Genomic DNA, 1,153,433 nt, shown 5'->3' with positions numbered 1-1,153,433 from the left:
AATCCCCAAAATTATGGAAGTAAACGTGAAAAAAAGAAAATATCTATTTTAATTAGCCCTTTTTAAAACTAAGATTGGTAAAGTACAATATTTGAACATTATTATTTTCCAGAGTCCACATAACTCCTGCAAGAACACACAGATGAGTAAAAGAGCCATGAGGAGGAGCTGAGAGGTCTCTCAAAGGTCTTCAGTTTTATTTCTGAACTGCATTGCTTTGCATAGTTTCCTAGTACTGCCCAGTAAGATTCCAGTATCTCCCAACACCACTATTTCTGAAGAAAATAGCAGGGAACGATAATTGAAATGTCTAACCCAGTTGTGTGAGTATCACAAGAATCATGCCTAGGTTTCTTGAGCATACTTGTGCACATTCCTCCACCCTCAAAAAAATAAGGTATGTGTGAGTAACTTTAATTTTTCTTAAGCTAAACATAAAACTTTAGATATTTCCTCTGTCTTCAGAATCTCTCCTGAGGAGGCCAAGGAAGATCCAGTAAGGACTGTCTACTAGAGACACCCCAGCCAGCGGTATGCTCCTTTGTCTGTGAAGGCAAGAGCTATCTGGCCCCTGCTGTGAGCGTCACAACTTGGAGAGAGACTGAGAGGATGGTCACCTTTGCCTGTTTGCCTGTTTCTTTCTTCCTCTGTTTCCTGAAACTCCCCTGAGGAGGCTAAGAGAGACACAGCAAAAACTGTCTCCTACAGGCTTTGGAAGAGCTCTGTCATTCCACTTAGCTTCATGGCCACACACTCTCTCTAAGTAATGAACCTCACCATAACACACAGAAAAAATCACACTACAAGTGTGACAATGGGGAAACCTCATAAGGAAACATCTTGCACAGAGAATAAAGATGATAACTCTAGTGACCCAAAAATACCAACTATCTGATTAATCTCTCAGATAAGAAGTTTAGAATAGAAATATGGAGAATCCTCATAAAAATCAAAGAAAACATAGCTCAAACTGAACAGAACACAAAGATAGAAATCAAAAAACTCCAAAATGAAATAACTGATCTGAAAAACATGGTAACTGAACTGAAAACCTCAATGGAAAGTCTCTCCAACAGGGTAACAGCAGCCGAGGACAAAATCAATGAATTGGAAGATGAAATGCAGAACAGCTCCATTCAGCAGAAGAGATTGAAAAAGAACCTTAAGGCAAATGACCAAAAAATGGAAAATGTACCCAAGGAAAGTGAACAGATAAAAATATAAGTCTTTGATAAATTCAACAGAAACAAAATAAGAATCATAAGAGTCCCAGAGACCCAGGGAGGAGATTCCCAAAAAGAATCAATAGTAAAAGTCATCATCACAGAGAAACTTCCAGAGCTAAATACTACATGCAATCAAATCCTGCATGCCCAAAGAGTACCATCTAAAAGAGAACCTATAAAAGCACCCCAAAATACATTCTATTTACAATGACAAATCCTACAGTAGAGATAGAATACTGAAAACAGCAAGACCCAAAAGGGAAATTACATTCAAAGAAGCAACCATAAAATTTATAGCAGATATGTCACAAGAAACTCTCAAGGCCAGAAGACAGTGACGGGATATTCTGACAAGACTGAACAAATAAATGCTTCACCTAGAATACTGCACCCAGCCTGACTCACATTCAGGTTTGAAGGTAGGATACATAGATTCACAGATAAGCAACAACTCAGAAACTTTACAGATGCAAAACCAGTCTTAAAAGAAAGGTTGAAAGGTCCACTTTAAGAGAAGACAGAGCAACAGACACACCAAACTAATACACAAAGATGACATTAAATCCCATGGTAATCATCTCCCTCAATGTCAATAAACTAAATGCACCAGTTAAGAGACACAGAGTGCAAAATGGATCAAAAAGATGAATCCAACCTTCTGCTGTATACAAGAAACACACCTGAATAGTCAGAATAAACATAGACTCAAAATCAAAGGCTGGAGGAAAACCATCCAAGCAAACAACACCCTTAAAAAAGCTGGCGTGAGGGGCCGGGTAGGTGGCGCTGGAGGTAAGGTGTCTGCCTTGCAAGCGCTAGCCAAGGAAGGACCGCGGTTCGATCCCCCGGCATCCCATATGGTCCCCCCAAGCCAGGGGCGATTTCTGAGCACATAGCCAGGAGTAACCCCTGAGCGTCAAACGGGTGTGGCCCAAAAACCAAAAAAATAAAAAAAAATAAAAAATAAAAAATAAAAAAAAAAAGCTGGCGTGGCCATTTCATATCAGATGACATGAGCTTTAGATTCAGAAAAGTTGTAAGGGACAGAGATGGACACTTTGTACTAATCAAGGGAAATGTGCAACAGGAAGAAATCACACTACTAAACATAGACACCCAATGAGAAACCAGTAAAATATCTAATACAATTATTGACAAATATGAAAGAGAATATCAATAATAACATAAGAAAAATATGAAAGAGAATATTAATAATAACACAAAAATTGTGGGAGACCTCAACAAGGCCCTGTCAACACTTGATAGGTCAACCAGACTGAAACCCAACAAGAATATACTCGCCCTGAAAATTTAAATAGAAGAAAGAGGTCTAGTAGATATATACAGGATACTCCATCCCCAGAAACCTGGATACACATTCTTCTCTAATACATGGGTCATTCTCCAGAATAGACCACATGCTGGCACATAAAACATACCTCTATAAAAATCAAGAGGATAAAAAATTTGCAGGCTACCTTTGCTGATCATAAGGCTCTGAAATTAGATGTGAACTCCAAAGGAAAACAAAAAAAAACTTTAACAGCTGAAAATTAAACAGCCTACTACTGAACAACCAGTGGATCCAAGATGAAATCAAAGAAGAAATCAAAGTTTTCCTAGAAACAAATGATAATAAAGACAAAAATTATCAGAATTTATGCGACATAGCAAAAGCGGTACCGAGAGGAAAATTTATAGCTTTACAAGCACACATCAGAAAGGAAGAAGGGGCATGCCTGAATAGCTTAAAGGTGCAGTTTATAAAATTTTAAAATGATCAACAAAGGAACCAAAAATAGGTAGAAAGAAGGAAATAACAAAGCTTAGAGCAAAAATCAATGAAGTGAAAACCCAAAACATAATCTGAAAGATCATAAAATGCACAAGTTTGTTCTTTGAAAAAATAAACAAGATTGATAGACCACTGGCAAAATTCACAAAGGAAGAGAGAAACTTGATAAACCATATTAGAAACGAAAAGGGGGAGATCACTACAGATATTGCAGTGATTCAAAGGATAATCAGAGACTACTTTGAGAAATTCTTTGTCACTAAACATGAGAAGCTAGAAGAAATAGATAAATTCTTGGAATCTTATAACCTCTATAGTTGAAAAGGGAAGTTGTAGCATATTTAAACGCCTCCATTACTAGTGAGGAAATTAAAATGGTAATCAAATGTCTGCCCAAATATAAAAGCCAAGCTCAGATAGATTCACTAATAAATTCTTTCATCCTCTCAAGAGGAACTACTTCCAATCCTAGGTGGCTCTTTCATGAAATAGAAAAACTGGAATACTTCCAAATAGTTTTCATGAAGCAACATCACCTTGATACCAATACCAGACAGATATGCTCCCCAAAGAAATTACAGACCAATATACCTGATGACACAGATGCAAAGATCCTCAAAAAAATCCTGGCAAATAGGATCCAATACCTCATAAAGAAGATCATTCACAAAGATCAAGTAGGTTTCATCCCAGGAATTCAAGGATGGTTTAACATCTGTAAATCTATCAACAAAATACACAACGTCAGCAAGAAGAAAAATAAAACCACATGATCATATTAATAGACACAGAAAAAAAACATTTAATAAATTCCAAAACTCATTCTTGACTAAAAAAAAACTCTCAGCAAGATGGGAATTGAAGGAACTTTTCTCAATAGTTAAGGCCATCTACCACAAGCCAATGGCAAATATTATTCTCAATAGAGAAAAACTTAAAGCCTTCCCTCTAAATTCTGGTACAAGAAAAGAATGTCCTCTCTCACCACTCCTAATTGCTTGGAAAAACTTAGCAATTAGGCAAGAAAAAGATATCAAGGTCATCCAGATAGGAAAAGAAGAAGTCAACTCTCACTGTTTGCAGATGACATGATACTATATGAGGATTAAAGGTCATTATTGAACAAAAATATTTCCCACAAGATAGTATTTTAATAATTTACAATAAAGCAATACTTTTACATGGCAAAAAAAGAAAAAGAAAAGACATATTTTATAATAATTCTCAGACACAAGTCTTGACACTGACTTGCTCTAGGGTGGGTTCATATTAATACCTAACGACTTGGAAACAGCAACAACTTGCTTTTAGTGTGGATCTCACTGCATTGGTACCTAACAGTGAGATGAAATCAGAAGACACTCTGTAACACCTTGACTTTGACAAAAATCTGTGCAAAAACAAGATCTCTAATTACTGAAACTGACTATAATAATTGTGATTAAGGATAACTTTTCCTGCTACCATGAAGAAAGAATTTACAGTTAGACAATATAGTATGCCTGGAGTTATCTTTATGTTAGATATTTCATGGATAGAGACACCCTATTTATAGGCCAAAGATTTTTTTCTTTTTATTTTCACCAAATTTTGCTGTACCTATGCAAAAACTACCACCCTTTCTAACATCTTCTATATTGAGGCTATCATCTTTTTCCTAGAACCTTGGCACATAAGTTACTTTGTTTTACTTCATAATTTGGCATTTATTTTATAAAATTAAGAAGGAGGGAAAAAATGAAGGTTGGGGCCATGGGTCAAGTTGTCTCAGATGCACTGGTAAAAATAAAAAAAAAGGACAGAACTAAATATCCAAGATAAAATCAACAACAGATTAGGAGACCCAAACTCTAATAATCTGAACTTAAAATGAGCCTGTTAACTGGGAGGCCAGAGAAAAAAGGTGGGAATATTGGTGTAGGGAGTTCAACACTGATAGTGGGATTGGCCCTGATTATGTATGTCTGAAATCCAACTATGATGGACTTTGTAAATCACAATGGTTACAAAAGAATAAAATTTTTAGAAAATGGTTGAATTTACAATGAACTAAGAATCATTTTATATAATTTTCTATTAATTATCTCTATTATAATAAAATGCAACAGCTTGAATCTTCAGATAGTTCATTTTTAGTGTAAGGAATGTTCATATCAGAGAGCAATCAAGGTGATGGTACATCTTGTATCAACTACTTTACAGTGTTTTGAAACTGAGGAATCTAATATGCGTTAATTTCTGTGCAGACTCATATTAAGAACAGATATTTGAAAGCATTAGTTTCTCACTAAGTCGATGGTCAAAGAAATCTTGCATTCTTGTTAGAAATTACTATAAAACAGAGATGAATTATTTCTTTTTCATCTCATGAATATATCATGGAAGTAGTAAAATTATTAAGTGACATATAAAACTATTTTTGTATTCTTAAATATATTTTGTGTTCTTAGACACCAACAATAATTGACTCCTTATATGTCAAGCACCAATGATGAACAAAGAATTTCCACTTACAAGAAATTCTGGGGCCAAAATTATTGTGATTTCACAGTGGTTAATGCATTTGCCTTGCATGCAGCCAACTTGGGTTTGATTCCTGACACCTCATGGCTTCCCCAGCCTACTATAAGTGATTTCTGAGTGCAGAACTCCTGAGCACATCTGGGTATGGTCTAAAAATATTGAAAGAGAAAGATAAATACATATCCAAATATATGTCAATGTGGTGAATGCTAGCATAGAAATGTGAACAGAATAGCTGATGGTTAAAAACAAGTTTACAAAATGGGAAAAACTGAGTTTTTCAGAATAGTAAACCAAGATTTTCCATCTTTGTTGAGTCTAGCAAATTTAGAATTTTATTTTCATTATTTTTAAAATTTGACATATAACTCTTTCATAATACTTTGATATTTTAGGTTGATAATCCTGTTTCTAAAATCAAAGTCATCTTCTGAGAAAAGCTGACAGATTATATACTAATATAAAAAATTCCTGAAAAGACTGGACATCTCTGCAAGTTTGGAAGAAAGGATTGGTTGTAATTAGCCAGAAATAAGGAAGAAAAAAACAGTAAAAAATATAAAAGGAGCTATGCTTGGATATAAAAAAGAATGTCAGAGATCTGGCATAGGAGAACTAGCATGGAGCAGCACAACAGGAAATGCTCTCACTAGACTAGAACAGATGGTAGAAAGAACAACACACTCTCACTCACACACACAGACACACACACACACACACATACACACACACATTTAATAACTGTAGAGAACAGCCAGCAAAGATTGGGTGGGCTGACAATTACCATACCATATTATCTATTATTTTTAGTTTGCAGATTCCTATTTATTTCACTCAGGGAGTGCTCCTAAGTGTACCACATATTTTGAAATGAAGGATTTAGAGAAGAGTGGGTGAGTTTAGGAGAGATCAGAGTGACTCAGTGGAAAATGAGCACAGATGCTATGGCAGACTGCCATCCCGTCTTCCTGGGAGTGCACATAGAATGTCTAATGAAATTTTATTGGTGCCCTACAGTTACTTCAAAGCTCACCCCCAAGGAGTCCACGATAAGGTAAATCAGCTGCTTCACAGTCTTCTCTCTGTGCACAAGATAGAGGAACACTCATTGCTGGATTTGTGACATTGGTGACTTAGACTGAATGATCTGAGCTTTAGCAAGAAAAAAATTATTTCATAACTCTTTCTTTAAAAATAAAAAGAAGCCATTGCTTAAAAATGTTTACTTCTGCAGCAGGTAATATTTGCTCCCATGTGGGGAATAATTATTTTAAAATCGTAAGTTTAATATATCTTGGCAGTCTGATATCTTATATAGTGTAATGTATTGAACTGTATGGGAATAGACGAAACTAAACATTCATTGCTAAAACACATAATTTACTCATAACAAGCAGATAATGTAGATTAGTTAAATAAATTTATCTATTACCTATTGGGAGTGTATCTTTAAATGTTAATCTTATTCCTATTCAAGCCCTTGTTCATTCATTGAACTAACCACACTTCCTCTATCAAATATTGAAATTCGTTTTTCTAAAAACAAACGGTTTCAAACATGACTATGGGACATAGTTCACATGGCAGAGTGCATTATATATGCAAAATACAATATTTGGTGCATGTTTCTGCTTGATACCTCTACAGTGACCAATAAGAACTACAGGTCTCAGCACACTGCATCACTAAAAGAGTCCTAAGGGTAGTTTGGATCACATCATCAGCCCAAGCCTCACAAAAAGAATTCAGCCATTCTGGGTTCACTCATCTGTCCTCTACTAAGAAAAAATCTTATGTAGGCAATAAGTCCTGGAAACAGTTTTCAAATATATAAAAAGTCTAAAGATATTATCACCAATCACCAAGATATAGCCAACTTCATTTAAAACAACAGGCTGGAAAAAAGGGGGGTGTTCTTTACGTGACTGAAACCCAACCATAATCATGTTTGTAATCAATGTGTTTAAGTAAAGATATTTATAAAAAGAACAGTAATTGGAATAAATTTTTAAAATGAAGCTGAAAAGGTCACTCTTCAGGGCTTAGTGTAATGTAAAAACTTACAATCAGTGATTGAAATACATCATTGGAAGATGTATTTTATCTTTTACAATATAACCAATTTAATATTTTACCTAGTTTCTACCTTTTTTATCCCTCTATTCTAAGTGAGAATTTTAACTAAATTACTGTGAAATACAGTTACAAAGTTGTTCATGATTGAGTTTTGGTCATACTATATACAACACCAATCCTTTATCAGTGCACATTTTCTGCCACCATTAACCTCAGTTTCCCTCCTGCCACCCACAATGTCCTCCCCCCACCCACAGCCTGCCTCTATGGCAGACATTAAAAAACAATTTTATAAGGATTCTAAAAGTAAAATTTGGTTTTACATAAAGAATGAGAAATTGGTCAGTAGAGGACATTATCATAGAAAAACAGTATTTCAATGAGATAAAATGGAAGAACTATGTAGGGCACTCAGGAAGATCAGAGATATCCTGCAGAGAGAAATACTCAAATGGAAAAGGAGGGAAGAGATGGGGGAATAGGGAGGAGCAGCAGTAAAGGTGGAGGGATAAAAGAGGAGAGGATAAGGGGAAAATGAGCAAGGAAAAGCAGAAGGAACAGGGTGGGCTAACAGTAAGGAGGAAGAGAAGCAGCAGGAAGGGTAGAACAAAGAAAACCTGATACAAGATGAAGAACTGTGACAGTTTTCTTGGTCATCCTTCCTGAGAACTTTTTTCCTAACCAATTCCTGTTAAATTATATTCATAAATTAATATGAAGAACAATGAAATATCTACAGTGGTGATTTTAAAGCTTTATTAAACTGATAAAACTATTGTGCAAATTGACAGCTCAAATTGACACTGTTCTACAACATTGTTTAAACAATATGTAATTATACCATAGTACTTGATTTAAAATTCAAATCTAGCAGTTGGCATATATTACAATAATTTTTTTTTTGTTTTTGGGCCACACCCGGCATTGCTCAGGGGTAACTCCTGGATATCTGCTCAGAAATAGTTCTTTTTTTTTTTTTTTTTTTTTTTTGGTTTTTGGGCCACACCCGTTTAACGCTCAGGGGTTACTCCTGGCTATGTGCTCAGAAATCGCCCCTGGCTTGGGGGGACCATATGGGACGCCGGGGGATCGAACCGCGGTCCTTCCTTGGCTAGCGCTTGCAAGGCAGACACCTTACCTCCAGCGCCACCTACCCAGCCCCCAGAAATAGTTCTTTATAGGCACAGGGGACCATATGGGACACCAGGATTCGAACCAACCACCTTTGGTCCTGGATCGGCTGCTTGCAAGGCAAACACCGCTGTGCTATCTCTCCGGGCCCACAATAATATTTTAAGGTAAAAATTATACTTAATATAAATTTACTGGTTTAACAAAAACGTTGCATGTTTTCCTATATAAGTATGCTAACATATGCTAACAAAAGTATATTGAAGATTATTTCCTAAAAAATAAATAGTAATCAAAAGGACACATTTTACTTAATGTCTAAGTAAAAAATTAATTTTGAGTAAAGAAAATAAGAATAATATTTCTTAGATAGTCAGACATATTTTAGTTTTCATCCTAGATTTTTCAATAGGAGGTTTCAATAAGAATTCAAGAACCTACATTAGGTATAGTTCTTGGCATTAAACGTGTTCAAACTAGAGTTGAAATGATCTTTGAAGTCAGATCCAGGATTAAGCTCTTAGCATCAACATATGTGGCCCTAAAACAAAACAAAATGAAAAGAAAAAAAAGGCATTGAAAGAAAGAAAGAAAGAAAGAAAGAAAGAAAGAAAGAAAGAAAGAAAGAAAGAAAGAAAGAAAGAAAGAAAGAAAGAAAGAAAGAAAGAAAAAGAAAGAAAGAAAGAAAGAAAGAAAGAAAGAAGAAGAAAGAAAGAAAGAGAGAAAGAGAGAAAGAGAGAGAGAAAGAAGAGAGAGAGAAAGAAAGAAAGAAAGAAAGAAAGAAAGAAAGAAAAGAAAGAAAGAAAGAAAGAGAGAGAGAAAGAGAGAGAAAGAGAGAGAGAAAGAGAAGAGAGAGAAAGAAAGAAGAAAGAAGAAGAAAGAAAGAAAGAAAGAAAAAGAAAGAAAGAAAAGAAAGAAAAGAAAGAAGAAAAGAAAGAAAGAAAGAAAGAAAGAAAGAAAGAAAGAGAGAGAGAAAGAGAGAGAGAAAGAAAGAGAGAGAAAGAAAGAAAGAAAGAGAAAGAAAAAAGAAAGAAAGAAGGAAAGAAAAAAGAACGAAAAAGAAAGAAAGAAAGAAAGAAAGAAAGAAAGAAAGCAGAAAGAAAAAGAAAGAAGAAAAAGAAAAAGAAAGAAAGAGAAAGAAAGAAAGAAAGAAAGAAAGAAAGAAAGAAAGAGAAAGAAAGAAGAAAGAAGCACACCAGCCCTCCTCCCCCCCCTTTTTTTTTGTTCTTGTAGTTATTTCTTAGTTGTTTTGTTGTTGCTGTTGCTGTTGTGCTCTTTTTGTAGTTTATGGTTTTGTTTGATTTTTGTTTGATTTTTGTATTCTGGTATTGTTTTTTGTTTGAATTAGTTTTGTTTTGTTTGGTTTAGTATGCTTTTCTTCTTCTTTTTCTTTCTTTCTTAGAATTGATATTTATAACCTCTAAATGGACTCCTCCCATTTCTTTTGTTTTCTTATTTTCTTTTTCAAACAGAAAAACATATAACTTGAATCATCTTGTCTTGCCTCACAAATTGAGAGAAAAAAGGGATGATACCAGGACCAAACAGTCATATGAACATTGAGTAGAAATAAAAAAATGATTCGACTTAAATGCCAAACTCAAAGTCAACGACAGCAGAATTGATACCCAGGACATCAAGCTATACACAGAGGGGACCAGATACACTAGCAGTTTGTAGGGCAAAGAAATGAGATATGGGATGTATAGAATTGATACCCAGGACATCAAGCTATACACAGAGGGGACCAGATACACTAGCAGTTTGTAGGGCAAAGAAATGAGATATGGGATGTATGCTGACAACAGGGGTAGAGGATGGACAACACTGGTGGTGGGAATGCCTCTGATTGATTGTCACTATGTACCTCAACTATTACTGTGTAAGATACATATTCCACGTGTTCACAATAAAAATTTAAGAAAAAGAAAAAAAGCATTCAGCACAACTGTAAATTTATTCACTGAACTGAATTAATACCCTAAGATTAAAATCACCATGCCATGTTGCCTTTGATGAGATCTACTGATTATTTCATAAGTAGAAGAATTTTATTTTATATTTTATTCATCTCTATTATCTCATAAGCAAAAAAATGTACCAACTTTCAACTCTCAAAAATCTACTTGCCTCGAACACCCTTGGCTCCAGGTATAGTGAGGAGAAGAAAAGAAACTGAGTGGAGGAGGAGAAACACAAATATGAAAGAATGGAAACCAGGGGTAAAGCAGTCTCAGGTTCCTTGGTGGAGAAAATAAAAAAGGACTGAACAAAACATCCCAGACAAGTCAACAACAATGGAATTTAGAAACCCAAACTTTAACAATCTAAACTTTATTTATTTATTTGGTTTTGAGGCCACACCCAGTGATGCTCAGGAATTACTCTTGGCTCTGCACTCAGAAGTTGCTCCTGGCTTGGGGAACCATATGAGATGTCAGGGATAGAACTGTGGTCTGTCCTAGGTCAGCCATGTGCAAGGTGAATGCCCTACTGCTGTGCCACCACTCTAGCCACATAATGTAAACTTTAAATGGACTTGTTATACTGGCAATCTGGTGGGCAAAATGTACTATTTGGGATACACTTTGGAAACATGGTGGAAGGAAATTAACATTGATGGAGGCATTGACCCTGATTTATTATATGTCTAAAACTCAACTATGCTGAACTTTGTAAATCATAATGGCTTCAATGAAGTAAAATAATTTAAAAAAATAGAAAGAGGGAAGATGTGGGAAATTGCCCCAGTAACAAAAACTCCAAGATGGTGTAGTTCCCTTGACTAAACAGTTTAGGTCTTTTACCATATCATCTAGCAAGCAAAATGTGTCTAGGAAAGAAAAGAACAAAATAGGTTAGGGTCTTTATAATGTAGAAGAAATAGACAAAAATAAAATAGAAATCATCACAACTTTACTCTACTGATTGGCTGTCAAATCACCTGAGACTCTACCTTTTAGGTAGCTGTCTAAATCTGTTGTGCTGAGTAACTGCCTTAGTGTGTCTGTCAAATTCAACAATGGTTCAAGTGTTTGGGAGTGTGACATTGTGCTAAATAAATGAGCAGTTTGAGAGTTCACTTGGGATTGTCCAGGTGACCCTGCAGCAATAAATAAATAAATAAATAAATAAATAAATAGATAAATAAATAAATAAATAAAATAACCCTAAAAGAAATGTTACTAGAGATTCATAAACAACTATATTTCAAAATGTTTTTAATCATCTTAAATTTTTAACCTGCCTAAATATTCATAGATTCTAAAATCATGTTAGAACACCAGATAATTTTATTTACTTAGTATAGCCTTTATTTTAACTTGTGCTAATATATTGTTTACTATCCTACTATAACAGTTGTCTTAAGTATAAATCATTCTACCTATATATCTCATATTTATAAATTCAGAAATTATTTTATGTCTTTCTCAAGAAGATATCTGAGAATCTATTATCAAACTTATTAGCCAAAATTTTTTTTAATTTATATATATATATATATATATATATATATATATATATATATTCTTCAACATTTATTTTACATAATTCCTCATTAAAATGGAAACTAAGCATTGACCTTAAAATAGCACAAATCAGTCACTATGTCTGTACCTGATGACCTCCATAGACTCATTCTGTTCTCGCAAAACATATTAACCAAGCTGTGAAAAAAATCTTTGGTAAAATTGCCACATAGCTGAAAGCAGAAAATCTCTCAAGGAAAGGAAAGGCCCTAGCTCCTGCCCTGCTTAAGCCTCACTTGCTGCATCCATCACCCATAACAACAGCTTTGCATGTAGACCTCCTTCAGCACTCCTCTACTATTTTTTGCAGAGACACCAATCTCATCAAAACTGCAGTAATGCTAGTAGTTGGCCTGATATCTCCTGAATGTTTTTGAAGTGAGTTTGGGAACTATACCCCTACACCGTTCCTTCTCATACTTCCAGGAGATCTGACAGTTGAAAACATTCCCCACAAAAGCCACAATATCAGTAATAGTGGTTTGAAAACCTAAACTGCACAGCTGCATTTGTGGTCCCTCAACAATGCATTTTTGTTTAATGCTGTCATCCCAATAGGAAAGCACCAATTTAGATGACAATGTGTAGCTGAAGTCACTTAATATTAATAACAGATAACATAATAGAATTTTCAGCTAGCTCTCAGAGCTCAGTAAACCTCCTGCCAGTGACTTAATGAACTAATTGAAGAAACAATAATTTTCATAAGTTTGATTGTTGGTCTTCTTTTATTCCTTTTATTTAACTTTTATTTCTTTCTACGCTTTTAAAAATAAGTTTGCTTTTAATTGTCTGGAACCAAATGTATTATGACCAGCTATGCAAACTATATCATACATCTTCGTTAAATAAAATAAAGTAAAAAAAATTCTAGAAATCAATTTCCCATATGACCTAGATATTCTATTCTTGCTATTTATTCCAAGAATAAAAATCTATTAAAAAGACATTATAAGAAAATAGAAATTAAAAGAATATAGTTGTGAAAATTTTTTCTTTGAAATAACATTTTACAAAGAAAGAAGATAATATTAGAAACTTTTATTTTCTTATTAATTTTCAAATACTGGCTAACATGTTAGAATCTATAAAATGTTATTTGTGAATTTAAATTTTATTTAAATATTTGTACACAGAAAGAATTCAAGTTTAACATAGCTTCTTTCTATAATTAATAGCAGTTTTATGCTGAAATTTCAAAGAGGTTATTTTAAGGATAAATTAAAAAGACGTTCAAATACTAATTACTTAAAACAATTTATATGTAATAACTTTAGATAGTTAAAAATTATTTACTGTTGAGTTTCATAAAGTATTTAAACACATCCCTATAAAAGTATTTCTTTCCCACCACCAGTGTCCCCAATTTTCCTACCACCTCCCCTCAAGCTATGTCTATGGCATATACCCCTTTTTTCATTTTAGCCACTGTGGTAAACACTTGTTCAATTAATACATTTTTGCAGTGTCATATTCTTTATTTAAAGTAGATATGCCTAAGATGCCCAGCATAAGCATAGTAGTTGTTCTTCAGAATTATTATTAGTTGTTTTAAACATTTTATATTTCTGTCTCTGTGAGTAACCCAAAAACAAGCCCACCTATAATATAGATTTAGATACTGTTTTCTAAATGTCATTAGCTTAAACTTAGTGTGGTTTCTTATGGAAATGATTTTGTCATAAAAGAAGGAAATTACATGTTCAACCTACGAGTACATCTTATACCAAAAAGTCGAGAAATGAGAAAAATTATCATGATATGCAGACATCAGCTTCAAGAAACTTCTTTTAATGAATTCTAACATGTTCATTAGAGTCCACTGAATGAGACAGTAATTTATAAATCTGTGCTTATCTAACTAAATGAATAAAATATATTAATGGTGCTCTTTTGTTTCTTATAATAAAATTATATTGATACATTTTTAACAATGCAGTTAGGAAATCAAGATTTGATCCAAATTCTAATATTATTTGATAATAAATCAAATTTCTGCACCTTCTAAAATATTCATCCATAATATTAGTTCCAGAGAGAATGATTATAAACTTAAAGAGAAGAAATTATGACACATCTTAATTAACTTAGTGATTAAAGTTAATGTCATTGGTAATGGGAAAAGTCATCCATGCGTGATTCTAATATGATGCACTAAGAAGAATAAAATATTTTATGCTATAAGTGTGAGTCAAAACTATAAAACATCAATAAAACCATATAAAAACGAGATGAACTAATATGAAAAATAATTTAAATAACTGACCAATAGTCTTCAAAAATGTCAGGGTCATGTAACATAAGTGTGATGAATACAATAATAAGCTAACATAATACAACATCAGAAATAAGATTTTTTTTAATTTAAAGGAAATTTTAAGTACAATTGTAAAATAAATGCCCAAGTTTCTGAAATCAGTCTTTAAACTGTATTTTCATCCCCAGGTAGTTGGGTCTGAATAACCAGGGTAGTGGCTGTCAAGTATAAATTTAATAAGCAGAATTTACAAAACAATTGCATAAAGAAAGAATTATTAAATTACCATAAAATATTTCTGATTCTTGAGAAAAATTATGGTTATAACAAGTTTAACTAAGATTCACAAGTTTTATGAAACAGTAAAGTTTTAACAGATACCTAATATAGAGAAAGTAACAGAGAAGAGGTAAACCTTTATTTATTTAATTTTGTATTGTTTGGGGACCACACCTCACAACTTCAGCTCTGACTCAGGAATTATTTCTGGTGATGCTCTGAGACCATATGGAATGGCAGGGATCAAGCACTGGGTAGGCTGCATAATAGTATGATAATTAGTATATTTTATCTTATTTGGCATTGATTTAAATATATTGCTATTTTCATATCAACTGTATAATCAATATATTTATTCTTTTTTTGTTTTGTTTTGTTTTTGCTTTTATTTCCACACTCAGGGGTTATTTCTAGCTATGTGCTCAGAAATCACTCCTGGCTTGAGTGACCATCCATCTGGACTGCCTGGGATCGAACCCAGGTCTGTCCTGAATCAGCCATGTGCAAGGCAAATGCCGTATCGCTGTACTATTGCTCCAGCCCTAACATATTTATTCTTTTTAGATGCAGAAGGTTTTCTTTTCTTGTACTTCTTAGGACTCTTGGAACATTTTCATCTATAAATATCCAATTTGTGACTGACATGATCTTGATAAAATTTAGTAGTCTAATGACTACTTAATTTTTATCTAACTTTAAGTGAAAAATTTCTAGTTAATTAAGTATGAATACATAATTTTCTAATAAAGCACTTTATTCATTTTTTTCTTATTTATCCTGGCATATAAAATATTATACAGGACTTAAGAAGAATGAAAATAAAAATTCAATATGGGAATCATAGAGATAGTAATAGCAGATGTGACTCAATCTGATTCAATCACCAGCATTGAATATAGGTTCTGAGAATTATCAGGAGTGATCCCTGCACAGAATATCATGTGGCACAAAAACCAAAAATAAAAAAAAGTAATATTAACATTACCATGAACATATAATACTGCCCTATGTATTTTGATCAATATAGATATAATAATACTATCAAAACTTATCTAAAACAGATTTTTTCATTATAATAATATATAAACAAACTACTGATGACATCATATCACAAAAGATAAAATGCTAAATTGTTAGTAGATATAAAGGGATGGTCTACCCACATGACATTTTATTTCAAGTAAAGTCTAACTCCCCAGTACTTATTACCTGAAAATTCAGTGAACTATACTGAAATATAAGCGGTTTTCTTTCAACTGTAATATGCTAAAGTATGTTAAGTTGGTATAAATTATTTAGTCTTTCTCAATACTTATTTATATTCTATTAATAAAATGATGGAAAGGAAGATTAGGTCAGGAATAGAACAATAGTTAGCACACATGACTAGCAAGTACCTGACCCAGTTTGATTCTCTGCATAGCATTGGCACCATCAGAGTGCAATCTAGGAGGTCCTGAGTACTGCTGGCATGACACTGGAAGTCCTCAACACCACTTATAGTTTCCCTCCAAAATCAAATCCTGAAACACAATCCATCTAGTGGAGAACAATAGTTAGAATTACTCTGTGCTTAATAAATTTAATCTAATACATTAAAATTATATTAAAGAGCCATTGAGATAGCACAGGAGTTAAGAGCCTCATACATAGCCAGCTGACTCAACTCCCAGCATTACATATGGTCTCCTGAGTACCACCATTAGTGATTCCTAAGCACAGGACTATCATAAGTCCGAAACACTGCAAGGTGTATCCCCAAATAAAAATGCATAAATTTTATTAAATTTATTTTGCAAAATTTATTTATTTTCTACCACCATTAAACATATTGCTTGTGCCATTAACATGAAAAAAATCTAAATTAATATTATTTGTAATATAATTTCATGTAGTAACATCATGAGTTATACATATTATTTTAAAATGTATAACTGAACAATCAATGTTAGTACATCATTGTAATCAAAGCTACAATTTTTAGAACACGCCTGAAAATATAACACATGACATTTCTTCTAAATCACAGATTGATTAATTGATCCTAAAGCATGAATGACCACTTCATAAAAATTAAAATCATTAAAAAGAGTCTATTTATAAAGCCCTCTCTAAATCAACTCAAAGGCACTTGAATGACAATTTTAGGCCCTCAGAAAAATGAATCTTATTTGGAGCTAAACCTCTATTCTACAAACATCTGGGTCTTCTCTTTGAGGGGAAACATTAAGCCTATTTATTATTTATATGAATAATCTATTCCCAGAAGTAGTAAAATGAGCTTTTTCAAAGTTGAAATTAAGTTTTTGAGTTTTAACAACTGAAAGACAAATATGAGTGATTAATAAGTAAAAGAAAATACCATTTTTATACCTTTCTTCCACCGCAAGAAACAGTTAACTAAAAGAATGCTACATGCAACATAAATTTTAGATCAAGAATGAAATTTAGTTCTACATATGACTCCATGCCCATTTACTTAAAGCAATGAAAACTACAGTGTTGAGTATAGAGATAGATTATTAGCTAAATAGAACAAACTGAATTTCAGGAGATGAATAGCTCTTAATAATATATTCTGTTTGTACTAGTAGCTACTCTATATACAATGTGTACAATATTTGTTCTAATAGTGAATACTGAAAAATATGTGTTTAAAGTTTACCGAACACAGGAATTCTGCAAACTACTGAAAATAAAACATCAATATAGTAAGAAAAAAATATGGTCTATTCCAGAACAATAAAGTTGTAAACTGCAAGAAATCACTTAGTTGAATAATTTTTCTTGAAGACTTATTTTATATTTACTAATTCAATTGAATCAAGATGCCAGTTAGTTCAATGAATGAATATGTAAATGTTAATAAGGTGGAAGTGGAAATAAATTATGTGGACTTTTTTATATATTTTATTTAAACACCCTTGATTACATTCATGATTGTGTTTGGGTTTCAGTCATGTAAAGAACACCACCATCACCAGTGGAACATTCCCATCACCAATGTCCCAAATATCCTTCCTTTTCACCCAACACCCACCTGTACTCTAGACAGGCTTTCTATTTCCCTCATACATTCTCATTATTAGGATAGTTCAAAATGTAGTTATTTCTCTAACTAAACTCATCCCTGTTTGTGGTGAGTTTCATGAGGTGAGCTGTAACTTCCAGCCCTTTTATCTTTTTTGTCTGAAAATTATTATTGCAAGAATGTCTTTCATTTTTCTCAAAACCCATAGATGAGTGAGACCATTCTGCATTTTTCTCTCTCTGATTTATTTCACTCAGCATAATAGATTCCATGTACATCCATGTATAGGTAAATTTCATGACTTCATCTCTCCTGACAGCTGCATAATATTCCATTTTGTATATGTACCATAGTTTCTTTGGCCATTCATCTGTATCTTGGTTGTTTCCAGAGTCTTGCTATGGTAAATAGTGCTGCAATGAATATAGGTGTAAGGAAGAAATTTTTGTATTGTATTTTTGTGTTCCTAGGGTATATTCCTAGGAGTGGTATAGCTGGATGGTATGGGAGCTCGATTTCCAGTTTTTGAAGGAATCTCTATATCGCTTTCCATAGAGGTTGGACTAGACGGCATTCCCACCAGCAGTGGATAAGAGTTCCTTTCTCTCCACATCCCCACCTACACTGCTTGTTCTCATTCTTTTTGATTTGTGCCAATCTCTGTGGTGCGAGGTGGTACCTCATAGTTGTTTTGATGTGCATCTCCCTGATGATTAGTGATGTGGAGCATTTTTTCATGTGTTTTTTGACATTTGTATTTTTCTTTGTCAAAGTGTCTGTTCATTTCTTCTCCCCATTTTTTGATGGGATTATGTGGGGAGCCGAACTGATGGAACCTAGAATGAAGGTGCCTCAGAAATCCCTGACCTTGTTACCCACGTGACCAGAGGCACCCATGCCCTGAGGACAAAGGAAATAGACAAACACTAAAGTAAATTCAAAGCAGCCCAATACACCCAGCCAGAGAGAAAATATAAAGCAACTTGCCTTTGTGTTAGCAAAAGATTAATATGTTTACAGCTGATGTTTTATTTATGCTTGCTGAGTAAAATTTATAAGACCCTGTTTGGATCTTGTACTTTCAGTGTAAACTTACCTGCCCCCAGCTTATGCTAATGAGTGCTTGCAATTGTAATTGGTGGAAATTTGTATGACGTATTTTGCCTTTAAAAGCTGATCTCCCCAGGCAATAAACCCCTTTTGAACAGCGTGAGTTGCCTTAAGGGTTTTCTTTACTAACTTCTTAAGTTTTCTTCACAGATCGGACCTGCTCAAGTAAACCCACAAATTACTAGCAACCCTCATTCCCACAACCCCGTGGGTTGGGGGTCCCTCACCGAGGGTTGCAGGTGGCACCTCACGTGGGAGCTCGAGTTACAGACCACCAATCGGACGGCAGAGCAACAAGTCTGGAACTAATCTGTAAGACATCAGGTAAACCAAATCAGAGCGACGCAAAATTAGTCAGTCTAATACCTAGGTGAAAACCGCCGTCCCACTATAGTCCCAGAGTAAAAATGGGGACCAGCCCGAGTAGAGGGACGAAAATTATTATAAACTTAGAAGTAGAAAGATTAAAAGTTAAAGTGACTTGTTGAAATTTTTGGATCTGCTCAAAAGCATTATTATTAAGTCAAATCTTGACCCTGAGAGCTTGCAGATTGTGAAAAATGCACAGGAGCACTTAAAAATTGCCTCCCGTGCTGGCTCCAAAGGCAGTTCTTTTGTTGATCTTTTCAAAGGAAACTCAGAGACTTCTCCCGCCCACCCCTCCTTTCTTACTAGAGTTGGTAATATTATGGCAGGTGTAGCATAAGGTTCACCTAGCTTTGTTTTCTGGTGTTGAGAGAGAAAGAAAAAAAGGCATGTCATAGCAAATAAAGCAAAACCATATTTCATAATCAACATAAACATAGTTTCCAAATCAATAGATCATTCTAAGAGAAAATTATGTAAGAGACTTCCATAAAAAATTTCCAAAAATGGTCTACAAACTAATTTTATAATATGCAACACATATTACCCTCTATATGTATGTGTATATAAATGTAATATGATCAAACTTATGAAGCAAAATAAATTAACAATATACCACTTAGACAAAGAAGAATGGATAAATATAAAATATTTGTAAGACTTTAGTACAATAGAAACTCTTATCGTTCTAAATTTTAAAATATTTAGAACATTGAAAAATAGTTTAAATAATTTCTTAAATTTTAACATATATTGTGACAAGGAATAAACACTGATACTTTATCAAAATTAATAGAAAATTAACTCATAGAAAAATGTAAGAGCCATATATTAAGAAATGTTCAAAACTTTCAAAATCTAGTTAGATAATTTTATGTTGTGAGAACTACTTACATATGCAATTTCATAGATGAATTGTGCAAATATAATTTAAATTCAAATAGCCATGAATAAAACAAATGATATTACTGCGACCTTCAAAATAAGCACAGCTAAACTATTACATGTAAAAAAAGGCAAGTAAATGTAATAAAAATAAATTACTGTTGAGACAGACATGGTGTTTGCTATCCTCTGTAAAGCATTTGATGCTCTTTGTGGTGGTAGTAACACAAATGTTTCTTTTTTGATATTTTTTGAATAGTAAATTTTTTTATCTAGATGCACTTAATGTTTAGACCCTTTTATCCACATCATTGAATGATTTCAGCAACCAGAAAGATAAGTTTTATATAGTTCCTTGAATTTCTGTGACAGTGAAAATGAGGTTAGTCTAAAATATGGAAAACTGACCTAGTTTTAGAGTTTATAAAATATTGTGTCCTATGTAATAATAAGCAATTTCTCATTCTGATGAAAAGTAGAATGAGAGAACAAGGGAGTAATATTGGAAAGATACAAGGAAGCACAGAAAATATAATACCTAAAGTCACATGGATATGACATAATAAAACAGGTTTTTTAAATCAAAATTTGGAAATAATAGCAGTAATATATCACAAATAATTATATCATAAGTGATTGCAAATTATACTAAAATTATTAATAAGTTGATTTCTTAATGTGGAAATTTATCAATGTTTTTAAATGAGAATACAAGACTAGATTTGAATATTTAAAAGTTACTTGGCTATGGAAGTATTGTGGGTCTATTGAAGTAAAGCAAGAGTGCAGGCAGGAAAACCTATTAATGGTTTTCTTTATTTAATTTTCTTAATTTAATTATTTAATGATGATTATTTCTTATAGTGCTGCACCTATTAACTTGGAACATTTTATTTTAAATAGATGTGAATCTTAAAATTTAGTAAGTTGCATCATATGGTACATACCAGTTACTTTTCATTTCAGTTCTCAAAGGTATCTATAATTATGTTTCTCTCAAATGATGACATTTTAGATTCACTGAAGCTGTATTAGAATGTTGTTTGCCAGAATTTCATATTGAATTCGCTTTGAATCGTTATGATGAATCAAAGTTGACATAAGTTAGCAGTGGAATTGCATTAGACATGGAAAAACTAAGAGAAGAATAGATTAAAAGTTAATTAGTGGGTCACAAATCATCATTGATCACGTTACTTTTAGATGCCAGTGCTTTTCAAGAAAATCATTTGAGACGATATATTGGATCTCAATAAAACAAAACCTCTGGGTAAAATAGAAATTCTAGTAAATCATTTGACACTTTTCTGAGAAAATTCTATCACTATTAATAAGAGCAAACAATGTAAAGAAATCATTATATTAGTCTATACCTTAATATAGTAATCATGATATAGCCAAGTCACATGATTTGTAAATTTTATCTTTACATTTAATGATTTTATTCACATGTTTGGTACTTGTCATAAATAGAATTTTTAATTTTAAATAGTATACATCTAAATCACTTAAATTATAAACATTCTTGTGTCCAACTCTTTCATTTCTAAGTAAAAATTTTAAATTGCAAGTATGCTACAGAGTATTATTAAACATTGTCATTACCAGTGCATCACAATTACTAATAATATATATCAGTTGATGATATATCTGCTATTCACTCTAAGCTCATGCTCTTAAAACCACAATTCTACTTTCAAATGATTTGTCAAATAAGTAGCAGTCCTTGATTACTTGATTATTTTATATCATCTTTATAATTTATTTTATATTGTGTTCATCTTTACTCAGCATAATTTAAATGTTACTAACATTGAGTTTATTTTTATTTTGTATTTAAATTTTACTTTATAAAAATGTATATATATATAAATGTGTATATATATATATTTGTGTGTGTGTGTGTGTGTGTGTGTGTGTGTGACCTTCCCTAATAGTGCTAGGGAGTTTTTCCTGACTCTTCACAGGAATCACTCCTGAGAGTCTGTAGGGAGACCATACGTGATACTGAACATTGAATCCAAGTCAACGACATGCAAAGCAAGCAAGCGCCGTATCCTTTGTATTGTTATTACATCCCCTAATGTGTATATTTTATAATAGTGACTAACAAATTACTAACACTCTGTAATAAAATTTTAAAATTTTATTCAATGAATTAAAAAGCGTCTGTTATTTTCTATAGTGATAATTTATAAAACTTGTTTCTTTGTCTAAAATTATTGTAAACATGTGTGAATGACTTGGATTTTTGAAACCTTTTTAGATATGATTCCAAAGAAATTTTTTAATGAAGGGGTGGGGTAGCAGGATAGCAGGTAGGATATCTATAGTTTTGCACACAACTGAACAGTTGCTATCCCCCATCACCACATATTGTCACTTGAACCCTCTCAGGAGTGATTGCTGAACACAGAGCCAGGGTTAGCCCTTTTCACCATTAGGTGTGCCTCCCCCAAGACAAATAAAACTTTCCCCTACAAATTGAGCCATATTTTGAGATTTGCTATTACTTCTTGAATATGTTTTAATGCAATGTCATTTTCAACAACAGAACAAATGAGCCCCTTTAATCTCCAGATATTCTAAAGGTGCCACAATTGAAAATTACATAAATGAGGAAACAAGGCAGGGAGCCAACTATCAGCAAACCAAATAAGAAACAAGTTCAGAAAGGAGTCATAGTCAGTAAAATAATAATAATAAATATTATTAGACCAGTGTGTTCATAGGACTTGTGAAGCAGTACAGCAATAGGATGTAAGCTTGGCATAAAGCTAACCCTACACCCTATGTGGTACCATGAGTCCTATAATAGGTGACCATGCAAGGAGTGATCCCTGATTTCAGGGCCAGCAATAAACTCCAAACACTGCCAGATGTAGCTAAAAAATGAATATAGATAAATAAATAAACTACTTATGCTATAAGTAACGAGTTAAATGTATAATAATAACCTGGAAAACTAATAAAAGATGGATTTGTTAGAAGGTTTTAACTTTTAAGCCACAAATTGATACCAAAAGAAACCTACACATCCAGTAACCTATCAATTTAGTACTTACTATTCTGAAATGTAATCTAATATCCAGTTTAAATCATAATCCATTTCCATTAATTGCATTACAAATGCTATAGAATGGTTTTTAGACTGGGTTTGATGCAGTTAAGTCTTTATGAACTGCCCTAGGTTATTTTTATTTCTCCATCATTGTTGTCATAAGTTTCCTATGAGTATGCATATCCATTTAAATGTCATTTATCTTTTTTATTTATTTTATTTTGATTATGTAGAAAAGTTTTATATGATTAAAGTTTCTTTTAGAAAAATTTTAAAGTAAATACAAGTCTCTCCTTTTCTTTCCCATAGGTAACCTATAGGCAACCACTATGCTGAAATATGAAATAGTTTCAAATGTGGGGAAAAGTTGTTTGTATATTTTAAATAAAGCTTTACAAATATTAATTTAAAAATGTAACTGAAAAAGTAAGATAATATTAAAATTTGTCATAACAAACATCCAGGAAACTATATAGAAAAAAGTATGATTTGGTAAATGATTGCTATTTGTTTCAGTGCCCACTGAAGCATTTATTTTTACTCTAACTAGCTTTTTCCCTACAATTTCTATATTACAAACAGTCTGATTCAATTATAATTTTCCATAATTAGGAATATTAGATGTTTACTACTTATAAGTTTATTTACAGACATAATTATATACTAATGACTGCAAAAATTAGGAAGATCTGGGACTGAAGAGATAGTACAGCAGACAGGGCACATGTCTTGTTTCCTTAGCACTTGGCAGGCACAGGTTTGATCCTCAACATCCTGTATTGTTTATCCTTCAATACCTGCAAAGGATTACCCCTGAGCACAAGACAGAAGTAAGCCCTAAGCACAGTATAGTGTCACACACACACACACACACACACACACACACACACACACACCAAAACAATTAAAAATTAGGAAGATCAGGCTTTTCTCTTATTATGCATGTTTTGGTCAAAAAGAATCCAAGCATCCAACTTATATAAAGAAAAACACTATAAATTGTAGGTAATAAAGTTTAACAATCATATATTCTATAAATAAGTTCTTCATTTTCCACAGTGATTCAGATTCTAGTTTTGCTCTAAGAGTCAACCTCAGAGACCAGAGTGATATAGAACTGAGGAAAAGATTCTTGTCTTGCATGCAGTATATCAGGTTCAAGCCCAGCACCCCAAACTGTGGGAGGAATTTTCTTTGAGCACACTGAAACCAGGGTGGAGGGAAACAGACATCTGGTGGGCATGTATTGTTGGAAAATTGTATGGAGAAAACCCTATCATAGACACTGTTATAAGTCAAGGTGGCTAGCAGAAAGTTTTTTTTATTTTTTAAGACATAACCAAAGAAGAGATTATAGAGCAGCAAAATTCTTTCACTCACTCTAATATAGGTCTTTATTAAAATGTTGTTTTCATGGAAGGTACCCTGTAAGTAAAAAATATCTTTGTAAGAATATTTTGCCTCCAGGTCAGTATCTATGCCTCCCTTCCCTCTCACTCTGATGACCCTATTCAGCAGGAGTGTCTAAATCTGCTTCAGTAACCTCCTATCTTTTGACAATGGTGACTGACAGAGCGAGCAAGAAAAATATAGAAAAAAAAAAAAGAGAGAAAAGCTTTCTTTGATGTTAGAATCATCACCAAATGGAATAAAGGCTTACTTTATCAGTTAGAAACCACTTTTGCTCTAGGCCCCCATTTTCATAGAAATGCCAGAAAGAACTGGCAGTGAATATTGAAAACAGCCAAAAATTAATATTAGACAAGGCTACTGTCCTTACCCCAAAGTCTAAAGATAAGGGTAGTTTGTCCTCAGTTTACCTTTCCCTCAAAACCCTAGCTGTTACTTTATCTAGGTTTACAAACAAGACAGTGTCATTCAAAGGACCAAACTATTTTGAGGAGTTTATCATCATTCTAGTGCCCATGGATTGTAGTTATCTGTCTTGTCCCTATAAAAAAAAATAACCCTCCCTGTTACTGCATAAACAACATGGTTATTTTAAGAATGTGAGTCCACCATCTAAGCCTGTTCGCATATTGTCAATAAAGTTATTTCTTGACGCATTAGAAAAGTTCCTAAATATAATACAAACATACCTACATATAGGCATAAACACACTATAAGTAAATTATAATATAAAACACATATGTAATTATATGTATGTGTGTACATATATTTTTGAATTTGTAGTTATTACTCGACAGTAAGTGAAAATATTATCTAGTCCAACAATTGTATTTTTTTCATCAGAAGTCTGAAAATTTTTTATTTGGAACTTACATTTAACTAAAACCATGCTTCTATATTTTGAATCTATATTTCGAGAAGGAAATTATACATTGTTTTGGTAACAGTAATTTTTTTTTTAGAATTACCTTTACTCAGATTTTTCTAAAACAATTGCTATGCCTCCTTCAAACAATGGTATTAAGTTAGAAAAAAATCAATACCGATTCACTTAAGTCAAGATAATTATCTTAGTTACTGGTCTATTATAATGGTTTATATATTGACATACAGTCATACATATTTGTATTAGAATAAAACATTTTATTTATTTATTTTGTTTTTTGGGGCCACACCTGATGATGTTCACGGGTTACTCCTGGATATGCGCTCAGAAATCTCTCCTGGCTTGGGGGATCATATGGGATGCCGGGGGATGGAACCACAGTCCATCCTAGGTTAGCACCAGCAAGGAAGACGCCTTACCACTCCTTGCCACGACTCCGCCCCAGAATAAAACATTTTAAAGACATTTCAGAAAACAAAATTCACTGTGTATCTCAAGTAATTTTTATATAACTTTCTCTAAATAATAGAATATAACTTCATCTTAAAAATAGTACTCTTGGATCAGAAAGAGTACAGTGTGTAGGACATCTGCCTTGCATACAGTAGACACTATTTGAATGCTGGCATCCCATAAAGTTCCCTGAAAGTCACCCGGAGTTATACCTGAGTGTATCTCCAGGAATAAGTCCTGTGCACTGTCATTTGTGACATTAAAACAAAAGTACTTCTGAGGGGCCAGTGAGGTGGTGCTAGAGGTAAGGTGTCTGCCTTGCAAGTGCTAGCCAAGAAAGGACCACGGTTAGATCCCCTGGCGTCTCATATAGTCCCCCCAAGCCAGGGGAGATTTCTGAGCGCTTAGCCAGGAGTAACCCCTGAGCGTCAAATGGGTGTGGCCCCAAAAAAAAACAAAAAAATAAAATAAAAAAAAGTACTTCTGAGAAATTTTAATGTTCATGTAGTGGATGGATGTGTTGGACCCATTTCAAGGTTTCTGGCATTTTGACATATAGTCATTTTTAGTGATCTTGGCTCTGTTGGTTTGCTTACTGTGTCAGCAGACACTTGAGAATAAAAGAGCCACAAAGTTCTGCACTTAGGTCAGAAATTCAGGTCAAAGGTCTGCACTAAGGTACGAAATTTAATTTTAACTGTGGAATATATTTATGTTTTTGTTTGAGTTAACTTTTATGGGACCATTTGACAGGAGTTTAGCAAAATAGCAACTCATATTTAAGTTTGAAAACTCAAAATGTTTCATTCTGACAATGAAAATTTTTCCCTTTCAAGGCTTATATTTTCAAATGAAATATTCTAAATGACACAGAGTGAAAAGTTATTAAAAATAGATCGATGGAAGTTCAAAATCTAACAGCATAGTCATTCCATTTTCTACTTTTTGCTTGGTCAAGATGTCAAGACACTTGTTTCAGTCAAAGCTTGGGACTGATGAAGCCAAAAGTCAAGCTTTATTATAGACAGTTATTGTTCTACTTCACAATAGTTCAGGTTTCTTTGCCTACATAGAAAATAGAATATCTAGTCATACAGGGCAGATATTGGTTAATCTGCTCAAACACATTTAATTTCCCACTATAAGAATATAATTTTGGGTGGCCAGAGAAACAGCATAAAGGTAGGGTGTTTGTCTTGCATGCAGAAGGATGGTGGTTTGAATCCTGGCATCCCATATGGTCCCCTAAGCCTGTCGGGAGCGATTTCTGAGCATAGAGCCAAGAGTAACCCCTGAGCACTGCAGGGTGTGACCCAAAAACAAACAAACAAAAAAAGAACATAATTTTTTAAATTAAAAGCTAAGAGGTGTATTCAAAGACATCATACTATAAGGGCAGGATCATTATTTCAATATAAATATATTTTCTGGAATAATAATCATATTCTAAAATAACATGATAATGATAAATATAATTTAAACCTGTCTTAATAATCTAAAATTATTATATTTGTAAAAGTTCTCCAAAAATATAGGGTCAGTGAGTGGAATCTACTTTAGTTATGCTTAGTTTCTCTATCTCTTGCTGTGTTTCACACATTTTAACTCAAATTTAATATATTCATGTTATTCTAATCAACATAATATACATAATATTTATTTTATTTATTTATTATTTATTTTAATATTTATAATATTCACTATAATATAAATGCAATAGATTTTCTATAGATCTAGGGATTTTTATTAGGAATTTACATATAATTTTGGAAGCTAAAATTTTCCCATTCTTCACCTGCATGGAACACCAGTACTCTAATTCTTGTCCATATTCCAAGGTCTGGGGCAAAAGTCATAGCACAGCGATAGGGCATTTGCCTTGCATGTGGCTGACCCTGGATGGACCTGGGTTCATTCCCCCAAAATCCCATATGGTCCCCGAATCTGCCAGGAAAATTTCTGAGTGTAGAGCCAGGAGTAACCCCTGCATACCACTGGGTTTGGCCAAAACACCAAAATCAAAACAAAACAAAATAAACAACAAAAAATGAATTCTAAGGTCTGATGTCAAAGGCAATTTTATTGTAAGTAGACATTTGAAAACCAGCATTCTATACTGAATATTCAAATATAATCAGAAACTTTTCACTTCTGTTTATTTAATCTCTCTTTTTTTCTTAACTCCTTCAAACTGATTAAATCACTGCTAAGCATATTGGTGAGGGATAAGCTGGATCATTTATTTCACAAATTCAAATGCTAATCTCCAGAAACATACAGACACACTCAGAACGAATAATGAAATAAAAAACATATATGTAGTCACCATATACAGAAATCAATCCTTAAAATAACTAATATAAGGGTATAAAAATTACAATTACTTTTATGAGATTAAATCAAATGAGATAAAATGTGTTCACTGATAACCCTTATAAAAAGATATTTTTATTAATCAAAAGTATTTAGTATTTAACAAAATTGTTTCTTCATAACAAATCCTTTCTAGAAAATCTGTTAATATAACCACCTAGAAATGTGAGAATCTCTGCCATTCTGGTAAAATGTTCTAAGTAAATGAATGAATTATGCTAGATATAATTATTGTGTCTCATTATTTTCTGTAAGCTAAATTTATCTTAAGTTTAAACGACATTTTGATTGATATGTGGGAGAAAATGGTGATATGTTTAAAAAGCTTTGGTTCACTTATATATCTATATTTAATTGGGTATTGTATTAGCAACACACATTATAATGAAGGATTCACATTTTACTATTCCTTTATATTTGTGTCTCTCAGTGGGTGATTAAACAACCCAGAGATGGGGCTCTGGAATGACTCAAATATGGGTGTCAATGATCTTAGAAGCAGTTCAGGGGTGCTTTCTATTTAAAAAAATCATGACAGATTTCCAGGGGACAATGTTGGTAATAGTGGCCTTGGCGGCTTGCTGCTCTACCTAAGGTGCTCTAGGTCAGAGAAAACCTTCAGGACAAAGTTGCCTCTGTACCAAACAAAGTTTCTGTACAAATCAATTCATTTCTCAAAGACTTGTTTTACCCGAATCTTATTTCCAGGATCCCTATACTTAATGTCCTCGACTCCTAAATGTTTAAAATGTTTAAGGCCAAAAATGTAAATGTGTATATCAAGTGATAAAAGCCTAATATTTTAAACAAAGCCTTACAGGACCTGTGGGGTGATAATTTTGAGTTATTCTGACCATGTATAGTTGGAATACTCAGACTAACAGCCAGTAAGCAGTTTTTGTAGCTATATAACATTTCCTGACAATGGACAAGGATATTGTCAGGTAGGATAATATTTAAAATTCATATCTGAGAATGCCCAATCCTTAATTCAGGGCTTGGTATGAAGGTCAGTGGTAAAAGTTTTGCTGTAACTGTGTGAGAGCTGCTTTCAATCTAGGCACTGTAACTGCAACAATAACAACATAAATGACAGTAATTTTAGTGTGTTTGATTTGATTTTGGGCCTCACCCAGTGGGATTCAGGGATTACTCCTGGCTCTATGCTTATAAATCACTTCTGGCAGACTCAGGGGACCATATGGGATGCTGGGAATCAAACCTGGGTTGGCTGGGTGCAAGGCAAATGCCCTACCTGATATGCTATTGCTCCAGCTTATTTTAATTATAAAATACACTTCCTGATTATATTTGGTGAATTAGCAAAGTAACTCTATCCTGTGCAGCCTTCCATGTGCTCAGAAAACAGTTTTACGAACCTTTCTAATGTCCCCACAATTCTAATCCCTTTTACTCAAAAATGTTGAGGGGGAAGTTCTGCAGTCTTATAAATTTCTATTTTCAAAAGTCAAAGAATATGCCTTGTATTTCAATCCTTAAGTGAGACAGAGTGGGAAATTTTTCCTAATAATAATGCTAATAATAATATTTAGGCAAAAACTTTCAACAGTGAAAAATAGGGAGCTTTCTCAGAAAGATATGCATACTGAAAAATAGGGTCAATAAAGGAAAATTTTAAGATAATTTCCATTCAACTTTAAATCTAATTTTGGTGGGCTTTAAAAAGTATAGCTGGCAGACAAGAAAGATGTATAGTGAGTAGAAAACATCACTACTCATAAGAGAGGTGCAAATCAAAACAATGACGATAAATCATCTCACACCACAGAGATTATCATACATCATAAAGCACAAGCACAAACAGTGCTGGTACGGATGAGGAGAGAAAGGGAATCTCATTCACTGCTGCTGGGAATATATACTAGCCTTTTTGAAAAATAATATAGATATTCCTCAAATAAGTAGAAATTGAGCATCCATCTGATCCAATAGTTCCACCCCTCAGGTATAACCTAAGTTCCCAAAATGCTATGCAGAAAAACCCCTATGTACTCTTAAGTTTATTGAAGCACTTTTAACAATAGCCAGAATATTGAAACAATTTATGTGCTCAAGAATGGATGAGTGGCTAAAGAATCTGTGGTACATCTACACAATGGAATATTGTGCAGCTGTTAGGAAAAATAGTCATAAATTTTGCTTATACATGGAAGGATATATTATGCTGAGTGTAATGAGTGAGAGGAAGAGGGATAGACATAGATTAATGTTCCTTATTTGTAGGATACAAGAAAAATAAAAAATATGGAATTAGATTCAGAGAAATAGAGATGAGGGCCTGGAGGACCAGCCCATGGTAGGAAGCTTGCTACATATTATAGAGCAGCGCAATCAGGGTAGAAAAGAGACCTTGATGACAATAAAATAACAAAAAACATTTTTCACTCTCCACTTGTATTTTGGAAGTTAAGAGGCAGAAATTATGAATGAAGGTCAAATATGTAGTAGAAATATTTTGTCCATTTTAATTAGGACCAAGAAAATATATATTTCTCATAAATTATAGAATTATACTTAATTTTATGAGACTAGTATAACATAATAATAATGTTCTGTCTAAGATAAGTTTTTCTCCCGAAGTTACTGGCCTCACTGTTCCCTTTGGCTTGTCACAACGCAACACTTAGCATTTTAAATTGACCTTAGTAAAGGCAGGCTGCATCCTTGTTCAGGCCTCTTGAGAGACTGCTAGAGACTGTTAGGCCTCAGGCATCTGCTAGAGACTTACTAGGCTTCAGTTCCCCTCAATATGTGAGTTTCCTAACTGGTACATATATATATATATATATATATATATATATATATATATATATATATACATACATACATATATATATGTAAGTTATACATTCTTATACTTAATAATAACTAATACCAAGATATAATTAACCAAGTTAGGTTGATTATTTTCTTAGGAATTGTTGTTTTTTTTTTTAAGATTTGACTTGCTTAGTGAACTTATTTTGAAAAGAATTATACCTGTATAATTCCTGATGTCCTCACCAAACTCCAAAAATTTCAGAATTTCTTCTGACAAACTCAAAACAAATGTCAGTGACTTGATGATATCAAGGGCTATTATACAAGAAAATGGCTATCAAACATTGATTTGAACCCTGGACAAAGATAGCATGGTGAGATTTTTGTTCTTATGTTTAATTTTGGATCTATTCGGCTGGACTGAGTTCAAAATATTGGGCCACATGGTGTTTGATTCAAAAATGGCCGAGACCCCTTCTGGGGTCAGAAGGGCCAGTGAAACAGGGGAGGTGAAAGCTTGGATCACTCCCATCCGAGGCCCAAGACTGAGACTTTGCTGCAAAATGTCCTTTTCTCAAAAAACTTAGCTGACTCAGAGACTGATGGAGAGCCTTGATTGGAAAAGGACGAGAAAAAAGACCTTATAGAGGGTGGACTGATTTCTGAATTATGACCTTCAGTCTGGACATGGACTGGCAGGGCAGACAAGCGGCTTAGCGCCCTAACAGAGTAGATCTGAACCAGGTAAGAAGCTCAAGAGCAGGCCAGAGACTGCAGGCGCTGGCTCACAACTGGGACCACCCATCTGCGTTGCTCCAGCCTAGGATTCTCCAGGGCCTGGGACTCCATGAAAGTGAAGCCATGTGGTGAGTGGCCTGGGAGAACCCACAGACTTTACACAGCTGGATAAATGTCCACAGTGTATTCACATTTGGACAATTTGGTGGTGTTATAAAAATTTAAAAAGGGAGATAACAGTGAAGCCCAGCTGAAAAATCTGATTTAAAACCACCTGCATCTAATTATATATATATATATATATATATATATATATATATATATATATATATATATAATTTAAACACCTTGATTATATACATGGTTGTGTTTGGGTTTCAGTCATGTAAAGAACACCACCAACCATCACCAGTGCAACAATCCCATCACCAATGTCCCAAATCTCCCTCCTCCACAACCAACCCCACCTGTACTCTAGACAGGCTTTCTATTTTCCTCATACATTCTTATTATTAGGATAGTTCAAAATGTAGTTATTTCTCTAACTAAACTCATCCCTGTTTGTGGTGAGCTTCATGAGGTGAACTGTAACTCCCAACCCTTTTCTCTTTTGTGTCTGAAAATTATTATTGCAAGAATGTCTTTCATTTTTCTTAAAACCCACAGATGAGTGAGACCATTCTGTGTTTCTCTCTCTCTCTCTGACTTATTTCACTTAGCATAATAGATTCCATGTATATCCATGTATAGGAAAATTTCATGACTTCATCTCTCCTGACAGCTGCATAATATTCCATTGTGTATATGTACCACAGTTTCTTTAGCCATTCGTCTGTTGAAGAGCATCATGGTTGTTTCCAGAGTCTTGCTATGGTAAATAGTGCTATAATGAATATAGGTGTAAGGAAGGGATTTTTGTATTGTATTGTTGTGTTCCTAGGAGTGATATAGCTGGATCGTATGGGAGCTCGATTTCCAGTTTTTGGAGGAGTCTCCATATCACTTTCCATAAAGGTTGAACTAAACGGCATTCCCACCAGCAGTGGATAAGAGTCCCTTTCTCTCCACATCCTGCCTACACTGCTTGTTCTCATTCTTTGTGATGTGTGCCAATCTCTGTGGTGTGAGGTGGTGCCTCATAATTGTTTTGATTTGCATCTCCCTGATGATTAGTGATGTGGAGCATTTTTTCATGTGTCTTTTGGCCATTTGTATTTTTCTTTGTCAAAGTGTCTGTCCATTTCTTCTCCCCAGTTTTTGATGAGATTAGATGATTTTTTCTTGTAAAGTTCTGTCAGTGCCTTGTATATTTTGGAGATTAGCCACTTATCTGATGGGTATTGGGTGAATAGTTTTTCCCACTCAGTGAGTGGCTCTTGTATCCTGGGTGCTATTTCCTTTGAGGTGCACAAGCTTCTCAGTTTAATAAATTCCCATCAGTTAATCTCTGCTTTCACTTGCTTGGAGAGTGCAGTTTCCTTTTTGAAGATGTCTGTAGTCTCAATGTCCTGGAGTGTTTTGCCTATGTGTTGTTCTATATATTTTATGGTTTTGTGTCTGATATAGAGGTTTAATCCATTTGGATTTTACCTTCGTACATGATGTTGGACTCTTATAACCTTCCACAGTTGAATGAAGAGAATGTAGCATATCTAAACACACCCATCACTATTGAGAAAATTAAGACAGTAATCAGATGTCTGCCCAAAAACAAAAGCCCAGGCCCAAATGGATTCACTAATGAATTCTTTCAAACCTTTCAAGAGGAACTACTACCAATCCTGGCAAGACTCTTTAATAAAATCAAAAAAAAACAGGAACACTTCCAAATAGCTTTTATGAAGCCAACATCACCTTGATAGCTAAACTGGACAGAGATGCTATGAAAAATGAAAATTACAGACCAATATTGCTGATGAACACAGATACAAAGATTCTCAACAAAATCCTGGCAAATAGGATTCAATGCCTCATTAAGAAGATCATCCACTAGGATCAAGTAGGTTTTATCCCAGGAATGCATCTAACTTTGATCTAAGTCATTTTCTGGCTGATTTAAATGTCCTTTACAGTTTTCCATAATTAAGGTTCCCAATTGCATAATGTTTTACTGTGTATTTTAATGAGGTAAACTGTTTTCAAAATGTATATTCTGTATAAATGTTCTTGTGTGGTTAGCCTTAGGGAAAGGTTTGTAGGAACAAAGTTCCAGGAAAAATTCTTGGTTAAATAGCATTAAAAGAATAGGAAGAAGGAAATTCCAGGATAGTGCTTGGTAAATAAGCATTAAGAAAATATTAAGTTATAGGTGTATTTTGCAGAAAAGTTATAATTATGGAAAAAAGCTATGTTAATTTTCACTTTAAACTTTGTTGTTATGGGAATATAAAGGTTCCTGCTTTGGGCTATAGGCGAAAGCCAGGGAAAACAAAGAATAACCTATGCTCTTTTGTTTTTATTTGTTTTAAGAAAGGGGAAGATGTTACCCCATCACCCATTCTTCCTTTGTAACCTTACCTGAGAGTAAGACCAGCCCATTTCTGGGAAGGGTGTTTGGTAGGTAACAAAAAGATTTGCCTCAGGGGCAGGAGGGAGATTTGGAAGGAGAGATTGGGAGCAATTCAGCAAGGGAGAAGGAGTAGGAGAGGAGATGGCAGAGAGAAGTTAAGATGCAGGGCAAGCTGAGAGAATGCTTAAATCTGGTAGAAAATACACCTGTTGGCTAGGGCCTTGAATAAATTGATGTCTCCTGAAACCTGACTGATGTGAGTCTTCCTGGCTGCCACCATGAACCCTCAGACTCGCCGGCTGGATGGTTGATCTAAGCTGGAGGAGAAAGGCCTCGCCCTCCATTCATCACCATCCAGCCCCATCCAGGGCTGTTATTCAACTTTTATTATAGATGGGCACTATTTATTGATGTTACTAATTTCCACTTTAAAAGATTACAAACTCAAGAACCAGAAAGGTAGTTTAGAGTCAGGGATTTGAACTCTGGCCATATATAAATCCCTCAGTTTTCTACACTGCCAGATGTAAGCAATGTATCATCCTGTTCTAATAGGCCAGTATCTAGAAGTGATTCCAGGGATCCCTAGAACATCCCCAACCCTTGCAAATAACAATAAAAATTATGCAATTTAAAGCTAGATATATTTTCCAGATAAAATTTATTTGAGATGATTTATTGTCTCTATCACTAAGTGTCCCTAACTCTAAGACAGAAGTTCAAACTGGTGAGAATTTCTGTTGCACTTTCTATCATCCATTTATTGGATATAAAAATATTCTTAGAATTTGACTCACCATGAATTCAGTAGTCTAGATTTTATTTTATTACAAAGCAAAGAGGGATTTGTAGATGTAACAGTTTATAGAGCTAAATTTTTTTCTAGGGATTGGGGCAATTATTCAAAGGTTTTGAATGTATTCTTTATGTTGAGAAGCTCCAGGTTTAGCCTTTAAAACCCTCGGGTGTTTATCCCCAGGCACTCTATGATGAGGATTCCTTATGCCACTTAATATTAATAACCATTAATATTAAACCATTTAACAATCATTTAATAAAACCAATTAATAAGCATTTAATAATCTCATATCCCTAAACAGGAGATTTTTCTGCAATGTCCAAGTGAATTATATCTAAACCTATGATATTTTAAGAACAGAAAAAAATTTCTATTGTGGTAAGAGAGAAGTGACAGATCAGAGCATCTCAAAGTGTGAAAGAAACTTGACCAACCATTCAGAGTATATAGGGATGATGAGAAGGAATAAATGTTATCTTTCAGTCCCTGGATAACATTCAGAAAGTAATAGAGTTTTACGTGTTCCAGAAAATAAAATCGGACCAACAATCATGATGATACAATTAAATTCTTCTGTAAAGTCTCTGCTAAATTAAAATAGCATTACAGTATTTATGCCTCCAGAGAATCTAGTAGAAGACACAATTCAGCCCAACTAGACTCTTGCCTTAATGAAACTGTGAGATGGTAAATATATGTTATTGTAATCTGCTAATTGTGTCATAATTTTTATAGCAGTAATGCAAGCTACCAATGGAAGATCCACCCTACTAGCATTTTTACAGTATTTGTTTTAAACTTATTTGCTTCTTCCTGTCTTGTTTTATTTTTATTGCAATATCCAATATAGTGATCTACAACTTACATCTTGCTAAAACATTACATTTTAAATGAGGTCCATTCGAATTCATTAATTGTGTTTAGGTTTCAAGAATGTGTTTTTATTTCAGTCTCCATTTCACACATATAACATAATTTGTCTTTCATCAAAATATCAAGTCTACTTAAACTAATATTTACTTAGGGAATTGTGCTACAAGTTATGAATTTAGTAATTGTTCTTTCCTCTTAGATAAAAAAAATGTGCAAATAATCACTGGGTTAAAAATTATATGGTTTAAGGAGCATTTATTAAGAAATAGCCACTATTTAACTAATAACTCCTTAAGACTGTGAATTTTATATATATTTAATTTTTTATTATTATCTTATAAACAGTATAAATTAATCTCAGGTACACAACCAGAAAAGTAATATTAACTTAAAAATCTCCCTATTAGGAAATAGTTATACATTAATGAAAAAGAATTATGAATAATTTTCTATGTATACAACATTATGCTAGGTATAGATAAATATATTATAAGAATGTAATTTAAAGAAGAAAATTACCATTATGAAAATAGAGTTTGAACAATTTGTGCTGTGAATATTAAAAATACTATAAGTTTTGTTGAATACTTATTGTATGCTAATAATTGCAAGCTTACTCTTCACCTGAACTCTACTGTTTGACAAACCAATCCAAGTTGTGAGACACAAACTAGAAAAAAGACTGAATGAAAGAAAACAATGAATTGATAGACATATATTCAATACTACAGGAGAAGCAGTATATCCATCTATCTGAGGTTCAGTTTAAGGAAATAGGAATCCCGTTGAACTTCTTATAGGAGATAGATTTGAAAAGAGCTCTGAAAGATGAACAGAATTATTCTCCTTCAGGGACTTGTACATTCAAACCAAAGAGTCATACATATGATATATGATAAGAGGAGCAGAAGCAAACGAGAAAATAAACTATTTATGGTCCTTTGAAATGTTTTAGTGAGGAAAAAGAAAATAATTCATTGACAAAGAAGTGAACAAAAGACTTACCCTGTTGAACACTGTGATATTCTAAGCAGTTCACACTTTATCAGAGAGATGAAAAGAAAAAGCAATTGAAGAGGTTGCAACGGAGTCAAATTTACATTTTAGAAAGTACCCTCAAAAAAAAAAGATTTTTTGGAGGAGTGACAAGGTTTTTCATAATTGAGATGCATAGGAATCAACAGAAGTCAGAGTTCTATTATTAGAAAATGTAAGAGCATTATACCTGGTCCTAATAAAAGCTCTAACAGAAAAATAAATTGTTCTCTGATATTTAAATTAAGAAAGTTTTATATGAGAGAAGAATTTTGGTCAGTTTCAAACCCATCAGCCTAACTAATAATGAGTTTGATAGAATTTTCTACCTTGAGTCAGCTGATAAGATAATGACCAAGAGCTGGACTTTATGAGCATGTTATGAAGATATATGAATTGTTATTAATAACTATCATTTATTACAGTATTAACATTATTAATATTAATAATTAATGTGTTAATGACCTTTGCAGGAAAAATCAATTTAAGAAGAGAAGTTAGCATTCCTGAAATATAAGGAAGTAATTTTTCATTGTGTTTGTATTAATAACTCATGCTGTATTTAGCCATTTCCTGTCTGTCTAAGCCTGCTCACAGTCAACATTAAACAAAGAGTGCTACTGGACCAAAATGAAAAACTAGAGCCTTCAATATAGTAAAAAAATTGATATAAATTAAGCAGACATTTTTTCTCATGCAATTTTATTTTGTTTCTTTACTCAATGAATAGATTAAAGAAATGTTGAGAAATATTAATCAATATGACTTTATATTAAATGGGGTTAAATGTTTGGATTAAAGGTACAAGAATAAAAATGAAAATATTTTCATGTTTTCAAGTATTCTAGATTAGACTACTGGCAGATAATATTGTTATTAAGATGAAACATGATTATGGAAAGTTGCTGATTAGAGATCTAATATATATATATATATATTTATAGATGTTGGTTATTAGCTCTTTACCTCATGTATTGTAAGAAAATAATTTAGCTCATTCAAATTGTGTATTTTTATCTTGCTTGAGTTTTTTGTTTGTTTGTGCCATGCAGATGCATTTTAATTTGATGTAATTCCACTTGCTTATTTTTTTTATTTTATTTGGCTTTGTTTGTCTTTGCTGCTGTGATTATTTCATTGTAGGGGGTCAGAGAGATAGCATGGAGGTAGGGTGTTTGCCTTGCATGCAGAAGGATGGTGGTTTGAATCCCAGCATCCCATATGGTCCCCTGAGCCTGCCAGGAGCAATTTCTGAGCATAAAGCCAGGAGAAACCCCTGAGCGCTGCCGGGAGTGACCCAAAATCCCAAAACCAACCAAACAAACAAAAACAAATAAAAAAAATAAAACACCTATGTAGTTTATTTTCTGGTAATTCCTGACTGGTTCTTCTTTAATATCTTTTATGAATTCTTTTTTTCAATTTTTATTTTGTAAATATGTGAGAGTTCTAATTCTTTTATTTTTAAATTCATGACTTCATATTTCCCAACACTTTTTATTCAAGAGACATTATTTGCTTTACTTAATTACTTGGCAACTTTGTCATAAACTAACTTAATAAATCTAAGAGATTAACACATGATTCTAAATTCTGATTCATTGGTCTACAGGTCTATCTTTATTCTACTACTATGCAATTTTGATTGTTATAGTTTTGTAGTAAAGTCAATTGGAAACAAACTCCTCTTTTTTCCCCCTAGAATTGCTTTGGCTTTTCAATTTTATGGTTTCATACAACTTTTAATACAATTTGTTTTGTGTCCCTGTTGAATATTATTGGAATTTTAATTTTAATTTTGAAATGAACCTGTGTTCATTTAAAATGAAAACAACTTTTTTTATTGAAGCAAACTATCCATAACATCCTGTGTTCAGGTAGAAGATCATTTTGACAATGTTTATTCTCTCCATCTTACAAACAGGGAATTCTTTTTTTCTTTCAACTTTTTAAACATTTAAACATTTTAAAGTTTGTCATACTTTCTAATTCCTTTAAAAATTTCTGCTGATTACTACATATCTAAAGTATTTTCTCATTGTCAAAATACATATTTGAAAGAAATAATTGAGTCTAAATATTTTCTAAAAATTCAACATAGTTGGTTCAATAACCAAATGCATTAAAATAATATGTGTTAAGTCAATTTGGAAAGGGATATGGTATTTATAAATCTTTTAATTTTGAAAATTTTTTTTCAGGCACTCTTATACACTAAACAAACTCAATGGTTCACTGGCTTGATTTTCATTCTGGTAAATTGTGTTCTAAAATAAATCATACGCAAGTGTTCTAATCAGGAAGTGATTATTTTAAACATAATTTATGTGTAGCATGTTATATAGGTGTTAATTATTTTAACTGATTTATTTCTGAATAAAATGCATAAAGCTATTATTTACTATTCAAATGAATAAAACTGTATATATACTTTTACTCAGATTATTTGTTTTGGTCATATAAAAATTGAACTAGAGCATTATATTTATATTATATTGAATATTTTCTTCTGCTGAACTGCATTACCTAGCCTTGTTTCTAGATCTTGAAGGTGAGCTTAGATTTGGCAAAAAAATATATTATCCTATCTGTGGTTCTATACCTATATTTAAAATTGTATTTTATAGTTATGGTGAGGTTACAAAGTACCTTTATTCATATGACAACAGCAAGTACAATACTGACAAAATGAAAACAATCTTTTTATTGAAGCAAACTATCCATAACGTCCTTAATGAAATGTTTCTAGAAAGAATACTTGAAAAATAAGCAACAAGTTGAGGCAACAATACTTGGCAACATAAAATGAGATGAAGACAAGTCATGCTGAAAACAAAGGAGAGACAAACAGAGCTACTCAGAATCAGAGGGACAGGAAGAAATAGAGTCAGAAATACAAACAAATGCAATAATGTTTGGATAAGATTTCCATATTCTCCCATTCTTCTGCCCCTGAGTTTTGCTGAGAATGGAAAGTAAAAATTTAAGATTAAAATGCACAATAAATTTATCATTTTCTTCACATTGAAGCCCAGGTCTCAATAAACAAAAGTACTTGATAAACACTATATAGCATATCACCTAAATTTACATCCAAAAAGAATAAAAAATTATATTCTTTCAAGAAATAAGAGCAAACTGTAACCTATTTAAATCTCTACTATTTTTCTGTATCAAAATACTGCAGGGGCCAAAGTGATAACACAATGGGATAGGTGTTTGCCTTGCACATGGTCTCCTGGGGTTTGATTCCTGCTTCCCATATGGTACCCTCAGCATTTCCAGGAGTGATTTCTGAGCACAGAGCCATGAGTAACCCCTGAGTACAGGCAGGTGTAGTCCAAAAATTAAAAATAATACTGCATAAAAATGATGAAATGTGCAAGATTATAAACATAATGAGAAATGAAAAGTGCAAACACAAATCACAAAAACAATTATAAAGGGCAAAGATACATAAAAATACCTCTCACCAAAATCTGTATACTATGACCTTGACAACATTCTAGACCAGACGTAGAATCTGTTCTTCTTCTTCTTCTTCTTCTTCTTCTTCTTCTTCTTCTTCTTCTTCTTCTTCTTCTCTTCTTCTTTCTTTCTTCTTTCTTCTTCTTCTTCTTCTTCTTCTTCTTCTTCTTCTTCTTCTTCTTCTTCTTCTTCTTCTTTTCTCCTCCTCCTCCTCCTTCTTTTTTCTCCTCCTCCTCCTCCTCCTTCTTCTTTTCTTCTCCTTTCTTCTTTCTTCTTCTTCTTCCTTCTTTCTTTCTTCTTTCTTCTTCTTTCTTCTTTTCTTTTCTTTTTTCTTTTCTTCTTTTCTTTTCTTCTTCTTCATCTTCATCTTCTTCTTCTTCTTCTTCTTCTTCTTCTTCTTCTTCTTCTTCTTCTTCTTCTTCTTCTTCTTCTTCTTCTTCTTCTCTTCTCCTCATTCTCCTCCTCTTCCCCTCTCTTTTTTAAAGATAAGAGTTAAATATGTAAAGTAAGAACAGTGTTAGAGTGGTAATTGTTGTTTGTATAGGCCCAGCAAAAATATGGGGGATATGGAAAGGAAAAGCCTTGGCCTAAATACAAGGAGATCTTACCCCTGAAGTTTTCTGGCATAATACTAACTCTAGGCTCCAGGCATACTAGGTTGTCCACCCAAGTCATTGTGTGTAGTGCCAATACACTTTTTTTCCCCACACAGCCGCTGCTATTGGTGTCAGTTTTCTGTAGTTAAAGATCCTGGAATCTGTGCATATGCTACATCAAAGTCAGGATGATGGGCAGCTTCCTCTAATTTCACCTAACAATTAGAGGGCAATGCAGAGAGCCCTGTCCTGAAAGCAGGTCATTGTTGTTGTTAAGTCTTCTGGGTGCTAAGGAAAGTCTCTTTTGAGTAGGCTGATGCCAGAGCTGTGGTAGAGTCTTCCCTGGTAGAGGATTGCTTCCAGGTGATGTTATAGAGAACGGTGGTTGTTTCATAGATGGCATCCCTGGTTCAGGGGTGTGTGGATAATGCCCGTTCTTCTGAGGCCTGAACCAGGTTATTATGACAATGTTCAGGGTGTAAGGTCCCACTGCATTACAAGATTAAACATTACAACATTAAAATGGGAAAATACTATATATACAAACAAGTTCTTATTTGTATGTATAGTATTTTCCCATTTTTATGTGCTTATGCAAAAGTGGAACAATGCCACATGGTGTTATTGGTGTATATGGACAATCTTTAAGACAATCTTTGAATCTCTATGGATCAGAGTGTAGTGTCAATGGAGCTAGCATGACATCATATTTCATATCTACTAAGATAGAGGGGGAGAAGTATAAATAGTTTATACATACAGTTATGCATACATTAATTTTGGAGCCACATCCAACTGTGCTTAGATTTTAATATTGGTTCTATGCTCATAGATCACTTCTAGCAACCTTATGCAGTGTCATTGATCAAGCCTGGCTTTCATAAAAATCATTACCTTAGCTATATCTTTGGTCCCTGATTTGATATTTTCAAATAGTTACAATTGTAGTATCCATAATTATAGTAAATTTACTTCTATAAGCTATTTATTTGGACAATTTGTTGTACAACAATAACAGTGGAAAACTTCTTTACTCTTCTGGGACACATATTTTATAGGTTGAATCATGCAAAATTCTCTTAGAATTGAAAAGTAATAATAATCAAATAGCAAAACAGTTTTTTCCTATACATCACTTATACTACTTGGTTTTTACACACACACACACACACACACACAACATGATTAAAAAAGATAAAATGTGTTCACTGTCATAAATAAAAAAAATTGCATCAGCATCCAGAGAGATAGCTCTGCGTGGAGATCATGTCTTTAATTCTGATTCTACTAATACAATTTCCTACTGAATGAGCTCCACCACCTCATGCTGAATCCAGCATAGAACTATCACATTTGCAACTCCAAAATTGTTGCAGAAGCTCTTCCCCACCACCATTCTCAGACCATTGCTTGGGAGTCTCTTTCAGATGTAGACATTTACACAGCTATAAGAATAGATTTCAGATTCAGATGGTGGCTATAGGTGTCAAAAAACTCAATACAGCTATTATGATCTATGTTTAATTGATATTAAATAGTGTGAAAATTTAAACATTTTAAATTTAATAAGTCAAAAAATTGGAAAATGATTTCTAAAGTGAGAAATATTCTCAATAAATTTTAAAGTATCTGTAGAAATTATTTAATGCAGCCAGAGAAATAATCCCATTTCATTAAACTGAAAGAACAAAAAAAGAAAAAAGAAAAGAAAATAACAAAGTTCTCTGAAATTATATAAGGTAAATATAGCTCCTATAAATTAAATGTCACAGTATCAAATGTTATTTTCAGATAATTAGTAGAAGCGTCTTCAGAAATAGACCTATAAATTTATTTGCCAATAAATCTACTCATGTTTTACCAACACATGTCTATCAAAAGATTTGCAAAGGCTTTACAACAATATTTTGAAAAAGAAAATAACTGAGTGGGCTAAAGATAGTACAGGAGTTTAAGCACTTGTCCTGCATACCACTGACTCAGAAATAAATATATCTACCAAATACTGCTAAGAGTTATCCTTAAGTCTATTCATGTGTGGTACAAAAAGAAATAAAATACTGAGAAAATGTTCCATTCATGTAATTATTAAACTTCTGTGTATATATATATATATATATACATATATATAAGTGAACAGGTGCTTAAATATAAAATAATTAATTAAAAATACAGAAAAATCATAGCTCAATATCAAAATTAAATATAAAATGATTATAAATGGTGTAATTTATGAAGGTCTAGGAGCAAATAAATCATCGTGGATAGTAATTATGAGTTTTTGTTCATCTTCAAGGTGAAAAAGATTATCAGGTACCTAGTTTCCTAACCTTAGGTTGTAACCCGTTAATAAATACATAACTGGGGCCGGAGAGATAGCATGGAGGTAAGGAATTTGCCTTTCATGCAGAAGGACGGTGATTTGAATTCCGGCATCCCATATGGTCCCCCGAGCCTGCCAGGAGAGATTTCTGAGTGTAGAGCCAGGAGTATCTCCTGAGCACTGTCGGGTGTGACCCAAAAACCAAAATAATAATAATAATAATAATAATAATAATAATAATAATAATAATAATAAACTAAATACATAACTAAATGTGGGTTTGAGTAAACTTAGCATAGTAAAAGGCTTCTGAAAGTGCAATGATCAATAATTTATTTAAAATAAACTATATGCTGAATTTGAGGTATTTCTGGTAACTCTTACCATGTTGTACTTTTGGGGTAAAAAAAAAATGGGTCTCAAGTAGAAGTTTAAGCAGCTTTAGTTTAGAACAATGCACAATATATCTCTGCTGAAATACCAATATTCTGTATCTAGATTTGAAGTGCAATACTCAGGAATAATTGTTTAATTCATCAAATTGTACACACATAGTTTGATCTCCATGCTTAATTACTTATAATTATACATCTTAAATTTAAAATAAATGAAGTGTATATGTTTATTTTGTTTTTATTTTTTGCTGTGTGAGGCCACTCCTGAATGCTTGACTCAGAGATCCTTAGATCTGTTACTCAGGTCTTCAGGGCAACACCAAGAGATGATTCAGAGGCTAGATGGTGCCATATCAAGTCTACTCTGTGTCACATGCAACTTTACCTGGCTTCATCTTTTTGGCATTCTTTTTTAGGAAAATAAAAGTCAATGAGTTCTGTGCATTGGTCCTGTTAAAGGCCACCAGGGCTATATCAGTGGTGTTCTGAAGGTGCCACAAGGTACATTGGATAAATTTAAGGATTCATTACATGCCTGGCAACTTCTACTTCTACAATTTATTTCTTCAGCTTCCCTATCTCACTTTTTAAGGTCCATTATACATATATAAAATGTACATATTAACTTTTATATAATGCTATTTTAATGTTGATCCTTACAAAAATGCATACAATATATGCTATTGAATATAAGGAGAATTAGCGTTAATTTTAAAAGTATAAAATAAATTTGTATTTTAAATAAGAATCTTTTCTATATATAAAATATCAATTTTCCAAAATGTTTAATATATCCTGAGTTGAAAATTAAATAGTTTTTAAAAATAAAGTAAACCTAAAATTTTATCTAGATACCCCTATGTAAATATAACTGCTGAAGAGATTTGAGTACTAGTTAAGATTTGCTGTGATTTTTATTTGAAAAATTAATAGGTCTTTAATTCTTTTTGAACAGAGTTGGATTTAAAACTGGTACAGTCCATAGATAGAAAAGCACAATACATTTTCATTTTATAGCTCTCTTTGTATTTCATTGTTTCAGAGAATGATAACAAAAAAGAATAAACTGTTTCTTAAATTAGTAGAAATCTATAAACAATTTAATAATATTTAAATCATAAAATGTAGTATTATTTTAAAATGCATGTATTAATCTAAAAATTATATTTACTTGACTCCTAAATTTAAGAAAACAATCTACTGGGATTAGACACATAGTATGGGTGTTAAGGTTACATGCAGTCAACTCCAGTTCTATCCCAAACAACATTCTGTATCTAGATTTGAAGTGTTCCACTCAAGAATAATTGTATTCTTCAAATTTGTACTTCAAATTCTTCAATTGTACTCATCAAATTGTATACACATGGCTTGATTTCCATGTTTTATTGCTTATAATTCAACATTGGAACTTTAAAGATAAAAGGATATGTGTTTATTTTGTTTTACTCTGAGAAACTACTCCTGACATATTTGGTTCAGAGATGTTTAGATATGTTACTCAGGTCATGTGAGCCCCAAGAGTGAACACTGAATACAAATGGATATGGATCCAAATACAAAAACAACATAAATACAAAATTCCCTCTTTTACTAATTATATAAATAATTGTTAAGCATTCAGCATTTTGTAAACTTTGGATAGACAATACTGCCCTGATTCTTATTCCATTACATTTTTTCCTTTCACAGACCACCACAAAACAGTTTTGCAAATGTTCCAATCAAAATGATGTAGCGTATTGTACTGTTGAAATTTTGAACTAACTCAAGCCAGTGCTTCATACAATATTCACCATGGTTCATGATCACTATAAAGGGCCAAATAGATAACACAGTTAGTAAGTGCTAATTTCTAATGCAGCTGACCTCCCTGGTAGATCCCCTGGACCACATCTGGCCTCCTGAAGCACAATCAGGTATACTCCCAGAGCACTAAGAGGCATACACTTTCCAAAATGGAACAACATAAATTAAACTAACAACTGAGAATATTTGTCATTTTAAAATATTTAAATTACTTTGTAAACTCGCCATGATATTCTAGTACTTTGCCAACAGTTTGTGGAATGACTATATCAATATAAAAGAAAATAATATAAAATTTTTATTATAAAGAATGAATAAAGTTTCCTTGATTAATATGAGAAAATCTGTAAACTATAAAAAAATTATAGGGCCAGAGAAATAATAAAGAGGCAAGGTACTTCCCTTGTATGCGATTGACCCTAGTTTGATCTCAGTAGCATGCATGGTCTCCTAAACACCATCAGAAATTATTCCCTGATGAAAAACCCAGGAGAAATCCTGGAGTATAGTTGAGTGTAGCTCCAAATCCTCAAAAAGTAAATAAATGACCCTATTTTTTTCTATTTTTTATTTTTTTATCTTTTTTGGGTATGTAACCTGTTTCTGTTTTCCCCTTTGACCACCCCCAAATGCACCGACAATATAATGTAGCACCATTTGCCCCTGCAAAGGCACACTAAAAAAGGGGAAATCTTACATATAAAAAAGAGCTCTTATCTACTAGAGATAGGAACTTAGAGTTGTTTACAATACAGGGATATCTCCTACCTTGAAAATATGTCATGTGGAATCAACTTAGATTCTCAGGTGATTAGATACCATCCGTCCAGCCTTGAACCCTGGATCCCAGACATAGAAACGGCATAGTTCTTCACAATTGCTACAGGAAACAAATCCCATCCGGGACAGCCTTAATACTGCAAGTCAAGTGCCAGCTCTAATATGACATCCTGACAACGAGGAAAATGGGAACAACTTGACCTAAGTGCAGGTTATCCTACCTTACCAGCTAACGACAAGACAAAATCAGACTTGTCACCCTTTGGTAGGTCCAAAAGCCAAGATTGCGAGTTACAGATGACTGGCTGCTAGAACCATGACCAGACTGTATACAGCCTGGGACCAATAAAAAAGCCCTAGCCTAGGATTTGAACTATGACCTGCACAATAAACATGATCCCCAGTTCCAAAGGTCTGGCAGAGACCATTGTAACGGAATGGGGCTTCTGGAAGCACAAAGAAAGACACTATCCTAGATGCCATCCTAGGTACAGTGCAAAAACCAAGATCACCAACCACAGAAGATGGATTAAAATGACACTGAGGGAACAGAACTTCTAGAACCACAAAGACTGACTTCATCATAAGTCCCACCCCTGGATCTGTGCAGATACTGAGATCCCTAGACACAGAGGCCTGATTGTATCACCCAGGACAGAGCAGAAGTCTTCCAAACACCACAAAAGCACCACTGGGAGAGTAAATGATCCTGAACAGAGTCTATAGTTGATTCCATGACAATACACTCCAAGGGCGGAGAAACCCCATATCTCTTAAGCCAAGTGAATTCCTTTTCAAATGACCCCAATATTTACTGTGCCAGGGCAGGAGGGAAAAAACAAAAAGCACAAAACATTGTTTTATTTTTTATATATTATTTTATTTTCATTTATTATTATTATTTTTATTTACCTACCTATTTTTGGTCAATTTCTCTGTTTGGGTGTGATTATTGAAGTTGTTGTCCCCAGTTATACTTATTCTTTCTCTTCCTTTCTGTTCTTTCTTTATATGCTATGCCATGTTTCTTATATCAAGACCATGGCGTTTTTTGTTTTGTTTTGTGTTTTTTTTGTTTGTTTGTTTGTTTTTGGTGCTTATCATTATTGTTGGAGTCCTCACTGGATATTTGACACTTCTTTATGTACTGGTGGAGTGTTTCACCTTTTTTCTCTCCTTCGTCTCTCAAACCGATGATGAGAGCCTCTAGAAGAATTCCGCTTATTTTCGGCATATTAGACTTTTACCCCAGTTTATTACTTTTCTCTCCTTCAAACAAAACCACGTAACTTGAACTAGCTAGTCCTGCCCCCCAGTTAGAGGGGGAAATAAGGGAGGCACCAGGACCAAACAGGTGCAAGACTACTAAGTAGTAGGCTAGATACAGAGGGGACCACATATTCTAGCAACCCTGAGGGTGAGGGAAGAGGATATGGGAGGTAGGACAAAAACGGAGGTGTAGGGAGGACAATTTGGTGATGGGAATCCCCCCTGATTTTATGTAAATATGTACCTAAAATATTATTGTCAACAATATGTAAGCCACTATGATCAAAATAAAAATTATATTTTAAAAAAATAAAAAACAATAAAAAAGATCTGTGAGCAGAAAAAAAAAGTAAATAAATGAGTATTTTTAACGAGTATTTGGAAACAAAGAGAAGATGGTATAACTTGAATTAAGAATATCTTTAAGTTGAAACTTAATAAAAAAAAGAATTTAGTGGTTTGCTTTGTTTGTTTTATGAGTTTGAGTACTTAGAATAAAGGCAAGTCAGAATTCAAGATGCCACACTAAACAAATAATTTTAGAAAGAAAGGACACTACTTAATAGTAAAAGGCCTTGATAAGCAATAATCCTTGAAACTCCTTGAGACAATTACTCGATATAACTGTTGATTTTCTTGAACTTTGGTGTGTGAAGAACAAGCTCTTTAGAGGCAACAGTTGAATTTATTAATTCCCCACTTTTCCCAAACACCTAGTGAGTTTAAAAATGAAGTGTATACATAACAGAAAAAGTGGACAATTGGGAGTGGGGTGTTCCCAGTAGAGATGTGTTTTCTTTTATTTCTTTCTGTAATGAAAAGAAAGAAAATGCCGGAGATATAGCATGGAGGTAAGACATTTGCCTTTCATGCAGAAGGTTCGTATCCTGGCATCCCATATGGTCCCCTGAGCCTGCCAGAGCACTGCCGGGTGTGACCCAAAAACAAAAAACAAAAAAAACAAAAAAAAAAAGGAAGAAAACATATCAAGGTGCAGGGTTTTATTTTTCTTTTTAAGTCTCAAGTTTGCTTGGAATTGGAATAATCTCTGCCTGAAGTTAGAGCTCCAGGTCTTCTCAAATCTTTTAAGGAACACTGAGAATTCTTTCATGGTGGTTTCTAGGCAGGTCTAGAAGAGTCTCTATTCCTAAGATAATGGGATTTGGGGAAATTAGCTCTATTGCGGGTAACAAATTGTACTATAAATTCAATGTTTGTATAAAACATGGTAAAGGTTGAATTTTCAGTTTAGTTGTAAATTTTGAGAGCTGACAATTCTCGCTATAAATCAGGGGTCTCAAACTCGTGGCCCACGGGCCGTTTGCGGCCCTCCGTACATTTTGTGGCCCGTGGCTAGCCTTCAAATATAGCAGTATTCGCGATTATTCGCTTATCAAATAATCGCAATAAAAATCGCATTAGTCAGAAAAAATCGCATTAAACATTCGCATACCCCGAGCAGTTCCGTTTGGGGTATGCTAATGTTTAATGCGATTTTTTTTTTACGATTTTTTCCTTACTAATGCGATTTTTTATTGTGAATATTCGGTAAGCGAAATCCCTTATGTGGCCCTGCCTCACCCCGACTTTGCCTCCTGCGGCTCCCAGGTAAATTGAATTTGAGACTCCTGCTGTAAATAGATGAGACTATATTCACTTACTTATAAGCCTCTTTTTAGAAGTTCACATCTATTGGAATTGAAGAAGTTGGAGTCTGTGTGTGCTCAAATGTATGTTGTGTCAGATACAAAAAAGAGTTTCCATACCAAGCTAGAAGTAATTTTCTGTCCCCAGCATGTTCAGTTAAGAAATAGTTTCAAGACATCCATGTACAAAAATATATAGGACTATAAAATAAAATTGGGAGATCATCATTTTTATAAACATTTTCAGTGAAAAATATATAGCCAAAAGAAATTTTCTTAATGTGAAAATAATATTACAGAACTTACTGTTTCAGTAAAATATAAATCACACACCTAAGAATGTTGTAGCCTAAGTAAAAGACCAAATGAAGATTACAGAAGTCTAGAAAAGATTTGGGGTAAATCATAGACATTTGGTGCTAAAATACATTTTGACAGGAAAACAATTCAGTCAAGGACTTCAAGACCATTTTTTCTTCAGACCTAAAACAATTAGAATTTTTATATATTAATAATGGATTAGAAGGCAATGAAAAATACTTATCTCTAACAAAAAGAGCCCTCTAATTGTCTACTTTATTGTCAGGAGACAATTTTTTCCAAATCAAAGTTCAAGAAGGGGGTTAATTAAATTCTTTGTCCTTTGGAGGAAACAAATATGGGTAGATTTGGTAGTAATTGCTCTTTCCTCCATCAGAGGGATGCATAAAGCTAATGACAAAAATTTTAGGCTTTTCTGCACTCTAACACAATTAGAACTTCTCATCAGATAGACTCTGTGCCTGGTGAGACTTTGGAGTCTGGGAAGGCTTTGGGTAAAACAAAATAGAGGTACCTCAGGTACTAATATGCATTGTATGCTCTGTTCTTCTAATAATTGGGTGTTCTTTAACACTGTAAGTTCCTGCGATGTGATATGGCTAAAATTAGAGGCCAGCAGTTGTGAAGGAGTGTTACTACCCTGTGCATGATCTCGGAGTGTCTGGAATGGGCAAGAAACCTTCAGCCCTGGAGTGGGAGAGCAGAGGAAACTGCCAGTAGAAACTACTAATAAATGTGGGCTCTACTTAGCACTAGCTAAAAATGTTAACTAAGACTAGCCCATGAGACTGACCAGAATGCCCAGAGACTCTTATTTTTTTCTAATTGCAAACTAGAGAAATTTTATTTTTCACTTCTTTTTTTGTCTTTAATTACTTTATTTAAACTCTGTGCTTATAAGTTTGGTCGTAATAGAGCTGGTTGTTCTTTTTTTATTCCCACAGTTACAAAGTTGTTTGGAATTGCATTTAACTCAGACAATGTACAGCACTCTTCACTGTGCACATTTCCTGACAGCAGTGTCTCAATTTTCCTTCCTGTCCTCCTTCCTAGCTGCCTCTGAGAGACATTCTCTCTCTCTCTCTCTCTCTCTCTCTCTCTCTCTCTCTCTCTCTCTCTTCTCTCTTCTCTCTGTCTCTCTCTCTTTCTGTGTGTGTGTGTGTGTGTGTGTTTGTGTGTGTCTCTGTGTCTCTGTCTCCCTTCCCACTCATGCCAGAAACTATTAAGAGCCCTAGCAGGGGGCAAAAGTTGCTATTGTCCCCTACTCCTATAAGACAAGAGAGAGTCTTTAGAGAGCAGTTGAAATAGCACTAGACAGCTTGGCTAATGCAGAGAGCAAGGGAATCCCTGAGACTATTTGCGATAAAAAAAACATAGCCATATGAATTTGTTCTCATCTTTTCTGTGTATTCCAGTGGAATCACTAAAAGATAAACATGCAAGAAGATGGAAACATTATATCTGAGTGTCACACTTTTATTCATACGTGAATTTTTAACAAACTATTCAATAGTTCAGGACAAATGTTTTCAGTGGTATAAAATGGTGTTTTACAATGCAAGGTAAATAAAATTAGGGTTCTGTATTTTCCTTTGGTCAGTGATGTGTCTATGTATGTCTTTATGTCTCTGCATTTTTTGTTTCTGTCATTCTTAGTCTCTCTGGCAGTTGGCCTACCTGTCACTCTTTCCCCTATATTCATACCTCCTTTTCACTCCTTTCTTTTTATTTATCTAATTTTAATCATTTAATTCTAGTTAGTCTAGAGAAATATAACTATTTCTGTTTTCAGTCCAGAATACAGTTTATATATCATCTTTTAGGTAGAAATAAAATCCAAAGACAGAAATCACAGTTTCTCTTTTCAGCACTCTTTTCATAATTGGGTAGGTAATATTTTAAGACACCATGACAATTTGAAATCAATCTTTATGAATTTACTTACAAAGACAATGAAAGAAACTCACTGTCATCCATCTAAATCTTTTTAATTATTCACTCTATTTTAAGAATTGCATAACTGTGATTATGTATGCCTGTCAGTTTTTCTCATATGTCTATAATAGTCAATTCAGTATCAAAAAGGTCAACTCTTTTAGGAGTTCTTTATCAACTGGTTAGTGTATGCTGATTAGTTTCTGACACTGAATAACAAAGTAATTTTACTAGTGAGGAGATCATGAATTTGAGATTCCAAAATATGTTTCCGGAGAGTTGAAGAATGAAATGGCAAATAAAAAACAGGTGCTTCATTTTCATAGAATTTACAGAATATTGCGCAGCAAATGACAAGTAAAAGGGCTTGGAGATAGCATATTTGTTAGGGTGTATGCAGATTTGAGTTTATTCAGCACCTACATGATATCTTTGAGAATCACTTGATGAATTCCTGGAGGATCCTAAAACTCCTGTCATACTGGGTTATCCCCATATACTGCAGGGTGCAGGCCATATAACATCATTGGGTCCTTGCACTAATCAATGGCCTATTGACCAAGAATTACCAGTATATCCTCCCATTCCAACTTCCTGAGAACTATTTAGAGCATAAATCATAATAAAACTTAAAAATAAATATCAAAAAGCTGGAAACTACAAGTTCTGACATTGATGTAGGAAAAACACAACACTTACTGCTGGTGGGAATGTTATGTGTTCCAGTCTCTATAGAAGAAATATGGAGGGTCCTAAAAGTAGACTGTTCAGGGCACTTACCTTGAATTCAACCAATATAAGTTTTATTCATAGAATCTCATATGGTTCCCTGAGCATGCCAGGAAGGATTCTGGAGTAGGGAGCCAGAAAAAAGCTCTGAACACTGAAGAAGAAAGAGAGAAATAAAAGAAAGAAAAAAATAAGAAAAAGAAAAAAAGAGAAAGAAAAAAAGAGAAAAAGAAAGAAAAAAGAAGAAAGAAAAGAGAAAGAAAAAGAAGAAAGAAAGAAAGAAAGAAAGAAAGAAAGAAAGAAAGAAAGAAAGAAAGAAAGAAAGAAAGAAAAAAAAAAAAAAAAGAAAAAAAAAAAAAAAAAAAGAAAAAAAAAAAAGAAAAAAAAAAAAGAAAGAAAGAAAGAAGAAAGAAAGAAAAAGAAGAAAAAGGAGAAAGAAAAAGAAAGAAAGAAAGAAAGAAAAAGAAGAAAGAAAGAAGAAAGAGAAAGAGAAGGAAGGAAGGAAGAAAGAGAAGAAAGAAAGAAAGTTAAAGAAAGAAAGAAAACTGAGGGAGGGAGGAAGGAGGAAGAATGAGGAAGGAAGGAAGGAAGGAAGGAAGGAAGGAAGGAAGGAAGGAAGGAAGGAAGGAAGGAAGGAAGGAAGGAAGGAAGGAAGGAAGGAAGGAAAGAAGGAAAGAAGGAAGGAAGGAAGGAAGGAAGGAAGGAAGGAAGGAAGGAAGGAAGGAAGGAAGGAAGGAAGGAAGGAAGGAAGGAGGAAGGAAGGAAGAATGGAGCTATCATGACTTAGCTAGCTATCATACATCTAGTATCTACTCAGAAACACAAAAACTATTAATTCAAAGAGATATATGCACTTCTATGTTAACTTCTCTTAGTACAGGAGCCAAAATATAGAAGCAACCCAAATGTCCAGTAACATATTAATAACAGATTAATAAGTGACCCAAATGTCCAGTAACAGATTAATAAAACACTACAGTCACACACATACACATACACACAAAGGCACGAAGTTCAAGGTAACTTGAACCAAATTGTATAGTGTCATGATGATAAAAATGAAACAGAAGCAGAAGATCAAATACAGGTTGATTTAACTCATTAGTTATGGTATACAGAGAAACAAACCAAGGATATAAAAATATTAATTAATATTTAACTTTGGATATTCAGATACAAGACTGAGAGTATCAGAACTGAACGGAAGGAAAGAAAGATGGAAATGACTAGATTGACTTTTTCAAATGTACACCCATAATTATCAATCAACAATGTGCAGAGGAATGTGGAGTAGGGGAGAAGTGATGAACTGGAGTAACAGAGATGGGGGACTTCCAGGGACATTTCAGTGACAATGGTGTGCAATAAATTTGGACATCAATACCATAAACTTGAATACCATTGTAATTCTATTACCTAAAGTATGATTTTTAATTTCTAAGAAAATACATTTAAATGGAAAAAGAATAAAACAAAATAATTGCAAAAAGTAGTACATAAAAGCAAGGCATGTAATTAAAGCATATAAGACAAGATAAAGGTGCTGAAAAGATAGTAAAGAGAATAGGGGCTGTGCCTTATGCAAGATTGAGTAGAGTTCAGTCTTGGGCATCCCATGTAGTTTCTTAAATCAAACTAGATGTAATCTCTGAGCATAAAGCCAGGTATAATTCCTGAGCACCAGCAAGTGTGTCTCAATTCCATTACTACCACTACCACCACAGAACAAAGGAGTATTGTGAGTCAAAGAAGTTTCTTTAGGTTGGAAACTAAGTTGAATACAGAAAGATGAGAATGAACTAAAATAAAAATTAAGAGGGGTTTTGCCAGAGTGATAGTTCAGTAGGTGGGGTATTTGTCTTGCATGCAGCCAACTGGGTTAGTTCCTGGTGTCACAGATGGTCCCCAGAATACACCAGGAGTGGTCCCTGATTAAAGAGTCAGTAGTAATACCTGAGAACCTCAAGGTATGGCCTAAAGCCACTTCCCAAAAATTAGGAGAGAAGATGCAAATTAATAGAATCTTATGACTAAATTAAATAGTAAGTATATTTTAATATAATAAAATATTCTAAAGTGTATTAACATATTAAAATTGAGTTGGAATATTATTCTTGGCTATTCCCTAATTATTTTATAAGAACACGTAAGTTGAATTGTAGTTGTAAAAGTAATGAAAGATATCAAAATTTAATAACCATATAGATGTGTAGGCAGTAGCAAGAGATTCATGAAAAAATTGCTAGAAATAAAAAGTATAAAAATGTTCTTTCTTGTGTTGTCAATTTATATTGGTAACATTGAAAGGAAGCTATCTTATAATTTTTAATGTTATATAGTAAAATTAATTCAATTATACTTTATTTATATAAAACAGTTTTTAATGAAGAAAACAAAGACAATAAGAGTATATAGAGTATAAAAGTAATATTTGTACAAAACAAATGATTAAAGTGTATTTGAGATTATTCAATATAATTGTGATAGCACGAAGCATTAATTTAAATTTTTAAGTAAACATTAAAATTGTTCAACATAATAATAATTAAATAAAATCATATTTTAAGCTATCAATAAGTACCAGTTATGTTGAATGTACATAACATAACATTTATGTGTACTCATATAGTCATTACATAATGTTAATTTTATATATCCATATGCATATATTCATTATATATTAAATACGAACTGATTTTTGTTTATTTTTGGTTTTTGGGCAACACCCAGAGGTGCTCTGGGTTACTCCTGGGTCTGCGCTCAGAAATCGCTCCTTAGGCTCTGAGGAACCATATGGGATGCCAGGAATCAAACACAGGTTGGCTTCATGCAAAACAAATGCCCCACCGCTGTGCTATCACTCCGGCCCCTGATTTATTTTTTGTATACAAATTGTAAAACTTAATTATATCTTCCATTAAAAAGCCTGAATCAAAAGTGAATTTTATTAAATGCTTCCTGGACATAGCGTTTTCTATAGGGAAAAATATATAACTAGCAAATGCCTCTTTTATTGATATGTAAAACAAAACTACTAGTAGTTCAAGTCTTACTTTAACACAAATTATAATAATAGGTAAATTAAAATGACACATTGGCCCCTAAAATCTTTCAGCAAGAATAGCTGATGAGAAAAAAGAGACGACATGCCCCACGAATTGTCTAATTCTTATGCAAATAAACCAGTATTCATACTAAGATAAAAAATGGAAATTTCCTTAATTACAAACACATCTTAAGAGTACTTCTAGAATATATCCCATGGTTCAGAAACCACTCATATAAAATTATCACAGTAGAAAAGTTTTTTCTATACTTACCTGGCAGGGGTGATTCCATGATCAAGAAGGTGGTTTCTCCAGGGTGAGGCTCGCCCATTGCACTCCGGGCGTGCTGACCCCTGCGATTTCCCCAAATGTGGAAAACTGGACTGCTTAATTTATGGTAGTGAGGGGCTGCGTGCACGGTCTCCCCTGCAAAAAGAAAAAAAAAAGAAAAGTTTTTTCTGGGAATAAAGAATATAGGAGCCCACCTGAATTACTTATCCACAACTTTGAATGCTCTCACATAAAGAGAAACAAGAGCTATTCATAACATAATTTATCTTTTAAAATGGAATACTATAAGCCCTACTTAATGCCAGATACACATAAAAGTTTAATGGAGCTAGCACATGTGCCAAGAAGAAAACTACAATCATTAAGTAATAAAATTTTACTGGACTAAAAAAATATTATTTAAAAAATCTGTAGCACAAATCTTTCTGTCAGCAAATAAAGATCCTATGAGGAATTGCAATACCTATAAATTTATGAATATGTTAATATAATGTCGCATAATAATTTTTGAATATTTGAAAGCATTATTTAATCTTGGGCCTAAAAAGTATTCAGTCATATAAAGGAAAGCATAAATCATTCATGAGTAATTAAATGAATATAGTTTAATTCTTGAGTCCAGAAAATATTCTGTATTATAAAAATTTACAATGGCCAAGTTGATAGAAAATATTCATCAATTTACATATAATAGACCTTTCAAATTTATTTAGTCACTGTTTTACAATTTTATAATACTGTTAATTGTAAAGATTCAGGTATATAACATTATAACACTTACAATATTCTAACACACTCCACAAGAGTGTCTTCTTTCCTTCCACATTAGCCCGAAGTTGGCTCTTTCCTCATGCCCATATTTTACTACCTTATTAAATTTCATATTTATCTGTATACCGTTTCTTATATTATGTTGTTTTGCCACTTGTTTCTCCATTAAAATAGTTCTTTATATCACACATATAAGAAATATTTTTTTAGCTGGTCTTCCTTTCTGATTGGCTTCATTCAGCATGATACCAACTGGTTCCATTTACATAACAGCAAACTGCATAATTTCATTTTTATATATCCAAGTAATATGCTATTGTATATAAATATAGATAGAATTATGTAGATACATATACTACAAATATAGACTTATACAAAATATATATATATAATATATGAGTTTCTTTCTGAGTTGTACTTGAAACACTAGCTTATCTTCAACTGGTTATATAAATAGTATTACAATAAACATAGAAGCTCAAAGGTATTTTCTAAATAAAATTTTGGCTCTTGAGGTAGATATCCAAAGTGGCATTGCTGGTCAAATGGAAGTTCAATTCCATTCAATTATATTTTCCAAAAAAATATACGACTTTATTAGTATTCCCACCAACAGAGAATTAGGGTTCCTTCCATCCATGCTAACAATACCTGTTTCTGTTTCTTTATTTCTTTATATGTGTCAATCACACTGGTGTAATTTTATATATCATTTTCATTTTGTTTTGATTCTCTTGATTATCTGTAATGCAATACATTTTTTATTTCCTTATTGTTCATTTTTTTTCTTTTTTTGGCTTTTTGGGCCACACCCATTTGATGCTCAGGGGTTACTCCTGGCTAAGCGCTCAGAAATTGCCCCTGGCTTGGGGGGACCATATGGGACGGCGAGGATCGAACTGCGGGAATCGAACCTCGGTCGCCATCTTTCCTTGGCTAGCACTTGCAAGGCAGACACCTTACCTCTAGCGCCACCTCGCTGGCCCCTCCTTATTGTTCATTTTAGGTATTCTTTGAGGAAGTTTATGTTTATCTCTTCTTCCCATTTTTTTGGGGGGGCCACACCCGTTTGACGCTCAGGGGTTACTCCTGGCTATGTGCTCAGAAATCGCCCCTGGCTTGGGGGGACCATATGGGACGCCGGGGGATCGAACCGCGGTACGTTCCTTGGCTAGCGCTTGCAAGGCAGACACCTTACCTCCAGCGCCACCTACCCGGCCCTTCTTCCCATTTTTTGATGCTGTTGTTTATTGTCCCGAGTAGAGCCAGAGGATAATCAGTGGAAAAGCCACTTACATCACCTTAGCCAACCCAGGTTTAATCTTGTTGGCTTCCAACAAAGCCCCCCTAGTCAATAGTTGTCATCACTGAATTTAGAGCCAGAAGTAAGTCTTGAGAGGCTCTAGGTGTATCCCCAATATCAAAACAATAAATAAATAACCAAAAAATGGGTAAAAGTTTTAATACCAATGTGCAGGAATACTGTCTAACCTCTTGAATGTTTTGGGTTTCTCCTGACGCTGAGCTCAGATATCACTCTTTTTTTTTTTTTTTTTTGGACCACACCCAGTGATGCTCAGGGGTTACTCCTGGCTGTATGCTCAGAAATAGCTCCTGACCATATGGGACACCGGGATTCAAACCAACCACCTTTGGTCCTGAATAGGCTGCTTGCAAGACAAACGCCACTGTGCTATCTCTCTGGGCCCACAGAAGTCACTCTTGACAGGCTCAGTGACCATCTGGATGCAGAACATAGAACTAGAGTCAGCAGCATGCCAATGCTATTGCTCTGGCCCCATAAACTCCTTGAATGTTTTAAACCCCATGTCCAATCTGAAACCTTGAATTTAAATCTTTAAGTTTTCATGTTCAGTCTCTGAATCTTAAACTCGAGTGAGTTTATGCCAAAGAATTTTAAATAATTATTTTATAGTGCTCACTGCTGCCATTGACATAATGGAATACTTTGGTCAATAGGCTGAATTTTTTTAACATTTCTTTGATTATGTATATATATATGTGTGTGTATATATATATGTATATATATAATACTGTTTATATAACCACTCCTTTGAAGGGGCTTTTATTCCTAATATAGCTTTTCTATCAACTTTTTATTTTATTATGTTAAAATGAAAAATTGTATATTAAGGTCTGAGCATCCTAAATAAGGATAAAAGAAGAAAGAAGTGTGTATCTTTCAGTGGAATTCACCTGAGTATAATAAGAGTCATTCTTTGAAATGAAGGGACCTTGCCTAAGGTTATAGAGATGTACAATAGGCTAATAGATATGAGAAATAAATAAAATATTTTGTTATAAAGACAATATGTCAATTTTAGGGTATTCTAAACTAATTTTTAATGCTGCACTGGAAGAAAAACTGGTGTGTTGCTAAGTTCAACTTGTGCTATGATAAACTCCATATATGAGTGCAGTTAGAGAAATAACTACACTGAGAACTATCATAACAATGTCATTGAGTGAGGGATGTAGAGGGTGTAGGGGGAGTGAGGAGAAGGGGGCATTGGTGGTAGAAATGTTGCACTGGTGAAAGGGGGTGTTTTTTATGACGGAACCCCGACTACAATTATGTTTGTGATCACAGTGTTTAAATAAATATATTTAAAAAATAAAAAAGTCCTTGACATTTATTTTATTATCTGAAACAATAAATCAAAACATTTCCTATTTAGTGATAAAAAATAAACTACATAATTGCCAGCAAATTAGTAACTTCCTTTGCCCACTTTTGAGAATTTTCATAATATGAACTCTATAAAAAGAAAAATATATTTTAAAGTATCTTTAGATACAGAAAAAAGTTTTTCCTCTCAGAAAAATCTCTTCTTAGGAAGAGAAAGAAAAAAAATACTGCATCAGAACCTGAATTAGTTTTTATAAGCATTCGACCCAATGATTCTTCTAACAAACCTTGGTAAATATAACCTTTCCACTTCAAATATTAGAAAATAAGTATCATTTCTTCAGTCTTATAATGAGAATTTAGCTAAAACGTCCTGTACATAGGACCTTGCAGTGAACAACATGAATACAGTTACCTAGTCTGGTTGGATTTCAATCTACCATGAAAAAGGAGTTTAAAATTGTTGTTATAAATGTGTTTTTGTTTTTGTTTTTATTATTTTGTTAATATGTTAGTAATTGATACTATAGAGGCAAACAGACAACTTTAACTTTTCCTGGGTTATGGAAAATTCTCTCTAAGGAAATAGTATTTTGGCAGGGATTCCTTCAAAGCAGTGCTCAAAAAACCTAGGAGCCCTTCCAGAAATTATTAGCAAATCATACATATATTTAAATGTAAGAGTCTGAAAATGACATGCTGCTTGAAGTCTGTGTCATATTCTATGCTCTGAAAATGCTGCAGAGCCTCCAGTTATACACAAGTGATTCAAAGTTCATATGCAGTGCTAGGTATTAAACCAGGGTAGGCTACATACCTGCACACAAAGCATGAGCTTTAATAAGTGTGTTATAACTCTGTCCCCAGAGTTAATGATTTTAAGATATTAAATGAAAAACTTTTCCTAACTCAAATTGGAGGATGCGGAAGAAATACTGTTTAATTAGCATAGCTCCATCCTGTCAAGAAACTTTCTATTATAATTTTTCTACTGTGACACTTAATATTCAATGACTAACATAGCTAGTTACTTAACTATTCCAAAAATATTGCAGTCTTTTGCGACAGGAGTATTTGTAGAAAATCCATATTCAGAGGTAAATCTTAAATACCTGAATAGCAAATGAAATAACCCTAGAATCTTGCCCCATCCACCCACTAAAGGAAAAAGAATATAGCTAACTGGGCATGCTACCAAGATCCTAGGATATCACTCACTTTTATTTTTTTATTAGATGTATGTAATGATGTTGGACAATATTAAGTTATATTTTTCAAATACACCAATTTAGTGATTCCAAATCTATATATTTCTCTTCTAGAAACAAGTAATACTTTAGTTTATTTCTCATAGCAAACCTCATCAACATACCTCATTTTCCATATTAAATCAATATCATAAATTTTAGGTGTGCCTGTGCCACTGAAACTATGGCTTTATTTATAAAAATCTGGCATTTACCTATAGCCTGCTTCCTTAGGCAACTGTGGCTTTCTAACATTTCTTATAAAAGCTGATATTTGATTGATCCAACATTAATGATGCAAATGGTGGCCCATATATCATATTCATGATATACATGTGTATGATATAAATCAAAACAACCATCTTCAACTTTTGGTACCTTCACTCCTTTGCTTCATAGAAATAATACTGTTTTGTCTCAAAATAGATAGACTTGAAATTTGTTTAATGTACTACAAAATTAACATTCAATGAAAGTAGTATCTTCTCAACTTTTGATACAATTATTTAACTAGTGAATAAATTTAACCTTGTCACAAACACATTAATCAATTTTTACATAATTACAGATATGTAATCTCAGTGACTATAATGAATATTTGAACATGCTATGTACTGTTTTTCAAATAAAATCTTTTTCTCTCTTGTTTCATCCTGAATTAATTCTCCCTACAATAAGAGTAAGTTTAAATTTTACTCATTACCAGGATATTGCCACTGGCCTATGAGAAAAGATAAAAAAAAGGTAAGAGGAGAATACCTCAAAGAGAAATACTTTTAGTTAGTGTATCTATTGGCTTAATTTAAAATAACATAATCACAAAGAAATAAGCTGAAAAAGTTAACATTGAAGTGTTAGGGAAGAGCTCAAAGTACAGAAATTGAATGTTTAAATTTCTTAATTTTGGAGGCAAGAACACACTCATTGGTGCTCAGGGGTTTCTCCTGACTTAGCGCAGAAATCATTCCTGGCAGGCTCAGGGACCATATAGGATGCCAGGGTATGAACCAGGGTTGACTGCATGCAAGGCAAACACTATACCCACTATACTATTGCTCCAATCCTATGATCCCATAAAGTCTTTTAAGGCCCCAGTTTAATTGAAACCTTGAATGTTTAAGACCACATGTTCAATCTCTGTCAATATAGTCTCCCACCCCTTTGCACCAGGTATAGTCCCACTGGCCACTAGTACCAATGGAACTGAGAATTGCTTGAATTATGCCTTCTGGAAAAAGGGAAAATTGGAGTCAAAGAGATAGTACAGGGACTAAGGCATTTGATTTCTATGTGACTGACCCTGGTTTGATGGCAGGCACCATGAATGGTCCCCTGAACATAGTAAGAATAATTAATAAATTCTGAGCGCAGAGTTAGGAGTAAGTCCTGATTGTTTGGGTGGGCCCCCAAACAAACAAACAAACAAAAGTTAACTTTGAATAACAATGAAGGCAGAATATGATAAATCTACAAACAAAAATAATGCTAATATTTCCTAACAAAGGAGCCAATACTGAAATACTTACCAGATTTGGAAGGGCTCAAAACAGCATGTTACATACCAAAATAAGGATCCCTTCTGCCTGTCTGTCAAAATAAAAAGCATAATCAGCATAATATAGAAAATCCCTGCCCAGGTCAGATTCGTTATAGGAAATTTTATGCTAATTATCAGTATATTTAATGTAATTTGATTTTCTATACACTTTTTATAAAGTCACATAATATAAAGGGAGGATATTGGTATCATCCTCAGCACCAGAGTAGCAGGGAGAAGAAAAGCTAGGGTGGCCCAAGGAAGAGAAACGATTAGAAGCAAAGGAGCAAAGGACAAAGGGATTCAGGTATATCAGTGATGTTAAGGAAATGAATAAAATTAAATATCCAAACCACAGAGTCAATAACAGTGAAATCATGGGAATCAAATTACCAGTTAAACTTTAAATGGTACCTGTTGAAATGGCAGGCTGTGGGCATGGGGGAAGAATGTAGGAGAGGGAATGAAAAAAAAAGTTGACCCTGGGATTGGAGCTGAAACATTGTATATCTAAAACCCAACTATGAATAACTTTGTAATTCATTGTGCTTTAAAAATATGAAATACCCCTTAATATAAAATAAATTTTAACATGATAAAATAAAACCACATTTAGCCATACAGCATACTTTATGCTTTTATTATAATAATAACATCCATCGGCATAGGTATTTTCTTATATTCATCATTATTTTTCATAAATTGAGTTGGGAAATCTGAAATGAGATTAGCTCAGATAACTATTTCAACTAAATATTTTTACATGTGGATTAAATGATCTAAATTGAAAGAGCCAGACTGCAACCATGAAATGCTTTTGGGGTTGACAGTAGGCCCCTTCCAATAAAAGACAAAGCCAATTTCAGGAAACATGCCAAATACCACAAGACTATAAGGAGGCTTAAACCCACCTGGGAGTTGAACTTCATTGCCTCATCAGAGTACTTCCCTGAACAATATCCTGATGATAATCACTGTACATTCCTTATTTAGTTATAACTTGCTTTAGCCAATGACCTTTTAAGCCTAGTAAACAATTTTTTTCTTGCTATCAAATCCCTGAATAGGTTATCCACTCAGTAATGGGAAAGGTATGGAAATCCCCTAAACTCACTATATAAAGAACAAGAGAATTTGGGGTGGGGTTGCCACCTCTTTGCAAGTGGTTGATCCCAGAGTGCTGAAATCTGCTTCAATAAATGCTCCTGTCTTTTGCATCCTGTGTGTCTCTGATCAATTAGTCTTGCTTAGGAACCTAACAAATAAAAAACTAAAACCATTAAAACTATTGTATAATTTTACCTAAACTGTGATAAAATAATTTAAATATATTTAAAAAATTCAAAAAGAAAAAACTATTCTCTGCTAGTTAAATATGAAACAATAGGCACTATTGCTAGGGAATACCTCTCAAATAAAAGTCATGTGCTGTTCCCCTATCTTAATTTTAGTTTTAAAGACATGGGCAACCTGTAAAATTCATAAAATTATATGATTTTAATAGTCATTTTTATAATAATTTTTTCTATTAAAAACAATTCAAGAAAAGTAATAAGTAAATGATATTAAAATCATGACATCAAAACTCTGCATTGTGAATGGTTGGATCTATGACAAAAGAAAGGAATTTGCAAGTTGCCAAGATGTTGTTAATGGTGTATGAAAGCAATTTTTCAAATACCACTCTAATTCTAATAGAGATTTTTCAAATAGTTGAATAACAATATTTATTTTGTTTGCATTTTTATTAGTTGGCTCTGAAAGCAAAAAGTAATCTGGACCTTGCCACAGAATAAATATTTATAAAGTCCACATTTAGTGTCAGCTCACCATTAGTGTGATATAATACAGGAAATACTTTTCTCAATAGCCTTTTAATTATCTATACCTATCTTCTTTCCTGCATTCCCTTTAATTAATTACCATATTTTTAAAAATTGAGTTTTCTTTCTTAAAGAAGATGGAAACCTTGAAGAAAACATGAAATCAAGTGCCTTCAGTAATTCAAAAAGGAACAAAGCATTCAATAAAGCAATTTTAAAAAGAAATCTTCCCTTAGATTGTCATTTCCTCATAAGAATGAACTAAAATATAATATTCATCGAAAAGCTTATCCCAGAATATGCAAAAACAAGAACAGGAAAATAGCACCAGTACATAAATCAAAGACAAAGCCTTTTATATTTTCTCAAAGATTATTTCTGTGAAAATATTATGGCAAATTTTTGGCACAAAAGAAAGTCACACAAACTTGTACTGTCTGCTTTAAACAGAAGACATTTGACAAGTAGTAAACAATAGGCAATTCATAGTAAAAATAAAACAAAATTTCATTACTGTTAGAGTAAAATTCTTTCTCCCAAAGAGAATATACCCAAAGAATATGCATTTGCTTTGCATTTGGGCCAACCTATGTCTATCACAGCTTAGTAAATAATTCTCTGAGCTTGCCAGAAGTGAGCCAGATATAAGCCCGCAACACCACAGGTGTGACCCAAAAGCAAAAAGAAAAGACATTTAAAAAAGTAAAATAACTTCCACTATTCATATTAGTGATGCTATAAAAATGGATATTTACTAAGAAAAAAATACCTTGATATCTGTTATCTACATCTGTAGTGTTAAATAATTAACGATGGTGCTGGATGGTGAAGGATGGAAGTGGATGGATGGAGGGATTTTTCTTTCCCATCCCAGGTCACGTGGCTCCGCAACCCCCATTCAGCTGGCGGGTCCCAGGTTTAGGTGAACTGCGGAATCACTCATCCAGAGACAGGCATCAGGAAGCATCAACTTTATTCATACCCTATCCACCACAGTGTGGCCTCTAGCATAACCTTTTAAGCACAGCCATTCTTAGCTAACCCTGCATCTTAACTCCTTTCAGCCATCTTCCATTTCACCTCCATGCTGGTCAAAGACCAAAAGGCAGAGAGCTGACCCCTAATTCCCTGGGTCAAGGGCTTTACCTACCTTTTCCAAGACCCCTCCCAGGAGTGGGTGGGGTCTTGCAGGTAAGGTCAAGTTACCTAGGAAGAAAGGAGGGATGAGGCTTCATACATCTAGATGTTTCCTATTTTATTTGTAGTCACTATATCTATTAAGTCACATAAATATTTGTGAGAAAGTACTACATTGAATGCATTCCAAATTCATATTTCTAGACTAATGCAAACATAATTAAATTATTCCTTACATATGCATATCTGACTATTATTCAATATGTTGAAGCCTCTTTAAAAATTAGAAATCTTTAGTATAAAATTTTTATACATATCAGAAAGAAATTCATAATCAAATGTTTTCAACAATCAGAAAATTAGCATTTTAATATTTGAAGATTGGGTTCTAATTCTGCTGAACATTAGTCATAGCAAAATTAAGGAATTTTATTTTATTTAAATTTTAATTTCTTTAAACACATTACTCTGGCTTCTTTAAATAATAATAATTATACACCCAGGGAAAAACAACAGATTAATTTCAATCTGATTTTAGATTGAAATTTCAAGGATCATAGAAGAATTTTTAAAGTGTCGCTACTGTTTTTCTCATCTCAGTGATAGAATTTCAAGAACTTAAAAGTCAAATTGAGGCTGAGTAGACTCAGTTCAGCCACATCAAATTAAGTAGATCAGGAAATGGATTGCCATCAGAGTGAAGTCAATTACTTTGGACCCCTTTTTTGTATGAAAAAATAATTTCTCAGTGTCCACATTTTCTACCAAAAAAATAACAAACGAAAATTCTACATTCTTTTTTTTTTTTTTTTTTTTCGTTTTTTTGGGCCACACCCGGCGGTGCTCAGGGGTTACTCCTGGCTGTCTGCTCAGAAATAGTTCCTGGCAGGTACGGGGGACCATATGGGACACCGGGATTCGAACCAACAACCTTTGGTCCTGGATCGGCTGCTTGCAAGGCAAACGCTGCTGTGCTATCTCTCCGGGCTCGAAAATTCTACATTCTTTAAATGAATAAATAGAAAGTGCCATCTTAATTACAATAAACTATCCCCTGGTTTATTTCATTGCCTACTTTGGGAAAGCAAATATCTGAATTAAAAACTTTATTTTCTAGTATCATGTGACTGACCTGGGTTCAATCCCAGCACTCCATATGATCCCCCCCCCCCCACCCAAGCCCTGCAGGCAGTGATTCCTGAGCACAGAGCCAGGAATCTCTCCAAGATTAAGCCAGGAAAAACAAAACAAAACAAAACAAACAAAAAAAAAAAAACCTAAACACTGTTGGGTGTGCTCATTCGCCATAAAGTTGTCTATGGAATACAAACTGGTTAAAATGTTTTCTTTTAGATCTTTTGGCAGTGAGATTTTCCGTACAGAAGCTCTTTGTTTCTTTTCTTCAAACTGAGATCCAATAACATTTGATATCAGGACTAAAGGTGATGATGAAGTTGCTTAAACATACTTCCCACTAATCAAAGTTGCACACGGTAACTGACAATAACGTTACAGCACAAATGGCTAAAGAGGAAAGACAAGATATTAGCTTCTAGATTCTTGGGGATAACAATCACTTCCTGTTTTCAGTGCTTTTTTAGGATAGGAGCCATAGCAGCTCTATTTCAATAGTAAGTTCCTCACATAGCTTCTGTAGATCTCCCAGGACCACAGTTATCTTCACTTCAAGACTTGTGCTTAAATATTTTACATATCCTTGCCTCCTGCTTGCTAATTGTTTATGCACAATCTTAACAAAGGTGTGAAAACCTATTCATCTGATTTGTTACGCAAAACAATCATATTACCAATAAAGACCAGTCAGAGTGCTTCTTACAAGTACTGTCCACATGCTAGATTTTATGTACTTGCTTCTTCTGCTATAATATAAAAGTAAAATTGTTGGATTCTCTCCACATGAGATATATAGGAACACAGTATGTGTTTTTCAATCCTGTTTTTTTTTTCTTCTTACTTCTCCAAACATCCAATACACTCATTTATTCTCTTAAACTTGGAAACTACCTTTCTGTTGAGGATGATTTTTCACATAATTCCACAACAGAAATAGCACTTAATATGTTCCCTAAGCAGTTTCATGTTATAGACATTATTATAATTGTATATTTAGCATGCTCAAGATTTTCAAAATCTTTCTCACTATAGAAAACAGGCAAGTTATTTAGTCAGGCATTCAAAGCTATCCATAAATTTGATCCTCTGGCAATTAGTCTCAATATCCTTCTCTGAGTTCCTCCCTTCAACCAAGCACAAAAAAATTTAAATTACTTTGCAAGCATATCACAAACAGCCTTAAAACTATTGCTTTCTTTTAGAAATTCTTATATCAGCCTTTCTCAAAAATTTAACTATAAATTTCCCATCTCTTAAAATACTTTCATACCACTCTCATTTAATAATTCTTAATTTCTACTATGCCTCTATTATGTATCTCATATTATTTTACAGTCTATCTTGAATAAGTTCTGTTCATTTCTTTATTCTTAAACTCCTGAATATTATTCCACTGTGGTTTTTCAGAACCATAGATTAGGCCTTCCTAAAAACTGCACACACTGCAGTTAAATCAAAAAGTATATGTTATATTAATTGAGAAATGAATAAATAATAAATATCATACCTAGAAAACATGATATGCTTTTCTCTTTGTAGACATTTGATAGCATTCCTTTTCCTAAATTGATGTTTCTCATACAGAAAGCATACATTTGGAGATTTTAAAAATAAGGTCATAAAAATGCTACTTAAGTTTTAAAAAAATCAAGAATTTCAGAAGAATATAGACAATGAACTTAACTATTCCCTTTCTTGTATATACGATTCTCAGAAACTGAAGAATTCATGGGAATACTTTATATTTTCCAATGCAAGACCCACATTCCTATCCTAAATCTGCCAAGAGGCCATTATAACTTTCATTAATCTTCCCATTTTAAAACTATATGCATGTACCTATAAATAAAGCCTCTACAATGCCTAACTAGTGTGTTCTCATTTCTACTATAATTTGCAACTAGAAGGGACATCCCAACCAGCAAATGTTCTGAAAATGTAGGTGCAAAACTATAAACTCCATTATGCAATAGAAAAACTGAAAGAAGAAAGATTTTTAAATATTCAAGGACTAATTGAGCACACAAATACCTGGAGGTAACCACGAGTCAGGAGTACTTTATGGCTGTGGAATCAGAAACAAACATATATGGTTGAATTAAAAAATCACATTTTGACTTCATAATGCATATACCTGAATAGAACTATAAAGCCTTTAAGCTAAATGAGTCAAACTAGTGTAGAAGTTTGTTTGTTTTTTTTTAGCTAATTTTGAGAGTGAATTATATGCTCAGAAAGCAGAAAATTGTGTATTTCTTTAAATGTTACTGGAAATGTTTGTGGCACAAGTTTAAAAAAAGAGAAAAGTGTTTAATAAAAGAAAAAAGCTTTAAAATGCCATATTTTTATATAAAGGACAACTTATATTTTTATTTTAGCAAGGATCTCAGTATTTTCAGAAAGAAAAATTCACAAATGAGTAGTGAAACATCTTAAATATATATAGAGAAATAAAGAATCCTGACATGAACTTCACAAAAAACCTCCAACCACTCATAAAATGTTAGAATTAAATCAATATTTTCCTTAGTTTTTCTATCAAATAACCACATTAGGATTATTTTGTATAAAAAACGAAAATTTTACATTAGATTTTACTTAGTTTCAAAGCACTGTATATGTACAGTGTGTCAGATAAGCACACTAACTCCAGATATCTTCAGTATTACAACATTTTTTTGTTGTTAGGATTGATGGGGGACAAGAGATTTAGGGATTAGCTATACCTAACAATACTAAGGGTTTATTTCTGTCTCTGTGTTCAGGATCATTCTTGGCAGTATTCTAGAGACCAATGTGGCATGGGACCCAACAAGTCATCACATGCTGGGGAAGCAGCTTATCTCCAGTGCTATTTCTATCACCCCTAATGTTACAACTCTTTTATTCACTATTTTCTCCACATCTCATAGAGATATATTTCTGCAGGCTACAGGAGCTGCATTCAGAAACTTCCATAGTTAAGATAAGAATCCCAGCGATGCATCCTCTCTCACACCATCTTAACGATCTATCCACGTATACATCATCTATATAGTCTATGCCTGTCTGCTATTTACCTGTGTCATCTGTATGCTTTTGTATTTAATGACCTGTGTCATATACATAGTATGTCTACCCCACCACACTTAACTATTTTTATATGTGAAGGTTAGAACCTTTGTACAAGAAGTTTTGCAAAATGAACCATTTGAATTCTATATGCCTTTTGCAAATGTGACTTTATTAAACAATCTAACAGATTATGTATTCTCTATGCAACTGAAGTTTTATAACAGACCTGTAGGAGGTCTTGGTTGACTGCTCTTCTCATTTTCTCTATAACACAACATTCTGAACACAAAAAATTCTGTGATTTTTAAAAATTCACTTTATTAGCCACATTTTTATATCTCTGTTCTTAAATATTTGCCTATGAGAATTGTTCAGGACAAATAAAACCTATATCGTAAGACTAATGAATAAAGCATGAGTAATATTTGAAGTCACCATTATCAACATATATAATTAAAAATTAATAATTTTAAACTTTTGTCGAATAAATAGAATAGACACAACAGGGCCAATGAGAGAAAGTTGAGAATAGATACGTTATCTATGAGTGTAAACTAAGTTATACATATAAGTAGATTTTGGCCATATTATTTGACACTGTATGGTACTTGACAATATGTATAATCTCTCTGTTCCTCCAGTTGTTCTTTCATTTTAAATATATATAATTAGTGTGGGAACAATATTCAGGCATCTTCATAAGTAACCTTAAACCATTGATATCTCTTTTTATCACTCTGTTTCAACATTAACTATAATCTGTATTAGAAATATTCATCAGATACTAAGATAACTGAGAATTGTTAAATGGAAGACCAATGAAATACATTACTCCAAATGAACATGAAATGGTGACATTATAGAAATATGAAGTTCTCTTTTTGTTAAGAAATATTAGCTAAAAACTCTCTGGAAATCAAAAAGTGTTCATATTTTGAGTTATGCTCAGGAATAAAGATTTTGTTATGGATTTCATACCATTTACTTCAGTTCCACCTTTTGTTAAATTTATTCTTGCATGTGGGAAAAATAACTCACCTTTACTACTAATCAAGGAAATAAATACACATGTAATAGGTCATTTTTCATATACGAATGAGGACAAATAGCTTAAAGGGATTAATTCTCAAAAATATAGGGAGCAATATCTTACTCTTTCTTAGAGATGTAAAGTAAAGTAGACATATGGGAAAGAAAGAAAATTGGCTATATACATCAAAGACAGGGAGGGTTTTTCTCTTAAATTTGTAGTGTAAATGAAGTTTAAGAAATAATCAAACAATTAAAATTGTCTAACCTGATAGTCTTTTCTGTACCATTCTATGACACATACATCCTAACTAATATGAATAAAGAGAGTGTATTAACTGTTAAATAAGTGAAATTACGATTATACTACGAGGGCATTAAGTGAAGATTTGGAGAATTGTGAATAGTATTGGAACCCTGTCAAATTAATTGAAAGAAAACAAAAAATGGCATACATGATACAGAATATTAACAGTGCTGTTAACAGTGCTGCAAAATTTCTACTTATTATAAGCTTTGTTTTCCAAATAGTAAGTATATCCTGAGCTAAAGGATATAATAGAATGTCAGCCAAGAAACAATCAAGCTGTGATATAATCAGAAAAGGCATTTAATCTAGACTAGGAATGAAGATTTGTGTGTATAATAAAAGGCAATCTCAATGTTTACACCAATTTTAGTACATAGGGGAGATTTGGTATAGGAAGGGGGATGTTATCAAGAAAAGATTATTTGTGGTGACACTTTTAAGTTATTTCTGAAGTTCATTCTTCTGTCACTGGTTAGTGGTCAACAGTTTACAGACATAAATCTTCAGTGTGTGTGTTGAACAGTAGTGGGGAGATGGTGAAGAAAGCTGTCACAAAAACCAGCAAAGGATATGGAAGAGTCACTTTATTTAATTTTCACTAAGAAATCTTAATATCATAGATAGCTTAGAGAGAAAATGGAATCAGCTGGACTGAAAGCATGCACTGCAACCAAAAGTTGAATGATTTTTATATTCAGTGATATATAGGGAATAAAATTAACATGCAGTGCTTTCTCAGACATAACAATTTGTATAATAAAATTTAATTTGACTACATATGTCCTTGAAAGTCAAAATGTAGAACATTGCAATTATTCTTTATGTGACCTTAACTAGCAATATAATGCCACTTCCTATACATTTGATGACCTGTTATTTTACAATAGAGTTGATATTTCACCTCACAATCTACTTCAAAATTGATAGCTCAGGGGCCAGAGCGATAGAGCAGTGGTAGGGCATTTGCCTTTCACGCAGCTGATCCAGGATGAACTTGGTTTTTGATCCCCAGCGTCCCATATGTTTAATCCCCAAGCTAGGAACAATTTCTGAGTGCATAGACAGAAGTAATCCCTGAACATCATCGGGTGTGGCCCAACCCCCCAAAAAAGTCAATAGCTCAATAGTTGAATAAGTGTGAAGTGTTTATTCATGATAAAGCCAGTACTTGTTAAACTGGTAAAATTACATTATAATGTACTGATTGCTATTAAAAGGGGAAAAGTTGTATTCAGTTGAATTCATCTTTAACTTGTACAAAGTTGATTGCACACTTAAAGGAAAGATAAGTATTGAGGTACGTATATGAGGACTCAAATGTAGGAGATTTTTTAAAATTTATGGGCCCGGAGAGATAGCACAGCGGCGTTTGCTTTGCAAGCAGCCGATCCGGGACCAAAGGTGGTTGGTTCGAATCCCAGTGTCCCATATGGTCCCCCGTGCCTGCCAGGAGCTATTTCTGAGCAGACAGCCAGGAGTAACCCCTGAGCACCGCCGGGTGTGACCCAAAAACTAAAAAAAAAAAAATTTACAAACCACTGACCAGTATAAATTCAACTACATCATAAGTGCCTCTTAGCTGGCAATGATCAAAGTTGAGATTCCATCTGCTGCAAGTAATTTATGTGAATTGGTAAGAGGTAGCAGCTTTAAAAAAAGAAATCTATTTTTTTTTTTGTCATTTTAACCGACATTGTTTACTGGGAACTATCTGGCACACTTTGTACTTCACTGATAGTCTGCTCTAAGCACCTAAAGAGCACAGACCTTGAATCTCACCAGAACTACACCACAATTGTCAAATTGTGCCTGCATCCCATTCTGTATATGTAGCACAGGAATTAATCCTCACCATATCTAGAGGATGTCTTGAGGTGATATATGCTGAGGCTGAAAAATTATTCCTCAAAAATAATGGAACATTACTCCTAATATCTGTCTAGCTTCCTTTTGTCTCTGTTCCCCATTTACACTTGCAGAAAAAAAAATTTCAGGAAGGATGGGAACAAAAATTTAGTACAGAGGTCAAGTGCTTTTCTTATGCAGTTAAAACTGTTTCCATCCCTCGCATTGCATAAAATCACACCAAATATTAATATACATAATCTAGAAATACTAAGACATGAATAAGCTCTGAAAATAGTTGGGTATAACCTCACAATTCCCCTCAAAATATTTTTCAATAAGATATTTAATTTTTGTCCTGCTATGCCAGGACTTAATTCTGACTCTGCATTTAGTGGGGCTCTGGGGATCATATTGTGGTACAGAATATCAAACCTTGGTAGGATGCTTACATGGCAAGGGCCAAGCAAAGTTGCAGACAAATCCCCAAGATGGGAAATGAACACCATAATTTAAAAGAAAGTTAACATTTTAGGCAAAGATGGGGTGAACTCAGGTTGGGGAAATGCCTACATCTGTCTCTGTAAAGTTACTTTCTATACAGTTTTCCCAACCTCCCAGTCCTCCAATGCCCAAGCAGCAAGAAAGTGTGTGCTAGAATGGGAAGTTAAAACAATTGATCATTTTCTTGCCTAAAAAAATGCCTGGCTAGAATTTGGGCAACATTCCAACATAAGAAAAACCCAACAATCTCAAGGACAAGTACAACCACACAAGGAAAAAGAACTTACAATTTAGAAAATTCACATACATATGCACAAAAATTATTGCATTCAAAACTTATTAGAACTTGAAAATGCACTTTATTAGTATGTATTATTGAAGGTTTTAAATCCTTGTAGAAGTTTTTCTAGGAAAATCAGGTTGATTAAATATGTCCTACTTGTCACTACATAGTTGATTACTTTTTTTAGAACTTGGGTGTGATACATTTAAATAATTCTGGTTTTACTAACATGTCCTAAAGGAAGGACTTATGGAAATCAAATAATACATATTGAGTATTCACAATTGATTAACATATTAATTGAGTGATCTCAATTAACAAGGTCTACAGTACTTCTATGTCAAAAGCAATTTTAAAAAAATGTCAAAACTTATAACTCACATTCCCATGCATAATTAGTCTATTATATTTAAGTTGGTAATAATTTGAGTCTTCTTAAAACAGTTTATGCATTTCATAACTTATCTACTACACTCGATATGCTCTCTTCTGTGATTGATGCTATTTATTGAAAATGCATATTTCAGAATAATTTCTTTATTAAACCTATAGAAATAACAACAATGGAGCAAAAGACATTCTGTTGCTTTGTAAGTTTTGGTTTCTTTCATACTGTGCTTTGATGCCATACTAGTATTTTTGAAAATAAATTAGAAGATAACCAGACTATTATAATGGCATGCAAGTAAAAAATTCTCTAAAAGATATGGAAGAACATTTATTAGGTGATAACATCTAATTATATTTTATTAATTTAACTTTTGGTTAATATTTAACTATATACTAAAGTTTTTGTATTTGCTGGTATTCTCCTATTAACTATAAAATAATGATACTATAGTAAATATGGGTTCAAAATTCTGCATTAGTTTTATACATCCTTCAGGGATAGAGTACTATTATAGTAGTAAGGTGCTTGCCTTGCATGCATTCAATACTGTATTGATCCGTGGCACCTAATGGTCCCCAAGACATCAACCTATGTGATCTCTGAACACAGAGGCAGGAATAAGTCACAGCATAGTTGGGTGTGACCCAAAATTTAAAAAATTGTATCTTTATATTCCTGCAACTACATTTATTGAAAATTTGCTGCCAACCTGAAGACTTAATGAAATATAGGATAATGCTACAATTTGAAGCCAGATGTGTCACTTCTGCTGACATATTACAGCTGAGGTGAGATAGATAAGAAAATACAGAGTTAAGAGTAGGCAAATACACTTTTCCTCTTAGTGAAGGGAATACACAGCATGATAGAAGAATGTATATAGAGGCATTAGTATCCTTGCACTTTACTTGTCTACTTGTACTAAAACTTCTGAGTTCAACCTTTGAACATTGTTTCCAATTCTTCCCTTTACTGTTTTTCTTCATAGCTTCCCTCAGAAATGTGCTAGCAAGCTGTCATATAGCCATTTAGTCTCAATTTTATCTTTCAGAATTGTTCATATTGCCTATAACTGACAAGTCATAAAATTCTGTCATTCTTTTTACATTTTTTATATCTAAAATTTTACTTAAAATATATAATTTTATATAATCATTTAACAAACTTTTTTGGGGGGTTTTGGTTTTGGGGCCACACCCAGTGAAGCTCAGGGGTTACTCCTAGCTCTGTGCTCAGAAATCATCCTGGCTTGAGAGACAATATGGGAAGTTCGTCCTAGGTCAACCACAGGAAAGGCAAATGCTCTACTGCTGCGCCACCACTCTAGCCTCTCATTCAACAAACTTTTATATAAATTTAAACCAACGTTTTCCTGAGTATAGTCCAGATTCTGAAGATCACTTCAGAAATTAATTCAATTAATTTATTCATTTAATGTGTATTCTTTCTAATAATTTTTATTACAATGACTCTTTAGAATATTAGTTATGTCATGTACATTTTTCTAATAATTATACTTTATAATTATCATATAATGTGAATATTTATTTATTTTTGTTTTTTGGGGGCCACACTTTGTGACTTCCTGGCTATGAGCTCAGAAATCGCTCCTGGCTTTGGGGACCCTATGAGAAGCCTGGGATCGAACCCAGCTCCGTCCTAGGCTAGTGTGGGCCAGGCAGATGCCTTACCCCTTGCGCCACTGCTCCGGCCCCCATGAATATTAATAAATATGTAGAAATACAACTTTGTTTTGTGAAAACCTATTTTTGCACATATGTTTTATAGAGATGATCTAGAAATTGCCTAGGTCTTGTTCAAGTGAAGAACTCTGTAATTATATGTCATAATAACTGGTGGCAAATCTGCCTGTCTACATTTTCAGAAACTTACGATATTTTTTATTTGCTTTGTTCTTTGGGACACACCCTGCTCAAGATTTAACCATGACTCTTCTTCAAGACTTTCCAAGAAGTCTCAGATATATGTGATTGTGGACATCAAAGCCAGATTAGTTGTGTGTTAGACAAACACCTTACTCACCTCACAACTTACATTTCCCTATATAAAATATTCAGTAGCTATGCTTTTATTGCCAAAATATTTTATTTTAAAATTATTTTAAATATTGCATTTATTTTATGCTAAGTAATAATTTTCTATTCCTCATCAGAATGTTTGAACTAGTCTCTGTATTAACAGAAATGTATTTCTCTAGAATTCACTGCAAGAATATTAGTTATTGTATTAGAAAGTTATAAATATTGTAAACTTGAACATATATTAGAAAATTATCCTGAAAAAGTCTATTGTAAATTATAGATTAATGATAACTGAGAATATTAATAATTTTGTCTATTTTAATTATTTTATTTATTGCATAGAAGTTTGAGTTCTATATTGGTGAATTTAAATGAAATGTGCTTCTCTTTTGCAAATGAAACTTTTAAAAGATAAAGTGGTAAGAAAATAAAATATATATCATCTAAGAAATTTAGAAAGAAATACCAATTTTAGTAATCCCTGCTTTGCTATTCTGAACATAAATGGAAACAAATGGAACACATCATACATTAAGTATGCTGTTATCGCCTGTTAAATTGATAGTAGTTTGTCCAAGGTATCTTAGTTTACTTGTCCCAGTATGCTGCCTAATTTTAAAATGTTTTATTTCTCATTATAAATTTTAATTTTTAGTAATACTTATTAATAGTGGCAATAAAAAGTCAAGGACAAATTTATACTTCCATCTCATCTTATGCATCTTCTACTGGTATGAGAGACATTATCAGGAACAGAAATTTCATGCTGTAACACATGGTGAAATCTGAAAAATATAACTAGTGACAAACTAACTATTTTTTAACTTCAGGTGCAGTATATTTCAGGTCTCACTTTCAATAATAGCATAAAATTCATTTGCTGATAAAAATCCTCAGACAGCTAACACCTTCTGGTATAATGTAATTAGGATATTATTCAATACCAGGGCTCTTGTCATCTACTTGGCTAGCTGCCAATGTTCCTAAAACCAGCACTGCAGTACAAAAGATGAAAAAAATTCTAGGCCATCAACTGATAGGTTCAGTAGAATATTATAATTAAATTGCATAAGAAAGATGTGTGAGATAGAGATCTTGCCATCTTTTCCTAGAATTTCTAAATAATAATTTGAATACTCTTGCTACAATATTTTTAGTATTTGTCATACACAATATAAAACTATAGCTTTATTTTTTTCTATAGATTGATAATATTCTTTTTATCTTAAAACCAACTTTCATAAAAAATGTTGTTCAAAGTAAAAAATCAGATATCAATTACAAGTACATGTAAAGTTATAAAATTTAGTTAAAATACTAAAGTAAATGTTTCACAAAACATGAATACTTATGATTTCCATATGCATTAATTTTTTGTAAAAATAAATCATAGAATTTTCCTTTTGCAATGAATTTAGGGATTCAGCTTATTTAGAAATTAATTTGACCATGTAAAATTAATTTAAATTTAAGTGTATTCAATTTAAATGTTTTTAGTTTATTACAAAGTATAAACTCCTTAATAATAACATTGAAAGTGAAATTACTTGCTTTAGGATGAATTGCTTCATCATAATATAATGTATAAACACAACAACAACAAACAGGAGCATGAATGAACTTGGTTTTATGGTGCTAATAAACATAAAAACACACCAAAGTAGTTGTAATATCCTAAACACTAAATGAAAATTATTATACAATCTATGCACAGGTTATTGTTGGTTTTATTTTCATTTTGTTTTGTGTGTGTTTGTGTTTCTTTTGTTTTGTTTTTGTGTGGGTTCTTTTAAAGGCAGAGGACCACACCCAGTAGTTCTCAGGGCTTACTCCTGGCTTTCACTCAGAAATTACTTCTGGCAGGTTCAGGGGACATTATAGGATGCAGCAGATTGAACCCAGTTCATTCATATACAAGGCAAAAAACCTAACCATTAGGCTGTCACTCTAGCCCATATACAGAGTTTTTATGAAAAATCTGGTATTGAGAAAGAATCCTTCAGCTTACCATACTAATAAAATACATTAGATTTTCTAAATTATCTAATACTTTCAGAAACATTTTGTAAATGACAAAGTATTCTACATTCCAATAAAATTATTTAGTAAATGAGTTCTCTAAGTTAGCCATTATATTTTAAACCACTTAGATTTCAAAACAATAGACTCATATAGAAAGGTGGCAGACTACAAAATTAACACACAAAAATGAATGGACTTTCTATGCACCAATAATAATAGGGAAGAACTGGACATTAAGAAAACAACCCCATTCACATTAGAGCCACACAAACTCAAATATCTTGGAGTAAACTTGACTTAAGATGTAAAGGACCTATACAAAGAAAACTATAAAACTCTGCTCCAAGAAATTAGAGAGGACACAGGGAAATGGAAAAGCATACACTGCTCATGAATTGGCAGGATTAAGATCATTAAAATGGCAAAATCCCAAAGCATTGTACAGATTTAATGTGATCCCTCTAAAGATACCCATGACATTCTTCAAAGAAGTGGATCAAACACTTCTGAAATTCATTTGGAACAATAAACACCCTTGAATAGCTAAAGCAATCATTGGGAAAAAGAATATAGGAGAAATTACTTTCCCTAACTTTAAACTGTATTACAAAGCAATAGTTATCAAAACAGCATGGTATTGGAATAAAGACAGACACTCAGATCAGTGAAATAGGCTTGAACACTCAGAGAATGTTCCCCAGACATACAATCACCTAGTCTTTGATAAAGAAGCAAGAAATCCTAAATAGAACAAAGAAAGCCTCTTCAACAAGTGCTGTTGGAACAACTGGATAGCCACTTGCAAAAAATTGAACTTAGACCCCCAGCTAACATCATATATGAAGGTAAAATCCAAATGGATTAAAGACCTCGATATCAGACCCGATACCATAAGATATAAAGAACAACACATAAGTAAAACACTCCATGATTATGAGACTAAAGGCATCTTCAAGGGGGAAACTGCGCTCTCCAAATAAATGAAAGCAGAGATTAACAGATAAGAATGAATTAAGCTGAGAAACTTCTACAACTCAAAGGAAATAGTGCTCAGGTTACAAGAGCCACCCACTGAGTGGGAGAAACTATTCACCCAAAACCCATCAGATAAGGGGCTAATCTCCAAAATATATAGGGCACTGACAGAATTTTACAAGAAAAAAACATCTAATCCCATTAAAAAATGGGGAGAAGAAATGAACAGACACTTTGATAAAGAATAAATACAAATGGCCAAAAGGCACATGAAGAAATGCTCCACATCACTAATCATCAGAGAGATGCAAATCAAAACAACTGTGAGGTACCACCTCACACCACAGAGATTGGCACACATCACAAAGAATGAGAACAATCAGTGTTGGCGGGGATGTGGAGAGAAAGGAACTCTTATCCACTGCTCGTGGGAATGCCGTCTAGTTCAACCTTTCTGGAAAGCATTATGGAGATTCCCCAAAAAACTTGAAATTGAGCCCCCATATGATCCAGCTATTCCACTCCTAGGAATATACCCAAGGAACAAAAAATACAATGCAAAACTCCCTTCCTTACACTGATATTCAATGCAGCAGTATTTATAATAGCCAGATTTTGGAAACAACCAAGATGCCCTTCAACAGATGAATGGCTAAAGAAACTGTGGTACAGATACACAATGGAGTATTATACAACCATCAGGAGAGATGAAGTCATGTAATTTTCCTATACATGGATGTACATCGAATTTATTATTCTGAGTGAAATAAGTCAAAGAGAGAGAGAGAAAGATGCAGAATGGTATCACTCATCTATGGGTTTTAAGAAAAATGGAAGACATTCTTGCAATAATTTTCAGAGACAAAAAAAGGAGGGCTGGAAATTACAGCCCACTTCAGGACCCTCACCACAAAGAGTGATGAGTTTAATTAGAGAATTAACTACATTGCAAACTATTCTAACAATGAGAATATATGAGGGAAATAGAAAGCCTGTCTAGAGGACAGGCGGAGGCGGGGTGGGAAAGAGGGATATTTGGGACACGGTGGTGGGAATGTTGCACTGGTGATGGGGGTTTCCTCTTTTATGACTGAAACCCAACTACAATCATGTTTGTAACCAAGGTGTTTAAATAAAATATTATTAAAAGAAAAATAAACACAGATTTCAAAATATTTCTAATTCTTTTACTGAATTACTGAAGACAAGGTACACACAACAAATTACTGCAAGAGAGAATATTCTTATAATTATTGAGAAGAGTGAAAACTCAGATTTAATAATTAACAAAATGACCTGTAAAGTATTAAATTTAATGGCGATATCTCCAAATATTTATGTTATATATAAGTATATCTAACATTTAAGTGACTGAATAATTCATTGATAATTATAACCTAAATATATCAATAAAGGCAAACTGAAAATTACATAATGTTTGACTTAGAATATCTTTAACTTTTAAAAGAATCACTAGGTCTAAAGTAACTTATATGGTAATACTGCCTAGAGCCAGGTGATAAGATTCTTGTTACTTAACAGAAAAATTTTTGCTAGGAACACTGAGATAAGATGAAAAATATTCATATTTATATGTAAAAAAGGTTAATACTAGAAATGATTCTTTTCCCAGACCAAAAAAAAGATTTTAAATTATAGTTTTATGGTAAAGTCTTTACAAAATGATAACATGAAACAATGGCACAAATATATCTCAGACAAATATTAATTTTACCAAAATCATGGGAAGTATATAAGGGAATCAAAGTTTAAAAAGTCTAAATAATCATTATTAAATTATTCTATAATTTAGTAAGTTCATTATAAAATGTTAATAGAATTAAATATTTTAAATTAAAAAGAAAAAAATTGACAAATTTATAAATAAAGATGCAATATTTCTACAGTTTAGAAATATTAATCTAATCCCTATCAAGATAAAAAGTACTTATTTAAATTAGATAAAATTTCTTCTGTGACAATAAATTAAGCCTGCATTTAATTTTTATTTGTTTATCTATATTGATAAATGTTTATTCAAATTGATATATAATATAAATCTGAAATTATTATAGATTTTTAATATCTTTAAACAATATTTACAAATACTTTCACCAGTGCAATATTCCCATCTCCTTCCCCACCCCCCCACCTGTATTCGAGACAGGCTTTCTACTTCCCTCAAATGTTGACATTGTTATGATAAGTCCTCAGTGCAGTTATTTCTCTAAATGCATTCACCACTCTTTGTGGTAAGCATCATATGGTGAGCTGGACCTTCTGACCCTCATCTCTAGGAAGTATTTCAATAATGTTTTTTATTTTTCTTAAAATCAATAGATCAGTGAGACTATTCTGTCTCTCTCTCCTTCTGACTTATTTCACTCAGCGTAAAAGATTCCATGTACATCCATGTATAGAAAAATTTCATCTCACCTAAAAACTACATAATATTTCATTGTGTATATGTACCACATTTTCTTTTTTTAATATAATTTTTATTTTGATCATAGTGGCTTACATATTGTTGACAGTAATATTTTAGGTACATATTAACATAATATCAGGGGATTTCCATCATTGAATTATCCTCCCTACACCTCCGTTCCCATCCTACCTCCCATATCCTCCTCCCTCACCCCAGGGGCTGCTAGAATACGTGGTCTGAGCCTAGCTTATTCCTTAGTGGTCCTACACCTGTTTTGGTCTTTAGCCATTTATCTGTGGAAGGGCATCTGGGTTGTTTCCAGAGTCTGGCTACTGTAAATAGTGCTGCAATGAATATAGGTGTGAGGAAGGAATTTTTGTATTGTGTTTTTGGGTTCCTAGGGTATATTCCTAGGAGTGTTAGGTATAGCTGGATTATAAGGGAGATCAATTTCCAGTATTGTGAGGAATCTCCATATTGTTTTCCATAAGGGCTTAATTAGATGGCATTTTTGTTCATTTTATCTATATTGCTAAATTTTCATTCAAGTTGATACATCAGAAAAATCTGAAATTATTTTAGCTTTTCTTTGGTTTTTCACCCAGTGGTGCTCAGAGGTTACTCCTGGCTCTGTGCTCAGAAATCTTTGCTCTTGGCTTGGGGACCATTCAGGATGCTGGGATTCGAACAGTTGCCCAACCTGGGTTGGCAGCGTGCAAGGTAAATGCCCTATGGCTGTGCTATCTCTCTGGCCCCTATTTTAAAACATCTTTTATAATTTAATAGAACAATTAATAATCTTTAAATATACAGATATTAAATTATACCCAGGTAATATTATTGTATCTAGATTACTTTCCTGACCTGATTTGTGTATATATGTGTATATATGTTTGTATGTTTTGAAAGTGCTTGTATTCAAGCATACCTAAGCATATATATATATATGTGATCATGGTTATATTTTCATAAAGGTATATATGTATATATATTGTTTAGGATAAAGTAGAAATATATTTTGTATGGAAAAATGTGATCATTTACAGAAAGATTAAGATGAGATGAAAATTTGAAAATGAAAAACCCAGAAAAAAGTAACATGAAGTAAATAAATTAACTGTAACAAACATATTGTTTTCACCAAGATAAAAAATTGAAAACACATACTTAATTATTAGGCATTCCTAGCTTTTTGTTTTCTCAGTATGTGGTTCAGCAAACATAATGCCTTTGTGAAATCAAAGTCTTTATTTATGAGGAAAAAAGAACTTTACTTGTTATTCTCAAATTACTCTCATTTCATGATTCTTTTTACGAGCTCTTTATATTATTTCAAAACAAACAAACAAACCAAAAAACACCTGCTGTATTGCAGACATTTTAAATCAGTTCATCAGTAGATTTCACATAAAATAAATCAAGTTAGTTATTAATCTATTGGGAATTGAAGTAAGACAGTTTTAAAGTATTCTTTTTTCATTTCAAAGAAAAATGATTTAGTCTTCTTTTGTGATTATGAATACAAGTGGAGATTTTTTGTTGTTTAGCATTTATGCTTATATTATTATATCTAATAATGTTCAATGAAAATTAGGTTTCTGAATATTAGGAACAGAACTATACAAAGCTACTTGCATACATAAACATCATTAAATACATAATAATAGGTAAATACTTTTCCTAAAGATATTCAAAATTTCCTATAAATATTTTATTCTCTTAAATCCTGAATTCAATCCTGTAGTGATTTCGGCTTATGATTAGACATTTTGTTTCTCAGTTTTACAAAATTTGCCTAAATTAAATAATTGGCGCTACATGATACATAGTATAATGTTTAGGTTCTAAAATTTACAGATATGATTTTGAATAGTAAACCTAATTATAATTAGCTATGGAAATATTGGGGAGCTTTATTAATAAATACAATTTTATTTCCTCATTAAAATGTTTTAAGAACCTGAGGGAAAACATTAGTAATGTATCCTATCAAAATTGAGAAGAGATGATAAACACATCCTTGAAAAAGACATATATATACATATATGCCTTATATATAATTGATATTATATCATATGGTATTATATCACATTTTTAAGATATGGAAGCCAATTGTCTTTGTTAGTGAGAGTGGAGCAATTACTTTGTATATCTTAAACCAGAGATCCCCAAACTATGACCAGTGGGTCACATAAGGCCTGTCTAGGATAATTATCTGGCTTATTGGGGGGTGTTTTTGCCACTACTGCCTGTTTTGTTTAGCAGCCAACCATCCTGGGTCACAGTATGCATGTATGGTATGTCTGCTGCACTTTCTGAACCCCCTCCTTTTCTCTGTCTCTAGACTCCTCTCATTCTCAGGCAGTGTCCTCAAATTACAGCTTGCCAAAAGCAGGCCCATAGTTCCCACTGAAGTTCTGGTAAGCTTGATGATTACTTGTTACTTGTTCTCCTTTTTAAGTATTTTATTTCTCACTACCCTTTTCTTTTTTACTACAAAACAAGATATCTGCAGTGTACATAGAAATTTGTTCATAGATTTTCTTTTGTGAATTATATTTCAGCCCTCCAATGGTCTCTCTGAGACAGTGATCTGTCCTTCTGTTTAAAAAAGTTTGATGACCTCTGTCTTAAACCATAGATTTTTTTTTTGAGTTTTAAGATTATTTTATTTAGTCTTCTATCTATAGTTGCTGGTAATTAATATAGAAAAAAAATTCCTCCAGCTCCATAGGGATCTAAAGCATATGCTGATTGTATTCAAAATTTAGAATATCTTTTTTTTTTAAAACACCATGATTACAAACATGATGGTAGTTGGGTTTTAGTCACAAAAAGAACACCCCCCTTCACGAGTGCAACATTCCCACCACCAATTCACCCCATATTCCACCACCCACACCCCCTGCCTGTATTCAACGCAGACATTATCTTCTCTCACTCATTAACATTGTCTTGGTAGTTGTTAGTGTTCTAACTGCACTCCTTGAGGTGAGCTTCATATAGTGAGCCAGTCCTTCTGGCCCTCAACTCTGGAAAATATTACAATAATGTCTTTTTTTTTTCTTAAAACCCATAGATAAGTGAGACTATATTGTGTATATCTCTCTCCTTCTGACTTATTTCACTCAGCATAATAACTTTTGTAACTCATGGAGCAAAAGAAAGAGAGAAAGGAAAAAATCATAGGAATAGTTTGGGGATCTCTGGTTTTCACTGCTGGTGGGAATGCCGTCTAGTACAACCTTTATGGAAAGTGATATGGAGATTCCTTCACAAACTGGAAATTGAGCTTCCATACGATCCAGCTATACCACTCCTAGGAATATACCCAAGAAACACAAAAATACAATACAAAAATCCCTTCCTTACTCCTATATTCATTGCAGCACTATTTACAATAGCCAGACTCTGGAAACAACCAAGATGCCCTTCAACAGATGAGTGGCTGAAGAAACTGTGGTACATATACACAATGGAATACTATGCAGCCATCAGGAGAGATGAAGTCATGAAATTTTCCAATACATGGATGTACATGGAATCTATTATGCTGAGTAAAGTAAGTCAGAGGGAGAGAGAAAGATGCAGAATGGTTTCACTCATCTATGGGCTTTAAGAAAAATGAAGGACATTTTTAACAGTATCTCAGAGACAAGAGAGATGAGGGCTGGTGGGTGCAGCTCAGGACATGCAGCTCATCACATAGAGTGATGAGTGCAGTTGCAGAGATGACTACACTGAAAACTATCATAAAATGTGAATGAATGAGGGAAGTAGAAAGCCTGTCTCGAGTACAGGTGTAGGGGGGTGGGTAGGAGGGAGATCTGGGAAATTGGTGGTGGGAATGTTGCACCGGTGAAGGGGGGTGCTCTTTACATGACTGTAATCATACAACTATAATCATGTTTGTAATCACGGTGTTTAAATAAAGATAAAAAAAAAGATATACAAAGTAATTGCTCCACTCTCAACAACAAAGACAATTGGCTTCCATACCTTAAAAATATTTTAAAGAAATAATAAATTTTTCTTAGATTAGTACATATTATAGGAAAAATACTAGAAACCTACAACACATTTTCAATGGTTTATTTTTTATAAATTACTAATATAAAACTTTTTTGAATGAATACAAAAATTTTGCTCTTTTAATATAAACTCTATAAATGTAAGCTTTTTAAATTCCAAATCAAGATAATTTAAAATTAAGCATTATTTAACATTATTTTGTTATAATTAAGCAGGATAAATTAGCACTTCACTGTGCATATGTTTTTCTGATATTAAGAATCATTTAATTGGGGCCAGGAAGGTGGCGCTAGAGGTAAGGTGTCTGCCTTGCAAGCGCTAGCGTAGGACGGACCAGACCGCGGTTCGATCCCCCGGCGTCCCATATGGTCCCCCCAAGCCAGGGGTGATTTCTGAGCGCATAGCTCAGGAGTAACCCCTGAGCGTCAAACGGGTGTGGCCCAAAAACAAAAAAAAAATCATTTAATTATGTTCCAACTGTGCTATTAGAATTATTTTTCTCCATCCTCTATATATTCATTTTAAACAAAATTCCAGTTGATAATTTCATTCCCTGTGGTGTTACAAGCTTAAGTGTCAGCAGTCAAATTTCCTTAGGTTCTTGGAAATGTCTAACTATCTCTAGCAATTTTAGAGATTCCTTTGCCTACCATGTTTATTTACATTTTTAAGAAACTTGGAGTGAAAATTATAGCCACTAATTTATTACAGTATAAGCTAACAGATTCTGAAAGTACATCATTTATATGAAGAAGAGAATATGTTTCATTTCATATATCCTAGTTGATGTTAGGTTTTCTAACAATTAAATAGTAAAAAAAAATTATTATTATCCTCATATATTGTGTATAATAAAAATTAGTAGCTTTTATTTATCTTTTACTTTTGTGTCTTCTTAAATGGCAAATGTATCCTGGTAATAAAATATATATGGAATATCATTGACAAGAGAAGAGTCCAAGGAAAAGCTTTCACAGTTTAGTCTCCTTTAAAGAAGAGTTTAGCAAGGTAAGAATATAAAAATCTATCAATAAAAGCTATTATATAACTTTTTATTTTACCAAAATAATTCACACATTATAATTTTCTTGATTTAAGGCAGGGGTGGCAAACAATTTTGACACAAAGAGCCAAAATTTTAAACTGTGAGAGTCAGAGAGCCACACCACACAGTGACCTGCCAAAACAGACAAACACTCACACAAAAGCATATAATTTTAACAATAATATATTAAACACATATTGAATTTTGACATTTTGAGTGAGGGTAAAACTCCTGTTTGCCACCCCTGATAGGGCATCTTCTCAGTAAAGGCACATAGGGGCTAGAAAGATAGTTCAACAAACTGGAGCTAGGTTTGATACCTGAAAACTATCTAGTAAGTAGGATACAGGAGTAGTTACTGAGTACTTCTGGGTAAAACCTAGAAACAAACCAAAATAATAATAAAACACTGCCAGTAATGCATCATAGTCATATTCTTCAAATTAATTTATCATGTTTATAAACCCATAATTTTTTTGAAAGTCTTTCACAGTAGTAATTCAGGTATATAGTGACAGTGAATTAGGGCCATTCCGTCACCATTGTTGACTTTTCCACCATAGTTCCCAGCATGCATCCTATACCTCCACACTTAGCCCCCTGGACTTTTAGTGTAACAGGTTCATTTTGTGCTTAGCTTGTTATAGTTTGGGTTTCTTGATTATATTTTATTTTATTGTCATTAACTTTGGCTTCAGGATTTAGATCTGACATATTTTTCTCCACTCAATGCTCTTGAGACAGCTTGGCTCCTGAGTCCTATAAAATTTTTTTCTTATCATAATTTGTTGGAAGATATAATAATATGAGGAAAACAAAATGATTAATGTTCTAAGGTTCTATAAAATGCAAGAGTTCCTATCTAGAAGATTGAATAAAATTAAAAGAAGGAAGTAAAAAGGAAAAATGGGGACAGATTTGGTAAATTTTTTTGCATAGTTGCAGTAACCTTGGGGAAATTAGAAAGAAAATTCCCTTGACCTAAGATATATAGGGTGTCTCTACTCATGAAACATACTGTCATAAAACTGACTACGGGCTCTGAGCATGTTAGTTGTCAAACTCCAAGGTCTTTCTTTATAATTCCAGGAAAGGTTCTGCTCAGTTGCAGTTGTCATAGTTAGTCTTCTGTAATTAGAGATCCTGTTTTTTTTTTTTTTTTTTGCACAAATACTAAGATGAAGCCTAGGATAGAGTCTTTCTTTATGGTCCCAAGAAAAGTTCTGCTCAGTCATGGTTCTTGAAGTCAGTCGTACATAATTAGAGATCTAGGCTTTTACACAGATTCTAGGATGGAGCATCTTCTGATTTCATCTCACAATTAGGTGGTGAGGTAGGGAAACCTGCCCTTGGATCTTGTTGTTGTTTCCTTGTCATTATGGTGTCATATGAACCTACCGTATACAAGATAGTGCCAGAGCATAATTAAGGTTTCCCTCTGGGAGTTTGATTCCTGGTGCTGGTGAAAGCTGTTAGTTCTAAGACTGGGATCCAGGGTTCAGGGTTAGACTGTTGTCTGATAAATTGAAACCTAAGTCAAGTTCCCATGACAAATTAAACCCCTAAATTTTAATTATAAAACCACTAAAATTAAATGAATAGAATTATATACTTCCTGTTGTAATTAGTAAAAATAGGTCAAAAATTGTGTGCAAAATGACAGGATAAAACTGAGACTCGCATATGAATGTGCATGAAACATTTGTCTGGACAAAAGGTAATATTTGTCTAAATCTCCAGTATCTCTTAAAATTTTATGTACTTGACCCCTAAGAAAGCTATATCATGACCAAAGAAGTAGCACATATTTTTTTCTTCTATAACTATTATATTACTAGCCAATTTTAGAGAGGACTATTTAAAAAGGACTACATAGTAGTAGTAACTAAGTTATTTTATTGTTATTGTTTTAAATAAATTCTCTGTATCTTTTACTTAAAGCAATTGGTGAATCAAAGGCTGGCCTTGATTCATGTCCTTGAAATGATCCCTGATGTTAAAATAAGGTGTTTAGTACTATTCATACTTCTGTACTATTCATCTGTACGATTTCACATTAAATCGTATCAAGACACTCTGAACACTGAACTATTGATTAGAATATAATTACACAACTGACTGTATTATATCACTTTGTGTGCTCTTTATGCACATTAACAAATGTGAAAGCTGAACTGCATAATGCATAATTGAATTTTCTCTTGTAAGTACGGGTGTCTTTCACAGTCAATACACTCAAACTAAACATAATAAACAAAGGATAAACTATACTTACTCAATTATGTGTGCAGAATCTAAAAGTAAAATGCACATTTCAAAATAGACTTCATTGTATATTTATTATATGGCCGAAGAAGTGCACTCTATGTGGTATAATAATGACAGAGACACCAAGGTAGTGTGTATCTTTAAACAATGATACTTTTGTCATTTTTAATCAAAAGGTGGGAACATATGGGTAGGTATATTTTGTGAGAATGAAGACCAAATGCAAGAAAAATAATAAGACAGATGTTTAGCATAAAATATAAAAAGCAGATATAAAATTTGATTTGTTAACGTTTTTTCTACTGTGTATATATTTTTAATTTGAGATTGTGGATTTAAGAATTGAATAGCATATGAAATATCTAATAAATTCAGGTGGGTATTAAAATGATACTATCAAAATTGATGATGTGTATAAGTATAAATAGGAACATAGACAGTAGTTCAGCATAAAGATTAACTTATATGTGACAGGAGTTACATATTGTATTATTCAGATTATACTAAGCAGGTTTATCTATGAACATATTGTCAGTTTGGGTAATTACACTTTTCATAACAAGCCAATGAAGTAAGTTAGTAATTTTTGTTGTCTTCTATAGTTTGTAAAAGTTTAAGAGATTGTAAAAATTTTGGACCAACAGAAACAGAATAAACTATATGGAGACAGATTACCTTAAATATTTGAAAGCTATCTGATATTACATATTTATACTTTCATGTGCAATATAAATATATTGTAGTATCATATATACCATATAAATAATGTACATATATTGATACTATATAATCAAATAAAGCTAGAAAAATATCCTTTCAGTTATAAATATCCATTTAATCAAACTAAATATTTCAATTAGCATCTAACTAAATGTCTGAGTTAAAAATGTTTTGTTTGTGTTGACTTAAATTTTTGAGTGGGCTACACAAATCCAATTTTTTCTTAATAATATCATTAAGAGAAATATTTCAGGTTAAAGTAAAACTGCAATAACAAAGAAATTAAATGTTACATCTGTTACTGTTCCAAGTCAAATCTTTGTTATTTTATTGTTTTTGTTTTGTTTTTTTCTTTTTCTTTTTCTTTTTGGGCCACATCCATTGACACTCAGGGGTTCCTCCTGGCTATGCGCTCAGAAAACGCTCCTGGCTTGGAGGGACCATATAGGATGCCAGTACTTGCAAGGCAGAAGCCTTACCTCTAGTGCCAAAACTCTGGCCCAAATCTTTGTTATTTTAGAAATTTCTTCTCAATAGTTCTGGCTTCAGTTCGGACATATAAAAGCTCAAAAGGCATAAGTCTCCTCTTTAAAACAAGAAAGCAGCAGAGAAAATTGAAAACCAGTGATTTATTTTTCTATACCCATAAGAGAATTGAGGATACATACTAAATAAACCAGATAAAATTCTGGAGAGGCAAATGAAAACAAACTATAATTTAGGCCAGATCAGTTTATCTGGAGAAGAAAATAATAAAAGACATACACCAGTGTGGTCATTTAAATGGCAGTTTGTAATCATTTCTAGAGGTTAAATGTTGGCTACCTTGCAAGTTAAAAAATCCAGAAGATTATTTAATCTTTAGAGAAACAGCAAAAATTAAAAATTCTTGCAATAATTTTCAGAGACAAAAGATATGATGGCTGAAAGTTCCAGCTCACTACATGAAGCTCACCACAAAGAGTAATGAGTGCAATTAGAGAAATAACTACATAATAACAATGTGAATGAATGAGGGAAGTAGAAATCCTGTCTAGAGTACAAGCGAGGGTGGAGTGGGAGGAGGGAGATTTGGGACATTGGTGATGGGAATGTTGCACTGGAGAAGGGGGCTGTTCTTTACATGACTGAAACTCAACCACAATCATGTTTGTAATCAAGGTGTTTAAATAAAGATATTAATTAAAAAGTACACATTTAAAAGTATATTGGAAAAATGAACTAACTCAGAAAACTATTATAGACACTGCATGTGGGAGGCTATGTTTTAATTACCAACCTGGTCCCCTGAGCACCGCAGGACTGACCTCCTATAACCAAAATAAAATAATAATTATAATACATTTAATTAAAATATATGCAGAACTTTTAATTATAAAGCTATTTATATAAATTTAAATTAAAAGAATAAATAATACTAACAGATTCTAAGTTAACATAAAGTACACTCGAAGGCCCCTATGAACCTCCTATGTGACCAATGGAAGATAATAAAGCTAAGATATAGTTGTGAAGGGCATATTCAGACACTCAAGTCTAGCAAAAGAATTATATTTGATGAAAGTTTACAGAATATTTCCCTTCTACTTTCTATCTACACATCAAAGTGTTTCACATTAATATCAGTATATCTATCTGAAAGAGTTGCAAGGCACAGAATCTAATACTTTCTAAGTCAAATACACTACAAATCTTAGATATAACTGGAATTTTAACACTCGGGTTTGTAATTATAGCATATATTAACACAACTCAATTACTTATTGAAATCTTCTATTGAAAGTATATAATATTTTATAGATATTAGATAAAACTTCTTATTGAATGTATATTTACTTCATTTTTGTTCTTCAATATATCATGTCCAATGTCTAACTTTGAATAAAATTGCAAAACATAATAAAATGACAAAAAGGACACTCTTTAGAAACCCTATCAAGAATCAATAAGAATATTAGTAATTCAAAATAAAATTATTACTTAAATAAAAATTCTAATAAAATGTATACATTAGATAACATGTAGGTAATATGAAAGAGAAATAAAATTGAGAAATAAAATCTGAGAAATAATAAAAATAAAATATTAAGCATAAAAATTGACAGGAAGGTGATTGCAAACTGTAAGTATAAAATGTATTATTTTAAATTTTAATGTTAAAGAACACAATGTTCTAAATTTCTCATTATCAAGTCATGGGGCTTTTAATTGAATTTAACTTAAATAATGTATTTTAAGATTATCTTAAATTTTTTAAATGTTAAAGAACACGATTACTGCACTGAAATTTATTATCATCAAGTCATGGGTTTTTTAATTGACCTTAACTTAAATAATGTATTTTAAGATTAATGGGTCTTAGTCATTTAAAATCTAAATTTAATCAGTCCTATAATTGAATAATTTTAGCAGGAATTTGCTCTTATGGCAAGAGAAAAAAAAGATATTGAAATAAAAGCAATACTTTTGGGGTTTTGGATGAAACCTAAAACATTCGTTGGGTTGGAAAATGCAGAGCATTTGAATATCTAGGTAATTTGGAAATTTATTCAAGTGTATGACAACTCAGGATTCCATACCAAAATACCACAGATCGAATGATTTACACAACAAAATGCCAGGACTGGAGAGACACTAAAGTTAAGGTGTTTGTCTTGCCTTCTTGGGCACTGCATGGTCCCAGTGAATACAGAACCACGGGCAAATCTCAACAACTTTTAAACCCCACCCACACCCTCACATACCACCTGCTCCAAGAAAAGTCTGTTTATTTTCCCTTTGTAAAACTTGCAGAATCTGGAAATTAAAGTTCAACAAATCAACCAAATCTCTTCCAGCTTCTTTCTAAGAAAGCAAATTCTGATTTCTTTATCTTCTTTAAAATATTAATGCCATCTTGCAACACTTTCATAATGTCACTTAAACAAAGGAACCTTTATTTTTATGAACATGTACTATTGAACTTCAACAGCCAATTGATGAGTATTTTTATGAACATGTACTATAGAACTTCAACAGCTAGCTAACTCAATGAGTAGAGGTGGAGGGGAGAGAAACCAATTCCTAACAATATGTGAAAAATTTGATCTACAGCCAGAGGGATAGTACAACGAACAGTAAGGAAGGCACTTGTTTTGCACCAGCCAACCAAGGTGTGATGGATATGACTGAAAAAAAAAAACAACAAAAAACAAAAAAAAAAAAACAAAAAAAAAAAAAACAGGAGGATAAAGGACTTTATCATCATTGCTTTATTTATAATTTCCCTCCATTTAAAATTAATTCAATGTATAAATGGCAAATACAATTTTGCAGTAAACTTCAACACTATTATCAATTGTATAAGTGTAATAACTTAGCCAGCAATTATATTAATTAATATAATTAATTATAAACATAGTCGTGTTTCCTGCATATAGGTTAAGAAAGACATTTTTATTGAGGCTGTCATATACCTTTAAGTATGTTCCTTCAGAAGCTTGTTAAAAAAGAGTCAACAAACTAAACATGGCCAGGTGTTGAAAGTTTCTATTAAATATTAACTAGTTAGGTTAAATTATTACGATCCATGCCTTATACATAAAAAGCTTTCTGAGATTATTACTGTAATACTTAACTATAGTGCTAATAATGGATAAGAGCTAAGCAGCTAATAAACTTACCACTTGAGCTACTTCAAAGTTAAGTTTATGTAGTTGAAAGGAGAGAGAAAATAACCATAGTAATAAACATAAATGATATAAATGAACCATTAAAGCAAAATAAACAAACGCACGAGGTAGCATTGAATTAAAAGGACACATAAAAATCATCAGTATTATTTAGTATTTGTAATCCTTTCGATATAATGATTATCTGGCCTCATTCTATGAAAGTATCTCATAAATTCTTTGTATGAAATTAAGTTTCTTTTGCTCTGTGGAAGTTAACAGAATGTACCAAAAATAGAAAAACTCAAATATATTTTAGAATTTACAATAATAAGGGCGTCAAGGCCGAAGGAATAGTACAGCGATAGAGCGTTTGCCTTGCACACAGCTGATCCAGGACGGACTTCAGTTCTATGTCTTATATGGTCCCCCAATCCAGGGGCGATTTCTGAGCGCATAGCCAGAAGTAACTACTGAGCGTCACTAGATGTGGCCCAAAAATCAAAAAACCAAACTGAACAAAAAAGGAGTTTCAGTACCATGTAACCTTGTTAGAGACTAAAGGAAAGTAGAGGGGTAGCAACAGCTTATAGTGAAAAATAAGGTTTCAGGTTTTCCCTACTTGAAATTTCTTGTCCTGTGGATGCTGGAGGCAGACTAAAAGTGGGGCATTTTATGTGATTCGATGGGGGAGACTTAATAACTTTCTTTGATTGGTTATAAGCTACAGGAGAGCAACAAATTTTGAGGAGATAGCTCAGGGTGCTTGAATGTTGGAGGCCCCAGCTTTTTCCAAGCCTGATTCTCTCTCTGATCACTGGGAGTGAGCATAGGATACTATTTGGTGTGGCACAGAAGGGAAGCAAAATTAAGGAAGATTAGTCGAGAGGTACGTGATTTGGTTTTAATAACTGATGGCTGAAGAATATATCAGAGTTTTGTGTTTGGATATTGTCAACTTTTGTTTATTTGTATATTGAGTCTCATCCTATTAATCTACAATTTTAGAATGATTTGAGGAATTTATAGTAGAAGTAAACAAGTACCAGCACTAGGAATATGTAATAAGTTTAATCATCTTATTATAAATATGTTTAAAATATTTTCTATCTTTTTTATTTTTGCAATATCCTATATACTAAATAATTTAAGCATATATTTATAAGCCTATTAATATATAGTTAAATAATCTTATATCTTAAATCTTTAATTTGTGAAAAAGTTTCAGAATAGTTATCATGTAATTTTCTTTATCACAGGTGATCCTGAGTGTTAAAATATGTGACAGCTGTTGACATATAGGTGAATTATAAGTTTACTTGAATGGGACTCTCAGTACATTAAGTACTGAGAACAACACAAATAATTATACTGTTACCATGGTTATAAGATAGGCATTAGCTTTGGAGTACAAATTATTATTAGCCATTACAATCTGTGAAGATTTTTATGCAAATTCACATTTAAGTTTGTTTAATTTTTGTACTTTAAAACAAAAAGCTAAATTATGTTGACAAATATATTAATTAAGAGATATTTATTCATGGCTGAAAAGACAGTACAAACAGAGTATAGGGCATTTGCCTTGCAGTTAACAATTGGGTTTTGATTCCAGACACCCAATTCTTCTTTCTTATGCCGAAGAACACTCAGTAATAATCCCTGAGTGTAAACCCTGACCATCACCAGGTATGACCCATGAGCAAAACAAAAACATAGATACCAACAACAACAAATATAAACATTTATTGAGATTAAGGACAAAGAAGAGAAAAGTGGAAATGCCTGGAGTCAAATAAAAATCTATATTCCTTGTTGTATGTGTATTCTTATTCAAGTAAGTATATTTCTTCTAAGTTGACACATAATAATGGAAATAAATCATTTAAATTATAGGTTCTAACCTATGGGCAAGACATTTCCTGGATAAGTTTCATACCATTGAAATGTAGTATTACAAAAAAAAAAAAAAGAATCCAAGGAACAAAAATTTTTATTTGATTGATCAAATTTTTCTAATATTATGCTGCTTGAGGATGTCAAGTAGATATTCCTTATGAAAATGCTGTGAATTAAGATATCTATACAGGGCCCAGACGGTGGCGCTGGAGGTAAGGGGCCTGCCTTGCCTGCGCTAGCCTAGGACGGACCGCGGTTCGATCCCCCGGCGTCCCATATGGTCCCCCAAGAAGCCAGGAGCAACTTCTGAGCACATAGCCAGGAGTAACCCCTGAGCGTCACAGGGTGTGGCCCAAAAACCAAAAAAAAAAAAAAAAAAAGATATCTATACTGAGAATTAAGTAGTAAAAACATACATATTTAGCTGAAATTTTATGTATCAATTTGACTATGCCATGGCTGTCCAGATATTTGATAAAATTCTATTACAAATGTTTCTGGACTCGTCACTTTTATCAATGCAGTAAAAAAAAAGTATATTTTCCTCCATGATATGGATGAACAACTATTTTAAAAGAGGGAACCTGAATTTTCCCTTGCTAGCTGTTGTAAGCAGTCCCATTTTGAGAGTTCCCATACGTTTTTAATATTCCATGAAATATCTGGCTCCTTCTAATAAATGGGGTTAACAATTCACCAAAATCATAAATTCTGCCCAGACATTAGGCTTACGGGAGTTTAAAAGATAATGAGTGACACTTAAGTAAATTGCCAAATAGTGCAATAATTTTCAGAAACAAAAGAAAGGAGGGCTAGAAGTTCCAACCCACTACATGAAGCTCACCACAAAGAGTGGTGAGTGTAGTTAGAGAAATAACTACATTGAGAACTATCATAGCAATGTGAATGAATGAGAGAAGTAGAAAGCCTGTCTAGAGTACAGGCAGGGGTGGGATGGGATGGAGGGAGATTTGGGACATTGGGGATGGGTATGTTACACTGGTGAAGGAGGGAGTTCTTTACATGACTGAAATCCAACCACAATCATGCTTGTAATCAAAGTGTTTAAGTAAAGATATTTAAAAAAACACAAAGGCCCTTGCCCAAATTGATAGCCTTAAAGGTCCTAAACAAGCCAAGATTACTCATATCCCCTGAAACATTCTTGTAACTTGATTAGTAAAACAAAGACCTAGTTTTCCTATTAAGTGCTCTTTTCCCTTCAAAGGTGTCATACATAGGCCTATACTAAGTTGTTTCTGAGATGTAAAGTTTCTTTTCCTTTTCTTTCTTTCCAGTCAACCTTTATGTTTCTAACATTTAGTCTGAATATCTTTATTTTTCATTATTTTCATTCTTGGAAATTTTAAAGATCCTGGGAACCATGTATAACAGAAAGACTTGCATTAGTTTTCTCTACCTAGATGAAGATCTGAAGAAAACAAACAACAAAACAATAAATTAATTAAAAAGGAACTAAGGGGCCGGTGAGGTGACGCTAGAGGTAAGGTTTCTGCCTTGCAAGTGCTAACCAAGGAAGGACCTCGGTTCGATCCCACGGCATCCCATATGGTCCCCCCAAACCAGGGGCAATTTCTGAGTGCTTAGACAAGAGTAACCCCTGAGCATCAAACGGGTGTGGCCCAAAAAACCAAAAAAAAAAAAAAGGAACTAAGAAAAATTATTTTTCTTTAGTTTTTAGACTTGGGTTAAATTATAACCCATTAAGATCCAGTATCAGGTGTGATTCAAAATGTAGCATTATCATAGCATTAAAACTTCATATTTTAGCCCCCAAGCCAAAAAAAATTTCCAAAACCAAAAAAAAATTTAAAAAATACTTTATATTTTCAGGTCTTTTGGATCATGACCTTCCCAATCCAGGCTTGCAAACTCCTTGTAATCTCTGATCTCTGTCTCTATTTGTTCTTTTTTTTTTAATTTTACTATCTTTATTTAAACACCGTGTTTACAAACATGATTGTAGTTGGGTTTCAGTATAAAAAGAACACATCCTCCTTCACCAGCTCAACCACCCTCTTTATTCCACTCTTTGCATCTTGGATTCTAATGTGGAAAAAAAATTAGACACAAAAAGTACCTTGTATGTAGTATGTTATATTACATTCAAATATTATATAAATTAAAATAATCTCTATATTGTTTTTAACTAGTTTACAAGTGATACAATTATCTAATCACATGTGCATTAAGTAATTGCTAACTTGATCTGGCTCCTCTATTAATAAAAGGCAGTAAATAGTACAGGAAGAACAGTTTTCATTCAGTTGTATTTATATGGTACTTTAAATATCAAAAAATGATCACTGTTATTTTTAAGAGAAGGTACATATATTTATTATGGCATTTTATATATTTGAAATACGTCTCTGCATCCTGAGATATTTTAAAGTGGATAGGGCACTAGCCTTGCATGAAGCAACCTACGTGTTTCTGGGTTTAGTCTACAACGGAGCATATGATTCACTGAGTATCATGGAGAGTGATCACTGAGCACAGTTTGAAAGCCTTGAGGAGAGCTGAATGTCACCCAAAAACCAAAATAAAAATGTTTTGGTTGAGTGAAAAAAATGTAATTAAAATATGAGAAAGCCTTATAGAAATAAGGGGAAAATTCATAAAATAAACTCCTGCACATTCTATGAAACTTCAGGTCCTTTATATATACTATTAATATAGCAATATAGAGACACAAAGGAAATTGCTAGGCTTAGGTTAGAAAGAGAATGACCATAGAGAAAAGCCTGAGAACAAGGCCTGTGATATGCAGAAGATAATCACCTGAAACATCCTGCTCTACCAATCCACTTTATCTTACCACCATGAATATTTTAAACTTAATGCAGAGAGTTAAGAGAATATAGAAAAAGAAAGTTTTCCACCATTTCCATAAACCCTGCTTCCCTGCCTGTCACTTCTTTTTCTCAAATAGTTTCTCCTGAATTTGGCCCTCTCATCTCTGTTCCTCTGCTTTCTATCTTGATTGCCTGAAGATAAGAATCTGAGCTCACAATGACATTAATTAGTTGAATGTATTATGAATTAAAAGATCTATTACAATAAAAATAACCAGGGAATAAAATTTTCCTAAAATATTATAGTTTAATATAAAATATGGCAGAATTGTTATGCTAAAATCTTTTATACACACACACCAGCAGTAAATTACACAGAACCAACAAAGAAAAACTGAAGCTTAGGAACAGATTAGGAGAAACTCTATAGAAGGCAATTTGGTTTCATGCATTGGTGCTTTAGTGCAGTGCAGAGGCCCACATACATGTCACTTGTATCTCCCCTCCTGACATATACTTTCCTTCTTTCAAGTTGGGCTGTGTATAGGCTCTCTTCACCTTTGGAGAATCCCACATTCAATCTTTTTTGTTTGTTTGTTTGTTTTGTTTTGGGGCCACACCCGGCTGTGCTCAGGGGCTACTCCTGGCTATCTGCTCAGAAATAGCTTCTGGGAGGCACGGGAGTGGGAGGGGGGGTATATGGGATGCCGGGATTCGAACCAACCACCTTAGGTCCTGGATTGGCTGCTTGCAAGGCAAACACCAGCTGTTATATCTCTCCAGCCCCACATTCACTCTTTAGTACCTTTCTCTCTCCCTTTCTTATCTAGTCTCTTCCCTTCCTCAATACTTTCAAATAAAGACTGGTTTTACTTCACTGCTAAAATAAAGCCTGTTTTTACTTCACTGCTCATCTATGTTTGAAAGATTTTTCTTTGAGGGAAGGTGATAGACCTAAAAGCCTGGGTAAGATCTAGGACTAATTCTCCAAAGAGCAATATTTTACATGAGCATGAGTCCATGGCTCCCCTAGAAATCAGGTGACAGGGATACATTCTGACACCAAGTAGACCACGTTGTCAGGTACAGTTTACTGTCCTGTGGAAATGTCATGATTTGAAGTTCAAGTCTTGCAGGGGCTTATCATAGACTTTATTGGTCCTACATCTCCCAGCCATTTCTGGGTGACAGAGATTAAGAGAAAGAAAGCAGCAGTTTCTCTCCTCCCCACTTCATTCATGCCACTTGGAAACCTCCACTGGCATCACTATCAATAGTAATAGTATTTTGGTTACGGTACATGTGTTGAGATTTCTTCCTGCAGGAGTCCACTGCCATCAGGATAAACAGAAAAACAAATTCAGAATCAATGAGGACTCACATTAGAGAAGGAAGTTCTCTTTCCCTGTAGTATAAGGAGATTACATATTTTTTGATTTTTAGAACTTATTTTTTTTGTTTTAAATATGTCATTTTTACAATGGTGACTTGAATTATACATAAAATCCTAGAAATATCTTGTGACTCAATGACATAGGTTATATCATGAAATGACAAAAATATTGAAGATGCTTGTTTCAGTAGTTAGTTCAGAGTGTAGTTTCATATTATTTTGAGGCATATAGCCAAAACTTATGGGATAGCATGGTAATCATATAACATACCTATCAAATATTAGTTTATTGATAAGTTATTATATACACATAAATATTTAGCATTTTGTACTACTTCTGTAGAATATGTTCCAATGAGAGTTGGTAAAAGTCACAAGAAATAGATTCATTATTTAAGAATTACCCAGGGTCATTTTGAAGGACACCTGATTTCTGTCCAATTAGTTTCAGGAGGTAGCAGGATTTAACCAACTCACATGAGGGGAGAAAGCATTGTAGTTGGAAGAAGAAAAAAAGTTAAAAGAAATGTGTTGTGAAAGAAGGTGAAAGTGGGATTAAAAGCTGAGCCACTGTCAAACCCTCTAAAAATGAGGAATCCCATTGAACATGAGGTTCATGATGTGTTAAGTTTAGGTGTGGTGGGTCTCTAGTTTGCACAAAATGAAAAAGAGAATAATTGTCCTGTGGCTGTAATGGGAGAAGCAAAGATATCTGATGTTTTAAAGAACAGAAAGATTGAAGTATATGATATGTAAGTCACTGGCAGATTAAGAAAATGATCATAGAGAATTGCCCTTGAAATTAAGAAATGTATGCAAATACTGTTAATTATATGGGTAAACTGGATTCTGTTTCTATTCTTCCCAAAACACTTAGAATGTATACAACATCAATGGGCATTGTTGTCTAGTAACCTAAGAATCACAGGTATTTTCTTTTATTATTATTATGGCCACATACCAGGGAAGATCATTTCAAAGTGGTCAGTACTGGATATATGTGTACATAAGACTTAAACTAGGAATAGACATAGAGAATAAATATCACAGCATATCACAAGATTTAATTATTAGAGTAGGGGAAACATAACTGAGGGCCTGTAATAGTCATAGAATTTACACGTAATTTACTCTCATATAGTCCCATAAAACTGACACTAGTATTATCCTGAGCCCACCCATAAACTGGGAAACAGCAAAATTAATTAACAAAAACCCGCAGTAGGTAAGAAGTAGAATCAGGTTTCAAATCCAAGTGTACATGGAAATCTTGCTTCCAGAACCCAGGTAGGTTTCCTTGGTGGCTCAGGAAATCTGATGCCAGTTACCCTACTGCTGGCTTTTCTGTCAATTAATTTGTGGTGACTTGGGTAAACTAGAGTGTGAGCAAGATAGAATTGAGAAAATAAAGCATTTACTTCTCTGTTTAAAACCACTTTGACCACCCAGGGAAATTCTTGGTATAGGTTAGGTTTATGACATGTAAGTACTTAGATGGCATGGATACTGGAATCCGACCAGTCCCATGAAGCAGCTGTCTGTTCAGATGGAACTGGTCTTATGACCTAAGCTCTTGGAAAACTCAAGTTGGGGTCCTCTAAACTGTTATTGCAAAAAGGAAAGTTAGTCTAAATCTTCCATAACTTTTTGTGCCTGTAGCCTTTCAGAATATTAGTGAAGCAAATCAAGTTTATTTGGGAAATATAAGGAAAAAAGAAGAAATGTGGATAAAGATACATGCTCAAGAGAGAAAAGTAGCTTCAACAGAATGGAAAATGCAAAATTCATATTCCAAGAATGGTTAATGTAGGTGGAGAAATGAGAAATGAGCTAATAAAACTATGCAATAATTTAAAGAATAAATTTACATATAAGTAAAAAATATAAAGTAAAAACATCCCATATCTTCTCAAGACATATTATGTAGGCATAAAAATTCTAAACTATGAAAGTCACATATCAATAATGAAGATGTATGTGGAATATACATACATTTAATTCTGCCATGTTAATGTATTTAGTTTTAGTATTTAGTATTTAGTTTTAATGTATCAATAATGAAGATGTATGTGGAATATACATACCTTTAACTCTGCCATGTTAATGTATTTAGTTCTAGTATTTAGTATTTAGTTTTAATGTATTTAGTATTCTCAATGGAATCTATCTCATATCTCATACACACACAAACACACACACACACACACACACACACACACACAAAACAATCCACTGCTAGCATAGTTGCAAAGGAGGAAAGCTTAGAGCAGATAATGGTCTTCATTTGAATTCTTCACAATGCTTTTGTTGAAGTGTTTGAGTCCCTCCTCCACAAAGAGTCCAGAGACCTCTTCTCTCAGGGCATTTGGGCTGAAATTATGCATCATAATGGTTCAGGGTCTACAAAATGGACTTTTGTGTTAACATCCTCCAAGTTTTTAGGCTGGTTTAGGTTTCAGGCACTTGCATCCACCAAATATATCTTCTCAGGATCCTCCCCTATGTTCCTGACTGTAAAAAGAATTTAAATACAGAGTTAGGGCCTGAGAAATAATATAGATAACTTATGTACTTGCCTTGCACACAGTTGACCTCACTTCAAAGTTGGCAACCCGTACCGTCTTATCCCAGGAAAAAATACCTAAACACAGAGCCAGGAGTAAACTCTGAAGCTCCAAATTCAAACAACAACAAAAAAGAGTTAAACAAATAAATTAGATGTTCCCAGTAAAAATTGCGGGTCCACAGTTTATTTAGCTTAGACTCATATTAGTATAGCATTAAATACTTATTCTCAAAAGCTTTTCTAGTCATTATTAGGAGGACCAAGTTGAGTATTCTGCATCTATTTTAAAAGAATGACATTTTAGGTCATATATTTTATTTTAGTAAAATTATGCTTAGGACTAGTATAATTTAGAGGTTGCTAATTAGTAACCCCAATTTTAGTTATCATATTAAAGAGTATTTTTCAGAAGCTTATAATCTAAAAAAGCTATTGTAAGTATTAACATTCTTTATTTTAAATCATAAGATATATTAATTACCATACTGGATCTTGAAATTTTAATTGATATGTCTACTCAGTAGAGATTTATAAAAAGTTCACTCTTTTAAGAATCTACTGAGCACAGTGCTCTTACACACTATTGAGTGGAGCCTTGGCATATCCACTACTATTGATTTATATTCCTTGTTTCCCTTTAGATGGTAAATTGAGCTCTTCTGTTACTTAAATGCAATCATATCTGACTTGATTGAAAGTTCTGTAATGTGCAAGGATAGAAGGTAAAAATTAAGTTTTTGGAAGTAATTATAGGGAGGATGCGTAAGGAGAGATTAGGAATATGGTTTGAAGGAAAGGATTTCGGGAGTGTAATGTCTGATAACCTGAAAAACCTAGATGACTAAATGACCTATATGATCAGACACCAGAAGATAATCATCTTGACATCCTAACCCTTATTTCTCTAGCCCTCCTGCCTTAAACTCTATGAAAAATGCATTCATAACTTTCCTTTAGTTAAAAACATAGAAAGGAAAAAATGTTTCTGCCTTTCTCCAGTATTCTGCATAAGGAGAGCACTTCCATAATCTGGGTGCTTCTCTTCTTTATTTCTATTCCATTAAATAAAATTATTTCTTAACTTGACACTGAAAACTTGATCTCAGGTCGTTGCTTTCAATTTTGACTGCTTGAAAATAAGAATCTGAGAACTTGCACTCACTATAGCATTTTGCTAAGCTCCTATAACAATATACATTTTATTTTATTTTACTTTTTGTTTTATGTGTACTCAGTAAACAACTCCAAGTACTCAGTTAACAGCTCCTTATTGGCAAGAATTGGAAGCATATATAGCTCAGTTAGCTCTAAATTTGAAAGTATGCCTGTATTCACCAAAAATAACCAAAAATTCAGAATGTTAGCCAGATTAATCTGCAAGATAGCTATAATTTGGTCATACACTTAGTCTCTTCTGCTTACAAAATATTTAACAGAAATGGTGAAAAATATCATTTCATTTTATTGTCAGTGATTTTTTTTTGTTTTGGGGCCACATCCGGTGACACTCAGGGGTTATTTCTGCCTATGTTTTCAGAAATTGCTCCTGACTTGGGGGCCCTATGGGATGTTAGGGAATTGAAATGTGGTCATCCTAGCTTAGCACTTGCAAGGCAGATACCTTACCGCTAGTACCAACTCTCTGGCCCCTGTCACTAATTTTTTTTCTAGTGTTTGCTTTATAGTACTGAATACTTTGCACTAAGAGAATGAATTTACATATTGTTGGTTATATTCCAACTGATTGTAGAAGTTTAACACAAATTATTAGGCTTCCCTTTAATCCTACCAACTTTGAAGGTTTATAATAATTTTATTCATTCATATTTGATCTCTTAAAATAATATAAACAATGACATTGCTTTAAACCAAATTGCAATTAGGTTTTGCACAATCCCTAAAGCACCTATATATAACAACAATTTGAAAATACTAATGTAGGTGAAGGACTACTTAAGGACTTTAAGGCAATAATGCTATCAAATTTACACTTGGAAAATATGTGGAAAGAAACTTAGCAGAAATAAAAAACATTCTGAAAACTAAGAGATCCATTAGAAAAGAAAGGAATTAGCTGTAGAGTAAGATTGGAAGCTTATTTAGAAAGTAAAGCTATAAAGATTTAAGTCCTACTTTTTGGTCTCATTTTCTAAATGCCATTAAATCAGTCAATGGTTCCACTGAAACATCAACACAATTATGGCACATAGACTATTTATTCCCAGATCTGGAATTTATCAACTCCAGAAAGCTGAGAAATTTATTTAACTTCTTGGACTCTATTTCCTTATCTGTAAAATGGGAATAATAATTTCTACCTTATAGATTTAATAGAAGAGAAAAGAGCGAAGGGGTAAAAAAAATAAAAGCACTAGAATAATACCTATCTAGGACAACAGCACATGATTGTGGTTTATGCTAGGAGATGAGAAGTTTATTTTTATTTATTTATTTATTTTGTTTTAGGGGACAAACCTAACAGCACTCAAGGCTTACTCCTGACTCTGTGCTCACTCCTATAGGACTAGGGTAAGGAAGATGATGGCCAAACCGGGATTGGCTCTCTGTCATTAGTCAAGGTATTTGAACATACAAGATAAAGATGAATGGTTTAAGCATGTCTTTTTCACTTGAAAATTATGCTATTTTTAGGAGTGGGGGAGTTGTTTAGTTTTGGTGCCAAGCTTGGGATGCAAAAGGATTACAACTGCAGGCTTTAAACTCAGAAATAACTTCTGGTGGTGCTCTAGAATATGGACGTTTAAAACTGTGGAAAGGACTCTGAAATTATTGTATTTTACTGTCTGACCATCCATTGTATTTGATTGTCTATCTGTGTATCATTTCAGTTATCAGACACAGACTTGACTAACCTTGTGACATTTTATACTCATGATTTCTTTTCTGTAGAGCTATAGTCCTAATTTTGCTATGCCTGTTTCCCTTTTGTCTCTATACATAGCCTCAAATACCAGCAAAAATGGTCCTTGAGCATAATCCAAGAGTAAGCTTATAGCCAGGAGAATGGATCCATGGTAGAATGATTTTCACAAAAATACTGGAGGTGGGGAGAGAAATTTAGTTAGGACAGAGAAGGGATCACTGTACAATGACAGTTGAAAATGATTACTCTGGACAAGACCTGGGTGCTAAAAGGATGTAAACCAATAGCTATAAAACCCTTCCAGTAACAATATTGCAAACCATAGTTCAGAAAAAGAAAATGGTGTACAGAAGAAAGAGAGAAAGTGAGAGTGAGAGAGAGATAGAGAAAGAAAGAGAAAGCTCTATCTAGGAAGAATTTTACAGCTAGGGGAAATGCTACTGGAAAAAAATTGGGAGCATTGGTGCCATAAATTGAACACTAAAAAACGGGTGGGTGTTGGGACATTGTATGAAACTCAACCATCAACAACTTTCTATTTCTGTATTTCATGATGATTCAATTTTTAAAAATAGTAACAAGATTAAACCATCAGCACATAGGGGTGTCACCTAACCTTCCCCTCCCCAAATTCTTTAAAGAATACTTTTATCACAGTTGCCATACTGGACCAAATATATTTTTTACCCTACAAAAACTAATACTTTTGTGCATATTCACAAATTTCAGGATTAATTTAGTTTAACTGAGAAAGCTACACGTTTCTGACAAGTCTTTTTTTTTTATTTTTTTTTTTTTTTTGGTTTTTGGGCCACGTGCTCAGAAGTTGCTCCTGGCTTGGGGGACCATATGGGACACCGGGCGATCGAACCGCGGTCCGTTCAAGGCCAGCGCAGGCAAGGCAGGCACCTTACCTTTAGCGCCACTGCCCGGCCCCACTGACAAGGCATTTTGTTTGCTAAAATACAAAGGAGTCTACTCATTGATGGTCAATTTTTTTTATTAAATATATTTTTATTTAAGTAACATGATCATATTTGGGTTACAGTCATAACCAGAACACCCCCCTTCACCAGTGCAACATTACCCCCTACCCCCTCCCCATCCCCTGCCTGTTTTCGAGACAGGCATTCTACTACAGTAATTTGTTTTTAAGTTCAGTAAGTTGTATTATTTTCCGTAGAGTAAAAAAATATAGTAAAGGTGTGATAGTGTCAATCGCCAATGTTTGCATAGGTCCAGAAAAATGGAGAAAATGGGGGGAAAAAATCCTTGACCTTATTACAAAAAGGCCTCACCCCAGAAGTTTATTGGCATAAGACAGACTCTGGATTCTAGGCATACCAGTCTATCCAACTCCAGTCATTCTCAAGGTCCCGGTGAAACTTTTTCACACTTTAGCTATAGTTGGTATCACACTTTTATATTTAAAGACTCTGGATTCTGTCCATTTCTTTCGCTGATGTCAGGCTGATGTGGAGCATCCTCTAGTTTCAGCATATCATTAAATGCAGAGCCATATGCTCTGCATGCAGACTGTTGCTGAGTCACCTGGGTGTTGGGAGTACTCTTTGGAGTCAGTCAATGCCAAAGCAGTGGTAGGTCTTCTCTGGTAGAGGCTTGGATCCTGGGAATGTTAAAGACAATTGTGTTTGTTTCCATAGTTCAGGTGTGTGTGGGCGATGCCCATTCTTCTGAGGCCTGAGCCAAATCATTATGCCAATGTTCAGGATAAAAGGCCTAATTACATTACCAAATTTGTGTTCCCATCTCTATTAGATAAGAACTTGTTTGTATACATAATATTTTCCCATTTTAATGTGCCTATGCAAAGGAGAAGCAATGCCACGAGATATTGTTAGTGCATCTGGGGGCCAACGAATAAATTCCAACATTTCCCGTAACTTGGTATAATTATTCAACCCTCCTTATCCTCAGTTCCTAATTTGGTAGACAACAAGACTGACCTTCTGCCCAACACCACCATCCAGCTCATCATTGAATGACACCCTCTCGGCCCCCAACTCATGACTACACAAACAACTATGACCAACACGCCTGTTGACCCATGCTTGGTGGCCCCTTATGTCCCCATCAAACTATGGATTGTTGCATGATACCAGAATCAGCTTCAGCATAAGTTCAAGGACAATATAGGGTTCTGTAATGCCGCAAAACACGTCGCAAACTCAACTATCACCTGTTGTCTTCAAATACCCTTGTTTTCTTTTTTTTCTTTTTATAACATAAAAGGGTCACATGTATCTCTTTTGTATATCTCAGATGTATTCCCTTAACATCTATAACTCTTTTCAAATATCCTCATATGTGACACTTTTGCCCACTAGATTAGTTATTTGATTGCTTGATTTTCCCCCTATGAGATCTGTTTTATAAGCAATACTGGTAGAAGAGTAACTCTGTGTAGATTTCACGTTTATACCAAGTTACAGGAAATGTTGGAATTTATTCGTTGGCCCCCAGATGGTCAATTTTCTATTAAGGTTAAAACAAATAACCTAGAAGGTGAATGACTTTATTAAATGTAATTCTAATTTTATTTATTGTACATTTGAAAGACAGTATTACTTTAATTAAAAATATGGCTTACAAAGTTGTTCATAATAGAGTTGTTTCTGTTATTCAATATCCCAGCACCAATATATATATATATATATATATATATATATATATATATATATATATATATATATATATATCCCAGCACCATCTCACCACAAGTGCTTTCACCATCTTTCCAGTTTCTCACCTAGCCCCTAGTTTGAACACTTGGTAGGGGAAAAAAAAAATATATATATATATATATATATATATATATATATATATTTTGGGGGGGGTTGGGCCACACCCGGCGGTGCTCAGGGGTTACTCCTGGCTGTCTGCTCAGAAATAGCTCCTGGCAGGCACAGGGAACCATATGGGACACCGGGATTCGAACCAATCACCTTAGGTCCTGGATCGGCTGCTTTCAAGGCAAACACCTCTCTGCTATCTCTCCGGGCCCAGGAAAAATATTTTATATTACTTATTACAATTAAATGGCTAATGAAATTATTGAAAAATACTTTAATAGGCCATCTTCCTGGCAGAAATAATGGCCTTGCTTCTCCACTATGCTACAAAAGAAAATAATCATTGCTTATACTTCCCAAGTAGTCAAGTTCTGGCTTCTAGCTATGTGGCAATCTCAAAAAGTGTTGAGAGGCCAATTCTCCTTTCTGCATGAAGTACAGCAGAACAACATCAAAGCCTACACCCTCTGACAGAATTGACTCAGCTCTGTGATTTATCAAACTTCTAAGCCTCCAAAATTATTTTATATCTATAAATCTAGGACACCTCAATATTTTATAGTAGAGTCACCTCTATGGTTTTACAGGAGGTCTGATGGGAAAAATTACACAGAAGTATGCAAACCTTGATGGACCTGAAGAGTAACTCAGAAGGCTCAGCTAGCACCAACTATTGTCCAGAAAATACTTAAACACTAATTTTAGTAGCATTTGACTTTTTGTTGTAAAAGCAATAAGGAATAAGTTTGTGTGTGCCTACCTGGAGGCAGGTGGAGTTTGGAGACACAGGTAGAGGGAATATTATACTGGTGATGGGATTGGTATTTGAACATTTAATATCTGATATAATAAGCAACTCGGTAACTTTTATAAATAAATAATAACTAAAGTTAAACAATCAGAATGGAGTCACTAAGTCACAAAACCTGAGGGTTTACTAAGATGGTGTATTATATTGTTTAACTTGCTTGTGTAAAACCAATCTTGCATCTCTGGAATGAATACTACTTAGTCACAGTATTAACATTGATTAATTGTTTTTTCTATTTGCTATTATTTTTTTGAAGATATAAGCATATGTGTTAGTCAGAATATTAGCCTGTAGTTCTCATTTTTTTTAGGTCTCTGTCTAATTTTTGTATCATAGTGATATTAGCTTCATAGAAACTCTTTGAGGTGTTTCTGTTTTCTGTTTTTGTTTCAGTTTTCTGGAAAAGTCTGAAAAACTTGGCAGTAAGTCCTCTTTGAAGGTTTGGAAGAATTCACAGTGAATCTATCTGTTCCTGGGCTTTTGGTTTGGGAAACCTTTGGATTACAATTGATTTTTTTTCTATCATAATAGGTTTGTTCCATTATTCTAGATAATCTTGATACAGTGTTGAAACATTATAGAAGTCCAAAAAATGTCCATTTCTTCCAAGTTAACATGTTTTGTAGGATACATATTCTCAAAGTAATCAATGCTTGTATTTTGTATTTCTTTAGTAACTGTAGTAATGTTCCCCTTTTTATTTGCTTATTCACTTATGTTTTTCTCTCTCCCTTTCTCATTAGTCTTGCTAATGGTTAGTTTTTCAATGAACCAACTCTGTTTTCATTTATCATTTGGATTGGTTTCTTGGTGTCTATTCCAAATTTTATTATTTTCTTCTTCTTTCCATCTGTTGGCTCTCTTTGCTGATAATTTTCCAATTTCTTAAGCTATATCATCAAGTTATTTATGTAGGCCATTTATTCCTTCCTGATGAAAGCTTTCAAAACTACAAATTTTGCCTCTTATTACAACTTTGGCTGTGTACCACAAATTCTTATATTCTGTTTCTTAATTCTCATTTGTTTCCAGGAATCGTTTGATTTCCTTCTTGATTTTGTCTTTGACTCACTGGTTTTTCATTAGTAATTTGATTACTTAAAGGTGTTAAAATTAGTTCTCTATTTCAGTTTGCAATTCACTTCTATTTTCAGTGCATCATGTTCAAAGAAGATAGTTGACAAAATTTCTATCATCCTTATTTAATAGAGTTATGTTTTCTGGTTCAATGTGATGCATTCTTTCTTCAAATGTAAATGCAAATCAGATTGGGTAAAGTATTTGTGGCGAGATATTCATTTTATTGAGCTTTCTCACTATATTACATCACTTCATTCAGGCCTGGAGGATAGCTTTTGATAAATCTGCTGTAATCTTAAAGATACTTCTTTGTATGAAATTTCCCTTTTTTATCTTGTTGCTTTCAGAATTCTATCTCCATCTGTGGTTTCATTATTGTTCTGAGTATGTGCTTTGAGATGCTTTTATTTGAATCCCTTTTAGTTGTACTTTTTAGGCATTTAGGATATTTGTGCACACTTCAGGTCTGAGAACTTCACAGCAATGAAGTCATTGGCTGTTGCTTCTTCATAGGGCTTTTCTTCCTGCCTCTTTGGGACCCCATGAATTGTTGTTATTCCTGTTGAATTTAACCTCCAAATTTTTTGTCTGTTCACTTATTTTAAGGATTATTACCAACTTTTGCTTGTTTATTTCAAGTCTTTTTTCCAAATGCTTCTGTTTTATAGAGGTGTTATGAAATTTATCTTCCAACTCACCAATTTTGTCCTTAGTAGCTGCTATGCTATAGGTGAGAACTTCCAGTGTGTTTCTTATTTTGCCTACTAAGTTTTTCAAACTATTATTTCTATTTAAATTTTACTCATTTTTACTCTCATAAATATTTGAGTCTTATAGGCTGCTTGTTCTGCTTCTTCCATGGTTCTTTGAACTATTTGAACATTCTCCCAATATCATCTCTAAAATCCTATTCATGTATAAGGACTATATATATATATATATATATAGTTCTATATGTATATATACTATATATGTATATATAGCTATATAGATGCTATATAGATGCTATATAGGTGGTTGAGTCCTCAATTGAGTCTTCACAACTACCATCTTCATTCACTAAATCTGATGGAGTTCTGCTTTGTCTTCCCATTATGACCTTTGTAGCGTGGTGATAATTTCTTTTTCTTTGATTTTTTTGGACACACCTGGTGACACTCAGGGGTTACTCTTAGCTATGCACTCAGAAATCGCTCCTGACTTGGGGGACCATACAGGATGCCAAGGGATCAAATCGCTGTCCATCCTGGGTTAGTACATGCAAGGCAAATGCCCTTTCGCTTGCACCATCACTCCAGTCCAATGTTTATGCATTGTGGTGGAGATACTTTTTTAGAAGAAATGTGTCACTATGAAACTAATATGATTAAAACTCCATTTAATCTAATTAAAAATCTCAAAAAAGTACTTACATTGAGAGAGGAAAATGGACTTATTTTATGAAGTTTGCAACTATTTTATGGGGAGAGAACATTAAATGTCACATTAAGGTCTTAAAGACAACCAGCTAGTGTGTAACTAATCAAAATTTAAAAAAATATCAAAGATTTTTTTTGTTTTCATTTTTGGGCCATATCAGAAGTTTCTCAGAGGTTATTCCTGGTTCTACATTTAGAAATTTTTTCTGGTAGTACTTTGGGGACTATATTGATTCTGGCAGTCTATTTGCATGTCAAACCATACCTATTGTACTATAGCTCCAGTCCAATATCCAAAATTCTTATTAATCCCTCAATATTTTCATACAGTTTTTGAATAAGATATTCAGAATCCATCAACTTTATGTAAAGTATGGAATTCACCCGAAGTTAGTTTCTTAAACTTGAAGAAACCACCTATAATTTAAGAGTTAATGTACATCATCAGAAAACTATTTTTTAAAGCAGCTGACACTTGTCACAAGGAAACCTTCATAGTATGTCTGGATTAAAGAATCATTCAGGAGTATGGAATTAGTGAACTGATCTCTTGTTTAATTGTCCCCTTATAGGATGGAAATTTGATGTAATAATGCAACACAGCAAATAATAATGCCACCCTCACCAAGGTAAGAGAGCAGATTATAATGAATAAAACAACTTTTAAAAAAATTGTAAAATGCTGGGGCCGGGCGGTGGCGCTGGAGGTAAGGTGCCTGCCTTGCCTGCGCTAGCCTAGGACGGACCGCGGTTCGATCCCCCGGCGTCCCATATGGTCCCCCAAGAAGCCAGGAGCAACTTCTGAGCGCATAGCCAGGAGTAACCCTGAGCGTCACAGGGTGTGGCCCAAAAACAAAACAAAAAAAAAATTGTAAAATGCAACCAGCTTATCTCCTTGACACCTAGGGAGTGTAATTCCAAACCATTGCAGTATCAGTGAAAATCCTATTCTTCTATTGTCCTTGCCTTAAGAATTACATTAGGTATGGTGTGGTTCAAGAAGAAGAAATATAGAACTAAATTATATAGCCAGAGCTATATAATTTGAGAATTAATCCCTCATCCCTTCTCTGGTTTCTAAGATATGTCTATATATGTGAATATATATGCACAGATATATGATATACAGAAAATAGTCTAAATGTTAAAGAAAAGAAGAAGGTATCTAAACTATTTTTATTTTATTTTATTGAAATCATTGTGATCTACAAACATACAGTGAATTAAGGTCATCCCCAACACCAGTGTCAACTTCCCTCCACCACTGTTCCCAAAGTTCATCCTATACCACCACACTTTGACTTAAGAAGTGCATCCAAGATTATATTATCAGAAATCATTTCTTGTTGCTGAAGTGATGGCACAGCGATAGGGTGTTTGTCTTGCATGTGGCTGATCTATTAAGGACCTTGGTTTGATCCCCAGCATCCCATATGGTCCCGGAACCAAGAGCAATTTCTGAGCATATAGCCAGGAGTAACCCCTTAGCATCACTGGGTGTGGCCCAAAAAAGTAAAAAAAAAATCATTTCTTAAGGGTTTTTTTGTTTGTTTGGTTTTTGGTTTTTGGGTCACACTTGGTGGCTCTCAGGGGTTACTCATGGCTCTGTGACCAGGAATCGTCCCTGGCAGGTTTGAGGGACCATATGGGATGCCGGGTATCAAACTGGGGTTCATCCAGTGTTGGCTGATTGCAAGGCAAACACCCTACAGCTGTGCTATCGCTCCAACCCCATTTCTTAAGTTTGAAAGAAGATAATGTTCCTTAATATAAGCCTGACGATATCTACGAGAGTGTAGTATGCATTTCCTAAACAATAGAAAAATAAATGAAATTAGATACATATTTAATTATTTATGGATTTCAGGATTCAAACCAGGGACTCTGAAGCATAAGTTCAATCACTGATTTATATACCTTAATCTTATACACTATTTTTTATTATAATAGTTTCCTTAGGCTTATATGACTGCCAAATAACAAATGTTAAAAATATCTGAGAATAAATAATTTCTAACTGTATAAATTATCTTCAAAAATTTTAAACAGATTTTTATTTCTTAAATCAATGTTCAAGGAATTTTTAAGTCATTCTCTAAATTCAATTTATAGTTTTCAACCCTGGATATGAAGACCATATGTTACTGAGAACTTAGAAAATATTGTATAATGCAAACAATGACACTGTTGAATATGTGTGATTTTAAGCAGCTCTCAATATTAACATAAATCTGTATCTAATGGTTAAATCTCTAAACTTTATATGATTACATTATGCACACTAGTCATGTTATTCTAAGCTGTTTAGTTTCTATTTTCCATGAAAGTTTAAGTCAAATGAGGACACTTTGATTTTGCTGCTAGCTGATGAAACTGCAGAATGCTACATAATTAGATAGAAAGCAAGTATCTATTTAAGATGGAAAATAAACATACAGGAAGTTATTCTATAAGGGTGGGAAAGCAATGTGAAAATTCTTAGCCATTACTAGACTTTACCAAGATTCACATTTCGGAAAATATGAATCACACATTAAGATTCACATTTCTGAAAGTCTTCATTTAAATAACTGACATTTATGAAATATTTTATATATACTCTTCACTTCAGTGCTCTTAAATAACTATGAGGCAGATTTAAATGATAGGACACTTGGTTTCCCTAAAGTTAATTCAATTACACAAAAGTCTATAAAGAATTTGACACAATTGGTTGTTAAAACTCACAATTTCTGCTGTTTTTGACAACTGTATTTTGACTTTCACTTGGGAATTTTCAACACTGAGTGTAAGAAGGGGAGATACATAATAAGATTTATTTTGTGAATGAGGGACTCTATTTCTTCCTTAAAAAAGTTTTCCCATCTTACTCACACAAATATAGTGAGCACCTCTGCGAAAGACTTCAAAATTCCTAATTTTAGAATGTTTTAGTTTTGTTAAAATATAACTCAAAATAGAGAAAACCATTACAAAAAGAGATATAACCTGAAACAGTGCATAGAGTAGGTAAAATAATTTAATACATTATAACAAAGTTATCACAGATCAGTAAAAACAGTAATATTATGTATAAAAGACTGGGAATTTGAATTATACAAGTAAAATAAAATTATAATCATTTTTGTAAAATAAAGTTCAAATTCACCAAATTACAAATATAAATCCATCATCTTAATAAGTATCAGGAAAATACAATACTATTTTACAGTTTAGGGAAAGATATAACATTTTCATAAAAGAATTTCAGATGTAAGTTTCACGATGCTCTAGGTTTATTATATAGATTCTTTTTGGCCTTCTTCAAGTCTTTTCTTGTGATTTTGTTTATGCTTCATGCTATACTTTTTTCTTCCTTTCTTGGAGAATTTTTTGTTTTTTAAAAGTCTCAGATTTTCCAATTATGTTTTTACAGTTTATGTTTTATTTATATATATATTATATTCTATCACATTGTCTTTTCACTGAAAATATGTTTTGAAGTTTTTTCATGTTTTCATAAGAACAAATGTAACAATTGCTTTAACAATAACTATGGTATTATGGATTGTTAATGTTTTTAATTGATTTTTGATGACAGATGATTTCACAAATGCTATTCAGAGTGACAAAGTTTGTTGTTTTAATATTATGATATGATTTTTTGATATTCATTATAGATTTCCATTTAATAAGAATCTTATATTTTTTGATAAATTAAGAAGAAAAACATGTATATTTTTGGTTTTTGTCTTGTGTCTGTTTTCTTCTTTCTCCACCCCCAAATCCACCAGCAATATAATGTAACACCACTTCTTCCTGCAAAGGCATATTAAAAAAAGGGGAAATTTTACATGCAAAAACAAGCTCTTATCTGCTAGAGATAAGAAGGCATACTTTATTACAACACAGGGGCATCTCCCACCTTGAACGTATGTCATGTGGAACCAACTTAGACCCAGGGAATTAGGCACCGACTGTCCAGCCTTGACTCCTGGATTCCAGACATAGAAAAGACAGAGTTCTCCACTCTGCCCACTTCCGGAGAATTTGATCCTTTTTTTTTCTTTTCTCCAGGTTATTACTTTTCTCTTCTTCAAACAAAACCACATAATTTGAACTATCTAGTCACGCCTCTGAATTAGGTGGGGGAATAAGGAAGGTACCAAGACCAAACAGGTGTAAGACCACTAAGTAGTAAGCCAGGCACAGAGGGGACCACTTACTCTAGCAGCCCCAGAGGTGAGGGAAGAGGTATAAGAAGTAGGACGGGAACGTAGGTGGAGGGAGGACAATTTGGTGATGGGAACTCCCCTGATTTTATGTTAATATGTACCTAAAATATTATTGTCAATGATATGTAAGCCACTATGATTAAAATATAAATTATATTAAAAAAGATACTAACAAAAATATTTTGAGAGCCACATTTTTTTTTTGGTTTTTGGTCACACCTGGTAATGCTCAGGAGTTATTCCTGGCTCTATGCTCAGAAATAGCCCCTGGCAGGCTCTGGGGACCATATGGGATGCCGGGATTCGAACAAGCGATCTTCCTTTCGCATGCAAGGCAAATGCCTTACCATTGTGCTATCTCTCTGGTCCCCCTTTTTTTTTGGTTTTTGGGTCACACCTGGCAGTGCTCAGGGGTTACTCCTGGCTCTATGCTCAGAAATCCCTCCTGACAGGCACAGGGGACCATATGAGATGCCGGGAATCGAACCATCGACCTCCTGCATGAGAAGCAAATGCCTTATCAGCTATCCCTCTGGCCCTGAGAGCCATATTTTTAAAACTGAAAATACATAAAATGGTACACTGATTTTAGTTTCAATAAGTTTTTATTGAGAATATTCTGCATGCAAGTATCTACATAGGTCAGGAGGATACAAATAACACAACTAATAAAACAAAAACTTTAGAATGATATTATTTATCAATAATGTTAAATTCCATAAAATTTGCCTTACAATGTAGAAAAAATTACATCCTGACAAGGACCGACAAAGTCACAAACACTAATGTGAACATTGGCCTTGCATTTCTTTGGATGGTTTGAGTAAGTCAGGTTTGTATTTTGTTTTTAATTTTAGGCACGATTCCAGGTTCTCATCGATGAGACGATTTCTCAATTTACTCTTGATAAGATTCATGCTTGAAAATGATTGTTCACATAAATATGTCGACCCGAACAAGGAAAAAACAGCAAACGCTAGCTTTTTTAGTTGATTATATGAGTCAGGAATACTATTCCAGGTGTTAAAAATCAACATATCTTCCTTCTCCAGGTCTTTCAAAGCAGAACACTTGTGCTGTGAACTAAGTTTACATTTGCGTTTCTCCAATCTTTCTAAATTAGCACAAAGACGTTCAAATTTCGAGCTCCACAGTTCTTTGTTTTTTAAATCCAGCAATTGCATTTCAAAGTTGCCAATGTCAATATTAAAGGGAGAAAAATTTAATTCCGTTACAGTGGCATCCAGAGGTTTTTTTTTTTAAACAAAGTCCAGAGTCACTTTGCTGTTTCTGAAATCCTGAAACCTCTTGAAAAAAGCTTCCCTCATATTTAAAAGTGGTGTTTTAAAATAGGTAATGTCAATATCAGAATTATTTTCTTGGCAATGTTTCAACAGGCTTGAAAAGTGAATCAAAGTTTCCCTGTCAAAATCTTGAGCAAAAGCAGATAATTTTTTTCAAACGAAATAACTTTTTCTAACATCGAAAAAACTGTGTTTCCTTTCCCCTGTAGTTTATTTATTATTAAGCTGATTTAGATGTGAAGTAACATCCACCATAAAATACAGTTTTGAATCCACTGATAGTTTGTTAATTCTGGATAGCGAACACCCTTCTCGAGGAAAAATGCTTTGATTTCTGATAATAAGGAAGCAAAACTGAGGATGACACACTGTTATGGGGGGATCTGTGGATGACGCATATATGGCATCTTATGTGTGTGTAAATAGTATTATAAAATTAGTGGGGCTCATCATGGATATTTTAAGCAGGGTTCACTCAATTAGTCCTCACTGGTACTGTTATATATTGACCTCTGAACCTGGCCACTAACTTATTTTGCTGGATCTTAGATTTAAAAAAAAAATGCTTGAAGCTCTGGCTCACAGGGCCCCAATACAAAAATTGTCCCATAGGAGAGGGGATGGGGCGGGGTCCAGGCTGGACAGTGACTCACCAGGCACCACTATGCAGACACTAACCTGAACACGGCTCTCTCCTGTTGCTCCTCAGTCTGTAGTATAGAGAGGATGCTGCCTCAATGCTCTGGTGCCAGACAGAAAGTCAAGCCCCACCCCCCATACCACATGACCTGACTGGACCTGTGTGGCACCACAGGTGTGACACGCTGCCCCATACCACATGACTGGGCTGGAGCTGTGTGGAGCTGGCCGCGGGGACTGCACACAAGCACGCACTGACAGAGGCTAGGAGCAGAGTCCTCACTCCTAGAGCAGCCACCAAGCACACAGAAGAGTCATATTAAAAGCAGGTTAAAAGCTGCAGGTTGCCAACCACTGTCCTATATGCTTCTCTGAGCCTGCTAAGTATACTTTCTGAGCACAGAGCCAGGATAACCCCTGAGCAATAAAATGTGTAACCAAAAAATCAATAAACACACATTCACACACACAGATATTTTGAAAGCCATAAGTAACTCTAGTAAAGCTAGTATTTTATAAGAAACCAAAAATATTGTACATTCTTGATAAATATTTCCTTTAAATTATCAATGGTGATACATATTCTCTCACAAAATACTTACACCACTTTTATTAAGTATCTTAATATTTGCATAATTATGATTTAGTATGTATATTTCTGAAAAAAAGAAAAACTCAGATGACATCCAAAGAAGAATGGCTTCTATACATAACTTTCAGTCTTAGCTCCAATAAAGTAGGCCAGTACCCTGGGGCCAGCACACTTCTTGTAGGATCATCTCCCAAAGAAAAATTTGAATTCTCAATATTCCTACATCTGTTTCTGAGGTCCCACAATACTCTTCAGTGTTCATCTCATACATTTGTCTCAACAAGATCCTAGAGTTGAAAGCTTGAGTCCCTTTGACAGATAACAAACTGAGTCTTAAAGATATTTAGTGATTTGTCTAAAGGTTTATCATTATAAAGCTGAATTTTTAATTCAGCAACTATTCACCCCTCACTTTTAAGACCTCAGCTAAAGTCAGTCAATCTTGGAACTCAAGGTAATTGTGGTCTTACTGTCATGTCTGAATTCATAATTTCACTGTTATTATCAACAAGATTTCATGAAGTGTGAAGCAGACAAACTGGCATGGAAGCTCCTTCAGTCTACCCTGTTCAACAGGATGGTGATCAATGCACACTCCTGTGTCCCCAATGTCCCTGTGCCCTAACTTGCCATTTTCTTTTCTAACTTTCTTTCATACTACCATGTAATGACACTAATAATACATTCTGCTTATATTATATCTAACCCAGATAATACATTCTGCTTTTCTGATCTGCTTTTCTCTTTGAAGTTTTAGATTGCATCTCATCAGTTCACTTTTCGGTCACTAACACTACCTGTAATCTGGACATATGTTGAACTCGGGATTATACCTGGCCCCAAATTAATGACTATAAATGGTGTCACTAAAAATGGTCCCTTATTATATGGAAGAACCATATGGTATTTTTCATTCTTGGGTAAATGGATATTTACTAATTGGTAATCTTTTGATATTCATGAGTAGATGTTCTCAGAACATTAGTTTCTGAGTGTTTGTTTGGCATATATTTTAATACAAAATATTATTATATTATTCTTTGAACATATGTCTGGGAGTACAATTCTAATTTTTACTGAAAAAGAATTTAGGATGAGAAAGTGCTAAATTGATACTGCAATGGATTAATTGTTAATTATTAATAGCACTGTCTGAGAACTCAGTTTAATCCTTCCACTCAAAAAATTTTCATCTATATTTTGGTTTCTGCCCATCCTCCTAAATAGAAAGCAATATCTGAGTTTGATGCTATTCCTTATAATTCATAACATGGATAACTTTTCTCTAATACTTTATTTTGATAAAAATTTGAATAAGAGTGAAGAGAGTCATGTTTTAGAACAGCTCTGATATTTTTTCAATAATACTTGTTCAAAGAAAAATTATTTTCCCACATATTTTTTCTAAACATATTTTTAAACATTTTTTCTAAATATATTGAACAATTGAGGTCATATAAAATGTCTTATAAAGAGGATGCTTGTGGACTTCTAGGCTCTGTAGATATTGAGTTCAATGTGTTTAAGTGACAACAGCATATGCGATTGAGGGAAGTGTTTAATAAGAAGACTTCTGAAAATGGAACAAAACAGAGTTGAATTTAGTACCCAAGCTTGTGAAGCTTCATAGCATATTTTTGTGTTTTTGTTTGTTTGGTTTGGTTTGTTGGTTTTTTTGTGTGTGTGTGCCACACCCAATGACATTCAGGGCTTACTCTTGGCTATGTGCTCAGAAATCACTCTTGGCTCAGGGACCATATGGGACTCCTAGGATCAAACTCAGGTCTATCCTGAGTTAGCCACGTGTAAGGCAAATGCTCTACTGCTGTGCTATTGCTCCATCCCCTTCATAGCTTTATTTTTTTAATAAATAACATTGTATATATTTGTGAAACTGTTGTAAAGGGCATGAAGTTGCTGTCCTAAAGACAGAAGGTAAGATGTTCTGTAGATTTTAATGTCATCAAGGTAGTAGCCACTTGGTAATACCTGTCACAATATCACAGAAAGAGTTAGGGAAGAGCTACAGGAAAGAAGGATGCTCCAGTTTGGGTTTTAGCATTGATTTGAATAAGCTGATAGGAAGTGTATGAGCCTTGGAGACTAGAGTATTGGTCTTTGTCAATACAGATATTGTAGAAGCTTCTTTTTGACGAGATTGGAAGGACACTAATTTCTAAAGCAAGAATGGAATAAAAGGGTGAGAAGGTAATTTGTGATAATTTCATTTAATATTTAATTGACTTATGATCAGCCCCTTGTAGGATAGAATTCTGAACAGAGCAGAGAGATGAGATTCTGAGCACTAGGAAGCAGACTGTATGGCCTATTTGGAAGTAGAGTTTTTGTTTGTTTGTTATATTGGCTGATTGATGGTTGGCTATATTGCCTATATAGAAAAACAATGAAGAGGAGAGCTTGCCAGATAAATATGGAGTGAGATTTCAATCCTGGAACTAAAAATTATTGAGACACTTGTAACTGAGTTTTTTAGTACATAAAATATTCTACTTTGAAATGCAGATGTCACCATGATTTTCCAGAGGGTTGAAAAAAATTACAGAATGAATGTGGGGCTAGGAATCTGCATGATGGGCCTCTACAGAAACTTTAGTCTTCTCTGACTCCTGGTCATAATTCTGGTCAAGAGATATTGTAGTAAACTTCTGAGTTGGCTTTGCATTCTTGCTCTCAGGTGAAATTTGGGGACAGGTTACAGAGAGTAATTAAGGGGTCTGGTTTTCTATCTCTCAGGCAGTGTTATAATTAAATAAATCATAACCAAACATAAAGTTTATAACTATACATGACTAAATTAATTCTCATTAGAGACAGAGAGTGGGGTCATAGTACAATGTATATGTGGCAGCCCTTTGAATCACTGGCTGTTTTGTCTATGAACAGCCATTCAGAAAGAATTTCTAGCAAAACGTGTTGTCACCTGGAGAAATATCTCCTCTTTGTTGATTTCTTGGATGATACCTTTTCCTGAAGATCTTAGAAATGAGATATTTGCATGAGTGGGTTGCCCACATATATTCCTGAACTTCTATACACATTTACATGAGTGGGTTCCCCACATATATCTCTGAACTTCTATAATCTGCTATGACTGACTTCTGGGAAAAATGTCCCGACTCCTGCAATGACATTTGTATCATGGTAGGTATATGTCTATGCAATGAGTGGAGTCTTTTTGTATTGTCATCAGTTTGACTAGTGAGAGGATCCTAATATATTCTATAAAGAAAGCTGTATCTGGTCACATTCTTGCAGAACTATGCACACAAACCAGCAGCAGAAGGATATTTTGGGGGACATCTGATCAGCACGTAGGGGCTGTGCCTGTAAGCACCTTTGAGGGGAATGCATAATGATTCAAGAGGAAAAATACATACACTTTGATGTCCTGAACAAATTTCTTCCCAAAAGACTATCCTACCTATTCTCATTTTTTACTCTCCCAGGAGGCTTTACTTCCCTCCTCTCAGGTTTTGGAACCCCTGGGGTGTGGGGGCTATCCATTCAGTGATCATCTAACACTTCTGTTCAGTATCCCATAACCAAAGATAGAGATAGTCCTAGAATGGGCATCCCTTCTGAGAGGGTCTTTCCAGTGGGGACTCAGAATATCCTCCCCCATGTGTAAGTATCTGTGCTTCCCTCCCCACCCAGATATTCACAAAATTCCTCATGTCCACCTCTGCTCCCCAAATTCTCGTTGATCAGGACATAACATCTTCTCGGGGCAAATAGCCATTGATAATCTTTCTGCAAGGGGGTGGTTGCTGCTCTACAGTTTCTGAAGGCTGGGATCACCCCAACCTTCCTCTGGAGGAGAGGACACACTGTTTCTGCTCTCCAAAAAGCTTCAGGAGTCAGTGGGGCTCTATAAGCTGTGTCATCCCCCCATCATCCCTGTTTCCAAATAACAGATTCAGAACAACCAATAAGTTCAAAATGAAGAGATTTTATTCATTTCCTGTCCTTATACAGAAGCAACAACAAAGAATTCTAACGGCCTTGATAAATGCATTTTTCTGAGACCTTCCTGGGGAGGAAAAATTATGGGAAGCTCCCTGGTTCTGTCCCCTCCTGGAGCCTCTCAGAAAATGAAAACTCCAGGTCCTTCTATGACGTGACTCTCCCTGGACATCCACTAGCCCTGAGCCTGCTGGGTGATTTGATCTAGGCTCAGAATCTAAGGACCTAGCATTCCTGTTCCCATTGCTCCACAAAGCTAGTTGAGAAGAGATGCTCTTCCTCCTGAAGATCGCGGCTCCTGACACACTGCTTATTAATAGGGACAGTGGGCTGGACAGAAGTTTGCCATAGGATTGATATCAAACTCTCAGAAGTGATGGTTTCTGAGTATTGGAACCAGGATGGTCCTGCCCATGTGGGTGATAAAAATGGGAAAAGATTGGTCAGTGTTTGGGAAGGAAGCCCTCCCTCCTGAAGGTCCCAGCCCCTGGCACACTGGATCTTTTTAGGGCCAATGGGCTGGACAGAATTTTGCCATAGTATAGATAGCAAGGTCTCAGTACAGATGGTTTCTGAATATTGGGACCAGCATTGTCCTACCCATGTGGGTGAAAAAAATGGGAAAAGACTGGACAGTGTGTGGCAAGGAAGCACTTTCTCCTGAAGGTCCAGGCTCCTGGTCCACTGGATCTTAGAAATTTGCCATAGGATTGATAGCAAGTTCTCAGAAGACACAGTTTTTGAGTATCGGGACCAGCATAGTCCTGCCCATGTGGGTGATAACAATTGGGAAAAACTCGACAATGTGTTGAAAGGAAGTACATCCTCCTGAAGGTCCTGGCTCGTGGCACACTGGATCTTAATAGGACCAATTGGCTGGAAAAAGTTTGCCATAGCATTGATAGCATGGTATCAGAAGAGAGGGTTTCTGAGTATTGGGACCAGCATGATCCTACCCATGTGGGTGATAACAATGGGAAAAGACTGGTCAGTGTGTGGAAAGGAAGACCTTCCTCCTTTCCCAGGTCCCAGCTCCTGGCACACTGGAACTTAATAGGGCCAATGGACTGAACAGAAGTTTGCCATAGGATTGATAGCAAGGTTTCAGAAGTGACGGTTTCTGAGTATCGGAACCAGCATGGTCCTACCCCTGTTGGTGATAACAATGGGAAAAGACTGTTCAGTTTGTGGGAAGGAAGCCCTTCCTCCTGAAGGTCTTGGCTCCTGGCACACTGGATCTTGATAGGGCCAATGGGTTGGACAGAAGTTTGCCATAGTATTGATAGCAAGGTCTCGGAAGAGATGGTTTTTGAGTATTGGGACCAGCATGGTACTACCTGTGTGGGTGATAACAATGGGGAAAAACTGGACAACTTGTTGATAGGAAGCAAATCCTCCTCAAGGTCCCGCTTCCTAACACACTGGAACTTAATAGGGACAATGGGCTGGACATTTGTTTGCCATAGGATAGATATCAAGGTCTCATCAGCAAAGGTTTCTGAGTATTGGGACCAGCATGGTCCTACCCGTGTATGTAATAACAATGGAAAAAGACTGGTCTGTGTGGGAAGGAAGTCCTTCCTCCTGATGGTCCTGACTCATGACACACTGGATCTTATTAAGGCCAATGGACTGGACAGAAGTTTGCCATAGGATTGATATCAAAGTCTCAGAAGCGATGGTTTATGAGTGTGGGGACCAGCATAGTCCTACCTGTCTAGTTGATAACAATGGGAAAAGACTGGCCAGTGTGTGGGGAAGGAAGTCCTTCCTCCTGAAGGTCTCGGCTCCTGACACACTGAATCTTAATAGGGACAATGGACTGGACAGAATTTTGCCATACCATTGATAGCAAGGTCTTAGAATAGACAGTTTCTGAGTATTGGAACCAGCATGGCCCTACCCGTGTAGGTGATAACAATGGGAAAAAAACTGATCAGTGTTTGGGAAGGAAGCCCTTCATCTTGATGGTCTTGGCTCCTGGCACATTGGAACTTAATAGGGCCAATGGGCTGGACAGATGTTTGCCATAGGATTGATATCAACGTCTCAGAAGCGACAGTTTCTGAGTGTGGGGACCAGCATGATCCTACGCACGATGGGAAAAGACTGGTCAGTGTGTGGGATGGAAGTCCTTCCTCCTGAAGGTCCCGGATCCTGGCACACTGGATCTTAATAGTGCCAGTGGTCTGAACAGAATTTGCCATAGCAATGATAGTAAGGTCTCATATAAGACGGTTTGTGAGTAACGGGACCAACATGTTCCTACCAGTGTAGATGTTAAGCTGGATGTTAATTGCAGAAGGGGTGGTGGGTACATGAAGGGGTACCAGCGCAGAGCTAGCAGCGAGGCATTTTATGGGCGTTCTAACCCTGGGAGTAGAACCAGGAAGGTGGATGCCATGGTCCTGCAGATGGTGGTGTCCCACAATGCCCGAGAGACCAGGATAACAGAGCACCTGCGGTGACGCTGCAGGTGGTGGTCAGCTGTTTGTCTCCAGGACCAGGTGTTCAACTAGCCCAAAGATGGGGGTCGGCAATGGCATGTGGGGTCCCGGCACCAGGTCAGGTGTCTGCAGAGAAACACAGAACAAGAATATATCAGGGGAAGGAGGAACAAAACCACCAGTTCTGTCTGGAGGAGCGGCCCCCATGAATCCCTCTTCTCACTTTCCAGCTCTGCCCATGACGTCACCACACCCCAAACTGCCCATGGCCGCCTACACCCATTGTCATGGCCTCCCCGGCCTTGTCCAGGTCTGCAGCACCCAGACCCAGGGCTGAAGTGGAAAAGGAGGAAAACAATCACTTTAGGTAGAGAATCTGCGCCTTAATCTCCTCTCCTTAGTGCAGACTCTGAAGTCTCCTGTGACAGGGAAGGGGGTGCTCTTCAAGGCGGCACCAGAGTTTCTGGTCGGGTCTGCTGGGATGCCGGATAGGTCAATCTCTGTACCCCCAGGATCTTCCCCAGCAACCGAATAGCCCAAGACTCACAGAGGTGCCTGCTTTGGGCCACGGCCTGCCAGACCATCTCAGGAACTCCCACAACTGCCCTGGAACCCCAAGAACAGTTTCCTTAGAGGGGACGCATCCTCCACATCCTCGGGCAATGTGACCAAACCGGAGGCACAATTCCAGGGGCTTGTCCTCACCCATTTTCTCCTGAAGTGCAGCAGGCACTATCCAGTTCTCCCCTTCATGCCCAGCTATAGGTCGTGGGACACCTATATCACTCAGGATCTGTCTGTCCTCTCACCAGCCTTCCCTCCTTCCCTCAGGGTACCTGAGTTCTCAGAGGGACGGTGTCTAAATTGACATCCTCAATGTTCAAGATCTGGGACTTACTGGATGGCAGGGAGAGGAGACACCCCATTGCAGAGTTCCGAACAGGCTTCTTCTTCCCCCTCATTGCCGGCTGCTTAGTCCTGGTGGCTGCTCTCAAGCGCTGAAAGAAAAGGTAGAGTGAGGACTCAGAGAAACTCAGAGAAGCCTCATCTGAACAGCTCAGAATGATTCAGTGAACACGGAATCAAGTCTATTCATTGAGGATTTACAGAGAAAGTATACATAAAGATGCTAATAATAGTTTTAGTCTCAGTCTGGCCCACACTAGATGGTGTCTGCTGAGCTCTGACAAGGAGACTCATAGAACAAAGCCCATAAGCCGTGGGCTGCCTCAGAGTCCCGTGGCTCCTTCTGCTCAGGGACTCTCAGAAGCTCACCACCCTGGTTCTGATCAACCTACATGGATCCCCCATTTGAGAGGTCACATGTAGTCTGTGCCTACAACTAAAATGTAAGGCCTGTCATCTCCTGCATAGCTGAGAGCCTAAAGAAAGAGTTCTCTAGCAGCACTGTATGATAGGTTTTACTTTAGGCTCAGCCTCAACATCAAAATATATCTAAACGAGATACAATTAGTTCCTCCTCCACCCAAAACCCTACTCCATGGTTCTTTGGGATCTATGAGATGATGTTCTATCCTGGTTTCAGACGCCCCAAACTCCATCTTCCCCTGAACAATCTCATTCTGAGACACTGCCACATAATCCCTCAAGCATTTGCTGTTTCCTTACCTCATAAATCGCATAGATGTTCCTTGCACTATAGTTGATGCCTGGTAGCCAAAGTAACAAAAATATGATGCAAAAGAGGTGGCCCATAAGGTCAGGATGGCCATACCAGCCGGCAGGGCAAGGATATGGAATTTTGGGAAAAGTCAGAGAAAAAGGGCTTCCCGATTCAATAACTATAGGAAACATGGGAAACTAGTATGTTTGCCTAGGCAACTGAGCACAGAACACTCAGGCCCTCTATATATAGACTCAGTGACATCATCAACTGCCACTGACCTCACAAAAGTTCAACCAATGGGGGATGGGACGTCATGGTCATGGCACCCACATTCCAAGCCCCCACACAGGGGCCTAGGTTTGTTCTCAGCCCTAAAGATACCCCTGAGGCCCCCATTCTATTGGAATAACTACATTAAAGTATGCTAATATATAAATAATTAATCTAGAAAATGAAATGTTCTTTCTGTAATATAAAATACATATGAAAATTATGTTTAGAATAAAAAATAAATATAATCAACTGCGATTTACCTATTTAGCACTATAGATATTTTAAAGAAAAATAAAATAAAACCAAAATAGCTATTTTAATTGATGGAAGGCTATAAATCATCACTCATGCGTATGGAATATAAAAATGATAAGTTACTCTCATAAAAATAAAAAGACTGATTTCAAAATGTGCATGCTATCACAATATCACACAAAGAATGCAGACAAATTATGAAACCTGAAAGTATGTTTAAAGATTGTTACTTATGACTTAAGAAATAGGTTTAAAAGGTACTACTCTAGTAAAATAATATAATTAAGTAAATCAATGGAACATAAGTTTTGGAAATAAACTGTCCTGCATACTAGAAACATTTTTGACACATAAGTATCAGTTAAGTGAGAAAAATGTATTTTAACAAGTCTTGTCAGAATGATTGGGAATATTAAATATCTGGTCAAGTAAAAATGTATTGACATGTTTCTGTTGAGAAACAGTTCAAACCAAAAAAAAAAAACCACTAAAACTTTCATTGATAATAGAAATGGTTTTCAAAATTGTTTTTTAGATTTATAAAGCATATCTTAAGATGTTGATAAGAATATCTCTCCCAAATTTACCTAACTGTTGTATATCAACAACTTTCTCCTAAGGAAAATTTTTTCCTAAGGAAAATATGCCTTTATGGTATTTTAGCATTAAAAATATATCTCAATGTCATTATAGTTATTGAATTATTTTTATATGTAAGGGGGAAAGGTGCAAGAAATAAAAGGTTCTATTTTTATTTCAATATGCATCTGAAATTGTAATTTTAATGATAATATGTGCTTTATTTCACTTAGTATAAGTTCTCTTTGGTCAAGGACCAAGTTGCAACTTTACACCTATTGAGCCTAATCAGCTACTCTCTGTTTGAAACCTGCTTTCTTACATACACAAATTATTAGAGAAGATTGAGAACTTGATTTTAGCTATTTAAAATATATGAATGTTCCTTCAATATAGCATGGAGGTAGGGCATTTGCCTTGCACACAGAAGGATGATAATTCTCATCCCGTCATCCAATATGCACCCCCCCTTACCCTGAGGCTGTCAGGAGCGATTTCTGAGCTTAGAGCCAGGAGTAACCCCTGAGTGCTGCAGGGTGTAACCCAAAAAACAAATTAATTAATTAATTAAAAAGTTTCCATTGGGGGGGGGGCGGAGGAGCATTGGCACAAGTGGTAGGGTGTTTGCCTTGCACTCACTAACCTATGACGGACTGCAGTTTGATCCCCAGACATCCCATATGGTCCCCCAAGCCAAGAGAGATTTCTGAGCACAGGAGTCTGAGCATCAGCAGGTATAAACCAAAAACCCCAAAATAAATATCCATTTTAATGTTCATCATAGATAAATATAATTATATAGTTCTAAACATTGTTCCTATACTTTTGAAATTGCTTCATTAAAAATGTCTTTAGTTATAACAAAGTCATATTTATTGTGTGAATAAGTATTTTGAAATGTATTGAGATGTATTCAATAAAACTTTGTACCAGAAACCAATAATCAAAGGATTATATGCTGAAGTGAAGAATTATCTGGTCCTTTTCTATATTGGGAGTTGTTGCATCTAGATCTGGGATACAAAATTTATTCCTTTTATTTGATAACACATTCTATTTAGGAAACTTGAGCACAGCTCAAGATTAGGTATGTTCTCCTGACTCATTTCATTCTACCTCTAGATTTCCCTCGTTAGTCTTCATCTCTCTCATTTTCTTCCCTCATATTTATCTAAAGAAAATTAGTTTGATTTACAAATAAAACTTAAATAATTATTAAGTACTATCTAGCCTTTATTAAAATTAGTGTATATGCCCTAAATGCTGAACATATCAAAGTTCATTAATAGAATCAGAAACAACATTCTTACTGACTAGTGTATAACATTGACATTTAGCATATTTGGATAGCGATAGCAGGATGAAAGTTTATTAGGAGAATTGGAGTAAAAAGAAAGATGAAATTGGGCTCCATAGCTCAGGGAATGGAAAACACAGACTCCATAGCTGATGGATCTCCAGCCCCTGGGTTACACATCCCAGTGAGTAGCAGCTTCTAGATCCAGAGCCCAGGTAGCTGACGCTGAATCTGCAGCCCAGAGACCCTCTGTATGTCTTGCAAGGGCTGCTGGGGAATGAGGACCTTGGCTAAAAGCTCGATGCCTGACAGACACATGACACCACAAAGGACATCTGACTCCTGGTTGGTTCATAGATGGTCTCTCCACAGCCCATGGAGAGAGAGGATTCTGGTTGGCATGCTGGGAAATGGGACTTCAGGAAAGGTAGGACAAGTACTTTCCAAATCCACTAGTGAATTTGAGACAATGATATACTTACCTAAGACAATTGATCCCAGAATGCATAGGTCCTCTAGATAGAGACTTGGTGATATCATCACTGGTCACTGAAATCACAAAGGATCATAAGGTGTTGCCATGCTTATGACACACACAAGTCCTGATCCCATCCAGGGACTAGATGGTCTCTTGGCTCTACAGGCCTCCCAAGTTAACTTCAGTTTTCAAATGCCACTGAGGGAAAGTAGAGGTAACTGTTTTACATCATAAACATTTGCATAAGTAGAGAAGGAATTAGAAAGTTTATGTAGCATAATTGATTTGATAAAATTTTATAAGAGATATACAAGAGATATAGCAGATATGGAATTTGGGTTCAGTCAAGGCACCACATGTGGTCCCCTGAGCCAGAATAGTCCCTGAATGGAAAGTCAGGAGAAAACCCTGAGCACAACGAAGTGGTGACCCAAAACAAAACAAATAATCTCCTAGTCTCTAAAAAATAGTAATTTCTTTCTTTGGAAAAATGCTATTTCTTTTATTTCTGAAGTAACTACTTAAACTAACAGTTAATAAATTGTTTTAATTGATCAGATTAAAGATAAAGACAATATTTAGATTCTTATAAGTATAAATACGATTTTTATATAGCATTTGTTTTATTTATTTTTAACAGTTTTAGTTTTATTAATATTGATAAAATGTACCTATTTTACCTAATATACACAAACAAAGAGCATTTACCAAAGTTTTTTGGAAATCCCTATTTAACTATTTGGTTGACTATTTTAAATTTGTACATCTGCATTTATAGTTGACTACACAAATAATTATTTTATAAATAAGAACACGTGAATCATACATTCCACTTTTGTATTATAATAAGTACTCTCAATTATGAAATGCATGTCCAGGATTTCTTATAAAATGAAAAAAAATCTTATACACTGTTCTATTCTATTATAGCTTTTCTCATGAATTCTATAATCATAAACAATATATGAAAAATGACATCTTTCTTCAATGATTGCAAGTAGTCAATTTTCAATTAATTTAAACAGGTAAAGCAATGAGCTCTTATTACCATAGTGCTGCAATATTACAAGTCATATTAAATCTCACTTGCCTAAGTCACAAATATTTTGTTGTGATATGTGTGTATTCATGGGTTTTTGTGGGGCTTCCTTATAAATTGGGTTAGGTTTTAAACTTTGATTTACCTACTGATCTTTTACATATTTTTGTTTTATTCCCTCAGAGTCATAGCTGATATAACTTTCATTGGATTACAAAGGCCAATAATATAAATTAAATACCAGTGAGAACATTGAGGTTTTTGCTTAAAATAAACAGAGCTCCATTTTCCCATATGCCCATGTCAAGAAAATGCCATGATCAAGATCAGATGATGGAATGGCTTTCTCAGAAAGTTGAAAAAAGTTAAAGATTAAGTGCAACAATCCAATTTTCCATAGAAGATATTTAAACCAGTTAATGATGACTTGAAACTTCTTCATCTACATAAAGAAGTGTTAAGAAGTCATTCTTGGGGACCAGTCATTCTTGAGACTCAGGGGACAAGTATGGATGCCTGAATTGTTTGCATGAAAGGCAAGCTCCCTGTCTACTCTACTATTACTCTAGCCTTAAAACTCCTTGGTATGTGAGGGACATTTTTGAAAGACACAAATAATATATATCTGATCCTTATTATAAAACTGAGTCACAAAAAGAAGTGATTATAAATGTAATTAAATAAAAAGATACAATACAAAAAGGCTTTCCCATGGTTGACAATTTTAGTTCTTAGAAAGAAAAACAAATGGATTAATAGCATTGCATTTTTCATTGAAGTGGACATGTGATTATCAATTTTCTCAATTAAAAAATTTACAGGGTAGAGACATGGGAAAAGTTCTCAGAAGTAAACAACCTTTATTTCAAATTATCTTCCTTCAAGCATAAATACTTAAGGGACTTAAGCATTGCACATTTCTTTCTCAGATAGCACTGAGAAGGCTGAATTCCCTGACTTCCTAAAGTGCAATTTTGATAGTTTGAGCTGCACTATGCAAATTCTAGCTTTTCCTCTCTACAATGAATCATATTCCTATTAATTGAATTATTGCGAATATAATATAAAATTGTTGAAATGAATAAAGATTGCTTAATTAAATGGAAAGAAATAACACATCCATATTGTCCTTCATTTCAAATACAGCCATAGTTTAGAACATTTCTAATTGAATCAAAAATTAAATGATATTAGCTTTTTAATAGTAGGAGCATGTACAAGAATCATTCATTTTTAACATCAGATCCCTTCATTTATATCTCTATAAATGAGAGTATTTTATATTACTCTTTTCACCATTCATGTCTATTCACATTTGCTATACGTGCACAGAGATCTGCTCTTACTGTAAGCACATTTAATTAACTATTTCGCTGTTCATAATTCATTGAATCATGAGATACCAATGCTAACTCCAAATTTTATTAGTCATTAAAAGTACTTTAAATTTAAGGCCATGCTTTGGACCAGGGATGTTGTTTTAAATAGATTTTAATATTACTTCCTTAAACACATTCTAAAAAAATAATTTTGGTAAGTTTTATTTAATCCATACATGCAAGAGCAGTATTGTAGAGTTATTCAAGCATAGTTGAGAAGAAAAATATATTATTGTGATTTAGCCAAATGTTCTGCCACTACTTTGGTATTCCAACTGGAAGTATCAAACACTTAAAAACTATTCTTATCTTTAAATCTTAATGAAAACACACTCCGAATGTTTGAACTCAGGTATCAATCACATCATTATTGGCTATAAGATTTTTTTTTTTTTTTTTGGTTTTTGGGCCACACCTGGCGATGCTCAGGGGTTACTCCTGGCTGTCTGCTCAGAATAGCTCCTGGCAGGCACGGGGGACCATATGGGACACCGGGATTCAAACCAACCACCTTTGGTCCTGGATCGGCTGCTTGCAAGGCAAACGCCGCTGTGCTATCTCTCAGGGCCCGGCTATAAGAATTTAATTATATTCTTGATTTCAACAAATTGCTCGTAGTTTGTAGAACACAACCCAGCCTAGTTTACATACTCAAGCAACCAAAACCAAGTTAGCTTGTATTTCTCTGAGAAAAAAATATATTCCAGACTCTGATGATTCCATGTAAAAACTTAGGAAAGGCTGAATTCAGCTTCCCTTACTTATGTGTACATCGTTACTTATCAGAAACAATAATATATGCTCATTGTATTATACCAAAGGTAATTGATGTTCTTAGAGTCACCTCTATGCCCAGTTTTATACTAGTTTATACTAATGTTCAATGCTTTGAACATTAACAATTATGGCAATTATTCATTTTGTTTTCCTTCCAAATGGCATAGTCATACAAGCGTATAGACAGAGTTTGATCGTAAATTTCTGATGCTCATAAATATATCCAGGGTGAGCAGCAAAAGTTATATTTTTCATATTCCTAATGGAGATACAATTAATTAATTCCCTTTGAAATTTATAGAATCAAACAACTACTTATCAAAGGTGGTGGTCAAAATAATTGTTGTCATTTTTTTATATTTTTATTTCACTGGTGAATGTTTATATATATAACATGTAAACAATAAAAAAGAAAAAAATGTTATTAATGGGTTTTTTTCACTTTCTTAGTTTCACTTTCTTGGTACTTCTTCCACTTACTTGGGATTATATTAAATATTTGATCATCTAATATATTTTCCCCTTAAGCTCTGTTTTTGGATGAACCTAAATAAGAAATCTATCTAAGTATTGTATTGATATGTCTATCACCCATCTTTCTTAAATATATTACATTTTTGGCCAAAATTGATAGACCGAGAAAAGTTATAAAACAATAGATAACTAGAATATTAGAATATAAATTATTGTACGCACCTGTGCTTCAGATACACCATCTCAGAATTTTTGTTTAAATATATAAATGTTTATGCATTTTCTTTTATAAAACAAATCTCATTATATTTTCAATTAACAATAGACTAACTTATTTTAATAACTTTTAATATACTTTAGGTTCTCATTGCTGCAATGCTGACATATAATACTTGGATAATTGTGCTCATATTTTTCATTAGCATTTTAATTAGAGTAATTTATAGCAATTTTATAATTAATAAATATACTTATACTTAATAAAAACTTAATAAAATATATTAATTTATTTCATTTATTATCAAACATATTTTATATCAGAAGATTCATTTACATGCATCATTTTTTGTCCAATTAAACAATATATATTGTTGATATGTTTTTAAGGTATACAATATTAGGACTGGAGAGATAGTAAAGATAAATAGATGATAGAGCACTTGGCTTACACACTGCCAACCCACATTTGATCCAAGGTGATCACCCCCCTCCCAAGGAGTTAGAGCTGAGGGCCAGTCCAGGAATGAGATTTGAGCATTGCCAGGTATGTCCTCAAAATTAAAAATAAGCATATAATTTTATAGAAAATATCTACCAGTTAAAATTTTCACCACAATCCTTTATGCTATAAGATACATATTTCACCTCTCATATAACTGTAATGTTACTGATTTTATCTAGTCTAGCATATACTATAAACAATTATAAAAATATTCACATGTAAATTTATCATTTAATTTCTATTTGTCATTGAATAATTCAAATTTTAATCTGGCAATTATCTATATACTTTAAAAAATTCCTGCCCTTCATTTACTAGCTTATAATGAGCATCTTTTTTCTGTAAATTTTTTTATTTAATGTTTGGAGGTGCCCAGGGTAATCATGGTATGTATATATTCTATCACTGAGCCACGTTCCTAATCCCTTGATATGTTTAAATGTAATGTACTTCAATGGCAACTAATGTTTGAAGACCTGCTTTTGCTAAACAATATGTCAGTAACTGTTGAGATAACAAAACATGGCAAATTGTATTTGGAGATTCCAATCTAGCAAAGATCACCACGAGATGATCATTTGGTTTAAAAAGTGAGATAGGTAAAAAAAAATGTCAAACCACCAATGCATCAAGAAAAACACCCAATGAAATATTCTTAAATAAAGGTTGAATATTAGATGAAACAGTCAAATGAATTACAGAATATTTTTATGAGACAAAAGGACATAAATAGGAGCGAATTTTTAAAAATAGATTAGCTTTTGGTATGTATGTTAGTAGAATATGAAATACATAAATATATAAAATATATGTGTTGATACAGATGACAAATGAATACTAAATATTTGTAAATATTTAAAAATAAACATTTATGAAATATTTATCAAATAAATACTAAATACAACATTATTATTCTATTTTTGGTTATAGCTGTGTTATTAAATGAAAGTCTATGTTATTATTAAGAATGTGCAAAGATTTTCCTTGTTATATTAGTTTTATTGACATATTTACATAATCCATTATCAATAGGTTTATAAAATTCACAAGTTTATATTATCTTTACTATTTCTACAATTACTTTAGATGTTTTACTTTTCTCTCAAAGTGCTAAAACTTTTATAGTTAATGTGGCTTTCTGTGATCTATATATTTAGATAATTTCCAAGCATTTTTTCTTTACAAGCTTACATTATCCAGTATAATTTATGATCTACTTAACGTACCTTCACAGTAGCATATCATAACTTTCTTAACAAATAAGAAAAACTTTCTTAACAAAACTTTTTTAACTCCCTGCAAAGCTATCTGACATAAACCAATCAAATACACCTGAAACTTTACCATAGCTCTGAATTTCTAGCACAATACATTGCTCCTCCTTTAGTATCTTCTCTGTCTCTCCTCCATACTGTACTCTTCATCTTTCTATTAAATAATAAGTAAATTTCACAAAAAATGCCCAATTAAATCAAGTTGGCATTCATTTTTGTTTATTTGTTATGTTTTTAGTTGCTCTTTGTTAGTCATTCAAAACGGTGACAAATCAGTGGACAAATTATAACATCTATAAGAAAAAAATTTTACCTTCTTTTGAAATGTCCAATTTAATAAAGGTATTCAGTATTTTTAATTTCTTAACTAAGAGCAAAAGAACTCACTCTAAAAGTAATTGGTACTTAGACTATGCTAAATTGGCACAATGAAATAAACAAATAGGTTTAGAAAGTTTACTTCACCAAAATTAGAGCATTTGTATAGCCAAATTCTCTCAAGGATTATTAGACTGTCCCTGAAGCAAAGATACTTACCAAGATGATCTTGAGAAAAACAAAATACCTCTGCTTGTAACAGCATGAAATCTGGCAGACATTCACAAAATCTTAATAAAAGTATAAAATAAACATTGTCAAATATATCGCATGTTTTAAAGTTTTATTTTAACTATATCAGTTTATAATAATCTATATAAAGGTATTAAAATAAATAAAACTATTACTTTTGATTACTTTTAGTACATTTTATATAGACTTTAAAATGATAAGATTTTGTATGTTTTTAAAATGTTAAAAGTATAATGCCCCTGATTCAATGTCACTATGTACCAAAAATATTATTGTGAATGATTTGTAATCCACTTTGGTCAAAATAAAAATTATTAAAATCAGAAAGTATAATACATCTTTTTTTGAACAATCATATTCTATGATATTTTATTACATGAAGATGATCTAGTATAAGACATTAACTTATGACTTTTTATACTGTGTATTAATCAGTTGAATTTAATCCTAATTAATATTTTGATATTGATGGGATAACATAAATATTGAAGGCTAAATGTTAATAAAGGAATTAATGTTTAACTTGTCACACTGATTTTAGGCTCTATAACTCACACTGTCCAGGTAAGCCTCACTATTTGGCTATAAGTTATGAGAAGCTATATAAATATTAGTCTAGATCTGAGTCTATGACAGGATCTAAGAAAGCATAGGCAGTGAAGATTAAGAAGGTTAATAAGTGCCATCTTAAAGATCAGTTGAAGAGAAGAAAAACAATTTGGTCAATGTAAGGAATTAATCTACCCCTTTAGTAATAAATATATTCACATTTTTTCCTGTTCTGAGGAATACATTTCTCTTTAGCCTTTATGATTCTCCCTCTCTTTTTTGACTGTTTTAAGAAAAGTTTATAATATTTCTTTTTTTATAATAATTTTTATTTTGATCAAAGTGGGTTACAAATCATTCACAGTAGTATTTTAGGTATATAGTGACATTGAATCACCATCAATGTTGTCCTCCCTCCACCCCTGTTCCCAGCATGCATCCCATATCGCCCTCCTTTTGCCCCCCCTTCCCCGGGCTACTACTATAAGTGGTCCCTTCTGTGTCTAGCTTGTAGTTTGGGCATCGATTCTGTTATAGTTGGCTTTGGATTTGGTGCTTAAGTCTGATCATTTTTATTTCGACTCAATGTTCATATGACTGTTTGGTCTTGGTGCCCTCCATTACTTCCCCTTCAATTTGTGCGGCAGAACAAGATGGTTCAAGTTATGTGGTTCTCTTTGAAGAAAAGAAAAAATGGCGGGGGGTGGAATTCTAACAAGCAAAAAACTGGAGGAGTCTTCTGGAGACTATAAGAAAAGAAAAGGGAAAGGAAGGAAGACATAAAAATAAGACAAAAAAAATAAAAACCCCAAAAAACCCACAAAAACTAAAACTCTCTTTTTGAGAAAATTTTGGAGGTAAAGGGCTTGATATCTTGAAGGGGAGGATTCCAGGATACAGACAGAAATGCGTTCTGAAATAGTAGAGAATATTATCTCTTTCTTTCAATGTTATGTTATGGAAACGTTCTGTAAAATGTAAATATAATTTTCAGTCAAGAGATATGATTTTAAGTACTGTAAATATATACTATGAAGTCAATTGAGCATTTTCCTATTGTAGATATGCATCTAATCTAATATGGTACCTTGTCTAAGTTTTTATTGTGTATGCTAGCAATTTATGTTAATACTTGAATGAGAAAAATGTGAGTATAAAGTCTAAAGGAATGAATAATAGAGTATCATGTGGCATTGTTGATATGTATTGTACATAGATATGAGTATTCCATTGTATATCATGATAGAGCCCAAATTGTTGGTGAAAGTATGGGAAATAAAGAACTTACATTGGATGCAGTAGTTCATAATATGATCCCCAGTACCAAAATGTTATATTAGAGCATCACTAGAAATAATATTTGAGCACAGAATCAGGAGTAATCACTAAATACAGGATATGGCCCAAACCATCAATTCCCCTCCCCCAGAAAAATAAAATACACAAACGTATGAATTTTTCTTTGTACTCTAATTATGTGCTTTGAATTTGTAGTCCTGAATGTCTGTCTATGCTATTGTAAGACAGTTCACTTTTATTTTCATATCTGCTGCTCATTGCATGTAGCAAACTCAGTTCCTGATGTTAATCTGTTCATAAAAGTAAGGCACTTTATATAATGCAAATTCTGATATAAGAGATGCACTGCAAAATACTCTAAAGAACACTTAGTAATAGTTCTCTCGACACACACAATGGAATTAGTAGTTTAATGCTTTGGACCATAAGAAAATTACCAGGGGCACTGCAAGTATTTAGATTCATCTCTTAAATGAGAAAAAAAAATAGCAGTGTTTGGTTGCATCTAGAGGATACTATATTTGAAAAATGAAGCTCTATATGTGATTCAGACTCATGAAAGGTGCTTCTTGTAAGTAGCAGCAGAAACATTTCTGGTGAACAGCAATAATTAGTCACCATTTTAAAGAGAAAGCACAAGAAGAAGGGTGGTTCTCAACAATACAAGTCTTAAAAATCATGGAAGTGGTAGTTATGGGTTTTTTCCTAGTGATTAAGAAATGTCAAGATAACTTCATAATCCAAATTATTAACTTTTCTTTTTTTGTTGTTGTTTTGTTTTGTTTTGTTTTGGGGTCATACCCAAAAAGAGCTCAGGGATCACTCCTGGTTCTGCACTCAGAAATCACTTCTAGCAAGCACGAGGGATATATGGGATGCCAGGATTGGAACCACCATCCTTTCTGGGTCAGCTGCATGCAAGGAAAACGATCTACCACTGTGCTAACTCTCCGGCCTCTAAAATCATTAACTTTTCAAGAAAATATTTTGAGTCATGGCATCAATGATTTAGTAGTGGCATCATTGATGTTACTAATAAATTTGAAATAAAGGTTACTTATAATGAACACAATTAACAAAGGGAAAGTCAAACCCCAAATCTGCTCATTTTCTGTGTAATATTGTTGGGCAACTGGATAGATGGAATTAGTGTTTTTCAACTAAGGCCAAATCAAAGCCAACTCTGCCTCTTAGACCTAATCAAGGGTTGGCATGGATGCAACTGGGGACTTGCACTAACAAATATTTCATGATTTCTGTCCAAAACCTAGATTCACTGTAGCAGAAGCCCAGTTAACTATAAAATGTATTATCTTGAATCTTGATAAATAGATTTTAAGGGAGCATATGGATATTCTTTTATTGATGTTTTCTGATAATAGAAGGCCCTCTTTAAAAAACATGGACTCCTTTCATACTACCTATTCATCATCTTTGGCTTCAGTTCTTGAGGTGGTCAAAGTAGAATTTCTCCTTTAGTTCTTTTCTGACTTAAATCTCTGATTGCAGATTCAAAAAAAATCATACATATTTTAATGTAAAAAATAGATAGAGGCTAGAAACAAAATTGGCCTAATTTTTCTTCCTATGTACCACCACCTAATCCCTATCTAAGCTTACAAGAATAAACTTTAAACATCTACTCTAAAAGTTCCAAAGGCTCAAAAACTTCTCTCAGGCTTGGGAACATTAGGAGATGCTGGAAATTTAACCTGATCAGCCGCTTGTAAGATAAATGCCTTATGCACTGTTGTATCACTCCAGCTTCAACCATTTGCTCTTTAATCGATACTTAGTTGAGTTGGTTAGTAAGGACACTGAATGCTTATTTATTTCTTTAGCTTATAATAAATGAAAAGGAAATAAGAAACAGAAAACTGGATAATGACTAGTTGATACCAAAGTAAAAGGAGTTCAATAGTCGCCAGATCACAAAAACGGGAAAACGTAACATTGAAATACATATACAGTATATAAATATATCCCCAGAGATTAAAAATTATATTATCATTATTCTATACAATATTATGTTAGAAAAAATAGTCTTCACTGTAAAATAAAAGGCCAAGCTATTTAAAACAGAGGTTTTTGTATATTTCAACACAAATTGAGATAAGGTAGGAAAAATAACTAACAGGGCATAAGTAAAAGGATTAGGACCAGAATTTTAAATAGGTTTTATTTCATTTACCAGATCAGTTTCATTCATAAAGTTTCATGAAATATTCCATGTTGTTGAGTGTGAGTTAAGCATCTACACTGATGCAAAAGAGCCAAATCTGTTGTATTTCAGGCAACAAAAACAACCTACAGGAAAACTTAGAGATGACTCACAACAAACATTGACTTTTACTGCTAGTAGTCCTACCTACTTCTTTTTTTATATTGAAATACACATATACTTAGGATTTTAGTTGAATTAATAAAAGTATGACAGCATTATATAAAAGAATCATGATTTGAAAGGTTTACTTGGAGTATTTTATAATAGAATATACATTTACAGTATGTATATTTTTAAACAAGAACATCTTCTCATATGCATTTTACTTCTGATGCCAACATGACTTTTTATTTTCTGATAGAGCTTGGAATTTAGAGAAATAATTGATAGTTTGAAAGAGTCCTGGGGATATCTATATTGGACCATAAATTACCCTTTTGACCCAACACAAATCACATCTCCATACTTCAATGTCTTCAGGTATAAAATTAGTGGTAAGTAAACAATAAATTCTAAACTATATAAACATTATGCATCCAGGAAAATTTTTAATCTATAACATATGCAATATACTAGCAAACATAAAATCATCAATATATCTGTGAGTTTTTATAACCCTTTAATTTATTAGATATATATCCTTACATTTCTTGCCAGTAAAATCTGTAGGCTATTAGCATGTAAAAAGTTTATGAATTTTATGGTCAACAAAAATTAAAAATCAACATTTTATAGCCATTTATTTTGAATAGCATACCTCTCAAGACTAAAATTAACATTTATAATCAGCTATATTTGAAATAAATCAAACTTTACACCAAAACCTATCATTCTGGAGTCATGTTAGTGTCAAATGCCTGCCTTATATCACATGTAGTCAGAACCTTCATTCATGACAAATCCCTTTGTGATCAGATGCTCGCAGCTCATATTTTAATCATGTTTTTCTAAAACATAAATAAAAGGATCATAATGAAAAAAGGGTGGGTTGGATTATAGCAGAGTGGATATGGCATTTGCCTTGCATATGGCTGACCCAGGTTTGATCCCTAGGTCATCCCATATGATTTCATATGATTTCCTGAGAATGCCAGGACCAATTTTTTAGCGAAGAGCCAGGAGTAACCCTTGAGCACTGCTAGATGTGACCCCCAAATCAAAATAAATAAATACATAAATAAATGCACATATAAATAAAAGATATAATCAAGTAAATATTTTTGCATCACATAATAGTTTTTATAAATTAGTAGAGGGGAATAAAGCAGGTTTGCTTACTTTGGGCACAGAACTCAGAAAACCTGGTTATTTATTAGATTAACTATTTTTACAAATAATTATGAGTAATGTTGTTGGGTGGCTAACCAAAAGAAATTCTGTACCTGTGTACCTTGAGGTGTAGTAAGATTGCACTCCTTAGAACTTTGGTTACTCAATCTAGACTCTCTATATAGAGATGCTCCATATCATTAATCATTAAGGAGTTGCAAATCAAAACAACAAGATATCAACTCATATCACAGAGAATGGCAGGCATCACAAAAAGCAAGAACAACCATGGCTAGCACAGATGCCAACACAGCTAGTGGAAATGCCGATTTGTCAAGAATATTAAACACACACACACACACACACACACACACACACACACACACACACACCTGGAAATTGAGCTTCCATATGATCCAGCAATACCACTCCTAAAGTATTATAGTCTAGAAACACAGAAACGCAAGGGAAAAAAATGCTCTCTGCACTTCTATGTTCATCACAGCACATTTAAAATAGTGAGAATCTGGAAACAAGCCAGATGCCCGAGAACAGATGAGTGGCTAAAAAAAGTGAAATCCTAAAGAAACAATGGAATACTATGCAGCTGTTAGGGGGAAAATAAAGTCACGAAATTTGCTTATATATGGATATATATATGGAGACTATTATACTGAATGAAATGAAACAGAGGGAGAAGGAGGTGTATAGAAACATCTCATTCTGCTTATTTTGGGGTAAAAATACTATATAATGAATATTAACAAATTAAAAAGAAAACTATGCATTTAAACATATAAGTAGATTTGTTGATACCATTACTAATACTCTAAATTCTAAATATATGTTCCATGCATTCTCAAAATTACATATTCAATTTATTAGGCATTCACATAAAATAACAAAATTTTACATTTGATTTGATCTACTATAAAAATGTTTTTATCTCAACTTCCAAGAATTAAAATTTAGTAGGTTCATGAATATGAGTTGGTTATTTTTACTAACATGCAATCAAATATATCATTACTTTCACTGTGAATCACCAAACAACCCACAGTAAAAATAACAGTAGAAATAGATTTATCTCTAATACCAGCGCAAAAATTTCATGTTTATTATTACTACTAGTGATATACTTAATTAGAATATATGCTTCTTCCCTTTGAATTTAGATTTAATTGATTTATAACTAGTTCTTTGATGTACAAGATAGTTTTATTAATGAATCATTGAACAAATGACTATACTTTATATTTTTACTTTTATTTATAAATATGCTTATGTGTGAATTCAGAGATGAACATAATTTTATGTTTATATGAATCTATATAATATACTTTCCCTTATATCCTATATATTTTTATTTTATATACTCTAAAAATTATCAATATAAAGCATATATTGTTCCAACAGAGTTTTATTTATATTAAAGGTTAGAACACTTGTATTTTCTCAAAGTATGACCTCAATTATACAGATGGTCTCAGAATATTTTTAGAAATTTACAAATATGTCCAGGAGAAAACCCGAACTTTTGTCTAACTTCAAAGTCTTTCTCAAGATGGTGCTAATCTATTTTTTCTTTTTCCTCTAAATTGATATTCTGCTCTCAGTTTAGTATAAAAAAACCTATCTAGCTTTCCTAGCTAACGTTTTTTTCTGATCAATTTTTTATGTTAATCCTAATCCATAAACCAATATTCTATTCATCTTTCTTTATTCTATAATATAATCTTTTTCTGAAAGGTCCAACATAGTCAATCATTAAATCTATAAAATAATTATATTTTGAAAGTTGAAAAAGTAGTTTATAACTGAATTAGCTGACCTTTTGAATTCTTTTTTAAAAGATGCTCTAAGTGTATAGAATAATATCTATACTCTTTATCCGTCTTCCCAGAAAATTTAGTTATGTTGTAGTTTCGGTCTGGATATAGTATGAGATAGCCCTTGCTTCTGAGATTATGAGAAACAGTTATATTTGATTTCCTTATAGTTTAGAGAGTTGGCAGGTTTATCTAACTATATCCCAGGGTAACAGATAATATTCACTTTAATTCCCAAAACATCCTGTCTAGACTATGGTAAACAGTGGTGTAGCTAGAGTAAAAAGGCTTTCCACTGTGACTCATTAGACAAATCAACACACTTCACAAATTTTACCCTCTGTTCTTAGAATTTATTTTATAGACACTATAATCTTGCAATATTTCACCCACTTTCTATAACAAACCTAGTATAATATGTTTCTCCCATTTAAACAACTCAAAGGAGATTGTAACACAAAAGTCTTCTATGATCACATTTTTTTATTTTATTAAAATTTCATCTTTGATTTACAATAACATCAATGATAGAGGTTCATGCATGCTATCATTGAACACCACAGCCTCCACAGGTATATATAATGATCTATGCTGTCTTCAAGAAAATCCACCATCTTCAGAATTAGTGTTGAATCTTGTACTTATTACCCTTCTTATGAAAAACATTTTTTATTCTTCTTATCAACATAATGGTTCTGCCATATTGGTGTGATTTAGACCGTTGACCAGCTACTGAATGAGACATTCATTTAGTTCAACTTCTTACTTAGAAACATGAAAACTATAATAGAGTCTTTAAACTGTTAGTCTCCCTTAATACCTGCACTAGTATTAAAAAATAAAGAAGAAATATGAATTTTCTTGTGGCAATAACTTGCTACCATTTATAAAGAACAAAAGAATACACTGTGATTTTTACATTTTAAGGTACTATTTTCTAGTAAACATTTAACACAGTTTAGATTTGTTACTGCTGTAATAAGAATGATTTATTTTCAATGCATTTTTCATGGAAGCAAAATTGTATTATAACAAATTGCCTTTGCAGATAACAAACTCTGCATGCATTATAGCAAAATATATTAAATACAAACCTTGAATATGAGAAATATAAAAAAATTATCACCATTAAAAATAACATGATTATATAATAAAGTAAAAGACATGATTGTGTACTATAATCCAAAAGGAATGACCGAAAATTTTACAAATAATTATGAAAGTATTTGATGAGTATAACTGAATATATGATGAGAATTAATGATGTACTAATTTATTATCCATAGCTAATTAGAAAACAACAAAAGCAAAGATTAATTTGTTTAGTTGAAAGTACAGGGTTGAAAATCTAAATGCATGAAATATATAAGTAACTCAAGAAAATAAATGTTTTAATATAGTTTAAAAATAATTTTTCAAAATATCTACCTAATATGATATGCATTAAATTGGTATGAATTCTGGAAAATAAATAATTTTTTCTGGAACATTTAAAAAGCAAAAAAAAGATAAAATTTTTCTGAAGGAATTTAAAACAGTATAATATACATCTGCTCAAAAATATTTTTCTATGACTTGAGCAATAGAACAACAGATAATAAAAAGAACAGCAGATAAAGTCTTGCATGTGGATTAATCAAGTTGAATCTCCAACTTCCCATAGGTCCTCAAGTCTGCTAAGAGTGATTTCTTAGTGCAGAGCCAGAAGTATACCCTGAGCATTGCCAAGTGTGGGTTCCCCCACAAAAACAAATATTTAAGTTTATTTCCCTGCATAGTCTAACTTACTTCATAAATTTAATTATGTATAGTCCTGTAACATATACATAAGATGTATAAATTGGTAAGAGATGAAATTTTGTAATTTTCTGCCACTGGGATGTGAATGCAAGTTGTCATGCTAAGTGAAAAATGAATCAGAAGGTATAAGATAAATAATATATTATCTCATTCATATATACAATATAAAGAAACACAGTAAAGAAAGACTTCATCCTAAGCTCCATTCCTTGACCTGTACAGACACCAAGATCTCTAGATACATAGGTCCAATTTTATCATCGATGACTAAGCAGAAGTCTTCTATACATCAAAAAAAAGCACTGAAGGAAGAGTAAATGATCATGCAAGGAGTCTATAGTTAATCCCATGGCAGTATACTTCAGGGGTGGAGAAACTCTGTATCTCCTAGGTCAAGGGAATTCCCTCTATAATATCCCCAGTAGTTACTATGCCTATGCAGGGAGAAAAAGAAAAAAAAACACACAAAATAATCATTTTTCCACATATAAATTTATTGATTGATCGATTTTTATTGACATCTTTATTTTGGTGTAGATATTGAAGTTGATGTTTCCAATTTTATTTTATTTTATTTTATTTTATTTTATTTTATTTTATCATTCTCTCTCTTTTTGTACTCTGGCATCATTTGATTTCAAAACCGAGACTATTGAGTAGTGCTTGTCTTTATTGCTGTAGTGCTCACTGGATATTTAATTTGATATTTCTTTCTGTATTGATGTGGTGTTTCAATTACCTTTTTCATGTCCTCACTCAAACTGAGGTTGAAAGCCTTTAGAAGGACTCTGCCATGTTCAGCTTAATTGATTTATGTTATTATTTTTTATTTTTTATTATTTTTTACTCCATTCTATTGCCTTTCTTTCCTTCAAACAAAACCACATAACTCGAATTATCAAGCTCCACCTCTCAAATAGAGGGGGAAACAAGGAAGGGTACCAGGACCAAACAGATATATGATCACTAATAGTAAGCTAGACAAAGAGGGGACCACCTACTCTAGCAGCCCGGAGGGTGAAGGGGGATATGGTTGCAGGAAGGAACAGGGATGGGGGAGGACAAATTTGGTGATGGGTATTCCCCTGAATCAATGTTAATATGTACCTAAAATACTACTGTGAAAGATATGTAAGCCAATATGATCAAAATAAAAATTTAAAAATTTAAAAAAAGAAACAAAGTAAGGAATTATAAGGTTGTCCTTAATGAGAAAAGAACTCTGAGATATGATGAATAGAATTGACTAACAGTGCTGTGATAAACTTAGCTGTGTATCTATCTTAAATCTATCTCAAATCAATCACCTTAAAGCCCATTTTATAACTTTGTGTGACTTTAACAACTCAAGTTTAATTTAGAAAGAAGATGAGATAAGGATATAAAGATAAGGATATAAAAAGTTCATCTAAAGTTTTTTGATTTAGTATTAATTTCTCAGAAATTTGAAGCAGGAACTATCATTTGGGATAGAGTTCAGATGTGTCTGACAAATTAAGTATAGAAACTAACACATTTAAAAATTAATTTCACCTCTTTGTATCTCCTTACATTGGTGATAAATAGTAATATATACAAATGTGTATATATACATATATATTTGGTCACATTCATCAGTAACCAGGTCTTATTCCTCATTCTGTACTCAGTGATCACTCCTGGAATGACTCAGGAATATGAGATGTCAGATAATTTATTATTTAATTTGGGTACGCAACAGCAAAGGAAGAGTTTTACCTTCTGTACTATTGTTTGGGTTGTAATATTAAAATTGCTTAATATTTCTGTGTGAATTGAGATAGTATACAATAAAAAGCATTTGAAATACAATGTTACAAGCTGTGAAATATTATTTAATAAATAAAATTTCAGATCTGTAAAGGTATTAAAATTATGTTTCCAAATATTTACAAAATAGTGTATATCTTAAATTTAGAATAACCATCAATAGTAAATAATATAATTATTAAAATAAAATAATAAAATATCATTATTTATGAAGTTTGTTTAAAATTATGTTTTATTCAGAATCATTACAAAATAAAATTTGTTAAGTTATAACGCAATACTCTACAATTTTAGTGCCACAATTCAACAAACACTTATGATTTACAACTACATTAAATAGTGTTCAATTGCTAGGTAAATGCATTGATTTAGTTACTGTTCTCAATTTATTTGTAAAACTATTGTACAGTAGAAGCATTTAATTTTACCTGAATCTCACTTTTACAATTAGGGCAAAGCAAATGTGAAGCTGAGGCAATTGATTTAATGCCAAATCATACTAGTCTTAATGAGACAACAAATGGATGAAGGCTTAATTTAACTTCATATATTAAATATTTCTTTCTTGTCAATCTTCTATTTCCTAGGAAATCAAACAAAAAAAAAGTATGACTCCTGCGTAGTAAATGTGTAAATAAAGTGTAAATAATAAAACTAACTGGGGAAGATTAAATAATTTAGGTATTTTCTAGAATAATTAGTAGAATACAGAGTGGAATAACAATATGTTTAGACTGCTAGAGTTGGAGTGAATAGAATCCTGGAAGCTATGCACATTTACTATAAACCAAGTTTTTTTTCAATATTTTACTGAAGAATGCTGACATTTCAAAATTTTAGCAGTGAATTTTATTCAATAATATAATGAATCTTATGTATTATGTTTAGCTTCAATACTCATTCAAATTCAATGGAGATCAATTAAAATTCCTCTGAACCAAATGGGAAATATATACTTTAATTTTAATAACTAGATCTTTTGAAAGTATTATGCATAAAATGAATATAATGGCCTTGAACAATGAACAAGGTTTCTTGGTGTATGCCCAGCCATACTTCCTTGTCCATGAGAAAGTGATTGTGTGCCGCTTTTCACCCAGATGTCAGAAGCCAGCATCATGGTTCCAAAGTAACGTCTTCTAATTCAGCCAAAAAATATCTTCTGGGGCAGGAGATATAGCATGGAGTTAATCATTTGCCTTGAATAGATAGATAGATAGATAGATAGATAGATAGATAGATAGATAGATAGATAGATAGATAGATAGATAGATAGATAGATAGATAGATAGATAGATAGATAGATAGATAGATAGACAGGCAGGCAGGCAGGCAGGCAGGCAGGCAGACAGACAGACAGACAGACAGACAGACAGACAGACAGACAGACAGACAGACAGACAGACAGAAAGACATCTTCCACTATCAGTAGAGCTTCTTTAGAGATATCTCTGTAGAGAGGAGGTCACCAAGAAAAAATTGGAAAAGATACATCCTCAGACTATAAAAGAAACCATGGAAAAGAAGCACAGATCTGTTACAATACAAATAGTGGTAAAGATTGTACTCCTGAGGAATCAATCAATAAATCAACTATATAATCTATCTAAAAGAACTTCAGAACAAACGTGACTAGAATTTTTAATGAGCTGATATAAAACATGGAACAGAAGGCTAATAAAGTACAAGAGGATCTAAGAACAAAAATGAGAAAGCTACAAACAAAAAGTGCTAGGACGGAAAAACTTGGGGGATAAATGCAAAATTCCCTGGAAGGCCTCATCAGCATAGTAATAGCTAAAAATGACCAAATAAGTGCGTTTGAAAGTGATGATCAGAAAAAAAATGTCTAGGCAACAGCAGAAGATTGAGCAAAGTTTCAAAATAATGAAGGATGACCAACAGAATTTTGGGATGACAAGACTCCTCCCTAATGCCTCATGTAATTTAAATCTTTAAAGGTCAGATCTTCAAATAGAGTCACTTCAGCATGGATGCTTTTAACATAAGCATATTAAAATATTTAAAACTTCATTACATATTGCTGGCTCATTCATTGCTCTGTTTTTCTGTCAACAGATTCTTCTTGTACTGTCATATGGGCATGTGGTTAGGACTGTGAGAAAGACAAAATACCCTCCAAATTTCTAACAGCAAAGATACTAGATATTCTAGTTTCTTCTAACTCTATAGATTATAAGGTAATTTGTAACCTGTTTATACAATGAAATATAGAAAACACAGATTAAGACTAATTATTAGAAAGAAATTTTTACTTAACATAATTTGCTTAGAAATAAAAAATAATATATCCATAATAAATTAATAAATTAGTGCTCTGGAGAGATAGAACACAGATTGTGTTGTTTTATATGTGGCAAACAAGTTTAATCCTCAGTACCAAAGTGGTTTCCCCAAAAATCTACCAGGAGTGATCATTAAGCCCAGAACCAGGAAAAAGCCCTGTGCAGTGACATGAGTGGTCCTAAAAAAAATAATAAATTACAAAATTATATTAGTAATTTTATTTTTCTCAGAATAAAGAGTTCATAGTCATTAGTCTTTACTAATAATATTCCATAACCACTAAAATTGGAAAAATATTTATATTTTCAGGAAAAGAAGCAGATTAATATTTTCTAATTCATTCAAAGTGGCTGTCAAAAAAAGAACAAAGATAATGCAAGGAAGCTATAGTTGTATGTTCCACTTTACTTTTTTTAATTTTTATTGAGACCAATGTGAATTAAAAGTCTTTCACAGTTATATTTAAGGTACATAGTGACAGTGAATTAGGGCAATTCCCACCACCAGTGTTGACCTCTCTGTGCCCCTTTTCCAGCATGCTTCCCTGTAGGAAGCCAGATTCTCCCTCACAGTCTTAGTATAAGTGCAGCCATCTTGTAGCAAACTGCCATTTTCTAACAGGCCTTCCTTTAGTTGAATTGCGTACTTGCCAACTGGCCATGAGTTGATGCATATCAAAAGAACCATAAGGTCACACTCTTCTGGCTCAGGAAACTCAGACCTATAGATAGAGCATTTGGTGTGATAATAGGATGTTCCTCAGGAAACTTGTATTAAATTAACAGACACAAGCCAAACCTTTTAAACTGCATGATGACAAATGCTTGCTTGACAAATGTTTGCATTGTCCCCTCCTCCCTTTGTGTAAAAACTATGTAAGTCATGGCATTTCAAAAATAAATTGATGCCATAATCAGAATCCTTAGTGGTCCCCTTTTTCCCACCCATTTCCTTTTCAGATGCAGACCCTTTCCATGACCACGAATAAACTGAAGCTGCTGGCCAGCACACTTCCCCTCTCTCCAGCCTTAGTCCCCTGTTACATCCCACTCAGGAAGGTCACACACATCAGAAGTGTTGCACTCCTGAAAAAGAATTATTTGCCACAAAGGCCCGCTTAGAGCAGTCAAATCAGTTGACCCTTTGCATGGATTGTTTGGCCATAATTCTAAACGTGGCTGTAACTATCTCTCTCTTTATTTTTGACCATTATTAGAAATCAGGCCTCTATATTTCTCTCTAACAAAGAAGCACAGTACAAATCTCGCCAAAAGTCTCCCACTGACCAGCTCTCTGTGATCTCTGCTACCTTGGCGCCAAGATCATGTTTTTCCCAAAACTTAGCTCATGAGTAAAGCAATTTTCAGTTTTCTCCAAAACTCTAAAACATTTCTCTCTCTTCCCACTTCCTTGAAAATTACCTGGCTTCTCCTGCTTACCCAAAACAAAGCAAACCCACATCAAAACTTCTTTTCACCTTCAGTATCGGTTCTTTAATATGCAGATTTTAGCCATGGCCTTTCATTCTGTTTCCCTGACCATCTCCCACTTTCTTTGATCTCCAAAATTACACCCCACATTCCAGAGCTCAACCCTTAAAAGTTACCCAGCTCAAAAAATAAATTTGTCTTCGTCTTTCTAGATGCAAGTCCCCATGCATTCTGTGTGGTCTCATTTATTTCATATTTCATATTCGCCTCTTCGTGCTTCCACTTGACTCTCAGTGGGAAAATGAACTCACTAAGGTTATGCTTAGGAACTTTTTATCTCATTAGGATAAAGGGTCCACAGCAGTCCCCTGGATTGCTAGTGTAACAGGTCCCTTTTGTGTATAGATTATTGTTACTTAGGTCTATTGTCATTCACTTTGGGTTGGGTATTTAGGTCTGATCATTTTTTATTTCCATTCACTGCTCATGAGACTGCTTTACCACTGGTTCCATTCACTTTGTTTTTTTTCTCAATTTGTGGGAAAACACAGAAATATGAAGCAGAACAAGATGATTCATGTTCTCCAGTTCTAATTTTATATATATATAAAGTAAAGCAGTAGGAGCCCCTGCCTAGAAGCTATAAATATGAGTTAAAAAAAAAAGAGAAAAAAAGAGGGGTCTGTTATGGAGAAGTTTTTTCTTTGTTTCTGCATAGGCACATCAAGTATTGGCAAATTAGAAAGGCAATTTCCTTGGCCTAAGTCACAGTGATCGGCACCTATGGCTCGTGAGCCACATGTGGCTCTTCACACTTTTAATTTGGCTTTTCTGTGTGGCGGGCGTCTGCTCCAGGAGTCAGGATTCTGCTCCTAGCATCTGTCATTGCGCTCCCTGTGTGGCTCTCAAAATAAATTTCAGTCGTGGTTTTGGCGAGATTTGGCTCAGTTGAAAAGAAAAGGTTGGCGACCACTGGCCTAAGAGCTACAGGTTGTCTCCATCATTGAAGCAAACTGTCATGAGGCCAACTACAGGCTTCAGACCTGTTTATTGTTGAACCCCAAAGTCTTTCTTTAAGGTGCCAGAAGATGTTCTGCTCAATTGTGACTGTCAAAGTCAGTCCTCTGTAATTAAAGAGCTTGGTTTTTGCACAGATCCTAGAATGAAATCTAGGATAGAGTCTTTCTTTCTGGTTCCAGTTATTCTGCTCAGTCACTATTGTTGTAATCAGTTTTCTGTATTTAGTGATTTTGATTTTGAAACAATCAAAGGACGGTATCTTCTGATTTCATCTCACTGTTAGATTATGAGGTAGGGAAACATGCCCTTAGATCAAGTTCTTGCTGTTCCTTCGTCAACAGGATGCTATATGAACCTACCGTAGGCAAGTTGGTGCCAGAGTGGTATGCGGGACTCCTGGGGTGGGGGGGACTTTCATATCTGGAGCTGCTGGAGGAAACTGTGCCAGTTCTAAGGTTCAGATTACATGAAGTTTAAGTCAAGACCCCATGAAATATGTTCAGAGTGGAAGGTACCCCTGAATTTTAAAAGTTATGGGTTCTTATACCTAGTATACCTAGAACTTGTTTCTATACATAAGATTTCCCCCATTTAAGTGAGCGTATGCAAAAAGGAATGATGCCATATTATATTGTTGGTGCACTTGGGGGAGAAATTGACAAGCTATACAATTTCTCTGCCCTGGTTTTGACCTGAGCTTCTTTTCAAAGCAAGCCTAATCTATTAGAATTTTGTACTAAGCAGAACCAAAACAAGTACAAATTAAAAAAAAAAAAGGAGTGGAGGAGAATATCTTTACATTTGGAATAAGAGGTATACTATTAAGAATTTAGAGGCTGGAGTGGTGGTGCAAGTGGTATGGCATTTGCCTTGCACGTGCTGACCTAGGACAGATGGCAGTTCGATCCCCCTATATCCCATATGGTCTCCCAAGCCAGGAGCGATTTCTAAGAGGATAGCTAGGAGTAATCCCTGAGTGTTACCAGATGTGGCACAAAAATCAAAAAAAAATTTAAACATACAAGGAAAATATAGATATTCTCTTTAAGTCTTTTGAGATAGTCTTAGAGGAGGGGGAGTGAATCCAGAGCACGTTTTGTCATCCACAGTTGTCTTATTAAATCTGAAAGATGGTTTGTAGTCATAAGGGATCAGGTAGTGTCTTCGAGATGAGTCTGGTAGCAAGCAATAGTCCACATTGATGGAGGGTGAGAGAAAGAGGGCCACATGAAATGCGTCAGTAGGAGTGGTGGTTGTAGCCTCTTGTCAGAGCGAGAGAAGAGTACTGAGAGTGTGTCCTTTTGCTTTGGGAGCCGGGTGACAGCTTACTGGGGCAGGTGGATAGTGTCAGTTCCTAAGGAGTTAAGAACTGAGAGTGAAGAGGGTTAAATAGGGAGAGATAAAAGATCAGGACTGAGGGGTGAGAGGATAGGAGTTCTGAATGGGGGAGTGGAGAAGGAATATTATATGTCTATCAATAAGTGGGCATGAATTTATCTAGGCAGTGATCTCCTCTATGTTTTCCTAATGTATATTGTAAACAATCCATGCCTATATTGTATATAGCCTCTGTTACATGTTCTACATTATTATAAATATAAAAAATTATTTGACAAAATAGTCAAGTAAATCTATCAACATATAAAACATATAAAAGTGTATATAACATGGTTAAATAAGAATTATACTAATGATATAAATTTGTTTTTAACATCTGAAAATCATTTGTATAATTTATATATTAATAGAAGAATATAAAATATAATATTACAATTTCTTACGAAAGATTATTTAATCAATCATGCCTATATATGAGTAGGTAATCAAAATAAAGTAAAGCTTACCTACTTGATAAATAGCATTTATTCTAAACCTAAAGTTAACAAAATTTTTAATAATTAAGGATAAATTTATATTAATATAAATATTTTATATGTATTATTTATAATAATAATTTATAATAATTAAGGCTATATCTACTTTCTAATATCAGTAAAGTATATCTTCTTGCACCACTTCTAGTGAAACTGTAATGAAAGTGCTAAACAATATAATGAAGCATGCCCTCCTAACAATCAAAACGAAATTTCTCCAAACATAAAAAATTACATGTCTGTATTAATATACAGAAAATAAGGCTGTTTATGTAGAGAATACTTTAGAAACTACAAAATAATTATTAGAAATTGTTCAGCATTACTCAGGTTATTATGTTGTGATGTGAATTATGTTTCTATAAATTAAACTCATAAAATGAGAAAATGAACTTATAAAGTAATAGCATAATATGATCAAAATAATATATTTTAGGCTATATCTACAAAAATACATACATAGAAAACTATTTTTGAATAAATAAATAATACTTAAAAATGAAGAAAAATATCCTACCCATAGATTTTGGAAAGATAATAGTTTTAAAATCCTATGTCTATAATAATCACAATAATGTGTTATGAAAACATACATGACCAAAATAAATCTCAGAGCAGTAATAATCACAATGAAAGTGAGGGTTTTATTATTTTAAGTTTAATATATTACTGAAACACCGTGATACACAAACTCATCATTGAGTTTTAGGCATGCAGTGTTCTAATACCAATCCCATCACCAATGTCAACTTTCCTCCACCAGTGTCCCTAGATTTCTTCCCACCAGTCTGCCTTCTTAACAAGTATTTCTTGGGGCTGGAGAGATAGCACAGTGGTAAGGTGTTTGCCTTGCATGCGGAAGGTTGATGGTTCGAATCCCAGCATCCCATATGGTCCCCCCAGCCTGCTGGGGGCAATTTTTGAGCATAGAGCCAGCAATAACCCCAGCATTGCCAGGTGTGACCCAAAAACAAAACAAAACAGACCCCCCAAAAAACTAAGTACTTGTTTATATGTTTCCTTTTAATTTTTTACAATGTTGTTCACTGTCATGAACCGATTGGTCCTGACACTGTGGAATCTTTGGAGTTCTCTTGAAGGTGGGTTTGGGGATGGGAAACAGAGACTAAAGAGTCAAGTTGGATTCAAGCTCTGGTTCATTTATTCAAAGCAAAAGGTGGAATATTTATACTCAAATCTTGACAAGTCATAATTTTCTTTTTTTTTTTTGTTTTTTGTTTTTTGGGCCACACCCGTTTGATGCTCAGGGGTTACTCCTGGCTATGCGCTCAGAAATCGCCCCTGGCTTGGGGGGACCATATGGGACGCTGGGGGATCGAACCGCTGTCCGTCCTATGCTAGTGCTTGCAAGGCAGACACCTTACCTCTAGCGCCACCTTCCCGGCCCCAACAAGTCATAATTTTCAAACGAAGATAATTTATCAAAAAAAGTCACAGGAAAATTTTTCAAGACATATTTCTGACTCAGGAAGTTTCACTTTTGAAACTGCTTTCTTTTTTCTTTTTCTTTTTCCTTTTTTTTTTTTTTTTTTTTTTTTTTTTTGCTATCAGGAGTTTCTTAGTAGCCCAGGAGGCCATTGGCCAGCTGTCTGCCCAGATTCCCAGCCATACCCATAGGAGAGGAGCAGGAATCCTGGCATGTGGGATCTTCTGGGTCCAGCTGACTAATGTGATTTTTTACTGCGAATATTCGGTAAGCAAATAATCATGAATACATAGAGCCTAGTGCAGTAAAAAAAAGGGGGGGGGACCATACACACAGAAAAAAGATCTTATCTTTGAGGGATAAGAACTCATTTTTAATAGCAGAAGGGTGCCTCCCATCCTGAACATGTGTCATGTGGATACAACACAGTCCCCAGGAGATTGGACAGTGTTAGTCCAATCCCAAACCCCAGATCCCCAACGTAGAAATGATACAGCTCCGGGCAACACCACCAGGAACTAAGCTCCATTCGGAGATTTATAACACTGCTCTGGCACCAACTTGTGCCAGTTTTGATATGACAACGAGGAAAGAAAAACTTGGCCTAAGACCAGGCTGTCCTATCACATCATCTAACACTAAATGGAAATCAGAAGAGATATTGTCCTTCAAACTGTGAAAAATAAGAGCACCAACAATAGAAAACTGACTTTGAGAACCGTGACTGAACAGAACCTTCCTTGGTACTAATAAGGAAAACCCTACCCTAGGCTGTAGCCCAGGACACATAAAAAAACAACAGCAACAACAAGATGTCTTATTGCAGAGGTCCAACTTGGACAACAGAGACTGAGCAGAACCTTTGGATCCATAATATCCTAAGCTTCGGCTTAGGGACTGAACTAAAACAGGGAGCAAGTATTACAGAAGACTGAACACAACAACAACTATGGATAGGAACCTCTAGATTGAAACCTAGAGATTCTACCCTAGACCCTTACCTATAATCTGCGCAAATACCAAGATCGCTAGCTACAGTGGTTTGATTTTTATCACACACAACGGAGAGGAAACTTTCCTGGCATCACAAAAAGCCTTTGGGATGGGGTAATGAGTATATATGGAGCCAGGGGTTGATCCCATGATGGTATGCATCAAGGATGGAGAAACCCTGAGTCTTTTAGGTCATGGGAATTCCCTTTCTTCCCCAATGCTTACTGTGCCTATGCAAAAAAAAAAAAAAAAAAGTGGGGGGGGGGGGGAAGGCCAAACCCTGCCACTCCAGCACCAATACTTTTCTTGTTTTGTTTTGATTTGTTTGTTTTTGACTTGTTTCCTTCTCTTTTTTCTTCCACTTTTCTCTTTCTTTTTTCACTCTTGTGGTTATTATTTAGAAATTTATTTTTATTTTTATTTTTACTTGCCAGGTCCATTTTTTCTTTTTTCTTCCATTTTTCTTTCTTTTTTTCCCCTATATATATTTTTTTTTGGTAGTTGTTACCAAATTTTTGTCTCCATTTTTTCTTATCCTTTTTATCTCCAATGACGGTGGAATGGATGCTCAATCTACAACAAGATGTAAAGTGGAGACCAGTTGCACTAGTATTCTGCGGGGGGGGGGGGGGGGTAAAGGAGGAAGATATGGGATGTATACTGGGGACAGGGGTGGAGGGAGGACAGCACTGGTAGTGGAAATGCCCCTCATTCATTGTCACTATGTACCATAAATCATGCAGTGAAAGATTTTTAATGCACTTTGGTCACAATAAAAATTAAAAGAAAATCGCATTAGTAAGGGAAAAATCGCAAAAAAATTGCATTAAACATTTGCATACCCCGAATGAAACTGCTCGGGGTATGCGAATGTTTAAGGCGATTTTTTCTTACTAATGCGATTTTTATTGCGATTATTTGGTAAGCGAATAATCACAAACACTGCGATATTTAAAGGCTGGCCGCGGGTCACAAAATGTTGTACCGAGGGCTGCGAACGGCCTGCGGTTCGTGAGTTTGCAGTCTCCATATAAGTTATATGGAAATTCAAAGGATCTAGAAAATCAAAACAGGATAAGAATTACTGTTATGTTATAATTAGAAAGAAAATGTAGTATTTAACTTGAGCTACAGGTAGATCACAGTGTATTAGAAAAGTATAAATATATATGGCATTAAAAATTTTAAATACAACTTAATTGGGGATAGTCTTAAATAAAGGTGTTTGAATAATACTTATCATTCTTTAAAACATCATTTAACTCATGTTCATACTATATCTGTATATGAACTGTATTAAAGACTCAAATGTAAAAATAACATTCTTTACTTTCTAAAAACAAATAGCCAGAAAATTCTTATAAACTTAAAGTTGAAAAAAACCAACACTGAAAACCCAATGAATAAGAGGAAAGTACGGTAGAAATGAACTATTCTAAATTCAAAAGATAATTTCCTTCACATAATCAGGAAAAAAACAAGCCAGAGATGAAGAATGAATACTCTCACATTAACTATCTAACAAAGAACTTAGGATATTATATAGAAAATTTCACAAGGTTTAATAATAAGTTCACCAAAGGTGGATGTCTAATGGGCCAAAAATAACATTGCACTGTAGTAGAAAGACATTAGAAGTTGGATATAGAATGTAGCATAAAACCATGGCATCTCTTAAATTATAAATACTTGGGGTGAGAAACATAAATATCTACATTCTTGAAGGTCAATAAAATTCAGTATTAACATGAGAAAATGAAGATAAGTCATTATAACACATCAAAATATTATTAAAAGAGTAAGATACACTATTTAAATTTAAAAATTAGACCCTGGGGCCAGAGCTATGACACAGCACATTGTTGACCCAGGAAGGACCCTAGTTCGATCCCCCAGAGTCCCATATAGTCTCCCAAGCCAGGAGTGATTTCTGAGCACATAGCCAGAAGTAACCCCTGAGCATCACTGGTTGTGGCCCTAAATAAAAAAAATAAATTGAAAATAAAGATTATACCATAGTAATGTTATCAACCACTTTTAGCAATTAAAATCTTCATGTATTGTTAATGAGAATGAAAAAAGGAAGGTACAACAATTTGGTAAATCTCTTGGGCAATTTCAAAAAGCATGAAATTTAGCTCTGCTAGATAGAGGAAGCAATTATTCCAGTAATTATGCAAAAGAAATTAAGTCATATATCTATACAAAAAGTTGCACACAGAGATTCATTGTAGTTATTTTTTCTAGTAGTGAAAATCAATAATTATTGCAACTGTTTTTGAATAGAAGACTAAACATATTTGGCATGTCCATGCAATTAAATATAATTCATCAATAAAATAATAATCTGAGTCTCAAAACAATTATATGAAATGGAGATAGCTACATAGAAAAAATGCATGCTATACTCTTTTAGTTATGTAAAATTATACAAAGCAGAAATTAATTTAGATAACAAGAGCTTATCAACAGTTACCTCTGAAGAGAACAGAAGTGGAAGGAAAAACAAGGACCGGTATTTGTGTTAATTATAGCTCATTAAAAAATTGAAATAAATTTTATTTCCTTCACCACCATAAAAGTTAACTATGTAGAACTGTGCATATAAAATAGTTAAATTTTAAAAATAACAACTTTTATGGTTGGACATTTTCTTTTCCTTTTCTTTTATCTTAAACCTGACTCTGCAATCAGGGATCATTCTTGGAAATGCCAGGGAGATCACATTGATTTTCAGGAGTGGAACCCGGGTAAACCATAAGTAAGATAAACACCCTAACTGCTACATCATTGCTTCAGCCTTGATGACTTTGAATTTAGAACTATGAAGAAAAAATATTTCACATCAATCTAATAACCCAATAAAAATTTAATAAATCAAAGTAATCTAGAGAAGAATAGAAACTACAGGGGTAAAAACTTTTAGCAATTAGCTCTGGCTTCATAGTTTAAGTATGATTGCTTTCACAAAAATATGCAAAGGTTATTTAATCTTTCTAGTCTCATATATGAAGTTCCTTGTTACAAGTTACTGCTAAAGTATCTGCCAAAGAAGGAAACAAGAAGAAATTAAATATTCTCTTATATTTACTTAACAACCCACTAAAAATGTCTCATAAAAAGGCAAGAGAGACAATAGAGGAGTTTAGACATTTTCACTATATGCACTCCTCCCAATTTATTCCATGTATAGATACCTGAACTCCATTAGAAACAGAATGATCCATGAGAACAGAGCAAGGAGTAAGCCTTGTCCAAGTCAATCATTTCAGGATGTGGCACAAATTTTGCACTGCAAACATTTTTTTTCATAAAGGATCATAGGTTATTACATAAAAGTAGCAACAATCAAAATTTTAGAAGTAAATAAAAAGGGAAAAGTCCCTTTCAACCATTCTAAAGATTGAAATAATATCAGTCTTCTATAAGCTGCCTTCCAAAATTAATATCATTGCTAGGAATAAGACCAAAGAAGTATGGATATGATCAATCAAAATAACCTTCAATTGCCATATATAAAAAAATAGAACATTTGTTTTAACCAATTTCAAGGAAGAATATCATGAAAAATAACCTTTATTATTTGTTCAAAATTTAAAAATTATATGTTTTTCAGCTCTCTAAGACTGTTTTCATCTTGCATCCTTATACCAAGTTTAAAAATTAATCACATTCGGTTTCCAAGTTAAGCTGGGATGTTACTTAAGGAGAAGAGCATTATTTTGAAGTCAGGCTAACCTGAGCAAATATCAGCTTTGCCATTTATTAGCTGTGTCACCTGAAGCAAACATTCCATACATTTGTTGCAAGAAAAAAAGAGACGATGTTAAAGATGGATATACCAAATCAGATATTTGTAAACACCAAACCAGATAGCTATGACAAGTGTTTCACACTATCGTATTTTTCGGTGTATAAGACGACTCCCTATTTTTAAAGTGAAAACATAGATTTAGGCCTATATTCGCTATATAAGACAGAATATTCCTGTGCTTCAACTGTATGTACCACAGTGAGCCAATCACAACAAGCAAAGGGCAAAGGTTCAAAGGTTATATTGTCATGGACTTTCTCTCTGACTCTGGCCAATCTGAGCAGGTTTTTGACAGTGTAGATTCGGGTACAGACATTGTATAATTTGCATGCAGAAAAAGCCTGCTTGGATTGGCTGAGTTAGAGAGGCAGTCCGAGCAGCCTTGCAGTGATTGGTGCAGGATCGAGGTGGAAAATTCGTTTCGTGGCAATATCCAGGCGATTTTCGTTTAGCGGCATATTGAAACGTTTTTCGTGATATACTCAGTGTATAAGGCAACCCTGATTTTCGGTTGACTTTTTTCATTTCAAAAGTAGTCTTTTACGCCGAAAAATACGGTAGTCATTTTATTTATATATTTTTAATTTTTTGGTTTGGGAACCACAACTGCCAGTGCACAGAATGACTCCTGCTTCTCACTCAGGGATCAGTCCTAACTCTGCACTTAGAAATTACTCCTGATGGAGCACAAGGGACCATTGGAATGCTGGGGATCAAACTATAGCCAGCACTGTACCACCCTATACCACTCATTGTATTATCACTATAGACTTACAAAGATAATTTTAAATATAAGTCTCCTGGGGCTGGAGAGATAGCATGGAGGTAAGGCATTTGCCTTTCATGCAGAAAATCGGTGGTTTGAATCCCAGCATCCCATATGGTCCCCAGAGCCTGCCAGGAGTGATTTCTGAGCATAGAGCCAGGAGTAACCCCTGAGCACTGCAGGGTGTGACCCAAAAACAAAACAAAACAACAAAAAAAAAAGATTAAAGAAATAAAATAAATATGTCTCCTTTCTCTATCGAATATAAAAATTCACCTGTTTGGGTTTTTTTTTTAATCTTATTTAAGTACTGTTAATGATTGGTTATCATTGAGTTTCAGTCTGAGAATGTACACCAACATTCACTAGTTCGCGTTTCCCAGCAGTATATTCTCTATATATATATTTCTCTCTCTCTCTCTCTTCTCTCTCTCTCTCTCTCTCTCTCTCTTTCTCTCTCTCTCTCTCTCTCTTCTCTCTCTCTCTCTTCTCTCTCTCTCATTCTTGGCCTCTTTCTCTCCTCTCTTCACTTGTTTTCTCACTTTTCTGTAATTTGCACTATTATTATTTTGTTTGTTTTTGGGACACACCCAGTGATGCTCAGGAGTTTCTCCTGGCTATGCACTCAGAAATCAATCCTGGCTTGGGGGACCATAAGGGATGCCAGGGGATCGAACCATGGTCTGTCCTAGGCCAGCCACATGCAAGGCAAATGCCCTACCACTGCACCACTGCTCCAGCCCCCAGTTTGCACTATTAATAATAAAGGTGTTTCACGCATATCATTTTATACCATTTCGAGCACCCAGTTTTTGTCCAGAGTGATCAGTTCCATCATTCATTGTCATAACTCAACCCTAACTGCATTCACTGCTCTTGTGGCAAGCTTCCTAACATGGACTGGTTTCCCTGGCCCTCATCTGTATTGTCTCTGAATATTATTACTGTACTATCTTTCATTTTATTATATCCCACAAATGAGTGAGATTATTCCATGTCTAGCCCTCTTCCTTTGATTCATATCACTCAGCATATTGCTTTCCATAACCATCCATATACAAATAAATTCTATGATTTTATTTTTTCTAATAAATGCAAAGAATTCCATTGTGTAGTTGTACCAAAGTTCATCTTTGATTTGTGTCCTTTATCAATCTAGCTTCTCCTCAAACATTCCTGGGTCATTTAAGGTGAAAATCTCTTGAATTATAAGCATTGTTACAGATAATGTTAGCATTTTTGTCCCCTATAACCAGTCCTTAAAATTTTTGCTAGTGGGTCAGGGATGGTTATTATACAGAATTCATAACACCAGGAGAGGAAAATTAACCCATTTGTCTTTCTTTTTGCTAAAAAAATACAACCATTTAAATAAAAACAATTGAAATTTTTAGTGTCTATAAAATTCCTTGTTACAAATTTCTTCCAGATTAAATGATTTGTCAAGGAGATATAAGAATTTAACAAATGTGAGATTGGAGCAATAGCACAGCGGTAGGGCGTTTGCATTGCACATGGCAGATCTAGAATGGACCTTGGTTTGATCCCCCAGTGTCCCATATGGTTCCCTGAGCCTGGAGTGATTTCTGAGTGCATAGCCAGGAGTAACCCCTGAGTCATAGGCTGTGGTCGAAGAAAGAAGAAAGAAAAAAAGGGAGGGAGGGATGAATGAGGAAGGAAGAAAGAGAAAAGAAAAAGAAGACAGAAAAAGAATTTAGCAAATGTGTTTCCTTTTTAATTTTCTTTTCTTTTTTTTCAGATTTTTCCCTTTGAGGTTGATAATTGGGCTTGGAAAATAAGGATGCCATTTCTGGCAGTATGTGGACTCTCTAGAATCATTACTGTTTCTAGGAAGCACCCAAGCATTGCCAGGTCACCTTGGTGGTCACCTTGGTGGTCCCAACACTGCAGGGCTGTGTATGCTGTGTACTAACTGAGTACTACTTGGGACCCCACCCAAGTACACACACACTAAAAACACTGCAAATTATGGTAATTGCAATCAGACATACTTAACATAAAAAGGAGAAAATCAAAGTGTTCAAAATATCCACAATAGGAAATGAAATTGTCATAAATAAGTAGAACCTGTTTTTAAGGTACAGTGTAAGAACTATGGTATGGCATCTTTAGCTAAAGTACCATCACCACTTGAATCTCCATCAGCAGAAACAAGGTTGTCAAAAATCCTTTCAGTGATAACGAATGTTTAATAAAATTTTTCCATTACCTAATATTAGTAGCATTATCCTTGCCCAAGGTACATAAATGAAAGTAGAAATTTAAGGAAAAAATATGAAGCATTTTTATGCTAACAAAAAGAAATGCTTGAATAATCTTATAACTAAGTGGCCAATGTTTTCATGTCTCTTGGAAATAATAAATTATCAAGCATAGTATATAAAATTACTTTTTAAATTAAAAATTATTTTTCTCATCATTAGCTTTCTGAGAAAAGAAATTCAACTTAATAGTTACCTTCCAACTGGAACAAAATAATCATAAGTTTGATAATGCAAAAGTTTCAAATGTCATTAATCATGTTTATGATATACTAGGACAAACTTCAAATATGAGTATTCCTAACCTTTAAAAATATACTCAGGATAAGAGCAATAGTACAACAGGCATAGCAGCAAGTAGGGCACTTATCTTGCATGCAGCCCACCTAGTTCCTGCTATCCCATTTGGTCTTGTGCACCATGAAGAGTAATTACTGAGTAGAAGTCAGGATGATCTCCTCAGCACTTTTGAGATTGCTCAAAGGTAGATAAATAAATAAATAAAATAAAACATACTGTGGTTATTTGTTACATTACTATTAAGTCTCCATAACTAATTATAGCTATATATACTATCTATAGTTATAATTTAATACTTAATAGGTAACAGCATGCTAAATTATTTATATGTATCAATTTTTTAAATTCTCACAATAACTTTAATATCAAGATGGTTTCTAAATTAAGTATATTGACACCGTAATCTCATAACATTGCTTCATAATATGTTGCCCTTAACTTTCTTAGCTGTAACTTGTTAAATTCTTCATAATCTTTCTTAAATAATGTTTCTTGAAAATGATAAATAATGCTAAAGTATATCTCTGAAAGCCACAACAATATCAGATTTTTTTCTACTATTTCACTTTTTTAAGTCTTATATATCATTAGGGAATATATGTGGAGATTTTATGTGTATTTCTACATATATGCAATATATATTAATGTTAGGATCAAACTCAGATCTTTTACATTCAAGCATGAAACTTGCCACTTAATTACTTCTGTGGCCCTTATAAAATTTTTCAAATGTTTTATTTACTTTTCAAATAACATCATGACTCATATAAAACTGAAATGTATTTATATCAAATACCAACATGTTACTATGAGAACCTGTAAGACATTAAAAATAGAATTTTATATCTAGTTAAAGGGGACTCAAAGGAGATACAAAATGAACAGAGACATATTTAGGAAGTCAGAAATACTTACAAATTTCCCTCATTGATACAAAACTGGCCAACATTCCTCCATCTGCAAGGAAATTTGCATTTTAGTGGTCAGGATTCATTTGTATTATTATCAGTTTTTGACAATTTGCAGAAGTGTTCCAAGATAATGAAAGACCTGGGATTCTTTTTTTTTTTTTTTTTACAACTTTAACGTTTTATTTTGTGTAAAAAAAGGGCAAATTTAGTGAATTATTTTCATCTTGTACACAAAGTTATAATTTTAATGCTTTTCACATCCATGCTGAAAACTGCAATTTGGTAAAAATGAAAGGAACATAAATTTCTCTGAATGAAATTTTCACGTCGTTATATACACTTCATGAGAAAGTTTCAGACTTTCTCAATGATCACAAGTTACCCAGAAAATAAAAGATTAAGTTTGTACAGATATTGATCTATATATCAAATACATATATATATATATATATATATATACATATATATATATAGACCTGGGATTCTACAAAAATCACAAACTCAAAAAATGCACCTTGTTTTCTTTTGAAACACCCTGTAATCTCTGCTCATTTTACAAATTGTTCACAAGTTTCTTAAAAGCTCTAATTTCACCTACATTAGAACACCATATATGAAAAAGGAGGAAGTCAGATTGGCTTTTTATAATCACACAGCTAGCACTTTTAAATATAGGGAAATTTCTCTTCTCTGAAATATTGAATTACCTTACAGAAGCAAAGTGACATTAACCCTCAAAAATAAAGAAATATGTAAGGACTGAGAAGTTGTGCCACTCATACAAGATATATGTAGACATACAGAGCTCATAGGAGCTCTAGTTACTAGTTAATTTTTGGAATAATTTAAGGAGAAAGGAACTGAATTCAGTAATCTCAAGAGCATTTGATGAATGTGATTTGGCATAAAGATGAACATTGGAGATTTAAAGAAAAATACTCAAGAAAAGGTGAGAGGTTTCTTCTCCCTTCTCTTGAAGGTAGACTTTAAAACCTGAGATTTGATTTTTTCTCTAGAAAAAGGAAAAGTGCCCAAAGAAATGACTATTATGTAGATATGTGACAGATCCAAACGCAGAAAAAATAGATGGAAGATATGATAATTTGAGAAAATGTCTATTTTCACAAATTGCAGTGTCAACCTCATCTTTGAAAAAAAGTAGATTTGTTCAAGGTAATTTTTTTAGCAACTGAGCTCTCTTTGGAAGCTCTGATCTTTGATAGCTAGGGGTTTTAAGTAATCAGCTATCTTCAACTCAAGATGATTTTTTTTATGCTACAGTGACAGAATCATAATATTTTGCATACCTACCCCGAGAATAATTAAAATCAGGTACTACTTAAAGTAACAACAGCAACTACAACAAAAACCTACAAAGTATGATTTGCAATGAATACAAATAACTACTGTGGAGAAATAAAAACTAAATCTTCTTGGTGGTCACAGGACCATTTAACACCTCAATAATTTAATGTATAAGATTCAAGGTGATATAAATCATTAAGTTGCCTGACAAGAGGAAAAAGAGAGTTCAATTCAATGTATAGGTATATGTTTTGGAGAGGGCTATGTATCTTTTCCTTCAGACTGATATAAAAGAAGATTAAATAGACTAAGGAAGAAAAATTTTTAAATAAATTTCAAGAAATAAGGGAATGAGACACATTAAGAAACAACCATGATTTTGAATCTTATATTAGTATGTTTTCATAGTTCTGACCCTGGAATTTCAGATAACTATATTAGTGATTATTTTATGATTCACTAGAAGTAACAAAACAGAAATATGAGATACTTAAAATGAAAAAATACCTAAGCATCATTTAATCCAAATGCTTTATTACAAAATTGCAAACCAAATCCCCTGTGGTTAGAAAGTCTTGTGAGATTTTAAAATTTGCTCTAATTCTTTTAATAGTTAACATACAATTAAGTCACCTATCTTTGTATAGATCTTAGTATTTAGGTAGAAAATATAAACATAAATAATAAGTGCAGATTTCTAATCTCAGATAATTACTATAATATACTTCCATGTACCTTCTGAGTAAAGGTAAATTAATTAAAACATTTCAATCCAAAATAAACCAAATTTGGGTAGCTGGAGTGGTTACACAATGACTAGGGTTTTTGCCTTGTATGGAGTCAATCAGCACATCATATAGTGCCCCCAAGTTCACCAGGTGTGATCAATCAGTGAAGAGCCAAGAGAAAGCATTGTGTACTAATGTGAACCATAGTATAGCCTAGTAGGCCATACAACAACAATAAATAAATAAATAAATAAATAAACAAACAAACTAAGTAATCACGAGTTTGAAAGAAAACCAAAAGATGAAAGTATCAAAATATTTATATTTTTTCTCACTAGGCACACTATCTTACATAATTGGTTTTGTTTTCCTCTATATTCCCAACTTTTTTGTTTAAAATTGTTTTGTTTTGTTTTGTTGTCCTAGGGCTGGAGAGTATGATGGGTAGGGCAATTATATTGCATTTGGCTAACCAGGGTTGGATCTCTTGAACCCCATATAGTCACTCAAGACCTTCTAGGAGTGATGCATGAGCACAGAAAGAGGAGTAGGTCCTGAACTCTACCAGGTGTGACCAGACAAAGCAAATACAAAAATAAATTTGTAAACACCATATAAAGGATTTTCTTTATATATATCAGCACAATGGGTTAATTTATTCATACAGAAATTTCTTTTTAAAGTTAGCACTAATTTTTTAATTTATTAATACTGGTTCTGTGCTTAAGGATCACTCTTGGCAATGCTTCGGAACCATACATGATGTCAGGGATTTGAACTGAGGTCAGTTTCCTATAATGTCAGTGCTTTAACACCTAAACTATCTGATATGATATATTATGTATTATAATTTGTGTATATATGTGAAATCATTTTATTATCACTAAATTTGGGATGGAAGCATAATGATTAATAATTTAGACAAAAATAAAACGAGGGCCCGGAGAGATAGCACAGCGGCGTTTGCCTTGCAAGCAGCCGATCCAGGACCAAAGGTGATTGGTTAGAATCCCAGTTTCCCACATGGTCCCCCGTTCCTGCCAGGAGCTATTTCTGAGCAGACAGCCAGGAGTAACCCCTGAGCACCGCCGGGGTGTGACCCAAAAACCAAAAAAAAAAAAAAAAAAAAAACCCAAAACAAAACAAAACAAAAAAACGAAAAGAAAAACACTGATTTGATTTTAACTGCTTACTGCTGACAGTTAAATTCCCATGATGTTATATCATGCTTATTATTAAAAAATTAATACTTTTAGACATATGTCACATTTTATTCATTCAACTAATAAATTCAGTAACAAGAGGAAAATGTCATTCTATATACTATTTCTATTTAGCTTTCTGCATTCGAAATTTATCTGCATTATTCCAAGTACATAATTATGCTATTTTTTACTGATAAAATCTTAATATATATGCTCCAACTTTAAATATTGGTATGTATTATATTCTTTTTTGTTTTTTTATTTTGTTTTGTTTTGTTTTTGTTTTATTTTGTTTTTGGGTCTCACCCGGCAGCGCTCAAGGGTTACTCCTGGCTCCATGCTCAGAAATCGCTCCTGGCAGGCTCGGGGGACCAGATGGAATGCCGGGATTTGAACCAATAACCTTCTGCATGAAAGGCAAACGCCTTACCTCCATGCTATCCGTCCAGCTCCAATATTCTTTATAAATATATTACATTTTATTATAATGTAGATTTACAACTTGGATGTTTCTAAATAAATGCCCAATCTCTTCATTTATATACTTCTCTCTGCCCCTTTTTCTCCTGAATATTACTGCTAACTATTCTCTATTATCTTATTCATTTTCTTATCAACCTCTTCTTATCAATATTTGAATGTTCTGTAATTCTTAGAGAAATGCTTTAGCGTTTTCTCAGGCAAGTATGTTATGGTCAAATACCAAAGACCAAGTTGTTTCATGCTTAATAATCTCTTTCCCATATATGTGAGAAGAATCTGAATATATGATTTAGGAAATCACTTCCTTCCTATGCGACTCTGTATGGAAGAAACAATTTCCAGATACACTTAAATAATCTAATTAAGCTGATATTAAAGAGAGAGGTCATCCAAGGTGACCTGGCTTAATTATGTCAGATCTTTAGATCTGGATTTTCAAGCCAGAAGAGAAAGTTAGAAAACCAAATCATGACAAAAATCAAATATTGTTGGCTCCAAATTCTAGTGCAACTATAGAGTATGTACGTACATGAATTTTATAAACTGAGAATGGCTTTTAGCTTATTGACATCCAAAAATATAAAATAATGATCATATAGCAACAGTAAACTTAAATCTGCCAAAATATTCTTGAAAAAATTATACTGTTGATGCCTAATTATATTGATCTATCATACATTTTAATAAATAATCATGTGAATCTATATTTCTTTTTTTTAATTTTTTATTTTTAATTATGAGAACAAAGATGCAAAGAAAAAGGACAAGGTAAAGTTACAGTGGAAGGACAATCACCCATAACATAATTCTCAGAAGAAGTCCCCTTGCTGATATTTTAACTTTGAACTTTCAGCCAAAGAACATTAAGATAAATAAAACAGAATCCATGTACAATTACTTTGTCCCTCAATTCCCCAGATTTGGACTGAGATCCCCCCACACCAGGCGGGTCTTCAGGGTCACGCCTGGTTAATCGGGCCCTGGGGTGTGGGGAGGGAGAGAAATTCCTCTGTATGCATCCACAAACTACAGAACCTCAGGGGTAGCGGCCGCGAGCACTGCGTGTTATTGAGTATTCCTTATCCTTATGTTATGTTTTGCGTATCCAGAATTCCATTTTGTATTCTTCCCTTTCCCACACCTCTACAAAGCTTATTTTTACTCCTTAACTCTCTCACCCCCCCAAAAAAAAAAACATCACTAACCCACATTACTCTTTTTAACCAGTACTGCACAATCTTAATCACAGATCAAAGCCGTGTATTGTGTGTAACAACCCCAAACTGTTTCAAGGGACATAAAATGGACACATATTTCTTTCGAATATTTTGTGTTTTTTCTCTGACAGCTATAAGTCTTACTAAATATTCTCTTATACAGAGTTCTTGTATTGGGACTACTTTTGGAACTAAGTCCGGTTTCAAGTAACAGTCCACATTAGGTAGGGAGGGCCCCGCATGATGGGTCCATCGGGGAGTTAGCTGCCTTTTCTTGCAGGAGACGAAGTGTGGGCTTGAATGGGTGTCTCTTCGTTTGGGTACTAGGTACTGGTTCATTGGGGTAGGAGGTCAATCTTGATGCCTAATAGATTAAGGACTGAGGGTGAAGAGTTTTAATACAGTGGGAAGTCTGGATGGGGATGAGGGGTGAGGGGGTAGTTGGATTTCCAGAGGGGGGAGGTATATGGAAGGGGTAGGAAGGGAGAAAAGAGAAAATACATTAGAAAGAAAGGGAAAAGAGAAAAGAAAAAAAGTAGAGAGAAGAGTAGAAAAGAAATGATAAAAAAGAAAATAGTGAGAAGAGAGGAGAGAATAGTAAGGGAATGTTAGTTTTCTTGAATGTGTTCGATGAGTAGAGTCAGTAATTTAGGTCTGTATGTCACGGTTACTGCTTCAGTGATCTGACTGGCCACGTGCTTCGATTCCTAAAAGAAGGTATAACCTTGAAATAAAGAGTATGTTAAAGAGTTTTCTGGGGACCATCTAGGATGGAACAGAAGTCTTCCAAACAACACAAAAACACCACCGGGAGAGTAAAAGATCCTGAACAGAGGCTATAGTTGATCCCGTGACAATATACTCCAAGGGCGGAGAAACCCCATATCTCTTAGGCCAAGTGAATTCCTTTTGGAATGACCCCAATACTTACTGTGCCAAGGCAGGAGGGAAAGAAACAAAACACAAAATATTATTTATCTCTTGATATATATTATTTTTATCTTCATTTATTATCATTATTATTATATTTACCTACCTATTTTTGGTTGACTTCTTTCCTCCGGTGTGGTTATTGAAACTGTTGCCCCCATTTACACTTTTTTCTTTTTTTCTTTTCTTTTCTTTTCTTTTCTTTTCTTCTTTTCTTTTCTTTTCTTTCATTATATGCTCTGCCATGTTTCTTATCTCAAGACCGTGGCGGGTTTTTTTTTTTTTTTTTTTTTTTTTTTTTTTTTGGTGCTTAGCGTTATTGTTGGAGTCCTCACTGGATATTTGACACTTCTTTTTGTACTGGTGGATTGTTTCACCTTTTTCTCCTTCGTCTCTCTGAGGAGGAGACCCTCTAGAAGAATTCCGCTTATTTTCTGCATATTAGACCTTTACCCCAGTTTCCTACTATTCCCTTCTTCAAACAAAACCACGTAAATTGAACTAGCTTACTCCTGCCCCCCAGTTAGAGGGGGAAATAAGGGAGGCACCAGGACCAAACAGGTGCAAGACTACTAAGTGTTAGGCTAGATACAGAGGGAACAACATATTCTGGCAGCCCTAAGGATGAGGGAAGAGCATATGGGAGACAGGACAAAAACGGAGGTGTAGGGAGGACAAATTGGTGGTGGAAATCCCCCCTGATTTTATGTAAATATGTACCTAAAATATTATTGTCAACAATATGTAAACCTCTATGATCAAAATAAAAAAAATTATCTTATACAGTTACGATTCTAACAACTTTTTATCTTCTCTTTATGAGCTATTCAACAAGGAATTTTGGTGAAAGAGTCCCCCAGTTTAATGCTTATGATTGAACCAGGTCATGGGGATTGATGGACTTGTTCTTATGGCCCCCATATGTGCCAATAACACCACGTGGCATTGCTTCTTTTATGCATAGGCAAATTAACATGGAAAAATACTATACATACAAATGATTCCATATTTCATTAGAAGTGTAAGTTAATAAATTTGGATATTTTTGAAGCATACCTAAGTTAATAAATTTATTTCAAAAATAGTACAGAACTATTGTATTTCAAAAAATTAATGCAACTTTATATCTTATTAGTTGTATTTCTTTTGTTATTGAAATTGCATCATATTTAAAAATATTTATTTTATGAAGGTTCTTTATTTGAATTTAAAAATGCATTGACTTTTATATAATATCTTGTATCTAATGGTTTTGTTGCAATCACTTATATCATCTAAAATTGATTTCATATTATATCTATTGTTTATATTTTAATTTTTTACATAATCATTTCATTTGTGAATAAAATGTTTACTTATAACAAATTGGTATGATTTTCTGTATCAATTATTTGAACTTGAAATAAAGCACTGGCCATAAATGATTAGGTAAATTTATTACTCATTGTGTAAGGAAAATTTCCATATTTCAATATAATTAGAGGTTCATTCTAATCCTTTCTATTAAAGGCATTCTATATAGACTTTGATAAGATCTTATTTCTAATTATGAATGAATGTTAAAACTTTTAGACCCTTTTAGTGCATCCATATAATGACATACTTTATTTGTACATTACCTTAAATCTTAAAGGGTATCTTTTTTGAGAATAAAAATCCAACTATATTTTGGTGTTATGTTAAAAAATTCATAAAAAGTCTCCTGGGTTTGAGTATTATACTGAGTATAATACTCAATCATCCTCATGTCTGTGATTTACTACAGATAAAGATACAAAAAAACAACCAAAATATATAATAAATGATGCAAATTCTAGTTGAAATCAATCACTGATTTCTAAAAATTCTCTCCCAGTGGAGTCACAGAGACATATTTTTCTTATATAAATGTGTAGTGACAACCCTTGTGAAACATAATCCACAGGGTAAGTTTATTAGATATTAAGTACAGAGAAATTAGGGCCAGAGAGATAGCATGGAGGTAAGGTGTTTGCCTTTCATGCAGAAGGGCAGTGGTTCGAATTCCGGCATCCCATCTGGTCCCCCGTGCCTGCCAGGAGCAATTTCTAAGAGTGGAGCCAGGAGTGTCCTGAGTGCTGTTGGGTGTGGTCCCCCAAAACATAAGTACACAGAAATTTTATTTGGGATTAATTATGTAGTCATCCTGCCTACCTACACTTTAAGAAATTGTTCATCATTATTTCTTCTAACACTATTCTACATTGTCTGTCTTTTCTTTCTAGTATTGAAATTGTACATGTTAAACTTTTAAACATTCTCTCCATATCTGTTATTATTATCACTATATTTTATTCCTACCCCACCATTTTAATTTTCACTTGATCAATATTTTCTTTTTCTTTTTTTTGGTTTTTGGGCCACACCCGGCGGTGCTCAGGGATTACTCCTGGCTGTCTGCTCAGAAATAACTGCTGGCAGGCACGGGGGACCATATGGGACACCACTTAGGTCCTGGATCGGCGGCTGCTTGCAAGGCAAACGCCGCTGTGCTATCTCTCCGGGCCCTGATCAATATTTTCTAGTAACATATTTAATTCATTAATCATAATTAATTATTTGCATTTTATAACTAACTAGTTATTAAAGTAATACTGTGGCAATTATTAAATCATCACAAATCTTATTTCAAAAATATTTCTTTATTTTCATATAATATTCTCAGGGCTGATATTCATTATTACTACAAGATATTATTTTAAATATTTTTGCTTATACAACAAAATATATGCCTGAATCTTTAGTTCTTAATTTTGAGTATTAGGGTTCAGTGTCTTCATATGAGTTCTAATTTGTAATTAAAGATTCAACATTCTGGCAAGGAATTATGGTAATGACTTAAAATAATCTGAGTTGAGAGCTACTTTCTACTTATATTTCAGATAAAACCTTTAGATAGGCTGATTCTTAAAATCATTGTTGATTATCAAAAATGTAATTTTTTCTCTAATTGCAAAAGACTATACAATCTATTTAATTTCTTATTAAATAAGAGATTATTATTTCCATAATTTTAGTTTTCAGGTTTCATTTAGAAAATATTGCTGGATATCAAGAGTCTGTGTTTCCTTCTCTCTTGGCTCTTAGAATTTTAATCTGCCAAAACTTTTTTAGATTTCTGATAACTTCAGTCAGTCTTCTTATTTTATCTAGTTTTATAATTATTATGTTTTATAGTTGTTTATCTAGTTGTTAAGCTAGTTTAAAGTTCAATAGCTTACCTAGCCATAAAAATGATTTTCAAATGTTTTCTTCAGATGGCAAGTCAATTTTCCCCCCAAAAAATTTTCTATAATTTTTCTCTGAAGCTTCTCAGACCAATCAAAGTGGTTTTCATGAAAAATTTTCTATTTCAGATAAATTTTACATATTTTAAATCTTATAACTTTGTCCCTTAAAATTATTCCATTCAAATGATCTATTTTTATGATTTTACTTATGATTTTAACTAAAACTTAAAATCTATCTTGATAGATATAAGCTCTCACAACTGGTTGTATATCAATCATAACAATACTATATATCTATTACTCCATTTAAATTTCACTAATTTGCATCCTTCTCATATCAAAATTTATTCATTGGTTTATAAATTGCATGGTAATATCATTTTAGTCAGGAATATGCAACAAAACATGTGGGACAACTTTAAATATTATTTTTTATTTTATTGATTTTCTATTATTTACAATACAATTTCTGTTGATTTCCCATGCACAATTCCAACACGACACCAATCACCAGTGTGCCCATCTCCCTCCCACAAGACCAATGCTTCTTTCTTTCATTTAACCTCCATAAAACTCAATTATGTGGAGAAGATCTTATACTTTGCTGATTCTTCATATTATTTATTGATTCTTTGTTGTAACTTCCTTATTTCTGTAGGTTCCACATATGAATGAAATAAATATATATGCATATATTATATTTTCCTTTCTTACTGGATTAATTCACTTACCATAATATCTTCTTGTTTTATCCATATTTCTGCAACATGAATGATTTTGTTCTATCATGACCTGAATTATATCACATTGAGTATATATACCACTTCTTGATTCATTCATCTATAGTTGGGTCTTGGTTCTTTCTATATCTTGACAATCTTTTTAAATGTGTTGATGAAGATACATATGTATATATCCTTTTGAGTTAATGCTTTTGTGTTTGAGGGAGTTTTTATAAAAATATCAGTGTCAGATATCTCAGACAAACAAATCATATTAGAATCTTTTGTATGTGCTGAATTGCACAAAATGTATTAAGAAAGCACTTGGCTTATACGTACACGATACATCCTGTATTTTGCAGCCAAAGTAATATTTTAAAGTTCAAATGGATCATTTTATTGACCTCCTGAATTCCAGCACTACTTCTTGCTCATGTAAAAGGATTAGATACTTTTGCACATTAACTAGAGTCTTCTTAATCTGCTTTAATGGAGTTTTTGTTTTCTATAATAAAATCAGTTTATCATTCTAAAAAGTACTATAATCATCCTTTTACTTGCTCTTCGCACCATCCAATCTCTAGTCTCTGACTATAATCATTCATCATATTTATTTGTAAGACAATTAACTAACATTTTTTTTGAAAGTTAGTAAATCTCTAATTTTTTTTACAACCTGCTTTGATCAGGGGTATTTCTCTGGTATCCATCTGTGGATATAAACCAACTGTAATATCCTTAACAATTGCAATATCCTTTGGGCCTTGGTATACATCTTTTCTTTCAAAATATGACTAAAATTAAATTTGTATGCAATGACCCTCTGATAGCATAAATTATACATAATCTAGTCATGCATCATTTAGAATCAATTAATTTTATGCTATGGGCCTGAAAGGTAGTATAATGTATATGGTACTTAGACAAACCAGCTTCAATCCCCAGAAACATGTGTTGCCTAAAATCATATATTAACTACCAAAGAGTTCACCAGGAGTGAACACTGAATACAGAACCAGGAATAAACACTTAACACCTCCAGGATCTGACATTTCCCAACCCACACCACCACAAAGGCAAGGTATGATAGTAGGTATGATTGCAATTATAATAGTAGATATGATAGGAGACACGAGTTGTTCATTTTCTCTGGCAGCCACCCATACAAAAATGTGAAAAATTATTTTTATATTTGTAATTTATTTTTATTATGTTGTAAATCTGTGGTCATGTATACTTGAGGGAAATTAAAAATTCATTCAATTGTTATTTATGTATATATAAAAGAATATATATAATTAAAGAAAGAAAAAGGGCAAAAGATTATACATTAGAAAGTTGTTTAGAAAAAGGAACAAAAGTCAGTAACTGGGAAGGAATAAAAGAATGAAGAAGTGAGGATATGTAGGAGGGAAAGCAAAAAATACAACTTAAAATTCCATCAGTTACAAAAGCCACCCACATAATGGGAGAAACTATTCACCCAATACTCACCAGATAAGGGGCTAATATTGAAGATATACAAGGTACTGACAGAACTTAAGAAAAAAAAACACCTAACACCATCAAAAACTGGGGAGAAGAAATGATCAGACACTTCCTCAAAGAATAAATACAAATAGACAAAAGGCACGTAAAAATGCTTCACATCAATAATTATCAGGGAGATGCAAATCAAAACAACGAGAAGGTACCATTTCCTACCACAGAGACTGGCAGACAGAACAATCAGTGCTGGAGGAGATATGGGGAGAAAGGAACTCTTGTCTACCGCTAGTTGGAATGCCATCTAGTCCAGCCTTTATGGGAAAAAATATGGATTCCTCAAAAAACTGGATATCAAACTCCTATATGATCCAGCTATTCCACTCCTAGACATATACTCTTGGAGCAAAAAAATACAATTCAAACCTCCCTTCCTCACACATATTCATTGCAATGCTATTTACAAAAGCCAGTCTCTGGAAAGAACCAACAGATGAATGGCTAAAGAAACTGTAGTACATATACACAATGGAACATCATGCAGCCATCAGAATATATGAAGTCAAGAAATTTTCCTATACATGGATTACATGAAATCTATTATGCTGAGTTAAATAAGTCAGAGCGAGAGATATACAGAATAGCCTCACTCATTAATGGGTTTTAAGAAAAATAAGACATTCTTTTAATAAAGCCCAGAGACAATAGAGATGAAGGCCTGAACGACAGGCTCACCACAATTTTATATTTAGCTTATTTATTTTTATTAAATAATATTTGTTCAATATTATATAAATATAATATTTATATTTTGCTCACCATAAAGAATAGTGAGTGCAGTTAGAAGAACAACTACACTGACAGCTATGGTAACAACGTCAATGAGTGAGAGAAGTAGAATGCCTGTTTTGAATACAGGCTGGGTGAAGGGAGGGAGATTGGGGACATTGGTGATGGGAATGTTGCACAGTGAAGAGGGGTGTTCTTTTTTTTTTATTTAAACACCTTGATTACATACATGATTGTGTTTGGGTTTCAGTCATGTAAAGAACACCCCCCATCACCAGTGCAACATTCCCATCACCAATGTCCCAAGTTTCCCTCCTCCCCACCCGACCCCCGCCTGTACTCTAAACAGGCTCTCCATTTCCCTCATACATTCTTATTATTAGGACAGTTCAAAATGTAGTTATTTCTCTAACTAAACTCATCACTATTTGTGGTGAGCTTCCTGAGGTGAGCTGGAACTTCCAGCTCTTTTCTCTTTTGTGTCTGAAAATTATTATTGCAAGAATGTCTTTTATTTTTCTTAAAACCCATAGATGAGTGAGAAACCCAACTAAAATCATGTTTGAAATCAAAGTGCTTAAATAAAGATGATATTAAAAAATAAAATTCCTTCAGTGTGGGATTTGAGCAATTAAAATGCATTTTTAATGTAACATTAATTACTATAAATAAACAATAAATAAATAAACAAACTACAATATATATTTCCTTACTTTTTTTGTTTGTTTTCTGGCACATTTTTCAGGGCTTACACCTGGCTCTTCACTCAAGGATCACTCCTGGCAGTGCTCAAGGGACAAAACAAAGTTAACAGGGATTATATATGGGTAGGGTGCATACAAAACAAGCAATTATTGGTGCTATCACTCTGGACATTTTTTTTTACATATTTTTCTTGTTTGTTTTTTGGTGAAGCTCAAGGGTTACTCCTATCTCTACCACACAGAAATCGCTCCTGACAGGCTCAGGGGACCATATGGGATACAAGGAATTGAATCTTGGGTCATCCCAGGTTGGCTGCATGCAAGGCAAATGCACTACCACTTTGTTATTGCTTCAACCCTATTTTTATATAAATTTTAAATCAGGAAACGTCTATGGATTCATGGATCCAAGGATATGTAATATAGGTATGAAAACACAAATGGAATGAATGCATAAGCAACTTATATTTATTGATTATTTTATCTAAAATTAATAAAGTGATTGAAATGGGTAAAAGACTTCAATATCATCTATAATGTAATGAGATTTTTAAAAATAATAATTATAGAAAGAATTTAGGCTTAAGGTGCTTACCTAGCATATGAGAGGTGACCCAGATTTTATCCCCAGCAGTATCCACACGTTCTTTGAGCACTGCTAGTTGTGATCCCTGAACACAGCCAGAAACACGATGAAATCAAAGTAATTAATCTTAAGAAACAATAGGTAAAAATTTGCTAATTTAATAAGTATATGAATGTATATTTAATTTTGCTGAGCTTTTTTTTAATATTACTTTTAAAAAGTCCAAGGGCCTGAGTGATAGCGTAGTGTGTAGGGTATTTCCTTGAACATGGCACACCCAGTTTCAATTCCTGGCATCTCATATGGTCTTCAAAGCCTGCCAGGAATGATTTCCAAGCTCAAAGCCATCAGTAGCCCCTGAGAATAGCTGAGTGGGGCCCAACCTTCTCCCAAGTCCATTATAGTTTAACTATTGATGGGTCACAGTTTTTAACATAGTTTTCTTTTTAAAACATTTTATGTTGGGTCTAAATCCAATCAATGTTGGACTGCAGAGGCAGTCCATGGACTGAGTAGCCATTTTGAGAGTCAGAATTTGTCAGCTCTATAAGCTCCTCAAGGTCAGTAATGACCAAGTATAATGACTTGCAGTTAATACCTACACAGTGTATTTAATATTATGAATAAGATTATGAAAAATAAATTTAAGTAAACCTACTTGAAAGCAAGTAGACGTTAACAAGACATATAGAGATGGATAAATGATTGGTCCTATCTCAGTACAGGTCAAACTTATTAAAAAGTGATTTCACAAGATTTCTTTGATTTTGTGTACTTCCAATATATGCCAGGCAAGGGATTATAGGGAATTAAAATTCGACTATATTTGAACAATATTTCTTAAACTACTAAATTGGATAAATGCATAAAAATATACAAAATTTTTATTACCTATTTGTTTTCTTGCTTATTACTGAATGTATTTAATAGTTTACTATTGACTGGCTTGAACACAGCTTTCAGATTGGGCAAATGCTTGAAAGATTTTCTTTGTTCTGACCTCTTGTCAGGTCCTATTGATTAACTTTCCAGGCCATTAATGACTTATGCAAAGGCTCTATAAAGAGGATCTGGTTACAGCGATGTAGTATATATAGGCTTCAAATTAATAAGCTTTATGCCTAAAATACTATTACATCTATTCCACATTTTAATTCATCTACATAATCCACTTTACTATTCATGCCTAACTAGCACAACCTTCTTGAATTCCCTTATATATCATATTGTTTCTTGACTGTACTACTGAAAAGGTTGTTTCCTGTGTCCAAATGCCATTCTCTGTTTTGTCTATTTGACAAGCAGCTAGGTCTACCTGACAAAGCCCTACTAATGACAATCAACTCTCAGATATTCATCATCTTCCAGTAAATTTGATCAGTCAAATTCCTAATATTGAGACCATTATTAAATCAATGTATTTTTATTAAAATTAAAATTAATATCTTTATTTAAAAACCTTGATTACAAATATGATTGTTGTTGGGTTTTAGTCATGTAAAAAAAATTTCCCCCTCACCAATGCAACATTCCCATCACCAATGTCCCAAAATTATTTTTTGGTGAGGGTTGGCATTTAGTGGTGTTCAAGGTTTAACTTCAGCTCTTGCTTCAGGTATTATTCCTAGCAGTGAACAGGTGACCCTGTAAAGTCATGGTGATCAGACACAGGGATCAACCACACGCAAGACAAGCAACCTACCCACTGTACTATCATTATGACCCCATTTTATTAATTGCTCCTCATTTTAAAAATAAGATTCTACCATATACACATATTTAAAAATAAACTGACCTCACAATGAGTCAATAGAACAGTCACCCACTTTCTCCCTCTTTGAATTCAATGTAAAAAAAAACAAACACATCCATCTTCTGTCAATATACGACTTCAGAAAGTATATTAAATTCTTCACATTGCCTTTGTGTTTAAGGCTATAATGCATTATCTACACCGGATCCTATTTCATCCATCATTCATCTTTTTCTATAATTTAAAAAAGACACTCCTGTTTGTATTTCTCTTATTGAAAGCTCTCTCAAGTGGTGCTCAAGAGACCCAGGGACCTCTGGTTCAATGGTGTGGCTAAAACAGGTGCTATTATTTATACTACTCGGTGGCAAATGATAATTACTCAGACCACTCTGGTGGTGCTTATCACACTCTAGTAACAAACCCAGTGGTTTATGGGGGCTTCCAGGGCTACACCTGGTGATTTGGTTTTAGGACAGAACCAGGTTCAATTGCATGCAAGGCATGAACTTTAAGTCTGTACTATTTCTCTTGTCCACTCCTGTTGTCGTTGTTGTTGCTGCTGCTGTTGCTGCTGCTATTGTTGAGAGCCATGTACTGAGCACAAGACATCACATATCAATGGAAATCATATTCTACCTCTGAGTTTTATTTATTCTCATCCCTTATGCGCTTGCTATTTTAAATTACAGTACTTTCGTGTTCTTCAGAGAACTTACAAATTTGTAATGTTGAACATGTGTTTGTTATGCTTCCAGTATTCTGTTTCTGACCTGAGAATTTTTGTTTTTACAAAACTTTTCTTAATGTTATTGAGAAAATTATTTGTGTTATTCAGTTTTAAAAATTAATTATACTACAGATAGTTATAGATTTAATTTGATTTATAGGCTCTATCATATTTAATTTGATGTCACACTAGTTATGAGGAGCTCATCTTTGTATTACTCAAATGCACACTTTATTAGTAGTTAAGTGTGGGAGTAAATATTCATTAAAAACTTTTTTTACTGTTGTTAAATTAATATGTTAATTTTTCTGGGATTTAGAATCCTTTTTAATTTACAACCTAATAGAAACCCAAAGAGTTTGAAAGCTAACTACTCATATTTCAAAACAAATAAATAAGTAGGAGAGAAAAATGTTTGTAAAATCAGTCCTTCTTTGAACTAAATGTGAACCCTCACAATTTATTATTTTGGAAACCTAATCCTGATTGTTTAATATTGGTATATGTGTCCTTTGAAAGATAATCATGTATAGTTAAGGTCATTATGGATACGCTTCCTTATAATAAAAGCTTGGAGTTTCTATTGTCTTCCACAGTCCTTTAGCTTTTCTAAAAAGGAAAATAAAATAATAAATAAAAATAAATCTGGGGCCGAATGGTAGCACAATGGTAGGGCATTTGCCTTGCAAGAGGCTGACCTAAGACAGACCACAGTTCGATTCCCCCGCATCCCATATGGTCTCCCAAGCCAGGAGCGATTTCTGAGAACATAGCCAGAGTAACTGAGTGTAGCCCCCCCAAAAAAAGAAAGAAAGGAAGGAAGGAAGAAATAAAAGATGAAATCTGAGCAGAAAACTGTATGGTGTGAAAGAATGAATCACACAAACTTGCTCAAGGAAAGCAAGAAACTAGTGAACAATATGAACAACAAGAAGACAGCTGACAAGACACATACTTCGAAATTTTGAAAGGCTTGATCTCTAGTACAGCAAGTGGAACTCTTGTCTTACATGTGGCCAATCAGGTTGATCCCTGATATCCCAGATGGCCTCCTAGCTTTATCGAGTGTGATCCCTGAACACAGCAGGTGTTACTCAACAACAACAACAACAACAACAACAACAAAATAGCAAGAAGAAATTTAGGTGTCAAAGATTTCATTTGTAAAATATTTTTTTTTAAGCATGGAGTAAAGTTTTGTTGATGAGGTTTTGTTTGTTTGGGAGTCAACCAGACAGTGCTCACAATTTACTTCTAACTCTGTGTTTAGGTATCACTTCAGGAAGTTCTTCATGAAGTATAGATGGTATTAGTATCCAAGCCATATCAGCTCTATTCAAGGCAAGCATCTCCTTGCTATATTATCTCTCATGTCTTTTGTTATAGGATCTGAATGTAGTGAGAGAAAAATAAAGCATCACTTCTGTAATATAGGAAGACTTATACCTGAGTAGTAAGAAATAAAATTACCTTTTGGATTTAAATTTGAAATTGAGTGTTCTCTTCGGCAGTACATATACTAAAATTGGAACGATACAGAGAAAATTAGCATGGCTCCTTCACAAGGATGATGCACAAATTTGTGAAGCATTTCATATGTTAAAATATATAAATAAATAAATACATTTGAAATTGATACTAACTGCGAAGTTTGACTATGCAATTGAATAAATATGAATGAGTTCAGAGCAAGGAACTTGAGATAAAATTTAGAAGTTCCATGTTAATCACATTATAAATTAATTAATAATACTCTGAATATAACTGGTGAGAATTTACAGAGTCATCCTTATCTGAGAAAATGAACTTCGTGAGATCTTATATTAATACAAATGTTATAATCTTACAATGTATATTCTCACTCAAATCATTACGACCCTCCAAAGTAATAGTATTAGATCAGATCTTTTTGAAACAAATAGAAAAGGCTTATAAAAATTACCCATTTTTTTCTTTTTCCCCTCTACTGTGATGTTGGGTTACTGACCCTACCCTAATCTATGATTGTATTGTACCTTAGGGTGTGATCTGGTGATAGTATTTTGGATAATCCTTTAATTGGTATTCTTCTCCCACCTTAGGGTGGGACCTGATTCTTGTCAACAAAAGCAGGGGTCTGAGGAAGGTAGAGGCTCATTCTTCGGTCTTCCACTGAGCTGAGCTCCATTCTAAGAGCAGAAAGCTTTGAAATCCTTGCTTCAGTGCTGAATTTCCTGAACCCATTCTTGTACTTCTTACTGTGTGAATTATTTCCTGCAGATCGCTACAACTGGAAATGTTGTAGATAGGGGAATGGAATTGCCTTTCCTGTCTGGGAGCTCGGTTGAAATCAAACCTCAACCAATTTCTTAGAGAATGTGATTATTCACTCTGACATATATTAATACATAAGTAATATGTAAAATAATAACATCTATTTTAGTACTAGTAATAGCTAATAATTAAGAAATCATTAGGGGCGTGAGGTGGCGCTACAGGTAAGGTGTCTGCCTTGCAAGCACTAGCCAAGAAAGGACCAAGGTTCGATCCCCTGGCATCCCATATGGTCCCCCCAAGCCAGGGTCAATTTCTGAGCACTTAGCCAGGAGTAACCCCTGAGCATCAAACCGGTGTGGCCCTAAAAACCAAAAAAAAAAAATCATTAGAGGCATTATTGTGATCATCACACTGAATTTTCAGTCTCCAGAGATATGAACACTTTTATTTTATAAGCCATGTTATATATATATATATATATATATATATATATATCTTTTATTTTAAACTCTTCACTAAAATGCAAACAAAAGAAATTTTTTGTAAAAGTTGCAGTATTTATATCACCCATATCATCTGATCTTGCCTGACAAGTATATTGAGGACTACAAGGTGATTTCATTCTGTCATTTTGTTTTTGTTGTGGTTTTGTTTTGCTTTCAGAAAAAGCAAGTAGTGTTTGATAAGAACTGCAAGGTGATTTCATTCAAATAGTTCAACACAGTATTTCATTTCTATTTAATATTGTTAGGACTTTATTTTATTAATAGCAAATTAGCGATATTCTATCTCAATATTAAATAATCTTAATGTTTTTATACACCAAATATCTCCCACAATTCAGACCTAAAATCATCCTTAGATTTGCATATAAAGATAAAGGAAGGGTGAATAATCTTTTAGTGGTCATTTCTTTATCATTTATGGAAAATCGTTGCTTTGCCTTTCCTATTAGCTGAAGTTAGAAAAAAAAGAGAGCCAAAAGATTGAATTTAATCAATGTCATCTCAAAGCTGGCTAAGGAAGCATCTTTCCATGGCAGTGCTGCAAAATGACACTGGAAAGCTGCTCAGTCTCATTAACTTTACAAAGTCAATCTGCTACGAGCATCTGGTTGTAAATTTGCCAATAATGAAAAAGGCTGGGATACACCTCGGGTAATCATAGCTTTACACAGATTTGGTAGTCAGTATGAAGCTTCCTGCATTTCTAATCATTTGCCTGCATTCTGTCATTTTGTTTTTGTTGTGGTTTTGTTTTGTTTTCAGGAAAAGCAAGTAGTGTTTGATGGTAAAATGACAGCACACAGAAACCAGTCCTTTTAAGACTTCATGTTAGAAAAGTCCTATCTATTCCCTTACTTATAACAAGAGGTGCCATTACCAACAAATCTACTAAAACACATTTTGTTCTGTCTTAAATGGAAACATGCTTTAGAACATATTAAATCAGGCTTTCTTATCATATTCTTTCTTTCTGAGATGACAGTTTTATGTCTAGATCTTAAAATACTTTAAGTATTCTGTAAGTTGAAGATAGTAATAGTGTTTGCTACTGACTTAACATCCTTGAAATATAAACTCTGATATATTTAATATTTGACCGGTTTTTATTTTATTTTGGTCATATACAGCTACAGTCAAGGGCTACCCCTAGTTTGGTGCTCATTTTTCAACTCCACAGTGTGTGATTTCAAACCTGTGTCCTGCACACTTTGAAATAACTCCCTGGCCCAAATTCTGAGCTGTTTTACTTATTGTGGATGTATGAATGTTTTAATGTTTGTCAAGATAGTTTGCATTATTCCATTACAGACACAAGTAATAATAAAAGTTAATGGGGAAGGGGAACTACTATTGGTAAAATTTTCTGTCATTTAAGAGAAATAATATTACAAAACAACTTTAATCAATAGTAAGAAAAAATTCTAATAAGCCTTCTTAATCTACCCATCTAAAATAAAATCTTTGAGACTTTAAAATAACAGTTTGACAATTTTATTATTTAGTTCCCATTTCTTTGAAATCCTGAATCTATGGAACAAAAAAATAATATGCAGTGCCAGCTTTTCAAAATCTCAAACTTATTCATTTACCTTTAATAGAAACAGGCTTTCTATTAAAATATTAAAAATACATAAATTATTAAAATATTAAAGATCACAATTTTGTCATATCATTTTGTTGTTTCATTATTAATCATATAAAATAAGAAGAGAGCATATTATTAGTATTTTATCCCATAGTAATCAAATGAAAAACTGTTTCTAGATAAATTTTTTAATGTTTTTGTTATGCTCTTGTATTTACCAGGTATAATAAATAAGGATAATCACCGAATTAAGTATAAAGCACACTAATGGTAGTGATATATGTATGTCTTTAAATACTAATTATAACTCTGATTATCATAGGCTAACATAAAATACATAAAAATAATAAAAATTTTCATAGTTGGAAAAATGAGGACATAAACATAATTTTTAACATATATAATAAATGTAATTGAAAATAATTTGATATAAGCTTTTAAAAATAAAATAAATTATCAGTTTATAAATTATTAAAAAGTTAATAGAAAACCTTGGAATTTTGCATTCATTCTCCATTTTCTCCCTTTTATAGCTCTCTCAGTTAACTCAGTACTTGAAATATAATGTTTAAAAATTGTTATTTTAGGCCAAAAATGCATAGGGAACTTACTTTTTCTATGTAAGATCCTATATTTGGTTTCCAACACTTAGGGGAAAAAAACACAGCTAAATTTTTCTGAGTTTTGGATTGAGATATGTGGATTATATCTATTGTCACAAATAAACTTCTAAACTTTAGTTTAAAGTATTGAAAGGAGCGTTATAGCCCAAACAAATAAACACTTTGTCACCTGCATAAAATTCTCCCAAGATGGTTGAAATACCCATATGTTTTGTGATAAACAGGCTGCAAATATTGCTATGTGCTTTATCATAACAGGCTGTTCTGCTATAGAGACTTATGAATACTGGCTCATGTCCAGTTTGTATAACAGATTAACTTTATCAAACTCTCTAAAGATAAAGACTCAGGCCATTCATGTGACCATGTACACAATAGAATGGACTATATAAAAGAGCTTGCAAAGGAACAAAGACTGGCCTCATTCATGATGAAAGACATAAGTGTATAACTCCTGCAAGCTTCAGAATGCAGAAAAAAATTGGCAGAATAACTGAATATGGTCACTAAATCTAATTCCATATTTCATGGAACTGGTACTGTGAACAGTGATTAGATAAGAAAAGAAATGCTGCCAGGATTTAGAGAAAAACATGTTCCATCAAGTGATGATAGAAGGTTACTAAAGCATCCAATATTATTTTTTCTAAGCATGTGACTTTCAGTGAATCAATGCTTGATTTGTTTTGTAGGCCTTTTCCTTGGAGGTTTTCCTGGGGTTGTAGTTTAGATATGGGCTATCAAGGTTATGGAACATATAATGGAGCCATATTTGGCAGATGGTTTGGCAATGAGACTCATTTTAAACTCATTGGTGAAAGGTAGTCTGGTACAATTTCTTCCTTAAAATAAATCTTTTTAACTAATCGTGGAGGAGGGGTGATAAAAAGAATGGAAAATCTATGTCTTACAAAGAAAGTCAGGAAATAATCTTTGTTATTATTCTGTTTTTTTGATAGCTATTTAAGCTTTTCTCACTTTAACATTTTCTAATAAATTATTAATAAATTTAATTATCAAAACTTTAAATCATATTTTTATAAAAAAAAAAAGGCTGGGTTAACAAAACTATTTAAATGTTTATATACTAAATTTCAAAAAACAAAAAATTTTCCATAAAATACTCCATATCAATACTTTAAAATTACATCAGTTTACTATGATGCATTTTGGGGAATTTATTATAATATTGCAATATTTCTCTATCTCTCTCTGTCTCTCTCTCTCCCCCTTCCTTTTTTATCCCCTTTAGACATGGTAATGTACACTATTATTAAGTAAAGGATATCATAAAGATTCCTTTATCTCCATCCAGCATCCAGCTCTTGTCCAAACTAATATGTTCCAGCTATCATTGTCATAGTGGTCCCTTCTCTTACTTGCATTGCTACACTATTTGTGGCAAGATTGGTCTTCCTGGCTCATCTCTATTGTCTCTGCATATTATTATCATACTATATGTTTCATGTCTCACAAATAAATGAGATTATTCTAACAAACAATTTTTTTTTATTTCTTTATTCTGTTGCTATTTTTTGGGCCACACCTGATTAAACCCAGGTCAACTGCATTCAACGCAAATACCCTACCCTTTGAACTATTGCTCTGGCCCCCAATTTTTCTACTTGTACTTGATCATGCTTGATCTTAATAATAATCCATTTTATTTTATTTTATTTTATTTTATTTTATTTTATTTTATTTTATTTTTGGTCGCCTCAAAACTCAAGTTTAGATTGTCTAGCTCTTCTCATACAACAGTGGAGCTTCCCTTCTATTTAAGTCTACCTTCTATATGTAGATAAATCATTTTTGTGTAGTTTATGTCTAAACAGGATTCAAAAATTTCTTGGAAAAATGGTTTTAAATGATCCAGGTTATTCAATTGGTTTTCAGGTAAATCCCTACTAAAAGTATTTTAAAATATTCAATATATTTTAGAGATAATATAAATAGAAAATGACAAATATCAATAGGAAGCATAGAAGTAAAATACTAACATATTTAATTTCTGTTATCAGAAAATATCATGGTGCATTTCTGGCAATTGAAGTTTATACCACTATTTTTGCCAGGTTTCTGAGTAATCCAGTCATGTTAAGTGTGTTTTATTAACTTTCTACATGATCAGCAGATGTTCATTTACATTGAATTAACAACAGATTCATTCATGTCAAGGTTTATTTGCATAACCATCTTGTCTGACCATATGCATAACCACTTGACCAGTGAGAATTATTAGTTCAATTACATTATACTCAGAATGGTAGAAGCTAAGAGAATGATGAGTTGCTATGAAAGAACTCCAGATGTTCAAAACCAAAAGTTTAGAACTTGAAATTCAAATAACATTAGTAGTGTTAGTTCTATTAAGATATTTCTTCAGGGTATTAACATACTTGCTTTTTTAAATTTATGTCTCCTCATTACATGTTTTTTTTTTCCTAAAAGGAAATATTTTAATAAAAATAATATGAACTGAGTAAGGAACACAAAGGTAGGGTATTTGCCTTACATGTGGCAAACCCAGGACATTCCCTGGAATCCCATATGGTCCCCCGAGCATGTCAGGCCAGGAGTAACCCATGAGCACCACCGGGTGTAACCCCAAAAAATAAAGTTAAAATAAAATAAAATAAGTGTTCTTGGGGCCAGAGCAATAGAACAGTGGGAGGACATTTGTCTTGCATGCAGTCTATCCAGAATGGAAGGTGGTTCCAATCCCGTCATCCTATATGGTGTCAAAGCCAAGAGCAATTTCTAAGGGCATAGACAGGAATAACCCCTAAACATCACTGGATGTGGGCCAAAACCCAAACATAAATAAATAAATTAAATTAAATTAAGTAAAATAAGTGTTCTTATACCTTTGTAATACTCTATTAAATACTGAGAAACAGTTACAGGAAGCAACCTTTTTTTAAAGTTTGCTTATTAAAACAACATGGCTGTACCATATTATAAGTAGAATCAGAGACTCATTTACATAATAAAACTAAATTGTCATAATTAAAATTGCCTAAGGCTGGAGTGATAGCACAGTAGTAATAGGGCATTTGCCCTGCACATGGCTGACACAGGGTGGAAGAGGTTTGATCTCCAGCATCCCAAGCAAGGAGCAATTACTCAGTGCAGAGCTGCAGAACAAGAAGTAACTCCTGAACAACACTGGGTGTGACCAAAATAACCCCAATAAATAAATAAATAAATAAATAAATAAATAAATAAATAAACAAACAAATAAATAAAATTACCTAGACATAACCGGACATATCATGGCCTATTATTTAAGGGAAGGACCTACCTTGTATATTTAGAATAAAATTGAAAGAACAAAAAACAGTTAAATAATTTGCTAACTTTCTTCATTGATTAAAATTCCCTATAGAAGAGAAAAACAATCAAATATCACACAATGGGGCCAGAGAGATAGCACAGTGGTAGGGCGTTTACCTTACACGTGGCCAACGCAGGACGGATGGTGGTTGGATTACTGGAATTCCATATGATCACCCCAAGCCAGCCAGGAGTGATTTCAAAGCGCAGAGACAGGAGTAACCCCTGAGCATTGCCAGGTATGACCCAAAAAACAAGCAAAACAATCACACAAATTTAACAGTTAATTAGTCAATACAGACCTAAATTCAATCCTTACATCACATTCCCACTAAACACCAAAGTTCCCACTGAGGTGTAGCCTTAATAGTGACTAACCTCCACTAGCCCAAAAATACTGTAGGGCCAAGCCAGAGCACTGTTTGTTCATCACACGTCTCCACATTCAAAATTGTGACCAGATCTTCATGCTCTGAACACTGCTCAGTTTGGTTCTAATTTAGTAGAGAAAACAAAATTGGAGCAAGCTATATGAAAGAATAAATATGTCAAAGCTTTCACTGACAGACTAACATGCATAATATGTGATCATTTGGTAATTGCTAAATACTTACTTCCAGATATTGTTCATTCTATTCATGGATACTAGCTATCTTCTCCTAACTGGTGCTTGGGGCCACCACTTATATGTTACTTTTAATCTGAAGGAAGTTTACAAAAATTAGTAGCTCTCAAGAAGCTACCTCAAAAGTCTGTAGCAATTTGCCTTGTTTGACTTTCTTAAAATCTAATGGATGATTTCAACTAATAACAAACAGTTTTATAAAAAATATTTCTTTAATTATTCAAACAATCTGAATTGAAAATAAAATGCTTGGGGCTGGAGCAATAGTACAGTGGGTAGAGTGTTTTGCTTTACACCCAGTTGACCAGGGTTTGATCCTCTGAGCCTGTCAGGAATCATTTTTGAGAGCAGAGCCAGAAGTAATCCCTGAGTACTTTCTGGTGTGGTCCGGATTAAAAAACATAAAATAAAATGCTTAAAATGCATATGATCATGTGGGATCATAAAGACAAACTTCCAATTCGGGGTAATTGTGTGAGCTACCTTTGTTTGCTGTGTACAACCACTTATTTAGGATACAATAAGCCATATCCAAGTTTTCAATGAGTAAGAGTATTGGTAATTCAGTCAAATTTAGAGACAGATATGTTGTTTTGGAGAGTTTGATTCCAACTATTTTTCATCTGTATGTGACATTGATTTAGATGATAGTTGATAGTTTCAAAATCAGTGATTTCGATTGCACACAAATTAGCAGCAGATGGCCTTACTGGTGGGATTTATTTTCTACAGAGAGCACTAAGAACAGGGTCTCACATTTTCTAACAAATGAAAAAAAGAATTTTGTTGGAGATAAAAAAATTTGGGGTAGCATATGTTTTTAAGAGCACTTATGTAAATAATTGGATATTGTTCTTTACAACTTCAAATGTGGGAATATGAACTTTTATACCTAGAATGTGAGTTAGTTTGGCAATAAGGTTTTTACAGAAGTCATTATGTTAAATTTAAATCTTTACAGTGGGTTCAATCCACTCTTCCATTCATCTAAAGAAAGAAAATTCTGATATAGAAATTGGACAGAATGAAGTTTATAAAGGAAGATTTCTCCTCACAAAAAGAAATTCTGGAAGAAAGAAATCCTGCCAATATTTGGCATCCAGTTCTTTTAACCTCCAGAACTGTTGGGAAAATTAACGTCATTATTTAATTCACTCAGTTTGTATACTTTGCTGGCACAGAACTTACCACAAATGCCCTCTGTTCAAATGATGCATAAAAAGCCTTCCTACATCAAGTATTCACTTGTTTGAATCCCACAATGTTTGAATCATCATTCTATAAAAGCCAAGAAGTAAGGAGCTTGGCCTTTTGTGCTATAAAATCTGATTTTGAGTCCGATATTGATTTCGGGAATCTAAGATTACAGCTGGATCTTTAGGCAGATGGTATCTGGATTGAGCTCTGAGTGATTATGGTCTCATCCTACTTACTAGGCTTATTATCTTTGCCTCATGGCTGATGAGAGGAAAACAAAAAAAGTACTACAAATTGGTGAGGATATTTAAGAATCTGATACAACTGATCTCCCATAATGGCATAATTTGGAATAACTTCTTTACTTGGGGGTCACTTATGGCAGGGCTCATGTAAATAAAATGGAGTGTTGAGAATCAAACCGAAATTGGCATTGTACAAGGGGAATTCTACTTGCTATATATATCTATTGTTCTTTAAATTTTCTTCTAATCAGCTGGTACCACAAGCATCCAGGTTTCTTTGTTTGTTTAATAATAAATGAAACTTTAATAGCATATAAAGCAAACAGAGAAATACGAGATGATGTCAGAGAGTTGAGTTCAGCAATGTATGCTAATAGCAGTAGAGTTAGTCAAATCAGATTAGATAACTGCAAAATGGATGCAATTATGCAGTCCAAAATTTATGGTTGGTAATAGGACTCTACATTCAAAAGAATAGTTGACAGTTTTGTAGCATATACAGTTTCTTAAAAGTTTGGGAACAAAGGGGCCAGACGGTGGCGCTGGAGGTAAGGTGCCTGCCTTATCTGCGCTAGCCTAGGACGGACCGTGGTTCGATCCCCCGGCATCCCATATGGTCCCCCAAGCCAGGAGCGACTCCTGAGCGCATAGCCAGGAGTAACCCCTGAGCGTCACCGGGTGTGGCCCAAAAACCAAAAAAAAAAAAAAAAAAAAGTTTGGGAACAAAGGACATAAGTTTATATGTTTTTGTTTTTTTTTTTTCTGTAACTAATTGGTTACTGCTTACTTGGGTTAGTTAAAATTACAGAGCTTTCCTTCAAACAAAACCACATAACTCAAACCATCTACCTCTGCCTCTCAAATAGAGGGGGAAACAAGGGATGGTACCAGGGCCAAACAGATATATGATCACTAGTAGTAACCTAGACACAGAGGGGACCACTTATTCTAGCAGCCCGGGGGTGAGGGTGAGAGATATGGGTTGCAGGAAGGGAACAGGAGTGGAGGGAGGACAAATTTAGTGATGGTGACTCCCCTGATTCAATAATAACATGTACCTAAAATACTACTATGAAAGATATGTAAGTCAATATGGTCAAAATAAAAATAAAAAAAAGCAATTACATTCCCTTTAAAAGCAATTATAAGTGATTTTGATGAAGAGGGTTCTTTGGTATGAATTCTGATACTTTCAGATAAATTAATAAAAATAATAAAAAAAAAAGTACAGAGCTTTCCCATAAAAGCAAATTAAAAATTGCCCATTCAGCATCAATATGCTACTAGAATATGTCTTAGATAGATGCTTCTTTGTGAAAAGTCTGAGAATGACAAAAGAACAGTAATAAAGCCCCTCCCTGTTATATTCAGTACAGTATAAAATAATCTAAGTCTTCTAAATATTTCAAAGGCCACAGAATGTATAATGTATCTGGGCCAGAGAAATATTAGAGCTGGTAAGGTTCTTGCCTTGCTTGCAGCGGACCCTGGTTCAATCCCAACTACTCGATATGGTCCTCTAAGTTCCCCAGGAGTGATCCCTGAGCACAATCAGCAATAAGCCCTAAATACCATCAGGTTTAGCTCAATAACAACAATAATAAAAATCAAGTAATCATGTTTTTATTTCCTTTCATGGTATGGTGATCATTAATCTTCAATAGATTAACATATAAAAATGTACTTTTTAAAAAATAATAATATAAAGCTTACCATTGCTTATTTTAGTCCAACAGAACTAGCCCTTGGTTACAGAAAACATCTCCATATTTTTTGTTGGTTTTTTTTAACTCAAAAAATTGAGGGGAAGTTATGGGCAACATTCAGTGTTGCCCAGGAATCATGCCTTGTAGTATTCATGAACCATATGTGGCAACAAGCATGGAACCTGAATTGGCCATGTGGAAGACAATTTCAATATTAAAACCAAACACCAATATCTTAACTATTATTTATTTACACATTACACACACATTGTGGGGGAATTTGAGATTCTTAGCTATGGAGAGATGTATTTACTTCAAATTTATAGGCATCATAGTACATGCTAAATCACTCCTGATGTGAAAATAATTTTCTACAACACTCAATCAAGAAGGGAAATTATGTAGATTAGAAGGAGTTACTTACTTAAACTATTTCCTCTCATGATCCCTTTCCACCAAAGAAATACAAAATGGTGAGCACAAACAGAAATGCCTCAGATATATTACTTATTCGATTTCTTTTAACTTTTTTTTTGAAGGGGGGCACACCCTAAAGTGCTCAGGGGTTACTTCTGGCTCCGCATTCAGAAATCACTTCTTGAGGCTCAAGGGACATTATGGGATGCCCCGGATTGAACCTGTGCCCATCCCAGGTCAGCCACATGCAAGGCAAATGCCCTACCTCTGTGCTCTTACTCCAACACCTTACTCAGTTGATTTTTTAATTACTATTTGGTTGTTACATATCAGAAAGATTTTCTGTTGCTAATTTTTTGTTACACTGTGAAATCTCTTACAAAATCCCTTGTGAATCATGACCCACAGTTTATAAACTAGGGATTAAATATATTTAATAGCAAAAGCAGACTGAATTACATACAAATATAAATATAAATACTATGGTGTAAAGTCACAGCAAATGACAATAATGGGACTTTTCAACTGGTGTAGGCCTTCATGGGTTAGGCAATAAATTATTATCTGACTGTTTCTCATTTATATATAATCAAACATTAATAAAAGGATATCATCAGTAGTGAGGGTAAAGCCAAGATCTTCCAAATTTTAAATGTAAAAAAAGTAAAAGTTAACATTTCACAATGCTAAAATCACAGTGAATCAGTCAGTATTTTTTCAAATAAACTTAATAGAACTCAATAAACAAAGTGTATGGCATTTTACTTTTCCTCATTGCATCTCCTACTCTATTATTCAGCGGCAGCCTGAAAAATAATGATCTGCAATCCTGATGCAGATGGATGCAACTGGAATGGAAATACCAGGACTGGATCAATTTCACAGCTTTGTTCTCAAGCAATTGTCATTATTTGATTTGCCAGTAATTACCTGGAATACATCCACTTATAAGTGGTCTTTGTTTGACCTACTCTCTATAGTTTACTTCAGCAAAATGTTTTTCCTCTCAGGCATTTGTCAAAAACAATTAGAAGCAAATGTTTACATCATACTGGTTAGTATAGAGGAGAATAGAGAAAATAAGAATCAATCAACAAGATTTGAAGTAGAAATCTGAGAAATAACATTTTATTAGATTTTTCTTTTCATTTTTAAAGTGATCATATATTCTAGGAATCTAGAAGTCAAGACACATATTCACTTTAGAGAAAATAAAGAAGAAAATTCTGCATTCTTATCTCTTGCTGACTTTGAAGCTCTATATAAGCATGAAGTGAGGTTGAAAGTAAAATTGTTAACTGCCTTTGGCTACTGAAAATATGCCAGAGAAGAAACTCAGTTTTTCAATGGCTGAGAGATTTATTGTATTTTCACATTTAAAATTTTTTCTTAACATTAGTTATTCTAAACTAAGATATAGAGTAAATCAAGAAAGCATATTTACTTTATAGAAATACTACTCATAAGTCAATAAAATATATTTTAAATATCAAACTAAAAGAATAAAACATGGAAATGCATAGAAACTGATTTTTAGAGAAGTTATATGATATTATTTAAGATTTTCAGTTATCAGAGCAAAGGAAATATTTCAAATCTTAGAGCACATATCTTTCAAGAATGAGGTCATAGGCTCAATCGCTGATACTACATATTCCTTGTGCACCTCTAGAAGTCTTAGAACATAAGCAAAAAAATATGTCATTCAAGGAGATGATACAGTATGACCAATACAGAGGAGTGATAATAAAAATATAGAAACTTTTTCTATTTTTAATAAATTTATTTAAAGAAAACATATCATAGTTGACATAACTGATCATAATACACTTTTTTCAGAATGCCAGAAAGCGAAGTTATCAAAAAATATAAATAAAATAGAAAATCTAAAAAAGGAGAAAAAATAAAATAAAATAAAGAGAATTGGAAAAAGAAAAGGAGAGTTCATTAACAGTTATAGTTGTGAAAATTATTGTATCACCAATAAAGTCGTTGATACAATAGCAGAAGCTTTAATACACTTTTTTTTTTAAAGATAGTAGATGCACTAAAAAAATGAAAGATGTGTGTGTCTGCGTCTCTGTGTGTGTCGCAGTTGTTGTTGGCATAGGCACAGCAAAATGTGGTAGAAATAGGAAGGAAAAATCTTTGGCCTAAAAACAGGGAGACCTCACCTCTGATGTATTTTGACATAAGACCTATTCCAGGCTCTAGTCCTACTAGGTTGTCCAATCCCTTAGACATACTCTGTGATCCCAGTTACAGTTCTTCAAGATCACAGTTGTTGTAGGGTTTCTGTAGGTATAGATCCTGATTTCTGTACAGATCCTATGTCGAACCGGGTGGAGTATAGCCTCTTCTGGTTTCATTTCACCATTAGGTGGCAGAGAATTAGAATGCAGATTAGATTAGAATTAGAGAGAATCTAGCCCAAAAGCAGACTATTGCTGTTCCTAGGTTGTCAGGGTATCATAAGTACCATCCTTGGAGTAAGACAGTGCATAGCAGTAGTGGAGACTTCCTTGTTAGAATTATTATTCCTGGTGATGGGGTAGCAAACCATGTTTGTTTCCTCAGATGGTGTCCACGGTTCACCGGTGAATGATCAATGTCCAATCAACTGAAGTCTAAGCCAAGTCACTATGCCAGGTGTGCAGGGTGTAAGGTCCCACTGCAGTATAAAATGTTGTGTTCCGTTGTCTATTAGATAAAAACTTATTTGCATACGTAATCTTTTCCTGTTTTAATATGTCTATGCAAAAAGGAACAATGCCACAAGGTATTACTGGTGCATGTGGTGGTTCAGGTATCAAGACCAACAATTGTCAACCTTTTTCTTACATGGCTTCTAAACAAAGACTTGCCTACTAGAATTCCATTCTAAATGGATCCCGAGGATGGAGGAAATTGCCACTACATGAGAAGATATTCTATCACGCATATGCCTATTAAAGGAATGTAAAGCGATATTCAAAAGAAATCTATATGACCATTTTAAGTCTTTTGAAATAGGCGGGGAAGGGGTAAGATTCAGAACACAGCTTTGACCAGAGAGTTGGTTTTGTGAAGTCTAGGGAAGATGACTCCCAGCAGTCACATATCAGGGAGTATCCTCAAGCAGGGTGATTTCTCAGCCACCGAATCTGGTAGTAAGCAAAAGTCTACGGAAGAGGGAGGAGAAGGAAGAGGGCCCCCCCGAGAGCAAATCAATAGCTGCTGAGTGTCGGTTTCTTCTCATGCTGAGAATTTATCTTTTCACTTTGGGGGCTTGTTGGCATCTGGCTGGGGTGGGGAGAATGTTTTGCTTTGTGAGAATTTAGTTAAGTACATGAAGTATTATTCAGCGGTTCTTGGGCATTCTGTTTCCTTTCCTAGAAGCAATCTAAAATTATGAGCATTGTGGTATCATAGTAGCGCCCATGCATTTTGGGGAAAAATAACTGATAAGGAAGGACCCCAGATGCAAGAAGGTTCGGTGATGTCCCTGGTCTCTGGGAGTCTGCGGGAAAGGTTGCCTGCACAGCCCGGTTTATGCCCGGTGGAAGGAATTAGATGGTCCCTTCCCTACACATCCAGCTGCCTGGCGATTCTGTGAAGGCCTGGCATGACTGTTTCATTTCCCTCCTCTCACCTTCCCCGCCAGCTCCGCAATCTCATCCCACTTACCAGTTGAAAAAAGGATCAGTAGTGGCCCTGGTTTCTCAGAGTCTGCCTAGATACTGTTTCTAAAGATGCCTAGTGTTATACAAAGTCTTAAATAATTAAGAGTTAAAGAAATCTAAAGGTAAATATAAGAATACAGAATAGCATTAAATATTTAAATTGTATAGGCAAATAATATACACATCTCTAAGAGTTTAGTAGATTAGACATAACAAAAGAAAGAGCAAAAATAAATTTTGAATGTAACCCAATTGAAATAATTCAGTGTCAGTAACAAAAAAGAAAATAGAGAATTGATCTCCCTTAAGGAAGAACCACTCAGCAGCCCTGAAGAAATTGGGTGCAGCACTAAAAGCAATGGCAGTGCCAAGAAAAAGAAAAAGTCGCAAAAACAATCTGAGGAACACTAAAAGGACATTTGGGTGACACCCTGTACCCCCAATAAAGACAAATTCAAATTCCAAAAAAAAAAAAAAACAAAAAACAAAACAAAACAGAGAATTGAACAATTTAACACCAAATTACATGCACATATATGTTCATAATATAATCCATGCTATTATATAATTCATTTTATATAGTATCATATAAAATATATCCTAAAATAAAGTATATATTATAAGAGAAACAATAACCACAGTGAGTGTATATATGTTCTAGAAGAAACAATATAGTCTAAAAGAAAATATATTCTTTTGGGGGGCGTGGCCCACATCCGGCAGCGCTCAGGGGTTACTACTGGCTCTCTGCTCAGAAGTTGCCCCTGGCAGGCACGGGGACCATAAGGGATGCCGGGTTTTGAACCATCATTGGTCCTAGGTTGGCCTCTTGCAATGCAAATGCCCTACTGCTGTGTTATCTCTCTGGCCCCAAAGAATACATATTCTAAGAGAAGGAATAAACATAGCGAGAGTTCTGAAAGTGGAAGAAAGAAAAAGAACTGATTTATTCTAAAGAGTATAATGCCTCCATAATTTAAGAAGATAAAACAACACGAAGTATACATTTTTTTCAGACTTATGAAATTAATTTAGAAATCAGGTAACAGAACATATAATATATATTATAATACATAATATAATACTAGCTTGCTTTGTCTCTATTTTTCTTTTTAGGAGAATTAGAGTTTGGGGTCACACCAGGAAGCAGTCAGGGTTTACTCCTGGCTCTGAGCTCAGAAATTACTCAAGACAGGCTTGGGGACCAGATGGAATAATGGGGATAAAACCTAGCTTCTTAGGAAACAATGCCCTACTTGCTGTGTTTCATTCAGCCTGATCTCTTTGTTTCTTTGCTTATTTTTACTCAGGAGAAGCCTGTGTTCTCTCTTATGTATGACTCTTCTCTTTCTCTATTCTCACATCTTTCAAGCAATTTTTGCTCAATAAAATCTACCTTGCTTCACTTGTTTGTTTCCCTTCCCTCCCTTCTCCTTCCTCTCCTCTTTGTTTGTTTTAGGGCCACACCTGGTGATGCTCAGGGGTTATTCCTATCTATATGCCAGAAATTGATCCTGGCTTGGGAGACCATATGGGATGCTGGGGAATCAAACCGCTGTCCCTCCTAGGTCAGTGCATGCAAGGCAAATGCCCTACTGCTTATACCACTGCTCCGCCCCTTGTTTCACTTCTTATAAAAATGGTATGAAAATGCACTATTAAGAGATTGAAATGAGGGGCTGGAGAGATAGCATGGAGGTAAGGCATTTGCCTTTCATGCAGGAGGTCATCGGTTCAAATCCCAGCGTCCCATATGGTCCCCCGTGCCTGCCAGGAGCAATTTCTGAGCATGGAGCCAGGAGTAACCCCTGAGCACTGCCGGGTATGACCCAAAAACTAAAAAAAAAAAAAAAAAAAAAAGAGATTGAAATGATATACACAGAAGAAAAATAATTTCAGATTCATATAACTGCCTAATAGAAACACAAATTAAACCTTTCTACTCAATAATAAAAAGCCATTCAATGACAAAGGGACATAATATTTATTCAGTGTTTTAAAATATGGTCTATACAAATGGACAAGAAAAGAAGTTAAGCATTAAGCATTATTAGTTACTGGTTAAATTAGAATATTCAATCTTTAAAATATCATTCATATATACAATTATGTCTATATTAAAACTTGTAAAACTAGCCAATGTGAATATAGAAATTGTGTCATTGAAGCATTGGTGGTAAGAATTTAAAATAGTAAAATAGTTTTGCAATTACTTAAAAGTTCAAAATAAAGCCATTGTGAAATATAGCAAGTCCTCTGTTCAATACCTTTCCAGGAAAAATACATATTCGCAAAAACTTATTTTAAAGTATTCAAAGAAGATTGTTTACAATAGTCAAAATGTGGAAACAACCCAAAAGTCTGTCAACAGATAAATAAAATAAAGGTTGCATCTATCTAATGGGATTTTATTCAATCATATGAAGAATGAATTAGATACTTCAATAAGGATAAGCCTTGAAAACATATGGTAAACAATAGAAAGTAGGCATGAAATTATATTAAAAGTTAGAACACAAAATTCCACAGAAAGAGAAAATAAATGACTGTTCATAGGTACCTGAGGAGCAATGAAATGGAGAATGACTGGGCCAGAGAGATAGCATAGCGGTAGCCTGTTTGCCTTGCAAACAGCTAACTCAGGACCGTCACTGGTTCGAATCCCGGCATCCCATATGGTCCCCCATGCCTGCCAGAAGGGATTTCTGAGCACAGAGCCAGGAATAACCCCTGAGCTATGCTGGGTGTGACCCCCCCAAAAAAACCCAAACAAACAAAAAAAGAAATAGAGAATGACTGTTGAAACATTTAATATTACTTTTGGAGGTAGTAAAAATGTTCTGGAATTAGTAATGAGGATTACACAATTTAAATGTACTACTATCAACTAAATAGCACACTTTTAAAAGTAAAATTTTAGAATATGATCATTACTTTTTCATTCAAAAAATCTGCAGATCAAAACAAAAACTGCAAAAAGTTTTTAGTTAAACTCGTATGTATTTTTCTACACTTGACTAGAATTCCAAAATTCAATTAAAGTAAATTATAGCCTGTTGACTGAGTTATAGATATTATCTTTATGAAGCAACTTTTAAACGTATAATCACACAAATATAAAGAGGAAAAAATAAATATCCCTGGAAAAGGTTTGTCAACACATTTTTGGAGGGTTAGTTTTTGGCAAATGCTGGCAATCAAATTAACCAAAAAAATTTTAATGCTGTAATCTGAGAGCTTACTTAATGAGAAGTAAATAAATTCATGTCACATAATCAAGGAAGTGATAAAATACAGGAACATCCTATTACCCCAGACGGCATAGAGATGAACTCTAGTAATTAAAATAAGATAATTCACTCAATGTCTGTACAAAGTTAGAATTTCATATCATAGCAGAGATGTATTGTCTGCAAAAGCTGACTGAGTGGCTCTGGATATAAGTTTCCACAGAGAGCACTAGAGATGCTGTTCAGAAACAGGAAAATAAAGAAACATTCTAGAGCGTTCTTATGACAACCCCTTCTTCAGCCCTCATTCCTTGATTAGTACTGTGATTGCTAAGAAGTTTGGCAATTATCTTTAGGCAAATGATTACATGATTTTCTTGTATAAACTTACAGAATAATAAAAAAAATGTATCAAGGAGATAACTTAAAGTCATGAAACAACACACCTGGCATAAAACCCCAAGTTCAGTAACTGGCTCGTTATGGATCTCAGAGCATCATCAGGTATAGCCATGGTGGTGTTCAAGTACCTTAAGGCTGCTCTGGAAGAATTACAATTCAGTATCCCATCATACTGGTTAATTGTAATGTGTCAACTTAGATGAGACATGACATGTAACTTTTTTATATTTTGGTCACACTTATTTTAGGTATTTTTGTGACAGCATTTTGAATAAAATGAATATTGTTTGGAAAACTTTCAAGTAGTGACAAGGGACTCAGGCAACTCCTGGTGATATGTGTCCAACTATACTGGAATTCAATGCTAAGGTTTAGGATGTAGTGTTGTTAGAGCCCTGTGATGGCAGTGAATATCAGGATTGATCTCACAGTGCTCAGTGGCCCCACATGTAGCGCCATGTTTCCTAACCCTTGTATTATTTCACCACCCTGATGCAAATATTTTAAACTGGCTAATTCTCAGTAAAGCAGATATTTGTCCATTAATATGATGGGCTTAAATAATTCCACTGAATGTTTTGATAGATAAAATATCTCATAGATAAGAGAAAATTATGTCAATAGGAATCACTTAAACTTACTTGGACCACAACATTGTCTCTTTCCTGGCTCTCCATTCAATTAACACCCGCCTGCAAATTTGAATATGTTAGCCTCCAGAATCTCAGGACCCAAATCTTTCAATAATCTCTCTCCAAATATAAAACATATATATGTTATATTTAATTTCTGTCTCTCTAGAGCATCCTGAATTATGTGCTCACAAAAAAAAATTCCACAGAATCCCATATCATTGTCCCTTTAAAGTAGTCTTCAACCACCTCAGTGGACCTGTACCAAACTACATATGTAGAATTCTTGAAAACCAAGAAGTCTGCAAGTGTGATTATAAATGTGTCTCTGAGAGCAAGAGTAATAATACAGCTGTCCGGTGCTTGCCTTAAGTGCAATAAGCTGGTTTGATCCCTAGCACCCAATATAGTCCCCTGAGCCATACAAGGAATGATTCCTGAGTACAGAGCCAGGAGTAAGCCCTAAACACTACTGCTACTGGGTGTGACCCTAACACAAACAAATAAGCAAAAAAAGATGAAGGATTTTTATTCACATGTGTAAAAGATTGAAAAATGTTGCATTATATCATTGTTCTTGAGCAGAAAAACCCAGAAATAAAACAAAAGATGCAAGATTCACCCTGTTTCAAGCTTATAAAATAAACATTTGAGGTAAATCTATAATATAAAATCAAAATGAATCAAAGAGCATTTCAGAAGAGAAAATGGCAATGAAAGTTGAGGAAAAATTTAAAAGTTAAAATTAATATTCTTATAGCAATAAGCTATCATAAATTTTTCATTACAAAAGAACAAAAAAAATTAAAAAGAATATATAATAAGAATAATTTCTTAAGTTAAAAATATTATGCTTAGAATTTTTAACTGTAATGAGTTATTTGAAGCTCATTTCAGACAATCTCCCAGAAGTACATCAAAAGACAAAATAGAACTAGAGGATCAAATGAGATGGCAGAAAAAATGAAAAATTTTTTCAGATGTGATAGTTATTAAAAAGTTAACCTGAGGGTCATCATATTCATTTGTGACAGAAACAAAAACTAAACTCTATTAAATTTGTAGTTAAAAGATTAGATGCATACCAGTAGGAGCAAGTTAATATTTTTAAAGTAAATAATAAATATTTTATCAGCAACATATTAAAATTCCATAGAAATATTATGAGAAACTTTTGATAGTGCTAAAGAAAATGTGTAAATTAAATAGTGAGAATAGTAAATAAATAAGGATGTATGCTAAATAAAATATTCATAATACAATTGAAAATAATAAAATTTAACTCCATAAATAATAAGTATAGAGATTATTCCAAAATAATAAGTACTAAATAGCTAATGTACATTGCATACCTCAACATTAATTTAAATACTCTAGAAAATTTAAATATAAGCACAGTAACTAAATACCTAAACATGAAAACAATACTTACTTTTCTTTTTAATACAAAGGCTTCATACCTTTATATTAGCTTAGTACCAGAAAGCCACTCAGTGATATATATGTAGTCCTGACACTTTAGGCCTGAAGGTATTTAAAGGTTAACAGGAATACTTTTATATTCATGATATGGACAAATGTGATACATATTTAGGGGAGTGGAACAATAACTCAGCAGGTAGAGCATTTGCCTTTCATATAGCCTATAGCATTTGATTCCCAGCATCCCATAGGGTCTATTGAGTCTGTCTGGAATATTTTCTGCTCTCAGAGACAGAAGTAACCACTCCTGAGCACCACCAAGTGTGGCTCAACTCCTTTACCCCCACCAAAAATGACATATATTCTAGCATGCCATGTATTACAAAGAATTTTACTAGTGGGAATAGACTACTATTGTTTGATTACAAAAGTTGTACCTCTATCACTTTAGAAAGTAGCTAGGCAATGCCTAGCAAATTTGAAGATTTTTAGTCTTTAGTTGAGAATTTAAAACTAAATAAATTACACATTCGGACATCTACATATATTAAGAAAATCATTTTCTATAGGAATATTTTTTTAATTTATCACAAAATATGTGATGCATATTTATGTATATTCAAAATAAACAAAAAATATCTTGCATGAAAAATATTAACTTCAGAATTAAGGTGGCTAAAGAAGAAAAAGAAAAGAATAAATTTGTTATAAGAAAGTAGTATGTCAATTGAATTTATGAAACAATGCTAGTAATATAGTAAGCTTTGTTTTTAACTGGCTACATGTCTTTTTAAATATTATGCTCTATAGTTTAGGTGTACTAGAGTATTTCTTAATTTTAAAAAGTTGGCAAGTGGATGATGAAAAATTAGTACTCATACAAATCTGTAAAATGTACACCAAAAGCATAAATAAACTATTGTAACAATGTTAAAGAAACTGAAAAATATTTTTTTTGTTGTTTTTTTTGGACCACATCTGGTGACGCTCAGGGGTTACACTTAGCTATGTGCACAGAAATTGCTCCTGGTTTTGGGGACCATATGAAATGCCAGGGGATCGAAATGGGGTCAGTCCTAGGCTAGCACGGGCAAGGCAGGCACCGCTCCGGCCCCTGAAATATAATTCTTAATCTCTACATTTTCAAGCACTTTTTAGGGTTTTTTATACTTATAAAGCAAACATATTTTCCTATATTTGGTTAATTTTTAATTCCTGTATGAATCAATTTTATTTATAAATAAGAGAAAATTCCCATGGGTGTGTAGAACATAAATGTATAAAATGAAGTCAAATGTTACTAATAATCAAAACTAATTAATTTGCATGCTCTTGTTATATGCTTTATTTTAGTTACATTTATTACCAGGTGTTTTCCATTTCTAAGTCAAGATAAAATTTAGTAAAAGTATATAGATTATTTTAATGAAAAAATGATTTAAACCCCAAGTAACTTCTAAATCAGCAAAAGTAATATCAAAATACTGAAAAGACTCAATACCATGCTAATCACCTTATCAGGGTCACATGATAGAGAATCATTACATATGAAGTTTCTATCAGACAACAATTGTTTTAATAATCATTTTAAGATAAATATTTACCATATCAACTACATAATTCCAATAGTGTTCTTTTAATGTAATACATGATACAGATTTGACAGTTAACTACTAATATACAAATATATAAAATTTCCCTTAACACATCACCAATGGTAAATAGTGTGGTATTGTATTTAGAGCAGGGGTCTCAAACTCAATTTACCTGGGGGCCGCAGGAGGCAGTCGGGGTGAGGCACAGCCGCATAAGGGATTTCACAAAAAAAGTCTTCAAACATCATTATTAACATTTTTAATTATTACTACTGAATATGAATAGAACATTGAATGAAGATCATGAACAGTTCTTTTGAACATGGCATCTTTTGCCTATTCCTTGCTGCCAGAGACTTGACAGTGCTTCTTCTCACAAATCTGAACCACATTTGGCTTTAGAGAGGAAGCAGTTGAGACCCTAGTATGGCTTGAAGATAATCATCATTAAGTCTAGACCTGTACTTTGACTTATTGAAGTTCAATGTGGAGAATAATTTTTCACACAAATATGTGCTCCCAAAAAGACACATGGTGCACTAGAACATTCTGGAAAGCTCAAGGAAGCTGGTGGGGGGGGCAATTCTCTCAAAAATTGCCCATGCATGTTTGCTTTTCCACTAATCTCCCTGAACTTGGCTTTGAGATCAGAGTTGCATTGCAGGTCAATGAGCTCCATTTGAAGCACAGGAGGGGCATCTTGCACATCAAAGGAAAAGGGGTCCACAAAAATTTGGAAAGTGGCTCTGTGCTTTTTGAAGTCTGCAAATCTATGATCAAATTCCTTCACTAGCTTAAAAATAGCATCAACATATTTCTCACCACTGAATGGTTTGCCTGCATCCACAAGTTCCTTTCATGCTGGGAAATGGCAAAGGTTTGTCTGAGAGAGCTGGAATTTCCATAACACAAGTTTTGTGAAGAATGCTCTCACGTTGTCATAGGCAGCACTGATAAGTTGCCCCAGGCCTTGTAACATCTTGTTTAGAACATTCAGCTTATGTGTGATGTCAACAAGGAAAGCTAAGTCCATGAGCCATTTGTGATCACTTAACTCAGAAACAGCATTCCCATCCTTCTCCATGAAGGCTTTCACTTCTCTCAACTCAGAAAATCTTTTCAGGACATTTCTCCTGCTGAGCCAATGTACCTCGGTAAAATAGAGCACATCTCCATATTCTGACTCCATTTTCTCTAAAAAAGCACGGAACCTCCTGTGTTTTAAGCCCCTGGATCTGATTTGGCTGATGCATTTCACAACAACAGACATCACATTGTCTCATGGCAGGCATTTACTGCAAAGGGCCTGCTGATGGATAATGCAGTGAAGAGCAATGACCTTCTCTACACCATCCTCTTCAAGTTTTTTGAACAAGTGTCACCAGTCTATTTTTTCTCCCTGTCATAGATGGCGCTCCATCGGTTATTATTCCAACAAACCTCTTCCATGGCAAACCTGCATTCTCAATGGCATCACACAGATGCCGAAATATCTCATTAGTGGTAGTCTGGCCATGCATTAGAATTATTGTGAGCAGCTCCTCTGTCAATTCAAAATTGCAATCAACACCACGGACATAAATTGTGAGCTGCGCAGTGTCTGTTTTATCTGTGCCCTCACCAAGAGCAACTGAGTATGCATCAAAATTTTTGGCTTTCTCACACAATTGATTGTAAATGTCACTTGACACATCAGAAATGCACTCTGCCACATTGTTGGCAGAAAGGCTGATTTTGCTAAACTGACCTTTCTTTTCAGGACAGATAATACTTGCAGCCTGTAACATGCATTTTTTAACAAACTCTCCTTCTGTGAATCATGTCTCTGCCTTAGCAATCATCTCACTAACCATGTCACTAGCTTCGACTGATGCAACATTCACTTTGGTTGCTTTCTTGAAGAAATCTTGTTGCCTCTTTAGACATGTTTTAAGACTGGCAACCTGCTTGGCTCTCTCATTTCCTTGATATTTTGCACATTCCTCAGCATGTTTAGTTGAATAATGGTGTTTCAAGTTGTATTCCTTGTGCACTGTAACTTTCTCTGAACAAATAAGAGATGTGGGGATGCCCCTATGCTCAACAAAGAAATACTGCATCTCCCACTTTTTCTGAAATTGTCTGTGCTCATCATCAATATTTCTCTTCACTGCAGGCTTTGATGAAGTCATGATAAAGGTATGACAAAATCTATTTCTGTAATAAACTTCTCTCCCTTCTCTCCCTTCTCTCCTTAGGCCTTCGATAATGCAAGGGACAGTGGCAGGAGCAGTGGAAATGACTTCTGCGCTAGGCGCAAAGTATTCACAATTATTCGCTTACCGAATATTCGCAATAAAAAATAGCATTAATAAGAAAAAATCGCAAAAAATCGCATTAAACGTTTTCATACCCCTAACAAAACTGCTCGGGGTATGCGAATGTTTAATGCGACTTTTTTCTTATTAATGCGATTTTTATTGCGATTATTCTGTAAGCAAATAATCGCGAATACTGCGATATTTGAAGGCCGGCCATGGGCCACAAAATGTTGTACAAGGGGCTGTAAACGGCCCGTAAGCCATGAGTTTGAGACCCCTGATTTAGAGCCGTGAGTGACCATTAAATAACAAGTTAATTGATTTTAATTCAAAAAATAATATAATTTGAAAAATAAAGTAAAATTAAACTTTTCTTAGTATTTAGTTTTATCATTTGTTATCTTCAATAGCATAGTTTGGAGATCAGGAAGAAAAAAACAAGTAAAATTTTTAGTAAATGTGAACTTTTAGATCTTTTAGAACTTTTAAAAAAATCAACATTTTTTCTTGAGATATAAAAAGAAGTTGAAGAGAGGCTAATCTCAGTCAAATAAAAATAGGAAAAACTAAAAAATATATCACAAGTATATTATTTTTTATTCCTTTGCCCTCGTAATAGTGAACAAACTTGGAGTTTACACATAATTGCAATCTTTCAAATTGCAATCACTTCCATTTTTTTTCAATCTCTTTAAACATTTTTCCTTTAGCAAAATTAATCCCTACAGCATAAAAACTGAATCATTAGGTAAATGGAAGAGAAAGGAGAAAATATCCAAGTAATTTAGATGCAAAGTGAGTAAAGCAGTGAATTGCCAAGTGAAGGGAAACAAAAATAACTTGTACCACTAACTCTTGGATCTTCATGGATACTACTAGTCCTCTTATAACTCAACAGAACACAGAGTCAGTTTAGTAAGAAAGTCACACAGAAGCTCAAGGTATGCCCACAGTTAATAGCCACTTGGTGGTCTAACATCAGCCCTGGATCTCCTCTAATTAATCCTTTAGATGAAACAAAAGGCCACGATTGTGAGAAAGAATTTCATTTGTTAACAGAAAGGAACCTATAGTTGCAGAAGATGTTGAAAGAATTTTTAGAAGATCAACCAAGTTGATTGTTTTTCCAATCAGTAACCACTAGCACCAGGTAAATTTTACTATTTTTAAATAAATAAAATAAATGACCCTGCTCCTCAATAGCATTTGCAGTATTTCAGTACCTCAGACACATTAAGCAACACACTGGATTGTGCAGCTACAGAAATTACTTTTTTTTTTTACAGTAGATGTTTTCATTGTATTTTTATAATTTATTTGAACACTGTGATAACAAACATAATTGTATTTGGGTTTTAGTCATAACAAGAACACCTCCCTTCACCCTGCAATCTTCCCATCACCAATGCCCCCATCTCCTCCCTCCCACCCCCTGCCTGTTTTTGAGACAGGCTTTCTACATCCCTCACTCCCTGCTTTGTTATGATAGTTCTCAACACAGTTATTTCTCTAACAGCACTCATGAGTCTTTGTGGAGAGCTATATCTTGAGCCAGTTCTTTCAGCCCTCATCTCTGGGAATAATTTCAATATCTTTACTTATTCTTAAAACCCATAGATGAGTGAGACTATTCTGTGTGTGTATCCCTCTGACTAATATTACTTAGCATAATTCATGTACAAGAATTTCTTACATCTGTGTAATGCTAAACTCTAGACTGTGTTGATACTACCTGGACATTTTTTGTTTTTGTTTTCTGTTGTTTTGGTTTGGTTTGCTTGTGTGGGAAAACACACACAAACATGCTCAGGAGTTACTCCTGGGTTTGCACTAAGAAATCACTTCTGATGGCCTCAGAGGACCATATATGATGCTGTGAATAGAATCCAGATCAACTATGTGCAAGGAAAGTGCCCTACCTGCTAGGCTAATAATATTTACCCCAACCTGGAATGTTTGGGCAGTGCTTAACAATGTGAGTTTTTTTAATTTTATTAGTTTTTATTTTTAATTATAAGAACGAAGATGCAAAGAAAGAGGACAAGGTAAAGTTACAGTGGAAGGACAATCACTCATAAACAGAATTTTCAGTAGTCCCATTGCTAATATCTTAACTTTGAACTTTCAGCCAAAGAACATTAGAAAAAATAAAGCAGAACCCATATACAATTACTTTGTCCCTCAAGTGCCCAGATTGTAGTACATAATATTTCTTAGCAGCACACAAAACAATCTAAAGACATAAAACTTATGTAACTCCTTAAACATTGAAGGCAAAGTACTTTATTACATTTCCATGCACATGCCTATTAGTTTAAGTTAACCTCAAACATTTAAGTGGGTTGTTTTTCTAAAGGATTAGAGTCATAGGAGTACAGTAAAAATGGTGTTAGAGTGGCAATTATTGTTTGCATAGGCCCACCAAAATATGAGGGACATGGAAAGAAAAAGCCTTGGCCTAAATACAAGGAGACCCTACCCCTGAAGTTTCCTGGCATAAGATCAACTCTAGGCTCCAGGCAAACTAGTTTGTCCAATCCAGGTCATTGTCTGTAGTGCCAATACACTTTTATTTTTCACAGTCTCTGTTGTTGGTATCATGGTTCTGTATTAAAGATCCTGGAATTTGCATATCCTATATTGCATTCAGGATGGGGCAGAGTGTCCTCTCATTTCACCTCACACTTACAGGGCAATGCAGAGAACCCTGTCCTGTAAAGCGGGTCGTTGTTGTTGTCAAGTCTTCTTAATGCTAAGTGAAGTCTCTTTTGAGCAGGCAGATGTCAGAGCATGGTAGGGTCTTCCCTGGTAGAGGATTGCTTCCAGGTGTTGTTATAAAAAACCTTGGATGTTTCGTAGATAGCTTCCCTGGTTCAGGGGTTGAATGGAGGATGCTCATTCTTCTGAGGCCTGTGCCAGGTCATTATATCAATGTTCAGGGTGTAAGGTCCCATTGCACTACGAGATTTGTGTGTTCCAACCCCTATTAGATAAGAACTTATTTGTATGTATAGTATTTTTCCCATTTTAATGTGCCTATGCAAACAAGGAACAATGCCACGTGGCATTATCGGTGCATATGGGGGCCATAAGAACAAGACCAACCATCCCCATGGCATGGTTCAATCATAAGCATTAAACTGAGGTACTCTTCCACCAAGATTTCTTATTGAACAGCTCACAAAGAAAAGACAAGATAAAAAGTGGGTAGAATCATGATGGTAAAAGAATATTTAGAAAGAGTTATAGCTGTTAAATAAAATACACATAACATATTCAAAAGACATATGTGTCCATTGTATGTCTTTTGAAATAGCTGGGGGTTGTTAAATCCAATGCAAGACTTTGGTCTGTGATTAGAACTGTATAGTACTGAAGTTAAAAATGTGGAGTACTGATGGTTGGGGGTGAGAGAGTTAAGGAGTAATAATGAGCTTTGTAGGGGTGTGAAAAGGGCAGATTCTGTTGGGGTAGGAGGTCAGTCTTGGTGCCTAACAAATTAAACAACTGAGGGTGAAGAGGGTTAATTAAGGGGAAGATAATGAATCCCGATTGGGAGATGAGGGAGTAAAAGGGGCTCTGTGTGGAGGAGGGGAAATATATCAGAGGGGTTAAATACATTTTATAAATCAATTGTTTATGGATTAGGCTTGGCTGTCAGAGAGGACCACTGTATAGGAAGTCACATCTACATATACACTGATTTTAGAGACCTGTTTGAATATTATCCTCCAAACCTAGGGAATTCCATTTTTTTTTTACCTAGAAACAGTTGAGAATTAAGAATATTTTTGGGTGTTGCTAAAAAGTATATGTCTGCTGAAAATGAATACTAGTAAGAAAAGAACTCCTGAAGGGGTTTCAGTATGCATAGGGGAGGAATTTAATTTCCCCACCCTCCCCCCAGGGCCTGATTAACCAGGCGTGGCCCTGAAGACCCACCTGGCATGGGGGGATCTCAGTCCCCTGGACTAAGTGGTCAGCCCAGGGGGCCTATGGCTAGCTGTCCTGCCTAGAGCCCCCAACATACCAGCTGAAGAGACACAGAAGAACTGGTATATGGAGTCTTTTGGGTACAGCCAGCCCCTGCCTCTGTAGTTGTGGATGCATGGGGGAGAAATTTCTCTGCCCCACCCTCTCCCCAGGGCCTGGTTAACCAGACGTGGCCCTGACGACCCACCTGGCGTGAGGGCATCTCAGTCCCCTGGACGAAGTGGTCAGCCCAGGGAACCTTTGACTAGCTGTCCTGCCCAGAGCCCCCAACATACCAGCTGAAGGAAACAATGTGAGTTTTAACAATGTGAATACCATTGCATCTTTGTGCATCTTATGTGCATACTGAAGTATAAGGAGTTCTCCAGTCACTGAAAGAAAGTAAATGGAACACAAGCTGGAAATCTGAGTAGAATAACAGCAGATTATCCAAGATTTATTTATATGACTAATTTGTGTTCATTCTGTGTTCATCTCAATAATCTTGGGTGATTGATTTAAATTGTACAACTATTTCCAAACTCTAATTGTGGAGCTTATATTCTCTCTATTTTGATAATTTCTGGTTAGGCAAGAAATGTTTGAAGTAGGAACGAGAGCAATGGTGCAACAGTAGGGCATTTGCCTTTCCACCAGCTGACCCAGGGCAGACCATGGTTCGATCCCCCAGTGTCCCATATGGTCCCCCAAGCCAGAAACTATTTCTGAGCGTATAGCCAGGAGTAACCCCTGAATGTCACAGGGTGTGGACCAAAATATAAATAAATAAATAAATAAAATATATGTTTGAAGTAAACACGTACAATATAGCGTAGATGGGTACTATAAACATTTTTATTAATGATATAATGAATCATAAATAAGTGTAAAATTTATGGTCCAGAGCAATAATATGGGGGCATTCATTGCACGTAGCCAGCACAGGTTTTGATCCCCAGCCCCACATATGGTCCCAGGAGCAAACCCTGAGTGCAAAGCCATGAGTAAACCCTGAAAACCACCGTCTGTGGCCCAAACACACACACACACACACACACACACACACACACAAACACACACACACAAACACAACTCAATTAGGTTTAAATCTTATACCCAAGACAGCAACCTAATAAATGAATAAGTCAAATTTGAAGATTGTTTTTTCTTTAGCCCTATTCTACTCTGTAATACAAGCTGGTAAGCTCATATCTATGGTTTCTTCTGGGATTCAAAGTGAAGATCATGCAGCTTTGATATTTAAGTGGTAAGACTTGCCCTAAGGCATCCCTGTCTGCCCATGTGACCAATGAGGATCTAAAAATGAGGCACTACCCACCACTCCCATCTGCATACAGAAGTCTAGCTACCAGGCATGCCCAGCCAATAGCCAAAAGGCCCATTGACAGCTGGATCAGAAGATTTATTGTTCTAAATTAATTTTAATAAAGTTTCATTGAAGGATGAAATGTATAAGTTTTCTTTATTTTGGTGAAGCTAAGTACTCTTTATTGACACTTAGAAAGATGTGAGTAGAATAAAGCAAAATATGTGTTTAAAAGAGAACACAGGCTTCTTCAGAAAGGAAATAGGCAAGTAAAGAAAAAAAGCGAGATACATGTTCATGAGAGAAAGTGAACTTAGAAAGTGCAAGACTAATATATATATATATATATATATATATAATATATATATAATATATATAAAATCAACAGAAAATTAAAAGACATGTACTTTTTGTGGCAAGGTATAGCACTTCTAATTATAACTACTTTTGTAGCAAAAACTAAATAAAGTTTATCTAAGTTTCATGTAAATATATGAATCAGAAAGATTTGGTACTCGGATTTTGTAGTGGAGAAAAGATATATTGATAATTTCCTTAAAAGCTTTTTATTTTCAAGAGATTCTAAATTGCATTAGCAGAGTTTCAGTCCTGACATGACATTAAATTTTATCCTCTGTGCATTTAGAAATATGAAATTTAGTTTTCTCAGCCCCACTTCATGGGGCCCAGTGTTTTGACAAATATTATTACCTTTAATTCATAGTATTTCCTCAGAACCAAACATCACTATAAGCTCTTATTAGCTATAAGAACAAGCTGCAACATTCTTAGTAATGCAGGAGAATTTGCATGATTTACTTAAGAAGGGTGGAACTTGGTTGTGCTTTCAAATGATAACATATTAATGCAATGAAGATTATATAATTTGACAGTTTTTCACTGATCACCACACGTACCTGCTTGTTCACCTCATATTCCTAAAACTTTGCTTGCACTAGCTTAAGGATATGAATTTCTTAAGTCACAGTCAGTAAAATCTTCAAAAATAACTAGTCTTTTGAAAATAAAGTTTTTATTTATTTTTGGTTTGGGGCCACAACTGGCAGTGCTCAGGAGTTACTCCTGGCTTTGTGCTCAAGACTTACTTCTGGTAGTGCTTTGGGGACTATATGGGATGCCTGGAATTGGTCTACAAACTGCTGAATGCAAGGAAAACATCCTACCCTGCTGTGCTATCCTCCAACCACAAGTGAATATTTTAAACAAGCAAGTAATGCTGCAACTATTCTCTTAGTAAACTTGAATAAAATAGTAACATATGCCATAAAAGAAATTTGATGATCATTATCCACAAAATAATGAAATACAGAATATTCATTTTATAAATTTTGGCCCTCAAATATTTATCAATTTTATATATCTTACATTTTTTGAAAACATGACCTATAATTAACTTGGAATATATTTATAATATGTAGCATACTTCAATATAAGTGTATGATTTTTAACAACAAAATCATCTATTAAGAGATGGTGTTTCAAGGTCAGAGATCCTGTAGATGTTGAAATACTTGTCCTAAACATGGCTGACACCAGTTCAATTTCTGGCAGTGTTTATGAGTGGCCCAATTCCACTGGCAGAGATTCTTGAGCACAGAGCCAGTAGTAAGACCTGAGTACCAGCTGGTCTGGCCCAAACAAAAGAAAAAAATTTCAAAAGGGATAGAAGATAGATTACAATATTTCACACTGTGTAATGGAAACTTTATTTCAAAAATGATAATTTATCCATATAAGACTATCCTGTTTGTTGATGAGAGAAAGAACATTAGCTTAACAATGAGTTTAAAATAATTCATCAACTTTCATATGGATAATTCTTTGTTGCAGGTCTTGGATTTATGAATGATCAATCAATGCAGAAGACTGATAATAAAATAATAATTTTAGCAATATGAAATAATTATTCTCAATTACAATAAACTAAAAACTAGAAAATAAGATGTTGATTGTAGGTCACCTACTAACCTCTTGGGGGAGCTCATTTCATTCTGTCCTCAAGGAGAAATGTTTTAAGTTGATCCAGGGAAAATTGAAATTCTGATAGCCATGAAATCATTATGCCAATAGGTAAGATTTTAAAGAAGATATCAAAGAAAGTCTGAGCGTATTTCCTTGATGGAGATTTGTTAACTTCCTTGCTTGATGAAAATAGCTTAGAGATACCTTTTGATATGATCCAATGAGCATAATACATAACATACATAAATGTTTTAGAGAAATTGATTTAGGCAAACTTTACACCCTGCCAGATTAGAAAAATTTGGCCCTTGTGGTTTTCAAGGGTCTCTGCATGCAGTCACTTATATTATTTAAATTTTAATTAACATGATAGAAAAGAATAGCTAGCTAACCACAGCTTTTTAATAGATTTTGGCATAGTTTTCTAAGACTGTAAAGTAGTTGGAAGTCTGAAATTGGAGCATTAAGTATTAATGAGTATGTACATTTGCTGAATGTTCACTTATTATTTACTATTTTTAAGGTGGGACATAATAGTGGAATTGCTGGGAACACTAACCAGGCATATTGCACAACCTGTTGCAATTTTTTCTTTAATTATTACAAGTCATAATTGGTCTTTATTTCCCTACAAAATGGTATATTATTTACCAAATATTATAACGAATAAAAGAGATTTATGCTCTTATGAAACAATTTAAAAATTTTAGGATTTAAGATATTGGATATCACACGAGGGTTCTGTAATTCTTCTATTAAATATTAATTAATAAGGCATATTAAAAACTTACTGAGGTGTAAAAAAACATCCACTAGCATATATAAAAATTAGAGATAATTCTGAAACTTGTTTCCATCTGGGAATTGTTTCTGATAGGGCACTCAGTGTAGAAAGCTTCTTAATACTTAGGCTATCATGTCATCTTTGTGGAAGGTTATGTGAGTCCTAATTTAAAAGATCATCTCACAGAGGGATAGTACAGTAGGTAATGCTTTTGTTTTGCAATCACCTACCTTGGTTCTAACCATCACATGATATGCTATTGCTGCCACTTCTACCACCCCAAAATAAAATGGTTTCATTTTATTGAGCAGAACATAGATATAAGAATCAAGAATGCGGGCCCGGAGAGATAGCACAGCGGTGTTTGCTTGCAAGCAGCCGATCCAGGACCAAAGGTGGTTGGTTCGAATCCCGGTGTCCCATATGGTCCCCCGTGCCTGCCAGGAGCTATTTCTGAACAGACAGCCAGGAGTAACCCCTGAGCACCGCCAGGTGTGGCACAAAAAAAAAAATCAAGAATGCAAGAGTATTTAGAAATGCAAAAAGAGCCACTCTAAATAAGCCTTAAGAATATATAAATTAACATAAAACAGTTTAGCACAGGCAAGTAAAATGTACACATATTGTTTAGCAAACATTAAAACATATATAAACATATATATTTAATCTAAATAGAGAATGTATCTCACAGTGTAAACAAAATTCACTCAGTAAAGTTACTTACCCCCAAATTTGTCTTTGACTTTCTGTGTAGATGTATAGAACAGGTTATCTAAAGTCATAGAATCTGCATATGAACAGCCATGTAGGTAATAAACCAAAATATTTGTATAATATTTTAATTTTCCCTATCTAACAATCACAGAATCAAATATTTTTGATGTGAGGGACTGGCTATCTCCCCCAAAAAACAATACTTTGAGAGTATTAAAACCATGTTTTCATAAGGAGTCAAAATTATGATTTTGTAGTATTCACCTACAAATTTTAGACTAACTCCAGCATTTATTGTCTTCTAAAAGTGTGTAAAATAAGATTTGGAAGGTATTTTGAGATGCATGCACCAATGCTTACATTAAAAAAATGAAATACATTTCTCTTCAATCACACATGAAATTACAATGAATATTTTAAATATGTCAAAACTAAATTTTAATCTTACTTCAGGAAAATATTTAGTAATTCAAAGAGTTGTAAGTGTTACTCCCCTTTTAATTGGTCCACATATTTATAACAGTTCCAATTAGAAAGTCAGATAGTTTTCCATTTACAAATGATATTTACATTTCAATGCATTTGTCTTAGCAAAAAGTCGAAATTTAAATTCATTTCTTGCTAAAATAGCTGGCTGAAATTACTAACTGTGGATTTAATTCTCTGAAGCATTCATTATTCATTTATTAAATCATCATGTAGTTCATTAACAAGAGTTTGGACAGAGTATGAAGTAAAGATAAAAGCAGTTTGTAAAAAATTGTTTTAAGCATTACAAACATTTTCTTAGTTGCCTTTCATCATTATGTCTGTCCAATCAACTTAGAAAGAATTGAGTTGCTTATACTTTGATATGCAAACAAGTTCCTTTTTCACTAGCAGACCACCCACTAGAATTCATCTAAATTCTCATTAGTTGATTTGAAAATGAGAAATAAGGCAGTGGAATGACAGGTGTAAAATTTGTTTTTAAATTTATAATAAAGAGAACAAAATATTATACTTAACAAGAGATAACTAAGTATACACCAGGTATGTACAATATACATGTATCTTGCATCTTTAGGGATGTTTAGATTTTTGGGCCACACCGAGTAGTGCTTGAGGGCTATTCTTAACTTTGTGATCAAAATCATTTTATGCAAAGAAAACAAGTTAAATACTGTGATAGTTTATCATTGAATTCTTCTTACACCTAAAGGATCTCTAATATTATTACCATTTTCAGATGCACTAAATATTATTCTGAATATATAATGATAGTGAACTAAGATTCTTTCTGTTCATACCCTCAAAAGAAGCATACTATGATCCTCATATAATGTGTTTTTACTATCAATTACTATACACTTTCAATGTGGGAAAATAAATGAAGAAAAGTATATGTAAACATAATCTTAATTCTGAATAAAATATTATAAACTATTAAGATTTTATTAAAATATTTTGTGTTTTTGATGTTTGGATGTCTACTCCAATTAAGATGTAGGAATACATGAAACAAACTTATTGCCTTGTAGCAATAAGGCAGATATAGATATGCTGAATAGGGTAATTTTATAAGAACATTAAAAAACAATGGAAATATGGATATTTAATAAACAAAGTTCTATATACAGAGGAATCCCTTATGAATATCATAGTCCCATTTCCACACCTAAGCTCAGGGGAGTTATTGTGAAAATAAATAAACAAAACAGGTGGCCTAACTTAATTGATCGACAGTCAATTAAGATTATTTTTTAAAAATAAGTATTAAATATTCATTGTGTATATGTACCACAGTTTCTTTAGCCATTCATCTGTTGAAGGGCATCTTGGTTGTTTCCAGAGTCTGGCTATTGTAAATAGAGCTGCAATGAATATTGGTGTGAGGAAAGGGTTTTTGTATTGTATTTTTGTGTTCCTAGGGTACATCCCTAGGAGTTGTGCAGCCGTCAGGAGAGATGAAGTCATGAAATTTTTCTATACATGGATGTACCTGGAATCTCTTATGCTGAGTGAAATAAGTCAGAGGGAGAGAGACGCAGAATAGTCTCACTCATCTATGGATTTTAAGAAAAATAAAAGACATTCTTGCAATAATTTTCAGAGGCAAAAGAGAAGAGGGCTGCAAGTTTCAGCTCACTATATGAAGCTCACCACAAAAAGTGATGAGTGCAGATAGAGAAATAACAATGTGAATGAATGAGGGAAGTGGAAAGATGTCTAGATTACAGGTGAGGGAAGGGAGGGGAGAAGGAAGATTTGGGACATTGGTGTTGGGAATGTCACACTGGTAAAGGGAGTGCTCTTTACATGACTGAAACCTAACTACAATCATGTTTGTAATCAAGGTATTTAAATAAAGATATTAATAAAAAAACTAAGTATTAAAAAGCCAGGTATCTTGACATGACAATCCCCTCATCCTAAAGATTTGCTGTGTAAAAGGCACTAGAGATGGGATTAAAAAAGTTGAAAGTCTTCATGCATATTCTTGCTATTATAATCTTTGCAAAGATTATAAATTTTTATAAATAACTATAATAAATATTATGAATCAATTATAATATTTATCATATATTTTAAAATGATATATTGATGAATAATATATAACATATAAATATGTTATTGATGTCTATTTTTAATATACTTAATTAATTATATTATAAATATTAATTATACAATAATTTGAATAAAATATATCTGGATTATTTTTATATTATATCATATTAATTTATATATTTATTTATAATAGATTTATTAAATATTTGTTATAATATTTATTTTATATATTGATTTTTTTATTTTGGGGCCACACCCATGACACTCAGGGGTTACTCCAGGCTCTGTGCTCAGAAATTACTCCTGGCTTGTGGGACCAGATGGGACACCAGGGATCGAACCAGGTCCATCCTAGGTCAGTTGCGTGTAAGGTAAACACCATAGTCCTGACCTATCATTCTGGACCCTGTATTTATTATAATATGTGATATGTAATATAATATTTATTCATAATATAATATATAATGATCAGATTATTATCATATATAAAGTATAATAACTATATATTGTATAGTATATACATGTATATTATAAAATATATAATAATATATCATTATATTATTTATATCATATATGTTATATAATTAATATAAAATTATATATTGTATTATATAATTCATTATATATATGATTATATATTAATTATATTGTTTATATATATAATTATATAAATGAATTATAAATAATCATATATATTTTTGTGTTGTATTCTATTTTATATTATATGACATTATATAGTTACTATATATTAATAATATATAAATATAATATATTTATTATGTTTATCTATGATATAAATAAATTATAATTATAATATGAATATAATACATTTTTACTATTTTAAATATATAATTATACAGATTATAATCTTTGCTATTATGCATAATTAACATTCCAGGTATAGGAAGATTAGAACCCAAAAATAGAGTGCTAATTACAAATTAATTATATGAATCACTTCTAGATCCAAAAAGACCTGAAATTATATGAATACAAAATGACAGTCATATTCCAGTTTGATACCACATGTAAATGCATGAAGTTTTGGCGACAGCGTATCTTGAGTTCACACAAACTCAATTAACTTTCAAACTGGTGAATTATCTTTTTTTTTACTACTCATAAAGAGTGGACCATTTCAGCTAGACTCCAACCAGCCACACAGTTCCAAGAAACTAAGGCAGATAGAGTAGCAGTAGGGTACTCTTTATGATGCAGAAGCACCATTTTCACAAATAGATCAGCACTCCTAGAGGAGCATTGTTGGTCTGCTTCACTCTATAGCCACTCATTTCTTCCAGTCACTCCATTATGCCACAACACACAGTCATAATTGGAAAGCAACACAGAATGACACCATGGTTAGTGAGCTAATATGATAGATCTAAAGACCCAATCATTAACAGCCATATGTAATATCTATAATAAGGACCATCGAGACAAAATATTGAAGATGTTCAAGTAACTCAAAGAAACCATGGAGTGGACTGTCAAAAAGACTTTATAGAACTTGAGAGCAGAAATGAGAAAACTTCAAACAGAAATGACAGAACTGTAAAGCTTGATAGGCAAAATAAAAATCTCACTGGAATGCTTCACTAGCAAACTAACAGCAGCCAAGGACAGAATCAGCGAGAACAAAAATGAGCTCCACAAAACTAACATACAACAGCAGAAAATAAAAAAGAGACTTAAAATAAATGAATATCTGACCAGAGAACTTCAGGGTGAACTAAGAGTAACAACATAAGAATCCATAAAGAATCTAAAAAATGAAAAAAAGAAAAAGAACTGAAGTGGGTACATTAAAACAAGACAAGTCTACAAACATTCAAACTTCTATAAGAAGATGACACAAAATTCCAGAAAAATAATTTTTATCAATTAAATAATTAAATAATAAATTTTTATTAATTAAATGGACTAATTATATCAATTAACAAAAACATTGACAAAACAGATTAAAAAGTTGAAATCAACATCCTTCTGCATGCAAGAAATATACTTGAATTGTCAGAGCAAACACACTCAAAGTCAAAAGTTGGAAGGTTATACTTTGAGAAAACAATTTCCTAAAAGAGGCTGGGGTATCCATACTAATTTTTAGACATCATATACTTCAGGCTCAAAAAGGTTGGTTATAAGACACAGAGAGAATAATTTATTAATAACCAAGGGATAAGTACATCAGAAAGATGTACATATGAAATAAAAAAATAACCCTAGAAGAAATGGATAAATTCTTGGACTCCTATAACCCCACAAGACTGAACCAAGATGATTTGGAATCCTGAACAGACCTATAAATAAAAATAAAGTTAAAATTAAAATTAAAAATTTTCCCAAAAAGAAACAAAAACCCAGGCCCAGATATATTTACTACTAAATATTTTTAAAACCTTTCAAGAAGACCTACTGTTAATACTTCTCAGATTTTTCTGAAAATTGAAGAAACATAAACACTCCTATACAATTTCTATGAAGCTAACATCACTCTGATGACAAAAACATACAAAGACAGCATAGAGAATTACATATTGATCTTCTTGATTAACACAAATGCAGAGATCAAAAACAATATACTAGCAAATAGAATTCAACAATTCTTCACAAAGATCATAAACTATGACCAAGTAGGACTCACCCTGAGCATGGAAGAATAATTTAATGCAGCAAATAGACCAACCTAAGTCTTCTTATCTATAAAATGTAAAAATCATGTGTTCATATCAATAAATGCAGAGAAAACATTTGGCAAGAATCAGCACCCATTCATGGTATTTCTCAGCAAGATTGCGAATTGAAGGAATTTTCCTCAAAATTCAAAGTAATCTACCACAAGCCAGAGTAGACATTATGCTGAAACATTGACACAAGACTAGGTTGCCAACTTGGGCCACTTCCAAGTCATTACAGTATTGAAAGTACTTGTCACAGCAATTAAGCAAGAAAAAAGATATCAAGTGCTTTACTGTAAAGGAAGATAGTAAAGAAAGTAAAGAAATATAGTAAAGGAAGACACCTCAAGTTTTTGTTATTTGTATGATATAAAGCCATCTTTAGAGAATTCTAAATAATTTATAAAATACTATAAAAACAACAGATTTTTATAGTTAGGTAATAGGCTACAAGATTAATATGCAAAAATTCATGTTTTTCTACATACAAATAATGAGAATAAGAAAGAGGTATTTTTAAAATCCCATTCACAATAGTGTCTCAGAAAAATAAGTTGCTTGGAGTCAACTTAACTAAACAGATGAAATACCTATACAATGAAAACTATAAAACATTGCTTCAAGAAATAAAAAGTACACATTAAAATGGAAATACATACCCTGCTAATTAGGAGTTTTTACATCATGAAAATGGCAAGACATACTCAAAGAATAATCCTTAGAAGAATAACTGAGAAATAGCTCAAACAATTAGATCAAATACTTATTAAATCTTTGAGAATAATAAGCCCTATAAGTAGCTAAAACAAACCTTGGAAAAAAATAAGGGAGACATCATTTCCCCAAATTCAAACTGTACTACAAAGTGGTAGTAATTAAAACAGTATTGTATTCTTATAAAAATAGACCCTCAAATTAATATAATAAACTTTAATATCTTGAGACAGATATTCAGCTGTATTATCAGTTACTTTAGATAAAGGAACACAAAATATAAAATGGAGCAAAGAAAGCCTCTTCAACAAATGCTGTTGAGAAAACTGATCAGCAACTCAGCAAAAAGAAAATAACTCAGACCTCTTTTCAATGCCATATACAAAAGTTTAAAAAGATGGTTTAAAAACCTTTATATCAGACTTGAAACCATAAGGCATATAGAGAAAAATGTAGAGAGAATTCTCCATGATATGGATACTAAAAGTATTTACACGGTAACAACACCACTGCCAAATAATTACAAGCAAATATAAACAAATGGAGCTACATTAAATTAAGGAGCTTATGTAGCAAGTAAATTGAGGCCTTTTGAAATAATCCCCATTTGTTAAATTTGCTAAAGGATTGGAAGAAATTATTCATCCAGTACACATCTGATAAGGGGTTAAAATTTTTTAAAATATAATTTTTATTTTGAACATAGTGGCTTACATATTGTTGACAATAATATTTAGGTACATATTTACATAAAATCAGGGGGATTCCCATCACTGATTTGTCCTCCCTACACCTCCGTTTTCGTCCTACCTCCCAAATCCTCCTCCCTCACCTCTGGGGCTGCTAGAAAATGCGGTCCCCTTTGTACCTAGTTTACTACTTAGTAGTCTTGCACCTGTTTGGTCTTGGTGCCTCTCTTATTTCCCCCTCTAAGTAGGAGGCAGGACTAGATAGTTCAAGTTATGTGGTTTTGTTTGAAGAAGAGAAAAGTAATAAACTTGGGTAAAAGTCTAATACTTTTACCAAAATGGGCGAAATGGGTGAAAAGCCAAAAAAAGGCGGGATCCTTATAGAGGCTCTCATCATCGGTTTGAGAGACGAAGGAGAAAAATAAGGTGAAACACCCCAACAGTACCAAAAGAAGTGTCAATATCCAGTGAGCACTCCAACAATAACAACGATAAGCACCACAAAAATAGCCATGGTCTTGAGATAAAAACATGGCAGGGAATATAAAGAAAGAAAAGAAAAGAAGGAAAAAACATAAATGTAAATGGGGACAACAACTTCAATAACCACACCAAAACAAGGAAATGGACAAGAAGTAGATAGGTAAATAAAAATAAAAAATAATTAAAAAATGAGTTTTTTAAAAAATAATATATATAAAAATGTTTTGTGCTTTTTGCCTTTTTTTCCCTCCTGCAATTGCACAGTAAATATTGGTGTCATTCAAAAAGGAAATCACTTGGCCTAAGAGATATGGGGTTTCTCCACCCTTGGAGTATATTGTCATGGGAATAACTATAGACTTTGTTCAGGTTCATTTACTCTCCCCTTGATGCTTTCGTGGTGTTTGGAAGGCTTTTGCTCCTTCCTGGGTGATAAAAAAGAAGTTCTGTTCCCTCAGTGTCATTTTAATCCATCTTCTGTGGTTGGTGGTCTTAGTCTTTGCACTGATCCTAGGATGGAACATAGGATAGCTTCTTTCATTGTGTTTCTAGAAGCCCCATTTCACTGCAATTGTCTCAGCCAGACCTTTGGAACTGGGGATCATGGTTGTTGTGCATGTCGTAATTCAAACCCTAGACTGGGGCTTTTTTATTGGTCCCAAGATATATACAGTCCAGCCATGGTTCTAGTAGCCAGTCATCTGTAAATCACGATCTTGGCTTTTGGACTGACCAAAGGATGACAAGTCTTCTGATTTTGTCTTATCATTAGCTGGTGAGGTAGGATAACCTGCTCTTAGGTCAAGTTGTTCCCATTTTCCTTGTTGTCAGGATATCATATTAGAGCTGGCACTTGTTGGTGGCCCAGCAGTATTAAGGATGTCCCGGTTGGGATTTGTTTCCCATAGCTGTTGTGAGGAACTTTGTCATTTCTATGTCTGGGATCCAGGGCTCAAGGCTGGACAGATGGTGTCTAATCACCTGGGGTCTAAGTTCGGTCCGCATGATATATTTTCAAGGTGGAAAATATCCATATATTGTAAGCAAGTATGAGTTCTTATCCATAGTAGATAAGAACTCATTTTTATATGTAGTATTTCCCCTTTTATTAGTGTGCCTTTGCAGGGAGGAATGGTGCTACATTATAATGTCGGTGCATTTGGGGGTGGACAGAGAAGAAAACAGAAACAAAAAATAGGAATAAAAATATATGTGCTCACCTATGTATATGTAGAACAAACATTTTTAAAAAATGAATTAACAAAGTAATTAAAGGAACAAAGTGATGCAAGAGACTATTTTACTTTTGGGGATAAGCAGGTAAGGAGGTGGTGTAATACAGGTCTTATACTTATGTTGAAAGTTTAGGTTTCCCCATTGTCTTTCGGAATTTTTTGTGGTGTGTGGGTTCCCAGGCACCTTTCCATCACAGCCCCTGACCTTCTTGAGATTGGTAAAGATTTGCGGCAGGGAGGTCTTGGAAGAGCTCCTGCATTGGGGATACTTTTAGAGCTAAGTCCGGTTTCAAGTAACAGTCCACGTTAGGGGGAGTTGGTAGGGAGGGCCACGCAGCCTGAGTCCACAGGGGAGTTGGTTGCCTTTTCTTGCAGGGGACAAGGTGTGGGTTTGATTGGGTGTCCCTTCACTTGGGTGCTGGGTACTGATTTGTTGGGGTAGGAGGTCAGTCTTAATGCCTAATGGATTAAGAACTAAGGTTGAAGAGTTTTAATACGGTGGGAGTTCTGGATGGGATTGAAGGGTGAAGGGATAGTTGGATTTCCAAAGGGGGGAAAGGGGAAAGTATATGGATGGGGTAGGAAGGAGGAAAAGAGAAAATACATAGGAAAGAAAAAAGGAAAAAAGAATTGAAGTAATTAAAAGACAAAGTAACAAGCCTTACGAGAAGAAACACAGAGTTGGGGAAGCACATTGAAGAACTCGAAGGAAAACTGCAAACAAAAAATGACCAAGAAAACAACAAAGAAATAAAAGGCAAAGCACTGAAAGGAAAAGTCCAGTATCTAATGAACAAGGACAAAAGAAACAATCTAAGAATTGTGGGTATACCAAAAGGGGAGGAAATAGGGAAAGGGGAAGAACAAGTAGTCAGAGATATAATAGCAGAAAACTTTCCCACCCTCTGGAAAGAAACTTCAGTGCAAATCCAGGAAGTGAAGAGAGTCCCTAGTAAAATAGACGCTAATAAACCAACACCAAGACATATAGTAATACAAATGGCAAAAAAAAAAAAAAAAAAAAAAAAAAAGAGAATATGAACTCCTTAAAGCAATAAGGAAAAAAAAAACTCAAGTACAAAGGAAGGGACATAAGAATCAAACCAGATCTCCATTTGAAATAATTCAAGCAAGAAGACAGTGGAATGACATATTTAAACGACTGAATGAAAGAAATTTCCAACCTAGGGTCCAATACCCAGCAAAACTATCATTCATATGGGAGGACAGACTAAAAACATTCTCAGACAAGAACGAACTTGAACTATTTGTGCAAACAAAGCCTAAGTGACCTACTCAGAGAGAATTACACAATCCACTGTATGGAATCTCTCGTGTTCTTTAACATTTCTTCTTTAATTTGGCTGAGTTGTTCATCCATAGATTTCTTATACTCAGTAGCTAGTGTTTCTTTCATTTCTTTTATTATTTCTTGCATTTCCTTCTTCAAGGCTGCGTTTAGGTCTCCTTCCCATGGATCTGTGCATTTTGGTGAACTTGGAAACTTGCTAAGGTTTATCTCTATCTCCAGATATCAGTGTTCTCCTTGATTTACCCATATTTCTTTGCATTTATTGGTGTGGTTTGGAGTGCTGTGCCTTCTAAATTCAGCCTGCTTTGGTCCCCTGTGACGTGGGGATGGGTCCTCTCCCTGAGCGTGGTTCTAGAGGGGTTTGTTGGGTGGGCTTGCTGAGGTTTGGCTCCTCCTGTGCTCTTTATGTGGCCTCATTCGTTGCTCTTCCCTTTTGTTGTCAGCTAGTGCAGGTCCTCTCCTGGGCATGATGGTGGAGGGCACAGTTGAGCCTAGCTCCTTCGCCCCCCCCCCCCAAATCTGGAAGTCAGCCCTCTTTCAGTGGGTCTGGTCAATTTTCTTCTTCTTATTCCTGCCAGCCGGTGCAGTTCTGCTCCTGGCCACAATGCTTGAGAGCACTATTGAGCCTAGCTTTCTATTCTCCCTCCATCTCTGGAAGTCAATGGAGCTCCGCCTTCTCCGAGCCTCAGCAGAAGAAATTCCCATAGTCAAACCCATCCAGTAACTGCCCTCAGCCCTTGGGGAGTCTCAGGTCCACTCCGGGGCTCAGGGTTTTAGGCTGCTCTAGGTTAGCCAATGGTCCAGGTGGCAGGCCCAAACTCACCCAGTTTATTGGTCCTAGCCCGTCACAGCAGCCCAGAGTTGGTCAGGTACAGGGTTCTCCTCACCCGGTCTGCACTCAGCTCAGGCTCAGGGGCGCGGGGTGCTGCAGCGTGAAGCCAGTCTCAGGCTCCCACGTGGAGAGTGTGGAGGTGCTGGGGAAAGCATTCACCTCTGTGCTCTCCGCTCAAGATTGGGGTCCCTAGGAGGGGCACGGGGTGTGGCAGCGAGAAGCCTGTCTCAGGATCCCACGTGGAGAGTGTGGAGGTGCCGGGGAAAGCACTCACCTGTGTAAGGGGTTAAATTTTATATATAAGACACTGACAGAGCTTAAGAAGAAAATAGCATCTCACTTTATCATTAAAAAGGTGAAGATGGCCAGAAACTTCCACAAAGAAGAAACACAGATGAACAAAAGGCAAATGAAAAAATATTTCCAGATCACCAATCATCAGGCAGGTACAAATCAAAACAACAATAAGATATCATCTAATACAAAGAGACTGGCACACATTAAAAAGAACAAGAACAACCAGTACTGGCATGGTTCACTCCTAGTTGGAATGCAGACTGGTCCAGTCGTTTTGGAAAACATTATAGACATTACTGAAAAACTATAAATTGAACTCCCATATGATCCAGTAATATTGCTCCTGAGAATAAACCTTAGAGTCCCCAAAATAATGCAGAAAATGCACCTGCACTCTATGTTCATTGCAGCACTATTCACAATAGCCAGAATCTGGAAACAACCAGATGAGAACAAATGAGTGGAAAAACAGAACAATGGTATTTCACGATGAAATACTACACAGCATTTAGAAAGAAATGAAGTCATAAAATTTTCTTATCCATTTATGGATATGAAAAGCATTATGCTGAATGAAAACAGACAGAATAGCAGGGACAAAAAAATCATATATTTTGTGAGATAATAAAGAAGGGGACAGTATTTAAATACCCAAAGATAACTTATTATGTTGCTGAGCATTTGTATGAAGACAGAAATCAAATGGTTTTACAATTTATACGATTATATTTGTTTATAATTTACTTTGAGTGACCTTTTGTGTGATGTACGATACACATTTTGTTCTGATTTTTCACGGATATCCAATTTTCTATCATTATTTGTCTGAGAGACATTCTTTTATCCATTGATTATACTTGAGTTGTTATATAATATTAACTGTATGAGGATATATATTTATATGTTTTAAGTTCTATTAATTTCTGTGCACATTTTACCACTCATTTTTTAAAATTTTTATTGTGGTAAAAGTAAATTAAAAATCTTTCACAGTAATATTTAAGGCACATAGTGACAATGAATAAGGGGCATTCCCACCACCAGTGTTGTCCTCCCTCCATTCCTGTTCCCAGCATGCACCCCACATCTTCCTCCTTTACCCCCAGTAATAATAGTGCAATTGTTCCCCCCTTGTACAGCTTGTTGTAGATTGGATATCGTTTCTGTTGTCGTTGACTTTGGAATTGGTATTCATTTTTTATTTCCACCAAATGAACAAACGACTGTCTGGTCTTGGTAACATCCATTTTCCCCCCTCTAATTATGAGGCTGATCAAGGTGATTCCAGTAATGTGGCTCTATTGGAGATATAAGAGAAGATATAGGAGAATTACCACTCATTTTCAAATTAAATTAATTTTAGACACTGGCTTTTAAAGACTATATTAAAAAATTTGTAATATCAGCATATCTGGCAAAGGGTCTTATTTTATTGTCTCAAGGTCTATTAAGATGTATAATTCTATTGAACATTCTGTTATTGATTATGTCTGTTAAGGTTATATGACTTCTATGATAATTTCATATCATTTTAGTGTATTCCTATGAAAATTCTATATCAATACTATGCGGATATCCACAAATTTGAGGATATATGAATGTGAGCTCTTCAACTCATATGGTGACAGCATGGTTTGTAGGGCTCTCTCTAGAAAGCCTCCAGTGTGATCAGCTAAGAAGCTATCATGTGTATAAGTTTTTTCCTGTTCATTGGGGTTTTTTTTTCGAGTTTTATGAATCTATAGCATTGACTACTTGCAAGGACATCATAAAAAAAAGCACTGGGTTATGAATCTGGCTGCCAAGGACTTCTGAAAGTATAGAGGTATGGACAAGATGGCCTGGTCTGGCTGCAGGGGTCACAGGAGATGTCAGTCACAAAACCAGTATACCTGGAATATTTGGTAGCTGGGATTTTCTGAAGAGATGAGTAGAGAAGTAGTAAAATTGGGCCACTAGTGTGGTGGCAAAGGTAGGGCAGATCAGTGTGTGCAAGCACCAGGACTTGACCAGGGCAGGGGACATTCCCCTGGCCCCTTCAAAGGGCCCCACTGTAACCATCTATAAGGCTGATATGTCTATGATTTTTCCTTGATTGTTGAGCCTATTTTATATTTTCATGTCAGTGTTACACACTGATAATTACTCACTTAAAATATAGTTTAAAATCATAAAGAATGATGTATTCACTTTGTTTTTCTATCTCAAAATTGCTTTGCTTGCATTAGGTTCTTGTGACTGCATATACATTTTAGAATTTTTTAATCTTGATTTAAACACTGTGATTACAAATATTATTGTAGTTGTATGATTTCAGTCATGTAAAGAACACCCTCTTCGCCAGTGCAACTTTCCCATCACCAATGTCCCAACTCTACCTCGTCCCAACCCCATCCCCACCTGTACTCGAGACAGGCTTTCTACTTCCCTCATTTTTATTTCTATAAAAATTATATTGAAGGAGCTAGAGTGATATTATAGTGGGTAGGGCATTTACTTTGTATGCAACCAACCCACATTGATCCTTGGCATTCCTTGATTTCAACTTATAGTCAGTCATGTGAGGGCTAAAACCCCCAAAATAATTACATTGAAATATTAAGATGGTTTTAATTGGGTTTATGCATAATATGTCATATATTCCTAAATATTAATTATTTCAGTTAATAAACATAGAATACCATTCTTTTTCTTTAAGAAATGTACCTCAAACATAATCAGTAATTTGAATGTGTGTATGTATATATGTGTATATATATACATATATACATTTGCATCTTCATGAAATTGCAGCGCTAGGTATTATAGCCAGGATATGAAAACAATCTATATCTAGACAAGTTATTGGGCAAAGAAGTTGTATATATATATATATATATATATATATATATATAATGAAATTCTGTCTTATTATAAGAAAAAATAATGCAGTTTCTGCAAGTAGTATAAAACTAATGATCTCACTCATTTATAAAATATAGAAACACATAACAAGAAACTAGTGTCAAAAATAAAATCTTAGCCTTGAATAATAAATTTAGCTACCAATCAGAATGTGAGAGATAGCATTAAGGTGATTACCAAGATAAAGGTGAACATATGAGCAGTGATGGAGGGTCTTGGGCACTTTAGTGGTTGAGGTATACAGCAACTACATCAATATGAAATATTCTAATACTATTGTAATAATTTTACCTAAATTACAATGTTTCTAAAATGCTGTCACATTGAGTCAGAAGCTTTCATAAGTCTTCTGAGAGGATATGATGAAACATCCTTGCATTACATGGTAAATCCCATTTAATGACCATATATTGAATAGTATTTTTAATGTGCTACTGAATTTAGTTTGCTAATAATTTGCTGATATTATTTGTATCTATCCACTTTGGGTAGTGTGACTTGTATTTTATTATCCTTTGAGATCATTTTTCTGTCTTTATTATGAAAGTGCTGAAGTACTAAAATTAGTTAAGGAGAGTTTCTTTCTCTACCTTTCGTTTAAGAAATTGAGAATTATTGGCATTAATTTTTCTTTAAATGTAAAGTATACTGACAAGGGAATTGGGTCCTATATAATTTCTTCTATTGGAAGAGATTTTTATCATTGAATAAGACCACTTACTATAAATTTTTTTGCTTAGATTTTCTTTTTTTAAATATATATTTTTATTTAAGTAACATAATTATAGTTGGGTTACAGTCACAAACAGAACACCCTCCTTCACCAGTATAACATTACCCCCTCCCAATACCCCCCTCTCCCTTTCCCAACCCCTGCCTGTATTCGAGACAGGCATTCTACTACAGTTATTTGTTTTTAAGTTCAGTAAATTGTTTTTTCTTTTCCTAAAGGATAAGGGTTAAAAAAATAATAGTAAAGGTTTGACAGTGGCAATCACCATTGTTTGCATAGACCCAGAAAAATATGGGGAAAATGGAAAAAAATCCTTGGCCTGATTACAAGAAGGCCTCACCCCAGAAGTTTATTGGCATAAGACCGACTCTGGGCTCCAGGCATACCAGTCTGTCCAACCCAAGTCATTCTCTGTGGTCCCGGTGAAACTTTTTCACACTTTAGCTGTTGTTGGTAGCAGGTTTCTAAATTTAAGGATTCTGGATTCTATGCATTTCTTTCATCGCAGTCAGGCTGATATGGAGCATCCTCTAGTTTCAGCACACCATTAGATGTGGAGCGATCTGCCCTGCAAGCAGACTGTTGCTGAGTCGTCTGGGTGTTGAGAGCACTCTAGAGTAAGTCAATGCCAGAGCAGTGGTAGGTCTTCCCTGGTAGAGGTTTGGATCCTGGTAATGCAATAGACAATTGTGGTTGTTTCCATAGATGGTATCCATTGTTCAGGGGTGTATGGGTAATGCCCATTCTTCTGAGACCTAGGCTAAATCATTATGCCAACGTTCAGGGTATAAGGCCTGACTGCATTACCAAATTTGTGTTCCCATCTCTATTATATAAGAACTTGTTTGCATATGTATTATTTTCCCATTTTAATGTGCCTATTCAAAAGAGAAACAATGCCACAAGATATTGTTGGTGCATCTGAGATGGATGAATAAAGTCCAACATTCCCCGTAAATTGTTTCAAATATGAATTCTATACAGATACTATTTTACCAGTATTGCTTATAAAACAGATCTCAAAGGAGGCAAAGCAAAAAATCAAATAAAAAACCACTGGGCAAAATTGTCACTATATCAGAGGATATTCAAAAAGAGTTATAGATGTTAAGGGGATACATATAAGATATACAAAGGAGATACGCGTGTCCCTTTTATGTTTTAGAAATAGTCAAGAGAAGAGAGAGGATGTTGTTTCCGAGAAACCACTTTGGTTTGTGATCCAGCCAAGCAAAGAGCACATGGAGCCATGTCCTCCCCTTGCCTGCCGAAGCTTCCAACTTCCTGAGAGGCATTTGCTTACTAATTGCTGGAAACCAAAAGTTCATCAGTCCCCTCCCCACCCCCTGTAGGAACAGGGAAGCTTGGGGTCTCCTTTAAACTGCTCCTCGTCAAAACCCACTTGCTGGGACCCTGAGCGGGTGGCCAAGGGTAACCCTAGGGATCTGGAGGAAGGAGAAAGAAGGCTGTGGGAGGGGCAGCCACCCCCGTAGCTTGGCCAAAAAGCCTACCGCATGGAGCCATATCATTGCTGTGTTGCCTGCTGAAGCTTCCAACTCTCCGAGAGGCATTTGCTTCCTACTTGCTGGAAGCTGGAAGTTCACCAGTCCCCTCCCCATCCCCTGCAGAAACGGGGAAGCCTGGGGTCTCCTTTAAACTGCTCCTCACAGGAACTCACTTGCTGGGACCCTGAACAGGCAGCTAGTGTAACCCTGGGGACCGGGAGAAAGGAGAGAGAAGGTTGTGGGAGGGCAGCCAAGGCTACATCTTCCACTAAGCTTGGCTAAAAAGCCTACTGCGTGGAACCATGTCATCCTCGTGTTGCCTGCTGAAGCATCAGACTCCCCCTAAAACATTACTGTGAAAGATATGCAATCCACCTTGGCCAAAACAAAAATCATTAGTACAAAAAAAAGGTTAAATGTGGAGTAAAATAGTAAGCTAGACAGAGGGAGTGAGGGAGTAAAGAAATAAAATTAACTGCTGAGTGGCATTCTGAATATAACAAACAGATCAAACACAATGATATCCAAATATTTGTTTATATGTTCCCCCACCTGGTTTCACTATGGACAGGGTTAGTAAGAAAAATTGCCTGGGACTTCCTGAAGCCAGAACCTCTTGTTTTGCCATTCTTCTTGCTGGCAGAAACTCCCGGCTCCCAGGAAGGAATGAGATCTTTCAAGAGCTGGAAGCCTGGAAGTTCAAACCCCCACCCAGACCCCTCAGAAGCCAGGTGGGAAATGGGGGAAAGCCTAGGGTAACCTCTAAGCTCCTCATCGGGATCCACCTCACTGGCTTGCCCAGGCATGTGGCCCAGAGGTAGCCCTGGAGTCCCGGAGGATGGAGGTAGAAGGGTGCTGGGGTGACCCAAGTCCCACACCCCTCCTAAGCCTGGTTAAAGATGCCTTTGGCATGGCGGAGGCCCGCCAAAGCCCATGCCGGACCTGCTTAGATTTTCTATTTTTACTAATGTAGTCTTGGCTAGTTTTACATTTTTATTAAATTTCCACTTTTCAGTTGTACATTTGTATATAGTTTTAATATTGTCAATTCTTATGAATTTTTTGTATTTCTGTTCTATCATTAGTAATGTCTTTTCTTACATTTATTATAAGCTTTATGATCTGGATCATCTATTTTTCTTGGTTACCCTGGGAAAAATTTTGTTTATGTTTTCCAAGTTACGTACACAACCCAGAGGTGGACAGGGTTTCCTATGGTACAAAAGATTGAACTTAATCCTTGCACAATTCGAGCTCTAGAATTTAAGACAGCCCCAACATCTCATTTTTTGCTAAGTAATCTATATATTTTTTTAATGTCTAATAATTTTTTTTTTTTGGTTTTTGGGTCACTCTCAGCAGTGCTCATGAGTTACTCCTGGCTCTATGCTCAGAAATCACTCCAGGCAGGCTTTGGGGACCATATGGGATGCTAGGATTTGAACCACTGTACTTCTACATGCAAGGAAAATGCCTTACATCCATGCTATACCTCCGGCCCTAATGTCTAATAATTTTAACTATTTTAGTGAATTTTATTTATTTTAATGTTAGTTCACAATGCTATCTGTTGTAGTAAATAGCTTCAGACCTTTGTAGATATGCTACCAAATCACACCAGACTCCAATATTCTCTACCACAGTTCTTTCAAGTTCCTCTCTGCTTCACTATAAAATGTTCAATTTTGCAGTCAGAATCCAAAGGTTTCTTTCTGTTTTGACCAGTCATTTTTAAAAAGCATGTTTTTTTAGTGAACATGAGAGTTGCAGTGTTTGCTGGGGTTAAGTATGTTTTTACTCTAGTGCTATCAGAAGACTCTGATAGCCACAGGCTCTTAAGTGTCAAAGTACATGCAGAATCAAAAGAGCATAGTGAATTCTTAGTAAATCTGCTAGACATTCATTGCTTTCTCCTACCCCATCTAGTCAACTCATTTCTTTCCTATTCATTCTGAGTTAGGCAGCAAATTAGTTTTCCATTTCCCTTCGATTGTCTCACCTTGTCAATGCTTACAAATTATTCATGACCTGACATGCTTCTTGCTGAAAATTACCAGGAAAACGAAAGAAAATTGTTTACAATGATTAATGTCATCAAATTTTAATAGTAGTTAGGTATTAAGTCCTGCTAATCACAGGCAGTATGACAGTTTGCAGTATAGAATGAATGTCAGAGAAAGCACAAGTCTAAAGAGAAAAAATAGGTGTAAAAACAGCAGAGAAAACAGTAGTTGAAGTATATAGACTACCTAGATGCCTATTAAATTAATCTTCGGATTCATGAGCCTTCCAAAAGTTAGCATAAATTTTTTAATTATTCAAAAGCAATTTATTTGGTATCTAATAAGTAATTTGAGCATGGACAATTTTGTCCATTCTATTCTGAAAGCATGGGGTTAATTTCCTTTTTTTAATTGTTGAATATGTGAATACTATATTCACTTATATTCTAAATATTTTTTAAATTTTATTTTTTAAATATATTTTTTACTTAAGCAACATGATCATAGTTGGGTTACAGTCATAAACAAAACACCCCCCTTCACCAGTGTAACATTCCCCCTTCCCCCTTCCCATCCCCTGCCTGTATTCAAGACAGTCATTCTACTACAGTTATTTGTTTTTAAGTTCAGTAAATTGTATTTTTTTCCTTAAAGGATAAGAGTAAAAAAATATAGTAAAGGTGTGATAGTGCCGTTGTTTGCATAGGTCCAGAAAAATGGGGAAAATGGAAAAAAAAATCCTTGACCTGATTACAAAAAGGCCTCACCCCAGAAGTTTATTGGCATAAGACCAACTCTAAGTTCCAGGCATACCAGTCTGTCCAACCCGAGTCATTCTCCGTGGTTCCGGTGAAACTTTTTCACACTTTAGCTGTTGTTGGTATCAGGTTCTTAGATTTAAAGATTCTGGATTCTGTGCATTACTTTCATCGATGTCAGGCTGATGTGGAGCATCCTCTAGTTTCAGCATACCATTAAATGCAGAGCAATCTGCCCTGCAAGCAGACTGTTGTTGAGTCGTCTGGGTTTTGGGAGCACTCTTTGGAGTAAGTCAATGCCAAAGCAGTGGTAGGTCTGCCCTCGTAGAGGCTTGGATCCTGGTAGTGTTATAGACAATTGTGGTTGTTTCCATAGCTGGTATCCATTGTTCAGGTTTGTGTGGGCGATGCCCATTCTTCTGAGGCCTAAGCCAAATCATTATGCCAATGTTCAGGGTAAAAGGCCTAATTACATTACCAAATTTTTGTTCCCATCTCTATTAGTTAAGAACTTGTTTGCATACGTATTATTTCCCCATTTTAATGTGCCTATTCCAAAGAAAAGCAATGCCACAAGATATTGTTGGTGCATCTGGAGGCTGACGAATAAAGTCCAACATTCCCTGTAACTTGGTTCAAACATGAAATCTATACAGAGATACTCTTCTACCAGTATTGCTTATAAAACAGATCTCAAAGGGGGGGGGATCAAACAATCAAATAACAAAGCTAGTGGGCAAAATTGTCACTATATGAGGATGTTCGAAAAGAGTTATAGATGTTAAGGGAATACATCTGAGATATACAAAGGAGATACACGTGTCCCTTATATGTTTTAGAAATAGTCAAGAGGGAGGGTATTGTTTCTGAGACATCACTTTGGTCTGTGATTAGGACAAGCGAAGAGCACATGGAGCCATGTCCTCCCCTTGTTGCCTGCTGAAGCTTCCGACTCCCCGAGAGGCGTTTGCTTTCTAATTGCTGCAAGTTGGAAGTTCACCAGTTCCCTCCCAGGCCCTTGCAGGAACAAGAAAGCCTGGGGTCTCTTTTAAATTGCACCTTGCCAGAACCCACTTGCTGGGACCCTGAGCAGGTGTCCAGGAATAACCCTGGGGACCAGGAGGAAGGAGAGAGAAGGCTGTGGGGGGCATCCGAGGCTGCATCTTCCCCTTATCTTGGCCAAAACGCCTACAGCGTGGAACCTTGCCATGACATGTTGCCTGCTGAAGTTTCAGACTCCACCCAAAAAATTACTGTGAAACATATGTAATCCACCTTGGCCAATCAAAAATCATTAGTACAGAGAAATGGTTAAATGTGGGGTAACAGGAGATGGGAGTGAGGGAGTAAAGGAATAAAATGAGCTCCTGGATGACTTTCAGATTATGACAAACAGATGAAACACAATGATATCCAAATATTTGTCAATATGTTTCACAATGGACAGGTTTAGTAAGGAAACTTCCCTGGTAAGTCCTAAAGCCAGAACCTATTGTGCTGCTATTCCCACCTCGCTGGCTTGCCCAGCCATGTGGCCAGGAGAAGCCCTGGAGTTCCAGAGGAAGGAGGAAGAGGGGTGCTTCCTAGGCCTGGTTAAAGAGGCCTTTGGCATGGCGGAGGGTTGCCAAACAGCATAGGGTTAATTTCTCTCCAACTTTTTGAAGTACAAAACACGAGTATTTTCCTGGTGAGTTTTTTCAATGATAAAATATCTCATCATTGTCAGGGATAATTTTATTTCCACTATGATCGAGATCCTGAGTTATTTTTCTTTACTATTTGGAAATTATTTTTCTTGAGAACTTCTGACTTGTATTGTGCTATAAATTATAATTGCAATCTTGTCATAGGAGTTCTATAGAAAATCTAGTGACCTTCCTCCTGTTCTCTGCTTTATGCTGTTTTTCAAAACTCCACAGATGGAACTATATCTCTATATTCACAAATATTTTATCTAAAGAATTTAATCAATTGTTTAAATTATAGTGTGTTGGTGTTGAAGAAGAGAGTAAAAATGGTATAATACTTGCCTTGCAAGTAGCTGATGCAGGTTTATTCTTTACTAACTCATATGTTCAGGCCCCCAACCCCTCCAGGACTGATTCCTGACTGTAGTGCAGAGACAGATGGAAGCCCTGTGCTTAGCCAAATATGCCCACCCCCCAAATTTTTAAAACCAGTTTATTATCCATATTCTAGGGTGCTTCTTCTCAATTACTTTAAACATTATAATATGAGAGCTCTCATTCTTTTTATTCTATGTTCTATTCCATAGCTTTATTCATTCTTTTTACTTAACTAAATATAATTCGCTATCTATCCTAAGCTAAACATTAATATGCTTCTCTCTTTATTCATGGTTTTAAGTTACCTAATACATTCCTTAACATTTTTACTTCTGTAGCTATAATTGTTTTTCTAGTTTCTTACCTTGGAATTTTCACTCCTTTCATGTCTTTAGTAGTAAAAACCAATTATTTTTTAGTTTTGTCAGTTATCTGTGTCTATGCATGTGTGTATATTTGTGTTTCATTATGTTGAATTTCTTTGGATAGAACTTAAAGGTTGGGTTCAGTTATTCATATTACCTGTGAGTTTTTTATGCTCTTAATTTTATTAAGACTTTACCTACAATAAGATTTGTTTTCAATAATAATATTCTAAGAACTGTTTTTGCAGTATACTGCAGACGGTTTTGTGATGACTCATACCAGGAGCACCAAAGCTCCCACCGATTCACAATTTTACATATATAACAAGTAGTCTAAATTTCTTCTGAATCTATATAACTGTATTATACTACTGTTGATGTGTATGGATTTTTTTTATTCTCAAATCCAAGCAGCTTGTAAATTCCCTATACTTACCAATAAATCTATTCTATAGCAGATGCAATATCCCCAAATGCTTTAGATTAAAATAGGAATAGAGCACAATTTCTTTTTTTTTCTTCTTTCTTTTTTCTTTCTTTTTTTCTTTCTTTCTCTTCTTTTCTTTCTGTTTCTTTCCTTTTTTTGCAGGGGGAGGTGCATACCTGGCAGTGTTCAGAAATGACTCCTGCATCTGTGATCAGGAATCACCCCTGGTGGGCTGAGAGACCACATGGGATGCCTGGAATTGATCTCAAGTCGGCCTCATGCAGTGCAGACTTAAAACTCTATGTGTTATGTGGCCCCATAAGTACATCACAATTTCTAAGAACAGAATCTTTCCTCCTTTCATGGATAGAGGTCAGAGGCTCCTCCCTTCTTCTTAGGCCTATGATAGTTTTATTTTCTCTTTATTTCTGTCACCTGGCAATTATTCATCCTTCTTCTATATAATTTAACCAATGCTTCTAAGATATTTTCAATGAGAGTTTTGCTTGGCTCACTAATTTTTACCCATTATACATTTCATCAACCTAATCATAATCATTTTATGGTAATTGTTACAGTAGTGTGCAGAAAGAAGTAAACAGAGTAAAATTATTGAGATATATATTCCCCCATATTAATGTTTGTATAGTTTCACAGTTACATATTTTCATGCAATTTACAGAAAATGCAATAGCTTATTATTTTACAAGTTTTCTGGCACTTAATATAAAATACAATTAAGGTACCTGTCCCCAGATTTAGCCAAATTTCATAATATCCAATTTAATTTTAATTACCTGTCATTTTATTTCCTGGATTTGTAATAATACACTGTTCCATTGGCAAAATGACAGATGATAAGATTGGCTTGAGCAGAGCATCCATTATTAATTTAACTCCCTACAGTAATTAACTTTTGAGCCACACCCAGTGATGCTCAGGGGTTACTCCTGTCTGTGTGCTCAAAAATTGCTCATGGCTTGGGGGACCATATGGGATGCTGGAGGATCGAACTGAGGTTCGTCCTAAGCTAGCACGGGCAAGGCAGGTGCCTTACAGCTTGCGCCACTGCTCCGGCCCTAGTAATTAACTTCTTACCATATTTGAAAGAAGAAAAATATAATGTTGGTGTCTATTCACCTTTTAAATTCTTCCTATTAATAAATTAAAAATTAATAAATTGCTATTCCCAATAGCAATTTAATAGGATTCTTCTTTCTTTTTTCTTTCTTTCTTTCTTCTTTCTTTCTTTCTTTTTTCTTTCTTTCTTTCTCCTTTCTTTCTTTCTTTTTTCTTTCTTTCTTTCTTTCTTTCTTTCTTTCTTTTTTTTTTTTTTTGGTTTTTGGGTCACAACCGGCGGTGCTCAGGGGTTACTCCTGGCTGTCTGCTCAGAAATAGCTCCTGGCAGGCACGGGGGATCATATGGGACACCGGGATTTGAACCAACCACCTTTGGTCCTGGATCGGCTGCTTGCAAGGCAAAGGCCGCTGTGTTATCTCTCTGGGCCCTTAATAGGATTCTTAAAAAGAGTGGTGTCTTTGCATCTCGGAACTACTGGTAGTCATCACCCATATTTTTGAAAGCATTTTAATCTTCCTTCTCTGCCTATTTCAAATAATTAGATGGTTCATTTTTTCTGTATCTTCACGATTTTTTACTGTCAGGGAAAATTCTTAGCACATAATATGAGCTACACTTCCATGTGAAGGAATAACAGAAAGGATGTTTTTCTCTAGGTTGCATGGAAAGGAATGAGTAAAATTGGGTGAATTCAATGATACACAGGTGGAAATGTTTTTATGTATTTTTCAGAGCATAACTTATAAATAATAGTAAGAAGTTGCAGGAAGGTCTTATGAGTATTTAACTGTCATAGTCTCAGGTAAAAATAAACATTCATAAAGGAGTTAAATATAACTATAATTATTTTTTGTTTGCTTGCCACACTCAGTAGTACTCAGGCTTACTTCTGGCATGGCATTCAGGGATCACTCCTGATAGACTTGGAGAGCCATGTGGAGTGCTGGGTGGGGTCAGTTAGGTGCAAAGAAAATATCCTATCTGCTGTACTATCACTCCAGCCCAACTGTTACAATTTTTGACATAGCAGCAATTATTCACCAGTCCTGGTGAGTACAGTTTATATTTTAAAATAACCATGTGTAACAAAAAAGATTAATAATAGAGGCCGGGTAGTGGCGCTAGAGGTAAGGTGCCTGCCTTGCCTGCGCTAGCTTTGGATGGACTGCAGTTCGATCCCCCGACGCCCCATATGGTCCCCCAAGCCAGGAGCGACTACTGAGTGCATATCCAGGAGTAACCCCTGAGCATCACCGGGTGTGGCCCAAAAAAAAAAAAAAACATAACAAAACAAAATAAAAAGATTATAATAGTCTGCTTCCAACTGATAAAAAAAAAACACTCATCAGGTGAATCTGAAATTGACTCAGTAATGAAGGTCATGGGATTATGTTTAAATTCCTTTTGTTTCATTTTTAAATTCCTTTTGTTTCATTTAAAAACATTTTATTACACTCTTAATTACTTAAAACTATAATCACAATATTCTTAGCTAGTTGTAGATTTAACAATAATAAAACGCATTAAGATACTGTACATATAGATAAAATACTGCCTCAAAATATATATCATATGATACTATTTATGAACAAAGTAAATAAAAGTTCCTTAATTCTTGGTTCAGTACTGCTACCATGAGTTGTTTTCACTGCTAGTCCTACCATAAGTCAATTGATTTATGTGATCCACTATGAATAGTGGATATGAATAGTATATGAAGTCATATGATCCACTATTTATATGCTAAGTCTTAATTCCCACTATGATTATACTTGAAAGTGGAATATATGAGAGGAGACGTGATTTTATCACATGAATATGAAACCCTATTATTGGGTTTCCTGTCTGTATAAAAGAGACCCTAGTGAGAGAGCTTTCTACCGCATATTCTTTCAAGAGGATACATGAAGTAACTTAAGATACTAGAGTGAAATAAGTTAAATAAGTAAAACATCCTGGGACTCAGTAAAGATGTTATTGAAAAAAATTGTGTGCTTCATAAGTAATAAATTTCAATAAAGGATAGGTTGGGAACAAATTAAACCTTTTCTGATTTTATCTCATTGTATTGAAGTACATCAAAATTGATTAAAAGTTAAAAGTTATTCCCATGGTTCAAATAAATTGACAGAGGATTTAGAAGTCTTATAGATTAATGTGTGATCAAAAGGAAATAAAGATTTCTTATTACATAAGAAACATAAAGATGTTTTAGTTTTATTTGTCGTTACTAAGAAAACAGGGAGCTTGATTTCACTTTATTTCTCTAACTGGGTATCACTGCAAGAAAATAAGCTTCAGTCGGCTGAAAATGTGTAATTTAATTTATCATACTCTCCTTCATCAACCAAAGATCTTTCTTGATCTTTTCTCCATTTTCTTTCCAAAATACTTGATATGACTATAATACAAACGGATAATAAAGCCCCATATGATATACAAAATGAATTTCATTATTTTCAGTCTCTTTTTAAAACTGGATATAAGTAATTATTTCAATGGCTCTTTTTCTTATGAATCAGAAGAAGAACTCAGCTGGAAGTCATTTAGATTTTATTATTAAAAATATAAAAGCTTGTTATAAAGACAGTTGGTTCCTTGTTTACTTACGAAATAAACACTTATTCATAAGCTTCTACGTATTGTTCTAGATTCTGTGTAAAATCCATAAAAATATTGTATAGCAAGTTAAAATATTTTTCATGGATCATAAGAATAGTTAAGAGCTAGGCAATACCTACACTAAGGATCTTACTAGGCTTAAATCAAGGTGGTCTGCAGAACTGGCCTTATCAGAGTGGAAGACACTAGATAGGAGATAGCTTAAAGGTAGTAACACTGGCAGAGTATGTAATTTTGGAATATTTCATGCATAAAATACTACATTGCAGTACTTTAAGTCATGGTGGCTGTTTTTTTTTTAACATTGTGTATACTAAGAACCAAGTAAATACTCAATGAGATCAAGTAATTCATCTTTGTCACTCTTAATTCTAGAAATGAAGAAATTTAATTAACATGAGTCTTTAGTCACTCATATAATTATTTCAATCAGGAAGAAAAACAGCTCCCACATCCAGTCAGTTATCTTTGTACTGTACATCTTTCTCAAAATTTGGTGGCCTTGTGATAGTGTCCAAGAGAGGAATAAGACATGTTAAAAATAGAAAAGAAAGAAACCAATTTTCATGGTTTCTAAAGCAGTTAATAATATCATCTGAAAACACCTATTAAGACATTATTTAAAACAACTTTGAATGCTGTTACACTCAAAAATATGTCATTAAGAGGTAGGAGTGATAGCACAGTAGGTAGGGATTTGCCTTATATGTGGCAAACTCAGGTTCAATCCCTGCATCCCATATAGTTTCTCAAGTCTACCATCAATAATTTCTGAGTCAGAGCTAGGAGTAATCTCTGAACAGTCCCAGGTGTGGTCCATAAACCAATAACGACAAAAATCTTATATTAAATCTTTTATGTATTTAAAGATATACAAAAACAAGGCTAAAGAGAAAAAAAAGGATACCAACATTTAGAGTCTGTCCTTAGTTTAGCCTTAATTTTTCTTCCTTAATGAGTCAGAGACCAATGGCAATTTATTTTCTATTGTTCTATTTTGAAAAACTATAAAACCACATTTTCATAAATGTTATCATGAATATAATATATAAATATAAAAGAAGGAGCACCTTTGCATACACCAGTGATATTCCCAAAGATAATCTTTGTACACAGTTATTCCAATTTTCTAGATTTTAATAAATCTTAATATATTATAAGGATTGTTTCACAACTTCATTATCTTCATAATAAAAAAGCTTCAATATCTGAATAATACAACATACTTCATTCCATATCATAACACATAGCTCTCTTATTTTCCACTATTTGCATTGGAAAGGTCTTATTATATAGATGTGACAATACATTTTAAATTTTTGTCCTATAGCAATATATTCAGGTTTGTTTTGTGTGTTTGTTTTTCTGCTATTACAAAATTTCACTAGTCAGTGAGGATCTCTTTAGATTTTTTAATGTTTTATATTTCTATATCTGTAAGTATTTTAAGTAGTATATCTCAAAATTAAAATACATATTCACTTAAAATGCACCTCATAAATACATTTCTAGTTAAGAATAAGTGTATTTTCTTTTATATTTACCAGAGGCCTATCCATAGTCTCAGTATTATGATCATTCTAATAGAGAAGACAAGTAATCTCTTAACTTAACACATGACATCATAGTAGTAGATACTATATGGTGTTTATGATTGTAAATTTTAATAAATGCTTACAAAGAAGAGTTTATTTCTTGCAAAAATCCTCATTTGCATATGAGGAAATCAAGATACAGAAAGATTAGATAACTAATCTAACATACCTGCTATTTTCTAGAATTGAGAAAGGTAGTTGAATGATTGTCTGGCTCCAGAGTCCTTGTTTTTATGAAGTGAACTATAATTCAGTTTTTGTAAACCTTTGGGTGATACTTTTACTTTTATAAGTACTATAAAGTTGAAATTATAATTTATTCATCACAAAATTTTCTAGGTCTAGACCACCTCCCTTATTTTGTTTGTTTGTTTTTTGACTGTATTTTGTTTTGTTTTTTTTTGGGGGGGGTTGCAGATGTATTAGCTTTTATTATAAAAAAAAGAGCCCAGTTTAAAGATAAATAAACTCAAAGTTTGACTTGGTCAGGTCTTCTGGTTGGGAAATGGGCTGAAAGACACAGGAACCCTTTTAGACAAACTAACAACAGTTCCTCCACTGCTCTGGACTGGAACCCCAACAGATGCTCACTGAGCCTCATTGAAGCAGGTCACCATTGTCTTGTGCAGTGTCTCCTTGTAGGATTCTGTTGAGGTGACACCATAGGAGCTGCCTCGGGAGCCCAAGTCTGATCCCTCACCCAGCCTCAATGGGTGTCATCATGCCCTGCTTCTTGTAGTCCAGGCCACTGCTCTCATTTCAGCCCAGGTCCTGGAATATGCAACTGCCAATGTTGTCACTGCCCAGCCCAGCCCATATAGAATGTTCAAAGTCCACAGAAGTTGCAGACATGTTCCCATATTTCCTCTGCTTGGGTTCTGGTGGCTCTGGGATTCCATACTCTCTCCGTGCTCAGCAGCTTGATCACGGTACTACATTTGCTCCATGTCATTCTTCTCAAGTGCTTCCAGGTCATTTTCTGACAGGTGGGCTCTCTTGTGAATCTCCAGGTTTTGCTTGTGGAGACTAGAGAGCTACTGGTGTCGGATGAGTGGCCTTTTTGCTAGGTAACTGGCACCAGCAGAACAGACAGCCAACTTCTGCCAGTCAGTGAACTTCTTTTCGAGCTCGGGGCCCCTGCTCCTCCTCACTGTCACTCTCCCCACTGTAGACTTCCACCAGTCCCTGTGGAGGGCTTGGTAAGTCATCACTGGCCATTTTGGGAAGGTCCATACTGGTGTGTTGTCTCTCAGCAAGTACTCCCTTCAGCTCAAGGATGGCGTAACCAGTGATTGCACCTTTCATCACTTTTCATCATCTCGCAGGGAGCTGATGGGCTGGAAGCTGTTTTTAACATTTTCTTTTTGTTTATTCAGGCTTCTGGCCCAACGCTCCATGCCCTTGGCAATCTGCTGAGCCATCTTGGTCGAGTGCTTTTCCTTCTTCTCTTTGCCCTCCTTTGAGGGAGCACCTGTCTCCTTATGACTGTCAGCTTTTCTCCATCCCAATATAGGTACTGCCTGCTTTAAGAATGTAGCAATACTGGGAATTAAGGTCATAGTAGAAGTCAGCTTGGGGATCATAGCAGTAGCCTGATGTTTCATCATACTGGTAGGTAAAGACATCAAGAACAGGGTACGGGGTGTAGGACTCCTGTGCGTTGGGACTGCTGGTTGGTGGCAATGTTGACCTGGAATGGGCCGGGTTCTGGATTTCAGATTTAAACGCAGCATGTGACATGATGTTGGTAGATGCCAGGGGAACCACTAGGCTGGCAAGGGAGAAAGCTTGCATTGATACAACATAGCTCCCAATTCAAGTGACTGAACCTGTTCCTGCTGTGTCCCCTTTGGTTCCAAACATGTCAGGGTCCTTGCTGCCCTTGAGTAAGCCATGGGAATAGAGGGATGACTCTGTCTTGGTTACCTACCACCTAGCTCTATTCCTGCTGGTAGTAGTTGTAGTCGACTGAAGGTTGCTTGGAAGTGGCCTAGGCGCCCTCCCCACCCTAGGAAGCCTGCAAGATGGCCCACTGGGCTGCAGCAATTGCAATACTGGATACAGAGGCAGTATTGATGTCACTGACTTCATTGGAGGCCATGTCTTTTTCAAAGCGCTTGGCAAACTAAGCGTTGATAGTCTTGTCAATGGTGAGAGGAGGATGCAGGACTTACAGAATCTGTAGCAGTTGGACTGCCTCCATGATGGTGGAGAGCTGGATAAAGGCAAAGCCACGATTCAGCTGTGTCTATTTGTCTTTAATAACCAGATCATTGGAGGAAGACAGCATTGAGTAGGGTGCCAGAGCCCCCAGGATGGAGTTTATGATGCTGTTTGGTTTCAGCACCTTGCTTGTTTTTAACCAGAGCTGTTGACAAATATAATTATAACATTGTTATCAAAGTATTATTTCTCTTTTCAACTTGTTTAAGTAAAAATTTGATAATTTGTGTAACATTTAATAGCTCATTATGCTTGTATTAATCAGTCTTTTATAACATCTGTGTATTTTATGATATAAACATATTTAAATATTCTGCCATTTCTCTATAGTAATTCTAATTTTATTAAAGCAGATCATAAATTGGTGATTTTTTTTTTTTTGGGTTTTTTGGGCCACACCCAGAGGTGCTCAGGGGTTACTCCTGGCTGTCTGCTCAGAAATAGCTCCTGGCAGGCACGGGGGACCATATGGGACACCGGGATTCGAACCAACCACCTTAGGTCCTGGATCGGCTGCTTGCAAAGCAAACGCCGCTGTGCTATCTCTCCGGGCCCGTAAATTGGTGTTTTAATTTCCATTACAGTAACTAAATTCAATCATTTTAAATAGATCATAAAAATGTTATGGTAAATGATGTTTCTATGACAAAAACAAAAATAAATTGACAGTGTGAAAGTAATATTCTAAAATTAAATTCAGTATAAATTTGGCCTAGTGTTGAGTTGAGAGAGAGCCACATCTGGCTGTGTTGAGGAGTTACTCCTGGCCCCAGATGTTGTGGGACCACATATGTGCTAGGATAGAATCCTGGTCAAGTGCATGCAAAGTAAACATCTTACTTTTTGTATTTTCTTCAATCCAAGATACAATCTTAGTTAGAGGTATGGTGCTGAAAATAAAAAAAGATTAAAAGAAAACATACAGGAGCCGGAAAGATAGTACAAAGGTAAAGAATTTGCCTTGCATGCAATCAACACAGGAAGGATGGTGATTCGAATGCCAGCATCCCATATTGGTCCCCTGAGCCTGCCAAGAGAGACTTCTTTTTCTGTTTCTTCCATTTTCCCTTTAATTAAACACCGTGACTACAAACATGACTATAGTTGGGTTTTAGTTACAAAAAGAACACCCCCCTTTCACCAGTACAACATTCCCACCATCAATTCACCCCATATCATTCCACTCACACCAGTGCCTGTATTCGACACAGGCATTCTACTTCTCTCACTCATTAACATCGTCATGGTAGTTACTAGTATTCTAACTGAGCTTTGTATCATGGCTGGTCCTTCTGATCCTCACCTCTGGGCATTATTACAATAATATATTTTATTTTTCTTAAAACCCATAGATAAATGAGACTCTTCTGTGCACCTGTCTCTTTCCCTGACTTATTTCACTCAGCATAATTGTTTCCATGTCCATCCATATATAGGAAAATTTCATGAACTTCATCTCCAGGAGAGACTTCTGAACACAGAGACAGAAGTAGCCCCTGAGAGCTGCTGGGTGTGACCCAAAAACAAACAAACAAACAAAAACAAAAAACAAATACAGAAAAATCATACAAACATCTTTATAGCTTCTTAAAATGGTAGAATTATGGACTAGTTCACTTTTGTTTGTTTGTTTTGTTTGGGTGCCATACCTGGCAGTACTCAGGGGTTACTCCTGGCTCTGCACTGCTAAGTCACTCCTGGCAGGCTCAGGGTATCACATGGAATGTCAAGATCCAACCTGGGTTTGCATCATACAAGGCAAATGCCCTAACCACGATGCTATAGCTCCAGCTCAAACACTTTCTTTACATGCAAATTAAAATTCTTCTCACTCATTAATGAATTTTGCATAGTAACATAGTTTAGAGAAGTTAAAGATGACATTATTTTGCTTTTAATAAATGTCTTATAAATATGTATTTTATTCTCTAACACATAGATTTAAATGCAACTTTCATTTCTAAAAATGTGAAGAATCGTACTGTATTATTTTCCTGTTACTTTTCAGTGTTTTCTGAAATAAAATGTCTGAACAAATGTAATAAAAACTGAATGTTAGTTCCAGAGAAAGAAGATATAATTATTTGTGCATATATGTATATATATAAATATAGTGTGTGTTATATCTTTAGGTAATGTAAAGTTTTCAGAACAAATTGAGAAATGTAGAACATTTAGTTCTAAGAAAAGTATTAAGCAGAGTCTTTTTCCTCAGCCCTTCTTACTTTAAAACTACATATTTTAATGTTCAAGTGATTTTTTTATACCATTACAAAATGGAATGGTGGTGGTGGTGGGTTCTATGAGTGGTGTGTGTGTGTGTCTATGTGAGTGTGTGTGGTGAACATTTGGACATCTTTTTTCTTAGCTGGCTTTCATTTTATCCATTGTATCCCATACTAAGTCATTAGTTTTTAAGATTAACTTTTGGTATGTATGCTACAGTTGAATAAAAACTAGACAATATAGAGAAATAAAATGAATCAAAATTTATGATTATTTTATTTTTCATCCAGTTTTTCCCATAAGATCAGATAGAATAAAGTGTTTTACAGTCAATATCAATATTCTTTAAATTGTAAGGAACAATAAGCAATTAGAACTTCCTGTTTATAAGAAAATAATTGAAATATTGACATCAAATTTTATGCAATTAAAATAATAACATGTCATGGTGAAAATATATGTTCTAGGAAATAAAATAACAACAACTTGTTTAACCAAAACAGTATAAAGCAGTCTTCCTTTTTACCTATTCTGTCTCATAATGGTATTCTGTCTCATAATGGCATCAATGGCAGCACTCAGCAAAGCTTGTCAGGAATTGATTAGCTATGTGGCAATTGCAAAAGTGAAGCAGTTGTTTCCATCCTTTAAAATGTGGAGTACGTAATTCTTCAGCAGATAAAGAAAAAGTACAATGAGACAATCGTGAGAAATATAGTTACAGTCACGAGGTTATTGTAGCTTTGATGATCAGAGAAGCCCTATCTTTGTTGTTGACTGATGAGTTTACTTTGAGGTTACCTCCCCAGGAAATGCCCATTGCTGGTTATAAAGGCAGAACACCTGCAAAGATTATCTATAGAGCTTCTTACAAGATTCAAGGAAACAGTGGTCTTAAGCAAAACATCAACAGATGGTTTTCAATAAATGGCTGTTTTCAGAATGTCTCCATTTCTTTTTTTTTTGGGGGGGGGGGCACACCCATTTGATGCTCAGGGTTAATCCTGGTTAAGCACTCAGAAATTGCCACTGACTTGGGGGGACCATGTGGGATGCCGGGGGATCGAGCCACGGTCCTTCCTTGGCTAGTGCTTGCAAGGCAGACAACTTACCTCTAGCGCCACCTCGCTGGCCCCATGTCTCCATTTCTGTACTTTACTAATAAAGGAAAGTTCTGTAACTTCAGAAAGTGACACCTATCTTTGGGCCAGAATACTTAAGGGAGTCTCTACAATAAAAGAAGCAGTTATGGCAGAAGCTAAATCCAGTTAGAAGACAAGCAAACAAGCGATAGCAATAACCAATATCTTAGATTAGTCATTTTAATTCAAGATAAAATGAGGATGAGAGTGGGCTTTTGTAAAAAGAAACCCTGCCCAAACCTTATAACTATGGCTCATCAAATAAGGTTCATTTTTCTGGGCTAAAATGTCACACTTGGTATTAGAAGTTCTCAATGTACTATTTGTGGAGCCATTTAATACAATTGACATGCTCAGAATTAGTAACATTATGTTAATAAGATCTATTCTTGAGAAAGCAAGCAGTTCTCTTAGAGATACTAGTTTCTTCAATTGCTCACAGAAAGGTGCAAGCCTACACTTATACACAATAGCAGTTTTCCCATGAATAAATAATTTGAGTCATACCCAATAAAAATATGAGGATGTACTCTCACTCAATGCAGAAGAGCCCCAAAGTCTCAATCAGCTATTCTTGGCTAAACAACTAGACATAATTCAATACAACAACTGATTTAATACTGCCCGGTTCCTACAGTGTTGGATAGTATGGGAACTACCCTGAAGATGTTTGGGGTGTCTCCAGGATAGTACCTAGTAAAACACATGTGTAAAAAAACATGTGGTTTCAAGGACTGAAATTGGGTTAGCTAGTACCACCTATACTATCTTTCTGATTATTTAAGAACAACATACTTTACATTTTTTCCTACAAAGTAACTGAAAATTTAATTTAAAAAAATCATAGTTTTTATTTTCAATATTGCATTGATTCATTTACTTGAAGATTTTGCTTTATACAATTCTAATAATTTTTATGAAGTCTGAAGTGTAATTTGAATTAAAGTAAAATATTTAAGATTAAACATACATTTTAAAAAAAGAAATGAGTTAGAATGTAGCACTTTAAGTTACTTCCATGTAAGGTTTCTTCTATTTTTTAAGAATTTGAGTTCTTTTAAGTTGCAAGCATTATTTATTCTTATAATTACTTTAATATAATAATCATTGTTTATAATAATTTATTGGTACATATGTATTATGATTAATTATTAATGATATTAAAATTATTGACAATGAATCTTTATTTATAATAATTATATGGTGATAATATAATTAGTATTATTTATTATACCTTATTATAATTATGTAAGCACCATTGTTATAAAATTGTTCATGATCAAGTGTCAGTAATAGAATGTACACCACTCTTCACCAGTTCACCTTTCCCTCCACCTATGTCCCCAGTTTCCTTCCCCTCTTCATCAACTTTGGGGCAGACATTTTAACTCTCTCTCTCATTCTGCATCTCTCTATTTCTTTCTGTTTCCAGATCTTTCGCTGTCTCTCTGTTTTTGTCTCTGTGTTTCTCTCTCTCTCTCTCTCTCTCTCTCTCTCTATATATATATATATATATATATATATATATATATATATATATATAGAGATATATATCTATATATATATATAGATAGATATATAGATATATATATATATATAGATAGAGATATATATATCATCTATCTATCAAACCATTTATATTATCCTCTTTCAGCACCCATTTCTTTATAATGATCCATTTTAATTTCTCTACCCTAACTGCACTCACTGCTTTATGTGGCAAACTTTCTACATGGACTGGTCCTACTGGTCCTCATCTCTCTATTTTCTCTGAATATTATCACCATACTATCTTTTATTTTCTTATATCCCACAAATAAGTGAAATTATTCAGGATGAGTTCATTCTGGTCATGGTTGTCAAAGTCAGTCTTCTATAGTTAGCACTCTTGGTTTTTGCACAGATCAAAGGTCGACATGTTTTCTGATTTTATCTGATGAGATAGGACAACCTGCTCTTAGATCAAATCCTTGCCACAGCAGCACTCCTTCCTCTGTTTCCTTTTGTTTTTCTTTTTATTTATTTATTTATTTTTCTTCTTTCTTTTTTTATTTCTTTTCTCTTTTTCACTCTTGTGGTTATTATTTAGTGATTTTTTTTGTTGCTGGGTGTTTTTTTTCTTATTTTGGTAGTTACTGCTGTTGTTTTTATTATTGTTTGTTGTGGTTTTTTGTTATGTTCTTTTGTTTGTATTTGTTTTTGTTTTGTTTTGTTTTTGTCTTATTCCAGAAGAACCACACAACTTAAATCATCTTTTTCTGCCTCATGAATTGAGGGGGAAAATAAAAATGAATGATACCAGGACCAGTCCTATAAACATTGAGTGGAAATAAAAAAAAATGTTCAGACTTAAACACAAAACCCAAACAACAGAATCAATACTTCATCTACAACAAACTATAAAAAGAGGGGAACAGTTACACTAGCACTTCTGGATGCAAAGGAGGGAAACTTGCTGGGCAAAGGAGTGGAGGGAGGACAACCCTGGTGGTGGGAATGGCCCTGATTCATTGTCACTATGTACCATAAATTTTACTGTATAAAATTTTTTATTCACTCTTGGTCACAATAAAAATTATTAAAAAAAAAAAAGAAATGTTGATGATATTCTCCTCACTTTTCTTTTCTTTTTTTTTTTTTTTTTTTTTTTGGTTTTTGGTTTTTGGGTCACACCCGGCATTGCTCAGGGGTTACTCCTGGCTGTCTGCTCAGAAATAGCTCCTGGCAGGCACGGGGGACCATATGGGACACCGGGATTCAAACCAACCACCTTTGGTCCTGGATCGGCCGTTTGCAAGGCAAACGCCGCTGTGCTATCTCTCCGGGCCCTCCTCACTTTTCTTAATATAGATCAGATTTTTCTCTAGAGTTCTTAAAACTCAAAGGTAAAAGCAGACTGCATAGTAACTTCTCTTTGCCCTAAAACCTTTCTTTTTAGTATAGAAACCAAACAAGAACTGTTTATGTAGTACTTAGATGTGCAAATTTCCATGGAAACATGAGAAAATAATATATAAGGACAGCAGCTAAGGATTGTAGATCCATTTCTGCATCATATCCTTTAACAAGACTATAAATGTCACTGAAAATTGTAAATCTAAATAAATGATTTTAGTAATAACATCATCATTCTTAGCTAACCCAAAATTAGAATGATACAAAGAATGATAAATTTGGGGGAAAAGTAAAGAATCCTTTGGAATCTTTTGCTCTCTGTTATAAAACACTAGAACAGAAATTTAATTAAATGCTCCCTGTTGCTATTTAATAAAGTAATGCTGTTATTAGGGAATAGTCAACCTATCTCTTGATTTCTCCATTCCACCCCTGCCACCCTGGATGACTGGGGAAATATAGGGCTGTGAGACTTTCATTTTTCAGGAAATCAAAAACAGTCTTGGACCTTTTGAGTTCATCACCTTTTTCTCAGAAAAGAACTTCAGGAGGAGTAAGGAATGAAGTTAAAACAAGTGTTATTTGGAAATTCTGAAAAGGGCTTGCAAAGTAAGAGAGTTGCTTAAGAGAATTTAGCCTTCTTCAAAGACAAAAAGCACCCTAATACACTAACCAAAATTAAAATATGAAAGTACACATATCAAGAGAGAGGCACATATTAGTGCAGGCACCATGTGCATGGACCAGTAGCATACATATATATATATATATATATATATATATATATATATATATATATATATATATATATATATATATGAGTGACACTAACTCATGTGCCAGAGATCATGTGCACATCTCCTTTGTTACACATTGACTTATATGCAATTTCTGGTTTCTCCCTACCTTCTCAGTTGGGGTTTTTTATTTAGGTGAGAGTCCACTGCTAGGGTAGTTGCCAGATGGAAGGTTTGGGAGTAGTTGGTCTTTAACCTTCTTTCCTGGCCTTTATTCCCAGGATGGCAAAGGTGGATAGGGAGAAAGCAGGAGATTCCCTTGTTGGAGTTGCTGCCTTGCTCCTACCCACTTCACATAAGTCACCAAGAGAATTCCATAGCATCATAAATAGGGAGCCACAAAAGGATATTGCAGTGAAAAACCTCAAGAGGAAGAAGGTAATTCATAAAAATGTGCTGAAGACATATGCTCCTTTTGAAATTTCTAGGAGAAATGGGAGGATTGCTCTATGAATTCAGTTACTTCCTTAATGAGGAGCATCCCTCTTAAATCTAAAAGTCTAAAGTCTAAAACCATGGTAGAGGGATATAAGGAAAACCCACTATAATAATATGCTGTTTACTAGGTATGTCTACTATGACATAAAAACTATTTTCTGGCAAATACCCTTTCTTTTCATCTCAGTTCTGTACGTAAGTGAGTTGACTAAAGGTACGTGAAATGTTGATGAGCTCAACATAGCTAAGATAGGCAGAAAGATTTGCAGAAAGAACTAGATTATTTTTTTAAAAAAAAGCAACTTTTCTATCCATATCCAGAAGTACAGTAATATGTTCAAAGTATTTGTTGTACTTGCAAAAGACAGCAAGCAAGTTAAGCTCTGCACACAGCTGTCAGAGGCTGTATATGCTTGGTGTACAACACTTCACAGGCGTTATTGGTGGATATGTCCAATCCAGTGCCTTGTTGAGAATTTTGGGTCTTCCTGTCAGGGCATGAGATGGCTTCCTTTCATTCAACTTTTAGGTTTACATTCTGCAACTGTGTTAAATGGCAATATTTTGTTTAAGGAATAGCAGGAAATTTCTGTGGGCACCACTCCACAAGCTTCACATTTAAAAAAAAATAATCTATACCACAAAGAAACCAGCAACAGCAGAAACAGCAGCATTGAGAGAACAGGTATGTAAACAGCCTTCTAATACAAAGGCCCATAATAATCCCTTAGGGATCTTATACAGGATCACAAGTAAAGAATACCACGGGAAATCACTGACTCCAATGAAAACATCTCATAACACTATGTTTTAATGTCTTAATCTTACTATATTTAAAATAACCTCTCAGCTTTTCTATCCACAGGTGTTCTTGGATACAAAGGGTGGACAAACTAAGATGGCATCTTGGGGTCAGTCACACGAGATACCATACCCAGTTTGCACTACAAGAATGTCCCGAGAAAACTCTTTAACATACACTTTATCTCTAGGTTATACCATCTTTTAGGATATGAAGCACGTGACCAGTCAGACCACCAAAGCAGCAACTGTGACATACAGACTTATACTACAGGCCCTATTCATCAAACACATTCAAGCAAACTAGCATTCCCTTGCTATTTTTCCTCTCTTCTCACTACTTTCTTTTTTATTTTTTCTTTTCTTTTCTTCTCTTTTCCTTTTTTCTTTCCTCTTCTCCCTTTCTTTCTAATGTATTTTCTCTTTTCTTCCTTCCTACCCTTCCATATACTTTCCCCTTTACCCCCTTTGGAAATCCAACTATCCTTCACCCCTCAATCCCATCCAGACCTCCCACCGTATTAAAACTCTTCACCCTCAGTTCTTAATCCATTAAGCATCTAGACTGACCTCCTACCCCCAATGAACCAGTACATAGCACCCAAGCGAAGGAATACCCGGTCAAACCCACACCTTGTTCCTTGCAAGAAAAGGCAACCAACTCCCCTGAGGACTCATGCTGCGCAGCCCTCCCTACCAACTCCCCCTATTACTTGAACTATTACTTGAAACCAGACTTAGCTCTAAAAGTATCCCCAATGCAAGAGCTCTTCCAAGACCTCCCTGCTGCAAATTTTTTACCAATCTCAAGAAGGTCAGGGGCTGTGATGGAAAGGTGCCTGGGAACCCACACACCACAAGTAAATCCCAAAAGACAATGGGGAAACCTAAACTTCCAACATAAGTATAAGACCTGTATTATACCACCTCCTTACCTGCTTTTCCCCAAAAGTAAAGTAGTCTCTTGCATCACTTTGTTTCTTTAAAAAAATATTCTAAACTAAATTAGACATACCCACTAAAATATTACCCAAAGACAGAGATCATAAACTGATGAGGTTGTAGAAAAAAAGAGACCAGGTATACTATGAGAAAGTAGCATGGTGTAGCTCCTAGAGAAAAGAGTGCTGTATCTCCTTTAAAAATGAATAGGTAGAAATGATACAATCATGGATTTTGCAGCATTATGGATGGATCTACAAAATATTATGTTAAATGAAGTAAGCCAGAAGATAAAGGATAATCACAGAATGGTAGCACTTTTCTGAGGTACTAAGAATATACACCATATATACATATAATACTCCAAGGTTATTTTGCTCAGAATTCCAGGATTCATTCTGTACCCCAAGTTTTTTTCAACATTACATGGCATTAGGTAATTCAAAATAATTTAGTTTATTTTAAACTACATTTTGGTGGATCTAATGACTGGATAAATAACCAAAATGTTCAATCCAAAGTACTGTACTATGCCATAAAAATTCTTGGATATTACCCTGATAGCCTCTACACCTAAGTGTACCTAAGTGATGCACCTAAAGTCAATCTTATACTGCTGGGCTGAATAAAAAGAAGATCCCAGGTAGCTTATTATTATGGAGAGATTAAGAAAAAACAACTTTATTTTTTAATAATGTTTATTGTGATCAAAGTGAATTACAAGTCATTCACAGTAATATTTAAAGTACATAGTAACATTAAATCAGGGGTATTCCTATCACCAATGTTGTCCTCCCTCTAACCCTGTTCCCAGCATCCCATCCCTTTGCCCCCAAGGCTGCTAGTACAACTGTCCCCTCTGTGTATCGCTTGTTGAAGATTGGGTATTGATTCTGTTGTCATTGACTTTGGGTTTGGTTTTAATTATGATCATTTTTTATTTTAACTCAATTTTCATACGACTGTTTGATTCTGGTACCATCCATTTTTTCTCCTCAATTTATGAGGTAGAACAAGATGATTCAATGTATGTGGTTCTGTTTGAAAAAAATGAAAAGAGAAAAATTAAAAAACAAAAAAACAAAACTAACAAACAAAAGTCGAGAGGAGTCTGTCTAGAGGTTATAAATATCAATTTGAAAAGAAGAAAATCATTGCAGAACAAAGAAAAAAAAACAACCCCCAAACAACAACAACAACCAAATAGACAAAACAAAAAAGAAACAAAAATAAAACGAAAGACCAAAACCAGCATCTACAAAATAGCACAACAGCAATATATATAATAACGAAACAATAACAAGACCAAAAGCAAAAAAAGAAGAAAGGAAGGAAGAAGAAAGAAAGAAAGAAAGAAAGAAAGGAAGGAAGGAAGGAAGGAAGGAAGGAAGGGAGGGAGGGAGGGAGGGAGGGAGGGAGGGGAGGGAGGGAGGGAGGGAGGGAGGGAGGGAGGGAGGGAGGAAGGAAAGAAAGAAAGAAAGAAAGAAAGAAAGAAAGAAAGAAAGAAAGAAAGAAAGAAAGAAAGAAAGAAAGAAAGAAAGAAAGAAAGAAAGAAAGAAAGAAAGAAAGAAAGAAAGAAAGAAAGAAAGAAAGAAAGAAAGAAAGAAAGAAAGAAAGAAAGAAGAAAGAAAGAAAGAAAGAAAGAAAGAAAGAAAGAAAGAAAGAAAGAAAGAAAGAAAGAAAGAAAGAAAGAAAGAAAGAAAGAAAGAAAGAAAGAAAGAAAGAAAGAAAGAAGAAAGAAAGAAAGAAAGAAAGAAAGAAAGAAAGAAAGAAAGAAAGAAAGAAAGAAAGAAAGAAAGAAAGAGAAAGAAAGAGAAGAAAGAAAGAAAGAAAGAAAGAAAGAAAGAAAGAAAGAAAGAAAGAAAGAAAGAAAGAAAGAAAGAAAGAAAGAAAGAAAGAAAGAAAGAAAGAAAGAAAGAAAGAAAGAAAGAAAGAAAGAAAGAAAGAAAGAAGAAAGAAAGAAAGAAAGGGAAGGAAGAAGAAAGGAAAGGAAGGAAGGGAAGGAAGGAAGGAAGGAAGGAAGGAAGGAAGGAAGGAAGGAAGGAAGGAAGGAAGGAAGGAAGGAAGGAAGGAAGGAAGGAAGGAAGGAAGGAAGGAAGGAAGGAAGGAAGGAAGGAAGGAAGGAAGGAAGGAAGGAAGGAAGGAAGGAAGGAAGGCTGGTGTGGCAAGGTTTTTTTTACTTTTTTGGTGTGTGTGTGTGTGTGTGTGTGTGTGTGTGTGTGTGTGTGTGTGTGTGTTTTGCATAGGCACAGTAAATATCGGGGAAATTTAAAAGAGAAATCCCTTGGCCTAAACGATATAGGATTTCTCTGCCCTTGAAGCATACTGTCAGGGGAATAACTACAGGCTCCGTACATGCTCCTTTTCACAGCCCAAGGAATTCTTTTTGTACCAGAAAACTGCTCAATTGTGGCTGATAGAATCAGGCCTCTAACTAGAGTTCTTGGTAATTGCACAAGTCATAGGATGAAGTTGAGGTTTTTATCTGTCTTTATGGTTTTAGCAGTTCTGTTTCATCATTATTGTAATCAGTCTTCTGTAACTGCTGGTCTTGTTTTTTGCACAGATCCTAGGATGAGAGTAGTATAGAGTCCTTTATTGTGTTTCCAGAAGGTCTGTTTTGTCGCAGTTATCAAAGTCAGACCTCTGGAATTAGAGATCTTGGTTACTGTACAAATCCTAGGCCGAAGCGTAGGCTAGGGTCTTTCTTATTGGTCCCAGGATAAGTTCTGCCTCGTAATGGTTGTCAGGTCAGTCTTCTGTAGTTAGCAATCTTGGTTTTTGCACAGATCAAAGGATGACCTGTCTTCTGATTTCATCTTACTGTTAGTTGATTAGATAGGACAACCTGCTCTTAGATCAAATTGTTGCCTTTTCTTCGTTGTCAGGATGTCATATCAAAGCTGGCACAAGTTGTTGCTAGTATTAGTAATTTCCCAGGGGAAGTTTGGTTCCTGGTGTTGTTACAGGGAACTGTGTCTGTTCTGTGTCTGGGCTCTAGGGCTCAGGATTGGATAGTCGCTGTCTGATCACATGGAGTCTAAATTGGATCCATATGACACATGTTCTGGGTGGGAAGCACCCTGTATTATAAAATGTATGATTCTTAACCCATAGTAGATCAGAGCCTGTTTCTATACATAAGATTTCCCCCCTTTTTAGTATGCCTTTGCATAAGGGAATGGTGCCTTGTTAATTGCTAGTGTATTTAGAGATAAGAACGCCAGACTACACAATAGCTGTGCCCAGGTTTTGACCTGAGCTTTTATCTCAGGCATAAATTTTTCTTGTAGGTTTTCATACTAAGCAGAACCAAAACAGTTGAAGTTAAAGAAAAAAAAAGAAAAAAAGAAAAAATATAATATATATTATATATATATAAAATAGAAAAAATAAAAATAAATTTAAAAAATAATTGGAGAAAAATACAGTGATGTAAGAGGCTACCTTACATTTGAGAATAAGCAGACTCAGAGGTATTATTATATATTATAGAGGTATTAGTATTATTATATATAGACTCAGAAGTATTAACCATATAAAGGAAATATAGGCTTCCCCGTTTTCTTTTGAGATATTCTTGTGGAGGGTGAAATCCAGGGCACATTTTCATCACACACCCTTGTCCTGTTGAAGTTGATAAATGATTTGCAGCAAAAAGAAATCAGGTAGAGTCCTTGCAGTGGGGGTCCTTCTGGAGCTGAATCCAGTATCATGCAACAGTCCATATTGGGGGGGGGGGGAAGGGCCATACAGCATGACTCAGCAGGAATGTTGGTTGTAGTTTATTGTGGGGCATGAGATGTGGGGCTGAAAAGGTGTCCTTTCGCTTTGGGGGCTGGGTGATGGCTTATTAAGGCAGGAAGGTGGTCTCGGTATCGAAGGAGTTAAGAACTGAGGGTGAAGAGAGATAAATAAGGAGGGATATCGGATCATGATCGGGAGGGGGTGGTGAAAGGATAGAAGGATTTCTGAAAGGGGATGGGAGGAATACACTTTAGGCATGGATTGTTTACAATTTAGGTGTGGCACTCAGAGGGAAGTCCACTGTCTATAAACTCATGCCCACATAAATACAGACATTAGTGATCTATTTTTAAGTTGTTGTTAGAGGCCTAACCCTTATAGGATGGGCCTGAGATCTTAAGAAATAATTGAATTAAAGTAAAGATAAATTTACTTTATATATAAATTAGGAGAGAAAGAGAGAACAAAAATAAGAGAGAAAAGAAAAGAAAAATGAGTAGATACAGTAGAAATAAGTTAAAATAAAAAATGTGGCTATTATGTCAGAGTTGGAAGGTTTTCCATTTTTTAGGTACTTTATCTCTGACAAGGGTGGGCCTTGCTAAATGAAGCTTTCAGGGTTAGACAGTGGCCGGAGCATAGTTTTCACATCTAGGGTACTAGGCAGCATGCTAGTGTGGACTATAAGATGTGGCTACTCTATGTAGTATTGTCCATTTCATCTTAGGTATCATGGTTCCTTTCTTAAAGAGAAACTGACAGTGTGGGTTTTATTTAACCTAGATTAAATTAATGCAAAATAAGAAGAAGAATAGGGAGAAGGAAAGAAGTAGAGGAGAGAGAGAGTGAGAGAGAAAGGAAATGGTGATTTGCAAAGACTTATTCAATGAATAGGGCCTGTAACATAAGTCCATGGTGCACCATTGGCTGATTCAGTGGTCTGAATGACCATATTATTTAGATCCTACTAGAAGACATAAACAAAAAAATGGGTAAATTATTTTATTGAGACATTATCATAATGAACACTTTATATGGTGTCTATTATGACTGAGCACCGCAGTGTAAAATTAGGGTGTCCACCCTTTGTTTCCAAGAACCACTGTGGACTTTATACTTGGTAAAATTAGGGCACTAAAACATATTGTTAGTAATCACTGCAGCTAGAGACTCTGGCTTTTTATCCTATTCTTCACCTGGTGCTGTGGATAAATACCTTAAGACAATATTATAGACCTTTGTAGTTAGAGGATATTTACATACCTGTTCACTCTAAACCACTGTTTCCATTGTTGCTGGTTTCTTTATAGTATAATGGATAGTTGAGGCTTTATCTTGCCCCTCTTCCACTTGATTTGAACACTTCTCCTCTCTAAATGCTGGCAACTATGGTGCTTGGAAAAGCAACTTTATTTTTAAAGAAATTTTGAGACCAGGAACTAACAAGTAGGCCAGAAACTCCAAGTTCAATCTTACTATATCTCCGGACCCTAGCATTCTATATTGTAGCCATGAAGGTTTACAAGAACTGCTAAAGTGACCATAGTATCTTCTAGCACTGTTGGATCTAATCACTTGGTCATTCAAATACTGAAATATGTGTTCTGTTTGGCCAAATATGACCAACGATGGATCCTGAGCCTCCTGAGCATCTCTTGTTTGGATGCTTCCCATAGTGAGAAAAGACAGGCAAGTTTTGCACTAGAATTTTCCTTCACATATATCTTCTGCCTTTTCTTTTTTACTTAACTTTGGTATATCTAGTGTGTCTAAATATATTTATTGGGCTGAGCTGTACTTATTTAATTCTGACTCTTCTGCCCTCATCCCTGGGTGTCATTTGCATCCCCTTAGATCCTCTTCACAGTATATGAAGCACCTTTGTTTTCTCAAGGCTTTTATCTCTTCATGAACCTTAAAAACTCAGCTCTTTCTAGTGAAAAGTTAGTCTGCTGACTGCCAGGAGACAACCCCACTGTGCCTCTCTCTACTTTTGGTACTCAAACATTCAATTATTCTCTTTGCTACAGAAGCAAATGTCTTTGCCCTAATATTCAGCATTCTGAAACTAAATGTATTGAATGACTTTCTGAATATATGCAGGCTGTTGTTCAGTCCTTTCTTTAAAAGTCCTTTGATCTTTATCTGCACTTCCTCACTCTTATGTGGCTCAAATTTTGAAATTTCTAAGTGTTGAAATAGAGAAACATGTCTTTTATGATGATAAGGTGACTTTCAGGGAAGCATGCAAGGAAAGAGACTGGTTGCCAGTGACACTATCTATGAGTTTGGAAATTGAAACTTCTGGTCCCAGTTCTAGACTACTGGACTTGATGACAACATATGGAGGTTTGAAACTTTCCTAGTAAGAGGGGCTGGAGTGGTACCACAGGTGGTACGGCATTTGCCTTACATGCACTAACCTAGGACCGACCGCAATTCGATCTCCTGGCATTCCATATGGTCCTCCAAGCCGGGGTGTTTTCTGAGTGCATAGCCAGGAGTAACCCCTGAGCATCACTGGGTGTGCCCCCCCACCAAAAAAAAAAGAAGAAGAAAAGAAAATTTCCTAGTGAGAGTTTGGATAACTAGTACCTTACCTTCAAGAAGCTTTTCCACTACATGGTCACCAGAAAATTGTCCATTGAAGACCTAAAGAGGCCTGAGTATCTCTAATGTGGTCCAGGTATTACTTGCCGTGGCAGGACCTCCACAACACTGCATTTCTGGTCTTTGCATTGTAACATTGGCCTATGAATTTCCAGAAGACCCTAGTCCTCCGCATTACCCCTTGGAAGCCAAAAAATAATAATAAAAAAACATAAACTCCAATGACTTATAATTTTACAATCTTAGCTTAAGAAAGAAAATATTCACAAATGTTAAAAAGAAAGTGCTTCATTGGACTTCTTGGTAAAAATGTGAATACAGAGGGAGAAAAGTTATACTTCTAATCTTTCTTATCTTCCCTCATACTTTTTTTCTCCAACTAAATGTGCTTATTAAGCAATGTTTCTTAAACGAATAAATTTCCAGTGGATAGAAATATTTTCTGAGTAGTAGCAGGTATCAAGAACATGAGAAAAGAGTCACGAAGCCTCTGACTTGCAACCATTTAATGAGAAGTACAGGCAACAACCTAGCCTGTGATTTGTATCTGAAGTAAAGTGTACTTTAAGGAGATTAAAATCTTACCATTGAAATCCAATGCTATCTCCAGGTGGATATTAGTATTATGAAAATCAAGCAGCATTTGGTTGAATATTTAAACAAAATCCAAATCTAATAACCCCAATTTTCACAACTAAACCTTTTTCCTTGCCCAATTGGATAGTGTCTGAGCATTGAAAATAAACAGAATTTCCAATTTTGTTGCCTTAGACAAATTATGTAACCCTAAAAAAATTTAAATATTATCCAATGACATTTCTCTTAAGGAGTAAAGTTATGACAATGAACATAAAATCCCTAGTATCTGGTGTTTTGTTTTTGTTTTGTTTTTAATAAATGGTAGTACTACTATTATTAACTTTTCACCCAGAAAGGACTCAAGGAAATTTCAACAACTCACTAATTTATTCTCTGTGATTCAGAGCCCAGTGCTTCAGGTAGCAGAAAAGCCTCCATTCTATTCAAACTCAGATATTCAAACTATATTTTGTTCAAACACAGTTCCTGCCTATGAGAGGTATTGCCTTTAATATCATGGCATCTTTGTTCCTTTCTAAATCTTCAAGTCTTTTGACTTTTAAAGGAATATTAAGAAGAAAATCACTGTAGTTTTTTTCATGAGTTTCATACAGTTTGAACTTTTTATCATAAGAATTTATGTATGTATACAGAGAATTCTGGGTCCTGTGATGACTCCTCACCATGACACAAACACTATAGGAAAACTAATTATATTTGCCATAAATCTAATAACTCATTACTGTAGTCTTTAAAATGAATGATATAATGTTCAATATTGAAAATTTGAATTTTATAAGATGGTGTCTATATTAATTCAAGACAGTAATTTTTATCCACCAAAGCATCCTTTCATAATTGACTTACACCAACATAGATGATTCCAAGAATTATGGAAATCAAGCAGTATTTGGTTGAATATTTAAACAAAATCCACATTTAATAACCCAAATAATATCCCCTGTCCTCCACCACAACCCCCTGAAATTATGCCACTTTTCCCTTTCTGCCCTACACTGGGAAGGTCTGGCATAGCTGCCATACTCCCCAAACCGTACAGAAGCTATTATGTCAGATGAACAAATTCACCCATTTTATCTGACTATCTCCAATGTTTCTGGTTTCAATATCTCTCGAAAATTGCCCTATAGGTAAATAGGGTCCCAAATAATTCGACATTATTAGATTAGCAGTTTATAAGAGTAATATTGTGTGGAAATACAAAGAAAAAGTTTAGATCTCAGACAATTGGGAACCTGAATCTCAAATCACAGAACCCAAAATCTTTATAAACAATGAAATAAGAAAGAATTTCACATGTTTTGGTAGATAGGGTCGCCATTCCTGTCAAATCATTGATTTCAAATAAAACCACAACTCTAATCAATGAGGTTCTTTAAGCAAATCTCCACCCAATAATTGTTGTGTCAAAAGGCAATCATTGGAAGAGCAATTGAATTAATTAAAAAAAGGAACTGATCCAATATGTCAAATATTCCATACAAACGAAATTGAAAGAGTTTTAAAAAAAGACAATGTCTAGACATAACAATAGTTTCAACATGCTAAATACTCTATCATAACATTGAAGCAAAATACTGGCATTCGCCAGAAATAAAATAAAAGAGAGAAATAAAAAGAAAATAGAAATAAAATAAATAAAAAAGGAAATAAAAATAAAAGAGAGAAATAAAAGTGAGAGAGATACAGAAATGGAAGATCATGCAAGATTTGTGATATATAATGGCAAGAGAAATAATCTTAGAATCATAGAAATATCAGCAGAGGAAGAGGGAAAGGGGAAGAACGTCTGACCAAAGACATTAATCACTAAGACTTTTCTGATCTCTGGAGAGAGGTTCATGCATAATTTAAGAGACCCAAAAAGTACCCAACAAAATAAACTCTATGTATTTCCCTATGTATACAAATATTTTCTTTGTCTATAAAATACATTGCTGTTTATGCAAATATTTAAACTGCTATAGCTTAAGACATCTGTCTTCACATAGAAGCTACTTTATTTTTAAGTTTTGTCTTTTTAATATTTTCACTGATTTGAAAGATACATCTAGCTCAGTTTCATCTGATATTTATAATCCAACGAAGAGCAGTACACAAATAAAAAAAGGGATCCAAATAGCATAATTCCGGAGATGGAGGTCAAATGAGGTGAAAATTTAAAACAGCAATATCCAAATCTGGGAAATTACAACAAATAATATGTCAACGCCACTTGGAGAAACAGAAAACCAATAAGCAAAAGACTGAACTTTATGCAGTTAACAGAGACACTTACCCTTTTAAAATTTCTTCCGCAGTATTGAATAGTGACAGACTCTTGGCTTTATATTATAAAACAGATGATCAAGCAAAGGGAACAGTATGTGAGGGAGAATGAAAAGAACTAAAATCATATAAGGACAGTAGTAGAGGACTTTGGGTAATTTAGTGGTGATGGGATACAATAAATGTATCTCAAAAGTATAAATGAAAACAATATTGTAATAATGTTCCCTAAGATGTAAGTACGATTAAATTAATTTAAAAAAATTTCCTTCCATGATCTTAAAGATTGAAAAAAATTGTAGCTTGAAAAAGGAATGATTTAAGAAGGTGCCATATCTATTCCAAACATTTCTACCTAGTCTTTTGTGTGTGTGTGCTTCATCTAGAATGTTTCTTTGCGTGTGTGTATATATATATAAATTATTAATTATTAATTTTATATATATATATACAATTAATAATTTTTATTTTGACCAAAGTGGATTACAAATCATTCACAGTAGTATTTTAGGTAGATAGTGGCATTGAATCAGGGCCATTCCCATCACCAATATTGTCCTCCCTCCACCCCTGTTCCCAGCACGAATTCCATATCGCCTCTCCTTTTCTACCTGGGCTACTAGTATAAGTAGTCCCTTCTGTGTTTAGCTTGTTGTAGATTGGGTATTGATTCTGTTGTAGTTGGCTTTGGATTTGGTGTTTAAGTCTGATCATTTTTTATTTCTACTCAATGTTCATATGACTGTTTGGTCTTGGTGCTCTTCATTATTTCCCCCTCAATTTGTGAGGCAGAACAAGATGGTTCAAGTTATGTGGTTCTGTTTGAAGGTAAGAAAAAAAAAAAGAAACGAAAAAGGAAAGGGGGGGGCAAAAATTTAAACAAGCAAAAAATGGGAGGAGTCCTTCTAGAAACCTAGTCTTTTTCCAAGGAAGAAAAACACATTGAATTTAAAATTCTGAAGTGGTATTAATAATTAAGAAAGTGAAAAACATTACTAAATCACTTCTAGAGGTCAATAAGGGATTTTCTAGTACATCCAAGAAGTTAAGTAAATTTATTACAATGAAAAAGAGTGATTGAAACAAAAGATATTCTATGTTACTATGTTACACAAATAAAATAATTGATTGTGTAACATTACTATTATTATATTCCTAAGATGGTTAATGTACTCAGGCACAATCCAAAACTGCTCAGAAAATAGTTTTATTTTTATAAAATAATAAATTTAATTTTAAAATGTTAAATAGAATTAGTAATAATTAATTAAACGTTACATTTGGTTGATAGAATTTGTGTTTCACTTTATCCATAAATCACAGAGATTTCATTGATCACATTCATTTACAAATTAGAATGGAATTGTAAACGTATTTTAATTTAAATTATTTAGTCCTGTCTATTTTTTAATTTTTACCTAAGCAAAAACATGTTATCTTCACATGCACACCCAAATTTCTTACCCTTAATCTCTCTACTTTTCTATTTTTTTTAATATAAATTTTTATTTTGATCACAGTGGCTTACATATTGTTGACAATAATATTTTAGGTACATATTTACATAAAATCAGGGGGGATTCCCATCGCCAAATTGTCATCCCTACGCCTCCGTTTCTATCCTACCTCCCTTTTCCTTTTCCCTCACCCCAGGGCGGCTAGAATATGTGGTCCCCTCTGTATCTAACCCACTACTTAGTAGTCTTGCACCTGTTTGGTCTTGATGCCTCCCTTATTTCCCCCTCTAACTGGAGTCAGGACTAGCTAGTTCAAGTTGCGTGGTTTTGTTTGAAGGAGAAAAAAGTAATAAACTGGGGTAAGAGTCTAATACCCCGAAAATGGGCGGAGTCCTTCTAAAGGCTCTCATCATCAATCTGGGAGATGGAGAAAAAGTAGGTGAAACACTCCACTAGTACCAAAAGAAGTGTCAAATATCCAGTGAGGGCTCCAGCTATATCGATAAGCACCACACAGAGCAGACAAAACAAACAAACAAACAAGTAGAAAAAAAACAAAACAAAAACAGACAAACAAAAATCACGCCATGGTCTTGAATTAAGAAACATGTCATAGCACATAACGAAAGAGAAGAAAGGAAGAGAAAAAAAAATAAGTATAATTGGGGACTACACTTTCAATAATCACACCCAAACAGAGAAATCGACCAAAATAGATTGGTAAATCAAAAATAAAAATAACAATAATAAATAAAGGTAATATTTCTATTTTTTATCTTCCATTCAGACTTTAGTCAAGGCTTAATATTGAAAACTAAAGATTCTATTCTTTCTAAGGCAAAATATTTACACAGCTCAAATTCAGTTTTTCGCAGACATATGACTAATAATTTACATGCACAAAATGTTTACATTTGTATTCCTTTTTATTTCCTAGTAGCTTCTGCTTTTGGAGTGAGGTCCTTCTTCTTCTTCTTTTTTTTAATGCCCTTAATATTTGGGGGCACCGTTCCTGGAGGCACTGCAATACCAGGTCAATGCACAGAGCAGATGGAGCAAGGTCCTATTCCAACTCCCTGCCCCCCAAATCCATTTAATATTAGAGAACATCTGCTCTCTTTCCGCCATCTTGGACTCCCATGGAGGCCCAGAATAATTAAAAGACAAAAATGGCTGGAAGGCTGTGGTCTAAAGCCATTTTTGCTGGCTATTAATGGCGTCTCTGAAACCAGAGGGACCACACAGCTCTTCTTAAAATTTAAGGTGTTTATGCTCAAGATGAAACTGAATTATATCTGGGCAAGAGATGTGCTTATGTGGACAAAGCAAAGAACTCTGTGACTTCTGGTGGCAAACCTAACAAAACCAGAGTGATCTGGGGAAAGGTAATCCGTGCCCATGAAGCAATGGTATGGTTCGAGCCAAATTCCGAAGCAACCTTCCTGCTAAGGCAATCGATCATAGAATCCGTTTGATGCTGTACCCCTCAAGGATTTAAGCTTACTGAAAAGTAAATAAAATGTAGATACTTAAAAAATATTAGAGAACATTTCAGATATTAAACTGATAAGGACAGATACTACATTTAATATTAGCCAAAAGGCCGAGAAGCGATTGGAGTGATGTCCTTCTTATTTGAGAACTCTCATTTCATTTGTTTTTCATTTTCATTCTTCAATTTGTCATGTACCATTTTAGAGTTATCTCATTCTTTTTTTTTTTTTTTTTTTTTTTTGGTTTTTGGTTTTTGGGCCACACCCGGCGATGCTCAGGGGTTACTCCTGGCTGTCTGCTCAGAAATAGCTCCTGGCAGGCACGGGGGACCATATGGGACAACGGGATTCGAACCAACCACCTTTGGTCCTGGACCTGCTGCTTGCAAGGCAAATGCCGCTGTGCTATCTCTCCGGACCCTCATTCTTCTTTTTTAAATGTCACACTCAAATAATACTGCTGGAGCCTGATGATAGTAAGTTGAATACTAATAGCAGAGTGCCTTTTTATCATTCCCAAGCTTTTAAAATAATTCTCTACTGTTCTAGTATCTCTTTTCATCCAATAAGATGTATACATTCTTCTTGAAAACCGAATTAATCTGGAAGTATGTGTTCTTCCTTTATCTGCATACATTTCCATTCAAATTATTATAACACTATATTTTTTCTTATGTGTTCATTGAACCATGATCAGTTTAGAGAAAAATGTTAGACTTATATTTTATAGTGTGTATAGTATTTAGAATAGAACCTGAAACCTATCTAGAACATATTTAGGTATGTTTTTTGGTTTTAAAAACAAAAATATTAAGTCAATAATTATTACGTATATGTTTATTAAAACAATTGTAAATATTTTAACTATACTGTACATATACATAGAATGAACTCATAAATTTATATGATTTGTTTGTTTTGGAGACAGTGCATAGGAGTTATTTCTGGATTTGTTCTCAAGAGTGCCCTATGGAAATGTTTGGGAAATAATCCTAGTGCTTGGATTTGAATCCCGTCTGTTGCATACAAAGTAAGTGCTTACCCTTTGTACTATCTCTCTGGTCACATATTTTAATAAAAATATAATAATTTGCTTAGATGTTTTGTTAATTCAAGGGAAAACAAATAAAATAAAACCCATGTCATAATGTTCCATTCTATAAACTTTATTGAGAAAGAAAACGATGTGTGTTCACTTTATGTAGCCTCAGTGAAACCCTTTTGCAAGTAATTTATTTAGTTATACATTATTTGTCAACATTAATTGAAACAAGACAACAAAAAACTAATTAGTTCTATCATCCTCCCTCAACCCTTGAGATTATCCATTTCTGGCATGGTTAGTTCTATTTTTACTTTTTTCCCCCAGTTTTTGCTATTTATAGTAAACCTTTATTTTTAATGAACTTTCGCATCACTTGTAAATCTGAAAGTTAATAATCTGTTGTTTATATCTTTAGTACTTCTTTTTTCTTCTCTCATTACCAAAATATATTTTAGTAAGTGATAAAATGTAAGAATCTATAAATTCTTCCCTAATCATCATGGCCAGATCTTATTGTTTATCAGTCTTAGGTCAGTCCTAGGTCAAATGTATGCAAGGCAAACACTCTACCACTGTACTATTGCTCTGGCCCCTTGATTGCTCATTTAACTTATAGGTAATGGCTTCTGGGATGTTTCCTTATTTCTCATTTACAACCCATCAAGAAAGTGCTCTTTCTGAGGTAAAATTGCTCATTTTCAAAATAAAACATTTCATGGCAGTTAGGATATCCCAACATACATACACATACATACATACATACATCACACTTTATGCAGTTCTAATTCTGGCTTCCAGCTGCGAAATGTCTTTGTTCAAGGTTCAACTCAGATATGAGGGAACTTTCAATTTTTGCAGGTTTCAAAGAATGTACAACACCCTTAACCAGTGCACTTTCCCACCACCAATGTCCCCAATTTGCACCGATTCTCTATTTTTTCTCTGTATCTCTCTTTCTGTCTTTGTATATTTCTATATCCTTTTTGAAACTGTAGTTTACACTATTAAAAATGAAGGGGTAATGTACACTTCACTTTATCCCCTTTCAGCACCCAGTTCTTGGCTAGAGTGTATAGTTCGAACTGTCATTGTCACAGTGGGCAGTTCACTACAATAACTGCATTCACCACTCTTGTGGCAAGGTTTCTACTGTGGGCTAGTCCTCCTGGCCCTTATCTCTATTGTCTTTGGATATAATTATTATACTTTTATTTTTCTTATACCACACAAGTAAGGAAGATTATTCTATTTATCCCTATCCTTTCAGTCAGCATAATAATCTCTATATTCACCCATGTATAAGAAAATTTCATGAATTCATTTCTCCTAATGGCTGCATTACTGTTTCACTGTGTAGACTTACACAGTTTCTTTAGCCACTCATCTGTTCTCAGGCACTTGGGTTGTTTCCAGGCTCAAGCTATTGTAAATAGTTCTGTGAAATCAAACCTCTCTTTAACACCAGGGGCAAAGACCTGAAATCATAAAGTACATAGAGGAAAAATAGGCAAAATATTCTATGACATTTAGGAAAAAAAAAAAACTTCTTCAAAGAGAAAACACCACTGCCTATCAAGTGGAAGCAAATGGGACTACATTAAACTAATAAGCTTTTATACTTCAAAGAAAACAGTGACTAGGATACAAAGGCTACCCATGGAAAGGGAGAAATTATTCACCCAATATCCATCAGATATGGGTTTAATATCTAAGATTTACAACATACTGATAGAATTTAGTAATCAAAAGAATCTAACCCCATCAAAAAATGGGGATAAGAAATGAAAAGACATTTTCCAAGAAGAAACACAGATGACCAAAAGGCACATGAAAAATGCTTCATATCACTAATAATCAGTTCAATACAAATCAAAATAACAATGAGGTGTCATCTCACACCAAAAAGACTGACACACATTACAAAGAACATTAACCAGTGCTGGAATAGATACAGGGAGAAAGAGACTTTCATTTCCTGCTGGTGGAATGTTGACGAGTCCAGCACTCTTAGAAAACTATATGGAACAAAAAAAAAATAATAATAACAGTACAATTGTTGAATTTTGTTATGTGACAACTATAAAGACACGAGATTTACTGATAGGGAGAAATAGGCATGTGAAGAAATAGGTAACATCATAGTATATGTTCATCCAAATAATATAGCCTTAGGAAAGGGGAATCATTTGGGGCACAGTTGAGTAGGTTATATTGGAAAGAAGCCACAAAAGAAACATTAAAACAAAGGTAACCTGAAGGCTAGTTCAAAGCTAGCCTATACAGAATCTCTGAAGAATCATGTGAAAAAGTCCTTAGAATTTTAGAATAAATTAGGTTGTACTCACTAAATTAGACTGTACTCTATTAACATCTTTACATTTATTTGTTTAGGTAAGTATTTTCTCTTACTTTTAGTTAATCTTATCTTAGGATGAGTAGTGACTTCCTGCAAATAAGTGCATAGGGAACGTATTCTCATTACTAAAAGTAGAAAATGTAGGTATCTTTCCTTTCTTAAAAGTTTATGTTATGCTATTTCATTTTCACATTAGTCATGGTACTTAGTAGTCACACATACATTAGTATTAGGATACTTCCCTTTGTATTAGTCATTCCTTTGGCTGAAAACATAAAATCAGAGTTTTTTTAATTTATTTTTTTTAATGGCAATAAAAGTAGAATTTAGTTTTCTTTTGTAGCAGCCATAACAGAAGAAATACAAATGCCAATCAGAGAAACCTCACAAAATTCATCTCCAGAATTATTTTTAACTGGTATACACGTGTTTATATATATATATATTTATCATAATATTCTTATTGTACTGTAAGTTTAGTGCCCTTTCAGGACTGTGTGTATGTGGTGTTTTGGATGACTTGTAGATTATATTTTTATTATATATTTTATTGTAGGTTATATTTTTGTCATTTGTAAAATATGTCCATAAGTCTAGGGAAAACAGAGATAAGAAAAATGTTTGCATTGAGACAGCAGTGGGAAAAAAGCACTGAGGAAGGGATGTGTATTGCAATATTGTATGATCAAATTTCAACTAAATTAACAACTTGGGGGGTTGGGCCACATCCAGTGACCTTCGAAGATTACTCCTGGCTATGCCCTCAGAAATCACTCCTGGCTTGGGGGGCCATATGGGAAGCAGGGGATTGAATCAAGGACTATTCCGGGTCAGCCGCATGTAAGGCAAAGGCCCTACCACTGTGCTATCGCTCCGGCACCTATTAACAACTTTTTAACTCTGTATCTCACAGCTATATAATTTCAAAATATTTTATGTAAATTAATACTCATAAAAGTGTTTATAGAAATGCTCTACTTTTTTCTCCATTGAGGATAATATTTGCCATTGGCTTGTGGTAGTGGTCTTGACTAGAATAATTCTCAGAGACAAAAGAGATGAGGGCTGGAAGGTCCAGCTCATGACATGAAGCCCACCACAAAGAGTGATGAGTGCAGTTAGAAAAATAACTATAATGAGAACTATCATAACAATCTGAATGAATGAGGGAAGTAGATAGCTTCTAGAGTACAGGCAGGTGTGGGGTGGGGAGGAGGGAGACTGGGACATTGGTGATGGGAATATTGTACTGGAGAAGGGGGGTGTCCTTTACATGACTGAAACCCAACTACAATTATATTTGTAATCAAGGTGTTTAAATAAAGATATCAAAAAAAAGAGAAATGCTCTACTTTCAGATAGAGGAAAAGTACACAATGCAGCTAAAGCATGGTTCTTCAAATTACAATAATACAGGGATGACTCCATTAAGCAAAGAGTTAAAAGGTATCTAAAGGAGGTGACATGATTCCCAAAATATCTCAGAATAGCAGAATCTCGACTTTCTGGGGAAAGAAATAAAAAAACTAGATCATAAATGCCCTCTAGGTGAGAGAAGAAATAGCAAAAGCATTGTAGCTGGAATGATCATTGAGTTGCACAAAATACTGGTTTCATCGTCAATGAATTACTATACTATAGAATAGAATGCTTTTGCAAAGGCAATGAATGTAGTAGAAAAAATTGTTCTATTACCCTTCTAAGGCATCTTACTTACAGGAATAATTTCTTCCTGGCTCTGCTTAATGAAGTTTATGACCCTGGGCAAGCGAATAACTTGGCTGAACTCCAAATTCTTCATTTGTAAAATGAAATGATCACTGAATTGCATTCCAGCTCAAACATTATGATTCTATGACTCTATAGCAGCATAGTACACTAGAACCTAAAATTCTACGATGAGTCCTGAAGCATGTACACTATATTAATTTAATTATTTTACTGCTAAATTATCTGCTAGAATTTTCCTGTACTAGGAGTTTTATATGCTGATTGAAATAATATGTGAATTCTTAAAAATTTATATTTATAGGAATAATAAATAAAAATAGTTGAGACTGTATAAAAATCTTAGTATATATAATTTGTGAAATGGCATACTAAAAATGCATACGAAAAAGAAAATTTCTAGAATTTTTCAGTGAAATGAAATTACAAACAAACCCTTAATTCCTTCTTATCTAATCTAATGCATAGTCTGACAGACCTGCTGGCTGCTTCCTAATCTCCTTCCATTTCTCACCCCCTTTCCAAATTCTGGCATTACTGACATGCTTTCTGCTAATCATTCATCATTGCTTTGTTATTTTTATTTTCAGAATTACCGTATGTTATTTATAGAATATTTATGGAGTCAGCAAATATTTATTATTTATAAACTTTATTATTGAATCACTAATTCATAGGAGAATATCTTTAAAATAATAAATTCAGGATATATATTTATTTATTTTTGGGGGGTCACACACCACAGCACTCAGGGGTTACTCCTGACTCTATGCTCAGAAATAGCTCCTGGCAGGCTCAGGGGACCATATGGGATGCTGGGATTCGAACCATCATCCTTCTGCATGCAAGGCAAACTCACTACCTTCATGCTATCTCTCTGGCCCCTAGAATAAATATTTATTGACCAAAAATTATAGGTGGTTAGCATATGGTCAACATTCAAGCAAAAGATAATACTGAACTTAAAATAGTAGTTTTCATTAATTTCTCTTATAATATAAGATTATATAATATATAATGTATAATATAATAATGCATACTATATTATAATTATGATATAATATGTAAAATATATACATAGACTAGCTCCCACATCACTGTAAGAATCATCTAGAAAAATATCCTTTCATGTTTTATGTTTATAGTTTGAAAATAAGCTTCATAAATTATTGGTTGTGGTAATGAGCTTTATTTAAATCTTCTATTTCTGTTTTTTAAGCTATAAAACAAAAATAACAATAAAATTTTCATAAGATACCTTTTCCAAACTATTTAGGAAGTTCCTAAAACATTATAGTAGGAATTACTATTTGGTGAAGGGGAGCACACTGAGAGATTCTCAGGACTTATTACTAGATCTGGTTTCAGAGATCATTTCTGATGGGTTACAAGGAGTGCTGAATATCAAAGCTAAGTCTGCCAATTTGTTGGAGAGGAAACCTGGGGTGCTAGAGATAAAATCTAGATCTAACCCTGACCTCAGTACTATTGTTCCAGCCCAGAGTTACTATTTTTCTCGTTTGTGTAGCAGCTTCTTACTCTGTCAATACCTCTTATTAGTCTTAACTACTGTCAAAAACAGCAATTATCAAATTGCCAAGTGACTTTTTTCCTAGTCACAATTCACATGGCATTTATAATTTGTTATATTCTACTCACTCAGCCAACTCTGTAGTGTTTTGTCATTCATTTGTTTTTAACACATTCTAAAATTTATAAATTTTAAAATACCTTTAGGGTCACTGTATATATAAATCATTTGTATCCAATTATATATAATTATTAATCACTGTCTCAACTTACTAAAATATACACCTAAGATGTTTGATAAAGACAGTCCTTTTTGTTTTGTTCATTGGTCTTTGTGAATAGAGAGTTAAATATCATGTCTCTTTCTCTTTCAAAACACTTTAGAAAAGATTTATTTCTATTGTAATATAATTTATTATAAACAATTATAAACATTTAAGATGAAAATTTACTATATTTGATTATATTTGACATAATATGGTTATTATTATATATATGCACGTTTAATATGTAGATAAATATTACCACTTCACTGCCTCTCCAGTAGCCAGTAACTGTTCTATTCCAGATCTCATTTCTAATTCACTTCTTCTTTCCAGCTCCTCTTGTCTTGTAACCTCAATTCTATATTCAAAAACCTTAGGGTTCTTGTAATTAGAAAGCACCATTTCCTTCTGTGTTCTGTTATATACCACATATGAGTAAGACCATGGTTTTTATTATTTTCCCTTTCAAAGTCACTGAATTTAATAAAGAAGATTTGTATAGCAAACTTCAAATAGATATGTATTCTTACAACAAGCCTGAGCCTAGTTGTTGAGGACCTAAAATCAACCATTAATGCTTTAGCAGTAAAACTCAAGGAGGCATGAGCCAGAGATATTAAGTAATCAATAGATAATCAATTCAAAAAAACTAAAATAACTCAGAAGAGAGAGAGTCCATACAAATGGAATTGAAGAAACTAAAGAACATTTTAGCAAGTCATAGTATAAGAATCACACAGGGAGAGAACTGCAGGGATGAACTTGAAGACAAATCATAAGACAACATTGATAAATAAGTCAAAATAAAAAAGAAAGACAAAAATGGAAGAAAATGTAAGTTACTTAATGAATAAAGATAAAAGAATTCCTCTTTGAGTTATAGGAGTACCAAAAGGAGAATAAATTAAGATAGGAGAAGAACAATCTGTTGGACAGATAAAGTAGAAATTCCCCACTCTCTCTCTTAAGAATAAATTAAGATAGGAGAAGAACAATCTGTTGGACAGATAAAGTAGAAATTCCCCACTCTCTCTCTTAAAAAGAGCAACTGTACAAATGCAGAGGGAAGCTAGCTGAAAAAAATCCAAGAAGCTAAAAGAGTACTAAACAAAATAAACTCAAACAGAACAACACAAATACATATTGTAATCAAAATAAAAAGAGAGAGAGGTAAATTTTTGAATGCGGTAAGGAAAAAGAAATATTCAAGTAAAAAGGAAAGGACATATGAAACACACCAGATCTTCATACAAAGTGGTCCAAGCAAGAAAAGAGTGGAATGACATATTGAAATTATTAAGTAAAATAAAGTTTACATGGAGACAACTACTAAGCAAACAACTCATTTATATGGGAAAAAGGAAAAATATATTCTTCAGACAAAAACAAACTTGAAACATTCATGATAACCAAACCAACTTTAACTACTGAAGAGTCATTCATTCAGGGGTCCTCAAACTTTTTAAACAGGGGGCCAGTTCACTGTCCCTCAGACCATTGAGGGTCTGACTATAGTAAAAACAAAACTTATGAACGGATTCTTATGCACACTGCATATATCTTATTTTGCAATGAAGAAACAAAACAGATACAAATACAATATGTGGCCCACGGGCCATAGTTTGAGGACCACTGACAAATAACCAATTGTTGCAGCAAAAATCAGACACAATATAATGGCACAACAGTTCTTTCTATCAATAGTTTTCTTGAATGTCAATAAACTAAATTCTCTCATTAAAAGGCAGAGTAGAGCATTGGGTCAGGAAACAAAACCCATCCATTTGCTGCTTATAGGAAACATATCTAAAATTTCAGGATATACATAGACTCAGAGTAGAAGGATAAAAAACAATCATACAAGGTGCTGAGGAAAAAATAAGGCTGGGGCAAAAATAATTATATCAAACCAAATTTCATTCAACCTTAAGAAATTGATTAGAGACAAGGATGGACACTACTTAATGATCAGGGGGAAAATAGACTATGAAGTATTAACTCAAGTCAACATTACACTTCTAATGTTGGGTCATAAAAGTATGTAAGACCTTTGCTTATAAATCTCGAAAATGTGAGACTAGTGAGAGATTTTAACTTGACATTGGATAGATCCATTAAGCAGAACATCAGGAAGAACATAAGAACCCTAAATAAGAAATTAGAGAGTTGGGATTATTAGGTTTATACAGTGTATTCCAAGTTCCAATAATTGAATAAGCATTCATCCTTAGTATACATGGAGCATTTTCTAGGGAAGATCACATTTTAGGGCATAATTCTTACTTTGCACATCTATGGATTCTATTCTCATCATATGTCATCACTACTGTGATCTATGAATTGTTCTCATAAAAATCACATATCAGTCTTATAAAAATCACAATCTCATATCAATTGTTCTTAGTACCTAAATGAGTTCCCTTTATTATTAGAGCAAATTTTAGTCCTAACTTAACTGGAAAGTGCCTTCAGGGTACATTTCAAATGTCTTTGGCCCCATAGCATGTTTAGGATACTAAGCAGCAAACATAAAGGAAGTAATATTTTCAATATATCTTACTAATTTTGCTTATAGTTAATAGCAAAAACTCAATATCAATATCCAGGAGAAATCATCTGATTAGTAACCAAATATTACTAGATATGTTTTATTAGTATGTATTACATATGTATATATAATATAAATGCGACATGTGTGTAATACATGTATGTAATATATGTGTAAAACCATATTACTAGATATGGTTTATTAGAATGTCTAAAGAAGAAAAATACTAGTTAAGAATGACTAATACAACTTTATAAATTAATAGAAAACAGATCATTTGCTAAATCATTATAAATAATACTATCTAATATTTATCAGGTATTATATTCTGGGAGTTGTAATTGCATTAATTCATTTAATAAAGAAATGTAGGGCGTTGATAAGTTTAAATTATCTTCATTATAAAAATAGATAAATTGAAATTTAAAGAGCTTAATATCCTTGCCAAATTCTCAGGATAGTACTTGGAAAGCCAGAATTTGATCTCAACTGGTTCAAATTCAGAGATCTCTCTTGTTCTCAGTACCCTGACATTGTCTAATACCAGTGATCGGCAACCTGCAGCTCGCAAGTCACACTTTACACTTTTAATCTGGCTCTTCTGTGTGCCGGGCGGCGGCTCCAGGAGTCAGGAGTCTGCTTCTAGCCTTTGTCAGTGCGCACCCTGTGTGACTCTCAAAATAAATTTCAATTGTGGTTTTGGCGAGATTTGGCTTAGTTGAAAAAAAAGGTTGCTGACCACTGGTTTATACAATGATACAATAAATATATGCTTTGATTTTATTGTATGTCTAAATCCACTTCACTCAGTAATTGGGGACACATATAGCCAGATGTAGTTTAGTAAAAAGTGTTTTGTTCTTTTTGAAAATTTTACTAATCTCCCATTTATCATCTACATTATTGCTGACCTTTTATCTTCTACCTTGTGGTAAGTAATGATATTAAATTTTATGATATTTTATATCTTCTTGGGTTTGGGCTTTAGGAGTCACCTTGAGTTCATGGCTTCTGCCCTTTATTTACTGCTGGTGAGCAACTGTTTCTGGATTCTCTGAGTCCTAGAATGAAATCAAGCAAAGAAGACTAGCCATGGCAGAGATATCTAATATATGCTATTAGATATGTGCAAAATTCTCTAACTCTCACATGCTTTATTTCATAATTCTTTGAATAACAGGCCTCTCTTTGGAAAGTGTAGCCTTGGAAGCTTGCTGCTTTATCTCTTAAATGCAGTTATGCTCTTCTGCTTGCAGGATTTGGTGACAATCTTTGACTTTCAGCCTTCTTCTCCCCACACATACACACATCTCATTGTTCTCTCTGAGGGGTGAGGGTGCAATAGCAATATCCTTGACCACCACCACCCCAAACTCGTTGGGTTTCTCTCTAGTTCAGGCAGCTAATAGTAATGGCAGCACCCTTTTGCATCATCCTGAACCCTATTCTCTCAAAATTCAGAGCTGTCAAACACACCTTCCCAGAATTTGGGGAAACTTTCTTATTGGGAAACAGAACAAAACAAGCCTAGGCGAAAACGTAGGCACGTATACAAGCGTGCAAGGTCTCACTGATTTCTTTAGGTCTCATCCCTGAGATCCCAGTCGTTTGCATAATAAACCTAGGACTCATTCCTGTTTTCAAAATATACTTGAGAGCCTAACTGTTCTTAGTGTTGCGAGAAACCTGATACTTCTCTCTAAAGTCTCACACTCAAAGTTCAGATCCTATATTTGGCAATAATTGCATTGATTCCTCTATCTTGGTCCTTGTTAAGACTGAAATTGGCCTATATAAGATCCTTTTCCTGAACACATTAGCACTATGGTAACATTTTAATATATATATTAAATATATATATACACACTACTATTTCCCAATTATCAGTTGATTAAGTTTGTCTCTGTCTACCTACACTGCAGTCAATAGCATCCAAAAGAGTAATTTATTAATTAGGGTAAGAGAAAGTAAAAGTCTTTTCTAATTATAACAGAGAAGGAATAACTTCCAGATTGTCTTTAATTTAGAGTAAGATAATGAATTGAAAATATTTATTCTTGGTCACTTATTGCATAATATTTTCAAATATTTGCCTTAGCTCTTAGCTGTTTTTCATAACACTTGAAGTGTTATATCACATTTTGCCCACTCTTTTACATCTCTCTCAGTCAAAAGTGCCACCCACTTCATTTATCTGTGGTACATTAGTGGAGTAATAAAGGATTGCATTTTTGTGTCTTCCATATTATAGTGAATAGTCATCTATTATCCCCCTTGTATGATATAGCCAGTGGTAACTTCCAATATTCCCGAACGTTTTTATTTTTATTTTGGGGTCACACTGACTTGCTCGGAGTATAGTCTTAACTTTGCATTAAAGGAACAATCCTGGCAAAATTTGGAAAACCATTTGTGATGTTGGAATTGAATCTGGATGGTCACATACTAGGTAAGCACCCTACCTGCTGTACTTTCTCTGACCCAAAGTCTTACACCTTCAAGCAGGTTTTTGTAATTCATTTTCCTTCCTTGAAACTAGTCCTTTGTTTGACTGTCAGCTTACCATGCTTCCCTACATTTTATGCTAGCCTAGACCAGGACTACTTTCTTTCTAGCCAATGTGAATGGTTTTTGAACTAGTTATATATGTTGGTGTTGCTGGATCTGGCATACCCTCACCAGGGCCCATTACTTAAGCATTAATATTTGATGTGAATTGAATTCTTGTTACTGTCTTTTCAGTTCTGGAACTTTATTTATTTTTGGTGGAGCAACGTAATTTTTATTGAAGTCATTGGAAAGATGCAAAGGGATAGAACAAGAAAAATAAGTGTTGAAGAGGGTACACACCTTCATCAGAGTGGAAATAGGCAATTAAAGAAAAAGAAAAACAGGAAAGATGCATGTTCCAAGGAGAACACAGCTTGAAGAAAAAGCCCCAGTTTTGTGGTTTCAAAGAGTATATGAATGCTGACAAATTTCGTGTTCACATTTCTACTTGCAAATCTACTCTTTACCCTAGTTCATCTGGGTTTAAAATGACCCCTGAGTCTTGCCTGCACCTAATCCATTTCACGTATTTACACAATTTACTAAGGGCAACTTTACTTCACTAGTTGTTCAGATTAAACCTCCTGGCATGACATATGACTCCACTCATAACACAGATTTTCACATTTTCATTAAGTTCAATTTTATTTTATCTGTTATTCTAGTTAAACCTACTAGAGTGATTTCTAAATTTGTTTACTTGTGTTCTATCCTATACTCAATTCACTCTCAAATCCTTATATTCAGGGTATGGACTTTACCCACTGCCATTAACTTACCCTCCTAACTGCTTCTAAAACTTATAATCTAATTAATACCATTATGTTCTTCAAGATTTTTTTTTAATTTTTATTGTGGTAAAAGTGAATTTAAAATCTTTCACAGTAATATGTAAGGCACATAGTGACAATGAATGAGGGTCATTCCCACCACCAGTGTTATCCTCCTTCCACCACTGTTACCAGCATGCATCCCACATCTCCCTTCTTTACCCCCTGTAACACTAGTGGAACTGTTCTGTACTTGTACAGCTTGTTGTAGATTGGGTATCAATTCTGTTGTCATTGACTTTGGATTTGGTAATCAAGTCTTATCATGTTTTATTTCCACCAAATGTACATATGACTGTCTGGTCTTGATACCATTGGGTGGGGGAGGCAAACAAAAAAGAGAAAACTAGGATAAGTCAGTCTAGGTATAATCAATATTTATACAGGCACCAAAAAGCCCTCCATACAACATTTTGTGGCCCTGCCCTAGAGGAATCTTTTTTTGTTTTGTTTTGTTTTAGTTGTTTGGGTCACACCCCCAATGTTCAAGGCTTACTACTGATTTTGCACTCAAGGATCACCCCAACTTTGCCTTCTGAGGCCCCCAGGTAAATTGAGTTTGAGATCCCCGAATGGAAAAAAAGGAAAAAAAATTAACAAAACAAAACTAAACAAAAAATAATAATAAGAGAGTAATAAAAAATTAAAAAAGAATAAAAAGTAAGAATAAACCAAAAACCAAAACCCTCAGCTATGGGAAAGAAAAAAGAAAGACCAGCAACTTCTTTTTTTTTTTTTTTTTTTTTACTTTTAACTCATGGTTGTTTTGATTTGTATCTCCTTGATTATTAGTAATATGGGGCATTTTTTCATGTGCCTTTTGGCCATTTGTATTTCTTCTTTATCAAAGTGTCTGTTCATTTCTTCTCCCCATTTTTTGATGGGATTAGATGTTTTTTTTCTTGTAAAGTTCTGTCAGTACCTTGTATATTTTGGATATTAGTCCCTTATCTGATGTATTGAGTGAATAGTTTCTCCCACTCAGTGGGTGGGTCTTATATCCTGGGCACTATTTCCTTTGAGGTGCAGAACTTCTCAGCTTAATATATTCCCATCTGTTTATCTCTGCTTTCACTTGTTTGGAGAGTGCTATTTCCTCCTTAAAGATGCCTTTAGTCTCAAAGTCATGGAGTGTTTTTACCTATATGTTGTTCTATATACCTTATGGTTTCAGATCTGATATCAATATCTTTATTCCATTTGGATTTTACCTTTGTACATGGTGTTAGCTGGGGGTCTTTTTTGCAAGTGCCAACACCACTGTTGAAGAGGCTTTCCTTGCTCCAGTTAGGATTTCTTGCTCCTTTGTCAAAAATTAGGTGATAGACTGTATGGGAAAATTCACTGAGTATTCAAGCCTATTATTCTACTGATCTGAGGGTCTCTCTTTATTCCAATACCATGCTGTTTTGATGACTATTGCTTTGTAATAAAGTTTAAAGTTGGGGAAAGTAATGCCTCCCATATATCTTTGCCCAAGAATTGCTTTAGCTATTCTAGGATGTTTATTGTTCCAAATAAATTTCAGAAGTGTTTGATGCACTTCTTTGAAACATGCCATAGCTATCTTTAGAAGGATTGCATTAAATCTGTATAATGCTTTTGGTAGTATTGCCATTTTAATGATATTATTCCTGCCAATCAATGAGCAGGATATGTGTTTTCATTTCCTAGTGTCCTCTCTTATTTCTTGGAGCACGGTTTTATAGTTTCCTTTGTATAAGTCCTTCACGTCTTCAGTCAAGTTGATTCCAAGATATTTGAGTTTGTGTGACACTAATGTGAATGGGGTTATTTTCTTAATGTCTATTTCTTCCCTATTATTATTGGTGTACAAAAAGGCCATTAATTTCTGTGTGTTGATTTTGTAGCATGTCACATTGATATATGAATCTATTGTGTCTATTAGCTATTTGGTAGAGTCTTTAGAGTTTTCTAAGTAAAGTATCATGTCATCTGCAAACAGTGAGAGCTAGATTTCTTCCTTTTTTATCTGTATTCCCTTGATATCTTTTTCTTGCCTAATTGCTATAGCAAGTACTTCCAGTACTTTGTTGAATAGGAGTGGTGAGAGAGGACAACCTTGTATTGTACCAGAATTTGAGGAGAAGGCTTTTAGTTTTTCTCCAATGAGGATATTTGTCATTGGCTTGTGGTAGATGGCCTTAACTATACTGAGAAAGGTCTTTAATTCCCAACTTGTTGAGAGTTTTATCAAAAATGGCTGTTGGACCTTATCAAATGCTTTCTCTGCGTCTATTGATATGATCAGGTGCATTTTTTATTTTTCTTGTAGTTGATTTTATGTATTATGTTGATAGATTTATGGATGTTAAACCATCCTTGCATTCCTGGGATGAAACGTACTTGATTATAGTGAATGATCTTTTTGATGAGGAATTGGGTCCTATCTGCCAGGATTTTGTTGAGGATCTTTGCATCTGTGTGTTTTTGGGGGATATTGATCTTGATTTTCTTTTTTGGCAGCATCTCTGTCTGGTTTTGGTATCAAGGTGATACTTCATAAAAGCTGTTTGGAAGTGTTCTTTTTTTTTTTTTTTTTTCAATTTCATGAAAAAGTCTGGCCAAGATTGGTAGTAGTTCCTCTTGAAATGTTTGAAAAAATTCATTAGTGAATCTATCTGGGCCTAACTTTCGTTTTTGAGCAGACATTTGATTACTGTTTTAATTTCCTCAGTAGTGATGGAGGTGTTTAGATATGCTACATCCTCCTTATTCAACCATGGAAGGTTATAAGATTCCAAGAATTTATCCATTTCTTCCAGGTTCTCATGTTTGGTGGCATAGAGTTTCTCAAAGTAGTCTCTGATTACCATTTGAATCTCTGCAATATCTGTAGTGTTCTCCCCCTTTTCATTTTTAATATGTGTTATCAAGTTTCTATCTCTTTTTCTTTGTGAGTTTTGCCAATGGTATATCAATCTTGTTTATTATTTTCAAAGAACCAACTTCTGATTTTGTTGACCTTTTGAATTGTTTTTTGGATTTCCAATTCATCAGTTTCTTCACTAAGCTTTGTTATTTTCTACTGTCTCCCTATTTTTGGTACCTTTTGTTGATCATGTTCTAATTTTATAAGCTGTATTGTTAAGCTATTCAAGTATGCCCTTTCTTTTTCCTGATGTGTGCTTGCAAAGCTATAAATTTTCCTCTCAATACTTTTTATTTGTTCCATAGTTTCTGGTAGTTTGTGTCTTCATTGTCATTGTTTCCAGGAAAGTTTTGATTTCCTCTTTGATTTCAACTCGAACCCACTTTTTGTTCAATAGTAGGCTGTTTAATTTCCACTTGTTAAAGATTTTCTTCTGTGTCCCTTTGTAGTTCACATCTAATTTCAGAGACTTATGGTTAGTGAAGGTATCCTGCAAAATTTCTATCCTCTTGATTTTATGGAGGTATGTTTTATGTGCCAACATGGGACAAGAAACTTCATAAATAAGGTTGTGTTTCTTCTTCTTCTTCTTCTTCTTCTTCTTCTTCTTCTTCTTCTTCTTCTTCTTCTTCTTCTTCTTCTTCTTCTTCTCTTTTTCTTCTTTTGCATAGGCACGGTAAATATTGGAGAAATTAGAACAGAAATTTTCTTGGCCTAAGGGATACAATGTTTCTCCGCCCTTGCAGCATACTGCCATGGGAACAACTACAGGCTCCATACTCACTCATTTACACACCACAAGGCCTTTTTATAATGCCTGGAAACCTTCCACTCAGATGTGGGTGATGACATCTTACTCTTCAACTTATACTCAATATGATAGTTAAATGAAATCTTATACTCAAAATTATAGCAGCTATATAACTCATTCAGAGTAAAGTGCAAGTTATCACAATGCTAATATGTTCAGGACAAGGATTTTACAATGTCTTTTGGGACTTTAAGCTGTCTTCATCCTAAAATGTTTGCTACTCTCTTAACTATGTTCAATAATCATTATGACTTTTCTCCAATATTCTAGGCAAAGTCTTTACACTTTCTCCTTTTCTTGAATATTTTTCTACCAATTGCATTTGTTCAATTCTCCCACATCTCAATACTTCCTAGAGAAAACTTTCTTGATCTTATCAAAGAAAGTGAACATTCTCTTATCACCTCTTTCTTTAAATTTTTAAATAAAATTTAAAATCATGCTATTTATTTAAATTATATATTAATATATTATTTCTGCTCAAGAGAAAGCCAAATCTCAGAGAATAGGAATTGTGTGCTTTGCTCATTTTTCCCAAGATCTAAAATGATGCATGATACATAGAAGATACTCATCAAAAATATTTGTTAAAGTATGAAACAAGTGGGTGAATTAAATTTCACATAGCCCAACCTCATTTATACAATAGAAAACCCACAAGGTAAATCTTCATTTATATAAAAAGGAAAGTTCAGACAAATAAGCAAAGTTAATTTTTTATATAAAATAAGGACAGTGAAGATAAATGGAGAAGGACAAAATAATATACAATGTTATTCTCTTTTCTGGTCTATGCATCTGATTTAGGAAAAGGAAAATTGCTTTGGACAGTTTATGCTGTTCTTTTTTCTTTAAGCACAAGCATTGAATTTTCCCTTTCATTTTTCAAGTTCCCTCCACCTACTCTGTTTGTAAATAACAATGATCCACCTCCACAAGTGACTTGTCATTTATATTGACTTTTGTTTCAATCTTATTTGCTGTTTGACCTAAGCTACCATGCTGAGAAGACATTTAAATATAAATCACAGCTAAGTAAGTCAAAAGGATTATGTCTATTCTTTTCAGCAAGAGATGGCATTTTGGTTCTCAGGAAAAATGTGAAAAAAAGTTTAGAGGTTAGCATAGACATAATTGCTATGCATGTGCATACATTTTCTTTTTACTCATATATAATCCTTCTATGACCAAGTTGTGTTAAGAACATTTTTGCTCTTTTTTCCACATCACATGTCAATAGAATAAAAGTTAAAATGAATTTCTCTGTGCCTATTCATGCTTTATACAGATTCAAAGTATTAGTATGCAAACTTGTATGCAAAAATATTTCTTGTTTCAACAACTTGACAGACATTAAAATTTCTATTATTAGCTGTTCCCCACTTGGTCATAGTTTGAAGACACTAAGTACTGGCAAAATTATCTAGTTAATCAGAAGAAATTGTGTCTTCATGGAAGTGATGGCCTTGCAGAAATAACCTATATACAGATGAAGCTAAACAATTCAGAATCATAAATTGTTGATTTTTTAATAACAAAAGGGTTATGATGCATGCTTTTGCCTTGTTCTATTCCTCCCTCCATGTCATAGTATATTGACATAGAGGCTTTAAAGCATTGTCAGGCATGACCATGGTGGTTTCTAGCACTGTAAGTTTTGGGTTGAGCATCATTCTCAAGCCCCCAAATAGAATCATCAGACTAATTGGCCAGGTATCATTGAGACCAGCCATAAGTTTTCCTGAACAATGCTTAAGAGAAAGTCTTCCCAACAGTAAGTCAATTTATTTTTAAGGAAAGGATAACTACTGACATGCACAGACATGTGAATATGGAATAGTAATTGCCTTTATCCCACCATTTTGACAAAGTTTAGGTTCTTTCTGTCCAAAGTCTAGAGACAAAAAGCAATCAAATCAGCAAATGATTATAGATCAGACAATTTATCAAGTATGTGTTCTGCTAACACAGGATTATACAACAATTTTGCTCATTGAAAATCAGGCAGAAATGTCTAAGTCACTTCTTACTCTCATGTATGCACAAAAATATTCCTGAGAATAGTTGAATATATTCATTTCAAGCTAGGTTTAGTAATGTTACATAATGCCTTAAGGAGGAAGAGTTTAAGTTCTCATGAACAAGATGGTCTAATGGCAAAGAGAATTCATAATGATTGAGGAAGAATTTTCACTTGGAGCTTCCATCTCAGGAAATCTGCCTCTGAAAAAGAGAAATTCTTAATTATCTAATCTTTGACTTAGAAGACTGAAGAGTTAAATTATTTTATAAAAAATTATAATAACAACAATATTTTCTATATTTTAGTTATCACTCCATTTTCTCTTAATGAACTTAAGAGAAACTGGGTGATGTAACTGTCGTGGATTAGATATAATTAACCAGCACTGGGACCCAAGTTGATTCTCTAAAGAGCAGACTGTGTCCATTTTCTCTCCAATCACTAATCTGTTTCGTTCTCTTTGATCTTCGTCTGAGGAAACTATCTTCTACAGTTCTTTTTCCTTTGGTACTTGAGAACTTTGAGTTCAGGAGAAGTAGGAAAAGAATGCAGAAATCCACTTCTGTTGTATCACTTCTTCTCAGCTTCTTTCTTAGTAGGTCTTCCATGGATTCTCCTTGGGACCTCTAGCTCCACCAGATACGAGCCTTTTTCTATCACAACTCCTTGCATGGAACCAGGTTCATCTCTGATTTTGCCTATGTTCCCTCGTTTCAGAGCTCTGTAAACTCTTGGTTTTTTTTTTCTCACTCTTAGGGTGACAGTTGTAATCGGCTCAAGATTAGTTTGGTGCCTCTTCTCACACCTCCTTTAACTATGTGACCAATTTCTTGTATTAATGTATTTGTAAAAAAAAACTAATAAAATTTCTGTTTTGCTATTAGATACAGGTCTATAGGATATAAATATGATTGACTACCAATTTAAATATCTTCTCAACTAGTGTTGCTATACTTTAGAAGAGGACACTATTACATAAACCGATTATTTTCTCAGTTCAACAAATTATAGTCTATGTAACTGCATTGATTAAACATGTTTGTTGTTTTCTATTTTCTTAATGCTTTGACATCTGGAGCCTCCCTGACTGGTAAAAGATTTCTTCCAGGAAAATCCAGTTATTTGAGAACTTTTCCAGAAGCCTGACTTTAATACAGAAGCTTACCAATTCAAAATCCTCATAGCCCAAACTCATCCTTTATGAAACTCTCATAATTGTATCTAAACACCCTATACATAGATAATAGTCAGGGCAGGTCCTATACTTCAAAGACCAAGACAAAAATATATGACTAGTCAGTCTTCTTTTTTGTTTGTATTTTTTGGGGGGTCATACCTGGTGACACTCAGGGGTTACTCCTGGCTATGCACTCAGAAATTTCTCCTGGCTTGGGGGACCATATGAAACGCGGTGGGGGGGATCAAACAGTGGTCTGCCCTAGGTCAACCTGTGCAAGGAAAATACCCTACGTCTGTGCCACTGCTCTGGCCCCATGACTTGTCATTATTAAACTTGCTTACCTGTCTTACTTATTCTTTCCGCACAAGTTAAAATAATTTTTCCTTTATTTTTCTCTTACCCACCTTGCTTCTTGTCTGATCCTTGTCTTTGTCTTATACTATAGAAATAGAAAGTTTCAGGACAGTTATCCATAAACAGAATTCCCAGGAAAAAAAGAAGAAAAAAAAGAAATAGAAAGTTTCTATAGACCTATAAATATATGACTACTTTCTCCAAAGCAGTTATTTTTTTGTCTGTGTACCTTACGATATCTCATTAAGACAGGGACCAGTAGATAGTATATAGAAGTTAGGGTGCATATTAGTCATATAACTGATCCATCATTAGTATCTAGCACCACAAATTCCCTAAGCATCACTGGGCATAAGAATGGAGACTCCTATGCACCATTGGGTGTGGTCTTAAAGAACCCTAGTACTGCCAGTATGTCCCAGTTAGCCCCAACTATATAAGACCAGGGTATCATCAAAGCCGTGGTTTCTTGCATTGAATGACTAGAATGAAAAATCAATAATGAATTCCCCAGAGTTTCCTGGCATCACATCTAAATTGAAAAATAAAATAAAACAAAGCCTGATTAATTTTGCCAAGAAATAATAATCCTTCTTCTTTGTTTCTCCTCCTAGCTTTTCCTCTGTAACATCTTAGGTATTTTTCTAAGAGTGAGTTAAGAAAGAAGTTAAAGGGAAAATGTTAGCTAGAAGTTATTTTAGCTAAATTTTCAAATGCTTATGGACACCCTAATCCTATTTTCCTTTAGTGATCATTCTTTTTTTGTGCAGAAAGGGCCTCCACAGCAGTGACTGGGACCCTTGGGACGAAGCAGAATGATATTCAGGCTAACCTAGCAGAATTTATGGATGGATCGCTGCCAAATCTTGGCAATACAATGCTAGATTGCCTGGCCCAGCATTGCTGGGACCGGCACAACTACCTTGTTAGTATTCAGGGATCATATGATACCAGATGTGACTTAGGTCTGCATGCCAGGTATATAGATCTCTTTGAGCTTTCTTCCACATTCATATCGGTTCTTTTCTTCAGCCTTAATAGGTGTTCTGCCTAAAAGGACTAAATTTCTAGTTAGCACAATATTTTTATTCACCTGTTTCACACAAACCTAGAATCTGTCACAGGTGAGTAATCTCTTCAATTTCCTATTCCTCCTCCACCCCACCACACACACGCGCACATTATTTCTGTTTCCATAGTTCCAGAGAATTTGCCATCTCTTCTTATGCTGCTAATTCCCTTTCCTGAGCTCAGGGATCCTATCTCCTTCTGACTATTGATTCTCAATTTAGCTCTCCTAGGATATTTCCTTTGTTTTTTAATGATTTCTCCCCCAATCCCCATTAAGAAAATTCAAATAAGACTTTAAACAAAATGATTGTTTTCTTTGTTAAACCCTCTCCCTCTTTCTTCCCTGGAATGCCATACTTTATGCAAGCATATAGCAATTGACACTTCATCTCAGCTAACTCCATTGTCTTCCCCCTCTTTTCATCGAATTTCTTTCTCTGATCTCTAGTCAGGTACTAATTCAGAGGATTGTATATTCATCGCTTAAAATTGCTCTTTTTAGATCTTATTATGGGCTATGACCTTTTAATTTTAAGATCATCTTTATCTCTTCCTTTTCTTGTCTTCCCTTCTTCTCTATTTGCCATCAGAATATAGGGGACCAAAAAAGCCTAGGGTCTGGGGAGGCCCAACATTCTTAACAGCACTGGGGCCCAAGGGAGAAGTCCAAGGTTCGAAAAAAAACTCAATAAAGACCACGAAATATACCTCAGAGAATGTGAAAGCAACGCGGGTTTATTCCAAAGCTCTGGGGCTCAGAGGGATAGCCATGTGGACTGAAACCGGAAGCCCAAGGTAATCTAGGGAGGTGTCTTTTATAGGTTCAAGGAACTTTAGGCCTATTCCTATTCCAGGTTTAAACACAATGTCCAATAAGATGGCAAGCTTGTCCTTTTTTCAAAAGAAAAGGTGAGAACCTTGGGAGTAGCAAGCAGAAGCCTATTCCTTTGCTCCAATATGCCCAGTTCCTCTTAGGAGGGGCGTTCGCTGATGGCAGAAGGCCGTTGAAGCCTCAAGATGAAATACCAGATCAAAGGGATCAAGAAGGTGGGGAAGAGAAAGGGTTAACAGGTATCTATCACATATATGAGTTATTATAATATCTATTTTATAAATATTCCCCTAACAAGAGGACCTTGTTTCTTCCTTTCTCTTTAACAACGATTCATTCGTCTCTTTTTCTATCACAAATATGGCCTTCAAACTGCCTTTTTAGAGCTACCCCTTAGGTTAAACCAGCATTTGTCTGCTGAGTATTATCGAATTATACAAATATCTACATCTATAGAAATACTATAAAAGAGTATTTTCTTAGATAGCTTAGATAAAATAAACTAGAGAAATTAAAGAGAGCATATCCATAATGTACAATTTCTAAACTATTTATTTGCATTTTTATAAAGACAGAAATTCATATTGTTTGCCAATATTGTGAAGCCAATTAATAAAATATCATATGCTAACTTTGGCTCAGAGGACCCTGCAAAAACTGTCACTGTTATGCATTTGTTTATTGGCATTTTCTAATAAACTGTCTACCATGGTCAGAAATAACAGTACGAGATGTCCATTTGAGATACAAGTTAATTAAATCTTGACAGAATTTGATTTCGGTCAAACAGAATTTTGTCAAGCAACCCAAGACAAGTTGATAACCACAACAACACAAAGATTCTCAGAAACTTCAAAATTCCATAAGCCTGGAATGAGATGATCAATATTGTAAAAAAAAAAAAAAAAAAAAAAAAAGGAAGAGGATAGATAACTACTGTTCTAGGCAGTGATCGAAGAAAGAAAATTTGAAATAAACATTTTTAAACAAGTTGTATTAAGTGCAGCTACATAGCTCAGGTGGTAAAGATATGGCCATGCATTAGCTGCATATTGGCTTCTATTTCTGGCAATAGGAGGCCTTTCCAACATTATTAGTTTCATGATGTGACCCCGATACAATACAATAGTCAAAATAAATAAGGCCATGGAGATAGTTTAGTGGCCAGGAGTGTGTGTCTTACATATGTTAGGTTCTGAGTTCAAATTTTGGTGCTTCATGGCCCTTCAAAACAACACAGTGAGTGGGTAGCCGATTGACCCCCAGCACTGCAGATCTAATCACTGAATGATCACTGGCAAAGCTCTGGGATTTCTGAGCACTACTTCAGGGAATCCCCAAAATAAGCACAAATGAATCATTGTATTTGTGTAGGTTAATGAAATTAATTAATCAAAATATGTGTAATTTTATCCCAACAATTTTATCACAATATAAGAAAACTAAGGAAAAACTCTTGAAAATTTAAACAAGGGGCCAGAGCAGTGGCCAGAGCCATAGGCATCTATCTGCCTTGTGCGTGCTAGCCTAGGACAGAATGCCATTAGATCCCCGGTGACCCATATGGTACCCTAAGCTACGAGTGATTTTTGAGCACATAGCCAGGAATAACTCCTGAGCGTCATGGGTGTGGCTGAAAAACAAACCAACAAAAAATTTAAACAAAAATTAATCTCTTTTTATTGTCCATTTTTTCTTTATCAACTGAAAAGGTAATAACTGATCCAATTTACAAAGGGAACCTTGTTTCAAAGAAATTAAATGTGTTATTTTAATCACAGAATTAGTTGTTGTTATTTTTGTAGATATTAGGAAAAATAGAAAAACTTGATAACAATTGAATTTTAGAAGAAAGAAATTATAAGTTAAGTTTAGTTATGAGTATTTTGTATATTGTCTCATTTCTAGCTGCAGTTTGAATACATTTTAAATACTTGGAAATTATTTTAGACATACCCCAATGAAAAGGCAGGAAAGTTGACAGATTTAAAAATTTAGAGAGCTTAGTATTTTTTATTTTTGCTTTTTTGTTTGTTTGGGGGCCACACCCATCTGTTCTCTGGGATCTCTCTTCACACGGTTCTGGAAACCATATGGGGTTTTAGAAATTGAACTTAGGTCAGCTCCATGCAAAGCATGAACTTGATACTCTGTACTATCTATCCAGCTCAATGCAGTTTAAGTGTTGAATGTACCTGTTCAAAGCTGAAATACTCATCAAACTTTTAATACATTCTATTTAAATTGACACATTTCCTTTAAAAAGGGATACAGTTTAAGATAATCTATAAGTAGGAAATTATTTGTATTAGATTCTTAATAAATATTTTTATTAAATTAGAATATTATTTTATCAAACTTTTTGGGGGGCACACCTGGGAACTCTCAGGGGTTACTCCTGGCTATGTGTTCAGAAATTGCTCCTGCCTTGGGGTACCATATGGGATGCTGGGCATGGGCAAGGCAGATGCCTTACCCCTTGCGCCACCGTTTCAGCCCCCTAATTTATTTTTTATACAATCACAATACAGATAGGTAGGTCACAACTACATTGCGTGAAATTTGTCTTGTTAGGGTCCAGAGTCAAAGGATGAGACCACACAATTGAACTTAAGCAAAAAAAGACTTTATTCCATTAGCCACGAGACCCAAACTGGCTAGCCAGAGCCACCTCCTGGAGGTGGCAACTCTAGCCAAGGTCACAAGCCAGTATATATATAGAGAAGATGAGGAAGATCTAGCTTCTGATGATCTTTATAACAATTGTCAACGGTACCTTCCTATTGCTCTCGTGTCCCTTCTAGATAGGCTACATGGGGTCTCGGGACAAAATTAACAGAAACTTAGGCTTGAGAAAGGGAAGCCTAAGAGGATTACAACATGTAATTTCTTTACATGTTGTTTACAAATGTTCTTTACAAAAAGGCATCTCTCCTTGTTCAGATCCTAGGACCCCACAGTCCTATGGCTTTCACACATATTTTTCAGTATTTATGAGGTTCAAAATTACACTAAAGGAGTTGGAGCAAATTACAGCAAGTAGGGCATTTGCTTGCATGCCACCAACCCTATTTTTGGTTCTACCATTTAATATGGTTCCCCCAAAACTGCCAGAAGTGATCGTTGAGTACATAGCCATGAGTAAGTTCTGAACATTGCTAGATAGTAGATTAAATAAATAAAATATTTTAAAACTAAACATTATATATATATGAAAAATTTAAAAATATAGTAAGAGTTAACAAATGTTCAGTTATTCCAAGTAACAAGATTCTATAAAAATTTTGAGTCATTTGTATGTGTATTTATGTATGTATGTATGTATGTAACCCTTCAATGAGACATGTGCTTTATCACTGAATCACATATCTGACTCTTTTTGTTGTTGGTGGTGATGGTGGTGTTGTTGTTTGGTTTACATTCAGCCATGCTCAGGGGTTACAATTGGCTCTTTGCTAAGAAATTAATCCATGCTGGTTTGGAGGACCATATTAGATTCTAGGGATCAAACCTGGGGTGGCACCATGCAAGACAAACAACTTAGCCACTATGCTAATGCTCTGGCCCCCATATACCTGACTTACCTTAATTATTTTTATATAAAATATTTTTTATAATCTCAAAATTGACAATCCTTTCATGATGCATTATAAAGTACTGCCTATAGGTCTCACAGGCAATAACTGATTAACTAGCATCTGTCCTGTTCCCAGAACGCTTCTATTCTCAGTATCAGTGCTTATTAGAGAACAGCATTCTGTTACTTAACAAACTACTTTTGCTTGTAAGTACAGAACCTTGGGATTGTTGAGGATTCTTTCCAAACTTGAGAAGAATATCTGTGTGGATGTAGCTCCATCCCTTAATCCCTTACTCATTTTTCAACTTCAACATACACGTCAGCCAAGAGGAATAAATTGAGACCCATAAGTTTGTTCATAAATCCTTCTGATGCTAGTAGTGTATGAGGCCTAGTGGATTTGAGAGACAGTGACATCAACCGCTGCAGCAATTGTTTTTCATTTTGTCTGACAAAAAGAAAGAAAGAAGACCTGTTTGTTTAGCATTACAATATGATCAGATTTAAAAATTTACAAATTACAAATCACTTCACATTTTGAGATAACTGATCCATGATTAATGATAAGGACAAAAGAATACCGAGTTAGGCTTCTGGAAAATTTCTTACAAGAAATAGATGATTCAGACGTCATATGCCTCTTTACCTTATTTCTTCTTCCTGTCTTAACCTTAGAGAAACACTAGAAACAAATCAGTAGTCCTATTCGCTCATCATGAATGAAAAGTTCAACTCAGGAAGAAAGAATGTTGGTGTCACCAGAATAATCTTGAGAACATTTTATATAAACTGCTTATCTGTATTAATACAACAAACATGTAAAGCCTCTTATTATTCAAATGAATTTTATTTTTCTTGATTATTGTAGCATGAGAAAATGTTATATTTATTTAAAATCATTTATTTGTAAACATATGCAACATAATCATTTGAACTATACTCATGAAAAGTAAAAAAAGTAAATGCATATTTTGAAATTATTTTGAAAATAAGACTTTTAATTAATTTTAATTATTTAAAAAATAACTCTACAAGTTAATAAATATTAAATTTGAAGTATTAAAACTAAGCACAATATAAGTAAAGGAAAGTTATTATTTTGAAATAAAATAATGTTATATTTAAAAGATTTGAAAGCCATAATTGAATAGATGCCAATTGAATGTGAAATTTAAAAAGAAAGTGAACAAAAAAATGTTTTTGAGACTTAATATGGTTTTGTCAAGTAAGTCTGTGTAGAATACAAAAATTCAAATTTTTCTTTTTATTCATAAGATATGTGAAAATATAGGTGAGGGAGTTGTAGAGGGAGAAGGAGGAGAGGGAAATAGCAATCATTTTGGTGCAAATTTATCATTCTGGCACAATCATTCTGGTACAAACCTTTAAGCAATCTTCATGACCATTCCCAGAAAATCATCTCCACCATATTTTTTTCTATCATGTGAATTGTTATTCATTTACTGTATGATAGAACGTAAGAACATACCTTGGGGGTTAGAGTGATAGCATAGCAGTAGGGCATTTGCCTTGCATGTGGCCAAGCAGGGTTCAATCCCCAGCATCCCATATGGTCCCCTGATCCTGATAGATGTCATTACTAAGAGCAGAACTAGGAGTAAACTGTGAGTGCCACTGGGTGTGATCAAAAAATTTCAGGGCCAACCCACTATTTAAAAAAAAAACAACAATAACTCTACATTTTTCTTTCCCCCTTTTCCTCTGGTTACTGTTATAGGTTCACCCAATATAGGAATTAGTGCTGTTGGACTGCAAATTATTTGTTTTTTGTATTAATACTTCCCATAAAAATCTGGTAGTCCAAGCTTTTACGTTTTTACTTCCTTTACTTAGCTTATATACCTCATTTTCTATTCATTTTGTAGCAAGTACCACCAATGGTAAGAAAACACGTAATCACTTTGCTAACAATAAAATCTCATCATATTTTTGTATAAATGGCTTTGTTTTTAGAATGTAAAATATAAAAAACCTTTGTTATATATGTTTGTTATAAATATATTTTTTCAAGTTGAATAGATTATATTTTTATTACCTGTACAGTAATAATAACAAGGTTCAAAACAATCTCATCACTATATTACTATAAATTTTCTTTTAGAGAGGTATATTTATACTACTTCCTTTGAAGGGCATAAATATCACTCTGGCATGCCTTGTTTAGAAAAAAGTTATTTTAGAAAAGTTATTTGAAAAGGCACCACTAAGTGATAACATATAAGTATACTCTTATACAAGTCCAAGTAGACTCTACTTATGTACCAGTCAGCAGTTCAAGATAAATCAATAGCAACAAATGCCTTTAATGTGCTCTGAGTCCTGCAGTCCTTAGTTAAACAGATGAACAATTAGTGTATTTACTGAAAAGAACAAAGAGCGAATGTGAGTAGAAGCCAGCTGAGTTGAATTAGCACATGTAGCTATTAACAAATGATTATTCCAGATAAGACTACCCCATTAAGAGTATGTTCCCTTATTTGCATTTTATTTTTTAAGGTTTTTAAAATATTTAAATCTTTAGTTTCATGCTTGGTGAGATTATATTTTACCTGAGGATGAAACATTTGTTTTCTGGGAGCATATTTTGTTTGATGTTTAAATAAATCTTTGAAATGATTAACTAAAGGTTATATGGCTTTTATATTTTTACTTGAAGTCTTTTTTGTTTGTTTGTTTTGTGGGGGCCATCTCTGGCAGTGCTCAGGGATTACTTCTGGCACTCAGAAATCACTCCTGGCAGGTTCAGGGGGATCATATGGGATGTCGGGAATCGAACCCAGGTCTGTCCTGAATCATCTGAGTGCAAAGCAAATACCCTACTGCTGTACTATCTCTCCAGCCCCTTTACTTGACATCTCGATTTGCTGAACAGTCCTCTCTCGGTATAGTGACAGATATCTCTAGCTAATAACTTAGAATTTAGTTTCTTCACAAAAATTGAAGAATATTTACTGTACACTCTCAAAGTTTTGTCTTTACTCTTTTAGATTTTGGAGAAGGATTCATTGAAAGGGCAGGATTTGCCACAGTCCTAGTTTTTCCACAATGATAATTGTGCACTTAAAGTTTTAAATCTTAAGACTTTCACGTCACTAGAGAACCATTGCAGAAATAATTGTCTTTAAAATGGATACTTATTGAATGTTTCTGTTGGAACTGTCAATTGATTTATAGACTCACATCTCACAAATATTTTCTGAATTTCAAAGTTCCATGACCTTTAGAGTCTACATCTTCATTAGTCTGATAGAGCATTTACCTCTGCTGATCCTTTCCTTGACATGTCTTCAGTTACTCTGTTCCACAGCTTTTATGTCTTATCAATCATTTCTATTCATTCTCACTTTCTTCCACCTGCAATTCTGCAATGTCCTCTTAATTATTTTTCTTACCCATTATCTTCCTAAATTCAAGCTCTCTATAACCATACCCATCTATCATCTCTAGGCTGACTTCAGGACTTGTATGATCGGCCTAGTAATTCCCTTTCTCTTGGAATTCATACTCTCAACTGCCTGCAATTATGTCTCCCAAAATGTTTTCATTAGTGGTTTGAATTATTTGCTTTATAACAGATGCAAAGGCCTTGCAATATCTTATTCTCCTCTTAGTCATTGTTTCACACAAAACTAATTTTTAGCTATTTCATAAAAACTGGTTCCTGTCATTTGATTTTTTAATAAATATTATCCTACCCAAATCATAAGTAATACCGATACTTATATTCAGTATTGTGTAATTTCTAGCTTTACTTCCAACACTGTTCAATTTTCAGCATCCTTTGTTTTCATTATGGATATAGTTTTCAGGATTTATTTTCAAAGCAATACTGTAGGTTTTTTATGTTTGCTGTCAGGAAAGGCTATTATTCACCATATTTATGTAAGGTGCTAAATAATTGGTTATTTAAAGCCTCTATAATCCCCCATCAACACACGACAGAAAATTCATTGGCCTTGAAGCTAAAGGTTGCTGTTCTTGATTTGTAAAACTGACCTCTACAAAAACTGTTTGAAAGGGAGGGTGCAAATGACACCTGTGTAAAAGAAATTTTCAAAAAAAACAAAAATAAAACAAATAAAACAAAACCTTTATGGTATGGACCAGAGAGATTCTAAATTGATCTGACACTTTTTATTACATGTGAAATTTCTGATTGGATCCCCAACAAATACCAGAATTCATTGCTGAGCATAGATTCAGAAATATGCCCTAGGCAATGCCAGGTTGAAGCAAAGTCTTCCCAAAATGTTATGATGAATTCCTCAGGACAGATATATTCATTGAGATAAATTATATTACATTAATCAAAAGCTATGTTACTTTCTATTTAAAATGAGTTAATTATTCTGAAATGCATAATTTCTACACAAATGGCTTTGAAAAAGAAAAAAAATAATTCATTTAAAAACATGATTTTGGGAGGGGGGACGAGGTGATAGCACAGCATAGTTCGATGTTTGCCTTGCACAAGGCTGATCCAGGACGGACCCGGGTTCAATCCCCAGCATGCCATTTGGTCCCCTGAGCCTGCCAGAAGTGATTTCTGAGTACAGAGCCAGGAGTATCCCCTAAGTGTCACCGGGTGTGGCCAAAAGAAAGTATGTTTTGAGAGCCTGAGGAATAATGACTATAGGGATTAAGGCATTTGCCTCATAAGTGCCAAACCCAGATCAATTCCCAATATTTCATATAGTCCCCCTACCATTTCCAGGAATGATTCCTGAGAGCATCAGGAGTAAATTGTGAACATCCCTGGATGTGGTACTAAAAAAAAAAAAAAAACCAAAACAACGCAAAAAAACTTTTCTTACTATTTGTTTTCAAGTGGTGTAACTTTGCTTACAACGTAATATATCATTCACCAAAACGTTTTAGGCAATATAATGCAATTGTTCAAAATTCTTGAGAAATAGGTTTAAATTTTTACAATGTAGATATATATTGAGCTTTAGGCTGGGCTTTAATTCCCTATAAATTTAAATATGCATCTAAAGAATATTTCTCAAATTACTATTCTATTCTATAATATTCATATTCTACAGAAATATATATATTTTTTTATTTTTGGGGGTGGTGGGTCACACCTGGTGGCACTCAGGGGTTACTCCTGGCTCTGCACTCAAAAATTGCTCCTGGAAGGCTCGAGGGACCATTCGAGATGCTGGGATTCGAACCACATCCATCTTGGGTTGACTGCTTGCAACGCAAATGCCCTTCCTCTGTACTATCTCTCTGGCTCCAGAAATATATATATATATATATATATATATATAACATGTAAAGATCAAATACAACTTCAGCATCTCAATTAATTGCTTTTCATATCAAGGAACATTTTTTATCAAACATATTTTGGTCTGAAAAATTAAAATACTCAGTAGATTTTTATGAAAAAGAACCAGATGATCATATTTATTCCCATCAATGTTTTTTCATTGAATGTACTCAGTCATTTGCCAGGTTCCAATATTACATATGCCCTGATAATTAGAGTTCTGGTTGGTGAATCACAGCTTTATTTTGTTATTTCAGGTGCCTTCTTTTTTTCTATGAATTAATATTTTCCAAAAAGTCTCTATGATTTATTTCACTTTGTTTTATTTTTCTCATGAAAAGCAGTGGACTCATAGTCTCTACAGGAGAAGAATTGAGGAGAAATTGTAGGTTTCTTCTCTGTACTATCTTACAACTTTTAGCAAAAACCAAACATTCATCTTGAAAAAAAATATAAAGAACAGAGTATTTATGTCCACAATAACCCAGGAATTAAAGTTCTTCAATTAATTTTCCTTCCTGGCCTTGGCAAGAAACATCTCTTGTTAGGGATAAAAGATAAGCCTAGAAAGTTACCAGGATTCTCCTCTTTCTTCACATCATCACCTTTCGGAGCAGTGCACTGCTATGCTTCAACTACTACCAAAAACTTCAGTAGTGTTGGGAAACATAATTTAGGGCTGGACTGAGGTAAGATGAAATGTAGAAGCAATTACTCCCTGTTGGAATCCCAATAAATGTTTGTTAATTGACTATATACAAAGGAATTATCCTAGCCATCTTCTTGTATTTGAATCTGATAAAACTACAAGCTGACAGGTGGTTCCCTGAGAAACAAACTATGTCACAAGACACTTCAGGGACTGATGTTTTTCCTATGTACAATAAAGATTATGGGTTCAAATATCCATTTTGAAGTCTTAATTTCAATTGCATTAGCCTTCTTTTTTGTTTTGTTTTGTTTTGTTTTGTTTTGTTTTTTTCTGAGTTTTTCCAGCATGATTGGTATTATTCTTAAATTTGAGTGTTATTTCTATTTATTGATGAAATACACATAGTTTAGGTTCTAGCATACGAACTGAAGTCCTGATTTTCTTGAAATCAATTACAGAACTTTCTTTGTGCATTCAGTGGGAGCCACCTTGAGTTGAGTGAGACCAAAATGCCTTCTAAACTGGAACGATATTCTTTACTTTGAAACAAAGTTGATGGGAAGAATAATTACCAATTAATGCTTAGCAGAGAAAATACCAATTGATCTCCTTTATGCCTATGGTTGATGACCTAAAAAATAAGAAATTCAAGATCACTAAATTAGAAATGCCAGTTTATATATTGATATATTAATGGCCTTCCTTAGTGTGTTATTTCTTTAGCTTCCAAAGTAAAAGTTTTTAACCTCCAAAGATTGTTTAATAAAAAATACTTGTTTGAAAAAAAAATTCTATAGGGGCTGGAGCAGTGGCACAAGTAGTAGGCATTTGCCTTGCACACACTAACCTAGGCCAGACCACGGTTCAATTCCCCCAACATCCCATATGTTCCCTCAAGCCAGGAGCAATTTCTGAGCATGTAGCCAGGAGTAACTCTGAGCATCACAGGGTGTGGCCCCAAATCAAAACAAAAGAAAGAAAGAAAATTATATACAGAAAAATATATTCTTGTAACATAATTAATCCACAAGTAGAAAATCAATCTCCCTTTAAGCAATGAAAAAATTAAAGAAAGCATGTTTTTCTTTTTCATGTACTCTGATAAAAATACACCATTCAAGAATATATTTGAATAAATTAAATATATTATGATATAAAACAATGGTTGGTGATATTTTCTTGCAAACAAAATGTACTTACCGTCATTCCATGTTTCTCCTTTTTCCCATACTAAATTAATCATAAGTGCTGAACTTGCTTTGATATTTGTTCTAATGTAAAATGAGTAAAACTAGCAAAGCTGATCTCAAATTTTAACACCGCATGTTTGCTTATTGACCATCATATTTGGTATCATAATGCACTAACACATATTCAACCCTGTTTTCTAAGGCTACTATTGTTATCTTCACATGAAAAATTATATTCTATTGACACACACTTATGTATTTGACTTTCTCCCATAAATGATTGTTTAATACCAGAATAAAGGGAATCAGGAACAGTTTCACTTCAAATAACTTACCTGAAAAACTTGGTTGCTGAAAGCCATAAGTCTGGGTTATTAACAATTAACTAGGTAAAGCTGCAATTGTGACATGTGATAAGAATGACCTTGTTTAATAATACAATTCACAGGTAAGCGGTGAAGTTTAAGTAGTTGTAGACTTAAAGTAAGTTCTAAATAAACCCTGTAAATATTTGCACACAAAAAATTATAGTGTTCACCAGCCTTGTTCTAATATTTACAAGAAATGTTATTATATTCTGTTGGGATCAGTTATAAGGAAGCTTATACTTCATGATTGGATATCATAAAATAATATACAACTGACTTCCTTATATGACATAAAATAAGTTTGTGAAATGATTTCAGGAACATTATTTTTATCATATTTTAAATATTTGGTCTTCAAAAGATTTCATTATTTGATAATCAATTGCTTTTAGCATCCCACAATATAAGTACTCATTAAGTTAGTCATTTCAAACCATCCTACCATTGAAACAAAATAGAAAACTAATAAATACTGTGGCATTTATTCAATGAAAAAAGAAAACAAATACCTAACTTTGCATTTTCTATTTTTTTTCTATTGAACTCATTTAAGTAGTACAATAAGTCAGTTCAGTTGGAGGTTATTCCTAGCTTTGTGTTCAGTCATCACTCATGAGGAAGCACATAAGGTCCAGGGATCCAACTGGGATTGAGTTGATGATGGACACATGGAAGATGAATGCCTTAATATCTATATCTTTCTGGCACTCAAATAAGATAATTTTTATTTTGTTTTTCTGAGGTTCACACCCAGGAGCCTGGCAGTGCTCAGTAATTTTGGCTCTGAGGTCAATGATCACTCTTGGTGGTTTATGGGGAACCATATGCATTGCCAAAAATCAATCTGAGTTCAGATGTTTGGAAAACTAGTACCTTGTTCTCTGAATTATCTCTCTGGCCCACAAGTAAATAGCTTAATGTCTTTAGTTTGAGAAATAGAAGTGACTTAAAATCACTTACCTTAGCAAACAAGAGAATTGATAATCCCTGATTACTTACCCACATATTAGGTGTTCTCCAGCCAAACTTACTGGTAATTTTCAAGATTCTGGAGTTGACAGATAAGCAAAGACCTTTACTAGTAATTTAAACAAATCTTAAAACATTGATTTAAGAAGTTGTTTGTGTTAGATGATTTTTCAAAATACTTAATATGCTCTAGGCTCTTTGTCTATCTCCAAGCAAAGGACTGAGTAAGAAAAACCCTAAAAATTAAGTGCAAAGAAATTGTATTTCAGTTGAATTCCTATTAATTCAACCAAATAAATAACGACAGTTATCTTGAGAAAAACTAGCACTCACAAACCAGTTTGATGAATGAAGCGCTAGAGGTTGATAATTTGAGGCAATTTATATTCATGTGGTAGCTATAAGGTTATTCATGGATAAAAAAAAAAAAACAGAAAACAAGGAAGCTTTGCAAAAGAGTATAAGTTCCCAGTAGACGAGTATTATACTGAGTTTATTTGACATATATAAGATTCAGGATTTTTACAGCAAAAAAAAAGATCTCATATAACTCAAACATCCTCACTACATAGCTAGGGAAATTAGTACTATGAAGTAATGAAGTTATGTATAGTCACACACAACTTGTTTCTTGGTTGTACATCAAAATCAGGAGATAAAAACTTTAAGCAAAAAAGAAAAAATACATACTCTGAGCAAAAGCAGCAACTTACAATCAAAAGAAAGAAAAATAGGTTCAAATTGTTTAAAAGACAAGATGACAAAGTCTATGCTGCTCCTTTTCTTCCTGTAATTTTTTATAATTAGGAAGGAATGTTTTGAGTTGATACTGTAGCCAAATCTCATGCTGGAAGCAAGACAAAATGATAGTATTTGTGACCATTATGAAAAGAGATAGGCAAATAGTAAATCATTGTGGTGATATCTGTTTGCAATTTTCTGTTGTTCCATTTGGGAATATTGAATATAGAAGAAAATGGAGTAATTTTACATTTTATTCCTTAATAATATTAGCCATTTAATATAGGTAGAATTTTTTTTTGCTGCTTTAGAGCATCTGTATGTTGATGTAAAATAATTTAAAGGTAAGATTTAGCATTTAGCAGCACTTCACACTTTTTACTTCAAACAATATTATACTCTGATTTCTCTTTAGATTGTATAAAACTTTCGACTTCAAAAACAACAGCAATCAAAGGTGACTGGGAACTCCTTTAAAATAGTTTCTAAAAGGCTACAATATTGAAGATGTTTTAAACTTCTATAGTTAATATTGTTTGCTTACATAAAACAGGCCCCACTGTAACTCTAGTTGCTTCACAACTGTACCTTTGGTCTGTTGTCATTTTCTATCTAATTAAATGTAAATATTATTTTAAATTATAAGTCAAAGGAATGAGGTGCCACTTTCTCACCATCTCTATATCCTCTTTATTTCCTGCTATGGGTGCCTTAATGGGTAGTCAATAAAATGCTTGAAAATATTAATAACAATGGTATCTTTCTCAGTCTTACTGAGAACATCAGAGAACATATGTAATCATCTTCTGGAAAGAGAAAAACACTATTGGTTACTTTCATTACACCTGTTTCCATTAATATTGACAAGACATTGGAAATATGCAATGACTGGATGAAAAATATATGAAAAAGGGTTTAAGATATAGTACATGATCACAATTTTTAGTACCCAATAATTTTTAGGAAATATTTGTTGAACCAAATGGAACATAGTGGAATGTTGATTCAGAATAAATAGTTGGTTAGGATCTTAATAAATTTGTGTGAAATAAGAATATTAAGAAAAGATTTCTTTCTTAGGAAATGGGCTACATCTGGAAATGGTTGGGCTTATACTTGGCTTTATATGTAGTAGTCCTTCCAAATAGTGCTCATTTAATTATATGTGGTGTCAGAAATTGAAGTGGGAGTTAGCCTTATGCAAGGTATGTAAAGGCAAAATGTTTACTTTCTGTATTATATGCCTCTCTCTTTGGCACTAAGAAAGTTTTTATTTTGTTTTGGTTTTATTTGAGACTCTCAATTGGCAATACTAAGAATTTACTCCTAGCTGTAAACTCTACTTCTAGTTCTGCACTAAGGGAGCATACCTGGCAGGACTTAGGGAACCATATGGGATGCTAAGTTTGAATTTATGTTGCCTGTATGCATGTCAAGAAACCTACTTGCTATATTATCTCTCCAGTCAGAAGGTAAATATGTAAGTGAGAAATGGGTACATAATATGTTGGAGAAAGTAGAGAAAATAAAAAAATGGCTGAAATAATTCTGATCAGGACTTATAAGATGTAAAAGGAATTAAGCAACAATTAAAATGTCATAACTAGGGTGATTATTTACCTTTTTAAATTTTATTTTATTAAAACCATTGTGATTTACAAAGTCCTTCAGAGATGGGTTTCTGACAGTGTCCAAGTCCTACACCAATGTTTCCCAAGTGTATCCCATAACACCTCACTTGCCTCCCAGCCTGCCAGTATAACAGGTCATTTTAACTTTAGATTGTTAAAATGTGGGCCTCTTGATTCCAGTGTTATTGCTTTTGGCTTGGATATTTAGTTCTGTCATTTTAACAATACTAATGCACCTAAGATCACTTGGCCCCTGGGCCTCATCTTTTCATATTTGTGTTTTGCCTCTTCCATTCAGTATTTTTCTTTCTCCTTGCTATACTCTGGAGACAAGGGTGTTCTAGACAATTTCCACTTAAATCATTGCGTTTCTTCATTGGAAATATTCAATATAAACGATATTGTTTAGTATTAATCCTTTTTGACTATATTTCAGTTCCAGCCATATTGTTTCAAATTGCATATTTGCATCATAGCTTAAGCTATGCAGTATTCCATTTTATAAATATACCAAGTATTCATAATCACTCATCTGTTATTGGACATCTAGATTGATTCCAAGTCTTGGCTATTGTACTGATTGCTGAAATAAATGGCAGTATGCATGCATTCTTTTGGATGAATGTTTTTATGTACTGGGGATAGATACCCAAAAGAGTAATTGCTGGGTCATATGGCAGCTTAATTTTGAGTTTACTGAAAACCATCCATACTGTTTTCCATGGGAGTTGGACCAGGCAGCATTCCCACCAGCAGCAGATGAGAGTTTCTTTCTCACCATATCCTCACAAACAGAGATTGTTCTCAATATTTTTTGATATGTGCCTACCTCACTGGTGTAAGATGATATCTCATTTATGTCTTGATTTGTATTTCCTTAATGATAAGAAATGATGAATATTTTTTCATGTATCTGTTAACCATCTGTTGTTCTTCCTCAGAAAAGTGTCTGTTCATGTTCTCTCCTCATTTTTTATTTTTTTTTAGGTTTTGTGCAGATAGCCTTTGTGAATACTTTGCATATCCTAGATAGTAAATCTTTATCTGATGTGTTGAGTGAAAAACTTTTCTCCCATTCTGTTAGCTGTCTTCTAATTTTAGCCCATATTTCTTTTGCCATATAAAAACTTTTTAGTTTGATAAAGTACCATTAATTCAGATTTGATGATTATAATCATTGTCATTGGCATCCTATTATTGAAGACTTCTTTTAGGTCTAAATCTTGGAGTGTTCTGCCTATGTTTTCTTCATTGAATTTTATGGATTGTGGTCTAATCTCAAGGTCTTTAAGAGTTCACTTTGAGACACTTTTATGTAAGGTATGATATATAGATCAATATTTTGTTTCTTATACATGGTTATCCAGTTGTCCCAAAACCATTTGTTGAAGAAGTTGTCTTTATTTCATTTCAAGTTGTTGGATCTTTTGTCAAAGATTAGTTGCTGATATACTTAGGGGTTTGTCACAGATGTTCTATTCTGACCCATTGATCAGAAAGTTTTTCTTTGTTCCAATACTATGCTATTTTGATAACTATGGCTTTGTAGCAGAGCTTCAAATGAAATGCCTCCCAATTTCTTGTTTTTCAATATAAATTTGTCTATTTTCAGTCTTTTGTGGTTTCATACAAGCTTTATCATTGATTATTCTAAATTCTTGAAGAATGTTGTCCAAATTTGCATAGAGGTTTCATTGGTTCTCTATAATAATTTAAGTCAGGTGGCCATTCTGATTATATTGATTCTTCTATTCCATGAGCATGGAATGTTCTTTTATTTTCTTATGTATTCTTCAATTTTGTTCTGAACCGTTTTGAAGTTTTCGTGGTATAGGTCTACTACTCCCATTAGGTTAATTTTTGGTACTTGATAGTTTTGGACAGTATTTTAAATAATATAGGCAATTTGATCTCTTTCTTCTCTGAATTGGTATTTGTATAAAAAATGCAACTATTGTTTGTTTGTATTGTAGCTGGCCAGATGCCGTATTATTTTATTGTTTCAAGGCGCATTTTTGTGGACTTTTTAGGGTCTTAGATGTGTATCATCATTTCATCTCCAAATAGAGATAGTTTGATTTTCTCTTTTTCAATTTGAATTTTGTTTTTGTTTTGTTTTTGTTTTTGAGTCACACCAGCAGCGCCTAGGGATTACTCCTTTAGTCCTGGCTCTATGCTCAGAAATCGCTCCTGGCAAGCTCGGGTGATCATATTGAATGCCGGGATTTGAACCACCATCCTTCTGCATGCAAAACAAACACCTTACCTTCATGCTATCTCTCCGGCCCCATTGAATTCTATTGATTTCTTTCTCTTGTCTGATCGTTACTGCTAGGATTTCTAATACTATGTTGAATAAAAGTGGAGATAGTGAACAACCTTGCTTAGTAACCTGACTTAATGAACATGCTTTCAGATTTTGCCATTAAGAATAATGTTGGGGGGCCGGAGACATAGCACAGCCGTGTTTGCCTTGCAAGCAGCCGATCCAGGACCTAAGATGGTTGGTCCAATCCTGGTGTCCCATATAGTCCCCCATGCCTGCCAGGAGCTATTTCTGAGCAGACAGCCAGGAGTAACTCCTAAGCAAAGCCGGGTATGGCCCAAAAACAAAACAACAACAACAAAAAAGAATAATGTTGGCTGTTGGTTTTTCATAGATAGATGTTACAATCTAAAGGAAGGTTCCTTTCATACCTATTTTGCTGAGGATTTTAGTCATGAATGGATGTTGGATTTTGTCAAATGAATTAATTATCTGCATTTATTGAAATGATCATGTGGTTTTTATGCTTTCTCTTTCTAATGTGATTGTTGATGTTGATTAATATCCTTATATAGAAACATACTGCATTCCTTGGATTAAATCCACTTTGTCATGATGTATAATCTTTTTTGATGTATTGTTGAATTTGGTTTGATAAGACTTTATTTAGAATTTTTAAATCAATGTTCATCAGTGAGCTTGGTCGGCATAGTTGTTTTTCTTGGTAGTATCTCTGTCAGCTTTGGAATGAGCATGATATTAGCTTTATAAAAAGTATCTGGGAGTATTCCTTTCTCTTCGATATTTTGGAAGAATCTAAAGATCAATGATAGTAATTTTTCTCTGAATGTCTGCTAAAACTCACCTGTAAACCCATTTGGTCCTGGACTTTTATTCTGGAGGAGGTTCTTAATTACCGTTTCAATTTCTTTACTTGTGATTGGCCTGTTTAGGCTTTCTACTTCCTCATCCTTCAGTGTTGGGAGATTATATTTTTCCAGATATCTGTCCATTTCTTCTACATTCTCTACTTAACTGAGTAGAGTATTAATAATAAGCTCTCATGTTGTCTTGGGTTTCTGTTGTAATCTTTCCCCTTTCTTTTATTTTTTTTGTTTTGTTTTGTTTTGTTTTGTTTTTGGGCCACACCCATTGATGCTCAGGGTTACCCCTGGCTATGCACTCAGAAGTCGTTCCTGGCTTGGGGGACCATATGGGATGCCGGGGGATCGAATCGCGGTCCGTCCTAGGCTAGCGCTGGCAAGGCAATTTTAATTTTGCCTATCTAATTTTTTAGTTCTTTCAGTTCTGTTTGAAGTTTTCTCATATCTACTCACAGATTGTCTTATTTGCTTCCATTCCATGGTTTCTTTGAGTTCTTTGAATAGCCTCAACAGTTTCTCTTTAATGTCATTATCAAAGAGTCTATATTCATGGCTTTTAATAGTGTCTTTATAACTATTATCTTTGTCACTAAGTGTTGTGAGGTTCTGTGTTGCTTTAACATTCTGACCTTTGTAGCTGATGGTCATTTTTATCTGGTAGGTTGGGTTTTACTAATTGTAAAAAATGAAGTTTCTTCTCAGGGCACATTGACTGGGGTGAAAATGCCTCTTTTAAGTCAGAGGAGCCCACTACCAATTTCTTTGTCTGCTTCAGTTTCTGATGTAGCTGGAAATATTCCAGCTGGGGTGGCTTGAAGACCCATACTCTTGTCTTGGTGTTTCTCTTTTAAGAGTGTGAATTTACGTTTTGTGATGATACAGTTGGATGTCTTTATGCAAACATTAAGAGCGATAGCACAGTAGATGGGCATTTGCCTTGCACAAGGTTGGACCTTGTTTTGATCCCTGGCATCCCATATGGTCCTCTGAGCCAGGAGCTATTTCTGAGTGCATAGCCAGGAGTAACCCCTGAGCGTCACCAGGGTGTGGTCCAAAAAGCAAAAAAAAAGGGGGGGGGATAAGCTGTCCTATAAATTTTGAATAGATCAAATGAGGCAATTTCACTATCATTTTACAGATTTTTCATCTCTTATGGAGTAAAAATGCATCTTTAAATTATAGAATTAAATATTGGATTATTTAGCACCCCTACTTGTATGAATGAATTCTTGCTTCCCTGCACTCAAATCCTTCACTTGCCAAATTATCCTCACCTAAAGAAATGACTCCAAGTTTCACTCATTCATTTAGACTCCAACTCTGACTTTCAAATCCAAAACAAAGCCTTTTTCTCATCAAAATGAATGATGAATGCAACTTTTTTCATAGTTTCTTTACAATAGTTCTTGCCTAACACACCAATTAAAAGTATCATAAAATTTCTCCATACTTTTCTTCATACACTTTATTATCAATAATTCAAGCAGCTTTGCAAGGTATTATTTTAAAGTGTAAAAATACAACCCTATTATCCATGACAGTGTGGTTCAAGAGTGGAGAAACCCTATATGTTTAGGCCAACAAAATTCCCTTTCTAATTTTCGCAATACTTACTGTGCCTATGCAACACAAAACAAACAAACAAACAAAAATATAAACTTGCCACACCAGCACTCCTTCCTTTTTCTTCTCTATTTCTTGTTGTTGTATAGTTATTGTTTATTACATGTTTAGATTTTTTCTTTTCCCTTTTTTCTCTTAAATTGATATTGATAGCTCCTAGAGTAGGACCTAGACAGACTACTCCCAGCTTTCCTTTTTTTTCTATTTTTTTCCAACAGAGCCACAGAACTTGAATCATCTTGTTCTACCTCATAAATTGAAGGGGGTGAGGAATAGTGGATGTTACCAGGAACAAACCGTCACATGAACATTTCCTGGAAATAAACAATCAGACCTAATCAAATCCAAACTCAACAAGAGCAGAATCAAGATACCCAACTTACAACAAGTTATATACAAAGGGACCCATTGCACTAGCAATCCAGGGGGCAAAAGGGGAGGTATGGAAGGCATGCTGGGAACAGGGGTGGAGGGAAGACAACACTGGTGATGGAAATGGTCCTAATACACTCTCACTAAGTACCTTAAATATAACTGTAAAATACTTGTAAAAAAGTAATTAAAATAATATATATTACACTATTTTATGCCTCTATGTTCTGCAATAACACTTAGAATTAGTCTAAGTTTCATCCCACAATCTAAAGAATGACATGACTCTTTTCATCTCTCACTTCCCTTTTAACTATTCAGCCATAGCTTCCTGCTTTCAGCACTACAATTTATACTTAAGGAGGATATCTAGCAAAACATCCCAGCTCAGTCCTTTACACTTGTCTTTCCTTCTTTTGGGTACATTTGTTACCGGACAGTCATGCTTCCTTCTGTCTCTATTTAAATGTCATTCCTTAAAAAAAAAGCATCTAATCGATTATCTTTAATCACTTATTCTATTCTATCTTTTCTTTGCTGCAATTACTACAACTTTCATAATTTGTATATTTGCCAATAGATGTCCCCTCACAACAAACTAAATACTATGGGGATTGTAATCTTTCTAATACTGTGTCCTAAACACTAGTATGTAGACTATACTGAACTTTCTATACATGTTTGTATATTATATTTATCCCCAGAGACCTACTTATTATGAAAGAACATATTTGATAATTGTGATTGTATGTATTATAATAATTTTAAGCAAAAACATGAACTGAATTTTGTATCTTTTTAGGAATATCTTTACAATATACATGTAACTGTTTAGTAGAGCTATCATAGATGATTCAATGACAATCACCACCCCATACACTTATAAAATAATCCACATTATATACCACTGCAGATTAGTATTGGTGGTTTACTTTACATCAGTTTAATGTCCTTTCCTAACTTACTGGCTTAACTATGATCAGTAGATTCATGGTCAACTCATGTATATTACATGGCTGTAAAAATGGGTATGAATCAGAGATATGCTTAAGGGGTTATGGTGCTTGCCTTAAACATAGCTGGGCCCATTTTGAACCCAAAACCAATATGGTCCCCTGAGCACCATTGTTGGTATAGTCGCCAAGTTAAATAAATATGTCTAAATAATTATATTAATGTCTTAAGAGTTGAGAACTAGGAAACAAATAAGTTGAAATAATTAACTGAATTTAGTTATCTTAAGTGATTGGCAACAGGTACAGATGTAACTAAGTCATTTACAAGGCAAAGAACAGGATAATAAACAAATGTGCATAGGAGGAGACTCTTGGATAGGATCACCTTTGAAATTCAGTTCTAACATGTGTATATTTTTGAAATACAATTTACTTTAAACTTTTGCATGAACCACATACCTTTAAACTTGAGAGGTCCAGGGCATGGAATCCCTGTATTAATAATGGAATATAGAAATGGAAATATCATCCATAAGTTCTGCTATAAACCAAGGACAAGTATAAATTAAGTTGCAAAGATTTGATGATGTCATAGGTTTTATCATATTCACACAAAGCACTATGCTTACTTGCTCCTTGTAAATATTGCAGTTGGAAGTTGTATTTTCCTTATAAAATATAATTAAATCAGCTTCAAATAAAAATTTCAGCAATAAAAGTTTGAATTGAATTCTCTTTGGTTATTTGATGCCTAAAATTTTTGTTTTACGAGGTGAGCTTTCAATTAGCAAAGAACAATATAGATTCTTTTAGAAATTATAGATAATACAATTAAACAGATAATCCAATAAAACAAATAGTTTTATAAAAGATTTGACTTGAAGCGCAGCAGTAGGGAATTTGTTTGCACATGGCTGATCCAGGACTGATGTGGGTTCATTCCCCAATGTCCCATATGGTCTCTAAGCCAGGAGAGATTTCTGAGCACATAGCCACACTCTGAGCATCACAGGGTGTGGCTCAAAACAATATATATACACATATATATAAAGTGTATTTTTTTGTCTGATATAGATCAGGGGTGGAGAACAAGTTCGACACAAAGAGCCAAAATTTTAAACTGTGAGAGTCAGAGAGCCACATCATCCAGTGACCTGCCCAAACAGACAAGCACTCACACGAAAGCATATCATTTTAACAATAATATATTAAACTCATATTGCATTTTGCCATTTTGAGTGAGAGTAAAAATCCTGTTCGCCAACCCTGAAATAGAAGAAAGTTAATTTCTTCTGACATCCCTGTGAGCCAATTGTCTAAGCAATGGAGATAAAAGTTTGATAGTACCTTAAAATATCCAGATACTTTCATGCTTGTTCTACTACATCATGTTTCATAAACCTATAAAATACAAAGAACTTCACTTGAGAAATTGCATGCATTTATAATTAAGAACAAATCTCTCAATAAAAGGTGAAACAAGTATAAGAAATTAAGAAACTTTCTTAGGAAATACTACTGTGGAGAATGTGGAACATGACCTGCTGAAAGATGTTCCTGAACAACATATGTTGTTCTGCAATGTAATTGGAGGAGAGGGTGCTATGGAATGGAAAATAAAGTATTATCATTATATATATCCATATATATGTCATAAATAAGATATACTTGAGGAATAAAATTGTCCTTTCAAGCCTTAAAGAAAGTCACTATACTATATATCAATATATTTCATAATTGGGTAAACAGTGGAATATAAATTTTTAGAAATTTTAAGCCCAAGATAAAATTGTTTTGTTGATTTATACATAAAATAATTGAAGGTTAGCCAATAAACTAAAAACACAAATAAATGTTTCCCTCTTGTATTTTATTTTTGCAGAGAAAATTTCTTTAAAGTGTTATTTCTTTAATTAACCTACCCTGAAGCTAGCTACAGGGCATAAAGCAGGATGACTTTAAATATAAAAGATCTTGTTGCAATCAGTCGACAACAAATTCATTTTCAGAAATAAGGGCATTAATAAAATACTGACTTTATTTCTGTATTCTACTAAATCAAACTGCCAGTAAATAACTTTTGCTGAAAGACTCTCCAATGAGACTACCTGAGATTTTTCTAATTTGTCTTAATAACCAAATTAGTTAAGATTGATTGATTTATCGGGGCCGGAGAGATAGCATGGAGGTAAGGCATTTACCTTTCATGCAGAAGGTCATCGGTTCGAATCCCTACGTCCCATATGGTCCCCTGTGCATGCCAGGAGCAATTTCTGAGCAAGGAGCCAGGAAAAACCCCTGAGCACTGCCGGATGTGACCCAAAAACCACAAAAAAAAAAAAAAAAGATTGATTTATCATATTACATATCTACAGAGTGAGAAGTGTACTTCCACATATTTAATTTTATGCATTTATTTTTACTGTAGAGTGTGTTATATATTATAGTTCTCTATAGACTATTTTTTTCATGTCTTAAAGCAGCAACTTTTTCATTTAAAAAAATAATAGATTTTAGTCCAGAGCAATAGTGCAGCTGTAGTGCGTTTTCCTTGCACTCAGTTGACTCAGGATGAACCTGGACTTGATCCCCAGCATCCCATATGGTCCCCCAAGAGAGAAGCGATCTCTAAGCACAGAGCTAGGAGTAACCCCTGAGCATCACCGGGTGTGACCCCAAAACCAAAACAAACAAATAAGAGTTTGGGTTCAGAGCAGTAGTATAGTGGGTAGGACATTTGTCTTGCATGTATCTGTCTTGGGTTTTGTCTATCACCCCATATAGTCTCCCAAGATCACCAGGATGATCCCTAAGCACAAATTCAGGAGTAAGACATGAGCCCTTCCAGGTGTAGCCCAAAATCCAAAAGAAATAAATAATTTAAAAATATGACAAAACAGAACAATGATATCAAAATAACTAGTATTAAAATATTAGACTCAATTATTTTTCTATATCATCAGATTATTTATATTACAATAGGTTACATACTATTTAAATTTATTAATATAGCTCCATCGTTACTAAATTGCAATACTTATGCTATCAATTATTTATATTTTTTATAATTTTATAAATATTTTTATATTTTTTTCTATTTTATAAGGTGAATGACTCTTGCTGACCACATTAGCAACAAATCTGTGTTTGTGAAAGAAAATGTGGCAAGAGGGCATCTCACCACATGAAAGAGTACTTCCGTTCATGAATGAAGGTGATAAAAGATAGTAGTCTGGAAATACTTGAGCTTTTGTTTTAATTAATGAGAATGATTTATATGAGTTTCTATAGCTCTTATACATTATGGCGACCTGGAAACATGCCAAACCACGTATGAGTCCAGATAACATAGATTAGCTTTTTGCCTTGTAAAATCATTGGTCTAAGTTGCCAATGTACCTGAACGTTCAATTAAGAAATATATATATAAATATATATATACATATACATATATAGTAATATTTAGAAGATCGATTTTTATAATTTACTGTTTCCAGTTAAATACAACTTAGGCCAGATATTGATAGCATATGAGGAAATCACCCAAGGTCATGCAAGCTGTTTTTAGGACAGGCTGTTAGACCTTATCAAGGTAAATCACCAAGGCATGGCACAGCTTTGGGTTTACGTAAGAATGGTACAAATAACTAATATATCAAATCAGGCAAGGGTTCAGCCTAGAAACCACACAGCTCTGTATGTTTGTTCAGATGTTCCTCTTGATTTTATTCCTTTTTTCCTCAAGGAATATCATACCTTCAGGCTGATCGATCTGATGAAAAGTCAAATGAGCAGAAAGAACTACTTTGTGGCTCAGTTACCAATATCAAAAGGGCAAATGCATTCAATTATATGCCACTTTACTAGCAGTTTTTATTGACTCTCTTAGCTTCTGTATGGATGAGAGCATGGGCAATCTCTGAGATTTCTTCTTTCCTTCTCACTTTTTTTTTTCCTTTTGGCTTTTTGGGTCACACTCAGTGGCACTCAGGGATTACTCCTGGTAAACTCATGGGATCAAATGGGATGCCAGGGATTGAACTTTGGTCAGCCTCATGCAGGGTAAATGCTGTACTGGCCTGCCGTGCTAGCCCCTCAATCTTACTTTTTATACTGTTACAAATTGCAGTTAGTACAGATATTGATCCTGACTTTATGCTACAGTAAAACAAACAGCAACACTTTTTTCAATAAAAGTTTATTTTAAAGTTTTTAGAAAGAAATTCCAGGATCCAGAGATGAAGTACAGTGTAGTTATGACACTGATCTTCTAACTTGCCAACCTTAGTCCAAATGCCCATTACCACTTTTGTCCACCTAGAACATCATGACCCTGAGCACTGCTATATGTAGCTCCCAATTTTTTAAAGACTTAAATTTTTTAATTTTTTATTTTCACTTGGATCAATTTACTTCAATTCAAGTTTCTTTTTAGGTTTAAGAAAAACTGTCATGCATGTTAGACGAAAACCTTTATGATATTTTGTTTATGTTAAATTGTCCTTAATTTGGAGTCACACTTGGCAATGTTAATGGTTTTCCTTGGGCTCTGCACTCAGGGATAACTCCTGATGAAGCTCAGGATATCATATGGGATTCTGGAAATCTAACCCAAGTAAGCCACATGCAAGACAAGTAACTGACCTGTCATACTATCTCTCCAGCCCTAGTACTGTTTTCTATAAACAAAAACATGTTCATATATTTACTTGAATAGCCTTTTTAAAAAATCATACAATTAAAACAGGAAATAAATATGCTATTCACATGTATTAATTGTTGATGTGTTTTAAAGAATTAATCAGTTAATTAATCAATATACTTTTAATTAATCAATTCAATCAATCAATGTATCTTTAAGAGGTGATGATGTCCCACAATGATATTTGGACTGAGTCACACAGCCCTGCAACTGACAACTACCCCAAGCATAAAAAGGAGAGCCCGGCAGTTATTGGGGAATCACAGCTAAAGTCTGGAACAGAGCCTGTCATCCCAGTGAACCTGAAATAAAGCATCAGCTAGCTGCTTTCTCTGTCTCTTTGTCTCTCTGTTTCTCTGTCTCTGTCTCTCTTTCTCTTTTTCTCTCTCTTAATCGCTAGGGTGGTAGTGTCCCTTGGTGAGCACCAGTATTAATCATAGAATTAGTCACTGAGACTTCTTCTAGAATAGAAAATTCTCCTCTAAAATAGAACATTCTATTTTCTAATAAAGTAGAAAATTTCCTAATAGTAATCCTATTTTTATACTATAAGATATCCAATTACTGCATATTACCATGTCAAAATGATTCTTGCTGACCAAGGTTGGATCTCCGCATATGATCCTCTGAGAACTGCCAAGATAGATTCCTGAGCATAGAACCAGGAATTAACAAGGAACAAGACTGAGCACCACTGAGTGTGCACCCCAAAAAATGATTTTCCACAATACAGTGATAACTTAACAATTTTTTGCAATTATTTTGTAAACTGTTGATCCCTTCTGAAAGAAAATTGAAAACATTTAGGTTTCAAATGTGAACAAATATAAATTCTAGTAGGTCTTGATTATGGTTCTAAAAAATTCACTTTTAGAAATAATAAAGAAAACTTAAGGGATTCAAGTTTTGTTTTTAGTTTAAAACACAAATCTTTTTAAATTTTGAACAGTACATTTGATGGTGAAAACAGGATAAATCAAAATGTAAAATAATGATGTGTATCTCATAGAGTGATGAGTGCAGTTGGAGAAATAACTACACTGAGAACTAGCATAATAATGTGAATAAATGATGGAAGTAGAAAGCCTGTCTTGAGTGCAGGTGTAGGTGGGGTGGGGAGGAGGGAGATCTAGGAGATTGGTGGTGGGAATCTTGCACTGGTGAAGTGGGGGGTGTTCTTTACATGACTGTAATCATACAACTGCAATCATGTTTGTAATCACGGTGTTTAAATAAAGAAAATTTAACAATAAAAAATAATGATATGCATAATTTTTATTATTGCTATAATTATAGAAAAATATGGCAAAACAGCCTCAAATTTCTAGCATAAAGGTCTAGATAAGATGTATTAAATTAAAAATTAAAGTAAAAGGATAGCGGCATAAATACATTAATTTTAAAATAGTAAATAGTTTATGTTTGGTGATCTTTAGAGAGAAAGCTCAACTCAAAGTAACAGAGCAAATACATCAGATCATATCATTAAAAATTTAGAAACTCAGTATTATAAGGCCTGATTTCCCAATATGTTGGTATCATTCTTATATATATCATGATTTTTTCTCAAGTGAAACCATGATTTAAAAATAATTGATACTAATTCCAGGTCAGCATCTTCCCATGACCAAAGAAAGTGGAAGGAAAATTTCTCTTTTTTTTTTTTACTAATAATTGCTGAAATATCAAATTATAATTCATGCTGGCTAGACTTGGGCATGGATATATCTTAGAAACATCAATTAAAGATGATTTACCAGAACTGAGCCTCTGACTAACACCACAAATCTGGGAAGATTAAATCCCCTAGGATACCCCTCTTTTTTGTTTTGGTTTTGCGGTCATACTCAGTAGTTTTTCGGGGGTTACTTCTGGCTATGTGCTCAGATATTGCTCCTGGTAGGCCTAGAGGACTTTATGGGATTCTTGAGATTGACCCAGATCAGTCTCATACAAGGCAAATACCCTATTCGCTGTGCTACTGCTCTGGCCACACTACCAGGGCTATTTAAAAAAAAGTTAATAGATACAAAATTAATAAAATGTATGATTGGGTATGCCATCAATACACACATATACACATAGCAGAGGACATTGGACTTTGGTAAAGTTATGTTCTATTCTAAGTGTAATAGGAAAATAAGGATTAGAATCTTGAATTTTTATAATTTTGTGTTTCCAAATAATTGTGGTTTTCTGAATTGAAAAGAGGAAGAAATGGAAACATAGCTACTTGTTTATTACAAAGAAAAATATGTGGTACCAAGTAGAAGGAAAGGTGAGACTGACTATTCTGAAAAAAGATCACCAAGTTTCAAAAATATTTCCTAAATTTCCAGGAAAAGTCATAAAATCTTAGGGCCAGAGCAGTGGTGCAAGCTGTAAGGAGTCTGCTTTGCATGCAATAGCCTAGGAAAGACTGCGGTTCGATTCCCTGGCATCTCATATGATCACCCAAGCTAGGAGTGATTTCTGAGCACATAGCCAGGAGTAACCCCTGAGTGTCACCGGGTGTGGCCAAACATACAAACAAACAAACACAATCATAAAATCTTTATTATCAACCCTGCTCAAATTGCTGAAAAACTCCTTGGGGAAAACAGAGAATGAGAAGCATCACTTTCTCCAACTTAAAACTCTACTACAAAGCAGTAATTTTTAAAATAGCATGGTATTTTAATAAAAACACACCCTCAGATCAATGGAATAGAGTTAAATATCCTGAAACAGAATTTCAGGTATGTGACCAACTAAACTTTGATAAAAGAGCAAGAAATACAACATGGAGCAAGAAAAGGCCCTTCAACAGGTGGTGTTGGGGATATTAATCAGCATAGTGTTATAATCTTTTTCACAGTTAATTGAAACTAGGTAACTTGCACCACTTAAAATTAAGTCGACTTGGGAGACTTGGAGAGCTAACACAGTGGTAGGTCACTAACTTTCATACAGCCAACATCTGTTCAATCTCTCTCACTCTTTATAGTTTATATAGTTTTTCAAACCTCGTAAGGAATGATTCTTGAGTGTATAGTCAGCAATAAGACCTGGTCAAAGGAAGGATAAATGAAGATTTTATGATAATACAAAAAAAAACCCAACCCTCAATAATGAGAGTTATGTCAACTAACCTAAGCCCAAAGCTCTCTATTTCTTAGGAAATATTCAAGTCCAAGAACAAAGGTAGCTCACACCAATATAACATTAACTAAACTAGTCTTAAGACTAACTGTGAAAAGGATTAAATAAGGTATATTATTCATGCAGAATCATCTTTATCTTTAGTAGAAAGGTATATTGGCTATTTAATTCATCCTAATACCCCCCAATATCTCATTTTAAAAGTGTTCAACCATGTTTTAGTCACTAATTAATTCATTAATCCTGTAAGTAGTTAATGAGTTTCTATTATATGCTTGACAGTAGTTGATGCACTGGAGCCTGGATAGTCGATAAATAATGTAAACTTTCAACAATACTAGATATTTTATATTTAGAAAGAGTTGATAGGCATTAAGCAAAAAATATGAACCATATAATATATAATGCTATGAAGAAAATAAGAAAAATGAAGAAGATAAGAAGTATGGATTGTGATGTAAGGTCAGAGTAAAATTAGGGAAGAAACTGCATTTTTAGTACAGAAGTATTAGAAGAAAATGTAAGTTTTGAATTAAGTGCTGTTGTTTTACTTTTGTATCCATGCTTTGCTTTAGACATAAGGACTGCCATGACAGGCCTCTGATATGTGGCAGAAGGGACTAGGCCAGAACAGCCAGTTCCAGGAACTTTGAGGGCACATATAAGGAGAATTAAATAAACTAGCAACACCTGTGGGTAAAAAAATCTTATGTAACTAACTGCACACCAAGGTTGTGACACCTAAAGGGCACTAAGCTCCTCCTCTAGTAATTCAGCCAACCACTTTAAACCTAGCTGACTCAATATGTGTACTAATAACATAGTTTTGCCCCTAGAATGAAACCCTAGCAGTCCTATAAAAGGGCTTACCAGGCCCATCTAAATCATTGCCACCTGGGAGAATCTGATCCAGCATGCTGGTAATAAACTTATCTGTTTTTGCATTACTGACTCATCTTCTAGCAATCTTAGTGTGTTAGATATTGAATCCAGAGCTAACAGATGTGCAAAAGAAGAGATTGCTTAAGAATGACTTGAAGTAGGAAATACAACCTATGTTCTACACTATAAGCAATACATTATTTTTGGTTTTGTTTTGTTTTTGGAATACACCTAGTGACATTCAAGGCTTACTCCTGGCTATTTGCTCAGAAATCGCTCCTGGCTTGGAGGACTATATGGGAAACCTGGGGATCAAACCAAGATCTGTCCTAGGAGGTCAGCCACATGCAAGGTAAATGCCCTATCACTGAGCCACCATTCCTACCCCTAGAAGCAATACAATTTAGTGAAAATTTTATTTTGTAGTAATCTTTAATTCAAATCTATTAGGGCTAAATTTTTTTTTCCATAGCATATTCAAGGTATCTAGATTTATCCTACTGTTCTAGGAAGAATTAAATAAGACCTCCTTGAGTGAATATAAAAGAATTATGGCCATTTCAGTAAATCAATGCAGAAAATATCTGAAATAAAAGTTCTCTAATGTGAAGGATGGACAGTAACACAGTTAGTAAGTCAATTGTCTTGCATGCAGATTACTTGGGTTTGATTCCTGACATCCATATGATCTCCAGAGCCTGCCAGGAACAATTTCTGAGTACAAAGCCAGGAGTAAACCCTGAGTGCCTCTGGTTGAAGCCCAAAAACTAAAAAAAAAAGTTTTTTTTCTATAATGTGTGTATGTGTGTGGCAGGAGTGGAGAGGGAAGCTCCAGAGTCTGTTCATGAGCAACTGCAAACTTTTGAATAGAAATTCCTTTGGATTTGTGAAACAGAACGAAAAGAACAAGAAGTAACCCAAACAAAGCTCTGTCTGACAGTACCAAATAGTTCCATTTCTCTGAATATTGTTTTTCTTTTCAGAAATGAGTCCCTTGTGCTGAAATGAAAATGTGTCCATTATCCTTAACCATTTCTGAGTGCACAAAGATATTAACCAATATAAACTGATTTATTAGAATCTCTCTCCAGAGTTATTGATTCAGGACATTTCCACATGTGTTTAAAAGTTAGAATCTGCAGATTCTGTAGCTGAGGGACATCCGTGTGAATTTTAGATGCAGACATATACCAAAAAATACAAAATATAACATTTTAGTTAGAAAATAAAATTATATAATGATATAATGACCTCCAAAAAAAAATAACCTGAGAAAGTCACAACTCCTCATGACCTTTAAATTTTAATCCTGAAGCACTACAGCAGAATCTACTCTTCATAGATACGTATTTTTATTTAATAATTCGACAAACCAGGTCATATTTTATAGCCCTCTTATGTTTTTCTTTTTTTTTGGGGGGGGGGGGCGCCACACCCGGCGGTGCTCAGGGGTTACTCCTGGCTGTCTGCTCAGAAAAAGCTCCTGACAGGCACGGGGGACCATATGGGACACTGGGATTTGAACCAACCACCTTTGGTCCTGAATCGGCTGCTTGCAAGGCAAACGCCGCTGTGCTATCTCTCCGGGCCCATGTTTTTCTTTTTTTCTTGTAATACTTGTAGCTCCGTTTTAACTTTCAAGTTACAAAATGTTTATAACCCAGAAATGAAATTGGTTACATGTCAACCACATACTTATTCTGAATACATTGCTGTGATACCTAGTAACAGTGAATGAAGACAACATAGTATTCAGTACATAGTATAAAGTACTCAGTACATAGTACTCATTGCTATATATGCCCTGACTCAATAGTTTAATTCCAGGCACAGCCCAGTCTTCCAAACACTACTAGTAGCAACTCTTTAGCGCCAAGTTAGGCGCTAGTTAGTATTACAGGTATGGTTATAGGCATGGTTAGTATTACAGGTATGGTCTAAAATCCAAAAAGAAAAAGAAAATAAAGGAGTGAAGCTAAAGAGGGAAGAAAGCTAACAGCAATCAACAGTCAAAACAATTGCCTCAATATTAGAGAAAAAGCATTTGTATATTTTACCTTACAGTGATTTTTCTCCGTAGAGATCACAGTTGTCAAGCTATAAGATTATAGGATGTAACAACTACAGTGAAATAAATACATTGAAACAGAATTTTAAAAAATATGCCATGCCTTTGAGGTAAACACACATACACATATTTATGGAGGGCCTTGAGTGGCGGATCTCGGGGTCTACTCATAGCTCTGTGCTCAGGGTTTATTCCTGGCAGTGTTCAGGGCACTGTACTGGATGCCCCATGAAGTCTGCCTAGAGCAAGTCAAAGGCCTTATCCACCCTAACAACAATAGATAGCTGTGCTATCTATTCTGCCCCTGAAGAAAAACATTTCTAAATGCTTTCTAATTACAAAGAGTTTAAGAACAGAACTTGATACTTTTTCTTTCCTATTCAAGACTAAACCCTAAGGCCATTTCAAGATGATGAATTAGCCAGAGTCATTGTGATCACAGGATGTTCTCAGATTTCAACAAGCAAACTTCAAATAATTTGGGTAACAATAGTTGAGGTGTAATGTTGCTATTTCACTCCCATCCATTTTGATCCAGTACATTAGATGAGCAGGCAAGAATCTACATTTTTAAACAATTATTTCAGCTGATTCAAATGCAGAGTCTCAGAAAAAAAAGTTTGGAAAATTATTGATGTGCAGCTTCTATCCCTATTCAGGGCAGCAGAGTAATCATGGCCCTACATAACAGAAGTCACAGCTGTTCTTAGGTTGTTTATTGATATTAAGAAATATGAGATTATTCCAAACATTATCCCACACACATGAGTGAAATAGTAGAATTTCTCTTACTCCCTTTGACTCATTTCATTTAGTATAATACCCCCTGGGACAATCCATTTTGCTGCAAATGACAACATTTCAAAAGTAACAGGCAAAGCAAAAAAAATTACAAACAAAAATCCCTAATAAACATTAGATTACAAACATAGTGATTACCCGAGGAGAAGGGAAAAGACTGAATTTAAGTGCATCAGGTAAAATGGGTCAAGTGTGAGAGCTAGACTCTTGGTGTATAAGTAAACAGATGCCGATTTGTAATGTTACATCCTAATACCTATATCATATTGTCAAGGTAAAATAACAACAAATACATATTCACTATATTCCTTATGACAGTTATTTTAAAGATAAGTTAAACAACTATGATTTCAGGTTAAAATAATCAAAAGAGAAAAGAAGAGATTACAGGGGTTAAGGCATTTCATTTACAGGCAGCTGACCCTGGTTCAATGCCAGTCATTGAATTCTCCCTGGAGTCCCAACAGTAATGAGGCCTGCCAACAGTGCCAGGAGTGAATCTCAGCACTGTTAGGTATGGTTCCCAAACAAATAAGATAAATAAACTTTAGCAATAATATTTTTGATCACTTGTCCTGATAACAAATCACAAGAAAGCATGCTGATTCCACAGGAAATCGCTCGGAATATCAAAACTTGCTGCATTTTTAACAAATAAGAATTAGACAGTCAAACAAAATATTTGAAGGAGCGAGGGGAACTTCTCATTGTTTTGATAGTAATTATATTTCCTTTCTGAGCCCCCCCTTATTTTTCAATGACAAGGGTTAACAACATTTTCACATTTCCAGGAATTCTTTTCACTTTTAATTTAAAACTTCACTTCCTCTGAGTAAATATTCAGACAAATTCAAGTATATTATTTCTATCACTATCCATGGTGCCTTATTTCCTTTATTTTAAGGTCTTCACTCACATCTTCCAGACTTCTTATGTATGGAGAACTCCCTGCCATAAGGAAGAGTAGGATAGTGGACTTAAAATGGTCATATCAATTTTCCCCAAATAAAGACACTACATACATATCTGGTGTGTGTCCTCCCATTGACTTCTGCACTTAGTCAATTGGGCTTGGTGGCAAACAGTGCCCAGTATGTTTTCTCAATATGGAAAGTCCAGCTAGTACTCTCAGCAACAATATAAAAAATTAGTTCCCCTTTTATGGAAACCCAGTATCATAAGCATGAGTACCCCATTCAAAACTCACACCAGTGTTCTCTGCCAGGTCTACCTAGTGATAGGTCAGACTCATTTCAATGAAGAATCCTATAGTGAAGCCAAAGAAAATGACTCAACCTTGCAGTCCTTCCACATTCTCCATGAAGTCTGCTGGAAATCTTGAGCAGGTACAACTCAATTCTAAAGAAATTATACTATGACCTGTTTCTTTCTCGCCCTTTTCTTCCCTCAATGCTATGCTATGACAACTCTAAAATTGATGTAGTTATCTCTAGGCAGATTTTTCTGTCATAAAATTTTAGACCCCTAGAATTAGAAAACCACTTTATTATCCTTAAATGAATTTAGTGACCTCCTGTTTTTTATTTTAATTTTATATTTTTGGAACACACCCAATTATGCTGGTTGGGGAAGGGGATCTACTCCTGTCTTTGTGCTCAGAGGTTGCTGATAGTGATGCTCAGGATGTTTCAGGTGCCAGGATCAAACCCAGACAGGCTTCCAGCTTATAAAATATGCAGTGAGTCTATTGAGCTATCTATATGAAAAACTATCTGGGGTATCCTCCATAAAAACAGAGGCCACTGGATTCACATTTCCTTGTGACTAGACAAAGGAAAGTCCATTCTTGAATGATTTTTTCCTCTGTTGCTTCTCTCAGTCTCTACCTATTTTCTTCACAATCACTTGATGTAAAAACAAAAAGAAAAACAATGAATTGTACCTTGTTCACATTTGACTTGAATCATAGGGTTCTGAGAGTAGCTTGTTACTCCATTTAACTCTGGTTTTTGGGTCACACCTGGCAGTGCTCAGGAATTACTCCTGGTTTAATGTTTTGGAAGCATTATTGGTGGGCTTGGAGACCCTAGGTGCTGCTGCAGAATAAAGTAAAGCCATCTGTGTGCAAGGTAAATCACCCAACCTACTATCTCTCCAATCCACTCAATTGAGCTCTTTGGAATTCAGTTTTTATTCTTCGGGGGTGGGGGGGGGGTTCTATCTCTCAGTAACCAGTCGTTTTCAGTGGGTCACCAGATGGAATAGTGAAAATGATTATCTCTTAAAAGATATCAAAAGATCCAGTTGTAAAAATGTTTATACATTTAAGGCATTTCAATTAAGAGTTTTGGGCAGTTAACACTAATGCAATATGATGATAATATTAGCAGTTTTAACAGGCTTATCCTAGCCTATATGTCTACTTATAGGGCATCAGACTGATGACTCTGGAAATACTTCTTGAAAGAGTTCTCTGAAGTACAAGATAATAAAAGTTAGGAGTGTGAGTTGAGAAAGGTGAGTAGAATAATCAGTATGTGTGATACCAAATAAAGAAACCAAGAAGATGCAAAATATTATGAGTTTGTGGAGTGTTTAAAAGTTATTGGAGCACATGAAATTACAAGTAGCAGATTTTATAGACAATAATGAACAGCTGATAGTCTCCTTGGCTTTCTCTGGCCAAACCCCAATTTTTACTCCTTAATATTGTACATTGGATTCTACAAGACATCTTTCCAGGTATTATTTGATAAACATTCTCTTTAAACACTTAGGATTACCCTGTTCATATTCATCAGTTAGTATAAGGCCTTGTGTTCATATTCTGTTGCAGTTTATTACATCCAATTCATTAAATGAAAATTCCTTAAAATGAAAGGAGTTCTTGTGGTTTGTCTTTTAATATCATTTTATATCAACAATATCTTGTACACTGACTAAAGCTTGGTAGAGACAGTTGTTTTGATAATTAATGTTTCTAATATCTTAATTACTACACTACTATAGACTAGAAATCCCATTTTAAAAGATTTTTTTTGAAAACATTTTTAAATATTTAAATTTAAAAGTCAGTAACAAGAGCCATAAAGATAATATAGGAGTCAAGTTAAAGACAACCATACTCTGACAACTCAGGAGCCAATATATGGGCCCCCAAGCACTGTCAGAAGTGGTTCCTGAGAATAGTAGCAAGAGATAAATCCTTGGGGCTGGAGCAGTGGTGCCTGCTTTGTCCTCGCTATCCTAGGATCAAGGTTCTATTCCCCCCCCCACCATGTCCCATATGGTCCCCAAGCCTGGAGAGATTTATGAGCAAAATCATAGTTTTGGGTGTGGCCCCAAAACAAAACAACAAAAAAAGAGTTAAATCCTGAACACCACAAGGTATGGCCTTCAAACAAAAGAAAACAAAAATAAACAACTAGATGCCAAGAACCAGAAATAGCTTCTAGACTAGATCTTAGGGATATAAAGATGATCAGAACTGGGGTGTGCTCAGTAAGTAGCTTTTCTGCTTAGAGTCAAAACAAAAATTAATTGTAACCAGTCTGATAAGGCTTTTATGGGAGATTTAAAATGCTATGGGGAAAAAAACTTCCTTAGAAAAGACAAAAAAGAATTCACAGAAAAAGTGAAGTTTAGGGGCCAGAGTGATAACGCAATGGGTAGGGCATTGTATGCAGCCTACCGAGGTTTTATCCCCAGCATCCCACATGTCCCCTGAGCCTGCCAGGAGTGATTTCTAAGCACAGAGATAGGAGTAACTCATGAGTAACACCAGGTGTGACCCAAAAACAAACAAAAAAAAATAAAAACAGGAAATGCATTTTAAAATAAATAAAAGCTCCAATGTAATTGGGAGTTTCAGCAGGATTGAGGCAGGAGATGATTGATTGAAAACTTAACCTGCTGGAGGATCACTCTAGGGTTTGATATAACTGGAGTATATTTTGAGCCATTTTGTACTTCATGGTCTTTATCAATGGATTTCACATAACACTGAAAACAAACAGTCAAAATATTGATAGCTTTATAATTATTGTGAGCAGATAAACAACATGTAGAGTATTTAGATCTTCAGAAATTAAATATTATTCTATGTAAGTTCTTTTTGAGTTTTTAATCTATTGTTGTCCACTGTCCTTAAAAACTATGAGTAATTTTGGTTGCACTGATTAATGATTAAATGTTAATTTTTATTACAGTTTTAATAATTAGAAATGGACTCTTTCAACATCATACACTTGTAATTACTGAAATCTGAAGTCAAGGAAGACAATTTGGTGTCAAGAAATTACGAGGCTATCCTTTAAGTTTATTTAAATGTACTTACTAATAATATTAAGTCTCAGCTTCAGTGGAGATCTGAAGTTAATTTTGCTACCCCAAACTTGTTATAAGTCCAGGGGCACCTAAATGTTTTCTCAATTAAACACTTTATAAAATAATTGTCAGTGCCTAGGCTTCATATGGTACTTCAAATTCGCCATCTGCCTCACAATCCCATCGGAACTAATGCTATGAAAAGATACTTTGCTATTTCCTGGTGGAGAGCTATCTGTCACACTTGATAATGCATTGAAACTAAATATATAAAGTCCATGAATAGCATTGTTTCATTAAAATATTGATGAAGGGGAAAAGATATACAAGGAGATGCTTCCATTTCCCATGTCTAAAAGAGTTTTCACCAGGAAATCTTATTTACTTCCACACTGGAAAAGAATTCACATTGGTTTAATTGGTGTGTCTAATTGTTCCACTCTCAGTGAATGGATGCGCATGTGTCTGATGATTCAAGGACATTCTAACCAACTGGGGTCTTGGATTATGCCTTAAAGATACCAAAATAGATACTACTACAATTCTGAAATAAAATCTACAGGCTAGGAATACACTAAAGTGTGAAAGAAAATTATTCTTTAATAATGTGTTTGACATCTTCTTTAGAAGTGGGCTGATGTCTTTGTTGTTTGAAATGAGCCATAGAAATTTAATTTAAATTATACTTTATTTAAGAGTTTTCTGATGTCCTGGTAACTAAAAATGTGCCATAGAAACTTAATTTGTATTATACCTTATTTAGGGGTGTGCTGATGTCTTTGTAACTAGAAATATGCATGGAAACTTAATAAACACTGGCTTATTACAAAAAGAATATCACTCATTAATATCACTTTCAACTAATGTGTAAAGAATCTGTTAAAGGACATAGCTCGGAAGTTGGGAGCACATTCATTGAGTAAGGTCCTTACTTTTATCTCTAGTCTCACATAAATACTAAACACTGACCTTATGTTTAGCCCTGTGGGCCTCTGAATATTACTGCTCAAACATGGAATCATTTATTCAGCTATTCCCTGGATATTTCTACAAACCCTGCAATGTACCTCCCCTAAAATATTCTATTATGGACATCTAAATGAAAAATTCAACTGATACTTTCTCCTTAGTAATTCACTTAATTAATTGACTTATGTTAATTCACTTATATTAATTCACTTATATTAATTCACTTATATTAATTAACCTGAAGCCCAAGCTATGTTTTTAAAATTCTTGAAAAAATTTTAGGACTATTGCAAATCTCTTTAGCACTTCTAAATATGTGTGTGTGTATTTATATATACATCACAGGGCCAATGATATTATACAGTAGATAAGATGCTTGCCTTCTATGTGATGACCAGATTCAATCTCCAGGACAAAAAATGGTCCCCCAAAGCTCTACCAGCTGTGATCCTCAGTACCAACTGGGTATAGCCCCAAACTAATAGATATAGAACACATGAATACTTAAAATACTTATATAAAACATAATGAAAATATGTTTATTTAATATAAATATATATGCTATATTTAATAGAATAATGTTTTCCCCCAAACTATCCACATTGCAATTCCTAGAAACTGTGAAAAAGCTGCTATCAATTAAAAAATCGACAATCAGTATTTCACTCATTTCATTCAACATAAAATAAACTATCCTTTATATTTTAGGGTGCTCAAGGAGGGGAAAACACTACTGGGATTAAATTACAGGATCCTTGAATAAGGTGCTGCTCCAGCCAGATGGAGAACAGATTACCTTTATCACACTGACAGGTTCTAGAGGGTTTCCAGGACATATGCTGGGAATCAAATCAGGCCCTACAGGAGGAGCAGTATGTTTGCATTTTAAGCTCTTTGCACAGGTTTTCTTTTAGCAAATATGCTCTTTCATTTACATAGATGCAATTAAATCCAAATGATTTGCATTTGGCCATTTGATAGTAGAGGGGATTTAGTAAATCCTACAGTTTGAAAAAATATAACTAAATATTTGGGAAACCATAGAGATAGCTCAGTGGTCAAAGTCAGATACCTTTGCACAGGAACCTGAGTTTGAAAACTGATACTACGTCTCCCACCCCCAGGCCCAAGTATTAGATTGGCCCAGCAGATTGATCCTTTAAGGCCTAAATCATTCCACATAACTGGACCAAATATTAATGAGCCCCTTGAGAGCCACCTATTTACAAAAAGTTGACCTCTTATTAATAACTTTATTTTTTTATTTTATATGGCAGAATATTTAGCATGATGATGAATTCACACATCAAGTATTATTATAATATGTTTCAACATGTCAATAGATTTTTGTAAGTAAAATCCATGTAGTATCACAGTCCTAATCACAGACCAAAGTTTTGCATTGGATTTAACAACCCCCAACTATTTCAAAAGGCAGAAGATGGACACATATGTCTTTTGACTATTTTATGTGTATTTTCTTTAACAACTATAACTCTTTCTAAATATTCTTTTTCCGTGACGATTCTACCCACTTTTTATCTTGTCTTTTCTTTGTGAGCTGTTCAATAAGGAATTTTGGTGGAAGAGTCCCTCAGTTTAATGTTTATGATTGAACCATGTCATGGGGATGGTTGGTCTTGGTCTTATGGCCCCCGTATGCACTGATAATGCCATGTGGCATTGTTCCTTGTTTGCATAGGCACATTAAAATGGAAAAATACTATACATACAAATAAGTTCTTATCTAATAGAGATTGGAACACACAAATCTTGTAGTGCAATGGGACATTACACCCTGAACATTGATATAATGACCTGGCACATGCCTCAGAAGAATGAGCATCCTCCATTCACCCCTGAACCAGGGAAGCTATCTACGAAACATCCAAGGTTTTTTATAACAACACCTGGAAGCAATCCTCTACCAGGGAAGACCCTACCACTGCTTTGACATCAACCTGCTCAAAAGAGACTTCCCTTAACACTAAGAAGACTTGACAACAACAACGACCTACTTACAGGACAGGGTTCTCTGCATTGCCCTTTGATTGTGAGGTGAAACAAGAGGACTTCAATGTAGGATATGAAGATTCCAGGATCTTTAATACAGAAACATGATAGCAACAACAGAGACTGTGTGAAAAATAAAAGTGTATTGGCACTACAGATAATGACCTGGATTGGACAAACCAGTTTGCCTGGAGCCTACAGTTGGTCTTATGCCAGGAAACTTCAGGGGTAGGGTCTCCTTTTATTCAGGCCAAGGCTTTTCCTTTCCATGTCCCTCATATTTTGGTGGGCCTATGCAAACAATAATTGCCACTCTAACAGCGTTTTTACTGTGCTCCTGTGACTCTAATCCTTAAGAAAAACAACCCACTTAAACTTTTGAGGTTAACTTAAACTAATATGCATGTGCATGGAAATGTAAAAAAGTACTTTGTCTTCAATGTTTAAGGAGTTACATAAGTTTTATGGCTTTAGATTGCTTTGTGTTCTGCTAAGAAATATTTTGTACTACAATCTGGAGGCTTGAGGAACAAGTAATTGTACATGGGTTCTGTTTTATTTTTCTTTTTTTTGTTTTTGTTTTTATATTTTTGGCCCACACCCATTTGATGCTCAGGGGTTACTCCTGGCTAAGTGCTCAGAAATTGCCCCTGGCTTGGGGGGACCATATGGGATGCCGGGGGATTGAACTGCGGTCGCAATCTTTCCTTGGCTAGCGCTTGCAAGGCAGACACCTTACCTCTAGCGCCACCTCGCCGGCCCCCTGTTTTATTCTTCTTAATGTTTTTTGGCTGAAAGTTCAAAGTTAAGATATCAGCAATGGGACTACTGAGCATTCTGTTTATGAGTGATTGTCCTTCCACTTTAACTTTACCTTGTCCTCTTTCTTTGCATCTTTGTTCTCATAATTAAAAATAAAAAATTAATAAAAACATCCATGTAGTATCATGGTAACTGTAATCATCATGTATAATTTGAGACACTTTAGAAAGGGAATATGATAAAAACTGTTATTTTCTCCTGTTCAAGGTGTAGAAGAAAATGAGATTTGGGTCAATAAAATCAATGTGTTACCAATAAAAGCCAGAAAAATACATTTGTTTGGTCGCCTCACTGCCTCTTTTATTTTTTCTCTATGAATATAAGCAATTGAACCACAAGAAAGTCAAGAGCAGTAGAAGCTGATCAAGTATTTTTATTTGTAAATTGCTTAACTCACAATTCTATATTTCATGAAATAAGAGATACTTAGCTTTTTAAACCCACTATTAGCTATTTTGTTTTCATCTCAGTACATTTATAATTAAATCAATATATTTATTAATATCCTTATTTCTAGTTCTCATATAACTGTCTCAGAAGAATCATACACTTTCTGAAGTAACAATCTACTATTCCTAGTGCCTTATTCTGCATATGAGTTTTGGCTTTTCTTATATCCCAAGCAAGTACACAAAACAATAAATTATTCTGTTCATTTTGATCCATATCACAAGTTTAACCAACTGAAATTTTGTAAATGTACAATCATGTTTAATCCTCCTTTCATTTTAGAGTAAATTATATTTTGATAGAAATGATGTTTGACAAAGATCTGAAGCAAAAAAAGATCCTTAAAAAAATTCACAATTCATAAGATGATTTCTCAATTGCTCTGGATCACAATGGCAATGGTAGACCTCTTAAGTAACTTCTAAAACCATTTGACACAAAACCTGCACTACTGACACTTCTTACTTGTCGATTTTACCTGACTTTCCACCACTGTTTCAAATCAATATGACTAAAATAAAATATTTCTACTTCCATTCCTTAGCTTTATTTCTCTCAATTCAGCTCTATAATCACTTATTGAACTCCTGGATTTCCTCTCTGCTGCTACTTTTATTTCTGCCCTTCTAAAGCCAATTCCTTAAATGCTTAGATGAAAATCTCATGGGGGGCCTTTGTTGGTAACTTTCCTTATGTAGTTCACTAAATTTTTTTCAGTTTCCTCCAGATATATATAATAAATACCTGTTTTAAATTTGCTGTCCATGAAATCTTCTCAAACTGATCATTTCCTTCAAGCATTTCACCCATTTTCTGAATTTTCTTCAATAAATGGCCAGAAGACTACAGATAATAATTGTAAATATTTTAGAGTTCAGTGAATTTCAGAATACCATACACAATGGTGAATAGCTTAGAATTTATATTTTAAAGTTCATTGTTTTTGGTGCTGATTGTTTCACAAGAATATGGACTGTCTCCAACTTCCTATATATGTACAGGGCAAAATTTCACACCTTTCTTTACAGTAGTTTGTTATCTGTTCAGAACATCACAAATGTTAGCTATATCCTTCTCCCAAATTAGGTAAACAGTTATTACGAATTTATGAACGAAGACATAGGATCTGAGAGATTCAACCTTTAATATAAATTTGTGATATAAAAGTGAAAACCAAATAATCCTTACTGTTAAGGATATATCTTACTGTTAAGCATAGTAAAAAGACACAAAAAAATAATAAGACTCACTTATTAGTGATTGTCACTGGACCTGTCATTCTCTGGATAAAAGGGAAATTTAAGATATAATTTAAATGTTTCAAATTATTTTTTTAGAGAACAGGTTTACATAGATTTGCAATATGATTATAAGAAGGGAGTACTCCAGTATTATAGAATGAATCAACATTTTTAATATTTCACAAATAAAGTTTGTGTCAACATATAAAATATTGAACAATAATTTAATACTGTAGTCATCATACACATATTAGATACATTTATCCAATTAGTCATGATTATTTGTTCTACACTTGGAGTAAATGAGTTGAAAAATAAAAGCAGACATAGAAATTTTTTATTTCATAAATGTAATAGATAGTAACTTGGGGAAAATCTCACCCGATAAGACGCAAGTTAAATCCATTTGAAATTAATGGCTACATAATTAAAATGTGCATAATTAAATACATATAAATAAATAATGGTAGTTTTTGTTTTTGATACTATTTTTTTATCTTCTCTCTATATCCCTTCTTTAATTCATCCCAAACTATCACAGATATACATCTTATATTGGGATCCATTAAACTACATTTCAGACATATCTTCTGTAGGTATATTTGTTTGTGAAAAGGAAAATTAAGTTTTATAATTAAAATAGATATTTATTTTTAGGTAGTAGATTATATTTTTATAATTTAAATATTTATTTACTATTAGAATGATGTAAATGTAAAAAAAAAAAAACAAAGAGAAACCAAAGGAACACAGCAAAACATCCAACTTGTGAGAGACAAGTTTGTCCATTCTTTTTCATGAAACTATTATCTCATTATTTTATTGTTGTTGTTTTTCTTGGGACCTCTGAAGTAGTTCTTGATGTTAGATTCAGATCTATAATATGGGACTTATAGTTTGGTACTCAGCTAATAATTCAAGCTGCTTGACCAAGAAGTGCTGAGGCTACTACTAGGGCAATTCCAGTAGTATTCACATCTTATTTTTAATTACTATTTGCTTTCTTTGCATGTGCATTGTTGCAAATTAAACCAGAGTTTCACACATAAAACACAAGTGCTTCACCATGATCTACACTTATGACCACATCATAAAGGATTGTGATTTAGGTAACTAATGTGACTCTACTAGAGACAGAGAAATTAAACAATTTAAATCAAGAACCTTAGATATCTAGTTTTCTTGAGAATGCTCTAAGAGTCTATTTGCCTTTCTGTTTCTTGTCTGCTTGTGCTATGCTCCTGGATCAGGAATCCTTCCAAGTATGCTCTGGGGACCATGTACAGTGCCAGAGGTCAGTCCAGGGTTGACATACATGCAAGGCAAAGCACTTTAACTTCTGTATTATATCTATACCCCAAGTCTATTTGTTTATTTATTATTTGTTTTTGGGTTTTGGGTCTCACCCAGTGCTGCAACTGGCTCTGTGCTCAGAAATCAATCGTGGCTCAGGGGACGTTATGGGGGCACTGGGGATCAAACCCAGATCCATTCTGGATCAGCTGCATGCAAGGCAAATGCCCTACCACAGTGCTGCAGCTCTGGTCCCTCAAGTCTATTTATTTAAAGAAACATTTGTTCCATGAATATTATGAATTCCTTGCTCTATTATGTGATGTTGATGGGAAAAATTAGCAAGACTTATCCTGTCCATAAGTATTATATAGTTAAGATAAGAATAGATCATAACTGAAATATGCTACGAAGAATAGGAGAATGAAGGAAGTTGCAAAAGGAAGTTAGAAAAATGAAAATTAGACTTGCTCAAGATACACCAAGGAAATGAGTTGAACGCAATGCTATAAGTACTGAATCTAGGGATATCTTTCAAATTTCTAGTTAAATTTATATTTAAGAATACTGGATATATTGGGACCAGAGAGATAGAATGGAGGTGAGGCATTTGCCTTGCATGCAGAATGTTGGTGGTTCGAATCCGGGCATTCTATATGTTCCCCTGAGCCTGCCCGAAGTGATTTCTGAGAGTGGAGTCAGGAGTAACCCCTGAGCGCTGCTGTGTGTAAGAGTGGGTAGAGTTATTTCTATTCCTATAAATGAGTAATAAAGACATTTTAATGATATTATTTTTCTCCTTTGGAGACACAGGTGGACAGATATTTTAATCTGGACTTGCATGGCACATATAGTACAATATAAGAAAGAAAGCACATTTGGTTTTAACATATTTGCAGAATTTCTAGTAGTTTCCAATCCATTTAACATGTTTTGCAAAAATATAGTATGTGACATGGGATTAAGCAGTACTATAGTGGGTAGGATACTTTCCTTATATACAGTCAATCTGAGTATGACACCCCAAATAATTCTCTTTAACTGTAAGCATGTAAAAATAAAAATTATGTAAATATCTTTTCTAAATAAATATAATTGTATCAGATTGGCAAGTAAATTTTTTGTTTCAAAACAATTTCTGTTAAAGGAATATAAAATGCAAAAATTTAAATCAAACTGCTGAATTTAGAAATTTAATATTTTATTTCAATCATAAATATTGATTGAAGTTCTTCTATATTCAACTTCAAATAGTGAAAATATAAAAACATATGACTCAATATAAGCATGTATACTGTAGGCTTGAACCTAAGCATTACCAAAACAAGGAAAATTAGCAAATCATACCATATTAATTCTTTAAAAAATAATTTTGGTACAGGATTTAAAATGCTCTTAATGATAGTTTCATGAATAATATATTCCAGGACCACACCCTCCACCAAAGTGTCTACTTTCCTCCATCTTGACCAATGTCTCTCCTTTCCCATGACTCTCCTTCCCCTCTCATTGGTAAGCTTCCAACTGACAAGCAGTTCTCAGTTTCTGTTGCCTTTAGGCACTTTTTTATATCCCTACTTTATGTCTCACAAATGAGAAAGACAATTTTATGTCTGTCCCTCTACTTCTGACTAACTTTATTCTGCATGATACTCTTCATATCCACCTACAGAGCAGCAAATTGCATGATTTTATTTTTTCTTATAGCCATTTAATATTCCAGTCCTCTCCTTTGACAGTTGGATATTTTCCAGCTTTGGATTATTGTGAATAATGCTTACCATAAATATAAGAGTGCAAAAAGTCTTTTCTGAATTAGATGTTCAAAATTTTTGGAGATTTTGCAAGTTGCCAAGAACTGTATTAATTCTTGGGGGGGGGGGTGGAGTGTACTCCTGGCTCTACACTCAGAAATAACTCCTGGCAGATTCAGGGACTATAAGAGCTGCTAGGGATTAAACTTGGGTCAACTGCATGATAGATAAGCACACACACTACCCACTATGCTATCACTTATGCCCCTGTATTAATTCTTTTTTTCTTTTTCTTTCTTTTTTTTTTTTTTTTGGTTTTTTGGGCCACATCTATTTGATGCTCAGGGGTTACTCCTGGCTAAGCGCTCAGAAATTGCCCCTGGCTTGGGGGGACCATATGGGACTCCGGGGGGATCGAACCGCAGTCCTTCTTTGGCTAGCGCTTGCAAGGCAGACACCTTACCTCTAGCGCCACCTCGCCAGCCCCCTTGTATTAATTCTTAAATGTTTTTAATTAAAAACAAAAAAATTCAAACCTTATGAAATTTAAATTATAAAGTTTATTTTTTATATTATAATGTTCAGGGAATATATAAATATATATATGAAAATATAACTAATGATAAGATATAATGTATTTACAATGACAGTTTAAAGTTCCAATGTGCCTATGTTTTGCTAACTAGTACTAGATGTTGGTAAAACTTATATTGTTCATCTTTCTATCTTTATAGTCAAATAATCCTAATGAAGAACCAATTTCAAAGAGGTTTTGCATTTTTCCTTTGATCATATCATTGTAGATGACAGAGTCAACATTTGAAGTCAGGAATGTTCTGTTTATCTCACTACTGCTTATTAGTGTGTTTCATACACTACCCCCTGCCATGAGTTTACTAAATTGTCTTCAGGGCTCCTCAGGATTGAACATTTGAATTGATAAAAAAAAAAAACATCAATTAAAAAGCCCCTGTGGTGAGCATTGAAATACAAGATTTAAGTTTTGGGCTCATGTATATGATTGCTGTGATAAATTAATAATGAGAGAAAGGGTACGGTGAATCAAGGAGATCATTACGGCTGAAATGCTTTGGGGCCAGAGTACTATCTATGTATTAAGCTGACCTTGGTTACATCCCTGCCACAACCAAATGTAGCCACAAAAAAAAAATAAAGAAAGAAAATAAACAATAAGTAGAATACTTTATATATGTTAAAGCTATCAAATGTATTAGAATGCATTTAATTCCTCATGTTTTGATTTATTTCTGCTTTTATTGCTCTACTTTTGTTTGTGTGGCTCTGAAAAAGTCATTTCACTCATTAGATAATCATTAGATTATCCATCTAAACAGTGGAAAATTTTGACTGAAGAGTCTCTAATGACCCAATGATTAAACTATATATTCATTTCAATAAAATTTTGCTTATAAGGTAAGTAGTAAACAGCTTTTGTTTGTTTGGTTGTTTTGGTTTGGTTTTGGGCCACATTTGGTGATGCTCAGGGATTACTCCTGGCTATGTGCTCAGAAGTTGCTTCTGGCTAGGGGAACCATATGGGACACCTGGCATCAATCCAGGTCCGTCCTGTGTCAGCCATGTGCAAGGCAAATGCTCTGCTGCTGTGCTATCGCTCTGGTCCCAATATGTAGCTTTTGAGTCATGTCTCCCCTATTTACTACATCAGAAATTCTTAATGACTAACAAACCTAGAATACCAAAACAAGTATAGGGAAGCTTCAATTAAGTAGTGTTTTTGAGCAATGAATGGTATATTCTAGGATATATATTAAAGTTCACCGTTGACTAGAGCAAATTAACAACAAAAGTTGCAGCTGTTCAGAAAAAAATTAATATTTATAGGCAACAGTTTTTCTGAGAAAATGTGTTCCTATCAATAGTGAATATTATTCCAATGGAATGGGAAAAAGGAATGACAAATTACAGTTAGCAATATAGGTGAAAAAAATTGATGACCTATTCATTAAAGCACTGAAGTTCAGGCTATAGTAAAATAATTTACAAATAAAGAAACTGTAAAAGTCAAAGAATTTTCCCCAAAGTATAAATTAATCTCTGTACCTAATTAAAACTCAGACAAAAGCTGAAATAAAATTTAAATAATCATAACAGTTCAATTGCCTTTGCCCTCTGAGAACAATGCTGACATAGAGGAATCATTTTTTCTTAAGCTATTGCTGTAGATGTTTCTAAAAATTACCTTATTAAGAGATATGAGTGAATGTTTAGAATATTTTTAAGAGCTATTTAAAGAAAAAATTACCAGAATAAAACTCAATGAAAAGAAATAAAAGAATGTTGGTTGCATCATAGTCTTGGAAAAAATTTAGTTATCAAAGATAGCATATGAACGTAAAGAACAAAATAATTGAGGACATCAGTATTAACTGATAAAGTTTAATATGATTGGATATTACTCAAGTATTTACTAAATGTCAACAGAGCTATATGATGCAACTATAATTTCTGGTAATAACTTGAATAACTCTAGTATATCTGTCAGAGTCTAAGAAGATATTGACAACAGAATATATTTGTGCAGACTCCCAATTCAATTTATATTGCTAAAATATCAACCAAAAACATGTTTTATTATTGTGATTCTGGATATCGTCAAATATGAAGGTTAGTGGTTTCTTTTTATTATAACTGATGACAATAATCTAGTTTTAGAAAGCTAACTATGCTTTTAATACTCACTTTGTACTTGGTCAAATATATATTATCTACACATACATACAGATATACATGTATCATTAATGAAATCTTAACAATAATATAAATGATAATATATTTACAAAACTTAATTTAAATAATATGATTTAAAATGAGAACACTGACTTGTATTTTTAATTTTATAAACGTTTATATTTCTTTTTTATATAAGAAAACAAATTAAGTCTCTTATTAACATAGCCTATTATTTTATTGTTTTAACTACAAGTAGCTAGTCAGTCTTTGTTAGAGACTACACTACATAATATATAATTGAAATCACATCTATTTCCATCTAAAATAGTTACCTTGTCCACTCATTCCATTCCCATATGTACTTAATTTTTTAATTTAAAATTTAGTAATTAAAATTTTAATAGTTTAAATGATAGTTTTTTTTAATTTGGGGAACACTCAGAAATGTGAAGAAGACTCTCCTGAATAGTGTTCAGGAGTCCATATGGGATGCAGAGAATTAAGCCCAGGTTGGCTTTATGGAAGGTAAGCAGCCTACCTACCTGCTGTACTAGCTCTCCAACCCCAATGATAGGATTCTTTTGAATAAAATTCCATCACCCAGCAAAAATCATTTCTAGTTAGTAGAGGTGGGGATCACACTTAGAGCAAAGTACATAAAGGCATGAGCTCTATACCCTTGAGCTATTCCTAGTTCTCCAAATTTCACAATTGATTTTAATAATGCTATAACTCTAGTTAAGACTTTGTGTAGAAGGATATCTAAGGTAAAAATCAATAGTTCCATAGTTTCTTTCCTTCCTCCTCATCAGAAACAAAAATTACTAACTGAAAATTGCTGATTAGCTTTTATTTTATGATGTTTCTTTTTAAAAGTTAATATTACATCATTAGATAAAATTTGAATAATAGCTTAGAGAAATATAGTCACAGCCACTGATATTTACACAGTAGTTTCAATAATATTAATAATATTAATAGTCATAACTTACTTAATAGTAAAAATTTTGAGAAGGTAAGATGCTTGCTAAATGTTATTCAAATGTATGGTAAAATTATTATGTCAAACCAGGTAATCAGGCTCAATTTTTTAAAAAGTGCTATTTAAGCTCTTCACTTAATGACCATTAATGAAAATTACTTTCACCACAGGACAAAGATATCACTAAAGCTGAAAAAAAAATAAAGTTAAAAATTATGTAAGTGGGGCTGAAGCTATAGTACAATAGGTAGGGCCTTTGCCTTGCATTCAGCCAACCTATATTTCATACCATATGGTCCTGGAGCCCACCAAGACTGATTCCTGAGTAGCTTTTGAGCATTGCTACATGTGGCCCAAACGAATAAATAAAGTAAGCCTCTTAAGATTTAATATATTAACTTTTACTTTGCAGTTTAAAGACAAAGAATTAAAAAAAAAAACTTCTGAAGTTGAGGAGATAGTACAACAACTAGGGAACTTACTTGGCATACAACTGACATATTTTAAATCTCTGACACTTCATGTGCTTCTGTGAGTACTGCCAAGACTAATTTTGAACTTCAAAGTCAGGAGTACCTCTTAACATTGTTGGGTGTGTCCCTCCACAAACTTTTTAGATACCCTTAAGTATTATATTTTTATATTTTATATTTTTATATCTTTCTAAATATTCTCATAACCAACAAATTACTTTAATAATAATTCAAGAGCATGTAGTTGCAAAAACCTACATTTGGACAATACGTAATTATTTGGATTTTATATCTATAAACTTTCTCTTACAATTAATAGAATAGTGGCATTATAAAGAAAAAATGCAATACAAAAATTTTATTTTGGTAGAATATTAAATTTTACCCCTCAGTTGGGAGGCAGGGAAGGGAAGAGATGGGGGCATTGGTGATGAGAGAGTTGCACTAGTATAAGGGGGTGTTCTTTTTATGACTGAAACCCAACTACAATCATGTTTGTAATCACAGTGTTTAAATAAAGATATTATTAAAATAAAACAAATTTAATAGTCTTACAGGTCATAGTTAATACAGGGAATTCTAAAGATAAAATAACATATTTTTAGTTCACCCTTAGAGAAAAACTTTTTCTTTCTTGAACATGCATTTCTCTCTTTCCCTCTGGAACTGCTGATGCTCTCTCTTGACCATGTAACTGACCTTCTCTTTTCTCTTTTTCCCTTTTTATTTCTCTATTTTTATTTCAATCAAAAATGTTTTGATGGGGCCAGAGCGGTGGTGCAAGCGACAGGACATCTTTCTGTCTTGCACTCACTAACCTAGGATGGACTGCAGTTCGATCTCAGGCCTCCTATATGGTCCCTCAAGCCAGGAGCAATTTCTGAGCTCATAGACAGGAGTAACCCCTCAGCGTCACTCGATGTGGCCCAAAAACAAAAACAAAAACAAAAAAAGGTTTTGACTCACAAAGAAAAGTTACATTTTATATACTTTTCCTCTGTATATATTTGGGGGCATATATGAACACCTCACAGTGCTTAGATGTTACTTCCTGCTCAGTACTTCAGGTTATTCCTTGTGGTATTTGGGGAACCCGAGATACTGCTGAACTATCTGAGGCCTCCAGTATACAAAATATGGGAGATAATCAGATAAGCTATCTCTTAACCTTTATTTGCATTCTTGGTTTAAATTATTTTAAACAAAGAAGAGAGTTTTAAAGGTTTTAAAAATTATTTTAAAACTTAAGTGGTCAATGTAAACTTTATAGTTTTACTTCATTTCTATTGAAACTAAAAATATACAAAAAATATTCTAGACCAATGGTCCTCAAACTATGGCCCGAGGGCCACATATTGTATTTATTCCCATTTTGTTTCTTCACTTCTAAATAAGATATATGCAGTGTGCATAGAAATTTGTTCATAATTTTTGTTTTTACTATAATCTGGCCCTCCAACAGTCTGAAGGACAGTGAACTGGCCCCCTGTTTAAAAAGTTTGAGGACCCCTGCCAAGACCAATAAAATCAGTTAGTCAGGTCTACAAAATGAAAAAGAAAGACCTAACAAGTAAGATATTTAATAACATGTGAAGCATATATTCAAAAATAGCCATGTCTTACAGATGAAGACCTTCATGTATATTAGTGAAAGTCTTAGGTTGGTACTGCTTATATTTTTTGTATTTGATTTTGTTGGAGGAAGTAAAACAACCAATCAAATTCAAATGTCTAATATCAAAAACCTCAAACACATTTTCAACCATTCAATTTTTATCCAGTAAAGTAAAACATATATTATGTGAAAAAAATTTGCATTATTTGGGGGGGAGGGCACACCAGATGGCCCTCATGGGTAACTCCCGGCTATGTGCTAAGAAATCAGTCCTGGCCTGGGGGAACCATCTGGCATACTGAGGGGTCCAATAAACCACGTCTGTCCTGGGTCAGGCGCTTGCAAGGCAAACAACTTGCCACTGCGCCATTGCTCCTTATATATCATATGAAAAAACATTTGCATTATTTTTGGCTCATAGTAAACATCACAGACACATACTGTGTGAGTAAACTTCACATAAAGGTCATTAGAATTTCAACTAAACTTTCCTTAAATGTCATTTTCCAATATGTCACCACTCAAAATAATTTTAATAAACTTCAGTCAACAACATTAAAAATGTTCTTGATTTACTGTTTTTTATAAAATATCAACTAAAACAGGATTTGTTATTCTGAAAACAAAAATGCAGTAAATTGGTAATAATTTATTTATTGTAACCATGTTTTCATTCTATGATTTTATAAATATATTTTGTCTTCATAAAGCACAGACAGTACTACTTTTAATAAATATAAATCAAAAGATTTGTTAGGATTACATAAATTAAGATGCTAAATATACATTTAAGTATTTTATAGTGATTGAAAAATATTACTATTATGTCAGCCAAACTGTAGTATTTTAATTCTTAAATACAGAATGGGTTAATGACAAAAAGAAATACTAACTAGAATAACTGAAAGGAGGGAGTTAATGCTGTTATAAAGAAATAAACTTTAGTTATTATCATCTAAAATATACATATATATCATCTTTATGACATAATATTTACTTATAGGACTAGTTTCAATGATATTAGATTATTATTTCATTTTGTACTTGATTTTACAAAATCAGAGTGTGGCAGCATTCTGAGTGGAATGGAACCTTTAAGAATATGCCCACACTAAACCATTATTTAACATACAAATCTTAGGCACATAAACAGTCATACAGAAGATTGCATAAGTAATTAAAAGTGTTATGTAGTGACTCACTGGCTATATAAATAACTTTGATTATGCAGAGGGTAAATGTGCTGTTGCCACTTTAGTGATATAAAATAGAGATAGAAAATAAAAATCCAAGTGATTCTGTTTTATATAGTATATACTACATAATATATATGTAATTATGTTATATGCAATATGTCTGAATAATTCACACAGAATATATGAAAATATTTTCTATCTTTCTTGGAACATGAAGAAATTGTAGTGTTTATAAAAAATTAATAATAACAGTTAATGCTAGTAACACTTATTACAAACAGTGAGCATGAAGACTAGCTTTCTTATGAATCCAGTTATCTTATGTCTTACTATATTCTGGAAACAGAAATAACATAACTTAAAGCATAAAATAGAGAGCCAGGAGCACAAAACCATGTAAATTTAAGCTAAGAGAGTTATATTTAAGGAGGAATGATGTCATTTAGTTGTGGAAACAAATTACTCCCAAATATAAAAATCTAACATGATGATCACTTATTTGTTCATAATTTTGTGGGTTAGCCCTAGGGTCTGGGTTCAGTTGAGAAGGACTGCCACAAGCAGGACTGCAAAGGTGACTGGGTTCTTCCATGTGCTCTCTGTATCCCAGAAGGCTAATCACAGCTGTTTCATTTGTTTCTTTAACATGTAAAGAGCAGCAAACCAGAGCAATCTTCTTTCAGCTACTTAATATCAGATATACTGTGGAATTTAAGAAAGTATTTCCCAAGTGGAGGTAACCAGGAGGAGTCCTTAGCTACCATTTTCTTTTTTTTTAATATCTTTATTTATACAATTTGATTACAAACATGATTGTAGTTGAGTTTCAGTCATATAAAGAACACTCTCCTTCACCAGTGCAACATTCTCATCACCAATGCCCCAAATATCCCACCTCCTTCCCCCTCTCCCTGCCTGTATTTGAGACAGGCTTTCTACTTCCCTCATTTATTCATATTGTTATATTAGTTGTCAGTGTAGTTATTTCTCTAACTACACTCACCACTCTTCGTGGTGTACTACCATTTTTCTAACCATACCCTGTGTAGCATGATCATCCTGTTGTCACGAGGTGGGGAGGTGGGGGTGAGGGGAAGACTACTTAAAAAGGCAAAAGTGAAGCATATGTGTTTTCTGAGTACATGGTGCCTGGCCCATGTCACTGTATCTTTCTTCTTGAAATTGGACTTGCACACTTTTCTACGTTAACACAAGGATATGTACTGGGGCTCTGGCCACCTTTGGAGAAATCTGTGCTCTCTCTTGAGTGTTTTACTCTCTGTCTCTGTCTCCTTGTCTCCCTAACTCCCTATCTGTCTCTGTCTCTCTGTCTCTGTCTCTCTGCCTCTGTCTCTTTTTGTCTCTGTCTCCTTGAGTGTCTCTCACTCTCCCTTCTCCCCTGCCTCAGAATCTCCAAATAAAACCTTTTTTCTTTTAAAAAAGAAAAATGACTAAGTTTGAGAAAGGGATCTTTGATTTTGCAGTTAGAGACAAAGTTTTAGGAGTGAATTGGTCAATTCTATAGTGAAAATAACTTGAAAAGAAGAGGAACACGTGGGTGCCTTATAATGGTTTACTGGAAACAAAAAGGAAGAAATAACAATTCCCAAAGAGACTGAAACATGACAGATGATCTTTCAATTTTCTACATTTCTTAAATATTTTATTTTAGGCATAAATGATTGCAGAAGTTTTGTTGTCTAAAATGCTTAGTGAGACACATGAAAAAGTTTTTGAGAGACAAATATCACTGCTGTTTTGTAAGCAAAATTGGTAGATAGAAGAAGGTGAAACCGATTTCATTTCTTTGAGCCCTGAACTGAATGAGGTGTGAGGAACTGAGAAGTTATACCTACATGTTAATGATTAAACGTGGTAATAATGTGGAAGGTGTTTATTTGCACAGTGATATGACTGGAACTCAAATAAACTTCCTTGGAAATGTCCCTTGCCTTAAATCTCTTTGTAGCTGGGGAGCTCTCAGAAAGTCTGGGAAGGTTGCCTGATTTGCCACCTGCCATAATTGAATTATCATGAGCAATGACGCTATAGGGCCCTTGGTTCTGAGAACCAGTTCCCTAACTGATTTTTGATTTACTGTTTTTCTGATTAAGAGAACAATTTCATAACACCAGAATTTAGTGTTGAGAACTTAAAGGTTTCAGTGTCTTTATTTCGGCATGTTAAGCATGTAGGATGCATTTAGAGAATTTATTTTGAACAACTAAGAAAAAAGTCAATTATAAGGCAACGAAGTTATGTGCTGATCTTGCAAAGGCTGCACTGAGAGCTGATTATATGGTCATCAGAATACCTTCAGAGTGATCCCTGAGCATAGACCAGAAATCAGCTCTTAGCACTGCTAAGCAGAGGCCCAAAATTTAAAAAAAAAAGAAAAGAAAAAAGAAAACGTAAGAAAGTATTGTGCTGGATTGGAAAGATAGTTCAATGTGCTGAGTACATACTTTGTATGGAGAAGGGTCAAGTTAATACCCTATTAACACAGAGAAAACCCTGACCCTTCCCCTGTACTCCCCACAAAGCACACTGGGAGTGACCCCTAGCTCAGATCAGAGAGTAGTGCCTAAACACAGATAGGCAAGCTCTGAAGTAAAAATATATATATTTAAAGGAAAATGTTTAAAAATTAGCACCACAATATAAAGTTTGGATATGTCAGTGTCAATTTCATCGATCTCATCAAACATTATTGACATTATTGCTTAAATTTCATGACATTCACTGTTTAGTGTATAGTGTAAATTATGCAAAGAGAAACTGGTTAGTTTCTTCAGATGACTTTGAAGAGTTTTCAAAAGTGGGAGCTGCAACTCCGGGTGAATAAGGAAAAAATGGGAATGGGGGTAATTTCTGTAACTGGGATTGATAGCTGAGTAATTTCTTTTTGTTTTCTGAAAAGAAGGCCGCAGACCAACTTTGACAAGAATATTGGGTATTTAATCTCAACACAATATTTACTTAGACTGTTTCCCACATTTCCCCTGAAGCTGATGAAATAAATAGCTTGTAGGGGAGAGGGGATCATCTAACTCCTGTTCCAGGAATATTTTTTAAGCCTCTACAATAAAATAATAAGTCATTTTGTTTTGAAATGTGGATAAGAATAAAGAAACTAAAGTCACCTTGTTTACTATGACATCAGTAAATCTCTTCATCTCTTCTTTGTTTACAAAATGAGACAGCAAAATGAAAGTCCCAGTATGCTGCTGCATGAATAGAAAATTTGTTAAAAACTTTAAGTTGGGGAAACTATTATTTTTTAATTCAAGCAAGAAAAAACAAACCCCACCTGAAAGATTTTTTTCCTAAATAGTCAAGACTGTCTGAGAACTCTATGTATTGAAAAAAAATCAAATAGGACATTAAACATCAATTCTTCTCAGAAATGTGTAGTCACAAGATTTATATTATGTTCTTCAAAAGAGATAATCTCTGATTATTTTACTACACCTTTTTAAATGTTACATTTCTGTAACCTGGATAACAGTTCCAGAACTATGAGAAAATCTTTTTTTTTCTATTACTTTAAAAATTTGGAAGGAATTCCAATTGCTGGCTGGATAAGAAAATAATTATTCAAGAATATGGAAGCAACTAAATAATAGGAGGGATTCAATCATGTATATAGTTATGTAGAACTTGGTTAAAGTGCTCTCAACTTACTCTACTGCCTTGAGGAACAACTTAAATAATTTAAGCAGGGAGGATATGTTATATGATTTGCCATTAGTTTTCTATGTAAATTGGATGATTGATACAGAGAGATAGGAGTAGGAAAACAGAATGTCACAGATATACATTGTCAGTAGAGATGTATACAGATGTCAAGTTTAAGGAATGTCTAGAAGATTGATCCACATAAGATTCTTGCAATAATAATTTTCAGACACAAAAGAGAAAAGAGCTGGAAGTTCCAGCTCACCTCAGGAAGCTCACCACAAAGAGTTATGAGTTCAGTTAGAGAAATAACTACATTTTGAACTGTCCTAATATTGAGAATGTATGAGGGAAATGGAGAGCCTGTTTAGAGTACAGGCGGGGGCCGGGTGGGGAGGAGGGAGATTTGGGACATTGGTGATGGGAATGTTGCACTGGTGATGGGTGGTGTTCTTTACATTACTGAAACCCAAACACAATCATGTATGTAATCAAGGTGTTCAAATAAAAAAAAGATATTGGTATATGATTCATATTTAGATATACAGGTTTTGGGTTTAATATAAATATGTTTAGTGACTTAAAATTAGGCAAATGAGAACTCATTAGGCAAGTCTCAAAATAATCAATATGTGCACAAAAAACACCTACTTACTAGTACCAAAATGTGATATTTGAAACAAAAATAAAAGTGAATATCAGAACACTGGCCTATGTTGATAAGAATGATCTATGTTGATATGTTGGCAAAGATATAGGGAGATATATATATATAATTGCACATTTTGGGGATAAATTGCCTCAATCATTCTGAATAATTTGACAGCAATGATTTGATTCAGAATAGGATTTTTTGTTTTGTATTGGTTTTTGTTTTTACTCTGATATTTTTTATCTATTAAATTAACAGTGGTTTCTAAGGATGTGGATATTTATGTTCTAGGGATACACTACTACTACTACTACTACTACTACTACTACTACTACTATTACTACTACTACTACTACTTCATACCTATTACCCAAATTTTAGTGACTCCACCACTATACCTGGTATCCTACCTTATAGACCAGTACCAACCTCTGGCTTGGCAACTTCTATTCTGATATTAAAGTCTTATATTGTTTTCATTGAATGTTTTCTAAAGCCTTTGTTTCTTTATTTACCACATATTGCTGAATTCAGTATTTGTCATTCTCCTTCTGTTCTATGTCCTTAACATGACATCTAGTTGCATCTAAATTGTAGCAAAACTTAAGATATGATCTTTTTTTCCATAGAACATATATGTCCATTTGATTCCCCATTATTCTCTTGTTGGGAGCAGGTAGTTTCTAGATGGTGAAAATGTTAAATAGAGTTGCAAAATAACGTTTACAATTCATCCAAAGACATTAAATTATTAGTTCATAAATCTTTGTTTATACACATGAGTAAATTGTATTTCTTACTTTGCTATACATGAAAAGAAAAAGGTAAAAATTCTGAATGTAAACCAAATAGGAATGCTGAAAAAAATTTATATTTGTAAAACAATTAAGTTATGTTTTATAGTAATTAAAATGGCTCAGAAATTGTCATTTCCTCTGTGCAAATTTGGTAAGCACCTGATTTCTCATTTTATTGAAGGTTGGCTTGGTTATGTGTCTAGGCTTAGTGGATGATTAAAAAACAGCTATATAAAACTAAAGCCTATAAAAAATTTTACTATAGTGTAAATAAAATTTATGTCAATAAACAAAATGTAATAACTAGATCAAAGACAGGTAATATATACACATAGATATGTATATGTAATATTTTCCTATAGATTATAATTTTATTTGGCTAGAAAACAAAAGTGTGACAGCCATCCTTCTTGAGCATTGCTTGAGGAAAGCCTCCAAAAAGAAAAAAAGAAGTTATTACAACTATATTTACTTACAAATTACTCTTTTATTATTGCTGATGAGAGTAATGGAAATTGCTCAATGGGCTGAAAAACATTCTTTGCCTAAAGGAGGCTCTGGTTCAAGATAAGTATCACATGGCAGTAAACACTAGCCCAAAACTAGTAGTATCCCCAGGATCTGTTGGTCTTGAACCGCATAAAAAAATCTAAGCAATCAAACAAATAAATTATTGATGAATGATACATTATATATAGATTGAGATGTCTAATAAAATACAAACATTCCTTTAAACCAAACACATATCCCAAGTATGTATGTATACTATGTATATTAGTAAATATAACAAAATTTACATTTTGTTTCTTAGAATGGATATTTGTTTGGAATAACATGAGAAAATAAACACAAAAAATGAAACATGTGTATATATTTTTTTAAAAAATCACATAAATAACCTAAAAAACAGGATTTGACCTAGTAGAGAAATTGAACAGGAATTAAGGTATAAGCTTTGCACGTAGTAAACTCCAATTCAATTTGTGGAATTGTGTATTCTTCTAACTCCCTTTAGGTGTGAACTTGGAAATATCCAAACACTGCCCATACATAGCACAGGGCTTAAACAGTAAGGCATCCTGAGGCCCTTGTAATAAGGCATCAGTAGACTTAGCCAAGAATGTCAGGGACTAGTTAAAAAGAAAGATATTCCATACCATTGAGTGTGGTATCATTGGATACCATTGAGTAAATGACACAAGTTCAGGAATATACATCAAACTTTTTAAATTCTGAGCTAGTAAATTAATAGCTAATAAAATAAATGTATGGAATAAGTACATGAGAGATTATTTCCACCAATTATATGATTACAAATTAATGTAAAATTAATATTTTATTGTCAGAGCATTGAGAACTTTAATAGTAGAAAGTATTATTCATAACAATTAATGGTATTAAATTGTAGTAGAATCACTTAGACTGTCCAAAAAATACTTAAAGCACAGTGTTTAATCAAGCACTGATTGTGAAAGCAGTTAGGAGAGACATACCTTATAAGTGCAGGCAATTAATTACATAAATGCTACTTTAAACAATGAATTATTTTGGAGGCATTTAGAGTGAAGACAGAAAATTTCTGTTTCTGTATTCTTTTTTTTTTGTTTTTTGTTTTGGGCCACACCCGGAGGTGCTCAGGGGTTACTCCTGGCTGTCTGCTCAGAAATAGCTCCTGGCAGGCCCGGGGGACCATATGGGACACCGGGATTCAAACCAACCACCTTTGGTCCTGGATCGACTGCTTGCAAGGCAAATGCTGCTGTGCTATCTCTCCGAACCCACTGTCTCTGTATTCTTAAGTCTCTATAAAAATATATCATTTACTATAAAGCATGAGCAAATAATAAAATATGAGAATAAATATAAAAGTAAGTTTTAAAAATTAAATTTTAACAGAAAGTTTAACTGTTTATATTTTGCCCTATGAAAAAATTAAATTTTGTGTCTATGTATTTTGTTTTTTTAACAGAAAACTAAACTGAACTTTATGTAGTTATAACTTCATACACTCCTTTTCCACAAACTAGAAATATTTGTTTTATAAAAACCTCACATACACATTTATATTATAGCTAATTGATTCAAACCTAGATTTTTTGTCCAATTAGAGAGCTTTTAAATAAAATATGTACAAAGCTAGGTGTGAAAAATATCAAATGGACCATTATATTAAAAGTTTTTTACCTCATTAAGATGCTTTAGTAACACATTTTGATAAAAAGTAAAATGAAATCATTGCAAAAACAATATATTTTATATGATTTGTTGGTCTGTAAGTAAATAATAAAAAGGTCAGCAATCTTTTAACTTTGTGAGCTATTTTTTTGGTAGCAGTTTAGGTTAATAGCAAAATGGAAGAAAAGGAACAAATATTTCCCATAGAACGACCTGTCCTCAACCTCCTCAATTAAATGCATTCATTGTGAGTTCATTGTTTTCACTGATGAAGCTCTATTGATATATCATAATAAAAAAATCCTTAAGTTTATGACAAGTATAAATTATTATAGTATCATATACTCATAAATCTCAGCAGTCACTGAGTTTTTACTGTCTCCACACAGCTTTTGCAGAATGTCATAATGTTGTAATTATATTTTAGAGACCCCTTCAAGATTTATTTTTTCCCTTAATATCTTAAATACCTTTCACTTAAGATTTCACTTTCAAGTACTTTATTGTCTATCTCTATCGAGTCTTCTACAAAATTTTTAATAGTGTCTCTTTCCTTTTTTATCATTGGTTATTTCCATTCACTTAACTAAAGGACATCTTAGTTGATTCCACATTTTATAGTTCTGAGTAAAGCTAATAAAAATCCTTGTGTACATTTCTGGACAAATGTAAGATTTTACATCATTGGTTAAGTATTCAATAGTACAATTACTCTCCTCAACAAAAATATTGTTTTAAATCTAGATATCAGAAGTTTTGTGGATCAATTTGTGGACCACTTTCATACCTTTTCTTCCCTCAAATAAGCTTTATACTGAGATGAGTGACTAAAGATTATGTTGCTCGCCTTTAGATGATTTACTCATTTGTCTTTGCCAATGTAGTACTCAATTCCAAGAATAATTTGCCCTTCAGATCTCTGGGCACACAACAGTGTATTTTCTCCTATGTAATTTGCTTTTGCTAATTTGACAAGACATTTGCACTATTTCCATTGACACTCATTCAAAAAGTGCATTTTGCAGTGTTACCTTAATAATCTGCACCTTTTTTAAAATTTTTTTCCAACAGAACCACAGAATTTGAACCATTTTGTCCTGCCTCATAAATTAAGGGGGAATAAAAGAGAAAGTAGATGGTACCAGGAGCAAACAGTCACATGAATATTGAGTGGAAATAATGATCAAGCCTAAATACCAAACCCAAATTAAACAACAGAATCAAGATCTACAACAAGTTATATACAAAGGTGACTGGTTACACTAATAGTCTAGAGGGTAAAGGGGAGAAGTATGGGATGCATGCTGGGAACATGGGCAAAGTCAACACTGGTGACTGCATTAATTCACTGTCACTATGTACCTTAAATATAACTGTGAAAGATTTGTAGTTCACATGGGTCTCAATAAAAATAAAAAAAAATGAAAACAGAAAAACAGGTAATTAATATAACAGTGCAAAATACAAGGCCCGAATTTATACTGGAACAGTGATATTAATGATGACTATTAGAAGCTGTTATCTTGCCAGGACTTTTTTTATTCTACCACTATGGGGGAGTGGGTAGGAAAAAATACACTCTTTATTTATGGTCTGAAGACAGTTTAAGGTTTAGCCGAGGATGTGGTCAGGCAATGGTAATCTGCAACCCACACAAAACACATAGCACTAAAATCTTTATAATTAACTGCATATGATTTAACAGGGTCATTAAGAGAGATGATTCATCAGCAGTAGGTGTAAACTGGTTCACTAAACCTAAAGCTTAAAGGGAAAGAAAAAAATTTGAATTTTTGGGTTCACTTTCGGCGAATAGCCAGGTGATTCAGATCTTTAAAAGTTCTGATTCAGGTTTCATTTCCTGTCACCGACAGAACGCTGTAATTTCTTGCCAAACAATATTTCTCTTCTTACCACAGAAATGTAAATTTCCCAAAAAATCCCCAATAGCAGTCTATGCTACTTGTAGGTGATTATGCTAGTTGTATGTTTCAGAGGATTGATGATTTTCATTGGGTTATTTTTGTAAGCTTAGTATAATTTATATTCCAATCTCTATTTTATTTCATCTTCGAAAATATGGAGGACATGGTTCTTTATTAGTACCTTTCCATCATCTTGCAGATTCAGACTATCTATGGCTATTCTCTATCAGTTCTTAGAGCCCTGACACCTAAGAAAATTCTATTACAACAGAATCAATCTCTAAGTAGCTCTGGACTCCAACAAAATCTTTACTCTTTTACTTTTAAACTCTGCTTTTAACAAGTTGTCAATGAGAAAAGATGCAACATTTTTATCTTCTAAATCGTGACTATTACTTCTATGACTCCGTTTAGGAGAATTTACACCAGAAGATGGGATAGGTCCTTGATTTTAGTCAGTATTCCATAATTATAGTCAGTAGATTTTCCTTGGACTATTTTTTTTTTTAAGAATTTCAGGTTCCCAAGGTGACAATGTATCTTTACATTGAAAGTTATAGTGTAACAACATCATGGTCAGTTATAAAGTTAAGTTTAGAGGGTGACATGTTTTGAAAACTTTTTAAAATGTTTTGAGATTAATGGGGCCAGAGCGGTGGCTGAATGGTAGGATGTTTGCCCTACACGCAGCTAGGACACCTAGGACAGACCGCAGTTTGATCCCCCAGAGTTCCAGATGGTCCCCCAAGCCAGGAGCCATTTCTGAGCATAACAGGATTGACCCCTGAGTGTCACCAGGTGTGGCCCAAAAACCAAAAATCAAATCAAAAAACAACAACAACAAACCACTGTCAATGATGGTTTCTTATCTACATAATCCCATCACCAGTATACCTACCCATCCTCCTCTCTCAAAGACCCCCAAAAGCATCTCCCTTAAAGGTGCCTTTTCCCAGAACTGTTTTCTTTTTCTTTTCTTTCTTCTTCCTTCCTTCCTTCCCTCCCTCCTTCCTTCCTTCCTTCCTTCCTTCCTTCCTTCCTTCCTTCCTTCCTTCCTTCCTTCCTTCCTTCCTTCCTTCCTTTCTTCTTCTTTTCTTTCTTCTTTCTTTCTTTCTTTTTTTTTTTCTTTCTTTTTTTTCTTTCTTTCTTCTTTCTTTCTTCTTTCTTTCTTTCTTTCTTTTTTCTCTTTCTTTCTCTTCTTTCTTTCTTTCTTTTTTTTCTTTTTCTTTCTTTCTTTCCTTCCTTCTTTCTTTTTCTTTCTCTTTCTACTTTCTTTCTTTTTTTTCTTTTTCTTTCTTTCTTTCTTTCTTTCTTCTTTCTCTCCTTTCTTTATCTCTCTCTCTTTCTTTCTTTCTTTTTCTTCTTTCTTCTTTCTTTCTTCTTTCTTTCTTTCTTTCCTTTCTTTTTTCTTTCTTTTTATTTCTTTCTCTTTCTTTCTTTCTTTCTTCTTTCTTTCTTTCTTTCTTCTTTCTTTCTTTCTTTCTTTCTTTCCTTTCTTTTTTCTTTCTTTTTATTTCTTTCTCTTTCTTTCTTTCTTTCTTTCTTTCTTTCTTTCTTCTTTCTTTCTTTATTTATTCTTTCTTTCTTCTTTCTTTCTTTCTTTCTTTCTTCTTTCTTTCTTCATTCTTTCATTCTTTCTTTCTTTCTTCCTTCCTTCCTTCCTTCCTTCCTTCCTTCCTTTCTTTCTTTCTTTCTTTCTTCCTCCTTCCTTCCTCCTTCCATCCTTCCTTCTTCCTTCCTTCCTTCCTTTTTCTTTCTTCTTTCTTCTTTCTTTCTTCTTTCTTTCTTTCTTTCCTTTCTTTTTTCTTTCTTTTTATTTCTTTCTCTTTCTTTCTTCTTTCTTTCTTTCTTCTTTCTTTCTTCTTTCTTTCTTTCTTTCTTTCTTCTTTCTTTCTTCTTTCTTTCTTTCTTTCTTTCTTTCTTCCTTCCTTCCTTCCTTCCTTTCTTTCTTTCTTTCTTTCTTTCTTTCTTTCTTTCTTTCTCTTTTCTTTCTTCTTTCTTTCTTTCTTCTTTCTTTCTTTCTTTCTTTCTTTCTTTCTTTCTTTTTATTTCTTTCTCTTTCTTTCTTTCTTTCTTTCTTTCTTCCTTCCTTCCTCCTTCCTTCCTCCTTCCATCCTTCCTTCCTTCTTCCTTCCTTCCTTCCTTCCTTCCTTCCTTCCTTCCTTCCTTCCTTCCTTCCTTCTTTCTTTCTTTCTTTTTTTCCTTTTTGATTTATGGGCCATAACACAAATCTTTTTTGGCTCTCTATACTCAGGATGATTCTTGGCTGCACTTAGAGAACTGTGTTGCCAGGAATTGGCCATGCGCAAGGAAAGTTTTTCTCCAATCCCCTCAAATATTTTCTATAGAAATCGTACTAAATTGTTTTATATAAGTATTTATAATATGATGTCATATTTGACCTTATACCAATTTCAGAAAAACAATCAAATAATGAAAATTAGTCATTACATCTCAGAAAATTCTACTCTTTTTCAGTACATGATAGTATTAGAACATTCTTTAAGTAAACACTACAAAGAAGTTCAAATCTTTTATTTAAAAGATTTCACCAGGATTCATCATAAAAGTGAAATATTTTTTAATACTTGTGATTGTACAAATAACCCAGCATCCTATGTTTACATAGCATCTTTGTTAGCTGATTAGAATGACTTGCATGGCTACTTACAATATTATTAAACATTGCTATTATAAAATTATTACACACTACTACAATCCTAAAAAATGCAATGTAGTAAACTAGTAGTAAATACATTTATTTTTATAGAATAATTAGGGTTATAATAATTGACTCATAACTCATTTGTTTTTGCATTTATCCAATTCTGTAAATATTTTAGGTACTTTTCTAAGGTATATAGATACATTTGTGAACAAGTAATATAGAGTTCTTATAGTCAAGCAGATAATGAAGCAAATAAATTCTATTAAAGAGATAGAAATTGATTATAGGGTCTGAGAGAAAAAATGCTATTTCAGATTGAATGATAAGCCAGTAGCATCAGTATAGACAACAAGGATCTCATCTTGAAACACTCTGGGAAATCAAAATCCAGGCAGAAGGTGTGTCAATTCAAAATATCTGTGGTAGAATAACTTGGTCTTTTTAAGAAATCATGGGAAATTTGAGTGGAGTATTGCCGAAGATTTGAACACTGATAACAGTTTTTTTAAGAAGTAATCAGAGCTATGAAAGGGAGGTCCTTACTGTTTAATATAGAGGTCACTAGTTACTGAAAATAAAACCTATCTTAATAATTTGATATTAATGATAAATATAAACTTTCAAAAAACTAGTTGGTATAGGTTGTTTATATTTAAAAGAAGATAGTTCAGTAACACAAAAGGAAGAATAACTTAAACACAGAAAATCTATAGTGTAATCTCAGATTATTTTTATTAACAGTAAGACTACATGAACGTAGTCTATTTTCGGATTTATTGAAATAATGAAGTTGATTCATTCCTTATTCCAAGGCAATGATTTTATGATTTGATGAAATTATAAAAGCAGATTTGCATTAGACAAAGCTGTCAATAGCACATTTTGCCAGGTGTTTAATTGGATGTGGTTTGCAGCCCCACCTGCACCTGGTCTGTCATCCCCATACCTAGAGAATGTGTTCAGCTGCATTTATTCCAAATCTGTACTTTGTCTGGAAAGTTCCCAGTGCTTCAGTATTCCATGGCTTTAATTATATATTGACATGTAAATGGAAGCACCCATCTGCTTCTAGAGAATCTAACAAAGTAATCTTTATTAGTAATAAATTCACTAAGGAGGATAAACTCATCAATCAGACACCAATCCCCAGTTCCTCTCTTTTTCTTTTTAAACCTGTTAGTTAACACACATGATGTAAGTGGCTTTCGCTATAGTAGTCACCGCACTGTATTGCAACTCCATATATGAAATGTCTAGCCAAAAGAGAAGAAACAAGACCCAGTAGAGGGGTGAAGCTTAGTCACAGAAGACTTTTCTGCACTTTGCAAATTATACAAGGTAATTGACTTGGCAAATGGTTGCCAATTCAACTACTCTGAGACTGACTCAAACAGAAAGCATTAAAAGCTGAAAGTAAAAGAGTGCCTTTGTCTGAAGCTGGAAATGCTAAAAGGAAATTCCTGTTCACAGTAGGTGATTAAACAAGCTTTATTAGAAATCATTATATGGAGTCATTAATACTTTTGTTGCAATAAAATCGTTCATTTTGCTTCTTTTTCTCTTTAACTTTTAAATAGTATTAAATTTATTAACAATTTGATAACTTGAAACTGCCAAAGTCAAAAAAAAATAACATTTCTCTTAAAGTTGTAACACCCACATTTATCTATTGAAATTCCCTTGAAGACACTGGACTTGTGTATGGGGGAAGAAAATGTCATTGAGCTGAAATATTTACAGAATTGTAACTTGTAGAATTCTGAGTTGAACTACAATATCGACCCCTACACTAATAACAAAGAAAACTTGAATAAAGATCCAAATTACTCCAGAATGGTAGGTGGGAGGTTTAATAAACAAGGAATTTTTGTCTTAAACTTGTTGAAAGGGGATTGTGAAACATGAAGTTTTGCCTAATAGAATGATAGGAGTTAATTTAGAAGTCTTAATGAGTCCAGTAACAAAGGCAATTTGGTTGGTTCCAGTAACATATTACTTCTCCTGGCTGCATCTCTGAAGCATCTTCCTGTATAGGAAGTATAAGCATAATGGACCTTTGGTCTTTGACCTCAGTTCCTAACAAACAGCTCCTGAAAGCTTTATGTTTCCCTAGGTTATAAGGATAGTTTTGCTTCTAAGGAGTTAATCTGATTGGGTTCCCAAATATAGATCAACTGAACGATTGAGACAAAGTTAAAAGTGCGACACCTTCAATACCTACCTTTGCCAATTCTAATACCTTTCCCTGCCACTTTCCCAGAAATATGGAGATTGGAACTAAAGTTTAAAACTGAGCGTTTTGGATCATAGCAGGTAAGACACTTATACTGAATTAATATGATGCAGTTTGATCCTTCACAACCTAGATGGCCTCTAAAACTCAGCCAGAAGAAATGTTTGAGTATAAGAAAAGGAGCAATATCTGAGCACTACTAAATATAGCCCCCAAACTAAAATGTTATAAAATAAAATTGATTGTGCATCTTAAAATGTCAGAGTTCCCAAATTGCTTGATCCAATAACCAAAAGCATAAAATGTCTTCAGTCTCTCCTTTAGTTTATAAACCAGATGAAGGAGTTGGAGAGATAGTACAGCAAGTAGAGTACTTCCTCACACATATAACCCAGGTTCTATCCCAGCACTCATATGGTCCCCAAGCCCTAATTAGTTTGAACATTCAAATGTCAAGGAAAAATAATGCAACTTAAGGTTCATGTTTTATTTGTATGTTTTCCATATCTTTTCAAGGGTAAACAAACATGTTTCAATGCGTGTCCTATCCCTATTACCATATCTTTAATTATTGCATTTGTGGTTAAAAAAGAAAAAGAAAAAAAAATATTTGTCTTTCCTTTCATTAGCATCTCTAAATTAGTCAACATGAGATTTTACCTCCTTTAACTATGAAGTGTATTTTTTGAGTATCTGATACCATGTCTCAATATATAATCCAAATGACAATTCAATTATTCTTTCAGGATAAAATAAGGGTCAAATGGTCAAGTAAAATAGAGAGAAAAAATTAATGACTATTTTATCTTCAGACTACATTAGTCATATGTTAACATTCTATCTTTTTTAAACTGAGGAACTCCAAGAATTATTTTTTTTCTACTGGCATCTGACATATCACAGAGTCTCTAGGGCAGGATCAAAGATAATACTCAGGGAGAAACAGAAATAAACATGGCTCTTTCCATATTATTCAACTTCTTTTTACCTCACAAACTCCATCCACTTCCCTTTCCTTCTTTATAGATTATAAACCCATCATTGTACACTTCAGATATAGCTTGTAAAGTTGCTTCTACCTCACTTTTATTCTGCATGGCAGATATCACTAGAAAAATAGAGATTTTGACTCGTTTGAATTTTATATTATAGATATTACATTCCCTTGCCAATTTTTATGCTGTAAAAATTCAGAAATTTTGATGACAAAATTCTTCCAAGTGCTTTGGATATCACAGAATGGAAGCTTCTATATAAATGTCTCATATTATTACAGAGATTTTAGGGTATGTTTTATTAGTCCATAAATAAAGGAGTAAAATGGTAAAGATAACTGGCTAGAAGCCCTATCTCTTGCAAGCATGAAAGATGTAGGTTAATGGAGCAATTAAACATGCTTCCATATCCCAATCCTACTGAGAGAAGATATGTGAACTATAAAAACGGGAAGATGATTGTAAATACAGAGAAAGAGCTATAAATTTACTATCTACAAATGAGATTAAGAGGGGCTGAGCAGTAGATCAGTGGTAGGGTGTTTACCTTGCATGCTGTTGACCTAGAACTGACCGTGGTTTGATGCCCAGCTGTCCCATGGACTCCCAAGCCAGGAGCGATTTCTGAGTGCAGAGCCAGAGTAACCCCTGAGCGTTACTGGTTATGGTCCAAAAATAAAAAATAAATAAATAAATAAAAGATAAAGAGCACTAGGATAAAATTTTCAAACAATTAGTAACCACATATTTTCTTATCAAAAGAGCATTATGCTTTGTTGAGCTTAGAAAAACATGAAGTGATGAAATAGTCCTGCAAATGAAGCATACAGTAAATAGAGTTGTATTAGGTTGTAAGAAGAAAAAAACTGAAAATGCATTTTAAAGAATATTGACAGCTAATTTATTAGCTGATACTGGATATATTCATTCTCTAAAGATAGGAGCACATGAGAGTTCCAATGTTAACTGTGATAAGGGAGAGTGCCAATATTAATGGAAACACCAGTAAAGGCCAAGGATTGATCTTTTGGGGGTGTTGGTATAGTATATATTTGTGGACATGTGGTGTTTTTTCAATTACTGATAGTATGCTAATAGTTGGTATAAAAATAAATGGTAATTAATAATGATAATAAACAGATTGGGTAACTTGTAGATAAAGCTTGATTAAATGATGATTAGTGAAAGATAATCTACCCTGATATCAATGGAAAATTGCATGTACTCCTAAATGGTTAATTTCTGTTACTATTTTCCTTTTCCTACCTAGAATTTTTATTTTTTATAAAGTTTATTATAACCCCACGATTTGCAAAGTTGTTCACAAGCAGTAGTTTCAGTAATTGAATGTACAAACACCAATCCATCACCAACACGACCTACCTTTACTAGTGCTCCCTATCTCTCACCCACTCACATAGCCTGCCTCTATATATACACAAACAAATTTTCTTCATATTACTTTGTTTTTTGTATTTTTCTTTATTTAAACATATTGATTACAAATATGATTGTGATTAGGTTTCAGTCATGTAAAGAACACCCCCCTTCACCAGTGCAACATTCCCACCACCAATGTCCCAAATCTCCCTCCATTCCACCCCACCACCACCTGTATGCTAGACAGGCTTTCCAGGTCCCTCATTCACTCACATGATTATCGTAGTTCTCAGTGTAGTTATTTCTATAACTGCACTCACCACTCTTTGTGGTGATCTTCATGAAGTGAGCTGGAAGCTCCAGCCCTCCTCTCATTGTCTCTAAGAATTGTTGCAAAAATGACTTTTATTTTTCTTAAAAACCATAGATGAGTGAGACTATTCTGCGTCTCTCTCTCTCCCTCTGACTTATTTCACTCAGCATGATAGATTCCATGTACATGCGTGTATAGAAAAATTTCATGACTTCATCTCTCCTGCATAATATTCCATTGTGTATATGTACCACTGTTTCTTTAGCCATTCGTCTGTTGTTTCCAGAGCCTGGCTATTGTGAATATTGCTGCAATAAATATAGGTGTGAGGAAGGGGTTTTTGTATTGTATTATTGTGTTCCTAGGGTAAATCCCTAGGAGTGGAATAGCTGGGTTGAATGGCAGCTCAATTTCCAGATTTTGGAAGAATCTCCATATCGCTTTCCATAGATGTTGGACTAGACGACATTCCCACCAGTAGTGGATAAAAGTTCCTTTCTCACCACATCCTTGCCAGCACTGATTGTTCTCATTCTTTGTGATGTGTGCCAATTTCTGTGGTGTGAGATGGTATCTCATAGTTGTTTTGATTTGCATCTCTCTGATGATCAGTGATGACAAGCATTTTTTCATGTGCCTTTTGGCCATTTGTATTTCCTTTTTATCAAAGTGTCTGTTCATTTCTTCTCCCCATTTTTGATGGGATTAGATGTTTATTTTTCTTGTAAAGTTCTGTCAGTGCCCTATATATTTTGGATATCAGCCCCTTATCAGATGGGTATTGGGTGAATAGTTTCTCCCAATCAGTGGGTGGCTCTTGTATCCTAGGCACTATTTCTTTTGAGGTGCAGAAGCTTCTCAGCTTAATGTATTCCCATCTGTTTATTTCTGTTTCTACTTGTTTGGAAAGTGCAGTTTCCTCCTTAAAGATGCCTTTAGTCTCAATGCCATGGAGTGTTTTACCTACGTGTTGTTCTATATACCTTATAGTATCAGGTCTGATATCAAGGTCTTTAATCCATTTGGATTTTACCTTTGTACATTATGTTAACTGGGGGTCTATGTTAAGTTTTTTGTAAGTGGCTAACCAGTTCTGCCAGCACCACTTGTTGAAGAGGTTTTCCCTTCTCTATTTAGGATTTCTTGCTTCTTTGTTAAATATAAGGTGATTGTATGTCTGGGGAACATTGTCTGAGAACTCAAGCCTATTCTACTGATCTGAGGTTCTGTCTTTATTCCAATACTATGCTGTTTTGATAACTATTGCTTTGTAGTACAGTTTAAAGTTGGGGAAAGTAATGCCTCCCATTTTACTTTTTCCTAGGAGTACTTTAGCTATTCGAGGGTGTTTATTGTTCCAGATGAACTTCATAAGTGTTTGATCCACTTCTTTGAAGATTGTCATGGGTATCTTTAGAGGGATCGCATTAAATCTGTACAATGCTTTGGGGAGTATTGCCATTTTAATGATGTTAATCCTGCCAATCCATGAGCAGGGTGTTTCCATTTCTGAGTGTCATCGCTTATTTCTTGGAGTAAGACTTTATAGTTTTCTTTGTATAGGTCCTTCAGGTCTTTGGTCAAGTTGACTCCAAGATATTTGAGTTTGTGTGGCACTAATGTGAATGGGATTGCCTTCTTGATGTCCACCTCTTCCCTATTATTATTGCTGTATAAAAAGGCCATTGATTTCTGTGTGTTAATTTTGTAGTCTGTCACCTTGGTATATAAGTCTATTGTTTCTAGGAGCTTTTTGGTAGAGTCTTTAGGGTTTTCTAAGTAGAGTATCATGTTATCTGCAAACAGTGAGAGCTTGACTTTGTCTTTCCTATCTGGATTCCCTTGATATCTTTTTCTTGCCTGATCACTACAGCAAGCACTTCCAGTACTATGTTGAAGAGGACTGCTGAAAGCGGAAAGCCTTGTCTTGTACCAGAATTTAGAGGAAAGGCTTTTAGTTTTTCTCCACTGAGGATGATATTTGCCATTGTCTTGTGGTAGATGGCTTTAACTAGATTGATAAAGGTTCCTTCCATTCCCATCTTGCTGAGAGTTTTGATCAAGAATGGGTGTTGGACCTTATCAAATGCTTTCTCTGTGTCTATTGATATGTTCATGTGATTTTTATTATTCTTGTTGTTGATGTTGTGTATGATGTTGAAAGATTTACAGATGTTAAACCATCCTTGCATTCCTGGGAGGAAACCTATATGGTCGTAGTGTATGATCTTCGTGATGATGCATTGGATCCTATTTGCCAGGATTTTGTTGAAGAACTTTGCATCTGCATTCATCAGGGATATTGGCCTGTAATTTTCTTTTTTTGGCAGCATCTCTGTCTGCTTTTGGTGTCAAGGCGATGTTGACTTCATAAAAGCTGTTTGGGAGTGTTTCCGTTTTTTTCAATTTCATGGAAGATCCTGGTTAGGATTGGTAGTAGCTCCTCTTGAAAGGTTTGAAAGAATTCATTAGTAAATTCATTTGGGCCTGGGCTTTTTTTTTTTGGGGCAGATGTTTGATTACATTTTCAATTTCCTCAATAGTGATGGGGGTGGTTAGATATGCTACATCCTTACCTAACTGTGGAAGGTTATAAGTGTCCAAGAATTTTTCCATTTCTTCTATGTTCTCATGTTTAGTAGCATAAAGTTTCACAAAGTAGTCTCTGATTACCTTTAAATCTCTGCAGTATCTGTTGTAAACTCCCCCTTTTCATTTCTAATATGTGTTATCAGATTTCTCTCTCTCTCTCTTTGTGAGTTTTGCCAATGGTCTGTCAATCTTGTTTATTTTTTCAAAGAACCAACTTATGCTTTCATCGATCTTTCGGATTGTTTTTTGGTTTTCCACTTCATTGAGTTCTGCTTTCACTTTGTTATTTCCTTCTGTCTCCCTATTTTTGGTTCCTTTTGTTGGTCATTTTCTAATTTTATGTGCTGCGACATTAAGTTACTCAGGTATGCCCCTTCTTCCTTCCTGATGTGTGCTTGCAAAGCTATAAATTTTCCTATCAGCACCGCTTCTGCTGTGTCCCATAGATTCTGACAGTTTGTGTCTTCATTATCATTTGTTTCCAGGAAAGTTTTGATTTCTTCTTTGATTTCATCTCAGACCCACTGGTTGTTCAGTAGTAGGCTGTTTAATTTCCAATTGTTAAAGTTTTTCTTCTGTGTGCCTTTGTAGTTCACATATAATTTCAGAGCCTTGTGATCAGCAAAGGTAGCCTGCAAGATTTCTGTCCTTTGATTTTATGAAGGTATGTTTTATGTATCAGCAAGTGGTCTATCCTAGAGAATGATGCATGTACATTGTAGAAGAATGTGTATCCAGGTTTTTTGGGGTGGAGTGTCCTATATATATCTACTAAGGGCTAGTATGTTTTTGTTGGGTTTCAGTCTGGTTGACCTATCAAGTGTTGACAGGGCCGCGTTGAGTTTTCCCACAATTATTGTGTTATTATTGATGTCTTCTTCCAGATTTGTCAGTAATTGTATTAGATAATTTGCTGGTCTCTCATTGGGTGCATATATGTTTTATAGTCTGATTTCTTCCTGTTGCATGTATCCCTTTATTAATACATAGTGTCCATCTTTGTCCCTTACAAGTTTTCTGAGTATAAAGTTGGTGTCATCAGATATTAATATGGCTACCCCAGCTTTATTAAGGGTGTTGTTTGATTGGATGATTTTCCTCTAGCCTTTGATTTTGAGTCTATGTTTGTTCTGACTATTCAGGTGTATTGCTTGTAGGCAACAGAAGGTTGTATTCATCTTTTTGACCCATTTTGCCACTCTGTATCTTTTAATTGGTGAATTTAGTTCATTGACATTGAGGGAGATGATTGTCATAGAATTTAATGTCATCTTTGTAGATAAGTTTGCTGTGTTTGTTGGTCTCTCTTGTCTTTTAGTAGACCTTTCAGTTTTTCCTTTAAGGCTGATTTTTCATCTGTGAAGTTTCTGAGCTGTTGTTTATCCATGAAGCTATGTATCCTTCATTCAAACTTGAACGTGAGTTAGGCTGGGTGCAGTATTCTTGGTAAGGCATTCATTTCATTCAGTCTTGTCATAACATCCCACCACTGTCTTCTGGCCTGGTAGTAAATCTTAGGGATGTTCCTTTGAATGAAATTACCCTTTTTGATATTGCTGCTTTCAGTATTCTATCTCTATCTGTGGGATTTTTCATTGTAACGAGGATGTGTCTTGGGGTATTTATCTTTGAGTTTCTTGTAGCTGGTATTCCTCGGGCATACAGGATTTGATTGCATGTAGTCTTTAACTCTGGGAGTATCTCTTTGATGATATCATTGACAGTTGATTCTTCCTGGAGATCTCCTACCTGGGCCTCTGGGACTCCAATGATTCTTATGTTGTTTCTGTTGAGTTTATCAAAGACTTCTATTTTCATCTGTTCACATTCCTTGAGTACTTTTTCCATTCCCTGATTGTTTGTCTTAAGGTTCTTTTCCAATTTCTTCTGCTGTGTTGAGTTTTTTGCATCTCATCTTCCAGCACGCCGATTCTGTCCTAAGCTGCTGTTACCCTGCTGACGAGGCCAGCCACTGAGGTTTTCAGTTGAGCTACTGTGTTTTTCAGATCTGTTATTTTAGTTTGAAGTTTTCTGATATCTGTCTTTGTGTTCTGTTCAGATCAATCTATGCTTTCTTTGAGTTCTACAAACATCTTCTATATTTCTATTCTAAACTCCTTATCCAGAGGTTAATCAGATGGTTGGAATTTTTTAGGCCATCTGCACTATTGTCTTTATTATCTGTCCATGGTGTTTGCCTGCGAGGTTTCCCCATTGTCACACTTAAAGTGTGAATTTTTTCTGCGTGTTGTGGTGGAGTTCATTGGTTAGAAAGAGTGCGTAGCCGCGAAGTGAAGTAGAGCAGCCGTGCTCTCTGGAGCCTATGGGAGAGCTATTTTTCTGGGCCCTTTTCAGCACACTCCCAAGAGGTTCAGGAGACAGTACAGTGGAAAAACACACACAGGTAATACTCACAGTTTCTCACAGTAGGGAACCACTGGGCAGGCATAGATATTCCCAGCCTGATGTCACAAACAGGGGACTTGCCTTTCTGCAGAATATAGTGAATAGCCAGTTTTCATGGTTGAACACAGTTCCTTGGAGTTCCAGCCCTTGGATGAGCCTCTGAGAGAGCTATTTTTCTGGGCCCTTTCGGAACACTCACAAAAGGTTCAGGAGATAGGACAGTGGAAAAACACGCACAGGCAACACTCACAGTTTCTCACAGTCAGGAACTACTGGGTGGGCTTAGATATTCCCAGCCTGACATCACAAACAGTGGACTTGCCTTTCTGCAGAATACTGTGGATAGCAGTTTTCATGGTCGGACAAAGTTCCTTTGCATTCTGGCCCTTGAATTAGCCTCTGGGAGAGCTATTTTTCTGGACCCTTTTCAGCCCACTCCCAAGAGGTTCAGGAGAAAGGACAGTGCAAAAACATGCACAGGCAACACTCACAGTTTCTCACAGTCGGGAACCACTGAGCTGGCGTAGATATTCCCAGCCTGATGTCACAAAAAAAACCCATATTACTTTGTTACAACACAAAGACAAATGGAATTATCAAAACTCAGATTAACAAGGGTCAATTTGAAATGATTGTTATATCTCTCCATGGTGTCAATGTCTAAGAGTTTACTGGGCTGTTGTTGGTATGAACTTTCTACTTCTTTTTAGGTTAAGTTTAGTAAATTACCAAATGGCATTTCCATCATATTTCCAGTGACATTCCTGGGCTGACACTATTATAATATATTGGGGTGTTGCCTGGTCACATGCAGCTGTAACATCCAAGATATATAGGTATTAAATAAAAATTTGTCTTGGAAATTTGATAAGATTATGTTGAAGAGCTGGACAGCATCTGACAGTGTGTGTAGGATATGGCATTGGGATATTGTAGTTCATGCTGAAAGGGGAATCTACCCCACCTTTCTGAATATGACATCAAAATATCAATCTGAACCTCACTACCTAGGAAGTATCTTGGTAAAGGAAGCTGACAGTTTTTTGCTGGAAAGATGGTGGTGGTGGACAGGAGCTAGGTTTTATGGTGGCATAGTGATGGTGGGTTATGGTGGTGGTAGTGGTGTTGGTTGTAGTGGTGATGGTGACCTGGTGGTGGTGGTGGGGATGGCCCAAAGCATTTCCAAAATGAAAGAACTAGAATGTATAGTACTGTAGTTCAATAATTTTGAGTGTATATATGTGCTCATAATGATTTTTATCACAGAGTAAGGCCTTTTCTGTGGAGGGTAGAGGGTATAGTGCAGTAGTTCTTGCAGAAGGGGGAATCTGAACCTCTTCTTTCCAGGCTACCTGGAAAGTATCAGCTGTCATTATTTTCTTTTGGCACTTCATACTATTCTGGTTTACATACCTAGTTTCCCCTTGCATCAGCCATCCTGATTTCATTGCTCTCTTATTCTACCATACCTTCAAGGTAGTCATTGTCATCATATAGAATTTTAGTTCCTACAAATGAAGTGCTGTTCTAAAGATAGCCAACCATAAAATCTTTCCATCATTGAAAGTCTATAATGTTCCTTGTTTCTACAAGAAACTAAATTTAGTTTTCATGATTTGTAAGCATATAACACTCCCACTTTCTTATTTTTCTCTTGTTTCTTCTCTAGTCTCACGATATGACCAAGTTCACAATATTTTGACACCATCTATATGAATTTTCCATAATTTTTAGATATTAGAGCACCATCTATATGAATTTTCCATAATTTTTAGATATTAGAGCACTTCAGCTAGGTGTCCAACATTTCAAAACAGTTCCGGCACTAACCAGAAGTTCTCATTTCATCCCACAACATAAGAGAATAGATCCACAGTACTGCCCACCCCTCCCAGGTTCAATACCTGACATCCCATATGTTCTCTTTAATCCTCCCAGGACACAATGATAGTAAGGCCAGAAATAATCCCTGAGCACAGCTAGGTTGACCCAAAATTAAATCTCTCTCTATATTTATATGCACATATAATTTATGTGAATAGAATAGATACTTTTTATCTTGGTGTGCATAGTTAGCATATCATAACACCAGCAAAGGGCCAATGACACACTCATATCCCTAAATCACTTTCCATCCATGGATTTCCCCCTAATCTGGTGCTCATGGTTCAATTTGTTATCAAATATATTGTCATCATCTTATCTTGTTTTCCTAAACATAAGATGAATGAGTGCATGCACTGTTGTCCTTCTCCCTCTGGCTTATTTCATCAGCATCTTTCCCCAAGTTCTACACAAATTGCAACAAATTGCACCATTTCATCTTTTCTTGTGACAACTGCATTGGATTTCATTGTGTTGATGTGTCACAACTCCTTTATCATTTTGCCTGTCATCAAGCATTTGGATCATCAAGTGCTGCAATGAAAAGAGGTGCCTTTCTCTCTGGTTGTTGTTACGATTTGCTATTCCCTAATAAATGATGAGAAACACTTTTCATATGCTTATTGGTTATTGATATGTCCTCTGTTCTCTTCCTGTAATATTTGTTTTCATTTCTCAGAGAAATGTGAACACTGAAAATCAAACACTAAAATGATCTTCATCTTTTAACAAGGCTATTTTCCAGAATTAATAGCTTGGGTCTTGTATATCCTCCTCTTCCTGTCAACCAGGAATCACCCTTGAGTTATTTTGAGTCACTTCCTCATCTTTTCTTGCTTATGTTATCTGAAAGAGCATCTAAATAGTCCCTTTTGCTGTCAGGAATTCCTTATCAATTCCATGCTTTACATAATGGCTGCCATTTTACTCTGGCTAAAACCATTTCTGTGCTGCTCTATTAACCACAATATATAAATGCAAACAACTTTACTAAGCAATCAAAACAAAATATTCAAAAACTGGTCTTATCTATCTTGTGGGTAAGCACCTATATTACCTTCTGTCATAAATTCTGCTTTAGTAAAATAACAACGTTTGTAGCTTTTAAAAGAAACCATGCTACATATCATTATCTTCATTATCTTTTAGCTTGAAATGCTCTTTATTGGGGCCGGAGAGATAGCATGGAGGTAAGGCGTTTGCCTTTCATGCAGGAGGTCATCGGTTCGAATCCCGGCGCCCCATATGGTCCCCTGTGCCTGCCAGGAGCAATTTCTGAGCCTGGAGCCAGGAATAACCCCTGAGCACTGCCAGGTGTGACCCAAAAACCAAAAAAAAAAAAAAAAAAAAGAAATGCTCTTTATTACTCTGGTATTTTTCTCAGAGACTTATGCTTCCCAGTTGAGATTTAGAAGATTTCTCTAGAAATACTTACTAATTACTATTATTTTCAATCTTGTTGTGTCCAGAAAACATTCAGTGATCCTAATTATTATAGTTTCTCCTGTCACTTTAATAGTAATTTATATAACTTTAACCAAATTTCAGTGGAATTTAATTCTTTTTATTCCTAATTTTTTTCCAGAGGTATTAGAAATCTGTAAATATTCTTTTAAACATGTTTTGAAATCTACTACCCTTACTTTGAGGAGTATACATTACAAAATATAGACTTAAGGATATTAATGTGGTAAAATTAAAAATAATAATTTAAACAGTTAACTCTGGCCTATTTTGGTCATATGCAATAAGTTATAGAGTCACCAGTCATTGAAGTTTTTCAACTTTGCTGTTGAAATTGTGTAAGTGACAACTTACAAATATAGAAAAACAGAATTTTTATCCCATATACAAAAGACAGAGATTGTGACTTCTGATCGTTATACCACTTACTATTTGAGTTCCAAAAAATAAATACCAGAGCTTGCAAACAGAAATATAAAACATCCAGTTAAATTTGAATATCTGGGCCTGAGAAAAAATACAGCCTTGCATATAGCTGATCTCCAGGACCTGAAAGGATTCCCAGAGACTATCAGGAGTGATCCCTGAGTGCAGAGTTAGAGTAATCCCCTGAGCAATACCAGTTATAACACACACACACACACACACACACACACACACACACACAACATGAATAAACCTGAATATCTGATAAGTGATACTTTAAAATGCAAAAATTTCAATATTAAATAAATAATTAAATAAACTATATGAAATTCTACATGAATTTATTATCCTATATCTTTTTCTGGAAGACCTAGAACTAGTCTTTGGAGAAAAATAGATCTTGATCTCAGGCAAACTGGAGTTAAAATACAAATATTTCTCTCTCAAATAAAAATTCTAATCTCAAAAATATCTGAATGTTTTCTTTTTTAATATAATTTTATTTTAATCATAGAGGCTTACATATCCTTCACAGTAATATTCCAGGTACATATTTACATTGAATCAGGGGAATTTCCACCACCGAATTGTCCTCCTCCCACATCTGCTCCCATCCTGCCTCACATATCCTCCACTCTCCCCCCCCCCCACACACTCAGGGGCTGCTAGAATGCGTGGTCCCCTCTGTGTCTAGTTATTACTTAGTGGTCTTGTAACTGTTTGGTCTTGGTACCTCCATTACTGCCCCCTCTAATTGGGAGGCGGGACTAGATAATTCAAGTTATGTGGTTTTGTTTGAGGAAGAGAAAAGTAATAAAATGGGGTAAAAATCAACTATGCCACTATGAGCAGAATCATTCTAGAGGCTCTCCTCCTTAGTTTGAGATATGAAAGGGAAAAAAAGAAGGTGAAACACCACAACAGTTCAAAAAGAGGTTTCAAATAAGATATCCAGTGAGCACTGCAGCTATAAAGATATGCACCACACAATTGCCATGGTCATGAGATAGAAAACATGACAAATCGTAAAAAGGAAGAAGAGAAGAAAGAAAAAGTAAATATATAAATAAAAAAATGAACCACTACTACAATATCCACCCCAAAACAAAGAAATCGACTAAAACTAGATAGAAGAAAACAAGATTATTTTGTGCTTTTTGTCTCCCCCCTTCCCCCTCCTGCATAGGCACAGAAAATACTGTGGGCTGTGCAAAAGCCAAGAACGTGATCAACAGATGACTGGCTGATAGAACCATGACCGGGCAGTATGTATTCTGAGACCAAAAAGAAAGCCCTAGTCTAGGGTTTGTTCTACGACCTGCACAACAACCATGGCCGCTAATTCCAGAGACCTGACTGAGGCAATTGCAACTGAATGGGTCTTCTGGAAACATAAAGAAAGACGATATCCCAGGCTCCATCCGAATTTCAGCGCAAGGGCCAAGACTACCAACCACAGAAGACAAATTAAAATGACTCTGAGGAAGCAGAACTTCTAAAATCACAAAGAAAGACTTCATCAAAGTTCCACTCCTTGACCTGTGCACAGACTGAGACCTCTAGATATAGAGATCTATTTTTATCATCCAGATCGGAGCTGAAGTCTTCCATACACCACAAAAGCACCAATGGAAGAGTAAATAAACTTGAAAGGAGTCTATAGATAATCCCATGACAATATATTCCAAGGGTGGAGAAACCCTGTATCTCTTAGGCCAAGGGGATTCCCGTATCAAATGAATGTTTTCTTTTTAATGGACCATATAAAATTGAGGAATTAGATCCTGTCAATTGCTATGATGTTTTTAATAAAGAAGAGAAACTTATTTCCACATTTTCCAAGATCTTCTAAAAAGGAATTTTCTACTGCCATGTCAAGGATAAGACTAAATTTAATTTATTAAATAAATTATTAAATTTAATTCAGAGTAAAATGTTACAAAGGAAAAATTTCTTGTGTCTTTGAGTGTTTAAATAAAGATCTGTCTTTTTAAAAAACATTATCTACAGGTAGCTAATTTGTAAAATTATCATAATTCTACTGTTATCATTATGTTCTGTTTCATCAAAACAGGCATTGTTTAATATATTACTTAAAATTATATTGTGAAATTTATGTCACATTTAAGTATTTTCTGGGTGCAAATAATTTGGAGATGGAGAGATAACACATTAGGGAGGGCACGTGACTTGCAATTGACTAACCCAGAAACCCATATGTCCCCTTAGCCCACCAGGAATGATTCCTGATTGTAGAGCCAGGAATTACCCTGATCACGTTGTGAGTGGCCCCCCCAAAATAGATATATGTGTCTATAACGGATATTTTAAATTAAAAAGTTGAAAATACATAGGCATAAAATGAGTATAAAATTTAAGGTTTATAGAAGACTTCCATCAATCTTTAAAGAAAAAAGTTTGTACTAAAAATCAATCAAATAATATAGCTTAGCCTGATATATTTTGAAAGAGATATGACTGACCTTACTTATGTATTACAGTGCCTAAACCATTTGGATTGAAATTAGTGTGTCTCACATACTCAGAACTGACTTTTGGCTCAATATTAAGAAATCATACCAGATGTGCTGGGGATCAAAACAGGTTCAGCTGTATGCAAGACATTTGACTTTCCATACTATTTCTTTGGCACTTGGAGTTTAAACTCTAAATGGCTAACATAGTCGGTCTTTTATCTTCCTTTCTCTATGTCCTCTCTTTCTTCTCCTCTTCACCATCACTCACTGTACCAGCATTCTCCTAGGAATAGAGCCTATTTCAATTTATACTCAAAAGACATTTTTCTAGTGAGTAAATAAATTCTTACATCTATTTCAATTTCTTTCCACTACATCATTTACGGGTCACTAAAGTAAAATTGGGAAAAAAGCATACTTTAAATAAAAAAATCTTTTGATAATTTGCCTGCTCCCATTTAGAAAGAGTTTCATAACAAGAAATCAATGAACTTCTAAATTTTGTCTTCAATGAGTCAATTAATTATTTATACTTAAAGGTAATAAGAGTTTGGATATGTAAGATTCTCAAAACATATGCCAAATAATACATCCTGGAAAAAAGTTGATAAAATAGTGAGTATGTGATATTACATGAAAATACAGAATAGTTTTAGAATTTTGTGATAGTTATAGAAAAGTCAAAGACAGAAATTTAAAAACTCATTGAAGCACCGGTAAAGAATTAATACCTACATTTAGAAACAACTTAAATCAATTTTAAGCAACTAGACTTAAAGGATGTTAAAGAAAAAGTGAGTCAATATAAAGGAATGATCTGGTGAACTCTAATGCCAATAGTGCTTGTGAATCCTGAAGGAGCATGTCGGGACTGAATATAGAATGCATAAGGTAAGAAATTGATATGATAGGGGCCGGCAAGGTGGCACTAGAGGTAAGGTGTCTGCCATGTAAGCGCTAGCCAAGGAAAGGACCACGGTTCGATCCCCTGGCGTCCCATATGGTCCCCCCAAGCCAGGGGCAATTTCTGAGCTCATAGCCAGGAATAACCCCTGAACATCAAACGAGCTATACAGGTTTACTAAAAAAAAAAAAAAAACAAAAAATAACAACACTGTTTAAAAAGCCTATCTGGTACTTACATGTTTTGCATTGTCTAAGTCACAAATATGGAGCTAAAAGCTAGTTTAAAAGTTAATAAGTAAAAAAATAAATAAATAAAGTGGAAAGCCTGTCTAGAGTACAGGTGGGGGTGAGATGGGGAGGAGGGAGATTTGGGACATTGGTGATGAGTATGTTGCACTGGTGAAGGGGGGGTGTTCTTTACGTGACTGAAACCCAACCGCAATCATGTTTGTAATCAAGGTGTTTAAATAAAGATATTAATTTAAAAAAAACCATAAATATTTATATTTTATTTATATAAATTCCAGTAATAAAATAAAAAAGGTGAAAGTAAAAAAAATTAAAAAAATAAAAATGTTAATAAGTTTAACCGGCCAGAGAGATAGCATAGAGGTAGGGCGTTTGCCTTGCATGCAAAAGGACAGTGGTACAAATACCGGCATCCCATATGGTTCCCTGAACTTGCCAGGAGCGATTTCTGAGCATAGAGCCAAGCGTAAACTCTGAGCGCTGCCAGTTGTGACCCAAAAACCAAAAAAAAAAAAAAAAAGGTTAATAAGGTTGTAAAAATCAAACTGCAACATCAGTGAGAATTCCACTACTTTCTACCCTAAATAACTTTTCCCTTTCTCCAATTATTTTCATTCTCATTCATTATTATTATTTGAGGGGTGGGCCATACCCAGTGACACTCAGGGGTTACTCCTGGCTATGCACTCATAAATCGCTCCTGGCGAGGGGTACCACATGGGACGCAGGGATCAAACCTAGATCCATCCTGGGTCAGCCGAGAATGCAAGGCAAATGCCCTACCGCTGTGCTATCACTCCCATTCTCATTCATTTTTGACTAATGTTATTGTTTTTTTATTTCATTGTTTTATATTATCATTGCAAAAATTTTTTTTAGGATTTTTGTTTTTGATTTTGTTTTTCGGCCACACTGATGACGCTCAGGGGTTACTCCTGGCTATGTGCTCAGAAATCACTCCTGACGTGGGGGACCATATAAGAAGCCCGGGGATCGAACCACGGTGGGTTCTGGGTCAGCTGCATGCAAGGCAAATGCCCTACCACTTGTGTCACCTCTCCGGCCCCATCATCGCAAATTTTAAACTAAGTTGTGGGAATGATAGATAAACAAAACATATTCTATGCCTACAGTAGAGAAGAAAAAGAAAAGTACACTTTATTCCAATGTAATCTTCAGCTCAATTTATTTTATTTTGATTATATTGGGTCACATATGCCTATGCTCTTTGCTTATGAGTACTAGGGTAATTCTGGGGGTCCTATAAATTAAATCTGGTCAAGGAAGGTAGAATAAATCCTAGTCTCTCTGCTAATTATTCAGATGTACTTAAATTAATCTTAGATTAGTTTATCTTGGATTCATGATTATGTATAGATAGGATATAGCTATATAATCTATATTATAAATAGATTTATATGCACTCTGATACAGATAGTAATAAAATACAAAATAGTGTGCAAAATCCTGTGTCAAGACTATTATATAACTAGAAAATGGTACTTCAGTATGTTTTTTTTAATATTAATCTTAAGGTAAAAATATAACAGATAGTTATCCTTTTTATAGAATATCTATTCAATTTTTTTCTGATTTATAAAATTCTAATATTTTCTAAAAAGACAATATTTCATAACTTATTTGTGAGCTGAGTTGTTGGTGGGTCAATAGATGAGTTTATTTTACCTTAAACTGGATGCCCCACACTATAGATTTTTCTTTTTCAATTTTCTCCTTATCATGTACTCCTATTTTTTTCAAGAACAAATGTTATAGGAATTCCAACAGAAGCCTTTGTGGAAACTCAAGGAAGTCCAGGCTATAAAGAGATATGATTTCAAGATATAATAAGAGGAATTCTAAGAAAATTATTACTTAGAAAACTGATGAAAATAGTGCTTCCATACATTTGATAATCTTAGTAGGTGGTATCAAATTTAATTCTGAAATACCTTTACATGAATAGAATAGCAAGTACAGGCAAGCATCAAGAAATTGAACTAACCAGAGCAAAAAGTTGAAAAATCTATTATTAACAAGTATTAACACAACAATGTTTTCAGCACTCCTATATATAAATATATATAAATCTAATATATATATATAAGTATATATAAATACATATAAATATATACAAATCATTCAAATTGACTTAGAACTTAATAAATAAATCAAGTAAAATAACTATGTACATGAGTCAATCAAACTTTTACTAAAAGAAAAAATATATATAAATTGAATATACAAATAGTACAAGACCTTAAACTTTCGTCAATCCAAATTGAACTTGACAAGTTATTTGATTATAATTAACACATTTGATTGAACCTGATATGATTTTATGTCATTTTCCTTAGAGACATTTGTCTCATTTGTCAAGTGGCTGATATTTAAACAAAAAGTATGAACTAAGAGGAAAAATTGCAGAGCAGATTTTCAGCACTCTCTGTTTGACGGGAAAATTAAAGTTGAGGGTCAGGTCTGGCTTTTTGATAAAAAAAGAGATCCCAAGTAACTAATCAGGCATTCATCTGGAATTCCCCATGTAGAATTAATCTCATCTCTAATGATAAAATACAACTTTTGAAACTCTCCAAGAATAAAACTGCTTTGAATAAGCCCAAGTTGGACTCACTTAAGTTTACCTAAGTCTTAACTAACTGTTGCCACCTTGAGGAATAAAAGTCTTTTTAAATTAATTATGGAATATACTATATTTAGGACTGCTAGACTTGATATTATAAAGGTGTCATTTGTTAAAATAACCTATATGTAGAGCAAATGCATATAGTGACTATTGATCATACTGATTTGATGAAATGTAAAGGATTAAATTTGAGATCCCAGCATCTGTAAGGTTCACAATCCAATGAAAAAAAAATTGGATGGGGCCGGAGAGATAGCACAGCGGCGTTTGCCTTGCAAGCAGCCGACCCAGGACCTAAGGTGATTGGTTCGAATCCCGGAGTCCCATATGGTCCCCCGTGCCTGCCAGGAGCTATTTCTGAGCAGATAGCCAGGAGTAACTCTTGAGTACTGCCGGGTGTGGCCCAAAAACCAAAAAAAAAAAAAAAAAAGAAAAAAAAATTGGAGATTGAACATAAATTCTCTTCAAAGGAAAATATTTTTATGTGTGAAAATGTGTAAAAAGAAAAAATGTGTATGTGAAAGTCATCTTATGCTAGAAACCTCCCCAAGACAATGACCTTTAAATAGAGAATTTAAGGACAGATAGAATTGCCTAAAGGAGTAGAAGAGACAGAACATTCTAGGAAACAAAAGTTTTGGTGTACATTTCCTGAGAACAGAGAAGTTTACAAAATCAGAGGGAGGATGATAAAGTATGTGTTTTAAGTAAACAAAGATAGAATATAGTAAGTAAATAAGAGCTCAATGGAGCAAAGCTCAGGATATACATTCATGAATTTATACTTCTATTTAAGGTCAGTATTTTGAAAATTGCTATCCAAGTGAATAAAAAAAAATAAGGTTTGAATTTTTAAGTGACTTCAAAATATTATTCCATCTGCAGTGGTGAGGATCCAATCATTAGGTGGGAGAGTAATTAGGAAGGTATTTCCACAAAAGATCAGCAGAAAGTGCAGTTGTTTAAGGTAACAGGTAGAGAAGAGTACAAGTGATTAAGAGAATATCATACAGTTATTTTTCAGGAGGTGCTCAATGAGACTAACAAAAATGCTTGGTCCACACTTCAGTGTTATAGGCTTAAATGTGTGTGTACCCTCCAATTTCTATTTTGGAACTCTATCCCCTCAATGTTAAAGTACTAAGAGATATCGCCTTTAGGAAGTCATTAAAATTGTATGAAGTCCCCTGGATAGAATTTTTCAGAGAGCCATGAAAGGGATTTTTGTTCTCCACTCACTACCTTTGAGAATAAGGAAAGAAGTCAGAAGTCTGCAGTGAGAAAGAGGGTTTTCATCAAAATTCAATTATTTTGGCCCCTTGATCTTAGACTTGTAACCTTATAATTATAAGAAAAACATCTCTGGTGTTTATATGCCACCCCTATGATAGTATCTGCAATGACAGACCAAAACAAATAAAGCACATATCTGTAACATATTCGAAAGATAGCAATGTAAATGTATAGATTCTGAAATGCTAGAGAGGAATAAAGAAAATAAGCAAATTAGGAAATAATGGAAATAATGGTGAGAAGCAGAAAAGGAAAGTGAGAGAACAAATGAAAAGGAGTAATTGTACTTCAGAACTTCATAATGTATTTGAAGTATGCCAACAAATGGAAAGAAGGGAAGATAAGGAGAGTAAGGAGAGGGTGGAAAGAAAAAATCAAAATAAAATGAAGGGTATATAAATATAAGAAACTGAATAAGTAAAAAAAATAATTTGCTACGAGTACAACTAGTTTCAAACTGTTTTAGAAAGGCAGAATATTTTTTAGTATAATCACATAGTTAAGCACTCTGGAAACATCAACCAACATTTAATGATATAATTAAACCTTAATTATATACATTAATAATTAAACACATAATCTAGAATAATATATAGATGCTTTTAAATGGTTATAAAATTTTACAGTTTTCTAAATCATGCATGATTTACTTTGGAAATAATTGTAATTATTGTAATTGAATATGATATCTAGAGTACACAAACCTTCTAAGGTGGCAGGAGAGAAATTCATGGATTAAAATTACATCACAGATAATCCAAAGTAAATGAGAAACAAATGTAAAAGTTAGATATCACTGACAAATATATTATAGGAGTCATTTAATGTATATTATAACTCTAAATATTTATTTCATTTGTTTTACTTTATAATAATAGTGTCCATGGAGCTGGAGTGATTGTACAGCAGGTAGGGTGCTTGCCTTGTCTATAGCTGACCTGGGTTAGATCCCAATTGGTCCCTTGGGCTTACTAGGAGTTATCCCTGAGGACAGAGCTAGAAGTATATTCTGAACCAAGCCAGGTGTGACAAATAAAAACCACAACTATATTCATAGCCAGAATAATTCTGTATTCAGAAATTACCACTATGTGATTTTGAGTTATAGGAAAACTGAATATGAATTCAACGTCTGCCAACTAATCACTTTTTCTAATTTAACAATGCATTTATACCTATTTGAACGTATTTTTATTTATTTTATTTCATTTTTTCTTTGTTTAGGGTGTTTGTATTATTCAAGAAAATACATACAAGAGAAATAATATTTCTATTTTTTTAAATTTTATTAAACACCGTGATTACTAACAGGACTATTAGTTGGACTTCAGTCACCAAAAGAACACTAGCCCCCCTTCACCAGTGCAACATTCTCACCACCAGTGACCTCATCTCCCTCTTCCCACACCCCCTGCCTATATTTGAAAAGGCATTCTATGTCTCTAATTCATTAACATTGTCATGGTAGTTGTTAGTATATTATTTCTCCAACTCAATCACCCCTCTTTGAGGTGAGTTTCATATTCCTTCCGGCCCACATCTCTGGGCATTATCAGAATAATGTCTTTAGATTTTCTTAAAAAAAAAATGGGGCCAGAGAGATAGCATGGAAGTAAGGTGGCATCCCATATGGTTTCCCAAGTCTGCCAGCAGCAATTTATGAGCGTAGAACCAGAAGTAGCCCCTGAGCACTGCTGGGGTGACCCAAAAACCAAAACAAAAAAAAAACCAAAAAAAACCAAAAAACTAAAAACAAAAACAAAAAAAAACCAAAAAACCATAGATAAGCGAGAGAGTATTCTATATACCTCTCCCTCTGACTTTTTTTCACTCAGCATAATAGTTTCCATGTCTATCTATGTATAGGACAATTTAATGGCTTCATCTATCTTGACTGCTGCATAATATTTCATTGTGTATATGTACCACTGTTTCTTTAGCCATTCATCTGTTGAAAGGCATCTTGGTTGTTTCCAGAGTCTGGCTATGGTAGATAGTGCTGAGATGAATGTAGGTGTGAGGAAGGAATTTTTGTATTGTATTTTTGTGTTCCTAGGGTATAGGAGTGGTATAGCTGGATCACATGGGAGTTCAATTTCCAGTTTTTTGGGAATCTTCATATTGTTTTCTATAAGAGCTGGACTAGACAGAATTCCCACCAGCAGTGAATGAGAGTTCCTTTCTCCCTACATCCCATCAGCACTTATTGTTCTTGTTCTCTGTGATGTGTGGAAGTCTTTGTGACATGAGATGATACTTCATTGTTATTTTGATTTGCATCTCCCTGATAATTAATGATGTGGAACGTTTTTTTCATGTGGCTTTTGGCCATTTGTATTTCTTTTTTGAGAAATTGTCTTGAACCTATTTTTACCTTAAAAATTTAAGCTCCATCACGAGAGCAAAATAAAAGAACTAAAAGCAATTAATGATGCAATATTACATGTAAATGCTATTCTGAAGTTTTACTTTCTTATTTAGGCACTAAGATTTCAATATTATTGATATTACTGTTTCAGGAACACAATCTTATTATACTGCAGAATCAGTGTCCCTTCACTACTGTTTCTAGGTTCCCTCTCACATCTATAAATCCCACACTAACCATAATTCTAAACCTAAACCTAGCCCCTGACTCTAACTCTTTCTATTAGTATATTTACTTATATTCCACTAATGATGGAGATCTTTAGGTATGTATTACTCTCCCTTTGACTTACTTCATTCTGTATGATATTGTCTAACCCCATCCACATAATACCAAGCAACATATTTTTTTCTTTTTTATAGTTGAGTAGTATTCATTGTGGTTATGTATCATAGCGTCTTCAGCCACTTATCTTGGGTTGCTTCCAGATTTTGGCTATAGTGAGTATATAAAGCTCCAATGAACATAGAAGAGCACTAGAGACTAGAACTGAGGTCTTTAGTTATTCTGAACTAACTTTTGTCTATGGGAGATAGAAATACAACTTCACTGTTTTGGGATGTGACTAGCTTGTTTCTCTTTTATATTTTATTTTTTAGCAGCAACTAAATACCCATTGTTGCTGTTTTCCTTGCTACAATTAATTCTCCTAGAGATAAGTTGTCTCCTAGAGATGACAACTCTACCTTATTAGTCTGAGAGCCTGCCTTAATGTCAATACCAAACAGTCCTGAATATTACGGTTTTGTGGTATAAATTTAATCATAGACTTTCTTTCTTGATTCCTTTGACTATTTGGGGAGTTTTATTACTCAATATAAATTGAATCAGGAGTCATTTATATCCTAAAAGTAATCCATGCAAAATATTTTGGGTACTATATTGAATCTGTATCATACTTTAGATATCATAGTCAATTTAGCGATGTTAACACTCTCAATTCGTGAATGAGAAATGTGATTCCATTTACTTCTGATACCTCTTTTAAAAGTAGTTAATTTTTGTATTCTTTGATCAATCTTTCACTTTCTTTAATTTATTTCCTAGGACCTGATTTTGAGAGCTATAATTGTGAATAGGATTTTTCTTCTGCTCTTCTCATTGTCATAGAAATACAGTGAAATTTTGTGTTGATTTTGTAGCCTGTATCACTATTATATCTACTAATCATGGATTTAAGGGTATTCTAATCACCATTTATTATCATATATAAATAGTGATACCTTAATTTATTTTACTTCAATAAAAATTCACCTTTATCTCTTTTGTGCTTACTTTCTATGGCAAAATTCCAGTACAATTTTGAGTAAAAGAACTAGAACAGACCGCTTAGTCTTGTGCCAGATCTTTGAGGAAAGACTTTCTGTTGCTTTTCTGTTTCTTTTCTGTTTTGTTGTGTTTTAGCTCAGCAGTGATGGTTAGAAACACACTTCATAATGCTCAGAGCTTATTACATCTCTGTATTACATCTCATGAGATGTATTACATCTCATGATATCCAAGAAGTGCTTAGGGGACCACAATCATTCAGTGCTGCAGATTAAACAAGAGTTGTTCACATGCAAAGTAAAGTGACTTAAAAATTCTCCTTAAGTTTTCTATTTTTTTGATGTTGAGTAAGATGTTAGCTGAGAATTTTGATTTGGACTTAGTATAGTAAAATGTTTCCCTTCAATACCCTTTTTGTTGAAAGTTTTTATTCATAAATCAGTTTTTTATGTGTATTGGTTGGTATAATTTTTATCTTTCCAAGTATTGATATAAAATATCACATTAATCAATGTATATATTGAACTGTCCTTTTGTTCCTAGGAGAAATCCTACTTGATCATGGTTTGTGATCCTTTCAATGTATTAAGTTTACTTCACTAATGTTTTGTTAGGGTTTTTATCTTTATTTTTCAGAGTAATTGGTCTTTTCTTTTCAAATGATGTTTCTGTCTGGCTTTGTTATCAGGGTAATAATTTCTCATAAAACTTTTCAGAAGAATTTATATTTATCTGAATTTCTGGAAGAGCTGTAGAGAGAAGATTCCTTTTAAAAATTTGGAAGAATATACTTGCAAATCTATCTGGATTCAGAATTTTGCTCTTGAAGGACTTTTGCTTACTCTTTAAATCTCCAAGTGAGTAGTTGGATTTTTCCTGATTCAATCTTGAGAATTGTGAAATGTATTCTCCAATTTCATGACATAAAGTTTCATAGTATATTTTTGTGATTTATTTAATGCTTATGGTATTTGTTATTATTTCACCCCTTTCATTTCTGTATCAATTTATTAGCACTTTTGTCTTATTTTTTTTTTTGCCTAATTAAGAATTTGTCATTCTCTCTTTTATTAAATCAGCTCTGGTTTTATTGATCTTTGTATTGTATTTCTTATTTCTATTTTATTAATTTCTTCTCTTAATTTTATTTTCACTCTTTTTACCATCTGAATTTTCTCCCCCCCCCCCCTGAATTTTAACATGTAGATATAGCTTATATTGGTGACTTTTCTTTTTTACTGATAAATGTAAATTGAAATGAACTAGTCTATGCTGTGCTCAATATAACACATTTATTGTGTCAGGTAAGTCATGTACTCATTTTGATTTCTTACCAGAATTTTTAATATTTTTTCAATTTCCTCTTTGACTCAATATTGGTTCAGTAGTTAAATGTTTAGTGTAGTTTCAGTTTAAGTTTTTCTCAGCAATCTTTCTCTTTGTGATTAATTTCTACTTTTAAAGGAAAATGCTCTGAGAAAATAGTTTATATGATTTATATTTTTTTGTTTTTTTATGGAGACAAGTTTTATATCTTAAGATATGGTGATGTTGGAAAATGTCCCATCTAGACTGGAGAAGAATGTATACTCAATTTCTGGAGATTCAATAGCTTGATACATATCTATTAGACATAATGTTCTATTTCCTCCTTTAATGATAGTGATTCATTATTATGTAGCATAGTTGATCTACCTAGTGGTAAAAGAGTGATGTTAAAAACTTCCTCTAATGTGTTCTGTTATTTTTTATATATTCCTTAGATTTATTACTAATTGTTTTATAAATTTTGCTTGTTCTTCATTTAATGTTTATAGGTTAGAATGAAATTTTTTTATAAACATTCCATCTCTGACATTTACAACATTTTTTAGTTTGAGATTGTGTTGATGCTATAAGTATGGCAATACCAGCCATTTTTAAGCAACTACTTTCCTGTAAGATTATTTTCTACCTATTTTATTATGTTTGTTCAGGTGTGTTTCTTGTAAGCTGCAGAAATTTCAATTTTCTGATCTCCCAAGTGACTGTACTTTTTGACTAGTGAATTCAGGTAACTAATGTTAAGTAAAATTATTGAGATAAAAGAACCTATTGTCATCACTTTTTGAATATTGTATTTGTGAAGTTTTTTAATCTTTTAAAAGGGACCAATTTGTGCTCTTCTTCATTATTTTTAAAAAAAATGATTTCTCTGTTTAAGCACTATGGTTACAAACGTTCACAATTGGGTTTCAGCCATAAAACATAATGCTTTTATTCAAATCTTGTTAAGTGTTATGAACTTCTTCAATTCCCATGAATCTTTGTGACACTCCTTAGAGGTTGAATTATCACCTTGTTGGCTAGAGTATTCTTGTTTAACTATTTTGCTATGTTCAACCATTTGCTTTTGGATTGTAGAATTTCATTTGATTTACCTACATGCCTTCTTATGACGGTTATTCCTTACTTTATACACAAGTTTCTTTCATGATCTTGAAACTTTCAGATTCCTATCTCTATCTAAGGATGCCATTTTAATTATAGTATTTCTTCAAATTCTTCTAACTGAATTTATTTTGTTTGGAACACTATGAGTTTCTTGTACCTGGGTATATGACTCAAAAAATCAGGTTAGAAATGTTCTCAGCTTTAATTTTTGAAGAAAGAAATACTTTTTATTTAATCTTTCTTCTCTCATATACTCCTATAATGTGACTGTTATTTTTCTTGGATCTACATGCATCTTTTCATTCTTCTTTATAATTTCTTTATTTTTGGCTTCCATTTTCTTATGCTATAGTAAGTTGATTTGCCCTTCAATTTCTGTAATTTTTCTGCTGAAGCCTTCAAATGAGTTTTATATTTCACATACTATATTCTTATTTTTTTATACTACTCATTTTAACTTTCTTACACCCTCATGCATACTTTTTTTGGAGGTATGTTAAATAAAAACTCTGAGGAAATTAATATGATCACTTTGAAGTTATGATGAGAGATTGTAGTTGATAATCGTGTGGGAATCTGACCAGACTTTTATCCTCAGCTGTTAATTTTGGTGGGATACTTCACTTTTTCATTATTTCTATTATGCAAGAAGTTCTGTGTATAAAACTCTGTTGTTGTGTGGGTTTCAATGAAAGTTTTCACTCACCAACTGCACCCAGAGCTCATGCCTCTGCATTTATGTTGCATCAAGCCTCTGTGGATATTTGTGGTATAATTTAACACTGCTGCTCTGCTTTAATGGTTTCTGATGTTTCTCCCTGGCTTTATTGCCTCTGTCAAGTTTAGGCAGCTGGTACTTCAGACAAGTACCATCCTTATTTCTCAGAAAAAAATTCCTTCTAAGAGTAGGTGAATACTGTCACTCATACACACATTGAAGAAATGTCTGATTTTTTGTTTCTATTATTAACACTGGTAGTTTTCTACTCACCATCTGCATCTGGCAAAGAGTTGTTCATCTCCTTGACTGAAGTCATAGCTATACCCTGCTACAATTGGCATTCTGTCAGGCTTCAGATCATCTTAGCACCCAGGCCTTCTCAAAGTAGAGATTCACAAAGTACTGAGTGAATTTATAGCTCACCATTTAAATACCCTGAACATGGCCCACTCAACTATTTTTCCCTTCATCCAACTCCGGGATCAAGTTGCTTAAGGTTCTCACTGTTTGGAATATATTCATGTGAAAAACATTCAGAACTATTTGCTGATTATTGTCAAGACTTTCTTCATGAGTCACTTGTGAAATTCTTTAACAACTTCTGTAATTCTTCTTTTTATGATTTGGGAACTGATTTATGATTTTATGATTTGGGAACTGGTACAATTTACCCTTCTTCACCATTTTGGCCCTGTCCACCCTACTTTGTAAAATAGCTCCTAGACATACCATTGTTCAAGTTGTAGGTCATTTTTCATTTGTTCTATTTCTTTCTTGACCTTGACATTTTCCATTAGTTTTTTTAATTATTACTGACAGTAAATTTATGAGTGAGATAGTTTACAGTGAAATTATGGTAATTGATGATCTATTTAATTCATAAAGTGATATCTATTTAAGACATAGATGAAATATTTGAGACTATAGTAAGTGGTCGGGAGAGATTTGGAATTGACTGGAGATATTTGTAATCAAGTGGTAGAAAGCTTGAGATAGGTAAAGAACTTGATGGACAAGTGAAAACCTGAACATTACTAGGATTCTTGGGTTTTAATGGCATTGCTAAAGTATAGAAATCAGAACATCAGAATATAGTGAAAGAAAAATGAACCAGAAATTTATCCACATTCTAACCAACGCTATTTCAAATGTTATGAAGGACAGAGGTAAAATCAAGAGAAAAGAAGAGAGAACATAGATGACTACCAACATATTTCTCATCAGTAGATGATGGACACTATTTTGTTCTACTTTTATTTTTTAGATCAGTGCGCAGCTCTGAGGAAAAAAACTCCCTAGAACAGGGGTGGCGAACACGCGGCTCTCGAGCAGCATGCGGCTCCAGCCAAATTAAATGCGGCTCTTTGCCTCTTATCATGATTTTGTATACTGTGACTCTTTGCCACGTTTGGATTTTGTTCTGCTGCGTCTGAGGAGGGACCTATCAGGAGAGATCTCTGAGCGCGTAGTCCCTTCTCTGATCCCTCGAAACAACTGCACGGGCCAGGGAGCCCGGGGACCCATGTGTCATATGTTGGGTCCCATCTTGCCGTTAGTTCTTAGTGTGGAGGATGCAGCACACCTCACCATCACTGCAGGATTTTTACCCTCACTCAAAATGGCAAAATGCAATATGTGTTTAATATATTATTGTTAAAATTAGATGCTTTTGTGAGTGTTTGTCTGTTTTGGCAGGTCACTGCATGGTGTGGCTCTCTGTCTCTCACAGTTTAAAATTTTGGCTCTTTGTGTTGAATTTGTTCGCCACCTCTGCCCTAGAAGGTCTTCGTGAGTCCTAGAACAAAGAGCTAGCTATCCTCTTTCCAAAGGCTCTTGGAGAAACCTGATGCTAGTATTTTCCTACCAAAGGCATTTGTGGCAAAATCATTGAAAGTGGTAGCAGTTGTATAATTTCAAACTTCAGGCTTTGAATGACCTTCTGTGACCTTGTATAAATTTTAGTATTCATAAACATCCATAATTTCCACCTGAAAGAACTCAGCAAACAATAACATAATAGATATCATATAAACAAGGTCCACCAATGTATACAGGATAAATTCACTTCTTTGAACTGGAACGTAAAGAGATGTTAGGTGTCCTACAGTGTTGCAGAAAATTACCTACCATGTTTGGATATTTTTTTGTCACTTGTTCTTCATCTCTAAAAGGCCTCGTATAATATTCATTTCCTAATTATTTGTTGTTAAAATAGAAATTGCTTAGTACCTACACAGCTCAAAGGTGTGGTTCAAAAGTGAGTGATATTACTATTGTTCTATATTAGAATGTTTCCAGAGATTGACATCTCATCAATACTTTAGGCTAGAATCAGTGGTTTTCAAATAGTGGGGCGCGCCCCCCAGGGGGGTGTGAGAGGCTCTGTAAAGGGGGGCGTGTTTGACCTCGGCAAACACTGTCATAACAAGCTAAGCCCCGTGTTTATGTCTCTGTATGTCTCTGGAGCTGAGAGTTGCTATATCCTGCTTCAAACCCAGCTTCGAAACCGTGCTCATTGTACCTATTAATCCAGACATCATCTCTGATTAAAAACAATCAGCTCAAATTATTTTATATATTTATGTTTTGCAGGTTAAATTTTTTTAAATAAAGATACTATTTACAGTCGCGCGGGGGGGGGCACAAAAATGTTTTCTTCTTCCTCCGGGGGCATGATAGAAAATAATTGAGAAGCACTGGGCTAGATGGACATTTTATAAAGGTTAAGATAGGTCTTCCTTAGCATAAACTGGAGTCTATAGCCCAATAACTTTCTCTAAAACAACATAATTTGTTTACTCTGTCTTCAAATGTTTGAAAGAACAATTCATGTCTGTTAAGTCTTTAAAAAGATATAGCCTTTAACTATTAATTGACATTTCAAGGAGCCACTAGAGCAGTTTAGTACATAGAATTTAGAAAAGCTCAGGAAGTGCTTAAAGCAAATGATTTAGTGAGGGTGTGCTTGGAAAAATAAAATGAATCTCAATTATCCTATTCTGAATTCTTCTTAAATAATGTCTAAAGGAGTAGTAAGAAACTATTGTCCCATATAATATGTTCCACTTTTATTTCTTCCTTTTTAAGTGTATTGTTTGATGGATTTTTGCATAAGCACTTTCTTTTTATAAACCTTTTACATCAAGAGAGAACATTATAAATACAACAATAAATATTTGTTCCTTTCTTTCAAGGAATCCTCTCATGAAGTAGCTATCTACAACTATAAATTAGCTTCCTATTATTTATTCCACATATTTTGTTATTTAAATTAAATGTTTGAATATTTCTGGATTTACTATTAATTTTATTATACTTTTTGATTTTAAGATTTTATTATTTTATTTTGTTTGTTTTTGGGGCCACACCAGTTTGACACTCAGGGGTTACTCCTAGCTATAGCTCAGAAATTGCCCCTGGCTTGGGGGGACCATATGGGACCCTGAGGGACCGAATCGCGGTCTGTCCTAGGCTAACGCTTGCAAGGCAGACACCTTACCTCTAGCACAACTGCTCCGGCCCCAATATTTGATTATTTTAAAATTTCACATTACTCACTGTGCAATTGATATCCAGAGACTTTTGAGATGAAAATTAAGAGGCCCATGTCACAAATGAAGTGCAGTTAGAATAGAGAAAGTATAATATGGAAAGGACATTCATCAGCAGTGTTTCAAATCACAATGTCACAAAAGAAAAATGAGAGGAGGAAGAGAAAAAGAGCGAGAATGAGAAAGAAGTAAATGGAGAAGGTGGGTGGGAGGGAAGAGTGCAAGAGGGAGGGTGAGAGAGAAAACTGTTGACATTGGTGGCTAGAAATGTGCACTGGTGAAGTTTGGTATACATTGTTTGACTGTAACTCAATCATGAACAACTTTATCTGTAGAAAAAAACTATTAAAAACAACCTTGTAACCATGGTGTTTAAAAAATACTTTGTGATACTTCAAAAAAAGTTTGAATAAAATATATAAATAGGAAAAAAAATTCACATTACTTATTTTACCCACTATTTAAAAATAGTGCTTTCCTATGATACCATATTTTAAAACTTGAAATAATAGCACAGATTAAAAATAAATTGTCATTAATTAAGATGAGACATATTTTAGTATTCACAAGTCATCGTACATAATAAGTCAGATCACCTTAGAAAAACACACATAGAAATAGCTCAAATTAAATGATACATAAAAGCACTTTATGGGAAAAGAGCTCAAGGGGGGTCAAGAATACTGTTTTTTTTTGGGGGGGGGGCAGCCCACCCATTGAAGTTCAAAGAATGCTGCTGGCTCTGCACTCAGGAATCACTGATGATGGTACTTGGGAGGACCACATGTGATGCTGGCCATTTAAGCCCCAGTTGATCTCCTTCAAGGCAACTTCTCACCACAATACTTTCACTCCAGCCCATTTGACTTGCTGCAGACTAAATGCAATTTTCCACTTTTATCTTTTGTTTTAAAACTGAAAATTCATTTTGAGTTTCTTTAATTATCAAAAACAGGTACTAATAATGGTCTTTTACAGAAACAATGTACTCTAATTCAAACTTTTAAGTTACTTATAAACCGTCTTTGTTTACAAATGCACTACCTCCTCTCTTATCATCTCATTAAAATAGTAAAAAAATGTTTTAAATGTATTTATTACCTGACATTGACAAATCGATTATTTACAAGGTGAATTAGCTTTCGTTCTTGTGCTTCAATGAGGCATTCACTCTAGTTATGGGAATTCCTGTTCATATTTTTGTCATCATCTTGTGTTGTCAATATTTCATATTTTAGATATTCTAGTAAGTGAATATCTTTTACTACTATGCATCTATCTGAGGGAATAGAATATAAAAAGGTCTTTTTAATGTGATATTCTGAGTGATGTATCTGCTAAGGTCTTTTGTCTATTTTTCTGTCCCTTTATTATTTTTAAGATTTTTTTTTTATTTATGGGGCCAGAGAAATAGCATAGAGGGTAGGGAGTTTGCCTTGCATGAAGCTGACCTGGGATTGATCCCCGGCATCCCAAAAGGCCCACTGAGCCTGCCAGGAATAATTTCTGAGTGTAACTTGGATTAATCTCAGAAAGCCACCAGGTATGACCCCAAAACAAACAAACAAAAAAAAAATAGAAAATTTTTTGAAATTTTTAAGTATTATATATTGAAAATATTTCATCCCAGTAGTGATTATCTTCTCAGTTTTCTGATGTTAAGCAGTGTATTTTAATTTTAATGAAGTTTAGTTTATAAATTTTCTCTTTTATGGATTGTGTCTTAAATATTTGATCTAAAAAAATGAATGTAGTGCTCTAGGTATCATTTTTGTTTTTTGTTTTTAGATCTGTGACTCATTTTGAGTTAATATTTGTAAAGTATATGTGTAAGGTCTGTGTGTGCATTGACACTTTGTCTAATATTAATTATGTTTTATTATATTTATGTGTTTATTTCTGGACTTTCTAATCAGTTCCATTGGTTGGTTCATTCTTGGGCTTATAACATTGTTTTGATTATTATGTCTTTATAGTAATAAAACTTACAGTAATTCTCCAAAACTTGTATTTGGAAAATATCAGTCTTCCAGTTTACTTTCTTTCAGTAGTTTGGTGGTTAATTCTGCATAATTCGCCAATCATGTACAAATGGAAATTGATATTTACATTGGCTTGTTTTCCTTTCCTCTCTCAATAATTCAGTGTCTGGTTATTTTCATTTTACTGTAAGTCTGGTAGTAAGTTTAAATGACTAACTTTGCTATTGTTCAGTTTTCAGCTATCCTAGCAAAACAAGTTTTACTATTAGCTTGTAAATTTACACATACACATTCTATTATGGTGAGATACTTGGAGAATATGTTTATTGTTTGAATGGCTTGCTTCCCTATCTTGTAATTCTCAATGTTTCTACTGTTCTTGTTTAAATAATGTTTCTTATAATTAAGAAATAATTAGGTGTTTCCTGATGAGGGTTTTCATTTGTTATCTTATCATTTAAGGACAGGAGGACATTGTGAATATTCTCAAAGTTTTCAACCATGTCTGTCAACACCATTTTTCTGATATTGAATTTAGTTCTTAATTATTTGGGTTAGTTTCAGTTAGTGATTATGAGCATTTTTCTGTTTGTTGTAGATAAATTGTTCAGACCTTTTTGTCTTCAATTGTATCCTATTGATCTGAGAGCCTGTCTATATTCCAGTATTATGCACATTTTGAATATTATAAACTTGTGGTATAGTTAAAGTTAGAATATGCAATGTTTGAGCCCGGAGAGATAGCACAGCGGTGTTTGCCTTGCAAGCAGCCGATCCAGAACCAAAGGTGGTTGGTTCAAATCCCGGTGTCCCATATGGTCCTCCGTGCCTGCCAGGAGCTATTTCTGAGCAGACAGCCAGGAGTAACCCCTGAGCACTGCTGCGTGTGGCCCAAAAACCAAAAAAAAAAAAAAAAAGGAAAATGCAATGTTTCACATATTTTTTCCCTTGGAATTACTTTGGTGATTCTGGGAGATTTATGGTCCATACAATTTTTAAATCCTATGTGTCTAGAGAATAACATGGGAGTTTTGATGGGGACTGAGTTTATTTTATAAAGTGCTTTGAGTATGGCAATCATTTCAAGAATATTGGCCCTTCCAACCCACAAACAATGTGCTTCCATTTCTTGTGTCTTCTTTTATTTCTTTTAGTAGTGACTTAAGTCTCACTATAATTCTCATAAGAAAAACTGGCTTTTCCTTCCTTTGTTGATTCCTAGATTTTTTTCCTTTGATGAGATTGTAAATGGGATTATTTTTTTGGAAAAAAAAAAGGTTCTTTATCTTCTACTTTATTATTTACATACAAGGGCCAACAAATTTTGGGGTGAGGGCACTAGTACAGGGGGTAGGGCATTTGCCTTGCACATGGATGACCTGGGTTCAATCCTAGGCATCCCATATGATCCCCTGAGCCTGTCAGGAATGATTCCTGAATGTAGATCCAGGTGTTATCATTGAGCACTGCCAGCTCTGGCCCCACAGCCAAACAAAACATAAAAAACACAACACATTTTTATGTTTTTAATGCATTGATTTGTAATCTTCTACTTTATTTTAGAAATGTACCATTTATCGAAATTGTTTAGTGGAGTGTTTTAGGATTTCTTTGTCATCTGCAAATATTGGTAGATTTTCTTCTTCACCAGTTTAACTACTATTAATTTCTCTCTACTCTCTTATTTCTGTAACTATGACTTTGAATACTATGTTGAAGTATTAAGTGTTTTGTGTGAATATCCATGCCTTACTCCTGACATTAGTTTTTCCCATGAAGTATAATATGGGATAATTTGTTGCATACAGATTTTACTACATTGAGGTATGTTTCTTCAGTTCCCATTTTGTTGAGAAATTTTCATATCAAAAATGGGTTTGAATCTTGTGTAAATGTCTTCTCTATATCCATTAAATAATCATATCGTTTTATTTGTTATTCTTGCTAATTTATTATTTTCTGCCTTATTAAAAGAGTTATAGTTCCTGCATTCAAGTAAATTATATGATTTAATTTTATCTTTTCTATTATCTTATTTGTTATACCTATTATTATAACATTTGTTGTTTTGCATTTGCTATGCTAAAATAAATAAAAATTCTTAATACTCTTTAGTTTAATTCACTTACAAATATTATAATCATGTTACTTTTACTATAAGTTTTCTTTAATATTGTTCAAAATTGCACAAGTTATTATTATCATATATACATTAGTAGTAGACTGATTTAATACACTTATATTGTTCATTTTCAACAATTTTGTGATTGAATCAGTATTATTTTTCTTCATCTTGTGAAATATTCTTCAACAGAGTATATCTTTTATTCCTTTTAATTTCAAATTATTACAGGGGAATTGGAGAGATTTAAGAGAAGTTTAGATAAGTTTAGCAGTGAAAAATTGTTTAATTTGTATTAATAGAATTCATAATCTGTCAAAATACTAATTTTATTTTACAGATTTCTAGTGTAATTTACTTAATTTAAGACTTGTTGATATTTTAAAGCCAGGATTTCCTAATTCAAAAACAAAGTTGATTTCTCCATCTCTGTATATTATATAAACTGTCTTTTTAAAATTTTACTAGTTTGGTTTGTCTTAATTCTTGTGTGATACAACTACTCAAAACTCTGATGGCTGTGTTTCTAAAAATTATTTGTTCTAGTCAGAAATGTATATTTGTTTTGATGAAGTGCTTTGTTTCATATAAATGAAGATACTGTGATTTACAAAATTATCCATAGTTGAGTTTTAGGCATAATGTGACCAAGACCAGTCATACAGTCAGTGTCAATTTGTTCCACTAGTGTCCTCAGGTTCCCTCCCACACACCCCACACTCCTATCTTCCTCTTTAACAGACACAATTTTTAAAAACAATTTTCATTGTGACCAAAGTGAATTACGAATTTTTCACAGTTATATTTAAAGTACATAGTGACAAATAATCAGGACCATTACCACCACCAGTGTTGTCCTTCCTCCACCCCTGTTCCCAGCATCCATCCCATATCTCCCTCATTTGTTCCCCAAACTACTAGTGTAACTGCTCCCCTCTGTGTATAGATTGTTGTCGATTGGATATCGATTCTGTTGTCATTGACTTTGGTTTTGGTGTTTGAGTTTGATTATGTTTTATATTTTCACTCAATGTTCATACGACTGTTTGGTCCTAACAGAATCATTTTTTTTTTTTGTGGTTTTTGGGTCACACCCAGCAGTGCTCAGGGATTATTCCTGGCTCCAGGCTCAGAAATTGTTCCTGGCAGGCACGGGGGACCATATGGGACGCCGGGATTCGAACCGATGACCTCCTGCATGAAAGGCAAACGCCTTACCTCCATGCTATCTCTCCGACCCCATAACAGAATCATTTTTTAAGTTTGTTTTCTGTGTTGTAGATCTCCTGCTTTTATTGTTATTAAACTTGGTGATTTGGATATATAGTGTTATATATATGGATATATAGTTTCTTCTATATGTAATATATATAGAATATATATATTCTTCTGATGTACCTCAGGTTCTTGACTCCTGTTCCACATTACTTGCTGTCTACCTCTTCTTTTCCCTCTTAATTTTTTTCCCTTTTGTTTTCTTCTCCTTCTATATACTGAAGTCAAGGATGATATAGGCATCTCTCCTTTAAAATATTGAATTCTATATCTAGTTATTTTATATACTGCAGGTGAGAGCATCTTGTATTTGTCCTGCTTACTTCTTTTAACATATCTTTCAGTTCCATCCAATTTTTAGCAACTTGTTTGATTTAATCTTCTTTGCTTATAGCTGCTTGTAGTTGGTTATATGACTGGTGCTGGGACACATTCATGCCTAAAACTCAACTATGGATAAAAATTGGCAAATCACAGTGCCTTTATTTAAATTAAATAAAACACTCCATCAAAATAAATACACATTTCTGGCATAGAACAAATATTTTTAGAAACACAGTCATAAGATTTTTGAGTAATTGTATCATGCAACAATTAAAACAAACCAGACTAATAAAGATTTTAAAAAGACTGTTCATTGTGTACATTTACGATGCCTTCATAATCCACTCATCTGTTGTTGGTCACCTAGGTCTCATTTATTGATGGAGAGAATGTTTTCTGTTCATCTCTTGTATAAAACAGTATAAAGATTATTCAGTAAACTAAGACTTGAACTGTCATAGAACCCAGAAGTTTCATTTTTGGGTTTCTTTTTTTTTTTTTTTTTAATTTTTTTTTTATTTAAACACCTTGATTACATACATGATTGTGTTTGGGTTTCAGTCATAAAAGGAACACCACCCATCACCAGTGCAACATTCCCATCACCCAAGTCCCAAATCACCCTCCTCCCCACCCAACCCCCGCCTGTACCCTAAACAGGCTCTACATTTTCCTCATACATTCTCAATATTAGGACAGTTCAAAATGTAGTTATTTCTCTAACTAAACTCATCACTCTTTGTGGTGAGCTTCCTGAGGTGAGCTGGAACTTCCAGCTCTTTTCTCTTTTGTGTCTGAAAATTATTATTACAAGGGTGTCTTTCATTTTTCTTAAAACCCATAGATGAGTGAGACCATTCTGCGTTTTTCTCTCTCTCTCTGACTTATTTCACTCAGCATAATAGATTCCATGTACATCCATGTATAGGAAAATTTCATGACTTCATCTCTCCTGACAGCTGCATAATATTCCATTGTGTATATGTACCACAGTTTCTTTAGCCATTCATCTGTTGAAGGGCATCTTGGTTGTTTCCAGAGTCTTGCTATGGTAAATAGAGCTGCAATGAATATAGGTGTAAGGAAGGGGTTTTTGTATTGTATTTTTGTGTTCCTAGGGTATATTCCTAGGAGTGGTATAGCTGGATCGTATGGGAGCTCGATTTCCAGTTTTTGGAGGAATCTCCATATCGCTTTCCATAAAGGTTGAACTAGACAGCATTCCCACCAGCAGTGGATAAGAGTTCCTTTCTCTCCACATCCCCGCCAACACTGTTTATTCTCATTCTTTGTGATGTGTGCCATTCTCTGGGGTGTGAGGTGGTATCTCATCGTTGTTTTGATTTGCATCTCCCTGATGATTAGTGATGTGGAACATTTTTTCATGTGTCTTTTGGCCATGCGTATTTCTTCTTTGTCAAAGTGTCTGTTCATTTCTTCTCCCCATTTTTTGATGGGGTTAGATGTTTTTTTCTTGTAAAGTTCTGTCAGTGCCTTGCATATTTTGGAGATTAGCCCCTTATCTGATGGGTATTGGGTGAATAGTTTCTCCCACTCAGTGGGTGGCTCTTGTATCCTGGGCACTATTTCCTTTGAGGTGCAGAAGCTTCTCAGCTTAATATATTCCCATCTGTTAATCTCTGCTTTCACTTGCTTGGAGAGTGCAGTTTCCTCCTTGAAGATGCCTGTAATGTCCTGTAGTGTTTTGCCTATGTGCTGTTCTATATATCTTATGGTTTTGGGGCTGATATCGAGGTCTTTAATCCATTTGGATTTTACCTTTGTACATGATGTTAGCTGGGGGTCTAAGTTTAATTTTTTGCAAGTGGCTATCCAATTGTGCCAACACCACTTGTTGAAGAGGCTTTCCCTGCTCCATTTAGGAATTCCTGCTCCTTTATCAAAAATTAGATGGTTGTATCTCTGGGGAACATTTTCTGAGTATTCAAGCCTATTCCACTGATCTGAGGACCTATCCTTATTCCAATACCATGCTGTTTTGATAACTGTTGCTTTGTAGTACAGTTTAAAGTTGGGAAAAGTAATTCCTCCCATATTCTTTTTCCCAATGATTGCTTTAGCTATTCGAGGGTGTTTATTGTTCCAAATGAATTTCAAAAGTGTCTGATCCACTTCTTTGAAGAATGTCATGGGTATCTTTAGAGGGATGGCATTAAATCTGTATAATGCCTTGGGGAGTATTGACATTTTGATGATGTTAATCCTGCCAATCCATGAGCAGGGTATGTGTTTCCATTTCCGTGTGTCCTCTCTTATTTCTTGGAGCAGAGTTTTATAGTTTTCTTTGTATAGGTCCTTCACATATTTAGTCAAGTTGATTCCAAGATATTTGAGTTTGTGTGGTACTATTGTGAATGGGGTTGTTTTCTTAATGTCCATTTCTTCTTTATTACTGTTGGTGTATAGAAAGGCCATTGATTTTTGTGTGTTAATTTTGTAGCCTGCCACCTTGCTATATGAGTCTATTGTTTCTAGAAGCTTTTTGATAGAGTCTTTAGGGTTTTCTAAGTAGAGTATCATGTCATCTGCAAACAGTGAGAGCTTGACTTCTTCCTTTCCTATCTGGATTCCCTTGATATCCTTTTCTTGCCTAATCGCTATAGCAAGTACTTCCAGTGCTATGTTGAATAGGAGTGGTGAGAGAGGACAGCCTTGTCTTGTGCCAGAATTTAGAGGGAAGGCTTTCAGTTTTTCTCCATTGAGGATAATATTTGCCACTGGCTTGTGGTAGATGGCCTTCACTATATTGAGAAAGGTTCCCTCCATTCCCATCTTGCTGAGAGTTTTGATCAAGAATGGGTGTTGGACCTTATCAAATGCTTTCTCTGCATCTATTGATATGATCATGTGGTTTTTATTTTTCTTGTTATTGATGTTGTGTATTATGTTGATAGATTTACGGATGTTAAACCAGCCTTGCATTCCTGGGATGAAACCTACTTGATCGTAGTGGATGATCTTCTTAATGAGGCATTGAATCCTATTTGCCAGGATTTTGTTGAGGATCTTTGCATCTGCATTCATCAGTGATATTGGTCTGTAATTTTCTTTTTTGGTAGCGTCTCTGTCTGGTTTAGGTATCAAGGTGATGTTGGCTTCATAAAAGCTATTTGGAAGTGTTTCTGTTTGTTCAATTTCATGAAAGAGTCTTGCCAAGATTGGCAGTAGTTCCTCTTGGAAAGTTTGATAGAATTCATTAGTGAATCCATCTGGACCTGGGCTTTTGTTTTTCGGCAGACATTTGATTACTGTTTTAATTTCATCAATGGTGATGGGGGTGTTTAGATATGCTACATCCTCTTCCTTCAACCGTGGAAGATTATAAGAGTCCAAGAATTTATCCATTTCTTCCAGGTTCTCATTTTTAGTGGCGTAGAGTTTTTCAAAGTAGTTTCTGATTACCCTTTGAATCTCTGTCATATCAGTAGTGATCTCTCCTTTTTCATTCCTGATATGAGTTATCAAGTTTCTCTCTCTCTCTTTCTTTGTTAGGTTTGCCAGTGGTCTATCAATCTTGTTTATTTTTTCAAAGAACCAACTTCTGCTTTCGTTGATCTTTCGGATTGTTTTTTGAGTTTCCACTTCGTTGATTTCTGCTCTCAGCTTTGTTATTTCCTTCTGTCTTCCTGTTCTTGGGTCCTTTTGTTGAGCATTTTCTAGTTCTATTAGCTGTGTCATTAAGCTACTCAGGTAAGCTCCTTCTTCCTTCCTGATGTGTGCTTGCAAAGCTATAAATTTTCCTCTCAGTACTGCTTTTGCTGTGTCCCATAAGTTCTGAGAGTTTGTGTCTTTATTGTCATTTGTTTCCAGGAACCTTTTTATTTCCTCCTTGATTTCATCTCGGACCCACTGGTTATTGAGCATGAGGCTGTTTAACTTCCAGGTGTTAAAGTGTTTCTTCTGAGTCCCTTTGGAGTTCACAAATAATTTCAGAGCCTTGTGGTCAGCGAAGGTAATCTGCAAAATTTCTATCCTCTTGATCTTATGGAGGTATGTTTTATGTGCCAGCATGTAGTCTATCCTGGAGAATGTCCCATGTACATTGGAGAAGAATGTGTATCCAGGTTTCTGGGGATGGAGTGTCCTATATATATCCACTAGGCCTCTTTCTTCCATTTCTCTCCTCAGGTCTAGTATATTCTTGTTGGGTTTCAGTTTGGTTGACCTGTCCAGTGTTGACAAAGCCGTGTTTAGGTCCCCCACAATTATTGTGTTGTTGTTGATATTATTTTTCAGATTTGTCAGCAGTTGTATTAAATATTTTGCTGGCCCCTCATTCGGTGCATATATGTTTAGGAGAGTGAATTCTTCCTGCTCTACGTACCCCTTGATTAATATAAAATGTCCGTCTTTGTCCCTTACAACCTTCCTGAGTATAAAGTTTGCATTATCTGATATTAGTATGGCCACTCCAGCTTTTTTATGGGTGTTGTTTGCTTGGATAACTTTTCTCCAGCCTTTTATTTTGAGTCTATGTTTGTTCTGACTATTCAGGTGCGTTTCTTGTAGGCAGCAGAAGGTTGGATTGAGTTTTTTGATCCATTTAGCCACTCTGTGTCTCTTAACTGGTGCATTTAGTCCATTGACGTTGAGAGAAAGAATTGTCCTGGGATTTAACGCCATCTTTATTTCAAAATTTGGTGTGTCTTTTGGGTAGTCTTGTCTTAGATTAGGTCTTTCAGTTTTTCTCTTAAGACTGGTTTTGTGTCTGTGAAGTTTCTGAGCTGTTTTTTGTCTGTGAAACCATGTATTCTTCCATCAAACCGGAAAGTGAGTTTTGCTGGGTATAGTATTCTGGGTGAAGCATTCATTTCATTCAGTCTTGTCACAATATCCCACCACTGCTTTCTGGCATTGAGCGTTTCTGGTGACAGGTCTGCTGTAAATCTCAGGGAAGCTTGCTTGAACATGATTTCCCCTTTTGATCTTGCTGTTTTCAGAATTCTGTCTCTATCTGTGGGATTTGTCATTGTGACTAGGATGTGTCTTGGGGTGGTTTTTCTGGGGTCTCTTTTGGTTGGTACTCTTCGGGCATGCAGGATTTGATCACATATATTCTTTAGCTCTGGAAGTTTCTCTTTAATGATGTTCTTGACCATTGATTCTTCCTGGAAATTTTCTTCCTGGGTCTCTGGGACTCCAATGAATAAGTTGTTTCTGTTGATCTTATCATAGACTTCTATTTTCGTCTGTTCCCATTCTTTGACTAATTTTTCCATTGTCTGCTCATTTGCTTTAAGTTTTTTGTCCAATCTCTCCTGCTGTATGGAATTGTTATGTATCTCATCTTCCACAGCACCAAGTCTATTCTCAGCTTCTGATACCCTGTCCCAGAGCTTATCCATTTTGTCATTCACTTCGTTTACTGAGTTTTTCAGTCCTGTTAGTTGACATGTTATTTCAGTTTGGAGTTTTGTCATTTCTGCCTTCATATTTTCTTGGTTCTTATTAGTGTTCTGTTCAACTCGATCCATGGTTTCTTGGAGTCTGTTGAGCACCTTCCATATTGCTAGTCTAAAGTCCTTATCTGAGAGGTTGATTAGTTGTTCAGTCATTATCTGGTCCTCAGAATTGTCATCTTCATTCTCTATGTCTGATGCTGGCCTGCGCTGTTTCCCCATTGTCACATTTGTATTGTGGGTTTTTCTACGTGTTGTAGTGGTATTCATTGTCTATATGATGTAGGCAGCACACTCCTCTGGCTCCTCCCTTTCTGGATGGGCTGACTTGCCTCTAAGGGAGGGGAGTCCTCCGTGGATGAAGCCTCACACTGGGTCAAATCTTAGGCCCGAGCATGTAACAGAGAAGACAGTCCAGAGAGAAATGTTTGCTTCTGTGATATAGCGCCGTTCTTAGTGTGATTTTTCCTTCTTGTTGCAATGGAGTTCTTTCCTTAGAAAGAGTGCACGGCCGCGTAGCGAAGCGGAGCGGCCGTGCTCCTCTGAGCCTCTTTTTGCCCCACTCGCAAGAGTTTCACGCAAGAGGACAGTAGACAGACATAGACAGGTCACACTCACAGTCTTTCACAGCTGAGCCCCACTGGGCCGGTGTACTTTCGCGGATTTTCCCCGCCTGGTGTCACACACAGGGAGCCAGCTTTTGCAAAGGATAGCCGGTTTTTATGCTCTGAAGTCCCTCCCTGAAAATGGCGTCTGGGCGAGCGAGGTTTCTGGAGGCTCTTTTTGCCCCACTCGCAAGAGTTTCACGCAAGAGGACAGTAGACAGACATAGACAGGTCACACTCACAGTCTTTCACAGCTGAGCCCCACTGGGCCGGTGTACTTTCGCGGATTTTCCCCGCCTGGTGTCACACACAGGGAGCCAGCTTTTGCAAAGGATAGCCGGTTTTTATGCTCTGAAGTCCCTCCCTGAAAATGGCGTCTGGGCGAGCGAGGTTTCTGGAGGCTCTTTTTGCCCCACTCGCAAGAGTTTCACGCAAGAGGACAGTAGACAGACATAGACAGGTCACACTCACAGTCTTTCACAGCTGAGCCCCACTGGGCCGGTGTACTTTCGCGGATTTTCCCCGCCTGGTGTCACACACAGGGAGCCAGCTTTTGCAAAGGATAGCCGGTTTTTATGCTCTGAAGTCCCTCCCTCCATTTTTGGGTTTCTATCCCAGGAGATAAAAATATTCATTCAAGGAGACAAATGCACAACATTATGCATTGCAACACTTAGTACAATAGCTAAGATATAGAATCAGGTGAGCTGAACTGTCTATTTTCATTTTTGTCATCAGTCATTTTTCTTTTTCTTCTTTGAACATCTCGTAAGTTTTGTTACATTGTTTTGTATAAATTCTAGCATATGTTCCTCCTGTACTAAATAATTAAATTTGATTGTATGAATAATTATATCACCAGCTAATCAAGTTAATGCTGAAAAGTATTTTTTTCTGATCTTATATTTTGATTATACTATTTATCTTAGGGCATAAAAGAATCAATCCTTCAAGAAGCTTCAGCAAATGTCCCAGGTTTTCAAAAACCCAAATGTCTCATTTTGGCCAGAGCCAAACTTCACTATATTCCCAGAATTGTGCCTTTTCCAGGGTTTCTATCCAAATATGTGCTTTTCATATGCTACATCTATCACAGTTACAAGTTCTGGCTCCTGGGCAACTATAAACTACAAACTCAACCAAGGAAGTCATGGAATTTCCACACAGACTATTGAATTTCTTCATTGTGCCCTCCTTACTGCCACCATTCGTCCAACTTGAGTTACATTTGCAGGTCTAAACTATTTAGTAAGACATCTTTTGACTAGTGAGACTAACACCCTACATGCTATCACCTGTCATCTGTCCCTGAAAAGAAAAAAAGAACTCTATTAGTCCCCCCACACAATCTGACAAATGAACTCCTCACATAAAACAACCAAAGTGTTGACCACATTTGTATTTATTTGGGGGAGTGGAGCACACCTGTTGATAAATAGGGTTTTATTCTTTTTTTTTAATTAATATTTTGGGGCTGTAGAGGTAGTGCAGAGGTAAAGTGTCTGCCCAGGATGAACCTTGATTTGATCCCTGGCATCCCATATGGTCCTCCAAGCCAGGAGTGATTTCTGGGCACACGGCCAGGAGTAACCCCTAAGTGTCACCAGGTGTGGTCCAACCCTCCCATTAATTAAAAAAATTAATATCTTTAAGCACCATTATTACAAACATGTTTGTCGTTGGGTTTCAGTTATATACAAGGACATCACCCCCCCCACCTTGACTCTGTGCTCAGGGATAATTCTCGGCAAAAGGGTGCACGGAATCAAAATGGTACCAGCTGCATATAGCCGTAATATCTGTACTTTCTCTCTAGGCCCCAGATTTGTAGTTATATTATTGTAGAAGAATACTTGCATCTTGTCCATAATCAAAAACTCCTTGATAATTGAATAGCTTGCTAATTCTGTAGGTTTCATTAAACAAATCTACAATGCAGGATTCTAAATGTTTATTTCCTTTACTTTAGATAAACAACTAAATTAAAGTAAGTTCAACTTTTGCCATTTTATAAATTAACAATGATCCTAATCAGTGCATTCTCCAATACAATAAGCTCTTTTATACAGTCCTTTAAATATGATTTGATAAACTCTTTAAATTATAAGACAGGGGTCTTCAAACTATGACCCATGGGCCACATATTGTATTTATTCCCATTTTGTTTCTTCACTTCTAAATAAGATATATGCAGTGTGCATAAAAATTTGTTCATAATTTTTGTTTTTACTATAATCTGGCCCTCCAACAGTCTGAAGGACAGTAAACTGGCTCCCTGTTTAAAAAGTTTGAGGACCTCTGTTAATATAAGACATCAAATTAAAAATAAAATACCTTACTGTGATAAATATAAATACACTTCTAAGAGAATTGTGACACTTCTAAACAAACTATTTATTCAGTTATTTTTACTATTAATAAACAATTGAAAATTATCTTATCCATAAAATGAAAAGCTAACTGGAATCAGGAAATACCAGATTATTTGAATTTAATGACTTAATTTAAGTACCAAATGAAGATAGACAGGAAAGAGATCTTAACTAAATTGTAGTTATTTTTTTCTTTTGTTACTATTTGATATGATTGATCTTTGATCTTCTTCTCTAGAATATATATATACAGATCAACCTAACTGATTAATCAGAATGCACCCTTAAAATGCTAGAACATATATATAATATATAAAATATATATAATATATAAAATGCTAGTGTACAGAATAATAGAGAATAAATATCCATATATGTTTTATATATAACCCTTATATAATATATAGAATATACATCGCCTTATATATAGAATATATATTCTATTTCCATCATCTGCGTTATATATGTGTTAACCAAATATTAATGGTACTCTTATTTTACAAGAAAATAGTAATTTTATGTTATGGGAAAGATATATTAAATATAAATTAATGATTCTCTCAATTCTATATAATTTTCCGTTTAACATTTTAGATTTTTATTTATCATTTAAATCAGTGGTCCTCAAACTATGGCCTGCGGGCCACATATTGTATTTGTATCTGTTTTGTTTCTTCATTGCAAAATAAGATATATGCAGTGTGCATAAGAATTCATTCATAAGTTTTGTTTTTACTATAATCAGACCCTCCAATGGTCTGAGGGACAGTGAACTGGCCCCCTGTTTAAAAAGTTTGAGGACCCGTGAAAATAGAAAGAAAATAAAATGTCTGACAGTTACTATTATATTCCTAAGAAGTAAGTGAGCATAATGCCTACTATACTAAAATTATTTTGATCATTCTAGACTCAATATATAATTTACAGTGCTGGGATAATTGAATTAAAGCTACTTGGTTTACCGCTATTTTCTTTTCCTTCTATTTCTATCTAGATAATATAAAAAAAAGATTGTTTTACAGACAAAATAGCAATTTAGAAAGGAAAGAAAGAAATGTGTTTAACTGTATTTCTTCTCATCTCTGTTTTTATTGAGGTAAAGGGCTAGACAATACTGTTAATTATACTTTGCATAATAATTAATTTACGCAAACTATTTCTCTCTTTTCTTAACCTTACTCGTTTTCTCTAAGAAGTTGTATCTTTTCTTCTATACTTCCCTACTATAAATTGAATCACCACACTCATTTTTCCTCTCTTAATATCATTAAAAGTTTATTTCATGGTGTATATAAAATTTCTTATTCTTCCCCTCCCCCTTATCCATCTCTACTCATTTATTTTCTTTCTTTCTTTCTTTAAAGGCTCTTGAAAAGACTAGATTGCTATGAGGATACTTTTTACTAATATTTCCAAGTTTGTAGTCTTTCCACTTTTTTTTTTTTTTTTTTTTTTTGGTTTTTGGGTCACACCTGGCAGTGCTCAGGGGTTATTCCTGGCTCCAGGCTCAGAAATTGCTCCTGGCAGGCACAGGGGACCATATGGGGCGCCGGGATTCGAACCGATGACCTCCTGCATGAAAGGCAAACGCCTTACCTCCATGCTATCTCTCCACTTTTAATTTAGTAAGCCGAAAGTATAATAACATGACACGTACTCGTTCACCCCACTCCATTAACTTTCTTTTAATTTTTCCTTTAGCTTTTTCTTGCTTTCGACTCATGCAACAAAATTTAAAAATCAGCTTAACAAGCCATATGTTTCATTAAAAAATGCTTCCTTCCTTTATGACTTTATTCTTTTTTTTCTTTCTATCTTCCTGCTTGCCTCGTTTAATGCTCAACTAGCAACTTCTAAGGAGTTCCCAAACCCATCAGGGAAATATTTTCCAGAGTCCTAGATTGCAACTGAGCTGCGAATCTTCAGAATAGATTTCTTTGACATCCTAGCAGGGCAAGGAAAACGATTTATTTGAGAACAAAACTAAGAGACCAAATGGGAAAAATAAAAAAAAGAAAGAAAAAAGAAAAAAGAAAAATCCCTCCTGACAGCACTGCTGAGCCAATCTGGATTGCAACCTGCGTGGATGCGTGGAAGGAGGGTCGGAGGGGTCCCAGGGGGGGTTCCAGGAATACGCATCCTTAGCGGGCACCGAAAACCACCCAGCAGTGCCCCGCACGCGGGACTCGGGCTATGCCTTAGCGGGACAACTGGGCATGCTCAAAAGCGGGCGAGCGAGCTCCGCACCGGTGGCTGTTGCATGTATGACAGCGGCGCTCGCAGCCCTGCGCGCAGGAGGAGGAGCCGCCGGGGGAAGGGCCAGCGGGAGCCGCGACCGCCGCCAGCCGGCAGTGGAGAGTTGGTGGGGAAGGAGCGACCCACCTCCTCCCCGTTTGGGAGCGCCTGGTTTGGGAAGGGAAAAAAAAAGAGAGAGAAAGAAAGAGTGAAAGAAAGCTAGAGACCGTGGAAAATCAGAGCAGGGCAAGGAAAGAAAGCAAAAAAAGAAAAGAGAAAGAAAGTGACAGTGGGGAAGAGGAGAAAAAAAAAGGACGCGAGCCCAAAGGGCGGCGCGGGGAAAGCGGTGGAGCCGGGTGCGCTCGCTGGGGCAGGTGCCCGGAGGCGGCATGTGACGCGCCCTTGCAGCTGCCCGCGGGCGGAGCGCTCTCGAACCCGGGGAGCGCACACACCGGGGCGAGGGGGAGCCCGCTCGCTCCGGATCGAAGCTGCCCTCCTAGGGTTCGCGCCTAGGAAAGGCGAGGACTGGAGCCCGGTGGCTCCCGGGCTTGGGCGCGTGGTGCCCGGACTCTAACTCCCCGAGCGCCAACTAGGAGGCGAGGAAGGAGTGAGTGCAACGGGCGGGCGAGCGAGCGGCGTGGGACGGCCACCTGGAGCGCAGCTGCCAGGTAAGGAAGGGAGCTGGGCGCTGGGCAGAGGCCCGGGTGGTAGCGGTCGATCTTGGTGTCATTGCATTTTGGCTCCCGGAGACGAAGGAGCGAGGAAAAAAAACTAAGTTTGCAACTGGTAGGGAAGGTCCTTCTTTGCTTTTGGGGGTGGCGAGGGGGAGTTGTAAAGAAGGTTGTTGGGAGGAAGAGAAATAGCTTGAGGGGTTCCAAGGTGGTGGAGTCGGAGCTGAAGCTGGGAGACCCAAGTGTGGAATATTGGGATGGCATCGGGTGCCAGGGGATCCAGGGAGTGGGGATCCAAAATTAGGATTGGGACACCCCACTTCTCTCTCTCTTTCTCTTCTTCTTTTGGGTTCCCTTTTCCCCAATGCTCAGAGCTGGATCTGAGGCATACAAGGAGACCTGGGGGAGCCAGTGGGCTCAGGATGCGTGTGTGTCTGTGTGTGTATGTGTGTGTGTGTGTGTGTGTGTGTCTTGTGTGTGTCTTGTGTGTGCACGCGTGTGTGTGTGCGCGCGCGCGCGCGTCTCATTGGTATGTGCGGGATCCATCGATCACCCTTTGATTTTTTTTTTCTAATGGTTTAAGAAGGTTTCAATCTGTAGTTGCTCAAACCTTCAGATGGGGGTCTCTTGTTCGAATTGCGTTTTTTAGAGGCGAAGAGAGCCTTAATGGCACTTAAGTAGTAATACTCAGGTAAAGGTAGTGCTGACCAAGAAACACCGTGCACTCTTCGAATGCCACCTCTGAACTGGCCCAGTTTCCTCTCCGGAAACCTTCACTAGCACCGACTTCTTACAGCTGTGCGTTTCTGCGTGGTTTGCAATGCTGTAGGCAGTGGGGAGAGTTGACTTCGAACAGCAGAATTCGCTCCTCTACTTGGCACAGTGCGTGTTGGAATTGGGATCCTGTGGTGCATGCGTTTTCGTGTGTGTATGTGACACTCTCCAGCACGCAGGTTGGAGAAAGCCAGGTCTGGGAACTGATTCCATATGGACAGATTTCAAGAACGCAAACATTCATTTGTCTGCGAGTGTTATTTGAACCTGTCCAATAGATAGCTGTAAGGATCTATTTTCCTTCCGCTGTCCGTGTTTGCAGAGTGAATGGATGGCTCTCCTTAGGAGGTAAATGTATTTATTGAAGCGTTTCTGTTAAGGACACTGGTGTTTTCACTGCATGCTTTACTCAGACCTTGCGTTTCTGTTTTCTCTGTTGGCTCCGAGTTCCAACAGGACAAGTCAGCCTAATACCTATTTTGGATTGGGGGTGGGAGGGATGCTATCTGAAAAGCAAACTGGTTTTGAAAGTGTATTTGTTGATTATGTACGTCCAGATAATTTTCTATTGTGAGATCATGATATTGCATGTACCATTCATCAGTATTTCCTGTGTTAGAAACAATGTGTTTCTGTGTTTACTTAAAAGAGGAGACCCTGCCTAAGACTTAAGAAAGGCGAAAACTGAATCTAGGATTAAAAAAAAAAACAATAAAATAGATGGACCGGATTGTGATGATAGAATATAAAAAACTAAACAGACAAACAGAAAAATCCTGAGGTCTTTCTCTTTCAAATGTGTGGAATGGATATGGCGTTGGGTGCTCCCTCTTGTTATAAGAACTGGTATTGCGAAGTATACATGAACATGCCTTCTTCCCCAGCGTGCCTTCAACGTGCCATCAAAGTGTGGTTTAGATCATATACTCCTACTGCTGAATAATCTATCTTTAGATTGTGATTGCATGGTTTGTCTCAATTAGCTTAATAAGTAATTAGCCATTGTTAAGCTAGAAAGCACGTCATTTTTTGAAATGGGTTTCCATATGGAAATATAAGTCTAGTTTAAATTACTAATTTCAGATTAAATTACATGGCAGATCTGATTTATCCTATTTTCTGTTAGCTGAGGAGGAGATTGCTTTAGAGAGTGAAATTAAATATGAAAACCGTGCTAAAATACTGCTTTTGAAATATGTATTACTTATTAATGAACTAATGTTAGAAAAGGAAATGAAATTCAAATGTAGATTTTGAACAAAATCTTAAAATTACATATCTTTTGCATGAAAAAATGATCTAAAGAGAACGGTGTGGTTTGGGAAAATAAAAGATTGCTTGTGGAATTCTTCAGGATTTATACAAAGAGTGTTAAAAATAAGATTAGATCTGCATTAAATCTACATTTAAAATTATTTAGGAAATAAAGAAATGTAGGAATGAGCATTACCTTAGTTATTGGGGGGGGGGAATAAAAAGTAAAGTGTCACTTCAGAAGTCTTGTTTATTTCTGAAATGATTTAGGTAGACGTAAAAGTTTTTAGAGTGCATGCATTCTTCTTTTATTTTTCTTATAAAGACAAATGATTTCTTATCTTGCCAAATAAAATTCGTAATTTTAAGCAAGACTATAATGAATAAAATAGGAACATTTAGTAACATTTTAATTTTTAATCATGGTCAACCTGTTGAAACTGAGACTGGGGGGGGGGGGAAACGTGAAATTTGCAGAGCTGGAATTTCTTAGATTCACATTGCAAATTGAATTGACAGAAAATATGACATTGTAATTAAAATCAAAGTTATCTTGTATAGTTGAAGATCTTAAAGGGTTTTGTTTTTCGTATTTTAACCAGAAATATCCTAAACTTTCCAGAGACAACATATTGTCCTTGCCTAATAACATTGTTCACATTGGAAGAATTAGTTGCTTACTCTTCAATGGCCTGGACGTTGTCGGTGCAACTATTAAGAAACTGGGTCTTGTTTGCAATGCAGGGAAGTTTATACTGAGAACAGCTGTGGTGGAGTGGCACTTCAGATAGCAAATGAATGAACTGTGAAATATATGAAGATGGAATCTCTGACGGGATGTAGAGTGATGCATCCACCCTTCTTTTATGGAACCCAATTTTGTTTTAGAATTTATTTGATTAATAACATTATCCACACACTATAGATTTGAAGTACCGGTGACTAACTGGAAATACCTTTCTTTAAAGTTTTGTGATTTTCAAATATATGTTATCTCCCAAATAAATCAACCCATTACAGGTGTCTTGTAAGGTGTCTTGCCTTAATTTTAAGCTGTAAACAGGTTTTTCCAAAGTAGTAGCAGTTAAACAGAGTTTTTACCTGTCAATTTTATTGAGTCCTGTGGAATATCTATTGTGATTATTAGTTTTAAAAGGACCTGAGATTAGAATTTTAGTGGCACTAAATCTTAAAATAATATTTGATTTTAGGTGTCAAATGTGAAAAGATCGTCTCTTGAATTTCTCAGAAGTAAAACCAGTAAAATTTGAAGTTGCTTTTTCATGCTTTCTCATCTCTGTCTTCTTCACTAAGCACTGAGGAAGTGGGCCTTGTTCAAATCGAATTTAGAATTCTAGATCTGTGGTCTACACAAATTTTAACACCAGTAATTCCATAGAAAAACAGTGCAGGTACCAGGTCCTTTCATTTGTCAACTGCATTTGGAGGGCTCTGCCAGATTTCTTCCTAAAATCATCACATTCAGGGCAGAATGGATTAGTGTTTGACTTTAAAGAAATAGTGAGTTTTAAGAATTTAATTTAAAATTGAATTGCCAATTGAAAATTATTACAGTGCATCAGGTCTTGCATGAAATTTGTGATACCTTTTGGAAATTTCTTCTTCAATGTATAAATGAGATAATGACAATGGCTCTGTACACACGGCCTTATGGTTTTGAGGGTCAGAAACACGTTGGACACTTGAAAAAGACATATTTGCATACTCTCTAAAGCAGAGTAAAATGCTGTGCACACTGACCTGCACTCACATCAACTTTCCTTGATGGGAGAATAGTGAACATTTTGGAGGTGTTCCTCTGGCTTGACAGTTCCTGGGTAGGTGTTTGTATCTGCCCCCATGTTTTAGCTACTCATAGATTTCCCAGTCTCTAGATGACTGTCTTTTTGGACATATTCTTCTTCCACCTGTTGAAACTTTCTGCTCACACACATCTCGGGGCCAAGTATTCCAGCTGGCAAATACCCTTTTAGACTTCCGTTGATGAAGCTGCAATTGCCTTTGCACAGTGGCATAAACTCAAGATCCACTGCTATGACAGAACGTCAACAGAAGGTATATTTAAGCCACCCTCTCACCATTTGTGCCAGCTGACCTCAAAAGCCAGCAAGAGTGAACACTTGTAGAAAAAAACAAGAGTAGATAAAAGAAACTGAATATTATTTGACATAGTAGCTGACAGATGATGCATTATGGTTTGAGCTCTTGTCTTCCCCAGAGTTGGTCTTCTCAAGTTGATCTTGTACAGATCAACAAAACCAATCAGAGTTGATCTTGCACAGGAAGTGGACTGAAATTCCTCAATCTTTGATCCTTGAAGACCAGAGCAGGTACCCTAGAATCAGTTACCCTTTTCTAACAAGTAAACTATAGTTTATAATTCCCATGGCCAGTTAACCACAATTTTTCTAACTCCCTATCTTTATTTCAAAAGACTAGGTTCTAACATTTTCAATAACCTTTTCATTATTATACTTATGTCATGCCTGGAAAGACTTTTTACCCATGACCTTGATGGCTAGACATGCTTTTGCTGAGAATTTCTCTTGGACGCAGTCTTGGATGCAACCTTGAAGCAAACAATTCCCTGAACGTAAGGTACTGTCACCTTCCTGATGATGTATCATCCTCGCCTTTAGTTTTGTCTTGCTGAGTTCCACTTGACAAAATCTCCTTGTCTGTAATTATTTGCAGATCAAATCTCAGTTCTTCACACTCCTCCTGGCCATTGTAATTTGAGTTGCTGCCTATCCACTACAGAATAAAACCTTTATTATGTCATTTGTTCTAGCCTAGCCGTAGCCTATTTCCTGTCCCCAGTGTTCCCTTGAAATCTGGTATACCAGCTGAGCCATAGTTTATTCTACCTTCAGTCACCTCTGCTGCAGGAAGTGCTGCTGGTAAAGACATCCTGGGTCAAGCAGGATATCCTCCAACTGTTCAAAAAAAAATTTCAGGTGAGTCAAAGCCAAAAGAAAGTATTTCTAGCCTGAGTTAGCCTAGAGGATGAGGACAAACAGGTATCTGTTATAAGGAATGTAAGGAAACAAATACTTGTGTTGGTGAAGATTTTGATATTCTACTGAAAGCTAATTTAGCACAAGTAGCTGTGGTCATGGAATTAGATTCATTCAAAAATACTTCATCAAGATGCTGTATGTAATATGTGTGTAATATTATTGTCTTTATTTTTAATGCATCATTTTGGAGTTGACACCTTTCTCTGTAGTACTACCCATGAGAGAGATACCACTTTCTGTCTACTGGCAGTATTGAAATTTGGATGAAACTTGAAGTTTCATCAAGCCAGCCTTCACTTCATTAAATTCCAGCCTAGTTGTATTTTGCAGATGTTTTGCAGAGGATTCGTAGAAATGTCAAATACTATATGGTTCTATTTCAGTAGAAAGATCAATCTATTTTCATTTATAAGTGTAGAATTTTTCAAATTTTCTTAGTTTGAAATAGTCTAAGAGCACAGCTTCTGTCTTGCAGAGTCCTTAAAACATTTGCATCAAAAAGAAATAAAATAAAATAAAAAGAAATAAAATGAAAGTTGAGAATGTCTTCTTGTAATTACCTTGGATTTCTTACATGCCTGGTAAAACAGGCCACATGTATTATTTTATGAGAAGGGGATACACAGGAGAATTTTAGTTCCATAATATTTCTTTCATTGGGTCCTTAAGTTTGTTCATCATTACACTAAATCCTTGGCATCACTCAAGAGACAGTCAGCCTTTTCCAGCTTTTAGAGGGCCACTATCAATATCCTTCATCCAGTACTACAAACATTTTAATCTCCTGTGTTTAAGTATACGAAATAGAAAATGCATACTATTAAGCAATAATCTCTGAATTCTGAAGTTAATAATACCTGAATTCTGACCCTAGCCACCACTATAATTAGCATGACATTTTATAGTTAACAGTAACCCAAGACAGGTTCATTATATTCTCTCAGTGAAGAGGAACTTCATGAAGTTTGTAAACAGAGCACTTTATTAGACACTCACATGTATAGAATGAATCCTTTGCCAGCACTTCTGTCTTTGTCTGTGTTATTTGATATGCCAGACACTTAGGACATTCTTTTTGAACTCACAATTTGTGAGCCCAGATCTCTATCTTTCAGCACCATATAATCAACATGAACCATGATCAATTCAAGAAGTATCACGGGGTAAAGTGCTGTTAGATGATAACTCATTTCTTAAAGCTTTCAACCTTAGAAACATATTGTCTCAAATTCTAGAGACCATAAAAGTACAATTTAAGTGTCAGAAATCCCACCGCATATTTTCCAAAATCTAAGAGCCTGAAACCTTACTTTCCTCCTGCTGCTTCTGATACCTGTCCACATTCCTTGACTTTTAACTATCTTTAAGCTCTGCCACTGTAGTACATGACCTCCTTTTCTTTCTGTGTCTCTTTGTGTGTGTGTGTCTGTCTGTGTCTGTGTGTGTGTGTGTTCGTGTGCTGTTTTAGTGGTTCTAAAGCCACTCACAGCAATATGAATCTGAAAATTTGGTGCTTGGGTTCAACAACATAGTGATAGCTGCTCACAGCAATGCTAAGGATACCACAAGACTACTTACCTTATAATGTTTGCAGAGACATTTTTGTACATGAAACAATTCTTAGAACTTACACATGCTAGATATGTGTTCTACCATTAGAGCTCTCTCTTCAGTCTCCAAAAACCTTTTATATAAAAAATGAACATAGTTATATTAGGGTCCATCCAGAAAAGCCAAGATAAGTCTTTCTTTGCAGAAACCTTAATTTTTATCTCATCTTTTGCCATGTAAGATAATAATCACAGGGCTGGAGTGAGTATAACTTTCATACTTACTTTAGAAGCCACCCTGCCAAAGTACCCTTTTATAAACTCTTAGCATAACACAGGTGAGTCTTTGTCAGGTGTTCCTTTAATCTTATAGCAACAATTTGAACCTCCTTTAATTATAAAAGCACCATGCTTGCCCAGCTTCCTCACTTCTGATTTACCATCCTCCAGCTTTCCTCCTCCATCTACTGAACTGTATGAGACTAAGAATTTTTCTTGTGTGTGTATATACTTTGATGGGGGTTGTTGCAACACACCCAATGGGCTATGGGTATACTCTTGATCATGCCTGACAATGCTCAGGGGATTCATATAGGATATAATACTGACCAGCTGAATGCAAGGCAAGTTCTTTACCCGCTGTATTATGTCTCTTCCACTATCTAAGAATTTCTTTCCCCTTAGTTGATTCCCTGACCTTTTAAACCATCTTCTCCTTTTTTTGTAACTTCATATATTTTTTATTACTTCATGTACCCCTTGCTGTGGCCCACACCCAGTTCATCTCCAAGCACAGCTTGACTTCTGGAAGCAGCATTTTTTTTTATAAACTTGCTGGCCAACATAGCCTTCATCTGCTTTCTCTTCATCCTCTTCTTCTAGAGTTTCCTATTTATATAAGTATAATCTACAACCCACTATTTCTTATTAAACTTGATTCATTCTCTTCCATTTCTTCCATTGTTGTTCCAAACTTAAATACTTTAATAATTCAACACTCTTGGCTTCTTTTCTTTCCCACCACCTGCACATACAGCCATTGTTTATTCAACTTTAATGTGCATGCTGTTCACCTAGGGATCTTGAAAAGGCAGAGTTGGATTGAGGAGGTCTGGTGTAGGGTTTGGGATTTCAAGTCAAGAGCATGCAGATTTGAAAATAAGTCTTTCTTTGACAGCTTCTTCTTAAAGTCATAAGGTTCTTAGATCTTTCTAATCTTTTAATCCAGTTTATTTTGATTCCTTTCTCGAACACTAAATCTGATTCCTTCCTCCTATCATCAAAAAAATAAAAAAAACACATAAACGTCCCAATCTATTATTGATTACAGAGCAACTGAACATTTACATTAACATTCAACTAACATTGCATAAGTCCATGGTTTTGATTTACATTTTTAATTCTGTCTCAAGGTCATCTTTCACTTTATCTTTTGTATTTGCTGTTCTGTATTTCTCTTTCATTTTTATTATATTCCTATGCCTCACACTGAGAATGTCCTTCCTTTCAAATTACACGGGGACCAAAATTTTGAGGTTGTCACATAATTATTGAAATGACACATCTCAAGATGACTTGATCTTTTGATACCCTGTGTGATACTCACACAATCTGATTACCAATTCTTTTTTTTTTTTACTTGCAAAGATTATTTCAAATAACTGGGTGAAATAGTTGGATGTATGATGCCACGTTTCACATCTTTCCCTAAGAGTGCTATAGAATTTTCTCAACATACATGCTGGCATACATATATGTAATTGCATTTTTGCTTACTTTCTTATAATCAAAATTAAGTAAATTATATAAAATACAGGTGCTAGAGAAAAATATTAGATAAAAAATAAAATTCCATGATTGCTCAGATAATGATGGTTAAGATTTGTTGCATAATCTCTGATATTTGTATATACATCCTACCATTTTATTTATACAAAATCAGAAATGATAATAGGTGTTTATAACCTGCCTTTAAATATAATTTTATTTTTGAATCTGCAGTGTGCTCCAAAAGATTGACAGATTCACTGCATAAAAATCAATTCATTTAAAATTGTCTAGCAGTATAGAATTATGTTTGCTTTGAATTTATGATCTGTTATTTATGCCTTTATTCAGCACTTTTTCTGCCCCAAAGATTAGACTGTGCATTTTAGGTTTATAAGAGTTAAACACAAATGCTGCTTCAGAGGACATATTTTTGCTTATTCTCCTACCTTCACGGTTGATGATGAAGGATGCAGGACTGATAAAGAATTAGTGGTCATTTATTTTGGGTGTCATATTGTAATGAAAATTTTGGACAATATATACCTTCAAATAGTTGAGTTTTATGTTGAGATTTAAGCATTTATTTAATTTTGGGGGAGTGGGACTAAAATAGTTTAATTTACATATATATACATACACACACACACACACACACACACACACATATATATATATATATATATATATATATATATATATATATATATATATATATATATATATATATATGGAAAGAGAGAATGAAAGAGTCCAATAAAGGTAAAGAAATTGTGCCCCCCTGAGTTTGGATGTAGACAACTGCACACAGGAGTGTGAAAAATTCTGCATTTTTTTCTTACTCTTACCATTGCTTTGAAGCCAATCTACAGTCATGCTGGAAATTCCAGCAGTACCAGGGTAGGGAGCCTTGGCCTCCCACATGCAAGGTGTGGTTTCCTTAGTTACATCTTTGGTTCTTCTTTTATTTGCTCTGTATCTATAAATAAAAGATGATGGCTTTTGAATTCTGAACATAGAGTTACTTAACACATTTGTTAGCTTTCTTTCACAAGTTACTTTGAATAAAGAATTTAATAAAGATTTATCAATACCATTTTCTGTGTTAACAAAAATATACTCAGACTCCTCTGTGTGAAATAAAGTTAGATGAGATATATTTTAGAATATCAATTTGTAAATGCATATATACTATATTTGTTGAAAAAATTCTTATAAAAGTCTAAATCTTATAAATGTCTTATAAATTCTTATGAAAGTCTAAATTTTGTTAAGAATTTGGTAGAGAAATCTTGTAATGGCAGAAGATTATCATTGCTACTGTATTTATCATTTAAAAAAATGAAGTTTTGGTGAAAATTTTGGAAGATCATCTCTCTTGAGAGGAAAGAGGAAAAGATTGTGTTTGGGGAACACAGGGCTGGCACAGAATCTGCTTATATCTCATGAAGAAAACATTTAAAATTAGAATGCCTGACAATTCGGCAATGCAGCTTTGAAGCTGCATGAAATTTCTGCTCTCTGAGCTAATGTAATTATTTTTTAAAATATTTGTACAACTTGTAGCTCAGAAAAATGAGGTCCCGTGTTTAATAAATCACTCAAGGCCACAAAATTAACAAACATGCATCTGTTGACTCCATGCCTAGGATGCTTTATTTTTATGTGCCACATTTCCTTCCAGGAATCAATATAATTTTTCTCCCCGAGCATATTCTCTGCCATTTAGGCTGCACTTAGGATTTCAAGTGCCAATAGACAGAGTTCTCTAGTCTAACACTTTTTCCTACAAGTGCTAGATAATCCATCTCTGACGCCTCATTAGACACTTCCACAAAGAATATCGACAATGCACCTTCATTTGGACATGAAACACAGCACCTTTCCCCTAATTCACCATTCTTCCTAATTTCCTTCTGTCACTTGCCTGCTGCATTCTAAGAGCCTACTTGAGCTAGTTGATATTCCTATTTCTTTTATCTGCTCACATTTCATATGCCATCTCAAGGCTCTGGTGGATTTTCCTGAACTATGTAATCATTTCCTTTACCTGCAATTCTACTGCCACTTCCTTGAGACAGACGATTCCCACTCTCACTTTACTAAATTCTACTAGTTGTTTTGTTTTTGGGGGGCCACAGTGCTCAGGGGTTACTCCTGGTTCTGCACTTAGAAATTATTCCTGGAATTCTTGGTGGACCATATGGGGTGCTAGAGATTAGAACCTGGTTGGCCCTATGCAAGGCAAATGCTCAACCTCCTGTGTTATTGCTCTGATCCCCTGAATTCTAACTCTTAACTGGTCTCTCTGCTCTATTTTGTCATGTTTTTAATGAGGCTAATAGTACCATTGACACTTTCCCAGGATAAAACTTCTTGCCACTATCTCCTGCAGCACAGCTGCTATCTCAGTCTGCTTGGGATCTTGAGTGAGTCTCCTTCTGCCTCCAAGTTTCTTGCTAGACCTCTACACTGCCTGAAATGTTCTAGTTTAGCTTTGTTTGTAGCATCTTTCTAAATATTAGGAGACCTGCCTTCTCTAGGAAAACACATCTTTTCAATTCCTGGGTTCCTTTGGTAAGTTACTTTCATGTTTCTTACATTTTTTTTGCACTTATTTACCCTAGAATGACAAACTTTTCCTTTACATTCTGTTCTTTCTTTTATGTGGGAAAGGGGAGAACACCTTGCTATGCTTAGGGCTTATTCCTGGCTCTATGCCCAGAGATTATTTCTGGTGTTGCTTCAGGGGACCATATAGGGTATCAGGGATTGAGCCCAGGTTGGAAACATGCAAGGCAAGCACTTGGCCCACAGTATTAACTCTCTGATCTTTATTCTGTATTTATTTTTAAATCAGGAACCTATTCATTCTTTATTTCTCTATGCCCAGGAATTTATATTTTATAAAATGTGAACAAACAACTCAGTGAAAGGAATGGTGCCCCTTCAGCCAGAGCCTTTTATGTTATGTTTTATTCACTGACATATCCTAAGGGGCTAAAACAGTGTCTGGTGCAAAGTAGACTATAATTAAATATTTATTGTTGAGTGAGTTTCCTCTTACTATTTTTTGGGGGGGAATCTAAGGCCTAGCAGTTTTCAGTATAACTTGATAATGCATAGTTTCTGATTAAGCAAACAGTAAGTGGATCTTGATTAGTATTATGTAGAACATAATAGTCATTCCCAAACCAAACTCAAAAGATTTCCTTGTCTGGAAGCTTGCTGTATACACTTGTCTTTTTGACCATTTGAATAGTAAAGTTATTCAGTAACATGGTATAAATTGTGGCTTCTGTCACCAACTAGTTTGAATGACCAGTACATTTTGGTTCTTTATTGTAGTGCCATATCTAGCAGTGCTCAAGCTTACTCATGGGTTTTTACTCAGAGACCTTGCCTTGTACTGCTCAGGGAATCATATGCTGTGCTGGGGTTTTAACCCAGTTAGCCTGCTCTTGGTCCCAAATTACCAATACTGTTAACATAGTCATCACTTTTTTCTACTTATTATTGTCCTAAGTGGTGAGTCCTCCTGTGAGCTTTTTGTAACCCATTGTAAAGGTTTCCACCACAGGGGTTTGGAATGATATTTTAAAAACCATGCCACAGGATATAACACACCAGAATCATTTGAAATGTTTTAAAATGTAATCTTGGAGATGAAGGAAGAGTTGCTGCAGAATCAGAATGGTTGCAGGGTCTGTCTGTCTTTATTTTAAATAAATATCGGAATGATAACTTCTGCTTGCTGTATTTTAAGACCTGTTATTGAAGATTGATACACAGAAACAATTTTCTATTTTTTCTGAATAGTTTAATAGCTGGATTGGCAAGGGGTACATTATCTTAGGCTGTTCTCTCTTACAAAATGAGTCATATTTCATATTCAATTTCTCAGGCTTTGAGGAAGGGTGGAGTATGCTCTTTTCCACTGGAATTTCAGCACAATCAAGCAATGACTGAGATCTCAGGTGTAGATTTAACATGAAACTGTTTCCATGAGTTTTGTTTCACCCTATGTAAATGTATAGTTGGTTTTATTTTTAAAAGTATGCACAAGATGTTATGCATTGAAATTATTGCTTCAGCTAGAGGCAGCCTGAAGGTGAAGGTGATGTGACTGTGACTTCTATTGATCGCTAAGGTTGATTCAGCTGATCTGACCGGTAAGGCCGAAGTCCCCTTACTCCCCCACTACTCCATACACAGCCCAGAAAGCTGGGTGCTCTCTCTTCCCAAATAGCAACAGCCTGTTCTTTTGTTGAAGGTATATGAATAGCTGCACTCCCCTGCTAGAACCTCCAAACAAACTCTTAAATATAGACAACCTTCCACATTTTGTTGTTTCTTGAGTTATATCATTGACTTATCATAAGCAGACCATATTTTGCAAGTGCTTAATGCTATATTTAAGGTTACCTTTCTGAGCAAGTACATCACATATATTATTGATAGGAAAAACAAGATGTCAAGAAAGCAAAGACAACATAGTCCAGAACTGCTATGTGTGTGCATAGAAGTTATTATAAATGTTCTTAAAAATGGAAATAGATTAGTTATGCTCTATGAGTAAAAGACATTATGTATATGAATTCCACAAAGAAATAATATTTTAAAAATAAATACAATACAATGAGTCATTTTTTACAAGCTGAACACAGAGGAGCACATTAATTTTAAAGATAATTAAGTAGAATTATCACTCATTTCATTAGAATTGTAGAAGTGATCCTAGAATCTGTGTCATTTGTCATATTCATTATTTTTATTAAGTTTCTAATGTTTTGCAAATACTATTCTAGATGCTAGGAATAAATGAGTGAATAAGTAGGGCGAGATGATGCTTTCTTTTATGGAATTTACATCTGTATGAAAATTTATAAGAGCTAAATATTATTTTCAAGGGGTTCTAAACATACCTGTGTTTACTTATAAGTCTTGGATGAGATTGTGTGGCCAAAGGTATGTATCATTTCCCTTAGACTATAATTTTCAAACATCACCCTTTCCACCTAAATTGAGTCAAATTAAAATTAGAATGTCAATACCTATTTTTGCCACTAGATGGCAGGCACCTGCATTTTTGTGTCCAATGAGTGAGTCAAATTCTAAAAAAATTAAAGTTGAGTCACTTGACATGAAAAAATAAAGTGTTAGTTGCATCTGAGGGAGATAAAAATTTTTTTATGTTTATGTATATTCATCTCTTTAAACCTCACTTTTCTTTACCCCTGGAATTTAGGTGAAATTTTTCTTTCTTTTCAGATACAACTTCACTTTTGAAACCCTTTTTGAAATCCACCTATGTTGCTGAAGTAGAACATATCAAAAAGTCTCAAAAGTAGTTCTACCAATCTTTTTTTTAACTAAATTGTAAAATAGACTTTGCTTATGAGATGTCATTATTACAGATGAAATGACTCCGTAATGTGGAGCTCACCAATACTTTCATTTCAGCAGAGAAGTAAATAAGTACCCAACCGTGAAACTCACATATCTTTTAAAAGATTGAGGCCAACATATTTTGTTTTCCAACTTCAAACTAAAGTCAATAAATAAAGAGGTAGTGTCCATTGGCTTAAAATTTCTAAAAAAAAAAAAAAAAAAAAAAAGAACTCCAGATGATGTCATTTATTTCCTAACCTAACTTTTCTTTTTTATTTCTATCATCTAATTCAGTAAGCACTTAGATTGCAGTAATTACTTTTTTTTTTTTTTTTTTTTTTTTGCTTTTACTTTTGGGCCATACCTGGTGGCACTCTGACATTACTCCTGGCTCTAAGCTGAGAAATTACTTGTGGCGAACTCAATGGACCAGATGGGATACCAGGGACCTAATCTGGGTTGGCTGCAATGCAATGCAAGTGCCCTACCAGCTGTGCTATCATTCTGGCCCCGCAGTAATTACTCTTAAGTAAAATATACAGTGTTGATAACGGAAAGCTATGTACATGGCAAAGTGCTGAGTTAAATTCAATCATTAGGGCTCAGGAAAATGGAAAATCAGATAGATCATTGAAATTAACAGTCACTTGCATACATCACCCATCCTTGTACCACACCTAATATGGGGCTCCTGGGACAAGATAGTTTTAGGCTGCTTGGGTGTAGAAGAGGTTTTAAAAAGAATGGCATTATCTTGAATCTATGTTTTTATTTATAATTGATACAAATATATTAGGTTGTTTGAGCCAAATTGTTTGAGCCAAATTGTTCTTGGAACCGAAGTATGGAGAAGCCAAATATTTTTTTGCAAGATACCAGGAACTCTTTAAAGTAATTACCTTCAGTGAGCTTTAAAAGACCAGTAAATTTTCAGTTGGTGTGGGGAGTACCATAAGTAAACTCTTGAGATAAATTTTTAACTTACGCAGGAAAATGCTTTACTAGGTAAAATTAAAAAAAGAAAAGAAAACTAATCTTTGCTAGTTGCTTTGTCTGTATTATGAACACTCCTTTGAAATTATTATTAACACTATTTATGAGCACTCTTTGAAATTATTATTTCTTCATCTAAAAGTCGATACAACTAGGTTTTTCACTTACCTGAGGTCTTTTTTCAATTGTCACCTGATTGGACCAGCAGTTTGAAAACACTTTAGTTAACACAGTATGTATCCCCTTCCATCAGTCACTCTCTCTTAATATGCCACTTTATTTTTCCTTTCACCGTCTGACAAAATGTATATATATGTAATGTAGAATTTTTTTTACCATCTGACAAAATGTATATTTTTTCTGTTACTGTTTGTTAATATCTGCAACAATACAAGTTCTTTGAGACCAAGAACCTAACACCACCTTCATACATACAAACACTTGTTAATAAATTGCTAAGATCTCAGGTTTCAAACTCTAGCTCAGAGTAAACCCTCAAGAAAATCTAACAACAAATGGCTCTGAAAGCAAAATTGACATACTTATTTCATATTGTCCTTTCATATAAACATACACATCAAAATCATCACTAATAGCACATTTACAGTCACTCAGGTCATAGACTTGAAGAACACTAAAATAAACTAGCTAGAACATTTAATCACATATAAAAACCCTTTGTTTTCAACACTACTATTTTACATTATTTAAAAATTTAGCAGCAGTGTTGGAGAACCAACTTGCTACCTTCTAATTATAAAATGTTTGGGGGCCATAGTAATAGCATAGAGGTTAAAATATTTGCCTGTATGTGGCTGACCTGGATTCAATCCCCAGCATCCCATTTGGTCCCCTGAGCCTGCCAGGAATGATTCCTGAGCACAGAGCCAGGAGTTACTCCAAGTGCCGCTGGGCATGGCCCAAAAACCAAAACAAAAAAAAAAGTTCATATTTGTAAATAATCATTTACTTAATTATGTGTTGAAATGAAGAAAATGAAGTCTAAAGATGAAGAAAATAAGTCTGAACAATAGATAGCAAAGTGGGTAGGGTATTTTCCTTGCATGTAGCTGACCTGTGTTATATTCCCAGCATACATCCCCAGCATCACATATGGTCCCCCTCATTGGCCAGAAGTGACTTCTGAGCTCAGAGCCAGGAGTAACCTTTGAGCACCACTGGATTTGGCCCAAAAACCTAAAACCATACAAATGAATAAATAATGACATAAAATCTTCAGATAATAAAATGGAAGAGGAAATTAAAGTAGGACTTCTCTGACTTGATAGTTCCATAGTGTGCATTATCAAATCTACAGATAAGAACCTACTATGTGCTCTCTCTTTGCAACAAGAGATTACCAAGGATGTGTTGCCTCAGGTAGCACTTCATGTGCCATGAGATATTTAATTTTCTATATTGCTCTGCTAGTATGATTTAAGATGGTTCAATTATTCCGGAGACCTATAAAATAACAAAACACTATACCATATTAAAGTTTTCACAATAAAATCTAGCTCTTCAAGTACTGCTAACAGTATTAAAAATAATGGATTCTGTTATTTAATTCATCAAATATTTATTGAGCAGCAGCTGTTTTATGCTGGAGAGTGAAGAATGAAGGAAGTGAAGGAGAGAGACCAGGTCTTGCTCTCTCAGTGTTTAAGGCCTAAGTAGATCAAGTAGTCTTGTTTTTTTCTGTTGTTAAAAAGTAACTTTAAAAGTTAGTGCAGCGGTAGGGTGTCTGCCTTGCACGCAGCTGACTCAGGATGGACCTGGGTTCAACCCCCTCCCCCCAAGTCCCATATGGTCCCCCAAAGCAAGGAGCAATTTCTGTGTGCATAGGCAAGAGTAAAGAAAACCCCTCTCTAAACTCTGAAGAAATACTTTGGAGACTCTCTCTCTCTCTCTCTCTCTCTCTCTCTCTCTCTCTCTCTCTCTCTCTCTCTCTCTCTCTCTCCCTCTCTCTCCCTCTCTCTCTCCCTCTCTCTCTTTTCCTCTCTCTCTCTCTTCCTCTCTCTCTTCCTTCCTCTCTCTCTCTCTCTCTCTCTCTCTCTCTCTCTCTCACACACAAACACAGACATCAGCCTGTTTTTAGGGGGTTTTTTGGTCTTTTTTTTCAATTCAGATCTTAAAACCTTTTGTGTATGTGAAAACCTTTGACTTTCGGGGCTCTCAATCAAAACAAATGAAAATGTGTACAGGCGTGACTTCAAAGCAGGTATTCAGAAAGTTCACTAGATAATTTAGTGGGATCATTTGGAAATTAGTGGTCAAAAGAATTGGCCAGTCTTGTGCTCTATCTGCTAATTTCTAAAAGATAATGAGATACAAGGGGTTGTTATGGAATTTTACTAAGTAATCTCTTTTGTTAAAACATTTTAGAACATTTTAGATCCCCATTGCACTTTTTAGACATTTTGGTTTTAGATGTTTGATACTAAAAAGTGGTTTTCAGTTATAAAGTGTCATCATGCTGCCAGAATGCTAAGATCCTGCTCTGTTTTTACCAGTTTACATTCCAGAGTTCTTCCACCATTATCTCTCTTATATCTTTCTTTCATCTGGTGGTGTTTCACCACAGTCTTCATGTTGTTCTTCTAAAGAAACTGTCAGGCTTTTAAAATTTCCTGCTCCCTTTGTGCCTCATGATATTTTAACATTATCAGCATGCATTTATTTATTAAGAATATTTCTACAATATGTATCTTTTAGCGAATCAGAAACTATGATAATGTCTATATTTTTATCATTATTTAACAATCCATTTTCACTTTTTGAGGAATGATAGCACCTCATGAAAGCATGGAATGCCATCATTTATTAGAGCATGATCAAAGTAGAGGGGCTTCGGTGGCTCCTCCTGCCTCACAGTGTCTTTGTCCTTCCTTTTCCAACAAGTCTGTACACTGATTTCATTTCCTCTTTCATCTCTTTCTAGTGTCCTTTCCTCACCCCTTTCCCTCTGTTTCCTTCTCTTCATTGGAATCCTCTATTTCTGCAGGGAAGATTTCTGAGCCAACTTATTTGCTATCCCTAAAGGAGGATTTTCATTACAGGCTTTCCACAGTTATCTCTCAGTACTAGGAGCAATCCAAAGAATCCATACATTTCTTCAGAGGCAAAGGAAGGAATTCCAAGCAGTGTTATTTATCTTGCAGCACTTCACTGCTTTTCTCAGTTCTTCTGCTGTGGGCGTCCATCAAGTTGCTTCATACTTGACAGATGAATCTGCCTATTTTCACTGCCAATGTACTGTTCAGAATAGGACTGCTTAGTCTGTGGATCTATTTTTTGTTTTTAAATATGACTTACACAGTAGAGGTAGCATCATTCCTCTTTCACTTAAGAGTCTGGAGCCGCTAGTATTACCTCAGTCTTTTAGAAAGTTATGCAGTTCCCATGGGTATGATAAAATAAATCTAACCCTGGGGGCCGCCTTCCAGCTCAGAGGTGGTGCATTTTTTTAAGTCTAGCTGTTTTCCTTCTCTTCCCCCACTTATTTTATTTGCTTTTATGATTTCTAAAAATTGTGCTTAAACTGCCTTGTCTGTCTTTTTGAATTTTAGAATTTCCTTCTTCATGAAGTTTGAGAACAGTTATATTTTTCCTTCTATTTTCAAGATAAACATATTAACATGTTAAGGTTGTATCAATCTTCAATATACATGTTTAGGACGATATAAATTTTATTTACTATAAGTCCATGTAGTAAACTAGATTTCTTCTTTTGTACCTACTTGTTTTCTTAACTAATAACTACTCACATTTTCCCTCCATATATATTTCTCTTTTAAAAATGATTCTTAATTAAAAGACCATAGTTTACAAACATGTCCATAAGTTGTTTCAGACAATGTTCCAATACCAGTCCCAACACCAGGACAACCATTTGCCAGTATCCATTTTCCCTCCCACACCCCTGCACATAACAAATTTAATTCACATGGCTTGCCTCCAGCAAAATATAAGGGAATGGGAAATGGAATTATCAAAAAATAAATTAATTTATGGTAACTGATTGCTACATGAACTTAATCCATGTAAATAAAGAGGTTAGAATAATTTAATGCAATATAATACAATGCTTATTATTATTTACATGAATTATTTTTCCTCTAGAGCATTACAAAATATATTGTATTCCATTTTATTTTGTTCTTGGGCCTCATTATGCTAATCATAATGTATTCTCTATCATTAATGAACCTTAAATAAAAATAGTTTGCTAATATATTTTGGAGTTCACATTGACTAAGTAAAGCCTACAAAGGAACAATTTAGCAAAAGTAAAATAAATTATGAAAATTTAAAGAGGAAAATCTGAGTAAGCCTCTGTAAGCTACAGTGTTTTAGCCTAAAATCCTCCCCGTGCCTTCTGCCCATCATCTCCTCAGGAGTCTTCCATCCTGCTCCAATGAGGATTAGCTGCTCTCTAGGGCTGCAAACAGCTGCTTTAGCATGTTCCTTTATTTTTCTCCTCAGGAGGAGTCCACTTTCTTCATTGGTTCTTTTTTGCAGAGATGCCATTTTTATTAGTGCAGTGAGATGGATGACTACTGAATTTGTCTGATTATTGGAAAAATTAAATGAATATGTCTTAAGTCTGTGGTAAAACCAGTACAAGACAGGTACCCCTCAAATAATATGTACTGTTTGCTATTGCATATAATATCCTTAATTTTTATTATTTTATTATTATCTTTTATTATCCTTGTCATTACCTGCCTCACAGGAAACTTTCTGATGGAATATATATAGGATAAGAGATTACTTTGGGGAAAATATCTCACAATGCTCAGGGCTTCTTCCTGACTGTGTTGTGATCAAGGATCATGCCTAGTTCTTAAAGTACCTTATGGAATGCTGGAGATCGAACTATATAAGCTGTGTATAAAGCAAGCTTTTTACCTATTGTACTGCCACTCCAGCACAGTAAATGAGACTACCTTAGATTAATTTAAGAGACTTGCTTGGAGATGAACATTTGCCTTGCATGCAGAAGGACGGTGGTTGGAATCCCGGCATCCCATATGGTCCCCCGGAGCCTGCCAGGAGCAATTTCTGAGCATAGAGCCAGGAGTAACCCCTGAGTGCTGCCAGGTGTGACACAAAAACCAAAAACCAAAAAAAAAAAAAAAAGAAACTTGCTTAAAACATATGTAATAATTATTAGAATTGTTATTAATAGTCTTCCATACTGCAGACTTATTTCAAGTATAATCAGAGTCAGTATAACTTGAAGAAATAAAGAATGGTTATTTAAACTTTATCTGAGTTTGTGGTTCATACCCTTTGACACTCTGGCTCTGACAAGAATTCCTCTTTTGTCTTGTTTTTTCACTTGTTTATGTTTTTGGCCACACTGGTGATGTTCAGGGATTACTCCTGGCTATGAGCTCAGAAATTGCTCCTGGCTTGGGGGACCATATGGAACGCTGGATGATTGAACCAAGGTCTGTTTTGGGTCAGCCACGTGCAAGGCAAACACCCGACTGCTGTTCTATCGCTCTGCCCCAAGAATTCCTCTCTAATATAAAGATTGGAACTGAACTGTAATCTGAATTGAAATCATGTGTTATCGCTTGTATAAACTCCTGAAACTAGTTCATTGTCATTTTGAACAATATTATTTTGACGTCAAAACCTACTTGCTTATAAAGAAATTGAGAACATGCTTGTCTGGGTTAGTTCGTTAAATAGAAAGGCTTATGGATGGGTTTAAATGGATTTAAGTGTTAATTTGCATGTAGTATGATTTGGAAATGTAGACGATACAACCACATATAGATGTATGTTGTAAATAAAGAAAAATGTTAGTTTGTTTTTTATTATTATTTCTATTCCAAATGTTTGCTTTGGGTGACTTTGTATTATAATGATGATATCAGAATAATGTCAACCCATGAAGGAGGCATTTGTTGAAGCAAAAACTTATAGGCTTCTTACTAAAATATTTTGAATTTTGCACTTTCTTTTTGGTCCTGGCCATTAGTGGAGTTTCTAGAGTCATCAGAGACACAATCCCCATGTTACCTTTAGGAGCAGGTGTGTCTCTACAACTAAAACTCCAAATGTGCTTGTGTCTGAATGTTGGGTCACTAACATGCCTAATCACAGCTGTGCTCTTCCTTTCATCTACTTGGCTTTCATTCTATTCACTATAAATTTTGTATTGAACACACATCCTTTGATGCCAGTTAAGTACTTGTCTTTGACTCAGTGAAAAGAAAATTTCTACATTGAATCACATGAGTGGCTTATCTTTGAAAAAGCTGTTGATTCCTTCTTACTTTGATTTCAATAAACCTAAGTAATTTTGAATATTTATATAAGTTGCATCTACCCAAGACAAGTGTTTACAACAGTTTGATGCTATTTGGAATAAACCATCTTCCATCCTCAAAAATTTGCTTGTGCTACTCTGATGTTAAACAAACATCAACCTTCTGAACCTTCCGTTTGTTCCAAAACAGGTAGTAAAAGATATGGAACAGAACAAATATTTTATAAAACTCAATATGCATTTTGATAAAAATGTCCTAATAAAATGATGTAATTTAATATATTTTCTTAAATTTAATACATTCATTATTAATGTATATTAATTAATTGAGATTGAATGTTGATATGTAGCATAGAAATTAAATATGTATTTTATGCAAAGACCAGTTTCTTGGGAGCTCCTGCCCTTATAAAATATGAATAGTAATATAAATACAACTACATCACAAAAAACTACAACTCAATAGATCATTTTATGCAGAATGGTTTAGTGGCAATAGAATATTAATGCTTATAAAACCAACATTTATTCAGTTTTTTAATAGCTCTCAAAAATTTAATAATTATTTTAATTCTTACAACTATTTGCCTAAACTGAATTGCAAGCAAATATTACAGATTCTGATTAAGGTGCTTACACTCACTAGAGTAAGCAAATTTCATTGAAACATCTATAATCTCTTGATTTCTATAATAATAATAAATTTTTTCTTATAGAAGATAGAAATTTTCTATTCCTTTGTATGTAGACAGTGACAGCTCTTTAAGAAATATCAGGCCAAAGGTCAAAAAAGATATTACAGAAGGCAGGGCACTTACCTTACACAAGATCAACCTGGTTTTCATCCTCTGTACCCCAAATTGCCTGTTGAGCTCTAACAGGGGTAATTTCTGAGCCCTGAGCCAGGAGTAAGTCCTGAGTACTTCTGGGGGTAGCCCCAAAATAACAATAAAAATGAAGTCAGAATAGAAATATGAAAAATAGGGCCAGCGAGGTGGTGCTAGAGGTAAGGTGTTTATTTTGCAAGCGCTAGCTAAGGATCAGGACCGTGGTTCGATCCCCCGGTGTCCCATATGGTCCCCCAAGCCAGGGGTGATTTCTGAGCACTTAACCAGGAGTAACCCCTGAGAATCGAATGGGTGTGGCCCGAAAACCCCCCAAAAAAAAGAAATATGAAAAATAGGGAAAGTAAAGTAATTTAAGTAGCAAAACTAAATACAAATAAAAGACCCAAATTTAGATAAACATTTAATAAATCATAAAGTGTAATTCTTTAACTGTATTTCTATAGAACTTCCAAAAACAATATTTTTTTCATTATAAATCAAGACTAGTAACATCTTATGCTGCATCCAGAAGGGAGAAGGAAAATACTTAAATTCCACTTCTACTCTGGGTCCAATAATCACTCCTTTTATTTGTCTAAATAGGATTCTATAATGCAGCTTTACAATTGTTCAGTTGTCTTATCTAAATATGACAATATTGGAATAGAACAGAATTTCCCAAAGTGTACAAACTATCTTATGATCAACGCCACTGAAGCCCAACCTGGTGACATTCCAAACCAGTAAATCCTTTTCTTAGGGCAATTCCTAACCTAATTTCACCTACTCCTCTTTTGTTGCTACTAGTCAGTCTCTTTATAGATGAGGATGGAGAGTCAGGGAAAAGGAGACAGATGATGCTGAAAAGAATCCAAAAAGAAAGTGTTTGGCCAAGTATGTTTGGGAATTTGTGGTATAGGACAGCGATGGCTAAGCTATGGCATGAGTGCCAGCTGTGGCACATGAAGGCCTTGCAGCTGGCACACGGGAAGGACCGCAAATAAGATATGAGGTACGTCGGGAGGCGAATGTGCCAGTGTCTGTTTTGCAGCTCACCTGGCACCAAAGCCGAACTGGCCATTGGGAGGACGTGCTGGCACTTTGAGGAAATTCTTTAGTTTTGTGTGGCAGTTTGGGCACTCGGGCTCAAAAATGTTAGCCATTACTAATATAGAAGATGAGTAAGGAAGTGTATTGTAGATTTTTCAACTAGATTAAATAGAGAAGAGCATAAGTATATAAGCATGTGCTAATGGGACACTGTCATTGTGCCTAATTTCTTTAATCATCAGCCATTTAGGTAAATAAAAGAGAGGTTCCCCATGAGCAGCACTAAGACTTGAGGGGAATTGCCAACCTATCCCTGAGTAGTAGAGCACTGTCCTTGCATTTGTGAAGCCCTTGGTTTGATATGTAACATCTCTCTCTTCTCTCTCTCTCTCTCTCTCTCTCTCTCTCTCTCTCTCTCTCTCTCTCTCTCTCTCTCTCTCTCTCTCTCTCTCTCTCTCTCACACACACACACACACACACACACACACACAAAACCCCCCACCCACACACACTTCCCAAACCTATGATTGCTTGAAACCTGAAGACTGAGAAGTCTGGCTTGTATATTTTATTTAGTTCTGTAGAATACATTTAGTAAATTAAATCAAAAATAGTTTTTGCACAATTATCAGTGTGTGTTCTAGTAGTTTAGATGAACAACTTTTCATTCGTTTCATCAATTAATTTTTGAATTTCAAATTCAAACAAATTACATGGAATTATTAATACAGGATCTAATCATTTACATACATATTAAAGTAGAGAGAATTTCTCTGTGAAAGAGGAATGATTTTCTTTAAATCAAAGACTATTGTTTTCTCAGGTAGAGTAGAATTCTAAAAGGCATTTTATTTACCTTTTCTATTATGTTACTCTTGTGAATGATTCAGCAATATGCTCTAGAATAAAATTTGTATTCTTTTCCATGAAGAATGTACTAATCTATATTAGTGACTATTAAATATTCAATAGTATGGTAAAGTATGTTGTTTGTTTTGTTTTTTTCTTTTTGCTGAGATTGATATTTTGCCAAACCTTGTGAAGCTCAGTGGTTACCCCTGGCTCTGCACTGAGAAATCACTCCTGGGGAATTTGAGAAACCATCTGGGCCAGAAAGGATAGAACCCAGGTCAGCAAAATAAAAGATAAGCTCCCTATTGTATAATCTCTTCAGCTCAAATATTTTTCCTCATTTTAGAAACTAATGTCATCTATATTCAATTTGTAAGTCATGAAAAGAGGAAACTCTTTAAAATTAAATAAGTTTAAAGTTTAATGAGGAATATGCTTTCAAATATTATGCAGTCCAGGTTGATAAGAATGTTTTTGGAAAGAGACTTCAAAAATGTTTGTAAACTTCCTCATCTACAGTAGATGTAGGTTGACAGCCAAGTTGACTACTAGTAAATTACTTAGTAAGCAACTTTATATTGCTTTAGCAGTCTTGGATATTCAGTTTCTTTCTTTCTTTCTTTCTTTTTTTTTTTTTTTTTTTTGTTTTTTTTTTTTTGGTTTTTGGGCCACACCCGGTGACGCTCAGGGGTTACTCCTAGCTATGCGCTCAGAAGTCGCTCCTGGCTTGGGGGACCATATGGGACGCCGGGGGATCGAAGCGCTGTCCATCCTAGACACCTTACCTCTAGCCCCGGATATTCAGTTTTTTGTCCTCAAACAATCAAAGTTAAAAGCAAGAGAATGGAGATTAGTGAAATTAAGATTTTATTTCAAAGAAGGAAAATGAAAAGAGTATGGAAGAAGTCTTATTAAGTAAAATTTCAGAGAATGGAAAAAACACCCCCTCTTTTTTATTTTAATATTCAGTGATTACTCCTGGCTGAGTTCAGAGATCATTTCTGGCAGTGCTCAAGGGACAATATAGGTTTTCTGGGCAACGAACATGGATGGACTGTGTACAAGGAAAGTGCCCTATACTGGACTATTGCTCCATCTACATTTTCCCTTTTATTCCTTTTAAATAAAATGGGAGAGTGTGAGCCTTTATGTATTGAGTTTAAAGTAGGTGGGACAGTAAAACAGGAGTTAGAAATTTGAGATGTTTATCTTATGTGTCTGGTCATCTAGTTTATTGTTCAGAGCCTTGGATATCTAAGTCATTAACACTACTGAAGCACAACCTTGTGACATTTGACACCAATGAATCCTTTTCTTAGGGCTAATTCCTAACCTTATTTCACCTACTCTTTTGTCGCTACCAGTCTGTCCATAGATGAGGATGGAGAGTCAGGGGAAAGGAGAAAGGAGATACCAGTCTTGCTGAGAATGCAGGTAGAAGAATCAAAGGATAGGAAAGTCATTGCCAAAATTGTTAGCCATAACATTTACCAATTTATGGAGCAAAAGCATAAATGTTAAGATGTTTTAAGTTTAGGCCTTAGTTTGTAAGATTACATATAAAGCCTGAAAAGTTCAGAATCCCTTGGTATCAGAGGGTATCTAATAATAGACTGGGTGATTTTGCAGGCATCCTCTCCATCTGCTTCTTAGGTTAAAAGATGTTTATGAACTTCTTGTCATTTTTCTAAGATGTGAAGAAAACAACTCCAACATTTAATATACATTGCTCGCACATGCCATCAAAAGATTAGAAAGTGAAATGGACAAATCTTTTATAAAATGCATATATAAACTCCATGACAGAATAAGTAATGAACTGTTGAAAGAGGTTTTCAACCTTTATGCAACTGCAAATTGGCCTTGACCCATAGATCAGCAGTCAAAAACTTAGAATCTAGAATACTTTAGAATCAGTAGCTTGTGTATCTAAATAAACTTTGAATGGCTTCTGTTGGGATCTTTAAAGAAAAGAAAGCTATTCCTGTATATTTTGAATATCTACATTTTACAGGTAAGTAGCAGATTTTTGTTTCAAAAGATTGAATAAGAACTGACAAAAGATTAACTTAATAATGAACAATACATGACAAGTATTCATTGTTATCTTAATTTTCCAAGACTCATCATAAGTTATATGTGTTAAACAGTACATGAATGTAAATTCATGTCTTCTTTTTGTTCCATATTTTTATGAATACATACGTGCATCACTTAAGGATGTGATTGGATGTCAGGAATTCTTTTTGCTTAAAAATTTTATCAAATATTCCAAATTTTAAAATTTAGACATCAACAAGAATTTATTTTATTTTATTAATTTTATTGTCATATGTTTTCTCTTACTAAATATAACTTGAAATACAGTATAAAACCTGCATATATGCATTTTACAAAATGCATATATAAACTCCATGACAAAATAAGTAATGAACTGTTGAAAGAGGTTTTTAACCTTTATGCAACTGCAAATTGGCCTTGATCGAATTGAAAAATTAGCCATAGACAAAATTAATGTAATAATGACAATAATACCACAGTATCTCATAAATTTTGGTAAATATACCTGTTAACATATAAATAAGTACTATTTCTTTTAATTTCCAAAAATATTTTACTTATTTTCACTAAATATTTGTACTAAATTTTATATGAGAATGCTATTTTATTTATTTCTTTTTTGGGGGGTCTACACTCAGCTGGGCTATGGGCTTACTCCTCCTTCTGTGCTCAATGATCACTCCTGGTAGTTTTGGGGACCCTTTTGGAATAGCAAAGAACAAATCTGGAATCCAGTGTACAGGATGCTTATTCTTTGAACTATCTCTCTGGCCCATTTTTTTTTATTAATACTTTATTTTGACCAAAGTGGATTATAAATCATTCACAGTAGTATTTTAGGTACATAGTGACATTGAATCAGGGGCATTCCCACCACCAAAATTTCTTTCCTTTCCTTTTGTTGTTGTTGATCTTGTTGACTTACTGGGTGTTGAATAACTTCTTGATATTGGTACTTGAACAGATGTAGGGTAGTCCTATTTCAGGGTCCACATCAGGTTGTATATCTGTCAGCGTGACTTTAGTGCTAATGAAGGTGGACACTCCTTTAAATGTGATGCATCCACACATGCTCATTCAGAACAAACACTGAGTTGTATCATACAAGTTACAGTAATGATTGTACATGTGGTTTGCTGAGATTCTCAATCAGTCACTTTCTGGCCATAATGCTTACCAATTTTAGTTTCAGTGTTCATCTTTCAGTGCAGCATCACAGATAGTAGTGCTGCCCAGCTCAAGCTGAAGAACTGGTAGGATTGTACTCAAGTGTATATATAATGATAAGGACTTGAACCTATGACCCATTCCTTACATGACAGTGAGTCCATGTGCTATTTTTCTGAACTAAATGTATCAATGTCTTGATAAGAAATAAAACAGTTTAACCATGGGATTTTATATATGATAATCCATTTTCTATGACTAATTCTTTCATAGATGTTTGCTAAATATATAAATTCAGGTGTAGAAACAGAAATGGTTTTCTTAGATTTTTGAGGTAGAGATGCTGGGCCAGGTGTCTTGACCTGCTCTAGAGGGTGAGACTCACTACCTAATAATAGCATGTACCCTTCTAATAATTATTTGCTGCCACTCTGAGTCTATCTTCATAGTCTTTTCTGTCTCCAGATCTTCTATGTCTGTGTTTAAGTGATATGTAAAATAGAAATTAAGATTTAGCAAGATGTTTCTATGTTTATTTGGTGCATTTAGTATGTTTGTGTATATATATATTCATATATTATAAAATACAAAGTATTTCTAAGTTTTCAGAGGCCAGGCATTTAGCAATATATGTGCATAAAGTGTTTTATTAGTTGAACCATACCTGTCTTAGAAACTTTCGTTATTTTGAGAACACTGATTTTTGATGTTAGCAGAAGTCTATGAGTTAAGAAAGAAGTTATCTTTTTAGTTATTTTTAAAACCTTGAAAGACTTTTAGTTATTCAAAATATAGTTCTTTGTTCTCAGTAGTTTTCTATTGGCTTATCTCAGAGATGTTGATATTGGTATTGTACTGGAACAAAGTGTGACTCTTGAGAAATAATGCACTGCTCTTGATTATCAGTTATTTGGAGGGTTGATTTCCTCATTGCTGTTTCATGGGCCATGGCTGACTTTGTTCTTTGAGATGATACAAGCTCATGCAGGAAAGGAGATAATCCAATGTGTGCTAAACATGACCATGTTTTTGAAATAAATCTCAAGCGTCCGTGTGCTTTCAAAATCAGAAATGATGTTTAAAAGGAGACATGTTGAATATGGTTTTAAACACCTGTAGTGGTGAAAGGTGTATGCATAACTGTATTTTCCTGCAACTTAGAATAAAAGTAAAAGGTCAGGCAGTTAAAGACTAATAGTCATATCCTAGTCTATAGGTCTTTCTTTTGCTTATTTTGATAATGTTTTGTACTTCTCTGGCTTGATTTTGAAGGCTGAGATGACTATTTCTTCTCTTGCTAATCCATAATATTGACCTAATAAATTTTTTAATTTGGCTTGATTCAGCTTTCAAGTGTCCTTGGAAAGAAAGTCAAACAAATTTTAGTTCCATAAATTCGCATCAAATTTGTTCTATGGATTAACATTTTTGAAAGAATTTGAAAGTATTACAAGTTTCTTGTATTTTTAATGATATAATTTGTCACAGTGTTTGGATTTTTCTTTCAGGTTATTATAAATAAAATTATATTTAATATTTGATGCAAAAATACTCTAAATATGATACATTAGGTTATTTCATTTATCTTTTTGATTTTGTTTGTTATTTTGCTGTCAGGGTTTCAACCCAGAACCTCACACATGCAAGGCGATTGCTCTATGGTTAAGCTAAATCCAAAGCCCCTATCTATTATTTTGAAGACTCATCATTAAAATAAAGAATATGTAGTGTTTGATCAGACTTGACATACATATTATTTATATTTTCAATATAATTATATAGATTGTCTGCCTATAGCCTTCAGGATGTAAGAAGGAAATAATCATATACAAATACATTAAAACTATATATGTTTTCTAGTATACAGATATGTGTATTTACCTTTTTACTCATATTTTACTATTCTGCAGTCTTATTTTATATAATTTCACCTAGGAACAATTATCTTAAACAAGCACAACAAGCTTACGATGCCAGTGTAAAGTGATTTTATTTGTACTTTTCTCCCATTATCCCTTAACATCATGTCTGTAAAATAAAAATATCCATAAAGTGATTTTATTTGTACTTTTCTCCCATTATCCCTTAACATCATGTCTGTAAAATAAAAATATCCATGAGTGGTAAGAATGTCCCAGACACCATGCTTCTAACCCTTTTAGGCAGAAGGGTCTGATGAAGCAGGATAGCAGCAGAGAAATAATATTAACCAGTCAGGAAAGAGATTCATCGAAGTCAGTCTACTTTTCACTTTATGGCCTTTCTGCCATGTGCTCACTTTGCCACTGCCAAAAGCCAGAATTTCTCTCTCTTTATTATCTAGAACCAAATCCACTAGGTTGGGAAAAGGCCCTATAATCCAGGTGGGCTTTTACATACTAAAAAAAAAAAGAGGTTACCAGGAAAAGAAAGTTGGGGGAACACTTTGTCTAGGGTTTTTAGTTAGTCTCACCTTACACATAAAGGTCAGGGGGATAATTTTTCTAGACAGTGTATGATGTGTAAAGTCAAAGTTCTTTCTTGAATTACAGAAAGATCTTCCTTTGATAAACGCAGACTCTTTTTGAAAAGTTGAAGGTAGGATGGGAAGCTGATTTCTCTTTGGGGTAATATTTGTGTTCTTTCACATACTAACATTTGTTTTAGGGAACCTTATTATCCACAGTACTCTATTGGTTTATCTCTAATACTAATTAGAACTTATATGTGTCAACTATTTCCCTTTCTTGAAAATAGTACTTAGAATATCCCTGTTCTCCCAAAACCATATATAGTGGGAAACTAGGAAGCACCAGAGAATGTGAAGTCACATAAGATACATGAATAGACTTACAGAACCTCTCAAACTTCTTACAAACTTCTAAGAAATTTAAATGCTTATATTCAATATGTGATAAGTGATTCACTAGTTTTTTAAAGTCCTGCTTATTTATAGAAGACACATGTTGAAAGAATAACTGAATATTTTAAGCCATAACTCAATTATGTTTTCAACCTTTATTAGGTAAGATTTATAATCTTAATCTAAAAGAGTTTTTAGTAAGGAATACTATGAAGTTTTCTCATTTTTAATATATTCTGAGTAGATCACAAATATGCCATTATCTTTGGTAAGCACACTTGACAGTGCTCAGGGGTTACTAACTTTTGGTTCTGCACTCAGAAATCACTCCTAGAGAACTTAGGGAACCATTTGGGATGTGAGGGTCCGAGTTTACTGTTGTGCAAGGCAAACACGCTGTCTGCTGTACTCTTGTTTCAGTCCTGTATCTTTTAAGGCATTAGTTTCAATATAAATTTCCTAGGAAAGTTAGATTTTCTCATTAATTTGTTTCAATGCATTTTATACTAAGATTCAAACTTTAAATATGCCCTCTCTATATCTTTTTTCTTTAGGAAATAAGATAAATTTTCTGTAAATGTAATATGATATCAAAACATTGAAACACCAGACTACCATGATCAGTTATATTCTAGATACATATTTGATATGTATTTCTACTAGCCATTGACTCACTTTAATATTTTACAAGTTATTCAAATTTTGTTTTCAGAATTTATTTTTAATGGGGAAAATGTAAAATGATTTTCTGAATGCATAAAAAACTCTAAAATCAATGATATGCTCAATAAAAGTGGGTGGATTTAAGGGTTTTTTTTTGTTTGTTTGTTTTTTTGAACAGTGAGATGCAGAATTCTTGATCATGAGTATTAGTCGTACAATGTTCCTATACCTATCCCTTTGCCACTGTTTTATGTCCAAGACCAATTTCTCCAGTTTTCCTCCCTTCCTCCATTCCTTCCTCACCCCCATTATGCCTTTATGGCTGACACTTTCTTTGATCTGCATCTGTGTCTTTCTGTTTTTGTGTCTATACCTGTCTATTTGTCATTATGTGTCTAGCTATGTCTTCCCCTGTTTCCCTCTTCTCTCATTTTAGTCACTGTGGTTTTCAATATTGTTACTAGGTAATGCTAATCTTTTTTTTTCTTTTTTTATTTTCCTTTTTTTAATTTTTATTGTGATCAAGTGCATTACAAATCTTTCACTGCATCATTTATGGTACATAGTGACAATGAATGAGGGGCATTTCCACCACCAGTGCTGTCCTCCCTCTGCATCCCATATCTCCATCCTCTACCCACCCAGTATGCTAGTACAACTGGTCTCCACTTTACAGCTTGTTGTAGATTGAGCATCCATTCCACCATCATTGGCGATAAAAAGGATAAGAAAAAGGGGAGAAAAAAATTTGGTGACAACTACCAAAAGAAGAAAGGAGAAAAGAAAAAGAAAGAAAAATGGAAGAAAAAAGAAAAAAAATGGACCCGGCAAATAAAAACATATAAATCTCTAAATAATTACCACAAGTGTGAAAAAGAGAAAAGTGGAAGAGAAAGAGAAAGAACATAAAGTCAAAAACTAACAAATCAAAACAAAACAAGAAAAAGTATGGGTGCTGGAGTGGTAGGATTTGGCGTTCCCCCCACTTTTTTTTTTTTTTTTTTGTATAGGCACAGTAAGCACTGGGGAAGAAAGGGAATTCCTGTGCCCTAAGAGATTCAGGGTTTCTCCATCCTTGAAGCATACCATCATGGGATCAACACCTGGCTCCATATATACTCATTACCCCATCCCAAAGGCTTTTTTGTGATGCCAGGAAAGTTTCCTCTGAGTTGTGTGAGAAAATTAAGCCACTGTAGCTAGCGATCTTGGTATTTGCGCAGGTTATAGGTCAGTCAGAGTCTAGGATAGAGTCTCTAGGTTCTAGAGGTTCCTATCCATCGTTGTTGTGGTGTTCAGTCTTCTGTAACACTTGCTCCCTGTTTTCGTTCAGTCCCTAAGCCGAAGCCTAGGATATTATGAATCCAAAGGTTCTGCTGAGTCTCTGTTGTCCAAGTTGGACCTCTGCAATAAGACATCTTGTTGTTGTTGTTGTTTTATGTGTCCTGGACTACAGCCTAGGGTAGGGTTTACCTTATTAGTCCCAAGGTAGGCTCTGTTCAGTCACAGTTGTCAAAGTCAGTTTTCTGTTGTTGGTGCTCTTATTTTTCACAGTTAAAAGGACGATAGCTCTTCTGATTTCCATTTAGTGTTAGGTGATGTGATAGGACAGCCTGGTCTTAGGTCAAGTTTTCCTTTCCTCTTTGTCAGAGCAAAACTGGCACAAGTTGGTGCCAGAGTAGTGTTATAAATCTCCCAAGGGAACTTAGTTCCTGGTGGTGTTGCCCAGAGCTGTATCATTTCTATGTCGGGGATCTGGGGTTTTGGATTGGACTAACACTGTCCAATCTCCTGGGGACTGGTTGTATCCACATGACACATGTTCAGGATGGGAGGCACCCTTCTGCTATAAAAAGTGAGTTCTTATCCCTAGAAGATAAGATCTTGTTTCTGTGTCTATGGTTTCCCCTTTTTTTTACTGTGCCCATACCAAAACGTATGGTGTCATACTGTGTTGCTGGTGCTATTCTGGGTAAGGATGACAGGCTGCACACACAGTCTCTGTTCTCTGGTTTTGTTCTGAGCTTTTATCCCAGTCAAGGCTTTTTGTACCAAGCAGCACCAAAAATGGTAAGGATAGAGAAAAAAATGTATATATTAAAATAGAACAAATAAATAAAACTGAGTTCAAAAGAAAAGGTATTCGAATAAAACAAGTGGTGGAGGAGGCTACTTGTATATTTAGGAATACACATCTTAAGATGTATTGTTATACAGGTTAAGTATATATAACATGTATAACAATCCTGGGCTGACCACCTAGTCCAGGAGACCGAATTCCCCCCCATGCCAAACTGGTTTTCAGGGCCAGGTTTGGCAACTGGGCTCTGGGGGGAGAGGGGAGGACAGAAACTCCAATCCCATGCTTTTCAAACTGGAGAGGAAGGCTGCAGCTGGACTGAGAAAATCCCACGTGCTAATCTTTTTTTATGGTTTTTATTTTTTTGTTAGTTTTTTTTTTGGTCACACCCATTAGATGCTCAGGGGTTACTCCTGGCATAGCGCTCAGAAATTGCCCCTGGCTTTGGGGGCCATATAGGATGCTGATGGATCAAACCATGGTCCTTCCTTTGCTAGCACTCGCAAGGCAGACACCTTACCTCTAGCCCCACCTCGCCAGCCCCATGGTAATGCTAATCTTAAAACACACTAGTAATTTACTTTGATTTTTAAAGCAACCCTTCTTTAATATTTCAACAATTTTTATTGTTTATCTTCGATGCATAGTGTAAAGTTGGTTACTATAAATGGCAAGATGTTCACAATCTTGTTAAAAAACTATTTTCTATTTAAGTACTTTTTAATTTTCAGGCTTACTAAGCAGTTATCTTGAAAGCATGGTGTGATTTGTAGAAGCCTTATATGTCTATTGCATTTTATGACTCATTTGTTATGAAATGCTAGAATGTTTCAAGTTCTCAATAGGAATATTGAGATTTTCATTAGTAAAACAAGGTTTCAGAATAAAATGTTTTCCAATATAAACTTTCTCTCAGTTCTATAGGTTTAAATATTTACTGATATATATTTAATATTTACATTGATTATTAAATTTTTTTTAAATAATTTGTAAAGTCATATCAGTTTTTAAGATTGCACTTATGTATTGCTTATACAGGTTTTATATATATGACTTACTATTTATAAAACATGTTCCTTGGTCCTCCGCTCCCGGAACCGCGTACCGCGGCCACCAGTGTTGGTGCCTCTGGATATTGGCAGTCAAAAATGTCAACAAAGTTCGTCTCTCCAGCCCTCAGCCAGAAGTAGGCCTCACACCCTGCCTATACACGGTATTGGCAACATTACCACCAGGCCATGGCCTGGATGCACGGCCACCAGCTGGCCTACTGGAAGGCTGTAGAGGCTTGCCAGGGTACTGTGTGTCATGTGCCTCCCAAAGACACATCCCAGACACCAGGCACTGAGGATGGGGACCTGTCTCTGCACAAGGAGCCCTATGACCCTCAGCATGGTTATTCCCCATGCCCCTGGGGAGAGCTGCCCCCGCTCCATTATCAGGCCCTGTTGGAGCATCTGTTGCCATCATCATCATCATCATTGGGGTCATCGTCATCATCTTTGTCATCATCATGGTTGTCATAATCTGACTCAGAAGAGCTGGAATGTGATATCAGCAAAATGGAAATCACTCAGGAGCTCCGGGACTACTTTGCACAGACTGAGAAGCACCAAGAGGAACGAAGGCTGCAGCAACAGATGGAGGAAAGCCGCCTGGAAGACTACGTCGAGGCCGACCATGACCTATACTACAATCTACATCGGTGCTCAGTGGAGACCCCCAGCCACAGGGTCTGGGAGCAACGCCTGGTGGAGATGAAAAGACTGTATGGGGACAGTGCCAGCAAGATACAGGCCTTCGAGGCAACCCTGAAGCTGAGCTTCGACACATACTGTGACCAGAAGCAGCCCAAGTACTGGCCTGTCATTCCATTCACGTTCTGAGTGCAGCCCCTGGAAGTCCCACTGAGACCCCTGCCTCCCTAGGGCTCCAATGTGTGGGGGAGCTGTTTCGGCCACTTGGAAGTGAGCAGGAGGGAAATTTTCCTGCTGCTGACAATGGTCATTTCCTCTCTCTGCCCTTATGGTTTTAGTTGTTAGTGTCGTATCTAGTTCATTAAATGTTTCTGACAAAAAAAAAAAGTTCCTTATCTCCAAAGATCCTTACTAATAGGTTTCAACTTTCAAGATCTCTTTTAAGGAACACTATATGCATAAGTACTTACCTATTTTAAACATTTTACTGAAAAATTTCAAGCATCAGTATTAAATTTACAACATGGAATACTCTAACTCCAATATATTCTTTTTATTTCTATTTCACTTTATTAGGCTAGCTTTACAGCCTCTATTTTATTGCCAAACCACACCATACTGATGCCAGGTTTTTTTTCACTAGGCAAGTGAATATGTTTGACTTTTTTTTTTAACTTGTGAAGATTTATATTATACAGAAGAGTCAGCAAAATATAACTATTTCAGGGATCTAATTTTTTAATCATATTCTGGGAATGTTATGTCATCAGTGTTAAGTTAAAACTCAGACAATATTACAGGAAAAGAGAGGCCAAGTGACATTATAGACTAGAGATAGCAAATGAAATAAAAATCAGGAGCATGAAACAATTTACCTATTATGTCCAAAAATAGAGTGGTTTATATTTTTATATTATTCAAAATGTTTATGTTTAGTATAGAAATTAGACAGAATCTTGCCAACATACCCCAAGGAAGCTTTAAGAGTACAGTTTTTGGATATATGATTATAATACCCAAAGACAATAGAGACGAGGGCCTAGAAGACTAGTCCATTATAGGAAGCTTGCCATAAAGAGCAGGGAAGTATAGTTATGGCAGAGAATGAACCATTATGACAATAATACTTGGAAATTATCACTCTGGATAAGAACTGAGGGAATGAGATAAAGTGATATGCATAATACCCCTTCAGTAACAACTTTTCATACAGCAATGCCTAGAAGTAAATAGGAAAAGAAAGGCAGAGAAACAAGATAAAGAGGAATAAACCGACAGAAAAAAAAAAGAGGGAAATATATATGCCATAGAAGTAGGTGAGGTGGTGAAGTAAGGAAGGAACTTGGGGAAGGTAGTGGTGAGAAATGTACATTAACTAAAGGGATGGATGGTGAAAATAACTTGTTTCCTAAACTATGAAAATATTGAAAAAAAGAGTTATGCAGTGTGAGTACTTCATAGTTCCTGGGAAAATAGTAACCGTGTGCTTATCATTGTTTATTTACTATTTTAGAACAAATATTAGGAAATATGGATTTCAGTTTTACTGAGTTTAGCTTAACATTTTGAAAATTGATTAACTTTTATTTTTTGAGATGGACTAGAAAACTAGAAATCAAAGATGGAGCTACTCTATGCAATATTTAATCCTTTAAACCATTTCCAAGTCCTCATATTTTTATTTTTAAAAGAGAATGCAGTGCAATTAAATAGGAAACTTTTCTTTTCAGAGAAATTGTGACTTGTTTCTGAAACACTGACAAGAATCAAACCCTTTTACTGAGTAGTAGGTATAATAGAAGTGTCTACTCTAAATTATAGAGCAAGTTTTTGCAGCTAGTTTTGATGTGAAGAAATATAAGTGCTAGAAATGTCGGTCTTGGGGCTGGAGCGATGGCGCAGATATAGGGAATTTGCCTTGCATGCAGCTGACCCAGGATGGACTAGGGTTTGATCCCCTGGCATCCCATATGGTTCCTCAAGCCAGGAGCAATTTCTGAGCATATAGCCAGGAGTAACTAACTCCAGAGCCTCACCATATGTGGCCCAACAATCCAAAAAAAAAAATTAGAAATGTAGGTTTTTAAAATTAGAAGTGTTAGAAGCCAGATCTGTTTGATTCTGAACAAGTTCCATAGCTTGTGAATGATCTTTGGTTCTCTTATCTGCAAAATATGTATGCCAGTGTCAGGATCAAGAGACTGTAGCTAGGATAGAATCCAGTAAATATAATTTACTCAATGTCTTTATCCAGAAAGTTCTTGAGATAGTGATGAGTATTTCCAAGAAAATCTTTCTTCTTCATGTTTTTATGGTCTTTTTAAGATGCATTAAAAATATACAGCAGGTGTGCAATGTTATTCCTCACATTCTTTGAATTTAAAAGAAAATCATATGTAATTAAGAAGTTAAAATTCTCATGATTATGGTAACTTGTTTATGGAACAACTTTGACTAGAATTTAAACTCTCATATGATCAATGACCACCTGGATTTCATTTATCCAAAGGTATCCATTAACCACTTAGCCTGTTTCTAGCATAACAACTGTGCAGGAACATAGACAGTGTAGAGCCAGAAAAAAAAAAAAGCTACCAAAATAGCACAGGTTTTAAGCAGTAGTTTAGAAGACCAAGACATCATGTTAAACAATTTATTTTATTTTATTTATTTATTTTGTGTTTGGGGGGTCACACCCAGTGCTGCTCAGGAGTTACTCCTGGTTTTGCACCCAGAAGTCTCTCCTGGCAGGCTCGGAGACCATATGAAATGACTGGATTCAAATCGGGGTCAATACTGTGTTGGCTGCGTACACGGCAAAAGCCTTACTGCTGTGCTATTGCTCCAGCCCACATGTTAAACAATTTAAATGACAATAATGCACCACACACTTGATGTATTTTATAATATGTCATTCGAATTTAAAGTTAGAAAATAAAATAAGATTAGATTAACTTTATAAAAAGCTGTAAGAATAACACAATAGAAACTCAGTGTAGTAGATACACTTAAATAATATTTAACTCCTAAGAACTTTTTATATATCTAAAGCAAGTCTTTGAAACTACCTAATAGGGGCCAGAGCAGTGGCACAAGCAGTAAGGCATCTACCTTGCCCGCACTAGCCTAGGATAAACCAGGGTTCTATGCCCCAACATCCCATGTGGTTCCCAAGCCAGGAGCGATTTCTGAGTGCATAGTCAGGAGTAGCCCCTGAACATCACTGGGTGTTGCCCAAAAACCAAAACCAAAAATCCTACCAAATAAATTCCTCTTTTTTTTTTTTTGATGCTGTATTAGTTACCCACAGTTCTACAATACACTTCTGCCTTGCCTCTATGAGTGTTTCTACTATATAATGTAACAATTAGTAATGTATTCTTCTAGATCAGGCTTACCTCAGATGAACCAGTAAGACTTTTGTTCCTAAATCAGAACTTGGAAAATATTATTTACGAATGAATTTTTGTTGTATTAAATAATGGGTTTCGAGCTGGGCATGGAAAAAAATCTTTGATTTGCATTATGGAAGGATGAGGTGGTAGAAATGAAGTCACTTCAGTAACGAAAATAATTTTTAAAGTTGTGAAGATTAAAATGAATGTGGCATTTTGTTCATTCATTCAACAAACACCTATTAAGGAGTTATTTTGTGCCAACACTTGAGAAAAAACAGATAGAACTTACCAACTAGTAAGAGAGATTAGCATTTGTCAAGCAGTCATAAAACTTAGTATACATTTATAACTGTGATAAATTCCGTGAAGAAAGGGTACATTGGATTGTGAGGCAGTACTGATCATAGTAGAGAGGACAGCCTGTGTGAGAAATTAGGCGGCAGAGAGATGAGCATTCCAACCAGTACAAGCTATGTAACAGACACACCACTTGGTTGCTTACAAGGAGTCTAGAGGCAGGCACAAGGGTAACCCTAAATACTAAATGAGTAATGAAGCAAATAAAAGAAATAATCAAATTTTCATTTTGGTATTTTGAAAATGTAGTTGCAGCTAATGTGATTTATTGAAGCCGGAATGAATATAGTGGGAACCTCTTGGAGATTTTGGTGGCTTAGCCACTGGCCTTTGATGAATACAGAATAGATTCATCCTGAGAGGTGAGGGTGGGAATCAATAATTTCACAATAAGTGATTTAGGAGTCTAATAACAGTTAAATACTATTGGACAGATGTGAGGAGAATGAAACTTTCATTCCCTTCTTGTTAGGATGTCAACTGGACCAGCTTTTTTGGATAACAAGATGGATATTTATCAAAAAATTAGAAAGTGAGCTTTTATCAGACCAGATTACATACCACTAACAGAAATATACCCTAGAGGCCCAGAAACACAATGCAGAAAAGCCCTCTGCATACCTATCTTCATTGCAGCACTATTTACAATGGTGAGACAATAAAAACAGCCCAAGTTTCTGAGAACAGATGAGTGGATAAGAAAACTTGCACATCTACACAGTGGAATACAATGAAACTGTTAGAAAAAATGAAGTCATGAAATTTGCTTATACATGGATATATATGGAGACCAGTAAGATAAGCAAAATGTGTCAGAGGAAGCGGGGCAGACATAGAATGATCTAAGGCAATATTACTCAAAGATAATCAAGATGAGAGCCAGGAAGATGAGTCCATGATAGGAAGTTTGCCACAAATAGTGGGGGAGTATAGTTATAGCAGTGAATGAACCACCATGACAATGATATTGGAAATGATCATTCAGGACAAGAACTGAGTGCTGAAAGGACATAAAATGCTATGCATGATACACCTTCAGTAACAATATTTCAAATAATGGTGTCTAAAAGAAAAAAAGAAGAGAAATAGAGAAGGAAGAAAAATGTCTGCCACAGTTGTAGGCTGGGTAGAGGGCTAGAGGGAAACTGTCCCGTTGGTGGCAGGAAGTGTGCACTTGAGAAGAGTGTTGTATATTGTATGACTGAAAGCCAATCATGAATATCTGTAACTTTGTATCTCACCGATTTTCATTAAAGAATTTATTTATGGTGTGCTGGAGAGATAGCACAGCAGTAGGGCGTTTGCCTTGCACATGGCCTAGACAGGACAGGACCATAGTTTGGTTCCTGGCATACCATATGGTCCCCTGATCCTGATAGGAGCGATTTCTGAGTCAGGAGTAGCTCCTGAGAGCCACCAGGTGTGACCCCCCCCAAAACAAAACAAAACAAAAATAAAAGCCAAAAAATAAAAGAATTTATTTATACAGGAAAAAAGCAAATAATATAAAAAAAAACAGCTATTGGGATTAGGTGTTAGAATGTGGAGCCTCAACTCCCAATCAGATCCTAACATAAATGAGAGACAGTGTGTGTGTGTGTGTGTGTGTGTGTGTGTGTGTGTGTGTGTGTGTGTGTGAGAGAGAGAGAGAGAGAGAGAGAGAGAGAGAGAGAGAGAGAGAGAGAGAGAATGAGAGATCATTGACCAGAGAGCCAGGAGGAGCAGGCCTATATCTCTGTGACAAACTGCTATATTTTATTCAGAGGGAAAGAGAGAGAGAAGCCAAAGCAAGGTGCATCTGGCTGATGCTGCTTATGCAGTGTATTAGGCAAGGCCTGGCCTGGGTACTTGGCCCTGGCCTGCAGCTTCCCCTGCCCCCAAACACACCTAGCATTTTCCTGGACCTCCTACTAACTGCCAAGCTTCTCCTTTTATACCTGGTCAATTGACTGCTATGGGGGCATGTCCCAGTCCTTTGGTCATTACAGGGGAGGTTGTTTCCCCATAAAGATGCATTGCCATTAAACCCCTTAAATGCATTAACACTAATCCAAGCTTTATTTTGTGTTATTATACTTTTAGGGAATGGTTGTTGGTCTATACTCACAGTGATAAGTGTTAACTTTTTACTCTGTTCAAAGATCATTCTTACTGGAGCTCAGAGGGCCATATGTACTAAAGTGGGTTCAGGCAGGGGTTGATAATTTATGATAATTTATAAGGCATGTACTTTCCCTGTATTATCTTACCAGACTCCTAAAATAATTGGAGCCTCACCTGGCTGTGCTCAGGAATTACTCCTGGTGGTGTTCAGAGTATGTGGGGTAGAGGATTGAATCTGGGCGTGCCACATGCAAGCAAGCACCTTACACTCTGCACTCTCTCTCCATCCCTGTCAAATATTATTTTAAGCATCTTCCTGTTTCCATATTTTTTCTTTACTTAATTCACATAATCAGCTATTCATTGAGTCATTTTCTTAATTATTCATAAATAGTGTTTTTCTTAGAAAGTATTGTTGAGTGTCTAAGATGTGGGTAAAGCACAAACCAAGTACTCATCTTAATCCGTCTACTCTGTCTCTCACTTTTCTATCACTTTTCTTACAAAAGTATAGCCAAAGGCTCTTCTTCCAAGTGTGTCCTAGAGTGTTCCTAATTTAAAAAAATATTCTCTGCTTATTTGCCCCCTTATCAGTCAGATCAGCTTAACTGTCCAGAATTAATTTATTCCATTTTATTAATAGTCACTGGAAGAAGAGCTTTCCCTTTTCCCATTTTATTCCTCCAACTGGCACTGTGATTTATAAAATATAAGATTTATCAGTTGAGTTAAAATAATAATAAAGATTGAATAATGATAACTTAATTCAATTTAACTCAAGTCACTGGAGATAAAATTATGATAATAAAAGTTGTAATGATGTTACATTTAAATTAATATTTTGTGTATTACTTTATAAATGACTGTCAGCTAAGTTTTCATGTAAAATTTTAACACCTTATTTCCTGTAAATATATTGTTTCATGCATATGAATGATAATTTAGGATTTTGATTATCTAACTGTCCCTGGGACAAGTGAATCTTTTAATATTATGTTATAATCAGCCTTTTCCATCTCAAGAGATTCATGTGTACCTGCATATTCTAACCCCTTATCCAGTCCTGATACTTTGGTAGACTAAAATGGCACAGATGGCCAGTAGTTTCACCAGGAAAATTAGCAGTTGCTATAAATAATAGATTTGACTATTTTTTATCTTCAGAGAGGCATCATCAATTATTTTCTATTATAATATCACTTTGAATTAATTTAAAATTTAATATTAGGATCTATAGAAAGAAGATGAGACATGTGCCTTGAATATGCAGTAACTGTGTTCCACCATATGGTCCATGTTTCTCCACCAGGAATGACCCCTGAGCATTGAAACAGGAATAATACCTGAGCACAGCCAGGTGTTGCTCAAAACAGAAGAGAGAAAAATAAGATTATTGAATTTAATTAATTTTAATATGTGTACACCTACATTAGACATGTATTTGCATACTGAAGTGAGAATGTGTTTAAGATCTGTAGAACAAAGGGAAATTCTGTTGTTTTCATCTTCATTTTGTGTTTTGCTCAATCAGTTGTTTAACCAACAAACTTAGCTGGTGAGGCAACGAGAATTCTTAAAGTACAGGCCATGCAGATAGGAAGGATGAAGTGAAATTAAGAACTAGATAGGAGACAAAACCAAGATCCCAAGGTTGCAGACAAGAGAGAGTGGGGCTGGAGAATAATTGCTAATTTTCTAGATTGTGCATGTGGGTGGATGATTGTCTATCTCTAAAATGAGAATCCAGTCAAATAAATGGGTTGAAGGGTGGTACGGCAGGCAGAGGTGGGTGGAGGAAACGAGTTTAATTTAGGGCATGTTAATTTTAAGTTATTTTAGACTATTTAGAAGGTGTTTTGAAATATATATTTAGAATTTTGAAAGGGATTGGGTGATAGTGATTTAAACTCATTACCATGTGATGGTAATTAAAGCAGAGTGCGAATAAGACGGCGTATTAGTCAGGATTCCAGCAGGAAACAGATGTCATCCTCAAATGGGGTAATTAAGGAGAATCTGATGACAGGACTTTTCATTAAGGTTATGGCGAGGATTAAGGAAACAGACTGAGTTCATGAGATACACTGGGACAAGCAACAGCTGAGAATGAACCACTACTACTTTTAGGTGTGGACATTGAAATGGATGTGAAAAGCAGAAAAATGAATCTATAATTGTGGCTGAGGGAGAGAGTGTCCAGTGGAACCTATAGTGATTAGAAGAACTTGATCTTTGTTATCTCATTATTCAGCAGTAGAAAATCATTGTTTAATCTCATCCTATGACTTTTGGCCTCCTACTGGCCAAATCCATCACAAAGTTCCAGAGAGATTATCTTCCTTGGGTATGAAGCAGGACAGAAAAAAAAAAAAAAAAAACAGAAGACTTAAAATTGAAAAAGGAGCATAATAAATGAAATGAGTTGAGGAAGCTCAAATAGAACAGAAACCTTAAGAAAAATCAATACTACAGACACAGGGAGGGGAAGGAACCTGGGGATGACATTTAGAAACATTAGATGGAAAAGAGGAATGACACTTTCTGAAAGAAAGGAGAATTTTCTAAAGAACAGGGAAAAACTTTTTCATGTTGAACAGAAAATTATATATATATTTGGTTTTTGGGTCACACCTGGCAGCACTCAGAGGCTCCTCCTGGCTCTACGCTCAGAAATTGCTCCTTGCAGGCTCCAGGGACCATATGGGATGCCAGGATTTGAACCACTGTCCTTCCACATGCAAGGCAAACTCCTTACCTCCATGCTATCGCTCCAGTCCCAAATTCTAATAAATCTTTGAGTACCCAATAAGTTGGCCAGGTAGGGTCCTTCATGACTACTTTCAATCACATTATGAGTTACACAAATTTTATACTTGTAAAAGCACCCTTATTTTTGCAGATAGACATGAAGAGTGGAATAAAAAGTTGGTCCCATAAATAATAGTAAGTTACTAAGTACCTACTCCATCTCTTGTTCCATCTCTACAAGACACACCTAAAGATTTCATCTTTAAGACCTATGCAAATGCCTATGCAAGAAAGTTCCTTGAGGGCAGAGGAATAATCTTCAACTGTAAACCATTACAAGTTCAAAAAATGAAGACAGCGGCAACTGTCAGGAACAATAAAGCAGTAAACTCTCCCTATTGAATCTCTCTGGTGTCTGGCAGTAGCAAATAAAAGAGAAGGAGTTCAATATTTTTATTCCAAAATGGTGGTGGATAATTTTACAAAAGTAGTTGGCACTACCATTCTGATCAGTTTGAGCAGTTATAGCGTATTTTAGAGTGCAGAGTTTTGTCTGGAGTTAGTACATGGATACTTCAAAGGAAAAGATGAAGTCTGTATTTGGTAGGCAATTCCAACACTTTGAAGTGTTGCTGAAATGCCTATAGGGAAGGAGTTCTTCATAGAAAACATTTTATAAATGTTTATTAACTAAAGTAAAACTTGGAAAGATGCATTAAAATTGATAAATTTAGTTAAATGTCACTGGAGGAAATATTTTCATATTACACTGTTTGACATCTTGCCAAAAGATTAGCAAAAGTTACATTTTCTCTACTTGTTTCTAGCTGAGATATTTTACAGTACAAAATATAGCTTCTTTAAAAAGATGTTAACACCAATATAGCTATATTTATTGTTAAAAGAAATTTTATTTTAAGACTAGTAATATCTGTGTGTTCTTAAAATAAATATAAAATAATGCACAGTTTTGCTTGTTAGATTAAGGTAACAGGTATTCTCTACCCAGCTTGTGGAAAATACTATTATTTGCATCCTCTATACCAGTATCAATAAATGAATCTCAAGTTAACCTGTAGTCTTCATTTTCAATGAGTGAATAACGATATAACAAAAATGCAGAATGGTCTTAGGTGTTGCTCTGTTACTGTGTATTTATGTTTTATCACTTATATAAAGAAGTATACATATGGTGATACCTAAACTTTTCTCACTGAGTTGTAATTGGTTGTCTTGGAAATTCTTTGGGATTTACTGAAATCAAATAACTAGATACTAATATAAAAACATTGTTAAGTATCTTTATTTAATTTAAGGTGTATTGATTTTGCATTCTGTGTGTGTGTGTGTGTGTGTGTGTGTGTGTGTGTGTGTGTCTGTGTGTTTTTTATTTTGGACTTAGCCCTATCTTATGTAGCAGCTTCTAAAGCATGACTGGTGGCAGACTTGAGGAACCATATGGGTTGCTGGGTATCAAATGTATGCAAGGAAATGACATTACCTACTGTACTGTTTCTCTGATCCCTAATTTTCATATTCCTTAAGTTTGTCTTTGAATGAAAATAAAGATTAATATCTTCAGCATTTTATTTAACAGCACCTTCGTGCAAATAAACCTGTTGGATTTCATTTTTAAAACCTATTGGTGAGAATACTAAGTAGGAGGGAAATTAATAGTGATTTGACACACTCCTTCTGAGTCCCTTAGAATAGTCTATGCAATAATTCCAAAGAAAATTCTGATTACAAAATTTAAAGTGACGACTACTTACACTGAGTTGATTCTGACTAAAGTTCTTATGTATGTCACATAAGTACCATAGTCTGTTATTTATTTTTATTAAAATATAATTTGCTATAGTACTTCAAACTATATCAAAAGTTCAAATTTTAGTAGTCATACCAATGTAATATATGTGCTAAATCAAGGATGTAATTGATGTTAACTTAATGTGTTTAACTCTTGCCCCAAAATTTTACACTACAGAACACAAGTGTGTGGCACATAATTTCTGTACTTTGCTCTTTTACACTGCTGACAATGTGTTATTTTTAATATCTGGTGTTTTTATTCAGTTAGTATGCTTGCATTTTCTGCTCTTTGAATTTAATTATTTCCCCCTTTCTGTCACTCTTTTCTACCCAACTTCATTATTATGAGATTTTTCTCTTCTAATAGCTCAATGATGATTCTTTTCTCAAATAACCTACATATATGTTCTGCTATATTTATATATGTTTATATACATAATATGTAACATATACATTAGCATTTGATTACAACAAAGTAAATACAAGCTTAAACATTATAACATCATTTGATTTATCAAATATCAGGTAGGTTAATAATATTTTTGTTCTCTGAACAAAAATAAGTGATCCTAGAGAGTTAGGCCAAAAAGTAAACCCCAAACAATGCTGGACATGGCCCCCTAACTAAAAAATTGAATAAATAATAATCAAAACAAAATAAATATATTTTTGTATTGCATAAAAATAGCTAAAATCTGGTACTTGACATATTTGTGCAGTTTTCACATTCATTTTAGATTAAGCAAATATATCCTTAAAATGTAAATAGTTGCATCTTTAGCAAACTGACACTTTCCATCATCCTAGAATAGGGTCATTATATACAAGTTAATTTGTATGGTTTTCATGTGGCAACCATATAGATTTTATTGATTTATCAAGGTAATTAGGAAAAGTATTTAGTTGAACTGAAGGAGGATTTTGAGATAGATAATCATCTAAGGATCAAAGTTGAGTAAACTAAAATTTTGAAATCAAGATTTTTTTTTAATGAAAAAAGCAAGCTTTTTAAAACAGAACTTGCTTAGACAGATGTGAGAGGAAAGGGGAAATATGTGTTCAAGAAAGAATACAGGCTTCTCCAGAGTAGAAATAAACAATGAGTCAAGGAAGCAAGATTAAAGGGAGAGAGCACACAGGGTTGAAAAACCAAGAAATTACTTTTTCATGTTAACAACAAAATTGAGGGGAATCTATGGAGACTTCTCATAGGTTCCTCTGCTTTTAAATATATACAGTCTTTCAAATGATCAGCATTCCTTCCCAGATTGGTACATTATTTTTATTAGTTGTGAACCTACACTGACATATTTTAATCACCAAAATTCATAGTTTACAGTTCACTTTTGGTAATATATACATTTTGTGGATCTGGATGAATGTATAATGACTGTATTGCTTGTTATAACAATTTTATAGGAAATGTGTTCACTGCTGTAAACATTATCTGTACATTGCATATTCATTCTTCCAAACACTTACAATTTGTGATAATCACTGATATTTTATTTTTTATAGTACTCATACTTTTGTATTTTCTAGAATGCTATATCCTGTAATATGGTGGAATTACATAGTAGGGATGCTTTCCCCATATAAATTTTTCTCTGTATGTTTTCACAGTTAGATATAGTTCATTGGATTTTAGTACTGAACAAATATCCCATTGTCTGGTTGTGTACCAGCTTATGAACCCAGCATAATTGCTGAAACACAATGAGTGAATGAGTTTTATGTTGCTTTACACCTTCCTCAGCCTTTGTGGTATGTTATTACTGGAATTTGGATTTTTTATGAGTATTGGGTAGTGTCTTATTGTTGATTTAATTTGCACTTCTCTGATGTATGCTATCATTAATAAAATTTCCATAACTCTAAATCATGAGATTTTTTTGCTTACAATTCACATTTTATTGAACTATATATTGCTATGTCTGTATTATAAATCATCAATAGACTGATAGGCATTTATGCTTTTTGCTTTCCTTAATTAATTTTTGCCTGGTTCATTGTTTTTTTAACAATCATAGGTGAATTTATGGTAAGATGTAAGTTTTCAGAGCATGAGAGAATAAATGTTAATATATATTAGTTAAAATTAATGATAGTGAACAATATAAAGCACTTCAAAAGAAAATTACATCAACTAATTTAAAAACTAATCTTTAAAATCATATAACATTTCAGTACTTAACAAAACTCATTTTTATGAGAAAAAAAACAGAATATGACCTTCATAATGCTAGCATATATAAAAATAGTAAAGTTAAATAACATATTTACTTGTTTATGAAATATGCATAGATATCTATAATGTGTATGAAGTGCTCTGGGATACAAAAGGAGCAAATTTACTTTACATATTAAAGATATGCAACAGTTACTTTTCTCCTAAATAAATTTATAAAGTTCATAAGGATCAAAATAGTCTTTTGTTCTCTCATTTCCAGATTATGAAATCTGCTTCATTGATTCTCATTCTTAGGGGAAGAATTATTAAAGGCAATACAATAATAATTCAAATTCCTAAGGGTATGATGAGACATGCCAAATAATGAAATTATCAAGGTTCAATGAATGTACATGATACAATAGCCTCTTTTCTAACAAGGAAATAAATGTCCCTGAAATGTCATATGTGTGGATTTAGGTTGGAGCAAAAATAAGCCCAGAGTTCAAGGTCAAGCATAATTTTCTGGAGAGAAAGTATTTACTTTCTGTTAGTGAAAATTCACCTAACCTTTTCTACCTATTTCTTGCTAGTTGGTAATTTTTAACCTGGAATAGTATCAGTTAGTGTTTGAGAATACAGTGTTTCATGTTTATTCTTTTATTTATTTAGTTCTATGAGACATAGAAAAAGCTTCTTATGTTCCCAGTAGAGAAAACTCAGAAACATCTAAATCCACTTGCAGTTGTTCTCACTCCTGCCTACTAATAAACCAGCCAATCATGCCTATTTCCTATATATTGCTTTAACTCAGTCTTTTTCTTTAAATGTTTTCCTATGGCACTTCTCAGGTTTTGCCTAAACAAATGCAATTAATCCTTAATTAGGTTTTTTTTTTTTTATTATTTTGTTCCCTCTCCTCTTTACCTGATTGTCTTTTGAAGACCACAAGTGTATCAAATTACTTGTATAAAATTTCATGTGTCCCCATCCCTTATGCTTGATCTCTAGTGCCTGATAATGTTTGTACTGTACATAAGCCTCAACTGTAAACAAGACCCCTGTAGTTCTGCAGCATGTGCCTTGTGCTTTTATATTTTGTGTCTTTATATATTCTAATTCTACCTGAAGACCCTTTACTGTTTAATTCATTTATGTCCTGTATTAATGGAAACATTTCTCTTTGCACATTTCCTGATGTTTTGTTGTAGAGTTCTGTATTTCATGAACACTTTCTGCATCATATTTATAATTTTCTGCATAACTCATGGGTTTTACATGATAATTTTGTGCGTTTACTACCTGGAAAGCAATACCTGAATCTTGTTTACCACCCTTTTCCTAGCAATGAGCATATTTTTTTTCAAGTCAGCAAGTACTTATTGAGCAATTGCTTTGTGCTAGCCATTAAATGCTTATAATAAATCAACAACAAAACAGATGATATTTTATTGACACATTATATGCTGAGCATATAAATGCTTGGTTACATGGTATGAAGAAAGAAAATGGTAAGGGGACCTATTGAGATTAAATTATATAATTACAGTTGCTTTAAAAGAGAAAAATGAATGTTTTTCTTGTCAATAGGATATTTTCAAATATCAGATTATAGAAAGGGAAGTAGACCATTTCTGATTTATTATTATTATTTCCAAAAATTTTCTTTTTCTTTCTTTGTTTTTTTTTTTTTAGGCGGGGGGTTTCTGGGCCACACCTGGTAGTGCTCTAGGGTAACTCCTGGTTCTGTGCTCAGAAATTAGGCTTGGGAGCGATATGGGATGCCGCAGATAGAACCTAAGTTAGCTCCATGCAAGACAAACACCCTACCCACCGTACTATTGCTCTGGGGCTAGATTTTCTTAATATTAATTGCTTTATGACCTTATAGGGCCCCATTGCCTATGGGTTGCAGTAATGCTTCCATTTCTTCACAATGGATAAGTGTTCCATAATTTGTGAAACATTATATGAGTATATGCCTAATTAATTTTAGGGATAAAAATAAGTTAAGCCACTACTTTTTTTTTTCTTTCCTGTTTTTTTGGGCCACACCTGGTGACACTCAGGGATTACTCCTGGCTATGCACTCAGAAATCTCTCCTGGCTTGGGAGACCATAAGGGACACCGGGGATCAAACTGCAGTCCATTCTAGGCTAGCTCTTGCAAGGCAAGTGCTTAGCCACCACTAGAGCCCCTATACCACTTTTTTTTTTTTTAGTATTTCCATGACTTGGTGGATTGTTTTTGTGAGAACATCTATAAAGTAATTAGTAGGAATTTTCCTATTTTTTTCTATTATTAACACTTACAGTTTGATGGACACAATATTCTGGTCCCTCTACTAGGCATTGTTTAAGACCTTGCTTTTTATAATTAAAGGTAAAAAAAAGTTGTCAGTTTCTGATACTGTCTCTTCTCTGATATTGTTTTTCTCTATGGCAAAGTTGAAAGAAATCATTGTTTATTTGTCCTCTTCTGATATTTATTTTGCTTAACATGGTACCAGATCATTTATTTTTCTTTCAAGGACAAAAGATGAGATTTAGATGTCTTTGAATGTATGATAAAGATACTACAAGGTAATTTTCAAAAGTAAATTTGATTGTGTGTGAATATGTATGCAGGCAGACACATGTTCATTTGCATACTTATTAATAAAAGGATAGAAATATCTTGTCAGGTTAGTTAGTACTTCTAAAAGATCTATAATATTGGTTTTGGAGGGTTCTTTTGTAGTATTCCAATCCATTGACACACATTAATTTTTATTTTTTAATTTCTAATTCTTGTTGAAACTATTGTGATTTATATGTCCTTCATAGTTGTATTTCAGGCATATAATGACAGTGAATTAGGGCCAGTCCCACCACCAATGTTGACTTCCCTCCACCATAGTTCCCAGTTTGCATCCCATCCCTCCACCCTTAGCCCCTTGGACTGTTAGTGTAACAGGTCCATTTTGTGTTTAGTTTGTTTAGTTTTGGTCTCTTGATTCTATTGCTTTTGCCTTTGGCTTGGTATTTTGTTTTGACCTTTTTTTCCCCACCCAATGCACCTGACATCACTTGGCTCCTGGTTCCCATCCATTTTTTTTCTTCTCTCAATTTGTAGAAAAACATAGAAATATGAAGTAAAATAAAGTGATTCATGTTTCAAGGGTCTATCAAAAATAGATGGAGTCCCTATCAGAAGATTTTAATAAAATTGAAAAAAAGGGGGGAGGGGAAGGTGTGGCAGGTTTGTTATTTTTCATAGGCAAAGTAAACCTTGGGGAAATTAGAAAGGAAATACTCTGGCCTAAAAAAAACGGTGTCTTTATCCATGAAGCATACTGTCATAAGACTGACTACAGGCTCTGCCCATACAAATTATCGAGTCCCAAGTTCTTTCTTTATGGTCCCAGGAAAAGTTCTACTCAGTTGCGTTTGTTCAGTCTTCTGTAATTAGAGATTATGGTTTTTGCAGAGATCCTAAGTTGAGGCCAGGGGAGATACATTTATTTAAAAGGAATTCTGAGCTGATCAGACAATGGGATACAAGCAAACTGGAATTTGGAAATCTGGATGTATGGTTGGTCATTTCAGAGGAAAAGGGTTGCAGGATGTGCCTCTACTTTTCTCATGCAAACAGAGGTGTATGCCAGTGTTGCTCTCACTAAACCATTATGAAATAAGTGGGCAGGTTGCCTCTGCCCCTTAGCATTGTACTGTGGATAGCCTAGTGTTGTGTGCAACATGAAGATAACAGAGATTTATTTGTTCCTTTGTATCTCCTGCTGTACTTTTAAATCTGTCTCTGTTTCACCAACCTGTCAAAACTAGCCAGTGGATAGTCATTTGCTCTTATTTTGATCAAAAGTAGGAAAGTGTTATGAATGTCTCCCACATGCATGAATTGTGCTCAGATACCTTTTCTGTGTGGTAATCTTTTTGTAATCTTTTTCCTTCAATGTTTTATATTGAAAAAAGTCAAAGTAACAGTAATTTTTTCTAGGGCAAGCCTGTTAATTTTAGCAACAATGTGGGGGTATATCTTTATTCCTAGTTCTTTTCCCCAACCTCTTTCCTAGATAAAACTTTGAACTAAGTGCTGCTATTATTTTATTTTACTGGGATTTAGATTTCATCTATCAATTTTTCTCCTTTTGCCCCTGACACACTGAATGTCCCCAGTGCAGTGACCTCTCATGGGATTTCCAGTTACAGACCAAACACATGAATTATTCACATAGCACAACCTATATTTTAATATTTTAATGAGAGAAGGAGTGAAAGGGTTAAGACTTTTTGTTTGTTTCTTTGTTTGTTTGTTTTGGGCCATACCCAGTGATACTCAGGGGTTACTCCTGGCTATGTGCTCAGAAATCGCTCCTGGCTTGGGGGATCATATGGGACGCCAGGGGATCCAAATGTGGTCTGTTCTAGGCTAGTGTGGGCACTCTGTGCCACCACTCTGACCCCAGGGTTAAGACTTTTGCCTTGTGTATAAATGACCCTAGTTCAGTCCTCAGGACTGCATATAGTCTCCTGAGTACTGCCAGAATATTCCCTGAGCACAGATCTAGGAGTAAACCCTGAGCAGCTTCAGGTATGGCCCTTAAAGCAGAACAAGAATACTAATAAATGGCATCACCTAACTTACAAGTAAGTTGTGAGATACATTAATTAATTTCTGTTTTAGTTAAATAGTTTGATAACTATTCAAGTCATGCTTCATTGAGGACTTTGAAATACCACCACAGTCTCTGCCCCAGGATGCTATCTACTCCCCCTCGTAGTTTTGACAATCTGATCATTGAGTTGACATGTTGAACTTTGGAATTGGACTTGTTTAAAAAATATCAGGGAATCTAAAACTGAAATTGGAGAAATGTTAATAGGATTTATTAGTTGGTGCTAAAGAATAAAGCATTTTATTTAAGAAAAAAATTGGAAGTGCATCAGGGAGGATGGGGAAAATTTGAAGCACTTTCAAATTATAATTGCATATTACAAATATAATTTCAATCCATACATTTTGAGTTGAAATGTAATTGTATGTGTTAAATTATGTGCTGGAGAGATAGTACAGGAGCTTGCCTTAGAGGGGACAGACCTAAGTTTTGTTCTAGCACTCCATCTGTCTCCTAAACCCTTCCAGGTGTGATCCCTGTTGATCCCTAATCACAGCCAGATGTGGCCCTTACAAAAAATAAAAATTATATAAATGAAAATATTCAAGTTAATAAAACACCTTTAAATATTGACCTAATCAGTTCATTATGATCTTTAACAGTCATTCAATATCATTTATACCAAAGACTTGAATGGTATAAACCGTCATTATCTGTGATACGGAATATCAGTTTGCAAAGATTGTATAGGAAGCTCAAGGCATTTATCATGCTATTTGTTAGATTATAATATCAGCCTACTATATCTTAGGAAATGCTGTACAAGAAGTTCATATAAGGAAGTTTTAAAAGGCCGGCTATGTGGCCAGGAATCTGGTAGGTTGGGAGAGGAATAAAAGTGTTGAAGGTAGTTCTTAAAGTGAGTCACAAAGGAAATAGAAAAGAGGACAGGAAATCAAAAATTCCAAATTTAACACTGAACATCTGGCATTGGACCACATGCATGTCTTGTTTAGAAAAATTATGAGCATTTAGGTCAGTGTTCTCTCTATGCAGGTGTTAAGCAGTGCCAACTAGATTAGAGGAATAGGCGGCAAGTTCGATATTTGATGTTAATAGCTATTTGATTTTAGTTTTTGATGATTGAGGGATATTATATTCCATCTTTCTTAATAATATTATCTCAGTTAATATCAATATTGTTGAAATTATTGCTCTTTTTATATGAGAATAGGTCAGTGTTCTATTCTTCAGTTAACAAATGCAAGCTTTATAATAATGCCAAAATGGCATAACCTGGGGCCGGGCGGTGGCGCTAGAGGTAAGGTGCCTGCCTTGCCTGCGCTAGCCTTGGATGGACCACGGTTCGATCCCCCGGTGTCCCATATGGTCCCTCAAGCCAGGAGCGACTTCTGAGTGCAATAGCCAGGAGTAACCCCTGAGCGTCACCGGGTGTGACCCAAAAACAAAAACAAAAAAAAAAAAAGAAATTAAAAAAAAAATGGCATAACCTTAAAATGTACTGAATGAGATCATTTCTTTTTGGTTTATATTTGGATCACACTCAACAATATTCAGGGTTTATTCCTGGCTTTGTACTCAGGAATCACTCCTGGCCATGCTCAGAAGGAACTATATGAAATACAGGGAATCGACTCCAGGTTCACTGTGTGCAAGGCAAACTCCCTACCATTGGCCTATTGCTCCAGCACCAAGAATTAGATAATATCTTAATTATTGTCTGGGTTCCAATTATTTTAGATTTGATATCTTTATGGTTAAATACCACATATAGCTCAGTCTCCTATACATGATAAAATTTGCATTTATTCTTTATAAAGCCAACATTATTCTGGATGTTATTTCTCTTTTGTGCTTCCTACTCTTTTTCTATTATACGGGTTTGGACCTGATTTGGTACTTAGTCTTACTCCTGGCTCTGTGCTTAGGAGTTACTTTTGGCTGTGCTTGAGGAATCATATGCAGTGCTGGGCATGAGACCCAGGTCTGCTGCTTGCAAGGCAAGTACCTTAATCATTATACCTTTCCTCTTTGTTTTGATGACTAAATTTCTATATTATTTTAAGAATTTAAAGTTTCTCTATTATTTTATTTATTTTTACATTATTTTACAAACTTAAGCTTTCCCAACTTTTGGTTAATAAAAATAGACTACCTAGAATGACATACTTTGCATATTTCCTTGGATATACATTTCAATTTCACATATAGAGTTTTACAGTGGTATCCCTTGGTTGAATTAGACAACAGTTGTCTAATTGTTAGCCTTTATTATAAAAAAAATGTTGCAATATTTTATTATAGTTAAGAGTAACATGGTTACAATAATATTAGTACTTTTGGTATTGCAAAAAGTCACTCCATCGGGGCTGGAGAGATAACATGGAGGCAGGGTGTTTGCCTTGCATGCAGAAGGATGGTGGTTCAAATTCCAGCATCCCATATGGTACCCGAACCTGCCAGGAGTGATTCTGAGCCTAGAGCCAGGAGTAACCCACTGAGCACTGCTGGGTGTGACCCCCCCAAAAAAAAGGTCACTCTACCCTCTAACTCTAGTGTTCAAGACTCTTCAACACTGTCCTTATATCTCCTTATATTCTCTTCAAATCTTTCTCCCTCAATACCCTTCTATCTGAAGATTTAAATCGGGTATTCAATGCTAAAAGTTTGCTATTATTTGATGCCATTAATGACCTTTTTCTTTCTGTAATTACCAGCATATATAGATGAATTAGGCCATTCAGTATTTCTCTATCTTCCTCAGATTTCTTTTTCTTTTTTTTTCTCTCTTTTTTACGAGAGCAGATGTAGATATGTTCTTATGACCTTGTAAGCAGTGATGCTGGTTCAATCCCCAGCCCCACATATAGTTCCCCAAGAATTTCCTAGAGTGATATCTGAAGAGAGTCAGACATAAGTTTGAACATAGCCAGGTGTAAGAGAGGGAGGGAGGAAGGGGGAGAGGGGGGAGAGGAGGAGGAGGAAAGAGAGAGAGAGAGAGAGAGGGGAGAAAGAAGGGGAGAGAGAGGGGGGAGAGAGGGGGGGAGAGGAGAGAGAGAGAGGGATATTTATTTTTCTTAACATGATACTTTTTGGTTCCACCCAAGTTGTATGAGTCAATATTTCCTTATATCTGTATAATATTCTAATATGTACATACTTCTACATATGTATGCAATGTGTGTAAATCACATATTTAGCCAATCTTCTGTTGTTGAACATTTGGGCTGTTTCTGTTTCCTTAATATTGTAAAAGTGCTGCAAAAATAATTTAGAGGTAATTTTTTTTTGCGGGGGGATCAATGCTTTTGTATTTTGAGTTTAGATACCAAGAAATAGAATCACTGGGTCACTTGAAATTCAAGCTTTTGAAGCAAACTAGTTTTATTCAAATAAATTTACCTAAAAAATGTTAAAGAAGAGAAAAAGAAATACATGTTCAAGAGAGAACATAGGCTTTTCTAGAAGAGGGAAATCTGCTCCATTCACTTATTTTAAAGAAGTTGTCACAGTATTTTCTATAAAGGCTGAGGCACAGAACATTCTACCGAAAACTAAACGAGTTTTCCTTTTTTACCACATCCCATCTACACTGGTTGATTTCCAGTCTGTGTGTGTGTGTATGTTTGGGTGTGTGGCTAGATTTATAAACTAGCAAAGGAGAATGGAAATGGAAAAATAATAAAAAAGATAGTATCTTATTAGCAATTATGAACTAGTGTTTAAAAGTTTCCCAATTTTATTATTACTATTTTTGGAAGATTTCATAGTTTGCTGGTGAGTTGGTCTTAAATGCAAAAAATAATAAATGAAAATTTTCATATTAGAAAATCTTTAGAGCTCTTGCTTCTCAGCCAAAGTAAGCAAAGTAAGAAAGAGGAAAAATATTAAACACCACCAATAGTTATCTCCTAAATCACAGCTATTTATAATGCCTCTATGTACCATTGTCATAAGGTCTTTCTAAACATGTGCAGCCAAAAGTTAGCAAATGGATTGGAGTACATGCTTTGTTTGCATCCAGCTGTGGTTTGATCTCAGTCATAATGTCATCTTTCCTATCCCTAGAACTGTCAGATGAGGTTCCGGAGTTCTCTGAATATCTCCAGGGTGACCCTGATTACTTTATTTTAGGCCCTAGTATTCACCATCCGACAACCTTTGTTGATCAAGAATATCTGAGAATGACTTCTAGAATGCCCTTTGAAAGGCACCCCCTAAAAAATTGTTAGAGGGTTGAATTGGTATTTTGTCTTGCTTTATTTTTTCATCCTTACTTTTCAGTATCATTTTCAAACAATACCTACAAGTAGATATCATAAGAATTAGTAGATTCACAACTGAATATGTTTAATTGAAAACTCATAGACTGGCTTTGTTTCAAAGTATGGCATCAGGGTATGTGCTAATTTGACCATAAAATCAATTGCTAGCATAGTTTTCAAAGATGCATAGACAATGTTTTATCTGAACTTGATTAAATAAAGCAACAAAGATCCTTTCAAATAAATCCTCGAGAGAAATAAGGAAAGGCTTCCCCAGGTTGTTAAAGCTTTAGCATAACTATAACTTAGTTTATTTTTCTTTAGTTGGTTTTCCTAATTATAATAATTTACAATAAGACAATTATTTAAACCATGACATGATCAAGTTATTTACAAAGAAGTTGTGTGAGTAAGTTTCACATTCTTTTCTGTATTATTCCCTCATGTTACCATCCATGGTTAAGTATCTCAAAAACATTGATGACAAGTAAACATTTAAAACATTTAGTTAATAGCATTCTGGGGGGCAATATGGAATGCATGCTTTGAACAGGGGTGGAGAGAAGACAACACTGGTGGTGGGATTGCCCTTGATTCCATGTCACTTTGTACCATAAATATTAGTGTGCAAGATTTGTAATTCACTTTGGTCACAATAAAAATTACTTTAAAAAAAGAAAGTTAAGACTCAAATATCACTTACAATTTTATTATCCAGTGAAATTTGAATTTCATTGTATACATAGAAAAGAAATAGGGCCCGGAGAGATAGCACAGCGGTGTTTGCCTTGCAAGCAGCTGATCCAGGACCAAAGGTGGTTGGTTCGAATCCCGGTGTCCCATATGGTTCCCCGTGCCTGCCAGGAGCTATTTCTGAGCAGACAGCCAGGAGTAACCCCTGAGCACTGCTGGTGTGGCCCAAAAACCAAAAAAAAAAAAAAAAAAAGAAGAAGAAGAAGAAAAGAAATAGCCATTGACTAATTTAGAAGTGTATTTAATTGTCTTCTTAAGTTTTTTTTTTTTTACAGGTATCCTTTGAATTTTGAGTTGTTTTAAGTTTGTCTTTTTAGCATTAGAGACAAAACAAATACATTAGATCCTGAGACATAGAGAAGAAGCTTGCTTTTCTTTTCTTTCTTTCTTTCTTTTTTTTTTTTTTTGTTAGTGAGGTTAAAAAATCACCCAGGTGAGGTGCATAGACTGTCTCTGAAAGTAGCATGTTTTGGACAAAACTTTTATGCATTTCATACCTCTCCTGATGGTAATTTGAACGTAAATAGATAAGTGGATTACACCAGTGAAGTGACTGTAGGAGAATGCTGTCATTGTTTCATGTTGTTATGCTTAGAGAAGAATAGAAATATAAGCAGAGAACTTAGATAAAGTTGATTGGACTTATGATATGAGTTTTTGTTTCTGAGTTCCCAAAAGCAACTGAGACCTAAATGTTATCATATGATAACATGGGGAGAAAAAAACAAAATAGGCATTCCCTGTTTACAACCTAGATGGTGTCTGTACGGGTGAATTCCCTTTCCCTGTGTGGTTTGTGTTCTCTCTGGTAGTGGAGAGATTAATGTAAATATTGTGCAAGTACATGTGGGGGCCTTTCAATCAAATCCGGGGTTTAAAAGTGTATTTACAACTAAGGGAAAAATACCAATTTTAATATGTGTTGAGCTGTGTTTAACATTTTTATTTCTCATTGTGAAAGTATTACAACTTGATGGTTTTATGTGATTAATTTATTGCAAGATAACAAAATTTATGTTGTTTAATTTAGCAGTGAGTTACAAAAGTCTGAGGTAATTGATTTCACTTAGAAAACTGTTAGAAATGAATATATGGCATATTTTTCTGCCTCTAGGTGATGGGCAGTTTTGGAGTTTATAGCCAGTGAAACTCATTTATGGAATATTTAATGTATTTAAAGAATAATTTCTATTGTTCAATTTTTCAAAAGCCATATAGTCTCCTAATATGTCATTAAAGTGAATATTTCTTATTAAAGTCTTATGTAGTGTGCTATTGAAAGCTTCTTTTTATAGTATTATGCAAATAAAATAGACATTATTTAATAAATAATTAAGAGAATATCAAATATAAAAAATTTCCAATAAATTGCACTTATATAAAGCACAAATGAAGATGAAATGGTGGCAAAGATGACAACAAGGTGTCTATGAAGAAATAATTCTTCTAGGATAAGATATATCTGGCTATTTAAGGTAACTACAAATGCTTAAAACTGTATATAATAAATCCAGATTATTTTGTCAGAAAGTACTCACTTTAATGAAGAATCTGAAGAAACAATTAGGAAATAAAAATCATAATTTTTCCATTTTATCTTCATTCAACGTATTTAACTCATCAAAGAAGAGATATCCAAAATGGGTGAATGAAATCTCAGTTATAAATATAATTAGAGAATACAAAAGATGATTCAATTAAACAAGTATGTGTTCACATTTTCCTGTTCTCTTGTTTATATTCTAGGGATCTTCTGTATAAAATATATTTCATATTCATAGTTTTAAAATTCCTTTGACATTTATTTGTTATATAATGCTTATTCCAAATTAGCTTACCCAAAATTTGCTTTTACTCATTGCAATCATGATATCAGATACTAAAAGTTAAGCACCATCCTGGGCATGTCTTGTGCCTTAAGTTCCATGGAAAACCCTCAGGTTTGTTTTTAGAATTCTTGCTTAACTTATTAGTGAAGTGCCAGATTGATTGGAGGTTTTCAACCTTCAGGAGCAACACACTTCATATATATAAAAGTAAATGTAAAGCATACTAGCTTTTTTCCTTGACCTGACCTCTCTCTATATATGAAATGCCTTTTTTATTTAAGAAAAGAAAATAGTTTAAAAGATATAAATAACACACACATTATTTATGTTACAAAAAAGACATATTCATGTTCCACAAAGACAACATGATATAAATGTAAAATCAGACATTCTTGTAACACATTGATTGTAAAAAGTATTAAGGGCAAATAAAAGAAGAAATAATTAATTTGTGCTGGAGCGTTTTAGGAAAGCCTTCTTTCAAAGACCTGAAAAGCCTTCTTTCAAAGACCTGGATGACAGATAAAGTGAGTAGGACATTTTTAGGGGAAAAAAAAGTAAATAAAACATAGGACTCAAGAAACTGAAGCTAGGAAAAGAAGGTTGGACAGATTAAGGGAGGCCTGAAATGTCCCGCTGAAAAGTATATAGTCTTTTCAGTTATTTTCATAGAATTTTCATGAGACTGTCAACTGTATGCTTAATAATTACTTTCTTGTAGGGACAGAAAGTAAATGAAAACAAGACTATTGTGAGGTCTCTGGCATTAATTAAAGGAAGAATATGCTTCCAAGGTTTAGGGTAATAGGTGATAATGTGTTATATATAGTAGATTAGGAAATTTAGCAATTATTAATGATTGGAATAGTAACTTAATTAACCTGACAGTAATTTTGAAGAAAATTTATAGCATGCAAATGGAATATTTTTCAGAAAATTATATAGCATGCTAGAGGATTAATAGATGGAATGGAAAAGTTTAATAATACTTATAATGATGATAGCATTAATCTTGTTATTGAGTTGTTAGAATGTGTCAGGCATTGTTTAAATTGGTGCCTCTTCTGTTCTCATAATTTCTTTTATAAAAATAAACGCCACTATTGTTTTCTTTCAATTAATGGAGATAAACGTACACTGGGATCTTGAGGAAAATGACCAACCAGACAACAAATGAGTTTCTAGCATATTTTAGCAATGAGTATGAGCTTAGGGAGTGGGAAAATTGATTCAGAACTGGAGCTCCAAAGCACTAAGAGGTAAGGTGTCTGCCTTGCCAGCGATAGCCAAGGAAGGACCGCGATTCGATCCCCGGTGTCCCATATGGTCCCCCCACGCCAGGGGCAATTTCTGGCTTAGCCAGGAGTAACCCCTGAGAATCAAACGGGTGTGGCCCAAAAACAACAACAACAACAACAACAACAAAGGTAGACTTCAGGGATTGGTCAGTTTTTTCTTTTTATGAAAGGCATATTTTAATGCACAGGATGAAAATATAAATGTGGATAAGCATAGAAAATTAAATGCATTAATAGTTGATATTTACTGAAGTGATTAGCAAAGAGCTAAGAAGTTAAAGAACGGGCCCCGAGAGATAGCACAACGGTGTTTGCCTTGCAAGCAGCCAATCCAGGACCGAAGGTGGTTGGTTCGAATCCCGTTGTTCCATATGGTCCCCGTGCCTACCAGGAGCTATTTCTGAGCAGACAGCCTGGAGTAACCCCTGAGCACCGCCAGGTGTGGCCCAAAAACCAAAAACCAAAAAAAAAAAAAAAAAAGTTAAAGAACGTAAAAGAACATAGCCATTATTATTAGTGTTATCATTATCCAGCTTTTCATCTATTTATAGAGCCAGTAATACAGAATGCTAAATTGCATTCCCCCTCCTCTGTACTCTTAATGCAAACTTTGCCTTTCATTTATACATTCCCCAGGCCTAGACCAGAAAAGAGGACAAAAGCAAAGCAACTAACTATCAAGTGTTGATCTACTAACATATCGATTGAATGAGTTAGTTACCAAGCATCTTAAATGGTGTGCATTTTCTTGTATTGGAAGATCAAAATAACAAAAGAAAAAACATGTAATATTTTGGTGTTTTTAACTTTTATTTAATGCCACAGTCATATTAAAAGCCAACTAAACTATAGATATAATTAGTATAAAATAATGGTAGACTGTCTTTAGCATATAATGTTTTCAACTAAACTCTGTTTTGTTTTGTTTTGGGGCCACACCTGGAGACACTCAGAGGTTACTCCTGGCTATGCACTCAGAAATTGCTCCTGGCTTGTTGGGATTATATGTGACTCCGGGCATTGAACCAAGGTTCATCCTGGGTCAGCTGCTTGCAAGGCAAATGCCCTACCACTGTGCTATCTCTTGGCCCCTCAATTAAAATCTTAAGAATTTAGTCTATACCTCATAGATTAGTGATCTGTGTGACAGTCCACTTACTAAGAAGAAATGAAATAACCTAAATAAGAACCTAAATAAGGAAAATTAAAATGCTATCAGAGAAATTTGTTAAAAGCATTCAGTGCCAACTTTTTTTTTTGTAAATTAGAAATAAGAGGTTTTCAGTGATTTTCAAAATGCACTAATGGGAGATAATACATGCAAGCCCATAAGAGTATAACTGATATAAAATCATTGAAAAATAAAGCCTATCTAGAGCACAGGTGGGGTTGGGGTGGGGAGGAGGGATATTTGGGACATTGGTGATAAGAATGTTGCACTGGTGAAGGGGGGGGTGTTCCTTATATGACTGAAACCCAACCACAATCATATTTGTAATCAAGGCATTTAAATAAAGATATTAAAAATTATCTTGGGGCTTTAGTATTGAAGGTAGGGTGGTTGCCTGCAGATAACTTGTTTGGGTTTTTCTCCAGCACCCTTTAAAGTTCCCCTAAATGTTGAGCCAAGATTAAGCCCTGAGGGCCCGGAGAGATAGCACAGCTATCCAGGACCAAAGGTGGTTGGTTTGAATCCCGGTGTCCCATATGGTCCCCTGTGCCTGCCAGGAGCTATTTCTGAGCAGACAGCCAGGAGTAACCCCTGAGCATCGCCAGGTGTGACCCAAAAACCAAAAAAAAAAAAAAAAAAAAAAAGATTAAGCCCTGAAAACTGTCTGGTATGACTCCACTCTACCCCGCATAAAGTATTATACAATATTATTTATACAGTATATATAATATAGTTATATATTTTTCTGTATAAAGTAATACAGAATATAAGTAATACAGTTATTCATATAGGCATAAGTAATGATGAGGTGAGCAGTTGTCATAAGACTTAATTTCAAAGGATAATTTAAAGCATTGAAATCGCTATGCAATAATATTAAAATTAAGTCACCTGCAAAGGATCACAAATGTACAAATATAGACATTTTAAAATACCATTTGTCTTCAGATGGCAGGTCTTAGTGATCGTTTTATGCTTTCTATACTTGCAATTTTTCACTTTATATATCTCTATAAAAGATAAAGAGAAACATTCACTGTCCAACACTGGATATATTTTTAGGAAAAATTTATATAACAATCTTTATATAAATATGCAAAAGCAAACATATAGATAAAAGTAGCTATTCTAAGTTTCTGTCTTTAATTTTCTTGGAGTATTCAGGAATTTCAGGAGAGATAGGGAAGGGGGAAAAGGAAATATTCTGATGAAAAAATTGTATATGTTGTTACTGTTTGTTTGTTTTTTGGGCCACACCCAGTGACGCTCGGGGGATACTCCTGGCTATGCGCTCAGAAATTGCTTTTGGCTTGGGGGACCATATGGGACACCGGGTATCGAACCAAGGTTCGTCCTGGTTCAGTTTCGTGCAAGGCAAACGTCCTACTGCTGTGCTATTTGTCTGGCCCCATGTATATATTGTTTCTATAAAAGAACTAAGTTGCAGGAAAATAGCAAAAGTATATATTTAGTACTGTAGCAGAGCCAAAAGGTTCACATTCTATTTATTCAATTTATTGAAGTTGACATTATGAATGTGTGGGGGTTTTTTTGCATTTAAATTTCTTTTAATTTCTTGTGTGTGTGTGTGTGTGTGTATGTGTGCATGTGGTGGGCTATTGGGTTTGATGTATCTTGTTCAATATCAGATCTATCACAGCCACATTACTGGGATTGGGTGTAAATTCAACCCAGTAGTTGTTCCTGAGAAAACACACTCCAGATCAGATAAACCTCAGTTAAACCTCACATAATCCTCATTTCCACCAAAAGACTTTACATGGACTTGGACAAATTATTCAAACCCTGTAAGACTCAATGTCATGGTTAGTAAACTGAAAACTGCTCCTTGTAAAGTGACCTGAGGGTTTAAATAAAATATCATAGGAAATAAATTATCAAGGCATTGGAAACATAATGATGCTCTAACAGTATGCTTTTCTTAAATCAACCAGCAATATGCATTATTCTTAAAAGCAGATGAAATATTCCTTTTTTTTTTTTTTTTTGGTTTTTGGGTCAAATCCAGCAGCACTCGGGGGTCACTCCTGGCTCTACACTCAGAAATCGCTCCTGACAGGCTCAGGAGACAATATGGGATGCCGTGATTTGAACCACCGTCCTTTTGCATGCAAGGCAAACACACTACCTTTATGCTATCTCTCTGGCCCCAGATAAAATATTCTTATTTAATTCACTTTATAAATCAGACTTTGATACAAGTTATCATTATTTAAAATATTATATGTATAATTAATGCACTTAGTAAATTGTTAATATAGTAGATGGTTGTCTGACATGCATATCATTAAAATGTGGTCAGTTATTTTGCCAACTTTTTTTTGTTTGTTTGTTTGGGGGCCACACCTGGTGGTGCTCAGGGGTTACTCCTGCATATCTGCTCAGAAATAGCTCCTGGCAGGCATGGGGGACCATATGGGACTCCAGGATTTGAACCAACCACCTTAGGTCCTGGATCGGCTGCTTGCAAGGCAAACACTGCTGTGCTATCTCTCTGGCTCTTTGTCAACTTCTTAAGAATTGACAAGTAAGATTTGGGTAAATTGACATGTGAGATTTGGGTAAAAATAAGTGATTTAAAAAAATAGAAATAGGGGGCCAGGCGGTGGCGCTAAAGGTAAGGTGCCTGCCTTGCCTGCGCTAGCCTTGGATGGACCGTGGTTCGATTCCCCCGGTGTCCCATATGGTCCCCCTCGCCAGGAGCGACTTCTGAGCGCATAGCCAGGAGTAACCCCTGAGCGTCACCGGGTGTGGCCCAAAAACCAAAAAAAAAAAAAAAATAGAAATAGTATCAAGTCTGTAACAGATATTGAGTTCAATTTGCCTCATATTGAGATTCAATGTTACCTCAGAAGTCTAAAAATTATAAATGGATATTCTTTCCTAAAACAATGTATTAACAAATTTATTTATCATTTATTTTGTAAGAAATTATTGTAAAATAAGACAATGGAATTAATGATTACTCTTCCTTCAAAATAGAACAATTGTTTTACTCCAGGATAAGATACTATAATTTTTATTATTTTAAAATCATCTGTAAACTATGAAAAATACATAAAAAAATAGATTAGAAAATAAAATTATAGAAAAGTATTCTCCTAGATTAGTGTTAGGAATCAAGACCCAGTCTAATTTTGAAATACTGGTGTCCTAAAAAAAAAAGTCATTTTAAGGGCCCAGAGAGATAGCACAGTGGTGTTTGCCTTACAAGCAGCCAATCCAGGACCTATGGAGGTTGGTTCGAATCCTGGTGTCCCATATGGTCCCCCGTGCCTGCCAGAAGCTATTTCTGAGCAGACAGCCAGGAGTAACCCTTGAGCACTGCCAGGTGTGGCCCAAAAACCAAAAAAAAAAAAAAATACTGGGGTCCTAAAACTTTTTAATATCCCAAAGAATAAAATTGAGAAATGTCAGATTCTTTACAACTAGAGGATGAACACAGATCCCTTCTAGTTGATTTTTTAACATAACAGCTCTGTTATTATAACAGTTTGTTACCATAAAAATATAAACTGAAAGGTAGCAATGATGGGTGAGTGTAATATATTACATTAAATAAACTTGTCCTGTGCTCAGTACATGGAAAGCTCTGTTTACATTACAGTAAGCTGTTTTCTGCTGCATTTACAGTTCTGCTGAACAAATAAATTAAGAGTGCTTCTGACAGCTCAATTTCTTTTGTTGGCTCAAACCCCCAAAACATTATTTTGGTATAGTTAACTCTATCTAGATACTTAGTAAAGTGAAAGTAATACAGACCATTAAAGGAAAGGATATGGTAGCTGGTTATTTTGAATAAAGAACAAAAAACTTCAGGGAAAACCTGGAACAGTCTAGCATACACCAAACTCATAAAAAAGGTGGCTGTAAAAGTGATTTAATTATATTGATAGAGATTTTAAAAATGAAAGCATAATTTATTTATTAATTTTTTTCACATTCTTTCTCACAAGTTGATCTAAGTTCCAGTTTTTTCATGGAATCAAGTTAAAAGTGGGAGGAGTAGGAAATGGGGACTGAATTTTGCTGATGACTCCAAATGTTATTTTGTGCTAACCATGAAGAAGAGAAAATTAATTACATCACATATTAACCAGCTATCTTTTTCTTAATTTTATATTCTCATGGTGTCTGTCTCTGTCTCTCTGTCTCTATTTCTCTCTCAATCTCTCTCTCATCTTTTTGTACTACAAAAAAAGGCACCAAAATAGAGTGGAAAGTGTTGTGGAATTTAAAGACACACATTCAAATTCTTGTTTAGCTATATGTTAGATAGGTTAACTTTTAAGAAGTTATTAAAATTGGTATATTATTGGAGGTTTAGTTTGGCTTTCAAATTCTGTTCACTCAAAGCAGTATTTAGGAGACCATGCAAGTGCAAAGGTCTGTATGCATCCTCATTTCATTAGCACTCCAGCCTCAGTTTCCTATACTATTGTATAGCAAACCTGGTTCCTTTTTATCAATACACTATCCTAATATCTTCTTAAAAATTCACCCCACAGTAGAGTACAACAAACTTCATAAATGCTCATCAGCCATGAAGACTATTTAGAATATTTGATTTTATAAGTTTTTATGTATGTACACCAGACTCATTTTTATAAAGGAAAAATTCCTGGAAAAAGGTTGCCTGGTTGTATATTTAATGTTTTTAAAATATACTGCAAGTGGGCCCTTAGAGGTTACATCATTTACACTTCTGCCAGAACTGTGAATTTGAACCTAATCTAACTGCTTCCCTGTAAGAGGCAGCATCCATTGCACTGAACTTTTTAATTTAAACAGTTTATTTTCTTGACTATTTTGCTTATTAGACTACAAATTTCTAGGATGTCTGAACTTATTCTATTCATTTTGAATCTTGGATTATTACATAGAGTAAGAAATCTGAGTTAAATTTTGAATAATGAATGATAATTTTTACTTCTTACTTCTGATTAGTCTTAGATTTACACAACTTGATTCTTATTTGTCAAATACTTTTTAAAAGTAGAAAATCCTATTATTTCTGCCACTTTACTGAACAATTTTGTGATAATTGGCCCTCATGTAGCCAAAGTCACTGGGTATTTCTTGAAACTAATTGCTAAATTGCCCCTTTAAAAATTTTATACTGTTTACTGTTAAACAACTAATGGTTTTCATTACTCAACCATGTAGATGGTGATAAGTGACTAAAGACATTTTTATGAAGTTACAGACAACAAGAAAATTATCACCAGGAAGTCTAGAAATCAATTGCTTCATTAAACCCAGATTTTAAGGGTAGTTTCCTATTTTTAAAATCTTTGCTTGAAGAACCACTAAATTACTAAATATGTCCCAATATTTTTAGTACCAATTTTTAATATAACCAGGATACTTTACCAAGATGTAAATTCATCATAATGATGTGGGAACAATTAGAATCTATTGCCTGATGTCAAAAAAAATTAATTCATGTGTCAGATTCATTACCCAAAGGGAATATAAATTGCAGCAAATCTCTAGATTAATATTTGACAGTTATATTTAAAAAGAATGTTATTCCAGTTTTAGAATGTAGCGAATTTTAGAATGATGAAACAGATTCTATTTAGGCTTCTTCCAATTAAGGGGTAGGGGAGACCAGGACAGCAGGGCTCAGAAGATCTGAAAAATTTTACATTCATGGCACACTAAAGATAATTTAACTTCTTTGTTTCATTTCAGTGCTTACTAGATTTTCCCCCTTCCCCCTATCTCACAATGTTTATCAAAGGGGAATTATAGGTAGTTCATATGAATACCTTGAAATAGAATGCTCTCTGCTGATTAGCAAAAGCTCAGCTAAAATGCTAAGCTAAAATACTTTTAGAAGCAGATTAACATTTTGTAGGCTCTTCTAAATATCACTCATGTCTGTAACAACATCCTTATTTTCAGTGTAAGTGACAAAACTTCATCTTTGTACAGTTTGCCACAAAATTATTATGTAAACGAATTTCATGTCATGTTATAAGCAAGTTGTTGTCTATAATGTTCCCAGAAAATAACTATGAATACATTTAAAAATAAATATGTTTAGCTATTAAAACTGAATGCACATAAATATACACTGTCTCTTATAACAGACAAGTTATCAAGTAAGCAATCTCTTAACCACTCACAGACAGAGCTAGGATTTTGATATGGTTAAGAGTGTTATTCTAAGGGAAAAATATGGCCATGCACTTTGAAAACAGGCACTAAAATAGATTTAGGTGTACAAGAATTCTATTGGGAATGTCTGAAAGATGAAAGGGTGTGCAACAAGGCACAAAAGGCTCAAGCAACTGCAGATTTGGAGCCTCTGAAGCTAGAGAAAAAAATTATTAAGATGAGAAAACATCAGACTGCAGCTCAATTTGGAGAATATCTAGGCCAGGGTCATGAGAAGTCTCTGATCCAAAGTTTTGTGGGGGAGATGACTGATTCCAAGACTGTCAGGATTTAAATACTAGCCAGAGTATGACAGTAATGCACAGATTTCTGGTGGTTAGTGAATGCGGTCTAACATAAATACCATCAGGATTTTTTGGTTTGTTTGTTTTGTTGGGGGAGGCTATTTGGGTCACATCTGGCTGTGTTTAGGGGATATTCCTGGCTTTATGCTCAGGGATCACTTCTGGCAGTGGTGGAGTTCAACTGGGGTGCTAAGGATAAAACTCAGGTCTGCTATGTGCAAGGCAAATGTCTTACCCACTTACTATCTCTCTGGCTCCTGTATAAACTGTTATGAATCCAAAAAATAAAAACCCGTTTTTCAAAGCAATTTTTATTGAACATTGCTTTGCCCAATGTGCACTGTGGCCTTCTTACTGAAGTAAGTGAAAATAATAGGTCCTCAATTACAGATGAGTAGTACTTCTGACATACCTCTTGAGAGATCAAGGCCTTGTTTGGTGGTTTGATGTCTGATTGTCATCCCTCCCATTTTAGAATTTGTAATAGATCCCTTGATTCACTGTGGCTATATTTTAGAAATCCTCAGCTTTTTTTTTTTTTCACCTTCTATTATTTCCAGTTGGAGCAAGTAGTAGTCATTGGGATCATCTCAAAACTTGGATTTCTTTGTATCATCATAGTCATTTTACTGCACTGTTTTAAGTCTCAGTGTTTCTGAATTGTAAGCTTTGAAGAATGCAAAGGATTATAAGTAGAATTTTTATCTATTTACTTGGACTATATCTGGAGGTGCTTGAGATTTCTGGCTTTGTACGCAAAATCACTCCTGGTGAAACTCAGAGGATAATACAGGATGCCAGGGGATTGAACCAGAATTGGCCTTCTGCAGAGCAAGGGTCCTGTCTACCTACCTCCCATAAGTGAGAATTTAATGAGAAACACATATAAATGCCTCAATAGATGCTTGGCAGATGTCTTGTATTGTAACAGCTTTGCTAAATTTTATTGAGACTATAGTTTGTGGTATTCTTTCTTCATCCGTACATTTTCCACTTTTATTCCGAGATATAAGGGTTAATGTATATATCACTTTTCAGAAAGAGGCCAAGATATTTGAATTTTTTCCCAATGAAATAATGCTAGTAATCTGTGACTTTTGTTGCCTTGAGAAAAATGTTCACTATAAAAATGATTAACTGGTTGAGAATGCTTTTGATGGATATAAGAGAAGTAGTTTGAAATATATTACAAACTAAAGTGAAAGTGAATAGAACTTATTGTAGGTACTAAACAACTGATCTATGAAACCATTATTCACTTGCTCCTTTGTGTGTAGGAATTGTTCATCTAGTGAGAGTATGAATTTATAGATGCTAATCACATTTCAGCTTGCCCTTCAGTTTTTGTCATGTATAGTTCATGCTAATGAAAGTTTTATTAAAGGGAAGGATTTGACACTTATGTATCACTTGGGAATATGATTTTGGAGGCCTTAGGGACAATAAAGCAATTAGGGTGAAAGCCTGGAAAGCACCTGACATAAATTCAGTTCTTGACATTACCACATAATTTTCTGAACATTTATGGCACAATGGCCAAGAATTCCTGCTTGGAAGGTTCCCCAACCCAAATAATGTGATTTGTTATAAGTAAAATTGAAAGTTGATTTCAACTCAAAGTCTCATCTCATTGTTATTTTTCTTATTATTTTCGGTAATTTTTCTGTCTTTATACATCGCTAATCATAATGATTAAAGAATTTAACCTTCCTTAACCAAATAAATTTTTATATTAATCCTTCAATCGCACTCCCTATTTATCCCAAGGGAAAAATATGGAAAATAATGTGTTTGATAAGTCAACTCAAAGAGAAAAGTATTAGGTAGAATGCAGTGTTCTTGTAGCTGAAAAGATTGATGAAACTAGTAATAAAACTAACACAGTTCTTCATAGAAAGACCAAGAACTGAGTATCATCTGTGACTGAGAGTAAATATAGAATTGGTATTCACTGGGCTGAGAATAATGATGAAAAATGGTTCTCCTAAGGGACAATGTGATGTGGGCCATATGTGCAGCAAGGTACTACTGTGTCATGATTCAAGAATAAATTCTAATGTAATTAGATAAATATTAAGTTTATAATCTGACATATTCTGATAATATGTGCTGTAACAGTAAAGAAGAAAACATTTATGAGCTAAAATTTTCTCTTAAATTTATATTTAAAATTAAGAGATTATTTTCCTCTATAGTATAATGAAATCATTGTAACTGTTTCTTATTTCTCAAGTATAAATGAATTCATGATGCATGAACTAAAGCCATCACAGAAAAAAAATGTAAAGATGGAAGAATTTTTAACAGGTATTTTGAATAAATAATTGTTTTAACTTATACTTTAATTTACATTGTGTGGATATTGATTTCCTTTATACCATCCTGATTCTTCTACCCCCATTTTTCCTTTTTACATTTTGTGATTTTTATGCATATTTTGCACATAGAAATTTTATTTTTGTGTCTCCATATATACACAAAATATTTTTTAACAGGTTAGTTCCACATTATATCTTTGATTGTTGAAGTGTGACTTTAACCAACATATGCATTTTGCCCAGGGTGGTGTTTACTTTTCGCCTCCTTTTCCCCCAATTTTCATTTACTGTCAAAGATGTCATACTGTCCCATCTCTTCCTGTCTATACTGGACACATCTTCATGGTTACACCTTGACTTCATCTAGAATGTGTTCTCAGGGATTGTTAATGGTAGTACTCAGGGGCTTTTTGCCATCCCAGACTTTAAATTTGGATCAGCTGCACGCAAGGCATGCATTAACTCTCTTAACTATTGTATCTATTTCTGTAGCACCTGACTTTGTTTTTATTTACAACTGGTGGTGGTCCTAGTTATGCATTTAAAAATTGTTCCTGGTGGTGCTTAGAGGACCATATGGGATGCTGGAGATTGAACCCAGGTTAAGGAAAGTGCCCTACCTGCTGTACTATCTCTCAGGCCCATGACCTTATTTTCACTGCTTTGACTCCTATCATGTCTTGCCATCATATTCTGAATAATTGCCCCATTTTAAAAATGACTATAAAGTTACAGAAAACACAATGTTGATCCCGTTCTTTGTCCCCTTCAGTATTAGATATACTCCTGACTTTTCACAAGTGAGTAAAATGATAGTTTTTAAAATTGCTTAAACATGCTTTTAGGTGCGTGTTGAATTTTGGTTGACTATATACAGTTAACTGGTAGATAATTATCATATGCTTTTCCTTTTCTCTGAAACACTAAATTTGATTGAATTGGAAAACTTGGGGATTGAACTGTGTTTGAGAACTGAGAATGTATCACATTATTAAAAATATACAGTTTTATCTGAGAAGTGCTTAGTAATTTTTAACGAAGTATATAAGAAACTGAGTTATATTTGAGCTAATCTTTTTTCAAAAGATACAGATTTTGAAACAAAGTATTGGTTGATTTCAAATGTTGTGATTCTGAAAGTCCAAAGATATTAGAAGAGAAAAAAACCTTTCTTATATTTTTATTCTGGTGCTGAATCATACTTCTATTTTTTGGTGATAAAGTGTATCTCAGGGATATAAAAAGTCAACATTTTATTTTGTATATTCACACTTTTACAGCTGCTTTCAGGGTATTTATAAAAATAACTTGAATACAAATTAATTTTTCTGACAGATTTAGCTGACGAAATAGATCAATATTAAACTGCTCAGAAGTACTTTTTTTTTTTTTTTGGTTTTTGGGTCACACCCGTTTGACGCTCAAGGGTTACTCCTGGCTATGCGCTCAGAAATCGCCCCTGGCTTGGGGGGACCATATGGGACGCCGGGGGATCGAACCGCGGTACGTCCTTGGCTAGCGCTTGCAAGGTAGACACCTTACCTCTAGCGCCACCTTCCCGGCCCCGCTCAGAAGTACTTTAATAGAGGTAACTATAAGATATAGAAAATAAATGCTCAAATTACCTTATATATAGTGTGAAGATAAAAATAATAATGTGAGATTTTGAATTATATCTCAACATTAGTTGATAACTATTTCTGTAGCCATTTTCTTGATACTTATAGCTCATTAGCAAGCACTTTTAAAATTTCATGTTTCTTGTGCAGACACATTCTGGAATCAGTTTTAGATTGGGCTATATTTCTCCTATTTAATTTAACAAAACCAATTTTCTGACCACTTGTCAAAGAACATATAATGAAAGGAATAGAGAGAATATGAGTCATGAGTCCTAGAAAAATTTTTCTAACAGTAAAAGTAAATGAAATACACGTTAGTATTATTCTAGACTAGGTATATTTGATCCATTACTCAAAAAAGCATAGATTATAAAGTTTCTTGTCACCGGTGAGGTGGCGCGAGAGGTAAGGTGTCTTCCTTGCAAGCGCTAGCCAAGGAAGGACCGTGGTTCGATCCCCCAGCATCCCATACGGTTCCCCCAAGCCAGGGACAATTTCTGAGCGCTTAGCCAGGAGTAACTTTTGAGAATCAAATGGGTGTGGCCCAAAAATCAAACAAAAAAATAAATAAAATTTCTTGTCTAGGAATTAAACTAGAATGTGATGAGATGAAATATAACTAAGCAAAGGAACAATCTTCATATAGTCTCGTAACTAATAAGTAAATAGATGAATAAATAAGTATTATAGTTGTAAAAAGGATTTTCAATTTAAGACAGAATTTTTCACATGTAGTCTAAGTTGTGTAAATTATTTTAATGAGATATGATCTGGAAGTGTGTGGCATGCAAGTCTTTCTCTGGCAGCATTCCTTCCTGTACCCTATAGTTTTCCTTACCCATTCATTTGTTTTTATTCTAAAAGGACTACTTTGGGGCCCGAGTGGTGACACAAGTGGTAAGGCATTTGCCTTGCCTGTGCTAGCCTAGGATGGATCGCAGTTTGATCCCTTGGCATCCCATATGGTCCCCACGCCAGGAGTGATTTCTGAGTGCATAGCCAAAAGTAACCCCTGAGCGTCACCTGGTGTGGCCCAAAAATCAAACACCAAAAACAAACAAAAAAATAAAATAAAAGGACTTCTTTTCTGTTGTTCTTTTGTAGTTATTTTTGTCTTCCCTCTCTTCTGGATTACTCAGTTATTATGCTTGGAAGTTCCTTATAAAAGGTCTGAATACCCCGAGATGGTTCTTATATGCTTTTATTTAAAAAACATTAAAATGAATTATTGACCTTAAACATCGTAGTGAAAACTTTCCCCAGAGTAGTGGTCAGTTAAAATAAATCAACTTGGGTGTAGAAGTGAATAATTTGTGTTTCTATGCACTTTTATTGAATATTAAAAACTTTCCACTTGGAGCATCATTTATACCAGGGGTCTCAAACTTGCGGCCCGTGGGCCATTTCTGGCCCTTCGTACAACATTTTGTGGCCCTGCCCTAGAGGAATCTTTTGTTTTGTTTTGTTTTGTTTTGTTTTGTTTTGTTTTGTTTTAGATGTTTGGGTCACACCCCCAATGTTCAAGGCTTACTATTGACTTTGCACTCAAGGATCACCCCGACTTTGCCTACTGCGGCCCCCAGGTAAATTCAGTTTGAGACCCCTGATTTATGCTTTAGTACTATACAGTATATGTTTGACTAAAAGCCCGAGTATAAGTCTATTACCCTAATATTACCCTTAAAAGTGGAAAAACATAGTGGCTCGGGTATATGCCGAATTGGAAAATGCAGCAGCCACTGTTAAATTTCAAAATTAAAAATATATACCCCCCAAATTTACAATAATTGAGAAATCAGTAAATAAATTAAAATAACTAAACATATGATTGCATTTACAATACATGATTGTTTGATATACTATATACCATTAACTTACCACATTAACCCATAGTATTCAATGGCAACTTTAATAAAGTGTATAAGCCATTTAAGACAGTAAAGCATTGTAAATAAAAGGTTTAAAATCCTGAATCCTGGGGCTGGAGCTGTAGCACAAGCAGTAGGGTGTTTGCCTTGCAAGCACTAACCTAGGACAGACCGTAATTTGATTCCCTGGCGTCCCATATGGTCCCCCAAGACAGGAGAGTTTTCTGAGAGCAAAGCCAGGAGTAACCCCTGAGCATCACTCAAAAAGAAAAACAAAAATGACAACAACAAAAAAAATCTTGAATCCTTATACTCCAAAATCCCTGATTATAAAGATTTATAAACATTTATTTACACGACTCAACTACCTTAAATGGGTTTTTCACTTAATTAAATGTGACATTGAATATTGTGGGTTGAATAGTTCAGTGGAATAAAGTTCAATTCAGTTCAGTCACCTACTTCTTCAGCTCAGCAGCGACTTGTGGACTGAGCTGAAGCATTGTCCCCTCCAGCAGACTACAAAAGACGACTGAAGACTACGTACATTTGATTCGGTACATTTGCTCAAGCACCGAATCAAATAACCTGTATGACTGCGTATAAACCGAGTGTGGGTTTTTCCGCACAAAGTGTGTCCGAAAAACTCAGCTTATATTCGAGTCTATAAGGTATTTTGTTTGTATACATTTATTTAGGCAGACGTAACTATTTGAATACTTAAGTAAAAGTATTTGCATTGTTAAATTAAGTATATGTTCATTTATCTGTACAAATATTTCTGTATGTAAGTCTACATGGTATGACATTTTCTAAAATAAGATTACTAATTCTCTTTTGATGCATTTCAGTACCTGCAATTAAAAAATACATAAAAGAAAGAGAAGTAAGCCAAAACTTCCTTTTGCAAAATTCCATATTTGTGCATATGGTTTTATATTTTTCCACCAAGTACTCTTTCTGTGGAATTTCAAGTCTGTACCTGTCATTTAATTTATTTCCCCAAAATTGAATTCAGTTTTCTTAGATGTATACGATTTTTTCTCTATAAATATGTCACAATAATATCAAAATGTAAAGTGGGGGTTTCACATTATCTGTTTCAGTAAATACAGAGCAGTACTTATTAAGTAATTAATTCAATATAAATTAAATATAAATTAAATAAATAAAAATTACTTATTCAGTAAATTAAGAACCAGTATTTATTATCAGGCTTAGGGAAATATTGAAGGTGCATTTCTGTGCCTCAATCAATAGCTTAGTGCCCTTGTATCTTTGGAAGTAAATTAAGTCACACATAGAAAATTCCAGCTTTGTGAAATACCTATGTAAGGTAAAAGAGTATCTGAAATTACCTAAGTTACTTTACTCCAAATCTGGCTACCAAATAAATTGTGTATAAAGAAAAGATCAAGCTAAAATCAGAAGGTGGGCTGGGAGAGACAGTCTTTTTTTTTTTTTTTTTTTTTTTTTGGTGGGGGTCACAACCTGCAACAATCAGGGATTACTTCTCACCACCTTCCCTAAGGAAAGCACTACTGGCCATGCTTGGGGAACTATACGGAGTTCCAGGGATTGAACACAGGCTGACCACATGCAAAAGAAGAATACTCAGCCCCTGGGAAAGAGTCTTCAATGATAAAGTGATAAGGTGAAATATCTCTCCACAGGAAAAATAAAATTCTACCAACACTACCAGTCTGGTGTTTGAGTAAGTAGGAAGCTGATATGGTATTGACATATTTTCTTTGTGATGTTATCATGCCTTTGCTTGATGACATTGGGCATATCTTCTTTTCCAAAAACTATGAGTTCCACCAACTAGGAATGATACTTTTATACTTCTATTTTTTACATAGTTACATTGATACACTCATCAAGTTTCTTTGGGACCTTAGTGATGAGGGTGGGCATTCTTACTGTACATCAATATCAGAAACGAGCACAATTATAATGCTATAACTTAAACTATAATAAAACTATATTAACAAAAAGTAAAGCTAGACTACAAATCTTACACATTAGTCATACTTTTTCCCTTTTCATTTATAAATTATTAGTGATGACCATTTTCCATTGAAGAGTGAATGTGAAACATTAAATTTGATTTTCCCATTTTCAGTAAATGTGCATAGACATTGAGAAAAAATGTTTAGAAGAGATTATTGATATGACATTGTATTCTATAAATTCTACTATTGGCATTATTTTGAAACATGTAGCCATAGTGCTAATTTTTAAAACACACAAAACTTTTGGGGGTGATTGGGTTTATGGGGTTTTGTTTCACACCTGTAAGTGCTCAGGGCCTATTCTTGATTCTATGTTTAGGGTACACTCTTGGTAGTCTTTATTGGGCCATATGTTGTGTTCTGTGAATCAATCATGGTTGGTCTCATCTAAGGAACATGCCTTAGCAAGTTATTATTTCTAAGACACCTACATGTAACAATTTTCCTGAGATTTGAATCTTGAGTTAAATTGACTTAACGACGAGCTCTTTTCTTCCTATTTGATTTTAATCACTTTATTTTCTGTATTTCCGTATAGTCATCCTTAAAATAGAACTCATCATTTCTTCCACCAATTTTTCTACCCTTACCAAGAAAAAATGATGACAGAATGTGATCATTTGACTCTTTAAAGTCTGAGGGTGTAAGAGTTCTGAGTGAGAAAACAAATGGAATTATGCTAAAAGCACATGGCCTCATATTTTTTCCCTTAAAATGCTCCAATCTTTGGTTTAGTAATCGAATAGGTTTCTCAGAAAGGCTTTTGCCTTGTTCTGACTCACGGCTGTTCAAGAACCAGAATGTCCAATTGGATCAGTAATTGAGAAATATTGATTTAATATATTTTAATGACCTTTCCTGAAATAAGTGGTCATGATCTAATTTTTCTGATAAGGATAATAAAGTATATGTAATGATAACCTAACAAAGTTTCTGATTATGGAAACTAGAAGTCTTTATTATAGAAGAAAGGAAGTAAATTTCTGCCACTATATACCTGGTAAATATATTTTTCTACAAATAATGACTATTAACTTTACAGTATAATTTTTTATTTCTAAAAATTTAATTTGTATAATTTAATTTCTGTTTTTCTTGTTTTAGAAAAATGAGTGATTGTTGTCACTTATAAATTAAAATTTTGGGGGGCATTTAGTAGTTGTTAGAAATACCAATAGGGTCACTATTTTTTACTTTTATATAGAATTTATAATAATGTCATTAAACTGTTTTGTGTTTAAAATAATAAATTTTGAAGAATTCTATGACTGTATTTTATGTTACATGTCATATTGTTTAATTTTTAGCATGTATAGATGGTTACATGATTCTGTAATTTTGGAAATTATTCCTGAAGTCTTTAGTAATGAATGAGAAAAATATTTTCTCATTTATGTTTTGAATACAGAGGTAGAGGAAAACGGGTATGGGGGGCATTGTCTGTGGGAATGTTGCACTGGTGAAGGAAGGTGTTCTTTTTCTATAACTAAAACCAAACAACAAATATGTTTGTAATAATAGTGTTTAAATAAAAATACTATTATGAAAACAAAACAACAAAAATACTTTGAGTACAAAACATATGATTCAAAGGGTGGACGACATGTCTAACATGAATGATTCCCAAAATTTTATTCAGATTTATGACCTAATAAGTATTGTATAGTATAGCTTTGGTGTTTCAAGCATCACAGAGTGACCTTGGTGTTCTCCCAGCCCACAATCACACCATCTCTGAGAACCATAATCTGGGTCTGAGCACTGAACTCTCAGTCCCTGAACTGAAACACAGGACGAAGCTCTGCTGGATGTGCCTGTATGTATAAAAACAATAATGTTCTTTACTGGTGTGAAATGATTTGGTTTTAGTTTGCAACATTAAAGCTCAACTTCTGTGTGCAATGCATTATATATTTAAAAATATCTATGGGGAGGAGATATAGCACAGGGCAAGGCATTTCATTTGCACACAACCAACTCCGTTTGCTTCTTAGCACTTCATATATGTACCTGAGTAATGCAAGGAGTGATCCCTGAACACAGATGTAGGAGCAAGCCCTGGAACACATCTAGGATGTACAAGTTACCCTTTGTGCTATTCTTCTGGTCCAAGAACCCCACTCTATTTGTGAGTAGGAGGGACACCACAATAAAGAGAAAGTAACCAAATATTTTAAACAATTTTGGAATCAAAGGGAGTTTTACTTGAATTTCTGCAACTTTATTAAAGACTGAAATGGCATACCTAATATTTGATCGTTTTATTACACAAAGATATTTTAATGTTATGTTCTTGTTACTCTATGTAAAATTATTTTATATACAAGAAAGTTATAAAAATAAAACTATTTGGGGCTGGAGCAATAGCACAGAGGTAGGGTGTTTGCCTTTCACGTGGCTGATCCAGGACTGACCTCGGTTCAATCCCTGAGTTTCCAAATAGACATCCAAGCCAGAAGTTATTTCTGAGTGCATAGCTAGGAGTAACCCCTGCGCATCAATGGGTGTGGCCCAAAGATCAAGAAAGTAAATAAATAAAATTATTTATAAAATAGAATTTTAGGGGAGCATAGATTTTTAAAAATGCAAAAAATTAAAAACTATGGGCAGAGAATCATATTTTCATAAACTTCATTATGAATATAAATTAATAAAGATAATATAATGTGTTCATTTTTGTCTCATATCCTTATTTTTTCATATCTTTTATTTAAGTTTTACTATACTGCCATAATTCCTTTATAAAGACATAGTGTCTTGTGACTATACATAGTCACTATAAAAAGTGAAAATATATCTATAATATGTATACCTAAACACATGCATTTATTTTTATAATAATTTTTATTTTGACCAAAGTGGATTCCAAATCATTCACAGTAAAATTTTAGGTATATAGTGACATTGAATCAGGGGCATTCCCACCACCAATATTGTCCACCCTCCACCTATTCCCAGCATGCATCCCATTCCTATTCCTTTGCTCCCTGGGCTGCTAGTGTAAGTGGTCCTCTCTGTATCTAGCTTGTTGTAGATTGGTATCAAGCCTGTTGTCCTTGGCTTTGGATTTGGTAACTAAGTCTGATCTTTTTTTATTTCTACTCGATGTTCATGCAACTAAACACATGATTTATATAGAAAAAGTAGAGCAGAAAAATTAATTTTGAAAAATATAGTTTTCAGATTTTTTCAGAAGTTGATTTACTAAGTATTGTGAGCCTAATTATTACAGATAAAAAAAACCTATACTTTCAAAAATGATCTAAAATTATTAGGGATATTTTAGACAGGCAGTAGGTATTAACTTTTGAAGATTTTCTTTCTTTCTTTCTTTCTTTCTTTCTTTCTTTCTTTCTTTCTTTCTTTCTTTCTTTTCTTTCTTTCTTTCTTTCTTTCTTTCTTTCTTTCTTTCTTTCTTTCTTTCTTTCTTTCTTTCTTCCTTTCTTCCTTCCTTCCTTCCTTCCTTTCTTCCTTCCTTCCTTTCTTCCTTCCTTCCTTTCTCTTTCTTCCTTCCTTCCTTCCTTCCTTCCTTCCTTCCTTCCTTCCTTCCTTCCTTCCTTCCTTCCTTCCTTCCTTCCTTCCTTCCTTCCTTCCTTCCTTCCTTCCTTCCTTCCTTCCTTCCTTCCTTCCTTCCTTCCTTCTTTCTTTCTTTCTTTCTTTCTTTCTTTCTTTCTTTCTTTCTTTCTTTCTTTCTTTCTTTCGTTTTGGGGTCACACCTAGCAATGCTCAGAGGTTACTCCTGGCTCTACACTCAGAAATCACTTCTAGCAGTCTCGGGAACCATATGGGATGCCGGGATTTGAACCACAGTCCTTCTGCATGCAAGGCAAACACCCTTCCTCTTTGCTATTTCTCCGGCCCATATCTTTTGAAGATTTTAAATCCATTTTCCTAACATTACTTGTGAAACAACAGTTTTTTAACAATTATGATTTCACAACATTACATATTCACATAAAATAAATTAGTTTAATCAGTTTACATAAATAAAACAACTTAGACAAAGCTTGGTGATACACTATGCTATTTTGGGCCACAGGAAGTCAGTCATATTGTGTACTCTTAAGATAAATGATATTTTTACTTTTATATTTGTTTATGAACACCAAAGAACCAGACAAATGTGTACAATTAAAATAAAGTTATATGAAGAACAACAAAACAATTAGGAAAATCGGATGATTCAATTGCTAAGTTAAACTCAATTAAAATTAAATAGACAAGTGTAGAGTCTGGTTCTAAGTAATTAAATTAGAACTAGAAATTCATATTTTGTTTGTGAATGCTATATATTAAGAGTGACATAAAGTAAACAGGAAAATTAAAATAAAAATTTTGAACATTAATAGTTACACTAATATAAACAATAATGAACCATTGTGGATTACCACAGTAAAGCAAATTCACTGATTTAGCCCATATAGCTATTCCATATTATTCCATATTCCCTTCCCTTTCCTTCTGAAAGAAGGCAGGAAGGTAGGAAAGGACCCCTTTCATTGGACTTCTTGGGACTTTTTGGGACTTAATAAAATATCTTGGGTTGTAATAAAATCAAGATATGGCATTTGGAGGAGTTTACCCTGTTACTAGCCTTTAGCTACTAACAGTACTAATGCCAGCACCCAGCTAAGACCTTATAAGGCCTTGTGCCTCTGCAGCTCTGAAGGCTGGACCCCTCCAAAGGGCAGATCCAGCAAAAACAAAGGCCAGAAAGGAATGTTAAAGAAGAACATCATCTTCCCCTAGCAGGTTAGGAGAAACTCTACAAAAGTCAAATTGGAACAAAGGAGTCATGCACTGCACTGCCAGCCTATGCATATGGTGTCCACATGAATGTCACTCCCATGTTCTGTCTTGAGATGTGTATTTTTTATGCTTTCATTTTTGAACTCTTGAATATGTACTAGAATTCTCTCTACCTATGGAGAAACCCATACTCTCCCTCTTGAGTGTGTTTCTCTCCTGTTTTCTTTTCCTCTTCCTCAGACTTCCTAAATAAAATCTAGTTTTACTTCACTGCTCATCTCTGAAATGTTTCCCCGAGAGAAAGGTGATGAACCAGAAAGGCCTGGGAAATATTTAGGACTGACTTTCTTTTCTTGCAAAGATCAAAGCTCACAGTCCTAGACCTCCACACCTAGCCACTCTCAGGGTAGAGAAAGAAAGAATAGATTTCCCTTTAGAGACTGCTGGGGCCTTTTTTAGTCCACTTCAAGAAATTTCCTTATTCCTTCTTCATTTCTTTTCTACTGTTCTCCCTATCTTTTGTGTTAAGAGCACTTAACTGTTAACCTTAGTAAATGCCAAGTTTATATGAAATCATAACTAGTTAAATTCATGGAAATAGAGAAGAGACCAATGGGAGGGAAAAGGAATACAGGGCAAAAGATACAGTTCTAGTTCCACAGGATGTTCCATTATTTAGAAGTGTGTCCATTAATTTTCAAATTATATGTTTAGTTTTTTCTTTTGTTTTTGGATATCTTTATTTTTAAGTGAAAACAGGTTTTACTTCGAAATTCTGAAGTAGGGGAGAAAGAGAAAAAGAGAGTAATATGTTCAAGAGAGGCTGGGGATGGGGAAGAGGAAAATGGGGGACAATGGTGGCGGGAAAGTTGCACTGTTGAATGGGGTGTTCATTTTATGCCTGAAACCCAATTATAAACATGTTCATAACTATGGTGCTTAAATAAAGAAATTAAAAATAAAAATAAACTGACAAGATGGGAGGATAGAGTATGTTATGCAGAGAGCGAGAGAGTAAGTGAGAGAACCTCCAGAAACTTTTTTAAAAATGGAGTAGACATACTACAAAATTTAGGACAGTAGGTTCACAAATTAGACAAACAGAATAAAGGAACTACTGAGCAATAAATAGCCTAGAAACACTAGGCAAAAGAAAGATAAATGTCAAGGTAAGTGACAATATTAAAGACTTCTCCAAGAAGAGAATAGTGATTTAATATTAAAAGCTGCATAAGTGTCAGTTTTGTGAAAAATCCAGGGGAAGATAATTTGGGCTTCGAAAACAGTGTGTGCCTAGGCACTTCTAAAGCTTCTGTAAACCTACCTAATTTTGTAAGACTTAGGCTGTAGTTAAAAAAAAAAAAGAAAATAACACATTAGTGAATTTTCGGTTAAAATCCCAACTCATCTATGTACTACTTCTCCAATCTGAATAAGTTATTTAATCTCACAATGATGCATTTCCAACTCTAAAATTAAAATGAGGATATTAAAATCATGATTATCAGAATGTTCAGTACAAGCCTAGGGAATTGCTCTGTATCATTAAGATTTAGGAAATTGAAAGGGTTTGTTGTTAACACTTTAGCTGTGAAAACAATCTAAATATGCTACAAAAAAATTTAGTTTCCTAAATCCTCCAAAAGCCATAGAATCAGAGAAACTTAAATATACATATAATCCAGAGTAAAGAAAACAGACTCCCTGAGTATCTGTCATTCTCAACTAAAGAAAGGATTCTGTCAGTGAGGGTTTGGGAAAAAAACCAGCTAAATTTTAATGCACTTTAAGCATTTGCTAAAAAATTTATTTGGTGGTTTAGAATCTTGCGGAAAGTTAGCTATCTAATGAGTCAGTATTCACCCATCTTCTGTTTCCTAAGGGCCTTCAATAATTATTTATTATTTTTACAGGAACAAAGCTGAGGGCATGCTAGAAACCTTACTGAAATGTGTGAAGGCTGAAAAAATGTCAGATTTTAGGCCTTCTTTGAGTTCAAAGATGGAAGAACCAGATAATTAAGAGCAACCTTTTAGAAGCCCTCTAAGGTTTTACCAAGCACAAGTTGTAACTGATTGCTTATAGCTTTTAAGGGAGCAGGAATGTTGAGAAGCATTCCATTGAAGCTATGCAGGCCTTTATTGTATGCACTTGCAAATGATGTGTGATGCTAGGGTGAATGAAAAGCAAGCTCCAAATTGTAGTAAACCTGGAAAGGAAGGAAAGAGGGTTCTGTAGTAAAACAAAGAGCTAGCAATAGGTTAATAAGTCATTGAATTATCTTCACAAGATGGAACCAGTACTGTCTAAAACAACATTAAATATCAGGCACATTGCTGTCTTAAATTCACAAAACCTTTAGAAAGAGAAGTCTTGATAGTTCCCTCAATGGTTAACTAAACCTGGAAGTTCAAATTTCAATTGTTTCAACTGCTAAAGGCTGTTGATTAGAATACCCACATAAGAAGCCTTACAGAGAAGGATTATGTTCATTTTTTTTATTAAATATGTTGTTTCCTTGAGGCTAGAAAGTGAGGACAGTGGGTATGACACTTGCCTTCCATGAAACAGAACTGGGTTTTATTTCTGGCACTCCATAAGGTTTTAATCTTCTTGTCTTTCTTACTCTGCTTGCCACACCACTCTGTATTCTTTCTCTGTTTTCTTTCCCTCTCCTCTTATATTTTTTTTTTCTCTTAACACTTTCTCTCCAGTCCTAGCCTGCCAATAACAGTCCAGTGATATCCTCAGGCTTTTCTGAGCTTCTTTGCTTACTCATAAGTAGTCTCACAGTACTGTTGAATGTATCATTTCTCTCTCCCTCTCTCTTTTTTTTGGCGTGTCTTTTTTAAAAGAAAACTTCTGTTTACATGGGAAAACAGCTGTGATGGAAAACACTGTGACTCCTTCAGGGAGAAAACCAAGTACAGGAATCAAAGCTCAAAAAGAGTTTTCTTTTTTATGACACAGAGAATCAGATCTGCTTCAAAGTGAACAACTTAAACTAAAGTTTAATTTATTTTAGTTTTTTTTTGTTTGCAAAACATAATTGCCTTCCCCATTCCCCAAATCTTTCCATCCCACTTTTCCCTTTATCCTCCATTAATCTGGCTAACACCTTCTCATACATTATAATTAATAGGTGCTACTTTTTCTAGGAATCCCTCTCTGACAACCCACACTGATGCTCTAACATATCCCTGAAGATATAAATTCTCTTATCATGCTGATGGGTAATTGCCTATTTGTATATTCTGCTCATCTAAAATTATTTTCGGATCCTATCTGTGTGGTCCTCGTTAATAGTTACACTAGGATTCATAACTGGAATTGAGTGTACTATCAGTAAATAATTATCATATGAGTGAATGAATAACATGATGCATAAAATTGTATAAAGAATATTTAGGAATCCAGGTACTATTTCCAGTAATAGTTGGCCATTTGGGCCAGATGGTTTGATGCTAGGAGCTGGCATTGTGATGCTGGTTGGCCCAACAATGCTATGAAGCTGAATATGCCACATTCAGCAGTGATGGGTAACCACGCATTACTAGGTATCAGCCAGGGCCTTGAACATGCAAGAAACAAGTTCCAGAATCCTTTAATTTCTTAATTAAAAGTAGAAGTTTTTTTTAATGCTGTTAGTATTTTTATATTCATTTGATTCTTAAAGCATTGCAAACCGCATTCCCAAAGGACATTAATTATATCTGTGCTTTTTATACAGTTTAAATTAAACATATCTGTAGAGTTGTTCTTTTGTACTGTTTTCATTACTTTATTTTTAGTTTTTGTTTTTGGGCAGTATTCTCTGCATGCTTCTGACTCTCTGCTCAGAGATTACTTACTCATGGCAGGATTCAGGGACCAGATGAGGTGCTAGTGTCAAACCTAGCAGTGTCATTATATTATCTCTCCTGCCTCTTGGATTTAAGAATGAATTTTTTTTTTTTTTTTTGGTTTTTGGGCCACACCCTGTGACGCTCAGGGGTTACTCCTGGCTATGTGCTCAGAAGTTGCTCCTGGCTTCTTGGGGGACCATATGGGACGCCGGGGGATCGAACCGCGGTCCGTCCTAGGCTAGTGCAGGCAAGGCAGGCACCTTACCTCCAGCACCACCGCCCGGCCCCTAAGAATGAATTTTTAATGGAGTTAAATTTGAAGATCTAGAGGTAATGCAGCATGCTTGAAAGACTTATTAAAGTATGAAAAGGTATATTAATTTTGTATTCACAATAAGTTTGTATCACATGTCTTGCAACTGTAACATGTATGTTCTATGTTCTAATTGTTCTAGCCTTTCTTGTACAGAAAGATATTCAAGATTTACAAAGATGAGGCAAGATGATTGCCCCATAGGAAAAACACAAAAGCTCTTCAGAAGCTGTTAAGTTCTCACTGTCATAAGCTCCCATTGTAATTCTAAAAGACTCTTCTACAACTTCTTTAAAATGAACTAGTTAGACTTTTGCATGGGTTCCAGTTTTGTCTCTCCATTTTCTGTGCACTAGGAAAGGAGCTCTTCAGAGATGGACTTCTATGTCAGAGCAGCCTAAATAATCTAAGATGGTTACCCTCAAAACAATAGATAGAGGGAGCACAAATTTGGCTTTCAGGAGCAAATGGGAATTGTTTGCCCTTTTTTTGCAAAGCTTCTTCAACTGTGAAATCATTTTTGACAAGATGCTTTGTCACATGCTTGACATCTTTTTTCTTTTTTTAATGAGGGAGTGACTGCAAGATAATTTAATCTGAAATACTGCCACCCACTTAGCTAGAGATTAATTGGATAGTGTCTGAAAAATTACTTGAGCACCTCAGAAATGGATTCTACATAAACAGAAGATGGTTTGAATAAAGTAGAGGGGCCTCACAACCCCTTCCTGTCCTGGCTATGTATCAAAGTGTTGGGGAATCCATTGTCCCTATTCTTTGTCTGCCCATAAATAAGCTAAAAAATCATTTGATATCATAGAGAATGTGGATTTTCCACAAGCAGGATATTACCTTGTTCTAACAGTGTTATTTATTTATCCCTTTCTTGGTTGCTCTAAAATTTTTATGTAGGTATTGTAATGTACAACATTGCTTAGTGTTTCAAGCACATCCCACTAATTTCTGACCTTCATATATCTACCAGTTACTCCAGCTGTCTTCTCAACCTCACCCCAACTCTTTCACAGATGGTTTTTTACAAGATAAATACTTTTAAAAATATATTTAAGCACCATGATTACAAACATGTTTGTAGTTGGGGTTCAGTCTTAAAAAGTATACCCCTTTTTATATGGATAGATTTTTAATCTTAATTATTGTACTTGGAGTCCCATGTTATCAGTAATATTGGGTGTATTGGTTTAACTAGAAGCCTCTTCTACACGACAGAGGCACCAAAGGCCCCTGGCCTTTGCCCCTATGTTATTTCCAAACATCCTACAATTGTTATCCCCTCATGTATTTTTGTTTTAGTCTAGTGTCAATGTTATGCCTGCATTAATACTCACCAGTTCCTAAAGAGACCAATAAATCACAGATTAGTGAGAACATCTGATATTTGTCCTTATCCTTATAATTTACTTCACTTAACACGAGATTCCCAAGTTCCATCCGACTTGTAGCAAGTTGCATGATTTTATTATTTTATGTGGCTGTATAATAGTCCAGTGTGTATATATACCACTCTTCATTATCCACTTTTTAGTCATTGGAAGCCTAGATTTTTTATTACTAATTTTTATAGGAAGGGAACTCAGTAATTTAACTATAGTGGACTTTGCTAAACAGTATGTTGTCACTTAGAAAATAAATGATAGTTTTCAGTTTGGAATCTTCAAAATCTATAAAATGCCTTTTTAAAAAAATATTTCCAGGATATAAATACAACATATAAAACATGATATTTATAATATAATGTAATCAGATATGAGATTAGGGCAGGGTTATTGTGTTGAAATTAGGTTTCTTGCATTGTCTAACACAAGGCATAGGGAAATCATAGTTTCCATGGGTTTCTATATTCTGATAATCAAAGATAGAACCTAAAGTGAAACTTATGGCAGAACATTATATGAAATAAAATATTCTTATAAAAAGATAACACTATAAATGAACTTTAAGTCACATATTTTAATAAATTGATAACTTCTCTCTCTTCGGGTTTGCTGGACAGAGAAGGTAGTACATATCTCTGTTATTGTAACCTTGAAATAAAATTGAGTTTTATTGTTCATTTTGACCTACAGCTTTATCAGATGACTGGTAATATTTTCTAAATATCTGGAAATTATATGCTATTGTTGTTTACTGAATTTATATATTTTTTAAGCAATAAAAATGTTATATGTTAGTTTAGTTATGTTAGAATGCCTGAGCTCTCAACCTCAACCATTTATAAATATCACATGGGGACCAGGAATTTGCTATTAAATTGGTAAAACTGGTCTGTCTAATCTCAGACAATATGTTGACATCCATTTCTTTTTTTGAAACTTGTAGTAATCTTGTTCTCTTTCTTCTCACATATGATAAAAGATGTGGGAATGGAAAATTTTATCCATTAAGAAAAATATAAAATATAACTTGATAAATTGCAAATGACATTGACCTCAGTCAGGAAACAAGGAAGAGCTGTGGCCTACTGGGGACTCAAGACTATTCCAAGGCATAGTCCATACAATCTCAGTGTCACTGTCATGCACACACAGGACATGCTATTATTTCTAGACAAGAGCAGAGCAAATCAGAGATCAAATTCTCATTTAAAATCTTTTGATTTTAACATTTCTTTTGCTTCTGTAATAAAGATAGAAGACTTTAAAATTGTAGTCCAGACTTTGTACTGTGTCCATTTCCTTAGGTCAGTTATATCCGCATCTAACCCTCTCTTGGTTTCTTTGCTGGTCTGAATCCATCCAGCTACCACTGCCTACCATATATTGATAGTTCACAAGAAGAGCTCCAAGGTTATTAGCACCTCAGCCCTAGGCATTAAGATGGACAGTGGAGTGGTGATTGCAGTAAAACAAGCTGGACTCCGATGACTTCCTGGTTTCTGCAGCTCTTCTTACTTTATTAGAGTCAATGATGTCACTATGCTGGGTGAATTTGGAGACTACACTGATTTCAAGTATTTGAAGCAAGTTCTTAGCCAGTTAGTAAAATGTTGCTATAATTATGGTCAGAGTTATTCACTCATGGCTGACCAGAACCTTTTACAACATTCACTCCAAGATGCCACCCTACACATTTCATGTAGTACACCATGGTTATTGGATGCTTTTCTAATGGAGGGAGCATTGTGAGTTCTGTAGATATTTTTGGCCACTGGTTACAGTGAATCCTTGGTTTAGCTACTACCAAGGGAAATTTGGAGAAGCAACCAATGTTGAGTTGTTCTGAGATCTGAGAGCTAGTGGACCACAGTAGGTGGATGTTGTGATTTCTAAATGTAAGCCATGTATACAACTAGTTTTAGATAATAATTTCTACTGGAAAAGGTCTTAAAATAAAAGGATCACTATTTAACAAAATAAGTGGAATATTGATACATGATCAGTGACTTTGAATAGAGTTTAGATGGATTATTCAAAAATTAAGTTATATGGTCTTTTCCTAACTTTGAATTTGACTTATTCTGAGGAATAATTATGTTATTTATATATAAAATATTTGAACATAAAATAATACAACTATGTTTCCTGAGTTTGGATCAGTGTGTTGTTTTGTACTTCTTCCATTCTCCCATTCTCAAAGTCTTGCATGGTGCCTATGAGGTTTTCCTGCTTGAAATCTTGGCCTTGGTGCTCGCCAATATAGAATTATCAGGTGGGTTGACATTGTCACTGACCACCAGAACTTAATTTCAATAATTATAAACTCAAATTGATTTTATATATAGTATTTCAGTTAATGTACACCTAATATTATTTTCAAGTGCCTCAGTATTATTAAGCAAGTCTTTTTAAAATTTCATTTTAATCCTCTCACAATCATCATTACCATTTTTGTCTCCAACATACTTTGATGCCTAGGTAAAAGAACCAAATGCCATTTTTCCTTTGTATTAGTAAATAAAGCATAGGAAAAATGAAACTGGGATCAAAAACTCGCTGTGTATGATAGAGGTCTCAGATTTTGTCCATGTTAACACAATAACTATCCAGAGTGACTCCCAGAAAGTATTCTACAGAACGTCAAAGTGTAGCCCCAAAACAGAAAAGTAAAAGGAAAGGAAACACAAAAAACAATTTATTCATATTTGTGCCAGTCCTTCTAACCTTCATCTCTTTCCTCTGGGTATTATTAACATACTGTATTTTATTTTTCTTAAAACCCATAGAAGACTGAGACTATTCTGTGTCTGTCTCTCTCCCTCTGACTAATAGTTTCCATGTCTACCCATGTATAGAAAATTTTCCTGACTTCATTTTTTCTGACTGTTACATAGTATTTCATTTTGTATATGTACCACAGTTTCTTAAGTATTCATCTGTTGTCAGGCATCTGGGTTGCCACAAAGAGTGGCAAGTGCTGTTAGAGAAATAACTATACTAACAACTATCATGATAATGGTAGTGAATAAGAGAAATAGAATGCCTATTTTGAATACAGGCATGGATGGGGGAGATGGTGAGGGGGGCATTGGTGGTGAAAAGGTTGCACTAGTGAAGGGTGGTATTCTTTTTTATGACTGAAAACCAACTATAAACATGATTGTAATCATGGTGCTTAAATAAAGATATTATTAAAAAAAAGAAAAACAATGTATTCTATGTCACTGAGATTTTGATTTTGATAGGAATTACAATTTCCAATTCTAGATAATTTTTTTTAGGAAAGTAACAACAAAATGCAGGAAAGAACAAGTTTTTGTTATTTTAAAAGAACAATTTTGGGGGGCAAAGAGATAGCATGGAGGTAAGGGGTTGCCTTTCATGCAGAAGATCATTGGTTCGAATCCCGGCATTCCATATGGTCCCCTGAGCCTGCCAGGACTGATTTCTGAGCATAGAGCCAGGAGTAACCCCTGAGTGCTGCCGGTGTAACCCAAAAACCAAAAAAAAGAAAAAAAAAAAGAAAAAAAAAAAAGAAAAAGACAATTTTGGCTGTTTCCTCTTTTCAAATAGAAAACTCAATAATTAAACTTCACCAAGGCATTTACTCATAAATACTCATAAACTCAACTAGTTGTATTAAAAGATAATATGATAAAATTATTTTTTATGTTTATGCATGATGAACATTAAAAATAGCATTCAAAACCATGTTTCTCTTTCACATCAACAATATTTTAAAATTATGATTACTCATGGTAAAATTGAAGATACTAGTAAAGCAATATGTATAATTTAATAAATAATCTAGTAAACATATTGTACAGTTTATTATAGTTTTTATGTAAATAAAAAATAGATTTTAAAGAAACATGCATATGTACAATATGAACAAAAATGATAACAGATTAAACTCTGAGAAATATTTGGTATAAAAATAAAACATCAAATTTTCACTATTAGCATAAAACAATGACTGAATACATTGAAATGGTGTTTTAGATAAACATATTTGATATTATTCAAATGTCAAATCTCCACAGATTCATTTCAAGTCAAGGTAATAAAAAGCTCATTAAGATACTATAACATACTAAAGATAAGAGGAGTCAAGGAGATAGCTCACTGAGCAATCTACAGGATCCACCTGGAAGATCACCACTAAAAATCTGGAGAACCGTCTTTTTTTTAAATTAAATACAATAAGTTAGGTTTTCCTTGACACATTGTCACCTATAGTCACAAACTATCAAATGAGTTTTTAAAAAACTCCTATTCATCTTGCCCTAAAAATATCTCTTCTAAATTAATCTCTATGGGAAGTTGCTCTTATCTCTTATTTATAAGACGGAAGTTTATTTATAGGTAAAGTTCTGTTTAAAACAACACTGTAACAGACTCTCCAACACACAGTAGGGATTTCAAAAGCAGTAAAGTTAATAAAAGTAAGAAAGTCCTATTTAATTAATAGGTTCTTGCTGAGTAGAGAACTAAATTCCCTGGCTTAAAAAATGATTTAAAAATATATAAAAATAAAGAGAGGTTCAACCATGGGCATTAATTAAGTTTAAGTGAAAATGGATAATCTGGGGGCCGGGAAGGTGGCCCTAGAGGTAAGGTGTCTGCCTTACAAGTGCTAGCCATGGAACGGACCACGGTTCGATCCCCCGGCGTCCCATATGGTCCCCCCAAGCCAGGGGCGATTTCTGAGCACATAGCCAGGAGTAACCCCTGAGCATCAAACGGGTGTGGCCCAAAAACCAAAAAAAAAAAAAAAAAGAAAAAGAAAATGAATAATCTAAGTACCGCTACTTAATGGGGTTTTATAATATTGTTGTATGAAGTTGTATATTAATGATAAGAAATAGTTTGGCTGAGAGTACACTGTGTTTACTTCAATATAAATTAATCTATATGTATCAATACACATAAATATTTTAATTTTATGTATATTTATATACTACACCTAAACAAGTTACCAGAGATTATTTGTATATTCATTTTATTCTTAAAGTAATCTTTTCTTCAAAATAAACAAAATACTATTTTAGTCCACATTTTCCCAGAGTTCTTATTTACTCAATCATTTGTGTTAAATGATCTTTGCATGAATGTTTTTGGTCTTGGACTGATTTCATTGTTCCAATGTCCATGTTCTTATCTATGACAACCCCTTATTTATATTGCACTTTAATGTCTCTGTTGTAGGTTTTTTTTTTTAGATTCATATGCTAAGGCCAGAACTCTTCAAGTATTAATATTGCTGCATGCATTTCTGTTGAGTTTACCTATGAACTATTGTATTCATATGAAGAATGATATCCAATATCTTCAGAATGAAATTTACTTTAATACATGTCAATATTTGGATTATTTTTTCGCAATAAGCTGTTTGACAAAAGTCAAGACCAAGAGAGCATCCGAGGAAATGGGAGCACAGATGGACTTCTTGCTTACCTTTCTTTTTCCCTAAATCCTTCCCTACCTCTCCCTCTAATGGATAGAATGTTATTTCCTGTATGCCTTTATCTTTGTTTAGCCTCTAAAAGACTTTTATTGTTTTAAGTTCTCTGTGGTCCCAGTAGGATGGAGAATAGGAATAGTAGATATAGATAGTAAATAGTAGATAGATCACACCTGTTAGCTTTCTTTAGTTCTACTACCAATCATGAATCCTCAGACTGATTACATACTGTTTAAGTTTACTCTTAAATCTTATAATATGATGGTCATAATAATAACGGTTATAAAATAATGTTGGAGAAAAAAATTTCCAGTACAATTTAGCCATATTAATATTCAGATAATATTAACTATGGTTATTAATAATTGCTGCTACTTGGTAATTATAAATCATTCTTGCATACCTTTTATAAGATTTAATTTCTTTACTCAGACAGATATGTTTTTGTTCTAAAAGTTACTTTTTATTAATGTATTTCAACTTTTTTCAAGTGATATATTAGAACTTAGAGGGCAAAAGGATATGTAGATATGTTAATACTGGGAAACACTAGAACCAATGATACATAGAAACATTTCTCATTACTAATAACTAATGTCTAAGTTTGTTCTATGGTAGAGACATTTATTTCTATAAGAATATATCAGTTTTAATGAATTCTCAAAAATCATGCACCTATCTCATTATTCTCTGACATTTCTCTGTCTCTCAATTTCCCTTGGTCTATTGATACAGAACTCATAGAAGGTACAACTCAAATAAAAATACACTATGGTGAAAGTTGGTGTTCCCTAAAATTTATTTTCCATAGCACATATATTATTACTCTGGTTTTAATTATTGGGATTCTAAGACAGAAACCAAACCAATTATTTACATTCAAACTACAAAAACTACATTCTAGTTTTATGAGTTGATTTCAGTTTTCAAAGACATAAATTTATTTGTGTAATTAATTTCTAAACATTTTGCTTCATATCTGACAGATTATCTTAGACATTAAAGATTTCTAGATGCTGAGTTTTTACATATATACACACATATACATGCATATAGAAATACATATACATATATACAAAAAACATATACATAATGGGATCACTATTGTGTGAGTTAGTAAATAATAAGTGTATTAGGAAGCATAATGCTTGATGATCTGTGTGTCTAATGTGTGGATTTTGAAAAATTTCATGCAGATGCATAAAGGAAATTTTCTGTTATTTTATTGCAATTCCACCAGATTATGTTACAAATTAATTTTAAACAGGGTTTTGTATTGGTATTTATAATTCTCAGATAATTACATTAAAAATTATTGGTTTGGAGGCCACACATGACTGTGCTCAGGCTTATTTCTGACTCTTTCTGACTCTACAGTCACAAATCATTCCTAATGGTGGTCATAGAACCTACCTGAATGTCAGGGATTGAAACGTAGCTTAACCATACCAAGGCAAACACCCTGCTTGCTGTACTATCTCTCCTGTCCCCATATGACCTGTTTTGAATATGACATTAAACACCTTTACAGGTGTAGAATAATTTTATAGTTTGAAGTTTTTCTTAAAATTTTTCTTTTAAAAGTAACTGCATTAGGGTCCATTTTTCAGGTATCACTAATAGTGTCTGCTGAAGAACAGCTGCTATTAAATCCAATCTCTGCCTCAGCATTGCTTTATAAAAATTCAACTTTTACAGCACTTTCCTTATCACTTATATAAAAGAGAAAAATATATGTTTTATGCATTTTAGTGAGTATTTTGGATTGGGTTCATACTTAAATACAAGGACAGACCCAAAATTACTGTTGCATTGAAGCCCTTAACAGTAAGCATGAACTGTATCTTTAAAGATACAATATTTAAAGTGTAATTTTATGTATTTATATTTGGTCTGTGGCCACAACCTGCATGCTCCATGTTTACTCCTGGATCTGTCCTCGAAATCACTCCTGGGAGTACTTTGGGAACTGAACCTGGGTCAGCCACTTGCAATCAAATGCTCTACCTTCTCTACTATTGTTCAAGCCTCTAAAGAATTATTTTTTTCTTATTAAAACACAATGTTTTTTTTATCATAATGACTTATATATCTTTCACAGTAGTATTTTAGGTACATATTAACATTGAATCAGGGCAATACCCATCACCAAATACGTCCTCCCCCCATCCCAGTTCCCTTAAAAAGAAATGTGAAACAGTGATAAATTTTTCATTTTGGAGTATTTTTGCTGAAAATTATGAGAATTAACACCTTCATTTTCCCCATATTGGAACTCAGTATTCCAATTTTGCAATTAATTTTTAAAATTTTTTTGATGTTCTTCGAAGCAATTGTAAAAAGAGGTTTTGATTAATACACATTTATGCTTAACTATTTTTCAGAAAAAACTAACTGGCAAATATATTGATAAGCAATTCACCTTAAAAAGTGTTAATGCTCTGGAAATCAACATCAGAATATCAATGATTATTTTGTGAACACACTGAGGGATTGTGGGAATGTCTATTTGTACTTCTTTAACTGTCTTCTTTCTATATTTAAGAAATATTTCACCAGGGGCCAAAGAGATAGCCTAGAGTTAGGGCATTTGCCTTGCATGCAGAAGGATGGTGGTTTGAATCCTGGAATCCCATATGGTCCCCCAAGCCTGCCAGGAGTGATTTCTGAGCATAGAGCCAGGAGTAACCCCTGAGCACCGCCAGGTGTGGCCCAAAATCCAAAGAAAAAAAGAAATATTTCACCAATATTTTATTTGAATAAAATAGAAATTCATTTCATTCTACAGTCCTTTTTTACTGGAAATTACCATAACAGAATGTAAAGAATATTAATAAAGATCTATAAAGCTTTATTTTCTTCTGTATTTTCCTTCTCCCTAAGATGATAGAAAAGAGGAAATAGTGGAAATAATAGTTCTGGAGAAAATGATTGTCTTGAGCCTAACAAAGAGTGACTCTATTGTCAGTGCTTACAGTGATCAGAAAGAAAAACTAAGTATGGATGATTTATAAATTATTCAGCTGTAATATAGTAGGTGCTAAAAACATTCAGAATTGAGGAGACTATGGTTTTTGAGCTGGAGGCTACACTTGAAACTCATTCATTTTCCAGGAGAGAAGCTCCAGTGTGTTTTAAACATGAAGTCAGGCTTGTTTGGGCAGTAAGAAACAACTAGGATGCTTAACGCAGCTGGTGGGGTGGTCAGAGTCCTAGCACAGCGGAAGGGGCTTGTCTTGCACATGGCTGACACAGGACAGGCGCAGGTTCGATCCCTGTCATCCCATATGGTCCCCTGAGCCAGGAGCAATTTCTGAGCACAGAGCCAAGAGTAACCCCTAAGTGCCACGAGGTGTGGCCCAACACACACACACACACACACACACACACACAAAGCAGTGGATGTTTACTAATTACTTTACTAACTATAATGAATAACCACTGTATGGTTTTAAATAAAGCAAGATTGAGATTTTATGTGACAGAACCTGCTAGTCAAATATTGAGCATTATTAAACTGGATGGGAATTATGTATTTGCCTTAAAGATATTTGCTAGATAAAATAAAAATAAAAATTAAAAATCTTATGTCATTTATAGTATAAAACAAATCAGTAACTGTGTCATGATTTTATTTTTTATAAAAAAATTAATTATAATTACTTGCCAACCACATACATTCAGTTTTGTGGCTGCTGTGTTTATTTGTAGAAACAGATTATAGTAAAAAGTTTATTCCTTGAAAAGTTGACCTCAGTAATCTTGGATTTCTGCATACTTAGTGTTACATCTCTTTGTGTGTATTCTGATTTTTACAGTACTGTAGAATCCACATAAGCAAGGCTTTTGCTTTATTAATAGACAAAACAGTAGTAACTTAGAGTATCCACTTTCTAAGAGTCTATTGGAAAACTATCTGACTAAACGATTAATAATTAATCAGTGTGGTTATGAATGATTACTACCATGATATCATGAGTTATATATAGATATTGTACAGGGATTAATATGCTTGTCTTGCATTTAGTCAACCCATACTTTATTCCAGTGCCAGGAGAGATCCCTGAGCGCAAAGAAAGATAGATGTAAGCTTTGATCACCTGTAAGTATGGGCCCAACTAAAGAAAAAATAGTATATGGAAAACCTTCTTATATTTTTATATGTAAACTATTATTTTCAAAGTTTGTTTCTTGCACTGCTGTTAAGATGTTGGGGGCTGGGGCAGTGGTGCAAAGGGATAAGGGGTCAGCCTTGCTTGCGCTAGCCTAGAATGGACCGCAGTTTGATCTCCTAGAGTCCCATAAGGTCCCCCAAGCCAGGAGCAATTTCTGAGCACACAGCCAAGAGTAACCTCTGAGCGTCACAGGTGTAGTCAAAAAACCAAACCAAAAAAAAAAGATATTCAATGAAATATAATAGATTCATTCTAGTTTGTATAAGCTACTATGCAACTATACATTTAACATACTTTGATATATTTATAGTATGCTGGACTTAACTTATTTAACTATCCTCTTATATGAAGTTTGTTCTTCTGTATAACCTATTTCCATTCAGAAACCTTAATTTATATAACTTCTTAGGAGCTTAAAAATATGGAAGATTTTTATGAAGCATAACTGAATTTCTTTCATGGCTCTGATATTTTTTAGAAAGTCCGAAAGTTATTTGGTCTACTTACTTTTCAGTGCCACCATGGAAATCTGTTTTATTCACACAAAGTAAAAGCAATTCCAGTTGCATGTACCTAAGTCTACCACCACTACCACCATCACCACCACCACCACCACCACCACCACCACCACCACCACCACCACCCGGATTATTCAAACATACCACTGTAGGTGGTATGGCTACTTGGAGAAACACTGGTCTAAGGGGATCATTGGAAGGTGAATTGACTTTAGGAAGTATTTCTCAAGAGAGAAGACCACATTGGGAAATATTAGAAATAAAGTAAAACTGTTACATCATATGTCATTTCTGTTTTCTGGGAGAAAGTAAAAGTAGAGCAAGTAAATCACTTTCCTTGCAAATAGAAAACCTGGATTTCATCCCCAGTACCACATATTGTCCCCCGAATCCTGCCAGCAGTAATCCATGAACACTGTAAAGTGTCGTTCAAAAAAATAATAAAAGTTATTCTATGTTCTCATGATTCAGAAATATTCGGTTTCTGGATTAAGGGAGCATATTCGGTATCTCATTTTTTTAAGTAGGTACCAGATCAGAAAAGAGAGAAGAGAGAAAACTTGAATTCCTAGCCAGAAGGTTAAGAATATTCAAAACCTGATTGAAAAAGTAGATATTTCAGGCTGAGGAAAAATTACTTGAGAATTCTGTTTACTATGCATTTAGTAAACAGAAATAGGAAGCTTGCATTTTCAGACAGCAAAGCAATAGTGAGATATGCAGTGGTATTCTCAATACAAATAGCTTCAATAATGAGGAGTTTAGTATTAAATTTTGAAATGTTTTACAGGGACTTCAATATTGAGGTCTATTTGAAAGATTGAAGGCTGTTTGAAAGATAATTTTCATTTCAAATAATGGTTATAGTGTTTCCTATTCCAAATATTCTGCTTGAATTTTGCCATCCTGCTCCTTACCGGGAGTTTTTACTCTTTTTCTTTGAACCTTGGTAGATCTCTGCCACTGCTTTGACCAGTTGATAAAAAAAGGAGTAATTTCCTAAAGAAAATAATGTATATGGGTATGCACTGTGTTTTTATTTTCTTGAAATAACAGAAATCTAGCCACTACTAGCAGTGGTTCCTAACCACAAATAACCAGTCCCCCAACCACCACCAATAAAGCATCCAAATAAGCCTATGGAAGATATCAAGATCTTTTGCCCTCAGCAAATGATAATTAGAATCCTTGTTACTGAAATTCTGTCTGTGAACTTCTTAATTTCATAGATCACATTTTTCTTCCTTTAAATCATTACATTTATAAATACATTACAATCCCTATAACTTTATTACAAACTAATCCTCTATAGACTTAAAATGAGTATTTCATTTCTCTTAAATTAACAGCAACTCCTTAAACATGTACACAAAGATTTGTTGCTTTCATACTCAGCCCTATAACTTATTTGATTATTTAAACCATGAATCAAGTATCAAATAAATTTGTGACTGATGTTATAGGCAACCAGGTATTCAATGTTTATGTTTTGATAGATTAAAAATAGCCCAAATGGTAAGTTTAAGTTTACAGCTTAAAGACATGATTTTACGTTTTGAGTTTAAGAATAGCCCCTTCTGGGCCTCAGAGATAGCACAGAAATAGGGCATTTGCCTTGCATGTGGCCAACCTGGGACAGAACTGGGTTCGATTCCTGGCATCTCGTATGGTCCCCTGAGCCTATCAGGAGCGATTTCTGAGTGCAGAGCTAGGAGTAACTCCTGAGCACTGCTAGGTGTGACCAAAAAAAAAAAAAAAACAAAAATAAAATAAGATAGCTTTTTCTATTCAATATTGTAAGATGATAACTTGAAAACTCTAACTGAATGGTGAATTTTATTTGAAAATAAGCAATAAAGAAGTCTAGAAGAAGAAATATCAAAATAAACATATGTCATAAGAAACTGTTCAAAATAAATACACTACATAGTTCAAGACTGAATAAACAGTAAAATATCTCCAGCTCCAAAAGCACTTATTACTCTATGAACCAGGTATTATAATGGTAAGGAACAAATTTTTTAGAATCTTGATACTATCATCTTGATTTTATTAATCTGCCTAGTGCAATACTTTTTATACATTCATCTTAGATAATTACAGCAAGTTTTCTAAACTTAAATAATTATACATTGTATTATAGTACTTGAATTTTAAAATATTTTCCATGTTATGTAAAACCATTTTATACACATTTTCCTTTAGCAAGAGAACAGTATTCTAGAAATTATACTTATAACATTTGTGAATTTGACTGTTATGATTTACATAAATTATATATAATATAAATTAATTTATATAAATTGATTTTCATGTGTTCTCTGCTGTGTGGAATTAAAATGCTTCTGAAATTATGTGCAATTGTTCCTTTTAACACAGCCATGTTCAGGGATATAAGAATGTAGGGTTCAGTAAGAATGATAGGCTTTTCTTAGCTTTATTCATGGCGTAGTAACATCCATGAAAGCATTAAGTGGGACTAGACATAAAGTACAACACGTAGGGTATTTATCTTGCATGTAGCCAACTCAGGTTCAATCCCAGCACCCTGTATAGTCCCCTGAATACCACCAGTAAAGATTTCTGTATGAAGGGGCAGGAGAATGGCTGGGTGGGGGTTGTCCCCAAAATAAATAGCATTAAGCCATCAATTGAAGAGTTGTTTAGCTAGTGTAAGATTTTCAGAGTTTTGAGATAATGTGGAAAAAAATACAATTTTTATTAGGTTTATCTTACTTCATATTTGCTAAATGCTTTTATAAAGTGTTTTGATAAATATTAACATAATCAATATTTTTAAAATTCTCTCAACTTCTAGATTAAAACCAAACAGGTAACTTTATTTTTCCTGCCAAATATTTGTTTGGAGAAGAGTGTGCAGTTAAGAACTATAGAACATAAGAAGATTCAGCCGAACAAAGTAGTCTTATTAGTAAAAAGAAATAGTTTCCGCATATTCTCCTGCATAGAGGCATGCAGTTCTACAGGCACATTGTGATCATAACTGAGAAATGACACATATTAAAGGTGATGAGACCTGCATCTTGTATGGCATCATTAGAGTGGAATGTGTTTTAAAGCCATGATAATCCTCAAGGTCTGTAATCTGAGATGTTTCAGATTTTCTGGGTCTATTTTTTTTTTATTTTATGCAGTTAAAAATTCCTGACAGATAGAGAATGGAGAGTAAAATCTTACTAGTGCAACAAAATAATCCAGAAGAACAAGATGAAATTGTAATAACAAAGACAGACTATTAAATAAAAAGAATACATATGTGTGAAATAAAGCTCAAATATCCAGTGGGTAATCAAAGAAATTACCAGAAGCACAACATTAAACATGGTTCATATTGAGAATTTATTACATGGAATGTGGTCCATATACATTCCGGTACAAGAATTTATATGCAGTTTTATTTTATTAACAATTATGAAGATGGCTAGAAAAATTTGCTCTATATTCTAGTGCTATCACAATATAAAAATTACATAAAAAATAAAACCTATTGTATGATTATTGGCTGCTATTCTTGTCAGTATTTTTCATAGTTATTTTCTGTAGATATATTTAATAACAATGCACTGAAAAGTACAGTTTATAATTTACTGCAATAATTTTGTTACTCTGAAAAATGAAAGTCATATTTTTTCCTCCTAAAATATCAGATATCGTAAATTTTTTAAAAATAAAAATATTAATTCTGATTTCAATGGCTATTTTTCTGCTTAGTTTTTGGAGGAGATTTGATATGCTTATTTGAATTTTTGTATTTACTTTAAATTATTTCACTATGGGAAATTTAAAAGTAATTGATTCTTGATTATCTTGGGAGTTGGAGTAAACTAAGAGAAGAGTTTGAAGAATTTTACCTGGTATGTTTCAATTTAAATCTTCATTTTAATTAAATTTAATTCTATGAACTACAAACTGATACGTTCAATTTTAGTTCTTGATTTGAATGAACATGTTTAATGGGAAATTAAGTGGAATAAAACAAAAGTTAAAAACCTACTTTTGCTATTCTATAGCCCACATAAGCAACATAAGATTTTTGTAAAGTAATTTAGATTATGATAAATGAACATGTTGAGTATATGTTTTAAAATAAATTATTTAAAGAGTGGAATACCATTGAGATATTATTTATGCTACATGTTAGGTTGTATGCTTAAAACGGATCAAAGAAATATGGGGTAAATATTTGTTAATTCTAGATGTTTTATAAGTGTGTTAAGATGTTTTAAAAGTTTACAACTGCATGTAAAGAGAAAGATTGAGAGCTGAGGACAGAATTTTTGCATGTTTGTTGGAGGAGTAGTTAAAAGAGAAAGAGGAATCCAGAGAAGTGTTAGTCTGTGTGGGAATGGGGGATTAAATGGTTTTGGTAGAAAACAGAATTCAATTCTTAGTCATCTGTTTAACAATGTGATTGTTGTACACTTGAAACTCAGCTATAAATAGGTATGTAAATCATGGTGCCTTAATATTAAAAATTTAAATATCAACATTTTTAGCTTCAAAGAATAAATATACATTTGAAAGAATAAAATGAATGGGATGATTCAATCCAGCTATATAAACTTTGGGTAGAATTTGTGCCTCTATAAAAATTGAGAACTCAAATACGTAACAGAATGGTGTTAGGAGTTCTCATTCTAGACTGAATAAAATAGAAGCACAGGAAGCAATGAAAGTCAGCCTCTGGAGTTTTCCTCTGATTGTCATTTTCCTTTCAGTCTTCCCCCATTCTGTTTCCTTCTCTTTCTTTTGCATCTTTTGCCTCCCCTCATAAACCTCTGTTTACTTCCCTTTCTTTTTCCATATCTCCTTATAAAAGAGGTATCTTTATTGGAATCCTGCTTTTTTGAAAGTATAATCAACTCTCTAACTGAACCTTGCTTTCTATGGAAATTTTAGTACCATTATTTGTGTGGGGTCCACAGCTTACACTCTTACCTTGATAAGTTATTGGAATCAAAACCCAGAAAGGCAGAGAGTCCAGTTGTCTATGGAATCTATGCTAGTCTAAGAAACCTGTTCTCAACATCTCCTTTACTCTGCTTGGTTTTGTGATTTCTCTTACATTGTTTAATTGTAAGCCATACATATTCTCATACAGCTCCAGCACTAATAGGTCTTTTATAGTAGCAATAATTTTAATTTTTAAGTCATTTTTAATGTCATGAGTCTAGATTTTGGAAGCTTGCCTAATAGCAGCTGATATTCCAGTGACATATTTTAAATATTGTTAATAGATGTGTTAAAGATGGAAGATAACAAAAAGCCATACTGTTGGTCTTATTTTTACTTATATTTGGTTGTTCTCCTGAGAGTGTTCAGGTATAACCATCAGTGTGATATTTGGGAGCTGTGCCCACCACAATTCTAAAGAATCATGCAGGGATCAAATTTGGGCTTCCAAAGTACAAAACTCCAGACATTTAACCCTCACCCAATTACCATCATTTTTTTCTATTTTCAAAGAATAAAGTTGGAAGATCTAGTATTTATATTTCTAGTTTACATGTAAAATATATGTGTGTATATATGAAAGCTGATTGACTTATAATAAATGTATTGTAGGTATAATTCCTTATAATTTATGTACAAATAAATAAAAATAAAGTTCCCATTTAAATGCATAATAAACAATTATTTTTCAATATTTTTTACTTGGATTTCCTCCTACCTCCTCTTTTTGCTTGTGTATTGAGTTTTTATTGAGCTATACTCAGTGGTCATAATGGTTTTCTTCTGGCTTTGAACTCTGAATGATTGGGAACCCATATATGGTGCTAAGAATTGGAACCAGGCTGGCTACATGTACAAGTACTTACGCTGTACTACCACACCATTCCCTTTTATTCATCTCTGCCAATTTAGTTGAGTGCCTTCTATTTAGACCAAAATGCTGATTTTTTTTTAACCAGGCAACTATAGCATTGTATAGTTTCAATCTCAAGAAGAGCACACTATTTATCTTTTTTTCATCTTAACTTAATTCCATTTTTGACACTGATTACTATTTTAATTTTGTCTTTAGTTTTTAAAATTATTTTTAACTTTTTATATATTCTGCCATTGGAATTTTTCAGTTTTCTAAATTTTGCTCATTTCCCAGTTTCTTTATAAACTTTTAACAGAGATTTAAAAATTCTATAAATAAGATGTACATTTTTTAAATCACCAGCATGTGTTTGTTTAAGAATCATACGTAGAATGTTCAAGGGCTACTCAAAGATATACTTATTTAGGACTCATTCCTGGCAGTTTTATAAGAACATTGTGATTCTGGAATTGAACAAAAGTCTTCTGTCTATGAAGATGTCATTCAACATACTGAGCTACTCTCCAATTATATTCTCAATGCTGTTAACTTATTAGTTTTATAATCCAGTCAGACAGATAATTATTTAACTAATATCTATGGCACTGAACAGACCCTTTTTAGGTATTAGAGATTTTGTTTATAAAATTGATTTTGGTGACAATAGACATCCTTGATTTGTACTTGTCTCAGGGAATGCTGTCGAATCACTATCTTCAACTTTATTCAATATAATATTATTAGCTCTAGCTGCATCAATCAGATAATAAAGAAATGGTATTGGAGCACTTAACCTTTTGGAACCAAACATAGTATGTATGTGTTTCAAAGATAATTTATTTCGGGCTTGAAAATTAATGATAGAATTAGAAAGCATGCTTAAACTAAAGCTTGTTTGTGAGGTACACGTTTTTTTGTTTGTTTGTTTTGTTTTGTTTTTTAGTAAACTTTGGTATTTAGAAAAGTTTTATGTTCACAGCAAAGCAGAAGAGAAATTAGAGTCCCCACATGCTCCAACTCGTCTACATAACTATAAACAGCCTTCACAAGACTGATTAATTTGGGGCCGGGTAGGTGGCGCTGGAGGTAAGGTGTCTGCCTTGCAAGCGCTAGCCAAGGAAGGACCGCGGTTCGATCCCCCGGCGTCCCATATGGTCCCCCCAAGCCAGGGGGGCCCAAAAACCAAAAAAAAAAAAAAAGACTGATTAATTTATTAAAAACCCTGAACCCAAATGAGCAGGCCAGCATAATCCTAAATACATCATTTACACAAAAGATTTATTTTTTGTATCAATAATCCAGTTATGTATTTTTGACAAGTGTATAATTCATGCATCCTGGTACCTCAGAGCATGGTCCCACTATCATAAGATTCCTTTGTACTCTATTCATCCTTCCCTTTTCCCTCACACCTGGCAAATGGTGATTTTTTTTCAATTTTTCTTTTGTATTTCAAGAAGTTTATATAATTGAAATCGTGTAGACATAGTCTAATTTTCAAATTAGCTTTCTTTCCTTTATAAAATGTATTGTAGATTTGCCTTTGTCATCTCACAACGTGCTTTTAATGCTGAATAAAATTCAGTTGTCTGTACATACCATCTTTTTTGTCCCATTCACTTAATAGTACATTTTACTTGCTTTTAAGATTTGATACTTTTGAATAGAGCAATTATAAACATCTATGGGCCGATTTTTGTGTGAATTTAGTTTTAAACTACTATGAAAAACTTTCAAAGGTTTTTAGTTGGGTCCTCTCCTAAGAGTAGGCTAGTCTGGTAAACATTGCTCTCCTCTAAAGTGATGATGCTTTCATGACAATGTTAATGAGTAAGAGAAGTAGAATGTCTTAAATACAGGTAGGGGGTAGGAAAGGTGGGAAATAGGGGGCATTGGTGGTGGGAAGGTTGCTCTGGTGAAGGGAGTGTTCTTTTTATGATTGAAACCCAACTACAATCATGTATGTAATCATGGTGCTTAAGTAAAAAAAATTAAAAATAAATAAATAAATGAAGTGACAGTGCTATGTTGAATTCCCACCAGCAATTAATACCTACTGCGCTCTTCATCTGCTTGTGGTATTATCAGTGTTTTGGATTTGGGCGACATTAATACTTAAATTTATAATTCCTTATTTGCATAGCTAATGTGTTATCTTTTCATCTGTTGTGTTGCCCTTCATACTTTGAAATTTCCTAAATCGATGGTCGCATCACAAAACTTTATTTCCTCACAATCTAGATATCATTTTAGTTTCTTTTATGATTATTATTTTCATACTGTTCCTTTTATTTACTGTTTCATTAGTTAAGAGGCCCAGTGAAATGTTGGAAAAGAGTGGTGAGTGGTGATCTTAGAGGGAAAACTTAGAGGGAAACTTCTCATGAGATAACTCTTTTAAGCATTTGAACTTTTGAGCATTTTCTGTGTATGGGACTGAAATACTTTATAGACATCATTTATTTCAGTCCTCCTACACTAACATCTAATTGCTGAACTTAATCAAAAAAAATTTTAGTGAAAATATCCCATTGGTGTTGAATCATGGCACTAATGAAATTTTGAAAGTTACAGAATTCAATCATGAAATTTTCCAAGTATAACTTGCTAAGGAAACCCACTGAGAGGTATATTTTTTTTACACTTTTTCCTTTTTTTTTTCCACAAAGGAAATGAATTATCATTTATTTAAAGGATAGCTTATGTGCTTGGAACCAAAACACTTCACTAAATAATATCATATGTAGAGAAATAAAAGGAACAAAGGATGTTTTAGTAACTGGGATTTGATGTATTACATAAATGCAGCATAAAGTTTACCTGTTGCTGTGAGTGTAATGATGTAATACAATCTCAGAAAACTCATACATTTCTTTTTTTTTTTTTTTTTTTTTTTTTGGTTTTTGGGCCACACCCGGTGACGCTCAGGGGTTACTCCTGGCTATGCGCTCAGAAGTCGCTCCTGGCTTGGGGGACCATATGGGACGCCGGGGGATCGAACCGCGGTCCGTCTCCTAGGCTAGCGCAGGTAAGGCAGGCACCTTACCTCGAGCGCCACCGCCCGGCCCCATATTTCTAAGATGATGTCAGAGTATATGCATTCCTAAGCCCTAAGGTTAACAATACATTTATATAAAATGCACATGCTGATTATTAAAAATATTGCCACAGCTAAAATAAATTAAAAACCATTACATAAAGTATATTAATCAAACTCAGTTAGCTTAAAGTGACTTGTTTAAGATCCAATAAATGTTCATTGAACACTCTTAACTCAAGCTATAATCTACATGCTTAAATATTTTTATCTTTTTTTAAACATCTTGATTACAAATATCATTGTGATTAGGTTTAAGTCATGTAACCCCTCCCCTTCAGCAGTACAACATTCCCACCACCAATGTCCCAAATCTTCCTCCACCCCACCCCACCCCCACATGTACTCTAGACAGGCTTTCCAGTTCCCTAATTCATTCACATGGTTATGGTAGTTCTCAGTGTAATAACTGCACTCACCACTTTTTGTGGTGAGCTTCATGCAGTGAGCTGGAAGTTCCAGCCCTCCTCTCATTGTCTCTGAGGATTGTTGCAAAAATGATTTATATTTTTCTCAAAACCCATAAATGAGTGAGACTATTCTGCAACTCTCTCTCCCTCTGACTTATTTCATTCAGCATGATAGATTCCATGTACATCCATGTATAGGAAAATTTCATGACTTCATCTTTCCTGACGGCTGCATAATATTCCATTGTGTATATGTACCACTGTTTCTTTAGCCATTCATCTGTTGAAGGGTATCTTGGTTGTTTCCAGAGCCTGGCTATTGTGAATAGTGCTGCAATACATATAGGTGTGAGGAAGGGATTTTTGTATTGTATTCTTGTATTCCTAGGGTATATCCCTAGGAGTGGAATAGCTGGGTCGAATGGGAGCTCAATTTACAGATTTTGGAGGAATCTCCATATCACTTTCCAGAGGTTGGACTAGACAGCATTCCCACCAGCAGTGGATAAGAGTTCCTTTCTCTGCACATCCCCACCAGCATTGATTGTTCTCAATCTTTGTGATGTGTGCCAATCTCTGTGATGTGAGATGGTATCTCATCATTGCTTTGATTTGCATCTCCCTGACGATTAGTGATGAGGAGCATTTTTTCATGTGCCTTTTGGCCATCTGTATTTCTTTTTTTTTAAGTGTCTGTTCATTTTTTCTCCCCATTTTTTGATGGGATTAGATTTTTTTCTTGTAAAGTTCTGTCAGTGCCCTGTATATTGTGGATATTAGCCCTTTATCTGATGGGTATTGGGTGAACAGTTTCTGCTACATGGTGGATGGCTCTTGTGTCCTGGGCACTATTTCTTTTGAGGTGCAGACGCTTCTCAGCTTAGTGTATTCCCATCTGTTGATCTCTGCTTCCACTTGTTTGGAAAGTGCAGTGTCCTACTTGAAGATGCCTTTAGTCTCAATGTCATGGAGTGTTTTAACGACGTGTTGTTTTATATACCTTATGGTATCAGGTCTGATATCAAAGTCTTTAATCCATTTGGATTTTACCTTTATACATGATGTTAACTGGGGATCTATGTTTGCTTTTTTGCAAGTGGCTAACTAATTGTGCCAGCACCACTTGTTGAAGAGATTTTCCCTGCTCCACTTAGGATTTCTTGCACCTTTCTCAAAAATTAGGTAATTGTATGTCTGGGAACATTGTATGAAAACTCAAGCCTATTCCACTGATCTGAGGGTCTGTCTTTATTCCAATTCCATGCTGTTTTGATAACTATTGCTTTGTAGTACAGTTTAAAGTTGGGGAAAGTAACGCCTCCATTTTCCTTTTCCCTAGGAGTGCTTTAGCTATTCAAGGGTGTTTATTGTTCCAGATGAACTTCATAAGTGTTTGATCCACTTCTTTGAAGAATGTCATGGATATTATAAGGGGATAGCATTAAATCTGTATAATGCTTTGGGGAGTATTGACATTTTAATGATGTTAATCCTGCCATTCCATGAGCAGGGTATGTGTTTCCATTTCCGTGTATAATTGCTTATTTCTTTGAGCAGGGCTTTCTAGTTTTCTTTATATAGGTCCTTCACGTCTTTGGTCAAGTTGACTCCAAGATATTTGAGTTTCTGTGGCACTAATTTGAATGGAATAGCCTTCTTGACTTTCTTCTCTTCCCTTTCATTATTGGTGTATAAAAATGCCATTGATTTCTGTGTGTTAATTTTGTAGCCTGCCACCTTGCTATATGAGTCTATTGTTTCTAGAAGCTTATTAGTAGAGTCTTTCGGGTTTTCTAAGTAGAGTATCATGTCATCTGCAAACAGTGATAGCTTTACTTCTTCCTTTCCTATCTAGATTCCCTTGAAATCTTTTTCTTGCCTGATCACTATAGCAATTACTTCTAGTACTATGTTGAAGAGGAGTGGTGAGAGCAGACAGCCTTGTCTTATACCAGAATTTAGAGGAAAGGATTTTATTATTTCTCAATTGAGGATGATATTTGCCATTGACTTGTGGTAGATGGCTTTAACTACATTGTGAAAGGTTCCTTTCATTCCCAACTTGCTGAGAGTTTTTTTTATCAAGAATGGTTGTTGGACCTTATCAAATCCTTTCTCTACGTCTATTTATATAATCATGTGACTTTTATTTTTCTTCTTGTTGGTGTTGTATATGATATTGATAGATTTACGATGTTAAACCATCCTTGCATTCCTGGGATGAAACCTACTTAGTCGTAGTGTATGATCTTCTTTATGATGCATTGGATCCTATTTGCCAGGATTTTGTTGAAGATCTTTGCATCTGCATTTATCAGGGATATTGGTGTGTAATTTTCTTTTTTGACAGCATCTCGTCTGGTTTTGGTATCAAGGTGATGTTGGCTTCATGAAAGATGTTTGCAAGTGTTCCCATTTTTTAAATGTCATGGAAGAGCCTGGCTAGAATGGGTAGTAGCTCCTCTTGAAACTTTTGAAAGAATTCATTAGTAAATCCATCTGGGCCTGCTTTTTCTTTTTAGGCAAATGTTTTATTACAGTTTCAATTTCCTCAATAGTGATATGGGTGTTTTGATATGCTACATCATCCTTACTTAACTATGGAAGGTTATAAGTGTCCAAGAATTTTTCCATTTCTTCTAGGTTCTCATGTTTAGTAGCATAAAGTTCCTCAAAGTAGTCTCTGATTACCCTTTGGATCTCTGCAGTATCTGTCGTGATCTCCCCCTTTTCATTTCTAATACAGGTTATCAGATTTCTCTCTCTCTTTGTGAGTTTTCCCAATGGCCTATTAATCTTGTTTATTGTTTCAAAGAACCAACTTCTACTTCATTGATCTATCGGATTGTTTTTTGGTTTTGCCACTTCATTTATTTCTGCTTTCACTTTGTTATTTCCTTCTGTCTCCCTATTTTTGGTTTCTTTTGTTGGTCATTTTCTAATTTTATGTGTTGTGACATTAAGTTATTTAGGTATGCCCCTTCTTACTTCCTGATGTGTGCTTGCAACGCTATAAATTTTCCTATCAGCACCACTTCTGCTGTGTCCCATAGATTCTGGAAGTTTGTGTCTTCATTATCATTTGTTTCCAGGAAAGTTTTGATTTTTCTTTGATTTCATCTCAGACCCACTGGTTGTTCAGTAGCAGGCTGTTTAATTTCCAATTGTTAAAGTTTTTCTTCTGTGTGGCTTTGTAGTTCACATCTAATTTCAGAGCCTTGTGATCAGCAAAGTTAGCCTGCAAGATTTCTATCCTCTTGATTTGATGAAGGTATGTTTTATGTGTCAGCATGTAGTCTATCCTGGAGAATGACCCATGTACATTGGAGAAGAATGTGTATCCAGGTTTTTTGGGGTAGAGTGTCCTATATATATCTACTAGTCCTCTTTCTTCCATTACTCTTTTCAGGGCTAGTATGTTTTTGTTGGACTTCAGTCTGGTTGACCTATCAAGTGTTTATAGGGCCTTCTTGAGGTCTCCCACAATTATTGTGTTTTATTTATGTCTTCTTTCAGATTTGTCAATAATTGTATTAGATAATTTGCTGGTCTCTCATTGGGTGCATATATGTTTAATAGTCTGATTTCTTCCTGATGCACATATCCCTTGATTAGTACATAGTGTCCATCTTTGTCCCTTAAAACTTTTCTGAATATAAAGTTTGTGTCATCAGGTATTAATATAGCCACCCCAGCTTTTTTAAGGGTGTTGTTTGATTGGATGATTTTCCTCCAGCCTTTGATTTTGAGTCTGTTTGTTCTGACTATTTAGGTGTGTTTCTTGTAGGCAGAAGAAGGTTGGATTCATCTTTTTGACTCATTTTGCCACTCTGTGTCTTTTAATTGGTGAATTTAGTTTATTGACACTGAGGGAGATGATTGTCATAGGATTTAATGTCATCTTTGTGGATAACTTTCCTGTGTTTGTTGGTCTCTCTTGTCTTAAAGTAGTCCTTTCAGTTTTTCCTTTAAGGCTGGCTTTACATTTGTGAAGTGACTGAGCTGTTGTTTATCCATGAAGCTATGTATCCTTCCTTCAAACCTGAATGTGAGTTGGCCTGGTTGCAGTATTCTCAGTGAGGCATCCATTTCACTCAGTTTCACAATATCCCACCACAGTCTTTTGGCCTTGAGAGTTTCTTGTGACATGCCTGCTGTAAGTCTTAGGGATGCTCCTTTGAATGTAATTTCCCTTTTTTATCTTGCTGCTTTCAGTATTCTATCTCCATCTGTGGGATTTTTCATTGTAACGAGGATGTGTCTTGGGGTGTTTTTCTTTGGGTCTCTTTTAGCTGCTACTCTTCAAGCATGCAGGATTTGATTGCATGTAGTCTTTATCTCTGGGAGTATCTCTTTTATGATGTCTTTGACAGTTGATTCTTCCTCGAGATCTCCTACCTGGGCTCTGGGACTCCAATCATTCTTATATTGTTTCTTTTGAGTTTATCAAAGACTTTTATTTTCATCTGTTCACATTCCTTGAGTACTTTTTCCATTGCCTGATCGTTTGTCTTAAGGGTCTTTTACAATTTCTTCTGCTGTGTTGAGTTTTTGTGAATGTCATCTTCCAGCATGCCGATTCTGTCCTTAGCTGCTGTTACCCTGCTGGAGAGGCCATCCACTCAGTTTTTCAGTTGAGCTACCATGTTTTTCAGATCTGTTATTTCAGTTTGGAGTTTTCTGATTTCTGTCTTTGTGTTTTGTTCAAATCGATCTATGCTTTCTTTGAGGTCTACAAACATCTTCCATATTGCTATTCTAAATTCCTTATCCGAGAGGTTAATCAGATGGTTGGAATTTTTTAGGTCATCTGAGTTATCGTCTTCATTTTCTGTGCGTGGTGTTTGCCTGTGAGGTTTCCTCATTTTCACGCTTGTAGTGTCATTTTTTCCTGTGTGTTTTGGTGGGGTTCATTGGTTAGAAAGAGTGCTTGGCCGGTTCTTCTGCGGCCTCTAGTTGACAGTTTTTTGGGGGTGCGCTCCCTGGGCTTCTGAGGAGAGCTTCAAGTATTCAGGAAAGACACAGGCACAGCAAAGATTTTCCTTGAAGTCCTCAGAGTCATCAAAAATTACAGCAGGGCAGAGCCTCCGCAGGCACCCTTCTAAATGAAATACCAGCAATAGAATGAAGAGTGATTTGTTCCATTGAATATTTATAAATATTCTTTTCAACATCTCTGAAGAGATAATAGAAATAAATATAATGCTAACTGTACACGGAATAGTTTATGAATTTCTTCTCTCACTATGTGTTGACTGACCATCTTTCAAATGCTTAAAATGTAGCCCATATTTATTTACATTTTATGGTTTAGTTTTTGTATTTGAGTGTGTGTTATGCTCTGTAAACTGTAAATTGGCCTCACCAAAGTATGTTTTTCTCAGGTTTATTTCATTGGACACCCAGAAAATTAGGTTGAGACTTCACTTTATACAATACATTTGGCATGTGCAAAGGAAAAATGGCAAGGGTTTCTCTTCTTTAGGGGGTTAGTGTAAGTCCTAATCTTTAATTTTACCAATAAAGAAGGCAGAGTTTAAATGTGCATAACAACTTCACTTTCGTTTCCTTTGTGTCTTCATTTGCTTCTTAAATATTTCTTTAAGTGGTTTATTCATACCGTGATTTATTAAATTTTACTAGATCTCTAATGAATGCCAACCTAGAATAATTCAGAGAGCTGTAGAAATTTTGCCCTGTTCCCTAATATAATTTAAATATACCAATTACAGTTATAAATAATTCATAAAATGATCAATTCTTATCTAAAAATACCTGGAAGATTCTATGTGGCTCTTATTTGGTGTGGAATAGAGGATAGAACCATAACTAGTAGTGCTCAGAGACTATTCTTAACTCTCTGCTCCTACCACTCCTTCTAATACTCAGAGAACTGTATTATAATTCCCCAAATCTAACTAGAGCTAACTGCATGCAAGGCTCATGCCTTACAGCCTCTGGCTCCTATGTGGCTTTTAAATCTTATGGCTTTTGAAATAAACATTAGGTAAATTTAAAAAATTGCATGATTCAATAGTAGAAAAAATTATGTTATTGGAAATTTTAATGGAACATTTAGAATAATGTTCATTTTAAAATGTAGGGGTAAGGATAAGGTAGGATGAAATATTTTGCCCTAGCACAAGGAATTTCACAATATTTATACTTTAGTAAGAATAATGTCTGTTGCAAAACCATTTTTCTGCCATAAACAAAAGGAGAATTATTTCTCTGGGTCTCAACTTTTTTTTTTCTAAAAGCTTGCTGCATGGTTTCTAAAGTGCTGCAGACAAACAATTATTGTGAAAAATGAGAAGTGACAATGCATTTTACTCCTTAGATCATATTTTTAAAGAGGTAGACATCCACATCTTGAATAGTTAACATGTGATGGAATATGCTGCTCTCTCTCATCATTTTGCACAATAATATAAAATGATTGTGAGCCTTTCACTTCAAATAAATATAAAATGCTCCCAACAAGTACTTAATTATGTAAACTGTGTTATATTCTATATTCATTACTTTTAGGGGGGATTTTTGGGTCACACCCAGCAGAGCTCAGTGGTTACTCCTGGATCTACAGTCAGAAATCACTGCTGGCTGGCTCAGGGGACCATCTGGGAGGCTGGGATTTGAACAACCGACTTTCTGCATGCAAGATAAATGCTCTACCTCCATGCTATCTCTCAGGCCCTATATTTATTACTTTTAGTGTGTGTTTTGGGAAATAGGTCTTCAGAGCAATGCTTGGAGACACCAGGGATTCTTCAGGAGTGTCCTAAAGGCCATGTGGTGGCCAGATAAAACCCAGAGCCCTGTGTGTGCAAGGCACGTGCTTCAGCATTTGAACCAACTTTCCTACTCCTTTTTGTCTATTATTGTTTTAGGAATATGATTTATGAAATTAAGACTATTGCTCTTTTACCTGATTATTATTAATTTGAACTGACTATATCATAGGATATCTTACCTACTCATTTTCCTTTTAATAGTTACCAAGGGCTAGATAATTACTCATTCCCATCCTTTCTGTTCTAGATTGTCAGAAAACTAACAGTTAAATTTTTGCTTATTTGTAACAACTTTTTTGCAGGCTAGTCATTTTAATTTAATATTTTTTTCTTTGTTTGCTAAGATGTGAGGAATTGACTTTAAAAAAAGTTTCTTTAGGGGCTGGTGCAGTGGCACAAGGGGTAGGCCATCTGCCTCGCCCACACTAGCCTAGGAAGGACCTTGGTTTGATTCCCGGCACCCCATATGGGTCCCCCAAGGCAGGAGATATTTCTGAGCACATAGCCAGGAGTAACCCCTGAGTGTCACAGGGTGTAGCCCAATAACCAAAAACCAAAGAAAACAAAACAAATTTCTTTACAGCAAGAAGAATATTGTACCTACTTATGCAAACATTAAGAGAAGTAGATAAAGAATTAAAGATATCTGCAAGTACTAGTCTGCCAACTTGAAAATATCACTTAAAGACTCTAAGAAGTGCTTGAGTTGATTTGACCTACTGGGTTCAATCCCTGAAAACAAATCCTGAGATCCTCTGGACACTGCCAGGAGTGATCCCTGATCACGGAGTCAGGAATAAACCTTGAACACCTCAGGATGTAACCTAATAACATAAACCAAAAAAATCACATAAATATCCGACTTTCAATTTCCTTAATTTTAAATTGGCATGATTTAACAAGGTCATAATTTGTCATAATTATATATAACTATTATAAATAACCACTTTTTAACATATCTTGCACTTAACATATTTTTTTATCAATTTTATCTACTTTTGATATCTTTTAGCCTATTAAATATTCTGACAGCCTAATTTTGAAAGCTATGATTAAAATCAGGTTTTTTTCTACTACTAGTGTTTGAAAGGAGTTTTAGAAAATCGTGAAACAAGATGTCCTATTGCAGAGGTCCAACTTGGACAACAGAGACTGAGCAGAACCTTTGGATCCATAATATCCTAGGCTTCAGCTTAGGGACTGAACGAAAACAGGGAGCAAGTGTTCCAGAAGACTGAACACCACAACAACAAAGGATAGGAACTTCTAGAACATAGAGACTCTCTCCGAGATCCTGACTTATAACCTGCGCAAATACCAAGATCGCTAGCTACAGTAGCTTGATTTTCTCACACACAACTGAGAGGAAACTTTCCTGGCATCACAAAAAAGCCTTTGGGATGGATAATGAGTATATATGGTGCCAGGGGTTGATCCCATGATGGTATGCTTCAAGGATGGAGAAACCCTGAATCTCTTAGGTCACGGGAATTTCCTTTCTTCCCCAATGCTTACTGTGCCTGTGCAAAAAAAAAAAAAAAAAAAAAGTGGGGGGAACACCAAACCCTACCACTCCAGCACCCATACTTTTTCTTGTTTTGTTTTGATTTGTTAGTTTTTGACAGTATTTTCCCTCTTTTTTTTTTCCACTTTTCTCTTTCTTTTTCACTCTTGTGGTTATGATTTATAGATTTATTTTTATTTGCCGGGTCCATTTTTTTCTCTTTTTTTCCATTTTTTTCTTTTTTTTTTTCTCTCTCTTCTTTCTTTTTTTTTGGTAGTTGTCACCAAATTCTTTTCTCCCTTTTTTCTTATCCTTTTTATCTCCAATGATGGTGGAATAGAAGCTCAATCTACAACTAACTGTAAAGTGGAGACCAGTTGCACTAACATTCTGGGGGGTAAAGTAGGGAGATATGGGATGCATACTGGGAACAGGGGCAGAGGGAGGACAGCACTGGTGGTGGGAATGCCCCTCATTCATTGTCACTATGTACCAAAAATGATGCAGTGAAAGATTTGTAATGCACTTTGGTCACAATATAAATTTAAAAAGAAAAAAGAAAATCGTGAAACATCTCTTATCAAGTGGAAAAAAACCAGTACATCAACCTTCTAAGGTTTCTAAAGGAATTAATGGAGGAACTATGCAAATCTTAGTACAGAGTAAGTGCATGAAAATCTATCTATTATTCTTGACTATAGTATTTCAAATCTACTTTGATGCTTAGATTAGTATTGAGGATTTCTCTCAAACAGTATATTTGAGAACCAATAAGGAAGGCTAAGAAATACGTATGTCAAAATTTACTTAGCCAATAAATGACCAAGCGAAAGTTTCTTTTTTCTTTCAAAATCTTCCCTTTCCTAATTATTTTACAAAGGTTGATATTGCTGCCTTTTCAGTTAATTCAGAAACAAATTAACTTCACAATTTTATCATGAACATACTATACCTGATAAAGTTTCTCCAGAGTTTAGTGGTGTAATACATGAGCTGTTCAATTAACATATAATTTTGATGAAAACTAGGCATCAAATGACTTTCAAACCTTCCAGGGGAGTTATGGAATTTAGAAAATTTTACCATCTGAATGGCTTTTGTTTCTTCTTCTGAGACTACTTTTATCTTTCAGTCTGAGCATTTCCAAAGAACTATTTTTTTTTTAAGAAACACTTTTGATTGACTTTCTTTTGTACATTCTACTTAAGGATGGCAAACTGGGGATAAATAATCAGTGTATCTGATGAGATAAAGACCATCTACTCACATTTGAATTTAATTGCTTTTTAAAGATCAAGAAGGGAGCCTAAATAGTCAAATAAATTTTGTAGGCTATATGAAATAAGCAGAATGAATCTGTCTGTGAAATATATGAAAGGGAATAGTAAATATAAATGAAGCCTTAACCATTTATTAAAAAGTAATTTTTGAATGTGAGTTTGAGACTCTTAATTGTTCTGTCATCTCTTCATACTCTGACCCTCTCTGTCACCCTAAATCATGTCAACTTTGTACAACTGAACATGAAGGATAATATGAGTAGAGAGTAGCTGATTGATTTTAATAAATATAGGCTGTATGATCTCCATCACTTAATCCCCCAAAGATGAATTATGCAGTGCTCTTAGATGAAAACCAAGAATAAAATTTGGCTAAATAAAGACACGAACTTTTCTGATTTGAGGTCTTTTTTATTGTGAATTAAAAAAAATTTTTCCTAGGAATTTGAAAAGAGAAAAGAGCAGAAGTGATTGCTAAGTTTACTTAAAAAAATAAAAAAATTTAAAAGCCAATAAATTTAATCAAAATAGCATAATATAGGGTTATCTTATAAAATGATCTATACTCTTGTGTTTAAGAGTGGAGAAGTTTCTGATGAAAATTGTTTCAGATAAATTGTCTAGTGTACAGAATAGGTGATTAATTGTTGGGCTGTAAAGGCATTTTATCTTTCACAGTTGAATGAAGTACCTTATCCCAGTGTTTCTCCTTTTAAATTTAGGGATGGACAGTTGTGATACTGTAATAAATAAAGCCTTTGCCTTGCCTGTGGCCAACCAGAATTCAGTCCCTGGAATCTTCTGGTTTCTTAGCCTTTCAAGAGTGATCTCTGAGTATAGAGCCAAGAGTCTGAGAACCACTGGGTATGGCACAAAATAGATAGATAAGTAGGTAGGTAGATAGGTATGTAGATAAATAATGTGACACAAAATAGATAGGCAGGTACGTAGATAAATGGATAGATAGACAGGCAGGCATGCAGACAGACAGACTGACAAATTTGGCCCAATTCATATTTGGTACAAAGGCTCCTAGTACTATAGAGTGGGTCAATAAAGGTATTTCCATTCTAATAATTTCATTTAAAGAGCCAACAACATATTTTAATGAGTGGATATGTGTATCAATGTGTATATATATACACGTATATCTGCAAATGATCTGTTGAAATTAATAAGGAAAAGGTATTTCATTTCAACTCCTCAAACACCTGTTACAATGTTTACAATGTTTTTTTTTTACTTATTTTCAGCACTTAGTTTTTTTATTATGATTAGCTAATAATTAGTAGAAAGAATGGTGTATTAGTCTTCATTTGTACTCAGGATTAATTATAAAAAATCTGTTTACCTAAATTATGTAAGAATATAATTTAGAAAAAAGTTGAAATAAATTTTTAAATGCAAAAAGTAGAAAATTAGATTGTGGTTCATAATTATGTAGAAATAAAAATGTAAATGGTTTTCCTGTGTAGCAATTTAAACACAAGAAATAAGGTTCAAATTTTACTTTTACTAAAAGATTTCTATGATGCAATTTTAACAAGTTCTTCATGTTTTAGTACATATGTTTATGTTTATGTTTTAGAATATATGATGTTCTTTGTGTTTTAGTATATACCAAATCTTATTATTTCTTTTATTATTATTTAAGTCTGAGTTTTCTGTGTTTAATGCTTCAAGCATCAGTTATTTATCATTTAATAGTTTATTCATCGGTATAATATGGGCACGGATTTTGTATTTGTTTGTGACAAACCACATGGTTTTCAAGATTTATTCCTGACTGTGCTCAAGGATCACTCCTGGCAGGTGCTGAGTGACCCAGTTCCTAGGGTCATACCCAAATGTATCTTATGTAAGGTAAGCACCCTACATGCTATACTTTTTCCTGACTCTAGTTTTTATTATCACAAGAGTTTTGAAAATTCATTTTATTGACTTGCTGTTGGTTTAACATACTAAATACTGCAAGTTTAGGAGTACCTTGAATTTTCACATCATAAGATGTATATAAACTTCATTGCAACTCTTATCAAAGATTTTGGTAGTATCTTCAAACTACCAAATTAGTATTTCTTCCCTTTTATCCCAGCTCTGTTCCCTATCAGTTCTCTGATAGCTACTATAGTTTCTGCAAAGTCCAAGAGTGATTTTTGTTGTGTACAGTTTTTTGTTGTTGTTTATTTCTTTCTGAGACACTCCCAATGGTGCTCAGAGGTTACTCCTACTCTATACTCAAGATTTATTTCCTCATAAACTCTGGGGATCTAACCTGGGCTTGCTTACAAGGCAATCTCTCTACCTATCAGACTATTTCCCTATCCCCTATTGTCTGTATTATTTTAAACGACAATAATTTTGTTTTTTATACACTTTATATAAGACAAACCACCTGTTAATTTTGTTTTAGACATATTTTTCTTAACACAGTAACCTCAAGTCATATTTATGTTGCTGAAAAATGAAAAAAAATCAATAGTGTACTATCGTATCATTGGGTATACAGATTACATCTTTTTCTCCAGTCATCTGTCCATCTGGAGATGAAGTTGATGCCAGATTTTGGCTATTGTGAATAATGCTGAGGTAAACATAGAGATTAATTCATTTTTATAAATAATGTTTCAGAATCTTCAGATAACTTTTTATAACTGTTATTGATAGATCATATTTTTAATTTTTTTTTACGAGTGAACAATTTTTATTGAAACCCTCAAAGATTAAAGAGGACCAAGTGGTGAGTTTAACAAAAAATCTCACCTAACTGTACCATCATTCACAGGAATGAACAAACCCAAACATGACAAAATTCAAACTCTCATGTAATTGCTACAAGTGAATGTAAATGAACTAAGTATTTTTATCATAACCTTCCTTTAATCATATGAAAAGGGGATTTTACATGGCATAACAAAAGATATGCAAAACTTAATAAAAACACAATTCTCTTAAATTTCTTAAAACTTATTTTATAGGATGCAAAATGCACTTGAAATGATTAAATGATTCAAGCTGAATTTTTTAATTGCAAATCGTTAGATAGATCTATTATATTTCCTTTTATATTTTTTTTGGTTTGTTTGTTTTTTTTTGTTTGTTTGTTTGTTTTTTTTGGTTTTTGGGTCACACCCAGCGGTGCTCAGGGGTTACTCCTGGCTGTCCATATGGGACACAGGGATTCGAAACAACCACCTTTGGTCCTGGATCGGCTGCTTGCTAGGCAAACGCCGCTGTGCTATCTCTCCGGGCCCTTTTATGTTGTTCTTTTTTTGTTTTTTTTTTTTTGTTTTGTTTTGTTTTTTTGTTTTTTTAAACACATTTTTTTATTTAAACACCTTGATTACATACATGATTGTGTTTGGGTTTCAGTCATGTAAAGAACGCCACCCATCACCAGTGCAACATTCCCATCACCAATGTCCCAAGTCTCCCTCCTCCCCACCTGACCCCTGCCTGTACTCTAAACAGGCTCTCCATTTCCCTCATACATTCTCATTATTAGGAAAGTTAAAAATGTAGTTATTTCTCTAATTAAACTCATCATTCTTTGTGGTGAGCTTCCTGTGGTGAGCTGGAACTTCCAGCTCTTTTCTCTTTTGTGTCTAAAAATTATTATTGCAAGAATGTCTTTCATTTTTTCTTAAAACCCATAGATGAGTGAGACCATTCTGCATTTTTCTCTCTCTCTCTGGCTTATTTCACTCAGCATAATAGATTCCGTGTACATCCATGTATAGGAAAATTTCATGACTTCATCTCTCCTGACAGCTGCATAATATTCCATTGTGTATATGTACCACAGTTTCTTTAGCCATTCATCTGTTGAAGGGCATCTTGGTTGTTTCCAGAGTCTTGCTATGGTAAATAGTGCTGCAATGAATATAGGTGTAAGGAAGGGGTTTTTGTACTGCATTTTTGTGTTATTAGGGTATATTCCTAGGAGTGGTATAGCTGGATTGTATGGGAGCTCTATTTCCAGTTTTTGGAGGAATCTCCATATCGCTTTCCATAAAGGTTGAACTAGACGGCATTCCCACCAGCAGTGGATAAGAGTTCCTTTCTCTCCACATCCCCGCCAACACTGTTTATTCTCATTCTTTGTGATGTGTGCCATTCTCTGTAGTGTGAGGTGGTATCTCATCGTTGTTTTGATTTGCATCTCCCTGATGATTAGTGATGTGGAGCACTTTTTCATGTGTCTTTTGGCCATTTGTATTTCTTCTTTGTCAAAGTGTCTGTTCATTTCTTCTCCCCATTTTTTGATGGAATTAGATGTTTTTTTCTTGTAAAGTTCTGTCAGTGCCTTGTATATTTTGGAGATTAGCCCCTTATCTGATGGGTATTGGGTGAATAGTTTCTCCCACTCAGTGGGTGGCTCTTGTATCCTGGGCACTATTTCCTTTGAGGTGCAGAAGCTTCTCAGCTTAATATATTCCCATCTGTTAATCTCTGCTTTCACTTGCTTGGAGAGTGCAGTTTCCTTCTTGAAGATGCCTGTAATGTCCTGGAGTGTCTTGCCTATGTGCTGTTCTATATATCTTATGGTTTTGGGGCTGATATCGAGGTCTTTAATCCATTTGGATTTTACCTTCGTACATGATGATAGCTGGGGGTCTAAGTTCAATTTTTTGCAAGCAGCTATCCAATTGTGCCAACACCACAAGGCATTATACAGATTTAATGCTATCCCTCTAAAGATACCCATGACATTCTTCAAAGAAGTGGATCAGGCACTTTTGAAATTCATTTGGAACAATAAACACCCTCGAATAGCTAAAGCAATCATTGGGAAAAAGAATATGGGAGGAATTACTTTCCCCAACTTTAAACTGTACTACAAAGCAATAGTTATCAAAACAGCATGGTATTGGAATAAGGACAGGCCCTCAGATCAGTAGAATAGGCTTGAATACTCAGAAAATTTTCCCCAGACATACAATCAACTAATTTTTGATAAAGGAGCAGGAAACCCTAAATGGAGTAGGGAAAGCCTCTTTTATATTGTTTTTTAAAGATTTCCTTTTTAACATTTTTTCATAAATCCTGTGATAATCTATATTCCCAAAAACAATGTAAGGGTAACTTTTCTTAGCATTCTAACCAACACTTGTTTCTAATCTTTTTGCTATAGTCAAATCGCCTCACACTTGTGTGGTCATATTTTATGGATATTCATTTCAATTTAAAAGAAACCAGCATTTTTATGTCTTTAATTGAAAAATCAGCGCTTCTTTCCTTTTAATTTTTTGTTCAATTGTGTGATTGTATGTTTTATATGCTAACCTATCATCATATATATAGTATGCAAAGTTATTTTCTTAGTCAGTAGGTTTCCTCACTATTTTAGGGTAGTTTACTATACTGAACCAAAGGCTTTTAGTTTGATGAAGTCCAATTGCTTTATCCTATATTTTTATTTCCTTGACATTATATTCAAGTCCCCAAAACTATCTCTAAGAAAAACAAGAATTATTTTAAAAATAATTCTGATTCATTATCAGTAGAGAGATTTTTCACAGTTAGAATATTCAATTTTCAGGAGCTGGAGTGAGAGTATAGCTGATAATGTGCTTGCATTAGATGCAGTCAACCAGGATTCAATCCCAGCACCTATATGGTCCCTAAAGCCCTGAGTACAAAGAACATGATATTTTAACTCACTTTGTTGTTTTTACATTCAAAGCTAGCTCCTCCATTAAATTTTTATATTATCTTTCAAAGTTTAATATATATTAGTTGCATGTCAAATCAACATATTTAACTCGAATCAAATGTGCTTATTGTTGAGAAAAACCATTTTTGTTTCATTTCTATATGTATCAATATTCTTGAATCCAAAAGGTACATGTAAGAAATTTTATTCAAATAAGAAAGACAAGAAATTGGAATTATTTTTAATGATCGTATATTCTATTGCTTAACAGTAAGGTATATGTATCATGATTTAGCTAAAATCAATAATAAAAAAAAAACCCAACCTGGTTCATTTAAGTCAGGCAGATGAACTAATCTAACCTCCTTTTAGATCAAATATTGACTCCGTTTTATTAAGTTTTGGCTATGTTTTGATGAATTTCCTGAGGAACTTGACTTCCAAATGGTAACTTTAGTCTAAAGTATTTTATGCTGTGTGACCTCCTTTTGATACAATTTTATGAAAGGGTTTAAATGTGTCCTATAAAAATCTTTAAGCTTCATAACTATTATGAGTAAAAACAGATTAAACTTGACACAATAAGAACTCAACAAATCAGAGTTGAAAGAGTAAAAACAGAGATATATACAGGGTAGTTTGGGATGTTTATTACTTCTAGTGACAGAGACAATGAATACTTCATCTATTAGCCTAATGGTCTACAGATTCTTTTTTTAATATAGGGTGTGCAGCTACACCTGATGATGCTCAGGACTTTACTCCTGGTTCGTCAAGCAGATATCATGCCTGAAGTGTGGGTTGGGGGAGTATAAATATTATGTAGTATGATCAAGCCAGCCAAATTATGTATTATTAAAAGACACCTACGGAGGAATGGATGACATTCCAGAATATATGTCCTGAAAAGTTTACAATTTTCCAATTTAATACAATTCCAAAATATGTCTTAGTTTTTAGAGTAGGTTATATATCTCCTATTATCCCATTGTTAAGCATGTCAATATAAGTTTTTATTAATAATGCCATTGTTAAAGATAGCTAATGTTTTTATTCATCACACTTTATTTCATTGAGTTTATTGTTTTACATTATATACTCAAAGCTTGCTTATTTGAGGAAAATAGGATAGCTATCAATATATGTTCACTTATAATCAATAAATTATTTGACTGAAGCTAATTCTGTTGTAAATTCAAATAGTATTATTTTTTATTTATTTATTATTTATTATTTATTTTGGGGGTTTTTGGGTCACACCCGGCAGCGCTCAGGGGTTCCTCCTGGCTCTATGCTCAGAAGTCACCCCTGGCAGGCACGGGGGACCATATGGGATGCCGGGATTTGAACCACAGACCTTCTGCATAAAAGGCAAACGCCTTACCGTCCATGCTATCTCTCCAGACCCTCAAATAGTATTATTTTAAAAATTATAATGAAACAGTGGTAATATATAGAGAGAGTACAGTTCAAACACTGTCCAACTTTGCTACTATGGTCATCCATTCATTCTTTGCTAGAAGAAATTAAATGTTTTTGAATGCAAATGTCATGATATTTTCATTTGAAAATTATCTTTGCTTGCTTCCAGCAGTTTTAGCATTGCTTGAATGTATTTATTATTTTCCTTTTACAGAGGTGTTTGAAGGTAATCTTTAGAAAAAATTAGGTGTATGCCTTATGCGTTTCCTAACATTTAAATAGCCTACAAAGACAATAAAACTGAATGCCCCTCCCCCTTTTTTGGTTTGTTTGGACCTCACCTGGTGACACTCAGGGGTTGCGCCTGGCTATATATCAGAAATCGCTCCTGATTTGGGGAAACCACATGGGACACTGGAGATCAAACCCAGTTCTGTCCTGGGCAGCCACATGCAGGGCAAATGCCCTACCACTGTGCTATTGCTTAGGCCCTTGAATGCCCCTTTTTGTAATCTTAAAAGCTTAATAAAATCTCCAAGGTTAGCTGAACTTCTTTTTTTAATTAAATATTAGTTTATTTTATACATTGTGATTTACAAGTTATTTATAATTAAACATACAATTTGTAGTTAAATATACACAATATAGTTTGACATAATATGTTTTGGCATCAATCCCACCGCCAGTGTCAAATATTCTAAGAGTCCATCTGTTGGATATTTAGTTCTGTCCTTTCTTAACACCACAGATACAATTCTCTTTCCCCCTTTTCCCCTTATTTCACGTCTGTCTTTCTCCTCCCCCACTCACTTTCTCTCCTACGCACTATACTCTGTGGCCAAGTTCTAGACAACCCACATTTAAAACATTATATTCCTCCATACAGTTATTTTAAACAACACATATAAGTTATATAATCCTGTATTTATTTTTCTTCTGGCTCACTTCATTTAACCTATTTTCCAATTCTAACCATAGTCCAGTGAATTGTATAATTTATTAGAACTATGTAGTATTCCATTGTATATATGTACCACATCTTCATAATATACTCATCTGTTGTTGGATATCTAGGTTGATTCCAACTCTTAACTTTTGTACTGAGTGCTGTGCTGAATAGTGACATGCATTTTTCCTTTTGAATGAATATTTTTTCTATCCTGGGGATTATATATCCAAAAGTGAATTGCAACATCATATGGCTCTCAATTCGAAGTTTTCTGAGAACCTGCGTAATGTTTTCCATAGGGGTTGTACCAAACAACATTCCCACCAGCAGTGGCTAAGAGTTCCTTTTTCATCACATTCATATAACAAGTATTTTTGATATGTACCATCATTATTGGTATAAGATGATATCTTTTGGTCATCTTAATTTGGATTTCCCTAATGAAATGAGATGATGAGCATTTTTTATGTGCCTGTCTGAAATAGCCCCAAGTGCTAAAAGTGGATCTGGAAGCAATGGTCTCTGCAGGATTTAATCCAAAGAAAGATGATAATGAAATATGCATGGCCAAGTAGCAATCTCTCTTGTCAAGCCAGGAGAGAGAGCTGCCTGCCAGATCTGAAATATTTACTGAATATAGAGACCACTCTTGGGCAGGAGAATAAGGAAGAAGGCCTATTCTGAGCCAGTTTCACCCAGGTTTGCTTGAGACTTGTAAAATATGATAAGTAGGAAAATCTCTGTTTTGAGTAAAACCAAGTTGTAAACAAACAGATGCAAAGAAACCAAGGATGATCTTTGTTTTGGGAGGAACCAAATTGGAAGTTGTAAACCAACATTTGTTGGATCTTTTGGTCTTCCTACTAGAGGAATTTTTTTCCCATTTTAATTTTTAGATTTTTAGAAGTTAAATCTTTGTGAGTACTTTGCATCTCCTAAATATTAACCACTATATGCTTTCGTGTTGTTCTATTTGAATCTATTTTGTTTGATATTCTTTTAGGCTCTTGAATTTGTGGAGCTGCCTGCACAATAGTGGAAGTTCTCTGCTATTATCTCTCCCAGGACTTGTTATTCTCCGTTCTCTTTTCCCTCACATTTTGGTACTTCTATAACTCAGGTTATTTCTCTTGACATTATTCAATGTAAGTATCCTATATTTCTTCCATCCTTTTGTCTCTCTTTTTTTATTTCGACCTCTTTATCAGTATTGGCTAGTAATTTGTCTTCAAATTTGTCTATGTGGTTCTTTTCCCATGCCATTCTGATACTGTGTTTACTAGCATGTGCTGAAGTCCCCCAATTCCATTTGTATGGATTCTCACATCTTATAAAAGAGTTCTTTGAGTTGGTTGAATTTCTCATCTATTGATTTCTTGATTTCACTAGCTTCTTTGATTTGTTGCCAGTGTACTGTTGATTTTAGATCTTCATCAACCAGGTTCAAGCACTTTGATGGAATTACAATTTTGCCTAGGTTTCTTGCCCTGTTGGCAACTGCAGTTAAGCTCTTCAGTTTCTCCACCGTTCTTTGTATTTTGTGGGTTTTAATGGTGAAGTTTCAGGTTCCTTGTTACTTTAGATGTAATCTGTTGAATTGTTTCTACAAAATGGTGACTAATACTGAATCTACATTTCAGGTTATTTTCCTAACCATGCAGGATTATTTGAGTTTGAGTATGAAAATTGTTGACTAGTTATTATGTTTTATTGACTTTTGAAACTGTATACTGTCTAAAAATAAAAGTGCTGCAGTCCACCTGCCTGTATACAGTAGATGCATAATGGAGTTTATTGGTATTAGGGATCAGAGGGCAGACAAATATCAGAACTGATGACTTTCTGGCACCGGGGTTTAGGGGACAAGGTGGTAACTCAGATAAAGGAGCTTCGGTCCCTTGTTGGTAGACTGGAGCTTGAAGTTTAAGCTCTGAACTTTTTACTGATTCATGTTGAAGTATCTTGCTGTCAACAGCATTCAGTATATTAAAAATTGAAAAGCTATTTCCTACTAAGAAATTAAATGTAGTTCTTTGAGCAAGAAATTTGTTTTCTTTGCCTACATTGTTGAACCCATCAGTCTGAGTTTTTATGAGATGTGGCAATTAAATACCTAAAGGGACAAATATGGCCCATAGAGACTGAACTCACAGAGGTCTGTATATTTGCTGAAGTGCTTGTTTCCAGATAAGTGTTATCCTCTGGCTCTGCATATAACTAGATCACTGTCATCCTCCAGAACTTGCCCAGCTATCACTCCTCCAGAGAGACCTTTCCTAACTAACCTCCTGAAATCATCCATCTCCCATTGCTTTATCCTCCTGTTTGTTTTCTTCTTAGCAGTTGTCACAGTTTAATTGCCTGTTGAAGAATTTGTTTACTTGAATATTGTCTTCTTTCCATAGCAGCCTGTCAGTGCCCTAGTAATAGGATCATGTATATTAAATTCATAGACATAACTCTAGTTCTTAGTTGAAGTCTTGGCATAGAGTAGGTGTTCAATTAATATCAGATAAATTGAATGATTACATGATATTTGTTTGAGTTTCTTTCATCTTGTGCTAGAATCAAGAGGACTTTTAGTGTATATTAATTGGTTTCTTTTCTCTAAGGAAGTTCTATCACAGTGAGAAACCTTTCATTTTAAAGTCCTGAATGTAATAACTTAAAGGGCACATTATAATTTCGTTAGTTTTGCTCTGTCATTTAATAGTTAAGGTTCAATACCTCCAAGGTAAGGATAACAGAGTTCTAGTAACATATGCTCACACAAGAATTTTTGTCTCATAGGCCACTGCTGCAGATGCCTTTGCTGCAATTAGAAATTAATTTTCCAGTAGTGATGTTTTGCAAATGAAAATAGCACTTAAAGTTTCAGATAAGCTGATGAATGCAGATAATCAGAGTGACAGATGTGGTTCAAGATAAAAATAAAATCTGAATCTATTGTCTCCCATATGTCTCCCTGTTACTATTTATTATATTGAAATTCTGAAATTCTAAGTGCAATTTATTTTCTTGATTAAAACAAGAGACAATAATGTAGAAGGTACCCAACAGGCATTTTGTAAATAAAACAAGAAATTAATATGTATTGAGTTGATCAGAGTTTTCAGAAAGCTATAGATTGAAATATAGCTGTAGTGATAGAAGGTAAGAGAAAACAGTATGATGGCCTCGATTCAACATTTTTGTCTTTATTTTTGTAGTTAACACAGGAATTTCAATAAGAATAGAAATAATTTTATAAAATTTATAAAGTAATAAAATAGATATGTAAATCATGATTGTAAATTTTACAGTTGTGTAATCAGATTGTGTAGTAATGATAAACATCATTAAAATTTCTGTTGGAAATTTAAAATTTAAACACATTTCTCAGTGTTAAAAAATACCAAAATCATTAAACCTGAATGCCTCTAGTTTAACAGTTTGAAAACTTAATAGCCCTATAACACCACTTAGTCTAATTGAGATTCCTACTGCTAGATAATGCATATACATTCATACTTATATAAATGTATATGTTTATGTAGTAACATACATTTTTCACTACTAACAGGTAAAAATATATAGCCTTTTATTTATGTGAAACAAACATAGATATTGGTCTTTTTCCATTCACATAGCAGTCTGTTTTTTAAAATAAGTACTGATTTTACTGACAGGAGATATTTTTAAATATAATTTTTATTTTGATCATAGTGGTTTACATATTGTTGACAATAATATTACAGGTTCATATTTACATAAAATCAAGGGGGTTCCCATCACCAATTTGTCCTCCCTACACCTCCGTGTTCATCTAACCTCCCATATCCTCCTCCCTCACCCCTGGGGCTTCGAGAAATTGTGGTCCCCTCTGTACCTAGCTTACTACTTAGTAGTCTTGGTCTTGGTGCCTCCCTTATTTCCCCTCTAACTGGGAGGAAGGACTACATAGTTCAAGTTATGTGGTTTTATTTGAGGAAGAGAAAAGTAATAAACTGGGGTAAAAGTCTAATATGCCGAAAATGGAGGGAATCCTTCTAGAGGCTCTCATAATCGGTTTGAGAGATAAAGGAGAAAAAGAAGGTGAAACACCGCAACAGTACAAAAAGAAGAGTCAAATATCCAGTAAGCACTCCAGTGATAATGATAGGCACCACAAAAAAAAAAAGCCATGGTCTTGAGTTAAAAAACATGGCAGAGCACCTAAAGAAAGAAAAGAAAAGAAGGAAAAAAAAACAATATAAATATAAATGGGGACAACAACTTCAATAACCACACCAAAACAAAGAAATCGACAAAAAGTAGATAGGTAAATAATAATAATAATAATAATAATAATAATAATAAATGAAGAAAAATAATATATAAAAGAAAAATGTTTTGTGCTATTTGCCTTTTTTTCCCTCCTGCACTGGCACAGTAAATATTGGGGTCATTCATAAAGGAATTCACTTGGCCTTAGCACTATGTGGTTTCTCCACCCTTGGGGTATATTGTCACGGGATTAACTATAGACTCTGTTTAGGATCATTTACTCTACCGGTGGTGCTTTCGTGGTGTTTGGAAAACTTCTGCTGACAGGAGATATTTTTATCTCCTCATAAAGACAGTTTCTTGTCATTGTCCTTTCCAGAAATCTGGTATTTGACTTAAGTAACTGATTCTTCACTTCGTGATATTTGACTTATCATCCCAGCAAAATTGTTTCATATCCTGTACAGTAGCATTTTAAGACATAGATACAGCATTAATTTTTCTGGTGCTAACTCCTTTCTTGGGGCTACTGACCCAGATGAGTTTTGATAGATGGGACTGAAAAATAATCCAGAAGGTCAGTGAATTCTTAACATTGAATTTATAATCTTAATATGAAAATCAAAGTTCATCTCAATTGTTAAATGCTAATTAAGATAACTATACTATAACAAAATAAAGGTTTTAGACAAAGAAGATGAAGTCATAATCAATTTATTTTTTGTTTCAGTTACCACTGATCAATATCATACATAATTAAGATGTTTTGACAGAGACCAGATTCACATGCATTTCCTTACATCATATAGCTGGTTATTCATTTTAGTATTGATTATTTTAATATCTAACTGTGCCTAATTTATATACATACATAGATACTATATATGCATATATACATACATACATACTATACATAGCTAGACATATTTAGTGAACTAGTATATGAGTCTCAGAATATATGGTAGCAATACTGGGGACACTGTACCTTAACTTTTGAAGATAAGGTAGACTATATACCTTAATTTTTTTTTCAGAAGTTGGTGGGATCCTATATACCTTCATTTAATGATCAGTTATAGCATTGTTAGACTTCTTGATTTACTGTCCAAATTTTTATATAAGATATGAACATTTATGTAGAGATTATATTAAATTTTCTTTTAAATTTAGCTTAAATTAAAAAATCAAACTTTTAAAATTTCAAGATTGTTCTTAAATAAGTGACATGTGAGTCTGGGTCTCTATTACTGTATCTGACTATGTGATAATGGATGGTATATCTCCTCATCTTTTCTGAACCTATTGTCTCATAAAAAATTGAGTTTTATATTTTAATACCTGAATTTAGATTAAATTGTGACTGTTTCATCACTCTCAGGGTGTTGTATTCTCCACAGCACAGCATACTATTTTATTATTATTTGTAACAATGACATATTGGAGGATTTGAAATTTATATCATTTTTTAATTAATTTATATCAGTTCTAGCACTTACCCTAGTGGCCATCCACCTTGACTGCTTATAACTAACTATGGGAAAATTTAAAAATCCTCAGACTGAGAACACTACAATTGTAGTTCAATTAAAAGTCTTGAAAGTAGAAACAGTCATCAGTATTTTTGTTTTTGTTTTTTATAGTGTAAGCCAGATAGATTGATTTTAGACCCGGCTGATACTGCACTGCTGAGGATTCAAAATAAACTTGATGATAGGTTAGAAGGAAAGAAATGCATTAAGTTCTTGATTATTTTGTTTAGTGCATTATTGTAACATTGATGAACATTAAAAGCAGGTTTTTTTTTACCTTCGCTAATAAGTTTTTTGGTGTTTACATGTTTCCCATATCTATGTAGGTTTTCTCTGGAAACTTCAATTTCCTCTCACATTAAAAAACACGTGCTTATGTACCCTTTTATATCCCATTCTGAATGTGTGTGATGCTTTTGTGTGTGATATGTGTAATGTGTGTTATTTGTGTGTGCAAGTGGTTACTTGGTGTGTGGGAATGTGTGGTTTTTGGGGTTATAGAGTGCCAGGTGATGAATTTGTTCAGATTCATCCCACTTTATGTCCCAAGCTACTCATGACTCTGAACTTGAAAAAAAAGTTGAAAATGAATAAATGTAAATTACTCTGTTAGCATTTGTGTATTCTAATCTATATAATATTGAAGGTAATTGGGTCTTTAGGCTTTGTGATATTTTGGTGAATACAAACTGAATTCTTAATTATAACAATTATCTCATGATGAATTTGTTGTTATTATATGTCCATATGCTTTTTGTGCCATGACACTTAGACTCTTCTATTGCCTATCTCCTTCTTTGTATAGATTGTTCATATTTGTATTGCCATGAGATAGGTCTCTCAATCCTATAGTACTTCTAATTAGTCTCATTAGTTTTCTACTTTGTATTCTTCTTGCTGCTTTTTTCTGATTATTTTCCCCACAAACTAAATCTTATTCCTGAACCTCTGATACATGACTAAGTTCCACTTAATGGATAATAAATGGATATTCATCAATAAATCATTAATATTTTTTTTAATTTTTAGAGGTCACAACTCCAGGTATACTCTCTTTTAATTAGAAAACACCTGACCTCTTTATTTGAGTTCTGGGATAAATATAAAAGTAGACTTGAGGAGTAGTTCTTTCTATAGGCTCTTGATGGCTCTAGATTCTCATATAGACTTAGTAAGTTGTATATATAAAAATCCTCCTTTACTGATTCTTTTATTACAAGGAATCTTAATGAAATGTACTAAATGTTGTGTTTTGTAAAATAAACAACTAAATCTTTAGAGCAAGTGAAAGGTTCATGTACTCTTCCTAGACTTTTATTTTTTTTTAATTCCACAAAATGAGTCTGTATTATTCAAAAGTCTACTCCATGTCAATATAGTAATTTGATAGTGACAGTATAAGTCATGTTGAGACTAACCAACTTGCTTTTAATTATTTTATTCTATACATCATGCCATCTACAAATGCCATATCCTACTTGCTTCTACGATAACCTATAATATCTGTAATAGGTACCCACTTATTTCCAAATGAAAAAACAATGGGTTAAAGTTCCTTTGACAAAATAACATATTTTAAAAATAACTATGTGCATATACACAATGGAATATCATGCAGCCGTCAGGAGAGATGAAGTCATGAAATTTTCCTATACATGGATGTACATGGAATCTATTATGCTGAGTGAAATAAGTCAGAGGGAGAGAGATAGATGCAGAGTAGTCTCGTTTATCTATGAGTTTTAAGACACATAGAAGACATTTTTGCAATAATTCACAGCGACAAAAAGAGGAGAGCTGAAGGTCCAGCTCACAACATGAAGCTCACCACAAAGAATGATGAGTGCAGTTAGAGAAATAACTACATTGAGAAACTATCCTAACAAAGTAAATGAAAGAGGGAAGTAGAAAGCCAGTCTAGAGTATAGGCAGGAGTGGTGTGGGGAGGAGGGAGATTTGGGACATTGGTGATGGGAATGTTGCACTGGTGAAGGGCGGGTGATTTTACATGACTGAAACCCAATTACAATTATGTTTATAATCAAGGTGTTTAAATATAGATATTAATTTAAAAATGACTCTAAATTCCTACCTATAATTGCTAAATATTGAGTCTGAAATATTAAGTACTGTGTTGTGAAAACTACATTTAAAAATTTGCAATGACCTCAAATAACAATAGTCAAATATTTATTTATATTTTTTTTTTTTTTTTTTTTGTGGTTTTTGGGTCACACCTGGCAGTGCTCAGGGGTTACTCCTGGCTCCATGCTCAGAAATTGCTCCTGGCAGGCACAGGGGACCATATGGGACGCTGGGATTCGAACCGATGACCTCTTGCATGAAAGGCAAACGCTTTACCTCCATGCTATCTCTCCAGCCCCATTTATTTATATTTTTATGTCTTCACAAGTCATATTATTTTATCCTTTAATCAAGCATCATCAATCTAATGGTTATTCTGTGAAGTCCGACACTTTCTCTTTCTATGTACTGTTTAATTTTTCTAGATCTTACTGTAAATATTCTTTTTTTACCTATTATTTAAATACCAAGATTACAAATATGACTATCAAGACTTTATTATAATAATACTTCATACTTGTTAGATTTCTTTCTCACCTCCCTTTTACTTCTTGATCACAAAATGTATAGCTTTAATGTGTTTTGGCAACAGTTGGTTGTCTTTCAGATCAGAAAATTGCATTTTAAAATAAATACTGAATAAATACTTTATTTTCATAATTTTCCTTATTGTCGTAAGTGATACATCATAGAACATAACATATCTTAAGTTAAATAAGGTATAGTTGTTGAAATGTTGGTAGTGAAAAGTTGAATATTTGAAGTTATAATTTAAACGTATTTTATTTTGGAACTTAGCTGATATGAGTTATCTTATCACATGTTGTTTAGTAGGTTAATTATATCTTTCCAAATTCACCATTAATTACCATGTCACCCTAACAGTCATCTATCTTCAACTTATCCAGTGAATGTTTAGTGCTTTTTTTCAACTTATTTCTTCCATGGCCACATTTTTAATTGAAGAGAAATTATTCCTTTCATTCTGCTCTACAAACTTCTTAATTTCATGTGTCCTTGATTATTTTTATAACAAATTTATCCAGGAGTACACTAAATTCATTGCAGTATTTCTAATTTCTTTATATTCTTAAACTCAACTTTCTTTTTCAAAAGAAGAATGAGAAAGCTCCCAAATTTTGAGTTTCCTTTCTACTGATTCTTAGCTGGTGCTTAAATGAAAGGTACTTTTCATTTAAGGTACTTGTCTGTTACTTAGAGGAAAGGACACTAGGATGTGGTACATATTGGGTCAGGCAGCCAGAGATAAAATGAACGAATGAGCAAATTGGTGACTATATGAAGGATAGATGATGGGGCCTTTGATTATGAAGAGAAAACATTAGAGAATATTAGCACAGAGTGAGAAATTATATATATGAACTAAATGAGAGTTTAAAATGTGGATTTAAAAGCAGGTATGAAATGACAAATAAAGAATTGGTGATCTTAATCAAAAGAAAAAATACACAAAATCCAGAATAAATGTAGAACAATGAACAGAACGTCAGAGTCTGTGGCAGTTTTTGCAAGTCTTTGTAAGAATTCCAACACAGAGGAGTTCTATTATTGTTGGAGTCCTCACTGGATATTTGACACTTCTTTTTGTACTGGTGGAGTGTTTCACCTTCTTTTTCTCCTTTGTCTCTCAAACCAATGATGAGAACCTCTAGAAGTATTCCGCCCATTTTCGGCGTATTAGACTTTTACCCCAGTTTATTACTTTTCTCTTCTTCAAACAAAACCATGTAACTTGAACTAGCTAGTCCTGCCTCCCAGTTAGAGGGGGAAATAAGGGAGGCACCAACACCAAACAGGTGCAAGACTATTAAGTAGTAGGCTAGGTATAGAGGGGACCACATATTCTAGCAGCCCCGGGGGTGAGGGAGAGGATATGAGAGGTAGGACGAAAACAGAGATGTAGGGAGGACAAATTGGTGATGGGAATTCCCCCTGATTTTATGTAAATATGTACCTAAAATATTATTGTCAACAATATGTAAGCCACTATGATCAAAATAAAAATTATATTAAAGAAATAAAAAAAGAAATTAACTTTGGAAAAAAAAAATATATAGGGAGGGCCCAGAGCAGTGGCACACGGATAGGGTGTTTGCCTTGTACTTGGCTGACCTGGGATGGATCACGGTTTGATTCCCAGAGTCACACATAATCCCCCAAATCAGAAACGACTTCTAAGCATGTAGCCAGGAGTAACCCCCGAGCATCACCGGATGTGCCCCACCTCCCAAAAAAGAAAGAAAAAGTATAGGGAAGGCAATACAACCTTATAGAAATCATGGCCACATTTTTCAAGTTTATGACTATCAATTTCTTTATAGTAGTAACCCAATGATTCCATGTCATATAAACATTTTGTATATATACCAATCTTTTATCACCATGAAATGAACATGAAATATATTCAATATTACTGCTCTACTCAACATTTTAAAGGAAGCTTTGGGCACAGAATAAAATCTTTTTGTTGGTATAAAAGAAAAAAAGACATGCTAAGAAGAAATGAACTGTCTTTATTCGTAATTAATAAGATCCTATATTTAGAACACACTAAGAAACATACAAAAATTATACAACTAATTCAAGTGCTATGTAAAATTTAAAAATATTAGATTAAAATGTGGTCTACTTACCTATATTAAGTCATTTGACTTCCTAAAGGTGAAAGTAAGATCATTTAGCTACAAAGAAATAAAAAATTTAAAATCTACAATGTTAGATCCCAGAACTAGAAAACTAAGAGAGAACAGAGTTATATGAGAGAAAGGCAATTGTAAACTGAGAGAAATTAATGAAGATTTAATGAATGATAAGTTAGTCATGATCTTGGATTGACAGTCACAAAATTGTTAAGATGACAGTTTTTTTTTCAGAATTACCAATATAAATGAAACCCTAACTAACTATAATGCTTTAGGATTTTTGCATAGATTAATAATTAATAAAAATGATGTGGGGATTACAGGACACAAATAAATCTAAGTAAAATAACTTTATTTAAAAATTAAGTAACTTCAGGGGTCAGTGCTGTGGTGCAAGCGATAGGGCATTTGCCTTGCACATGCTAATCTAGGACTGACCATGGTTCAATCCCCTGGCGTCCCATATGATCCCCCAAGCCAGGAGCGATTTCTGAGTGAATAGCCTGAGGAGCAGCATCACCTATTTTGTCTAATTTACACAACCTTTTGGCCTTGGAGATAAATAGTGAAGTTGCCAGCTAGAACTTTCTTTTGTCCATCAGGAATTCACACATTTTCTGACTTACTGGTTCATCTTAATGGTTTCCTTCACCATATGAATACACTACCAGTACATTCCTGGTTGAATCCTGCACTTTATAGGTTTCCACATCATAGTTCAACTTTAAACACATATTTTCATATAGACAATGCAAACTAATGGCACTGATAACTACAATGTAGTTAATAAATGCACTTAATCATTCTCTTGTTATTTTCTTAATCATGTTTCCTTTTGCCTCTTCTATTAATACAACATAAAGTCATATGAAATTCAAAATGTGTTGATTATTTATGAACATGCCCTATAATTAGTCAAGTGTTGGGAAGTCAGAAATCAGAGTGGATTCATTCGTGGTGAGTTGTTACTCTGAACTTTTCAATAGTCACCTGAACATATTTGGTAGCAGAGAGCCTTCTCAAAGCTTATGTCCCATACCTCGGGCTCTTTATTTCATTTAAGTCCTTGTTTGACATCAGTTTGTGTTTAAGTTAGTAACCTCCTTTCCCTAACATGTAAGGGAATAAAATCCTTTATCTACATTTGGAATGCTTAGATGTATAGGTCAGAAAGAGATTTATGCCAGAACACAGCTGCATGAATTGATGGTCCAAAATTCTAAACACATATTTTTTCCCTTAGAAAAATTTGCTGCAATTTAGGTTTAGAATATTCTCTTTCTATCCAGAAATCACAGTCTCCTTGTGTTTGCAAGTTTTCCCGATTTAGTCAAGAGTATGAAATATTGGCAAAAGGAGTGCATAATGCATTTGTCTTTTAACTCTGCCTCTTAGTTCCAAATATTAAAGAGTATGTTCACACTTCCAAAGACTAAGGAGCATTTGTTAAATTTGTAAACATTCAAATTCCAAACTATACCTGAGATATGCCTAAATCTAAGAAAGCAGTAAACTATCATCCTTTCAAAACTGTAATATCTATTTGAAGTAACTATATGATTTCTGAGTCATAAGTCTCTATTTTCCAAATCAAAACCAGGAAGGTTTCCAAAGACAGTCATGAAGCTGTCGAAATATCTAGCCAAATATTCAGGCAGAAGATGTGAAAGCAAAAACATCAGCCTTAATATTTCTTGTGGATTTTGGCTGCTTTGCTTCTTGGACTTCCAAGAAAACCAAGGATTTTTCAGGTCTCAGAGTCAGTGGCCTTTTAAATATTGAAAGTCATTAACATTTTAGCAGGTTGCTTAGAAGTTGTAAGGGAGTTATTTTCACTTTATTCTAACTGTATATTTTGTTTCTATTGATATATTCTGCTACAGCATTTCAGTAGTTTATTTTTGGATTGTACTATTTTTTTTTTTTTTTTTTTTTTGCACCTGGTGGTGCCCCTGGGTTACTCCTGGTTCTATGCTCAAAAATTACTCCCAGCGGGCTCAGGGGGATCATCCCTGCTGTACTATTGCTCAATCCCACAAAATGTACTATCTGTTCTTAACATGATAATTTATGCCTTACCCCTTTCTCCTCTTGCTTCCACCTCTCCTCTCCTTTCTCCTCTCTCTACCCCTCCCTACCCCCACTACACTTTCTTTACCTTCTACCTTTACATTTGAGTTTTTTACTTTCCATGGGCATTTAGATTATCTCAACATATTCTAAATGACTTAAATATCATATATTGCTAAGTTTCCTCTACTTGGGTATGAAATAATTTTTTGTCTAGTGGCATTTTTTTCCTTTATGTTTAATATATTAGTTGGTACTTTGACACTAAAGCTGTCCTTAAACATTAACAAATAATTTGAGGGGTCTGAGTGTTAGATAGCACAGCAAGTAAGGCATTTATTTGCCTTGCACTGTCAACCAGGGTTCTATTCCCAGCATCTCATAGGTTCCCCCTGAGCCTGCCAAGAGTATTTCCGAATCTAGAGTCTGAGTATATCTCTGAAACAAACAAAATTTCCCTAATCTAGAGTCTGAGTATATCTCTGAAACAAACAAAACAACAATGACAACAAAAACAAATAATTGGGCTTCTAAATATGTCTCTATTATGTTATTTAACAATGTCATTGAATAATACATTGATATGGGATAGTGATTGAAAGGGTAAATTTCTTTTCCCTGTTTCTAACATCTCAAACTAGCATACTAAGTCTGTAGAGGCTTGAGCTCTGTGATGTTTTGTCAAATTTAATTTTCAGGAATATTTTTTTAACAAATAAAGGAACAAGATTTCTATTGAAGTCCAGTTTCTACCTTTAACTACATTCTACCTAGAAAATCAGTCTGTGAGAATCATTACTGGGTCAGTGTGATAGTTCTGTGCTTCCTTGCATGTATCCCCTGTATTTCAATTTCAATCCCCTGTATCACATATGGTCCCCTGTACCATGCTAGGAGTAATTCCTGACCTCTGAGCCAGAGTAAACACTGAACACTGTCAGGTGTTTTCCCAAAACCAACCAAACAACAACAATGACAACAGCATCAAGAGAACCAGAATTTCTTCAAATATAGACAATACTAACAGTTTTTGGAAGATTGAAAAATATGAACAACGCTCATCCAAGTGCTTAAAACAGAAATAATGTGTATTATGGTATCACTGTTGCTGGGAGAGTTGAGGACAAAAAAATAGGAATGGGGGGGCTGATGTAGCAAAGAGGAAAAAAAGAGAAGAGTAAGAATGTATAGTTGCTAAACATAGCTAACATAATGAGATTGTGCCATAGTCTTTTGGGGGGAGAGGTCACTGGGTATTTGGTCACATTTGGAAAGGTACAGGGCTTACTCCTGCCTCTGTGCTCAGAGATTAGTCATAATGGGGCACAGGGCACCATAAGAGATACTGGGGATCAAACCCCAGACTACCATTTGCAAGGCAAAGCCAGCACTCTTCCCACTGTACTATTGCTCAGGTCTCAGTGCCATGACATTTTAGGAAGGATTTTCAAGTATCTTTTCCATTAATTTTCATCATTTTCAATGTCAATGTAATGTTAGAAGAGTTTCTGAAAGAATTTTCTTTTCTTTTTCTCAGGAAGATGTTATTAGAAACCCTTTCTTACTTTCTCTGTGTTCAGCCTTTGTCCTAATCTTTAGCCTCCTTTGTGCAATAGCTAACCTCCTTCACAGCTTTCCATCAAGGAACTTGACTGCTGTGCATCATAAAGACAGCTCTGATTCACAGTAGAGCTCTTTATTCACAGACTGTTCAATGGAATTGCAACCCAATTAAATATTGTTGTGTTAAATTTTAAGTAGAGGTCGAAATTGCACTGTTTGGTAAATTACATGAGAAACATATTTACTGACTATCATCTAGTTAATTTAGTTGTCCTTTCTTAAAATTAATAGAAAAGAGTAATTGAAATATCGGGAAAGCAAATATAGAGTAAACAAAGTGAATTTTCAGTATAACTAGCTTTTAAAGTTTTAATAGCCAATAAATATAAACATGGAATGGCAGTTGCCTCATTGCAAATGTAAATGCAAATATAAATATACCCATTAGCATTTTAAAACATACTGAGAAATATGCTTCTTACTAGCTTTGTTTATGCCTAAGCCTCTTTCATCAAGGTTATTTTTTTCTTTTTGATGTAATATTGCCCTGTCCATTGTGATGATCTAAGTGACTAAAAGAGATCATTCTGATTTGAAAACAATTTTTTACTCTTAACACAGAAAGGAAAATTCTTTTCAGGTTAACCTTTAAATTACTGAGACTCTAGCTAAACTATGTATTTTAATTTGGACTACATGCCTATAGATTTAGAATTTAAATTAGTGTTCTCTAATCATATACATACTGGGTATGAAACTATTCAAAATCACTGGAGAGAAGAAAAGTCACCTATTCACTCAGCAGGTACCTATTCCCTGATGGTTAGGTTCTTCAACTATACAATTCTCTGTATTATGACTTGATATGCTTTTGATTAAACAATTCTTTCACTTTCTCTTTTTGTTACTTTTTATGTTTATTTAATCATCATGTTTACAAAAGTTTTTATACTCGAGTTTGCCATCAAATGTACACCACCTTTCACCAGTGTGGTCTTCTCACCAACAATGTCTCTCCATTTCAATTCTCTCTTCCATCCCAACCCCTTGCCTGTTTCTTAGACAGTTATTCTGAAGCTTGCCACAAACAGAGGTGAATGCAGTTAGAGCACTAAGCACAATGATAACCATGATGAGGAAATGAGGAAGAGATTTCTTTCAATGTCTAGTATATATGTTCTCCTCTAATGCCTAGAGTAAAAGGGAATTTCAGTTGACTCATGAGTGAGTAACTGGTTAGAAATACTTTCAGGTAAAACTCTGCATTAAGTTAAGATCAACCTAGGTAACTAACCACTGTCAAGGTTAGTTTTTAGGGAGCTAGCTGAGAAATATCAACACAAATTATCAACTACTGCTCTTTTTAAACACTCTTATTCATTTTGGAGCTATAACTTTAATTACTAAATTTTAAAACTTTAATTTTAAAATTATTTAAAGCTCTGTTGATGTAGGTCTGAAAACAAAGCCACTGCAAGAAATAATCTACAGCCAAGTAGATGAAATAGGTCCAGGAATCTTTTCACCATAAGCAGCAGAAATCTGCCTAAGTAGAGCCAGAGAGATAGCATGAAGGTAGGGCTTTTGCCTGGCATGCAGAAGGATGGTGGTTCGAATCCTGGCATCCCATATGGTCCCCCGAGTATAGAGCCAGGAGTAACCTCAGCGCTGTCAGGTGTGACCCCAACCCCACCCAAAAAGAAATCTGCCTAAGCACTATTTACAGTAGACAGAATCTGGAAAAAACCAAGATGCCCTTCAACAGATGAATGGCTTAAGAAATTGTGGTACTTATACATAATGAAATATTATGCAGCCGTCAGCATAGATGAAGTCATGGAATTTTCCTATACATGGATGGGCATGGAAACTATTATGCTGAGTTAAATAAGTCAGAGGGAGAGAGATATACACAGAATAGTGTCAGTTATTTATGGGTCATAAAAAAAATAACTGACATTATTATTATAATGCCCAGAGACAATAGAGTTGAGTACTAGAAGGACCGGCTCAGAATATGAAGCTCATCACAAAGAGTGGTGAGTGCAATTAGAGAAATAACTGCACTAACAACTACCATGACAATGTTAATGAGTGAGAGATTTAGGATGCCATTCTTGAATACAGGCAGGGGTGGGGGAGGAGAGAGATGGAGGGCATTGGGAATGTTGCAATGTTGCACTCGTTGAGGAGGATGTACTTTTCATGAATGAAACCCAACTACAAACATGTTTGTAATCATGGTGCTCAAATAAAAGTGTTAAAACATTTTTATTAAAAGCATAGTGATTTACAAGGTAAAACAAAACAAAACAAAAAAAATACACAAAATATCTCCCTAAGCTTCAGTCTTTATTGGGAAGAATAGGACCACCTTGATAGGTGGAGAGCATGTTAGGGTAGAGTGCTTATCCAGAGTCTCTTCTCACCCAGGTGGGACAAACACATATAAAGAAGAAGACATACATGACTAGGATAAAACCGGTTAATCCAGAATTTTGTGTTTTAGAAGGTTTTTCATGATTGAGTTATGAACATATGTTTCAGCACCAATCCGACCACTAGTGTAAACCAGACCTCCAAACCCAGTCTGCCATCATAACAGGCACCTTTGTAAATTTGATTGTTAAATCTTTGATCTTGATTCAATGGTGTTGACTCTGTGGTTTGGATAGGTACATTGGCATTAAAGTAGTTAAGATTTGGGACCAGAGAGATAGCATGGAGGTAGGGCATTTGCCTTCATGCAGAAAGACCATAGTTCGAATCCTGGCATCCCATATGGTCCCCTGAACCTGCCAGGAGCAATTTCTGATTTCATAGATCCAGGAATAACCCCTGAGGGCTTCTGGGTGAGACCCCCCCAAAAAATGTAGTTACCATTCTGTACATTCTGTTAATATAGTGTTCTTATATATCAGTTGAAAATGCGTGCACACACATGCACTTAACTATTGGAAACAGGAATTAGCACCAAAATGGGTTATTTTTTTATGCAGTTGACAAGCACCAAAGTAATTATCTTTTTAAGTAAATAGTTTAAATGATTTTATTTTAAAGAAATAGATGCTCTAATAATGCTTGATTTGTAAGTCTTAATATTTCCATTTCTAAAGAATAATAGCAAACTATCAACTTTGTAAATTCAACAATTATGTACTATCTTGCAGAGAAAAATAAAAATGCAAATATTGAGAAGTTCTGTGATTTGTTATTTGTTTTGGTGCCATACCCAGCTGTGCTCAAGACTTTCTCATGGCTCTGTGCTTAGAAGTCAATCCTGGAGAAGACTGGAGGACCATATGTGGTACCAGAAATCAAAGTCACATAATCTGACTGGCACCACATATGGCCCCCCAAGTCCTGCTTTGAGAGTGATTCCTGATTACAGTGTAAGGTATAAACACTGACAAGTGCCAGAAACCAAAAGCCAAACCAAACAAAAAATGGTAGTTTATCCAGAAATAGTAGAAGTGTGTTCATATAAGATATTAAGGGGCCTGAATGATAGCACAGTGGTAGGGCATTTGTCTTGTACTCGGTCAACCCTGGACTAACACCAGCTCAATTCACGGCATCCTATATGGTCCCCAGAGTCAGCCAAGAGTGATTTCTGAGTGCAGAGTCAAGAATAACCTCTGAGCGCCTCTGGGTATGGACCCAAACCAAAAATAAATAAATAAATAAAGATACTAAGTCAAATAAGACATCACAGTTGTATAAGACATGTGCTTACAAGTGTATATACTTAGGATTACACAGCTGACAACCATATTCCTATAACTTAAATATTTTCAATATGAAACTTAATATTAGAAGATAGGTCAAACCTGAAAGAAAAATATATATTGATAAATATTCTGTGCCTCTCATGGCATAGATGGATATTTTATCTGAAACTCTGATAATAACCCCATTTTAGAAGAGCTGTAAAAGAAAGCTTCAAATAAAAGTGAATTGTGTGAGGTCTTACAGCAGAAAAATGGTGGAATTGATATTCAGAACCTAGTCTTCCAGATCCAAACTCTGCTATTTCACAGGGGTAATTTATAGTTAAATAGGAAGCCACAAAAGCATCTTCTCATTTATTTGGATATGATTAACTTCTCTGAAGATTAATCTTTGCAGTTGTGTTGTCTCATATTTTATTGAAAGTACAAAGCAGGCATTATATAAAAAAAACTTTCTTCAACACACTTCAAATGCAAATGCTTCTCCCTTTATAAAGACAGCTATGGAATTGATTATTTTATATACTTTGGTTTTATTTTTCTTTATTACCCATTTCCCTATCTTTAGATAGGTCCCACTATCTGCCCATAAATGGATGGGAGGAATATCTTTTAATCTACTTAGAGTCCTTCTGTTGGCTTTTATAATCATTTTTCTTAGATATTTTGCAAGAGCTGATTAAATCATAGCTCATTTTGAAGACTGGCATATACAAGGAAGAGTGGATCAGAGCACACAGATTTACTTCATGAAAGCATCATCCTTCATGACACTTCATGACACTTCTTTTAGTGGACAGCTGCTGTGTTCAGTATTGCTATTACATATCCTTGGGCTTTCAATCCTCTGTAGGGAGATTAATTTTCATCCCCTGCCCCTAACCTGCCCTACAGCACCCACATTTATTCAAATAATCTCCAAATTCAGAACTAATATTTCTTTAGACAGGAAATCAACCAGTTTCTATAAAGGGTCAGATAGCATATATTTTAGACTTTGTGAATCATACTATTTCTGTCACAACCTCTTAACTCTGCCATTGTAGCATGAAAGTAGAGACAATACAAAAATGAGCAGCGTGGCTGTATTCCAATAAAACTATATTTATAGGCTCAGAAATTTGAATTTCAAGTAATTGACACTATTCTTTTTATTTCCATAAAGGACTTAAAATGTAAAATCCATTTTTGGCTCATGGTACACAAAAACTAGCAGTAGGCTGTAGTTTGCTAATCCCAACTTTAACAGTACCTGTGATACTGCTTCTATTTTTAATATTTTGGAGGCCACACTAAGGAAGTTTTCATGTCTTTGAACTCAGGAATCACTCCTGGTAGTTCTCAGGATCATTGAGGATGCTGTGGATCAAACCCAATTTGGCCATGTGCAAGACAAAGATCCTGCCCACTTTGCTGCTTCTCTAGTCCCTACTTCTAAAGTTTGAACTAATATATTACATCCAAATTTTCTATTTGGTTGTCTCTCTGTCTCCAATCGTAGGAATGCTTTTCTAATTCTGGACAGACATACATTTTTGACCTATTGGTGTTAGTTCCCAGTTTTCTCCATTCTTTGTGCAATTCTTCCCACCTGAGATCTGAACACAATAAATCTGGTTGAGTTTTAGTAAGCAAACTGTTACATCTGACCTAGAAGGAAAGGTAGACTTTATTTTTCTCTCTCTAGAAAATTTTTCTGTTAAGTGTTTCCTGTTCAGAAACCTCTGCAATGAAATCAAATGAATAATTTATACATCATTGTAGGAATGTATTTAAAATTTTACATGACTTTTCAGAATATTCTTTCTACATATCTCTCTTGAGATAGGATTGCAAACAGAGAAAGGACTTTGCCAAGTAAAAGAAAGAACTATGAAACAATACTATGAATTGAGACAGAAGTATATACAAATTCATTTTATCACTGTTGTTTATTTACTAATTTACATAGAAAATATTTTTGTGCCACTTATCCCACAATATGATCTCACATTATATCTTTATCTACAGAGATGGGGAGAATTCTGTACTTACCTTACATAAAACTTCAGGAAAGACATAGGCTAAATGGGATATAACATCATATAATGTTTGATAATTGTTACCCATATTGTAGGTATTAGTGTTCAAGCAGCTTAGGAGGAAGCCTGTATTTTGTATAATCCATATTATATGGTGAAAAATCTTGGATTGCAGTGTTCAGAGAGCTGGCCCAATTGTTTTACAATTCTGAGTTAACAGAGTTCTGACACTGCAGTTTTCCTGGTGAAAATTAAATAAAATTTCTTATACAGGCATGATATAATAGGGTTTTAAATATATATTAATATATATTATTTATATATAATATAGCATGATATAATAGGGTTTTAAATATATATTAATATATAATATATAATAGGGTTTTAAATGTTAAGATTATAGGATGTTGAGTTTGCTTTTATTTATTTATTTCTATTTAATTTATATATTTATTTTAGTCATATCTTTGTTTAAACACCTTGATTACAAATATGATTGTAGTTGGGATTCAGTCATGTAAAGAGCACCCCGTACACTAGTGCAATATTTCCATTGTCACTGTCCCAAATCTCCCTCCTCCCCTGAAAATAAACAGATTTTCAACTTCCATCATTCAGTCAAATTGTTATGATAGTTTTCAGTGTAGTTATTTCTCTAACTGCACTCATCACTCTTTCTGGTGAGCTTCATGTCGTGAGCTGGATCTTCAAGCTCTCCTCTCTTTTGTCTCTGAGAATTATTGCAAAAATTTCTTTTTTTTCTTAAAAACCTATAGATGAGTGAGACTACTCTGCATCTATCTCTCTCCCTCTGACTTATTTCACTCAGCATAATAGATTCCAAGTACATCCATGTATAAGAAAATTTCATGACATCATCTCTCCTGACAGCAGCATTATATTCAATTGTGTTATGTTCCACAGTTTCTTTAGCCATTCATCTGTTGAAGGGCATTTTGGTTGTTTCCAGAATCTGGCTATTGTAAATAGTGCTATAATGAATATAGATGTGAGGAAGGGATTTTTTTTATTGGATTTTGTGTTCCTAGGGTATATCTCTAGGTTGGTATAGATGGATCAAATGGGAGCTCATTTTCCAGATTTGGGAGGAATGTTCATATCGCTTTCCATAAAGGTTGGACTAGATGGCATTCCCACCAGTAGTGAATAAAAGTTCCTTTATCTCTATATTCATACTAACACTGCTTGTTCTCATACTTTGTGATGTGCCTCATAGTTGTTTTGACTTGCGTCTCCTTGATGTTTAGTGATGTGGAGCATTTTTTTCATGTGCCTTTTGGCCATTTGTATTTCTTCTTTGACAAAGTGTCTGTACATTTCTTCTCCCCATTTTTTGATGGTATTAGATGTTTTTTTCTTGTAAAGTTCTGTCAGTGCCTTGTATATTTTGGATAATAGCCCCTTATCTGATGAGTATTGGATGAATACTTTCTCCCACTCAGTGGGTGGCTCTTGTATCCTGGGCATTATGTCCTTTGAGGTGCAGAAGTTTCTCAGTTTAATATATTCCCATTTGTTTATCTCTGCTTCCACTTGATTGCAGAGTGTTGTTTCCTCCTTAAAGATGCCTTTAGGCTCAATGTCATGGAGTGTTTTTACCTAAGTGTTGTTCTATATACCTTATGGTTTAAGGTCTGATATCAAGGTCTTTAATTCATTTGGATTTAATCTTCATACAAGTTGTTATCTGGAGGTTTGCGTTTGCTTTATTGCAAGTGGTTAACCAGTTGTGCCAATACCACTTGTTGAAGAGCTTTCCTTGCTCCATTTAGGATTTCTTGCCACTTTATCAAAAATTAGGTGACTATATGTCTGGGGAACATTCTTTGAGTACTCAAGCCTATTATTCCACTGATCTACGGGTCTGTCTTTATTCCAATACCATGCTTTTTTGATAACTATTGCTTTGTAATACAGTTTAAAGTTTGGGAAATAAGTACCTCCCATATTCCTTTTCCCAATGATTACTTAAGCTATTCAAGGGTGTTTATTTTTCCAAATGAATTTCAGAAGTGTTTTATCCACTTCTTTGAAGAATGTCATGAGTATCTTTAGAGGAATTGCATTCAATTTGTATAATACTTTGGGGAGTATTGCCATTTTAATGATGTTAAACCTGCCAATCCATGAGCAGGATATATATTTCCATTCCTGCATGTCCTTTCTTATTTCTTGGAGCAGGGTTTTATAGTTTCTTTGTATAGGTTCTTCACATCTTTGGTCAAGTTGACATCAAGATATTTGAGTTTGTGTGACACTAATGTAAATTGGGTTGTTTTCTCAATGTCCATATCTTACCTATCATTATTGGTGCATAAAAGGGCCATTGATTTTTGTGTGTTAATTTTGTAGCCTTCCACATTGCTATATGACTCTATTGTTTCTAGTAGCTTTTGGGTTGAGTGTTTAGGAATTTCTAAGTATAGTATAATGTCATCTGCGAACAGTGAGAACTTGACTTCTTCCTTTCCTATCTGGATTCCCTTGTTATCTTTTTCTTGCCTATTTGCTATAGCAAGTCTTCTCAGTGCTGTATTGAATAGGAGTTATGAGAGAGGACAGTCTTGTATCAGAATTTAGAGCAAAGGCTTTCAGTTATTTTCAATTGAGGCTAATATTTGCCATTGGTTTGTGGTAGACGGCTTTAACTATATTAAGAAAAGTTTCTTTCATTCTCATCTTGCTGAGAGTTTTTATCAGCAATGGGTGTTGGACCTTATCGAATGCTAACTTTGTGTCTATTGATATGGTCATGTGATTTTTATTTTTCTTGTAGTTGATGTTGTGTACTATGTTGATAGATTTACAGATGTTAAACCATCCTTGCATTCCTGAGATAAAACCTACTTGATTATAGTGAATGATCTTCTTAATGAAGCACTAGATCCTAGATTCCAGAATTTCTTTGAGGATCTTTGCATCTGTGTTTATCAGGGACATTGGTCTATAATTTTTATTTTTGGCAGTATCTCTTCTGGTTTTGATATCAATGTGATATTAGCTTCATAAAAGCTATTTGGAAGTATTCCTGTTTTTTTCAATTTCATGAAAGAGCCTGGCCAGGATTGGTAGTAGTTCCCCTTGAAAGGTTTGACATAATTCATTAGTGAATCCATCTGGGCCTGGGCTTTTGTTTTTGGGCAGACATTTGATTACGGTTTTAATTTCCTGAATACTGATGGGGCTGTTTAGATACACTACATCCTCCTTATTCAACCGTGGACTATTATCAGTCCAAGAATTTATCCATTTCTTCCAGGTTCTCATGTTGCGTGGTATAAAGTTTCTCGAAGTAATCTCTGATTACCCTTTGAATCTCTGCAATATTTGTAGTGATCTCCCCCTTTTCATTTCTAATACAGGTTAACAAGTTTCTCTCTCTTTGTGAGTTTTTCCAGATCTACCAATCTTGTTTATTTTTTCAAAGAACCAACTTCTGCTTTTGTTGATTTTTCAGATTGTTTTTTTTGGTTTCATCAATTTCCTCTCTCAGCTTTGTTATTTCCTTCTGTCTCCCTATTTTTGGTTCTTTTGTTGATAATTTTATAAGCTGCATCATTAGGCTATTCAGGTATACCCATTCTCCCTTCCTTATGTGTGCTTGTAAAGCTATATATTTTCCTCTCAGTACAGCTTTTGCTATGTCCCATAGATTCTGATAGTTTATGTCTTAATTGATATTGTTTCCAGGAAAGTTTTGTTTCCTCTTTGATTTCATTTCAGACCCACTGGTTATTCAGTAGTAGGCTTTTAAAGTTTTTTTCTGTGTTCCTTTGTAGTTCACATCTTATTTCAGAGCCTTGTGGTCAGTAAAGGTAACTTGCAAAATTTCTATACTCTTGATTTTATGGAAGTATGTTTTATGTGCCAGCATGTGGTCTATCCTGGAGAATGATCCATATACATTGGAGAAGTATGTATATCCAGGTGTCTGTGGATGGAGTCATATATATATATATATATATATATATATATATATATATATATATATATATATTAAGCCTTTTCTTCCATTTCTCTTTTCAGGTCTAGTACATTTTTGTTACGTTTTAGTCTAGTTGACCTATCAAGTGTTGACAGGGCCATGTTGAAGTCTCCAACAATTATGTGTTATTCTTGATATCCTCTTTAAAATTTGTCAATCATTTTATTAGATAATTTTCTGGTCTCTCATTGGGTGCATATATGTTTAGTAGTCTGATTTCTTCCTGTTGCACATATCCCTTGATTAGTACGAAGTGTCCATCTTTGCCCCTTAAAACTTTTCTGAATCTAAAGTTTGTGTTATTTGATATTAATATGGCCACCCAGCTTTTTTAAGGGTGTTGTTTGCTTGGATGATTTTCCTTCAGCCTTTGATTTTGAGCCTATGTTTGTTCTGACTATTCAGATGTATTTCTTAAAGGCAGCAGAAGTTTGGGTTCATTTTTTTGATCCATTTCACTACTCTGTGTCTCTTTTTTTTTTTTTTTTTTTTTGGTTTTTGGGTCACACCCGGCATTGCTCAGGGGTTACTCCTGGCTGTCTGCTCAGAAATAGCTCCTGGCAGGCACAGGGGACCATATGGGACACCGGGATTCGAACCAACCACCTTTGGTCCTGGATCGGCTGTTTGCAAGGCAAATGCCACCCTGCTATCTCTCCGGGCCCTACTCTGTGTCTCTTAATTGGTGCATTTAGTCCATTGTCATTGAGGGAGATGATTGTCATAGGATTTAATGTCATCTTTGTGTATAAATTTGGTGTGTCTGTTGGCCTTTATTGTCTTAAAGTAGACCTTTCAGTTTTTCCTTTAAGGCTGGTTTTGCAACTGTATAGTTTCTTAGCTTTTGCTTATCTGTGTAGCTATGTATCCTTCCTTTATACCTTAACATGAGTCTGGCTGGGTGCAGTATTCTTGGTGAGGCATCCACTTCATTCAGTCTTGTCACAGTATTCCACCACTGTCTTCTGGCCTTGATAGTTTGTTGTGACATTTCTGCTGTAAATCTTAAGGATGCTCCTTTGAATGTAATTTCTCTTTTTGATATTGCTGCTTTCAGTATTCTTACTCTATTTGTGGGATTCGTCATTGTAACTCAGATTGTCTTGGGGTGTTTTTCTTCATATCTCTTTTGGCTGGTACTCTTCTGGTATGCAGGATTTGATTGCATGCATTCTTTAGCTCTGGGAGCTTCTCTGTGATGATGTCTTTGACTGTTAATTCTTGCTGGGGATCTCCTTCCTGGGCCAGTGGGACTCCAATGATTCTTATATTGTTTCTGTTAAGTTTTTCAAAGACATTTATTTTTATCTGTTCACATTCCTTGAGTACTTTTTCCATTTTCTGATCATTTGCCTTAAGGTTCTTTTCCAGTCTCTTCTGCTGTATGGAGTTGCTCTGCATTTCATCTTCCAGTTCACTGATTCTGTCCTTGGCTGCTGTTACCTTATTGGAGAGGCTTTCCATTGAGATTTTTAGTTCAGCTACCGTGTTTTCCAGATCTGTTATTTCAGATTGGAGTTTTCTGATTTCTATTTTGTGTTCTTTTCAGCTAGAGCTATGTTTTCTTTGATTTCAATGAGGATCCTTTATATTTCAATTTTAAACTCCTTAGCCGAGAGATTAATCAGATGGTTAGTATTTTTTGGGTCATCAGAGCTATCATCTTCATTCTCTGTTCATGGTGTTTGCTTATGAGGTTTCCCCATTGTCATGCATGTAATTTGATTTTTTTCTACATGTTATGGTGGGGTTCATTAGTTAGAGAGGGCCTGCAGTAGAAAAGTTAAACAGAAGAGTTGCACACTTCTGGCCTCAACGTGGTTGGGTGGGTCCAAGAAACCTCAATCTCTAGTATTTCCATGGGAGGGGCACTCTCCAGGCAGGTGTGCCTAGGTACCCCTCTATGGAGACCACAGTGAAGGCCTGCACTCACCCTAGTCGGGCAGGTCCTAGACCCCCTCAGTCTCTGAGCTTCTCTCAGAGGGCACTTTCCAGGTGGGCACACCTAGGTACTCCTCAAAGGTGACAGCCATTTGCTTTTATTTATGCTTTATTATAAATACATTTAACTTCTTAGTAATGATATAACAATTTCTTATTTAATGTTTTTCTAACATTTATTGACTAGAGAGTCTATCCCCACTGATGTGTACTACATATTATACAGAAAATAGAGAGTGTAACTTAAAACCTGCCATTAGATAATTGCCACTTATATATATAATATATAATATATATTTGATATATATATCATATATATATATTTGAAACCCATTTCTTCAGGTTCAAAATATGCTTTATTGACTAACTTTATCTTTATGTATTTCCTTAGATCTGAACAATGATGGCACATACTGAGCTGAAGGATTGTTCAGTGGACTGTGGATTGGTCAAACTTTATCCCTTCCCATCATGATATATCCCATCAAAGCTCTTCACTAGTAAGTAATTTCTCATATACATGGCTTTATTGAAATTTGCAACAGTTTATATTTATATAAAAATGAGCAAAACCTATTTGATTTCTGGCTCTCATGACATGGTAGAATTAGTTCAGTTTTCATACTAATCATTTGGACAATACAATAAAAATGAGTTTCATCTATTGTGTATATATGTGCTTGCTAATATGGTAACATATAGAATAAACATAATTTGAAAGTGTAGAATGTTTCTTCTCTTAAAATTTAAAAACTTGAAAATTTCAATAGTTTTTGGTTATTTACTATCATCATAATCCTAAGCATGGAAATTCCAAATTTTATTAGTTTACTATTTTGACAGTTTTTTAACTGTAGCTTTGTTCAATATGGTATTTGATACATTTACATAAATATAATGAGTATATATCATATAAATTTGTGCTTAGATAATTATATGATGATTTACCTATGATGCTTATGGTTTTAAGAAAAATAGAATGATATTCAGTATGAGAAGACCTTTCAGTTCCAACATAAGACTAATATATAAATCTCTAGGCCTCAATTTTCATGTGAAAATCAAAGGAAAAATTTTCCTTTACCCAATTGATGAGAACACTTAAAATTAAAATAAATAATAAATGTGAAATTTGTTTTGAAATTTATTTATGAAATTTGATATTACACATGGATGAAATAGATGAAATGTCTGTGTCATATTTTTATAAAAATTGGTCAGAATCATTATCTTTTTTCCTGTGATATTAATCATATATTTTTTAATTCTATGTAATTTAATTTATTTTTTTCTTTATGTTTTGGGGTCACACTCAGTGGTACTCAGGGATTATTTCTGGCTCTGCACCAAGGAATCATTTCTGGCAGGCTCTGGTGTCATATAGGATTGACCCAGGTTGGCCTTGAGCAGGGCAAATAACCTATCCTCTGTACTATCTCTCTGTCCCCATAATTCTATAATTATGCCTGATAAAATATATAATTAAAGAATTTATGCCTGATAAGTTATAATTAAAGAATAAAAATTAATTTTTGTTACACACTTGCTAACACCAATCACCACCAACCATAATAATTATATTGTTGCTGCTGACTCACAATATTTACTCGTTATTTAGATTTTGGGCATTTACATCTATAAGGGAAAAGATTATTCGATATGCTTAGTTTACAGTTTAATTTCAGAAAACTAAAAAATATATAAAAATATAAAATATAAAAAATATAAACATTTATCATTTTAATATATTTCTTTGTTTACTTAAATCCCAATTACTTTATGTAACCATTTTCTTTAGCTAACAAAATGATAATGAAAATCTTAACAATTATACTTAGTAACTTTATTCCTTTTAATCAGAACCATATGAATTATATTCCTGGGCCAGTATGATTAAACTGGGAAGTATATTATTTTCTGAAATAGGTATAAGTGAAATAGGAATAAGAAATTAGATATAAGTGTCATTGAAGGGCAATAATTTATTATAGAAGATGCTAATATAGAAATAAACAAAAAAAGGGGCTGGAGCAATAGCATAGTGGTAGGGCATTTGCCTTGCACATGCATCTGACAGGAATGGTATCTTTCACCTTCAATAGAAGTTATGAAATTATAATCAAAAATTCTAAATATAGCTTTAAAGTGAAATAAACCAAAACTTCTTTATATGATATATTTGGGAAAATTACAGAAATGTGCCTGATTATTTGTTTTTATTGGAACTGCAATTAAGAAAATGATAAAAAAATGTAGGTTTAAAATTAAAACAAATATTATATTGTTATTTAAATAATAAAAACAAAAATACATCAATATTTGTAGGTCTTTTGCAGCATATTATCAGTTTGAATTACCATTGTTTGGTTTATACATTTATATAGTTTTTTAATTTAGAAATTATGGTTATAGTTGTGTTGCTTTTATACTTGTTATTATTTTTTTGGAAAGAAATACTAAAGAAAGGACAGACAAATGTAGAATGTGTGTCACAGTAATTGAGAGAAAAATACTTATGTTTTCACTTTCACAATTATGTGTCTGAGAGAAAAATATTTATACTTTCACTTTTATAATCATGTGTCTGAAATTAGATTGTATACATATTTGCATTTTAATAAACCTTATAAGATATTTCTTTTTAATTTCTATTGGACAAAATTTTGTGGTTGTAATGGGTGACATTATTCAAATTAGTCACAATTTGTTTCCAGAGGGGGAACTACTACTAATAATAATAATTTGGAAAATAATCTGAATTAAGTTACTTGGCTGTTGGCTGAACACTTCTGAATAAAAAGCCTGTTTATTTTCTTTGTGTATTAATTAAAAGTCATCTAAAGTGATGGTACTGTTCGTTCAGTCCATCCCTATATCCCTTACTAAGTATTAACATTTACACTTAATATACCTGTTTTTCAGTTCATATTACCAAATACTGCTTTGTATACTTCCTTTTATTTTATCTTTCTTGTTTGGCACTGATTTTCTATTGGTAAAGGACAATGACAATAATGGTATGGAGAAAGCGTTAGAGTGTAAAACCTTTAGGAGTGCACTCTCAAGTTAAGATACTACATGTGTTTTGTCATGGGTGTTTCTCTAACTGCCACTTGACCTATGTTTGGGGGCCAGGGTAAAAAATGGCTTTGATGCTTGTTCAGATCCTCTTGTATTATTCTATACTTTTAGTCATTCAGTATGGTCAGCATTCATATTTTTAATTCTCATATTAGAGTTTGAGATATAATGAAAAAGAAAAAGCTGAGTCATGGTGAGGAAATACCAGCAAACATCTGGGCAACTTATTTTTCTGACCAAAACATATTTCTGACCATAAAAATTATTAGTGGTTCTTGAGTCAAAGAGATAGTGCAGGTGGTAACGCTGTACCCCAGTTCAACCCACAACCCTAACATGGTCTCCTCAGTATCACCAGGAGTAACTCTGAGCACACCCCAAAACTACACCCCCAACTATTAATGGTTCTAAAAGTTTCCTTCTACAAGGAAACCAATCTAATGCTTTATAAAACAAAACCTCTAAAAAAAAAAACTTTCGTTTAGTAACAAAGTTCAGAATTTGGAGGAGACATGGGATGTTCTTAGGGGAAGTCTTCTGTAGTTTGGAAACAGAAGATGAAAGAAATCTTAATTAACAGAACGTTAGGAAGAAGTAAGTTTTAGAAGACAGGTCCTTGAGACTTGGACAAGCCCCACTTACAAGCTCATCATAGTGATCCCAAGAAGTTGTGAATAAATGGGATTAATGAACGGACTAGCAGAAAATGAGTTTATAATAAGCGAGTATCCACTGAAGAGTGACTCAAAGTGAACTAAGGAAAGCTGCAATTGGTCCAGATTTATGTGATCATTTTAAAAAAATCTTTGCTGTGGCTCTCCCAAGCCTAGAATTGTCAGAAGCCTACCATGACATCTTGGGGTTTTTTGTTTTTTGTTTGTTTGATTTTTGGGGCCACACTCAGTGGCGTTCAGGGTTACCCCTAGCTCTAAGCTCAGAAGTCGCTCCTGGCAGGCTTTTGGGACCATATGGAAAGCAAGGTATCAAACCCAGGTTGGTCTCGAGTCCGCAGCATACAAGGCCCTACCGCTATGCTATCACTCCAGCCCCACTAGCATAACATCTTAAGCCTCTTTGTATTGTCCATAAACTCCCATTCTTTCTTAAAACTTATTTTACTTCCTTAACCCTTCTCTTCATATCAACTGTTCTCTCCTTTTCTATTTCTTCTGTATTCTGTAATATGGCCTCTTGCATAGAACACATTCACTTCTTGTGTAGTAATTGGTTTATATTTCTGTCATAGTTCAGCCAGGCTGCTAAAACAAAAAACACCACTGGCCAAGTAGCTTATAAGCAACTGAAATTTATTCTTCATAGTTCTGGAGACTGCAAAATACAGGCACTGACGCATTTGGTGTATGGTAAAGTACTGCTTTTTGCTAAGCTCTCTTTTCATTTCTTTTAAATTGTGGAGAGGAAAAAGGATTTTCTCAGGTTTCTTTTATAAAGACCCTAAATCTGATAAATGTAGACTGTATTCTATGAACTAATCTCCTATAGACACTGCCTCCAATTAGTATCAAACCAGGTTTTGGGATTTAACACACCTTTTGAGGAATGCACTGGTACTCGGTCTGTAGCAGTAACCATTGCCCTGTTACAATCCTGGCTTCTTGAGAGTAATCCTTGCTTTATTGACATTTGTATTTCCAGTGTCTTATTATAAACAAAGTAGTTGTTTTTTTTTTATTGGAACATGGTTGATGATTGAAATAGCATCCTCTTTCTTAGATTAAAATGAACATAATTACATTTGTCAGATTAAGATTTCTTTTTTATTCTGACATTCTCTTTGTTGTTCTTGTCATTGTTAAACAGTCAGTGATCATATACACTCCTGTGCTGCTCAGAGATTGTATATTTGTGGTACCAGATTACACTAGCTATTGGGGTTGGGGTATGCAAATATTCAGTTCTCAGTGTTTTGAATGGCAGGTGCTCCACAATTTAGACATATAAATCCCTGATAAAGTCTTCATATGAATATCACAGTAAGTTGTTGTTTATATAAATATATAAAATTATAATTGAAATAGATGGGAAAAGGCAGCAGTAAGTACAACTGTCCAGAAACAACAAACAAAAAAGCAAAAAAAAAAGAAAGAAAGAAACTTTTATTGAGGGTACATTGTTTTACAAAATGGTGTGTGTTTGGGGACACTTTTAAGATAGCATGGTTTAATATAAAATTTTATTATTTTAGTTAGGATAACATACTTACAATAGGTTAAAGCAATGCTTGTGTTTTTATGTACATAATAACTACCAAAATGCCAAATATTCCCATCAATAATCTTAATTTATTTGTAGTCATCTACTTTATTTCCTATGCTTGGTAATTTTAATTTTGTAATCCAGACCAATGGTGCATCTTTATATGTTACTTGTCAGTCTCTTGTTTTATCTCTGTACATCACAGATAAATGTAATCAACTGTATTTTCCTCTCTTGTCTGATTTACTCATGTATCAAAATACCTTCAATTCCATCCAAGTTCTCAGCTAATTGCTTGATTTTATCTTTATAAAAGTACATAGTGTTCCATTGTGTGTATGTATATTATTCCATAGCTTCTTTATCCACTCATCTGTCATTGAAAAGTGTGTTATTTCCTTATCCAAGGTACTGTATTAAGTGATGCAATGAACTTATGTGTATATCTTTTTGAATTAATGTTTCATTGAGGCCAGAGTTATACTACAGTGGAAGAGGTGCTTGACTTGCATGAAGCCAACTGGTTTAGCTACTTGGCACTCTGCATGGTTCCCTGAACATTTCCAGGAGCTATCCTTGAGCACAGAACTAGAAATAAGTCCTGAGTATCATAAGGTATAGCCTAAAAACAGGACAAAAAAGAATTAATGTTTTTCAGTTCTTTGGATAGATGCCAGGAAGTGGAATAGTTGGGTCTTATGGAATCTCTAGTCAGACCATTTCTGAGGAATCTTGATAATATTTTGAAGCAGGCTAAATCAGTGCCCTTCAACAAATGAGGATTCACTAGGTCCCTTACACTTTCTGTTCTCAGTTTGTTTGATAAATGCTTTTGTCACTAGAGTTAGGTAATATTACATTGTCATTTTGATATGCTTTCCTTAAAAATACATAACAATGAATGTCTCTTCAGATGCCTCTATCCTATCCAAATGTTCTTTTCATGGAACTGTATTTATCTCCTCTACCCAATTTGGGGGTGTGTATTTTGAAGGCCATGTCTGGCAGCACTCAGGTTAGTCCTGGCTCTGTGTGCAAAAATAACTGTTGGCAGAATCGAAGGACCAAATGAGCTGCCAAGCATAGAACCCAAGTTATCTTCTTGCAAAGCAAATGTCCTCCATGTTGTATATTTGCTCCAACTCCTCCTCTACCCAGTTTTTAATAAGGCTATTTGTTTTTCTGCCACTGTGCTTTGTGTGTTCTTTGATAATTTCCCATTGCTTGATATATACTCCCCACTTTCAATAGGGTGTCATTTTATTTCAGTCTAACTTTCTTTTACCATGTAAAACTTTTTAATTTGATATAGGTCCATTTGATTATTTTTGTGTTTGTTTTTGTTATCTTGCCAATGGAATCAAGTCACTGAAGACATCTCTATATATCTTTTTAAAGCATAAGATAATAATTTTATTTTCTTTGATGAAAAATTCTTCTCTGACAAAAATAAAATGCAATTTTTTTGCAAGACAAGATGAACCTATCCAACCTACTACAATCAATAATCTTGACAATGGAATGAAAAAAATAAATAATTAGTAATAAATAATTAGTAATTATAGTCTTGCAGAGTCTTTCAGAATACCTGAATAATATGAATAATAGCCAAGCCTGGTTGTTTTTATTATTATTATTAGGACCTTCTACAACCATGTCTATCCTGTTTTCTTTTTTGCTCTCATGTTCTTACAAGACATCTGCTCTTTTTTTTTTTTTTTTTTTTGTCCTGAAAATGCCATCTCTCTCAACAACTGACTTTCTGCCTATTGAGTATAAAAGGAATTTCCAGTCACTCTCAAGCAAATGCCATATTTTGCTTTTGGTGTATAATTTCTTAACTGCTGTGTATTTGTTTTTTTACAAATGACTTCATTGGAACTTAAGTTCCAGTGGAACAGAAAGACTTGGCCTTTTTCACTCACTGTTCTATTACTCAAACCAAAAATAATGCATACTGTCTGGAGGGTACTAAATGAGTATTTTTTGCCTCTTAATATATTGAGCCTATAGCTCCAAAATACCAATTTCCTGTTCCACTAGCCATTATATAACAAGAGTATGTCATTGTAGCTCTTTATACACAATATAGCCAATCAGTGTACAATATTTAAACAATTGTTTTGAAATTTATATTAGTGTGTACTAATAATTTTTAAGTTCTTTTCAAAATTTTCAATAAATTTTATTGTGACCAAAGTGAATTGCAGATCTTTCACAGTAATATTTGAGGTACATTGTGACATTGATTCAGGGGAATTCCCACCACCAGTGCTGTCCTCCCTCTACCCCTGTTCCCAGCATGCATCCCATCTCCCCCTCCTTCCCCCCACCCAGGCTGCTAATATAAGTGGTCCCCTCTGTGTCTAGCTTGTTGTAGATTAGATATCAATGCTGTTGTCATTGGCTTTAGATTTGGGATTTAAGTCTGATCTTTTTTTATTTTTTTAATGAAAATTTAAGATCTTTTGACTTCTGCTTTGTGTAGTTTACATATATGCAAGGATTTCTAGACATAAAAAAGGGAATAGGCACATATTGTAATTCTGTTAGAACCATATTGATTATTTATCTTTAAGTTTTAACATTTAGATAATTCGATCCGCTTAACAATTTTACAAAAATAAAATATTCATTTTTTGATAGACAGATTCTTAGAAAATATGGTTCATTAAGCTAATTTATTATAAAACTAAAATCTCTACTCTGGCTAGTAAAATCCCCAACTGTTAATACAGACTCATAAAAATAAAAGGTTATGTCTGTCATCTAAGTTTTCTGAGACCTGACAATTAAGGTTTAGTGTAAGTTCTGCATAGTATTGCTCTATTATGAGCATTTTAGAAAGAAAAAATCATTCCATTCAAAGACCCCCTCATATTTAAGTATTTGTTTTATAGTGTACAAGAAAAATACACATGTATGGCAGTTGCAGAGACAGGAACTCATCATTTCTGTAGGAAAGAAGCAATACATTTTTGTTGGAATTTTCAACAAACTCTCATTTGTGCTTTAATAAAATCACATCATTATAATTTGAACAAATGGAATTAATATTATGTTCTAGAAATTACTACAATCTCAGAGACTTACCTAAATTTTCAAGAAATATAATGTTTTTTTATTTAATGGAGTGATACTTCTAGGTGTAATCGCTTTCTCAGGTCATATAATCAAAATTATGAATATTAATTCCAGGAGGCTTACCCTGGTCCAGTCTCTGATCCCTGGCATCTCAAACAGTCTCCAGAGCACTGTCAAGAGTAATTCTTAAGTGCAGAGCCAGGAATAACCCCTGAGCATTGTCAGCTGTGGCCTCAAAACATTCCCTCTTCCCCAAAGAGTGAGAGATTAACTATAATGAATTGGCAGTCTATTTATGGTAACTGTTCAAATAACTAAGTACACATTTGACAAGAGGCTATTTGTAAGGAAGCTAATTTAGAGTGGAAACAAATAGTTGTGAAAAATGAGGAAATCCTGCTTGGAAAATAAAGTGTGGCAGGATCACATCAAATAGTAGTGTTGGAGTAATTTGCTATTCTAGGAAATCCAGCAGCTGGTTTATCTAAAGCTTTCCTCTTTTTCATGAGCACTGGAACAAGGACAGGAAACAGTTGGAAAAGCACACTGATTTTCCTGTAACAGACATTTTTTTTGCAAAAATTTAATAGCCAACAAAAAATTTAGAAGCTCAGTTTTTAAGCATTTCTGGGACACTTTAATAAGCCAGTTAGAAATCATTTTAGAAGGAGCTTTCAAGTAGAATGTAGATAAGAAGCAAGTTTCAGCTTATGTTATTCACAAAAAGTATTGCATTGAAGGCATCACTTGAATTAATTTTTCAGAATAATACTTTAGCTGATCATAAAAAATATAAATAACCTAATGTAAATGATATCTATAACATTTTGTAAACTATGTTTAAATGTCTTAAGTAGGATATAGAAATACTAGGACAAATATAACATGTGTACATAGATATAAGTAGTAATATTTATATATGAAATAGTTGTAGTTGAAATTCCAAGAAGTTAAAAAATAAAAGAAAGGAAATGTATATAGTGGGGCCAGCGAGGTAGCACTAGAGGTAAGGTGTCTGCCTTGCAAGCGCTAGCCAAGGAAAGGACCACGTTTCGACCCCCGGTGTCCCATATGGTCCCCCAAAGCCAGGGGCAATTTCTAAGCGCGTAGCCAGGAGTAACCTCTGAGCATCAAACGGGTGTGGTCCGAAAAACTAAAAATAAGTAAATAAATGTATATAGTATATATTTCACAATAGAAAAATGTATTGGAGGTGATAGAGAGATAACAGAGTCTGTGGGATATCTACCTTTAGCATCCCATCTGCCCTTTTGCCATGCATGGCCAGGAATAACCCTTGAGTGCTGAGCCAGGAGTAAACCTTGAGTACCACCAGTGTGGCCCAAAAACCAATAAACAAACAAAATAAATATGTATTGACGTAAACCTCAAAATATTTCAATATAGCTAATTAAGTAAAATTAACTTTTAGAACATTATTTTATGGGCTGGAGAGATAATATGGTAGAAAGGGAACTTGACTTGCACAATACCAACCCTGAAATCCTATATGGTCCCCTGACCATCACAAATAGTGATCCTTGAGCACAGAGCCAGAACAACTGAGTATGCCCTAAAACAAATTAAAAGTAATTTTAAATGATATAAAATGTAATTAATTATAAAGTTCCATAAACAAAATAGAAAATAGAAGCTAAAGAAAATAGGAAGCTGTTGATCCCAGGGTATAAATGTTCAATTATATGATGAATTCATTCTAGACATAGAATGAATACAACATGATGACTATGATATGCTAGAAAATTGCTAGGAAGGCATATTTTAAATGTTCTTCCCTGTCATAGAAGAAAATAATTTAAGAATAAAGTATTTTCATTTCTATTAGTATTATGGGGAAGTTCTTTATTTTTTATCAAATTGTACCTGTACCAAGGTGCATATTTCATTAATACGGTACCTTCATTGCATGTGTGAAACTTTGCGTTTGGTTCTCAACACTGCAAAACAAAAACAATATGTGACTTGTAATAATTACAGTTGTTTTCTCTTTTGACTTACACTTCAGTTGAATTATATAAGCTTTATTTAAGTAGAAAACCACTGTAATTATATTTTTAAGCAACAAAGTCCATTTTTTATTGAAGCTTTTGCCTTTGCTTTCTTCCAGTATCGTTAAAGAGACACATCCAGGCAAAAAAAATATGTGAAGGGTTCTGTTCCTATGAAATTTTCCTTAACTCTAAATTTTAGTTGGTCTGGGGGTGGGAGGAAGCAAAAATCATTTTTTACACTTGTTTTTGTTGATACTATATTGGTATGGTTTTGTTTGTTTGCTTTTGGAACCTCAACCAGTAGTTCTGAGGGTATACTTCTGGCTCTGTCCTAAAAGATATCTCCTGGAAGGACTTAGGAGACCCTATGGGATGCCAGGATAAATCTAGGTTAGCTGCATGGAGGGCAAGTGCTCTACCCACTGTACCATCCCTCTAGTTTCATTGTTACTGTGAAAAATTGCTAACATTAGTGACTTTAGCAACCAAAACTTAATTCTTCAGCAGTTCTAGAAGACAGATATCCAAGATCAAGATGATAAAAGGCCACAGTCTCCCAGGCCTCCAGTGAAGAATTTATTTCTTGACACTTTCCAAATCTGGGTACAATATCTTTTTCCTTTGACTTGTAGATTTACCACTTTTTTCTTAGCTATATATTTTTTCCTAAACACAAAAACATAAAGCAATGGATGGATTTCTTCTATAGCTTTATTTATATATACCAGGCATTGGTCTCATTTATTTCAAAAAAGGCTGAAGTATTTTTGGGCAACCATATAATTCTTATGAAAATGCTGTTGAAAAGGGGTGTCTTAGAGCTACGTCTTTTTGGGTCAGTGAATATTCCTATCTTCCCCTCTTTATATGATGAAAATGAAGAACATGAAGTGTTCTGTTATTGTGGGTGCTAAGTTTTAACAAAACAGCTAAAGAAATGTGGTTCTCTATCTTTCAAATAAGAGTAATGGCAATGGATATCTATAAATTTGAGGGTCACCTCTTTTATCAGTCAGCTGCTAAGATCAGTATTTTTATATAGCAATACACTACAAACAAAACCTGTTGCCTTTCCCATCCTCCTAACCTCTTGTAATCACAATATTAAGTTTTCACAAATTAGTATTTTCTAAAGGGTCACATAATTAAAGTAACTTTGCTTAAAACTACTAAGGGATTTGTGAAAATTCAGTTCTATGTGTATAGTTATACATATAGGCAAACACATGTAGTTATGGTTGGCATTTGTATCTCTGATATAGGATTAAAAAATTAATAAACTTTCAAAGTTTGTGACTTGAAAATAATCTGGAGGAAAGCAGTGCTTTTGAGAGGGGTATTTATTTTTTTAGTTAAATATATTTATTTAAACACCATGATTACAAACATGTTTGTAGCTGTCTTTCCATTATAAAAAAGAACACCCCCCCCACCAGTGCAATATTCCCTCAGTTTTGATCTTTGTGAACTCACCAAGTTCTTGTTCTATTGCCACATGAAAAACAAGTCAATCCAGATTTATTATAGCACGTACCAAAAAAACCATTATTACATATTAAGTTGGTACTTCATAAAACGTGGACTCAGGGGCATGAAAATGACTTTCTGTGTATGTTCACAAGAAGTGGACTTTATAGGAACAAAAACAAAGAATAAATCTAAATAAAGGATTCTGGTTTTTGGCTTGTCCTTATTTTAGACTTTTGGTGAAGAAATAGGTCAGGTTAAATTTTCAGTATTTTCCATCCTCATTGGCAGAATGCTTCCTAGTTTTTTGTTTGTTTGTTTGTTTGTTTGTTTGGTTGGTTGGTTTTTGGGCCACACCCAGTGATGCTCAGGGGTTACTCCTAGCTGTGTGCTCAGAAATTGCTCCTGGCTTGGGTACCATATGGGACACCGGGGAATCGAACTGCAGTTCATCCTAAGCTAGCACCTGCAAGGCAGTCACTTCACCCCTCAGCACCACCATTTGGCCCCTGCTCCCTGGTTTGTAATTTGGTGATGGTGGAGGATAGAGGGCTTGTGTGGTTCACACCAAAATTTCCTCAATATGGATCAATCTCAATATGGATCAATCTCTCTTTGTCTCATCCTTATATTTATATAACACTTGGAGTCTATCTAGAAAATTCAGGGTAAACTTTCCATATCAGAATCTTAACTGAATTATATCTACACTGACCAAATGAAATAAGTTTATATACATATGGTGTTATTATTAGATGGTTAGCATTATATTCATTCTGTTACTGCATCTTACACATGCTGTGATATAAAATATCCACTTTTTGAGTAAATATAAATCTAATTAAATTGATTTAATATGTAAAAATATAATTACATCCCAGAGTTTTTAGTTAAATATAGCTTATCAAAACTACCAGGGTTGTACCAATGCAGTATAGATTCATACAAGTGTTAAAAATTACATTTTATCTCAAACACTCCATCTATTTTCAATTACTGTAGTCATATTATTAATCTCTTATTTTCTAATTATATGCTATCAATTAAAGTTTTAAAGCTATAAGTTAAAATTATTAATTTATTAAAAGCTTTCTATAGGAGATTTCTTGGTATTTTATTAATAAACAGTTCTTATAATGCAGATTGAAAAACACTGGATAAATGTTTTCAGTGATCCTTAAAGATATCCACACTTACATAAATGACTTTTCATTTGTTTTCTTACGATAATTTTCTTTACTTTCAAATTGATTGCTAACATGGGAAATAAATTAAGAAGATAAATTAATAGGCATCATCTGGTCTAAAAGTGGATGTGACTGATAAAAAATGGATGGTATATGTTAAAACACTACTAAGAAAAACATTGTTTTTATTCTTAGTGTTTTAAACTTTGATCCAACATCATGTCTGCAACAATAGACCAAGCTATAGATATTAATGAATATCCGGAGATTATGTCATTGTATCTGTTATTATGTTAATAACTCTAAGTGAATTAACAATGCCCAACAAAACATTACTCACTTTGAAATGCATTCCACTGGCAATTTATCATCATAATAAGAAGTAGAAAAGACCTTAAGTGGCAGCAATTATGTCTGCTAATGGAAAGTGAAACTATAGTTATTAAATGCATCATGCATTTTTTATACTAGAATTGTTCCTTACTTAAATGACTTATTTCACTTCCCATGGATTCTTCTTTCTGTGTATGTTTATTCCCTTTGAAGAAATATTTAGAACGAGGTGAATTATTTACTTATTCTAACTGCTGTCAAATAAGATGGAGAACTTATTCCCTGTGGCACTTGAAGGTTTCTCTAGGGATATAAATTTGAAGTGATCTTCAATGTTTTCTTGTTCTTTTCCTTGACACATCTTTCATAGAAAAATGTTTCCAATTTAATTACAATTCAGAGAAGTCTCCCATAATTTATATAATCATAGGTCCAAGAGATCCCAGATTAATAGTTCACGAAGTTCAGCTTTATTCTAGTATGTAATATCTATATTCTTTTCTCTAATAAGAAATGCATATAATGAAACTGAAGGAATTATATTTTTAACAATTGATTACAATATTCCAGCAGAGGGGCCTAAAACATGGTACAGATCCCTCGATGCTATTTGCCTTATTAAATGCCAAATTCAGGTTTGATCAGTGATTCCTCAATGCCTCCAGAGCACCATCGGTATGTCCCAAAATTCCAGCTCCAAAAATATTTTCCAACAGAAATATGTTACTTGTATAGACTCAAATATTAGCTAGATCTTTTGTCAGGGTGAATAGAGGAACTCAATTTAAGTAAACACCATTGCATTAGATGATTGAATGAAAAAAACAAATATTTCAAAATATTTCAGGAACTTAACAAAAAATTCTTCGTTATAATTCTATGAGGTCTCTTTTCAACAATAATTAATGTTGTAAGTATCCTAATAAAGAAATACTTCATATTTCCTACTCAGGGCTAAACATCTATGTCTTAGTCAGTTAAAACTGATAAATTTTCGTTAAGTGCTTGTTCTCTGCGAAGAGAACTTTATAAAATCCTTCTGTGATATATACTTTAGTACAACATAAGTATACAGAGGAAATAGTTTTTTAATTTTAATTCTAACTTAATAGTTCAAAACACCATCAAGATTTATTTCTACTATTTTAATAGTGATTTAGGTAGTATTCATTTTTGAGGTTAAAGAATTCCCTTGAGTCACTCATCACCTGGATAATTGGTAACATAGAAGCTGTTCAATTTGGACAGCAAAACTCTGATAGCTCTATCTAACTAATTCTCTCTATAGCAAAATAGCACCTGCTGGTAGATTCTGTCTTGAGTCTTACGGAGTTTTTATTTTGTTTGACTTCTACAAGACTGACATTTTGCAGCTCCTTCCATCTGCAATTAAGACATATTCTGGCTCTTTGTCATCAATAGGCGTTTCATTGCCTACTTCTGAGCTGTTGTCACCTCACGGGAACTGAGGGAAGTCAAGTGAAGGAAATTGCACAGGGTCCCCTGAACAATGATATTGGATAATTGAGATCTCTTTCATGTGGCTGTACCTCAGTCTGGTCTGGGAAAGTCTCTTTCTAGAACCTACAGATAGAAAATGAGAATTTTTATTTGCTTTAGCTTGTTTTTCTCTTCTTCAGCTTCCCTACTCTCCCATGGAAAGACAAAGAAAACTACATAGATCAAAACCACATTCAGAATCCTATTTTGTCTAATCTTTTTGGCTTTGTTTCTTTTTCAGTTATTCACTAGTCACCCTCTGACATCAATCCATCCTAGATCATGTGTTTCTTCAAAATATCAGCCTAAAATTTCAAAGGAAAATAGGCATGGTGTTCACTCATTTGGACATCAGGGATTTAGCTCCTCCTTTAGCTCCTGTTATAGTACTCAAGAGGAAATAGTATTTGATATGTTTTTTTTAATTTTGAATTATGAGAACAAAAGATGCAAAGAAAGAGGACAAGGTAAAGTTACAGTGGAAGGACAATCACCCATAACATAATTCTCAGAAGAAGTCCCCTTGCTGATATCTTAACTTTGAACTTTCAGCCAAAAAAAAAAATAAAATAAAACAGAATCCATGTGCAATTATTTTGTCCCTCGAGTCCCCAGATTGTAGCACATTATAATATTTCTTAACAGCACACAAGGCAATCTAAAGCCATCAAACTTACGTAACTCCTTTAACATTAGAGGCATAGTATCTTTTACATTTCCATGTACATGAATATTAGCTTAAGTTAACCTCAAATTTTAAGTGGGTGCGTTTTAAGGATTAGAGTCAAAGGAGCACAGTAAAAACGTTGTTGGAGTGGCAGTTGTTGTTTGCATAGGCCCACCAAAATATGAGAGGCATGGAAAGGAATAACCTTGGCCTAAATACAAAGAGATCCTACCCATGAAGTTTCCTGGCATAAGACCAGCTCTAGGCTTCAGGCAAGTTATCGTCCGATCCAAGACATTGTCCGTAGTGCCAACACACTTTTCACACAGTCTCTGTTGTTGGTATCATGTTTCTGTATTAAAGATTCTGGAATCTGCATGTCCTACATTGAAGTCATGATGTGGAGTGTCTTCTCGTTTCACCTCACCATGAAAGGGCAATGCAGGAAGCCCTTTCCTGTAAGCAGGTTGTTGTCGTTAAGTCTTATCAGTGTTAAGGGAAGTCTCTTTTGAGCAGGACGATGTCTGAGCAGTGGTAGGGTCTTCCGTGGTAGAGGACTGCTTCCAGGTGATGTTATAGACAAACCTCACAATTAAGGGGCAATACAGCAAGCCCTGTCCAGTAAGCAGGTCATTGTTCTTGTTGTCTTCTCAGTGTTAAGGAGTGTTTCTTTTGAGTAGATAGATGTCAGAGCAGCTGTAGGGTCTTCCCTGGTACAGGAATGCCACCAGGTGATGTTATATACAACCTTGGATGTTTTGAAAATGTCTTCTGTAGATCAAGGGGTGAATGGAGAATGCCCATTCTTCTGAGGCCTGTGCCTGGTCTTTATGTCAATGTTCAGGGTGTAAGGTCTCATTGCACTACAAGATGTATGTGTTCCCGTCTCTACTAGATAAGAACCTATTGGTATGTATAGTATTTTTCCATTTTAGTGTGCCTAAGCAAACAAGAAATAAAGCCACGTGGTGCTATCAGATATATGGGGGCGTAAGAATATTTCCAACAAGACCCATGACTTGGTTCAAACATAAGTATTAAACTGGGGGATTCTTTCACACCAAATTCCATATTGAGCAGTTCACAAAGAGAAGATAAAAAAACATGGGGGTGGGTCGTCACTCTATAAGAAAATATTTAGCAAAAGTTTATAGACGTCAAAGAAAACACCCATAAAATGATGAAAACATATAAGTGTCTTTTTTATGCCTTTTAAAGTAGTTGGGTGGGTGTTAACTCCAGGGCACCACTTTGGTCTGTAACTTAGGACTCTATAGTACTTAAGTTAGAAAGTGTAAATGAGGAGTAATGATGATAGGAATTAAAGAAGTTAAAGAGAAATATGAACTTATGAAGGGGTATGCAAAAGGGCAGAGTACAAAATGGACATTCTGCATACATAAAAACATAATTCAGTGATAGTGAGTACTATTAATGTTTCTTGTGTGAGTACTATTAATGTTTCTATATTCTGAAAATATAGACTGGACAGAGATTATCAGTGACTTCAAGAAGCTGGGAGGCCAGAAGTTCAGAGCCCCACCCAGACCCTCCCTAAGGAGCTGAATGGATAATGGGGGAAGGCCTAGGGTACCTTCAAGCTCCACCAAGGGACCCAACTCACCGGCTTTCCCAGGCATGTGGCCCGGGAAAGCCCTGGAGATCTGGAGCAAGGCGGTAGAGGGGTGCTGGGGTTACCCAAGTCCCGCACCCCCACTAGGCCTGGTCAAGCAGGCCTCCGGCATGGCAGGGTCTGCCAGACCTCCTCCTGCTAGACTCCCGGCTCCCCTTGATATGTTTTTTATCCTCAGACTATTCCTGCATTCAGTTCTAAATATTTTTTATTTCTGTCTTATGCTTTTAACAGAAAAACTGTATTGGAAATTAGTTAAAGGAGAAAAAGTAGAATGCTTTAGTTTAATATTTTCAATATCTTAGATGTTGAAATGTGTATTGTAGATATACATTAGGTTATGCACATACATGCACATGTTTCATATACATATAAACATAATTTTATATTATATATAGCTCTGTTACAATAAAAATATTTTTCACTCTTAAACTTATTTCAGTTTTCTCAAAATGTAAATATAAATAAATGTTCTTCATTTATTTTTTAATGATAAGCTAACTGGGTTTATTCAGTAGATTTTTAAGATACAAATATCCTAAAATATATATTCAGACCCATTTTACAAATAAACTAATCATCATCTCGAGATAACTCAGTTGAATATTGAAGCAAATTATCAAATGAATATAGTTATTTCAAACTAAGGAACATTTCATCACTGCTAAGCAATTTATTACCAAAAACATTTATGCATTGGCAGTAGCTGACTTGTTCTAATCAATTTGTCAGATTTGATTTGGGGGGCTCCAGAATTATATTTTGTTTCCTATATGAGTCTCAATCTAATAAATAAAAATAATATTTGAGAGATACAGATAAAAAAAAAACATCACCAAGTCAAAGCATCAAAATGTTGACTTATCTTGGCGCTGAAGTGAATTTCTAAAAATGAAATCAGAAGTGAAGGCCAATTTTTGTTGAGTTAGGTATTGCCTATGGGGTAGAGATTCTACAAACAAACATGTAGAATTAGAGCGATATATATCTGAAATGCATTGAATAGCAGTTCTTCTTCTCACTTTAGACCTGAGAGATTTGCAATTTGAAGTTTTGTTTTTGTTTTGAAGTCTCTCAAAGAAGTACTCGGGGCTTACTCCTGACTGTGCTCAGGGATTGCTCCCAGTGGTACTGGGGAGACAGATGCTGTGCTAGGAATCAAATCTGAGTCTTTCAAATATCTTACCCATTCTATTTTCTCTTTAGCCCTGCATTTTGAGATTTGTAGATTTCTGATTTCCTCACTGTGTGTTAATTTTACTAGTTAGCTGAATTAGAAAGATTCTTTTAAAGTTAATTGTCTTTTCTCTTATTCGTAAATAAAAATAAGTATGTATATTCTTCTTTAAGAAGCAAGTACAGGGACGGGAGCGATGGCACAGCGGTAAGATGTTTGCTGCATGTGGCTGACCCCGAGGGACTGTGGTTTGATTCTCCGGCATACCATATGGTCCTCCAAGCCAGGAGTGAGTTCTGAGCGCATGGCCAGGAGTAACTTCTGAGAATCACCAGGTGTGGACCAAAAACCAAGAAAGAAAAAAGGAAGGAAGGAAGGAAGGAAGGAAGGAAGGAAGGAAGGAAGGAAGGAAGGAAGGAAGGAAGGAAGGAAGGAAGGAAGGAAGGAAGGAAGGAAGGAAGGAAGGAAGGAAGGAAGGAAGGAAGGAAGGAAGGAAGGAAGGAAGGAAGGAAGGAAGGAAGGAGAGAGAGAGAAAGAGAGAGAGAGAGAGAGAAAGAAAGAAAGAAAGAAAGAAAGAAAGAAAGAAAGAAAGAAAGAAAGAAAGAAGGAAGGAAGGAAGGAAGGAAGGAAGGAAGGAAGGAAGGAAGGAAGGAAGGAAGGAAGGAAGGAAGGAAGGAAGGAAGGAAGGAAGGAAGGAAGGAAGAAGGAAGGAAGGAAGGAAGGAAGGAAGGAAGAAAGAAAGAAAGAAAGAAAGAAAGAAAGAAAGAAAGAAAGAAAGAAAGAAAGAAAGAAAGAAAGAAAGAAAGAAAGAAAGAAAGAAAGAAAGAAAGAAAGAAAGAAAGAAAGAGAAACAAGAATGATTACACAGTGGTTAGGGCACTGACCTTGCACATGTATGACCTGGGTTCAATCCCCAGCATCCTATATAATCCCCTGAGCCCACCAGGAGTAATTCCGGAGTGCAGAACCAGAAGCAATCCCTGAGCACTGCCAGGTGTGGCCCAAAAACCAAGAAAAGGAAGAAAAAAAAAAAAGAGAGAAACAAGGACAAATGCCATGGTGTGCTTGTCAATGAATAGGTCAAATCAGAGACTTCTGCTCTTCTTGGGAGTTGGGAGGATAAGACTTTTTTACTTTTAGACAACAGACATTCTTTATTTTCTTTATACCTGTTACTCATATCAAATGCATAGAGATTTGTGGTTGACTAGTTTATGTGCTCAAATCTATATTAATGTTTGTGTATAAATTTATGTTTTCTTTGTTGTGTTTTAGGCATGGTGGTTTACAGTACTGTTATGATGGTGTTTCATGAATATAATGTTCCATGATATTGGCACCAGTATTTACCATTTGACTTACCCTTCCTCATTAGTTTGTTTTTCCTAAAGTTGAACATTGTTAAGTTCCTTTAAATATTAAGTTTCTTGTTTCAATTGCTAAAGAGCTTTCCACATGAAAGCAATATATGTTATTCCCTCAGTTTATATATATATTTCTTGAAAATTTGTGACAATTTAATGTGAAATACACTTAGTGACATAGTTAAAAGGGAACACTGGGACCTGAAATATAACACATGTGACCCTTTGGTCATAATCCTAAAGTCTACTGGTTTCATTAGAGGCACCAGGAGTGATACCTGAGCTCCACTGTACTACCCCTGCCCATCAATAGTCACATTATATGCATGGGACACATTTATTTAGGTTATTATTCAAACCACTAGTTTTACACAAAATAAAAAATGTATCCCCTGACTGCTCATCTTAACACTCACTTGTAAAAACAGCAATAATAACAATAACAAAATAAAAACCACTGCAATGCCATCATCAGTGATTCTAGGAGCTGCCAATAATGCTAGTTCTGGGAAAGGAGTAGGTGCTATGTTAAAGTGAGGGCTACGTGAAAGACTGCAGAGTGAGTCTTGAGCCCCTAATTACAAACCTCCGTCTCTGTCCAGTACCAGTTAACATCAGATGGTCGAATGGTAATTTTTTCGTATTCCAACAGAAATATTCTCTGATTTCTCTATAACTAAGAAGTATATCAAACACTGAACTTGTCAAAACTCTGAATAATTCCTGAATTTAAAAGCTTTACTCTATTATGCCAAAGCAATTGCATGCCATTGGTGAAATTTTTTTGTTTTGGGGCCACACCCAGTGACGCTCAGGGGTTACTCCTGACTATAAACTCAGAAATCGTTCCTGACTTGGGGAATCATAGGGATCCTGGGGGATCGAACCGTGGTCTGTCCTAGGCTAGCGGGGGGCTTTATCCTTTGTGCTACCTCAGTGGCCCCATTGGTGAAATTTTAATATGTCCAACTCTGAATGGGAATATTCAAAGCTTCAGAGTTGTACCTATTAAAGTTATCATTATATTAGTTTGTTAAGGCAAAATGATATTTGCATATTGGGTATTTCCATCTTTCTTTCCAGTTAAATATCTCCATGTGGGTCAACATATTGAGTGACCTGACTTCTATTATTGTTTTTCATTAGTATTGGCCTAGCCAGTATCATTGTCAGCTACCATTTAATTATAAAATTGACCTGTGTTGGATACAATAATACATATTATGTATAGCTTACCTTTGTAAGCATTCTATGAGAAGCCTTCAGTGTTCCCCATCTTAACTTAGATTTTACTAAAGTTGTATCTTTACTTATCTTGACATCAAAAACCCCTTTGAATATAGGATGTATATGGAAATATATAAACTATATGAGATGTATAGAATACAAATGCAGTTGCCAGAGGGAAATAATCTTTTACCTTGGATGATTTTGAGTAAGTGGGAATTTCTTTTTTTGTTATATTTTGTTTGGTTTTGGGGTCACACCAGCAGCGCTCAGGGGTTACTCCTGGCTTTACACTCAGAAATTGCTCCTGGCAGGCTCAGGGGACCATATGGGATGCCGGGATTTGAACCACAGTCCTTCTGCATGCAAAGCAAATGCCCTACCTACATGATATTTCTTTGGCCCCAATGGGGATTTCTAAAGAGATTCTGAAGAATTGCAATATCACTTTAATAAAATGGAAACGAGATTCCAGTGTTTACATTTTTCACCAGTTAAATCTCATTTTTATGGCATTTGAGTGGATAACATATACTGCTCATTTTCTCCCTGAAACAGAGAACATAAGTAATCAGTTCTAGACAGTATGTCAGTAAATTAATTAGAGATGTGACATTGATGAAAATCACATTGAATGAGATGTCCTAATTCAATATAAACTTGCTTCAGGATAATGGTGTTTCTTTTTTCAGCAAGTATCAATCATGATTAATAGTCAACAATGAGTAAATTCATAGATTTCTATTTGTCTCCACTGTTACTTCAAATGATTTCTATCATTGCCACATTGATAAACATTAAATCTTCATTTTCAAGGGTTCCTGGCATTTTATTCATCATTTTAACATAATAATGTTCCCTGGATCAAATAGTTAAGTAAATAGTGAGAAGAAACATCAACTTTTAATGAATCTGATCTGAGACTTGTAATACACAGCCATTCCTTCAAATATAAAGAAATTAATTATTTTATTTCAAAGAATGAATAAAATAATATTATTGAATTGTTGATTCACAAAACATTTCATAATTACAAAATTGGGATCAGAGTGATAGTACAGCAGCTGGGGTTTTACCTTACAGACCCAGGTTTGCTCCCAAGCACCACATATGGTTCTTGCTTTTGTGACTCAACCCAGGACCACCAGGAGTAATACCTGTACACAGAGCCAAAAGCCCTGAGCACTGCCACTTATGGCCCAAGCTCAAAATAAACAAATAAATAACAAAATGAATTATATAATTCTAAGTGATTTAATTGTAAATTTCTTTTGAATTTAACTTTCACAACTCATTGTTTTTTAAAGGTTTTTTATTCTTTGAGTACCATGTTTTCTTAATCTTCAGTACTACAGTTTTATCTCTCAAATATTCTTATCATCTGCTTTGTTGGTTGGTTTGTCTTGTTTTTGGGCCACACCCAGTGACGCTTAGGGGTTACTCCTGACTATGTCTCAGAAATCAGATGGACCTGAATTCCATCCCTGGCTTCTCATATGGTCTCCCCAAGCCAGGAGTGATTTCTGAGCACAGAGCCAGGAGTAACCACAGAGCGTCACCAGGTGTGGCCCAAAAACCAAAAACCAAAAATAAAATAAAATAAAATAAAATAAAAAACCTCGTTTTTGTCTTGGGGGACCATATGGAACACCAGGATCAAACCGAGGTCTGTCCTGAGTCAGCCGAGTGCAAGACAAAATCTCTACCACTGTGCTATCACTATGGCCCCTTATCATCTGCTTTTATATTCTTTTCCCCCACAATTTTCAAAATTTCCTTGACATTGAATTATCTGATCTGACCCTAATTTTCCTATCAGTATACACAGCATAAGTATTTCTCTCTTTCCTTATCTCTGTACTCTTTTCTATTATAAGGTCAGTCTTTTTACCTGGCATCATCACTTCTAAAGCCATTTGGCTACCCTCTCCACTGATTTTGACCCTTACCATCTTTTTTTACATTTAATTAATGCTTCTATCTTCCAATATAAGTTAACCCAGCAAATTTATTTCGAATGCCTTTTTGTGATGTGAGGCAAAGAAATAAGGATGCTGACTAGTATTATATTTAAATAAAGTCAAATAAAATAATATCTAGAAAATCACTTTGGTTAATTTAACCTACATGTCCTAGGAATATCTCTTCCTTAAGTTCCCAAAATGATTGCTAAAGAGATTTTCATATAGAGAGAAGAGTTACTGGGATGAAAAAAAAATACATTAAGTTCACATAGTATATGTAAAAATAAAATGATACAAAATGTTCTGGAACAGTACAGTATCCATACACACAATCTTGTGCTTTTTAAAATCCCTTTGGATTTTCCTGCTGGTGGCAATTCTGCTAAAACTTTAGTTGAACCTCAAGTCCCTGGTCAAATCTCTTTGTAATTGTTTTGCACTTTTCTAAATAGTTTTTCTAAGTTTTACTCAGAGAATTTCTTTGAGATGAAATCCCATTATTATAGACATAATAATCTGATCTTTTAAAAAACTTTCTCATTTTAGAATCAATTTCATGTAACCCTTTTCCCACAACTTTTATCATTCTTGAAATTGATTTCCATGCTACATTTTCTTTATAACTGAGAAAGGATCCTTTCAGTTATTCAGTTAGTGATGGAGATCGAATGTATTCCTATCTCCTTATCTATTGCTTTTTATCTGTGTACATAAACAATCCTGAAATCAGAGCATAACATTTGGCCTGATAATCTATCTCTTAAGAGATAACAACAGGGGCCCGGAGAGATAGCAGCACAGTGGTGTTTGCCTTGCAAGCAGCAGATCCAGGACCAAAGGTGGTTGGTTCGAATCCTGGTGTTCCATATGGTCTCCCTTGCCTGCCAGGAGCTATTTCTGAGCAGATAGCCAGGAGTAACCCCTGAGCAACCCCTGAGTGGCCCAAAAACCAAAAACCAAAAACCAAAAACCAAAAAAAAAAAAAGATAACAACAGATTTTTTTGCTCTTTGTGCTAGCTATTAGCTAAGTAATTTTGCCAATTATTATCGAATAGTGTATATGTAGTAGACTTATTTCTTGCTTCATTTAATTTTATTATACAAGGATGATAGTCTAAGTGATCCCTGCAAAACATAAACCAAATATTTATTTTTGCCTTTGTCCTTGATAGGACTCTATTTCATTCTGGGTCAAAGCCAGTCTCTTTACAGCATCTTAATAGTCAAATTTGTTTTGACTGTCCCTTTCCCAGGGACCCCTTTTCCTAACATTTGCCTTTCGTTCATCACTAACTCATTGAATGAAATGTCTGGTCCTCAGTTATGTCACACATGCTTCTGCCTGGGTCTTCACCTATAGCTTTTATCGTGAATTATTCTTTTCTCTGGTTTGTTTGTGCATGACTTTTCTGCTTTATTCAATCCTTGGTCTCACACATCTTTTATGAAGTCTACTTAGTCAAAGTTGCCAATATTAAATGACCTATCACCCCCCACTTTTGTTTTTTGGTTTGTTTTGGGGGGGCATACCTGGTGATGCTCAGGGGTTACTCCTGCTATGCACTCAGAAATCACGCCTGGCTTGGGGGATCATATGGGATGCCAGGAGATTGAACGCGATCTGTCCTAGGTTAGCACATGCAAGGCAGATGCCCTACCACTTGCGCCACCATTCCGGCACCTACCACTCCCTTTTTAGGAAAGAATTAATTTAAGTGTTGCCCTAGAAACCCCATTGCACATATAGTTACTATCCCACACATTCCCAATGAATGCTTGTACCACTATACCAAGGGGCAGTATCACAAATTTTAGGAAACATTAACTTAGTTTAGTTTATTTAATAGAAAATTTTGTCCCTCTCAGTTCCACCCACACATTAAGCACTTCTGATTATTCTAAATTTACTCTATTTTCTTGATGTGTTCTCACCACTTTTGAGGTTTTTATATAACTTATTTTCTTATTGGGTTTATTTATTGTCTTATCTCCACTACTATAATTTATGTTTAGTAAGGGCACTGACTTCCATTTGTTAGTTTTGCTATAATGTTAATTATTATTACCGGGAACAAAACATGTTAGTAGGGGCCGGAGAGATAGCTATGGAGGTAAGGTGTTTGCCTTTCATGCAGAAGGACGGTGGTTCAAATCCCTGTATCTCATATGGTCCCCTGTGCCTGCCAGGGGCGATTTCTGAGCATAGAGCCAGGAGTAACTCCTGAGCGCTGCGAGGTGGGACCCAAAACAAACAAACAAACAAACAAACAAAAACATGTTAGTATATATTAGGTATTCAAAACTATATGTTGGTGGAAATGTCAATTGATCATTTGTCTCGAATATCATTCTAAGAATGCAAAATATCATTTAAAAAAATTTTTTTGGCTTTTTGGGCCACACCTGGTGATGCTCATGGGTTACTCTTGGCTATGCACTCAGAAATTGCTCCTGGCTTGGGGGAGTAGATAGGATGCCAGGGGATTGACCATGGTCCTTCCTAGGTTAGCACATGCAAGGCAAACACCCTACTGCTTATGCTGCCATTCTGGCCCCTTTTTCAGGATTTTCTAAAACTGAACATTAGTGGTTGAAAGAATGTCTTTATTCTAGTGGAAAATAATTTCAATGTAGTGAAACTCTTAAATATTTTCAGAAAGAAACTACATATCTCACAGTGATTCAATCAAATAACTTATTTAAAAAAGAGAATCATGAATTTAACTAAAGAGAGAAAGGGTTTTGTGTTTGTATTTTTGTTTTTTCCAAGTGGGATGTTATTTTGTGGGTAACCTTCTTTCATGTAAATAGACTTGAAGATTTCCCACACTATTCTTAGCCCTAACCACTTTGAAAAGGTGGAAATGCTAATTAGAATTGAATTGAAACTGAGAAAGTTTATTCTCTCTATTCAATAGTCTAAATGCTGTTTACACAAGTTGTCCATCTATTGTGATTGAAGAGAGAACACTCCTGACAGAGCCCAGGGTCAAAAAAAAGTTCATTTAATGTTATTCTTATATTTCAAAGGAGACTCCAGAATATTTCCTGACTTACTGTGCTTCTGAATTTATTGTATCACAGCACCTCTCTCTTTCTAGAGAAAGTAGAGCACCTTTTAAAATAATGAGCAGCTTTAGACCATGCCCAGTTAATTTTGACTCCTGATTTTGGTCACCTTCACCTGGATTAGATGTGAGTTGAAAGTCTTGATATTTTATGATATTATAAAGGAGCCATTTGGATACATTCTACAACAAATGTTTCCCAAAGATTGAAAAAAAATTAAATAATTAAATATAAAAGCTAAAGATGACCTTGAAAAAGTTGTCAAATTCAACATACACATTGATCATTTAACAGTCACAGACTACTGTGCGCAGGGTGTGAGCGCAACCATGTGCTTATTTATACCTGGAGTGGGAACACCATATATACGTTCTCATAGGCTGTGTACCTTCTTTAAATTCTTTAATATTTGGGATCAGAGCAATAGCATAGTGGGCAGGTGATTGCCTTGCACAAAACTGACCTGGATTCGATCCTCAGCATCCCATGTGGTCCTTTGAACACAGTCAGTAGTGATTCCTGAGTACAGAGCCAGGAAATAAGTATTGACAGATGTGCCCCAAAAACAAAAGCAAAAAAATAAAATTTTTTAATAGTGAATGCACTAAAAATTCATTATTGACAACAATTAATTAATTAAAGTGATAACTTTAACCATTTCTAGTGTAGGTTTCAGACAGCTTTATGATACAATAAATTCAGAAGCACAGTGAGTCAGGAAAATTCATATAAGTATGTTCACATAAAATTTTACATATTATAAAAATAAATTTTATGTACTCATTACACACTTCTAAGAACTTCTCTTCTTTCAGTCTTTGCAAACAACCTTTCTACTTTTCTGAAATAAGTCAGAGGGAAAGAGATAGACATAGAATAGAATCACTTATCTGTGGGATTTAAGAAAAATAAAGATACCTAGAGATAATAAAGATGAGGTTTGAAAGGACCACCAGCCCATGATATGAAGCTTACCACAAAGATTGGTGAGTGCAGTTTGAGGAATTACTACACCAACAACTATTATGATAATGGTAGTGAGTGGGAGAAATAGAATGCCTCTCTTAAGACATGTCGGCAGTGGGGGAGGAGAGAGATGGGAGCATTGGTAGTGGGAAGGTTGCACTGGTGAAGGAAGGTGTACTTTTTTTTATAACTAAAACCCAACTACAAACATGTTTGTAAATCATGATACTTAAATGAATATTTTAATTAAAAAACAAAAAATTAAAAAAATAATTTTACTTTTTCTAGGTACTTTAAATCAGAAGATTTATAGTGTTTATCATTTTGGTGACTTTCCGTCTCTCTCCCTCTTTTTGCCCTTTTATTTCATGAGCATTTAGGGTTTTTATTCATTTTTTAAAATAATTTTGGAGGGCAGAAGGGTCACAGAAGTTACTCCACAGTACCCAAGGATCCTGGGGGACTTGGAAGACTATATGGGATCCAACCTGGGTTTGCTGCTTGCAAAGCAAGTGGCTTACCCATTATATTATTTCTTGGCTTCTTTTCATGTTCATTCGTTGATAAGATTATGATATGACATATCCTTCTTAATTTATTTGGAGTATATTAAGCAGTAACATATATTAATTAATTAATTTTAATTCTATTAACATATTATGATTTACAAAGTTACTCATAATGAATTTCAAGCATACAATGATTCAAGAAAAATTCTCACCACCAGTGTCCCTCTCACCACTAGTTCACTTCCTTAACAAGCACGTTTATAAGTTTTGTTATGTAGTTTGAGTCTCCTGATTGCAGTGTTAACGGCTATGTGGTTTAGATATACACATATACTATACCTCTACACCATTGATGTGCCCAAGGTACCTGCCCCTATTAACTTTCTTTCATCCTTTCACATTGAACTTCCTCCCTCGATTTCTTTTTTTCCTTGTCCACAATTCCATATTCTAGTTGTTGTACTAGGTTCTGAAATAAATTATGGTGTGTCTTTTTAATTATGTGTGTCCTTTCAATGAGTGATTTTATGTCTTGGGCTCATGTAGATACCAACAGGTGGAATTGCTTGACATATGACAGCTTTATTACTTTTCTGAGAAATCTCCACACTGGTTTACATAGAGGTTTAACTACACAACATTCCCACTGGCTAAGAAAAAAAAGCTCATATTTTACCACATCCCTGCAAATGCAAATTGTTTCAGGTTTTTAATGTAATATTCTCACAAGTGTGAGGTGATATATTATTGTCAACTTACTTGGATTTACAATATCATAAGCTGTGGTTAAGACATTTTCATGTGCCTATTGACCCTCTGTCTTTTTCAGAGTATTTATTATTGTCTCTCCCCATTTTGGATAAGGGTTTAGGTTTTGTTGCTGTTAATTTATGTGAAATATATATATATGTATATATATATATCTTAGATATTAAATGTTCTTTTTGACATATTCAGTATAGTTTATTTGATTCAATTGATTATCTTTTAGTTTTCGTTATGTTTCTTTCTCCATGATTTAGAAATGATTCAAGTTTATTAGGTTCCATTTGTTTCTTTTGGTTAAGATGGAATAATTTTGTTTTCATGTAGAAAATTTTTGAAAATAACTTTGATGTCAAAATCTTGGAATCCCTATATTTTTTCAATGTATTTTATGAATTCTAGTCTCATCTCTAGGTCTTAGCTCTTCTTTGATTGATTTTTTGTGTAAGATATGATATATGGATCCAGCATCTTTTACTTTTTGAATTAATTTATTTATTATATAAAGAAAACACATTTATGTACAGAAAAACAGTGTTAACGTACTTGACATAGTTAATCATATATATTTGTTTCCAAGTAAGTGAAAACAAAATTAATAAAAAAAATATAAAGAAAAATCAACATGAAATGAAAGAGGAGAGAACTGGAAAGAAAAAAATAAGAAAAAGTACAGTAGAAGGCATATTTGTAAAATGTATTATTTCCAATAAAGTCATTAATACGGCAAAATGTTTAGTAAGCTGATGTTGTTAGCTTCCCACTCTGTTAAATTGGGATGTTTCTTTAGGGATGACAGCATTAAACAAAGTGTCCAGAAATTCAAAACAATATTACTGATGCTATATGACATTTAGGGGCTTATTCTGAGTTGCCAGGCCTCCTGGAAGAAGGAAGATATAAGGTGAGGGTGTCTGTACAGCTCCAAAATGCCCTAGTGATAACAGCCCCCAAAACTGATATTATAGTCAGATCTGTGTCTCTGAAGGGAATATAAAGGGTTACAAATAAAGCAGGGCCATTGGGTAGATGGTGATTCTGAGTGATGGAGGCAGCAAGCATGGCTGAAACAGGGTGGGTTTGAGTCCACCCTGTCCTTCCAAGATGACCAGCTTTCTACTGTGTGGGCCAGTCTAGCCATAATTTTTCACAATTTGGTTTACATCTCTTTCAAAAGCACACAAAAAGAAATCATCAGTCCCATTTGCCCTTTAAAATTCTGTATAAAATTAATTTTATTTTTTGTTTATTTGGGTTTTTTTTGTTTTTTTGTTTTTTGTTTTTTGTTTTTTGAGTTTTAGGTCATACCTGGCAGCACTCAGGGGTTACTCCTGGCTCTATGCTCAGAAATCTCCCCTGGAAGGCACAGGGGACCATATGGGATGCCGGGATTTGAACCACCGTCCTTCTGCATGAAAGGCAAAACGCCTTACCTCCATGCTATCTCTCTGGCCCCTAAAATTAATTTTATTTTAATGCAACATTCTAAAATATTTTCTATAGATCTTGCTTTCTGATGCATATATGTATCGGTTGTCTTTTCAAATGTCTTTACACTATGTGTCATCATAATAGAGGCATACTCCCTTTCCCTACTATTAGCATCCTCATAATGTACCCACAAAAGACATTCTAATATCCCGCGAGCCTATGGCCACACCAACTTATATGTGCCTGGTCGCCTCTAATCTCCCATGAGAATCATTACACTTCTGCAAGATCCTGTTCATGAAGGAAATTACAGACTTATAATGGGAAGACATTAATATCTGAGAGGGCTGCTTATGTCATTCTCCCCAAGACATTATCAATAGTTAATATTTTAAGTCAGAGAATTAGAACACTAGTGGTTAGTGTTTAAGTGTCAATGAGGAATTGATGCTTATTTTGTTTGCTTTTAACATAAACAAATATTTTAGGCACTATGATTCATTGTATTGTTAATAGTAGTTTTTCATACATAACAGACCTCAGCATACATTCTCTATCAGTGCCCATAAAAGCTCCTGACTGTCCCTGAATTTAACTCTATTGGTGATTATTTCTATGGAAGACCAGTATATTTTTGGTATGCTTCAGCAGTTTTAACATAATAATCATTTGTGGTTATTATGATAGTAAATACATCAATCAATCTGTGTCTTGTGATATTTTTGGTCTCTTATAGAGTTCCTTTACATTATATTATATATTTTTATGCTTACAAGAGAGATTTACTTTTTTTTTTTTTTTTTGGTTTTTTGGGCCACACCCGTTTGATGCTCAGGGGTTATTCCTGGCTATGCACTCAGAAATTGCCCCTGGCTTGGGGGGACCATATGGGACGCCGGGGATCGAACCATGGTCCTTTCCTTGGCTAGCGCTTGCAAGGCAGACACCTTGCCTCTAGTGCCACCTCGCTGGCCCCAGAGATTTACTTATTTTTCCAAGAATGTGTTACCTATATATTTTATTTATATCACTGTTATGTAAATTATTAGCAACCTCATTACATATATCAGTGGTGCTCTATATCTAAAAACTGAATTTTTCTCAAAAATAAAATGCCCCAATGAATTAAAATTTACTTCTATAATAAATATTCAAAGGACTACAAAATGAAAACTATGCCATAGGTAGCACACTTAATATAGGAGTATTTTTATCAAATGGTTTTAATTATTTAAATTAATTTAAATAATAATTATTTAATTATTTGTGGTTTTAATCAAATGGTTTTAATTAAGTGGTATTGCACTTTTCATTAATACATTACCACTTAGATGAGTATTTTATAGATGACCAAACTTTACAGAAAGTATAGATTAGAATGGGTTGAAATTTATATTATCTCTGGTTAAGCTTCTTTAATTACTGATTTTAAAGGAATTCTAATCTCTAATGAACAACAAACCATCAAAGAACATCTTAAACTAAGATCTCAGGATTCCGTGTAGTTTCCAAGCCAGAAACCCAGGTTTGATTTGTGTGTGTTTGTCAGGTGTATGTATTGAAGATAAATATATACACTTATATATTTATATTTTTCACTTATATTAACATTTCCCCAGGTAATTCTTTTGCATCCAAATTAATATTACAGTATTATAGGCCAATTCATTGATTATTTCTGAGCATATTTGTCCCTTTCAGAAAATTTGGAGCAATACCAGGCAGGAGTTTTCTTCCCCTTTAATTAAGCAACTATCCTCTATTTTTACATTTTAAATATCTCACTAATCCATTCCTACAATATTTAGCATGAAGGTTTCAAAAATTCTTTCAAATGAAGGGATTATATGCTGACATGAATGAATAATGAAGTTTTATTTTATTTTTTGAAATATTTTACATTTTAAATATCTCATTATTCCATGGCTACATTATTTAGCATAAAAGCTTCAAATTTTCTTTCAAATGAAGGGATTATAAGCTGACATGAATGAATAATGAAATGAATGAATGAAATTTTGTGACAGAATTTGTTAATTACCTCTATGGAAATTTTCCTCCCTCATTTCCACATTATACTAACCAAACAACCCTCTAAACCATGCTGATTGTTAGGGATTCCTACCCACTTTTAATAATGAACACTGCTTACTAATCTGTTACAAAGTTAGCCCTACATTCAAAAAGATAAGTCTCAATATTAGTAATTACTTGCATTGAGAAACTGAAACAGTGTGACTTTATATAGAATATCAGAAACTCCGATCCTGTATGATCCCTAATCTTAGATACATATTCTTAACTTGTAAATTCTTTTCTACCTTTTTATTTTACTAAATATTTTTGAACAAGACATTACTCTACAGAAATACATTTAGAACATAAGTTTTAAAAAGTGGCTAAATGTATTCAACTATTTTATCAGTTTTCATATTTTTGACTCTTAATCAAAAGGTCGATATGGTATTATCCAATGAGTTTGGAGACCAAATTTCCCATGCTGTTCATGGTTCTAAACAGCTTATCAGAATTACTTAAATCTTTAATATGATGTTGCCCTGCAAAGGATATTTGCAGAAGTACTGCTTCCAATTGGTATTTCTGATGACAATGTCTCCATATTGTGAGCTTTGTTAGATGTACAGTTGTTCTCTCTATTGTTAGCTCTAGGCCTTTTGACCACACAAATAGTTTGGGGCATGCCCAAAGTTCTTAGCAATATCTTAGAGACAGGACTCTCTAATTCCAACATCAGAATATATCAAAGTTACTTTTTCACTTTGTTTTTATTTTTTCAGCTACGTAAAGACTCTCCATGATGTATATTGTAAATTTGGGTTTATTAGTAGGAAATTAATATGTAAGCTGTTTTCTTGTATTTGCAATTTTATTTCTCAAACGAGAATATTAGTAATATGAAGAAGTTGAGACTATGTTGAAGACTTAAAATAAAAAACTTTCAAACACATTTAGGAAATACATATTGTCATATATATATATGACACATATATATATATATATATATATATTAGAAAATATATATTGTGAAAATAAAGATCTTTTGGTGAAAAACAAAATCACACAGCTAGGGGCCAGAGCAATAGCGCAGTGATGTTTGTCTTCACACCCGCTGACCTGGGTTCAACCCCCAGTATCCAATGTGGTCTCAAGAACCTGTCAGGAGATATTTCTGAACACAGAGCCAAGAGTAACCCCAAAGCAATACTAGAAGTGCCCCCAAAATAAAAAATCAGACATCTCTTTTTTTTTTTTTTTTTTTTGCGGGGGTGGGGTCACACCAGGCAGTGCTCAGGGGTTACTCCTGGCTCTACGCTTAGAAATTGCTCCTGGCAGGCTCGGGGAACCATATGGGATGCTGGGATTTGAACCACCTACCTTCTGCATACAAGGCAAACGCCCTTACATCCATGTTATCTCTCCGGCCCCTGAAACAGCTCTTTTTTCATGGACAATGGGAAGGTCTTCCAAGAAGGCCTGAAAATTCAACACCATGCTCATCCCTGGCATGCAAATTCCAGGCCACACACGTAGTACTTAGAGACCTCCAGAGACATTATCAAGCATTGTATCAGGCTATGTTTGAGATCATGTTCTGCAGAGGATCAAAGAAGGGTCAGCTACTCAATGCACCTTTTCTAATCCTCTACTATCTCTTCTGCTCTAACTGCTTTTAATGGTAATGTTAGTAATCATATCCACCACTGTCTAGTCATATGTCCCTGCTGAGATCAGTTGTTCCCAGGAATGTGAATGCATATGTATGTATTATATGTGTGTGAAATATTTACAAGGCTTCATCTGAAAAAACATTTACTGAGCACCTGAAAGGGTGAGAACTTCTTTAGTCACTTTTTAAAATATTTAAATTGGTAAAACCTAGTCTTAGGTCTTAATGGAGTCAGTGTGATAGTACAGCTAGTAGAGTGCTTGTGTTTACATGGCTGATGGTTAAATCCCTGGCTCCCCGTGAAGTCTCCAAGGCTGCCAGGACTGACACCTGAGCACAGAGCCAAAAGTAAACCTTGAGCATCATGGGTTGAGGACAAAAATTAAGTTTCTTTAAAAGAAAAAAGAATGCCAGTTAGCAGACTATGTGATGAGTGATTTGCAAATGATTTCAAGCACTATACTGTGTCTTACTTACTGATATAATATATATACTGATATAATATAAAAATTCTAGATAATTTTGATTTTGTAGATAGAAAATGTCATTTTAGAAAATTAAAATGATATTTAGCAAGTAAATGGAGAAAACATAGTTTGAGCCTACATTGTTGCATGACTCTAGCTCTTGTGTGTTTAATCACAATCATTCTGAAAGATTGTAGGAGAAAAACTTGTACATTCCAGCTGTCTACAGAGCTGAGGAAAATATATTTCACACATGATGTGTGATATCTTTTTAAAATCTGTTTTATCTCTTCCATTTTTTACAAAATTATTTCCTACAAAATTATTTTAAGTATAAATATACACCATTTGTAAGATTTTTTAACCAAGTCACTTTGCAAAAAGTTACTGAAAGAATAAAACTTTGATTGTGCCTTTGTTCACTCTGAGGACTTCAAGGGAAATTTCTGTGCCTGTCTGCCTGTGTTTCTGAATACCTGAAGGTCTCCTCAGAGGCCTAAGGGAGCGCACCTCCAAAAAACTGTCAACTAGAGGCAGCAGAAGAGCGCGCCTGTGCACTCTTTTTAAGCAATGAACCCCAACACAACAAGCAGGTAAAACCACACTACAAGCATGACAATGGGGAAACCTCGCAAGCAAACACCATGCACAGAGAATGAAGACGAAAGCTTGGATGACCTAATAAATTCCAACCATCTGATTAACCTCTCGGATTAGGAACTTAAAAATAGCAATATGAAAGATGTTTGAAGAACTCAAAGAAAGCACAGATCAATCTGAACAGAACACAAAGACAGATATCAGAAAACTCCAAACTGAAATAACAGATCTAAAAAACATGGTAGCTCAACTGAAAACCTCAATGGATGGCCTCATCAGCAGGGTAATAGCAGCTAAGGAGAGAATCGAAGTACTGGAAGATGTGATGCAGAAAAACTCAATACAGCAGAAGAAATTGGAAAATAAACTTAAGACAAAAGAACAGGCAATGGATAAAGTACTCAAGGAATGTGAACAGATGAAAATAGAAGACTTTGATAAACTCAACAGAAACAACATAAGAATCATTGGAGTCCCAGAGACCCAGGTAGAAGATCTCCAGGAAGAATCAACTTTCAAAGACATCATCAAAGAAATACTCCCAGAGATAAAGACTACATGCAATCAAATTCTGCATGCCCGAAGAGTACCAGCTAAAAGAGACCCAAAGAAAAACACCCTAAGACACATCCTCATTACAATGACAAATCCCATAGATAGAGATAGAATACTGAAAGCAGCAAGATCAAAAAGGGAAACTACATTCAAAGGAGCATCCCTAAGACTTATAGCAGACATATCACAAGAAACTCTCAAGGCCAGAAGACAGTGGTGGGATACTGTGACAAGACTGAATGAAATGAATGCCTCACCAAGAATACTGCAGCCAACCTGACTCATGTTCAAGTTTGATGGAAGAATACATAGCTTCTTGGATAAACAGCAGTTTAGAAACTTCACAGATGAAAAACCAGCCTTAAAGAAAAAACTGATAGGTCTACTCTAAGACAAGAGAGACAAACAAATACAGCAAACTTATCCACAAAGATGACATTAAATCCTATGACAATCATCTCCCTCAATGTCAATGGACTAAATTCACCAAATAAAAGACACAGAGTGGCAAAATGGGTCAAAAAGATGAATCCAACCTTCTGCTGTACATGGGTCATTCTCCAAGATAGACTACATGCTGACACATAAAACATACCTCCATAAAATCAAGAGGATAGAAATTTTGCAGGCTACCTTTGCTGACAACAAGGCTCTGAAATTAGATGTGGACTACAAAGCCACACAGAAGAAAAACTTTAACAATTGGAAATTAAACACCCTGCCACTCAACAACCAGTGGGTCCGAGATGAAATCAAAAAGGTAATCAAAGCTTTCCTGTAAACAAATGATAATTAACACAAACTGCCAGAATCTATGGGACACAACAAAAGCGGTCCTGAGAGGAAAATTTATAGCTCTACAAGTACACATCAGGAAGGAAGAAGGGGCATACCTGAATAACTTAATGACGCAGCTCAAAAAATTAGAAAATGACCAACAAAAGGAACCAAAAAAAGGGAGACAGAAGGAAATAACAAAGCAGAAAGGAGAACTCAATGAAGTGTAAAACCAAAAAACAATCCAAAAGCTCAACAAAAGCAGAAGTTGGTTCTTTGAAAAAATAAACAAGATTTATAGACCATTGGCAAAACTCACAAAGAAAGAGAGAGAGAAACCTGATAACCCATATTGAAAATGAAAAAGGGGAGATCACGACAGATATTGCAGAAACCCAAAGGATAATCAGAGACTACTTCAGAAAACTTCATGCTACTAAACATGAGAACCTAGAAGAAATGGAAAATTTCTTGGATACTTATAACCTTCCACATTTAAGTAAGGAGAATGTAACATATCTAAACACCCCCCATCACTACTGAGGAAATTGAAACTGTAATCAAACATCTGCCCAAAAAGAAAAGCCCAGGACCAGGTGGCTTTCCTAATAAATTTTTTCAAATCTTTCAAGAGGAGCTACTACCAATTCTAGCCAGGCTCTTTCAGGAAATTGAAAAAAACGGGAACACGCCCAAACAGCTTTTATGAAGCCAATATCACCTTGATACCAAAACCAGACAGAGATGTTGCCAAAAATAAAATTACAACCAATATCCCTGATGAATGCTGATGCAATATCTTCAACAAAATCCTGGCAAATAGGATCCAATGCATGATCAAGATCATACACTACGACCAAGTAGGTTTCATCCCAGGAATGCAAGGATGGTTTAACATCCATAAATCTATCAACATCATACACAACATCAACAATAAGAAAAATAAAAAATCACATGATCATATCAATAGACATAGAGAAAGCATTTGATAAGGTCCAACACCCATTCTTGATCAAAACTCTCAGCAAAATGGGAATAAAAGGAACCTTTCTCAATCTAGTTGAAGCCATCTACCACAAGACAATGGCAAATATTATCCTCAATCGAGAAAAACTAAAAGCCTTTCCTCTAAATTCTGGTACAAGACAAGGCTGTCTGCTCTCACCACTCCTCTTCAACATAGTACTTGCTATAGTGATTAGGCAAGAAAAAGATATCAAGGGAATCCAGATAGGAAAGGAAGAAGTCAAGCTATCACCGTTTGCAGATGACATGATACTCTAATTAGAAAACCCTAAAGACTCTACTAAGAAGCTTCTAGAAACATATAGCAAGGTGGCAGGCTACAAAATTAACACACAGAAATCAATGGCCTTTTTATACACCAATAGGGAAGAGAAGGAAGTCAAGAAGGCAATCCCATTCATATTAGTGCCACACAAACTCAAATATCTTGGAGTCAACTTGACCAAAGACGTGAAGGACCTATACAAAGAAAACTATAAAGCCCTGCTCCAAGAAATAAGAGAGGACACATGGAAATGGAAACACATACCCTGCTCATGGATTGGCAGGATTAACATCATTAAAATGGCAATACTCCCCAAAGCATTGTACATATTTAATGTGATCCCCTTAAAAATACCTATGACATTCTTCAAAGAAGTGGATCAAATACTTATGAAGTTCATCTGGAACAATAAACACCCTTGAATAGCTAAAACACTCCTAGGGAAAAGGAAAATGGGAGGCATTACTTTCCTCAACTTTAAACTGTACTACAAAGCAAAACTTATCAAAACAGCATGGAATTGGAATAATGACAGACCCTCAGATCAGTGGCATAGGCTTGAGTTTTCAGGCAATGTCCACCAGACATACAATTACCTAATTTTTGACAAAGGAGCAAGAAATCCTAAGTGGAGCAGGGAAAACCTCTTCAACAAGTGGTGCTGGCAGAACTGGTTAGCCACTTGCAAAAAAGCGAACATAGACCCCCAATTAACATCATGTACAAAGGTAAAATCCAAATGGATTAAAGACCTTGATATCAGACCTGATACCATAAGGTATGTAGAACAACACGTAGGTAAAACACTCCATGATATTGAGACTAAAGGCATCTTCAAGGAAGTAACTGCACTTTCCAAACAAGTGGAAGCAGAGATCAACAGATGGGAATACATTAAACTGAGAAGCTTCTGCACCTCAAAAGAAATAGTGCCCAGGATACAAGAATCACCCACCAAGTGGGAGAAACTATTCACACAACACCCATCAGATAAGAGGCTAATATCCAAAATATACAGGGCACTGACAGAACTTTAGAAGGAAAAAAAACCTAATCCCATCAAAAAATGGGGAGAAGAATTGAACAGATGCTTTGATAAAAAAAGAAATACAAATGGCCAAAAGGCACATGAAAAAATGATCCTTGTCACTAATCATCAGGGAGATGCAAATCAAAACAACGATGAGATACCACCTCACACCACAGAGATTGGCGCACATCACAAAGAATGAGAACAATCGGTGCTGGCAGTGATGTGGAGAGAAAGGAACTCTTATCCACTGCTGGTGGGAATACCATCTAGTCCAACTGCTATGGAAAGCGATATGGAGATTCTTCCAAAATCTGGAAATGTAGCTCTCATTCGACCCAGCTATTCCACTCCTAGGGATATACCCTAAGAATACAAGAATACAATACAAAAACCCCTTCCTCACACCTATATTTATTGCAGCACTATTCACAATAGCCAGGCTTTGGAAACAACCAAAATGCCCTTCAGCAGATGAATGGCTAAAGAAACTGTGGTACATATACACAATGGAATATTATGCAGTCATCAGGAGAGATGAAGTCATGAAATTTTCCTATCATGGGTGTACATGGAATCTATCATGCTGAGTGAAATAAGTCAGAAGGAGAGAGAGAGAGATGCAGAATAGTCTCAGTCATCTATAGGTTTTAAGAAAAATAAAAGTCATTTTTGCAACAATCCTAAGAGACAATGAGAGGAGGGTTGGAACTTCCAGCTCACTTCAAGAAGCTCACCACAAAGAGTGGTGAGCACAGTTATATAAATAACTACACAGAGAACTACCACAATCATGTGAATAAATGTGGGATCTGAAAAGCCCGTCTAGAGTACAGATGGGGGTGGGGTGGGATGGAGGGAGATTTGGGACATTGGTGGTGGGAATGTTGCACTGGTGAAGGGGGTGTTTTTTACATGACTGAAACCTAATCACAATCATATATGTAATCAAGATGTTTAAATAAAGGGAAAAAAAGAATAAAACTTTGAATTTTGCAATACATTACAAATAGTATTACAATAGTATGCTATCTACTCCATAGATGGTATTCGGTGAAGTGATGATACTAGTGGGAAATGAAAATTATGCTAAGTTGTTAACCTTTCTGAGTTTTCTCATGCGCTGTCACTTATCTGAGACTATTGAACTGAAGAGGACTTAGATTGCTCTGTATTGTTAATTATAAGATGTTCCTTGGGTTGCTAAAAATATTATTTTTTAAAAGTGACTCATTTGAGAAAACAAAACCAATTTAGAATAAAATAAGTTTGCTTATGATATTTTAGCTTTTCAGTGTTATTTAATCTGATCGCTGTGCGTTTTCTAACACTAGAAAAATAGTTCATTTAGGGAACAGGTTATTCCTGAGATTATATCCACAGCATGGTTTCAGTTACTGACTTGCAAGTACACAATTCCCCTAGTCTGCAACAATCTCTACATTCAAAAAAATGCATCCTATACGATATTTACCTATGACTCTTTTATGTTAGACATCTCAACAAAACATCTCTCCCACTGGCACTGGTACTGGTATTTCTTTTCTTATTCTCTCAATTGCATCTCTCCAATCTATTCCTTCCTTTTTTGTTTTGTTTTGTTTTGTTTTGATTTTGGGCCACACCTAGTGACACTCAGGGGTTATTCCTGGCTATGTGTTCAGAAAAATGCTCCTGATTTGGAGGGTCATAAGGGATGCCGGGGGATTGAACCACAGTCCATCCTAAAACAGGCACGTGCAAGGCAAACACCCTACTGCTTAATCTATCTCCTCCTAATCCAAGGTACTGTTTGTGCACATGTGTACTAAACAGCATGCTAGCCTATTCCTAAATAAGTCATTCCACTCTAGAGTGTTTCCTTTACGCAATAGCTAATAGGGACTTTCCAAAGTTCTATCAGGTCTTTCTGATAGGATGAAGTAGGGAAATTCATTCTGAGCTGCTAAGTGCAGTCTACTGGGATCAAATCTAATGGCTTTAATTTGACTTTTGAGACATTTTGTAATATATTCATTGATGAGCTCCCTAGTGTCATAATAAATCTTTCTTGTCTGCTGCTCCAGCATATCTGCTTGTTTCTTCAGTATTTCTGATGTGAAATATCAGTGTTTTTTTAGATTTGCTTTTATTTATTATTTAATTTATTTATTTAAATACAGTGAATACAATTTATGATTGAGTTTGAGTCATACAATGTACACCACCACTCACCAGTGCACATTTACCAATACTAATATCCCCAGTTTTCCTTCTGCCCTCCCCCCTGCATGCCTGTAGAGGGGACATTTTTCTCATCTTTTTCTTTCTCACTCTTTCTCGCTATTGCTCTCTAAATCCCTCTTTATCTATATCTGCCTCTATCTCTTGATATCAGATATGAAATCATAAGATACATCAAGGAAAATGTAAGCAAAATATTCCATCTAAATGCTAAAGGATGCTAAAGATATCATCAAGAATGAAACAACACTGACCAAAATAAGTGGAAGCAAAGAAACAAATGGGAATACACTAAACTGACAAGCTCTGAACCTCAAAGGGAACAAACATTTCAAAGGAAATGACTAGGGATCAAATATTTTCCACATAATGGAAGAAACTATTCAACAAATAGCCATCAGATAAGGGACTAATATCTAAGATATACAAGACACTCGTGGAACTTAGAAAGAATAAAACATCTAAACCCATACTAAAATGAGGAGGAGAAATGAACAAAAAATTTCCTCAAAGAAGAAATACAGATAGCCAAAAGGCATATGATCAAAGAACTCCACAACACTAATCATCAGGGAGATGCAATATAAAAAATAACATTGAAATATAATCTCACACTACAGAGATTGGCACATATCACAAAATAACCCAAGACAATCAGTATTGGTTCAGATGCAGCAAGAAAGCTTTTATTCACTTCTAGTGGGAATATAGACTGGTCGACTGGTCCAGACCTTTTGAAAAACAATATGGATATTTTTCAAAAAAAATTAGATATTGAGCTTCCATATGATCCAGTATACAACTTGTAGGTATATACCCTCGGAACATAAAAATACCATACAGAAAATACCTTTGCATTCCTATGTTCTGTAGCACTATTTACAATAGCCAGCATCTGGAAACAATCCAAGTGCTAGAGAACAGATGAATGACTAAAGAAATAGTGGTATTCCATCTACACAATGTTCAACTGTGCAGTGTCAGAAAAAATAAAGTCATAAAAATTTGCTATGGATGGATATAGAGAATAATTTGCTGAGTGAAATGAGTCATAGGAAGAGGGATAGACATAACATAAAATCACTAATTTGGTGATATAAGAAAAATCAAAGATAGTAATGGTAATAATATCCAGATAGTAGAGATGAGGGCAAGAGGACATAGTCCATAAGAAGAAGCTTGCCACACGAATGGTGAATGTCATTATTAAAGTGAACTGTCCACTGTGACAATGATAGTTGAATGAGTGCTGAAAGAGGATAAAATGATATGCATGACACATTATTAATAATAGTGCATAACAGTGTCTAAAACAAAAAAAAGTAAGAGAGAGACAGTAAAGAGTGATATATCACTTCTACCCAGGCCTTTACAGATGCTGACTGACAGCTCTAGGTAATATCTTTGCTGTCATCCACTCAGTGTGGTCTGTTCATCACTTACTGTGTAAATTTTGTGTTCCAGTACTCATCATACCTACTGATGAAAACAGATGAGTATCTGCTTTTCTTGGGAAAAAATAACTTTTGAGAGGGCAAGTTGTATGTGTAAATAAACTATATGGGAAGATGGTGTATTGATAGTTTCTGTGTCCTTTATATTAAATATGCATTTGCGGTTTAATTATCAATGAGTCAAAGTTTGTAAGACATGGAATTAATAATATATGTCAGCCTCAAAATACTTATTTTATTTAGTAAATAAACATTAGAAACATGAGAAAATGAATTTGTTCAATAAATATTTGGTAAATGTCTCTGTTTGCTATGACAGATACTATGCTAAGTATGAGATACAAAGCACAGTCTTTGTTTGAATATTGAACTAATCAATAGGGAAACAGGATGCAGACATAGAGAATTAAATTAAAATATGTCAACTTACTGTACAAGTATAGTGTCTAAGTCTCTATCCTAATTGATTAGTTACTTAGCTAAAAATTGGTTTAAAATAATTTTGTCTTGATTTATTCTTTTTTCCCCCCTCTCTACCAACTTGCCTGAACAGAACTGGAAGACTTATTTAATTTCTTTCATTTGGCATCCTGACAGAGAGAAGTCATCAGTGCAAACACCATAAGAGGACTTTGTTTTATTTTTTATCACTCAACACATTTTATTGTCAGAATGGTTACTAATAACTCTTTTTTATTTACTTTAGCATGGAAAGTTTTGCAAAAATTTTGTGACTATTTAGCAAAAAAGCTTTAAATTATGGAATCCATCTTAACTTGTTCACCAGAGAGCATAGCATACACTCAAATCTCATGAATCCATTAAATTAAATTTTGTGTCAAAGATAAAATTTGATTCTCCTCTTACCAACTAGAGTCTTCTGACTCCAGAAACTCTTAGCTCCAAGAATAGGCACAATACTAGATTATTACAACATTTCTATTTTTTTTTAAGTTTGAGCAGAATACTCTACCCAAGAAATCAATGCTACAGGTCATTAAGATAATTTGTATCTAGGTATAGCACTTGAGTATTTTATTTTATACTTTTATACATTATATTAATAATTATTTTATAGTGTTATATTGAGTTTCTTACTTTTATAGTTTTGCTAAACTGAGTTCGGAAAATTTTTTTGTTTTTGTTTTTTATTTGGGGGCTACACCTGGCAATGCTCTGGGGTTACATCTGGTCTGTGCTCAGAAATCACTCCTAGTAGGTTCGAAAGACCATATGGGATGCTGAGGATCAAACTTATATTGGTGGCCTACAAGGCAAATGCCTTTCCCACAGTGCTATTGCTCCGATCCCAGAGTTCAAGCATTTTTGTAACCTTTAAAGCACATTTGGAAAAGGAAGAGAGGTTAAAAAATAGGGAGGGATAAATATTAAGTCAACAAAATATATCTTTGGCATAAATAATATTTTGGTGCTGGTAAGAGTTACTAAAATCCTGGGTTGAGGGATAGGCAGGGATAAATGGTATTAGAATAAGTGCCATTAGTGTCCAAATGTAACCATACATAAAGCTCCTGTTATAGCAATGTCTCCTCAGGTTAGTACTGGCTCTTCATAATATACTTTAAAATGCAGAAGTGACTCACTCTATTTCAGAATCGCCTATATCCCTTCTTGGGATGTGTAATATGAGAATTTCACTTTCTCTGTTCTTGCATATTCTGTAAATAAATCTATTTTACCTTACAAACAAAAAATTATGAAATGCCAGCTTGAAGTATGTGTAATTTGGTGAATGGGGTGAATGGTGTATATTGACCAGAATTATGTTAATTTTGGTGACAAGTATATGTGAAAATCATGAATACCAAATTCTTATTTATGAGTAGTTAAAATCTTCTAATTCTATATTAACTTCTCATACAATTTAAAGAACCTATAAGAAGAGAATAAATTCAAATAAACTTCATCTTTCAAGACTATCAGAAGAAATTGAAAATCTAAACAGACTCACTACTAAAGGTTAGTAGTGAATAATAATAAAAATTGCTTGGCAATAAAGAAATTCTCCTAATAAAGAAAAATTCAGGACTAGACAGCTTTAGTGGTAAATTTTTAACAAGAAATGAATGAAAAATTCATATAAGTTCTCAAAGCTTCCGTAAAATCAGACACAATAATTACCATAATGATAGTCAAGAACACATATAATAACAAGAAAATTATGTGTGAAGAAATTTCAATGCAATATTCCTGATAAAATTATTTGTAAAAATATTGGGACTAATGTGATAGCACAGCAGTAAGGCTTTTGCTTTTTACGTGACTGATCCAGGAAGGACCTTGGTTCAATATCTGGGGTCCCATAGCCAGGAGCGATTTCTGAGCTCATAGCCAGGAGTAACCCCTGAGCATCACTGGGTGTGGCCCCCAAACCAAAAACCAAAAACCAAACAAAAAACAAAATCCTCTTAGATAATAGGAAAAAAATGGAAGCATCTCTTAGAAGAAACATTTTAATACCATGATCAAATGGAATTAGAATGAAAGATTGACAGAAATTTGCAAATCAATGTGTATACTTTGTGAATAAAATTAAATATAAATATATAATAATCTCAGTGGATGCAGAAAAGCTTTTGACAAAAATTTGGTTTTCCTTTAAAATAAAAACTATCAGCAATACTACTGGGGAGATAAAGTCACTACTTAATAACAGCAATATAGGCAAGCTTACAGATAAAAATTTAACATGGCAGAGTGAGAAGATAATCTTCTTAAATCAGGAATGTACAAAGCATCCACTATGACCCACTTATTTTCAACATATGATATAACATAAAACATCTAGATGGAGCATTTTGTTCAGAAAAATAAACATTATCTAAATTGAAAATGAAGATATTAAACTATCATTATTTGTATATTATAGTAAATAAACATTTTAAATGCAAAGGTTCACACTATAGTAACTATTGTTAGTACTAATGAAGAAATCCATGAAGTCACAGAATGCCCAAATAAGTATTTATAAAATTGCTGCATCTGTGTATACCATGAAAAAACTAACAAAATATTTTAAAAAATAATCTCATTTATTATATCATTAAGAATAAAATAGTTAAGAAAATTGTATCACAAAGAATATATAAAGGAATAAATGTAAATAACTGTGAAACAATGCAAAAAGTCAGTTTACTTTAAACAATAAGCTCGTGATAAATGAAACCGAAGTACATCAAATAAATGGAAAGACATTTTGGTGCTCACAGATTAAAAGAACTAATGTAAAATAAATATCCCAAAGCAATGCATAGATATATTGCATTACCTATCAAGATTACAATGGCATTTTCTGTAGAATCAGAATTATCAATATTAAACTTTATAAGAAACTAAAAAAAAATAACCCATAGTAACTGAAGGAATAAATTAAGAATGGATCAAAATATGAAACCAAGAAATAAATCTACACATCAATTTATTTACAATATAAAGCCAATAATAGACAGTGGAGAAGGGCAGTCACTTTAGTAAATGGTTTTGAGAAAACCTCAAAACCATATGTACAAAAGTAAAATTGATGATTAATTTATACCTTATATTAAAAAAGTTAGCATGAACCAAATATATTAACATAAGATCTGAAATTATATCTTAGAGGAAATGCAGGCAATATACTTAACATCTCTCTTGTTACTAAGTTTCTGCTTCTCATAGGAGAATAAAGGTTACAAAATATATTTTGAATATATCAAATAAAATTTTCAATTAAATAAAAATGTCAACTTACTGGTAAATAGAATGAAGTTATATATATGATAAGAAATTTTATCTAAAATAGAGAAAAAGCTTAAATAACCCAGTAGCAATAAAAAAATCAATATTATTATATGTAGACAGGAAGCATAAATTGATATTTTTCTGAAGAAGATAGAATTGTCACAGTTATACAAAAATTGGTAATCAGAGCCAGAGTGATAGCACAGCAGTAGGACATTTGCCTTGCACACTGCCAATCCAGGACAGATACAGGTTTGATCCCTGGCATCCCATATGGATCTCCAAGCTTGCCAAGAGTAATCCCTGAGCACTGCTGGGTGTGATCCAAATCCCCCCCAAAATTGGTAACCATAAATATATTGAGAGAAAAAAGTAAAATTTATAATGATTGTTTGCCTAACAAGGTATTAGATTGTTCTTATTAAAATAATTATAAGTATTAATAAATAAGTATTAACAAGTGTTGACAAAGATGTGGAAAGAAGAAAAATCTTATATGTAATTGGTGTGAATGTAAATTGATGTGTTTATTGTGAAAGAATGCAAATTTCTAAAGAAGGAAAATAGAGTTACCATGTAATCGAGCAAGTTTATTTCTGATTATTTATAGAAAATCTAAAACACAATCCCCCAAAGATAGCTGCACACCACACTTATTAAAGTCTTATTTGCAGCAGCAAAAATGGAAGCTACCTTAATGCCCATCAATAGATAAATGGATTAAAAACTATATTTTCCCATGGAGATATACCAAGGGGATCTAAGGGAATATGGCCTGATTGTTTTATCTATTCTTCAGTTGTTGCTTTTCTTCCCTATCCCTGATTCATTGGAATAACAACATTGTTCCCCAAGAAATACTCTATGAGTAATCTATTAAAGAATTTGAAGTAAGCTTACTAACAGATGATATAACAATATGCATATAAAGGACATAAACCTTTCGTAATATATTTTAAGTTAGAGATTTGTGTAAGAGATATATATCACCTGTTTTTATGTAAAAAGTGTCTGCCAGTTATTTCAGAGAAATGCAAATCAAAACAACTGAGATAGCATCTTACATCAGAGAAAAGAGCACATATCACAAGAGATAGGATGTAATCATTACCAGCATGGATGTAGTAAGGAAAATACCTTCATTCACTGTTGGTAGCAATGCCTTTTAGTTTAGCCTCTATGAAAAATATTATGGAGATTTCACAATAATGTAAAACTGTAGGCTACACATGACACAATGATTCTACTTCTTGGTATCTTCTCCCAAAACATATAATCATTTAATTTGACAAGTTAATATCCCCACCTTCATTGCAGCACTGAATTCCATAGTGAGATTATGGAAGCAACTCATATCTCCAATAACAAATTAGTGAACAAAGACTCTATGCAATATATGTATCAAATACTATGCAACTGTAAAAAAAAGACAGAAGAGCCAGTTAGAGATTTCTTTGTTCCTTCTCTACTCCCACTGCGTCACTTGACTAGCCTTAAAAAAAAGAAAGAAAGAAAAGAAAAGAATGAAACTGGTTGCTATTTAAATGAGATGGGAGGGTACCATGCTAAGCAAAATAATTAAGAAGATAAAATACCAAATACATTATCACCAAATATAATATTACTCATTTGAAATATACATAGAGAGAAAAAACAGATAAGTAGACATTAACGAATGTGACAGAATTTTGACCTTGGATTACAAAATTTAGATTATCAAGAAAAGGTAGGTGGTGAAGTGAAGAAATGGACTCAGTAATATAAGGACACTGGTGAAGAGTATTGGTTAATCTGTGGGGTAATTAAATACTCCATTTAAGATCCTAAACATGTTCCATTAACTATAATAATAAAAATATGTACATATAGACTTTTACTTCAAGAGTAGTCTTTGAAAGTAAACACAAAACTGAATGTACCCTGTAGATTCAAATGATCGCAGCTTACTGTAGTCATAAATGGTGTCATAAAGCCTTGCTTGACAAATATATCACCTCTGTCCTTCTCAACCTAAATATTGTGAAAGTCAGTGGATAGTTGTTTTTACAGGAGAAATAAGATATGAATTCTAAATGTCATGAGGCTTTACTTAGTTTTAGACTATGATCTTTATCTCATTTAAAAAATGCTTAGTATCACACCTTTACTATATTTTTTACTCTCATCCTTTAAGGAAAAATAATACAACTTACTGAACTTAAAAACAAATTACTGTAGTAGAATGCCTGTCTCGAATACAGGCAGGGGATGGGAAGGGGGGAGGGGGTAAGTTGCACTGGTGAAGGGGGGTGTTCTGGTTATGACTGTAACCCAAATATGATCATGTTACTTAAATAAAAATATATTTAATAAAAAATGCCTAGCATATGCAAGGGAATTCCCTCTATAATATCCCCAATACTTAATGTGCCTATGCAGGGGGAAAATGAAAAAAAAAACATTTATTGATTGATTGATTGATTGATTACTTTTTTGACATCTTTATTTTGGTGTAGATATTGAAGTTGATAGCTCCAATTTTATTTTATTTCATTTTATTTTATTTTATCTTATCTTTCTCTTTCTTTTTTGCACTTCGGCATGATTTGATTTCAGAACTGAGACTATTGTGTGGTGCTTGTCTTTATTGCTGTAGTGCTCACTGAATATTTAATTTGATATTTCTTTCTGTATTGTTGTGGTGTTTCAATTACCTTTTTCATGTCCCTCTCAAACTGAGGCTAAAAGCCTCTAGAAGGTCTCCACCCATTTACAAAGTATTTGACTTCTTTTTTATTATTTTTTATTTGTTCTTATTTTGTAACCCATTCTATTGCTTTTCTTTCCTTCAAACAAAACCGCATAACTCGATTTATCTAGCTCTGCCTCTTAAATAGAGGGGGAAACAAGGGAGGGTACCAGAACCAAACAGATATATGACCACTAATAGTAAGCTAGACAAAGAGGGGTCCACTTACTCTAGCAGCCTGAGGGGTGATGTTGGGGTATATGGGTTACAGAAAGGGAACTGGGATGGGGGAGGACAAATTTGGTGATGGGTATTCACTTGATTCAATGTTAATATGTACCTAAAATACTACTGTGAAAGATATGTCAGCCATTATGATTATGATCACAATAAAAATTTAAAAAACAATGCCTAGGATATGAAGTAAAAAATAACTAAGTGGTTCAGTGTATTTTTGTTTCCTTTGTCTTAAAAATTTTCCTCTGAAGTAGGAATAAGACAACTTTATTTCTGGCATGGGCCACTTGTAAATTTATTGACCATATTTACAGACCAAACAGACATAAAGAATAGGCAGATAGCCTACATGCAGCCAAGAAGAAACATGCATATCTTGCCTAAGCTGTACCAGAGCCATTTTGATAGATTATATATCCTATGGTTGGACATTAACTTTTGTTCAAAATATTTAATTATCAGTTCGTTTTTATTTATGTAATCTTGCTAGGGGAATTTGACTGATCAATCAGGATGCAAAGCCTAGTCTAAATTGTAGGCTATGTGTCCACTTTACTTCAATGCTGTATTTTCTTTCTGAAAGTGTCTCTTCTTTAAAAAAATTATAGGGGGCAACTTGCAGTGATTGGAGGAAAGTGTAAAGATAATCTAGTCCAGAGATACCATATGAAAAGCATGAAAGCATAGACTCCTGTTTTTAATGCCCCACTCTTAAAGGAGTCAGTTCTGTCTATGCTATGCTGGCTCCAGAAATCAACAGACCAAAGAAACTCTGATGTCTTTGAATTATCATGCTAAAAAGTATGAATTTTTCATAGGCAGGACACTCTAAGACCTAGACTTAAAAGGAATCTTCAACAATCTCATGCTAATGGTAAAGCTCCAGTATCAAATCTGAACAAATGGGACTACATAAAACTAAAAAATATCTGTATGACAAAAGAAACATGGGCTAATACAAAAAATTTGGGAGATGATATTAGCACATAAGATAAAAGACTGATATCTCGGATATGTGAAGTACTTACAAAGATTAAACCCCCAAATCTAAAAACCCCATCAAAAAATGAGGAGAGGAAATGAATAGACCACTCTGAGGAAGACTGGCAGGCACATGAGAGACCAACTTGGCTAATGGGCACATGAAAAAAATTCTCATCATCTCTTATTATTAGAGAAATCTAAATCAAGACAACAATGTAGTAACTTGATATCAGTGATGATAGCATATATAAAATATACTGGGAACAATCTCTATTGGTGGAGAATTGGTGTTAAAAGGAACTCTCACACACTGCTGATGGGAATTCTGTCTGCTTCAACCCTTATGGAAAATAGGATGGAGGGTTCTCAGTAAACTTAGAATAGAGCTATTGTATGAGCCAGTAATTCCACTTAGGTGTATGTATCTCCAGGAAAACAAACAAAAAATAGTTCTAAAGGATGTCTGCACACAACTATTCATTGTAGCACTCAGTACAATGTCTAAAAGTTAAAATTCACCTAGCTGTGCAACAACAAATGAATGGATCATGAAGATGTGGTGCATATATACAATGGAATACTACAAAGTTTTAAGGAATGATGCAAACATGCAAAGACAGATGAGAACTAATGGGGGAGAGGACCAAAGGAATTCAGATGCATTGGTAGTGTTAAGAAAGGACTGAACTGGGTCTGGCGTGGTGGCACTAAAGGTAAGGTATCTGCCTTGGTTCAATCCCCCTGTGTCCCATATGATCCCCCAAGCCAGGAGCGACTTCTGAGCTCATAGCCAGGAGTAACCCCTGAGCATTACCGGGTGTGGCCCCAAAACCAAAAAAGAAAGAAAGGACTGAACTAATTCCAAGCCACAGAGTGAACCATAATTAAATCATGAGACCCAGACTTTCAAAGTTGCCTGAGGGGGTCTTGTGGTATGGGATGCTCTCTGGAAACATTGGAGGAAGGAGGTTGACACTGGTGGTGAGATTGGTGTTAAAACATTGTAGGTCTAAAACTTGGCTATCAATAAGTTTGTAAATCAAAATGCTTTAAATTTTAAAACATTGTTAAAATTATTTAGATTTTAAAAAAGAAAGCAGTCCTTAAGGCCTAGGCAAATCTGAACTGAGAGAAAGTTATATAAATGTTGTTTTGTTGTTGTTGTATCTGTATTTCAGTGAATTTTAGCTGGAATTACACTAAAGCCTATTAATATGTAACTGATCCTTGTAGCCCTAAAGGTATTTATGTGAAGACTGCAGAGGTGAACTTGGACTGAAGCCTATTTCCTTGCAGCATGAGAGTTTATTAAAGCAAATGTCGGGACTTTGGATACTCATGAATCAAAACAAACAGAAATAACATCTTAGCTATATCTTCAAATCCAAACTAAAGTCCGGATAATAATCCCTTCTCATTCTTCAGTATCACAAAGAAATTGTCCTTAAATCCACCATTAATTTATTTCTAACATACCCAAATACCTTTGAGAAATATACTTTTTAGTTACATATTTTGGAAAGCTCTACAGTAGATATGTTAGTTGTTTCGGTCTTCTTTCTGTGTGAAAATGGTAACTCGGACACTTAGGAAAAGATGTGCTTTTCAAAGTTAAGATAAAACTGCTGCAGGCATCTTGCGTCTCAGCATCTCTAGTGGGAAAAAAATCTTCATGAGAGGAAAACAGGTAATATGAATGGCCGAATATGAAATATAAAATAATGAAACCACACACAAGTATGTGGGACCAATACATCTTTTGGCAGGAGTGTGACAAGTTTAATTTTTTTGTTTGTTTGTTTTGTTTTTGGGTCACACCCGGAGGTACTCAGGGGTTACTCCTGGCTGTCTGCTCAGAAATAGCTCCTGGCAGACATGGGGGACCATATGGGACACTGGGATTCGAACCAACCACCTTTGGTCCTGGATTGGCTGCTTGCAAGGCAAAAGCCGCTGTGCTATCTCTCTGGCCCCCTGACAAGTTTAATTTCTAAGCAGGGATGTTTATAAGGGGTAAAACCAGTCCTAGGTATAAAGAAGAATGTTTACAATCACAAAGCAAAGTTTAACAGTAAACAATACTTAAGCTATGGGTGTGAGCCATAAGAATTCTGAGTTACAAAGGAAGTCACAGTTCAAGGCAGCTCTTTGCAAGCTAACTTCAAGTGCAAAATAAGAGATTATTAGGAAGTAGAAAAAAATCCAGGAACATGATCTTTGCTGAGATGGCTCTATGGTTTTAGAGGTAAAAGAGAGGATAGAGCTATATCCACCAAGGTGAACTTCCCATTTTCTGGGAAGCATCAATAGCCCAAGATATGCATTCTGGCTACACCCTTGATTACCAGTGACTGAGGCTACAAGGACATATTTAAAAAAGAGAAAAAATATTATCTCTTTGATTTTGGTGCTAAATATTATCCAGAAAAGGATTTCTCTAGTAAACTTTGGTGCAGAAATTTCTGAGCCAAATTATTTGATTGAGGCCATAATTTGGCCTGAGATGTTACAAAGGAGAGATAGCCAAATAATGACAGAAAATGTAATGCCAAGCATGGATTTTTCTCTTCTGGAATTCCTCAACTATCCACTCAGGAGAAGAAGCGTCCACAGAGGGCTCTTTGAAAAACCCTGTTTCACCTCTCTACACCAGTGGGCTGAGCTCCCCTAAAAGTTTATGCATGGTGTGGAATTACACCCCCCCCCTTTTTTTTTAATGAGTTACACCGGGAGGTGCTCAGGGATTACTCCTGGCTCTGTGCTCAGAAGTCACTCCAGGCAGGCTCAGGGGACCATATAGGATACTGGATTTGAACCAGGGTCTGTTCTGTATTGGTCAAATGCAAGACCAAAGCCTTACCGCTGTGCTGTCTCTCAGGCTTCTCTTATTGTTTTTATTAAATAATTTTCTTGCTGTCTAAATAGAAGGTGGAGCAATAACAGCACCAAAACATTAAAAATTAGCAATCTGATCCTAGCAATGTGGGATACAGAAGCTGTAATTTATATAAAACTTATGTCAAATAAAATAGTATGAAGACTAGGATATCAGTTATTATCTATCTTATGAGGACCTAAATATAGGCTGGTTACTTTAATAAAATAAAGACTGAGAATCTCTCCTGACACTGAGGAGTTAGAACAAATAAGTAAAGCACTTTAAGCAAGAAAACTATAAGGAGCAGAAAAAAATTTGGAGTAATAGTAATATCTTCATCCCTGCCATAAGCATGGACAATTTAAAGTTTAGACTAGAAGAATTAAGCAATAGAAGCCAATAGAATATATAAACAAATTTTGATAGGAAATATCAGAAGGGTGACAGCTGGTCTGCTGAATCTCCCCCTTATATTTTTGAACAATAATTATAGATAGGACATTGAAACTATATAGTAGCTGCTTGTTAAACAAAATATGCTTAATAAGAAACAAATATATATAAGAGCAAGAAGCAACATTTTTAGTATTGAAAGTCAATAAGATGCAGTCACGAAGCATTTGGTCTTTCAGCTGCAGGCCTTGATGTCACCTGTTTCCAGGCAGTTTTCAGAAGTTAGCTGTCAAGAGAAGTTTCCAGGAAGTATGCATTCTGGTCTCTGTAGTTGTCACAGAATGGGGGTGGGGGGTTGAGTCGCTGAATCTGCAGGGTGATCCTTTCTGTCCAGGGGGGAACTCTGTCCAGGCGACTAGGTGGTTTCTGCATTTCTTTCTGCAAAACTGGAAACTTAAGCTAGGTGTTATTGCATATGATATTGTTGCTTACTCTTAACTCGGTTGCAGAGAAAATTTCTCTAAACCTATATTAAATTCTAATAGTTTAATTATTATCAGGGGAAGCTATAGCGTTCCCTTCAGATTTATATTCTAGAAGTTCTATCTTCTAAGAAATATCATAAAGGGAGTGTGGGCAGAAAAATACATCCTCTGTCTTTAGGGTGGCAAAGGGCTGTAGTTTCAAACTATAAGAAAAGATAAAATTTTTATGCTACCTTGACTCCAAGTGATGCAATTGAATGATTTGAGTCTGCAGTTTTAATTTCTGAAAAAGATCAGATTAATTAGATAGTGGAATTTTACTTGAGCAGATCAGGCCCTGGAGCTGCAAGTGGTCCACTCTTTTTGGGAAGACAGAATTTTCTCTGAAATGATAACACAAAAATTAAGTCAAAGCATCATAGCATTATTTATTTCAAACTTATTATGAAGCAAGATAAATTTCTTATAATCAAAATATTTAAATGTATTTTATATACAAGTAATTAATAAAGTAGTGCTAGATATAGCTATTTTTGAAGCTAGAAATATAAGGAAAATAAAAGAAGCAATAAGTTTGCCATAATTGCAAGTAAAATATTATTCTATATTTAAAAAGAATTTTAACTTAGATAAAATAGAGTTAAGTAGCAAGTAATATTTGTGAAAAGTATTAATGTAGGAGATTATACTTGTTAACTAGCATTTGTGTGAAGACACAATGCCAATCTTAGAAAAGTTCTTTAATGCTATACAGGTGTTGCTATGCAGAGAAAAAACACAGCTAAGTTAACTTTACTGTTATTTTCTCACTTAAATTTCAGGATAAGATTTCCCTAGTAAGGTTCAAGTCAGAGTAGTGATTGTATTTGAACTATCAGTTACTCATGACTAGTCTGTTATAACCAGTAAGTTACTTCCACATAACCAAGAGAATTGGGATTTATAGTAAGTCCTCTAAAAATGCACATAATTCAGTAAGATACAGAAAGTTAGTTGCTCTTCACATCTTAACTCTAAAATTTAAGTATCATGATAACTAAAAAACCTACTGGAGATGTTAAAAAATAAGGCAAAATCTTGTCACATTTACTGAACACACAGAGCAACCATTAAATTTTAAATTGCAATTTGATAACTTAGGTAATATAATTTATATAGATCCAATTTTATGAGCACTGTAACATGAGTTTAAGAGCATTTAAGTCCTTAATTTCTAGATTTTTTATATAAAACATTAGATTTTTTTAATTAAAAATAATTCAGTTTGATCATGCAATATCATAAATCCACTATTTTTTAAAAAAAGTTACAAGGTCACTATATATGATAACAATTTATCTTTAGTAAAGAATGTAAATTCACTTCGCTGACTTTACGTGCCTAATGTGGCCTGTGGCAGTGGTAGGTTTTAAATTAAATAGTAGTCATGGCTGAAAATAATTTTGCACTAATTGATTGATAATCAACAGCCTGATTAATTAGCTTAATGCCATTAGCTACAAGAATGAAAGTCTGTAAAGTCTGAGGACAGGTTCCCTTTTACCAAATAAAGTACTCAAATCTTAGAAGGCTTCCTTTGAAGGTGAATTACACCCCAGTTTTTTGTTGTAGTCACTGACAAATTTGAGTCAGCATTACTTGCAGCTAGATTAAGACCAGTGCTGATGCATGGGGCATGCCAGCTTATTAAATTAGTATTTAAAACTTACATAAAGGGGCCCGGAGAGATAGCACAGCGGCGTTTGCCTTGCAAGCAGCCGATCCAGAACCAAAGGTGGTTGGTTCGAATCCCGGTGTCCCATATGGTCCCCGTGCCTGCCAGGAGCTATTTCTGAGCAGACAGCCAGGAGTAACCCCTGAGCACCGCCGGGTGTGGCCCAAAAACAAAAACAAAAACAAAAACAAAAAAAACAACTTACATAAAGGTTCAAAGGTGAAAATTATGAAAAGCATGCTTTTTTAAAATTAAAATTAATATAGATAATTAAATGCTAGTTGTTTATTAAAGACACTTAAAATTAGTAACCTAGACCTCCCATTTTTAGGTTGACAATAAAGTACAATTATAATCACATAGCATTTCTACTATTATTCTGACCCATTGATAATATCATGCCTTAATAAAGTTATCATATGAAGTTAAGTTCTTCACAAGATTATGCCCTCACAAAATTAGTAATATTATCTAAAACAGGTTAACCATAATTAATTGCAACATTATTCAAACAATTCTTATTTCATAAAACCTTCTTTTAAAGTTAGAGAAATTTGGAAACCTTAATAAACCCAGACCTGTTCTTTCCCTAACTAGTTGTTGCATACAAACAATAGGCATCCTGGGGAGATGTTCTTTGCCTCAGGAGGATATAGAAGGTCTGAAACTTAGAAAAGCATCTTGAATTCTAAAAGGCAAATATCACTTTTTTTAACCTTTCTCTGAGGCAAGTTTTGACCTAGGAAAAGTGGCTGGTTAAAGTTTTACACATCACTTAGTCATAAAAAGGGCACTTACTGTTTCAACACACGATTCCAACATATAATCTCAATGCACCACTCAAACAAACTTACAGATCCACATAGCACATAAATCTAAATAATATAAACAATATATAGATGAGTAACAGATAAAAGATGAGAGTTGAGAAACATATGTGGGAAATTTTTGGATATCTCCAAAATTCCTGCCAGATCTTTGCTAGTTATATATCAGAAAAAAAAATTCTTTGGTAAAGAAGGCCTTTGTCGAAGAATAAGAGCCAGTTCTAGTTAAATAGTAGTTTAGAAAAAGAAGAGGAATAAAAAAAATTATTAAGTGCATTTATTTCTTTCTTTAAATTCTTAGTTGGTAAATTCCTATTCTTGTTGCATCAGATATTACATGTAATTTTCTACAGATACAAATTATGTTTATTATTTTTGCATAAAATGGAGCAGAGATTTCTAGTAAAACTTTACTTATTTTTAGATGTTAGTTACCATGATGTTTAGACACATTTTTTTCAGTACATCTCTTCCCCACATGACATATCATAAGTGAGGTAGAATATAGGGCTGGAAAGTTCCTTGCTCATACCATCATCCCAAATTAAAATAATTGCACTTTAGCCACATTATTTGATAATCCTCCAAGAGATCCAATATTTTCTTTCCCTAAATTTTTATAGATATTAAAGGCCTTTTACTTTCTAGTTCTTGATTTTAATAAGGCAAAGGTTGCCCTAAGCCTTAGGGCCTAAGGTGTCCTCGTATTCCTCAAACATTACAGGAAAATAAAATTCTGCAGCACCAGAAGCTGCAGTATTAGGGCTAGTTAGTTTGACAAAATTTCTAATTCTTTGCATAGGAGGGGCAGAAGCCAAAGCCAACAGACGTCTATTTTTAAGGACTTTTATCTCCAGTTCTGAGTCTACCTCATAATTCAACCAATTTTTACATCCATTTACAGAATTTATAATCTCAGAAAGCTTATGATTTTCTAATTTAGCCTTTTGAGCCATATGTTCTAATTCAGGTCTATCATCTGTAAGATTACTAATTTTTGTCCATAGAGAAGAGGACATTGCCAGATGGGAGTTTTTTGAGTCTTTTTTTGTTCATGAGACTCCAGAATGTCCTGGTCCATCCCATTCCTTAAAGAATCAGGGACTAACTTTACATGCACACAACCTGGACAAATTACTATAATTGTTATTTAGACAATACCTTCTTGTTTTAAACCTGTTGCTGTTCAGGATATTCTAGCACTCTGGTGAGATTCCTGATTCATGCACCTAAAAATAAAAATTAAGCAAAAAAAAAAAAGAGAGAGAGAGAAAAGAGAGAAATAGCTTGCTTTCCTCAATGACCCCCAAATGATGAGCGCCAACTTTCTTGCACTATATGTGACATTCCCTGAGCTATAGCCAGCCCTTCCTTGGGTATACTAGAAGTCTGGGGTGCCAGCTTATTGCCTTTTTTTTTTCTCAATTTTATCTGGTGAAATAAAAAGAGGAAGGTTGAAGCCTTAGCTTTATTTGGCATGTGTATTGGCATTTCTCAATACATGGGTACATATCTTGGTAGAGATAATTTGTAAACAAGGTTGACAGAGAAATCTCCTACTAACTTAGCTGGACTTATAGAGAAAGCAAGGCACAGATCTCTCTATCTGAGCTGAGAAGGGTTGACTTTTGCTGTTATATGGACAAGACAGAACAAAGTCAGTAGCATTGTCAGCATCACCCACACGTGGTAAACAAATATTCAAAATTATTATCTCCTGACAATCCCTCATCTCCCCATAGAAAATCATGCTGCCAGTTCTCACTAGAACTGAGCACAGTTCAATAACTGTGCCCTGTAGGTCTCTTGTCTCTCACCATCCAGCTTACTAAAGCTTTATCTTTGTTGAATGAAACATATGGTAGAATAAAGGATGCTGGTTGAGGAAAGAGCTCCAACTGCAGACAGATACAAACCATAACGGACTTGTCTTCTCATCAAGAATTTTCTTTCTACAAGCTGAGTAGGGATCTGCAGAGGCAGATGTTGTCAGTGAAGTTCTTCAGCGAATTTTAAGTCACTTATGCAGTGAAGACTATTGAGTTGGCAAAAAAAAAAAAAAAAAGACAATTTAAATTACCTACAGAAGTTTATTGTCTGTATTTTGTTTTTCTTTGAACTGCTATTCTGTCTTGTGCTTTTTTCATTTATCTAACCCATAACACAACAGCAGTCCAGTCATTTCCAGGACAAATTCAGGAATTATAGTCATAGTTATATGAGCATGATCTGGCAAAGAGGAACATATTCTCAGATATATACAAAATATATTTTTCATCTTCTGAGCAAAAAGAAAAAAAGCTTCAGATTTTCTTTATTTTGTGATCTGATTTAACCCATGTAGTTTTCTCACACATGCTAATTATATTTTTATAACGAAGTTAACAAGAGCATGTGTTCTAAACCTTCCTTTTTAAGTACAGAAGTTTCTGTAATTTGGTTTTTGAACATCCTATTAGGCCCCATAGAATGAGCCATACATCTTTTGCTCCCTTAATTTAAATCATGTAGCTTATTTTTAATCCTATGTGAATGCTGCATAAAAACTTTTGAATATATTATGGCATTTTCTAATTTTAAACAAACTTGATTTAAGCATGCATGCAGATTGGTTCATTTGCTTGTTAGAATACCATCCCCACAGCTCCCAGGGAATAGATAAGCCTGAGGACAATATTTATGTAACTAGAGTTAAAATATTTCATCAGTCATAGCACTGGCCAGTTGACACTGATCTGTTGAAGAGGAAGTCATGAATCTAGAAATACCAGTTTAGCGTATGAAGGCATTTTATTACTATTAACAAATTATCTGTGACTGGTTCTTATGTACTCAGTACACAGAACTGTGCTTGGAATGTGGAAGAATTTTTAAATATTGACAAATAAATATTGACAAATAAATGACAGCCATCTTAACACCTGTAAAGAAGAATTATTATAAAAATCAAAAAGTAAAGTAGAAATTAAAACATTGAGACACTTTGAACTGTATAACTACATAACCAAAACAATAACACCACATGCCTCACTACCTATGTATTTATTTACCTTCCTACCTACATATGTGTGTGTAATTTTAAGTGCACAAGCTAAGTGAAATATTTCTTTTTATGTTTTACATAAAATATACATAAGAAATAGGCAATAGAGCAGTAGAATTAAAGCGTGATCAGGATCTGATATTTCGCAATTATGCAGATAGCTTTACAAAGTATGTCTTAGACCTGAAGGTATTATAAGAAGCAAATATATAGAGTCAGCTTAGTGAGTTATTGAAGCGTTGTTTCATGTTAGAAATAAAAAATCTATTAACTTATGAATAGTCCATGTACTGCCTATAAAAATCAATCATAATTAATCTATTAAATCAATACACTCTGAAAATAACCTCCTACAAGTATAGATATCTCTCTGCCACCTGGAAGCCACTGCTATGAAAAAAAATCATGAATATATGATTGACTGTGACATTGTGTTTTATATTTTTTATCTGAAATAATATCAAACTTAATTTATGAATAAGGTCATTTACAATATTCATAAGTATTCATGTGATAAACTATATTTTACTTTTATATTTTAAACACATATTAATGTCACAAATTAAAAATTAATATAATTAGATTTGTCTGTGAGACATTTATATTTGTAAACAGTCTTATACCTAAAAAACTAAAAGACATGATTAAACCACAGATTCAAAGTCACCTTCACAGATAATATGGTCGGTGCAATTTTCTTTATTTTGTGTTATCTAGGCAGTCAGCACAGTGGTACTGTCTTCATGGGTCTCTAACTCTACCTGGAAAATGATAAATGATGAATGTTGCTGAAGTAATTGGATCCTTCTTCCTTATAATTTACCTTAAATTTATTGGATGATATCTAGTCAGAATGAGTAAAAATGTGTTACCTGCTGGTTTTGCATCTATTATCTAAAGACAAAATAATATGATTCCTATCTCAGTAATTTAAGTCTAGCAAAGAAGGAAAATAAGAAAGGACAGTGCATCATATTAGTATTGTGATCTTGTAGAAAATGGGATGCATTTCATACAAAAATTATGCTCATTTCTTCAGATTTGAATAAAACTTTTACCCAAAGACCGTTTTAAATAATTTAGTAATATTTATATTTAATAATATTTTATCATTGTTTTGAATTTAATAATTAAAATAAAACATTGGAGACCATAATTTTCTTTATCTCTCTTCTAACTTCTCTGATCCCTTTAAGAAGTGCTTTTATCTTATCCAAATTCTTCGTGATAAATTTTTAACTTTAAGTTTCTTGGTTTCTCCAGGAAAGATAAAAAACAACTGATTGGCATCCTTTATTTAGCAGTCTAAATTTTTGGCAGGCTAAAAAGCTGGATAAAAACCAAAAAAAATTAACTATAACTGGAATAAACATAAAATACAATCTGTAAAAAATGTTATACAGATAAAAGACAAGAGAAACAGTGACTTACATAAAAAGCTTAAGTTTGAGGATTTTAATTGGCTATGAAATCAAATATAAACCCACCACATACTGTATAGCTGCTAAGAAAATTAGTGAATATTTTTGTTGTTGTTTTGGGGCCATACCCGGCTTCATTCAGGGCTTACTTCTAACTCTGCGCTCAGAAATCACTACTGGCAGGCTTGGGGGACCATGTGGGTTCATGGGGATGCTGGGAATCAAACCCGGCTCTGTCAGGGGAGTTGTGTGCAAGGTAGATGCCTTACCGCTGTGCTATCACTTTCACTCCTATCTTTTGTTCATCATTGGAATTAGTTGGCATTGATGGGAAAAGTCTTCATATTGCAACGAGACTGATAATCATTAATCTGAGCATTTCTCAGACCCAACTCACCTGAAAATAATTAGTTTATTTCTGAACATGTCCTTTGAAATTATTAATTTTTTATCTTGTATTAAGTATAAATATATATGTTCTACTATTATATATGTACACACTATACATAGACTTCCCTACATTGACCTGTCTCTCAGTCATCATTTTCAATCAATTTCTGAGCACCATTTTCATTCTGGTTTGTAATAGTTTGCATTGTTCAATTCAAATTCTCCTCAATTAATTTTCTCGAAGAAATTTATTTTCCTTTGTATAATAAGTTTCTTTCCCTGTCACCACATTTCCATCTCTACCACCACAGTTTTAACAGACACCCAGATAAAAAGTGGGTTGTTTTGTTATTGTTGTCATTGTTCAACATCTTCTTTGCCTTTTCTTTTTTATTATCCCTCTATAGTAGAGGCAGGCTAGTATACATGGTTTCTCTTCTCATAATATTAATCATCGTGAGATTTTGACTCTTCAGCTAATTTTTTTGTGTTTATTTTTCTTTCCTTTTCACTTTTTTTTTAATTTTCCAATGGTGTTCAGGAGGCTCAGTAGTTCTTCTGAGATACTAGGTCAAATGGAAGAAAATTGTTTTAGGGTCCAAGGATATGCAGGATATGTCCTGCAGGGCTTGGTCATCCAGAAATGCTTGGGACCCCTAAATTGCACATGGCCATACTGGGTCGGAGTGGAGAGATGTGCTGAGGATAAACCAAGGTCTGCTTGTAAGAAATATGCTTTATTCTCTGTGTGCGATCTCTATTCATAAACAATACTACTGCTGCTGCTGCTGCTGCTGCTGCTACAACTACTGCAACAACTACTATTACTACTACTACTACTACTACTACTACTACTACTACTACTACTAATTTTGACACTGTACCCAGGATGCACAGGGCTTGCTCTGTGTTCAGAGACCACACCTGGTTCTGCTTGGGGGACCTTCTGCAATGCCAGGTATCAAACAAGAGTTGGCTGCTTGCCTTATCCCCTATATTATCTCTCCAGCCCAGTGTACTAATATTCTTAACTAGTGTTCTCATAATTACTTATGCCAAAAGTTCAGAATCCTTCAGCCTCTAAAAAGAATGTTTTTAAACCTGTGTCTAAGAATGGAGTAAAGTAAATGTTTGAAAGTTTATTTAGACTTGATATAAATTTTGTCCTGAAAAAATGAAACTGTTTTTTTTTATTTTTATAAAAATAAATTATTCCATTTCTATTATCCACAAGGGAAAATACAGTAAATTATTTAAGAAATGGCTACCTTGGATTTAGGCCTCAGAAGTCAAAGTTTAAGGATGTTGGACCCCTGTAGCCCCGGATGTCTGCTTCAGAGCTCTGTGTTGGCAGAACAAATGGTTTCCTGCTTTGCAGAGTTTTAATTTTCTTTAATTTTCTATCTTGAAATGTAGCTTACTTCTCTAAGTGAAGTTTATTCATTTGAATCAGGCTTTCTCACCATGTCTTCATTAAATATAAATGGAGTCCCTGATACATTCCACGCATTAATACATTTCTTAGTGTTCCAGACTTTATAGTAGCATTTGCCAAATTATAAAGTAAATTTTACTCTCGAAAGCTTCATTGCAATAAAAAGGTTTTGACTTTAAAAAAAAAAACAGCAGAGCTAGTTCAGAAACATGTCCTTGTAATCATTTGAGCATAAAAAGAGCTATCATGATTAACCTTTAAACTAAAGTTTTGTTCTTTATTAAAGAGTCTTTCCATTATTTTCTTTTTATCAGAAATTATAGATTTTTAACAAATACTGTATTCATTCTTATGGTAGAGGTTCTTGTTTTTCTTTAGTTTCAAGATCTTTTTTGGTATTACTAGACCAAAGTAGGAATAATTAGACCAAAGTAACAATTAGATTCACTTGATTCATTTCTTAATTTTTATCTTCCCTTTAAAATAATTATTTTATCATATTAAACATATCAATTTTGTTATATTTGTTAGAATTCAATAATGAGTTCATCTCATCTAGGAAAACAATACTATGTTTAAAAATAAGCTATTGCTATGTTCATTTCAAACCACAATATGAAAAATTTCCTCTCCTACCAAAACAAATGCCCACATTTTCAGTTTCAAGTTCTCTAACTTTTCACTGATTTCTTTAAAAGTAGAAAATAGTACTTAAAATCTTATGCATTCATGGTGTCAGAGAGATAGTCCAGCAGGCAGGTTGTTTGCATTGCACATGACCAACCCAAATTCAATATCTGCCTCCATAAGATCCAATGAGCCCTGCCAGGAGGTCATCTCTAAGTAAAGGACCTGGAGTAATCTCTGAACACTTCTAAGTGTGTCATTAAAACAAAACGAACCAAAGTAAGTTTGTTTTGGTCTTATAACTTCATCCTATATAGTATAGGTACAGTTTTAAAATGTCATCAGAAAAAAACTCTCGCATGCCCCATTCCCCTTTTTTATTTTCTTCTTTTAATATTACTTCTATTCTAGATAAAGACTCCTGCTTTTCCATAGAACCATAGAACTTGAATCACTTTATTCTGTCTCATATTTTTATCTTCCTACAAATTAAGAAAAAAAAATGTGGATGGGCCCAGGGGCCAAGTGGTCTCAGGAACATTGAGTGGGAAAAAAAGAGAGGTCAGATTTAAATACCCAAGCCAAAGTCAATGACAACAGAATCAAGAGACTCAAACTATAACACGTTAAACACAAAATGGACCTGTTACACTAGTAGTCCAGGGGGCTAAGTGGGGGGTTGGGATATATGCAGGAAGCTATAGTGGAGAGAGGTCAACACTGGTGGTGGGAATGACCCTAATTGACTGTCACTAAACACCTGAAATACAAGTGTGAAAGACTTGTAATTCATAATGGCCTCAATAAAAAAATAAAATAAAATAAATGTTATTAAATATGAGTGTCCACTATGGAAGCAATTAACAATGACATTGTCATACTATTAGTGAACTACAAATTAAGCAAAAATATCCACTGATTGAGTCCTTCATTGAGATTAAACAGAGAAGTTATTAATATAGCTGGCATATTACACAGTTGATTATAAGCTTGTTCAAGGGCAATTCTTCATTCCTAAACCATTCTTTAAAAGTAATTTCCATTATGCTGAAAAAATATTTCATAATTATAATTAAAACTGATAATAAAATCCAGATATAATAGATATGGAAATGTATAACTTATTGCTCTTTATAACCATTTGTGATTTCAAGTATTTTACATACTGTTAACAACTTTATTTCCCTTTTTAGCTGAATTAAATATTATCAATAGGCATGCTATTTATAGAAAGTTTTGTGGAAATTGGAAACAGGTATCCTTTCTCCACTGATGTCTAAATTATATTCCTAGCCATAAAGTATTGCTATATGATGTGTTTTGACACATTTAAATGCTAATCATTTGAACATTTTAAGATCAGAAGTGTTGGACTTTTCAAAAGACTCTGGTATATAAGCAATGAAATGAAATTATTTCTAAAGCCAGACAGATTTGATAAATATAATTGTACTTGAGAGTTTGTTGATTTCTGTTTTTAGAAGCTAAAAGCAGTAGCAATAAATATTTTCTCCAAATGGTTTGGTTTTCTAAATGTGGTATATATTGTGAGAGATGCATTGGCACAGAGCACATTTTGCAAGATGTTTGTATTTATAAGAAGCAGGCACTGTTTGTATATGTACAAGAATATTTTATTGTGAAAATAGAAGTGATACTATAGTACCTGTGTATAAAATAATATAAAATCTGTGAATTTATTGCTGTGGAATAAATTTTATTGGTATAAAAGGCTCACTTCACTTCAGCATCTTTAGAATGCTCTTAGCATTCCATATTTTTAAGACATTTAAGAAGGTACAATTTCAGCTGTACTTCTATTTCTCAGTTTTAGCAGAGAGTTTCTAATTTATTTTTATTGCATTTCATAATCTCCATAACATTGTATTAAAATATAGAATTAAAATGAAATTTAAAACAGTATTTAAGGAAATATTTTTAAGAATTAGTATTATTTTTGATAACTGAAAGATCAGTATGTTTTTCTAAGTATTTCTTTAAACCTAAATATGTGGACCTGATCACTACTATTTTAATATATAGATATATATTTATGTATCAGCAATATATCTATATTTCTATAAATCACACAATAATGGGCTTATTTACTATTTGTAAACCACCTATTTTCAAGATTATTTCTAAATTATAGAATCTTCTGGATTCTTTATTCAAGTAATTTTTGAAAATATTTCATGTAAGAGATAAGATTTTTTTTGGAAAAGGAACCAAAGCCTACTTTAATTATTTCACTATAAAATGATAAATTCACTCCAATGTTCTTCAGAATGGAATTATATGCCAGAAAAAATATGCCTTGATATTATACATATAAAATTTCATTTTTATTTTTATTTTTATGCTTTACTTTTTTGTTTGTTTTTGGGCCACACTGGGTGATTCACAGGGATTACTCCTAGCTATGTGCTCAGAAATCGCCCCTTGCGGGCCCGGAGAGATAGCACAGCGGCGTTTGCCTTGCAAGCAGCCGATCCAGGACCAAAGGTGGTTGGTTCGAATCCCGGTGTCCCATATGGTCCCCCGTGCCTGCCAGGAGCTATTTCTGAGCAGACAGCCAGGAGTAACCCCTGAGCACCGCTGGGTGTGGCCCAAAAACAAAAACAAAAGAAAAAAAAAAAAGAAAGAAATCGCCCCTTGCTTGGGAGACCATATGAGACATGGGGGATCAAATCACAGTCCCTCCTAGGTTAGCACGTGCAAGGCAGTTGCACTACCACTTGTGCCACCATGGCCCCTTTACTTTCTTTTTTAATTAATAAATTTTTGTTGAATAACCATGAGATACAATGTCGCAAAGTTGTTCATGATTGATTTATAACCATCTATTTCCCAGTGTACATATTCTACCACCAATGTCCTCAGTTTCTGTCTCCTGTATCCACCTGCCTCTGGAATTTTTCTCTTTCTTTCTCTTTTTCAATCTTTCTCCCTCTCTTTTTTTTGTTTGCTTGCTTTTTGGCCACAGCTGGTGATGCTCAGGGGTACTCCAGGCTATATGCTCAGAAATCGCTCCTGGCTTGGGGGTCATATGAGATGCCAGGGATCATAGGTCAGTCACGTGCAAGGCAAACGCCCTACTGCCTTGCAACCACTCCAGCCCACCTCTCTTCTCTTTTATCCTTTTAGGCACTGTAATTTTCTATACTGTTACTGAATGTATATCATGCATATCACTTTATCTCCTTTCAGTACTTAATTCTTATCCAGAGTGATCATCTCCAATAATAATCGTCACAAGGTCCCTTTTCTGCTCTAACTGCCATCCTCACCCCTCTTTGTAGCCAGCTTCCTAACATGGCCTTGTCTTCCTATCTCTCCTCTATATTATACTTTACTTTCTTAAATGTAGAGTTATTTTTGAGATTATGGAAAGTTTTATAGATAGTATCATAATTTTGCTTTAAGTTACCAAAACTTTAACATTGCTTTTAAATTTTATATAACTTTTCATATTTATTATTTGTTTAACATAATTAATATATGGATAAAGAGAAAGTACTGTAGATATGGCATTTGCCTTGCATAATGCCTGTCCTGGGTTCTATCCTGGCCCCCATATGTCTTAGAGCAGTGCTAGGAATATTCCCTGTATGTAAAGCCAAGAGTAAACATGAGTGTCACAGAGTGTAGCCCAGAAGGAAACAAAAGCTAAATAATATGCATAAAACACTGTGTCTTTGTGGAGAATTAGTGCTAGTTAATATCTCTTAGTTATAATTGATCCTAATAAAAATATATTTGACTGAGATGCATTTGTAAAACTCAAAGCTAATAAATTTGATAATAAATGTGTCTTCCATCGATTTAAACATTTGAAGTCTCATATTGGTTCATTAATGTTGAAATAACTCATCTAAGACTCTTCTTTTTCATTTTTTCAATCTAGTAATTTTCCAACCTGACTTTTTACATACAAACATTTGCAACTCCTGGGACATTTCAGCTGTTGACACTTTAGGAACCTCCAACTCTTGTGTAGGTGTTTTGAAGTAAATTTGAAACATGGAGGTGGAAGAAAAGCCATATGTCCCTGAAAGTTTCATTTTATTTTTTTAAGTAAAAGGATCACTGCAAATACAAAAGAAAGAGTAAATAGCTCATCCATAAAAAAAGCTGCTGACATCAGCAAAAAGGAGAACTTGTCTTGTTTAGAGTAAAGAGCAAAGGTAGCAAATCACTACTTTGATTACTGGAAAAATCTGATAGCTGGGGGAAAGTAGCTTTATAATCATGCAGTTTCCTTGTGATGGCTGCAAACCCATTATCAAGTGTATTAACAAATAAACCCCCATTTTAACTAACAAGTTAATTCTAAATTAGAGATTGAGTTCTAACTTTATTCATCTCACTTTTGAAGTTTTTACTCAAAGAAAAGTATAATGAATTGTTTCCTAATAGAAAATTTGTTCTAAAATATAATTAAACTCTGTTGACTTTGACACAGGTTACTCTTTAATAGATAACACAGGGAAGTGTTTCCTCCTCCTCTTTGGACATCTGAAGGTAACTAAAACTACATCCTGTAATGTTGAGTTTTATAAGTGATACAATATTTAATATAAATGAAATTAAGATTTGGACTATAGAAAGCAAAATAAACTTCACTTTTCTATGTGCTTATAAAAAAGGGGAGGACCTAAGTATAAGAAGAGATCATTTTCAATAAAATAAAAACAAAAAACTTTTAATTTTTTCAAACAGCTCATAGTTTAAACAAAATAAAATAAATAAAATACAAATAAATACAAAATAAAATATAAATAAATACAAAATAAAATACATATAAATACGAAATAAAATATAAGTACCAAAAAAAAGACAAAAGAATAGGAAAACAAGAAGAGAAAAATAAAATGTAATATAAGCTCAATACTTGTAGGTAAATTAAATTAAACCAAAAGATTATAAACAAAAATTCAATAATTACATATTTCAACTTAATTGCTTCTTTTATCTAAATATCTGATAATGGTAATCAAAATACAATTTGAACATGTATAAGATGCCGGAGATACTAAACTCATAAAAACTATGGGTTTTATTTTCTATCTTTTAGTACTTTCCAATCAGTTTTAATTTACTATGTAATAGAAAAGTAGCTGTACTTTTATTTCACTGGCTTTATTGAGCTAAATTGATTTAGGAAAACTAAGTTATATATTGTAGAACAGTTAGCAGAAGTTAATCTCTAGTAGATGCTGAGAAATCCTATCCAAAATAAAAAAAGTGAAACCCACTGGTTTCTGCGTTTTCCAATTGTTTGCATTTATGTTCTGTTTAATAAAAAAAAGATGGCAATATTTACATGTACTTATTCTCCCAGATATTTTTTGACTCAACTTCAATAATGCAGCCATGTTGAAGGACTTTCTTAGTTTAAGATTTTTATTTTTCTTTGAATCAGTGTATTCTCCATTTAAACATTGCTGACGGAACTTTTTTCCTACAATGGCTGAGTCAGATTAAAGATTTTTCAAAAGCCTTATCCCGCCCAGAAACTTGCAACAGTTGATGTCGCTGAGAAGGAGTTCCTTATGTACTTCAGGGGAAATACATGGAGTCTTATCGAGACTGGAATAGAAGTTTAGCAAAAGAATATCCCACTCTTATTGTAGTTAACTCATGTGTTTTTGTGGCCAGACTGATAATAGCAAGGTAGCTATTTGGTTTGCATGCACTTGGCCCAGGTTCAATCCTGTTTACCCCTATTTCATTCCAATATCTCAACTAGAAGTGATCCCTTAGCTAACTGTGGCTCTGCGAGGGGTTCTGAGCACTGCTGGGTGTGGCCCTTACAAAACAAAAATTCCTTTGCCTTAACATAGCATAAAACCAGAGACTCAGGTAGACAATTTCCATTATAGATTGCTGAAGACTTCTAGCTGTGAAGGTGAATTTAAGACTACCTCAGGCTTTCACACCAGGTGAGATTCCAGTACATTATTATCAAAACTATGATTGCTGTGTCATTGCTATTGCTTAGATTTCCCTGACAACCCAGCAGAATTAAGCCTTAGGTTGTATCTATGTTGATTCAGGGAAAATAGGCAGTGTTTTCTTGGCTCCCATCTTGGCAATCTCACAGGTACCCTGAGATACTTCCATGCCCCCTTTTTTTCTTATGTTATTTTGAAATTGATGCCATGAAATTCGGTGGATGAGGCTCAGTTGCAACCATCAGGTCCATGGGACAGTTCTCTCAAGTTCTTTTTCAGTTGTTTTTCTGTAGAATTCTGTTAAACTCTTCACAGTCTGCTACTTCAAACCAATTTGCACTTTTTTTTTTGCATGCCCTTCTTTTCTTGTATCCTTAAACACTAATAATGTTCCAAAGTATGACTCTCTTTCTTTTTTTTTTGTTTGTTTGTTTTTTCGGCCACACCCATTTCATGTTCAGGGGTTACTCTGGCTAAGCGCTTAGAAATTGCCTCCTCCGGCTTGGGGGGACCATACGGGACGCCAGGGGATCGACCCATGGTCCTTCCTTGGCTAGCTCTTGCAAGGCAGACACCTTACCTCTAGCGCTATTTCACCGGCCCCAGTATGACTTTCTTACCTTCTTCTTTTATTTTATGATACCATGTTTAAGGACTTTGTACCTGGCTTTAATTTCCCCTCTTTGACTATGCCAAATCAGAAATTATATCCAGCCCTTACCCTTCAACTGAAGTAGCTGTGCAGGAATTAATAGGATATATCCACTTGGCTGATGCTCATGTATTCTATGTACACACAAAAAAGTTGATGTTTCCCTAAGCCAATATTTTAATGCATATGACTTTTTTCTGATTAGCAGCTGACTTACTACAGTAAGTAGCTCAGAGCTCGCTCTTCCTTCCACCCTTCTCGTTTAATTCAAATTTAAGATGTGCTTTGTTTAGCTCTAATCCCCTTGCTCGGTATCTTTCTTTCTACTTTTTACTCAGTTCTGCCTTTTTGGAGGCTTAAAAGATAGTTCAGCAGGTTGGGTACTTGCCTTGCACATTACTAACCTGCATGTGATCCCTGACACCCTTTACCTTACTAGATATGATTCCAGTACAAAGCCAGAAGTAAGCCCTGAAGAAACATGGTTGTGTTTCAAAACAAAACAAAATTATTATCAGTTCTGCCTCATTAATAACCATTTTGATCATTCATTTTGGGTACCTCCATTCCAATACCTTCTCTGCTCTTGAACAGGGAGACTGATAACCATATGTACTCTTCTGCTAGAGATAGATTCTGGGATGCAGTGGAAAAGGATGGACAGCATTGGATTGGTGTACGGCATGAAGCTTGATCCCATGGTTAGGGCTTTGCTTGCCTTTCTCCAGGAGACCTTTCTCAATCCATACTTCTCTCCAGGCTCCTGTAACAATGTTTCTCACTCTTTCTATATAGGGTTTTTCATTGTTGCTGTCCAGGGGTATCTCCTCTTCACATGTGGTTCCCTCCATTTGAGCATATCTCTGCAAACAGTTGAATTTTTCAGGTGTTTACCATTAAGTCCTTTGAATAGTCAGAGTGTTTCCTGCCACAACTCAGACTACTACATAAATATTAGCACTGCAAGCTCTCTTTTGCTCTGATATATCAACCCAACTTTTCAATTCACCGACCTACTTAAAAACTTCACAATCACTATCTTTACTCAAAGAATCAGAATGACTATGTTGGTGGCAAGAGGTCTCCTCTTTAATCTGCTGCTTCTCCAGCCTTCAGTGGATGGAACTTCTAAAGTATATGATTTTATAACCAGAATCTGCATTTAACTCTGGAGAGATTAAACCTCCAGCCACAGTCTGTTGAACTTTCTGCTTTGCTTTTCCCAAGACTTTTATCAAATGAATTGATATTTTTTTCCATATGTACCATTTAGGTTAAAATTTAAAAAGGAATGAAAGAGAAAAAGTACTTTTTGACCAAAAAAAAGTGGCTTTTCTGTGCAGAAGATAAAAATTAGAAATAGAACATTTTATTTTTCATAAAAACAACATTAATGGTAGATTATTCATAGAATTTAAAGGAGTTTTTTTACATACTCAAAAATCTCTGGATATATCATAGAAACATTTTTTCCATTCCTTCTTCCCACTCCCCAACTATGTTCCCTCTTTCCTTAATTTCTTTCTTCTTCCCTTTCCTTTTTGTTTCTTCCTTTTTGTTTGTTTGTTTGTTTGGGCCACACCCAGAAGCACTCAGGGGTTACTCCTGGCTCTGGCCTTAGAAATCACTCCTGGCAGGCTTGGAGGAGTATATGGGATGCCGGGATTCGAACAGGGGTTGGTCCCAGGTTGGCAGCATTTAAGACAAATGTGCTATTGCTGTTTTATCACTCCAGCCTCTGTTTCTTACTTTACCAAAATAGCTTTTCTTTTTTTTTTCTGACTTTTTGTTCCTCTTCTTTCTTTTAGCATCAATCTATAAAAGATTGCTAATGCTTTCCCACATTATCTATATATATTTGAGATTTGTACACCCACTGACTTAAGGTATGTGGAATTATGTAAGAGTAGGAGAGTAAATTGAAACCCAGTGATTGGGAGGCTGGAATCACCTTTCCGATTGAAGTATTTACCTCTGAGAGAGGACTATGTGATTTCCTTAAGTGTAATATCACAATTCAGGAAGGATAATAATTATTCAAAGGGAGTGAATCAAGTTCTGGTATAAATCTTTCAGACTCTACACATCATTTGCTCTTTTCAAATATTGTATTTCCCCTAAGTGAATGTGCTGAGGTCAGGATCCTTTAGTAATTAATAGATTTTTAGAAATTCGTAAAATTGGGGCCGGGTAGGTGGCGCTGGAGGTAAGGTGTCTGCCTTGCAAGCGCTAGCCAAGGAAGGACCGCGGTTCAATCCCCTGGCGTCCCATATGGTCCCCCCATGCCAGGGGTGATTTCTGAGCACATAGCCAGGAGTAACCCCTGAGCGTCAAACGGGTGTGGCCCAAAAACCAAAAAAAAAAAAAAAAAAAGAAATTCGTAAAATTAGTGAGGAAATCAGAAGTAATGTCCTGTTGGGTTGTTTCCTGATTCTTAAAACAATCAAATAAGTTGTGTGACCTGATTTATCTGCTATCATGGAAATGGTTTTGTACTGTATTTTTAAAAAATCATATCTATATACATAAAAATCTAGCAGATCTTCTGGAATATTGAAGTAAAAAATAACAGGAAATAAAAGATAGTGTCAGATAAGTAGTTTGTACTTCAAAGAAATGTCTGGATTTGACACTGTTTTATAGTTACAACTTATTAGGGGAAATGTAGACTTGTAAATAATAAGTGTGTGATAATGAACAAATTTTCTGAACCTCATCCTATTTTAACCTGAGAGGAAATAGCCTCTCATACAACATAGTATACAACATGTACTAAAGATAATTAAATATAAAAATATCAATATAATAAGAATAAATCAATATAATACAAATAAATTAAAATATAAAGAAAATTATGAATGCCCTATAAATGCATAAATGATGAACTCTGTTTTAATCCTATACCTAAAAGTCATTATTTGGGGCTAGAGCAATAGCACAGCAGTAGGACATTTGCCTTGCACATGACCAACCCTGGACAGACCTGGGTTTGATTCCCAGCATCCCACATGGTTCTCGGAGCCTGCCAAGAATGATTTCTGAGCACAGAGCCCAAAATAACCCCTAAGCGCCACAGGGCATAGCCAAAAAAAACTAACTAAATAAATAAATGTTTTTTTTAAATAAGAAAAGTTGTTACTGGATTTTTGTGCATTTAAATATTTCCCGTTTCTCTGTTGGTATTAATGAATATAGGCAAATCTGCTTGTTTCTAGTCATGCGATAAAAATTTGCTATCATGTTTCTCCTTAGATTAAAACTTCACAATGGCCTCCACCTTTTTTTATAATTTTTAATATATAAACATCCATAATGCCAGTAACTATGTGTCACTTTTCAAAGTGATGTTTATAGCAAGAGCCATTACAATGTGCTTTAAGATTATTATTTACAATTTAAAATTTATGCTAGTGAAATTTAAGGTATTAAAAGGTATTTAAGGTATTATATAATTTGAAGTGTTCATTTATAGACAAGTATTTTTACATGAAAACAAGTAAATAACAGCCTGGGAATATGAAATGCTGAACAACTAACAATTTTCAATAACAATGTCATTATATAGGAGGAAAAAATGAAACCTACCTTGAATTTTAAAATAATAGAGTGTTCCTTTTTTAATCTCTCTGTATAAAGTAATATTTTACACAACAGAAAATATTTTAGAAAGAACTTTTCTCAATATAGTCAAAGCTATTTACCACAAGCCCATGGCAATATTATACCCAATGAAGAAACACTAAAAGCCTTTCCTCTAAAATCTGGCACAAGACAAAGCTGCCCCCCTCTTGCCAATCCTATTTAACTTAGTACTAGAAGTATTTTACATAGCAATTAGGCAAGAAAAAGAAATCAAGGGCATCCAAATAGAAAAGGAAGAAGTCTAGTCCTCACTGTTTGCAGAAGATATGTTTCTATATTCATAAAATCCTAAAAGCTCTATCAAAGAGCTTCTAGAAACTATAGATCCATATAGAAAAGTGGCGGTCTACAATATTAACACACAAAAATCAATGGCCTTCATATAAACAAATAATGATAGAGAAGAAATGGACATTTAAAAATAAAATCCTGGGGCCAGAGCAGTGGTGCAAGTTGTAAGGCATTTGCCTTACAGGCAGCTAACCTAGGACCAAGGTTTGATCCCCCGGTGTCCTATATGATTCCCCAAGCCAGGAGCAATTTCTGAGCACATAGCCAGGAGTAGCTTCCTGAGCATCACCCATTTACAATAGCACCATAGAAATACAAATACCTTGGAGTCAATTAACTAAAGAGGTGAAGGACATATCATATAAATTTATAAAAGTACTGCTTCGAGAAATAAAAGAGGACAAAAGGAAGTGGAGATATATGTTCTATTTATGAATTAGAAGGATTGACATAATTAAAATGACAATATGCCCAAAGTATTATACAGATTTAATGCAATCTTTCTAAGGATACCCATGACATTTTTCAAATAATGGATCAAACACTCCTGAAATTCATTTGGACCAATAAATACCCCAAAATAGCTAAAACAATCCATAGGAAAAGAAGATTGTAGATTTCACTTTTCTCCACTTTAAATTGTACTACAAAAGAATAATTATGGTATCGGATAACATGGTATTGGAATAAAATTTGAAAACAGCATAGTATTGGAACAAAGACAAACTCACAGATAAATGGAATAGACTGAGTATTCACAGAATGACCCCCAGCATACCATCAATTAATATTTGATAAGGGGGAAAGAGATGCAAAATGAATTTTAAAAATAATCCTCTTCAACAGGTGGTTTGGGAAATCTAGAGAAATGAGTCAGTCACATGCAAAAAAATTACCCCGACCTCCATCAAACACCATTCACAAAAGTCAAATCAAAATGGGTTAAAGACCTTGATATGAGACCTGGAACCATAAAGCTATATAGAAGAAAATATAGGCAAAACACTAATGACATTCAAATGAAAAGTATCTTCAAGAGGAAACGTCATTGTCCAAACAAGTGGAAGTAGAGATAAACAAGTGGGACTACATTAAAATGAAAAGCTTCTGCACTTCAAAGGAAATGACTAGACTATGAAGTTTAACCATGGAATGGGAGAAACTATTCACCCAATATCCATCAGATAAGGGAATAATAGTTATGATATACAAGGTACTGACAGAACTTAACGAGAAAAATTTCTAATCCTATCAAAAATAGGAAGAAGAAATGAACAGATTTTCCTCAAAGAAAAAATACAGATGTCTACAAAACACATGAAAAAAATCCTCCACATCACTAATAATAAGGAAAATGAAAATCAAAACAACAATATAATTGTCATCTCATGCCACAGAGACTGGCACACATCACAAAGAATAAGAACAATCAATGCTGGTGGGGATATGAGGAGAAAGGAACTCTCATTCACTGCTGGTGACAATGTCATATAGTGCAGCCTTTCTGGAAAACAATATGGAGATTCTTCATAAAACTACAAATTGAGCTCCCATATGATCCAGCAGTATTGTTTTTAGAGGTATACCCTAGGAACACAAAAACACTGTACAAAACATTCTTTATTCTTATATTCATTACAGTGCTATTTACAGCAGCCTGAATCTGGAAACAGTACATGTTCCTGCCAACAGAGGAGTGGCTAAAAAAACACAATGGCTATACAGCTGTTAGAAAAAAATCAAGTCATAAAAAGTTTCCTGTACATGGATGGACATGGAGACTATCATGCTAAGTGAAATGAGTTGGAGAGAAAAATAAAAGACATTTTAATAAGAAAAACAAATGACTATATATCCAGAGTAAATAGAGAGTTGTGCCTAAAGTACTAGCCCATGACATGAAGCTTACCACAAAGAGAGAAGAGCACAGTTAGAGAAATTACTGCACTAACAACTACCATGAGAGTGATAGTGAGAGAGAGACAGAGAAGTAGAATGTTCCAAAGCCAGGCAGTCTATAGAGAAATAGAGAAATGGGGAACATTGGTGGTGGGGAAAAGTGGCACTTGTGAAGCTTGCTATACATTTGATGACTGAAACCAAACTAAAAACATGTTGGTAATCATGGTGCTCAAATAAAGAAATTATTATTAAAAATATTTTATAGTTGAAAGTGTCTCTTTCCTTCCAAGGAGCCGGGATGTTCTGCCGGCATGGGGTTTGCCTGGCGGCCGCCATGCCAAAGGCGACTTTAACCAGGCCTAGGAGGGGTGCTGGACTTGGAACACACCAGCACCCTTCTACCTCCATCCTCCGGAACTCCAGGGCTTCCCCTAGGCCACATGCCTGGGCAAGCCAGCGAGATGGGTCCCTTGGAGGAGTTTAAAGTTTTCCCTAGGCCTTCCCCATTTCCCACCCGGCTCAAGAGGAGGGGTTTGGGTGGGGACTTTGAACCTCTGGCCTTCCAGTTCTTTTTTTTATATATTTTTTTATTTAAACAAATTTATTACATACATGATTGTGTTTGGGTTTCAGTCATGTAAAGAACACCACCCATCACCAGTGCAAGATTCCCATTACCAATGTCCCAAGTCTCCCTCCTCCCTACCCGACCCCCGCCTATACTCTAGACAGGCTTTCTATTTCCCTCGTACATTCTCATTATTAGGATAGTTCGAAACTTAGGGTCTCTTTTCTTCCTGGGAGCCGGGAGATTCTTTAGGAAGTCCCAGGCAATTTTCCTTACTAAACCTCTCCATTCTGAAACCGCCTGGGGGGGGGGGGGCACTAACCCCTGCGCTGAACTTATAGACAAATATTTGAATACCATTGTGTTTAATCTTTTTGTCATATTTAGAATACCGTCCAGAAGCTCTTTTTATTCCTTTATTCCCTCACTCCCACCTACTATTACCCCACATTTAACCATTTTTTAGTACTAATGACTTTTCTTTTGACCAAGGTGGATTACATATATCTCACAGTAATGTTTGGTAGGGAGTTTGAATCTTCAGCAGTTAACATGGGAATGATATGGCTCCACACAGTAGGCATTTTGCCAAGCTTAGGGGAAGATGCAGCCCTGGCTGCCCCGCACCCCCCCCCCCACAGCCTTCTCTCCACTTCCTCCTGGTCCCCAAGGTTACCCCTGGCTGCCTGCTCAGGGTCCCTGCAAGTGGGTTCTGGGGATGAACAGTTTAAAGGAGACCCCTGGCTTCCCTGTTCCGACAGGGGGCCGGGATGGGACTGGTGAACTTCTGGCTTCCAGCAATTAGGAAGCAAACACCTCTGGGGAAGTCAGAAGCTTCAGCAGGCAATACAGGGATGATATGGCTCCATGCGTTCTTCGCTTGACAAAATCACAGACCAAAGTGGTGTCTCAGAAACAACACCCTCCCTCTTGACTATTTCTAAAATATAAAAAGGACACATGTATCTCCATTGTATATCTCAAATGTATTCCTTTAACATCTATAATTCTTTTTTAATATCCTCATACAGTGACAATTTTGTCTACTGGTTTTGTTATTTGATTGTTTGCTTTTCCCCCTATGAGATCTGTTTTATAAGCAATACTAGTAGAAGAGTATCTCTGTATAGAATGCATGTTTGAACCAAGTTACAGGGAATGTTGGACTTCATTCGTTGGTCCCCAGATGCACCAACAATATCTTGTGACATTGCTTCTATTTTGATAAGCACATTAAAATGGGAAAATAATACATAAGCAAACAAGTTTTTATCTAATAGATATGAAACACAAATTTGGTAATGCAGTTAGGCCTTATACCCCTAATTGGCATAATGATTTGGCTTAGGCCTCAGAAGAATCGGCATAGCCCATATACCTGAAAAATGGATACCACCTATGGAAACAACCACAATTGTCTACCACATTACCAGGATCCAAATCTCTACCAGGGAAGACTACTCTGGCATTGACTTACTCCAAAGATTGCTCTCAACACCTAGATGACTCAGCAACAGCCTCCTGGCAGGGTAGATCACTCCACATCTAATGGTGTGCTGAAACCAGAGGATGTTCCACATCAGCTGACTTCGATGAAAGAAATGCATAGAATCCAGAATCTTTAAATATAGGAACCTGATACCAACAACAGCTAAAGTGTGAAAAAGTTTCACCTGGACCACAGAGAATGACTCGGATTTGGACAGACTGGTTTGCCTGGAGCCCAGAGTCGGTCTTATGCCAATAAACCTTGGGGGTGAAGTCTTTTTGCAATCAGGCCAAAGATATTTCTTTCTGTTTTCCCCATATGTTTCTGGGCCTGTGCTAACAACAGCGATTGCCACTGTCACACTTTTACTATTTTTTTCTTTAAGCATTATCCTTTAAGAAAAAAAAAAACAGTTTACTGAACTTAAAAACAAATAACTGTAGTAGAAAGCCTGTATTGAATACAGGCAGGGATTGGGAGGAGGGAATGTTAACACTGGTGAAGGGGGTGTTTGTGACTGTAACCCAACTATAATCATGTTACTTAAATAAAATATTAATTAAAAAAGATTTGCTGAGTAATATCTTCATTATGACAAGGGTGTATTAGACAATGAGCCCACTACCAGTGCTTTGCAAGCTGTTCCTTTATTGAGAATTCTGTGTTTTCCAACCTAAAAGAGTTCCTTGAAATGTAGCTTTATTTAATTCTTTAAAGTGTCAAAATTATAACAATGTTCTTTCTTTTGCATTTGTAGTAGAACTTGTAGAGCTAATATGCTGTGTTTCAGGACTGAAATAATTTTCTAACTTAAATTTTAAGCCCATTGGATATTAACTGTACACATTGCATACTTTACCATGTGTATCTGTGCTTTGGGAGTTTTAATAAAATACTGACAGAAAAAAATTGTTATACTTAATATACATTTTCTGAATCAATGTTAAGTTTACAAAATTTATTTCTATAAAAAACAGGACACAGTTTATAAGTTTCTCAAGAAAAGTTCATTTCTAGGGCAATTTTCAATAACTATAGAAAGAACTTCATTATTTTTAAGTGTACATTTTAGCTAGGTTAAAAACTTTGAACAGTGGGGCCAAATAAATACCACAGATGTAGGGCATTTTGCCTTGAACACAGCCTACCCAGTTTGATTCCTGGCACCCCGCATAGTCTTCTGAGCCTGCCAAGAGTGATACCTAAGGACAGAGCCAGGAGTAATCTCTGAGTGCCCTTGATGTGGCCAAAAATAAAAACCAAAACAAAAAAACTTTGAATAGTGGTAATAATTGTCAGAAATGATTGTATGTGATAAAGTCAGAAATGATTGTATATTACAAAACTGATACACTATATGTGTTAAAAACTTGTATACTCCAATTTCCTTCAGCTATTAATATCCCCACTTACATAAAAATATATACCTAGTGCAACATTCCCACCACCAATGCCCCCCATTCTCTCCTCCCCAACCCTCTGCCTGTATTCAAGACAGGCATTCTACTTATCTCACTCATTAAAATTGTCATGGCAGTAATTAGTATAGTTATTTCTCTAACTGCACTAACCACTCTTTGTGGTGAGAACTACAATCATGTTTGTAATCATGGTGCTTAAATAAAAATATTATTTAAAATTAAAAAATAAAAGAAAAATGAGCAAAAATGTATATATTTCTAAAGCAAATATATCCTAGCTTTGACATTTTTATTTATGAGTATTTTATTTTGTTTTATATTTGTATTAGTCTTTTTAAACCTTGATGTAGAAATTGGTCTTCTACCAGAGAAAATATGCTAATGTTCAATAAAACATAGCCACATATGATTCATGCATGAGAAGCTCAGAAGGAACTTCAGAGATATTGTACTCTAACTAGTATATATATTATATACTAGTTATAGATGCATGGGTGGTTTTATTTAGAGTCTATATGTGTCAATATGTGTGTGAATATGCCCATGTATATACACACACAAACATATTATACATTGCTTAGCAGGGATGGCTAACCTTTTTGAGCCCAAATGCCAAAACTGCCGCACAAAACCAAAGAATTTCCTCAAAGTGCCAGTATATCAATTAAACCTTAATAACAAGATTTTAGTATCTGAAAACTCTTTATAAATTTTATAAATTTACTAATGGCGGACCTTCCCGCGTGCCAGCTGTAAAGCCTTTGCTTGCCACCGCTGACACACGTGCCTACATTTGCCATCGCTGGCTTATAGGTATGATCATATTTATTTTAAAACAGCACTATATATTAAGTTCTATATAACTAAATTTTCTATAGCTTAACAATTTGTCCGTTGGAGATAGTAAATTATGATTCAAATTCTATTCACTTTGAGATAGTTTTGTGAATTTTCAGTCATGAAGAGAAAACGAACTTTGGTAAGAACTACAAGATGTTTTGTTATGTCCTAGTAAAAGGAAGGCTTCATAAAATATAAATTAAAACTTGAGGTACATAAAATTTCTGTACATATAAATCCTCTTTCTTTAAATTAAATGTTATTTGGTGGTTGTTTGAGATTTAGATAATGGATTTAATGTTACCTAACTGTGTTATAAGAGTATGAGTGAAATATGATAAATATGTACATTCAAGAAGCAGCATTAACTAAACTGGGAATAATAGCAATACATTGTTTTGAATCAGTTAAAAATATTAGCTTATTTTGGAAAACTAAGATTCTTTCCAATTGACAACAGTCTTACTTAAAAAAACACCTTTCGTATATTGTCATGATTTCACTCATTTCATAATTGATTTCACTCATTTCATTTGTTTCACTTTTATACTTCCTAGCTAGTGAAGTTTCACTCATCTTAAGATAGAAGTGAAATTTTTAAGAAATTGACAGATTCCCTACAGACCCTGCCAATGTGCCTAGAAATAAAATTCTCTGGGATTTAAGTACAATTCCAAGAGAAGATTGTCTGACTCTCCTTAGCACTAGAAGTGTCAGGTGGTAAAAGCCCTCTAATGAAGTGACAGGTGATGGATCTCTAGGGATTGGGATCATTTTCTGTGGCTTACACATAAATCCGAGAGAAATAGGTCCCAACAATAATGTCATCTGAAACATTACCACCTGAAAATTCTTAGATACTTCCATTGTTTCCTTAAGCTAGGGATTTACAGTTGTTTTTCCTCTGAAGTGATGCAGTGGGGTAATGGAATGTCAACTGAGATTTTAAAATTTCAGTACATCTAAAAGCTTGCTATAGTATATTTATTGGCTGTTGAATTAAAAAATATGTTTCTTCCACTTTATTTTCTTGATCTGTGATTACATGATTTAATTTTATTAGCTCTAAATTTTCTGTAAAATGCACTATATTATAATAATTTTACTAAATTTTCATTCAATGGAATTATATTTTCATTTCATTCATTTATAAAATCAAGTTGAATTATATAATCTCATGAATTTATGTATAGTTATACAATTTTTATACTAGAAAGAGACACATGATCTATCCGAAGTTTAAACTTTAAATATCTGTAGGGGGAATCCATATCTATAGTACAATGGATAGATCACTTGCCTTGCATGAGGCTGTGTAGGTTTTGATCTCCACCACCTCAAAAGGTTCCCCAACCCACCAGGAATAACTCTTGAGCATTGCCAGGTGTGGCCCAAACCATCCCCCCAAAATATCTGCATGCTTTCATGGTGAAGGTCATAATGATAAATAAATAAATATTTATGTGGAAATCAAAGCTCCTTAGACAAAAAGGAACTTACATATCTTAAAGTTCAGGAATATCCAAAATTAGCTTAATCTATATAATTCTCTTCAGATGGCACATCGTATGGGGTTCATTTATATATGACCATGTGTAGTTTAGTTCTACTCAATAGGTCACCTAAACAAATCCTGGCCAAATGAGCATATCAACAGAAATCCCAACTAGAATGGAACAAAAATTAGCTTCTCTGAAAATCAGAATCTTTCAATTTAAGAGGTGGACATTAAATATATGTTTAAAATAATCAGGACCATAATGGTTTTGGTTTGGCTAGGCACCACACTCAGTAGTGCTCAGGACTTGTTCCTAACTCTGCACTCTTTGTTCACACCTAAATATGTGCAGGGGACCACATAGGGTGCTAGAGATTGAACCGAGGTTGGCATATGCAAGGTATATACTTAACCTGCTGCTCTGGCTCAATAATTATTTTTAAGGAGAAACTGGAGAATTTGGTAACTTGAGGACATGTTATTTTTAAGATTGTCCTAGCCTTTTGTAACATGGAATTTTCACTTCAACTCGAAATTTTGCATATAAATATCACTGTTTTAAATTAGAATATGTAAACTATGTAAAAGTCCCTAGCATTTATAATTTACTAGGTATACAGTAATTACTTATGTGCTTAAAAGGGACAACCATTTATTACACATTAAAAAAAATACTAAACATATTGATTGACAAGTTTCAGTGGAGGTCACCCTGGGATAAGTCTCCAAAGTGTGCCACTGGATCAGATCCTTCAAAAAGTTTCAGGGTATGGGAGAAGGAAGGAGAACAGTAGAAATCAATGAGGAAAAAAAGATGATAAAGGAAAGTAATACAACATAAATCAGGGTCCTTGGGTATACAGGTGATATGGGAGAATAATATAAGTATAAACTCAACAAAATTCGAAACGTAAAAGCTAACTATAACGTAACCACCAAACTTTAAAATGTGCCTGTCATGGTGAAGGCCTGGAGTGGGGGAGCTTGGGAACTCTGGAGGAGAGAAGTTGACACTGTTGGTGGGATTGGTGTCAAAATATTGCACACCTAAAACTCAACTATCAATAACTTTGTAAATCACCATTATTTAATTAAATACATTTTAATTTTAAAATAATAAATAAGGTAAAAATGTTTTCTGTGTTCAAATTGTATTTATATTACTGCCAAGAGACAATTAGAAAATAGTAGGTTCCAGCTGTTTTCTGTTAAGCCAGGTATTATAGAAATTTTCAAAAATATGTCACTTAATATCAGGATTTTCATAAGATCAAACTCAAAGTAACAGTAGAAAAGTAACTATCGTGGGACTTATTAACTGGAAAAACTGCAGTGCTTGCTTTGTTTACTTCTATTAACTTGACAATAAATAAAAAGAACACTTCTTATTATATGCTGTGTTCCCTGCTAAGATTGTAACATAAGCTGGGACTGACTTTTTTTTTTGCATTAGAATTAGGAAAAAAATATTGTTAAGGAACATTACACTGCCTGCTGGGAAGTCATTTATATCAAAAGGGAAGTATCTTTTCACTGGAAGAAATTATCAAGTATTTTATAAACAAAACATTTTACACCCATTCCAAAGTACAAAATAAAGTAGAAAATAAAGTACATTTCATATAGCCACACCTTGCATTACAATAAATACAAGATATTGCATAAATATCCTTGTTTAAAAAGTTTTGTTTCAGCAAAACTTAAAATTTATATATAACTTACATTTAAAATAATTTGACTATAAATAAACCATTTGTTATTTATAGCAATCTGTCTATCTCCTTAGGTGCCAAGTCACATATGCTCCCTTGGTCAAGGATCGATTTTGAAATGTTTTCCTATGCTTATTATTTAAATGAACTTTGTGCATTTTAATAAATTATAGATTCAGAGGGTTTCCAGGACAATAATAGTGTGGAAAGGATATTTTCTTCCATCATGTTTCCATCTGTTTTAATTGTTCTTTGTACCCTAAAATAAGAAACACGGATGCTTCTACTTGTAAGGAAGTTAGTTCTCTTGCCAAACACATAATAATGAGCACTGATGATTCTTTGGTTTAGAATATGAACAAATTGAGCAGATGCTTTGGAATATCACCTTACCAAGTGCAGACTGATGGTGGCACCAACTAAACCAACATTATATATATAGTGCATCATATATACATATATAGAAGACATTGATGAAAATCAACATTTTTGCATTCAATTACTTAATTCTGGGCGAGTTTTGCTAGTTTTCAACAGAACAGATTTTAAAAATAAAGCTCACATAATTTGTAAGATTCTAAAAATACTGTAAATTGCAAATGAAGTTAACGTGTCAATTTTTATGCTTTATTCCAGTGTTTTTGCCATCTATAAATGTTCATATACATATAAAATACACATTGAATGTTTTGACACATATATACATATGTGAAACCATTAGCAAAAGCAAGATGGGTACAATTATAATTTGATGTTCTGTTGTAAAATTCTCATATTTTGTTGTAATTCTTTCATTCCACCTCCCAAGTTTATTTTCCTATCTTCAGGCCATTTCTAATGTGCTTTCTTTCAGCACAGATTGCTTTTGTGATAGAACTAGATAGACCAATGCTCTATAATACATATATTTTGTTCTAGTTTCTTCTACTCAGCATAATTATTTTGCATTTATTATTTTTATTTTATTTTTTGCATTGTAATGCATTTTATGTCTTATCAATTAATTATTCACTTGAAGTTTTGTTTTTTATATTTTTGTTTTGAGGCCATGTCTAGCAGAGCTCAGGAGTTACTGCTGGCTTTTTGCTCAGAAATCACTCCTGCCAGGCTCTGGGTGTCAGATAGGATGCTGGGAATCAAACCTAGGTTGGCTGTATGCAAGGCAAATAACCTACCTACTGTGCAAAATTGCTCCAGCCCCAAATCACTTGATTTTTTTATTGATATTTTATTATGTTGATGTTTTACTATTTAAAAAAAAATTCATTCACCATTTAAACATTTGTCGATCAAACTAAATCTGCTCTTAATATTTGTAATATTTGTGGAGATGACTTTTATACAAAAAAGCTTTTATTTCTCTTACAAAATTCCAAAAAGAATAAACTATCTAGGATATAGTAAGTGGATGTCTGACATTTAGGACACCACTAAACTGTTACTCAAAGTGGTGGTAGATTTTTATATTCCGATAAATAGATGAGCTTGCTCTCTCTATTCCTGCTAAAATTTATTTACTTTTTTAAGCATTTTTAATTTTAGTTATTCTGACATATATGTAGTACTGCTTGTTCTTATTTGCATTTTCCTGTTGGTAATGAGTCTTTTTGTGCTGCTCCTTTATTATCAACCTATTTTCAGTCATTTTATCATTGATTGAGATTTTTATGACCTACAGAAATGATGGAAGCTCAAGAACATGATCCCATCAGCACAACTATCACTATGTTTATATTCTGGAATAAGTACCTGTGAAATGTTTGTTCATGTTTTCTATTGGATTGTTTTTTCTATTATTATGTGTAGCCATTTATTGCATGTTATATATATATATAGTTTTTCAACTTTTTTGACTAATTTGATGCTTCTTAATCAATTCTTAATTCTCAGCTGAATTTCCATAACCTTTAAAAATTATCTTAAAATAATGTTCCAACTGTGAATCATTTCTAGTATCACTAATCATATTTGAGAATTAACTTATGCCTCTTTTGTTTAAATAAATGACATATATATATCAGAATATAATTTATTCTTTGTCATGTTCTAATTCTCATATAACAGTTACTAAATTATTCCCAATATTGCTTTTTATTTATGAAATAATTAAAAGGTAGTCATAGTTTAGGAGGGGAGGGTGCCAAGAACCAAATCCAGGATCTCATGTGTAAGACACTTGCACTCTCTCTACCAAGAAGCCACATTCCTTAGAGCCCAAAGATTGTAGATAAAATGACAGCCAAAAATGACTAATGTTACCTGACAACCGCTGTTCTAAGAAATCTATTCTAAGCCCTTTAGATACAGTAAACAAATTGATCCTCACAATAGCTTGTGATCTCACTTAGAAATAGAAGATTGAGAAAATCATTCACAAAAAAAGTGAAGATAGTTTATTCAAAAATCAGGACAGGGAGTTATAGAAAGAAAAGACAATTTCCCCAGTTCAGGAATATGTAATAAGAACTAGGACTCATGTCAAAGTTATGTGATTCCATGCATATTTTGCAACTAAGTTAAAGGTTTAACGTTTTTATCTTTAAAAATGTTCTGTACTATTATTAAAAAATTGTACGTTGTGCCTTAGCCCTGCCTAGAGTTAATGTATGTAAAATAAAATAAAAATGTTTGAGATCTGGGGCTGGAATGGTGTCGCAGGCAGTAGGACATTTGCCTTGCATGCGCTAACCTAGGACGAACCGTGGTTGGATCTTCCGGTATCCCATATGGTTCCCCAAGCCAGGGGTATTTTCTGAGCACACAGATGGAGTAACACCTGAGCATCACCGGCTGTGGCCCAAAAACCAAAACAAAAATGTGAGATCTAACTTTATTTTACACACAAAGCAGTGAAATCGCCTAACATATATATATATATATATATATATATATATATATATATATATAAAATAGATGGGTGAAAATTTACTGGGATAATCTGTAAAATACCAATTGAATTATTAACTATGCTAATTGACTATTCTGTACAATAATTTTATTTTTAAATACATGATTTCCTATGGTGTAATAATTCACCTATTGTTAAGTAAGCAGCTAAATCCAAAATTATTGGTCACAATTTTTTGCATCTAAAAGAAAACTTAAGATATAGTTTTTAGAATTTTTTTTTTGCTATACAATTCTATCGTATCATAAATTCAAATAGTCCTAAAACATATCATTTGTGGGCTATTCTTAAGAAACTTGTTACATTTATATACATAGAGATTAATAATTCTTAGTAAAATTTATAAAATTTTAATTTAAATAAATGAATATATACATATAAATATAGAAACACACACATATAAAGGCTAGTTGACAAAATGTCTTAGCCACTGGCTCATAAAGCTAGTATTGCTCCTGTGGATTTCTAATTGACTCTCTGACTTTTATCATCTCCTCATGGGCCTGGCAATAAATTTCTCTCCCTAGGAGTTATGGAAACATACGTCTTTTGGTTATTTTAAATTTCAGTACTTTTATCAGAGCAAAAGGATAATAAAATTTCTGCTACTCCAACCTTCTTAGAGGAGAGATACATGAAAGTAATGTCATATTTAAATTTACTATTTTAGTTTGTCACAAGACTTAACACCCCTTATAGTGTAGAAGCTTTCACTTAACTCTAATACATATTTTTGTCAATTGTATATAGCTACACAAGTGGTTTCTTTTTGTTTATTGATGATCAATACCTCCTGAGTTTGGCAAATTTTTATAATTAAAACTTTTCCTTAAATCAAAAAATATCTTTTTTTTATTCTTTAAATCGCATGTCCTCTTCTTCAGAGAGATAAGAAAAAGCAAGCAAGGGGCCAGAGAGATAGCACAGCAGTAGGACATTTGCCTTGCATGAAGACAGACGGAGGTTCCAATCCCAGCATCCACATGGACCCCCGAGCCTGAGAGAGAGAGAGAGAGAGAGAGAGAGAGAGAGAGAGAAGGAAGGAAGGAAGGAAGGAAGGAAGGAAGGAAGGAAGGAAGGAAGGAAGGAAGGAAGGAAGGAAGGAAGGGAGGGAGGGAGGGAGGGAGGGAGGGAGGGAGGGAGGGAGGGAGGGAGGGAGGGAGGGAGGGAGGGAGGGAAGAAAAGAGAAAGAAAAAGAAAAGAGAAGAAAAGAATAGAAAAGAAGGAAAAGCAATCAAATCCCCAGATAAACTAGAAACAGGTCCTTTTCTCACTGTCCACCAGCCTCACTTCATTACACACTAAAAACAGTTTGAACACAGCAATGTTCAACACTCCAGAAGCAGTTTCACTTTTGGTTTAGTTTGGTTTTGTTTCTTCACCTTTATTGTTTTCCAGTTCCTATATGAAGCATGTAAAAGTCTATTTTCATTGTGAAAGGAAACAAATGACATAGAATTGGTTTACCAAGCAGCAGTGTGAGATGGCAAGGTGTTAAAGAGCTCTGGTTGGGAAGCCAGATGATTCAGGTCCAAACTTGGCATTTCCATTCTGTCCCCATGTTTTCTTCAGGAAGCTACTTAACCCCACCTACAAAGATGATGATAATAGTACTCTTGTAGAGTTAGCCTAAGAATTATCTCCAGTGATTCATAGATTTCATCTGGGAAGTGTTAATTGCTATTCATTTGTGCTCATTTTAAAACCTTAAAATGTGTATGTATATAAGTGTATGATACTGTATATTCATGTGGATTTTAATTCGTGAAGTAACATCAGTTTGTAAACATTTTAATGCTTATGTTTTAGAAGTACACCACCAATATGCCAATATCCCTCTACAATGTACATAGGTTGTATTCTTCCTATAAATTCTTCCAGCTATCATCAGTTAATCTCAGCCCAGTCACCAGAATCAAATGGTTTGTTTTCCCTAGACATCATTGGTTCGCTTGCTTTGTTGCTTTGTTTCTTCATGTACTATATATCGTCAGTATTTGTAGCTTTTTGAAATATTTCTTGGCATGGCATCCTCTAGTTCCATATAAGCAAAAGGAAATGAATACCAACTTAATCGCTCTAATCAAATAGGCAAGTAGTGTTATGGGAACTGGGTCCACTGCCTCTGATATTCAGTCCAGCAGTGCCCTAGATATGAAAATGTTATGATTGAGCCCAGAAGTGCCTGGTGCTACTAGGAGCTATATCAGGTAGTGCTATACTGAGGGTACTGTGAAGGACTTGTGTGCTGAGTATCTACCCAAGGATTTCTTGCATGCATGGTTTTTACTACAAACATTTTGAACTAGATTTATGTTCCCAACAAGTAAAGTTTTACCAATTTATTTTCTTCTTTCCAGGTGTTACAATTTTTTGAGTTGTTTTCATTAAAAAAAAAGAAAGAAAAAATTTTAAAATGCAGTTACTAGAATGAAACCATCTCTATAAAATCCAGATGGTTTGTTTTATGGGAAGATAGGGCTACTTATATACCCTAAGTAATTTGTTTAAGAAAATGTTCTTCCCATATATTTCACCCAGGCTTCCCTCTAAGAACCACTTTTAAGAAAACAGGATTGGTTAAAAGACTTAAGTGCATGCTTTGCCTGAGGATGCACTGTTTGAATTTTTTGGTTTTGCTTTGCATTCATTTTGATTTACCTTTGATTAAAATATCCTAGTTCAGAATATCATTAAAATAATTGTTTTATATTTACTCTTGCTACACCAAGAGTAGGGACCATGCCATTTGCAATTTGTACAAAGCCTGTGAAATCATATGATCTGGTACATAATAGGACAAACGCATAAATTCTCCCAGGCTATGCATAGCATATATGCCTGTATTCTATGGCTCACAGATGATGTTATTAATATCCAAATGACCTTTAGAAGAATAGAAATAAATCCCCTCCACTGAAGTGACAAGGTCACTCCTCCATGTCCCTATGGTTCGTCCCTGCCTTTTGTTCTTTCAGACTCCAGTTCTCTTAAACAGAACACAGGATTTGCTTCCTTTGAAGATTATCTAATCCCTTTTCTTTACTCTCACATATGAACAAGAGCATGTACATTTGTCTTTAACTTTGTGTCACATGATCTGGAATAATATCTTCTACTTTCCTTTCAAACAGAAAATTGCAAAAAAAAAAAGTCCTTTTTCTCGTAGCCTTCTGATATTTCATTGTATGTATGCCACTTTTCCTTAGCCATTCACTGTTATCGAATACTCAAAGGGAACCCTGGGTTTGATCCTTCGCACTGCATGGTCCAAAAGCACTGCCATGTGTACTACTCCCTCCCCAAGGACTCCTTTTATTTATTTATAATTTTTATTGAAATCAATGTGAATTGTAAGTCTATCACAGTTTTATTTCAGGTACATCATGACAGTGAGTTAGGGTCATTCCCATCACCAGTGTTGATCTCCCTCCACCTTAGTTCCCAGCATGCATTCATACCTCTACCTTTAGCCCCTTGCACTGCTGGATTAACAGGTCCATTTTGTGCATAGCTTGTTAATTATCTTGGCCTAAGAAATAAATGGCCAAAAAGCACAAGATAAAATGCTCCACATCACTAATCATCAGGGAGATGCAAATTAAAACAACAATGAGTTACCATCTCATGTCACAGAGACTGGCACACATCACACAGAACAAGAATAATCAGTGTTGGTGGGGATGTGGAGAAAAAGGAACTCTCAATCACTGCTGGTGACAATGTCATCTAGTCCAGCCTTTATGGAAAACAATATGAAGATTCCTCAAGAAACTGGCAATTGAGCTCCCATATGATCCAGCTATACCACACCTAGGGATATTCCCTAGGAACACAAAAATGTAATACAAAAGTGCCTTCCTCACACCTATACTCATTGCAGTGCTATTTACAATAGCCAGACTTTGGAAACAACCAAGATGCCCTTCAACAGATGAATGGCTAAAGAAACTGTGGTGCATATACACAATGGAATATTATGCAGCTGTCAGGAGAGATGAAGTATGAAATTTTCCTATACCTGGATGTACATGGAGTCTATTATGCTAAGTAAAATAAATCAGAGGGAGAGAGATAGACACAAAATAGTCTCACTCATCTATGGGTTTTAAGAAAAATAAAAGACACCATTGTAATAATGCCCAGAGACAATAGAGATGAGGGCCAGCTCATGATATGAAGCTTCCCACAGAGTGGTGAGTGCAGTTCAAGAAATAATTACACTAACAAATACCACAACAATGTTAATGAGTGAGAGAAGTTGAATGCCAATCTTGAATAGAGGCAGGGGATGGGGAAGGAGGAAAATGAGGGTATTGGTGGTGGGAATATTGCCCTGGTGAAGGGGAGCTGTGCTCTTTTTATGACTGAAACCCAACTACAATCATATTTTTAACCATGGTGCTTAAGTAAATATATTATTAAAAAAATTAGTGAAAGCCAAAAAAAGCATACTTGTCATAGATCAACTACAGATCATGGGCATGTTAGTTGTCAAATCCCAAGGTCTTTCTTTATGGTCCCAGTAAAAGTTCTTCTTGGTCGCAGTTGTCAAAGTCAGTCTTCTGTAATTACAGAACTTGGTTTTTGCACAGATCCTAGGACAAGGCATCTTCTGATTCCATCTTACCACTAGTTGGTGAGGTTATGCAACCTGTCCTAGATCAAGTTGTTGCTGTTTTCTCATTGTGAGGATGTCATATGAATGAACCTACCCTGGAGCAATTTGGTGCCAGAGTGGTATTAGGGCCTCCCCCAGGGAGAGCTTGATTCCTGGTGCTGGTGCAGGGAAGAGTGCCAATTCTAAGGTTGGGAACCATAGAAGAACTCCTTTTATTTAAGAACTAACTTTAAGAGTGTAGCATCCTTGACACATCTTCGACTTAGTAAGACAATGTAGTTTCAGTATTAGAATTGTTCCGCATTTAAATAGGAAAGAAGAATAATTTAAGTAATCACAAACTGAAGAATAAAGTAACTTAGAAGGAAAAAAAGGTGTAAATGATAAACTATTTCCTGTATTATATAGTGTCTAGGCTTTAGTACACCTCATATTATTTTGTTCACAGATTGAGAGCTCAAACCTTTTATTTAATCACTTGATTCCTAAACTTTGATAAGCCAGAATACTTTCTGATATTTCAGTTTATGTTGAGATTTTGGCTCCGCATATAATTCATGAAAATAATACATTATATCTCAGGCTCTTTTTCCTTCCTTCCTTCCTTCCTTCCTTCCTTCCTTCCTTCCTTCCTTCCTTCCTTCCTTCCTTCCTTCCTTCCTTCCTTCCTTCCTACCTTCCTCTATAGTGCTTATTCCTAATTTTGTGCTTAAGGATAACTACTGGTAGTTTTCAGATGACCATATTTTAGAAGACCATATGGTGCCTCTAATTTGAACCCAGGTTGGCTGCTTGTGAGGTTAAATACCTTAATCCCATACTATCCCTATGACCCCAGATTCTCCCTTTTGTTGCTTTATCTAATCCTCTACTCCCCCAATACATAATATATGTTTATATAAAAAGCATATATAAAAATATATGTTTTTGTCTATGTGTATTAGTTTTAAATTTGAGATGTTTTTATCTTGTGTCTGTGTGTTACTTTGTATTTTATTTGTTTCTATTTTGTCTTTTTTTATTTTTATCCTTTTTCATATATAATTTTCCAAAGTATTATGTAATTTCAGGAGTTTAGTTTCCTATCTCTATTATGTGAAAAGTTGTCACCACTCCTACTACCTAATGCCCATGTCATCCCATCATCAAAATGATCCCTCTTTACTCCTCCTAACAAATTCCCCGTTATGTTATGGCAACCTTCATCATTTTCACTGGGTCTTGGAATTACTTTTGTTGTTTTCTGAAAATTTCTTTGCTTTAGCAACTCATTAATTCATGAGAACCATACTTTTTTTCTCTGTAAGATGCACCTGACCATAAGATGCACATAATCTTTAGACAAGGAAAACAAGAGATGTCAGGAGACAGCAGCTGGGAACAATCAGCCTGTGAGGCCAAAGTATATTTATGATATGTTAAACACATTTTTCTAACTTTTTTTTACAATAGATAACAAAATTCATTTTTAAAATAATTTTTTGTTGATATTTAAAAAAAAAGTCCCTTGCACTCAGGCTTCAGCTCCAGGCAGACATTTCCCCCCATTTTTTGGGTGGGGTGCATCTTATGGTATAAAAATATGGTGATTTATGTTCAAAATTTGTGTGGTGTTTTAAATTTTAAAAATATGAAGCTTAAAAGGTCAGTGGTAAAAAAAAAAAACCTCTATCAACTCCCAAAGCTATAACCACTAATAACATTTTGATCACAAGTTAAGTCAGATGAAATTGCTTATTTTCTCACAATAAATTCATGTTCTCAAAACAAGATTTTCTCAGTCCTTTTAAAGCTATTTTTCCTGTATATATTTGTCTTTATCATATAGAAGTATTTGCTCAACTTTTTAGGTATTTTTCCCACACACACACTTAATATAGCAGAGAGGAGATTTTCCTATGGTAGTCTTTTGAAAATGCCATATATTTATTTGAACTTCAGAAACTTTTTTTTTAATTTTTATTCTGGACAAAGTGAATTAAAAATCATTCACTGTAATATTTAAGGCACATAGTGACAATGAATGAAGGGCATTCCCACCACCAGTGTTCTCCCTCCAGCCCTGTTCCCAGCATGCATCTCACATCTCCCCTAATTTTCCTAATTTTTCTCTCCGAATGTTAGTGCAACTGTTCCTCATTTGTAGAGCTTGTAGATTTGGTATCTATTCTGTTGTCGTTGACTTTGGATTTGGTATTCAAGTCTGATCATTTTTTATTTCCACCAAATGAACATACAACTGTCTGGTCTTGGTACTATCAATTTTCCTCCTCAAATGAAGAGGCTGATCAAGGTGATTCCAGTAAGGTAGTTCTATTGGAAATATAAGAAAAGATATGGGAGAAGAAAGAAAGAAAAAAAAGTTCAAACAAAAAAGAGAAAAACTAGGAGGAGTCCGTCTAGGTGTTATAAATATTCATTTAAATTTAGAAGAAGAAAGGAAAAAAAAGAAAAAGAAATCAAAACAAAACAAAAACAATAAGGGAATAACAACAAAAGTACAAAAGGAATAAAAAAAGAATAAACCAAAACCCAAAACCATCAGCTACAAAAAAAAAAAAAAAAAAAAAAGAATAAAAGACCAACAACTTCTTAAAAACAGGTTGTTTCTTCTTTCTTCTTCCCCCTCCCCCTCCTCCTCCTTACCTTCCCCCTCTTCTTCCCTCCCCTCCCCCTCCTCTTCCTTCTCCCACCCCTCCTCCCATTCCTCCTTGCCCCTCCCCCTTCCTCCTCTTCTCTTCCTTCTACTCCCCCTCCTCCTCCTTCTCCTCCTCCTCCTCTCCCCTCTCCCTCTCCCTTCCCCCTCCTCCTCCTTTAATTCCCCCTCCTCTTCCTCCTTCTTCTTCATTTGCATAGGCATGCTAAATATTGGGGAAATTAGAACTGGAATTCCCTTGGCCTTAGAGATAAAGGATTTCTCTGCCCTTGAAGAATACTGCCATGGGAACAACTACAAGCTCCATACTCGCTCATTTACACACCCCAAAATCTTTTTATGGTGCCAGGAAACTTTCCACTCAGTTGTGGGTGATGGCATACTGCCTCTATAGCTGGAGATCTTATTATTTGCTTAGATAATAATGTGAAGTCTAGGAGAGAGTTTTTCTTTATGGTTCTAGGAATTCTGTTCCATCACTGTTGTTGTAATCAGTCTTTTGTAATTTTTTTAATAAATATAATTTTTATTTTAATCATAGTGGCTTACATATCATTGTCAATAATATTTTAGGTGCATATTAACATAAAATCAGGGTAATTCTCATCACGAATTGCCCTCCCTCCACCTCTGTTCCTGTCCTACCTCCCATATCCTCCTCCCTCACCCCTGGGGCTGCCAGAATAAGTGGTCCCTTCTGTGCCTAGCTTACTACTTAGTGGTCCTACCCCTGTTTGGTTTCGGTACCTGCCTTATTTCCCACTCTAATTGGGAGGCAGGACTAGATAGTTCAAGTTATGTGGTTTTGTTTGAAGAAGAGAAAAGTAATAAGCTGGGGGAAAAAATCAAATACGCCAAACATGGGCAGAGTCCTGGAGGCTCTCATCCTAGGTTGGAGAGATGAAGGGGATAAAGAAGGTGAAACACCACAACAGTACAAAAAGAGGTGTCAAATAAAATATCCAGTGAGCACTCCAACAATAAAGATAAGCACCACATAAAAGCCATGGTCTTGAGGTAAAAAAAAAAAAAAAAAAAAAAAAAAAAAAAACATAGCAGAGCACATAAAGGAAGAAAAGAAAAGAAGAAAAAAAATATAAATAGAGACAACAACTTCAATATCCACACCAAAACAAAGATATCCACAAAGACTAGATAAATAAGAAAATTGTTTTGTGCTTTTTGCCTTTTTTTTTCCTTTTTTATTTCCCTCCTGCACAGACACAATAAATATTGGGGTCATTCGAAAAGGAATTCCCTTTGCCTAAGAGAAACAGGGTTTCTCCACCCTTGAAGTGTATTGTCATGTGATTACCATAACAATAGACTTCTTTCAGGTTCATTTACTCTCCTCTTGGTGCTTTTGTGGTGTATGGAAGATTTCTGCTCTGTCCTGGGTGATAAAATTAGACCTCTGTATCTAGAGATCTGGGTATCTGCACAGGTCAGGGAGTGGAACTTATGATGAAGTCTTTCTTTGTGGTTCTAGCAGTTCTGTTCCTTCAATGTAATTTTAATCCATCTTCTGTGGTTGGTGGTCTTGGTCTTTACACTGATCCTAGAATGGGGCCTGGGATAGCGTCTTTCATTATGTTTCCAGAAGACCCATTCCATCGCAATTGTCTCAGACAGACCTCTGGAACTAGAGATTATGGTTGTTGTGCAAGTCATAGCTCAAACCCTAGACTAGGGCTTTCTTCTGTAATTAGTTGTCTTGGTTTTTGTTCAGATCCTAGGACAGAACCTAGGGTATAGTCTTTCAGCATGGTTCCAGAAGTTCTGCTCAGTTACAGTTGTCAAAGTCAGACCTCTGGAATTAGAGATCTTGGTTTTTGTATGAATCCTAGAACGAGGCCTAGGCTAGGAACTTCCTCATTGGTCCCTCGATAGGTTCTGTCTAGACCATGTTTGTCAAAGTCAGTCTTCTGTGAAAATGCCATTTTGAAAGTTCTTTTCGAGAACACCACACCTGTCATATGGGGGATTACTCTTCACACAATATTTGGGGATCAGTCCCAGAGGTGCTTAGGAGATCATATAGTGTTAGAGATTGAACCCAAATCTCCTGTGTGCAAAGCATGTGCACCAACTCTTTGTTCTCTCCCCATGTCCTCCACTCCCTCCAGGCAGCTTTCTGAAGGTTTCCTATAAGGTGTTTCTCTAAACATTTGTTATATCTTTCAGGAACCCTGGGCTGAAGTTATTTAGTAGCATCTGCTAATCATAAAACCATTTGCCAATCAAATGTATTGTTTATGCCTGCAAGAAAAATCTATCTTTACTTAGGACATTTTATAAAGGATATTTAACAAGAAAAAATCCAGGGAAGCCAATTATATATGTTATTTATACCACCAACAATACTATATTTTCTGAGAACAGTTATACAGTGGGAATTGCCAAAGTTATAATTCATCATATCAAAATTGACCTTTCCAAATATTTAAGCGGTCGGATTTTGTTAAATACAGTTTCAGGGGCTCATTAGCTTTTTAAGAGCGTATTTTAGAATGTCATGGTTGCATTTCAAAATGTGGTATTTGGAAAAATGTGTGTCTTAATATTGTAACTGAGTTTTCCCTATCCCAAACTGATTAGTTTTTATTGTACAATAGCATTCACTATTCTTTCTTCATAAAGACAAATTTATTTTTCATGATAGATAGAGTCTGCAAACTTGAGGGAATTACTACTTATCCAGATTCAAGAACAAATTTACTCCCAGCTGAGGCTAGTCACTGAAGAATTAATCTTTCTTCCTGCACTGAAGTACAAAAGAACCCTAAGCTGTTTGAGTAATGCAACATTTTCCCTAATTTTTCTCAGAGAACTTCACTTTGAAAAAAAAGATTGGTAAAGGCAAGAAGACATTCATATTGCTCGCCTCAGTTTTAGATTTGTGAATAATCCCAGTATGAAGACAATAACAACATAATTATCTAACCTAGTATACCCAAATTTATTTTAACATTCAAATATTTTCTTGTATCATTGAACTCTTGGGAAATGGGTACTGTCTAGAAAATACTATAAGCATTTTCTGATAGTATATTATACTATCAAACTTTCCTCAGTACTTCCAGAAAGCTTTACATTTTTACAAAAATGAGAAAGAGTTGTGCATCAAAATTTGTCAATTTATAATGCAGCATTAAATTACATTTTGAATGTAAATGTAAATCATTGTTAATGACATAGATTTCTATTCTTAATATCCATTGTGCTCCTATCGCATACATAAGAAAGTGATGAAGAGTACAGAGATAAAACAGAGGGCAATTGCTTTGCATGTGTCTAACCCATATTCAACCCGCAGCATCCCATATGATCCCTGAACTCTTCAAGGAATGATCCTTGAGTGTAGTCAGTAGTAAGACTGAGCACTGCTAGATGTGACCAAAAAAAGGGATGGAAGAAGGTAGGATAAAAGGAACAAATGAATGCATGAATGAAGGGAGGGAGTTATGCAGACAGGCTGACTTGAATTCTTGAGGCCCCCTTAAAGCATTATTATATCTTTGGTTTTTTGTTTGGCAATCACACTCAACTGTCACTGCGATTTTTCTCTAGTTATGTACTCAGGGATTATTCCTGGCAGGGTTCAGGGTACCATATGTGGTCCCCAAAATAAAACTTGGGTCTGTCACTTAAAAGAAAAGTAGTCTACCTGACATACTTTCTGATGACCCTAAAATTATTTGACAGACTTATAACATTGGCCCAACCTAAAGTAAGAAATTTCCTTTTTTGGCTTTCATATATTAATTTTATTTGTTAATATGAGTATAGAGGGTGAGAGGGAATAAAACAGAGAGAGGCCAAAGTAGATAAAGAGAGAATAGGGGAAAGAAAAGGAGGCAAAGGAAATATACAGACAAATTTAAGGAATATAATTAGGAGCCCCTGGAAATGGGACAGCTGAAAGATTACCCAAAAAAAGGTGGGTGGAGCAATAGCATAACAGGAAGGGCATTTGTCTTGCACATGGTCGACCTGAGTTTGATCTCAGGCATCCCATAATGTTCCCCTAGCCTGATAAAAGTGATTTCTGAACTTAAGAGCCAGGAACAACCCCTGAGCACCACTGGGTGTGGCCCAATCCCCCCACAAAAAAAAGTGATTTGTAAAAAACCATTTGGTGTAGTAAATGTTTTTAAAGTTACAGTTTTATAGAGAAAATGATATCAATGATTTTAAATCAGAATGTGATTTTCTGCATAGAGCACATTAATAAATGGACCATTAAACTTAGTACAAGTGTTTATAAATTCTTTTTCTGAATAGAAGTTATTGTCATTTTTTTCCTAAGTGCATTTTTTGAAATGTAATCTCTTCAGTGACAACATCAGAATATTAACCACGTGTTATTTCCCTCTCTTCTCAGTATAGGACTGTCTGGGATCCATCAAATGATAAGAAATACCATTGAGAATTCCTTTTACTATCAATAATGAGTTAGATTATCAGACAATCACAAGATAGACAGATAATATCCAGTTATGACAAATAAAGTGGGAAACACATAATGCTATGTTTTGTATAAATGGTTGGCTAATATACTAAAATATAAAATATGGAAACAAAAGTGGTTATACCTGGATATAGTGCTTGCCTTACATCCAACCAGCCGTGGTTCAATACCTTGTTTGCATTGTGTATGGCTCCTAGAGCCTCCACAGGAGAGATCCTTGAGCACAGTCAGTTGTGGCCAAAACTAAGTACACATCTCAAAATATAAAACATGGAGCTGAAATGTAGCTCAGCAGCTCAGAGCCTTGCTTGAGAGAAACCCTGTGTTTCATTCCCCAGCACTCCCACACCCACAGAGGAAATATAAATGCATATACATATGTATATATGAAGAACTGTAAATGTAAATATGAAGAATTGTGGCCCATAAAATAAATTTTAGCATCATAAAAACATACATATAATTAACAAATTTTTGTTTGTTTTAAAATATCTTTTTTAATAATAAATTTTATTGTGACCAAAGAGTGAATAACAAATCTTTCACAGTAGTATTTATTGTACATAGTGACAATGAATCAGGGTCATTCCCACCACCAAGGTTGTCCTCCCTCCACCCCTTTCCCCAGCATGTGTCCCATATTTCCCCTTTGTTCCCTGGAGTGCTAGTTAACAAATTTATTCTTAATTTATCACCAACAAAAGGAACAATTAGAACTCCACAAGTTTACTTGTTTCCTTTATTTGCTTTATTGTTTGGATTTTTTTTTTAGTTTTTGGTTTTTAGGTCACATCTGGCAGCACTCAGGGGTTACCCCTGGCTCTATGCTCAGGCAGGCTCAGGGGACTATATGGGATGCCGGGATTTGAACCACCATCCTTCTGCATGCAAGGCAAACGCACTATCTCCATGCTATCTCTTTGACCACTCCAATTGATTTCCTTTTTTAAAAAATAATATCTTTATTTAAACATACTGATTACAAACATTTCAGTCATAAAAAGAACACCCCCTTCACCAATGTAACATTCTCACCACCAATTCCCCCTATCTCCCTCCACTAAGAGAACAGATTTAGTCATAAATCATCTAAATTGTGGTGGCTATACCAGACCTTTCAGAGTATAGGTTACTATCTTCTGGATTAAATCAAGGATCTATTCTATGTTAAATACTGAGATGAGCACATGAATAGTTTACTAATTGAAAGGAAATACATATTTCAATAAAAGGTGAAATCCATCAAGAAATGATAAACACCAAATATAGCATTCAAAGCAACTGAAATTTGGAGGAGGGAAGTCAATTCATTACTCCTTTTGTTGACCATTACATTACTAAGTGTTCAGATATCACATGAACTGCATTACATTGAAACTTAAGAAAAGAGGTATGGAAGACAAAAGTCAGAATGTAGATGTGATGTTCATTTATGCCCACAAAGATATATTTGAGCCTAAGGAGCACAGCATTGCATTACTAAACATGGACACTGGACCATTAGTTTTATCTATGTGGACATGGTATCACTGGTAATGACTCTGGGATCCCTGGTTTCCCCTTTGGGATTATATATGCTCCCACAAAAGAAAAAATAATTTTACTATATTTTATTCAATAAAATTGATTACAAATTCTATTTTTAATTGTAGATAGCATGAGATTTCAGCTGTGAGATAGTAAGACCCAACAAAAAAATTAATGGCAAGAAAATGAATCAGCTTCCTGGGAGCCGGGAGTCTAGCAGGAGGAGGTTTGGCAGGCCCCCGCCATGCCGGAGGCCTGCTTGGCCAGGCCTAGGGGGGGTGCGGGACTTGGGTAACCCCAGCACCCCTCTGCCGCCTTGCTCCAGATCTCCAGGGCTTCCCCGGGCCACACGCCTGGGCAAGCCGGTGAGTTGGGTCCCTTGGTGGAGCTTGAAGGTACCCTAGGCCTTCCCTCACTATCCATGCGGCTCCTTAGGGAGGGTCTGGGTGGGGCTCTGAGCTTCTGGTCTCCCAGCTTCTTGAAGGATCTCTCCTTCCTGGGAGCCGGGAGTCTAGCAGGAGGAGGTTTGGCAGGCCCCCGCCATGCCGGAGGCCTGCTTGGCCAGGCCTAGGGGGGGTGCGGGACTTGGGTAACCCCAGCACCCCTCTGTCGCCTTGCTCCAGATCTCCAGGGCTTCCCCGGGCCACACGCCTGGGCAAGCCGGTGAGTTGGGTCCCTTGGTGGAGCTTGAAGGTACCCTAGGCCTTCCCCCACTATCCATGCGGCTCCTTAGGGAGGGTCTGGGTGGGGCTCTGAGCTTCTGGTCTCCCAGCTTCTTGAAGGATCTCTCCTTCCTGGGAGCCGGGAGTCTAGCAGGAAGAGGTTTGGCTGGCACTGGTAAGCTCTGCCCAGTCTACATTTTCAAAATCGCGCGGGGGCTATTGCCCCCGCGCGCACAAGAAACATTAATAGTACTCTCACAAGAAACATTAATAGTACTCTCACAAGAAACATTAATAGTACTCTCACAAGAAACATTAATAGTACTCTCACAAGAAACATTAATAGTACTCTCACAAGAAACATTAATAGTACTCTCACAAGAAACATTAATAGTACTCTCACAAGAAACATTAATAGTACTCTCACAAGAAACATTAATAGTACTCTCACAAGAAACTAATAGTACTCTCACAAGAAACTTTAATAGTACTCTCACAAGAAACTTTAATAGTACTCACTATCATTGAATTATGTTTTTATGTATGCAAAATGTCCATTTTGTACTCTGCCCTTTTGCATACCCCTTCATAAGTTCATATTTCTCTTTAACTTCTTTAACTCCTATCATCATTACTCCTTTTATACCCTTTCTAACTTAAGTACTGTTAAGTCCTAAGTCACAGACCAAAGTGGTGCCCTAGAGTTAACACCCACCCAACTATTTTAAAAGGCATAAAAAGGACACATATCTTTTCAACATTTTATGGGTGTTTTCTTTGACGGCTATAACTTTTGCTAAATACTTTCTTATACAGTGATGATTCCCCCCCCCCCCATGTTTTTTATCTTCTCTTTGTGAACTGCTCAATATGGAATTTGGTCTGAAAGAATCCCTCAGTTTAATACTTATGTTTGAACCAAGTCATGGGTCTTGTTGGAAATGTTCTTATGCCCCCATATATCTGATAGCACCACGTGGCTTTATATCTTGTTTGCGTAGGCACACTAACATGGAAAAATACTATACATACCAATAAGTTCTTATCTAATAAAAATGGGAACACACAAATCTTGTAGTGCAATGAGACCTTACACCCTGAACATTGACATAAAGACCTGGCACAGGCCTCAGAAGAATGAGCATTCTCCATTCACCCCTTGATCTACAGAAGACATTTACAAAACATCCAAGGTTGTATATAACATCACCTGGTGGCATTCCTGTACCAGGAAAGACCCTACAGCTGCTCTGACATCTACTCAAAAGAAACACCCCTTAACACTGAGAAGACAACAAGAACAATGACCTGCTTACTGGACAGGGCTTGCTGTATTGCCCCTTAATTGTGAGGTTTGTCTATAACATCACCTGGAAGCAATCCTCTACCACGGAAGACCCTACCACTGCTCAGACATCGTCCTACTCAAAAGAGACTTCCCTTAACACTGAGAAGACTTAACAACAACAACCTGCTTACAGGAAAAGGCTTCCTGCATTGCCCTTTCATGGTGAGGTGAAACGAGAAGGCACTCCACATCATGACTTCAATGTAGGACATGCAGATTCCAGAATCTTTAATACAGAAACATGAGACCAACAACAGAGACTGTGTGAAAAATGTGTTGGCACTACAGACAATGTCTTGGATCGAACGATAACTTTCCTGAGGCCTAGAGCTGGTCTTATGCGAGGAAACTTCAGGGGTAGGATCTCTTTGTATTTAGGCCAAGGTTATTCCTTTCCATGCCTCTCATATTTTGGTGGGCCTATGCAAACAACAATTGCCACTCTAACACCATTTTTACTGTGCTCCTTTGACTCTAATCCTTAAAACGCACCCACTTAAAATTTGAGGTTAACTTAAGCTAATATGCATGTACATGGAAATGTAAAAAATACTATGCCTCTAATGTTTAAGGAGTTACGTAAGTTTGATGGCTTTAGATTGCCTTGTGTGCTGTTAAGAAATATTATAATGTGTTACAATCTGGGGACTTGAGGGACAAAGTAATTGCACATGGATTCTGTTTTATTTATCTTAACTTTCTTTGGTGAAAGTTCAAAGTTAAGATATCAGCAAGGGGACTTCTTCTGATAATTATGTTATGGGTGATTGTCCTTCCACTGTAACTTTACCTTATCCTCTTTCTTTGCATCTTTTGTTCTCATAATTCAAAATAAAAAAATTATTAAAAAAAAAGAAAATGAATCAAATCAAAAAAGCTGGAAACAGGTAGTTCTGGTGATGTAGGTAAAATAAAACCCTCTTTATTGTGGTTAGACTATATACAGCATTATATTCAACAGAAAAACTATAGAAAATTCTCAAAAATATATAGATGATCATATTATATGAGCCAACAATTCTATTTGTTGATAGCTATCTGAAGAGCACCAAAACCAGGGACAAAGGATCCAAGCAATAGGATAGTAGGCATATATGCTTGCCTTGGTTTGCTCAAGGCTGACCTGATTAGAATCCTGGTTCCACAAGCTTCACCAAGCTTCACCAAGCTCCCCAAAATTCACTAGGAATAATCTCTAACACTTCTGGAAATTAAAATAAAATAGTAGAGGAGTGAAGGTGCTTGCTTTGTATGCAGCCAACTATGTTCAACCCCAGCACCATCTATGGTATCCTGAGCATTGTCAGGAGTAATCCCTTAGCATAGACCTAAGAGTAAGTCCTGAGTACAGCTGAGTATGTCTCAAAAAAACAACAAACAAAACAAGCTAATTTTAATATATACAAAACAAGCTAATTTTAACATATACAAAGACCATAATTGGAAAATAATTTCAAGCACTCTTTTTAATAGCCATTATCTGGAACCAATTTCAATGCCCAACAATTTTTAGGTAAAAGATATTGATATACAATTACACAATGGAATACTGAAATATTCTTTTAATTTTTAATTTTTTAATATTTTCATCTTATGATACATGGACAGAACTAGAGAATGTTATATTAAGTGAAATAAAAGGAGAAATACAATACTCATATATGTATTCGAAGCAAAGAAATGGTCAATATCCAATAATCTCACAATATAAGTGAGATTATCAAAAATGTATGGAAAGAGCAGTCAATTGGCAAGGATGGATTTGAAAGAAAAGATGCCAGAGAGAGTGGCAAAGGGCTATTTACACTTTGGTCGTGTGCATGGTGTGATGAGAACATAAATATCAATACTGCAGTAAACCATATTACCTAAAAAAATGATATTTTAAGTTATTTGTAGAATCAGTGTGAACATGAATAAAGCAGCTCTCGGTCATACTAAATACCTTTCCTCAGTTTCCTTAGAGTTTTAAGTAAACTGGTAGCCCAGCTTACCCAGAAATTTAGGTATTAATTCATAAATAGCTCCATCTCCACTGAATATATAAAGGTAGAAAATATATAAAGGTAAAAAATATATAAAGGTAGAAAATTAGTGTATAAAAGAAAGAAATGAAATTGTGCCTCTCTTCATTTCCAGTCATTTCTTCCAGTAATATGAGCTACTTTTTTTTTAGCAACTCTTGTTTCTCACCAGTGCTGCTAATACCATAAAACTTATGCAATAAATAATCCTCTAACTCAAAATAAAATATGAGCTTCATATAATACACATCACTATATATTGCTTTAAAATTAACTATGTTATAGAAAGACATATGATCTCAGTAGATGGACAATTTTGCCATTAAATTTTATATAAAGTTGCATTCCCTTTTGTTGGTGGTGTTGGTTTGTTTTTTATTTTATGTTCTGAGTAACTTATGGAAGTGCTCAAGGTCTAGTACTTCTGGTATAAAATTTCAGGATAAATCAGCAATTTAATCAAAGGACCATTACACAAACATTTGTAGTTAGGCAGTGGGTATATAAGTGTACATGTAAAGAAGTTTAAACATTTCCTCTAAAAACAAACAGTATTATAACCAAGTTTGCTCAATTTGCTTTATTTCAATAATGGAAGAAATTTAGGTAAGTGCTTCTTTACTTCTTCTAATGTCTATATTCCATGAGTTTATGATTTCAAAAGAGAAAAAGAAACAAAACATGGACCAAAGAGATAGTACGGTGGGTAGGCTCTTGACTTAGAATGGTCAACCCAAATTCAATCCCCAGGATCCAATATGGTCCCCTGAGCAGCACCAGATCTGATTTCCCTGAGCATTGCTGGTGTAGCTCAAAAACTGAAAAAGAAGAAATAAAAGTAAAACTATAGTTAATCTCTAGTAGGTTTTGCTAATTTTACAACTAAATAATAACTTGAAGATATTACAGGATATTTTCTATTATATTATAAATTGAAGTATTAAATTCAGGGCTGGAGAGATAACATAAAGATGGGGTGTTTGCCTGGCATGCAGAAGGATGGTGGTTTGAATCCTGGCATCCCATATGGTCTCCTGAACCTGCCAAGAGAGGTTTCTGAGCGTAGAGCCAGGAGTACTGAGTGCTGCCAGATGTGACCCCCCCAAAACAAAAAGAAGTATTAAACTCAAGCTATATAAAAATACCTGTGTTGCTTGAGGGGCCTAGGCATGTCATGTATGTACTTCAGCCCTTTTATCTTCCTATTGGGATACCAGTCAAATAGAACCAGAGCACTACGCTTTATATTTAACTTTAGTTTCCTTCCTAAATGTCTCATAGCCAAGATCAGAGAGGTAGTACATGATTAAGGCACTTGCCTTACATCTAATCCCAGTTCTATCCCTCATACTACATACATTTCATTCTCTGAGTACCAGCAGGAAATATGCCTGAGCATAAAATCAGACATAAACCCTGAACACTATTTGTGTGGTCTAACTCCTATCCCCTTAAAAATGCCATCTCCCAACCACATAATTTTTGTAGGTTAGGACTTCTACTTCAAATTTAACGATGGGTGGAAATTTAGTACTGGGATTAAGGCTCTTACCTTGTATGCAGCTGACTCTAATTTGATCTCTGCAACTGCATATTGTTCCTGAGCACCACCAGGATTGATTCCTGCACACAGAGCCAGAAATAAACATTGATCACTGATGGATGTTGCCACAATGCAAAAATATAAATCATAATATTTGATAGCAAAATAGTTTAGTTCTTAGCAAGGAGAACAATAAGCATACAGGATACTACAATGTATAAATTTATACAACTAGTTTGTTTATACAACTGTTTTTGTGAAGTTGTATTATTTGCATTCTATGTGACTACCCCAGTTTGATCCCTGGCATCACATATATTTCACTAAATTATGTATATTTTAATGTATGCTAGGTCTCTTTTTTCTTTTTTTTCTTTTTTGTTTTTGTTTTTGGGCCACACCCGGCGGTGCTCAGGGGTTACTCCTCGCTGTCTGCTCAGAAATAGCCCCTGGCAGGCACGGGGGACCATATGAGACACCGGGATTCGAACCAACCACCTTTGGTCCTGGATCGGCTGCTTGCAAGGCAAATGCCGCTGTGCTATCTCTCCTGGCCCTAGATCTCTCTTTTCTGAGTTTGCACTGCATCTTTTAATAAAAGCAGTAAATTGAACTGCCATTTAATTGCTTTGTGCAGGCAACAAGCATAATCTATAGAGTCTGATTTTATAAGGTCGCGTACTAGTTTACTGAATTGTTTAATGTCTTATATTTAACATTATTGAAATATATACATAAATCTTTTCAAAAGTGATATGTTAAGTTTTATCTTTTGCTTTTGAATTATCTTCATGGTTAAAAAAGCCCATAATGATATGAATAATCAATTAGTTTCATTATTGACTCTAAAGCATTATGACTAGCTGTTGCATTACTTTGTTTTAAAAATAATAAATAAAATTTTAAATTACACATAGAACATAAAATATTTTAAATAAAACAAAAATACATAAAATGAAAAATACATAAAATAAAATTATATTTTTATTTATTAAAAATCAATAAGCAAGCACTAATAGCAGTAAAATTCTTTTTATATATATGCTTTATATATGCTTATATATGCATTTTTTATATATGCATCCATAAATAGAAAAAGTGTTAAGCTTTAAAGATTAGAAAACACTGTTCACTATTTAGCATACATAGCTGAGTACTGGCTTCAACTTTTATCTCAGCAGTATAAGATTAGATCTTCTGAAATTGGACTGACAAACAATCTTATTTCATGGACAGAAGCAGTTGTATTCTTCCATTACTACTTTCAAGATTGAAATGAAAAGCGCCTCATCTTCAAATTGGAAGTAATGATCAGCTTGGAACACAAGAGAAAACACTTATTCTGACAACATCTTTCATTTGCTGTGATTTTTTTCTCTTAAATTACAAAATATTGAATATATTTATTCATAAGAACCTTTTCTTTGAGTCCTGTCTCTTCCTATCTAGATTGAATAACTACAAATTAGAAATTGAGTTTCGAAGGGAATAAATCAAATTATGACACAACATGTGAAGGAACACAGTTAGTTAATGAATGCTATTATGAAAAAAATTAATACAAGACAGTATAATGTATGCACTTTCTGAACATTCTTGATCCTACTCCCCTAACACATATGCCATTATCCACTTTTTAAAACACTTTTTATTTGGTCTTCAAATAAAGCAGTTTAAAAACGAAAAATGTATTGGAAATTTGAAAAGGGTCATATTCCACATCTTACCTAATTTCAACTGTGTATAACATTAAATTAGTTGATTCTGGATTATATACATGTATAACTGTCCAATCAAATGACTATGAATTTATTTAGACTGCAAAAATATCCACTTTAGTACTTTGCAACCTCCTCATAACAACAGAATATGTCTGCTCAAAATAACTATAAATTAGGCTAATGTTATTTGCTAAAAAATTATTTTAAAAAATTGAATAATTGAGAGTATTAGACTTAAAATCTCATGTATCTCAGTGTTCTGTAAAAAGCAAATGATCTGACAGATATAAAGGATTACTTAAAATAGGCTGAGAGATAACCTGGCTCTCACTCTTTACCTCCTGAATTAAAAGTGGTTTTGTTTATTTACTGAAAGAAGCCTCTCACCTTCCTTTTGTAATTACTTTGCTGTTTCTGGTTTTGTTTGCTCTTTATTTGGTGAACCACGTAATCACAACAACCATTCCTGGAGTCGCCAATCATATTTTTGCACCTTTGAACTGTGTTTACTGGGAACCGGAGAACCTTGCCATCTAGACTCAATGATTTGGAGCTCACCCTGAAATAAATGTCATGTGCAATTACTTTCTAATATAATGTATTTGAAGCTAGAATGGAAGCTAACCCCTTTGTTGATTTTCAAAATGAATGCATTTCTGGGCCTAGTATTAAAGAAAGTTAGATAATCTTTTCTATGTTCAACTTTATTGTTTATCAATTCACTGAGTGAAGATGAGTTTTATTATTAGGTACTCTAATGTCTGAACTACACTTGCTTCCATTTTACTGTTAATATCATAACTTCATTTTAAATTACTTTATTGAAAGTACTTAGTCCTGTGTGTGTATGTTGGAACTTGTTAGTACAAATTATGTTTGTAGATAGTAATGAGGGCATATATGACTACATCCTCCCACTGATAATAATTAAAGATTTGCATCTATCATTTTCTCTACTAGGGGGGTTAAGTTGATATAGTTGAGGTTTTCTCTTAAGATCCAATTTTTATGGACATTATTTCATTAGTAGCTTTTGGTATACTTAAAAAAGCAAGACAGATAGCCTGCATTCAAGTGACTGTACTAATGGAGACCCACATCATTAACCCCTCTCCCTTTAGCCATAATTTCATAAAATTGTCTTTTCCAGCTTGAATCTTCTTTAAAATCCACCTGGAAGATCTCTTGGTATGGAATTAGTTGAGACTCCTTGCCTATCCCATGTGACTTCCATTGGTGAAAGTGGGACAGGATCTCTTTATTGTTAAACCACCATACCTAATCTTTTATCTCTCTCTGTCTCTCTCTTACCTGCTCTTTGTTATTTTATACACTTTGATTTGAAATACAGTGTACATTTCCTGCCACCAATGTCCCAAGTTACCAAAAAACTCACCCTACCCCACCTGCTTTTTTAACTTCACTCTCTCTTACTTGCTTTCTCTTTTCTTTTTTGATGCTGTGGTTTGTGCTATTGCTAATTAAGGGGTACCATGTATATCACTTTATCCCCTTTCAGCACCCAGCTCTTACCAGAGTGATCAGTTCCAAAAATCTGTCACTGTGGGCCGGCCACTCACTAATTGTATTCACCTAATTGTATTCACCACTCTGCACTAATTTCTGGATTTTGTTGTGTTTTGTTTTGGTTTGGTTTTTGGCTTGGAAGCCACACCCGGCAGCTGCCAGGGGTTACTCCTGGCTCTGTGCTCAGAAATTGCTTTATCAGGCACAGGGGACCATATGGAATGCCGAATTCGAACCACTTTTGGTCCTGGGTCCACTTCTTGCAAGGCAAATGCCCTACCGCTCTGACCCTGTATTCATCAGTCTGTGTAACAAGCTTCCTACCATGGACTGGCCCTTCTGATCCTCATCTCTATTGTCTCTGGGTACTATTACCATACTATTTATTATTTTTCTTATACTCCACAATGTGTGAGATTATTCTAAGTCTATTTCACCATCAAATTGCTCTCCATGTCCATCTATGGATAAGCAAATTTCATGATTTCATTTTCCAGCAGCTGCATAGTAATCCATTGTATAGATACCACGATTTCTTTAGCCATTTATCTGCTCTCAGGCACTTTGGTTGTTTCCAGATTCTCACTATTGTAAATAGTGCTGCAATGAACAAAGAATGCAGAGGACTTTTCTGCATAGTGTTTTGGATTCATAAAGTATATCCCTAGGAGTAGTATTGCTGGATCATATGTAAAATCAATTTCTAAATTTTTGAAGAATAGCCATATAGTTTAAAAAAAAAAAGGCTGGTCTAGTTTGCATTCCACCAGCAGGGAATGAGAGTCCCTTTCTCCCCTTATCCACAGCATTGGTTATTCTTGTTTTTTATGATGTGTGCCTGTCTCTGTCCTTTGAGTTGATATCTCGTTGTTTTAATTTGCGTCCCGCTGATGCTTAGTTATGTGGTGCATTTTTATGTGCCTTTTGACATCTGTATTTCTTTTTGAGGAAATGTCTGTATATTTCTTCTCCCCATTTTTCTAAGGGGTTAGATTTTTTTTCTTCTTGGTACTTTCTATCAGTAGTACTTTGTATATCTTAGAAATTATCTGATTATATCCTTACCTGACAGGTAATTGGTGAATAGTTTCTCCCATTCTAGGGGCAGTCTTTGGAACCTAGTCAGTGTCCTTTGAAGTGAAGAAGCTTCTCAGTTTAATGTAGTCCTATTTGTTAATGTTTGCTTTTGCTTGCTTGAACAATGCTGTTCAATCTTTGAAGATGCCTTTAGCCCCAATGCCACTGAGTGTTCTGCCTACACTTTTCTCTATGAACTTTATAATTTCAGGTCTGATATCAGGGTTTTAATCCATTTTGATTTGACCTTTGTGCATATGCTAAAGAGAGGTCTGAGATCATTTTTTGCATTTAGTTGACCAATTTTCCCAACCCCACTTGTTGAAAAGGCTTTTCTTGCTGCACTTTTTATTCCTTTCCCTTTTATCAAATATTAACTGATCATATATCTGTGTCTCGGACTCAAAATATTCAACTTTATTCCACTAATCTGAGGACCCGTCTTATTCGAATACTATACTGTTTTAATAATTGCTGCTTAATAGTATAATTTAAGGTTGAAGAAAGTGATGCCTTGCATCTTCTTTTACCTAAAGATGGTTTTAGCATTTCTTGAATGTTTATTGTTCAAAACAAATTTAAAGGCTATTTGATCCATTTCTTTGAAAAATATCTTGGGTATACTTAAAGGAATTTCTTTAAATCTGTACAATGCTTTGGGAAGTACTGCAATTTTAATCATGTTAATTCCCCAAATTCCTGAGCAGAAGATGTCTCCATTTCATTGTGTCCTCTTTTATTTCTTGAAGAAGTGATTTGCAGTTTTTTCTCTATAGGTCTTTCATCTCCTGTATTAAGTTGATTCTGAGGTACTTGTATTTCTGAGACAGAATTGTGAATGAGATTGTTTTTTAATGTCTCTTTCTTCCCTTTCCTTACTGTCTATAGAAAAGCCATAGGTTTTTGAGTATTATTTTTCTAGCCTTCCCATTTTACTATAGAAATATATTGCTTCTAGAATCTTTTTGGTAGAATCTTTAGGATTTTCTAAGTATAATGTATCATCTGCCAAGAGTGAGGTCTTGTCTTCTTTTCCTATTTAGATGCCCTTGATATAATTTTCTTTCTTGATTGGTAACTCAAGTACCCCCAGTACTATAATGAATAGAAGTGGTAAGAGGGGTCAAAAGCTTTAAGTGTTTCCTCATTGAGTATAATATTTGCCATGGGTTTGTGGTAAATGGCCTTGACTATATTGAGAAAAGTTCCTTTAATTCTCATCTTTTTGAGAGTTTTTATCACTAATGGATGTTGGATCTTGTCTAATAAATTCTTTGCATATATTGCTTTGATCATAATGGTTTTTATTTTTCCTTTGAGTTTTATGGTATTTTACATAGTTTGACTTGCATATTTTAAACCATCCTCGCATCTCTGGAATAAATTCTACTTGGTCATGGTATATAACGTTTTTGATGAGTTGTTGATTTCTGTTTGCTAGTATTTCATTGAGGATCTTTGCATATGTGTTCAACTGGGCTATCAACTTATTATTCTCTTTTTGTTGTTGTTATTGTTGTATCTGCTTGCATTTGGTCTAAGAGTGATGTTAGCTTCATAGAAACTATTTGGGAGTTTTTCTGTTTGTTCAATTTTCTGGAAGACCCTCCCTGAAAAGGATATGGTGGTAGGTTCTCTTTAAAGATTTGAAAATAATTCACAAATAAATCCATCAGGGCCAGATTTTTTGTTTTTTTGGGGAAGCCTTTTGATTACTACTCAAATTCCCCAATAGTTAGAGATTGATTCAGATAATGCAGATCATCTTAGTTTAACCCTGGAGGGAATATGGTAAATTTAAGAATTTATCTATTACTTCCAGGATCTCTTGTTTCATGGCATAAAGAGTCTCAAAGTAATACCTGATTACCCTCTGAATCTCTGCAGTATCTGTAGTAATCTCCCTCTTTTCATTTCTGATTTAGTTTACTAAATTACAGTTTTCAGTTCTGCTTGTAAAGTTGGTTTTGAGTCTGTAAACTTCCTGAGTTGTTGTTGATCCATGAAGCAGTGTATCCTTGTTTCCTCCTTTTTTCTCCATTTCTTTGTAACTTTGCAGATTGAAGTTTATGTGTATACATGTGTGCAAGCACATGAACATATGAGCACATATATAATGCCAGTAAACTAGAATATCTTTTAATAAAAAACCGATCATTTTCTCCATCTCTGTACTTGTCACTGACCATACAATTAGAAGATACAATTAGCTCCTCTCATTGTTGCTGAGGAAATCTCATCACATGAGTCCCTAGAATCCCTTGACTTCTCACTTTACAGCCCTTCTTGTCCTTTTGTTACCAGACATCACCTTCACATTCTGTAGAAACATCAAGGTGCTTCTTTTAAATATCCAGTGATATCTTATACACTCTCATCCTCAAGTTCTCCAGTAACACCTCCTCTTTCTTCCTGCCATATCTTGTCAAGGACATTTTTCATAGCAATTCATTTCTCCTGTTCTCTATGAACCACAATGGATTTTTTCTTCTAGGTTTATTTTGTATAGGAAAGGCAATTTTGCAGGTTCTAATCTAAACACAGGAGTCTATAATCTTTGTCTCATTTTATTTTTAACTTTTTTAAATTAAATGACATAAATGTATTCTACCTTAGTCTCAAATCCTAAAGTATAAAACCAAGTAGGCTATGTATTCTTTAAAGGTTTATGTCCAAGTGAGGTAAGGATAGTCAAATTTATATTTGATTTATATTTGATTTGATTATATTTTTATATTTGATTCTGCATGTAATAGTTGTATGTATGCATGCTTTAATATTTTCTGAGAGAAGTTAGTAGTGTAGAACTTCAGTTACATCATACCCATGATTTCTCTTTGAAAGTAGACAGAACTAACCCATTTACTAAAATAGGAGTATACAGTTTCTAACTTGTAAATTGAGGGATTATTTATTTATTTAACTCTTTTTTCCTGTGCTTTTTCACTTCATTGCTACTTGAGTATTGACAAGCATAAGGAGTATAAAAAGAGAATATTCTTTTTTACAAAATGTTTCTTTGCATTGTCAGTACCTCTCCTTTTTGATCATCTTTGTCATCACAGGAGACAGGCACTGTGACCTGTGAGATTACTTTCTGTAGAAAACTACACGGTATTCTTACATTTTATAAAATCATGTTATGTAACCTATTGACTTTTTCTTTCCTAAAGTCCTGGCTATATGTTAATTTCATTTTATTATTTTCTTTTCCCTAGACCCTGTTTTTCTAACTAGAGGTCAAATAAATGACATTGAGAATTTCTGCTAATGTAATTTAAGGTAAGATATTTATTTTCATTGTTTGCTTTTTTTTAAAAAAAAAAAAGGTGAAGACTGGAGAGATAGTATAATGAGTAAGACATTTGCCTTGCATGTGGTTGACCTGGGTTCAATACATGGCACCCCATATGGTGGTGCCATATATGATTTATTTATATATCCCTGAGTGCAGAGCAAATAAGCCTGTGTACAACTGGTGTGGCCCAAAATCAAAATTAATAAACAGAATTAAAAGGTTTACGACAAGAGAAGATAAATGATGAACAAGAATTCTAAATTGGGGTACAAGTGGTAAGGCATTTACCTTGCATGTGCTAACCTAGGATGGACCGCTGACATTCCATATGGTCCCCCAATCCAGGAGCTATTTCTGAGCACATAGCCAGAGTAACCCCTGAGTTATGGGTATGGCCCAAAAACAAAATAAAAAACAAAACAAGAAACAAAAATAACTAAATTGATGTCTTTCAATGCAGTTTATAATTGTTGTTGTGTCAGCTTAATATAAACAATTTTGTTTGCTTCTTAAATATAACTGTTCATTTGCATACCAGATTCAATATCATAATGAAGGTATATTTATAAAATATTAAGTAACTTTATTTAATTTAAATATTCTTGTTTCTTAATTGTAAAACTTTTTGTTTTCGTTTGGGGGCCAAACCTGCTAGTGCTCAGAAGTTACTCCTGGATCTATACTTAGGAATCACTTCTGGTGGGCTCAGCAGATCATATGGAATGCCAGGGAATTGAACCTCAGTCAGTTGCATGAAAGCAAATTTAGTGTCTTACCTCCTATACACTTTTATATCCCTAGTCATGAAAAGATTTTTTTAATTTTACATATATTTTATTTTGGCACTATAATTTTCAACTTTTAATAATAGAGATTCAAGCATAGAATATTCCTCTAACTCAGTGCTACTAAAATAGTGGGTCGCGAGGCTCCATAAAAGGGGGCATGTTTGACCTTGGCAATAAAAATTAAAAAAAAAAAGAAAATACAATGAAAAAAAAAACAGTGATCTAATTATAACCACAAAATTTTGCTTTTAACATAATATTAATGTAATATTGAATACATTTCTTCTAAAGTCATCATTACCTTACTTACTTTCTTAGGCTTGGGATAAAAATGAGTAAAAGATAAAGTATATCATTAAATTCCTTTTCAAAGAAAATCATGCAATATATTTAAAAGGTAATGATACATAGCAGAAAAATTCTGCATAAGCATAAAATAATAAGCAGAATAATAATAAGAAAAATGGGCAGAAAAATAATAGGCAGAAAATGTAAGTGTCATAAGTTCTATTGATTCTTTGATTCCTTAAAAGTATATTTCATCTCTTTGAATATTTTTATATGTAAATTGTGGATGTTAAGATAGTACAACATTTTTGTTATTAAAAAATACGATCATACATTGTATGGTCTTTGCTAATAGATGGAAATGAGTTATTCAATACAGCCAATGTTTTCTTTCATTTTGGTCAGTAAACATTAAAGTTATTAGTAATTTTCTCTTTCCTTTCTTTTTCTTCAAATACAGTTTGAAAATATTATTTTGTTCTTCTCTCTTCATCCTATGTTATCTGAACATTAAATAAGTTTTTGGTTCTGTTCTTGCCCACTAAAATCCATTCTGAGCATGACAAACAGTGTCTGGGAAATCTAGATGAGATCTGTTTCAATTTGACCTACTAAAATCTGTCAACACTTTTCTCTCAATTAAGAGTAAAACCCAAATGGTCTACAATGGTTCAGATATCCAATATGATCCATTTTCTCCTTACATTTCTTCTTTATTTTATCATATTCATGGTCCATTTTCTTTGTAAATGGAAGTTTTTTGTCTTTTTCAAAACAAAGCTTGCATAAGGTACTCTATTTTGACCTTTTTCACATCTCAGCCATCAAGGCCGTCACAAACTACTCTCTCAAAATGAGTATTGTCCCAATCATCCAAATTAAATTTATTAAAAACTATGTTTTACTTCCATTATTTGAAGGTGGGGCGCATTCATTAATATTCATGTCCTACTTCTTACTTTATCCTCAGGGATAATTCCTGGAAGTAATATGCAATACCTGGTTGACCATATGCAAGACAATTGTCTTATCTACTACATTATTTCTCCAGACCAAAGATTTAGTTTTTAATCTATATCAAAATTTTCCCCATACAGAGAGGCCAGAGCAATAGTACAGTGGGTAGGGTGTTCGCCTTGCACATCAGCATCTCATATAGTAACACCATGTTAAAACTCTTATTGAATATTCTCTTATATAGTGACAATTTCGCCCATTATTTTTGAGGGTTTTTGTTTGTTTGTTTGTTTGTTTGTTTTGTGACCTGTTCAATACAGAATTCTATCAGGAAAGTCTCTCTGTTAAGAGTTCATATTAGAGCCAAGTTACTGGGATTGTTGGACTTGTTCCCTAGGTCCCCATATGCACCAATAAAACCTTGTGGCATTGTCCCCCTTTTTGTGTAGGCACATTAAAATGGGAAGAGATTACATATGCAAGCAATTTCTTATCTAATAGAGATAGGAACACAGATTTTGTAATGCAGTGGGGCCTGACACCATGAACATGGTCATCATGACTTGGCTCAGGCCCATTGCCCATACACCCCTGAACCATGGATACCATCTACAGAAACAACCACAATTGTCTATAACATCACCAGGAAGCAAACTTCTACCAGAGAAGACCCTACCAGTGCCCTGACATCAACTTACTCCAAAGACGGTTCTCTTAACAACCAGACGACTTAACAACAGCAACAACCTCCTTGCAGGGCAGGGTTCTCCTCCTTGCCTGGTAATGGTGAGGTGAAACTAGAGGATGCTCAACATCATCCTTACTTCGATGAAGAAGGTGCACAGAAACCAGAATCTTAAATTACAGAAACCTGACACCAACAACAGTGAATCTGTGAAATTTTTTTACCAGTATCACAGAGAATTATTCAGGGCTTGGACAACCTAGTATGTCTGGAGCCCAGAGTCGGTCTTATGCCAGAAAATTTCAGGGGTAAGATATCCTTGTATTTAGGGCAAGGTTTTTTCTTTCAATTTCCTCCATATTTTGCTGGGCCTATGCAAACAGCAACAATTGCCACCCACACCAATTTAACTGTATTTTTTTTAATTCTCATCCTTTTAAAAAAGTGCTTACTAAGCTTTCTGCTAGTGCTTTAATGAGTTCATTGGTGATTCAATAATTTTAAAAATTCAATAATTTTCACTGAACATTTTCTTTCCCTTCTCTCCCATCTCTTTAGTTTTTCTTTCAATTTCCTATTTTTTTAATCATGTTGCTTTTGCTCTTCCTGAAACAATTGTATCAGTGATGTCAACTATGTGATGCATTTTCTTCAATAAATAAAAATATTAAAAAAATAAAAAAAATATGAACATGTGGGGCCAGAGTGGTTGTGCAGCTATAGGGCATTTGTCTTGCATGTGGCTGACCTAGGACAGACTATGATTTTATCCCCTGGCATCCAATATGGTCCTCCAAGCCAGGAGTGATTTCTAAGAGCAGAGCCAGGAGTAACCCTTGAGTATCACTGGATATGGCCCCCAAAAAAACAAAAAAATAAATGAATGTATTAATTTAATTAAAAATATGAACACAACTTAAAGGACATAGGCAGAATATAAAGATTATATCCACATTAGTTTATAGTTTCCTGATTATCTCTTGCTTTGATAGAATTAAAGCACAGTGAGGGCAGGACTTTGTTTTCTTCACTGCAAAAGCAACAGTAGATATGTATATGCATGTCTGTTCTCTGTAAAAAAAATATTTAGTAAATATTTATCTTGTGAAATGCCATAGATAAAATATTCTACAAAAATTAAGCAGTTATTTAGGAGCCCCTTCATAAAACATGCCTGCTATTGGACAGGAAAAATGAGGAAAGTATAGAAAATATATGGCAATAAAACTTTGAGAGGAGAAAAATAGTGGTGGCCCCAGAAAATAACAAATTAGAAGGAACTACTTCTAATATGTTTACTAGCATTTCTGACTTAAGATGATGAGAGAGAACCTAGTTTTATTTGAATCTCAGATAGTTTCATCAATTAATTCTGGCATACAAATTATGAGAAATGTTTGTTTAATGATGTTCAAGTCCCATAAAACTGAAAATATTAAATGATTTAATTTTCAGAATAAAAATTTGCTTTTTAAAATGAGGATAATATTTCCTGGGAGCCAGTAGCAAAACCATGTTAATAAAAAGAGATGAGAAATGCTCCATGAATTAGAATTAAATTTCTGTGATAGACATCGCAGAGTTTATTTCATCTTCAAGTAAATTGTCACCGTGACTATCCAGAATGGCACACCGCAATCATATATTAAAATGCTGATGGGAAAATAAAAACTAGAAAAAAACTTATCTGCCAATTAAATGATGTAGCCTCATGCTTAGATTATAGCAATTCGGGGACTTTTTGTTTTCTGCCAATTGAGATTTGACAGCTGTTTATAAAATATTTACATTCTGATTTCAGTCACATTGACAGCACTTTTGGGTCTTTGGAAGATGGTAATTATATGTTAGGAAAATGTTTTTAAAGATTGGAACATGATCTGTGTAGGGGGAAATCTGTTTTTTAAAATGTGGAAGGAGAGAAAATTTACTTGATTAAAAGATATTAAAATTTACTTGACTAAAAATATCAGATAAGCTAGATGCTGTGACTCAAAGACAAACTGCATGTATTGAGAAGGAATATCTTTCTCTTTCCTGTTCTGCTTTTGTTAATCAGGGTTGCCTAGCTGGATACTTGCTTCTGACCTGATTTTATTTTACTTTGCACACCAATTATTTGTCTGGTGTATTGGAAGTTAGAAATTACATCTACATGGAATTTGGTTGTATTTTTGTTTTTTTTTTTTTGTTTTTTTTTTTTTTTTTTTTTTTTTTTTGGTCACACGCGGCAGCACTCAGGGATTACTCCTGGCTCTAAGCTCAGAAATCGCCCCTGGCAGGCCGGGGGGACTATTTGGGATGCCGGGATTCGAACCACCATCCTTCTGCATGAAAGGCAAACGCCTTACTTCCATGCTATCTGTCTGGCCCCCCTTTCTATTTTACATGGAATTTGTAATGAAATTAATTTTATTATTAGTGTAAATAAAGATACAATAAAAATTTAGAGAAATACTAAAATTTTATATAGATGATATAAATTCTAGATTTATAGAGAGATTATACAACTTAGACATAGGTCTGTAAAGTGGAAAAATCACATTGCTTTCCAAGAAAAATGAGAGTTCAGAGGTCTACAGTATAAAATACTGTAGAAATTTAAGTGAAAAGAGAAAGATAAAAATTCTACTTCAGCAAATAGCAGCTTGCATGCAATTACAGGATGAAATTATAGCACATATAAGAATGCCTTAGGGGAAATCAACTCATAAAGTGTTAACTGGCAAAGCTGTCGAAGTATTCTATTTACAATTCAATAACTCATGTGGAGAGAAAGGAAGACATTCAATTTACACAATTTCTAATTTTGAGACTACAAACTCTATACATAATTTTCTTGTCATCAAAATTGTTATTTAATTCCTGTTGTATATTCTTGAGACATGACTTGTAGGTGATTGATGCTGATGTTTTAATATACAACTTCTATCCTGGAAAAACTTTAAATCCAGTTTTGATAGCAAAGTACAAACATTTTTAAATTGTTACATGTTAAATAGAAGAAGGGACTAACACAGAGTTAGCTAGCCAAAAAAGAATACATGCTGAGCTAGTGATAAATTTTACTGATATGAAATATTGTGGAAGAACACTAAAAAAAGAAAATCTTTTCCAAAAAGAAAAGCATGAATAAAGAATACAGTTAACACATACTATATACCTTCATGATACAGAAATTAAGATAAATATAGCACACTGTGAGTAAAGCTACATAATGTTTGTTATAGACATATAGTTGTTAAGAAAGAAATGAGTCTTGGGGCTGGAGTGATAGCACAGCTGGGAGAACATTTGCTTTGCATACGACCAACCCAGGTTCAATCCCTGGCATTTCATATGGCTCTCTGAGGATGTAATGTCTGAGTACAGCATCAGGATTAACCTGACCACTACCAAGAATGTCCCCAAAACAAAACAACAACAACAACACAAGAAAGTTTTATAAGAAGTTGATATAAAGCCATTACCAGAGGTGAGAAAGTGGAAGTAGGTGGTTTAGATAGCATTGGGGGCAAACTTGATCTTCAAAGAGACCAGAAACATTGTGTGGTAGAGTGAATAGAAGAGGCAAAACCTAGGGATTAAGTGAAGACTTCCTTAACCTAGGAGTTATAGAAAGAAAAAAGGAAGAGGAATAAACTGCTTATGAGAGAGGAGCACCTCACAAGTAAAGTTTTATAGGTGAGAAGTAATAAATAAAAGATGTTTAAGTCTTTTAAACAGTTTTAAGAAGTTTAAAACAAAAGGCAGAGTTCCTGGGCTCAGATACTGTGATAGATTATGATGGTCATAAAGGGAAACAGCTTCTCAAATTATATGACTTTTCTTCTGTTTCCTCCAACATGCCAGGAGATCCGGCAGCAGAGTGCTGTGCTCCCTTATGTTCAAATAAGTTGAAGATTTTAACTTCTCCTTTGGGTTTAGAATGATAGCTCTCTAGAGTACAAGCTGTATGCACAATGACTGATGTTTGATTTTGGGCTGACTCTTGTGCCTTGGCTTAGTCACCTTTTTGTCACCTTCCTCATCAGTTTGGCTGGTGAAATACCAATTCTGGTCTAAGATCTTATCTATGTAAGCATCCTAGATACATTACTGACTGTGTCTAGGATTACTGACTGAGCATTTTCTCCCATGAAATTAAAGATAACAGTACTCATAAGTGGGGTAAGCACCACATAACAAACACATAATGCTTGTTGAGAATACATTTACTTGGTATCAAGTCCGTTTAAAAGGCATTTTTCCAGGTCTCTGAACTTTCTTTTTATCTGAAAAATAAGTCTGATAACATTCTTGTCAGACATGATAATAATGAGAATGAGAAAGAAAATGTATGGAAAGACTCAAGCTAGACAAAAGAGTAAAAGGCTAATAGAAATATGAGGAAATAGAAATGACACATTTCTTCACAACAGCCACAGGAGACAAATCCCAACCGGGACATACTTAATATTGCTCGAACACCAACAAGTGCCAGCCCTAATATGATACCCTGACAATGAGGAAAATGGGAACAAATTGACCTAAGAGCAAGTTATCCTACCTCACCAGCTAACGATAAGACAAAATCAGACTTGTCACCCTTTGGTCTATCCAAATGCCAAGATCGCGATTTACAGATGACTAGCTGACAGAAACATGGCCAGACTGTATGTATCCTGGGACCAATAAAAAAGCCCGAGTCTAGGGAGTGAGCTACAACCTGCATAACAACTATGATCCCTAGTTCCAGAGGTCTGTCTGAGACTATTGCAACGGAAGGGGACTTCTGGAAACATAACGAAAGACGCTATCCCAGGCCCCTTCCTAGGATCAGCGCAAAGACCAGGACCACCAACCACAGAAGAAGGATTAAAACGACACCAAGGGAACAGAACTTCTAGAACCACAAAGAAAGACATAATCATAAGTTCAACTCCTTGACTCGTGCAGATACCGAGACTTCTAGATATCACCCAGGACGGAGCAGAAGTCTTCCATACACCACAAAAACACCAAGTGGAGAGTAAATGAACCTAAAAGGAGTCTATAGTTAATCCCCATGACAATATACTTCAAGGGTAGAGAAACCCTGTATCTCTTAGGCAAAGGAAATTCCTTTTCGAATGACCCCAATATTTACTGTGCATCTGCAGGAGGGAAAAAAAAAAAGCACAAAACAGTTTTTTTTTATTATTATTTACTTATCTATTTTTTTTTTGTTGATTTCATTGTTGTGGTTTGGCTATTGAAGTGGATGTTTTCATTTATATTTATTTATTTATTTTCTTTTTTTCTTTTCTTATGTGCTCTGCCACATTTTTTTTATCTCAATACCATGGCCTTTATATGGTGCATACACCCCTTTTTTTGGAATGCTCACTGGATATTTTATTTGACAGTTCTTTATGTACTATTCTGGTGTTTCACCTTCTTTTTCCCCTTCCTCTCTCAAACCAAATATGAAAGCCTCTAGAAGGACTCTGCCCATTTTCATCCTTTTCTTCTTTTTTTTTTTCCTCCAGGTTATTACTTTTCTCTTCTTCAAACAAAACCACATAACTTGAACTATCTAGTCCCACCTCCCAATTGGGGGGGGAGGATAGGAGAGGTACCAAAACCAAACAGATGTAAGACCACTAAGTAGTAAGCTAGGCGCAGAGGGGACCACTTACTCTAGCAGCCCCGGGGGTGAAGGAAGAAGGATATGGGAAGTAGGACGGGAATGGAGGTGGAGGGAGGACAATTTGGTGATAGGAATTCCTCTGATTTTATGTTAATATGTATCTAAAATATTATTGTCAACGATATGTAAGCCATTATGATTAAAATAAAAATTATATTAAAAAAGAAATATGAGGGAATGTCGTTGATGTCTTGACTTGATAAGCAGGAATTGGTAATTTTCTGAATAAAATTGGGAGAAAGCCATTTGTGAACTCTAGCAAAGTTTTAAAAGCTAAATTTACAGCAAAAATAAATTCTGATAATGTAGCTCTATCTTGCTTTTCCTTTGAAGATGATTAATTTTATAAATGGATTTTTACTTCACTAAAGGTGAGAGATTTTGTTTTTGAGGGTTTGTTTTAGAACAAATACCACAGATGTTAATGTAATGATATTCTATATTTGAAAGTGACATTAATTACCACTTTATATCTGAACAACTGAAAAAAAATCCACAAAAGAACTGTGCCCAAGTAAGCTATTTTAATTAATGTATTTTTAATATTGTGCATATAATCTAAAGCTATGTACTAAATACAATTATTTTGTGATATTTTGTATTTCTATACTAAACAAGTGGATCATAAGGGCAAACTTAATTTAGTGTCTTCCTGGTACATTATGGATAGATAATATGGATGAACTCAGCAATATAAGCATTACCTAGGAACTTGTTATTGATATGGTATTTAAGACTTCCATAAATAACCCTTCTTAATCAGAATTTTCAGTTAAGTTTTTTATGTGGTTAATATTGTTACCAATTAAAATTCGAACAGAAAAAGTCACCATAAGAGTACAGCAGGTACTTTGCCTTGTACTCATTAATCAGAGTTTGAATCCTGTACCATATGTGGTCTCACAAAACCTGCCAGAAGTGATTGAATGGGACCCCCAAGAAACTTTTGAACACTCTTAGAATGATGAAGAAAAATTTGAACTTAATCACCAACTGATCCAAGTTTAAGTTCTTGCTGTATTTTGACACCAGCTTTCATATCCTTGCTTTCACTGTCCTATATTTAGCATGAATTTGCAATATATATATATATATATATGATGAATATTCCATTTTCTTTTACCACTAAAGTTTTTCAAGTATCAAAATTATCAAGTTATTTAACTTCTTTGAACATTTTTCTTCAATAGTATGAGAGGATTATGTCGGCCTATCTTAGAATCATGGAAATTAGACAGATTTTTATTCTTACAAAAGATTATTTTGTACAAGTTAGCATAATAAATATCAGTTAATCATCTCAAGATAAGAGTCAAAAATATATAATACTAAATTATATAATTTATGATACTGTATGAAAATTGATATGGCCATTCCCCACACAAAAGATAAACTTTATTAAGTTTTAATTACTGTCTTTAAATCTCACGGTTACAAGGTTATTCATTATACATTTGGTTTCTGTTTCACAATTACAAAGTTGTTCATGATTGAGTTTCAGTCATACAAATTACAATACCCTTCACAAGTGTGCATCTCTGCCACCAGTCTCCCCAGTCCCTCCTGCCCTTCGCTTTACCCCTCTCCTATTACTGCCTCTATGGCAGTCATTTTCTTTTCTCTCTATTCTTTTATCCTCTTAGATATTGTGGTTTTAAATAGTTACTGAAAAGGTATCATACATATTATTATCTTCTTTAATACCCAGTTCTTTTTCAGAGTTATCATTTCCAACTATCATTGTCATTGTAATTTCGTCTCTGCCCCTAACTGTACTCCCTCCCCTACTGTTTGTGGGAAGAAGATGAACTTTTAAAGATGTAGATCATAATGGGAAAGTTGTTTCTTTAGGAGAAAAATACATCTGCATATAAAATACAGAAAGTTTTCTATAGAAAGGTGATGTTTCGGAGCCAGAGTGGTGGCACAAGTGATAGGGCATCCCCAAGCTAGGAGCGATTTCTGAACGCATAGCCAGGAGTAACCCCTGACCGTCACCGGGTGTGGCCCAAAAATCAAAACGAAAAGAAAAAGAAAGGTAATATTTCTAGATTTTTAGGTGATACCTAGGCATTCACCATATTAGTATCAAAGAAAATAAGACACATAATTGCAGAGAAAGCAAAATTGCAGAAGTATAAATGAATTGAAACTTAAAGAAGTATAAATATCAAAAAAGTTAAATAAAACTGAAGAAGTATAAATAAATCCTAAGAAAGATAAGAGAAAGATTGATTGTTTCTATGTGGGTGTCAATAGGATTTCCAAGAGATATTTTAATGGGTTCCTTTCAGAAATTTTAAGATGGAGATGTTATCTTGAAGAAAATAACAGAGAACTATACAGCCAGAAAAGCTTGAAGTACATACAGGAAATATAAAGAATGTGGTTTGGAACATCCAGACTCTATCACATTGGAGAGAAAGAATGAGTTACAAAGTTAGCAGGAGAAATTGGAGCACAATTTTGAAGGTCCTTAATAGTCCTTAAAGCTATTAATTCTCTAATTTCTCTTTGATATGTTTTTTTTTTATAATTTTTTTCTTTTTTTTGGTTTTTGGGCCACACCCGGCCATGCTCAGGTGTTACTCCTGGCTGTCTGCTCAGAAATAGCTCCTGGCAGGCATGGGGGACCATATGGGACACCGGGATTCGAACCAACCACCTTTGGTCCTGGATCAGCTGCTTGCAAGGCAAACGCCACTGTGCTATCTCTCTGGGCCCAGATATGTTTTTGACTGAATTAATATGCTGTGTTTAAATGAACAGATTTAACCAAAACTGTTTCAAAACATTAACTGGCATCTATGTATGAGTTGGTCTACATCCAAAATAAAGAAGGTGACTGAATCAAAGGGAACATTTAATGTCCATGAAAAGTTGAAAGACCTTGAACTGGATACATAACACTGAGAATGGAAAGGAAAGGACAACTGGGAACAAATGGCACTGTAACAGGATCCGATTGACTCTTGTATATCAGCATGATTCCTTCATATTTGAAACTGGTCATACAACTATTACTGAGCAGTGATTGTGCTGACTTTCATCTTTCAATACATTTTTTTAAGTTAATGTGAGTAGAAGTACAAACATACTAGCTATTTGTTCTATTTTTATGTCCCAGGGCAGGGAAAAAAGAAAAAGGAAGAATTCTATTCATGTGTCATACTCAGAGACTTATGGTAGTTTGCTAATTATAAGTTCTATTGTCTTGGTCTCAAAAGGCATTCAAGAACTGAACCAAGTATAGTAAGATCTTCCAGACCCCAGTGATTACACAGCTGCAAAATTTATAATCGAAATGTCATCCTGCCCTAGTATTTTTGCAGGCCACAAGGCCAAGCAAAGTGAAATCATACCATTTCTTACAAAATTTTTAGAAAATCTAACTATAGATCCTAGAACTGCATCAGTTCTCTTAGCCTCTTCTGAGACCTTTTGAACAATTGACTGAAATGGTCTTTTGTCTTTCATTTATTGAATGAGATAATCATAGTTTCAGCTAGATATGCCTTTTTGGCAAGTAATTTTTGAAATTCTTCGTTTTAAGATATTTCCATCGCATACAAAATTAAACATACTCCGATGTCCTCAAACATATGTCACTAAGTTATCTTCCTCCTTGGGTATAACTCTTGAAATTGCAACTTAAGTATATTCACACTTTCAGTTTTTTGTACTTACCCAACTTCTTATTTTCTAAAGTGAGTTAATTAAAATGAGACATGAGGCATGATAAGAGGATCAGCATGAAATGTCTCTGCAGTGAGGTCTAAGGCTTCCCAAGAAAGAGAAGATGAAACAATTCACTTCAGGTTATGCCCCTTAATAGCTTTTTTTTTTTTGGGGGGGGGGGGAACGGGGATGTCAGGATTGCACATCATCACTTTAAAAATTTTTAATGAAAAATTAAAAAATACATACACATAAAATATTGCTATTGGTATTATACATGATTCTAAGTGTCTATATGTTTTCTTCTTTTATAAGTTCCATAGATTTAGGACTGAAGATATCATACAGCAGTAAAGTACCTTGTACACAGCTAATATGGGTTCAATCCCTGGTATCCTCCATGGTCCCCAGAGCTCATCAGAAGTGATTTCTGAGAACAGAGTCAAGAGTAAGCCCTAAGTACAACTGTACATAACCCAAAATCATAAATTAGAAAGAAATTTTATAGATAATAAATGTCATTTCATGAGTTTAAGTAGCTATTACTACCTAAATCATCATATAAATATGAAATTATTTTTAAAAATTTATTCATATTATTCATAAATCATTTATAGCTTCTAAAAGATGCATCTGTTAAAGTGTATGATCATTAATATAAAATATATCCTGTTGAAATAGTTATAAAATTTAAGAATAAAAAAATAGATTAAGCTGACAGAGAATTGTAACTTTTTATTTGAAAAAAATGACGGAATTTTATAAAGTAGCAATTCTTTCCTATAAGCATTTTAAATGAATTGTTTAAGCACCATATTTGCAAATTTTTTCATACTTAAGTTTCAAAAATCCTAGAATGTACACCTTCACCAGTGCACTTTCCCCACCAATAATGTCTTCAGTATTCCTTCCCTCTGCCACCACCACCACCACCTGTCTCTGGGGTAGGCATCTATGCATCTCTCTCTCTCTTTTACCTTGGTGCAAATGCTGTGGTTTGCACAATTGTTAATTAAATGATATCTTATATATACCTTTGTCCCCTTTCAGCATCCAGTTCTTGTCTGGATTTGGAATTTTAAATGCCAACTATCATTATTATAGTGAACTTTTCACTATTCTAACTGGACTCACCACTCTGTGGGAAGCTTCCTACCATAGTCTGGTCATCCTGACCCTTATTTTTATTGTCTCTGGATATCATTACCATCTTGCTTTTTATTGTTCTGATATCCTACAAATAAGTGAGATTATTTTATGTCTATTCCTCTCCATCTGACTCTTTTCACTCAGCATAATAAGCTCCATGTTCATCCATGTATAAACAAACTTAATGACTTCATTTTTCCTTATTGTTGTATAGTATGCCATTCTGTAAATGTACCACAGTTTCTTTAGTCACTCATTTGTTGCTGGGCACATGGGTTGTTTCCAGATTCTGACTATTGTAAACAGAGCTGCAGTGAACATAGGAGTGCAGAGGAACTTTCGTAATGTGTTTTGTGTACCTGGGATATATCCTAGGGTAGTTAGGGTGCACAGGGTATATACTAGGGCATATCCTAGGAGTGATATTGCTGGATAATATGGAAGCTCAAATTCCAGTTTTGTGAGGAATATATATTGACTTTCAGAAAGGCTGTACTAGATAGCATTCCCACTATTAGTGAATGGGAGTCCTTTTTTTCTGGAATTCACAACAGCACTGTTTGTTCTTATTATTTGTGAAGTATATCAGTCTCAGTCTATGGTGTGAGGAGGTATCTCATTTTTATTTGCATCTCCTTGATTAATTGTAATATGGAGAACTTTTTATGTGCCTTTTTGGTCATCTGTATTTCTTCTTTGGTTTTTTGTTTTGTTTTGTTTTTTTGTTTTGGGGGTTGTTTGTTTCTTTTTTTTTTCTTCTTTGAGGAAATGTCTGTTCATTTCTTCTTCCCATTTTAGGATTGGGTTAGATTTTTTTTTGCTAAGTTCTATTAGTACCTTGTATATATTAAATATCAATTCCTTATTAAATCTGTTTGGGGAATAGTTTCTCCCATTCATGGCTAGCCTTTGTATCTTAGTCACTGTTTGAGTAGAGAAGCTTCTCAGTTTAATGTAGTTCCATTTGTTTAGTTTTGCTTCACTTGCTTAGACAGTGGTGTTTCATCTTTGAAGACGCCTTTTGTTTCAGTGAATTTTAGTGTTTTTTACTATGTTTTTCTCTAGGTTTCAGGTCAAATGTCAAGGTCTTTAATCCATTTTGGTTTTATCTTTGTTCCTAGTGTTAAAGTGAGTTCTGAGGTTTTGTTTCCATTTTGTTTGTTTGTTTGTTTGTTTGATGTAATTTACTGGTTATCCCAACACCACTTGTTGAAGATGCTTTCCTCGCTCCACTTAGTTTTTCTTCAGAAAGATAGCATGGAGATAAGGCGTTTGCCTTGCATGCAGAAGGATGGTGGTTCGAATCCCGGCATCCCATATGATCCCCGAAGCAATTTCTGAGCGTAGAGCCAGGAGTAACCCTTGACATTGCCAGGTGTGACCCAAAAACAAACAAAAAAAATCTCACTTAATTTTTTTGCCTCCTTATCAAATATTAATTGATTGTATACCTAGGGTCAGTCTTGGAATATTCAAGCCTATTCCATTGATCTAAGGTTTTTTCTTTATTCCAGTATCATACTATTTAATGAATACTGTTTTATAGTATAGTTGGGGAAAGTGATGTCTCCCATCTTCCTTAACCCAAGGATTGCTTTAGGTATTCATAGATGCTTATTTTTCCAAATGAATTTCAAGAATATTTGACCCATATCTGAAAAAATGTTATGGGTATCCATATATTATACAGCATTAAATCTGTACAATGCTTTAGGTACTGCCATTTTAATGATATTAATCCTCCCAAGCAGGATAAATGTCTTCATTTCCTGTTTCCTCTTTTATTCCTTAAAGAAGTGTTTTCTTTGAATAGATTTTTACCTCTTTTTAAGTTACTCCAAGGTATATGATTTTCTGAAGCACAATTCTAAATGGGAATTGTTTTCATAAAGTCTCTTTCCTCTCTTTTATTATTTGTATATTAAAAAGCCATGTGAATTGTTATTATAAAGTCTCCTTATTCTCTTTCATTATTTCTATATCAAAAAAGCCATGGATATTTGTGTATTTATTTTGTATTCTGCCATCTTACTATACAAATTTATTGTTTCTAAAAGTTTATTTGTAGTCTTTATGATTTTCTAAATATAGTATCATGTCATCAGCAAACAATGAGAGCTTGATTTCTTCCTTTCCTATCTGGATATTGAAATTTTTTTTCTTTCCCTAATTGGTATGGCAAGTATTCCAGTATTCTACTGAGTAGAAGTGTTAAGAGGGGTCAGCCTTGTCTTATGCCAGATCTAAGAGGAAAGTTTTTCCTCATTGAGTTTAATATTTGCCATGGGCTTGTGGTAAATGGCATTAACTTATTGAGAAAAGTTCCTTCAATAGATCCTGAGGGCACTGGTAGTCATTTTCTCTTTGCTTAGCCAACTCAATTCTTTTCTTCTTTTTGAAAAAAAAGTTGAGTTATACATTATTTGTAAAGTTCATCACTATCTCTAAAAGATAGTCCACTATATGCTTCTCCTTTCTGTTTCCTTACATATTAAACAAATTTACCATTATCCTCCTAATACTGTTTTTACTTTTCTGTTTTCCTTCACAGTATTATGCTATAAGTATTTTGTTATACTTCCTCTCTATATTTATAAAACTATGTGCTTTCTTCAAACTCATTCCTTTTTTAATAAGTTTCACAGTCAAAATATACCTGTGTTGATTTGAATCAATCATTTAAATATTATTGTAATATTATATTTCTTGCAGGATTGGTATGCAGAGGTTATTAATATGATATAAAATAATGATGGTGATAATATAAATATTTATTGGTCTTATTATATATTAACTCTTTTCTCTCTATGTGTATTTTATTTTCACTTATTAATGGGATAAATGTTAGTATTAAGTTTTATTTTTTAAAAAGTAGACATAAATAAAAGATGTCTGTGTGTCATGATCAGTAGTGACATAAAAGTAACTCCTACAGAGTTTATATCATAGATCTTATCAGGGTTTTACTTTCCTCAGCAGCACTATGGGATTCTCTGTTATATTTTTTTCATTTCTGTATTGTTTGTTTAAACCATTGCTTTATTATTAACTATTTGTTACTTAACTCATATATGTAGACATTCCATCTCAACAAGAGATCTTTTCTTTTGTGCACAAAAAATCACCAAACATATATAGGCAATAATTTAGCACTGCAACTAAGACCCATTGATAAGTCTGAAATTGCTTCATCTTTTTCCTAATTCACAACTGTTACTTTATCTCTTGGGAGGCACTTCTAGAGGTGGTCTGGGGTTAATCCTGGCTCTGTATTCAGGAATTATTCTTGACAGAATCAAGATGTTGATTTGGGATGCTGAGGATAGAACCCAGGTTAACTGTATATAAAGCAAACACCCTTCTCACTATGCTATCTCTATGGCCCCACAACTTAGTAATTTTCATGACAATGCATTAGCATCAAACTGTGAGATAACTATTTGATAAACTATTATTAAGCTCTCAAAGACATGGAGGAGCCTTAATACATTCTATGTAAAAAAAAAAAAAAAAGCAAGTCTGGGTGCCAGAATGATAGCATAGTGGTAGGGCATTTGCCTTGCACCTGACTGATCCAGGACAGACCAAGGTTTGATGCCCGGAGCGATTTCTGAGCAAATAACCAGGAATAACCACCGAACATTACTGAGTGTGGCCCAAAAAACAAACAAACAAACAAAAGCAACACTGATAATTATGCATACTATATAGGGTTTCAACTATATGACATTAAGAAAATATAAAATTACAGGATGGTGAACAAATATAGGTTTTCAGGGGCCTCAGTGTCCAGGAAGAATGAGTGCTGAATAGGAAAAATATGAAGGAATTTGTAAGCAAACTCCTCTTTATGCTAATATTGAAATTCATACAAAGTCATGGGCCAGAGGGATAGTACAAGTAGATTTTTTTTTTTTTTTTGGTTTTTGGGTCACACCCGGCGGTGCTCAGGATTTACTCCTGGCTTTGCACTCAGAAGTCACTCCTGGCATGCTCAGGGGATCATATGGGATGCTGGAATTCAAACCATTGTCTGTTTGAATCAGCTGCATGCAAGGCAAACACCTTACAAGTAGATCATTTTCTTTGCACTCTGCTGATCTGGGTTTGATCCCTAATGTCTGCACCTATATGATCCCCTGAGACATCATGAATTATCAGTGAGCACAAAGCCAGGAGTAAGCCCTGAGAACTACTATTTTTTGTCCAGAAAAATATTGATATAAAGTACAACACAGATTGAACCTTAATGTGTAGAATATTAATATTTATCATATGTATCAATATTTTCTCATTATTTATAACAAATATGCAACACTGGTGCAAATGATAATAATTAGAGAAATGGGGCCCGGAGAGATAGCACAGCGGTGTTTGCCTTGCAAGCAGCTGATCCAGGACCAAAGGTGGTTGGTTCGAATCCCGGTGTCCCATATGGTCCCCTGTGTCTGCCAGAAGCTATTTCTGAGCAGACAGCCAGGAGTAACCCCTGAGCATGTCCGGGTGTGGCCCAAAAACCAAAATAATAATGATAATAATAATTAGAGAAATGAAGTAAACAAATAGAACAAAACATCACACACAGACACACTAACACACCTATGAGGTTCCACCTTTTATAAGTGCAGCCTATGCATGTGAGAGGTCTGAATTCTATCTCTAGCATCACATCGTTCTCTGAGAGGAACCCCCAAGCAAGATGAGGTGTGGCCCCCAAGAAATATCAAAAAGGTAAAAAATTATTCACCTTTCTAAGAAACTTCCTTACCTATGAGTATTTATATACTTTTTCTACCACATATAACCCTTAGTCACCTAGTCAGATGAGATCTCTCAGCTCATGAGCACTGAGAAGGAATGTAGCTTTTATTCCATGTTTAATTTATCATTGATTAAATGCTATCAAAGTCATTTTTAAACCCTTCCTTGTGTGAGGTCCTTGTTCTGTCCTCCAGAATAAAAGTCATGTTGTTCTGATTTCTTCAAAACTATGTCCAAAGGATTTCAGATTTTTATTCTGTGACATGAAGTCCACAATTAACCTTGTCCCTTTGGTAGAGGAACTGTTGTTGCCAAAATAATTTGATTCTCATATAAGGATAATTTGATGTCCTTCTCCTTGATGTAGGCAAAGCAGGGTCAGTAGCCTAGATCACCCAGGAACTTAAAAGGGGAACATCCCTGGTAGTAGCTATCTGGTTTCTTATCTTCCTGCTAATGAGTATTTCTGTCAGACAGCAGCAATATATTTGAGGTGGATGTCTTTCAAATGGATGCCTCAGCAATGAAAGGTTTGATATCAAGCACAAACCATGCACTCAATTGGTTTAAGGTCAGGCATTAGCACTATAGAATTCTAGTTAAACCTTTTTTCCAAATGTTCTTTCACACCTCTCCCTCCTTTTCCTCTGTACGATAATGATGTATTGAGTGCTAGGTATCCAACCTCTTAAAGCCTTCTTTTAAATCTCACCAAAGTCTTGTCTCCTCTCATGAACCTACTACCATACCTCTGCCCTTGATCACTTTATTATTACTGATTGATTGTCAATCATCATTCAACTTTTGAACAAGTGTTCAGTGTGAATTTAAACTATAAAAATTTAGAGAATTTCCATGTAGAAACTGAAACCTGAAAGTAGAATAATTTTCTCAAAGAAACGCCCTTCTATTTTCTCCCTTTGAACTTCCTGTCAGTATATATGCACTAGTCAAAAAATAGGACATATTCTCTGCTACAAACCTCCAGATATTTTATTTCAATTTTTGCTTCTGAGTCTTCTTGTCTCCTGTGTCTACCTGCCAAAATCATACCTCACTTTACAAGATCCAATGCAAATCAACTTCCTCTGTGTCATCTTTCAGTGCCTTCTCTTGCCTGATAAGACTAAACTCCTCCTCCTCTGTGTACTTGTAGCTTCATGATTGTAATAAAGGCTGTTTCTTTTTCAAGACATCAAGAGTCAGATGAACCTCGTGTCTCTCTCTATTAGAAGAAATGTTTTCTCCATTAAGAAAAATGTTAGTTTTTCATCATTTAATGGTCGATATACTTTTAAATTCTGGTTTGACCTCTGCTTCTCCACTATATTGCCCTTTATATCTAGTCTACTTTTTTCTGTGTATATTTTATTATAAGCATATCAATCCCCTGTTCAGAACATTTCAGTTTCTCTACATTGCTCCAGATAAAGTTCTTAAAGAACATCATTCAAACCTTTCCCTATCCTGACTCTACTCTAATTTCCTATAACTCAGCTCAGTGTTAGTCTCCCCTAATTCCAGAATATATTATCTTAATCCTTGATTCCTAGCCTATTTTTATTACCCTCCTCCCCAACAATCTGCTGTAGGATTGTATCCATTGTAATATCTAGCATGTTTCCCACAAAAAATTTTCTTCTTTCTCAATTTACCATTAATATCAACAATATTGTTCTCACTATCAATAACAAGCACAGCATCAAATGGAATATTACATATATTTCACTTATACATGTTCACATATTATATAGGCCACTTTACTGATACTCTGGATATCATTTTGCTCAAAAGATAATAGGAGCTTCTCAAAGGTGATGTTGTTGACTTATAAAGGCTATAATTCTTCATAGTCTTTGCCTGAATTCCTTTCTAATGATTACAGAAAATTTGAGGGGAAGGACACGAGTAATAAATTTCTTATCTAAGAATTTTTATGATCCTTGTTAAATTACTCAAACTATTAAGTTTTTATTTCCAAAGTTAAATGTTTCACAAGCCATATGCTTACTCACATCTGAAGGCAAATTAGAGTTCTTTAGTCATGTGATCATGTGCAGCGTCTGTACATCATGCATCCTTGAATGTCCCCATGCTTTATTGTTCTGCTTCAACAATAAGAACAATTACCAGTTCATCCATAATGTGTTGACTTCTGGAGAGCAGAATTCTAATTTGTCACATCCCAGTACGATTTTAGAAGCTTGTGTTCTGGGTTGGTAATTAGTACATGGTTTAAGGTTTTTTTTCCCTTTGGGGTCCACTCTTACTTATTAGAAAATCAGTTTGGGGTCTTATTCAAAGAAATAATGGGTAATTCTAGAGATAATAGGATTTGGGGAAAATGCCATACTCCATTTAATACAACACTAAGAAACTGAAAAGGACATTAATTTCTCTAAAGGGCATCCCTGCCTACATAGTTCAACACTACCTTCTACATCGTTAATCAATTTCTATTCAGGCTGGGCTGACTTCATCCTGAGCTTCAATCTCACTGGCAATCTTAGCAAGTACTGTCAGCATGGAGCCTGTTCAGAACCACGTCCAGCCCTCCCAGACCCAAATCCCACTCTTTTGACTGTGAGCATAAAGTTAATGTCCCCAAAGTTAGCAAGTACTTACATGCCCTTTAAAAGAGAAGGGTAGGATGACATTAATTAAATCATTCTTCCTTTTTTCTTTTTCTTTAAAATATTTACTCTTTCTCTTCATGTTCATCGTGTTGAATTGTTTTTTGTTTCAATCAATTTGTAAGTAAAGTGTTATTCAACTTCACTTAAACATGGTTCCTTTACACTCTGTTCTTTTATTTGTTCTTTAGAAAAAGCCTCTCTTCTATAAAAAAAAAAAGCCCCCCTCCCCACAAAAAATTTATTCATCATTGTTTAAAAAAGAAAAAAGAAAAAACAGATCCAGTTATTTATTTAACCTCACTCAGGTTACTCAAGACTAGATTTATATATATCATAAAAGTTTTTAATGAAAACTTCTGTTGACTAAGAAATAGAGGGTAATTAAGAATGAATGGCATGACATTGATAAACTAAGAAAACTACAAAAATGACTTTACACACTATAGGGATATGAATGTGCACAAACATCTGTTGCCAACTATTCTACCTATTATAAAATTTTATTGAAATAAATTCAATTCACTCTTTTTAAAACATTAAAAATAAAAAGATTGTTAAGATATTAAAGAAACACATAATAGGATACTCAACCTCCTAAGTTTAACTCAGGCCTTCAATAATTAGTCATGATGATTCTCTGTAGAGTCCATACCCACAAACACAGCACTATGTTAAAATTAAAACATGTGAGAGACAAATATTTTCTGGTATACCTATATTGACATTTTAATATAAAATAATTTTAAGAAACTCTTTTATTTAAAGTAATCAATTCTGTTTTAAGAAAAAAGGAACCAGAGGGACTCTTTTACTCAACTCTATTGAAGAACATGTATGCATATATACATATGTGTGCAACCACAAAATCTATGTAAAGTTTGTGTTTGAGTCAAAAATATCTTAGCTTTACATCCTTCCTAGTCAGAAGCCATATATACTATTGTTATCTGAAGCCCATATCATTATTTTGCTTCTTTTGGTGATTTTGGGCCACATCCCATGTGCTTGAGTCTTATATATGGTTCTGGACTCAGGGTTCACTCCTAGTGGACTTGAGGAACCATATGAGGATCAAACTTAGGTCATCCTCCTGCAAGGAAGCTACCCTATATGCTGTATTATCAGACACCACCATTTTGCCTTCTGATTCATAGAGGTTTTTTCTAGAGTTTTATAATGAAGGAATCATAGAGTATGTACTTTGGGATCTGGTTTTTTTTTTTTGTTTAACATAATATATTTTGAGATTTATACAGTCTTTTGTGGGTACTCATTCATTTGTTTCATTTTTATTACATTTGTACAACAGTTTAAAGATTTACTTCTTCATTCTATTTGATGAACTTCTTGGGAAAGTTTGGGGCAATTATGAATTAAGTTACTATGAATATTTATGTATGAACTTACATATAGATGTATATTTTATCTGTATTGGGTAAATGACTACAGTATAATTGCTCGGCTATATATATTAAGCATATGTTTAACTACATAATTAACTGCAAAACTGTCTTCCCATGTGAATATACCACTTTGCATTTCCACCAGCAGGATATAAGTCATAGTTGGTTTCCATCTTTGCCCACATTCATATAATTAGTTTTACTATTAACCATTTCTATGCATATGTGATGGGCTCTAGAGGTTTTGATGTGCATCTTTATAATAAATAATATTTTTGAGCATCTGTTTCATAAGATCACTAAAATCTGATTGTCACCTTTTCGACTGAGAAAAAACTTTGCTGTGCTTGCTCTTCCCTTCCTCTGCCCATTTTCCCAAATTTAGGAATAAATCTCATTACTTTTTCAATAGAGGTTGAAATATTCTTTATTCTCACTAAGAGTGTATTATAGTTACTTTTTCTTCCATGTTTCTGCCAACATTATTTGATTTGGTTTTCTTTTACATGAGACATTAGTGATGTTGTGGGGTGATGGTTCACAGGTTTTTTGAGTTGTATTTCCCTGATAATCAGCATTGATGCATACATTTTCACACATTTGTCGTCCATTTGTATATCTTCTTTATTTTGTTTGTTTTTTTTGGGGGGGGCATACCCAGATGCTCTCAGGAGTCGTATATATTCTTTGTAAGTTATCAGTTCAGTTTCTGCTCCCATCTCACCTCCATCCTCCTTTTCAAATGTAGTTATTGAACTTTTTATGGTTAAGTTTCTTATGTCTAGGGTTTTGTTTGTTTGTGTTAGGTTTGTTTTTGTTTGGAACACATCCAGTTATGCTCAGGGCTTATGCTCTGGGATCACTCTTAATTGTGTTATGAAAACCCATATTTGGTGCCAGATATTAAACTGGGATTCTCTACATGCAAGGCAAATACTTCAACCGCTATATATCTCTGAAACACATTATGTGAGTTTTTATAATGCAAGAACATTAGCCCTAATACTATCTCTCAGACTTCATATATTTTTGAACATGCTTATAATTAAAATATAATTTTATTTATACTTGTAATCTTAACATCACATTTTAATATTTAAAATGTTTAATTGCTATTGTTAAAGGTTAAAGGTAACATGTTTATAACAGTGTTGTTATAAAAATGCCAACACTATGGCCTTGATATATAGTTACTGCATATTTAATTACTCATTATTGTATTTAATGGATTCTGTGAATTATTTTTATTTGAATTTCATCAGTTGGCATTGAGATATATTTAATTTGCATATTGCCTCAAACAATTTTGAGAATTGGCATGACTTAATTAGGGAAATCAATTAAGTGTTAGACAAGTAAAGGTTCAAATCTCAACTTAGGTCATTTCTTGCTAAGTGAATTAATCTCTAAAAACCATAATATCTTCATTTATTTACTAATTATAAATATATCTACTTCACAAGAAAGTTGAAATAATGAAAAGAGTTACTCAATGTAAAGTGTGTTAGCAATACACAGGATGTTATTACTTTGTCCTTCTGTCTCTACTTTCACTTCATCTACCACCCATTAACCTATTTTAGCAGATTATCCTTTCTGGTTGTTTTTGTATAGTATCATAGAAAATGAAACAATAGCACAATGGGTAGTGTTCTTGCCTTTCATGCAGCCAACCTGGGTTCGATCCCTGGCATCCAATATGGTCCCCTGAGCCTGCCAGGAGAGATTTCTGAGAAATGAGCCACCAGGAGTAACCCCTGTGTGTCACTGGGCCGGAGAGAAAGCATGGAGGTAGTGCATTTGCCTTGCATACAGAAGGATAGTGGTTCGAATCTTGTCATCCCATATGGTCCTGCAGCCTGTCAGAAGCGATTTCTGAGCGTAGATCCAGGAGTGACCCCTGAGCACTGCCGGGTTTGACACCCCTCCAAAAATAAAGATTTTTCTTAAACTGCATCAGGAATCTTACTGAGTAAAACATATCCTATTCAATTTCCCACCTAAGCTTAAGAGAGCATAGAAGAGGAGGAGGAAGAAGGGGGTAGGACTGGGGTGATTAGGATGGGAGGGAACACTGAGACAACTGTGGAGGAAGGTAGGCACTATGAGGTAGAATGTATTGATTGTGTTATACATAAAACGCTGTTAGTAATACTGTTACACCATGATGTCTGAATTTAAAAAAAATTAAAAAAAAAAACTAAAAAAGAAAAAAAAGAAAATGTTTTCTCATTTTAGAGGTTTGAATCCATAGATGCCAATTACCAGTTTTTCCAAAGAATTGATCTTTATCTTACTGGCAAGCACTAAATTATATCCTTAATAATTGATGTCAAATCCACTGGATTCCATGAGTTAGCTAACTGCTTAGATAAACAATTGGAAAATATACTTGAAATAGTTTTCCATTAATCACTCATTTTAATATTTTATGCACTGTGCAATTTTTCTTTAAAATGTCTTATACATCTTTTCTTCCATTAGGTTTCTTGTAAATAACTTGAACATATTTCATAGAGAGATTTATTTGCCTTTTATTTATTTGTTTGCTTTCACAAAATGCTTTAACTTAAGTTGTCTTTAACTTCTAACGAAGAAGAGTTACTTTCGCGACAAGTGTAGTCAAGCCATTGTAAGGAAGATAGTTGCTGTAAGTTACATATATAGATGATACTTTCATTTAAATTTACAGCGTATCATATTCAGTGTATCACAGTGTTTTCTAAGCATTATTGTTCATCTGTTGACTGTAATTGGTTTCTATCTTGAATTTTTATGCAGAAACTGTCTTTCTAAAGCAGTCCCTCTTTAAAGTGAAAAAGTAATACTTTGATATTTTAAGGTACCTGAAAGTCTCAAAGAAGCCTGCATATTCATAATTGGAAAAGCATTGAAAATATCTGTATCCCCTTTTTATGTTTGTGAACAAGGTATTTGAAGTTACCAAAAGATTTTTCTTGGGCCGGAGAGAAAGCATGGAGGTAGTGCATTTGCCTTGCATACAGAAGGATAGTGGTTCGAATCTTGTCATCCCATATGGTCCCCGGAGCCTGTCAGAAGCGATTTCTGAGCATAGATCCAGGAGTGACCTCTGAGCGCTGCCGGGTTTGACACCCCTCCAAAAATAAAGATTTTTCTTAAACTGCATCAGAAATCTTACTGAGTAAAACATATCCTATTCAATTTCCCACCTAAGCTTAAGAGAGCATAGAAGAGGAGGAAGAAGGGGGTAGAACTGGAGTGATTAGGATGGGAGGGAACTCTGGGACAATTGTGGAGGAAGGTAGGCACTATGAGGTAGAATGTATTGATTGTGTTATACATAAAACGTTGTTAGTAATACTATTACACCATGATGTCTGAAATTAAAAAAAATTAATTAAATCCCTTACAATTCTTTCAACCTCAGCAACTATATTTCTCATTATCTAGCACCCACAAGCTTCAGAGATTTTGTTTCATACATAAGCTTTCTTTCTTGTGTTGCTGACAAATGTTTTTCATCTGCTTTTCCAAATCTCCATTTCCACACACCCAGTTAACATGCTAAATAAATCCTAGCCTCCTTTTCTTTTTGAACCAGTGCAGAAATTCTAGATTTTAAATTCTAAATGTAGTTAAATTCTTAACTTCATCAAAGACCTTTATCTGCTCATTCTACCAACAAAGTTATTAAAGTTCATAACAATTTTTGAGCTGAACATCACCAGATTTAGAAGAAACTCACATACAGTAATTAACTACAGAATGAATTGAAGGACGACTGCAGAGTTTTAAACAGAATGCCCAGTGTTTTCATTGCTGCAGGATAGTACCCAGTAGACATTCCTGTTACTGCAGAGAAATCTATATTGAAAATAGTGAAGCTTGTGCGAGAGCAATAGCACCATAGGTAAGGTGCTTGCTTCGCACATGACCCACCTGCATCCTTTATAGTCTTCTGAGCACCACCATGAGTAATTTCTTAGTGCAGAGTCAGGAGTGACCCCTGAGCATCACTGGGTGCCCTCCCCCTCAAAATAAAAAAAAAAGAATGTTCACAAAAAATAAGTAAATAAGTAATGTACAGCCAATGTGTTCCTGAGATAAGAGAAATGGGATGATAGTGGAAGTTTGGAGGTGCCTGATCCTTTTCTTCTAGCTCCCGCAAAAGGATCTTGATCTGAAATAGGATAACACCTGTGGTAGCCATACCACTTTCATCATTGTTTCTCTCATTCGCTGCACAAATACTGATGTCATATTTCTCCCAACCTCCACCAATCATTTTACATCCCTAGGGAAACTTCCTCAAACTCAGTTTCCCCAGATCAAAGTTAACAGAAATGAAACTATACTGTCCTAACTTAGGGAGAGATTGTGAAGTCAGAATGAAAATATGTTAAGTACAAGATTTGGGGAAAGGATTCAATTTCTATACTATGATTGGGGTAGGTGCTTTAATTTGTGCTGCTATGAGACTGGTTTATAACTATTGAAGACTCTAAAAAGATAATGTTTTGCCATTTCAAAATGCTATTTCATTTGCCGTTTCATTGTGTATGTTCTACTTCTTTGGGTTTCAGAACATTTCATTGTTCTTCACTGCTTCCTTCATTTGAGTTGGCTTGCCTGTACATCCTCTTCCCCTAAACAGACATTCCCCTTTAACTGATAGGTTGCTCTTGAACATTCAAGACATAGTCTAAACTCCCTATTCTTGGTGTCAGCAAACTTAAATCCTCACCGTACTATGCACATCAATTACTTAGTTCTCAGTACCTCATTTTAAGATGCTCTGTATCCAACAAGGCCTTTCCCTCATGACTGAGTTAGAAATTCTTTTTTTTAAAGACAAAGGAGAAATGAGTTTATTGACAATATTTAGGGATGGCATTTCTCAAAATGTCTGCTTTACTATCAACTCCTATCAGAATAATTATGTAAACAATTCTCTCTTTTTTTTTTGAGTTGGATTTTTTGAGAACAGGTTCAAGTCTATTCATTTACTGAGTCAAATATTTGGATTGTTATTTATTCAATTACTAATTAGCAAAAATGGTAAGAGAACACAAAATAGTTATTAAATAACAAGTGCATGTGTAAGGAATAAAGTGAGCTTTTTGCTTATTATGTGGTTTAAACTCAAGTGTGTTAATACTTAGTAAGATGAGCTTGCAACATAACTCAAATTTGTATGATTTTTAAACTGATAACAGATGACAGACGCAGTACTTATGGCCTAATAGAATTAATCTCCAATTATCAAATGTATTATTTGATGAAAATGGAAGCTCATGGGACCAGAGAGATAGCACAGTGGTAGGGCTTTTGCCTTGCACCCTGCGGCCCAGGATGGACCTGAGTACAATTTGTGGCATTCCATATGTTCTCCAGAAGCTGCCAGAAGCAATTTCGGAGTGCAGAGCTAGGATTAACCTCTGAGTGCCACTGGGTGTGGCCAAAAAACAAACAAACAAATAAAATGGCAGCTCATGATTTAGACATTCAAGTATCATTCTTATTCTTTTACCTTATTTTGATGTACTTACCACTGATTTATTCGATTTTCAGCTTTTGTGGTGACATGACATCTAGTTTCTTTCTACAAGAAAAGCTCAGTACACAGCATAGTACTTGATACTTTGAATTGATTTGATGATTCTGCCTGGAATAGGTATGTAAAATTAATATATACTACCCAACTTTTATAGTTATGGGTATGTATTTATTACTGTTGTTCTTGATGTTTATGGAAATTTGTTTAAAAAGTAAAATTCATGTTAAAGGTGAACTTTGCCTTTTCTTAGTTTATGTTTAAACTATCACATCTAAATCTACTAAAAACCCATGAACTTTTTTGTATTATAACAAATACAATTAAGAATAAATTAATTCCGGGATAAAAGAAATTCTGTACCCATATAGAAAATAAAAGGTTTATATTTAACTATTAAAATAAAATATGTGAAAGATGACAAATATGTTTGTACATGTTCAAAATTCCAATAGAACATTTAACTCACCCCCCCCAAAAATAGTTCAAGTTTAGAAACACTGATAAAATATTATGAACAGACTATACATTTAAATTTATTACTAATTTTTTCCTTTTTTTGATAATATAATTTGTATTTTAATCATAGTGGCTTACATCTAGCTCACAGTAATATTTTAGGTACATATTAACTTTGAATCAGGGGAATTCCCATCACCAAATTGTCCTTCCCCACCTCCATTCCGGTTCTGCCTCCCATATCCTCCTCCCTTACCCCTGGGGCTGCTAGAATGAGTGGTCCCCTCTGTGCCTAGCTTACTACTTAGTTATCTTACAACTGTTTGGTCTTAGTACCTCCATTGGGAGGCGGATAAACTAATTACTAATTCTTTCATTATTTGGCTGTTATAATAGTTTCTTGGTGTATCATGACATAACATGGCCAAAATAGAATACTTGAATGTATTTTAAGAATAAAGAAATCTATTAAAATTTACCACGTTTTTAAAATGTCTTATGTATGTAAATTATGTTTTCAAAACAAAATTTCTCTAACCACTTCCTGCCTTATCCCTACCCATTTCCAACTGATGTTCAGAACAATTTGAAGAAGACCTAGCATTTAAGATTTAATCAAATATCAAATATATCTTTACTACTTAATCCAAATCTTGAGATAATTAATTATGCTTCATCAAACCAATATTACACAAAATTCTGAGTGAAGTAAAGCAGAGAAAAATAAAGGAGAGAAAAAGAGGAAAGAAGAGAAAAACTTAATTCTAGCTGTAGTGTATAATATACAACAAATAACCTTTTTTCTTAGTAAACTATCAAATAGTTAATGAATATATTTTTAAGCATCTCTAGAAATTTCACTACAGTATTACATCCTCTGGTAATCTGATAATCTGAAGATTTAAGATAGAAATTACAAAAATTAAAAGTTCTACCTTTGTTTATTATTTTGTGTGCTTTTACGCCCCAACTTTTTTAGCCTATGTTACAAACAGTCAAAATTTTATTAAAGAAGAAAGAATTAAAGTAAATATCTTTATTCTTGGTCCAGAGAAATAGCTCAAATAACTTAAACATATACTTTGTATGCAGTAATCTCAGGCATTTTATGCGGTCCCTTGAGCCCCCACCAGGAGTAATTCTGAGTGCAAAGCTAAGGAGTGATGAATCCCTGAGTACTGCCAGGTGTGACACAAAAACAAACCAAGAAAACAAACTTACTGCTAAAGTTATGCTAGTTCAATAAAGTACGTTCATTCTTGATATGGGTGTCCTGTTTGATCTTGATAACTGCTGACTCATCAGAACTCTGACTAAGTTGACTGAAGAGGTGGTTGGTGCCATTTCTTAAAATATACAGCAGTGAAGTTTACTGCATGAACAGGCTCTTTCTTTCACAAAAGATGAATTTCTAGTATGCAATGAATTGGAAAGAATTTACTTACAGTAGATGCTAATTAAAATGAAGCTGAGGAAAGTTTTATCAACTGAATATAATCGAAAGTTCTTGTCACTATGCTTATGTAATACTATAAGTCGATTGTTGTCATTTCAACAATGTTCACAAAATCGTCACCATCAATAGATTTTACCACAAAAAAAATAATTGCCTCCTTTGCTCATTCATGAGAAACAATTCTTCTTGTGATTCAGTTTAAGTTTTATTATGGGGGTGCAGAAATTCAGTTACAGATTTAGGATCAACATATAAGTATTTTCTCTTGCTATTTTCACCAAGTCTATAGTTATTTTCTTCACTGAAATCTTAACCTTCTCAAAATCAATCAGCTTCTTTCTAACATCTATTGGTATCAATATGTTCACCTCCCATGAACCACAAATGTTTTTTATGGCATATGGAATGACAAATCCTCTCCAGAGAAAATCCAATTCATTTCCCCTTGATACGTCAAAGTAATCTCTATCTGTAAAAACTTTATAAAGTGTCATACATAAATTAAGACTCAAAATTTCTAATTATTATTTGATAAACTAATGGATTGCAGAATAAATGCTGTATGGCAGAATTGAAAATAACTTTAATTATCTTGTACTTCTCATCAAAAATCTTGAGTGTGAGGTACATTGCATTGAGCAGCAGAATTGTGAAATGAATTTTATTTTGGCTTTTCATGTATATATAAATGTTCCCCAAACCATATTATAAATAAGTGTTCTATATTCCAGGTTTTATTGTTTCATTTGTAGAGCACCAGTACTGTAGATTTAGCATAATTGTAAAGGACTTTAATATTTTTAGAATAAAAAAAATGAGCATTGATATTAACTTGAATTCACAGGCTGCATGTATCTGACATGAGAGTGTCAGCTTATCTTTTCAAAATTTGAAGCCTTGAAAAAAAGGAAAAGAAGTCTTAACAGTGAAAGTCTCAAGTGAGATTTTTCAATGGAAAATTGTTTCATCTACATCAAAAGTCTGTTGAATAGTGTAACCAACTTCATCAATCGTCTTAACTAAGTCATTTGATAACTTGCTACCACTTCTACATACACTTTCACCTAATGGCAATGACTTCTTTCCTTTAGCCTCATGAACCAACCTTTTTTAAGCTTTCCTTCTGCAGATTCCTCACCTCTCTCATTCCTCAACAAATTGAAGATATTAGGGACCTTTCTGTAAATTAGGTTTTGATTTAAGGGAATGCTGTTGTGACTGAGTCAAATGTATATCCAAATAATTTGAACTTTACCCTTATTAATGATAAGAATATCTTAACATTTGTATCATTTGTGTGTTCACTACATGCCAGGTGACATCCTGTAGAAATTTTTTCTTTGTTGGCGGAGGAGTGGAGGAGTGATAGCACATCGGTTAGGCTAAATAGCTTTGTACATGGCCAACACAGGTTTGATTCCTGGCATCTCATATGGTTCCCTGAGCATGATTCTTGAGCTCAGAGAAGGAGTAACCCCTAAGGGCCACCACTGAGCATGACCCATAAAGCAAACAAACAAAAACAAATAAATAAAAACTTCATTTACAACTTGCTGCGCTTTTTTCATGCAAATGTCTTAGATTTTGGTCTATCTGACTTTGGTGAGCATTTTTCACTAATTTTTACCACTGTTCACTTTTGATTAAATTGAGAGACATGTGACTTTTTGTAGAGTTATTAATTGGCCGAGCTTCAATAGTCTGCAAAGGAATGAAAGTGGAAAGATTCAATGACATATAACTTATACTTATTAAATTGGCCAGCTTATATGGACAGGATTTATGGCATCTCAAAAAATTGTAACACTTATATCAAAAAATAACTGATTGCACACAACCATAACAGACATAGTAATCGTGAAAAAGTATTCTGAGAATCTCATAATGTGACATGAAATGAGCATTGAATTTGCTTTTGATCTTTTTGTTTGCTTATTTCTTTGAGGGTGATTGTTTGGTTGGTTTTGGGGTCAATCCCAGCAGTGTTCAGGACTTACTTCTGGCTCTATATTCAGGGACCCATTTAGCAGTACTGGAGATGATACACTTTGCTTTGATTGAACCAGCATCATTCCAGTGAAAAGTAAACATTTACCCTCTGTATTATCTTTCCGATGACAGGAATTACTTTCTTTGAAAATATTGCCACAAACCATTCACTAAAGGCACAATGGCCACAGCCATTGCATTTGTTAAAAATTAAACAAGTATGGCCGAAGAGATAGTACTGTGGAGAAGGCAAGCAGCCAACTTGTGTTTGGTCCCCTATATCTGATATGGTCTCCATAGCACCACCGGAGCACTACGGAGCATATCTTGTTGAGCAAGGAGTAACCACTGAGCTTATCTGGTTGTTTTTCCTTACTCCTCTAAACAAACAAACAAAGAAAAATATCTGTACTTGTAGGAAGCAGTTAGGCAAAGAGCACTAGAATGAAGCAAGGATATACCGACAAATGTGCAGTTGTCACATAAGAGTTTTCTAGATAGTTTGTTATTCTTAAATTCTCCATTCCTAACCTATCAAGTCCTCCAAAGCCTAGATTTGAGCCAGGGTTTCTCAATATCTTTCTCTGTGAAAAAGTAGTGGTGCTCAAGCCACACCCAAATTAAATCAATACCTATGATGGAGAACAAGGGGATATGAAAATTTTTAAATATTATATAAGATGCAATAGGATTTTGGATCTCTGCTTTGACAATTGCATTAATTTCTATGTCGTGCCAGAGCCTAAATCAAAAACATTTCATTATTATATTTTTTACTAATTTTCTATAATAATAAATGAATCATCTAATTTCTACTTCCACCTATTAGATAACTGTTTATCAATAAAAAAAATACTGGTTGGGGATAGGAGTGATAGTACAGAGGGTTTGGGGGGCTGCTTTTGGCAAGCTCTGGAGACCACATGGTATGCTGGAAATTGAACCCAGTCATCTCATACAACACAAGCACTTTACCTTCTGAACTAGTTCTCTGTCCTTGTAAAGTTTTAGACAGAATAATGGATATAAATATTTGGTCCTGAGTTGGAGTTGTTCCTGTTGCTTAGACATAAGCACTTTTTTTTTATCCCAGTGAATAAATATAGTTATTTGAACTGCACCGGAGCCTTTCTTTCCATGGTTAATTAAGGCACTGAAATCTTTCCTTTAGACTTCAACTACTCCATAATTTTTTATGTTGTACTTTCCAATGTTGGGGAAGAAAATGAGGTTATCAGAAAGTTTTGGTCAAAAAGGATACCTTTTGAGATATAAAGATACTATATTCATGAGAGCTTTAAAAATATCAGTAAGTGTTCATTGCATCAAAGCTGAAAGCAGGGGAAGACTAAGCAATATTACAGTGGGTAGGATGATTGCCTTGGCTAGCATAACTGATATGGGATTGCTCCCTGGCACCATATATGGTCCCCTGAGTTTTCCAAGAGTAATCCCTGAGTGAAGAGTCAATAGTAAGTCCTCAGAATTTTTGGGTGTGGGCATAAAAAATGAAACAAACAAAAAATTGCTGAATGGGAAGTTAGGTCCATATCCACAGCCCAAATGCATAGATTAGCAATCATTGTTACCAGTATAAAATCATTAGTGCTTCACCATTTGTATTATATAAAGTAAACAGAGGAATGTATAAAACATTCATGTGATGGAAACCAAAATAATAAATGGTTATAAGCTCCGTTATCTAGGTACTGAATTAATACCTGAAATGTGCTTTCTTATTTGGCATAAAGAGTTTTCAATGAAATAAAAGTGTATTTGCAGACCTCTTATCTCTTAATATATATCCATGCAAGGCTATATCCTACATTTAAGAAAATTTTTATTTTAACTTTCTTCCTAAAAAAAAAAACTCTTGGAGAAAATAGATAACAAAATGCATCAAAAGAGATGCAAGAACATACAAATTGAACATCCTGAGAAAAATAATGAAAGTATATTAATGAGAAGCCTTTATTTTCCTTTAGGGTTTAGGGTAGAATGGCATTTGTGTACAAATGTTCTTTGGAGAAATAGAGTTTAATAAAGCCAGTGAGTCATAGATTTTTTTAATACAGTTTTAAGAATTCTTATGAAATAAAAAGAATTCCTATGGAAATATTCAGAAACAAACTTTCAAGAAACTAAGGCAGATAGACCAACAGCAGGGTCTTTTTGTGACTTAGAAGAGCCATTTTTACCCCAGTTCAGAATACTCTTTGGGAAAGTGAAGCACTAGGAAAAAGAAGAGTGTCTTTCATCCAACCCAGGTGGGCTCAACTTAGCTACCTAATCTCAAGAAACTGAGACTGATGGAAAGACTGGCAGCAGTGTCTTCTTTATAACTTGGAAGAGCCATTTTCTTATCAGCTCAGTGCACTAAAAAAGAGCATAGCAGCTTCACATTATTTAACTACCACACATTTTTGTCCAGTCAGTGAGTCACACCAAAACACATAAAAACACCAACACAATGCAATAGTCACAAAGGGAAAGCAACACACAACTCCACCATTCTTAGAGAATGAAGATGATAGTTCTGAAAACCAGCTACTATCAGCCACCTATGTAGTTTCTGTGATAAGGACTTTAGAGGAAATTTTGAAGGTATTCAAGTGACTCAAATAAATTATGGAATGGACAGCCAATAAGAATCAAGAGGATATGAGAGGATAAGTGAAAAAACTTCAAATAGAAATAACAAAAATGAAAAACTTGGTAGGCTAAAGGAAACACTCACTGGAAGGCCTCACCAACAGTGTAAACCAGCTACTCAGAATAGAATCAGTAAATTCAAAGATGAGCTGCATTAAAACCTCCAGAAAACAAAGAATATAGAAAAGAGTCTTAAAATAAATGACCAGAAGATGGGGGAAATCTTCAAAATAAACTAACAATAGCGCTTTGAAATACATTCAAGAGAAATAACATAAGAATTATTAGGGTCCCAAAGAGTCAGGGAAAAAAAAAACCTATGAAAAAGGAACATTCATTGACATTTCTGAGAAGTTTCCAGAGCTGAAGAGCACATGTACCTACATCCTGGTGACCTACATAGCTTTGTGGTTAATTACTGTCTCAGAGAAGAAACTTCATCTGACAGCTAAAGCAATCTTTGGGAAAAAAGAAATGGGAGCCATCATTTTCCCAACTTCAACCTGTTTTACAAGCAGTAGTGATTAATGCAACATAATATTATAAGTAAAGATAGAACCTCAAATATATGAGCAATTAACTTTGAGAAAGGAGCAGGAAATACAAAAAGATCAAGGAAAGCCTCTTCGATGAGTGGTGTTGGAAAAACTGGTAAGCTACTTATAATAAAGTGAACTCAGATCATTGTTTAAAACTCAATTATGAACAATTTTATAACAGTGTCTCAGTTATTCAGTTAAAGAAATGATTTTCAAAAATTATTTTAATAATTATATGTAAGTACTCAGACTGTGAGGCCAATTGGTTTTAGTTCTAGTGCAAAAAAAGTTTTTCAAATAATAAAAGGCCATTTTTCTAAATTCCTTGTGTCCCTGAATTTATAATCTGCACAAGGATTAAAATCTATACATAGATCTATAATCTTTAAAATCTCTCTCTATATAAATATATTTTCTATATATAATCCATATATTTTATAGCCATACAATTATATATAATATATCATAATTATATATATAATTTTATAGGTTTATAATCTATAAAATCTACATGTATATCATCTATAAAATTCATATCTAGATCTATAATCTACCACATTGCCCCTACATGAAATTGTTATTGAGACAAAACTTTATATAACCTCTTACGAACTTTGAGTTAAGTGAACTTCACTTTTCATTATTATGAGTTTTATTTCTTAATTTTTCAGTGAATACCTTAAAGTTACATAAAGTGAGTTGAGTCAAGTACAAATATATATATTTAAATTATTTTTACTACTTTCTTCACTTGCTGTTAACACCTTATAATTTAAGATTTCCTCAAAAATTGCATACTATTGGTTTGGAATCAATTCAAAATATTAAACTATATATTGTATTTATTATAGGGCACATACATTATGAACACGAATGTTACTGAGTTGATTGTGGTGGTCTGTGGCATTTGATATTAACAAATGAAATGGCTTTTAAAATAAACATGTTCTTTTTTATAGATATTTATCATTGTTTCACTTCTTTTTTTGTTCCTGTCAACTTTCTGGAACCTTGTATTGACTTTTGAGATTGAATTTTTTGATAAAAATTTTTGATTGAATTTAATTTTTTAATGTTTTAGACTCTAGTAAATATTTTTAAAATGAGTGAATTAGTAATTCAAATGCATTTTAATTTAGTCATACACTGGTAAAATTATATAAACACTAGGAACTCTCTTAGCCAAACAATGAGAAATGTAAGACAATGTTTAATTAAAACGATCCTCCATCATGTCAGAGACAATATCTGATTATCTGGTAAGCATGGCTAATAGAGTACTGAACATTGTTTTTTAAGGTATTTGACCATAGGCAATGGGCCAGCATTTGGCTAGCTGCTTATCATGATTTTACTGGTAAGCCCTCCATCATTTTTACACCATAAACTTCATCTTTAAAATATATTTCTTTTTTTCTAGCACTTTAGGAAATTTTCATAGACTTCTGTTTGAGGTATTTTATACTTAAAAATTTGCTAGTATATTATGGACAAACACTAATAGCTAAAATGCTAGAGCGATACTTTTTTATCTCAGTCTGGAATAAAAACAGCTGCAGTTGTAAATAACTGAATAGCTTATGATGTCCTATACCTAATATGTTATCAAAGTGAACTCTCTAGAAAGCACTGGACTCATACATGCCTTGCTCAGTCTATTAACCTACTAAATCTGACTTGTTTTTGTCAAAGCTCAAAAACCAATTAAAAATGATCAATTTTACATAGCTTCACTTTTGCATTTGGGGGGAAGTAGTGGATAGTCTAGATAAATATGATGTATAAGCAATAATATAAACCCTTCATGCAAAAAATTATTTTTCTTAACAGTTGAAAAATTTTACATTGAATTTAAATTGCTTTATTAGTTTAAAAGCTACTATGCTCATGCAATTTTCATGTGTTTAGAATTCCTAAACCATAGCCCCATGTAAAAAGGATTTGACAAACCTTTTATTTTTTTGTCAGATGTTAAAATATTATCAGCAATCACTTTGATTATAATTATTTCAAAATCAAGAACTTTCATATATTTTACTTACTTGCAATAATTTTCTCTTTGTTACTTATTTCTTGTGAACATTTCCATTCTCTATTAATTTTCTTATTTTTAATGAAAAGCATTTTAGGTGTATGATAATAATAAAATGTAATAATAATAATAATAAACAAAAATAAAAGTCAAGGCATACTAAATATAAATAAAAGTAAAGAATCAAGAATTATTTTCTTGAGGATTGGAAATTTTATCATTTGCATTATATATTCCCAGTGCCAGTACAATATGGTCACTGAACAAATGCTTTAAGGTGCTGCGGTAATGAGTTTGCCTTGTACACATCTGACCTAGGATTAGATCCCCCAGTGTCCCATACGGTCCCTGAAGCCAGAAGAGATTTCTGAGCGCATAGCCAGGAATAACCCCTGAGCTTTTGGGTATGGCCCAAAATAAAAAAAATAAAACACTAGTATCTTTCATAAGATATGTTGTCATTTGATTTTTATTATTAACAGGGGTGCTTAAGAAGATAACAATAATCTCTCAAAGTAAAAGTTGCTCAACATTATATTTCATTCATTCATTAAACAAATGTGTATTATTAAATTTGCCAATGTCTGGAACATTATGATGTTACTAATACTGTTTTAATAGAAATAATTATTATTTTTCTAAAGGTAATGAATTGGGAGGTGTACCCTGTAATCCCCCTAAATAATTAACTGACTCAGTCTTGAAAATAAAATTGTTTCATGTTGGACCTAGAGATAGTACAGTTAGTGTTAAGTTACTCACCTTTGTGTATATCCAATCTAAGTTTGATTCCTGACATGTAAAGGACCCCCTGATTACTGTCAAGAGTCATCCCTGAGCACAAATCAGGGATATATGCTGAGTACTGTGAAGTTTGACCCAGAAAATAATAATTATTATTGTAACAACAGTAACAACAATAAATGCCTAGTGCTTTTATGTTTGTCCTGACTTAAATGTATTTATTAATAAGTTCCTTTTAGTATAATTCTGGTTCTGAGTTCAAAGATGATGTGATTATTCATGAGTCTATTTCAGAAAAATAACATGAAGTAATCCTGTTATCCTATTGTCTCTCTAAGAGAATTAGATCATATTCATATTTAATTATAGTGTAGATATGGAATTAATTGTTTTCAGGTTTCAAACTCAAGTTTAAATGAATAACAGATGCACAGTCTAAAAAAAAATCTCATATACCCTGTTCTAATATATCTAGAAAAGTGGGGGGGGGTTTGTTGTTTTTTTATAACTTTTTTTGTTTTTTTTTGTTTTTGTTTTTGTTTTTGTTTTGTAACACCTGGCAGTGCTCAAAGTTTACTCCTATGTTCAGAAATTGCTCCTGGCAGGCTCAGGGGACCATATAGAATGCCAGGATTCAAACCATCGACCTTCTGCATGCAAGGCAAACACCTTACCTCCATGCTATGTATCAGGCCCCAGAAAAGTGTGGTTTTAAGTTAGATACATATCCTTACTGATTTGCAATTATGTTTTACATCATCAAATACTATCATTTTTTTGTTTGTTTTTTTCGGGCCACACCCGTTTGATGCTCAGGGGTTACTCCTGATTAAGTGCTCAGAAATCGCCCCTGGCTTGGGGGGACCATATGGGACGCCGGGGGATCGAATCACAGTCTCAATCTTTCCTTGGCTAGTGCTTGCAAGGCAGATACCTTACCTCTAGCGCTACCTCGCTGGCCCCAAATACTATCATTATTAATGTATTACTATTATATTAGTAGTTGCCAATCTAAAAAGTAATAGGGATTTTATATTCTTCTTTTACTTTTTCTGGTATTATAATTAAATGCCTTTTGTTAAATTTTTTTAGAAAGCTCTAGCAAATGTATAGCAGCTTATATGTAATAGTACATGTAGTGATTATACGAACAATGTTTGTCATACATATATTTATATAATTCCCATTAGATAGAAGCATTTTTATAATTTTTGTTTTCTCCCAAAATATTTTGCCATAGTAATTTCAGTTTTAAGTTTAAACTTCATTCAAATTGCATTATTAATGTAGTATTCAATGTATACCCATGCTGTATGTTTTAAATACTAAGACTATCTTAAGTTCTGTAAGCATATTTATATGTTTATTTGTATATAGACTTTCATTTTTAAAAGAATAACATTATTGTTTGTTGATATATTTACACCTAATAGAAGAACTTTAAGAATATAAGTTTTGCACATAGCAGTTCTTGATTTAGTTCCTGGATTTTTAAATATCCTCAGTCTTTTCTTTCCAATTTTACAAATAAAGAAAAAAGACCCATATTATGGATGGACTATTGGAAAATTTCATTGAGACAAGCTGTATAAAGATTTTCTCTTTACCTGATGATGATAGGAGTTCAAAGAAGGTGGATTGTAATGCAGAACTCATAGAGCCCCTCAAAAGTTTGATTTTCCACAAAAGAAAAAAGCAGAAAAGGAGAAGGACAGTTAGGGAAGGTGATGACCACGGAGATTGTAAAGATCTAAATCAGACTTTTTTGTTGTGCACAAGTGAGTATTTCTCTTTCTCAGACCAACACTGCCTCAAATCCCCCTCAGTCCCTGGTGGCTGAATTGTTCTTTTTATCCTCTAAATTCTGAAATGTAACAGTAACTCCAGAAATGCTGTAAAATAATTTGTTTACGAATATAGAACTTAAACCTGGAAAGATAGTGCAGTGGATAAAGCACTTGTCTAGCATATGGCTCACCTGGTTTTGATCCTCAGTTTTCCAAATGGTGCCCCAAGCCCTGCCAGGTATGATCCTGAATGCACTGCCAGAATAAGCCCTGAGAATTTTATTCTGTCCCCCAAAACAACAAAAATAAGGTAGATCTTGAGGGTAAAGAAATAGTAATGTAGGTAGGGCTAGATATGGCCTTGTGTGTGGCCACTTGGGTTCTTCCTCTGGCATTAACTACATATAGTCTCCCGAGCATGGCTGGGAATGACACATACATGAGCAATAGAGTAGGGAGAAAGTTCTCTAAGTAAATGTCTAAGTCAGCATTGGAAGAGAAATAGTAATTAGTTCAGGAAGGAAAACCAGTATCAACAAAGGCCTTGAGGTAGGAACATTCTGGGGTGTTGGAGAAGAAAGAGGCAAAGAGGATCCCATAATCTGGGAATAGAAAGCCAGGAATGGTGAGGAACTATAATGATTTGGATCAGGAGAATCAGACGAGTCAAGGAAAAATAGACAAAAAATTCTATATTGGATAACCTAAAAATCCACTGGGACACTTTTGCCAAAGAATGACCTTATCTGAAGATGTTTTTTGAAGAGTCATTCTGAAATTTTTGTGGAGAGATGATAGAAAAAGCTGCCATAGCAATCACATATGGGAATGTGAGCAGTAAAAATGAGCATTTCTCTTTCTTGCAAACCTACAGCTAGATGCTTGTAAGCTTGGTGTATGACCAGTTCAGTATTTGAGGAACTTTTTGTTCAAATAGAATGGATAGATGCGACTAATAACAATTATGTTATCAAGGGCAAGTGAGTCAAATTTTGGAGCAAGAGATGTACAATTTAAACATAAGAATATGAATAAAGTGAAAGAAAGCGGTGATGGCTGTGAAGGGCCTTAAGTTTATGACTGGAAAATAGTTGAAGGTTATTTCACATTACTATAGGTTATTCAAAGTCTAAAAATGACAATGTGTAAATTTATAATAAACAAGAACTCTAGGGACTGCTGATATTTTAATGCTTATATGGTTCAAGAACTTATTTGAGACATCTACTAACACTTTGAATAAAAAAAGTTCTTATTTTCTTCAAAGTAAGGTTTTTGTTTTTCAAAAAATACCACTTCTGTAAAAACTCATAAAAACTGATTTTGCATGCTTTAAAAAAACTATCTTTTAAAATGATTATTTATAGCTGTTTGATTAGTGTTGCTAAAAACTCAAAATTTATTTATGATATAGCTACTTAAAACTGTTTAAATATATACTTATATCTAATTCATCTACTCTTAACAATTTAACTACACATATAGTTAGTAATATAGGGACTTAAGAGAAAAGAATATAGAAAGCTGAAGAAATAACTGCACTGCTTTGAACTAGAAGGAATCACCATGTTTGAATCCCAGTTAAGAACAACAAAACTGTTTCTGTTTGGTTCATAATTTAAGGAGCTACAGAATTAGCATCACTCAGGAATATATACCACAATCTATTGGAAGTGTAAAGTGCTGAGCTTTTTAGTCTCAGCTAAAGCAGAATAGTCTAGTTGGAGAGGCAGATCCTGTTGAGATAAGGCCTTCTCTAAAGTTGAAGAGTGGGAACTAGGCATTTTGGCTGGACAGGCTGTTCCATGTCTTTGGAAGCACTTGGATTTCATTTTAAACTTCTGAAGCCCATCAGACTTGGAAAGAGGCACTTTTAAGTGTAATTAGCACAGTTTCCATGAATTTATGTATACTTCCTTCAAACCTGAAAGTGAGTCTGTCTGGGTGCAGTAGTGGTACTTATATACAATGGAATACTACACATCTGTCAGGAAAAATGAAGTTATGAGATTTTCCTATACATAGATGGTCATGGAAATTATTATGCTGAGTGAAGTAAGTCAAAGGGTGAGAAATAGACACAGAATAATCTCACCCATGTATGGGTTTTAAGAAAAATAAAGTACATTATTATAATAATGCCCAGAGACAATAGAGATGAGGGCTGGAAGGACTGGACCATGGTATGAAGCATGCCACAAAGAGTGGTGAGTTCAGTTAGAGAAATAAGTACACTGACAACTATCATGAAAATGGTAGTAAGTGAGAGAAATAGAATGTCTGCCTCGAATACAGGCTGGGGGTAGGAGAGGAGGGGCATTGGTGGTGGGAATATTGCACTGGTAAAGGGGGTGTTCTTTTTTTTTAATAACTGAAACCCATCTACAAACATGTTTGTAATCATGGTGCTTAAATAAAAATATTAAAACAAACTAAAATAGCCCACCCCAAAAATAAGTATAATTAGCAATGTTCAAAGTTTGCCTCTGAAAGTAAATTTGAAAATTGTTATGGATATGCCTAGTTTGCTCATAAAATTTTGCCTTATTCTACATATTAGAAAATTTCCTGATTTTACCCAAAATGAAAGAAAACATTTAAAGGTCAGAGGCTACAACTTTTTCACCATTTTAGCATGAGTCCTAGATAATAGTCCACTCATTTGCTCTGATTTAAATAAAATATCAGCTTGAGGGAATAACTACTAAACAATTAACTGAAGATAAATTAGATTGACATTCAAATTGTGTCTCTGGTGTCTACCTGGTGAGCTCATCATATAATAAATCATCCATTTTAAGTTTTAAGTATTTTTCCTAGGGGAGAATATAGTCAATCACAATTTTAAATGAACTCTGGCTGTTTTACATCGTGTTAATCTTTTCTATTCAGTCATGTATGTGTTTCCTAATTTAGATGTGTTTTATAAAGTTAGTAGTTGAGAAGACCCCCTTCATATGTTGCAGTGAAATGGAATGCACTTCAGATGCAGGAATTACAACTCCCTATGGCACAACACTATCTGAGGATTTCCCTGCAAGATCAACTATATAGAAAGCTCCGTTGTGAAGTAATAAAATAAAATAAAATAAACTACTTATTTGGATGTTTTGACAAGAATCCTGAGGCAAGAGAATCCCTAAAGGATACTAGGACCTCAAAATGAATTAGCAGTTTTAAATGTCACCAGTATTTTATGTCAGTTCCCTTTGGGCTGCTTTCTTTTGGCTTTGTTTCAAGATTTGCTTCCAGTCTGAAAGGTGATTATTTCTTGTTCAGGCATCTTGAACAGAACAAAAATATTTTTTAGGAAAATATATACAAAAGTCAGTATGGTATGGACAAAAATTGGTGCATCTTCCTTTTGAGGAAATCAGCTCAGCTGATGATAATGCAATTAATTTTTCAGAGAACCAATGAGGGGTGTGTATGTGTGTGAGTGTGTGTGTGCGTGTGTGTGTGCGTGTGTGTGTGTGCATGCTCGCGTGTGTGTGTATGTGTGTTAGATGAGATGGGGAGCAAAGTGTCAAAAGAGTTTTAAGAGCTTTTAGGTTTAAGAATCAGAACTCCAAGATTTACAGATCAAAAAGAGTTGAAGACTGACTTGCAGTTAATTGAAATTTTGAAGGATAGTCTCTCTCCTGAAATCAGTTGAGATAAAGAAATAAGAGATTGATACAGTCCTGTTTTGAGTTTTTAAAGCTGTTTTCAAAGATAGCAGTAAAATCTTGTTTTATACTCAAAACTGATGAGACCCTCATGGGTGCATTGGTTTTCTATTCAAAAGGCATGTAGATAATTTGAAAACTGTATTTTTTGGTAGATATGAGAAGTTAGTAGGGAGGAGCATGTTATGAAGGAAGTACTGGGGATCGAACTTGGGTCAGCCACACAGAGACAAGTGCTTTACTTGATATACTGTCTTGCCAGTCCAATTGAAGAGGGTATAAAGGATTGTCACACTATTGAGTAATTGAACAAAAGGCAGGAAAATTTAGGAAAAGAGATGTGTTTTTGCAAGAAGAGGATGCTAAAAAAAAAAAAAAAAGAAAAGGAAAGAAAGATAGGATGCTTTTCTATCTTGTTTCTGCAGCACAAAGCAGGACTCTACCCAAGGCAAAAAAAAAAAAAGCCTTACCTCTAGGAAATGAAGTTAAAAATAGCAAGAAAACGTAGAATATACAATGTAATTATTCAAAGGATGATGGTGAAAAAGATATATCTTCCATTGATTTTGGCTTCATATCTTTGGTCAGAGAAAACACTGATCTTGGGATGATTCGTTTGTCTATTTCAACAATTTCTATAAATGTATTCATATACTCCAGTGAAGTACACTGGTTGAAAGAAATCAGACCTTTGGCACTACTAGTTAGTCTTAATCCTGTTCTTATTTTGTACACATTTCTGCTTTCTCCATATTTAACTCAGACAGGATTTTTCTTTTCCAGGTATTTATTTACATGAATTTTTATCCATAACTGAGTAATATTATCATGACTATTACAAGCAGTTTTGAGGTTGCTTGGTTTTACTATCTAAACATTTTAGATCACATTTTAGTGGTCTAAATTTTAGTTCCTGGTAATCTTTATCACTGCTGGTTTACAATGGTTCTTTGTCTTTTGATATTTCAAATTATATGTCCCCAACTTCATATCTTGATACACAGTGTGATATGGAGATACCACATTTAGAAATATGTGGATGGGGCCGGAGATGTGGCACTAGAGGTAAAGTGTCTGCCTTGCAAGCCCTAGTGTAGGAGGGACTGCAGTTCAATCCCCCGGCGTCCCATATGGTTCCCCCCCCTCCCGAGCCAGGAGCGATTTCTGAGTGCATAGCCAGGAGTAACCCCTGAGCGTCAAACGGGTGTGCCCCCCCCAAAAAAAGAAAGAAATATGTGGGTGGAGGGAGATGGGGTACATTGGTGGTAGGAATATTGCACTAGTGAAGAGGTGTGTTCTTTTTATGACTGAAACCCAACTGCAGTCATGTTTGTAATCACGGTGTTTAAATAAAGATATTTAAAAAAATAATAGACTATTAATATAATCAACCAAAGACAGTAATTGTAAAACTACATCCGCAAGTAAATAAACTTCTTCCCTAGCAAACAGAAGCCTTTGTTTTAGGAATTGAATATTATTCTATATTTACATATTCAATAAAGAAATGTTTATGAAGTAGCTACTGAGTGTTAGGTAAAAATAACAAAAACTACAAACTATGTTGGGATCTCAACCTCAAAAAATAGAAATTAATTGAGGGTAAATGAAATTATAAGGTTTAAGTCTTCATTTTTTTGTATTGGTGGCCCTACCAAAAAAGTGGCTCCCATTTCCATCTGCATCACAATCCCTACACAAAAACCACATCTGATAGAAACTTAGTTTTGGGCATCCCATTCTCAGTGATGAATAGATGTATGTTTGAGCTAGCAAAATGGAGCATTTACCTAAGCCAACTGATACACAGGGAGACGATTACTCCCTTGTTACCGAGTATGCTTGGAGTTAGATGTAATTTGATGAAACCTACAAGCTAGAGAAATCTTGTTTGCATAAGTATGTCCTTTCAGGTGAGATAGTGCAAGAGTGGGCAGATGAGACAAATAAGAAATACTTATAGAGAATTTCTCTTAGACTGGTTTTCATTAGAGCAATATCGGAAACTTGTGTTATGGCTTTCTTGAGTAGTATCAAGATATCCCTAAAATGGATCCTTCAATTTTTTGCTGATACTCTATTAGAGCATTTCCCTTGAGTTTTTTATTATCAAATGTTATCTATTTTTACAAATGGGAATAAAAGATAGTTTAACGGATAGTCAAAAATTAATGCCAGAAGACCGTATCTCAGAAAATTATTTTCATATAGAATAATTGATATATTTAAACCTATTGGCATATATTGGCTTACTGCTATTCATGTTGAATGTGCAGGTTTCAGACCCTGATATATATCTGATGGTTAAAAGAAATCAGAACCAGGCCAGGCCGTAGCAATACCAGAGTGGGTAGGGCATTTGCCTCACACAGGCCAATCCAGATTTGATCCCTGGCATCCCACATGGTCCTAAGCTTGCCAGGAATAATTTCTGAGCATAGAGCCAGGAGTATTCCCTGAATGAGACCAAGTGTGGCCCCAAAACAAAAAAAATTAAATCAGATCCAAAATATTAGTACTCAGGATATTAAAATAACAAAACAATTTACTTAACTAAAACAATTGAGGACTTGTGGTTGGAAATAGAAAACTAAGTAGACTTTTTTTTATTCTAGAACAATATGAATTCACCTAATAGAGCTTTTTGGAAGATTGCTTTGAAATTTGAAAGTTAAATTTTGCCATGTTTTCTCTTAGGTTATTACTATGTAAAGTGCTTTGTTCTTATGGGTGTTTTATATACATCAGTGCTTCCCAGAATGGGTAATTCACTCTCTAGCAGCAGACACTGGAAAGAACCAGGGTGGGGGCTAGGTAGTTGCCTCATGTACAATTGTGATAATGTTTTTGTTGTTGTTGTTTGGTCAATTTGGTAACCTTGTTTTCTTAAAAGGGACCAAATAAATATGGGAACCTTTGATAGATGATATTAACTAAATATATATATATATATATATATTGCTTAAAGAATAAATGTTTAGAATAAAAGTCTGAAATAAGTATTGAATATCAATGAAATTTTCACTCAGACCAGTGATTTGTATGCTACAGAGATTATATCTGAATGTTGAAAACTAGAAATGACACTTATTAGAAACATTATCCTCTAGCAAATGGAGAGTTTGACTTAGACTTTATTAAGGCATAAGATTTTTAAGGGTTTTGCAGTTACTAAGTTTTATTCTTCATAGCACTATGCAATAGTATTATGATTATCATTTTCATTTTTCAAGTAAAGAGATTAAGATCAAGAAATAATGATGTTTTCTTCCAAGTCTTGGGGATAGATCTTGAAATAAAACCATCTCCGCTCACACTCTTTTCATATATGCTGTCACCTCCATCTTGCAGGGTTCTATGGCAGAGAACAAGACAGTTAAACATACAAAGAGACAAACACACAAGGACTGCCCAATCTTTAAGGTTTCCTGAGCAGCAGCTATCTGTGATGTCACCAGCCACTTATTCACACAATCTTATTACCCCAACTTCATTTTCCCACATGCAAATTATTGTTTAAATTGACAAAGACATTAATGATAGATAATAAGAAATCCTATATCAATTAATAGCAAGTACTGGGATATTTCACATAGCCAAATAGCAGTCACTCATAAAGTAGAAAGTCATGACAATATCCTATTCTCTTCTTACCTTTGTTGCTCTTTACATTTAAAAGACCTTAAACTGTTTTATAAGATCTTTACTTAGACTCATTTTACTTGCCCTGTTATATATTCTGTACTTTACTAGGCAAATTTTTTTTTGCTTGCCCATATATTCTAAAAAACAAACAAAAAATTTTGACCCAGATCCAACCTTAAGGTTTTGGTTAGGGGGTTAATTTCACAAAAAATTACAATGAAGGTAACTTTATCCTTAGAAAAATCACATACTAAATGCAAGATCTTCTGCTACATTTTCTACTAGGTTTATGCAGTTCCCTGAGTCAGAGACAACAGGCAAATATTAAATGTCACAGGTTTATCTGATACTCAGCTAAATCAGCATGTAATTATTACTCACTTTTAACACAGTGGCATGTGAGTTTCAAGATCTGAATATTTAAAATAAGTTTAGGTGTGCTCAGAAAGAAGTAAAGGTCTTTGACAATATTGGTGAAGTGCTTATGAACTTTAAATTTGCTCTTGCATGATAACATAAGTTAAATATTTGTTTTTCTTGTTGGCATTAGAGCAATAGAGATTTTCTTCCCTTTATTATTGAAAAAAAAGGTTTATTTCATTTTTACCTTGAGATTTGGGCAAGCAATTTAAAATAATTAAAATAATATCTATTATCATACATTATGAGTTTACAAAATTGTAATTGTAAAAAAATTGAGTCACAAATATATACTATCTTAAATTATCATATTAATCTGGAACTTCATCTGCAATATAGAAAAACCCAGTTGTAGCTTTAATTTTTAAGACTAGATTCAGCTAATTTTAATAAAAGTTTTGCTTTTATATTTTAGTTTTTGGAACAGCATATTTTTCATTGACATCTATGCTGCAGACCAGAAAAGAATCCAAAGTTCCCTGAATAAAGTATCTAAATTATGACATTATTAATAATGAATATTTTTATATTTTTCTATGTTTCTGATTATTTTAGAAAAATATTCATAGATCTAACAACATGATACTGTGATTTTTCTAAGTATTGTGATTTACAAAGTCATTTATTAATGAGTTTTTGTTATAGAATATTTCAGCACCAGTCCCACCACTTGTGTCAACCTCTCTCCAGCAATTTTCCCAGAATCCATCCCATAACCCCCCTATATCCTAATCTCCCATCATAATAGGTCCATTTTTTTAATTAGTAAGTTTTATTTTTATCAAAGTGGGTTACAAATCATTCACAGTAGTATTTCAGGTACGTAGTGACATTGGATCAGGGACATTCCCACCACCAATGTTGTCCTCCCTCCACCTCTGTCCCCAGCATGCTTCCCTTATCACCCCTCCTTTGACACCCAGGCTGCTAGTATAAATGGTCCCTTCTGTGTCTAGCCTGTTGTAGATTGAGTATTGTTTCTGTTGTGGTTGGCTTTGGAACTGGTGTTCAAGTCTGGTCGGTTTGTTTTTATATTTTCTACTCAATGTTTATACAACTGTTTGCTCTTGGTGTCCTCCATTATTTCCCCCTCAGGTCCATTTTTAAGTTTGGCTGTTAGTTTGACTCTTAGGATTTCATTTTTGGGAGCTGGAGAGATAGCATGGAGGTAAAGCGTTTGCCTTGCATGCAGAAGGTCAGTGGTTCAAATCCTGGCATCCCATATGGTCCCCCGAGCCTGCCAGGGGCGATTTCTGAGCATAGGGCCAAAAAGTAACACCTGAGCGCTGCCGGGTGTGACCCAAAAACTAAGGGAAAAAAAAGATTTCATTTTTGTTAATTCTGTGGCTTGAATATTTAGTTCTGTCCTTTTTTAATTCCAACAATGCACCTGAGTCCCCTTGGCCCCTGTCCCTGTTATCTCATATTTGCCTTTCTCTTCAACTCAATTTTTTCCTTCTCCTCTCTATATTCTGGGACCAAAATGTTCTTAGCTCCAAAGTATAATGAGTTCAACTCACATTACATTTAAACTATTGCATTCCTTCTTGCAGTTATTCTAAATGCTACATATAAGTGACATCATCCTGTATTTACCTTTCTTCTGGCTTACTTTATTTAACATACCTTACAGTTTCATCAAGAAGTATGATTTTTAATTATTTTTGTTAGTGAAAAAATAAATAATAACTAGAAAGTAATTAGAAAAATTTAGTTCATAGTTTTGGCATGAAAAAAAGATCTTACTTTTACTCCTATTTTCATAAGAAATATAGATCTTAATGAATCACTTCTGAAAATCATCACTGATCCCCTGTCATAGTTGATGATGCCAGTGGAGATCCCTGGATGACTTATGTGAAGTAGGAAGGAGAAAGGCTTCAGTTCCAAGAAAGAAATCTGCAGCTTCCTCTCTACCGACCTCTACCACCCACGGAAATGTCTGGGGAGATCTAGGACTGAAGGTCTTGCTCTGGCAAGGAAAGCAAAGTCACCTTCCCTCACAGCACAGAATATAAGGAGGGGTAGTGAAGTAAAAACAGATTTCATTTGCAGGTATTGAGGAAGGGAAGGAAGAGGATAAGCGAGAGAATAATGTACTAAAGAGAAGCAAGGGCTTGTCCAAAGACAGAGCAAGCCCTGGTACACAGCCCAGCATGAAAATGGGAAAGTAGGCATTCCAGGAGGAAATATGTGAGCAAAATGTGCTGGGGCACCAAGTACCTAGGCAACACATGCTCCAACCATGCCTTTGTTCCAAGTTGATTGTTTTAGAGTTTCTTCTAAGGTGGTCCACATGGGGCTTTCTACCCAGTTAAGAGTCCAGTTGTTAGAGTGGTTGCTAGGGAGAAAGTTTGTGGGTAGTTGATGGTTTTCTTTGATATTCCTTTCATGCCATTGTCCCTGTTAGAACTTCTCTCTGGAGAAAGTAGGAGGTCCAGTCTTCTAGAGATCTGCAGTTGCACCAGATAAAACTTTTACCAAAACTCCTCCAAGCCTTGGCTCTTGGTTTTACTGCATCTCAATAATTCTTTGCCTTGAGAGGGTCCTTCCCAACCTGCCTGTCTGCCTGCCTGTTTCACTATGATCTTTAAGGACTAGAATATAACTTATGTTATAGATTATAGTAAGAATGCCAAACTATGCTATAGGAAATTTTTAAATTTATTAGTTATAGAACTATTTTCTTCACAATAATCATATCTGAGAAAAAAAAAAGAAAGACCACTCATTTACACAGTTTTCAATATCAGAAAAATTTGGATTACCTTTTAAGTATTTGAGATTCACTATTTTATAATTGAATTTTAAACTAGACTTACAAAGTTAACCTTTCCATGTATACACTAACATAGTCTTTCTATTAAGTGCAATGCAAAAGGTCAAAACTGTTACTATCACATAAAATAATAGGAAAACCTATGTTTGAGTTTGAAGTTAAAAGATAGAAATTCTAGGAGTAACCCCTGAGCACCACCAGGTCAGGCCCCACCCACCCCCCAAAAAAAGATAGAAATTCTGATCTTAACTTTGTTGTTTGCTAAAAGTCTGCTTTTGGGTAAGAAACTTATGCTCCCTAAACTCCAAGTTTCACACCATTACAATAGAGATAATGGTAATTGCCTTGAAGCTTGTATGACTCTTGTAACAAAAGTTTAAGGACTGTCTTTACTAAATGCTAATACACGATATAAATGTTCTCTTTCAGGTTTTCATATCTTATACGTAGAAGTTAAATATTGTTCAAAATGGACCCGAGAAATAGTACAGCACATAGAACTCTTGCCTTGCACTTGGCCAATCTTGGTTCAATCCCTGGTTCCTCAACTAATGCCCCTGACCGTACAAGGAATGATTCCTGGGTACAGAGGCAGGAGTAACCTCTGAACATCAATTGTGTGGCCCCAAAGCAAAGAAAAATGTTGTTCAGAAAATATATTGTAGGACCAGAGTGGTAACACAGTGGTTGGGCTTTTGCCTTGCACATGGCTGACCCAGACGGACAGGAGTTGTATCCCCAGCATCCCATATGTCCCCTGAGCCTGCCAGGAGCGATTTCTGAGCACAGAGTCAGGAATAACCCCTGAGGGCTGCCAGGTGTGCCCCCAAAACATACAAAATATATATTTGAAATGTTATCATTACAAAGCATAGGTGATTATGCATAAAGTACTAATTATAATATAATTATCATTTCAGAATATATTCCTCTATCAGATTACCATAATGAACACCTAAACCATGAATGTGCTGTATCTTAAATTTTTTTATTTTAGTGGATGTTAAGGGGTCTTCCTGGTAATTCAGGCTATCTATAAGCCTAATAGTTTAGTATTAGGGTCTAAAGATGTAATGCTTCACAGGCTTAATGCCACCTGAAGCCACCAGGGTCATACACTCAGGTATTTGGGCATCTATGCAGTGCTGAGGATCAACCTCACAGCTTTATGCATGCCAAGTATACATTCCAGTCCTCTGAGCTATCTCCTTAGCCCCTTGGTGGTTTTAAATTAAAAAAAAGATGAATGCCAAAATTTGCATTGCAAAAATACATAAAATTATAAATCAAAAATGATAAATAGATGCAAATACCATATTGAAGAAGGTGACCACATATAACTCTTCTGTATTTGAAGTGCACTGTATATATAAAATTGACACCATAAAGATAATACTGCAGAAAATGTATAACTTCTCATTAGTGTTTGTTCCATTGTATTTAGTTTTTTTTTTTTTTTTTTTTTTGGAATGACACTTATCTGTGCTCAAGCTTACTCCTGGCTCTGTGCTCAAGAATAAATACTGGTGGTGCTCCAGAAACTGTATGTTGTGACTGGGATCAAGTATGGTTCCAAGCTACATATAAACAAGCAATTCTCCTATTATACTCTCTACAATGTTTTTATTTAATTGCATGGTGTTATTATAGTATTTTGTATACATAGTTCAATAGGATGCATTATTTTGTAAATGTTGGTTTTTACTAGTCAGGAGTATAGGTGTCTTGGTTGAAGATAAGCACTAGTCTTTCCATATTTCATCATTGACCTCTTATTTTTATACCAGCTGTGTGGCTTAGCATCAGATACTTATTTGTTATAAAGGCTCAGCACAAACCAAAAAAGCAGCAAGAAATAAAGAATCAACAGCAATTCAACTTTAATAATAAAATTCTGTTTAGCTATGTCTCAGAAGGAAAAGTGCTTGGACAAAAATGATTTCAGGAAAGAGTTCAATGGACAAGAACAAGATTTAAATTTGAATTGGATTTGGATTGCAGAAAATCCATCCCTGAAAATGGAAACCAATGAAGTGGGACAAATTCAGAAATTGTAAGAGAGTAAAAAAGTAACAGTCTTAAAAGAAAAGTAGTTTAGCAGGGACTGAGAATTACCCCAGTATCTGCAAAGTTTAACATGCTTGTTTTCAATAACTGAAATATATACTCTTGCTTTGGATAAAGCCACCATTGCTTGCATAGCATTTCATAGCCTGACAGAGATCTCCATATAAAGTCAAAGTTTACTTTTTTGAGTGGGAGGCACACTTAGCTGTACCCAAAGCTTTCTCCTGAATTTGTGCTCAGAAATCACTCCTGGCAGGTTTCAGAGGTCCCTATGAGTAACAGGGGATTGAACCCATGTCCACTGCATAGAAGGCAAGATCCTTATCTGCTTTATTGTTCCTCCAGCCTATATGTATATTTTACCTAAACAGTAGAAAGGAGAAGGGTAAAGAGGTACAAACATATGATTCTATGGTCATTTTCATCATGTATGTGACATTTGAAACAACCATTTTAGTAGAGTGTGAGGGAATATTGGAGCACAGAAAATACAGAAGAGAAGTTACTGAATTTGTCTTCCCTGGCTTTACACAGATACTGGGGAATTATTCATACACAGGAGCAATTAAAGACACTAAGAACTAAATGACAAACCAAGTTTGTCAAATTCATTTTCTAAAAACAGGCATTAAGGGGTAATTATTGTTTTGTAAAACTGTGCACCATGACAGGTATTATGAATGCTACAAAATCTGTACTTGACATTACTACATAATTAAGAATAGATTATTTCAAATCATGAAAAACCACTCTCCTGTTTCCTCCTCAAAGGTCATTTATTCCTAAGTCATTAATCTAAAATAAAATAGTACAATACTTTAACAGCATATATGAACATACTCTAAAACCAAATTTGTTCTTTACATGCTGCAGTGATTTAATTTACAATTAAGGAATTCTTAAAAGGCAGAATCCTGTCTTCATGATGTGCCTGACATTCTGTAATTCTATTAAATATTTCATTGTCTCAAAGTACAGTAAATCAAGCGCATCAGCCTCCTTCCCACCCCTTCCCTTCTTCCTATGGTATTTTTTTCTTTTTGAAAAGTAAATATATTTTATCACTGTTAAATTATTTCTCAGTATTTAGGATTAAGACAGTAGACATGACATACTTACAGTCATGTGTACACACATTTGGCAATTTAATTCTTTCAAATAGAAAAGACTAGCTAGGAAATATCATCTTGCTTAGGATGAAGCCGCACTGATTTCTCCATTGCCTTTCGAGTGCTCAATATCAATTCAATAAACAATTACGGAGGATCGATCAGCCTTGTGTCTTGTGGTCTCTAGTGTGTGGGCCCTCCCAACCAGATGATTAGGCTCCTAGCTATCTTATTGCTCTTCAGGCAATTTGCATAAAAATGGTTTTCAATCAATCCCTGAAGACTTTGACTAGCAGGCATATTCCTACAAGTTCATTTATTTTAGTACAAGGTTATAGTTTCATATGCTTATTAAAATTTGGAACATGGGAAAGGTTTTTAAAAGAGAGTGATAGATTATAGGGCTCAATGATAGGGCTCATGGGAAAATATATATGCTAACATTTATGAAGCCCTGAAATCCAGTCTGGGCACTGAACAACTCTTACATCACCTGTATGTTCTTTTTCAAGCACCAAACTATTAGGTTCATGCCACCTACCTAAGCAAACTTGGAAATGCCTGCACCAGCACTACTGGATATGCTTCCCATTTTAAAAAAAAAATTAGAGAAATGGTTTTAGGAGATGCCTCTTGCCTTGCATGCATGTATTATGGTTTCCTAAGTATTGTCAACAGTCTCTCCTGAACACAGAACCAGAAATAGTGCCCACATCTGATGTAGGTGGTCCAATAACTAAAGAACAGCAAAGAAAAAGAACAAAGTAAGAAAGAAAATTGCAAAATTTTACAGAGTCCCATCTCTAACATAATCATGGTTACTGTTTTCCTTTGAAGCCTTATTTTCTCATTCTCAATCTTTTTGCCATATCTAAACAGCTCATGTCTAACTTTTTAATAGACCAAAAATGCTTTATAAAAACTCATTAAGAGCTGTTACAGACTTAATATTTATGCACACACCCCCATCTTCAGATCCATAGGTTGAAAGCAAAACCCCGAAATAATTATTTTTGGACATAGGATCTTCAGGGTGTCAACCAAAAAAATCACTTAAAAGTAAATTCAAATTTTCAATAACAAAGAAAAAGCATGAGGTGACCACCTGTCAGGGATCCACTTGATTTTTTTTTAGCACTTATATAGAGCCGAACAGAGCTCTGAGACCCAGAGAAAAAGTTCAGTTTCTGTGTATGACTCACCTTCCCTCAGAGGTTCGGTTTGTTCATCTAGACAAGTTATGTAACATAGAAAGATGACATAATTAATTCTGTATTAAAAGCAAGATGTCTGGTTTATTTCTTACACTTTTAGTTAACTTGAGTGATTTTTTAGCATTCCCGGTTACAAATAAGAGAGAAGCACTGTGAGTAACTTTAAAATGAGTTTCTAATCTTCTGAAGTCAGATGTGCAGGGAAGATGTAAAGTCCAAAGGTTATTTGACAATCTTACTCCAGAGAACACCCCTATAGATGTTTGGGTCAAGCTGTGCAGTCAGACCATTATCTCTTGCTCTTTCCCCCAGCACCTTGCAAACAAGACAAGGTTTGAACTCGGCTTGTGGATTTTTCCAGGTCATTTCTTACTTCTTATCATAGGATTTCTTCACAGAAAATAGAAACTTGTTTTGATCACTCCAGCCCTGAAAAGGCTCTGCAGTATTATCAGTGCAAAGGAAGATATCTCTGACACCAGAATTCTTCTTAATCCTCAAGGAGTGTCAGGATAGATGAGGTCATAAGAGTGGGATTGTGGTTTGATGAGATTAGTGCATTTATAACAGAGATACCGGAGAACTCATTCTCTTTCCATTAAAGCACCAAAAAGGTACAGTGAGAAAGTCGCCACCCCCAAGCCAAGAGAACATCTTCATCACTAGACTAATCTGACTGGCATCTTGACACTCAACTCTCAGTTAAGAACCATAAAATTACATTTTATTGTTTAGGCCATTCAGTTTGAAGTGTTTTGTGATAGTAGTCTACATAGATTAAAACAAATAACCTATATTGTAACCTATATTGTTTTTTTTTTCAAATTATTCATAGCAATCAATATCATTGGAAGGTATGTCTTTTGCACACAAAATATTACTCTATATCTTACGTTATTTCTTTTGTGCAAATTAACAAAAGTGAAATGATTTGCTCAAAGATAAGAAAACCTGTTAAGATGTATATACTGGTTGTCTGCATTTTGTAGCTAGTGAAATGAAGTATGCAAAAATTAGTCTAAGTTTTGTACAATGAACAGCAGTATATGACCAAAAGGCTTTAATAATAGGTTATTAGAATAATTTTCAGAATCAACTGTATGAAAATCAGAAAGCAGTTTAGCTTTATTTTCAGTCTTTTCCATTTTCCTAGATTTTTTTTTATTTTTCTCCACGCTGGAATGAACAAATTTGGATCATACTTCATCTTTAAATCCACTTTTTTTATATTAAATCATTGATACTTGATGAGCAGGTCCTCATCAAGGAAAAGCTAGATAAGAATAATGGGGTTGGGCCGGAGATATAGCATGGAGGCAAGGTGTTTGCCTCTCATGCAGAAGGTCAGTGGTCCCCTGAGCCTGCCAGGAGCAATTTCTGAGCGTAGAGCCAGGAGTAACCCCTGAGCACTGCCGGGTGTGACCCAAAAACAAATCAAAAAACAAAAAACAAAAACAAAAAAAAGAATAATGGGGTTAAGGACTGAAGCAATAATACAATGGTTAAGGCATTTGTCTTTCACAGGGTTGACTGGCCCAGGTTTGACCTCTAGCACCCATATGGTTCCTTGAACCCAGCAAAGTAAGCCCTGAACACCACCAGGTTTGCCCTCTCCCCCAAAAAATAAATAATGACGCAGCCCCACATCTCTTGCCCTGGCAAGAATCTATAACCAACACTCCTACTGACTCATGCTTTGTGGCCCTTCTTCTCACCACCCCCCAAATGTGGATTGTTGCATGCTACCAAATTCAGCTCCAGAAGAACCCCCAGCTCAAGGGCACTACCTGATCCCTTACTGCTGCAAATCATTTTTCAAGCTTAATAAGGTTAAGGCATTTGCTTTTCACATGGCTGACCCAGGTTTGATCTCTAGCATCCCATATGATTATTTGAATCCACCAAAGTAAGCCCTTAGTACCATCAGGTTTTTCCTCCCCCCCCAAAAATAATAATAACTAATCTCTTTTTTAGTCAGTTTATGTACCTTAATATCCAAGGTAGCAGTGTTTTTTCACATGTTTTATTACTAAAGTATTATATAATGATATATTTGCATATTTGCAAAGGAAGTTAAAAGCTATCAACTTAATATTTTATCTAAAATGACAAAGAACAACCAGTGTTGAATCACCTATTTCCATCATTTGCATTATCCCAGGTTGTTCACTGTTCTTTCAAAGAAGTTTGAATTAATATATATGTTTACTGTCATCCATGATAATATTGTCATTGTTAGAGATTTCAGTAATTAAATGGAAAGCAGAAGCCTAATTTTTTTTATCAAAACTATGTTCCTTGGAACCATAATTTTGATGATTTTGTACTCTTTTACACGGAGTGCCTTAAGCCGAGTGCAGGTTAGGGAATCCTTTCTAGTGACAGAAAAGTACTTCTTTCCTCAACTCTGTGATATGACCTGTGACAAATCTGTACTATACACTATGTAAATAGCCAACAAGTCTTTTGCAAACCAATATTGAATGTACAAATCTTAGTGGTGGTGCTGAAATCTCTTCAGAATAATCATCATGATTTCAAAGCTTGTTTTGAAATTGCAAGCATCAAGTGTCAATCAAAACTGAATAAGAAACACTAATGAATGTTGAGTTCTCATGCTTTAGGTGTACTTCCTTTTTAGATTTTTTTTTTCAGTTCTCTATTTTTGCCACACTGTTCATTAAAATTTCTCACACGCTAACTTAGTTTGTGTGATTGAAAATAAAATTGAGGTATATAAAAATATATATAAAATTTCTAGTATTTTCATCAAGTTTTCATTAAATCTTAGGATAACAACTTCAGTAATAGAAAAATCACTATTTCATAAGTCAGACTAATTTATTGATAATCATCTCCTACTGTTAAAAATTGCTAAATAGAACTTCACCCCAAACCCTGAAGCTTGTACCCTATTAATACTGGTACTACCCTCTGGAGAGATCACAAAGAACAAATCTTACTGCACTTTGACTTGAAAACCTTCAGAAATTTGAAGTGAGCTAGTAAATAAGCCTTATCCTGGATAAATCTTATTTATTCTTTCTGTCTTGCATGACAGGGCCTTGAATCTCATTAGCACCTTGTTGCCCTCTAGATGTTCTTCTTTGAGGATACTTCTCTCAAAGCAGATGTCCTAAACCTATAACCTGCAGCTTCCTTGTTAATTCTGGAATACATGGAAAGAACCGGGGCAGAAGGCACTTTTATTTCTTTAGTTTTTCATATATTCCTTATCTTCAAAGTTCTCCTAGACTTTGAAAATTGTTACTAATCTGGTACTGGACCTTAGGAAGCATCTCTATTTGTGATGTCAAATCCCTTTCAGTCGTCCTCAAACTATGGCCCACTGGCCACATATTGTATTTGTATCTGTTTTGTTTCTTCATTGCAAAATAAGATATGTGCAGTGTGCATAAGAATTCGTTCATAAGTTTTGTTTTTACTATACTCAGACCCTCCAATGATCTGAGGGACAGTGAACTGGCCCCCTGTTTAAAAAGTTTGAGGACCCCTGCTAGCTGAACAGAGTATTATAGCTATGATCAGACATACATGGATAAAAGGCACATGTTATTTTCCTTATTTTAATTGTATTTCATTAACAGGTTAAAATCAACTAGAATCCTTCAAGCACTTCTACACTTTGCATTTGCTTACTTGGGATTTTATTTCTTAATAGGAACTACAGTTAGTATTATTTATTAAATTGGGTGTTGACATCCTTGTAACTACTTTTATTGCTATCTTTTACATTGAAGATAATGTTGAAATCTAAGTATAGGACTTTGTATTTATCACTATTGTGGGTATCTCTTCTGTTTTCTTCTACCTTAGCAAAAGTCCTGAGAACTTCACAGGACTCTGCTACTTAAGGAGAACTGCCTGTCCCTTTCATGCACTAGTAAGCAAGATCAGACTGACAAGACACCCAGAAAAAATACACCTTTAAATGTTTGTTTGTTTAATCAATTCCTTAATCAAATTATTTCACCTGGAATACTGCTTATTTTCCACTTTGACTATCCTCTAATAGCCAAATGTATCCCCCTTTTTCTTTATGTAATCTCATTGCTCTTGCCCATACTAATCTCTTAGCCTCTCCTAATAATTAATGATGATTTGATAACAAGCTCCCAAATATTTATAGCCATATTAGGATCATCCTCTGGGCCATGTCAATTCTTTCATCTAAACTACTTTACCTGAAATAGTGTAAAATCAGATGCTTGATACTTAATAAATATTACTGCTGGACTGATATATTTACTTTCTAAAGGAATGCTGTACTTTGATACTTTTATGTTGTGTTTTTCATAACCATTGTGTGATTTGAGGATGAGGATGACATATGGGATCAATTAATTTATATCCTGCCCTTCTCACAATATATTTGAGGAACTTTCAGCTTATCTCATAAACATAACTATCATTTTAAATTATTGCATTCCTATAAAAGAGAACACTGTAGGTAGTTCCTATTTTAAAAAATTAATCACACAGTATTTTATTTTCTTTAAAAGGGCCCTACTTTGACCTAGCTTTTAGGTATTTACTTATAGCATATTATATATGTCTTACTTTAAATCTATAAAGGTAAATATTGTGATTTTCTCTTTCAGTTCTTGTGTTATATTCACTAAAGTAAGAATTTCATGAAAGGTTCCAATAAAATGTTTTAAAGAATTTGTAAATTTTCTACCTTATACATGATTCCAATATTGAACATACAAAATAATAAAAATAATAAAAATCTCCATTGCATGCTACATAATAATGAAATCTACTCAATCATACATAGCTTTTTGGATATAGCTGCTCCTATTCAAAGAAAGGGTTATGCAACAAGTAACTTTCTATGGTAGTCCTAATCTATAGCTTTCTTATTTCACCAACACCTCTAACCTTTAAAATATATCATTTGTGGACTGATAGTATTTTAATTACATCAAAAAATTCACAGACTGAATACTATCCCATACTACTATATCACCTTTTGTAAAAATTAATTCAAAGTTCTTTCATAATCTTAGAAATATTTTAGGCCCATAAATATGTATGACTGAATTCAATGTTACACAGAGAGTGTATAGATAAGCTATCTCTTTACTCCCCTGGGAAAATCATTTTTGCTCAGTTCTCTTGCAAGTTTACTTCAGTTTCCTGTTCCTAGAGAAACAGAGGAAGCTGCTAAAGTGTCTGAAGATTGCATATCCACATAGACTGATACTCTCAGCTGGATGATTTAATTTTCACTCCTGCTGTGTCTATGGACAGAAAATAAAATGTGAGTCAATCCAAAGAATCAGTAATATTCTGGAAGTGTCATGTGAAGGAAAATGAATTTATTTGTTTTGCTTGTGACAGAAGCGTGAGAAATACCAACATGCAATCAATATATACATAAAAATGACTGCATTTGGTGATAATCTTCTCTTATTTTTACACCTGAATATATTTCCCCTTTATTTAAGTTACAGCAGATGAAGATTCTTACTAGCTTTTGTGAAGTAATGTAATGTTAAATTCAAACTCTCTAGTTTGGATACATCTGCCTTCAAAGTTTAATTTTTAGATATTCTGATTAACGTATCTCATAAATTAGCGAATATATAGCCTCACTAAATAAAATATAATATATTTTATTAAATTGTTAACCCATTTGAAATTTGGTTCACTTCTGTTTATAAGCTGATTATTAATTAATGTAAGAACAACTTGGGTTTGGAGGCTTTTTTGACCTCAAAGTTGATATTTCAACTAGAAAGAGGTGGGATAAGCTTGGGGAATTACTTCTTTAGGATGATGATAAGCATTTATCCATTAGACTTTTTATAAAGGTCACAGAGGTTCTATCCAGTTTTATTTTAAAGAAGAAACATCGTTGGAAAATGTTTTAAATATGCCCTTGAAGTTTTATTTAAAATTTTTATAGATGTGTTTTCTGCACAAATAACTTTAAAGATAAGTCACACAAAAAAAGCACAGATATATCTGATTCAAATGTATTCACAAAAAAATAAATAAAAATAATAAGAAATAATATATATTCACAATGTTAAAATAGTTCTGTCTATATTATGGGCCAGTTAAGAGGTATGAGATGAAACAAAGACTAAACTCTGTAAAATTTAAAGGAATGAAAATTATAGAAGGGGAAAATGCATAAATGAGACTCAGAAAATAAACGTAATAGTATTGAAAAGAGAACAAACAAGCAGAGTTTCTCTTTAGATTCTTATTGGAGAAGCTGGAACCCAAGCTGAGTTGGTTGGAAAGCAACAATTCTTACACAAGAAGAGGGATCTCTTCTGCAGGTCAAGTAACACAAATAAGCATGAAATACCTTCCCTATGCAGAGTCCTCTGATCACCGCTGTGAGCAGTACCAGAATGAAAAAAAGGTAATCCTTGCCCCCAAATAACTTGGTTTATTTATTAGAGGAAAATATGTAATCAAGTAACCACAATGCAAGGGATAATTTTTTAATATTTATAATAAAGTTACAAATAAAGGGCTTACAAGGAGCTTAGAGAAAATAAATTTATTTCAGCTAAGGAATTTGCACGAAAATTACCTGGGTGCTAATTTTAAGTGACAGTGAGAAACTCTGAGGCATATGTGAAAAGAAAAGCCACTCCTGATGAATCTGGGAAGGGAGGGAAAGGTCTGGAATGTGCCCAAAGGAAAGCAAATTGTCTTTTTCAATGACCCGCCAGCATATATGTGTTAGTTTGTGAAGATTGCTGCAAGGACATACCTCAATTGTTAAGTGAGTTTAAAAAATAGAAATTTATGGTATTAGAATTCTGGAGGCTGGAAGTTTGAAATTTCTTCTTGGCAGGCTTAGCTCCTTCAGAGGGCTGCAAGAAAGAACCTGTTATATGTCTTCTCGCTCTGGGCAACAATCTTTGGTGTTCATTGTGTATCACTACAGTCTCTGACTTTATTATTCTATTTTGTTTTTCCAAGTTCCACTCACTAGAAGTCATGATAGACTAGAACACACCATAATTAATTGGATTTTGACTCAATTATCTCCTTTTAGATCCTATGCCTAAATAAGTTCACAGTCAGTGGACCAAAGATTTTGGACTTCAGTTGATCTTTTATTCATTTTGGTTTTTGTTTGTTTCTTTGGGGACCACACTTGGCAGTACTCCGGGGACTATTAAGTCCAGGGTAGTGCTCAGGTGCCAAGGATTAAATATGGCTTAGCCTCATGCAAAACAAGTGCCTCAACCCCTGTGCTATTTCTGACACCCAAGGATTTCAACATACCTTGTGAAAAAAATCAAATCAAGCAATTATATATATAAAGGGGAGAAAATAATAATTAGACTGGAATAAACATTGATTCTATAGATCATGTTTCCTTGAATTCAAAATAAGAAATATAGATTAAAAATAAAATATGGGAATATCCTAAGCTGTGAAATCCTATGGTCAATATGCACAAGATGATTAATTACCTCAAGATAATCAATATACTTTATACACAATTAAAATGCAAAGCTCTGAAAATAATAGTGGCATTTGATATTGAAAGAGTTAGAATTATAACTTTAAATCTATAATGGAAACTTGCATGTCAGAGAGAATTTCTTAAAATATGGGAGAAAACTACTGACAATACATTCATTCAACATCTAAGAAATGATAGATGCTGAACCTAGCAGGTACACATGAGCCAGTATGCAGACTATTTTGCCCCTACTCCTGTCGTGTGCAAGTTTCAGAAACTGTTATTAAGCACTATTTCCTGGAATAGGCTTGCTTACTTTTTTTGTGTGTAAAAGTGTTAAAATTTGCTAGTCATGAAATGAAATTTGAATGATTAATACTCACTTCTTAAAACTGAAACCCAACTACAGTCATGTTTGTAATCAGTCTTTAAATAAAAATATTTTTAAAAAGTTATAAATAACTAAAAAATAAAATTAAGGGAGACAAAAAAAATGAGTATCTATAGAAGTATTACTCTTTCCTCCCATTTCCCAGCACATATTCCCATGAATACACACATGTATACATACAAAATCATGCATACATATATATATATGTGTGTGTGTGTGTGTGTGTGTGTGTGTGTGAGATGGTGATGTAGAGATATGCTTAAGGGACACAAAAAAGCTAAATCTATCTTTATTAGCATCTTCTAGAAAATGTGAAAAATAGAGTGATATTTTAAAATTCTTTTAGAGAAGTAGAGGCCATATATGGTACTGGAAAGAGCAAAACTTTGAAGTCCGGTTGGCAGCCTTGTGCAAAGCTCCAAAAATTTTCTTGGGTGACTGTGGACAGATGAACTAAACTGACAAACTTGGGCTAATGTTTTATGGAAGATGAGGATAATACTTATTTGGAGGAGTCAACGAAATTAATTATATGAATTATACATTTAGTGTAACATAGATCTCTCATTATTATGAATTGAAATTTTCATAAATTAAAGAAATTGAAATTTTCTCTTGTTGGATTTGAAAAGGGGCTTTTTGCACAGACTGACATTTTCTTATTAATGTGCTAAAATAAATTAGCTTGATAACAAAAAAATATCTCTAAATCTTTTAATGGGAAAACCTATCACGTGTGGGTTTGTGATTTTTCTAAGCAAAAATCAACTATTTATGTAAAATTTCCTTCTGTTTCTTTAGTTTTGCCAACCTAGAGGCTAATAATAATAAATACTGGTTTTCAAAGTAAATTGAATCTACATTTTCAAATGAATATGTCAGAATTGAAAAGAATACAAACAATTCTAAACTTATTTTGTGCAGATATGAACTGAGCTTGCAAAAAAAGTATAAAATTTTTGGTTTTGAAATAAACATCTACAAAATATTTTTTTCATTGCTCTATTCAAAATTCTAATAGATATTTTCCAGACAACAAGTTTACTAGGTTTTATTTTTTTGAGAAAGTAGAAAACTATAATTAAATGCCTTCACTTATCCTACTTTATCCCTGACTCTCTAGTAAATTTAAGCATAAAATAAATATGTCTTATAGTAATTTAATATATATCTGTGCTTTGTAATTTGGGACATTAAAACAAGTTTATATGGTTTCAAACATGAAATACTTTTACATATATTATCTATTTTTAAAAGCTATATATACCTTAGTAAATAAATAACTTGGAATATAGCTTTAGTAAAGTGAATTGTGGAAGTATTTATTGTAATTCTGAAATATGGACCAGGATGTGGCCTGTCATATACTTTTTGTCCATGTAATGGCATCTTGTTTCATAACCAGAGAGCAAGACAACCAAAATCAATGCTAACAGTTTAACTCTTCATAATGTTTTAGAAATAAAATTCCACTCCTCTCTTTTAAAATTTTTATATTTCTCCTTCTATTCCCAAAATAATCATAAGATTATAATAGATAATATTCTCAAGCCTTAATTAAATTTTCTGTCATGATATAGTTATTTATTTTGATTGACTTGATTCATAATTATCATTTTAGTGGATATTTGGGTTTGGGGAAAGGTACTCTAATCTAATTTAACATATTTGTTAGAAATTTATAGTTATCTCACTGTTTGGGTATTTTCAAAATGACAAATAACACACAAAAAGTTCCTGCTTAGATATAAGAAGTCACATTGTATGTATTATCTTGGGATACTATTTCTGAAGTTGGGTTAGCTGATGTTGCACTTCCCAGATGAGGAAAATGTATTTCATATTATTACATAAACATCCTAGCAAAGTTATTATGAATGCATCTTCATTTTTGAAAAAAAAACCTACAATATAAGCATTAAGCATGTCATAAACAAATAGCAGAGTTGATTTCCTGAGAAAGACATCCAAATAGAAATTATTTTGTGTGACCATGAATAAATTAGGCAAGCTTTTCCTTTCCTTCCTGGAAATGGTTATATATGAGAGAGCAAGATATATATTTGAATTCCTTTCATGAAATATTCAAGGTAACTTAAGTAGACAGTTATTCCTCAGAGGCAGAAAGGCTAGAATGGTTAATTAATGAAGCCATTTTCAGGCTCTAAGTTTCTCTCTATTTTGGGTCTCAAGGAGTTTTCTGAGCTGGATGAATAAAGATAGACTTAAGGTATTTATTTTTATCTTTTATTGGGTTATTAAATTGTTTAATACATAAAAGTTTTTCTATGATAAATTTAATAACTTTCAACCTTCACAGCTCATATTGGCAATATATTATTATTATTATTATTATTATTATAAAACAAAGAACGTGTGGCCTGAATAATAGTAAAGCATATAGTGGTTCTGCCTTGTACACAGCTGACCTAGCCTCAGTCCTAGGCATCTTATATGGTCCCTAAGCTTAAAATGAATCATCCCTGAGTTCTAAATGGTGTTGCCTCCCAAAAAAGGAGGTTACCCAGATATTCTCTTTTCTATTTTTACAAATAAAATGTTTCCTCTTTCTTCCTGTCTTTCTGTAACAAATTTAGTATTTAGCAAACCTGCAACAATCACACTGACCCTGTAGCTTCTTGAAGGGCAGACTCTCCTCCTACTGTTGAGATGCTTTTTCACAGATTGCACCCTGATGAGAAAGTATTTCACATACATATCAGAAAACTTCTCAGAAGACAGTTTTCCTAGAGCACCATATCTAATATAGTCATACTTCAGACAATTGTTTTTCACTTCGATTTACCTTTCTTTTTCTCCCTTTCCCACCAGGAGTTTTTAGGGTCATGAATGACTTGAGTTTACAATGCTGAGAATTAATTTAGGACTTTCTGATTTGCTGCAGACGTGTTACGTCCCTAAGCAAAACCTTAGTGGGTCAGATAATCCTCACTGGGAACAAGCAGGTACACAAGGCGGACGAATATGAAATATGAGAATGAAATAAATGAGACCACACAAAATGAATTGTATGGGGACCCATGTCCAAGGGACGAGAGACAAATTTATTTTTCACCTAATGACATTTTTAAGCAGGAGCTCTGGTATACAGGGTGTCCTCAGGGAGAACAAAGAGTAGGAGAGCAGTACAATGGGGAAACAGGCCTAGAATCTACATATCAAATGACTATCCTATAGGTGAGAAAGACCCCTGTTGGAGGTTGGTGATGAAATGTTTTGGGGCAAACAGAAAAAACAGGTTTAACAAGGAAACAGAAGGAGAGAGATAGAAATATTTATGATGTTTATTTAGTTGCCGGAAAATAGATTTTGGGGGGGACAGAAATAATTGTTTACCATCATGGAGCTAGACTCAGAAAAACAAGCTGCTGGCATCAGGTTATACTAGAAATACGAGTCACAAATAAACTAGCCAGCAGGGAACTTTTGGCGGGCTTTGGTACTGACATTTCTTTGTAGGAAAGCTGAGGCCAGATTTCTATAGTGACCAAATGAAGAGAAAATGTATTGTCACAGCCATGTTGGAATTACAGCCAATAATCTACATAAAGGGTCAAATGATTGACTTCTCTGAATGGGCCTTTTGGCAAATAATTCTTTGGGAGGAAGGCACTGCACCAGGAAAGCAAAAAGCCACATCTGGTGCGTGCTTTCTTTAAGTGGGAGGGTAACACTGATTCTCTGAGATTTGTCAATTTTTTCTCATTCATGTCTGAATTTAAAGTTCAGAGTCCTCCCTACAATTTTTGGAAACTTCACAAGTGTATTTCTACTTAGTCCTTAGTATCTCTATTCTCATATTTCATAGTGCCGGTTTAGAGTTCAGACTCTGTGCACGAAGTTTCTTTACAGTTTTTTTTTTTAATTAAAACTACTACTTTTCACTGGAACTAGAGGAACACAGTAAACTATTTACCCCCAATGTTGAGGGGTTTTGAGAGAGGTTCACTAGACACAATTCTTTCTTTCAAATCTTCAATTTACCCTATTCCATTTTGTCTACATTTCCTTGTCTCCCATTAAAACTACAGTCAAATTTCTTCCCAGAATCTGCTAAGGACATCTTCTCCTGGGCCTGGCTTCACATGAGACTAACTTTTCTTCCTAATAAAATGGTTAGGAAATGTTGCCAACAAAGTAAACTCTCTCCTTAAAAGAACTTCCCAAACAACACAGGAAGAAACTAATTTCCTTTTACTCTATTACACATTTTGTTCATCTTTGTCATGAGCATAGGATCAACTTTTGTGGGAATTTTTAAAAGCACTTATTTATGGTTATTCTATTAATTAACTTAGTTTCTGTTCAATTTAAGGTAACTCATTTCAGAAGTCTTCCTTTTAGTTACATTTGGTTGTGAATTGAATTGACTTGTGATTTGAATTGACTTGGTTGATTTCTGAGGTATTTCAATTTTCTTTTTTATATATAGAATTCTCTAATCAAAAGAGCAATGTGAAAACAAGAGTATATGAAAATGCTCTCTCATTTAGAAAATATTTCTCTAAAAAATAAGGAAAACACTAAAACTAAGATCACTAAATTATTTTTGAAATTAATAGGATCATATACTAATATAAATCTATAGATAGAATGAAAACCCAAAAGTTTTTGAAACTGGGAAGTAACTTTGCTACTGAAAATAATCTACACTTTAGTAAGATCCTCTTATCAGCATTGAAGAAACTATAAACATGATAGGTTTTGTCTAATACCCTAATTTAAATCACAAAACCATATCCCTTGGGTCAGAAAGCATCTGGGGTGCTTTTATTGTACCTGGCCAACCCAGTTTTCATTCTGGCAACCCATGTGGTTCCCAAGTCATTCAGAAGAGATTTTTGAGTGCAGAGCCAGGAGTAAGTCCTGAGCACCACCAGATGTGGACCAAATACAAAAATGACACACAACAAAACATTTTTCTTAAGAAAATGTCTCCCTTGAAGACAGTTCAAGATATTTTTATGCATATTGTAAAAGAGCCCAAACACTACTAAATTGGAATTACTCTTTTAGAGATGAGTTAAAATATTTCATGCACATATATCCACATTTTGTGTGGTGAAATGGTCTGTTACTCTTAAGCCTAGAATTACCATCTCTGGACTATTTCATTATTCCCATGAAGTGGAACTTAACTATAAAGTAAAAGCATATATTTTTGGCCTTTAATTTACCTAGGGTTTAAACACAAGAATGATACAGTGATGAGCCACTCAGAGATGTGTTTGGCTTTCTAAAGCCCCTTTAAGTCCTTGTCACAGGGCCAATTCCCAGCTCCTAAAAAGGAAGTCCAGACAGGCTTCCCGCAGCTCCTGGACACATTTGCTTTTGCAGAAATGGTGTAAACATTTTTCATAAGCATTTCTACCAGTCAGTAGGCAAGAACATGAAGTGCATTTAAGTGTGTAATCTCCATTTTTGGAGGAAAAGTGGACTAAGTTGGAGATATGAATTACAATTCCAGATTTACAATTTATTTTCAGCTTTGCAATTTGTTTTTCTCTACATATTCCTTAACAAATAGTTCTTGAGTTCTGGATGCCACTTTTTACATTAAAGGTAAAATATAAGTGGACAATACAGATTTCCTTAGCCTGGGGATATAAGACAGAAATTAATACACTTGCTTTGTATGAAGCCAACCTGGGTTTAATCCCCAGCACCTTATGTTGTTTCCCAGAAGTGATCCCTGAACACAGAGCCAAAAGTAAATTCTGAACACCAATGAAAGTGGCCCAAAAACAAATGATGATGATTCAACTTGACTATAATTAAATGATAATTCTATATAGATAGTTACTAACTTGTTCTTACTTCATATCACACATTATAGCACCAGAGAATACAGAAAAGTACTTGCCTTGCACATGCAATTATGCCTGGTCTAGACAAATGATACTAGAAATAATTTTTAGAAATCTTGTTGAATATATTGTTGGGATTAGATAAGATCGCAAATTTAACAAGCTTCAGATAAAATTGATGATCCATTATTGAACGTATGAAATATTCTACATTTTGCACTGTTTTACAGAAAGAAGCCTACTTTATATGATAGATTTTTCTCATCTTGTGTCTCAGATAAAAGTTTTTCTTGGCAAAACAAATATTTTAATTCAATAAAACGTAGGGAGAATATTTGCCCCAGTTTTAGGGGGTTTTCTAAATTACAACTGTGTATTCTTGCATAGTCACTAATGCAATCCCCTTCTACTAACAAACATGCCCAAGTTTGGATGATAAATTGTATGGTTACCCTATTTAACTATAAATAATGATGATATGTTACTTTATATGTAGAGGACAGGCATAAAACTGGAGAAATGTACAACACGTTGTAATTTATAAACCTTGATCTTTACACTAGACAAAACGGCTAAGATAACATATTTGCCTTATGTCATTTGAATAACTCATCTGCCTGTGCTTCACCAACCATGCTTATACTAAATCAGTTTATGACTTCTCGCAAGAGCTTAATTTCCTGGCTTAGAACTTTTATTTTCTTTGCTTTGCTTTTCTCTTTGTTTCTGGCTTTACACCTGACTTAACTGGGAGCTTTTTCCTGGCTCTTTACTCAGAGATAAATCTTAGTAGCCTCAGGGGACCATTTAGGGTACCAGGGACTGAATCTCATTCAGCCACATGGCAAAGCAAGAACCTTACCCCCACTGTACTATCTCTCCAGCCGGAACTTCTTTCTCATTGTCATCAGATACCTAGAAATATTTTCTTCACTACTTTCTCCACCTAAAGAACTTCTGGATATTCCCAGGATTTGCATTCATTCATATGACTATTCCAGCTAGCATGACACACACTTCTAAATATGTAGTTGTGAGCAAGAATTGATAGACTGACAGCCTTAGTCTTATAGAAGTCACTAAGTAGTTAAACATACGTTACAAATCACACAAGCATAAAGTACTGCTTGGTGTGATATTTACAAATTGTGAGGAGGTAGAGGAAGCCCTGAAAGGCATTAACAGAGAAATTTAGACTTGTCAAAAAAAAGCTCTTGTTGAAATTAAAAAGATAATTGAAAATTGCATACATGAGGAAGAAGAGCAAATTAACTATAGATAATGCCCTTTTGTGGGTAAATACATTATTGGAAGCCCAAGAAGGTATGAAAAAGCCAAAACTCACATAAACATTGAAAAGAAAGCAAGGAAAGCCTTTGGAAAATAGAATGGAAGAAACCGAAGTGTTTTAAGCCAGAAGTGAGAGAGAAAATTCTGAGCAAAAACCCTTAAACAACACAAGTATCCAAGAATAATGTCTGGATATAGAAATGATGGTAAAATGTATACAATGGAATAGTACACAGCTGTAAGAAAAGATGAAATCATGCAAGGTGTATGTGAATAGATATGGTGAGTATCATGCTAAGTTAAGCTAGTCAGAGGAGAGGAGCAGACACAGAATGATTTCTTCCATATGTGGAATATAAAGAAAATTGGAGGCTATAACAAATGTCCAAAGACAGCAGATTTGAGAACGAGTTTTAGTAGGAATCATACAACAGTTTAGGAATGAGGGGGAGTTAATGGGGTAAGCAGTGAAATAGTGGCTGAGGGAAACTGGTGGAGAGTAATATGCCAGAATGCTTTCTGCATGAAACCCCACTGTTAACAGTATTATAAATTATGGCGCTTAAATATTTTAAGTGTTTAGATCGATGTATCATTAGCTAGATTGTGATAAATTCACCAAAAGGCCTGGTCACCAGACTAGACAAAGATACAAGAGGAGTTTATGATAGTCCTGACTGAGGATGAGGAATAAATTGCTAATGGAGAGAATTCTCTTACTTTGATATTTTGTTTGCAGGACCAAGGTATAGATAGTTTCTAACTTTATGCTCTTTTATAGTTTACATGAGAGAATACTGGCATTTTTTTCTCTTACACCTTGAATTTACTGCTGATATCAGCCTTGTGTTCAGTTTATTGCAAGTCATGGAATACAATCCTCAAGAAGGAACAATAATCCTACTTTATGTCACTGAGAGAATCACTACAACTATTTTTGGGTTTTTTGTGTGTTTTAGTTTGGTTTAGGTCCACACCCTAAGTATTCAGGTATTGCTCATGGCTCTGCACTCATGAATTACTCTTGGTTGTGCTCAGGGTATCCTGTGGGATTCCAAGTATTAAACCCAGGCTGACTGTATGCAAAGCATGTGTCCTACTTGCTATATTATTTTTCTGGCCCTACAATTAGTTTTCTCTTTAGAAATATATACTGAATACCTGGGGAAAGTAATTAAAGCATAAAAAGTAACTTGAAGAATTGAATTTTGAGCTCACAAATCCATAACCATTTTTCTAGAGTCTAGATTATCTATAGGTCTTCTTTCTTGATGCCAATTATTGACAAAGGTGAATTTATTTTTGACTATTGTTATCAAAACCAGTCAGTTAGATGCTTTTGATTTTAATGCCTCTCAACCATGATTCTAGGGGGGCGGGAAAAGTTCCCCCCAATATATAATCCTCAGTCTTCACTTCCTTTCATAACATTCTTTTATTTGTATAATTGATTATGTAGATGACCCTTCTATCACACAGGCAAACTCAACAGGAGCAATAGGGATGTCATGTCTTCTGATCACCATAGTCAATTTTGGACACTAACAAGTTAACAACTAAAGTTGGTATATTATACAATGATAACTATCATACTGTTGTAAAGCCGTAATAAAATAATATTATAGAGGACTTTTTCAAGTATCTATTATTGAGCATTGGTGGGAATGACATTTAAGGTCCCTGGTATCTTGAATAATATACATAGACTATTGTGCTGGTAAGTACAACACTAAAACAAGCACACAATGAGCGATGTAGATTTGTCAAATGCTAGAGCCATTGCTGAGTAAAATGCAATTGTGTAAAATATTGGCTAAAAGAGATATGGGTGGAAAGTAGTTTGAGGAAAGAACATTGGAGACATTTTTAAAAGTGATCAAACTAATATTCTCATGGAATGACCCAGATAAATAAAAATAAGTGGCCAAAAAGGTAAGGGGAACTTCAGAAAATGATTATATATAGAAGTCAAGATATAAGGAAGTAATGTAATAGTATCACACAGCACAGATTGATTCATGGAAAAATATTCATAGACTTATCTAGAAGGCAACTGATTACTTTAGAAACATCTGTTTTAGTGAAGAACTGACAGGAATTAAAGGAATATTTATATATTAAGTATATAGTAGAAGATAAATCCCCAAATGAGTACAACAAATAGAATGTGTATACTTCAACTTAAGAGTTGTTGTGTAATGCTGATTATTATAACAAAAAATGAGCACATCCTTCATTCATCACAATGACAATTGTCAACACCAATAAGGACCATAAGGAGGAAACCCTGGAGAGAACTAAGAAAAATAATAAGGGTGGAAATACACAAGTAGATAATTTTCTTCTAATGAGTTGGGAGGTAAACAGTTAAGTAGTAATAAATGCACAGAGAGAAGAGATATTTATTAAGTCTTCATTTGATGGATTATTTGGTCTATAAATTAGTAAAGCAGGGCCTTGCTTAGAACGAGGAAGTAGAGTTTAGTTTATGATGTTAGATTGGAATGAATACTCAAAGTCTAAAGGAAAAGTATTTAAGAAAGGATAGTCAGGTAGTAATAAATTGCTCTGCCACTTATTTATTCTGTGATATTATATTGTGATATAAAGAGTTTCAATTTTGTGCTCCATGTCTTTGTTAGGTGTAGAGGAAGCTAAGACTCACTGGGTATTTTCAGGGAGAATGGGCTGTAATGGAAAAGAAATAGTCTCAAAATTAGAGCATTACAAAAAAGTAGCAAAATAATTATTTTTAGACAGCTTGAAGCAAAATAGTCAAGTGGGTCCTGAGGTAGTGGGGATTATTTTTTTAATGAAGAGCCTGCACTGAGTAGAAAACATTAGTAGATGCAGAGAAGATACCAATTGTAGGTCAGATGGAAAATAATAAAAATAGTTCTCTCGGAAGAAAAGAATACTCAAGAGTTTTGTGCGTATTGGTTTGCTAGTTTAATGTTAACTATCTTTACAAAAACATTTTCATAATGTCTGTTAAGAAAAAGATCTTTTTTACCAGGATAAAAATACTAATGAGTTTTATTAATCATTTATATATATATATATATATATATATTTTTTTTAATTTTTGGGTTACTCCCGGCAGTGCTCAGAAATAGCTCCTGGCAGGCATGGGGGACCATATGTGACACCGGGATTCGAACCAACCACCTTTGGTCCTGGATCGGCTGCTTGCAAGGCAAATGCCACTGTGCTATCTCTCCGGGCCCTTAATCATTTATATTTTGCATAAAAAATGTTGCCATAAATAGATTTTCCCAAAAGAAAAAAAAGTTCAAGTATAAGATCTAAGATAAATTGTGAGTTATTCTAAATGTTATTTTGGTTTCATTTCCAAATTTGAAATTTAAGCGAGGATTCTGAATAAACCTTACATATATACTGGACTTGTTTGCTTCTTGATTAAAAAGGAACAAATTACATTTACTTTGTTAAGCTGGTTCCAGGAAATCATAGATTTTGTGGATTAATTAGTCTGTGGGACATTTCGGTGAACTAGAGGGAAGTTGGGACCATTTATTTTCATAGAAATTGAAAGATTTTTTTCAAATGATTGTTCTGTCACTATTAAAATTTTCTTTTTTGTTTGTTTGATTTTGGTTTTGGTTTTGGGTCACACCTGTTGACATTTCGGGGTTACTCCTGGCTATGCGCTCAGAAATCGCTCCAGACTTGGGGGACCATATGTGGTGCTGGGGGATCAAACTATGGTCCGTCCTAGGCTAACACGGACAAGGCAGATGCCTTACCACTTGTGCCACCGCTCCGGCCCCACTATTGAAATTTTCTAATTCAGGACTTGAGAAGGGAGATGCGTGCATATTTATCTTTTTACGTTAGAAAAATGTGACTAAATGTGAATGTCGATAATTATTAATTGGTAAAAGATTAGAATTGCAGTTCTTAAGATATGAGCAGTGATCTTTGTGGTGAGATCCTGTGTAACAAGAATCTGAGGCTGAAGGTGATTGCATCATTCGCTTTTTCAAGTTTACTCCTTTTATGCTCCCTGTCTTTTCTGACTTAGTCATTTATTGTCCAGGAAATTCAGCTACACTGAACAAAGAACTAACTACCACCCCTGAATTTACTCCTCTCTCTAAAATGGATATTTCTTGAGGCCATGCCCTGAAATGACTTGTTTTTCTCCAGCTAAATGGTAGTAAAATGTGTTTAACTCAGGCAGTTTATCAAACAGTCTTGTTTCAAGCTAAGCCAGTGTAGTGAGATACTACAGGACAGGGAAGTTGATTTTTCTACACTTATTCTACTTTACTGGAAACATGATTTTGTTTACTTTTAAGTAAATGGCATAGCTTGGGGAAAAAGAGTACCAACTATCATACAAGTATACAGAATTCTTATGTTACAGATTCAAAAATGCCAAGAAATATGGGTGTGCATAACAGTGTTCCTTTCAAAAAAGATTAAGTTTTAATCAGCTGAGAGACAGATCCACTCAGGATTGAAATGCAATTGCAAGGGTGAAACATGACAAGTGGTTCATTGAACACTGCACAGAAGGTAAGTGAAGTGTATATTTTCCAATCACAATTGGAATTTTAAGTGAGTGGAATGGAATAAACTCAGTTAGGAATTTGAAATAAATTTAACTTGGAATGTGTCTCAGAGACCAAAGTTTATACAAGAGCTATACAAACCTCTCAGCATGAAACATGACACAAGGTGAAATTTTCCTGGCATATTAAAGCCAGATATGGATTTCTGAAGGACCAGGGCACAGACATTTGGTTAAACTCTTTATTTCTACTTAAGGGAAAGAAACATAAATGTTTCATTAATACCCTGGTGGGAGAATAATAGTGTACCTGGTCGAGTTGTAGACAATTTCTCAGACTTTCCTATTTTTAGTTCCATATTATCAGTAATTTTTTTCTTCCAGTTTCCTATCTTCTCTTGATTCCACCTTAATATTACAAAATTGCTTCATAGATCACACAGAGGGAAATGATTAATAAAAAGAAGAAGTGGTGTAGAAGATTATAAAAGTCAACTTCCTCCACTCTTCTGAAGTCACTTCTAGTAGCAGTATAACCTACGATGTTGCCAGAGTTGTTTTGTCATATTATAAATACTCCTAGAGCAAGTACTTTTGCAAGGTCACAAGGGAGAACAGACTTTGTATACAAAGCTGAAGAGACAATTGCTGATAATGCAACTTTTTCTGAGGTAAATTGAAGTCACACAAAAAAATTGCAGGGTTGAAAAACCTGAATTTTTTATTTTCACAGGATGAGAGATGCTGGATTTGGTTAGAGATGCAAGGCTGTGCAAAGTACTTGCCTTCCAAAAATTAGACTATCAATAGATTAACACAATGGAAAAGAAGGATGATTCAAAGAACAGAGAATGGAAAAATGGTTCTGTGTGGAAGATTAGGTGTTTTTTAATTATAGCTGGAGAAATTTTGAATGTGAAATGATAAAGTGGGGGTCTCTAGCAAGGCAGGGTGTGTTGAATTTTATAATAGTGGATCGCTTGTTCTGTATTTATATTTGTTTGGAGAAATGGGATTAGTCCCATTTAACACTTTCTCACTTTAAATGGTAACTTGTGGTTGTTTGAATTCAGGTAAAACCAAGATAATACCCTATAGTTTGGCAAATATTTGTTTTCTTGGCAGTGACGGACCTACCAGTATTATAGTTTTAGGAGCAGTTCTACAATATTTACAGTTTCTACTGCTTGGAGCTTTGTGTATATTTATCCCTGGATTAAACTCAAAGTAAGCTGATTTTATCAAGCCACTGGGTAATTCTGACCAATTCATCTGGAGCTTTTAGGACTATATTGTTGCAGCTGACCTGTATGCCTAGGATTTACTGGGTCATCAGCTTATGGAAATGTCTTCTGAATTTGAACATATTTTCAGCATGTGCCCATTGAGGATCAGGAGGGACAATGTTTCCCAGGAACTATTTTAATCCTAAATTTTAATTCAATGAAAGTGGACTTTCATGCACAGCCCACTTGTATCATCTTAAATTGAAGCAGCAGTGCATATATTCAGTGTAGAAATAAGAGGTCTTTGAAGAACAACTGAACTTTCAGATAAAGCAACCTTGTCCTTCAAACCACATCCTTCCTGAAGTCTGTGGGAAAACAGTAGTATTTGTGTTCCACACTGAACACAGGTAGAATAGGTCTATGTGTATTTCCACAAAGAAAAGAACAGTGTGTGTGTTTGGCATGTGTGATGGTTGATTGCGATGGAAGCACTTGATTGCTTCCAATTCCAGGATCAGAAGGATTTTTAAACACTGAACTCAGAACAGAGTCAAATATCTATAATAGCCTTGTATTGAAGAGCAGGAAACTTGAAAACTGTGTTATACCTGTGTCATTGCTCTTATATGAAGAAGGAAGGATTTGACATATCATACATCCAGCTTGCAGACTAATGAGCCATGCTGTAGTAAAATTTGTACTTACTGCTTGTTTTTGAAAGAAGATACTCCAAAAACATTTAGAACATGAGTGTATGTTTTTCTAAAATTGAAAACTCTGCCTTTTTCCTTGATTATATCATTGATTCCTTAGTCATAAATCCACTGACAATTTTTTTAAACATTTTTCCAAGTACAATGTACCAGCCCTAGGCAGGGATTGGGGGTGGGAGGAAAATGGGAGATATTGGTGGCAGAAAAGTTACACTGGTATATGACGATGTATATTCTTTTATTTTCTTTTGATTTTTGGATCACACCCAATGATGCTCAGGGGTTATTCCAGGCTAGGCACTCAGAAAACACCCCTGACTTGGGGGAACATATGGGACACTGGGGATCGAACCACAGTCTGTTCTATGTAAGCCATGTGCTACGCCACCACTCTGGCTTGAGGACGATGTGTATTCTATGCCTGAAATCCAAATATGAACATTTCTATAACCATGGTGCTTATAAAGAAATTATTATTTAAAAAATAAAGTTAAAATGGGGCCCGAGAGATAGCACAGAAGTAGGGCATTTGCCTTGCATGTGGCTGAGCCAGGAGGGACCCAGCATCCCATATGGTCCCCAGCCTGCCAGGGGAGATTTCTAAATTCAGAAAACAGGATTGATCCCTGAGTTCCATTGGGTGTGGCCCAAAATCTAACCAACCAACCAACCAATAAATAAAGTTTAAAAAATAAAGTTAAAACAGTATTAAAAATTTAATATGGATTATTCCAATGAAATAGTGATGTTTTCATGCAGTTTAGTTATAGCTTCAGAAGGTACAAACCAGAACCTTTATATTTTATAGTTAAGAGATAAATGAAGAAATAATCACATCCATATATTAAATAGTCCTGATATATATTCCAATCCTTATCCCAAACCCAAAAGAATATTGTTTGTAAAAATAGAGAAATTTTAAAGGTATTTATCCTACTATATATTTTTCTATGTGATTATCTAAATAATTGATTTTAAATTGCATGCACAGAAATGATTAAAACACTAAACAATACCTAATGTCACCGATGTTGTAATCCTTAAGTCTTGGTCATGTGGCATCAAAGTGGTCAATTCTTGAATATAATTAAAGTAAACTGACAGTCTCTTAGGTTTATTTGAATGCATTCACCTCACCACCAAGGAAACAAAATTTTATTCTTTAAGTATCTATGTTAGAGAATAATGTTAAGAGATAAAATGCAATAAAATATATATTTGTGTTTTATTTATAACTGACTAAAATATATTTTAAATTAATATTGCTGAAGCTCTCCACGAATTATAATGTGATGTATGTATTGTGAAATTTTAAATAATTATGGTTTTACTCCAGTGAAGCAATTAAAGGAGTATCGAATCAGAATCATTCTTTATAGATGAATTTGCCTTATCTTTAGTTCAGGCAGCTCTTAGAATAAGATGCCAGATATTTAATAAAAAAATCAAATCATAGGAGTAGAATTAAACCATAAGGATAGCAATTTTGTTTTCAGGATTCCAAAATCCTGGTAAATAATGCATAACCATGAGTTTTAAGAGATATTTTAGGGGGCTGGTGAGGTGGCGCTAGAGGTAAGGTGTCTGCCTTGCAAGCGCAGGCCAAGGAAGGACTGTGGTTCAATCCTCCGGTGTCCCATATGGTCCCTCCAAGCCAGGGGCAATTTCTGAGAGCTTAGCCAGGAGTAACCCCTGAGCATCAAACAGGTGTGGCCTAAAAACAAAGCAAAAAAAAAAAAAAAAAAGAAAGAAAGAAAGAAAGAAAGAAAGAAAGAAAGAAAGAAAGAAAGAAAGAAAGAAAGAAAGAAAGAAAGAAAGAAAGAAAGAAAGAAAGAAAGAAAGAAAGAAAGAAAGAAAGAAAGAAAGAGAGAGAGAGAGAGAGAGAGAGAGAGAGAGAGAGAGAGAGAGAGAGAGAGAGAGGGGGGGGGGGATTTGCCTTGTACAAGGCCAAACTCATTTGGTTCCTTGAACACCACCAGGAACCAAGAATTCACTCTGAACATAAACAGTACAAAGTTTTAAGTAGGAAAATACCTCAAACTAGGGTATAACTTTTTAATGAAGTCCATAGAAACTAACCTAATAAATTGAAATGGAGGAACAACTATTTTTCAAATTAAGATCATATACAAATATTTTATCTAAATTTTTAACTGAAAAGTAAATATGAGATATAATAGTTTTATCTTTAATGGTGTGGAAAATATAAAAATGTATCAAGTACATATATGTCTTGGGCTTTTATACATTTATTATTGTTATACTGTAATACTGAAACGACTGAAGAATCAAACAAAACATAGAAGTGCAATATGAATAAAAAAATGATTGTTACAGAAAGTGAGAGAGGGAGATAAAGTTGATGTGGAAGGTCTTCAGGACAATTAGTTATTTTGTAGATGGACCTTGACAGCTTATATAGTGTGTTACCCCTCAAAAACAAAGCTAGCAAAAAGCATTCCAGACCATAAAATTCACGAAGAAAATGAAAAATTATTTTCCAATTCACAGTCAGCTTTTGGTTCAAGAGACAAACATTTAGACTGTGCAGCTTACTTGATCTTCTCCTGCATAAATCATTCAATTTCTTTAATGTTCCAGCCAAAGCCTGTGAAGCAGTGTAACGACTTGATTTTGCCAGAAGATTTATAAAAATGTAGTCACCTGGAAAATGCTAAAAGGATTGACTAAAACCAGTTTTCTTTACCCTTGTGAAATGCGCCTTTCAGTCAGGTTCACTTGATAGCAAAACAGAAAGAGAACGATGAGCATACCTCTTAGATCACCAGGCAGTGGCCATATGCATTTAACCACTCACATAAGTCAACTTGCTTGCACAGTGGTAGGCCGTTGCCTTGTTCGAGGCTGCCCAGGAAGAACCTGGGTTCAATCCCCAGGGTCCCTTATGGTCCCCCGAGCCAGGAGCAATTTCTGAGTGCATAGCCAGGAGTAACCTCTGACCGTCACCAGGTGTGGCCCAAAAACCCATATATATCATTGCCATCTTCACAAAATAGGTACAATTGTTTGCAACAACAAATATTTTCCTTGGAGTCTAAGTCAAAAAATATGACACATATAGCAAAATCTAAAGATTTAGATTTTACTCTTAATGTCATGCATGTTTGATTTGTTGCTTTGGTCAAGAATCAAGTTATACATATTTATGGTTTAGTTTTTCTTTATATAGCTATTATGTATTAAGTATCCTGAGAAATGCAATGTATTTTATTTAATGAAAATACAATGAAGGTAAAACTTTTCATTATATAAAAGCTTAAATGTAGCTACGAATGATACCTTTTATTTGCACAATACAAGAATAAAATTTATGATGGTAATACAGATAAATTATTTCTAGCCTGAGACAACTGTGCATTCAACCTTAATAAAATTAAATTAAAAATCAATAGTATAAAATACTACATTTAAAATTTTTATTTAAATCATTGTGATTTACAAAATTATTCATAATTAAATTTAAGACACACAATGTTACAGCACCAATCCTACCACCAGTGTCAATCTCCCTCCATCAATGTTCCCAGAGCCCAACCCGTTCCTCTTCCTGCACCCCCAGCCAGAGCATGCCATCATAACTGGCACCATTTTAAGTTTGGTTGTTAATGTTTGGTCTCATGGTTTTGTTGTGTTGACGCTATCATTTGTATATATAGATCTGTCCTTTCTTGCTCCACCAATGCACCTGAATCCCCTTGGATCCTTACACACACACACACACACACACACACACACACACACACACACAATTATTTCACATCTGTTTTTTTCCTCCTCCATTCAATTTATTTCCTCTCATCACTAGATGTTGAGGCAAAAAGTGTTTTCAGCAACCCCTTTTTCAGCTATTGAATTCTTTCATGTAGTTATTCCAAATGCCACATATAAGTCAGATCCTATATTTATCCTTCTTCATCTGATTTATTTCATTTAACAATATATCTTCCAGTTCCATCTTTGTTGCATGAAATTGTGTGATTTCTTACAGCTATGTAGTATTTTATTGTATATATGCACCCCATATTCACAATCCACTCATCTATTAATCTAGGTTGATTCCAACTCTTAGCTGTTGTGATGAATAGTGCCATGCACATGTCCTTTTGAATGAATGTATTTTTTAATCCTGGGTATAGAAACCCCAAAATGGAAATTCTGGGTCACATGGCAGCTCAATTATGCGTTTACTGGGAATCCTCCATACTGTTTTTCATAGGGTTTAACCAGGTAACATTCCCACCAGCAGTGGATGAGTTCCTTTTTCACATCCCAACCAACACAGTTGTTCTCAATAATTTTTTGAATTTTACTTACTTTACTTAAAGAGTATATATCACATGGTTGATTGTAATGCATTTGTCTGGGTAAGTGGGAGATAAGTTATTTTAAAAAGCTAAGGAAAATATAGCAAGAAGGGAGGAAATTAATATAATGATAAAAACATTTTGAAAATTATTTAAAATGGGGTCATTAAGTCATTGTTAGAGGGTTTAGTAAGCTTTTGTTTCTAGTTGGCCATTCTGTTACTGCATTGGTTTCTGAACATCAGGTATCTTCAATTGTAGCACAATTGGTGTGTTCCTATTAGGATGACAGTAAAACAATATGTAAAAATAATAACTTGTTGTCCATGCACTATTGATGATACTGTGGCTTTTGTGGCATGTTCTTTTCTGCCAGGTCTTCCATAAGTATGAAAAGACAGGAGAGGGTTCCCACACTCATACCAAAAGAAAAAGGCCTGGTGATATCAGGCATATACTGGCATATCTGGAGTTTTGGTCAGATTGATATAACTTCAGATGTCGGAGAGGAATGGTGAAGCAGGGTATTTGGAAAACCAGCGATTCTGGGTGATGGGTGCAGCAGGCATGGCTTCAGCAGAGTTGGACTTGACTGGTCCTCTTTTGAAATTACCAGCTTTCAGTTGTATGGCCAGTGTACCCATAATTTTTCACGACTTGGTTTATATCTCTTTTGAGAACAGAATGAGACTATGGAGTTGTCCAGCTGATTTAGATTTCCCTAATGATAAGTTACTATGAGCAATTTTATGTGCTTGTTTGCTATCAGTTAATCTTCCTCAAAGAGGTGTCTGTTCATTTTCTCTCCCCAATTTTTATTTTAGGGGGTTGTGAGTACTTTGTGTACCCTAGATGTCAACCCTTTATCTGATGTGTTTAGTGCAAATATTTTCTCCCACACAGTTAACTGCCTTTAAGTTTTAGTTTGTGTTTTTTTCTGCCATACAGAAACTGTTTAGTTCGATGTTCAGATATAATTCCATTGCCATAACCATTGGTATCATTTTGTAGAAGACTCATTTGAGGACTAATTCTCATGTTCTGCCTATGATTTCCTCCTGTACTTTTTTATTCCAGTCTGATATTAAGGTTTGATCCTATTTGAGCTGACTTTATTTTGTAAGGTGTGAGATATGGATCCAGCTTTAATTTATTACACTCGGTTATACAATTTACAACATTTGTTGAAGAGGCTGCCTTTATTCTATTTCATGTTTTCAGTTCTTTTGTCCAAAATCATTTGACCTTAGACCTGGGGAGTTGTTATTGAATATTCTGTTCTGACCTGTTGGTTAAAAGTCTGTCTTTGTTCTAATACCATGCTGTTTTGATCACTTGCACTTTGTAGTACAACTTCAAGTTAGATAATGAGATGCCACCCAGATTCTTACTTTTTATTATGATTTTGTCACCCCAGGGTTTTTTATTATTCCACAACACCTTATGATTGACTAATTTATAATTGTTCTAAGTCCTTGATGAGTGTTGTCTCAATATTTGGATAGATATTGCAATGAATCTATATAGTAGTTTAGATAAATTATTATTTTGATAATAATGATTCCTCTGATCCATGGACATGAATGTTTTTATAATTCCTTAGGTCTTCAATTTCTTTCTGAAGTATTTTGAAATTTTCATGGGATAGCTCTCTCACCTCTTTTGTTAAGTAGATTCCTAGGGGCTTGATGGTTTCTGACCCTGATTTAAATTAGATTATGATCTCTTTCTCTTCTGACTCATCATTTATATGAAAGAATACAACAATTTTTGTGTATTAACTTTGTAACCAGCCTATCTGCTCTATTGGTGCACTATTTCTAGGAGCTTTCCTTGTGACATTAGAGGTCTTCAATTTATATCATTATGTTATCTGCAAATAGGGTAGCTTTACTTCCTCTTTTCCAATTTGTTTCCCTTTAATTTCCTTCTTTTGCCTTATTGTTGTTGCTAGAACTTCTAATACTATGTTGAATAAGAACGGAGACAATGGACATACTTACCTTGTGCCTGACCTCATGGGAATGCTTTCCGTTTTTCAGCATTAAAAATAATATTGGCAGAGCCAGAGCGATAGCACAGTGGGTAGAGCGTTTGCTTTGCACACAGCTGATTCAGATTTCATTCCGAGTATGGTCTCCTGAGTCTGCCAGGAGTAATTTTTCTTTTTTTTCTTTTAATAATATCTTTATTTAAGCACCATGATTACAAACATGTTTGTAGTTGGATTTCAGTCATAAAAAGTACATCCCCTTCACCAGTGCAACCTTCCCACCACCATGCTCCCTCAATCAGGAGTAATTTCTGAATGTAGAGCCAGGAGTAACACTGAGCACCACCGAGTGTGGCCTCAAAACATAAAATAAACAAAAATAATATGGGTATGGGTTTTTTTAATATAGATAGCTGTTTCTATCATGAGGAAGGTTTCTTCCATCTCTATATGATGAGAGTTTTAATCATGAATGGATGTGCTATCTTTTATGCTTTCTCTGCATTAGTTGATATGATTATAAGGTTTTTGTATTTCCTTTGACTAATGTAGTGTATGATGTTAATTAATTTGTGTATATTGAAACATTTTTTGATGTGCTGTTGGATTATATTTGCTAAGATTTTACTGAGGATTTCTGCATCAGTGTTCATTAGGGAGATTGGTCTGTGGTTTTCTCTCAGTAATATCTCTGTCAACTTTGGGAATAAGCATAATTTTAACCTCGTAGATGGTGTTAGGGAGGGTTCCTGTCTCCAATATTTTGAAAGAGTTTAATGATCAACTGCACTCATTCTTCTTTAAATGTTTGATGATATTCATGCATAACCCTACTAGACCTGGATTTTTATTCTTAGAGTCTTAAATTGATTTTGAGATTAATTTTAACAGTAATCTTAAGATTACTGTTTAAATTCCTTTGTGTTTTTCATGATTATGCTATCTACTTCCTCCTCACTCAATTTTGGTTGATGATGTTTCCAGAAATCTGACAATTTTTCTAGGTTGTCTAACCTAATAGAAAAGTTATTCATGGTAAGCTCTTTGATGTCTTGGATTTCTGGGGGTTTCATTGTAATTTGTCCTCTTTCATTTCTGATCCATTTTATATGAGCACTTTCATTTTTTTTTCCTTATGAGTCTTGTCAATGATTTGTCTATCTTATTTATTCTTTAGAAAAATCAGCTCCTAATTTCAGAGATTCTTTGTATTGTTTTCTTGTTTTTTCTATCTTTGATTTTTGTTCTGAAATATCACATTTTTAAATAGTAATTAAACATTACACTTCTATTACATGGATAGAGAGAAAAAATTCTAAAGATAAATTTAAAGATATTTTAAACAAACTTCTTAGAGAGAAATTTATATTAGTAAATGCTTATATACTTTTCTAAATTTTAATATTTTTAATATAAACTAAATATCTACCTCAAGATTCTAGAAAAGGAAGAGTTCAATAAGCCCAATTTATGAAGAAAATGCAGGAGAAATTTTAAGAAAAGAATGCAACAAGGATTTCTGTTTTTTGAAAAATGGGAAAAATATTTTTAAATATTTAAACTATTTGGGCTGGGGCTTTGGTATGGGTAGGAATATAACTCAGTAGGAGAGCCATAATTTCTTTGAAAATTGCAGTAAAAGGATAGGAAAAATGTGCTCAAGAAATATCTCTCTGGAGAGAAAGAGAAATCCCTTTATCAGTGTCCCACACCTCACTCCATTTAAAAAAACCTTTTTGTTTTTGTTTAATCATTGTGGTTTTGGTCATATATTTTGTATAATAGCAATGACACTTGTAGTTTTGATGTAAACAGCTACATCATCTCTATACCATTTATGTGTTCAAGACAATACCCTCATTTAACTTCCAACTTGCCTCATCACTTCCCGCCCCCAATCATTACCCCTTATTTGGCATTCTCATATATGCAATCCAGGATTAAGTGTTTGAAATAATCTAATAACTTCATTTTCTTGTTTTGTTAATCTATTTATGCAGGGATAAGTGAGAATATCTGGTACCTGTCCTCTACCTTTGACTTACTTACTGACTTACTAAGTGTGGGGTCTTCCATTTCTAAGTTGCAGGATTCCATCCTCTCTTGTATCTGCAAAGTTTTGTTATGCATATATGTCACAATTTATATACTCATCTTAGATATTTGTGTTTTTTCCATATTTTGGCTATTTGTTCTGAGCATTAAAGTGAACATAGGTATGTACATATGGTTTGTAAAAAAAATTCTTATACCTTGCCAAATCTGAGTTATCAAATAGCTAGGTAGAGTATTCTTATTTAGAACTCTTTTCCCTGTAGCACTTTGTATATAACAACAGGTCATTTATTTCTGATTTTTGTTTCTGTGGGAAAAAATATACTGATAATGTTATGGAGGTTCCCTTATACTTTCACCTGCTGCTTTTAGTTTTTTTTTTATTTTTAGCAATAAAGGTTATCATTGAGTGTCTATTTGATATTATTTTGTTTGAAACTCTTTAAGTTTCTATGACCTGGGTGTCTAACTACTTTCCATCTTGGGAAAGGTCTGAGTTACCATTTCCTGAAATAAGAATTCTGCCCCCTTTCTCTTTTTCTTCTGGAACTTTAAGTAGTTAATGTCATTTTTCATACATTATTACATAGAGTTACTGTATTATCTTCATTATGTTTTAACTCTTTTTAGGAAGGGACCTCTGGCAACACTCAGGTCTGGCAGTACTCAAGGGACAATTGGGTTGGTAGTGGGGGTCGTGAGAATTTGTATTCCATAGCTTGAGCCACATCTCAGATTCAATTCTTTCTTTTGCTGATCATTTTTGTTCACTTGTTTATGTGTTCATTTTTCATTTTTAACTTGGGGAGGGATGTGTTGCACATTCTGCAATGCTCAGGAGTTCATCCTGGCTCTATAGTCAGGAATTTAACCTGACAGTGTTCAGGGGAGCATATTGAATGCTGGGAAATTAATGAGGTCAGATATGTGCAAGGCAGTCAGCTAACCCTCTGTAAAATTTCCTCAACCCCTTGCTGGTCTTTTTTTTTTTTTTTTGATGATGACTTATGTTAAAGATTTCCTGATGTGATTTTCAATCTCCCTTTTAATGCTGACTCCTTTATTTTTACTATTTTTAGTTAAGCTCCCACATTCTTGAACTTAATTATTTTTCTTACATTTTCTTGTCTTTGTTGAAGTTCTTTTCAGTTGATCTCATTTATGTGCACATCATTAGCACCACAGCTTTGAAGCTTTATGGTACCTTGCATAGTTCTGTTGTATTAGGCACTTTTCCCAGCAAGTTTTCTTGATCTATTAATGTGACTGATTTCCTGTGTCTCCCCATTATTCATGTATTTTATGTGGGTTGGGTGGACACTGAGGGCTTCTATTTAATCAAACCTAAATGGCTATTAGGAAATTCTCCGTGACATTTGTCTGGCTTTAATTGTGACTCCAAGTGTGAGCAGGCCTGGGTGGTCACTCGATCTAGTTTGTAAGAGTGCTTGCTATCAGTTCTAACACTAAGGTCTGGAATGCCTGTATCAACCATAGGATTCATCTTTGTAATTCGTTGGCCCAGATGTCACTTTGAGTTAGAACTTGCCTAAGCAGAGATGGAAGTTAACAGAAGGAGTACCTGGGAATACCTATGAGTCAAGTTTGAGCAAATCTTGACAATGACCTGAGATCACCTTTGCCAATCAGCCACTAGACTGCCTCTTTAACTACATTTGTGGGGTGGTGTATTTAAAAGGATATTGGGGTCTCAGTCTCAGTTTGTTACAGACCAGACTGCCAAGAAACAGATTATTTAATGGTGTCTCTGTGTCCCGCTAAAACTGTTTACCAGAACTTGTGGAGGCTGAAGCTCTCTTCAGAAATGTGCCCTCACGCCCTATTGCTAAAGACTGAGAGTCAAACTGGTATCTACCAGAGCTGCTATTAGCAAGGTTGAAAGAAGTTGTCAAGATGGTACCTACTTGTGATTTTGACTCCTATTTGTACTGTTTAAATTTTTAATTTTTATTCTGCTGTTATAGGATGAGTTAGAGGCTGTTTATTACCTCCTCTAGGACAAAGTTCTTCATTCTAGAACAATTTTCCCTATTGAAATATTTTCTATGATGGTATTTCCTTGTTGATGAGGAAATCTCACTATCTCTAAATACTCTTGAATACTTACTCTCTGCCCTGGTGGCAAAGGCTCTGTTGATTGTGATGTCAGGTCATCATCTGTACAAAACAGTCCATTTTGGTTTGATTATGCATTTGGTTTGACTGTGGTTATAGAAAAAGGGCATATAGAAATTCTTATGTTCTGTGCTTTTTTGAATTTCATGTTTTTTATAGTTTTTTTTATGTATAAGTAAATTCCAAAGTAAATATAGAACAGATATCATTTAAAGGGCAGTAGGGAGGCAGAAAGATAGTACAGCATGTAGGATACTTGCCTTGCACACGCCAACCCAATTTTGATCCATTGTATCTCGTATGGTCCAAGTCCGTCCAGTGCAGAGCCAGGAATAAGTACCTCTGGATATGACCTCCCCCAATAAAAGACAAACTTGATTTAGTTTATTGTGCTATTACTATGTTACTTGACAGCTCCTTATTAAATATATTAAAGTATCTAGATAAGCAATTAAAGTCAATAGAATCTTATCATTTATTCAATACTACCTAGGGCTATTGAGATAGCACAGCAGGACATTGCCTTGCACAAAGCTGACCCAGATTCGATAACCAGCATCTCATATGGTCCTCAAGCCTGCCAAGTGTGAGTTCTGAATGCAGAACAATGAGTAACACCTGAGGGTCACTGGGTGTGGCCCTCCCCCCCAAAAAAAAACAAAAAATAAATAATTTATTTAATACTATCTGTTTTATATCTGTGAATTTTTCTGTGTAATATGAGAGTTACAAGAGATATGAAACTCAATAGAGTTTCAATATCAGTAATTAAATTCTTTCACAAAGGTCATTACTTCAATTTATTTAACCACATACAATATATTATATTGTATAATACAAGATATTATCATTCAGTTGTTTGCCAAAAATGCTACGTGCATGAACCTCTTCTCTTAAGAAAGCTGCATGAAATCAGGCCTAAGTAATTTCTGTTGAGTTTTCTAAAGGATATGCTAAATTATGGTATTTATTTTTAAAAATTATAATATTAATATTTTCTTGGAAAAGTCAGAATTTTAAATTACATTTAATAAATATGACATGAAAGGGATTAAAATTATCTTACAAATTTGGTTTTGATATTTTTAACTTTTTCTTTAAATATCAAAATAGGTCCATAAGAACTAGAAAACTAAGAAGTTTATTGAACGTTTATTAAATTTTATAAAATGTTTATTCAATTTCTTTTACTATTACAAAACGTGACTACATAAACAAAATAACTATCATATGTAAAATTATTTTTGCATGCCAGTGTAGTATGTTGCATTTCATGTTTTATTTTTTCATGCCCCTGATGCATGGGATATAAAGATGATTAAATCTATTGCTACACTTTAGAGCAAATTGTATGAAATATTATAAGAACTAAGTCTTAGAACTTGGTAAATGTTACTATGGCCAATATGATTGCTTCAGGACTACCTAAACCCTTATGTTCCTTCTTTCTTCTCAACTCTTAGCATCTAGTGAATCTAGATCATAAATAAGAAGCGACAGACTCTAGATAAGCAGAATTTTGCATTCTTGTCCTACCAATTTAAATGTATGTCAGTTAAAGGAGCTTCCCAAAATATGCAGAGGCATTCATAATTTTAGGCAATAAACTCTATTCTATAAATGGTGATATTTTGTTTCTGATTTTATATTCACTGAAATCCCACTGTACAGTCTATATTACTTTCTCATCTGGTTGGAATCATACTATCCTCTCCTTTGTTTTTTTTCCAAAATTATATTGGCTAAAGGTAAAAAGTCTTTTGTTGTTCATGTCATAGCAGTTGGCCCACTAAGTAGGAAAAGAGTTTAACAGATAAGGATATGAGTCATGCCAGTCCTTATAAACTTTCCCAATTTATAGAAGTATATCTTAATTAGCTAAGAATTGCATGTCACCAAATAATATTACACTGTTTTTAAGTAATAGTGGTACATTTAAAAAAAAGGCTTTGCACATGATAACACTCTATTAGTTTGAGTTTAGATAAAACTCTATTAGTTTTATAAGACTTAACATTTTCACATTTTATCAGTGAAATACATTATTTTACATTATTCTTATGATAGTGTTATTTCATTATTACAAAATATGGTAAAGGCCAAGGTAATAACACAGAGAGTAGGACATTTGACTTGTATGTGGCTTACCTGGGTTGAGCTCCAGCATCCCATAAATCCCTTAAGCCTGTCAGGAGTAACTTCTGAGCACAGAGTCAGGAGTAACCCCTGAGCACCTAAGGGTATTATTCTAATTAGCTCATTAGACCATTAGTTAATTTAATCATTGTTGATTAATACTGGGTAGATTAAAATTCAGATTTTATTTACTTAATTTAATGCTTAAAATTTATTGAAAGTCACTATACTTTAGTTTATTTACTTATAAAGTGTGTGTACCATTAGGACTATTTTGAAGATATATTGAGATTATACATACAAACTTATCACAGTTTAAAACAGATAGAAAGAGAAATATCAATGTTAGAATAGTTTTTAATAATACTCCAAACATAACTCAGAGCTAATAAATTTCCATTTCCCTGATTAATATCTGTATATTTTCTTTTCCCTTAGTCATTTTAGCTAGGAATCCTAATTGCTTAATATTCTTTATTTCACACATTAATCCATTACTAAGACTTAATGATTTTACCATATAAATAACCCTAACTTTATTCTCTCCTTCACACACACACACACACACACACACGCACAAATACACACATACCCTTCTCCCCTGAGCTTTCCTATTCTAGTCATACTTATGACATTGCCTCATATATACCTTTACCATCCTTTGGCCTGATTACTATAAAGCAGAAAGCTACTGTTCTCACATATAATCTTGCCAAGCATTCTCATTATATTTTCAACTATACACAAGCAATAATATCCACAGCATCCTCTATCTAGCACCTGTAAGTATAGGTCTATGTAATTTAGGATGGCATCTTCTTCGCTCTAACTGCAGCTTCCTTTCTAATGTGACTTACTCATACCACAAAATTTTCACATAGGAAGGTACTAAGAAAATTATGTCTTTAAAATTTAATTTTGCTGTTAGATTAAATGCCTAGTTGTATCATAGTCTAGGGAATAATGGTAGTTTATTTTCTTTGATGTTATGGTATAGTATTATGTGTATGCAAACTGATTATGCTATTTATTTACTATTATAAGTGCAAAATCAAAGCTTCGAATTGAATCCTGTTACTTAAAATCAATAAATTGTTGATTGTTTTCAAAATGCTGCAATTTAAGTTAGTAGATAAGCATATATACATGAAAATTAAAGGGTTATTTTGAATGCAGGTTATTATTGCAATATACAAATTTTATATTCATATTTATGTATATTTATAATTATATGTACTTATATATGCATATATAACATAGAAATTACTGGGGTAATTAATAATAATTCCTAAACAGCTGGAGGTTATTTTGCTTTAGTTTTTTTTGTTTCTTGCTACCAGACTTGGTAACAAACCAGATTTGTTTTCATGAATATTTGTGATATTATGCTAGTGCCTAAGTTCATAAATATATAACATAGCTAGTTGATTTATCTATTAAATGTTATTCTTTTAAAAATATATTAAAATTTCTTTAAGTATGAATTCTCACTTGATAGAGAAAGGGAAGAAAATTTGTAACTCATATACAAGTGTTTAAGATGGGCTGACTCTTGATAAAGTTATAATTGTGAATTATTTAAGAATCAATAAATAATGAAAACTTTTCTGCCTGGCTAAATTTTTTATTCTTAAAACTTTATTTAAAGAAAATTCATCACATAGTTGACCATAATCATTTGTTTCCAGATAAGTGAAAGCAGTTATTTTAAAAGAATAGAAAGAAAAATGAAAAAAGAGAAGGAAAAGAATTAAAATAAAGAAAAATAAAGAAGTACAGTGGCAACCAAATTTGTGAAAATTATTGCATCTCCAATGAAGTCATTAAGACAATGGCAGGAGGTTTAGTAAGCTCTAGTAAACCATATATTCTCTTATTTCATTTGTTTCCAAAGATTTTGTTACACCAGATATATATATATATACATATATGTATGTATGTATGTATATATATATATTGCCATCTAAATTGATGCATTCCATCAAACAAATGAAGGTATCCAGGAATTCAAAGCACTATTACTGAATTTGTGGCTTTTATGAGGCATGTTTTCAGCTGCCTGACCTCTCAGGAGGAGGATGTGGCAGGGGATAGCATGTAGGGGAGGATTCCTACACTTGCCCCAATAAAGCCCTGGTGATATCAGCCCAAATATAGGCATACCTGAAGTTTAGACAGATTTGTGTCTCCAAAGAGAATCATAGAGGAGTGGTGAGGCAAAAACGTAGGCAAAACAGTGATTATGGATGATGGATGAAGCAAGTATGGCTTTGGCAGGGTTGGGGCTTGGCCAAACTTCTCCTCCCACAATTGCCAGATTTTGGCTGTGTAGCCAATGTACCCATGATTTTTCATGGCTTGATTTACATCTATTTTGAAAAGAGTGAGTCTCTGGAACTAGCCCAGTGCAAAAATGGTGACTGTGTTTGTAGCTGCCAGACATCCTAGAAGAATGAAGAAGTGGGGGAGGATGCCTACACTCACGCTAATAAGGCCCTGGTAATGTAAGCCCAAATATTGGTGTTCCTGAAGTTTGTTTAAATTAGTGTCTCCAAAGAGAATCATAGAGAATTGGTGAGACAGGACCATGGGCAAAGTGGTGATTCTGGATGATGGATGCAACAGGTGTGGCTTCGACAGGGCAAGGGCTTGGCCTGCCCTTTTCTCTGAAGGCTTTTGACTGCATGACCTGTGTATCATGATTTTTCAAGACTTAGTTTACATCTCTTTCATGAAGAGTAAGTCTCTGGAACTGAACCAGTGCAAACATGGTAACTACATTTGTTGTTACAGCTGCCAGACATCCTAGAAAAAGGAGAAAAAGAGTGAGCCTATGGAGTTGGCTAGGGAGAACATAGCCATTGCTGGCTAAATACTTTAGAAAGATTTCTTGCCCTCAGATTTGCAGTTTCAAGGGGCTAAAGATGGATTGGGCAAAGCATGACTGCAGATTTGAATTCAAATGAGCAAATATGTTAGTTGTGTGTTGAAATGTATAGATTTTCCATTTAAAAGTATACTAAATAGGTTCTGAAATATTACAAACATCGCTTGTATTTTTATCTTTATCTTTTCAGTATCTTTAAAATTCTTTCATGTTCTAGCACAAAGTCAACAAAGCATCGCTCTTAAACAAATCTGGTCCATTGCCTATTTTTGTAAATAAAAGTTAATGTAATACAATTATGGTAATTTATTTGAATCTTGCTCATGACTAATGTACAAAGACTTAAATAAGCTCTGAAATCTAGAGAGGTCTGTCAAGTGATGATATCAGGTTTTAGAGAGATAGAACTCACCTTATGGCTTCAACTCTCCTTTGCTTAGTTTTCCTTCAATGAATATAGGCATCACAGTAAATTGCAAAACTAACTTCAAAAAGTGATTTTGTTTAACAAAGTTTATGAAAAGGAATTTGGATGTTATAGACTTGTATTACAGTGCTTGGGGGTAAGAATGTTTAAGAATTTTCTAATTAAGTGTATCTGCAGAAAGGTTCTAATGTTTATTTCAGAGAAGTCTATGAAAAAAAGTGTTGTGAGATGTGTAATACAATGATATGAAAAAAAGCTGTTTTGAGAATGATGTATACAGTTTAAATTTTGATACTATTACATCCAACTTTTACTGTGCCTATGCAAAATAACCACTTTTGTAAATTCTGATCTGGGGTTCCTGCCTCTAGCAGAGAACAATAGAACATGGCTTATGTATCCCACAATGTTTTGAACAAAAAGGGGCATTTGTTGGGTTACACCATTTTTTTTATCCAGAAACAAAAATTAAAAAAAAAAGTGATCTGGAGAGGAAACTGGAAAGAAATAAGAACATTTTATGATATTCTTATACGGCCGTGATCTATAAGGCCATATTCTTGAATTTCCTAGCAGGTAACAGTGCCTGTTATGAATATGTTGTCTAATTTAACAATAATCTAATAGAGAGTTGTAGATTTTCTTGAAAGATATTATGGTGATGAGTGTTTTGTGAGCAAGCCACCTAGCCAATTTGAATTGGGTTTGGATCCAATCTCTGCCAGTCATTTCCTGAATCACTTTATACAAATTACTAAATTTACAAATTTTCTCATTAGTATGAGAAATAATAATATTTCATAGAGATATTGTGAGGAGCAAATGTTTTAATGAAAATAAAATGAACAATATACTGGCCCTAGACATTTTATGTAAGCTATTAATAGTAATTAATATTAATATGTATTAAGATGAATATTACTTCAAGAGATATAGCCTACTTTAAATATAATTATTCTTGGAAGAAATATTTGTATATAATTGTTTTCTAAGTAGCCTCCTGTGACCCTGAAAGAATGAAAATTAAAATGTTATCTCATTTCAAAATGTCAGTTTCATAACTTCTTTGCCAATTGAACCCTGGACAGCAAGGCACTCTCTCTGACCTTTTTTGGTGCCATCAATTGTTTAAAAGTCACTGTTTCATTTTAAAAAGCTTTTGTGCTTCTTTTCCTTAATACTTATTATAGGTTGGAATCAAGTGCTATAAAAAGTATTTGGCTGTATGTGGTTTTATAATGAAAGTAATTTAATTGGGCACTCTGCCTCCACAGATCAGCAAGGGTCAAAATGACTTTCCATGGGGACATGAGAGAAGTATAGAAGGGAGAAAGGGGAAAAAATGAAAACAACTTCACCTTTTTTTATAAACCACTAAATTATTCATGCTTCATTATGGACAATGATAAGTCTCTTGTGTTGTGTATTTACAAACTTACTTCACTGTTAGAAAGATTCTCCATGTCCATTCTCCCAAAGTGGATGGATGGATAATCACCCCTAATCTGATTAATATGTACCTGCATTTTGACAATACTGATACATTGGAATCTTAAATATACTCTACCAAATGTATTATTTTCTCAGGAATTCTCAATGTCCTTGAAGTTTCCTTGTTTAACTTCTTTAAGCTTATATTTTTTCACTTGTGAGAAAAGGAGAAAAAAATACCTTTTTATAGCAGAAATTATCAGCCAAGTTCATTTATATAACCTACTTCCTTTTCACACCATGTCACAAAACTATAGTCACCTACCTCTCTCCCTGTTGTTCAGTAAGGGTTTCCAGTAAGAGAAGCAAGCAAGCACCACGCTTCTCTCTGAACACAGATACATGTCTTGTCATCCTCACTAGCAAGCTAAATGTAACATTTGTTCTCATGGTTATAGGCTACTTGAATGGGATTAAGATATAATGGAATGAGACTTTAAAAGTTCTGAAAACAAATGAGTTCTGTTAATTATTATTAAATAAAAGATTATGTTAAATATTAAGATATTAGCATTTTTGTAGCCAACTCACTGGAAAAAATTAGTAAAGTGAATTAAGTCTTAGAAATGGAAAGAAAGAGTTCTCCAGAAAGAAATCATGCCCCTCCATCTTTTACATCTATCCATCAAATCTTTGAATCTGTCTTTCTTTATAAGTTCACAGTAGCAGTTCAAGTCAACTTCATTGAGAAGATAATTTGTTACTCAAAAAATTTATATGGGTATGGAAATTAGCAGTAAAATATATGCTAGGATCTAAGTTTGAACCCTGGCACCACATGTATCCCCCATTTCAATCCCATTCCCAACCAACAAGTGAGACCTTGGGGTCTGAGAAACTCAAGTTATCATCCCAGCCCTGTTTCCTAAATATTACCATAAGTGGCTCCTGAGTCTTCATGCACTGCTTGAATTAATTAAATTAATTGAATTAATCTAATTAAAACAACAAAATTTAAAGAGTATAGAAAGTAAAGTAAGAAATGTTTAATTGATTTTTGCTGCAATTGGTAATTAAATGGAATACCTTATTCTTTTCCCTATGTCCAAATTTGAATGATTGTATTCAGTATAAAAGTCTTTTCACTTTAGCTCAAAATCTATTAAACATTTTTAATCAAGTAGACATGTTCTACACTCTCTATTGTCTCTCTCAACATATACATATATTTATATATATTCTATTAACCATTGAAAGAAACATTATTGTCGTTAAATATAAAAACAATGTGATTGATTTATTCCATTCTTCATCCAAAATGTTTTGAGCGAGGATGTGTGAGGTAAATGGTTTATGACACTAGGATGATGTCCACTGTTTTAACATTTGCACCAAGAGTGTAATGTCATGAAAGCATAAAAATACCATGAAAGTAATAATATAAAAAATTGCTAGTTCTTTAGCATGATTAAATTTTGCCAGAAACTCAAACCTGTTACTCATTTATATTCACTATACCTTGCACGTACATATTTCACTTTGTGTGTGATTTAATATTTTTTGAAAAAACATTTCACTTCATGAAATCTTATTCTTTGCATAGATATCCTTTAATACCATGTACAATATTAAGTATGCATGAATTCTGTTTAATATTAAAACATAATATTTATCTTGGGGAAAAATGCATGTCCTTGTTTTAGATGCAAAATGAACTGTTAGATGTTTCTGTTTGTATGTTCACATATCATAGAAAATCATTTGTACCCCAAAAATGACAGAACAGATAACCCATGTATTCAGACTTGGAATTTTTGCACATATTTTCTCAAAAATGAATGAAGTAAGCTATCACTTCTAGAAAAATGGTTGGCAATATTTGTTATATTTGGCAAAACTTGACTTTAATATTCAATAAAAATTAAAATTTTGGAAAATTTTGGAAAATCTACCACTACAAGTTTGACAGATCATAAAGAGCTATATTAATGTCACTTTTACATTTAAAAATGAAACCTGTTGTGGAGCCAGAATGGTGGCACAGTGGTAGGGAGTTTGCCTTGTATGCGACTGACCTAGGACAGTTCAGTCCACTGGCATATGGTCCATATTGTACCATATGGTCCCCCAAGACAGGAGTGATTTCTGAGCACATAGCCAGGAGTAACCCCTGAGCATCATCGGGTGTGGCCCCACCCAAAAAAAAACCTGTTAAAATATATAAGTTTTGCATAACAATACTTATTAAAAATGCAAGACCTGGAATGTCAAATATAGGTAAAAAATACATGCAAAATACAAGATTGTAATATTGAAGAAAACTAACATGATTCCCCAAAAATATGACATCCTCTGAAAATAAGACCTACTTACAGGTTTCCCAAAAAAATAATGCACCTCTAGTCTCTGTCTCATAATGAAAATTAATTTACCATAAACTGGTTGCTAGTGCCACCCCATTTGATTCAGTTTGCCTGGTGTGTGTTGATAACTACCATACTATCATACTGTATACAGGTAATAAATGTCCTTTATTTTTATTTAACAATAAATGTGTACTGTATTCTTCTTCATGGAAAAATGAGACATCCCCTGAAAATAAAACCTACCACATCTTTGGGAGCAAAAATTAATACGACACTGTCTTATTTTGAGAGAAACAGGGTATGTAGATAAAATTTTATCTTCCACATCACACCTCATATTTAAAAACTTTCACTATTGAGGTATATGTTCAGAGTGAAATATGCACAAATCTCTGAAAGATATTAAAATACTCAAATACCAACAGAAAGGAAATATTCATCATCTATATGAGGAACAGAAAAGCAGAACATATAAGACAGAACAATGAATTCAGAAGCAAAAAAAATTGTCTGTTTTATTAAGACAGATAATATAATTTATAGAAATGTAAAATATTTAAATACAATTTTTTCTGTTTCTCAATAAAATTCAATGCTAACTTGATATTGCATTAACATTTTATTGTCTTGTTAATTAATTTTAATAAAAAATTTTAATTCTGTTATTTATCTAGGTGACCAGACAAATAACTCTTTATTGCACTTCATAATATAATAGACAGAACATGAGACCAAAAATTCTGAATATTATAGAAATGTAATGTTCTATATTCAAGAAATAGTGAGTAAAGAATTAAAATAGTTTGATAGGAAAGGTAGACTAAGCAATTATATGTTATATTTTATGTAACACTCAACTACTTATCTATAAAGAAACCAATAGAGAGAGCAGGAGTGATAGTATGATGTGTAACGTATTTGCCTTGATTGCAACCGAGCACCACATAAGGTGCTCCTATGTTAGTAATACTTGAGCACGGAGCCAGAAGTAGGCCCTAAGCAACATCAGTTGTGATGCCAAAACAAAAGAAGAAAAAGAAACAGGTTTGGTAAGAGAGGGACATGAATTGTAACTCACAAACAAGAAAAATAGAAACTTCTTAAAGGAAATATCATGATATCTGTGTTGCAAGGCATATTTGAAATCTTAGTGTTTATCTGAATTTTGACTCAAAAGAAGAGTAGGCATTCTTTTAGAGAAAATAATCAGTTCAGAGAGAAAACTGTTGAAGTGAACATGTCATGCTCTAAAAACTGCACATTGAGTTTGTGTTACAAAAGCAATGAAAGCCGAAACTAGAGTATTAACACGCATATTTTTCTGACTGTGAATAGTGCAGTTGAAAGATTCTTATCTTGTAAGATGATGCTAACTCATGCTAGCCCAATGACTCATATAGGCATTGGGAAAGACTGAAAAGAAGTAATTTAGCACTCCATTGCAGTGGTCTGTGAGAGGATTACTGAACATTTATACTGAAAATAGTAGCATGGTTTACAAGGAGAAATAAGAGAATGGATCTGAATTATGTTAAGAAGGTCCTAATCTGATAGTCTAAATGATAGAGTAAAATATGGTTTTAACTTTTTGATTTAGGAGAATGTATAACTGTGGTGTCTTTATATATACATATATAAAAAGCTATAGATTATTAATTGAAGATAATCAATGTACAGATGATATGTATATTTGTTTAGAGCAGAGCTTTGGAGATATGTGCCTGACTGTCACCATTTAGTGAATAAAAGATAAGCTGAGTATAGTAGCAGCACAATGATAACAGAGCAAAGGAATTATACTGTAAGTTATATAGGCTCTTGTTGAACATGTAGTCTTAAACAAAGCTGAATATAGACAACCTAACTAGTTAGTGAAATTTATTTAATTGAAAAATGTGACTATTTGCTCTCATTCCAGTTATTTTGGAGGGAGTGGCACACACTCATATATATTTAGGGACTTCTCCCATAATGATGTTCAGAAGTTTCCAATAATAATGAAGAACTATACATTGACAGAGTTTAAAACTGGGGTTCCAGAAAGTATAGCATGTCATCCAGCCTTTTCACATATCTTCCTGTCCATCAGAGGTTTGTGTATGGTTTTAGGTATATTGATATCTCTATGTATTTTTCCTATGGACACAGAGGGAGGGGAGAGGAAATAATGAGAAGTAGACAGAAGAAAGAAAAATTAAAGTGAATATTTTTGTGTGAAAACTACGACTATTTTCAAATGCAAATCTTTCCTTCAAAAATATCTGGCATCATTTTGATAATTTCAAGAAATTTAATTTTGTTTTAAGTTCATATGCATGTTCTGCCAGCTATTTAAGGTCTACAATTAGCCATTCATACTGTTCCCTCAAAAATAAACCACTTGAAATATTTACTGTGGCGCTCACACTTGGCAATAAAGATGATACAGTACTTGGTTTTGAGTTTGAGGCCATATTCATAGTTGCTCAGGACTTAGCCCTGGCTCTGTGCCTAAGGATCATTCATAGGAGGTCTTAGCACAACCATATACAGTGATAAAACCCAGATCAACCATGTGCAAGACAGGCAACATATTGAACTCTTCTTCTGGCCCAAAGATGGACCAGTTCTTAAAAAGTATCCAATAATCATTCATAGATGCTTTTAAAAAATAGTATATTCAAATTTTGTGAGGATTGTGATTTTTTTATTTTATTAAAAACATTGTGATTTATAGAGTTCGTCATAGTTTGGTTTCTGACATACAATGAATCAAGCCAATCCTACTACCAATATTGACCTCCTTCCACCATATTTCCTTAGTGTATCTCAATCATGACCCTTTGGCCCCTAACCTGCCAGTATAGCAGGCCCATTCAAAATTTAGATTAGTTAGAGTTTGAGTATTTTGATTCAATTGTTGTTGACTTTGGCTTGAATATTTAGTTGTGTCCTTTTTTCCCTCCACCAATGCACATGAGACCACATGGCCCCATTTTTTTTATATATTTATATTTCCCCACCTCCACACAGTTTCTTTCCTTCCATTTCAAGTTCTTGGCTCCTTTGTCAAAGATTTATTGACCATATACTTGTGTGTCTGTCACTGGATATTCTGAGAATTATGATTTTTGGAGTAAATGCATTAAGTGTATATGTAAAGAAAGAGTAACTACATTAGATTCAATGATTTAACTACCTTTAAAATCTAGTTCTATCCTAACAGAATGTGGAATCTACAGAATCTTGTGACATAGTCTTTTTAAGCTTACTAGAGCATAATATTTTCTTTGATTGTTTTGTTCTTGGTTACCCCCCTTCCCATATAGATGAAATTCAGTGATTCACATGACTTATTTAAAATATATCACAGTTATATAATCATTTATATTTTATTTTGTTTAATTTGGATAATTTCCCCAAAAGTATATATGATATTTTTAAGTAAATTTTTTACAAGGGACCAAAGCAGTGGCAAAAGGTGTAAGGAGTCTGCCTTGAGTGTGCCAACCTAGGACAGACCCCGGTATCCCATATGGTCCCCCAAGCCAGGAGCGATTTCTGAGCTCAGGAGTAACTCCTGAGCATCACTGGGTATGGCCCAAAAACAAACAAATTTTTTTTTTTTACAAAACTCTATTTTATAGTTCCTTATTGCCTCCATCCATCACTTTACTTCCTCTTAAAATTTTATCTTCAAAACTTTATCTCCAAAACTCCCCCATAAGCAAATTCTTCTTAATAATATTGTCATGTTTGTCAACCTATGTCATCCTTTTTTTGGGCTGTGTTGATCTACAGGGAAGTAAATGCATTTAATATTGTTTGCATTCTTCAAATGATATTTTCTGCCAAATATGCCTGTTTTTTAAATTCCATTTTAGTAACAAAAAAAATCTATGGAACTTTTTCCTTTTATCTTGTTTTCTTTTAGCCAAGTTGACTAATGTTTTCTGATTCTCAAGCTTTCCAGGTTTTTTGTTTTTTTTTTTTAGGGGGGGGGTTTGATTCTCTATGGTCTCAAGCCTTAAACAACTTCATCAATAATCTCCGTAAATCTTCAACCAAAGACAATGTGTTTACTTCCAGCATCTGGACAGCTCCCTTGAGTATGCATAATAGGGGAAAGTTTAAAGGGGAAAGATACTAAAGAACACCAAAATTACTCTCAGATTCTGCAGATAAACAAAAGGAGAGTTAGAAAAAGGCAAAATGTGATTCTATTATCAGCAAGGGGTAATTATTAATTACCAAATACATAGCAAACATAAAATACTTTATTATTATTTAATCATTTTCAGGAGTATTTTAAGTTTCAGATTAGTCATAATAATTTTTTGCCACTATTCTCAAGATGTGTTTAAAGTATTGCAATCTTATCAGATATCACATTTAGTTTTGCTTTATGAAAAATATTTCAATAAAACTCATGGGTGAGAATTAAATAGAAAATTTGGTCAAGTCAAGGACTAAAGTTTAAATATGGTTTCACTATATGCTACTTTCATTTGAAAAAGTGTGGGGAGGTAAATCTGATTATGTATGATTTGTCAGACACTGCTAGGTTATTAGTAAACTGTATATCATTTAATTTCATACAAAGCAGTCCTCTCCATGTTTGTGTTTGTTATTAAAAAGCACTAAACTTGATTTCAGATGTTATGAATCTGACTTTTTCTTTTAAATTTAAGCAGTTTTTCAAATGACATAAAATATAATAATGGGTATCCCAAACATTCTGAAATTGAGTCTCTAAAAATCATTTGGAGTTTAAAGAAAATATCTCCTCTTGGAGAAATGACTGGCTGCAAATCTGAAACAGAGAGTGTTCACAATAAATGGTTTCAGGATCTTGTTGCATGGATAGTAAGAAAACCGACTTCTGAAGTTGTAGCTAACTTAAGTGAACATACATTAGTTAAGAGATAAGATCATGTGAAAATTAAAGTAAAATATTGATTATGTCAATTGATAACAAACGCTTGGTACTTTGGAACACACAACTATATATAGCGACACCATTGTAAATATATTATCTTTTTTTTTGTAAATATATTATCTTAAAAATAAAATAAACAAACACAATACAAAACAAAATTGATTTGTTAATGTTTTAGTTTGCTCAGGCAAGTACTGAGCAATTCTCAAAGTAGCATATAATGACTTAGAAGATAAATGGTTTCATCTTTTGTAAGGAAATATTACCATGGATTATTTTTCTTCTAATTTATTCCACTACAATTGTAATTAAATTATAAAAGCAAATACTGAATCTATAGAGGTAGGAATGACATATTCATTTGAATTATTTTCCTAGATTATGATGCAAAAATATATTATCTATATCATGTTTTAAAATAAAACTTTCTACAAAGAAAATATAAACTCACAAATAATTGAAATATATTAAATAATACAATTATATAGATCTACAATAATATAAGAAAATTGGTAACTTTTGGTGAGTGCTAAAAAACATGAGTAGTTTGGAATAATTTCAGTTAATAACTAATAAGGAAACTAAACATGTAGAATGTCACTACTTCTTTATATATATATATTATTATTATATTTATATATATATATATATAATATAATATATATATATATATATAAATGCAATGAGGCAATGATCATCAGTCTCTGGCAAGATAAACTTATACATGATAAATTAGGACTTCCAATAAAGAAAGGTAAAGGGGCATCCCATAGATAAAAAGAGAATTAAGGTCAAACAAATGCAGTGTGCTTTTGATTGTATTTAAACATACCTATTATAAAATAACTTTATGATAGAATTAGATTTTTAAGTAAAAAATACAGAATCTGTTAATTTGCCTTGAGAATAGACCTCCCCTGTGATGTTCATGCTTCTTCTGGCAATTCTTGGCCAAACTGACCAGCACTGGCAACTGGGGCCAGAGTGATGGCTCAAGCGGTAGGACATTTGGTTTCTATGCACTAACCTAGGACTGGCCGTGGTTCCATCCCCGGCATCCCATATGGTCCCCCAAGCCAGGAGCGATTTCTGAGCAGATAGTCAGGAGTAATCCCTGAGCATCACCGGATGTGGCCCCAAAACAAAACAAATAAACAAAAAGAATACAAGGCAACTGTGCTGTGAGGACCAATAATGTCAAAGATAATCAGAGCCACCCTAAAGTGCTTGGGGGCCTCCAGAGCCACACTTGGTAGCACTTGAAATCTCTCAGTACTGTACTGGAAATGTTCAGTGGACCATGTACGAGGTGTTAACCCTGAAATACCTCCTAGTACATTTTTTAATTTAAAGTATTATATAAGTATAATTACACACTTAGATATCAAGTTATATATCTTCAAAACAATTCAGAATGGAGAAATATAGGTAGGAATCATAAATAAGATTGCTTGATGTTAACAATTGTTTAAGCTGTGTAATGGAATATGATACCATCTCTATATTTGTGTGTTTTGAATTTTTTTACTTAAAGTGAAAATAAATATTTATTGCATAGGCCACACTCATTTAAAATATTAAATCTTTGTTTTCGTTCTAAAAGTTGATAATACGGCCAGCGGTAGGGCATTTGTCTTGCACACTACTGACCCAAGATGGGCCTGGGTTTGATCCCTGTCGTCCTATATGGTCCCCCTGAGCCAGAAGTGATTTCTGAGCTCATAGCCAAGAGTAACCGCTTAGTGTCACCGGGTGTGGCCTTAAAACCAAATAAATAAAATAAAAATAAAAGGTGATCATGTTAAGCCAGCAACAGAAAATGGTTCTCTATTATTACTTTACACTTCATAATTTTGTCTGTGTACAATTGAAACCAGGACCTCACATATGTGAGACCTAGGATCTACCATTGAGACATATTTCAGAAACCAACTATCTTATTTCTTTTCTGGAAACCATACCCATAGGTACTTAGGGCTTATTTTTGACTTTGTGCTCAGGGATCACCACTAGCATTCCTCAGGGGATCATATGGGAGTCACAGCAATCGAACTCAGATAAGTCACATATGCCTCGAAAGCACCAGACCTCCTTACTACATCTCCAACCCCTCTATTTTTTTTAAATAGCATTTTTATTATTAGGGGGAATTAAATATATATGTTCAAACATAGAAATAAACACGTACTGTAAAATACATAATATCGTAAAATGACATGAGTTTATCATTTCTAATTTCACCCTGGTTGAAATTAACTGTGATTTAATTTAAAATCCTGTGGTTCTTCAAGGATCTGCTTTTAAAGTAAATGTCAGATAATTTATATCACCAAAATTTAAGTGATGTTGACTTACTTAATGTGTAAATGGGATATTCAGAGCACATTGCCAGTGTCTTTTTCTCCTATAATATCTATTGCAATGATGTAACAGTTCATGTAGCAACTATGTCAGCTTATATAACTGACAAGTTTTAAATAAAAGCAGTTTTTTATTTTATTATGCCTTAGAAAATCATGAGCCAATTTAAAATTTTTGAGCAGTTTTGAATGTTTTTGTCAAAACAAGAAGCTGTCAGATTCTTTCCCAGATGTAAATCATTGTTTTAAGTAAAAATATGGTTAGTAAAAATAACTAATAAGTGTAGTAGTATTTTTTTCCTAGGGTTCTTTTGCTGGTCACATTGTCGGGTACGTTATTTGTTTGTTAAATCTTCAATCTGAAAATAATTCTAAGAGCTTCTTGTTTTATCCTTGTGAACACGCCACCCTGAGAAAACTACATCTGCCAATATAAATGCAATAAATTAACTTTATTCTAAAATTTACACTAACAATACATCCAAATAAAAAAGTAATTTCATGGAAATAATCAGCCACTGAGACCACACAGGATGATTTCTTTGATGGCAGATGGATGTGCCAAAATGCTTGCTGGTCACATTTTTTTTTTTTAGCAATAACAAGTACTGTTAGAAATTGGACAAATAAATTCATGACAGTTTTACCCCATCTTTGTCTTTTCTACTGTATCTATACACCTGGAAGGCAAGTAAAACTAAATCAACAATAATCATTTTTAATATTATCAACTACATGATAGCAACTAATAAACAATGCACTGCTAGTGATCTTATGTTTTCATATTTTGTTTTTTGATTGGGGGCTCATCCAGCTGTTCTCAGGACTAACTTCCAGCTCAGCATTCAGGGATCACTCCTGAAAGTGCTCAGGGTCCATAGGGTTGCCAGGAATCTAACCCAGGTCTGCTACATGCAAAGCCAGCACACTACCTACTGTACTTGGTGTCCAGCCCCTGTTTCAACACTTTTAATCTTCACAGAAATCCATATGTCCCAGAAGAGACATATGTAATTAAGAACTACTGGAGGTATAGGAAATCAAAATTTTAACAGTAACTTAAAACTTGTTTATATATTATTTTATTTCATATTAATGCAGTTCATGATGAAATGATCCAGTTTAATTTTAAATAAATGCATATATGTACATATCTATATACATTTACTAATATGCCCCACAATAAGTGTCCAAATGAAAAGTTATATTTGTAAGACTGAATGTAGCTCAAGTGCTCTAGTATATGCCTGGCATGTTCAAGGTCCAAGTTTAATCTCTGTACTTCATGGGCCCCCAAACATGGTCACGTATGGACCCCACTTACTCTATTATCAAATATTACCTAATTATTTTCCAATTACTACAGAATGCTGAAGTTGGCTTTGTATTGTATATTTGAAACTTCATCTCAGTTTTTTCCTTTTCAAAACGTTTCTAAGATTTCTTGCTGATCTTGTTGATAGTTCCATAATAGTTGATGCCAACAAAATTCTCATTTTCAGTATTGAATTGGCAGCATTTAGTTGTTAATGTTTAGTTTTCTTAAACATAATAAAGTGAAGTAAAGTAAATTGTAAAGAAATTGCCTATAAAATGGCTGCAGCTTGGGATCTATTTAAAATATTCCATTGGGTAATCACAGAAATCAATTCTCTGCTTTTAATTTAGTTTTGCTTGGAAAGTCAATCTTGCTGAAAATGTGTGAATACACTTATATAACACATTTATATTTGTATAGGACTATTGCTATTGCATAAGTATATTTAAGTAGTATGTTGTTTGGTTTTCCTTTCAGGAATTTCCCACCCCACACAAACAAAGATTTCTGAGTAGGTCAGAGAGATAACTCAAAGGGCAAAGGGCAATCACTGATGACAACTATTCCCTAAACAGCATGACCCCAAAGCAAAACAAAAGCAAACCAAAATACTACTGAGAAATTAAGTACATTTAACATAACTACATTCTCTCTCTCTCTTTCTCTCTCTCTCTCTCTCTCTCTCTCTCTTTTACACACACACACACACACACACACACACACAAAACTTCTCAATATAACACTTTAAACTATTCATACTGGAGAATAGTATATTTGTAGTAAGTCATTCAGAGAATATTTACATTACTTAATTTCCCATAACTTATGCTCATTTTAATAAAATAACGAAAGTATTTTTAATTCAGTATCCTTTATTAGGCTATCTGTATTAATTTTTTGCTGCTTACGCCTGGCACTGTGAACTGACCCAGGGCAGAGCTGTGCTTTCCAAAGTCAAAATGGTTTTGTTCACAATGAGATACTTTACTCTGTTATTTGAATTTAAGTAATGAATTACTATAAAACTTTTCCTAAAATACTCTAACTAGCAGAGAATCAATATAGATTGCTAAAATGCCTATTAACTTATCTCTGAGACCAAAATAAAGTAAGCCAATCTTTCTAAACACAAGTAAAATTTCTATATAGCTTTCATGATCCATTAAAATAAAGAACTATTACTGGTTGTATCTTCTTTTGTTTGTCTTCTAACTTTCATTGCCATCAAGAATTAAAGGAACCAATTATAAGTAAGAAAGGTTGAGGTTCAGTAATCTTGTTCCAATAAGAGTCTTCCAGTGAGAAATTTTTGTTAAACTTAAACTCTAAACTTACATGTGAAAACCAACACTCAGACCTTTTCTCAGCCACCATCCTTAGGTTCTTCATTTCTCACTCTGATTCCTTCCATAGCTGGAGGATCTACCTCTTTAAAAAGAGTTAAAGAAAAGCAGAATTCTCAAGATCATTTATAGTCTACACTGAACATAACAATAGGGCCAGAAGGGGACTACCATCCCAGGCTCAGGTCTGAAAGGTTTGAGGAACCAAGAATTGCATGTAAATAAGCTATCATGGATACACAAATGCAAAAAATATATATATAAAAATAAAAATGTTTTTCACTTAAAAAAGTATGACTTTAGATAGCCTGTCTAGAGTACAGGAGAGGGTGGGGTGGGGAGGAGGGAGATTTGGGACATTGGTGATGGGAATATTGCACTGGTGAAGGGGGATGTTCTTTACAAGACTGAAACCCAACTACAAATCATATTTGTAATCAAGGTGTTTGATATTAATAAAAAAAAAGAAAAAGTATGACTTTGATCTTGGGTGGATGAATGTGATTAGTTTGCCATTAGAAAATGTATAATCTAGATGTTTTGACATAAGGAGAGGGATAAGAGATTGAGAGAGAGAGAGACAGAAAGACAGACACACAGAGAGAGAAAGAGAGAGAGAAGAAGAAGAAGAAGAAGAAGAGAAGAGAGAAGAAGAGAAGAAGAGAAGAAGAAGAAGAAGAAGAAGAAAAGAAGAAAAAAGAAGAAAAGAAAAAAAAGAAAAAAAGAAAAGAAGAAGAAAAGAAGAAGAAAAGAAAGAAAAGAAGAAGAGAAGAGAAGAAAAGAAGAAGAAAAGAAGAAAAGAAGGAGAAGAAAAGAAGAAAAGAAGAGAAGAGAAGAAGAAAAGAAGAAGAAGAAAGAAGAAGAAGAAGAAGAAGAAGAAGAAGAAGAAAGAAAGAAGAAGAAGAGAAGAAAAAGAAGAAGAAGAAGAAGAAAGAAGAAAAAGAAGAAGAAGAAGAAGAAGAAGAAGAAAAGAAGAAAAAAAGAAGAAGAAAAGAAGAAGAGAAGAAGAGAAGAAGAAGAAGAAGAAGAAGAGAAGAAGAAGAAGAAGAAGAAGAAGAGAAGAAGAAGAAGAAGAAGAAGAAAGAAGAAGAAGAAGAAGAAGAAGAAGAAGAAGAAGAAGAAGAAGAAGAAGAAGAAGAAGAAGAAGAAGAAGAAGAAGAAGAAGAAGAAGAAGAAGAAGAAGAAGAAGAAGAAGAAGAAGAAGAAGAAGAAGAAGAAGAAGAAGAAGAAGAAGAAGAAGAAGAAGAAGAAGAAGAAGAAGAAGAAAAGAAGGAGGAGGAGGTCACTCAAGGCCCATCCATTGCTTTCTCCCTTTTCCTGGTCCTGTGTGCACTGGAATAGAACCTGAAACATTAGCCTCATAGTTCTCTCAGAGCTCTTAAGCAACTTTTAGAGAGTATAACATATGCTTGGAAAAGCACTTTATAAACTATATATATTATTCAGGCAGTTGGGTATCAATTATAGAAAAATGATTGAAGATTGGAAAGAATAAGTTTCGTTTAATTTTTTGTTTCAGTAAAAGTCTTGGTCTCTGTAAGTCATGACATTTCCAATGCCTCTTCTTTTAGGTTATTCCTGGAAATTTTTTGCACTCCATCCTCCAGTTCCTACCTGTTTCCATTGATTTCAATCATTCTGTTACTGTTCACTACAGGATGCACCTAAGAATAGACTTTCTTCTCTGGGCTGATTCTATCTTGGGATATGATGGGTGGAGAACAGCCAAGAACATTGTAGCAAGTAGGTGTCCAGTTGGGCTTTTCAATATTATGTATTTGGCAGGACATAGCAGCACCAGGATGCATAGGCATTGGAAAAATGCATTACCCAGTTGTGTTTGAAAGCTCCCTGTCATTTCAGAGGCACTTGAAAACGGGTGTGTACTGGGCTCTGCTGCTGTGCTTGCAAGGACTATTAATAGGAATTCAAGGCTTATACAAGGCCTTTTTAATCTGAGGGGAAAAAAATTCAAAAACTTTCCTAAAACATTACCAATCAGGACAACATGCTTGTTAAAACTTTAGACAAGTTAAATCACAATCACTTTTAGACAATTTACTTCTCTTTGTGCCTAAGATATTATGGAATCTGTACTGAAAGATGATCAGTTTTCAGTTTCTCTGCCCCAGTTGGTGAAACAACCAGCTATACCAGTGCACTGAATTATCCTTCCTCAAGAACTCAGCTTCACATTATATTATCCAGGTAGCTTCAAACACATGCTGGGGGGATGGGTGGATATATAGTATTTAAGATAAATAATTTGAAATCAGCTTCACATTATATATCCAGGTAGCTTCAAACACATGCTGGGGGATGGGTGGGTATATAGTATTTAAATAAATAATTTAAGTTAGAAGTACAAAAGTAATAAAACACAGTCTTTTAAAGCAGTACTAGAAAATGGGGCATGTCCCAATCAGAAAAATATCTAGTGAAAATGTTCTCAAAATCTTATTGTCTGTTATCCTTAACAATCTACCTTTTAGGAGTAGAAAGGAGGGAAATGGAGATGTGAGCATATCCTAAATAGTACTCAAAGATTAAGTCTGACTCTGTATTTAAGGGACCTATGTAGTGCCAAGGATCTATCTACTGGGGTCATCTGAGTGCAAGACAGGCATTGTTAGCCCTGTACAATCACCCATCCCCTCTTGTATTTCCCCTCTTGTATTTTAAAACATATTACCGTAATTTCTCTTATATTTAGCTAGCTGATGGGGCATCTGAAAACCAGGTTATTTTGCTCTTTGTCCTGTTACTTAATAAAGAATGTGAGCTGCCCTACTTTGGGTGGACGCGTCCAGGGAGACGTGTGTTTGCTTGGAGCCTCGCTGCTCTCTGGGCATTGATAGAGTATGTGTGCTAGCATGCAAATCTGAAGAGGCCAAGGGAAAGGAACATTCCCAAAGGGGTGGAGTCTGATGAGACAGTTTTAGTGAGAAGTGTCAGCCTGCTATGGGGCCTATGAGGGGTGAGGCGAGGGGTCTCCTGCAAGGTCACTTTCTGTCATACAATCATCTTCCTGTCAGGGAAAAGGATGTTCTGTAGTCCAAGAATTTTGGAGGTGACAACTGAAGTTAAGAAAAGTATTGTCTTTTAGCACAGCAACGGGAAACCTCTTCAAAATACTACTGTTAAGTATCTTTGCTTAGGATTTCAGGGAAGTCATTTCCTTTTGTCTTACTTTTGTTTACCAGTTTTTAAAACTGGAACTTTGGGATTTAGACAAAATGTTCTAGTCTCTGTGTTGCTTAAGCAGGAAACATGAAGGCTGCACCTCTGAGGAACTACCACCTACTAAGGAAGTTGATGTTAAGGTTGTTTTTACAAGTATGCTGATGAGGTGAGAGTGAAGGTTATGTTTAGCTACATAAATGTTGTTTTAAAATTGATTTTTACCATTGTGGTTACATTCAAATTTCATGGTTTTTTTCTAAGATTTCATTTATTTTTTTATTAATTTTCTATACTAAGTAAAACATATTATATTCTCTAACATGTACGATGCCTGACTTTAAACAAATTAAATTTCAAAAGCATTCCGTCACTAACACCAGTTGAATATTGATTAAATAAGTCAAAGCTCTTTCATGTTTTTGCAGTCAACACACCCAACTCTGCTCACATATCTTAATATTCACACCTAGATACAGACAAGCATACACACATGCTGCTTTTTATTCTTTAATTACTTTATTTAAATCTTGTGTTTAAAGGTTGTTCATAGTACATTGATTTTTTTTCTTCAATTTCAAAGTCATTCATGATTGAGTTTCAGTCATACAATGTATGAGTGAGCATGTCCCAAAACTAATGTTTCCAGTTTCCCACCCACCTTCCCCTGACTGTCTCTGGGGCAAACATTTTTCTTTCTTTATTCTTTTACTATTTTTTCTTTTCATATCTTTATTTTTCTTTTTCTTTTCTTTTTTTTTTTTTTTTTTTTTTAGTTTTTGGGTCACTCCCGGCCGTGCTCAGGGGTTACTCCTGGCTCTATGCTCAGAAGTCGCTCCTGGCAGGCTCAGGGGACCATATGGGATGCTGGGATTTGAACCACCGACCTTGTGCATGCAAGGCAAACGCTTTACCTCCATGCTATCTCTCTGGCCCCTTCTATTATTTTTTTTAATTTTTGTATTTTGGCCCATACTGGCAGTACACAAAGGTTACTCCTGGCTCTGTGCTTAGACATAACTCCTGGCAGGCTCAGAGACTATATGGAATGTCAGGGTTTAAACCTGAGTCAACTGCAAGAAAGACAAATGCCCTTCCTGCTGTACTATCGCTCCACTCCTTGGGGTATTTTTATTCTCTCTCTCCTTTTCTCTTTCCCTTTCTCTCCTTCTCTATCTCCTCTCTTTCTCTCTTCTCTCTGTCCCTTTTATTTTCCTTTAGACAATGCAGTTTGCAATACTTTTACAGAGGAGCATAAAAATATACTTTATTTTCTTTCAGCATACAGTAATTGTCCTGTGAACTTTTCTAATTATTATTGTCATATTTTTCTGCTATTTGTATCAAGCTTTGTGTCTCACTATTGTGTGAAGCTTGTGCTTCGCTATTTGTTTCAAGCTTCCAACCATGAAGGTCTTCCTAGTCCTCTCTCTATTGTCTATCTACTATATTTTTTATATGCCACAAATGAATGTGATCATTCTAGGTTTATCCCTCTCCCTCTAACTCATTTCACACTGCATAATACTCTTCCTATCTACCGATGTATAAACAAATTTCATTATTTCATTTCCCTAACGGCTGCTTAGCATTTTATTGTGTAGATGTACCACAGTTTCTTTAGTCAAGCATATTTTGTCAGGCACCTGGGTTGTTTCCAGATGCTGGCTATTATAAATAGTGCTATGATGAACATAGGGATGTAGAGGGCTTTTCTGCATTGTGTTCTGAGGCTCCTAGTGTCTATTCCTAGGAGTGGTATTACTGAATCCTATGAAAGCACAATTTCTTAATTTTTGAGGAATAACCATATTGTTTTCCAAAAAGGGTGGACCACTAATTTCCACCAGCAGTGAATATGAGTTCCTTTCCCTGAATCTACACCAGCCCTTGTTGTTCTTGCTCTTTGTGATGTGTTCCAGTCTTTGTGATATGAGATGATACCTCATTGTTATTTTAACTTGCATCTTTCTAACGATTTTTGATGTGGAGCATTTTTTCATCTACCATTTGGACATTTGTAGCAATGTCTATTTCTTCTTCCCTTTTTTATGGGGTTAGATGTTTTCTCTTTCTAAGTTCTATCAGTACCTTTGCATCTTAGATATTAACCCTTATCAGATGAATATTGGGTGAATAGTTATCTTTTCTTCCAGTTGCTTGATATTTCTTATTTTAATGTGTAAACAGTAAAAAGCTACATTTAGCTTCAAAGTAAAGTAGAATAATAGAATAAAACATCTTCTTAAAAAGTTAATTAAATCTCAGTGTGATCTTTAACTTCATTCCTGCTTATTCATCCCACAACCTCTACATGGGACAGTCCCAGACATCATAGACTGACAAAGTGAGTCCCAGAGATCATTTGATTTGTTTTCTACACACTTCTTATTCTTCTCACCCAAACACTGTCTGTATCCAAAGTGTTTAAATATGTTTTGGTTGATGTGGGGCACATCCAGTTGAGATCATGGCTTACTGCTGATTCTTCTCTCAGGAATCACTCTTGATAGGGCTCAGAATATTACTTGTGGTGCCAGGAATGAACTTGGGACAGCTATGTACAAGGAAAGCACCTTATTTACTGAACAATATTTTGGTACTTTTCAAAGCATTTTTTATACTGCACTAAGCCCTAGTCCTCTCATTCTTCTGAAAGAATTTTCATTTTAATGTATAAGACCCTATAAGCAAAGCCCCAAGCTCCAAAATGAGGATCTGGTGAGACACAGGTCTGGAAGCAAACATTGAAGAAGGAAGTAATCTACACAGTGAAAACGTACAAGAATGAGTTCAGGAAATGCAGCACTCAAGCAAGGAATCCACCACAAAAGCCTGTTCCTAAGAAGGAAAGCAGCTTAGAAGAGGAAACCAAAAAAATGAGTGCCTGCCTTCCTCAGACCCCTGCTTTTATTGACAAGAACCAGGCCTAGGGTGAGAGAGAAATACCAAGTAGAGAATAATCCAATAATGCCATCACTAGATCACACCCTAGGGTGGAGTATGAATATTTATTAGGATGGGACAAGTAATCCAATATCTCCCCCTAATTGACTTTATAGAAAAACAAAATAATTCACATCCCATGGTTCTAAGATTAAGGCAGATGCCTCTAAAGATAAAGGTTGGCAATATTTTGCATAGGTACAGCAAGTTATAAAAATATAAAAAAATCTTTTGGACTAAAAGCAGGGCATACCTATCCATGAAGCATCATGCCTTGAGATCATCTACAGATTCCAGACACACTAATTTGCTAACCCCATAGTATTTTTTCAAGGTCCCAGGAAAGATTCTCCACAACAGTTTTCACTGTTAAGTTAGCATGTTAGTCCATCTTGGCAAGTAAGTGCCAAGACAGTTCTATTCATTCCTAGCCAAGCTCCAATTTTTCTAGACCAACCTACCTTTATGGTTTCCCTATAATGTGAGGGTTACTTAGAGTTGGCCAATGTAAAGATGCGAAGGTCAAATCAAAATGATTAGCCAGAATTTGGCCTTGGGCCTCTCATCCTCTATCGGAGTGTCCTTTTAGAAGGGGGTCCTGTTAAAAGTGCACTAAAGTATGCTCCAATACTAAGCCAAAGTATTTAAATGGAGGCAAAGACTGGATTTTTTTCCTGAGGCTGTTGTTAAACCAGCACCCTGCAAGCTGCTAACCTGCAAGCTGCCTGAGCAGACAGTAAAATGTCATCAATGTAATGCACCAAATATGCATGAGTAGGGCCAAAAAAAAGTTATATTTGGGGAACAATGAAAGAAAATAAAATCTCATGAAGTAAAGAAGATTGCTACAGCCACAAGAAAGGTGTGAGCAGATCCAGAATAAAGCCTATGGAATGTCCTTAGAAAAATGATGACTTAGATATATTTCTCATGCTGCCCTGACCTGATATTCTCTGTACACAAAAGAATCATGGCTATATCTTTTTTTCCTTTCTATGACCTCTTTTTTTATTTTATAGAATATATTTTAAGTAAAAGAACTTGGAATTTAGCAATTTCTTCATTTAAAATCTTATCAGGGTCTTTGTTACTACTTGAGAGATTTCACAAGAAAAGTTTGTAACTTCACATTTTACCTAGAGCCTTAGGTACTAAGCTGAGGTAGGATAACTCCCACATATGTATTAGCTTTATCTGAATTCTGGAAATTTATTTCTGAAGGGGCCTCTTACTTGACCACCTGCTTTAAATTCAATCCAGAGTACTTGTGACTGATTTCTGTTTTCATTTAATTATGAAAAAAAAGAAACATGACAATTCAGAAATGCTCTAGTGACTTAATATCTCAAACATATTTATTGTGTAAGACTTGTAAAATTGCAATATTCTGTTTTGGAAAAATATGAAGCAATTTGCCTAAATATAAGCTATAGGAGTCAGGTAAACAAGTATATTACTGAAAGAAAGCTACCCTTAATGAAATAGAAGCTCATACTTTTTCTTGTTTGTCTGTTTTGTTTGTTTGTTTGTTTGTTTGGGGGACACAGTGGTGATTAGAAGTTGCTTCTGCCTCTGAGCTCAGAAATTACTCCTGACAGGCTCAGGGGACCAACTGAGATGACAGGGATCAAACCCAGTTAGGCTGTGTAAAAGGCCAATGCCTTCCCCACTGTGCTATCACTCCTTACCCGCTTACCCAGAAGCTCATTTTTAATATTGATAGGTGCAAACTACATTAGTAGACACAAACCACATTACTCACTTTATGTCTATTATGCCAGGCACCTTGATTTAATTTCCACTTAATTTTTAAAACGTTGTTTTGGGAGCTGGAGTGATAGCACAGCAGGTAGGGCATTTGTCTTGCTCACAGCCAACTTGGGTTAGATCCCTGACATCCCATATGGTCCCCCCAGCACCACCAGGAATGTCTCTTGAGTGGAGAGTCAAGAGTAACCCCTGAGCATATCCAGGTATAGCTGGAAAAAATTAAAAAAATAATAATAACATTGTGGTTTTAGTGTAATTTTACAAGCATTAAAGTAGAGGCTCATATTTAAATAACTAGTCTAAGGTCAATTGCTTCTTATCAAAAATGACATAGAATTGAGAATGGCTTTCAGTGATTCAAGGCTATTTATTAGCCAAACAAAGAGAAGCAAAAATAAACAAGTTGGACTGTTTCAAATGAAAATCTTCAGCTCCATAACAGAAACAATAGCCAGGGCCAGAGAGATGGGTCAGTGGATAGGACACTTGTCCTGAGTATGGCCAACTCAGGTTTGATCCCTGGAACCACATATGGTCTCTTGAGCCCCTGGAGGAATCTCTAAGCACCAGGTATATACTCTCACCATGAAAAAGGAAATGACCAGAATAAAAAGATACCTCAGTCAATGAGAAAATATTTTCCAACACTCTTATGACAAAGGATTAATATCTAATATATTGAAAACACATAAAATTTAACAAGAAGAAAACAAACCTGTTCATTAACCATGTCATTCCTTACCATTATTATAAGTTATATTATAAAAATAATATATAAATATTAATATGTTATAACGTAATTATAATATAAATATATACATTATTATAAAGTGAAATTTTTTTAAAAAACAAAATGATTTTTGCTTCTAATTTATGTCCACGTGTGAGAAAACAAACCTGATGTGTAAAGGAAAATATAGATAAAAGAATATTGTTTCTGTGAAGAATTTAACTACTGTAACTAAGGTGAATCTTACTAATAAGTATCAATTATATTTCAAGGGTTTTTAATCTGGCTTTAGTCCTGACTATATAAAGAATAATTAATAGCAATCCTAGCCTTTTTGAGAAGATACTCACTTTAAATGTGTAATTTATTTAACCAAAGTTGCACATCATAATTACCAATAGAACAGCTTGACCTTGCAGAAAACTCCTCTTCAGAATTCTGGAATATTTTTGTATTTGAAAAGTTTCACGGAGGATTCTGTTTAGGGAAGTTAGAAAAAAATTATTTTCTGTAATAAAGTGTTCAGTTTTATGCTATTGTTCCATTAAAACCATTTTTGTTTCTTTTTGTCAAATTCACTTTTTGAACAAGCATATGAAGCAATGTGATAAATCATAAAGCACAAAAATCTTGCTTTGATTTTGAGCACTTTACATTTAGATAAATCTTTAAGTAACCACTTGTTTTTAGTTTTTAGAAATATATAGTAAAGAATACTATCAAAATAGAAATAAGGAGATGGCCTTATTTTAATTTGAATCAACATTCACAGAATTCACTCTTGTGAAATTGTTCTGTTCCATAGTTGGATCTTTTTTTTTTTTTTTTTTTGATCATAGTGGCTTACATATCTTTCACATTAGTATTTTAGGTACATATTAACACTGAATCAGGGGAATACCCACCACCAGATTTGTCCTCCTCCCTTCCCCGTTCCCTTTCAACAACCCATATCCCCCACCATCACCCCCCAGGCTGTAGGTGAGTAGGTGGTCCCCTCTTTGTCTAGCTTACTATCAGTGATCATACATCTGTTTGGTCCTGGTGCCCTCCCTTGTTTCTCCCTCTATTTGAGAGGCTAACCTAGATAAATCGAGTTATGTGGTTTTGTTTGAGGGAAAGAAAGCCAATAGAATGGGGTAAAGATTAAGCAAAAAAAATATTTTTAATTAATTAATTAATTTAAAAAATGCTGAAAATGGGCAGAGTCTTTCTAGTGGCTATCAGCCTCAGTTTGAGAAAGGACATTGAAACACCATAATAATACAAAAATAAATGTCAAATTAAATATTCAGTGAGCCCAACAGCAATAAAGAGAAGCACCACACAATAGACTCGGTTCTGAATTCAAATCATGCCAGAGTGCAAAAAGAAAGAGAAAGATAAGATAAAATAATATAAAATAAAAAGGAGACATCAACTTCAATATCTATACAAGAATAAAGACGTCAAAAAACAGTCAATCAATAAATATATATGTGGAAAAATTATTATTTTGTGCTTTTTTTTCCTTTCTTTTTTTCTTTTTCCCCCTGCATAGGCACAGTAATTATTGGGGATATTATAGAGGGAATGTTGGATCTTATAAACTAGCAGAGAGACGGTTTATACATACTTTTATCTTCACTAAGGAACAATATGTTGGATATTAACTACCTTTTATCATTAATTCTCATTTTAAATTCACTCTTGGTCTTATTTGTGTTTATCAAACATCAATTGGCATGAAACGTGGATTGGGTTTTACTGGAATTTTTATATTACTCTTAGTTTAATTATTCTCCAAATATTGGTTTTGCTCAGCCATTATATTTTAGTAAAGAATAAATCAAAATACATCTCTGTCTTGACTCATTTTTAGTTCCATAGAATTGTTAAGTATAGAGTGTTTACACTTAATGAGACTTCAGGCTAGCTGAGTAATAAATTATGTACAGAAGTCGATTTCTAGGTCAGAACATTTTAAACTCTGAAATTGCTAACTGGAATCAATTTGCATATATCTCTCTTATAACCTCGATGTTAGTAAGGAAAGAACTAGCCAGGGAGTACATGCTAAGTCAAAAATGGATGAATTTAATTCATTTTATAAATATAATTAGCCTTTAAACACCAACTTCATTCAACAAAGAACAAGTGGTAGAATACAAAAGAGATTTATGCAAATTTGGGGTGCCATCTATTATATAAATCAGACCTTCTCTATGCAGGTCAAAAGGGTCTTTGACCTTCATATTGTGTGGGTAGTCTTAGTGAGGGAAAATTATGTCTATGGAGTACCAAGGCTCAGCGAAAACTGTTTTATTCTGACACAAGGTGCTGAAATGAACATTAATGTTGAAATGTGCAGTTAAAATGGCTTCTCATTAAAGGGAAAACCTGGACAGAAGCAGTAGCTGCCAAGAGCACAAGTCACATCTCTCACATTTTTAGAATTTTTTTTTTTAGTGGGTGTTGTTTTTTTTTTTAGTGTTTGTTTTCTCTTTCAGTAAGATTTGAATTTAGTCCAATTTTGTAAAATAAATTTAAAAAATAACATTTGTAGTGATGCTACTTTACCTTTTGGCACTTGATAACTTTGCAGTGTGTACTTAAAAGGATTTTTGTTTGCCCCTACGGGAGACTGGGTTTGATCAAGCCACTGTTTGGGGCTGTTGTAGTCCAGGTAAAACCCTGATGTTATTAACAAAAAAGTGGATGTGTTCTCTTTATCATTCTAAATCCTGAAGCCCTTGGCAAAAAGTTTATAAGTGAGGGAGCTTTGCATAAATTATGGGTTTCTAAGCTTTAAGCTTCCAATTTAACAAGGGCAGTTTAATCGCTAACCATATAATTGTATTTGATTAAATAACTGTTTCATATTTCGGTAGAAAATCCTTACCTCAGAGTATATAATAGCATTTTAAGGAAGAACTTACTTGCCTAGATGGTGAGAAGATACTTAGTTATAAGGAGCTCTGTGCATGGTAAAACAACATATACTATGGCATTGAGGCTTGCTCAAGGTTAAAAAAAATTTATGTGTGTTGTTTTAAAAATACTTATCCATAATTTGAATTTTTGTTAGTGTAGAGTAATTCTTATACTGTTGAATCAAGTGCTCTCTTCTATTTTTATGTAAAATAAAATTAGCTTTATTTTTATAAATATGATCAATATTTATAGTAATATTCATGATATAAATATTATTTATAATAATGTTAATGATAGTTTCATGTTTATGTTATTCCAACATCACACCTAGCACCAGAGTACCTGTTTCTCTCTAATAAACCTCCCTTTATCTTAAAAAAAAATCACCCTTTCCCTGAAGACCTCTTTATTCTTTCCTAAGCATTCTATAATCAACCATATTGTACTGTACTAATGTCCATCTTTGGCAACTATAACTACATTAAAATTTTAATCTATATAATAAAATGTCAGAGGATTTAATAAATGTACATAAGAAATGTACATTTATAAATAAAAGGTTATAATGGCATGTGTCATACAAATTGTATGCAGAACATATGAAAAAAAAACAGAAAGTCTAAGTGATGTGAATGTATTGTATTTTGTAATTTTCTATTTCAATTTTTCTTTGATAGTTTGTACTACTACCTGCATTCAAATAACTCATCAGATGAAATTTCCATTTGAATATTTCCTATTTAAGGAATTTATGACCAGGGTCCGAAAGATAGTACAGTGGGTATTGTATTTGCCTTGCATGCAACCAACCCCTTGCACTGCATATGGCTCCCCAAACCCATTCAAGAGTGATTCCGAAGCACAAAACTATTCATCTAAAAATTGTAACAATAATAGAATCTACCTGGAAAAGTTTGTGTTGAATTAAAAGCAAAACTATAATAAAGTATTAATTAATATACTAATAAACATAGTCCCTCAAACTCACTGAAGCACAAAACTCCTGAGCACAAAACCCAGGAGTCCATCGGCTAAGTGTGGCCCCAAGGGGAGGAACAAAAACAGAAATTTATGGGTAACTAAAACAGTTTCGCCTGATGGATTCTTTCATCTTATCCTTAACAAAGAGTGAAGGGACAAATATATACTTTAAGATAGGATCTCTGTTAATATTAATACAAGTATCCTTTAATGGTATGTGAGAAGACACAGAAAAGAATTATTTTTCTGAAGTTCATTAGATCTGTGTTTTAGAACCTTGTTTTATAAACCATGGGTTTCATAGGCCCCCACAAATGTGAAGGTTGCAAAAAAAAACCTGTTTAAAATAGGTTTATATCATGTTTTAATTGTATACTTAAGATATACCTGGGGTTGTGTAAAAATTTCTGAGTGGAAAGGTGTCACGAGTGGAAAAAGTTTAAGAAGTTCATGCTTAGAGAAAGTTACTCGCTGCTCTAAATAAAGATCCAATTTAGTTCAATGACTTAAGGATTGTGACATGTGTCATTAAAATCCGTAGCAGCTGTTCCTCTTTGGTCAGTTTAGGAGTTCCTTGTTTAACAGCATTTCCACACATAAAAAAGGCAGAATAACAGAGAAGAGGAAATAGAGGTGGGAATTGGGGGTTAAGCATGAAGGTGTATTACTTTTCAAGAGCCCTCCAATTTGCAGGAGAGGAAAAATAGTAACCACAGTATTCATATCTGAAAGGCAGTGGGAAGAAGGCTATAGCTGCCCAATTCTGCTCTATGAAGGAAGAGAATGAAGTTTTCTCAAGCTAATTTATCTTCTAAAGGATCTTGATAATGTACAAATAGGTATTAAGGAAATTGCCTACCTTTAAGTGTTGAGTCAAGCCCACTTAGAGTTTATAGCCTTGTGGTGTTCCTTTTATTAAGTGAAGAAGTAAACATATGTGAGACTTAAACATATATAAAGTAAGGTAGCAACAAAGGTCCAAAGCAACATAATGGTAGCACTGATTCACACAATGTAATTCTGCTTTAAATATGAGCACCAAATAAAGTTACAAGAAACTGCCAAACTCAAAGCAGTATTTTAATTATGTGAGCTTTCCTGAACAGCTTTCCTGAATAGCTCTCCTATTTTATTGGAAATCTCAGAAATTCTTATAATTCTTTATTATATGTCATAATTCTACTTTTTAATTTTTATTAGGATTCAGTTCTTGTGGAATTAACATGACAAATTGTGAAAAAAGTCAGTTTTTAAGTCTTTTTATATCATTTTTATTCATGCTTACTAGAGATAAGCACCTTTTTATTAATTTTCTCTTTGGAGGTATAATAGTGTTTATTTGGAAGAACTACTTTGATTAAGTGGATGACATGATTGCAAAGACGTAAAATGCTATGTATTAGATTAAATTTCTATTGTTTCTGCAATTTTCTGGAATAAGCATAAGATTTCTCCCAAAGCGATCAGCACTGAGAAAAACTTTATGTAAAAAAAAAAAGACATTTATTTACTATTTCTAAAGGCAAGATTTATATTTGTCTTGTTTACCAGGGAATTAAGCCACATATTCTCATGGAATAGCTAATAGGCAAGAGAGTCAGAGATAGATGGAGGTTATAGAAAGTTCGTCTTCAAATTTTGCTTAGGTGACTGAATGGTTGTCAAGGTCTAAACTTAAGGAAGAGCCATAAGCATCCAACAAATTGAAAAGATGTCATTTAACAAATAACCATAGTTGCTACAAGACAACAGTGAATATTTCTCAAGAGTTTTTGGGTTTTGTGGGTTTCTTGCTTGTTTGGGGGGTGGGGCACTCAGGGGTTACTCCTGTCTCTGTGCCCAGAAATCAATCCTGGCAGACTCTGGGGACCTTAAGAGATGCTGGAGATTGAACCTTGGTCGGTCCCAGATTGGCAGAGTGCAAGGCAAACGCCTTACTGCTCTGTTATTGCTTCTGCCCCAAGAGAGATTTTTAAAATACAATTTTGACAGCACAACAAAAGTAACTCAATGGACATAAACAGTTTCCTCTTTTGACCTTCTGAACACCACAAATCAAGTGAGACCAAGCTATTTCTGTCTTATTGTTAAGTGTCTTGAGTGGCTGAGATAGTGTTGTGCTTTTTACTAATACATATGTGTATTTACTAATACATATGTTTCTACTTAATGCTTTTTATTAAATATTTCACTGTGATAACAAACAAGAAGAACAAACCTTCTGGCATTAACAAGACAATAAATTGGAAGCATATGCAACCAAGTTATTAGGCCCTTTGTATATGCAAGAGGGGTTGCAAATAATGATTGGTATAGAGAAAAGGTATCTGATAAATATAATTAAAAATAATAAAATAGTTATTATATATGATTAAGATATGTTCCACATAAAAACTAAATGTAGAACTGAAATGTCATCTTAACACTACCTATGCCAGAACAATTTGAACCTGCATGTTTTTTGTTTTTTTTTTTTTTGGTTTTGGTTTTTGGGTCACACCCGATGGCACTCAGGGCTTACTCCTGGCTCTAGGCTCAGAAATCGCTCCTGGACATCTCGGGGTACCATATGGATGCCGGGATTTGAACCACCGTCCTTCTGCATGAAAGGCAAATGCACTACTTGCATGTTTTTGTTGAGGTCATGGTAATGATGGTGGTGGTATTAGTTTGTATAGCTATTTTAACAGAGTGTCTTTAGTTATTTTCAATTAAATTCAGTGTCCTCCATCCTGAAGGTATCTGTAATAAATTGGGCATTTTCAGTTCTCACAATGACCTACAGAGCAGCGGTTAGATTCCTAGATTAGCAACATTTATAATTAACGTGTAATTGATATGTCAGATTCCTAGTTGCTAGTAAAACATAGGACAGTGACATCAATCAACAATAGTCTCTGTTTCTTTCCTATGCCCTTCATCATCTTCAAATTGATCTCTCAGTCTTATGACATGACATTTTATTTACACTATTTCACCTGTGGGTCCCTTGATGGCTACGTGTTCCCCCAGTTCAGAAACAGTCACTGACTCCCCTTTGAGAAGCACTAAGAGAAATGATCAAGTGTCTAAGGGTTCTGAGTATTTAATTTATTTTTTATTTATTTTATTTTTCACTTTGGGAGCAACACCTGAAAGTCCTCAGGGCTTACTCCTTGGTGATGTTTGGATGCAGTGCTATGCAGTGCTATAGTTTATCTGGTTAGCTGTGTGCAAGGAAGACACCTTATCAGATATTTTATCTCTCCATTCCCTAAATATTTTATTTTTCATTGTGATAACATAGGTTTGTAAAAGTATACATTTTATATGCTTTAGAGGTACAATGTTCCCACACCAACTACCACTGAAATACCAACATCCATCCAACATATCCTTTGGACCATCGAAGCCCATTTCCTATTCTCATCCTCATCTATTCTATGTCCAGATTTCAGAGATCAATTTTTTGTCCCTTCTATGTATTTGGAGGATTTTGCTTTAGAATCTGTCCTGAACTAAGAATACAAAAAAAGATCATTCATTCACACACTGGAGAACAGGACAAAAGAGCTGAACCAGAAACTGTGATAATTAATGCTATGTTCATAAGAGGAGCTGTGATCCTGGGATTAATATAACCAAAGGATAGTGAGGAAGAAAAACTTCAAATCCATGAGTTAGGGGCTAGCCCTCCAGAGACTAAAAGAGGCAGAATGAGGAAGAAAGAATTTCTTTTGTAATTTGTCTGACTGTAGAAAAAAATGCCCAGTCTAATTCTCAGGTTAACATCATTAATGAATTTAGAGCGTGTAGACCCAGACCTGTCCTACCCTGTCTTAAAAAGATTATGGATAGGATTAAGGGACTTTTCTGTTCTATCAAGCTTAAAAGAACTTTCTTACTTTATTGAGGTAGAATTCTCTTTAATTTTAATGAGATTTATCTTTCCTTTGTTCTCTTACAACTGAATCTAAAACATGTCCTTATCAATACTTCCCTTCTATGCATTAACTATTTTAGAAAACTGTATTCTCCTATTTCATTTCTTAAAAATCTTCTCAAAACCACATAGGATATTGTGACCCACATTCAGATAGATTTTATTTACATTCCTAGGTTGAATGTTGTAAACCATTGTGTTTTATTTTCAGCAATACAATAAAACCTCACGTTACCAGGAGCTGTCTTATCTGTGAACTTCATATATTAAGGACATATTAAACCCATGCAACGAAGTTCCTGATTTCCGTGTCAAAAAAAACAGAAAACTTTGAGTCTTGCCTACAAGTCTGTTTATTCTCAATTTACATGCAATTCTAAGGTGCTTGGTTTTTGGGTGTTTCAATTTACAATAGATTGGAAAATGAATAGCCAGAGACTTATTTAGATCAGACTGAAGATCAGAAAGAGACAACCCTATTATCTAGCAAATAAAGGCACAAAATATTTATTTGAAAACAGTAAGAGCCTCCAAATGTATAAGAATTTGGGACTTAGCTTTAGTTTCTGATTTCCTGCCAGTTCCTGTCATTAATAATCATATTAATTATTTTTAAAAAGTGAGAGAAGTTTGTAACACATTTTTAAAAGTTTGACCCAAATTAATAATAGTTTAAGTTGTATTCGTTATAAAACTAAAATTTTAATGACAGGAAAAAACACTCATATATTTGGGCTGTAGCATGTCTTGATAAAACTATCAATCAAAAAGGCAATAGTGTACAATGAAACACAGTTCACTTTTAAAAGCTAAAATAGCAAATTCTGTATTTGTCATTTATCCTCAGTCTAAGGGATCTTTCTAGACAACAGAATTCTTGGTACTGTCTATAGCCATTGGTACAATCTCATGCTGATATGCATGCTCGAGCTCATTTATATTTGAGGCCTTAATGTCCAAATACTCATCAAAGTGGAGGCAGAGAGAGTATTTTATTCAGTTGGCACTAGAATAGCTACATAGAACTGTAATTAGACTGAAATCAAATGCACTCCAAAAAATCTACTATATAATAAAGCCTACATGTTACTTTCATATCTATAATTACATTTAAATGAATATATTTGCATCTTTATGGAGTAGATTTCTGACTATCAAATTACTCTACAGTATGTTGTATAGTATACAATGTCAAAAAAAATACTAGTCTTAAATCTCAAATAAGTCCAATGTCTATTATTGAAGCAAAATGCAATAGTTTGAAATTCTGATAAATAATTGGGGTGCCTTACGGGAATGAGCTAGGTGCTATAAATGCAAAGTAGAATGAGGAGGAAAGGTTAAGTGTTTTCCGAGCAAAGTTTTGAGTTATAAACATCTAGATGCAATTAAATTTTATATCCACAGTGACACTCACAGAGAATTGTTGTCATCCCCAATGGACTTAATGCTGCTGCTTGCAGATCTTTCTTCTCTGAGGTTTTTGGTTTTGGTGTTTCATAATTTTGTCCTCTTAGCACTTGGGTATATTTTTATTTTTTAAGCTTATCTATGCAAAAATTCTGAGATGTATGTTATATGTCTTTTTAAACTTTAGACAAGTGTGTTCTTTTTATTGTGGTAAAGGTGAATTACAATTCTTTCACAGTAACATTTGAGGCACCTAATGACAATGAATGAGGGGCAGGCCCACCATCAGTGTTGTCCTCCCTCCACCCCTGTTTCCATCATGCATCCCACATCTCTCTCCTTTACCCCCATAATGCTAGTGCAACTGTTCCCCCTTGTACAGCTTGTTGTAAATTGGGTGTCGATTCTGTTGTCGTTGACTTTGGAGTTTGTATTTATGTCTGATAATTCGAGAAGGATCCTTGTCCCAAAGAGTTAGTTCAGGGGAAGGGTATTGTCTTACAGTTCTCCTACCCAGATTTGATCCTCCTGAGCTTTGCCAAAAGAAAACCCTGACCACAAGAGCCAGGAAAATGCTCTGAGCACAGCTGGGTTTGTCCTTCCCCCCCAAAAAAAAATTTTTGTAACTATGTATAGTTTTATTTGCTTAATATAAAATGGGTTGCTTTAGCTCCCTTACTTATATGAGAATAAAAGACCATTTTTTCTTTCACATGCTATTACAAATTTTATCTGTAAAGGACTTTAAAATTTTCAAGACATAGGTGTGAAAGATTTTCTGGATGCTATGATTTTTAATTTGACTGGCTCATCAAAATCATACTTTTGTAAACATCATCTACTTGTGAATTCATGGACTGAGAAATTGAAAATTAACTGTTCACATTTCTTATCTTTTCTAATTATTGAATTCATAATATATTTCTATTCAACATATGCAAACTAATCTAAAATAGCTATAGGGAAGACCTCCTTATTAAGAAAACCTCAATTGTAGATAATTTTTATGTACTTGCTAGTGGCTACATAAAGTTAGATATTCAGTACAAGCAATGCATTTTTATTCCTTGCTTTCTTAGTTTAAAGTTCAGTGAACATTTGTTAAATGAATGATGAATGCTAATGCATTCTGTTTGCCCCTCTCATAAAACAGACCAAAAGACATATGTACCTTAGTTAAGACAGGAACTTAAGCACTTAATGCTGGTGATATGAAGATGCTTAAATGCAGTTCACCCCTCTAAGTGACTCCAGATTAGAAGCGGTTAATCAATAGCAAAAATCTTAAGCCTGGTTAAGAAATACAAGTTAATTTGTGGATTTAAATAATTGGCAGCACTACCCAAATAATGAATGGGGCTTTTTGTATTCTAAAGAGCTACTTGTTCTACTGTTATAAAACATAATATCTTGCACAATCCTCTTGCTTAAAATGGATGCCTGGTACTGACAGTACTCATTGGCCATTAGTCAAGAATAATCTGTTTCAGAGGGATATTTTCTCTTGTTTCTAATTAGTTTTACTATAAGGTCTGACCATATCACAAGAGTATCGAAATATAAATGTAAAAAAATTAGCATTTTTAAGTAAAATATTCAGGTAAATTAAGAGCTCAAATAAAGGGGAGGGAATGGAGAAAGACATGTCTCCTTTTTTGCTTTTTATATAGGTTTTTATATTTTGGGTCACACCTACGAATGCACAGGGGCTATATTTTGCTCTGTCAGGAATTACTTTGGGGGTACACATTAGGCTATATGTGATGTCAGGGTTCAAATCCAGATCAGGAACATGGAAGGCAATCACTTTACCTGCTATACTCGCTCTTCAGCTCCAAAAAGGCATGTTTTGACCTAAAAAAATAATGCCCAAGGATTACAGTTCTTGAGATTTAAATATGTATCCCAAAATAATAACTAATAGTATTTATTTTTTTCTTTTATTTAAGGAAATGTTAATTTTGTTAATTAATGTTTTAATATACTATAAATTGTATAAATATACTTTTTTCTTTATTTCATTTTACTTATTGATTACAAAGTTATTCATGATTAGGTTTAACTCTTACAATGTACACCACCTGTTACCCATGAACATTTCCCACCACCAGTGTCCTCAGTTTTCCTCCCACATTCCCTCCCTGCCTGTCTCTGAAACAGGTATTTAGATCTCTCTCTCTTTCTCTCTCTCTTTCTCTCTCTCTTCCCTCTCTCTCTCTCTCTCTCTCTCTCTCTCTCTCTCTCACACACACACACACACACACACATACTCACACATACACCTCTTACCCTTTTCCCCTTTAGACACTGTGGATTGCACTATTGCTAATGAAGGGGTACCATGCACATCACTTTATCTCCATTCAGTACCCAGTTATTTTCCAGAGTGATCAGTTCCAACTAGCATTGTCATAGTGCTCTCCTCTACCCTAACTGCACTGTTCCACTATTTGTGGCAAGCTTCCTACCATGAATGGTCCTCTTGGCCCTCATCTCTATTGTCTCTGGATAGTATTACCATAGTATCTTTTATTTTTTACATCCCATGAATGATTGAGATTACTCTAGTAACTAATAGTCTTTTAAGTCCAGTACATTAATAGTAATTGTGCCCTAAATTGGTAGGAGGTATATTTTGTTTCTCTTTGTATTTACTTGTAGCACGTAGCTGTGTGCCAGCAGAAAGTAGGTCTTCATATCAGCAAATGGTTCCTTATAATGTGTCTCCACTTTTCTTTTAATAAATTAAGTAGTGAATGATTATTGCAGTTGTAATGTTGTAGCAGTTTATTGACATAAAAATAGCTAAAAATTTTATGTTGGAATATGGATATGTAAGTAACCTACCTGTAAATGATTCCATATTTAGCCAACATTTTAGCAATTGTCTTTGTGATTCATAATTGTTAAGGTGACTGAAATTGTAAAATGCCTTATTTTTAATTGACTTATTATTTAATGCAGTTATAATTAAAACTGGTCAACAGAATGTTATTTTAAAAATAGTTCTATGAGGTGTTTTCCTAATGAATATTTTTCTTGTAGCATTTGTTTTGAGGTTTTTTAAGAGAAATTATTGTAAATATTGATGAATTTTGGAAATACACATTTTGTTTTTAAAAATATCTACATGAAGTTTTTACAGTAAATTCAATTTCTAATTTTTATGCATCTGGTTATTTTAAGTTTTCTGTGCTGTAACTTGAAGCCTCAGACATATTTTCTAAGCAGTTAGGTAATTCTTAATAAAGATTTTTTTCCTAGTCAGGTACTTAACCCTTAAAATTTTGGGGGTTTATCTACGTTTTGTTTATCATACTTACACAAGTACTATCAGAGCTTGGATAACTCTGGATAAGAGAGCAGAGGGAGAAATGATTCTTCTGAGAGTACAGATTTTGTCTACATTTACATTCAGATTTAAAAACAAAACTGTCAATTCTTTATGTTGTTTTCCTTGGTTCTATATTGTGGATTACTTCTCTGGTTTTTATTATTTCTTTTCTTCTCTTTGTGTTTGGGTTCCTTTGTTGTTGATTTTCCAGATATTTAAGGTGTGTCTTTAGGTTGTTGATTTTATCCTATTCTTCTTTCCGTATGTAGGCCTATAAGTACTGAGTTTCCTCCTAATTACTGCTTTTACTGTGGTCATAGATTTTGGTACTTTGTTCCTTTATTAGCATTAGTCTCAAGAAATCTCTATATTTCTTTCTTGATTTTCTTTTTGATCCAGCTGTTGTTGAGCAACATACATTTAGTCTCCAAGTATTAGATATTCTCAACATATTATTTTCACAATAAATCTTGATCTCTATGTCATTGAGATTTGATAAAAAAAAATTGGCGGGTTTTCCATATTGTTTGCAATTGATACTTATTAAAGTGCTCAAATCATAAAAACAAGGGGTGAAGACCAATCAGAACCTAGATGTTTTTTTCCTGAATATGTCTTTAAATTGAAAAGACCTATCAGAATGTCTGTGAACTTTAATGGAGAGGAAATGCAGATTTTAAAAGTATGTGCATAATGCCATTGGCCGAATTTGAACTCAGTGAAAAATGTTTTAGTGGTGGAAATGTTGCAGGGGGTAGTGGGGGGGAGGTTCTTTTTATGAATGAAACCCAGCTATAAACATGTCTATAATCATGGTGCTTATATAAAGATTTTTTGGCCACAATCACTGATGCTCAGGGATTACTCCTGGCTATGCACTCAGAAATTTCTCCTGGCTCAGGGGAGCATATGGGACACTAGGGATCGAACCCAGGTTTGTCCTGGGCAGCCATGTGCCAGGCAAACAGCCTACCATTGTGCTATCACTCTGGCCTCATTAAATAAAGTTATTATATTTTTTAAAATAGAAAGAAACTAATTCTTTAATATATTATTGTTACTCTTACCATGATAGCATTTTATTATGATAGATACATCAAAGAATGAGTGCAGGTCAATGTAATAAAGCATTCATACTTTTTAAAAAGAGAGCTGAAATTAAACAAAATAACAGGTTTTTGTTATGGCAACTAAATATTAGCTGTGTGCCCCCAAAACAAAAGACAAAAAAATAAAACTGGAGTTTTGTGTAGTTTTATCATCCAGAATAAAATGACACTACTACTCATGCCTTTTTAGGTATGCTATGCAAAAGTTTTTCTTGCAGAAATGAATTTCAGGAAAAGACAAACAGTGAAACAAAGAAATATTATTTAGGAAATAATAAAAGAGAGGGAAGGAGGCCATAGAAAGAAGGAGGAAAAACGAAACAAAATAAATACCTCAAATCAACATGCAAATGACTCCCAGGAATGAATGGAAGCCCATAAAGTTAGAGGGGGAAAAAGTTTTCATACCAGATTAGTCAGGTAGGGAAACTCTCATACAAGGTGAAAAATGCACACCTCACGTTTCTTAAGGTTGCTCTTACAGGGAGTTTTTTTTTTTTTTTTTTTTTTTTTACCAAGCTGCCTCCTTAGGATCCATTGCTAGGGAATGATAAAGGAGGGACTGTTGAATCCCTACTTAATGAGTCATTGATGGGTCCTCAATGGGCTCAAGCTGGTTCTTCCTTTACAACATTTTCTTAAAATTTATAGTCATATTTCCATCAACTTCAAAAAATACATATTCTTCCTGGATGTATGTCCTGGAGCCTGCACTAGTAATGCCTTTTCTGGGACCCTTTTCTCCTTAGTAGTAGTTTTCCACACAGCACACACAGAGTCATAACTGATAGGTTCTCTCATTTTTTTTTTATTTGCAACCCTCTCCTGATGGGACTGTTTGCTCTGTCCACTTTATTCTTCAGTAATTCTCAACTCAACTACTTCAATTTAGAAAGAACCCTGAGTTCTCTTTAAATGACCTTCCCTGCAATCTTCAGGTAGTAAACAGAAACAGAAATAAGAATCCTTCTGTGTCTCCTCTTCGAAAAGGAATGATGAATACAGTATAGCCTATTTCCACTGTCACCAATATTTCATATATTTTCTCAATTATATGAATGAGGCAGAAGAGTACATTCAATACCTGTTATTTCTGTCTGACAAGAAACAAATCTAGCATACCATTTTCATCTCCTGAAGTCCTATAACATCCTATGAATGTTGGTGTATCGCTTTCTGCCTGAGAGAACTGATAGTGGCTTTATTTAGTTTTTCAGTTTCATTCTTCCTTCCAGCTGTATAATACATATCTGTCATATTTTGCATTATTTTTTCAAGATTTACATGTTACCTCTCAGTAAACTACACCTTTCAATAAACTATACACTTCATGAAAGTGAATATATGGCATATCATTTTTTGTTGTTTTTGTTTTTTTGTTTTGGAGCCACACCCGGTGACGCTCAGGGTTTATTCCTGGCTATGCGCTCAGAAATCACTCCTGGCTGGGGGATCGAAACATAGTCTGTCCAAGGTCAGTGCATGCAAGGCAAATGCCCTACCACTTGCGCCACCACTCTGGCCCCCTTTGGCATATGTTTTTTTTTTTTTTTTTTTGGTTTTTGGGCCACACCCGGCAGTGCTCAGGGGTTACTCCTGGCTGTCTGCTCAGAAATAGCTCCTGGCAGGCACGGGGGACCCTATGGGACACCGGGATTCGAACCAACCACCTTTGGTCCTGGATCGGCTGCTTGCAAGGCAAACACCACTGTGCTATCTCTCCGGGCCCTGGCATATGTTTTATTTTAATATTTTGTTTGTTTTTGAGCCACACCAGGTGATCCTCAGGCTCACACCTAACTCTGCACTCAGGAACCTTTCTTTATGGTCTATAGAATCATATTAGACTTTCAGAATCAAACATGGGTCTGAAATATGCAAGGCAAATGCCCTACCTGCTGTACTATTGCTCTAATCCTACATATCATAACAATTTGAAGCTCCCTACTGCGCATACCAAAATATGTGGCACAGAGACAGCACTTAGTAAAGGTCAATGAATGAGTTTGTGCCTTCAAACCATTTATAATATGATTAGATTAATTTTAAGCATCTGAGCCTGAATTTATCATTGCAGATAAATAAAATGATTTGCCTATATATGCATTTGCTCTTTTTAGCTCCTGTAGTTCTTTCTACACAATTTTACTAGTAACAGGAATGAGAGCATAATAAGCACGCTCGTTAAATTTGCAGATGATCTAAAAATCCAAAAAGAATCATAATCTTAAAGCATAAGATTAGAATTAATTATATTTTTGGTAAGTAAGATGAATGATCTTAAGTAAAAAAAATTAACTGAAACCTCTAAGTATTCAATTTTAGGGGAAAAAATACTTAAGCCATGTGTCAAAATAGAAATGGTTAGAACCAAGTAAGATTGTAAAAGCCATAGTGAATTACAAGTTGAAATGTATCAAGAAATGAAAATTTTATTTGTATAAAATACTATGAAAGAATGGTAAACATAACTATCCTTTTATAGTCATAATTATAGAACCTTTTAAAATTATGTGGCCAAAAATTTTAGGTCTATTTTTATTTTAAGAACAGTAACAAAAAAAGGGATTTTAAGGAAAAGAGCTATTAAAATGTTTCTAATAGAGACTAAGAATATTTTTATTTTTATTCATGTATAAACAAGTTTCATATACAGATATATAGCTGGTTGTAACAAGAAAATATGCCAAAAGAAAAAGACCACTTCCTTTCATTGAAACAAAAGCAATTGCCTTAGTATTGGAAATCAGTAAATGAAACTAATAACAAATTTATTAACATTTATTAAATATTTTATGTGGTCTGAGGCCATATACACCAATGCTTAAGGTCTACTCCTAGCTTTGTTATTTTGGGGGGTCTTTTTATGGGGGTCACACCTGGCAGAACTCAGGGGTTACTCCTGGCTCTGAGCTCAGAAGTCGCTCCCGGCAGGCTTGGGGGGCCATATGGGATATCGACATTAGAACAGGAGTCCTTCCTGTGTTGGCTGCGTGCAAGGCAAATGCCTTATCGCTATGCTTTCGCCTCGGCCCTACTTCTAGCTTTGAATTCAGATATTATTTCTGGTATTGTGACGTAATGGACCATTTGGGATGCCAAAAATAAAACCTAGGTCAGCCTCGTGCAAGAAAATACAAGCACTTGACCCGTTGTACAATCTCTTCTATCCCAACAATTTACTACATATTCTGAAACAACTTTACTGTCTGCTTTTGAAACATAAAAGGATTGCCTAGCATTCAGAAGGCTCTTTTGAGTTTTCAGTGTCTCGTGAATGTGTAATATAGTTTAAACCTCATATTTTGGAAATATTGTTTCTATTTTTCAGCTGATAAAATTTAGAGTTTCCTAAGAACTGAACCCCATTTCAAGTCAGACAGCTACGGTATATCAAAGATTAGCCTCTTTAAATCTTGAAGTCTCAATCTATATGAATAATAGTCCCAAAGCATGAATATATATAGAAATATTTCTGGAAGCACCAAATGATATAGGGTGGATAGCAATTAAATTTTCTAATTTTCTGGACTTCTGGGTGAGGTCCAGAAGAAATAGTACAGTGGGTAAAATATTATAACCAAGGTTTGATCCCCGGTAGCCCATATGGTCCCCAAATTCTGCCCAAAGTGATCACTGAGCATAGAGCCAGGAGTAAGCCTAAGCATCATGGGTTGTGGATCCAAAAACAAACAAAAAGAATTGTCTGTGGTTAAATTTGAGCCCTCCTTGGGGAAAATAAAAGCTAATTTCCATTAATTCCTCTCAACTTTCATAAAATACTACTAATTAATTTCCACTTCTGCATTGAGTATAAAAAAGAGACAACCTTTTATTTATCAGTATTATATCATTTACTCCATAGGAGATATGATGGCCATTTATATTATCAGCTGATAACACTGCTAACTCGTTCCTCATTTTCAAAAGTCTGTAACTTATATTATCAGGCAAATTCCATTCATCTATTTTTTTCTGTTGTTTTGTATGCCTGGCTCAAAAAAAGTTAATAATAGGGCTTCTTGAAATAAATGTTGAAAATTTGTACAATAAAGGGTAAAATTGGTGCTGAGTTGAAAGAATTATTCATTGCATGTAGAAGATTCTCTTCTAGTAGAACAAAAGGCAAAGAGGAATGAATGAGTACAGAGAGGGGGTTTCCCAGTGATCTGTTTTCTCTGTGAATTTCCTGTCAGCTGCTCCATACTGGTTTTGAGCATAAGATTTGAGAATGTAAAGTTGATGAAGTAACTAAGACTTTGAATTCAAAGAATTTTAAAATAGCTCTCGCAGAAAACTTCCCACTTATTAAATTCTTTTACATGCATTTAGTGTGTACATATAGTTTTTCACAACAGAAAACACTATTGGTAGCCTCTGAGTGTATAATGGTTGATCAATTTGCTACATTAATTCAATCTAATTAATTTTAGCAAAAAGAGACTATTTTCTTATCAAAATTTATTTACTAGCTCATCAAAATGTAGCTCTTGACAGAACTGAACAGGTATAGATATATTCCGTATAGTACAGTATAAGAAAGCATTTTCAGACTGAAATTTGCCATTTAATGACCCTGACTGGCCATCACCATGGTAAAATTATATAGAGATTAGAATGTATTATAAGCAGTTTTTCATGTTCTTCTGTTTTGGTTTGGTTTGGTTTTTGGGTCACACACGGCAGAACTCAGGATTACTCCTGATTCTGCGCTCAGAAATCACTCCTGGCAGGCATGGGGACCATTTGGGATGCCGGGATTCGAACCACAGTCCATCCCGGTTCAGCTGCATGCAAGGCAAATGCCCTACCACTGTGCTATATCTCCGGCTGCAGTTTTTTTATATTCTATAACACAAAATGCTGCAGGAATAAACGTAAGCTCTTCTAATGTCATTCAATTTGAAATTAATAGGGAGCTAAGTATCTTTTATTTTTTTGTTTAGAGATGAGCAGATTTTTATCAGTCATGGGGTACCTTAAGTTATAACAATGGAGGGGATTGAGAGATAGCACAGTGGTAGGACATTTGCCTTGCATGTGGCCAACCCAGGATAGACTGTGATTCGATTCCCCGCATCCCATATAGTCCCCCGAGCTTGTCAGGAGCAATTTCTGAGTGCAGATACAGGAGTAACCCTGAGTTCTGATGGGTATGACAAATATATATATATATATATATATAATATAGCATAGTATATTATATATTATATATTTATATAATATAATATATAATTAATATAATATATATCAGTGGTGTTTCAGTTATACTGCCCAGGTGTCTTCAGGTAAAGGATCAACATTCATTGTGGAAACCATCAAAACATTTTACAGTGATCTTTCTATTCACAGAACTTGAAATCTATCTTTGTTCTTTACCCTGTTACTCTTCCTTACCTAGTAGGAAAAAGGGAGTCCCTTTGCCTTTCATTAGCTCCTGGTCTAGCTGGCTGTTTAAATCTGTATCACTATGGCAATAAACCCTGTTCAGGGTCAGGTTCGGTTAATGGTTTATTATTTTCTAGTTATGACATTTGTACTGGTAATTGTTTATAGTAACAGAAAATAGGGACTTATGCAGACTTTATTTTGACAGCCTGTGATATTTGACAGAATAAACTGGAAAATACAGTTTTAGGACAAAAGACCAGTAGGTTAATATCTCGATATTACTAGTATCAGATTAGTCATAAAAATTGGAGCTTTATTCTTCCCTTGCACAGAAAGTGGTTTTTGAAGGGCAAGAGTGCAACTTCTGATTCTCATCTACTTTGTCACCAGAATGTAGAAAGCATGTTAAAAGGGCCTTCTGGAGGTCAATATCTTCAACATGCATTTATTATAGTCGGTCTGTGAATCAAAGCCAAACTAGAATGAAAGAAACTCAATAAAATAAATGAGAATTTTCTTTAAAATAATGCTTAAAATGGGACCAGAGAGATATTACAGTGGGTAATGCTGTAAGGTATGCAGTTATGTACCTACCTTGCCTCCTGCCAACCTGGGTTCAATTTCTGGCATCCCATAGGGTCCACCAAGCTTACCAAGAGATTCCTGTTTGCAGAGTCAGGAGTACTACTCATGAGCACTGAGAACTGAGCACTGCTGGTGTGGCCCAAAATAAAAAAAGTAATAAAATAGGGGCTGGTTGGGCCCGGAGAGATAGCACAGCGGCGTTTGCCTTGCAAGCAGCCGATCCAGGACCAAAGGTGGTTGGTTCGAATCCCGGTGTCCCATATGGTCCCCCGTGCCTGCCAGGAGCTATTTCTGAGCAGACAGCCAGGAGTAACCCCTGAGCACCGCCGGATGTGGCCCAAAAACCAAAAAAAAAAAAATTGGGGCAGGTGAGGTGGCACTAGAGGTAAGGTGTCTGCCTTGCAAGCACTAGCCAAGGAAGGACCACAGTTCAATCCCCTGGCATCCCATATGGTCCCCCCAAGCCAGGGGCAATTTCTGAGCACTTAGCCAGGAGTAACCCCTGAGTATCAAACAGCTGTGGCCCCCAAAAACAAAAATAAATAAAATAAAATAATGCTAAAATAAATAAATAAAATAAAATAATGCTAAAATTACAGAAATAAGAAATAGTAAAAATAACAAATACTGTAACCGTTATCAAATATACAATTCCTGTAAATGATGATAGTGGCATGTAAGGAAAATAAAATTATGGAAAACAAGATAAAAGAAAAATTATATGTCATATTGTTTTATCACATCAAGGTTTGTTGAAATGCAAGATGAGTAACATATCTTTGTCATATAAGAGATAAATATAAGCATTTGCTATAAATAAACACGTTTAAAATACTGGCTTCTTTAAATTTAGGATGAAGAAGTTCGTAGAGGCTCATTTTGTTCACAGTTGACATTTGTTAAGCATACATGTGGAGCTGTCATATATTTATAAACTGCCCAATTATTATCCTCATAGTGCTTTTTCTCTCAGGATATAGAGATTTCAAATAGAAGAAAATTCATGTATCTATAGTAGCATCAATAGTACTAAACCTGGGCCCGGAGTGTAGCTCAGCAGTAGGGCATTTGCCTTGCATGTGGCAAGGGTTCAGTTGACCTGGGTTCAATCTCTGACATCCCATATGGTCCCCCAAAGCCAGGAGCGATTTCTGAGCACATAGCCAGGAGTAACTCCTGAGCATCACTGGGTGTGGCTCAAAAACCATATATATAAACCCTTTTGTCAAATGTTAGTCAAAATGTTTTCTACATAAACAAAGAGGGCAAGTTTCTAATATCACTATACTTTTAGAAAGGTCAAATTCCATTGGGGCTGGAATAATAACCAGGGAGATAGTAAAACAGGTAAGGCACCTGACTTGCAAATGGCCAACCCAGGTTTCATCCCAAATATCCAACATGGTTCCATAAATACTGCCAAGAGTGATCTCTAAATGTTATTCCAGGCGTAAAACCTATGAACCACCAGGTGTGCTCCACCCCACAACAAAGAAGAAAAAAAAAATGTACTCTCCCATTTCAGAACCAAAGTGTCAGAATACTTAAATATAGGTAGTGAAAATTTAAACACATACTTTCTAAGATTTTAAAATTCTAAAGTGTGTGTGAATATACAATCCAATTGTACTTTACAGATATATATTAAATATTGTAGTCAAAGCAAATAATGTAGATAGCAAGAATTTCTGCTTGTTCAGTATATTTTTTAATTTAGTGTCCCCTCTTATCCAAATAGTTTTTATATATTTTCTCTCTAATTATAGTACAGTAAATGTTATCTGCAATCTGAAAATCAGACTGGTGAACTTTAAGAAAATAAATAAATAAATATAGTTTATACATATCTAGGCTAAATTTAAATTAAACTGTTAATTAAATATTAGGGTATTTATTTAGTAGAATAAAGCATGTGGACCTGAGAAATCAAGCTTTTAGTCATGAGACTTAACTTACAATGTCATGTTTTCTATTTCTCCTTTGGTTATAAAAAGCAGGAGTCCAGAGCAATAGCCCTGCAGGTAGTGCATTTTCCTAGGAGACAGCCAACCTGGTTCTATTGCCAGCAACCTATTTATCTCTGAGCCTGACAGGAGTGATTTCTGAGTAAAGTTTTAGAGGTTACCCCTAAGGGTCACTGGTATGGCCAAAAAAGTTTTTTTTAAGTCAGAATAAAGTAAAACAGCACTAAATTCCTCTAGAAATATTGTTTCCTATATTAAAAATAATGTATTTGAAGAAGAATAAGAGATATTTAGCATTGTGATACTCTTCCTTTCATTGCAGAATTATCTTCACAAAGATAATTGCATATTATATACAAATTGTCACATAAATACAAAATTATGGTAATTGATACTATGATTACTATTTAGCTATACATATACTTTACTAATTTTTACTTATATATTACATATATTTGAAATTATTTCAATGACCATCCAAACTGATTTCTTAATGGTATTTAATGTAATTAAAGATTTCTGCAATAGAAGTACAATTTCTTTGGGGTCACAGGGGAGAAAGGTTTGGGGCTACACCTAGTACTGCTCAGGGCTTAACTTTGTTTCTGTGCTCTAGTAACTCTCCTGATTAAACTCTGATGACCATATGTGGTGCCAGTGTTTTGAACATGAGTTGACTCTGGGAAAGTTGACTATGGGTTTACTCTACTGACGTTGATTATAATCAACCCTAATGTTAAGTGCTCCTTACTCTCTCCAGTCAACAATGAAAGAATCCCTTTAATAACCCTGAATATCTTTTTTACTAATGTGCTTCTTACGTCCCGAAGAAAAATTGAGTAAACCCATTTTATAAATATATTTAGCAGAAAGTAGAATGTTTTTTTATAAAATGTATTTCCTATGAAGCTTTATATCTTATAAAGCTTAGTATTTCTTTGGAAGCATTATACTTTCTGAAGATGATTTATTATTTTATGATAATATTTATTTTGCATTAATATTTTATTTAAGCACCTTGATTACAAACATGGTCGGGCAGGTACAGACCCCTCAGTCTCTGAACTTCTCATGGAAGGCACTCTCCAGGTGGGCACACCTAGGTACACCTCCATGATGAAGGCGGTGGGGGCATGCACTCACCCTGTTCAGGCAGATCCAAGACCTCTCAGTCTCTGAGCTTCTTAAGGAAGACCTCTCCAGGAGGGCACTATTTTATTTTAATAAAACATAAAAATAGGGACCGGAGCAGTTGCGCAAGCGGTAAGGCATCTGCCTTGCCCGTACTAGCCTAAGATGAACCGCAGTTCATCCCCCAAGCCAGGAGCGATTTCTGAGTGCATAGCCAGGAGTGACCCCTGAGCGTCCCCAGGTGTGGCCCCCAAACAAACAAAAACATTAAAATAAAGATGTGACCATAGTAAATATAAGTATATAGCCATATTTGTGCTTAGCTTATGCCAGTTTTACTGGAATTATAAAGGGAATAGAATGAAGGGGGTTACAAAAATTAATAAATTGAAACTTTTAACTCAAGGAGAGCTCAATTTGTTAAAGATAAATGTGTAAAAAGTTAACCATGTATAGTATTAAATTATTTCCAAATGCAGGTAAAAAATTATTCTATTAAAAATTATTAATGTAAAATATTTTTTAGGGGTTAGAGAGATAGCATGGAAGTAGGGCATTTGCCTTTCATGCAGAAGGATAATGGATTGAATCTTGGCATCCCATAAGGTCCCCTGAGCCTGCCAGGAGCGATTTCTGAGCAAGAGCCAGGAGGAACCCCTGAGCACTGCTGGGTGTGACCCCCCAAAAAACATGCTTTTTAGGTTTTAGAGGAAAAATATATATGTGGAATACAAAAAAAAAAAAACTAATCCACAGATACAGAATGATATCAGAAGTTGCTGATAATAAAATAAATAAAAAGTTGCTGATTAGTAAATCGAGTAAAGGGAATAAAAGCTATGGGTTTACAATTATAAAATAAATCAGTAACTATAGTGTACAGAATGGTGACTACCAATAGTTTTATATATTATAAAGTTGCTAAGAAAAAAATCTTAAAACCATTCATCCTAAGGGAAAAGTAGTAGCTAAATGTGCTGATGTATATTAACTAGTTTTATTATACTGGTCATTTTATGATATATATAAATAGTAAATGACACTCTTGGCAATTGATAATATAATGTTATACACAAATTATATCTCATTTAAAAATTTATGTCACCATCAATGGCCCCATCTGCCTGGTGGTGGGAAGGTTGCACTAGTGATGGGGAATGTTCTTTGTAGTCATTGTGCTTAAAGAAAGATATTATTTAAAAAATAAAAATAAAAAAATGTGTCTAATATTTCTCTAATTTTCCATATCACATGTAATTAAGATATTGGAATGTTGAATGCTTTACAGATTATATTTTCACAGAAAATTGCAATGAAGTTTAGAGAAGAATTAAACAGTTGTTAATCCTAAATTTTTATTACTAGTTTGGAATTATTATTTTTTCTTCATCTAATAATTTCTTTATTGAAATCCTTAGATCCTGTGTGGCTTGCTGAAGAAGTATGGAAGTTTGAGAACACTTTTCAGATTTAATCTTTTCAAGAACTGTAAGTTTTTTCTTTGTTTTACTTTTCTTTTTTTAATATAATTTTTATTTTAATCATAGTGGCCTACATATCACTGACAATAATATTTTAAGTACATATTAATATAAAATCAGGGGAATTCCCATCACCAAATTGTCCTCCCTCCACCTCCATCCCCGTCCTACCTCCTATATCCTCCTCCCTCACCCCCAGGGCTGCCAGAATAAGTGGTCCCCTCTGTGCCTAGCTAACTACTTAGTGGTCCTACACCTGTTTGGTCTTGGTACCTCCCTTATTTCCCGCTCTAGTTGGGAGGCGGGACTAGATAGTTCAAGTTATGTGGTTTTGTTTGAAGAAGAGAAAAGTAATAAGCTGGGGGAAAAAATCAAATACGCCGAAAATGGGCAGAGTCCTTTTGGAAGCTCTCACCCTATTTTTGAGAGACGAAGGGGATAAAGGAGGTTTACTTTTCTATGGGGAATTGGGAAGGGAAGCTTAAAAAAAGAATGAAAGAAAAGAAAGAAGGAAGCTTTATTTTTTCAGAAAGTATTCTGCGTGGTTTTGCAAAATTGTGTTTTGAATTTCTTCTTCAATTCTGTTGCTATATGGAGAAGTATTAAGGGATGTCATTCCTTTGTTTCTCCTTCCCAGCATAAGGAGATCTAGACAATAAGTAATAAAGGACAGGTGTGTGACACCCTAAGTCTGCCCTTCTGGACTTTGAAAGTGCATTTCCTAAGTGATTTCAAAGATCTCGGGTAAAATCATCCATATTGTACTTGTCACTCAGAACTAAATCTTCTACTGTCAGTTACTGGATCTCATTCGTGGAGCAAACCCCAAGGTCTCTTTGCTTAAAATGTCATCATAATAAGATTACCAACCTTGGGGGGCCGGAGCAGTGGCACAAACAGTAGGGTATTTGCCTTACACATGCTTACCTAGGATGGACCTGGGTTTGATCCCCGGCATCGAATATGGTTCCCCAAGTCAGGAGCGATTTGTGAGTGCATAGCCAGGAGTAACCCCTGATCGTCACGTGGTGTGGTCCAAAAAGAAAAAAAAATGACCAGCCTATTCAAAACCTCCAAGGTTATATAGACACCATGCCATATTCTAAATTGAGTCATCACATTTTCTCTCCGCATCATTGCTGTAGCTCTTTCTCTTTCTAAGTACTTAGTAATTCCATAACTTTTTCATCAAGATTTAGAATCATTCCAGTGGACTGGGAGGTTGGAGGGAAGATCAGGACCCATGTGCACAGCAGTGTCTTTGAGACATCTCTCTGGCCCAACACTTTGCTTTCTTTTTGGTTGGGTTCTTTATTAAGGGGGCTCCTTTCCTCGTACAAATTGCAAAAGAAGGGGTCAGAGTAGTGGTGCACTCTCTAACCTAGGATGGACCGCAGTTCATTGCCCCCAGTGTCCCATATGGTCCCCCAAGTAAACCCTGATATCACCGGGTATGGCCCAAAAACAAACAAACAAGAACAAATTGCAAAACAAATAAACACAAGTACAATAATATTCCCTCTGTTAAAATGATGTTTTAGTTTTAGAGGACTGACTAATACAACAGTTCTGTAGTCAAACATCCTATACATTTTACGTTAGGAAAACCTTAAAGAACTTGGAGATTACTGCTGACAATTATATATTCAGATTCAAATTGGGTTTTATTTAAATCATGTGCTATTGCTCTCAAATTCAGTAAGAAGCCTTTATCTCAGTGGGCTTTAAGATCAGTGAGTCAGTTAAGTGACCATATTTTTATATTCTTAAGTCATAATACTTAGTTTATTCTTTGTTTAAATCAGTAATTCCTGTGACCTGAAAACCTGTATTTTCTTCATTAAAAATAGACTTGGAATAAAAGGTAATTTGAATGAAGTAAAAAAAAAATACTTTTTGCTGTTGGTGTGAGTATATACACGGGAAATATGTGACTTCCTATGAAAATGTGATTCAGAAGAAAATGAAGTGCCTGTATAAACATTTTAGTGATTATGATTTTTAAGGATGTTTGCTTTAGAAATGTTATCTGCTAATATGGAGCAGGAGGGAAAGGATTGAAATGAAGAGGCTACTGCGGTGACCAAAGAAAGACTCAGATGGACAGGAAAGTGGAATGATAGCAGGGCAATGAACATTTAACAGGAAAATATAAAATACCTAATGTTGGTGATATAATGAATCACAGACCTTTGTTCAAAATAACACATCACAAAGTACTTGCGAGTTTTACAACAATTTTCCATAAAAGTGATATTTGGGTCAAATATATTTCCTTAAATTCACATTTCCAGTTGTGTTTATCTTTTCTTTCCTTTCAATAGATCTTTTCTTTTAAAAAAGATTTTAACTTCTGGGATATTTTAAACTCCTCCCTTCAACTTGCATTCCACACTGCGATTTTATCTAAAGTGGCCTTCTCAATATTTCTCCTAAACAATGCTATAAATCTAATCCCTCTTCCCATTTTAAAATGGGAATATTCATCTGCCTTAAATTTCTTTTTCCAGACCTTCTGGAACAGTGTCACCAGGATGCTCTTCAAAAATGAAAAACTTCTAAGAATCTCTTCTTTTTATATTTACTTTATTTAGGCACCACAATTACGTAATTGTTCATGATTGAGTTTTAGTCATAAAATGTACAACACCCTTCACCAGTGCATATTTCCTACCACCAGTGTTCCCAGTTACCCTTGCTCCCTCTCCCACCTTCCATTCTGCCTTCCTCTTGGCAGACACTACTCCTTTCTCTGTCTCTGTCTTTCTCTCTTTCTTCCCTTTTTCCTTTTGACACTGTGATTTATACTATTGCTAATGCAGGAATATGCAAAAAATGAAGAATATCTATCATGCATATCACTTTATCCCCTTTTAGCACCCTGTTATTGTTCAGAATGATCAGTTCCAGCTCTCTTTGTCATAGTGGTCCCTTCTCTACACTAATTGCACTGCTCCACTATTTGTGGCAAGCTTACTACCATGGACCCCATACAAAAACAAGAAAAAAGTCTTAGTATGTATCAAAATGTTTTACAGTCTTTTTTGTGATTAAACTATCTGGTGACCATGTATAGACATAAATATAAAATATATTGGCAATTTTCTTTTTGGGGGGGCCCACACCCATTTGATGCTCAGGGGTTACTCCTGGCTAAGTGCTCAGAAATCGCCCCTGGCTCTGTGGACCATATGGGACGCCAGGGGATCCAACCGCGGTCCTTCCTTGGCTAGCGCTTGCAAGGCAGACACCTTACCTCTAGCGCCACCTCACTGGCCCCGGCAATTTTCTCTTTTTAATGATCCAGTTGATATGACTTATAGACTTTGTAAACCAGATGGTTTCTATAATATTCAAGCCATTCTTCTTTTTTATCATAGACAATACCACAGATAATTCATAAATAAGTGAGCCTGGTTTTGTTAAAATAAATCTCTTTATTTTTCCACAAAATTGAGATTTCTGTCCTGTAGGTGATCATGCTGGCCCCATCCTGTCCTTCTTTTGTTTCAAATGGCAATGAGAGACACAGAGAAATAAGTGGACAAAATACATGAAACTATGTACGTAAAAAAAGAAAAGTCCAGAGGATTGCACACCAGTTGCTATTTGGAACTTCTCTGAGAGTATTTTGTGTAAATAAATTTTCTTTTTTATATTCTTTATAAGCATATATAAACTCTTTACTGTTTAAATTTAAATATTTGCATATTATATATTTTTTATTTAAACACCTTGATTACATACATGATTGTGTTTGGGTTTCAGTCATGTAAAGAACACCACCCATCACCAGTGCAACATTCCCATCACCAATGTTGCATATTATATTTATATTAGAGAAAAAGAAGTAACCTATAATCTTCTTTAATATGATTATTTCTCTCCTATTTTTTCCATTATGAAACATATAAGCTGAAACAGTTTATCAGAGCACTAAGGCAGTTCTAGGTGCCCAAATTTTGCTCTGAACTCAACTCTCATTATTCTCTTTCCTCTGCAAATTCTTCCCACTCCTCTGCTCTACTGCATAATGAACTTGGGTTTCTTTAGCCTCTTCTAAATATACAATAACAACGACGATGATCATTTTCCCTTGTAAATCAAAGAGTAAGTTCTATTTTAAGATATTGCCTCCATAACTGTAATGCATAGTGAATGTATTCAAATGCATGTATTAGAGTACCTATTAATGTCAGTGGTCCTCAAACTATGACCCCTGGGCCATATATTGTATTTGTTCCCGTTTTGTTTCTTCACTTCAAAATAAGATGTATGCAGTGTGCACAAGAATTTGTTCATAGTTTTTGTTTTTACTATAGTCCAGCCCTCCAATCGTCTAAGGGACAGTGAACTGACTCCCTGTTTAAAAAGTTTGAGGGCTACTGATACTTGTCTCAGATATGAAGATCTAAATGAAGATATGAAAAATCTGAAGGAAGGCAGGTGTGGATCTTGAATTGATGGTCTGTGATGGCATCTTTCTATATACTTTTGATTCCTTAACACAATGCTGATTCTGTGCTTAGTGATCACTCCTAGCAAAGCTTGGGGTACCAGGGATGAAACCCAGGTCAGTTACATGCAAGCAAGCACCCAACCCTCTGTACTATTTCTTTGGTCCCCTACTCTTACACTCTTACCTTTATTTAATTCACCCCTTACAGCTAGTAATTTATAAAGAAAATAGAAGCAAGAAAACAAACTTGAATGAATTGTGATTCAACCTTTATATAAGGGAGAATAAGCTTAATCTCCCTTAATTAAAGGAATCTCTATTACCTTATACATGAATATTTTTGTTAGACTGGTAGAAGGAAATTAAGTTTTCACCGAATTATGAATGCACCAATATTGCTTCACTATTATAGTGATAGGTGAGGTTTCTGTGGGTGTTCTATCTTGTCTTTAAAAAATGGAAAAATAGAAAATACCTCTTGATAATATTGTAAAAACTGAGTTCAGATGGTAACTTTCAAAGCCTGACACTACTCACCTCATAGACAGCATGCCAACAGTACTAAGACGCTTCTTTCTTGACCTAAATAGGAGAAACTGAACTTGATAGATTCTCCTGCATCTCTGAATTTCAGTTTCTGCTGAGTCTACTGGTGTAATTATTCTTTATAGAGTGTTGGCTTGGTCAGGTTAGATATTAGTTAATTGGTATTTTTGATTATCTGAATTGGATTGGGTTTTGAGCCATGCCTGTCTGTACTTAAGCTCTCTTCCAGCTCTTGACAGTATTCTAGGAATCTGTCTGTGCCACAGGGGATCAAACTGGGCTCAGTTGCATGCAAAACAAGCACCTTAGCCGCTGTACTATCTCTCTGGCACTAAATTGGGTGTTTTTAATGCATTAAATGTGCATTAAGAAGACAAAATATGAATACCTTAAAACGTATCTATTTAAAGAAACAGAGAAGATGCTCACAACACAGCACTTTCTGTGTTGTTTAATTATGAAAGTCAAATACTGTGTCATTGTGCAATCAGGATGTAGAGAAAGAAATTTAATTTAGGAACCAATGCAAAATGAGATTTCTTTGTGAGTCTGATGGATGACATAGCTTTGATAAAACAAAATGTTTTGTTCATCAACAATGACAGACATTCCATTAAATAAAATAATGAATCTGAAGGATTGCATTATGTTCTAAAGGGATGTAGAACGTTCTGGACTCCTCACTTATCTTATTCTTTAGCCAGCTTTGTTCAAATCATAAAAGGATGTAGGTGATATCCCCAAATTTAGAAATAAGGCATATCTGATCTCTTCTTGTTTTCATACATTCTTACTAACAAAAAGGATCAAGAAGGTTTTGTCTTCTTGGGGTTGGGCGGGAGACACATTAATCCCTTTGGAATTTCCTAAACCTTACTCTAAAAGGCAAAGTAAAAAGACCTTGGAAAAGGATACATTTCCTTAAACTTCACTATGTAGTAATACTAGCACCCTTTTCAAAGAAATTCATCAAGCAATAAGGAGAAACAAATTCTTTTTTTAAGATAATGAAATTTATTTTTAATAATATTTTTATTTAAGCACAATGGTTACAAACATGTCCATAATTGAGTTTCAATTATAAAAGGTACACCCCCTTAACCAGTGCAACCTTCCCACCAACAATGGCCCTATGTCCCTCCTTCCTCATCCCCTGCCTGTCTTTGAGGCAAGAATTCTATTTCTCTCACTCACTATCATTCTCATGATAGTTGTTTATGTAGTTACTTCTTTAACTGTGCTCACCACTCTTTGTGGTAAGCTTCATATTATGGGCTAGTCCTTTTGGTCTTCATCTCTATTGTTCTGGGCATTATTACAATACTGTCTTTTATTTTTTCTTAAATCCCACAGATGAATGAGACTATTCTGTGACTTTTTATCCCTTTGACTCATTTCACTCAGCATAATGGTTTACATGTCCATCCATATATAGGAAAAATTCATGACTTTATTTTTCCTAAGAGCTACATAATATTCCATTGTGTAAATGTTCCATAGTTTCTTTAGCCATTCATCTGTTGTTGGGCATATGGGTAGTTTACAGATTTTGGCTATTGTAAATAGAGCTGCAATGAACATAGATGTGCAGAGGGCATTTTTGTATTGAATTTTTGTGTTCCTAGGGTACATCCCTAAGAGTAGTATAGCTGGATCATACGGGAGCTCAATTTCCAGTTTTTTGAAAAATATCCATATTGTTTTCCAGAAAGGCTGGACTAGACAGCATTCCCACCTGCGGTGAATAAGAGTTCATTCCTTTCTCCCCTCATCCCCATCAGCACTGGTTGTTTTAGTTCTTTATTCTGTTTGCCAGTCTTGGTGGTATGAGATGATATCTCATTGTTATTTTGATTTGCATCTCCCTGATGATTAGTGATGTGGAGCATTTTTTCATGTGCCTTTTGGCCATCTGTATTTCTTCTTTGAGGAAATGTTTGTCCATTTCTTCTCTTTTGGATGGGTTATATTTTTTGTTAAGTTCTGACAGTACCTTATATATCTTAGATATTAACATCTTATCTGATGGGTATTGAGTGAATAATTTCAAGGAGAAACAAATTCTTAAAGACCCTCCAAAAATTGAAAATATTCTATTTGAATTATCTATTGAGTTATTTTACCAAATTAACTTGAGGTGAATGCAATTTTTTATCTCTTCGTAATCTGACAGCCTCTCTTTTCTGATATAACTTTTAAGAGGTTAATTTAGTTTATATTAAGTAAAGTTTTTTGAAAACTAACTTAATTTTGAGAATTACTAAAACATCAAGCAGCAACTTAATCTTTGACATTAATATTAATAATAAAGTAATACTACATATTAATTTATTGTTTTTTATACTTTGTCAAAAATTCTGTCAACCAAGTAGTGTACAAGCTTACTTTTGGATGTATTTAAGGATCAATCCTTGCTAGGCTGAAGGGGCCATTTTTGGTGTTGTGTCAAATCTGTCAAACACATGCAAGGCAAGATTCTATACGATAAATCCAACCCATTCTTCAAGAATATTTTAACTGCATCTTTGTATAATTAAATATTACTTTATTACTTTCCAAATTGAGAAACTCTAAGCACTACTTTTTTATTTAATAAAATGTAGTTTTTAAGAAGTATAAAACTTTATAAAAAAGATTTCGGGGCCGGAGAGATAGCATGGAGGTAAAGCGTTTGCCTTTCATGCAGGAGGTCATCGGTTCGAATCCCAGCGTCCCATATGGTCCCCCGTGCCTGCCAGGAGCAATTTCTGAGCCTGGAGCCAGGAATAACCCCTGAGCATTGCCGGGTGTGACCCAAAAACCAAAAAAAAAAAAAAAAACAAAAACAAAAAAGATTTGACCTAGAAAGGTGGAATTTTATCATTCTAATATTCAAATATGTACCAAAAGAACTTTGCTCTGAAAGGTTTGTCATTTTACAGCATGATTAGAAAATGACCTTAAGTTCCTCAACTATGAAAGTCAAATCCACTTCGACTTGAACTTTTAGAACTTCCAACATCTCAATATAAGGTAGCAGTCGCTGTTTTTCTTCAGAAATGTATATGACAAATCTTGTAGTATTTAATTGAAGATCCCATTTATGCTGTCTGATGAAAGAAAGTTAAAGCTTTTAGGAAAAGTTAAATGTAGAAGTGCGTCTTCTGTGAAACATGCATGTGGAAAAATACACTAGTTCTAATATAATCAGTGGAAAGAAAAGATATCTTAAAGGCAGAATTTAAGGGAACATAGTCTGAGATTTAGGGCTCAAGTGAGAAAGGAAGTCAGGAAAGATCAAGATTTCAATGTAGTACAGTTTAGTTTATGAAGAGAAAGGTTTCTACAAGATATTGATTTGATTGTAAATGCTTCACAGCATCTCAGCCAAGAGTCTGCAGACACTTGTCGACCTAAAGTTTCATACATATTCTGAAAGTTAATAGTCTTTAGTTCTGTACATATTCTAATATGATAAATTTGGTGCATTTTGTGCATCTGTGCTTTCTGAAAAACTAATCAAAAATTTATGATTAGAGGGAAGAAAGTTTAAAAAAATGAAGACTATTCCTCTGATAAAAGATTGGCTAAATTATTACTATACCAGGCTTTAATTGTAGAGTGAAATATAATATAGTAAAACCTTGCTCTGGAAGCTAGAATAATATATTCCTCAAAGTTTTTTGTCTGTATAATACACGGTATTATTGTAGTCTAGAAAAACTTTAATAACAAAAGATTATGAACAGTGAATAAGAATAAGAAAATACACTATAGATATTCAAACTTTACCAAAGAAAGTGTCAATCCAGCAATCAATCAATATAAAATATTTGATAGAAGAGATTACTAAAAAAGGTGTGCTTCTTGATTTCAACACTATAGTTGTCAAGGTATCTCAAAGTACCAGGTCAAAAAGAGCATTAAAGGCAGGAGAGATTGATAGTTCATGATTGGGATAATTGCCTCCCACATAGCTGACCAAGTTTGATCCATAGTATCACAGATACTAAGCTAGCATCATCAGGAGTAACCACTGAACATAGAGCCAGGAGTAAACCCTGAGCACCACCTCCACCAAAAAAGAAAAAGGAAGGAAGGAAGGAAGGAAGGAAGGAAGGAAGGAAGGAAGGAAGGAAGGAAGGAAGGAATGAAGGAAGGAAGGAAGGAAGGAAGGAAGGAAGGAAGGAAGGAAGGAAGGAAGGAAGGAAGGAAGGAAGGAAGGAAGGAAGGAAGGAAGAGAGAGAGAGAGAGAGAGAAAGAAAGAAAGAAAGTAAGAAAGAAAGAAAGAAAGAAAGAAAGAAAGAAAGAAAGAAAGAAAGAAAGAAAGAAAGAAAGAAAGAAAGAAAAAAGAAAAAAGAAAGAAAGAAAGAAAGAAAAAAGAAAGAAGAAAAGAAAGAAGAAAGAAAGAAAGGAAGAAAGAAAGGAAGGAAGAAAGGAAAAGAAAGAAAGAAAGAAGAAAGAAAGAAAGAAACAATGAAAGAAAAAGAAGGAAAGACAGAAGAAAGAAAGAAAAAAGAAAGAACGAATGAAAGAAAGAGAAAAAGAAAGAAACAAAGAAAAAAGAAAGAAAGAAAGAAAGAAAGAAAGAAAGAAAGAAGAAAGAAAGAAAGAAAGAAAGAAAGCAGAAAGAAGAAAGCATGTAACTAAGAAGGACGTTCATTAGATGCTAATTCTTTTTTTTTTTTTTTTTAAGAAAAGTAACTTTATTCCCTAAAACATTGCTTTGGAAACCATGCTTATTTGAAAAGAATAGTTAGGACCAAATGAATTTTAAAGAAAAGGTTACAGGTAAGTAAATATTAAATAAATCAAAGTCAGAAAAGACATTAACTATATCACATTTAAGTAATTATATGTTATGTCCCAAATTTGGAAAGGGCAGAAAGGTTTTTGTTTAAGGAAATGAGTAGGATGAATGATTCTCAGAGATAAAACAATAACAAAAAATAAAAACTATCTTTTCTTTGAAAATATAACTTGTACAGCTCAAATGACCAATGCTTCCCCCCACCCTACAAAAACAAAAAGTAAAAACAGTTATTTCTTTGAAAGATAACTTGTACAGCCCAACTGACCAATGCCTTTTTTCCCCTCTTGGGAAATTTATATACAGAAAAAGACATAGAAAGAGTTGAATGAATTCTAGAGAAAAATTTGAAGAGCAGAGTGTTTTTTCCTTAATTATAGTTAGTGGGTTTTGTTGTTCCTGTTATTTGTTTTGTTTTGTGATACCTGGGATGGAACTCAGAATCTGATGCACACAGATATATATTTAAACACTCAGCTACATATCAGCTACATATACTTAGATTATAGTATTAAAACTAATCTGAATCATTCCAAGAGCTGATGGGTTTTAGGTCTAGACACCTATTTAGGACAAAATTGGTACAACTACTTTTCCTAGGGAACTATAAGAAATATGATTCTGTGGATGATCTTTGACTATTTACCCCCATTATTCTGCTTAAGAGCAGTGAATAAACAAGACTGTATTTTCAAACTTAAAAAATTAAGTAGAAGACAGTAACTAAAAAGAAAATGAGAGAGGGGCAAGGAGGGAGAAAGAGAGAGATGAAAAGTGTTTGCCATAGAGGCAGGGTATGGTAGTGGATGGAAAGGAAACTGGAAAAATTGGTGGTTGGAAATGAACAGTGGTGAAGGGATGGGTGTTGGAACATTGTATGATTGAAACTCAACTATCAACATTTTTTACTCTGTATTTCATAGCAATTTAATTAAAAAATACAAGTAGATGGTATATTCTAGCTTTACAAAAATAGAATCATAAAATATAAAATGAAAATTTCTATAATTAATGTTATGGAAATCATCATTTGAAACACAATATATTTCCAACATTTACCCGTTCTTGAATAAATGAGTTACCAAAGTTTATTATATACTGATTAGCTGTTAGTTTTATTTATCCTAAGTTAACTTCTGAAATCTCTGAGGCATCCCCTTCACTACTATCTCCCCAGCTATTGGTTTTAATAGCATCTGGCTAAATGTTCTGTGTTTACCTTCCTTATGTTCTTTTGATTTTATAGACTTTCATCAGGTCCCTCTTCCAAATTTATTTTGATAGACAAAAACTTAGACAAATGTCACATCTCTCCTCCTGATCTTGATCATTTCCAATGACTCCCCGGACTTCCTCAAGCAACATTATAGGATTCTCAGAGGACAGCAACAAGACCTGCACACCCAGTGAGGTTGACAATTGTGTGCTTTTTGGTTTACATACACCTTTTTCCTGATAGCAGCAAGGCAATTTGGATTAGATTCAGAAATGACTTGGACATTACTCACACACAATCTTTTAATTCCTCTCCTTAAAGCCTCAATGACAAGGAATGCCAGGTCCTATTCATTTTAGCCTTTTTGGTCCAACTTTTTATTCTCTGATTATAAACACTTGCAATGACCATATAACGTATTATCCTTAAAGAAACCTAACTTAAATTTTCAGATAGGTACTTTGCCCAATTATGGTTTCATTTTCACATTTTTCCTTCCAAAAGAATAGCTTAACACTATTTTGTCTTGTTGAAAAAAATTAGTGAACAGCGTTTCCTTGTTTTATATTTTCCTTGTTTCATATTAGATCACTGAACTAATTAGTCTTCATTTGTGAGTTGGTTAGGGTGGTTGGGTTTTTTATTTATTTATTTATTTATTTGTATGTGTTTATATGGAGAGCTACCAAATTAACCTCTTAGCAACAGATTATTACACAAGCCATTTAAGTCTAAATCATTTCCTCCCTTGATAAAAACCTGGGTATTTATTTTAGGGACTGAGTTCTTTAATGTCTTTTCTTGTTCTAGTTGTTAGTGATTTTTCAGTTTTGTCTTTTTCCCTCTTTTAGGGCTTGCTAGCTTTGCATAGCAAATTGTTAATTAAAACCAAACAGCATTGTATCCTACAGTTGTCTAGCATATCTATTGTCTCCTCAGTTCCCTTTCTCGCTTTCCAATTTGCCATCTGTCAGTTTGCTGAATTGGCAATATATCCACTCCCCCTGTGCCAGCCTTGCAACCTCTCAGCAAGACTTGCAGCTCCTTCCACATGATTTGAGGGTCGTGGTATAAATAGAACCAAGGCATTCGAGGGATGTCTTCCAACCTTTGCCGTATGATTGCTCCTCAACAAAGATATGAAGTTCAAAGTCATCATCCTTTTAGTGTATGATTATATACGAACCCCTTGTGATTTCATTTAAAAATATTTTATTTACATATGAGGTGATATTAATGAGGGAAACATAAAATCTATTTATGTGACTTCCTAAATTTTGAGTTATGAAGGCTGCATTGTTTTAACTGTATTTGGAATTTGGTTGAGAAGAGTGTTGAAAATTTAGAAATAGAAAACTAAACCATTAAAAACCCTGATTTAGTATTCCCTGCCTGAGGCCACATAGCTTGATTGTTTTTGGGTTTTTTTGTTGTTGTTTTTTGTTACTGATTTCTTGTCCTTTATATACCTGTCCTCCTTAATTTCTTCTTCATGTTTGCTGTCTGATGTTTCTTCTTTTGCCATGAAGCTTTTTCCTTTTTGCTTTTTGTTAATTCTTACTTTAATGTCTAATTTCTTAATGCTTGGTGGATTTCTCTACTCTTTTTGACCATGCACACTTTTCTCCTGATCCCATAATTATTATCTGGGTTTGACAAAGTTTAGTTATTTCTTTAGAGATAAAGTTGGGGAGAAGGAGACTAAACTGATTGTGAAAAGAGCTGTCACTAACAGGCTATGGTTTTACAAATTTATTTTAATCTTCCTGGAAAGGTTTAGTGTGTAGTTCTTTCCTGTTTTTGCAAGGAGACATCTTTCTATCTGAGGCAAGGAAATATTTTCTTTAGGTGAAATAATGTTTTAAAATGTCCTGTGTCTATGTATGTGTGTACATGTGGATATCAATTATCCTAGAAAATAGGCCCAAATGCTTTCATGATACCAAATAATGAAATATTTTAGACATGATATCTCAGGTTATTTTAGTTTACTGAACACTGTAAAACTCATCAACATCACCTTTAATCCATCTTCTCTTCTCTTTACAATACAGCACCAGTCTACACTTCTGTCCATTTCATTTCACAAAGATGGAAGATAGTTTTACTCAAGATATAGTCTGCTTTTATCTAATTTTGTTTATTTTCATTTTGATGTTTTACCTGGCAGTGCTCAGGGTTTGCTACTTACATTATGCTTGGGAATAACTTCTGGCAGGATTCAGGTAACCACATGGGGTTCCAGGAAGCAAACTTAGGTCAGTTGCATGCAAGGCAAGCTTCCTTCCCATTATCCTCACTCTGGACCCTCCAACTGATTTTTAAATCACACCTAAGAGAAATTTTCCCCGCAGTTGTGTAGTAGGATACTGTTCTTTGTGTCCACAGTGCTAGGCTATGGTGAGACAAATTTAAATCATAAATGTTATTAAGCTCTATAAATGACTGTGTGCCAAGTACCAGACTCAGCATTTTATACGTATCATCTCATTTCTTCATTGCACATTCCTCTGAAAAATGGCTGTTACTTAGCAAAGAAACTATACTGCAACATTGAGCTGCTTTAAGGAATCTTTTTTAATCTAATAGGAAGCAGGAAAAAGTATGAGAGAACAGCAGCAGATGAGTTGGAGAACAATATGTCAGGCTGTGGAAAATCTTGCAGCTGAAACATGAACTTTGAATTTATTAGGGTGCTAATAACAGACATTATGCAAGCAAATTCAATGATAAGATTGATTCCTCAGAATGCTCATTCTGACTTGAATGTAGAGATGGTTGGCAGAGAAGTCAGACAGAAGCCAAGGAGACTAATTAATGGCCTATTGTAATAAACCAGAGAGAATGTGAGAAGATATAAGTCTGGGGTATTGGCTTTTGCAAATAAGAGTTTAATGAGACCAATTCAGAATGAGATTCAGGGAGATCTGGATAGGCAAGTAACGATGATGCATTCAATTTTGTAACTCAAGGGTCTAAAGTACCAGAATTATCAAATCTTAATGCCTGCCAGGCAGCTGAATAGCCTTATCTGGAACTCTGAAAACATTCTATTTGACAATAAGAGTCCTGCCTTTATGTGGCTTGTAGAATCCACCTCCATATAAAGTGAGAAAGGACAAATGACATAACAACATCTATGAAGAAGCTTGAAAGAAACCATGATGAGGAATAAAACCTGGGAGAAAACCAAGTATTATAAACAAAGTAATTTTCTAGTGGCAGAAATAACCAATAACCTGAATTTCTGAGAGAACCAAAAGAAGAATTTAAACAATGGTATTTAGGCTTCACAATTCAAATATCTTTGTAACCTTAGGATAGATGAATGAAAAACACAGACCCAAATCATAAAGCATTTCTGCAGGGCCTAAGTGATAATGTGGAAACAGCTCTTTCAACAACCCTTTTAGCGAGAATGAACATGAGAATCAGTGCAACTGATTCCACATTACAGTTCTGACAATTAGAAGTAGTCTGATGTTAGGTAATAGACACCATACTTTATCCACAGTGTTTCAACATATAAAATTAAAGGTTTAAATTTCATATATTTTGAGAAACAAACATGAAAATGTATATAAAAACAATTTACATATATATTGTTGCCTAGGACCTACAAACATTTAAAAAGAAATACATTTATACAATGATGTCATATACAATATATTTAAGTATGTATTGTGTTTTGTACATTATGTAAATGTACGTATGTAATATAGTTTCTGCATTAAAGATAGACCATCTAAATGTGCATATTCAATGAACGCATACTTTATACTTGAAGTACATTGCTCGTGTAAATAGTTGCTACTTTGGAAACAGGAATATCACCGGAAGTGCTTAGAGGGCCAAGACAACTCCTAGCGATTTGAAAACCAACATAGGCTTGAGGACTTATTCTTCTCCCCAGACATTCAGTGCTTCTCAGAACATTAGCAGTGCCAAGGATATAACTCAGCTTCACATGCACAATGCATGCACTCTACTCCTTTGACCTTCCTCTGTTAGTTTTTATTTTTACTACAATTCTTAGATTGAATAGTTACGGTAAGTATTTTTTTTTTTTACAGAATTTCTAGTAGAGCAGTTATTTTGTTACTGGGAAATCAGACAGTCACTAGGAGCCAACTATTAGTCTCCTCTATAATTTATTTTGATGACCCCAAATTAAAGCCATGTTAAATCATCAAGGATGACAAATTTCATGTGATTGTAAAGTGTACAGTTTACTGTTTTGATTCTTTGATGAATATATCTTATATGTATTAATTATAGCAAATCTAGTTGATACGATTTATAAACTTTTTAAAAAGTGGGTTAAAATATTACTAGCTTATGTTTATTTAAATGAGAGCTTATTTTGAGTTTTCCTGGGCAGGCATCTTTCCTCTGAGCAGCTGGTTAGTGACTCATTCCATCCTCTGACTTTACTGTGTTTATCCCTGGTTTCCACAATCACGTTAAGACTGCCTCCATTATACCCATTGGGAAGGGGTCATAGAGGAAAGTTAGTGTGGGCCAGACTTAGTTTTTACTGTAAACTTGACTTGACTGATGTTCTTCACTTCTGTCCATAACCAACTGGACCTCTCAATCCTTCCTAATTTAAAAAAAAAAAGAAAAAGCTGGAAAATATTGTTTGGCTGTAAACTCAGGGGGAATAAAAAAATTAATTTGGTGGATATTAACCAGTTTCTACAGATAATAAATGATAATAACTTTTAATAACCAGATACTATCTTCTCAGCTGCATTTAATAAAGAAACAGTTTTTTTTGAGCATTACTCAAGACAATTCTTTAGTTTTTTGAGTATTGCTTAAGCTAAACATCCTTTCTGTAGCCTGGTAATTGTGAAAAACCTAAACAGAGACAAACATAAAATCGGATTCAGAGTGGAAGATAAGTTCTCTGATCTCTTGCACAAAGTACATTTCTAAGTCACATTAATCAACTTGAGCACAAATACAATAGAGCCAAGATGAGGCTTGTACTCAAAATATAGTTTTAATGGCCTCAGCGCCATTTGGAAGGTAAAGCCTCATTTAGTTTGTATATAGTTGTATCAGAGGTACAGCTTTGTGAAAAGAACTGTTAAAATGAAAATGTACAATGAAATTGTTCGCAAATAATTTGTTTTATTTTGTATCTTTTTAACTGGAGAAATTCCACCCAAAAGGAAACATCTGTAGGAATCTTTTCTAAAGAAAAAAAAATCACATCTTTTTAAAATCTAGTTCCTTTAAAAAAAAAATTAAAAAACTGCAAATGTCCAGAGGTAATAAAACTTGAGATCTGGTTTACAGAATTGGGAGAAAGGCTTGAACTTGGTGGGTGAATGGGGAGGGGGGGTGGGGGGGAGTGGGCACCCTGGTAAGGGATATTCTACCCATAAAAACCCACCAGTAATACTACTGTAGCCATAGTGCTTAGTATACAAAAAAATTAAATAAAAATAAAAATTGGAGGCCATGGGCCGGAATGATAGCACAGCGGGTAGGGAATTTTCTTTTCATGCAGTTGACTTGAATTTTATCCCCAGCATTCCATCTGGTCCTCCGAGCCTGACAGGAGTAATTTCTGAGCACAAAACCAGAAGTAACCCCTGATTACAGCAGGTGTGCTCCTACAAAATTGAGGTCATTGAGAAGTTTCAGTAAATACAGAAGGATCTGCAGAGCAAGAATTTAGAGAAATTTGCACATCTGGTGTCTCTGCTCCATTAACAGCCATCAAGATGATAGTCTTGAGGTTTTAGGGGTTTTGCTCAGTTTTTTGTATTTTTTGTTTTGAGTAATTAATATTTTCCCAATCTTACTAATATTTGCTTTCTTTTGGAAAAATAATCATAAAACATCCAAAGGCCCAATATAATTTGTGCAGGTTCTGAAAGTTTGAGAGAGAAAAGTATTTCCTTAGGCAACAAAATGGTATAGAAAGAAGGAAGCAAGTCTTCCTGGAGTTATAGAATTAAAAGTCTGTGGACTCAATGTGGAAAGAAAAACATCGTGAGGGCTTGGGACTAACCAAAGGTAACTGGAAAGGTGAGCAGGTACAGAAAGCTTCCAGTAATGAGTGTTCTTATAAGTTCTTGGTAGTTAGTCTTAAATAATGAATTTTAAATCCATAAATGCTACTTTCAAAACTAGTTTAAGAGGACTTGAAAAAAATAGTACAATGGGTAAGAACCTTGTAGATAGCTGATAGTTTGATCCCAGTCATTCTTCATGGTGGTCCCAATATGTATGCCCACCAAGAATAATTTCTGAGTGCAAAGCCTAGAGTAACCCTTAACACTGACAGTACTGTAGTCCACTGTGTTACTACTTCAAACCCTCAAAAAAGAGCAGGAGTCCAGGGAGAAGAATATGCATTGAACTGGTCAGAATATACAAAGATGCTTTTGCTTCCTCTGCATTGTTTCACTGTTGCTATTTTACAAGCCTCATTACTCAAACTTTTATTTTCTACCCTCTGTCTCTCCCCTTCACCGCCTTGGTCTCTATATTATTAAGGCTAATATTATTCTTTTTTTTAAAAAAGATTCTGCTTTCTCCTGTGCTTTATCTTTTTTTATCCCTGATCTTGGGGTTCAAAACTAGCTGTGATACTTATTGTTTATATAGTATTGAAAATATGTTATGCACCCAACCTTCTACCAGCCACCGGAAAATAGTGGTGTAGAGGATAGAAAGTAGTCAGTACCCACAAAGATGCTTCAGTCTGTTAATCAAAACTTTCTGAAATTAATAAATGTCCAAAATTACCTTTAAAAAAAACTATTGACTAGACTGAATCAGTCCCCTTAGGTGTTATATAAATTCTTTTTTGTTTTGTTTTGTTTTTTGTTGTTGTTGTTGTTGTTGTTTAGGGTCACACCCGGCAGCGCTCAGGGGTTACTCCTGACTCTACACTCAGAAATCGCTCCTGGTAGGCTCGGGGGATCATATGGGATGCCAGGATTCGAACCACCGTCCTTCTGCATGCAAGGAAAACGCCTTACATCCATGCTATCTCTCTGGCTCCTACATAAATTCTAAACAAAAACAAACCAAAAACTTAGGAAGTTTCCAGTGTTTGTATGCTTTAATGTTCCTTGATGGATGAGATTATTTTGTTAAAATTTTTCCACATTCAACAAAGTATAAATAATATGCCTTCCTAATTCATTACTTTCTCATTTATAGAAGTTTGTTGAAACCAAACTATTCTTTTTTTTGTTTGTTTGTTTTTTTGTTTTTTTGTTTGTTTTTGGGCCACACCCGGCATTGCTCAGGGGTTACTACTGGCTGTCTGCTCAGAAATAGCTCCTGGCAGGCACGGGGGACCATATGGGACACCGGGATTCGAACCAACCACCTTTGGTCCTGGATCGGCTGCTTGCAAGGCAAACACCGCTGTGCTATCTCTCCGGGCCCAGAAACCAAACTATTCTTGCATAAAGATTTTTGAATGTTAGGATTAGACTGGATTTTAAAGATGATAAAATTTATGAATAAAAAATAGAATTTTCTTTCCAAGACTTTGAACTAGAGTAATATAATTTAAGGTTTTAAACCTGACTTTGATTCCTAGCCTGACATTTGTTCATCACTGAGGGTGTTGCTAACACCAGTAATCATAACGTAACTGAATGACACAGCCAAGGCATTTATTTTCCAGTAAAAATTTGTGTTTATGTGTAGCCTAGTTACAGATTCCATTAAATAGAAACTGTTGTTTTTAATCAAAATTGATATTTACTTTTTCATCAACTATCAATAGGAAACAATTTGCTGATGGCTTTTCCTGGCTAGAGAGGATTTGACTTGCCTCAGTAATCTTTCAAGAAATAGTATACGAATGTTTAGTCATTTCCTATTATCTCACTTTGGGATATTTTTCTCAAATAATAAAATAGGTGTTATTGAGTCAGCCAGTGCTATCTTTTGGCCCAGTCTTTTAAAATGAGTAGCCATTTTATTTAAAAAAAAAAAAAGTGACATAGGAGAGTAATTGACGGCCTTTTATACTTGATGGTAATGCCGATGCAGTAACTTTGTACATCAAAAGCATTAACATTAGCATTATTGCAAACCACTATATTTTTTACCCTTATAACAGAAATGTTTAAATTAAGAAAAACTTACTGATTGAGGTTCTATGATTTACAATACTGTTAATAATGTTTCTCTTGCTCATAGTTCCAATCCCAACCTCTCTCTCTCAAAAAGATCCCAGTGTCCCTAAAATAAGAAATGATTGTAAAAAATATTTTAATACCAGTTTCTGAATTCCATGAAGATTACATATATATATAACAGTTTCTGAATTCCATGAAGATTACATATATATATAAATAACCTATATACATGTTGGTTGGAGGCCTCATCAGGCAGTAATCAGAACTTATTCCTGGCTCTGTCTTCAGGAATCACTTCTGGTGGGTCTCAAGAGACCCACAATACTGGGGAGTCAAACTAGAGTCAGATCCAAGTGCTTTATTCTCTATATTATCTCTCTATTTGTTTCAATACATTTTCTTTTATTTATAGGACCTCACCTATCTAAGGTAATTTTTCTACTTTTGTCTTTCTCTAGAAAATTGAGAAATAAACAGCAACTTCATTTGTCACTAGCATGAGTTTGTCATCCCAGGGTACCAGCAGAACTGCTGATCCCTTCTTGATGAGTGTCACACTTGGATGGATCTCACCTGTTTGATTATTCATTAAGTTACTCATCCAGGAATTATGTGCATGAGAAACTATTATTAGTAATATTGTAAACCATAAAATCTCAATTAAAAATATTTTAAAGTAACTCGTCTAGCAAAGAGTGAGGGAGTGGGTTGGAGAGATAGCATAAAGTAAGGCGTTTGCCTTGCATGCAGAAGGATGGTGGTTCGAATCCCGGCATCCCATATGGTCCCCTGAGCCTGCTGCCAGGAGCGATTTCTGAGCATACAACCAGGAGTAACCCCTGAGCGCTGCCAGGTGTGACCCAAAAACCAAAAAAAAAAAAAAAAAAGGAAAGAAAAAGAGTGAAGGAGCAGCCTACCCATATTAGGGACTTTTGAAAACTGAGGATATGCTATAAAACCATAATTTGAGGGGCCGGAGGAATAGCACAGCATGTGCCTTGAACGTGGCTGACCCAGGATGAACCTCAATTAGAAACCCGGGCATCCCATAGGGTCCCCAGAGCCAGGAGCGATATCTGAGCACATAGCCAGGAGTAACCACTGAGCATCACCTGGTGTGGCCCAAAAACAAAAACAAAACAAAAAATACATAAATTTGAAATAAAATTATTTCTAGATGCATCTAAAATCATACCAAAATGCTCAAGTCAAATTAAATTTAACACAGACATTCGATCGTGCAATTGGGTTTTAGCTTTAGAAGGTTTTGGAGTAAGAAAAATACCCTGAATCAACTAATCTTTTTTGTGGAGTGTAGGGAGTTCTCCCTTTATCAAAACTGCATTTGAAGTGAGCAAGGGTATTACTTGCAGGAAACGAACTTCTCAGATTACCTTTGGGGTCAGAAGAGTTTTAATCTCTTTATAGCAAATATCTCTGCTTGAAAAAAGTAGATGATCTCTGCTTGAAAAAAGTAGATGATCATAGACTCTAGGAAACAGTAAGAGAAAAACCAGTAAAATAAGAAAGTGGTTATACAGATTTGGAAATTCATTTGACTCTAATTCTGTGCTTTTAATTAGAACAAGGAATAACATTTCTGTGTATTGATTTACACATTTTATAAAATATAAAATAATGTCTAATATTAAGCACAATTTTATATTGCTTGGTAAATTAATAAATTCCAGCCATTTTACAAGTTATTCTGTATTTTCAATATGATCTCTGAAATTTTGTACTCATCAAAATAGCTATTTTGTTTACCAGAGAGCAATATTTAAGATATTACATACCTGTAAAGATCTGACTTTTCATACTCTAAAACATTGATTATATTATGATTCCTTATATAACTTGACGTAATTAACCCATCAATTTTACCTTATAATGCAAACTAAAGGTCAATGATAAAATTCTTTATAATATTTTAATGATTCTTCTTAATAGCATAGAACTTTTTTAATTGAATATTTTTATTTAAAGCATTGTGAGTTACAAAGTTCTTCATAGTTAAGTTTTAGACATAGAGTTTCAGCACTAATTCCAATACCAGTATCAACCTCCCTTGACAAATGTTTCAGAAGTTCATCCCAAACCTCCTTCCGCCTCCCCACCCCCAACTGCCACCCCAGCCTGCCATCATAACAGGCACCTTTTTAAGTTTGGTTGTTAAAGTTTTCTTATAATTTTATTACTGTTGACTTCGTGGTTTGTATATTTAGTTCTGTCATTTCTTTTGTTGTTGTTGTTAAATGCACTTTAATTTTCAAGAAGAGATAAATATTTCATAGGGCAATAAATGGCTTTATTCATTATAACAACTATTGAAGACATTTCCACATTAATGCGTATATAAGTTCGTCTCTGTTTAGGGACTGTATGATTTCATGATTTAAGTCAGGGTTTCTTAAGCTTTTTCTACTGTGACCCCTTTTGCTTGAAAAAAATTTATGTGGCCATAGATACACAGTTTTACAAATCAAACATTTACTGATAACAATTTTTTTTAATTTTTTTCATGTTGATTTTATTTTTTTAATAATATTTTTTTAATTTTTTTGTTTTTGTTTTTATTTTTGTTTTGTTTGTGTTTTTTTTGGTATTTTCAGGCCACACCCATTTGATGCTCAGGGGTTACTCCTGGCTAAGTGCTCAGAAATTGCCCCTGGCTTGGGGGGACCATATGGGATGCCAGGGGATCGAACCGCGGTCCTTCCTTAGCTAGCGCTTGCAAGGCAGGCACCTTACCTCTAGCGCCACCTCGCAGGGCCCCCCCTTTTTTTTTTACTTTTTTTTCTTTATTTAAACATCTTAATTACAAATATGATTGTGATTAGGTTTCAGTCATGTAAAGAACACCCCCCTTCACCAGTGCAACATTCTCACCACCAATGTCCCAAATCTCCCTCCATCCCACCCCACCCCCACCTGTACTCTAGACAGGCTTTCCAGTTCTGTCATTTCTTAACACCACTTATGTGCCTGAGACCCATGACCCCCTATTGCCTATAAATTCACATCTGCCTTTCTCCTACTCAATTTCTTTTTTCTCTTTGTTATACTGAGGTCAAAAGTTAAACTTCCATTTAAACCACTGCATTCCTTGAAGCCCAGAATTGTTTATTTCTCATTATTATTTTGCCTTTTTGTCTAAAAAAATTGTTATTTGCAGCACATTCTTAAAGTAAAATATTAAAATAACATAACTACTCTCGCATTACACCACTGACTACAGTACTTCGATTTGTTGAGTAGAACTTTTTGCTTATTTGTGGGACACACCCAGCTGTGCTCAGGAATTACTCCTGACTCTGTCTTTGGGAATATCCAGTACGAGTGGTTGAATTAGGGACAACCACATGCAAAGCAAGCTTCTTGATTCCTATACTATCTTTCTGCCTCTTCCCCCACATAGTGGAAAACACTTTAGATTTGACCAATGCATCTTAGTTTAAGCTGAGTATAAAGAATTTAGGGTCATCACCTGTGAAATAATAAAGAGTAATGCACATAGCCAGTAGTAACCCCTCAGTATCACTGGGTATGGCCCAAAAATAAAAAAATAAAATAAAATAAAATAAAATAAAGGGAGTTTATGCTGATAATTTCCTACCAACATTACATTCTTTCATGGAGAATGTCAAAGATCTATTTTGTGGAGTCTTCTTGATAAGTATAAAATGTCATAATGAGAAATTTTAGTAGTACAAGTCCACTTGTAGAGATGAGGCAAAGCAGTTAGATTGGAACTTCCACGGACATTTTGCTTTTTTCTGCCTTGACAGTCTTCATAACAGCACAGATCTTGTTGTCTTCTGACAAAAATGTCACTCTGCATAATATCAGACTTTTAACTGCTTGACACAGCCCTGTCTTTGGGAGAAAAATTAAATTGCTGTAAAATACAGAAAGCCTCCACCCCCTTACAACTTTCAGTGAACCCCTGAGTTATTAGCAGCTGAGTTAAATGAGGGCATGACAAAGCTCAGGCTATAAACAGGTGTTTGCAGAGGAGGGGGAAATCATTAATACCTGAACAGATGCTCAAAGTAAACTACTTATTGTCGACCTTATTAAATTGAATTTTTATTTCTTCACAACAGGTAGTTGGTTGTTGATTGTTTGTTTATGCTACTAATGTTATACATTAGGATGTAGAAAAGTATATTGGAACACTGAAGAATTTATTATGTGGAAATGGAAACAGAGATAAATAAGGGAAGGTAATTATGTGTCATTATTCTAAGATTTCCAGGTAAACAACACCAGATTCCTCATTTTTACTTCTATTTCCAAATGAGCAATAATCTCTAAATAGTAGTTCAGTAAATATATGATAAAATAAAGGGCTAAAAAATGCTTTTAAATACCTATGAGGCAGCATTGTTACTCCTGGGTTGAAAACTGTAAAACTCTCAAGAGAAGGGAATATATCAATAGTGGCTCTGAATTCTCACTAAATCCTTCACATTAATTAGTTCAAGGCAAAGCAACATTAGACATTGGCTACTCAATAAATGCTGACTTTTTCATCTTAATAATAATAGTGGTTATTTATAGTAGCTCCTAGGAGATCTAGTTCAATGATATCAAATTTAGGATGTATATTTGTCACCTAGGCCTTTATTTAGCAAAATACTTTCCTTTCTTCCAATTATCCACCAAACTCCTGCCAGGAAAAAATGGTTCTATTTGAACTAGTAGCCATTTGCTTACAAGTCAGCCACACTAACTGCAATATTTGTTCAGAGACCCTGGCATCTAGGGATCTTAATAAGATGCAATTCTGATCCTATGGGTCTGTAGTAAGAACCTAAGTCTGAATTTTTCAGACATGCTGGTCTGCAGAAGACACTTGAACATGGAAAATACTCCCTACGAGAGATACTCTCCATGGCAGACAGGCTGAAAACATTCAGAACCATAAGATGATTAATATTAATTTGTGCATATATGATTAAAAAGCATTTAAACTGATTTTGGGACCATACCAGTGGTGCTCAAGGGTTACCCCGGCTCTGCATTCACGTTTCTATCACCCCTACTTAGTATCATGGACATATGGAATGTCCGGCATCTAATCTGAGTCCAAGCGCCTAACCTACTAGAACTAGATTATTGCCCTGACCCAAACTCTGATATTTTAATTGATTAAGTAAATACTTATATTATGAAGTAAAATATGATTGAAATAATAAGGGTGTAATTATGAACTCTAAACAGGCAAGAAAATTGTAACTATATTTTTGCAAATAAGGTGCCCCTTTTCAGAATACCTTCCTAACTGATCTTTCAGAGCTATATTGAAGTGATGCGTATTTTTTAAGAGAAGCAATTCTTAGTCCTAAGATGAAATAGGATGTCTTTCATTTTTCTTAAAACCCATAGATGAGTGAGACCATTCTGCGTTTTTCTCTGGAAGTTCCAGCTCACCTCAGGAAGCTCACCACAAAGAGTGATGAGTTTAGTTAGAGAAATAACTACAGTTTGAACTGTCCTAATAATGAGAATGTATGAGGGAAATGGAGAGCCTGTTTAGAGTACAGGCGGGGGTCGGGTGGGGAGGAGGGAGATTTGGGACATTGGTGACGGGAATGTTGCACTGGTGATGGGTGGTGTTCTTTACATGACTGAAACCCAAACACAAATATGTATGTAATCAAGGTGTTTAAATAAAAAAAAAATACAACTCTAAGATGAAATAGGGACCTAAGGAGTCCAAAGGGCTAATTTGCTGAATGATTATGAACATAACAAGAATGAAGATAACAGTTATTATATTCTTGCTCTATACAAACCAGACATCATACACAGTACACATATTATTGTACTTAGGCTACCCATAATAGTTTGCTTGAGTCTTGTTTTTGTTTCTGCTTGAATCTTAGATCACTGAAACCTAGTGACACTTGATAGCTTACTCCCAAAACACTTTATCTTACATCAAAGTTTGCTGTTAACTACAGCATTTCAAGACCTCCTAAAGTGGATGCAACCCAACCAGCACTAGAAACCAAACTATTTTTTTCTGTAAGAGAAGTTGAAAGAAAGAAGTCCAGTTGATGAATTTGGCATCACTTAGTATTTCCAAAGTATGTCTCTGAAAATTATAAAACTGTGCCTAAGTGCATCTATATATTTCATTTTCCTTTATTTCTTTCATAACAATAAGCAGATTAAGTAGGTTTTCTGTTCAATAACTGGACCATAGTCCTAGGATCATAGGAAATCAATACTTTGTCACTAAGTCATACTTTTCCTACCAGGCAGCAGACAAAGTTAAAGGAAAAAGAAGTCTGTAATGTGCTTTTATAAATTGCATTTCTTGGTGCTGGTTAATGGTTTCATTCCTTACATGGGCGATATTTAAGAGGGTAGCACCTTAAGTGTTATAAAGAATGAATTTTCTATTATGTATTTCAACTCAAAATTCTAAAAGCTACCCAGACAAATCTTTTGTAGCACGTTTTAATATTTGCAATACCACTACTTCCATGTTTGAGATACTAAATATGACCTGAGCTCATCCAGAGACAAGAATAGACAAACCTGCTGTGCACAGATCTTTCTAGTAGCCAAAGTCATTTGCAGCAGTAGTTTAAGCTCTAGGACAGGCCAAGTTTGCTTATTCTAATGCTGTGTGTTGTATAAAAATAGACTTTGTTTTCTTCACTTTCCCTCTAATGAATCTCTGACATTTACAGTAATCAGAAACTCCCTTTCAATTGTGTGACTTTGTAGAGGTTTCTGGTTTTTATAAAGCCAAGCAACTTTGAAAATAATACCATGAAATATTGATACCACCTTCAACTCCCAAAGTAAGTAGAAATTGAAGTTTTCTATTACACTTCTTAAGCAAATAATCATCCAGCATATACTGAAAAAAATATTTTGAACTGCATAACAACATCGTGTCACTGCTTTTTTACATATAGGACTGAGCTGTTGTAAAAAAAAAAAAAGTTTAACTCAATTCATTAGTCAACAAATGAAATAGGAGCTGACAAGGCAACACATGGTAAAGTAGTTCAAAGCACTTCAACCCTTATCATGCCATCTTCAGCCTAGCAATGCCCTCTGTTGTCTTACAGAAGCAGTAAAGCTCAGGTGAGGAAAAGAAGTGGAAAGACCCCGAATTATTTTCTATGTAGAGGCAGATAGAGTCATCTCTCAATCTGAATGAACCATTTAATTTGGAGTTGAGGGAAGCTGCCCCACAGAAAAAAATAACTCCTCTAGAGAAGACTAAAAGTCATCACACGCAGTTCACAATTTGTGTTCATCTTGGTCCATGTTTTTAAAATGCAGGTTTCCTGCTACTGTCATGATGTGAAGACAATTTTGGACATTTTTTCAGAGAGTAAAAGGAAAGGAAACTGTTCTTTCCTAATTAGCAAGGTAGAGTGGGAGGAAATGGACTGAAACACATCTTGTTTCAGTCATTTGGATTGTCTCTTTTTACAACAACCACTACCAAAATGTGTCAACAAATAGAGAAAAAAAAAACTCCCTCAAAACACAGCCTTGCACAAAAATTGAGGTATATGTTTGTGTTTTACTCAATCCCTTGGCTGTGGTGGTTGGACAATAGACAGAATAAGAACAAAGCAAGCATCTATATTACTACTCATCCTTCAAAGCAATAAATTGGTTAACCAAATTTTTCTCAAGTAGACATAACCCAGAAAGCGACCACTATCATCCTGAGAAAATTCCTGGAACATTATTTTTATTAGCTGGAGAATGATACAAAAACTTTGAATCTCCAGAGACGATTGCTCTCACTACACATTCTCACTGATCTTCAAAGTGTAATGATTTCAGTGTCACATTTAATCAGAGTGGAAATTCTTAGAGAAATATGTTTTCCCCTCAGTATCAATCTCATCATCTTATCCACTAAAATCAAATCTGAGAGGCATCAAGTAGTTTGTGATTAACAAGACTAGTGAGGTAGACATGTATTTATGAGTAAGGACCACATTGCCAAATACAATGGATCATTTGTCAATTAAAAACAAGACTCCAACCCTCCATTTTTTGAATAACTTCTGAGGATCTCAGTAACTGCCTTAAGTTACATTTGCATTTGTCTGAACTGAACTCTGCAGAGGTAGCAGTGGATATAACAGCAAACAAACTGAGATATTGCCCTTCTAAGATCTTGCCAGACCTGCCAACCAAACCAATTTACCTTTTAAACTATGACGATCAAAGGATTTATGGCTCTTGGGGCAGCAGGCATCATAGTAATGTGAGAGAGGCAGTGTTCCCTCTTGGGGAACATTTATCTCTTCTACCTGATGACAGCTTTATGATTTTACTGAGAAAATTCATGGGAGGTGCTTTTACAAAATTGTCAATCTTTTGAGGTATTTTCCAAAGGTGATAGCACAGGAAAGAGGAACCATATTATGAGGTAGAAGCCAAATAAAATGCAGAAGTGAAAAATGAGAAGTGAAAAAATGTCACTACCATGAGGAAAATTGACATTTCTTCCCCATTCATCCCCCATATCCTCACTTGTTATCTACTGTATTTTGTTATTCATGCAGATGACACTGTGGAAATTACACTTTCAGTGACAAAGACATGAGCGCACACGTGCTGTTTGACATTTTTCCTGGGATATTTTCACTAGGACCATTGGCCTGCACTGTCCCCTCTTTCCATGGTTAGAGAGCCCAATTACCACTTTTTGCTGTTGCAAATTTGGATTAGAACTGCTCTTTTATTTTTAATGGCTTTTGTTTCTGTCCTATTTTTATGGGAAACAAAACTTGTATTGATTCCTTTCTCTCTCTTTGTTGCTTTGCATTATTTTCCCTTGAGTTTCCCTCTAGTGTGACTTATACATGTTAATTTCTTCTCTAAAATATTATTTGTCAAGGCCAAATGGATGGCACAATGGTTACAGCAGTTGCTTTGTATAGGCACCATTTGATTTCTGGCACTGCATATGGTCCCCTGAGCACTGCTAGGAGTGATCTCTGAACACTGAGCCAGGAATAAGCCCCAATCACTGCTGGCAGTGCCATTTATAACATCCTTATATTAATAGTTTTGCTCTTTCATCTCTTGTTCTTCCCAAATATCAATTACTTCTTTCTACCTCTAAATCCTTCACTATTCTGAAACTGTTTTGCTTATTTCCATCAGTCTTATATTATTTTGTTCGTAAGCCTAAAATTGGTCATAAGGATAAGAGTAATAAGTAGTTTATGTTGAAGCTGCTGTTTCAGGAGACATTGGACTACACAATTTCACATTGAACAGCTCATTTAATCCCTAGAGAGGAGTGGATATTATCATGCCTTTTTAATTGATGAAATCCAATAAGGATCATACAGTGATTATCTGGAAAAACTGATGATGCAGCACACTTTATCTGACTCTTGGTGTGCAGAAATGGCATAGCTTGCTTAATTATGAACTATAATTCATAAGCATTAGATTAAGCTAGACATACAGTCACGCTTCCACTCAGGGCCATTCATTGATCCATATCAATTGATGCAGCTAAAATTTTTTCTATATTCTATCAATGATTATATGTTGAATTTATATATTAAGAAGCTCATAAAGTTATATATTATTGGTAAATCATAGTAGAAACAAGTAAGGATGGACTATGGATACAGCTGAATGAAAGTGAAAAAAATAAGAACTTGTATCTCTATGCTTTTAAAGCCAAGATTCCATCTGATTGCCCCTGTAATCTAGGGTCTGAATAAGAAGTGAGATGAGTATTCAGAACTTGATAGTGATTGGACAAAGATAAATCCTGATTCTCCCCTTTCCTATGAAAAGGATATTTCTTCCTTCTTTGAAGAAAACTAAGCACAGGTTTTTACTGATAAATTTTTTTTTTGTGGTTTTTGGGTCACACCCGGCAGTGCTCAGGGGTTACTCCTGGCTCCATGCTCAGAAATTGCTCCTGGCAGGCACAGGGGACCATATGGGACGCTGGGATTCGAACCGATGACCTCTTGCATGAAAGGCAAACGCTTTACCTCCGTGCTATCTCTCCAGCCCCCTTTACTGATAAATTGATTTAACTAAGTATAAACATTTGCAAAGTTAATTTCAAACCAAATGAACAGTGTTTATATGAACCAAATGAACAGTGTTCAAAATTGTTTTTCACCAACACAGCTTATATACAGTGTACATCTTCCTGTCATTCTGCTGTTTCAACCAGAAAAACCACCAAGAAATTATCATGAAGCAAGTAAATTAAAAATGGAAAACATTATCTTAGAAACAGTAACACATTTTCAAAAACAGAGGGGAAAGGGTTAAAAACCATTAAAATTAATGGAAAATACAACTGTATAGACAGTTTTATAATTTCTATGACTTTATACAAATAGTTAACTATCAATTACATTTTAATTATGTTATTACTTGTACCATATATCCAATTATATTATTAAAATCATTAAATGAACTAGGTCTTAAAATCACTAAATGAACTAGGGTATTTAAAATGCTTCATGAAGTATAAAACATCATCTAAGATGATTATAATTAGCAGCAGCATCTTTTATTAACTATATTAAATATTAATGTATTAACTATATTAACTTATTTTATTATTAACTGTACAAGGCACTTGCTTTCCCATATTGATTAATTCCGAGGAGATCTGCTTCTACTTGGTTTCTTCCCAGCATCTTATTTTAGTATATTTTTTGTTGTTGTTGGGCCACACCCAGCACCCTCAGGGATTACTCTTGACTCTGCACTCAAAAATCATTCCTGGCAAATTTTAGGGAATTATATGGGAATGCCAGGGATCTAACCTGGGTCTGCTGCATACAAGCTAACCTCCCTACTTGTTATGCTATCGCTCAGGCTTCTAGTGTCATATTTAATACATTCACAACTGAACTTGCTCCCGTTTCTTGAGTATTTAGTTTCCCAGGCAGTTGGGAATCCATTTCCATTATACCTAGATACCAGTGGCACAGCTCACAGCTTGTCCTTACCCTACTACTGTCTTCAAATTCTACACTGTAATGAGCTGCCAGCTTCCAACACAGTGTCAGTCTGCCCATTTCTGATAAAACATCAAATGATCAAGAAAGGCAAAATTTAGTATTTCCAGTCTTCCAGAGGCCAGACTACAGCTTGTTTAAAAATGGTTTTAGCCTCTTTCACTTAAAAAACTGCTGTGTACATGTGTTAAAGAGGGCTCTGTGGTATGGAATTGCTACATACAATACCTGTAGATTACCAGAGATTATAATTGCTGGGCCCATCAGGAGTGGATGGCCATGCTTAGCAAGAGAATAGGATTGACTGAAGGAGTTAAACTGAAAGCAGTAAGCGAATAACTAGGCCAGAAGCATTAAGTTTATGGAGTAATGCTGAAACACCACAGATCACATGACCTCAATTGTGGGGGCAAGTCATTCAGGCTTCCCTTAGGAAAACTGACTGTTACAGGTTTCATTTTAGAAAAGCATATGTTAAAGAAAACTAAGACATATTAACATGGTATTTTACTTTCTAATTAAACTTATCAGAATATATTTTTGGCTTGTATTTTTCTTTTGTCATTCAAGATAGGTAGATTTAGCAAGTAGAGAAAAATGTTAAGAACGAGAATTGCAAGTCATCTGATTCTTTAGATTACCTTGTAATCTTTCAAGATACAAAGAAAATAGTTTATAGACAAAAACAACAGCAATAAAGCATGCATTGTTTTTAAGAGTAATGCCTGTCATCATTCCTAGTTTACTTCTCCCAAGTCAGAGATAGTCCAGATGCTATGACTCCGTATGAAAAAACCCCACTAGTATACAGTTTATTTATCTGATATTAGTGCTAAATGATAGAGCCTTACAAGTGATGAGGATTGGAAAACACATTCTTCTATAGTTTTTAATGTTAGAACAAAGAAAATGTAAGAAAAGTAATTTGCAGATCAGAGATCATGTGACTTCTTTATCTTTAAAAATCTCATCCCTTTTAACTCCTTTAGAGAAAGAAATTCCTTAATATAGCACTGTAAATAATTATTCTTCTTGCCTTTTTATTAGTGGGTTTTTGTTTATAGTTATATGGCAAGAATAATGTTTATAGGTTAGACACAACCTAAAAAAAAATCACTTTGTTTAAAATTGACCTACCATTCACATATCATCATTTTGGCAAAGAATAACCTCTCAACTTATCCTTCTCATTGTGGGCATTAAGCCCATAAATAGGAATGTTAGAGGGGGTAGGAAGGCAGGAATTACTTACAGGAAAAGAGAAACCTTGGAGAAGTGAATGGAAAATGTTGTAGCCTCTGTTTAACATGAATGAGCCTGGGATTTAAATAATGTTCTTTGGGCCAGATAAATAGTTTTTCTTTGGCTTAGTAATTATGTGTTGCATTCCAATATTTAATATAAAATGTTTTTCTGGCTTTCTTCACCTCATCTTTGATCTTCATGTGCTTCGGGGTTTTGAGTGGAGCGGGTTCCTTTTTTATTTTTTACTTTTTGGCATTTGGGGCCATATCTGATGGTGCTCAAGGCTTACTCCTAGATCTGTGTCCATGATCACTCCTGGTGGTGCTCAGGGATCAAATGGAGTGCCAGGAATCTAACTCAGGCCAGCCACATGTAAGGCAAGTGCCCGACCCATTGTACTATCATTCTGGTCCTTCTGTTGTATTTTAACTTATCTATTTTACCAAATAAAAGGTCTAATTTATACCATTTGGGCACATATAGAGGAAGCAAATTTGTTGGAAGACATTGGAAATATAAGCAGTTTCCAGAATGAATGTTTAGTTTGTTTGGGGTTTTGCATGCACATATAAAACAAATAATGAAATATACCAGAATATCATAGATGCTTATGATCATCTCATTTATTCCTCCCTCTATTTTGAAGCTGTATCTGAAAATAAAGATATGCTAATGATACATGATACCTACTCGAGAGCTAATTTGAATTTTGTGTCAATCAACTACAATTTTTCAACTTTGAGATACTGACCCCATCATTCAGTTGCAAAACGCTCCTCCCAGGTATCTGGTCCATCAGAGTTTGACTTTAAAAACTGTCTCATGAAATGCTGTAATGCATGAAAACATCTGTGACAAGTCCTTGCTGAAATCAGATGAACAGAAAGAAATTGAAGAGCTCGTTTTTGTTCTCCCCCAGTGTGACCTTCAAGCAAGGTATGCTGTTACACCCCTGATATCACTCAATAAGATGCTAGGTTATTTTATGGGCAGGATCAATCTACACTTGAGAAGGTGGAAATTCTTGTTAGGCATTTGAACAAAGGAAGACAAATAGAATTTTCCTTTGAATAGTGCTGAAGCTAAGAAGACAACTTCATGCTGCCTTAATTCATGCTGCTCTGTGAACTATTTTCACTCTTATAAAGGTGATCTTTTTAAGGTGTAGCAATGTATCAAATCTAAAAAAATTAAAACAAAAGACTGTGCACCTAGGTGGTGCAGTGTTAGACTTTGCTGTGTCTATGGGATTGATTAATCAAGGCTAACAAGACTGCCATCCCTTCTGTTTCCTACAACCCAAAATGGATTGTGAAGGTAAAGACATAGTAATACACTGATTTTATTCATAGTCTTAGATTTTATAGCAACTCTCTATGATTCTTCCAGAAAATTCTTCGCTGTATTTTCTTTTCCTAGAAGTGCAGTGGTTCTAAAAGAGAATATAATCAGCACATCTCTATAAATCCCACCCTCTAGGCCAGAGTGATTGTACGACTGGTAATGTACTTGCCTTGCACACAGTAGACTAAGTTCAATCCCCAGCATCTCATATGGTCCCCTGAGCATCAGTAGGAGTCTTTCTGAGTACAAAGGCAGGGGTAATGCCTGAATATCACCAAATGTAGTCCAACACCCCTCCAAATTTTTTAAAACCCACTCTCAATGACTGTATAGATGTCCACTGTTAGAATATGCAACAGCAGTTGTTACAAAGGCTTATTTATAACAGTTTTATAAAATTTATTAACAGCTTCCAGTTAAGTTCCAATTAACTGACAACTTTACAATTTCCCAGTTAAGGGTTCATGCTAATTTTTACAAACAAAGGAAATAAATAAATTCATTCATTGGTGTTTTTTTCACCTCATGGGGTCTGCTCTGGGGAGTTTGTGACTCTAAAAATTTATGTTTTTGTGTCTTCAAAAAATATACTTTAGAACACATAATATGCATCCCTGAAGCTAGTCCCCTTTCTTTTTCCTCTCACAGCCTCCCACATAGTCCCTACCAGGAAAAATTCTTCTCCCTCACTCGTGTTTGCTTTTACCTCACCCAAAACTCCTTTGACCCTCTGAACTGATTTGCCAACAGTGAGGATAAGAAATCCATATACACTTCTGTGATCCTCTCTTCTACCCAGTTGGAGGTGAAAGAGAGGATCACAAAAAATGAAAATAGTACTAGGTCACTAAGGAGGATGCTTATAGGCATCGTCATTTTTGATCCTGAAACTTGCAAAGATTCTTCCTCTGCCTTGAGAGCCAGTTCACTCCCAGGCCACGTGTGGAATGCAGCCACTGTTATTGCTGTGTTTATTAGCCCTTGCCAAGCCACAATCTTGGGGGACCCAAGCTGATCTTTGTGTAGCAGCTGCCAAAATTTAATGACTATTCTTCCAAATATCCTTTCACAGTCCCTAGGACTGGAATGAAATGCCAGCTGTGAGGTAATCCTCACCAAAAAGAGATCTGGGCTGCTTTGGATTCCCGGACTATTAAAGGAATGCCAGAGACTATAAGGACATATGTCACCCTTCTACTGAAGAGAAAACCCATGACCTAAGGGAAACAAGTCACAGAACCTATTGCTTCTTCGTGGTCTTGAGGAATGAAAAGGCACTGCTTATCTGCCAAAGAAAAAGCAAAGCTAGCCAGGGGAAGAATTATTTCCTGCTATGGTATCTCAGAAAAGACTCTGTGTCCAAGGTGACACGTCACAAGATCTTGAGGGAAGAACAAACCAGGAGTACTAAAAAAGAAAAGCACTTTCACAAACAATGATCCCAGAAAAATAAACCATTTGCCAGTAATTTCAATGAAATAGCTATCAAGAAGAGCTGGGTGACAAATATTATATCTCAGAAATTGCAATTATCATTAGTGTGCTCTTGACCAAAATTCCAAGGGCATCTTGACAATTTGTTAGTGAGAGCTAATAAGTGAGGCTGGACTACAAAATTGTGAAACATTGCCACCTGCTTATCAGTGCTTTGAAGCTAAGGAAAGCCATTGTCCCCATTTGACCATTCACACTCTGTAATGTGACATTTCTGAAAATGCCCATCTGTAATTGTATAGTTCACTGCCTGAACCTGCATATATCTGAGCTACAGCTACCAAAGAAGTCCTTAAAATCACCATAAATTTTGCTTCCAAGAGCATAAAACAATCTTGATACTTTGCATACTAAATAAATGCATTAATATACTTGGGGGTGGGATTTGTTTTGTTTTGTTGTTGTTTTTGAATTTTGAGCCACACCTGGTGGCACTCAGTAGTTACTCCTGACTTTGCTCTCAGAAATTATTCCTGGCAGGCTCCAGGAAGCATAATGGGATGTTGGGGATTGTACCCGGTTAGCCCATACAAGGCAAATGCCCTCCCTACCTGCTGTGCTATGGGTATGGCCCTCCTCTTTTTTGCCATTTTTGAGATACCAGTTTATTTTTAATATATGGTAATGTATTATAACATATTGTACATATAGTAATATTTTGTAATATCAAACCTAAACTTTGATGCTAAATTTTTAAATAACAAGTATATGTCACAATTTATTATTTAAAACATGAAAATCCCACAAAATATTCTTCCCCTGGATAATTCCCCCACTCTCACTCTAATGGAGAACTATTCACTCTCAAGTTACCATGTTATATGATACTTGTATATCTGCATATTTTAGAAACTGCTGCTCTGTGGTGATATCATTTTGTATTCCCACTATCTGAAAATTCTATTTGCTCCAATTCTTGCCTGGTCAATCATTTTAATTTTAGTTCTTCTAATAGAGTTATAGTGCCAATTCCATCATTTGTATTTCCATTTTATAAGTAAACAATGTATATTATATTTTTAATTGCCATCCATACATTTGGAGGTTCCTTGTTTCAAATTCTTTGTCTAAATTTTAAATAGGTGTTAACATACATTCGGTATGACTTAAAAGCCTCCTTTTTTAAAGCAAAGCTCTGTTTATAAATTTGCACTTGCCTATGATTTTACCTTGTTGGTAAGAGCAATCCTCATTCAAACTTTGGAAAACAGTCCAAAGTATTATTGGGAACGCTATTGAAGACATAGGACCAGAATCATGGAAGGCTCTGCCTTTTGTGTTTCCCAGGTAGTTTGTGATTAGATTTATTTTAGCACTTGTGATGTGGCTGCTCTATTGGCCTCACATAGCATGCTGACCACAAGACCTATTGTTTTCCATTCAGGCCATCCAACACTGCTGTGAAAATTATCTTCCTTGCCAACTCCTTTGATCTTGTCACTCTGCACTGAAAACTTGCTGCTTCCTAAAACCCTCCCCCATTAGCCTCAGACTTAACATTCTGGCTGCTGCAGCTTGGATCTGCCCTAACCACAGATTTTTCTCCTGTCTTCCCCTGATCTCCTGTCACCTCCTTTGCACCAGCTAAACAAAGCTATTCTCAGACTTCTTTGACACTCTCTGACATTTTTGATACCTTGCTCTTTCACTAGTAGTTTACTGAAATAGAATGAGAATACAAAAAGCAACATCACTGTCTAGCATGTGCTAGTTTCACTGGTTTTTTGAGTTTTAGAAGTTAGGAAAAGATCCACTAGAATAAGACCTGCATGTTGATTCATGCTTTGCATATTTTAAATAGCCTTCAGCCACCTAGTGTCAAAGTCCCTCCAGAAAAAATTAAATGCGAAGAAAGAGGTATTCCATGTTACTTTAAAAGCTTTTTAAAGCCATTGAAGAAACTTAACATGTATTAGCAAAAAAAAAAAAAAAAGAGAGAGAGAGATTAAAAGTGAAGCAATCAAAATGAATAGAAGAAAATGTTATTTGATGACCAATGAGTAAATTTCATAAGCAAAATGGAATGAAGGACAAGGTCCAAATCAATGTTAACCCAAATTCACTTATGCATTCATTCATTTGTTTAACAAAATGCATCAAGAATTTGATATGTTTAGATGAAATTCAAAAGTAAGAATACATGTCCTCTGCTCACCAACACACGTTCCTAATCCTGGTAGACATATAAATTATAGTAGGAATATAAATCCAGTGAGATTCTTATATAATATACTTTTATATTAAGAAGTCCTTTTCTATTATGTAGTAGTTAAAACATATTGCTCATGCAAATAAAATCTGTAGCTATGTTTTAGGCTAATATTTATACTGTGCACTATGTTTTAGTCCATTTCTTCACCCTTTGTATATTTTCTATATAAAAAAAGTACACATTGACTTCATGTGTGAGCCTGAAACCATGGCTACTAACTCAGCAACACAGATCCTGGGCTCAGTACCAGGGGTAAAGCTTGATTTCATTTCAATCATGCATGAACTGGCCTATTGCCACCATCCAGGAGAAGAATTTCTGTCCCTTAGAATCTCTTGCTATAATCTAGTATCTAATGGAAACCATCGTTTATGGTTGATGTAAGATAATCCAAACCTGGTATTACAATTAAACTTTAGCAATCCAATGAGTGAACCAGTCCAATGATGTGGTTAGTTGCTGAGCAACAAGTTGCAAGTTACAAATTGTTGATTAAAGCACCCTAGAACTATGGTCAGACTTAAATAAATTCCTTAAGTATACTCTTTACGGGGCCGTAGAGATAGCATGGAGGTAAGGCATTTGCCTTTCATGCAGAAGGTCGTCGGTTCGAATCCCGGTGTCCCATATGGTTCCCCGTGCCTGCCAGGAGCAATTTCTGAGCATGGAACCAGGAATAACCCCTGAGCACTGTCAGGTGTGACCCAAAAATCACACACACACACACACACACAAAAAGAATACTCTTTATATAATGAAGTGGTTTTTCATTTATTATTTATTATTGGTTTTGAGTGGCACACCTGGCAATGCTTAGGGATTACTCCTGTCTCTGCACTTAGGAATTACTCCTGGCAGTGATTATAGGACCATATGGGATGCTGGGGATCAAACCTGTTCAGCTGTGTGCAAGACAAGTGCTCTCTACCCACTCTACTATCTATAAATATCATTCTTCAGTACTCTTATTTCAATCTCTGATACAAAGTGGAATAAATTTCCCTACTTTTAAGATGGAAATATGACAAAGCTAGACCCAAGTAATATAATAGATGGTGATCACTTCATAGAGCAGTAAGGTTATCTTGGTAATTTTTACTATTAGTGTGTACTAACTAATGTATCCAATACCACTTGATAAAATGGTGGTATTCAGGTAAGAAAGATATCCTTGTTTAATGCATAGGTTGATTCAATTCAAAGGCTAATTGATATCAAAGATGTGTGATGAGTTTTCAGGGATCTACCTAATTATGTAAAAAGTAGGAAGATTCTTTAAGAGTAGCTTAACTTTAAAGGGTTCATTTCACATAAATTTGTATAAATTTTTGTGAAAGGCTGACTTAGCTTGCAACTAATATTATTTTTACAGAGTTGTTCAAAAGGGAATCCAGTCAAGATCATATTGACAATTTTTCAAATTTAAAATAAAAATAAAATGTAAAATAACATATAAAATATATATAAAATAAAATACAAAGTAAAAATATACTTGCTGTTGTTTGGGAGTAAACCTGGGCGACATTTCTCTTTGTTTCTCTCTTTCTTACTCTTTCTCTCTCACACACAAACACTTCCTTTCTCTCTTGTTCTCTCTCAAAATATGTATTTATTTACCTCTGTATGTATCTCTGTTTTTGTTTAGTTTTTGTTTGAGGTCACACATTGAAGTGCTCAGGGATGATTACTCCTGACCCTACCCACTTTTCTGTCTCTTCATCTCTCTCTCTCTCTCTCTCTCTCTCTCTCTCTCTCTCTCTCTCTCTCTCTCTCTCTCTCTCTCTCTATCTCTATCTCTATCTCTTTCTCTCTCTCTTTCTCTCTCAATTTGATGTCTTTCTTAGCAAGCTGTCTTCTCTACTTTTCATGCTAGTTGCTTTTCCTCTTAGTCACACAGAACAGAAATCATCCTGAGTCACGCCAAAACTGCCTAGGTCTGCAGATGAAAATAATGTGTATATTCAGAGGCTCCCAACATCTTCTTCCCTTTGATAATTCCACTACAGGAGGACGTGCTCCCATTTTTTTCCTTTTGCTGTGTTAACTGATATATATTCCTGTTGGTACTTTAACATTGTGAATGACAATGGAGTTGCTTTTAATTCTGATTCAGTCATCTCAGGATTGAGGCATGTTGCTCACCCAGTGAACAGGTAAAATAGATAGTTGGTCTGCCGAAGGCAGTAGACAAAGTCCTATAAATAATACTAGGTATTTGGGCCCAGCAAATGCTTTCTTATATAGTCAGTGGTACAGATAGTAACAAGATAGCCCACTCCTGATTTCTTCTTTATTGTACCTTTTGTTTTTCTTCTCTTTCTTCTGGCAACTTATTTGGTCTCTTTTATATACATTCATGCACTAGATAAAATAATTTTCCCAGTGAAAGACAGTTGGAAAAATTGTGAATAAAATAGAAAGTAGAAATGCTGATTCATCTACTTTTCTACAAACTTTATTGACCAATCAGAATGTACCCATTTTCATGACTCAACAGCCAATGGAAAGGGGGTGTATGCCTTTAAAGAAGGCACTTGAACTCTACTTTGTTTTGTAAAAATTTGTTCCATTTTAAATCAAGTTTCTTTACTTGTAAAATGAAGAGGCTTGTGTAAAATGTTCCAAGAGCCCTCTAGCTTTTACTACAATTCCATAAATTAAGCTTAAATCTATAACCTCCTTGAGGAAACTTGTTTTTGAAATTACAATAATTAAAACTAAGAACATGGCACAATCCTTTGAAAGCTTTTATCTTCAAAAAGGCAGCTTGAAAAATGGAAGGGGGTGTGTTCATAAGGCAGCATAAAGAACATTTCAGACTACATATCACAGAGTAATCAAGTCAAATGCAAAACAAAATAGTGTAACTGAACAACAATTGCACACTGAAGGAATATATTCACTTTGGGAAGAAAGAGATTTTCCTCTGGGAACCTGTATTTTCTTTGAGCCACATGCTTCCTGAATCCAGTGCTACCTACACCTTCAGTTTGTGCTTTTGCATTTCCAAATCGTTCTTTTAATTGACTTTTCTCCAGATGAATGAAGTGTAATGACAGCACTTCAGCAAAAATCAATGTTGCACTTTTAAAATTCAATGACAAATTGAATGGTAGAACAGAGTTTATTTTTTTCCTCTCTCTCTTCTATCTATATATATACATGTATGTATGTATGTATGTATGCATATTAGTATATTTACACAATATATGTATATATACTATATTTATATCACTCATTCCTTTCTCATCAGGGAAATAAGCAAATTTGACTTCCATGTCAGCTTATTCCCTTCAGACTCTCCCCCTCGTTTCCTTCTTCTAGAGGCTGTACCCACTAGTTACTGTAAAGTAAATGCTCCTATAGCTGGCAGAGCCACTGGGCTACAGAGGATCATCTCAGATGCAGAGAAGATGACGCCTCTGCCTGATTGATGTCTGCTGCTGCCCATTCCTGTGAGGCTGATTCAGGCTGAGGGAATGTGTTTGTCTTTCTTCAAAGAGATGGCCTTTCCTAATACAGTCTTGCTGTGCTTCTCGAGCCATGTTATTTTTTTTTCTTTTTAATCCACAAAGTCGTTTTCCTGAGGCACTTTATTAGTAGCTTCTAAGAATTACCTTATGAATCCCCACAGAATCTATAAGTAAGATCTATGTTGAACGGCACTATTTAAAGCAAGTCTGAGACAGAGGAAGTAAGAAATCAGCCTCATCCTTGGACTTAAAGCTCAGAAGTGTCTTGGTCCAGGAAGTACAAAATGAGGTGTTGGCTCTTTTTTTGTTTGTTTTCCAAAATGTCCCTGAGGGTAGGGGTACTAATCTAGCTGTAACCAGCAGGGCACAGAGACCTCCTGGGATTCAAAACTTTACAGGCTTTGACCTGAGAAATGATTTGAGCCCTCTATGCCTGTGCCTCCTAATCCTTACATTAGGGATATTTGTGGCAGCTCGCAAGCACAAAAGAAGCCACAGGAGCCCACAGCTTTATATGATATTTGACATAAAGGATTCCACATAAGGGTTTGCTCTCCCTCTTGCCCTTTCTACGTGAGTAGGAATTACCAATGCTGAGCACTGCTCTGTGTGGAGGCCTTGTGAGACCAGACTGAGGCTGTCCTGGAGCTGCAGATTCTCCCTGAGATATTTCAAGGCTCCCTGGTGACCCTGAAGGCCTATTTAAATTCAAGTTCATTATCCCCATGCAGTCTCCACTCCTCAGTTATTGAAGGGTTTTTGTTCTCTTCCCTTTCTATTGGGTGGCCCAGTTTGATGTAAATCAAGTTCCAAAGTTCTCCTACTGTTCACTTCATTTTTTTTTTTTTGGGGGGGCCACACCTGGCATTGCTCAGGGGTTACTCCTGGCTGTCTGCTCAGAAATAGCTCCTGGCAGGCACGGGGGACCATATGGGACACCGGGATTTGAACCAACCACCTTTGGTCCTGGATCGACTGCTTGCAAGGCAAACACCACTGTGCTATCTCTCCGGGCCCTACTGTTCACTTCTTAAGGACACAGTCCCAATGTGGTTGTCATGGCCAGAACTCTCCCTGGAGCTCTGGCATTTCCAGCCATCTCTCAAAAATACGTGGCTTTCTTCTCCAGGATACTGGGGGACAGTCTTTGGCTCTCTGCCTTGCCTTTCAGTGTTCTCTCTCTCTCTCTCTCTCTCTCTCTCTCTCTCTCTCTCTCTCTCTCTCTCTCTCTCTCTCTCTCTCTCTCTCTCTCTCTCACTCTCTCTCTGTCTCTCTGTCTCTCTCTCTGTCTCTCTGTCTCTCTGTCTCTCTCTGTCTGTCTCTCTCTCTGTCTCTCTCTCTCTCTCTCTCTCTCTCACACACACACACACACACACACACACACACACACATCACTTTCTAAACCCAAAGTTCCACCTATCTGCCTCACACCCTCCCACAAATCGGTAATCACTTAGTTCAGATCTTGAAATCATTAAATATTTTGAGCTAATGGTATACATAGCACTTAACATATGGATCCCTTGGATATTGAATAGTGATAGGGTAAAGAGATCATTTCTCTCACCTGTCTAGATTCATCTATGGATGAGTGGCAATAAAATTAATATTAGATCTGTTAGTAGGAGAAACAAGACAAAATTACGTATGCATATATAATTATAATAATATAATATATTCATTATATATTGTTATATGTATTGTTCTAACACATATAGTACACAAATAATTACATATACAAATACTTAATCTATATGATTAAATTCTGGGGTAACTGAGTCTAAACAAGATGTTCTATTCTTAGTGAAGGAACAGGAAAGGGATGTAGGACTTCAAAAAGAGAGATGGGAACTAACATGTCACTAGATATTAGCCTTGCCATTATCTAGTTTCTCTAATAGGTTATATTTTTGGAAATAACCTTAAATTTCTTTTATATCCTCAATCTGCAATCTCATGGGTAGTAATTTTTTGTTTGAAACCTATAGGGATCCCAAATTCCTTTGCTCAAAATTACTTATCTGCCACTGTGGAAGGACTTATAAGGACCATTTTGGACCCCTTAACATGTTATTTGATGTTTTGGGGAAGCCTTTCCTTTAGTGGCATGTAGTAGCAATACAAACTGAGTGGTATAAGTAATGGGTTTTATTTTCTCAGAGTTCTGGATGACAGAAACTCAAGATCAAGGTGCCAGCAGAGTTGGCTTCTGATAAGATCTCTCTTCCTGGTTTGCATATGCAAACCTTCTGCTTACCTTCTGGCTGTCTTGTCACTTCTGTCCTTTCCTCTGTGTTGACCTAAGAGAGAGCTCTGGTTTCTTTTCCCAAAAATGCTACAATTAATATTAAGTCTGGACTCACATCATCAGCTAATTTAACTTCCAGTAAGTACATACTCTTCCCTTGTTTCAGGGGACTAAGGCTTCATAGTAAGAATTTTTATGGGGACATATTGCTTACAGAGGCAGTAAGTGATATTCACCCTCCACCACAGATGCTCCTTCATATCTCTTACTTTGTTGTTGTTGTGTTGTTTTGGGGCCACACCTGGTGGTGCTCAGGAATTAATCCCGGCTCTTCACTTACAGGTCATTCCTGACAGTGCTTGGGAGACCATAGAATGCTGGAGATCCAACCCAGGTTGGCTGAGAGCAAGCAAATACCCCATCAGCTATGCTCTCACTCTGGCCCTTCCTTCCTTTATGGTCTATAAACCATAAGCCTGTGTCTCTCTGGTTCATACATTCCGACCTCACATGCAGCCTGTCTTATAGTTTCAGTGTGGCTTCATACTCCTGGGGGCATGGCTGAAAGCATGCTATGTCCTGGGGATCCCTGGTCCATTTGCCAGTTATCCTCTCAGCTCCCTGCCTGAGTGGACTCTGTCACTAATTTGATTTTCTGTAACCTTATGGGAGCTGTGCTCCTCTCTCTTTGTATCCTAACCCTGACTATATCTAATAAGTGCCCCCCCCCCAATAAATGAGACAAGAGCTATGAACTCATAGGTTCAGGTAGGTTCCTACTCAAGTACTTCAGATACCCAGATGGGACTGAGTCAAGACTCTAGACTTTGAAGAATTTAAGAATTTCTAGAACTCTGGTATCATCTGGGGTCTGTTGCCCTTTTGGATGAAAAAAGAAAAATAGATATCTGGATACACAATACTTTCCTGATTTAGACTGCAACTCGCCACCATTTTCTGTTATTTCCTGGCAGTGTTAAGAAAAATAATTTTAGGTATTAAACTGCTACACACTTAAAGAATCGGAGACAAAAATGAGCAGAAAGTTAAGAGAATGTACAAAAGCCCGTTGAAATGATAAAGATTTCAATGATGACAGGTGATGACTATGGGAAGTGTGTGCTGTGTTGCAATGTTCATTGACGAAACTTATGTGGTAAAAATGTCTATGAAGCTATTACCAGGAGCTGAGATATATATGGGCCTGCTAAATGAAAATGCCATGATTTTGTGAATGTGTTATTTACCTTGAGGCTTGAACTATAAAGCAGAGATGTTCAGGAGCTGTTATCCTTGGCATTCACCTTCTAATTCTCCTGAAAGAGGAACTGTGTGACTGACTTGAGATTCCCTGCCACTTCCCACCCAAGTCTTCTCCCTGCTCATAACTTCATTCATTTGCTGGCAGTGCCTTCCTGACTCTGTAATCATGGATTAAGGACAGAACAAGAGTAAGGACATGAATAGGGTCACACCCTGCCCATTTACCATGTGGGTCAGGCCTTCAAAATAGGGCACATATTTTCAATTAACTCTCAAGCATGGTGAATGGAAAAAAAAATGACTCTGGTTTTCATGATAGGTAGCAAAATGTGTAGCCAAAACTATATTTTTATTCTTCTGACTTCCTAAAGAAGCTACATATAGCTAGCCCATAAAAATGCAGGGTTAGGGCACCATTTTGACTCTCCAAGTATTGCTTGTTGAGAATATAAATAGTGGATTAGCACATATTTATACTGCAATCTCAATTTTCTTAATATTTATTGAGGCAATGACATCTATAATAGTTTTATGATAAAAGTTTATGCATAGAATATTCCAACACACCTACCATTAAAATGTTGACATAATTCAACCAAGGTTTCAGGGTTCCCTCCCATTCATAGCTTACCCCATTGTTTTTTAGTTTTTTGTTTTTTTTAATTTTTATTTTGATCATATTGGCTTACATATCTTTCACAGTCATATTTTAAGGTACATATTAACATTGAATCAGGGGAATACCCATCACCAAATTTGTCCTCCCCTCATCCCGTTTCCTTCCTGCAACCATTTCCCCCACCATCATCCCCCAGGCTGCTAGAGTAAGTGGTCCCCTCTTTGTCTAGCTTACTATTAGTGATCATATATTTGTTTGGTCCTGGTACCCTTCCTTGTTTCCCCCTCTATTTGAGAGGTGGAGCTTGATAATTCGAGTTATGTGGTTTTGTTTGAAGGAAAGAAAAGCAATAGAATGGAGTAAAAAATAAGAAAAAATAAAAAATAAATAAATAAGCTGAAAATGGCGGGGTCCTTCTAGAGGCTTTCAACCTCAGTTTGGGCAAGGACTTGAAAATAGGTAATTGAAACACCACATCAATACAGAAAGAAATATCAAATTAAATATCCAATGAGCACTACAAAAATAAAGACAAGCACCACACAATAGTCTCGGTTCTGAAATCAAACCATGCCAGAGTACAAAAAGAAAGAGAAAGATGAAATAAAATTGGAGACATCAACTTCAATATCTACCAAATAAAATAAAATGAAATGAAATAAAATTGGAGACATCAACTTCAATATCTACCAAAATTAAGACGTCAATAAAAATCGATCAATCAATAAATTTATATGTGAAAAAATGATTATTTTATGCTTTTTTTTTCTTTTTCTCCCTGCATAGGCACAGTAACTATTGGGGATATTATAGAGGGAATTCCCTTGACCTAGGAGATACAGGGTTTCTCCACCCCTGAAGTATACTCTCATGGGATTAACTATAGAATTTTTGCATGATCATTTACTTTTCCCTCGGTGCTTTTTTGGTGTATAGAAGACTTCTGCTTCATCATGGATGGTAAAATCGGACCTCTGTATCTAGAGATCTTGGTGTCTGTATAGCTCAAGAAATGGAGCTTATGATAAAGTCTTTCTTTGTGGTTCTAGTAGTTCTGCTTCTTTGGTGTCGTTTTAATCCATCTTCTGTAGTTTCACCCCTTTGTTTAATTCAGTTTTATAACCCAATTCTCTCAGGTCTCTGTGCCACTGATCATTTATTTTTCTTAGAAATTATTATTTTCTTATATACTAAATGAATAGTATGTAACTATTATATACTATATAATATGCTAATGAGAGCGATCATTCTTTATTTGTCCTCCTCTCGACTGACTTCAATAACATACCTTCTAGTTCCATCCACATAGCAAAGATTGCATGATTTATCTTTGTTACTGTTGAGTAGCATTCCATTGTGTATCTATTACAATTTCTTTTTTTAATAATGATTTATTTATTTAAGGACACTGGTTACAGAAATGTTCATAGTTAGGTTTCAGTTATAGAATATACACCACCCTTCACCAGTGCAACTTTCCCACTACCAATGTTCCCCATTTCCCTCCCATTCCCCAACCCCTGCCTGTCTCTAAAGCAGGCATTTTGCTTCTCTCTCATTCTCTCTTTTCTTTCTGACATTGTGGTTTGCACTATTCTCAATAAGGGGTGCCATGCATATCACTTTATTCCCTTTCAGCACCCAGTTCTTGTCTACCACAATTTCTCTATCCATATATCTGATCATGGTCATTCAGGTTGTTTCCAGATTGTGACTTTGCTGAATAGTGTATTTAGACTCTTGGAGATATACTGCATTCTTGCAACAAAATTAAGTAGATAAAATAAAATTTAATTAATAAAATCTGAGAGAAAATATATTTCTAGATCTGATACTATATTGGATTGATACCATCATTTTTACAAGAAAATCTGTCTAAAAGTCGAACTATGCAAACAAACTCTTTTTTTTTTTTTTTTGGTTTATGGGTCACATCCAGCAGCGCTCAGGGTTACTCCTGGCTCTACACTCAGAAATTGCTTTTGAAAGGCACAGGGGACCATATGGGATGCCAGGATTCGAACCACCGTTCTTCTGCATATAAGGCAAACACCCTATCTATGCTATCTCTCCAACCCTCAAACTCATTTTGTTCAAAGTTCAACTGTATTTTTTTAAGTTTTATTGACATTATATAAAAAATTACTATCTTAAAATTATCATAACTGTATTTATGCCATCCATCAGAGACTCATACAATGGGAGCATCACAAGTTGTCAGAGAGATAACATGAAGTGTTATTTTTGTGATTTATGTGGACATTTAACCATCTTAGGTTGGCCTTATTGGGTTAAAATCATCATCCCAAGTCAATAAGAAAACATTTGTGGTACATTTTATTTTAAAAGTAGGGGTTGGAGAGATAGCATGGAGGTAAAGCTTTTTATGCAGAAGGCCAGTGGTTCAAATCCTGGCATTCCATATGGTCCCCTGAGCACTGCCGGGTCTGACCCAAAATCCAAAAAAAAAAAAAAGTAAAGAGACTGTAACTACTTGATGGTGTTTTCCTCATGCAGAATGGTCACACAGCTCTTTAAGAGATACTACGGCTAGAGTCTATAGCAATATATAATTTGACCTCTGCTTGGTCTAAAAAAGCAGTGGCTCTTTAGATTCTCTGCTTCACTTAACCTTCCTTAAGCTAATTAGATCTGAGTTACCTCATGATAACAGAGTAAATGTAACCTTATCCAGCTCTGTGCACTTGTATGCTCCTGCTGTCCTTGGATGGACTCTCCAATGAAAACAATCATCAGAATTTTCCAGAAATTCTGTAATGCACATTTTGATTGCACTTACTCTCTCATTTTGACAGATGGCATGCACTACCCAATGCTGGATGGGGAAATAGGGACCAAGAGATTAGGTACATGGGAGTGCCAGTGATGAAGGGACAGAGAAATACTATAGAGAAAAAGTCTTGGTTGTGCTAATTTCCAGACATTAAAATGAGTAATTAATTTCCTTTCAATTGCAAATGAATATCAACTCCCTATGAAACTAAAAAAGGATAAATTTGAAACTTTGTTATAGAATTTATTTACCTGGAATTCTGTTAACTGGAACAGAATTCTGTTACCTGAAACAGAATTTTTCAATTTCATAATCAGCTTCCTATAACTGCATTTTAAACTTTTAGAAAGTTAGAATTATACATCAGTGAACTAGATTTACATCCAGACAAACTTCCTATACAAAATTTTGTTTGGAAGTAAATCTATTTCACTGATGTATATTCTCAATAAAAAAATTATACACCCTAATTTAAGAATGAGCAGCAGTGATGTTCTTTTAGAACTAATAAATGAATCATATAACTTAGTCAAATGCTAGAATTTCTGACATGTCTTAAAACTTAGATTTCTGCTTCTAAAACTAGGATGAAAAAAGAATGCCAAGATTAGTGAACTGAGTATGAATTGCAGGAAAAGAAGCTTTGTTTCTTCTAGGGATAGCACATTTGTTTAACCATAATCTGCCTCAGTACCTGGAAGGTGGATGTGTCATTATAATAGTGATTTATATATCATGAATGGTAAGCTTATTAAAGAACTACTATTATCCAGGGACCCTTCAGTACTTCTTCTGAGAGCTTTATCACTTGAAAAATGACTGACTGTGATTAAAAATGTGTAGACTGAAACCTAGATTCTATTTTTGTGGGTGATTAATTCAAGAAGGTAATTTTTGATTATATTAAATAAATTGTCATGACCCTAATAAGAACATGAATTACTATTATCTCACTTCATTTACCCTAACACTCAAGAAAACATGACATTATTAGTATGGTTTAAACTTGTAGAAACTTATACCATGGATGATAAATGAGACATGCAAAGGACTTTTCATTAAGTTGTGCTTTTCAAAAACCTAGGGAATTTGCAGTGTCTGCCTCATTGCCTAAGTAACTTAAGTACTTAGAATAGCAATAATTCAGGGGAAAAATGAATTGAAAATAAAAGAAAAAAAAGGGACATGCATGGAGAATCAAAAACCCAACAGTTGTAGTTTCTTTGTTGTTAAAAAGTGCCAATAAAATAAATAGCACTGGTCTTCTAAAAAAAAAATAGATTTTTATTTAGCAGTTTGAGGCTGAACTATTACAAACTCATGAAAGAAAGTGCACTTATATATTTATGCCACCGTGGCATCATTATCATTAAACCTAACCTAATAATATCAAGCATTGGTCAAGTAATCTGTAACTTTCAAAGCAGTGTCCTAAATCATCTCTGATTATCAAGAAAACAATGAGGGAGACATAAGGTGGTGTCTTTCAGGAAACAGAGATGTGGGATTTATTTCACAATTACATTCAGAAGGAATGTGGAAGTGAACAGCCTTAAGAAATATTACAACTGAAAAGCACCCCAGGCACTGTGTGGCCATGCACTGTTTCTTTCAGCAGGACAGTATACAATACTCCCATGAACAGTGACAAGCTGATGATGATAAATTCCTCTAGATTTGAGCTATCCAGGAATGTCATTAATGTTCTGCCGGAAGCAGAGCTAGCTCTTATCCACACCCTGTGCACACCAAGCATATAGTGTCTGTTCCTCCATACCTGTAGGTCTCTCGTCCCTTTTATAAAAATATACAAATATAAAAATATACATATATATATTGTAAATGATTCTTCAAACTATTATCTTTTAAGCAATTACTAATGAGTCAGGGCCACCTATAAAAATAAATCACAAAAATTATAAATTTGTGCTTCTGGCATTTTTTTCTCTTTAATACGTGGTTTCTGTGAGGTGTTCCAAAAAAGAAACACAAAATAAGTGTACAGCTAAAAAAAAAAATGAAATGCCCTTCCACAATCTTTATTTTTGCAGTGCCAAACATTGAACTTGGGGCCTTGCAAATGTAAGATAAATGCTGTTCCAATAAGCTGCATACCTAGCTATGGTGATCTTTTCTTTAAATAAAATGACAATGTAGAAGGAAAAAATTCGCAAATGGAGTTGAAGAAATCTAGCAAGCAAATAGACTGTCAAATGATGCTAAAGGGTGGCAACTGCAACAAAGGAAACTGTAACTGTGCATCAGTGGGTAGAAATAGATCGGGGCTGACCTTTCACAAACACCTAAAGAAAACAGCTCCAGAAGGTTCACTGTGAAGATAGTCTGAGAAGTCCATCATGTGCTTGGGACTGTGTCCCCAGAGCATGTGCCACAGCCATCTGCTACCCAGACACAGAAGGTCAGGCCACAGGTGTTGCCCCCAACCTACACACATCCACAGCCTCATATGACTCCAGTTCCTCAAGCCATATTTACCAAATGATTGTCTCTGTTCTCTACTTTAAACTTTTCCATTTGTTTTATGTCTTGAGTATCGGTATAAAAAATATTTTAACTTTATCAACAAAGCTACAGTAATGGAGTTGAAACACCATAGAGAATAGTCATCCAGTGTACTTATCCTCTTCCATTTAGAAGCCCAGAGTCCACAAGGGGAATTTAGAACCTTCAGTTGAAGCATTTGAACAAGCAATTGAAGACTCAACTTTCTTTCCTGGCTTGAAAAAGTTATCAGGTCCCAGGAATTAATGCTTGTCAAGTGCCAGTGAAATTCCATGTATCACTGACAGAATATCTGTTGAGAGTGGCAGAATTAAAATCTCACTTGTTTTGGCCAGAGAGATAATACAGTGGTTAGGGCACCTGACTTCCACATGGTCTACCCTGGCACATAGTTTGATATTTGGCACAGTTTGATTCCTGTCATTCCATATGGTCCCCTGAGCCCACCAGAGTGATTCTTTCTTGAGTGTAGAGCCAGAAGTAGCCCCTGAACCTCACAATGCTTTCATCTTCATGATTTCCTTGATAAAACATTAAAGACACAATCTATCCTATCAATCAACAAGAATTCCCTCATTTGTTCTGATCTTTCCTGGAAGTTCTAGTCTAGACAACACCCCATTTCCCAAAGCATATCATTCACACTAAGATCACTCATCTCAAGTTTTATGATTATTCCACGCACAATTCTAATATGCCAAGTATTCTCTCTCCTTTTGAAATTACCACCTGCCATCTTGATAATGTCTTTCGAAGCAATTCCCTCTTTGACTTTGTTGCTTCCTATAATATACTTAGCACTTACATCTGTAAGTTCTTATCAAGTATTTATGTTATCTTATAACTTAGAGCCTTTCAAACACTCATATGCTATGAAGAGATATTTACATGCCTGTGTTCATGACAGCATTTTCCACAACCTAAGTGTTTATGAGCATATAAATTGATGAGAAAAATTTACTATGTGCATACAATGGAATTTTGTTCATCCATATTTAGGTGGCTTTTTTCAAAAGTCATTGCACAATGAAAGTATAAGAAATACCCAAAAATGATTATAGATGTACTTGAATACAACTGACAATGACACTGCCTAAGAAAGAAGAGAGAGGATTTATTGAACATTAAACACCCTTAATTTCCCTGTGATATTAGTATTGCATTATAATAATTGATTAAATCAAGATCAAGATAGCCAACATTTTAAGAAGAATATGGTGAAGAACCACATTTTTAAAATCACACTAATTCACAAGACTGTAAAAATGAAAATAATCAGTAATCAATAGGAAAGATTTGGGATAAATATAGAAGTAACACAAAGTAAGCAAAACCCTGAACATAAACTGAGAAATATAAGAAATATAGGTGAAACAATACAGATGAGAGTAAATACAACTGTATATTGAAGGATATGTGGAAATAACCATTTCTACCACAGATTTAAAGACCCAATCAATAAAAATAGTAATAATAAGACTTTTCTTTCCAAACCAACTCTAAACTCAAATTGCAGAGCTGGCCTGTGGTAGAACTCACAAGTTTTACTGGCAGTATATGTGAGGAGACAAAAAGCAGCATATGGAGAAATACAAAAATATACTCCCTAGAGACACTGCCTCTTCAGATGTCAAGAAAAACCTGGATGAAGTGCAGGAAGAGTGGCACTTGCTGCAAAGTTACAAATTCAAGGCCACCCACAGAGCCAAGCATTAAGAGTGAGGCAACTTATTACTGAAATAATCACTTTGTTTCTGGGCTCCATAGAAGACTGGGAAACCAGGAGGAAGAAACTGAATTGCTCCTGATACTTAATGACCCCACCATTGAAGGAGAATAAAAATCAGAGACAATCCCAACGTCTTGCCCAGTAGTTCTTCCTGCTTCTTATCTCTCAAGTGGACTTAGCTTCCTGGGAGCCCGGCATCTAGTCCACCCTCAGACTTGAGTGTAGGGCTTATTCCATATGTGACATCCTTGTCGTTTACTCAATATCTGGCACATTTTTGCTATGATAGATGTATTTTATTAAAAAGTGAATATGTAAATAACAATAATTTGTATCCTCACTTCATGAGTGATTAACCATGTAACCTTGATTTACATATGTTAACACTTTGTGTTTCACTTACCAAATTAGAAAAATGGAGGTAATGATAATTTAGACATCAAATAACTTTTTTTTTGGTTTTGGGGTCACACAGGCAGTTCTCAGGGATTAGTCCAGGCTCCATATTTATGAATCACTCCTGGCAGACTCAGGGGACCATATGAGATGCCGGAGGTTGAACCCAGGTCAGCCACATGCAAGGCAAGTGCACAGCCTGCTGTATTATCTCTCTAGTCCCACTTCAAAGGAGTTTAAGAATTGAGTAAATTAGACATGTAAAGGGCTTTGTTCACATCAGAATTCACATATGAGAGAAAACATTACCTATTCCTTATTGTTTTTGCTAAGTGATTATATGTACAGATACATAAACCCAATAGTTATGGTAAAATTCACTGTACATAGATTATAAAATTTCTCAAAGTGTGCAATTTAACTCCCTCCAAAACAAAGGACTGGAGAAATAAAGAGGAGCTAAAACATATGTCTTGCATGTGGCCAACCCTGCATCAGTACCTGGAACAGCATCTAGGCCTGGGCACAGTCAGGAGTGATCCATGAGCAAAGAGCTAGAATAAGCCCTGCACACTGCCAAAAACAGAGAAATTTTTAAAAAATCAAACAACAACAATATAGTTTTCATCTAACAGTAAAATTAAAGCCATTCATAAATGTTAACCAGTGTAACATACTGAATTCAGAATATTTACATGTTAATGTGCTAAGTGATAACGCTATATGGAATATAATAAGTTACTTCATAGAAATGTTCTTTTTCTCAGCTTGCTTTTGTTTTTGTTTTTGTTTGCTATTTTTTAAGTCTAGCTTATTTATTTCTCTTTGTGAAGTAAATGAGTCTATGTGGTGAATTAGATTGCTGAACTGTAGATATATGTAGAACTAACAGTTCTGAGTCATTCCAGCAGTGAGAATCATGGCCTCTTTGCACCTCAGTTTTCTTAATTATAAAGACAGAAATTATAAAGCTGCCTCTGCAAGTCAGTAGCTCTTCTAGCAGAAGTTAGGGGACAGCCTCACTTATTCTGATATAGGGACTCAATGATTTCTTGTTATTATTGTTTCTCTTTTTTGCCTCCTCCTTTTCTGTGTCTTTATTTCTGCTTCATCCTGTACTATCTGTTACTAAATGAACTATGGAATTAGTGAATTTGTTTGACTTCTTTTCCATTGAGGTCAAAAATCATTGCAGCCACCTGGGACTCTAAAATATCCTCTATAATGATATCTTAGGTGCTAAAATGGGATAAAGTGACATGCATAATACCCTATCAAAAATGGGAGGTTGAGGAGAAAAGGAAAAAAGAAAAACTTTCCTGCCATAGAAGCAGGCTGGGGGGAAGACAGGAGACTGGAGACATTAGTGGAGTGAAGTAGAAAATGATGAAGAAATTGGTGTTGAAACATTGTGTGTCTGAAACTCAGTCATGAATGACTATAACTTAATTCCCAGTGATTCAATAATAAAATTCAACATTTATTTTAAAAAAAATGTTAGCATATGTTTTCAGAATTTCTTCTTATATAGCCTTACTAAAATCATCTGACTTGCTTTGTCTAGAAAAGGCAACACAAAATCAGGGTCTGCAGAATCTGTCCAGTTGAATTTCAAACCCAATTCTGCTCTCACCTAGCTCTGTGGACGATCTTGGGAAACTATTAACCTCTCTGTCCTCAGATGTTTCTCATCTCCAAAACAGAGATAAATATAGTCCTATCTTCATAGGATTTCTCTAAGGATCAGATGAGCTCATGTTTAATAAGTTCTAGGAGCATTGTCTGACATCTGATCAAATCAAATAGGAGTTGTCATTAATATTTCTTCTCCCTACTCCAATACCATGTTTACCTCTATTTTCAAATGTTATAAAAATTATTAATATTTAAAAATCTGTGTTTCTTTTAAGATATTATTCTTCTTGGCAAAATAATACCCATGGTCAAGACCCTTGATGTTAGATTTGTGAGATGCACCTTTTGAAGTACCACAGATTTCTAAATCAGAAAGAAGTTAGTTGATCCCAATCATTTTGCTTATTTATTGCCTCACTTTGGAAAGAAGCTCTGTCTAAATTTATTTTACTTTTCAGGAATGCTCATTGAGACACTGTGATTTACAGAGTTGCTCATAATAGAATTGTTTCAGACATACAGTATTCCAGCATCAATCCCACACCAATGTCTTCTTCCTTCTGATAATGTCTCCAAGTTCCCTTTTATTCCCACTCAACCTACCCCCTTTGGTAGGCATATAAAAAGCTTTTTTATATACATTTTGCTAACAAATATTAAGCAAATAACAACTGGAATAATCGGAATATGAATAAATGAAAGTCCATTTTTAATGACTGCTGTATATTTTGAACTTAATGAAGTGATATGAAGTGAAGAATAACCATATGCACCATGTCCATATGCACACTGAATGAGTGTTGTGTTCAGTTCCAGAGGCTGGGAAGCTTTTCATGTCCTTTAAAGAAGCTCCTTTAATTCTTCTTGCAAAACTGGTTTCAAGGCCAAGAATTCCCTCACCTGTTGCCTGAGCATGAAGCATGGAGCTTGAATAGTTCTATTAAATCTGAATGACAATCTATCAGGAGAGTATTCTTGGTGAAATGTTCATTCCATTGAGTTTTTGTACTATAGATATTTCCGTATACATCTCATTTGATAGATATGCTGTACATCTTATGGACTTTTCTTTGTCTTTAAATTTCTTTTTTTAATCTTGCTACTTTCAGTATTTTGTCTCAACCTTTGGATTTTTTCTTTTCAAGTATAATGTGTCTTGGAGTGTTCCTATAGTGTTTTCTGTAGAATCCTTAGGGCCTCTTGAACTTCTGTGCTTCTAATCCTCAACTCTGGAAAATTCTTATTGATGATTTCTTTAACTATTGTTGCTTCATCACATTTGTCTTCATGTTCTTCGGGGTCTCCAAGGACTCTTATATTGTTCCTCTTGAACTCTTCCCACTACTTCTTTGGTGTACTGTTGTTTTCTCTTCAGACTACTTTGTACCTACCTTCTGTTATTTTCTTGCTGTTTCTTCCTCCTCATTTTGGAGCATGTTAATCTTTTACTCAGCTTTTGTTATGCAGCCGTTGAAAGCTTCTATTAACTTTATTTTTCACCAACCATGTTCCTCATTTCTGTCATTTGTGATTGTGATTGTGATTGATTGTCATTTCAATTGTTCTGGAAACATGAGCTATTGTTTCTTTGAACTCATTGATCATATTTATCATGGAGTCACTAAATGCATTGTCTGAGGATTTATTGAGCTGGTTGATGTTGTTTCTGTCTTCAATGACATCATTTTTACTCATTGAGCTTAGTGGGCTACTTTGCATTTTTACCCTTATTTTTCTACTGTTCTTGCTGTGGTTGTGCATCTTTGTAGATGCTGAGAGATTAGGCTGGATGTTACTTTCTTTATTCTCTGTCCCTCCTCACAGAATGACAGGGAATATAGCTGTGAACATCATATAATTTGTTGAGTAGATCTGTCGTATGGCACATAAGCTGTCTCGCACTTCAAGGGCTGTGGTGTGGGCCCTTTCCATGGTGCATGCCAGGCGTAGATGCTACTGGAACCCATCATATAGGAAAGGAAAGCTACCCAATTTGGAAAAACCATATTAGCTGGAAAGAAGCCTTTCCTGAGATAGTGAAGTGATAAGCAAAATTCTCTGAATTTCTATTATGATATTTATCAAAGATTAAAATGTGTACTTGTCAAGGTTGTTGTACAAATGAAAAAAATATATGTATACAAAATGCTAGAAAATAAATTATTTTCTTTACTCCTCAACCCTCAGTCAGAATGTCCCTGATATAAAGCAGTGTATGTAGAATTTAGCAAAATGTTCCCAGATTAAAATATAAAATGCTTTTACATTGAATGAGTTTAGTGGATTTTGCTTACCAAAAAGTAGCCATATATGGTAGCACTGCTGATGTGAACAATGGAGAGAGAGTTGATGTCTCTGAGCTCAAGATAATACCTGTCATGGCCTTAAAAAGGCACCATATAGCCTTCTCACTGACTGAAACAACTGTATTCAGTGTGTTAGTTCCTCAGTTCCAGTTTTAAAACAGTTAGTACTAGTTGCATGAAGAGGTAGAAAATTCCTCTATTTCATGGGATTTTCAAAATGTCATCCTTTGTATTTGGGGCTTCTTACAATATGTACTTTTTACTTTTAAGGTATATTTAAGATGTAGCAATGCTATATGTAGTGTCTCCACTTGCTGTAGTCCAACTTCCGGTGAATAGGTCTGAAGCAGGGATGCCACAAGGATTAAGTAAAACAAGACTGGGCCAGAGCAATAGCACAGCAGGTAGGATGTTTGCTTGCACAAGGTCGACCAGGATTTGATCCCCAGAATTCCTCTGGTTCTCCAAGCCTGCCAGGAAAGATGTCTAAGTGCAGAATCTGGAGTAAGCTTTGAGCATTGCTGGATATGGCCCCAAAACAAAATATATACACAAAATAAAGAAATAAAAACAAGACAGACTTAAGGGAGAACTGCATGGGGTCAGGTGGCTTCCAGTTTTGAGGACTGAGAGCTGACAATTGTCCTCCCCATACAATCTTTATTGACCAGACTCAATCCGTTGGTAGGGGAGGGTGGGGGCAGCTGATGTAGTTAACAGACAAAATTATCTACTTATTTGCTAATCAAGCCTAGTTGAGTCTTTACATCTCAAAAATAGTGGGTGGGGCCGGTGAGGTGGCACTAGAGGTAAGGTGTCTGCCTTGCAAGTGCTAGCCAAGGAAGGGCCACGGTTCAATCCCCCGGCATCCCATATGGTCCCCCAAGCCAGGGGCAATTTCTGAGCGCTTAGCCAGGAGTAACACCTGAGCATCAAACAGGTGTGGCCCCAAAAAACAAACAAAAAAAATAGTGGGTGAAGGGGCCGGAGAGATAGCATGCAGGTAAGGCATTTGCCTTGCATGCAGAAGGATGATAGTTTGAATCCCGGCATCCCATATGGTCCCCTGAGCCTGCCAGGAGCGATTTCTGAGCATAGAGCCAGGAGTAACCCCTAAGCACTGTCGGGTATGACCCCCCCCCCCAAAAAAAAAGAATGGGTGAAGAGAAAAGAAAGCTAGAGCAAAGTCTCTAATTTGGGGAAGCAGGATGTGTGCATTTTGTGTTGAGCTACACTATACAGTCCTGAACACTTAGTGTTTCCATCACCTATCACCCAGAGAGAACAAAGCAACTTGGCTACAAGGAAAGAGCTTGGATCCAGAGCCTGACCTCAATAAAAACTTAGGGTCCAGAAGGTTCTTGGATGCATCATTTGCTCTGTGAAATGAGATGTTTTATAGTCTTCTTTCCACTCTAGTTCTCTCATTCACTATTATCAGCTTATTTCAGAGGCAAAATTTAGAGGTGGTTGCTCTCCTAAATGGAGGAAGAGGGGGTAGCAGGCAGACTGGCATCATCTCAAAGTCCATTTCTTACACAAAAATTTTTTGCCGCAAGTGCTTTATAAATAGAAAGCACCTCTTGACCCACCAGAGGAAACAAACACTACCACAATACTGGAAGGAGCCATTATATTTTTGCATGTGCATGTTTTAAATAGATTTCTCTTCCTGGCCTTCCTCGACAAGTGTTCTGACAGTTTTAACAGACATGAGCAGAAAAATGAGAACTCATGCTCTACAATTGTGTCTTCAGTTAGAAAAAGAATGTCAAAAGAGCCTGGTGGAATTGTTGAGAGTCCTAAAGAAAGAAATCATTTATCATTTGAAACTTAACTTGGCAAATATACTTTCTCTAAAACTTAAGTCAGAAATCCAGCAGCAAACTTGAAATCTAGATATCTTGATATGGATATCTTGATATCCTGACCCTGAAAGAGTAGGCCAATATATAAGGGGGACAAATTCTTTGCCAGCAGCATTCTGAGGACATAATTGACTATGTGCCAATGTGACAAAATCCAATGTTATAGCAGTCGAAGGCTGTATATTTTTAAACAGTTAAGCAGTAAGACTTCTAAATTAGTTAGAAATATTTTTTTACCTCACAGAAGTATCCTGTCTAAAAGGCCAATAGATATTAACATTCTTTCTCTGTGTATTTGCAAAAAACCATTATATTTTTGCCTCGGCTGTCATGCTCATTTCTTTTTGGCTCTTGACCTTTATGGAAATGAGGAAAAGAATTAACTCTACTGGCTTATGGTCTAGAACAGAATCTGTCACTTAATGTTTTATGGTAAAACTGCTTGAGAGAAAAGCGCTGAATGCAGGCACTTCATCGTCATGATGACCTCCAGAATTCTGGAAAAAAGCAGTGCTTCTCCACAGGTTAGGTACAGGTCAATTGCCTTTTGTCATCTCCTGGTTCTTCGTTTGTAATTTTGTCAGACTGAAACAAAAGTTGACACATTCTTGTGAAAAAGCATATGATTGTTGGAATTTGTGTTGCCCATGAGAGCTTCCAGATTTTGGTGGCAATGTATATACAATGTGGAACTCCCTTTTTCCTAATTTTATTTTAAAATCCTAATTTTATTCTTAGAAACTGTGGCATTTTCTACTGTGCCTTTCCTTACTTGAAAAACATAAAGGCATCATCACTTTCCTTGAAATAGAAATATCTCTCATGCAGGACACAAATGTAAAAGTCATAAAACCTTAGCACTCAATCCTCTTAGATATTTATTGATAGCTTGCTTTTGTATTGAGTTGATTTGGCCCCAACTTGTCTATAGTAGCTAATTCTGGCAGGACTAGAGCCTTTTGCTTAGAGCTTTTTGGTCATTCCCCTTATAAAGATTTTATATTGGGCCCAGCTGGTTACCTGACTTTCTTTTATCTGGATGACAGCTTTCTCTGTATGTATCTGACTTCATCATGCCAAGAATGCTGGCCTAGTCTGTTACTAAGATAAATACATCTTAGGCTCAAAATGGAACTCTACCATCAAATGCTTGACATCTGTAGAGTTCAGGAACTAGTTTCCTGAAGGAAAGAGCTAGGTCAGAGGAAAGGTTCCTCAAATTTGGAACTAAGGATTTGGAGCATGTATGTATCCCTAGTGTTGATCCTTGGCACCACCAATAAAATATATCAATCAACTTGCCTTCTCAAGTCTCAGTCTGTGTCCCATATCCTGTGATCATTACATTCCATCCCAATGGGAGTATTGCAGATCTAATAATAATAATAAAAAAAAATAACCAATGCTCTGATTCAAGGGTATGTATGGGATTTTATCCCTATTCCAAAACTCACCTTTATAACCAAAGAGATTTGAGGCTGCTAAGTAGGAAGAATTTGTTTTAAATTTCCCAGGAGGAGGATGACCTGCCATGTGTGTTATTTATGGCTAAACACAAAAGATGCCTTGTGGAATCCAGAGGCTCTTACTTATAATTATTTTGGCATAAAGCTGCCGTGTTACCACATCCTTCTGGTATTCTAGTGTAGTTCATTCTTTTTTGAGTGTATCCAAATCAAAGCTACCTTTATAACAAATTTCTCTATGTCCTGAAGAATAAGATTATCATACACCCACCTGTTCCCAGCACTTCCTTCCAGCTGAATTTAAATAAACAGTGAGCTGGGTTATTTTTTTCTTTTTGACTAAGAGCCAGTCCATACAACAGCAAAGGGACTATTGCTTTCCATCTATATGCAAATATGCTGAATTCTCTTCAATCCCTGGGAAAAGACCCTTTTAGCCAAATGACTTATGCCTCTGTTTCTTCATGTATAAAATTAGTGGTTTGGAGATAAACAACCTAAGTTCTCTTGTAGCTGTATACTTCCAAGTCACGAACACATGAGAGCACAATCTTTGCATACACACAATAATAAACAACATAAACAAAATGTTTTGTTTATGTTTAAAGCCCAGTAAATATCCAATGTCCTATTGTGATACTCATTTTTTATCTTGATGGCAGCTTATTCCTATTTAATTTTGTCATTAAGCAGCAAAAATAACCCACACCTTCAGTAGTTCCCTAAGCATCCTATCTATACTTCAAAACTCCTAAAAGACAAATTTATATTGCCCTTCTACTCTGAATACCCCTTACCATTCTCCTTTCACTGACCACCATTCAATTTTCAAAACCCCGTTCTAAATTTCCTTATTCTGTGGATCATAACCCTTTGACTCCACATCTCCTGTTTTTAAACAAATGACTATCTCTAACTTTTCTTTCTCTCTCTCTTTTTTTGTTGTTGTTTTGGTTTTATTTGGGGGGCACACCCAGTGATGCTCAGGGATTACTCCTGGCTATGCACTCAAAAATTGCTCCTATCTTGGGAGATCATATGGGACGATGGGGGATCCAACCTCGGTTTGTCCTAGGTTAGCAAGTGCAAGGTAAGCATCCTACCACTTGTGCCACCACTCCGGCCCCTCTCTCTTACTTTTCTTTCTGTCTACCCCAGTACTTTTTGCTTGACTCATGGTCCAACAACTTGAAATCTGGCAAAAAAAAAAAAATGCCTGCTGACCACAAAATAGACTAAAATCTATTCCTCTTTCTCTTACCACTCTTACCCCGTAACATTTAACACAATGCCTGTAATGATCCCTGGGTACTTATGGTCATGACCCTCAATCAAACCCTACTTTCTCTAAAATAAAAGTTCTCAGTGACACTTGTTGACAACCTCTTGAAGAAGTGTCATTAAAAATATTTTGAGGGGCAGAGCAGTAGCACAGTAGGGAGAGCATTTGCCTTGCAAGTGGTCGGCGTGGGTTTGATCCCCAGTATCCTATATGGTCCCCAGAGCTTGCCAGGAGTGATTTCTGAGCAGAATCAGGAGTAACCCATGAGCACTGCTGGCTGTGGCCTAAAAAAATAAGTATATATGTATTATATATACTTAATACATATGTATATGTATGTATATAAGTGCATATATATTTAGGTTAATCTTTATATAGATTATAAACATGTATTTATATGTATGGGTATATATTGTATTTTTAACCAATGCTGCTGTAGAGGGCAGATATTTGAACCTTCCTAATTCATTCATTTTCACTCTTTGAATTAATAGAAAAAAATCTGATAATTAATATAATGAGGCAAGGAATCAGATGAGTACTATTTTACTTTAAATTGTCATTTTGATTTAAATTATTCCCCTTTAGCAGTGTTTTGTCTAATAGTGATAAAAACATGTATCACATGATGGCTAACATGATATTTGGCAGGTTTTTCTGATTTTTTTTCCAGTTAGTTCTTTCCTATTCCTTTTGTTTGAACCTGAGCAGAGCCAGATCTGTGTTACTTCTCCACCCTCTCTCTTTTCCTTATTCCTTCCTTCAATGAAAACATTAAAACATGAATCTCTTCTATATTTTTTCATCCTTCTGCAAGCAACTGGCTAGTGCCCAAAATGTTGTCTACACAAAGATCTCAGCAGAAAAATAAAGGACTTTGGGCAGTTCAGTGCTGTCTGAGATATTATTCTTTTTACTTGGAAAACTTATTTATATAATAGCCTTTCTTGACTTTCTTTTATGTATGAAGGTAATGCAAGACACATACATAAATAAAAACATGGCCTCAAAGGCTGTTAACTTTCAAACAAAGGTTTTCAAAATCCAAGTCACGAAACCAACTTAGATTAAGAATAAATTGTTAAGTTTTTTAGAATAACATAGACTAGAAAACATTGGAATACTTACCATGTAGTGAGGATATTATCACATGAAAATTTTTTTAAGAGAGTAGTGATGTGCATATACTATATTACGTTGTAAATTTTATTTTTATAAGTCAAAATGTTAGAAGTCCGATGATTCTGAAAATTCAATGAACATAGCATGTCATGTTTATAAGTTCATACTTAAATAAATTAAAATGGAGAAGAAAAATGAATGTTAAAGAACTCAGTGTCAAACTAAAAGTTCATGTATCAAAAGGCTAAAATTGCATCAACTTTGTACCACTTTGCAACTGCTCTATGAAGGCTCATAGACCATAAACTCTGCATGAAAGTGCTAATTTTTTTATTAAAATGTCATGATTTACAAAGTTTTCATAATAGAAATAGTTGAATTTTAGGCATACTATGTTCCAGCACAAGTCCCATCACCAGTGTCAACTTCCCTCTACTAGTGTCCCCAGGTTCCCACCTACCCATTCCATCCCCAATCTGCCTCTTTGACAGATACATTTTTAAATTTGGTTGCTATGATTTGAACCTTCTTCTTTCAATGTTATTGACTCTGTGACTTGGACATATAATTATACCACTCCTTGACACCACCACCCAAGGATTTTGACCCAAACCTTTGTTACTTTTCATCTACCTCTTCTTACTCCTTCTCTATTTCTTTATTTCTAAGAATCTCATCGTGTAATATTGGACTTAATTTAACTAAATCTTTGAATATCCTGTTTTAAGTGTTATTCTTCATAACAAGCAAGAACAAGCTATTCCTATACTGCTATATAGTTAATATTTATTGCCTGTATTTAACAACAATGTTCTACCATATTACATTGTAAATGCAGAAGGTATTTTCCTGAAGATTTTTTTTTGGAAAGGGGTGGGTGGGTGGAGGGTTACATCCAACTGCATTCTGTAATCAGGGATCACTTCTGGCAGGCTAGGGGGTGGGGCATAAGAATATTTTTGTTACATATTATATGCTTTAGACTACAGAGCTCACTTTCTTGTTATCTGTGTTACTAAATGTAGCTCATGTATTCAGCCTCCTTAAAGATATAGACAACCATAGATATATCTTATATAGAAATTAAAAGCATATGGCACTAAAGAGATAATATAGGAGGTAAAGTGCTTGCCTTACATTTGGCTAGTTTGATCACAGCACTGTCAATATATTAATAGTTTACATATTTCTTAATAAATATATATTATATATATATAAATATATATATGTTATATATTTATTAAGAACATATTTTGTGTGCACAGACAAAAAAAATGCCCATGAAGGATTTTATAGATCAAGCTTGCTAGAGGTTCCAAGTAATCACTTGGCATGACCTGTGATTTCAGTCAACTGGTATAGTGGGTTCATATTAGTGAAAATTGGTTGGCCAGTTCCCCAATAAGCAAACCCACAAGTGAGAAATAGGAATACTGGCCAAACTATAAATAAATTCAAATTTCTTTAATCTTATTTCTCTAAGCTATTTAATAGACAAAAATCTTTTCTCAGCTCAAGAAACACTATGTTTAAAGGAAATAAGCTTCTGCCCCCTCCACCCATTTTGTTACCTTAAATGTGCATCTAAGATTGGCACAGTATTTGCTGAATGAAACCTTATCAAACCATTCTCTCATTTTTAAAACAGGAAAACTATAGATATATTTCTATTGGTAAAAATGTAATAAACCCTGAGATTATGCCATTCCTATTCTAGTATTTCTCTTGGCTAATAGACTACACTCAAAACAGATTTTTTTCTTGTTAATATCCTGATCTCGTAGTAACGTGAGATCCAGATTTATTACTATAATACAGCTCATAAACTTCAAGGTCCTTTCAACCTGAGAATTAACTTCCTGAAACACTATTGGCATGTACAGACATCAATAAAAAAAATTTCTTAAAGATAAGATGAATTGAGTAGAGGCAGGAATTTTAGCACATGATCAATGTCATTTCCTACTGTAATAAATGCATAAAAACATAGGATTATGATGTGAAAAAACATGAGCTTTTTTTCCTTGTGTTTCATAGTTCACCCAATGCCAGTATAGCTGGCCTTGAAGATCTGTCATACCTCAGGTTTATGGAGCAGAGATAAACCACTTTCTTTTTTTTTTTTTTTATTTTCATACTTGCCCTTTAAAAGGTCTGTTTAGAGCCAACAACATGATACATTTGATACATATTAATGACAGCTAATGAAATCCAGGAAAATCTCGAAGGGTCTAGAATTATAAAATGAGAATGAAGCTGTAGAGGGCATCAAATTCAGCCTCCTGAACTTCCTGTCTTTGACGTTATCAATTTGTTTTGAGCTGCGGGGGACCCTCAAGAAAGGATCTCAGGAGCAAGTCCTTTCTGTTTTCCTCTTAGCTCTGATCTCCTTAGAAAGCTGCTCACACCGACAGACATTTGTAATCAAGTCATTCCAGAAAGTTATTAGCAACGCTATGTTACATAAACTATTGCTTCCACTGAACTTAAGGTGAAGCATCGGAATTTTAAGATAGTGAATTTAAGCGCCTGCGAAATATCTCTGTACTTAAGCACTGAACTACACAATTACATAATGATTGCTAGTCATGTTTTCAGAACTTCAAGGATTGCTGGCTTTTCTTGTTTATCTCAAATCCCCAATTTCCTTAAAAGGTAATTCGATTGGAGTTTTATTTTTACCTTTCTTTGTCTACAGAATGTAGTTCCTCTCATTCCTTCATTAATTCATTTCTTGAGCATTGGACCAATCTATGAAGCTGAAACTAGCCAGGGCCTGTACACTCAACCATTTTCAGTAACTTGGAAGGAAGATAAACTGCAGTAACACTAAGAGTTAGCAAAGGTTCCAGGCCTCAGCCTCCCCTACCCTCATACAGACATATTATTGTCCACATACTGGTTCATAGGAATTAAAAACACTGTGGGCTTTTACTTTTTTCACACACAGAAGATTTTGTTTTTGTCTTTGTTTTGGTTTTGGTTTGGTTTTTAATTCTCATTGCTAAAACAACAATTCTAAAAAGTAGAACTAGAAAAATGCTAACAACTCTTTATTTTAAACGAAGATAACAGATACTTCAGAATGTCAGACTTAACAAAAGATCATTTAAAAATGACTTTAAACTGAATCATAAAGATAAGGACATGTGAAAATGAGAGGGAAGTCTTAGCAATGAATAAAAATAAGAAAATATTAATTTAAGAGAATATTTGCTGAATATTTGACAGCTAATTTTGCTAAATAATGATATTGGTGGGATCAGAAATAAAGCTCAAGGGGTGGAGTGTATGTTTTTGCATGCCAGGGCCCACTTTGATTCCTAGTACCACATAGTAACCAGGAGTGACATCTAATCAAGTAGCCCCGGAGCACCACTGAGTATCACCTCCACTCCCACAAAAAAAAAAAAAAGTGGGGGGAAGAGGAATAAAAAATTGGAGCAAAAAGCAAAATTTCAGAAGGGTTGTTTATCAGATAATAAGCAATGAGCTTTCACTTGATTCTAGATTATGGTGCACTGTGGAAAGTGTTTGGACAGAAAAGAGGGATTTGATCAAAGACAGATGCTTGTGGTTAAAGATTCTAAGCTCCACCAAAACACCATCTGCTTTCATGTAGTTTTGGATAACGCTACAACATATAGGTATCATGTTGGCTGTAATTGGCAAACATGAACACATGGTAAATGGAGTCATTCTTCTCTTGCTTCTCTTAACATTTGTAAAAATTTTAAATAGCTATGCCCATCTAGGATATAATTGATCTTTTTTATTTTCACCTAACTAAAAACCTCAGAAGTTTTACTTCCTCTATACTGAGTGTACTGCAGAAGAAACTCAAGTCCCAGAGGTTAGATATCTGGTTATATAACTAGTTTGTAATGTAATAGAAATAAATTTTTTTGCTGCCAGATTCAGGGGAATTTCCTATTACATGGGAACATCCCTTGCACACAGTTTTTATTGTGTGAACCTGTGACCATATTGTGTGAACCTGTGACCATATTGTGTGAACCTGTGAATCTTATTGTGTGAACCTGTGAATCTTATTGTATAAATCTCTGAACCCTGAAAACTATGCTGGGTCCTTTGATATCTAAGATGTTATAAAAAGCGTTTCTAAAAAAGAGTGAAAGCTATAAATGAAGACATTTTAAAATAATTTATGAGAAACTCACACTTCTGAAAAATGCAGCTAGTTGTTCTATAAATTCATAAAAGAATTAAGAAACTTAAAATTAGATTAAGAAAGATGTCAAGCAAAGTGTCTATCATCTAAAAAGTAAAGCTAGATTGAAGCATATATTTTCAAGAATTTTCATAGAATGTAAAACAGAATGTTTTACCCTTTGGCTGGAGTCAGAATGACAGCACAGCAGGTAAGGTGTTTACATTGCATGCAGCCAATCCAGGTTCAATCCCCAGCATCCCATAGGTCCTCCAAGCTGGCAATTTCTGAATGTAGAGCCAGGAGTAACCCCTGAGTGCCACCAGATGTGGCCCAAGAACCAAAAATATATTTACCTTTCAGGGCATTGCAGAAAGACTTGGTCCTTCAAATCACTCCATTGGAAGGGATTGTTATGTCCTGTTTTAATACATAAAATAAAGATTAATAATTCATTTGAAGGATCAAAGAGAGTACAGAAAGTAGAGTGCTTGCCTTGCATGTCACTAGTGAGTTTGATCCCTGACATTGCATAGGTCCTCCAAACCCCACCAGAAATAATTCCTGAACATCACTGGGCATGATCCAGAAACCAACAACAATAAAAATAACTTGAAGATTAATTATAAAATAATTTCTTTGTGTTTATTTGATTCCTATTCAAGAGAATTACTTTATATATAGTCAATATAGACACAGAGTTAAATTTTTTTTAACATTTTCTAATGGTGCTGTGCCTCATGATTTTTTTTTTCATGAAAAAAGTGAGCCTTTCCACAAAAAAGGTTGAAAAACACTGAGTTAATTAACTAGTTAAGTGATTATAATTTTTGCTTTCAGTTTGGATAAGAATGCATCCTCATACTAAAAATCTCAAGCAGGAGGGATTTCTAATATCTTTCTATGATCATCACACTCTCGGTCTCGTGTTCCACCCTCAGAAGTCACCATATTTTTCAATGTTGTGCATACTTATCTACATTACAGTCTTATTTTTTGCATCCCATTTACGAACTAAAAATAATAAAACTAGATTATTTGAGAACATGGTAAAGAATTCATGACTTAGATACTTCATATAGCTTGATTTCTAATTACCAATAGTATATAAAGTAGCTATCTTTTTTTTTTCAGTTCCTGTTTAACTCCTAAGAAACTGTTATCTGGAAAAGAAAAGTGACAGGAAGTATACAAAAGAATATTCCAATTCTCTAAGCAAGCAAATTGCAGTTAGTGTCAAAATCTGATCTACTAACCTGAAGATCAAGAGTTGGGTAGCAAAACTGGAAACCATTAATCTAAGATAAAATCTTAGATTTCAAATTGTAAGTGCAACCTAATTGCCACTACTATTTTGAGATAAAGAGAAAATGTTGTCATGATCAATTTACAAAACTAAGTAAAGAATATCTTTAGGGCAATAGAAATCTAATTTATTTGTATCTTTCCCCAATAACTCAGTTGTCAATTAAAATAAGAAAGGAAGCTACCATGGTTTTTGCTCTTCAAAGTTTCCAGGATTATTTCCATTCGTAGTATGTTTTTCTGAAATTGAGCTCAGTCACTCAGTACGTTCCATTTCTTGGTGATTAGTATTCATTGCTTTCACCCTGGCATATGAAGTGATTGTCCCTTGATTCCTGGTGCATGTGTAGGCAGCAGGAAACACTGAGATAACATCATAATTTTAGGCCATTTACAAGGGCTCTGCTCCCAGAGCAGATTGCTCAGAGGCATTCCACCTACATTGTACTTCAAGACCCCCTATGCCTAGCTCTCTTCTATGAAACAGACCTGAGGCATCTTCTTTGGTAATGAGCAAAGATGAGACCATATAGCGTTGTTACTCGTCGTTGATTCTTGAGAATTGAGAAATGAGTTCAAATATGATTACACTTAACTCTGAATTTTTTCACATCAGGAGCCTTTCCTTGAATATTATCTATATACTATTTGTTAGATGTTGGCCCTTGAGGAACAATTTGCTAGAACTTCCCAAATGAACCTTGAGCTAGCTAGTATGCTCTGGAGATGAATTCTGAAGAAATGTGGGACTTGGTGAAGCATGTCTGAACCTGATGTTTCATGTTGTTAAACAGAATTATATCCATTTCTGAACATCTATTGCGATTCGCTGGAGAATTTCTTCTGTGCAGAATCACAAACTTCTAACTCTCTCTAAGGGGGAAAAATAGAAAGTAAAGCTCTATTCTTGATTGACTTGCTGATTTTCATTAGACCCACAGGACCTAATTTTTTTCTATGACAAAGAGAATTTTCATGTGGGTAAAAACCCAAAGGACTTTGAGACTTGATGTCCTAAATTCACTGACAATTAACTTAGAAATTGAATTCTAAGAGTCAAATGGTTAAGAACTGAGGAGGTGTTTTAGTATCTACTTGGATTTGCCTTAATAGTCTTTTGAAGAACTTTGTTGCTCTTGTGTAGTACATATTTATGTATTAGCTGATTTTCTCTTTGAGAAAAGATAGTCCCAAAGGATAGTCTGAAAAACCCGGAAAGTTTCTATATCTCTAGTGGTTGAAAACTGGAGCTAAACAAGGTTGAACAAGTAATTTGGAGAACAAAATAAAAATATGAAAAAATAAATCATTGTCTGAAAAAATTGGAGTAGATTTATTGTAAACCCCCCTAAATGATGTGAAAATAGATTACTCCTCATTTTACTCAATGGCTCCAAGATCGTGAAGTATTTTTTAAGATTATACATAGTATATAAAAACACTAAAATTTCAAACCATGCCATTAATCTCTAACTCCTATACTTATTATATCTCATAGAATTATTATAATTTATCTTTCCATCTCATTGTCTCTTTTTTTCTTATTGATGAGAGGTAAACAAGCTGAAATAGGAAAAATGGGAGAAGGAAAGGGAAAGAAAATAATTAGAAAGGAAAGAAAAGAATATGGAATAGATAGTAATAGTATAGGACAATATAGACATAGTCTGTTATCCCATATTTTATTTTGGTCATTTTTGAGATACACAGACACATTTTAGAAGTCAAACATAGAAAGAGCTGAAGTGATAACACAATGGGCTATATACCTAGCTCCTTTGGAGTGATCCCTGAGCACACAAGGAGTAAGCCCTTAGGACAACCAGGTATAATCTAAAAGGTTAAAAATAAAAATGAGGGGCCAGAGAGATAGCATGGAGGTAAGGCATTTGCCTTGTATGCAGAAGGATGGTGGTTTGATTCCCAGCATCCCATATGGTTCCCTGAGCCTGCCAGGAGCAATTTCTGAACATAGAGCCAGGAGTAACTCCTGAGCGCTGCTGGGTGTGACTAAAAAAAAAAAATAGAAAAAGATCAGGGCAGCCAATTTGAAAAACAAAGTTAAAATAATACCATATTTTAAGAATTTTTAGGTATGTATTTTAATGGCTTCATCAGGTTCAGACTTCGCCATTCCTCACCTAGACTCTACCACTTAATTCCTAAGTACTTTTTCCTGCCTGAATACACATTCACCATTGTTTCTGATGTTTCTCAAACTTTTTTCAACCCCTTGTTATTGTGCCTTGTTTTCTTCCTGTACCCATCGCCATCCTACTGGTTGCACCCTAGCCTTGTGCTATGTCTTCTATTTATGATACTTTCACTGTGAAAATGTTCCCTCAAAATATTCTGGGGAGAGATTGGAGAGATATTACAGCAGTTAGGGCATTTTTCTTGAAAATACCCAACTCAGGTTCTATCCTCAGCAACCCCAAGCACTACCAGGAGTGATCCCTGAGTACAGAGCCAGAAAAAACATTGGGAGTGTGACCTTCAAAAAATATTATGAGGCTGGAGCAGTGGCACAAGCGATAGAACATTTATCTTGCAAGTGCTAACCTAGGACAGACTGTGGTTGGATCCTCCAGTATCCCATATGTTCTCCCAAGTCAGGAGCAATTTCTGAGCGCCTAGCCAGGAGTAAACCCTGAGTGTCACTGGGTGTGCCCCCCAAGAAAAAAACATAAATAAATAAATAAATAAATAAATAAATAAATATTTTGTTTTATATATAATTGGGTCATGTAGTATCAAGTTAAGAAATGCAGGTTTTGACCATTCTTTTGTTAGACCGTTGTCTTATGGTCTTCTCATCCCTCTCCTCTGTAAGCTTCAGTAGGTCTGATACCTCCACTTATTGAGTAAAGACTGAACAGCTCCTGTGACTTTTGTTTTCCATGTTGCTTTTTAAGATTTGGGGACTTTTTATTCCTTACTTTGTATGTAAAATACACTTCCTGCCCAAAATAAGGACTATGCCTTTGTGACATAGTAGTTTTGCTCATATTAATTCTCCTATTCATAAAATTATTATATTCTTATATTTATCAAACTTCTGTCTGTCTTTCAAAAGAATAAAACTGGACTTTTAGAGGTGAATTAATGTAATATTTGCAGATGACAATATGTAATCATGTATGTCTAAAATATATTAGGAAGTAATGTTACCTCAATTTAAATATATATAGGCCTGGGCTAGAGTGATAGCACAGTGGTAGGGCATTTACCTTGAATACTGCTGACCTGGGACAAACTCGGATTTGATCCCTAGCATCCCATATACATGGTCCCCCAAGCCTGGCAGAACTGATTTCTAAGCACAGAGCCAGGAGTTACCCCTGAGTGCCACTGGGTGTGACCCAACCCCCCAAAAAATAATTTTAAAAATATATATAGACCATATGTGTGTATGTGTGTGTGTGTGTGTGTGTGTGTGTGTGTGTGTGTGTGTGTGTGTGTGTGTGCCAGAGAGATATCTAAGAGGACTAGAACACATGTTTTGCTTACTGGAGGCCTAGCTTCAATCCCCTGAATTGCATATTTCTCTGAGCTATGAGCTCAGAGTACCACCAGGTATGAGCAAAAAATGAAAGGAAAAAGATGAAATAAGCAGGAAAGAAATCCAACACAAGTGTAACATTTGATATTCACTTCCTTTATTATATTATAGTGCCTTTGTAGAACTTGGTAAGTGGTATTTATAGAAATCGCTTATCTGCTCTAATAGACTATAAACTATTAGACTTTTATTTTCTTATGTTATTTTGAGGGCCTAGCTATCATGATATAGTGAATTTACCAGAAGCTCAGAGATTCAACGATGTTTCTGATATATAGGCAGAGAAAGAAATTCAGCCATTATGGTTGTCAGTTAAAGTGCCAGTACCACACTAAGGAGTGCAAATCTGGGTTCGCATCAGACAGTGTGCAAAATATGGAAATGAAAGTGCAACCCCTTGTGAACACCATGGCTGAAAACGTGTAGTTGTGATTTTCACTATGGCCAGAAAGTCAGTAACCTCTGGTTGTGTAACACCAACAAGATCCTTGACAAGGCAGGGCAGGGGGGTTAGGATAGAAGATTTCATTTAAAGGAAAATAATTTGGTGTTGATATGCCACGATTCTCACACTCTTTCCCTCCATTATCTTAAATAAATAAAATCTTTCTTTTGAACTCAAAACAAGATACTTCCTATACTAGTCACTTTAACTGTATCTTCTTAATAATCTTAATCTTCTTAATAATCAATTATAAAACCCTTAAAAGATAAAGAAGGTAAGGGATTAAATTTTTTCTGTGATATTAACATAAAAACAGCCAAAAAGGTTTTGCACAGAAAACTGTAAATCAAATTGTACCTCAGAATGTTAGATACACACGAAAAGATGTAAAAAAAAAACAAACACTGAGGGGTCTCAAACTCAATTTACCTGTGGGCCGCAGGAGGCAAAGTCAGGGTGATCCTTGAGTGCAAAGTCAGTAGTAAGCCTTGAACATTGGGGGGTGTGACCCAAACAACTAAAACAAAACAAAACAAGATTCCTCTAGGGCAGGGTCACAAAATGTTGTACGGATGGCCGTTTGCGGCCAAGATCAAGGAGATGGTTCATGAGACACACCACATTCCTGCCACATTTGACCCCCTGAGATTTTTTTCCTCAGCGTTATATTAAACTCCCAACTCTGCCAGAACTGATCTCTATTTTAAAGTATATAAAAAGAGGGCAGGATGGGGCCGGCGAGGTGGCGCTAGAGGTAAGGTGTCTGCCTTGCAAGCGCTAGCCAAGGAAGGACTGCGGTTCTATCCCCCAGCGTCCCATATGGTCCCCCCAAGCCAGGGACAATTTCTGAGCGCTTAGCCAGGAGTAACCCCTGAGCATCAAACAGGTGTGGCCCAAAAACACAAAAATACATACATACATACATATATACATACATAAATAAAGAGGGCAGGAGCAATAGTACAGGAAATAGGGCATTTGCCTCGCATGAAGCATAATTGGGTCACTCCCTGGTATCCCAGATGTTCCCCAAGTATGGTTCTACCAAGTATGATCTCTGAACATAGTCAGGAGTAAGCATGTGTAAGGATGTGGCAAATAAATAGAGAGCTGAGTGGTGTTGGCATTTGTCTGAGCATTAAACTATGATGCCCTTGCCACCAGATGAATATCACCCTGCCCAGAACCATTAGACCTTTCCTTAAAAATAATTATTTTAAAATAAAACTATGTACTTCTTCCAAATGGGAATTGATAAGTAGTTTCAGCTTTTCTTAACTTTGCTTTCCCAAAGAAAAATCACTTTTAAGTACTGCTTTTATAGAAATGGATCTTAAATTTGTATTGATTTTTCAGAATTAAGGCTGGTAGAAAGTTATTTTTCAAAAATGGATAGGTGAGAAATAACCTTAAATTCACACTAATAAAATTTTAACTCTTGGAGAAGAAAATATATCTTGACATTCTTATCTCCGGTTTGGCAATTTTAAATTAGATTAAATTATAACACTTTCTAAAAAGCAATGCTTTTCAAATCCAGAACTTCTGTTGATATAATTAATCTGTGCTTTACTTTTTTGTAAATTTTCTTTTTTAATGTAGATGGCAGTGTCATTGTCCCTTTCAAAAGTTAATTCTATAACTCCATGAAGTCAATGCAATGGTCTAAATGGGAGATGTCACTAACACCCTTGGCCCCAGAGTACAGTGAGGAGAAGGAAAGAAATCAATTGGAGGAGGTGAAACACAAATATGAAAGGGTGGGGGCCAGGAGCCATGTGATCTCAGAACCATTAGTGAAGATTAAAAAAAATAGAGCAGAACTAAATATCTAGGCCAAAGTCAACAACAATGGAATAAAAAATTACCCAAACTCTAACAATCTAAACTGTAAATGAGACTGGTATATTGGGAGACTGGAGAGCAAAGGGTATGGGAGACACTCTGAGAACATGGTGGAGGGAGATCGACATTGGTGGTGATATTAACCTTGATTCATTGTATGTCTGAAACCCAGCTATGAAGGACCTTCCAAATCACAATGGTTTCAATAAAATCAATCTTTAATAGAAGTTAAAATGTGGGGAGAAAATGTGAATTCCAAAGGGGCCAGAGCAATAGTATAGTGGATAGGGGGAGTTTGCTTTGAACACAATAAATTACCCAAACTCTAACAATCTAAACTGTAAATGAGACTGGTATATTGGGAGACTGGAGAGCAAAGGGTATGGGAGACACTCTGAGAACATGGTGGAGGGAGATCGACGTTGGTGGTGATATTAACCTTGATTCATTGTATGTCTGAAACCCAACTATGAAGGACCTTCCAAATCACAATGGTTTCAATAAAATCAATCTTTAATAGAAGTTAAAATGTGGGAAGAAAATGTGAATTCCAAAGGGGCCAGAGCAATAGTATAGTGGATAGGGGGAGTTTGCTTTGAACACAATCTACCAGCCTCCTATACGGTCCCCTATGTCCCTCTAGGAGTGATTCTTGAAGCACAAAGCAAGGAGTAAGCCCTGACCAATACAGATCTGACCCCACAAAAAATTAAAATATAAAAATATTAATAATAGTGAGTTCTGGAAACCATTTTGTTTGGAATGGCCTATAACAAAAATTATATTCTGGCTATTTGACTTGAACATTTATTTAGACAAAAAGAGACAAAATATTAATACTTAGTCATTTTTTTTGTTTGTTTTGGGGCTACACCAGTGGCACTCAGTGATTACTCCTGGCTCTACACTCAGAAATTGTTCCTGAAGGGGACTGGTGATATCACAGTGGTAGAACATTTGCCTTGCATGCAACTGACCTGGGAAGAACTCGGATTCAATCCCCGGCATCCCATATGGTCCCTCGAGCCTGCCAGGAGCGATTTCTGAGTGCAGAGCCAGGAGTAATCCCATGAGCACTGCTAGGTATGGCCCAAAAACCAAAAGAAAAAAAATTGCTCCTGGCAGCCTCGGGGGAGAGGGGGACCATATGGGATGCCAGGGATTAAACTTGGGTCCATCCTGGATTGGCCTTGTGCAAAGCAAATGTCCTACCACTGTTGCTATCATTCCAGCTCTCCCTAGTAATTTTTTGTTATAAACTCAAGGAAAGTTCATTTTAACTGGCTTTATCTTAATTCACTTAAATTAATTATCTGCAACTCACAAGGGAAAGGATTACAAGTTTAATTTGTCAATGGACAAGATGAAGAAAAATTAATATAGAACTACCAACTTTTTCAAGATCTCAGGGGGGAAATCTGAGAGATTCATATACCCAAGCATCAGTTGAGTGAAAGACTTATAAATATAGAAAATTCATGAAAATGCTAATTCTACTAAATATCAACATGAGTCATCTTTTCAAAAAATATGCTGTGTGGAGATGGAACAATAATAAAACAGGTAGGACATTTGCCTTCATATGACTAACCCTGGTTTGACCCCCAGTTTCTTGTATGGTCCTTGACCCTGCCAGAAGTGATCCCTGAATCAGGAATAATTTCTGTGTCCCTCCACACACACACACACACACACACACACACACACACACACACACACACAAAACATGGTGTTCTGTATGGAAGAAATACTAATAAAAGAACATGTCATTCCAAAATTTATTTTGTATACCCATGATAACATAAATTTTGAAAACAGTGACTTAAATGAAGTCAAATATTGTTTTAGTTTACAAGGTTATATGATGTTTTATTATATTCTTCTAATATTGCTACAAGTTGTAAAATTCCAGAAAGGAAAAATATCTTCCATTAATTCTCAAAAGAAATTCAGGTTGGATAGAAACTCTATTTGGATCAGTAGTCTATATATCTTTTTTGTAGATTAGAAATAAACCCAGGGCCAGATCAATAGGTAGCAGGTATGGCATTTGCCTTGCATACGACAGACCAGGGTTTGATCTTCAGCATCCCTTATGGTTTCCTGAGGAACAATTTCTGAGCAAAAAGCCAGAAGTAACCCCTGGGAGCCACTGGGTGTAGCCTCAAAACAAACAAACAAAAAATAAACTATCAGTAAGGGAGAGAATACTGAACTCCAGAAATAGTGACTTATGACCTTTAATGACCATGATTTCATGGACAAGCTTGTGACTCAGAAATATAGTACTGCATGAATGGCCACAATTGTGAAGGAAGGAAAGTCCTGAGTGAGATATGGCTGATGCTTCACTTCACTGGAGATTATAGTGTCTCTGAGAATTTTGATTATGATCATGGAGGTGGTTTTGGTGAAAAATGACAACTCTAGTCCCCAAAAGAAATTTAAATAGACACAATAGCTTTGGTGGCAGCCAAGGTAATGATATCGTAGCAGTGGAGATGATTATAATGGATTTGGCAATTATGAAAACAATATTGAAGATCTGGTGCTGCAGATTAGTCTAATAAAGGGAAGAAAAAAATATATACTCAGAGGAACAAGAAAAACAAATTTATTTAACACCAGTACTGACCCAGTAGTCACCTCCAAAGGCTGAGAATCTGGCCCAAGGATTTATCAACCAGGGCTGGGGGATGGTCTGCATTAGGAACTTGTGGCTGGGTAGGAGAGCAGGAATAGGGTTACACAATACAAGACATTTATTTATTTATTTATTTATTTATTTATTTATTTATTTATTTATTTATTTATTTATTTATTTATTTATTTATTTTGGGTTACACCCGATGGCACTCTGGAGTTACTCCTGGCTTTGCACTCAGAAATCTGCTCCTGGCAGATTCGGGGACCATATGGGATGACAAGAATCGAACCGAAGTCCATCAGTGGTTTGCCACATGCAAGGCAAAAGCCCTACCACTATGCTATCTCTCTGGCCCCTACACAATAAAAGATTATAGAGTGAATACACAATCATGTCAAGGTGAATTAGTTCAATGAGTGGATAAAAGTAAAACCAGAAGTCGGGTTCCTCTGATAGTGGAACTGAGCAAAAGTCAGCAACTGGGCTTGAAGCAATAGCACAGTGGTAGGGCGTCTGTCTGCCTTTCACGGGGCCAACCCATGACTGACTGGGTTAGATTCCTGACACCTCATATGGTTCCCAAGCCTGCTATGAGCAATTTCTGAGCACAGAGCCAGGAGTAATCCCTGAGTGTTGCTGAGTGTGGCCCAAAAACAAACAAATAAACAAAAAGTCAGCAACTGCAACCAGAACTACTGTCACTAGAGTCAAACCTCCCCTCCTTAAAATGGGCGTAAGTGTCATACAACATAGATTCAGGAGTGGAAGACACAATGATTTTTGTCAACCAGAACAATTGGTGTCCCAATTAGGGACCCATCAAAGGAGAAAATTTTGGAGACTGAAGCCAAGACACCAGTGGTGGTAGAGGCCAATACTTTGCCAAACCATAAATCAAGGTGTCTATGATGTTTCCAATAGCAGCGGTAGCTGTGGCAGTGACAGACAATTTTGTCAGGAAACAAAGCATAGTGGGAGAGGGCAGAACCAGAGAAGTGACCGGGAAGCTACAAGTTATAATAGATTTGTGAACTTGGCCAAGCACAGTGGAAACAGCCTAGCTGCTACAAGAAGACATGCTTTAAGCAGTAGTCATGCATATGATCAAAAAAAAAAAAATCAAGGACTGGGCCAGAGTCATAATATAATGTGTAGTGCATTTACCTTGCAAGCGATAAATCTGAATTTGATCCCTAACACACCAATCTGGTTCCCTGAACCCTCAAGGTATGATACCTGAACACACAATCAAGAATTGTTGAGTATGGCCCCAAAACAAAGCAAAACAAAACAAAATGCAAAGGCTATATTTGTGATTAATAGTATAACAAGATATTTTCATTTTTATTCTGTAGAAGGTGTAAAGGTTTCCAACAAAGGATTTTGATATATTTTTCTCTTTATTTTTGCACATATGTTGTTGATTGGTAATATAAGAGTCTAATCATGATAATGAATAAATGTATTTTGTAAATAGAAGAGGACTTGTATTTATACAGAGAGGAACAATTATTATTAATTATAAAAATATATTCAATGCCTCCAAAATCATGAAAATATATCATCAAAAACCTGGTAGTGAAAAATATTACCTCATTTATAAAATTAATAAAAGATAACCACTAAGAATCTTTGTCCTAATGATTAACATATCTTTTAAAGTATTTTAGGTATAATTTTTACCTATATCCTAGTAAGTATATTAATTATCCCATGGCTAGTGAAAAACTGTCCAATTTCATAAAATATTCATACCATGCAGTAATAAAACTAGTACTAACTTAACTTAGAAATGTCACCATCAAACTGCCTTAGAAAGAGAAGTGGGGAGCCGGAGTGGTGGTGCAAGGGGTAAGGCATCTGCCTTGCCTGCGCTAGCCTAGGACAGACCTTGGTTCCATCCCCCAGCGTCCATATGGTCCTCCAAGCCAGAAGCGATTTCTGAGTGCATGGTCAGGAGTAACCCCTGAGCGTCACTGGGTGTGCCCTCCACCCCCCAAAAAAGAGAGAGAAGTGGAAAGGCTGAAGCTTTATTATTACTTAATAGAGTATAGTCTACCCAATATCTCTATCTTCCCATATAGTTTGTGAACCTTGAAACCAGTTAAGAGCAAGGCCAGAGTTCCAAAGATTTTCACCCAAGGAAAGAACCAAAAAAATAGAGAGGAAATGAGAGTTGTCAATGTATTCTGCCATATATGATTATTGTGGAAAATATATTGATCTGAACATAATCCTTGTTAATTCATTCATTTGTTCTGCTGGACTCAAATACATAACAAATTACAGTATGTTTCTCACTGTCATTCTCCAGACATCCTGGAGCTGCAGTTGATTTTATGTGCTACTTACAATCTTTAAAATGTGTTTTAGAAAACTGTTGCAATTCATTAGCAGTTCTATCCTAGGTAGTCTGTACATATCATTTCCCTTTATTCCTATATTTTATCTCTAATATTCCAATAGAAAATAGAGCAAGGTTTATGACTAATGCTCTTCTAGGAAGCAAAAGAGCAGGCTTTGATTTTAGTTTCTGAACCCTTAGGCTGTAGTTCTCTAACTGAAAAGAAACTATTCACCTGTTCAGATGTAAGTCTCCACTAGAATATATTCTGCAAATGAATCTGAATATAGCTTACTGTATTTGTATAACATAACAAGTCTACCTAGCATTTGGTTATCAATAATTTATCAATTATTTATTCCCAAGAAAAGATAGAATACACATTAAGTCATTAAATTAGTATACTCCTGCTATGCATCCAGGAGTATAATTCTGCTCCTTCTGAGTTCTATACAAATCAGAAATAATTTATAATCATTTACAAATAATTTCACCAAACCATTATTCTAGTAAGAGTTTTCAAAATAAATTATTCCACTTTCACCATGAAATCTTAAGGCTTAGTCCTTATGGATAAACTTTAAACAATTTTTTTTTTAATTTTTTTTTTATTTAAACACCTTGATTACATACATGATTGTGTTTGGGTTTCAGTCATAAAAGGAACACCACCCATCACCAGTGCAACATTCCCATCACCCAAGTCCCAAATCACCCTCCTCCCCACCCAACCCCCGCCTGTACCCTAAACAGGCTCTACATTTCCCTCATACATTCTCAATATTAGGACAGTTCAAAATGTAGTTATTTCTCTAACTAAACTCATCACTCTTTGTGGTGAGCTTCCTGAGGTGAGCTGGAACTTCCAGCTCTTTTCTCTTTTGTGTCTGAAAATTATTATTACAAGGGTGTCTTTCATTTTTCTTAAAACCCATAGATGAGTGAGACCATTCTGCGTTTTTCTCTCTCTCTCTGACTTATTTCACTCAGCATAATAGATTCCATGTACATCCATGTGTAGGAAAATTTCATGACTTCATCTCTCCTGACAGCTGCATAATATTCCATTGTGTATATGTACCACAGTTTCTTTAGCCATTCATCTGTTGAAGGGCATCTTGGTTGTTTCCAGAGTCTTGCTATGGTAAATAGAGCTGCAATGAATATAGGTGTAAGGAAGGGGTTTTTGTATTGTATTTTTGTGTTCCTAGGGTATATTCCTAGGAGTGGTATAGCTGGATCGTATGGGAGCTCGATTTCCAGTTTTTGGAGGAATCTCCATATCGCTTTCCATAAAGGTTGAACTAGACAGCATTCCCACCAGCAGTGGATAAGAGTTCCTTTCTCTCCACATCCCCGCCAACACTGTTTATTCTCATTCTTTGTGATGTGTGCCATTCTCTGGGGTGTGAGGTGGTATCTCATCGTTGTTTTGATTTGCATCTCCCTGATGATTAGTGATGTGGAACATTTTTTCATGTGTCTTTTGGCCATGCGTATTTCTTCTTTGTCAAAGTGTCTGTTCATTTCTTCTCCCCATTTTTTGATGGGGTTAGATGTTTTTTTCTTGTAAAGTTCTGTCAGTGCCTTGTATATTTTGGAGATTAGCCCCTTATCTGATGGGTATTGGGTGAATAGTTTCTCCCACTCAGTGGGTGGCTCTTGTATCCTGGGCACTATTTCCTTTGAGGTGCAGAAGCTTCTCAGCTTAATATATTCCCATCTGTTAATCTCTGCTTTCACTTGCTTGGAGAGTGCAGTTTCCTCCTTGAAGATGCCTGTAATGTCCTGTAGTGTTTTGCCTATGTGCTGTTCTATATATCTTATGGTTTTGGGGCTGATATCGAGGTCTTTAATCCATTTGGATTTTACCTTTGTACATGATGTTAGCTGGGGGTCTAAGTTTAATTTTTTGCAAGTGGCTATCCAATTGTGCCAACACCACTTGTTGAAGAGGCTTTCCCTGCTCCATTTAGGATTTCCTGCTCCTTTATCAAAAATTAGATGGTTGTATCTCTGGGGAACATTTTCTGAGTATTCAAGCCTATTCCACTGATCTGAGGACCTATCCTTATTCCAATACCATGCTGTTTTGATAACTGTTGCTTTGTAGTACAGTTTAAAGTTGGGAAAAGTAATTCCTCCCATATTCTTTTTCCCAATGATTGCTTTAGCTATTCGAGGGTGTTTATTGTTCCAAATGAATTTCAAAAGTGTCTGATCCACTTCTTTGAAGAATGTCATGGGTATCTTTAGAGGGATGGCATTAAATCTGTATAATGCCTTGGGGAGTATTGCCATTTTGATGATGTTAATCCTGCCAATCCATGAACAGGGTATGTGTTTCCATTTCCGTGTGTCCTCTCTTATTTCTTGGAGCAGAGTTTTATAGTTTTCTTTGTATAGGTCCTTCACATATTTAGTCAAGTTGATTCCAAGATATTTGAGTTTGTGTGGTACTATTGTGAATGGGGTTGTTTTCTTAATGTCCATTTCTTCTTTATTACTGTTGGTGTATAGAAAGGCCATTGATTTTTGTGTGTTAATTTTGTAGCCTGCCACCTTGCTATATGAGTCTATTATTTCTAGAAGCTTTTTGATAGAGTCTTTAGGGTTTTCTAAGTAGAGTATCATGTCATCTGCAAACAGTGAGAGCTTGACTTCTTCCTTTCCTATCTGGATTCCCTTGATATCCTTTTCTTGCCTAATCGCTATAGCAAGTACTTCCAGTGCTATGTTGAATAGGAGTGGTGAGAGAGGACAGCCTTGTCTTGTGCCAGAATTTAGAGGGAAGGCTTTCAGTTTTTCTCCATTGAGGATAATATTTGCCACTGGCTTGTGGTAGATGGCCTTCACTATATTGAGAAAGGTTCCCTCCATTCCCATCTTGCTGAGAGTTTTGATCAAGAATGGGTGTTGGACCTTATCAAATGCTTTCTCTGCATCTATTGATATGATCATGTGGTTTTTATTTTTCTTGTTATTGATGTTGTGTATTATGTTGATAGATTTACGGATGTTAAACCAGCCTTGCATTCCTGGGATGAAACCTACTTGATCGTAGTGGATGATCTTCTTAATGAGGCATTGAATCCTATTTGCCAGGATTTTGTTGAGGATCTTTGCATCTGCATTCATCAGTGATATTGGTCTGTAATTTTCTTTTTTGGTAGCGTCTCTGTCTGGTTTAGGTATCAAGGTGATGTTGGCTTCATAAAAGCTATTTGGAAGTGTTTCTGTTTGTTCAATTTCATGAAAGAGTCTTGCCAAGATTGGCAGTAGTTCCTCTTGGAAAGTTTGATAGAATTCATTAGTGAATCCATCTGGACCTGGGCTTTTGTTTTTCGGCAGACATTTGATTACTGTTTTAATTTCATCAATGGTGATGGGGGTGTTTAGATATGCTACATCCTCTTCCTTCAACCGTGGAAGATTATAAGAGTCCAAGAATTTATCCATTTCTTCCAGGTTCTCATTTTTAGTGGCGTAGAGTTTTTCAAAGTAGTTTCTGATTACCCTTTGAATCTCTGTCATATCAGTAGTGATCTCTCCTTTTTCATTCCTGATACGAGTTATCAAGTTTCTCTCTCTCTCTTTCTTTGTTAGGTTTGCCAGTGGTCTATCAATCTTGTTTATTTTTTCAAAGAACCAACTTCTGCTTTCGTTGATCTTTCGGATTGTTTTTTGAGTTTCCACTTCGTTGATTTCTGCTCTCAGCTTTGTTATTTCCTTCTGTCTTCCTGTTCTTGGGTCCTTTTGTTGAGCATTTTCTAGTTCTATTAGCTGTGTCATTAAGCTACTCAGGTAAGCTCCTTCTTCCTTCCTGATGTGTGCTTGCAAAGCTATAAATTTTCCTCTCAGTACTGCTTTTGCTGTGTCCCATAAGTTCTGAGAGTTTGTGTCTTTATTGTCATTTGTTTCCAGGAACCTTTTTATTTCCTCCTTGATTTCATCTCGGACCCACTGGTTATTGAGCATGAGGCTGTTTAACTTCCAGGTGTTAAAGTGTTTCTTCTGAGTCCCTTTGGAGTTCACAAATAATTTCAGAGCCTTGTGGTCAGCGAAGGTAGTCTGCAAAATTTCTATCCTCTTGATCTTATGGAGGTATGTTTTATGTGCCAGCATGTAGTCTATCCTGGAGAATGTCCCATGTACATTGGAGAAGAATGTGTATCCAGGTTTCTGGGGATGGAGTGTCCTATATATATCCACTAGGCCTCTTTCTTCCATTTCTCTCCTCAGGTCTAGTATATTCTTGTTGGGTTTCAGTCTGGTTGACCTGTCCAGTGTTGACAAAGCCGTGTTTAGGTCCCCCACAATTATTGTGTTGTTGTTGATATTATTTTTCAGATTTGTCAGCAGTTGTATTAAATATTTTGCTGGCCCCTCATTCGGTGCATATATGTTTAGGAGAGTGAATTCTTCCTGCTCTACGTACCCCTTGATTAATATAAAATGTCCGTCTTTGTCCCTTACAACCTTCCTGAGTATAAAGTTTGCATTATCTGATATTAGTATGGCCACTCCAGCTTTTTTATGGGTGTTGTTTGCTTGGATAACTTTTCTCCAGCCTTTTATTTTGAGTCTATGTTTGTTCTGACTACTCAGGTGCGTTTCTTGTAGGCAGCAGAAGGTTGGATTGAGTTTTTTGATCCATTTAGCCACTCTGTGTCTCTTAACTGGTGCATTTAGTCCATTGACGTTGAGAGAAAGAATTGTCCTGGGATTTAACGCCATCTTTATTTCAAAATTTGGTGTGTCTTTTGGGTAGTCTTGTCTTAGATTAGGTCTTTCAGTTTTTCTCTTAAGACTGGTTTTGTGTCTGTGAAGTTTCTGAGCTGTTTTTTGTCTGTGAAACCATGTATTCTTCCATCAAACCGGAAAGTGAGTTTTGCTGGGTATAGTATTCTGGGTGAAGCATTCATTTCATTCAGTCTTGTCACAATATCCCACCACTGCTTTCTGGCATTGAGCGTTTCTGGTGACAGGTCTGCTGTAAATCTCAGGGAAGCTTGCTTGAACATGATTTCCCCTTTTGATCTTGCTGTTTTCAGAATTCTGTCTCTATCTGTGGGATTTGTCATTGTGACTAGGATGTGTCTTGGGGTGGTTTTTCTGGGGTCTCTTTTGGTTGGTACTCTTCGGGCATGCAGGATTTGATCACATATATTCTTTAGCTCTGGGAGTTTCTCTTTAATGATGTTCTTGACCATTGATTCTTCCTGGAAATTTTCTTCCTGGGTCTCTGGGACTCCAATGATTCTTAAGTTGTTTCTGTTGATCTTATCATAGACTTCTATTTTCGTCTGTTCCCATTCTTTGACTAATTTTTCCATTGTCTGCTCATTTGCTTTAAGTTTTTTGTCCAATCTCTCCTGCTGTATGGAATTGTTATGTATCTCATCTTCCACAGCACCAAGTCTATTCTCAGCTTCTGATACCCTGTCCCAGAGCTTATCCATTTTGTCATTCACTTCGTTTACTGAGTTTTTCAGGCCTGTTAGTTGACATGTTATTTCAGTTTGGAGTTTTGTCATTTCTGCCTTCATATTTTCTTGGTTCTTATTAGTGTTCTGTTCAACTCGATCCATGGTTTCTTGGAGTCTGTTGAGCACCTTCCATATTGCTAGTCTAAAGTCCTTATCTGAGAGGTTGATTAGTTGTTCAGTCATTATCTGGTCCTCAGAATTGTCATCTTCATTCTCTATGTCTGATGCTGGCCTGCGCTGTTTCCCCATTGTCACATTTGTATTGTGGGTTTTTCTACGTGTTGTAGTGGTATTCATTGTCTATATGATGTAGGCAGCACACTCCTCTGGCTCCTCCCTTTCTGGATGGGCTGACTTGCCTCTAAGGGAGGGGAGTCCTCCGTGGATGAAGCCTCACACTGGGTCAAATCTTAGGCCCGAGCATGTAACAGAGAAGACAGTCCAGAGAGAAATGTTTGCTTCTGTGATATAGCGCCGTTCTTAGTGTGATTTTTCCTTCTTGTTGCAATGGAGTTCTTTCCTTAGAAAGAGTGCACGGCCGCGTAGCGAAGCGGAGCGGCCGTGCTCCTCTGAGCCTCTTTTTGCCCCACTCGCAAGAGTTTCACGCAAGAGGACAGTAGACAGACATAGACAGGTCACACTCACAGTCTTTCACAGCTGAGCCCCACTGGGCCGGTGTACTTTCGCGGATTTTCCCCGCCTGGTGTCACACACAGGGAGCCAGCTTTTGCCAACTTTAAACAATTTTAAGAATAGGGATTGAATGCTAGTTTCAGCTGATTATATAAAAAAAAAAGTGATGATGGATAAGTGGTCTTTTAAAAATCAACATCTGTTCCTTGTGTATCCTCTAGTCATATTTGCTTAGTGTACAATTCAGGCAAAATTGGTGCTGTTTTTAGAAAAGCCAAACACATCAATGGAGGAAGACGCTGAATGCCATTCTGATTTTGCATATTTACTTCACTGTCCCAGGAGTCTTTATTGCTGGTGATGACTCAAGTATCACCGCAACACAAAGATAAGACCAATAGCTATATTCTTTCAGCTCCAGACTCTTCCTATTATGGGTGCAGAACATGCCTGAGTTGTGTCTTAAAAGGACCTAAAATCCTGACTGCATTTCATTGTTAACTCCCATTTCTTTGAATACTATAAAAATCCTTACGTTAAATGGGAAAATCTACCAGAAATTTATTGTGCAAATATATGCTATTAAAATATTTTGGCATTTACCCAGTACCCTAAGGTAATCATTAAACACACAAACTCTTACTGTAGGTAGATCATTTGATCAAAGCTTCTTTTCCTAGCTGTGTGACTGTTAATTAACCTCTAATTTCCTCGGTTTCTCATCTACAAAATGAGATAATAATAGTACTTGCCGCGTAATGTTTTCCAAGAAACAGGAAAAACACTTGTTAAGTGTTCAGTAAATTTTAGCTATCTTTGGTAATATTAGTAATAGGTGTAATTGGTACCATCAGCTCAGAAGTCCTATTTTTCATATGGAAGTGTATCATTTATTATTGTAGTTATTAATTGATTAAAATTTCTCCTTCCTTTCCTGCTGTTATTCTGTTGTTTGTGTGTCTGAAGATTGCATGCATAATTTCATTGCTGGCTTATGTCCTCATACTTTAGATGCTTATCTCATCCACACTAGGTTGCTGTGCAATGGAGATGACACACACAGCTATAACTGTAGATCCCACACAGCTGCACTGCTGGGATCATAGTAGGGAGTGTGGAATAGTGCTATTAGCATGAAAGTGGGTTTTCACATTCTAGTGGATACGTGAAAATTGTATGATAGATTTGCATTCAAAATTCAGATTTTTAAGAAGTTATAGTTTATGTACAGTTTAAGTATATGGGTCTGGGTCCCTCCCCCAAATGTCCAGAATTATACTTTACCTGTGAACATCATTCATCCTGTTCCACCAATGTCCCATCCTGTGTACAATCCACTGATCTCTTTCCATGTAATCTACTCACCTCCAATGTACAATAGGCAGATCCTGTCCCTTCATAGGTCTCTATCACATATTCACCTTCCTGGTCTCAAACTGTGTCCCTCCATGAACTCCATGAACTGTACCTCAAGAGTTCTTCTTGTCCCTTCATGACTTTCCTTAGTCTCTGTCCATGACCATGGTGAATATTGATGAGACTCTTGTGTTCATATCTGTCCCTGCCTGGGCATTTGAACCTTGGCCTGAATATGAACTTTTCTGGGCATCTGAATGCTGCCTATATTCTGCATGTGTGCATCTCTGAGGCCTGCCTGTGCTCTGCCATCTGGACATGCAAGCTCTACCTGATCCTGTAGTATATCTGGGAATATATAAAAGAGAGAAAAAAGGGGCTGAAACTTCCTTATCTGCTGCCATCATCCACCCCAACCATCCCATTTTCCACTTGATTGATGCATAAGATTTAAAGTGACCAACTAAATTCACCCAGTGCCCCACCCTTTCATTAGTGCTGTCTCAATGCCAGAGATTGAATTCTCAACCTCATACCTGTCCAGCCAGCACTCTACCACTGAGTTTATTCCTGGACCTCTCTGTTCTCATATTTACACTTGACATATGATTTTAATATAAATTATTCAAATCCCTGGGTAAATATTTAAGAAATATATACTAACCACAATAATTTTCTAAAGTGCTGCCTTAATTGGAATATTTAATTTAGCCATTTTCTGAATTCTATGACTGTGTATGCATTGCCAAAAATCTGCACCATGCCCCTTTCCTCACAGCTTCCCACTACACCTTGTGAATTGATCAAGGTCTATCTCATTCTGGGATTGTTAGATCTAATCAAAAAGCACTAGTCTAAATACTGTTAGATTGATTTTACCATTTAAAAAGGTAGGCCAATGGGTTTTATATTGAAATTCATTGATGCATCACTGTGTATTTCTAATTATGTCATCACCTACCAGTATTGGATTAAAGCTGTCTTTACTGAACACCATAACATTGTTAATGAGTGAGAAAAGTCGAATGCCTGTCTTGAATACAGGCAGGGAGTAGGAAAGGAGGGAGATGGGGACATTGGTGGTGAAAGTGTTGAACTGGAGAAGTGGGGGGTGTTCTTTTTATCACTGAAACCCAACTACAAATATGTGTGTAATCATGGTGCTTAAATAAAGATATTATTTTAAAAATAAATAAATAAAAATATGTACTCAATAGAAAATGCACACCCAAGTGAGATACAGAGAATTCCAAGTGGAATTCCAACTTCAACCCTTCATTAAAAAACAGTTAGCTATCATCATTTGGATTTACGTCACTCTCAATAGCATGCAAATTTAAATAAAAATAATTCTTATTTATTTTTTAATTTAAGAAGACCCACATATATTTGATAAATTAGTGTAAATATGTCAAGTCATTTTATATTCCAATCTATAGTAGGAAAGGGGAAAGTTAGACTTAAACCTCTTATCCTTTCTCAGTCCCTCATTAAGAAGAAACTACTGCATACAATACAATTGTTCACCAAATAGAACTTAGGTTTTCAAGAATCCATTTTATCTTAACAACGTTCAATGAAAACCTTTCTAACTATAAACTCCCACAGCCTTTTTTCAAATATTAAATAAATAGCAACATTTGACACCTTAGGGGTCCAGGATGTTATAATATGGATATGGAAAAAATGTGTGTTGCTCTCAGCAGTGACCTAGAAATTAAGTTATAGAAAATGCTGCTGCATCTGCTTGCCTAGTAACTATTTTCACTTTTCCACACAGCATTCTCTCTCTTGATGAAGCTATAAAATTAGTTACTAAATGAAAGGTTGTCTTTCTATCAAGTAGATTTTTCCCAACATTATTAATAAAATCAACTGTATTTGGGAGCTAGTTAGAATGAAAGAATTTTATATCCCATCCCATATCCAGATTTTAATAATATCCTGAGGTGATCTGTAGGCATAATCAAACTTGAAAAGTGTAGATTTAGATAAACTTCACCATCACACATAAATTTGTCAGCAGAAACAAGAACCAGTTCCTATTCCAGTTAACTTACTGCTATTCTTACTTACAAAATATTGGTTGAAGGGCTGGGCTATAAGAGAAATTATTTTTTTGCCAATTTATGGAATCATATTGGGATATTTGGAAAAACCTTTACAGAAGGGCAGAAAGCAGGCAAAGGGAAGGATGGAAGAGCTTTCCAAAGTACTGTGTAGGAGACAAGGGTCACTGCCTATGATATACTCCCAAGTTCAGCCTTGTTTGCAAGATTAATGTTAATTCTGGAGACCTAGAATTAATTATACATGCTACTCAGTGGTGGTTTGGACACCCAGGACCATGTTGGAGATGATCTAATAGTTATATGGTGCTGAGGAACAAAACCAGTCTCTCCTAAGGCCAAGCATGTTATCCAATCCATTGTTCTAGCTACCCCAATAAATTTATATGAAAACTACTTCATGAGAGAGAAGTGGAGTGGGAGAGGAAAGAAGTCAAACAAGGTAAATATACTTACTGTAAGCTCAGTCTAGTCATTAAAACTCCGAACCTGTTTCTGCTTCTGGAAATCTTTATATTGTATAAGTTGAATTTATACTGTGCTATATGTCAATTATATCAGTAAAACTGGAAAAAATAAACAGTAAGTGAATGAAAGAACCAGAATACACAAATACTTCCTTTTGCCATCAAAAGTAGAGACTGAGTTAGAATAGAGTTAGTTCCTTATTTTTAGCTAATATCCTCTCAGTCACTACCTTTCAGAAACTATTTTCTGAGCTGTGCTCAAGGACCACTTTTGGCAGTGCTCAGGAGACACCCTTATTAGGTGCCAGGGATTGAGCCAGTATCAGCTGAAAACAAGGCACATGTCCTAGCTGCCTTTTTTTTTAACTCTTCAACCCCATATTTAAGTTATTTTAAAGAAATTAAAATTGAAAAAATAGACTTGACTGTATTATTATGGAAAATTAAACTGTCATCTCATCCTTCTCATTCTAATTTATGTATTGTCAAGTATTACATAGTCATTTCTACTTGCATCTCTGCTTTCTCAATCTCTCATAAAAAATTCATATTCTGTAGTTGACCTTTTGGGGTTACCATTATACGTTTTTATTTCAATTTGTGATTGATATGCATTTATTCTATTCACATACTTTTTCTTTTTCTTTATTTTACATACTTTTTCATTTTCTTCTCAAGGTTTTCATCTTAGGTATTTCTCTACTATTTTAATGGCATGTTATACTAGGTATTTATTGTTGCTTTATTTTTATTTTGTTTTGCTTTTGTTAGTTTTGTAATAAGATTTATTACTCAAAATATTTTGAGTATATTCTTTATGACTAAATAAATATCTAAGTATATGGATTTCTTTTCTTTGAATTTTTTTTTATTTGAGGTCACACCAGATGGCACTTAGAAACTATTGCCAGCTTGGTGCAGGGATGGGGATTGGAAGAAGATCATGCATTGCTAGGGATTAAACATGGATCCTGAGAGAAAAAGCATATACAATATCTCCCAGACCTTATGCTATGGTTTTAAATATATAAAGAGCTTAAAATTTTTAATATTTTATTGTGGAGGCTGCAGAGATAATACAAGGGATAAGGTAACTGCCTTACATGCAACTAGTCTTTGCATAAGGTCCCCTGAACATCACTTTGGGTAACTGCTGAATACTGCCAGGACACACACACATACACACACACACACACACACACACACACACACATACACATACACATACACATACACATCTTTTATTGTGCATGTCTATTTTTATGAAAGTAAAGGCAGTTTCTTTAGTAAAATGTAATTTTATTCTGATATCGCTGATGTTTTAGAAAATAACCTAATATTTCAAAACATTTTTAAAAATTTCAATGTTGTCTAAGTATCACTGGCTTAGAAAATTAAAATTTTGTATAACAGTATAGGTAATAACTATTTCTTATTTTAGGTGAATATATTACATTTACTCTATATTAAATTTATTCCTAAGTTTCAATATTAGAAAAAATAACTATGTTAAAAATGTTTTTACTTTAAAGAAGAAAAAAGTAGTCTTTGTATCTCCTGTTTATTTTGCATAGTCAAATGCAATTAAAAAACTGATATTTTTTTCAAATTAGGTTAAATAGGAAAAAGAAGGGATAATGGAAGAAATCACATCACTTCAAGCCCTAGTAAAACATAATTTGAAAAATTATCTTATTAGTCTTTATTTTTATCATTTTTATATTATGAAGAACATAATTGTTTTAAAATATTTTTTATAAGTAAGAAGAATCCAAAATTATCTTCTTAAAATTTTGATAGATGTTCATCATGGTAGAAAATTTAGAACTGCATTAATCTATGTTTTCAGCAACTTTATAGAGTTTAGGGACTGTGAGATAAATCACTCATGATGAAGTTCATGTCTTCATGCACCAGGCACTACAGTCCCTCTGCAGCATCACATGCCCACCTACCACTGCCAGGTAGGCCCAGTGTTTTTTAAACACTGTCAGGTTGGCCCTTATGACCCCCAGCATCACATTGCTGGGACAAGCACCTAAATTACTGGTTCATTGCTCTTTTCTGAAAGTGGACCTAAACTCCCAACAGTACTGGGGAGCCCCTCTCAATAAAATAAAATTATAAAACTGCAAGTGAAAAGGTGGTGGGGAAGATGATAACACATGCTCTTTAATTTAAGGTAAGGCATATTATATATATATGTATATATATATATACCTTTTATATATATGAGAATTAAAAAATGTTAACTGGGGCCCAGAGAGATAGCACAGCGGCGTTTGCCTTGCAAGCAGCCGATCCAGGACCAAAGGTGGTTGGTTCGATACTGGTGTCCCATATGGTCCCCTGTGCCTGCCAGGAGCTATTTCTGAGCAGACAGCCAGGAGTAACCCCTGAGCAACGCCGGGTGTGGCCCAAAAACCAAAAAAAAAATGTTAACTGATTAAAGTAAACTGATTATTCTTTCAAATTTTGAAATGCATTTAATAATATTGCATTCAGTGATAATTGTATATTACCATTACATTAATGATATCGAATACAATAGTAAACATAAATGAAGAATTTGTTAAGGATTCTACCTAGAATAAAGTCCGTGGTCCTAACAGGACTTTACTATGAAATATTCATGAAAAAGAAATAATTTGAAATTTACATGCAGTAGTCATTAATTCAATGTTATTAGTCATCAAAATACATGATGAATTCCTGTCACTTTTGGAGCTGAGGATGCATCCGTGAACTAAAATAGCATCCCTTTCATGCAGGATTTACAAATTACCTAGGTACAGATGACTAAGAATAGGATATACAGAATCACATGTCACCTAATGCTTTACTCATGAAAATGGAAGTGAGAAGAGAGGAATACAAAAGGAAGGGTGAAGAGTAAATCACTGGAATTGGTATGATAAACTAGTAAGTACTTTCCAAAAAATTAAATTCGAAGAAGAGAAAAGTAAGGTTTTCTAATTATAGCCATTAAGGAAACAATTTGAAAGAGAAGGAAAGGAAAAGGTTGCACTGGTGATTGAAATGATGACTGAAATTCAACTACAAACACATTTGTAACCATGGTGCTGAAATAAAGATAATATTTAAATATTTCAAAGCCAGCACTAACATTTTCACTTTAGTAGACTGCTTGCAGAAAATAGAGATGATAAAAAAAGCTGACTTGTTATTGTGATTATGATTAGTTCACGGTACACATTTGGCATCCAACACACTAACTATTATTAATTATGCTAAAAATTAATTCACATATACACAAGCTTTTACTTAAAATATTGATTTGGGAAGTTCTGGCGGTCAATAAAAGTTTGTAAGGTTTTCCCTAATTCCTAAAATGGTTAAACTTCACTTACCTAAATAATGTATAAACAGAATGCAAGTTATCAATTTATGGTATAGAACTTAAACTAAAAATATTACAGTATTCATATACATTTAGAAGGCATGATGCTTTATGTGACAAGCTTAAAATAACCAATTTTGGATATATGCAAAACTACTCATATATGCAGATTGATAGAAAAATTTATAATATTGAATTAGATTTCTTGAAGTAGAATTATTTCTAGAAGTTTATTTTTATTGGTTAAACTGGGAAGCTTTAGGCTGGTAAATCCATAGTGTATTTTATGAACCAAAGTACATACAGAATGAAGGGGAGGTAAGAAGTAGGAAAATGGTAAAGAAGTCAAATTACTTTTTAAAAAATTTATCTCTTCAATATATAATTTACAATGGACACTGTATTAATTTCAGGCATATAATATAATTTTTAATTTAAATGAGGCACCATGATTTTAGAGTGTAGTGATAGGGTAGAGTTATCAAGCAAACATTAAAAGTACTCCTTTAACTCAGAGAATGTTCCCCAGACATACAATCACCTAATCTTTGATAAAGGAGCAAGAAATCCTAAATGGAGCAAAGAAAGCCTCTTCAACAAGTGGTGTTGGCACAACTGGCTAGCCACTTGCAAAAAAAGCGAACTTAGACCCCCAGCTAACATCATGTACGAAAGTAAAATCCAAATGGATTAAAGACCTCGAGATCTAATACTATAAGGTATATAGAACAATACGTAGGTAAAACACTCCATGACACTGAAACTATAGGCATCTTCAAGGAAAAAACTGTACTCTCCAAGCAAGTGAAAGCAGAGATTAACAGAATCTCTGGGAATATATTAAGCTGAGAAGCTTCTGCACCTCGAAGGAAATAGTGCCCAGGATACAAGAACCACCCACTGATTGGGAGAAACTATTCACCCAATACCCATCAGATAAGGGGCTAACATCCAAAATATACAGGGCATTGACAGAACTCTAAAAGAAAAAAAACATCTAATCCCATCAAAAAATGGGGAGAAGAAATGGACAGACACTTTGATAAGAAGAAATACAAATGGCCAAAAGGCACATGAAAAAATGCTCCTCGTCACTAATCATCAGAGAGATGCAAATCAAAACAACTATGAGGTACCACCTCACACCACAGAGATTGGCACACATCACAAAGAATGAGAACAAGCAGTGTTGGTGGGGATGAGATAAGAAAGGAACTCTTATCCACTGCTGGTGGGAATGTCGACTAGTTCAACCTTTCTGGAGAGCGATATGGAGATTCCTCCAAAAACTGGAAATTGAGGTCCCATACGATCCAGCTATATTACTCCTAGGAATATACCCTAGGAACACAAAAATACAATACAAAAACCCCTTCCTTATATCTATATTTCAGCACTATTTACCATAGCAAGACTCTGGAAACAACCAAGATGCCTTTCAACAGATGAATAGCTAAAGAAACTGTAGTACCTATACACAATGGAATATTATGTAGCTGTCAGGAGAGCTGTCATGAAATTTTCCTATACATAAATGTACGTGAAACCTATTTTGCTGAGTGAAATAAGTCAGAGAGAGAGAAAGACACAGAATTGTCTCACTCATCTATGGGTTTTAAGAAAAATGAAAGACATTTCTCAACAATTTTCAGAGACAAAAGAGAGGAGGGCTAGACATTACAGCCCACCTCATGAACCTCACCACAAAGAATGATGAGTTTAGTTAGAGAAATAACTACACTGCAAACTATCCTAACAATGAGAATGTATGAGGGAAATAGAAAGCCTGTCTAGAGTAAAGGCGGGGGCGGGAGGGGAGGAGGGATATTTGGGACATTGGTGGGTGGGAATGTTGCACTGGTGATGGGGGGTGTCATCTTACATGACTGAAACACAACCACAATCATGTTTGTAACCAAGGTGTTTAAATAAAAAGTATTAAAAATAAAAGTACTCCTTTATCAGGCTGGAGAGAGCACAGTGGTAAGGCATTTGCCTTGCATGCAGAAGGTCGGTGGTTCGAATCCCGGCATTTCATATGGTCCCCTGAGCCTGCCGGGGTCAATTTCTGAGCGCAGAGCCAGGAGTAGCCCCTGAGTGCTGCCGGATGTGACTCAAAAACCAAAAAAAAAGTACTCCTCTATCCTTTTGGGTTCATCATAGGCAAGACAATAGACAAGTTTAGATGGATAAGAGGAAAAGTTAGTAACATGTCTCTATAAACTTAATGACATTTATTCTTTATATAGGAGAGAAAAACTGAGTAGCTGGCTAACTCACACAAATATTTCAAAAAATAAACTTTAAATATGCTTAATTGATGCAGAGAGCCATAAAGGAAGAAAGATCTGTAAGAAAGGTCTTTGAAGAAAGTACAGTAAAATAAGACACACAGACTTTTGTTTAGGACATCCAGAAAAATGCTCTCAAAAGAGATGTCTATATTCTTTCCAAAGGTGATCTTTGGGGTCTTCAGGGCCTGCCCAGTACAAATAACCATTGCCCAAGCAAGGCATGATAGAACTGGCAAATTTGTTTTTCTCCTGCAAATTAACCACAATGTTAATACTATAGGTAAGGTACTTGCTTTGCACGTGACTAATCAAGGTCCAATCCAGGGCATCCCTGATGGTCCCCCAAGCATGCCCAGGAATAATTCCTGAGTGCAGAACCAGGAGTAATCCCCGAGCATTGCCAGGTGTTGTCCCAAAGCAAACAAAACAATAATCACCTCAAAAAAGTTTATATATTCTTTTCTTGTGGTATTAACTTTTAACCTATTTTCTTTGCAACTTACTAACATATATTATAGTTTCATTAACAGTGATGACCACGTTGTACGTTAGCTCTCTATGATTTATTTTATAATTGAAAGTTGATTACATTCAACCCATTTTACCACCATCAACTCTAACAATAACCACTCATTTTCTACATGCATTTGGAATATATTGGTTTACTGAAATTTTTCCTTTAAGTTTCTACACAGAAAAAAATTTACATATAAATGAGGTCATATGTATTTTAATTATTTTAGCATTATTTTACTTATCATGAACTTGGAGTGCAGGGTGCTGCAAATAACAATTTTTTTCCATTTTTGGTAATGTTTTATAATATTCGATGTGGCCAGTGATAGAGCTCTTGCCTTGCATGTACTGGATCCTGGATTCAGTCCCCAGTTATCATCATAATAATAATAGCAATAACAGTAATAAATGTCTCCTTTTACATTTTACCACTTTCTGGGCCTCATTAATAATCTATGCTGTCTCATTAAAATTTCTATATTTGGGATCTGTTTTTTCTTGTTGTAACTCAGTAATTATTGCAAACCATATTGCAAGTTTTCCAAAGGCTATATTTTGTGTTCCTTATTTCTCTACATTTCATCACAGTGCTGGGCACAGAACCAAAACATATCTAATCATTTGAAAAGCATGCAGAGTATGAATTGAAATGTCATGGTTTCTGGGTTACATCCTGATTACTTTTTTTGGGGGGGGGGGTTTGAGGGGGGCCACACCCGGCAGTGCTCAGGGATTACTCCTGGCTATCTGCTCAGAAATAGCTCCTGGCAGGCACAAGGGACCATATGGGACGCCGGGATTCAAACCAACCATCTTAGGTCCTGGATCGCTGTTTGCAAGACAAACGCCGCTGTGCTATCTCTCCGGCCCCACATCCTGATTACTTTAGAAAGCATATTTTATTCTATGTATGACTCTCTATGTTACTAATACCTGAAATGTTCTTGGTAATGACTTATGGGGTCCAAATGTAAAGAAGGTAAAGGGAGGCTGGAGTGATAGCACAGTGGTAGGGTATTTGCCTTGCACACGGCATATCCTGGACAAACCCGGTTTAATCCCCAGCATCCCATATGGTCCCCATAGCCAGGAGCAATTTCCGAGTGCATAGCCAGGAGTAACCCCTTAGCCTCACCGGGTGTGGTTTCCCACCCCACCAAAAAAAAAAAAAGGTAAAAGGGATAGTCACTATAGCTGAAGAAGACTCTTGTCTATAAAAATCATTTCATTTCTTATTAGGTAGGTTTTGACACTTCTGTGGTTGTAAACCATTAAACACCATCAATATGGTGGCACTCTCCCAATATATGAGGATGACTTAGCAATATATATTCACTCCACTAGCATTTAATTGTAATTTGTTTCTTTCCCATTGTAAAAAACGTTCCAGTAGGCATGTTTATAAAAGAAAAGAGAAAAAAAATGCCTATATACTCAACATTTATGGACTCAATTTAGCCTATAGGTGATTACAGAAGACATGACTCAGAAGCCATTTGGTTCATAATGAAATAATCTAAATCATGTGTCTTTTCAAATTACCATTTATTTGTCTCCTATGCCTTAAGAATCATATCCAATATGATGCATGTCACACTGACATTATTTATGAGAAAGATAAATAATCCAAAAGGTTTTTACAATCTGTTTATTCTAATTATGGTGACTAAAGATTTCAGAAATATTTTCCTATGTGGAAATATGGAAATTTTATTTCAAGCTCTAGCATGTTTCTGTCACTCTTTATAGCTTTATACTGAATGACTCAAAAGAATCCAGATAAGTGGAAGGCATTTTAAGTTAATTGCTCCATTTTACAAATTAAATTGCTCCAATTCAAAAGTAAAAGTCATTTCCTAGTTTTTGTCAGGTACTCCTTTCAGTATGTATCAGATGTCACTTCATTCATAAAGTTTGCAATGACTTAACAGACTTTTACACAGTTGTTTCTGGTATGTCCTTCACTCTTGACTTTGTAAATTGAAATATGCTTTATTGATTCATTTGTGTTCTGATTTACATATTCTTCAGCACATTCCACCTTGCTGGCAGTTACTTTATCAACTGCTGATTACCATGTTATAACTGTATCTTGAATAAATTTTTGCTTTTCAGTTACAATCCTGAAATGGTCGAAATGCATCATAAGAAATGGCTTAAAGTATTTCTTAGCACTTGTATAAAAAAATTACATGGCAGTTTTAGGTTTGAAGTGAATACATTCTGAATTAATAGCTCCATTGTGAAATTCATTCAAAATTATGTAACTCAATTTTTCATCAATTATTTTTACTTAAGCTTCATGTAGTTGTGAAATAGATAGTTCCTAAACTGGAAACTCACAGCTGTGTAGATGATATGAGATTAGCACCAGAAAGGCAATTGTAAACCATAGAATATTAAAATCTTGAAAGTCACGGAGAGCTGACAAAGTGCCCAACATTGTGCTTTACAAATAGATGGTACCTCCTAAACATGTATGGAAGGAAATATGGAAAGAAATATGGGACAGAGGTAGATATATAAAGAAAAAAAGATAGCAGGCTACCAACCTAGGATGGTAAATGAAGGTTTCTTGGGAGGTCTAATATTGATTTAGATAAGATTTAATAAAGAAAGTAGGTAGAATATTTTAAGCAAATCCTCAGATAACCATAGTTTCTAATTAGAATGAATCACTTGCAAAATTAAAAGTAAAAAAAAAAAAAAAAGCCAATGAGTGTTTGAATTTTTGTGGCAAAAATTTAGCAGGAGAAAGCTTCCTGAATACAAGTAGCATTCATACAAGTCTTTCAAACATACATGATTTTGGAGGAGGCTATTTAAAAATTTTGAAATTCAGGTAGATATCTCAAGGGTAGAAATGGAAAGAAGTGGCAAGGTTTGAGCATGCAGAAAGTTGGTAAAGTGCAAACAGATCAGTAACTTTTAGATGCAGATATCTGGGAAATAACCAAAATTAAAGGTGTTTTGACATTTCCATTTGGAACTAGAACCTCATATTTAGTACATGAAAACTAAGGCACTTTCCCCAAGGGGGTTTATGATGATAACCCATAAAATAAACAAAATGTTAGCCTATTCCCTAAAGATGAAGACAGGAGGCCATGGCTTCAAGAATGGAAAATATAAATATATGGATATAAACATGTATATTTATAATAAAAATCAAGATAAAATTGTTAAACTTTTAGGACTAAAGAGACAACACAGCTGGTAAGGCACTTGTCCTACATGCAACCAACCTCTGGTTTGATCCCCATATCTTATTCGGTGTCCTCAAGAACCCCCTGAAGCACAGAGCCAGGAGTAACCCTTGAACATTGCTGCATTTGAGCACAAAATAATAATAAATAACTTTCTAAAATTTATCTTATAACTACAAGTAATTTAAGTTGTAAACTGGATTTCTGATAATGAATTTAGTTTGTACCATGCGTTTATATTGATGTCATTAATTTTTTTATTGATGCCAGAGGCTGTCTTTGAATAATTTGTATTATCACTAAAAGTACCTTTATTTTACTTTGTCTAAGTTCACAAGGAAAAAGAAAGCCTGGAAGGCAACAGGGTAAGCATATTGAATAAAAGTAAAGTCAGACTTCCTTGCTCTGTTGGAGACAAAGATTAAAATAATTTATCAGCTGACAAAGAGTTTGTTCAGTTATCCATAGACTTAATTATGTTCCAATGCTGTTGCTAACTGCCTGAATTCTTTGAAGCTAAAATATGGCCCATCAGGCTTTGAATGTTATCTTGCATAGTTCCTTTGAGAAAGAGGCAGTTAACTTATATAGATGTTAATTAAACTACTTTACCTTTTAGAACTTATATATTACATTACATATACATTGTTATATACATTATTACATTACATATACATTACATTGTTTATACTATGTTCATCATAAGTTGTATTGATTGTCAGAAAACAAAATGACTTTAAATTAATATATTGAATGATGCACTGGGCATTTTATTAGAAAGGAAGAAAATATCACAGTTGAATTCATTTACCCATTTTTAAGGACTGTCATGAACTGACACCCCTGACACCCTTGTGATTACACACCATGGCACAACAAAATGATGGTGTTCTTTACTCACACATACAAATGCACTCACTATAAATATATATATTAGACCATGGCATTGGACAGATAGTGGGTAGGGCACTTGCATTGCAAGTGGCCAAAATGAGCCCCATTCTCCAGCACTCCACAGAACCTCCAGGTGTTACCCCTGAAAGTAAATCCCTGAATAGTAAGCTCTGAGAACCACCTAAGCAAAACCAATTATATATGTATATATATTATATATATATATATTTGGACCATCTTTTATTTTTTCTTGTTTTAATATTTAGAAGAGGATCCTTTCATTGTAATTTTAATCAAATCAGAAATAGAAGAAAAATGGATAACATACAAGTAACTTAACCTTAGTATGTAGTTGTTCAAGTAAGTGTCCTAAAATAGAATGGATTGGATTTCTATTTTGGCTCTTCTAATTGACTACCTATGAAATATGAACAAGCTACTTATGTGACACAGAGTTTCATTTGAAAAAATGGCATTAATAATAACATTTGTTTTATACAGTTATTTTTACATTAAGGTAATATTTATATAACTTTTAACTACTATTTAAAAGTGTTCTGATTTAGTAACAACATATAGTGTGTGTGACACTCACATCTTTCCAGATTTGATGCATTTTCATCATCCCAAAAGGAAACTTCAGACACATTAAGTACCTTCTACTAGCCTTGAGCAAACATCAATCTACTTTCAGTCTCTATGGATGTTCTTGTTTAGGGGGGGTTTCACATAAATGAATTATACAATGCACAGTATGTGACCTCTGTATGTCTTCCTTCATTGAGCATAATGTTTTCTGGTTTATCCACATGTTCTATGTATCAGTAGTGTGGTTATCATTATTAATTATTATTAGATATCTAAGTGATATTCAATAGACTCAGCACCTCTCTTCTAGAGTACTTGGCCAACTTTACTTGAGTTCAGTTCTAGGGTTCAAAGATGCTATGCTGTGGGAAAAACATGCTGGAACAACCATGGACACCCTGGCACTGTTCAGAGACCTCCAGGACCACATATCGAGATTTTTCAGGGACCTCCAGGGCCATTAAGTGACACATTATAGAACTTTTTGCTGCCAAAGTGAATACAAATGATAGTACTTTGAAAGAAAAGAAAGGAGTTAATTCAATCCCCAGCACTAAGGCTGGCAGAGGAGAGGAAGGGAGGGAGGGAAGGAAGGAAGAAGGGAAAAAGGGAAGGAGAAAAGGAGGGAAGGAGAAATGGAGAGGAGGAGGGTGAAAAGGAAGGAGGGAAGGAAGAAGGAAGACCAAAGTAACATCAAGTTTTGTCCATTATTCTTCATCTGAGACCCTCCATCTTCCCCTTCTTTCCCTTAAAATTTCCCCAAGCTAGAAGTAGGAGGAAGTGTAGAGGAGAAATTAAGAAGAGAAGCCACTGAAAAACATGATTCCATCAACATTTTCACTTTGGTTATTTTAATTTTTAGCCAATCGTGAGCCAAGGAATAACCCAATACTCAACCACTTCTTTCAACTGTTTTGAGAAAGATAAGGCATCTACCTTATCTACTTTATCTATCTTATCTACCTATCTACTTTTTTTGTTGGGTCCTCATCATTATTTTGAGAAAGAGTAAAACACAACTATTATATTCTTTCTTTAGTGTTCTTATGACTCAAAAACTCTTATAACTTTGTTGTTATATCTGCACTTCTCTTCTTCAGTATAGTAGTTACATGCTTTACCATTACCATGGACTTTATTCTTTTCTGTTTGGGTTCTAGAAATTAAACACAGGCCTCAGGCATACAAGGTGTGTGCTCTTCTACTGAGCATTATCCTTACATCTAGTTGAAACATTTTTTTTTTTTTTTTGGTTTTTGGGCCACACCCGGCGATGCTCAGGGGTTACTCCTGGCTGTCTGCTCAGAAATAGCTCCTGGCAGGCACGGGGGACCATATGGGACACCGGGATTCGAACCAACCACCTTTGGTCCTGGATCAGCTGCTTGCAAGGCAAACGCCGCTGTGCTATCTCTCCGGGCCCAAGTTGAAACATTTTTTTAACAAACTAATATAGTGTAATTTCTCATAGATATCAAACACATCTAGGAGCAAGAAATAACGTCCCAAGGAAATAACTAACATCATAGGTTTGAATAAAAATATTATTCTAATGGCTTGTTATTAACTACTAAGAAAAGATTCTGACCTTGGACAGTGATATTGCTATGATAATGTGTCTAATAATGTGAACATATCTGGCCTAAGATCATTTTTTTTCATTGTTACATCCTCTAGTAAAAATTAAGACAGGGTATATTGGGAAGAAATTAGACTCATAAATACTTGGCTTATATTTTTATGTCTAATATTAAGCAGACTGGTTTTGAGCAAGTCAATTAATCTGTATGTAAAATAAAAAGACAGTACTTATGATAATATTTGTGCCTTTTATGACCAAGTGCCTATTTTGAAGAATTATTGTAAAAGTTGCATGATTACAAAAGGATCCAGCTCCTAGAAAAGAATTCATACTCACTATATTATACTGCTAGCAATTATTGTGCTTGGGGTTACTCATGTTGAGAGCAACTAGTCAAAATTGCACTGATAAAAAAAGAGACATTTTAAAGAACTTTAGGAATACTTTAAAACTCAGCCTCAAATAACTTAATGATAAAAATTTGCAGTCCAATTAATGCACCATTTAGTTATATGAAGTAAAGTTCACCTTCTCTAAATTGGTTGCAACCACCAACAGAAAAATGCCAGAGAATTGGCAGGTGGTAGATTTTGTTCAGTGAAGTACTAAACTCAAATAGGAAAAGATGTTCAAATTTCAGCTCTTCATTTACTAGGTCTTTTTGAGCAAAGCATTTAATCACTTAGCACAGATTTTAATCGAACATCTCACTTATAAATGGGATCAGAGTAATGTTCTATTGAAAGTTCACAGTGAGCTGTAAAGAAGTACAAAAATATTACCATTTTTTTAAAGTAAAAACAGAATTTATTTAAAATTTCTGAAGAAGAGGAGACAAAGGATGATAAATAGAGCATGAGATTCTCCAAAGGCAAAGAGGGAACTGATACACATTCCAAAGTGAAAAAGGGAAATATGAAAATCCACATCTTAAGAGGGGAGATGTAGATAGCATGTGCTCAGGAACAAAGTTCCCAGCAACATGAGTGTACAGTACCAACACATGAGCCCAGAAAACACATGATACTCTTTTTTTATTGAATGTACACCACCATTCACTAGTACAATTTTTCCACCAATGTCCAAGGTCGCTCATTTTCCCATTTCTCTTCTCCACGCTCACTCTGGGCCTGTCTCTGGAACAAGCATTTTATCTCTCTCTCTATCATTGTCATGGTAGTTGTCAGTGCAGTTAGTGCTCTAACTGCATTCACTGCTTCTTGTGGTAAGCATCATATCATGGGCTGATCTTTTTTATTATGTTTTCTACATTTTTTATTTTTTTATTTAAACAACTTTATTACATACATGATTGTGCTTGGGTTTCAGTCATGTAAAGAACACCACCCATCACCAGTGCAATATTCCCATCACCAATGTCCCAAATCTCCCTCCTCCCCACCCAACCCCCGCCTGTACTCTAGATAGACTTTCTATTTCCCTCGTACATTCTCATTATTAGGACAGTTCAAAACATAGTTATTTCTCTAACTAAACTCATCCCTGTTTGTGGTGAGTTTCATGAGGTGAGCTGTTACTTCCAGCTCTTTTCCTTTCGTGTCTGAAAGTTGTTATTGCAAGAATGTCTTTCAATTTTCTTAAAACCCATAGATGAGTGAGACCATTCTGTGTCTTTCTCTCTCTCTCTCTGAATTATTTCACTCAGCATAATAGATTTCATGTACAACCATGTATAGGAAAATTTCATGACTTATTCTCTCCTGACAGCTGCATAATATTCCATTGTGTATATGTACCACAGTTTCTTTAGCCATTCATCTGTTGAAGGGTATCTTGGCTGTTTCCAGACTCTTGCTATGGTAAATAGTGCTGCAATGAATAGAGATGTAAGGAAGGGATTTTTGTATTGTATTTTTGTGTTCCTAGGGCATATTTCTAGGAGTGGTATAGCTGGGTCGTATGGGAGCTCAATTTCTAGTTTTTGGAAGAATCTCCATATTGCTTTCCCTAAAGGTTGAACTAGATGGCATTCCCACCAGCAGTGGATAAGAGTTCCTTTCTCTCCACATCTCCTCCAACACTGCTTGTTCTCATTTTTTGTGATGTGTGCCAATCTCTGGGGTGTGAGGTGGTACCTCATAGTTGTTTTGATTTGCATCTCCCTGATGATTAGTGATTTGGAGCATTTTTTAATGTGTCTTTTGGCCATTTGTATTTCTTCTTTGTCAAAGTGTCTGTACATTCCTTCTCCCCATTTTTTGATGGGATTAGATGTTTTTTTCTTGTAAATTTCTGTCAGTGCCTTGTATATTTTGGAGATTAGCCCCTTGTCTGATGGGTATTGGGTGAATAGTTTCTCCCACTCAGTGGATGGCTCTTGTATACTGGGCGCTATTTCTTTTGAAGTGCAGAAGCTTCTCAGTTTAATATATTCCCATCTGTTAATCTCTGCTTTCACTTGCTTGGAAAGTGCAGTTTCCTCTTTGAAGATGCCTTTAGTCTCAAAGTCCTGGAGTGTTTTACCTATGTGTTGTTCTATGTATCTTATGGTTTCAGGTCTGATATCAAGGTCTTTCATCCATTTGGATTTAACCTTCATACATGATGTTAGCTGGGCGTCTAAGTTCAATATTTGCAAGTGGCTAGCCAGTTGTGCCAACACCACTTGTTGAAGAGGCTTTCTTTATTCCATTTAGGATTTCTTGCTCCTTTATCAAAAATTAGGTGATTGTATGTCTGGGGAACAGTCTCTGAGTATTCAAGCCTATTCCACTGATCTGAGGGCCTGTCTTTATTCCAATATCATGCTGCTTTGATAACTATTGCTTTGTAGTACAGTTTAAAGTTTAGGAAAGTAATTCCTCCCAATGAACGCTTTAGCTATTCTAGGGTGTTTATTGTTCCATATGAATTTCAAAAGTGCCAGATCCACTTCTTTGAAGAATAGCATGGGTATCTTTAGAGGGATCGCATTAAATCTGTACAATGCTTTGGGGAGTATTGCCATTTTAATGATGTTAATCCTGCCAATCCATGAGCAGGGTATGCGTTTCCATTTCGTGTGTCCTCTCTTATTTCTTGGAGCAGAGTTTTATAGTTTTCTTTGTATAGGTCCTTCACATTTTTAGTCAAGTTGATTCCAAAATATTTGAGTTTGTGTGGCACTATTGTGAATGGGCTTGTTTTCTTAATGTCCATTTCTTCCTTATTACTATTGGTGTATAGAAAGGCCATTGATTTTTGTGTGTTAATTTTGTAGCCTGCCACCTTGCTATATGAGTCTATTGTTTCTAGAAGCTTTTTTGTAGAGTCTTTAGGGTTTTCTATGTAGAGTATCATGTTATCTGCAAACAATGAGAGCTTGATTTCTTCCTTTCCTATCTGGATTCCCTTGATATATATTTCTTGCCTAATTGCTATAGCAAGTACTTCCAGTGCTGTGTTGAATAAGAGTGCTGAGAGAGTACAGCCTTGTCTTGTGCCAGAATTTAGAGGAAAGGCTTTCAGTTTTTCTCCATTGAGGACAATATTTGCCACTGGCTTGTGGTAGATGGCCTTAACTATATTGAGAAAGGTTCCTTCCATCCCATCTTGCTGAGAGTTTTGATCAAGAATGGGTGTTGGACCTTATCAAATGCTTTCTCTGCATCTATTGATATGATCATGTGAATTTTATTTTTCTTGTTGTTGATGTTGTGTATTATGTTGACAGATTTACAGATGTTAAACCAGCCTTGCATCCCTGGGATGAAACCTACTTGATCATAGTGGATGATCTTCTTAATGAGGCATTGAATCCTATTTGCCAGGATTTTGTTGAGGATCTTTGCATCTGTATTCATCAGCAATATTCGTCTGTAATTTTCTTTTTTGGTAGCATCTCTGTCTGGTTTAGGTATCAAGGTGATGTTGGCTTCATAAAAGCTATTTGGAAGTGTTCCTGTTTTTTTGATTTTATGAAAGAGTCTTGCCAGGATTGGTAGAAGTTCCTCTTGAAAGGTTTGAAAGAATTCATTAGTAAATCCAGCTGGGCCTGGACTTTTGTTTTTAGGCAGACATTTGATTACTGTCTTAATTTCCTCAATAGTGATGGGTGTATTTAGATATGATACATCCTCTTCATTCAACCGTTGGAGATTATAGAGTCCAAAAATTTATCCATTTCTTCCAGGTTTTCATTTTTAGTGGCATAGAGTTTCTCAAAGTAGTTTCTGATTACCCTTTGGATCTCTACCATATCAGTAGTGATCTCTCCTTTTTCATTTCTAATACGAGTTATCAAGTTTCTCTCTCTTTCTTTCTTTGTTAGTTTTGCCAGTGGTCTATCAATCTTGTTTATTTTTTCAAAGAACCAACTTCTGCTTTCGTTGATTTTTTGGATTGTTTTCCGGGTTTCCACTTCATTGATTTCTGCTCTCAGCTTTGTTATTTCCTTCTGTCTCCCTATTTTGGGTCCTTTCGTTGAGTACTTTCTAATTCTGTGAGCTGCGTCATTAAGCTATTCAGGTATGCCCCTTCTTTCCTGATGTGTGCTTGCAAAGCTATAAATTTTCCTCTCAGTAATGCTTTTGCTGTGTCCCATAGGTTCTGATAGTTTGTGTCTCCATTGTCATTTGTTTCTAGGAAGGTTTTGATTTCCTCTTTGATTTCATCTCAGACCAACTGGTTATTCTGCTTAACTTCCAGGTATTAAAGTTTTTCTTCTGTGTCCCTTGTAGTTCACATATAATTTCAGGGCTTTGTGGTCAGCAAAGGTAGCCTGCAAAATTTATATCCTCTTGATATTATGGAGGTATGTTTTATGTGCTAGCATGTAGTCTATCCTGAAGAATGTCCCATGTACATTAAAGAAGAATGTGTATCCAGGCTTCTGGGGGTGGAGTATCCTGTATATATCTACTAGGCCTCTTTCTTCCATTTCTCTGTTCAGGTCTAGTATATTCTTGTTGGGTTTCAGTCTGGTTGACCTGTCAAGTGTTGACAATGCCATGTTGAGGTCTCCCACAATTATTGTGTTATTATTGATATTATTTTTCAGATCTGTCAACAATTTTATTAAATATTTTGCTGGCACATCATTCGGTGAATATATGTTCAGTAGAGTGATTTCTTCCTGCTGTATGTATCCCTTGATTAATACAAAATGTCTATCTTTGTCCCTTACAACTTTTCTAAGTATAAAGTTCGCATCATCTGATATTAGTATGGCCACTCCAGCTTTTTTATGGGTGTTGTTTGCTTGGATGATTTTCTCCTGTCTTTTATTTTGAGTCTATGTTTGTTCTGACTATTCAGGTGTGTTTCTTGTAGGCAGAAGAAGGTTGGATTGAGTTTTTTGATCCATTTAGCCACTCTGTGTCTCTTAACTGGTGCGGTTAGTCCATTGACATTGAGAGAAAGAATTGTTCTGGGAGTTGGTGCCATCTTTATATCGGAGTGTCTGTTGGTTAGTCTTGTCTTAAAGTAAGCTGTTCAGTTTTTCTTTTAAGAATGGTTTTGAGTCTGTAAAGTTTCTGAGCCGTTGTTTGTCTGTGAAACCATGTATTGTTCCTTCAAATCTGAAAGTGAGTTTTGCTGGGTGCAGTATTCTAGGCATGCATGATAAACATGCATCTTAACTACTGTACTATCTCTCGGCTCTTATTAATTATTCTTAAGTTTAAATTAATATAGTAGATATGAGAAATTACATTGGACAGCTCAAATTTTAGTATCAAATATACCAGAAATATAGTTGAACAACAAAATGTGATCAACTATTATATATAATATATATCAACAATGGTTTCAACTATTTTTAATTCCTAGGAGTAATGTCTGTTATTTTGCACTTGAAATATACATTGAATACTATTATTATTATTTATTTTGATAGTATTTAAAATTAAAGACTTTCTAATAGCTCACAAGTCACTTAGTGAGGGAATTACAACTACAAATTAGGAGGCTATTTTCATTTATATCATTAGTATTGTTTATAATTAATTCAGTATATTTTATGAGTCAGATGCTGTTATATTCTAGAGCTTTGCTTGGTTGGGATCAGAGGCATGTCATGGCAGTTAGAGAGATTACTGTTTGTCCAACAACCACATAGAATTAATAAGAAATGAATGAAAGTCTTTGAAGGAGAGTTCTGTGGTATCATGAATGTGTATAACAAGAGTATGAGAGATGATAACTCAAAAACTGTTTTCTGAAGAATTGATAAAGAAGTTGTGTATGTAACTGATAAGAATAACCATAAAGCAGAAGAAGCAATATAATCAAACTGATAAAAACAAAATAGCAAGGCCAGGGTTAAGAACAAAATTTGACTAGGACATTGATGTGCAGATTAGGACCTAAGAGAAGACTACAAAGGCAGGCCTGGGTCAACTCACACAGTGCCACAATAAAGCCTTTTAATTGCCCTTGTGGAAATGGGACACAATCAGGAGGTTAGAGGGTGTTTTAGATAGATGATAGATAGATAGATAGATAGATAGATAGATAGATAGATAGATAGATAGATAGATAGATAGATAGATAGATGATAGATAGATAGATAGATAGATAGATAGATAGATAGATAGATAGATAGATAGATAGATAGATAGATAGACAGACAGATAGATTGAAAGAAAGAAAGAAAGAAAGAAAGAAAGAAAGAAAGAAAGAAAGAAAGAAAGAAAGAAAGAAAGAAAGGAAGGAAGGAAGGAAGGAAGGAAGGAAGGAAGGAAGGAAGGAAGGAAGGAAGGAAGGAAGGAAGGAAGGAAGGAAGGAAGGAAGGAAGGAAGGAAGGAAGGAAGGAAGGAAGAAGAAAGAAAGAAAGAAAGAAAGAAAGAAAGAAAGAAAGAAAGAAAGAAAGAAAGAAAGAAAGAAAGAAAGAAAGAAAGAAAGAAAGAAAGAAAGAAAGAAAGAAAGAAAGAAAGAAAGAAAGAAAGAAAGAAAGAAAGAAAGAAAGAAAGAAAGAAGAAAGAAAGAAAAAGAAAGAAGAATGTATTCAAGGTTGTGTGGACCCAATATCTATCTCCATTTTCCTAATGAACCTAGTATGGCTCCTGCATACATCTCTAGAAGTTATCAAAGTTCCCTTTGAAAATTCAGATTGAGGGCCCGGAGAGATAGCACAGCGGTGTTTGCCTTGCAAGCAGCCGATCCAGGACCAAAGGTAGTTGGTTCGAATCCCGGTGTCCCATATGGTCCCCCGTGCCTGCCAGGAGCTATTTCTGAGCAGACAGCCAGGAGTAACCCCTGAGCATCGCCGGGTGTGGCCCAAAAACAAAACAAAACAAAAAAAATAAAAATAAAAAATAAAAAAATAAAAAAAAATTCAGATTGAGCTCTTTCAGGTTTAATGTTTCATTTTGTTTGCTTATTTTAGGTTTCTCAGTTCAAGTAATTTTAGTATTTGATTAAACTGATCAAATAATAAGAAACGTGAATAAATGTTTTAGTGAACATAAAAGGATGATTTTGGAGAGATAAACAATTTTGCAGATGGGAAATTAAATTCTCGGAAATAGGTCCCTCTTTTGAGACTATCTGTGGAAGCCAGACTAGAACCATCAGGGGAAAAAAATCAATAGAGTGTCTTCAAGTAAAGCAACTTTCCTTGCTGACTTCCAGTAGGGTCATGTATGACACTCTCCAGACTCCAACCTTCCATTTGATACAGGATGGCTGGTTTTAATGAAGGCTGCGGAATCAGAGGAGAGAGAGGAGCCTTCTGTGGAAGTCTCTCATTATATTGTGAGTATTATCTGCTATGGAAACAAGAGGAAGTTTACTAATTGTCTTAACCATTGTTGGAGAAAATATTGAGAAAATACAACTTTTATACTAGTTTATTTTCTTTATTATTGGAGAAATTCAGGCATAAAAACTGAAGTTGAATCAAAATATTGAAGCCTCCTCCTAGTCTGCAGGAGAACTTATTGGATAATCAACCATCTTATAATTCACTTACAGATTAAATTGAAGAAAAATACTCCCAAATACAGGTTTATCAAAATAAGAAGTGCTGTTTTGATTGGTCTTTGGAAGTCATTAAATGACAATTCTTTCAGCAATATACTTTTAATTTTCACTTTTTCTCTTTTCTGAGACTGATAATTTATATATTATCATATAGTATCTAAGGACAGATATTTTTCAGGTACAGTATGTTTTGACATACTGTAAATCATAGCAAGAAAATCATTACATTTAATGTCATGATGGTCATGATGGTTATTTATCCGATTTCTGTAAATAACCTATTGCTTAGAATATTATTTAATAGTACTTTATAAAAATAGATATAAGTCACATTACTTCATAAGTCAGAAAATAATGAAGATCTCATAAGTTCAGAATCACCTAAAATACAACTTTTTATTTGGCTTTATAGATCAAGGATTAAGGTAAAGATGGTCACTGGTCCATTATTACAAAAATTAGACTGAGTTGTTGTAATCATACTGACACTAGAAATATGAAATATTTTGTTGGTTGATAGTTTGTCTGTACTTAGTACAGACATATGCAAACCATACTACCCAAGGTGTTTTATCTGTACAAATAGAATAGGAATCATGTGACACATTGTATTGTAAGAGCAAAAAGATCCTGGGATCCTGGTTTTCTCACATGTAGATGATAATTGGATCATATACAAAGATGAAGAGTATTACCCCCAGAAGCTCATATACCTGTCACGCATTAAATTCAGGTGGGGGATACTTAGATGACAGTTTGACATGCTACCTTAATAAGGAATTTGAATAATAGTAAAAATACAGAAAATTTTGAAATGAGCACCAGTTGACAAAGTAATGGTTCATCCCTACAGTGAAATATAATATAGTCATAAAGAGAATGAGGAAACTAACTTTGACTCCTTTGCTCTTTGCCGAGGCACTGGGCTATCTCCCTCCCAACCTCAAGAACATTTGCTGTTGTAAAAGTTTGTATTTTCTAGCCTAGAAATCAAACCTAAAGCCTCAATCAGTAATGCATAATAGGGGGGATGATGGAGGAGTTGCCCACATTTCAATCAAATAATAAAACAAATTTAATACAATGTCTTTCCCCTGTCCCCAACTCTAGAGATGATTGCTTTTAAAAGTCGAAATGCTTTCATTATGGTTCCAGAAGTTCTGCTTAGTTGCAGTTGTCAAAGTCAGACCTCTGGAATTAGAGATCTTGGTTATTATACAAATCTTAGGCCAAAGCCTAAGCTAGGGTCTTTCTTATTGGTGCCAGGATAAGTTCTCTCAGTCATGGTTGTCAAAGTCAGTCTTCTGTAGTTAGCGATCTTGGTTTTTGCACAGATCAAAGGATGATGTGTCTTCTGATTTCATCTTATCCTTAGGTGATAAGACAGCCTGCTCTTAGATCAAGTTGTTGCCATTTCCTCGTTGTCAGGATGTTATATCACAACATAAAAGGATGACTTTGTAAAGATAAACAATTTTGCAGATGGGAAATTAAATTCTTGGAAATAGGTCCCTCTTTTGAGACTATCTGTGAAGGCCAGAAATCAGGGAGAAAAAAATCAATAGAGTGTCTTGCAGTAAAGCAGTTTTCCTCACTGACTTTCAGTAGGGAAATGTATGACACTCTCCAGACCCCAAACTCCCATTTGATACAGGATGGCTGGTTTTAATAAAGGCTGTGAATCAGAGGATTCCACATGTTGGGGGCAGAGCAGTATTAGGAATTTCCCAAGGGGAGTTTGGTGTCTGGTGGTGTTACAGGGACTTCGTCCTAGGATCTGTGCAAAAACCAAGACCACTAATTACAGAAGACTGATTACAACAACAGTGATGGAACAGAACTTCTAGAACCATAAATAAAAAGAATCTATCCTAGGCTTCATCCTAGTTGCTGTGCAAATACCAAGATCTCTAGTTACAGGGGCCTGATTTATCATCCACAACTGAGCGGAAAATTTTCTGGCACCATAAAAAGACCATGGAGTGTGAAAATGAGCATGTGTGGAGCCTGTAGTTGTTCCCATGACAGTATGCTTCAAGAGTGGAGAATCCCTGAATCTCTTAGGCCAAGGAAATTCCCTTTCTAATTTCCCCAATACTTACATGCCTATGCAAAAAATTGGGGGATACAAAATGTTGCCACACTAGCCACACTAGCCCTCCTTCCTCTTTCTTTCTTTCTTTCTTTTTTTTTTTTTTTGTTCTCGTGGTTATTATGTGGTTGTTTTTTTTGTTTGTTTGTTTGTTTTTTTATTGCTGGTGTGCTTTTTTGTAGGTGCTGGTTTGGGTTTATTGTTTTGTTTTGAGAGTTTTTTGTTTGGTTTTGTTTGGTTTTTCTGTTGTTTTGCTTTTTACTCTTTCTTCTTTTGAATTGAGATTTTGAACCTCTAGATGGATTCTTGCCATTTTATTCTCTTTTTCCTTTATTTCTTTCTCAAACATAACCACATAACGAATCATCTTGTTCTGCCTCATAAATTGAGGAGTGGGGAGGAATGGATGGTACCAGACCAAACAGTCATATGATCATTGAGTATAAATAAAAATTGATCAACTTAAACATCAAATCCGAAGTCAATGACAACAGAATCAATACCTAATCTTCAACAAGCTATACACAGAAGGGACTAGTTACATTTGCTATTGAGGGGGGGGCAAAGAAGGGAGATATGGGATGCATGCTGGAAACAGGGGTGGAGGGAGGACAACACTAGCAGTGGGAATGCCCCTGATTCATTGTCACTATGTACCTTAAAAATTACTGTCAAAGACTCTATTACATTTTTTGTTTGTTTGGGGCCATACCCAGTGACACTCAGGGGTTACTACTGGCTATGCACTCAGAAATCATTCCTGGATTTGGGGAACCAAATGGGATGCTGGGGGATCAAAACACGATTCATTCTAGGCTAGCATGGGCAAGGCAGACGCCTTACTGCTTGCACCACCACTCCAGCCCCTGTCAAAGACTCTTAATTCACTTTGTTCACAATAAAAATTAAAATGAAATGAAATGAAATAGAAAAGGGAAAAAGTCAAAATGCTGACAATAAAGTTTTCACCTACAAAATCAGTGGGCATGTGACATATATTAGAAAATTTAATCAGATAATGAGAAATAAAAACACAACAGTTTCCGAGGAGTAGAACATTTTCTAACTGTCTCTGCAAGCTATAAGAAGATATATGACTTTATAAAGAGCCTAAATAAAAAAATACATACTAAGAGCAGACCCCATGAAAAGTGACGTATATATTCATGTGTTTGTAATCTTGCTTACTGGACTCAGAGACAACACCTATCTACCATCTTTCCTTCAAAATTGCCTTTAGACTGACCATAAAACTGGCCAAGTTCAAAGCAGTGAAATGCCAGATTTCTTCAAGAAATCATTTCGCATCTACTTTGGAGGAACCTGTGGTTATCTCACCATTAAAGGTGAATGGGTGAGGCAGGGAAGAAATGAAGCGGGGGTGGGGGTGGGGGGTGAGGAACAGCCTTCAAACACTTTCTGATTTTCTATTACGGTCTGAAATATAGTAAAGAACTACAAAATGCAAACTTCTGGAGGAGTTTGCAGAAAAGTTCTACTATGATTGTAAGAGCCTCTTTAGATCTCAAATGATAAAACTTCATCAGGATAACCAAATACAAAGTTCCACTGGACGTATCACTAAATACTTGGTGTAAGCCATATGCTGTAGCTAGAGATGTTCTCTAAATTTTTCACTCCCTCTTTTTCCTCCTTTTCTCACAATTCCATTCTTACCACCCCTTGTGTATATAGTTTGAACCTTACGTGCTAACTAAAATACATATTGACATAAAAGGAACATCCAAAATAAGGCCCAGTTCGCTGTAAATAATCAGCTACTGGCTTTATTTGCATAGTTTCAAGTCAAGTCTGCAAATTCATCCAAGGTATTTCTCGTTTATCCTCAAGCATTTTTAGGTACTCAACATCCTATTACCTATTCACCTTCTTGCCCAATTAAATAAAGGAAAATGCAATATTTTCTTTCCTCCAGAGAGTCAGTCCTTAGTAAGGAAATAGACTTCTGATCCTAGAGTCCATGCTCAAATTTGCAAGTAGATTTGACAACTTTATGAATTTTCATACTAGATGAGAGGGAGAACTTCAACACCTTATAAGCAATGTTCTTACTACTGATGCTAAGAGTTTTGACCTCTGCTTTCTGACTGTCAATAATAGCCTGCCTGCGGGAAATATTCTTGTGAAATCACTATATATTTATATATTAGATCCAGTTCCCTAGATTTCAAGAGCTGAGGATTCCAATAGCAGTGAAGGCTCAATGCTGCTTTCAGGGGAATTCGGGGGAACTTTGAAAAACCCTGCCTCAGTTTATCTTTTCCCTGGCAATTTCCCCTCCCAGGACAATAGCTGTGAGTTGACTGCCCAATAGTTTTCTATGAGAGTATGGAATGAAGAGTCTCTGTGCTAGTAGGCAATTCCTGGAATATTAGCATCATGCATGAAATCACAAACTGTTGTAGATTTTAAACCAGGTGTGAGACAGCCTGAAAGCTTAGATTTAGAGGGAATGAAGGAGTTGAGAATCAGAGGCCTTAGGGTGGCTTCTTTCTGGGCTGCAGGATCTACCCAGAGTTGGTTCACCTGTCTTTCCCCACACCCACAAAGATTCCTTTCTCCCCCTTCACCCCGACCCATAAAGTTGTGCATTTGTATCTCTTAACAGTATATCTAGCCTCTTAACATATTTTGTCTTTATGTGCATATAACTTTTTTACTCAAATTGTGAATGCCTATAGAGAAGGATGAGATCTAATTTCATGTTATTTTTGTATAGATATTTGGTGATTGATGCAACATTTATTATCTCATTATAAAAGTGACAGAGGTTTCTGGCAGCTAGGAAGGGCTGCAGAGTATAGTTTCTGAAGGAAATAAGAACTTGGAGTCACTTTTAGTTCACTGAATTTTGGTTTTCACATTGGTCTTGTTCAAATAGATAGTTTGGATTTTAGTGTTTTCTGTTTTATTTTATTTATTTGTTTATTTAGGACTACACTCAGCGATTTTCATGGGTTACTTCTGGTTCTGCACTCAGAACTTACTCCTGGGTCTGCACAGGGGATCATATGGAATGCCAAAGATAGAACCCAGGTCAGCTATATACAAGGCAGTCATCCTATTTGCTGTACTGTCACTGGAGTTTAATGTTTATACTAGCATGTGCCTTTAAGTTTGGAAGCTCATTTGAGGTTCTTGTTCATGAGTTCTTTTTTGGAAGTTGAGTGGTATTGAGGCACATTCTAAGAAGGACTCCTGGGAAGAGCCAAAATATGAAATGAAACAGTCTGTGAACACAAGAAGTTTATATATACAGAAAGAATAGGCATTTGTATGTATTACTGACAGGAGGAAATAGACCTAGAAGTCACATCACTCTGCAGTTACCTGTTTATACCCGTGGCCTAGAGGCAATGAAAAGTCTAGAGGCCATTCATTTCCCAGGTATGTCACAGATGAAGCCTTGTCTACTAGTTTCCTGTGCAAACCTTCAATTAAGTCATATGAAAAGGATTAATATCGTTTGTTTAGTGTCAGCAGTGTGCCAGACATATGATACCATCCCTTTCTGAGAGCACTAGACAGACCAACAATTCAAACATAAAAATGAATCAGCTGACAGATGGCTCAGTCTCAAAGGTGAGCAGTTTTAGAGTTTCGTGGGCTGCTTTTATCGTTTATACTTTGGGTGTTTTTCTCCAAAATTTCTTCTGATATTTGGGGACGTTTTGAAGAAAAGCATTCTGTGCTGGTTAATTTAGTCTTATGGTGATGCTTCTGGGCCTGTCAACTTAGATATCCACTTAGTACCTTTATATTCAATCTCTGGGAAGCAGAACTGCTCTTAGGAGAGCCTGCTTTTCTTCCCTTCTCACTGGTACATTAAATAGGTGAGTAGTCAAAGGTATGAAGTATTAATCCTTGTTCAACTCAAATGACATTTATTAGAGTTTTTTCCTGAAACATACCTAAAGGATAGCTTCATTTCACCTGAGTTAGATTTTTAATGATAAGTATCTAAAGATCATTTTCTTCCTTCCTTCTTATATTTCCCAGACTTACCATTAAATCTGCTGCCCTTCTGACGTATGACCCACTTTTGCAATGTCCTCATTTTGAGATGAGTTTCCTTTGGGTTTTGCAAAGTTAGGATTGTCCAAATACTCCAGTTTTATTAGGAAGAAAATATGGTCAAGAACGATGGAAAGTTTGTTTTGTAGTGGTATTTATTTAAGCACATGAATTTATATAGAGACTATCTTGGTTGACTGATGGATGACTAGAATTTACAGTACATTCACCTGTGAAATTATAGTATTTTCTATGTTAGTTGTACTGTATGGTGGAAATAAACTCCGTAAGAGGCCTAAATTGAAATAAGGTGAGTGTTTTGTTTCTTTCTGTCTGCTTCATCTTGGTTTAATCTTGCTAATATGTCTCCCAGTAGTCTTGTGCAACCTAACCTAAAAGTTTCTGGAGTTCTTAAAGCTTTTGTAAGTGCATTAGCCTAGAAAAGATTATCTATTTTCATAAGCAAAAAGAACCAATATCTAAATGAAACCAAATTTTTTCAAATATGAGAAGGGCACTGAAAAATTTCATTGGGTCAACAAATAAAAAAGTTCTAAATATACCCAATTTAATATACCATCTCTCTACTTCTTGCTAATTAATTTGAACCACTGGGTTGATGAATTTCTGAAAATAGAAACAAAAGCAATTTTTTCTTTATTGTTCGGTAAATCTGTCAAAGTATCCACACCTCATCCTTACTCTAGCCCCTGAAGTTATTTTTAATGATTTCTTGTCTTTATTATAGAAGTTCTCTGCCCTCCATACTGTCCTACAACTTCTCATTACACTTGCTAGGTAGAAAGGAGTCCTACAGAATTGGAGCAATAGTATAATGTTGGCAATACAATATCATCAAAATAAATATTTTCTAGGTCAGATTTGAACCACAGCTTGTTCCTGATTTTCATGTCTTTAAATTAAGATATGGAACAAGCATGTTGGTTAGGACTTTGGTTTAAACATGTGTTGAATGACAGCATTGGTTATACCCAAAAAATAATGTCAGTGTAAGGACAAGCCAGTAGGACAAGAAAAATCCTCCCAAAGAACAGAAACTCATCTTTACAGGAAGATGAGGCCCAAATCCAAAACCAGTCTACAAGTGATCAATTGAAAAAAATTACTTACCCTGCTAAGAAATTACAGGCTAAAATATACATCCTTTCCTGAGTTCATGAACAATCTACTTTTATAAATAATAAAAACATAAAATGGTAAACATACTAGTGACAATGTCCAAATACCAGCAGGAAATACGAAACTCAGAATATAACATACTGACAGCCTGCAGTCAGACTAGACTGGAGTATTTTTAGCATTTTGGGTATGTTTTTTCAAGTCATATCCATGCTGTGATCGATGTCATGAACAGACCTCAAAAATCAGCAGGCTCTGAATCCCTCAGAGCATAAAGCCACCTGCACAAAACTGTGTTTTCGTCAAAGTTTTTCTTGTGCAGTTTAAAAGTTCTTCAGAATAATTGTTTCATATTATTTTTCTTTCTAAATTGACTGCAAAATCTAGAACCCAGTTATTGTTGTCTCTTGAAAACACTTTTGAAATAATAATAAAAGAAAGCTTAATTCTTTTTAGTAATCTTCCAAATAGCCTTTAAAGCCATTACTCAACTACCAGGTACATATCTGACACACCTAGGCCTTCAAACTTAGAAATCTGAGCACTAGTAACATGACAATGTAAAGGAAATTTTCTTTAAAATTTGCACCTATTACTTCCTTTGGAAAATGTTTAGAGTATTATTTTAGATAAGAATTAATACTCTGCATTTAGGATGGCTATAGACATTTGTGTATTAATTTTGTAACCTACAACTCTACTATACATACAGTCTATAGGAACTTCCTGTAGAATCCTTAAGGTTTTCTAATTATAGTATCATGTCATCCACAAATTGTGAAATATATATTTTTTTCTTTCTTATCTGGATTCCTTAATATATTTTTCTTGACTAAATGCTCTGAAAAAACTTCTAATGCTATATTGAGTAGAAGTGGGGAGCGTGAGTAACCTTGTCTTGTGCCTGATATTAAAAGAAAGGCTTTTCATTTTCCCCCACTAATTGTAATATTGCTGTGTACTTGCAGTAATAGGTTTGACTATGTTGAGGAAATTTTCTTCAATTCCCATTCTATTGGTAATTTTTATTATGAATGCATACTGGATCTTCTTAAATACTGTTTCTGTGTCAATTGATCTGACTATCTAGACTATTCTTCATATTGATATTGTGCATTATTTGGATTGATTTACATATTCAAACCATCCCTGGGATGAATACCTCTTGGTCATGGTGTATGATCTGTTTAATGAGTTGTTAGATTCGATTGCTAGTATTTTGTTGAGAATTTTTGTATCTGTGTTCATAAGGGATATTGGTCTGTAATTCTTTTTTTTTTTTGCATGGTGTCTCTATTTGCTTTTGGTATCATGGGAATGTTTGCTTTATAGAAACTGTTGGGGTGCTTATGTTTCTTCAATTTCCTAATGAAATATAAGAGAGAAATTTTTTAGAAATCCTATTCACAATTGTCTTAGAAAATCAAGACCCTCTGAATTAGCTTAACCAAAGTGATGAAAGACCTATACCAAAAACGTATAAAACACTACTTAAAGAAATAAAAGAGTATTGAAGAAATGGAAACACATCTGTTCATGACTTAGGAAGATCGTCATCATCCAAATCACAATTCTACCAAAAGCATTAGGCAGATTCAGTGCAGTCCCTATAAACATACCCATAAATTTTTCTTTTCTTTTTTTTTGGGGGGGTCACACCCAGCAGCACTCAGGGGCCACTCCTGGCTCTCCACTCAAAAGTCAATATTGGCAGGCTCAGGGGACCACATGGGTTGCTGGGATTCGAACCACTGTCCTCCTTTATACAAGGCAAATGCCCTACCTCCATGATATCTCTCTGGCCCCACCCATGAATTTTTCAAAGAAATAGATCAAGCATTTCTGACATTTATATGGAAAAAAATAGTCTCCACAACCACCAAATAGCCAAAGCAAATTTTGGGGAAAAGAGGGTGTGAGGGATAACATCCCCCAATTTATAACTGTACTACAAAGCAATAGCAATTAAAATAACATGGTACTGAAATAAATACAGACCTCTTATCAGTGTAACAGAATTGAAAATCTAGATGCAGATTCTTAAGTATATAATCAGTTAATCTTCAATAAAGGAGCAAAAAATATAAAATGGAGCAATGAAAGGCTCTTCAACAAATGGTGTTGGTAAAATTAGTTGACAACATGCAAAATAAAGAATGTAGACCACTTCTTGATTCCATACAAAAGAGACAAATCAAAAGAGTTAAAGAACTTACAGAGAAACATATCTCCCCATGATATTGAAACAAGAAGCATCTTTAAAGATGAAATACCACTTACCAAGCATGTAGGAGTAAACATAAATGGGACAACATTAAATTAAGAAACTTTTTACTACTGAAAGATAAATGAATATCAAAATACAAAGACAGTCCATAGAGTAAAAGATATTATTCGCCCACCACTCAATCTAATAAAGGGTTATATAAAATATAGATAAGGCATTGTTAGAACTTTACAAGAAAAAAATTCATTCCTATCAAAAAATGTAGGGAGAAGAGATAAACAGAAGCTTCTTCAAAGAAGAAATAAAAATGGTTAAAGGCACATGAAAAAATGCTCTATATTACTAATCATCAGGGAAATATAAATAAAACAATAAAATAGCACCTCATACTAGAGACTGACACTCATCACAAAGAACAAGAACAGCCAGTGTTGACATAGATTCAGGGAAAAAGAACTCTCCTTCACTGCTGGTGGGAATATCGACTGGTCCAGACTTTTTAAAAAACAATATGGTCATAACTAAACAAACAAACAAAAAAAAACCTAGAGATTGATTGAACTTTAAGACAGCATAGAAAATCTGTTGATAAAAGTATATGTAACAACCCCCAGAACACATTGCGCACTATTCACAATAGTCAAAATCTAGAAACAACCCATGTGCCCAAAAGCAGATTAATAAAGAATTGATTAAAAATAAGGCTAGGGTGTATATATACACAATGGAATACTCTGTAGCCATTAGAAAAACGGAAGTCATGAAATTTACTGATGCATGGGTGGTCATGGGGAGTATTATGATAAATTAAATGTGTCTAAGGGAGGGACATACATAGAATTATCACATTTATTTGTGAGATATAAATATGGTAGCAGAACAATACCCAAAGACAGTAGAAACAAATACCAAAAGTTCTGATCCTTGGTAGATAGCTTGCAGAAAAGGGAGAAGGGCATTTAACTCAGAGAAGCGATCACTACGACAATGACAGTAGGAACCGAACACTTTGGACAAGGACAGGGTGCTGAAAGGAAGTAAAATGATGTATATTATAGGATTTTAGTAATAGCATTGCAAACCACAGTGCCTAAAAGGAAAAAAAAATAAGTGTCTGCCTCGCCCTGAGGGGTGAGAAGAAAACTGGGGACATTTGTAGAGAGAAGTAGACACTGGCGAAGAGAGGGATGCTCAAACATTGTAAGTAAATTTGTAATTTTGTATCTCATGGTAATTATCAAAAATTTAAGCAAATTAGTCAAAACTAAAAAATGAGCCCTGCCACTATTTTTTTATTTCTCTACTTATTGTTTTCATATTCCCTTGACTCTTTCAAGAACTGATCCCTACCCTTTATTTTATCTCTGAACGTGGCAAGAACTTCCTGATATCAGCCTTTCCTTCCAGATACAGAAATTGGTTCATTATAACCCAACAAATAACACCCTCATTCCGCCTCTATACTTGATAGTCACTCTGATCTTACTATGAAATGGCTCTCGTTCATTTAAATAATCATGACTTGTGCCCTATCTATGAATAGGATATCACATATCCTATAGGATATCATTTTATTTTATTCTCAAATAAAACCAAAGAGGTAGGTTATCCATGTTAGAGACACTATGGCATTCAGAATATCAAGAGCCTTAACAGAGTTACCAGGTTATATGTGTGTCTATTAAATAGTTTTAGACACTCAAATAAATATGGAAGGAGCTCCATAGAGGTACTCAGGGGTCTGAGGCCCCTACCAGTGGCTCTCCACCAACTGTACCAGTAGTTCAATGCATAGCTATGGGGTCTGATGGTTGCTTTGACCAAGTAGTGCTTGGATCAACCCAGTGGTCTTGCAGGACCTTTAGAGCCATACCTGGCATTTCTATAAAACTACCGTCAATTTGAATGCTACTCTTATATCCTGAGAATAAACATGTGTATATATTGAACTATCTTGGGCACTTGGTGCTTGGAGCTGAAAGAATGAGATGGACTGCTGAGTGACAATTAGCAACCTAGATTAGCAACTGATGATCGATAGCAATTTGATTAGATGACCTCTGCTTTGTATAGACTACTGGCTATGGTCTATGTGATCAGGTCCACATAACAAGGGACATCATGGTAAATCAAAAGGGTTTATGAGTGCAAAGGAAGTTAAATCATGAAGGCTGGAGGGGAGTGGGAAAGCTATAGTGGCAGTTGTCTGCCTTATGTAGGAGGACATGGAACAAATATGAATGCCTTGTATAAGGAGCAGCCTGAAACTTACATCTGTATTAAGCACAACCTGACATTTATCTTGGGAGCAGTAGATCCATAAGTGCCAGGCCCAACTCATCTCAGGAGTGCTGTTCCAAGGCCTTTGCTCTAAGCCTTGGAGCATTCCCATGGAAAGCTGTACATAAACGCTAGGCCTTGGTCATGCATAGACTCTAATAGCTATGGCATATGAATTTATGTTCCTCATTTGGAATAAAATATTGACATTAAATTTAACCTTAAAGGCTCGTTCAGCATGTCTTTATTTCTACCTGCCTGCAAATTGCCAGAGTGGTTATTGATGGTTCAAACATTTGAGAATTCTATTTGAATGACAATTAGATGCAAAGTTTGTGTCACAAGAATGAGGAAAAATATATATTTGCATTTCAAGGCTTGATGGCTAGTAAGAGTTACAAAGAAGACTAATTGTATTCTTATAGCAGAAGAGTAAATGCATTTTATAGCAGAGGCCCATAAGATTTTTATCTGTGATAAGTGAAAGAATATTTTAGATTTTTGCTATCATGCAATCATGGTTACAACTCTTTGGCTCCATTATAGTACTGAATTGTTGGTTTTATCAACAATAATTATGTAAGAAACTATATCTTAAGAAGTGTCCTAAGGACTAGAGAGATAGTACAGAGGCAAGTGCCTTTCCCTATGTGCACCCAACTTGGGTTCAATCCCAAGAACCCTAGATGGTCCCCCAGCCCCAGAGGATTGATCTGTGAAGCACAGAGCCAAGAAGATTCTTACTTTGATGTTTAATTTACCCATTGGGGAAAATTAGTAATTGGTTATTATTAACTGAAAGTTAACATTTTTCTATGCTATGTTTTTTATAATAATCCTTATAATTTCTCTGAAGTTAAATGGGGCATGGGGTGAGAATGAGAGTATTACTCTTCAGCTGTGCTTAGGAGCTCAAGGGCATTTGTATTTCTTAAACAGATGTAGGTATAGGGCCCAAAAAATCCCATGCTTAGGCTGGGCAGTGCTAGAAGCTACCAGGGCTATACCCTGGTATACTGCAATCAGGAGCCCTATGGTGCCAAAGATGGAACTCAGAGTCCTATATATGCAAAGCATGCACATCAGTCATTTGAGCCATATCCCCGGCCCCTCTCCTAATGGCTTTTTTCTTCAAGATAATTTCAAATGAAATGAAGCATGGAACATTGAAGGGAGGTGCCAAGGTGTGAAGCTAGGTCCTTATGAAAAAAAAAAAAAGAAACATGCAATTTCACTGTTCCCTGTCCTCAAAGAACCATCTGAACCTCTCCTCCACACTTTCTTCTTAAAGGTAGTGTTAAATAGACCCCTCAGTACTTGACTATATCTGAAGCCTTACTAGCACCAGAAAACTAATTTTTCATTCTCTTTGAACTTGTTGCATGAGAGTAGTACTTCGATTTATCATTATTGTCCCCATTAAAGGGCCAGGCAGAGCACTCAGTGTGCAAGAATTCTGAGTTTGATCCCTAGTGCCATATGGAGTACCTGGAGTACCACTGCTTTTGACCATAAAACAAACAAAATAAAAAACAAAAGAGTGGGGCCGAAGAGATAGCACAGTGATGTTTGCCTTGCAAGCAGCCAATCCAGGACCTAAGGTGGTTGGTTCGAATCCTGGCATCCCATATGGTCCCCATGCCTGCCAGGAGCTATTTCTGAGCAGATAGCCAGGAGTAACCCCTGAGCACTGCTGGGTGTGGGCCAAAAAACAAAAAAAAAAAAAAAAAAAGAGTGACCAGGCAGCTAGTCTTTGTTCATAATTTTAGCTCTCCCTTAGATACTAAGAATTTTAATTAGCCCATTTAATAGCAATTACTTGAATAACTATCTTATTTTAAGGAGGACTATCTAGAATAACTTAGATATATATTTTATCTGTATGTATGTAATAGAGAAAAAGAAACCCATATTAATATTGATCCAATTTATAAATATTAAAAATTATTATGTTTTATTATCAACATAATATTGATCATTCATGTCATTACCAGCTTATGAAACAGAAGATGTAGTAGTGTAAACAAAAAGCAGAATTGATGATATGAGAGAAAGGTATATCAGTGAGTATAAGACTTAGAAATGAGGGCCAGAGCAATGGCATAAGCTATAGGGTGTTTGCCTTGTGCACACTAATCTAGGATGGACTTCGGTTTGATTCCCCGGCATCCTATATGGTCCCCCAAGCCAGGAGTGATTTCTGAGCACATAGCCAGAAGTAACCCCTGAGCATCACCAGGTGTGGCTCAAAAACCAAAACCAAAAAAAAAAAAAAAAAAGACTCAGAAATGTGTTAGATTTATGTGGTACACTCACTATTGGGGCAGGAAAGCTATCAGTACCCAAGGAGGGCTCTATAGTCAGCTATACTCACCTTCTCTGTAGATTAACACTTTGCGTATGTCTAGGAAATACGGTGAACAGAAGATATCATGACCTGAGAACATACCTCTGCTATGCTGAGGCTGACCAGTTGACTTTTCTTGAGATTCTAATAGACATTCCTCAAAGAGAGACTACTGCTGTGCTTTTCTGGTCTCTTCACCCTGACCAGTTTTATGTATCATGTTAGGCTTAAACAGCATTAAAAAAGACAGGGTTTTGTTATGGCTTCCCTACATGTTTACATTTGGAATATATGGTATGCCTATTTTTTAATTTGATTATGCCAACAATCAACACCCTCAAATAATTCTCAGGACTCTCAGCTTCCAGTATCACCAAAGGGCATTCACAGTATTTGATTCTTCGAACAACTGTCAAGAAAAGACAGACTTGTCATTTTGGTTCCACATTCCAAAAGTCAGAATAAATATCTTGAACAAAGAGTGCAAGTAAAAAAATATCTGAAAAATTACATCATTAAAAGTTCTTACAGAAAATGAGTCAAATATAAATTAATGTTCCTACCTCTTAACCTTTCTCACACAGATATATGCAGGCACAGTCATCAGCTTTGTCTGCAATTTTTATCTACAAAATTCACATCAAAGAAGTTTAAATTCCAGTTACAGATTTTATTGTAATCATTCCTTGAGATCCTAGTTGAAAAGTTTTTATTTTGAAACATAAAAGCATTTTTCTCTAAAATCTTTCCAAGAAGTAGAGGACCATTGACGAACCACAGAACTATTTTTTCCAGTGAATAAAATCAATTTATTTCAGCTGCACCATAAGTTAATTCTACCTAGTAAATATTAATATTATTTTCCATGTGCTAGTACTGAAGTACATTATTTCTAACTTTTAAAACTGCTACAGAAAGATAAGAAGATATTAAGGCCAGAAGAGACAAGTTGAATTACCTTAAGCCACAGTTATGCAAGAGATTTCAAACCCACAGGTCAACTGATTGTGCCATACATCTTCCCAGAAAAGAAAAACCTTAATTCCTTTTAATTGAAAAGTTTATGTGATGACTATTTTCTCAGTATTTTTTAATTATAGGGATTTAAGCAGTGCTTTTCTGAGCCTTTCTGGATGCAGCCTTAGAAGCCACCAAGCAGCATTGAGTATGGCTCAGAATCCCCATGCATCCATATGTGGGTAGTTCCCCATGCCCTAAGGCCAGAGCAGAACTGCATACATAGACCCTCACATTGAACCACCAACTAAGAATTGCCAAGGATGGGCCTTAGGGCCTCTTGAGTACTGCATAGGAAATGCACACACATAAAATCTCTTTCTCTCCTCAAGTCTCTCTGTGTCCCTCTTGTCAATGCCTCTGTGACAGAGCACTTGTCAGACTTTAGGAAATGAGAGATAATTAAGGCTGGGCTTCTGTCCTCTGATAACCACTGCTGCTAACGATGGCAGGGAATTAAATCCCTGCCATCTAATGCCATCTAGATGGCAGGGAATTTATATGCATTGGCTTTCCTAATGCCTGTTGAGAACATGTGGTAGGGACTCTGATGAGAAGCTTAAACAGCAGCTCCCTGGCCTGTTAAGTGAGATAACACAGATCTTTCCAGGTTAAGAGAGCAATATGTGCCTAGACAGAGCAAGTGAGTCAGGCCTCCTTTAAAACAGGTGTATTAGGATTAGCAGAAAGTGACTAAAACATGACTGACAGCTAGGTACTATCCCCAGAATTCTCTTTCAGAGATCTGGGGTGTGTTTCACGATCTTGCATTCCTGAGGTTCCAGGTGATATGCTAGCACTGGACCACTCGGACAGATACTGCCTTCTCTATCATAGTGAGGTGTCCTGTGTAGCCATTAAAACTGACCTTTGCTTTCCAGGTTTCATCATTCATTCTGGCTTCAGAAACCAACTCTGCATTGTGTATGCTTACTAAGACATACACAAATCTGTCAGGCCTTTTTTTCCCTTTCTTTCTTACTGAAAATTCCCCAGGTAAGGAAGTCATAAATAATCTGGAAAAAAAATTGGACTCCAGGAAGACCTGGCTGTTCCAGGCACAAAGCCATCAGCTAGCTCTGCAAGGCATAGGAGTGATGGGAGCAAGAGAGGAGAGAGAATGAATGGCCCTGCTCTTTCTCTTCCTGCCAATCTCCATAGTGAAATACCTGCTGATCCAAAACACAGCCAGCTCCCACCTATCCCTCCAGGCTCACACACAGCTTTCGTTGTGTTTGGTCAGTTTTGCTTCTGAAAAATTACTCCCCCACCACCCTATCCAGATGTGATAACAGCACTAGATATCCTTAGACATATCTGTTTCTGAGGGCCATGAGAAAACAATGAATAATTAGAAACAGCTGCTTGTTGCTGTTAATTTGCATAGTATCCGTTATGAGTGCAAAAAGAAAAACTCTAGTTTTCAGCTGTTTGAGTATGTTCATTTTTCTAAAACTAGAACTCAAGTTACCAGCTGAGAATGCTGAGGGTAAGATATTAAGAAATGAAGTTGCTAAAATAGAACCCTGAGCTGGACTGTGGTGAGGTGCCATTAACTGGTCCAGCAGGCAAGTAGGAGAGCAAAGGAAAGAGAAAGGTGTGAAGGAAAATGACAAAAATTATGAAGAAAGAATAAAAAGTGCAAGTGGATTGGGACTCCCTCCAGGTATCTTTACCTGTGTCACTATTTGAATAGTCCTCAGTGGCCTTCAGGTTCCTCCTGTATCCTAAATCAGACAGAAAAATCGACATCTCCAGATTTTACCTTCATTTTCCCGGGTTCTTTCCCAAGCCACTGATTTGGAACTCACATTCAACCATCTGCTTCCTATGCCCTTTGAATAACTATTTAAAGTAAGCTGTTTGAGCTTGAGTTTCACCAATGGTAGAAAGCCTTTTTATGGCTCTTTTCCTGCAAGGCAGAGGAAAAGCTGGTCCCTAGGAGAAGTCCTAGAGCCCCAGAAGCACTGAGGAATTTAGAAACACCGAATTTGACAGAATGGCAGCTGGAGAACAACTCATTGCCTTCATTGTCCTCAATTTACCCAGGAGAAAACTGAGATTTACAAGGGACATTAACAGGGGAAATCCAGATGGCTCCAAATCAGATGCTGATTAGTAGAGAATTGCTCTAGCTGGCAGGTGATACTTATTCCTCCTTTATTACCTCTATTTTTTTTTTACTTTTCTTGGAAGTAAGAGAAGAAAAAAAGAAGGCATGTTGTGACTTTGAAAGCAGAGATCAGAATACTACTACTGCAGCCACATGGTCAAGAATGCCTGGAACCAATAGAAGCTGGATAAAACAAGGAAGGTTTCTTTCCTGAAATGGAAGGAGGGAGGAAGTTTAGTTCCATAAAATCTTGATGTTGGACTTCTACCACTAGTAAAATGAAAGCACGCATTTTTGTTGAATAAGCCACCACCCAAATAATAATAATTGGTATGGTAGCCTCAAGAAAGTAATACACCAATAAACGAAGACCGGAGTAAGTGTTCCATTTCACTTAGTAATAGTTTTGAAGACTGTTTTGGCCCATTTCACTTGTATAAAGGACAAGAAAAAAAATAACTTACAATACACAGTTTGAAATTTCTCCAGTCTTTTAGTTACACTAGCTTCTCTGTGCTTGTTCATGTGTGTGTAGATGATTAAATCCAGTAGTTGTGCAGTACCTACTTCAAGTTCTGTTCTTCAGTAGTCATTTAATGGGTATTCAATACAGTCTATCTTGTTTAAGTGTTGTGAAGGGAAGCAAAAACGGAAGATTGCTTTATTGCTTCTTATATTATTTCCCTGTCTTCAGCTGGACTCTCATTTTTTGAGTTAAGATGCAAAAAAAAAAAAATTATACCTTTAAGTTTACTCAGAGTCTTCAAAATCTTAGAATGGCAAATTCACCGTGAATTTTTATGGTGTGATTGGTAGAAAGGGGGGTAGACTAAGCTTAATTTTCTTTAACTGATGTTTTTACAGATAACAGATGAAGTGTGCTACTGACACCTTACAGTCAAGCTCAGGGCTATACATATGGGTGGTTGTCTTTCAAGCAGCTGAACTGGATTCAATCCCTGGCATCACTGAGCCAGTGGAGATTCCTTCCCCTCAAAAAAATAAAAATAAAATAAACCTACAACCTTAACTGTCTGTATAGTCTATGTATTAATTGAGCAGTAGAATTGCAATTGGGGGTAGGGAGAGCCAAATGAGAGAAAGTGGGTAAGACATTTACCCACTTACCTAGATTCAATCCCTGGCATACCATAACTCACCAGGAATAATCCCTGAATGTAGAGGCAAGAGAAAGTCCTAAGCACTGCCAGATGTGACACAAAGACAAACTAAAACAAAAAACTGCATTTGGAGAAGTGACCAGAAGGAATATCTAAAGAAAATGTTTAGGGATCTAATATTGAACAAATTATCACAGACAGGAGCCTTAAAGAAAGGGGGAAAATATTGATGTACTTGAAATGTCCTCATACTATACATTTTTCGTGAATAGCTGAATTTGATGAACAGGTGAAAGCAGAACTGTGCCACGCAGCTTGCCCAATTATTCTCAAACTATTATTTCCATGCATTTTTCATGCAGCGATACCTGGAAGGCTTGTCAAGACATGCCTCTAGAATTTTTACAGAAGGTTAAAGAAAGTTAACCTTCTTTAACTTTTACAGAAGGCCAGAAGAAGGGCCCCAAAATGTTTATGTTTAGCAAGTCACTCGCTGATACTAATACTGGGTCTGCACTTTGAGAAGAAAAAGCCTAGGAATTTTCTGAGTGAAATACCTGATCATCTAATTAAACTGATTGATTGATACTTACATTTAGGACCATCTCTTTACCCTGATAGAAACTTCATACATTTTTTCCTAAGTCAGATCCCTCATTTTATTTTTAGGAGCCAATAGTTTATTTGGCAACATCTTTGGTGCCAAACAGTGACTTTCTGCACCAGGCACTGCTGCAAACACATTGTGCTGTAATGAAATAGAAGGCACACCTGCTCAGTGCTTCCCACATAGACAGAATCACTAAGCCATTAATCCATTCTAAATGCAACACCTGCAATAGCTTTTCCTTCAAGTTCTTAGACTGAATCTTTAACCTCTGGTTTGGTCCACCTGCCTTAATAGATAGAAAGGCAACTCTAAGACTACAGACTAACTGAGGCGAGTCCACTGGGTTAAAATTGTACCTTCTGATTTAAAAGATGGAAACTAAACTCTCTGATACCTCACTAGTTTGTTAAGGGGGATATTAATGAAAAATGATCTCAGAGCTATTTCCAAATGACTATTTCTCTAAGTCATAAACAGAGTTCTGGTAGGGTAACAAGAGCATATACACTGCTCTCAGAATTTCTCCTTAAGTGTTCTTTGTTATTTCAAGCCACAGCAAATCACATGACAGTGATATTTTTGAGACAGCAAAAATGATAAGGATGGTTCCTGCTTAAGGAAGCAGAGTCTACTTCTAAGCCATGAATTTTATCTTCTCTTATGACCAAATCTTGTGTTGCATTTTAGGCAGCAGAAAACAAGAAAACAGTGGGGCAGGAGAGGAGGTGTAAAAAGACCAATAATACTACTTCCAGCTTTGTACACTGAAGGTTTCCAACCCTGATGGATATGTATTCTGGATTAAAATATCACAGGGAAGAAAAAAAATAGACGTTCCCATGGAAACATTTTCTCAAGGCCAGCTCTTCTGTCTAATCATCATATCTTATTTAAATATTTCCTGGAATCAGTGTAAACTCAGTCCTTATATATGTATGCTCTCTTTGGTAGCCATGAACAGCATAATACCTAGTCAGAAGTTTTTTTTTTTTGTTTTGTGGGAGGTTTTTTGTTTGTTTTATTAGCACCCAATGGTGCTCAGGGGTTATCTTTTGGGGGGGGGTCCACACCCATTTGATGCTCAGGGGTTAGTCCTGGCTAAGCACTCAGAAATTGCCCTTGGCTTGGGAGGACCATACGGGACGCCAGGGGATCGAACCGCGGTGCTTCCTTGGCTAGCGCTTGCAAGGCTTACCTCTAGCGCCACCTCACTGGCCCAAGGGGTTACTCTTGACTCTGTGCTCAGAGATCATTTCTGGTGGTGCTCAGAAGACCACATGGGAAGCAAATGCCCTATCCACTGTGCTATCACTCTGGCCAGAAATTTTCTTTAAAGAATTTATATAATTGTGGGTAACCATCAGTGTCCATATATAAATGTCTGCTTGAGTTTAAAATAGTTGTGAATCTATTTTTTCTTTTTTTTTTGGTTTGCCTTTTTTTAAATTTTTATTTTGATCATATTGGCTTACAATAGTTGTGAATCTATATGTGAAAATTTCATTAGCATTAATTTCCAATTTTCTAATAAAAATTTTATGTTGGCAGAACACAGCATTCCTTCAAGAAGATCTGTAGATGCCTGCCTTCAGTGGGTTATAGTATCTTTTTTAAAAAATATAATTGCTTTATTTAAGCACCATGGTTACAAAATTGTTCATAGATGGGTTGAAACTATAGTGTCATAGAATGCACACTACCCTTCACTAGCACCTTTCCACCACCAATGTCCCCATTTCCCTCACACCCACCCCTCCACCAACTGTGTCTGGGGCAGGTAATTTGCTTCTCCCCCTCATTTACTTTGTTTTCTTTTTGACACGGTAGTTTGCACTATTATTAATGAAAGGGTACCATGCATGTCACTTTATCCCCTTTCAGCACCCAGTTCTTGTCCAGAGTAATAAGCTCCATCTATCATTGTCATTATTGTGGTAGGCTTCGTATCATAAACTGGTCATCCTAACCCCCACCCTTATTGTCTTTTATTTTTATTATATACCACAGATGAGAGACACTATTCTAGGGCTATCCCACTCCCTGTGACTAACTTCATTCAGCATAATGATTTCCATTTCCATCACCGTGTAAGCAAATTTCATGACATCATTTTCCCTAATGGCTGCATGGTATTCCACTGTGTAGATGTATCACAGTATCTTTAGCCACTCAACTATAGATGGCCACATAGCTTGCTTTTTAATTCTGGCTATTATAAATAGTGCAGCAATGAACATAGGAATGCAGAGGGCATTTTTGTATTGTGTTTTTGTGTTCCAAGGGTATATGCCTAGGAGTGGTATAGCTGGATCATATGGGAGCTCAATTTTCATGTTTGAGGAATATCTATATTGTTTCCCAGAAAAACTGGACCACTCCTCATTCTTTTTCATTTTTCATATGCCTTTGCCCATCTGCATTTCTTCTTTGAAGAAAGCCTGTTCATTTCTTCTCCCCATTTTTGGGTGGAGTTAAATGTTTTTTCTTGTTAAGTTTTTTCAGTACCTTGTATATATTTTTATTTATAATATCTTTATTTAAGCATCTTGATTACAAATATGATTGTGATTAGGTTTCAGTCATGTAAAGAACACCCCCCTTCACCAGTGCAACATTCCCACCGCCAATGTCCCAAATGCCCCTCCATCCCACCCCCACCTGTACTCTAGACAGGCTTTCCAGTCCCCTCATTCATTCACATGGTTATGGTAGTTCTCAGTGTAGTTATTTCTATAACTTCACTCATCACTCTTTGTGGTGAGCTTCATGAAGTGAGCTGGAAGTTCCAGCCCTCCTCTCATTGTCTCAAGATTGTTGCAAAAATGACTTTTATTTTTCTTAAAACCCATAGATGAGTGAGACTATTCTGTGTCTCTCTCTTTTTCACCCTCTGACTTATTTCACTCAGCATGATAGATTCCATATACATCCATGTATAGGAAAATTTCATGACTTCATCTATCCTGATGGCTGCATTATATTCCAATGTATATATGTACCACAGTTTCTTTAGCCATTCTTTAGCCCATTGAAGGGCATCTTGGTTGTTTCCAGAGTCTTGCTATGGTAAATAGTGCTGCAATGAATATGGGTGTGAGGAATGGGTTTCTGTATTGTATTCTTGTGTTCCTAGAGGATATCCCTAGGAGTGGAATAGCTGGGTCGAATGGGAGCTCAATTTCCAGTTTTGGGAGGAATCTCCATATCGCTTTCCTAGAGGTTGGAATAGACGGCATTCCCACCAGCAGTGGATAAGAGTTCCTTTCTCTCCACATCCCCACCAACACTGCTTGTTATCATTCTTTGTGATGTGTGCCAATCTCTGGGGTATGAGATGGTACCTCATAGTTGTTTTGATTTGCATCTCCCTGATGATTAGTGATGTGGAGCATTTTTTCATGTGCCTTTTGGCCATTTGTATTTCTTTTTTATCAAAGTGTCTGTTCATTTCTTCTCCCCATTTTTTGATGGGATTAGATGTTTTTTTCTTTTAGAGTTCTGTCAGTGCCCTGTATATTTTGGATATTAGCCCCTTATCTGATGGGTGTTGGGTGAATAGTTTCTCACACTCAGTGGGTGGCTCTTGTATTCTGGGCACTATTTCTTTTGAGGTGCAGAAGCTTCTCAGCTTAATGTATTCCCATTTGTTGATCTCTGCTTCCACTTGTTTGGAAAGTGCAGTTTCCTCCTTGAAGATGTCTTTAGTCTCAATGTCATGGAGTGTTTTTACCTACCTGTTGTTCTATATACCTTATGGTATCAGGTCTGATATCAAGGTCTTTCTTTAATCCATTTGGATTTTACCTTCATACATGATGTTAACTGGGGGTCTATGTTCACTTTTTTGCAAGTGGCTAACCAGTTCTGCCAGCACCACTTGTTAAAGAGGTTTTCCCTGCTCCACTTAGGATTTCTTGCTCCTTTGTCAATAATTAGGTGTTTGTATGTCTGGGGAATGTTCTCTAAGAACTCAAGCCTATTCCACTGATCTGAGGGTCCGTCTTTATTCCAATACCATGCTGTTTTGATAACTATTGCTTTGTAGTACAGTTTAAAGTTGGGGAAAGTAATGCCTCCCATACTCCTTTTCCTTAGGAGTGCTTTAGCTATTCGAGGGTGTTTATTGTTCCAGATAAACTTCATAAGTGTTTGATCCACTTCTTTGAAGAATGTCATGGGTGTCTTTAGAGGGATCGCATTAAATCTGTATATTGCTTTGGGGAGTATTGGCATTTTAATGACGTTAATCCTGCCAATCCATGAGCAGGGTATGTGCTTCCATTTCCATGTGTCCTCTCTTATTTCTTGGAGCAGGGCTTTATAGTTTTCTTTGTATAGGTCCTTCACATCTTTGATCAAGTTGACTCCAGGATATTTGAGTTTGTGTGGCACTAATGTAAATGGGATTGCCTTCTTAACGTCCATCTCTTCCCTATCATTATTGGTGTATAAAAAGGCCATTAATTTCTGTGTGATAATTTTGTAGCCTGCCACCTAGATATATGCATCTGTTGTTTCTAGAAGCTTCTTGGTAGAGTCTTTAGGGCTTTCTAAGCAGAGTATCATGTCATCTGCAAACAGTGAGAGCTTGACTTCTTCCTTTCCTATCTGGATTCCCTTGATATCTTTTTCTTGCCTGATCGCTATAGCAAGTACTTCCAGTACTATGTTGAAGAGGAGTTAAATAGAAGTGGCAAGATGGGGCAACCTTGTGTTATGCCAGATCTTATACCAGATCTTAGAGGACAGGATTTTAGTATTTTCTCTTTGATTAAAATATTTGTTGTGGGCTTGTGGCAAATGGCCTTGGCTATATTGAAAAAAAATTCTTTACATTCCCATCGTGTAGAGAGTTTTTAATCATAAATGGGTGTTAGGCATTCATTGTCATAGGCTTTCTCTGTATCTATTGATGAGATCTTTTTTATTCTTCTTTTATTGATGTGGTGTATTATATTAATTGACTTGCATGTGTTAAACCACCTTTGCAATTCTGGAATGAATCCCACTTGGCCATGGTATATGACCTTGTTGATGAACCATTGGATTCTATTTGGTAGGATTTTGTTGAGGATCTTAGCATCTGTGTTCATCAAGGATGTATTGGCCTGTATTTCTCCTTTTTGTAGCATCTCTGTCTGCTTTTGGTGTCAGGGTGATGTTAGCTTCTTAGAAACTATTTGGAAGTATTTCTGTTTCTTCGATAATAAGGAAGATTCTGAAAAGGTTTGGCAGTAGGTCCTCTTTAAAAGTTTGAAAGAATTCACTAGTGAATTCATCTGGGCCTGAGCTTTTGTTTTTGAGAAACTTTTTGATTACCATTTCAATTTCCTCAGTAGTGATAAGTCTGTTTTGATATTTCAAATCATCATGGTTCAATCTTGGGAAGTTATATGAGTCCAAGTTATATGAGTCCAAGAATGTATCCATTTCTTCCAGATTCTCTTGTTTTGTGGCAAAAAGTTTCTCAAAGTAATCTTATTACCCTTAAATTTCTGTTATATCTGTACTGATACCTCCATTTTCATTTCTAATTCAGTTTACTAAGTTTCTCTCTTTTTGTGAGTCTTGCTAATGGTATGTTATTCTTGTTCATTTTTTAAAGAACAAACTCTTGCTTTCATTGATCACTTGGATATTTTTGGGTTTACAATTTATTAATTTCTTCTTTATGCTTTATTATTTCCTTCCACCTGCCTATTTTTGGTTCATTTTGATCAATTTTTAATTTTTAAAGCTGTACCATTAAGTTATTTATGTAGGCCCTTTATTCCTTCTTGATTAATCCTTGCAAAGCTATAAATTTTCCTCTTAATAGTACTTTTACTGTGGCCTTCAAATTCTGATCATTCATGGCTTTATTCTAATTGTTTTCAGGAATCTTTTGATTTTCTCTTTCATTTTATCTATGACCCATTGGTTGTCCAGTAGTGAGCTATTTAATTTTTAGGTGTTAAAGTTTGCTCTGTCTCTGCTACCATCTACATTTCATAAACATAGTGGGGTTCTGCATTATTTTCCCATTGTCACCTTTATAATATGGTGATTTTATGTGTTGTGCTGTGGTTCATTGGCTAGAACAGTGGTCGGCAACCTACAGCTTGCAAGCTACATGTGGCTCTTTACACTTTTAATTTGGCTCTTCTGTGTGCCGGGTAGCAGCTTCAGGAGTCACGACTCTGCTCCTAGCCTCTGTCAGTGCGCGCCCTGTGTGGCTCTCAAAATAAATTTTAGTTGTGGTTTTGGCGAGATTTGGTTCAGTTGAAAAAAAAAGGTTGCCGACCACTGCACTAGAAAACTGTTGAGGTCTCCATCTCTCTGTATCCTGTCATGGTTGCAGGGCTGCATTGGCTTACCTGGAGGTGCAGGTCTTATCTCATGGAGTCCTGTCACAGGGGCAGGACTACACTCTCATTTCACCTGGTGGCACGAGTTTCCATCTCACTAAGTTGTTATGATACTTTTTGTCATATATAGGTTCTGTGTATTTGTTGTAAATAGGTTTTGTCACACATAGGTTTTGTACCTTTTGTCATACACAGGTTCCAAACTTCACATAGAATCTGTGTATTCCAGCCCCATTTTTGTGTTTCTGGTCCCTGTGTAAGTAATATTGTACAAATATATAAAGAAAAAAATTCATGAATGTAATTATATCCCAGTGACTTCTCTGTGTGATTCTTTATAATTCTCAGGAAAACTAAATTCCCCAGATGATATGTTTGTACTGATTAATCCCTTTGTCTTCCTAATTTGTTTCTGTGCGATTCAAAATTCCTCCATGTTCCCTATGTTTACCAAGGCACCACTTTCTTTTATCTTTCTTTTTATTTTTTGGTGGGGGGACATACATGGCGGTGCTCAGAATTATTTCTGCCTTTGTCCTCAGGAACTAGTTATGTGCTTGGGAGACCATTTGGGGTGCTGGGATTGACCTATCTCATGCTAGGCAAATGTTCTACCTGCTGAAATATCCAACCCCTGCAACACCTTTATTTCTGATTCTATTTAGTCACCAACTTCCTACCAGAGAGAATTCACCCTTTTTTTCCCTTTTTTCCCTAATTTTGAATGTGATTATTTGATGACTTACTGTGTGAACTCTATTCTCAGACAATTTTGAAAGCTAATTAAACCTTTCTAAGTTTAATACAGGGCAAATTGAATTTCCTTTTTATACAGCATCAGAATTTCTAACAAAGTTTGTTGAAATATTTGTTGAAGAATTGTATTATCTCCCAATATGTAATACATATATATATTGAATTGCTACTAAGTTATATGCAGTCTCTAAAAGCATCCCTGTTATTAATCAGGCCATTTGCATTTATCTAGAATCAAGAATAACTTATTGTAAAACTAACAAAACTAAATGTTCAATATCTTTTTCCCTTATGTGAACCCTCAGAAGGAGAGATGGAAATTTCTGTTAATTATATTGTGTTCATTTTGTTAAGAAGGAACAATGAAATTAAAGAAGGTTTAGTCTCTCTTCAGAGTTCCTACACCCACACATCTTGACTATAAGTTCTCTTTGTAATAAATCTTCACACTTGTACCTATTTTTAAAAAATCAAAGTAAAGAGGCCAGAGAGACTAAAAGAAGAGAGCACTGCCTTTTATGCAGCCATGGCCAAAATAGCCATGGTTGCCCTAATCCTCAACAGAAGTCATACCTGAGCACAGAGACAGGAGTAACTCTTGAGCAAGGTGTGGCTAAAAATTCAATAAATGAGTAAAAATCAAAAGAGGTTTTGATCTCTACAAAGTCTATTTCTGTCTATAATTAGAGTATATTGAATTGTAAATTTCACCCAAAATTCAGATTTACAAATCGGTGCATGAAAGTGCTGGGAGAAACCAGAACTAAGGTCACACTCAATGATGCTGCACCTTTGTTGAGGGAAGCAGAGCTAACTGGACTGGGTTGGCTATTAAACTCTCAGGTCCTTGCATATATGCCTTGCTGTCTCCCCGGATCCAAGCCTGCTTTTATAGTGGAAGTATTTATTGTTAATTTGCTAATGTGGAGGCTATTCTGATATTTTTCTCCAGATACAAATGCACCCTGACACCAATACTCATATTTCAATTAAAAGGACTTAGAAAAGTAGGTGATACATATCTAGACTAGTGGATAAAAATCTTCAGTGGATAAACTGGGCAGATCTATATTGCAATGCAGGTATATATGTGTGCACAGTAATATCAACATGTAAAATAGGTTCTCTAAACTGTTGTTCAGTTAACTTCTTCCCGCAACCAGGTTGCCTAGTTGGGTAGGATTAGGGAAGGAATATATTTATTTTGGTTGCTTTCTCTAGCATTTAAGTCTTGCTCAGAGAACCATATACAGCTGTACCAACAGCTTGTACAGACTGGATCAAACAGGCTAGATCATAGTACTCATCTCCTTGACCACCCCATTCCTTGCATGAACCTGACATCAGAATTTAACTACTTCTAGATGATAGTCCCAAAGAGGGTATTAGTTTAATAAGAGAAGTCCAAATAAAAATGACATACAGAATCAAATAATAAAAATGTAAATACATGGGGCTGAAGTAATGGCACAGCAGGTAGAGCATTGTCCTTACACACACCCTACCTAGATTTGATCCTCGGCATCCCATGTGGTCCTCCAAGCACCACCAGGAAAGATCTCCAAGCGGAGAGCAAAGAGTAACCCCTGAGAACCACTGGGTGTGGCCAAAAATTGCAAATACAGGGCTGGAGATATAGTACTGCAGGTAGGGCACTTGCCTTATACACAACAAATGGTTTATATCCCCAGCATCCCGTAAGGTTCCCTAAAAAACATCAGAAGTTATTCCTGAGTACAGAGCCAGAAGTAACCCCTGAGCACTGCGTGGGATGGCCAAGAAAAAAATGTAAATACAACAAGGACCTGCTCCTGTTTAGTTTCTAGTTCTCTTAAATCTGGTTCCTGATTCACCTATTACAATTAAATTACTTTCTAATGTAATAATTATAAAATTAGTAAAGTAACACACCACAGTTATCATGTGCTCAATGCCAACCACAAAAGGACCATTCTGTAGTTTAAGCTAAAAAGGAAGTCTGTTTTTTTTTAAGAAAGTCTGTTTTAAGAACTTAAAATCATTTGAATCTAGGAGTTGGCAGTTGCTAAAGAATTCCTTTGAAGAAGCATCCCCACGCCACTTGGTTTATTAATTTTACAAAGCATTCCATGAATGTAATCAACAAAAATACAATTGATAATTATAATTATCACAGATAGAAATTTCACTTTTCAACACTGAATTATATTTGTATGTGATACCCAAGAAAGATAAAGACAGGTGTATTGAACGTATCTGCATATGTAATTTAGATGCACACAGACTGTTTGGAATCAAATATCTCTGGCTCCAAATCTCCACCTGCTGGATGGGGGCTTACATGTAAGTTCCTTTGCAGAGAACTTAGCTACTTCTGCACCCATTAGGGCAACGTGTCATTCATGCCCAGATCCCAAGGTGAGACCTCGGCAATGAGTTTTGTATTGTTCAGAGGAAGTGTAATTTAATGGGGGCTTCTAAAAATAACTCTGGATACCAAATCTCAACATATGACCTTCAGTTATTTTTGGTTTGTTTTTCTTCACAAACCCTGATTTCATTCCTTCATTTCCACCTGAGTACATTATTACATTTTATTAATGCCACACTTTCAGTATTTTATTTTTTATTCATTGTTTTCACAATCTAAAATAAAGATATATACTGTTTTTTTTTTAGACTAGTTCAGCTCAATTCCTTTTGCTCTTTGTTTTTAATCCCATAGAGCCAGAATTAATAGTGAGGTGAGCTTTAGTTTCCATTTGGTTTCAGGAAATTCAAAACAAGAGATCATTGTTTTCTAATATTTAATTATACAGACTGTGCCAAAATATACATTTTATTATTATTTTATTTTGATTCTCACAGTTTCTGTTCTCATTGTTTCATTTTAACAGATAGTACTTTCAATAAAATAGTCCTTTTAATGGCTACATAACACAATTAAAGATATACTCTTCATTTTGTTTTATAGAAATATACAAAAACCTTCAGAGGTTAGTACTTTTAAAAAGTTTTTAAATCTCATCATCTGTTTGACAACTATTCAATGTCCTATCATATTTATTGATTTATTTTATTTTCTATATAATTGTTTGATATGCTCAAATAATAGACAATGGCAAGTTCCTTTAAACACTGCAGCAGAAAAGCTTGGACCTTTAATTCCTTACTAAAATTACAGTAATGCCAGCAATGCTAGTGGGGAAGCAGGAATAAGTCTGGAAGTTGGTCATTTTATATTTTTAAAATATCTTAGACATTTGTATTGGCTGCATTGATGCTGAGCTCTGCAACATTTTACTTAAAAGAATCTTCAGCAAACACAGTGTCTCCTGCCCTTTCCTGCCCTGAAAATTCTATTTAAGTCAAGGACATGATGTGCCAACTAATGAAACCTGGACAGTCTCCCTTCTGTTTTGGAGGTTCTTTTAAAGTATATGTGACATAGATTAATTTACACAAAATGAAAAAGATGTTCCTGGCATGAGAAAAATGAATCTAGGGAGCATCATTACAGAATAGTTAAAGAAGAAAATCTTGGATCAGAGTGTCTGGATTAAGTTCCATTTCTACAACCTAGGAACTGTGTGACCCTGACCGAGTCACTTATTTAACTTCTCTGAGCCTGCGTTTTCTCATCTAACAATTAAATTACAAACACTTCATTGCAAAACTGTTGTGAGGATTCAATGACACCATATGCATAAACAAAGAACAGTGCCCAGCACATAGTGTTTTAAAACAAACATAAAATTTTTTCTTGCCATTTTTATTGGGGTACCATGATTTACAATACTGTTGATTATAGTTTTGTGCATACATCATTCTAATATTATGACACCAGCCCGCACTAACAGATAGCCTGCTTTCCTCTACCCATGCCCCAGGGACCCCTCTTCCCTACAGCTCAGTTCTATAGACCTGCCCTCCATAAAATTCTCTTTGCCAAAGAAAAACTTGTGAAAGGTTCTATTCATCGAACAAATATTTACTTGCTAAGTAAACTGTTACCTATCATTAACTCTAGAGCACAGAAATGAAAGAGTCAAGTACAAGAATACTGAGTTTCTGCTTGTACACTTACGTATTGTTTGAAACTTTTGCTTGTTCATGACAGACCTGTTAGGGTAAAGTTCAAGAACAGACTAAAGAGCCACCTGTAACTTGGGGCACATCTTTTAACCACTCCCCCGGCTTAGGCCTTCTCCCCTCACTCTACTTATTAGTCTCTACCTCAAAGGCTTAGTTAGTGAGAGGACTGAGTGATTAATACTAGCTCGTGACTCTTGGCTAGACATATACTCTCAAGAAGAGTCATGGAAAGGAAACTAATGTCAAAACCTGTGGTATTTCCAGGTCATTTGTGTTTGCCTTAAAATCAAAATCAAATAAAATAGAAACCCTGCCCCTGAAAGAACAATAGGAACCAAAATAAAATTGCAGTGTCTTGTTTTTGTTTTCATTATCTTTCCCACAATTCTCTTTCCCTCATTTTTAGTGCTAAGAGGCTATATTTCAGAAATTTGTGACCAATCATGATGGGCAGTTGAGTGCTGTAGCCTGAAGATGTGGTGGGTGCTACTCAGTTCCTGTTATATTGAGACCCACCAGGACACCCACTAGTTCCCTGGGGCCTCCAGTACTATACCTTGTGGTGCTGTTGACCACCAGGGCCACACCTGGGAATGCTTGAGACCCATACTTTACAGAGAATCATGCCATGTTTTTCCACCTGGAAAACACAAGATCAGAATGGGGGAGTGGGAAAAGGCTTTTCACCCCTACACTTAAAAGGCCCCAGAGTTCTCATCCTACAGAGAGCTAGAGTCTCTGTAGCCCAGAGTCTACAGAATTTCATCAGCTTGGCATCTCTTTTGAATTGGTCAAGAAGTTGTTTTTCTTCAGTCTTATCTGCTTAAATCCTTCACTTATCAATTCTCTTATCTGTAACCACAAACATAGCAATGCCAACAAAGTAAAGACAACAGTTCTAGGTCTTTTGTAGAAAAGAAATTGTCCTGCAGATTAGAGGGAAATATTGTGTAAGAGGACTAGAACCTTCCCTCGTGGAATCTGGAAGACAAATTAAAATGCTCTGTGCTCTAATCGTGTTAAGTGTATCAGATGCCAGGAACATCGAGGACCACACTTGGCATAGGCTGGCAAAGGCTGCGATGTTTCCTCATTACGGCATAGCAGACTACAGTTTTATTCCTCAAGATTCAAAAATATCCGTGATTCCTCCTCCCTGGCTCAAGCAAAACTGATTATTTACACCCTCACTGTTACTGTGGTGATTTTGATGCATTGGTGTTGCTACCACAACTGACCCTGAAGAAGAGGAGCTCTCGCCCCAATCCAAAGCCTTCAGTTAGTACTCATATATACTGACTCTGTCACAATGAGTGAAAAGCTGAAAAAATGACTCAGGTTTATACCTAGGTGGAGTGTGAAGAGTGTAACTTCCAGAGACTGTGAGTGAAAGTTTATTTATTTGAACACTGTGGTTTACAATACAGTTAATGATAGGGTTTCTTACACAAAACATCCCAGCCTACTAGAGTGTCTGCTTCCTTCCACTACTGTCACAGAATATCCCCAGCTCCCATATGATTCTTCCCTTTCGATCTCAAGAAAGCTGGTTCTAAAAGAAAATAGAATCTTCTCAGTAAAGAAGTACCAGAGAGTTTTCCAGGTTGTTGGAAAATAGAATAAACCAACGTACTTTTTCTTTTACTCGTCTTCATACTAGAGGTTTCCAAACTCTTTGGCCATATAAGTTCTGTGTTTTAAAAGGATGTCCTGTCACTTCAGGGTTTCAATGAAAGCCCCTATCTTGAACTACTAGGTAACAATGGCATTCTCCCCACAAGAAAAAAAGTTTACTTGATATCTCCAGGTGTCTTCTATGGGCCAACCTTAAATTGAGAATCATCATTTTATATATAGCAAATGTTAGTCATTATTAACTTGGAAAAAGAAGAATATTCTGGGGCTGGAGCAGTAGCACAAAGTGGTAGGGCATTTGCCTTGCATGCATTAGCCTAGGACGGACTGAGGTTCTATCCCCCGGTGTCCCATATGGTTCCCAAGCTAGGAGTAACTCCTGAGCATCACCGGGTGTGGCAGAGAAGAAGATGAGGAGGAGGAGGAGGAGGAGAGAAGGAGGGGGATGAGGAGGAGAGAAGGAGGAGGAAGAGGAGGAAGAGAAGGAGGATGAAGAAGAGGAGTAGAAAAATAATCTATTAAAACAGTCACAGAAAAGTATTACCTAAGTCTTCCCATTTTTGAGAAGCTACTGTGAACCAAGTATGCTATACTGTTGTGTTTTCAACTTTCTGGCTTGTCCTCAAGCATAATCCCCACTTTTTATAGAGAGGAAGCAGGATGAAAGAGCTTTATTTGTCCACCTGGCAGAATTAGTGTTTCCCTGAAGCTAATATTCTAGAAACAGGCCCTGTTGTACTCTTTCTGCATGCCTCCCACATTGCTTCTACACTTTAAAAAAAAAAAAAGTTTTCTGTGTGTGAAGTGAGGGGTTGGGTTAGAAGGGTTACAAATCGATTGAAAATTTAATGAAAACAAGATGTATGGAATATATCCATATGTAAAAATCAAGTTCAATCCCAGTGCCCAATATGATCCAGCAGGCCCATCAGGAATAATCCTTAGCCACAGAATCAGAAATAATCCTGAGTATCACGGAGTTTGACCCTAATAACCAAAAATTAAAAAAAAAAAAAATAGACCTTCAGCAGAGATATGTAGGGGGCCCAGGCGTGGCGCTAAAGGTAAGGTGCCTGCCTTGCCTGCGCTAGCCTTGGACGGACTGCGGTTTCGATCCCCCGGTGTCCCATATGGTCCCCCCAAGCCAGGATGCACTTCTGAGCAACCTAGCCAGGACGTAACCCCCTGAGCATTACCGGGAGTGGCCCAAAAAATCAAAAAGGAAAAAAAAAAAGAAGAGGATATGTAACTTGTCTAACAGAATAATCATACAACATAAGCATTTAATCTGAAAGGGACTTTCTTCCTCAAGTGTCCTTTCCTTAAAATAAACTGACATCTTAAAAAATTTAGTTCAGGGTCAAGGAGAGAGTATAGGGGTCATGCCTGATCTTTAAGTTTTAGTCCCTGGAATCATGTGATTCCAAGCACTACCTGGGAGTATTACTGGCAATGCTAGGCCTGAGCAAAACAGTATTCTTATGTCCTTGTTTTAAATCACTGGCCCAGTTGACATGAGAATCAATCAGTGTCCCTGGAATACTTTCTTGGAAAACCTCTCCCAAAAATTTGTGTGTAAATCGAATGTTTTCACTAAAAGTGAAATTTCTCTAAAAGTAAAAGTTTATATATCAATAATATTGGTTCTGAAGGTGCAAGAATGTGTCCTCCATTGAGGCCTGGGCTTGGAAGGGAAAATGGTAAGAAAGAAGTGAATACTAGTGAAGGGACTGGATTTAGAAAGTTGTGTGCCTGAGACTCAACTTATGAGTAAATTTGCAGCATGTCAACTCGTGGTGTTTCAGAGTTTTTATTTTTAATTATTTTTACTTATGTTAAAGTAACAAAAACAAAGAGAATATGGGTTTTTAAGGTATTGTTCCTTAAAGCATTTTTTGAAGTGCACTCTTCAAAATATAGCAATAAAGAACTGTTCAGATTGTGTTGAGAAATAATACACAAATCTTCTATTAGACAAGTTTACAGTAGAAGAGAACCTAGGAACACTTTCCTTATTTTCTCCCAGAAAATTGTCCACAAGGATAGTGCTTTGGCTGGCGTCTCTGGGCAAAATGGTCTTGCAAATGTTTAAAAAGAACTGCTTCACATTTGTTTATTACTTCTTGCCATTGCTCTAGAAGTTCTAAATACAAAAGACTTTAGTCTTAAGAGTCCTGGTGCAGGTATTCACTGGTTCAGTTCAGACTTTTGGTTTGGTTTTATATAGTTACCGTGAAATTACAAAGTTATTTATGATTGGATTTCAGGCACCAATTCAGGATTTCTCCAAATCTTTGTTTTTCAGGTAAAGCTCCTCATATTATTTTAGCAACCATTATAATGCACTTTCCCAAACTGCCTTCATTTTTGATTGAATAAAACCTAGAAGGGCAGCAGTAAAGAAAAATAGCACAATACTTCAATTTCTTTTTTTAAAAAATCTTTTCCACATGAATTTTATTCTGGATTTGACCTTCCGAGCATTTCCAGATTAGGCCTCATCTTTCCTCTTTACAACTGATATGAATCCTGAAAACTGTGCTCACAAAGTTTGATTTTGACTATGCAAGTCTGAAACGCTTTAGCCCCTTCTCCTGACACCCTGGGTCACAGAGGGTTTATTGAACCTCTGTGTGGCTCTCCACAGATTGCAAAACTGAACTAAACTCAAGTTCTCTTTCGGAGCTGCCTCTTTGGAGTCATGTTCTCTGAGTCTGCTTCGCCACCTAGTGGCTGTCTTTATAATTTATTGTCATCTGACCAAGATGGCTTCAGGGAAAGTCATTTTAGTGGCTGAATAATTTCATGAATTACGACAAAATATTAAAACGCTCAGCAGAGATCATAGGCAAAGACAAACCCCAAAAATCCTCAAAGTTATGCATATTTTATTCTGAATATGGAATAATCTCTGAATAACAGGGAAAAACATGCTTACAAACCCAACTGCAAAGATGTTTTTGTCACTCTTTTCCTGGACCTTGATGATGAGAATAATGATGATACTGATAGTGGTAAACAATAGCAATTTAAAAAAGGAATAGGGGTGGGCCCGGAGAAATAGCACAGCGGCGTTTGCCTTGCAAGCAGCCGACCCAGGACCAAAGGTGGTTGGTTCGAATCCCGGTGTCCCACATGGTCCCCCGTGCCTGCCAGAGCTATTTCTGAGCAGACAGCCAGGAGTAATGAGCACCACCAGGTGTGGCCCAAAAACAAAAACAAAAAAGGAATAGGGGTTGTTCTATAATGAAATAATTCAGAAACTTTCAGTCAGTTCAGGAACTTTAAAAATGGAACCCCCCCCCCCAAAGAAAAACCCTGTACTAGAGCAATAGTACAGCAGATAGAGTGTCTTGCATGCTGCGGCCCACCGGGTTCGAACCATTGCATCTTCTATGGTCCCCCCAGCATTACCAGAAGTAATTCATGAGCTCAGAGCCAGAAGTAATGCTCTGAGCACCACCCGCATATGCCCTACCCCAATAAAAACCCTTAACTTTTCTTTCAAAATAGTTTCTCCAGGATGGTTTAGAGAAAATTAAATGAGTTTGTATGCTGGGAATTAATCTAAATAAATTTTACATGTATGCTAGCATTTTAGGTCCTCTGAGAACTTTCATAATTAGTTTCACTGTGGATGTTACACTTTTTAGCTATAGCAATGTTATTTATAGATTTAGAATTGCAGAAAGTTTTGTTTCATACATAGAAGAAAAGGGACTTAATTTCTCATATGTACTCTTCGCTTTCCCTTAACTTAACTATCTCGATTCTTTGTCCTGGTTTCTTTATCATGGTGTGTGTAGTGGCATGTGGTGTGTGGCATCAGTTTAAAATGTATTTAAGACATTTCCCGCCATAATCTGAGGAATGGAAGATCAGTGTACAGGTCATCATTTGATGCAAGTTATAAAAGATGAGCTAAGGTGTCACACACTTTCTTGGTCCACATATAGAACTAGTGTAGTGGTGTTTGTGTTTCAGTTGTGATGCAGGGGTACTTACATGGATGTGGACTCACATGGGGATTATGAGATAAAATAGTGTTATCATCTCCCCAGGAGAAGAGCTCAGACCTGTAGGGGTTTTCATTGATCTTGGGCCTCATATGCACTCTATGTGAGATTTCAGGAAAATATTCCATATATTTACTGCCAACCCAACATGTATGGCAATGTATATGGACTAAGGCCTCCTTGCCAGAAGCACCTCTCAAGTTTGGCCTCGCCAGCTGTGGCCAGGACTGACATAGACTAGAAAACCATGACCCAGCCGCTGCAGCCATTTTTTTCTTGCCTATAGCTTACATTTTGCAAAGCACAGTGAATTTACTCTGTATATGTGCTCCTAAATGCAAAGAAGTTAAAATGGCTTGGAAAAATATACACTCAGAGATAAAGAACTAACCTTTCTATACACTAATATGACTGGCCTCCATTGAATGACAGAACTGTTCTCCCAGAATCCAGAAATGCTTTTGTAGCTGCTCATGACACTTGGATCATGTTCAGAAATATATTCTTGGGCCTGGAGAAATAGCACAGCAGTGTTTGCCTTGCAAGCAGCCTATCCAGGACCAAAGGTGGTTGGTTCGAATCTCGGTGTTCCATATGGTCCCCTGTGCCTGCCAGGAGCTATTTCTGAGCAGACAGCCAGGAGTAATCCCTGAGCACCGCTGGGTGTGGCCCAAAAACCACCTTTATATATATATAATCTTTGTCTAAAACCACCTTTATATATATATTATATATTATATATAATCTTTGTCTAAATTCTGAGAGCTTAAAACATCTAAAGTAATGCCCTGTCCACTCCTCCAATCTCCATATACAGTCTTCAATTCTCATAATGGGGCAGGAATATTTCTTGTTTCTATTAAAAAATCTAGAGACAGACACCTCCCCTTCAGTTCATCCTGACCATTTTTTTCCCTTTACACTTACATACACCTTGAACTTCTTCCTGAAATTTGATTTAAAGCCAGTGTCTCTATTCCCACCATTTGTTTCTTTCTAATGATTCAAAAAACAAAAGTCAGGGCTAGAGCATATAGTACAACAGGTAGGGCACTTGCTTTGTACACAGTCAACCTAGATTCGATCCCTAGCATCCCATGTGGTCTCACAAGCACTGTCAGAAGTAATCCCTGAGAGCAGAGCCAGGTGTAACTCCTGAGCATTACTGAGTTTGGCCCAAAAACAAAATTAATCATCTTAAATGAAAATTAAAAGGTTTTCCCTTCAATGAACATAAATTTGAAACAAAATATACTAACTCTACAACATATAAGGTACTGAGTTGGAAAAAGATGTAAGTACGGAGCAGAGAAATAAAAGCTTCTCTCCAAAACAAATTGCACCTGCAACAGAAGGCTTTTAACCTAAGTTTATCATTGTTTTATTTGGGTCTCTTCCAGAACTGGAAAGAATGTTCTTAGGAAGTTACATATTACTTAAGAAAAGATAGATAAACATGAAGAAAGACATTAGGTGACTTTCAGGTTCAGTAAGTATTTTTAATATATTACTTACTGAAGTTCTTATGTTCTGATCTGTTTCTTCTGGTGCACTGTGTTTCAGAAAGACCTCAGTTGTTGAGCTTCTAGAAGCCAGGGATCCTTTTAATGAGATGACACCCTGACACCTGGGCCACAGAGAAGGATATAGAAAATGACTCCATTTCAGATACTTGAAGGGAAAAGGGTGAATAAAGGGATCTTGTGTCCTGTCCTCATTGGGATGTTCCCTTAGCTAAAACTGAGTGCAGCCAGCAGAAATATATATGCCCTTCCATACCCCAGCAATAAAATGAAGACACCACGTGCTCTGCAGAGACACAAAAAGTGATTGTTCCCTTTGAAGAACAAAAGCAAAAAAGTTCCCTGCAGCAGTGAGGGAGGAAAATTAATAACTGGCAGAACTAGAGATCATTGTATGTTAAAAAGCATATAAAGTACTTACATGTCAAGCATTATGTTGGTGTCAGGGATGTAGCACAGTAAAAGAGTGGCTAAATATTAGATTCCTTGCACCCAGCTCCCCCAAATGGTAATAAAGTGTATGCATTCTTTTATTCATATCCAGAAAAGCAAGAAAAAGTGGGCTAGAAAAAATTTAGTATATAGCTCTTGTCTTATTCAGCATAACAGATTATATCAAATTGAATATCTTTTTTTTTTAATTTTTATTTAAACACCTTGATTACATACATGATTGTGTTTGGGTTTCAGTCATAAAAGGAACACCACCCATCACCAGTGCAACATTCCCATCACCCAAGTCCCAAATCTCCCTCCTCCCCCCCCCAACCCCCGCCTGTACCCCTAAACAGGCTCTACATTTCCCTCATACATTCTCAATATTAGGACAGTTCAAAATGTAGTTATTTCTCTAACTAAACTCATCACTCTTTGTGGTGAGCTTCCTGAGGTGAGCTGGAACTTCCAGCTCTTTTCTCTTTTGTGTCTGAAAATTATTATTACAAGGGTGTCTTTCATTTTTCTTAAAACCCATAGATGAGTGAGACCATTCTGCGTTTTTCTCTCTCTCTCTGACTTATTTCACTCAGCATAATAGATTCCATGTACATCCATGTATAGGAAAATTTCATGACTTCATCTCTCCTGACAGCTGCATAATATTCCATTGTGTATATGTACCACAGTTTCTTTAGCCATTCGTCTGTTGAAGGGCAATCTTGGTTGTTTCCAGAGTCTTGCTATGGTAAATAGAGCTGCAATGAATATAGGTGTAAGGAAGGGGTGTTTGTATTGTATTTTTGTGTTCCTAGGGTATATTCCTAGGAGTGGTATAGCTGGATCGTATGGGAGCTCGATTTCCAGTTTTTGGAGGAATCTCCATATCGCTTTCCATAAAGGTTGAACTAGACAGCATCCCACCAGCAGTGGATAAGAGTTCCTTTCTCTCCACATCCCCGCCAACACTGTTTATTCTCATTCTTTGTGATGTGTGCCATTCTCTGGGGTGTGAGGTGGTATCTCATCGTTGTTTTGATTTGCATCTCCCTGATGATTAGTGATGTGGAACATTTTTTCATGTGTCTTTTGGCCATGCGTATTTCTTCTTTGTCAAAGTGTCTGTTCATTTCTTCTCCCCATTTTTTGATGGGGTTAGATGTAAAGTTTTTCTTGTAAAGTTCTGTCATTGCCTTGTATATTTTGGAGATTAGCCCCCTTATCTGATGGGTATTGGGTGAATAGTTTCTCCCACTCAGTGGGTGGCTCTTGTATCCTGGGCACTATTTCCTTTGAGGTGCAGAAGCTTCTCAGCTTAATATATTCCCATCTGTTAATCTCTGCTTTCACTTGCTTGGAGAGTGCAGTTTCTCCTTGAAGATGCCTGTAATGTCCTGGAGTGTTTTGCCTATGTGCTGTTCTATATATCTTATGGTTTTGGGGCTGATATCGAGGTCTTTAATCCATTTGGATTTTACCTTTGTACATGATGTTAGCTGGGGGTCTAAGTTTAATTTTTTGCAAGTGGCTATCCAATTGTGCCAACACCACTTGTTGAAGAGGCTTTCCCTGCTCCATTTAGGATTTCCTGCTCCTTTATCAAAAATTAGATGGTTGTATCTCTGGGGGAACATTTTCTGAGTATTCAAGCCTATTCCACTGATCTGAGGACCTATCCTTATTCCAATACCATGCTGTTTTGATAACTGTTGCTTTGTAGTACAGTTTAAAGTTGGGAAAAGTAATTCCTCCCATATTCTTTTTCCCAATGATTGCTTTAGCTATTTGAGGGTGTTTATTGTTCCAAATGAATTTCAAAAGTGTCTGATCCACTTCTTTGAAGAATGTCATGGGTATCTTTAGAGGGATGGCATTAAATCTGTATAATGCCTTGGGGAGTATTGCCATTTTGATGATGTTAATCCTGCCAATCCATGAGCAGGGTATGGTGTTTCCATTTCCGTGTGTCCTCTTCTTATTTCTTGGAGCAGAGTTTTATAGTTTTCTTTGTATAGGTCCTTCACATATTTAGTCAAGTTGATTCCAAGATATTTGAGTTTGTGTGGTACTATTGTGAATGGGGTTGTTTTCTTAATGTCCATTTCATCCTTATTACTATAGGTATATAGAAAGGCCATTGATTTTTGTGTGTTAATTTTGTAGCCTGCCACCTTGCTATATGAGTCTATTGTTTCTAGAAGCTTTTTGATAGAGTCTTTAGGGTTTTCTAAGTAGAGTATCATGTCATCTGCAAACAGTGAGAGCTTGACTTCTTCCTTTCCTATCTGGATTCCCTTGATATCCTTTTCTTGCCTAATCGCTATAGCAAGTACTTCCAGTGCTATGTTGAATAGGAGTGGTGAGAGAGGACAGCCTTGTCTTGTGCCAGAATTTAGAGGGAAGGCTTTCAGTTTTTCTCCATTGAGGATAATATTGCCACTGGCTTGTGGTAGATGGCCTTCACTATATTGAGAAAGGTTCCCTCCATTCCCATCTTGCTGAGAGTTTTGATCAAGAATGGGTGTTGGACCTTATCAAATGCTTTCTCTGCATCTATTGATATGATCATGTGGTTTTTATTTTTTCTTGTTATTGATGTTGTGTATTATGTTGATAGATTTACGGATGTTAAACCAGCCTTGCATTCCTGGGATGAAACCTACTTGATCGTAGTGGATGATCTTCTTAACGAGGCATTGAATCCTATTTGCCAGGATTTTGTTGAGGATCTTTGCATCTGCATTCATCAGTGATATTGGTCTGTAATTTTCTTTTTTGGTAGCGTCTCTGTCTGGTTTAGGTATCAAGGTGATGTTGGCTTCATAAAAGCTATTTGGAAGTGTTTCTGTTTGTTCAATTTCATGAAAGAGTCTTGCCAAGATTGGCAGTAGTTCCTCTTGGAAAGTTTGATAGAATTCATTAGTGAATCCATCTGGACCTGGGCTTTTGTTTTTCGGCAGACATTTGATTACTGTTTTAATTTCATCAATGGTGATGGGGGTGTTTAGATATGCTACATCCTCTTCCTTCAACCGTGGAAGATTATAAGAGTCCAAGAATTTATCCATTTCTTCCAGGTTCTCATTTTTAGTGGCGTAGAGTTTTTCAAAGTAGTTTCTGATTACCCTTTGAATCTCTGTCATATCAGTAGTGATCTCTCCTTTTTCATTCCTGATACGAGTTATCAAGTTTCTCTCTCTCTCTTTCTTTGTTAGGTTTGCCAGTGGTCTATCAATCTTGTTTATTTTTTCAAAGAACCCAACTTCTGCTTTCGTTGATCTTTCGGATTGTTTTTTGAGTTTCCACTTCGTTGATTTCTGCTCTCAGCTTTGTTATTTCCTTCTGTCTTCCTATTCTTGGGTCCTTTTGTTGAGCATTTTCTAGTTCTATTAGCTGTGTCATTAAGCTACTCAGGTAAGCTCCTTCTTCCTTCCTGATGTGTGCTTGCAAAGCTATAAATTTTCCTCTCAGTACTGCTTTTGCTGTGTCCCATAAGTTCTGAGAGTTTGTGTCTTTATTGTCATTTTGTTTCCAGGAACCTTTTTATTTCCTCCTTGATTTCATCTCGGACCCACTGGTTATTGAGCATGAGGCTGTTTAACTTCCAGGTGTTAAAGTGTTTCTTCTGAGTCCCTTTGGAGTTCACAAATAATTTCAGAGCCTTGTGGTCAGCGAAGGTAGTCTGCAAAATTTCTATCCTCTTGATCTTATGGAGGTATGATTTATGTGCCAGCATGTAGTCTATCCAGGAGAATGTCCCATGTACAATGGAGAAGAATGTGTATCCAGGTTTCTGGGGATGGAGCGTCCTATATATATCCACTAGGCCTCTTCTTCCATTTCTCTCCTCAGGTCTAGTATATTCTTGTTGGGTTTCAGTCTGGTTGACCTGTCCAGTGTTGACAAAGCCGTGTTAAGGTCCCCCACAATTATTGTGTTGTTGTTGATATTATTTTTCAGATTTGTCAACAGTTGTATTAAATATTTTGCTGGCCCCTCATTCGGTGCATATATGTTTAGGAGAGTGAATTCTTCCTGCTCTACGTACCCCTTGATTAATATAAAATGTCCGTCTTTGTCCCTTACAACCTTCCTGAGTATAAGTTTGCATTATCTGATATTAGTATGGCTACTCCAGCTTTTTTATGGGTGTTGTTTGCTTGGATAACTTTTCTCAGCCTTTTATTTTGAGTCTATGTTTGTTCTTGACTATTCAGGTGCGTTTCTTGTAGGCAGCAGAAGGTTGGATTGAGTTTTTTGATCCATTTAGCCACTCTGTGTCTCTTAACTGGTGCATTTAGTCCATTGACGTTGAGAGAAAGAATTGTCCTGGGATTTAACGCCATCTTATTTCAAAATTTGGTGTGTCTTTTGGGTAGTCTTGTCTTAGATTAGGTCTTTCAGTTTTTCTCTTAAGACTGGTTTTGTGTCTGTGAAGTTTCTGAGCTGTTTTTTGTCTGTGAAACCATGTATTCTTCCATCAAACCGGAAAGTGAGTTTTGCTGGGTATAGTATTCTGGGTGAAGCATTCATTTCATTCAGTCTTGTCACAATATCCCACCACTGCTTTCTGGCATTGAGCGTTTCTGGTGACAGGTCTGCTGTAAATCTCAGGGAAGCTTGCTTGAACATGATTTCCCCTTTTTGATCTTGCTGTTTTCAGAATTCTGTCTCTATCTGTGGGATTTGTCATTGTGACTAGGATGTGTCTTGGGGTGGTTGTTCTGGGGTCTCTTTTGGTTGGTACTCTTCGGGCATGCAGGATTTGATCACATATATTCTTTAGCTCTGGAAGTTTCTCTTTAATGATGTTCTGACCATTGATTCTTCCTGGAAATTTTCTTCCTGGGTCTCTGGGACTCCAATGATTCTTAAGTTGTTTCTGTTGATCTTATCATAGACTTCTATTTTCGTCTGTTCCCATTCTTTGACTAATTTTTTCCATTGTCTGCTCATTTGCTTTAAGTTTTTTGTCCAATCTCTCCTGCTGTATGGAATTGTTATGTATCTCATCTTCCACAGCACCAAGTCTATTCTCAGCTTCTGATACCCTGTCCCAGAGCTTATCCATTTTGTCATTCACTTCGTTTACTGACTTTTTCAGTCCTGTTAGTTGACATGTTATTTCAGTTTGGAGTTTTGTCATTTCTGCCTTCATATTTTCTTGGTTCTTATTAGTGTTCTGTTCAACTCGATCCATGGTTTCTTGGAGTCTGTTGAGCACCTTCCATATTGCTAGTCTAAAGTCCTTATCTGAGAGGTTGATTAGTTGTTCAGTCATTATCTGGTCCTCAGAATTGTCATCTTCATTCTCTATGTCTGATGCTGGCCTGCGTTGTTTCCCCATTGTCACACTTGTATTGTGGGTTTTTCTACGTGTTGTGGTGGTATTCATTGTCTATATGATGTAGGCAGCACACTCCTCTGGCTCCTCCCTTTCTGGATGGGCTGACTTGCCTCTAAGGGAGGGGAGTCCTCCGTGGATGAGGCCTCACACTGGGTCAAATCTTAGGCCTGAGCATGCAACAGAGAAGACAGTCCAGAGAGAAATGTTTGCTTCTGTGATATAGCGCCGTTCTTAGTGTGATTTTTCCTTCTTGTTGCAATGGAGTTCTTTCCTTAGAAAGAGTGCACGGCCGCGTAGCGAAGCGGAGCGGCCGTGCTCCTCTGAGCCTCTTTTTGCCCCACTCGCAAGAGCTCCACGCAAGAGGACAGTAGACAGACATAGACAGGTCACACTCACAGTCTTTCACAGCTGAGCCCCACTGGGCCGGTGTACTTTCGCGGATTTTCCCCGCCTGGTGTCACACACAGGGAGCCAGCTTTTGCAAAGGTTAGCCGGTTTTTATGCTCTAAAGTCCCTCCCTGAAAATGGCGTCTGGGCAAGCGAGGTTTCTGGAGGCTCTTTTTGCCCCACTCGCAAGAGTTTCACGCAAGAGGACAGTAGACAGACATAGACAGGTCACACTCACAGTCTTTCACAGCTGAGCCCCACTGGGCCGGTGTACTTTCGCGGATTTTCCCCGCCTGGTGTCACACACAGGGAGCCAGCTTTTGCAAAGGTTAGCCGGTTTTTATGCTCTCGAGAATATTTTCTGATTCAGCCCTTTGAATGGTATAAAGAGTCCTCACAAAGATGAATATGCAACGCTTGTATGAACCAGTAATTCTACATCTTGAGACCTACTCCCAAAACACAAAAACATGGATTCTAAAAAATATGTGCATACACATGTTCATATTTATTGTAACACTGGGTACAATAGGCAGGGTATGGAAACAATGCAAACGTCCAGTGATGAATGAATGAATAAATTGTGCTATATATACACAATAAAATACTATCCAGTTGTAAGAATGAACTAATGTAAGCCCACAGCTATGGAATATTTAAAATGGGACTTGTGTGAATGCTAATAAGTGTAAAATATGCTCATTATTTCAAGACTATAGAAACCATGATAGTAAATATTTAGGAAAGAATCTCAGTAATTTTATGTTGTCCACAGATGGAAATGATATATTTAATATCTCCTTAAAGGAAATATATCATTAAAAAAGAAAAAAAGAAAGTCTTCTCACTACATGAAATGCTGCAACTACTAACATGATTATGTGGCAGTAAGTTTCATGAACTGGTAAATTAATCTCTAGGTACTTGTCCTTTAGATATTCTTATGTATGTCCACAAGGATAAGTCTAGAAAGATTTTTGCTGAAACATTTGTTGTCAGGAGAAAATTAGAAAATTCTTAAAGACTTCAATTGGTAATGGATTATGAATACCTGATAATAAAGGGACCTGAGAGACAGAACAGTGGGTAGAGCAGCCAACCCAGGTTCACTCCCAGCACCCAATATTGTTCTCTGAGCCCACCAGGAGTGATCCCTGAACTGAGAGCCAGGAGTAACCCTTGAGCACCACTATATGTGATCCCCGAACCAAACAAAAAAACTAGTAATAAAGTAGAACCTATAAAATATAAAAATACCTGATATTTATTATAAAATAATAAATAAGTATATATGTAGTCCTATAAAAAGTCTAAAAATATATTATTGACTAAGAAAATTGTGATGAAAAATACATAATTTAGATAATGCAAATAAGCAACAATAGGATATATATGTACATATTAAATGATCAAAAATAATAGGAAGATGGAAGCACACTATATATTAGCAGTCATGTCCTAGAAAAGGAAGATCATTAGAATTGAAACTGACAAAGGAGGAGAAATTTAGTAAAACTCTAGTGAGAAAAATATGGGGCTGGAGTGGTGGCACAAGGGGTAAGGTGTCTGCTTTGCCTGAGCTAGCCTAGGACCAACTGCAGTTTGATTCCCCAGTGTCCCATATAGTCCCCCAAAGCCAGAAGCGATTTCTGAGCACATAGCCAGGAGTAACCCCTGAGCATCATAGGGTGTGGCCCCAAAACCAAAACCAAACAACCAAACAAACAAACAACTCTAGTAAGAAAAATAGTTTCCAAAGCCAAAAGTATCTAGGGAAGGAACTTATAAAGAAAATTATTGACGACAAGTAAGAGGAGAACCTAGAATCTTTTTCTCCTCATGCCCCCGCTTGCTCAATGTTGGTACTAAATGGGAAAGAGAATCAGAAGAAAAAAATAAATCTGATAATTTAAGTAATGCAAGACTCAAGGAGATCTGTAGCTTCACATTTTCCTATGGATGTGTAAGTGTACAGAGGTGAGAGCCACTCTGTTCTCTGGCAGATTCAAACAATTTAAATGTACTTCTAAGAACATTTTCAGTCTTGTAGTCAGACCAAAATTCAGTTATGGTGATATTTTGATTTCAGCATTCTAAGACCCTGAAAGGGTGGTATAAGATGTTCAATTTGGAAAAACCGGCTAACCTTTGCAAAAGCTGGCTCCCTGTGTGTGACACCAGGCGGGGAAAATCCGCAAAAGTACACCGGCCCAGTGGGGCTCAGCTGTGAAAGACTGTGAGTGTGACCTGTCTATGTCTGTCTACTGTCCTCTTGCGTGGAGCTCTTGCGAGTGGGGCAAAAAGAGGCTCAGAGGAGCACGGCCGCTCCGCTTCGCTACGCGGCCGTGCACTCTTTCTAAGGAAAGAACTCCATTGCAACAAGAAGGAAAAATCACACTAAGAACGGCGCTATATCACAGAAGCAAACATTTCTCTCTGGACTGTCTTCTCTGTTGCATGCTCGGGCCTAAGATTTGTCCCAGTGTGAGGCTTCATCCACGGAGGACTCCCCTCCCTTAGAGGCAAGTCAGCCCATCCAGAAAGGGAGGAGCCAGAGGAGTGTGCTGCCTACATCATATAGACAATGAATACCACTACAACACGTAGAAAAACCCACAATACAAGTGTGACAATGGGGAAACAACGCAGGCCAGCATCAGACATAGAGAATGAAGATGACAATTCTGAGGACCAGATAATGACTGAACAACTAATCAACCTCTCAGATAAGGACTTTAGACTAGCAATATGGAAGGTGCTCAACAGACTCCAAGAAACCATGGATCGAGTTGAACAGAACACTAATAAGAACCAAGAAAATATGAAGGCAGAAATGACAAAACTCCAAACTGAAATAATATGTCAACTAACAGGACTGAAAAAGTCAGTAAACGAAGTGAATGACAAAATGGATAAGCTCTGGGACAGGGTATCAGAAGCTGACAATAGACTTGGTGCTGTGGAAGATGAGATACATAACAATTCCATACAGCAGGAGAGATTGGACAAAAAACTTAAAGCAAATGAGCAGACAATGGAAAAATTAGTCAAAGAATGGGAACAGACGAAAATAGAAGTCTATGATAAGATCAACAGAAACAACTTAAGAATCATTGGAGTCCCAGAGACCCAGGAAGAAAATTTCCAGGAAGAATCAATGATCAAGAACATCATTAAAGAGAAACTTCCAGAGCTAAAGAATATATGTGATCAAATCCTGCATGCCCGAAGAGTACCAACCAAAAGAGACCCCAGAAAAACCACCCCAAGACACATCCTAGTCACAATGACAAATCCCACAGATAGAGACAGAATTCTGAAAACAGCAAGATCAAAAGGGGAAATCATGTTCAAGCAAGCTTCCCTGAGATTTACAGCAGACCTGTCACCAGAAACGCTCAATGCCAGAAAGCAGTGGTGGGATATTGTGACAAGACTGAATGAAATGAATGCTTCACCCAGAATACTATACCCAGCAAAACTCACTTTCCGGTTTGATGGAAGAATACATGGTTTCACAGACAAAAAACAGCTCAGAAACTTCACAGACACAAAACCAGTCTTAAGAGAAAAACTGAAAGACCTAATCTAAGACAAGACTACCCAAAAGACACACCAAATTTTGAAATAAAGATGGCGTTAAATCCCAGGACAATTCTTTCTCTCAACTGTCAATGGACTAAATGCACCAGTTAAGAGACACAGAGTGGCTAAATGGATCAAAAAACTCAATCCAACCTTCTGCTGCCTACAAGAAACGCACCTGAATAGTCAGAACAAACATAGACTCAAAATAAAAGGCTGGAGAAAAGTTATCCAAGCAAACAACACCCATAAAAAAGCTGGAGTAGCCATACTAATATCAGATAATGCAAACTTTATACTCAGGAAGGTTGTAAGGGACAAAGACGGACATTTTATATTAATCAAGGGGTACGTAGAGCAGGAAGAATTCACTCTCCTAAACATATATGCACCGAATGAGGGGCCAGCAAAATATTTAATACAACTGTTGACAAATCTGAAAAATAATATCAACAACAACACAATAATTGTGGGGGACCTTAACACGGCTTTGTCAACACTGGACAGGTCAACCAGACTGAAACCCAACAAGAATATACTAGACCTGAGGAGAGAAATGGAAGAAAGAGGCCTAGTGGATATATATAGGACTCTCCATCCCCAGAAACCTGGATACACATTCTTCTCCAATGTACATGGGACATTCTCCAGGATAGACTACATGCTGGCACATAAAACATACCTCCATAAGATCAAGAGGATAGAAATTTTGCAGACTACCTTCGCTGACCACAAGGCTCTGAAATTATTTGTGAACTCCAAAGGGACTCAGAAGAAACACTTTAACACCTGGAAGTTAAACAGCCTCATGCTCAATAACCAGTGGGTCCGAGATGAAATCAAGGAGGAAATAAAAAGGTTCCTGGAAACAAATGACAATAAAGACACAAACTCTCAGAACTTATGGGACACAGCAAAAGCAGTACTGAGAGGAAAATTTATAGCTTTGCAAGCACACATCAGGAAGGAAGAAGGAGCTTACCTGAGTAGCTTAATGACATAGCTAATAGAACTAGAAAATGCTCAACAAAAGGACCCAAGAATAGGAAGACAGAAGGAAATAACAAAGCTGAGAGCAGAAATCAACGAAGTGGAAACTCAAAAAACAATCCGAAAGATCAACGAAAGCAGAAGTTGGTTCTTTGAAAAAATAAACAAGATTGATAGACCACTGGCAAACCTAACAAAGAAAGAGAGAGAGAGAAACTTGATAACTCGTATCAGGAATGAAAAAGGAGAGATCACTACTGATATGACAGAGATTCAAAGGGTAATCAGAAACTACTTTGAAAAACTCTACGCCACTAAAAATGAGAACCTGGAAGAAATGGATAAATTCTTGGACTCTTATAATCTTCCACGGTTGAAGGAAGAGGATGTAGCATATCTAAACACCCCCATCACCATTGATGAAATTAAAACAGTAATCAAATGTCTGCCGAAAAACAAAAGCCCAGGTCCAGATGGATTCACTAATGAATTCTATCAAACTTTCCAAGAGGAACTACTGCCAATCTTGGCAAGACTCTTTCATGAAATTGAACAAACAGAAACACTTCCAAATAGCTTTTATGAAGCCAACATCACCTTGATACCTAAACCAGACAGAGACGCTACCAAAAAAGAAAATTACAGACCAATATCACTGATGAATGCAGATGCAAAGATCCTCAACAAAATCCTGGCAAATAGGATTCAATGCCTCGTTAAGAAGATCATCCACTACGATCAAGTAGGTTTCATCCCAGGAATGCAAGGCTGGTTTAACATCCGTAAATCTATCAACATAATACACAACATCAATAACAAGAAAAATAAAAACCACATGATCATATCAATAGATGCAGAGAAAGCATTTGATAAGGTCCAACACCCATTCTTGATCAAAACTCTCAGCAAGATGGGAATGGAGGGAACCTTTCTCAATATAGTGAAGGCCATCTACCACAAGCCAGTGGCAAATATTATCCTCAATGGAGAAAAACTGAAAGCCTTCCCTCTAAATTCTGGCACAAGACAAGGCTGTCCTCTCTCACCACTCCTATTCAACATAGCACTGGAAGTACTTGCTATAGCGATTAGGCAAGAAAAGGATATCAAGGGAATCCAGATAGGAAAGGAAGAAGTCAAGCTCTCACTGTTTGCAGATGACATGATACTCTACTTAGAAAACCCTAAAGACTCTATCAAAAAGCTTCTAGAAACAATAGACTCATATAGCAAGGTGGCAGGCTACAAAATTAACACACAAAAATCAATGGCCTTTCTATATACCTATAGTAATAAGGATGAAATGGACATTAAGAAAACAACCCCATTCACAATAGTACCACACAAACTCAAATATCTTGGAATCAACTTGACTAAATATGTGAAGGACCTATACAAAGAAAACTATAAAACTCTGCTCCAAGAAATAAGGGAGGACACACGGAAATGGAAACACATACCCTGCTCATGGATTGGCAGGATTAACATCATCAAAATGGCAATACTCCCCAAGGCATTATACAGATTTAATGCCATCCCTCTAAAGATACCCATGACATTCTTCAAAGAGTGGATCAGACACTTTTGAAATTCATTGGGAACAATAAACACCCTCGAATAGCTAAAGCAATCATTGGGAAAAGAATATGGGAGGAATTACTTTTCCCACTTTAAACTGTACTACAAAGCAACAGTTATCAAAACAGCATGGTATTGGAATAAGGATAGGTCCTCAGATCAGTGGAATAGGCTTGAATACTCAGAAAATGTTCCCCAGAGATACAACCATCTAATTTTTGATAAAGGAGCAGGAAATCCTAAATGGAGCAGGGAAAGCCTCTTCAACAAGTGGTGTTGGCACAATTGGATAGCCACTTGCAAAAAATTAAACTTAGACCCCAGCTAACATCATGTACAAAGGTAAAATCCAAATGGATTAAAGACCTCGATATCAGCCCCAAAACCATAAGATATATAGAACAGCACATAGGCAAAACACTCCAGGACATTACAGGCATCTTCAAGGAGGAACTGCACTCTCCAAGCAAGTGAAAGCAGAGATTAACAGATGGGAATATATTAAGCTGAGAAGCTTCTGCACCTCAAAGGAAATAGTGCCCAGGATACAAGAGCCACCCACTGAGTGGGAGAAACTATTCACCCAATACCCATCAGATAAGGGGCTAATCTCCAAAATATACAAGGCAATGACAGAACTTTACAAGAAAAACTTTACATCTAACCCCATCAAAAAATGGGGAGAAGAAATGAACAGACACTTTGACAAAGAAGAAATACGCATGGCCAAAAGACACATGAAAAAATGTTCCACATCACTAATCATCAGGGAGATGCAAATCAAAACAACGATGAGATACCACCTCACACCCCAGAGAATGGCACACATCACAAAGAATGAGAATAAACAGTGTTGGCGGGGATGTGGAGAGAAAGGAACTCTTATCCACTGCTGGTGGGAATGCTGTCTAGTTCAACCTTTATGGAAAGCGATATGGAGATTCCTCCCAAAACTGGAAATCGAGCTCCCATACGATCCAGCTATACCACTCCTAGGAATATACCCTAGGAACACAAAAATACAATACAAAAACCCCTTCCTTACACCTATATTCATTGCAGCTCTATTTACCATAGCAAGACTCTGGAAACAACCAAGATGCCCTTCAACAGACGAATGGCTAAAGAAACTGTGGTACATATACACAATGGAATATTATGCAGCTGTCAGGAGAGATGAAGTCATGAAATTTTCCTATACATGGATGTACATGGAATCTATTATGCTGAGTGAAATAAGTCAGAGAGAGAGAGAAAAACGCAGAATGGTCTCACTCATCTATGGGTTTTAAGAAAAATGAAAGACACCCTTGTAATAATAATTTTCAGACACAAAAGAGAAAAGAGCTGGAAGTTCCAGCTCACCTCAGGAAGCTCACCACAAGAGTGATGAGTTTAGTTAGAGAAATAACTACATTTTGAACTGTCCTAATATTGAGAATGTATGAGGGAAATGTAGAGCCTGTTTAGGGTACAGGCGGGGGTTGGGGGGGGAGGAGGGAGATTTGGGACTTGGGTGATGGGAATGTTGCACTGGTGATGGGTGGTGTTCCTTTTATGACTGAAACCCAAACACAATCATGTATGTAATCAAGGTGTTTAAATAAAAAAAATTATGTATAAAAAAAAAAAGAAAATATTCTCACCAAAAGTAAATGAAGGGTTGTTTTTTTTTTTTTCTATCATATCCACCACCAACACAGATTGCTTCCAGACTTATGTAATTCTCAGTGGCAGGAGATGATATCTCATTGTCACTTTGATTTGCACTTCCTTTATAATAAATAACAATAAACCCTTTTAATATGCTTATTGGCCATGCATATGTCTTCTTTGATAAAATTTTGTAATCTCACTCCCCATTTTTTGGTGAAATTTTTGTGGGTTTTTTTGGGGGGTTTAGACCCAACAAAATATTTTTGAATGCTTTATGTATCTTAAATATCAGCCCTTTATCTGATTATTATGTGTAGGATTTTCTCCCGTACATTAGAGTGTCTTTTAATATAGTCTAGGGTTTGTCATGAAAAATGTATTTTGATGTAATGACAATTGTTTCTTTTCATTTATGTCCTCTTTGCCACTGAGTAAAATCATCAAAGAGCCTTATGAGTTCTAAATTGTGAGGGGTGATGCTTATATTTTCATCATTGAGTTATGGATTCTAGTCTAACTTTACATTTAAATCTATTTTGAATTAGGGTTTGGGGGTGGGTTAATGGTGTGAAAATAGTTCAAGTTTGGGGGGTATGTAGGCTTTCCCACACTCAAATTTTCCAATGCTATTTATTGAAAATATTTTTCTTGCTCTACTTGCTCTACTTCAACAAGTTCCTTTGTCATAGATGAATTGTCTAGAAATCTGAAGGTTTATCTCTAGGCTTTCTATTCTGTTCTGTGACCTGAAAGTTTATCCATATTCTAGTGCCACTTGGTTTTGATTGCATTGCTATATAATAATTCAGTAATATTCCCATTTTTTCAAAATTACTTTTATATTAAGGAGTTTTATGATTCCTTACAAACTTTACTACATTTGTTTAAAGTGCTTAAAAATGCCATCATATTTTTGCTGGGAGTTACATTTGCTCTGAATAATTATTTAGGTAGAATGGCCCTTTAGCCATTGTTAATTGCAAACCACAAATTTGGAACATTTTTTCCATTTCCTGGTGTCCTGTCCTATTTTTTTAAAAGTGACTTGTTTTTAATATTTGACTCTTTCACAGCCTTTGCTAATTGAGTTCTAGGTGTTTTTCCATATTGGATGTTATTTTAATAAGATTGTATTTTTTCTATTTAATTATTTGCATATAGAAGTATGGCATATTTTGTGTTGTAGCTGTTATTTTGCTGTAATGGTTTATTGTTTCTAAAAGATGTTTTATGTAATTTTTAAGGCTATATATATATATTATATTCCATTATCTGCAAGCAGTGATCATTTGTCTTTTGTGTGTGTGTGTGTGTGTGTGTGTGTGTGTGTGTGGTTTTTGGATCACACCTGGCAGTGCTCAGGGGTTACTCCTGGCTTCATGCTCAGAAATTGCTCCTGGCAGGCACGGGGAACCATATGGGATGCCGGGATTCGAACCGATGACCTTCTGCATGAAAGGCAAACGCCTTACCTCCTTGCTATCTCTCCGGCCCCTTGACTTCTTTTTAATTTTGCATTCCTTTTATGTCTTTTTCTTGTTTGCCTGCAGCAGTGAGAATATAGTGTAGAATATATATAGTGAGAAATAGTGTAGAATATATATTATATATTGTATATATTTATAAAATATAAATATATTAAATAAATATAATAAATATAAATTAATATAAATTAAAATATATAATCCTATATATCTTATATATAGTGTAGTATATATATATAGATATAGTGAAAAATAGTGTAGAATATAAATATCCTTGCCTTGTGCCTGGTCTCATAAGGAAGGCATTCACATTTTCTGCCATTGAGTATGACATTGACTGTGTGTTTCTTATGAATGGCCTTAGTTTCCCTATTGTTAAGGTTTCTATAATGACTTAATGCTGAATGTTGTCACATATTTTTCAGTATCTGTTGACATTATTATGGTGTATTATTTCTGCTTTTTTAATATTTTATATGACATTAATTGATTTAAATAACTTGAACTATCCTTGCATACCTGGAATAAACCCTAAACCTACCAGTCATGGGAAAGTAAATTAAAATAGTAATTTAAAATTTCCCCAAAATCAAAATCCCTGGTCCAAATGTGTTTTCTACTGAAAATCTGCACGACCTTCAAAGAAGATTACTACCTCTATTCTTCAAGATCTTCCAAAATATCAAAGAATTTTATCACATAACATAACTGATAACATAACATGTTTCCTTCATAACAGTTTCTATAAAGCCAGAAATACCCAAATACCTAAAGAAGACATATATTACTAAAAAATAACTACAAGATATTAACAAAAATGTAAAATATATAACAGTTTTGTTAACCAAAAGTATGATGTTGAACTGCAATTGTTATCACTTGTCCATTCTACATAACTTTATAACCATTGCATGTTAACTCCTTATTTCTCTTCCTACAAGAATCTGGCACCCACTTATGCTTCAATGTTACTTATACATGAGTGGCTTATTTCAGTACACATAATATTATCTTTAAGATTATCTCATATTATCACGTATTGCAGGAATTCTTTTGTTGATGATGATGATGATTGAAGAACTGTGACTTACAACAGTTTTTGATGGCTTTCTGTGTACATAATACCAACAGTATATCCATTACTATTGTACCCACCTCTGTCAAATTCCCTCCCCACCACAGAGAGAGAGAGAGAGAGAGAGAGAGAGAGAGAGTTTTCAGTTGTGTTGCCTTTGGCTTTTGCTGCTGCTTTAAAGACCCACATTTGGAAGAGAGCATTCTGTATCTATACCTTTCTTTCACTCAGCATAATACCCTCTAGATCCATCACGTCAAAATTAATTGCATGATTTTGTTCTTTCTTAGAGATATCTAGTATTCCATTGAGTCTTTAGACCACAAACCTTCTTGATACATTAACTGTATGTGAGCAATTGGGTTGTTTCCACATCTCTACTATCTTGCTAAGCACTGTGATAAACATAGGTATGCATAATGTACAAATTCCTTTAATTAGACTGCATAGTATCCCATTGTATGGAAATGCTATTCCTGCTCCTTTTAATTGGGAGGTCATCCACCCATTGATGCTCAGGGGTTTATCCTGCAGTTTATTCTGCAGTCAGGAATTACTCCTAACAATGTTCCAGGAACCATATGAGATGTCAGAGATCAAATTCAAATTGTTAGACACAAGGCAAGTAGTGCCCTACCTTCTGTACTATCATTCTGATCCCTCCTCCTTTTATTTCCTTCTCCATTTTGGGGCCACACATGGCTATGCATATGGCTTACCCTGTCTCTGTGCTCAGATATCACGCCCAAAGGTGTTCAGGGGACCATATGAGGTACTGGAGATTTATCTGAGATTGGCTACATGCAAGGCAAGTGCCTTACCCCTTGAACTGTCTCTGTCCTGCCATGTCTTCTTTATTTCTCATCTGTTTCTCAGTCTATTTTCATGTTTGACTATTATTGATCATGCTACAATAAACATAAAATTACTATTATATTTCTTTGAGACTGTGACTCTTTTGGTCAAACACCTAGAAGTAGAATTTCTGGATTGTCAGTTCTTATATTACATGATTTATATGAAAAATGTCCTACACAATATCTTTACTATTTTGCTTTTCTGTCATCTCAACATGGGTTCCAGTTTCTCCATATCTTTATGAGCATGTGTTGTCTTTATTTTAACCAATAACTACTAATAGCTTGTTAGTAAAAGTTCACTGGACTTTTAATTTTAATTTCCTGACATTACTCATATCCACTTGCATATCCTTTTAAGATAAATGTATATTCATGCTCTTCACCTATTTTGTTATTAATATTTGGCTATGGAGCAATCAAAGTTATAAATGCATTTGGAAATTTACTCTGAACAAGATAAATGGTTTGCAAATATTTTCTTCTGCCTCATGGGTTACTTTTTTATTCTGTTGATGGGTTTCCTTAACTGTGCAGAAGCTTTTTAGCTTAATGTAGATTCACTTATCTATTTTTGTTTTAGTAGCCTGTGCTTTTTGGTATCATGTCAATGAAATCATCGTCAAGATCAGTGTTATGAATTTATACTCTCATTTCTTAATACTTTTATACATCTGGTTTATGTTTAAGTATTTAATCCATTGAATTGATATTTACACATGATATCAGCAAAGACAAATTACACTCATTTTCATTTGGATAGCCCTTATTCCAGCATAATATTTTGAAGAGATTCTCCTTTCTCCATTTTGTATGCTTGGCATTTTGTAAAAGATCACCTGAGAGGAGTTATTTCTGAGCTATCAATGTGACATGTATGTATGTCTTCCTCCAGAGAAATGTCAACTTAATTTATTGGTAAAGCTTTTTGTTTGGAGACCACACCTGGTGGTTCTCAGGGGTCACTCCTAGCTCTGCACTCAGTAATTACTCCTAGTGGTGCCCGAAGGACCATATGAGATATAGGGAATGAAACGTGTTTCAGCTGCATGCAAGACAAATGCTGTACCTACTCTACTATCATTCCAGCCCTGACTTAGTAAATTTTTCTTAATATATTTGGAAGTCATGAAGTTTAGTGCCTCTAGTTTTCTTCTTCCTTCTTAAGATTGCTTTGGCTGTATAAATTCCTTTATAATTCCATGTAACTCAGGCTTGTTGATTAGGAAATAGAGTCCCAGAGTCAGGGAGTTTACCAATTTCATCTCATATACCTATATCAGCTCAGAAATCTAACTAAATCAATTAGCATCTAATAGCTATGAATTTCAGCTATGTTTTTCTGTTTTCTAATAAAAAAGTTTTTAATGGTGATAAGAGCACCATATTAATAAATTTTGTTACTGCATCTCAGTATGTTGTCACATCAGAGGAGTATTTTTTATTTTCTAGGGTTTTTTTTTTGCATAGCTTATAATTACAACAGTTTGGTAATATGGTTTGTCCATAATTTTCATTCCTACCAATTAAACTTTCTTTTTCTCAACATATTCACATACCAGTTTCACATCCTTTATGTTTTTAATAAATGAAGTTATTAGAATAAACTTGAATACAGCAATCTAGAACATATAATTATTATTAACTATTGATTTATTCATTATTGTCCTCTGGCTATTGATTCACTGGGTGATACTTCATTAATGACTCTTTCATAACATAAAAATTTTTGCTTTGATCATAATCAATGTAGTTGTGTGGTAGAAAGGGACTAAAGAAAGGGCATATATCTAAAATTTAAAGGATATTATATAATGATTAATATTAAAATAACATTGTCAAATAGTAAATATGCCAAATAATTTAGATCAAAGATCACCTGACAATTTATAATGCACAGGGTTTTAATGATTAATCAAGGAACCTTGGTATCCAAAGCACATAGATCAAGAATTTGATTAATACAATATGAAGATATGTCTTTTATGTGTAGGTGTTTTCTCAGTTTTGGTATTTTTATATTCTGTATTCTAAAAGCATAATTGGACAGGAGTTCAGTTATTTATGCTTTACCCATTCACAAGATGAAATAAACTAAAGAAAGATTTGATTGTAGTCTTACTACCAAAAATTCTTATGTATCTATGTTGCTTTTAAATCTACAAACATAATATGAATATCCTGAGAGAGCAAACGACATTACCTAAATTATTTATAAGAGTTTGTATTAATCAGGACCAGAAAAATAATACAGGGGTGAAGACTTATCTTGCATGAAACTGACCCCAGTTTGAATCTGAACACCACAAATGACCCCCTGAGCACAGACAGGAGTAAACTTAATCACTGCCAGGTATGGCTGCAACACACACACACATATACACTCACACAAACACACACACATCACTTGTACCATATTTCAATGGAATAAGTTTCTTTAAGGGCAGAATCCTGACTTTCTGACTTCAGTGACCTATTCACAATGATTGAAAACTAGTAGTGTTAAAAACTTCTAACATAACATAATGCATTCAAAAAAGCTCTTTTTGAAACTTAATGCTATTTTTTACATGATAATCTAGTGGGTCAGGGATGTGATTCCATAGTACAAATAAAATAAAATGGCAGATACTCTAGCATGCAATTATCAAGTGTTTGATTTAGGGCTCTTGCCATATGCATATATGTTCATGTTTATATGTAAGAGTTTTAGATGAACACTTTTGGCATCACTAGTAACTTTATAATTTCCCAATGGATTTTGTTTGTGAAAAATAGAAAACATTAAAAAAGTTTACAATAACTATCAAGGCAAAATTGACCATAATGCAATTTCTTTGTAAGTCATTGTCCTATTAATAACATAATGCTAGCCACCTCTTGCATGCTTGCGCACACATATACACAATGGAAGGCACCAGTGCACTTGGTATCACATACACCACCATTGCAGCTGCTACTGTCACTAAAAAAAATCTCAAGTGAAAAGGAATTGGTACTTAGCAGTACCTCAAAAAGCACAGTGCTTTGTTCTGAATCAGAGAGAAGTGAGCACCCAGAAAGACCCCCAAGCCTCCACCTTGAACACCCTGGTGTAACTGGAAGATTTCTGGGTGAGCCCAACAAGAGGCAAGCAGGCACTTTCCTTTTTGGGGGCCACACCTGCAAGGCAAATGCATTACTTGCTGTACTGTTGCTCTGGTTCTGGTTGACTACTTTTTCACCAAGAGGCTGAACACACACAAAAAAATTTCTTGATTGATTTTTCCTCTACTTGCCATCATTCATAAATGACCATCTACATTGTTGCTGTTGTTGTTTTGGCAGTGTTTAAGACTTATCCTGGTTCTGTGCTCAGGAATCACTCCTGCAACAATAGATCATATGGAATGCCAGGGATCAAACCCAGAATAGACAGGATAGCCATGTGCAAGGCAAATACCCTTCCAGCTAAACTACCACTCCATCCCTATTAGAGACCTTCTTAAAGCAATTATTTATTTGTTTGTTTGTTTTTTATTTGTTTTTACCTTTAGGGTCATATGTGGTAATGTTCAGGGCTTACTCCTGGCTCTGCACCAAGGAATTATTCTTGGTTGTGCTCAGGGGACTATATAGGATGCCAAGGACCGAACCTAGGTTGGATGCAGGCAAAGCAAGTGCCCTACCTGCTGTGGTATCTCCCTGGCCTTTCATTTGTTATTTGTATATGAGAGTCCCCAGACCAATGGTATTCTGGTAATACAATTCTGCCAGTACTGAAAGGACAGAGCAGTCCTCGATCAAATGTTTTTCTTGACATCTTGTGGCAGGGCACAAGAGGACATCTTCTTGGTAATGCATTAATCGTAATGAGTCCTAGCTATTTATGTATTGTGTTAATAAGGGTTTCTAAATAAGTGATTGCAGCTTTAAAAATACTTATAAGTGGGGCCGGTGAGGTGGCGCTAGAGGTAAGGTGTCTGCCTTGCAAGCACTAGCCAAGGAAGGACCGCGGTTTGACCCCCTGGCGTCCCATATGGTCCCCCCAAACCAGGGGCAATTTCTGAGCGCTTAGCCAATCGCTTAGCCTGAGCATCAAATGAGTATGGACGAAAAAAATGCTTATATGTGTATGTGTGTGCATGCTGCTAACGTACATTTTCATTACTGAAATTAGGATATCTAAAAACTAGACATATTCAAAACTGGTTTGGTCAGTTCAGAATGAACTGGTAAAGGCTTTGCATGTTATCATGCATAAAATATCTGCTTTGTATGCTGTTTCCAACTACTACAAGGAATTAATATATTACTTTTCCTATCTGTATTTTTAAAAGATAATATAATTTAAAGTGGTTTACAATTATTTCCGTCCTTGCTCTAGATTAAGATTATTCATTCTTAATGGAATGAATAATGGCTGAAATCTCACCTGAAAGTTTCTTTCATATGTGGGAAGCTTGGGGTAAAGAAACATAAACATAGATAAAATTCAAATGAATAATATTAATGTACAAGTTGTGTGATGACAGATCTCTGCTCAAAGAACCTCATAATATTTCCCCCCTCTTTAAAATAAGAAAAGTAAGAATAATTTTTCCAATAGCATCATTGTGTGGAAGTTTCTCTAGTACATACTTTAGAAATGTTGAAAACATGGGGGAGAAGCACAGTAGTAAACATGAGCTCTCATTAATTACGCTACCTTGAAAAACTCAATCTCTGATTTCCCTAGACTACTCATGTGTAAAACAAGAGAAGGAATGTAATGACTTTATCCTCTATGAGATTCACTATCCTATAATAGATCTTCCATGTCTTTTGAAGTATGCAATGCACAGAACATCAATCAGAGGCAAAAAAAAATTTCTAACACCATCTTCTTTCTCCTTTCTCCCCCAGACTATGTCAGAACGTCACAATGACCTTGCACAATAACAGTACAACCTCGCCTTTATTTCCAAACATCAACTCTTCCTGGATACAAGGTTCCTCCGATGCAGGACTGCCCCCAGGAACAGTCACTCATTTTGGCAGCTACAACATTTCTCAAGCAGCTGGGAATCACTCCGTTGCAAATGACACCATCAGTGACCCTCTAGGAGGTCATACCATCTGGCAAGTCGTCTTTATAGCATTCTTAACAGGTGTCCTGGCATTGGTGACCATCATTGGCAACATCCTTGTGATAGTGGCATTTAAGGTCAACAAGCAGCTGAAGACAGTCAACAACTACTTCCTCCTAAGTCTGGCTTGTGCTGATCTGATTATTGGGGTTATATCAATGAATCTGTTTACCACCTACATCATCATGAACCGATGGGCTTTGGGGAACTTGGCCTGTGACCTCTGGCTTGCCATTGACTATGTGGCCTCCAATGCCTCAGTCATGAACCTTCTGGTCATTAGTTTTGATAGGTACTTTTCCATCACAAGGCCACTTACATACAGGGCCAAACGAACAACTAAAAGAGCTGGTGTGATGATAGGACTTGCTTGGGTCATCTCCTTTGTCTTGTGGGCTCCTGCCATATTGTTTTGGCAATACTTTGTTGGAAAGAGGACTGTTCCTCCAGGGGAGTGTTTCATTCAGTTTCTCTCTGAGCCCACCATTACCTTTGGAACGGCCATTGCTGCCTTTTATATGCCTGTCACCATCATGACTATTTTATACTGGAGGATCTACAAGGAAACTGAAAAGCGTACCAAAGAGCTGGCTGGACTGCAAGCCTCTGGGACAGAAGCAGAGACAGAAAACTTTGTCCACCCAACAGGCAGTTCTCGAAGCTGCAGCAGCTATGAGCTTCAGCAGCAAAGCATGAAGCGCTCAAGCCGGAGGAAATATGGCCGCTGTCACTTCTGGTTCACAACCAAGAGCTGGAAAGCCAGTGCTGAACAGATGGACCAAGACCACAGTAGCAGTGACAGCTGGAATAACAATGATGCTGCTGCCTCCTTGGAAAACTCTGCCTCCTCTGATGAGGAGGATATTGGCTCAGAGACAAGAGCCATCTATTCAATTGTACTCAAGCTTCCAGGTCACAGCACCATTCTAAACTCCACCAAATTGCCCTCCTCAGATAACCTGCAGGTGCCCGATGAGGAACTAAGGACAGTGAATTTGGAGAGGAAAGCCAGCAAACTGCAGGCCCAGAAGAGCATGGATGAAGGAGGCAGTTTTCAAAAAAGCTTCTCTAAGCTTCCCATACAGTTAGAGTCAGCCGTGGACTCAACCAAGAGCTCTGATGCCAACTCCTCAGTCGGTAAGACCACGGGCACTCTACCTCTGTCCTTCAAGGAAGCCACTCTGGCCAAGAGGTTTGCTCTGAAGACCAGAAGCCAGATCACTAAACGAAAACGGATGTCCCTCATTAAGGAGAAGAAAGCTGCCCAGACACTCAGTGCCATCTTGCTTGCCTTCATCATCACCTGGACCCCCTACAATATCATGGTTCTGGTGAACACCTTTTGTGAGAGCTGCATACCCAAAACCTATTGGAATCTGGGCTACTGGCTGTGCTACATCAACAGCACCGTGAACCCTGTGTGCTATGCCCTGTGCAACAAAACATTTAGAACCACTTTCAAGATGCTGCTGCTGTGCCAGTGTGACAAACGGAAGAGGCGCAAGCAGCAGTACCAGCAGAGACAGTCTGTCATTTTTCACAAGCGTGTCCCTGAGCAGACCTTGTAGAGAGAGGCTTTATCAATAGCAGTGACCAAACGCACATATCAACCCACAAACCTTAGGAAGCAGTAAGGTGAGGGTGGGGGTGATTTCTAGTGATCATAGAAACAGTTTTATCACCCAGATGTCAAAGAAGCTGCCTGTTTACTGATCTTTTAAATAAATCCATTTTAATATGAAAACTCAAATGCAATTCAGAAAACGAAAACTTATTACTGAGTATTTAAAAGTTCTGAAATAGACTGTAAGTCTTTTTCTGAAAGAGGAAAAAATTATTTAAAAGCAATTATATACCCAAGTTGATCTGCATAGTTCTGTTGAATCCCATGAGCTCTGGAATTTCAAATGAGCTTAACTAACTGGCTCAGTTGCCGTGTTTTTTCCAAGGATCTCTAAAATGTTAATCTAGATCCCACACGGAACATGTCAGACTAGTGAATCTGTGGCTCTGAAATTATAGCATTTGTTGCAAAGCTGAACCTTCTTGTCCCAAAAGAGCTTCCTGTCTTCTCTTTGGTGTATTGTTAAACTATTTGTGGACTTGATTCTTACGAAGTACTGTTTTGTGCAGTCCAAGTTTCATACAAATAAAACTATATAAGTATAAATATATAGATATATATGTGTGTGAGAGCCTCACACACAAACATATAGTGTATATAATATAATGGGAGTCACTGAACTAGCGAGTTGTTCCTCCTTCAGTACTTTGGTACGTGAAGTTCTCTAGGATCCCAATACAACATAAAAGTGAACTGAGTCCAGTTTAATTTTTGGAAGGCAGGGGCTGTTTTACAAACCACCATGGAGAGTAGGTTGTAAAGAGTAGCCAGACTATCCCAGCTGGTCTGTGCAGAGCAAACAGCCTCCTGAGTCAGGTTGAGCACCACAGCTTGACTAGATGCTGAATGTAAGCAATCTCCTTTGTTGAGTTCAACAAAGTTAAATGAAATAAGGAGCCCTCTGAACCATGCGTGTTTGAATTTGATTGTGTCAATCGGAATGTTTCCAAACAAAATTTCTGCTGTTGAAAAATGCTTGCAAACTAAATCATAGTGTCATGTTGAATGTCATATATAGCAATGCAAAAGAGACTGAGGGGAGATGAAGGAGAATGCTGTATTGGATTTTATATTTCTTTGCTACCGGGCGCCTTCGAAATGATAAAGGGCTCACACCTATGTTACTTGCTATGGCCAGTGCTTTATAGGGTGTCCGTGTGTGACTTCCCTCCATATTAGGTGAGGTTTAGGAAGTCTGTGTCCTCTGAAGAAAGCGATACACTTTGAAAAGTGTGACTCTAAATTGAATTTCTTACATTTCAAAAAAAAAATTGTATTCTTCGAATTGACCCCAAATACTACAAGTTTCTATCTGGGGGATGGAAGGGGTGCTGCTGTTCCTGTCATCTTTGTTGCTGCTGTAGTTGTTGGGGTTTCTTCTTTTCCTTTTGCTGGGGTGGTCTGGGGAGGGGAGGGGGGTGGGACTAAGGAGAAATCTTCCCTCTGTACAGAGCCTCCATGTTGTGAAGCCCAGCCAGGGTAGAAGCTGCTTTTGTATTCCATGTGAGCTGGTGTTTACAGGTGACTTTGCAACAGTGGAAATGTATGCAGTGGTGTCTGTGTTTCTGAACTATTTAATTTCATGTTTGTTTATATGAAGAAATATTTATGCATCCTTCACCAAGTGTTTATTTAATGTTGATAAATATGACGTCAGTCTTAAGTCGTGGTGTCCTTTGAAATTGCATCTTTAAGGGCCACTTGAGCAAAGAGTAGGCTACACAGCTCTCGTGTGGCTAAGAAGAACACACCATCCTATTGGCATTAGCAAGTACCTAACTCTTTCTGGGTAATATAAAGTCAACTGTAACTTCAGCCTAAATGTTTAAAACCACTCTTTAAGTTCAACTTGATGGGAACTGAAAAGCAACCTTCCACCACTGTGTTTGAATCACATGACAAAAAGGGGGGAGGGATGGGGGGCAAGCAACTCATTGTAACGGAAAGAATGATTTTTTGGCCCACATTCAACCAAAGAACAAGAAAAACCAGAAATTATTTTCTAATATGTATAGCAAACTCCAGAATGTTATGTTATTCACCTGTGAAACGTCTAGTGAGCAATTGCTTCTATTTTATTACTCAAGTTGGCCTGACACTAAATAAATACGTGAATGCTGATTCAAGTCTCCCAGTACTTCAGTAATTCTCTTCCTTTCCTGAAACTCCTACCCTAAAGAGCTTCTTCCTGTATTAAATACACACACACACACACACACACACACACACACACAACAATTAGAGTGAATCAAATTAAAGAAACAGAAACCCTGAGCTTTGGCAGGCCTGGATTAATAACAATTATACTAAAACATGATTACCTCCTGAACCTTGTCCTGTTATGATTCTGACATAGCAGAAAAGAAGCAAAACCAAAGTTCAAGTTTCTTTTCTCTTACTGGTTTAATAACTGGTTTTATGTTACAGTCCCTTACAGATGAAAACTTTTTAATACTATCTACTGACTGGAAAAGTTATCTCCAACTCTTAGGTTGTTTTCCAAGACAAAAATTAAAAGAAAAAAATAATAAGTTATTTTGCATATGGAGAATTTAGAAGTAAAACCAAAGATATAGAGCATAAGCAGATATGGTGACATATACATTTCTCAAAGGATATGTTATTTGAGAAGTATGAGGCACCTGCATATGATCAAACCTGGCTTTATCCAAAAACTGAAGTTAAATTATCTCATTTAATTTGAATAAGTTTGCAAAGTGCCCTTGTGTACATGCTTTAATTGAATGATCAATAGATCAAATGATCAAAATGATCAAACTAAAATAACAGACATGAAGAACTACCACCATCATCACTATTATTTCAAAACATGAAACATTAGTTTTCTCTTTCTCTCTTCTCCAGGGCTTGCCAGATTGATAAATAAATTATCTATTTGACTCCCTGTTTCCCTTGGTTTTGCTTCTTTTATTTTTGTTCTATCTCCTAACTGCACTCTTCCAGAGTTTCACTTTATTTAACTTTCAAATTGAGTCTTGACTTCCTAAACATGCACCATTTCTATTCACACTTTCATGTATAATAATAGTTCTATATTCTACTAGAAAGAAAAAGTAACAAACTCATAAGGTAGAAAATGATATAGACAGTATTCAAAATTTCTTTGGGCAAGTTCATTATTCTAAAGAGAAACAAAAGCCTCTGCATCACGGAGAAATGAGACATCAGACCTTTAATGCAAGGTAGTCTGCAGCTCAGGTTGGGGAAAAGGATGCCAGGGTTCTGCCCCCATTGTAAAAGCAATATCTTCATGGGACAGATAAAAATGTGTGAGAAGTGAGGCAGGCATTATTCCTGGTCCTAGACTTATCTGAGACAACTCTCATATAAGTGAAGCTGAACAGTGCCTCACAGCAACTTCAGAATAAAACTGAAGGTACTATGAAGAAGCACCAAGTTCAGGATGAGAGGCACTGAGTGTCCATTTCTGTCATCATATTGTAACATTATCCACTGTCATGTATGTCATTTTCTCTTAAACTCTCTGGATTCTCTCCTAATATTCCAACAAGAAACAACACTAAAGCAACTTGACTTTCCCTTCTGATGGCAAAAAAGTAAAATTTAGTCACAGTATTAGGAAAAAAAACTAGTTATGAATGGAAAATTGCAGGTTTTGCAGTAAAAGACTTGAATATTTCTTATTTTGAATATTACAATGAACTCTAAGAAGCTCCCACCACCTATTGGTAAATGTAGAATTATATTATTTTGAATATTAGTCCAAAAGTATCACCTGAAGTCTGATGGCATTAAAAATTGAGTTTTTCTGGGTAGCAGATGTTTGTTTAAATTTTGCAATAGTATTACTTACATAGGACTAAAACTACAGAGAACACGGCGAAAACCATTTTCTTTATCATAGCTTTATTTCTATTACCTCAAAAATAGTCTTCTCATATATAATATATGGGAAAATGTAATTTCTAGTCCATAAAAGATTGAAGGGCCTTTTACTACTTCCTCTACAGTCTTCAGACACACTCCCTCTATGTATTTTTGGAGCCCTATTTTGAACATTTTCTATCTCTACCAAAATTAGTGCAGTATAAATAAATATTCTACATCTACACGTTGGGTTCTGAAAATGGTAAATCCCCTACCTTTTTGAACAAAAGAAAACATTTTTTCTTTCCTGGCCTGAGAAAGGGGATCATTTCAGATAATAAAAATGAATGAAGATTATGTTCAGAATGTGCTATATTCAACATCAGTTGCTATTGTACGATATTTTATTGATACATTCAAAAATGTTAAAGTGTTAGTTTTGACTAATTGGATGTACATTATTTGTACAGCTTCAGACACAGATAAACCATGCACTTGAATGTATAATATATATTACATGTGTGTATACAACCCAAAATGCATTAAAATAACCATAGGTCTCTGGTTGTTGAGAGATTCAAGACCAACTTCTGACTCTACTACCCTGACCTGAGCTAAGGCCATTCAAAGTCACCTAGAAACCTATTGGGGATCACATCTCAGTTGCACAGAAATTCTACCTAGAGAGGGGCCGGAGTGATTGCACAGCAGTAGGGCGTTTGCTTTGTACACTGACAATCCGGAACGAATCCAGGTTCAATCTCCAACAGCCCATATGGTCCCCCAAGCCTCCCAGGAGCAATTTCTGAGTGCAGAGCCAGGAGTAACCCCTAATAGCCCAAAAATAGAAAGAAATTCTACCTAAACAATAAATACAAAAGGAGACCTTGTACTCCTTTACAGAGTAACACTTTCCTTGTCTAAATTATTATCAAGTAACTATAGTAAACAAAAAGATTATATCAATAATATAAAAATACATGATTATGCTTTCTTAATGTTCCAAATACTAAACAATTTGGCAATTTATACACCAAGCTATCATTATCCTATATTCTGTGAATTCCTTGATGATAGAAAATGCATTTTAACCAACTCTATATACTTTGTCTACTATCTCTTAAAGAGGAAATAGTCTATAATGTTCAAAGTTTAACAAAAATCAATATAGCAATTTTCAGAATTAAGTGCTGCTACTGGGATAGGAACTTGAAAGGAGAAATGGTTCATTAGCATGATTGTTATTTAATAAAATTTTTCTAGGCCAGAAGTATAAATGTTTTAAATATATTTGACATCGTATCATTGAAAGTATAGAAAGAAAAACATATCAACCCTTTAATCTTTAGAACTCAACATTTCTACCATATTGGTGAATTCTACCTGGTCCTCACTGATTTTCTCAATAAGTAGAATATTGTCTGGGAGGTTCAAACTCCATAAATATCTCCTATCAGTGCCAGCAAAGAAAACCTTGCATTTTGTTTTTATTATTAAAATTAGGAGGTAACCTTTTCTCCTGTTTTACAATCAAATAAAAGGCCTCTTTCCTATTTATTTTACATCTAGTATTTGAGCATTATCTTCCTACAAAATAATATTACTTTTGAGTTGTGTTTATTGACCTATGTGAAGACTGTTTTTTGGTTTAGACTTGGGAGATAATTGAATCAAAATGAACTTCCAATTAGATCACTCAGCATATTAATTTCTCTTGGCAGAAGCTTTCCAAGAAATAGCTACAAAATGCCCAGTGATGCTCACATCCTCCCAATATATGAGGATATAGAAAGAAAGAAGCCACTATCCAAAAACGGGTGGCAATAGATTTGCTTTGTAAGCAAAAGGTATGTGTCATAGTTATATCAGAAATAGTGTACCCCATCTTTATCAAAGGCACTGAATTTTACCTTTATTTATTATCCAATGGACAGAGTTTCCTCAATAGTCATTTTAGGTATGTCATATGCCTTTATCTTTCCTTATCTTGAATATAAATCAATCATCTGTACTATAAAATGATGCCTGCAACTTTTATGGTAATTTATTCTCTAAGTTTAAAGGTAAAATAAGGAAATAAAACCATTAATAAAAAAATGCAAGTTGCTTTCCTTTTATTTGTTTTGTTGTTATTTTGTTTTACTTGGCTTTTTTATTTTGTTTTGAGGCCACACCAGGCCCTAGAACTTATTACTTGCTCTGAACTCAGGAATAACTTCTGGCAGTATTCAGGGCACCATATGGGATGCCAAAGATTGTACCTAGGTTTGCTACATGCAAGGTATACACCCTACCCATTGTACTATGGCTTTGGACCATGCTTTCCTTTTAAATCTAGGTGTCTAAAGTAGTCCCCAGTTCTGGTTGTACATTTAAGGGATAATATTGAATCACACTAATATGAATATTGGCATCATTTATTTTTTCATATTAGTATAAACCATTTGGTCCTCATTCCATGACCTATACATACATACATACATACATACATACATACATACATACATATATTGAGAGGAAACTATTACTACTTTAAAAATAAAAAGAGGAAAATAATAAAACATTGATTGTTGTTTGGGGAAATCATAAAGAAAGAAAGCACAAAAGTAATGGTGATTCACTTGCTCATAGACAACCCCAGTTCAATCCTTGGCACTGAATATTTTCCACCTGAGCACCACCAGGAGTAAGCCTTGAGCAAAGAGGCAGGAGTAAGCCCTTAGCACCACTAGATATGCTCCCCTCCACATCAATATGTGGTGGTGGGGGTGTTTCTGTAATAAGATTTTGTAGTTCTTGGAGGAGTAAGTCTGATTGTGCTCAGGAGTCAATCCTTACAGTGATCAGGGAACCATGTGTTGCTGGAAATTTGACTCAAACCTTGTCCTTGCAAAGCATGCTATCATCACTGAGTTACCTTCCCTCTGCCCTATAAGGAATACTTCTTTTTATTTCTTAAGACCTGATTTTTTTCTTTTGAAGTAGTCAAAAGTGTTCTACCCCTAAAAATAAAATTCAACCATTATATATATTGCATTAACTTTCAAAGTACTTCAAGTGTGAGCAAAAAATTGAAGTTACTCTCCACATGAAACAAATGGTTTTCTAAATGACTTGTTCGATTCCATTATGGTGATTTCACAATTTCACAGCTTGTGCTATTGAAACCATATACTGCCTCTCTTGTGTGGAAACTGGCTGCCTTTAATCTTATTAGTAAAAGTAAAAGGTTTTTCTCGATTGCAGCCTTTCCTCTCTCCTTTCTCCCTCTCAGTACCACAGCCACACCCAAAGTTGCCTTATCTTTTGCTAATTCTTCATTCTCAGTTTTACTAGAAAATTTCCATTTTCTAGTGATTCAAGGTAAAACAATTTCTGTGTAATAAGATTCTGTTCTCTTCACCTCACTTATTCCAAGAATAGATATAGAATTAGACTTATTTAGATTTTTTCCCATATAATTTTTAAATTAAGGACTAGGAACTCTGGATATCCAAGATCATGAAATACAGGAGCTATGAGCATCTATGTTTCACCTTACAAGCATGCAACTTGCATCCTATAAAATGCCAAAATCTGAACTGAAGGTCAAATTAACATTTTTCCAGTTCAGGCAGAGCTTTAAGAGAGAGACACTACCTCTAATTTTCTAAAGCCCAATTTCATCTCCACATGATGCCCAGCGTAATTATTCAGATATTTTTCCTGTCACAATATTCATAAAAATACTTTAGGGGAAAAATACTTTAGGGGTCGTATAAATAATATGCAGGCAAAATGCTTGCCTTGCACATGGCCAACCTGGATTTAATTCCCAGCACCACATATGTTCCCTTAAGACTCCAAGGAGAGATCCCTGAGCATAGAGCCAGTAGCAGGCCTTAAGCATTGCCATGACTGAGCCCCTCAATATATTTAGATATGTATGTACTTATCTATGTATACAAGTATATATACTTATATACTCTCTAAATAATATATGTGCTGGAGATAGGGTGCTTGCTGGGATGCTGCCAACCCAGGTTGGCACTAGCACCACATATGGCACCTCAAGCCCATCAGGAGTGATATCTGAGTGCAGAGCTAAAAGAAAGCCCTGAGTGCTGCCATGTATGGCCCAAAATCAAAAAATATTGTATTTAAATGTATTGACTCTGTTGCTAATCTTATAGCTAACAGGACTACTTAATACTGAGTAAATTAGCTTATATACTTGTAGAGTCATGAATTGTTTCAATAAGGAAATTAGACTAATCATTGGGCTTAATTGACAGATTAATTAAAGTTTACTTATTTTTAATGTGAACTGGACATTTAATTCTTGAAATTAAAGTTTTCCCTAGGAATAGTTCACATAGTTCTAATTAAAATAATATTTTATCTTATATAATATTACTTAAGGATTTGTTGTACTGCCTCATCCCAGTGTTACCAAAAGGCCCAAATTGTTGTACCATCAATGCTCTCATTGTTTCCAGTCCATCATTTCATTAATGTGATGGTGAACTTCAGTTACTACATACGTAAGTTTATTAAACCATGCTTCTCAAAAATAAGTTCATGAAAGAGGATGCACATATAAGTTTTATTTTGTTGGGTTTTGTGTGTGTGTGTGTGTGTGTGTGTGTGTGTGTGTGTGTGTGTGTGTGTGTGGTGCTATGCATGATTGTGCTCAGAGTTTATTCCTAGCTTTGTGCTCAAAGATCACACGTGGTTCCTGGGATTGAAGTAGGGCCAGCAACATGTAAGGAAAGTATTCTAATCCCTAGTATTATCTCTCCAGAACATTTTTGAAACCATATTCTATTATCCAGAGCACTTACAGTTTCAAAAGAAACTTTATATACTTATATCTTTATATACGTATATTTTTAAGTTGAAATATAAATGCTTTATAACATACAGGTTTCAAGAACATGTCATTGAAATAAACACTGCATGCCCTTTATCCCAATATGTTATCTCCTCCTACCTCTCAGTGCAATTTTTCTTTCCTTCTAGCAACCACTTATTGGTAACAATTACTCTGGTAATTGAGTTTAAGTACAAAAGCTATTAGTTTATACCCTTATAAAAGTGAAAGCTCCTTGGTCTGATTGTGTATTTTTGAGCATTGGCCTATCTCTATTTCACCCTATTCTTTTTTTTTTTTTTTTGAAGATGCAGGAGGTATATGTCAGTGAAAGTTAAGAAAATGTGAAAAGAACCGATAATTTTCTCTAGAGAATTAGCCAAGAGTATGCACTTTTTAAAAGGCAAAAGATTTTTCAAATAACTTTCACAGGTAAGTTTTTATTTAAATCATATTCAGGACATTAAAGGAATCATGATGGAAGGATAGCTACTGACTGAAAACTGTTTAACACTGAATAATATATAGAAAGGATTAGCAATAATTTTCAACAAATGGAATTATTTATTGTTTTGTCATGCAATTATTGATAAATTACTCTGATAATTTAATTGATCTTTCTATTCACATCCTGTTCTACTTACCTCGATACCAATTATTCATAATTATCAATTGTAAAAAATTAAAAAACTTTCTAAAGGACAAAAAATACATGACTTACACTTTGTGTAGGATACAAAGTTTTCTATGGGATTGATATATGCTTAACCTGTGAATGAGAAAAAATATATGCAGAATCACATGACCACCATTTGTACTCTAAGTATAAATCAAGTATTGGTCCCTTATCCCAATATGGGACAATGTAGTGAGATTTTGAACATAAATTGAGCCTATATTCAGATATATCATCTTATTGGCAAGTATCTTAGTATTTTATATTCTTCAAAAATTATTGCATTAAGTATCTATTACATGAGTTTTTCACTAGGCAATGGAAAGCTTTAAATAAAAATATACATTCGGGTCAGAACAATAATACAGCAAATAGGACATTTCCCTCGCAAGCAGCCAACCTGGATTGGATCCTTGGCACCTCATATGGTTCCCTGAGTCTGCCAGTAGCAATGCCTAAATACAGAGTCAAATGTAACCTGTGAGTATCACTAGGTATGGCCCCAAAACAAAAACAAAACAAAATAATTATGCATTAATGCTGTGGATTCTCTGAGAGATACATCATTTTTATATTTGTCACTTATGCTTCATGGTTATTAGTTCAAATTATCAGTTGCTATTTTATTTTAAAATATAGGGTTTTTTTTGTTTTTTTTTGTTTATTTGTTTGTTTGTTCTTTTGTTTTTTTTGGGTAACACCAGCAGTGCTCAGGGATTACTCCTGGCTCTCTGCTCAGAACTCGCTCCTGGCAGGCACGGGGGACCATATGGGATGCCGGGATTTGAACCACCAACCTTCTGCATAAGAGGCAAGCCCCTTACCTCCATACTATCTCTCCGGCCCCTAGGTTTTTATTTTTAAATCATATTACCCTTTGGATTTGGAGGAAACTCTTTATAACAATGTGGACTATCTATATTTGCCATGATTTCAAGCAATGTTTTTTTCACTATTATTAAAGTCCCCTTAATAACTAATTTGACTTTATCAGTCAAATCATTCTTCCCCAATAAATTCATAGAGATAATTATAGAATTTGCCTTTTTCATAAAGACAGCCTCATCGAAGTTATGAAACAGATAAAAAGTGATGGCTCTATTTATAGTCATAAATTCACTAGACGAATAATTCTTTGACACTTAGTTTTATAGTGCCAGTGTAAAATAGGATCCAAATAGATCTATAAACGATGCAAATCCCACCCGGTCATGAAAATACACACACACACACACACACACACACACACACACACACACACACACACATACACACACACACACACAGCGCTGTCTTTGGAAACCTGACCACTTTAGCTGAGTCAATTAATAAGGATAAATGTTTTAAAAATTGTAGACTGCACTGTCATGATATCCAATTTAATATGAAATGGAATCATAGAAACTCAGACTATATATAAAAGTTCATCACTAACAGATAAAGAAACAGTACTACAGATGCAAGGAGTCCTTTAATTGTGACTGCATATGGAAGGACCTTCTCTGAAGTTAAATTCAGAATATCAAGGGGCCAATAGGTCAAAAGTAAATATTTTCCCAAATACTATTGTATAACATCATGTCCACTCTTGCCATGGAACCAGGTATATATCTTTAATTGTTCAAAGCATTAGTGAGCATTCTTGTAGAGCAATAAAATATAGAGTGACTCTCTCATGCTTTCCTTATTTTTTAAAATTTTTATTTTGACCATATTGGCTTACATATCTTTCACAGTAGTATTTTAGGTACATATTATCATTGAGTCAGGGGAATTCCCATCATCAAATTTGTCCTTCTCCCACCCCCGTTCCCTTCCTGCAACCCATATTCCCAACCCTCACCCCCCGGGCTGCTAGAGTAAGTGGTCCCCTCTATGTCTAGCTTACTATTAGTGATCTTATATCTATTTGGTCCTGGTACCCTCCCTTGTTTCCCCCTCTATTTGAGAGGTAGAGCTAGATAGTTCGAGTTATGTGGTTTTGTTTGAAGGAAAGAAGAGCAATAGAATGGGGTAAAAATCAAATAAGTTGAAAATGGGCAGAGTCCTTCTAGACTAGAGGCTTTCAACCTCAGTTTGAGAGAGGACAGGAAAAAGGTATTTGAAACACCGCAACAATACAGAAAGAAATATCAAATAAAATATCCAGTGAGCACTACAGCAATAAAGACAAGCACCACACAATAGTCTCGGTCCTGAAATCAAACCATGCTGGAGTGCAAAAAAAGAGAGAAAGATAAAATAAAATAAAATAAAATAAAATAAAATAAAATAAAATTGGAGACATCAACTTCAATATCTACATCAAAATAAAGTTAAAAATCAATCAATAAATAAATATAGAAGTGGATAAAAAGACCTCCCTGCCGAAAATCTTTTGTCAATCTCAGGAAGGCCAGGGTGTGTGATGAAAAGGCGCCCTGGAGCCCACACCTCACAAGGAAATCTCAAAAGATAATGGGGAAGCCTATACTTTCATCATAAGTATAAGACCTATATAACACTACCTCTTAACCTGTTTTTCCCCCAAATGTAATCTCCTGCATCACTTTGTTCCTCTTGCTTTGCTTTATTGTTTTGTTTTGTTTTTGTTTTATTTTATTTTTGCTTTTTTTGGGTCACACCTGGCCGCGCTCGGGGGTTGCTCCTGGCTCTATATGCTCGGAGGTCGCCCCTGGCAGGCACGGGGACCATGTGGGATACCTGGATTCGAGCCACCGTCCTTATGCATGAAAGGCAAATGCCTTACCTCCATGCTATCTCTCCGGCCCCACTTTGTTCTTTTAATTACTTCTTTTATTTAATTTTTCAAAAAAAATTTTTTTCTTTAGCTATATGTGAGCATACATATTTTTTAGTTTTTGTTTTGTTTCTGTTTTCTTCTCTCTCCACCCCCAAATCCACCAGCACCACTTCTTCCTGCAAAGGCACACTAAAAAAAGGGGGAAATCTTACATATAAAAACAAGCTCTTATCTACTAGGGATAAAAACTAATACTTTGTTACAACACAGGGGCATCTCCCACCTTGAATATATGTCGTGTGGAACCAACTTAGACCCCAGGGAATTAGGCACCGATGGTCCAGCCTTGACTCCTGGATCCCAGACATAGAAACAACACAGTTCTCCACAACAGCTCCAGGAACCAAATCCCCTCCAGGGCATCCATAGTGCTGATCTGACACCAACATGCGCCAGTTCTATATTGATAACCTGACAAAGAGGAAATGGGAACAACTTGATCTAAGAGCAGGTTGTCCTTCCTCACCAACCAAGGATAAGACAAAATTAGAAGACTTGTCACCCTTTGATCTGTGCAAAAGCCAAGATCGCTATCTACAGATGACTGGTTGTTACAGGACTGGACAGAATGCATCCTGGGACCAACAACAACAACAACAAAAAAAAAAAAAGTTATAGCCTAGGTTTTGGTCTACGATCTGTTCAACAAACAATTCCAGAGGTCTGACTGAGACTATCGCAACTGAACTGGTCTTCTGGAAGCATAACGGAAGACTCTATCCCAGACTCCATCCTAGGAACAGCATAATGACCAAGGCCACCAACTACAGAAGATGGATTAAAACGACACTGAAGAAGCAGAACTGCTAGAACCACAAAGAAAGACTTCATCATAAGCTCCATTCCTTGAGCTGTACAGACTCAAGATCTCTAGATACAGAGGTCTGATTTTACCATCCATGACAAAGCAGAAGTCTTCCATACACCACAAAAGCACTGAGGGGAGAGTAAATGATCATGCAAGGAACCTATAATTAATCCCATAACAGTATACTCCAAGGGTGGAAAAACCCTGTATCTCCTAGGCCAAGGGAATTCCCTCTATAATGTCCCCAATAGTTACTGTGCCTATGCAGGGGGGGGGGAAGTAACAGAAAAGAAAAAGCAGCATAAAATAATCCTTTTATCTGCTTTGCTTATTTTTAATTAATATATTTATTTAAACATCATGATTACAAACATGTTTGTAGTTGGATTTCAGTTATAAAAAAAAGAACACCCCCCTTCACCAGTGCACATTCCCACAACCAATGCTCTCTTCCTCTCCCTCCTATCTCCCTCTCTTTCTCTCCCTGTCCCTCCCTGTCCCTCCCTCCCTCCCTCTCTCTTTTTCTCTCCCCCCCCCGTCTCACACACACACACACACACACACACACACACACACACCTTACTACCAATTCACATTCCTACCAGCTGCAAGATCAAATTTACTAACAACTTCCAGAAAAATCTGAGATAGAGTATTTGCCAAATTTTTATTCCTTTTTTTAACTGTATGAGAAACAAACATTACACACCTATATAATCTTTTCTTGTCAAAGTGGGAACATTAGTTAATATGTCAACTCTATCTCTGAGCCGCTGTACCAACCCACAAAAACCAAATTCCATTCTTCCTATTTCATTTGTTCCTTTACTCCTAAGTCAACTTTATTGATACTGAATACAGAAATTTCATTTATGCCTTCTAATTTGATTTAAAACTATCCTGCTTCTAAACTTAAAAAGACAAATCTAGATGCTAGAGAGGCAGTACTGAAAAGAGCCCAGTTTGATCCCTGGCACCACATGTACCCTCAAACATCACGGGGTGTAGTTAAGACAGACAAAACACCACAGGGCCTGAGAAGAACTGCATCTGAGCCCTTTGCATGGAATTGCTGGCCTAGTTGGCGAAGGGTAGTTCCTGGCTCTCCAGTGGCTCAGGACACCTCTCCAAAAAATTTTTTGTTCACTGTAGCTGTGATTAACAAATAACTTTATATTAGTTTCTGATGTACAACAATTAATTCAATACTTGTGCAATTGGAAAATGATCAACACAATAAGTCTAGTTAAACCTCATCATTATATGCAATAACAAGTTTTGACCTTATGCTTTTGACCTTAAAAGTTTTGACCTTAAAAACTTCTAAAATTAAAAAAAACTTCTAAAATATTAGCTTTTCCTATGCTGTCATTATATCCCCATATTTATGGAAGTTTATACTATTTAACTACTTCCACCCATTTGTATCACTTGCCACCATCTATTCCTCTGTTTGCTTTTAGTAACAACCAATTTGATTTATGTATCATAATTTAGTTTTTGGTGTTTGTGGAGGTTTTTTGGAGAAAGTAGTGTTGATTTTTTTTGTTTGTTTAGTTGGGCTTGTTATTATTTTTAGCATACTCTACACACACAGTATTATCTTGCAGTGTCTGTTTTTTTCTTTTTTTCTTTCGGAACACACAACAGTACACAAAGTTTACTCTAGGCTCTACCCTCAATAATCACTCTCAGTAGGCCTCAGAGAACTATATGGGGGTCAGAGATGGAACCTAGGTCAGCCCCTTTTAAGGAAAGATCTCTGCCCTCTATACTATTACTCTTGCCCCACTGTTCTTATTATATTTAAAAATATTTTACTTAGATTCTGTGGTTTACAATATTATTATTTATGGTTTGTCATGCACATAATTCTAAAACACTCCAATTGCCAGTCCTTCTCTAAGGACTCTCTCTTCCAAAACCCTCCAAAAAAAACTCAGTTGCAGAGATCAGTTCTCTTACTATGTTGCCTTTGGACCATTGTTACTATTTTTCTGTGTATCTTTAAATCTCACATATAAAAGAGATTATTCTGTGCTATTCCATTCCTTCTGACTTATTTCATTCAGCATGATATCCTCTGTTTCCATCAATCCATAAAAGAGGTGAGAAAATGAACAGACACTTCCCTAAAGAAGGTACAGAAATGGCCAACAGGTAAATGAAAAGGTGCTCATTGTCACTCATGAGTAGGGAAATGCAAATCAAAACACCAATGCAATATCATTTCTTGCATGTAAGAATATCACTCATCCAAAAATCTGGAAACAGTCTATTTTGATGGGACTGTACTGAGATAGGAACCCTCATCCACTGTTGGTGAGAATCTCATCTGATTCAACTTTTATGGAAAACAATATGGAAAGCTATCCAAAAGCTATACTTCTTGGCATCTATCCCCAAAACATAAAAACCCTTTGAGTGGCTTTTTTTTTTCATTTAACTTAATACCCACAAGTTTGTTGCTAGTAGTAAGATTTTGTTTGTTTATTTTCTGATAAAACATTCTGTGATACATAGGTCCTTATATATATATATATATATATATATATATATACATTAAAGAATGCAATATTATTTTCATATCCTGGTAAATAGAGCTGCAGTGGTTTTCTTATAAATTTCTGAATTAGCATTTTTTAAACAAAAACATACCACAGGGGTTAAAGAGATAGTAGGGTGCTTATTTTGCACACAGCCGACCCAGGTTCAATCCTTGACACTCCAAATTGTTTCCTAAGTCCCACCAAGAGTGATCACTGAGTCAGCAAACACTGCAGTGTCAGGTGTGACCCAAAAGCAACAAAACAACAATACATATACGTAAGTACAAGTGACAAATCATATGGCACTTCCATTTCAATTTTGTTAAGAAGTTCCATACTATTTTCCATAATAGATGCCACGATTTATATCCACCAACAGTATACCAGGAATTGTTTTTTTACTTTCTCACTACCACTTCCTATTTTTTGTCTTTTAGAGAATGCTCTTTCTAATAGGTGAAAAATAAAATCTTGTTGTAAATTTTCATTACAGTTCCCCAATAATTAGTAATGTTGAATGTCTTCTTTTGTACCTATTGCCTGTTGGGAAAATATCTATTCAAATTCTCTCCCCATATTTAATTGGACTTTTACTGCTGTTTTTGCTATTGAGTTGCTATATATTTTGGATATAACCCCTAGTGCATAGATGTGTAAATATTTAAATATTTGGAAATATTTACCACCACTTATTAGTCTATAGTTTTTTTAATAATGGGTTTTAAAAATTAATGGTTTCTTTTGTGTGCAGAAGTTTAGTTTGATGTGATGTCACTAGTTTTGGTTATTCTGTTATTGCTGTTGTTTGTTTTCTTTTGCTCTTGCTTTCTTTGCTTTATTGTCAAATCCAAAAATACTTTCAAATATCAGTCAATGTCAAGGTATGTAGAACATTGTTTTATTCCAGTTCACTTATTACATTAAAATATATTGTATATGATATAAGATATCAGTATATGTTTATTGTTTTGGAAATAGTTTCCTAGTTTCTCCAGCACCACTATGGAATATAGTTTACTGTCCATATTGCATATTCTTATTATAAATTATCACCTGTGCATGGATGTATTTCTTTTTTTGCATGGATGTATTTCTGATCTTTTAATTTGGTTTCATTCATTCATGTGTCTGCTTTTTATGCTGATGGCATACAGTTTGCATTACTATAGTTTTTAATGTAGTTTGAAATTCGTGTGCATGATCTCTAGATTTGCTTTCCTTTATCAAATTACTTATGTATTTTGTGTATTTTTAAAGTCTTATTAAAATTAAACTTTGTGTAATATTTAGAAGATTGTCACTCACTGTATTAGATTATGATAGACAAACATTAACTTCAGAAGTTAACTTCAGAAACAATGAGAAACAATGTATAAAACAGCTTCAGAGATGTAAAAAAATATTCTCATTGCTTATTGAGACCTTACAAGTTTCTTTTTGTTTTTCAGATCTAAAATAAGATCAAGATCTTACGCGCTTCAAATTTTGAGCAAGTCTAGAAAATTCTTGAGTTGGAAGAGATCCTTGAAATAGTCTCCAATCAAAAATATACTTAATACAAGCATATTTCTGTCATCCTTGACAACTTGACACACAAACTTTGTGCATATAATTTCAATAATGAGAAACATAAAATAGACTACTTTGTATTTAGATTATTTTAATTGATTTTATAATATTTTCCCCTGGTTCTCACCTTCTCTAGCATATTGGCCTTCAAACTAAATATAAATATCAATGTTGAAGGACTTTTCAGGTAGTACTAGATTAAAGAAGTTGTTTTCTGATGTTCAACTGCATACTCTCCTTCTTAATCATCTTAAAAAGATTACTTCCTTCTTTATACAAAATTTTCTCTTACTTTACATGGTATATCTCTGATATAGTCCATTTTTTTCCCTGTACACACACACAAAAGAAAATCTAAGACAGGGACCAGAGTGATAGTACACTAAGTAAGGTGTTTGTCTTGTACCTGGTTCTATCCTGGGCACTTCATATAGTCCCTCAAGTCTTCCAAGCATGATTCATGAGTGCAAAGCCTAGAATAAGCCCTGAGCACAGACAAGTGGGGGCAACCTCACCCCCCGAAAAACTGAAACAGTGAACAAAAATTGTAGTTTCAAAATGCATAGTTCAGGTCAAGAATGCATAGTCCAGGCTCCATGAAGTTCATGTTATATATGCATGCCTACGTTCAATTCCCAGCACTGTATATGGTCCCCTGAGCACCTCCAGAAGAGATCCCCAAGTATGGCTAAGGGAGTAATACCTGAAAACTTCAAGGTATGACCCCCAAAGCAAAACTAATTAAAATGCATAGTTGCTAAGGTTGTTGTTATACACACACACACACACACACACAAACTTTACCTTTGTTTTCACCTTTTCTAAATTAATTAACATAAGTACCTTTTATTATGTCAACCCTGACCCTCAGATGATTTATGTTAAACTCTGACTAATAAAAGTGGCAGGGAAAGCAGCAGAAATAAAAGCTTCAATGACTCAGTAAGATCCTAGACACTGCTAGACAGTCCCTGGCCAAAAAATGCACTTTTTCCAGTGACCTGTTTGATTTCTTGTTCAAAAACAAACTGAGACTCCACAGAGGTAATATCAGTAAAACAGAGATTTAAGAAGAAATATTAAGGAGAGTAATTCCTTGTTTAAATCAGAAAATGCACAGGCCTAATAGCCACAACTCTATCCACTTGGCCAGCTAGTTACCTATCTGCGTGCTCATCCATCCATCCATCCAGGCTGTTATGAATTAACATTGAAAGGTAAAGTAGCCATCACAAGAACATGTGTTATCACATCTATTTGAATTGGAAACTTAAGTCAGGTTTCTTTCTAACACAGAGTAAATGTAATTTGGCTGATTAGCTCAACAATGAGGACTAACTTTGCCAAATAGATAATTTGATGTACACTTTCCGTAAGGTGAGTAGTAAAATCTACACTACAGGGTTTTGATAAAATATCCTTTTGATAAACGAAGATAACATGGCATATACAGGAAATTACATTATTTGAACTAATAGCTTATGATAAAAAATACTGTGCAGACAAATTAAAAATACACAAAGATATATGGCTTTTGAAATAATTTATGTGACAAAAAGAGCAATGGTATAAAAGAATATAGAATAATGAATTCCCCCATCCATAGGGCAGATCTATGAATATATAAAGATAATTTGTATATCTACCATGTATTACTTACTTTTTAAATAATAGCCTGAGCTATTATTCCTCAAGAACCAGGAAGATGGCTCCAGTGTCAAAGTCATATGCAAAATTGCACTTTAATACAATTATTAATATCCCAAATATATAAAGCACTGGTCAAAATTGATGAGGAAATAGACTAGCCCCAGGGAATAAAATGAAGGAATAGATGAACAGAAACTTCCTCAAAGACAAATAGATGACTGAAAGGTATATAAAATATACTATCACTTATCATCTGGAAATTGCAAATCAAAACACTGAGATATCGCCTCACAAGCAGTGAGACATATCACAAAGAACAAAAACAATCACTGTTGGCATGAATGTGAGGAGGAGAAACTCTTACTTCTTTACTGCTGGTGTGACTATCATTTGGTCCACCTTTTGTCTGAAAGGGGTGGGAAGCATTTCTCCAAAAGCTAGGAATTGTGTTTCTTTTCTTTTCTTTTTTTGTTTGTTTGTTTGTTTTTGGGCCACACCCGTTTGACGCTCAGGGGTTACTCTTGGCTATGCACTCAGAAATCGCCCCTAGCTTGAGGGGACCGTATGGGACGCCGGGGGGTGGGGGGATCGAACCATGGTCCATCCTACGCTAGCGCCTGCAAGGTAGACACCTTACCTCTAGCGCCACCTTACCTCTAGCGCCACCTTCCCGGCCCCAGGAATTGTGTTTCTATGTAACCCAGCAGTTCTGCTTCTTAAGCATCTATGCTAAGAACCAAAAATACTCTATACCTTCCTATTTTTTCTTCCTATGTTTATTTTAAAATCTGGAAACAGGGGCTGGAGCGATAGCACAGCAGTAGGGCATTTGCCTTGCATTCAGTCAACCTGATTCAATCCTCAGCATCCCATATACTCCCCTGAGTCTGCTAGGAGTGATTTCTGAGCGGGATCCAGGAATAATCCTTGAGTGCCCCCCCCCCCGGGTGTGACCCAACCCATCCCCCCAAAAAGAAGAAAAGAAAAGTAAAATCTGGAAACACCCCAAGTGTCTAAGAATAGGTGACCGGTTAAAATACTGATACTTTATAGTTTGAACATTTTACATTACGGAATACTTTCTATATAATATATATATATTATGGAATACTACCCTCTGACAGAAAAGGCCCAACTCCACAACTAAAATAAAATAATATGAGCAGCTAAATCCTGTCAAATGAAATAAGCCACATGACAACTCATTATTTTATACTAGTGTCAGCAATATAATATCACAGAAAATCTTATGGGAAAATTATATAGCAATCTACTAAGCCCAGTGAACCTAAACAGTAAAACAGAAGCTCAGCTAACACTAACCACAGCTCATTAAATCCTTAGACACTGACTTTAGTAACACCATGGAGAGATATAACAATCATTTTATATTGATCCTTGTTGATCTAAGTTTTATTAATTTCATTTGTCTTTGTGTTGTAACAAATAATATAAAGTAAACCTGTTTGTATCTGCATAGAGACAGGCTATGGTGGTGAGTGGAAATTGGTCCAGGACCAATTTTCTCTGGTGAAGAGTAGGTCACACTGGTGGTGGGGTTGGTGTTTGAATGTGTTAACAAATTGGTGTTAACACATTTGTAAATCAAAGTGTATAATAATAGTTAGAAAAATAAAAATAAGTTTAAAAAAATAAAATAGTGAAGGGGCTGGAGTGATAGCTCAGCAGTAGGGTGTTTGCTTTGCATGCAGCTAACCCAGCTGGGTTTGATCCCTGGTATCCCACATGGTCCCCAAAACCAGGATAGATTTCTGAGAGCATAGCCAGGAGTAACCTCTGAGGGTCACTGGGTGTGGCCCAAAAGCCAAAAATAAATAAATAAAATAAAATAAAACAAAATAGTGAAATGGTATTATATCTATGCTAATAATGAGGTGGTAATACTGCTACATCAACAATCACATTAAGTACAAATACTAATTAACAATAAATATTGTCAAACTGAAATAACAATAAATCAATTACATGCTGTTTACAAGTAGCACTTATATAATAATAAGATAGAACATTAAAAACAAAAGGAGAGAAAGCTAAATATCTCATAAACAAAGTTCAAAGAAAGTTGTATTGCTTTTTTAGAAGACAGTTGATTTCAAGTGGAAAAACTATTTACAGAGATATCTAATAAAAGTTTGCTGAAAAAGATAATATGAAACTCCGGACTTCATATGAATGTAAAATAACTTCAAATTAAAAGGGAAATAAACTATTTCAAAAACATAGTTGAAAATTTTAGACACCTCTAAAACTGTTATAATCATTGCACACAAACCTCAGCAGGATATGACCAATTTTACCTAATACACTAAACACTTTGTATAAAAACTGTAAAGGTATAATGTATAATTCCTTCCATTGCAAATACTCATAATCAAAATACTGTATGGTTAATGACAAACCATGTCCCAAGAAATTTTAAAACACTAAAAGTATAGAGTATTTTCTTTTAAAACAGTGGAATTAATCTGAAAATCAACAATAAATAGAAGGGTGCCAAAATATATTTGAAAATGCTACACTTCACTTGGACATGATCAGTGCATCAAAGAGAAGGACGTTATTGCAAATTTTAGAAAATGAGTAGACTGGGGATAAGATAGAACAGCAGTAGGGTGCTTGCCTTGCATGCAACCAATCCAGGACAGAAGGTGGTTCGAATTCCGGCATCCTATATGGTTCCCCAAAACTGCAAGGAGTGATTTCTGAGCACAGAGCCAGGAGTAAACCCTGAGCACAGGTGTGACACCCTTCCCCAATAAAAAGAAATAAAGAAAAAAGAAAATGAGTAGACTGATTTAAAAGCATACATTTCTTTAATATAATATATATAACTTAGAAAAAGAAGGCTTTAAATGCTTATGTAAAAAGATAGATAGATGATAGATAGATGATAGATAGATAGATAGATAGATAGATAGATAGATAGATAGATAGATAGATAGATAGATAGATAGATAGATAGATAGATAGATAGATAGATGATAGATGCTCAGAATGTCTATTTAGGAAAGTAGGTGCCTCGCGAATGCAGGGCTTTAAGTTTAATCCGAGGCAACAATTTCCCTCTCATCACTGCCACCACAATAGCAAAAAACATCGGGGTAAAATGGAAAATTTTGAAAAATAAATTAAAAGTGAATAAATTATAAATATAAAAGCAAATCAGTTAGGGACACAGCATATAGGGAGTTTGCTTTGCATGTAACCAATTAAGGTTCCAGCCCCAGCATTCCTTAAGATCCCCTAACAGCAAAAGAGTAATTCCTGAGTGCAGTCAGTAGTTACCCTTAAGCATTGCTAGATGCGGCCCCCAAAAGATCAACTAATAGAAGACAAATATATAGCAAAAAACTGCACAACAAATGTACAGAAAAGTTAGTATGGTACTTGGAATTACTACCAAAATGATTAAACACAACTTCTATATGAAAAATGTGAACATTGGCAGAGATGAAAATGGAGATCGAGGGAAAACTGGAAAATGAAACTGCCAGGTTTCATCTTGAACAGACATTACATCTAGTAAAGTAATTTAATAGTATCTTGTCCTTTGTAATGACACGAAATAGCATTGCAAAATACCACATTTCCAGAGACTAACATTGAAATTGTATGCCCTCCCTTTGTAAATGTTTATGCCCTTCTCCCCTTTCTTCCTTTCTGGTTTATAGCATATACAGCCCAAAGTTTACTATTGTTCTCTTTGTTCTTTTTTTATCTGTTACCTGTTTTTGTTTGTTTGTTTGTTTGTTTTTGTTTTGTTTCTTTGCCATATACCACATACAATTGAAATAAAACTAGGTTTATCTTTGGGGCTGGAGAGATAGCATGAAGATAAGGCATTTGCCTTGCATGCAGAAAGATGGTGTTTCGAATCCTAGCATCTCATATGGTCCCCCAAGCCTGCCAGGAGCGATTTCTGAGCATAGAGCCAGGAGTAACCTCTGAGCACTACCGGGTGTGACCCCCCGAAAAAACAAACAAACAAACAAAAAAACCTAGGTTTATCTTTGATTTATTTTACTAAGAAGTCTCACAAACTCTTGAAGGGGTAGATACCAGGTCACTGAATTGAGGAGAAGCCTAAATTGTTACTGTTTTTCATACACTTTATTTAGTTGCTTCATTTTAGGCTCCTTTACATAAATGAGCTGTTCCAACATATACAGTTTAATTTCTGATTTCTTGATTCTGTTCCACTGGTCTGTTTATCTTTTTTTAAAAGTCATTATACTGTAATTTTAATTACTTTCATTGTGTTTGAAGTTAGGGAAAACATAATTACTTCATTTTTGTTCTTTTTCTCTTAAAGCGTTTGTTCTTGTTGACAGTGCAGAGTGGGTTGTTAAAATAATTTACCAAATTCAGAAGCAAAAGATATTTGTTGGAGAGCATGCTCACAATTGTGAAGGAGGTTCTAAAGAAGGAAAAACTGCATCCAATTGGCAGCAGGGGCAATATGCTTTTATAGGGAGATGGTTCTACCATTTTGAGAGTGACCTGATACAATAGCAGGATATACCCATTAATTGGGGGCCAGGGAATCCCAGCTATTCCCAGGAGAAAGTTCTTCTTGGTAAGTTTCCATTTGTGCAATTTTGGTCCCTTTGTTCCAAAAGCATTTCTGAGTGTGGCTGCTGGGGCTTTGGCAAGACAGGGAAAAAAGCTTTTCTAAAGAATGGGAATAAGATAAACATTAATCACCTCTGAAAATTGGGAACAAAACTATCATAAATTATTTCTGAATTATGGGAACAGGACCATCATTTTTGTTATTCAAATTCTTTTATTTTTCAAAGTGGGTCAGGAAAGATCTTTATTCAACAAAATGCAGGTAAGAAATAGTGAACTCAAATCTTCATGTGACTTCTTATCTGTATAGTCACAAGATGCAGTTCTTACAGAAGAGCAAGACAGCATATTTTTTAAACAGTGTGTACTGAAGGGCAGTGACTGCCAGAATAGACAATAAATTTACTTGTGGACTTGTTCTAAGGCACACCCCATTGTGACTGCAAATTTAAACAAACATTTCTGATTAAGGGTTTAACCTATCATTATCTTAAGCTTTGAGGGAAAGATAAAGAGGACAACTACCTTTACCCAGAATAACTTATTTTAAATTTTAAATTTCGCTATTAATTTCTTTTGAACTGGGTTTGGTCTTCTGTCCGTTGTTTATTTTTACAGTCTTGTGAGATCTCTGTCTCTAATTTGGCTACATTTTTGTTGAATAATATTGAAGGTAGAAAGAAAGGGCTTAGAACAAACTGACCTACTAAGAAACATTTCTACAACAGTAATCTTCATTCCTTTGCTACCAGAAAAAGGAAAAAATGAGACAAGTTCCTGAAATCTTTATGAGATAAATAATTGGAAATAGTAAAGCAGTGTATTAAACAAATAGTACCCATGCTCAAGAGGGAGACATGCACCAGGTCTGGAGCAAAGAATTTTGAGAATGAGCTAATTAAGGGGGACATCTAACTCACATGTGGCCACAGCAGAACTGCTGAAACACCTAATAAAGCACTTAAGACTAAGAATTTTTGATTACACAACTTTCTTGATTTTTTACTTGGACACTATAATTTGCAAACTGGTTGCAAACAGGTTTAAACACAATAGTTCCATCTCCAATCTCACTATCCTGTGACTCTATTCCTCACCAATAATCCAATGACTTCCCAAAATCCTTAACAAACATTTTTTTTGGGGGGGTCAAACCTGGCAGTGCTCAGGGGTTACTCCTGGCTCTACACTCAGAAATCGCTCTGGGCAGGCTCAGGGGACCATATGAGATGCCGGGATTTGAACCACCGACCTTCTGCATGCAAGGCAAACACCCTACCTCCATGCTATCTCTCTGGCCCCAACAAACATATTTTAAGTTTAATTACTGTAGTGTTGGATACCATAATTTCAGTAGTGTTGGTTCTAGTTGTTTAGATATATACTTTGCACCTATACCAGTCAAGACCCTTGCTTCCTGTTACTTCCAGCCCTCTTCTTCCTGCCTGCCTCCTTTCTCTCCTTCCTTAGCATTTTTGTCTCTGTAAATATAGAACTAAAGATTTATCCATATTTTCTACTTTCCACTCCCTAGAAATTTATTGCATTCCAAAGACATCTTGAACCACAGATTAGTGAGAAAATGTAATGCTTGTCCTTGCTCTTAAGACTTAAGCCATAATGTTGCAAGTCAGCCCTAAAGAGGTTGACTGATGGAGGGATGGAGGATGAGGCCTTTCTCCTCCAGCTCAGACCACGCATCTGTTACCCTGTTCAGTCGGCGGTTCTGAGGTGAATGCGGTGGGAGGAAAGCCAACAGGCAATCAGGCTTCGGACGAAAACAGCTCTTTATTCCGTGAAGAGGCCGAAGCCAAAAGGCCTAAGAATAGGCCCCAGGAAAAAAAGCCCCTCGCTTTCCACAGACCCTTGCTTTTATGCCCCAGAATCAGGTACCACCCAATGGTGAGAGCAGAATCAGGTACCACCCTAGGGTAGAAGCAGAATGCCAGGGCACAATCACTGATCAGGGTAGGGTCAGTAACATAATAATCCAATTAAAATGTTTACATACACAACAATTCCCCCTTTTGTTTTTAGTAAACAAACAATATTGTCTACAAGTATTAAAGGAAAAACTAGTCAAATGAAAGAGCGGCTGTTTGCATAAGCGCATCACAGGAAAATGTAAAGAAAAACTTCTAACCTAAACACAGGGTGTCTAAAACCAGAAACACGTATCAAGGAATCAACTACAAGCTCCTGAGAAGATAAATCTACAATGTACATAGATCCTTCGAAGAGACGCCAGAAAGGTTGTGTAGCAGGCGAGAAGAAGCAACTTTTCTTTATTTGTTGTTGCTGTTGGATTTTGGTATTTGGTTTTTGGGTCACACTTGGCAGCGCTCAGGAGTTACTCCTGGCTCCACGCTCAGAAATCACTCCTAGCAGGCTCGAGGGACCATATGGGATGCCAGGATTCAAATTACCGTCCTTTTGCGTCTAAGGCAAACGCCCTAACTGCTGTGCTACCTCTCCAGCCCCTTTTCCATTCAAGTCCAGGTAGACCAGAAAGCCCATCTTTGAGGGCAATGAACTAGGCCTTTATTTTGGAGAAAGAGGCACATACACCCCCTGCACAATGGGGAGCCACTGCAATGATGATCAATAGGTATCTGAACTTAATCCAAGTTCTTAATCCAGGCTGAAGTCCATATGATGTCCGAAATTGATGTACCAATATGGTCGATTATTTATAGATGGGAGCTTAAGTCACAAACCAAAACAAAATGTTTAAGGCAGAGACCCTCCCTGTGTAAATAAACTTGAGGACCCATCCAAAATGAATGAAACCTCCTATAAACCTAGTATTTTGCCTATGATGCGCCCATGCAAAAAAACCTGAGAACAGACAAAAATATCATTTAGGAAATTATAGATAACAATATCTAACCCACTAACCTAAAGTCAAGAAAGCAAAATCCTAATGTAATACAACATCAATTCCTAAGATTAAAAACTAAAATAGAGGACCTGGAGAGATAGCACAGTGGTGTTTGCCTTGCAAGTAGCCAATCCAGGACCAAATGTGGTTGGTTCGAATCCTGATGTCCCATATGGTCCCCCGTGCCTGCCAGGAGCTAAGCATTTTCTGAGCAGACAGCCAGGAGTAACCCCTGAGCACTGCCAGGTGTGGCCCAAAAACAAAAACAAAAAACAAAAAAATAACTAAAATAGAAAAACATTAATTACAATAGTCAAAAAAAAAGTGTAGTACCAAATATAAATTCAAAGGATTACAATTATAAGAAAAATACAAAAGGTGAAATTTCTACAGACTCCAATACCAATCTGTAAAGATGAGGGGTCTGGAACTCCGAAAAGACCGGCAAAAGACACTTGATGGGTCTGGAAAAGCAGGTTGAAGCCTGGTACAGAAGATAATATCAAACTGAATGAAGAAGACTTTAGATATGTGTGAGCATATATATTCCTAGTTTTTGTCGGGTGTCTGTTTTCTTCTCTCTCCACCCCCAAATTCACCAGTAATATAATGTAGCACCACTTCTTCCTGCAAAGACATATTAAACAAAGGGGAAATTTTATGTGTAAAAACTAGCTCTTATCTACTAGGGATAAGAACTTATACTTGTTTACAACACAGGGACATCTCCCACCCTGAACGTATGTCATGTGGAAACAACTTAGACTCCAGGGAACTAGACACCAACCATCCAGCCTATACTCCTGGACCCCAGACATAGAAATGACAGAGTTCTCCACAACAGCTCCAAGAGCCCAATACCCTCCAGGGCATGCATAATGCTGCTCTGACATCAACATGTGCCAGGGCTAAACTGATAACCTGACAAGGAGAAAATTGGAACACTTGATCTAAGAGCAAGTTGTCCTTCCTCATCAGCCAACGATAAGACAAAATCAGAAAACATGTCACCCTTTGATCTGTGCAAAAGCCAAGATTGCTGTATACAGATGACTGGACGTTACAACCAGGACAGGACAGTACACATCCAGGGACCAACAACAACAACAGCATCAAAAAGCTCTAGCCTAACTTTTGGTCTACGATCTGTTCAACAAACAAGAGCTCCAATTACAGAGGTCTGACTGAAACAACAGCAATTGAACGCGTCTTCCGGAAACATAACGAAAGACTTTATCCCAGGCTCCAGCTTAGGAGCAACATAATAACCAAGACCACCAACTACAGAAGATGGATTAAAATGACACTGAAGAAGCAGAACTGCTAGAACCACAAAGAAAGACTTCATCATAAGCTCTATTCCTTGAGCTGCACAGTCACCAAGATCTCTAGATACAGAGGTCTGATTTTACCATCCATGATGAAGCAGCAGCCTTCCATACACCACGAAAACACCGAGGGGAGAGTAAATGATCATGCAAGGAACCTATAGTTAATCCCATGACAGTATACTTCAGGGATAAAGAAACCCTGTATCTCCTAGGCCAAGGGAATTCCCTCTATAATATCCCCAATAGTTACTGTGCCTATGCAGGGGGGAAAAGGGGAAAAAAGCACAAAACAATCATTTTTCCACATATTTATTTATCGAATGATCGATTTTTTGACATCTTTATATTAGTGTAGAGGTTAAAGTTGATGTCTCCAATATTATTTTATTTTATCTTATCTTTCTCTTTCTTTTTGCACTCCGGCATGAGTTGATTTCAGAACCGAGACTGTTGTGTGGTGCTTGTCTTTATTGCTGTAGTGCTCACTGGATACTTAATTTGATATTTCTTTCTGTATTGTGGTGGTGTTTCAATTGCCTTTTTCACATCCTCTCTCAAACTGAGGTTGAAATCCTCTGGAAGGACTCCACCTCTTTTTAGCATATTTGACTTCTTTTTTTTTTTCTCTTATTCTGTACCCCAATCTATTGCTTTTCTTTCCTTCAAACAAAACCACATAACTCAATTTATCTAGCTCAGCTTCTTAAATAGAGGGGGAGACGGGGGAGGGTACCAGGACCAAACAGATATATGATCACTAATAGTGAGCAGGACTAAGAAGGGACCACCTACTCTAGCAGTCTGGGGGGTGATGGTGGGGTATATGGGTTACAGAAGGGGAACTGGGATGGGGGGAGAACAAATTTGGTGATGGGTATTCCCCTGATTCAATGTTGATATGTACCTAAAATACTACTGTGAAAGATATGTAAGTCATTATGATCAAAATAAAAATTAAAAAGAAAAAGAATATTAATGAAAAAAAGAAGAAAAAAAAAGACTTACTTCACCTGGGGCTGGAGAGATAGCATGGAGGTAAGGCATTTACCTTGCATGCAGATTGACTTTGTTCGAATCCTGGCATCCCATATGGTCCCCCGAGCCTGCCAGGAGTGATTTCTGAACATAGAGCCAGGAGTAACTCCTGAGCACTGCCGGGTGTGACCCCAAAAACACACACACACACACACACACACGCACACACATACACACACACACAACACACACACACAAAAGACTTACTTCACTAACATAAGATTTTCCAGATCAATCCACGCTGCAGCAAATTCAATTACTTCATTATTCCTATGACTACATAGTATTCCATTGTGTATATATGCCACAACTTCATTAGCCATTCTTTTGTTCTTGGACACTAGGGTTGTTTTCATCTCTTAGCTTTTGTACTAATATCTAGCTATTGCTACAATGAACATAACAGATATGCATATATATTTTGAATAAGTATTTTGTGTCTTAAAGTTAGATACCAGAAATGGGACCACTAAATCATATGATAGCTCTATTCTGGGTGTCTTTAAAATGTCTATATCCTATAGGCGATGAACCATACAACATTCCAACCAGCTGTACATCTGAGTTTCTTTTTCAGCACAAACTCACCAGCATGTGTTGTGTCTACCATTTTTTAGTATGGTGTGAGGAGATATCTCATTGTCTGTCGACTTAATTTGGATTTTGTGAAGGCTTGGACTTTGTGACTACTTGGTATACCCTTTTGTATGTATATGTGAAAGTCTTTCTAGGAAAGCTGATAGATTTCCCTTGCTCGTGTGTTCAATAATGGTGAGGTTATTGTAATTTAATGGGTTAGGTGGGTCTGAGTCAACTCCTTAAATATTCAAAGGAGATGGAAGTTATGAAGAGCTAAACCACCCTGCTTGATTATAATTCCTCTTAGAGTTATTGTGGGGGACTTTCTTCATTTTATCAGTTTTGTTTTTGGCCATACCCAGTAATGCTCAAGGTCTACTCTTGCCTCTACATTCAGGAATCACTACTAACAATAATATGGACCCAAAGGACCAAGAGTGGTGCTAGTTTTCAAACCTGGGTCTGCTCTGTGTGAGGCATGCACCCTATTGATTGTACTATTGCTTCAGCCCCTCTAAAAGTTTTAGTAATTGTTTTAGATTATATTTGACTAAGGTTATCTAAAACATTAGTTTGTATTAGAAAAAAAATTTTAGGAAAAAACACTGAACAATTTAAAGACTCTTATTCATTAGGATTCCATTTCTGCTATGTGGATTATTATTCAATTATTTTTGAAGTAGGAAAAAGCATTTAGACGAAATGTTTATCAAAATGTTATCATTTATCCAATTTTCTAGATAAATTAGAATTTTGGGGTTCAGAAATGCTTGTTTATTTTATGTTTCTTTTGTTGCATTTAAAAATATTTTAGTTTGTTGTAGTGTAAGAAAAATGGTAAGTACAATAGTATTAAACTATATGATACCAATAAGCAAAGTTTCTGCTCCCTGAAGTGTCTATGGCTCTCACCATTGCTCTCATGTCATTTCGTTTTTGTTTTTTTTTTTGTATCTTTTTTATTTTTCTTCCTGGTCCTCCAGCACCCCAGATATTAATTATATCTGAGGAAAATGCAAATTCTTATATATTTTTTATATTTTAACACCTTGATTACATACATGATTGTGTTTGGGTTTCAGTCATGTAAAGAACACCACCCATCACCAGTGCAACATTCCCATCACCAATGTTCCAAATCTCCCTCCTCCCCACCCGACCCCCGCCTGTACTCTAGACAGGCTTTCCATTTCCCTCATGCATTCTCATTATTAGGACAGTTCAAAATGTAGTTATTTCTCTAACTAAACTCATCACTCTTTGTGGTGAGCTTCCTGAGGTGAGCTGGAACTTCCAGCTCTTTTCTCTTTTGTGTCTGAAAATTATTATTGCAAGAATGTCTTTCATTTTTCTTAAAACCCATAGATGAGTGACACCATTCTCTCATGTCATTTCCAGACCATTCTTTATTCCTCAACTCTGCCTTCACTTCATTTTTTATATTTTGTTTTTGTTTTGTTTTGTTTTGTTTTATTTGGGCCACACTGGGTAACGCTCAGGGGTTACTCCTGACTATGTGCTCAGAAGTCACTCCTGGCTTGGGGAACCATATGGGACGCCGGGGGATCCAACCGCGGTTCGTCCTAGGCTAGCGCTGGCAAGGCAGACACCTTACCTCTAGCGCCACCGCGCCAGCCCCTGCCTTCTCTTCTTGATAGTCAGTTTTGTAATTCAGGGACAGAGTTTGTCCCTGTTCAGTATTAACTGTTCTTTCATTTTGTCTGTTTTCCATAGATGAGTGCTATCACCTGTCATTTGTTCATCTCTCTCTGATTTGTTTTAATTGAACCTGATACAATCTAGTCCCATCCACATTGCAGTGATCACATTTTCTCTTACAGTGGCATATTATTCCATGATATTTTATATACCTCAACTTATTTTTGTTGTTTTTATTTGTTTATTTACTTTTAAGATTTGGTCCATATTTATTTTATTCTTAATTTTTGGGGGGTGGGTCACACCTGGTGACACTCAGGAGATTACTCTGGCTATGTGCTCAGAAATCACTTCTGGCTCAGGGGACCATATGGGACGCCAGGGGATTAAACCACTTTCCATCCTGGGTCAGCCGCATGCAAGGCAAATGCCCTACCACTGCAACATCACTCTGAACCCTGTTTTTAATTTTTTTATTGTATAAAAGAACCATGAGTTACAAAATTATTGATAGCTGATTTTTAGACTTATAGTGTTCTTGGACTAATCCCACAACCAGTATCAACTTCCCTCCATCAAAGTACTTACATTCCCTCCTGACCCACTTAGCCTGACACCTTGACAGGCACATTTTAAAATTTAGTTGTTATTGTTTGGATCTCAGTCGTCAGTTTTGTTTACTCTTATACCATAACTTCTTTCTTATTGTTTTGTTTTGTTGGGCCACACTCAGCCATGCACAGGGTTTACTCCTGGCTCTGCATTCAGAAATCTCTCTTGGCAGACTCAGGGGACCATATGGCATGCCAGGGATCAAACCCGGGTCTATTTAGGGTCCACAGCATGCAAGGCAAACACCATACCACTGTGCTATCACTCCAGCCCATATACCACAACTTCTTTATTCATTTACCTGTCTTTGAACATTTGGGTTGTTTCTATATATAGGGTAGTACACTACCTATTGTACTAAGCACCACAATGAAAACTAGACAACTTTATTTTCATTAAAAAAAAAAACTGAAGTCATAGCTCATTCCATTCACAAACGTTTAATAAAATGAGTGAAAAACTAGGGACATTGGTGGCAGGAAATATTCAGAGATGAAGGTGGTGTACATTATAAGACTGGAACTCAATCATGAACAATTTTGTAAGCACTGTGTTTAAATATGAGAGAAATGTAGACACTTTCAGGGGAAATAAAGAAATAAAGACTGAGGGGAAAAAACCTAGATTAGATTAGAATCCATAAAAATACATTGAGGAAAGATAAGCAAAACCCTGCAGACTACGGATCTCAAAGGCAACTCTAATGACCTGAATCCAGAAAGAAAGAAAACAACAGCAAAAATAATCAAATAATCCTACACAAATTTTTAATTTACATGACAAAAAAATAAATAACTCAAGGTAAAATAAAGACATCCCTGGGCCCGGAGAGATAGCACAGCGGTGTTTGCCTTGCAAGCAGCCGATCCAGGACCTAAGGTGGTTGGTTCGAATCCTGGTGTCCCATATGGTCCCCCGTGCCTGCCAGGAGCTATTTCTGAGCAGACAGCCAGAAGTAACCCCTGAGCACCTTCAGATGTGGCCCAAAAACCAAAATAAATAAATAAATAAATAAATAAATAAATAAATAAATAAATAAATAAAGACACCCAATTGACTACAGAAACAGAAAGCAGATTGCATACAATGCTTCAGATAAAGGGTAGACTTGACATCACTTTTAATTTTATTATTTGTGGGTATCTGTTTAGGGTTACTATTTTATCTGGATTTAGTTTTGGATTTTGTGTGTTTGTGAGAATTTGTTCATTTCTGCAAGGTTGCACAGTTGTTGCTGTACAATAGTCTTATAGTAAACTACTGGAATTATGAACATTTCTGTCATGATTGCTGTAGCTAATCTTTCATTTTTATTTATGCTTTATTTGTTTTTTGCCTCTTCCTGTAACCCTGCTTCATGTAAGGCTGGCTAGAGGTTTAAAAAGACTCCGGAAATAGCAAAACAGACAAAATAAATATTTAGCTATCAGAACTATTTTTTAAGCATTAGTTTATTGTTTTAATTTATGGTTAGGGGAGATAGCTTTAGCTAAAAATGTAATTTAGGGGCCGGAGCGGTAGCGCAGCTATGGGGCGCTTGCCTTGCACGCGGCTGGCTGACGCAGGACAGACCTCGGTTTGACCCCCTGGTGTCCTATATGGTCCCCCGAGCCAGAAGCGATTTCTGAGCACAGAGCCAGGAGTAACCCCTGAGCGTCACCAGGTATGGCCAAAAAAAAAAAAAAAAAAGTAATTTGGCTATTTTTAATTTCTTAAATAAAATTTTAATTTCAATCGTTTTTTGTTTGTTTTAAGTCACCGTGAGTTATTGTAGACCTGTTCTTAAATTCTGTTGCTTTTCGACTTTACATTTTAGTGGGCTTTTTATTGTCATTCCCTCTATGACCACAAGATGACAGTACACACCAAACCATGACTTGAACTGCAGAAACCTGTTTTTGCCACTCTAGATATTTCTCATGAAGTTCTAAGATAAACACATTAATTACTAAATTTTGCCTCAAAATCCTGAGCTTTTTAATCCAAATACTTTTTTTCAGTATTGAAGTTCCCAAAAATTTATGATAGGTAGATCTTTATCCCAAATGTAATTCATCTAAAAACTTCTTTGCTAGTAAATACACTTTATCAATTAATAATCCCACGTTATTAAGTTGTCCATCTTCAAATTATTACTATATCATTTATGTTTCCTGTACAGACACTGAGAAATACATTTATTGATAGAATTTGTGCATGTCTTATTCCAAATTGGACTGTCAAGATTTGACAATATTTGACTATCCAAATGTTTATGTAATTATAAGAGAAATAAAAATTTTATTAAGCTCCTGTAAGATTTTTCAGGCTATTTTGTTCCTTATATTCAAGTAAGTTATTCAAACAAATATATAATATTTTTTACATATCAGTTCTTATGTGCTGCATGTTTTTAATAAATATTTTCTGCCTTCTAAAGTGTATATTATAATAATGTTACTCATGTTTTCTTATATTAGTAACTGAAACATTTACTTTCATATTTTACTCTATTTTATTTTTTCTAGTAAGGAGTATAGCATGTTGTGAACATGTTATTCAGGATTTCTGTTTATTTTGGTTTTGTTTGGGGGTCACACTCAGTGATTCTTAGGGGTTACTCCTGGCTCTGCATTCGGGAACTACTACTGGTAGAACTCAGAGGATGCCAGAGAACAATCTCAGATTGACCATATTCAAGGCAATTAATATTTCCTCAGTTAAATTACTGAAGCAGTTTAAATTTCATGAAACAATTATATACCCCGAGAGTGGAACATGTACAAAAAATAAAGCACTTTATTTATTTCATTGTTTTGAATAAAGAAAATAGAAAATCTCATTTAAAAATATTAGGTGTTATTTGTCAACTTGATCAGACTACAGTCCTTATTAAACAGTAGGTGCTGAGAAGATATTTTGCACATGTAATTAACATAGAGTCCCTTAGCTTTAACAAATGAGACCTTTTCCTATAGTCTTGATGGCCCCTGATATAATAGCTGAAAGGCCCGGGGATCAAGATTTTACTGACAAAAAAATGTTTTTTAAATATTTTATTAAAACACCTTGATTACAAACATGATCACAAACATGGTTGGGTTTCAGTCATGTAAAGAACACCTCCCATCACCAGCACAACATTCCCAACACCAGTGTCCCAAATCTCCCTCCTCCCCACCCCACCCCTGCCTGTACTCTAGATAGGCTTTTTATTTCCCTCATACATTCTCATTGTTAGGATAGTTCACAATGTAGTAATTTCTCTAACTAAACTCATCACTCTTTGTGGTGAGCTTCATGAGGTGAACTGTAACTTCCAGCCCTCCTCTCTTTTGTCTCTGAAAATTATTGTTGCAAGAATGTCTTTCATTTTTCTTAAAACCTATAAATGAGTGAGACCATTCTGCGTCTTTCTCTCTCTCTCTTTCTCTCTCTCTCTCTCTCTCTCTCTCTCTCTCTGACATTTCACTCAGCATAATAGATTCCATGTACATCTATGTATAGAAAAATTTCATGCCTTCATCTCTTCTGGCAGCTGCATAATATTCCATTGTGTATATGTACCACAGTTTCTTTAGTCATTCATCTATTGAAGGGCACCTTGACTCCAGGCTGCCCTATTTAAAATCCATATTTAAAATCCACATTAGGATTTAGTTAACTTGGTAGTACATCATAATTCAACTTATAATTCTACTTACCTTCCTACAGGTAATAAATTAATACAAGTTCGTTGTGTAAAAAGACACTTAATCCAATTAAAGTCACTAAATGTGGCACAGAGATAAAAAAAAATTTTACATGAGCTATGTTTAGGTCATAACATGAAAGTACAAGTTCTACACATACTTGAAAATTTTAGTTTCTATAAAACAAGCCCTGATCAGTATTATATATTTGCTATGTATTGCTGTTTATGTAATCATAATAATTCCCTTAACTATGGTTTGGTTTTGAATACTATTTTCTTTAAAGAAAACATAAAACATGCCCCATAGCTGCCACCACCATCTATATCTGCATTGGTCAGCTCCATAGACTCATTCTATGCTCGACAGAGATATATACCAAGTCTCAAAAAATCATGGTACACTAAAAAGCCATCTTGGAAAGAGAGGCAGACCAAGTTTTTCATTAATGGCCCAACTTCACCACTTAACGAATGATCTCTGCAGAGATACCTAACCAACCATGACTCTAGGAAAGTCCATATTTCGACTGACATCACCGGAACTTTGTCAGAGTGAATGCGTTCATCCTCTCCGCATTCTACCCACTTTGATTTTTTCATATTACTGAAAGACAATTCTAAAAACAGATGCTTTTGAGAGATTTGTTGCATTATTTCTCATGCTATTTCTCACACAGCCACCAGAGAGCAGTATAAGGCTGATATTTGTCAATGATTCGCCTCAAATGTTTAAAAGTACTGCCAGGCTTCATCAGAAAACGGTATGTATAAGAACACATATATTCTTGTATTCTTAAATGTTTTGAGAGTTTATTTAAACTTCCTACAGCTAACACCTTAAATTCACCGGAGGATGTTCCTCCTTATACACGCACATACACAAAACTATAAATGAGTGTAGTAAGGTCAACTCTTGCTAATGCTGGACAGAAAATTGACCACACATGATAGCACATGCGATAAGGTGTTTGCCTTGCACACGGCCAACCTGGGGTGGATCAGGGTTCAATCTCCGGCATTTCATATGTTCTCCAGAATCTGCCAGGTGCGACTTCTGAGCGCAGAGCCAGAAGTAACTCCTGAGGGGTGGCAGGAGGGGAGAAAAAAAAAAAAGAAGTAACTCCTGATCTCCGCTGGGTGTGGCCTAAAAATAAATTAATTAATTAAAATAAATTTGAATTAAAAAATAAAAGTCTTTATTACCTTAAATGTGGCATTACTTTTTCAATATAATATCAGAATTAACAAAATTAAAACTAAATACTTGTCAAAATGTTTTTGCAACTTTGCTTTCTCTGTTCCCCATCTCTTTGGATCCTCAAAAAAAAAAAAAAAAAAACATTTAGAAGAACTACATGGAATTTGAAAAGAATTAGGACAAGTTAAAACAGACTAGGGCCCGGAGAGACAGCACAGTGGCATTTGCCTTGCAAGCAGCCGATCCAGGACCAAAGGTGGTTGGTTCGAATCCCGGTGTCCCATATGGTCCCCCGTGCCTGCCAGGAGCTATTTCTGAGCAGACAGCCAGGAGTCACCCCTGAGCACCGCCGGGTGTGGCCCAAAAACAAAAACAAAAAAAAACAGACTGGCCAGAATTTGAAGGTATGACAACCTCTCTTGGAAGAAACTTATCCCTTGGCATTTTGCTTCTGAACGGACCAAAGTAGAACTTCAGAACACTTAGGAGCTGGTCAGTTGCCCAGACCACAGACTGAATAGAACCAGCCAGTGGAGACCGCACAGTCAAGCCCTTTCGACCTCTAGTCTCTTTTGTCTTCATTTCCATACTAAAAATCACACTTTAGTGTCATTTTTCTGCCACTTTCTGTATGTGTGATGTATATCCCTTGTATATTTTCCGATGCATGTTTGGATATGTATTCCCCTTCATGAATATGTATGATTACGTTCTAGAATATATATTTAGTCTATAAATTATATGTATATGTTGTTTTATTACTCTGTTTCCCCTGAGCAGAAAATCAGGTCCTTTCTTCTTCTCTTTGCAGCTGTTCTTTATTCCTTACTGGTGGACATCCTTCCCAACTAGCTTTCTTGCCAATAAAGCCCTGCTCTTCTATTGAACACTGTACATGCTTTTTCAGATGTTAGTGTAAGGCTTATAAGAATTGAAATTTGGGCCAAAGAGATAGTACAGCAGGCCAGGCCTTGCCTGTATCTTACTCTTCAATCCCATTTGGTCCCTCAAGCTATGCTAGGAGCACATAGCAAGAAGGAAGCCCTGAGTACTTCTGGGTGTGCCCCAAAAAATATTTTAAAAATTAAAATTGGAAATGTTTGTGTCAGTGAACACTTTGAAGAATTAACACCCTCCAGAACTTTTGAAAATATCTATATTTAACATATCTTCATTGATATGCCATATATTCAGAATACATAAAGAACACTTAGAACTCAACTATGACACAAAAGCACAAAATTAAAACTGGACATACTTGAAAGGTATGTAAGTTTTTCCAGTACCAGTTATTGAAGAGGATTTCCTTGTTCTGCTTTATACTTTGCTCCTTTACCAAACATTACTTCTCCAGATACCAAGGATATCTTTATACTTTCAAGTCCATTCTATTGGTCTGAGAATCTGATTTTTTTTTCCAGTACCATGTAACTTTTATTACTAAAACTTAATGGTTTAGTTTGAATTTGGGCAAAGAGGAGACCCCCCCATAAATTCCTAAGATTGATTTGGCAAGTAGGGGGTGTTATTACTCTCTATGCATTTCAAAATCACTGGATCATGTCTTTAAAAGATGTCATGGGTATTTTTATAAAAATTGCATTGAATCATTATGCTTGGGACAACATTTTGGGGTTTGGTTTAGGGCCACATCCAGTGATGCACAGGGTACTTCTGGCTCTGCATTCAGAAATCACTCCCCGTGGCAGGCTCAGGGCACCTTATGGGATGCCGGGATCAATCCTAAGTCAACTTTGTGCAAAGCAAATGCCCTATTAACTGTGCTGCCCTAAACAGCATTTTAATTTTAACCATTTTAATCCTCTAACATTTTAGGCACTTTTTTATTTCCTCTGTACTCTTATTTATTGTAGTAGTGATTTATAGTTTTCTTAGTATATATCTTTTACCTCTTTTGTTAAGCTGATTCCCAGGTACTTGATTTTCTGTGCAAATAATTTCACATCAATAAAACTGGTACACATCACAAACACAATAAAAACATTGCTGGATATACATGGGGGAAAGGACTCTCATTTACTGCTGATAAAAATATTGACTAATTTAGCCATTTTAGAAAACAATATTGACATTTTTCAAAAAAAAACCTAAGAATTGAAGTATCATATAACCAATAAATTCCACTTCTTGAGATCAATCCCAAAGGCCCAAAAATTTTATTCAGAAATGACATTTACACTCCTATGTTCATTGAAGCATTATTTATAACACTCAAAATTTGGAAACAACACAAATGACCAAGAATACATGACTGAAATTTAAAAAATAGCACATATACACAGTGGAATACTACTTGGCTTTAAGGAAAGATGAAATTTTAGGACTTGTGCTATGTAAATGACTCTTGAGGGTATCCTACTGAATAAATTTAGTCAGAAGGATAGCTTCAGACTTGGAATAATCTCTCTCGAGTATGGGATATAAACATGGTATGGAAATAATAAATATTCAAAGACAACAGAAACTGGTAACTGATCTTCAGTGGGAAGACTACCTTGGGGAGGTTGGGGATAGGCCACTGTGGAGGGTAAGAGACACTCTGATGGAGGGTGTGGTGATATAGCATTTTATGTATGAAGTTCTTCTAATAACCGTTTTGTAAACATAGGTGTCTAAAATCACATTTTAAAGAAACTAAACCATAGGGCTGGAGAGAGCACAGTGCATAAGGCACTTGCCTTGCATGCAGGATTGATTCCTGGCTTTTCATATGTTCCCCCTAGCACCACCAGGTGTAAGTTCTGAGTGAAGAGCCAGTAGTAACCCCTGAACTGTAACATTAAAACAAACAGCCTGGAAAAAGTAGCTTCTTGAGGTGGTAAAGGGATAAAGCATTATTTTGACCTAAGATCACAAGTTTTCAGGTATGTAAAATAAAAACTTTTAAATAGAAATAAATCTTATTAAAAAGTACAATCTCCATGGAACACAGTTTAAGAAGTTCCTCAAATAGTTAGACAGAGAGTTCCAGATAAGCTGGCAGTTCTACCCTATATAAAAACCTGGAGAATTAAATAAAATATTAAACCAATACTGAACACAAATTCATACTAAAAAAAAAATGGCAGGGGCTTGGTACACTGCACATAGTCCCCTGATCCCTAGTTCTTACATTGCCCCCAAGAAAAAATTCATAGAAGCACTAAATATTTAATGTGAGCATTAATTTAAAATGTAAATGAGACAAGAGAAGGAAACTAGCACCCATCTGGGATAAAAATGTAGCAGTCACTGACCATATTTGGCCACGTCCATGAATTGTCATGGTAACTGTAAACTACCCTGGAGCTGGTGGAGACTTGTATAATGATTACATGAACTAAAGCTTGTTCAGAAATCACCTAGGACTGACCTTTCGGTTGTATGAGAAGAGAAGACCTTGAAAGGTGCTGAAGTAGGTGATTTATGCTGTGGATGGAGTAAGTGCCTGGGAAAAGAGTGGTTCAAGCTAATAGTCAGTCATGACCAGCTGCCTAGTATGCATCCTAATTTACTACCAGTCCCCCTAGGTAGCTGTCAAGAAATACTCACTTGTTTTTTATGACATGAGATCTTGTCCCCTCACCCAGTTTCTCAGAAAGACATAGCTTCAGGTTAGTGGGAAAAATTGCTCTTTGAAATAAAAACAAAGTCTAGTCCTCACCTCCGCCAGATTTCTAAATTTATTGTCTGCCCTTGAACAAAAGAATTTTAGGAAGGAGATCTATAAAAAAAAAAAGTGAAATATTTTTATTCGGGAAATATGACAGGCAAGAAAGCAAGAGACACACATGCAAGAGAAAATTTAGGTTTTCCAGAGAGTAGAAATGCTGAATGGTTTATGGGAAGGGTATGTATGTATGTAGATATTCTCTAAATTGCCCTGTCCTAGACATCAGTGTCTTACACAGGGAATTTTCATGAAAAAGAGTTTTGAAATTTTGCTAGTTTTCTTTCACATTTTTGTCATAGCTGTTTTTGTCTGTAGGAGCTTTTCTTCTCCGAGGGTGGAGTCTGGCTCAGTCTGGTTAGCTATAATTAATCTGATCTCTCAATGCTGGCTTGGAATTTGTCTTCAAGATCACCTGTGTAATTTTGCTAACATGTTTTATAGTTCCTTCAATTCCATCTGTATGGATTCTGTCATCTTCTGAAAGAGCTCTTCTTTGAGTTGGTTGAATCTATAGATTGCTTGATTTCACAGGCTAGCAACCTCTTGATTTCTGTTACTGAAAAATTAAATGTTGGGGCAGGAGAGATAGCATAGAGGCAGCGCGTTTGTCTTGCATGCAGAGGAACGGTGGTTTAAATCCCAGCATCCCATATGGTACCCCAAGCCTGCCAGGAGCGATTTCTGAGCGTAGAGCCAGGAGTAACCCCTGAGCTCTGCTGAGTGTGACACTCCCCCCAAAAAATTAAATGTTGATTATAGGTCCTCATCTTAAGCTCAGGCATTTTGGTGGACTTGGAATTTTGCCAGGATTTCTCTTCATATTCCCAATTGTAGTTGCTTTCCTTAGTTTCCCCCTTTTTTTTTTTTATTTGGTGGGTTGGAATGCTGGAGTTTCAGATTGTTTAAGAAAGTGATCTATTGAATTGATTATGTAAGAGATCAGTAGAGCTATATCTGCTTCAGGAGGTATTTTTCTAAACACATGAGGTTATATGAGTATGATAGAAATATTGCCAACTAATTCATTGGTTTGTTTACCTGACTTTTGAGTTGTATATTTTCTATGAGAAAGAAGTGCTAGGTTCAATCTGCTTGGACATGTCTGTGCGGTTTGGGAAAAGGAGGGTTGATAGGAGGGATCAGAGTCCCTCTCCCAGCAGACAAATCTGAGATGCCTATTGCAGCTGAATGGCTAAAGGAAACGTGCTGCTTTCAAAAAGTGTGATTTAGTCAACCATGAAACTGAATAAAAACAAAATATACCAATTTAAAACCACTATATTTCTGAATAGAATGCTCCAAAAGCCAGATGAGGTTTTGAGCTTCCTGCACGTTTCATTGAGAGCCAGAAGCACATCAGTAAATGTTCTTCTACTCACACAAGTTCATGTGGGACTGACTATTTTAAATAAGACATTATTGACCAGAGACATAGTATAGTCAAGCTCTTGCCTTGCATGGAACTGACCTAATTTGAACACTGACATGCCGTATAGTCACCTAAGTCCTCCACAAGTTAGCCCTGAGCATCAAGCCAGGAGTAAGCACTGATCACCACCAAATGTGGCCCAAAAAGCAAGCAAATGGGAAAAAAATAAGATATCAGACAGATTGAACAAATTAAAGTTCAAGCCATAAGGTGACAACATTCTTGGTAGAGATGTACTGAGACCAGAATTGGTAAAAAAAAAAAAAAAAGTCAAACTTAATCTCTATCCAGGTTTAGGTTGTCTTTACCTTTGCAGAAAATACTTTCTAAGGAGAGAGTTAGTGAATTAAGTAATTTTATTTAGGAAATATCAAAGAGAGAAAATGCTGGGGTTTTTTTGTTTTGGTTTTTTTTTGGGGGGGGAGGGGAGAGGTTGGGTCACCCCCGACAGTGCTCAGGGGCTACGCCTGGCTCTATGCTCAGAAATCGCCTCCGGCCCCATGCAATGCTTGTTTTATAAACTTTTACCAAACTTATCTGACACCAAACATTTTTATCATTGTTATAGTTTTGTCAATAAATTTATATTAGTAATCTTTTTTGGGGGGTCACACCCGGCGGTGCTCAGGGGTCACTCCTGTCTCTATGCTCAGAAATCGCTCCTGGCAGGCACAAGGTACCATATGGGATGCCAGGATTCAAACCACTGTTTGTCCTGGATCAGCTGTGTGCAAGGCAAATGCCTTACTGCTGTGTTATCTCTCCACCCCTATTAGTAACCTTTATTCATAGTATTATGGGGGCCTTTATTCCTGCTGTATACTTTCCAAGGAGGTCCAGTCTTTGGTATTGCTCTGGCTTCCTCACCCTGGAGCTTGGGGCTAGTGGCACTAAATCCTTTTCAAATCACTTCTTAAATTCACAGAACTTGAGATTCATCGCCATGTGGTGGATTTCTTTTTCTCCCTCACCCAATCCAGCCAGCCTCAACTGCTGTGCCCATGAGGAGGATCCCTATGTGACAGTTAGAGATTCTAGGCTGCCAGAGATAAAGGAAGAGAAAGAAGGATGGATACAGAAAGAAAGATGGATATAGAAAGTTTGTACTTTCCTGTGTCCTGTTGCTGTTAGCCAGGAAGCTGAGCAAAGAGGCCCCCTTCTCTGGATTCCATAGTGTGAGTCAGCTGGGTTTCACTTTGACCTGGTAGCTCAATTAGAAGAGAAAGTGCTTTCAGTCATTTCAAATAATTGGCAGAATTTATCTCCTTGTGTCTATATAACTATATCAATTATCTGGTTGGTCCTACTACTATTCTCTCTATCTTTCTCTCCCTCCTTCCTTCCTTCTCTCCTTCCCTCCCTCTCTTCTTCCCTTTCTCCCTCCTTTCCTCTGCCACCCTGGGAATGACTGGAGAGATCTAGGACTGGGAGCCTTGCTCTTTGCAGGAAAAGAAAGTCAGTCCTAGATCTTCCCCAGGCTTTTCAGGTCTGTCACCTTTCTCTTAGAAAAGAATTTCAGGAGGAAATGAGCAGTGAAGTACAAACAGGTTTTATTTAGAAATTCTGATGAATAGGAAAGAGTGTGAGTATGTAAAATGCTCAAGAGAAAGCATACACTTCCTGACCTCAAAATATGAAGGTACAGGGCTGGAAAGATAGCATAGCTGTAGGGCATTTGCCTCGCAAGCGGCCGAACCAGGATGGACCTGGGTTTGATTCCCGGCATCCCATATGGTCTCCTGAGCCAGCCAGAATGATTTATGAGTGCAGAACCAGGAGTAAACCCTGAGCACCACCAGGTGTAACCCAAAAAACCAACCCCCCCCCCAAAATGTATGAAGATACAAATCTCAAAAGAGATGTGGGCAACTCATGTGCAGCACAGCAGTGACACATGAGCACAGGCAGAGAGGCATGAGTACAGCAGTTTCTAGTATTCATTCTAAAACATTCTAAAACTAATAGTTGCCATATATATTGTGTATACATATATATTGTTATAAAAAATTATAACCTGTCCTTATATATATAGTATATATATATTTATATATATGTTGTTAGAAACAAATTATAACCTGTCCTCACTCAAGAGAAGTCAAATATTCACTGGAGTAAGGAAACCTCTTTTTAAAAAATGGTGTTGGGAAAACTGGTCAGCTACATGCAAGGACAAACAAACAAACAAAACAACCAACTTCAGACCTCTTTCTAACACCATGCACAAAAGTCAAATCAAAATGTATTTAAAGACCTTGATATCATATTTAAATTAGTTAGGTACATAGAGGGAAATGTAAGCAGAATTCTCCTGACATTGAAGCAATAGATGGTAAAGTGTTTAATAGTTTTACTTAAAAGTATGTGGCCCCAGGGGCCGGCGCAGTGGAGCTAGAGGTAAGGTGTCTGCCTTGCCAGCACTAGCCTAGGACGGACCGCGGTTCGATCCCCCGACGTCCCATATGTCCTCCAAGCCAGGAGCGACTTCTGAGCGCATAGCCAGGAGTAACCCCTGAGCGTCACCAGGTGTGGCCCAAGAACCAAAAAAAAAAAAAACAAAAAAAAACAAACAAACAAAATATGTGGCCCCAAGTAAAAATTATATAACTAATTTATTGAAAATTCTTAAATTCAACTTATCATTGGATGTGTTTTTTTTTACAAAGTTCTTCATGTTTTTAGTTACTTTTTAATTAATTCACTGTGATTTACAAAGTTAATCATAGTTGTGTTTCAAGCATAAAATGTTCCAACATAAACCCCATCACTAGTGTCCCCTCCCTCCACCGTTGTACATAGGCTCCCTCCCATGTTCCAACCTGATTGGTATATGTCAAGGAAGTATATATATATATATATATATATATATATATATATATATATATATATATATATATATATATATCGTTAAATTTGTTGTAGTTTGGATTCCATGCTTTCACTGTTGGTGGTTCTGTGGCTTAGATATATAGATATAACACACCTCTAGAGTGCTGATATGTCAGAGGACCTTGCCTTTATTAGTTACCATTTGCCTCTTACTTCTGCCCTTGATTTCTTTCCTTCCCTGTCTGTCCTTCTCATTATAATCTAGGGTACTATAGATATCCCCCCATTTGATACTTGCCTTTTCTTGTACTGTTATTTCATGTACCAGAGATAAATGATATCCTGCTGTTTTGTACCTTATTAATTTTACTTAATATTTTACAACATCCATTTTTATTTATACAGCATTTAATTTTACTCCTACCCTTGACTTTTTCCTGTCAGGCAAACTTAATTCTGTTGTCAGTGACCCCTGGTTTTTTTATTTTGCTTTTCTATTCATGATTTTATATCCTCTTATTTAGAATCTCATGAATGAACTCATACTTCTCCTTTCTTTCTGTCTTGTTTGGCATCTAAAAATATTCTGAAGTTTCTCCCATCTTTTCTGAAAAGACACAATTTTATCTCTTTTTTCTTGGTAGGGGTGATTTGGGGCCACATCCGGTAGTGCTCAATGCTTACTCCTGTCTCTGTGTTCATGAATCATTACTGGCAGTGCTGGGGAACTATATGTGGTGACAGGGACTGAACCATGATTAGGAGCTAAATAGAATTCCATTGTGTAAATCTCTTCTCTTCTGTATCTTATCATGACTCATGGGATCTAAGTCATCTCTCTATCTTAACTATACAAATAATCTTGCAACTAACATTGGGGCAGATGTAATTTGTTTGTTATCACTGAGCTCTGTCATTTATCTTAGTCTACAGTTCTCTCTGTACATCTTGGGTGGAAGTAGGTGGTATTGAAGCTGGGTACAAGGCTAGTCTCAAGGAGTGAGATAAAGAAAAGAGGTCCGGTGTCAAACTTGTCTTGAAACTCTAGTTGCAGCCATTGAGAGCTAACAAACATCACAGCACCAACAGTGATCCAGAACACACCTAATTCGTAGGGATGAGCTCTTCCTGGCCTTTGGCTGTTGGCATTTAGTCTTTAGCTTTGTAGAATTTTTAATATTATGGGTCCTTACAAATACCTCTGTTCCTTGATTCTCCCTATCAGTTCAACTTTTGTTAGTCTGACCATCTACTCTGTTCATATACTTCTGCATGCTCACTCAGAAATGGCTTCTTAGGTATGCACGTTTATGGTACTGGAATAAAAATATACTGTCATCTATACAATAATTTATCAATGTATGCAATGTTTACAATAGTAAACATTCTGTTATATGGACAATAAAGGAACCAGGTACATCAAGTGAAGTAAAGATGGTTCCTTTAACAAATATTGATGTTGAGAAAATGGGATGGCAAATTTAAAAAAAAATCTTTGATTCATTTTTCTCATCCTATAGAAAGTAAATTCAGACTGCACTGAAGATCTTAAAATCAGACCAGAATCCATAAAATATATTGAGAGTGATAGCATAGTGGTAGGGCATTTGCCTTGCACACAGTCAATCCAGGATAGATGGTGGTTCTAATCCCGGCATCCCATATAGTCCTCCAAGCCAGTAGTGATACCTGAGCACATAGCCAGGAGTAACCCCTGAGTGTCACTGGGTGTGCCCCAAAACCAAATATATATATGGACTTTAATACCATTATTGGTTTTTAATAAGATTGTTTGATTTAATTTAAATAAATTTAAATTAATTATTTAATAGGTATCATTTAATATTGGTATTATTTAATAGGAAGGCAACAAAAACAAAGCAAACAAATAGGACTACATCAAATTAAAATTTCTGAATGGCAAAGAAAATGTTGGCTAAAGTTAGAGGGTCTTACTGAATAAAAGAAAATATTTGCACACAATACACCAGATAAAGGATTACTATCCAAGATAGATAAAACACTCACAAAAATCAACAGTATAAAGTTCAATAACCCCATAAAAGTAGGTAGAAGAAATTGACAGACAGTTATCTGGCAAAGGCCGATGGATAACCAATAACATATGAAAAAGTATTCATCCTCCCTCTCAAAACTATTTGGAGGAAATGTATATTTTACCTTCTCCTAAAAGCCATTCTCTGCTTTTTCACCTCTGGAAAAGCCTATATTCTTTCATGGAATTTTCTCTTCCCTCTTGAGGGCTTTATCTCTCCTCACATTTTTCTAACTTTCTATAAAAAATTATTTTTATTTATTTTAAAAAATAAAAAAAAGTTGTCCACCATTACATAGTATAAAGGAAATTCAAATTAAACAATGAGATATCTGGGGCCTAAGTGACAGCACAGTGGGCAGGGCACTGCCTGGCACATGGCTGACCCAGGTTTGATCCCCAGACCAGGAGTTATTCCTGAATGCAAAGCCAGGTGTAATCTCTGAGCACAGACATGTGTGTTCCAAAAACAAAACAATCAAAAAAAAATAAACAATGAGATGTCACCTCACATCAGTGAGAGTGGCATATATCAAAAAAGGATAGGAACAATCTGTATTGTCAAGGATGTGGTGGAAAAAATAATTTCTTTGTCCTGCTGGTGGGAATGTTGTTTGGTTTAGCTCCTGTAGAAAACAACATGGATATTTCATGAAAAACTAAGATAGACTTTTCATCTGACACAGTGATTTCATTTAATGGTGTCTAGTTCCAAAATACAAAAATGTTCATTAGAAAAGATATACGCACATCAATGCTAATTGCAGCTTGTAGTACAATAACCAGAATATTGAAATAGCAACTGATATTGCCAATGATAGTGGATAATTAATTGGTTATGTGTATGTTTAATAGAATACTATCAAGACACAATGATGATAAAATCATGTAATTTGCTGAAACTTTGAAAGAACTGGAAAATCTCGTTAAGTGAAATAAGCCAAAAGAAGAAAAAAATTAAAATATAAATCATATCAAATATCCTCTGATATCACAATACTTTGAGACTGAAAATAAACCACAACAGAAAACTAGAAAAAAACTCAAGCACTTAAAAGTTGAATAATGCAGGAGCCAGAGAGATAGCATGGAGGCAGGGCATTCACCTTGCATGCAGAAGGACGGTGGTTCGAATCCTGGCATCCCATCTGCCGGGAGCCATTTCTGAGTGTAGAGCCAGGCGTAACCCCTGAGCACTGCCAGGTGTGACCCCCCAAAAAAAGTTGAATATTGCATTGCTAAATAGCAATTGGATCAAAGAGAAAGTAAAATAATAATAATAATAATAATAATGGTGGATACAAATGAGAATGAAAATACAAGTTATTAAAATGTATGGGACACAGCTATGCATGTATTAATAAAGCTTACAGGCAGTGAACAGGAAACAAAAAACAGATGCATATAAATGACCTAGCTCCTATCAGGAGCCAAGGGATAGTACAGTGGGTAAGGACACTTGCCTAGCATGTGGCAAACCAATGTTCAATCCCCCCAGAGTCTTGACAGGAGTAATCTCTGATTAAAGGGTCAAGAAAAAGTCCTGAACACAGTCAGTTGTGGCTCACAAACCAAAAATAAAACTATTTACATAACAACAAAGGCACTTCAAAATAAGGAGGAGAGAAAATAAATCTCAGAAAGAAAAAGTAATGATATGAGAATCATACCCAATTTACAACAAGCTAGACACAGAGGGAACCACTTATACTAGTAGCCTGGGGGGTAAGGGAGGGGATATGGGATGCATGCTGGGAAGGGGGGGGCCCGGGGAGGTGGAGGAAGGACAACTTTGGTGGTGGGAATTCCCCTGATTCAATGTCAATATGTACCTAAAATATTACTCTGAAAGATATGTAATCCACTTTGGTCAAAATAAAAATTATTAGTTAAAAAAAAACACAATATAAAATAACAATGAAATCAAAGTTAATTTTTTGAGAATCAAAAAGGTCAATAACAAACTTTTGGGTAGGCCCAGAACTATAAAAAGTCAACCAAGATTATTACCACAACTTTATGCCACTAAATTGGAGAATATAGAAGGAATTAATATATTTCTAGAGTTTTAACCTGACAAGACTGACAGAAAAAAGTAGAAAACTTGAACAGATCTATTGCTATTAAGAAATTCAAGACCTGCCAAATTGAGAAAACATTTGACAAAAACCCAACATCCATTTACAATAAGAACCCTTAACAAAGTTGGGGGAGACAAAACATTCTTCAAATAATAATGATTTACAACAAACCCACAGGCAGCATCTTATGCAATGATAAAAAACTGAAAGACTTCCTCCCGAGATCACTGACAAGGCTAGGTTGTCCACTTTCACCACTATTATTTAGTCCCTTGGTGACCATTGTTCCTCTTGAACACATCCCATAGTTCTTTAGTGTGCTGTTTATTTTCAGATCCCCCCCCCCCCCGTCTTCTATTATTTCCTAGAGATTTCCTGCATCATACCTTGGAGCTCACTGATTTTCTTTTCTCAGCTCGGTTTCTTGCATGCTGAAACTTTCTATTGAGTTTTTCACTTTACCTATCATGCCCTTTAGTTCTATCTCTTCTGAGTGTCGTTTTCCACTGTAGGATTTGTTACTTTATTGTGCTCCATTTATTACTTCTTGGAGCTTATTAAACACCCTCATGAATGTGTCCCCAAAGTAAGTACCTAAGAAGGTGTAGAACTGGTTGGCCTGGCTATGACCTTCACTCTTTAAGCTTGGTAGACTTCAACACAGCTTGCCTATTGTGTCCGCTATATTTGAGGATGAATCTTTATAATTCACCCTAAGGGCACTCTAATGGCATTTAGCTGAGTGTTGCTCTTTGCCATCTGTTCCAGGCTTCTCCCGGGAATCTTGGCTGTTTCTGTTTGGGGATTTTGTGCCCCCACGTGAATTATAAAACTATTTTCTATGCTACTTTAGTCCTTTTTATCCCCTGACTGCAATTTGAGATTCTGATTTATTAGCCCCACCGCTGCTTTTGTGAGTTTTTTCTTCAGGATAGATGTCTGGAACTAGAATGAGTTACTAATTTCACTAAGTCCTAGGAGAAGTCAAGTCTACACAAAGATCAATAAGATCACAGCAGAGGTTATAACTGTGTTCAGAAACAGATGTGAGGAATAGAGCTGTTGCAATCTCATGATTTGGGGGAACAAGAGAGTTCATTAGCTGTGCCATTTGGGGTACAGCCAGTTATGGGAAGTGTTGTGGTGGAAATCCATTGTTCCAAGACACAAAAACAAACAGAAAGAACTGGATGGATTCTCTCATCTGGATGAGGCAGAAGCCACTTGCAGGCTGGTTTAGAAGTAGGAACCAATAGAAGTCCAAGGACCCAGAGTCAGTTGGGGAGGTGATATGAGATAAGAATGTGCCCTCTCAAAACTTGTTTTTCTAATTTTATTTTTATGTTTTTTATGGGCCACACCAAGCAGTGCTCAGAATTTACTCCTGATTCTATCTTCAGGGATCTTTCTGGTTGTACTCAAGAGACCTTGTATAGTGTCAGAGGTCAAATCAAAGTTGGCTGTAGTTAAGGAAAACCTGTAACCTATAGTATTGATCTGACCCAGCCAAGAGTTGCTGTTTTTTTAAGACTCTGTATCAATCCAAATGGATTAAAGACCTTGATAACAGATCTGAAAACCATAAGGTATATAGAACAACACATAGATAAAACACTCCATGACATTCAGACTAAAAGCATCTTTAAGGAGGAAACAGCACTATAAACCACTTTATACCACTACATTAAAGAACCTATAAGAAATTGATAAATTTGGGGACTGGAGAGATAGCATGGAGGTAAGGCGTTTGCCTTTCATGCAGAAGGACGGTGGTTCGAATCCTGGCATCCCATATGTTCCCCTGTGCCTGCCAGGAGCAATTTCTGAGTATAGAGCCAGGAGTAACCCCTGAGCACTGCCAGGTGTGACCCCCCCCCCAAAAAAAAAAAAAACAACAACAAAGGATTAGACAACTCTAATGAAAAAAAGCCACTGAAATATTGTAAACAGAACTCAGGACTGTGAACTTTAGAATGCAATGGATAAAAGAGGAAGGATGTTGGGTTATGGTGAAGGAGTTGTTTAGCAGCACTGCAAGCATAAAATATTAAAGTACTTAGACAAAAGTAATTATTTAAAAAATGATTATTTGAATGCAAATGAAGATGGTTTACTGAGAAGATCCCAGGCTTCTTATGTTTCTGACATTGACACTTTTAGCTGTAGTGCTCATCTTTGTCCTTGAGACATTGGAATCTTCACTTTAATTGAAACATTAATTGAAACACAAATTGAAAAAATGTGAATCTTTTTAATGTGAAGTGTTTATCTGTTTGTAACTAAACCAACATTTAACTAGGCAGCTTTCTTTCCACAGAAATGTGGGAAGTAATCCCCTTCATAACAATTACAAAACTGTGATAATCCCTAAGTAAAACAAGTTTAGATTAGTTTCAAATATGAGGGCTGCGAATGCACCAACAATTATTGAATACAGTATTACCATTACTTTAAAAACAAGTTAGTTCAAACCATTAGGAATACACTTGTACACCCAGGCAGAAAAGAATAGATTACTATTATACATTAATGATAAAGATATTATACATTTAAAAATGTGTTTATATAATACATTAAATGTGTTTTCTGATTATTTATCACCCTATGGCAACAGCTATGCAAATATTTCAGCCTTTGTGCTTAATATGCCTGCTAACATTTTTAATATAACCATTAATTAGAACAGTTCATGTGTCTGGAGCTAGGGTGAGGGGTCAAAAATTGTTTTCAATAAATGGCCAGACAATTCCCTTGTTCAAGGTTGTCTAGGTTAATTTACAACCTGACAAGTCATTGTTCTGTCTCATTCTTTGCAATTGGGCTCTGTGGGTCAGGGCCAAAGATGTTAATCTGACTGGCTTTTTGTAGTGATCACCCACAAACTGATATCATTAATTTGCAAAGATTTAAGTCTATAGTTCGAAGCAGTTAAAAAAAATCATGGAATATGATTCCTGAATCACCTGAATATGATTTGATTAATGACAAAAGGGTGTGACTTCTTTGATTTTCAAGGTCTAATAAATATTTCTTGGACAAAGCAATTAAAAGAATGGTCAGGGCCCGGAGAGATAGCACAGCGGCGTTTGCCTTGCAAGCAGCCGATCCAGAACCAAAGGTGGTTGGTTCGAGTCCCGGTGTCCCATATGGTCCCCCGTGCCTGCCAGGAGCTATTTCTGAACAGATAGCCAGGAGTAACCCCTGAGCACTGCCGGGTGTGGCCCAAAAACCAAAAAAAAAAAAAAGAATGGTCAACATAACACTAGATTGCCAACCCTACATCACCTAAATCAAGAGAGTTTGGGGGCACATTTAAAAATATCTAATGTTGGGCTGGAGCAGTGGCGCTGCGGTAGGTTGTTTGCCTTGCACACAGCTGAACTAGGACAAACCAAGGTTCAATCCCCCGGCATCCCATATGGTCCCCCAAGCCAGAAGCAATTTCTGAGCGCATAGCCAGGAGTAACCCCTGAGCGTCACCGGATGTGCCCCCCCCAAAAAAAATCTGTTGTTGTAGTTGAGGTAACATGCTTACAATAATGTTAATATTATGGTCTTTATGTATAGTTACTACACCTCACCACCACCAAGTGCCCAATACTCTCATGTAAATACTTGAGTTACTTCCACTCGATTTCTTCATTACCCACGCCACCCCAACTTGCTACTCTCAGTTTTGTAATCCAGGGTCAAAGATTTGTCATTGCTCATTGCTTCTTTCCCTTGTTTTGTTTCTCTATATACCACAGAGGATGAGATCATTCAGTATCTGTCCTTTTCCCTCTGATTTTTTTTGCTTAAGACATTATTCTCCATCCATTCAGCTGTTCCATCCAGCTGTGAAAAACTGCAAATTTTCATCTTTACTTGGTATTTACTGTTTGGCAGTTTAGGATTTCACTAATGTATTTATTCCACTTTTCTTTTTTTCATTCATCTGCCACAGGACATTTAGGAATCCATAGCTAAGCTATTGTACTAAGTGCTGCAATGAATGTAAGTTTGCATAATATTAACAAATTAATGTTTGTATTTCAATAGTATAAATAATAAGAAGTAGGATTGCTGTTTCATATGAAAGCTTTATTTTCCGTTACTATTATTATAAAGGTACAGTGATTTACAAGTTATAGCAGAGTTACAGGCATACAATGTTCTAACACCAACCTCATGACCAGTTTCTTCTCCCCCGTTTCCCATCCACACTCATACCTGATTCCTTTCCAGGTACACTTTTAAGTTTAGTTATTGTAGTTTGTAGTGTTGTTGGTTCTGTAGTTTAGTTATATAGATATAGCATATCTTCACATTGCCAATGTGGCAGAGGTTCCTGTCTTCTGACTTTATTACCAACATTTGCCCTTTACTTTCCTTATTGATTTATTTCCTTCTCTGTCCTCATTGTTTTCCATAGATGTTGAGCAAGCTGACAAATTTTTGTGTCTCTAGAATTGTGGTTACACATGAGAAAGCAAACTTCAACATTGATTTATAATTTGTAGTTCATATTTTGCAACCCTTCTATCTCTCAGGATTTGTTTCATTATCTAATGTCTTTAGTGTGTACTTGGGAGAAGCCAACTTGTCAGCCTTCATGATAACAAGTGATCATATTTCTCAAGCTAATAACCCAATTCTTATATTTCAGTACAGATTTTGATTAGAATATTTTGCCTAGGTGGTTTTTCAACCCTGATATAAAATGAGTAATATATTCTAAAGCATACACACTGGAAATGTTTTAAGAATCTTCCAAAAGAAAAAGTTTCAAGTAAACTTTTGTAAGTTTAGTTATAATTATCCTTTTCAATATTAGTAAGAAGTCTTCTATGTAGTTTGACAGTTAAATATATGCCTCATGTGTTTCATTTGTTTTGTTTTGTCAAAATCCCTTTGGTTTTACTATATCTGGAATGACCCTGGTACCACCTGGATATGGGATTTGGCAGGTGCTCTAAAGCTACACCCCTCTGCATCTCTACCACCACCACCACAATTGGCAGAGAAAACTCTCTGCTGAAAGTTTGGCCCAATGTTTCTCCAGGCAGCTTTGCACAGCAACTTTTAGCAGTTGACACAATTGTCTATAACATTACCAGGATCCAAGCCTCTACCTGGGAAGACCTACCACTGTTTTGGCATTGACTTACTCCAAGGAGTGTTCCCAACACCCAGACGACTCAGCAACAGTCTGCATGTAGGGCAGATCGCTCCGCATTTAATGGTATGCTGAAACTAGAGGATGCTCCACATCAGCCTGACATCGATGAAAGAAATGCACAGAATCCAGAGTTCTTAAATATAAGAATCTGATACCAACAATAGCAAAAGTGTGAAAAAGTTTCACTGGGACCATGGAGAATGACTCGGGTTGGACAGGCAGGTATGCCTGGAACCCAGAGTCGGTCTTATGCCAATAAACTTCTGGGGTGAGGCCTTTTTGTAATCAGGTCAAGGATTTTTTTCCATTTTCTCCAATTTTTTGGACCTATGCAAACAACGGCGATTGCCACTACCACACTATATTTTTTTACTCTTATCCTTTAAGGAAAAAAATACAATTTACTGAACTTAAAAACAAATAACTGTAGTAGAATGCCTGTCTCGAATACAGGCAGGGGATGGGAAGGGGGAGGGGGTAATGTTACACTGGTGAAGGGGGGGTGTTCTGTTTATGACTATAACCCAACTATGATCATGTTACTTAAGTAAAAAATATATTTAAAAATAAATAAACAAAACATAATAGCCACAAAAAAAACACAAATATCTCATACAGGTTAGGACACACATTTAGTTATATTCTTTCAACTTTAAATTAATAAATTTAAATTTTATTAATGTAAAAAAACTTTTAGCAGTTGATTCTTCTGTTTTGTTTTTTATTTTGTTCCTTTTATTTCTGCTTCTTTTTATCTAGTATGGTTGCTCTTCATTTTCTAGTTTCTTACTATAAAAATTCATTAGACTTAAAATATTATTTTTAATTAAATCACCATGAATAATTGCAAATTATTTATGATTGAAGTTTAGTACAATATTCCAATATCAATCCCTTCACTAGTGTCCCCTCCTACCACCAAAGTCCCCAGTTTCTCTCTTGCCCCACCCACCCATGCAGGCACTTTTTATTTTTATCCCTTTCCCTCCCCCTTTATGCACTATGGATGACAATGCAACTGTTAGGGTATCATCCATATCACTTTTCCTTCAGAACACAGTCCTAGTTTAGAGTGACCACTTTCCTCTATCATTTCTGTAGTTCTACCTCCCAAATCAATCCCAGTAGCAAGCTAAAAATTAGCTAGAACATAGGCAAACTTAATGGCAAAGGACCAATTTTTCTGCTCTTCATTTCTAGTGCATTAGATTTTTCCTTACTGTACTTCCTTACGTCCTACATATGAGTAACATAATTCTATCTTGTCCTCTCCTTATGACTCATTTAACTCAGTCTGATACTTTCCAGATTCATCTATATATCAACAAATTGCATGGCTTCATTTTTTTCATGTAGTTATTAGTTTACCTTTGTGCATATGTACCATAAATTCTTTTTTTTTCAATCATCTGTTCTTGAGTATTTGGGTTATTCCCATATCTTGGCAGCAATGAAGTAAGGAATGCAAATGTCCTTTTTGTATTGTTTTCAGGCTATATTCCCAAAAGTGAATAGCTTGTTTTTATGAAAACTCAATTTTTAGGGTTTATTGATTTTGCTTTGTCATTTTTTTTTTGTCTTGGGGCCACACCCAGTAGCACTCAGGGTTACTCCTGACTTTGTACTCAAAAATTACTCCTGGCAGGCTTGGGGATATGGGATGCCAGGGATCAAACCTGGGCACATGCAAAACAAATCCCCCCACCTGCTGTACTATTGCTCTGGCCCTGAATTTCTAGTTTTTTTGAGGAATGTCCATATCGTCTTCTAACATGGCTAGATCAGTCAACACTCTTACTAGCAGTTTTATGGCAGATGTTTTATGGCAATTTGTATTTCTTTGAGGAAGTTTTAATCACTATCAGTTAAAAGTATAAATTTCTATCTTCTTTATCTCATCAACATTTTCAAAGTACATTGAATTAAATATCAAGAATGCAATACAAAGGCCAATAGAGTAAGGAAATACTTTCCCAAGGAACACCAAGGACAGTACTCTTTCAACATGTGCCTGTTGAATAGAATAGAGATTAACTAAATTTCACTACTACTAACATAACACAGTGAGTTCCATTGCAGTCAATGTCCTTATACAATCTAGTAACAAAATGAATGTTTACAAATGTATTATGATTGTGTCAACGACTAATATAATAGTATTAAACTTCAGATCAGGAAGTCTCAAGGTCTATCACTTGAACGTTTGAGGTTAAATTAATATTCATGTGCATGGAACTGTAAAAAAAATACTATGCATTCAATGTTAAAGGAGTTCCATAAATTTTGTGACTTTAGATTGCTTTGCGTACTGCTAATAAATGTTATAATGTACCACAATCTGGGGGCATGAGGGACAAAGTAATTGTGCATGTGTTTTGTTTTATTTTTTTTATGTTTTTTGGCTGAAAGTTCAAAATTAAGGTGTCAGCAAGGGGATTTCTTCTGAGAATTCTGTTTGTGGGTGACTGTCTTCCCATTGTAACTTCACCTTATCTTCTTTCTTTGCATTTTTATCTTCATAAAGTAAAAAAAATGAATGTTTACAAGGCTTCAAATAGTTTCATCCTATGCTTTCACATTTGTACAGTCCTCAGAAAGATCATTTACATTATTAGCAACTATTCAAAATACAAATCACTGACTGAAAAGCATTTGATTTAAGGCTCGGTGAAGTAAAATAGAACACTAAATTAATGATTAAATGAATTACATGTACTGACATCTACTGTTTGATTCTTTCCTGATTATTAAGTTTATGTCTTTTTTAAGATTATATTTTATTTTTTGGTTTTTGGGTCACACCCGGCAGCGCTCAGGGGTTACTCCTGGCTCTATGCTCAGAAATCACTCCTGGCAGGCTCGGGGGACCATATGGGATGCCGGGATTCAAACCACTGTCCTTCTGCATGATAGACAAATGCCTTACCTCCATGCTATTCTCCGGCCCCAGATTATATTTTTAATTTTTATTATAGTCAAAGAAATTAGGCTACAGTAGTGTTCAAGTTTATGACACGGTGTGCCAAAAACTAACTGCACTAATTCAAAAAGGCATATGAATATTAAATTGATTCTTAGCAAATACAACTTTAGAAACAAAATCCACCTCACATGAATTTTGAACCAGAAATTTTATTTTTTTTTGGTTTTTGGGCCACACCCAGCGGTGCTCAGGGGTTACTCCTGGCTGTCTGCTCAGAAATAGCTCCTGGCAGGCACGGGGGAGGGGGGGGACCATATGGGACACCGGGATTCGAACCAACCACCTTTGGTCCTGGATCGGCTGCTTGCAACGCAAACGCCGCTGTGCTATCTCTCCGGGCCCTGAACCAGAAATTTATCAACCATAAATTCACAGTTTTATTTAGCAAAATTCATGTGTAGTGTCTCTAAGTCACCATGTTCAATGTTTAAAGAAAAGCACATTCCATTTTTACATTTTATTGGAATTTTACTAGCTCTGTTCAGGATTTAAATCTCTAGGTTTTCATTGATCCAAACTGTCTTAAAACACATTGTTCCACAGACATAAGACTTCTGTTTCTTCCTCTATTTTCTGCAAATAGAAACATTTCTCTAGTGCCTACATGTTCTAGAAAAAGAATTTTTTGAAGACAACTACTTCTTTGGTATAGTTCAATGCCAACAGACCTCTGAAGTGGAAAAGAAAAAAACTAAGATACAAAGTTCACTGCTAAGTTTTACATTAACCATAATAACCTGTATAGTAAAGATTATGACCTTTTTTGATCTACAAACTTTTATGTTTTTATTTTAATTTCACTTTATTTCAAAATACTTCTTAATTTTGGGTTATATATATTTTTAATTTAAGTTATTTGGAAGCTTACTCATAAACTTCCCTTGTGATATAACATTTCTGAGATTTTAACCCTTTCAAATCTATTGATATTCTCATTTAACTCTTGTCTATTTCTTTAATATATAGTGTAAATATAGTGGAAATATATGCATCATTATATTCAACACCAAGGTAGGAGTGTTAATAACTTCAGGTATAATTTTTCCTTCACAATAGTTTTACTTTGTTTTGTTTGTTGTTTAGTTTGGTTGTTTTGATACATATATATTCATTGAAGTTTTACTATTAATTGCTTGCAGACTTTTGCTTATTATGGCTCCCTAAGCAATTAACTCTTTAGTGTTATAAAATGGCCTTTGTGACATTTCTCAACAATTTTCAGAGACAAAAGAGAGGAGGGCTGGACATTATAGCCCACCTCATGAACCTCATCACAAAGAGTGATGAGTTTAGTTAGAGGAATAACTACATTGCGAACTATCCTAACAATGAGAATATATGAGGGAAATAGAAAGCCTGTCTAGAGTACAGGTAGAAGCAGGGAGGGGAGGAGGGATATTTGGGACATTGGTGGTGGGAATGTTACACTGGTGATGGGGGAGTGTCATCTTATATGACTGAAACTCAACCACAATCATGTTTGTAACCAAGGTGTTTAAATAAAAAAATATTTAAAAAAATAAAATAAAATGCCCTTTGTAGCTCTAAAAATATTCCTTAACTTAAGGTAAGGTCCCTATGCAGATATATATGTAATGTATCTTTTTTATTGTGATTTCCAAGATTTTCTCCTTAAGTTTCTTTTCAACAGTTCATTATAATACTTTGTGTGTGAGTAAGATGGAGGACAGAAAAAGAGAGAGAGAAAAAAAATAGAGAGAGAGGGAGAGAGAGAGAGAGAGACTGTACTTGTCTTTTGTTAATCTTATGAACTGGTGAATTAGTAGTTTTCATCAAGTTTAAGAAATTATCACCATGCCATACTTTCTTTGTTGTTCTATCTCTATTCTTTTTTAGTGTGATTTTTTTTTTTTGGTTTTTCGGGCCACATCCGTTTGATGCTCAGGGGTTACTCCTGGCTAAGTGCTCAGAAATTGCCCCTGGCTTGGGGGGACCATATGGGACGCCGGGGGATCCAACTGCAGTCGTTCCTTGGCTAGCGCTTGCAAGGCAGACACCTTACCTCTAACGCCACCTCACCGGCCCTAATTCCTCATATTGAGTTTTTATGGCCTTGGATAATTAAATTGCTTTTTTTTTTAGTTATGTGGCTGAGGAGAGAGCATAAGGTGCATGCCTTAGATAAAGCCAACTCTAACTTTATTTCCTGCACTATATGTTCTCCTGAGCATCATTAGTTGGGTCCTGGAGGAACCCAACCACTCACCAGGATAATCTTTACTATTGCTCACAGATAATCCTCACCACTACCCAAGGATGTGGCAGCTCTACATCCTTGGGCCTCAGCACTGAATCACCAGCCAGATTGTCTGAGTCAATTAGCTGGACCTGGAGAGATAGCACAGTGGCATTTGCCTTGCAAGCAGCCGATCCAGGACCAAAGGTGGTTGGTTCAAATCCCAGTGTCCCCTATGGTCCCCCGTGCCTGCCAGGAGCTATTTCTGAGCAAACAGCCAGGAGTAACCCCTGAGCACCGCCGGGTGTGACCCAAAAACCAAAAAAGAGTCAATTAGCCAAGTTGGATAAGAATCAGTTGGTTGAGCTGGTGGGAGGAGTTTCTGAGAACTTTTTAAAAATCCCAAAAAAATATTTTTTGAGATTATTCAGTGATATAATTTAATCCTAACAATCAAAGTGGATAGGTATTGTCTTCGTTTTCTTTCTTTTTTCTTTTTGTTAAAGCACCATGATTACAAATTGAGTTTCAGTCTTACAATAAACACCACTCTTCACCTATGAACATTTCCTTCCACCAATATCCCTGGTTTCACTCAAATCCTTCCCCCTGCCTGTCTCTGTGGCAGACATTTTATGCCTCTTTTTCTTTATTCCATTTTTTTTCATTTTTAGACACTGTTTTTTCACTATGTTAATGAAGCAATATTGTGCTTATCACTTTATTTCCATCCAATACACAGTTATTGTCCCAAGTGATCAGTTACAACTACCATTGCTATAGTGGTCTTTTCTCTGTACTAACTTCACTGCTTCATTATTTGTGGCAAGCTTCCTACCATGAACTGGTCCTCCCAGTCTTCCTCTCTATTGTCTCTGGATATTATTACCATACAATCTTTTTTCCTATATTCCATAAATGAGTGAGATTATTTCATGTCTAATCTTCCTCTGACTCATTTCACTCAGCATAAAACTCTATATATCCATCTATGTATAAGCAAATTTTATTACTTCATTGTTTTCTAATAGCTGCATAGTATTCCATTGTGTAGATGTATCATAGTTTCTTTAGCCATTCATCTGTTCTAAGTCACTTGGGTTTCCAGATTCTGACTATTATGAATAGTGCTGCAATGAACATAGGAGTGAGGAGGACATGTTTGTGTTGTGCTCAAAAAATACAAATTTTAAATGTTCTGGAGCTACATAGATGGTTGTAAGGGAAGGAGTGCATGTTTTGTATGTGGGAGCTACAAATTCAATTTCTAGCACGATGGAGTAGTCTCCTGAAAATTTCTGGGAGTGATATAAGTACAAAAATTTTCATTGGCACTAATTTTTTAAAATTTAACTATATTATTTAGTTCAAACTTTTGTTAGTCTATCTTAAGGCATACTGACTGCCATTTCCAATAATCTTATAAAGACAAACACTGAATTTCTAATTTAAATACTAAGCTGTTATTTTAGTTCTAGAGTTTCTGTTTGGTTCCTTTTATTTATTTTATTTTATGTGTTTGTTTTGGCGCCACAACTAGCAATGCTCAAGGGTTAGCTCTGAGCTTGGATTCACTACTGCCAATGGGTGTTCTGTGGACCATATGGGATGCTGAACTCATATTGGTCATGTGCAAGGTAAAAGCCCTACCCATTATACTCTCTTTCCAGTCCCTGTATTTTCAAATTTTCTGTAGTTTTCATTTTTTGTCATGACTCTCCAGTTGTTAACTCCTAACGAGTATTTTCTGTACGCCATTAATATAGTTACAATAAATACAGTTGTTTTTCCCTAGGGTGGGGGATTAAGCCACAATCGGCACTGCTTAGGGATACTCCAAGATATATGCTTAGAGGTCACACCTGGAGTTTCTCAGGGAACTATGTAGTTTGAGGGATCAAATCATGGTTGGATAAGCAAGTGCCTTAACCCCTGCACTATCTTTCTGATCTTAGATGATAATTTTTCTACTAATTTAATATCTGAACATCTTGGGGTCAATTTGTATTGATTGCTTTTTGTCCTTGACTCTGGGTCACATTTCCTTATTTCTTCACAGGCCCAATCAATGTTATTGTGAAGATTCAGTACCATGTTCCTCTGAAGAGTACTGGTTTTTGTTCTAGTATACGAGTAAGTTGTTAGATGACCATTTTAAACTTGGTTGGACCTAATTTACACATTGCTAACATGAGTCTTTCAGTTTTTCTTTTAGTGTTATGAAAAATTCTTACTGCTAGTATATAGTCTCTATTGCCAATGCCTGACCCTTATAGGTTTTCAGTCAAAAACTCAAATTAGAAGGAGAAAGCAGATTTAGAATGATCTTTCTCATGGGTAGGATATAAAGATATATAGTAAGGGTGCTACAATGGCAAAAAAAAAAAAACTGGAAGATTGGTTTATAAAACTGAGCTTAGTGGCCAGAGAGATAGTACAGTCAGATAGAATGTTTATTTCATATAGTCCCTCCCAAGCACTGCGAGGAGTGATTTCTGAGTGCAGAGCCGGAAGTAACCCCTGAGTATATGACAATAATAATAATAATAAAAAAAACGCTGAGCTTACCTACTGGAGATAGGTTTAGAGACATTGGTGGTGGGAAGTGAGCATCCTGATGTCATGGAACTATTATTAACAGTATTGGAAATCTTGGTGTCTCAATAAATTGGAAGGAAAAAAACTCAAGATAGCCTAACTTAATAATTTATATCTTCTACTGAAGCTAGCGGTGAAAATATTTTCTCATCTTCCTTTGCCTTCTAACACATGCTAATTGGTTAGCTATTTAATAATTCTTTCATATCCATGCACAGTTCAGAAATCAGCGGAGGCTTAAGAGGAGTTTTATATATACATATATATGCATTTTATATACACTTTCTCCTGTGGCTCTCTTTCTTTGTTGTTATTTTGGGGCCACATCACATAATTCTTACGGCTTAATCTTAAATCTGCACTCAGGGCTCTCTCTTTGTGGGCTCAGAGTACCATTTTGGAGGCCAGAGATCAAACTCAGGCTGGTTGTGTGCAAGGTAAGTACTCTACTACTGTACTATAGCTCTGGAATCTTGCTCTCTTTTGTGTTGGTTTGTTTGATTTTGGCTTTTGGCCCATACCAGGCTGGGCTTTCCCCTTTCATTTTTTAAATTAAAACTTTGTTGATGTTGTAATTGGAAAAATATTAGAGGTAGAGATTTGCCTTGCATTTGGCTGACATGGGTTTGATTTTCAGCATCCTATATAGTCTACCAGGAATAAGCCCTGAGCACAAAGCCAGGAGAAAGCCTGAGTACCATATTTTCCAGCGTATAAGACGACTTTTTTCTTTTTTTTTTTTTTTTCCTAATTACATTTTATTTCCCTTCAATTCCAGTTAGCATATGGTGATAAGATATGAAAAAATACCTCAAAGACCAATAGAAAATAGGAATATGAATACAATCTTGATCTCTTAAATTAGTTTATGAGCTGAATGTACCTGGTACATTGGTAAGCCTTACTATTGTGCTGAGCAGAGGAATAAACTCTAGTTTTTATTTTTTTTTAATTTTTTTTCTTTTTTTATTTAAATATCTTGATTACAATATGATTGTGATTAGGTTTCAGTCATGTAAAGAACACCCCCTTCACCAGTGCAACATTCCCACCACCAATGTCCCAAATCTCCCTTCATCCCACTCCACCCCCACCTGTACTCCAGACAGGCTTTCCAGTTCCCTCATTCATTCACATGATTATGATAGTTCACTGTGTAGTTATTTCTATAACTGCACTCACCACTCTATATGGTGAGCTTCATGAAGTGGGCTGGAAGTTCCAGACCTCCTCTCATTGTCTCTGAAGATTGTTGCAAAAATGACTTTTATTTTTCTTAAAACCCATAGATGAGTGAGAATATTCTGCGTCTCTCTCTCTCTCTCTCTCTCTCTCTCTCTCTCTGACTTATTTCACTCAGCATGATAGATTCCATGTACATCCATGTATAGGAAAATATCATGACTTCATCTCTCCTGATGGCTGCATAATATTCCATTGTGCATATGTACCACAGTTTCTTTAGCCATTGGTCTGTTGAAGGGCATCTTCGTTGTTTCCAGAGCCTGGCTATTGTGAATAGTGCTGCAATAAATATAGGTGTGAGGAAGAGTTTTTGTGTTGTATTGTTGTGTTCTTAGGTTATATCCCTAGGAGTGGAATAGCTGGGTCGAATGGGAGCTCAATTTCCAGATTGTGGAGGAATCTCCAAATCGCTTTCCATTGAGGTTGGACTAGACGGCATTCCCACCATCAGTTCCTTTCTCTCCACATCCCCGCGAACACTGATTGTTCTCATTCTTTTGATGTATGTCAAACTCTGTGGTGTGAGATGATATCTTATCATTGTTTTGATTTGCATCTCCCTGATGACTAGTGATGAGGATCGTTTTTTCATGTGCCTTTTGGCCATTTGTATTTCCTTTTTATCAAAGTGTCTGTTCATTTCTTCTCCCCATTTTTTGATGGGATTAGATGTTTTTTTCTTGTAAAGTTCTGTCAGTGCCCTGTATATTTTGGATATTAGCCCCTTATCTGATGGGTATTGGATGAATAGTTTCTCCCACTGAGTGGGTGATTCTTGTATCCTGGGCACTATTTCTTTTGAGGAGCAGAAGCTTCTCAGCTTAATGTATTCCCCTCTGTTGATCTCTGCTTCCACTTGTTTGGAAAGTGCAGTTTCCTCCTTGAAGATGCCTTTAGTCTCAATGTCATGGAGTGTTTTACTGACGTGTTGTTCTATATACTTTATGGTATCAGGTTTGATATCAAGATCTTTAATCCATTTGGATTTTACCTTCATACATGATGTTAACTGGGGGGCTATGTTTGCTTTTTTGCAAGTGGCTAACCAGTTCTGCCAGCACCACTTGTTGAAGAGGTTTTCCCTGCTCCACTTAGGATTTCTTGCTCCTTTGTCAAAAATTAGGTGATTGTATGTCTGGGGAACATTGTCTAAAAACTCAAGCCTATTCCACTGATCTGAGGGTCTGTCTTCCAATACCATGCTGTTTTGGTAACTATTGCTTTGTAGTACAGTTTAAAGTTGGGGAAAGTAATGCCTCCCATTTTCCTTTTCCCTAGGAGTGTTTTAGCTATTCGAGGGTGGTTATTGTTCCAGATAAACTTCATAAGTGTTTTATTTACTTCTTTGAAGAATGTCATGAGTATTTTTAAGGGGATCACATTAAATCTGTATAATGCTTTGGGGAGTATTGCCATTTTAATGACGTTAATCCTGCCAATCCATGAGCAGGGTATGTGCTTCCATTTCCATGTGTCCTCTCTTATTTTTTGGAGCAGGGCTTTATAGTTTTCTTTGTATAGGTCCTTCACATCTTTGGTCAAGTTGACTCCAAGGTATATGAGTTTGTGTGGCACTAATGTGAATGAGATTGCCTTCTTGACGTCCATCTCTTCCCTATCATTATTGGTGTATAAAAAGGCCATTGATTTCTGTGTGTTAATTTTGTAGTCTGCCACCTAGATATATGAGTCTATTGTTTCTAGAAGCTTTTTAGTAGATTCTTAGGGTTTTCTAAGTAGAGTATCATGTCATCTGCAAACAATGAGAGCTTAACTTCTTCCTTTCCTATCTGGATTTCCTTGAGATCTTTTTCTAGCCTGATCACTATAGCAAGCACATCCAGTGCTATGTTGAAGAGGAATGGTGAAAGTGGACAGCCTTATCTTGTACCAGAATTTAGAAGAAAGGCTTTTAGTTTTTCTCCATTGAGGATAATATTTGCCATTGGCTTGTGGTAGATGGCTTCAACTAGATTGAGAAAGGTTCCTTCCATTACCATCTTGCTGAGAGTTTTGATCAAGAATGGGTGTTGGACCTTATCAAATGCTTTCTCTGCGTCTATTGATATGATCATGTGATTTTTATTTTTCTTGTTGTTGATGTTGTGTATGATTTGATAGATTTACGGATGTTAAACCATCCTTGCATTCCTGGGATGAAACCTACTTGGTTGTAGTGTATGGTCTTCTTGATGATGCATTGGATCCTATTTGCCAGGATTTTGTTGAAGATCTTTGTATCTGCATTCATCAGGGATATTGGTCTATAATTTTCTTTTTTGGCAGCATTTCTCTCTGGTTTTAGTATCAAGGAATCGTTGGCTTTATAAAAGCTGTTTGGGAGTGTTCCCGTTTTTTCTATTTCATGAAAGAACCTGGCTAGGATTGGTAGTAGCTCCTCTTGAAATATTTGAAAGAATTCATTAGGAAATCCATCTGGGCCTGGGCTTTTCTTTTTGGGCAGATGTTTGATTACAGTTTAAATTTCCTCAGTAGTGATGGGGGTGTTTAGATATGCTACATCCTCCTTACTTAACTGTGGAAGGTTATAAGTGTCCAAGAATTTTTCCATTTCTTCTAGATTCTCATGTTTAGTAGCATAAAGTTTCTCAAAGTAGTCTCTGATTACCCTTTGGATCGCTGCAATATCTGTCGTGATCTCCCCCTTTTCATTTCTAATACGGGTTATCAGATTTCTCTCTCTCTCTCCTTCTTTGTGAGTTTTGCCAATGGTCTATCAATCTTGTTTATTTTTTCAAAGAACCAACTTCTGCTTTCATTGATCTTTCGGATTGTTTTTGGTTTTCCACTTCATTGATTTCTGCTTTCAGCTTTGTTATTTCCTTCTGTCTCCCTATTTTTGGTTCCTTTTTTTGGTCATTTTCAATTTTATGAGCTCCGTCATTAAGTTATTCAGGTATGCCCCTTCTTCCTTCCTGATGTGTGCTTGTAGAGCTATAAATTTTCCTCTCAGGACCACTTTTGCTGTGTCCCATAGATTCTGGCAGTTTGTGTCTTCATTATCATTTGTTTCCAGGAAAGTTTTGATTTCCTTTTTGATTTCATCTCGGACCCACTGGTTGTTCAGTAGCAGGTTGTTTAATTTCCTATTGTTAAAGTTTTTCTTTTGTGTGCCTTTGTAGTTCACATCTAATTTCAGAGCCTTATGGTCAGCAAAGGTAGCCTGCAAGATTTCTATATTCTTGATTTTATGGAGGTATGTTTTATGTGTCAGCATGTAGTCTATCCTGGAGAATGACCCATGTACATTAGAGAAGAATATGTATCCAGGTTTTTTGGGGTGGAGTGTCCTATATATATCTACTAGTCCTCTTTCTTCCATTGCTCTTTTCATGGTTAGTATGTTTTTGTTGGGTTTCAGTCTGGTTGACCTATCAAGTGTTGATAGGGCCATGTTGAGGTCTCCCACAATGATTGTCTTATTATTGATTTCTTCTTTCATATTTCTCAGTAACTGTATTAGATAGTTTGCTGGTCTCTCATTGGGTGCATATATGTTTAATAGTCTGATTTCTTCCTGTTGCACATATCCCTTGATTAGTACCTACTGTTCATCTTTGTCCCTTACCACTTTTCTGTGTATAAATTTGGTGTCATCAGATATTAATATGGCCACCCCAGCTTTTTTAAGGGTGTTGTTTGCTTGGATGATTTTCCTCCAGCCTTTGATTTTGACTCTATGTTTGTTCTGACTATTCAGGTATGTTTCTTGTAGGCAGCAGAAGGTTGGATTCATCTTTTTGACTCATTTTGCCACTCTGTGTCTTTTAATTGGTGAATTTAGTCCATTGACATTGAGGGAGATGATTGTCATAGAAGTTAATGTCATCTTTGTAGATAAGTTTGCTGTGTTTGTTGGTCTCTCTTGTTTTAAAATAGACCTCTCAGTTTTTCCTTTAAGGCTGCTTTTTCATCTGTGAAGTTTCTGAGCTGTTGTTTATCCATGAAGCTATGTATTCTTCCTTTAAACCTGAACATGAGTCGGGCTGTGTGCAGTATTCTTGGTGAGGCATTCATTTCATTCAGCCTTGTCACAATATTACACCACTGTCTTCTGGCCTTGAGAGTTTCTTGTGACATGTCTGCTGTAAGTCTTAGGAATGCTCCTTTGAATGTAATTTTCCTTTTTGATCTTGCAGCTTTCAGTACTCTATCTCTATTTGTGGGATTTGTCATTGTAATGAGGATGTGTCTTGGGGTTTTATTGGGGGGGTCTCTTTTAGCTGGTACTCTTCGGGCATGCAGGATTTGATTGCATGTAGTCTTTACCTCTGGGAGTATCTCTTTGATGATGTCTTTGACGGTTGATTCTTCCTGGGGATCTCCTACCTGGGTCTCTGGGACTCCAATGATTCTTATGTTGTTTCTGTTGAGTTTATCAAAGACTTCTATTTTCATCTGTTCGCATTCCTTGAGTACATTTTCCATTGCCTGATTGTCTTAAGGTTCTTTTCCAATTTCTTCTGCTGTGTTGTTTTTCTGCATCTCATCTTTGAGTACTCCGATTCTCTCCTCAGCTGCTGTTACCCAGCTGGCGAGGCCATCCATTGAGGTTTTCAGTTCAGCTACCGAGTTTTTCAGATCTGTTATTTCAATTTGGAGTTTTCTGATTTCTGTTTTTTTGTTCTGTTCAGATCGATCTATGCTTTCTTTGAGTTCTACAAACATCTTCCATATTGCTATTTTAAGTTCCTTATCCGAGAGGTTAATCAAATGGTTGGAATTTTTTAGGTCATCTGAGCTATTGTCTTTATTCTCTGTGCACGGCGTTTGCCTGTGAGGTTTCCCCATTGTCACGCTTGTAGTGTGATTTTTCCTGCGTGTTGTGGTGGGGTTCATTGGTTAGAAAGAGTGCACGGCTGTGAAGCGAAGCAGAGTGGCCACACTCTTCTGCTCTGCCTCTAGTTGACAGTTTTTTGGGGGAGCGCTTCCTAGGCCTCTGAGGAGACCTTCAGGTATTCAAGAAACACAGACAGGCACAGGAGAGATTTCCCTTGAAGTCCTCAGAGTGATCAAAGGCACAGCATGGCGGAGCCTCCGCAAGCCAGAGAGCTCTGCTTATTGGTTGGCAACCCCCACAGCCAGACTTTACTCACTGACTTGCTGGGCAGCTTCAGAATGCAGTTTTTTGGGGGTGTGCTCCCTAGGCCTCTGAGGAGACCTTCAGGTATTCAAGAAACACAGACAGGCACCTTCAAGAAACAGATAGGCACCATAAGACGACTTTTGAAACGAAAAATGTCAACCGAAAATCGGAAGTCCTCTTATATGCCAAGTATATCCCAAAAAACGTTTCGATGTGCCGCTAAACAAAAATCATCTGGATATTGCCATGAAACGAATTTTCCAATTCGATCCTGCACCATCACTGCAAGGCTGTTAGGACCGCCTCTCTAACTCAGCCAATCCAAGCAGGCTTTTAATGCATACAAATTATATAATGTTCTGTACCTGAATCTACACTGTAAAAAGCTTGCTCAGATTGGCCAGAGTCAGAGAGGAATACTGTAATATACTATTACAGTATAACCTTCGAACCTTTGCTTGTTGTGATTGGCTCACTGTGGTACATACAGTTGCAGCACAGGAACATTCTGTCTTATACAGCGAATATAGGCCTAAACCTATGTTTTAACTGTAAAATTAGGGGGGGGTCATCTTATACGCCCTGGTCGTCTTATATGCCGAAAAATATGGTACTGCCATATGTGGTTCCAAAACAACAAAAATATTCATATGTTATTGACTTACAATATTAAATTAAAAAAGTAAAAGCTTTTTCTACTTAGCTTATAGCTATATCACACTATACTGACTAGGAAGAGGCCTCAATGAACTGGGTGAATGTACATAGTACCTGGTACAGTTCTGTTATTTAAAGGTAGAGTCCCTTCACATTTCTCTTTGAACTGTTTTTTTTTTCAATGTCGTTTTTATATTTAGACAAGAATTTATCTTTGTTGTCTGTGGGAAACTAGCTGTATGGCAGCTAATTTATTCTTACAGAAGCTAGAATGCACATTCTTGCCTCAGTTTGAACTATCAATAAATTAGTCATTTCTAGCTTATATCAAATCTCTCACAAAAGATATTTTAAGCTCTTATAACTAAGATTTATTCATATTAGAAGTGATATTTGACTTAGGATAATTTTATATATGGATGAATATTAAAAAGACTTACTTCGGAAAAGCAATGAACATTTGGAGTCTACTCATTTTCTTCAAATTTTTAGCAAAATTTAAATGTTAAGTTTCTGAACTTGTTGAAATATTTAAAAGCAAGTGCTATGCAATCTGTCTGAAAATGTTAATGTGTTATCCCTCAAGAAATTTATTATTACTCATACATGTATATGTATATGTATGATGATCATAAACCCACCCTGAAAGTGTGAAAGTATTTTCTATAATCCAGAAATATACAAATATACACTCAATTTTATTTGCTCAGAAATTCAAGATTTTTTTTGTCAGCAGCATGATGGCCCTAGAGGAGTATAGCATTCTCTTCTATGCTGTGCTTCTGAACATGAATCTAATCTAAAATATAGCTGAGTCAACAGATTGTGGTTTGTGGGTATTCTTTGGCAAGGAATAAAAGCTCACCAATTTGCCATTGACAGGAAGTTTAATTTATAGGCATTTTCTATAATCCTATTTGCTATCACTACCAATGCAGTCTCTGTTATGCAACCCTATACTGTAACATCAGCCCCTTATATTTGAAGACATGCTTGAAATTAGTAATTATCTGGTGCCACCTATTGCTGCTTTTTTCCTTATTGTCATGCTTGCAACAACAAAAAAGTTATCAAGCAAGTAGGTGAGCGTTGTATTACCACCATGTGGCACTATGTGAGAGTTTGCCTGTGAATATTGATTATCTTACCAAAGTCATACTACAAAGTGTCTTGTGCTTTGAGGGTGAATATTGTTGCAGCAATTTCTTCTGACAAATTATTTCCTCTTAGGTCAGTATGGTCTGAACTATTTCATTACATCTAGAGAAGGATTGCTTTGATTGAAAAGCTTTGCTTCTTTTGCAATATAAATTCATTTTCAACCATGCCATAGACAATGCAAGGTGTGCACCATATTTCCTACCACATATCTGCTACAAGAAATATTCCTCTACTGCCTCTGTCTAGACATGAATGCACCACACTCATGGTGGGTGTATAATTATAGGTAACTTTCACCTTCTCCATGATGAAAACCATCTCTTCCAGCCACTAGTAAACCTTAAGGCCCCAAAATATGGTTTAATCATTTCATCAACAAGATTTTTGAAAGCACAATTTTCTAGATTTTTTATTTATTTAACTCATACATTGTTTCCTTTTATTGAATATTCAGGTCTCACACAAGTTCCTGAAGACAATGTCTGAGACGCATCATTATCTGATCCCTCTATGCCTCTCAGTACTTGCTCTCTAAAATCTAGACACTGTGTGCCATGCATTTTATGACTTCCCTTCACTCATTACTTTGCCAGGAATATCTTTTGTCTTCTCTACCTGGCTGTTATTTTCTCTTATTCATCTTAAATAATCTGACATCTGTCCATTTATTAGTATTTCCTGCTCCACCATCTCAACAGGACCCAAGTAAGGATCAAGAAAAAGGGGTGCATTTGGGTTGGTTGCATTTGATCTTATAGGAAGGGCATTATCATGAGGGCTGGACAGTTATGCCCCTGACTTACCATATCAAGCCTAAGTTATTGTGGCCTTTCATCCAATAAATTAAAAATATAAGACCTGTTTCTCATACTACACTGGTCCAAGTTTACAAACATATTCCAGAATACTTATTCAATATAGATAATTTTCCTAGACCCCCTCAACCACCCTATCAAAGGTATATTCATCTGACATAACTGCTCACATTTTTCTATATTTTCTTTCCTACATATTTTCTTCAAATATGATTATCATGGATCATTTATTTAGCATTTTAGCACCTTGTCCACGCTGTTTTTTATACACACTGTATACTCTCTCCTTTCTGAGACATTTTATGGATATACTACATTTGAGATATAAGATGTTTGTCATATAAGAAAAAAGTGTTTCCCATAATTTTTTTGTTTTGTTTGGGGCCACACTCAGAACAGCTAAAGAGTTACTCCTATCGTTCTTGGGGAACCATATGGGTTGCTGGGGATTTAACTAGGGTCAATAGCATGCCCTACCTACCCACTGTACTATCGCTCCTGCCTATTTCCAATTTTTTGTTGTTGTTGTTGTTTTGGGGCCACACCTGGTGACGCTCAGGGGTTACTCTTGGCTATGCACTAGGAATCACTCCTGGATTGAGGGACCATATGGGATGCCAGAGGATCGAACCTTGGTCCCTCCTAGGTTAGCTATGTGCAAGGCAAACACTCTACCACTTGTACCATTGCTCCGGCTCTTATTTCCAATATTTTTTATTTTATTTGTTTAAAGAAAATGCACCACATGGTTGACATAATTAATCAAAATACATTTGCTTATAAATAAGTAAAAGCAAAGTTATTGGAAAAATGGAAAAGAAAAAATAAAATGGAAGAGAAGAAAAACAAAAGAAAGAAAAATGAAAAGTACAACAGAAAGCTCACTTGTGAAAATGATTGTATCACCAATGATGTCATTAATACAATAGCAGGTTTAGTAAGTTCTTGCTGTTATATGTCCATATATGTTCATATATGTGTTAAATTGGGGTGTTCCTTTAGGGATGACAGCATCAAATAAATAAAGTTCTCCAGAAATTTAGAGCAGCTATGATACTACACAATTTAGAGGAATATATTCTACTGCAGAGCATCCTGGAAGAAGGCCCAGTATGAACACAGCAATTTCATTTGTGGGCATGATTGCAGCTGTTAGGCTTTCCCAGAAGAAGGGAGAGATATGGGGGAGGGTACCCACACTTGCTCCAAAAAAAGTCTTGGTGATATAAACCCAACACCACACACTTGAAGTGTGGTCAAATCAGCATCCTCACAGGGAATAGTAGAAGTCAGTTATAAGGCAGGCTATTGGGGAAATGGTGATTCTTAAGTTATCTAAATGACCTATAAGATAAAATAAGCATCCCATGTATTTCTAACATGACAGAGTGCCTTCAGGGGGTTGTGGGCCTTATTAAAACCATTGAAGTTTCTTCACAGTACCTGAAGTTGCTTGTAAAGTAGTGCCTGCCCTATAATTGTTGAGGCATTACTATTTCTATTGTGCCATGATCCTCTATATAGTCTATCCTCTACATTGACCATTTTAAGTAAACATGTAAGTACCTCTGTTTGTTGGTTGGTTTGGATTTGGAGGGCACACACAGTGGTGCTCTGAGGTCTTTGCTTATCAAAGAGCTTAAGTCAAACCCAAGCCTCTCACATGAAAAGTTGTAACTCACACTGTTAAGCTATTTTGGCCTTCTAAGTATCTAAGTGCTTTTGTCAAGACATACTATAGCAAGTCTTCAATCTTAGTGTTCCAAATAGAAAATTGGAGAAAAGTCAATGAATTCCTGAAGCCATTAAAAGTGGATTTGCAGTACACAATGAAATACTATGCATGTCCAAGAAAAAACAAAATCATGTGATTTTCAGCAACATGAACAGAACTAGAGAATAATATGTTGAGTGAACTTATACAAAAGGAAAAGAATAGATACATAATGATCTCTTTCATGTGTGGAAATTAAATATATATCAAGGTAGGAACAAAGGAAACAAAACAGGAGAACTGATTCACACAATTTAATGAGGGGGTGAAAAGGAGGGGCTTTAGGAATTAAGATGTTTGGTGGAGGGAGGTGGTTACACTCATGATGGTTATGATATTGGAATTATGTACATGAAAAACCATCACTAACAGTATTGTAAATCACAGATTTTTAACCCATAAAAGTTTAAATCGGGTCAAAAGTGATAGTTCATCAGGTAGGGCTCTTGCCTTGCACATGGCCCAACCTGAGTTTTGATCTCCAGCATCCATATGGTCTCTCAGCACAGTCAGGTGTGATCCCTGAGCACACAGCCAGGAAAAAGTCTTGAGCACCTTCGGTGTGGCCCAAAAACAAAACAAATAATTTAAATTAAAAAAAATTTGGGGCAACATCCAGTGGTGCTCAGTAATAAGGATTACTCCTGGTGGCACTCACAAGATCATATGGAATTCCAGGGATGAAACCAACATTGACTCCATGCAAGGCAAATGCCCTACCCACTGTTCTACTGTTCTTGCCCCTATATTAAAAAATTTCATTAGGGGCTGGAGAGATAGCACAGCGGTAGGGCTTTTGCCTTGCAAGCAGCCGATCCAGGATGGACAGTGATTCCAATCCTGGCATCCCATATGGTTCCCCGAGCCTGCCAAGAGTGATTTCTCAGCATAGAGCCAGGAGTAACTCTAAGCGCCACCAGGTGTGACCCAAAAACCAAAAAAAAAAAATTCATTAAATGAGACAACCCCCCAAAATGAAAAATTATGTGCGTATGATAGCTAGCAGAAAAGAGGTAGGTGAGACAAGAAATAAAAAAACACAAAAATGCCTCCTAGGATACAAAAGCCACTCACAGAATGGAAGAAATTATTCACACAATTCCCATCAGATAAGGGGCTAATATTGAAAATACTGTATACAAGATACTTACAGAACTTAACAAGAAAAAAAATCTGGGACCAGAGCAGTGATGCAATAGTAGGGCATTTGCCTTGCACACAGCTGACCTAGGACAGACCGTGGTTCAATCCCCCAGCATCCCATATGGTCCCCCAAGCCAGGAATGATTTATGAGTGCATAGCCAGGAGTAACCTCTGAACATTACCAAGTGTCGCCAAAAAAGAAAAAGAAAAAGAAAAAATAGATCTAACCCCATCAAAAAATGGGGAGAAGAAATGAACAGACACTTCCTCAAAGAAGAAATACAAATGGCCAAAAGACACAGGAAAAAATGCTCTATATAACTAATCATTCGGGAGATGCAAATCTAAACAATAATGAGGTTCCATCTCATGCCACAGAGACTGGCACATATTACAAAGAACAATCAGTGCTGGCTGGGATGTGAAGATAAAGGAACTCTTATTCACTGCTTGTGGGAATGCCACCTAGTCCAGCTTTTATGAAAAACAATATGGAGATTCCTCAAAAAAACAGGAAATTGAGCTCCCATATGATCTAGGTATACCACTCCTAGGGATATACCCTAGGAACACAAAAATACAATACAAAAATTCTTTCCTCACACCTGTATTAATTGCAGCACTATTTACAATTTACAGTCTCTGGAAGCAACCGAGATGCCCTTCAATAGATGAAAGGCTAAAGAAACTGTGGTACATATACACAATGGAATATTATACAGCCCTCAGGAGAGATGAAGTCATGAAATTTTCCTATACATGGGTGAACATGGAATCTATTATGCTGAGTGAAATAAGTCAGAGGGAGAGAGAAAGACACAGAATAGTCTCACTCATATATGGTTTTTAAGAAAAATTAAAGACATTATTGTAATAATGCCCAGAGACAATAAAGATGAGGGCTGGAAGGACGGGCTCACAATATGAAGCTCACCACAAAGAGTGGTGTGTGAAGTTAGGGTAATAACTACACTAACAACTATCATGACAACCATAATGAGTGAGAGAAGTAGAATGCCTGTCTTGAATACAGGCAGGGGTTTGGAACAGAGGGCATTGGTGGTGGGAATGTTGCACTGGTAAAGGGGGGTGTTCTGTTTATGACTGAACCCCAACTACAATCATGCTTGTAATGATGGTGTTTACATAAAGGTTTTATTTTTAAAAATCTAAACAAAATAGCTTTTCAATAATCACAGTTTTGTTTACTTATAAAAAGTTTGCTTTTCAAAAGGCATATATGTTTTGGAAGTATTAAGTTCACTAATCTGAGTGAATTAATATAGTCAGGGCAGACCCTGATGTCACCCACTAAGAGAAAATTAAGTCACAGGAAGAAGGAAGGGACAATAATTCTGTCAACTGTCTTTGACAGGCTCTGACTCCAACTAGACTTCTCTCAGACTCCCTGCATGACCTCTATGTCTAAGAAACAAAGGTCAGTCCACCTAGGTTGAGATACTAGAAATACAGAGATTAGAGAAATGAAGTCTTTGATCCAAAGTACCAGACTAATAATTGGCAGGTTGGACCCCGGTCTGTCCCAATAATGTCTTAGCTGGACAGAGACTTAACCTTAGCAGAAAGGTTAAGTGAAAGAAAGGTGGTGAGTAACCTGGGTGTCTGAGGTGTCTTAGGACAGAACTCAATTGCCTCTCTTACAATGTAGCTCAGGATATGGATAAAAGGAGTAAACTTGAAAGATTTCCTTAGGATATCCTAGCCCAGCCTAGAGTCTCCTCTCTAATCAGTTTTCTTTCTGCTAAGTATTTTCCATTTGAAGATCAGGAATATAGCTCAAGTGGTAAGGCACATATCATGTGTGAAGCCCTGAATTAAATTCCTAGCACCCCATAATTTTTTCAAGAATCCTTGTGAGTGGATATGACCACTGTTGGGTGTGACTTCTATGAACAATTAAACAAATAGTCTTAAGCAGGGGTCCTCAAACTTTTTAAACAGGGGGCCAGTTCACTGTCCCTCAGACCATTGGAGGGTCTGACTATAGTAAAAACAAAACATATGAACAAATTCTTATGCACACTGCATATATCTTATTTTGCAATAAAGAAACAAAACAGATACAAATACAATATGTGGCCCGAGGGTCATAGTTTGAGGACCACTGGTCTTAAGGAACAATATTTATTTTTTTTCTAACTTGTTTCCTTTTTCTCACATTCAGCCCATTTGAAATAACTGAGTGATGGAAAAATTTGTCAAGACTGTCCAGGTTGCACACATCAACAACACACTCCCCCCACATTAGTACCAGTAGGAAATTTCCCTACCCCAGGCACCTAGAGGTGCTGGAGGTAGGGCAGGGTGGGTCATAATTTTAAATTTTCCTGCTGCTCAGGATTATAATTTCTCCAATGTGCTCATGATTTTCCATTCTGCTACCAACTTTCAGGGCTTTGGGTTTTGCCATGTCTTAGGCAGCCAAGTACTGATTGTTTACCAGCTCCCAAACAGAATGTCATGTGCTCCTGGGAACACAAGAGTATCTGTGAGAGGTGAGGAGAAGATGAAAGGGGAATGATTGTTTATGAATCAGTCAGTGTTTGTGGATCAGAAAGCAAAGCTTTTTACTCACCCCAACTAGAATGGGGACTATCGGGACAGACTCTTGCAGCAGATCCAGCAACTTTATCACAAGAGGCTGAATATGTGATTGGATAAAAAATGTATACATTTGTCCCCCTTAAGAAACAATTAAGGACCAGAGAGATAAGACACTTGGCTTACATGTGACCAATACAAGTTCAATCTCTGTAAGTGCCTATGGTCCACAAGACTCCCAGAAATGATCCCTGAACATAGTCAGGAGTAAGCTTTGAATACTGCCAGGTGTGGTCCAAACCCTAAATTCAAATAAAAATAATTAAAAGTTAAAATCAATATATCTTTCATCAAAACAATAGGATTTTAGTTCCACTATTTTATCTTGAGAGGTTGAATTTTGATGACCTGGTTGAGAACAGGAGGCCCGATCTGGCTGGGTAGAAGGGGAATAAGATGCAAATAGACCAAGTCTTATTTGATTAATTAAAACCTATTTATTCCAGATCTGACTTATTAGAAAATGCACTTAGTTTTTCATTCTGCTTTTCCTCATTATCAAGGCAATTCCTCATTCTCAAAACAATACAATTAGTTGAAATATGTTACCAGTTTCCAGACTTGAAGGCAAGTCATGTCCCCCTTTGTGCATCTGCATATGTCCTGAGCTTGAGCAGCTGAACTCAGCTGAGAACTAGGACCAGGTGAAGGTATATGGGCAGAGACCATGCTTATCTTTTCTGGTGTGTGTGTGGGGGGGTCATACCCGGCAGTGCTCAGGCTCTGCACTCAGAAATCGCTCCTGGTGGGGCTGGAGCAGTGGTGCAAGCGGTAAAGCATCTGCTTTGCCAGCACTAGCCTAGGATGGTTAGATCCCCCGGCGTCCCATATGGTCCCCCAAGCCAGGAACGATTTCTGAGTGCATATCCAGGAGTAACCCCTAAGCATCACCAGGTGTGCCCCTCCCAAAAAAAGAAGAAATTGCTCCTGGTAGGCTCGGGGGACCATATGGGATGCCGGGATTCGAACCACCATCCATCCTGAATCGGCTGCGTGCAAGGCTAACATCCTACTGCTTTGCTATCTCTCTGGCCCCCGATGCTTACCTTTGATCACTGAAAGAGGTTTCTGAGTGGAAAGTAGATCACGTATCTACTCTGTCCTGTTTATTTTTTCTGTGGACTCCCTCCTCCAGCAGCAGCAGGCCAAGGATGCTAGGCAGTTTCTCCTTCTAGTCTGACACAGTTCCCTGACTGCTCAAAATAATAAGGAGTTCTGATCTAGTTGGTTAGGTGATGGAATCCTAAAGCTGAGCATCATGATGAGTCAGGGACTTTTGAAATTTATAGAATTTATAATAGGTGTGACCAATATTATCATTTTAGATATGGATAAATGAGGCACTGAATAATTATGTTCCACAGACATATTATATTACCAGGGAGTGATGAAGCTGGGGTTTGAACCCCAGCAGTCTGATTCTAAAAGATATGTGATAGCATAGTGGGTATGGCATTTGCCTTGCACGCAGCCTGACCTAGGTTCAACCCTGGCGTCCTATATGGTTCCCTCAAGCCTGCCAGGAGTAATAATCCTGAGCACCACCAGGTGTGGCCCATAAAACAAAATAAAAAATATGTGGCCTATTCCACAGACTATCACACACATTTCCATTTGGCCTTTCATAAGCAGCAACATTTGCATACCACCAGCAGCCATTCTGGTAGCTAACCTGGCAGCCACATGACTGTAACATGAGCATCTGATAGAACAGGTCAGAGTGTAGTGACAGACCATCTCACTCCCTATTTTATATGTTATGACTCAGTCATCTTCCCCTGGAATAGACTCATCCATCTTGGGATGGTGGGATCCATCATCCCAGGTGCTCCTCAGCCTTCTATATAGTTGGTGTGGGTGGCTGCCTAGCAGGATGAGGCAGTGAACAAGTTGCACTGCTGGCATCCAATTCAGCTGAGCTTGCCTCCTGAAGAACCATTCCTGGCACAGCAGGGCCCTCCGTGGAACTGGCCATGGTGCTGACTCATGCCTGGGCAAACCCTGAAAACAGTCACCTAGCATTGTACTGACATACAAGCAAACAACATTAAAAGCCCAGAGTTAGGCATTTTCACTCAGAGGACACAGGAAATGAATGGAAACTTTTCTCTAATCCCTAGGTTTGTCTCCTATAAAATATTAGTGACTACTATTTAAGAGTCCAGTTTGGCAATTTTGAGGCCAGGTCATGAGACAGACAGATACCAGCCTGAAGAAGATATTTGCCTGCAATCAGGGGGCACTGTCTATTTCTCAAAACGTTATTGTTTTTCTTCCATATTTTGAAGGGTAGTGACAACAATAGGGCTTCAAAGGCACAGCCTCTTGTTTTTATTTTATTTTTCATAAATAATTTTGTTGAATTGCCATATTAGAAAGTTAGAAAGTTGTTTGTGACTGAGTTACAATCAATCAAAGTCCAATACCCTTTATCTGTACACATTTCCTACCTTCAATGTTCCCTTTCCCTCCTGCTCTTCCCCCTGCTCCCCTGTCTACATCTGTGACAAACATTTGTCTTCTCTCTCCTTTCTCTCTCCTCTCCTCTTTTTTTCCATTTCACAGCCTTAGACTATAGTTCTGGGTTTGGATGTATGCCTAAGACTGGGAATAGCAGACACACTAGAGACTTTCCTGAAGGTCCTGCTCCAAAATGATGCAATTCCCTTCAAAGTGTGATCTTCCAATGGCCAAAAAATAATACAGCAGATAGGAGGCTTGCTTTGCATGCTGAAGACCCAGGTTCAGTCTCTGGCACCCCATATGGTCCCCCGAGCATGCCAGGAATGATCCATAAGCACAAATTTAGTAGTCATCCCTGAGCACTGCCATATGTGGCCAAAATTATAGTGTGTTCCTCTGGTCCAGAGGATCAGGGTCATCTGCATGTGATGCTTGTAGAAGGCAAGCATTGTCCTCAGGAAGCCCTTACTTTCCCTGAATTACTCTTAGCATTTTCAACTTTTGAGGATGGTGGGAGCTTTATATCCAGTTTATAACTATAGTTCATGATAGGAGTTGGTCTTTTATTTGAATTTGCCACTGGGATGTGACCCCTAGAAAGTTACTCTCCTATGTTCCAGCAGGATCTCATAACTTGTACACATTCATTCCATTCCAGCTGTACTTGTAGAGAACCAGAGAAGTTTCAGAAAGTCCCGAAATATTACTGAAGCCTGGAGTTAAAGCTGGGTCCCAAAGCAGCCCCAGCAAAGGCAACTAGAAGGGGGAGATGGAAAATGATGACAAATCAAAGGGATAAAAATGCAGTAACACTGAGCGAGAGTGACAGTACAATGGGTGGAGTGTTTACCTTGCATAGAGCCAACCCAGGTTCAAGCCCCAGCACACCATATGATCTCCTAAGCAATGCCAAGAGTGATCTCTGAGCACAGGGCTAGGAGTAAGAACTGAGCACTGCTAGGTGTGCCCCTCCACCCCAAAAATCAGTAATACCTCCAAAAGAAAAGAGCTTGGTGACATGGGAAAAGGTGCAAAGCATCATGACACATGAGAAAGGATAGGGTGTGGTGAACTATTGGTTTCTGGGGGTTCGGGGAAGGAGGTGTCAGGGCCAGCAGGGTACTCTTTCTGATTGCAAGTCTTCTGCCACATTTACTACTCCAAAAGCAACTAGGGCCCAGAAGCATCTGGGAAAAGCAGGGAAGCTGCCGCAGCTCAAACTGCTTCATCAGGAAGAAGAGGAAGTGATTCCTCCCGGGAGACCCACGGATATGGAACCAAGCATTACACTAATGAAAATGTTTTCTCTGTGTCATGCATCCAGTGCCACCAGCTGCAGGGCAGGCACGCCGATGGGACAGAGTGAAGTCCATTCCTGATTGCAGCGACTATGCAAACGAGAACATCTGTTCCTTTATACACAATGAGTCATTTTCTCCAAATGGCTCAGAGACTGTATAAACTGCATAAACACTGACTTTCACTTTAAATTTAATTTTGGCTTTTAGCTCTAGATATATTTGGGATTTTTGCTTGTGATTACTTCACCATTTCCTTCCTATATCCAATCTTTTTTAAGCCTATTTCTCTTCCTTTTAGAGATAAAGCCATGGGAGCTAAGATGCTGGCTTATGAAAGTTTCACTCACAGCAAGGATCTCCCCATAAGGCAGTACCCATCATCAATCACCCACATAGGTCAGCTGGAGCCAAAGCTGCCAATGGATGGAAACTGCTGCTCCTGTTGCTTCCAGTGATTGAATTGAGGCAGTCTCTGCCCTGGAAGATAAAGCTCCTTCCAAGTCAGCTCTGCCTGGATGCTGGATGCTGTCCCACCAGAAGATAGGTGGAACAAGACCCTCTCTCCTTGCTGAGCTTGTTCCTCCCCCTCTTAGAATACCTGAAATTGGCAGAATGAGGAAATGTAGAGTAGTAAAGAGGAGATATCTAGATCATTCTTGACCCCAGAGTTTAAGGAGAAATGAGAAGCAAAGAAATCAAGGTAGGTGCTCTTTACATGACTGTAATCATACAACTATAATCATGTTTGTAATCACGGTGTTTAAATAAATATAAAGGAAAAAAAATAACAGTATTGTGATAAGAAACACTGTGTAAATGAATGGAAAATATCAAGAGACCAAAAACACAACTAATTTATAATAAAGAGCAAAGAGCATAAAACAGAGCAAGGAAAGTCACTTCAATAAATGGCATTGAGAAAACTGAACAGCTACATTTAAGAGAATAAAGCTATTTTCAAAAGTACACAAAATATTGCTTCAAAGCAGATTGAAAAGTTAAACATAGTAGCTAAATAATAAAATACATGGAGAAAGCATGAGTTATCTGCTTCTTAAAAAGAAAAAAGAAAAAAAAAGAAGAGCACAGTGGAGGGATGGGGGGCATTGGTGGTGGGAATGTTGCACATTTGAAGGGGGGTGTTCTGTTTATGACTGAAACCCAACTACAATCATGCTTGTAATCGTGGTGCCTAAATAAAGATTTTATATAAAAAAGAAAAAAAAAGAAATCAAGGTAGGAAGGAAGGAAGATGATAAAGCGGAGTAAATAGAATGAGGCTTCAGTTAAACTGGTGATATGGAATGTGGTATAAAAATGAGTTTTTTTTCCAAAGCACAGGCTCAACAACACTAAAAACATTAGATCTAAAATACAACCACCAAACTTTTCAATACACCTATCAAAGTGGCAGGCAGGGGATGGGAAATAGAGATGAGGGGGATAATGGGTGTATGGGAGCACTGGTGATGGGATTTTACATGGTAAGGTTGTTGTTAAAATATAATATGCCTAAAACTCAAAATAATTAACTTTGTAAATTGCTGTGCTTTAATTAAATTAAAACAAAATGTAATGCCTGGAATTGACACAAGATTGGGAATTACACCCAGGGTTAGATTTTTTTTTTTTAGCTTTCAAGTATAGACCTCTTCTGAGATGTTTTCCTAGAGAGGTTTCCCTAGGTCTTCCTATTTCTTTCTTTATCTCAAACCAAAATTAATAGAGGGCTAGAGTGATTGCACAGTGATAGGACATTTGCCTTGCACAAGGCCAACCCAGGACGGACCTTGATTTGATTCCCAGCATCCCATATAGTCCCCCGAGGCTGCCAGGAGTGATTTCTGAGTGCAGAGTCAGGAGTAACCCCCAAGCACTGCTGGGTGTGACCCAAAAACAAAACAAAAAAGTTAATTAGATGTGTCTTTAGTAAAAGTTTCATATCCCTTAAATTTAAAATCACAAAAATTACTCTCTGAGGGTACATTCACAGGACAGAACCTCATCATTAGCTTAATCCTTCAACTGATATTTATGGTGCCTAGTGTGTGTGTGAGACCAATGCAAGAAATTAGTCATGAGCAGAATACATGATCTATGGAGTAAACAAACAATGAGCTCCATCATGTCCTATGACCTTCTGTTTTCCTTCCAGGTGTCAGTGAATTATTACATTTCAAGCCACAAAACAACCCTTTTAGAAAGGATTAGAATTCACCACAGTTCATAGGACAGAATTGTTCACTGTAGCCACCCTAGCCATCAGAGAAAGCTTCCATGACAAAAGGACTAATTCAACTAGCTGCATAACAGAAGGGATAATGTGTGGGAAGACATGAGGGAAGAATGTGGGGCATAACTGAAGATGCCAAGACACGGCTGGCCTGTGTGTGGGAGAACAGCAGATGGTGGGGAGGGCACAGTGGGCAGAGCCCTGACACCCAAGTGTTCTATGTTTTGAGATCTTAAGTCCCTGATTGCACTTTCAGAGAACTTGACAAGGTCATATTTGCAGGTCATTACCAGAGAGAGGAAAAGAAGACAGTAATATTCAAAGATGATCAAATACAAGTTAGTAGTAGGAAGGATGGCATTAAGAAATCCAACAATCATAAATAATAGGACTTGAGTGAGTGAGGTAGAGGCAGGGGTGATATTTTTTGGCTTCAGAATGTAGCAAAGTAGTACAATTTCAAAGACAGGTCTCTGGGAAAAAAAGTTGAGCATATTTGTGACATGATTAAGTTGCATAAAGGTATTTATTACCATCATGACAGTATTAAGTGTTCTGATCTGATCCACAAACATTTATTTCAACATTTTGTTTTAGTATACAAGTTAGGCACTTCTTTTGATAAATTTATTCCTAGATACTTTTATTCTTTTTCATGTCACTATATATGGAATTTTTTCTTCTTTAGACTTGATAAAAAATTTGCATATCATCTTGTATATCATGTATGTATATAATGTCTATATCTGATATATATCATCTTATAACTGCTAAACCTAAAAGTTTTTAAGTGAATTAAATGTTTCACCTAGAGTATCATCTAAACATTACATAGAAATAATCTCTAATTGGGGCCAACGTGAAATCACAGTGTTAGAGCATTTGCATGCTGATGACCCAGGATGGACTCGGGTTTGATCCTGGCATACCATATGGTCCCCCAAGCCTACCAAGAGTGACTGCAGAGCTAGGAGTAACCCCTGAGCAACACCAGGTGTGGCTCAAAAGCCAAAAAGAAAAAGAAAAAGAAATAATCTCTACTTATTTCCAATCTGAATGTACTAATTTTTTTCATTTAATTGTAAGTTACACAAGATAGTTATAACAGTTTTAACCTTTATGATTTTGATATACAAAATTACTGTACTTCCACCACCACCAAAGTGTCCAATACTCCGTATTATTTGTCTTTAAGTCAATTCTAGTCCTCTTCCTTCCCTCTCCATATGACTTGGTAATAGTGTTTTTGTAATCAAGATCCATGCGTATGCCATCATCTCATAGTCTGTTTTCTTATTTTGTTTTTCTATATTCCACTAATACGTGAAATCATATGGTATTTTTCCTTCTCACATTAGATGTATTTTTTTCTTCTCATACTCCCAGTGCAATGTTAGTAGTAGTTCTGAGAGTTTTTACTTATCTTTGGGAAAAGTTAGTTGTGAGTTGTTGCTATGTTCTTTGTCACGTTGAGAGATATATTCCCTTCCATTCCTAATTTGCAGATATTTTCTTCTTATTTGCACTGTCATCAATAACTTCTATTTTTGCAATTATTATTTGTTAAGATAATATAAATTTTGGGGCCGGGGAGATAGCACAGCAGTAAGGCGTTTGCCTTGCATGCAGAAGGACAGTGGTTTGAATCCCAGCATTCCATATGGTCCCCAGAGCCTGCCGGGAGCGATTTCTGAACAGAGAGCCAGGAGTAACTCCTAAGCGCTGCCGGGTGTGATGCCTGGCCCCCCAAAAAAAGATAGTATAAATTTTTTCATTATATTACATTGGTTTGCTTTTATATATTAAATTAATGCTACATGTTCAGTTGGCCATAAAGTACAATGTATAATACTTTTTTATGTTGCTGATTTAATTTGAAAATAGGTGACTGAATTCATGTGTCTATATTCAAATTACTGTTGGTCTATAAATTTATTTTGATAAACTTATCTTGCTTATCAAGTTAATATTAATCACATCCAGCATTGGAAGGTGTTCCCTCTTCCCCTACTTTTTGGAAGTTTATAAGGAATTGGTGTCTCTCTCCAGAGGCATTTAATAGTAAGTGTTAAGATAAATAAAGTGAGGGCCCGGAGAGATAGCACAGTGGTGTTTGCCTTGCAAGCAGCCGATCCAGGGCCAAAGGTGTTGGTTCGAATCCCGGTGTCCCATATGGTCCCCTGTGCCTGCCAGGAGCTATTTCTGAGCAGACAGCCAGGAGTAACCCCTGAGCGCCGCCAGGTGTGGCCCAAAAACCAAAAAAAAAAAAAAAAGATAAATAAAGTGGCTTATAACTAAGAGAATAGGACTGAAAAATCAGTTATAGAGCTAGAAAGCAGAGTTCGGGCCAGATTATGATAGTAATCTGGCAGAAGAGATCCACAGACAGGTAGATGAGACTGTCACAAGATAGGAAAGGGCCTTGAGTAGAGTTAACAATACTGTTGGTCAAGTAAAGGAAAAGAAGACCAGAAAAGACCCAAGACATCAACCAAGTCAGGCACCCCATGATGGGCACCCATATCACTATATTAGGTCAAGCCCCAAAATTGATGATCTTAGCAGATAGAAGACTAGTGACCTTACCCAGAATCCTTTGGGAAGATGAGCAAGATGAAGCAACATACAATAGGTTGTTGAGGGGTTGGAATAGGCAAAACTGAGCTGCTTGAGCCTCTTCTTCCTGGAGGAGAAAATATTTCCTCCTAGTGGACCGTTTTTGTTTTTTTTTTTTTAATTTGTTTCCGAGAATGAGATTTAACCTAAAACCCAGCTCAACTTAGCAGCTCTTTTCGGAATAAGAAGGCAGACTTCTGTTAAATCTCTAATTATAGGGACACAAACGTCTGTTTCTTGTAGTAAAGTGAAGGCCCCTGGTGATCAATAAAAGGACTGCAAGTGGAAACTCAAGTAGGGATTCTGTTTATGATGGTGTTTATTCTAGGAGAAGCAGGTATCCCACCAGCTTGGGGAGGTTCTGTCCAGCAGGAAATGGTACTGCTGGTAATGTAAAGAGAGAAACCTTGTTTATAGTATGGGGGTGGGGAAATGGTAGACTTCAGCTCAACCCAAACAAACAAGCTCAGCACTGAAGCTAAACTTAACTCCTGCTGCTTCTTAGCTTAAGTCAGAATTAGCTTGATAGTTTACTAAGCAAAGGTAGATAGAGGAAGCTAGGAGGTTGTCATGCATTTTTGGTTTCTTACCTATGCTTCCTCCTTAGCCTGTTTCACTGCAGTGAGGCTCTAAAAGAAGCAAATGAAGCAACAAACAAGCTCAGCACTGAAGCTAAACTTAACTCCTGCTGCTTCTTAGCTTAAGTCAGAATTAGCTTGATAGTTTACTAAGCAAAGGTAGATAGAGGAAGCTAGGAGGTTGTCATGCATTTTTGGTTTCTTACCTATGCTTCCTCCTTAGCCTGTTTCACTGCAGTGAGGCTCTAAAAGAAGCAAATGAAGGCACAGATGGAAGATTCCCCAGAAGACCAATCTGGGGGAGGGCAAGAATGTGGTTAACCTCAGGTTTGACCAAGAGCTGCTGAGGTGGTTTTATGGATTTGAAGAGAAATTAAGCTGTTTGGGGGATGGTCTTAAGTACATTTATCCCTGGGTGTGCCTCTTAAAACTCACCCACCTCCACCAAAAACCAAACTGGGTTTGCAACCTTTCATCTTCTTTCCTGACCAATGTGAGAGGAAGACAAGTGGAGTTGAATAGGGATGTACTCCCAAAATCCCAATGGCCTAGTCATTTGAGTAGAAGTTTGGTTGGTGCCTGACCCTGTTCTGTTTCTCCCACTCACCTCCTTGTCGATTCTCCACCTTGTCACTTGAGTGCTGTCATGTTCTCTACCTTCTGAAGGGACTGTTAGTCTCTTCTAAGGAACTGCTAGTCCCATAAAGAGGAGACAGACATGTTGACCCCATGTCCCTGAGTCAATTATGGAATTGAGCCCATCTCCTATAATCTAACAACCCATGTTCTATACCTGGAATTCCCACATTGTCGGAAGACAGGTAGAGGTTATCATGTTCCAGAAACATAGAGTAGCCATTCAGATGAAGCACAGAGATTTAGCCCATTTATTGAGGCACAGCACTTATGAGACAGAGAAGATTATGGTTTCCACTCTATGACTTTGATGGCAATCTTGGCTGCTTGCTTCACAGCGACACTATTATCTCCCTCCAAGGACCGGAATAAGGCCACATGGGACCGCAGGATCTTCCGGCCCTCAGGGGCCTCAGCCAGCATGGTGAGAGTCTTGACTGCATTTAGGCGTGCCTTGGACAATGGTGATTCCAGCAAGTTTAGCAGTAGGGGAATGGCATCTGATTCCAGGGCTGCATACTTACCTGTTGATCACCAATACCAGGTGTTACTGAAAGGCCTCTTTGTCCCACTTGCTCTTATCTCACAGCTCTACCTCTACTCAATATAAAGTCAATATATACCCCTATCCAATATAAAGACACTCAGGGAGGTATCGCCCTTTACCTAGATTCCCTCTGTCATACCCACACAGGCCATGCACCTTTATCTGATTCTATCCCAGGACAAGTTTCATCAAGTTCAACCCCTCCAGATTTCTGATTGGCTATCTTACAAGATAAAATAAATGGCCTTTGAAAAGTTAAAATACAATTATTTAAGTGAAATTAATTATTTAACACCTATCCCTTTGCCAAGAACAATATATACATATATTTGAGCCAAAGAGATAGTATGAGGGTTAAGGTGCTTGCCTTGAATACAGTTTGATCTCTAACACTGCATATGGTCTCCTAAGTACCACCAGGAGTGATCCTTGAACACAGAGCCAGGAGGAGCAAGTCCTGAGTATTGCTGAGCTAAAAGAAAAGCCCAAATTGAAAGAACATATATATGTCACTCTGACTTCATGGCACTTATTTCCTCATGTGTGATGCAGCCATGTACATGAAAATGAGATGGCTCTCCTAACCATTCTACTCCCTTTCCCAGTTCTCACTGTGAAAAAGTTGTATGACTGCTCCATGCCCCGGTCTTCATGTCATGCTCAGTGAATTCCATTCTTTGTGATCAGAACCTATCTAACCACTCTCATTGTCTGTCAACTTCCATTGACCTTTGGGCTAACACTTCTCTCCTGCAAGATGCTTTGCCCTGTCCTGCCCACTACATAAGCACTTTATCATCTCATTCATCACTCTCATACTAAATCATGTGCAACTGTCTTAGTTTGAGACATCTAAACTTGAATAATGCAGCCAAGAATAAGGAACAGGGCAGAGACTTGGCTTTAGTTTCCTGGAAAAGGTAGTCTCATACTTCCTAGATATTTCCCTGGGCAGATATATTGTACTGCAAATGCCCATGAGATATGCACTGAGAAGGTATACCTACCCCAGAGCCACCATCTTGACTAAATGAAAGAGGACTGTGAATTCTGGGGTAGCCCCATCAACCCCTGCTCAGGCATGTCTCAAATTCTCCTTGTAACAAATCTGGGGATACTGGCTCGATACCAGAGGGCTCTGCAGTACACAGATTAAAAACAGGCCCAGACAGTCCTCTCTGTAATACCTGATAAACATGAAAGCTGATGGGGCCAATGGAGACACATTGTTTTCAGAGCTTACAACCTATAGAACCTGCCTCAGTTATGAAACCCAGACATGATTCCTATGGTTAGACACAGTTTGAGTGACTCAAAGTGTAAAACTGTCTAGGGTTGGAAGGTAGGAAAGATCATCTTATACTTTTATCTGGCCCTCACTTTTGCACTGAGAAAAATGATCTTGTCGAAAAACACTAGGCAATGGGGCTAGAGAGATAGCATGGAGGTAGGGCATTTTTTGCCTTTCATGCAGAAGGATGGTGGTTCGTATCCCGGCATCCCATATGGTCCCCCGAGCCTGCCAGGAGCAATTTCTGAGCATAAAGCCAGGAGTAACCCCTGAGCATTGCTGGGTGTGATCCAAAAAACAAACCAAAAAAAAAAAAAAAAAAAAAAACGCTAGGCAAACAAATTTTACTTAGACCAGCATTCTTAGAGATGATTACACTTGTGGGCCAGCACTTTTCCAGAATAATAGTGCATGAACCAACCATTATAACCAAGGCAGTAGACCCATGGGTTTTCAACACTTCTATACTTAAGTATAAGCACTGGTCAGTGAATTGAAGACTACTGTACTAAGGACTCAAAAATAAAAACATGAAGAGAAAGGAAATCCATTCCAGGATCATAAACCACAAAGAGCCTAGGTATGAGGCATAAAATCCAGACCCAGGGATTATCCTGTGGGAAAAGACAAAGGAAACTAGTGTTAATTTGTAAGACTGGAGAGTGGCAACAAGTTCCTGAAGGCACTGTGGCCAGGAAAGAGGGATGGTGAAGCCTAGGATATAAACTTAAAATAACTTCAGCCATTCCTAAGTGTATTTTGATTGTGCAGGGAGGGGTAACCCTTGGATGCTGAAAACAAGACCCAGAGTTTTGAAAGCTCTTGTGGCAGCCAACATAGTAGGAGCTTCAGTGACCTTTGTGGGTAGCACTGATGACCACCCAGGTGATTGTCCTCCCACCTGTACATACCTGGACAGTAGACTATCTCACCTTCAGTGATCACTGTGGCAAACATGAGCACCCCAGCAGCATTGGCCTGTACTTCCTTCACTTTGTCATTCAGTAGCTCCACCAGGATAGGTATGACATTGAATTGACATATCTGCTTTTTACCCTCCAGAGGTATGCTGGGTGAGAGAAGATATAGCTGGGTGGTAACACTTGGGAGGAAAGGGGTGCATTCCATACTCTTCCCAGGAGACACCAGAGGAAGTGATTTTCTGTGAGTGCTTCAATCTCCATGTTTAGCATATATATACATAGCAGCCCAACCTGATTTTACTAGGGTTTGAATGACTGATGCTTAGAGATATGTAGTCTTTCCCTAAAGCACCACTGCAAGAAGAAAGCAGATACACATGTACTGGCCTTCAAAACAGGAGAAACAAGCTACACAGAACATTCCTTTTTATTCCACAGAAGTCAGATCTCTCAAAGATGGTTGAGCCATGTAAATGGGAGAAAGTTGCCAGCAAAACACTTGGAGGAGTGGCTCTCAGTTGGACATTTGTGCAAAGTAAGATTTTTAGGTCACTTCTGATACAAGTATTGTATTAATCTATGATAATAAGGGTAGACTGAGAGTTTCCCAAACTGTGAGACTGTCAATACTATCCCCAGAGAAGAACACTTCTGCGGATAGAACCCTTACTAAATCTTCGGTTTCATGTGCGGGGAGCATAGCTTGAAGAATACAGGGCTGCCAGTCATTAGCTCTGATACTGAGATGAGCTTTTAATTTGGGAATCTTGATCAAAGATTCAGTCTTCACATTACTCCTGCACCAAGTTCTGACTGAGCACCTAGTGTGGGATGTGGGATGTGCTCCAGACAAACCTTGGAACCATATTCTTGACATTTTGTGCCAAGTAGAAAACTGTTTACCACTCAAGGCCAAGAGTGGTATTGGCTCCCAGGCTACAACCACCAAAAATATATCCAACTGATGCTATGTGTCTTCAAGAGTGGAGGTGGGCTGATTCTTCCTGTTTAGATCCACTGGATCCACTGTCTCCAGTAGTGAACAGAGTAAGGACCTTTGAGGTGACCCTCAAATTAGGCTGGGTTATAAGCCTAGTATAAGAAGAGTATAAGCAAGGCTTGGGAGTACTTATTGTTATAGAATTAGCAGGTGATTGGACCCAATGGCACAGTAAATACATATTTGCAAAGTCATGAAATGATCTAACAGTGGTGGGACACTGATAACTGCATGTCCACAAGCCTAACAGGAACTGGATCAGTGGCCACAAATAAAGAAACACAGACCTAAATCTCCACAGTAAATTTCAGGCAGAAAAAAGATGGGGCCAAAGCAGGCAAGAGGAAAAAGAAGAGACCACACTTACAGCATGTAGAGTCTGTACAAGGAGAGGGACCAGAAAGCAGTGACTATTGCTGTCTAGGGTTACACAAAGCCTACCTCTTATACCCCCTTCCCCGCCATTGTGCATCCTCAGATCCCAGACCCAGGGTTAAACTGCAATTATGTGTGTTGATGGGTATGAGTAGCTAGACACTAGGCCTCAGTTTCCTCATCCATAAAAGGAGGTGATCACTTTTCTTAAAGAAGGATCATCAAATCTATATTTAAAAACACATACACACACACAAAGAGACATTGTAAAGACTTAAGTGACCTACATGATTGTCTCTGTGCTCCTGTGCTTGTCTTCCTCTTGGAAGTGAGGAAGGGGACAGGAAGATCAACAATTCTACTATGCCTAAAATGTGAGGTTTCCTGGATAACGGGGCTATCAGTGTTAAGCCATGGGCACTCACAGGTCTCTCATTCCACATACAACTAAAGAAATAAGATTCATCTTCCCTCTAGAGGCACCTTCAGGACCCAAGTAGATTTGCAGAACCTGCACCTACAGAACCACAGAGCCCCAGCTAGACGAAGGCCCTCCGATGGCATACTGCTGGACCAACAATTGTCACCTTATGTATCCAACCTGCCCCACTTGGCAAAGCCTCACCTGATGGCAGTCAGTGTGTGGGCAGCTTTCATGCGGATCTCATCGTTGGGACTGGTGAGCTTCTCCTTTAGTAAGAGCACCACATTGGTGTTCAGTGCTGAAGTGGCATCCTCCATCAGGCAGGATGCCAGCACGTCCAGGAGCAGGACCTGGTTGAACTCTTGCTCCTTCTGCAGCTTCCAAACCATCGAGGGAATGAGGCCACTGTTGACTATACTGTGAGCCCCTGTGGAACAAGAAAGGACACTGAACATAAGCTGGTCTCCCCAAGCAAGGCTAGGTCCAAGCAAGGATACAGAGCATTTGCAAAATTGGCATCCAACAAAATTATTTGAAAATACCTCCCTTTACTGTTGGGCAAAGAGCCTGAGTAGCCAGCAAGCTAAGGGTGTCAAGCTAAGTTAAAGGGCACCAGGCACCAGAGAACCGCAACAGTTTCCTGTGTCTTGGAGGCATTGGCTTAAAACATAAGATAAGCATGAAACATTACATACACATTCATCACAGTTGTGCTCAGCCTAAGAAATAGTAGCGACCTCTTGACAAGCACAGTAACTCACCCCCGCAGAGTCATCCCCTACCCCTAGTATCCTACTTCAGAGAGAAGAACTGGAGAAGAAAGAAACTAGCCATACCCCTTTCTCCTACCAGGAATAATAAATAAGCTGTGGAAGGCTCACACTAGTCTGGGCATCTAGGCGATAAAAAAGCTGAGTTTAGAATCTGAGACAGTACTATAGAATGAACAGGTCACATTTTGTATCACACCAGGAGCCGTGCCTTTAATCCATAGTGACTGATAGGCTCAAGGGGCCTGGTACCCCCAAAGAAGAGCTCCATATGTCGCTGCTGGGGCAGAGGGGTTGGAAAAAGTTCTGTACAGGAGCTTCCAGTGAACAAGGTGTAAATTCTTTCACACCCTTCCCTCTTTGAATTGTAGGTGTGGTCTCTAAGAGAACCCAGAGTCCAGAAACCAAAACCGACTTACTTGTGTCCTAGGGGGCCAATGTGCATGTCCCTAGAGCAGTGCATATGGAGGAGTAAGAGGTGGACCACTGCATTTGGTTGTTTATAACTACTGCTCTGCAGCCCACTCTCTCCCCTTTGCTTCCCAGCAGCCCAGCCCTAACCCCTGCCTCCTCTGCAGTCCATACCACCTGCTGTGAAGCAATCTAAAGCCCAAAGGAGGTGGCCACTAGCAAATACCTCTCTTCTGCCCTCCCTAGCTAAAACCTCTAATTTACTCTAGAGAGACAAATAAGCAGGTTAATTAGCCCAAAGGTCTCTGAGTGCCAATTAGTACCAGGGATTTCCTCTTTGAAGACACCACCCTGCCAGCTTTCTTCCCTTCCTCCTGGAGGATAGCAAATGGCAAGTGCTCTAGGGTGAAGGATTGTAGAGGCCACAGCCTTGCCAGGGGCTCCCTGTGCTGCATGGCAACTTCTCATGATGAAGGTAACTCTGGCCTGCATTTGTCTCAAGACACTTATCACACAGATAAAACCATTTTTTTTTTGGTGCTTCCAGACTACTGACTCATTAAAATTGAATACAGATTGTCAAGTGAACCAAGATGGTACTTCTGAAAGGAATCTAGCTATGGGTATATAGCCTGGACAAGTTATTTAGCCTCTCTGAGCTATTTCCTCATTAAAAAGAATCTACCTGGCCAAGAATCATGCAAAAGAATAGTGGGCACATTGGTATCAGGAACTGTTATTGTGTGCCCAGAACATCTGGGCCAGGTACAGCAAGAATCTCCAGAATTCTTTTAATTCTGCATCCCAGCTACAAGAACCTGTGGGGAAGAGTGTCAGATAACAACTGAACCACAAAGACCAAAGTTCTACAGTCCCTGTCCTGCAGCATGTCTGTCCATGGGTACCACAAGCTCTGTCCCTCATCTGTCCCTTCAAACAGCCCATCCAGGCAGTGGGCCTGAGCCTCCTGTTTATGCCCATGCTTCTGCCAGAGGCTCCTGACCTGCCCAGTTTTGGACCCATCTCAGTCACTACTGGATGCATGTCCTCTCTCCAGCTCACAGCTTTTAGAAAGTGTACTGGTAGGGATATTTTATTGTTCTGACTGAAGGTACTGAGCACAGACCCAGCAGGGAAGAATTTATTATCATCAAATCAGGGCCTGACTGGAGCCTCTCACTCTGGGCTCCCAGGGACTTCTCAGGAAAAGGAGTTTCGGCTAGAATGAAGGACTATCAGAGGCTAATGTGAGGGAAACTATGGCATAAAGCTCCAGAGTAGAAGATGATCACCTTAATTACACACACACACACACACACACATATACACACACACATACACACACACACAGGTGTATGTGCATGCACACCCCACTGGTGAAGAACCTGTAAAGAAACAGGACCAGAAAGTCAATCAAAGTGCTCAAGGTCACAATAGTAAGTGTGGCAAAAAGCTAGGAGCTCAGCACCTAAGATGCCATATCTTAGACATTTGTGCTTGGTCTCTTTTAGAAATACTGGGCACTAGGAAGAGGTTTGGTTTCTGAGAGAGGGAGAGAATTAAAAATAAAATGCTTGCTGATTGTGCCTCTCTGCTTGTTCACTTTGCTTCTTTATAGCTAAAAGGAGAGTGGTACGACTGCCTATTTTTAACTAACCCAGATCCTTAAGTGGTTTGTCCAAGGCATGGGGGGGGGGGGTGTCAGGCATAGACCTCCCCAAAGAAACAACCTAAAGAAACCCAACTTCTGGTTACAGTCTTAGGAAACTGGGGAGCAGCATAGGTCATTGGGTACAGAGAAGGGCCAACCAGGAGGAGGCCATTGCCAGTGGTCTACTCTAGGGGAGTGGGGAAATGGACTTATCTGTAAAACATAGGTCAATATGTGTATACAGGGTCCTGGGAGATCTGAAGGTGTTGAAGAGGGGACTGAGGAAGAAATTGGGCATCAGAGAGCCTGAGGTATACGGGGTGCAGAAGTGAATGCTCTAATCTGATGTAGTTTATATAATAGGATAGGTTTGTGACTATTAAAAGCTGAGGTATGGGCCTCCTGTAGTAGTTAGCGAAGTATAGGTTGCCTAATCTCTAGCATCACTTTCTTTAGATTTTTGTTTGTTGTTTGGGGGAATACCTGGTGATGCTTAGGGGTTATTCCTAACTTTGAATTTCTCCTGGCAGTGCATCAGGGGATGCTGGGGATAGAACCAAATCAATCATGTGCAATGTAAGCACCTTACCCATTGTAGTATCACTACAGCTCCAACAGCATCATGTTGTACCCCAGGAACAAGTAGTTAGTGTCTTTTGAAGGACATGAACTACAGAAAGGACTCAGGATTGAACTACAAAGCTGGCTGGATGCCCTGGGTCCATGACACATGACAACCCACCTATCAAAATAGCTTTATATAGCTTTCAAGCCTCAAACTCCTGATGCATGACCCCACATCTGTCTGTGCCTGCTTCTGTGGAAACTTCAGCCTGCAGTAACAAGAGACACAGCTAACAATATCTTTCTTGAGATACTCTCATCCTGAGGCTCTGGTACCCTTCATTCTGACCAAATCTCCAACTGCTTAAAAAAATGCCTCTCTTCCTCATGGACCATCATGGTCTCGGTTTCTCTGTGGTCCAGAGAATCCTATAATCCTTTGCTAAGCTTGGTCTCATGGATAGCTTTCTCCACTTTCTTACCTTTTCTGGGAAAGTTAGAGGATATTTGTTCTATCATTGAGGAACCATGCCTATTTTAAATAATTATGAAATAAAAGCTTGCCATCTACCTCAAACTCAAAAGGTCATTCTAGAAACTAGCCCAAGTGACTATTAATGGCCTCATTCTCACAGGCTCACTGACTTCAGCTATACTAGATCTTCTCTGGGTTTCTCTAGGCCTCAGGTCCCCTCCTGCCCACTGCCACTGTCACTTTGGAATGCAATTCTTTCCTGTTAAGATAACAGGTCATTTTCACTCCTGCTATGGTCTCCGCCCAAGCATATGTTCCTGCTAAATTCCCACCTGCTACTTAGTCTCCCTCCTGTCATATGGCCTTGGAGTCTTGGTGTGTCTCTTTTATGAGCCCCAAAATACTGTAACAGTGAATTATTGGCGGTTGTCTGTCCATACCTAGGAGACAGGAAGGCCTATCAGGCAGGTTCAGATCTGTTTAAATTCCAGAACTGGCCTATAATGTTAGCTGCTGTGGAGACTTGGTAGCAGTAAATCTGTGCTATGGGAAGGACTGTGATCATTGATTGACACAAGGTGTCCCCCTAATTTTAGGATGACAACCAAAGCTAGACGAAGGCTGCAGCTGCTGCCCCCATTGGATCCTTCTATGGATAACCTCCCGCGGGCCACATATTGTATTTGTATCTGTTTTATTTCTTCATTGCAAAATAAGATATAAGAATTCGTTCATAAGTTTTGTTTTTACTATAGTCAGACCCTCCAATGGTCTGAGGGACAGTGAACTGGCCCCGTTTAAAAAGTTTGAGGACCCCTGCCTAATATGACACTTGCACATCGGGACTCATTTGACACTTAGTTCTAGGTTTCCTGCAGCAAGCAGCCCTATTCAGGTCCTTGAGCCTATAGTTAATTACCTTACCCATCTGTAACCATGTGCTAATGTACTTTTTCTAGTAAGTTATGTCTTAGAAGCACTCTCAGTGTCCCATTTGATGAAGAGATTAAATAACCCACTCACAAGTGACAGCGTAGAGACAAGCCTATGCTTTGCTCGATATTCCTCTTTCCTGAGTCACCTAGGCCAGGGACTTGGCCCATTCATTGTCTCCCTTGTATCATTGGCCTCCCATGGCACTGAGAAGAAACCCATCCTGACCCATTCTGGTTCTACTTTCGGGTGGGGGGTGGCGCTTAAATAGAGGAGTGCCTCAATTATCAACCACATTCCTTTGGTCCCCATAAGTCATCTTCAGCAAGTAGTGTGCTAGGTTACATGCCCAGAACGTCTATATCCAACAGTCATCCTGGCCCTGGCTTTTCAGCTGGTGCGTGTGCAGTAGTACACTGCTTTACACTGTGCAGCAGGATTTCAAGAATTTGAAATGAGGATAACATGTCACCGTGTCCACCTTCCCCTGCCTTCTCATCACAGATTTCTTTAGGTCCACCACCCCACCCATCTATCACTTGGATATTAGTGCCAGTATTTCTACTGAAGTAAGTATTTTTACTGAAGTTAGCCTCATAATTTGATGGAGAAGGTGGAATCATCTGCACTTCACCAAGAATGCTTTAGGCTCCCATCTTCAGCTCACAGCCACAGGAAAGAGTGGTGTGGAGACCTTGGCCTGAGACTTTCAAGAATAAACAAGAGCAAGGGCTGTGGCTGTGAAGTCCCAGATAGTGTCCCTGAAACTGAAAGCAGAATTTGCCTCCTCTGATGAATTCTGATGAGGTCTGTAACAGTGCCATGGGAACGAGGACTGTTGTAGGCTCTCTCTCTCTCCCCCTCCCTCCCCAGGGTCAACCTTCTGTTACCAAGGACCCTATCCAAGATTCACAACTACCAGCAGGGTGTGGCCAGCAAGTCTCACAGAGGACTGCCTTTTCTCATTTGCAGGAAACATCACAGATTAGTGTAAACCTTTAAGGTTTCCAGTGTGTGTGTGTGTGGGGGGGGGGGGTCCTTTCTCCCATTCATCTGGCCACTAAAGCTAGCTCCAGGTAAGGAAAGGCAAGAAAAGTTGAGAAGGTTCAGTCAGTGGCGCAAGGTCCTGAGATGCGGCAAAGGTGGAGCTGGGTGCAGATTACTCTAGGTCTGCGTGTGAGCGAGAGGAGAGGCTGTCTGTCTGTGCCACCACCGGGTGGAGGATGGATGTCCAGCCGCCTCAAGCGCAGCAGCTTCGTCTTGCGTGCGCCTAGGAGGTCGGAGCAGAGCAACTGGGCGGGAGAGAGTCTGAGGCGCTTGCCACTCAGAAGCCACGCCCCTATTCACCTCCCATAGGGCTAGGCTCACGTCCGTCAAACTCCCGCGTCCAATCACGGGAGGCCTCGGAGCTAGGAGGTGGGGCGTCGGGGCGAGGCGCGTGGTTCCTCACCTCACGGGCTCGCGGCCGCTTCCCGCCTGCCTCCCGCCCCGCGGTTGGCCTGGCAACGCGCTGCGCTCTTGGCTCCGCCCCCTGCCGGCGGCGGCGGCGCGGCGCGGCGCGGGGCGGGCGGGCGCGGGAGGCGGGTGGAGGGGGAGTGAGCCGCCCAGCCCCGGGGTGTGTGCGCGCCGCCCACGGTCCGGTCACGTCCCCGCGCGGGCGCCGCCGCCCGCGTCGTGCGGAACGAGGGCACCGCGGCCCCGCGCTCGCCGCCGCCGCCGCCGCCGCGCCCCGCCCCGCCCCGCCCGGAGCAGCTGGGCTGATGCTCGGGGCTGCGGCCCGAAGGTGAGTGAGTGAGGAAGCTGCTGGGACGCGCCGCTCAGCCTCTGCGGGGCTTCATGGGGGGGCCCGCGCGTGCGACCCGAAGGCCCCCCCACCGCACCCCACCCACCCCGCCCCCACTAGGCCTTTGTGCCCGGGGATCCGCCCGGGCCGGGGGGTTGCGGGCTGCTGCCATCGGGGGATGCCTGCCCGGCCGGGATGCTCGAGGTGGGCAGGAGGCGGCGGGAGGTGGCAGCGGGCAGGTGCTAAGGATGGGGCGCCCAGGGACCGCCGGGGATGCGGTGCCAGGCTGGGGCGCCCCACGCCAGCCGCTAGCGAGCGCCCACCCGGAGCAGGAGCAGGGGCAGGGCCGGCTGGGCGACCTGCAGCAGCTGCCTGATGGATGTTCGGGTCCCCTCCCTGGGAGGACTGACTGGGTGGAGGCGACCCCCGGGGAGCTGGAGCATGGGGGTGGGGGGCTGGAAAAGAGAGGCCCAGGAGGAGGCCTGCACCCCCCAGGCGGCAGAGGAGGACGCAGTCTTTCTGGCCATCGTCGTTCTTGCAGCTGAGCGGGGTTCCTTGGAGGCATTTAGAGCCAGAGACGAGTATCGACCGACCTACCACGATTGTGGTATGTTCCCGGCTTCTCAATATTTTTTTTCCCTTAAAAGGCACTGGGGGATGTTTTGGGGGAACCGGGGAGGGGATGGGGAAGGGCCTCTGGGCTGGGGCTAGGTATCCTGCTAGAGGGTTCTGTCTTCAGGGCTGCACTCTGAGCCTCTCTGAGTGATGGCAGGAACCTGCCAAGGCCATGCTTTGGGGCTCTCGGTGACAGGAGAGAAGAGGATGGAGATGCAGTGCTGAGACCAGGCTCCCCCGGAACTCGTGCATCGGGGTGCAGTGCCCCACCTAGTAGCCTGCTAGTGGCCAGTCCAACCCTGGCAGTCTCCTTTATGCTCAAGTGATTTCTTTTCTCATAGTGCCCACACTTTCTGTGTAGCAGCTTCAGCTCATTCTGCATCTCTTGTTACAAGCTTTCCTTCTTGGACACCCAGCCTAACCCCCTGAATTCTTGGATAAGGACGCACCTCCCTCTGCATAGCTTCCCTCGGCAGCATTCTGAATCTCATGGCCAATGCTGGCCATGGCTGGGTGTCTCTACATGCATGGTGTCCTCCCTCTTTACAACGGTTGAATGAATAAATGAATGAGCAAGGGAACCAGTGAAGTTGAAACCCAGTCTTTCAGCAAGTCTCCGCTCCAGCAGAGAGCCCCAAGAAGCATGCCTGAAATTGGGAAGTTAGATAACCACAGAAACAAATACAGGCCTTGTGTGGTTAGGGCCTCTAGGTATTGTAGAAGATGGGAAAGTGGGGGGGGGGGGGACAGAGCAGCAGTAAAACAGGGAAACTACTTGCATATGACTGATCCAATACACTGAACCCCATATGGTTCTCCAAGCCCCACCAAGAGTGATTCCTAAGCTCAGAGCCAGGAGTAAACCCTGAACTGCAGGATATGACCAAAAAGAAAAAATCATTTAGAAAGTTTGGGAAGGTGAGGTGAGGCCAGGGACAGCTATAATGTACAAACCAGTCCCCAGGTTCTGAGTCCTGTGTTCCCATCTGACCCCAGCCATACTTCACCAGTATTGAGCTAGGAAAACACTCCATGTTAATGTATGTTGCCTTCTGCAGACTCTTTCCTGACACAAAGCTTTTATCCTGGCTCCACATTCACTTTTTCCAGCCACTCTGCTAATGGGATATGGATAGGGCAATGTAAGGTTCCATTCACCCTTATCCAACCCCGGGAGAAAAAAAAAGTTTGGAGCAGGGTCGCCCGTGAAGAATTAATAATCCAAACCAGGCATAAGGGTGAAAAATGTGGGATCAGAAGTCTTCCAACCTTGTGGGGTGGAGAGCCTGCCAAACCAACTTTTATTCGCCTCAACCCACTCCCAGGCCGAGGGAGGGTCCAGTAATAGACAAAGTACCTACTTACACCTATTGCAGTCTAGGTTAAGTTTTTTCATTTCAAAACCTTGGGTGATGGGCAAGGAAAGCAAGGGTGGAAGTCTTTGTATCGGATTAAAATAAGGTGTGACCTAGCTGGGCAGGATGGCAGGGAAGTGGCTTGACCAAAGCTAGATTAGGTTCCATCCACATCAAAGACCTTTTTCTAAGGTCCACTTCAGGGCTGACATCCTCATCCTTGGGCCTTCTCCCTTTTTGTTACATCCTCTGGCTCCAGCTTCTCCAGCTATATATGGCCTCTGGTTTGTTCTCTCTGTCCTGCCTTGCTGCCTTTGACCCTATAAAGTGACCACCAGAATCCCAGCTGGGCCACCATCCTGCTCCCACAGACAAGTGTGGGTGTGGGGCCCTGTTCAGAAGCTGGGCTGTCAGCCAGTGTGGTCGCCCCCTTCACCCACTCCAATATCTCTGATATGCTGTGCAAACATATTTTCTGATAAAATGCTGGGAAGAAAAATAATTAGAGTGTTGCCTCCATTATCCAATTTCTGATTAATCAAACTCTCTTTGTCCTCGGCCAAAATCTATTCATTTCCCTTAAACACTGGGCCGTTGCCAGGCATTGATTTCCTCTACGATAACACCCCACACGCATGCACATCCCCATCCCTGTTTCATTGTCAGGAAGAGGGTGTAAAAGCACCCAGTACCTCCAACATCATCTGCCCCCTCCAGAAGGTCCCCAGCTATCATCTTGTATATATCTGACCCAATACTCAATCAGCACCCCATTCCCAGAACCATTACGTTTTCTATCTTCAGGAATTTCTGAGCTTCATGCGGCCCTGTGAGCCTCAGTTTGGGTTGTAGTAGTCTAGTCTCTCTAGCTGACCTTGTGCAGAGAGGCTAGTGGGGGTGTGAATGAACTGGCCTCTGTGGCTGCTGAAACACTGGACAGTAGGATAGGTTGCAGTCTTGGGCTCCAGAAGGCCAGGACATTGGTAAATGCACTGTTTGTTGCACAAGATGGTAAGGATAAGCAAAGGAGGTCAAGGGTGAGGATCATAACTTGTGAAAGGAACATCAGAGTCAGGGGGTGAAGGGAGATATACTTGCAGCAACAGCAACCCAAGCCTAGCCTGATTGGACTTAGCAGATGAAGACACAATCTGGGCCTAAAGCTCAGGAACAGGGCAGGGTTAGGGTTGGCCAAGGCCAGACTGAAAGTGGCTACATTTGCATATGTCCATCAAAGGAAGGGTGAGGGCCTTTCTTGGAGTCCTCAATATCTCCAGTTGTCTCCTCCCTATGCACTGGCACTTCCTCTTGCCCTCAGTCAGTAAAGATGCTGAAGTAGATTTACCAGTAGCTACTTCCTACCAGGTACATCTAGGCAAAAAAGAGACTTCAGGAACAAATATACCAGCAGTCCCTGCCCTGTGGAACATGAGGAGGGCCAATCCTAACCCAAGTTGTACAGCTTGCAAAAGTGCTATGAGAAAAAGGATTTAGTTGAGGGGAAGGGGGATGGGATGACTTTTTATTGCAGATTGTAAATATGTTGGACAGGAAAACTGCCCAAGATGATGACTTCTTTTTGGGGGGGAGGGTGGTTGGGTCACACCCGGCAGTGCTCAGGGGTTACTCCTGGCTCTACACACAGAAATTGCTCCTGGCAGGCTCAGGGGACCATATGGGATGCTGGGATTCGAACCACCATCCTTCTGCATGCAAGGCAAGTACCCTACCTCCATGCTATCTCTCCAGCCCCAAGATGATGACTCTAACCTGTGTCATTGGAGGGAAGGACTGAGTGGATCTGGACACCAGTCACTCCAGAAAGAGGGAATGGCCAGTGCAGACACCTTCAGTGAAAGTGCGCCTTGCCTTGCATGAGAGGGTCAGCAAGGCAGGAATAGAAAGGGGAAGGGATATGAGGCTGTGATAGTGCCTTGGGAGTATGGAAAAGGCTTAGACTCTTGAGTATGAGTTGAGAAGACAAAGGAAGGCTTGAACATGAGATACACCCTATATTCCTGCATTTCAAGCCCCAACCCTGGCTACTGGATGGAACACAGTGTAGAGCAGAGGATAATTGTTGGCTGGTTAGGAAAGTGGGTATAGGGAAGGTGTGTGAACACTGGCTTTCCTCACATTCCTCTTGTGCCATCAGTCACCCAGCTGCAGATGGTGTTGCTTGCACCTCTCACCAGAGGATTTGCTCAGGGCCCTCAGAGTCCCCCTTTCTAGAAAAGCCCTCTTCACGCAAGGTGGAAAAGCTTATATTTCTTTCGTGCTTAAGTGACCAGTTACATGTGATTTGCTTCTTAAAAAACCCTTCTACACCACCCTGGTCATAAAGAAGGACTTAAAGGCCATGATGCAGGCTTGGATATTCCTGGTAGTAGGCAGATTCCCAGGGTAGGGACTTCAGGCTGCTGGACTCATGAATTACCACAATGCTTGCAGCATGCATAATCAGACCCTTTTCCATTTTGTGCATGGGTCTGGGCATCTGCACTCCATTGAGCTATACTGGTCTGGAGATACAAGTGTCCAGCATCTTAATGTCAGACTTGCCTACTTAGGAGGCTCTGAAGCAGTTATCTGGAAGGGCTAGGAAGAGAAAAGGATGTAGATGGGGAAGGAGAGCACATGCCCGACATGTGCAAGGCCCTGAGTTTGATCTTCAGGTACCACATGACCCTCATGCATCATCAGAAAGGTCCCCTCAGAAAGGGTCTGATCTGGGGGTAACCAGTATGCAAGGATGGGATGATGGGATGCTGAGCTCTGAGGTAAGGGAGATCCCATACTCGGGAGGGTTCCTTAGCTTGCAGACAGCCTCAGGGTCTGACTGAGAGTCAGTAGTTAACTTTGCCATGAAAACTGGGGAGTCAGGCTCTCTCTGACAGGGATCTGTTCCAGTTGCTGTTAGTAAAGCTCTCTTCCTGCCTCCTAAGTTCCTCTTTCCCTTGGTGTAGGGAACCTTTCTGCTTTCATTTATTTACTTACTCCTGGCCCCAAGAAGTCTCTGGCCTGATTTTGACTCAGTCAGTTTTTTCTCCAACAGTATTACTGTATCTTGTCCAGTCAGCTTTCCCAGCTGAGGACAGTACTTACTGCTCAATAGGGAAGGGCCTCCCTGATCTTCAGCTCTACTGGGGGCTGGGGCACTACCTAGCTAAGGCAGAATCACTTGTTAGGACCTGTCTCAGCTGGGGGAGGCTCTGTACACTACCGTGGGTCCTTCTCCCATCTGTTTGGACTTTGACTCCAAAATAAGTAAATTGTGGGCTGCTTCTCAGAGCACACAGATCTTCTGGTACCTGATCTGTTAGGCAGGTTGAAGGGCACAGTGTCAGCCTGCTTAGTGGGCAGGCCCTGGAGACTGATGTTCTGCAAAGATTCCCTTCCTTGCCATCATTTTCTCTTTCTCTTTGCCTCTATGTCTGTCTGTCTTGATTTCTAACACACATTCTCACACACATACATACTCTCTTTGTCTCACTCTCACACATTCCGTCACACACAAACTCTCACACTCACACACACTCTTTCTCACACACACACACACACACACGCAGACACATACACACACAGAGTCATGTGTCCCCAAGCCCTAAGTCAGTAGTACTCATGTAATTGCACATACTACTGGTTTGTTTTTTTTTGAACTCTTGTAGTAGCTTGTAGCTGTTATAAAAGAAGTGCAGAGTCATTACTAGAAACTGATGTTCAGAAACTCTTCTTTCTCCTGGTAAAGACTGTCCATGTCTGACCAATGGGTGCCATGCTTGTACTTTGGTATACACACCTTAAATCAGTTTTTTGTCCCAAGCCTGTGTCTGCTGGTTATGCTAGTCATTGAGATTTTGTCCTTAAATGTTACATAAACTGATAAAATATGAATGTAAAGAGGGTTTCTATGGAAACTAAGTGATGCTGTGGAAAGCCTCAGCGGAAGCTCTACTTAGGTGTGGTATAGAGAAACACTATCGTATTGGGGGCAGGGAGCTGTGACACCTAGGATTGGGTTCTGGTTTCTTTGTCATCTCATTCATGTGGAGAAAGTAAACTGAATGTGGCCTAAGATGTGCTGTAGTTTAAGCAAGAAGAGTGATAGCTACTCCAGGAAGTGAATCGTATGAAGGTATGTTTTTATGTTTTAAGTTAAAATAAAATGTTAGTGGTACATAGTTATCATTTCTGTGATTAAGTCACTTTTCAATATACAAACCAGCCAACAAACCAAATTGGAGGGCAACTTTTGGTTATTAACAGAACTTTGAACGGTACTCTAGTAATGCTGAAATCTTCAGGAACATGGGTTTTTATTGTTTTGTAGTAGAAAAGGAAAGATGGTCCTTCTACTTAAAGATTATTAAAATCTGGATCTACCACAGCTGGAGAGAAAAGTAGCTAGAGGTTGGGCTAGGAAAGGGCTGCAGACCACTTGGTAGCAGCCCAGCCAGGCCAACCTGAAGGCCTTTCCTCAGACTGACTCGGGGAGTGTAGGCTTTTTGCAGGGGTGTATGAGGTTTCCTGGCAAATGTGGGCAAGGAGGAAGGCCTGCCAGCTTGGGGATACTGCTGATCTTGGTCCCTTGGGTAATGAATTCACTGTGTCTCTCTCTCCGTCCTCCTCCTCAACTCCAGTAGGATGTAACTAAGATAGTGTTTTCAGTGGGGGTAAAAGACGGCTAAGGTTAGAGGGGACTGGGAGGCTGCTGAGTGGGGAGTGGGAAGAGGTTATGGGTTCGGGAGGGACTCTGGTCCCTGAGTGTGAAGGGAAGATAGGAGGAAGAATGGAAGCTGGGGAGAGTTCAGTAGAGACTAAAGTTGGGAGGCCTGCAGCTAGGGGCTGGAAGCAAGATGCATCTTTGAGACATGTTTATTATGAACAGTAATGGACAGCCCAGGACAATGGGGGAGAGCTGGACAGGGCACTGGTAGAGTCTCAAGGACTGCTGAAGAGCACCTGGGCCTGAGCCCGCTAAAAGAGTCTAAGCAGGATCACCGGGTACTCAGTGTAGAGAATGTGTGTGGGTGGGGGGGAGGGTCCTTGGGGTTCTGTCCCAATGGTTTTTGGTGTTTGTCCATCTATTCTCTGCCTCTTTACAAAGCAGCTGTTTAGAGAAAAGTTCTGACAGAGGTGGCCCTGAAAGGGAGACAGAGCAGCGCATGAAAGAGGGTTCAGAGGGAGCACAAGTATAACAGAGGAACCAGCAATGCCTAGGAAGGGAAGAGCTGGCCAGAGGGCTTCCTAACTGGATTCCTCCCTGTGAAGTCCAGCCCTACTACCAGGCACAGTATCACACAGAACCCAAGGGCAAGTCAAGACCATAGGCTCCCAAACTTATTTGGCCTACCACTCGTCTTCAGAAAAGCTGCTATTTAGCAGCTTTTTTTTTTTTTTTTTTTGCAAATTTTTTAAGCAGAAAGTGCCCTCCAGGGGTACCCAAGGCTACTACTACCCCCCATCATTCCAGCACACCCTAGCAGGTAGTAACACCCACTTTAGGAAATACTGGTCTCAGCCAAGTATCCTCAGAGCTCCTATGGGACTTCCACACAGGGAGGGGGGTTTCTCCACTAGCCTCAGAAAGAGGGGTTCTCAGGGCAAGGTGGTAGCAGATAAGACATGTCCCTTACTTGCAGCCAACCTGGGTTCAGTCCCACAGCACTGCCAGGAGTGATCCCTGAGCACAGAGCCAAGAGTAATCCCTGAGCTCTGCCAAGTGTGGCCTCCAAACCAAAGGCTTTTCTGAAGAGATAGCACAGTGGATAGAGCTCGTGACTTGCACACAGCTGACCCAGGTTCAATTCCTGGAATCCCATATGGTCCTCTGAGCACTGCCAGGAGTAATTTCTGAGCGCAGAGCCAAGAGTTACCCCTAAGTATTGCCAGGTGTAGCCACAAAACAAAACAACAAAAAAAGTGTTTTTAGTTTGGTGTGTCAGGGCAGGGCACTGGGTGTGGGAGTTGGGAGATGTGCGGGAGCTGGTGCCATCTATGCCTGTGATGGGGTTCGCAGGAAGGAAGGGGTGGAGTTGTGCAGGGTAGCCTGTCCTCCCCCATCCAGTATCCCTGGCATTAAAGCACACAGGGGGTTCTAATCTCCTCAGGAAGATGTGGCTTCTGAGTCCAAAAATATGTGTTGTTGTAACAGAAACTCAGAGCATTTGATGCGATCTGAGCTGGATTCCACTATATGCCAAAACCCAGCCCCAAGAGTTCAGAGTAGAAAGGACACCTGTGTTCAGCCCTGTTCCCTGGCCTTACTTTGTTGGTCTTTCCACAGAACTCACATGACCCCATCCCACCCAGTAAAAGGGAACAAGCTGCCTGGACACCTGGATCCAAGCAGAATGTTGACTCAAGGCTGATGCATATGTGTTAGAGAAGGGAGCAGGGGGGGAGACTGGGGAAAATTTCTGCTTCTGATCTTAGGAAGATCTCTTGTTAGAGAAGCTATTACTGACCCATTGCTGAGTGGATCTAGTCTTGGACTAGATGAGGCCTTCCGTGCCCCACCCTCAGGTGATCCCTGCCTGTCTACCTCTTGCCCTGTTTCCCTCCCACGCCCCTGATATATCAGTGGTTTTGCTCTGTCTCTCCTCCAGTGTCATCTCCCTATGCATTTCCTCAGCCTTCCAGTCATCTCCCGCTGGGGAGACTGGGGAAAATTTCTGCTTCTGATCTTAGGAAGATCTCTTGTTAGAGAAGCTATTACTGACCCATTGCTGAGTGGATCTAGTCTTGGACTAGATGAGGCCTTCCGTGCCCCACCCTCAGGTGATCCCTGCCTGTCTACCTCTTGCCCTGTTTCCCTCCCACGCCCCTGATATATCAGTGGTTTTGCTCTGTCTCTCCTCCAGTGTCATCTCCCTATGCATTTCCTCAGCCTTCCAGTCATATCTGCCGCTGCCGGCTCTTTTGCATGGCTACTCCAAGTCATAAATGATCATCTGCCAGAGCAACAGTACAGTAGGTAGAGAGCTTGCCTTGCATGTGGCCTACTGGAGTTTGACCCCCAGCACAGTACATGGTTCCCTGAGCCCTCCAAAAGTGATCCCTGAGCTCAGAGCCAGGATTAACTCCTGAGCACTACTAGACATGGCCCCAAAACAAAAGCACAAACAAAACAAAATGACCTGATTTCTTTAGTCACCTCCCTCAGCCGGAACCCAGGCATCATAATGCACATACACATCATGCAATACAAGGGGATATTTTAAACCCCTTGCAATAACCCCCAACCACCAATAATGTGGTTGCCCATTGGTGTGCAATTCTAGGACAGCACACTGTACATTATATGGGTTCATCGTTAGTCAAATGCCAATGCCCTTAGGGATCTACAGGTAAAGGGGTACAAGAATCCATGACAGCAGGTCAGAAACTGTGTTTTTTCCAGACCCTTGATATGACCTCTAAATTTTTTAATATCTTTATTTAAACACTTTGATTACAAACATGATTATGGTTGGGGGTCAGTCATGTAAAGAACACCCCGCTTCACCAGTGTAACATTCCCATCCCCAATGTCCCAAATCTCCCTCCTTCCCACTCCATCCCCGCCTGTACTCTAGACAGGCTTTTTACTTCCCTCATTCATTCTCATTGTTAGGATAGTTCTCAACGTAGTTATTTCTCTAAGTGCACTCATCACTCTTTGTGGTGAGCGTCATGAAGTGAGCTGGAACTTCCAGCCCTCCTCTCTTTTGTCTCTGAAAATTATTGCAAGAATGTCTTTCATTTTTCTTAAAAACCATAGATAAGTGAGACTATTCTGCATCTTTTTCTCTCCCTCTGACTTATTTCACTCAGCTAATAGATTTCATGTATATCCATGTATGGGAAAATTTCATGACTTCATCTCTCCTGACGGCTGCATAATACTTCATTGTGTATATGTACCACAGTTTCTTTAGCCATTCATCTGTATCTTGGTTGTTTTCAGAGTCTTGCTATGGTAACTAGTGCTGCAATGAATATAGGTGTAAGGAAGGGATTTTTGTATTTTATTTTTGTGTTCCTAGGGTATATTCCTAGGAGTGGTATAGCTGGATTGTATGGGAGCTCAATTTCCAGTTTTTAGAGGAATCTCCATATCGCTTTCCATATAGGTTGGGCTAGACGACATTCCCACCAGCAATGGATGAGTTCCTTTGTCTCCACATCCCCGCCAGCACTGCTTGTTCTCATTCTTTGTGATGTGTTTCAATCTCTGTGGTATAAGGTGGCACCTCATAGTTGATTTGATTTGCATCTCCCTGATGATTAGTGAGGTGGAGCAGTTTTTCATGTGCCTTTTGACCATTTGCATTTCTTTTTTATGACCTCTAAATTTTGAAGAGACAAGTTAGTATATTTCTGGCAACACAGCTCAGGAGCCCCATTGCCTCCAACAGAGAGGTCTTCTGAATATGTTTCCCTGTACCTACCATATACATCTCCAAGGGACTGGACCCACCACTGTGAGCAGCACCAGCCTTGCCCATAAGGAAGATAAGCCTTTTTCAGTTCTCTCTCAATCCTTTCCTTCAAGAAGATAATCCCAGTTTGGTGCCAGTGTGGCTGTCTCACCTTCCGCTGACACTAATCCCTGTTGTTTAATAGTGAGCAAAGTGGCCTTGCCCAGATTGTCTGTAGATTGCAGGCCTGGCTAGCAGTAGATGCATTTGCTTTATACTGGTTTGTAGTTCAGTTATTTTTGTCCATGCAAGTGGCTCTGACTTTTTCCTTAAAATAAGTATATAGGGCCCAGAGGGATAGTATAATGGGTAAGGCACTTGTCTTGCATGCAGCTGGTGCAGGCTCAATCTCTGGCACTCCATATGGGCCCTCAAGTTCTGAGTAATCCCTGAGGATTACTGAACCATGAGTAAACCCTGAACACTGCCAGGTGTGCCCCAGAAACCAATTAAATAATAAAGGAAGTTCTTTTTAAAGTCCATCTGTCTTAGTATAAAAAAAAAAAGAAAAACAACACTAAGTGTCCATTTAAAGAAAAACAGTAAATAACAGGGCAAAGGGACTGGCTACCATCATTGAGAAATCCTGGCAGAGCTGAGTCCTCTGGACTTGTAGTCAAGCCATCTCTCCCTCAGACCTTAGTCTCACTTAGACACCAGGCCTGGGCATGCTGAGAGGATGTAGCCAGGATAGTAAGAACCGGTGGAGACAGTAGATGATGCAAGATGAGGGGTTGTCCCCAGCCATATGGCTGCAGCAACCCCACCTTGAAGCCCAGCCACTCAGGACTCACCCTAACATAGCCATGCTATAGTGGGGGACACAAGCCCCTCCTCACTCCACCATGTCCTGCTCTCTAGAGAGAGATCTACTCCCGTAGGCCCTCACTGATTATCTGAGAGCACCTGTGGAAATAGTCTAGTGAAGAGACTGTGGCCAAACTTCTGCCTGGGGTGATATTTGTGGATGAGGTCAGGAGCATATACTCGTGGGACCCTGGCTGGTCAAGTCTGAGTTACAGGGGAACACTGGAGAAACCCACTACTGGGAGTGCAGCCCACAGGAGCAGAACACTGAAGCCATGGGAAGTTACTCTGAAGGAAAAGGACCTGGGCTTCTTGCAGATCATGGAGGGCATGTCCTGACATGAAGACTGTGGGTATAGACTGTGGAAGGACTCAAGGAATATTGTAAGGAGTGAGTACACGAGGCAGGAAGGAGAGGGCAGCTGCTCAATCAAGATAAAACACTGAAGTCCAGCATGCCAGGCATGAAAGGGCAATGGGAAATGGCTCCCTACTTAAAGAAAAAAAAACTGATAATCAGTGACAACCACGGGCAGAGGCCTTTCCGGGCCTTACATTTTTGAAACTGAACCACAGTGGGAGCTCATGAGAGGATGACATTCCAGGGCAAGGCCCAAAGGTCAGGGAGAGGAATAGAAGTTGGAAACCACATCCGGGATCCAAGGACCCAAACCCTTCAGTAGCCTTGCAGACTTATAGCCTGCAGGCCAGGAAGACCCCACACCAACAGCAGAGATGCAGTGACTGCCTTCATGCCAGATGGTAGGTCCAGGATACCCCAAAATGCAACTCTTTCTGTCTGCCACTGCAAATACTGAGATGTGTATCTTCAGGGACATAGGGCAAGGCCTTATGTACTCTTCCCAGACTTCTGATGTGGGTTAAGACTGGAGGCCATACAGTTCTGGCTGGTGGCCTTCAGTCCCTCTTCCCTGCAAATTGCCACAGAGGAGCAGCTGCATACCAGAGTATAGCTGATAGGTGGAGGGTATCAGAGCAAGCTCAAGTTGATGGGCCTGGGGCAGTGCTGCTAAGTTAGAGCCCAGGGTGAGGGATCAGCAGCTCTAGGGATGCTGGAAAAGTCCCAGACTTCAGAGACTGTTGATCATCACAGTGGGACCAGGCACACTCAGGAGGGGTGGCAGGTGTGGTTTATATCTGGGGAGCCACCTGGGTGTGTGCTTTCTGTCTTGCTGACCCTGTGACCTGAACTGCTACCCAAGTTAGATACCATCATTCATGTGTCCATTGTTGATTGAGTCTCTTCAAGGAGCCCAGAGGCATCTGCATGCTGAACCTGTAGCAATCTCCCCTCTCTAGTGACCTAGGGCTCAGTGTGGAGTTGACTTTCCTTGGGGATGGGGAGGCAGTCTCGAGGATTAGAGCATGGCTTTCTATTTCCCTGACCCTCCAAGGAAGTAAGGTGCCTACTGGGGATGGAGCACCACCATTCCTCCAGGCCCCTGCTCTTTCCATCCAGTAAGCTGATAAGCTGTCTTCTCTCCTTAGACAACCTCTGGCTTGGACATAACAGCTTTTGTAACCTTAGCACCAAGTGCCCTTTTCCTTTGAGGAGCCGTTCAGAGTTATGGGGACTAAGATGCAGACATCCAGGTCCAGAGCATCCCTGTGCAAAGGTCTGATAGGTAACAGCACCATCCTCCACCATCATGTCCCCACTGCTAACCTAGGACTGTCAATCACGGTTGAGAATCTCATGCTTGGCAAGCCAGGGACAATGTGCTCAAAGGCCAGACCTGTCACTTAGTAAGGAAAAACCACTGTAAAAGCCAAGTCAAGGAGAGTCTTGGAGTCTTGGAGCAATAGGACAGCAGGTAGGACATTTCCCATGCACACATGGCCTTCGATCTTATGTTCCCTGAGCACTGCCAGGAGTATATTCCTGATTACAGAGCCTGGAGAAATCCCTGAGCTCCGCAAGGGATGGCTCAGAAACAGGGAAAGAGAGAGAGAAAGAGAGAGGTAGATGCATTGCTGTCTGTCTTGGCTTTGAATCACAGATATGGAGCAGTGTTCAACCAAGGAGATCAAGTGGACTTAGGGTTTGAGTCTGCACCCTAGGAGCCTGCGTTACATAGGCAAGTAAGAGACACCTGAGAGGGATGAATGTGGGCCTCATTAGGAGTCTCCCCCAAAGCACCAGTTTCTTGCAGGTGCTGGAGCACCCTGGTTGATACACATGTCTGTATTGAACTCACAACTCTTTATCTTAGTGTCCCTTCTCCCAGTCTCACTCCAAGTCATGATGTTAGGCCCGGAAAAGTAGTAGGAGAGATTCAGCAAAAGACAGCAGGAGCTGGGAGTCCGGTAAACAGTTTCGCAAACAATTTGGCAGCGGCCATCCAGCAGGAGCAGTCCAGCAGGCCCCCTAGCACTTCAGCCCTGGCTTTATGTACCCTCCACCCACACCAACTGGCATCCTACAGTAGTCACTAAGGGCAGGCTTCTGGTAACTGATATCTTCACCCTTAAATGGACAGTAGCTCTCTTATGGCTGACCAGGGGCCATAAAAGTCTCTGTCTCCTTATACAAGGGACCATTGTTGCCTCTGCTACCCCTGAACTTCACCCTTCCTCTACCCTTTTACCTGCTAATGCTTGCAGGAGTCTTCCCAGTCAAAAGGTGTATAGTATTGTCCATATGCCTCCTCACTCAGACCCTGGTCTCCCCCACCCCCAGACTCTCTCAGCAAAATAGCCAGACCCCATACAGTGCCCTGCTGCTAGCCAAAGAGAGTTATTCTGTCCCCCAGGCTGTCCTTTGCACTGCCAGTTCCACTTCTCCCGCCATTGTATCATAGTTGCCTCTCATCTGTAGCACTTTCAGCCTTCCCTGCAGCCCGAAGCCCTCCAGCCTGTGCCCTGACTCCCTCTGCTCACCTTCTTGCCTCACTATTTGTTGTCTTTGGTATGACTTATACCCTCTTCATCTGTGTGATCCACACATATCTTCAGGATGGTGAGACTGTCCTGAGGTCCTGCTTGCACAGACCTAAATTTTATCCCACCATCCTTCTTCTTGTACATCTCCTCAGTTCTTCCATGGCACTGAGCACTCAGCCCCAAGGATGGTGACTTGAGTCTTTCAGAGCTGCAGAAAGAGAATTCCTAGTGAGCCCTTCTGCTAGTTTGGTTCTGTAACGTGAAAGCTGAGGGTGCCTATAGCAAAGAACGCTTCCTTGAATGTTACTTGGCAGTGCCCTGCATGGTAACTCAGCTCCCAGACTTGAGTGGATACAGGTGATCTCATCTTTACTCCCAGTTGGTGCTGGTGAAGGATGGTGTTTGCCATCCCATCCCCATCCTGCTCTCCTAAATCTCAGAAACCCCACTTTTTCCTGGGCTTATGGAGCACCTACTTCCTAGAGCCTCCTCAGACAGAACAGCTTGAGTGATCATTGTTCACTTCCCACCAAGACAGTACTTGGTTATCCATGAATGGTGACATGGATCAAGCAGCCCTCTGATGCCAGGATCAGCATGGGCAGGCCTCGTCCAAGCACCCTCTGAACTCCTAGCTTTTTCTTTTCCAGTAGCTTACCTACATGGTGCCAGAAAGATAGTTCAAGGGTTTAAACTCATGCCTAGAATGTGCCTGGCCTCAAGTTCAATTCTTGGGAACACATGGCACTGGTAGCCCCTGAGCACCCCTAGAGTCCAAACAGCAGCATGTTGCAGGGCTCTAGCATTGAACTGTTAGTCCCCTTATAGCCAGGGCCTGTATTGCCTGGAGTGATCCCCCAAAAAAAAAGAGAGGAAAGGAAGAAAATACATAACACTGGCCATTTTAACCCTCTCTAAGTGGTAGTTTGTGATGTTTTAGATCTCGCATTTGCATCCTGATCCTTTCTAGGGCAATTTTTTCTGTATGGGATTAGGTTTGGGCCTCCTTGCTTTTAAGGAATTCCCAGTTTAGCAGGAATAAACAACTAAAGAGAGAGTGCTACGAAAAAGGTCCCAGAAGCTAGAGGGACAGGGCACACCATTGGGGGTTGCAAGAGCCATGTGTGAACTGGCCTGTGAAGAACAGCCAAGTTCTGTTCCAGGAGCTAAGTGAGATACACTTGGCAGGGAGCAGCCTGAGTGCTTTGGCGAGCCCTCAGGGGAGCACCTGTGCAGGACCCCTAAGGCCCAAAGAATACAGGCCTCAGGTTTGAAAAGGCCTGAGGTAGAGCACTCAAGCACAGCTCTGTGGGAAAGTGACCCAAGGCTCCCACTGTTCCGGTGCAGATCTGAGGTTTTCTGTGTCTTTTGCCTGATCTTAACCATGTCCCAAGAGTAGGGGATCCTGGATCTTAGCAGCCTAGCACCTGGAACCCTTTAGTTTCAGGTCACAGGAAATGATAGGAAGAAATGGCTCATCAGCTAATCCTGTTATTATCCAGAACAATCTGTCATGTGGTCTGGCTGTTCTTTGGATCTTGTCAGTACCACATAGGGCCTTCATCCTGTGAAGGTACCACAGAGTGGGCTCCTGAGTGCTCCAAGATATCCTGGGAAGCAGGCTGAGGGCTTTGGATGACTTTGAACTCCCAAGGGACTGCAGGTCAATAGAGACCAGGGGCCAGCTACCAGGGCCCCATCAGAGATGGTAATAGCCCAGGGCATGGAGATACAGGGCTGGATGAAGGTTGTGATTCATGTTTCAAACTCCTCTGGCAAACATGAAAGAAGTCAGAGGTTCACATAAGTATGAAGAAAGTGGGCAAGTCTCTAGAATTCATTGTTCCTGGGACCAGCTGCCCAGAGCCTTGCTCACTCTTGTGTTTGCACATACATGCCTGCGAGCCTCTGCACATGTTTGTGCTCTGTGTATACTGAACACATGACTCCTGTAACTTGCTCCATGAACATCCTTCCTCTACCTTGTCAAGGACCATACAGACCTCCCATTTTAAGTGTAATTTCCATCTTCCCAGAGGCTATGCTGTTTCATCATTGCTCCCTCAGCAAAGACATTTCTAGAACTTTTCCAACTACTCCTCCACCATTGGCCAGGGGCCTGTGTGGAAGCAGAAGAGTGGAAGTTCCTCAGCCTCTCAAAGCCCAGTTCTTTCCTTTCTGGTCTAACCCCAACCATCTGCACTTGGTTACCCTCTGAATGTCTGTGATGTTTCGGGGCCCTTTCCTCCTAACCTAGAATAGGTGATATCAGAAGACATTACTGACAGATTCAATCCCTGCATTCCATATGGTCCACCTGAGCCTTACCAGGAGTAATACTTGAGTGCAGAACCTAAAATAAACCCAGAGCTTCACTGGGGGTGGCCCTCAAACAAAAAGACATTACTGAAAGCTGTGTGTAGAGGGTATTACTGGAATGGAGAGCCATCAAAATGGAACTCGGTGCAAGGTGGCAATCAGAGGGCACAGTGGAAGAGCATGTGCTGCTAGACAGGCTCTGTGATGTGGAGTAATGTTCATAGGCATGATGATACTCATCACCCTGCAAACAGTCGGGGTAAACTGAGGTTCCACCTATTGGGGATAAACAGCATGAGAATTAAAGTTCTCCTAGGCTTGCTTCATAATAGAGTTGTTAGCACTGGTCGGCATGGAGACAGGCATGAGTGAATGCTTGCAACAGCAGAATCTGGAGCTGAAGGGTGTGGTCAGGCGGGGATGAAGGTCAGATGAAAGATGCAAGAGGTGAGTGTAGGGTGGTGTAGGGAGCTGGTGCCAGCCTGGCTTCTTGGTCAGGAACAAAGCCCTAGCTCAGGGCTGCTAGGAAAGTGCCTGCAGGCTTGTTCCTACCTTCCCCCATTGGTCAACAGGTGCCCAGCTAAGAGGGAAGGCAGAGGCTCTGTGACCAGATCTGAGCATAGCTGTACCTTTTTAACCAACAGGGTGTGGTCAGGACAATGAAAGATTTGGCTTGGGCAACCTCTTGCCACCCCCCACCCCCATTCCATCCCCAACCTTGTCTTGCCTCAGACCTGGACTTCTTGAATTTTTTCCAATCACAACTCTTCACCTAAGAAAATTTCGCACTATCTCATTTATAATCAAACGTTAACTGATAACCATAAACTTATTGTTACAACAGTTCTGAGGGTGGTAGTTCCCATACAGAGCCCTGTGGGCCCCAGGACCAAGACAGTGGTGCTGCTGGCATGAACTGATAGTACAGCAAATAGGGAGCTTGCCTTTCAGGAGATATTCTTAGTGCAGAGTCAGGAGTAATCCCTGAGCATTGCCAGATGGGGCCCAAAAACCAGACTCAGGGCCTAAAATGCTGGGGGTTACCCCAGCTTTCTGACAATGCAGGGGGTTGACCTGCGATTGGCATATGCAGAGCATGCATGTCAGCCCCTGTACTATCTCTCCAGCCCTGTGAAACATGTTCCTGTGTGAGAGATCAAATATGCAGTTTATGAAGCCAGGCCTAGACCTATGGTTTTCAGTGTGTGATGCCAGCAGGTATGAAAAAGATTTTAAACTTTAGACTTGAGAAATGTAAGCAAGCCCATCCTACTACACCTAATAGCCTCACCCACAGCTGACCCCCCCCCACACACACACACACATACACACACACACACACACACACACACACACACACACACACACCTTATTCTGTTCCCTGTCTGTCTACTCACTCTTGGAATGGCAAGACCTAGCCTGAGAAATAGCTGCAGGCTACCCAGGCTCCCCTACCCAGGTCCCCACATTAAACAGATGAGACTAAGCCCATAGACAAAGAGAGGTGAGTCATGAGGAGGGTCTACAGGGATGGGCTTTGCAGCACACTCATATGGATGAACCCCACCCACCACCAGACAGGGAGATGGCAAAGGATGAGGTTGGCGGTTCCAGGGACCAGAGCAGTAGTAGCACGAAGGGAGTTTGCCTTGCACATGGCTAACCCAGGTTCGAACCCCAGTATCCCATATGGCCCCTGAATTCCCCTGAAGAGTAATTACCCTCTGAGGAGTAATTCTTGAGTGTAGAGTAAGGAGTAACCGCTGAGCATCATTAAGTGTGCCTCTCCCTCCCCCCAAAAAAAAGGCATTTTTCAGAAGACAGTTAAGGGCCACAGTTACCTGGAACAACTGGACTACTTCCTCACACACCCTAGCTTCAGTGTAATGGGCTGGGCCAGGAGGGGGTGCTGGCCATGGTGGCTGTGGTCTGAACTGTGCCTTGCTTGACAGAAAGGGAGAGTGAGCTTTGGCTCATTCCTTCCTTGGGCTGTTAGTAAGCAGCCCTGCTCACCACCATCCGGAAGGCTCCCTTCATTTCCCACTGTGCAGTGGGAGGTGGCTCATGCTGTTCTCTGTGTTGGCAGGTGAAGGGTGGATGCCTGAGGCAGGGGGGCCCCAGGGAGTGCCCGCAGCACCAGCTCCCGTGGCCAGCCCTCCAGCTGTGCTTAGCAGCATCGCCACAGCAACTGGCAACCAGACAGTGGAGCCTAGACAGACACCAGTGGACAGCTTCTCACCATCAGGTGAACGTGGACGGAGAATGACCTCGGTGCTCCAGGCCTGGAAGCATTCCCGGGAGGTGGTGTGTCACTAGAGGGAGGGCCAGGCCACCCCCCACAGCCTGTGCACACACCATGCCTGCAGGAGAAGAGGTGCTGGGGCAGGGGTTACGGCAGGGCACAGCCTCACCCTCACAGCCACACTGAGCACTCCTAGGGCCCCTGGGCTCCCTCTGCAGGGTGTGTCTCAGCCTTCCGGTCCCCTGCATTGCATCTGGGCTCCCTGCTGCCGGACCATGGGATGTCGGCAAAGTTCAGAAGAGAAAGAGGCAGCGAGGCGGTCCCGGAGAATTGACCGCCACCTGCGCTCCGAGAGCCAGCGGCAGCGCCGGGAAATCAAGCTGCTCCTGCTGGGTACCAGCAACTCTGGCAAGAGCACCATCGTGAAGCAGATGAAAATCATCCATAGTGGCGGTTTCAACCTGGAGGCCTGCAAGGAATACCGGCCCCTCATCATCTACAACGCCATTGATTCGCTGACCCGGATCATCCGTGCCCTTGCTGCCCTCAAGATTGACTTCCATAACCCTGATCGTGCCTATGATGCTGTGCAGCTCTTTGCACTGACGGGTCCTGCAGAGAGCAAGGGCGAGATCACGCCTGAGCTGCTGGGCGTCATGCGGCGACTGTGGGCTGACCCAGGGGCACAGGCCTGTTTTGGTCGCTCCAGCGAGTACCATCTGGAGGACAACGCTGCTTACTACCTGAACGACTTAGAGCGCATTGCTGCATCTGACTACATTCCCACAGTGGAGGACATCCTGCGCTCCAGGGACATGACTACGGGCATCGTGGAGAACAAGTTCACATTCAAGGAGCTCACCTTCAAGATGGTGGATGTAGGTGGGCAGAGATCCGAGCGCAAAAAGTGGATCCACTGCTTTGAGGGCGTTACAGCCATCATTTTCTGTGTGGAGCTCAGTGGCTATGACCTGAAGCTTTACGAGGACAACCAAACTGTGAGTAGCCCATATTTCCCTCAGCTTATTCTTGCTGTTACAGGCTCATAGGAAATGGGTGGGCTTCTGGGGCTACTGCAGGTTGGAGTGAGGAGAGGCCCTGGCCCAGATTGCAGAACATTTTGTCATCAGTGTCCTGACAGGCCCTGCTATTCTCCAGCACCTTCCATGTGACTCCATACTTATAGACAGACCCCTGTCAGTGCCAGCTACCCTCAGTCTACTGCAGGTGGCACTGGCCTCCTGACCCTAGCGGGCTCCAGTGTCTGCTGCCCCCTGCCCCGGTGCTATGTATAGATCACAGTGCCCCTGCTAGAATAAGGTACAGAGGTTCCCAGGAGCATGTTGTTATGGCCCATGAGGAAGGACCTGGGGTCTGTCAGCTCTGTAGCTCTTTGGATTTTGAGGAAGTTTTTCTGAGGAGGAGGAGGCTGAGAGGCACAAAGACTTTGCTGCAGGGGAAGTCTGGGTACTGGAGGCTAACACAGAGACCAGAGAGAAGCCAGGAACTTGACAAGCCAGAATTGAGGCCATATATCTAGTTGTTAGTCCTTATCACAGTTTAGTAAATTGGTAAGACTCCTACTGGCGCTGCCACTGTGCTGTGTCCTGGAAACAGCCTTAACACTACCTTGAATCTGAGAGTCTGGTCATGACAGAATTAAGAACTATTTTTGAGGTTGCATTCCCAGCCATTGGATGCTGCTGGGTTTGTTTGTTTGTTTTTTAACATTTTTCAGAGGGTAGGGGTTGGTGTATGGATATTTGTACCTCATCCAGTATTGCTCTATGCGAGGAACCACCCTAGTGATATTAGGTGTGCTGTATGCCCTATAAGGATTCAAACATATTAGGCTACATAGGAGGCAAATTGCCTTAACCCCTATACTCTCTCTTTCTATCCCTGGTAATGTGATTCCATCAAACCGTCAGTCCAGGCTGGGAACCACTGTGTAGAGAATAGAACTCAAGCTTATTGGGTTGGGGAAAATGTTAGAGGTTGCTATTGTGTAGGAAACTCAGGCTCAGTGGAGAATGAAAGGAGAAATGCTGGGGCATGAATAAGGTCCCTGGCAAGGAGGGGTGGCAAACATGATCAGCTGGTCAGAAGGCCCAGGAGAGCACATTGTAGAAACCATCAAATAATAAGCATGACCTGGGATGAATGGGGCATGGGCAAAGCTATTCCACGATGTTTTGTGCCAGGCAGGACACTTAGTAAAGACCTATAATCTACCCTTAAGTTAGTGCTGATGATTTCACCCAGAGGTGACAAATTGGGCCCATGAAAAACTGTTTGAGACTAGGGTGTCAGGGACTGGGTGTGGCCTACTGGCCAAAAGCTAGAGGAAGAGGTGATTGTACACATGAAGAAGACTCACTCTGTTGAGAGATGAGGGGCTAGCCTCCATGATCTCAGAGACCAGAATAATGGCAAAGAAAGACCCCCTCCCTTCTCTTCATTTGAACCCAAGAGGCAACTTTCTCTTTTGTTTTAGTCCCAACTTCTGGCCTGCTATTTCTGAGGAAGACTGAAAGACTCCAGACTAACTTGCTGTTGCCTGTTCAAGCTTTGCTCTGACCCTGGTGTTAGTGTGAGCTTTGAGGCCTTCTAGAGGCCTGGATCTCCTGCTCCTTGTCCATTATCTCTAGGGCAGGCATGGCAAATTCATTTGGCGCCAGACTGGGGCTCCCAGACTGTTCCTTGGCAAACTTTGCCTGATCTGAGTACACATGTTTGCCAGAACCTGGGCAATAGGAGGCCTGTGCCCTACACTGATTTTGTGTTTCATGGAGGCATTTGGCTTTCATCTCTACTCTGAACCTGTCAGGCAGGAGGTGGTCCTAGTGTACTCAAAGATGGGCCCAAGGCCAGACCTTCTCTTGTCCGCCCAGCTCCACCCATCATTCCTACCCTCCATGCTTTCTCTCCTTGTACTTCATTGGCTTGTTTCACATTATTTCTTCATTTCTCTGCCACAGACACCCCAGATGTCACCTTCTCCATAGGATACCTTCTGACTGGTGCATAATATGTACATATGTTTATTCCAAGGTAGGATCCTACTTAGGAGGACAGACAGGCAGCCCTGGCTGAGGAGGGCCCTCACTTCCTGATCTTGTGACTCTCTCTCAGGTCCCCCCATATCTCTCCTGGAGGTAGCCAGGTAGTCACTGCACAGGCCTTTGACAGGAAATTTGTAGTTTCCAGAGCTACAGGGAAGGAAGAACAGAGAAAGCTGCTATTGGCAGGTGCTATAGCAGGTGTCATGGGAGCAGAGGGAAGGTAGTCCCAGCCCAGGAAACTGAGAAGTCAGAAGGCACATGCTAGGCTCCACAAACCTGATGCAAACTGCTGCAGTGAGAGTTGCTGCTGGTCACTCATACCTCCTAGCTCTAGTCCACAAAGTCTCTGCTGTGCTATGGTCACCCTCCTTTGTGGGGATTGCAGACAAATTTTTCGTGTCCCTGGTACCTCAAAAGATCAGAGGTGCTTCTCAGGAATACTGATATCTGGCAGAGAAAGGGTGGTGCCCTCTTGGTGGCACTCATCTCTGGCGCTAATTTAGTTCCCCATGGCACAGTGCCTAGGTCTGTGTCCTCAACCAGGTCAGGAGCTAGAATCAGAGTGGATGTGCAAACTCAGACTTTCTGTGCTCTTGCACAGATAGGGGACAGGTGGGTGGCAGTTCACAGCTGGTCACTAATCCTGAACCCCACTGGTTACCCTTCCCATTCCCCACAGGTAAGCTGTCAGTGTGGAAGCCCCCAACTTTGTTTCTCTGCAGACAACTTAGTGCCTGTGATAAGGGGTGAGAATCCACTAGAATGCCCCTGAGAAGCAGTGCAGAGGAAGGTGGTAAGATGAAACAGTGAACTCTCAAATTGGCTCTGAGCTCAGTTTCCTTCGCTGCAATGCTGGCTGGTTAAGAATGTCAAAGGAGGATCTGGAAGATAGCTCAAAGGGATATAGTGCTTGAGCCCTGCGTTTAATCTCTGGCACTGCATGTTTCCCCCCAGACATGCTAAGTGTGGCCCCTACATACTCCAAGCACTACCAGTCCTGAGTACTGAACTGTCAGTTCTGCACTACCAAGCCACATCTCATCAGAAAGGAAGCCTAGGCTGTAAACTCCAGTGGGAAGCACCCCTTGCCTTTTGCCCCCCACTACCAACACTCACACAAATTCAACTGGGAGGTATCCACATCCAGATTCAGGGCTCCACATTCCTATCTTTGATCCAGTCCGGAGACATTTATAGCCAACTCTGTTAGCACAGGTAAGGCCTCTTTCACTACAATTCCTCTTCACCCCAAGCATGCCATTTTATGAATTCTTGCTTCTGAAGCCTAAAAACAAGCCCCTTTCCCAATGGGTGTGATACACATCACTGCCAGAGAGGTGGGTACACACATTGCAGGAAGCCCATGAGCAGTGAGGGTGTACCATCATGTGTCCTGTGTTCTCCATACCTGTGAAAGCTTCTCTGTGCCCCACAGTGGCACACCCTGGGACACTAGCTCTTCTAGAGCCCACCTGTTTTCGGGCCAGTCCAGTCATGACTGGTGAATACCTGCTCTAGCTCCTACCATACAGAACAGTTGGGTGCTCCAGTCCTACTGTGCAGAACTGGATTCAGAGGTTTCTCCTGGGAGCTTAGGGGTCCAGACAAGAAAGAGCCATAGCAAGTACAGGCAGATGTGACCCTGATACTTGGAGTCTGGCTATAAACTTGACCTATGAAGCTCAACCCACTAAAGGGCATGCCCCCATGACCCACTCCTAGAGAGCTGCCTTCTCACATGCCACATGCCTGTGAGTGAAACTTGCTATGACCCAGAGCCCCTGAAGCCACATTTGGTCCTGCCCAAGGCAGCATGGAAGTTTATCAATATGCTCTGACTGTTCTGATGTACCCTCCCACCCCTTAGCTCCAGACACATCCTGGCACCTGCTCCATAGCCTGAGCCTTTCACCTGCAAAACAACTATACCACAGTGTCACAATAGGCATGCCATGAGGCTAGGGACATGGACAGCTCTGCTCATCAATGGGCAAGAAACGCTCTGTACATTTTTACATGAGAACACTTTATAGCCAGGCCTTTTTATCTATCCCTGTGGAATGATCTTGCCACCACTAGGCAGTTGCAGAGTCCATTATCTGTTTACAAAGAGGGTGAATTGCTAACACCTGTCTACTGACCTTCCCTACCACCTGCACCCTCAGGTTCCTAGCAGGGTGCTGGTGGGCTTTTGCTTGCTGGGACCCTGTAGCACAGGGGACACTGAGCTCTTGTAATGAACTAGCTAAACGAAAAGCCCCTGGTGGGTCTGTAGTTCTCTGGCCTCTTTAGGGCCCTTACTGTAGTGTGCCTGGTCAGCCAGCTTAAAACTCTTGTCTTGATAGTAGGTCTGAGCACTAGAAGTATGTTGGCCATTAAGCCTTAGTCTTCCCTCCCTTTGCCCCAGAAGACAGAGAAGACAGGTCAGCCACCAGAAAGTAGCAGTCCAGCAAGGGCAGGCTGAGTGGTGGGGGCAGGCTTGACTTGAGTCCCTACCCCTTCCAAACGCAGCAAGTTGAACTCATATCTGTTGTGGGCACCTGGCCAGCTTGATCTGTGTACCATCCCCAGCCTGGGTCCTGCCACCAGCCCCTGCTCCAGGCAGGTCCAAAGGCTTGACTGCTACTCCAGGATCAGGAAGGTGCTTCCTTTTCAGGCTGTGCTTTTGCCTCCCTCTAAGTCTGGGAGATCCCTTTGTGGGCACTGCAGGCCACTCTTTCTGGAACCCTGGAGTGCCTGCTAGGGCAACAGGATGAGATGGGACCTAAAGCAGGATGAAAATCTATCAGGTTTTTCCAGATTGTGGGCTAGGATTCTTCACTGAGGCTAGCAGTGAGTGGCTCTTCGTAACTACTTATTGATGTGGTCCACAGACACCACAGGATCCAGCTCCCTCCTCTGAGGTGCCGCCCTTGCTGCACTGCAGCCTTCCATATCCAGGAGCCCAGAGATCTTGAGGTTACCCTTGGCAACAAGCTGACGCAGATGCCTAGGAGGGAAAGGGAGGGGGTCTGTGTCTCCTTCACCAGGAGCGGGGGACAGGGGCCCCCACCAGCCCTCTGACAGGAAAGACAAGGCCTCAGGACTGGAATAGGGGTGAGGAACTGTTGAGGACCAATGTCCAGAGCCTGGAATAGGCCCTCAGGTTCCTTTGGTTTCTAGAAAAATCCACAGAACTTTTCTTGGCTTCCACCTCTCGGGGCCCAGGGAGGACCGTTGAGGGTCTCTAGAAGTAGAAGTCAAGGGTGGCCAGCTTTTTCCATCTGTGGTATAGAAGAGGGTGCCTTGGTGACAGGAGCTCCTGTGGACGCCAGGAGAGGCGGGCTTTTCTCACTGCCGTCCTTCCCTGGGCAGTCAGCCCACCTCCTCAGCCAGAGCCAGCCGGCTGGAGGAATCATGGGAGGGTATTGTCTTTCCTCAGCAGCCTGTTTGTTTTCCATCCCAAGATATTGCTGGTCGAGCATGAAAGGTCAGAACCATTTGGAATCCAGTGAATTTCCAGCTTCACATGAGTTTCTCATCAAGAATTTCCTTTTCTGGTGAACAACGACCTCCCAGGCCTGCAGAGACCAAGGAGGGTGGGGCTAGGGGAGGGCACAGGCCAGGCTCCCAGCCCTTCTTTACAGAAAATGCTCTCAATGGCAGGTCCCCTGCCAAATGCCACCACAACAGAGGGACACAGCCAGACTGGGACTTGCTGTGACTTCTACACTTGCCTCACACTTCAGAGTGGAATTTGGGAATCCTAGTTTGTCTTTTGCATCCATCCCCATCTCCTCATTGTGATTGGGAACCCAACTCTGCCATTCACTGTTCAGAGCCACCTCTGTAGTGGTCACCATCTACTCTGTCACTCTAGACTAACCCCCTTAGGGTAAAGACTGTCACAATGCAAAAGCAGAGGCACTGTCCCCAGTTTCAAGTTTTCCACTGCAACCAATAGTCAATTCTTGATAAGACTTGTGTGGGGATGTCCATGGTGGTCTCCTAAAATAGGAGAATGACTGGCACAGGCTGTAGTGCAAGCCCTTCCTTGGAGGCAACCTGAGGTGGCCCTGTGCCATGTTGGAGAGAAGGTGGGCCGTATCCCTGGTACCTAGCAGAGCCGTGGCTCAGCATGAGTGGTGCCTCCCTCTTTGCGTACCACTGGAGGACTAATTTTTTGTTTTTTGGAGTTTTTAAGTTGTTTGACATTAAGTAGCCTAAAATCAGCCAGGTGAGGTGTCAGCTCACAATAATACAGCAAGTAGGGCATTTGCCTCTTACGTGGGCAATACTAAGCATTTTGTATGGTTCCCTGAGCACTGCCAGGAGTAACCCCTGAACATTACTGAACGTTGCCCTCCCAATTTGCCAAAAAAAAAAAAAAAATCAACCAGGTGAGATTCATCACTTCATAGAAATTGGAAGATGCTACAAATAGGCCCTATCCAGGCTGGGGTAGAAAATGAAAACCATTTGCCAGCCTACCAGAGCCACTGCCCCTCTCCCCTAGCCCTGGCCAGAATGGCCTTGTTTTATCATTCTATCAGGCCCTTAACAGTGTTTTAGAATCCAATGCATCTCACTCAGAAGCAAGCAATGTCCTCTTGTTTCTGAATCTTTGGCTCCTTAGCAGTTTCTTGTCCTGGCACTGTGATCAAATTTATTGTTCAGATTCATCCCATTTGAGAACAGTAATATATGCTTGTCCCCCAGGTACCCCCTCCCTTTCTCAGGCAGATTTACAAGAATCCTGCACAGAGAAGCAGGCTGCGAGCTGGGTAGTTCTGTTTCCTCTCTGTCAGCACGTTAGCAGACTAACATGAGGCCATCTGCTCCAGCTGGGCCAGCCTATGGTCTCCATCTGACAGAGAACAAGGCCTCTGATACTCAGGAAGCATCCCTCACACACCCATAATGTGCAGCTAACTTGCTCTCTAGGGACAGAGCCAGTGCATGCCTTTCCCCTGAGATAGATGGGGACATGCATTGATCTATCCCTATAGTGTCTTAGTGGCCAGGGAGTGTCACTCAGACCCTGCTTCCTCTGATTTCAAACCAACATACAGGAGAGAAATAGGGCGCCGATATCAAAAATCGGATCTGACAGATTGAAACAGAGATGAAGTATTACATGAACGGAATCACTCCAGGCTGTGTTGGGCAACCAGCAAAGGCTAAAACAAGAAGCTCTTTGAAATCATAGAATGCTAGGATCCCAGGTGCCCTGTGGAAGGTGCTGCATGGGTTCCCCAGATGGTCAGAAATGGGCACTGTTACCCACAAATCCTGGAACAACAAACACCAGGGTTGCTCTAGGCTTCTGTTGCTCCCATTCCACCTCTCAGCAACATATCTCCAATATGAGCTCCCCAGGAACTTCAGGACAGAACTTCCCAGCTTGCATCCTGCTCTGCCACCAGGCCAGCGGGGTAATTAATTCGCTTAGCGCATTATCTCTGTTCCTTCTGTGCACATCACAGCAGTCTGGAGTTTTAAGATGCAGATTAATATTGTTTAAAGATCTCTATAATCCAGGTACTGAAAAACAACTCCAGTTACCAAGAACAGGTTCAGTGGTGCAGGGAGTGTGGGGGAAAACTGGTTTGGTGATGTTCCATAATCCACACACAAGGGAGCTTGGGAATCTGCAATCCTGGGAAGACACGCAACTAGCTCTGGGGATAGAGGGAGAACCACACTGGGAGGGCCAGAGAGATAGTGCTTTGGGTAGTGGCTTGGCTTGCTCGAAGTTGACCCAGTTTCAATCCCAGCCATTCCATATGGTCCCCCGAGTACTGCCAGATTAATTCCTGAGCTCAGAGCCAGGAGTAGCCCTTGAGCATTGCTAGGTATACCCCACCACCACCGAAAAAAAAAAAAAGAAAGAAAAGAAAACTTGGAAATGCTTTCATGCTAGGAAAAAGTAAAACACATTCACTTCTCTGTGGAGACTCCCCCACTGCTCCATTGACTCTAATAGTTTATAAAATTTGAGTATACAGTGAGTAAAGGGACCATTGGCATCTGAGACATCTGGGTGCAATAGATCCTCTTGTCCCTGAAGGTAGCTTCTTACTAGACATTTCCCCAGACCTAGAGTCCTGGTTTCATCAGCCCCTGGTGGCATCTTCTCCGCTCAGGTACTTTCTCTGATTTCGTAAACAAAAGCAAGTCAGCAGGAAGCCTTGGTCTCCTGCCCTCAGGTACCTGCAAGACCAGCCTCATACCACAATCCCACATATATCCCAGCTGCAGTGATCCTAGAAGGCTGATGGCATCCATACCAAGGAAACCTGTAATCTCCAGACCAGTATGGCCTGGCTGGAAGAGTCCCATAAACAAATCCCTACAGGACCATAGCATTTCCCTCAAGCAGTGACTGGCGAAGTAGAAAATCTGTGATCTTGGGGCCGGTGAGGTGGCACTAGAGGTAAGGTGTTTGCCTTGCAAGCGCTAGCCAAGGAAGGACTGCAGTTCGATTCCCCCCAGCGTCCCATATGGTCCCTCCAAGCCAGGGGCAATTTCTGAGCGCTTAGCCAGGAGTAACCCCTGAGCATCAAACGGGTGTGGCCAAAAAAAAAAAAGAAGAAAAGAAAAGAAAATTTGTGATTTGCTTAAGGTTCCCCAGAAACCATATTCTCTGACTCTTGTCTCCCAGACACCAGGAAACTAAGTAGCAGAATTTTATCCATGGGGCCAAAGGAAACATTCTAGAACAACAGACTGAGGTAACCTATGATCTTTGAGTTTTGCCCCACCCCAGGGCTAACAGGAAAAATGTGGCCATCTGTTCAGTGTCTGCAGGCTCCCCAACATGGCTCTTCTACAAGCTCCTTATGCCAAAGGACATAGCTTCCAGGCAAGGACAAGCTGAAGCCAGCCTGGCATGGTCCCTCGTCTTATCTAAATGCTGATATTCAGACCCTTTCGTGAATCTAGATCAGCGTCTTTCAGCTTAGCCATATGGTCCCCTGTGGGTCTTATAAAGAGAACATGGTAGAAAACTGTAACTCGGGTACCACAGCATAAGACTAGGAAAGCCAACTGGTAGGATGGGTGGATGGAGGAGATCACAGGAAGGAAACAATGTCAGAAGGGGTTCACAGTTGGAAAACAGTCAAGAAATACTGGTTTGAAGTCCAGTCTTGGCTTCCAGGTGTAGTAAATGAGACTAGTTTCAGTCCGAGGGCAAAACAACATGTTTGACAGTATCTACTATCACACCTCTTCCTGTGCAAGGTGCTCACAAGGCCCGTAATTCTGGAGCTGCTTCTTCCAGGGAATAACATAGGGTCTTGGAGGTGACACCCTGGGCAGTCTGGCAATTCAGCAAACCTCTCAGCTTCTGTGACCTTGTGACTCAGGTGACTTACTCTATCCAGGTGACTAGGAAAGGAAAGTTTGGGGATTAGCAGAGGCTTGCAGAAAATCTGGCACCCTCCTACCACTTTATATTCCTCTCACAGTAGACACGAATTTTCCCTGGAGAAGCAGCTGGGCTGGACCAACTGCAGCATGAGGCCCACAAAGCCCAGGCCACAGCCAGCAAACCATAGAAGTCAAACTTGGAACTTTTTCACACATGATAACCTAGTACTCTACCATGTAAACTCTTTCCCAGACATTGAGCCTGGCTCTTTAGGTTGGTCCACACCGAGCAAAAGAGAACCGCCAGCTCCACCTTCAGACTCTTGTTTATGCCAGTGTCATCTAGGGACTCTGAAGCCTGTATCCCTGAATCTTGCAAAGGGACTCTTGGTATCATGCTGCAATGCTCCTCAAAAAGTAGATTCACAGGGGCCGGAGAGATAGCATGGAGGTAAGGTGTTTGCCTTTCATGCAGAAGGACGGTAGTTTGAATCCCAGCATCCCATATGGTCCCCTGTGCCTGCCAGAGGCGATTTCTGAGCATAGAGCCAGGAGTAACCCCTGAGTGCTGCTGGGTGTGGCCCAAAAACAACAAAAAAAAAAAAGTAGATTCACAGAGTCCAACTGGATGATACTCTTGGTAGGCTTAACACACCTGGTGAATTAGGAGCACCTAGAGAGTCTCAGAACAAGGACTTGGTGTCCCACCAGACCTGACACAGGCCATGACACTTCCCTCTTGCACTGATGAGGGCAGGAGCATGCACAAAAGCAGAGACAGACAGGAGATTGAGAAGCCCATCCTCTGAACCTTCTTCTCTACACTAACCCCAGGCACAGCTACTCTGGCCTCTTTCTTACCCCTAGGCACTTCACACTGTGTACAGTGCCAGCCTGGCCTGGTGTGACTCTGAATTGTCCCATGCTCTGCTATACTCCATGCCTGGATGGACAAGCTGGCATGACTCTGGGAATGGTGAGGTAGAGACAGAAATGTGGAGGTTGGGCAGTTTGGAACCCACTCAAGAGGCAAACCCAAAAAGCCAAGACCAACCCTCTAGAGTGAAGATGGGGCTGAGAAACAGAAGGCCCTACCCAGTATGTCTCACACCCTTGTTTGTATCAGTGGGTATTTCTGTAGGAGTACAGGGTAGGCAGGGGAACCCCAAGAGCTGCTAGTCAGGGTACTAACAGTAGCTGCTGAAGATCCAATCAGATTTAGGACATGTCAGCAAGAAAAACAGCATCAGGATAAGATAAAGCCTCCAGCTGCCACCTCAATCCCATGTGGTATTTAGGAACAGCCATTCCAAGACTTGAGGCCTCTGGAGTGGTAGTGCTGGGAGGGAAGGAGAAGCTGAGGTGCTGCAGAACTCTCTCAATCACAACCTGATGGTATGACCTCACTGCTGCGCACAAGTAAACCCTCTTGAGAAAGATTGTTAATTTGACCAGAGTCAACGGCAGACCTGAAACCCCAGAACACTGTGCTTGTCTCCATCCCTGTTCCCTATCTGTGTTCAATGGAGAAGCCAAGTCCAGGGCCCTTGTGGCCCAGATACTTCTTTTGGAGGGTTCGGGGAGAGGGACTACAACTGGTAGTGCTCGGGTATTACTCCTAGTGGGGATCAGAGGACCATATGTAGTGTCAGGAAACAAACTGCCCAACTCCATGCAAGGCAAGCACCCTAACTGCTGTACTATTTCTGCAGCCCACAAATATTTCCTTTTAAAGATGAACTTTTTCTGAAATTTAGCTTGGTCATAAGCAGAGGCCCCACAATGGGTTACCTACTCCCCCTTGTTCAGCCCCCAACTTCTCACATCCTTATCAGAAGCAGCCAGATTTGTTGCCCATAGCTTTTTTTCAGCCTTTGCTCCTGAGGATATGGCCCATGGTTACACTGTAGAGTGCAAAAGCATCTAACTAGCTGAGTGGTGTCTGGCCAGGGTGTTAGGTTAATGGAGTCCCAGGGCATCCTGTTGAGCTGAAAATAAAAGGGGTTTCTTGCACTCTCATTTCCTCCCATGGTAACCGTGATGGTCTGCACAACCCGGGCCAGGCCTGTGTTGGCAGCTTCCAGGCAGTGTGCACCTGCGTGCCACTGTTCTATAATTTCCCATCAGTGGCTACAGCAGGAGGACTTGGAGAAATTTAACACAAAATAAACAGGAAACAGTTCTCATTTCAGCTGAAGCAAAAAAAGAATAAATAAAAGGCATGGTCTGGTTCTTTCAGAAAAGCAGTTCTTCCAGCAGGAGAGTCAGGGGACAGGTGGTAGAAAGCTTCCAAAGTGTTAAAGCCAGAACTGGTGGGACCTACATCCTGGGCCTCCTTCCTCACTGCCATCAACCTCCTGGCTGGCCCAGGGACCTATTTGCCTTCTGGATCCAATAAGAAATATGGAAGCAGGGAACTCTGGGTCCATTCCAAGCAAGTGCCTGTGTGCCACACTGGGAATTTGCTACCCCACACCTGGCATCTTTGGGCATTTCTGACTTTATTAAGTTGCAGGACTTAGATGTTACATGTCAAGCTAAACCTGGGGGCTTTGCTTCCCTGGGGCTTTGTCTAACATAGCTGTGGGAATCGCTCCTACTAGTTTCTAAATTCCATAGTCATTGATTCTGAGTGTCTGTAAGAGCATAAAAGAAAAACAGTGATATGTATTTGGGGTGCCAGAATGGAAGCACTGATGTGCAGGACTTGGCTAGGTGCCCACATACTGGTTGGTATATGTAGACTCTACAGGGAGCAGTTCAATTGGGGGAAGTCCCTAACTAGAGCACAGATCGAGGACTGTCTTTAGCACATACTGGGACATAGGGTAGAGTATCAACCTCATTACGGTTCCTGGATCACTCTCTCCTGCTGTGTCTATCTGGGTAGACCAGGTTCACACTAGAACCAGTGGCTTGGATCAAGGTTTTCTTATCCCATGCCCAACTCTTGAGGAGCTATAGGCATCTGCAGTGTGGACTTGGAGGTTACAGCAGCTGTGGGTATTGTGGTTGGCCACAGAATACATGTAAGGCTGAGGAATCTGGGCTGTGTGCACAGAGGCTAGCCCAGGATAAGCAGCTTGCAGTCAATATTCAGCCAGAAGTTGGAAAACAGCTGCCACTGCTGAGAGTTGAAGTGATCAAACTGGGAATGAGACACTAACATTCAGTGTCAATTCTGTGTTTTGTGTCAGACTGTGGGAAGGACAGTAGACTTGGATCACAGTCTTCTCTCCTTGGAGGCTGAAGGGCCGAGGCAGTGGCTGGGTAGAGAGAGGTGGTTGGGCCTCAGTGCTGGAAGAGGTGACACCCCCCCCCCATAACACAGAAAGGAAACTCCATTTCTATAACTGTTCTCCCAACAGCCACCATGGTTCTGCTCTTTCCAGAGTAGATTTTCAGCTGTCCTCTTCCTGAAACTGGGGGCCTGGTCTTACTATTATTTTTTCAAGCTGCCCTAGACAGTCCATACTGTACCAGTGGTTGGAAAACAGGGACCAGCAAACATGATCACAAGTGTATGAACTGCTGCATGAGGCAGGAAGTAGGTATCAGTCTCAGCTGGCTGAAGCCATGGATTTGGAATAGTCTCTGGCCATTAAGGCCTGAGTTGCAGCTTTCCCAGCAACCTGTTATCTTGTTTAAATAGCCGCTGCTGTTTGACATGGCAGATTGGCTAGTGCAGTTGCTATGAGCATCACAATTGTCACCCAAAAAGTGCAGAGGTGGGGTTTCAAGCAGCCACTGTGACTGCTGGACTTGATCAGAACTTTCCCCTCACCCCTAGAGAAGCCCTGTCTGTCACTCGCCCCAGGCTTTTGAGGTCTGAGACTTCTATTCTCCACCCACCCCAACTTGGACCTCAGATTGTAATTCTTCAAATAGGCAAAATTTTGAAAAAAGATAAAATTACTCTCAAGAGAGCCCTACTGAGCCTCCTCCGTGTCCCTGGGGAAAAGTTGAAGGGCCCTGAAAACTAGAAGACCCTCAGTGTCCAGATGATTCAGGGCTAGCACCCTGAGTTATCAATCTTCGGTTTGAAAATCCTGTGGTCTTGTGACACTGGAGGCAGCTGGTGCCACACAATACCTTCTCTCGCCCAACACACTACACAGTGATGGAGTTGAACCCTATGGTATCTCTACACTAAGCTCCTTAGGTTGGCCATGGCATAGAAAGTAGCAAGTTAAACCCAAGCTTCCTCCGCTCAGACAGAGCAGACATATCCTATGCATGTGTGTATGTGAGAGAGACAGAGATAGATACTGAGACTGAGATGAGAGAGACAGCTAGCTCTGCACTCAGGAATTACTCCTGGAAGTGCACAGGGCACTATCTGAGATGCTAGGGATCGAATGCAGATCAGCCATGTGCGAGACAAACACCCTACCTGCTGGACTATCTCTCCAGCCCCAAATCTTAAGTGTATTAAAGCCTGCAGAGCATTTACCTATCGTATACTTTTGTAGTCACTTTTACTAGTTAAAGCCAAAGGAGAACTAAGTCAGAATATCAATGGAACTTTCAGTAGAGGTACCAGTCCACAACAGGAGTCCTTCCCAGCCCCCTTGTTAGACCATCTAAGTAAGGCTCAGCAGGTCTGTAGCAAGGTAGAGCTTGGCCATTTGGGGCCACCACCTAAACTCACATCAGGCCCCTTGTGAAGGTGCTGTGCTAAATTCTCATGGTGCAGGAATACATGTCATCTGACCGTAAGTCCTGCCGATAACCTGACTGGACTCTGGGAGAGTCCCTCTCCCCCCGCCTCTCTCTCTCTCTCTCTCTCTCTCTCTCTCTCTCTCTCTCTCTCTCTCTCTCTCTCTCTCACACACACACACACACACACACACACACACACACACACACACACACACACACACACACACACACGGTGCAGGAATACATGTCATCTGACTGTAAGTCCTGCCAATAATTGACTGGCCTCTGGGAGAGCCACCACTTCTCCCCTCCCCCTCCCTCCCTCCCTCCTTCCCTCTCTCTCTCTTTCTCTCTCTCTCTGTCTCTCTCTCTTTCTCTCTCTCTCTCTCTCTCTCACACACACACACACACACACACACAGTACAGCACTCCAGATGTGTGATGTTTAAAAGCTGCAGCAAATTCACAACAGTACAATAGGTAAGCTGCTTTCCTGGCACATGCCCTACCTGGTCTCAATCCCCAGCATCTGATATGTTCCCCAGGCACCACCAGGAGTAATTCCTGTGTGCAGAGCCAGGAGTAACCCTAGGTATCACTGGTTGTGGCCCAAAAATAACCCAAAATTCACAGACTGAAGGGAGGGACTACGAGGCACTTCTTGTCAGGAATGACCTGGGAGCACCATGAAAAGGTCCTGAGGTGTAGGGTGGGGATGCTACTTAGGAGCAGGGGGATCCCTAGACTAGAATGGAGGCCACTAGACAGGGCTTGGCACAGGAGTATGAAGGGACCTGCTGGGCCCCAGAAGCACAGTTGAGAAGAGGATGACATCTCCTGTGAGAGCAAAGGGGATGGGCAGGAGAAAAGTACGTATGGGTTCCAGGTGAGCCTGGATGGGCCCCCTGGGAGCACACAGCTGGAGATGGGCACTGCTGCTGGTGGATGAATGGCTTGTACCTGCAGAAATCAGCATGTTCTCTCTCTCCACCCTCCATAACCACCTTTGACTTAGGTGGCTTGGTCCTAGATGCTGCTTGCACAGGTTCACCCTTGCAGACTCAATTCTTATAAGCTAATACTGCTGCTTACTTCTGTGATCCATAGAAGCTTAAGTTATATCCAGTGCTAACCTGAGAAAAGAATCAAGTGCCAGTCTGAGGCTCCAGAAGGAGCAACACCTGTACCTCATGGTTGGATGTCTATGGGGCCTCCACTGCCTCCCTGTCACCTACTGATCTTGTCATACTGGGACTCACTTCCTGAGGCCCCAAATTACTGCTCTCACATTAATTGATATTAGACTAGGTATTGAGATGAGACTTCCAGGGTGAAGCTCCAAGAGAAGCAGGATGGGGGAGGCATAAAACCTGGTTACTGAGAGAATGGAAAGCCCGGCCAGAGCACAGGTCCTAGCTCAGGTCCCATACTCCATGGGGATACCTTGCTATGGGTTCAGCCACTACCCCTCAATACTAGTCCACACACATCACCCATGAAATCCCAGTGCTACGGTGAGTCAAGAAGAAGAGAGTCAAGTAGAGGGAGGGTGGGTGCCAAGCTGAGTGGGCATCTGCCCAGGTTCCCAAGAGCAGAGCCACCCAGTACTGAGGAGGCCAAGGCACTCCAGAATAGAATAAAATGGGTGCCACAGGGTGGTTAGGTTGATGAAGGGTGCTTTGGAGAATACAGGCAGAGGAGATGAGATCAGGAGCTGCCTTTCCTGCATGTAGGCAGGATTATGGTACCCATCTGTTGCCATCATGACATTGTGAGGGTCCCACAGACAGCTCCATTCACTTATAAAGCTGGAGAGGGAAGGACAGCCCATAACTCAACCCTGTCCCCCTCTCACCTCACTGCACCTCAATGTGCTTTCCTTGCAGACTTGCAGCCCCAGGGACTGTAGGGGGTGGGGTGGGGTTCAGTGGTTCATTAGCCTCCAGATACTACTTCAGCCTAGAACACAGGTTCAGTTTGTAGGAGGAAGAAGTAGGTACACACTGAGAGTCAGAAAAGACTCCTGTTCTCCAGTTCTGTCTCCAGCCACCTACTTGTTTTCTGATGCCAGTAGCAGGGGTCAGCAAGGGAGGCCTAAGAGGAGGCTCTACTTGTCTGCTCTCTTCTGAGGATGAGGCAGTATAACCTAAGCAAGACAGGGCAGCCCAAGGGCCAAAGAGAGAGCACAGTGGCAGGCTTTTGCTTTGCACACAGCCGATCTAGGAGGATGGTGGTTCAAATCCCGGTATCCCATATGGTCCCGCGTGCCTGTCAGGATTGATTTCTGAGCACAGAGCCAGGAATAACCTCAGAGTACTGTCAGGTGTGATCCAAAAACAAAACAAAGCAAACAAAAAGGCAGGGCAGCCCTCTGAACCCTGACTCCACATCTGTAATAGAGAAATGTTAGGAAGAGCCACGAGGGCTCCTCTCCCTCCACCCCTTGGCACATCCAGTGTTTCCTTAGAGGAATAACAAAACTGGACAACTGGGCAGTGTCAACTCATACACAGAGGAGTAAATAGGGCACAAAGCCCTCAGTTACCACAGCCACCAGCTGACAAGGTGACAAACTAAAGCCCCTTCAGTGATATACCAATGCCCTGTCTCCCCTCCTCCTGGGAGAAGGGCTCTATCTGGGCTCTCCCTTCTCTCCTGCTCACTACCTGTCTCTCAAGAAGAACAGGGCTCCTCATTTTCCAGAAATTCTTCCCCCCACCCAAAAAAAAAAAAAAACCTGAATTGATAGATACTATTGTTTGGCTTGCCCTGTTGTGCACCTGTGGAAGGAACCTAGCCCTCCTCAAGACTCAGAAGCTTCCTTCTACCATCAGTCTACATTGCTCTATGAGGCTCTGAGGGTGGAGGTTTCTTCCTCAGTTGCCATAGAAACAAGAGTATGTCTGCTGAGTGTCTGGGTACTAAGCTCAGCAGAGGAAGGAAGCAGATGCCCTGAGAGGCAACTGCTCTCACAGACTCACAGCAGCTCCGAGCTGTGAAGGACCCATGGGGCCACTATGATCCTGAGTCCTCCTGCAATCACGGGGGCGGTTCACAGGCCTTTTTGCAGACATTCTGGAGTCAATGGGGCCATGACGATATCTGAGTTCATGCCTGCTCAAGTTCCACCGACTCTGCTGGGCAGTTCACTGTTCAAGGGTCCAGTTACATATCTTGACTCTGCAAACACAACCTTTAGTCCATCCTGGCCCCTTACCCCAAAATCCCGGAGCTGGGTAGGCCCCTCCCAAGTGTAGCATCCACCTACCAGTGCTCCCCAGTAGGGCCACCTGACCACCTTGCCCTAGACCTCCCTGCAACTTTGCATAAAAAGAGACACATTTGCTGCACTTTTACCCCCAGAGACTTGCATCCTACTTCTTTTGAAACAGAATAAACTATCCCCCCAAGATGATTCTTATAATGGTCTTAATCTGGGAGCATGGCTTTGTGTGTTCACATAGTTCCGCAGCTGAGGTACATCCCCAGACCCTACCTGTGTGTTGGTCTGGACACTGGGACCTGGGTCTGGTTGTATTCTCCAAAGCACCCTTCCTCAACCTAACCACCCTGTGGCACCTATTTTATTCTATTCTGGAGTGCCTTGGCCTCCTCAGTACTGGGTGGCCCTGCTCTCTGGAACCTGGGCACTCACCTACCAAAGAGATCTGAATATCTCAGTGTCCACATGACCCTTCAGCAAGGCTCAGAATGAACCAAAAAGGATCCAAGAACAAATTCTGGGCCTCCCCTGGGCCTGGGTGTGGTAGAAAGAAGGAGACTAATAACACACTGATGACAGACCAGATGGAAAGCAGCCCCTCGACCTCAGTGACCCCAAACCTGTGACATCAGTTCAATGGAGGAGGCTTTTTAACTGTGAGTTGGGAAAAGGCACAGGCTTGAAGGCTAGCCCTGAGGGAAACACCCCCTTTATCCATCCACTTAACCTGCTGCCAGGGGGCCTCAACCCCAAGTCCCACTCTCAGTACCCACAGAGCCTGGTACTCTTTTGCCCAGGCCAGTCCTGGTGTCTCAGCATAGGAATGGGCAGGACAGACAACATCTATTGTGAATGGACTTATTCATGTCCACAGTCCAGCCTTTCAGCAATGCTTCTGCAAAAGAGATGAATTCATGGTTTCCATGTAAACACTCCAGACTTTAATAGGAAGATCTGCACTGTCCAGACTGAGCCTGAATTGATAAGAGCACCTTATATTGGGGAAACTGAGTTCAAAGGAAGAAAAGCATGCCAAAGCCCTCAATGCCCCCAAACAGTTGGCTTTATGGCACAGCCCCCAAACTGCCCCTCTCCACCACCCTTTCCTGCCTATCTCTATATCTGTAAATCTGTATATCCTGTGTATCTTCTATCTCTAGCTTCCCACATCATTCTATGACCTCCCTCTTTTCAGACCCCTATATTTCCACTTCAAAGCCCAGATGAAATGTCCCCTTTTCCTGGGAAGACTCCCTTTTATCTCAGAAAATGTTTTAACCCTTAGCTATCTCAGGAGAAAGTATAGCTACAAACTCCATTTCACAGTTGGATAAATTGGTAATTCTATTCACTAATAGCTGAAGGTTTTTACCCTCAGCAACTTCCCATTCACCTCATCTATCCAGAACATGGACAGTTGGTCTCTTGGATGCAAGCATAGCCATCAGCTTCTACCCTCCATCTCCTTTTGCCCAGAGCTGAGTGTGGTACAGAAATGCACCTGAAGACCCTTTACCTGGGGAGGAATTAAGAGTACACTGAATCAGCACAGAAGTGTTTTGAGGTACCAGGATTCTAGGATTTCTTTATTGCCAAGGTCTCAGAGTTGGTGCAAAAAAGTGCTAAAATTTTGCTATCACATTGTTTTATCTAAGTCTCATGCTGTCCCTACTTGGAGTAATTGGCTTTCCCAGGTAAAAAGTAAATGCAGAACACCATACATCAAGCCATACACTGCCACCTCCTGGAATTTTCTCTACCCAGTACATAACCACTTATCAGAGGCTGGGAATATGTCTCAGTGGCTCAGTCCCCCAGCACCACACGCACAAAAATGAGACCTTAGTGAGAAAGCTGCCACTATCCTGTACACGGGTTCCCTCCGGGCCAGCCCCATATGATGAGGGTCTGAGGTATTTAGCAGAAGCTAGCACTTGTATTAGGCTTCCCCCAACCACGATGGCATTAGGTTGCACCCACCATCGGAGGTATCATTCAAACCTTCTAAGTATATGTACCTACATGAGAGACAAGAGTGGGAAGGGTTGATGCTGGGAACTGGCTTGGAAACTAAGACAACCTGGATTATGCCTGGAATTCCTAAAGGAGCTGCTGGATGGGAGAAGACTCTGGAGGCTGCAGGATAGAAGGAGCAATGTTCCTATGAGGAGGCCACCAGTGTCTTTACAACCTGCCCCTTCCTGAGCATAAGCCTGTTTCACATGACAAGGGCCTCAGTCTATGTTTATGGCTCCACTCCAGCACTGTATTCTCACTCCTCCCCAAACACCACTCTGCTAGACTTGACACCTAAAAGCAGGCCTGAGTTCCTGGGCCACATATCTCTTAGACTCCCCCAGGTTCCCTCATATTTCACTGATGGTGGTGGCCACTCTTAAAAAGGAGAGTTTCAGAAGAAACCCAATTTATATCACTTTGCTATGTCCCCGGTGTTGAATCACTACATAGAAACCCTGAAATCTAACACCACCTGGGGGACAGTGAGAAAAGAACAGAAGGACACAGCCCTCCAAGAACTCGAGGCAATAGTCAGGCAGGGTGCAGGAGTTGACGAAATTTAGAGTTCCAAGGTACCTGAGCTCCATTTCCTTGATCTGTCCTCCATAGCAGCCTCAAAATGTCCTTCTAAGCTAAGAGGTGATGTGTATGATATAAGGCAGGAATGGAGATGGGTAGTGAGGATGGCTAGACCATGATGAAGAGATGCTAAAAAATTTCTACCTCTAAAAATTGGACCCCAGACCCAGCCTGCCCCCCAGAGGCCATAAAAATATCTCACACTTTGTGCCTCACAAGCTGTCAGAGCCAGTAGCATGTAATGCAAGAAACTGGCTTCTCCTAGGATGTTGGGTAAGATGAAAGCATTGGCCTTCAGCTGAAAGACAGGAAGCTGAATTGAACCCCCAGGAGGGCACAGGCTGGAAAGATTTCAGACCAACTGGCAGTCTTGAGGTCATCAGCCAGCTTTCTTGCCCTGTTTCCCTGCCTCCTGGGTTTCAAAACTACAGTACCTTAAAGGTACTGAGAAAAGCCCCCCCCCCCATTAGCCAAGCAGGAAGTCAGATTCACCCTGAGAGACCCATGGTCCCTGGGTCTACTTTCCCAAATCCCAAATGCAGATCAGTGAGCTCTTGAGACAGCAGGAAAGAAGAGATACTATAAGAGGCCAGAGGAAATACATTTGGGTAGACCCTGTTGAGGTACTTGAGTATCTAAGTCTAGTCCAAAGGTTTGAGAAGCCAAACCTTACCTCCTCAGTGATAGGGTGCATGAAACCAAAGGCAGCTTTGCATGCTGTGGCATGGACCTATTAGTAAAGGATATCATGCTTGGCAATGTGTGCCTCATCACCCTCTGCAGGAACCTACTGTAAGGAAGCAGACCTAAGAGTAAGCAAGAGTGGCTGAGCCAGGAAGTACTGAGACCGTGCTGCAAAAGCCAGATGGTTACAAGGTCCTGAGTGTCAGTGATATCGCCAGACTGAGTCTCCCGATAATTTCTAGAGGAATCAGGCTGACCTGGGCTGAGGCAGGAGTGGCAGCCACTAGCCTCAGGAACTAAGAGCACCATCTAAGTACATCCCTTGAAGCCTTGGCCTTCCTATAGCGCTGCCCCGGCAATTGAACAGCTATATCTAACAGAAATTATGTGTTGGGGTAGAAGAAAGCAAGATTGGTAGGAAGTGAGAAGGGAGATGTGCCCCAGACTAGACAAAAGGGAGTGAGTGGTATGCCAACAGCTGTATTTATGGGACAGCAATCCTGGCATTGTGTGTCATCCCTAGTACCATTTTATAGATAAGGAAACTAAGACACGGAGAGGTTAAAAAAAAATCCATGATGTAGCCCACATTGGTGCTGAAAATGAACCCAGTGCTTCTAACCAGGCATATCTCTTCTGCAATGTCTCCAGAAGAACTTTTCATGGCAAGTGAGGACTGGGGACCAGGACTCCCTCATAATAAGATAAAGGCTTCCTGTTGCACCTCAGGTCTCTTTCATTGCTGGCCTCTCCAGATTGTTATTCTAGGAACTTAGCCAGGCCCAGCCTGTTGTTGGTTAGTGACAGCTATGCTGTATGGTATGAAAATCTTTACCACCATGTTTGGTACAAAACAAAAAACAAGACTTAATCCAGCAGGTTGGAAGTCTGCAAAAATAGGTCAGCAGATCCAGCCACAATCTGAGCAGGTAACCCCCAAATGCCACCCTGGAGGGAAACTCATTCAGTGGTATAAGGCATATCAGTTTGTTGGAGCTGGGTTTTGTTTTGCTTTTGTTTCTTTTGGGGCTATATTCAGTGGTGCTCAGGGATTATTCCTGGCACTGTACTCAGGAATTAATCTTGATGGTGCACAGGGGACTATACAAAATGCTAGGCATCAAAACCAGCTGCATATAAGGCAGGGGTCTCAAACTCAATCTGGGGGCCGCAGGAGACAAAGTCGGGGTGATCCTTGAGTGCAAAGTCAGTAGTAGTAAGACTTGAACATTGGGGGGTGTGACCCAAACAACTAAAACAAAACAAAACAAAACAAAAAAAATATTTCTCTAGGGCAGGGCCACAAAATGTACAGAGGGCTGCAAACAGCTTTTTGAAAATGGTCACAGGATGACTTGTAACCCAGCTCAGGAACTATGCCCAGCCACCAGTTGCTTCAGTGTCTAAAATACTTGAGTTTTCCCCCTCTTCTTTTTTGCTATTTCTGCTGTTGCTGCTATTATTGTCATGATCTTGGTAAGGTGATCTCACACTTAGTTGCAGAGATCACACACACTTGGTGGTGGTTCCAGGACCTCTCTGGAAATATCTGGGATTAGGGTGTGTTTCTGGATGAAGCATCAAATACTCCATGACCAGCATGAAAGGTGAAGGCAAAAAAGGTTCTTCCTGGAAGAGACTGGATAGCAGGAACATGGTTCTCACTCTCTGGGACATGTAACTCTCCTCTTGCAGTCTACCTTTAGATTGGTTGCAGAGCTCATTTCCCTAATTATGGGACCATGGTGGCTGGGGGTGGGGGAGTATCCCAGGGGGAGGGAGTAGACACTTGTGTCAGGATGAGGCAGAGGTTGCAACAGAACAAGAGGGTGAGGTACAAGCTCTATGGAGAGGTGAATGACTCCAATGCAACCTGGGGTTCTATTAGCTTCAGTCATGGTGTCCAGCCCTGTCTGATTACCTTGGAGGCCCTGGGGAGTAGTTCTAACCCTCACCACCAGGTGGAAAGTCACAAGAAAATTAGATGACCAAATATAATCCCATGTAGGCTGCAGGGGTGAGAGAAAAAGAAGGAAAAATGAGGCCTAAACTGATATCTGAGCTAAGTACATCCATATTGTGGATCATGAGGTACTAGGGAGGCCCTAAAGGCCAGACTGGGAGAAGGGTTTCGCCTTTACCCTGAAGATGGGTTAACTATAACTGCACTGCAGTAGTATGAGCAGGGGCTTCGGAAGAAGAAGAAGGCAGGGCTTTCAGAAAGATGGGCCACACCGGGTGAGCAGAACTTGAGAAAGTAGAGCAGAGACCAAGGGGCTGCACAGAGTGCCAATTTCTCTGCACTTACATTCAGGCATGGTCACAATTTCTAGAGGTACTGGCCCTTCCTTTTACTAGGAATTATTATTTGAGGTGTCAGGATATTGCTCTGCCACCTGTAGTTCCCCAGATGTACCAATGGCACAAGAGATACCATATCCAAGAGCCAAAGGAGCATATCTGCACTTTCCTATGACTTCAGGGCTTATTTTCCATCAGAGGGGCCTGGCCTCATGCAAAGTTTCAGCAGTGTCCTAGGGTGAGAGTATCCTGGTTGCCATGAGTGCCTTAAGGTGATATTGGAGTCAAGCCAGCCTAAGGGTACCACATAGCTCTGAAGCAGAGCATAAATTATTGGTGTCTCTTCTGGGCTCCTGAACCCTGCCTAGCAGGCCCTGAGAGGATGGGGGCATCTAAAGAAATTGAGGTGTGGGCTAAAATGATAGTAGAGCAGGTCAGGTGTTCGCCTGACACTCGGCCAACCCAGATTTGATTCCTGCACCACATATAGTTCCATAAGTCCATCAGGATTAAGCTCTAAACAAAGCCAGGTGTGGCCCCAAAAATTAAAAGAAAAAAACCAAAATTATCCTTTTCTAGGCACCTGCATGTTAGCACTGTGATACCCCATGGTTGACCACAAGAGAGAGTGAACTGGGAAATCTACGTCCCAAAACTGTGTGGAGCAATGGGAACTTTTAGACTGGTCAAAGAGACACCAAAGCTGGTCCAGAAGAGGTTACATTGCAATATTGATTCCAGTATATAAGTTCATGCCAAATGTCTGGCTTCCCTGTGAGTCAGATCCCTGAGTTTCTGTTATTTGAGTTAGGACCATGGCACTCAAATATGCCTCAGTACTCCAAGTAGACTGAGAGGTGTCTAAGGCAAAGGGAATTACAGTAGGTCATGAAGAATGAAAGTCAGGAGCTGAAGGGAAAGGAAGAAAGGCCCAAAGAGCCACAGTTTGAAAGTTCTGATGGCCTCAGGACCTGGGTAATAAAAATTTCTGTCTGTACAGTTTGCCACAACATGGATAGAACCAGAGGACCTTAAGTGAAGTAGGTCAGAAGGATAAATAAATACTGGATGTTCTCAGTAATCTGTGGTATATAGAATAACATGTCTAGCAAATGGTAGGTAGCAAAGGAAGGCAAAACATTGGATGTTGATTACAGAAACAGAAGTGCAAAAGAAGGATAAAAATGGAGAGGGGAAGGCCAGAAGAGGGGGTCTGGAATTACATAGAGGCAAGCGTCAGAGGTTCTGGGCCACTCTTTGGTGTCTCAGTATGATATCTGTATAAGTCTAAACCACCAGACCCAACACAAAATCAGGGGACCCGAACTACTACAATAATCCAACTTTTAAAATGTGTCTGTCAAGGAGCCAGAGAGCTAGCACAGTGGGTAGGGCACTTGCCTTGTACATGTTCAACCCAGGTTTGATCTCTTGCACAACATGATCCTCTGAGCACCCGCAAGAGTAATCCTTGTTGGCATTATTTCTACCAGAAACAATAGCTTCTTCAGTGTGGTGCCCAGGAATCCATAAGTGCTAATTAGTGCTACTCCTAGTAGCTACTACTCCCTAGTAGAGTGTGATTGTCCTAGATAACAAGTCTCAGATCTGGGAACATTCTCGGGGCACATCCCTCCTGGGTATGGGAATCCTGCAGTCTATTTCTTTCGGAAAGTACCAGGGAATGCCATCCCCAAGGCCTAAGTCACTCCTTACTCAGGGGTTCTGTTATTTCTGAGCTTCCCACGAACCTGGGGTTAGTTTTGATCTCCACAGCGAAGCAGAGGATCAGGGAGTAAAGCCAGGTAGTTTGTCATTGGCATCCAATTGCCAAGCCTGTCCTTATCCCTTTTCAGCACCAACATATGTCAGACAATTCAGTGAATGAGGGAAAAGATAAGTGGCATTTTCCCTGACACCTTTAGTCTAAGGTGACCTTTCTCTAACCCAAGAGTGTTGATCCTGAAGGAGCAGTGAACCTGAAACTTTTGGCCATGGGACATGGAGCACCTTTCTTTCCTCTTTAGACCTATTTCATCATCTGTAAAATTGAGAATTAAATCAGGTGATTCCACATATTCACATAATCAGAACTAGCTACAGTTTTCCTGTGTTACCACCACAGTTTCCTTATGATTTGTGATATTATTTGATCAGAAAAACTCTTAAGTCAGAGTAGGAAAGCGGGCATATAGGAGCCCTGGGTTCAACCCAGCACTGTGTAGTCCTCCAAGCACCATCATTAGGACTCAAAAAGAAAAATATCAAAGGAAGGAAGGAAGCCAACACTGAGCATTGACATTTGACTTACTCCTTTTATCTTAAAAAAAGTCTAACTTTCTCCAGCTTTTTTCAGAAGTTAGAATTGTTCTATATGAAAACTAGGGATTTGTGGGTCAAACATGTTATGTCCCTTAAAAGCCCATAATCACTACAGTACATTCAGGGTCCTTATGAAGAAACTGAAGAAGGGCAGGGTGCTATACATTAGCCCTCGTCACTGTCTCCTAGGCCAGTATTTGAATTTCTACACTGGGAGGCAAGGTCTTGGAAACCTGTCCTGAGGCATCATTTGAGCTCAGCCAGCTGGACCTGATCCTTCTTGGCTCTTTCTGGTGCTTTGAGTTTGGAATTCAGGATATTCTTAATAGAGACCACAGCCTCACCATGCAGGGCATTCAACAGGATCAAGGCCTGAAAGACTGGCTGGAGAAGACTGTGCATGTTTAGCACCTACATTGAAAATACATAGAAGGTTGAACTGGCACATATATAAGCTTATGGCACCCTGTGGTATTTTAGACTGGAGGTGCCCTAGTCTAGAGGCATGTGGGAGTCTGTACCACAGTAGTGAAACCTCTCATTGAGTTCACTAATCATTGGTGCCAAAGGAAGGACCAACAGAATAGTCTTCCAAAGCTACTAGTTTCTGAAAGAATAGGGTTGGGCACTAGCCATGTCTGGGACTTCAGCATCTGTGGACAGCCCATAAAGACAGAGCTGATATAGCAGGACTTCCCCAAAAAAGGTTTCCTTGTACATGCTATGCTAGACTGAGAGACCCTGACAGGAGGTATCCCCCTTCCCAGAGCCAGAGAGAGAGCTCAAAAGGGTGAGTGTACGAGGAAGCCTAGGTTCCATCCCTGGCATGGCATGATCCTGGCAAGGTTCCCCAAACTAGGGTAACTCACAAGAAAAGAAAAAAAAAAAAAAAGGCGAGTCCTGGGGCCAGAGAGATAGTACAGTGGGTAGGAAGTTTGTGTACCTGGCCACCTAGATTCAAGTTCCAGCATCCCATATGGTCCCCATAGTCCACCAGAAGAGATCAGTCAGGAGTAAGTCCTGAACACTGCCAGGTATGGTCCCAAAACAAAACAAGATTGTCCTCCCAGCAGGGCTTCCTTACCAGGTGCCCTTTCACACCAGCATTTTCCTCCCCACAGAGCCGAATGGCAGAGAGCCTGCGCCTTTTTGACTCCATCTGCAACAACAACTGGTTCATCAACACCTCACTCATCCTCTTCCTGAATAAGAAGGACCTGCTGGCAGAGAAGATCCGGCGCATCCCGCTCACTGTCTGTTTTCCTGAGTACAAGGGCCAGAACACCTATGAGGAGGCCGCCGTCTACATCCAGCGGCAGTTTGAGGACCTGAACCGCAACAAGGAGACCAAGGAGATATATTCTCACTTCACCTGTGCCACTGACACCAGTAACATCCAGTTCGTCTTTGATGCGGTGACAGATGTCATCATACAGAACAATCTCAAATACATTGGCCTTTGCTGAAGAGCAAAGTCAGTCCAGTTGCCTGTGGTGAAACTCACATGGTGTTACACCCCACTTGTGGTAGGGAGATACAGCCCAGGGGCAGAAAATAGGGGGCCTGAAAAATGCCCTTCCTACCCTGTTCCTCCACCTCTTTGGCCCCATGTTTCTGCAAACAAATATATATGGATAGATTGCTAGATAGGTACACACACAAACACACACACACACACATACACACAGTGAAAAGTTCCTACATCATTGAGGTGTCTTGAAGACTTGAGGATCAGTCACTAGTCCTTCTTTACCCTTCACTTTGCCTTCCTGGCTTGGCCCCATCTGCCTGGTGTTCCCTGGAGGACAAATGGGAAGGGCAGCAGCGCTCAGGCCTTGGTCACCTGAAGGAGGTCAGCTCTGCCCCAGCTCCAGTCAGGAAACCTTGCACCACTGACCAGGAGGCAGGACCTGTCACAAGTGTTTCTGCCCTCCTGGCCCCGCCCACTGGTGGCCTCGGAACCCTGTCATTCATTCTGGAACCTTGAACCACGGTGGTGTGGCCTGATGACAGGACTAACCAGACCTCCAGCCACTCGCAGCTCTTTTTAAAAGCTTCAAAATATGCAGCAAGAATCCACACGTTAACACGAGTGGCATGATTTGTTCCCAACTAGGCCAGCTGGACTCCAGCTTTTCTTCTACTAGTCTGATGTTTTATAATTCCAAACCTGGTTTTTCTTCTCTGCCATTGTTTTTTTTGGCCAAACCTTGTGGTGTTTCGCAGAAAACCAGAAATAACAAAATTTCCAATGTAGTTGAGTATTCCTTTTTTAAAATGCAGATTTTTTCCAAACATGTTTCTTTTTTTTTCAGGTAGTCTTTTTTCGTGTCTGGCTTGCTGAGTGTCAAAGTTGTTATTTGGACGAGTGTGTCCCTCTGCTTCTGGAGCCGCCCTGGGGCAGCCTCACCAAGCAGTGTTGTACATAACACTGTGCTGCGTCCTCTTGTTACTGGTGCCGGTTTCTGCTTTGTTTTTCTTTCAGAAATAAATGTGATGTATCGGAAGAAGGTTCTTCACCACAGAGCAGATGAACAATAGCTAACATGTCTTGGTATTTAAGAAGTAAGTTAACTGTGACTTTGCAAATGGAGGAAGGGAATGTGAGAGGGGGGCCCAGCACCTGAGACCCCAAATGTGGCTAACTCCTGTGAAGGCTCAGCCAGCCAGCCGGAGTTGTAGCCTGAGGGAGGCCCTGCTGGGCCCCGCCCCTGGGGCACCCAGCCTGAAAGGTCGTTGGCAGGGGGCCATATGTAAGTATGAATCCACTGGCTGCCGAGAGGATAGGCCCTGCCAGAGCCCTTGCCAAGTCTCCTCTCTCAGCCTTTGTTCAGTCCCCATGGGTCCCGGCTCAGTGTGCAGTCACAGCCAAAGGATCTGAAGAGATGTTAAGAGGAAAAAGGAGCCGTGTGGTCATATGAAAGTCAAAGATTGTCTCCTTTAAGAAAATAATAAAAACCCTGAATGAGCCAAGCCTTGTCCCCCTTGTCCTGGCATGCTGTGTGCGTGTGCGTGGCTGGTATGTGGCCCTCCCCCAGAACACCTTCTCTGCTCAAGTGCCTTTCTCTTGTTCTCACGCACACCATTAAGTAAAATCATTTTGAAAGGGATATTGAGTATATAAACAACCTCAAGTACGGGAAAACTGCAAAGGAGGGAAAGTGTCCGCTCCCTTGTCTTTCAAGAAGGGCCAAGGGTGGAGTACAGTGTGTTCGCCTGTCAGAGGCCCAAGCAGCAGTGTTACTAGGACCCCTGCACTCTAAAGAGACTTCTTCCAGGGTCAGACCCTCCCCATAGAGTGGAGAGGTACCCACATTCCCTCAAGGGGGGCTAGCTCCTAGTAGTGGAGGCTGGGCCCCTCAGCCCCCTTGGCTGACGATGTCTCATGGTTATCAATACCTCTCAGTGCTAGGAAGCTCCAACTTCAAGTCATAGAAGTTTGTTTGTTAGGGGTCAAATAGCACTATGATAACAGTGTTGGTCTTGCACATGATCAACCTAAATTCAATCCCTGGCACCACATATTGTCACCTAAGCCCACCAAGAGTAATTCCTGAACACAGCCAGGAATAGGCCCTGAGTACCACCAGATGTGGACCAAAAACAAACAAAAAATTTTGTTTATGCTTTCACCAATCAGACTTAACAATAATTTAATGTTTTCCACTATGGCAGGTTTTCAGCTCTGATCTGTGTCACTTTTGAGGGAAAATGGCCAAGGAGAAAATGGATCCATCTTTTCCAGGAGGAACAGAGCTCTTAGATCTGAATCTACGCTCAAAGCTCTGGGGCTCTGGTCACTCTGCACCTAGTCAGGAACAGGAGGTCACAGGGGCTACAAAGCCCTGCTACACTCTTTGAATCCAAGTCTCTCAAGAGGGCTTGAGCAAGGCAAATCGAGGGGGCTTTTTGCCATACATTCATACCCATGAACCCATGTGGGGATTGACTTCACTTTATGTCACCAAAGAGAAAAAAAGAAAACACACAAAGGGGGGTTTGTTTCTGAAGAAATAACATGTAATTTCAAGTCCTTGAAACTTATACTGCACTTCTAATGTCAACTGTGAAAAGAGCAGTAATTTCACCTCCAGCATCTTTAACCCAAAAATACACAGCCAGAGGGAAATAGGCGTGTGCCTTGTGTCCTGATGAGCTCATGGATGAAAATGCTTTCCTGCAGTTTTTCCTTGCAGTTCACAGCACCAATCAGCCACTACCCTGCCACCCTGCAGACAATGTTGACTGTGGGCTCCTCTCAGCTCTGCAGAGCCCACTGTCTGCTGTTGCCAGAGCCATTAACACTGTCCAGCATCCTGGGCAGCCTTGTTTTAAGTCCCCATCCTCCCTCACCATGTTCTTTAGAATATGCGTGCCAGTGCCAAGGAGAAGGATATCTGTGTATTCTGATCTACCCCGCCTATATTTCCCAACAGTGCCCAGCATGGGGATAGCACATGCGAAGCTATAGGTGCAGGGGAAATCCACCGACCACCACAGAGGCCAGAAAGAAATGAGCTCTGATAACAGAGGAGACTTGGAGGAAACAGCTTAGGAGGAAGGTACCAGGGGAAGCCCATGTGCAGGAGGAACTGAGTTTCTTCTGTCCTTAAAAAGCAACTGACCACAGCCAAGGACTTATCAGAACGGCACAGACCACCCTATCTCAGGGCACACTGACAGGCAAGTAAGTCATGGGATGTTGGTGCCCTGCACACTGGTGCCTATGACTGAAGAGAAGGCAGTAGCACAATAAGTACCTGGATGACTCTTGCCCTTCTCTATGAGTGCTCACTGCATGCCAGGCCCTAGACTAAGTCTGGTCTCACTTCAATTCTAATACCACTGCTGCTCACCATTTTGCAAAGATCCTTAAGGTGGGTAACATTTTTGGTGTCACACACATAGAATGGCCTACCAGGCCTGCCTCCCAGAGGCTCTGCTCCACATTTTTCCATATTCCCTGAACCCCACAAGAGGCACAGTCCATCTGCAACCAGGGGGCATGGTGTATGGATCCAGCTAGAATGGGCAGATCTCGAAAGGACTGCATTGCTCTAAGAGATAAGGTAAGACTGGACAATACCTGTGGGGCTCACTTCACCCAGATGTGAGCAAAGTGTGGATTTCAGCACTGTGGTAAACCCTGAAGTACATGCCAGATGGTTCTGCAGGGCAGAGGCCCCAAGGATGTCATTTGCCCAGTAAATCCATATGTAATGAGCTGTCTCCAAACTGCCTTGGAATTTTATGAAATCCCATGGAGAAGGTTAATGAGGCTGCCTGCCCCTGGGGAGAATGATAAAGATAACCACTTTATCATGGCCAGGCTAAATTAGATCAGAGAGGGCAAGGTTGGGGACCAGAGAAAGTGGGTAGGGTACTTGCCAGGTTCGATCCCCAGCACCCCATATGGTCCCCCAAGTACCATCTCGAGTGATCCCTGAATACAGAGCTAAGATAAGTCATGAGCACTGCCAGATGCAGGAAAAAAGAGGCCAAGTGTTAAAGAGAATGAGAGCAGAAATGTGGAAGGCAGGGGGCCAATTGAGCGGTGCCACTATTGATGTCACATTCCCTGCTAAGTTAAGAAGTGGGGTCCTTGCCATCAGAAATGTTCAGACTTAGTGTGTCCCAGACCCTGGTCATAAAGACAAGGCAGAGATGAAAGGCTCATTGATCTCCACAGCTAGACCCACCCCACCTCTACCCACTGTGGGGTAAGAACCTGGGGATGAGAGAGGACACTACACTGAGTCTCTGCACTAGGTAGGGGAGAAGAGGTTCAGTCATGCACTTAGCTCAAACTTGATGCTATAGCAAGGGGAAATAACCCATTTTGCTTCTCCAACAATGGCTCCACCTAACCATGCACGACGACAAAGCTTCAGCTCCTGAACAGAGTAACCCCAATTGCTCTCAATTCCAGAATCAGCAGCTGTATTTCCAAAATTTCCAGGATCAGAATTCCACATAGACTTCTCCACACTAGATCTGTTGCCAAAATTCAGTCCTGAGGTCTAGGCACCAGTGTTCACAGGAGGGACTCATTCATCCCACCTTCTCCCCAGGCCCTGGCCATTAACTCATGCTGCCTCTTAAAGCATTGTCCATAACAAGAAGAGCTCAGAACAAAGAAAAGGTTACAGGCCAGACTCATGAATGCACCTAATTAGGCCCTTTAGACAGTGTCAGGGCCCAACAAGTCTACAGCCACATGGGTTTGGGCATTCAGTGGCACTCTCAAATCTAGCTACAAAAGAATCTTCAACATCAGTGTTTACTCTGACATAATGCCCGGCCATAAAAAATGAGACTTTTTCTACACCGGGTTATAAGACAGAAGAGGAGAAATTTCTGAACAATTATTAGTTTACTTGTATCCAACTGAAGGAGAACCAACTGACAGTTTGTGCTTGACATTTGGCTCTCCAGACCTAATTTCTCCAGGCCTCCTCCCTGGAGCCTTTTCAGTCTATCATCGCTACTGTGGCTCCATCTGCTGGTAGGCCAGGAGAACTCAGCAAGCCTGGCCGGGCTAGGTGTAAAGATGACCTTCAGGTACTTCACAGAAGATGCTCCAACACACACTTGTCAAACACACTCAGAGCTGGCTGAGTCCTGAGTGCAGATGATTTTAGCCAGATCATATGGAACCCATATTGGCTGTTGTTCATCATGCTCAGTGATGAACCTGAAGCTTCAAGGGCCTATGGTAGGACCGAGGAAGCAAGCTGGTAAGAGCAAAATTACTGAGGAGGTCTAAAAGATAGTATTTCAAGTAGGGCATTTGCCTTGCATGTATACAGCCTAGATTCAATCCCCAGAAGACCAGCTCAGTCCTCTGGGTACTTCCAGGAGTGATCCCTGAGCACCACCATGTATAGTCCAAAACCAAAACAAAAGAGCAGAATAGCTGAAATAAATGCCTTAAGCCTACTCAGAACCACACTCAGAGGGAGAAATTATGTACACCCAATTACACTGAGATGTAATCACACTGATGAACTCAGAAACCACAAGGCTCATAACACTCCCAAGTGGACCCTAAGACACCTGCCACATTGCATGTATCACTCTTCAACTGCCCCCCCAACACACATATTCATTCATTCACTCACTTACTTCCTGTCTATTCCCCATCAGTCTGTCCTACAGCCCCCTTCTGAACACATTACAGAGGATGAGCAGCATTTAACAAATTTTATTGCTAAAGGGCTCACCCTTACTGAGTTTTTTTCAGAACCACGACCCTCTGCTTTTTATAGTGCTCATGCCACCTACTCCCCTTGCTGTAGATTCCAGAATTTATCATTGTAGAACTATATTCTAGAAAATTGGCATTGTTCTAGAAAAATTTCTAGAAAAATGCAGCAAGTAGATAGGGGGTACAGGTAGTACAAGTACTATGCAAGAGACACCAGAAACAAATATCTGTTGCAGGTATTTTCTCAAGCAAAGTGTGAAAAAGAAAAATTCATACTTATAGAAAAATTTTTCAAGGCGAAAAATTTTCAAGACGAGAGCTCCTAAATAGTACTGTGATCTCATAAATAGAACCTCCCACCCCTCTCCAGAAAAAAGAAAAACACATAAGAGATTTACAAAATATACTATATTCAAAAGTTAATAAACAGCAAAAAACAACAGCAACAGCAAACATAAAAGCAAACCAAAGGTTCTGAAATGATATTTGCGATGTGTTAACTAGCAAAGAACCAGAATCTAGGACAAATTAAAGACTACCTCAAACTTAAAAATGAGAAAAGCTTCTTCCCAGGAGGCCTGGTAGCCATAACCACGCCCACAAAACATGCCCATCGCTTTGTTCACACAAGACCACCTCCATACACTCACTGTTTTCTTGAACAATATGTAAACCAAATTATGAAAAATCTGCTACACCAGCCACGGAGCGAAAAGCTGGCAATTTCGGGAGGAGAGGGAAAGGCAAGCCACCACCCTGCTGAAGCATTCCCTGCCTCACCACTCCCTTACAATTCTCTTCAGAGACACCAAACTTCAGGTATGCTAGTTTGGGGATTAATATCACCAGGGATTTTTTGGAGTAAGTTGGGGATCCTCCCCCCTGCATCCTGCCTTTGGAGGCCAGGCAGCAAACCACATCCTCAAATGCAGTCGCCATGTTCACACTGGCCAACTCCATAGACTCATTCTTTTGTGGGGTTGGTTTTTTTTTTGTTTGTTTTTTGTTTGTTTTGTTTTTTTTTTTTTTGGTGGAGTGGGGCACACCTGCTTGAAGCTCAGGGGTTACTCCTGGCTATGAGCTCAAAAATCGTTCCTGTCTTGGGGGGGACCATATGGGACACTGGGGGATAGAACCGCAGATCGTCCTAGGCTAGCACTTGCAAGGCAGATGCCTTACCTCTAGCACCAACTCTCCAGCCCCCATAGACTCATTCTTTTCTTGAAAGATATAGAAACCAAGTTATGAAAGGGGGCCGGGCGGTGGCGCTAAAGGTAAGGTGCCTGCCTTGCCTGCGCTAGCCTTGGACGGACTGCGGTTCGATCCCCCGGTGTCCCATATGGTCCCCCAAGCCAGGAGCAACTTCTGAGCACATAGCCAGGAGTAACCCCTGAGCGTTACCGGGTGTGGCCCAAAAAACCAAAAAAAAAAAAAAGAAAGAAAAATCATGGGTACACCAGCCACACAGCCAAAAGCTGGTAATCTCAGGAGAAGGGGCCAAACACCCACCCCGCTGAAGCCATGCTTGCTGCATCAATCACCCACATCACTGCTTTACCTGTGGCCCTGCCTCACCACTCCTCTACAATTTTCTTCAAACACACCAATCTGGCCAAACTTCAGGTATGCTGGGATTTGGACTAATATCACCAGGGCTTTATTGGAGTTAGTTTGGGCACCCTTCCCTACAACCTCCTTCCTCCAGGAGGCTTGGCAGCTGAGAACACACCCCACAAAAGCTGCAGTATCAGTAATAGTGCTTTGAATTCCTGAACAACTTCATTTGTTTGATGCTCTGATCCATACAGAAAAACATCAATTTAGAAGCCAGTGTGTAGCAGATGTCACTTAATGTCCAGAAACAAATGAAATAATTGAATGAACAGCTAGTGACAAGAACATACTAAACTTTCTGCCATTGTTTTAATGACTTTGTTGGAGATAGAATAATTTTCACAAATTTTCTTGCCATTGTACTTCTTTTCTCTTTTTAAATTTTCTTTCTTCCCTTTTTTATTTTTTTCTATTCTTTTTAAAATAACTTTGCTCTCACTTATATGGAAACAAATGTATTTCCTAATGACCTCATTGGAAACAAAATAATTTTCACGAAGTTGCTTGTCACTGTACTTTTTTTTTAATATTCTATCTTCTATTCCTTTATCTGTTTTGTTTTTTCTTTCTGTTCTTTATTTAATAACTTTGCTCTCACTTATCTGGAAAATAATGGATTAATGTCAAGCAATGCCAACTATGTGATGCATTTTCTTTAAAGTAAAATAAATAAATAAATAAATAAATAGATAAATAAATAAATAAATAATGAGAAAAAGGAAAACCAGAATGGGCTCAGAATCTCCTACAGGCCCTGACATGAATGTGGGGGGAAAGAGACTTTTGTTCATTACTGGTAAGAATTTTGACTAGCCCAGAATTTTTGGAAATCTATATGGACACTCCTCAAAAAACACTTTGAGGTGACCTAACCATTTCACTTCTTGGCATCTTTTCTAAGGGTCAAAAAATTGGTGCAGGAAAGACATTACTATTCTTGTAGTTCACTGTAGCACTATTCACATTAGCCAAGATTTTGAAACTGTGTAAGTGTCCAAGTACATATGACTAGATGGTACATAGAATACACAATGGGATACTATTTGGCTATAATAAAAGGCAAAATCCTACAATTTGTTGCTATCTGGATGGATCTGAATAATATATTATGCCGAGTGACATTTGTCAGAGGAGGGACAAAACAACTTCAGATGTGAGATATAAAGAGATAAAGGTAATTTATAACAAATGCCCAAAGACATTGATCTTTAGTAAGAATCTTACCATAGCAGGAGGTTTTGGGGAAAATAGAATGGGTAGAAGGTGACACTGGGATAATAGTAGAGAGAAACTGACGCGCTGGTAGAATATGTGCTGCGAGAATGTTTAATGCATGAAATTCTACTACTAATGATATTATCATGTCTAAATTTAAAAAAGCTTGTAAATGACATAAAAAAATAAAACAACTGAAAGCAACCAGTGATAGCAGGGACATACAAAAGGAGCCTTTACACATTGTTGGTGGGAATGCTGTTTGGTTCGTTCTCTGTGGAAAACAGTATGAAAATTTTTTTTAGTTTTTGGGTCACACCCGGCAGTGCTCAGGGTTACTCCTGACTCTACACTCTTGGCAGGCTCGGGAGACCATGTGGGATGCTGGGATTGAAACCACCATCCTTCTTCATGCAAGGCAAACACCCTACTTCCATGCTATCTCTCTAGCCCCAGGAAATTTCTTTTTAAAAGTCAGAGCTGAGCTTCTGTATAAGCCAGTGATTTCATTTTTTGGCATTAAACCCCTCACACACAAAATTTTCATTTCAAAAGATACATTTAAACTTATGTTCATTGCAACACTTTGTATAATTAGGTTATGGAAACAACCCAACTCTCGAATAATTGATGAATGGCTAAAGAAACTTAGCATATATACACAGTGGAATACCATGTAGGTATTTTTTAAAACAAATATTAAATCTTACAATTGGATGAACATAGATGGAACTGGAAGATATCGTGTTAATCTAAATAAGTCAGAGGGAGAAGGACAAATACCATATTATCTCACTGATCTTTGGTATACAGAGAAACAAAACAATGTCATTGACAATATTCAGTGATAACAAAATTATAGTTTTGGATTACAAACTGAGTTTATGGAGCAGAAATGAGGGGATAACAAAGATGAAAAGATTGTCTAGAAGTAAATATGTATACTGGTGAAGGATCTCTGGCACTTTGGTGGTGGGAAATTTCAGTAACTATACATCAAAGTCACATCATGTTAACACTATTTTAAAACTTGTTGGCCAACTATAATAGTAAAATAGTAAAAATAAATCTAAATCAATAGATAATCCATAGTATACTCTTACAATGTAAAGACCACACTTCAGCTTAAACCAGAAAAATATACAACATCTGGACCTCAGAGAAAAAATGTTGACTAGAATAATTTAGAAGCAAAATCTCATGGCCTATATGTTCCCATTTATGAAAACTTTTTAAAAAAAAAAGCATAAACTAATCTTTATCTAACAGACTGAAAATACTATTACATATAGGTGAGGGGTAACTGGCATGTAGAAAAATTTTAGTGGATTTCTATTAATATACAAATTTCTTGATGGGAAGGTGCTTATTAGTATATCCACTCAGTATAATTCAATCAACTTTCATATATTTGCCTTCTTTTCCATCTTATGTGCGTTGTAAAATAACAAAAGCCCAGTCTTTAAAAACCATGTTCTAAAGTTTAGAACAGTGCTTATACTGTGCTTTACAGCAGAAGTCTACAACCTTTAGATTAGAGAGGAGCTCCCACTGCAAACCTACCTGAAGGAAGATTGGCCAAGTGCTTGAACACCAGGAACAGGTTCTTCCGGCAGATGGGGTTTGTGTCATCCAGCAGGAAGGAAAGGGAAATGATGACATCTTGATCCAAAATACTCTCTCTGCAGAAAAGTAGTCATATGAGACCCAGCAAAACCAAGTGCAACTGGCTCAAGTAAAATCTAAAAGGCTATTGCTTGCCCGTTCTTCTGGCTTCTTCAAGAGAAGCCAGTTGGCCATCGGAAATTTCTCCAGGCTACAACAGCATTCTGACTTGGTGACAGTAGAAATTTCAGTAACAGACCTGTTGTTTTTTTTTTGTGTGTGTGTGGGGGGTTGTTTGTTTTGTTTTGTTTTCGTTTTTTGAGTCACATCCGGCAGCACTCAGGGGTTACTCCTGACTCTATGCTCAGAAGTTGCTCCTGGCAGGCTCGGGGGACCATATGGGATACCGGGTTTCAAACCACTGTCCTTCTGCATGCAAGGCAAATGTCTTATCTCCATGCTATCTCTCCGACCCCTGGTTTTTTGTTTATTGTTGTTGTTGTTTTTGCAGAAACAGAACTCTCCAACTTCCTAATTAACCCTTCAACTTGGGCTCTTTGTGCCCCTAGACCCTTCCTTTCTGAATCTCAGTCCTACTGTCTATAAAATGAGAGAAGGCAGCAAGAAGTTGACTTCCCTCAAATGCCTAAATCTTATGCCCTGAGGCCTGCAGATATACACTGTCCCACTTCTCCCAGATAATCTCTTTGGATTACTACACCACCTGGTGGTGGTGGTGGTGGTAGTGGTGGTGGTGGTGGTGGTGGTGGTGGTGGTGGTGGTGGTGGTGGTGGTGGTGGTGGTGGTACCTAAATCTCTGTACCACCTCTTTCTCTCAGAGGTCTCTACAAACTCCGAGTGTGCACTCTCCAGCCCCTCCCCAGATGACCTTTCAGCTTGCCTCCAAACCTAGGAGTACCTGTGTTCCTTGTTGTTTATTAATAAATATAAAACAAATACATAATAAATATAAAACGAATAATAAAACAAAAACAATTCAGGGAGAAAAGCTTAGTTTTTCTTTTACTAATTTCCTCATGAAAAACAAAGTTGTCCAAGCTTTGAAAATACTCAAATGTGAGTTTCAGAAAAGAGTAAGGTTCTAGAAGATTCTAGGTTTTTTATATGCAAGATTCTAGAAAATTTTCATATGCTGATTACTTCATTAATATTTTTGAGTTCCTGCTCTACTTTAAGGAAACCAGAGCTGCATATTAGAAGATATTATAGATGTAATTTTAAGCAAAATGATTAAAGCTGGGGCCGGAGAGATAGCATAGAGGTAGGGCATTTGCCTTGCGTGCAGAAGGACAGTGGTTCGAATCCCGGCATCTCATATGGTCCCTTGAGCCTGCCAGGATTGATTTCTTAGCATAGGGCCAGGAGTAACCCCTGAACGCTACCGGGTGTGACCCAAAAACAAAAAAAAAAGTAAAAACTTTAAAAAGAAAAATAAAGCTAAAGAGTAGTACAAAAAGATTGGTGACTATTTAAGCATTTGTGTTTTGTGTAAAAAGGAGCTTTTTAAATGGAATATCCAATTTTATCAGTTACTGATCTTTTTCTACTTTTGTAAAAACTGTCCTGCATTATTAGATAAGAATTGTACAAATATTATTTATTAGTAATAACAATGGAACTGGAGACCATTGAGTTTTCTCCAAACTTCACAAAAGCTATCAATAGTGTGTAAAACATGTTTTACTTGAGGCCTGCAGCTGTCAATCTCTTTGTTTAAAGGCTACCCAGTTGAGATTCAGATTTCTTCTGCTAGTATACTATAATGGATCAATGAGAATAACCTCTAAGAATTTATTTGTGAATCTTCAGCAACCACTGTTATTATTAATAAGTAATACATTTTCAAAGCATAGATCAACTCAGTTCCATGAGAGTCCCATAGTGACATCCTGTCACTTTCTAGCAACAGATTAAGTTCAGATACACAAACTGTTAACACCATTGTGGACAGGTTTTTGCTTAATAACTAGACATTTGCAGCTAAGATGGTATACATGAATCCAATATATCATATAATCTTGTTTGGCTCCAAATCCCTATCTCCATATTTTATTGAAACTGATGAGACTGGAGGCGCTGGACAGCATTGAGAGCTCCTGGTGCTGCCAGCAGTACACTCTGAGAAAAATAACTACACCTCATATGACTGATTTTCCTCTATATCTCTGGACTTTATTTCATTTTATTATTTTATTTTGTTGTTGTACTTGTTTTTGGGTCACACCCGGCAGCGCTCAGGGATTACTCCTGGCTTCATGCTCAGAAATCGCTCCTGGCAGGCTCAGGGGACCATATGGGATGCCAGGATTCGAACTGATGGCAAACGCCTTACCTCCATGCTATCTCTCCGGCCCCGGGACTTTATTTTAAACGTGTACCTTGGCTTATCATTCAGGAAGCAGGAGTAACTTTGAGAATGTGGGATTCTCTGAGTCTGGGGTCTCTAACCATTTCTTATGATTCACAAATATCTGTTGGGTATCCCAGTAGTACCTTGTGAAAGGGCATCTGAAAGGGTTGTAAAAAGGGCTACTACATTTCCTAGTACTTAGGTTCAGACATAAATGAGAACTCAGTGTGAAATGCTTAAATTCCTAAGAGCACAAATGTGTTCTGTCTTGTTGGACAGGACTTAAATATTGAATTCTATTATCAGTCTAGGCTTAAGAAAATAATTCACATTGGAAAATTGCAGAGAACTTTCCAAAGCACCTGGTAAGGTTTCGAGGCCTCAGTCATCAATGCGTGACAACCTGCTCCATGTTAGTCCTACACTGCAAGTCAACTGTGCCACAAGAACTAATTCCTTAAGGTAAGTGGTGAGTGCTCACTCACACCCACTCTTCCTGTCATGATGCTCATGGATATAGAATGACAGCTGGATTTCACCATGAGCATTAGTTCTTCAAGATATTAATAAGTTACTAAAGCTACCACTAAATTTGAGAGAATTTCAGAAATCAGTTAACTTTCTTTTTTAAATCTCTTTGCATTCTTTCTTCAATGCGGTGTGGAGGAGAGAGCTTAGGCATACAGGCTGCCTGTCTCACTTGGTCTCCTCCACATCTATCAGAATGGCAGTGTGAGGGATGGTGAGTAAGGAGAGCTTTGCAGGCCAAGGTCAATGATGGTTTCTTCACAGAGACCCTCCTTACATAGCCACAGTTGGAAAGATCTTTCTCCACCCCTGACCTCCTTGTAACACCAAAGAAACCCACAATTACTCTCACTAGGTTCTTAGTTTCTTTAAAGTTACCCAGGTTTCAATTCCTTCTTCAGCTATTGTCAGCCTTCCTAGGGGATTGCTATCTAATGTCCATAGAAAAGAGGAAAAAAAAAGGGCAAAAGAATGAGAGACTCTTCACTTTTCTGTGCTTCTAAAACAGGGTCCTCAAACTTTTTAAACAGGGGGCCAGTTCACTGTCCCTCAGACCATTGGAGAGTCTGACTATAGTAAAAACAAAACTTATCAATGAATTCTTATGCACACTGCACATATCTTATTTTGCAATGAAGAAACAAAATAGATACAAATACAATATGTGGCCCGCGGGCCATAGTTTGAGGATCACTGTCTAAAGTATGATAACACTTATCTCTGGGTTTGTGTCAGATAAGTGAGATGAGATTCAAAATCAAGAGTGTTTTCATGGCATGTCTGGAAAAGGTGGGATGTTCTGGCAGGACTTGGGCCCCACCTACAAGAATATATTTCATGGTACAAAGTATGGGAATTGGGTTATTCATTGCAGCACTACCTCCCCACATGAAATCCATTACGGTGACTTGAGGAGTCAAAGATATAGAGGGATCTGAATTTAGAAGTCAAAGAAATGAGAAAACTAGGAGGAGAAAACTAGGAGGTCAGGGGGTCTAAGGCAGTATCCAGAGATGGCCTTGAGGGTGTGTGGGGTGGGGGGAGGTCTGAGGCAGTATCCAGAGATGGCCCTGAGGTGTGTGTGAGTTACAGAATGGCAGCAGTGTCTGTGGGGGGGGGGGGGGTTTGAGGCAGTATCCAGAGATGGCCCTGAGGTGTGTGAGTTACAGAAAGGCAGCAGTCCTCAGAGAGAGGTATGCCCAGTGGAGCTTGCAGAAGGACAGACATTTCTGTGCTCTAAAATGAGCACTCCATGTGCAATTAACTCAATCAACTCCCAGTCCCAGGAAAAGCTTCTGATAAAGACAATGGGATAAAATTGCAGAAAACCAAGCCTCTGAGCCTCCTTTACTTTTGTAAGATAACTGGTAACCCTAGAAAGATTGAAAGTTTTTCTGAAGGCTTTTTGTTGTTTAAGAAGAACAATCTCGAAGGCTGTGACCCCATTTCTTCAGGTCCTCGGTCATTGCTCTTCTCACTTCTTTCTGAGCATATGTACCCTGGGCCATGATCCCTAAGCAGGATTGAGGGGTACTTGTGTGAGTTTTTTTTTCCAGTTCTTTTTTTAACACAAACCTAAGATTGATTCCAAGTCAAGATGGGAAACTATGGTGCCAGAGAGATAATACAATGGGTAGGGCACTTATCTTACACCTGGCTGATCTAGGTTTTATCCCTGGCATCTTATATGGCTCACCAAGCACACCAGATGTAATTCTTTTTTTTTTTCTTTTTTTTTCAGATGTAATTCTTAAATACAGAGCCAGGAGTGACCCCTGAGGACCTCCAGATGTGGCCAAAAACAAACAAATATAAAAGATGGGGAACTGGGGACCGAAGAGATAGCATGGAGGTAAGGCGTTTGCCTTGCATGCAGAAGGTTGGTGGTTTGAATCCTGGCATCCCATATGGTCCCCTGAGCCTACCAGGAGTGATTTCTGAGCATAGAGCCAGGAGTAACCTCTGAGCACTGCCGGGTGTGACCCAAAAAACAAACAAACAAAAAAAAAAAGATGGGGAACTGAGAAAGGGAGGGAGGAAAGGAGAAGAAAAACAAAAAAGATGGGGAACTGAGCTGGTGTTGGAAGGTGTGTCTACCACCAGTCCAAGCCTCCACCTTACAACCCAAACATACACAGAATAACTAAATTCTTGCATTGATACAAAATAAAGTGTGAATCCGTACTTACCTATGAAAGGGACATTTCCAGTTAAGTAACCCTACAATTCAATGCTGTAGAGAAGGATAGCATCTGTGTCTCTTTGAGGCTCTGCCACTCAGAGATATGACCCCAAGTCACAGCCCTGTGGGAATCTGAGAAAAGTAAAATTGGGTTTCCCACTAAAGAGCCAAGAAAAGACTAAACAGTTGTAGAACCAGAACTTTTCTACTTTCAAAATAGGAAACTCAAAGCTGGAAACTAAAAACTGGGAAAACAGCTCAAAATAGTGGAAGAGCATCACTAGTAGGCTGAAGGCCTCAAGCTGGATCCCTGTCACAGAACCTCTTCATAGGATACCAAAGGGTATAGTGTGAGTATATAATGGCCTGGTGGCTCCCTGCACTGCTGGGCCTGAGCCACAAAGAATTCAGATCCAAGCACTTGTCAGGCTCACAATCACCAAACCAAGTATCATGGGAGTAATATTAGAGCTTCTGAACACAGCTGTGGATACCACCCCCCCCAAAAAAATGATCTGAAAAAGAGAATAATTCTCACTAGGTCTCCACAGACACAAACAAATGCACCCCCAATAGAGTCCTGTTTTTGTCTGTGCTACACATAAAACTTTGGCACACTATCATGAAATAGCATGGTGCCCAGAGGTACTAGTAGTTTTGAAAGACAGCAGCCCACCTGCCCATGTTATGTCCTGCCATGATGTAGAGCACTTCAGTGGTCTTTATCCGTACAAAGTCATCAACATCATACAGCAATTTTTTCAGACTATCCAGGAAACCTACAAGGCAAACCAGCAACCAAAAAAAGTAAAAATCTTTGAACATCAACAATTCCCAGAAACCAACTAGTAGTCAATAGGAAAGTTAAAATCAAATAACAAGAGGGGTACTAGATGTCCCACGGCTTTGGGGCAATGTGGGAAATTGTATTACAAATTACTTGGAACATTAAAGAGAGATCTGAGTACTAAAAAGACTCACCCCAGAAATAGTTATTTCTACCTTCTCTCAAAGTCAACCATGGAGTTAAGAAAATGACTGACGTTTGGAGAGACCAGGGGTCAAACTTCAACTTTGTCCCAAATTATGTATCTTTGAATGTGCTATATAACTGAGACGCCAGGTCAAGTGAATAAAAGTTGTGCTTTATTTCTCTATTAGGCCAACCGTAGCCTCTGAATAGGTTTTCTTATCTGTCAATTGAGGATTTACCCTTTTTTCTAAGGTTGATGCTATAATGACCAAGATAACAATGGTGGCACATGTGGAGTGGTGGAGGCCAGAATTTGGCTAACAGCAGTTCTAGTTACTAAAGTTCCACCTAGAGTGCTAGGCCAAGAACTTTCTCTGGAATTAACCCAGTCCCTCAGATACAGCTGGAGAGAAAAGTGGCCATTTTCTAATACCTTATTTGAGAAAGATATCACCCTGACACTAAATTCACCTCAACTCGTATTTTGGCAATGAAGAGAGTGGGAAACAAAGAACTTTGGGATCTCAATATGTTCCTTGGATATGACATTGTGTCTTTTTTGTGTGTCAGCACTGTAGACAGATGTTCTGTGGAACTGTAGCCAAATAATTGGGGTAGAGAAGAGGGAACTGATTCATGGCTTGGATGAACTGCTGATAGTGTCTGGATAAGAAATAATCCATCAGTGGGGATGGATACTGGTGACCTCAGCTCCTCCTACTTCTAGCTGTGTTGACCATCTAGACCCCTGTAGTAGGTAATTAGGCTGTGACATGCTCACCTATTCTGATAGCCATAAATACATTCTCGGGATCGTGCACAAGGTCAGAGAGAGCCATGAGAGCTTTATGCTTCGTCTTCAGATCCTCGGATTGTAGCTCCTCATTCAACTTGGGAAGGGCACGATGGCCATAGGCAATGGTAGCCTTAGTGGGATCGATATTAGGGGGCAGGTACTTTGATATTCGGGGATGAGCCATCTTTCCACACCTGCTGAAGGCGACTCTCCAGCTTTCAAAATGATGCTCTGCAAGAGTTATTACAATGTTATCATTATTACAACGTAGGAGCTACTTACATTTGAGTCTCAAAACTGTGAGGCCAATGGAATGGGTATTTTTCTTTTGGATTTTGGCTCACACCTGGCGGCACTCTGGTGTTACCCTTGGCTCTCGCTCAGAAATTGCTCCTGGCAGGCTCAAGGGACCACATGGGATGCCAGGATTTGAACCACTATCTGTTCTGATTCAAATGCATGCAAGGCAAACGCCCTACCGCTGTGCTATCTCTCTGGCCCTGTAGGGTGGTTGCCTTGCATCAAATAGCCAGGATTCAATCCCTGGCATCCCATACGGTAACTTGAGCTTCCCAGAGTGATTCTTGAATAACCCCTGAACATCAGCACGTGTACTCCACACTTTGCATGCTGGAGACCCTTGGTTTACTATTGATCCTCTCACACTGTCAGGAGTGACTCTTCAGCACCAAACTGAGAGTAGCCATAGGTTTTTGACCATACTTGGCAGTACTCAGAGTTTACTTCTTGCTCTAAACTTGAGGATCACTGTCGGTGTGTTTTGGACAGCACCCAGCAGTGCTCAGCAGCTAATCAAGCTCAGTGTTGAGGGCACATGCTATAATCCTTTGAACCCAAACTCTATGTGTGAGGTGGGATTGGACTATGCCATTCTTCAATGGGGAATGTTTTTGGTGTTTAATTAAATATGTGGAAAAAAAAACTTTCAAGAAAGGAAAGAGGCTACACACACACACACACACACACACACACACTCTTTGTAGCAATTATAGGCAGTATGGCATAATATATAACAATAGGTTTCATATAGGGGAAACAACTCAAAGGTTCAAAGCAGGGTCCCTGGCATGCACATTTCCAGGGATTGAACCCAGCACTGCATAGTCTCCCAAGCACCTGTAGCTCTGTTGGCCTTCAGCATGGAAGGAAGGAAGGAAGGAAGGAAGGAAGGAAGGAAGGAAGGAAGGAAGGAAGGAAGGAAGGAAGGAAGGAAGGAAGGAAGGAAGGAAGGAAGGAAGGGAGGGAGGGAGGGAGGGAGGGAGGGAGGGAGGGAGGGAGGAGGGAAGGAAGAAGGAGGGAAGGAAAAGGAAGAGGGAGGAAAGGAGGGAAGGAAGGAGGGAGGAAGGGAGGGAAGGAGGGAGGGAAGAAAAGAGGAAGGGAAGGAAGGAAGAAGGAAGGGAAGGAGGGAGAGAGGGAAAGAAGAAAAGAAGGAAGAAGGGAGGGAAGGAAGGTAGAAAGGAAGGAGGGAGGGAGAGAGGGGAGGAAGGAAGGAGGGAAGAAGGGAGGAAAGGAGGGAGGGAGGGGAGGAAGGAGGGGAGAAAAAAAGGAAAAGACAAAGTGCTAGAAGGGCTTTAAAGCTAAACCAGAGGTGAATATTGACCAATACTTTTTTATTCATGTCTTGCTTCAGCTGCAAAAGGAAGATGATAATGGACTCTATTTCCTCTCCTCCCTCCTTAATAGTTGCCCTATTAACTGATAAGCATGAGCCTAGCACCAAAGTCTCCAGATATATTATTGGCTGTGGGTATTATTATAGTGGTGATGGAGAACCAGGTTCAATGAGGCCGGGGAGAGGCCTACTAACTACTTCGGTGCAAGATTTGAACTAAACACTAAATTTCCAGCGTCAGGTAATAAGGGAAGAGAAGCAGGGGCCCAGGTGGGATTTCAGATCCCTGTGAACTCATCTCACAGGGAACCCGGCACAGAGTAAAAGGGGTGGCCCTCCTTCAAGGAGATGGACTATGGGAGTCCTGTAGTCTCTGAGAGAATATTGGGGTGAAAGAACGCGGACCCAGAGGAATGGGTGTGTCTCGGGGGTCCCCCTGTCCCAGGGCCCCTGTCCATCATGGCGGGCTCACCTGCCTCAGTTCAAACGGTCTCGCAGTGCAGGCCCGTTGCCAAGCGACCCGGTTACTAGGCGACCTCGCTGAGTCCAGCCCCCAGCACAGTCGGAACCCCAATACGCAGGCGCCAACAACTCAGGTCGGACACAGATATTAAACTGGATCTCTAAGAGGAACGACGGCGGCTCAGCCTTGCTCGGGGTACAGAGGGGAAGGGAAATGGAAGGTAGGAGAGGGTTGGAAGGGACGATGGACCTTCCGCTGTTCTGAACACTTGGAACGCCTTTGATCCCCAGAGGATGATTGGCTGAGGGTGTTGCTCAGGGCAGCGCAGATCTTGGTACAGAAGTAAAACTAGGAGAAGAAATTACAATCCATTATTCAAATTCTGGGTCTAAACCTCAGAGAGGTTCAGTAACTTTTCCCAGATTTGACCCTGGTCCTTGTTTCTTGCTTGTAAGCCTTGTAATGACACACAGATTGATGCCTGTCAGAAAATTGCTGGCCAGAGCAATGGGTTTTTGTTGCTTTTTCTTTTGTTTTTCTTGGGGGGGGGGGGCGGGGGAGCTGTACCCTGTATGTAGTTCTCAGGGCTTACTCCTAGCTCTGTGCTCTGAGATCGCTTCTGGATGGTTTGGGGAACCGTATGTGGTGCCAGGGATCGAACACAGATCAGCTAGCTCCGTGCAAGGCAAGCACCCTACCCGCTGTACTATCGCTCCAGCCCCCTGTTTTTATAATTTTTTAATTGGAATAAAACTGATTTATAATATTATGTAAATTTTAGTTGTAATATAAAGCAACCTCTTTCTAAACTGCATTACATTCATTAGCAAAGTCTGATTTCCATCCTTTATCATACAAGTCATCCCTTTTTATGAGATTTAGCCACCTCTCTTCCTCATTCTTTCTGATAACCCTTTTTAGTTCTTCTAGTCTAAATGTTTGACAGATGTATTTTTTTGTTTGTTTTAAATGTTAAAAACAAATCAGATCCAGCTACTACTGGGCAAAATGTTCCCATGGTTCTACTCTGCTCCCATGGTAAGTCCAGCTGCCAGTCGCTAAAGGAGGCCACAGTGATGGCCTCCTCCAGGCATTCTAGATGTTTCTTTCCCCAAATGGTCAACTCTTTGGGCAGCCCACAATGCCTATAGTGTTAACCACCCTTTTGTCCTTTGAGCTCCAATTTGGTGAAGACTTTTTCTCTGAAGCCTTCTCCCAACTCCAAATGAGTCATTGATCCTGTCGTTTAATTCCTTCATTTACACACCCCTCAATTCTCTACTTCTTCTCTTTACTACTGTATTCCTCCTGTAAACTCCAACTTCCCTGAGGATGGAAGCACTGTCAATCCTGTACTTATCTCGCCAATGCCAGAAATTTCCCAAAGGTTTTGAGTCAGCATAGAACAAATGAATGGTTGATGAGCTTGAATCACACTTTATAATCACAAAACACTTAACACCAAAGTAAGCAATCACCAAAACTAAGTAATTACCAAAGCACTTATACTAAAGCATTATACAAAAACACTTACACTGTAATTGTTGTGAGCTGCATAGCAAACCTTCAAAGTAAACAGCTGAGTCTAATTTATAGATGATTAAATTGAAGCACAGGAAGAGGTAGAATAAGTTACTTAAATTTACTTTTAATCTTGAGCCCTTGGCAATGAAATTAAGCAACAGAGCACTCAACATCAGCCTCCAGTCAGTTACTTTGGGACCGAGCTAACTGACTTAAATCTATGCTGCAAAGAACTCATATTGTAATATTGTAATATGAAGACCTATCTCCTATCAATGCCCTTCTTTTTTCTGGGGGGGTGGGCCACACCCGGTGATGCTCAGGAGTTACTCCTGGCTATGAGCTCAGAAATCGCTCCTGATTTGGGGGACCATATGAGACACCGGGGATCAAACCAAGGTCCGTCCTGGGTCAGCTACATGCAAAGCAAACACCCTGCCGCTGTGCTACTGCTCCAGCCCTATCGCTGCCCTTCAAAGGACCGATTTAAAAGGTGGTCTCTAACCCCATAAATCTTAGCATTTTTCTTAGGATATGATGTATATGTCACTGGGATGGAGTTAGAGATCTAAGTTGTAATTCTAGCCCTATCTAGCTCACAAGGCAAATCCTTTTTTTTTTTTTTTTTTGGCAATCCTTTTAAATATATGAACCTTAGTTTGCTCATCTGCAAAGTCAGGGTACTGAATCAATTAGATTTTCAAAGTGTATCTCAGAATATTTTTCAGGTATCTCAGAATATTTTAGTAAATATAAATAAATAATAAATATTTATATAAATAGTAAATTTTGTTAGTCTTAATTATTCTTCAACTTTATTATTTTTCATTCTTCCTTTCATTATATTTTAAAATATACAGATATGATTGTGCTTTGCATATAATTGATTGTGAATCATCAAACTTTAATCAGTGAAAAGGACCATTATCACTGCCTTTGTTCCTAATCCTATCCCATTCCCTAGCCTTCTTTCCAAAGCAAACTAATGTCTTATTTTGGTAATACCACAATATTACACTCCAGAGGCCATCTAGCTCTACATGAATCACTCCTCAAACAGAAATTAGTTGATAGGAATCAGTATTTTAATGGCCATTAATATAGAAATTAATTTCATAATAAGAGCTCTTGAAACCAGGTATCTTATTGGGAGCATATTTGTGTTACTGTTCTTTTGGTGATTCTTTTTTTTTTTTTTAATTAATATCTTTATTTAAGCACCATGATTACAAACAGTTTATAGTTGGGTTTCAGTTATAAAAAATAACATTCCCTTTACCAGTGCAACATGCCCACCATCAGTGTCCCCCCATCTCCCTCCTCCCCTAACCCTTGCCTGTATTTGAGACAGGCATTCTATTTCTTTTACTCACTACCACTGTGGGGACATTTTAAAATGCAGAATTATACAGGGTGAAGTCAAAAATTATAAATAGGTCCATCTCTGAACAAAAGGCTTTTGGGTACTAATCAGACTTGAATACTATAGTAAGAACTGTTTGTTTCGTGTATTTTTTATTTAAAGAAAATGCATCACAAAGTTAACTAGAATACATTTGTTTCCAGATAAATGAAAGCAAAGTTCTTGAAAAGCAAATGAAAAGAAAAAATATAAAATGAAAGAGAAGGAAAAAGAAAAAGTACAGTAGCAAGCATATCTGTGAAAATTATTCTATCTCCAATGAAGTCATTAATACAGTGGCAGAAGATTTAGGAAGCTCTATTGTTGGCTCTCCATTCTGTTAAATTCATGTCATGAACACAGGGAGGAGGATATATCTGTGGAAGACTCCAAGAAAGAAAACAAAGCAGAGTATGAGAGGATTGATCTCCAAAGAGTTGTAATAATGGTGCCTATTAAAGTCTCTACTTAAAATTGTTTTTTGTTTGAATTATTTATTAAAGAGGTGCAGAAAGGAACATCTATAAAATATGAAAATAAAATATCACCCTTCCACTTTGGTTCTCAGACAAGTGGTTGTTCCCACCTGTGGCAACAAATAAATCCCCTTTGTTAATATAAATAAAGTTTAACGTAGTGGCAAGCATACTTCAAATGTAGTTCCCCATTTTTAAAATTTTTTGAGTATTTGGAGCCAGAGATAGTAAACCCTACCCAGATTTGATCCCCACCAAAAACATTCTTTTTTTTTTTTGGTTTTTGGTTTTTGGGCCACACCCAGCGGTGCTCAGGAGTTATTCCTGGCTGTCTGCTCAGAAATAGCTCCTGGCAGGCACGGGGGACCATATGGGACACCGGGATTCGAACCAACCACCTTTGGTCCTGGATCGGCTGCTTGCAAGGCAAACGCTGCTGTGCTATCTCTCCGGGCCCATCAAAACCATTCTTACCCCCTCCCCATCTTCATATGATCTCCTGAACGCTCCCAGAAGTAATCCCTCAAGGCAGAGCCAGAAATAAGGCCTAAGCGCAGCTGGATGTGACCAAAAAAGAATAAAACATCCCCCCAAAAGAATATTTGTTTTTGACTTAACATTCACTAAGTGCCACCTATGTGCAGGCATTGTTAAACGGACATGGCTTATCTATGAACAAAGCCTTTGCTCCCCTTACTCAATGGAGGGAGACAGACAATGAATGCAATAGTAAATTGCATAATGTGAGAAAACAACAAGCTTTTTGAAGAAACAACAAGTAAAAATTGAGAGGATGAAACAATTGTCTATAGACTGGCTAAGAAAGCCTTCCCTTCAGAGAGCAAAGTTGAAGATCGTTAAGGGGAACAAAGTGGTATCCTGGAAAAAACTATTCCAAGCCCAGAGATCTGTCAGTGTCACATCCAAAAGCCTGGTGTATTGGAGGCCAAGGGAGCATACATGGAAAGTTGGGGAAAGAGAGTGGGGGAGAAACACTAGGAAAAGAGATCAAAAGAGTGTCTAATGCAAATATTGGGGGCCATTGTAGAGCTTTTATTTGTGAAAGATATCCGGAGGCATTGGAGGGTTAGGAATTAAGGGGTGGCACACTCTCAATCTGTGTTTTAACAGGGGAATCCCTGATGCTAGGAAGAGGGGAAAGAATAGGGAAATAGATAAAAAAAAAAAAAAAAAAACGAAGGTATGGGGGAAAGATAATGTTTTGTGTACAGGTAACACAGTAGGGGCCGGAGTGATAGCACAATGGGTAGGGCATCTGCCTTGCAAGCAGCTGAATCGGGTTATTCCCAGCATCCCATAAAATGTCTCCCGAGCTGGCCAGGAGTGATTTCTGAGTGTGCAGCCAGTATTAACCCCCTGAGGGCTGTCGGGTGTGGCCCCAAAACAAAAGAAAACAAAACATAATAGTAGAAGTGGGAGGGAGAGGCTACTGGACACTTTTTTTTTTTTCTTCAGGGGAATCTACAGAATTTACTAATCAGATACAGGATGTGAAGAAGCCAAGGGATCTTGGAGATCCCTCGTTGCCATAACATAAAGAAAACTACTCTAAATACTCAACTATAAAAATACCATATTTCTAGCACAGCGGTAGGTCGTTTGCATTGCTTTGCAGCTGACCCGTGACGGACCCGGGTCGATTCCCGACATCCCAATATGGTTCCTGCCAGGAACCTGGCAGAAGCGATTTCTGAGCACAGTAACCCCTGGCGCCGCCGGGTGTGGCCCCAAAACAACAACAACAACAACAACAACAAACACTTAAACATTGCACAGAATCTCTATTCCTTTGAGTCCCGCTCCGCTCCAGCTCAGATTGCGTCGGACAGACTCACCCAGATCCGCCCCTAGGGTCAGGTTGCACCCACCCCCAGACCTCTGACCACCCCCCTCTGCCCGCCCATCTGGCTCCGCCCTTGTTGCTAAGGCTGCCGACGCGCTCCGGGGAAACCCTGGGAGGCTCTCGTTGCTACGGTCGATCGCTGGTGCACGCCTTCCCCGGGAACACTTTCCACTTGGAGCCCCGCCCAGGTTCCGCCCCCCACGTTTAGGATTCGTCAGGCGCCAGCCAATCCCGCTTGGCCCTCATTGCCATGGTGACTGTTACCTCGGGTCCGAACAGGCTAGGCCGCACTCAATCCAGAGGCTCTGCCATCGCTGCAGCGGGTGAGTGTGCAGCTCCAACCCCAGGGCTGTCCTACCCTCCATCCCGGTGTAGGCACAACCCCGTGAGCTGGCAGCATGTGGGCGCTGAGTTCCTGGCCTGCTTTGCCTGAACCTAAATGTGTGATCAGCTCCCCGGGCCTTCCTGTGTCCTGGGCAGGTACCTAGACCAGGTCCCTACTACTACTAGCTCTGGAGGACAGCCAGGTCATATAATGAAGGCTCACAGGCCTGAGTCAAAGTCAACCGCATGGGGGACTGCAGGTCGGGCTCTGGGGCCCTTGCAGGTGTGGTTGACATAAGGCCCCTCCCACCCAATACCCTCCCTGTCCAGTTCTACTCCCTTCACCCCCATATTCTGTCACCGCCTCATTCAGACCTCCTTGATATGCTCTGAGAAGGGCCACTCCGAATCATATATCTGCTAGAGACCTGATGGAACCAGGTAGGTCCATTCCTCATCTGCCAGCCCTGTCATACTGTCTGCACATTAGGAGAGAATTGGATGATGGTCCCATGTTTTCTTGGTCAATATTTCTGACAGACTTGAGTCTGGTTTGGAAGAAAAAAAAAACTATTGGCAGGTTAAGCATCACCTTTCAAGGATGATTTTTATACCCCATAAGTCTTTTTCCCCTGGTTGGGTCCACAGGATTCTGGAAGGAAGGATGAGGTCCTCCCTGCCGCCTTGGGGACCTCCTGTGAGCCGGGACCGCATCATCACCTGTCTCCCTAAGGTGGGCCAGCCCTTTCTATGTGCTCTGTTCTCCTGACACCATTTCCAAATCCTGTTTTCCCACCTACACCAGCCCCGAGAAACAAAGCAAGGTGTAAAAAGGGGGAGGTCAGCCCCTTGATGACAGAGACTTGACTTAGCAGTCTCTTGAGAAGTTGGGAGCCTTGTTATTGTGGGCCAGTAAATTAAGGGTGACACCAAAGGCAGTGTGGCATAGAAGTTTAATTCAACGATTTTGTAGACTGACAGTCCAGGTATGAATTCTGACTCATTAAGCTATGACCAGGGGCAAGTTATGACAAGAGCTGTGCTGTTGATTTACAAGGATAACTCTTCTCATATTGGGTAACCTGGCTCTTGGGGAAGAAGAACAGCACCCTGTAGCTCTGCGTTGTTTCTAACACTCTCTAAACAACTCTCCAGTTTCCCAGCACCAAATCTAGAGTTCTTCTTCACCTCACCCAACTCTCCACCAACTATTCATCCTTCAGTTTCTGCTCAAAACTCATATGACTTTTTCCTATCTGTATTTATGTCTAGTATTATCTGAAGCAGGCAGCACAACATCAGCACAACCTCCTCATGGGTGGTGGGATAGTCTTTTTTAACATATACAGATGCTTCCACTTCTCATCCAATCTTTCAAGGCCAGGCATTGCAACAATTTGTAAGATAGAAAATTAGAAACAACCTTATATATCTGTCCTCTGAAAAGAGACCCTTTGATCAGTCACATACTTTGTTTTTTAGTTTTGTTTTGTTTTTGTTTTGGGGCCACACCCGGTGACGCTCAGGGATTACTCCTGTTTATGTGCTCAGCTTGGCTTGGGAGATCATGTGGGATGCCAGGGGATTGAACCACGGTCTGTCCTAGGTCAGCAGCATGCAAGGCAAATGCCCTATCACTGCGCCACCATTCCAGCCCCAACAGTCACATAGTTTCTGACACAGTTGTGATGAAGAATAAGGTGCCTCTTCAGCTGCTGATATGCTTTGAGTAGCTAAATAAACTATGTCAAACTGCAAGCAGTGCAGAGTATTCCCATATTTGGAAATAAGGCAAAGGGAAGGGAGAAATGATATATTTGCAAAAAAAAAAATATATATATATATAGAACCATATGTGAGCACTTTCTGTGGTGTTTATCTCAAGGAGCCCTTGATTTGGTTTAGAAGACTTTTGACTATGTATCTTTTGAGTTCTGTACCCAGACCAAAAAGGTAGAAGGGAATTACAAGACTCTGGGTATATGGGATTTGTTGTCGTTCCTCCTCCCCTGTGCCATCTTCCCCTTTTATGTACCTAATCAGACTTGGGAACCATTCCCTTCAGGTTTTCAATCTCATTTGAGACCCTGACAATTGCTTTCTTTCTTTCTTTCTTTTCTTTTTTTTTTTTTTTTTTTTTTGTGGTTTTTGGGTCACACCGGCAGTGCTCAGGGGATACTCCTGGCTCCATGCTTAGAAATTGCTCCTGGTAGGCATGGGGGACCATATGGGATGCCAGGATTCGAACTGATGACCTTCTGCATGAAAGGCAAACGCCTTACCTCTATGCTATCTCTCCAGCCCCTACAATTGCTTTCTTTATATAACTTGACAGTGGTAATTAGAAATGACATAAAACTTGTATTTCATGAGCACAAAGAAGGGAAGTATGATTGGCACAATATAGTCTGGGTCTACTGGTTGAAGAACCCATTTACAAAGCAAGAAAGCAAGATAGAGAGTCCGAGATGGCTGTTTACTATGACATATTTGGTCAAAGAGTGGGGCTATGACCTAGTTATATATGATTTGAGCTCTCCACCTTCACCTTTCCGAGAGGTGACCTGGACATCCCTCCTATTTCCAAAGAAAATTAATTCTCTCCCTCCTACCTCTGGAAGTTAAGAGGTTATAGGCCATTGCTGGTTAGATCCATTGCAACACAGGTCTAAACCATGTCAGACTTGAGAGATTGGCAGTCAGGAAATTTGTTTTCTTTACTCTATGTACCTCAGTTTCTCTGTCTCTAAAATAAGCTCACACTTCCCATCTAATCTTTTTTACCCAGTGATGCTCAGGGGTTACTCCTGGTTATGAGTTCAGAAATCGCTTCTGGCTTGAGGGACCATATAGGACACAAAGAGATTGAACCTCAATCTGTTCTAGGTCAGCTGCATGCAAGGCAAATGCCCTACCACTTGGTCCTGCTCCAGCCCCTTCATCCAATCTTCTTTACTACACTTCTCATTGTGTCTAAAATTGTGCTGTTCTGGTCATATAATGACTGTCATTTTTAGGTGTACCCTACTTGAAACTGGCATGGAAGTGGACTGGAAAAGACAGCCTACTTTCTTACATGATAACTGATACTCTCCACGCAAATGTAATTTTCTAGGTTAAGATGTTTACTTGTGGGGCCAGAGCGATAGCACAGTGGGTAGGGCATTTGCCTTGCATGAGGCCAACCCAGATTTGATCTGCATCATTCCATATGGTCCTCTGAGCCTGTCAGGAGTAATTTCTGAGTGGAGAGCCAGAAATAACCCTTGAGCACTATAGATGTGGTTCAAACAAACAAACAAATCTCATTTCAAAATCTAAGACTAGGAGCTTTTATAAATGAGGAGTTAAAGTTCAAAGGCATTAGGTAGTGGTGAATGGATAACAGATAAATGAAGTATGGACACAATGCCTTCTCACCTAAATTAAAACACAGATAAAAGTGGACCCATAATACTTTCCATACACATATTTTTGTTTTTGCTTTTGGGCCATACCTGGCAGTGCTTGTTTCACTCCTGCCTTTGTGCTTAGGCTTTATTCTAGGAGTTGTCCGTAGGATCATAAGGCATACCAGGGGCTAAACCAGGTAGGCTGCCAGCAGGACAAACATTCTCCCTGCTGTACTAACATTCTTCCTGCTGTACTATGATTCCCATCTATACACATATTTAAAACAAACAACTATCGTTTAAACAAAAGTATCATAAATCTGGGGCCGGAGAGATAGCATGGAGGTAAAGCATTTGCCTTTCATGCAGGAGGTCATCGGTTCGAATCCCGGCGTCCCATATGGTCCCCCGTGCCTGCCAGGAGCAATTTCTGAGCCTGGAGCCAGGAATAACCCCTGAGCACTGCCTGGTGTGACCCAAAAACCAAAAAAAAAAAAAAAAAAGTATCATAAATCTGTTTTTAGAAAGTGAAAGTCTCTTAGAATTAACTCCTTGTGTTACAGAGGCCCAGAAACATTCTCAGCAAAGACTTGGAGACTTGGTCACCCTGACAGGCAGAGACCCTTTTGGTCTCACTGAAACTCTTTTTTTTTTTTTTTTTTTTTTGGTTTTTGGGCCACACCTGGCAGTGCTCAGGGGTTACTCCTGGCTGTCTGCTCAGAAATAGCTCCTGGCAGTCACGGGGGACCATATGGGACACCAGGATTCAAACCAACCACCTTTGGTCCTGGATCGGCTGCTTGCAAGGCAAACGCCGCTGTGCTATCTCTCCGGGCCCTCACTGAAACTCTTACTACTTCTTTTTGGAACTCGCAAGCCCCCAGCGTCTCCAGGCCACTAATAAAATAGATGATAAAAGCAACAGGATGATCACAGAAAAGTGGATGCCAGTCTTGTAGCAGGGGAGGAAAGGAATACTGGGAAGTTAGTTACCTCCTCACTGACCTGCTCTGTGATAGAGCAGCAGCCTTTCAGGATGATGTGTCTTCCTGTCTGACTTATCTGTCTTGTCTCTTTCCAGTGGTACACACCTCAGGCCTGCCTACAGCTCAAGGAGCACTTCCATGGGCAAGTTAGTACGGCCTGCCAGCGCAGGAACACGGGCACTGTCGGGTGAGCATTGCCTCAGACTAGTGTGGGACTGGGGCTGGGAGAACAGTGAAGGGAAGGAGTATATGAATGAGAGTATGAATGAACAAATGAAACACACAGACTACACTAGAACAACCAGCTCAGGTCTGGAGAATCAGCTGAGACTATATCTGCTTGTCTCTATATATCTCTGCTCTTGGCCATGTAGAACTAATGTCCCCTACAAGATATGCATAGGATTTTGCATTTTGAGATCTGTGTGTCTGTATCCTATATCTTCTTTCCTCTTCTTCAGGTTTCAGTGTGTTTGTTCCTCTGTGACCCTCTTACCCTACCCTCTGTTACATGTCTTCAATCTGCTAAGCAGGATGCTTCTCTCTCTTTCTCTCTCTTTTTCTCTCTCTTTCTCTCTCTCTCTTTCTCTTTCTCTCTCTCTCTTTCTCTTTCTCACTCCCCTTTTGCTTCCTCTCCCCATCTCTGTCTCTCACACACACAGAGGAATATTATGAGTTTGCCTAAATGCGATGCCCATGTCTGTCCTATCCTACTTCAGCAGCACCTGGTCCCATCTGTCCAATAGTCTTTCAACAATCACACCTTTAGGGGCTGCAGAGATAGTATTTGTCTTACCTATTACTTACCCAGACTCAATCCCCAGCAATCCATATGGTCCTACAAGCAGTGTCAGAAGTGATTCCTGAGCTCAGTGCCTCAAGTAAGCCCTGAGAACTGCAGGGTGTGGCCCAAAAGCAGATTAAAAAACCGTCACTCTTTTTAACAAATGGGTATAGAGCCTGCTCTTGCCTCCATCATGAGAGTCTCCATTCTTATTATCATAGTCTCCCAAGGAAGTTGGCTAAACTCACAGATGTCACAGGTGGATGTGCTAGGGACTTGGTTCTGAGGTACCACAGCAGGATAGCATGAGGCCAGGTTCATTTAAGAATGGCCAGAGCACTCAGAGTGATGACCATGAAATCAGGCTTGCAAACTCTATGCCAGGTACTTCATCTACCAGGGGTCCTCAAACTTTTTAAACAGGGGGCCAGTTCACTGTCCTTCAGACTGTTGGAGGGCCAGATTATAGTAAAAACAAAAATTATGAACAAATTTCTATGCACACTGCATATATCTTATTTAGAAGTGAAGAAACAAAATAAATACAATATGTGGCCCGTGGGCTGTAGTTTGAGGACCATTGATAGACTCTTCCTCACCATATAAATGTTGGGAGGTGGGAAAACTGAGACATTGAGGGTACCTTTCAGAAATGCCTTTACTCCTTCATCAGAGAAGCAGAATCTTACTGCTCCATAATTGAAGGTTGCTTGGAAGCAGAGTAGACATAGTCCTTGCCTTTTATTGTGAGCCACAGTATGTCACCAACTGACACAGGACATGATCTCTATACAGCAGGAGGAAGTAACCTGGTTAATTGTTGAGCCAGGCTGGTGGTTTTGACCATGAACATCTTCAGCATGAACTATAGAAAGTGACAGCCTGCCTCTACATGAACTGCAATCCACACAAAATGGGGCGGCAGCTAACAATAGAGACTGCGTGAAAAATAAAACTGTATTGGCACTACAGACAATGACTTGGATTGAATAAACTAGTTTGCCTGGAGCCTAGAATTGGTCTTATGCCAGGAAACTTCAGGGATAGGATCTCCTTGTATTTAGACCAAAGCTTTTCCTTTCCATGTCCCCCATATTTTGATGGGCCTATGCAAATATTTGCCACTCTAACACCATTTTTACTGTGCTCTTTTGACTCTAACCCTTAAAAAAAACCTTAAACTTTTGATGTTAACTTAAACTAATATGCATGTGCATGAAAATATAAAAAAAAATACTATGCCTTCGATGTTTAAGGAGTCACATAAATCTCATGGCCTTAGATTGCTTTGTGTACTGCTAAGAAATGTATAATGTACTACAGTCGGGGGACTTGTGGACAAAGTAATTGTACATGGGTTCTGCCTTATTTTTCTTAAAGTTGTTTGACTGTAAGTTCAATAGTTAGGCGTCAGCAAGGGGATTTCTTTTGAGAACTCTGTTTCTGGGTGATTGTCCTTCCACTGTAACTTTACCTTGTCCTCTTTGCATCATTGTTCTCATAATTAAAAATAAAAAATATTTTTAAAAAAATGGGGCACAGCTACTCTCCCAGATCAGGGGCTACAGAGAGCCACAAAGCTGATTTATTTTAAACCACAATGCAGAGTCTTGGTCATGGCAGATGCCTTGGTCTGCTTGACCTTTGCAGATACCTCCAAGCAAACAGGTGGAAGTGGTGTCCCAGTTAGAAAGTGCCTGGCTTCAAAAGTAGGCACATGCCCAAGGGATGGATGGGAGGGTATAGAAATGCTGTCATTGGCATATATATCCTTTGCATGTCTGCACTATGTCTTTATCATTCATATTTTCCAAGCTCCTAGCATAACTCTTAGCTGGACAAACCCCACGAGGGTGCTTTCCTTTGCTCCTTCGGCCTTTTTATGCCCCCTGTCTCTAATTCTTGCAATAGGGAGTTGAGACCATGGGGAGTTCAGGATGGCAAGTCCATTCTATGGGGTAGGGATCTGGTAACTCTGCAGCTCTCTGTCTGATATCCTGCCTACCATTGAGGAATAGCTCACAACAAAGGAAGGGACTGTATATGTGAAGATGACTTTGTGATCATGTCTAGAGTAATCTGACTCAAACTCTTGCCAGGCTCAAACTCTCCAAGGTGGTTGTCCTGGGTGACCTCTATGTGGGCAAGACCAGCCTCATACACAGGTATGTCAATACACCTCCCAGCACCAGTGGTCACACCTTGGCAGGGGCAACTCAGACTATATTGCATGACTCTCAAAGGAAATGATGTAAGAAATAAGGGAGACGGGCCCGGAGAGATAGCACAGCAGCGTTTGCAGCGGCAAGCAGCCGATCCAGGACCAAAGGTGGTTGGTTCGAATCCCGGTGTCCCATATGGTCCCCCGTGCCTGCCAGGAGCTATTTCTGAGCAGACAGCCAGGAGTAACCCCTGAGCAATGCCGGGTGTGGCCCAAAAACAAAAAAAAAAGAAAAAAAAAAAGAAAAAAAGAAATGAGGGAGACAATTAAAAAATAAAAGGGAAATGAGGGAGGTGGCATTGAAAGGAGTGAAGGGATTCCAGGAGCCTGGTGTTTATCACAATATCCCCTTGGGATTATGTGCTTATGTCTTGCCTCATTGCTCTCCCATATATGGACACCCTGTTTATCTTTCATGGTTTTTCCTAACTCACACTGTTTGCTATAACTTATCTTCTACCACATGGTTATTGTTGTGGCTCCCTTTCCTCTAGACTTGTATTCTAAAGGACTTTAAAAAAAATACTTTTTGCATCCAGGCTTCTATGGTCATGAGATAAACATTGTAAATAACTGATCTGAGGGCTTCCTGTGCTCTGACAGGTTTTGCAAGAATGCTTTTGACCGTGACTACAAGGCTACCATTGGGGTTGACTTTGAAATTGAGCGCTTTGAGATCGCTGGGATTCCCTATGGCATCCAGATGTAAGTGGCCTTTTCTTACATGACCTTTGGGGACCTGGGTTGGTCATGAATCCTGAATTCCCAGCTCAAACCCTCCCTCCATCCTGGGGGGTGTCTTGTGTGGCTAGTTGATCTGAAAAGTTCTCAGAGGGCCTCCTCTTCTCCACACTCCTCCTTGTCCCCCACCTCTAGCTTTCCTGCTAAAATTTCACTCACTAGGCTAGCAGGGTAGCACCTAGAAAGTCTCCTCAAATTTCTGAATCTCTGTTTTCATCTGGAATTGTGTCCCAGAATAATCCCTATGTGCCAAACTCTCACAGAAGCCACATGGTTCATGTGCCTTCCTCAACCTGATGCTCTGCCCCTCTTCTTCACCCCATTATTCTTCCTCCCATGCATCTGTCTTTCAGAGTCTTCAGACATTACCCCTCGTTTTTCTCACAACAGCCCAAAGTCTCTATTCAGGCTCATATTTTTTCCACCAGAGCTCTTTCTGGATTGACACTTTTCTCTCCCCCTTCCTTGTTTTTCTGCATGGCAGCCCTGATGTACTTCTCTGTCTGCTTGCTCCTTTTCTTTTCTATTCTTCTCTCTTCTCCTAGTCGTATTTTACACACCTCTGGTTTAGTTCCTCAGTCCTCCAACCTCTGCCTAGATAGGCATGTGGCCTTGCTCCTTTTCTTTTCTTCTATTCTTCTCTCTTCTCCTAGTCGTATTTTGCACCTCTGGTTTAGTTCCTCAGTCCTCCAACCTCTGCCTAGACAGGTATGTGGCTCCCTCACAAGTAAGATGATTCTTATCATCTCATGAACCTCAACTTCTTTTTATTTTTTTTAAAATAATACCTTTATTTAAGCATCATGATTACAAACATGTTTGTAGTTGAAATTCAGTTATAAAACAGAACACCCCCCTTCACCAGTGCAACAGTCCTACCACCAATGCCTCCCTTCTCCCTTCTCCCTTATCTATATTCGAGATAGGCATTTTATTTCTCTCAGACACTACCATTGTCGTGGTAGTTGTTAGTGTAGTTATTTTCTCTATCTGAACTCACCACTCTTTGTGGTAAGCTTCATATCATGGCCAGTCCTTCCAGCCCTCATCTATATTGTCTCTGGGTAATGTCTTTTATTTTTCTTAAATCCCACAGATGAGACTATTCTGTATCTATCTCTCTCCTTCTGGCTTATTTCACTCAGCTTAATAGTTTCCATGTCCATCCATGTATAGGAGAATTTTATGACCTAATTTCTCCTGACGGCTGCACAGTATTCCATTGTGTATATGTACCAGTTTCTTTAGCCACTCGTCTGTCATTGGGCATCTGGGTTGTTTCCAGAGTTTGGCTATTGTAAATAGCACTGCAATGAAGATAGGCGTGCAGAAAGCATTTTTATATTGTGTTTTTGTGTTCCTAGGGTATGTCCCTAGGAGTGGTATAGCTGGATCAGATGGGAGCTCTATTTCCAGGTTTCTGGGCAATCTCCATAAGTTTCCCATAAAGGCTGGACTAGACCACATTCCCACCAGCAATGAATATGAATTCCTTTATCCCCACATCCTTACCAGCACTGATTGTTCTTGTTCTTTGTGATGTATGCCAGTCTCTGTAGCATGAGATGGTACCTCATGGTTGTTATGATTTGCATCTCCTTGATGATTAGTAATGTGGAGCATTTTTTCGTGTGTCTTTTGACCATTTGTATTTCTTCTTTAAGGAAGTGTCTGTTCATTTCTTCTCCCCAGTTTTTGATGGGGTCAGATTTTTTTTTCTTGTTAAGTTCTGTGTGTCTTAGATATTAGCACCTTATCTGATGGGTATTGGGTGAGTAGCTTCTCCGATTCTGTGGGTGGCCTTTGTATCCTACTCACTGTTTCCTTTGAGGTGCAGAAACTTCTCAGCTTAATATGGTCTCATTTGTTTATTTCTGCTTCCACTTGATTTGGACAGTGTTGTTTCCTCCCTGAAGATGCCTTTATTCTCAATGTCATGGAGTGTTTTATCTATGCATGAACCTCAACTTCTAACAGTAGAGACTACGTCACTTCTCTGAGAGCATTTCAGTGCACTTCCGGAATCAGATACTGTGACTGATCTTTCCCAAGGGAGCATCAGGGTCAGACCAGAGTAGATCAAACTAAAAATGCAAAGATATAACATTAGAGGATCTGGAGCCAGAAAACTGAGAAGATCAAGGAGTTAATGGCAGCAACCTAAGTGGTACTGTCCTGAGTGGTCTATGTCTGGGATCACCTTGCACCCACAGGCCTAATCTAATTAGAGAGTCCTGAGCAGAACAGGGCCTTGCTGCTGACTCAGCCTCTGAATGTCCTACATTGGCACCACCACCAGACACCCAACTGGCTCTTTCTCTAGGCCACCCTCCCAGTTTCCCAACTATTTGAATCATCTTCAAAAAAAAGTGAAAAGAATCAGAATAATTTTTTATATATTTTATTGGGGGTCTCCTCTGTGAGGTTCAGGGCTATCATAACTGGTGATACTTAGAGAGTCAATCAGTGCCAGGAATCAAAAGTAGGGTCTCACCCATGGCAAGCATGAGCTCCACCTAGGTATTATAGTGCTATTTGGTTGTTATTATTTGGGAGATTCTCATCTGGGAGACACTGAGGTCACATCCAGCAGTGCTAAGAGTCATGCAGTGGTAGAGTCCAAACTAGGACTTTGGGAGCCGGAATGATAACACAGTGGATAAAACATCTTCCTTGCATATGGCTGACCTGGGTTCAACCCCAGATAACCCATATGGTACTCCAAGCCTGCCAGGAGTAATTTAAGAGCACAGAGCCCGGAGTAACCCCTGAGTGCAGCCAGTTGTGGCTCAAAGACAAACAGAACAACAGAGAAAACATGGGACTTTGCACATGTCAAGCATACATTCCAGCCCTTTGACTTATTTCCCCAGTGCCTGAATGAATTAATGGAAAAGTCAAGCCAAAAAGTTCCACATTGAACTGGATTCCTTGAAAAAGCTTTCAGTCATTGATATCTTGTTTATGACCTTACCTATTCTTCAGTTCACTGAGGAAAGTTGAATATTGTTTTTAGAAAAGTAAAAATGTATATAGGATGAAGTTTTATACTCAGCCCTGAATAGACACCTCCTGCCTGATTGCACACCTGGGTGGGATCTCAGCATGTATGCCCTCTCTTCAATACTGTGTCATAGTAGACATCATGAATAAATCACTGCTTTCTTTTCCAAACTGAACCGGGGCTCAGTTTCTTCAGGATCAAAATGACCCAAACATGAAAGTCATTTCCCTATTACGGTACATACCACCACCCTCACCTAGAAACCAGTAAGTCCCCACTATAGTATATAGGATAGAGCCATGCCCAGACCCACATGACAAGTGACAGAACCATCCCAATCTGGATCCCGAGTCCAAGTCCTGTTCATGAGAATCTTATCTACAGACAGACTTCACATTTTCACACTGACCCAGAGCAGGGGGCAGACTCTTTTCTTTTTTTTGGGGGGGGTACACCTGGCAGCTCTCAGGGGTTACTCTTGGCTCTACGCTCAGAAATCACTCCTGACAAGCTCATGGGACCATATGGGATGCCGGGAATCGAACCCAGGTTCATCCTGGGTCTGCTGCATGCAAGGCAAACGCCTTACCACTGTGCTATCTCTCTGGCTCCCTGGGCAGAGTTATTTTTTTTTTTTTTTGGTTTTTGGGTTACACCCGGCAATGCTCAGGGGTTACTCATGGCTCTACACTCAGAAATTGCCCCTGGCAGGCACGGGGGACCATATGGGATGCCGGGATTCAAACCACCATCCTTCTGCATGGAAGGCAAACACCTTACCTCCATGCTATCTCGCCAGCCCGGCAGAGTCATTTTTAATGTCAGAAGATACCAAATATTATTCCATTCAACTAAGCAGTGGAACTATTAAGGCCATATTTTCCCCTTATAGACATGATTCAGCTAGCCAGGGAATTCCCCCCTTGGGAAACTGAGGAAGAGATCATAGGGAGTTGGGGATTAGAATGGCTGATTCCCAGCAGACACTTCATCAAGCCCTCAGGTCTGCTGTCCATGACCCACTAGCCTTCTGGCCCACATCATTATTGAATCTTACCACCTATGTTTTTGTTTTCCTTTCTGCGTCATGGCATAGCTGGGACACTGCAGGACAAGAGAAGTTCAAGTGCATTGCATCTGCTTACTACCGGGGTGCCCAAGGTGAGTAAGTGAGGAGAATGGTGGTTCCCTTGACCATGTGCAGCAGATTCCCTCCCCACTGGGCTCTTCAGCAGGAGATTTAGCTCTACTACACAGACAGCACATTATCCTCTGAGAAAACACCTGGTCAGTTCTCCAAGACTAGAGAATTTGTTTTCCTGCTAGAACCCAGACTGATAGTTATAGTCGTTACAGTCACACTCTTTAGGGAGCAGCTGGTAGAGGTTACTCCATAAATCTCAATCCACATTTTAATCTCAGAGAGACATTCACAAAGGAAGAGGGATCCCAGAAAGTGTACTCCAGAGAGTGGACTCCTGAAGATGACTGGGGAGAAACTGGGCCATAGGTGAGTTTAGGGCTTGTGTCACAGGAGGACTGTATAGGTTGAAGGATAGTGGTGATGACTGAGACATGGCATAGGACCTGCTGGGGAACACCAGGAAGCAGTGTTCTAAGCTCCTGCTTTGGTTCTAGCAGGACTAATATCTCTCCATGAGAAATACAGAAAGTGTTTTCAGAGTGATGCAGCATTATATGCCAAACCAGTCTCAAAGATGAAACACTGGGAATGTCTACTCTGTACCAGTGTAAAAATAAATACAATATTTGCATTACAATTTGAAAACAGGTGTGAGAGAGATAACTCAAAGAGCTGGAGACCATGACTGGCATGTAATAGACTAGGGGTTCAATATCTGTCAATCCTTGGCCCTCTGAACTCTGCTGGACATGACCTTTTGCCCCTTAGCATTTTCCAGATCAAGCTGTACGTCAACAAGAGCCTAAGACATAAACATTTTCAGAGCCCCTAGGCTAGGCCAAGAAATCTTGAGAGTAGCTTTCAGGTTCCTGAGCACTGCTGGGCAAGACACTTAACCCCTTTTCCCTACCACACCAAAATTGGAAATAACATAAACAGGAAATGGGATGTGGAGATAGGTCAAAGGGACAGAGTGCAGTGCAAGAGAAATAGTACAGTGGGTAGGGTGCTTGCCTTGTGCACCGTCAATGTGGGTTTGGTCCCTGGAAACCCATATGGTTCCCTAAGTCTTCCAGGAGTAATTCTTGAGCTCAGAGCCAGGAGTAAACCCTGAGCATCACCTGGTAAGGCCCATAAACCAAAAACAATAAAACAAAAATGAAAAGAAACTACAAATACATACAAGCAGCTATTCTTGTCATCCAAGTCTGCACATACACTGTGGTTTCTCTCTTCTCTGGGAACAATATTTCCCAGAAATAAGAGTCTGAGGTACCCAGAACCCCTAGAAACAGCAGTTCTAATGCACCACTTTTTTCCTTCTTGGCTTCCATTGCTCTCTGCCTGAAGGGCTTCACCACAGGCTTCAGTCAAATGCTGGTGAAGCTTTCTTTCACTCATAAGCCTGCTTGCAGACCTAGGGTTGGAGTAAATTTCTGGAATGTCCTCCACATGAGGTCTCCTTTAGAATTCAAACAGGATTTCAGGCAATCTGGGTCCAGGGTAAGGTCAATTAAGAGAGAGCCATCAGGATGAAAGCTATAGTTTCCCATTTCAGCTGCTTCCTCAGAAATTGTTTCCTTAAAGCTGTTCATTACTAATTGCATTCTCAGCTTCTAGCTACCATGTGAAAAGTCAATCTTACATCAGCCCCATATTGAGATTTAAAAATAGTGTCTCTTGGGCGGGAGAAATAGCACAGTGGTAGGGCATTAGCCTTGTACACAGCTGACCCAGGACAAGATGGTGGTTCAAATCCTGGCATTCCATATGGTCCCCCAAGTCTGCCAGGAGCAATTTCTGAGCACAGAGCCAGGAATAACCCCTGAGCGCCAATGGGTGTGACCCCCCCCCAAGTAATGTCTCTTAAGGCGCTAGAGTGATAGTACAATGGGTAGGGCACTTGCCTTCCACGTGCATGATCTGAGTTTGAACCCCAGATCTTCATAAGGCCCTCCAAGCCCACCAGGAGTGATAATTCAACACAGAGCCAGAATTTTGGTAATCTAATTTTGCTAGGTGATGATGATGATGATTATAGTGGCTCATGTTTGATGTTCATAGCAGTCCTGAAATGTCACTCCATTCTACATATGAGAAAACAAAGGATTTCAGCAAATAAGATCCTCAATAAGCTCCTATATATATAAACAGCAAGAGGAGAAACTTGAATATTCATCTTGCCTTAGAGTGATGAAAAGATAGGTCCCCAGGGGTAGCCATGAGATGTGTCTTCTTTCCCTTCATCATGAGTCTTAGGCTTGGGACCAGTACAGTTCCACAAGATCCAGTTTCCTCCTGGGGAGCAGAGATACCCAAGAGGAAGACCACTCCCACCCCACTTTATCATTCTATCATTCTGTCTCATCTCTCTGTGACCAGCTGTTGGTTTTACCTTTATATACAGTGATCATCACAGCATTTGACCTCACTGATGTGCAGACTCTGGAGCATACCAGGCAAGTCTGGGACTCCCTATCCTCAAAGATCTTGAAAGTGTTTCCTGTAACCCCAGGAAAGTATACTAGACTCTGGGTTCAACTGACAAGATAAAATGACTGCCTACCAGCCACCCATTACTCAGTTATTTTATCAGACCTTGGGGGTCAGAAAAATAGTACAGCAGATAGGACACTTGCCTTTCACATAGCTGCCCTGGGCCCAATCTGCAGCACCATATGTGGTCCCCTGAGCTCTTCCAGGAGTGATCCCTGAGTGCAAAGCCAGGAGTAACTCTTTGTATGCATGGCCCCCAGAGCAAAAATTAAATAAATAAAATTGGGAATAGAGTATAGAGATAGTACAGCAGGTAGAGTTCTTGCCTTGCATGCAACTGACATGGGTTCAATACTCGGCATCCCATATGGCCCTTATATCACTGTCAGGAGCAATTCCTGAGCATAGAGCCAAAAGTTACCCTCATAATATCAGCATATGGGACCCAAAATCAAGCAAATAAACAAAGATGCAAGCCCATCCACAGAGCCAGCACACTCTCATGTTAAGAAGTTCTTGGATGATTGAATGCTCTGTTGTCACCATCTTGAAAGGCTCAGTCATTTGGCGGTGAAGGGCATCACTTCCCCTTTGTCCCAAATCTATTAATTCTTTAACCAGTCCTCTCAGAAGAGATGTGATTAGGGCCTGCTTTGCTGTCCTGGACAGAGACCTAGTAATAGCCAGCAACTTGACCAGGTCGCAGATCTACATTGCTTCTGTCAGTCATTCTCTAGCTAATTAATGCCCCCAAACTTCCCTTCCCTTTTCTTTAGGGCTTTCTCATTCAGCATTTCCCAAACCCTGTGAGGAAGGTGATCATTCCAGCTGATGAAAGGGCACCTCCTACTTATGCATGTACTGCATGTCCTACATGTTCTGTTGGACTTTGGGGGATGAGGGAGATGAGGAGGTGAAAATCCTATCCTGATTCTGGCTATAGCCTTGTAGGGTGTGCTGTTCCTGCATCTCCTGGCTCATCTCTCAACATCAGTGAGATCCCAGGCTGCACCTCTGTCCCTTTACATTCCCCAAGCCCTAGAGGTAGGTAAATTGGTGGTCTCAGCCTTAATACCCTTTGTGCTTTCCAGGCAGTGGCTGGAAGATGCTCTCAGAGAGAATGAGCCAGGCTCCTGCTTCGTGTTTCTGGTGGGAACCAAGAAGGACCTTTTGGTGAGCAGAGCAGAGCAGGAGACCTGGGTGGCCCATAGAAAAATGCATCTACTTTTTGAAAGGGGGTTGGCACTGACAGGTTGGAGGAGGATGTGTGAAGAGTTACATATCCAGGAGGTAAAATGTTGAGGTACGGGGCCAGAGAGATAGCCTGGAGGTAGGGCATTTGCCTTACATCCAGACCCTCTAATGTTATATCTTTGCATTTTTAGTCTGATCTACTCTGGTCTGACCCTGAATCCCAGCATCCCATATGGTCCCCCGTGCCTGCCAGAGGCGATTTCTGAGCACAGAGCCAGGAGTAACCCCTGAGCACTGCCGGGTGTGACCCAAAAACCAAAAAAAAAAAAAATGTTGAGGTACGCTGCTCATCTCATCAGAAATGAAAGGGGGTTTTATCCACGGCAAAGGCATCTCCATAGCCTTATACTGTGGTTTCTCAGCCCTGGATGATACAGGGAGGAGGAAGGAACAGAGGGTCGTGGTTCTCAGGTCACCCCTGAGAAGTGCCCAGGAAGCTGGATCAGGAGGGCTGTGTCTCCCAGTCAGGTGCTGCATGCGAGCAAGTGGAAGCAGATGCCGTGCGCCTGGCCAATGAGATGCAGGCTGAGTACTGGTCGGTGTCTGCCAAGACAGGTAAGTGGATGCAGGACTGTCATAACAGTATGCAGTTCTTCTAGGCTGTGTCTGGCTCATGCTCAGCTTCCATGGCCTGAAAGGAGTTTTAGCTGTGGCAGGAGACTGAAACCCCTGCTCTATGGAGAGAAGGAATAGGCACACCAGGGCCTGGGACTCTGGGTTGTCCATTGCTGCTGCCATATCCCTTTAGGAGTCAGATTCCCCCTTTTCCTCTGAAGTTACTTCTAAGACCACAGAGGAAGAAGTGACAGGGTTGAGGTTGAAAACTTCTTACCTGTGACCACTATACTGTTCTGTTTCCAACCTACAGTGTTGGGTAGGAGATACTCTGTGGCCTAGTAGAAGAGCCTTTTGTAACTAGAGATTCCTATTTCTTGCCTTGTGACTCTACCTTATATCATACACCAGATGGCTCTTGCTTGATGGGTTCCTGAGCTGCCCTTGCAAAGAGACCACTGTTGGCCCAGAATCTAGCAAGATGCCCAACATCTCAAACCTCAGTGTCCACATTTGGGAAACAATAATGCTCTTTGTCTCATTTGATTTCTATTATTATTATTATTATTATTATTATTATTATTATTATTATTATTATTATTATTATTACTTTGACCTTTTGGGCCAAACTAAGCCAGGGATCACTCCTGGCTCTGTGCTCAAGATTCCTTCTTCACTGTGTGGCTCAGGGGACCATATGGGGTGCCAGGGATCAGATCAAGTTCAGCCCCATGCATGGCAAATACACTACCTGCTGTATTATCACTTTGGCCCACATTTTATATTTATGGGAAGAGTTGGGGCCATACCCAGCAGTGCTCAGGCCTTACTCCTTCCTGGCTTAGCTCTCAGGGATCACTCCTGGCAGTGCTCAAGGGTTACTCCTGGCTCTATGCTCAGAAATCACTCCTGGCAGGACCGGCGACCATATGTGATGCTGGAGATCAAACCCAGGTTGGCCACATGTAAGGCAAGCAGTCTCTCTGCTGTGCGTCGCTCTGACCCATCTCTTGGCTTCTGAAAATCTTTCCTCCTGCCTGATTAATAGCAAGGCACTCCCTGTGACCCGAGCACAATCGTACAGTTTATCAGTTGAACAAGGACATTTTGCAACGGAACTGGAATCTGTCCTATGCTAGGATGGCTGGAGGGGAATGCACAAAGGCTTCACAGGGGATCAACAGCACTTTTGTCCTCAGCTGCCCATAGAGCAGGTGCTTGAATGTCACAGGAAAGCAGGCACAGGTCTGTCCTGATCTTTGTATACCCTAGGAATGTACCCATAGGAACTACTCAGAAGAAACTAGACATTGGAAAAATGTTGAAATTATAGATGATTTTGCAGCAGTTGGCTGCAATATCCTCCTCCTGTGGGGAGGAGCTTGGACCCAGGAAAGAAATAAGACTGGCAGGATTGCCCCTCCCCCACAGTGTGCTAATTCAGAGTTCCTCTGGAAAGAGTCCCACAGCAACCAGAGCTTGGCTGTCTGCCCCCAGCTGCAGAAAAGAGCAGCAGAAGAGGGGTCACTATGTCTTGTGTGTCCACAGGGGAGAATGTGAAGTCATTCTTCAGCCGTGTAGCTGCCCTGGCATTTGAGCAGTCAGTGCTGCAGGACCTGGAGCGAAGGAGCAGTGCCCGGCGCCAGGTCGGCGATGAAGACCTCATCCGTGCGTACTGGCAGGAGGGTTGCGGCTGGGGAGCAGATGCATTTTCAAACCCATGTCCCTCATCTCCTCACTGTCCCAAGACCAGTAATATCTTCAACATGTCACTTGTTTGTCATCTTTGACTCTCTTCCTCACTGCGTTGTTCCTTCTCCCATTACTCTGATTTCAGGTTTCCATTTCCCCTGACCTTGTCTGCCAGTTTACATGCCCTTTCCAATGTTCCCTGCACTTTTGACAGATTGGTCCTTATTGGTCCAGCTGGGCAGCCATTTGGTTCTCCTGGACCCTGCCTTCTTCCACTGTATTCTGCCACCTGGTATGTATTCCAGGTTACTTGATACGTACCAGGTTATCACACTCTTGAACAAGAGGCTGAGAGGTTCTGGTTCACCTTCAGACATAAGTGGGTACCCACAGGGGACTGCACAGTTTTTGCTGCAGGTGCTTGGTGGATGGATGCCAAGAGACTTCTTCTCTCCCTTTACAGGAATGGAGGAATGTTCAGCCGAGACCACAGAGAACAGGAGGTCTTCAAGTGTGAGTTGCTGCTAGCTGTGTCACATGCCTTGACTACCCTTGTGCATTGGCAGTGGTTCCTGTGTCTGGAACAAACAACATGGAGCCTGAACTCAGTCATGTGACTGCCCAATTACTATGCTGAGCCTAAGAAGTCACTTTCCTTTAGCAGACTGGGGCCAGGCAAGACCTCTGCCAACTGCCCGGTTGGGGCCATAACTGTAGCTGTCAGTGGAAGGCTAATTGTTTTTTGGGGGTCACCAGAAAATCTCCCTCGTCTTTGAGACTTCAGACACAGGGTATGTCTCTCATCATAGCTCATATCCCTTGCCCTCAGCATATATCAGCACTCCATCTGATCATCTCCCTAGCTCTGGATTGACCTCTGAGTGTTTCTTAACCAAGTGGTATAGACAAACAGGACTTATGAAGAGTCAGTGCCTGAGGAGAAAGCTACTACTTGCCACATCTGTATGGGACTTTGCTATTTATAGCAGGACTGATAGTTCTGGGCCTTCCTACTACTGGTATGGGGCATTCCTGCTCCTCTCTAGAAAAGGAGAGTGAAGAGAGCCCCAAGGGCCCTTTCAGGCAATCTTCCTGCCCTCCTGGTGAGTGGATGAACACAGAACAAGCCACTGTCACTGGCCCATCTGGACAATGAGTCAGCCTAAACACTCAGGGTGAAGGAAACGGCATCATGGACTCTAGCCATGATTGTGGTTATAGCCCTTCATCATCAAGGCACTGTCTTTGGCTGCCACCAGTCACCCAGATCCTGCCGAGGCTGGTTCCACTCCTCTCCCATCAGCCTTTGAGCAAGAAAGCACTGGGCATGGAACCTTTGTGATGGCATTCTTGTTTTCCATGTGCCTCACTCCATGCCATTACCTGGTGCCTTCACGCCCACCTGCCACACACATATTACTGGCCACCTTGTGCCACAGGCCAGTGGGCACATCCCATATGCCTCCCATATGCCTCACTTTGATGGTGAGCTTTTGAGAAACATCTGTTCACTCAGCACTATATTTCAGAGTCCCAAATAAGACTTGACATATCATACTTTTCCAGTGAATGGCTGTCAGCTCAGAACTGCCAATTATTGATGGAGCAAGAACCTTGGCATCTTTGTTTACTTCCTCTTCACCATCTTTTTATTTTATTCTTTTTTAAATAGAAAATATTGGCTAAAAAAAAAAGAAAATATTGGCTAAAGGGATAGTCCAGGGGGTAAGGGACTTGCCTTGCATGAAGTCAACTATTATTCAATCTCCCAGTCTCACCAGGGGTGATCTCTGAGCACAGAACCGAAAGCCTCACCAGGAGTGATCCCTGAGCACAGAACCAGGAATAAGCATTGTATAGCCAAGTGTGGTCCCCAAGCCAAAAATAAT

At 36.0% G+C, this 1,153,433-nt stretch overlaps 5 protein-coding genes, 2 non-coding genes and 2 pseudogenes across 9 annotated transcripts; 6 read left to right on the top strand and 3 right to left on the bottom strand.

The window, feature by feature from the left end:
• The first annotated feature begins 55,710 nt into the window (after positions 1–55,710).
• Positions 55,711–55,874, top strand: LOC126031897 (U1 spliceosomal RNA). The gene has a single exon (XR_007503705.1). It is a non-coding gene; the product is annotated as a U1 spliceosomal RNA (small nuclear RNA).
• Positions 55,875–179,520: 123,646 nt separating this feature from the next.
• Positions 179,521–179,625, top strand: LOC126031723 (U6 spliceosomal RNA). The gene has a single exon (XR_007503555.1). It is a non-coding gene; the product is annotated as a U6 spliceosomal RNA (small nuclear RNA).
• Positions 179,626–239,975: 60,350 nt separating this feature from the next.
• LOC126029823 (RNA-binding protein 10-like) lies at positions 239,976–242,856 on the bottom strand (annotated as a pseudogene).
• Positions 242,857–262,943: 20,087 nt separating this feature from the next.
• On the bottom strand, positions 262,944–263,149 carry LOC126031494 (uncharacterized; annotated as a pseudogene).
• Positions 263,150–397,214: 134,065 nt separating this feature from the next.
• Positions 397,215–966,719, top strand: CHRM3 (cholinergic receptor muscarinic 3). Of its 2 annotated transcripts, XM_049788991.1 has the most exons (4): positions 397,215–397,541; positions 546,343–546,451; positions 795,993–796,062; positions 963,519–966,719. In XM_049788991.1, exon 4 carries the CDS (start codon positions 963,538–963,540, stop codon positions 965,308–965,310), a length of 1,773 nt encoding a protein of 590 aa, XP_049644948.1. In that variant the 5' UTR covers positions 397,215–397,541; positions 546,343–546,451; positions 795,993–796,062; positions 963,519–963,537; the 3' UTR covers positions 965,311–966,719. The 2 variants fall into 2 exon arrangements, with proteins under 2 accessions (XP_049644948.1, XP_049644949.1); XM_049788992.1 differs by lacking the exons at positions 397,215–397,541; positions 546,343–546,451 and adding an exon at positions 657,877–657,932.
• Positions 431,611–432,079, top strand: LOC126030785 (gem-associated protein 8-like). The gene has a single exon (XM_049789028.1). It carries the CDS (start codon positions 431,705–431,707, stop codon positions 432,026–432,028), a length of 324 nt encoding a protein of 107 aa, XP_049644985.1. The 5' UTR covers positions 431,611–431,704; the 3' UTR covers positions 432,029–432,079.
• Positions 966,720–1,051,324: 84,605 nt separating the features above from the next.
• Positions 1,051,325–1,125,779, bottom strand: RSPH14 (radial spoke head 14 homolog). Its single transcript, XM_049789027.1, has 6 exons — positions 1,125,575–1,125,779; positions 1,124,497–1,124,599; positions 1,118,698–1,118,816; positions 1,055,801–1,056,026; positions 1,053,810–1,053,946; positions 1,051,325–1,051,563 (listed from the first exon to the last, which is right to left on the bottom strand). Exons 1-6 carry the CDS (start codon positions 1,125,771–1,125,773, stop codon positions 1,051,325–1,051,327), a joined length of 1,023 nt encoding a protein of 340 aa, XP_049644984.1. The 5' UTR covers positions 1,125,774–1,125,779.
• On the top strand, positions 1,062,099–1,110,071 carry GNAZ (G protein subunit alpha z). 2 transcript variants are annotated; one of them, XM_049789009.1, is made up of 3 exons: positions 1,062,099–1,062,186; positions 1,080,735–1,081,888; positions 1,108,220–1,110,071. In XM_049789009.1, the coding sequence occupies exons 2-3, from the start codon at positions 1,081,166–1,081,168 to the stop codon at positions 1,108,562–1,108,564; spliced, it is 1,068 nt and encodes a 355-aa protein (XP_049644966.1). In that variant the 5' UTR covers positions 1,062,099–1,062,186; positions 1,080,735–1,081,165; the 3' UTR covers positions 1,108,565–1,110,071. The 2 variants fall into 2 exon arrangements, with proteins under 2 accessions (XP_049644966.1, XP_049644967.1); XM_049789010.1 differs by lacking the exon at positions 1,062,099–1,062,186 and adding an exon at positions 1,062,776–1,062,793.
• Positions 1,125,780–1,133,086: 7,307 nt separating the features above from the next.
• Positions 1,133,087–1,153,225, top strand: RAB36 (RAB36, member RAS oncogene family). Its single transcript, XM_049789016.1, has 11 exons — positions 1,133,087–1,133,274; positions 1,133,924–1,134,008; positions 1,137,749–1,137,840; positions 1,140,537–1,140,602; positions 1,141,262–1,141,363; positions 1,145,500–1,145,564; positions 1,147,955–1,148,010; positions 1,149,139–1,149,216; positions 1,149,762–1,149,852; positions 1,151,401–1,151,520; positions 1,152,008–1,153,225. The coding sequence occupies exons 2-11, from the start codon at positions 1,133,940–1,133,942 to the stop codon at positions 1,152,070–1,152,072; spliced, it is 804 nt and encodes a 267-aa protein (XP_049644973.1). The 5' UTR covers positions 1,133,087–1,133,274; positions 1,133,924–1,133,939; the 3' UTR covers positions 1,152,073–1,153,225.
• Positions 1,153,226–1,153,433: the final 208 nt, after the last annotated feature.

Source organism: Suncus etruscus, chromosome 15 (assembly GCF_024139225.1).
Source record: "Suncus etruscus isolate mSunEtr1 chromosome 15, mSunEtr1.pri.cur, whole genome shotgun sequence".
In the NCBI taxonomy this organism is placed as follows: Eukaryota; Metazoa; Chordata; class Mammalia; order Eulipotyphla; family Soricidae; genus Suncus; species Suncus etruscus.
The sequence above is the reverse complement of the archived record's forward strand: the minus strand, read 5'-3'. Positions and strand labels throughout refer to the sequence as shown.

Excerpts from the sequence above, each read along its gene's own strand:
- LOC126030785 (XM_049789028.1), top strand. The coding sequence starts at position 431,705 with ATGGAAATCACTCAGGAGCTCCGGGACTACTTTGCACAGACTGAGAAG.
- RAB36 (XM_049789016.1), top strand. The coding sequence starts at position 1,133,940 with ATGAGGTCCTCCCTGCCGCCTTGGGGACCTCCTGTGAGCCGGGACCGC. Across the intron at positions 1,137,841-1,140,536 it reads AGGAACACGGGCACTGTCGG|GCTCAAACTCTCCAAGGTGG; the intron begins GTGAGCATTGCC and ends AACTCTTGCCAG. Across the intron at positions 1,149,217-1,149,761 it reads GAACCAAGAAGGACCTTTTG|TCAGGTGCTGCATGCGAGCA; the intron begins GTGAGCAGAGCA and ends TGTGTCTCCCAG.
- CHRM3 (XM_049788991.1), top strand. The coding sequence starts at position 963,538 with ATGACCTTGCACAATAACAGTACAACCTCGCCTTTATTTCCAAACATC.
- RSPH14 (XM_049789027.1), bottom strand. The coding sequence starts at position 1,125,773 with ATGGCTCATCCCCGAATATCAAAGTACCTGCCCCCTAATATCGATCCC. Across the intron at positions 1,056,027-1,118,697 it reads CTTGGCCAATCTTCCTTCAG|GGGCTCACAGTATAGTCAAC; the intron begins GTAGGTTTGCAG and ends CTTGTTCCACAG. Across the intron at positions 1,053,947-1,055,800 it reads CACACACTGACTGCCATCAG|CATACCTCTGGAGGGTAAAA; the intron begins GTGAGGCTTTGC and ends TCTCTCACCCAG.
- GNAZ (XM_049789009.1), top strand. The coding sequence starts at position 1,081,166 with ATGGGATGTCGGCAAAGTTCAGAAGAGAAAGAGGCAGCGAGGCGGTCC. Across the intron at positions 1,081,889-1,108,219 it reads TTTACGAGGACAACCAAACT|AGCCGAATGGCAGAGAGCCT; the intron begins GTGAGTAGCCCA and ends TCCTCCCCACAG.